Source organism: Hyperoodon ampullatus (genome assembly GCF_949752795.1).
Source record: "Hyperoodon ampullatus genome assembly, chromosome: 9".
Lineage (NCBI taxonomy): Eukaryota > Metazoa > Chordata > Mammalia > Artiodactyla > Ziphiidae > Hyperoodon > Hyperoodon ampullatus.
In genome coordinates this window covers 80,371,869-81,525,301 of record NC_136922.1, presented here as the reverse complement: position 1 = coordinate 81,525,301, position 1,153,433 = coordinate 80,371,869, and the positions used below count along the sequence as shown (strand labels likewise).

Genomic DNA, 1,153,433 nt, shown 5'->3' with positions numbered 1-1,153,433 from the left:
ACTCACTGAAGCTCTTCACGTGTAATATTACACTTGGACCTGATTGTTTTGCACTCTGGGTTATTTTGCCAATTTAACTGCATTCTCATTTAGTTTCTCCATCTAGTAGCATCTATGTTTATTTACGTTTTCTGATGAGGTTGGATGAAGATAATTTTTAATAATATCTCCCCTGTGCTCAACTTCAAATGAATGTTAACCACTTGGAAAATACCTTTTCAGAATTTGCTGAACCAAAAGTTAGCCCCAAACTTAGCAGACAATCTCTGCTAAGTTTCCCGAAGTCTGATCTTGTGCATATTCAGCCTAGCCCAATGACCCACCTTCAATCTCTATGCAGACTTCCGCCTGTCCTCCACCAGTAGAGCTCTGGTAGCTTCCCTCTAAGTGCCAACCCCTTCAGCAACTTGGAACTTCAATCTCTGCCTCCTTAATGCCCGTCCCTCCTCTTAGAGTCCACCTCCTTGAGCCAAGGTAGAAAAGTAACCTCTAAGCAGAATCCAGGGCTATCATGAGGCTCACCATGTGTGTTTTCCTCCTCGGAGAATCACAGTCCTGTGCTGCCTGTTGTTCAGTCCCTGACAACGGTTACCTCATATATTTTGTCCAGTTTAATAGTTGTTTACAGCGTGAGAGGGAACGATACTTGTACCAGTTGTTCTGTCAAGTCCAGAAGCAGAAGTCCTATTTAATTCCTACTATGCTGTCTTCATTATATTCTTCTTCTTGTTTTTTTTGCCCTGACTTTGGCTTGATTGAATAAAATTATTTTAATACTCTTTTTTTGTGATTTGAAATCTACATTCTATTTCTATTACACTAATGGTCATTTTCAAAAAAATATTTTATTTTTAAAAATTTATTTTATTTATTTATTTTTGGTTATGTTGGGTCTTTGTTGCTGTGTGCAGGCTTTCTCTAGTTGTGGTGAGCCATGGCGGGGGCTTCTCATCGTGGTGGCTTCTTTTGTTGCAGAACATGGGCTCTAGAATGCAGGCTCAGTAGCTGTGGCCCACAGGCTTCAGTAGTTGTGTCTCACGGGCTCTAGAGCACAGGCTCAGTAGTTGTGGCGCACGGGCTCAGTTGCTCCGCGGCACGTGGGATCTTCCCAGACCAAGGCTCGAACCTGTGTCCCCCTTCATTGGCAGGTGGATTCTTAACCACTGTGCCACCAGGGAAGCCCCCCCCAAAAATATTTTTGACTAATATTTGAACCTTTATTTTTTAACAACATTATTAATGTGTACATATAAAATTGCTCCCTCTAAGAATGTCATGAATAAATATTGGATAAGAAGCATCTGCATTATCATAATGTACAGTGCTATTATTTATACCTAGAAAATCTAAAAAGAATTAACTGAAATTTATTACATCTAATAACAATAAGATAATTCTACTTTGGCCAGAAAATCAAGAATCTTCCTTTATACTAAGACTTCTATTGGCTCCTGGAAGAGGAGCATGGGCAGTCCTAGGCATATTCCTTGGTTCCCCTCAACTCTGGTTAAGGCAGTAGGGATAACTGAAGTTCTCCAAACGGAGTTAAAACCCTACCAGGATGAAAAGCCTGAGGTTAGGACTTTAATCCAGATATTTCAAATAGATGAACAAAAGGAAACTCATGCCACTGTGCATAGTAATATCAGGCTATTATCTTTGTAGCTTAGGGACTTTGTAGTTTTTTTTTTGTTTTTTTTTTTAGGGAAATAGTTTCTTTGGTATTATATTGACTCTGAATTTCACTCCTCTCCTTTGGAGGGTGTGTGTGTGTGTGTGTGTGTGTGTGTGTGTGTGTGTGTGTGTGTGTGTTTAAAGAATAGTTTCCTGTTGATTCTCTTGGAAGAATGAGAAAGATTATCCTCTCTTTTCTTAACACTGGTAGAGAAATCCTGGAAGATTCTAAGCCTTAGAGAGTTACCTCATTTAATCTTCAAAACCGACCTAAGAGGAAGACACTACTATTTTCTCCTTTTTACAGATGGGGAAATAGAGTTTGAAGAGATTAAGTAACTTGGTCATGTTCACATATCTAGTAAGTGAAGTATCCAGTGCTCACATCCGGGTACCTGATTTTAGATCCTATGTTCTTATATGCTCTGAAGAAGCCAAATATATATTGAGTATCAATATGTAGAATAAATAATACAGCCTATAGCACAGCCCCAGGGAAAAGACATCTCTAATTCCAGAAGTTACCTAGAGCACTGGAATTTTATATCCACATGAAGTAAGTACAGAGAGTGTTTTCTAGAGGCAAGGGGAGCTGGACATTCTACTTCCTGCCTTCTAAAACAACAGGAAATTCCTTCTTTCCAGTTAAAAGTATTAAGCAAGTCAAGGCCATCTATGAGCATTACATCCTGGACATGTGAAGTCTAGAAAATAAATACCTGTTGTACCAGAACAAAGGCCATCTAATGGTTTTTGTCCTAGGCAACTCAAGGGAGGCTATCTCTTAAAAGATGTTTCCAAAGTACATAGTATTTTACGAAAAAAAGTGAAGATAAGAAATGTTGCATATTGAAATGCTTGTGACAGGTGCATTTAAAGCCTTCTCTAACCTCCTGCCTCTCAGTGTGTTTACATGACAACTCACTTGAATAAATACTTAGTCTGGAGGCTATTCTGGAAAGCAGGGGCCCCTGATACGCTTGGTAACTATAGTTACAGTTGTCGCTCCTTTTCCTGGAATGTAAAATAATTTATCATCATCTCAGAAGTCATTTTGAAAGCCTTAATGAGATAAAGACTCTTTTTCCAGGTGATATTCCTACTGTTGAGTGCTAGTCATAATTTCCTTCTCTTAATGATAAAAGAGATGTCTAGCTGTAAAGCAGAGGCAAGATGTGGATGCTAACGTCTTACAACTTGGAGAACAAATCAATTAATTTAAAAAAATTCTACCTTAGGAAAATGTTTTTTCTCTCTTCATTAAAATAAAATAACTATTTAATTGATGATTATCCCAAAAGCAGCTTCCAGATAATGATTATATTGAATATTAATTGGGTAATCCATACAAACTTGGCAAAACATGAGCTGATTTTTTAAAAATGTCTACCAAAAATCGAAACGTTCCTCCCAGTTGGGAGATGCAAACTGTAACCGAAGAGATGGGAAATTAGTCTCACAGTGAATCATACCCTTAAGACCCTGATGTCTCTTGTGGGAAGAGACAAGAGACTAATCTCCTCTACCGGTGCAGAAGTTAACGAAACTTTTATTAGTTATTTTTGAGAAGGCGTTTAGTTTAGGAGATTAAAATTTTTACTCCTTTTATTATACTAAAAGGCATAGCTTTAATACAATAGAAACACTTCAGTAAACATCCTTTAAAATAGGTTTGTCAATCTTTCCTATTATGGCCAAATTATGCTATTTTCTCCCAAAGAAAGAGAGGACTTGATATGCCAGGAAGAACTCTTCTCCAACTTCTCATCCACGCCCATTGCTGGGGGCTGTGACTCGAGCCCACCTTGGGCTGGGAAGCTGATTTGTGTGGGTTCTGGATGCCATCCTCTCTTTTCATTCTGGTGTGAACACAGTGAATTCTAAGAAAACACACTGACAAGGACAAGGAAATACTTTGAGTGCACATTTGACTTCTTAAGCAAAAGTTTCTTATTCTGTTCTTGTTCACCACCTTCAGAATTGACTTCTTAAGGAATTCTGAGCCTTGCCATCCCTTTAGTGGTGCCACCAACTCCAAGCACTAGAGGGACTGCTTGAGTTTAGCAACACCTTTGAAAAAAATAAATTTTTTGATGATTTGGCCAATCATTTATTTCAATTTCTTTCCCTGCTTAGAAAATACTCGTTGTCATCTTTGGCTTGACTATATTTAAATAAATTTGTTTGGTTTTATTTCCTTGGTAGAGGAATTGATAGGGGAGATATAAGAAAGTGGGACTAATTTTGGAAATTTAAAATAGTATCAAATCAGTGGTTCTCAATTAAGCCAGGCCTAATACTCCTCTTTGAAAGAATATTTGGTTCCCCTGGCAACCAGCCCCCATCCTTATGTGCTATCCCAAAATCATCTCCCTAACATAAATCCAGTAGTGATAGAGGGCTTGTTATATATATATAACAAGACACCCATTTCACCTTTATGACTCTAAAGTGTTTCCAGAACCTGAGGACAAGAGACCAAATGTAACAAAAGATGCTGCCATTGTTCTTGTCATTCACTCAGGAAATTCCAAAGGATTGGGGAGCTGTGAGCCAGGAGCCATGGAGGAAGACAAAATACATATGAGAAATACATTTTGGTCATCTGAATGGCCAAATATATATGTGAAAAACCAAACTCTGCACACCAAGTAAAACAAAGCCAAAGATGAGTTTATGGCAAGGGTTTTGACCGACAAGCTGGGAAACTCAAGGCTATGGGAGCAGTGAGTTCCCAGCTGTTTACAGGTTAAAGGGTTTTTATGGGGTAAATTCAGAAATTATTTGTCTTTTTCAGCTGACCGGTTGCCTGATGGTCTTCTTTCTTTTTGAATCAGGGTAGCTGACTTAGGGGAACAAAAATATCCGGAGGTGGTGTGAACAGACTTTGACCTTGGCAGATTGCTGGTGTCCTCTGCTGATTTCTGAGAAGAGCTGTAAATTCTCCCAACTGAGATTAGGTAAGGTTAACCTTTGCTTTTCTTTAATGCACCTGTGTCGCCAACTCATTTTTGTCCCCAACATAAGTGACTCCACTTTAGTTTTGGTTCTACATATATTTCTTACAGATCACAGTATCATTCTCAGCAAAGTGATATGTCATAATAACATCACCCCACCCTCTGCAAGTCCTCAAATCTGATCATATTCATGGTTGTGGGATTCTATATGTCTTGGGAATGGGAAAGTGGAAATTTGGTGGGTAGTGCTGGAGGTGTGGTGGTAGTTATGTGGGATTCTGCCAAAATGGTGTCTATCATCAAGTCTTTCGAGAAGCATTGATCCTGTTGGTTGTAAGTTCTCTATTCTTCAAATATGGGCCACGTGTGCCTAGCATAAGCTTTAGTAGCCAATTCCTGGAAAACACGATCTTGGGTAGCATCTGACACCATCTTGTTCATATTTGTATGTCAAAGTAACACTTTGAGGGTGTAATGATTATTAGTGAGCTTTAAGTAACATTTCTTCAAGTTATTTAAATTGCATTAGTAGCTTTGTTTGTTTAAATCTCATTAGTAGCTAGTTCATTTAATTAACTGCAATTTTCCAGGATGGTCTTTTGGTAGCTTATGTGTAAGGGAATATGAAATTTCCCTAAAGTATTATAAATAAATTCATCTCTTTCATCATTAACATATGACATTTAATGTTAACTGGGTAGCTAATAAAAGTCTTAGAGTAGACTCATAAAAATAAGTAGAGGGCTTCCCTGGTGGCGCAGTGGTTGAGAGTCCGCCTGCTGATGCAGGGGACACAGGTTCGTGCCCCAGTCCAGGAAGATCCCACATGCCGCAGAGCGGCTGGGCCCGTGAGCCATGGCCGCTGAGCCTGAGCATCTGGAGCCTGTGCTCTGCAATGGGAGAGGCCACAACAGTGAGAGGCCCGTGTACCACACACACCCAAAAATAATAATAATAAAAAAAATAAGTAGAGATTAGAAAATGAGACCTGTAGGAAAAGATTAAAGGATCATTCAGGGAAACCGAGAACTGTTTTGCTGGTAATCTTCATTTAGCTGATAATAAAAAGTAAGGAGAATATTGGTGAGTTATCGTTCTTCATAAAGAATGGAAGGGAGAGTGAATAAAGTTATTTGTAACACTTGAATGGGTTAGAAATTCCAGCCAGTTGGAAAATATTAAGGATTGCTTTGGAAATTAAAGTAATAGCTTGGAATTGTTCTCTGGATTAGGACAGGATAATTTCCTCATCTGTTTGCTGTGCTCTGAGACAGGTTCACTGAAGCACGTGGACAAATTTGATAGCTTTAACAAAGTTCGGTCAACGGTTGAATGTTAGAAACCTTCTGTCATTCTTAGAACGGCCTCTGGAGGTCAGGGTTGAGGCATGGTGCATAGCTAAAATTCTTCAGTCACTGTCTGCAGTCAAAACATGGCAAACACTGATACTTTTGGTTCTCCATCTGGTTTCATTCATAAGCTCTAAATTTGTTTACTCACAAGATGTAATTTAACTAACAAGCTAATATGAAACATTCTCTGTTATTGGATATTTGAATATATATTAAGTTTATACATTTAAGTAAGAGTCTATGATATTTCTATTAAAATAAAGAAGTTAGGGCTCTAAGAACATTTAAAAAAATCTATTTAGACCTTGAATATGCAAGGACTTGTAAAATAACATGTATTAAGAATGAAAGGTGCCTCAACTTTAAATTAATAGGATCATTTTAAGTTTTGTCACATTCCTGAAATTTAGGATTGCAATCATTTTCTTAATTCAAAAGCATTTGACAGCTCTCCAAAAAAGTTTAAAATCATTTGGAACAAGACAGAATAATTTACCATTATTATTGTACTTTAGTGTTTTTATTATGCTCAGTTCAGAGGATGGCATGCAGCCAAAAGACATCTTCTCCACAGTTCCTCCTGAGCATCCTCAGTCAGAACTAAATGACTAGTGAAGGCCAGCAACCAGGAAAGGGGAAATTAGAGGAAGGCCCTTCTAAGAAGCTCTTTACCAATTTCTGGAGCTACAGTCTTTCCTATTCTCCAGTTATTTACTGCTTTCTTACCTTATTTATTTATTTTAAAACAATGATCCCAGATGTCCTTGAATATTTGGGGAAACTGTGAAAGGTAGTCTTTTTTTGTGTGTGGTACGCGGGCCTCTCACTGTTGTGGCCTCTCCCGTTGCGAAGCACAGGCTCCGGACGCGCAGGCTCAGCGGCCATGGCTCACGGGCCTAGCCACTCCGTGGCATGTGGGATCTTCCCGGACCGGGGCATGAACCCGTGTCCCCTGCATCGGCAGGCGGACTCTCAACCACTGCGCCACCAGGGAAGCCCATCACAAACCTTTTTATCTTCAGAAATATTAAGCATTTGTCTTAATCACCACTAAAGTATCATCTGCCTCCAATTTTCTACAGTTTTTAAAAAGGCAACTGGCCATAGGTTTTGGTAGTTGTGAGTAAGTGGGTTATGAAATAAGCATGTTCTGCCTGCCCAAGAGCCTCAGCCTGAGCTTTTTCGCCCCAAATGCCCTGTTTGTAGTGCAACAGTTATCTCTTTGTCCCACAGACAGTCCTTATTGGTCCAGAAATGGAAGCCCCATAATGTTTTGGGAGTTAGTCCCTTTCATTTACTGATTGATTTCAGGGCACTATCCCCTTCTACAATGATGCCTGGCACAGATTATTAAAATTTACTGGACTACAAATTTGCTTTCTTAAGACATCAGTGTAAATATTGTGAGCGATTTATTTTTCCAAAAGTGAGAACAAGGTAATAGAAATTAGTCCTAAAGATGCATGCAAAAATGGTGAAAGTAATGATGCTTAATCTTAAAAAATAATACTTGCTGTGGTCATGAGGCAAGTGCCAGGTGAAAGAGAGAGACGCTTTCCAGAGCCTGAGTCTCAAAGAGTGTCTGCTTAGAGATGGGGTGATCACATATCCTGCAATTTGCAGATACTGAAACCCAATTTTCACATTTTAGTCATGGGTAAGTAAGATCTGGAAGATTGAGTCATGCTGAAGGATTTTATTTATATACAATAATTTCAGTTTATTAATTTATAACAAAAATAATGAGAAGTAGGCTAGAATTCCATGGATCTGGTCAGTAAATTATGTTTCCTATAGGTAAATTTATTTACAAAATAAAATCAATACTAGAAGACCTCTTAGTAACTATACTGTTATAGAGTTGGGAGTCACACAATCTCCTGGGACAATTAAAATAATCATTAAAACTGAGAAGTACTATCACTTATCTCCATTATAAGACTTCAGTTTTAAAGGAAAATTTTCCAGTCCCTTAGACAGTGATGGAAACACACTGGTAAATTTTTACTATTAAATTTTTATATTTAGAATCACGTTTTAGCCCTTATAGTATTGTACTTTCTCTTAAAAGATGTAGTACTTTCCAAGATCATAGTTCTCTCAAGTTAATTATATTTCAAAATGCTTTACTTTCATAAGGCACTAGAAATAGCTTGTTAAGGTTTAGGAAATATAGTTGTCTGAGCAGCCTATTTACAAATCTTTACCTTGGAGGGTTATTTCTTAAGGAAATATCAAATCCAATCATGTTTATGCTGGTTATAGTTAGCTTTTGTTTCTTACCAATATTCTTATTGGTACCTTATTTTGGTTATGAAACCATTACGCAGGTTTATAGAAGTGAACTGAGATTGGTTATACCAGGCAAATAGCTTAATGACTACATAGCAACTGAAGAATTTGTTGAAATTTTGATGTATGCAATTTAAGTGGCAACCTTAGTTTAGTCTTCCATTTTTTTCACATTTTCTTCAAGATAGGATTTTTCTACAAGACTATTTATCTGTTTTATATGTGTGCAGGTATACTGGGACCTCAAAGACATTGAGGTCTCAGTTTTCAATATTTATTAAGGGTCAGTAGTTGTAAAATGCAGTGAAAATTTGAAGATACAGCCAAAGTAAATTTCTTTTTAATTAAGCAGATTGGGTCATACACAAAATATTGAAACATTTGAAGTGTCTAAAATGAATTGTTTTTAACTAATTTAAGCAAGGCAGCTCAGGTCTTTTTTTTTTTTTTTTTTTGACTAAAAAAAGAACAGAGGTCAAGGTAGGTGCCTTATTAAGAATATTAATTGTTTTCATTTTTTTAAGTGAAATAAAATTGATAAAGAAACTTCCTAAGATAGTTTGGTTTAGGAACCATTGTCCTTAGATATGGTCTGAGCAAGAATATAAAATAAGCACTCCGGAAGTGATTTTTGTGATCTTTTTAAAAATATCTACATAGCCTAACTTGATGGCTAATATTGCCAGCAAAAGCAACTCCCTGTAACTGTAAACGCGTAATATTTGTCTGGGGGAGCCGACAGGTAAGTTTGAATTTTCCCAGGAGAGAGCAGAGTACTGAGAATGGGGAAATAGGACTGGTGAGTTTTGAAAGAAAGGAATGAATGTAAAAGATAAGCATAACTTATCTACACATAAACTTATCTTACAAGTTTAACTTGTCTTAAACTTGAGCATAAACTTATCCTATACAGTCAAAGTGTAGGGCTTAGGCAGTTGGACACACCAGGTGAGCAATAGGACATGGGGTGTGAAGGTACTGAAAACAAGAAAGGAGACACAGAAAAGGAATTATGTTTTCATACCTACATAGATCCACATGTCCTTATGCATTTGGGAGTTTGCCTCCTACCCAGTGGTTTAATATTGTAGGACCTCTGAAAGTCTTGGACCAAAAATATCTCTTTTGACTTTCCTCCCTAGTTGCTTGAAATTCTTATTATGTTTATTCTGGGGGGATAAAAGCAAGGATGATCCTGCCTTGTCTTCTAATGAGCCTGGAAGCAGCTTGTTAACAAGAATGGTACCCTATTTCTCTGAACCCTCGCACAGTGCCTAACAGTGATGCTTACAGGTGACCTTGACTTGTGAGGGAAGATGGGGCACCTTCATTTCTAGCTGTTGAGACCTCCATTCACATTGGTGTATCCAAGGGGCACCGAGGAAAAAGCACAGCCTCCTCGGTAGAGGAGCACCGAAAAGAATAGGGGGTGGGGAACCTTCAGCCACCTGGCCTGCTGTCAGTCTTCCAGCTGGAGGAAGGCTAATCAGAGAAGTGTTTTGTTGATCAACCACTTTACGAGAATCTTGTGTTATCTCTCTGAAGATGGTGGAATAGGAAAAATGGGGGCTTTAGGGGCAAAAATCCCTTAGAATTGACTCCCAGCTGTGGGATTTTGCACAAGTAACCTCTCAGCTTCAGTTTCTGATCTGTAAAATGGGATAAGACAGTAATTTCCCTGGCCTCGTGGAACCCAGTCTCCTCTCTACCTACTAGTGATTATGTCTGGCCAAGTTGACACGTGTGTCCACCTCTTTTACTGCTTTTCACCTGCCTGCCATCCCCACCCCACCTGTTCATGTGGGGCAGGGATTAGCACAGTAGAGTTTATTGTTTAAAGCTGGAAAGCTGGAAAAGCATCTATTTTTTCAAAAATCACCTCTACAGTCTTCGGCTCTACTAGTTGAGCTATCGAAGGGTGCTGTTATTTTTTTTTTTTTTAATAAAAGAAAAGTTCTGGCTACATTCTGATTTTTCTTTCAAATAATGTGAAGGTAAACATCAACTCATGGACAAATTCCAAATTAATGCAGCCTGATTTAAAATCTTATTCTAGGTCCTTAGACTACATTTGCAAATCTCGTTCCTTATGCTGTTTTGCGATTGAGATCCGTTGGTACACATCTGAGTACAATTTTCAAGGTTCCAATTTGCAGCATTACAGTAGGGCAGAAGTATTTCATTGCTGTTACTCCTTAGATTTTCTGATTATACAGGAGCTGGATTCTTGGTTGTAGAATAAGGAGTGAAGTAAAGTGGTAGGTTTTCTTTTTTTTTTCCATAATCCAGTCTCTGCATTTTGCATATTATTGCTTTTTGTAGGGTTCTTCTTGCTTCTGGTACTTTAAGCTATCTTTTAACATTTCAATTGATGTTATATATTGAGCAGATGTCTTAAATTATTTGAGCATGTTGTTCAGAGAAATCTAAAGAGAATTAGTTTAAAAATCATTGTTTTTAGCTTTTCCAAAACTTGGTATAGCACTTTCTCCACTTTTTTTTCTTTCCACAGTAACTCTTGATTTCATCTTTTCAGGTCGATATGTTGCCTCATATTTATCTTAAATTCACTAGCGTAAGGCCCGGAGTACATTTGTTAAATGTCCAATTTGGTGATAACCAAGTTAATGAGTAACATTTATTATTAATTATATCAATAAAAACATCATAATCTTACAGCTCTGGTTTGAGCCTAATAGAGTAGGAGGTTTGAGGGATGAATATTCACAAGCAATTAATGGATCGCTCTTTGGAAAAAATGCTAAAAATCATTTTAATAGCCTCTTTGCATCCTAACCAGACTTCAGTCAAATCAAACCATCTCTGGCTAGAAAAAATGTAATCGGTTTCTCAAAATTAGGTTCAACGAACCTGTCTCTGCAGAAGGTCAAGTACTATATGCTCATGAAAGAAAACTGTTCCCCATTTAATGCATCAGTTATTAAAAGGTGTTCTAGGGCTTGCCTGGTGGCACAGTGGTTGAGAGTCCGCCTGCTGATGCAGGGGACACGGGTTCATGCCCCAGCCTGGGAGGATCCCACATGCCGCGGAGCGGCTGGGCCCGTGAGTCATGGCCGCTGAGCCTGCACGTCCGGAGCCTGTGCTCCGCAACTGGAGAGGCCACAGCAGTGAGAGGCCCGTGTACCGCCAAAAAAAAGATGTTCTATTTTTCTGTTTGGGTTCTGTCTGGGTTTTTTTTTTTTTTTAATGACTGCATATTAAAGTAATCATCTTGCCAACATGCAAATGATATCCTAACTGAACATGGCTTGGATGAAAGTAATGATGAAAGGGCCAGAGAGACTTATCAGCTACATTATTATGCATGAGAAATGGAAAATCACTGAGCCACCAGAATCTTCCTCTTTTTAGGTTTATACGACTCATAGAAACAAGTGAAGATTAAAATATGGTATTTTCTCCTTTTTTAAAAAAGAAGATCTCCAAAGAATCTCATAGAATCTTAGATTTTGATATCTCCTTTTTGGTGCAAGAGTCAGACAATCCAGATTTTTAAAGGAATGTAAAAGAGAGGGAAAGGGCGGGAGGAAAGATGGGCTGGGGGAGGGAGGGAGAGAGAGAGAGAGAGAGAGAAGGTGAGAGAGAGAGGAAAAAAAACCCAGAGAACTATACCCTCTTTGTCGTAACAAGGAATGGAGTAATGTTCATTGAAAACATCTTGCCAAATGCCACTAGACACTTTGCATGTTTTACGGCATTTAAACTTTTGAGGTAGATATTATCTTCAATTTAGAGTTAAAGAAACAGAGGCTTATGGTGTTCCAAACAACTTGTCCAAGACCACAAGCTACCAGTGGTGAGCCTCATATCTTATTGACTTTGAAGCCCATGATCTTTCACTGTGTCATGCTAGCCCAAGGCATGTGGTATTTAGTTTTTGGTAAGGAAACCCATTCCAATCTTACTAAAATGAAATTTTAATATTACCATTATTACTTTCTAACCTAATTGAGAAGTTGATTAGGTTTTAAACAATGAAGATGAAGATTGCAGTTCCTTGATAGATATATATTTGGTGTGTGTTTGTGTGTGCATTTATTTCTTTGACAAACTAAGTTTTGGTGTCCTACAGAAAATGGCCTCTTGTCAGCTAGAATCTGCAGACACTTTTTATCTGGGCTGGTTGGAATGATTGTCTTCTGTTCCTGTTCCCCCTATTTTTGTCCCTGGATAATAGGCTACCCCTCTAAGGATAAGAGAAGCTGTAGATGACCACTATCTTTTAAAAAAATAACTAATTAATTAATTGATTGATTAATTTTAAATTGGAGTATAGCTGATTTACAAAGTTGTGTTAGTTTCTGGTGTACAGAAAAGTGATTCAGTTATATATCTGTATATCTGTATCTATATCAATATATTTTTTCAGATTCTTTTCCATTATCATTTATTACAAGACACTGAATATAGTTCCCTTTGCTATACAGTAGGATCTTGTTGTTTATCTATTTTATATATAGTAGTTTGTATCTGCTAGTTTCAAACTCCTAATTTATCCCTCCTCCCTTCCCTCTTTGGTAGCCATAAGTTTGTTTTCTGTGTCTGTGAGTTAGTTTGTTTCTCTTTTGTAAATAAGTTCATTCATATCATACTTTAGATTCCACATATAAGTGATATCATATGATATTTGTCTTTCTCTGTCTGACTTACTTCACTTAGTATGATAATCTCTAGGTCCATCCATGTTGCTGCAAATGGCCTTATCCCATTCTTTTCTATGGCTGAGTAGTATTCCATTATACACACACATACACACACACACACACACACATATTTAGGTTGCTTCCTCATCTTGGCTATTGTAAATAGTGCTGCTATGAACATTAGGATGCATGTGTCTTTTTGAATTAGAGAGTTTTCTCCGGATATATGATTAAGGCCACTATCTTACATAAAGTTTCTACTGGTGAAGACAGAAGGTCTCCAGTGAGATGAGCTGAGCCCAGCTCAGAGGATAGTGCACTGGTCCAAAGGTTCTAGGACAAAGAGATGCCCCACCTGGTCTAGTTGGTGGCATCTGGGTCCTGAGACTTAAATTAAGATATAACTGATGCACCATAAAATTAACTTTTTTAAAGTCTACAATTTAGTGGCATTTAATATATTCACAAGGTTGTGGGACCATCATCACTATTGAATTCCAGAACATTTTCATCACCCACAAAAGAAACCCTATTATTCATTAGCAATCACTCCTCATTTCCCTCTCCCCCTCCCTCCCAGTCCCTTGCAACCAGGATTCTACTTTCAGTCTCTACAGATTTGCCTATTCAGCTGCATTTTATATGCGATTACAAGACGACACACTTGATGGCATTTGCTGTTACTCTCATATGGGACACTGAGTGGTGCAGTGGGTGGTTTCCCAGGATGTTCAGTGAGGGATCCAGTGGTTTCCTCACACCCCTTCCGAAATCTCCAGCCTCACTTCTGCTTTCTCCTCCACACCGACAACCCATTGCCAGATTCTATAGATTTTAACCCCCGCTGCAACATCCTTCCTACTCTCTGTCTCATCGCTGGATCTGCTGCCACTGTTAGAGCCTCATCAGCGTGGATAGTGGTTATGATGACTGCACTTCAGTTGCTTCTCTCCTGGTCTCCCTGCCTCCCGTCTTGCCCCACTTCATTATCCTCTATGGTGCTGCCAAGCAGTCTTCTAATAATCTAAATCCGTTTATATCCCACCCCTCATCCTAAAATTCTTGAATATCTCTCCACAGTTTTCAGAATGAAGTTCAAACCACACTAGTGCCTCCAGTTTGCTCTTAGGCTCACCTTGCACAGTTTCCCACTTGTACGCTTGCCTGCACCCATACTGAATGGGTACCCCAGAATGTGTCACCCAGCTTCAGGTTTGTTGTCCCTGCACTTACCTTTACACTGTCTAGAGCACTGTCTCCTGCTGTATGCTTCTATTAATCCTATATTCTACCCTCCCTTGTCTGGAATGTGGGCCCTTTGTGGACGGAGACTGTGTTCATCTCTACACCAAGCACTCTCTCTCTTCCTCTCCTGCACACTTCACACACTTTCCTCACTTTTCCATAATGTCAGTGCTATTCTCAGTGTCTTCAACTCTACTGTAAATTACTGAAAGCACAGATTTATAATCCATAGCTGCAAGTATAGTACCTAAGTCCATAGTTAATAGCTGCCGAATGGAAGAAAGAGAAGAAAAAGAAATAAAGGAAGGAAATAAAGAGCAACAGAACTCAAATGCTGCTTGTCTCCATGTGTGGCATTAACTCACAATGGGATTCAGCCCTTTTCCCTTAAAGCCTATCCAAGCCAGAAATCATAAGTGAAAAAAAACAAGTTTTATATTGTTGTTTGGAAGATTTTTGGAGGACACGAAGGAGAGGTTTTGTAACACAAAACACTTGGTAACCTTCATAAAAGTCCCTATTTGACCTTTTTGTTTTTCCCCTCTGCCCCCAGAAGACATGACAATCTATAATGTACATGGATAGAACAACACAACCTCAAAATACATGAAGTAAAAACTGATAGAACTGTAAGGAGAAGTAGATTAACCCACTGTTCTACTTGGAGACTTCAACACTCCATCAGAAATGGACAGATCCAGCAGGCAGAACATCAGTTGGGACATAGCTGCACTCAACAATACCATCAATAAACTGGATATAATGGACATCTATAGAGCACTTTGTCTAACAGCAGCAGAATACATATTCTTCTCGAGCTCACATGGAACATTCACCAAGACAGACCATATTCTGTGCCATTAAACATACCTTAACAAATTTAAAAGAATAGAAATCATACAGCTCATAATGGAATTAAACTAGACATCGCAAACAGAAAATAGCTGGAAACTCTCAAAATGCTTGGCGGTCAAACAACACGCTTCTGAACAACACATGGATCAAAGAAGAACTCTCAAGAGAAGTTTAAAAATATTTTGAACTAAATGAAAATGAACATACAACTCATCAGAATTTGGGGATGCAGAGAAAGCAGTGCTTAGAGGGAAATTTATAGCATTGAATACATATACCAATAAGAGGCAGATTAGTTCATACCATGGAACTTGGGAAAAATTCAGAACTTAAAGGCACCTATTGCTGCAACAAGACTGGGATGAGACAAGGGGCTGAAAAAATAAGAACTGGTCAAAAATCTCTGAGCGGCAATCAGACCTAATGATCCTTTCTTCCATCCCCTGTATCCCAACCCCACCAAGAAATTGGAAATTTCCTTTTTCTAAAAAATAAATTTATTTATTCATTTATGGCTGCATTTGGTCTTCATTGCTGTGCGCAGGCTTTCTCTAGTTGTGGCGAACGAGGGCTACTCTTCATTGCAGTGCACGGGCTTCTTATTGCAGTGGCTTCTCTTGTTGCAGAGCACGGGCTCTAGGCGCGCGGTCTTCTGTAGTTGTGGCACACGGGCTCAGCAGTTGTGGCTCGCGGGTTCTAGAGCGCAGGCTCAGTAGTTGTGGCGCATGGGCTTAGATGCTCTGCGGCATGTGGGATCTTCCCGGACCAGGGCTCAAACCCATGTCCCCTGCATTGGCAGGCGGATTCTTAACCACTGCGCCACCAGGGAAGTCCCAGAAACTTCCTTTGAAGGGGGTAAATCTCAAAAACACCAGGGGTAGCAGCAGACAAGGGAGAGCTACTGTAATAAAATGACAAATGATAAAGAGGCAATAAAGACAATATGGAAAATTGAATGCCTACCCCAATGCTCCTTACTGTATGAGCATTCAGAGTCAGGTATATGCTTCCCCTATCCCCTGGATAAATATTACAGATTCCTTCTCTGGAGGAACCGAAGTGTTCCAAAAAAAACACCTATGGATACTGTCCTGGCAGGAAAGCAGATTCACTCTAGATGATTCAGAGGAAGAGACATTAATGGAGGAACTACTTACAGTCTGTAAATGAACAGATGAGGGATGATGAGTCACCTAGCAACCAGCATCGGTAGGAAGCCATTATATCCCCTGGACTGAAAGGACAATGGAGGGAAATACAGGCCAGTGAGAAGTCTAACAGTGGAACAGAGCCCTCACAGCAGAAACTGAAGTGTGGGGAGTTACATACACTGCTAGAGACTCTTGCTGAGTAGGGAGAGAATTTAGTGCAGGGACGATACCCTAACCTTTGCCTTCTGCTCACCAACATCCTCCTAGAGCCTGCCCACCAGACTGCAGTTGTTTTAGGGAGCCCAGGTATGTAGTTCCTGGGACCCAGAGGAAGACAGAGAAGAATGGAGAAAAGATACGATGGCGGGGTGGGGGGGCAGTGCATAAACAGGATGTCTAGCAAAGATATTGACATTTGGAGGTCCTCTAATGAAACTGCTGTGCTCCAGTGTTAATACCCTAGAAGTCTGCCGGAGTGAACTGCCAAGTAGCCCTTTCAGTGCCACATCCTCCCAGCAGCAGGGATGGGGACAGAGCAAGACGAGACCAAACCAGGGTGCTTTGAACAACTGGGAGGCAGAGGGAGGGAACAGAGAGGCTGAGATTGGGTCACTCAGATGAGGAAGATCAGAGGCATCAGAAGTGTGCGACAGGATGCGCCCAAAGACAAACAAACCACTCATTCCTGTCATTATGTCTGGTGGGCCTTGCCATCCGTCATTCCAAATAGCATGGGAATAGCCGGGCAAGACAATATTCTTGAAAGGAAGGACCACTGGAACGGGGAGGGTCTTTTTTTTTTAACCTGGTGTGTAAAACATGAATTTAATTTATCCTTAGGGGAAAGGGAAAGTGGAGATTTGTAGATATGTTTTTAAAACAGGAGTGCCTGTGATTGAGCAGCCTGGGAGTGGGTGCTTCTCTGAGAACATCCCAGACCTGGAAGCTGAGCTCTCTCTATGGCAGCTCTGCCCAAGACCTGACGTTGACTTCACTTTTTGATGTCTTTGCTCAAACCATATGTTGTAGGAACAATACATATTTGTAAATAAATAGACTATGATTCTAGAGTCCTTCTGTGTAGGTAACTCGTTTTCATCTCAGATTTGTCAGTTTCTTAGAGGAAAAGATGGACTTGAATTTAGAAAACGTTGGACCCTTAGAGAGCCCAGAAGATAATTATTCACTGCATCTGCATATTTGTTACAGTGCTAAACCTCAGCATGGCGGAATATTGTACAATTCAGAGCTATTTTTGATTTTGCAATGTTTTATTTTTAATAGTTGAAGGGATTTCTAAAATGAGTGTAACCATTCATATCCTTTTTCAATTCCTCCTTTGAAAAGATTTTCACTAATTTGAATTTAATTGTATATTTTTGTTTGCTTATGGCTCTGGGTGGCTTTTGAAGGTGTTGAAACAGGAGACTTCATGAAGGGCAAAGGGAGTAGTGGACAGTACAGGGGGAGGGCTGGGTTAGGCCTTCCGCCTTCTCAGACACCGCAAGCTCTTGGCCAATTCTTTCTTTCTTTCCTTCTTTCTTTCCTCCTTCCTTCCTTCCTTTCTTTCCTTCTTTTTTGTTGTTTTGTTTTTTTGAGTGCTGAGTGATTAAAGCTCACTTTGTCCCTGATGACTTGCAGTAGATTCTCCAGCATGTTAGAGCTGGAGGGAGTCATAGGAATCATTTAATCCTATTTTACAGATGAGGAAACTGAGACACAAAGAAATATAGCCACTTGCTCACTGTTACACCATTTGTAGAAAAGTCAGGTCTTCCTACACCTAGTGAAGTATTTTATCCTTCATGTGTATTACCAAAAACATCTTTTTTTTTTTTGTTGTTTTTTTTTTTTTTTTTTTTTTTTTTTTTTTTTTTTTTTTTTTTTTTTTTTTTTTTTTTGCGGTACGCGGGCCTCTCACTGTTGTGGCCTCTCCCGTTGCGGAGCACAGGCTCCGGACGCGCAGGCTCAGCAGCCACGGCTCACGGGCCCAGCCGCTCCGCGGCATGTGGGATCTTCCCGGACCGGGGCACGAGCCCGTGTCCCCTGCATCAGCAGGCAGACTCTCAACCACTGCGCCACCAGGGAAGCCCCAAAAACATCTTGATAACCCACACTTACGAATACAAATAATGGCCAGGTGTCTCTTCAGGCTCCCCATCATCAGAGGCCTGCTTAGCCCTGAGGCCGCCTCCCACCATTGGGCTCTTTGGTACCTGAAGGCCATTATTTGTGTGCGTTTACAATTTGTCCTTCACTCACCCACTGACACTTTCCCAGTCTGTATGTTATTCCACGGGTGCCAGCTAACTAATCTGGTAAACTAATAACCAATTTGCACACAGAAGACGCTGAAAGGCCCCAACAGGAAAAGATTCCGCCTGTATGTTACCAATTGGCAGACATTTCTGAGCCAGCTGTTACTGTTCTTGTCTCCAAACAAACTGCTTGGAGTGTTGCCAGGTTAAGCCTGAGTCTGAGAAAACTGTGCTTTCCTTCTGTGTGCTTCAGGTTTTCCCCAAAGAGCTCAGGGTTCCTTGGTTTGGTCTAGGTCCTGGTTTGGGTATTGCCCCACTTTTCCTTTCTTAGGGGATCTTAGTCATGAAATATTTGAGTGAATGAGAATCCAGAACTCAAGCATAATCACTGTGCTACCTCTGAAGTTTCCCACTACAGTTATCTTTTCCTCTGAGGTGAGGATTTTGTTTTGATATATTTATTGAACTCTATAAACAGACCAGTATGTTCAAGGGTCTGCTGGACCAGATTCAAAGGTGAGTAGCCCTCGGACCCTTCCTAGAAGAGTTCAAGAGTTCACAGCATAGTAAGAGATATAACAACTGCATGCATGACCAAATACACAGGGCCTGAGGAAAACACTCTCTTATGAGACTTTATCAGGGGCAAGTATTGCCAGATGGTTAGGAATGTGGACTCTGGGGTAAGAGAATCCTGGGGTCAAATCCCAGGTGAACCCATTACTAGCTATGTGACTTTGGGAAAATTCATGAAACTCTCCTTGCCTCAGTCTTCCCATCTATAAAATGGGGGATAAAAATAGTACATATTTTGTGGTTGTAAAAATTAACTAAATGCATATGTTATAATAAGAATTATGTATTAAATATTATAATACCATATATAAAATTTCTCATTAGAGATGCATTTACTATAATTATCTCACCTGACTCTCACTTTGTTTCAGTTCAATCAACACAAACTGAGCAACTACTTAGGTTCTGTGCTGGACTCTGGCAATGCTAAGGTTAATAAGACAAGGTCTGTGGTGTTAAGGGGTTTGGGGTTCTACTGAGGAAAACAACACTTTCATGCCTCTCTTGATTGACTTTAACTCTCTCAATCATCACCAACTCTCTGTGCCTTGTAGACAATGAGTATGAAGAATCAACAGACCCTTTCCTTCAAGCGATCCATACATCATGTGAGCACAAGGGCCCTGTTTCTGTTAATACAACTTCACCTCCGAATAATTTCTATATACTCTTCCCCCTCTGCAATAATTCTTAGAGGTAGGCATTTAGAAAATTGATTCCTCCAAGTCCTAATGTTTAACTAATATGTCCAGAGCACATTTTTATAGAAAGAGATAATTAACTTGATTTCATTGTTACATGACTACCCCATGACAAGTTGAATTCCCGGAGTGAAAATGTGTGCCATTTTCCTTCCAAAGAGCAAGCTGTCTGGCACTCAACTGTGCTTTTCCCTCAAAAGCATTCTCCTCACCATCAGAATTGCCACTCTGATGACTAAGGAAAAATCTCTCTATTTCCCTGCCCTTTGGATTAAACAGAACATGAGTTAGCAAAAAATTTGTGGCAGAACCTGGTACTAAGGTGATAAGTTTGGCTTTCCCTGAAATGTGTAAGCTTTGCAAAGAGAGAGAGTTTTAAGCAGCACAAAGGGAAAGAAGTGTAGATTCCAGTCTTATGATTTAAGATCTCAGATCCAGAGCCATTTACTAGTAAGAATTATAGGAAAGAAATAAAAATATAGTAAAAGTCTGTTATAAAGCATCTGCCTATATAATAGATTTTATTCTATCATAATAAAATCATGTCTCTCAAATAAGTCTGATATATCACTAAGTCATGGGGAGCACATAAAATGGAATAGATGTTTGAGGCTGTGAGAGGCTGAGTAGGCCAGTAGAACTTGACAAGTGATGTAACTTCTCAGAGACTGAGTATGCTTATTGCTGGAACAGAGATAGCACCATGGAGAGAAATGTCACAGGGTTGTGTGTGTGTTAAATAGCAAATGCCAAGTTTCTGACACATAATATAAGCCCTCGAAAAGTAACAGCTATTATTACCTTTTTTCCTTATGTCATAATGGGATTTTACCCTAGTTGACTGAGTTGCTGTTGTTGTTTTTTAATACGAAAGGGACTCATAGTGTATTTCATTGGTCAGGAATCTCTTTTCTCAACCAATGGTGAAATATTTATTAGAAGCCATAAAATAGCAAAGGCAGCCCTTCAACCCAAAACTTTTATGTTATGTTAGTCAAACCTTTTCCAATTTGTTTGGTTAAAAATCTCGATATACATTCAGGCAAAAAGGGTAGAAATCTAAGCCTATTTGTAAAAAGAATATCAGTCATTGTTCTCATTCTAAACAAACAATACCATTTGATACATGCTATGACAACAGTCTGGAAAGATGGAGGACGTCTGTGATTACGGTCATTGTCATCTACAGGGGCTTCTAAGGAAGCAGCATTAATACCAGTGAAAGAGGGGAAATGAGGAGGGGAGAAAACTGAGGGCGTGAGGGTAGCTGAGCAAACCTTCTGTTGTCAGAATAAGGAAGATATTGCTGGAGAAGTAGCAAGGGAGAGAGGACGAGAAGAAGAGAAGGTACAAAAGGACTAATTTAAGCACCAAGCAAAGAGGAAGAATACTAATTGTCTGTGATTCAAGGCTATTATTTTATAGAATGCAGTGAACTCAGTAACAATAGTTGTCCTACAGATGCTTCATGTGGGTAGAAAGTAAAATATTATTTTGTGTGAACTCTGTAGTACTAGTCAGATTTCCTTGATGATTTATTCCTAACTTTGCTAACATAGCTTGGCATGTGAGAAACTGCTCTCTTAGCAGCCATACATCTTCTAAAAGTTTCATTTCATTTTAGGGAGAAAATTAAGCATCCATTCCATAGCAATCAGAAAGAATAAATCCCATTTTAAGCACATATTTCTTGCTATAAGCTAATAAATACAATTTTCACTAGCCTATTTCTCTTTTTCTTGTGAATTAATCTTGAGTTGCTGCTTTAAGATATTCAGAGTAGGCACAGATCCACAGAAAGAAAAGCAAAAAGGATTATGTATCAGAGACAGCTTCTTTTCTTAAAATAATCCATACTTGTATGTCACGGTCATGGATGCTTAGAAAATTGATAGCCTGTGGCTGTATTGACAATTCCATTTTTAAACTAATGTTTTTATAGGGACTGTTAGCTTTGTCCTTAGGCTCCTGGCAGCCCAGGGCAAACTTTTATTTCCAAGCATCTGCTCACCACTTAATTCATAATTATCATTCTGGATACAGCCGGAGCTGGTAGCAGTAGTTCTAAATTACCGCTTTGGACAAGCATATCAATGATGAAAACTCATTTATGACTCACGTCTCTGCTGAAAGGATGATTTCTGGTGTTGTTTACATCTTTCAAAGTTACCAGTATAATTTTGCTGTAATAACTAAGATAATGAATTTTCCTATTGCTTTTCTTTTTCTTTCCTCTTCAACTTTGGGAACACTTCAGTCTATTTTTCTCTTTTCCTGTTATCAATGGCGTGGGTAGTTGTACACATTATATTTTGTATTAATGGATTATTTCTTGTTTTATTAGGAATTAAAATATTGCATAAAATGGGGTATTTTGCAGATGTAAATGTTGAAATCCTGAGAATCGTGTTATATGGCAATAAAGTCTCCATCACATTTCAAAATTTAAAACTTCAATCCTAACGGTGGCAGCTTTTAAAAATCTCTTTGGATGGCACTTAAGGGTCAGTGCTCAGAAGTGTCCTGGTTGAATCTGTGGATTAGACAGCTCTTCTTGTTTGAAGAGTTTGGAGGGTTTGCACGATGAACACCAAACATAATGATGCTGGCTGATGGCTTAAAGCGAGACGTAGTGACCAACTCCAGCACAGACACTGAGGGGAGGGAACTCTTACGAAGTGGTCCTCGTGGTGATCACTGCTGGTAAAGTCATGAGGTCTGATGATACTACCACAGCCAGGGCATCTGCTGGAGACAGAATCCAGTCCCAAGCCAGCCTCTCTCATCGGCAGGCATCGCTGTGGGACACGGAAAGATAGAGGCAGAGACTGGAGTGCTGCGTCCACAAACCAAGGAAATATCATGATATATAGGTGTGTCTGTGTGGGAGTAAACACATGTGACATGAAATTCAGAGTGATGTCAAGTCTATGAATGAACAGGGTGACAAGGAAAATAGACTAACTTTTCCTTTGAGACACGAAGAGAAACATCTAGTTACGGTAGAGGTTTGGCTTCCTCTTTTATATAACACTTCTCTCTGCTTACGATTTTGGTTCTGAAAATTATTTTCCTCCTCATTCTGTATAGGAAGTATACACAGGTATTGTTGGAATGCTTGTAACTTGCACTCAGGACTTTCAGATCCCAGTAGGACTGTTCTGTTGCTGGAGCTTGGGGGCAGGGAATGAATAGGTATATTCAACTCCAGAATAGATATTTTGCCCTCCAGGTGTTTGGAGAACAGAATGTATACTTCTCTACTTCCACCAGAGTTTAAACTCTCTTTATCCAATAACTTGTAGTTTTCCTTCTACTTAGTAGAAGGGATTTTTAGATACATTTTTCTTACTTAAAATTCCTTCCTCCTGTTTTCCCACTGGGTTTTTAGTTAAAAAGCCAACCACTCATTTCTATTTTGGTAGGTTTGTATCCAGAGCAAGTACACAGTACTTTAATTCAACTCTATCTTGAGGTATTTTTTCTAAAAGAAGCATTTTTTAAAGAAAAATTTTGCCTACTGGAGTAAATGATTTACCAGCTAGGCAAAAGAGCAAGAACACTGCTCACATTAAATCTCAGAACATTTAAAGTTATTGTGCCTGTGAAGTTTAGCTCTTAGAACTTTAGATAGTAGCCTTTTCTGCTCAAATATCCAGAGCCTAAAAGGAAACAGTACTATGTGACCACATGCATTTTTATTTTTAGGATTTAAACAGCAATGGGCCTTGAAAAATCATGTTAGAAATTTGTGTTTAGATGCTGTCTATAGATAAGTATTCAAATTTCTGAGGTATGCTCATTAAAATTTCTTATTTTACAGTATTTACATGAATATGTTTCTCCCTATACATATATCAGTTTACACACACACACACACACACACACACACAGACTTTTTTTCCAGAATTTTAATTCCATCACTATACATGATACACATGAAATATTTTAAATAAAATGTATCTAGTCAGATCAGTGCTCAGATTAGCTTCTGTATAACCAGCTCACAAATTAATAACCCTCACATAAAAGAAGACTATAACTACAGCAGAAACTCATCTGTATCTCAACTGAGATACTTATTATGGATTTCATTTCAAAAATACAATTATGAAGGCCATTATGGCTTAAAAATCTATCTTTGAGCATTTAGACTGGTTCATCAGAAAATGTTTTCCCATTTCTTCACCAAAAGTTATAAAAGCTTTGATTCAGGGTTTATCAAATATTTAGAACCAGAGGATCTTAATATGAGAAGAGCAATTATTGGAATCATCAGAGAACTGTTCAACAGAATATTGTACTACAAAAGTGGCAGTAGTTACAAGGTATAACCATATCGGTTTGTCTGTAAGGATCCATGTTAGGAATGAATGAGGAAAGAATACATACTTAGCTTGAAAACAGAAGACGATAAGCTACCTCTTTGCTCTTGATATTGTTTCTTATTCCACTGATAGTGAAACATAAGTAGCAAATACTTTGCTTATAAGTGACAACATTTTAACTTTTAATTCTTCCTGTGGTCCTTGTTTGTGCTTGGCAATAAGTAAAAGTCTTCAGGGCTAAGAAGAGAAAGGAACTGGAAGCGTGTTAACATTCTCAAATATAAGAGGTATAAGAGGACAGAAAAGGTTCAAGGACCCCACAGTGTAGGTCAGAGAAAGTTATCACTGGAGAGAACAGTAGAAAATGGGAGGCCAGCTAACAGCGTTGGCATCAGGGAGAACTGTGAAATCCATGAAGTATGTCTTTATGTTCTTCTCATCTCCTGGCAATGTGTACTCATGCTTTCTCCATCAAATGCCCACCACCCTCCCCGCCAGTCTTTTCATAGTCCTTCCTTCCTAACTGAAAAGTACCCACTTGGCTCTATTATCTCCTCAGTGCTCTCCAATAGATAATTTGCCAAATTGCTCGGTGTTAACAACAACAAAAAATGTCTAAGTATCAAATACTAAGCAGGATACTAAGTGCATTAAAATTACCCCAATGCCTGGGCTTCCTTCCAACTATCATGCTTAATGATGACAGCATTCCCATTAGTTCCTCCAATAGAGGGGAATTCTGGATTAAAAGGCAAAACTTTGGGAGCTCACTCGGGGAAGGACATCTAAAATCAGGTATGGCTTTGAGATACTCCTTGAATCACACTATACATATATACCTGCTAATTTTATGTGGGTTCTTTTGTGACTTAGACTTTGAGAACCCAAGAAAATCAGATGGTTTTATAGTCCTCCAATCATCAAATTTTATTTTTAAATTAGACTGGGTGTGAAAAATCAGGATTCTTAGGCCAGTTAAAGGAGTCACAGATTAATAAGAGATTTTCCCATTCTTCACATTGCTCCTTAATTTCTTATTTGATGTTCTCATATAGAAATATTTTTTCTCCATTCTCTCTAAGAAGGTAATGACCTCTAACACATAGCCTGTACAACTTGACTTCTAAGAATACCTGTGTGCGTGTGCGTGCGCGCACACACCCCCCCACACACCCCCACACAGCTGAAGGTAATTTAAGGACTAAGAGGATATATTCTTTAGAATTTCAAGATGGCAATAAAAACGTACTTTCAATTTGGCTGAAACTGAGAAAGTTGGAATTGTGTATAAATATATCATTATAAAAATTTTCTTTATTGATCCTTTGAATTATGTCTTAAAAAATTTGGAGTTTGACAGTTTTAGAGATCATGTACTATATTCATGTTCTTAAACTAATTCAATAAGGCTATTAACATGATAGTTCTTCTACTGAAGAACAGTAATTCCTTTCATTAAATATATTAATGGATATTTGCAGTCATTGCTAAAGTCAAATACAATCATTCCTTTTTGACTATACAGTGACTGTTCTTATAAATGAACATTTACTCAGCTCTTAAAATAGTGATGTGCAGGACTGGAGGATGATGTCTGCTTTTTAGTTCCTTTGACTTCAATACAATTATTTTACTAAGCCTCTCAGTAAAACTTGCACAAGGAACATGAAAGCAGTGAAGGTACTCTTTAGAAAGCAATTACCTGAACTCTGATATCCTTCATTCAGACAGATGACTGTGAAGTTTACATGCCTCCTCAATGGCTTGTCTTTGATAACAAGTGTAAAATATTTATGTATAAAATCACTAGGTTATTTCACTTTCAGACTATTGCTGTCTGCTATTTATTTCAAAGACAACAGAGAGACAAATACAGATGCATTTTAGTTTGTTTGGATTTCATCTTTAATGACATCCTTTTAACTTTTACTTGCTCTAGATTTTGGTTTAATTAAGAACCCCTAGTAGATGCTGTATTGTGTTTCCCAGGTTCCCCTTCCAGGAATGGGGCTTGAGAGATTTATCATTTAATGGCTCTCAGTTGAGTCCCTCTCTGGGAAATGTCCTTCACCAAAGAGAACTACCCTGCTCAAGGCCACACCCTTTCCCTGAGGTCAGCCTGCATCACTTGACTGGTTGACGTATCCAGGTAGAAACATGAAGATGTCCCCCTTGCCTAAGTTAGGATGACTGGGAGGGCACCATCCCTGCTCCAGAGTACCCGCACGATTGAGTGAGCCTTTGCTGTAGCTTTATCTAGTTTAAACCTTCCCTCTGCCCAATCCTTCTTCTTACACTTCCCTACAAGCTTACCTAATAAACTTCCTGCATGAAAATGGAGAACTGAACTTACACAGCAACCTGTAAGTTTGAAAATCACAGTCATGCTTGAACAGCCTAGACCAGAATCTTAAAGAGAAAGTTTAGGGTATGGGATGAGATTGACAGGCAACAATCACAAAAGATTTTTTCTCCAGAGAGGACATTAAGATATAGAATCTAAGAGTTATCAGTCAACATAAATCTTCCCATGGAGTAACTGCTTTACTGCGAGCAATGGAGTATTTTTGAAAGAGCACTGGACAGGAGGAAGACACTTACTGTTCCTTCTTCCAAACAGTGTGGGACCTCGGGCAAGTTGGCTTCTTTGTGAGAGACTAGACTGTGTTCTCTAAGTTCCCTGCTGATTCCATGGGTCTATGATTTTTTCCAAGCATGTGGAAGAACTACCACTTATCCTTTGTTATTAAAAATTATTGGGATGATACTTATTTCTCTGTAGTTTCCTTCAAAGAATGCCAGAGGCCACACAACAGGGATGAATGAAAGATTTTTTAAAATGGACCATAATTCACTAGAGCCAAGAAGGTATCCAGGCAGCCATAATGTTTCTGAAGGATTGGTGCTTTGAGGGAGGACAGTGTGTGAGACTCTGAAGAGGACTCTGAGAAAATGCTGTGTCAGTGAGTAGAAAAGCAACTCCCACAAGTGAAAACGAACCCACAGAATTATGAAAGCTTATTCTGTCTTTCCTTTTACTTGGCCAATCCCTTTATATGCTGTGTTAATTCCAGATACCCCTTAAGACTTCTGCTTTCAGCTATGGCAGACTAGCCTGTAGCAGACCAATCACCTTTCCAAGAAAAACTAGAAAAGAGAAAAGCTAGATTAAAATACACACACACACACACACACACATCCACACACATCACACATGATCTGTTGAACACTGGAGAAATTCTAAGGCAGCAAGGACTTGAGGGCCAGATTGCTGAAGAGAAGGGAAGTGAATGAACACAACATTCCATGATGCTTTTCCCCTCAAGGCATTTGCCAATTTGTAACTGAAGGCTGACTGGCTGGAAATCTGACCAGACCTTGGGAGACAAAAATGGAATTCAGAGATTATTACAGAGGAGAGACTTAATTAACAATCTAGGATTTCAGCTGTGACTCCTAAAGAGTTACTCTTTTAATAGTAATGACGAACCAGAAATAGAGTGGCCTCCACACAGACTAAACTCAGCTTCAAACTAGCTCAGTTTCAACTTCCGACTGGATTAAGGTGAATTTTCCTTACCCTAACTGCCTACTAGAAGCAAAATGTCTCTGGAAGTTTTCATACCTTATGTCCAACATTCACTTACAAATTTACCAAGCTATAGAACACAAGAAAAAAAATGACTAATAAGAAAAAAAATACTAAAGGTCTTCAGAAGTTTCAGATATTGGAGATATCAAATACCCCTCTCATGTTAACCTGTTAGTACCTTAGTTACTTCCATCTCCCTAGGACCTGTGATGTGTTCAAGGTGATATGGGCTAATTTTACATGATAATTCATGCTAATGTATGCCACCTCCTTGAACCATTTGGTAAACTTCAGTAGTGCTTCTAAGAAAATAAATAACTAGTTGTATAACCCAGAAGAGCTGGTTGGAATTTCAGGCTATGTTGGAGAGAAGAATGTTGGTAAGATAGCAATACATAAGGGCAGTAATTTGGGGACAGGCAGAGCACTTTGGGGACCCTCTAATGGCTTTATGTCGGCTAACCAGCCTGACCACGTGGACGCTAAATTGTTAGCAAGCACAATTAATCATTGATCCATATGATTTTGTTTCTGACTGATCTGCATACTATAGATGCTTTATACTTTGAGACTTTGAGAAATACACAATACACTTTGTGTATTTCATGCAGTTCTGTTGTTTTAAAACGCTGATGAGGTATTACAGTGAAGCAACTGTAAATCTATCAGATCTGCTGCAGCCAGTATCAAGTCCACCAGGGCATGATTGCTGCTGTAAGGAATGCAGGTTTCTGTTGGCTGTGCTCCGATGCAGATAGACCTTACCTAAGGAATCTAGGAATCTGAAAAGATGAAGAGCACAGGGCTCTTGGTTTGTTTTTCAGAGAAAGGAGACATGACAACATTTCTAGGTCCTGTAAAGGAAGCCTTTATTTTTCACTTTATTTTTTTGTAAGTTGTGGTGTTGAAGGTATAAAAAAACAAGGGGAAAAACAAGAAATTCTGTTGGAAGATTGAAGAGTTGAGCCCAATAGAGCTACTGTTCTGTCAGTATAACATTACAAATTTCCATCTTTGGGTGTTTATAAAATCCAGTTAGACCTGAAACAAAATACACTAGACTCTAGCAGCAAGCAATTAAAAAAAAAAACTGAATAACATACCTTCAATTATTTTTAACTCTAGGTCTTGCAAATTGTTCTATCACCAAACTACTCTGAATGTGCCCAACCTCGTTTGACCTGATATTGTAGATGATTTCTTTCAGACACATTTTTGGTATATATAAGTGTGATAAAATGCTCTTCAAAGGTACTTTAATTTAGATAAATATAGACATTAAGCTTCATCACTACTTTTAGAGAATATTACCTTTAAAATAGATTCCCTACTGTATATTGCTTGAATTAAGCAGTTTTAGTAAATACTTTATAAGTACTGAACTTTATTTGACTAATGTTCAGCATTTTAAAGATCTGAAATTATAGTCCTAAATTAAGATCTCATTGGGCAATATTAACTAAGTATAATGGTCCCAATGCTAGCACAAAGGCCTGTACAATGAAGTACTATTTACTGGCTCAGTCAACCCTGCCTTTATTCAGCATTGCTACATCAATGTTGCAGTGTTTTATTGATTTTTGTCTGAGACATAGAGAATAGAAAAAGATGGGAGGAGTCAAGAGAATGGATATTGAAGAGATAGTAAAAGAAAGAACCAGAAAGATAAAGTGGGGGAACAGAAAAGATTAGAAGACACAGTTGACCAAGAAGCAGACTCATATCAAGATCTGCAACTAATTCAATGGACATAATGCTGCTATAAGTATACTCAAGACCTCACATTGAACTGTTCATTATTCATTTATTTAATAAATAATCACTGAACACCTAATATAAGCCAGAAAATTTTCTAAGTGCTAGGGACATGAAAGTGAACAAAACAGATGAAAATTCCAGTCCTTTAGACAACTGGTAGATGAATGGATAAGCTAATTGTGGTATATACATACAAGGGAATATCATTCAGCCATAAATAAGAAGAAAATTGTGACATGTTACAACATAGACAAACCTTGAGAACCTTATCCTGTGTGAAATAAACTAGTCACAAAAAGACAAATACTGTATGATTCCACCTCTATGACCTGGAGTAGTCAAGTTCATAGAGACAGACAGTAGGGTGATGACTGTCAGGGCTAGGGGAGGGGAGAATGGGGGAATTATTGCTTAATGGGTCTAGAGTGTCAGTTTTGCAAGATGGAAAGAGCCCTCTTGATGGATGGTGGTTGCACAACAATATGAATGTATTTAATACCACTGAACCGTACCCTTAAAATGGTTTAAGAGGGTACATTTTATGTTATGTGTATTTTACCACAGTAAAAATAATAGGGGAAAAAAACCTTCCTGCCCACGTACAGTTTACTATTTGATAAACTCGGTTAATGGCTTCCTAGGTTATATACAATCTGTAGGTCTCAAAAAGATTTTGGTAATAGTTTTCTTTTTTTCCCATTCTTCAGGGAGAAATATAACCAAAAGAGTGTTGATTCTTAAAAGATTCTAAAGAAATGTAATACAAATTTTAGTATACACACATCAATGTAATCCTTCAGTACTTACTCTTAATAAGTTCCCCTGGGTTCTCTTAGGTCTGTCCTGATGAAAAAGGAGCAGTGGGCAGGGGAATCCCAACAGAAAGAACCTGTGTGGGGAGGACTGTTGGAAAAACCAAAGTTTAGGGGGATTCAAACTGCCAAGACTCACTACCAGCCTAAGGGGCACAGCATCCTTCCTCCTGCTGCCTCTTACTGAGGCCTCTTGAGAACACTGTAAGAACCAAGAATCGGAAGAGAGAACCTTCTGGCTCCTGATTTGCTCATCTTGTAGGATGCTTCTGTAAGGGCCCTTTCAATGCATTGGTCCCAGCTGCTCCTCCCTCAAACTGAATTATTTCTTACTTTTGACCTGTTCTCATAGGTTTTCCTCTTTGAAGATGGGTGGTGTTTCTGTGGACCACTCATATCAGATTCATCTGGGCATTAAAAGTGGTGGTTCTTGGACCTACTCAGGCAGAACCTTTAGGAATCTGCATTTTTACTACACTCCTCAGTTGACTGGGAAACATGTGAATGATTGAGAATCACCCCTAATGGGGTGTTTTTGAGTGTATTTGAGGAACAAAAGAAAACCTTTATTTTCTCTGTCAAATGAAACTGAGATTAGGGCTCATGGTCCTAAATTTTACCTGAAGCTTGGATATTACTTTGCACCAGGTAGATGCACAAGGATCCATCCAACTCATGGGAGTGCTTGCAACAAGTCAAGATGTTACCTGGCAAACTATCAGTGACAGCTCTCGCCTTAAAAAAAAGGCTGTTTATTGTTCACAGCAAATAATTTATGTGGTTTCAAACTCCCTCTGATATTTCTTCCCATGTAAGCAAGTAAAAACGTTTTGTTATTGTATGTTTACACCTTCAGTATTTAATATATATAGATATAATGACTCCAATATTGTGGAAGGCCATGTTTCTGGGACGCTTGTTGAAAAAAATGACAAAATTAATATACTTCAGGTCGAAATAACCCTTCATTTTAATGGATGACTGACCTCAAAATATTCTATTAGTCTTCTAAATGTTCAACCACCGGCTTTCTCCTGATTTTCTTTAGCCTTTAATATCTGTGCAACTATTTGACATTTAAACGGTTATGTCCTTGCTACGTCTTGCTACCTTGTCAGATTATAAGTTTCTAGGGAGGAGATACCAGTATTATTTAGCTAGAATAAGAGGCCTAAAATGATATAGCCCACTTCCTAAGTTAATAAGGCTTGAAGGTTAGAAGGTAGGTGCATTTTATACTATATCCTTAGTGTTTGGTACTCTGCCTGATATATAAGTAGGCATTCAGGAAATGCTTATTGAATTAATATGAAATATGAACATGGAAGGCTGGCCTGGAGGGCATGGACATGATGGTTACCAGCGACATAGCATCAGAGTCCTAAGAGATGGGCGGTTGCTCTCCAACTGCCTAATGAGAATATATTAGAAGACAATCTGGTTTACAAGCTAATAAACCAGCTCCTTATGGATGAGAAACTCTCCCTGATGGCCTAAAACCTCTTTCCAGAAAATTCTATTATTCAGACAGCCATTCGTAACTAAAGAGTTAACTGGCATCAAAAAAAGGTGGCCAAGAGAACAAATGCAAGAAATTACAATGTTAGGTTGAAGTGGAATTAACTCTCAAATTCAGCAAGGCATCTTATGGCTTGATACTGGAGATTTCAGTTCTTCTATAAAACAGCATCTTCATACAGTATCCACCTCAATCTAAATTTATAGACTGTTTCCACTTGCTCAGAACCAATTACTCAGTTTGCTAAACGTTGGGTCTTTTAGAACAAGAGTAAAGGCCAATTGTGAAGAAGAACACAGGTGAAACAGACTTGGAAGCCACCTCCTACTTTTCTCAGTGTAAATACCAACCAAATTCCCTGCATTAGAGACAGCAAACAAATTTTTTTTCTTTACATTTAACAAAAGGTAATTTTGGGATTTTTGTTTGGAAACTAATTTTTTTTTTTTTTTTTGCGGTACGCGGGCCTCTCACTTTTGTAGCCTCTCCCACTGCGGAGCACAGGCTCCAGATATGCAGGCTCAGTGGCCATGGCTCACGGGCCCAGCCGCTCCACGGCATGTGGGATCTTCCCAGACCGGGGCACGAACCCGTGTCCCCTGCATCAGCAGGTGGACTCTCAACCACTGCGCCACCAGGGAAGCCCTCGGAAACTAATTTTTAATGTGATATCATTATTTCCCTACGTGAAGAATAGATTGTAGGAACTTCCCCTTCTATTTTCATTCCTGGTTTTCTTTCATACCTTTTTCCAATAGCAACACCTGTTGTTTGTAGAGCATTTACTTGGTGGCAGGTACTGCCTTAAGTGAATTAAAAGTGTATCTCAGGGCTTCCCTGGTGGCGCAGTGGTTGAGAGTCCACCTGCCGATGCAGGGGACACGGGTTCGTGCCCCGGTCCGGGAAGATCCCACATGCCGCGGAGCAGCTGGGCCCGTGAGCCATGGCCGCTGAGCCTGCGCGTCCGGAGCCTGTACTCCGCAACGGGAGAGGCCACAGCAGTGAGAGGCCCGTGTACCGCAAAAAAAAAAAAAAAAAAAAAAAAAAAAAAAAAAAAAAGGTGTATCTCATTTAATACTCATGGCTACCTTATGTACCTCGAGATACAAAGATTACTACATGCAGATAATAAAATTAAGAGAGATCATTCGCCTGAAAGGAGAACTCAGATGTTCAAACTCAGAGTTTACCTGAACATTATGCAGTTCTACTAGGACTTATATAAGGGCGTGGGCAAAAAATTGAGGGATTGGGCTTAAATAACTTTAGCCCTGATACCATTTGGGCAGGGGCAGTATAGGAAGATACTACAGAAATGGACCTCTACTTGGATGATACAGGGAGGGAGGATTCTTTTATATATAATCATCTCAATCCTCTGCCTTCATGAATTCTCACTTATTACCTACTCAACCACATTATACAGGCTAGATTGGAAAGTTCCTGTAGGCAAGCTTATGTATGATAATTTTGGTTACTCCTTTAGCATTTAGCAGAGGAAGATTCATATCACAGGGACTCTACCAGTATTGACTAAGTAACAGGTGTCACAGGGAAAGGGTCCTGGTCCCATTCTTATTGCTAGTGAAGTGTTTCCTTTGGTGCTCTTCCAACAGAAAACATAGCTAAGAGACAGGATAAGCTTCAACCTGAGGTGAGTCATCTACCTAAAATCCTCATGGCTAAAATATTAGAAAGAGAAGGAACATTAGCAGCCTTGAACACAGGAAAGAGAAAAGGAACCTATCCTCTATTTCAGAAGCAGGTCCATCCTTCAGCCACAAGATCCAGATGGTAAAAGAGATCCTCTGGATTAGGCTGAGTGCCCCCTCTGTGGTAGGGCTGAAACTGAATCAAGAGGAGGAAACAGTCCCAAATAACCAAATTTCCATCTTCTGATTGAGCTACAGAACTTGCTCAGAACCAGATTTCATCACAGCCCTGATGGGTCTGCCCAAGCACCAATCCACATGTGAGACTCAGCAATTGTGTATCTAAAAGAGAACATGAAATCAGCTTTTACTCTAACCAACTCCCTAAGGTTTAACCAACTGCAAGGAAATACAGTCCAAAAGGGGGAAAATGTTAATAATGTCACCCAGTGAGGCTATTCAATTAATATATCTGGAGCAAAAGTCAAAACTCAGATGCCGAGGGTCCACATATGTTATGGGTAATTTACCACAGTAAAAAATTTATCATAAGTGAATAAAATAAATAAGTGGTTGAATTCATTTATATCATAAATAAGCATTATTCCCAGAAGAATAGACACCCAAGTGTTGTCAGGTTTTCTGAGACTTTGAGGGGAGCCGGAAATCCAGATTTTTAAGTTAATGGTTGGCAACTAATTTAATTTTTTAAAGCACTATGTAGGCCAAACAACTAAGGTGCTGGTGTGACTGGTGATCTACTACTTCGTGACCTTCATAAAGAAATAAAATATATTTTTAAAATTATGAAAAAGGTTTTGGAGAGGACAACTGTAGTATTTTACTAGGACTGCCATAACAAAATACCACCAAGTTAAACAAGAGAAATTTATTTCCTCACAGTTCTGGAGGATAGAAGTGCAAGATCAAGGTGTTAGCAGGGTTGGTTTCATTGTGACTCCTCTCTCCTTGTTTGTAGATGTCTGTCTTCTCTCTTTGTCTTCACAAGGTCTTACCACTGTGCTTGTCTGTGTTCTAATCTCCTTTTCTTCTAAGAACACTAGTTATATTAGATGAGCACCCCCCCGGGGGGGGTCATTCTACCTTCATTACCTCTTTAAAGGCTCGTCTCCTAATACAGTCATATTGTGAGATATTGAGGACTTTATGTGTTGGGGAAGAACACATTCAGCCCACAACATTAACCTTATCCATGAAATAGTTTCTCTCTGTTAAAAGATACACTGAGGCACATTAAAAATTTTAAGAGTTTATTTGATCAAAACTTGATTTGAATGTAACAGTGTCAAACTGGAAATGGTTAGGGGCAGTCTGCTGACTGGGGGTAGAGTGTAGGCTTGTATACGGAAGACAGAGGCAAAGCAAGGAAATTATTTGATTGGCTATAGCTTAAGCCTTTGCATTATTTGGGAAAGCCTAATTGGTTGTTTGAGATTGGTTGTTCTTACTCTTGAGGCATTGACAGTATTGACTCTGGCTTCAGTGTTGGTTTGCAGAAGTAGGCTACCAAGGCATTAGAGCCTCCTCAGTCTTGGCCTCCTTGTTGGATTACTTTAATGCTTGGTAGGCAAGATGACTACGTATTCTGGTTTGCGAACACAGTCCTTTTTTTTGCGTGATATCTTGGCATAAATATCAATAGACCTGATACTTACTCTCAAGAGAGTCCTTGTTTGGGTGACAAATTTATAGTCACTTTATTTATAAGAAACCCATGAATATTTTATAAAAGACCAATTAGCCATTTTTTCAGCAGATATGAACAGATTATATTCTACTATTAAAGAATTTTAATAATTACTGGAGACAGTAAGAATGCATGCTGCAAAATATCAGACTAGTAAAATTCAGTTCCATTCAGTATTTTAATAAATGCTAACAATAAATAACTGAGGTAAATATTTTCATATTGATTGATTATCAGATATGCCCAGCTGCTGTGCAAGATGCTGGGGATGAAATAATGAACAAAATAATTCTACTCCTTACCTTCATATGGAGTTTCTAGTATAGCTCACAAAAGACAGATCTGAGGAACACAATCAAAATATTTTAAGAGAATGTGAGGGAAGATGACATACAAGAAGACAGGTTAATAGAAATAATAGAAGTTCCTGAAGATAAAGTAAATGAAACAATCAATCATCAAGGGTATAATTGGGGGTGGGGGGTGCAGAATGAGACCAAAAATTGAAGGTACTCATTGTGATATCAAAAAAGTAATAAGCAGAAACAAATGATTAAATTTTAAGGAGGAAAGAAGAGTTTCTGGGTCTTTAATAAGGGTTACATTTTAGACAAAATTTTATGTGTGTATGTGTAGATGCATTTTTCTGATGAAAGGACCCAATGTTTTATCATTTTTCTCAAAGAGATCTCTGACTCCAAAATGTTAAAAACCTTTATTGTAGTAGAGGATGTTTTCCACAATTTTTAGAGTTGCTTTTTAAAGGACAATTCTCAAATTGGAAATCTGTTAAGGACTTTGGTATGACCTAGGGGAAAAACTACCTATCTTAAATGTATCCATAGTTTTCCAATTTTTTCTATTCTCCATAGTCACCATGTCTGTTAACATCCAGCCCCCATAATGGGAGACTGTAGGAAGTCCAGTCCCATGTCCTATAGTGTTTGGGAGGGCATTGGTGTACACATATGGAGCACATCCCTTCTGTCTTCTTGTTCCAGATGTTGCTTAGGGCCTCTCTGACATATCTGGCCACCTCTGTACCACACTGTACAACTGCTGGTCAGGTCAGCTTCATGCCAAGATAGCCCTGCCATCCCCCAGGTCTCAGTAAATACTAGGCTAGCATAGGGAATCTCCAGGCCTGAATCTTCTAAGGAATTTTAACAAAGTAAATATAACTTTAATTGGATATCAGGAATCACTGCTCCTAAGGGCTATCATCCATAACCTTTTCTTTCACAAAGATTTCTCAAACTCACCCCTAAGCTTTGGAAGCCCATGCACTTTCCTTTCTTTCATGAGCATTTCCTCTTTCTTGTCACCTCTCTCTCATTTCCCTCCCCAATCCCAGAGCCCTCAGTCCTATTTTCCCCAGCTCAAAATTATATCTTTGTGAAGTTGCCACCCAACCCACAAATAAAATCACATTCCTACTATTTAGTAGAGCAATTCAATTAGTTTAAACTCCCACTCTCCTTCCAGAAGAGGCCTTGCTTTGGATAAGTGTTTACCTAAACAAAACAGCAGCCTCTATCTTTCCCTGTAATGCAAAAACAGCCTCCTTTTCTTTAAGTACCATCTTCTTTTTCTGCAGAAATTTAAGCAAACAAAAAGAAAAATAGTGAGCTGAGAGAACAAGAAGAAATTATAAGACTAAGAAAAGAGAAGAATGTGGTTGATTATTTTAGTTAATTGTTGGACCAAAAGTTGGGCTCAATTCAATTCCCCCCCCCCACTAAATTGGATTAGACTGAGAAAGCAGAGGTCAGACAGAAGGAAAGCCAAAAATTGTTAAATACTTCCTCTGTTGTAAAAGGGATCAAAGTTGTTGAGTTTGTTTGTGAGACAAAATCAATGATTAACTTGGAAATAGTTTTGGTGAGTGATTTCATTTGTTTTTTAAACATGTTTTCAAAAGTAGCATAGTAAAAGTTCTAATGTTACAAAACTAAAACAAGTCTACATAACAAATGTAATCATAGATGATAGACCCACCCCTAAAAACATATGACTTTAGAATAAGGCCAATGAAGAATGACATATGAAAAAAACCCAGAAACTAAAAAAAAAAAACAAAAAACAGAATGGCATATGATAGGACTAGCTTAGCAATTACTTCTGTGAATGAGGATGTCTAAATCACTTACCAAAAATAGTGTATTGTATATAAATAAAGAATAAAATACAATAATTTGTATTACTATGACTTAACACTGAAACAAAAACATTAAAAATAAAAGGTTGAATAAGGAAAACAAAAAAAAATGAATGTAAGTTTCAAATGGAATTTAAAGTGAATATAGTAGTAATAGCTAACATTTCTATAGTACTGATTTTATGTACATGTTTTAAGTGTATCTCTTAAGTATTTAATCCTCATATAAACTCTATGAGGTGTATACTGTTATTGTATACAAATTTGTTATTATATACAAATATCAAAATTGCCTGTATAACAGAGAAAAAGAAAGTTTATATAAATTCAAAATGCAGAAATTTGAAGTATATGTTTTCAGATCACTGTTCAATAAAACTAGAAAAGAGTAAATTTAAATAAGGAAAACTGACATATTCATAATTTTTAAAAAGTATTCTATGAAGTAACAACTGGGCCAAGAAATCAATAAAGATTAAAACAATACTAAATCAAGAAAAGAGCAATAGAATGTTTCTGAAGTGATAAAATATTAACCTTTGTATAAATTGAAACTCTATGGAATGAGGCCAAAGCTTTAATCAAAATGAATTTAGTAGTTTTAAAAATATTTTTAATGGGATTAAAAATATAGAAGATAAATTAAGCAAGTACTCAACTTTTTATCCTAGGAAAATAATTATAATTACCTAAAAGGAAAATTTAGGACAAGATTTATTGTAATAAAAACAAAGTAAAATTACATATTGAATAAAATGTTACAGGCAAGAGATATCCCTTTATCTATGTTCCTAACTTTATAATTCTGCACAGTTTTTATATAGGTTGAGATCATTGATGAGCATTTTATCTTCTGAAAGCTCCTGTTTGAATAGTCTCCCATTCTTTCAAAATTCCTTATTAAAATCTTACTAAGAACTTTGATATTTTAAGGAAACTAGATATGAATTCCCCAAATTTCAATTCCAATTCTTAAATATATTTCTTTTTCTGCTTTGCAGTTATTTTCCAAATAGGTCAAGCTTTCATTCTGCCATTTTAGAAAAAAAATTTTTTTAATTTAAACCTTACAAGTTCCCTTTGAAGTGCTAAGAAATAAAAATAGTTTACTAAAACATAAAAGGTAAGAATTTACTGACAAACCAGTACTTATTTTGCTAAGGGAAAATGATAAATTTACAGTGGAGAAACATGGCAAACACCACCTTAATCAAGTAATCAAAGTTAACATAACCAGTATGAGACAGAGCAAAGCCATATGTCTGCTGATAGGATGCAGGGAGAACACAATGTCAATTCTGTATCATTGCTGCCAAAGGTGATAACCTGAATCTAATTATGAGAAAACACTGGACAAACCCAAATTGAGAGTCATTCTTTAGGCTAACTGGCCTATTTTGTTCAAAAATGGCAAGCTTGTGAAAAACAATAAAAGACTCAAGAATAGTTCCAACTTAAAGGAGAGCAAGAGCACATAATGGACATTATTGGGATTAATGGCAAAGGTTGAGTAAGATCTACAGATTAGACAGTGGTCTCATATCTGTGTTACTTTTTTGATTTTGATAACTGCACAAGAAAAAATTGTGTAAGAAAGTTATAACTGAGTAAAAGAATGTCCTCAAATAGTCCTTACTAAAAGAATTTTAAAAGTTGTACTTCAGACAAAGAGTAATCTCAGAAGAATGATCTGATATGAACAAAGACATAAGGAACAAAGAATTTGCTTAACAAACATTGACTAGAAAATAACAACAACACCACTGTATTGTGGGATAAAAGGAAAACCACAAAGAACTAAAATACTCAACAACAATATCAAATAGTTCAGATGTGTTTGGAGTTCTAAGATCATTGCATTGTTTGGGAGGATGATAGGATATTCACTGATTTCAGACTTTAAGAAGCTAAGTGCTCATGATAGAAAGTTCAAGGTAACTACTCTAAGAATAGGAATGTGGTATATATTTCCAAACATATAGTGAAAAAGAGATGGAATAAAAAAAATAAAGTTTTTTTAAAAAGCAAGAGAGGAGAAAAAGCAACATTTAAAGCAAAAACAAAACTGCAGAAGTGAATTTAAATATATCAATATCCATTATTGACATAAATGGAATAAATGCTCCAGTTGAAAAGCTGGCATGTTGGGTCAGTTATTTTCTTTTTCTCAGAATGGTTTTAACAACACACACACACACACAAATACACAAGTCAGTTATATCTTGTGGATAAGACACACATCTAAAACACAATGATCCAGTAATTCTGAAAACCAAATAGAAAAAGATATTCCTAACCCCCCCCCCCGCAAAAAAAGCTGGTATACTTATATTAGTATCATATAAAGAAAATTTAAAAGTCAAAGAATGGAAAAAGATATTTCTAACTAAATGAAAATTGGTACACTTAGATTAGCATCATGCAAAGAAAACTTTAAGGAAAAAAATATTATTAAAAATAAACAAGGAGGAGCTTCAAGACGGCGGAAGAGTAAGACGTGGAGATCACCTTCCTCCCCACAAATACATCAGAAATACATCTACACGTGGAACAACTCCTACAGAACACCCACTGAACGCTGGCAGAAGTCCTCAGACCCCCCAAAAGGCAAGAAACTCTCCCACGTACCTGGGTAGGGCAAAAGAAAAAAGAAAAAACAGAGACAAAAGAATAGGGACGAGACCTGCACCTCTGGGAGGGAGCTGTGAAGGAGGAAAGGTTTCCACACACTAGGAAGCCCCTTCGCGGGCGGAGACTGTGGGAGGCGGAGGGGGAAAGCTTCGGAGCCACGGAGGAGAGCGCAGCAACAGGGGTGTGGAGGGCAAAGCAGAGAGATTCCCGCACAGAGGATCGGTGCCGACCAGCACTCACCAGCCCGAGAGGCTTGTCTGCTCACCCGCCGGGGCGGGCGGGGCTGGGAGCTGAGGCTCGGGCTTCGGAGGTCAGACCCCAGGGAGAGGACTGGGGTTGGCGGCGTGAACACAGCCTGAAGGGGGCTAGTGCGCCATGGCTAGCCGGGAGGGAGTCCGGGAAAAGGTCTGGAGCTGAAGAGACAAGAGACTTTTTCTTGCCTCTGTTTCCTGGTGTGCAAGGAGGGGGGATTAAGAGCGCCCTTAAAGGAGCTCCAGAGAAGGGCGCGAGCCTCGGCTAACAGCGCGGACCCCAGAGACGGGCATGAGACGCTAAGGCTGATGCTGCGCCACCAAGAAGCCTGTGTGTGAGCACAGGTCACTATCCACAGCCCCCTTCCGGGGAGCCTGTGCAGCCTGCCACTGCCAGGGTCCCGGGATCCAGGGACAACTTCCCCAGGAGAAATGCACGGCACGCCTCAGGCTGGTGCAATGTCCCACTGGCCTCTGCCGCCGCAGGCTCGCCCTGCATCTGTACCCCTCCCTCCCCCCGGCCTGAGGGAGCCAGAGCACCCGAATCAGCTGCTACTTTAACCGCATCCTGTCTGAGCGAAGAACAGACGCCCTCAGGCGACCTACACACAGAGGCGGGTCCAAATCCAAAGCTGAAACCCGGGAGCTGTGCAAACAAAGAAGAGAAAGGGAAATCTCTCCCAGCAGCCTCAGGAGCAGCGGATTAAATCTCCACCATCAAGTTGATGTACGCTGCATCTGTGGAATACCTGAATAGACAACGAATCATCCCAAATTGAGGAGGTGGACTTTGGGAGCAACGATATATATATATTTTTTTCCCTTTTTCTTTTTTTGTGAGTGTGTATGCGTATGCTTCTGTGTGTGATTTTGTCTGTATAGCTTTGCTTTTACCATTTGTCCTAGGGTTCTGTCTCTCTCTCTTTTTTTTTTTAAGTATAGTTTTCAGTGCTTGTTATCATTCATGGATTTGTTTTTTGGTTTGGTTGTTCTTTCTTTATTAAATACTTAAATTTTTTTTAAATAATTATTTTTTGTTTTTTTAAATAACTTTTTTATTTTATCTTCTTCTTTCTTTCTTTCTTTCTTTTTTTCTCCATTTTATTCTGAGCCCTGTGGATGACAGGCTCTTGGTGCTCCAGCCAGGCATCAGGGCTGTGCCTCTGAGGTGGAAGTGCCAAGTTCAGGACATTGGTCCACCAGAGACCTCCCAGCTCCACGTAATATCAAACGGTGAAAATGTCCCAGACATCTCTGTCTCAGCGCCAAGACCCACCTCCACTCAACGACAAGCAAGCTAGAGTGCTGGACACCCTATGCCAAACAACTAGCAAGACAGGAACACAACCCCACCCATTAGCAGAGAGGCTGCCTAAAATCATAATAAGGTCACAGACACCCCAAAACACACCACCAGACATGGACCTGCACACCAGAAAGACAAGATCCAGCCTCATCCACCAGAACACTGGCACCAGGCCCCTCCACCAGGAAGCCTACACAACCCACTGAACCAACCTTAGCCACTGGGGGCAGACATCAAAAACAACGGGAATTATGAACCTGCAGCCTGTGAAAAGGAGACACCAAGCACAGTAAGTTAAGCAAAATAAGAAGACAGAGAAACAGCAGATGAAGCAGCAAGGTAAAAACACACCAGACCTAATAAATGAAGAGGAAATAGGCAGTCTACCTGAAAAAGAATTCAGAATAATGATAGTAAAGATGATCCAAAATCTTGGAAATAGAATGGAGAAAATACAAGAAACATTTAACAAGGACCTAGAAGAACTAAAGAGCAAACAAACAATCATGAACAACACAATAAATGAAATTAAAAATTCTCTAGAAGGGATCAATAGCAGAAAAACTGAGGCAGGAGAATGGATAAGTGACCTGGAAAATAAAATAGTGGAAATAACTACTGCAGAGCAGAATAAAGAAAAAAGAATGAAAAGAATTGAGGACACTCTCAGAGACCTCTGGGACAATATTAAATGCACCAACATTCAAATTATAGGGGTCCCAGAAGAAGAAGAGAGAAAGGGACTGAGAAGATATTTAAAGAGATTATAGTTAATAACTTCCCTAACATGGGAAAGGAAATAGTTAATCAAGTCCAGGAAGCACAGACATTTTCATACAGGATAAATCCAAGGAGAAACCTGCCAAGACACATATTAATCAAGCTATCAAAAACTAAATGCAGGGCTTCCCTGGTGGCGCAGTGGTTGAGAGTCCGCCTGCCGATGCAGGGGACACGGGTTCGTGCCCCGGTCTGGGAAGATCCCACATGCCGCGGAGTGGCTGGGCCCGTGAGCCATGGCTGCTGAGCCTGCGCGTCCAGAGCCTGTGCTCCGCAACGGGAGAGGCCACAACAGTGAGAGGCCCGCGTACCGCAAAAAAAAAAAAAAAAAAAAAAAAAAAACTAAATGCAAAGAAAAAATATTAAAAACAGCCAGGGAAAAGCAACAAATAACGTACAAGGGGATTCCCATAAGGTTAACATCTGATCTTTCACCAGAAACTCTTCAAGCCAGAAGGGAGTGGCAGGACATATTTAAACTGATGAAAGGTAAAAACCTAAAACCAAGATTACTCTATCCAGCAAGGATCTCATTCAGATTTGATGGGGAAATTAAAACCTTTACAGACATGCAAAAGCTAAGAGAATTCAGCACAGCCAAACCACCTTTACAATAAATGCTAAAGGAACTTCTCTAGGCAGGAAACAAAAGAGGAGGAAAAGACCTACAATAACAAACCCAAAACAATTAAGAAAATGGTAATAGGAACATACATATCGATAATTACCTTAATGTAAGTGGACTAAAAGCTCGAACCAAAAGACATAGACTGGCTGAATGGATACAAAAACAAGACCCGTATGTATGCTGTCTACAAGAGACCCACTTCAGACATAGGGCCACATATAGACTGAAAGTGAGGGATGGAAAAAGATATTCCATGCAAATGGAAATCAAAAGAAAGCTGGAGTAGCAATTCTCATATCAGATAAAATAGACTTTAAACTAAAGACTATTACAAGAGACAAAGAAGGACACTACGTAATGATCAAGGGATCAATCCAAGAAGAAGATATAAGAATTGTAAATATTTATGCGCCCAACATAGGAGCACATCAATACATAAGGCAAATACTAACAGCCATAAAAGGGGAAATCGACAGTAACACAATCATAGTAGGGGACTTTAACACCCCGCTTTCACCAAAGGACAGATCATCCAAAATGGAAATAAATAAGGAAACACAAGCTTTAAATGATACATTAAACAAGATGGACTTAATTGATATTTATAGGACGTTCCATCCAAAAACAAGAGAATACACTTTCTTCTCAAGTGCCCATGGAACATTCTCCAGGATAGACCATATCTTGGGTCACAAGTCAAGCTTTGGTAAATTTAAGAAAATTGAAGTCGTATCAAGTATCTTTTCCGACCACAACGCTATGAGACTAGATATCGATTACAGGAAAAAACTGTAAAAAATACAAACACATGGGGACTAAACAATACACTACTTAATAACTAAGAGATCATTGAAGATATCAAAGAGGAAATCAAAAAATACCTAGAAACAAATGACAATGAAAACACAACAACCCAAAACCTATGGGATGCAGCAAAAGCAGTTCTAAGAGGGAAGTTTATACCAATACAACCCTACTTTAAGAAACAAGAAACATCTCAAATAAACAACCTAACCTTACACCTAAAGCAATTAGAGGAAGAAGAATAAAAAAAACCCAAAGTTAGCAGAAGGAAAGAAATGATAAAGATCAGATCAGAAATAAATGAAAAAGAAATGAAGGTAATGGTAGCAAAGATCAATAAAACTAAAAGCTGGTTCTTTGAGAAGATAAACAAAATTGATAAACCATTAGCCAGACTCATCAAGAAAAAAAGGGAGAAGACTCAAATCAATAGATTTAGAAATGAAAAAGGGGAAGTAACAACTGACACTGCAGAATTACAAAGGATCATGAGAGATTACTACAAGCAACTATATGCCAATAAAATTGACAACCTGGAAGAAATGGACAAATTCTTAGAAATGCACAACCTTCCAAGACTGAACCAGGAAGAAATAGAAAATATGAACAGACCAATCACAAGCACTGAAATTGGAACTGTGATTAAAAATCTTCCAACAAACAAAAGCTCATGACCAGATGGCTTCACAGGTGAATTCTATCAAACATTTAGAGAAGAGCTAACACCTATCCTTCTCAAATTCTTCCAAAATATAGCAGAGGGTGGAACACTCCCAAACTCATTCTACGAGGCCACCATCAGCCTGATACCAAAACCAGACAAAGATGTCACAAAAAAGAAAACTACAGAACAATATCACTGATGAACATAGATGCAAAAATCCTCAACAAAATACTAGCAAAAAGAATCCAACAGCACATTAAAAGGATCATACACCATGATCGAGTGGGGTTTATCCCAGGAATGCAAGCATTCTTCAATATACACAAATCAATCAATGTACTACACCATATTAACAAATTGAAGGCGAAAAACCATACGATAATCTCAATAGATGCAGAGAAAGCTTTCGACAAAATTCAACACCCATTTATGATAAAAACCCTCCATAAAGTAGGCATAGAGGGAACTTACCTCAACATAATAAAGGCCATATATGACAAACCCACAGCCAACATCATCCTCAATGGTGAAAAACTGAAAGCATTTCCACTAAGATCAGGAACAAGACAGGGTTGCCCACTCTCACCACTCTTATTCAACATAGTTTTGGAAGTTTTAGCCACAGCAATCAGAGAAGAAAAAGAAATAAAAGGACTCCAATCGGAAAAGAAGAAGTAAAGCTGTCACTGTTTGAGATGACATGGTACTATACATAGAGAATCCTAAGGATGCTACCAGAAAACTACTAGAGCTAATCAATGAATTTGGTAAAGTAGCAGGATACAAAATTAATACACAGAAATCTCTTGCATTCCTATACACTAATGATGAAAAATCTGAAAGAGAAATTAAGGAAACACTCCCATTTACCATTGCAACAAAAAGAATAAAATACCTAGGAATAACCTACCTAAGGAGACAAAAGACCTGTATGCAGAAAACTATAAGACACTGATGAAAGAAATTAAGGATGATACCAACAGATGGAGAGATATACCATGTTCTTGGATTGGAAGAATCCACATTATGAAAATGGCTATATTACCCAAAGCAATCTTCAGATTCAATGCAATCCCTATCAAACTACTAATGGCATTTTTCACAGAACTAGAACAAAATATTTCACAATTTGTATGGAAACACAAAAGACCCCGAATAGCCAAAGCAACCTTGAGAAAGAAAAACGGAGCTGGAGGAATCAGGCTCCCTGAGTTCAGACTATGCTACAAAGCTACAGTAATCAAGACAGTATGATACTGGCACAAAAACAGAAATATAGATCAATGGAACATAATAGAAAGCCCAGAGACATACCCACGCACCTATGGTCAACTAATCTATTGCAAAGGAGGCAAGGATATACAATGGAGAAAAGACAGTCTCTTCAATAAGTGGTGCTGGGAAAACTGGACAGCTACATGTAAAAGAATGAAATTAGAACACTCCCTAACACCATACACAAAAATAAACTGAAAATGGATTAGAGACCTAAATGTAAGGCCAGACACTATAAAACTCTTAGAGGAAAACATAGGCAGAACACTCTATCACATAAATCACAGCAAGATCCTTTTGACCCACCTCCTAGAGAAATGGAAATAAAAAGAAAAATAAACAAATGGGACCTAATGAAACTTAAAAGCTTTTGCACAGCAGAGGAAACCATAAACAAGACAAAAAGACAGCCCTCAGAATGGGAGAAAATATTTGCAAATGAAGCAACTGACAAAGGATTAATCTCCAAAATTTATAAGCAGCTCATGCAGCTCAATATCAAAAAAACAACCCAATCCAAAAATGGGCAGAACACCTAAATAGACATTTTTCCAAAGAAGATATACAGATTGCCAACAAACACATGAAAGGATGCTCAACATCACTAATCATCAGAGAAATGCAAAACAAAACTACAATGAGGTATCACCACACCAGTCAGAATGCCCATCATCAAAAAATCTACAACTAATAAATGCTGGAAACGGTGTGGAGAAAAGGGAACACTCTTGCACTGTTGGTGGGAATGTAAATTGATACAGCCACTATGGAGAACAGTATGGTGGTTCCTTAAAAAACTAAAAATAGAACTACCATACGACCCAGCAATCCTACTACTGGGCTTATACTGTGAGAAAACCATAATTCAAAAAGAGTCATATACCACAATGTTCATTGCAGCTCTATTTACAATAGCCAGGACACGGAAGCAACCTAAGTGTCCATTGACAAATGAATGGATAAGGAAGATGTGGCATATATATATACCGTGGAATATTACTCAGCCATAAAAAGAAATGATATTGAGTTATTTGTAGTGAGGTGGATGGACCTAGGGTCTGTCATACAGAGTGAAGTAAGTCAGAAAGAGAAAAACAAATACCGTATGCTAACACATATGTATGGAATCAAAAAAAATAAAATGGTCATGAAGAACCTAGGGGCAAGACGGGGGTAAAGATGCAGACGTACTAGAGAATGGACTTGAGGACATGGGGAGGGAGAAGGGTAAGCTGGGACTAAGTGAGAGAGCGTCATGGACATATATACACTACCAAACGTAAAACAGATAGCTAGTGGGAAGTAGTCACATAGCACAGAGAGATCAGCTCAGTGCTTTGTGACTAGCTAGAAGGGTGGATAGTGAGGGTGGGAGGGACGGAGACTCTAGAGGGAAGAGATATGGGGACATATGTATATGTATAACTGATTCACTTTGTTATAAATCAGAAACTAACACACCATTGTAAAGCAATTATACTCCAATAAAAACATTAAAAAAATAAAATAAAATAAAGTTACGACAAATAAATTTTAAAATAAGTATCATAATATAATTTTTAAAGTATTAGTTCATATTTTAAAGTTGTATGTATATAATAACAAAATTTCAAAATACATTAGGAATTGATGGATCTACAAAAGAGAGAAATCCAAAACATAATGGGATATTTAATCATATTTCCAAATATTTGATGAATCGAGCATACAAAATATTCACACATTTATTAAAAATGTAGACTAATGGTCCTGTGCTTAAATGTCATTGTAGTTGTGTGCTTTCACAAACCATAACTAACTGTAAGAGACTGTCCACAGAAGTGCTCTGGACAGAAGTAAAATGGTAAACAGAAATGACTTACAAGACAGTGCCAGTTTGACATAATTCTCTTTTAATGAATAGTTGTTGGAAAATGGAGTTTGGACTGATTTACAATTATATCAGCATTCGTGGAGGCTGAATATACCAGACGCAAGGCGCACTATGACCAGAAGGTTTTTTCACACTTTACAAATAGTTTTCTATTTTAGGTGTGAAGGTCAAAGAGTCTCATTTGCAGATAGAAGTAGAAAATGTTATCAGGTTCTTCATATCACGTATGCAAATAGAATGCCCAGTCTTTAGATGCTGTCCAATTTCTTTTGGATAAAGCAAGTGACTCCCAGCAGGACCATGTAGATGAGGACGTTCTGTAGGGAGGAGATCACATCCTCGAGCATCTTCCATTTCCTCTCCTTGTCCAGTGTCGTCTCCAGGCTCTCAATACGGAACGTTGCAGCTCTGCCTCGCTGGGCCTCAAGCCTGCGTTCTGCTCTCTCTCCTCACTGCCTGAAGCTGGGACGGTTTTAACTTCTTCAAACCTCGGTTACTTCCTATGTAGACTAGAAACCATAGTATCTAACTGATTGCATTGTTGTGAAACTTAAATGAGGTACATTCAGAAAGTTTTACCCAGAGATATTAATATGTTCCTCACTCACCCCCCCCCCTTGCTCCTTAACCTTCTAATAACCCTTAGGACTAAACTGTCACTTATTACCCTTCCAACAGGAGCTTAAAGGACTAAGACCAATCGATCATCTGTATCTGATGTCATGCTGTGTCAGACGCTTGCCCTATCTCAGGCATCTGCTCTATTCCCTAAGTGTCCCCACTCTGGGTCATAGTCTGGGTAATTTAGATGCCAAGCGTAGCAGCCAGGGAAGCTGTATCCTGCTTTTCTTTCTGTAGCCAATGCTGTTGCTATTGCAGTGTTTTGTGTTCATTGAACACCAGATCACTACTATTATCATCATCATTGCAACTGATGACAATAATAAAACAATCTCTTGGGCTTTTGCGGATAATGTCAGCTCTCCTCAGGCTGTTTGGTTGTTTCTGTCCTATTCCCTCCGCCTGACCTAAAACAGATCCCCGAGCTATCTCTTAGCTGATAATCTCTTTCCTAACTCATTTGATTTTACTCATATTTCCCCTCCAGATTTTAAACGATGAACAAGTCCTGTACAGACTCTTCTCAAAACTGATTTAGTTTAGATTCAGTAGCAGTCTTGCAGGATCATGGAGAGACTGCTAAGTTTAATGCCACAATCATCTCAGCTCCTACAGAGTATTCATTTCATTGTCAGCTGGTGAGAACAGGCGATTGCTGGGGTATAAGGCTGATTCCCTTCAGTAATGAAGCAAGGAAGGCACTGGGACATTTTCATTTCTGAATTCCAAGTGAGTACATATTGTCATTTCAGATGCTATTCCAAGAGCTATCATTTGCTGGAGTGCATCTGGTACCACATTTATTTACAGCATTCTAATTTTTCTTTAAAACTTAGGGAATGTGGGAAGAAACTGAGGTTATTGATATTGGATATATAGAGCTCAGCTAGTAAGATAGGGCCAAGTAATATTCTCCAAGGGAAAAATGTTCAATTTTTCATCATTTCTCATACTGAAGACTGCACTGACAAGAATAATTGAAAATAGGTAATGGACAATCAGCCAGAGGGTTGATTTGATAACAAAGAGAGAGTCCCAGGGAGAGAAAATCAAGTTGTAAGGGAGGTGAAGTCCTACCATGTAGTAATAATGGAAAATTGTGCAACTTTTTACTTTGATACTGAATCATCTCTTATCCTGCTCTAAATGAGATGAGGAACACAATTTTCTTGTATAAAAAAATGAAGAAGGGAAAGGAAAATGGAAGAGTTGTGTAAGATAATGATAATTGCCTTGCCCTGAGAAAAAGCCATAATACAAAGGAGAATTGTAACACAATACTGAAAAATGAACTCAATATAATTAAACAAGTAACTGAGGATGGAAAAGACAACCAGAAATCAGAAACCCAAAACTCAGACTCAACATTGTCAACAACAGCATACAATGTTAGATAAAGTAGGGTAATATTTTCAAGACATTCAGGGAGGAACGTGTGAGCCAGGGGTTTTATACGCAGTCCTTCAGTGTTTACAGCTATAGACAAACCCATTTTAACCATGTAAGAACTCGGAACATTGCACTCACAGGCTTCTCCTCAGGAATCTGCCAGAGAACAGTCTTCATTCAATCGAGAGATAATAACAAAGCCCTTCTAGTGAGCGTCGTTGCATATATTTAATTATGTCTAAGAGTAAACTAAAGATGAGAGTAAAGGTGGAAGATTAGAATGTAAATGTTAAATGTTCTGAGTAAATAGAGATAACATAACTAAAAAATGGGAGAGGAAAGTATAAAGTTAACAAATGTGAAAAAGTTACAGAGAAAGCCTTAAAATACTTATGAAATGTACATTATATTTGAACACATGGAAAGCTATTCCATATTCTTAGAAAGAAAGAATGAACATCATCAAGATGCTAATTCTATCCAAGATAATATACAACCCCAATAAAAATACCGATTTTTAAAAAGACAGAGTTAGATAAACTGAATCTAAAGTTTATATGAAAAATATTAATGAAGCTCAACTTACTATGGAGGGAAAAAAACACAGGAGAAAAAGGGCAATGGAAAGTAAGGAGACTAGAAGTAATAGATATTAAAACATACTGTATAGCCTCTAATGAAAACAATGTGGACTGTGTATGAATGGACTGCCTGACATTCCAAGGGAACACATAGAAAACTAAAAATTAGACCCAAGTATGTAGGACAGTATATGTATATTAAATCACTGGGGGAAAGAGAAATTTTTCAACAACTGGAGAAATATTGAAAAAAGATAAAATTTAGATTCTAGCCTCAAACTGTACATCAGAATAAATTCCACTGATTGATCAGATATCTGAATATTTAAAAAATGAAAATTTAAAAAAACCTTATATATGTACCAGAGAAAAAGTGAATTCCTCTCTCAACTAGAAATGGAAAAAGCTTTCTTAATTATGACTAAAACATTTAAAGCTATTAAAGAAAAGACAAAATATTTGACCTCAAAAATTGTAAGGCAAAGAAAGAACAATTTAAAAGAAGAATAAGAGATTTAGAGAGGGAAGGAAAAGAAGACTTGCTTTGCCACTATAGTCAGTCTTTCCCCTTCCCAATTTGATCTTAAATGGTTGTGAATAAATAGGTTGGATAAAATGATTTCTAAAGTCCTTTTAATATTAATATTTTAGAATTCTAATATGTTTGAGCTACCTAAATACAAGAAAAAGACAGTTATATGCTTGGTTGAATCTTGGTCTTTTTTCCCCTTCTCAATAATCTGAGCATATCCTTTTAATCTCTTTGCCTAATCATAAAATCCAGGCCCTATTCCACTGTTTCTTCTCCTGATAGCCTGCACTCCTTATTCCTCCTCTCAATATGGTGATCCTGCCATTACCCCATGAGCAGTTATTCAAATCTCATGGGAGAGAATTTCTGTTTCCTCAAGCCCTCCAGCATCCAGGAACTTTGGAACTTCAGATTGAACAGACAACAGTTGATTAAGGCCCCTGGGTTTGTGGGCTGAGGTTAACTCAGAGCGTTCACCTTGGGAAAGGTGGTAGGGAAGAAAAGTACCCAGTAATAGGAAGTAAGTTCCATGACCTTTGACTATGATGTTTATCAGTGGTAGTTTGTGAAAAGAAAGTGTAAGAGGGTGAAGAGGCAGATGTGGAAGAGAAGCAATATTGCTCTCAGAAACAGGAAGCTAACTATAATTTTATTCTAGATAAATATACAACTTTTAGCTATTTAGAATATATTTATTCCAAAAATTGTTTGAGGTTGCTTAAAATAGAAGATACATTTTTTCTTTTTTTCTATTGAAGTATAGTTGATTTACAATATTGTGTTAGTTTCAGGTCTATAGCAAAGTGATTTAGTTTTATACATACATGTATATATATGTGTTTTTAGATTATTTTCCATTATAGGGTATTAGAAGATATTGAATATAATTCCCTGTGCTATACAGTAAATCTTTGTTGCTTTTCTATTTTATGTATAGTAGTTTGTATCTGTTAATCCCATACTCCTAATTTCATCTCTCCCCCTCCCTTTCCCCTTTGGTAACCATAAATTTGTTTTCTATGTCTGTGAATCTGTTTCTGTTTTGAATATAGTTTCATTTGTATTATTTTTAGATTCCACATATAAGTGATATCATACAGTATTTGTCTTTCTCTGCCTGACTTACTTAACTCAGTGTAATATTCTCTAGGTCTATCCATGTCGCTGAAAATGACAATATTTCATTATTTTTATGGATGAGTAATATTCCATTTTATATATATATCTCATATCTTCTTAAGCCAATCATCTGTTGATGGCTCATCAGCTATTGTAAATAGTGCTGCTGTGAACATTGGGGTGCATGTATCTTCTTAAATTAGAGTTTTGGTTTTCCAGATATATACCCAGGAATGAGATTGCTGTATCATACGGTAGTTCTATTTTTAGTTTTTTAAGGAAACTCCATACTGTTTTCCATAGTGGATGAACCAATTTACGTTCCTACCTAAAGTGTAGGAGGTAGAAGATGCACTTCTATAGGAAAAAAATCATATGGTATATGAGATTGAAGGTAATTATATATAAAAGCTTGGATATAAATAGTTTCAAGATTATGTACTTATTTAAGGCATGATACTGTAACAGCTAAAGCCAAAAAAGGAGAGCTATATTGAGTTATATAATTCCTATTGTCAATTAAAAGTAAGCACATCTTTTTTGAATTAATAGTTCTATTTTATTTATCGATATTTATTTATTTGAACTCTCTTTAAGAGAGAGAGCTATTTTTTCTATTGCTAAATTCTTTCAATAGTTTACCTGAAGGATCCTTATATACGCATAGGGAAGAAAAGATTTAACAGTGGGTCTGTAACTAGTTTCCTGTCCTCAGGGATGCTGGAGGGAAGATTGACCTGAACTTGTGCAAACATTGACTTATGGAACAGGAATCCTTTTAGAAGGGTGTACCTGGTTTATCTAGTTTGAGTCTTATAAGTAAGTCTGAAATTTATGGAATTATGTGCTCCTGCTGCTGTGTTGAAGAATAGGATTTAATTATGTAGCCAGAACAGGTCTATATGATTAATGAGGCATATAAATTCAAGAGACTCCAACTCAGTGATTTCCCTGTGCTTGACTGATACCCAATTAGATAGCATAACTCTGAAACCAAATGGACTCAGGTGCAGAAATAGGTATTCTAAGAGCTGCATCTGATGTATGGGGCCTCATAGATATTGGTGCTGCTTGCATTATTGTTTTGAATTCTCTGCTAATCATTAATAAAGCTTAAGGCTGAGGAAGACTCTTATTTCATTGACTGATAATTCAGACCTTTGTGATAGTACAGGGATAGTGAACAGTATAAGCTACAGCATCTTCCAGTTTATTTTAGAAAGGATGCTGACACATTCTTCACATAACTATTCCTTATAAACTAACTTCACAGCAGCTGAGGGCCCTCTGTTTCTATAGGGACTCAAATTTCTCTGGGACAAATGTGTGGCTTCTTGGAGGTTCGGCTCAGTTCAAGGCTTGAATATCAGTAACCTAAAGTGATGAATCACTACCATGTTCTATAGACTTCCTTTCACATACTAGTGGTCTTTACAGGGCTTATATCAAGAGCTCTGCAGGGATCCATTTCTAGAGAATGCCTGAAGTGTAAGTATTTATTGGATGAAAAAAAGTTTTTAAGATTTAGAAACAAGATGTGAAGTGTTAAAGTTGGCATTGTTATAAAGTTTAAAAGATTCTTCTTTTTTTCTATGGTCTGGAGGGAAGACAATTACATATATGATCTATTAACCATTTATAATGATCACTGAACAGCAAATACCAATTCTGGATGCATTCAAATAAAAGTCTGAATCATTCTTTTATGAGTATTACTTGCTTATAAGAGTACTCGGTATATATGCTTTGTATTTATAAGTTGTTAGGTTTATAGTACATGTCTGTTTTCTAAAACTTAAAAAACATTTTTCCTATTAAATTTTCCTGCTGGATAAAGAAGATATGATCCAGTGCAAATAAATTTTGTTTTTGCTCCTGGAATACTCCTCATTGTAAATTAACAAATGGTCTTTTAGCTGATTGAGCTGAATCAGTCCCCTAGAGCTTATCACAGTAAATTTATATTTTTTACCTGTAAATATGAGTATCAGACCCTGGCCTCATGGGGACTCTACCAGGGCGGAGATACCTGGAGAGGCCCTACCTATAGCTATGAAACTTTCCATCTGTTCTAGGTACACCTAACAGTGAAAACACCTCCTTGTTAGGAAAGCAAAGTAAGGAAGGAGGGGAGAAAATAGAATAACTTTAAAAATGGGGTTTGAAAAGAGGAGATTATGAAATCTCTTGAGTCATGGCTCCCTAAATCCCTGAATTATACTGGTACAGTGAATTTATTTTTACATTCTGAATGTACTGATATTTTACTGGACAGTATTGTCTACATCACACCCAAGGTGATATGTTTAATGAAATCCATTTAATTGGCAAATATTTTTAAATGCCTGTTTTTGCTTAGCACTGGAGCTCTGTGCTAGGGATACAAGATAGTAACAAGATAGAGCTCCTTCCCTTGGGGAAACCACTATCTCAGGGGAGAAACAGACATTTAATTAAGCACCCAATTGATTATTTAATTATAATTGTGAGAAATACCTCAAAGGACCGGAGCTCTGTGCAATGGAAAGGTGTAAGCAGATGACCTGATGTGAAGTGAGGTTCAGAGAAGTGCCCTTAATTGCCCAAGATCATACAGCTTAGAAGTAGCAAAGCAGAAATTTGCATCCAGGTGGAATCTTACTCTGATGCACTACATCTGCTGCCTCCAACTATGCAGCTATAATAGTGGTAAAAAGTGCCATGTGAGCAAAAAGAATGGTGCATTGGTCTTCCACGACTGCTGCAACAAATCACTACAAATTTAGTAGCTTATCTTAATTTCTCTAGGTTAGAAGTCCAACACTTCTCATGGGCTAAAATCAAGGTGTCAGCAAGTCTGTGTCCCCTTCTGAAGGGTCCAGGGGAAAATCTGTTTTCTTGCAGAATTTTCCATCTTCAAGAGGTTGCCTGCATTCTTTGGCTCATGGTCTCCTTTCTCCCTCTTCAAAACCAGCAATGATGAGTTGGATCCTTCTCACATCACATCACTCTGACATACCTACCCTTCTGCTTCCTTCTTCTACTTTTAAGGACTTGTGATTACATTGAACCCATGCAGATAATCCAATATAATCTCTCTATTTTAAAATCAGCTGATCAGCAAACTTAATTCCATCTGTAACCTTAATTCCACCTTGCCATGTAAAGCAACCTATTCACTGGTTCCAGGGATTAGGATGTAGATATCTTTGGGAGCCATCCTTCTACCCATCACAGAAGGGGTATTAATTGTGGCTCAAGAGTGGAGGAGTCAGAGATGGTGTTTGGTAGAAGAGTCCATAAATAGGAAACTGGAACGTCATGAACAGACATAGAAAAGAGTTTCAAGTATGATCAGAGAAGAGTAGTAAATTTGATTGTCTTTCTTCTAGACCACAGGTGCTCTAGTAGGGAGGCTGTGAAAGAAATATAGTGGATGCTAGTTAGAATAGTTAGGGTAGACCAGGTAATAGTGGCCTTGATTAGCAAGTTATACAGATGGGGTTTATCCCAAGAGCAGTGGTAAGGCACTGAAGAAGCTCAGCAAGCCGCAGCATGGTCAGCCTCTACTTTAGTTTCATCCCCTCTCAGATGTAGATGGAAAAATGTTCTCCTCTCTGACTCACTAGAACCATATGCAGCCATGAGCCTGGCTGCATGCCAAACAAGAGGGTTCTGAGTAGCATGCTCTTTTCAAGAGACCTCCAGCGTATCAGGAAGGAAGAAGGGGCCCCTGGAATCAGCACTGGCCACCCAGAGACTTCCTTACTTGGACGATGGAATCTCTTCACTTTTTATCTTCAAGGTAAACATGTAAGGGAAGAGTGGCCAAGATGGCAGAGTAAGAAGACCCTGAGCTCACCTCCTCCCATGAGCACACCAAAATTACAACTATTTACAGAGTAATTATTGATGAGAAAGACCAGAAGACTAGCAAAGAAGATCTTCTACAACTAAAGATATAAAGAAAGAACCACAGCGAGATGGGTGGGAGGATGGAGAGATGGTACACTTAATACCCCTGGGTAGGTGACCCACAGTGGGGAGGAAAATTACAGTTGCAGAAGTCCTTCTCAAGGAGCAAGGGATCCAAGCCCCACATAAGGCTCCCAAGCCTGGGGATCCTGCACTGGGAAGATAAGCCCCCAGAACATTTGGCTTTGAAAGCCAGCAGGGCATACTTTCCAGAGAGTCAAAGCGCTGTGGGAAATAGAGACTCCACTCTTAAAGGGTACATACAGATGCTTACACACTCTGGGACCCAGGGCAGAAGCAATAACTTGAAAGGAGCCTGGGTTAGACCCACCTCCTGATCTTGGAGAGCTACATGCAAAAGAATTAAGGTGTACTCCTCCGTCACAGCATGCATAAACATAAATTCAAAATGGACTAAAGACTTAACTGTAAGACCTGAAACCATAAAACTTCTGGAAGAAAACACAGGCAGTAAGCTCTTTGACATAGGTCTTAGTAATATTTTGGGGGGTATATCTCCTCAGGCAAGGGAAACTGAAGCAAAAATAAACCAATGGGACTACATCAAACTAAAAAGCTCTGCACAGCAAAGGGAACTATCAACAAAACGAAAAGGCAACCTATTGAATAGAAGATAGTTGCAAATGATATATCCGATAAGGGGTCAATACCAAAATATTCAAAGAACTCATACAATTCAACATTAAAAAACAAAAACACAAATAACCCAATTAAAAAATGGGCAGAGCATCTGTATAGACATTTTTTTCAAAGAAGACGTACAGATGGCCAAAAGGCGCACGAAAAGATGCTCAAGAGCGTTAATCATCAGGGAAATGTAAATCAAATCCACAATGAGATATCACCTCTTGCCTGTCAGAATGGCTGTTATCAAAAAGACAACAAGTAACAAATGTTGGTGAGGATGCGGAGAGAAGGGGACCTTTGTGCACTGTTGGTGGGGATGTTAAATTGATGCAGCTACTTTGGAAAATGGTACGGAGAGTCTTCAAAGTCTTAAAAATAGAACTACCATATGATCCAGCAATTCCACTCCTGGGTATTTCTCCAAAGAAAACAAAACCACTAATTAGAAAAGATATGCACCCCTATGTTCACGGCAGTGCTATTTACAATAGTCAAGATATGAAGCAACCCAAGTGCCTATCAATAGACGAATGAAGACATGGTGTATATATATACAATGGATGATTACTCAGCCATTAAAAAAGAATGAAATCTTGCCATTGCAACATGGATGGACTTAGAGGGTATTATGCTAAGTGAAATGTCAGACAGAGGAAGACAAATACTGTATGGTATCATTTATATGTGGAATCTAAAAAACAAAACAAATGAACAAATCTAACAAAACAGAAACAGAGTTATAGATAACAAACAGGTGGTTGCCAGAGGGGAAGGGGTGGGTGGAGGAAAGAAATATGCCAACGAGATTAAGAGGTACCAACTTCCAGTTGCAGAATGATGAGACATGGGTATGAAATGCACAGTGTGGGGAATATAGTGTAGTGAGAGATCATAACTAGATTATCATGGTGATCATTTTGAAATGTATAGAAATATTGAGTCAATTTGTTATGTAACAGGAACTAACGTAGTGTGGTAGGTCGATTATACTTCAAAAACAAGCAAGCAAACAAACACACTCATAGAGAAGGAGATCAGATTTGTGGTTACTAGAGACAGAGGGCAGGAGGAGTTGAAGGAAGGCAGTCAAAAGGTACAAACTCCCAGTTATAAGATAAATAAGTACTAGGGATGCAATGTACAATGTGATAAATATAATGAACACCTCTGTATTTATGAGAGTTAAGAGAGTAAATCCTAAGAGTTCTCCTCACAAGGGAAATAATTTTTTTTCTATTTTTAAAATTTTGTATCTATATGAGAAGATGGATGTTCACTAAACTTATTGTGATAATCATCTGATGATGTGTGTAAGTCAAATCATTATGTTGTACACCTTAAACTTATACAGTGATGTATGTCAACTATATCTCAATAAAACTGGAAGAAAAAAAATAAACAGGTAGAAAAATATCATAATTCTTGTCATGGGTAGATGAGTAGTCTCCTGCCTTTTCAACATTTAAGCCTCCAGAAAGATGCCTTTAGTTTTATAGCAGGTTCAGCCCCTTAGACTTTACCAATCCTTTAGTAGTGAAAAGTTCTACCTGTCACACCTGGCGCATCTCTATATTTTCTCTTTGGCTGTCTTTTATTAATTTGAAACGCATTTACTTAGGAGGACTAAAGTGTACAGTGTACAAAGTGACAACTTCATACATTGGCTTTCTAAAAAAAAAGTCCGCACTGTTTACCATACAGGTGCTCACCAGTATAAAATCCTTTAAAATAAATTTTAATACTTAAAAAACAAAGACCCTTAACTTGTGATAATTAAGGTAAGCTGGTAAATAAACTAATCAGTAAAGGAAGAAATAAATTCTTTATCCTGTCTTTCTTATCAAATTTGTAGCATTGTTTAGCCAAGTATTAATAGAGGAGATACTCTTTTTCTAAAGGAATTCCAGCTAAAAAAATGAAGAAATGGTAGAAGTAAAAAATCATCATTATGCAAATTCTAATAGGTTATTCGAGCTAGGTAATAATCATCAATGACTGTAATATCACAAAAATAGATGATATTGGACACTTTGTGCCCTGATGGAAGAATATTACCACATCTATGAAGTAGTCTAGAAAAAAAATTGACCCTGATTCTGCTCAAGCTTTTAGATCCAACTACCAATTTTAGTACTATGGAATTTAGAGGAACATGTTAAATGCCACCAGTGGATACAATGACAACATCCAGACATCAGGACAAATGCCATAGTTTCTTCAACAATTAAGTTTCAAAGAGGAAGAAGAAAGATAGAGGGGGAACCGATAAACTAACAGAGACTTGAGAGATAAAGCAATCAATTGCAAGGTGGGTCTTATTGGATTCCTATTCAAAGAAACAACTGTAGAACATTTTTTTATATTTGTAAGGAATTGTAAATGTGAAACTTCCAAGATATTTAATGATATTGAAAGACTGTTACCTCATATTTTAGATATTATAATGGTATTATGGTAATGTATATAAAACAGTCCTTACTTTTTAGGGATACACATGATATATTAGTGGATGAAATCATATGACACCTGAGGTTTGCTTCCAGTACAGAAGAAGGGGAGAGATGAAACAGAGTTGGCTATGAATTGATGATTTTTGAATCGGAGTCCCAGAAGCATGGGGATTCATCATGCTCTGTGTTTTGAAGTTTTTCATAATAAGAAGTTAAAGTTAAAAATAGAGATATGTCTTTTTTAAGGCTGAATGATATTCCATTGTATGTATGTAGCACATTTTCTTTATCTGTTTATCTGTCAGTGGACTTCTAGGTTGCTTCCATTTCTTGACTATTCTGAAAAATGCTGCAATAAATACAGGAGTGCAAATATCTCAAACCTTGGGGACATTATGCTAAGTGAAGGAAGCCAGTCACAGAAGGACAAATACTGCATCTCCTCTTATAAAAGGCATCTAAATAGTCAAACTCATAGATGCAGAAAGTCAAATGGTGGTTGCCGGGGCCAGGAGGTGGGGGGATTGGGGAGCTGCTGTTCAACAGATACGTTTACAGCTATGCAAGATGTAAAATCTCTAGGAATCCATACAACACTGTGCTTATAGTTAACAATATGGTATGGTGAACTTAAAAACTTGAGGCTAGATCTTATGTGTTTTTAAAATCAAAAACAAAGATATGTCACCATTTTGCATATTTTGATGACAAATGAATAACTGAAGGATGATTGTCAAATATTGCATTCCTTTTCTTTCCCATTTGTTATAATCTTGTCAGACATTTTACTTAATCTGGACAGCTAGTGTATTATCCAAACAATTCCAACGAAAACATTTACATTTTTACTTTGTAGGTAATGATCTTATTCCGCCATGACATTACATGACATAAATTGAGTTTACTGACAGAGAGCTAGAGTTTAATTATCGACACACCGGTCATTTACCTCTCATTCCATCTGGTAAAATCGTGCTACGGTTGACATATGTAAGGGAAGATATATGACCTTTAATCTTAGAACCTATAAAAAACTGACTAGGGCTTCCCTGGTGGCGCAGTGGTTGAGAGTCCGCCTGCCAATGCAGGGGACACGGGTTCGTGCCCCGGTCTGGGAGGATCCCACATGCCGCGGAGCGGCTGGGCCCGTGAGCCATGGCCGCTGAGCCTGCGCGTCCGGAGCCTGTGCTCCGCAATGGGAGAGGCCACAACAGTGAGAGGCCCGCGTACCGCAAAAAAAAAAAAAAAAAAAAAAAAAAAAAAAAAAAAAAAAAAAAAAAAACTGACTAGATAAGACTTAGAACCGTGGTCTATGAATCTTTAATCTTAGAACCTATAAAAATACTGACTAGATAAGACTTAGAATTAATCATTACATGTGCATTGTAGCCTTAGCTCTACCTATCAAACTACATTCTTTTATGGCCATTCAGATGATTTGGTTTTGGAACAGGGCTAATAATACTCACTTGAAGGAGAATGATGGGGATTAGTGTATTTGAGAATGTTTTAGGCCTTAACATGAATTTTTTTTTTTTTTTTCCTGATACGCGGGCCTCTCACTGTTGTGGCCTCTCCCGTTACGGAGCACAGGCTCCGGACTCGCAGGCTCAGCGGCCATGGCTCACGGGTGCAGCCGCTCCGCGGCATGTGGGATCTTCCCGGACCGGGGCACGAACCCATGTCCCCTGCATCGGCAGGCGGACCCCCAACCACTGCGCCACCAGGGAAGCCCTAATATGCATTTTTGACTGATGATTTCAAAGTGTAATTAATTAATGAAAATAATTTCAACCCTAAGCACATTTGATAAAATATTTGTGATATCTACTACTGACATGCTTGGCGGTTAAAATACAGACTTTGGGAGTTTACTGTGTTGTAGGCAATGAGAACAATTTAATTAGTGCTTCTATAAAGACAATGTTAATTTTTTAATACGGCTCCTTGCAAAAGTTTCACCCAACTTAAATTAGTTTCTCCTATGTTTTCTCTTGTAATAACTCATGGAAATAAGTGAGAACCATAAAGTCTGACATAGATAACAAGCAGGAATGAGCACAAAGACATTGAGTGGCTGCCACTTCAGTTACTTATTGAGGATCTTAGTCTGGTCTTTTACCCGACTTTTCAAATTTTACATACCATCTTAATATTCTAGGACTTTTAAGATGGGATGGACATCAAAGCATGAAGTTCACAGAGTTATTTTGCCCCTTTGATATCAGATGATATAGGTTGCTGGGTCACATGAGCTTCCCCATAGCTCTGAGCCAGGAGGTTTACTTAAAAGACATCTTAAAATGATTTATCTACACTCTAGTCCCACTTTAGAAATCCTAGTATTTCTCTTTAAAGCTGTTACTGACCTGTTGTCACAGAAGCAAACTTAAGCTACTTTGGAAAGGGTAGTTATAGATTTTTGTTGCTTTAGCCACACGCTCATTCCCAGGTTCCCCTGTTTGTGAACCTTGCGTCTGCAGAAGACCTGGCTGACTATACTGGCACAGTCTGTGGCTGCAAAACAGTTGCTCCTTATGTAAAACTATTTGGTGTAAGGAGTGTTCTTGAGACCATGACCTCATTACTATGGTACTCTAATCAAGCAAGGAAACCTTTTAAATACAACCGTCATACTCAGTTGCCTACTAGAGTAAACTCTGAGGACCTGAGGGCTGAGAAATTGTTTGAACTGAGACCTTGGCAGTGGCTGATAAACTGTTTTGATTCTTTTTAATACTGAAATTCTCTCTTTTTAGTTCACCTCCTGTGGCCTTAAGAATATAGGGCTACTGAGGTATGACCAGGAACAATCTTTACTTACAGTCTCCACCATAGTGGCTGGGTATTTTTGGCCTTAAATATCATTTATAAGCCAAAGATTTTAACAATTATGGACTAAAGGTCTCAGATAAAGTGGGGAAAACAACCTGTATAGTGATCTGTAAAGCTACAGATCTGTAAATCTACATGAGAGTGACCATTTGACATTTGACCTAAGTTTTGTAATGTTCAGTAATGTTTTCACTGGGCTTCCCTGGTGGCACAGTGGTTGAGAGTCCGCCTGCTGATGCAGGGGACACCGGTTCGTGCCCCGGTCCAGGAGGATCCCACATGCCACGGAGCGGCTGGGCCCGTGAGCCATGGCCACTGGGCCTGTGCGTCCAGAGCCTGTGCTCTGCAAAGGGAGAGGCCACAGCAGTGAGAGGCCCGCGTAACGCAAAATAATAATAATAATAATATCTTCACAAAAAAATTCTCTAAGGATGTAGGAATATTTGTTTTACAAAATAGAAGTAACTCAATTTTCCTGCATTATAAAAGGAATATATGTATATTCATTGCAAATAATTCAGAAAATACAAAAACATATAAAGAAGAAAATTAAAATCACCATAATTTCATCACTGAAAGATGAATTCTGCTTACAATTGACTATATATTTTTCCAGACGTTTAAAATATATCTATTTATTCTTATGAAGATATGATCATACTTTATATACTGTTTTATGACCTGATTCCCCATCCCAGAAACACACAAACACATACACACACACAGACACATACAAACACACATGCACGCACACCCCATTGGAATTTTTCCATTTAAAAAATGTGCTTATATACAACCAAAATATAAAGATGTGGAATAACATCTAATCAGAGGGTTTTCTATTTAGGTGCAGGAAAGGTAAAGGATTATTACTTAAATATTAAAAATACCAGAAGTTTCTATGTTTCATAAGGATCACATACCCAGGTTAATATGGCAGAGGCACCAAGGCAGAATTTTGAGAAATATGTCTTTCAGGTATGATACAGAAATATAGTGGTATTCTCCCATATGGTTGAGAACAGCAATCCAATTTTCATCTTACAATTTCAAGTCTACATTTGTATTTTGCTTTAAGACACTTTATTGCTGGGCTGGTTACCAATAGTTATGCATAAATTTATTGGTTACCAGCTATATGGTGAGCTCTCCATATCCTTGTCGCTATATGAAAGCTGAATAATAGGAAGGTAAAAAGTAGTTGCTGTTTATTTACGTCAGCAATCAGTAAAAATGAGAGAGCACTTCTGAAGGAGGTCCTGGACCTGGCAGTGCTTACAAATTCCAACAGCCAAGTTCAGTGCGGTTAGAAGAAGCCTTGAGGCATAAGCAGGCATTCTGGCTTTTAAGTTGCAGTTTTTTAGACTGCATGTGGCAGTAACAACTTGTCTACTTTAGAGATTGCCTAAAAAAAACAGGTGTACTCAAACCTAATTTTCCTATATCAGACTGAATTTACCAAATTCTTGTCCTGAATAAGAGTCATCTTGTTGAATATAATAAGGCATCTCCTTTTGTCCTGTGATCATAACTCAAAGAATGCTAAATATGTACCTAATATATTTAAGATTTATCTAGTCAAATAATGTTTCATTCACTAGTGGAAGAATTAAAGGCTAGAGAAGTGACCTGTTACACAGATAATTGCTGACAGAACTGTGATAGGAACCCATGACTTGACACCTAGGGAGTCTATTAGACTATTAGTCTACTGTAATGGATTAACAGTGTCTTTTATTTTTTGTATTCTGATGCTTTGAAATCTGGGCCTTTCTGACCTGGAGGGGCTACCCCTCCAGAATTAGCCAGCTCTGAGAGATAATAAACAACTTGCTCATCAGAACACTTTCTGATGGCAAATTAATCAGTCTAGAGCCCACATCCCTTGGGCTCTCACACTCCCAGTCACTATCCATCTGCCCTAATCATCTCAGGACCAGGTACCAGACAACCAGGGACAGTCCCTATGCCCTGGAACCCATTGAATTTATTCAGACTGGCTAATTCTAAGCCTGCGCACCCTGTCTTGCCTGTTCCTTCCTGTGGAAATCACAGTAAAGGTGTGTCCCCATATTTCCCCCTCTCCCTCTGCCTCCTGTCTGACCCTGGTGCTGCCCTATGTGGCCCCCCCAGAACATGGTAATGTCTTCATTTCTTGTGACCTATGAGTATAACAAGCTAGTTTTCAATAGCAGTGATCTCTGGATCTGTTGGCCTTGCCATACCTGAATAAAAATAAATCTGTATATTAAAACACATAGACCCTTCTGAACATGATAAACTTCAGCTATGTTACTACCACCAACTGAGCATTATATGTACAGAGATTACAATCATTGCTTCTCTTTCTGCTTTATACCGATGCTGTGTCATCTCTAATCATTCAAGTCGATCTGAGAGAGGTCAGTACTACACCCCTGCAATAATAGTGTGTATATTTTAATATGTACATAATATTAAAAATACTGTACATACTTCAAACTTTCTTCCCTTTCAATTTTTCCTTTTCCTCCTCCAGATTCAGAGTCTCTGGCAAACTGCTCCATTCAGTTCAAAGCACACAAGGCATATGGCCTTTTGGTTTTGTTTTGGTAGTCCTGGGCTACTTATGACAGACAATGTTCTTGCAACATGCTAGAAAAGAAAGATGTGCCTAAAATCCACACCATTCACAAATGATATCCCAATGACCACTAAGAGGGCCCACCACCAGATGGGAAAGTAGGAAGAAGACTTCGGGGATTTCAGGTTTTGGAAAAGCATTTGGGAGTTCTCGGAGAGAGGGAAAGTTTTCATATCAGAATTTAGAAAAGTCTGTCTTTTTAAACTAAAGATATGTAGAAAAAATTGCTTTCACCTATTGGGTTGAACTCTAGGAAATTTCTAATTTTGTAGGTGAAAAATGGTTGAATGTTGACAGTTTCCTATGGCTTAACTTATTAGTAGAGTAGGGTTTTTCTCTGCTGAGCACTGCTTTTTATCAATGTGAGAATTAGAGAAAGGAGGCCTTACTGATAACAAAGATAAACTCTTACTCATATTTTAATTATCCTCCAAATCTATAGATAGAAGATTATAGCATAATTCTCACTGACAAAATTTTACAGGCACAGTGACTCATGCCTGTAAATCAAAGAAAGGAAGACAGAGCAACCTTTCAGGATTGAGAAGACAGAAGCTCCCCTTCTGGTTTTCAGAGGAGAGCTTGTTTTTTGCTCTGGTATTATGACTTTCTTGTCATTTCTAATATGACAATTACCAAGCTTCCTAGTAGCACTGATAACTTTATATTTATACCTTTCTCTAGCATTTACAGATGGTGAATTTCATACTGGCTTCAAGAAAACACTGACTATTAACTGATTATAGAAGTTTCCTCAGTATTTTTCTCCCTGGTATTATATCTCAGCAGGCTTGAATTTGCAAAATGGATGGAGCAGCTGGTAAATAAAGATTATATTAGCAAAGATCTGTGCCTCCTCAGAGGAAAAGGAATTGATTGAAGTGAAAAAGACTTTCTGTAGTGTTTATTTTTAAAAGTTACATTAGCAGAGCAAACCTCCCAGGAATCTTTCTGTGCCTCCACGACCTCTTCTGTTTGTATATTCCAGGCTTTGGTGTCAAAAACACCTTGCATTCATATGCATTGACTCTCTGTCCTCTCTCCTGATGTCTGAATATCTGGAGAACATTAATAAATTCACTTTGGAGCCTGAAGTTTACGAGCCACATAATCTTATATCTCATAGCGAACAGTAGAATAGATGACCCAGGAGACTGACCTTGGACAGTTCCTCAGAAAATATAATCTTGTCTGACTTACCTTTGTGCACAGTTCTTAGTATTGTGTTGAGAATGAATGTATGCCTTTTTTGTTTGATGTTGGAGACCAAAGATGTATTTTTTCATTGCTTATGAGCTTAACGTCCTCAAAAGTCAGACAGAAACAGTGTGATCTTGGCCATAGTGTAGCTCTACAATGATCACCTCTCGGTCATGACAATGACGATCTGGCCAGCTGTTACCTAAGAGTTAACCCCAGGATGAGATAAAGGCCTGAAATAAGTCAATGGTTTTTCTTAATCTAGTTAGTTATTAAAACGCCCAGTTGCATCAGCCCACAGATTTATTTCTATGACCAGAGGTACTAATGCCTTTGAGTGTTTCTATTTCATAGAAAATAAGACCTTTGTTAAACAATATGCTGGAACACGTTCAACTCCTGGCTAATTTTTTAAAATGTAACCTCAAAGCGACGGTGATGGAAATTTATAAAGATCTGTGATATTTAAAACTGGAAGCATCAGAATACATCTGGGAATAAATTAGCTTCTGTTGTGACTACATGTATTATGTAATCTAGTAAAGACTCCTCATTTTTATTCAAGTTGAATGTCTGCTTAGGAAACCTGTAACATTCTTTTTCTTATTTTTGTTTTTTTAAAAAATTAAGTCTTACTTTTGACTTAATAGAATTAAAAATGTCAGTTTTTATCTTTTTATAAAATTGTGAAAATGTGGAGTGTGACTATGTTCTCATCCATGTTTGCAAAGTAGTTAAAGGTGTGTTAAAGACTCACTATAAACTGGTAGTACTATTATACCTGTGAGCCATCTCATAACTATGAATTCAGTGCTGTGTGGACACAGCTGGGCATGTTCTGGAGGTCTGATGTTGAGGTGCCCCAGAGAAGGAGGTAGAATCAAAGGTTCAGACATGAGCAACTAGAAAAAAGAATAAAAGAAACAGAAGCAAACAGCAGAAGCAGAAGGTAGGATGGTACTTCAAGTTCTTCTAAAATAGGGAGAAGACTTTAATAGACCAAACTGAGTTGACCTTGGATGATATTTGGGACATCCAGGACTCAAAGAGCTGCTCAGTTCTGCTTTAGGTAGAATTAGGCTGATGCTCTGGAATTTATTTAGTGGTTCAGAGTCCCAGTTCTGGTGGTCAGAGGGTAAAACTAGTATGTGGAGGGGCTTCAGATTTATTTTTCCTTCTCCAAACTTGGACACCACATAAAGTTTGGCTTATAAATCTCTCTCCTTTGCTGATGAAGGGATGAACTCAGGTATCAGCCTGAGTATGAAGAATATTTCATTGAATGTTGTTTATGATTAACTTACTTTTAGAAGATATAAAAACTACAGTGTTTAGGTATACAACATATTGTTTTGGGTGAGTGAATCAAAGATAATTTTAAACTGGCCATTATGGCATGACCATAAACATGTTTAAACCTCAAGTATCAGTTTAACTTGTCCTCCCTAAATAATGTATGGAAGTTTAAGCTAATATAAATTTGCAATAAAGAAGTATAGTATAGAGAAGAGAAGTAGGTGACAGAGCAAAGAGAGAAGAAGAAAATGTTTGCTTAGCATCTTCTAGCCCTAAACTGTAATTATTGGAACAGGCATAATATGCTTTTTGCCAGCTGCTTAATAAAGAAGACAGATTGTTTGAGCTCCCTCCACTTCCTTGGCCAAAGACATCAAGTTACACCCAACCAACACCTTTGTAAGAAAGTTCTCCAGGGCTAAAAACCTGTGGCCATACAACAGTGAATTGGAGTGACACACGGAGAAATTAGCATTGAGGTGCTCTCAAATAAATAGCTACTTACCAGCCAAGAACTATTCCAGGTACTCTTAGACACCATGGTTAAAAGACAGCTTAATCCATGCTTTGTTTCAGGTATCTTCCTGACTTTGAATCAAAACTCTATTTAAGTTGATCCTAGTACGTTCGTGTCTTAAAAAGCAGTTTAATAAGCAAGAGTGAAATAGGTTTGGTTTGTTCTGGCCTTAATTTGATTGACTCAGTGGCAGTCCCATTTAGTCAATGATTAATAAAGCTATGGTTCCTGAATTGACCATGTTGTGATACATTGTTTATCATTATCTTAGCTGGAAGGCATAATGCCATGGCTAGTTTCCTTTCTTCCTCATATAATTCTGTCTTTTTCAACTTTTCCTTTCCACTATACTGACTCTCTGTTTTTACTTAAGTGATATCGGTATTTAAGTGAGGAGTTGGGTTTTCTTTTTTTCCCTCTTCTTAATTCAGTAAAGACCTTTAATGCTTTTTCGGATGCCTTCCAGGTGGTTATTATCTTTTTCTCTGAGTTAATGGAATGTTCTTTTCTAGCTGTGATTTCACTAGAATAAACCTTTTCATGCTCTGTTTGTGGAGGCCCCTTTATCTCCTTCACCCTACTGAACACTCTGACTGAGCCTTTGTGTTGTAACATTGAGTTGCAACTAATGTGGGATCCACTAGCCCATGTGCTAGGGCTAGGTTTCTGCCCACTGGATACTTAATGCTTTCCAGTGATTCATTTTCAGATGTCTGTATGTCTTCTCTGCTCTCCCTACCCCTGCCCTTTTCAAATTGAGTCTCATTTTGTTCATTTCTGTTCCCACTTCCCAAGTCTTTTGGGAGATTTACATCATCTTGTTTTCCACACTAACTTTGTTGAGCAATTTCCAATTTGAAATCATCAGCCAACATTGTTTTTGAGAAGTTCATTTCCTATCTCAGATTATTAATAAACACAAAGTCTGTTCCTCTCTTCTCCTAACTCCTAGAAAACACTGCTTACACTTCTCTCTTATCACTTCCCAGACAGCTTTGCATATGATTAGTTGTGTTCATTTTCCCTACTGGATTATAAGTGTCTTTAGGGCAGAGGAGAGGTGGCTTTGCATTTTCCACAGGGACTAGCATAATGCTTTCCACACGGTAGGAATTTAGTAAATATGTGGGAATTATATTATTATGGATATTTGTGGTAGACTGTGCAAATGCCTCCTTAGAATTGGAAATATTGCCATTCAATCTAACACATCGTTTGTGTTTTTCCTTCTCAGTGTCTTTCAGCTGATGTTTCCCACATGTACTTATGCAAATTAATTTGAATTAATACTGTTTTTATAATTCGGGATGCTGCATTATGTCTTCTAAAGTCCAGGCACACAATAAGTGTTACATTTGTTCTAGTCACAACATGAAATTCAATGGGGAAGTTTTTTTTTTTAAGTTAATTGAGCATTTCCATCCTGGCGTTTAAGATCCTAATTGCTTTTGTTTCGAGATATTTAAATGTTTTCTCTTGGAATTTTCTAATTATTACACAAAATCACAGTGTTTCAGCCTTTTCTCTTGTTTTGCCAGGGAGCCCAAAGTGATTATGTTAGCCTTGAAGACTCTCTTCATAATTTCCCCCTAATTTTCTGTGATAACAGATTCTCCTGATTTCAAATGAAAAATAATTACATTGTAAAAAAATTAGAAACCATAAAAAAACATAAATAAGGAAACATAAATTAACTATAACCTGTAATTCAGATATACAACATCATTAATGCTTAGCAGTATATTCTTCCATTTTTAAGTAAATATTTTTGTTTTATGATTTTTTTTCACTTCAATGCATATATGAAACTTTCTTTCGAGTCCTTAAATATTCTGCAATATCATTTTCAATATTTTCTTATTGTGCTATTTTGATACATCATGATTTATTTTGACAGTCTTCTAAGAAGTTTTGAGTATAAAAGACTGTTTTTCTTATAAAAACCAGTGTATTACCTTCAAACATACTCTATTTACTTATTTTTAAAAATATTTATTTAATTTATTTATTTGGTTGTACCACATCTTAGTTGTGGCAGGCGGGCTCCTTAGTTGCGGCTCGCCGGCTCCTTAGTTGTGGCATGTACACTCTTAGTTGCGGCATGCATGTGGGATCTAGTTCCCTGACCAGGGATTGAACCCAGGCCCTCTGCATTGGGAGTGCGGAGTCCACTGCACCACCAGGGAGGTCCCCAAACATACTTTATGACAAATTAATTTTCAATGAATGGGCAGTCTTAAGTGTAGGGAGAGAGACCATGGCTGGCACATGGGCTGTGACAAAGTTTAAATTCTTGAAGTTCTGCTGTTTGCTTTTTTTACTTTGGGCACCACGCATTCCCACTGGTGAGCCTACAATCTGACCCAATCATTTTTAGGCACTGAAGCTAGGGTTCTTTTTACAGAACACCATAATTAGAGCTGGTCAAAGGGCAATTCTGTGCTGAAGCATTAGTGTGGCCAGAAAGGAAGTGAACAAACCCCCCAATCTGTGGTGTGCCATGGAAAATGAAGTGTATTTTCTTTCAATATTTCTATACTAATGATAATGTAAATGCTGGTACTGAGTTAATAAAAAACTGAGATGTAACTAAACTGGGAAGATGAGGAAAGGAGAGGGAAGGTATCATGGTGTTACAGTGCCATATCAGTGAGTCTGTTAGGATTAGGTTTGGCTGTGTATAAAATAAAAATACAAAAGAAAACAGGCTTAAATAAATGAAAGGCTTATTTCCTCTCAGGTAAATAAATTTGGGAGATAGACTGCCCAGATTGATCTGGAAGAAGTTCCACCAACTAGTTGGGGACGCGTATAACTTTAAAATCATTGCTTTGTCATGCTAATGTGTTACCTTCATACTCAAGGTCCAAATGACATCTGCCCAGTAAGCATAACATGAATGAGCAGTATACACCAATCAAGGCCAAAGAAAAGTGTTTACTTTTTTTTTTTATTTCAAGGGAAAAAAGAACTCAAGAACCAACCAAAGTCTATTCAAAGAAATAGGTCTCTTTGAACTTGTAACTTGTGTCTCATAGTTTCTCATATACAGTCACCATGAATCTTCCTTACAGCCGGGAGCCTCAAGCCTCTCAAACGATTTTCTAGGGTCCCAAAACACAGATTGGCCCTCCTGTAGAATTTCTATCTACTTCTGAAACATATACATACCCTTCTTGGTAGGAGCCATATGTTAACATCACTGTATTCCCCTGTGTATGTAATATAGTGGTCTATATGCTTGAAGTAAAATAAAGGTGTTGATTGAATGGATGAAAAAACAATTAGCATAACTTTCGACAACACATTAATTCCTTTATGTTTTATCCTGTCATATTCCAAATAGCCTGTTGATTTTCTAAGCCTTTTCTCTCATCTTGTTCTGAATAGGTCTGGCTACTATTCTGCTCACCTCCATTTCCCCAGGAGAATGTAGGAAATGATGCCTTGGTTATACCTGACTCTGATACTTAATGGCAATTTGAGCACATTATGTCACCTTTGAGGTCCTCAGTTTATTCACCTGTAAGGGTAAGATAACAGCTCCTGCTGTAATGGCCTCACAGATTTCCAAAAGGATCTAATGAAAACTGATTATGAAAAACTGAAAATCTGCAAGCCAATGTACAAATAGAATGTGGTGGTATTCACCAAGCACTGAGCATGGGTTGGTAAGCTCAGAAAGCCTTTCGGGAGAAGAGGTTGCCCAGTAGGGTTCCTGCATCAGCTCTGCTCCTCCTAAGATCTTCCTCCTCTCCTTAAATAGCCTGTGGTCTCCCTGCAAAAATAAGAACTATATTCTTTCCCCTCGATCTCTCACATTTTTCTTTTTGCCGTTTTGCAAAGTCTTTTATTTTTATTTATTTTTTAAAATATTTATTTATTTTTACAGGCTTTTATTTGTTTTTTAATTTTTTTAACATCTTTATTGGAGTATAATTGCTTTACAATGGTGTGTTAGTTTCTGCTTTATAACAAAGTGAATCAGCTGCTCTTCTATCTTAAGTGTTCCTTCTCTGATATTTTTGTTGCAGGCTTGAATCTCCGCCCACCTCTCCCATCCGCTAAATGGGCCGAGGACAACCTTATCTCTTTTAGATTCTCTCCTTAAAACTAAGTTAATATCTGATCTCATTTTTTACTCTGCCTGGTATTAGCCATAAGCAGCTTTTCCCAGAATCTTTTCAACATACCAAGGGTTCGTGAAGGAGAAATTACTGGAGCAGAGATGAGAAGTACAGAAAGGCAGGAGTAGACACAGAAAGAGAAATGAAAGTCTGCAACAACCAAATATTCTCCTCTTCAAAAGTCTCCTAAGAAGTGGTGTTTCTCTATTGATTTTCCAAGCAAGCAGGCTAGATGAAGCCTGCCGAAAATGTCATCTCAGGGACCTACCTGCATTGCTTGGAACTTCACTTTCAAACATGTAGAATCATTTCTTTCTCTAGGACCTAGAGCTGTAGAAATGCATACACAGCACATAGTGGGAAAACTGTATAAATCAGTTTTTCGTATGTGTCAGAAGCATTTATTAATTGTGACATACTGCTCAAAAAATATTGGGTGTTTATGACAAGCCATATTCTGTATTAGATGCTGTCGATAAAGCAATGAATTAAAACAAATACAGCTTAGAGCACAGTTTAATTGTTTATACTTTTATTACAGATCTTTTTGGTTTTTAACTACGTACTTCTAGTTTCCTTAGAGTACTTAGTGGTAAACAAAGAAAAGATACTACAAATGTATTTGAATTTAATGCATTGCCTTCATAGCAGTTCTCATTTCTTCAGTTACCTCCATGTGATACATAAGCAACACTTGAAACAGTGTCTGAACATGGAACCAGTCAATAGAGGTTAGTTCTGAGAAGGAGGAAGAATGTTACTGAGCCCAAGCTCTTACTGCTCACCACACCACAGGCCAATAAATCAAGAGGTGTTGGGGCAAGGAATAGCGACTTCACTTGGAAAGCCAGCAGACCAAGAAGATGGTGAACTGGTGTCCCAAAGAACCATCTTCCCTGAGTTAGAGTTCAGGCTTATTTTATACTAAAAGGGGATGGGGTGTGGCTTATTGTTGCAAACTTCTTGGTGCCAGAATCCTTTGTTCTTGCAGCTGTCTGGGTAGGTCTGGTCACAATATTCCTTTATTTATGTATTTATGGCTGCGTTGGGTCTTCGTTGCTATGCGCGGACTTTTTCTAGTTGTGGCGAACGGGGGCTACTCTTCGTTGCGGTGCGCAGGCTTCTCATTGCAGTGGTTTTTCTTGTTGCAGAGCACGGGCTCTAGGCATGCAGGCTCAGTAGTTGTGGCTCTCAGGCTCAGTAGTTGTGGTGCATGGGCTTAGTTGCTCCAGGGCATGTGGGATTTTCCCGGACCAGGGCTCGAGCCTATGTCCACTGCATTGGCAGGCGGATTCTTAACCACTGCACCACCAGGGAAGTCCCACAATATTCCTTTAAACCTCCAACAAGACAAATGTTATTTTCTGTTCAGCAACTTTTTATCTTTATATGAATGGTAAAGTGTTATACCTTTAAAGGTCAAGCCTGGGAAGGCAGAGCCTTGAGAATGGGTTATTGTGTATATTCCAGGCTATAGGAAACATTCTTTTACAGAAGTGCAGAGCAAGCATGAGGAAGCACAACAGAGCACAAAGGTTAGGCCTAAGAGAATAGATCCAATATGGAGTCAGGTTTGTTCTTCTCTGTTACAAGAGGAAGATGAAGGATTCAGAAAACTTTATTACCAGATTTGAAAATAACACTCTAATGAGATATGGGGAGGTACAATAAGTTGAAGGAGAACTATCAAGAGATCTGGGTGCAGGTTCCTATATTTGCCATTTTCCCTTGGGCAAATTAGTCTCTTTGGGCTCCATGTGCTCGTTTATAAGATATGGAAATAAAACCATGTCTTCTTATGTCACTGGAGACTGCATAAATCAAATAATATAGCATATGTGATACTAATTGTGTGAGTTGTAAAAATACTATTAAATATAATGGTTAGTAAGATTGATGTTGAAAATAACTCAAAGTATTTATCAATCAATCCATCTTCTCCAAATGTAACTAATATTTTAAGAAATTCACCACCTCTAATGGCCCATCTTCATTGTTAAATGGAAAATGTGACATCTATTTTTTAATTTCTCAGAATGAAAACACAAGAAACGTCTGAGACAGGAATATTTCTTTTATGGTAGGGAAAGATACTTAGTTGTTTGGAAAATGGTCCATGCTGGTGAATCTGTGCCATCTCTATCATCTCCATAGCAACAAGCTCTGATGTAACAAATAAAGGAACTTGAAGGAGAAATAAAAAATAGCTCAGAGATATGGTAATGGGAGTTTATAAAGTTACTAGCAAAATAAGAAAATTGTTTCCATGTAAACATTCTCTTTCACCTCTGTTCTTAATGTGAAGTTCTTCTTTGAAACTTATTTGTTACCATGGCTCTTAAATTTTAAATACCATTTATTCTTTTTTTCTCTCTCTATTAAAAAGTTGGCTTTTGCAGAGTGAAGCATTTTTGGGAAAACAAAATATAGCAGACTTTATAATTTCTGACTTACTTAAGGGGACATGTGGCCTCTGGTGGAAGATAATATTCTTAAGGCCCTGCTATGGTTCTAAGAGTACAGTAGTCAGGGACTGATCTCACTACTCTTGACTCTTTGGCTCCCAAGGTTAGAGTATTGAGGAATTAGATGGACCAATAACCAGATTGTGGTGTATGTACTTGTGTTTTAGTATTTTCAGTATTTATTGATTTAACATTTATAACAATAAACATGTAGCACTCACAACTAACAGGCAGTATTCTAGGAGATGTGTGTGTGTGTTTTCATTCAGTTTATCATAACAACACTTTGTGAAATAGGTACTATTATTACCCCCAATTTACAAGGGACAGAGAGTTAAAGTAACTTGCCTCAAATCACACAGCTGGTAATGTAAACTGTGCTGTTTGTCTTCTCTGGCCGATGGTAATTTATTTGGTTTTGTAGCTAGAGGATCACCATCTAAGAATTATGATTATTGTGGTAATATGATATCCCATTTCTACCAGGGATAATGAAACTTTTAATACTTAAGTAGGCACGGAGAAAAAGAACTGAGAATTATCTTTCCTGAATAGGCACAAGGAGGAAGGGAAATGCAGTATCTTTTGGTTCAGGAAAAATCCTTCTACTGTACTTTGCAATAATTGATAGCTACAATTTATAAAGCACCTTCTCTGTGCTAGGCAATATAAGGCAATATATATATTTCTCACTTAATTCTCACAGTAGCCCTTTCTGTAGGTGTTAGTTTCATTTTATAGGTGAGGAAGTAGGGACAAAAGGATTTTGAGTGAATGATGGAATGATGAAATTGACCAATAATTTTGTATGCTTTCAGTTGGGGCACAGAAGTTTTAAATAAGTTCATAATGATGGGTGGTCCAGGGTTTAAATCATAGACTATTTAGTTCCAAAGCCTAGGAAGTGACCAAACAGAATTGATGAAATTGACCTACACAAATGCATGGGTGCTTCTGCAAAATATTTTATCAAAGTAAATAAGGTGTGTATAGTTGAAAATTTATCATGTATGATGTTTCTCTTGCCTCTAGTAGATGCCCTGGAATGATAATTATTTCATTCCTTGTGTACTTGGCTGTATCAAAGTTTCAGAGCTTACAAAAAATATATGGCAAATATGCCCATGTGTTATTTTACTTTTATTTGTTCATTCAAAAAAAAATTTATTTAACACCAACTCTGACCACATGCCATGCCAAGTAATAGAGGTACAGAGATGAGTAAACTATCTTCTTTGGCTTCAAGTTGCTTATAGTTGAATGGGTGAGATGATAAACAAATAATGACATGAATATGTAGGGTAAGATTCTCATTTGGGGGCTTTCGGAGTTGTCAGGGAAGTAATGCCAGGCAGGAAGTATTGTCTGAGCAGAGATTTGAAGGATGAATTGAATTGTTCCAGGCAGGTTGGGTGCCAAAGCTGATTTCAACCATGGGAGAAAAGGATGAGATTTTATGATACCACTATGTAAAGAGAAAATAGAAAAACAAAGTTGCCTTGCCTGAAAACTGATCACTCCTCTAAAACAAGTGACTTTTTATTTTTGTATTAGCATTATTAATTTAAAAGCGTGTTTCTGATTTCTCAAGAGGATATACACTTGCAAGACCTCTTGTGGTAACATAGATCCATGGAGAGAATTGTGCATGATTTCTCATTGTTGTCTACTTGTCACTCTTAAAGACATTTATCTAATAAAACTGTTTTTCCCTAAGCATATTTCAGGATTGTTTGTCAGTAAGTCTTTTCATTGAGAAGGATACATTAAAGTGTAATGGTTGAGTTGCAAATTGACCATTTATGATTATAAACTTCCCACCTAGACTTCCTACAAATTTCAATTTATCCTTTTAAGACTCTGCTTAGACACTACTTCCTTCTGATCTTCCTTTCCTAATAATTGAAGGGTCTTTAGAAATCTCATCTTTCCTTCCCCAATTAGTGAAAGTGTGAAATACAGTTATTTCTTTCAGCTTTAGAAACATCATCTTCTAAGTGAGGGATGTAAAAACACTCAACTTTTTCTATTGATGTCTTTGACACCGCCACGTGCAATCCTAATTTGTCTTATTTCCTGTGCATTCCAATCTCTCCCTTTGTCCCCAAAACTCTTCCACTTATCCCTTCCCTCTTATTATGTAGGTTTCATTCTAAATCACCTGTTTCATTGACAATCCTTTGTTTACTCGTAAATACGGAGGTTTTTTTCCTCTCCTACCCAGTGCTTATGAAGAGTGGGTTGGTGGGTAAACTCTTTTCAGGGAGCTTTCCCAAATTGCTATTTTAACTGCTGATAAATTTCCTAATCCAATCACTAATTCAATGCTCCTGGGTGTTTTCATTTGTTTGAAATCACAAACAAACCCAATCAATGACACCATGTAAAAGCCGATTCCTTGCAGGCTTGTGCTTGTGGGTGTGAGTGGTCTGGAAGCAAACAAATTTTAAGCCTCATAGAATCTTTATATTTTTGAGCCAAAAAAAGAACCTAGAGATCCTTTAGTTCAGTCCCTTCATTTTAATAAAGAGCAAACTGAAGCACGGAATCCCATAGCAAGTAAGGGAGACCAGATAAGAAGGTAGGACCACAGGCTCCAACCTGTGCCACCATGCCCAGGGCTCTCAGTGCTGATCTGCTGAAATCAAGTGGGCTCAGCCTTTTGTAAAATGTAGAGTTTTTTGGAGTCTTTTAAAGAAATGGCCTGGAAAACACCATCCAGGCTGGTGTTTGACAGCATCTTTCATTTTGGTCTAATTCTTTTCACTGGAGTGCAAAGAAATAGTGGAGATTACATTTCAGATTGTGTTTACTGATGCCCTCAGCTCTGAAGCACTTTGCAGGTCAGATAAAAAAAGACATACATAGAAATTAGGTTCTTAAAAGTAATTAACAAGGGCTTCCCTGATGGCACAGTGGTTGAGAGTCCTCCTGCCGAGGCAGGGGACACGGGTTCGTGCCCCGCTCCGGGAGGATCCCACATCCCGCGGAGCGGCTGGGCCCGTGAGCCATGGCCGCTGGGCCTGCGCGTCCGAAGCCTGTGCTCCGCAGCGGGAGAGGCCGCAGCGGTGAGAGGCCCGCGTACTGGGAAAAAAAAAAAAAAAAAAAAAGTAATTAACAAGCTATTTAAAATGCATGATTTAATACTCTGTAGGGAAAGGGTGAGACTCAAAACAAATTGATTTTTACTCCTTCTCGAAGGAAAGCCCATTTTGGCCTCTTAGGTACCAGGGCTTAGAGAGTGATATTCTGGATGATAGGATTTACCCAGCTATGTCTTCAAAGTGAATCCCTGTCATTTCCTTAAATATCTATTTCTTTTCCCCTCTCAAGTCCTGTCATTTTCTACCAAAAATTTGAAGGTTTTTTTTTGTTCTTTCTGTGTAAGTAGACAATTTTTTTCCTTTCCTATAAAGAACAAGCGTAACCCCTCTGAGTGCCACATACTCATATGAGAACATTATGTAGGATTCCCAAATGTTCTTCCTTTGAGACTCACAGTAAAGTCACGGCCTCGTGCTGGGTTGCTTTGGCTGCTCACTCATGCCCAGGGTACTCTCCTTCCCCTTGCTGTCTCTGAGATGTGAAAGTTGCATTTTTTTCCTTCCTCTGTCATCCCTTCTGAAACTTCAGGTCTTGTTCTGAGTGGCTATAGAACAGAAATAGACTTGCTCTCCTCGATAATTTCCGTTAGGTATAGAATTTCATTCCTGGTATTTGAGCAGTGATGAGGGATTTGGATTACTCCTTGAGAATCCATAGTACAGTATTTCACAGGAGGGTGCAGAAAAAACAAATCTCATACCAAATTCTATGTAACAGTTGCAGGGAGAGCAGAAATGTAGAAGTTAGAATCTAGGGGAGAAACTCAATTTTAAGTTTGGTAGGTTGCCTGCTGCTAGGGTATACAGGGCATGAGTCTGAATGTAACCTTACTTTTTGGATGTGCCCCCAGAAATATATGAGGATATGAAAGCACTCACTGGAAGTCATGAAATCGGCTGCAATGCATTCATTTAGCCACCTGAAGGAGGTGGGGCTAAGCAAGTCGTGTCTGTTAAATGTGTTTTCTTATTTTTCCAATGCTCACTAGATGTATAATATATATGTATGAACATAAATGCATACATACATCTGCCCCCAAGTGATCATTATGATCGGTTTGTAATTTGCTGCCTTTATGCAGAAAGATGCTTTTAGAGTGAAAGTGTTAGCTATTTTACATCTTAAGACAAGTCACTAGGTGAGGGCTGATCCTGCATTCCTTAATAGCAAACTACTCAGCAGGAGTTTGGAGGCAGAGGTGTATACAGAAGTAATATACCTTCAATATACGCTTGAATCTCATTTGGAGTTGTTCTTTTATGGTGATTATGAAATCTAGACCTTAAAGGCAAGATTTTCAAAGTAACTTGTCCTCAAAAACAGTGATAAAAAAAGGCCTCATTAACTGTTGAATAAGTAACTTGTCATTTTTGTTCTTTATGTTCTGTACTTTATGTCAGTGAAAGACTAAAACTGTGGGGAAAAGGACCTAAAGAACAGAGTGCACTTGAGGTGGTGATGGAGAAGACTGTCACAGATATGGCAGGGCTTACCCAAAGATAGTTCATCTCTGGTTTGCTCACAGGACTGCAATACCAGCATCACTAATTGCTTCAGGATCCAAAGACAGTAGTTGCAAGTCTTCTTTGGGGTTGATGAAAATCCACTGAATCATTATCAAAGTGACCTCCTTGGTACAAGATATATATATTTTTAACATCTTTATTGGAGTATACTTCCTTTACAATGGTGTGTTAGTTTCTACTGTATAACAAAGTGAATCAGCTATACGTATACATATATCCCCATATCTCCTCCCTCTTGCAACTCTCTCCCACCCTCCCTATCCCGCCCCTCTAGGTGGTCACAAAGCACCGAGCTGATCTCCCTGTGCTATGCGACTGCTTCCCACTAGCTGTTTTAAGTTTGGTAGTGTATATATGTACATGCTACTCTCTCACTTTGTCCCAGCTTACCCTTCCCCCTCCCTGTGTCCTCAAGTCCATTCTCTAAGTCTGTGTCTTTATTCCTGTCCTGCCCCTAGGTTCTTCATGACCTTTTTTTTTTTTTTAAGATTCCATATATATGTGTTAGCATACGGTATTTGTTTTTCTCGTTCTGAGACTTACTTCACTCTGTATGACAGACTCTAGGTCCATCTACCTCACTACAGATAACTCAGTTTCGATTCTTTTTATGGCTGAATAATGTTTGCAGATGACATGATACTATACATAGAGAATCCTAAAGATGCTACCAGAAAACTACTAGAGCTAATCAATGAATTTGGTAAAGTAGCAGGATACAAAATTAATGCACAGAAGTCTCTTGCATTCCTATACACTAATGATGAAAAATCTGAAAGAGAAATTAAGGAAACACTCCCATTTACCATTGCAACAAAAAGAATAAAATACCTAGGAATAAACCAACCTAAGGAGACAAAAGACCTGTACGCAGAAAACTGTAAGACACTGATGCAAGAAATTAAAGATGACACAAACAGTTGGAGAGATATACCATGTTCTTGGACTGGAAGAATCAACATTATGAAAATGACTGTATTACCCAAAGCAATCTACAGATTCAATGCAATCCCTATCAAACTACCAATGGCATTTTTCACAGAGCTAGAACAAAAAATTTCACAATTTGTATGGAAACACAAAAAACCCCGAATAGCCAAAGCAATCTTGAGAAAGAAAAACGGAGCTGGGCTTCCCTGGTGGCGCAGTGGTTGAGAGTCTGCCTTCCGATGCAGGGGACGTGGGTTCGTGCCCCGGTCTGGGAGGATCCCACATGCCGTGGAGTGGCTGGGCCCGTGAGCCATGGCTGCGGAGCCTGTGCTCCGCAACGGGAGAGGCCACAACAGTGAGAGGCCCGTGTACTGCAAAAACAAACAAACAAACAAACAAAAACGGAGCTGGAGGAATCAGGCTCCCAGACTTCAGAGTATACTGCAAAGATATTTTTTTATGTTTCCTAGTAGAACGCTTGATATAAGAGAATACAGTACATATAATAGTACTGAAAAAAAGAGAGGAGGAACAGGGTAGGAGCAAAGTTTCCATCAGAAACTGCTGGAGTGCTACAGAGGGCCCTGGGCAGTCACTAAGCTTGCTGCCGTGGGGGTGAGGGGGACCGTCAACACCATATCTGACCTTGCAATGTTGTCTAGCTTTTTGTCTTCTGTATCATAGTCCACACAGAAGTGGATCATATATGGAGAGCACACTAAGATTGAAAACATCGATATTTCATTACCTTTGTAGTGCATGCACTGCTGCATACTGGCTGGGAACCTGGGCTCTCAGGATGAACTACAGTCTTACTTTTGACAGCAGACACTTGGCTTCTAAAGTGTAGACTTTGCATATTATGTTGGACACCCTGCTGCTGAGCCAGCTGGGGACTAGGAGGGCATCGGGTGTGAGCTCACTCATCTGGGACGCCTTCTTCAGGGAAATCCCTGGGTGATCCCACCTTGCTATTAGCATCTACCTCCTCCTCCCAAGGGAGTGGGACTGGTAGGGGTACAGTCTGAACAGGTGCTAAAAACAACAATTATACAGCTGCAAAACCTTTTACCATGGAATCCTACTACAGGTGCAGGCATTTTGGCAAGTCTAAAATATTGGCCAGTATGAATTCCAGAGCTTTCTGGAGGTGAGGACTGGAGGCCCTGAGATGGTTGCAAGTTGTTGTTGCTTTTTTTTTGTTTTTTTGTTTTTGTTTTTTGGCTGCACAGCGAGGCTTGCAGGATCTTAGTTCCCCAACCCGGGATTGAACCTGCGCCCTCAGCAATGAGAGTGCAGAGTCCTAACCACTGGACTGCTAGGGAATTCCCGGTTGCAAGTTTGAGACACTGAAAAACCTTCGAGGTGAAAGAGGAGATTACAGGTCGGACTGGAGAGGAAGGCAAGGTTGTGATAAATAGTTTGGGTTTTATTCTAAGAAGAGAGAGTTAAGGAAAGAAGCAACACAATTAGAGCAAAGATCACTTGACTGCAGTGTGGAGAATAGATTAGGGCTGGGGCTGGGAAGGCTGAAGGAGTGCATGAAGAAGACCATCCATAAGGAAGCTATGTCAGGAGTCCAGGCAACAGAGTGGTGGCTTTGACTAAGGTGGTAGCAGTGGAACAGGACAGAAGGGGCTGGAGTCAAGATATACTTCAGAGGCAGAGCAAATCATTCAGATCTTAAAGGAAGGGTTATGACATGTTGGGGCAAATATTCAGGTTATTTGATGTAATAGGGGACCTAGAATCTGATATTAATCACATTAACACAAGACAAGAGGCCCTAACGGTCATAGCAGAGGTATACACAGTATGGAGATCTTGGCAACATTTAAATCAAGATTGATTACCTTTCCTCAGTGTTAGAAGCTTAGAATTGGACCCCCCAACAAAGCGGGGGGAAACCCATCCCCTTTGCACCGTCCCTCAGAATGTCCCTTTTCCCGCTGTTCGCAGTACTGGAGCTCTGATTCTTGAATGACCACTCAAGCAGGCCAGACAGATTCCTGCCTGTTGTAGGCTCTACAGTGGATACCTATAACCCATGAACCCTTCTAGAAAAACTTGGAAACCCAACAGGAATGTTTACCTATGAATCTCGACTTGTAGAAAATACAGTTTTTGATTGAAATTATCCTGGGCTCACATATCTAAATGATGCCATCTCAAGCCTAAGAAAATCTGGAAAACCAATATATCATTCAGTTAAGCAAAATATACTTCATATGTTGAATTTCAGCCTATTTGAATTTCTGTTTGAATCAAGAAAGGATCCAGATATTGAGGTAATGAAACAGGATTCTTTGAAGTAGGCTGTAAACACCAGAGGCCAGGGTTTCCCCCCCAAATTGGCATTTTTTTAGCAAATAATAACATTTATTTTTCAAATATATTTTTCATTTTATTCTTTATAGAAATACTTCAGAGGAAGCCTGTTGTTGTTGTTTTTTAGTGTTTAAAACAATTTCTTTTAATTGAAGTATAGTTGATTTACATGTCCACTGTTTTATTTATTTATTTTTTGCCCATACTGTGCAGCACGCAGGATCTTAGTTCCCCAACCAGGGATCGAACCCGTGCCCACTGCAGTGGGAGCACAGAGTCCTAACCACTGGACCACCAGGAAAGTCCCAAGCCTGGTTTTTTAAAAAGCCATAAACTTTTTACATGTAGGCAGAAATTCCTTGAGCTCTATACAAGGTCCTGACTCCCTGTTTATCTTTTTATTCCCTTGAACATCAGGGTTTGAGGCCCCCTCACTGTATTAGAAGTAAGAAGAATACTAACTAACCCATTGGTAAAATTTGTCATTTTTCTACAGTAAAAATATTCTATCTACCTTATAGCCAGAAAATAAAGCACTGCTGGGTTTTTTTTTTTTTACGTCTGAAAATGATAAAAACAAAATGATCACAAGAAAGAAAACTTGAACGTTCTTTCTAAATCTCTTTCAAATAAGCTTAGACTGATTTTTTTAACCTAAGCAAAAATCAAATCTTGTCCCCTAGAACAGTACTCTTCAACAAATTGACATTCACAGAGAGTGCTTTGCTGTGTTCTGAGAATTTTAAGTAAGTAATTAAGTCAGTGAAGAAGCCTGTATACATGTGGAAAATAACAACCAATGGCCAGAAGATGATCCAAACAGTGAGCTCTTGTTGACTGAATGACCTTTCAGTCTCTTGACTGGAGGAGCTCAGCCTTGGCTGCACATGAGAATCACCTGGGAAGCTTTGAAACATGCTGAATCTCGGGCCATACTCCAGACCAACTGAGCAGAACCTCTGGAGGAGGGCCCCAGGTATGATGGTTTTTGAGGGTCCCCAAGTGATCCCCATATGCAGCTATGATGAAACCACTGATGCATGACAGTGGTGCTTTACTGTCAGGGTTACTTAGGTGTTTTCTCCAAACTTACATGAATCTTAGGGAACTGGAATTTAGAACTGTCAGGATGAGAAGTTCATTTGGTAAAGGGCACAAAATTTGGCACAATTTGCTGCTTCCTGTCAGTAAGCAAGTGTGCACTATGTGATTGCTTTGAAGAACTGGGTGAAAACAATTCACCACACCTAAACAAAGCCGTTTTCTCGATAGGTCAGACTCGCTCAGTTATTATGTTGTGTTTCCAAACTAAAAAGAAGGTAGGACCTTGGGATGAAAATGAAAGAGGAAGCTTAGTAATTACTTACCTGTTCCGCCAGGTGCCAAGACACCTATGAATTACAGTAAGTGGGTGAACAAACACTGGCCTCTCCGAAACTTGGCTTCCATACAAAACCCAGGGCTTCTGTAAACCAGTAATCATGGGACAATAGGAGGAAGCAGAAATTGTTTCTACTTGGAGAGAAAAATCCACTCCCAACAGAAAGACACTCCCACCCCAACACACACATGCGCGCGTGCACACACATGCTCAAGACTGTTTACATTTGAAGAAATTGACATGCATGCACAGGAGGTGAAAGTATTCTTTATAAAAGAATAATTAAAAACTATTTGAAGGGCTTCCCTGGTGGCGCAGTGGTTGAGGGTCCGCCTGCCGATGCAGGGGACGCGGGTTCGTGCCCCGGTCCGGGAGGATCCCACATGCCGCGGAGCGGCTGGGACCGTGAGCCATGGCTGCTGAGCCTGCGCGTCCGGAGCCTGTGCTCCACAGTGGGAGAGGCCACAACAGTGAGAGGCCCGAGTATCGCAAAAAAAAAAAAAAAAAAAAAAAAAACCAACTATTTGAAGATGAAGGTCACAACTGAATTCGATTTTCTTAGTCTTTCTGAAGTAATCCAAATTATGATGTGTTGAGTAAATACAGATTGATTTTAATAAATGGATAAAGGAATATTATTCTCCCTACCACCAGCAGTGATTATGTGTTTTCATCTCTACTCTATAACTACCCAACACCTTTCAAAGTTATTATTCAAAGAGTACAGGTTAGCAGAGGATTTGTACTGATGAAACTGGTAAACATCTGGGAATCCAGGTGCTCGACATTTAAAATCTCTGTGGCAGAAGTGTTCCTTCATCATATGAAACTGTCACATTATTATTTTGCCTAATGATACCATCATTATCATATTCACTTGAATGATAAAATGCAAGATTCATGCTCATCAATTTTCTGCTCTGTCTTTCCGAATCAAAGAGCTTTTTCTTTTTAAATCTATCAAATTACTATGGTGGGCTCAGGCAACAGAAAGTGGAGTTTCAGTAGTTATATTCAAAAATTATATGCCATCTTAGTCCATCACCATAATTCATGCATTAAATTTAGTACTCCGAAGATTTAGCCATTTAAGCTTGAATTGCTCTGAATTTAATTATGTGTATCAAGACAAATATTTAAGTGTGAAAATTTCAATCACAAGAAATAAGAAAAAAGTAAACAATTTAGAGAGGAAGGATAAGAAGAAATATTCTTCTTATACCAATCTGCTAGCCTACCTATATAATTCTAATTTTTTGACTGAATGAAAAGAATAAATTTGCTTTTCAGGCATTTTAAAATGGTGCTTTGTCCACACACACATTAAAGCAAGCATGGTTAGTAGAAGTTACATGAAGACAGTTGTAGGAGTTGAAAGGTCTCTAGTAGTATAACAAATGATTTGGGGAGATCAAGTACAAAAAGAAAAGCAAGATACCTTAGTTGTTAAGGGCTTTGGCTCTGGAATCAAATAACATGAGTTAAACCTTGGCTTAGGCATTTATATGTGAACTGGACAAGCTGTCAAACTCTTCAAAGCCCTATTTCAGTGCTCCCTAACTCATATGTTTGTTGTTTGGATAGAAGTTGACAACATGTCTGGCACATAGTAAGTGATCAATACTGATTAGCTATTATTATAATAACAAAGATTATTATATTGCATTGTATTATATTATACTACATTAGACTAAATGATATTATATTGTATTGTTACACTATAAAGTAATTTTATTTCCAGTTATAGACTGGTACCTAAGAGGGATGAGTAGACAGAAGGTATCTAGATTTCAGCTAACGTTTGAAAGATACTTTCATAATATTCATGTGAATTAAACCAAAGCTTGCAGGATAGTAGTTCAGGGTGATGAACTTATAATTAGATGATTAACCCTTAGAAAACTAGTTGACATCAATGAATTTGAACTCACTAGACAAGATGTGCTTCAGGTCAACGGACGGCACCATCCAGACACCCACCAAGAGTAAAATCCTCTTGGCCTCTGAGGGACCTTGCAGTCCTTCACTGCTCCTCACTCACCAGCCACTGTCACAGATTTCACCAGTTACAACTCTGGGAAACCTCTCCAATCTCTTCCTTCTTCCCCATTCCTCTCTCCTGCCAAAGTGCCACATTTGCCTCTCTTGCCTTGGGTCTCTGCCCTCCTGTTCTCTGCCCACATAATCTCTCAGATTTCTGGTTTAAGGGCTCTCTTACTTTCCTGATGTAGTTGCTTTCACTGTCTTCTCCTCAGTCCACAGAAAGTCCTTATCTTTCCTTCCATTACAGAATGGCTGACAAATACAATCCTAGTATGAGAATTAACTAGTAAAAACCATATTTTGAGCACAGTTTTACTAAACTTCCTAATCATTAATTTTTTGTTCCCTGGTTAAATGTGGTATACAGTTAAAACCTCTGGCTTCACACACATCTAGAAAAACAAGCCACATATATGCAGACACCCTAATTGCTAATGATTCTTGAACTCTGTATAAGTCAACACAGTGACACGTATTACACCAGCATAAAACAAATGCAGCGGACTCTTGCTGTGTATCCAAGAAGAGATCTCAAGCATGATGAAAACTAAGGTAGGTGGCATGGCAGTTAAAAACATGGGTTGTGGGTTCAGACTGCCTCGTTCAAATCTGTTCTAGGTGGAACCTTGGGGAAGTTATTTACTCTTTACTAGAGATGCTATGGGAGCATCCATGTAAATTGTTTAGCACAGTACCTACTGTATTTTCAGCATCCTATGACTGGTAGATCAAAGTGATAATCCTATTCTGTATCTCTGGGAGTATTTCTATGTGTGAATGTGTATGTGTGCTTTAATTTTCCCTTCAAGGGTGATCTCCAGCACAATTCCAAAGAAAGGATGAAACAGAAGTGGGGAACAGGCCCTTTTAAAGGGTAGGATGTCTACATATAAGGATTTATAAAAATCTAATTGCTAATATATTGGCTTCCTGAAAATTTTCACTCATAAAAAATATTATTTTAAGAGAGCAAAATATGGCAATAGACCGAAACAGAAAGTATCAGTTAGTCCTCTCAGAAAATAGTTATTAAAACCTCAGATATCGGGGCTTCCCTGGTGGCGCAGTGGTTGAGAGTCCGCCTGCCGATGCAGGGGACACGGGTTTGTGCCCCGGTCCGGGAAGATCCCATATGCCGCGGAGCGGCTGGGCCCGTGAGCCATGGCCGCTAAGCCAGCGCTTCCGGAGCCTGTGCTCCGCAGCGGGAGAGGCCACAACAGTGAGAGGCCCGCGTACCGCAAAAAAAAAAAAAAAACTCAGATATCAAAAGGACGTCCTTTTTTTGTTTGTTTTGTACCTTTGTCTTCTCAGTATAAAAGAACTTTTGTATTTTAAAGACATTTCTGGAACAGGGCTGGTGGGGAAAGGGTGTGTGATAGGGTTATGGAGCCAGGGAGATTTTTAAGTAGGCAAGTTATTTCCTTGCACATAATTAGAATTTAAACAGCATGATGCTGATTTTTCTCCGCACTCTCATGGTTCAGGAATAAGTGAAAATTGACAGCATCTTTACTGAGATCAAATATAAAGTGATTCCAGCTTAGTACCTTATAAAATCAAGTTAATTTCCATCCCTGGGATAAACAGTCCCTCAAAGGCCTGTGAATGAAAACTCAAATACAATCTTCGGCAATTTTGTTCACTTTAGGTCCTATTTGCTTTTTTATAAGAGCAAGTGCAGTATGGGAGGCGTAATTGTTTAGTCTCTGAACAGCCTTTCAGCTCCCTCTGTGATTCTGAGGCTCTGTTGTGTCTGTGAAGAGAGCCACAGAAAGCTGCTCTCACACTGGATTTTGGCACGCAGGATGCCTTTCTCCCTGAGCCATCATGGCACCAATATAAGGCGATTTGGCTGGATTGACTTCATCAAGGAATTGGGCTATAATGTATTTTAGTATCTTCACTCACCCCCCATGGAGAGCAGGCGAATGTCCCAGTTCCTCATGGTTATTACTTATGTGTACAGCTCTCCATTTTTTCATTTCCTCCTCTGTAAAATGAGTCTGAGTGGCTGGCTTGAAGTTACAGAGAGGAAAGATTATGCACAGCCTTCCTAATCATTCAGCTCTCTACTTGGTTTCTAAAGACAATTAAATTGATTCTGTTACTCCAGTACTTTGTTTCTATTGGCCTATGCATAATAAGTCACTTCTGAAAAATAGACAGCCCTACATTACGATCAATCAGTGAAATGATTTTCAACCTCAGTGGTTCTATAATAACGATTTTTAGAAGAAAATACATTTCTCATAGAAATGCAATAAAGTACTAATTTCCAAATGTACAAAACAAATAGATTAGGGGTGTGGTGGGTCAGTTATTGAATAAGAAGAAACTTTTCCTTACTCTGAAGCAAGTATTTGCTGTAGATTCCATTCATTCATTTCTCTGTGTTCATAATAGTCTTATGAAAACAATGGCATTCCTGAGTAAGGTAACATATTAGGTTATTATCCGCCACAGTAATTGTAGTGGATTAGATTATTATTTAAAATATTTACATACTGGACTTAGGACTCAAAGCCCAGTAATTCCCTCCTTTCTAATTTTGGGCTCAGATTATGCCTTGGTTTGTCCGAAGGGTTATCAGCAGACTTGAAATGTGATTGCATTATTGGCCTTGATCTCTTACCTTTCTGCCATTGCCATACTACCCCCAGGAAGCTGCTGTCCCTTTAGCCTGGGCCCCAGAATGACATGTGTGGAGACCAGAGCTCACCAACAGTGAAGTCTAGCCTTAGGCCAGCCAACCTTCAGCTGACTTGTATACACATGTCTCTTGAAAATTTGTATGTTCCTGGGTTGTTTGCTATGCAATAATAGCTGACTAATACAATAATAACAACTATCAATTGGACATTTACTGGTTAAATGTGCTATAGACACACATTGTCTCATTTAATTCTTACCTCAAGCCTCTGGGCAAGACATCATTCAAATTTTGAAACAAGATATAATTAGTGTCAGAGCCAATATTTGAACCCAACCTTGTATGGCTCCAAAGCCAAATGCTCTTAAGTGCTTTCAGAATTAAGTTATTCAGTAAAATTAATAGATCAGAATGAGACCCTAAATCTGACCTCCTGACCAAGACCCAGAGGCCGTGTATGACGTGCCCCCCTCCCTCCTCTCATTCCACTTTTTTTCCCAGCGTGGCTCTGGCCCCTCTGACATTCCTCCGAACTCTCAAACTTGCTTGGATTTACCCATCCCAAGCCTGTGTATGTGTTTTATTTTCTCTGTTCTTTTATGGCTGGCCATTTCCCATCCTGGGGATTTCAGAAAGATCTAACAGACCACCTTAAGGTAGCCTTCTCTTCATTATTTTCTCTCTCACCACTGTTTGTTTCCTTCATAGCATCACCACAGTTTGTAATTATTTTATATACTTGCTTTCATTATGTCTCTTTCCCCAAATGCAAGTCCACTAGGCAAAGGCATGCTTGTCTTGCATACTGTGGTATCCAGAGCATCTAGGGCAGTGTGTAGGTGCTCAGTAAATATTTGGAGAATGAATAGATGAGGGATAGGATGGGGACATGAAAAGTAGGTTGGTGAGTGGGGAACTCCAAACCTATGCTGGGCATTGTGGAGGGAAACCCTGGATACCTAGAGACAGAGTTAGGGTTGAGTGGGGCACAGGACATGAGGGAGGACTGCAGAGATAAGGGGGAAAGTGTCAGAAGCAAATGTGGCCCACTTCACAACTCCACGCGCTGGGGCGCGTGCACACACACGTATACACACACACACAGAGAACTTGCACTGGGTTCTCAAGGGACTTCCTTGAGATAATTTAAACCAGAATGTATACTATTGAAAACACATAGTAGCATGTGTATGATGCCTTTTTGATTTGAACTGTATCTTTTATTTCCTTAGGGTTAGAGAAAGAGGTTAACATAAGAAACAAAAAGGAGAAATCTCACAGTAATCAATGCAAGGGGAGTAAGGGTGCCACACCAACCGGGACCTTGGGTGAGCGGTCTCCTCTCCCTGCTGCCCTCACACAGGATCTGGAGAGACTCAAGAGGCCACAACATTGATGAGTCTCACTGGTGATTTTCCATGGGGTGGAAAAGATAACTGTATTGCACAGGCAAGAAAGCCAAGTAAGGTCTTGACAAGATGAAGTGTGACTAGGTTCTGAAAGGGTTGGTTTCATGCTGGAGAAGCACAGCAGGCTGAGGCTTGACTTCTGAATGTGACTGTGGGATGATGTACAAATGGATCCTCAAGTACTATATTTTAAATTGAACCTCGCTTCTATTACCTAGCTGTATAAGCCATGAATTGTTTATTCCAATATGTTGCAAATTATGATTGATGAGGGTACTAGCTAAGAACAACAGTTTGTTCCTGTTTTTCTCCTCAGAACACAAGCTCATTGAATCTATGGAATCTTATTGAATACTTACTGAATCTATTCACTTATTGATCTAACAAATATTATTGAGCTCCTACTATCTTAGGCACTGAAATATGATGGTCCAAGGAGTGGAAAATTTACGAAGGAGCATTGGAGAGTCCATGGGGGGAGCATCTCTTTCTTGCCTTCCTAAAAGAGGGGAAACCTAGAGTATTCCACTTTATTTTCCCCTAGAGTGACTTAACAACTGTGGTAACATGACGCAATATAAGAATGGAGTATGTCTGTTTAAACAGAAATAAAGAAGAATGAAAAAGAATATTTTAGGATCTGCTTGTATTTTCTTTTTTTTTTTTTTTTTTTTTTGCGGTACGCGGGCCTTTCACCTCTCCCATTGCGGAGCACAGGCTCCAGACGCACAGGCTCAGCGGCCATGGCTCACGGGCCTAGTTGCTCCGCGGCATGTGGGATCCTCCCGGACTGGGGCACGAACCCGTGTCCCCTGCATCGGCAGGCGGACTCTCAACCACTGCGCCACCACTGCGCCACCAGGGAAGCCCATGCTTGTATTTTTAAGTATCATAAATACATAGTATGAAATACTCATGTGCCAGTTTTTTACCTTGATTTGCTCATTTTATTCTCATAGAACTTAGGAGGTTGGCACTATTATTAGCCTTAATTTACAGTTGAAGAAACTGTGACACAGGAGTTCAAGGAGACTGTCATCATCATCCAACTGAGAAATGGAAGCACCAGGGCTCCAACCAAGGCAAACTGGCTCCTGAGTCCATGCTTTACCAAATGGTGAATTAACCAAGTCCTAAGGTACAGTACTTGTGAGAAAGTTCTAGCATTCTCAAGTGCACAAAGAGCTCTCATCCTTTGACCCCTCACACATGTGAATCCCACTGCATGAGATGCCTTGCTCTCTTTGCCCGGCATTTTCCTACAGATACATGCCAGGAGGCACCAGGAAGCCTCCTTGGTCTCCCCCAGTCTGGATTAGATGTCCTTCTTCTGTGTTCTATTGCTTCTTGTGCTTATGCCATTCACCTTCAACACAATATTGTAGAGTTTATTTGCCTGTGTTGCTTCCTCAGAACATGAACATCTTGAGGTCAGGAATTATGTCTTTGTGCTAGTTACCTAGAATGTTCTTTATAAAGGCCAGGTGTGAAGATTATATGAGACAGTGCATTTAAAGGTCCAAGAGGTGGTTGGTATTTAGAAAGATTTCCTATTATTATCTCTCCAACTTGACTTTATAACAGTCTGCATCACCTAAGGAGCTTCTTTCAAACTGGTCTTTCAGTCTGGGAGCCCTCAGAGCTCTGATCCACCTCCAGGCCTTTCACATGGCTGCCTCCCTGCCAGGAGTGCTCCCCAGCCCCCCTTTCCATAGTGTCTTCACCTCTCTCAGCCTCCAGCTAGACTTTGTCTGACTTCTTATAGGTTCCACCTTGTTATTTTCAGTGCAACCCCATGTGTTTCTTGAATTTTGTATCTGGAATGATCTATTGAGATATTAATTTGCATTTTCTTTTTGCTTGTATATGAGAAGCAAAATAGTACGACCTATTGTTTTGCCTTTTTTTTTTTTTTTTTTTTTTTGTGGTACACGGGCCTCTCACTCAGAACTCTTAGCTGAGGCAATGAGTCTGGTTCCAAGGGACCAGAGTTCAGGAGTGGCATGGGAGCGACAGGCTGCCTGCAAATCCAGGACCACATGGGCTCAGTTACCACAGTGACCAGAGCAATCCAATCCCAGCCATGCTGGCTTGAAGATTAAGGCTCCTCCCCATATTCTGGGCCACTGAAAAGCTTCATTGGGGGTTTCTTTGCCCGTAGAGTGGAGGGAGGAAGGGGTGGCCCCTCAAAATGACTGTGATTGAATTTCTACCAGGCTGATAGGTTGGGAGTTCAAAGGTAGGTTTAATTTTGTTTGAAGAAAACAAATGAATCTGACCCTGCAGGCGCACCTGAATATAATTAAGACCTGCTATAATAGCACTTATCATAATTTGCAATTATATATTAGGGGTTTTTTTTCACTTGTTTATTGTTTGTCTTACAGACTGTTATGTTCTGTGGGAGCAGGAAGGTACTCAAGTAATTTTCTCAAATAAATGTTGAATTAATGAATTTTGCACATAATATGGTAATTGTTCACTTAACTCATCAGCGAAGTATACTTGCTAGAGTGCAAGGTGGAAAGGAGTATCAGGAAAAAATATTCAGAGACAGGGCAATAAGCTTCCTCCAGTTTTTATTCCTATTTATTAGCAGCAGAAATTTAACTAAGGAAATGCCACCAAATAACCTCTTCCAAAACGTTCCTCAGTGCCTAATACGTAACAGTCATTGTGGCACGTGGTCCGTTGTAAAAGAACAAAGGAATGGTGGGGAAGTTGGAAGGATAAATAGGACGTGTGCCAGGAGTGACAGAGCAAAAGGGAGAGGGGTGAAAGGGCAAACTGAGGGAAGGATAATAGAGGCCTGAGAAATTGCCCAAGAACATTCTAGAAGAACTGAATGAGTGGACTTAAGGAATAATCACCATAAAAAGCATACTCAAGAGTCCAGGAGCCTTGTAGAGGCTGAGTTCATGTCCACATTTACTCAGGAGAAAATGGCCCATCATCTGCACTAAGACCTCTGCCAGCTAGTTCCCTGGTTGAAGCTGTTGCACCAGCACCTCACCATAGTCTGGCCAGTGGGAGCCATGCCCACTCTTGCCAGAGATGTGGCTGGGCCTCCATCCAACTCCCCTGTGTGCACACCCACCTGAAGGCCAGATAAAGATGTTGAGAGACCCCCCAAAATAACAAGATTTTATTGCATCCCTTTTATATAATCCTAATCAAAATACTTTAATGACTCAAACTTATACATATAGTGAATCAAAATATCAGATGTTTTGATTGCAAAATTCTAGATTATTGATTTGAAGCTGAACTTCTCTCTCTTTTTCTGCCTTTGTCATGTGACCTTCCTTTGTTTATGCCTTTAGTAGATCCTTAGTCTGATTATTAGATAATCAGATCACCCAAATACAAATTATAGACCAAGGCCCCCAGAAGTCTAAAGAAGAGCCTGAAAACCAAGCGGGTAGTGAGTGAGGAAGAGCCAGACCTGTATTTCTAGGGTTCCTGATCTGAACACTTCTTAGATGCCTGAGCTATAATAGCCCTAGTTCCACAAGGAATTACAAAGAAGGGAAGTAGGCAGTATGTTGAAGCACATAATGGAGGGCCTAATCTTTTGGTTGGGCTTAGGGAAGACTTCCCAGAAGAGGCAACATTTTATCTCAAGCAGGCAAGATGAACTGGAATTGGTCAGGAGTCGGATGAGAATGTGGATGGAATCTTGTTTAGGGGATGTCCTGGGCGTGTGAGGACATCTAGACCTTACTGTATACCGTAATCTATGTGAAGAATTGATTGTACAAGGATGCAGAATAAGGGTTTCCACTCTCATCAAGAAATCATGCACTTTACAATGCTCAAAACAGAGAGTTAGGGGATATAGGTGACTACCTGTATCGTTTTTGTTTCTCCTGGATTTGTCAGTTCTCAGTTTCACCTGCCTGGATGTTCTATTCTTTACAAATTATTACAGCACTGAGGCATTCGAGTGCTGAAGTTCTACCATGATACAGTGAGTTATGAGCTGCATCTCTAATGACAAGATGCCTTTGCTCAGAGTGGCCTCAAAGTCAGCCATTATCCTTGGATGATCTGCACTGGGCCACAAGAGAACCCTGAAGAGAGGCTGTTGGTGAAGGACCGTAATTTCAACTCAAAGTAAAAACAACTCCAGGAGTAAGGCTTTCCATCAGTTGGATTAGTAGTTTGATCAACAGACAGGGAAAAAATATTTTGTTATTAATTTAAAAAAATCTGAAAACCTACATTTTAATTTTTGATGACAGTCCTAAATACTGGTAGCAGAAGCTACATCTATTAACGCAAGAAGCTAGTAAGAAAGCACAATTCATCCATCTCTGATTTCCCTGTAATGAGCCTGCAACTCCCTCTCTTGGCCCAAAGAAAGCTTTAATTAGGTCCTAGGGCAGCACTGGTTATGGGGAGGAAAACTTCATTTTCCGCCATATGTTAGCAGTAAAAGTAAGGACAAGAATTGGGGATTGAGACAAAGGCTGCCACTCACCGGCTCTCTTTTTTTGTTGTTTTGATGATGGTAAGGTTGGAGTTGGGATAGAATGGAGATGTGGGGAGAGAAAAGCATTTTTCAAAATTCACAGATTACTAGTGAAAATGAAATGGCCTCTTGGCACTCTCTGAAGTGGGCCATTGTAGGAGAAAAAAATCATTCGTTTTCCTTTCACTTTTGGCATTGTACATGAATATCCCTTTAGGTAAACTGTACATGGAGACTCACAGAATTCGTTGCTCTATTCATTCAATGTGACAGGAATGAAAATGATTCTGTAGAAAACAAGGCAGTATGAGTTGGATTATATTTTTCATTGCTCACAACCTAATTTTTTTATGATGACAGGATAACGGTGTCTGTTAAATAAGTCCTCATTGTGTTTCGTGTTTAAAGTAACTGGATGGGGATGGAAAGGAAGGGTACTGGAATAAAGAGGTAGAACTAGTAAGACTATATGATATCAACCCATCAATGTTTTTACTCTAACTGGAGAGCACTTGTCAATGTCTTTTTTCAACATCTGGCCTTTACCATCAAGGAGACTTTCAATCTAAAAAGAAAGTCCAAAAAGACCAAAAAAGACAAAGTACAGGAGGAATGTAAAAATAAGATGTATATACACGGATGTTTCCAGACAATGCATAGAAACCATTATCATGAATAATGGCAGAAATCTGGACCTCCTAATACTGGTAAGGGAGTTCACCTTTTGATTCTTCAGGTACTTTGGGCAAGGCTTTCAGTTATAAATAAACATGCATGAACAGCTAACCATGACAAGAACACCAAGGAGTAAATAACAATTAACAATTACTGATTTTTAGAGTTAGTAATTTGGCACTCTAATTTATATTGGATAATAAAATTAAAGGCAATGTTAAGTTCTGGCCAGCTGTTAAGTGGTTATGTCTTTAAAACCAATGTGGAAAAGGAGGGCACAGAGTTATTAAGTAGACTATGGAAAACCATTTCCTAAAGATATTACTTCCCATGACCATACATTCTGGTTTGCAGGGAACAGATTCAGTTTATGACTGCTGTCCCAACATAAATATTAATGGATCCCCTTTAACTTCCAAAAGTATACCAATTTGGATAAAAAATTATATCTAAAAATGGGTCATCATGGCTATTGTGAAGTGGCCTCAATTTGAGGAAGATGAATAATTTTGCATTCAAGCCGAGCTGTATTTATTGAGCAATGACTGTAGACTCAGGAATGATGATGATAATAGTAATGATGATAATAATAACAGCAGTAATTTTAGCAGGTAATATTTATTTTGTGATTACTATGTTCTGAGTAATATACCGGGCACTTTACATACATTAGCTCATTTAATTTTCACAACAACCTTACAAATACTCTTATTGCCATTATATAGATTTAAAAATAAAAAAGAAATGGAAGCACAGAGTGATAAGTAACTTGCCCAAGGTCCCATAGATAGTATGCGTTGAACCAGAATGTTCAACAGAAGCATTTTGATTCCAGAGCCTATTTTCCTAACCATTTCTGTTATTAAGACACTTACTAATACAATAATTAGTTTAGGAAGTATTATGCAAGAATATGAAAAGAAGTTTAAAAAAGTTATATAAAATATGTTGTCTATAAGCTAAATAATGTGCTTATATATATTCCTGCTGTATTTTTGTGATTAACGAGTTGTATCTTAAAAGCAGTACAGAAATCAGAGTAGTTTGCTTCCTCAATTCAAAGATATTTTTCTTAAAAACTCTAATTTCAAGTTTATGTGTGGCCGGGAGCAAGGAGGAAACCAGTAAATCAATTAAAGCTGGATAAATGAATTTTCCAAACAGCCTCAGATCCCCAGTTGAGGTTGGTGAGAGCTGAGGAAATGTATATATTATTCTATTTTGGGGTTTAACCCTGTCCAGCTGATATATGATTTTACAATAGCACCAGGCATGGAATGCCGGAATATCAAGTGTGGTGTGCTTGTGATATAGCGGTGAGAACAGCATTGGAAGATTCAGCCGTGGAGTAATGTGTCATCCAAATTGAGCCAGTGGAATTGATAAAGAGGAAAAGCATGAAGGATAAGAGGGTTGAAAGGCAAACTCAGAGAGTACCAGTATTAAGAAAAGCTAGGTTAAGGAGGTAAGCTGAGGCAACTCAAGTTGGGGAAGCATCAAATTCAGGATGCTGGGTGCTATGAACTGAATGTTTGTGTCCCCCCAAAATTCGTATGTTGAAGCCCTAACTTATAATGTGATGGTATTTGGAGGTGGGGCATTTGGGAGGTAATTAAGTCATGAGGGTGGAGCCCTCATGAATGGAATTAGTGCCCTTATAAGAAGAGACATGACAGAGCTGATCCCTCTCTCCACCATGTGAGAATGCAACAAGAAGATGGCCATCTGCCTGATAGGAAAGGAGCTCTCACCAGAATTCACCACACTGGCACCTCAATCTCAGGCTTCCCAAGCTTCAGAACTATGAGAAATAAATGACTGTTTTTTAAGTCACCCAGTCTATGGTATTTTGTTATAGCAGGCCAAGCTGACTTAGATGCATTGTTTAGCTGGGGTGTCAAATGGCTGATGTGGCACAGAGATGAAGAACTTCATCTGCATAGAAGAAGTAAGAATGATTACCTCATAAATGTAGTGAGGATTAAGTGAGGTTATGTATGTTAGTGTTCAAAACAGTATCAGCACATAGTAAATGTTTACTGAGTGGTTCAACAAATGCTACTGAGGAATGTGACTCATGTTGATATTAGGGTGTTAAATCATCATGGAATTTGGGGATGCAAAGATAAGTTTGGAAAGGTAAAGAAGAAAAACATAAATGAGTAGCTGAAGACATCTAGAAAAGAAAAGTGAGTCTAGCAGAACAAGCAGGAGACAGTAGATGGTGGTGGTAGTAGTGACTGGGAAAGGAGAATTTAAAGGTTGCTTGAAAAGGAGAGTAAGGTCCTCCAAAGCACTCACAAAATCCTTGGGAAGTTTGCTTCCTTCTTTTCTACTATTGCTGCAATTCACTTTTCCAGAACTGCGTTAGGTAAATACATTCATCCTTTTAAAGCCAAGTTTTATGCATGTTGAATTATATATACTAAAAGGTAAACAGTGGGAGCATTTATAATAAGTTCAAAGAATAAATAAATGAAGGTATTTTTGTGCATTTATATTCCTCATTGTTTTGTGAATGTTTTGTGATCATTCTCTACTCTGTTTGCCATAGGATGTGGTGAACGTTCTTAATTTTCACCGTCAGAATGATGAAAGAGTTTCATATCACAGGTGTTGACGGCAAACAAATCTGTGGCTTCAGAAAAGGAAGTTCCGGTCTGAAGACAAATGAATGTTTACAGAGGCAGAATAGATATTTCAAGGATATTACTCTCAAATTTATAGGGAGAACAGTACGTGTCGTGTTCTGCAGCCCAGGTTTAGGACATTTGAGATGAGAAACGTTTTCCATTTTGATTTCAACAAGAGCATTAATTGTTCTCCTCTTGCATTGTGTCTGGTGCAACAGTACAATCCTTGTTCCCTTAATTAGATTTCGGAGGATTCAGAAAGAGCTCACTCCTGATCTGAATTGTTTCCCTTGGTGACATTATTGGGTTTTAGTTCAGCATGGAGGTGAAAACCATCAACCAAGCAGCAAGTTTATTGAGCATCCCTACTATGCAGTCGGCTTTGTGTTAGGTGCTCTCTAAGAGCCTACAATTGAATTGAGGAGGCAAAACCTACACATATGAAATGACAAGGGAACAACAAAGGCCAAACTGGGTGGAGCTCACTCTCAGTGCAATAGAAACTCAGAGAAAGGAGAGATCAGTGTGGGCTAAATAGCCAAAGGTTTTCAAATTATTATTATCAATGACTATCATTATAGCAGCAATGGTCAGCATTTATTGATCATTAAGTGCTCACCATATGTCAGGTACTATGCAAAGTACTCTGTGCGCCTTCTCTGATTTAATCCTCACAACAACCCTTTTTATTATTCCCACTTAAAAGAAAAACAACATACCCTTATTATTCACATTCTATACATGCGGATACTGAATCTTAAGATGGTTATATAAATTCAACCATAGTCACAGAATTAGCAATGCCAGGATTCGTACTAGAATGCAAATTTGTCTCACCCCAAACCAGTATGCACATTGCCATTCTTTGTAGCAGGATGAAGTCCATGAAGTCAGTCTTAAAAAACATATGAAGATTCCAAAAGTCAGAAGAGAATAAGGGAGGGCATTTCAATAGGAGGAATAGCATACACACACACCTAGAGACAAGAAGGAGCATGAGGTCTGTAAGGAACAGTGGAAAAGAGCATGTCCAGAGTAGAAAGTTAGTGGCATAAAGGATTGTAAAAGCTGAGTGGCTCTGCTTTGCATAGCATTGTGCTGGGAATCTACACAAACCAAGGTGTGGAACTTGAAGTGGGTCAGACGGGAGACAGGTGGTATTATTCAAGAAATTAGAATAATATTAGATAGCAAAAGCTTTACATCAAATTAGATGACCGAGAGGCTCAGGTCCACAAGAATCAGAATAACAGAACGAGAACAGATCAGGTGGGTCATGCACTCATTCATACTTTCCTTTCATCCATTCATAGGGTTGCACCTGAGCATCCACTGCATTCAAAACATTACACGAGGCACTGTGGAAATTAAGGAGATGATAAAGACAGGCTTTCTTCCCTTAACCAGTTTGCAGTCTAGACAGGGGTGTCTTGAGCTGGAGTTGTTAAAGTATATAAGAATCAGGAGAAAATGGAGTGGGAGCAGATCTTTGAAGGAAGACTGACACATTCTGATTGGACTGAAGGCTCAGCCAGAAAAATAATTTATTCATTTATTGATTTAGTAACTATTTTTTGAGCACGTATCTCATGCTATGGGGAAAACAGAGAGTCCTCTTTAAATTTAGATGTGGATAAAAGATAGACTTTAATAAGATGACCTCCCAGACAAGTGTAAAGTCAGGGAACACCTCCCTGAGGAAATGAATTGAGATTGAGGTTCTCCTGGAAACTAGCCCCTCTCCTCAGGAGCTTTCCAAAAGTCACCTCATTAGCATAACGAAAGACATTTGTCACTGTCCTCACTTAGGAAATCCCAAGGGTTTTAGGAGCTCAGTGCCAGAATCAAGGAGGGAGACCAAGTATATATTTCTTATCATAAGTCACAACATCATAGGTCTTTTTGCTCACCACTACAACACACCATAGTAACTCTGTGGCCCCGTAGCACCCTTTACCTCTGCACCATGGGTTATACAGCTGTGAATACCTACTGTGTGCCAGAGCCAAACTTGGAAACAATGATATTGGAAAACAGGGGAGGAATTCCATGGGGCAAAGGCAGTGAGACTTGGCTCCAGAGTCTGGGAAGCAACAGGCAGTGAGGTAGAGGAGGCCTCTTTCTCCTCATGGCAAGTGAGGAACCAGTGAAGGCGAGTAAGTAGTGAGAACAAAGACCAGATTGGGGGTGAGGGGGGAATAAATAAATAGAAATGCAGAAAAAAGAGACAGCAAAACTTACTCTCTTGAGAACTTTAGAGATAAAAGGGTTGGGAGCAATGGAATGTTGATTTTAAAGGTTAGCTTAATGTTTGGGAGACATGGGGGTGAATTAAACACGTATGTAACTAGACAGAGATTGAAAATGCTGGAAAAGGGGGGATTAACCCCCGAGACCAAGACCAGTGGTGAAGGTGTTTGCTCTAGAAAGGAGAACGGATGTGTCTCCCACTGACATTAAAGGGGAAGAGCGTAGAGATGGAGATAGACATTTTTGAAGTGAAGGATCAGGAATCTTTATCTTCTCGATATAACTCTAATATTGATTTCCTGAAACTGTGCTTTACGGATACAGTGGCTCACTACATATCACTCTGCTAAGAACAATAAACAACTCATCTGCAAAGAGATTACACAATGAAATACAAACAAAACACCAAAAATGGACTTCCTTTTCATGTTGAGATATTGTTCCATCAAATATCCCTTCTTGCCTCTAAATATTCTCCTCCTTTGCATTGTTTCCTTCCTGTAAAGGCCTTCTATACAAATAAATGCGTCATCTAAAACCCTGTACTCCCCTTCTTTCCTACTTTTCAGAGACAACCATCTCATTGGCTCCATTGGCTCATCTTCCACTTACCCTTCAACCTACCTCAGTCTGATTTCCATGCCCACATCCCCAGGAAAGTGCTCTCACATGAGATCCATCATGACCTCCATCCAAGGACACATTCAAGAACTGATCCTTTTGTAGCTCACTCTATCCTTGACCCCATTCTCTCTCTATGCTTCTTCTCCAATCTCTGATGTATCTATCACCGTCTCTTTCACATGTTCTAATCCCATCTGACTGTCTGACAAAAGCCAGTGTTCCCTGGAGTCCGGTTGTATGATGCAATCTGAAATATTCTGCATATATTATGAACATAATCTAAAAGAAACAAGCTTGAAAAAGAGACTGAAATGGTCAGGAAATAAATGTGGGTGAAGAGGTGAAGATGAAGAGAGGGTAGTGTTGGAATGATGGCAATTCTGAGACCTTCAAGGAGAATAAGGTAGATTTAAACTGAATGGAAACTAAAGGTAAAAGTGTTAAATAAGACATAGGGAAGCAGGCTAATCCTCACGGTCACTGTTTGGCTGAACAGGAGACTGCGGACAAGGCTGTAGAATCTCAGCTCTGCTCAGTTTGGATCAGAAGACCTGATTAGGTTTCCTGGCCCACTCGGGCTCTTGCCACAGTGGTCAGTAGGGGCCCCAAACTCCCTCTAGTAGTGAGTTTTTTTGGATGATAGACTCCTTCAAGAATCTGATGAAAGTTATACTCTATCTTCCTAGGGAAACACATACATGTGGTCTAGATGTGAATTCAAGAAGTTCATGGGTCCCTACTCTAAATTATGGAAAGCTCCAAGTTTTGCAAGCAGGTAGAACACCCCACCCATTAACCTATTTGTTTGTCCTTTGACCAGAAGCCTTCACTAAGTAAATCAGTATTGTTCTTGGCAATCAAGTTTTAGAAAAACTGAACGTTATTCTTTTTTATTTTTTCCAAATACTATCCTGTTCAGCTGCTCTACACTTACTGCTAAAAAGAAAACACAATGGTTGTTCTACTGGCATACGTTTGCCTTTTTTGTCTGAAATTTTTACATGTGATGGCATCAATTCACAGTAGTTCAATCCAATTTCTCTCCTGCAACCAAATACTTTTGGAACGCTCTCCATATGACTGAGATATTCTTATAAATCCAAGAGGGAAAAAAGCATCTTGAGTTTTGTCAACAAAAGGTTCCTACAGATTTTTCTCACTCAGTGGAGAATCCCTTGGTGTAATACTTAAAAGTCATTGTCTTTATTAAAGCATTCCCTCAACACCCATATCTGACATAAAAGTGGTATGGTATTGACATGTGCTTACTTCTATCCCTATGGTCTACATTCATCTAACCCATTCATTCAAAGATCTTTTTTTGAGGACTCAGTGAAATACTCAGTTCTATTCTAGATCCAGAGAATAGTACAATGAATAAGACAAAGTCTTAGTTCAAAGTCTCATTTCAAAGGCCTGAGCCTCTTGGCAGAGATAGACATATCAATAGATGATAAAGATACGTTGTAATAATCAGTGGTCTTCAACCCTGACTTCATAATAGGATCACCAGAGAGACCTTTCAGGAAATGATGACGCTTGTCTCTGACCAAGAGGTACTGGTTTAATCGTTCTGAGATAATGCCTGAACATCAGTATTTTTTAACAACACCCAGGTAAACCTAGTAGCATCTAGATGAGGAAAATATAAGGTATTGTGGAAACATTTAGGAGTTACCTAGGACCTAGAATGAATGTCTGAATTGATTCACTCAGTGAAGAAGGAATATCTAATTGAAGCAGGGAGAAGGCTCTCCCAACCAGATGCATCAGTATCTGCAAAAACATGAAAGTGGGAGGGCACATGATGGGTTTATTTATTCCTTTGCTCACCAAATACTTACTGAGTGCCTTCCTTAGAGCAGGCACTACCCAAAGGCCCAAGAGCTAGGTCACAGTAACTAGACAAATCACTCCTGCTCTTATAAAAATTATAGTAGGATAGTAAATATTGACAGCATGCCATTAACTGTAGAAATGATTGTTAAAATGCTGTTCTGAGAAATACCACAAAGCAGAAGCACAGGAACTATGAGGGTAGTTGGAATAGATCCCACTCACTTTGGGGAAGCTAGGAAGGCTTACCTGAAGAATTGTTATTTAGGCTGAAATTTGAGGAAGTCAGCAGAAGCAAGAATGCAATGCAGAGAACTGCTGGCAGAATAGCTGTGAAAAGCCCTGATGTGGATGCGTGGTCAGTGGGTGGTCAAAGCACAGTGAGTTAGGGGAGAGTGATGGGGGGTGAAGAAGCAGAACGTTCCCTCAGTGTGGCCAGACAACCCAGGACCTTGTGGACCACGCTGGGTCCTGAGTGCATCACATCCCTTCTGTTCCTGTACTGCATCAGCAACACATCGGTTTGTGCATGTCTTGGAGATTATCAAAACGTTTGCCAATGTCCTCAAGACAGTCCTGTCTCTTCGTTAATGTCCAGAGATGCTAATTGATTTGCCCAAGTTTGCATAGTTTAAAATTAATCCTAAGAACCAAGGTTAGAACTCAAGGCTGGTGACTCTAAACCTGAGCCCCTTTCCATCACATCACAGAAAATATTTTATTAGATGATATATTGTATGCAGCTAAGTAAAGTTCTGATAAATCTAGAATCACTTGTCTAAGTTTTAGAACAGTACAAAGATGTCAAGAGCACTTTGTGGTTTGTTGTTGGTTTTTGTAATAATAATAGAATCAAAAGATGGAAAGGGAGAATTTTCAGGCCATATAGTGGTAGCTAGGGAGAACTGTCTAGATGAAAGGAAGCTATGAAGATAGATCTTTGTTCAGAGCCAGAGGGACCTTATTTACTCAGTAACTGCCTCTAAGAAGAAATGAACACCTACACTCCCTAGGACTAAATGTAAAGAAAAGAGAGGCTTCTCACTACCCAAATTCCACTGAAGTAAAGAAAAGAGCTTTGGTTTGTCAAACAAAGGTTTCAAGGAATCTGTGGGAGCTCTGAGAAAGCAGCCAACATAACAGGAAGGTCTTTGCCCTGCTCTAAGACCTCACTCTCCATGTACCCAGCCGAGAGGAAAGCTGTGCCTGCCAAAGTTGCCTCCACGTGGCTCACCCAGGAGCATGTTCACTGGCCTCCATTTTGCTGGTGGGCCCAGATCAGAGCTGCCACTTCCCCTCAGTGACACCCCCAAGGAGTCTACAGAGTGCCTGCCTGAGTAGAAAAGATTCGTGGTAGACATGAGACAAATAGCAATTTATCCTTCTTGTCACTTTTCCTAGTAGTCCAGACTGGATAGATTGTAGCAGCTATCACCACAAAATGATTCAGAGAGAAATATTCCCTACAGATATGAAATTGGGACACATACTATGTATTTAAATAAGTAAACCACTAACTAGAAGGAACTAAATGCCAGGAAAAATAGCATCTGATGACCTGCTGAAAATGTCAGTTCTTTCATATTTTTCTTCCTCTGTATCCTGAATTTACAATAATATGGTACATATATATTTCAGAGGATAGAAGCCAAATTGTTTTGAATTTGGGCAAGCATCTCAATTCCTTGAACACAATCGAGGGTTTTATAAATTCATGATTATCTCTTTTGGTCAGTATTATTAAAAAACAAAATATCAAAAAGTGAATTTCTATATCACTAAAAGCAAAAACTTTTAATGTCAAAATGTATATTACCCTATTTTCACATTTACCACCCTTTAGTATATTTTCCCTGTCCCTCAAGGCAGGCTCCCCATGGCCCTTTATTTCTCAGATCCCTTATCCAGTCTATCTTCTGGTTGAATAGATTCCACCTTCTAAAAGTTCACATGTTTAGTTTTGATTCCTCTTTTCCCTTCCCACTGTTGGCATCAGAGTTTATTACATATCACCTGAATTATTGCAAAATGTTTTGAACACTTCTCAGGGCTGCCTGCTTCCAACTCATCATTAACTCTATTGCCAGATGAGGTGCCATCTGTCATGACAACCCAGCACCTTGGAGCCAGGCTTACTAGGCTTGGTGAATTTCCAACATTATGGAATCCACTTCCTAAGGTAGAAGTCAGAAATCAACCTTTCTGGCTGCTTGGTAGCCAAGGCACAGGCGTGAGCCCCCGGCTCTGTGAATTAGGCTCACCCATGCCACACATTTGGATTCCAAAGTAGGTAAATGGAGGAAGAGGCTCCTTGTGAATTCCACTTCACTGGCAAATGTTGTGGCCGGAAGTCTGCAGCATCCCCTGGCAGCAGCGTCTCAGGTGGCCATCTCGTGGGGAGCCAGTCCTGAGTGCGATGCAGGGTGTCATTCTTCAAAGTACCTTTGAGCCTAGTTTTCTTCAGCTCTCCCAGGGGTTCCATGCATCATCCAGTACTGTCAGTAAAGTCAGCTGATTCTTCTTGCCTCTAATGACCCCAGAGTAATCTTTCTGAAAAAATAAACCTGATGATTTCACTCCCCCACTTAAACTTCTTCTGGGCTCCCTACAGCCTGCAGAATAAAGTCCAGACTCTTTAACCTGGCATCCATCACCATTTAGGTTCCATCCACTTCTCCATCCTCTTGCCCTTCAATTCTTCCTGCACAAACACTGTGATCCAGGCACCCCAAACAACATGCAGGACCCTCTATGTGCCATCGTTTTTAGTACTGTCCCCTTTGCTTGGGATGCCCCTAACTCTATCTCTGTCTGTCCAGGGAACACCACTGTACACATTGCAGAAATGATTTGTGTGGACAGTCCTCACCCATCCAGACTGCATGTCTCTCCACGACAAAAGCTATATGCTATTCATCCTCATATCCCCACTCCTAGCACAATCCCTGTACTTGATATGAACTTTATATATGGTAAATGAATAGCTGAATGAATGAGTGAATCTACCTGGTCTTTTTAATTCACCAGCGTCACCTCTTTCAGTACCCCACTCACACCCTGACTACTCCAGCAAGTGCTTCCTTAAGCTTCTCTAATACCAAGAGGACCTGACATCACTATTCCTTGTCAGCAAACTCCTTCCTCCAGATGTTCTTTGGAAACATTTACCTAGTTAACAAGGCTGCTTCAGTTCTCTCCTTCTTACAAAGCATTGCTGTCCTCCCTCCTTATCCCCCAGTATGTTTGATCACTCCCTCTTTTGATCAGTCTCTAAAATAGTTTCTTGCCTTTGTTCACGCAGTCTGTTTTTCTTTACTATGCAGCATGTGACCATGTCCTCTTTATCTTTCTATCTCCAGTACTGACCAAAACACTTGGTAAATGAAAGAAGCTTAATAAAAGTATGATAAATTCCTTGAATTTTGCTACCATGTTTTCAAATGAAAAATAGTATTTTGGCCTTTCTTTTCTTTTCTTTTTTTTTGGTCTTCTGACATCTCTTTATTTCCTCTTGCCCCTTCTCTACTTTTTCTTTCACTAAAAGGAAATGTTTCCAAAGAAAGTGAGATTTAATATTTAGTTTTAGGGATGGATTTAGTTTATGGATGAATGGATGGATAGATAGATAGATAGGTAGACAGACTGACAGGATAACGTAATAGAAAAAAATCAAGCTACTTTAAAAATTACAAGGGGCTAAAAGGAGAAATTAAAACAAGCAGTTGAGACATAATGAGAGAATTCAACCAGTTAAAATGTTTTAAAAATGGAAGCCCCTCTTATAATTGATCCAGAATGATGTAGCCAGAATTGATATTCTTAAATGCTTATCTTCTTAAGATATTTTTATGCTTCAAATCTTCCAGAGCCCCAAATCTTAGCATAACCTGTAGAGTCTAAGTGTAACCTCACTCTGCCTTTCTTCGAGCCTGGAGAGCTGATAAGGGGAGGAGCCTTTTAATGCAAGAGTAGCAAGCACTTGGAGGCTGTTTTTATTGCTGACTATGCCCTGTAAGCAAGATATTTGGGATCTGACTAAAGGACCATGAGAATTGGAATAATGGAAAAGGAAGGGGAGCTGTTGGTAGAGATGGAAACAAACAATCCTATTAGCCACATACGGAAAGCGAGAGAAGGTATGGGTGAAATGTAGCCACCAAAGAGCTGGATGGGAAGGAACCAAAACTGAAATATGAGTTCAGTAATTTGCAGAACTTTGTGGGGAATGGCCATCTACTTGGTCATTGGTGAAAGGGAAAGAAGTAAAGGCTCACAGCAACTTGAAGACTTTCAACAGACCTCAGAGGAGGTCACCCTGGAAGGCAGTGGACAGAGAGCTGAGAGAGAGCAGAGAGTCATCTTTTGTTTGAAGGCAGTTACAGTCCTAACAGCAGATAAGATGAACTAAGGAATGCCACCAGAGGAAAGGAGAAAGCTGTAAAGTGCATTAGAAATGACAAAGGAAATAACACAACTAAGATGAAGTTAAAGCAACAGAAATGCACACAACAGATACAGGGTTTCTTTGGTTTTTTTGTTTTTGCCTGTCTACTAACTGCTTCTGATTTTGTTTGATTGTCTGTTTTGTCCAATAACTATTTTTTTAACATCTTTATTAGAGTATAATTGCTTTACAATAGTGTGTTAGTTTCTGCTGTATAACAAAGTGAATCAGCTATATGTATACATATATCCCCATATACCCTCCCTCTTGCATCTCCCTCCCACACTCCCTATCCCACCCCTCTAGGTGGACACAAAGCACCGAACTGATCACCCTGTGCTATGCGGCTGCTTCCCACTAGCTATCTATTTTACATTTGGTAGTATATATAAGTCCATGCCACTCTCTCACTTTGTCCCAGCTTACCCTTCCCCCTCCCTCTGTCCTCAAGTCCATTCTCTACATCTGTGTCTTTATTCCTGTCCTGCCCCTAGGTTCTTCAGAACCTTGTTTTTCTTTACACTCCATATATATGTGTTAGCATACAGTCTTTGTTTTTCTCTTTCTGATTTACTTCACTCTGTATGACAGACTCTAGGTCCATCCACCTCACTACAAATAACTCAATTTCGTTTCTTTTTATGGCTGAGTAATATTCCATTGTATATATGTGCCACATCTTCTTTATTCATTCTTCTGTCAATGGACACTTAGGTTGCTTCCATGTCCTGGCTACTGTAAATAGAGCTGCAATGAACATTGTGGTACATGACTCTTTTTGAATTATGGTTTTCTCAGGGTATATGCCCAATAGTGGGATTCCTGGGTCATATGGTAGTTCTATTATTATAAGGAACCTCCATACTGTTCTCCATAGTGGCTGTATCAATTTACATTCCCACCAACAGTGAAAGAGGGTTCCTTTTTCTCCACACCCTCTCCAGCATTTATTGTTTCTAGATTTTTTGATGATGGCCATTCTGACTGGTGTGAGGTGATACCTCATTGTAGTTTTGATTTGCATTTCTCTAATGATTAGTGATGTTGAGCATCCTTTCATGTGTTTGTTGGTAATCTGTATATCTTCTTTGGAAAAATGTCTATTTAGGTCGTCTGCCCATTTTTGGATTGGGTTGTTTTTTTGATATTGAGCTGCATGAGCTGCTTATAAATTTTGGAGATTAATCCTTTGTCAGTTGCTTCATTTGCAAATATTTTCTCCCATTCTGAGGGTTGTCTTTTCGTCTTGTTTATGGTTTCCTCTGCTGTGCAAAAGCTTTGAAGTTTCATTACGTCCCATGTGTTTATTTTTGTTTTTATTTCCATTTCTCTAGGAGGTGGGCCAAAAAGGATCTTGCTGTGATTTATGTCATAGAGTGTTCTGCCTATGTTTTCCTCTAAGAGTTTTATGGTGTCTGGCCTTATATTTAGGTCTTTAATCCATTTTGAGTTTATTTTTGTGTATGGTGTTAGGGAGCGTTCTAATTTCATTCTTTTACATGTAGCTGCCCAGTTTTCAAAGCACCACTTATTGAGAAGGCTGTCTTTTCTCCATTGTATATTCTTGCCTCCTTTATCAAAGATCAGGTGACTATATGTGCATGGGTTATCTCTGGGCTTTCTATTCTGTTCCATTGATCTATATTTCTGTTTTTGTGCCAGTACCATACTGTCTTGCTGACTGTAACTTTGTAGTATAGTCTGAAGTCAGGGAGCCTGAGTCCTCCAATTCCATTTTTCTTTCTCAAGATTGCTTTGGCTATTCAGGGTCTTTTGTGTTTCCATACAAATTGTGAAATTTTTGTTCTAGTTCTGTGTAAAATGCCATTGGTAGTTTGATAGGGATTGCATTGAATGTATAGATTGCTTTGGGGAGTACAAATTGACAATGTTGATTTTTCCAATCCAAGAACAATCTCCATCTGTTTGAATCGTCTTTAATTTCTTTAATCAGTGTCTTATAGTTTTCTGCATACAGGTCTATTGTCTCCTTAGTAGGTTTATTCCTAGGTATTTTAGTCTTTGTTGCAATGGTAAGTGGGAGTGTTGCCTTAATTTCTCTTTCAGATTTTTCATCATTAGTGTATAGGAATGCAAGAGGTTTCTGTGCATTAATTTTGTATCCTGCTACTTTACCAAATTCATTGATTAGCTCTAGCAGTTTTCTGGTAGCATCTTTAGGATTCTCTGTGTATTGATTTGAGTTTTCTCCCTTTTTTTCTTGATGTGTCTGGCTAATGGTTTATCAATTTTGTTTATCTTCTCAAAGAACCAGCTTTTAGTTTTATTGATCTTTGCTATTGTTTCCTTCATTTCTTTTTCATTTACCTCTGATCTGATCTTTATGAATTCTTTCCTTCTGCTAAATTTGGGGGGGTTTTTTTGTTCTTCTCTAATTGCTTTAGGTGTAAGGTTAGGTTGTTTATTTGAGATGTTTCTTGTTTCTTGAGGTAGGAATGTATTGCTATAAACTTCCCTCTTAGTACTGCTTCTGCTGCATCCCATAGGTTTTGGGTCATCGTGCTTTCATTGTCATTTGTTTCTTGATATTTTTTGATTTCCTCTTTGATTTCTTCAGTGATCTCTTGGTTATTTAGTAGTGTATTGTTTAGCCTCCATGTGTTTGCATTTTTCACAGATTTTTTTTTCTGTAATTGATATCTAGTCTCATAGCGTTGTGGTTGGAAAAGATACTTGATACGATTTCAATTTTCTTTTTTTTTTTTTTTTTATTAGTTTCTGCTTTATAACAAAGTGAATCAGTCATACATATACATCTGTTCCCACATCCCCTCCCTCATGCATCTCCCTCCCTCCCACCCTCCCCATCCCACCCCTCCAGGCGGTCACAAAGCACCGAGCTGATCTCCCTGTGCTCTGCGGCTGCTTCCCACTATCTATCTACCTTACGTTTGGTAGTGTATATATGTCCATGCCTCTCTTTACCTTTGTCACAGCTTACCCTTCCCCTTCCCCATATCCTCAATCAATTTTCTTAAATTTACCAAGGCTTGATTTGTGAACCAAGATATGGTATATCCTGAGAATGTTCCATGGGCACTTGAGAAGAAAGTGTATTCTGTTGTTTTTGGATGGAATGTCCTATACATATTAATTAAGTCCATCTTGTTTAACGTGTCATTTAAAGCTTGTGTTTCCTTTTTTATTTTCATTTTGGGTGGTATGTCTTTTGGTGAAAGTGGGGTGTTAAAGTCCCCTACTATGATTGTTTTACTGTCGATTTCCCCTTTTATGGCTGTTAGCATTTGCCTTATGTATTGAGGTGCTCCTATGTTGGGTGCATAAATATTTACAATTGTTGTATCTTCTTCTTGGATTGATCCCTTGATCATTATGTAGTGTCCTTGTCTCTTGTAATAGCCTTTAGTTTGAAGTCTATTTTGTCTGATATGAGAATTGCTACTCCAGCTTTCTTTTGATTTCCATTTGCATGGAATATCTTTTTCCATCCCTCACTTTCAGTCTATATGTGGCCCTATGTCTGAAGTGGGTCTCTTGTAGACAGCATACATACGGGTCTTGTTTTTGTATCCATTCAGCCAGTCTATGTCTTTTGGTTCGAGCATTTAATCCACTTACATTAAGGTAATTATCGATACGTATGTTCCTATTACCATTTTCTTAATTGTTTTGGGTTTGTTATTGTAGGTCTTTTCCTCCTCTTGTGTTTCCTGCCTAGAGAAGTTCCTTTAGCATTTATTGTAAAGCTGGTTTGGTTGTGCTGAATTCTCTTAGCTTTTGCTTGTTTGTAAAGTTTTTAATTTCTCCGTCGAACCTGATTGAGATCCTTGCTGGGTAGAGTAATCGTGGTTGTAGGTTTTTCCCTTTCATCACTTTAAATATGTCCTGCCACTCCCTTCTGGCTTGCAGAGTTTCTGCTGAAAGATCAGATGTTAACCTTATGGGAGTTCCCTTGTACGTTATTTGTTGCTTTTCCCTTGCTGCTTTTAATAGTTTTTCTTTGTATTTAACTTTTGATAGTTTGATTAATATGTGTCTTGGCATATTTCTCCTTGGATTTATCCTGTACGGAAATGTCTGTGCTTCCTGGACTTTATTAACTATTTCCTTTCCCATGTTAGGGAAGTTATTAACTATAATCTCTTCAAATATCTTCTCAGTCCCTTTCTTTTTCTCTTCTTCTTCTGGGACCCCTATAATTCGAATGTTGATGCATTTAATATGGTCCCAGAGGTCTCTGAGAGTGTCCTCAATTCTTTTCATTCTTTTTTCTTTATTCTGCTCTGCAGTAAGTATTTCCACTGTTTTATCTTCCAGGTCCCTTATCTGTCCTTCTCCCTCAGTTATTCTGCTATTGATTCCTTCTAGAGAATTTTAAATTTCATTTATTGTGTTGTTCATGATTGCTTGTTTGCTCTTCAGTTCTTCTAGGTCCTTGTTAAACGTTTCTTGTATTTTCTCCATTCTATTTCCAAGATTTTGGATATCTTTACTAGCATTCTGAATTCTTTTTCAGGTAGACTGCCTCTTTCCTCTTCATTTTTTTGGTCTGGTGGGTTTTTACCTTGCTCCTTCATCTTCTGTTTCTCTTTCTTCTCATTTTGCTTAACTTACGGTGTTTGGGGTTTCCTTTTCGCAGGGTGCAGGTTTGTAGTTCGCATTGTTTTTGGTGTCTGCCCGCAGTGGCTAAGGTTGGTTCAGTGGTTTGTGTAGGCTTCCTGGTGGAGGGGCCTGGTGCTTGTGTTCTGGTGGATGAGGCTGGATCTTGTCTTTCTGGTGGGCAGGACCACGTCCAGTGGTGTGTTTTGGGGTGTCTGTGAACTTATTATGATTTTAGGCAGCCTCTCTGCTAATGGGTGGGGTTGTGTTCCTGTCTTGCTAGTTGCTTGGCATGGGGTGTCCAGCACTGGAGCTTGCTGGTCACTGAGTGGAATTGAGTCTCAGCATTGAGATAGAGATCTCTGACAGAGCTTTGGCCGTTTGATATTACGTGGGGCTGGGAGGTTTCTGGTGGACCAATATCCTGAACTCGGCTCTCCCACCTCAGAGGCTCAGGCCTGACACCTGGCTGGAGCACCAAGACCTTGCCAGCCATACAGCTTCTGTCCTGAAGGAATAAGTTCAAGAAGGCAGGGGAGCACTTGGCCCACAGTTTTCTCTTGCTGTTGCCTGACTCCTTATAAACACATCTGGTTCTACAAGAATGAAGTCACTGACCTTCAACACACTCTTCCTTCAGCATATAAAAGAAGGGTCGATCCACAGCTAGTGTGTTCATCAAGACTCTTCCCCAGCACTGGCAACAGACTGGAGTTGTTTTGCCCACTGCGCAGCAAGCCAAAACACCGAGAGGCAGAGGTTTGCAGCAAAAAGAGGGCTTATTCACAAAGCAGCCAAGACAGGGCAGGAGATGAAAAGAAAGAAGAACAAATCTCAAATTCATATTCTGGAAGGTAAGGGGCTAGGGGTATTTATGGGCTAAAGAAGCAGGGTCGTCTGAGGCGTGAGGAACATGGGGAACGAGGGGGAAGGTGACTGGAAGTAAGGAAAAGCCACTTTTAAAAAATTGAAGTATAGTTAAGTTACAATGTTGTGTTAGCTTCATGTGTACAGCAAAGTGACTCAGTTATCCATAAATAAATAAATAAATAAATAAATAAAGATATATATATATATATATATATATATATATATATATATCCTTTTTCAGATTCTTTTCCATTATAAGTTATTGTAAGACATTGAATATAGTTCCCTGGGCTATATAGTAGGTCTTTGTTGTTTATCTATCTTATGCGTAGTAGTGTGTATAGGTTAATCCCATATTCCTAATTTATCTCCTACCCCATCCCCTCTGGTAACCATAAGTTTGTATGTCTATGAGTCTATTTGTGCTTTGTAAATACGTTCAATTTTATCACTTTTTTTAGATTCCACATATAAGTGATATCATTTGCTATTTGTCTTTTTCTATCTGACTTACTTCACTTTATATGATAATCTCTAGGTCCATCCATGTTGCTTTAAATGGCATTATTACATTATTTTTTATCTCTGAGTAATATTGCATTGTATATTATACCACATCTTCTTTATCCATTCATCCATTTATCCATTGGTAGCTTCCATGTCTTGGCTATTGTAAATAGTGCTGCAATGAACATTGGGGTGCATGCAGATATAGGGTTTTTCTTTTATAGCACTTTTTAAAAAGTATTAAATCTAGCTGATCATTTACTGGTCTTTCATGCCTCTATCTTTCCACTTGAGGCACCACCCATCATATGCCAAAGTAGTTGGTGCCCATAGCACCCATTTCCTTGGGATGCTGAGTTGTCTGCCACTGGTCCTTCTAGCAGAAGCCTAACATGTGCCAGGGCTCACTGCCAGGTGCCCTCAGCCTGGTTGCACATTGGCATGCAGATCAGAGGGCCTTGCAGCAAACCACCCAATGCAGGGCTTATTGGGTTTTCAATTTCTACCCTGGTATTTTTGCAGAATTCTAAAGAAATCTCCCAAAGAGTTCATTTGGGCATCTGCAAAGATTTCAGTCTGACGTTATTTGAGTTGACTGATTCTACAGCTGGGATTTCAGTCTGTTTTCTCCCTTTCTCTCCCTGTTCCCTTTTTTCTTTCTTTTAAGTTGAATGACTTGGGCAATGCTGTTTCCTCTCTCTAAAGCTGCTGGTGGCACGGGGATTTCATAGATCACCTCACTCAGATTCTCTGGCAGGGACTAGTTTCAAAGCACTGACCCTCATCTATAATCACATTCACTGGCTGTCTGAGTCTAACTCCTTAAAGTGGCAGAATCCTACTGATGCTGTGATAAATACTAACCTTCTGGAAAGGAACACTGTATTTCAGGTCTTGGATCATCAAGAAGAAATGGTCAGAATGGCAGGCTTTGGACAAAGTCATCATTGCAATCTTTTCCCCTACAAAAAGTAGATTATTTTGTTTAATATAATTTTAATGTACATAATTTATAAGTAAGGAGTGGGCATAGGATATACTATCAGACTGTTTGTGTGTTATGTTATAATGGGATGTTAAATTACAGTGGAATACAGAGGTGAGACAAGCATTGTCTTAGGGTGACCATGGCTTAAGTCAGCTTCATCCATGAAAGTTCAGTTGCTCATCTCTGATATAAGGATTTGAATTATAAGATTCAAATGTCCAACTTCAGTTTGGCTTCTATAGCATATAGTTAACTCACCTTAATGTTGCAATAATAAATGCATCTATAAGTGCATCCCCAAGCATAACTCATGGGAGATTCATTTTATATTCCAGAGATTGCTTAGCTACAATGTACAATAAACAGTGCTCCTTTTGGGATACGAGGATGCTTTGACCCTCAATTAGACATGGCTTTGATTTTTTTTTTCTTAATTAATGGTGCGGATTTGTGCTACGAGGCATCCATGCTTCCTATGATGTGTAGCTGGCTAGGTTTAGATTGATCCTATGCCATGGGTTACAGGACAGAATTTTGGTTGGAAGAATCACAGACAGGATCACACTCATGCCTTTAATTCTATTAGAGTCATATTGAATCAGTTGCAAACATTTAAATATCAGGACATTTCACATAAAAGAATATGTTTCTGACTTTTTTTTGAAACATCAAAAAAAAAAAAATCAGACAATTTGGGACCTGTCATGTCTCATGCCATCTGGCTCTGAGGATGGCTGCCTCTTTCAATGGGCCATCTCCTTTCACTTTTTTTTTTTTTTTTTTTTTTTTTTTTGCAGTACGCGGGCTTCTCACTGCTGTGGCCTCTCCCGTTGCGGAGCACAGGCTCCGGATACGCAGGCTCAGCGGCCATGGCTCATGGGCCCAGCCGCTCCGCGGCATGTGGGATCTTCCCAGACCGGGGCACGAACCCGCGTCCCCTGCATCGGCAGGCGGACTCGCAACCACTGCGCCACCAGGGAAGCCCTCCTTTCACTTTTACCGAGGTCCCCAGCCTGCTTTTCCCTTTCATATCTGACAGTCTGGTGTCTGAAAGCATTGGGTTTGCAATCTCTGCTTTATTTGTTACCCATGGAAGGACAGTGGGCTTAATTAAATTACTTCCCTCCAGTGGTCCTCTCTGATGGAGGAGGCATGAATTTCCCCATTACTTTCACCAAAAATGCATTTTATTCTCTTAATGGGATTAAGCCCTGTGGCCTGTGAATTAGCAAGTCTATCAGGACCATAGAGAAGATCCATCTCTAACAGACATTCTTGTAATTCAACTAATTTCTGACACTCAGAAAATAGATTTCTTTCAATGTTTAAAATTTTTAGTAAAATTATCTGTAAGCTCTCAGGATTTATAAAAGTCCTCTATACCATAAGCCAGTCTGCTCATGTCAGCCTCCATTCCTTTTGCCGTGTCATTCCCTCTAAGCAGGACACTCTCCCCAGGCCCTCTAAATATTCAAAATCTTTCCTTTTAGACCCAGTTTTATTCTCAGTTTCTGCCCTGGCTAAGGGGACCACATGATGCAATTTGTCTGTGATAGTCCCAGAGGAATTATTAACAGCATTTTTTAAATTCTCAAAACCTCTCAAATTGAGTCCTAACCTTGGCTACCTCAGTGATATCTGTGTTTGCGATTACCATAACACAGAATTGTCCATGTTCTAGAGTTTAGCAATTACAATTTTCTTATTGAATAGCAGACTTCTTTGAGTAAAAGGTTTCTTTTTATCAACATCAAATTTAATGGACACCTCTGACTACCTCCCTCATAAGACAAACTTCTTTTGAATAACAATAGATTATCTCTTATTTGTTTAGTTTAGCACTTCCCGAAATGTGGTTCAGGGACCCCTGTGGGTCTCTAGGGCCCTTTCAGAGGGTCTGCCAGGTCAAACTATTTTAATAATAAGACAAAGACATTATTTGCCTAATTCTCTCATTCTTTCACAAGTACACAGTGGAGTTTTACCTTTTCTTAAATTGAGATATAATTCACATGCTATAATGTTCACTCTTAATGAACATTATATGATATACCATTCAGTGGTTTTTAGTATATTCACAAAGTTGTGCAAACATCACCATTGTCTAATTCCAGAATATCTTCATAACCAAAAAGAAACCTCATAGCCATTAGCAGTTAATCCCCATTGTGCCCCTTCCCCCAACCCCTGGCAACTACTAATCTACTTTCTGTTTCTATGGATTAACCTATTCTGAGCATTTTATACATATGCTATTATGCCATATGTGTACTTTTGTGTTTGCCTTCTTTTATCTGGTATAATATTTTCAAGGTTCATCCATGTTATAGCATGTATCAGAATTTCACTCCTTTTTATGGCTGAATAATATTCCGTTGTATGGATATACCACATTTTGTTTATCCATTCATCATTAAAGGACAGTTGGGTTGTTTCCATTTTTCAAAGATATTATGAAAAATGCTTCTGTAAACATTCATGTATAAGTTTTTGTGTGCAGACATGTTTTCATTTTTTCTTGGGTATATACCTAAATGTGGAATTGGTGAGTCATATAGTAACCTGGTGTTTAACTTTTTGAGGAACTTCCAGAATGTTTTTCAAAGTGACTGTACAATTCATCGTTCCCACCAACCTTGTATAGGGTTCAATTTCTCTACATTCTTGTCAACACTTGTTATTGCCATCAGTCCTTTTTAATTCTAGCCATCCTAGTGGGTATAAAGCAGTCTTCCACTGTGATTTTGATTTGCATTTCTTTGGTGACCAGTGATCTTGAGTATCTTTTCATGTGCACATTTGCCATGTGTGTACCTTCTGTACAGAAGTGCCTATTCAAATCCTTTGCTCAGTTTTTAAAAATTGTTATTTATGTTATTTGTGTTATTATATCTTTTTATTGTTGAGTTGTAATCATTTTTATATATTCTGGTTACTAGACTCTTATCAGATATATGATTTGCAAATATTTTCTCCCATTCTGTGGGTTGTCTTTTCACTTTCTTGGAGCACAAGAGTTTTTAATTTTGATGAAGTTCAATTTTTCTAGTTTTACTTTGGTTACTTGTGTTTTTGGTATCATCTAAAATAACCAATGCCAGGGGTGTGGGGGGCTGGGTGAAATGGGGAAAGGTGGTCAAAAGGTACAAACTGCCAGTAAAAAATAAATAAGTCATGGGGATGTAATGTACAGCACAGTAACTATAGTTAATTGCATATTTGAAAGTTTCTAAGAGAGTAAGTCTTAAAAGTTCTCACCACACACAGAGAAATTTGCAACCATCCGTGGTGATGGATGTTAACTAGACTTATCGTGGTGATCATTTTTCAACATGTACAAATATCAAATGATTAAGTTATACACATGAAACTAAATAAGTCAATTATATATAAAAAACTAGATTAAAGCCAACAACAAAAACAAACAAATAACCAATGGCAAATCCAAGGTAACAGATATTTAAACCTATGTTTCTTCTAAGAGTTTTATAGTTTTGATTCTTACACTTAGTTCTTTGATCCATTTTGAGTTAATTTTTGTATATAGTGTGAGGCACTATTTCATTTTTTTGCAAGTAGATATTCAGTTGTCCCAGCACTATTTATTGAAAAGACTCTTCTTTCCCCATTGTAGTGTCTTGGTACCTCATCATAGTAGTTTTACTTTTTCTTTTTTTTTTTACTTTTTTAAATATAATTTTTAAAGGTTACACTCCATTTACAGTTATTACAAAATATATTCCCTGTGTTGTACAATACATCCTTGTAACCTATCTTACACCCAAAAGTTTGTACCTCCTACTCCCCCATCCCTATGTTGCCCCTGCTGCCCCACTGGCAATCACTAGTTTGTTCTCTGTATCTGCGAGTTGGCTTCTTGCTTGTTATAGTCACTAGTTTGTCATATATTTTAGATTCCACATATAAGTGATATCATACAGTATTTGTCTTTCTCTGTCTGACTTATTTCACTAAGCATAATGCCCTCCAAGTCCATCCATGTTGCTGCAAATGGCAAAATGTTGTTCTTTTTTATGGCTGAGTAGTATTGCATTGTTTATATATGCCACATCTTCTTTACCCATCCTCTGTTGATGGACACTTAGGTTGTTTTCATATCTTGACAATTGTAAATAATGCTGCTATGAGCATTGGGGTGCATGTGTCTTTTTGAATTAGTGTTTTTGTTTTTTCATATATATACCCAGGAGTGGAATTGCTGGGTCATATGGTAGTTCTATTTTTAGAGAGTAGTTTTACTTGTGCCTGATTTTTTCTTGCTTCTAAGTTAGTCTTGACCAGTTGCTCCTTTCACCCAAGTTCAAGGTGCACATTCCCAGACCAAGCACTGGCTGCTAGATAATTACTGAAAACATACGACAAAGCAGTCAATCCTGAGGAACAGTTCCCTCAATGTCTATGAAAACATCTTCCAAGATGCGTGATCATAGCAAGTCCTTGGGTCTATAAGAAGATGAATGATTCTGTGTAAAATTATCTTAAAGTTTCCTTATATTATGTAGAGTGGATTTCTTGAGGTTATATAACAATAGGTTGTGCTAAAACCTATTTTAGGTAGTAAATCTCTTGACTACTTATTTGGATTGACTTTGGATAGTTTCTTTTATTTTTTAATAGTATTTTTCATTTTTAGGAGAAACATAGCCTCAAAAGTTAAAAATCTCTAGACTTTTCTAGAAATTTTTGAGACTTCTACATTTTTGGAAAGGAAAATTTTAATGTGTGTTCTGAAAAGAAGTTCTTTGACTATAACTCAGGCCTGGAGATATAGAATTTAATAGCTGGAAGAGATGTGAGATCATATAATATAAATCCTTGATTTTTAAAGGGTGAATAATGAAGCCTACAAAGCTAAATTTATTTATCTGGAGGTTGCCCACAGAGAAGCTGTTAGGCAATGAGGAAAGATGGTCAGAGGCTATAGCCACTGTCACAGAAGAGTTGAAAAATGGAAGGAACTTTCAAACTTGTAGTAACCATGCAGGTACAATATTTAGTAAACAACTGGAGTGCTTCTCTCAATATGAAACAGTTGATCTATCAGCTGTCATAATGATACATTAACTAAGCCAACAGGACCTAGAGAGCAAGGTTAAGACGACAAGAGTTACCATGAAGCTGTCAGATCGAGAGAGTGTTACAAGAGATGAAAATCAAGCACTAGTCTTTTATGAAAGTATGGATAGGGGAATAGCAGACAGCTGCCTTGAATCTTTTAGATAAGGAAAGAATCTTGAAGTTGAGAGAGATTAAACTGACCATTGAACAACAAATTTTCTATACAGCCAAACCTTAGAATAATGCTCCAAGTTGCATAAAAATCAGATGCAGAGGCTTGAACATGTAAGAGAATATGGGTTTTAGGGGGGAAGAGACGGCAGATAATTTGCTGGGAAACTGCTTTACAGAAAAACATCAAAGGTGAAACAGGGCAGTGCAGAAGGATGAAGATGAAAACACAGACTGTCATTATACTCTGTAGGGCCTTTCAAGTTTTGTATGGATATGAGGCATTTTTTTTTTTTCCATAGTGGAGAGGCATTGATATGTCCAAACAGGAAAGTAATGTGGTCAGATTCATTTGGGAAGAGCTTTTTGGTGGCACTGTGGAGGATGTATCATTGGGTAAGTTTTTAGGAATGGAGACACAGACCAGTTAGGAGGCCAATAATCGTAGGGGATGGCGAGAGCCTGAACAAAGAGCAGTGGTCTTGGAGATGAGGGAGACGAGAAATTTGAGAGCACTGCAGTGGTAAAGTGAAGAGACCTCGATGATGGATGCAGTGGGGAGGTGGGGATGAGAAGACAGAGTCAACATAATGTTCAGATCGCTGGTGGATGGGGGCGGGGAGCCTTCTTGATGCCATGACAGAGTGACTCCACATTTTAGTTCGCCTGGGACTCTCCTGATTTTAGTACTGAAAGTCTCACGTCCCAGAAAACTCTCAGTCCTGGGAAAACTGGTACAATTTTTCGCCCTAGTCACGAGCCTGATATGTTGGCTCCTGAGGTCACCACACCAGGCACCTTCATGGCCACTAAGGTGTCACCCCCCCAATCTCTGCCAAGTTTTATAAATGAATGTATTTGCATCCCACTTTCAGTTCCTGATCCAAGAACAAATTACTCATCTGGGCAGGACAGCTGGCTCAACATAAGAGCAATTGACCAGGGTGCTCTGTAGACCCCTCCTTTCAGTGGCTGCACTCTGTTTCCCACATTCCCAATAGCAAACAAGACGGGCTACTCAGAAACGACTCTAGCTCCTGTGTCTTTAGATAGGCTCACTTTTGGAGCCCTGTGCTCTGTGCCTTCCTCACTAGTTGGCATCCAAGTATGCTGTCCCATATGAAGTCAGAACTAGTGGTGAGTTGGGTGAAAAGAGCACAAGCTTTGGAATCAAACAAATCTGGATCTGGATTTGGTCTGAGTGACCTTAAGCAAGTTACTTAACCTCCTGAAGCCTCATCTGTAAAAATGAGATTGCCATTGGAAATCAAGGGTATGACAAAATACTAGCCATCAGTGATCTGATTTTTCTTTCCTTGGGTCTTTATAATTTCAGGGGATGCCTCCTTCCCATGAGGGGAGCATATGAGGTCCTTCCACTCTTTCAGCCTTGCTGCTTCCCAGTTCAGGTTTTCTATTTCCCCAGCAGACTCTGCCAAGATGCTGAGTGGCTGGTAACATAATCTGCCCGGGAGGTAACATCCCTACAGGAGAAAAGAAAGGAAAGAATGGCCTGGAAGAAATATGCTAGTGGTTTCCAGTACTATTTGGTTCACACTAACTCCACAGGTGATTTCCTGGTTGACTGTTTATACAGCCACACATAGGCATTCATACATATTTAATACTGACATTTCCTTTCTAGAAAAAATGAACATTTCTAATTTTTAAATAATGATTGATGGATAATCCTTCTTTGTCTGGAGAAATCAATGCCACAATAAGTATAATAACTAACATTTCTTGTCCAGACAAATGCACATTTTGAAGTATAGAAGAAGAATTGGTTTGTGAAGTTGAAAGTAACTTATGCCTTAGAAAAAACTGTTTATGTCCTTGCTGGCATTTTTGCCAACCAAGGAGTAGAAAGGTGGACATAATCATATGTGTAATCTAAGTCTCTGGGAAGGTAGATTTCAGAAATTTTATAGGAAATGTGAATTTGTGCTCAGACAGGAAAATGCCATCCTGATTGTCAACAGGGCAAAAGTCATTGCTATTAACTGTATGTATATCAGAGAGTGAGGTGTCTGCCTAGAAAGGGAAATGATTCAGTAGGCCTGAGTTAATGATAGTATCCAAAAGCTACTTTCTAATGCGAGAGTGTCAACTTGAAGGGAGATACTTGGAGAAGGGAGCTTGCTGAATACATTATCAATGATTTTGAATAAAAATGGGGTGGACACTCATTAAATATGTGTATAGCATGCATGTGATGAATTACAGAAGTCATGGCAATTTAAAGTATGTGTAAAAAGTCTAACAAGATGAAAATTAGTAGGGAAAATTTGCCGTATTTATTAAGATGACAAGACAGAGATTACTTAGCTATAGCACATAGAAAAATATTTTCAAAGTTTATGGGATAGCAAGCTCAAAATATTTCAGCAATGTCATGGGGCAAATGCAGCCGGCGTTGCTATAGGAACCACATCCAGAACCAGGGAGGTGACAGCCCGGTTCTGCTCCTGTCTGCCAAACAGCATCTGCAATAGAGCAGTGAACTCAGGCACCAGCCAGGGATATAGAAAAAGACTAGTCCATGTTCTTAATTTAAGATGAGCTCCCAAGATTGTGAAGAAACTTAAAATCTGAGATGTGAGAAATGGTTGAAGCAAATGCGTAAGGGAAGACTTCAAATATATAAAGGCTGTCATGTGGAAGAGCAGCTTGATTTACCCCCCAATGATCCCAAAAAGCAGAATTAAAACAGTAGATGGAAGCTACAGGAAGACAAATTTTGGCTCAACTTCCAGGGGAAAAAAAATCTAAGAGAGAAGAGAGGGGATATTTAAATATGGAATGAGGGATGAGTCATTCAAGAATGGGCTGGGAAAGAATGGGCTTTTGGGCACCGATATTTCCTGGGGGGGCTAGAACAATTTTCCAAACCAGAGATGCTACGATTCTCTAAAAGTAGAGAAAACCACATTAGATCAAGACTCTTGCCGTGAAATTTTATAATTAGTTATTTTAGGGACTGTGAAAATGGAGATTATTATGAAAGATACCAGAGTGCTCAGAATTAATTGCCCTCCCATAGCGCTTGTCTTACGCTGTACGAGGCCACCAGGAGTTCTTGGCTGTATACATGCTGTCTTCCCCATTCGATGGCAAGGTCCCTTGTGAAGAAGGCACAGTATCTTATTCACATCAATGCAATCACTACAAGAGTCTATGTTATTAGCCCTGTTTCTTTTAAAACCTCCCAGAATTCAAACTATTCCTCATCCTTATCATTTTATATCATGTTTATCCAGGCCAAAAGTATAAATTAAGCTGACCCCTCATGGTCTGTCCATTAATGTGGTTTAACTGTACAGTCCTACAAATGAAGAAGAAAATATTGTTCTGAAAATGTACCTCTGTGAGTCTATGGTAAAGAAAATGGACAAAAATGAAAGCATAAATAACTTGTTTTTTCTTCATAAGGTTGTAAGTAGTCACAAGGCACACATTTCCTTCCCTTAAACGATGAGTTGCCTCTATAAGCAACCATTTTGAACCGAAAGCCACCAAACCCAAATAGTAACAAAGAAGTCAAGTGGTGAAGAGTAGTGAATGCTGTAGCTATGCCAGAAGAAAATTACTGCAAGAGGGGCCCCTGGCTGACTTCTTGTATTCATGTTAATGACATATTGTGAAATATTCCACACTTAGGTAAAAATTAATATCCAAGGAAGATGCGTCAGCTTGACAGTAAGCTAGATTATGTCAATGCCACTTGCTACACTTAAGAAGAAATCACCGTTAGAAACTTTCTTTTCATCATCATCAAGGACAAGAGGTGTACCGAGCTCAAATGGACAATATTTTTGGTAGCAAAAATGGTGGGAGAAATACCAATTTTTTTCTGAGGGAGAAAAATGGACCCATTTGGCTATGAGCAACAAAACAGTGAATTCATAGCAGCACTAATATTACCAGGGGAGAACTTTTACCTTTCTAGTTTCTTTAAACTGGTCTCTTGAGCTATACCCAAAACAGTTTCTGATTGCCTAACTGAACCCTGTGAAATCCTTTTGACTCTAGAAAAGAAGTGACCTCTTGGATCAGCTGGGATCACAGGGTTGTTCTATGTGATCTATTGCTGTGGATCCTCAGCTTCCATTTTTTGGAGTCCTGGAGTCATAGCAATCCTCTCAGAGCACCTTAAACTCTGGTCTGCCTTCCCACCCAGGTGCTGACAATAAATGCTACATTTGGGAGTCCTGGTTCACCTCTGCATACCCTGAAAGTTCTCATGAGGAGTCCCAAACTGTCTCCTGTGTGAAAGCTGCTGGAATAGGACTATTTCATAAGGCAACTGGGCAGGCGGGTGAGGGACAAGCAGGGAGCGGGAATAAACAGAGTTCTAGACATTTTTTAGTAGCTTTATTCAGTTTCCTTTTCTAACAATGTGCTCAGTGTTCCAGAATGTCCTTTCTCTTCCATTCTCCCCAACATCCTCCTCTTCCTTCCTCCATTCCTGAATCGTCCCCTCTCGTCCCCCAGAGAGCCCAAGATAAAGACATGGTCAGGCTTGGTCAAGAGAAAACCATCCCGTGCACCCTGGTGGAGGGTGTGACCAGTTGTGTCTGGGCAGGAGTGCTAAGGTGTTCAGGAAGCTGCTGTTCTTGCCAAAAATAGATCTGCCTCTTGTGGAATTTGCTTTGCTTCTCGGTTCATGGGAGTTCAGGTCACCACCTCATAGGACACAGTTCAGTCTCTCTGTTCAGTCAGTCATTTACTTCAGGGAATTGGAGGAATGATTATTGAAGTTGTGGTTAATAATGAATGATATACCAATTTAGGTGTCTAGGGAGTTGCGTGTGAATCTGGAGTCCCTAGGGTAGATTATCCTACCCTAGGTAATGCCTTTATCCTTTATGCTTTATTTTAGGAAAAGAAAATAAAAAGTGATAGTTTTTATTCCACTCTTTCAGCCTTGCTGCTTCCCGGCCCATATCAATGAACTGTATCAGTTCATATCAGTGAACTGATACAGTTCATTGATATGGGCCTGGAAATTGCACTACATACACATTATCTGTACATTTCACTTTCGTCAAGAGAATTCATCACCTTAAAGAATAGAACAGTGAGCATGAAGAAATCGAAAATATTAAAAAGTGCCAAAGTAAATGACTACTGGATGCTAATTACGAGGGAAAAAAATGATCTTAGTTTTTATAGTATCTGAAAAGGTTTTAGGGCACAGCTCACATACGGAACTCAGGGAGTAAACACTTTACAGTACAGTGTCTGGAAATGATAGAATTTATGATGATAACTGGAATATATAAATGGGGATACACGATGAGTGAGTTTCAGAATTAGGGACTAGTCAAGGCCTAGAAACAAATGACTGTGAAGAGAAAATCTGTCTTATATTCCTTCCTCAATAGTCTCAGCAATAGCAACCAAGTCAAACTGGCATGCACTTTGGCATCCACAAATTCTAAGAATGAAGCCAATGTGGTGAAAGCCTGGCTGCTTTCACCAACAGTAAAAGCATTTTGACTTTTTTTTCCTTGGTCAAAGCATACGCTCAGCATATACACTTTCTCATCTAAGTATTTATGGGTACATTTGGAATGGAGCACATATTCCCCCACTGAACAAGCCATACGTCTTTGAAAACCTAAATACTTAATTGAAGAACTGCTCCTGTAACCCATACTATATAAGCAATGGGGTTAATTTGTTCCCATTTATCTATATTTATAGGCAAATTTAGAGAAGTTTTTCACTGAGTAGCCACTTGTTGCTTTGCTAGGGTTTATTGAGGATTTAAGACTTACATGCATTTTTAAAATAGTAATTAATGTCAGTGTGTCTACTCACAGGCCAAAATGCATCTTACAGACACTGTCAATGATTCTCAAATTTTAGTGTGCATAAAAACTATGTAGGGAGCCAACTAAACATGAAGCCACATTTTGACCCAATAGGGCAGGGACTCTGCACTTTTGTCAAGCACTCCAGGTTATTTGAATACAGTTGGCCGAAGGAGCTTCCCAGGTGGGTCCATGGAAAATCAGGAATTGTCAGGATGGATTTATAGAAAGCAGCAGATTTGAGATGAGTCTACTGGGTCAAACTTCAAGGATGGGTGGGATTTAAAGACAGAGAAGGGAAGCATTTCCTTGGAAGAGGGAAAGGCCTGAAGAAGAGCACAAATTTGAGAGTAAATATGGCATAAGAAAGAGAAAACCAGAAAACAAGCCTGAGAGAAGCCTGAGGGATGGCACATAAAATCTGGTTTCCTTTCCCCTCATGTTGATTGTCTACACAACTTAAGTATCTAAAGTCTTTATGAAAATAAGCAGAATATATAAAGCAGGAATCTTTCTATTTGTGGCTGAACCTGCTTTTCACATAAGTTATGTCCAATCATAAGTCTCAATGGACATTAAGAAAGCAAGCCCTAGAGCTACAGTCCCTAAGCCAACCAAACCATGTACATATATACAAATGCTAGGCTTGAGGTTTTAGTGTGTCGTGTCAAACTAATAGTCATTATGGTAGACAGGTGACATAGTACCAAAAAAACCCCACATTGCCTTAGGTCCCAGAAATAACTGGATTTAAATAATTGTCATACCACTTAGTACCTGGGAATTTTACTTGGCCTCTTTGAATTTTAGTTTCCAAATCTGTAAAAAGAAACAATTATAAAAATACACACAGTACCAATCCCTTGTATTGGGTTTTTTTTTTAAATACATCTTTATTGGAGTATAATTGCTTTACAGTGTTGTGCTATTTTATGCTGTACAACAAAATGAATCAGCTATATGCATACATACATCTCCACATCCCCTCCTTCTTGAGCCTCCCTCCCATCCACCCTCCCTATCCCACCCCTCTAGGTCATCACAAAGCAGCAAGCTGATCTCCCTGTGCTATGCAGCAGCTTCCCACCAACTATCTATTTTACATTTGGTAGTGTATATATGTCAGTGCTACTCTCTCACAATGTCCCAGCCTCCCCTTCACCCCCGTGACCTCAAGTCTGTTCCCAACGTCTGCATCTTTATTCCTGCCCTACCACTAGGTTCATCAGTACCATTTTTCTAGATTCCGTATATATGAGTTAGCATATGGTATTTGTTTTTCTCTTTCTGACTTACTTCACTCTGTATGACAGACTCTAGGTCCATCCACCTCACTACAAATAACTCAAATTCATTTCTTTTTATGGCTGAGTCATATTCCATTGTATATATGTGCCACATCTTCTTTATTCATTCATCTGTCAATGGACATTTAGGTTGTTTCCATGTCCTGGTTATTGTAATTAGAGCTGCAATGAACATTGTGGTACATGAATCTTTTGGAATTATGGTTTCCTCAGGGTATATGCCCAATAGTGGGATTGATGGGTCATATGGTAGTTCTATTTTTTGTTTTTTAAGGAACCTCCATACTGTTCTCCATAGTGGCTGTATCAGTTTACATTCCCACCAACAGTGAAAGAGGGTTCCCTTTTCTCCACACCTTCTCCAGCATTTATTGTTTGTAGATTTTTTGACGATGGCCATTCTGACTGGTGTGAGGTGATACCTCATTGTAGTTTTGATTTGCATTTCTCTGATGATTAGTGATGTTGAGCATCCTTTCATGTGTTCGTTGGCAATCTGCATATCTTCTTTGGAGAAATGTCTATTTAGGTTGTCTGCCCATTTTTGGATTGGGTTGTTTTTTTTGTTATTGAGCTGCATGAGCTGCTTGTAAATTTTGGAGATTAATCTTTTGTCAGTTGCTTCATTTGCAAATATTTTCTCCCATTCTGAGGTTTGTCATTTCGTCTTGTTTATGTTTTCCTTTGCTGTGTAAAAGCTTTTAAGTTTCATTAGGTCCCATCTGTTTATTTTTGGTTTTATTTCCATTTCTCTAGGAGGTGGGTCAAAAAGGATCTTGCTGTGATTTATGTCATAGAGTGTTCTGCCTATGTTTTCCCCTAAGGGTTTTATAGTGTCTGGCCTTACATTTAGGTCTTTAATCCATTTTGAGTTTATTTTTGTGTATGGTGTTAGGGAGTGTTCTAATTTCATTCTTTTACATGTAGCTGTCCAGTTTTCCCAGCACCACTTATTGAAGAGGCTGTCTTTTCTCCATTGTATATTCTTGCCTCCTTTTTCAAAGATAAGGTGATCATATGTGTGTTGGTTCATGTCTGGGCTTTCTATCCTGTTCCATTGATCTATCTTTCTGTTTTTGTGCCAGTACCGTACAGTCTTGATTACTGTAGATTTGTAATGTAGTCTGAAGTCAGGGAGCCTGATTCCTCCAGCTCATTTTTTTTTCTTTCTCAAGATTGCTTTGGCTATTCAGGGTTTTGTGTTTCCATACAGATTGTAAAATTTTTTGTTCTAGTTCTGTAAAAAAAATGTCATTGGTAATTTGATAGGTATTGCATTGAATCTGTAGATTGCTTTGGGGAGTACAGTCATATTCACAATGTTGATTCTTCCAATCCAAGAACATGGTATATCTCTCCATCTGTTTGTATTGTCTTTGATTTCTTTCATCAGTGTCTTATAGTTTTCTGCATACAGGTCTTTTGTCTCCTTAGGTAGGTTTATTCCTAGGTATTTTATTCTTTTTGTTGCAATGGTAAATGGGAGTGTTTCCTTAATTTCTCTTTCTGATTTTTCATTGTTAGTGTATAGGAATGAATTGTACTGGGTTTTGAAGACTAAATGAGGTGGTAACCTTCCTGACACAAAGTAGATGATTGTAAATGGATGAACAATATTTGTAATATTTTTATATTCATAGAGAAGATGTTTTAAATGGACTAATCCATGGTTACACAATGGTGTGATTCATTTTAGGTCAGATAGATAAAACAGCACAATTGTGATGTAGTAAGAGAGATATATGTTTTTCTATACAAATAAGAGATGAAATTTGACAACTGTGGAACCAGTTAGCACCATGATGTGATTTGAAAGATACCTTAAGATGTGTTTCCAAGTGGCCCAAAGTCTCCCATTAGAGTTTCATTCCCTGCTGGCTCTTGCAGAGGTGTGCTGCCGCTCATATTAGTCTTTTGTGTTTAGTGTGAATTGTTTTCTCAGATCTTTTATCTCAACGACAATGGAGAGAAAACCCCTGAGGAAAAGGAGATTGGCTGGATGTAAAGAAAAGGTAGAACCATTTTGTGATAAAGGGAAGCCACAGAAGATGGAGCTGGCTAGAACCTCAGGCCATAATAGGAGGGACCTGCAAGACTTGGTCTGGTGAGAAATGGGAGCCAGAATAGAGAAAACAGCGCACAGAAAGGAGGCCCTGACAAAATATCAATTGTTTTACCTTTAGCCTTTGTCTGGCTTGAGTGCCACTGTTCCCTGCATGCATAGGCCTTCATTTCCATTAAATATCATACAAATACCTTTCCATTTTTGGTATCATCTCACAGAGTAAGATCTTCTAAGATGAGAAAGTGAGGCTCAAATGGTCTCCCCAGGTGGCTGAAGGAAATCTGAGAACAGACATGGTTTCTTCAAAAAATAAAAAATAAAAAAAGCATGCAATGAACTGTACTGAGTGTTATATAGAAAAAAAAGTATCAAAACTGCTTTAAATAACTCTCCTCCTTTAATGTATTTTTTAATGCTATTATTACTGCTCATTTACTACTGCTCACTACTTACTACTATTATTTATAATTACCCTCCATTTTTTCACCTGAGAAATTCAAGATGTAATGTGCCTTTCTGGTTTGGTGACTTTTTTTCTGTTTACTGATTTTCCTGAATCACTATATATGATATATCTTTAGAAATTTAGACTTTTAGAGGGGAAAAAATGTTTTCTCATCCGCATCAACAGTACAGTGAGGGCTTCCCTGGTGGCGCAGTGGTTAAGAGTCCGCCTGCCGATGCAGGGGACACGGGTTCGTGCCCCGGTCAGGGAAGATCCCACATGCCGCGGAGCGGCTGGGCCCGTGACCCATGGCCGCTGAGTCTGCGCGTCCGGAGCCTGTGCTCCGCAAGGGGAGAGGCCACAACAGTGAGAGGCCCGCGTACCGCAAAAAAAAAAAAAAAAAAAAAAAACAGTACAGTGAGGTGAGTGTTGGTGAAAGAATTATCTTTCTTGATGGGAAAAGAAGGCAGAGTTATATTAATGGGGCATTAGAAATAAGGTCTAAATGCTAACCACAGATTATATAAAACTAAGGTTATTTGTGGCAAGAGAAATTGACTATAGATTATAGAAGGAAATGTGTTTTGTTTATACCTAGGGCCAGGTGCATAATAGTTGTTTAGTTGAGGTTTGTTGGATGATTAATTTACAACACAATGAGAAACTAACCAGTGAGTCCCTAGCCCTGAGGTGTTTCAAAACAGATCCTCCATGTCACTTTCAGAACAATTCCCGTTTACACACACACACACTCCTCTTGAATGGCTGTAATGACTCATCTCTGTACAAATTCCCTGATAATTATTTAGTCAATATAGTCAGTATCAGCACAATAGTATCAACTCAGTTCTGAAAAAGTCTTACAGGTGAGGGCTTATGGAAGACTTTATGGTAACTTTTGGTTTGCTATCCAAAGAGGCCATAGAGTCCAAGAAACACAGAACTTTGCTTTCGAACAGTGAAGAAATTATTGTGCAACAGAGTGTGGTACTGGGGAGAAAAATGCTATTCACTCTCAGAAGCAGTGGTATTTATCTTTTGAATGAGAACAGAGAAGTCCTAAATGAGAGCGGTCAGAAGCCCTCCTCTGAGTCAAACTCCACAAAGGCAGTGCATTCGGCTGCCTCAATACCTTATCTGAGGAGTCCCAGAAGAACCCATCTGTAGCAAAACTTGCCTTTTCACACTGGAATTCCTACTACTGGGGTTGCTATTTCGATTCACAAACTGAAAATGAACTTCACTGGAAAGGGTACTGGAGGCACCCAGTAAAGACCTGCTCAAGGCACCACGCAGGTGTGGAGCCTCGAATTCAGGGAACGTCAAAAGGTAAGGAGGGGCCTCATTGTGGGCAGACTCAGCCAGCCTCATGGTTTGCCTTCTCCTAGACTTGGCCAGTTCATATTCCAGTTAATGTGCACAGACTAAATAAGGACAGTTTTGCCCTTCAAAAACAGCAGAAAATGGTCTTTGATTTCTCGCAAACGCTCTTGGGCTTATCTCTCCATGTGAATTGTGACAGTAAAACAATAAAAATTGAGATTTAATTTTAACTCGTGTTGGTGAGTCTGGGGCAGTAAATGAAGATGATGGGCTAGAGAAATATTAATCCAGGTTGGCTATTTAACGTTTGCCTCTTTTTTGAGGGGAACACTATTGAAGGCACCTGTTCAGGACAATGAAATTCTTCAGGTATATTTTAGTTTATCGTCGGTTTCTCCTTGTAGTTTTCACTCTGTTGATTTTATTGCCACTGCCACTCATCCTCCGCACCAAGGTAAGTGAACCCGGAGAATGGGCTGGTGGGTTTTCTGATTTATCTAATTGTCCTTTATTGTTGCTATGTAATTGTCTGGCTCAGAGCTGAATGGGTGATGATACCTTGGGCTTGAAATCAGGATGGTTATACATTGTGTTTTGTCCATTTTTTCTCCTTTTTAATGATTAATGTTGTTGATCCTTGGTATGATTAACTGCAATAATTAAATAGTATATCCAGTCAGAATTGTTCTCTGATTGGCAACCAGATGAGAGGAAGGACAAAAGAATCACAACCCTTGAAATCCTGTCATTCTAGTTATCAATCTCCAGAGAGCATCCTGGGTTAACACAATCCCTTCCCCTGAGACTAGGCAGCAATGTGACATTGGGGGAAAGAGCTAGAGAAAAACTTGGGGGTCCTAGGGAGGGTCTAGCACAAACTAATTTACTTGACAGCTCCGTGGCTTGGTGTGGGCCACGGAACCTTCTGGAAATCTAGTTTCCTTATGCTTCACTGAAAGCATGAAGTAATTTTCCTTGGTTAATCAGAAAGGTCTAATAAATAATTGTACACGTTCTGAGCATTTGAGATTTTTTATCATTTTGGTGTTGCTTGTAGGGATTTTTCTGTTTCCTTTCAAGTGTGGTCAGTCTATTAAGTCCAGAGTAATAAACGCAATGCATTTTTAATACCTTGGGGAAATGATTGTATCAGCAAACATTTAGTGAGCACCTTCTCTACGCCAGGCACGACGAGTGTCTCTTGGTGGTAAGAGGACAGTCACCAGAGTCAGGCTCTCTGCTTTAGGTCCCCGGTTTCCACTTAGAAGCTGTGTGACCTGGGCAAATTAACTGACCTCTCTGTGCTTCCATTGTCTCATATGTAAGATTGAGAGAGTAACAGGCTTGTTATGAGGATTAAATAAATAAGCACTCATCAAGCACTTACTTGGAGCTGTGGCTGGCACACAGTAAGTGGGCTAGTGAGAATCTCACCAAATCTGTTGATCCCACAGCTGTGTAGTTCCCGCCACCCCCTCATGCCTTTTCTCTGAGTAGAAGAGAACCTTTCTGATGTTCTTCTCTCACAAGCATTAACCAAGGTTATACTAGTCTGGGTAAAAATAGAATTGCAGTAATTATAATACTCCACCTTCCCTCAGAAGTCTGCCACTGTCTGAAGGAAAGTCGTGTCAGCTACTGAAAAGTCTTTTTGACTCTGTCAAGGCCGCCTCTACCTGCAAAGCCGGCAAGGGATCTGGGCTCTGCCACCCACAGGGTGTTTCCTTCAGGAGGAGGAGGGGCAACGGAGGTCTCACAGTGCCCCGAGGACGGAGGGAAGAACTCTCTCCCACTTTTCGTCAAATATTGTTCTGAACCCCCAAAGTTTTAGAGAATGTCTAGTGAAAACAGCGGGCACACTCCATGGTCTTTGGTTTGGTTGGTTTTGTTTTGCAAATTCTTTGTGACTAATCCTCCCCTGTTCCCCCTGCCCCTCCCACCCCAGCTAGTTCTGAGGACTCTTCTATGAGTCTCTGGCAGTCAATAGATGACAAGTGTGAATCACAGACGTAGGGATTTCATCTGAACGCCCACCCCCACCTGCTTGGAAGACTCATCACTCCATCTAGTGCGCATGACGGCCTTCTTCTTCCAAGTCCCCTGGTCCTACCTGTCCCCCAGACCTGACTCCTACCATGAGTACATCCTGATTCATACCTGGACCCCTGTTCTATTTTAATATTTCTGGGTTAGTCTCAGCATAAGTCCTTACTTATGGCAGAGAAAATAAGTTAAACTAGTCAAGACAGACTATGGCCATGACTGCATATCATCTGTGCTGCTCCTTTGACATATACACATATGACACTTTGAGTATCTTCCATAATTTTCAGAGGAAGTGAATATAAGCTCTTTGAAAAGGAAGACCAATTAAATTAATAAAAAGCAACGTTCTCCATGCATGAGTCATTAACCAGAAAGTGTACATTAGGTCTGTGGGGAAACCTGGCAACAAGTTGCATTTGACAAACTGTGTTCCTCTTTCCTTTCCCTCTAATCAACTCATTTGTTAAAACTCAATGAATGTTAATGGGAGGATTTTTTTCTAGTACGGTAACATGATTTCATTTTTTGTTTACTCTAAATGCATACTTAACCATTCAATCAACCGCTAATCAAACGCAAAGAATATTATTTTAACTGTTGCTTACAAGGAGAGCAAAACTTTGTTTCAGAGGATGTGGGCCTTTGGAGTGTTTAAAAGTTAGGTAGAGGCTTACTTTGACATGAATGCAAATCAATTTATTATAACTTTCATGTTACCAAACTGGAGAACCCTATGCTTGCTTCCAAACCCACAATAATAGTCAAGCAAAACAAAGTCAATTTTGCTTTATAAAAGCACAGTGAATCTACATGATGTAGAACCAACAAATAAGTTATTGGCTGATTCTTTTTCATTTTCCTTCTGATCACTGAGTCATTTCTATAGACCAGCCTTAACCCTTACCTTAATTTTACCTTAATTCAAAAATGTAGCATCAGTGATGAGAGCCCCTAAGTGGCTTTGCAATGTAATGTTCAAAATGGAGGGGAAGGGCTTTGCTTTGCAGACATGTGACCCAACAAAGGCCACATAGATGCTATTGAAACTGGATTTGAACTCAGGTTCTGTCAGAACTCAGAATTCATGATTTAACAGTGGTTTTGTTTTACTCTTTTCTATATTTTGTACTTTTGAAGGTTTATCCTCTATTTTGAAGAGTCACATAAAGTGTGGCTTGATAATCATTTATCAACAACTCAGGCATAACTCTTTACGATGATGCTTTAGACAGGTCAGACCAGAGAAGAGGTGCATCTTTGCCATTTCCTCAGTTGACCTCATGCAACTCAACATCTTTAAGGTAGAAAATTGCAGTGATTCTAACCACTGGGGCGGACCTATGAGAACTGGAGTAGTGGACTCATGTGTGTCATTTGCTGAATGTCCCAGAGTCCCAGCTATACAAGCTTGTATTATCAGCTTGTCAGGGTATGGTGCCCCTTCCCTTCACACCTGTGCCCAAATGTTTACCATGACTCATGGCATTTAGTGGGCATCTTAACATCTTCTAGTTGGAAGAGACCTTGGAACTCTGTATTTCAGTGTTTTCATGGAAATAATATTTTATAGCGAAAGAAAATATGTACTGATATCACCCCAGAAGCCTAGGAGCATAAGTCAAACAGAAGCTCAAATTGAATCCTTATGAATTAGGTATTGTAATTGGTCAAATTTTGCAGATTAGAAATGGAGATAGAAACATGCAAATAGCTTACCAAAATGTGGCTATACAGATGTTTCCAATCAACATCTGTCTGACTTTAGAGCCAGTGATCTCAACCACAACTGAATATCTGTGTCTTTATAGCTTCCGAGGGTAATAAGTATACTCCTAACACATTGGTGTAAATGTCACTTTACTAAAGGAATTGTATTTCCTCATTGCTTTACACTGAAACATCAAAAATACTGTCTTTTTAATCATCACATAAGTATAAGGGTAGTCCTAGCCCTTTCCCAATTAGTAGTTAGTGGTCAGTAAAACAAGCCTGTAGTGTAATTGATATTTATGTAAATATTTGAGTAAAATTAATAATTGAACTGAATTTTTCTTTTTGGAGAGGGAATATCTTAAACATTCCCAGATAAAAACTTGTTCAAATTGGCCTAGGCTACATGCCATAGTCCCAGTGATATTCACAGTGCAACTTTGTTCTTTTATGACTATTTCTAGCAGCTTGTTAATTTTACTTCTCAGAACTCCGTACTATTTCTTTACTTATTTTTCTAGTTTCTTGGCTTTTCTTTGTATTTCTTTTGATGGAACAAAATGATAAAAAGAATGCCAAGTTTGTCTGAGGAGTTTTAATAGGAGAAAACTGAACAATAATATTTTCTGTTTGTAGAGAGCATCCTTCCAGGTGTGTCACTCCATCTAATTTACCCATTCGTTATGGACCCCCTTTTTTTTTTTTTTTCAGTTAAGGAGACAGGAAAACAGCCACACGGATACTGAGCAGCATTTCCTAGTTGACTGGTTGTAAATCTGAGACCAGATTTCAGGTTTCTGTCAGATACTTCAGGATTTCTCTGGAAAATATTTTACACCAAGAGAAACTTGAAGAGAAGAGAGGGGAAGAGTCAGCCGAGCAGAGAGCCTTAGGGCGCTGGACCGGCCGAGGTTAGGGATGGAGGAAACACAGCTGGGAGGGCCACCTGTTGTGGGCCGCTTCTGTTTCCTTCACAATCTATGCATCTGATGCACCGTCAATTTCAAAGTTATAATAGAAATTATAATAAGTAAAAGAAATGATACATAATGAGAGTCTTATGGTGCTCCATCTAGAAAAACTAAACAGATGGGAGAAAGATAGCTCTTGTAAAGAAAAGTAAACCTTAAAGTGATAAAGGCTCTGATGGAAGGGGGAAAGTGGTAGGTTGAGAAGTCTGACAAAGGAAAGGAAAATGAGTGGGAGAAAATGTTAAAAGACGACAAGTGAGAGAAGAGGGACGGCAGAATTCTGAGAAAACATAAGGAACTTTTAAAGGGGCAAATCAAGTAATGAAACAGTTGATATTGTTTTTAATGTTGGTCTAAACTGTTGTAGAGATTTAAGATAAAGGGGGGAAATGCTATAAGCTCCAAGAAAGTGAACATTTTAGATACAAAAGAGCATCAGAATGATGGAGGGCAAGAAAAAGAAGGCATGGAGTCATGCTAATTAATGTGGTAGGAGATGAACAAAACCAGAAAATCCAAATGTGATATATATTTATTTCACGAATATTTGATGAGAACTTGCTAGGCCCAAAGTACTGTGCTCAGTGAACAGTGGCATATTATGCAGTGTAATGTTTCTGCTTTCAAGTAGCTTTTGCACAATTGCTGAAAAGTCAGTATATACCATGGCCAACATTCATCACAAAATAAGGCTGTACATAAATCCATGCCAAATGATGGAAACAAATGGTTTGTGTTATAGACGTGTAATGAAAAGGTGAATATACCTCTAGCGATTCATCGTCCTTCAGCCCCTCCATTCCCCCAGCCACACACATCCCACTTGCCCACAACCTGCTGCTCCTTCTGTTTTCCCTGTCTCGGAGAATCTGCTACCCCGTTTCCAGGTCTGAAATCTGTGTGTCATGTCAGATCCCTCAGCTATTCCTAAGCCCTCATCACTCAGTCTATGTTGCTTTACCTCCTGAATCCACCCGCTGCCCATCTGTGTCTTCATCTCCATTCCTGCTGGCACTGCTCTCCTGAAGCCTGTCTTTTCCTCTCTCTTTCATAGAACATTTTCACACTCTTTCCCCCAAGAGTCTCCTGCCAGAGGACTGTTTTTAAAATGTCAACCTCGTCCTATTGTACCACTGCTCAGACATCTTCCATGGCTCCCTTTTGCTGACAGGGGGAAAATATCTAAACCAAACATGTATATACTGATGGATCTTTGGGATTTTGCCATTTATTCCTCCTAATAGCCCTCCCCAAAGCCCCCAATACCTATCTCCCGCATTGCATTCACACTTCCCATGGCAGCAATATTTCACTATCTGCCGCCCTAGGAGACCCATGATTGTTCTTCCCTCTCTTTGTCTGCACATGCTGCATCCTCCTCCTGGAACGCCCACTCCTCTCGCCCTGTCCTTCTTGGGAAAGGCAGCTTGGGCTGTGATACAAACAGAATCATCCTCCATGCTCTCAATGCACAGTCGTGGAGACATCGGCCTCCATCGTAGTATGTATTCCATTTTGCCTTTATCTTTGCCTCCCCCTCTAAACTGCAGATACCTCAAGAACACAGAACATGTTGTTTAACTTGTTTCCTCCGGCCCAAGCACAGTGCCTGTCACACAGTTAGATAGTTGATAACGGATGGATTAAGGACCTCTCGCGGCAGAAGGTTATGGTACATAAGCTAGATCTTGTAGGAGGGATAGGATATAGGAGAAAGGAGACGATGAAAGGAAAGAACTTCAAATAGAGTACAGAGAGCGACTAAGGGACAGAACAAGAATGTAGGTGTAACAGGAGTGTGTCTCTTCCATGAACCTCTTCTTTTCCTGTCGTGATACATATTTATACCTTGGTTGGTAACAATAGTATATGTGAATGTCTACTGTCAGCCTCCTAACAACCATTAGAATAGTTAATATTATCCCCGTTTTACAGATGAGCAAACAGACACTCAAAGAGGTTAAGCAATTTGCCCAAAGTCACACAGCCTCTAAGGGGAGTGGGAGGATTTAAAGACAAGCTGTCTGGCTCCCAAGCCCATCGATGCTATTGCTTCCTTAATGGCATTTATATCAGATTTTTAAAACCGCGTGCACCATTGTTCCTGCATTTGTAATTACAAAACACATGTTGAGATGAGGTCTCCCACTGCCTGGATTACAGAGCAACCACGACCCCTGATGACCAAATAATGTGAGCAAGAAATAAACTTTGGTTGTTTTAAGCTGCTGAGATTTAGGGGGTTTTGCCACAGCATAACCTAGGCTGTCCCAACTTATCTAGCATATTCTGAAAAACTCCCCAAGTGATTCTGTCATGCTACCCTCTGGCCCATGGCCTCATCTGTAAAATGAACAAGACTTAAAAGAGTTTTCAATGTTATCTGTAGATTGGCTGCCCCAGATTCACCTGAGGTACTTATGGATGTGAAGTCCAGGATGCTGCACATTTAACAGACTCATCATGATTCAGAAGCAGTTAATCCATGGCCTGAATTTTTATCACACCCTGGTGCATTGTCAGATTGGAGAACAAGATGATCTCTATGGCTATGTCCAGTTCCACTGTGTGCACGGGGTGTGAATACAGCATGTCTCCATTGCTAACTGTTTTCAGAAGTTAGACGAAAATGAGTTAAAAATTCCCTTGTAACTGACATAGTGGAGCCACCAATTGCCTTTCCCTGCTACCCATTTTGGGCTGAAAACTAACTAGAAATGCTAATTATTTTTCCTTGACTTTGTAGTTGAGCTTCTTACTCTCCATCTTCCAAGATGGAGTCACTTTAAGCTTTGCAGTTAATATGGATTGAGTCTTTAGAATTTCCTGCAGCAGTAGGGGTAGGTGTGTCACAACCCATGCAAAGCCCTTTATGGGTTCTGTCAAATAATAATAATGTCTTTCTTGTAGCACACAGACTTAGAATGCATTATTTTTCTCCTGTCTTAATTGCTTTGCATTCTTTTTCGAAAATCAATTGCAGTGAGTGAGGCCTGTGATTGGTCCTGCTTTTCTCAAGCTGTGCTGAGAGACTGTACCCACATATGTACTAATTCATCGGTGAAATTATTCCATAATATCATCAGTGTGTCATTAAAAAGTGGGAGAAGAGGTGAATAAACTATATTTTAAAGCCTAATTTATATTTCAATTCCATCCGGAACAATAATTTCAAAGAGAACCAAGGTGATTTTTAAATATAATCAGCCACATTTCCCAAGATAATTTGACACTCAGAACTTCAGTGGGGGGGAGTCATTTTCCACATTGCCTAGTCATAGGGTCATTTGCTTTTTCTGCCTCAGTAGCAAGTTCCTGGCTGCACTTACTTGGGGTGGTTAAGACAACATATGACTAATATTGTGAAATGGGGAAGTGGGAGAGTGGCAGCTACTGGGAAGTGACCTATGCAGGTAAAAGTTTTAGTTCCAATTTCAGCTTACTAGCAAGAGAGGTGAGAACCTCAGGAGAACTACAGAGACAATTCATCCACTGGGATGAGCGTCAAAACATCCAGTGCCAGGCAAGTAGAAGAGAAAACAGAGAAGAGAACAAGGCAAAGAAAAGAGACTCCTAGGCTAAAGAATTTATGCCTAGTAGAGTGATTGTTTTATATAGGGATCAAGATATATGAATAAAAACAGCTGTAGAAAAGACACCGAGGGAAAAAAGCTTCATTCATTTAATAAATATTACTGGGAGCTTACTTTATGCCAGGCATTGGTTTAAGTGCTGGGAATAAGGCAGTAAATGAAATAAGATGTGCTCTCATGGATATACTTGGATTGAACTCTACTACATACTAGCAATGTGATTATTGATCCTAAGTTCAACATGGAATTACCATACCTACTTTATAGAATTTTGGTAAGGACTACATAAAACAAGTATTATATCTGGAATGTTGCAGGCATTCATAAATGTTATTTTCCCCTCCTCTTACTTAGTCATAAGTCAGAAAAACAGATTTGCCTATTTATTTGGCAAACATCTTCACCTTTTAAATAAGATTTCCTATCTTTAAAGCCTGTGATTAGCAGTCTAGATGAAATCTGTACAATTAAGACCCCCCTCATCCCTTTCTCCACCATAAACACAAAGCTAATAAACATCTCTGTAGACCAGAGTGGGTCAGAAAAGCACGCAAGCAGAGCAAATGTGAGAACCTGTGGTCTAAAGTGCTCCCACATCATTCTAGGGTCAGAGTTAATTTCAGTGCCACAAACTAAAGGCTGGAGAGTGGTTTTCTTGGCAACTATGACAGGTCCCCAAAAAAAGCTAGACTGACCACTCTCTGTGGTGGCATTCAGAGGAAGCAGATTCTGCCCAGCCTCCCAGGCAGAGCTGATCCAAGCTTCCTGATCCACCTAGATGGCAGGATTTGCATTGTCCTGGGAGGACAGGACCTCAGGCTGACAAGATAAGGCACATTCTGGACTATGAGCTGGGGACTGGATGGAGGCAACTGTAAAACTTCTAGATGATGAATAATGAGTACAGAAAGAAAAAACACAAAAACAAAACAACTACCATACAGGGTAAATCTGGAAATAAAATTTCAAAATGCAATAAGGCAACCAAGAAAGTCTGACAATGAAATCAACACAGAGATGAAAACACTCCAAATAAAATGAAAGTAACAGGGAAATCAATAGATGAGGAAAGGGGGAAAATCCACAATAGATGACAAATTATTTTTAAAATAGAAATATACAATATTACAATATTGTATTACAATAAGCAATTACACACCAACATATTAAATAACCTAAAAGTGGATAAGTTCCTAGAAATATACAATCTATGAAGACTGAATCATAAGGAAACAGAAAACCTGAACAGACCAATTATGAGTGTGAGGTGCTTGAATCAGTAATCAAAAACTTCCTAACAAAGACAGGCCAGGACCAGGGCTTCACTGGTAAATTCTACAAAATATATTTTAAAAGAATTAATGCCAATCCTTTTAAAACTGTTCCAAAAAATTGAAGAGGAGCGAACACTTCCTAACTGATTTTATGAGGCCAACATTATCCTCATACCAAAGTCAGGCAAAGAGACAATACAATGAAAGGAAATCACAGGCTCCTCTACAAAGTATCAGCCAACCAAACTCATTAGCACATTAAAAGGATCATACAACATGACGAAGTGGGATTTATCCCTTGGATACAAGGATGATTCAATATACACAAAACAGTTAATGTGATGTATCACATTAACAGAATGAAGGATTTTTAAAAATCACATAATCATCTCAATAGATGCACACAAATCATTGACAAAATTCAACATCCTTTTATGATGAAAAACTCTCAACAAATTAAGTATAGAAGGAATGAATCTCAACATAATAAAGGATGTATGTGACAAGCCCTGAGTATGTAACATCATACTCAATGGTGAAAAACTGAAAGCTTTTCCTCTAGGATTAGAAATAAGACAAGGATGCCCACTCTCACCACTTCTATTTAATACAGTATTAGAAGTCCTAACCAGAGCAATTAGGCAAGAAAAAGAAATAAAAGGCATTAAATTGGAAAGGGAGAAGTAAAATGATCTTATGTGTAGAAAACTGTAAATACTCTACAAAAAACTGTTATAACTAATAAACAAATTCAGTAAAGTTGAAGGATACAAAATCAATGCAAAAAATCAGTTGTTTTCTACACACTAACAACTATAAGAAAAGAAAAAAATTTTTTAAATCCCATTTACAATAGCATCTAAAAGAACAAAATACTTAGGAATAAACTTAACCAGGAGTTTCACCTTCTGAAAACTATAAAACTATAAAACATTGATGAAAGAAATGAAAGGAAACACACATAAATAGAAAGACATTAAAGGAAACACACATAAATAGAAAGACATCTCATGTTCATGGATTGGAAGACTTAATATTGCTAAAATGTCCATCTACCCAAAGCAATCTACAAATTCAGTGCTATCCCCATCAAAATTCCTATGACATTTTTTACAAATATGATAAAACAATCTTAAAATTCATATGGAACCACAATGACCTTGAATAACCAAAGGTATCTGAGCAAAGAGAATGAAGCTTGAGGCATCACACTTCCTGACTTCAAAATACATTACAAAACTACAGTAATTAAACAGTATCTTACTGGCATAAAGACAGACATATAGACCAATGAAACAGAATAGAGAAATCAGAAATAAACCCATGCATATGTAGTCAACTGATCTTTGACCAGGGTACCAAAAATACACAATAGGCAAAGGACTTGAATGGACATTTCTCCAAAGATGATATACAAATGACCAACAGACATATGAAAGGGTACTCAATATCACTAATCATCAGGAAAATGCAAATCAAAGCCACAGTGAGTTATCACCTCACACCTATTAGGGTGGCTTTTATTTTTTTAAAAAAAGATAAGTGTTGGTGACGATGTGGAGAAATTGGTACCATGGTAAACTGCTGGTGGGAATATGAAATGATGCAGTCACTATGGAAAACAGTATGGAGGTTTCTCAAAAAATTAAAAATGGAACTACCATATGTATGATGCAGCAGTCTCACTTATAGGTATATACCCAAAAGAATTGAAATCAGGATCTTGAAGAAGTATTTGTACTCCCATGTTCATTGCAGCATTATTCACAATAGCCAAAATATGGAAACAACCTAAATGTCCATCAATGAATGAATCAATAAAGAAAAATGTGGTATCTATAGACAGCAGAATATTATTCGGCCTTGAAGACAAAGAAGGAAATTATGTCATCTGAGACAACATGGATGAAATCATGTCATCTGTGACAACATGGAGGACATTATGCTGAGAAATAAGCCAGTGATAGAAGGAAAAATACTGCATGATTCCACTTTTATGAAGTATCTAAAATAGTCACAGTCATAAAAGTAGAGAGTAGAATGGTGGTTGCCAAAAGTTGAGTGGAGGGAGAAATGGGGAGTTGTTCAACAGGTAAAAGTTTCAGTTATGCAAGATGAGTAAGTTCTAGAAATCTGCTGCACAGCACAGTAACCATAGTTAACAATATTGTATTGTGCACTTAAAATTTTTAAGAGGGTAGATCTCATATTAAGTATTTTTAACACACACACACACATGCACACACAAAACAAAAACAAACAAAACCCAGAATGGGGCCTGAGGAAACTTTTGGACATGATGGATATGTTTGTTACCTTGATTGTGGTGATAGTTACACAAGTATATGCATATGTCCAAAACTCAGCAAATTGTATACAATATATATGTGCAGTTTTTTGTGTATCTATTAATCCTCATTTTTAAAAAAAGAAATATAAAGCGAGAGCAGGTGAATATAAAAAAAAAAAGACTAGTTAGAAATCTTGGAAATGAAAAATAAAGTCTCTGAAATGTTAAAAAAAATCAAATTTTAAAAACTCAGATATAATAAACTGTAAACTTTAAACTGAGTACACTTGAGGACATAATCAGTGAACTGATAAGAAAGAATACTAGGAATTCACCTAAAAATCAGACAGAATAATAAATAAATATGCTTTACATGAAAGAATAATTTGAAGGATGAATTCAGAATTTCCAACATACATGTAAAAGGTATTCCTGAAAAAAGAGGGACTAGAAGAGAGATTATATTCAAAGTAATAATGGTTAAATTTTTCAGAATTAAAAAAGATATGAATCCTCAGACAGAATATGCATTTCTAAGTATAAAATAATTTAATTAAATATTAGTCCATGTTTAGACACATCATAAATGAAACTTCAAACCATCGAAGATAAGGAGAAAATTTTAAAGCTACCAAACAGTAAAGAGAAAAAAATTTATATAAAAGGATGATAATTAGATTAATTTCTCACTTTTTTCAACAATAATGAAGATGTCTAGTACAGATTTACATGACCCTTATGGATAAAACTTCAAAATATTATAGAAGGAATTTAATGAATACCTAAATGAATGAAAGTGTTCATAGATGGGAATATTTTAATGCCATTTCTTGTTTTATAAATTCTGTGTAATTTCAATAAAAATCTAAAATTCAAAATGTAAAAGCCTAAAACTATCAAGGCAAGTTTGAGAAAAATGTAAGATAAGGGACTTGAGGTACAGATTGTAAAACTTACTGAAAAGCTATAGTAGTTAAAAGAGTTTAGCAATTCTGCAAGAGTTGATGTTTGAAAGGCGGTGGGGGGAGTAGGTGATTGAGGGACAAAACAAGGAGTCCATAAACACATGTGCCTGCATTTGTAGCGATTTGGCACAGGAAATAATATAGCAACACGAATTAGATGGACCAAAGATGGACCATCTAATAAAAAAAGCCAGGGCATTTAGGTTATACATTTAGAAAAAAGGCATCAGATTCTTCTACAAATGAATTTAGGCCCTACACTTGAAAACAGCCTTTTTAAGTTTTAGAAAAAAATACGGGAATATAATAGAATATAGAAAGAATTTCTCATACAAGGTAGTAAAAGCACAGAATATAACAGAAAGGATTTTTAAATAACTGCATTAAAATTAAAATCCTCTTATCAACCAGAAATAGAATAAAGCAAATTTCATAGACGAGTCAGAGAATAAGACAAATATTTGCAAATATATACTTATAAAGAAATATTACTAAGAATCTAAAAATAACTCCACAAATTCATGATAAAAAGAAACAAACAACTGAACAGAAAGATGGAAAGAGACTATAAACAAGGTAATTTGCAGGAGAGAAACAATTATGTTCAACAACCATGAAAAAAATACTTCAGTGGTATTCAAGCAAATGCAAATTAAGAAGAACTTTCCATACTATCAGATTGTCAAATAAATAAATTAGTCCAATATGCCAATGGTTGGTGAAACGGAACTTTCTCACATTGTTGGTGCTAATACTGTATAAACTGATACAACCATCTTGCATACTTTCCACTCAGAAATTTCGATAACTACTTTTATACACTAGCTTAGAAAATCTCTTTCCTATATTCACTTTGGAACTAAGTACAAAGATGTTCATAGCCCGTAAACAGCCATCAGAAAAACGGACATATGAATTCTAATGTATTTATAAAAAGAAATGCTATATCCATTTAAAACAAATTAACAATAGGCCTTCATGTATCAACATGAATGCACTTGAAATAGATAAAACATTGAGTGAAAAAGCAAGTTGAAAAATCACATATACAGAAAATCTTATTTAATCTCAAAACCACATGATGTTTATTAATGCATTAATGGCTACATGTAGTAAAATCACAAAAGCATGGATAGAAAGGATACACATTCTAGATAGTGGTTAACTTTCAGGATTTCAGAGGAGAAGGAAGTGGAGTGGTGTATATAAATCTTGAATGTTTTATTTATTTTTTAAAAATTCAAGCAAATGTGGCAAAATATCAGCATTTAAAAATATGTGTATGAATGTGTTTATAATTTTCCATATGTTCTTAATATTTCATAATTTAAAAAATGCTTTTAAACCATATACTGCTAGAAGGCTTCCTATGCTTCATTTTTTCAAAAATATCAAGGATCAGGAATTTTTAAAAAATTTTTGTTAGAGTATAATTGATTACAATGTTGTGTTAGTTTCTGCTGTACAGCAAAGTGAATCAGTTATACATACACATATATCCACTCTTTTTTAGATTCTTTTCCCATATAGGTCATTAGAGAGTACTGATCAGAGTTCCCTGTGCTATACAGTAGGAGGTCCTTATTAGTTATCTGTTTTATATACAGTAATGTGTATATGTCAATCAGGAACAGGAATTTCTTGCCCATATTTGTCGGTAATCATCTGCACGTAATCTCTCTGGTAGTTTGAGAGAATCTTCTTTTAATAGGAAAGGTGGAGATGGCCCTTGCCAGAAAGGTACAGCGTACACACACAGAGCAGGAAAACACAGTCAAGTGACATTACACTTCACACTATCGAATGGAATTTACAACATCTGTATTCTGCACAGCTGCCTCTGCCTGGTGGATGTGGTTTGTTTGCTGAACTTCTCGGTGTAACTTTTGGAAGTGGTAGGGGGTATACAGGTTTTTTTAATAGAAAATCAGTGTTTTTATTTTTGAGAAGTCCTCTGGACTTTTCCCCCTTTGTTTCATACAGTATTTTGAGAAGGGATCATGACTTAAAAAATATTTCTATAAGATCAGTCTTACTCATAATTTTGAATCTTTTTTCCTTCCTATATTTTCCTTCACAATAAACAAAATGAAAGTAGACGTTACTTGTGTTGCTCTCACTCAGTTCAAGAATTTATAATACTGAAATGTTTTGCTATCTGTGGAACAGAATTTGATTCAAGTTTTTACTTGTTATGGTTGCGAGGTTAATTTTAATAAAGACATCAGATGTACTCACGATTTTCACTAGACTTGAGAGGCACTGAGAAGGGAAATGATTCACCCACAGTCTAACTTACTTGACAATTGGCCTTCTTTTACTGTTGTATCAGTGTTTGCTGGTGGTTGTAGTAGTGGTGATTGTGGTGTATAATGGTGATTACAGTGGTGTCCTTCTGTTTTAGGAGTAGGGGGCTTGATACGAAGGTGGAGAAAGAGAGGAAAGAGAAAAAAATTAAAGAGACAAAGATGGTAGAGCTAGAGATAATGGGTCACTCTAAGAATTTCCAGTGATATAATGAAGCAATTTTTCCCTCTATCTCAGAGATGGTTCTACAAACATTCAGAATGGTTCAAACATTCAGAATGACTTTTGAGTTGTGAGCACTGAGATAACTTCTGAGTTTTCTTCTTCATCAGAAGAACCTGTTCACCAAAAATCATTCACCCTCATTTTAGTTTGGTTGAATATGATGTAAATAACAAATGAAATGTTTTTCTCTATCTTTTGTTTCTTTTTCTTAACAAAAACATCCACAGATCTTTGATTTAAAAAAATAATCCTATATATATATTTAATATAAGATTCTTAAAATACTAGACTTTGTGCCTGGATTAACCGTGTGTTGTTGAAGGCCTAAAGTGCTAATGGGAAAGAACACTTTCCTCTCCAGGACTCCAAGCCTGACCAAGAAAGATCACATAATGGAAAACAGGAATTGGAGGAAGGAGGATGTCATCAATAGGATGACTGCATAATTTGTCAGCCAAAGAGGGACACTTCTGAGAATGAAAGTGATTGCTAATCAAAAGGAATACCTGCCCAACAGGTGTAAACCAGCACTATCCCATGAAAACTGACACAGATGGCCATCCTACCCATTCAGAGGGGGATACATCTGTTTTCCTCCTTTTCTAGACTTTGAGCTTCCTTAAGATATGGGAAAAAGAGGCATTTTCTACACATTGTGGGAATGTAGCTATCAGGGACAACAGATACAGTGCCTTAGCCAGATGCAACTGTAATCTCCTGGGACACATATGCAGAAATATGAAATGTATGTAAGTGTTTGTGGGAAGCTCCATAGACAAGATGTAAATATGAACCTCACATTGAAGAATGGCCAAGTTTTCACAATAGATTATGAGTCTAGGGATTCAGCTTGAGCAAAAAGACACTTACTGGAAGCACGTTTCTGGTTTGCAAGTTGGACCCAGGGATAATGATAAAAGGGAAGGTCCGAAAGGTTACTTCCTCGAACGAGGTAGTAACCCAGGGCTTCTCAAACTGTAACTTATGTAAGAATCACCTGGGGAACCTTAAAATGGTGATCCTGATTCAGAACGCCTGGGGAAGAGCTTGAGATGCTTGCATTTCTCACAAGCACCCAGATCATGTTGATGCTGCTGGTCCATGGACCACACAGCTGGTAGGCAGAGAAATCCAAATGAGCGGTCCAAGTGTTGATTCTCACTTAGTGATTTGCAAGGAAGAGCAGGTAGGCAGGTAGGCAGCATTTTTATTACCAGAGATTTTACTCAAATGCTGTCTAAGGCCAAGCAGGTTAAGAGAGTGCATGAGATGGTGCAGAGGTACTGTGCAGAACTGAAAAGCACAAGTCGGTCTCTAAAGGGGAATTTCGGAGTCCTCAAGTCTGGAGAATTATTGACCTGGAAGAATATGATTCCAATGTTATCAAATTCCTTCGTTTTTCAAGAGAAGCCAGAAATCTGGATTTTAAATCTAATATGAAATCTGCTGGTTTGTACATCTTGACTCAAATTAAATGCACACACACACACATACCATTGTAAGTCAAGTAAACTGTATTTTTTGCTAGATTTGGCCATCAGTTCGCAACTGCTTCATCTACATAGTTAAACTGGGTCAAAGGGTCCAAGAGGCCAAGGTATGGTCACACGCAGGTAGAAGCTGTCACTTAAGAGTATCTGGGGGGTCACTGGTATGACTGCCTGATTGAACGTTATGGATTAGAGTTTAGAAGGGTGCATAATGAGGAGCAGGGATCAGAACCCAAATATGAAGAAGGAATAAGACTCTTTAGAAATATTTCAGGAAGTACTGGGGTGAGTTGTTTTTGTTTTTTGGTTTTTTTGGCTGCATTGGGTCTTTGTTGCTGCGCGCGGGCTTTCTATGGTTGCGGCGAGCGGGGGCTACTCTTCGTTGCGGTGCGCAGGCTCCTCATTGCGGTGGCTTCTCTTGTTGCGGAGCACGGGCTCTAGGTGCACGGGCTTCAGTAGTTGTGGCTCGCGGGCTCAGGAGTTGTGGTTTGCGGGCTCTACAGCACAGGCTTCAGTAGTTGTGGCATGCAGGCTCAGTAGTTGTGGTTCACGGGCTCTAGAGCACAGGCTCAGTAGCTGTGGCGGATGGGCTTAGTTGCTCTGTGGCATGTGGGATCTTCCTGGCCCAGGGCTCAAACCCACATCCCCTGCATTGGTAGGTGGATTCCTAACCACTGCACCACCAGGGAAGCCCTGGAGTGAGTCTTACAGTTAGAGTGAAGGTGGCCTTGAATGCAAGACGAGGATTTTGGATTATTTTCAATAAACAACTGAAAAATCACTAACTTGATCATTTTAAATCAGGGCTGGGCCAGTTAAAACATGAAAGTCGTCCACACAAGCAAATAATTTAATACTTGAAATTTTGCTTTTTATTTTGTCCCCAAAGTTGCCCCACCTGAGCAGACTATGAGTGTCTAGCTGAAGTAGACCCATGTGGAAATGAAATTTCAACACTATGGCAGGGGTCATGTGTGGTGAACAGAATTCACTGGTACCATATTCTATTTATTTTTCTGATGTTTTTGCAGTCCCTTATTGACTGGTGCTCCAGACACTTGTCAGGGTAGCTAGTCCCTTAATCCAGCCTCATGAAAGGGAATGACAAAAACGAAGCAGACTTTTGGAAGATCACCTCATTCTGGAACAGCCTTGCCTGCAGCAGAGGAAGTAGAATGGAGGCAGAAGGTCAGGTTTTAGAGGTAAAATGACACGGGGATGGATAGGACCAAGAGACTGGTTGGTTGTGATTAAAAAGCAATATAATAGGGCTTCCCTGGTGGCGCAGTGGTTGAGAGTCCGCCTGCCGATGCAGGGGATGCGGGTTCGTGCCCTGGTCCGGGAAGATCCCACATGCCACTGAGTGGCTGGGCCCGTGAGGCATGGCCGCTGAGCCTGCGCGTCCGGAGCCCATGCTCCGCAACGGGAGAGGCCACAGCAGTGAGAGGCCCGCGTACCACAAAAAAAAAGCAAGATAATAAAAAGGTCCATTTTATCTTTGAAATCTAGGTTCTTGTAAGTATGACAGAAAACATAGGGTCATAATGAAGAGCTTTGGGGTTATCTACGTGTTCTAACTAAGAAAAAGCAGGCCTGGTCATTCTACACTGGCATTTTATTTTATTTTTTTAATTAATTAATTAATTAATTAATATTTTTGGCTGCCTTGGGTCTTTGTTGCTGCACACGGGCTCTCTCTAGTTGCCGGGAGCAGGGGCTTCTCTTGTTGCAGAGCATGCACTCTAGGCGCACGGGCTTCAGTAGTTGTAGCACGCGGGCTCAGTAGTTGTGGCACATAGGCTTAGTTGCTCCGCGGCATGTGGGATCTTCCCAGATCAGGGCTCGAACCCGTGTCCCCTGCATTAGCAGGCGGATTCTTAACCACTGCGCCACCAGGGAAGTCCTACACTGGCATTTTAAATTAAGCTCATATTCACAGATTCTCTCCAGAGCAAGTCAGGAAGATTTAGTCAAAGCTCAGCTTTGTTTCACTGTTTTTTATTGTTTGTCAAGATTATAGAGGAAGACTTTGTGTAATATTGTCAACATCAAAACACCTTTAGTCTTTCTCATTGAAAAAGACAGCACAACAAAGACAAGACACAATCATGGCTTATTAAGAATTTCTTAGAAACCCACTGAAAGTACAGGATTGCTGGATGAGTAAATACCAGGCCCAGAGGACTCACCCTGAGGTAGGTGAATCAGAGGGCAGCAGAGCTAGAAATGTTATTGTCCTGGAAAAGCCTTAAATAAAAGACCTTGTTAAACTCAGACAGCAGTTTTTGTAAATTTGTAAATTTTTCAAATGCAGCTCAGAATTTGCAGAGATTAAGCAGTGTGAGAGCAAAACAAAGCCTATAAGAGATGCTAACCTTTACTGATCACTTTGTACATCCTGGGTGATTTCATATCAAAATTATTCATATAAGCCAAATGCAATGACAAATTCCAACCATTCCTTAACAATGCCCTCAAATAGAAACCGAGTTTTATACCTAGCAAAGCAAAAGATTCTATTAAGAGTCTCCATCCTGTTGAGTCCCCCTGTGTCTTCCCAGTAGCTCAGCTGTCTTTCTAAAAAGCAAAGCAGGGCTTCCCAGGTGGCACAGTGGTTGAGAGTCCGCCTGCCGATGCAGGGGACGCGGGTTCGTGCCCCGGTCCGGGAAGATCCCACATGCCGCTGAGCGGCTGGGCCCGTGAGCCATGGCCACTGAGCCTGCGCGTTCAGAGCCTGTGCTCCGCAAGGGGAGAGGCCACAGCAGTGAGAGGCCCGCGTACCACAAAACAAAAACAAAACAAAAGCAAAGCAGAGGCTCTTCACCTCCAGGTCTGTGTCACTTAGGAGCAAATTCAGTCTTATCCATGCACGTAACAGGGCACTGTCCTTTCCCTGTAAAAAAGTACACCAATAATTTTCTTCTAGGTTGATTTCCCTTTTTAGTACAGGGAGAGGAAGGTCAGTGTGCATGGTTCCCACCCAACCAAGAAATGCAGTGAAAAGGCAGGGAGTACATTTTACAGGCCACATGAAGGTGAGGGCAAACAACTGTATACGCTGACATGAACACAGAAAATTGACTGCATGCTGTTGTCTGTTTTGAAGAAAATGTGAAGGAAACATAACAAATAAGGATGTTTTTATGTCATTGGTTTTTCGTGTGTATTAAATTTTGACTCTTGGAACCCCTCAGAAATAACCATTTGCTGCCCAACTCAAAGGGGCAGGGACCTTCAGAGTTTCTTCATAACTTTCTCTGTGACTCGACTCTATCCAGCAAATGTGATTGTGATTTGAATGATGATTTCCCAGCCTCATTATTTCACCTGGCATTTTGCCTTTGTTCTGTCCAGGAAGCAGAATGTGCCTACATCCTGCTTGTCGTTGCCACGTTTTGGCTGACAGAAGCTTTGCCTCTGTCGGTAACAGCTTTGCTGCCTGGCTTAATGCTCCCTATGTTTGGGATCATGCCTTCCAAGGAGGTAAGTTCTCCTGTGAATGTTTGACATAATTAGATTCCCTACTTCGTGCTGCTACTTCCAATGAGAAAGCTTTATTTAAAAGGAGCAATAACCCTGTTGATAAGGCTTCCACATAAGTCCTCCAAACTTTCAGCTGTTTCTTGCCTCTAGAATTCTGCATGTGTGTCCACCTTCAGGTGGACAAAAACAAAACACAGACTGTGGCTTCTTGAGTCATGTATGTCAGTAGGAGAAATGTGTGTCCAATCTTCCCAGGCTGACATCCATGCCCGGTGCCTACCTCCCAAGAAAAGGGCCAATTCTTTCACGTCCTGCATCAGCTTTTTCTAGTCAACAGAATTCAGTCTCACATAGTGTTGGAAAAGCAATTTTTGTTTCTAATGAAGAAAAGGCTTCCCTGTTTTCTTTTCCAGAAAACTGCCATTTCAGAAGATAAGGCCAAATTAACTTTCACATGTATTTCCATTTTGTTCTTGCTGAGAGTTTATTCATGCTGAGAGGTGTTTCTTACCTTTATACAATCTAAGGGTACCCATCTGAAGAAAATGGATTCAGTTTCCCATTAAAAGCATGAAATGCATTGAAACCAGAATATCTATCTCCATGCAGCTTTCAGCCACCCAGCACACAACTGCCTAAACCACAGCTGAAACATTCTCAGGCAAGATGTCATGTTCAAGATGCCAGGCCATGCAATTTATCACCTTTGGATTTCTATCTTCTGCCTGGGCCCAGTACTGCTTTCATGAGGCTCATCTGTCCTGTAACATGGGTGGAGACTTCTGTTTTTTAACTAACCCATAATACCCATGATACAGTCTTCTTCCCCTTTCCGTGGGAGAAGATTTTACCACAGCCTTGTGATTCAATTTAAGCCAAGCATTTCATAAAGTCAGGTCTCTTGAATATCAGTACCATGAGGTATTTTTAAATAAGGTTTCTATGATTAGATAAGTTTGAAAAATATGTAGTATAGGGTATCCCACACTTTGAGAGTGAGAGTATACACTAGCGTTTAAAGGTTTTGAGAAGGCCTATAAGAAAGAAAATTCTAGAATCTTAGAAAACTCTGTTTTTTAAACTTATTTGACCACAGAAATTTTTTTTTTTCTTTTTTGCGGTACGCGGGCCTCTCACTGTTGTGGCCTCTCCCACTGCGGAGCACAGGCTCTGGACACGCAGGCTCAGCAGCCATGGCTCACGGACCCAGCTGCTCCGCGGCATGTGGGATCTTCCCGGACCGGGGCACGAACCCATGTCCCCTGCATCGGCAGGCGGACTCTCAACCACTGCACCACCAGGGAAGCCCAGAAACTTTTTTTTTTAAGAAAAATATTATGTACCTTTCAGAGTATTCTTTGGTAAGTCCTGCTGCAAGTGGTTGCCCAAGTATCTGTATACTCTACTAGTCTCCACTCAAGATACAAAAAAGTGACTGCAGTTTTGGCATAATGGTGGTGATAAAGATATTGGCACGCCAAAGCTTGACTTGAGACTTTCCCAGATCATAGTCATGGCCATTCTGCCATAGGAGCACAAACTAATTAACCCCAGTTTACAGATGGAGAAATTAAGGCATAGAAGGCACTTGCCTGATGTTGCTCAGCTCTTTAAAAACTCAGTATATGGGTACCCTGTTTTCTTTTCTATATACTTTTTTCATAGCACTACTGTTTCTGGGTAAGAATATGGAACTTACTTAAATTTGTATTCCCACACATCTACATTTCTTTCAACAAAATAGAAAGATCATGTAGTTGAAGGTCAAAGCTAAGTGCAGTGAAACAATGTCTTTCTGGTGCAATGTTTTCCCCCCACCAACAGAAATAATGGGTTTAACTGTAATTTCAGGTGGCATCTGCTTATTTCAAAGATTTTCACCTACTGCTAATTGGAGTCATCTGTTTAGCAACATCAATAGAAAAATGGAATCTGCACAAAAGGATTGCTCTGAGAATGGTGACGATGGTGGGTGTGAACCTAGCATGGTAAGTACTGTGTTTACCATTCCAGGTTTACATTCCAAACAGACCATTTTTGTGCAGAGCAAATAAACAGATAAGTAATGCATATCCAGAAAATCATTTGTATGGCAGTGTAATTCATGACTTTTTTTTTCTCTGCAAATATGAAAGTTATATAAAAGGTACTTGAGTTGGAGGAGGAAAAGAAAGAAAACTTTCCCACTGCAGGTCTAATTACAGGGAGATTGGAATAAGTGCACACAACTCGTTCACCTTTTATGCACTGTAGGAGTCAAAGCTGAGAGAAGCCTTGAACCTCAACAGACAAGACTGACAGACATCAGAGTGGATTTCAGTGCTGTCTTGTTTATTTGGCTGATCACACATTCAAGAGTATCCCTGATCATCAGGGAGGATGTTAAGAACCAAAGACATTGATGACAAAATACAAATATGTGCAGAAAAATTCCAAGGTGAACATTTCTCTTTTTAAATGAACTGTTCCAAAGTGAAGCAATTAAGAAGGTTCATTTATAGAATGTGAAATCACTCATTAGACTGATTTTCCCCACTAAAATAAATGCTTTTTTCCATTAAATTAATTGGCTGTTTTGGTTTTAATTCTAGCTCTTGTTAAAAACATAGATGGGAGCTAAAAAAAAAAATTCCAGTGTCATAATCATTTACCTAATGGCATTATGCTTTAAAGCCTTAGGTGGTTCTCCCCTTCTCATCTTTCTTTAAAAAATAGGAAGATTATGTTGAATTATGTTGCATAATTCTTTCCAGGGTATAACCACATCTGTGTTTATCATTTATGGAGCAAACTGTTTTGTTAAATAGAAAAAAAATTCAATAACTCAGTTCAGACACATTTTAAAAAATACCTGTTACTTAAAAATTTTACGGCATGTATGTATTAAGGGTATTTCACTCTTACAATGACATGGTGTTCCATGCCTCTTAAAGTACTGTAGAAATGTGTCTCTTCCTTGGCCACCTGCTCACTGGCCCCAGGGGGTGGGGTCATGCACTGCTCAGTGAGGCAAGGGTCCTGTCCATTATACCACTAAGCGGTTTTTCAATTTAAGGCATTTTTACCATGCAGAAGTTTTATCAGTTCCCACCCTTTGTGTACTGAAAGATTTCTTGTTTTGCCAGTGCCTGAAGTTAAAATTGTTTCTATTTTTTTTTATTAAGAATCATTTCTTGTTTAAACAAGTTTCTTAAAAGTTTTCTTTTGTTTTGTTTTACACATAGAAAATATCCACCTTATCTGTAGTTGTAATTTATAGTGTGGAATTTTCTTATAGATCTATTTCAAAAGAGAGTCAGAGAATTTCATAAATGGCTGTATATGGAAAGATGTGCTTCTGAATGATTTTCTTAGACCTCCTACTCAAAAGAGATCATGTTTTTTTCCCAATTGTGATTTTGAAAGCTTATAGACATGGTTTAAAATCCTATAATCTTAGGTATGTTATTTTTTAAGGGAGAAGAATTACTCTATTTGTAAGAGGAGACAACGTAATACATCCAGTCTTGACAACAGGCAGCGATGTCAGATTCAGGAGAGCATGAATAATTGAATCTACAGAAAATTCTGAAACCTCATTTTAGCTAGTGATTTTACCCATTTCCACCACCCACCATATATTGAACCAGAGTAGTTAACAAGGAAAAAGCAGATTTATAAATATTAACCTCCCTCCTTGCCCTTGTGCCTCCTTGGCACATATACTAATAATCAGAGGTAAGATCCAAACATAAAAGAAAGAACAAGGGATCTTAAATGCAAATGCTGACTGCACCTTATCTTACTAGTATTTGAAGATGTGTCATCTGTAAAGGGCATTCAAATATTGGTGTAATATTATAAGCTGTTACACCATCTACCAACTTGAAGTTTGATTATAAGTTTTATCATTTTTCTGGTTTCGGAGAGAAGATACTTATGGTTTTCAGGGAGACAAACCTCGTAAGAAATCTGCCCTTACATGTGCCATTTTGATTTCTACCTGGCTATAGCTGTCCTCAGAGTTCCTCATCTGGGAGGAATCTTAACCTTCTATGTTTTGAAAAAATTAATTCACAACTCATAAACAACATCCTTTACAGTTAAGTGATACAGAGCTGGTGAAGCTAGAGAGCACAGTTCATAATAAAGACCCTCTCATTGCAGGCTGACCTTGGGGTTCATGAGCAGTACTGCCTTCTTATCTATGTGGCTTAGCAACACCTCTACTACTGCCATGGTGATGCCCATCATGGAGGCTGTGGCCCAACAGATCATCAGTGCTGAAGCAGAGGTTGAGGCTACTCAGATGACTTATATCAGTGGATCAACCAACTATGGACTGGAAACAGATGGTATCACATGTTGATTTGGCCACAGTGGGGTCTAGTCATTTGGGCAATAGAATAAACTCAAGAATTCTAGGTTATATTTTGAACTAATTGTCCATACATGCATGATGGGAATTTAACCTTCTTCTTTCTCTATTTTCCAGTATTTATACAAGGGAATTACATTTACCCAAATATTTTACTTTCAATTAATGGTTGAATTTACATTCTCTGGCAAAAGGGAAAGAATAAGTATGACTTTTCTATCCTCCAGCCAGTCTGTTAGAACTCTGTCTTTCATGCCTTTATCAGTAGACCTCCAGGTTACTCTTTTATACTGAAATGACTTTCCTGCATAATACTGGGAACCTTTAATTCTTATATTCTATTTGGAAACAGCATCACATCTTACCTTGGTTATTTCTGGTCTGATAAACTGCTCTGATGCAGTGAAAAAAAATGTTGGGAGGATATTGGTGATTGTAAAATACTTTATTATTATGACTGTTATGTCAGTACAAGGTGAATTTGTTTATTTTCAGTTTCTAATAATGCTTCCATCTTCACACACACACATACACACACTGATAACCCTTCATTAAAATTATTATTTTTTTCTATTTAATGTTTTGCAGAAAATGTTAATGGACATGAAACAAGTGAGAGAAAAGAGAAAACAAAACCAGTTCCAGGGTAAATAATATTATTTTGATTAGGATTTTCTGAATTACATTTTAATAAAATTATAAACTGGGTCAATTTGTTTTGCAGATACAGTAATGATGCAGGGAAAATTTCAAGCAAGGTGGAGCTGGAAAAGGTACATTAAATTTGATTCTTTCTGAATAATTATACATAAAATTATATTAGATCTGCAGTTAGATATGTATGCATTTTAAAACCTGTTACTTGCTTCCTTGTCTATAAATTACTTTACTTGCTTACGTCAAAGCATGTTGTAATGGTTTGATAAGCCTTCATGGATGGACTGAAATCAACATCCTGATAGGAAACATTTTAGGCTCTGAAAATCAGCCTCATTTTCTCCTTTTACCAGGTTCATGGTGATGGCAGTCAGCATATGTTTAAAGAAATATAGTTTAAAGAGTAGTAGTTTAAAGAAATATAATGCTAGTCTCAGAATATTGTTTCATTTTCATATTAAAATCTTGCTGCCTTTTTATTAGGCTCATCCTATTTCTTCCAGGGTATGAACTTAGAGCAACTCCTATTCATGTAATTACAATCCAGTTATCTTTAGTGTCTTCCTTACCACTAAATTCAATGTAGAATTCATGAGCTGCTACTGTCAGACACAGATGGAGGAGTTGTAGCTATTCTGCCTATTAAAGGAAGGAAAGAGACTTTTGTAAACTATCCCATAGAATTCATTTCCCCAGAATAAATCAGTGTAAAAATACTATACTAGGTTGTATTGGGAGCAATACATCTTGAGACCATTGAAAAATAATCTTGCATAGAAATAGTCCAACGGTAACCACAGCATTAGAAATATGAGAGTGGAGCATATGTTCCTTCCTCAGGCTATAATGCATTAGCATGCAACTCAATAGGAAAAAGAAAACTTTCTTGTTATTTACAGAAATCTTCAAGGAAAGAGCGATTTTTATGTAAAGAGAAAACTAATACAAAGATAAGTTTTAAACCACTAGCTACAGGGTATATTAAGGGTTTTTAAGATGAGAATTGAATACATATTTATGAAAACATTATCATCTTTAGGGAGAGAAGTAATTCTTTTAAAACACAGAAAATCAACAGTATGCCTGCTGTATTACAGAAGAATGCATTAGAAATAGGCTTTAAAAACTGCTGGATATACTTGCACTCGGTAACTTTCTTGTGGTCATCTTTACAAACCCAGTTTTGTGGCGTGATGCCTCAATTTTGGCTTCCAATGGATTTGACATCCAACACTGTCCTAGGCATTGTAGGAAGGTCTGTTGATGAAAAGACCTACTCCTTACTGTAAGCAGCTCAGAGTCTAATGGGGAAGATGGACTTTAAAAAAATGCGTGACATAGGGCTTCCCTGGTGGCGCAGTGGTTGAGAGTCCGCCTGCCGATGCAGGGGACATGGGTTCGTGCCCTGGTCCGGGAAGATCCCACATGCCGCGGAGCGGCTGGGCCCGTGAGGCATGGCCACTGAGCCTGCGCATCCGGAGCCTGTGCTCCGCAACGGGAGAGGCCACAACAGTGAGAGGCCCACGTACAGCAAAAAAAAAATAATAATAATAATGCGTGACGTAAATACCACAGCAAAGGTGCACACAGAGGCCAGATCTCCCAGAAGCTGGGGCAACTAGCTCAATCTAGGAATGTTGCCAGAGGAAATGTGAGGTAAAGGAATTTGAGTCTGGAGCAAGATGTCGTGTGCAATCAGGGAAGTGCAGACACCATGAGCACAGGGACTGTGCCCACTTGGTTCAGCATATAATCCCCTAGCACATTCCACTGTTTGACAGAGAGTAGGTATTCAATAGATATTTATCTTGACTAATTAACGAAGGAGAGAAAAAGGAAGAAGTAACATAATCAGAGAATACGATGAATTCAAAGACCCCAAAATGTCGAGAGCAGGGCTTTTTTTGGGAAACATCTCCAGTGCAGGTGCCAGGAATGAGCTGTGGAAAGTGAAATGTTTGGATAGGTTGGACCAGGTTAAAAATTGCTGTTCATGCCATGCAAAAGAGTTTAGTTCATCTTAAGGGAAATAGAGAGCTTTGAAGCCAGGAGGCAGCATGTTAAATTCTGCCCTTTGAGAAGCTTACCGTGGCAACAATGTGAAAGGCAGAGGGTATGGACCTAACTGAATTTTTTGATTAATCTGACTTTGTGGATGAGAGAGAGAAAAGTATAGAAGATGCCTCTGCTACAGTAAGCTAGGTAAAGGCAGATGGTGATGCCACAGACTGAGATGGGAAACACTGAGGGGAAGTAAGTTTTCAACGGGGAGAAGTAAGGTAATTTGGGTATATTTTAGGCAGTAAAGATTAAGATCTGAGTTTGGAAGAGAAGACCTTTGAACAATGATTCTATGGTCTTTCTAGAACTTTATATATAAAAATTTAGCTTGGTGTAAAAGAAAAATTAAGGGATCACTTTTTGCTCTGTAATAGTGCTATTTATAAGAGATCAAATGAAAGTATTTTTTACATACTGTACATTTAAGATATGTTTTGATTTTTAGCAGTTACACATCTCTTCTCAGATATAAATATATTGTATAGTTTGTGTTATAATTATAATAAATTGCACCTGTCCTTTGCTAGATTTGAACTAGATAATTTGAGATTAACTGATTATGTGGAAGAATCTATATCTACTTAATCTAGCTATAAAATGGAAGGGATATTTATATTCATAATGTTTTAGTCTTCTGCTTTTTTCATGAAGTTGGTGGGACATTTTATTGAATTAAAATAAATCCTGTGTGGTTTGGCTTTGAATGTGAACTACAAGTCAAAAAAGATCCAAGTATTACTCCTTTTGAGAGAGGATGGTTTAAAATAAATTTCAAAGAAGAGAAAAAAAATGAAAGGTATAGATTTTTTGGTAATTTGCACCATTTTGCCATGTTTTTACACATCTGAATCACCAACGTGTTGATTTGATATACTCACATATTGCAAAATGATCTCCACCATAGCTTTATTTAACACCTCCATCACATTACATAATTACCATTCCTTTACTGCAGTGTTAACATTTAAGATCTACTCTCTTAGCAACTTCCAGTTATGTATATAGTATTATTAATTATAAGAATCATGCTGGGGCTTCCCTGGTGGCGCAGTGGTTGAGAGTCCGCCTGCCGATGCAGGGTACACGGGTTCGTGCCCCGGTCTGGGAAGATCCCACATGCCGCAGAGTGGCTGGGCCCGTGAGCCATGGCCACTGAGCCTGTGCTCCGGAGCCTGTGCTCCGCAAGGGGAGAGGCTACAACAGTGAGAGGCCCACCTACCGCAAAAAAAAAAAAAAAAAAAAAAGAATCATGCTGTACATTAGATCCCCAGAACTTATTCATCCTAAAACCAGCAGCTTGCACCCTTCGACCATCATCTCCCCATTTACCCACCCCCAGCCCCTGGTAACCACCACTCTACTCTCTGTTTTATGAGTTTGGCTTTTATGGATTCCACATATAAATGATACCATGCAGTATTTGTCTTTCTCTGTCTGATTTATTTCACTTAGCATAATGCTATTATAATGATAGCCATTCTAACAGGTGTGAGATGATAACTCATTATACTTTTGACCTGCATTTCCCTGATGATTAGTGGTGTTGAGCACCTTTTCATGTACCTGTTGACCATTTGGATGTCTTCTTTGTGAAAATGTCTATTCAGTTTCTCTGCCCATTTTTCAATTGGCTTGTCTGGGGACTTTTGTTTGGTTGGTTGGTTGGTTGGATGTATTTGCTAGTGAGTTGTATGAGTTCTTTATATACTTTATCAGTCGTAAAATTATTGTTAATAGAACAGCAAAGTTTTGGTAAAGATGATAATGATGATAATTTTCCCATTGCTGCTGCTGCAGCAGCTGATGATGATGATTATATGCTGGTTTTGGAGCTGATGGATATTCAGCAGTTCCTCAGATTCCAGGAACTGATTAAGGAGCACTCCTATCTAAGAGTCATATTCCTAAGCTGCATACTTAAAAAAGAGATGTCTTCCATGACTCACCAAGTTCCCTTTTCACTATAGGCAATGGCCCACCCATTAGCAGAACTCCCTACTCATGCCCAGAATAAAAATGGTGGGTAGGTACTTAGCCCATAAATTCTATATTACTCCAAAAGTAGCTGAAATATTTTTAGAGAAGAAAAGGAACAAGAAGAAAGGAAGACCCCAAAATGACACTGACATCCATGAGGGAATAGATTTGTCATGTTCCAGTGGAGCAATTGGGAGACCAATCATCACTCATATTATTTCCATAAGAAATGAGTTCCAGGTTTCCAAAAGTCAATTTTTACATACCAAGAGAAGAATCAAGTTGCTATATTTTTTCCTTCTTTCAAGCATTAGTATTAATCAAAGAGATACCTCAGATTTTTACACTAGCTCAATTTCTAAACCTCCAGACATCTTTGAATGAAAGAAATTGAAAAATCAGTACACTTTTAATGAAAGGCCTAAAATAATTGTTTTCCATTCATCTTATATAATTTCTTGTTCCCCAAAGGGAAAAGTTCAAAGGAAAATTTCCTTGAACAAATTGAATTTTGCTTTTAATTACGTGTTGTTTAGTTTGGGGGTGAAATTCTTATTATTCAAAATCAAATTCTGTAAGAGGGCACTCTTTAATATTCTCCAAAAATTCTAAGAACCGTATAACAGTAATTAGCATGGGTCATAATGTCAGGGACTAGGGGCATTAGTTCTGCCAAGTAAGGAGATATCAGTTCTAGAATATCTGGCCCCTAGATCAAATGTGGAAAAGGAATTTTAGATTAGATCAAGTAGGTGCTACAAACAAAAGTTCTTCTTGATTACTCTTGCCTTCTCTTAGACCGCGTGAAATTCGGCAGCAAAGCCAATTGTTAATGCCTCTCAGACCTCACTTGAGACAACTCACGGGTATCCTTTACTCATCCTGCCAAACCCTGCGGTTTATAGAGAGGTGAGCAGAGAGAGAGGGGGAGAATGATTGAGAGAGAGAGCCTATTACACACCCTTTAGGAATCACAGCAGCATCAAGAAGACAAGAGATAACAAGTGTTGTTGAAGGTGTCAAGAAAAGGGAGCCCCCTGTTCACTGTTGGTGGGAATGTAAACTGGTGCAACCACTATGGAAAGCAGTATGAAGGTTCCTCAAAATATTAAAAATAGAACCACCATAGGACCCAGCAATCCCACTACAGGGTATATATTCAAAGGAAATGAAAACAGGTTCTTGAAGAGATATCTGCACTCCCATGTTCATTGTAGTAGCCAAGATATGGAAAAAACGTAAGTGAATGAATGGATCAAGAAGATGTGGTATGTATAGACCATGGAATATTATTTAGCCATGGCAAAAAAGGAAATTCTCCCATTTGCAGTGACATGGATGAAACTTGAGTGCACTATGCTAAGTAAAATAAGCCAGACAGAGAAAGACAAATACTGCATGGCTTCATTTATATATGGAAATCTTTTTTTTTTTTTTTTTTTTTTTTTTTAAGTAAAACTCATAGAAACAAAGAGTAGAAAAATGGTTGCCAGGGGCTGGGGCAGGGTGGTGGGTAGGTAAATAGGGAGAGGTTGGTAATAGAGTATAAGCATTTGGCTATAAGATAAAGTCAGAGGACCTAATGTAAAACATGGGGACTAGAGTTGATAATACTGTTGTATGGTTGAGATTGGCTAGGGGACTGATACTTGAATGTCTCACCAAAAAAAAAGAAAAAAAGAAAAAAAAGGAAAAGAAAAGAAAAGAAAAGAAAGAAAGAAAGAAAGAAAGAAAGAAAGGGAGAAACATGAGGTGATGGATGTGTTGATGGGCTGGATGGGGGTAATCTTTTCATAATGTATATCTGGATCAGATCACTATGATGTACACTTTAAATATCTTACAATTTTATTTTTTAATTATACCTCAATAAAGTTGAAAAGGATCATGGGATATTTAAAGTGTACATCATGGTGATTTGATGAAGTATTCATGGTGAAATGGTTTCCCCCGTCTGGTTGACTGGCACATTGATCACCTCACATATTTATCCTTTTTTCTTTTCTTTTCTTTCTTTTTTTTTTTTTTTTTTTTTTGGTGAGAACATTTGAGTACTACTCTCTTGGCAAATTTCAATTGTCGAGTGCAGTGTTGTCAACTCTAGCCACCATGTTTTGCGATGGCTCTTAAGTCCTTACTCATCTTATAGCTGAAAGTTTGTACCCTTTACTTGGTCCTTTTTTAACTCGGCAGTTTTCTGTGCCTCTGGGAATACAAGATGAAGTTGAACTTTCAAAAGAAATTATAACTATTCTACTCACTAATCCAATTTATGAGAACTCATTCCGTTCAACTGAGAATTTGGAAGCCTCATTATCAATGGTGTTAAATCAGAACAAAGAATGATATTTCTGACATATACTGGGGATCCAATATGCCCCACAAAGAGGCTTCACTAAAGTGAAGGTAAATGCCTGGGTATCAGCAAACAGGTCAAACCCGATCCACATGAAATTCTGCCAGGTGTATCTTACGAAAGAAGAGAGAAGTGGGTGGCAACAGTTGGTGAGGTAAATTCACTTCTGAGTAAATAATTTATTTTAATATTCATTAAAAAAAGAGAGGAATCATAGCAGCAACCTGTGAACACAACCTCACTCAGATTTTAATATTTATTGTAGTCAAAGCCCTAGCTGGGCTCCACTGGTTTACTTAGCTAGGTTTCCACAAAACATTTTGTTATTAAAGAAATAATTGACTATTGATGATACCTTTTCTTCCATATATCTTTCATTTTTGAATCACAAAAATGTGGTTCTTCACATTTTATAATGTTAAAATATTATCTAGCAAATAACATGAGCTTAGCCATGTTGGAAGCATCTGTACTTTCCTCTAACTGTACGATAAACCTCCCATACCATAAAATTTATTCTAATACTGTACTTTGTTTCCTAAAATCTTCAACAATATTTTTCTCTTCATATTTCAATGATATTTCCTAACAAAGGAATACATTTATTTTGTCCCCAAATTGTTTTCCATATATCTTGATTATGAAATATTTTAATATATACATTTAAAGAATGTAACAACAATTTTAAAGAATAATAAGATGAATAAAATGGTATTTACCAACATTCCAGCTTAAGAAATAGAACCTAACAATTTCTAAAAATCTCCATGAGCTCTTCTCTGATTCCATCTCCTTTCTTCACACCATCACATCCATACCCTTATCAACATAGCCACAGTCCAGAATTTCATGTTAATCGTTTTCTTATTTTCTTTTCAGTATTACCACTTATATTAGTTACTTCTTCATCTCAACAAAGACCAAAAATAGCAATAGTTTTAATAAGACAGAAACAGGCTGGTATGGTGGCTCCACAATCATGATGACCTTGACTCTTTCTATTCTTGCTCTGCCATCCTCAACACTTGATGGCTACCTCATGGTTCAAGATGGCTGCCTCATCTCCCTCTATCCATTCTCTGTTCCAGCTAGCAGGAAACAGAAAGGAGAAAGCAGAAGGCATATACATATACTTAGTAATTATTCTATTACTTTCCTGGATTCAGAATTATTCATATTTTCTATTTCTCCTTGAGTTTTAGTTATATTTTTCTAGGAATTTATGCATTCCATTTCAAATTTAGTAGCATGTTGTTTATAATATTCACTTATTACCTCTTTAATTTCTACAGTATTTTTAGTTATGTATCTTTTAATTCCTAATATTTTTACTTATGCTTTTAAACATTTTCAGAATAATTCTTCCAAAAGTATGTTGATTTTATGTCTTATAAGTCTTATCAAAGAACCGGCTTTTGGCTCTTTTGATCCTATTTCATGTTCTACTTTATTAGTTTCTTCTCTTTATTACTTCATTCTATTTTATCCTTGCATTTAGTTTCTGTTCATTTACTTTTTTTTATATATAAATTTATTTATTTTTGGCTGTGTTGGGTCTTCGTTGCTGCACACAGGCTTTCTCTAGTTGCAGCGAGCAGGGGTTACTCTTCTTTGCAGTGCGAGGGCTTCTTATTGTGGTGGCTTCTCCTTGTTGAGGAGCACGGGCTCTAGGTGTGTGGGCTTCAGTAGTTGTGGTACACGGGCTCCACAGTTGTGGTTCGCGAGCTTATTTGCTCCACAGCATGTGGGATCTTCCTGGACCAGGGCTCGAACCCGTGTCTCCTGCATTGGCAGGCGGATTCCTAACCACTGCACCACCAGGGAAGTCCTGTTCATTTACTTTTAAAAGTACACATGTGCATTACTTTTTTTGAGCTTTTCTTCTCTTCCAAAGTAAGAATTTGAGGAGACAAATTTTCTTCCATTTCTTCCACTTTAGCTGTATTCCATATTTTTTAGTTCTTTGTATTTTTTGCTTTCCATTATGCTAGAGTCTTTGATCCATGAGCTGCTTAGACATGTGTTTTAAATTTTGAAATAAATGAGTCTTGTAGGTACTTTTTGTTTTGTTTTTTTATTTCTAACATAAATTTACTGTGGTCAGAAACTAGTCTGTATGACATCAGTTCTTCTAAACTTGTTGAGGCAGATTTGTGGACTAGCATGTGGCCAATTGTGATAAATATTTCCTTGTGCTAAAAAAGGATTGCATATTTTCAACTTACTGTGTGCAGTATTTTCCAAGTCTATTAGATCAAGTTTGCCAGTTGTGATTTTCAAATTGTCTGTGACCTAACAATTTTTTGTCTGCTTAACCCAGCAATTAATGCAACTGTTTTGTTAAAATCTCCCTCCATGATGTGGCTATATCTATTTCTCCTGATAGTTCTGTCAATTTTGGTTTCTATATATTTTCAGATTATGTTGTTATGTCCCTATCACGTAATAATGTTTAGAATGTTTATATGTTCCTGGTTAATTAGCACTTTTACCATTTTGCAGTGTCCCTCTCAATCTATGGTAATGTTTTGGGGTCTCTGAGTTTGTCTGATGATAATGTAATAGCAATGCCAGCTTTCTTTAGGTTAGTGTTTACCTGACATTACTTCTATACTTTCACTTTCAACAGTTCTATGTCCTTATACTTTAGATGCTTCTCTTATAAAAAGCATATTGTTGGCTTTTGCATTTTTATCCAGGTTAGAAATTTTTGCCTGACAAGTTTGATCCCCTTGAACTTTCTGTGACTTTATAAATTTAGAATAATTTTTAGTGCCAGATTTCTATTTTTTCTAAATATTTATTCTTTCCATCTCTCTTTCCTGCGTTCTTTTTTATTTTGTCTGTTCTTTATTTTTTATATCCTACACACACACACACACACACACACACACACACACACACACACTCTTATACTGACGTCCTATGCTGCTATATTATATATCATTGCAGTCATTTTTACCACTATAAAAAGAACAGGATTTTTTTCTAATAGCATGTATGTTTTGATTTTTTGCTCTTCACTAAGAAATTACAAAGGAAGCTTCTACATACTTAACATTTAGGATATAACATTTTGTAAAATTAATCCTGGATTTAATTGATTTTTGACATTGCTAGAAACAGAATTTTTATGAAAAGTCCTGTCTTGAGTGCTAAATTTTGAATATCTATTTGCTATACTATTACTATATAAACAAATATCCCAATTCACAATATGCATCATAATTCTTTATTAACTACAGTGGATATAAATCCTATTTCAAGGAGTCTTATTGATAACTTCAAATTTGTTACCAGCTCTTCTGAGTTGTTCAGGTTATTGCTAATTAGATCTTCTCTAGATCTTCATGAAGAATTAATATCACAAGTAGGAGAAGGATAGCCTCTTATATTTTCTTGTATTATCTTCATTCTAGGTGGTTTTTTTTTTTTTTACATAAGTCATTTCCTGTAGAAATCATTTACAGCCGTAAGCGCATTATGGGAGGGCTAGTTTAATTAAACTAGAAAGGATAATTTGTTATCCACTTACCTAGCCCATATAAACTCAATATGCCGAGAGTGAATGAAGTGGGCAGGGCCCTATTGTCAGTCCCTCTGTGCACATGGAGCTTTCCTCTCCTATCCCTTTACCTCCATCATCCACCAATGTATGGGCCATGAAGGCACTAAGGTCAATCTGTGCAATAATTATTAGTCAAGATCATTTATTTCTTGGGGATTTTTAAATGTAAAAAGAGAAATATTGCGTCTTCCAATAAGATGGCAGATTGAATAGGTCCATTTACCTTCACTCTATCCCAAATCTCCATTAAAACAAGAATAGACTTTTAAGTCATAAGTCACAATTATAAAAATATCAAGAGAGGAGATGACAGCAAAATCATTTTGGAAGCTGGAAAGTTAAAGAATGGGTGGAAAATGCCTCAGTTATCCCATGAAAGTGGAATTCTAAGTCAACAGTAAGTTTCAAAAGTAAGCAATCTCAAGTCCATTCTCTAGTAGGTCTGCGTTTTTATTCCTGTTCTGCCCCTAGCTTCTTCATGACCTTTTTTTTTTTGATTCCATATATATGTGTTAGCATACAGTATTTATTTTTCTCTTTCTGACTTACTTCACCCTGTATGACACACTCTAGGTCCATCCACCTCATTACAAATAACTCAATTTCGTTTCTTTTTATGGCTGAGTAATATTCCATTGTATATATGTACCACATCTTCTTTATCGGGCTCGGGGAAGGGTAAGCTGGGACAAAGTGAGAGAGTGAGTGGCGTGGACACATATACACTACCAAATGTAAAATAGATAGCCAGTGGGAAGCAGCTGCATAGCACAGGGAGATCAGCTCAGTGCTATGTGACCACCTAGAAGGGTGGGATAGGGAGGGTGGGAGGGAGGGAGACGCAAGAGGGAAGAGATATGGGAACATATCTATATGTATAACTGATTCACTTTGTTATAAAGCAGAAATTAACAGACCATTGTAAAGCAATTATACTCCAATAAAGATGTTTAAAAAAAAAAAAGCAATCTAATTTACCTAGCAGCAGCCCTCAAAGTTTTTTAAAATGTTGAAAAGTGAGGGTAAGTAAAAAAATTTTATGCAACAGTTAAATCCACAAATTTCTTCCCAACCTCTACATGGATGCAGCTGTTCCTCCTCCACCAAACGGAAGTGTAGTCTTTTTTTTGTGTGTGTGGTATGCGGGCCTCTCACTGCTGTGGCCTCTCCCGTTGCGGAGCACAGGCTCCGGACGCGCAGGCTCAGCGGCCATGGCTCACAGGCCCAGCTGCTCCGCGGCATGTGGGATCCTCCCAGACCGGGGCACGAACCCATGTCCCCTGCATCGGCAGGTGGACTCTCAACCACTGCACCACCAGGGAAGCCCGGAAGTGTAGTCTTTTGACACGGTAAAGCAGAGAGGAAGGAGTTCAGGGTCAGGAACAGATTTCACAATGAAAACAGGGACACTGAGTGACAGTTAATATGTTGAATGGTGAGAGCCCCACCTTCCACCCCACTGTCCCCAACAGCCAGGCCTATTCCCTCCAGGTGACAGTAGGCAAGGGACCAGGAGGTTTTTCTTTGGGGAATGCAATGAGCACAAGAGAAAAGATGAAAATATATAGCATTGGGTTTTCTCAAAGAAAGCTCCAGTCAGATCATACCATATATGTGCCCACAGTCAACAACAAATCCCAAAGCACATGTACAGGACTTCCAACCAGCTTTTCACTGCCTTAAATATGACCAAACCACCAAAGTTCCTGGATATCTGAAGACAGCCTCAGGCATGAAAGAGAGAGACCCAAACAAACAAAAAGGAGACAGAAACTTGCAGGAAACAGAGACTGTGCAAGAAGTTGAAAACACAAGACAAGAAACTATCATTAATATATTCAGAGAGGTGAACAAAGAAATTGCATTCATGAAATATGAATGACATTCTATAAAAGAGGAACGAGAAGCAAAAAATAAATATATAAATAAAATAGAAAATATATAAAATACAAAATATCAATATAATGTAAAGATATAAAACATAAGTGGAAATTTTAGTATAAAAGGAAGAAACAAGATAAAATAATAGGAGTTTCAGAAAAAGAATAGAGAAAACTGAGATTACATCAAAACTCAAGAAAACTTCCATAAAAGAAGGATATAATTTTTATGACATAAAGTCCCACTGCGTGCCAGCAAAACTGACGAAACAGATGCACATAGGGAAGGACACTGAGAGTTCAGAACATGGTGAATGAAGAGAGACCCTAAAAGTTTCCAGGAAGGGGGAAAAAACAGATTCCTTAAGACAAAAAAAAAATGAATGGCAGAAGACTTCTTTATAGCAACACTGGGAACTCCCAGGCAATAAGGGGGAAATGGCTTCAAAATTCTGCATAACATTGTTTCCAATCTAGAAATCAATACCCAAACTACCAGTGAAGGGAGAGGGTAGACTTAAGTCTAGATAGGTCTTTGCAGGTCTTAGAGGAAGAAAATGACTAGATGTAGGACAAGCAGAAAAGCCCTGGAAGAGATGTCTCTAAGACAATGGAATTGGTAGAATATTTGATGTAGATTAGGTGTCCTGTCACTTGATTGTTCCAAGGGAAGATTTAAACAACCAGGGAATATTTGGGGCTGATTTAGTGGTATCCACTTAGAAAGCTAAGCAAGTAAGCGGGGGACACAAAACAGGAAAAGTAATATAAATCCCATTGCTCAGCTGTTAACAGATATCTAGACAACATTCTGAACATTGAACTCTGCTCTAAGCAAACTTATGACATAGCCATAATGGGAGAATGATGGAGACATGAAAAGTATAATTGTGTTCAGTGGAGGATGCTGTGAAAGATAGCTAAATTCTCATCATCTAACATAGTGGAATTTTAACTGTAATGCCTTAAACTGAGAAATCAAGAGATGATATCATATGAATACTGTTAAAGTAAGTGCAAATAAATGTCCAAAAAGAGCTGGAAGATTTTAAACTGGCTTTCTTTGGCAAGCAGAAAATGGTTAGCAGGAACTAATATTTTGTGCAATTTGCCTTGCATAAATATAGAAATATAAATAGAACCCCTAATGTTTTTATACCACACTCACCCAAATGAATTCTATTTTGTACAGTGCAGTGGAAACCACTGGTTTAGTTCATGGTGATTCTTGTATGCATTATTAGCACCCGGGGTTGGTGCTAATCACTGGAGTCTGCAATCACTACCACCAGGTGGCAATAGTGAGTTATAGCTGGACCTGCAGGATTTCTGTTCAGAAATGTCCCTTCAGCACCACCCGGTTATCTTAGGATTCTGAATTTGGTCATGTCCTGGACAAAATGTTTTCAGTCACTTGAAAGAAGTTGTGAGACATACTCACAAGGTCTTAGATGTCATATATTTGTGGGAAATACAAATGTATGATGACAATTGGGATTGAATAAAAACACGCTAAGCAATATGAAATGTAATTAAATGTAAAGTTTTAGATGTAGGTTAAAAAACTCACATAAATAAAAAATGTTCTGGAAGGCAAGATGACACAAGGGAAATTACTGAGAGGGAACTCAGATACACAGAAATCTGCTTCAAATCTGCTGTGACCATTATGTCACACTGAGATTTATTTTGCTCTTCTGAAAATTTAGGTCTGTGTACCAGATTATCTCTAAATACCTATCTGTTCTAACAGTCTATGATTCTTTTATATATTAAACAACTTTATGATTGTGGAAGATACAAAAAGTATCAAGAAGGTAGCAGGTACTCTCATATCTTGACATATTTTATTTGTCTTATTTCTAGGCACATATGTGTATGTAGATATATTTTTTATTTTTAAAAAAATTACATCGTTCTATACATTTAATTTCACATAAGTCTCTCATCGTGAAACATAAAACAAGTACTTTGCCATTCACAGTATAGCCACGGCAAAATGCCCTTTGGTCACCAGCACAAGAGGTTTTCTCTGGCCACTTCATCTCTGACTGTCTCCAGCCTCACCCCTCTAGACACTTTGCTTCTCCCTTCTTCACTTTGGATTTTTTTTTCTCTCCCCAACTCCTAGGAGAAAATACACTCCCCCCCAATTCCTCCTCCACTCATGGAAAAATGTAATGATTAGTCTGATAATCTGCAAACATGTGCTCTCAGGGTCTGAATCTTACTTTCTACCCTGAGTGACTTATTCCAACACCCTCTTAGATTAGGGTCAAACACTTGGTCTGAGGTTGAAACTACTATCTTGAGCAGAAGATTAATTTGCTAAGGACTCCCCCCACTCCTTTTTATAGTTTCTGTACCAATCATTGGCTTACTTAGTGGCTCATCTCAGACTTCCTTAAGAGCTGTATTTTCCTGGCCATTGCCCTCTACTACTATCCCTCTGGTCCTCAACTTTTACCCCTTACTGCAGTATCATCTCTTCAAACTAGTTCAGTCCAGCAATCACATGCCCTAAGTAAAAATAACAGTAGAGCTGACTGCATGGGATTCATGTTTACTGGCTAGATAACGCAAGTGGTGCACCCCATGCCACATCCCAAAGACTTCCGCTTAACCCTTCATGTGTTTTATGATATATTACCATTACCATTTACTGCAGGACTTGAATTTAACTTGAATTTGTAATGCTTTTCTAAATTGTCCATGATATTTGCAGAAACATCACCTTTTGTGCTGTAGCATTCATGTATGTTTTAAAGTCTTTATATAGGAAAAAAGTACAAGAAGTCCATAAGGTCTAAAGCATGCAAATATGTCAATATTTTTCTATTTTGATTTTTTAGTTTTATATCTGCCAGTGCAGTTCTATCATTATTTTACATATATGACTGCATATATACATATATGAAGTCCAATTTTTTATGAAATCCAATTTTTTCTTTGTATTTTTGAAAGTTTTAATGTGATGATGAGAAATTACATGCACAATACATCTTTAAGTTTCCATTTCTTATTATCAATTTAATAATATCCAAATTATATATCACTTTCTGATTTGTGTTTGAAGTCTCTCCTTTAGTAAAATAGCTAATAGTTAAGCCCTAAGTTTCATTTGTCATTTTGTATCACTGATAAGAATTTTTAAACTTATTTTACTCTTTTATTTACATATGCTTTATTTTTCAAATTTTCAATGGAAAGTTTTATCATGTGGAAAATACAAATCATTCCCATGTAGGAAATATAAGGCAAAAGGAGACATTTGTAAATTAATTTATTTGGGGTGAAGGGTAGATACCTTCGGGGGCTAACCTTTAAGTTAATTAGAAAGTAAAAGGCAAATTACAATCCAATGTTCTGACCCTGCCATGCTAAATGCCATTCCCACATCCATGATGGCTTTTAGTGAGCAGACATTTTTTCCTATCATGATTTCTCAAAAGGATCTTTCAGCGCCAGTGTCACACACAGCATGCTTATCTGTATGAAACGGGGCAATTCTTCTGTTTGCATATTTCTTAAATACATCCAGTTCTTTTTTTTAAAAGGCTCAGTGTGCAAGACAGGTCTGAAATAGGCAAGAATTGGAGACCTATAAAGAGGTGATTACAGTAACTCAAATCAGAGATAACGATGACTTAGACCAAACGTGATAGTGGAGATGGAAAAAACCCAACAGACTCCAGATGTATTTAAGAAGATACAATTGACAGGATTTGGTGGGATGAGGAAAAGAATGATTTCAAGGAGGATGAGAAATATTGTGTAGGGGCTGAGGGTATGAGCCCTTCCTGGTCTCAAAATTCAAGTCTACCGTTTCCAGGCTCTATAACCTTGGGAAGCCATTTAACCTCTCTATGCTTCATGTCTTCCTGTGTAAAGTGGGATACTAGCAGTGCTACCCTCATTGCGTTGTAAGAAAAATGTGAATTAAATCATTTATTTGATTTTAACTTGAAGCAGTGCTTTTGCATACTAGGCACACTCTAAGTGTTTGTAATCGTGGTGATGGTAATGCTATTATCTTATATAGATGATCCAGAAGAAGAACAGGGTTTGAGGAAGGAAATAATGAGTTCGGTTTTGAACATTTGGGGATTGGAGTTTTATTTAAGACATTCAAATTATGTCGAACAGACAATTGGATTGATAGGTCTAAAAGGAGAAGTCTGGCTGAAAACAAGTTTGGTGGTCTGGTTTTATCTTTCATTGAAACAATGAAAACATAGGAGATTTCCTAAGGAGAAATATTACTATGAGAAGAGACAAGTACTTATGACAGAGTTTCAGGAAATTCCAGTTTTAAGGAAGGATCAAGGAAAATGAACTGGCAAGGGAGACAGAGGAACAGGCAGAAATGTAGAAGGAAACCCAGAGGACTGAGGTATCACAGAGCCCAGAGAAGAGTTCTCCAGCAGGAATGAGTGATCAACTCTCTCAGGTGCTGCTGAGAGGTCTACAAACCTGACACTGAACAATATCTATTGGGTTTAGTAATATGGAGGTTATCAATAATCATAGCAAGTACGTATTGGTGGATTGAAGAAACAGAAGCCAGATTGGAGAGGTTAAAGCAATGGAGTCAGTGAATGCAGACAACTCTTTTGAGTAGTTTGGCCATGAAAATGGATGTGCTGTGGGCAGTAGTTTCACTGAGAGGGGGGTTAAGAAGGCCTTCTGTTTTTCTTCTGGAACGATGACTTGAAAATGATTAAACTTTGGTGGGAAAATTCTAGTGAAGTCTATTGTATAAGGTTTCTGAGAAGGCCTGAGAGACTGGGGTTCAGAAACAAGTTGGAGGAGAGAGATTTACCCTCTTTGTATGTAGAATACGGAAGGAGGGGCAGATGCAAGTATGTTTCTACCTTCGACAGTGAGACTTCTACCAGCTCCTACTTTCTGTGTGGAATAGGAGGCAGAGCTACCCGTGAAGAGTGAGAGGAGGGAGGCGAAGAGAGAAGTGGGAAGGTTTTAAGTTTTCTTGTGGAGACAGGTAGAATCATTTGGTGAGAGAAACACAGCAGGGTAGAGGTGCAGCAGTAACAAAGCAGTTGAAGGTTGTGACCATGAATGTTCGGAGCCTAATCTCCTCTACTGTGTGTAATTTTCTTTTTTTTTTTAAATAAATTTATTTACTTTATTTATTTATTTTTGGCTGAGTTGGGTCTTCGTTGCTGCACGTGGCCTTTCTCTAGTTTCGGCGAGCGGGGGCTACTCTTCGTTGTGGTGCGCAGGTTCCTCATGCAGTGGTTTCTCTTGTTGCAGAGCATGGGCTCTAGAGCGCAGGCTCAGTAGTTGTGGCGCACGGGCTTAGTTGCTCTGCGGCCTGTGGGATCTTCCCGGACCGGGGCTCGAACCCGTGTCTGCTGCATTGGCAGGCGGATTCTTAACCACTGTGCCACCAGGGAAGCCCTACTCTGTAATTTTCAGCAACAGAACTTAGCTGCTCAGGGGCAGACGTGACACAGAGAAAGTAAATTGTTGGGTTCATCCAAAGTTAAAATTTTGCTAAAGAACTATCATTCTAAAGAGAGACAAGAGAGTTTAGGGTTTTGCTGAGAAAGTTATTGATGGTGGTGATGGCTTCATGGGTGTATAATTATCCTCAAACTCATCAAGTTGTATATAATAAATACGTACAATATTTTACACATCAATCATACCTCAATAAAGTGGCTTTAAAAATAAATGCTTTTGACCAACTAGAGGGCTGGGATAGGGAGGGTGGGAGGGAGGGAGATGCAAGAGGGAAGAGATATGGGGATATACGTATATGTATAACTGATTCACCTTGTTATAAAGCAGAAACTAACACACCATTGTAAAGCAATTATACCCCAATAAAGATGTTAAAAAATGCCTTAAAAAAGAAAGTTATTCAATTGGTTTACCAAGGAATGTAAACTGGATAAGAAAGGAAGTGAAGAAAGGAGAGGACCAAACTATTGGGAATAATAACTAGATGCTTCAGTGACCAAGACTTGTCAATAGAGTCAAAGGACAACAGGGACAGAAGTAATTCAACAGCTAAGTTGGAAAGGAAGCTGTGGTAAACTGCAGAATTCTTGGTTAATGGAGTGGTAAAACGAGGCTCTTTCTATCCCTGAAGAACTATCATATCAAGCACATACCATAAGTATTCCCCTGTTTTACTTACACAGGATTTCCAAAGCAAGTGACCAAAAAACAGTTTTAGACTCTTCAGTTTAGTATTGAAAATCAGAAGGTTGAGAGACAGTCTACCTTTGGAGAAAGTTAGAATATTTTCCTAAACTACAACTTGTATGATCAATTTTTTGGCAGGGGAGCCTTCCATTTACCTCGAGATGGTGCAATAGATATTGAGGAATCACCACTTGGAAAACTTGAGACTGTTTCCTAGAGATCAGTGGACTAGTATTTGACATACTCTTGAAACATTTAAAAGTGAAACTCACTGCTGAGTCTCCTTATCTAATGGAGAGTCAGCTGCACTTTCACTGCCAACAGAGCAGAGGTACCTGTTTCCATGAGCCAGATGTATGAGAGGAGTGGTATTTGGGGTCATTTTAAAAGCAACTTTCCCCAAGACAGCTTCTTGACAGGGCAAGGCGACCTCTGCATCAAGAGATCGGGTGACCATCACATGCAGAAACCACAGGGTGTCATAGTGGAAGAGGTGCATTACTCCACAGAAGGAGCAGCAACCTGATGTTCTTATTTGGGTGACAGGGATCTCTAAAAGTACCGTGACGCATAAAATCCATAATACCGCCCACCAGATGAGGCCATCTGGAACATCCATCAAACATAAAGAGTAATCTGTATATCTTCTTTGGAGAAATGTCTATTTAGGTCTTCTGCCCATTTTTGGATTGGGTTTTTTTTTTTTTTTTTTGGTATTGAGCTGCATGAGCTGCTTGTATATTTTGGAGGTTAATCCTTTGTCAGTTGCTTCATTTGCAAATATTTTCTCCCATTCTGAGCGTTGTCTTTTCGTCTTGTTTATGGCTTCCTTGGCTATGCAAGTGGACATATATACACTACCGAATGTAAAATAGCTAGCTAGTGGGAAGCAGCCACATAGCACAGGGAGATCAGCTCGGTGCTTTGTGACCACCTAGAGGGGTGGGATAGGGAGGGTGGGAGGGAGACACAAGAGGGAGGAGATATGGGAACATATGTATATGTATAGCTGATGCGCTTTGCTATAAAGCAGAAACTAACACACCATTGTAAAGCAATTATGCTCCAATAAAGATGTTAAAAAAAAACATAAAGAGTACTAACATCGTATCTTATTTAAACCAGTCAAGTAAGACCTCTCCTAATCCTTACTGCTCCTCTCCCGAGACTGTCCATCCCTTGCCACTCCAAATATGGAGGATTTAGAAACTAGAACTAGCAAATGGTGGGAGAAATTGGAGCTAGAAGAGAGAGAACAATACAAACCCACAAACCTACTTCCAACTATGGGCTTTTCAGCAAGCCTGATCTAGGGGACAAGCAAAAGTTTAACTTTACTAAAGTTTGGACTTTTGCTAGTAGATAGAGGACTCTTTATTTCAGCTACTGAAATGAGGTTGCTTTTATTTTTTTAATTAAACATGACTGAAAGACTCTTTATTAAATGAAGTGACCAAAAATGTTATAGATTCTACCCCAGATATCACCCCAGGGATAGCAAGAATCAGACCAACAGAGTGTGTTAAATGGGTCACAGGTGAGAGAAGGAATGAAGTTGCTTTTGTATTGCACCTCAGGGAGTTCTATTCTTAAACAGAAACATTAGAAATAGTGACTTTTTTTTTCAGATGGAGCCATCTGAGGATGTGCTATTGTCCAGGAACTAGAGGAGAGGGTGACAGGAGGAGCGGAGTCAAAGGTCTCTGGAAATGAGATTTAAGAAATGTGTAAAGCCGGGATATTTAAGGGGTTACTCATGAAGATGGTATAGTTATCCAGATGTTGACAGATTTGCAGGATGAGGAATGTTGTGTGCCAGATGGGCATGTCATCTTAAGTGATGGCAGTGGGTGATCAGAACATCCTGTTCAAAAGAATAGGCAGAGAAAGAGCCAAATTATATGAGTCTTAAAGAAAAATTGACTTATTTTCATGTCAGTAGACGATTAATGTTCTGGAAGAGGGTGGGGAACAAGGAGGACACTGACTCTCTCAACAGTGAAGTATAGGGGGTTGAAAACGTTCAATTTCAGAAGCAGTGGTATCCTCTGGGGAGGATCAGTGAAAGTGCCAAAATAAAGAAACACTCCAAAAAGAGGTTTGGGAATTCACTGACCATATACCACCAGTTCAGAGGGAAAACCCTGGAAAGATTTGGGAGTGTTTGGTGAGAAGGGAAGAAAGGAAGTAACAGTTGGCTCAGGAATAAGAAAGAAGGATGAATGAATGAAACTGTGTAAAGTATTTCAGTGGTTATGTATTTTTATTGTTAACATTTCTATTGATAGAAAGATAACTGTTGCATTATTGGGCTGCCATAACAAACTACCATAACCGGGTGACTTAAAAAGCAGGAATTTATTTCTCCCAGTTCTAGAACCTGAAAATCCAAGATCGAGGTACCAGCAGGATTAGTGTCTGATGAGAGCTCTCTCCTTAGGTTGCAGATGGCTGCTTTCTCTCTGTGATCTCACATGGCAGAGAGAGAGAGATCAAGCTCTCTGGTGCCTCCTCTTACAAGAGCACTAATCCCATCAAGCAAGGCCCTGACCATCATGACCTCATCTAACCCTATTACCTCCCAGAGTCTCCATCTCCAAATACCATCTGATCGGGGGTTAGGGCTTCAACATATGAATTTTGCGGTGGGGTGGACACAAACATTCGGCCCATAACAAATGCTATTACTGCTTGTTATGACCACAAAGAGAGCTATTCTCATAGTACATTTTGTTGTTGAACAGAATTCAGGCACAGGAAACAAATATCGAACAAAGAAGGACCACATGATGTGTAAACTTATGTGCCTGTGCATTGCTTACTCTTCTACCATTGGTGGATTGACAACGATCACTGGTACCTCCACCAACTTGATCTTCGCTGAGCATTTCAATATGTAAGTAAAATTGTTGGGCTGGTGATTTAATAAATGGACAGCACACAAATTGTAAGAATTATTCTTACCTGTTTCAGAGAATCCAAAGACAGAGATGCTATACTGAGTTAACTCTCCTTTGTTCCCCATCAGGACTTCTATATGTCTAGAAACATGCCCTTCTACTCGTTCCCATAGAGTTAAATATGTAGGACATAGTGAATTGACAGGTGTTTGCAGATTGCAAGGTCACCTTAAAAGAAATAACTCCTGGATGACCATGCTCACCAAACACAGAAGACACTTTTCATTATAAATAATATTGCAAATGGTAGTTACCTAAAAAGAAAGGGGATTGTTTACATGGGACAATTTATGTAGGGTTTTGCAACTGACATTTGAACTTAAATGATGAGCAGGAAACAGAATTGCTCATTACAGAAAATTTGGTGTTGAGATTGAAAAAGATTTGAAGGATTGTGCAGTTACCAAAAATAGAAGTAATAAGTATCCTAAGGACAGATGTATGAATCTGAATATAAGTTAATGTTGTGATGTTACTCCAGTGCAGAAAATGGGGCACCTTGGATACAGTCAGAGCACTTGAGTCAAAAATTCCACTATTTTCAGTCACTTACTTTGTGAATTTGAACAATAAAAAGTAAATAACTCTTTCAAGACTTAATTTTTTCATACCTAAAATAGTCACAGTTCATATGATTATTGTGAGAATTAAATGAAGTAGACTATGTAAAAATACTTGGTACCATGTAAGAACTACTGAAGCAATAGTCTGAAAGTCCATGCTTTTTTGTGAGAGCTCAATCTGATCCTACACCCAAGGTATATTTTCAAGGACTAATAGGACAGATAATTGTCAGAGTGCCTGGAGGGTGGGCAGTGCTGAGGATGCCCTAGAAGAGGATTTAGGTCCTTTTCACAGAAAAACTTAGGAAAACCACACTCTAAGAAACAGATTCACAAACTCTGTGAACTTTCTGAAATTATTTGCAAGATGTTCCAAGAAATCCAAGATTCAAAAAATGTCACCCTCCATTCTGGAAAGAATGAGAACTTATGTACAAAAAAGAACACTAACAGAGCAGTTTAGGGAATTCATAACACAGACCTCCATGTGCACTTACTGTTTCTATTAGTACACAACCACCATGTGTACTCCAATGGCCTACTTAGAAAGGAACCTTAGAAAGACATTTGGTTTATAAGTGGGAGACTTCTGAAATTCCTAGTGCAGAGAGGATTTATCCCATATATCTCCTAGTTCAAGATAGGAAATGTACTTGATCCCTTTCTGAAAGCTAGACTTCTGTCCTTTCACACGAATCCCCCAAAGAAAGAGATTCCACATTTCAGTCCTCTCTGCAAATCTCTTTTTCTAAAATTTAGACCAATTTTTTTATTTTTTATCTTTGTTGGTGTTAGAGAACTGCTGGTTTCCACCATTCCCATGAAATTACTTGGTATTGTCAAAATGACCATATTGAGTTTGCCCTTGGTCTTTGTGTTCTTGCCCGATGTATCGACAAAATTTTCTTTCTTTTATTTAACTGTTCCTTTGACCCTCTGAATGCATTCATCCATTTGCAATGACAGATTGAGAGCATTGTAGCACTTTGAGCAAAATGTTTCAGTAACTATTTTCCCCAATTGTCTAATCTTCTAATTCTCCTAATCATGGCAATTTGGCCAAAATGTTCTTTAAATTTAGAAAGTACTTAAAATGTACTTTGAAATTTAGTGATTTTTTTTCTTCAAGTTTTCTTTAACACTAAGAGTTATATGAAAACTGGAAAAAACTCAAAGTATCCCTTCTTGATAGAAAAGATTAAAATAGAAGGGGGAAAACAACATTATGTAACAAAATATAATTGATACTGTTAAACAAACTAGATATTTAATAAATGTTTTCTTAAATATTGACCCTAAAAAATACAACAGCAACCCAAAGCAACAATGGAATGAAATGCCTTCAGTTTCACTGGAAAAAGTTTCAGAAACTTAGAACTGCAGAAAATAAAAAAGATTTATTTTCTATGTTCAGATGTTTGGAGCCAGAGAGAAATCACCCTTTATTTCCAAATCCACTACAATAATCTCACCTTTTCTCTTGACACTGCTTGCTATCTTTTTGAGCAATACCAACAATCATTTTGTACAAATTCATTTTGGGTCTTGCCAACTTCCAAAGGGTACATAAGCATGAGGGTCAATGATTTCCTGCCTTTGACATTTAGAAAAAGGTGCTATCTTACAAATAAACTATGGGAGGAAGAGATTGGATAACACATTTAAAAGCCTTATCTATCTATCTGTCTATCTATCTACTTATACATAAAATATATTTATGTATTATACATGTGATGTCTTTTGTTCTCTTTTTTACGCAAAGGAAATACGAACAATGAATTCTGAGAAACCTAAATTTTATTCTGTGCAAATAAAAAACAGATCTTCACTTATTCACTCAGTCAATCAACAAACATTTGTTGAGGACTGACAATGTGCAAGGCATGGTTTTGAATTCTTTCGGAAAATGCAAAAAATAAAACTTACCAGAAAGAAGATTCCATCTCATTGTCTAGACAAAACATACATATATGGAAACCATGAAAAAATTTAAAACATAATACCATTTGTTCTTTGACATATAAGGAAGAAGGTAAAGTGACATGTATTGAGCCCTTGCCAGATGAATTACGTATATTACAGTGCAAACGAATCCTATATATCCTTGCTGTGGAAGTGGTATACAGTGGTAATTAAAGGTATAGGCTCTGAGATTAAAATGTCTGTGTTCAAATACCAGCTCTTGGACAAATTACTTAATGTCTTTAAGCCTGTTATTTTGCCAGAAAATAATTGAAGATAATAATAAGATCTCTCTCTCTCTCTGAGAGTTGTTTTGAGTTTTACATAAAATAAATAGCACTTAGAACAGTGCCTAACACAAAGCATGTGCTCCATTAATGTTCGCTATTATTAGTAGGGTTGAGAAAGTTGACATTCAGCTTAGCAGTCTGAAGACCAAACCAAGATCAGTCAGACCCCAAAGTCTGTCTCCCTAAAATATTACCTTCCTAGAAACAGTTGAACATGCATCCTCAAAGAGGACTCTAGCTGTGTGCAGCACCCCTTGATCAGTAGAGAAAATTTGTCTGTGTAACCTGGCCCAATCTTAAAAGAGGTAAACACCATGTTTATGGAGAAAATGAATGCAAATAATCCATAAAATCAAAGCACAAAAATCATGTAATCAGTTTTTCAGGGAGGCAGTGGAATAGTCTGTGCATGTCTTTGCACAGTTGAGAATAGCAGTGTGCACATTGGCGTTATAAGAGTCTGGGGACGGGAGACCAGTTAGGAGTTTATTACCAATGTATTGACAAATGATGAGAGGCAGAAGTAGATTAGCTGTGAAGTGATGGGGGGATTTAGACTTAGGGCACTGTACAGTCAGAAGGTAGTGAGAAACTAGGTGTGAGGATGTAAGGGTCAGGAGGGGTTAAGGCAACTCTGGGAAATTTTGACAATATGGCTGTATAGACAGTGATGTCATGAACTTCTAGAGAAGTCATGGCAGGTTCATTAGAGAAATAAATTTTATTTTGAGTATATTGAAGTGGCCTGCTCAGAATCTATCCACAAGTAGATCAGCAGACATTTGCAAATACATTGTTGAAATTAGTTGTAAATTTGGGACTCTCTCTATATATAAACACAGATATTAAAATCTTGACTCTAGAAATGGTCATATAGGGAGAAAAAAAGTTAAAAGAATTGCGACCTGGATAGATTCATAGGAAATATTAACAAGAAAGAAGATGAGAAAAGTTAATCAAGGTAGGTGGAGAACGAGGAGCACATGGGATTTTGAAAGACAGAGGAGACCATTTTCCAAAGGGAGGATGAGTCAGGAGCATGCAGTGTTGGGTAAGGGTCAACTAGGATGATGGCTGAGAAGAGGCTTTTGGTTCTCACAGTGTCCTCCAAGAGGGCAGGTGCAGTGGAACAGTGGGGTATGGGGCAGAATTCGGACTGAAGAGAGTTAAGGAGTGAGGACATCGTGGGAGGGCAAGGCAGCTAGTTTAAATGATTGTTTCAAGTTTGACAAAGAAAAGGAAAAAAGAGCAAGCATGGTATAACCAGAGGTAGAGTGTTCCTTTAGAACAAGGGTAGTGTCAGTCTGGTTTTACACTCAGGGGAAGGAGACAGTCAAAACAGAGCTATGTGAAGTTTGGGGCAAAAAGAGAGAGCGAGAGAGAGAGAATATATTGATTGGCTAAGAGTCAGGTGGAAGTGGAATAGAATAGAAACAAGAGTAGAAATGTCAGTCTTGGGAAAGAAGGCTGTGTCCTGCTGAGTGATAATGAAAAGGGACAAGTGAAGACAGAGATCTCTCAGATCACGTGTATGCATGCCCTCATTTCACAGATGAGGAAACCGAGGCTCCAAGAGTTTATATCATGATCACTAGTCAGTGAAGCACTTGGCCTGAGTCCCAGTGCCCTTTTCACTCTGCAGCCTCATTGCCTCTCTGACTATCTGTGAGGGGGCCATGTTGGCAAAAGTCTTTAAAAAGCAAGTTTGCTGACAGTGACAAGTAAAGACTGCATGGGTATTTGCATTCATGCATTGCATTTTCTTTTTATAAAATATAAACCTGCACACATCACAAGTATTATTTGAAAGAGCTGCAAAGCTGTGAATGTGGCTAGTTTGACTGAACCACTCCCTTATTGTCATAAGCTGATGTATAGCTTAGAAAGTGCTTTTCAGAACAATACTGAGAAGACTAAGCCAATTCTCTAACTCAGCCAGAAGGTATGAAATTTCTTGTGTTCTTAATCTTTGAATCTAGTACCTGTGACACCTGAATTCTGACTGCCTTGTGATTAATTCACCATTAGTTATGACTAATCCTTGGAATGGGGCGTTCTGGAAATATTCTTTGTTTCCTCTTCTCATTAGGGAAATCCTGCTTGCTCAAGGCTCTCTACCTGACCCTTCTGCTCCACTGACAGACTCTTCTAGTCATCACCCAATCTCCTCCTTTCCTAACACTACTGTTAATAAATCTCACCCTGTAAGTAACCCATTTCTTTCTACTCTGGTTCTTGAAAGACCTGCCAATTCTGCCAATTTCTTCCTCTCCTTGTGTGGATGCTGTATCATTTGAAACTCTGTTCGGTTACTCCAGAACTTCCATTCCCATTCTCCTCTTATCATAAACTATACTCACATTTCTATAAATTTGTCTTATCCACAAAAGTTGTCTTACGCACAACTACCACCCCTGATTGCAAACTTCTAAAGGCTTCATGAATTATTGTCTTCTTCATCTTTTAGCCCACAAGGGGCACAGGTAGGTGATCAATAAATTGGTTGCATTGAACTGTACCAAGACATAAATGAAGTGCTGACTGTTCCTGGGAATCCTCTAAGTAACTGAATAAGCTTTTGATATTAAAGTTATTAAGGGAAATATCATTAGGGACAATTACTGCTTTCATAACAGAGGAGTTTTGATGCATCAATATCACTCAACAAATGCAACAGCTATTAATAACATAAAAGGCAAATCTATCAGATTAAGGATGGAAGATATCACAAGTAAAATTTTGTAGTTTGCTGATTATCAAAGTATATTATTCAGCTTGTAGGTGTCAGCAGTGAAATATGTGGGTATACAAAACAGCTTGGAAGGAAGCTGAATTATCAATGATTAGCACAGTCACTGTTACTAATTATACGTTAAATAATAACTATTATAGCTTCACAAACCTAGAAATGGTAAAAGAAATGTGTTTATAGGCACCCTAAATTCGAAGCCCACTTCCCTAACCTCCCTTCTTGATTAATCACAGAGGAAGAAGGCTAACCAGTTACCTAGCAATAGCCACTTTCAAAACTTACCATGATTCCCCCCTGCAGAAAAGAGCAATGTGTGTTTCTAAGAAAGAATTTCTCTGGCAAATAATAGAGAAGAAATTTGGATATTGCAGAGTTTGGACTTAGACATTGGTTCAGATTTCAGTCTTGCCATGTATTAGCTTAACTTCTACAAACATCAGTTTCTGCATCTGTAAAATGGAGGCCAAACTAGAACTTATAACATTATTATGAGGATTAAATGTCATAGTGCAGCCGTGGCCCTTAGCAGAGGGCCTGGCAGGTAGGAACTTGTCAATAACCCTAACCATTTTTTGTTGCTGCCGCTTCTACTTTTGCCATTGCTATTAGAAATCTAAGCCTGGCTCATGAGTAACGAGTAATTAATATTTCCAAAGAAACCTCTGGAAGTACACAAATACAAAACTGAAAAGTGACTTTGACTCAGAAATCATCAAAACAGTCATTAATCAAAAGGACTATAATCAGCGTGGATACCAGCTGATCGCACTCTTAATGGCCAAAATCTGTTTCAAGGCTGTAAACGTCCACAACCGCACGCATTCTTTTGAGACCAGTACTGTGTATTTCGTTAGTATGATTTGTGATCTTGTATATGGGCATAAGAACTGCGTCGACAACACCATCTTCCTAAATATCAACACTGACGCACGTATAGGCTTTAGGTCAAAGCATGTCTCTCCTATGGTGCCGTCACTCCTACATGGTGTTCTAAAACGTCCTTAAAACATCAAGTTTGTGCTCTAGCTTATGGATGTTTTGCAATATATATGGAATTTTCTCTTTTCACCTGGGAGCTGGTGTTGAGGACACTAGGCTTTAATGAAGAGAGGTGGTGTTTTCAACATTCGTCCTGGGTGTAAATATCCAGCTTGACTGCATTCTGTGACCTTGAGCGATCCACTTAACCTTCTGAGACTCAGTGTTTTCGGTGTAAAATGAAAATATAATGCTTTGCCCACAGGATTTTTGTTAGAATTAAATGTGCTTAGCTCATTCCTCTAAGACATAGGGAGCCCCAGGTGCATTTCCTCTTCCGCTCACCTCCATTTACTTCTGAAATTATCACACCCATTTCCATGGTTTATAAATCCACCTGTATGTGGGTAACCACCAATTTTACATCTCTAACCTGCCCTCTCAATTCCAGACTCATGTGTCTAACTGCCTATCCACCATGGCCACATGGGAAACTAAGGGACATCTCACATTAACATGCCCACAGCAGCTTCCTAATCCATCATGCCTTCTGCCAACCTGTTCTTCCCTCAGACTTCATTTCAGTGAATAGCACCTTTTCCCAATTTCGTACCAAACATTTGTAAAATTTATTGCCTTCTCTTCATCTTCACTGCTACTCATGTAAATTAAGCTAAAATCTACTCAACTCCGCTGTTTTTAAAATGTTTTTAAAAGCTGAAAAATAAAAACTTAAAAATAAATAAATAAGAAAAGAAAAACAGCATGAATTTATTACCTCGTAATTTCTGTGGGTCAGGCATCTAGGCACAGTTTAGCCAGGTCCTTTGCTGAGCTGAAATCAAGGTGTCAGCTGGGCCTGCAATCTCCACAGCAGCTCAGGGTCTTCATTCAGGCTGTGGAGAGAATTCAGTTCGTTGTGTCTGAATTACTGAGGTGCCCGTTTTATAGCTGACTATTGGCATAAGGTCACTCTCAGCAACTAGAGGCTACCCCTAGATCCTTGCCGTGTGGCCCCTTCCTTCGGCAACATGGAAGCTCACTTCTTTAGGCCAGCAGGAAAATCTCTCTTTTAAGGGTTCCCTTGAGTAAGTCAGGCCCACCCAAGATAATCTCCCTTTTGATTAACTCAGAGTCCATTTGTGGGAACCTCTGCAAAATCCTTTCACTTTAGCCATAAAAGAACCTAATCCCAGGAATAAAATCTTGCCCTATTTACAAGTTCTGTCCACACAGAAGGAGAAAGGAATATACTAAGCATATATACCAGGGGCAGGATTCTTGGGGTTCATCTTGGAACTCTGCCTACCACACTTGACTTCCACTCTTGTTACGGTCAATCTTGACAATCCACCTAGCTAACATGTTTTATGAAATTCATAAATTTACATAGATTTTAAATTAGATCATGTCACTAGCTTACTTACTATGTTCCAATTACTCCTAATTGCATTAGTATTAAAATCCAAATTCCTTCTGATGACCTACAAGGTTATATAAGATCTGACCCCTATTGGCTACTTCTTGGACTTTATTTCATGTGACTGTAAACTTAGCTCACTACCCACAGCCACACTGGTCTTCCAAACTCATTCCTACCCCAGGGCCTTTGTACTTGCTACTTCCTCTGTCTGGAATGCTATTTCCCAGTTATTTACATGACTGGCTCCTTCTTGCCATTTAGATCTCATCTCAACTATCTCTTTTCTTGGTCACACTATGTAAAATTTCTCCCTCCACCTAATAACTTTTTATCATATTATTCTATTTTATTTTCGGACTCATTATATGCTTACCGGTTTGTTTATTGCCTGTGTTCTTCATTTAATATAAACTGTGAGAGCCTGGACTATGTCCATCTAATTCACTACTACATCCCCAAAACTAGGAGACTATCCGGCACATGGTAGACACCCAAAACACAGTGTTGGGTGAAAGAAAAGGATTCTATTAGAATTAAATGTACTTAACATCGTTTATGATAGAAGAAATCTATATCTGCTTTAGGCAGATACTTGCAATCCCTTCACTTATAGGATATGAGGAAGTGGGAAAAGAACTACCACAGTGAAACTAATCCCGAGTACGCCACTCATTCCACTTTCATTCAAAATATTTACATCTGCGTGGTGTTTACTTTCTTACTACTGAGTTCAAAAACAAAGACAAAACAAACAAAAAACCCCCAGAGTTCAGCTTTTTTAAGCTTTCATTTTTCTAAATGACCTATCCCTCCAGGCAAAAATTTTGAAAAGCCCCTCTTCGGTCAAATCTCACAGGACTCTCTGCAGTGGGTGGGGAGAACAATGCAGCCTGATTTCAAGGTGTGAGCTACAGATGGTGAAAAATGAAATTGGGTTTGGGGCATTGTTTTGAACCGAATCCAAGAAGCATTTCTCAATGAACAAAATAGGCTGAACAAAATAACATAGGCCACTGACCTGTAATCCAAGTCTAATAAATTGATGGGAGAAAAGCTTAAGCCTTTTCCCACTTATTTTATTTTCCAACTGAAAACAACATTTATTTTTAAGCAGGCAATTCTCAGTAGAACCTCATGGACATGGTAAAGCATTTTTTTCCATTCATCAATTCTCTGTATTCTGTAGCATTTTTTACTTATCATTTGTCACTTTCTAATGGCATAAATATATAAGCTAATCCTAGGATCTCTTCAAAGTAGATAGAATCATCCTCAAGTTGCCAATAACTCTAGGACCCAGGGAGATCAGCTCAAAGAAATTGTAGACAACATTAGAAATCTGCAGTTTTGAAAGCTTAATTTTGTTTTTTTTAAAAAACAAACAAGCCTTTGCATTTTTTAGGAACCATTCTAAAATAGGAGTGCTCTAAAATAAATTTGGCTTATGTTGAGGCATGTAGCATGAATCTTCTCAATTATTTACATGATCTTTTTAAGTGGCAAAATACAAGGTACGATTTAAATAGAAAAAAATATATTGAAAATCTGTCATTTCTATAAAGTTCTCTATATTTTGTGATTTCAAAAATAATTTTTAAAAATGTTAAGTGTTTTTATTATTTCTGTATTATATTCTGTACTTTTCCAATTTCTGACTCTGTGTTACTGCTTCACGAAGAAAATTTAAAGACAACTGTTTCTCAAATTTTCTCTTTTTTCCCCCACAGTCATAAAATAGATAACTATATGAAATTTAGACTACATTTTGAAACAATGAATGTGAGGTTACCAAAGAAACTGTGCTTGTACCTGACCTTTTTTTGTTGCTATTGTCTTCTTCTTATTATGTGAGCTAAAAAGCTGAAAATAACTAGGAGAGAGAAAGGAAAAAGTTGATGTTTTCCACAGGACTTTTAATTATTTTTATCTGATTTATTCTGTTTGACTGAGCCCCAAAGCACTGTTTAATTCTAGGAAGAAAGGGCTAGAATATGTCTGGTAAGATGGTTGCAGTTGCTCTGGGGCAGAAGAAACAGAGAGGGAAACAGCCTTGAGAGACAATGCAGGTGGGGTCTGAGTCCCTTCCGAGTCTGGGATGTCAGCTCCCAAGACGAAATGGTAATGGACACATTCAGTTTTGTTAAGTTAATTCTCATCTGTTCCCAAGTCTGCTTATTTGTCTTTCCTCACTCATATACTGATGATTTGAGTACGAACAACAAAACGCACACACCCATGCATACCCATTTCTTGTGCATTTCCATGAGTAGCAGGTACCATGGTAGGTTCCTTCACAAACACTTCCTTATAGATTGAATAAAGGGAGCAAAAGTTATAACATGCCCACTCTTGTTTTTGTGGGAAGCAGCAATAATTATGCAGTTACAGACTCAAGAGATGTAACTGCATAATTTTACTAAACTAACTTCTGTATTTAATGGTGAATACCTCCCACATTTTCCTTCTTGGCTGGTGGCACAGGAAAGATGGGAAGTGCTGCTTCCCACTGACCATCAGAAAGGATTCCACTTGTACTCCTTCTGTGAACACATTTCCATATTTTCACACAGGCGCTACCCTGATTGTCATTGCATCAACTTTGGATCATGGTTTCTGATGTCCTTCCCGGCTGCTATTATTATTCTCCTCTTGTCATGGATCTGGCTTCAGTGGCTTTTCTTAGGATTCAAGTGAGTACATACTCCATGTTAATCAGATAAATAAAGGTGTCTGGGTTCCATGTTCTCAGCCCCTCATCCAGGGCTTTTACACCTATTTCACGAGTGCTGCATTTCTCTTGTCCACAAAACTGACATGTATGAACACATACATTAAGGACCCTCTAGAATATCACCTAACCAGTGTTGACTATGGAAGAGAGTTTGTAGACATTAAGACATTAATAGACCAGAAGGGCATATGAAGCTCATTATGGTGAGGACCCAGTCCAACCTGTTAAAGTGTTATTTTAAGAAGTTTTGTCCCTCCTCTTGGTTTAACGTGGGGATTTCCTCAGGTTATTGAGTTACTTTAAACTGTAATATGCAGGGCTTCCTGCTTCATCCTAGTACCAACATTGATTTGCCCTTGAAAAACGAAAGAATATTAGATTGGGAATTGGGAGACCAGGGACAAAGTTGTGGCTGCTCACGAGCCAGATGAGTTATCTTTGCAAGTCCTGATCCATTCTCAGTCTCAGTATCTTCAACTAAATACCATAGAATTTAACTGGAAGATCAGCAAGATCACTTTCAATGCTGTAATTCTAACACGGATGGGCCCTAGTTGAATACAGAGAAGCCAAGGTAGGAAACACTGATCAATTAAGAGCTGGAAAATGTCAAATATATGCATTCAAGGAGAATTTGCAAGTGTTTCTTTGGCTGGGACTGAAGTTGGTGGTTCATAAGTATCAATGAGTTACATGACTTAAATGACAGCCAACATTTAAAATTATACAGGGCTCCACAGCAAAATCTAAAATGCTGCCTCATAGATTCAACATATATAACAATACTCCAAAAGAAAGGGGAAAGGGCTGTATATCAAACCTTGAGTATTTTTTCCTAAAAAAAAAAACCCAAAAAATTCAACTTCATTTTCATAGGGTTTTATTTAAATAATTTCAAGGACCTATGAATGAAAAAACGTGTTATCCACCAAGCAGGGGAGACTGACGTCAGCTTTTTGTACTTCCTTTGAACAGCAAAATACTGCAATCAGGTCGTATTCCATGCCTGTGCCCAAATTTTCCAAGCTTAGTCATGTAAGCACTGATATTCTTCTCTTTCCGTTCCTCTTCCTGGTTTTTCTCCAGAACTGCCACAATTTTGTTAGTAGTGGGGAGATGGTACTGATGATTTTTTGAAAAATCTATTTGTCCAGATTGTGGGAGCAGTGTGAGGTCGTCCTCCTGCTGAAGCAAATGTGTGGAATGTCACCGCCTTCAGCAGGTGGGCTTTAGTGGGGAGAGGCTAGCTGCATACTAAATGCCCTTTCCTGGAAATCCAAGCCTTTGGGGGTCGATTCAGTCATACAGGTAGCAAAGCAGAATGCAGGGGACAGGAATCCCAAACCAACAGAGAAAGCATCCGGTCTCAGACCCACAGCTGTTTCGTTCTTTTTTTGCTGCATATAATGACTTTATAAAATATGTATGCAACCCCTGTCATTATTCTGAAGTCGCCCACCACTTAAAAAGGAGAAATCAAGAAGATAAAGGGCAGATGTACTGAAATGTGTTTCTCTATGAGGAAAAACATCCTGTGAAGTGCATATATTAGGCCAAGTCCATAAATCATGATCAGTAGCATGTTGAAACCGTCCCCTTGTGGTCCACTGTTGGTTAGACATGGCACAGTTTCAAGCTCCAGCTAATTCTTCAGTGTCCTTTTCAGTCTGCCAGGGTGTTCACCTCCAGAAGTTTTAGATTGACAAACAGAAATTATCAGCCCCTCCCCTGGCAGGCCACCATATATTCTGATTAGCGTGTTGGCTGTTAACACAGTTAACTCACCCATCATAAATGACCCCAACCTACTCGGGAAGTGAAGCTCATCTATCAGTGCCACATAAGTTATTTAAAAGGAGAGGTTGATGCATTGTCATATGCTTCAGCAGTTCCTTTGTGAAGGCATTAACCTTCATTTGTAGCAAAGCCAGTATGGCTTTTGACTTAACTATTGATTATCCCCAACCAAAGTGACAAAATACATATGCAGTCTACTGGGTAGAAAACAGTTTCTAAGGAGACTCATCTTTTTCTTTAACTCTACTTTTTAATTCTACAGATGGTTCTCAAGGCGGTCCATGGATCAGTTTCTTTTTTAATGGTAGGATTTATATTGTGACAAAGGGAAAAACTTCAAGACTGGCACTAGTCATAATTGAATTGAGGCTATAAAAATTAAGTATTACCTCATTGATCTTAAACACAACAACCAATCATGTTCCCTGGGGGTTGTGTGTGCATGAGGGTGATTATGAATATGTAGGATGGATGACTTACGAATTGAGGAAACTCTGATCTTTCACAGGGAGTAATAGTCCAAACAAGTAGCAGAGTTACAGAAAAATAAATAAATGAAATGTGTCTTCGTGTGATAGCGGCCCTCCCCAAAATATCAATGTTTACGCCAGCAATTTTACAGAAGAAAATGTCCCTGATTTCTTTTTTAAAAAAACTGCTTTATTGAGGTATGAATGACATACAAAGAGCTGTAGATATTAAATGTACACAAAACTTACTGTGTTTGGAGATAAACATACACCCATGAAACCATCATCAATATCAATGCCATAAACTTATCCATCACTTCCAAAAGTTTCCTCCCATCTCCTTTGCTTTTTTGGGTATTTTTTTCATTTTTCCTTTTGTAGTAAAAGCCCTTCATATAAGATCTACCCTCTTAGCAAATTTTTAAGTATATAATATCAGCATTGTTCTTCATAGGCTTTATTTTGTACAGAGATCTCCAGAACTTACTTATTTTGCATAACTGAAACTTTGTACCCTTTGGCCAACACCTCGCACTTTTCCCCTTACCCCAGCCCCTGGCAATCACCATTTTACTCTCTACTTCTATGTGTTTAACTGTTTTAGATTCCACATATAAGTGAGATCATGCAGTATTTGTTTTTGTGTGTCTGACTTATTTCATTCAGCATCATGTCTTCCAGGTCCATCCATATTGTAGCATGTATCAGTGCTTTATTCCTTTTTATCAGTAAATAATATTCCATTGTATGTATATACCACCACTTTTTCTTTATCCGTTTGTCCATCCATGGACATTTGAGTTGTTTCCATATTTTGGCTGTTGTGAATAATGCTGCAATGGATATTTGAATGCAGATATCTCTTCAAGAACTAGATGTCAATGTCTTTAGATATATACCCGGAAGTCCTTTCTATACCAACATATAATCTAACTGAGCTACTCATATACATTCCAAGAGATAATCCATAAGAATCTGGCCATTTTCCCATTTGTTTCTTCCTCTGGAGGGATTTTGTTTTTTAAATCAAGGTTTAGAGCAGCACTTCACAAAAAACTGTTCAAGGTTTTGAAGACCCTGGACTTCAGGATAGGAAAATTAGTCACAGGAGAAAGGGGTCACTAAAACAAGCAACTAAAAGAAATAGAGACTGACAGTTACTATTAGAAGTAAATTGGAAAATTAGCTGGTTGATGCTATTAGGACATAAGGAGTAAAGAAACTCAAAAAAAAAAAAAAAAAAAAAACTAATAGAATTGGTTTTACTTCTGAGAATAGACCTAGTTTGAACTCTGTTCATCTTCGGTGTATGTGACTTCTGTGCCCTAGTGTATAACTGGAGTTTAGCATATTTTGTGAAAATTGATGGATCTAGCAACCAACTATCTCATAAATTTGACAGAGGTACTGAGTGAATGAATCAAGTATTTACCGTGTATGTCAGTGTACAGAGATACTGGGCCAAAAAAAAAATCCATGATACTGCCCCTGCCTGCTAATAATTTGTTTCCCCACTAGTGAGATAAAACTTATACATGTATGAAAATTAACAATAAAGATACTTAAGAAATATATTAAAATATATAATAATCAGGTATATAATGAAGTATTAAATTAGAGATGAGTGGTACATGGCAAAATTCCAGTGGTGCAAAAGGACTTGGAAGAGATCAGTGGATGATGTCATGGAAGATATGGAATGAAAGTTAAGCATTGAAAATTAAGCAAACCAGGGAAAAACAGAAAAAAGGGGAGAAGAAATTCAAAGAAGGAGATAGGGGTATAGGCAAAAAGCACAGCTTTTTGTTATTAGCGGGGAGATTTGTATTTTCTGACGCTTTGACACAAGTATCTTCTATAAAGGGAGAATTCTTTGCTTAACAGGCTTAATTATTCTTTTCAGCTTTAAGGAGATGGCACAGTGTGGCAAAACCGCAACAGCCAAACAAAAAGCTTGTAATGAGGTTATTAAACAAGAATACCAAAAACTTGGACCAATAAGGTAAGTTACGTACACACACACACACACACACACACACGAGCAAGCAAACACACAGAGAGATGCTGCTTATACTGCAAGTATTTGTTTAAAGGCAAATATGTGCACAATTAGTGTATTTATTACACTTGATAAGGGCCCTGAATGTTCTAACCTTTGTGAATATAGCTCAACATGATAAAATATATACCTTGTCTAACTAAAACTTACCAGGTGGAAGGACAAGAAGCTGAAAGGCCCACAGAGGAGTAAAGCCCCTTTCTAACTGCAGATTCTCTTAAATACTTGATACATCAGGTTTTTACAGTGCTTAGTGTTCTGCTAAGACTACTTCTGACAATAGTTCAGGGAGTTTCTACAAATGTCCTGACTGAGAAAAATAAATGAAAGGATTGGAATTTTCCCACAGGTATCAAGAAATTGTGACCTTAGTCCTCTTCATTGTAATGGCCCTGCTATGGTTCACCCGAGATCCTGGGTTTGTGTCTGGTTGGTCCGTGCTTTTTTCAGAGTAAGCATTACATGTTATGTTTGTCAGCCCTTCCTGTTTTATACTCAGCTTTTCTCCTAAGTGGTTCCTATAACTCTGAAAAACTGTATAAGATTTTTTTAATTCTTATCTTTTCAGGAAAAAAAAAAGATAAGGAGTGAATTCTAGGGTAAGGCAGCAAACAAGGTAACCAAACTACCCTGTAACTAAAGATAAGTCTCCTTCAGACAAGGCTATTTTCATCTTTACAAAATTAGAAATATGATTTGCAGGAAAGCCATGTTTTAAAATGGTCAGGAGTATAGACCTTGGAGCCACATTGCTTGGGTTCCATTCCTGGCTCTTCCACTTACTTTGGGCAAGTCACTTACCTCTCAGTTTTTCCATCTGTAAAATGGCGCTAATTAGAATAGTGCTGCGCTTCTCCCCACAGGAAGTGCAGTATAAATGTTTATTATGTGAACTCAATGCCACTCAATGCTTCTTAGTAACCTGATATGAATTCATATTCTGTGATTTTTGCTGGCTTAATTTTTTTATTTCTATGGAGGGTTATTTATTTGGTTCATATTTTGTCTTTTCCTCTATTGATGTCCATTTTTGTATTAGTTCACTATACATCCATCCCTGCCCCTATTTTATAAATAAGGAATTCCTGAGTAAGCAATAAGACTGAGTTTACAAACTGATGTTAGAAGCTGGGTCAGAGTTAATTTTATCTCTCAGTGTCTAATATCCCAGCAGACATTGCTGAGTCATGTGAAGTGAGGGGGAAGATTGTAGCATAATTTTCTAAATTAAGGACCATCCTACATGTCAATATAAATACTCTGGTTTTGAGATTCACATTCCCAAATCTGTCTTTCACTGAAGTCCTCTGGATCCAAATTCAGCAGATCTCTGATTTGAACTTCCTGTCTCACATCCCCCAGCAAAAATCCATGTAGTGGGGGTAGAAACCAAAAACATTTGAGTCAGATCTATTCTGCCCACATGGAATGAAGAAATTCTTGCATCAGAGCCTTCTGCTTATGTAGGCATTGCCAACACTTTTTTAAAGCTGCCAAGTCGGCGTCCCAATTCCTAGTGAGCACACAAGTGCAGCAATGCAGTGTGGTACATGTTTCAAAGGATCAGCTGCAGCTTTATAAACTTTTTATTTCCATTAGGACAAAAACGTTTCATCTCAAGAAGTCAAAACAAAAGGCAGTATCCAATCATTCAAAGCAAGCTATTCAAAGCAAACTATTATTTAATAGTTTGATTCGAACTTCATAGTTTTGGAATAGGACCTAGACCAACAGAAAAAATAATTCTTCCTCCTTTTAAAAATCCCACTCCTATCATTCTAGAGAGGGAGAGTCTTCTCTAAACACCAGTATGTAAAAACCAAATGAAATCAGACAATGGGTAATAAAAACCAGGCAGAAATCCCAATAGGAAATTCAATATAATCAGATTTCTACTCCTTATGGGAGGAAAATGTAATTCAGATTTTTTTTTTTGGTAGCAGGAAAACAAGGCGTACTTGCTTTGGGGAGGTGCTCATGATATCTAGAATTCTGAGAGAAAACAATAAGAAAAGAAACAAAGCTTTGAAAGAGGAAGGGATTTGAAGATATACATCTAACTGGCAATTAGATGTATAAATTGCCAAGGCAAATAAAATTTGCATAAGCTTAATATTTTGTAATACTGAGACCACCTTAGTTTATAATAAACCAAAATAAAATAAGCTAATAATAAATAAAATGATAGTAGTTTAAAAAGTCTTTTAAAAAGCAGTTATTTCTGTATTTATGGCTTGATTTTATTTAAAGTATATATTCTGTAGAATACATTTGTAATGTAGAGGTTTTAGGCATTTAGTTTCTAAAGATAGAATGATAAATCTAGATTTATAGCTACCACCTCATGTTTTCATTCCATCTGTTTGAGCCTGGAAGGAATTCAATATGTCTTTTCACATAAAGCAAAATCAGATTACATGGTGCCTGACCTAATTTGGCAAAAATTCAACCAAAATTATAACTGAAATAAGAGAAATAAGGAACAATAAAATAATAAATATGGGTTAAGTTTGTTGAATAAATTACACCAAGGCAGCTTTTTACTCCACAATGAAATAAAGAAAATCTGTATTTGGGGAAAACAGACTGCTTTATAAAATTGTCAGATTGAATAAAATAATGCATTTCCTTGATTATGTAAATTGTTCAAATAAATTACAGGAATAAAGAGCCTCTATACTATGTATGCATTGCTGAGTTACAAGGTAGCAAAATAATTTTTAGGGTGTACATACTTCTTTTCAGACTACGAAGATTCAGTAGTTAATATGCTAACTTTTAAACTGACTTCCAATTATTTATGCCTGTTTCATTCATATCTGGTCTCCAGGTACTTCTTAACTGTTGGGGCTTCTGGGAACCTGTTTTACTTGCTGGAATGGCCTGGTGATTCTAAGACCCCATCTGTTCCTGAATAACTCTTAATTTGTTCAGTGATCATTTATGAATACCTCAAAGCCATTCTAATAATTAATATCCTTGATTGAGTTTCACAGGGTGCAAAGCGTTAAATGGGTGATTTCATTTGTATGATATGGCCAGGGCCTATAAACACAGAAGCAGATGTTATATCTTAGAAAAACAGATCAATTCCTTTTCACAATTTACAGAAGAGTTTTAAAGGACACTCAAAACATCCATGCTGTGCCACAATTCAATAGTAGCCTTTTATAAATCAGTTATACAGGATTTGGCCTATTGTTTCAACCTCAATGCTTTGCCAATAAAATTAAAGAAATAATTCAAAGAAGTTATTTACCAGATCTGTCAGCTTTACCTAAAAGTGAACTCTTGGCCTAGTATATCAACATACGTATACATGGTTTTGAAAATAAGGAGATATATATGAAAACAATGGGAATGTGATCTGAGATTTTCAGTCCCACTAAGTTACATATTTAGTTGGGAATTATAGATTTTAGAGCAGATTATCCAGAATAAATTACCAATACCACCACTTCTACGTGTATGCTATCAGTGTAATCAGCTGGTGCTTAGTTCATACAAATTCTTGATGGCATTTTTTAATGCACACACATGTCTTTTTTTCAGGTACCCCGGTTTTGCTACAGATTCAACTGTTGCCTTACTTGTAGGACTCCTGTTCTTTCTTATCCCAGCTAAGAGATTGACCAAAACTATACCTACAGGAGAAACTGGTTGAGTATTATTTATAATTCTGAATGAATTTGACAGAAGAGCAAAAATACAAAATTCCCTTGGTTTCAGTTAACATGTACAACAGAAGGAATGGACATGGACACAGCCCCTGGCTTACATCTCCTGTTTATACACTGCAACCCCTATTCAGACAGCACACATCCTCTCCTTATACGAAGGATTATCTTACTTTGCAGAAGCTAGAAGTAGATTTCCTTATGCACCATGGTTATTTAGGATTCTGCTATGGGTGATACTATTTGGTCTGCCATGTACCCACTTCCCTGGTCATAATCGGAATTAATCTTACTATTGGCAAACACAGGAAAAAGAACTTGGAAGTCATACTTCAAGATGAGTCCTTGGTAATAAATACTGAGGATCTAAGAAGGTGAGGAGTTTCAAGGGAAGGAGTATTTACAACCTCATAAGTAGCCTTGGAGAAAATGCAAATCAACCCCACACTTAGCCATAACGTAGTGTCACAGTTGAAAGAAGCCACATTCAGTGGAAGCATTCATTGTCTTTATAACACATAGACAAGAAAGTGTGTGTGTTTATGTGCATATACCCATCCTGTCCCCAACACACACACACTTCTTAAACATAGGATCCATCCATGCCTGTGCTTTACACTAGCACAGCATACTTTGGGTAGTCAGATTCATATGTTGTCAATATGAGAAAATGGTTTAAAATTGTTTGGAAATGGCCTAGCAGAGTTGTAGGTTTTTGTTGGTTTTTCATTCATCCTTTATTTATTTTTATTTTATTTTATTTTTTATTTATCTGGTGGGATGGAACTGGGAGTCATGCAGTTGGGTTGGCCCACCTGCCTCCTTGAGTCAGAATAGATAAATGACTAATGGGTCACATTTCCAGGACATGATATATGTAAACAGTATAGTGTAGAAATACATGCCTTTTGTTCTTCACTTGAGACTAGAATATCTCAAATGTGTTATAAGGAGGTGTTGTAATATACAGCAATGATTCCTGTGAGACCCTGAGGACTCTGACCATTGCAGTCAAAGCCCTAAGGCCTTGCAGTGGCAAGTGCTATGCTTGGCTTAACTCCTCTGCCTCCCACATCTGAGTCCCCTTCTCAGAAAGAGCCTTGCCCTACCCGCCATCCTCTCCCTTCTCATTCTTCAGCTCCTCTTCTCCCTGATAAACTCATTCACACTAGGTTTTTAAATGCCAAATAAGACATAAAATATTCAGTTTTAGATGAGAGGTACATTCAGAGATGTTTGCATTTTGACAGGATATATGGCTTTAATTCGAGCAGGAAATAGCAAAATTTCCATCAACAGTGAGGGTAGGTTTGGTTTAGGTTTGGGATAAGGAGACAGGAAGGGGACTTATTAGTAACGTTAAAACCTCACCATGTAAAAGCTTGACTGTTACACACAAATGTTACATGGGCATAATGTGTTCGTGGATGATGTTATTTCTAAGCAAATCAGTGGAGCTATCAGGACCCAAATAACAAGAGAAATCCTTATGATTATTGCTTTATGAGCATTTTAAGGGTCTCATGAATAATACATAAATTCTAAAATCTGAACTTCGAATTATTTTAAACAGAAATTCTGGTGAATCTATCATGACCCTCCTCATGATTTGAAAAAACAATAAAAGATTCAAATAGATATGAATGAATAATAATTATAATGTTCCACTGATGCTGTTGAACCAATGGTGTATTACAGACATTTCACATAGCAAAGGACAGTATAGCCCAATGCACTTGTGACTCATAGTAGGCAAAGATGTTAGTGGAATGAATGAATAAATGAATGAATGAATAGTATTATATATGACAGTGTTATTTATCTAAATTTATTCTATAATAAAATAGAAAGGATTTTTACAAGTTATGGATTTTTTTTTAATAGTATAATGTTCTACCTAGGCCAGGTGGAAATTATCCAAAGTCCAGATCAAGTTTCCTGTCTAAGAACAATACAAGAATATTAAAAACTTCTTGTGAGATGGCTATTTAGGATAATAAGCAATGTCATATTGTCATATTTTAAGCAATGTGTAACTGTAGGACTTTTGTTTTTCAGTTGCTTTTGATTACTCTCCACTGATTACTTGGAAAGAATTCCAGTCATTCATGCCCTGGGATATAGCCATTCTTGTTGGTGGAGGGTTTGCCTTGGCAGATGGCTGTGAGGTAATACTGTGTCTAAGATAGTTAGCAATTAACTAGACTGTTCAAAAGAAGAACGCAAAGACAGTCAAGCTTTTGGAATGCTCGACTTCATCCTTTCATTGTAATGATGCAGATTTCAGTAGCCATGCAGTAACTGTACCACACAGATGAGGTAAGTTCAGAGTTCAAGAATTTTTATAAGCAGAAAACATCATTGTTTATGATGTCCCAGCATATCAAAAGAAAAAAAGAAAATTAGAATTCTTAATCCATGAAATAATATTAGAAGACCAGCTTAGTAAGAAAAATATCTTATAGAATTTCACATAGCCATGTTTAATATTGTATTATGTCTAATTGTAGGAAGAAACAAAACCACCATGAGAAATAAAGTTGGCTATTTCTTTGGCCTGTCATCTACGCAGTTGATATAAAGTAGAAGTCTGGGGAAGCCTTTGTCCCTTGAAATTGCCCTGGTCATTATAGGGTTGCTAGAAGAAAAGTATCTTCTCCAAAAATTCCATGAAAATCCTCTCCTCTTTAACTAATTATTTGGGACTTAGTAGCCTTCTGTGAAACACTCAAAACTCATGGACATTCCATTTCCTCATTCAGTCATCAAAGTAAAAACGATGGTGAGAGAGATAATGTCAAGCCCTTCAGTTTCTGAAAAGTTATATTTTTATACTTTTCAAGACAAATAACTATCTGTTCTGTTCTATTCTTGACAAGCTAAGGGAAGACTGGTTTTTACTTCTGACTTTATTGTCAGTTCTTCTGTATGATATTTGGATACTGAGTTTTCAGCAATTTAGTAATAGGTGAAAGTCTTAGAAATTGTCTCAGTTCTGAGTGCCCCTTACAATGTCATTTTCGGTCTAGATTTGGCTTGCCTCATAGACTGTTCAAATATAAATGACAGAAATAGAAGACAAATACACTTTTCTACTAGCTCAGTAGTAACGAGATCAGGTTTCTCAGAATAAATAACTTCTATTCCTATGTCTGCTAATTTGAATTGTGAGGAAATCAGAATCAGCAATTCTAGCATTGACGTGAATTTGTTCATTTCTCCTTCCCAGAATATCTGTCACTCAAAGTGGTTTTAAAAGCACTGGCCAGACCCTAGAATAGCAAAATCGAAGGAAATGAAAAGGTGTGGACTTAGTCTGATGCACTAGGCTCTCTCACTGGAAGAATGAGGGAAACCATGGAGGGACTCTGCGGTGAAAATCCTAGTACAAAGAATCAGGTTTCCGTGGGATACCCCAAATCACCCTATTTCTGAGTGGTCAGCTCGAAGCCATGAGATTCAAAAATACAGCTGTGGACAACTATTCCACTAGAAACTGGTTTTACAAAGATTTGGAGACAGTTACTTTTTTAAAATTTTGTTCCAAACTAATTAGTTTGGCAAATGCCTCGAACTAGATAACCTTTCTAGTCGGGAACTGTGAGATTGCAGCTCCTAAAGCATTCACCTCACTGCTATTTCCTCTCTCTTAAATGCCCCTTGATTTTGGTTCAACATGATTGAACTCTCACGAACTGATAGTCACCTTCAAAATCTTATCAGTGAACAACTCCTCCTCTCCCATTTTCACACATACCTCAAAATTTTTCTATTAAGTTAAATATGGAGGACTTAACACTTTGACTCAGGTCTCCACTAAAATGGAAATAGCACAACAAAAAAGTATCAATCTCTAAAGGCAAAGAATAAATGGCAGGAAAAATAACATACAAGAGATACTGATAAAATTTATAAGATAGAAGAAGATATATGAGGGATCAATGACTTTGTAAAGAAGTAGAAAAAGATTCAATCTACGGCCTGCAAAAAAAAAAAAAAAAAAAAGAGCCAAAAAGAAACAAACATGCATCCATAAGATTCTGGAAGGGTTTAGGAATTGGAAGCAGCAGATTAACTGAAAGCTAGAGGAAAAACCAGCACTAAAAATGGAAGATTGTTTAAAAAATGTGTAAGGAGGTATGAGCCTCCAGACACTCCCTCCAGCCCTGAACAGAGAGACAACTGCCCTCTCTCCTCCCTGGTAGAAAATTTAGATTTACTCTGTAAAAAAATCGAATCATTGAGACACTGGCTTACAGTTCAGTCACCTATAGTAACGTCTTCCTCTCAACAATCTTCATTTAGACACAAAGAGCTTCCAATCGTGATTTTATTGCCTCCCTTTTAAACATAAATAGGTAGTCCAGGATCACCAGACAGTTGGGAAAGCCTCTGATACAACAACCAGTAACAAAAAATAAGCAAAAAGAGAAAGAATACCAAAAAGACAAGGAAAATGTACAAAGTAAAAGAAAACTTTCAAATTTTTTCATTGATGCTTCAAAGAGATATCAGAAACATTGAAGTCACAAAAGTAAAACAGAACGTAATTTTTTTTTTTTTGGAAAAATTCTGTGAACATAGGCTATTTTATTTCCACAGGGGATGCATTGGAAACTATTTTTAAAATTTAATTTAATTTAATTTTTTTATACAGAGGGTTCTTATTAGTTATCTGTTTTATGCATATTGGTGTATATATGTCAATCCCAATCTCCCTATTCATCCCACCACCACCACCCCCCAACCAGAATGTAATTTTTTTTTTTAACGGACTAGACAGAAAATAAAAAAGAGCCACTGAAAATAAGAAATAGAACAACAGGAATTTTTAAATTCAGTAGCAGGGTTAGAAATTGAAGTTTGAACTTATCCCAGAAAATAGAACAAAAAGATGAAGAGAAAATAATATTATTAAAAAACAATAAGAAAATCGGAGTATCAATCCAACAGCTATCAATAATAGCTTCAGAAAGAGAAGGGGAAAAAAAGAAGAAAGAAAATAGAAATAGAAGGCCACTTCCAAAAAATAACACAAGAAATTTCACGGAACCAAGGACTTAGAGATTCTGGACAGAGCTACTGAGAACCCAGTACCAAACCACCTCATGTAGGATTTTGATATGATCTCAGTGGCTTCCAGAGACGAGGGACAATATGTGGTGTAATCTTTTCCAGCTGTATCTAATCAGATGTAGATAAAATCCATTCTTAAAATATATTTAAAGATGAATTTGTGCCAATGTGATTTAAATGGTAAATAGTCTTTTTCCATCTAAAAAACAAAACCCAGGGAATTCCCTGGTGGTCCAGTGGTTGGGACTCTGAGCTTCCACTGCAGGGGGCATGGGTTCCATCCCTGGTCAGGGAACTAAGATCCCACATGCCTCGCGGTGTGGCCAAAAAAATAATAATAATAAAAATAAAAAAATAAAAAATAAAAACCCAAAACAAACAAAAAAGTAAGTCAGAACTGCAAATAATATACATAATATCTGGCTATCACATCTGGCGATGTTTTTGTCAACTTCTGATCTGAGGGTATACTGCTTGTAATTAGAGCATTTCTGATGTCCATCCTACTTTGTCATGAGCATACAGATTCACACATGCAGCAGCTCACTGAAATCTCACAAATGGAGGATTTCCCCTTCCATCTGACTATTAATTTGACTGTGTCAAATTTTTCTGTATTATGTACAATGCATCCAAGATCAGAACATTATCCGGCTTTTAAAGAACCCAACTGGAAGCCACAGGAAGTGGAGCAATAATTATTTGGAGTGGTAATTTTTTCAGGTCTAGAATTCTACAAAAGCTAAATATCAAAGCAATGTGAAAAGAAAAGAAAGAGGTTTTCAGACATGCAGAGACTAAAAAAATTTACTTCCCATGCACCAATCAACAGGAAGCTACAGAAGATGTGGCCCTGTGGCCCACCAACACAAAGAAGTTAACAAGAAAGGATTCCCACATCAGAGAGAGGTGAAGGGAATCCATAGTATGCTAGTGAAGAGAAGTCTCTTTATAACAGTAAAGTAGATCTAAAGAGCAACTAGTCCCAATGGAGCAGGAGAAGGGAATACTACAAAACTGACACCTCCATTAGGGAAAATGAAAAAGGACAATTACCTGAAATTTGTGTCTACCTGTGAGGAGTTTTCCATTTTTACTGGAGAAGTAGTGATAGATACTTAGAAAACTAAGCAAACAAAAGAATAGGGAAATTATTTCCTGGAAAAACAAACAAACAAAAAGTAAAACAAAAAAGTGAAAGCAATCACAGTACACTAAGTGGCTCAGTTGTGAACGATATCCATATAATCATAATGGCAAACTTTAAATATTGATTTAATTAAAAATGTTGACATATGAGTGTAAGGGAATGGAGGGTGGGGACAGGAAATATATGTATGGTGGAAGGTGTTAGAAAGCTGAATTCTATGTATGGTGGAAGGTGTTAGATAGCTGAATTCTTATGCACGTATTAGGAAATCAGTAAATAATGTCTACATTTGAAAATTTAGAAATATGAAAAAGTAGAATTTTGTAAAATAGCTATCAACACATAAACATGGTTATAAATAGCTAATATGGATGAAAGTTGTTGCCTCTGGGGAACACAAATGTGGACAGCGGTAGACCAGAAAGGCTGCTCTTCTCTTAAAGCCCTATAGTACTACATGGCTTGTTATACCCACAGATATTAATCAGACATAATTAAAATTTAATTGAAAAGATGTGGGAAGACAATTCAAACTTCCTAAAGTTTGGTATATTAAATGTTGGTATATTAAAATGAGAATAATTGAGAACTTTTCCATGTCAAACCCACCTAGATCTAACAAACCACAGAAAAACATGAAAGATTAAAATTATACTTTAGAAACTGAGTTCTTAGATCAAATAATGCTTTTTAATATATTTAAATGTCTGATTAAATGACTTATTAATGAATACTAAATATCACAAATTTGTTTTTTTAGGAGTCAGGACTATCTGAATGGATAGGAAATAAATTATCTCCTCTAGGTTCATTACCAGTTTGGCTAATAATTCTGATATCTTCTTTGCTTGTCACATCTCTGACAGAGGTAGCCAGCAATCCAGCTACCATTACCCTCCTTCTTCCAATACTATCTCCATTGGTGAGTATCTCATTTATCCTATTTACAATATTCATTGAAAGAATAGTGTTCTACTTTGTGCGTTCTCATATTGCAGTGTGGAATCATTTGGGTCCTGAAATGGTCCCCCTGTAGGTAACTTATAGAGTCGTCCTTATTTGCATTCATGCTTTCTTAGGAGACCTCAACTCAGGAGAACTCTTTTCTTCCATGTTCAAGCAGCATGATCTTTTTTTTTTTTTTTTTTTTTTTTTTTTTTTTTTTTTTGCGTTACATGGGCTTCTCACTGTTGTGGCCTCTCCCGTTGCGGAGCACAGGCTCCGGACGCGCAGGCTCAACGGCCATGGCTCACGGGCCCAGCCGCTCCGCGGCATGTGGGATCTTCCCAGACCGGGGCACGAACCCGCGTCCCCTGCATCGGCAGGCGGACTCTCAACCACTGCGCCACCAGGGAAGCCCAAGCAGCATGATCTTAAGTGAACCCTCTACCTTCTTTCTGCCCATATTTTTCATTTGCAGATAAATGGAAGGGTCAGCCCAGATCCTCTCCAGCTCTAGAAGACTTTGGGATTCAGTGCTTCCTGGCAACTTTAGTATTTAGATCTCTAACACTGATACTTCTCCCTCCAGAAGATGTCTTGAATTTTTGAGAAGTGCTTCATATAAGTGATTTGCAAGGGAACAAAAAGCTATGTTTACACTTCAGGCTTCAAGCTTAAATGTCTCAGATGCAGTTCTCTACGGCCCAGGGAAGAATTTAAAAAGATAAGTAAGAAGCAGATTTGCAAGGAGAGAGAGGGAAAGACTGTCTCTCTTCCTCTCCATCACTAGCTGGCAATTACAAGAAACACCTTCAAATAAAATGTTTTTCTTATTGGGACAGATGAGTTTGGTGAAAGGAAAGCACTTTGGATGAAGAAGGATTGCCCTTCTGGAACTGTTCTGCTACCAGCTCAAGGGGCAGATGTTGGCATTCTTGAGCTGCTTCAAATTAGAAAAGAAATGTAGGCAGGTTATGTTGGTAAAATACAATTTTGGGTTTTTTCTGTTTTTTATTTCTCAACATGGAGCAGTTAAAAAATCATGTGATAAATTAAGAATAGTAGGAACTCTTCTGTGATGATCCCTAAGAAAATTTTAAATTACATATGTCACAGAGGTAGTAAAGTTAATGGAATGATGAGAAGCTTTAGAGCCAGAGGGACCTGAGAACTATGTAAGCTCTACTGCTTGCCACCTATGTGTTTGGATCAGTTACTTTAACGTTTATGGACTTCAGTTTCTTCATCTGCTATTTGGGACTACAGTTATGATCTTTTAAAGTCATAGTGAAATTTAAATTATATATATAAATATACGCATTATTATGTTATACATTATATATATGTTAAATTTTACATATATCTTATATATATTATATATATAACATACATATATATATATATACACTTAGCACAGTACTTAGCACTAGATCAGTAATAAACAGCTGCTGTTTTAATTTTGTTTCTGGAATAAATGATACTTTATTTTCTAAATGAACTGAGCTATAATGCTTAAATGGACGCCAATCACCATATAAACAATGATAAGAGGAAGATACGTTTTCTAAAAAGTATTCTAGTTATAACTGCATTTATATATACATAATTTTATGTCTTTATATTTCAATCTGCTTCTGGGAAAGTTTATTATAATAATTTTGCTCATTTTGATGCCTATCTCAAAATTTTACTTAGACTCCTTTTTATCTTTTCCAACAGGCTGAAGCCATTCAAGTCAACCCTCTTTATATTTTGTTACCTTCTACTCTGTGTACTTCATTTGCATTCCTCCTACCAGTAGCAAATCCACCCAATGCTATTGTCTTTTCATATGGCCATCTAAAAGTTACTGACATGGTGAGTGAGCTGAAAGAATGCTGTCAAGACCAATAGACATTATTTTGTGATATCTTGGGTTGTCTATCCTTTTATACGCTAGTCAACTGCTAGGAAATGCATAGCCTGAGTACTGCTTCTGAAGGTGAGCGCATGACTGGCCATAGAATTGTTTTTAAGAGTGATACTGGCCATAGAACTGTTTTTAAGAGTGACAACCAGAAGCAAACATGCCATTAATATTTACAGTCACAAATACAGAGATATTGAATGCATCAGTAATATGCTGGCAGAGGAAGAGAGCAAAGAATATGCTCAACACAAAGGCTTAAGCTTACATGTCAAGATCAGGACCCAACTTGACCTAGGCAAAAGTGTTAATGAAATTCAGCAATCAAGCACTGTGGTTTACTATCATGAATATTTACAAAACTGACATTTGCTCTGAATAAGATGTTGGGCTCAGTGCTTGACTGATGAAAAGTCACCTTTCTTGTTCTGATTCTAATAGTGGCACCTGAAATAAAACGAAATGAAATGAAATGAAATTAGCACAAGCAAGCAATAAGAGAAAATTTAAGTGACAAAACGTGCACATTTTGCCAATTACAAAAGTAGTGGCAGAGAAGGACTAGCTTGAGAATATCCTGCTCTTCTCTCAATCTTGATCACCAGCTTCCAAAACAAACCAAGCAAGACTATAACTAAAGGCAATTCAGTGAGTTTGCTGTGAAAATGCAGTTCCAAGTTAAGCCCCAGGTTCTTTTCTTCCAGACAGACTGCTGTCCCTAAACCCCTGTAATGTAAGAATTCTGGAAATGCCTCTATGCAGAAGTCGTATAATCTCCTTTGGGTAAAGAAAATGAGCATAATATACAATATAAACAGTGTGCTAGGTATGTGAATGTTAAAAAAAAAAAACACGTTTCTAAAATAAATGAGAGGCTTGGATGGACAGAACAGGAGGCCTCTATAATGTTTCTTTTGCCTTGGGGCTCCATGTTTTAACACAGAGAATGCAGAGATAAGCAAGCTTTCTCTGTAAAGAGCCAGAGAGTCAATATTTGAGACTCTGTGGGCTATATGGTCTCTGTCACAACTACTGAATCATGAAAGCAGCAAACAACAACATGTAAACAAATGGGCAGGATTGTGGTCCCGCAAAACTTTATTTACAAAAACAGTTTATGGGCAGTAGTTTGCCAACCTCTGTCTTAATAGCTAGAAAGCAATTTGAGAATGTTTAGTGCCACCAGAATAATGACGTCAGACCTAGAAAAATGGGAACTCTAAGAACGATGAATAGAAGAGGTATTAAATCTCAATAAGAGAATCCTGAAGGCTAAACTAAAAATAATATGGAGTTAATATGAAGGATTCAGTTTTCATATAGTGACCTGAACCTTATTTTCACTGAAATACGCAACCGCAAAACTCAAATCCTGATTTGACGTGAAATGGCAGATTTTTAAAGGGATTTTTCTCTAATCAGAATGACTTCAGTATATTCCTAAGAGGAACCTCTCTGAGACTCTCAACCTAAATGGCATTTAGTTGGGAATAGATTCTTTTTTGACATGAATGGAAGGACCCCTTGTCTTATGAAACCAATCATTGATACTAATCATTTAGGATGCATGTAAATCTGACATATGCCTTCTTCAACAGTATTCCAATTCTCCCATAGGTTGTTTTGGGGTTTTTTTGTTTGTTTGTTTTTGAGACTGACATTCATGCTCTTTCGTATTCAAGGTTAAAGCTGGACTTGGCGTTAATATTGTGGGTGTTGCTGTGGTGATGCTTGGCATGTTTACCTGGATTGTACCCATGTTTGACCTCCACACTTACCCTTCCTGGGCTCCTGCAGTTAGTAATGAGACCATGCCATGACAAGCATGAATGCTGTGACTATCCTGTGGTGGGTTTTGGGAACCACTAAGAATTCACTACAAAATTTGGCTCTAGAAAACTGATGACACTTAAATTAGCCCTGGTGTAGCTGCTGTAAAACACCCCAAACCTGCTTTGAGATGCAACCAAGACCATCTATGTGCCTTCATGAAGAAGCCTTCAGTTGAGATTTTGCTCATGGACCATATGCATCCTGCTTCATCATAAGAATAATTTATAACTTGACCTTCAAGAGATTAGGTCATTTGCTTCATCTTACACTTTGGGTTCAGTGTAACATTTCAAATGTCAATTTGTTATTTCAGAAACTTTCCATGAAGGTAGAAAATAAAATATACAAGTTAATTAGCTATTTGTATAAATCATTTCTGTAGTGTTGTCCAAGGGAATTTTCTGAAAAATCAAAGCTGGGTCATCTGGTGGTGCAAAAGAAACGTTTAATCTAAATTAAATATACATTCCCTCATTTAAAAAATATTCCAATCAGATTACTCTTGAAATATCCATATGTTATAAAAATTGAAAGTTAAAGGCTTCCCTGGTGGCTCAGTGGTTGAGAGTCCGCCTGCCGATGCAGGGGACATGGGTTCGTGCCCCAGTCCAGGAAGATCCCACATGCCGTGGAGCGGCTGGGCCCGTGAGCCATGGCGCTGAGCCTGTGTGTCCAGAGCCTGTGCTCCGCACGGGAGAGGCCACAACAGTGAGAGGCCCACGTACCGCAAAAAAAAAAAAATTAAAAATTGAAAGTTAAGTAGTAGTTGCAAAATTATAGCTGAATCCACTAAACAACAGAAAATAGATAAGGATTAATTTCTATTTGACCCTATGGTTAAAGTATTGATAATATAATTAAGTCATACTTTTATGATCTCGGTGCACTGAGAAATGCACTTTGTAGAGCTATGGATAAGGTTTGCTATGACTTGCACTATTAGCACGGTATAGTTAGGAAAGAAAGCTAAACAGTATAAAATTATTAACACATTTGTGGATTTTTATAACAGTTTTGCTTAAATGTTTATTTTATTTCAGAACTACATAATGTCATATATAAAAACAAGAAATTCCAAAATTTAAATGAATTATCACTGTGTATGCAGATACAGAAAAAAGTCATGTAACTCCACTGCATCAACATTGAAATGGAATACCAGAGGGAAAATAAAGAATAAAAAATGGAAACTGTTGATATATTTGCAAAAGAAAAAAATAAATTATTTATGTGCAAACCAAAAAAAAAAAAAAAAAGAACTGAACGTGCAAACAAAAGTAGGAAGAAAATAGTCTCTTAGCATTCAGGATGTTAAACTGTAAGGTCTACTGGCATTCCAAAATTAGACTAAAGGGAAAAAATTGGCAAAGACAAAAAAATGTGTACAGTTAGGAAAATATGGAGAAGTTAAAACAGAGCAATTCTCATGGTAAAAATAAAATGGAAGACAAGGTTAAAAAACACCTTTAATAGCTTTAATTTTCATAGAGCTCATCAGACCTGGTTTGGTTTTTTTGTGCAAATGGCATTATTTGTAAAGTTATTCTTGAAAATTAAATGTGGTAAAGAGGGTTTTTAAAAGTTATACTTTTCTTTAAAAAATTATATATAATAGATAGCCCATGTTTATTATTTGTCTGTTTATTAATTACTCGGTGCAAAATTAACCACTTTTTCAATAAAAAATGTGTCTATTTAAGCCTGACAATATAATATTGCTGCTTTGTGTATATCATTTATGTTCACCCTATTCACTTGTTCCCTTCCCTATCATATGTTACACATTTATTTATGATCCATAGTATTTATTACATTTCTGCTGTTTTCTAGTCATTCAATTTATCAGTGCTGAATTACATTAAATGATGAATATATTTTCATTATGAAAAAATTTTCAAATTATAGTAAGTTTTGCTCTCAAGAAAATAATATAAACATTTCAGCTTGAATCATTTTAACAGAATTACTTCCAACAGCTGCCAGCTGAGGGCAGGAAAAATGATACTTTGTTAAAATTTGTTTAAGTGAGCCATATGGTTCTCTTGTTACATCTTTATGTTTAGTTGATATATCAAAAATGACTTAACTCATCCATTTCACATTTGTCCCATTTACATCAAAGTTCTCAAGCTCTTTTAGTTTGAGAGGTGCATACTGTCTTTGAAAGTTTCCAAAAGACAGCCTAAACAGATGATCAGACAAATCTTTGTCTTCCCACTATAGGGTAGACAGTGTTTTTGTTCTTATATTGAGCCTTACTTAGAAGTTAACTAGAAGTCTTCGTCACTTTAAATCCCTGTATCTTGCTTAGGGTTGGATCTTGTCTAGATAATCGGAGCAATTTCACTAAGTGCCTATTTACTGTCTGTTCCTCGCAAGTGCTTAGAGGGCTCCGCAGCATATGTGTATCCTTCACTCACCACAACTGCCACTGTATACGTCAGCACCTCTAGAATTCAGATTTCCTTCCTTTCAAATGTGTGCACTGTTTTCACCCTACCTGGTCTCCAAGGCTTTGTTCTCTCCTTTTTCAGCCTGGGAGGTGGGAAGGTACACTTTTAGCCAGTATTACTAACTAAATTTATTAGCAAAATTTGATAAAACAATATTGTGACACGTTAATTGTGTCTGGACATGTGTACTACATATTACTATATGTCAAAGTTTATTATTAGATATTTTATTATATCTTTGCCATGGCTAAATATTTGATAAGCATCTTTGTGGTGACACTTTTGTTCCAAAGTTTTCTTGGTTTAGTTATTGAATGATTATTATCTTTACTTGTGTGTGGATTTTTCCCAATTAAATACTTTTATTTTCAGGAGGGAGAGGATTGTACTAGCAATGAAAGAGTAAACCCAAACAAACATTCAGTTTTATTACTGTAACGTAATATAAAAATAAAAATAGTTTAAATTGTTACCACAGGGCAGCATCAGCCATGTTATTCCCAAACGAAGTATTTTAGTCAAAATAACAATTTACTAGGTAGGTTTTGGGAATGCACTGGGAAATGTCCCCAGTGCAGAGTAAGATCAGATTAGTCCAGGAATAAATAGTAAAAACAGCACATAAATAAAGTAAAAATTAAAAGGTTTTCCAAACATGAGGACCTTCATTTGTTTAGGAACAAAAAGATGTGGGGTTTGAAAAAAGAAATAAAAGGGCTTTTCTTTTTCTTTTATTTATTTTATTATTATTATTATTATTATTATTTTTGCGGTATGCGGGCCTCTCACTGTTGTGGCCTCTCCCGTTGCGGAGCACAGCCTCCGGACGCGCAGGCTCAGCGGCCACGGCTCACGGGCCTAGCCGCTCCACGGCATGTGGGATCTTCCCGGACCGGGGCACGAACCCGTGTCCCCTGCATCGGCAGGCGGACTCTCAACCACTGCGCCACGAGGGAAGCCCCCAAAAGGGCTTTTCTTAATGACAGTATGGTGGTATAGACATTGGAGGCTAGAGGTGGGGGAGATCTTCTTAAGGCCAAATAATGATAAATACTGTATAACATACATTACCATGTAGGCAAAAAAAAAAAAAAAAAAAAATAGAAGTCCTTAAGAAGAGAAATATATAGAAGGACCAGCAAATGTCCAGAGACTTAAGCAAGGACTGAAGATAGAAACTGCTAGTCCCTAGAGATGCTGACATTTTCTTTTAATAAGTACACAGGGTACGAGGTATGGGAGACCAAGCTAGGACCCAAGCAAGTTAGGGGTTGAATGGAAAATTACATAGAGTTAGGATCTCCAAGGGCTATACTCAGTGAAAATGGGAAAGAAAAACCAAAAACCCACCTTGTGGAGGGAAACATCAAGGGAATTTTCATGTTTTGGCCTATGCACTTGATAGAGGGGTAAAATCTCCTTTGAAAATTCATAACCATGCAGGTTAGGGGCCTAAAGTCTCAATATCAGTGTGTGTAGGGACCTCAATCTGAAACGTAATTTTAAAACAGTCCTCGTCTGATAATATCCCCAACTACCTGGCCAAAAACAAAAGGAACACTTTCTTCAAGTTGGGGCTCAAAGAATTTCTAAGATTATAATCAAAACCCATAAATTCTGCCAAGACATAAAGCATTTTGTGCAAGAGACAACATAAACAGAAGAAATAAAATCCAAAGTGCAAAGACAACAGATATTCTAATTATTAAATAAAGAATATAAAGTGAAGACTCATAATGTTAGAAAATATAAAAGAGGGTCTTGGAAATACATAATAAGTATGGCAGGCAGAATTCTAAAAATGTCTTCCTAAGATTTCTGTCTCCTAATTATTCAATCAAATACTAATCTAGATAACTATGAAGGGATTTTGCAGATGTAGTTAAGATTATTAATCCGATGACTTTAAAATAGGGAGAGTATCCTGGATTATTCAGGTGGAACCAATGTGATTACATGAGCTCTTAAAAGCAGAAGAGAGGGCTTCCTTGGTGGTGCAGTGGTTGAGAGTCCGCCTGCTGATGCAGGGGACACGGGTTCGTGCCCCGGTCTGGGAAGATCCCACATGCCGCGGAGTGGCTGGGCCCGTGAGCCATGGCCGCTGAGCCTGCGCGTCCGGAGCCTGTGCTCCACAACGGGAGAGGCCACAACAGTGAGAGGCCCGCATATAGAAAAAAGAAAAAAAAAAAAAAGCAGAAGAGAAAGGCAGAAGAGTCAGGTGGGTGAGATCGGACAGAATGGTAAGTCAGAGAGATTGGAAACATGAGAACTGGATCCCCCAGCGTTGCTGGGTTTGATGATGAAAAGGCTCACAAGCCAGAGAATGCAGGCAGCCTTTAGAAGCTGAGAATGACCCTGGTTGAAACCCAGCAAGGAAACAGAGGCCTCAGACCTACAGCTGCATGGAACTGAATTCAGCCAACAACATGATAAACCTAGAAAGAGATTGTCCTCAAGAGCCTCCAATAAGGAATGCAACCCTGCAGACACCTTGATTTTAGTCCAGTGAGACTTGTATTGGACAAATCTGCTAATCTACAGAGCTTTGAGATAATAATAAGTATTGTGGTAGTTTGTTATGGCAACAATAGAAAACAAATACAATGAGGAACTAGAGACCCTGAAAAGTGACCAGAAAGATATGAAAAGGATAGGGAGGGTGGGAGGGAGACACAAGAGGGAGGAGATGTGGGGATATATGTATTTATATAGCTGATTCACTTTGTTATAAAGCAGAAACTGACACATCATTGTAAAGCAATCATACTCTAATAAAGGTGTTAAAAAAAAGATATGAAAAGGTGTCAAATAGAAATTTTAAGTAGAAAAAGTATAATGATTTAAATTAAAAACTTAATGAATAGGTTAAATAGCACTACACAAACTGGAAAAGAAACTGTGTGAACTTGAAGAAACATTTAAAAAATTATTTAGAATACAACACAGAGATAGAACTCTGAAGGGGAAGTTAAGAAAAATGCAAGCTAGAATGAGAAATGTAGCATATATTTAATCAGAATTCCAAGAGTATATAGTAAAAAGAATGAGGGAAACACAATCATTGAAGATACAATAGGTAACAATTTTCCAGTATTAGTGAAAAAAACCAATCAAGATTTTCAGGAAGCATAATGAATCCAAAGCAGGATTTTTAAAAGGGAAATTTGCCCTCACCTACATGAGAGTGAAACAGTAGAACACTCAAAAGAAAGAAAAGGTAATAAAGAGAGAGAGAGAAGAAAGACTACATACAAGGAACTACAATTAGATTAAGGCTACCTTCTCAAGAACAATTGGAAACATGAAGAAGCTCCAAGTGCTAAAGGAAAGAGCTATCAACCTAAAATTGTACATCTAGAAAGTCTATGTTTCAAGAATGAAAGAAAACTAAGGAGTTTTCAAACCAATAAAAACTAAGAGTCAGAATTGAAGGCTAGCAGGATTTGACTGCAGGACTTCAACAGGACTGGGGGAAACAGAGACTCCACTCTTGGAGGGCACACACAAAGTAGTGTGCGCATCAGGACCCAGGGGAAGGAGCAGTGACCCCAGGAGACTGAACCAGACCTACCTGCTAGTGTTGGAGGGTCTTCTGAAGAGGCAGGGGGTGGCTGTGGCTCCCCGGGAGGACAAGGACACTGGCAGCAGGGGTTCTGGGGGTGCTTCTTGGCGTGGGCCCTCCCGGAGTCCGCCATTGGCCCCGCCAGGGAGCCTGGGTGGGCTCCAGTGTTGGGTTGCCTGAGGCCAAACAACCAACAGGGAGGGAACCCAGCCCCACCCATCAGCAGTCAATCGAATTAAAGTTTTCCTGAGCTCTGCCCACCAGAGCAACAGCCAAGTCTACCCACCACCAGTCCCTCCCATCAGGAAACTTGCACAAGCCTCTTAGATAGCCTCATCCACCAGAGGGCAGACAGCAGAAGCAAGAAGAACTACAATCCTGCACCCTATGGAACAAAAGCCACATTGACAGAAAGATAGAAAAGATGAAAAGGCTATGTACCAGATGAAGGAACAAGATAAAACCCCAGAAAAACAACTAAGTGAAGTGGAGATAGGCGACCTTCCAGAAAAAGAATTCAGAATAATGATAGTGAAGATAATCCAGGACCTCAGAAAAAGAATGGAGGCAAAGATGGAGAAGATACAAGAAATGTTTAACAAAGACTTAGAAGAATTAAAGAACAAACAAACAGAGATGAACAATACAATAACTGAAATGAAAAATACACTAGAAGGAATCAATAGCAGAATAACTGAGGCAGAAGAATGGATAAGTGACGTGGAAGATAAAATGGTGGAATTCACAGCTGTGGAACAGAATAAAGAAAAAAGAATGAAAAGAAATGAAGATAACCTAAGAGATTTCTGGGACAACATTAAATGCAACAACATTTGCATTATAGCAGGCCCAGAAGGAGAAGAGAGAGAGAAGGGACCAGAGAAGAAAATATTTGAAGAGATTATAGTCGAAAACTTCCCTAACATGGGAAAGGAAATAGCCACCCAAGTCCAGGAAGTGCAGAGAGTCCCATACAAGATAAACCTAAGGAGAAACATGCCAAGACACATAGTAATCAAATTGGCAAAAATTAAAGACAAAGAAAAATTATTGAAAGCAGCAAGGGAAAAATGACAAATAACATACAAGGGAGCTCCCATAAGGTTAACAGCTGATTTCTCAGCAGAAACTCTACAAGCAGGAAGGGAGTGGCATGATATACTTAAAGTGATGAAAGGGAAGAACCTACAATCAAGATTACTCTACGGGGCAAGGATCTCATTCAGATTCGATGGAGAAATCAAAAGGTTTACAAACAAGCAAAAGCTAAGAGAATTCAGCACCATGAAACCAGCTCTACAACAAATGCTAAAGGAACTTCTCTAAGTGGGAAACACAAGAGAAGAAAAGGACCTACAAAAACAGACCCAAAACAATTAAGAAAATGGTCATAGGAACATACATATCCATAATTACTGTAAACATGAATGGATTAAATGTTCCAACCAAAAGACACAGGCTTGCTGAATGGATACAAAAACAAGACCCATATATATGCTGTCTACAAAAGACCCACTTCAGACCTAGGGACACATACAGAATGAAAGTGAGGGGATGGAAAAAGATATTCCATGCAAACGGAAATCAAAAGAAAGCTGGAGTAGCAATACTCATATCAGATAAAACTGACTCTAAAATAAAGAATGTTAGAAGAGACAAGGAAGGACACTACATAATGATCAAGGGATCAATCCAAGAAGAAGATATAAAATATATATGCACCCAACATAGGAGCACCTCAATACATAAGGCAACTGCTAACAGCTATAAAAGAGGAAATCAACAGTAACACAATAATAGTAGGGGACTTTAGCACCTCACTTACACCAATGGACAGATCATCCAAAATGAAAATAAATAAGGAAACAGAAGCTTTAAATGACACAATAGACCAGGTAGATTTGATTGATATTTATAGGACATTCCATCCAAAAACAGCAGATTACACTTTCTTCTCAAGTGCGCATGGAACAGTCTCCAGGATAGATCACATCGTGGGTCACAAATCAAGCCACAGTAAATTTAAGAAAATTGAAATCATATCAAGCATCTTTTCTGACCAAAATGCTATGAGATTAGAAATCAATTACAGGGAAAAAAACGTAAAAACACAAACACATGGAGGTTAAACAATACGTTAGTAAATAACCAAGAGATCACTTCAAAAATCAAAGAGGAAATCAAAAAATACCTAAGACAAATTACGATGAAAACATGACGATCCAAAACCAATGGGATGCAGCAAAAGCAGTTCTAAGAGGGAAATTTATAGCAATACAAGCCTACCTCAAGAAACAAGAAAAATCTCAAATAAACAATCTAACCTTACACCTAAAGGAACTAGAGAAAGAAGAACAAACAAAACCCAAAGTTAGCAGAAGGAAAGAAATCATGAAGATCAGAGCAGAAATAAATGAAATAAAAACAAAGAAAACAATAGCAAAGATCAATAAAACTAAAAGCTGGTTCTTTGAGAAGATAAACAAAATTGATAAACCATTAGCCAGACTCATCAAGAAAATGAGGGAGAGGACTCAAATCAATAAAATTAGAAATGAAAAAAGGAGAAGTTACAACAGACACCGCAGAAATACAAAGCATCCAAGAGTCTACTACCAGCAACTCTATGTCAATAAAATGGACAACCTGGAAGAAATGGACAAATTCTTAGAAAGGTATAACCTCCCAAGCCTGAACCAGGAAGAAATAGAAAATATGAACAGACCAATCACAAGAAATGAAATTGAAACTGTGATTAAGAATCTTCCAACAAACAGAAGTCCAGGACCAGATGGCTTCACAGGTGAATTCCATCAAACATTTAGAGAAGAGCTAACACCCATCCTTCTCAAACTCTTCCAAAAAATTGCAGAGGAAGGAACACTCCCAAACTCATTTTACGAGGCCACCATCACCCTGATACCAAAACCAGACAAAGATACTACAAAAAAACAAAATTACAGACCAATATCACTGATGAATATAGATGCAAAAATGCTCAACAAAATACTAGCAAACAGAATCCAACAACACATTAAAAGGATGATACCCCATGATCAAGTGGGATTTTTCCCAGGGATGCAAGGATTCTTCAATATACTCAAATCAATCAATCTGATACACCATATTAACAAATTGAAGAATAAAAACCGTATGATCATCTCAATAGATGCAGAAAATGCTTTTGACAAAATTCAACACCGATTTATGATAAAAACTCTCCAGAAAGTGGGCATAGAGGGATTCTACCTCAACATAATAAAGGCCATATATGACAAACCCACAGCAAACATCATTCTCAATGGTGAAAAACTGAAAGCACTTCCTCTAAGATCAGGAACAAGACAAGGATGTCCACTCTCACCATTATTATTCAACATAGTTTTGGAAGGCCTAGCCATGGCAATCATAGAAGAAAAAGAAATACAAGGAATCCAAACTGGAAAAGAGGATGTAAAACTGTCACTGTTTGCAGATGACATGATACTATACATAGAGAATCCTAAAGATGCTACCAGAACACTACTAGAGCTAATCAATGAATCTGGTAAAGTTGCAGGATACAAAATTACTGCATAGAAATCTCTTGCATTCCTATACACTAATGATGAAAAATCTGAAAGAGAAATTAAGGAAACACTCCCATTTACCACTACAACAAAAAGAATAAAATAACTAGGAATAAACCTACCAAGGGAGACAAAAGACCTGTATGCAGAAAACTATGATACTGATGAAAGAAATTAAAGATGATACCAACAGATGGAGAGATATACCATGTTCTTGGATTGGAAGAATCAATATTGTGAAAATGACTATACTACCCAAAGCAATCTACAGATTTAATGCAAACCCTATCAAACTACCAATGCCATTTTTTACACAACTAGAACAAAAAATCTTAAAATTTTTATGGAGACACAAAAGAACCCGAATAGCCAAAGCAGTGTTGAGGGAAAAAAATGGAATGGAGGAATCAGACTCCCTGACTCCAGACTATACTACAAAGCTACAGTAATCAAGACAATATGTTACTGGCACAAAAACAGAAACATAGAGCAATGGAACAAGATAGAAAGCCCAGAGATAAACCCACGGATCTATGGTCAACTAATCTATGACAAAGGAGGCAAGGATATACAATGGAGAAAAGACAATCTCTTCAATAAGTGGTGCTGGGAAAACTGGAAAGCTACATGTAAAGGAAAGAAATTAGAACACTCCCTAACACCATATACAAAAATAAACTCAAAATGGATTAGAGACCTAAATGTAAGACTGGGCACTATAAAACTCTTAGAGGAAAACATAGGAAGAACACTCTTTGACATAAATCATAGCAAGATCTTTTTTGATCCACCTTCTAGAGTAATGGAAATAAAAACAAATGGGACCTAATGAAACTTCAAAGCTTTTGCACAGCAAAGGAAACCATAAATAAGACGAAAAGAAAACCTTCAGAATGGGAGAAAATATTTGCAAATGAATCAATGGACAAAGGATTAATCTCCAAAATACATAAACAGCTCATGCAGCTCAATATTAAAAAAAACAAACAACCCAATTCAAAAATGGGAAGACCTAAATAGACAGTTCTCCAAAGAAGACATACAGATGGCTAAGAACCACATGAAAAGCTGCTCAACATCACTAATTATGAGAGAAATGAAAATCAAAACTACAATGAGGTATCACCTCACACCATTTAGAATGAGCATCATCAGAAAATCTACAAACAACAAATGCTGGAGAGGGTGTGGAGAAAAGGGAACCCTCTTGCACTGTTGGTGGGAATGTAAATTGATACAGCCACTATGGAGAACAGTATGGAGGTTCCTTAAGAAACTAAAAATAGAATTACCATATGATGCAGCAATCCCACTACTGGGTATATACCCAGAGAAAAACATAATTCAAAAAGACACATGCACCCCAATGTTCACTGCAGCACTATTTACAATAGCCAGGATGTGGAAGCAACCTAAATGCCCATCGACAGACGAATGGATAAGGAAGATGTGGTACATATATAAATGGAATATTACTCAGCCATAAAAAGGAATGAAATTGGTTCATTTATTGAGACATGGATGGATCTAGAGACTGTCATACAGAGTGAAGTAAGTCAGAAAGAGAAAAACAAATATTATACATTAACGCATATATGTGGAACCTAGAAAAATGGTACAGATGAACCTGTTTTCAGGGTAGAAATTGAGACACAGATGTAGAGAACAAATGTATGAACACCAAGGGGGGAAAGTGGTGGTGAGGTGGGGGTGGGGGTGTGATGAATTGGGCGATTGGGATTGACATGTATACACTGATGTGTATAAAAGTGATGACTAATAAGAACCTGCTGTTTAAAAAAATAAAATGAAAGCATAAATTTTAAAAAGTTTTATAAAATTCTCTGGGTATATTTTTACAATATATTTTTCTTAGTAACTGTATTCATATATGTAGATCTAGTTTATTCATTTTAATTTCTCTAAAGCATTAGGTTTTATTTTATAGGACAACATTATCAATTCTCCTAATGATGGACAATATATTTTTTCCTAGTAATAACCTTGTACATGGCTTGTTGCGCACATGGATGAGTTTTTCTAGAGGAGATCATTGTAATTGATATTGCTCAGTTCTAGAGTATGGACATGCCCAATTTTACTAGATATCACCTAGCTGCTTTCAGTAGTGGCTGCAGTCATTTATACTCCCGACAGCAATGTATGAAAGTTTCCATTTGTCCACATCCTTGTCAACATTTATTGTTAGACATTTCAGTGCTTGCTATTCCCATAGAAATTTTATCTTAATATTACTTTAACATTTCCCTAATGTGTTGTGAGGCTGAGCATCTTTTCATATATTTATTAGCCCTTGGAATTTCACATTCTTTTGTCTGTAAATATATTTTCTCTAACTTTCTGCTATTTCTTTTTAGTATTTATTTATAGTAATTCTTTAGATAATAATCTTTCTTCTGGTTGGCAGATTGTTTTTATTTTTAATCTTTTCATGACGTATTATATTTGAATCAATTGTTAATTTTAATATAGTAAAATGTGTTTTTTCCTTTAGCATTTGTGCTTTTTGCCTTTTTTGCCCCTTATGGATATACTCTATGCAACTTACTTAAGAAACATGTCCCTGCCCACAATGTCATAAAGCTATTCTCTTATGTTTTGCAGCAATGCTCATACATAAAATTAGTTTATAAATTTTTTTCTTTTTTTTGTATTTGTCCAATCTTATTACTAAGGTTATATTAGCCTGATTATGTGAGATGAGTATCTTTTCCACTTTTTCTATTCTCTGGAATCATTTATCTTAGGTATGGATGGTCTTTCTTCCAGGACTTGAGAGAAATTGATTACATAAATACTTAGAATTTTCCCCCCAACATTTTATTATGAAAATTCTCAAATAAACAGTAAAGTTGAAATAATTTTAGTGTACATCCCTGCTCCTACCACCTAGATTCTACCATTAACATTCTACTCTGCTTGCTTTACCACACATCTGTCTGTCTGTCCACCCCTCTATCCAACTATACTTCCAGTAAGTAGATTTTAAATGTTGATTCTGCTTTAATGTTATAAATCAATACAAATTTTTAGAAATTTTGTTATGAGTGACTTTCACTTGTTTTCAAAATTATTGGAGTAAAGTTTTTAACATGATCCTCGTTATTTTGTCTACTGTATTTCTACCTCTGCCCCATCTGTCTTTACTGTTTCTACAAATTGATTGATCATGAACTAGTTCACAAAACAAGTCTCAATAAATTACAACAAATCAATTTTAGACAATGTTTTCTGACCACAAGGCAATAAAATTAGTAGCTAATAGCAAAAAGTTCGTTCAAAATAACACCACTTGTTTCAAAATTTTAAAAACCTTTCTAATAAATTTTAATACAACATGAATTGTATATTATGTTGTTGTATATGTTGTATATGTTCAATGTTACTTGCCAGAAACACCTTTATTCTCTCGGCATTTATTGCTACCATCTGATTTGTGATTATATTCAATATGCATTTTCTTTTGTACTACATTTGTTCAGATCTCGTTTTATGCACTTTAATAAGATTCTACAGTTTTATTCTTATAGGTCCCATGCTGGTTTTATGTTATTGATGTTATCATCAGCAGAACAGTCACTTTTCAGCTGAGCTACTCTTTCTGTGGAATTCCATACAATGTTCCACCAATTCACCATAATCAGTATATGCCTCCCTTCACTCATCTCAACATGGCTAAAAACTGTCATTCCATCTGTTCTTGCTGGCAGATGGCATGTATCATTTATTTTTCTTACTCAGATTTCTGTTCACATTCAGATTGCCTATTCTTTCTCTGACTCCGGAAAGGGGTTGCTTAAAGAACATTTGCTGGACACAAACAATGACCGTTGTGCATTTCTGTTACTGATGCTGGTATCTCAGAAAAATATATTCCTCTTATAAGTAGATAGGTTTTCCCTCAGATATTTTCCCCTAATGTTTAGAATCAGCAACATGAGCACTTCTGGACTGAGAACACTGCACTTATGCTTCCTTTATTTGGTTAGTCACAAGATACTTATTAGATTCAAAGCCGTACTGGGATTTAGCATTAATAAAAACAGTTGCTCACACTTATTGAGTGATAATCATGCAGCAGGTATGGTTCTAGGGGATATACACGTACTTAATCTCATATTTGGGATGTGGATATTTTACTTCACAGTAATCATAATAACACTTTTGATATATCTGATGTTTGTCCTCCCAGTTTGTTAAAGGTGGAAAAATTAATTTAGTTCAGATTCAATGTCAGCAGGGTTAGTGATAAACAAGTTTTCATCATTTTCCTCTTGCCCTTACAATTAAGATTGCCTCAACATATTAGATTAACATAATTTCAGTTATTATTTACATAGGCTATGGAAAAATATGCAAAGTCAGTGAAACAATTTATTATCTGGCCTTTAGTACACTTAAAGTCTTGCCATTGACTATAGAAGATTATGAATGATCTTCACAGTTGTTTTTTATTATTTACCTTCTCCATTCATTTGGTGCTGTTTACTAAAGCTATATTCACTGCCGTTGCGTGCTTATTTAATGGTTTTTGTTCATGTTCAAACAGATGAGGGCAAAGTACATGTATAGTCCTCATACGTTCTGTGGAGATGGGATCTGGCTTTACTTTGTTTTCTCAAAAGCTGAGATCTCCACTAGAGGATTGTTTCTTAAGGCTGGTAACCATGTACTTGCCTTTCCTTTTTTTAATTGCATGATGTATCTACAGGTTATAAAACCAAGGGATCCAGGGAGGCTTGCCCTTCATCGTTTCTATTCTGGGCAAAAACTCCTTTTTTCTAATCACTAGAGAGATAAGTGTTTGCCCTCAGTCAGGATCTGCCCCACTTCCAGTCCTGTAAAGCTTAGTGAAGAGGAGAGGGGCCCCTCCACTAACCATTACTGAAGAGAAGAAGTAAAACAAACGAACAAAACATGCAGCCTTAACAAGCATTAGAATTTCTTATTCTAGAAGATCCTGCTCTCTGTTACACATTTGCTCACTTTGAAGAATTAGTTTAATAATTCATCTTTGAATGGATTTCCTTCTCCCTTCAGTATAAATCAGGGTTCTCAAAAACAGCGCTATTGACATTTTAGTCCAGCTAAGTTTTTTTTTGTAAGGAACTATCCTGTGCATCGTGGAATGCTTAGCAGCATTTCTGGCCTCTACCTTCTTCTAGACCCCAGTAGTAAATGCCCTCCATTTGTGGAAACCAAAAATATCTCTGGACTTCGTCAAATGCCCCTTGGTGGGCAAAATTACCCCCAGTTAAGAACCATTGATATATATTTAATTATGTATATGTTTAATTGCAATTATAGATAATATAAATCTAATTTATAGAAGATAAATAATTACAGAAAACAGGGTAGCTATAACAAAATATGGTTGAAATTTTATATTTAAAAGCAAGTAGAATATTTTTTAATTGATCATATTGGCAAAAATATTAAATAATTTATGACTAAGAACATTGCGTTATAGCCACCAGGGCATAACAGCTAGCTGTTAGGCGTTTGTATTATAGCAACTGAGATGCACTACTCATTCTTTCCTTCAACAATTTTGGAGTGATTCCCTTGCTCTAGAAACTGAGCAGAGGACAGAGATTACAGAAATTAAAACACTCCCTTTCTTCAAGTAAAATGTTGTTGACAAAGATAGTTTTTCTAAAGACATAATGTTCATAAATTTAAGGACTATAAACATAGTATGAGGTAGATATTGAATAAAAGTTTAATTCAAAATTCTGTCATTTTCTCAGCTTTTGCCAAACTATGTATTTTGCAGGTGTCAATAAAAAAGTAGGGACTTCCTTGGAGGTCCAGTGGTTAACACTTCGCCTTCCAGTACAGGGGGTGCGGGTTTGATCCCTGGTCAGGGAGCTAAGATCCTACATGCCTCACAGCCAAAAAACCAAAAACATAAAACAGAAGCAATATTGCAACAAATTCAATAAAGACTTTAAAAAAATAAAATAAAAAAGTTTAAAAAAAATTAAAAAGGAAAAATTCACTGATCTTATTTAGCAGAAGGATATATCTTCAAGATCACTAACTCATTCTTCCACTCCCCTAAATCTTCTGTTAAGCCCAGTCAGTGAATTTTCCATTTTATTGATAGTTACTGTACCACTTTTCAGTTCTAGAATTTGCAATATTTTATAGATTCCATTTCTCTGCTGAGATTTCTTATTTGTTCCCTTATGAAGAAAATATTTTTCTTTAGTTAGCTGAACATATTTTCCATATATTTTTATTTTTGGTAATCTTACTTTAAAATATGTGTCTGATAAATCCAATATGTGGGCTGTTGGCGGGGGGGGTGGGTGGTGGTATTAATGACTTTTTTTCCTTGACTATGAGTCATGGCTTCCTGTTTTTCTTTGCATGCCTAATAATTTTTTATTATGTACTGGTCTTTGAGGATGATAGACTGTAGAGACTCTGGATTCTATTATCTTCCTGTGAACAGACAGTTCAATTATAGGATGATCACCTTGAACTTGAAAAGGCTCGCTCTTATGCTTTGTTTGGTGTATATATGGAATGCCCAAAATATTTCCCAAGCCCCTCTAATTTGGTGGGTCTGAAACTCCAAAGGCTATCTCCCTGATTCCATTCTTTCTACCCTATCTGGGCAACACCTAGAAGGACTTACTTGTTAAAACATAAATAAGAATGTATCACTCCCCTGTTTCAAACTCTCCAGTAGCTTCTAATGGCTGTGAAAATAGAATCCTTCCTCCTTATAACTGTCTGCAAAATGTGAGTGGCTTGACTTTTCCTACCTCTTTAACCTCAACTCCTCAACTTTCTCACTAATTTCCTCCTCTCCAGAGGCTTCTCTCAGTTCCTGAAAAAGGCCAAGCTCAGTGCTGCCTCAGACTTTATGCACATCTGTCTCCTCCAGACACTTGTATTGTTGGACTCTTATTATTCAGATTTCAATAAAAGTTTGCTGTGCAAGGTCTTGCCTAACCTGCTCAGTTCACTCCAGACATTCCCAATTATATTGCTCTGTTTTAATTTCTTCATAGCAATTATTATTGGAGTTAATTTGAATTGTTATTTGTTTATTTTGTGTCTCCCCAAACTTGAAAAATAGATTTCATGTTAGGAAGGACCTTGTCTGACTTATATTCCTGGCACCCAACACAGTATCTGAATCACTGTGAGTGTTCAGTGAACATCTGTTGAAAAAAATGAATAAATTCTACTACCTTGAAAATTATCCAGTTTAGATATATATTATGTAATATATTATTATATATAGCAAAGTATACAAATGTTTATTACAATGCAGATGCACAACACACATAGGTATGAATACAGGTATAGATAGTCTATATTTGAGTGTGTGTGTACTTGTGTGTTTAGAACCAGCATGAAAATGAGCCTACATTGAAAGTGGTAACTATCCAAAAACCAACACAGCAACATCAGAACTGAATTCTCTCTTCCCACTGCCCCATGGGTCCAGCTTCTTCCAAGGGAGAATGACAGGGTATTTGCCTTTTTTTATCCTTATGACTTCACTCTGCCATCACTTTTCCTTTCTTACTGCAGCTTGAACAAATTGGGCACGGGATGAAGAGATATATCCTCTCTGGAGTCTTTGTGTTTCTGGATTTACTTCTGAATGTCTCAATCACAAAGAGGTCTGAGAAGTCCCAAGGAACTCTTGCTGAAGCGCTATCAACAATCTGATCTGGAAAACATCTTGCTATTAGGAAAGCAAATTTGGGGTACCTGGTATGACCCAGATGCTGAATAACGAGGGGGTGGTGACCCAGAGGAAGGTCTACCTCACCTCTCTGCTCACCCAGCACTTGCTGGCTAGGGGTCTGGCTTCAGCAGCCCAGCTTGTGCCTGCCTCACCTCTCTGCCCTCAAGTTCACACCAAAGCTCTGGTCATAATGGCTCTGTTTAGTCTGAGGCATTGCTTTTATGTTTATACTTCATTGGTAACTTCACTTGTAGCAAGAATTTAGAGGTTTTGAGGAATATCTAAGTTTGGTAGGAACTCCTGGCCATCTTTGAGACCCACGTTGGCTTAATGCAGATCTTTCAGTTTCACTAAACTGCACTTCACGACACCTGGTCAACTGGACCTGTCAATTTCTCCTAAGCCTAAACATATAGGTCGGACACATTCTGACCCTTCTGTAGACACTCAGGTATGATTTCAACATGTGAACACAGGAACTATACTCCTTGCTTCATCCTCTGTGATTGATGAGCGTTCTGCTACAAAAATCGAAGTGGACATAATTATTTCCTAATGCCTGTTCCTGCGGACTATCCTATTAACCTAAGTCTCTGCTTAGCCCCCAAAGTCTACAGACCCTGTTACAATTCAATACATTTTCTAAGCATGAAAGAATGTCCTCTTGCCTCAGACCTGATACAGTGATACCTGTGAAATTCCTGAGTTTGGGTAACACGGCAAACAACTTATAGCCGTGTTACCCAAACCTTGACAGCTGAGTCTCCATAGGATGGTCTCAGCTACTGACAAGGTCCCGGTGTAATAAGGAGTGTCAGAGACCTCGGTTCCATTTCCAGCAAAGAATCGAATTCCTAAATAAATTGTATGTATGAGGGAGGAAAGATAAACATGTTTCCAGCCTATAAGTTTGAAGTAAGAGTTTCTTATACTCTTTCACTCTGGGTATCTCACATAACACTGCCTAAACGTAATTCAGCTGTGTGTGGGAAAAATAGACCAGAAACTTTGAAATACGGCTTTTATGTTTATTTAGGAAAAAATGAGATCATCAACCAGAGACCAGGGACTGCCAGGTCTCATTTCTTGACATATCAGTGTACAGTTCAACCCAAGATTCCCCCACATACATACTCAGGAATTGCTTTAGGATCCACAGTGGAAGATGAGAACAAACTTCATAAGGCCATTATATTTCAAAAGAGATTCAGGTATGTATTTGAAAAGAAAGGGAGCCAGGAAAATCAGAAGACCAAAGATGAGGTCTATAAAAAGGTTTTGATGATTATTCAAGGGAATACACCATTCAGAGTATTTTTCACTGTGATTTTCAAGTTTAGAAAGTGTGACAAAGTTCTGTTGATGACAAGAGTGTTGATTTCCTCTTCAGTTCTGTCTAATACATCAAATTCCAGACATTGCATTGTCACAGTGGTCGTAATTCCTATTCTAGACTGGCTTTCATAATCTTCCTCTTATTCTAAGGTGGTTGCCTTCTATTCTTTTAAAACCACAAACCAAGCAGCCTGGAAAATGTGATGTTAGAGGCTACCGATTCTATCAGAGTTGTAGGGAGGCAAAGCAAATAATAGATCTTAGATTTTAATTTGACCACAATAAAACTTGGTCCCTTGGGAACGCAACGTGATGATGCATCAGAAAAACATACACACCACGGAGGTGTGTCTAGATATTTCTCCTTCTCCGTAAATTTCTACTCTTGGATACAGCTGGTCAAAAATTGATCTTATTCTCTTTCCACATAATCCTTTTTAAGGGCTGATCTTCCTCTCCCATTTGCTTTCTTTCTTTTCAGGACTCCTCCTCAGAGCCCCGGGCAACCTGTAGGCCATCCTCCTGCAACAAATTCTTGCCTTGAGAGGAGAAACTCTCTCCCACTAGAAAGGAAGAAAGAAAGAAAGAAAGAAAGAAAGAAAGAAAGGAAGGGAGAGAGAGAGAGAGAGAGAGAGAGAGAGGGAGAGACAGAGGGAGGAAGGAAGGAAGGAAGGAAAGAAAAAGAAAAAGAAAGAAAAAGAAAGAAAGAAAGGGAGGGAGGGAGGGAGGAAGGAAGGAAGGAAAGAAAGAAAGAAAGAAAGAAAAGGAAGGAAGGAAGGAAGAAAGGAAGAAAAAGAAAGGAATGAAGAAAGAAAGAAAGGAAGGGAGGAAGAAAGGAAGGAAAAGAAAGAAAGAAAGAGAAAGAAAGAAGGAAAGAAAAGAGAGAGAGAGAGAGAGGGAGGGAGGGGACAAAAGTAGCCTCTTTGGAATTCCCCAGCTTGAATGTGTGAAGCAGAGTTTAGATTTTGGCCATCTTGAGCCAAGTGTAAAGACTCTTCTTACTGACCTTTCGGGCAATATGGAGAAACCCAATCACTCCCTCTGCCTGGAGGCCACCCCAGATGGTCCTGACAGGGAATATTTTCTCTTCATTCAACTGAGCCTTACAGTATATTTGTAAAGTAATGCTCTTCTTTTTTATTTTTTGCAAAATTAATGCTTTCAGGAAGTAATTCTCTTCTTTTATATTTGTTGCAAAATTAATGCTTCCAGGAAATTGGATAAAGTAAATGCACAAGATAAGTGCAAAGATACAAAACTAAATTCTGAAGTTTTACAGTTGGTCCTGGCTCCTGAGTGGGTTTCAAAGTTCAGTTCTAGACTTGGGCTTTCTAGGCTCCCTGTAGGCTTTCCTGTTATCTGATTCTGGTTCCCTGAGACTTGGTGGAGAGGCAGTGTAGTTCAATGGTTACGAAGGCAGGTTCTGAGACTCCCAGCTCCATGCTCCCTGGAGGTTATTTAGCCAGTGTTCTGTGCCTTATTTCCATACAAGAGATGATGGTCAGTTGGACACACTGGCATCAGAATAACTGCTCAGCTGCCTGTGATGATATCCTGAGGTGCCACCCTTCCCAATTTGTCTGTAGATAAGACCTCATTGCTAAGTTAACCCGACCACATCTCTTCTTTGTAAATATTCTAAGACACTATTGTTCATGTGAAAAAATCTGGAATGCACTCAGATTCTAGATTATTTTTTTTAATGTATGAAACCACTTTAATTTTACCCAGAACAGTTCCAAAAATTGATCAGAAAGTAAATGAACTATCCTGAAAATAATTCTGATGCTTCATAATAGGATTTATTTTTTAATTTAAGGATACATTATAGATTTCTCTAAAGAACTAGAAAGTGACCTTCTCTCAATTCCAGTTGCTTTGAAAGTGATTTTCTCTCAATTCCAATGGTTTTAAAATTGTATTTTCTAAGGAATTCTAGGCACCCTGGAGGAGAAAGTTATAATGCTTTCATTTAAAGTTTCCATATTAGTCAGAAGGAACTAATGTAACTTTCTTATTTCCTTAGATTTTTTTGGGGTAAATTATTCTTTTTATTACATGAAAACATTGTAAAGAAAAAAAATCAAAATACATAGGAACTAGCTCACCTACTTTCCTTTCCAAAGCATACATTTTTAGTGTCTTGCAAAATATCTTCTCTATTCCAGATTATTTTTAGCAAAAGGTTGTTCAATTTGATGTATAATTCAAGATAGGCTATGAACTATTTTCACTGTTAGATTACATATGGATAGGCTTTCAAAAACTTATCATTAACAAATGGTATTTAAATGGCAATTTTAATAGTAAAATATAAGGCTGTGATTAATAGCCATTGTTGAAATGTCAAAATATGACATACTCTTTTCACATATTATGCCTCTGATTAGCCCATTTGGAGGAAAAGTACACCCCTAATATGTTATCTTTGAATTACAGATTTCCCAAAGATTACTTTAGATCATATTTGTTCCAACATTCTGCTTAAATGACATTGTCTCAGAAATTAGATTAACTAAAATATCAGATGCCTGTCTGGTATGGGACTTTGCAAAAGCAATGTCTATTCACTGTGCCTTTTAAATCAATCAAACTCAATGCCATACATTAATTAGTGTCACCTGGGAAGGTTTTTTCTTTCTTTTTTTTTCTTGTATAAGAACCTAAAGATTTAGGAGGAACCTAAAGATTTTAATTTAATTGGACAAGAGTAGGCCTCCTAGAAAGAACCAAGAATTGATGAATTGACCACTGATTTTCCCTAAAAGGGAACATTAAAGAGTCAGGAGAAACTGTAAGACCAGGAGTCTGTTTGTACATTAGTTTATATCTTTTGATTCCATAAAGGATTTAAGACTAACCAATGGCACAAAAATCCCTTCTTTCCTTTCATATGTTTGCTATTCCTATATCCTATATATTCCTACGTATTTTCTTAAATTTGATCTACCTGAATTCATGCAGGGCCTTTGTTTTTGACTGAGCACATGGAGACAGCAAACTTAACAGAGAAACTCAGAATGAACCATCTTACTTTAGATGTGAAACTCACAGACAAGCTTCCTTATGTGGAGATCTGGACCAGAGCTCTTTATACGGTCAGCTTAGGACTTTACCCAGCAGAGTTTAAGGCCTTGTAAAGGGTGACAAGCCACAGAATACACTATGCTTCTGATTCTAAAATGGAAAGTCTGGAGAGGTCACGTCTGATCCTCTGCTGATGCAGAAGAAGATAGAAGATCTTAAGAAGCAGGAGATCTTAATCATGCCTGGAGGTGTGGAAGGCCTGGGCAGAAATATAAGAACCCATACTCCCTGTTTTCCAAAGTGTTTGAGTTTGGTGGCATTTTGCTCAGCCAAAGAACACATTTCTGGCAACCTACCCAATGCCTGGCACATAACAGATGCTCTGTAAATATTTGGGGAATTGATTAGAAAAAATGGCAATAATAAAATCCTTGAATCCACAGGAAAAGAAGTCCTCTTCTGAGCCTCAGATAAAAGCCCACTGGTTTACAATGATGAGGAAATAAATTTTTTTGATTTAACAAACTTGGTCATCTGTGTCCCTAGATTACAGAAAAAAATCTTTTGGAAAGAATGACCAGACTGTTGTGCTAGAAGCTGACGCTGAGAAAAAATAGCTGATATAAATAAGACCCAGAGCTAGAAAAATAGTGTCTCATTGTGTTCACAGTAAAACTGAAACAACTGAAATTTATCCTTGAGTTGCATAAGAGAAGTTTATATTTTGTTTAGAATACTGTGCTTAAGAAGACAGGAAAATATCTAATGTACATTAAGAAGATGTGACTTAAATATCTGAACAGCTTAAACATTACAGTGAATAAATTCTAAGCCTCAACTATTTAAAAATTTTAATTATGGGAAACTAATTTTCTGATAAAGCTAAATAGATGAAATGATAGTCTTTTTTTCTTTTTCTATATGAAATTAAGACTCCTGATCCCAGAGCAGATATAGATTCTTCATGTTCCCACTGAGACGCAGTAATTGCCACACTTCTTTCTGTTACTGTTCTAGCAATGGATTGAACACCAGTCAGTGTTAGCTACCAACTCCTGGGGGCTTCTGAAGCTTGCATGCTGACTCTGTAATTAAAAGCCTGTGCAAGGAAGCAACTGTCAGCTCAAGCCTTCCCTCCTACTGTTGGATGTCTGTCAACTCAAGGATTTGTTTTTTTAATATGAGGAAATGTCAGTTGCCATCTGAAATAAATTTTTTGATGATTCAAGCAAACATTGAATGCCTGAAGGTTAAATAAGAAAAATACAAAAAATACAGCATTGCTTTGAAAGCAAACTCTTTCACATTGTAAAGAGAATTTTCCCCAAGAACTCAGCAGAGATCATAAATGTTACATACTCCCAATTTGTAAATGAAGGAATACACACACACGTTAAATATATACGTGTGTGTATAGTATTTTTTAAAGCTTTTGTTTTTATTGAGGAACTGAGCAAGCAATTACCGTAAAATTATAAAAATGTGTGATACTTATATGGTCACTGTTGGATTTTAAGTCAAGAATTCTATTGTCTTAACTGAAGCCCAAACCTTTGAATACCACCCTTTCCTAGTGTGCTAGGGAGTTGGGTAGGGTATTTTTTAATAGAAGAACCTAGAAGAACTCAAGATCTCTTATCACTACATCTGTTCCTTTGAACACAAAAACATTCTTAGTAGGAAAACACCAGGAAGTTTAGTTACAAAGATGATATTAATTCATCATGAGCTTTAACACTCGATCAAACAACAGAAAGCTTATCCTGATCTCATACCAAAATAACAGGTTAATATTTTTTAGTTCAGAAAAAACAGTCAGTTCACATGTTATGAATATACGCCCACGGTGGTATTTCTTTACCAAATTCACTCATGTAAGTTTGAGTATATGACTTATCTACATTATTTTTATAAAAGCCAGACCTATGATTTCTATAGAGACAAAGTAATGGTAATAGCTCATTTCATTCTTGTTGTCCCATCAACTAAAACTTAGCCACGCAGATTCCCATTAATTGCTTTTTGGATTTCCATGAATCACAGATGTTCTCAAACAATTCTAATTCTGTAAGACATCACTCCTGCTCCACCGCTTGTCTTCCGCTCGAAGCCTTCTCTAGGAAGGGCCAGTGGGGTCATGTTCTCACAGCACCATGGCTCGGCCATTTCACATGTTCTTCCTGAAAATGGGTCATTCTTCTCTTGTGCACATCCCTTCTCCTCTCCTCCTTTTCTTTTCCTTCCTGCCTGGGCCCTTCCAGCATTTTTTTCTCTAATGTCATATACAGAAGGCTGCATACAAAACAGCTCACCCAGGTCAGTTTCTTTAGGGTCTGCCCAAAAGGGCTTGCTGAACTTCTAAGTCACAGGTAGAGTAGCTGGTTCATATTCATTTCTTCAACAAGCCTTTATTGAAACTTTTCAAAATTTTCAGTGCATCAGTAAAAAAACAAAACAAACAAAAAAAACTGTACAAGATGAAGAGTAACGGCAGGATGTTAGGAAAGATAAGGACACTAAAGAAAGGGGAGTTATGCTCATTCCTCTTCTTAAACTAGATGAGTAGCAGTAGGGTGTCCATGTGTGGTTATATCCAATACCTGCTTTTATGAATTGCCTCTGGATGACTTCATTATAAACCTTAACAGCAACAATTCCATCTTTATTTCATAGTTTTATGAATATATCTAGAGGCCTATTTGAGGAGTACACTCCATAAATCCAGTTAATAGCTAATAACTCTCTAAGATCGCTCAGTTGCTAAAGAAGGTGGCACATGCTGAGTTTTTATTTGCAGGCACTGAAATAAATTACTACATTTTGATTTCACACAGCTAGAGGTAGGGATTACTAAAGATGCTAAGCCCCATTATTCATCTCTTTACTGCACAATCAATAAATACATTTTTGACCTGCCATATGTAAGAAACTCTGTTAGGCATTTTGATGCATTAAAAAATAAAACTAAAGTCACTGACTTGAATGTAATACCTAGTTTGGGAAGAAAACCATATATATATAAATAAATATAAGACCATATGCTATATTCCAAGTTTGTAGAATTGATAAAGCTATGGAAATTTCGAGTTTTTTAAAAAACGGGCACAACATGCCTATATAAGAGCATAGACCCTTGATTACTAACTGTTCAGAGATAAATTCTATGGTCTTAATCTTTTGCCATAAAAATCTGTATGTTGAGACCTTGTCATTGATATATTATATATAAGAATGATACATTATTCTTTTTGAAATAAGAACGTTTTCTTTGAAATACATTCCTGCTGTTTGTTTGATAGGTAATTGATGCACTTGATAGGATATTCAAAAGGTAAAATATATAAACAGTGAAGGATAAATCTCAATTTCTTTTCTCTTCCATAGTTACCAGGCCCCCCTTCTGTGAGCTAATACTTTTACCAGTTTCTTGTGTATCTTTCTTGTGTTATGCCCTTGAAAACTATACATACCTACTCTGATTTTAGATATAAATAGTAGCATACTATACACACTCATTTGTACCTGCTTTATTCACTAAATATCATAACTTAGAGTTATTATGATTGTATATGTCCATATCAGTTCATGTAAAAGTGAATGTGCCATAATACACTTAATCAGCCCCCACTGAAGGATGTTTCATTATTTTACAACTCTTGCTGGTATAAGCAATGCTTTCATGAATATCCTTGTACATACATTTCACACATGAAGTGGAATTGCTGGATTAAATGGAGGTGCATTTTAAATTTTGATACATGCAGTCAATTTCTCTCCAGCAATAAATGTCTTTAACGGCAAATCTCTTATAAGAATAGCAAATCCATAGAAAGTATCTCTACCTTCACATAATGAACCCTCTTGTTCTTTAGGGAGGTAAACATCCTTGTCTTAATGAGAAGTGGCATTTAGGATGTAGTAAATTTGTTGAAAATTTATTTTTTAAAAACTATGGAGGGGGAGGGGAAAAGAGAGTTACTTGCTCCCATCTATTCTATAAAAATCAATTAACTCAATGTGCAGATGTTTCTGTGGATCATCAAACTCTTCTTTACGCTGATTCTAGAGTTATCATCATTCTTGGGATAGGCTTTAGACTTTAAAGCACTGCCAAATGATTTCTGCAGAGTGTCAACAGAAAAGCTCATGACGGTCAAGAAATACCAGGGACATGTAGATCTTCAAGCAAGCTGAACATCTGTTTTCTTATGCAAGAGTCGGGTGGTTTGAAGCCTTACATTTTCAGGTTACATCTATAGCCAGAGTGGTAAAGCCAAAATTATTCAAGACATTTTAAATGCAGCATTTGTCTTTAAAATTAGCCACAGCCCATAAAGTATAATTGTCAAGGGACAAATTTTGAGGACAAATTTTTTGGCTTTTATTTTTAACTAGCACTAAGACCTTAAGCAGGGTAAAATGGGAAATTTTTTGTCAGCAGGATCTATAAATATGGTCTAATAATTTTCTGAACATTTTTTCAAAGTATTTTTTAAGTCAACAAGCAATATTTGACAAATATCTATTTAGTCATGAGTCGGGCACTGTTGTAAATAGATACTGGGTACAACAATGGATATTTCATGGCCTCTGACTTCTATTTGTCTATAGCCTTGTACAGGGAGAACAACATGTTAAGGAAAAGGCAGTGAAGAGTTACAGAAGTGTTAACAAGGATCAATGGATATACAGAGGAAAAGATCAATTACATAGGAGAGAGAAGGAAAGACTTCACAAAGGAGAGAACACTTGAACTGAGTTTGAAACGATGAGTTGATATTCAACATGCCCATTGGAGATGGGGATAACGTGAGAAGTAGAGGCCAGGAGGATGAAAACATCTGGCATATTCCATGAAGAAAATTCAGAATAGCCAGAGAGAAAGAGATATAGAGGCAGAGATAGATATAGATATAGATAGATATAGAAGCACAAACACGTATATTAGTATGTAAGTATACACATATGTATGTATATATACACATATATAATACATCATATATCTATGACATTTGTGATATATGTGTAATACATCGTGTGTGTGTGTGTATATATATATATAACCATGTATTAGGAAGGGTAAGAGCAGAAAAGGAATGCAGCTTGAGATAAGGTTGCAAGGGAAGTAAAGACTGGGAGAGCTTTGTATGACATGTTCAGATATCTTGACTTTGTTTCTTCTAAGTCAGAGTTTCCAAACAACATCCAATTCATAGGCTGATTCTGTTACAGGTACCCATTCCATGAACAACTCAGTTCTGGAGTGTCTGAGGGTGCAATAAAATCACTCTGGACAAGTACTCTCATCCATTTACCCCAAGATACCATCATTTTCTATGTGTGATGAAAAGGGAAAAATAGAGACATACTCCTCTAGATAGTAAGGGGCTATTTAAGACTTATTTTTTCAAAATTTTTTTATTGAAGTATAGTTGATATACAACGTTGTGTTAATTTCTGCTGTACAGTAAAGTGATTCAGTTATATGTATATATACATTCTTTTTTATATTCTTTTCCACTATGGTTTATCATAAAATATTGAATATAGTTCTCTGTGCTATACAGTAGGAACTTGTTGTTTATCTAGACTTTTAAACTAGTAAATTACATACAGTTTAGAAGGCTCACTAGCAGCTGCATAAAAGATAAAGAAGATTTAAAGACCAAGTACAGAGTTAAGAATTGCTAACAAGAAGGTACCATTAATATCTCCAAGGAGGCAAAAGGATGCACCCACATTTTGGCTTCACTGACTAAGAGAATAATGATGCCTTTCACTGAGTTGAACAATAAAAGATAAGAAAGGGCTTTTGTGAGAAGGATAAGTTGAACGTTAGAGTCCTCGTATGTCAAATGCCAGTGGGACATATAAGATATATTTGCAAGGTCAAAAGAAATATCAAATATTACTATTGGATATATGTGTACTTAAAATCAAGTAATAGAAACTACAGATATGATTATCCTGCTCCCGTTAAAATCTGCGTTGATCATGAATAACCAAATATGTGAAAACATGGATTCAACAAGATAGAGATTTTTTTCGTAGGTAGCATGACTGATCTGGAGTTGGATATTCCAGGGCTGGATGCCTCAGCTCCAGTGTATAAGCAATGACCCAGGCACCGTGGGCTTTTCCACTGTACTATGCTTTCTGATGGTTTCCAGCCTTAAAATCATAAGTTAATGTCATACAATGACCACTGTATTTCTAACCAAAACATTCACCATCCACGAAGGAAGAAGAGCAAGAGGAGTGGATAAAGGGCACAAGTCAGCTGAGCCTAGTCACTCTTTTAAGATTTCCCACAGATCCTACCCGATAACTTCTACCCATACGTGGGTGATGAAAGCTGTGGCATGTTAAAAAAAAAAAAAGGACAAAAAAACTGTGACACGTGGCTGCACTTTATATGCAAGGGAGCCTGGGAATGTGATTTTTTAGCTGTGCAGGTAACTATCTCAAATAAATCTAAGTTCAGTCAGAAAGGAAAAAGGGGAGATTAAATACTGCCTGCATTACTAGTAGTTCCTGGCACTCAGCCTGCATAGATTAAAAAGAGGAAGAAATCATTTGAATGCTTATCTTGAAAACATGGTACTACTCTACAATAACATAAGGGTTTTTTGGGGGTTTTTTTTGCACTTTTCAAAGCACTTTCTCATACATTATCGCATGTGATCCTCACACCACCCAGTAAAACAGGTGGGAAGTAATGCTTTCTCAGTTATTTTAAAGAAGCAACAGAAAAACCAGAGCTAGTAAGCAGTGAAAATAAAATGAGAAGCCAAATTTTGTAAGATTAGGATTTCTGCCATGGGAAAAAGGAAAAAGACTGACTGGTTTTTAACTGAATTGACAGGACATCTTTAATATTAGGTAGTCTCAGTGTCTCTCTCCATCCTTCAGAAGGTACAGGAAATTACAGTAGTTTATTTTCAAGTTTATATTAACTTGGAAAAAAAGAGTCTACAATTCGCCTAAACAATTCAAGGGCCAACCCTAGGGTGGCATCACAAAGTCCCTTCAAATGGACGCTAATCAAGTATGAGTTGGGGTAAGGAGCCATCAGGAGAACTGACGATCAGACCATTTGTTCCCTCTCTTGCCTTTATTCTTACACGCTTCTTACTGTGATAGAGAGGGGCTTCAGTAATGCAGAGACTTTGTTCGTTTAATAAAATGTTACCATGAGACACAACTGAATGTGTATATTGTAGATGGTCCATTCTGAAGAGACTGGAAAAAAGAAGCCTCTTGCTTTGAGAGGATGATGAAAACACATCACAGTCTGGCCATGGGAACTGTCAGTCACCCTTACCCCCAGAGACGTTGAAACTTGCCTCTAGAATAAAGGTGGACCCTGTAAGGGTGACAGAAGTCTAGAGGAGTCAGGGGAGACTCTGGAGGAAAAGAAGGGCAAGAGACTGGAGAAAGAAAGTATCCCCACAGGAGGCAGACATAGCATGTACAGAAAGACAACTTGGTATAAAAAGTTAAGTTTTACCCACCTGTGGGCCTTCATTTGCATCTGAATCTACTTGTAATGGATTTGTTTTCTATCAAATTATTTTGCTACCTCTGAGATTAGAGGTCCTTTCCAGCCGACAATTAATTTAAACATCTTGGTATAGATGGGAGAGGTCTTCAAAAAAATTAGGACTTGAACACATGACAACATCAGAAGGTCACAAGATGAGAAATAAAACTACAACAATCTCCACTGTCTTGATCAGATTAGAGCTCAGATATTTTCTCTGGAATTTTTCAGAAGCTTGCCAACATTTATAGAAGGTCAGAGAAAGTTAACAGAAATAGAATAAAGAAGTGTCGCTTGGGAGCCTTTTAATTCCAAAAAGAAGAAAAAAAATAAAGGTGACTTCATTTAGGGGCAGTCTTTTTCCCAGTGATACTTTCTTTGCTTGTGTCCACTTGCAATGTTTGTTTGCTGGTAAACATGCCTTATAAATCAATTTTCTTAGTTTGTACTCTGGTGTTCCCACTGCCAAATGTTATTAGTACAACGACAAAATTTGCTGAATGTTGCATATCCTTCCAAAAAACCTTTTCATATTCTTTGTCTAAGCAATTGCCCATTAAATAAAAATCACTTATTATGGTCATGATTATTATATAAACAGACCAACTTTTGACACTTCTGCTTTAAAAACATCATATCCACCAATCACCCTACTCCCTTCAACATTTTTCCTTCGGTGACTCGTAAGTTTATTTTCAGTTACCATCCTATTTACCTTTTAAATGAATACTTAGCGAATTAGCGAAAAATGTAAGTGCTATGACAATGTTATGAAAATAATCCCACACAAAACCTTTAAGAATTTTGTTTTCCATTTATCTCCATTGTGAGAGTGGTTTTCATTTCTTGTGAACGGCAAATTTATCAACCAAGAATTACAGCAGTTTAGGAAATGGAGCCATTCCTTATATTTGTGTGTATTCTCTCAGCTCAGAGATATCATGTTCAGACTTCTCTGAGCTGACCACATCTCAATGGTCTGTTGGGTGCTTCACACCCTATGGCTTTCTGTAGTTCCTTAATAATGACGACTGCATTTTTTAAGTGGTAAATATTCTTGGCAGCTCAGGTAACCTTCTGGGGTTTTGTTTTTGTTCTTTTTTGTGTGTGTGTACTTTTGGCAGAACTTGTATCATCTTTTTTGGGGTTTATCTGTTCCTTCTGCCTTCTATTTTCATCTCCTACTTCCAACAGCCAGGAAATATAGAATATGTCTTTTACTTTCATTCTCGAACATTCAGTCCTTCACAAAAAGTGAAGAGAAAAATGTCTGAAGTTAATGAAAGGCAATTTTTCCTTCACCCATTGGGGAAATTGAAAATATGACCTTTCGAGAGACAGCTTAAAGTATGATAAAATCTATGACAAATTAAGTGACTCCCCAACCCTATAACTGCTCATCAAGTGGTTGAACTCAGTCAGGATTACTCAGGAGCCCGCATAGCTTGTACAATTTACAAATACTCTCTCCTTTTCCCCTGTGAATTACCCCTTAGTTTCAGCCCCATTACTTCTCTCTGTCATTTTTCAGCTTTCACCCATCTGAGGATCAAATTACACATCAGACACCAGTAACCTTGAACACGAATTTCAAGCACAGTAAGTTGAAATGAAAAAGCTCATAGAAATGTCTCCTTTACTTGAGAAGAGCATCTTCATTTTTATGCTGGGAAGAAAGTCTGTGTCCTATTCTGGGTTTAGATATGACTAATAATTTAACCTGCATCTAATCTCATTTTTAAATTATAAAATAGGGCTGAATAATCCTTTTAGAGTGGTTGTGAGAGTAGAAAAAGGTCCTATTACATGATCAATAAAAGAGGTTATAATAAGAATAATAATAACAGGAAGCCGATGATTGTCTAGCAGTTTCAGCAATGCAAAAGGGTTTCACGTGCAGGTTTCATATATATATTTTTTCTAAGTTGACCTAGGAAGTAGATAGCTAGTAGATCCTACAGATGAGGAAACTTAGAGACTTCAAGTAACTTCATCAAGGTCATGACTTAAGAAGAACAAACTTTGACTAAAATAGTCATCTGATTCCACTCCCCAAACTGTCTTTCTATGCATTTAAAATAAAAATGAAATAAAATAATATTTAACTAAGTCTATATCTCTTCATTCATAAAATGCTATTGTTCTGATCATTGAAAAATAAACTCTAAAAATGAGAAAACTCTAACAGCCCAGTCTCTCACTCTATCCATAAATCTTTTCCACAGCGTATCAGATCCTCTGGATTCTTCTTAAATACCAATGCCAGAGAACATTCCATCTTGTTTATGGCAGCCTGGTCAAGTGTTAGTTTGAGCTGTCCTATCTTCTATGGAGTCAGTATTTTCTTCCCTTCAGCTTCAAAGCATCTATAGCATTTACTCTATGTAGGGCAATGTGCCGGCATTTGGTTATGTTCTCCAGACTCTCTTACCCTAGCCCACTGGGTAGACTGTGATGACTCTGCATATATCGTCAAATGTTTCTTTTCTGTTGTCACTTCCTTCAGATAAATTTCTCCAAATCCTCGTATTAGACAGTTATCTGGTTCCTCTCTAGTCTTGGCATCTCTTTTTGGACATTTCCTAATTGTCAAAAGAGCATCTTGTTGAAATCCCACCTCTCTTCCCTCTAGGACATTAGAGGAGTAACTTAGACGTGTGATGCCTCCACCACCTTCTCTTGCCCTCCACTGAGGGATGAGAAAACTGAAGCCCAGAAAACTAAGTGATTTGTCTACAAACACAAAGGTCATGGCACAGGATTCCTACACAGCCTCTAGGAGACACTATTCTATTATTATCAAGAGACTAATGATTCTCCCTTCCCAGATCTGCAAATATGAAATACTGAAAAGTCACTAGAATGTTAAAACAATCACCAAAAGAAATGCATTCCACTTCCAGGGAAAATTACTTGCAAGACTATTGTTGAATTTCTGCTGCTCACCTACGGAATGACTAAAGGAAATGTCTTCAGTGTCTTCTAGTTACTAAAATTAGGTTATCAAAGGTATTGTAACGAAGAGTATTATATATTTGTACTGTATTTCTAAGATCTTGGTACAAAGAAGTATTAAATACACAAACATTTATTACCTGGTATAATTGAGGAATCGGTTGTTTTGATTACTCTTCAAGCTTTTTGGCTAATTGAGCATTCATCTTTTTTTGTTTTGTTTTGTTTTGTTTTGTTTTTTTTTGCGGTACGCGGGCCTCTCACTCTTGTGGCCTCTCCCGTTGCGGAGCACAGGCTCCGGACGCGCAGGCTCAGCAGCCATGGCTCACGGGCCCAGCCGCTCCGCGGCATGTGGGATCTTCCCGGACCAGGGCACGAACCCGTGTCCCCTGCATTGGCAGGCGGACTCTCAACCACTGCGCCACCAGGGAAGCCCCGAGCATTCATCTTAATGTAGTAAGGTTGCATAAGGTTTTGCCACAGAAATTTTCTTTTATGTGTGTATAATTATATGGTTTTATTTTTAAACAATGTGTTTTTAGAAATATGGTAATTCTATAAACTCAAACCTGACAGCAAGATAACCAATAACAATATTAATACATTTTAAAGGGAGTTTAATTAAGTAGGCACACAGGAAAAAAAAATCCTCTAAATTTTAAATAAATAGAAAGCTTAAGGAATTAATAATAATAATACCAAAAAGGCAATCAGAAAAATAAGAAGTCTGAGGTGTTTCTGAGAAATAACAGAGACAAGTATTTGTGATGGTCACAATTAAAATGCTATAGATCATCCATCAATCCCTGCTTTATCATCTTAGAAGCTATTGGTATGCTTACATAATTAAAATTTACTGCTAAAAATTCTTTATCCCCAATGGGCCAAGACCACTGAAATTTCTAAGAACGTATTTATTTTCCTTTGTATCATGGCAATAATACAGATTCAACTTAGAAAACTGGGAAATGTAGAGATGCACATCCACAAAGTTTTACTCAGACTCCATTACTCAAATGTGAACAGTAAAATTTTTGCTATATATCCATTCTTCCTTTATATATGCCTATAAGTAAATATTATAATATGTAAATCTGGAATTTTAGGGCCATATGGTATATAATAGAGTATAACTTTTTTCACTTATGAAAATAAGTTAAAGGCTTTTCAATATTTTTGAGAATCCTTCAAAAATGATTTTACTAAAGATACTGTTGGTATATTATTATGGATATATCAAAATATGTTTAATTCCCCTAGGATGCAGGTTTTTCATTTATGTAATTATATTCCTTTCTGATAAATATGTGTGTATACAATGTCATGTATACACACGATACACACGTGATACATGATATATATTGTACACACATATGATACAATCCTTTTGGGGGGGCCAAATGGATAAAGCTATTCTGAAGCTCTTTGGTGAATATTACTAAAATGCCTTACAGAATTTAAGGATTTACACTCCCAGACAAGTATGGAATGTGTGTATTTTTTTTAACATCTTTACTGGAGTATAATTGCTGTACAATGGTATGTTAGTTCTGCTTTATAACAAAGTGAATCAGTTATACTTATACATATATCCCCATATCCCTTCACTCTTGCATCTCCTTCCCACCCTCCCTATCCCACCCCTCTAGGTAGTCACAAAGCACAGAGCTGATCTCCCTGTGCTATGTGGCTGCTTCCCACTAGCTATCTATTTTACATTTGGTAGTGTATATATGTCCATGCCACTCTCTCACTTCGTCCCAGCTTATCCTTCCCCCTCCCCATGTCCTCAAGTCCATTCTCTAGTAGGTCTGCGTCTTTATTCCCGTCCTGCCCCTAGGTTCTTCATGACCATTTTTGTTTGTTTTTTAGCTTCCATATATATGTGTTAGCATACGGTATTTGTTTTTCTCTTTCTGACTTACTTCACTCTGTATGACAGACTCTAGGTCCATCCACCGCACTACAAATAACTCAGTTTTGTTTCTTTTTATGGCTGAGCAATATTCCATTGTATATATGTGCCACATCTTTATCCATTCATCTGTCGATGGACACTTAGGTTGCTTCCATGTCCTGGCCACTGTAAATAGTGCTGCAATGAACATTGCGGTACATGATTCTTTTTGAATTATGGTTTTCTCAGCGGATATGCCCAGTAGTGGGATTGCTGGGCCCTATGGTAGTTCTATTGGAATGAGTGTATTTTTTTTTAACTCTCATTGTTTTAGCTTGTGTCTGTTATTACTGGTAAGACTACTGTGGTAGGCAGGATAATGGTTCCCCAAAGATGTCCTTGTCCTAATCTCCAAAACTTGTGAGTATGTTACCTTACATGGCAAAAGGGATCTTGCAGATGTGATTCAGTTAAGCATCTTGAGGTGGGGAGATTTCCCTGGATTATCCTATGGGCCCAATGTAAATCACAAGGGTCCTTATAAATGGAGGCAGGAGGAGTCAGAGAAGGCAATGTAACAACAGAGGCAGAGAAGAAGACGTGGTGACTGAAGCAGAGGGGAGAGAGAGATTTGAGGACTCCACGCTCTTGGCCTTGAAGACAAACAGTCTACACGACAAAAAAGGCAGGCAGCCTCCGAAAATCTCAAAAGGCAAGGAAATGAATTCTCCCTGGGAGCTGTCAGAAGGAACACCACCCTGCAGGCTCATTTTAGCCTTCTGACCTCAAGAACTGTAAGAAAATAAATTTGTGTTGTTTTAAACCACTAAATTAGTGGTTTGTTAAAACAACAACAGAAACTAATATGGCTGCTTTCATTAATTGTGGTTATTATTAAATTATCACATATTATTTACATTTTCTGATTTTTGAGTTGCCCAAACCAAGAAATATATAACCTAACTCTTTAAGACTATAAGTACATTTGTTTTTTTCACTTCTACATTCATGAACATGCAAAATGCTTGACAAGAGTCTGAGGCCATCTGTGGTTACTACCCAAGAGAATAAAATCATAGGTCTTACATCAATAGAAGAAATAGATTTTCCTTACATATTTGGAGACACAGAGACTCAAAGACCATTAGCTCTCCAAAGGAATTTAAAGCCTATATAGTCCCACAAAAACTAAACCTTTTTTTTAAATAAGGACTAGTTCAAGTTTTTGAAGTGATGCACATTTAGGTGAAAGTTTCATTTCCTTTCACTTTAATCCAAATCATAGTGACATTAAAATGGGTTTTAGCTAGCAGAATCATAATTGCCTGCTATAATAGACATGAAAACAGAAAAATTGCATCTAAGCATCTCCCAACTCTAGGACAGGTAGGAAAACTGGCCAGAACCTAGGATAGAGTCACACTAAACTGACTGGGGGAAGAAAAAACCAGTACTTTTCAGGCTTTCCTTGTGAAACAGAAAGGACATGGGGACCGTCCCTCCTACAGTGTCCAGCCTCTATTTCACAGATACTGAGTGTAGCGCCCAGACAGATACACATGAATCAACTCCTCTGCAGAGCTGCTGCTGCTTTGGAATCAATCAGTACCTTGCAATGCCCTGCACCAACTTCTTTTAGGACTTTGCCAAAATGGGAATGACACCTCATTTCAGATAGGTCTAATTTAATTGATTTTTTTAACATCTTTATTGGAGTATAATTGCTTTACAATGGTGTGTTAGTTTCTGCTGTATAACAAAGTGAATCAGCTATACATATACATATATCCCCACATCCCCTCCCTCTTGTGTCTCCCTCCCTCCCTCCCTCCCTCCCTCCCTCCCTCCCTCTCCCACCCCTCTAGGTGGTCACAAAGCACCGAGCTGATCTCCCTGTGCTATGTGGCTGCTTCCCACTAGCTATCTATTTTACGTTTGGTAGTGTATACATGTCCATGCCACTCTGTCACTTCGTCCCAGCTTACCCTTCCCCCTCCCCGTGTCCTCAAGTCCATTCTCTTATGTCTGCGTCTTTATTTCTGTCCTGTCCCTAGGTTCTTCAGAACCATGTTTTTGTTTTTGTTTTTAGATTCCATATATATGTGTTAGCATATGGTATTTGTTTCTCTTTTTGACTTACTTGACTCTATATGACAGACTCTAGATCAACTATGGCTGAGTAATATTCCATTGTATAGATGTGGCACATATATACAATGGAATATTACTCAGCCATAAGTGATTTTTTAAAATAAACAATGAGATGGAAGCTTTTGAATACCAGGGAATGGAATTCCATTAAAGGGATTTGTCAACTTATACTTTTCAGTACCTACTAAGGCAATTCAGGATACCATTCCACCCTCTGCCTGTCTCAAATTTTTGAGCCAACACCAAGTAACTATGTTAGTCTAGGTTCTCTGAGAAGTAGATATCAAGATGGGACTAAATGTACAAGGAATGTAATATAAGAAATAAGTGCCTATGTGAAAAAATAGAGAGGGAGTTGGAAAAGTCTAGGAGAAACTAAGGTGGAAGTCTGACTTCAGGTGAAGGAGAGAACCCACTTTTCTACAGCCTGCCAGAGACCTCCCCCCACTCTGGAAATAGGAATATCCGGTTCTAGATCCCACTAATCTAGATCCTGCTAACTCCATTCCGCTAATTAAAAGTTGTGTGACTGTGAACAAGTGACACTTCTCTAAAACTTAGTTTGTTTGGCTGTTGAACAGGAATACTAAGAGTGTTCCCCTGCTAGAGCTGTGCTGGTAAATGAAATAATGACTATAATTCAGTGCTTGGCATATGCTAAACTTTCAATGAATACAACTATTGCCACTATAGCTTGATTAGCTCACTTCTCTTCTAGGTAAATAGAAAATGGGTTCAAAATTGTATTTCTCTTTTGAGATGCAGCATAGTATAGTAAAAGGTGACATAAAGGTATTTTAAAAACATAGGACTTACAGTCCTAGAGACCAGAGTTTGAATCACATTTCAGCCCCTCAAAGTTTACCGACACATTGCAGTAAAATGTCTGAGACCTTCCTCATCTGTAAAATAAGGGTGATAGTAATATCTATAGCACATGGTTGTTACAAGGATTAAATGATATAATAAATATATTCAAAATGCCTACCCAGTGCCTAGCACTTAGTAAGAACTCAATAAATGTTAGTTATCAACAATTATTATTCTCTATTATATAATATGTAATATAATATACTTTGATGCCTGATTAGTTAAGTAGGGTCATCAAATTCAAAGCTAGGCACTGCAAGTTATTACCCTCAAGGTTTTAATCATCCCTTTTAAAAATGTTTTTCAATCTCTCATTGTTATTCGTCACTCATGTACTCAGGAGTCATACTTGGCATCCCCGCCAGTGACAATGTGACCATTGTAGGGCCTTTGTTCCTTCTTCTTAGATTTTGCTTCTAATCTGCTAGGTGCCTGGTAACCAGAGATTCAAATTTAACCCAATACTGTATAAAATAAGAATAAATATACTGTGATGAGGGTCTGGGAGATTTTCCTTATGGAGTGTTGAGCTTGCATTCCAAGACTTCAATGAGAACCATGTTACTTTCCAAATGCCATCTTCACATGCCTCCTGACTGCACTATTCACCCATCAGAACTGAGTCTCAGGCAGGTTGCAGTTGCTAACTGCAGTCCTGTGTACATAAAAGATGCCAATAAATGGTCATTAATTGAATGAAATGGATTAACCTGAAATTCAGTAATATTATGCCCCTTCTTTCAGTGTAAGAGTGTTAGAGACTAAATGGTCTATAAATGTTCACACTGTTTTATTTCTATCAATCACTTCATATATCTGGTCATGTGCCTTTAGTAACTTTGATTTTCTACCTTTTATACCAACAGAAGAATGAAAACTGTGCTAGTCCTGGCACTTCCTCTGTGAGAACACATTCCTGTGTCTGATTAGACAAGTATTGGCATATGAACCTGCCTTTAGCAAACATTCACAGCAAACATTCAATATCTCTCTGCTTATTTGGCTTTAAAAAGTTTATGAAGTGTATGTCTGGGTATCCTCAGCACTTCATTTTCCTTCTTTTCCAAGTGGCATTTAATACTAAACAAAAACTGATCAGAGGTTTAGAATTATCCTTGGCCCATTGTGTTTCCATGGTTACGGGTCTGTGTTGTTCATCTTCCGAATTCAGCCTCAATGACTTACATTGCCTTTGTGACCCGTGCTTATTAAATCTTGATTACTATGTTCTCTCTGTGTCGGCCTCTTACTTATACACTACAGTCGTTTTTAAAGGAGGCAGTCTTCCCACATTGTGATTGAAGCACCTGAACACAAACAACCTTTTTCAATATTCTCACCTCTCATGACAAAATCCACACTAAAATAACTGGCCCCTTTTCAAATTACTCTCTGAGGAAAGCAACATTTTTTAAAATCTCTTTTAACGATGTTATTCCTTCCCTATTCTCTCCAACAGATGATTAACCACCCATTGTTCTACTTTCTCACTTAGCAAAACTATTTGTTTGTTTGTTTCTTAACAGGGTAATGAATGGATTAATGTAAAACAGAAAACAATGAGATCGTGCTACCAAATTAGTAGAATATTACAACACTAATTAATAGAAAATGTTTAAAAATAAAAATGTATTGATAATTCAACTCATTTGGAGTGCATGTCATCTTTTGTATGTTTTAGAAAAATCTTAGATCAGAAATATAAGGAAAATATAGAAAATTGAAGTAGATTATCAAAGGAAGGTAACTGAAAAGCAGTCTGTGTCAGAATTAGGCACAGTTGCATATAGCAGTCGTTACAAAAATAAGAAGAAAAATAATATCATCTTAAGGAAAATAGAAGTTTATGTTGCTCAAAAAAGGATTCTAAAAGTAGGCAGTCCCTGGAAATGATAGCAGCTCCACGGCCATCAGAGACTTAGGCTTCTTTTACCTTGCTGCCTCAGAAGCCTTGGTGGGCTGATTTATGATCCAGTGTGGTTGCTGGAGCTCCAGCTCTCATATCCACATTCCAAGCAACAAGATGGAGAAAGGGGAGGACTCCTTGATACTCCACACATCATGTGGGCTTACAATGCTTTGGCCAGAACGTAGTTACCTGGTTACGTGTAGTTGCAAAGGAGTCTGGGAAATGTAGTCTTTTAAATAGAAACAGTGGTCCCCAACCTTTCTGGCACCAGGGACCAGTTTGGTAGAAGACAATTTTTCCACGGATGGGGGTGAGGCGGTGGATGATTCAGGTGGTAATGCGAGCGATGAGGAGCAATGGGGAGCGGCAGAGGAAGCTTCGCTTGCTCGCCCGCCACTCACCTCTTGCCATGCGACCTGCTTCCTAACAGGCTGAGGACTGGTACTGGTCCACAGCCCAGGGGTTGGGGACCCCTGGACTACAAGGTAACCAGCTAAAAATCAAGATTCTGTTACTACAAAGGAAGAGGGAAATGGATATTGAGAGCAACTAGCAGTCTTTACCACAAATTCCAAATAATACAGCATTAAAAACATAAAAGAATACAGTGGACAGTAGGCACTACTGACATTAATCATATTAAAATAAGCTCCGTAGCACCACACACACAAAAGCTATTTCAAATTCCTTAAAACAAAAGAATATTTGAAAAATTAAATTTAAAACTTTTTCCCCTTCTCGTCTCTCACAGTGTCATGGTATCTTTAGTAGACCGTTGACAGTAAAGATAATTGATATTTATTGAGCATTTACTAAGTACTAGGCAATGAACTAAATTCTTTGCATGGACTTTTTTTTAAACCCTCAAGCCAACCTTTTGATGTGGCTATAACTGTCTTCCCATTTTATAGAAAACAAATTTAAGGAGGTATGTAATTTGGCCAAAGTCACAGAACTATTAAGTGGGGAAGCCAAGACTTTAACCCAGTCAGTCTGACCAGGGAATTCTGTTCTCATTACACTGTGGCATTCTTCACTTACTGTTAGTTATCATTTGTCTCTTGTGCTACTTCTATTTACAATTCTTATTTCCCTTACCTTCTGCTTTTTACATCCAATTACCTTTTCCCGCACATTTTCTAACCAACACTCAGTAAATAACCTAAACTTTCTGTGTAGAAGCAATCTGGGGTGAGTTAGTGTGCTCACTGTCTAATCCAGCCTCCATACTTCCTAATACAGTCCCTTGCAGAAAGAAGGTGACACTAAATAATTAGGGGCAGAATAACAGAAAGTAATGGATGATACAGGTGTGAGTGGTTTCAGGCAAATGATACAGAAAGAAATAGATCATAAAGTGTGAAGAGAAATAGAAAACAGAAATTGGGCAAGTCTACACCCTGGAGTTTTGCTTTAAAACATTAGGGGTTGAAAAAAGGCTATGAGGATTAGCAGGATTTTGCACAATTTTGATTCTGATTGTTTAGTTTTTGTTTGTTTTGATTTTGTCACCTGGGAATATTGAGAATGTTTGAGGATATAAAAAGCCTGAGGAGACAGAAAGATAATACTGGTAAGGGAGAGGACAAAATATGAAAATAACTCCAAAGGAAGTGGGACAGGATGAGATGACGGGGTAATGTGAGGAGGAGAGTCCCAGCAAGGAGAGAAAAATCCATTTCCCTGAAGGATAGAGACATAGGATCAATGAAAAATCTCCTTTACAAAGACTTGGTTAAGCGCTATTGTTAGTTGAGGAATCGAGAGTAGGAGGGCAAATTAAATAGGAAGAAGGGAAAATGTTGGTGTTGAGCTATGAAGTGACCCAAGACCTAGACATGGGAGCTTAGGCACAGAAAAATCGTCAAAGAACATTACTACAGATGGGCAAGTCAGGATGGTGGCAAGAGCAATACTGAAGGGCTGATGAAGAAGTCACCAGGGAAAAAGGAGCAAGTGAAATGGATGAAAATAAAGGGTACTGAAAACCAACCCCAACTGGGGCAGGGCTTCTGGAGGAAAAGACTGAGGTATGTCGGGGAGGCGAGAGACAAGTAGACTTTTCCTCTGATAAACATTCTCTAGTCAGGTCACTGCATTCCAAGGTAATTTTTAAAAATGTGCTATTTTAGCACATGACAACAGAAAAGGAAAAGAACATCCTGTACATATCTAATCTTTGAGGATATTCAAAGCAACAGCATATTGTTTATTATCATATTTCATAATCACAGAGTTACTGTACCCAACTGACGTTTTTCTCAAGTACTCCTTTTATTTTCCTCACCATCTCTCCATTTGACTTCTGATACTGTTTACAAATTTACCCCTTTGGTGAAATGAAATCTTGGACTATTGCTCCATGAAATAATTAATGAAACAGTACATTCTCCAGACACAAGGCCAAACCGCCACCAGTGGCAACTTTTAACTGTGTAAATGCAGATGCTAGATTTCTCCATGAAGAGACCCCTATGGTTTCAATACCATCATAGCATTTGTGTTGAATTATTTCCGCAACATGAGATGTACTTCCAATCTACATTCCTTCATCTGGTCCTCTTTGTTATAATGATCAAAATATTCTCAAGAAGTTAGGAATAGCTTTAGAAAAGCTTAGAGTAGCATTAGCAAAATTCAAAAAATCTTTCAAGAAAATATTCACTGGGTTTATTTTGGTCCCGCCACTGTTGTGGGCACTGGGGATACAGCAGTGCTCAAAACAAAGTTTTTGCAATCACGATGCTTACATTCTGGTGCAGAGAGCAGACTCTAAACAAATAATTTAGTACATGGTATATCAGTTGGGAAGAAATGCCATGAGAAAAAAAGGGAGGAGGAGAGGATAAGACCAGTGACATAGGGCTAAGGAAGGAGAAAATGCAATCTTAAGTAAAGGATAAAAGAAAGTCTCCTTGTGAAGGTGTATTTGAGCAAAGACCAGAAGGTGCTGAGACAATAAACTAGTTATCTGGGAGAAGAAGTTAAGTGAGACTGGGAATAATAATGAAAAGACCCCAAAAGACTCTGCAGTTGGAGCCTGCATAGTCAGAGAAATGATGGGGTTGGAGAAAGGAAGATCTTGTAGGGTCTGGTAGACCATTATAATATGAGAAGCTATTGGAGGATTTCATGCAGAGGAGTAACACGGTAGGGCTTACATTTTTATTTTTATTTTTTTAACAGCTTTGTTGGTGTATAATTGCCTTACAATGGTGTGTTAGTTTCTGCTTTATAACAAAGTGAATCAGTTATACATATACATACGTCCCCATATCTCTTCCCTCTTGCATCTCCCTCCCTCCCACCCTCCCTATCCCGCCCCTCTAGGTGGTCACAAAGCACTGAGCTGATCTCCCTGTGCTATGCGGCTGCTTCCCACTAGCTATCTATTTTACATTTGGTAGTGTATCTCTGGACACTGTGTTGAGAATAAATAGTGGATGGCAACAGTGGAGTGAGACATGGTAGAAAGGCTATTTCAATATTCTCGAGGTCAGGAACAATGGCAGCTCACTCCAGGATATTAGTAGCAGAGGTAATAAGAAGTGATAGGTTTTGAATACCTGTGTTTGTTAATGGATGGGATTTGGGATATGAAAGAAAGGAGTCAGCAGCGACTCCAATATTCTCGTCATGAGCAACTGAAAAGCTGGATTTGGAGCCATGGAGGTGACTGTAGGAGGGGCAGGCTTGTTGCTTCTCTACGGCTGTTGGATCTAGGAGGTTCAAAGATGATAAACTGGAATGTAAGAAATGCTATTAATTCTTCCAGATGGCTGGATTAGCTAGAGGAATGAGAAGGGGGTTGAGGATCGTTTATCGAAGTCCAGTTCAATTGAATATTCATCAAACCCAGACTCCTGAAGCAAAGGCCAATTCATTTTGCTCCAAAGAACAAAGTAGGAGGGAGAGGCACCAGCCCTTATCTCCCCCGTACCTGTCACTTGTGAGAGGTTCCTCTCTCACCCAGGGCGTCCTCCCTCAGGCTGGGAGATGGGGGGTGGGGTGGGGGAGCAATGGCTATAAGGCTAATTACTCCTCTTGCCATGGGGTTTGATTAATGGTGAGGTCCAGCAACATTTTCATAGCAACAGTGGATGGGTAATAACCAAAACATGTAATTGGCGCCTAAATTTTTATTGAAACAAGGATGATGCACAGGTCTTTGAGTAGGACTCAGGGTTTCTTACGATCTTTTTTTTCTCCTGCCTCAACCTCAGGAGTAAGAATCTGTACCATGCCGGGCCCGTTCACCATCATCCTCCATCCAAGGGTGTTCCATCTGCAGCAGGGGCTCACTTCTAATTTGTTTATTGATTCCCAAGAAAAATCCAATCATTATGGATAACTTTTTTTATTGGATCAACTAAATTCTTGTACTTAATGAAGCAAAGTTAAATGATTCTCAAAATATTTGTTGCTGTGTAAAAGGTGTTATCTACTTTTATCTCAAATATTATATTACTACCATAAATATCTTTATTTGTTTTCCAGTTTTCTATTTCCCCATTTTCCGAGGCAAAACAAAATTTTAAATATCCTATCAAAAAAAACAAAAAAAACTCAGCCTTCATGTTCACTCTCTCTGTTCTGTTTCCTTTTTTTCTCACCTTTACTCCAATTGCAGAGTATTATAAGGGAGAATAGTTGGGTCAAGCAAAAGCCCGAAGACTCTGATCTGGATTTTGATTCCTCAGAAACCCTGTGTATGCTACCATGAGAATAAAGGTTTTTTTTTTATAAATTACTAAATGGCCAGCTAGTTTACCTAAGTTACACATTTTTATTCCTCCTATGTCCAGAAAGGCACTTTCTCGTGTTTACCTAGATTCAAAGGAAAGAAATAAGCTGATGCATCATATCCAAAATAATAAATTACATCGTGAAAAACTGGGAAGAGATACTGAAACTGGCATGCTGTATGTTTTAACATAATATGACTATCTTACATATACATGATAATATTTGAATTCATGTGAGTCTTTCTGTGCCCACTATCTTTCTCTGGAAGGAGATTAAAGGAAGATCTAAGAGACTAAGTTGAAAATAGAAATATATGTGAAAATGAGAGAGAATACAAATAAGTGAAAATGTAAGCAACAGACTAATCGTCAGAATATGTTATTTATTGGATACAGTCTTCACTGACTTATGTTCTACTTGCTTCGTTTTCTCTTTGTTAATAGAAATATTATAGGATTTACAAGCAAACCAAAAATTGCAAATTACAGTTGGGAAATTTTGCCCTCAAAATTTTATTAGACATTTTATAAGTCTTTCTTTTACTAACTAGATAGAGGTTGAAAGGCTAGTTTGCATATCGCTAGCATGCTCCTGGCTGGGTGGGCCCTTTGCTAACTGTAAGAATTGGCTAGCTCTGGTAGGACCAGTCTCTCCCCATCCAGAAAAGTTTTTCAAGATGTCAAAACATCATAATATACAGAAATTGTATTGTATAGAAATACTGTGTAAAATATACACAATATAAACACAAAATAAATTCCTAAATCCATCAAATGAGAATGTCCCAGGAAGGGGAGGGAAGAGACAAACAAAATACTTTTTCTTGAGGTGAGCAAGTTAAAAAGCTTATGTGGCCTCTTAAGCATGATTTCTTCTTAACAGTAAAAAGAATTTTTAAATATCTAGAGGATCCCAGGAAAAACATAAAAGCCTTCTATCTCTTAAGCTCATTCCCCACATGGTTAAAACAAGACCAAGGAATTACATGTCCCAGAACAAAAACAAAAACAAAGAAAGAGAGTTCATCTGTTACACGTAAATCTCATTTCATAAAACAGTAATTTGTGGTATGTCAACAAATGAGTATTCTCTAGATAAGTTGCATGTCAGAGCTTTTAACTTTCCACTTTTTTAAACTTTCAATTATGAAGGTCTAAAATGAGCAAAGATACTACCATAACAGAAGTAAGAAAAAACTTCAGATACTTAGGGTTACCCAAAATGTTGGGGTTTTTTGTTGTTGTGCAAACATATGTTTTCTTTCTCTTGGGTAAATAAATACCTAGGAATGGAATAGCCATATCATATGGTAGGTGTATGTTTAACTTTTAAAGAAACCGCCAAACTGTTTTCCAAGTCTCCCAGCATTTCACATTTCCACCAATAATATAGACGAGCTCCAATTTCTCCATATTATTGCCAGCACTGGATCTGGTCAGTCAGCTAAAGATGAAATCTTTCAGCTTTCATATGCCCGAAAAAGTATTTATCTGACCTGAATTCCTGAAAGATATTTCTGTGGTTATAGAATTTAAGGTTGAAAGTTTAAAATTTTTCTTTCAGTGTACTAAAATTTTGCCCCACTACCTTCTGGCTTTCATTGTTTCCTACAAGAAGTCTTCTATCATACTTATTTTTCTTCTGTATCTAATGCATCTTTGTGCTCTGGCTACTTATAAGATTTTCTCATTAGCGTTGGTTTCAAGTAATTTTGTTATTATATGCTTTGGCATAATTTTCTTCATGTTTCTTGTGTTTGGAGTTTATCGAGATTCTTGGATCCGTAAGTTTATAATTTTCATGAATTTGGAAATTTTTCCGACCATTCTTTTTTTTAATAGATTTTAGTTTTTTTAGAGGAGTTTTAGGTTTCACAGCAAAATTGAACAGAGAGCACAGAGAGTTCCCACATACCTCCTGTCCCCCCATCCCCCCACACACAGCTTCCCCCGCATCAACATCCTGCTCCAGAGTAATACATTTGTTACAATCGGTGAATCTACACTGACACATTATTGTCACCACCCAAAGTCCATAGGTTACATCAAGGTTGACTTTTGGTGATGTATGTGCCGTGGGTTTTGCCAAACGTACAATGACATGTATCTACCATTACAGTATCATACGGAATAGTTTCATTGCCCTAAAAGTCCTCCATACTCCCCCAACCCCTGATAACCACTGATCTTCCATAATTCTGCCTTTTTCAGAATGTCATACAATTGGAATTATAGACTATGTAGGTTTTTCAAATTAATTTCTTTCACTTAGTAATATTCATTGAAGGTTCCTCGATTTATTTCATGACGTTATAGCTCATTTATTTTTAGCAGTGAATAATATTTCATTGATTGGATGTATTATGCTTTATTTTTCTATTTTTTCTACAGAGACTACCTTATTTTTTTTAAACATATCTTCAAATGTTTCTCTGTTCCTTCCCTTCTCCCCCATCTCATCTCCTTCAGGGACTCCAGATGCATGTAGTGTTCTCTCTCTCTCTCTCTCTCTCTCTCTCTCTCTCTCTCTCTCTCTCTCTCTCTCTCGCCCTCTCCCTCTCCCTGGCTTAGCTTTTTTTCTCTCTGAGTTTGGTTTCATATACATTCTATTGTTATTTTTTCAAGTTCACTGATCTTTTCATCTGCAGGGTCTAGTCTGTTATTTCTTCCAGCCTTACTGAGATATTATAAACATATACTTAAGTTTAAGGTGTACAACATGATGATTTGATACATGTATATATTGCAAAATGATTACCATAATAAGATTAGTCAACACCTCCATCCCCTCACATAATCACCATTCTTTCTGTGGTGATAACATTTAAGATCTACTCTCTTAACAACTTTCAAGTATGTTAGATCCCCAGAACTTATCCAGCTTATAGCTGGAATTTTATCTCCTTTGACCAACATAACCCCATTTTCCTCACCCCTCAATTCCTGGCAACCACCATTTTATCCTTGTTTCTATGAATTTGGCTTTTTTAGATTTCACATATGTTATACCATATTTGTCTTTCAGTGACTATTTCACCACTAGTGAAATCTTTAGCAACCAGGCTACCATACTGTGCCAAGGACAATCTGTGCCCTAAATAACCCTCATATTGAGGTCCTCTTTGCCTGCTGGGAGATGAGTTTGTCAGTCCAAACTCCATCTGATCACCTGTTTCTCAGACCACTCCTGGTATCACTTATGTTTGTTCAGACTTCCAAAAAGCAGATATCAAAATAGTATTAGATATGCAAGAGATTTATTGGAGAAATGTCTGTGAAAAAAAAGGAGGATGAAGCTGGAGAAGACAAAGATAGAATCCAGCCTGAGCTGAGACTTGACCTCTATGAAGGGGTGGAGGGAAGTAAGAGGGTCAGGCAGGAAGATTCCTGAGCTGCAGTGCAGTTTTCAGAAAGTCCTGGCCTGAAGGAAGAGTGTCCTTGAGTCAAAGTCACAGTTGATGAGTCCCGCATCTCACAGGAATGAATCAGCATTATTCCTCCTTCTACCTCTGCCATGCTCAGTCACTAGGTGAGCCCAGCGCATGGGAAGCATGGCTCTTATTGCAAATGTGGTTCTGGATCCAGAAGCTTGGCTCACCAATTACATTCCCAGCAGCAGGCAACCTGAGCAGCACATTTTCATAGCCACAGCCGCCACAGCTCCTTGCAGACTAGTCTATGCAAATACTGCCCTCTAGAGTTCTGTGAAGCACAACCCCGCGACGTCTTTGTCTCCTAAATATCTACTGTGCAAACTCACCTCTGTCTTTAAATTCCAATATTCCCATCGCTTCCTCACTCCCAACTCACGGAACCTTGTTTCCCACCTCACTGAAAAACACGCGTAAGAAAGGAACTTCTACATGTTATCACCACGTGTATGCTTCTTTTCCTCCTGCTACTAGGGGAAAAAAATCCTTGCATGCAGCAAAGGCCAACTCCTCTACTTGACTAAGTCCTACCACCTCTTGCTTACTAAAGACAACGCTCCCAGAAGTTAGTTTCCTCTCTGTCTCTCTCTCCTGCATCATCAGTTTCCCCTCCTCTACTAGATCATTTGCACCATACAAAAACATGCTGCTACTTATCTTTAAAAAATGTATGCATTTATGGGTATGAAGGTTTGGGGGAAGGTGGCTGGACCTAGACTAGCAGGATAGTCACACGTGGTCTATCCTTGAGAAATGATTGTTTTCAAACTCCAGGGACATAGTCCCTGCAGAGCCTTTCTTGCCTCTACAAAGAGGGTATAGGCAGCCCATGAACAACTCCAAATTCTGAGATGGGACAAAGACCAGGAGGTTTGAGAATGCTTGTCCTCTTTCTCTTCATTCTTATTCCTTTTTTCTTCATCTTCATCTCTTTCTATCCTGCTGTTTGCACTTTCCCTGTTGTCTTTTTCCTGTGCAAATGCTTTGGTGGTACAGAGGTATCCAAGTCATCCCTTGGATGCACAGAGTGGGCACCACTGTGTGCACCCAGCACTGGCTGATGAGTTACTGACCTTGTAGTTGAGAAACATACAGAAGGTAACCAAGTGAAGATTTCTCACAGCTCTTCCATAGTCAACCTCTCACTCCCCACCACCACATATTTTTAGTAAAGATTTATTCCAAAATCCCTCTTTTCAACATCTGAAAATTTTATTCTGCCCCAAAACTAGAACAAAGAAATTTTCATAGTAGGACATCATTTATTAAAAACAAAACCAAAGATCTCACTTCTTTTATATGTTGAGAAAGTCTCAGCTTGGGCCGAAGTTGGGCCTGCCATTGGAGACTGATAAATCTATTTAAGCTGGAGCTTCCTGAGGAGTGGCCACAGGGTAGCCTGTACGTACAAGGACCTGAGTCCTCCCCAGGCTAGAAGGAACCAGATATGATGTGTTTCAATCAATGATTTTCAAACTGAATCAAGCATCAAAATCACCTAGAAGCCTGGTTAAAATTCAGATTGTTGGGTCTCCCTCCCAGAATCTCTGATTCAGTAGGTGTGGGTAGGGCTCAAGAATTTGCATTTCTAACTATTCTCCAGGAGATGCCGATGGGATCACAGCTTTAGACACTGCAAGAGAGGAATGTCTCTGAGGGTGGTGTTTATCATTCAATTGCCTTAACCCCACCCAACCTCATGGACTTGTGCTATGTCCTAGGGAGAGATACAAAGTAAAGAAAACATCTCTGAGGCTCTGGAGTGTGTTTGTGGCTTTATTTTTCCCCCCTCTAACTGAATATAACAGGAGAGGAGGAGTGTTATTCTCCTCCATGTTACCTCAGATCACCAGAGGCTCTGCACCTTGAGTGTTGAAATGTTCTAAGGCAGCAGGGCCAGTGCCTGGGAAGAGTGATGAAAACAGAGGCAGTGCTGAATGGAGTTCTGTCTGTCACTTGAATCACAGTTGTTTTGCTGTTGATGGTGGGGATGGTCTTTAACTCCTTTTGGCCAGAATTTTGCCTAAGGCCTTTGGATGGCATCATTTTAGTATTAAATTATAGTTCTTGTATTTTCTACAATTTGCAATTTGCCAATTGACTGGGTACATGCTCCCAGGGTCTCAGTAATGTGTACATTCAATAAATTGGAGGCTAAACAAATTAATGCTATGATTCTTATTTAAAGAATGAGATAAAAAGAAAGAAAAAAATGAACTTGCTTCAGGCTGCACAGGTTGATGGCAGAATTAAAAACAGAAGAGAGAATGAGTTTGGATCGTGTGCTTGGACCACGTTAGTTACTATTAGATATTCTTTTCAAATGCTGACCCTTTGGGAGCCATTGCCACGTGGAAAAGATCGATTCTGACTGTTACAGAATTCCAGTAACACAAGGAAGAAAATGTGTTTGGCTAATTGGGAAACATCTGATTCCACTATTTTTTGGTCAAATTTGGGATTGGTTTAACAAGGGTCAAAGGCAAAACTCCATGACAAGCCTGTGGGAAAAAGAGTTCTATTTTTCAGGAAAGGGAATTATAAAGGGGAAGGCAGGTAAACAAAGTGTGTTCTTCATTTTAAGGTGAGGATGAAATCATTATTCCCACAACCTTCAAGGATGAATAGCATCTTCCTCCACAGAACAAATATATCCTGAAAAAATTAGACTAAGCACAGACCGAAAAGAAGCTTCCTGTGGATTACCTGGTCATGACTCTAATCTGTTCCATTGTATCATCTCCTCCTCTGACCTCCTGCCTCCTCTTATAAAGACCTTTGTAATTACACTGGGCCCACCCAGGTTTTCCAGGATAATCTCCCCACTCAGGGTCCTTAATCACAACTGCACAGTCCCTTTTGCCACATACGGTAACATATTCACAGGTTTGGGGAACTAGGATGTCAATATACTGGAAGGGGGACATTAACGATGTAAATAAACTACGTTATATTAACAATTGTTGAAGTCACATTGCTGAGTTCATATTGTACTAACTTGGGGTCCATTTGTCAGCCCCACTGGTCCAAACACTGATCAATAAATGCACATTCACAGCAGTGCAGATCATGGGATCCACTCTCCACAATGTCACATATGATGTATAAGAACTTATAATCACCATTTGTCTCATTCAATTTTGAAGCATTTGTTCAAATTAAATGTCCAAGCCGCAAGTTTCTCCCTAAAAAATTGTCCATTTGGGTTCACTTATTTTTTAGCATCTTTGTCAATTTCAATTATTTGAATGACATAAGAGTATAATCACATGTGTGCATTTCTCTATTATGCTAGGAGGCTAGTTTTATGATTTTCAAGGCCCTTACACTTGTGATATAGTAGGACAGATGGTCTGCTCTCCTTGTACTCATCATTCATTCAATAGCTATTTTCTAAGTACCTACTAGGGGCTGTTGTGTTCTAGTTGCTGAATCAAGGGACCCCAGAGATTGCTCTGCAGGATTCACATGCCCACACAAGAAAAGAGCCAGCCTTTGAACTCCTAACCCCAGGGAACATCAACCACCAGTTAGGGACTCACTTTATATGTCTCTCATTCAAACTTTCACAAAGAGAATCTGGGTTATTCGATTGGTCACTATCATTATGGAGAGTGCCCCTGTGGAGTGCAGTAGAGCCAGGCCTTGAGGGTTCTAAGAATGAGGCAGTGAATACCGGAGGCAACACGCCTAGTGTATCCAGGACAAAAGGCAGGTGTTAATGCTATTACTGCATATTTCACGTCACATCATTTCTTATCTTTCTCCCTTCTTATACCTGGATACATCTCAACCAATTCACCTTTTAATTGAAAACTAAAAGGTGCCATCTCCCTTTTAAAGTTTCCTGATTCTTGCATTTTGTTGAGAATGCAGGTCAGATGCTTTCTAATATTGTTTCCTAGTGTAATTTTTAAGTGTGGTTTACCTTTGCACCGTGAGTTCAGTGGTTTCTTGTTTTACTTTCAAGGATTCTATGACTTTCACTTTGTCTCCCTCATCAACTAGTAATTATCAGAATTATCCTCTCAATTTTGAAGGCACTAATTAAATATTTGGTGTCTATCTGGTACAGTTTTCCAGAACTAATTTCCTGAATTCATTTTCTGGTCTGCATATATAGCTCTGGATTCCTAAACACTGAGTTATTTAGAAGTAATGTGTAGTTTGTCCCTTGTCTAAAATAGCGCTGACAGTCTACAAAATCACAAGTGTCCTGCTTATAGGGATCTTTTTGTCTCTGAGGCTTTCAATTACCATCTTCATATTCCAAGGTACCATACACCACCATGCATTCACTTCCACACCAGCGACATTGGATACTTGGAACTGTGGTCCCAGAATCGAGATAGAAAAAGGGCTTGCTTCAAGAGGGTGCTATTGTAGTTGTTTGGGCAACTGCACATCCAATTTGCCTCTAGTGAGATTACAACGAATAGAAGGACTAAGGGTTAAGCTTCCAAGTTTCCTCAAACAGTTCAGAGTATGAATACTGGGCTGCTTCCCCACAGACATCTGGCTGCTCAGCTCAGTCTCAGGGCCTATGGGGTGGAGTTTTGAGCAGCAAGAGCACAGACAGGGGATGGTGCAGCCCAGGCCAGGCTACACAGCTGGACAGGGAAGCAGCTGCCAAGTGCCTATCCTCAGCAGGTGCCTGACGGATCAGCCCATTCCACATCCACTGGGGTCAGACTTGCTTGTGAGCCCTCATGAGACACTTCCAGAAATACCTAGTGGGGACTTCACAGAGGGCTACAACTTTACAGAACCAGATTACAGCAGGGCCAGGGACATCGAAGTTACCATCAACAGCGATTACCTTTGTCTCCACAGGCTGGTTAGAGAAGGGAAAGCTCGAAGTCAATAATACATAAACAAACAAAGAGAGCAAGGCTTCTACGCTTCTCTATTCAGTAGACCCCATGTTTCAAAATGTTTTACTAGTGGTTAAGAGGGCCCTCTTTCAATTCATCTTGAGCAATGGGAGCAGTGACAAACAGAGCCTCGCCATATAAGGGGGGAAAAATGGTGATGATACTGGAACAAGAACATTTCCCAAACATATATAAAGCATAAGCTCAAGGTACAGGAATCGGCAGAATAATAGCCAAGGAGGCCACACCTCAATTGTAGGGAGAGTGCTGGGGGAACCGTGCAGTGATTTCTCTGAGTTGAGAAGTTCAATGGGCAGTAAAGAAAGCGGCCCGTCTTGGATGAGGATACTTGAAGGTCTCAGCTTCCAGCAATTTCGTGGGTGGAATCTCAAAGCAAAGATTTTCTTTATTGCTTTTTCTATGCACTCAAACTTTGATTGTAGCATCCACGCCCAGCTGCTGTAGAAGCTGGAGACACATGGTTTCTGAAGTTGACACTGTTACAGCACTCAATGAGCAGAAATGTTACCCAGGATGTGAATGGACAGAGAAGGATTTATCTATCCTGTGGTTCAAACTTTAGGTTAAAAGACTGAGGATATTCTATTAAAAAGATGGGGAAATAAGCTAAAGACACCTCAGGCAGATAAAGAAGAAATAAACAGCATGGTTATGAAATAGGGATGCTTTTTATGGGAATAATCAAATTACCTCAGGAGCAAGAATCCACATTCAAACAACATTTCCCTGCATCCAGGCCTGATAACAAACCAGCAAGCAAAGCATAAGCAAATCCTGCAGATAGGAAAATGGGAAAGTCAAAAATAAGCCCAGAAAAATTTGCATCCAGAGGGAGATATTTTCTTGTGTGAAACACTAGTGGGGCCAGGAATCTGGTCCCTACCTGGAAATTGTTGCAGAGATTCTGAGTCTGTGCCCAGGAAGTTTCTTTGGAATAGAAGGATGATAACCATCCAACTCTCTGTCTTCTTCATGATCATCTATATGCTCAAGTTCTTGACAATAAATGTGCAGAGCAGCTTAACTGTTGTAGTGCTGGGCACAGAGTGGGTGAGTTTCCAAAGGCTGTCACCTGTGGAAATGATTCTCACCGGCCTGGGTGTCTGCTGCTTCTGTCAACTGTGGTCATCGATGCTGTACAACTTTTGCTCCCACTTCCACCCTAATTACGAATTTTGGTACTTCAGTATCATCTGGGAATTTACTAACATTCTTTCATTCTGGTTGACCAGCATGTTTGCTGTCTTCTACTGTGTCAAAGTCTCCTCCTTCAGCCACCCCATCTTCTGGCTCAAGTGGAGGATTGTGAGGTTGGTTCCTCAGCTGTTGCTGGGTTCTCTGCTGATTTCTTGTGTGTCTATCATCTTTGCAGCTGTTGGGCATTACAGCAAGAATCAACTAATCTCCATGAGGCACTTCCCTAGAAACAGCATCATGACTGAGAGACTTGAGATATTCCTGTGGGATTTTTCCATGTACCAGCAAGTGGTTGTGTTGATTATTCCTTTCCTCCTGTTCCTGGCCTCCACCGTCTTGCTCATGGCCTTATTATTCCAACACCTGAGGCAGATGAAAGATCATCACACCAGCCACTCTCCAGCCTGGAAGCTCACTCTACTGCCCTGAGGTCTCTTGCCATCCTCCTCATTTTCGTCACCTCTTATTTTCTGACCCTACTAATCTCCATCTGGGGTGTCCTTTTTAATAAGGGGTCCTGGTTCTGGGCCTGGGAAGCTATCATCTATGCTCTAGTCTCTATTCATTTGACTTCACTGATGCTGAGCAGCCCTAAATTGAAAAGGGTTTTAAAGGTAAGGTGCTGGGGCCTAGAGGCTGCCTGAGGCACAGGGGACAAGAAGACCCCTGGGCAAATGGGTGTTTGCACTGATACAACTAATATCAATAACCGAACCTGCAGGACTCTTGACAATCCCCTGTGTGACAGTGACGCACCATAAATGCAAGCCTCACTCTCTTTCCCTACAGCCATCTATCTCCAAACAAGCAATCCCTTCTCTATTCTATGCCACTCCTTTCTTTTCCTTTCCACAGTCCCCAGGTTGGCCCCAACTTTCTCATGACATCTCCATCTCTCCTTAGTCCTCTCTACCTCTGAAATCTTTCTCCCAGTATATTCAACACAAGAGACCCAAAGTCACGGTATCTGCATTTTGTTTTTATTTGACCCATTCCATGACTGCCAATTCTTCATACTAATATGAATCCCTTCCCCACAAGAATTTATTGCCCACATCCTGAATGTTCTCCATGCTAAGCCCTTGATTTACTTTCCATATTTTAGTCAAGAAAAGATCTTGTATCTCTCTCTCCATTGCTTCTGTACTTTTATTCAATAATATGATTTTCCTTATTTGTGTCTCTTCCAAATACTGTGCCTTTATGCTTTTAATATTCAAGTCAAATTTTAACTCTTCTTTTTCTTGCCAAGACATTACTTTCCCCAGAATAGCAGATGACTTACCCAATCTAGGGTCATCCTGGAACCTCTTCAAATATTGGCAATTTAATTTGACCAACTGCACACAGTTTCCATTGGCTGGATTCTTGCCTCTTCATTGCACCACAAGTTAGAATGGACTTTCTAGAAATATTCCCGGATTGAGGCTTAGCTCATTTTCTTCCATACATAACCCAGATGTCAGCTGGGAACTCCTCTTTGTAAAATCTGAGTGATATTGGCTTAAGTTTTCTGTAATTTTCTATTCTGTGCTCTCTGACAATCCAAAGTCCCTCCCAAATGGATAAGAATACAGGAACCACACAGCAATCAAATTAAAATCACATACAGGACTTTCCTGCTCTTTAGAAGTCCTTTCAACCTCCCAATCCCACAGGTTTCTCTCATACTCTTTTCCTTATAGGGCTAAGTCCTACCTTAATCCCATGGCATCTCTCTCCTTATTTCTCTCCTCTTCACCCTCACCCACTAGCAACAAAGTGTCTTAGTAATTGCCAACCTCTGGACCTTTGAGTCTCAGCTTCCATCTGCTCCAGGTACTTGTCAAGGTATTTTTCCTAAGGACAGCTTCATCTCTTAAAGCATTCTGATGCCAGAGTTTATGAATATAATTGTTTTCACCTTTTATATATATGGGGCATGTCTGATGAACTGAACTTCCGGTTCTGCCATGAGAAGGCTCAAATACCTCCAGAGGAAAAAAACATCCTACAAGAAAAAGAATGCAGGTATCTCAAGTTTTGACTGCAAAAGAAAGCTTAGTCCTGGAAGGGAATGGAAATTCTGATCTGGTCTTGGGTCTATCACTCTGATTTGTCTCCCAGTCAAGTCATTCCTTGAATTCATATTTGAAACTGAGGGTGTGAAGTATAAGTACAAACTGAAAAAACTTTTTCCAAAGACTCTGTTCCATTTGATATATCTCAGCAGCATTTCTACTGTTACATAGAGAGGGCAGTAAAGCGTATTTTCCCACTTCACAGTAGCACCCCAGCAGCCTTAGCATTTCCCAAGCTCCAATGGTTCAACTGGAGTAGAAGGTGGGACAGAGCCTGGTGAATGCAGAGTCATAACCAGATGAAATGGGACTGGATAAATAAAGGAAAATAAAACATAGATATCAACCTTGTGTTATCTGACCAGATAATCCCAGGAATGCTTAGGAAGCTGGTGGGGTGGCAGGTTGCAAGAGTTTGGGAGCCTACCGGAATAGGTGAGACAAAAAAGCAATTGAAATTTGAATTAATGCTATTGGTCATTTGTATCCACATATTGCATGTTCTAAAAATCTCAGAAAGCTGAAAGAAACAGAAACCGTATTCCACACATATGTGTAAATAGAGAAGCGAGACAAAAGAAAAACCTTCCCCCTCTGCTCCCAACTATCAAATACACAGCTACTCTTCCAGAAGCTGTTAAATATTTGTAATACTCTCGCTGTCTTATTCTGAGTAAAGTGCAATGGAAAAGGTATCCGGGAAGGATATGCATGAGGTAGGGATGTTAGAGCCAGTGGAAGGTATCCAGAAATTAATAAAATAAAATGTAGAAACAGAAATAATATCTGCCTCTTATCATTGTGGTATCTAATAGTTCACAAAGAGCTTCCACATACATTTAATCATTTTCAACTGGACAAGTTAGGTCATGATCATCCAATCCTGGGAAACAGACCGACAAAAGTCATGTGAATTACCTAAGTTCATACTGTTTGTTAATACCAGACCTAAGAAGCAAAGGAAAAGGAAATGAAATGAAGAGATAAATTTTAAAGGAGTGAAGAGGTTTCTTCGGGGTTTTTTTTTTTTTTTTTTAGATTATACATCTTTTTTTATTAAAGTATGTTGATTCAATCTCAAATGTTTTCAAATGGATGCCTTTGTGGCCCAGGAAATTGCCTTTTAGAACTTATGGCCTGCATAAGCAAAGTCAAATATGGTATTACACACTAGTGTAGAGAAAATAATTATTAAAATAGTGGTTATGCACTCACAAGTTTGTTGTAGGCAGACAGAATTATTAAAAACCCAGATGCTTATAAAAAAAGTTTGCATTATTTAGAATTTCTTCCTTAGGAATCAAAGCAGTTGCTTTCTGGAATATTTTTCAGAACTGCTCAAAGCACCTCATCTAGATGAGTGTTTTTAAAAAATATATATAAAAAGTCTACCATGAGACTTCAAACATCATATATTTCACCTTTTATAGGCTTTTTATCATGTATCCCTCCCTTTAAAGTCCTTCAGAATGAAATAAACTCTCACATTCCATTAGAAAAAAATGGAAACATTCATGGTCTGAAAATTTTCTGCATATCCCCAAATCTTGGGTACTATGTGCAATTTCCTCATATACAAGTTTTGAGGAAGCCCCTGATCATCTGCTATTGAATATTCAGCTAATGGACATGCCATGGAAAGTTGACATTAAAAGTAGTAAACAGATTAAAATCTATTCCACAAAATAAAAATGTTTTATGATTAGAAGTGAAAAGTTTTAATTTGGATTAAATTAAATTTGGTTAGGATTTAAAAGGAAGATACTTTAGAAAGAATAACAGAGATGTTTGGGCTAAGAACAAGGAAATTCTTTTGAGAGCTTGAGTTAGCTAGATATGAGATTCAGGCACCAAGGGCCTATATACCTGTATTGTCCAACTTGTAAGCAGTCTACCCTATATAACTCTCATTATTCATAGTATCTATTGAGATGATCATTTGAATTTTATCTTTCATTCTATTCATGTGGTGTATCACATTTATTGATTTGTGCATGTTGAATCATCCTTGCATCCCAGGGATAAAGTCCTCTTGATCGTGGTCTATGATTCATTTAATGTACTGATGAACTTGATTTGCTTGTATTTTGTTGAGGATTTTTACATCTATGTTCATCAGTGTTCTTGTCTAGCTTTGGTATCAGGGTAAGCTGGTTTCATAAAATTAATTTGAAAGTGCTCCCTCCTCTTCAATTTTTGGAAGAGTTCAAGAAGGATTATTGTTAATTCTTCTTTAAATGTTTGGTAAAATTCACTAGTAAAATCATCTGGTCTTGGGCTTTTTTTGTTAAGAGGTTTTTGATTACTGAGTCAATCTTCTTAATCATTGTTGATATGTTTATATTTTCTATTTCTTCATGATTCAGTCTTAGATACTTTTATGTTTCTAGGAATTTATCCATTTCTTCTAGGTTACCTAATTCTTAGCATGTAATTGTTCATACTAGTCTCTTATGATCTATGTATTTCTGTGGTGTCAGTTATGTCTCTTTCATTTCTGATTTTATTTGTGTCTTCTTTTGTCCTCAGGTTTGTCAATTTTATCTTTTAAAAAGCAGATAATAGTTTCACTGATCTTTTATCTTTCTAGTCTCTATTTCATTTATTTCCATGCTGATCTTTGTTATGACCTTCTTTCTGCTTACTTTGAGCTTAGTTTGTTCTTTTGTTTCTAGTTCTTTGAAGTGTAAAGTTATGTTGTTTATTTGACATCTTTCTCTTAACATTTATCACTACGAACTTCCCTTTATGAACTGCTGTTGCAGCATCCCATGGGTTTTGGTTATTGTGTTTTCATTTTCATTTATTTTGAGATATATTTAAATTTCTCTTTCAATTCCTTCTTTGACCCACTGGTTGTTCAGGAGTATGTTGTTTAGTTCCCTCATGTTTCTAAATTTTCCAGCTTTCCTCTTGTTGATTTACAGTTTCATACTATAAATCAAAAGGGAACTATTCGTAGAAACCTGTGGAATCTATAATACCCACAAGAGGTGGGAAATGATGATCTCTAGAACACGTTTGAAGGCAGAAGTTGGAGAAAAACTTGTTTCTTTGGAGCTCAGTCTATTCAATAAAATTTTTACAGGAGATGTAAAAGTCAATAAGATGTTTAATGTGCCTACATTTTCTCTGAGATTGCTTGTCAGGTACTGTGCATTACATTTTCCTTATAAATAGACCCTGAGATAAATTCCTTTCCCAGAAGGAACCAAACCAAAGGCCTCACCAAAGGTTTACCTCTGATGATCCTTAGTCTTCCTGCTATGGCAAGTTCTTTCCAAAATTGGTCTTGCTAAAGATAAAGAGCCAAAAGAGAGAGAAAGGCTACCAAGGATAATAGTATGAGTAGTACTGTAGCAAAAAAGCAATCATAGCACACCTGCAATTGTAAACCTTTTAAAAAAATTATCCAGACTTACTTTAATTCCAGAAATGCATATTAAAGGAGAGATTTGGGGGAACTCTTTCTTATAAAGCCTAGAGGAGCATCTACAGTATATTTTACAATCAGTATAAAATAACTTATTCCTGTAACTATTCATAATGTCAAAATGCTTCCTAATAAGAGGGGGAAAGGCATCTTCATTGATTTTTCTAGACAGAGTTTTTAATAGAATCCTTGAGACTCATTCACCATCTTTTAGCCATGTCTCAAATTCCCCAAACATTTCTTTAAGATGATGTTCTATTTTTAATGAAACTTACAAAATTGATCCTAAGTGTGAATTGACTTTTTGCTAGTTTTGGTGGCAAAGATATAGTTGTATTAACTATATTGTAGTGCCAAGTTTCTTCAAATAATTTTTTTAGATAGAATATATCAAAAATGACAGGTCACACTGGTTAGAGATAAATCCTATATCATGACTGAAGTTTTTCTTTAAATTTTAAACTAAATGCTAGATTTTTAAAAATTAATTTTTATTAATATGCTAGATGTAAGTAACTGAAACACAGCCAAGATACAGTCAAAATGACTGGGAATAATCACTTGCATTTGCAGGAAAAAACAGATCTTAAAATTTAAGTTTAAAATTAGAGGGAAGATAAGTTTCACAAGCCTTCATTCTTAAAGTCTAAAGATAGACTGTGTAGGTAGATATTTCTTGAGAATATTGGCAGACTGGTGTTGTCAGTATTTGATGGTTTGAATGAGACCCACTCCAAGAATTTGGAAATAAGATTGTCTTCTGAAGGGTAAATCAAGAAATCAACTTTTCTCCCTACCTCTGCTCTAAATGTAGTAACCTAAGAATGAATCAGAAAAAGGGTGGTTAGAATGTACTCCAATCAAATCTCAAGATGTATGTCTAGACAGAGTCCAGATTGTAACATATTACACAGAATGAGAGGTAAAACATGTCTTAAAATAAACTAATAAACACACACACAAAAAGGTAAGAAATTTGAATTTCATGATGTTCATCCAGCTCTGCCCATGGTAGGGGGATGTTTTGGTCAACCAACTTGAAGCTTTCTAGTCTTACTGACAAGTCCTTCAAGCTATTATCTAAGAGGTTTGTCACAAGGTCATATAAATCCCTCCAGTTTTTGCTCTATATTCTCTCACTCACTCATTATGATTTGGCATTTCATGTTATGATAGTCTATGACCATGCGTCTAAGTGGACGTAAAAAGAAAATTCCTAGGTCCTAAAATGTGGGTACAAGTAAGAGGAGAATCCATGACATACATGAGTATAGCATGGCAAGACTTCAGGACAGATCCTGGATATTAGGACAAGTGTCTGATACCCCACACTGACTGCTCTGCCACCTTTACCACCACCCTGAGAGCATCCCCTGAGAAACAGAAGAGAGACTCTGCAAAGCTGTTGTGCAGCTGATGTTATCATCATGTTTTTGATACTTGATAAATATTAACATATTAATTTCTGTGAGGTTCATTTCTGCCATCTTTTTACTCAGTCCCAGTTTTCTTTATCCATACTTACGATCATATATTATAGCTGTGTTTAGGCAGAAATTTCCCTGACATCTTGACTGTTTAATTACCATGCATGCTTATGCCCACCTCAGTATCATTTGTCTTCATGTCAGTTTCAGTAGTATGAGTCTGTTTTTCTTTTTTAATTGAAGTACAGTTGATTTACAATGTTGTATTAGTTTCAGGTGTACAGCACAGTGTCTCAGGTATATATATATATATATATATATATATATATATATATACACACACACACACACACACACATATACATATTGAGTGTAGTTCCCTGTTCTGTACAGTACGTCGGTCTTTGTTCATTATCTATTTTATACATTGTAGTGTGTATATGTTAATCCCAACCTCCTAATTTATCATTTCCCCCCTTTCCCCTTTGTTAACCATAAGTTTATTTTCTATGTCTGTCTCTGTCTGTTTTGTAAATAAATTCAATTATATCTTTTTTTTTTTTTTTAAGATTCCACATAAGTGATATCATATGACATCTGTCTTTCTCTGTCTGGCTTACTTCACTTAGTATGATAATCTCTAGGTCCATCCACGTTGCTGCAAATGGCATTATTTCATTCTTTTTAATGCCTGAGCAATATTCCATTGTATATATGTACCACAACTTCTTTATCCACTCATCTGTCGATGGACAGTTAGGTTGCTTCCATGTCTTGTAAATAGTGCTGCTATAAACACTGGGGGTGCATGTATCTCTTCAAATTATAGTTTTCTCCAGATATATGCCCAGAAGTGGGGTTGCAGGATCATATGGTAACAGTATGAGTCCATTTCTTAACCTGACTACCTCAGAGAACTGACAGGGATGGGTCTCTGGACGCACAAAGTTAAGGAGCAGAACCTAGAATGTGGTAACCTCACTGAGATATTATTTTGAGAATAATCCTGCCATACTTAGATTTATTACTGTCACTGACTGGGTCACTGTTCTTAGTTGCAGTCAATGAAATCCACTCTAGATCGTTTGAGGAGGGAGGGATTTACTGCAAGTTTTTAGGCAGGATATAGTTTCAGGGAGCACTGCAAAAATAGAAACCATGCAACCAGAAGAAATGCCCAACCATACTACAGCAGCATCTGCCAACTGGCATCTGGGATGTTAGGGAACAGGCAACAGAACTTGTGTTACAGCTGCCCCAGAGGCCTGGATACCTCTGACCCAAGATTAAATCTTTTTTTTTTTTTAATTTTTATTGGAGTAGAGTTGATTGACAATGTTGTGTTAGTTTCTGCTGCACAGCCAAGTGAATCAGTTATCCATATCATTACAGAGTACTGAATAGGGTTCCCTGTGCTGTACAGCAGGTTCTTATCAGTTATCTGTTTTACATATGGCAGTGTGTATATGTCAATCCCAGTCCCCCAATTTATCTCTCTCCCACTTTCCCCGTGTGACTCTGGTGGGTGCCTCGGCTTGACTGAACCTGGATCACACATAGCGTCCTGGCTGCAAACAGTCTGGAAAAGGTCAAATTCAGTTTCCAGCCTTCGCTGAAGGCTCACAGGAAGGGAACTAGAGGGGGAGCAGAGTGAGACAAAGTAGTCTCTTCACGACTTTCTCATGCAAATACCTACAATCTGTAATTTACAGGCCTCACATATCTATCACCATTTTTCACTAATAAAAAATTAGGTAAGTATCACCAAAAATGTTTTCATACTGGAATGGATAGAAAGTTTTCAAGCAACTGATGCCAGAAAAATGTATCAAAAATAGACAAGGATAATTAAATATGGCTACCCTGGCATTTGTTAAAATCAAGGGTCCCAAAATGTCAGGGCTGGTAGCACACATATGTGAAATACGTGTAAGACAATGGTAAGCTTGGCAATACATACTTACCCCCTCTCCATGTGGTTTGCATTCTATGTCAATGGGGGGAAAATTCTTAAACTTAATGGCAGAAAAGGGGAAGAGATTATTAGCTGTAGTAGATAGTCTTTATTTCCTTCCCTGATCCACTTTACCAAGACAGTGCACTTATCTCCTAGCTGTTGTCAGTGTGGGCTGCTAACAGCTCACAGGTGCTCCCTTCCTGAGAAAATTGCCAACAAGCAACAGAAACAGCCTCACTCAGAAGACTATTTCCAGCCCACAGATTGCAGCCTACAGCTAATTACTAAGTGATATGGAACATAAAATTCCAAGCCCCTTGGGCCAGACTCACTCTATGGCATAATTCATGTTCAAAACTCCCCCTGGGCCCCCACATCCTTACCTGGCTGAAGCTTTCCCCGCCTCGCCCTATCCAGCACCCGTCACTTGTTTTCTCCTCAGAACATTCCTTCCATACATCACTTGAACAAGAAGCTGCTCAAGTTTTGTAGCCAGGGAATGAATATGAACTAAGAAACTAGCTAATTTCAATATGGTTACAGAAAACAACTAGAAAATGGTGAAGAAAAAAAATGACAATGAATTAGTAAAGAGAAATATATGACACATAAACAGTACAAAAATATGGTAGATATATGTCAAACTCTAACATTAGGGAATATACTTTCTTAACTATACATGTAACATGTTATGAAAATTGACTACATATTAAACCAAAAAAAGGAAAAAGTCCATAAATACCAAAATGGAAATAATACTAACAGCATTATTTGACACAATGTAATAAACCTAGAAATTAATAATAAAAAAATTTTAAAGGAAATTTTTACATAAAAATGGAAAAACATGCTAATAAAACAACTCTTGGGTCAACAGAAAACACAAATCAAGATTTCAAAATTTATTGACAACCATGATTGCTACAATCATACAAAAGGAAATTAATTAAGCACCCAACTTACAAAGCTATAAAAGGAAAACAAAGGAAAGCCAGAGGAAATTACCAAGTATAAAAGCAAAAATTAATGGATTCAAAAAGAGAAAGAGTTAAACTAATAAAATCGAAAAGTGTCAGCTGAAAATTTTAACACAGTAGACAGATCACTAGCTAACTTAATCTAGAAACAAAAGGGAAAAGCAAAATTATACAAAATTATAAATGGCAAAAAAGAAATAACCACTAAAACAGACGGACTTTTTAAAAAAAATCATGAGAATATTTTGCAAAATTCTAAGCAGTTTTAAAACATAGGTGAAATAAATCATTTTCTAGAATAATACAACAGGGACTACTAGTTTTCTCTTCCACATATAAGAAGCCTGAAAGTTGCCACTCTGTCCCAACAGTAAGTCAAAAGCTAAACAGACTGAACCCTGGCAAATATTACCTAGGCCAGATGATCAAGGCTAACCTAATCAATGGTAAGTCATGTTGACAGCACGGGAGCTTGGTATGAAGTAATGAGAACAGCACTTTAACTCTGTGGTCTTCCTCCTAAAAATCTAGTTTAACCATGAGAAAAACATCAGATCGACAAACCCAAATCCAGGGACAGTCTACAAAATATCCAACCACTACTCCTGAAAACTGTCCAGTTTATCAAAAAGTTGGAGATACTGTCACAGACCAGAGGCGGCTAAGGCAGCATAATGACTAAATGCAACATGATTTTGTGGGTAAGATCCTGGAACAGTAGAAGGACATTAAGGAAAATCTAGTGAAATCTGAATAAACTTCAGAAGTTAGTTAATAGTAATGTATCATCAATGTTAGATCCTGAATTCTGACAAGTGTACACATGTTCCCTATGTATCCTAATTAACAATCAGGGAAACCAGGTATTAGTACTCTTTGTTCCATCTCTGCAACTCTTTTGTAGATCTAAAAGTATTTTTAAATCAAAGTTTATTGTTAAAGAGCAATTAAAATTCCCTAATACTTATAACATTTTGGGTCATTTCTTTGTCTCTTGAGAATGATTTCATTATTCTTGTGTGTTTTTTAATTTTTTATTGAATGCCACGCATTTTGCATAGACTTGTAGAAGCTGAGGTAAATAATATTTGTGTCTAAAGACAGGCATGCCATTTCTTCTGTCAGGGTGTAAGTATGGTGCCTGGCATCTCTTCCTGCCTTGCTCTACATAGCTGATCCATTCCACACGTTCCTTCTCTTCTTCGAGGAGGTTGTCCCTCCATCAATTTAGATTATTCCGTTTCCTCGTGTCCTTAGTTCTCTGATGGATTCAGGGAAAGTTGTAATTTTTTCATTTATCCAGCTCTTTCTCATTGATAGATGGGAGCATGTTTTTTGGTTTTTTGTTTGTTTGTTTTTCAGCTTTCTACATCCTAGGAGTAAACAGAACTCCAGGGTTTTTTCTCCTTAAGTCTGTGTACACTACAATCAAACATGCATGTAGGAGGAAGGAAATTGAGCAAAGTGATCAGAATAATATTTTTTAAAGCAAGAGATTCTGGGCCTCCCTGGTGGCGCAGTGGTTGAGAGTCCGCCTGCTGATGCAGGGGATACGGGTTCGTGCCCCGGTCTGGGAGGATCCCATATGCCGCGGAGCGGCTGGGCCCGTGAGCCATGGCCGCTGAGCCTGCGCATCCAGAGCCTGTGCTCCGCAACGGGAGAGGCCACAACAGTGAGAGGCCTGCGTACCGCAAAAAAAAAAAAAAAAAAAAAAAAAAAAAAAAAAAAGCAAGAGATTCTGAATGTTTGAAAAATCACAGATTTTAACATTGGAAGGAATGTATTACAAGGCATCCACCCTAGTTTTAAAATCTTTTGAATCATGTCTTCTTTTGTTAAAATTAAATTTTCACTTCTCATATTTCCTCCAGGAGGAGATTGCTTCTAGTTAAAAATTACTACGTCTTCTGCATATCTCTATCAGTCAAAAATTACCTGTTGCAATTTTTTCAGCTGATATGAAAAGCATAGAAATAATTTTTTTATTTTACAAATAAAAATTATATTCTAATATTGACAATGTTTTCAAATTGTGTACCCCTTTCCTGATTCTGGTTAAAAACACCATATGGAATCTTCCCCCTCCTTGGTTAGAAAATAATTTACTGTACCAAACACTCACCAAACAAATATTTTTCTTCTGTATATGTGCCTAGAGAGAGAAGTGTATTATACATCAAATTCTTTATACTGACACATCAGTATAGTAGACACAAGGATGGAGATCTATAAAATGGGCAGAGGTGGGGAGGTCAGGGTTATCCCTTTTTGCAAGGAAGTTAAAAGATGGGCTGTATAAAACTGGGCTGCCCCATCTAAGGACTCAGTGCATCTAAGCCAAACGTGGTTAAGCACCAAACAGCCAAAGAACTGAGGTGATGGAACAGATTCAAATCAAGCATCTCCATTCTTTTACCAGAGGCAGAAATCTATGTGAAGAATAAATCAGAAGCATCCACAATGTGATGCCTAAAGAACACAGCACCTCTTCTTTTTCTGTAATTCCTAAATGTTAAAGAAAAAAGCCTGTAATGTTGACAACTGATCAGGAAAATCTAACCTTGTAGCAATGTCCTCTAACCTTTCTTGATCTAAAAAATGACCTGGCTTCTTATTAAAAATAGAGATTTCTGGGAACCATTCCAGACTAACAAATCAGAATCTCTAGGAGAGGCTCCTCAGAATGTGCACTTTTAACCAAAGTTCATGGGATTCCTCAGATCAGAATTATTAGGGAAATGGTGTTAGAATATACTCTCTTCACAATTTCTTACCCTAAACAGCATTTTTATATTACTAGCTAATCACTTCTGATGATCAAGGCGCGATAATCCTGACGCTTAACACTAAAATATTAAATACTAGGAGCTGCTTGTGTGCTTGTTAAATTATAATTTCCTTTCTGGAGGTATAAACAGAAGAAACTCAATATTGAATTCACCTTACAGTAAATTTTAGTGAGAAGCTGGCAGCAAACAAGTATTTTATTTATTTTTTGCCTGGATAATTTCCTGTAGAAAATTATTCAAGGATAAGAGAAAACCTTTTTAAATTTTAATTTAAAATAACTTTTTAATTTTTAAATGAATTATTCCAATGCATGTAAAATGATATGAGCAGGAACAAATCAAAATTTATTCATGAACACATGACTGACAGAGGGTAGAATCATCGCTGCAAACCTCTTGAGAGTACATCTCAGACTAAACCTACTTTGAGAGCCTCTTTGTGAAATACCCAGGGCTGTATACTTCAGTGGAAATGTATTTGTTTTACACAAAAGGGAGAGTTTCTAATGAGGACAACTTTGTCTTTTGTAGGAAAGACAAAAAGCATTGAGGCTTGGTTTTAATTTGGGGGAAAGGGATGAAAAGACTGCAGAGAGCTCTTTGAATTTTCCTGCTAACTACCTCTTGAGCTTTTATTGGTGACCCTTAGGCAGTGCTACTTAATGTTTGGCTCAAGACTATCTGAGTCATGACTATTTGATGAAAGTGTTTAAAATGCTAATTCCTAGGCCTCTGCAGATTTACTGAATTAACATTTCAAGGATGGAACCCAGGAAGCTACATTTTAAAAAAAGTATTCCAAGTGATTTAGAAGGACACTGAGGTTGGAAAATTAGTGCCCTGAAGCAGAGGTCAGCAAATCTTTTCTGGAAAAAAACCAAATACTAAGTATTTTATTTTCTTTTTAAACCACCTTTTTTGTGGTGCGATTGACATGTAAAAAGTGGTACTTATTGGGCCTCCCTGGTGGCGCAGTGGTTGAGAGTCTGCCTGCCGATGCAGGGGACACGGGTTTGTGCCCCGGTCCAGGAAGATCCCACATGCCGCAGAGCAACTAAGACCGTGAGCCACAACTACTGAGCCCACGTGCCATAACTACTGAAGCCCGCACGCCTAGAGCCCGTGCTCCACAGCGAGAGAAGCCACTGCAACGAGAAGCCCATGCACTGCAACGGAGTAGCTCCCGCTCGCTGCAACTAGAGAAAGCCCGCACGCAGCAACAAAGACCCAACGCAGCCAAAAAATAAATAAATAAATTTATATTAAAAAAAAGATTCCTCACTAAGGCCATAGGTATAGCAGCACTATGGTTTCTAGAAAGGCTGTGGTACTGCAAACACTTCACGTGACCCAGTCTGTGCCGAAACCCAAACTTTGAAAAAATAAACATGCAAAATGAATTAATATATAGTATACGTGTGTAACACGCATAAAGCAGTGAGATTTCTGGTTGAACCTGCGTGTACACAGTAGTAACTCCTGAAACACATTAATGACGATGATAAAGGAGGAGGGGTGGGGGTGAGGGCAGGGAATAAATCTATACAGACAAAGAGAAAGGGAGAGGAGAGAACAGAAAGATTTTGGAAGCTGGAAAGCAGATGTTTGGTTAAGTGACTCAGCATTACTGGGAAAGTTGAATCCTAAACTGGTAATACGGAAAGCCAAGAAGGAAACCAATTTACACCACATAACCCATGAAAGAAATTTAGGCACCAGTCACCTTGGAAACGGGAGTGAAAGTGGAATAAGAAGAGATTTTGCTAAAGTCTATTGAAGAGAGCAATGGAATCCACAGTTCCTCTGCCGGCCCTGGCAAAGCCTGTAGGTTTATTCTCTAAAGAGGATCAAACAGAGGGTACCTGAAACAGGGGCCACTGGCACAGCCGAGATACTAAAAGCAGCCTTGTATCAGGATCCAGGATAGAGAAGCCCAGGAGCCAAGTTTATACCCTCCAGGCAGGAGATTAGACACATTTTCCTGGGGAATTTGACGATGAGGGGTTCCCCCAACAAATGGCCCAGCTAGATCACCAAGTAGTGAACCCCCCATTCAACACACCCCAATCCTGTGCGCAGAGCTTCCCGTCAGTGCTTTAGTGCCATGTCCTTTCATACGATTGAATAGCATCTCCAGATATTTGAAAGATCTCCATATATTTGAAGAAAGCTTCTAATAGGATAATCAGAGAAACAAGAACACAGGGAACAGTAACTTGGTGGGAACCAAAATTAAAAATGACTTTGTGGTGAACACACCCCTAATAAATCACAGCTCTTCGTGGCCATGCTCTTTGCAAGGATATATTGCTCATTCTCACATCAGTGTTAAAGTTCATTTCTCCACCCCCTTGAATCTGGGCTGGCTTGTGATGTGCTTTGACCAATAGGCCAATGGTGGGGTGAGAATATGTTTAGGAAGCCTAGAAGCCTCTGCTCTTGCCTTCTTAGAACTCAGGAACTGCCCAACCTACCCAGGTAATCATGAAAAGCAGTATATTGAATTGTTTTTTTAAACCACTAAGTTTGACGTGTTCATTTTAAGATTGCACGAGAATCATGGCGTTACCTTTTTAAAAATTATACTTTAGCAACAGCCAGGTCCTCTCCTCATCTCTCTCAAGGCAAGAGATAATGCCTAAACTGGAAAAGGAAAAAAAAAAAGGCAAAATAGCATGTTACTTAGAAATGAAGGTTAGTATCAAAAAAATCCATTAAGCGGCTTCCCTGGTGGCGCAGTGGTTGAGAGTCCGCCTGCCAATGCAGAGGACATGGGTTCGTGCCCCGGTCCAGGAAGATCCCACATGCTGTGGAGTGGCTGGTCCCGTGAGCCATGGCCACTGAGCCTGCGCGTCCGGAGCCTGTGCTCCGCAATGGGAGAGGCCACACAGTGAGAGGCCTGCGTACCGCCAAAAAAAAAAAAAAAAAAAAAAAAATCCATTAAAACTTGAAAATTATGCTTTTCCCAAAAAGCTTTGCAGAACACTTGTTCTCTTAAAGCCTTATGTATGCATAACTTAGATAAAAACTGAAACTATATTTCAAAATATAAAAGCCAAAGAAAAAAGATGAGGAAGAAAATGCACCAAAATATTCATGATGTTATTGGTTGTCTGAATGGTAGATTGCAAGTGATTTTTATTCTTCATGCTATATATCTATTTTCCAAATATTCAAAAATGAGTACATATTGCTTACATAATCAGAAAGAAAAAAGAACTTGGAAAGACAGAAAAAAATAAAATAAAGGAAACATGGAGATGACCATGTTTCATCCCCAGACTGTCCCATGCCCCATAGCCCTTCTTATTCTCTTTTCAGTTCACTGGCTTCCATCTCTTTCCTGCTCTCATACAAGATAAGAAAACACAGTCAACTCTTCTAGAATAGTTCAACTCATTCTAGGTTCTTGGTTCCTCCTGAACACAAAGCTTCTCTGAAAAATAAACTAGCATATATATTTTATTTTATTTTTATTTATTTATTTTTTTTTGCGGTACGCGGGCCTCTCACTGCTGTGGTCTCTCCCGTTGCAGAGCACAGGCTCCGGACGCGCAGGCTCAGCGGCCATGGCTCATGGGCCCAGCCGCTCCGCGGCACGTGGGATCCTCCCAGACCGGGGCACGAACCCGCGTCCCCTGCATCGGCAGGCGGACTCTCAACCACTGCACCACCAGGGAAGCCCTAGCATATATATTTTAGCTTTCTTTGATTTCTAACAATCCTCTGCATTTCCCCGTAACTCTTTTTTTAGATGGCTTATTTATCATTTAAATTTTTTATTGAACAAGAGTCGATTTACAATGTTGTGTTAGTTTCTGGTATACAGCAAAGTGATTCGGTTTTATACCTATTATATATATATATTCTTTTTCATATTTTCATATTCTTTTCCATTATGGTTTATTACAGGATATTGAATATAGTTCCCTGTGTTATATAGTAGGACCTTGTTGTTTATCTGTTTTATGTATAGTAGTTTGTATCTGATAATCCCAAACTCCTAACTTATCCCTCCCTCCCTCACCCTCCATCCCCTTTGGTAACCATAAATTTGTTTTCTATGTCTGTGAGCCTGTGTCTATTTTGTAAATAAGTTCATTTGTATCATTATTTTAGATTCCACATATAAGTGATATTATATAATATTTGTCTTTCTCTTTCTGACTTACTTCGCTTAGTTGGATAATCTCTAGGTCCATCCATTTTGCTGCAAATGGCATTATTCCATTCTTTTTTATGGCTGAGTAGTATTCCATTGAACATATATATACCACAACTTCTTTACCATTCATCTGTTGATGGACATTTAGGTTGCTTCCATATCTTGGCTATTGTAAATAGTGCTGCTATGAACACTGGGGTGCATGTATCTTTTCAAATTATAGTTTTCTCCAGATATATGCCCAGGAGTGGGATTGCTGGACCATATCGCAACTCTATTTTTTAGTTTTTTAAGGAAACTCCATGCTGTTTTCCATATGCTGCACCAAGTTACATTCCCACCAACAGTGTAGGAGGGTTCCCTTTTCTCCACACCCTCTCCAGTATTTGTTACTTGTAGACTTTTTCATGATGGCCATTCTGACCTGTGAGAAGTGATACCTCACTGTAGTTCTGATTTGCATTTCTCTAATAATTAGTGATGTTAAGCATCTTTTCATGTACCTGTTGGTCATCTGTATGTCTTCTTCTCCATAACTTTTTGTCTCTACCCTATCCTACCCCCTAAGACTACTGGTTCTGCCTGCTCATTCTATCCTCCCCTCCCCCATCAGGAGATACAAACTCTGATCCTCATATCAATGATTTGATTAGCAGTTTAAACACTGATTCAACATATCTGTGTTGAATTACAATCCATTTTCCCAGCCTATTCTCCTCACAATCTGATCCAGTATTGGCCAGAGGAGTAACAGAAGTTTCATGGTCTCTGGTTCCACTCCCTGTGAGCTCTTTCCAAGGGGAGCTGTGACACTGAATGTCTTCTGTTGGTCACCTTATAATAGCACAGCCCAGGCTGTCTGCACTGTTGCCCAGGTTACCAGATGATTTGCATGAGACACATATAATCTCCGTGAATGGAAGGATCCTACACAGCTGATCATTTCAGGAGACAAACCATATAAGAAGGGTTTTTGTAGAGTGCTCATTCTTTCATTCTTAGAGGAAAGGCTAATTTCACAGCTAAAACATTGGGGCAACAGGGGAAGCCAGGAGGAAAGCACAGATAAGAATTTACCATTCACTAAAACATAAATATTTTATATGTGAAAACTGAGATTAACTTTTGCTCTGGTGTTTGGATTTTATTCTCCGGCTAGAATTTGTTTTTTCAAAGTGTAGCAGGAAGATTATAATACAACAGCATTTCCTAACATTGTCACTGTGCTGCACTCAACTTCGTGGCTCACCTCTTTAGATTGTGCTTCAGATTACACATAGAAGTCATTATTAATACTTCAGATATGTGCTTTATAAATTATGTTCAATATTTGTATTCTTAGTGGAAAAAAGTCTCCCTAGTCCTCTTTCCCCATCTACATGGGCGAGGGGTGGGATTGGAGAAAATGATTATAAACTAAAGACAGGACCATGAATAAAGTATTCACCCATCTAAAAATATATATTTCAGTCATTTTGAATAAACAACTCTAAGAGCATGAAAAGGTCCTTGTGTTTACATGGAGTACAGCTTGTACTTATACGCAATGTAATGCCTCGGTATATAAACACTAGAAGTTGCTGCAGCCTCTCCCTCAGGAAATAATACCTACTTTCTTTGTGCTGAGGGCCTAGGAAGCTCTTTACTGTGTCAGGGAGAAATCATCCAAGGGGAGGGAGGGAGGGAGGGAGGGAAGGAAGGAAGGGAGGGAGGGAGGAAGGAAGGAGGGGAGGGAGGGAGGGAGGGAAAGAAAGGAGGGAGGAAGGATAGAATAAGGAAGGAATCCTACTTGTTTAAACTGGATTAACCAACTCGAAGCCACAGCTTAGATTAAGAAAAACATTTTTAGGGCTTCCCTGGTGGCGCAGTGGTTGAGAGTCCGCCTGCCGATGCAGGGGACACGGGTTCGTGCCCCGATCCCGGAAGATCCCACATGCCGCGGAGCGGCTGGGCCCGCGAGCCATGGCCGCGGAGCCTGTGTGTGTCCGGAGCCTGTGCTCCGCAACGGGAGAGGCCACAGCAGTGAGAGGCCCACGTACAGAAAAAAAAAAAAAAAAAAAGAAAAACATTTTTAGCTTACTATTAAGAGAGTGGGGGAAAGCAAACAGAAGATGTCTGGTCCCATCAAAAAGAGAATATTAAGTTCTGTCTTATGAAACTGTGAGCAGTAACAATCTGTAATTGAGACTTTGTTTAAAGGTACTACAGAAAATAAAAAGGCTGAAAAGAAAATTAAGTTTATATTATATCTCCCTGAGTCTGTGGACACAGCCTGCTGTGCAGGGAGTGGTAGGGGGTACTGGAGTAGATGGGCACCAGTCACAGCACACTTGATTTTCGAGAGCTTTTGAAAGAGGACGATCTGTTTTTTTGTTGGGTGTTTGTGTGTGTGTGTTTGTGTGTGTGTGTGTTTTCTTAGGGCATATTGAAGTTTTTTAATTTTATAAAATAAAGAAAAAGAAGTCAGAGAGATAGAAAAATGAATGTGATGGAAACTAAAATACTAAAAGAAAATCTACAAAGAATGGAGATGGGAAGGATGCGTTGCTTACCAGCTTCCATTCCAACTCTGCTGCCTATATTTTATCAGAACTTTTGGATCTCACTTTAAACACAAACTTTATCTTTTCCTATAGCCCCATTCCAAATTTTCCTTCCCTTCCCTCCAACTTTCCATATCTATCCCTCCACTCTTCTTGATTCTCTTCACTTCTTTTCTTCCTTCTCTTGTCTTTCTTCCTCCAGTTCCTATTTTTCTTCCCCTAATCACCAGAAATATGTGATGTACAAAACAGAATGGAAGGACCATTTTTAATGATGATGGAAAAATTTACAGACACATACAGAACATTTGGGAAGTTAGTTCAATTCTGCTTCTTCTCTCCTCTGCAAAAGCAGGACAAAGAAGAAAAAAGTGGGGAAGGAGGTGAAGGAAGATGAAGAGGAGGAGGAAGAGGAAGAGAAGGGGAGAGGGAAGAATAGGAAGGGAAAGGGAGAAGGAGGACAAAGAGAAGCGAACTTCCACAAAAAATATCCAGTGACCTTTGGGGGCAATTGGACACAAGCTTGAAGCACTAAGAAGTGATGAAGACAAAACGTGGGAGATCAACAGAGAAAAATAAGAGAGGGTGCCAATGAAGAGGGCAGAGATTAGGATTAGTGGTGAATACAAACAGGAAAATGTGTAAATTGGATTGTTAAAATATATATTCAATGCTTTTGAGTGGTTAAAGCAAATATGATAATCCATTATGAAGGCTTTTGTTCTAATAGTATCAAATGGCATTACCAATTATGAAGTGAAACTGTGGCTAAGTACATTGCTTTAAAAATATATTAGTAACACTTAAATGTACAGCATATATAAATTCTTAATACTGCCCACTCAAAACTATGAATAACTCAGTTTAATATGTAGCTGCTAGTTCAGACAAATGGTTTCAGCATACTTATTTAAATAATGAAAGACCTCATTAATTATGAAGGTTAGTGGTGGGACAGAAAGGCATTCAAATTGGTTTCTTTCTATCATATCTTCTTATAGGGAATGTTAAAATCCTCTAAGTTTAAGCAAAACTGAGATTTGCAGCCTGTTAGAACACCAAAAACTAAGGGCTGTAATACTGCTAAATATTTATTTGTACTCAATATAATACCATACTATAAGACTTTACCTTTTTTTAAATTTGATGATTATACCCAACAGATTGTGTGATTGTTATATGTCCAATTATCTTGTGAAATTTTTAAAGAATAAATTTTCAGATAAGTGGTAATATAACCAGGTAAAGTTTTTTCATTAAATAAAACATACTTTAGGATACATACAGAGCTTAGCAGTAAATTTAATTTTTATTAATAGGACAACTATGTTAGTGTGAACTAATTCAATAATCTGTAAAGAGTAAATGTGTTTTAAATATATATTATCTAATTTAATTCAGTCAAAATTGCTGATCATCTACTGTTTGTTCAAGACCCTGTATTAGGCACTAAAGTGGGCCAAATATTTTAGGTGAGAAACAAAAACACCAATAATTATAAAACCACATTTGCTTTTATGTAGTCCAACAGTACAGTAGGAGAAAAGATGTGGGAGAGATGAGATTAATAATAGGAGGATCTGGAAAATCCTATGGATTGATGAAAATAATGCAGCACCTCCAGCAGATATCACAGGATTAGGAAGTTTCAAGAAGGTGAAAAACAAGAGCTAAGACCCAGAGGTAGGCATGCTTTTACTTTTGAAGCTTCTTCACTGTATCAATTTGAAATCAGTCTCCCTGTGATTTCAACCCACTGGTATTTCTCCTGTCTCTGGGGTCACACACATTAAAACTATTCATGGTGCTAACAGAAAGCTTTTAATAATTACTGATTGTGTCTGAGTCTTCTGTAAGTAAAGACCTTCTGTTCCTTTTTAAATGACATTTTTAAAGTGTTTCTTAACTGTCAAAGTTTTGAATCACTTTATTATCTCCCTTGTTTTCTTCTACATAAGTTCTAGATTGATAATACTATTTCAAAAGTGTTGTCAAAAGTCTTTTTAATGGTGACAAAGAAAAACTGGATTGCAAGATCTCCTCCTCCCAAATGCAAGTTAATCAATAATCAAAAATGACAAATATATTAAAGAAAAAATACAAAATTCTGGGGTTTTTGTATGTATCTCCAAACTCCCAAGAAGCATTACTGAGTTTGTTCCAGAAAAAGTAAATTGATGAAATCCTAAGAGTTCTCACTAATACGGTTAATGTGGAGAGAGATGTACTATAAAGTGAGTGGCAGCAGAAGAAAGCTTTGAAAGTAGAAGCCACTATAATTGACATCAGGCTCTCAGAAGCTCAGGAGAGGCAGAAAATATTGTTAAGGATCATACTGTCTAGGGGTTAATTCCAAAACAAGGGAACAATCTAAAGCCTGAAACTATTGTCTCTTGAAAATATAACATACCTTGGACTAGATAATGTTCACTCTACAAAGACAAGAGTGGGTGATGAACAAAATATTAAACAAGAACTCATCTCTCAAGTCCTGTGAAGAAGGCTCCAGCTCTCAGATATATTTCAAGTTTCAGAAAGGAGATAAAATACAGTCCCCAGTATTCAAGCAGAAGATAAATCATTCTTAGGTAAAGTGTTAAGGCTGCCAAAAAGAATCCAACCACTTTACATAAAAACATTGAGAATCTGGATAAAACTGCCCACATTAAATATGAGTAAACTGAGGAAAAAAGGCAAAAAACAACCACAAAGAAAAAGCAAGCAAAGATATTACGGAGAGAACGAGGAGGAAGAGAGGATGAGAACAAAGCATGTAAAGACAGATGAAGAACCCTATATGGAAGAAAACATTATCCAAGGTACAGAAAAGTCCCCAAAAGTGTTTTGAACCATAGAAAAATAAAACCTGAACAGTAATTCAATAAAACATAAACTCAAAAAAAAGAAGATGATAAAGCAACTATATAAACAGCTTGAGAAACAACATTATTTCAGAACTAATCACTAACTTGCAATCAGCAAGGAACAAAATTGACATGGCTGAAAATCTATTAATTATGCAGAGGAAAGGCTTGAGGTAATCCTAATAAATACAGAAGATACAAAAGAGATTAAAATAATTAGCTAAAATATAATACATATATTACATTAGTAAAAATAAAGACCTGAAGAATAATTTCCCTGAAATGAAAATGCAAATCCATAGATCAAATGGGTATGTTGTAATCTAAGAAAAATGAATGTAGGATTATCTATATAAATATGTCCTACTGGGCTTCCCGGGTGGCGCAGTGGTTGAGAGTCTGCCTGCCCATGCAGGGAACACGCGTTCGTGCCCCGGTCCGGGTGGATCCCACATGCCGCGGAGCGGCTGGGCCCGTGAGCCATGGCCGCTGAGCCTGTGCGTCCGGAGCCTGTGCTCCGCAACAGGAGAGACCACAGCAGTGAGAGGCCCGCGTAACGCAAAAAAAAAGAAAAAAAATGTCCTACTTAAATTGCTGTACTTCAAAAATAGAGATTTCTTTATGTATGCATGGTGGCAGGAAGTATATGGGAGATCTCTTTACCTTCTTTTTAATTTAGCTACAAATCTAAAACTGTTCTAAAAAAAATGAAGTCTTAAAAAACAAGTTCTTCAGTTACTATACACACACACACACACACACACACACACACACTCAAAGTCAACATAAAGGGAAAAAAATTATTCAGTAACAAGTCAGTGAAGTTCTACAAAGTTCTGAAATAAGATATATATAATCACAAATTTTATGCTCAGCTTAATTGCCTGCCTTCAGGTATATGAAAGTTTTTCCACATAATTTTCTGTGAATCTATCCTTTCATAAATCCCTTAATCCTTGAAGTCACCTTTTTTTCCTAGTAACCTGTGTACTGTTTGGAGTGCTATTCACCTAAAGTTAAAATGGTGATTTCTGAGTTGTGAGTAAAGATAATTTTTTGCTTTTTTCTTTGTACTTCCGTGTATTCCTTGAATAGTTTTAAATTAGCATGTATCTTCAAAAAAAGATCCCACCTGAGATCTGATCAATGATATGTAATTATTATCTACATCACTCCAGGCCCTATACTTCTAATAATGTGGCCTAAAATGACCTACCATTTTGAGGTTGTCGAATCACACTGTTCCTTCATTTTCAGCTAATGCTGGAAAGAGGGGACAGCCTAGAATCCATCAGCATCTTGCATAACCACCGTGATCTTCAGAGAGAAATGACCACTGCTTCACTTTTGCCTTTCAAACCTTGTACAGATTCATCCTTTGCTCAACTCTAACCACTGAACCGTACAGTGAATGGAGATTCTGGGAAAAGTAGTTCCCACTTAACCAAGTCGATATGGTTTGTAAACCACCTCGTGAGTAGCCTACTGAGTCAATCAGAGGAAATAATGAACACTACAGTGAGAGAGTACAGAAGGCCGAATAATGGCCACCCAAGGATATCAGGTCTAAATCCTTGGAACCTGCAAATATTACCTGAGAGGGAAAAAGGGTCTTTGCCATTGTGATTAAGGATCTTGATGTGGGGAGATTATCCTGGTTTGTCCACTGGGCCCTAAATCTACTCATAAATGTCCATATAAGAGAAAGGGAGAGGGAGATCTGACACACACAGTAGAGGTGGAGGGAAAAGGAGGAAGGAGGCAGAGGCTGGAGTGACACTGCCAGGGGTGAGGGAATGCTTGCGGCTGCTAGAAGAGGCAAGGGAAAGATTCTCCCAGGAGCCTCCAGAAGGAGGACAGCCCTGCTGACACCCTGATTTCAGTTCAGTGAAACTCATTTCAGACCTCTGGCCTCCAGAACTCTGAGAAAATACATCTTTGGTCTTTTAAGCCACCAAATTTATGGTCATTCATTAAGCAGCCCCAAGCAAATAACAGAGAGAGAAATGACTGCTGCTTCATTTTTGCCTTCCAAACCCTGCAGAAGTTCCTCTTTTGTCTGGCTCTAACCCAAAACGAGAGGAAAGGGGATTCTGGGAAAAACAGTTCCAACTTTACCAGGCTGATGTGGTTGGCAAACCAACACATTCGCAGCCTACTGAGCCAACCGGAGGGAGAATGTGTTATGAGGATTATAGTGAGAAACTAATAAGCAAGGAATAGGGCCAATTTTTATGTTTTATTTATTATGTGCCAGGTAACATTCTAAGAATATTAATATTAATTCACTTAATTTCCACTATAAGGTAAGCATTATTTTTATCCAAATTTTACAGATTGGGCAACTGAGACACACAAAAGATCATACAATTAGTTAATGGTGGAGCCAGGATTTGAACACAGGAAGACCGGCCTCATTCCACATTTTTAACATTTACACTACATACTAAAGAGAATACTTCATTCATTGGGCATCCTATTTATCTATTGCTGTGAAACAAATTACGGCAAAATTTAGCTGCTTAAAACGACCATCATTTTCTGTCATATCTCATGATTTCGTGGGTCAGAAATCCAAGTGGGGCTCAGCTGGGGAATTCTCTCAATTTGTGGTTTTCAGCTGACAAATGAGCTGATCTGAGGAGTCCAAGGTGGCTTTCCTCATAGGTCTGGCACTCAGAGGGGTGGTGGGAAAGCTGAGCTCCGCTGGAGCAGTTGGCTTGGAGGCCCTCCACGTGACCATGAGAGCTGGCAGGCTGAGGGTAGTGTTCCAAAAGAACCTAGTGGAAGCTTCAAGGACTTTTATAACCTAATCTTAGAAATCCCCTCTGCTATATTCTCTTGGTCAAACAACTTGAAAAGGCCAGCCCAATTCAAGAGGAGATTTAGACTCTACTTCTCAATGGAGGAGTAGCTAAGAATTTGAGACCATTCTTCATCTACTTTTATTTTAATCTACAGACACTGATTGCCTAAAGTCAAGAACTAGTTCCTTGAACTTTATAGCTCGTAATTATCTTCATGCATTTCAGAATAAAACTGCTTTTAATGACCTATAAATATGAACTACCTCAACGATGAGTTAGGGGACCTAGTTTATACTCCTCATTTAATAATTAAGTAATTTTGAGCAAATCACTTAAGCACTCCAAGTCTCAATTTTTTTCACCTATAAAAGAAGAATGTCGGACTATTTTAATTGAGTCTTTTCTCTGGAAATCTTGAGATTGTTGCCTGGAGGGATGCTGTTGCTGAAGTCCTGGAGCAGTGTGTGGAGTGGGCACTGCTCTCCTTCCTGCCCATCTGGAACAGCAAGGGGACTGTGTGTTGCCTGGGCCATGAGAGTATCTGTCGAGTAGGTGCCTGGGTTTAAATGGTCGCTAGGTCTGTTTCAGCTTTAAAATTATCATCTGTTACCTGGTACTTTTGATCATATCAAGCTGCATTCATTTAGGGATTACTTCAAAAAATCAGTGGATTAACACAATAAAAGTCTATTTCTTACTCGCAGGAAGTCCAATCAGCAGGGCCTGGGGGCAGGGGCTAATTTGCTCCATGAAGTCATTCAGGAACATAGGCTCTTTACATACTGTACTCCCACCATCTGTTAGGAACTCACAGACCTCCACTGAGTTCTCCAAAGCCATTTGGCTGACAGAAGGAAAGAGAGAAAACAGGGAAAATCACACAATAGCCCCTTCTGCACTAGCCTGAAAATGGCATATAACCCTTCTGCATTCCATTGGCTAGAACTCCATTGTATCCACTACACTTAAGAACCAGAAATAAGATCTATCTGTGAGGCCAGAAGAAAAAGGAAATCGATTATGGTGAATACACAGCTGTCTGACACAGCTGTCTAATCTTTGAAGCAGGGATGCACCATGGTATTGTGCAAATCCAGATGAATTCATCCAGTTGTATTTTAGTATGAAAGAGAATAATTTTTTTCAAGTTTCCTGCCTAAGGGATACCTAATATCAAGTGCTAAATGACAACCTGAACAAATGAAACTCTACTTGTTTGATAAGCACTATGAAAAAAAGACTTTTTTGTGTGAATGCAGAGGTTTGAATTACAACTAGAAACGTTCATAAGATGTACTATGGATGATGAAAATGCTTCAGAACATGCTACAGTTCCTGTTAATGGCAAGTTTATGCCAGTAAAATTATCAACCCTTTCTCCATGACCCAGCGCATAAGAGAATTCCTGTTGGGAAGCTCCTATAACGTCTGCCCACACTGCACTTTGCTTTCATAGGCAGCACCCTTAAGCTGCCACTTCTGTAGGCAGCACATTTACACACTGTTTCATTAGAAATGCATCACTGGGTGCTCACAGTTTTCAAACAAGAAACTCAAAGACTGCTCTGTAATCAGAAGCCATTCAAATTAAACAAATCTATATTTGCTTATAAAATGACCCACTCTCTTTTCATCTTGTTCTTTAGTGAAGCTTATTATTTTCATGTCCAAGGTTAAATGTCCATTCAGGCCTAAACAGTTTGCTCCTGATGTTCATTTCAGATCTGGACCTCAGTGAGGTCATGATTTCACTCTTGGGATCACATATTGGTAAACTGAAATTACTTTTTAAAAGTATTTAATGCTGGGGCTTCCCTGGTGGCACAGTAGTTAAGAATCCGCCTGCCAATGCAGGGAACACAGGTTCGAGCCCTGGTATGGGAAGATCTCACATGCTGTGGAGCAACAAAGCCCGTGTGCCACAACTACTGAGCCTGTGCTCTAGAGCCTGTGAGCCACAACTACTACTGAGGCCCGCGTGCCTAGAGCCCATGCCCCGCAACAAGAGAAGCCACCGCAATGAGAAGCCTGTGCACCTCAATGAAGAGTAGCCCCCGCTCACCGCAACTAGAGAAAAGCCCGTGCACAGCAATGAAGACCCAATGCAGCCAAAAATAAATAATAATATAATAATTTTAAAAAAGTATCTAATGCCTAGCTCAAAAGCAAAAATATGAGATGATATAACAAGAAGCAAGGACTTTGAGTCTGTAAGTAGTTGGCTGTCTCCTTATTTACTTTCAGAGCAAGAGATTGACATAGAAACAGAGAGAAACTATACTACATACTGGAATATACCTGATACCCCACCACCCAACATTTTGTCTGATCGTTGCTATATTTTATTTATTGATAAGAAACAGAATCAGAGAGCAGAATTTTCTGAAGTGCAAGAATGACTACACTTGATTGTACTCTTGAATGATTTTGTTTCATGCAGCATTATATAAAATTGAGTCACATAGAGATAAAGATTTTCCCTTTTCAATTCTCTTACACTTAATTATATGAAACAGAAAGTTTCAAGTCCTTGCTAGTGTGTCTTAAACATACCTCTAAATCTAACTGATCTCTTTTAACAAATAAGGATCAGGTCTCGGGTCCAGGGCCTTTGGTAGGTAATAATATTTTGCTATAATTTTTTTAATGCAGTTATTTTTTAAATTACCCTCTACTCACTCTAAGTCACATCAATTTCCATTTACATCAGTTATAAAAAGTCAATTTAAACAAAATGTTAAATAATTAGTATTAAAAGTGGACATGAATATGGCAAGTATTATGAAGGTGGTACAATAATGAATGAACTTTGGGAAACAGTGTATGGGGAAATTATGCAACATACATTCAACCATATCTATGGCTGTCATTGCCATAAATAACACGCAAAAAGAGGCAATATCATCAGAGGTCACTTTTTTTGTACTAAATCTATTATATTTATACTTTGTATTGTTCTTCACAGGGGACATTCCATGCTAAGGAATAGTTATTTACACATGTAAAACCAGATTGAATTATCTATGATGTAAGTTCAGCTGCTATTACTGATCACCATATTAAAAGTGGCTTAGATAGGGTAGAGTTTCTTTCTTTCTCCTCTAACAGTCATATTGCAAGTAGTCCAGGAGGATCCCATGTTTCTTTTTGTTCCTCTTGCATCCCTGGAGCAGCTACAGGTGCAAAGATGCCTCACCACCCTGTCTACATCCCATGTAGCAGGATGAAGGAAGAGACCAAAAGAGGGAAAGCTCCTTTTCTTTAAGTTCTATATCGTTGTAGAGACTAACTCATAATGGCCACATTTAAATATAAAGGAAGCTAGTTGGTTGGCCATATGGTTCACTGAAATTCCATTCAGATAGAAGAAGAAGATGTTGATGGACAAATAGCAATCCGTTTAAAGATCCAAGGGATTTCTCAGGACAGAAAAGATGAAATTACATTTAGTACTATTTTATCAATGCAGCATTTCATAGTATTTTACTGTTCCATTTCATACTAAATTACATAGAAACTCCTTGGCCTTATAAAGTTCAAGATGCTTCCCAGTTGTCTACAATATAAAAATATGGCATTAAGCTGCAAGAACTGTTTGAAATGGCAATAAGTTAGAGCTGCTTCTTTTTAAAAAACTATACAATGTGACTGACTTTATCTGGGTGAATCTGATAGTTAAGCAAGATAGGAATTTGAGCATTTAAGAGCATGTATATAGGATTTATTTCTTAAAGATAGCAACTGACACTGAAGCCTGGAAAGGTATTTTTATATTTTTAGCACTGCTAAAGACCAGCAGGTCACAGAAGGTAAACTTAAGACTCCCACAGAAGAGGCTGACACTGACAAATGAAAATGAGGTTAAACAGAATCTTTATAAAAATCCCTCTGGTAAAACTTCAGAAAAACAGAAGTTAAAGCCAGATGCTTCTGTTACCCAGCTCATCCAATTTAAGTCTACACGAGACTCTAAAAAGCTTGATTCTGAGACCTCATAGCAATTGCTCAAGGTTTGGGGAGCAGCAGAAGGCTTGGTTAGCATTTGCCAACACTGGGGAATTTTGTATGAGGCTCCAAAGTCATATAACTTAATTTATGGGAAATCTCTAGAATCTGTCCTAGAGTTAAGAATTAAATAATATTCATTATCATGATAACACCATTGGGAAAATAACTTCCAAACTCTCAATATCCTGGAAATAATTGTGACGTGTGATAAGTAGAAAGGTTAGCCAAATTCTCCAAAGAGTAGCATAGCTTTCATTCCAATATAAAAATGAACATAGCATGGAAACAATGTTTAATAAAATAGTTACATTATTTCTCATTGCTCAAATGGTATCTGAATATAAGAATGCACTTAAAATTGGTATAGTCACTATGGAAAACAGTAAGGAGGTGCCTCAAAAAATTAAAAATAGAACTACAATATGACCCAGCAATTTCATTTCTGGGTATTTTTCCAAAAAAAAAAAAAAAAAAAAAAACAAGAACACTAATTCAAAAAGATATATGCACCCCTGTGTTCATTGAGCATTAATTACAATAGCCAAGATATGGAAGCAACCCAAGTTCCCATCAATAAACCAACAGATAAAGAAGATGTAGTGCATATATTTCAATGGAATATTACTCAGCCAGAAAAAAGGAGTAATATCTTGCCATTTGTAACAACATGGATGGATCTAGAGGGTATTATGCTAAATGAAATAAGTCAAATAGAGAAAGACAAATAAGATTTCACTTATGTGTAGAATCTAAAAAACAAAACAAATGAGCAAACATAACAAAACAGAAATAGACTCACAGATACAGAGAACAAACTGTTGGTTGCTATAGGGAAGAGGGATGGAGAGATGAGTAAAATAGGTGAGGGAGATTAAGAAGTACAGACTTCAAGTTACAAAATAAATAAGTCACAGGCATGTAATGTACAACACAGGGAATATAGTCAATAATATTGTAATAACTTTGTGTGATGACAGACAGTAACCAGGCTTATTGTGGTGATCATTTTGTAATGTATAAAAATTTCAAACCACTATGTTGTACACCTGAAACTAAAAGAATATTGTAAGTCAACTATACTTAAAAAAAAGATAACTAAGTACTAGGGGTGTAATGTACAACTTGATGACTATAGCTAACATTGCTGTCTGATATATAGGAAAGCTGCTAAGAGAGTAAATTCTAAGAGATCTCATCACAAGGAGAATTTCTTTTTCCTTTTCTTGTTTTCTTTCCTTCCCTTTCATTATATCTATATGAGAAGATGGAGGTTAGCTGAACCTATGTGGTAATCATTTCACAATATATGTAAATCAAACCATCATGTTGTAGACCTTAAACTTATACTGTGATATATATCAATTATTTCTCAGTAAAACTGGGGAAAAAAAGAATTCACTTATATATCATGTTCTCATTCAAATGTATGTGACTTAACACCATTTATCTTTCAATGTAACAGATTGTGTCTATCCATACTTAAAAGTAATGCTGAAAAGAAGATGCGGTACATATACACAATGGAATATTACTCAGTCATAAAAAAGAGCAAAATAATGCCATTTGCAGCAACATAGATGGACCTAGAGATTATCATACTAAGTGAAGTCAGTCAGACAGAGAAAGACAAATACCATATGCTATCACTTATATGTGGAATCTAAAATATGATACAAATGAACTTATTCACAAAACAGAAACAGACTCACAGATTTCAAAAACAAACTTCGGGTTACCAAAGGGGAAACGTGGTGGGGAGGGATAAATTAGGAGCTTGGGACTAACATACACACCCTACTATATATAAAATAGACAACCAATAAGGACCTGGTGTATGGCACAGGGAACTCTACTCAATATTCTGTAATAACCTACATTGCAAAAGAATCTGAAAAAGAATGAATTTATGTATATGTATAACTGAATCACTTTGAGGTACACCTGTAACTAACACAACATTGTAAGTCAACTATACTCCAATAAAATTTTAAAAAAAATAATAGTTTAACTGGTATTAGGTATAGCTCTAAACATAATTGCAGAGCAAGCAGAGCCTCTGTCTTCACTTCCAGCCTAGCCGTTCTGCAATTTCCTCTTCTTGCTGGTCTCTTCTGCTAATCTTTCAGGTTCCTGGTCTTCTTATATTCTTGTCTACTCTACCCCCTGTCCCAGCCTCTGACCTGCTCCATCAAGAATAGCTTGCTTTCAGCCCTCCATCACTGTTATATTTAGTTTGCAGGGACTCTGATACCCTATCTATCCTATAGCATATAATGCTGATATAATGCAATATTATCACATTGATTAGATCTTTCTGGTAAACAGGAAGTAGAAACCTGTGTATGTCACATGAGGATCAGAGGGTAGGAAATATCCCCCAGGAAAATTCAGGGGTCTGACACCTCAGTGAAATTTATAGGAGTCCAATGGTCTGGGGCATGTTGAAATAGCCCTCCATGGTTAAAAGTCCTCTTCAGCTACTAAGAAAGGGGCTTATTGGCTTCTCCATAATTTGGAGGTATCATATACTTTAATAGAGTGTACTGCTCCAAATCATCTACTGAGAAACCAGAAAGGCTGCAAGTTTTAAGTGGGCCCAAAGCAAAAGATAGCTCACCAATAGGCTGCTGTGCAAGTTGTTATGCCACTTGGGTCACACAACCCACCAGATCCAGATATGTCTGAAATGTCTGTAGCAGATAGGAGTGCTGTATGGAGTCTTTGGCCAGACCCTATAGGTAAAATACATCACAGACCTTTCAGATTTTAGGGCAAAGCTAAGTTATCATCTGCTGATAACTATTTTCCTTTTGAAAAACATCTTATGACCTACCAGTGAGGGTAAATGGAGACTGAATGCTTGATCATTGGCCCTCAAGTTGCCATATTTTCTAAGCTGCCCATGATGAAGGGGGAGTTGTCTGACCCCAAGCTAGAAAGTTGAATGTTCACAGCAAAAACCTTCATCAGGAAAAGTAGTATAAATGCGATGAGAATTAGGTAGGTCCCAAGACACAATAGCAAATGGCTCAGATTCCCGTAAGTCCTACTAGAGCTACATCTTCTTTTTTCTCTCATCCTGCACCAATATCTCATGGGAAATTCACAATGACCAGTTAAATGATGAAGAAAATATTCAGACGATTTTTCCCAATATTCTGGCACCACCCATCTGAAGAGTTGCAGCACTGCAGCCCCATTCCATGGGTAGCCCTGAAGGACAATGGTGAAAGGAAGTTCTCCCTGTTGGCAGAATTTAGAACAGTACTTTTGATTTCTCATTTTGCCTGGAAAAAGGAATGTTCTAATGTGTGTATCTACATTGATTTATAGGCAATGATAATGGTTTGGCTAGCTGTCAAAAATTTGGAAGAAACATAATTAGAAAATTGATGATAAGAAGGTCTGGGGATGAGATACTGACCCCTGTGAATGAGCACAGAGTGTAAGGATATTTATATCACGTGTAAATACACGCGAATGAGTAACTTCAGCTGAAAAGGAACTTAATGATCAAATGGAGCAGAAAATTCATTATGTAGATGTCAGTCAGCCTCTTTTGAAAGCCACTCCATCCTTGACAATGTGTTCATGCATAAAGAGGTCATGACAGCAGGAATAGAGGTTATGCTTTCGCTCGGTATCATGGACTTCTAATCACCAAAGCCAATATGTCTATACTACTTCTGAGTTCCCAGCCTGCCAACAGCAGAAACCAAGACTGATTCCCTGAAATAGCACAATTCCCTGGGAGATAAGTGGCACCACTCCCTGATGAAAAAGGAAGCATCTTGTTCTCACTGGAATAGACACCTATTCTGGATATGCATTTGCCTTCCCTACATGCAATGTTTTGATCAAAACACCATCCAAAGATTTACAGGGACTTCCCTGGTGGTCCAATGGTAAAGAATCCACCTTCCAATGCAGGAGACACGGGTTCAATCCCTGGTCTGGGAACTAAGATTCCACATGCCGCGGGGCCACTAAGCCCAAGCATCACAACTACTGAGCTCGCGAGCCTCAACTACAGAGCCCTCGTGTCACAAACTACAGAGCCCACGCGCACAACTAGAGAGAAGCCTGGGTGCCACCACGAAGAGCCCATGTACTGCACCAAAAAGACCCTGCGTGCCTCAATGAAGATCCCCCGGGCCACAACTAAGATCTGACACAGCCAAAAAAAATAAAGAAAATAAACAAATAAAATAACAGAGATTTATGGAAAACTTATTCATCACTGTGGTATTCCGCACAGCACTGCTCCTGACCAAGGAACTCATTGTAGAGCAAACAATTTCATCGATGGCTTACGCTAATGGAATCCACTGAGTTGGCCTCATACTACAATGCCATGGCCTTTTGAAGACTCAGTTAGTTACAGTGCCACCTAGGTGACAAAACATTGTGCGCATGGCTAATATCCACGAGCATGAGGTAATGCTCTAAACGGCAATCAATATGTGGTGATGATTTTCTTACAGCAAGGATTCCTGGGTCCAGGAATCACTATGTGGAAATGAGAGTGGTTCCTCTCACTATTACCCTTAATGATCCTCAGAAAACGTTTTGCTTTTCATCCCCACAACTTTGTAGTCTGATAGTTTAGTGGTCTTAGTTCACAAAATATGAGTGCTCCCACAAGGGGACACAACAATTGTTCCATGAAATTGGAAGTTAAGGGTGCCATCTGACCGTGTTTGACTACTTATATAGCTGAACCAACAGGAAACAAAGGTTACAGCTCCATCTGGAGTTATTAATCCTACCTGTCGAGGACAATTTGGGAGTTTTTTTGTTTGTTTGCTTGTTTTTTATACAATGCAACAGGTAAGGATGCAGGAGATCTTTAGGGTATGGGTCAGTTTCAATCATTCGGAAAGCGTATACTAATACAGTTAGAAATGCAGAAGAATTAAAGAGGGTATTCCTTGAGAAAACTTAAGGAGAAAGGAAGCAGGAATAGGCAAGGAAAGCCTTCAGACCATAATTCAGATCTGATATCTGTGAGTAGAGACTGGTAAATCAAGCCTCTGACTGTGAGAGAGCTTGAAAAAGTCCTGGTTAGTCCCATAAGGATTTTGAGCCAAAGGTTTCCCACAGAGAAGTCCCTCATTAGGCCAAAGAGGCAGGCCCTAGTACCCCCAGGATGCTCAGTTATTGGCTGGGAGTTCCCTGAAAGCGCATGACCTCAGTCTGAAAGCTGTAGCAGGCCCTGAAGGTGCTACCACTGTCAGCTCGCTGCACTCCTTTTGGCAGGCTGTCTCTTGAAGGAGATCAGAGTGGTGCACCCCTATGACTGAAACAGTCCACCCAGTACACTGTGCACACTCATTTCTTCATACACATTCAAGAGGAGATCTTCTGTGGTTCTGGTGAGCCTCTCCCCTTGAGAGGAAATTTATTAGAGGGATGAACTGTAGCCCCCATCAGTGAAGTTGGCCTTGGGTCTGCAGCTGGTACTCAATATCTTCTGCCCCCACTGTGTATTCTAAATTCTTTTCACTCTTAGCCATCACCTGGACAGTTCTCTTATTTACCTGGTAATATGACCTGTAGCTCCTTCCTAAGACTTCTGGGCCCCTGTTCGCATATGCTTTTCAGGCATAGATTGCTTCATTTGCCCATTTGTAATCCAAGTGGCAGGAGACATCCAAGTGGAACACCTAAATTACATAATTATTCCTACCTGCCCCCATTGTGTAACTGCAGTCCTCCTTCCTCCTCCTGATCAGGGTCAATTATCTGTGCTAAGATGTTAGCAGCTCTTCGCTACTTGTCCATACACACAAGGAATCCAAAGTGATCAAGTGGTAGCCACGGTTATAGCTCAATGAGACCTTTGTTTTGCCTCATAGCAACAGTGAGCATCCTTTGGGGACCAGGACTTCTGACCTCGTAGAGCCCAGAGTTGGGATGGGAGGCAGAAAGTCTCCCAGCAGGTCACTGTGTTAGTTAGTGCAGCCAATCCTGCCTCTATCTCTTGGTTTCTAGACCTCTGTGTCCATATTATTCAACTCCTATGCCAACAGGAGACAACTGGACCCCCCAAAACTTTAGTGTGTCAAGTTCCTTAATCTTCATCGGACTTATCTCCTACACTCTGGAGGGTATGTGTCTTATTAATGCTTCTGGCAAGCTAGCCCCTTCTTGCTCATCCTGTCCAACCAGCATGATGTCATCAATGTAACAGATCTATGTGCTATTTTATAGGATGTCCGGCTGGTCCACATTTCTGCCTGGGAGGCGTTGGGAGTCTCTCACGTGGCCTCCACTGACACCACAGGAGGGGAAACCTCAGTAGCAACGAGCAGTGGTGAAAGTCATTACTGTCCACTAGGCCTCCTCTAACACTATCCCAGGAAGAGATGCCTCTTTACTGCTGGGTGGTATGGAATCTATTTTCCCCATGAGGTCTTCACTGACACCTTGGGGTGGGAGGTCTCATTACTCCCAGTGGGAATAAAGGTCCTGGCTCCCTGCTTGGCCTTCTCTAACACTATCCCAGCAAGGGCATTGGGATGCCTCCTTACAGCCTGGCAATGGTAGAAATCTAGGCCTTTGTTGTTGTGAGAGTGGGAGGGATGAAACCATAGTGTTTTTTTCTGTGGTGTTTAGTCAGAGTAGAACAGTTATTGTCTAAAACTTTTCTGTCTTGCTAGCATACCCCTTTCCTGGTCCTTTAACTAGATGGAATAGGCTTTTGTTGGAGCTATTATTGTCTGTGCCTGTTGGCATTTCCAGGTTGTGGATTCTTTAAGTTTGGGAAACCTGGGGCAAATATAAAAACCAGAGAATTCACCCCATGTTACTCTTGAGTACCAAGGTCCCTGGACAGTTGGCCTTCTCTCCACCTTGCAGAGTCTTCCTATGTTTATTTTACATATAAAAGGTCAGGAATTTTTAGTTATTAGCAGGAGGAATAGAAAAAAAGCACATCTGCTCCATCTTCCTGGAAGAGGAAGTGCCATTTGTGTCTTTTAAATTTTAGGTCTGATCGTAACACTCAATACATTAAACTCTCCAATAACCTCCCTTAATATCTAGAGTAAAACCCAAAGTCCTGATAATGGCCAACTAGGTCCTATACAAATTAGCTACCTGTTTGCCTAATATTTTCCTCCTTACTCAGTCTCCAGTACCTAGAAGAGGACTGACCCCAAATAGGTAATCAATAAATACTTTTTAATTAATGAATTGAGTTAGGTATCTCTTTTTAATACTGAAAACAATCAATCGAGCACCCACATGCCCAGAGGGACAAGTCCCTTGTGTCTCTCTTTGGGCCTGCATTCCCTGAATTATCCAAGAATCCAAGAGGCTTGCTTATTCCAAAGGGGCTGAAGTAGAAAGAATTATAAAAATGTCCCCCCGAGATTTCTTGCCCTAATACCAGGGACTGTATGATAAAATCAGGCCCATGAATACATCATGCTGCATGGCAAAAAGGACTTTGCCAATGTAATTAAGGTTACTAATTAGTTGACCTTAGGTTGCTAATTAGTTAATTGACCTTAAGATAGAGCGTTCTGGATTATCCAGCTGGGCCTAATAATGTAATTACATCAGCCCTTTAAAAGCAGAAGAGGAAGGCAAAGAGATGGGAAGCATGAGAAAGACTTGACATGCCATTACTGGTATGAAGATAGAGGGGGGCCACATGAGAAAAAGGGTGAATTAAGGAGTTGAAAGAGGCCCCCTGGTCAATAGTTAGCAAAGAAACATGAACTCAATCCTACAGCTGCAAGGCACTGAATTCTGCCAGCAACTCTAATGAGGCTGGAAGCAGATTCTTCCCCAGAACTTCAGATGAGAGCCCAGCCTGGTCAACACCTAGATTTCTGTCTCTGAGACCCTGAGCAGAGAATGCAGCCATGCTGCACTCAGACTTCTGACCTATAGAACAGTGAGCTAATAAATGGATATGGCTTAAACCTCTATAATATTTGTGGTGATTTGTTACACAGAAATAGAAAAACATATAGGCGCCATTCCTGTGTCCAAGTGCCAAACAGAGAAAGTGCTAGAGGAGCTAATTAGTTCCTTATTTCCTCTACACATATTAGTTTTCTGCTGCCATGCTTCTGTTCATATGTTTACACTATTGCTGTTAAAAACAACTCATCTTGCGTGGTTAACACATCCTTGCCCACCAGTGTGATGAAGCATATGTTGTCCAGCGCTCAGAACAGTGTTATTATTCCTAAAGGAAGCTTGGGTTCACAAGCTTACCACTAAAGAATTACAACCAAAGATTGTACTTACTCACTGGCTCAGCCGTTGTTTTTCAAAGAATGCTGCTACACCACGGTGGCTTGGTCCAGGAGTCCTTCCAGCGACAGCCATGACTGTGCTGGAATCAGCCTTCCTCAAGAACAGCCTAGGACAGTGGTAAGAAAATATTGGTCACACAGGATGCAGAATGGTTTTGATTTGCCATCACACTTAAATATCGTTTAATATGAATGGCAAGTATTGAATTCAGTTCCCCCCGCCCTCCCCGAATCCGTATGTTGGAGTCCTACTGACTGGTACCTCAGAATGTGACCTTCTTTGGAGATACGGTCTTTCTAGAAGTAAGTTAAGGTCATTAGGTGGGTCCCAATGCAATATGACTGGTGTCCCTTACTATAATAGGGCCGGAGCAGGCACGCTGCCACTAGCTCGCGGCTGCTAGTGGGAGGCCTTTCTCTCGAGACCATTATCGCGAGACTGTTAGCGCGTGATCGTTAGCGCGAGACCTCGAGACTGCGAGACCGCGAGACCTCGAATCCGCGAGACCTCGAATCCGCGAGACCGCGAGACCGCGAGACCGCGAGACCGCGAATCCGCGAGACCGCGAGACCGCGAGACCTCGACCGCGAGACCGCGAGACCTCGAATCCGCGAGACCGCGAGACCTCGAATCCGCGAGACCGCGAATCCGCGACACCGCTACACCGCGAGACCGCGAGACCGCGAATCCGCGACACCACGACACCGCGAGACCTCGAATCCGCGAGACCGCGAGACCTTGAAACCGTGAGACCGCGAGACCGCGAGACCTCGAATCCGCGAGACCGCGAGACCTTCCTCACAGTGGTCCTTCGGGCAGGGAGTGCGGTGAGAGGTAAGTGGCGGCCTTCTCCCCCAGGGGCCTTCCGTACTCGGGCCGGCGGGCGAGCTGGAGGGTCCGGGGACAGGCTGAGGGCTGTGTCCCGCAGGGCTCCAGAGCCCTCGCCACGGCCGCCCAGTGGCCGGGCCTAGGCCTTGCAGCAACAGCATACTAATTCTTTACTAAGCTCTCTGAGGTTGCAAGGAAAAGACAAGCCAAGTTAGATGATATTAGGTTATTATAAAGATACCCTAGAAAATAAAGAAGCATGGAAACCCATCACAGCAGCTATATTTATTCAGAAGTGCATCATGACATTGAGGTCCATGAAGAACCAGAACAAAGGCCCATTTTCACCCAGGATATTTCAGACCGAGGCCTAGAAACCCACCTCCTGTTGGGGCGGCCACCCATTAGTGAGACTGTCCAATATGGAATACCCCAATTGGGCTGAATTTTGCACTGAGCTATCTCAGTAGCAGATGACATACCGTTATGTCCATACCATATAAATTTACATTATGCAGTGCACCTAACCATGTCTGGATCCCTGGGTGCTGTATCTATTTCATTTTATGCACCTGGAATAAACCATGGTGTCTTAGACACTCATTTCCTTACAAAGGGTCTGAAAGCTGTACTTGTCTACTATTCCTCTCTGGTATCACTGCTTCTGGAGGTAGGTGCTATCTAAATAACAAAACGTTGGTTCTCAAACATGAGTTTGTAATATTAACCTGTGATGTTTATTTAAAGTGTAGATGTCAATCCACAGTGCCTAGATGTTTTGACTGGAGAGATCTAGAGGGAGACCAGTACGTCCATTTTTTAAAAACACCTTCAGTGTTTCTGATGAAGATAGTAGAGGATCACACTTTGAGGAATTCCATATAGAGAAAACCCAGGAATTGATGTTTTCTCAGTGTGCTTTGCTTTGTCCAGAGTCACTTGAAGTTATTCAGAGTTTAATCTGGTCATATAATCTTGCACTAAGTTTCTTTAAAGTGTAACATTTCAGAATAGAGCCAAGATACCCATAGAATGAGAAGAGAGCTCCTAAGAGGAAAAACAAAAAGGGTTTTAGATGTTACCTATCACATCAAAATTAGAAAAAAATCTGTGTCAGAAATGATTCTGTGCAAAGTGGCCATAATTCACAATCATCACACCTCTACACTGCCATTAGAATGGGGGCCATTAGAAAACTCCACCCAAGTTTTCCACTTGGAAACTTGATGAGATTGCAGCCCAGTGACAGATGGTAGCAGGGAAAATAATGCAAAACACAACTAAATGATAGCTGAAAATGAGGGTGCATATTGAGAGGTAGCACACCATAATCTTTAACTAATGAGAAATTAAGTTCATTTAACTAAGGTTGTCTAAGCCCTCAGTATTAGGTTGTGTGAGATTTTAGGGAAAAAAACTTTGCCAAACAAGAATAGACCATTTCTTTAATAGAGAACTTAAACATAATCATTTGTCTTCTTATATTGATTGTTAGATATTTCCATTACCAAGCTTTCTTTGAAATACTTTTTAATTGATTACTTCTAGGTTTAATAAGTAAGTGTTTATAAAGCATCAGTGGGAAATTTTGCTGCTAGGTAGCAATGGAAAACTTATGAATCATTTGTTAGGAAGCAATAGAGGTGATCTCTCCTGTACATGTAACTCTCCTGAAAAGGTTAAATGGGTAATACTTCTAAAATATTAGGGAAGATTTAATTAAAACTACATGATTCAGCATATAGGATTTGGAGAAGCAGTGTCTGTCAGCAAGAATGGGAAGATGGGCTCTGGAACACAGATCAGAAAGGCTAAGCATGAAAGAAGCTAGGGTCAGTTAAGAGCTAAGACAGCACAAAGGACCCAAAAACAGAGTGGTTGAGAGCATAGGTCATATTTCTCTCTCTCTCTTTTTTTCCCCCCAAGTTTATATCCTAACTAACTCTTCTCTATCTGTTAAGCAGAGATAATAACAATATCTGATTCATAGGACTGCTGCAAATAGTCAATGAGTTAACACAGGTAAAGGACTTCGGACAGTGCCTGACACATAGTAAGTTTCAAGTAGCTCTTGGCTTTTATTATTAACAGGAGATCCATGCTACTCTAAGAGGGTTTAAATAATAAAACCTTCCCCATAAACAAGCCAAATTCCTTCTTCTCTTTCACTTTAAACTCATATTCTCTTATTCTGTCATTATGGCAATAGGGACTAGCCGGACACTTTTCTCTGCATGATGACCCTTCACACTCTGAATGATTTCATGTAATCAGAAACATTTGTGGATGTAGAGCTCTTCAGGGAAAAGCGTGTCCCAATCTAATTTCACAAAGTAGTGTCAGGATGGAAGCAATCAATGAGGTTACTCCAAATCAAAGCACTTTAGGGAAACTCTTTTAATCCATCTTTAGGCCAGTAAAGCATGGACAGAGAATCACTGATGTGCAAAAGATGTGTAAGAAAGGTGTTCCTTACAGCTATATTTTTTTACTATATGTTGAGCTAAAATTAAATGTGGGGAAAGGTCTAATCTTTTAAATAAAAATAATTTAGGGTCTGTTTCCATATTAAGATACCAGAGTATTTGTTTTGAATCTTGGACTTTATAATACATGATTTTAGTTTTTTCTAATCTTGGTTTTAGTCTTCTATTTTAAGTAACAACTTGAAGGCAGAGGACAACACTTACACATATTTAGATTCTCACAAACCCAGGAAATCTTCTACCTATTATAAGTGTTCATTAAACATTAGTCCTCTATGAGTCCATAGTAGTCAAATTAGAAATTTAGGAACTAACTTAATTATTTCTGAGCTGTTTATTGAAAATAATGGCAACTGGTGAACATCACACGGTAATATAAATGTCCCATAAATATGTTTCTTCAAACCATGCAGACAGATAGTAAATAAAATGTAAACCACATTTTTTTAGCATCTTTATTGGAGTATAATTGCTTTACATTGTTATGTTAGTTTCTGCTGTATAACAAAGTGAATCAGCTATACATATACATATATCCCCATATCCCCTCCCTCTTGAGCCTAAAATATGGAACGCTTCACGAATTTGTGTGTCATCCTTGCGCAGGGGCCATGCTAATCTTCTCTGTATCGTTCCAGTTTTAGTATATGTGCTGCCAAAGTGAGCACCACATTTTCTTTAATAAGCACTGAGAGTGTTCATGGGCCAGTTGGGGGATCCGTGGGTGAGGCATCCCAGTGCCTCATGGGTGGGGTTCTTGGTGGAGTCCGTGATGCATTTAGTAGGACCCGAGTCCCTTTACTGCCCTCTTCCCTCTAGTCCTGTAGCTCCTGACTCAGTACTCTGTAGGGGACAAGAGAGAAATGTGCCTCTTTGGCAACATCCCACACAGGGTGAAGCTAAGTTCTGACTCATGCACTCACTTTCCCTCATGGGAGAAATCACAGGCCAGAAAGTTCCCACTTGGCACTAAGCTGGGCCACTTTTTTTTTTTTTTTTTTTTTTTTTTGCGGGGTGCGGGGGTGACACAGGTAAAGTTCCTCTTAACCTCTATAATGCATCCTGACTTGTATTGTTTGGCTCCAGTGGTGTGCTGAACTTCTCCACTGGAAACCTGGGGAAAAAAGGCTCTCTCATCCATAGGTGATTGTCTAAGACACTGTTCTCCCAGGACTCCCAAGCTGCAGCCAAGAGAGGCTGGAGCCAGTTCACAGGCCACTGCTGAATCCGTAGACAAAGGCACTTTTGCCTGTGGATTGATGTCAAGTTGTTGTTAGGATGGGGGATACGACAAAGGACGTCTTATTAGCGATAACGCTGACGTCACCGTTGAACATATACTTAACTCATACAGATTCCTCCCTAATGGAGCAATGCGCTTTGCTCCCTGTGTTATATTGTCGCATCACCTGTCTCCCTGGAATCAATACCAGCCTCAGGCCTTCCCAGACTTCTTTTCATTGTCATTGAGTTCTGAGGTTGTTTCATTAGACTACTCAGATCCTTGTAAGAAATAAATTAGAGCCTTTGACACTACAGACCCAGAGTTCTTCCTTTCAAGTAGTATCAGGATAAGTTTTACCTATTAAACATTAATATGTGTAATTCTTCTGCTGTTTCCCACAACACAGAATTGAAAGATACATAACAGAAGAGAATCAGAATGTTTCAGGGTGATTTTTTTCCTAAGAAGTCTAGAATATTTTTAAAAAAATTTTTATCATTCATGTCTTCTCGCCCATATGTACTTGGGAAATGGTTAAAGCGCTGCAAATTACAGGAGATCATGTGATGTGAATCTAAATATGAGAATCCAATGAGTACAAACCGTGAATTATAACTTTGTAATACTCTTCCAATAATTGCATGAGATTAAATGTTTCCCTTGCATTTTGAATTCTTTTAACTGTAAAGTTAATCTGTTATTTCGTGTTCTATAGAATTTTACTTTGCTTTTGCTCATGTTTGTTTTCATCTTCTATGTTTATAGTTTAGGCAGTTCCTTACTGAATTGTCATCTGCAGGTGAGGTTGGTGAATAACTGCTGATATCATTTAAACTGTGGAGAATATATAAGGGCCCCAAATATTCCTTACTTACTGAACTTTCCACTCTTTTAAAATTAAAACATTTCATGTCCATTAATCTCCTATTAAAATTCAGATGTGATACTTGGAATAAATAATGTTTTAAGTCATTATCATTCACTAACACATCTTGTAATCAACTTAGTAAATATACATAGTTCATTGAATCTTAAGTAGATAAGTTTTATAAATAATTCAATTACTCTTTTCATGGATTTATTATTTTTAGTGCTATTTATTTAAAAACTGTATTTTAACTTTTGACCAAACTAGAGCAGTTTAATATACAATTCCTGATAGGTTAATGAATACTTATTTCAGTGATAGACTTTTTTTTTTAATAAAATAAGAGATTGAGATGAGGCAGAGATATTAGCTTAAACTTCAGTGGTACTTACAATATAAGTGTAATATGAACTTAAGGAGTTTATAGGTCCAAGAATCGAACACTAAAACCTAAAATGGAAGTTTAATAAACTCTTCTCAACTGTTACAAATTAAAGAACAACTCTGTAGAAAGGGAACAACTCACACACACACACGACCAACAAATGTTAAAAATCTTCCAATATTTAAAACTAAAGTGTACATTAAAATAATAATGTGATATCAGAGGTTTTTACCTCTCAATTTGTCATACTTTAAAAATTGGTAACAACGATTGTACTGAGAAAAAAACAGGTAATCCCTTACATTGATGGAGGCAGTGTTAATTGATACAGCCTTCTTGGCAATTGGATGAGAGGTACACAAACTTTCTGGCAATTAAAAAATACATACCAAATATCTTGAAATACATGTTTATCAAGTCAGAAATACCTCTGCTAAAAAGTTCTGAGAAAATAATGTATCTGCAAAAATTTAGCTGTATAATTAAAGGCTGTAAGTGTCCAATAATCTGGGTGAAGGAAGTAACTGTGTTTCTTAAATTATTGGCTAACCTTTTAAAATGATGTTCTAGAAACATGTTTATTGACGTAAAATTATTTAAAATTATTGCTTATGTGAAAACCCATTTTTTGAAAAGAACATAAATATCAATGCATGTAAATATATTCCCCAAATTATATACCTATGTGGTGGGAATTTGTGTAATATCTATATTTTTTACTTTGGTTCATCTATATTTATAATTTTGTTCAGTGAATATGTACTTAAAGTTTTTTTAAGTAATCTAATAATTATTGTATACAAATGGAATAAGCCTTAAGTATATCATCCAAAAAAAGAAAATCTCCTTAAGCGGTGATCCTTTCTAATGAAGGAAAATCAGAAAATGTATTAGAAACTCTTCGAGTCATACACTCAGCACAATGTCCTCATCTCCGACAAATATTTTTCTTCACCCCAGTGATAGAGCCCATAGCTGTATTTATAGTGGCTAATGCTGGTGGTACGAAGTGTGTACATTTGTACAAACAAAGCCACTCAGGGTCTCTTCCTCTTCTGGAACTGGAATTCATACTGATCCCAGAAAGTATGGGAAAGACAAAAAGGACTACTCTTAGTTTCAGGCTGTTTTCTAAAGCTGACCAGGCCTGATTGTACTTCCTGTCCCAGGATTCCAGGAGAAACCTATATGGTCTGTTTTGTTCTTAACCAGTTTAAGTAAGTTTCTGTTATTTGCAAAGAAAAAGCATAGATTAAGAAATGGTCTATCACTTAAGAAAAAATAGAAATCACACCAACTGTTTTAACAAGAGAATGTAATAGAGTTGATTTAGATACTGGAGAGCTGAAAAGACAGAAGAGAGAACACTGAAGTATGGTAGAGGAAGCTACCATCCCTAGGGCTGGGATAATAAAGAGAAGAGAGTGGGAATACTAGAAGAAATAGTAGTTTGAGGACAGATTGCCTGGCTGGGGCTTGTAACTCAAAATCCTAGAGGATAGGTGTCAGGGAGCTGGGACTCAGGTATGTGAGGAAAGGATACCAGCCAACTGGTACTGGTCTCTCTGAGAAGGCAAAATGAGACAGGTTTTTTAAATTTTGGGAGAAGTGGAAACTAGAACCAACTGCTACTGTACCTACTGCCCAGGTGAAAAATCATTGCTCATATGATGTTGACAGTCACAGGAAGCAAAACAGGAAAGAACATGTCCCTTTTTCCTTCTCTAGGCCTCCAGTCTTTCTTTAGAGTTCTCTATTGTCAAAGTCTAACAGGGAGACAACTGGCAAAACAGAAACGTGATTTGCAGAGTCCCAGCCCTAGTAAGACAGGCAGAACATGAAAGAGTCGGTTTGAAACAGAAAGAAAATGGCTTAATAACAAGTAAATATGGTAAAAGTAAATTTTATGTTACTTCTGAATTTTATGTTTATGCCAAATACACAGTCTAAAAATACTTTCAAAATGAATGAAAGCACTATAGAGAAATCATAGGACCCACTCAATAGATAAGTGAACAAATTCAGGGGAAATTTGCTATTTTGGCAGCCTGTGTCCTACTAAAAAGTCTTTTAATTAGCTTTGTTTAGCCCTAAATATAATTTAGTTTGTGAATTTAGAAGCAATTTTGTATGTTTCAGTTGAAAAAAAATGAAAAATTAAGTTGGTAATATTTTTGTTCAAACACATTGAATTTCAACAGTACCAAAATGAATATAAGACCAGAAAGTCAAAAATAAATGGTAACTATGTGAGGTGATGGATATGTTAATTGGCTTGATTGTGGTAATCATTTCACAATGTATGCATATATCAGAACATCCATTGTATTCCTTAAATATATGCAATTATTTGTTTAGAAAAAGAACAGAAAAAATTAAATACTCCTAAATCTATTAAAGAAATTGAATCAATTATTTAATTATTTTTATAAAACAAAAGCACATTCTTCAAAAGCTTCGCCAGAGAAAATTTCCATACATTTAGGTAAGAAATAATGCCAATTTTATTCTAAGAGCTTTTTATGCTTTTTTTGGAGGGGGGGTGGTGGCCACACTGTGGTATGCGGGATCTTAGTTCCCCAACCAGGGATCGAACCCGTGCCCCTTGCAGTGGAAGCATGGATTCTTAACCACTGGACTTCCAGGGAAGTCACCAATTTTAGATAAACTTTTTAAAAGAGTAGAAGAGTAAATACTTCCCATTTCACTTTATGCCAGCATAGATATTACGAGAAAGAGAAATTACTGACCACTCTCTTGCAAATATAGATGCAAAAATCCTTTTAAAAATTGTTAAATCAAATATAGGCATATATGAGAAGAATAAGGCATCATAACTAACTGGGGTTTATCCCAGGAGTGCAAAGTTGGGTAAACATTAAAAATTAATCAGTGTAATTTTCTACATTAACAGAATGAAGGAGATGATCATTTTAAGAGGTCAAAAAGGTATCTGATAAAATTCAATACCTACTCGTGATTTTAAAAAGCTCTTAGCATACTGGGACTAGAAAGGAATGTTCTTAAGCTTATAATGGTTGTCTATGAAAAACCCATAGCTAACATTGTACTTGATAATGAAAGAGTAAATGCTTTCACCCTGAAGCCAAGAATAAGATTCAAATGCCCACTCTCACCACGTCTATTCAACATTGTACTAGAGGTCCTGGCATGTGTAATAGAGAAGTAAAAGAAATAAAAAGTACAAAGATCGAAAAAGAGGAAGCAAAACTTTATTTGCACATGACGTGTGTGTATATTTTTTTAATCCAGAAAAAATATACAGGAAAACTATTAGAACTAATAAATGAGTTTGGCAAAATTGCAGGATTAACAAGGTTAATACACAAAAATCAAGTTTTTTCTGTATACTGGCAATAAATCAGTAGAAAGTAAAATATTAAATGAACATCATTTGCAACAGCATCAAATACCTAAAATTAAATCTAATAGAAAATACGAAAATCCTCTACAATGAAAATTTCAAAACTTTATTAAGAAAAATCAAATAATTAAATATAGCATTCACCACGTTTATAGTTTGGGAGCCTTAATATTTTTAGGACATCAATTATCCCCAAATCAACCATGGTTTCAATGCAGTCCCGACCAAAAATCCAGAAAGGTGTGTGAGTGTTTGTCAGAGTGTAAACTGGCAAGACGCTGCTAGAGTTATATAAAAATTCAAAGAAACTTGAGTAGACAAGACAAACTTGAAGAAAAACAAATTTGGAGGACTTAGACTATAATATTTCAACATTTATTATCATGCCACAATAATTAAAACTGTGGCATTGGTGCAAGGACAAATAAATGGAACAAGGGCATCAAATAGCCAAGGCACCACAGCAATTCAGTGGGAAATGAATAGCTTTTCAGGAAATGGTTCTGCAGTAATTGGATATCTGTATAAATTTTTTAAAGGACCTTGACTCCCTACTTCATACACTATACAAAAATTAAATTGAGATTTGTCAAGGGCAAATGTGAAAGGTAAATAAATAAAGCAAATAGAAAAAAATAGTAGACAGTATCTTTAGTAAATATTTTGGGATAGGCAACTATTTCTTATACAGGACACAAAGAGCAGTAGCAATTAAAAATGGATTTGTTGGACTGCTTTAAAATTAAGAACTTGCGATCATCAGAAGACACCATTATAGGATATGAAAACATTACTGGGAAATGATATTTGCAGTTTATATAACTGTCAGGGGCTTGTATCCAAGATATTTAGGAACTCAAACAAATCCATAAAAAAAAAGACAACCCAAGAAAATATTGAGCCATAAACTGAAACAGGCATTACAAAAAGAGGAAATCGAAATGGCTAATAAATGTATAAAAATGTGTTCAATTTTATTGCACTACCAACTCCATGAAAATGTCAACATGATAAGAACAGACAAAGATGACAAGGATGTGGAACAACTGGAACTGTCATACACTGCAGTAGACATTTACATTGATATTATCACTTTGAAAAATTTTTTGGCAATACCTACTAACATGGAATTTACACACACGTTATCAAGCTTCTATTCCTAGATATGTTCCCACAATGTTTTAAATGTTAATATGAAGAACATATACAAGAACATTCATAGCAATGCTGTTTTAATAGCCCTAAACTGGATAAATATAAATGTCTATTTGCAGTAAAATTGATAAATAAATTGTGGTATATTTTTTTAAAAGGAACACTACAGAGCAATGACAATGATCAAACTACAATTTCATGCAACAGCACAAATACACTGTTGAAAGAAAGAAGCCATAACAAAAAGAGAATATATGCTAAGATCCTATTCATAGAAAGTCAAACAACAGACAAAACTAACCAATTCTATTAAGTCAGGATATTGGTTGCCCTTAGAATGGGAAGAGGGGCTGGATGGGGCATAAAGAAGCCTCCTGGGGTGCTGGTAATGTGCAGGGTAAGTGGGTGTGTTCAATTTGTGAAAACACATTAAGCCACTCTTGTGATTTGTGTATTTTTAAAATGTATGTTATAATCCAATCATATTTACATTAGCAAACCTGAATTGAAGGACTAAGTAGCTAATTAAACAGAAATGAGGAATAATGTGATAACTGGAAGACAGATCCAAAGAAATGTTGATAAAATCAGAAGAAAAAAATGAGGGATTAAAAGATGCAGAAGGTAGAATGACACGTGCTAATATATAAAAAATAGTATTCCAGAAGGATAGAATGGAGAGAATCAGGGAAACTAATATTGGAAAAGGTAACAGTTAATCATTTACTAAAACTGATGAAAAACTAGAATGTTCAGTTTAAAGAATCACAAGAAATCCAAATGAGGATAAATAAAAACCAATACACACTAAAGTGTAGTGAAACACAAAATACCGACACACCACACATACACATATACTCAAAATTTAAGCAGCAAGAGAAAGAAAATTATCTAAAAAAGGAATGACAGTTATCCTGGAAGCCAGAAAACTGGAAAATATCTTCAATCTAGACTTGTATACCACATGCCTGTACCCTAGATGAAAGTAATCTGGATATATGAATTTACTTGCTTCTTGGGAGGGCTTAATTTACAATGTTGAAAATTACCAAAAAGTAAGAAGAATGTTCAAAGATGTTGGACAGATCCACCTGATGAATATCATCTAAATCCCATCCTTTGCCCACCAACAGCATGCTAAGCATCCAAATATTAATTCTCTCACCCCAGCAGAAGAATGCTGCTTCAATAAAGGCAAAGCAAAATAAAATATGTTCATTTGCTCCCTAAAGGGGTTCAGAATGAGCCTCCCCATAAAGTGCCACATTGGCATGTGGAATATTTTGAGCTAAAGGCACCTGAGACCCCGTGAGCTCAAGCGAAACTTCTGTTTCTCCCTTAACTACCTAGAAGAATTTAAATTGGGGGTCTTTCCCAGAATAAGAATTATTACCAGAGATAATTTTTATCTGAGTGACCCATCTGTATTTCAGGGCAAACATCAGATTACTATACATCTGCTCTTCTTATTGTCCTGTGAATTGCCTTCCTCCCCTTTGAAACCCTAGGCCCTTTTCCCATTCCTTGACTCAGGATAGCATACATCCCTCATTTAACTCTTCTGTCTTGAGATAAAATTTGTTTTTTTTTTTTTTCCTGTTAATCTGTCTCATGTCAGTTGATTATTAGACCAGCCAGAAGAAGCTTTTAAGGGTAGAGGAAAATTCTTTCTCCCCTACACTCCCTAAAAAGGAATGATCCATAAATTTCATCAGTTACTGCATCCAACTCCAATTTCTATATTCCTAGGTCACATGCTCTCCTCCCCTGGATTACTCACAATGCTGGTTTTGTTTTTTTAATTTTTTTTTAAATTAAGATACAACTAACGTATAACATTATATTAGTTTCAGGTATACAACATAATAATTTTATATTTGTATATATTGCATAATGAACAACACAATAAGACTAGCTAGTATCCATCACCATGCATAGTTACAATGCTGATTTGATATTCTACAATTTATCAGCTAAATTCTAAAAATAACCACCAGCCACAAACCCTATATAAAATACTAGATGAAGTGGGGGAAATAAACTTGATTAATACTTTAAATACCATTTTCATTTCTACAAATAATCACTAGACCATAGTTGGTGTAAATGACTTCCTTCCATCCTTCCACACTATTCATTCAGTATTTCCTTTGTCCTCAGCCACCTCAGCTCATTAACACTTTCTGACTGGCAAGGAGAATCAAACTTCATTCATTAGAGTAGTGAACATGTGATGATCCTGCCTGGATGGATATGCTGTAGTGTTCCATTAATTGTAATGAACGTGATAGTACAAGAGGAAACTAGGGGATCCCAGGGTTCCATCTTCTTCCAGTCCTTATTGTTTACTTTTGTGCAAAATGCTCTGCAAAATGCCTTCTGCTTTTTTAGTATCTTGAGAATAGCTACCATTTGTTTGGCACTGCAGCTGGGAATCTTTGGGAAACTTGAGGCCAAAAATACATATACACACCCCAAATTATCTTTAGACAGCATAAATAATATGCCTTCTCCATCTATGTATTGCTGTTTTTATAACGTGTAGATGCATTGCTGATTAATAAAGTACAGTTTAACATGAACCAAGAGTAGGGGTGGAATGGATGCCCCCGGGAAAAATTTATTCTGTTACCAGAAGAAAGGTCATACCTTTTGAGCAGGGAAAAGCAGCAAATAGTCACCACACATTTTATTTTCAAAAATCTATATAAGCATGGAAAAATGGGAATGAGAATTGAAGTTTTGAAAATTTGCTAATTCTTATCTCTTCCACTTGAAGCTCTGTATGCAAATACAATGAAGAAAATGACCACCATGATGTAATACAGTGTCAAAAATCTTAGATTTGGTCTTGCAATATCACAACAAAATTATTTAATATCGGGACTTCCCTGGTGGCACAGTGGTTAAGAATCTGCCTGCAATGCAGGTGACACGGGTTCGATCCCTGTTCCGGGAAGATCCTGCATGCCGCGAAGCAACTAAGCCTGTGTGCCACAACTACTGAGCCCACGTGCCACAACTACTGAAGCCCATGCGCCTAGAGCCCATGCTCCACAACAAGAGAAGCCACCACAATGGGAAGTCCGTGCACTGCAAAGAAGAGTAGCCCCCGCTCACCGCAACTAGAGAAAGCCTGCACGTAACAACAAAGACCCAACACAGCCAAAAATTTTTAAAAACTAAAATAATTTAATATCTATGGACATGAGTTTTCTTGTTCTAAAAATGTGGGGGAAGGGCAGGGAGAGAAAGAATTGAATAAGATGAGCTCTAAAGTATCAAAAGCTCTATCACTACCAAAATTCTATGTTTCTTGATCTCTCAAGATTCTTGATTAGAAAAACCTCATTTTTCCCTTTTCTGTTTAAGAAATTGGTATTTTTAGTATGTCATGCTTCCCAATTATTCAGATATGCCATGGGAATAATCTTACTGTCTGGTATTAGGGTTTGAGTGAAAACAGAGCTACACTATCTAATGACAAATATATAATGAAAATTTTTTTATGGAAGTCTGGTTACATATTTTGTTGGGATTGTTTCTCTGATCTGACTAACACATGATTTGGATGCTTTTGCAAGAAAAGGATGGTGTGTTAGGAATAGATTAGAGCTCATCATTAAAACGTGTTGCACTAACACGAGGTACAGAAATCATGCCTTTGAGTCTAGGAGAATAGTGCCAAACAAATTATAATTGTCATGTTTTTAAGTGAACCCTAAACAGGATGCTATAGAACCCTGGATAGAAAGATAATAATCACTATCCTTTATTGAACATCTGCTATGTGACAGCTGTTTTATATGTTTTCTGTAACACTCTATTATAAACCATATTGAAGTGTTGTATGTAGTGACCACCAGGTAAAATATATGTATGAGGAAATGATGCGATTAGGGCTCAAAGAGATTAATAACATACGTAAACTCACAGATCTGATAATTGGCAGACATGGATCCATTCTCAGGTCTCTTGGATTTTATGAGACCCTTGTCTTTTCCACTTTGAGACCATGACCTTTTGTAATCTCCAAAAAGGGAACACTATGTTCCCTGTGAAACATCTCTGCCACATTTGAATCTCAGCAAATATACACCAAATGAGGGAAAGTTTATAAAAATGCAGAAATAATACTGAGGGGTCGTGGCTCTTTAAGAATTGTTATTTATTATCTGGTGGAGCATATGAAATCTTGACATAAAAAAAGAGCGAACTGGCTCTCATTTCTAAATCCATAAGTACAGTTGATAGTGGTCTTGTAGAAGCTGCCTTAATAGAATATCTAGCAGAAATATGACATTTGGTTACTAATTTAGGAGCTGTTGAAGGATAGCAGTTTAATTTCTCTTTGTTTTCCATGGTATCCAGAATAAATGATCTTATTTGGAGGAAGATGCCTCAGAAGCAAGAAGCACGACTAACTCAGCAGCTGAAAGTTTCTTACTCTTAAGAATGGTGATTGTTCCTTATTAAATCATTGGACACGGATCAGCAGAGCTGCCTCCAAAGGTAATTTTGGACAAATCAAGCCCTAAGGGAAGTAAGGCAAAGGTTTCGTGTTAATTTGAGTATGCTTCACAGTGCCAAAGGCAATAACAGAACCCTCAGCAACGAACATGTTAAAGTAGCTGGATGTACAAATTGGAAAAGAAAAGACGAATAAGTCACTAGTCCTAGTCCAACCTCAAGATTTTTTTCTATTCTAGATTTTCACAACAAAGTGATTATACAAGCAGAGGTAAATCTCAAGAGGTTGAATAAATGATTCACAAGCCAATTGGAATGTTTCCATTTTAGATATGGTCATTGTTTTGATAATGTCACTGATTGCTTAATTCTGCCGGTTTCTTTAACAGCAAAGGGAAATGGAAACCATTCCTGTAATTGCTAGTCCCCAGCTTAATACAGAAACCAGTTGAACTGGAATGAAAGCAATGCCAGCCTTTCAGTTAAGGAGGTTTCTCAATCAGCAATAGTTGCTGAGCGCCTGCTCCGGGAATACTACTCCAGGTAAACTCTGGTTGTTACATTTTCTATGTAGAGCTACAACGAGTGGCTCTCAAAAACTTGGAAGAGATCAGCTCGTTGCTTTGTGACCGCCTGGAGGGGTGGGATGGGGAGGGTGGGAGGGAGGGAGATGCATGAGGGAAGGGATGTGGGAACAGATGTATATGTATGACTGATTCACTTTGTTATAAAGCAGAAACTAAAAAAAAAAAAAAAAAAAAAAAAACTTGGAAGAAGGGGAAATGAGTTTGCTTTAAGAGCCAAACTTTGAAATCAATGTGTTAAGCAGCAATAAGCAAATTTGTCTCAAAGAGGCAAATGGCTCCCCTGGCTACTTGTAACCTGATTGAATGACATAGCAAGGTATTTAAAGGAAGAATGTATTAATGAATGGAGAAATGAGTTTGCTGGCAGGGAAGTGGAGGAAGCAAAGTTAGGAAGTGAAAATCCAAGCATCTAGAGGAAAAGGAATCTGGCCAAAACAAGTCTGATATAAAACATTGGAATATTGTACCTCTAAGGACAAATACAAATTAAAAATAAGAGGCCTAGGGCTTCCTTGGTGGCGCAGTGGTTGAGAGTCCACCTGCCGATGCAGGGGACATGGGTTCGTGCCCCAGTCCGGGAAGATCCCACATGCCGCGGAGCGGCTGGGCCCGTGGGCCATGGCCGCTGAGCCTGCGCGTCCGGAGCCTGTGCTCCGCAACGGGAGAGGTCACGACAGTGAGAGGCCCGCGTGCCGCAAGAAAGAAAGAAAAATAAATAAATAAATAAATAAATAAATAAATAAATAAAGAGGCCTAATTCTTCCTGTTGTAATAAGAGAACTTCTTTCTTCCTTCCTTTTTCTTAGGGTATTTACAAAGTCTGTAAGTTCCTTCTCTCCTCTTCAAAATGTATGTCTTTTCATTTTTCTAATTTTTAAAAAACTTAGATATAATTGACATATAACATTATATTAGTTTCAGGTGTATAGCATAATTGTTTGATATTTGTATATACAGTCTACCGTCCATATCCACGGGTTCCACATTTCTGAGTAACGAAAATATTTGAAAAAACATTCCAGAAATTTCCAAAAAGCAGAACTTGAATTTGCCACACTGTCAACAATTTATGTATTTTCAATTATTTATAGAGCATTTACATTGTATTATGTATTATAAGTAATCTATAGGTGATTTAAAGTATACAGGAAGATGTGTGTAGGTTATATGCAAATACTATGCCATTTTATGTAAGGGACTTGAACATTCCTGGATTTTGCAATCCACAGAGTTCCTGGAACCAGTCCCCAGGATACCCAAGGATGACTGTATTGCAAAATTATCACCACAATAAGTCTAGGTAACATCCATCACCATTCATAGTTACAAACTACATGTCTTTTTTCCCCAGTTTTATTGAGATTTAATTACATGCAGCACTGTATAAGTTTAAGGCATACAGCATAATGGTTTGACTTATACATACATTATGAAATAATTACAATAGGTTTAGTGAGCATCCCTCATCTCATATAGATACATTAAAGCAATACAAAAATTTTTATTTCCTTGTGGTGAGAACTCTTAAGATTTACTCTCTTAATAATTTTCATTTACAATGTACAGCAGTGTTAATTATCTTTATCATATTATACATTACTCCCTAGTACTTATTTATCTTTTAACTGGAAGTTTGTATCTTTTGACTGCCTTCATCTAATTCCCCTTCCCCCCACATTCCCACCCACCCAGCCCCAGCTCTGGTAGCCACAAGTCTGATCTCTTTTTCTATGTTTGTTTGTTTTTCAGGTATAATTGACCTACAACACTATGTTAGTTCCTATTACACAGCATAGTGATTCGATATTTCTATACATTTCGACAGGTATGATCATGATCACTATGGTAAAGTCTAGTTGTCTTCTGTCATCATACCAAGATATTATATAATTATTGGTGGTATTTCTAACACTGTACACTTTTTCCCTGTGAATCATTTATTTTGTAACTGAAAGTTTGTACCTCTTAATCTCCCTCACTTATTTCTCTCCTCCCTCCACCCCCTCCCCTGTGGTAACCATCTGTTTGTTCTCTGTGTCTATTACTCTGTTTCTGTTTGGTTATGTTTGTTCATTTGTTTTTTAGATTCTACATATAAGTCAAATCATACAGTATTTATCTTTGTCTGTCTGACTTATTTCACCTAGCATAATACCCTCTAACTCCATCCATGTTGTCATAAATGGCAAAATTTCATTCTTTATTATGGCTGAATAATATTCCACTCTGTGTAGACACACACACATACACACACGCATTCATCTGTATGATAGGCACCATTCATCTATTGATGGGCACTTAGGTTGCTTCCATATTTTGGCTACTGTTAAGTAATGCTTCATGAACATAGGTGTACATGTATCTTTTTGAATTAATGTTTTTATTTTCATCAGATAAATACCCAGGAGGGGAATGGCTGGATCATATAGTAGTTCTTGTTTTAGTTTTTTGAGGACTCTCCACACTTTTTTTCATAGTGGCTCTACCAATTTACATTCCCACCAGCACTGTACACGAGTTCCCTTTTCTCCACATCCTCACCAACACTTTTTATTTGTTGTCTTTTTGATAATAGCCATTCTGACAGGTGTGAGGTGATATCACATTGTGGTTTTGGTTTGCATTTTCCTGATGATTAGAGATGTTGAGCATCTTTTCATGTACCTGTTGGCCATCTGTATGTCTTCTTTGGAAAAATGTCTATTCCGGTTCTCTGTGCATTTTTTAATTAGGTTGTTTTCTTTGATGTTGAATTGTATGAGTTCTTTGCATAATTTAGATATAAACACTTGTCAGATATATTGTTTGCAAATATCTTCTCCCATTCAGTAGGAGCCTTTTTCATTTTATTGACAGTTCCCTTTGCTGTGCAAAAAGCTTTTTAGTTTGATGTAGTCCCATTTGTTTACTTTTTTTTTTTTTCCCTTGCTGTATGCGGGCCTCTCACTGTTGTGGCCTCTCCCGTTGTGGAGCACAGGCTCCGGACGCGCAGGCTCAGCGGCCATGGCTCACGGGCCCAGCCGCTCCGCGGCATGTGGGATCTTCCTGGACCAGGGCACGAACCCGTGTCCCCTGCATCGGCAGGTGGACTCCCAACCACTGCGCCACCAGGGAAGCCCCCCATTTGTTTACTTTTGCTTTGCTTCTCTTACCTGAGGAGACATATCCAAAAAAAATATTGCTAATATCAATATCAAAGAGCATACTGCCTATGTTTTCTCCTAGACGTTTTATGGTTTCAGGTCTTACTTGTAAGTCTTTAATTCATTTTGAGTTTATTTTTGTATATGATTTGAGAAAATAATCCAGTTTGATTCTTTTGCATGTAGCTGTCTAGTTTCCCCAATACCATTTATTGAAGAGGCTGTGTTTTCCTCATTGTATGTTCTTGTCTCCTTTGTCATAGATTAATTGCCTGTATAAGTGTGGGTTCATTTCTAGGCTCTCTGATCTGTTCTGTTGATCTGTGTGTCTGTTTCTGTGCCAGTACCATATTGCTTTGATAATTGTAGCTTTGTAGTATGGTTTGAAATCAGGGAGCATGATACCTCCTGTTTCGTTCTTCCTCCTTAAGATCATTTTGGTTATTTGGGGTCTTCTGTGTTTCCATACAAATTTTAAAATTATGTACTCTAGTTCTGTGAAAAATGCTATTGGTATTGTGATAGGGGTTGCACTGAATCTGCAGATTTCATTGGGTAGTAAGGTCATTTTAACAATATAAATTCTTCTAATCTATGAACACAGTGAATCTTTCCATTTGTTTGTGTCATCTACAATTTCTCTCATCAATGTCTTATAGTTTTCCCAGTACAGGTCACCAGAACTATATACTTTAGTGGTGTCCTCTCTGTGGGCTGCGTGGGCCCTTCTGTTGTGGTGGTCTGACTACTGTGTGAGATCTGGTAGGTGTTGTTGGCCCCTGGTCTGGTTTGTCATCATGCACTGCCTTGTGTGAAGGCTGCCAGCCACTGGTGGGCAGAGTTGGGTCCTGGCACAGCTGGCTGCATGGCCAGGGGAGTCTGAGTCCTGGTGCCAGCCCTCAGGTGAGTGGGGCCAGGTAATGAGATGACTAGTATATAGCCCCAGGGTTTTCTGGGGCTACTGCTGGCCCACTTGTGGGCAGAGCTCTTTCCTGGGGTGGCTGGCTATGGTGTCCGGGGTGACCCAGAGCTGGTGATATACCACTGGTGGTGGGCCCAGATCCTGAAATGGCTGGCTGAGGGACCCAAGGTGTCCCAGAGCTGATGTTGGCCTGCTGTTGGGTGGGGCCAGGGCCCAGGGAGTCCTGGAGCTGTTCCCACCTACCAGTGAATGAGGCCAGGTCCTGGGGCTAGTGCCAGTCCACTGATGGTAAGACCAGATCCTGGGGTTTCTGGCTGCAAGGGGAGGGGTCCCAGAGCTGGTGTCAGCCCACTTGTCAGCAGTTTGGGGGCTCAGGGGGACCCAAGGCTAGTGTTGCCCACTGATGGGCAACTGGTTCCAGGGTCTCTGGCTATGGGGCCCTGGGGGGTCCCAGTTTTGATATCAGCTAGCAGGTGGGTGAAGCCAAGATCCAGGGGATCCAAGGGCTAGTGCTGGCCCCTTGTTGGGCAGAACTGGGTCCCACGGCTAGCTGTAGGCAGCCCCAGGAGTCCTGGGGTTAATGCCAGCCCACTTTTGGGTGGTGCTGGGTGCTGGGCCTTCTGGTAGGTGGGGCCAGGTCCCCAGGAAGCTATGGGCTCAGGGGGTCCTAGGGCAGCTGGCCTGCTGGTGGGTGAGGCTGTGTCCCTGCCTAGCTAGCTGCCTGGCTTAGGGCATCCCAGGACTGGTGCCCACATGCTGGTAGGCAGGGCCAATCCTGGCACTAATAAGCTAGACAAAGGATTTCAAAATGGTGCTTACCAGCTCCAGTGTCCTTGTGGTGGGATGAGCTCTCCAAACTAGCTATTGCCAGAGTCTGCATCCCCAGGGTGAGTTTCAATTGCCTCCTGCGTCTCCTGGAGGCTCTCCAAGATCAGCAAGTGGGTCTGATCCATGTTCCTTTCAAAGTTCCTTTCATGGCTTCTGTCATGGGTCTCAGAGTGTGTGAGATTTTGTGTGTGCCCTTTAAGAGTGGGGTCTCCATTTCCCACCACCCTCTTGCTCCCCTGAAAGTAAGTCCCACTGGCTTTCAAAGCCAAATGCTCTGGGGGCTCAAATTCCTGCTGCAGAACCCAATGTGGGGCTTGGATTCCTTTACTCCTTGGGGAGAACCTCTATAATTGTAATTATTCTCCTGTTTATAGATCAGCTCCCTGGTGGTATGGGTCTTGACTGTACTGTGTCTTCACCCCTCCTACTCCATCTCGTGGTGGTCCCTTCTTTATATCTTTAGCTGTGGAAGATCCTTTCTGCTAGTCTTCAGATTGCTATCATGGATAGTTGCTCTGTAAATGGTTGCAATTTTGGTGTACCCATGGGAAGAGGTGAGCTCAGGGTCTTCTTGCTTTGCCATCTTGGCCACGCCCCCCCACCCCCTACATAAGTCTTTTCAGAAGTTAAATTAGCCTCTTACCAGCTTAAAGACTCAAGAATGTCTCTCTCAAGGACCTGGGGAAGATCTCTTGGAAATGTACTAATCAAGGAAGACATCACCCTATCTCCCAGTTTCTGCGGGAGAACTGTGGCCTAACTTCAGTGGGAGCCCCACTCCAAGTTGCATAACTACCTCCTGCCATAAAGATGTAAGAAGACATAAGTTTATTTTTCTTTTGGATAAGGCCAATTAGCTAACACTGCCGGTCACCCCAATTACCAGGTGAACTGAGGAGGAACTATGTGTGACAAATGGTGCTAAGTTATTTTACTTCTTAAGAACTTGTCACTGTACATCTTGAGAACAAGTATGTAATGGATTTTACCTGCTTGGCTACATGAAATGGTGAGGTTTTTTTTTTTTTTTTTTGTATTTGCATTCTCTTTAGCAGAATGTCTGTGATGTGCATCACATTGTTGATTAATGCTTATTCAATAGTAAAATTGTTTTCTTCTACCTTTGTGGTGAGGTTTACTGAGTCGGGAGGATTTTGTTTCTAATTATATTTTTCTCACACAAATCCCTTTGGTCTGATTCCATGCTCATTCCAAATTCTTGATTATAAATGGTTTTCCCTAAAAAGTCTGAGTTTAATGCCTTAAATAGGTGCAAGAATGTTGATTTGCAAGATTATTCTTCTCATTATAAAATAATAAGCATTTGATTATATACTTCAGTCTCTATGAGTTTGATTATTGTCAGCACTCTCTCAAAGAAGAGTCCATTCTTAATATGCTATCAAGATTTTAGATTTGTAGATCTGAGACCCAACCTCAAATTCCTGATGAACTGCCAAGATTAATGCTATACTGTGAGGACTTTTAACAAACAGCCAAAAGGTCTTCCCTAGTGAATTCCTTTAGACATGCAAAATTTCTTCAGAAAGAAGCAGATATTAGATTGGAAAAAATTGTCTCCCTAGCAAAAATTGCTAAATGTTAAAATAAATGTTGTCTGTTCAGGTCTTGCTCTTGACTTAAAAGAGGTACCTATTTGGAAGACTTCAAATTTGTTTCTGTGATAGCCAATTGAATTCATCAAAGCAGAATGAAACAGGTATTCAATTCAGGAATTAAGAAAACAACAACATTATGTTACAGTGTCCCTATCCTAACATCTCTCACATACAGCTGTCTAGCTGATGGAGGACACCAAGCAGCCCTCCTTATTTTGACAGCATGAGGGTTCACTGCTTCCCATATACAACATTGTAGAGATTTCATTTTTGTTCTTTAAGTCAACAACTTCACCATTTGGAGAACCTGATACTCTGTGATTTATAGAGATTATATTGTAGGTATCTCTGGAAATATTTTTAGTTCTTGAAAATTATTGTTGAATATTTATATTCTTAGGAAGCATTGAAATAGAAACAATTTTGTGGGAAATTTCAAAATACCATTGATTATCTGGAGTTGACCTTTTACCTAGATAACATATCTGGATCCCTGTTCCTTTGCTTGCAGTTCCAATAACAAGCTCTCATTTCTATCTACTCTTCCCATGCTCATTTTGTCATCCAGCCTCTTAATATGCCAGCACATTTTCTCAGAGCAGTTCATCTTCAGTATATCAGCTTTTCTCTGGACTATGTATAACCTAACACTGTGGATATATTTCACCAGGCTATACCCAGGCTGGACATCTGTAAATTGCTTAAGATATATAATCACTGAGATTTATGTTCACTTGAAGTTTGAGGTACTTAATTTTGATTCTAGATAACCTTACTCTCCAGTTTTTCAATCATTGTTTGTTTTCTAAGAAACCGTTTAGTTTTTGAGTCCCTGATTTTGATGTTAGCTTGAATTTTGATTATGATACATTTTGGTGGTATGCCCTTGACTAAATTTTATTATTCAAAAGATGAATATTCAATTATTCACCTCAGTATCATCCAAAAACTAAAAATATTTATGAACATAGCAGCTAGTTACATTTTAATCTCATCCCTAGTTCCCATGCTTTGTAAGAAAAAGAGTATTAGATGAGTAGGATACTAATCTGAAAGCCTTATTCCAACTTCAGTCTCAAAGTGTATAAAACATATAATCATTGTCTGTCATACTCATCAAAAGTGAAGAAAAACAAATGTAGAAAGAAATGGGCCTTTGATAATGGCAAGAATAATTAATTCATAGACTATTTCCCAAATATTTTTTAATGGAAATTAGGCAGAGAGAATGAAGGAGAATAAATATTAAGAACTCAATTATATATTTCAAGATACAACTTAAATAGTACTTCTGAACCTAACTATCAATACATATATCCCATGTGCATATATATAGACATATACATGCATATACACACAATATGATTTATCATTAATTTTCTGAATTCCCCATAATATTTTGTACTCCTCTTAGGATTGAGATCAATGTCTGAAGTTTTCTACCTACAGTTTTTATTTTAAAGCCTTACTAATATTGTTTTACACTTGTTCAAAAATGTCCTATTTTATCCTATGTTACACATAGTTGGTTACTAAGCCAGCTTTTTGCTTCACTATAAAATTTCATATCCCCACCTCCACTTCCAAACAAGCCCAACCAATTTTTAGTTATTCTTCAAGTGTAAGAACTTGTAATAATGGCCTTAATTATCTATCTTTTCTTACCTTTTTCAGTGCTAGTCAAGCAAATTATATACAGAGAACATCATTCTTTCCAGTAAAATAAGATATTTACATTATTACATCATAAGAAATGTGATTTCTTCAAAAAAAAGTATAATAAAATTTTGTGATTTAAATAGATAATTATATTTGGCAGTTAAAATGTCATTTCATTTCATATTGTTTTAGAGGATGTTGAAATGCTATATTCAAACATCAAGACAGGAGAAATTGGGTTTAAACCGATAAACAGCAAGATTCTGACAAATAGCAAGATTCACTAGCACTCAGTAGAACCTGACGTGCCATGAAAACTAAAATAAAAAATTATTTTCTTCTCTTGTCTTAGTAAACCTGATTCTCAGTCACAAAGAATTCAAATAATCATGTCTGATTACCTCAGTTCTTTTCCAGGCTGGCCGAGTACAGTCAGAAAAAGTTCACTGAAATAAACAGGAGCACTGATGGTGTCTCTCTCGGGGCCGGGACCTCTGGTTGGTCATGCCCAGCACCAGGGAGTGTCATTCATATTAAAAATTGCTCTGGACTTGTGTGTTTATCACCATAGTTGTCTGTCAGGTGGCTGTACTTGTCTTGAGGAAGAGAAGGTTTTCTCCTAATATGAACAGAAACACCATTCAGGCTGCGGCAAGGCTAGTCTCTGACTAAATACACACTGAAAAGTGGTAACACGATAAGCCAGGATCTCTATCTGATTACATTACAGCTTTGACCAAACCTGTATCCTTTGTGAAAATATGTGAAAATTCAAATGTAATATTTCCTTAGGAAAACTAGGGACTTTAATGAGGATACCCTATTCTGAAATAAAATAATAAAAATGATTAGCTTTTATGGTATAAATATAAATAGAAGTCTAATGAACATATTATTGGTTCCTCCCTGTTGCAGTCAATAGTTCTAGTTTATTTCATTTGAAAAATGCCTAAGAGCTTTGGACATCATGATTTGAAGTGGAATACAATTAGGAAATATATTGGGAAAATGTTAATGAACTACATATTTAAAAATAATATAAGAAAGAAAATGAAAAAAAATTATAATGAGAAAAATAATGGTACATTAAAATACTTAAGACTATTACAGAGAAGGAAGCAGTTGCCTATTAAATGTTATTAAAACTAATGTAGCAAATAGCATGATCTTGAAAGCAATATGTTAATATAAAGCTAAGAGGGAAAGTAATTCCATGCATTAACTCTTATGCTCTGGTTTAGAAAATACAAGGAAATAACACTTGTAATAAACTCCCCAAAATAGGAGATCAAAAATTAATATGGAAGAACAGTTATAGGAGCTTGTAATAGAATCAAATAAATGGGGAAGAGACCTTGGATGACAGAAAACTAGTGGAGAACTGTCCCATGGTCAGAAGATCTTCAGGGAGCTCACAGCAAGAGGGGAGTAATAAAGGCATCAGAATAAACCCAGAAGTAAGAGGAAAGGAAAGAGTGGGCAGAAAGAAAAAAGAGTAGCCCTCAAAGTGAGGAGGAAGATATTCCATGAAGCAGTAGGTATAATCTAGAATAAGAATACCATCTCCAAAGCCTAATGGCTTGGATTTTATCCCAGCTCTGCTATTCAACTAGCTATGTGACCTTGGGCAAGGCAGTAATCTCTCTGAGGATTAAATATGTATATGTGTGATTATTATGGTTTTTGTCATAATAATGTACAGTATGTCCATCCATCCATCATGAATATATATATATATATATATATATATATAGAGAGAGAGAGAGAGAGAGAGAGAGAGAGAGAGAGAGAGAGTTTTTATATAAAGTGTATTATTGTGGAAAAAAACAATGGGAGAAAATATAAATGTGGCAACCAGTTTTAGTGTTCAAAAGAATTTTAATTTGAGCCTGCAAGTTCGTAGATATAGAAGAAACAGAAGATCCTTCTTACCACACTATTAATAATATTATTAATTATGATCCCTTTTCATTGCTATACTGTGCAGAGAGGGAGCCATTCAGAGCTCTCTGTTGACTATACCTACACTTTCCCTTCTTGGGAGTTAGTTTTTCCACAAATTTCCTCAAAATATCACTAAATATTTAGTTTGTTATATTGATGGTTTTGTAGTTGTTGATGGTTGCTTGTCCCTACCATCTGGCCCTTTTTCTCCCTTCCTAATAGAAGTTCATCTTTGATCATATGACTACTCCTTCTCACAGCTCAGGTACCTCAGGAGAAGCTGACTTTTCCCCCAGCTCCAAGAGTTGGCCTGATTGGTCTAAGAATGCAGGTGAATTGTAATGTATAAAAACATCTAATCACTATGTTGTACACCTGAAACTAATATAATATTATAAGTCAATTATACTTCAATAAAAGAAAGCAATAAAGATGAATTCCAGTGATTGGTTCAGGGATCCAGGCCTAAGCCAGCCAGCACGTGGCATGTCTCTGGCTACAAGATTCAGCCATAAATGGGTATGTAAACAAATTCTGGCTAATTGGGAGAGATTTGCTGAAGGCTTCTGGGGAAAAGAGGTCTTTGATATTTTAAGATGTCCCCCTGAATCCTTTCTACCTTTCCATGGTATGGAGAGAGGTGATGTGCTATAGCATTTTTGCTACCATGTGGGGAGCAGCCTAAGGAAAACCCCAATACTCAGAGGAAGGCACAAGACAGGAAGCTGAAGAAACAGAACTAGCATTACTGAATTAAACAGACGTAAAGTCTGTTGGCCTCTGGACTCGCAGTCACATAAACCTATAAATTTTCTTACTGTTTAAGCCAGTTTCAACTGAATTTTGAGATACTTGTGTGTTAATTGAGTATACATATCCAAAGAGCTTTTGTTCATTCTCCTATCAGAGCGCCCTTGATCCAGTTTGGTTGGCTTCATAAAATACTGTATTTTAGCCAGAAAGACTTTTAGCCATAAAATCTTGAGGGGTCTCCTGTTCAATCACAGTCCTACCGTAGCGGGGTTGGAGACTGTACTGAAAGTTTCAAAACTTCTTAAAGACCATTCTCTTAGGAAAATCTTCCTCTTGTTTGCACTAATTTGTCCTTTTTCTTTTTTTCCAGATTAACTACTGAAAACATTAGATTTATTTCTCATGCTTTCTTTTGCTAGTGTAGGTAAAGCTTGAATGTGGTACAAAGCCAAGAGATGTACCCAGTGATTTTCACAAGTCCTTCATCTTTTAGATTTGTGTATGGCTAACATAGGATTTCCATTCAGAACTGTCATTCATAGGAAGCAAGGGGCTGAGAGAGATAAAACAGATGATTCTGACCTAAGACAGTTTTGTCTAAATTTAAAAATATGACAAATAAAAATTAAATTAAAATGAATACATTATGAAATTTATACTACTTTTTAAATGAATGGAGATGGTATACATTGTATGTCATGTTAAATATTCTGAAATTCTTACCATTTGAATAATACAAAATAATATTTGAAATTAATGTATACTAGAGGAAAAATAATTCAGAATTAATGTGTATTTTCGAGTCAGACTCATCATTTTTTTGTCTTTGATCTTCAAATCACTATCCTTTCAAAATGTATTTGATTTCCAATCCTTGTAAATACTACAGTCAGCCTTCGTATCGTGGGCTTCACATCTGCGAATTCAACCAAATGTGGATTGAAAATATTCGGGGGAAAAAATTCCAGAAAATTCCAAAAATCAAAATTTGAATTTGCCACCCTCAGCAACTGTTTCCATAGCATTTAAGTAGTATTTATAGTTATTTACATAGCACTTACATTGTAGTAGCTATTACAAGTAACCTAGAATTGATTTAAAGTATACATAGGTTATATGCAAATACTACGCCATTTTATGTAAGGGACTTGAGCATGTATGGATTTTGGTATCATTGGTTGTCCTTGAACTAATCTCTCACAGATACCGAAGAATGACTATACTCCTTTTCTTTTACTTTAGTGGGATTTTTTTCTTATTATTTGTTCACCAGTACTTAGTTAATTTACTCTCCAGAAATAAGCTTTAGGGGAAAACATTAACAAATTCCAGACTACTAAGAATTTACTTAGTTGCTGTGCCACTTAACCATGGGTTTGATATTAGAACCAAAGGCTCTGCTTACTAGTAATCTTTTGCCTCTGTTTTATTTCTTGTTTCATGGGTGTCTGTTCACATCTTAAATATTATTTGCCACGAAAATCATTCACTGATGAATGCTGAGTTCAGATATTAACCTATTCTGGGAAGGCTGTATGGATTCCGCTAAAGCCACTCAGCCTTCCCCTCCTCTGTGCTCTCCTAGTACTCTCTTCATACCTCTATTGACATTGCATTTACCAATTTTCTTTTATTTAATTTTTTATATAGCTGTCTCCTTCACTAATCTGTGCTATCTTTGACAGTAGACTCCCAGCCTTATAGAATTTTGGACCTCAGTGCCTGCCACAAAAGCTGCCACAGGTGCAATCAATATGTTTCTTGTACCCCTGATTACATTTATGTCTTCTAAGGAATGTACCTAGTTTCTGTCATTCTACTTAAAGATTAGAGACAGTTACCTTTCACCTCCTCTGTAAATTGCAACTATTTGCAGTTCATCGTGGCTAAGAGACTATGTTCTGGAGTAGACTATCTACATTCAAAATCCAGCTCAGCTGTTTACTAGCTGAACAACCTTGAAGAAGTTACTTAACATCTCCAAGTCTCAATTTCTGCAGCTGCAATGTTGATATAATAAGAGAAACTACTTCATGGGGGTTTGTACAAATTCAGTGAGAAAATTTATATCAAGGTCTTAGTAAAATGCTGGCTTATAACACACATTTTCACCTTTATGTAGATGGCAGTGCTTCTGGGTGTAACTTCAGCTGTTATTATTACTGTTGTTATTATTAGCTCCTTAAATTTTTTACTTCCAGTGTGACTAGATATTACATTTCCAATAATAATGGAATTTTGTTATGGGAAGGAAGGCTATGGACTTGTTAGCTTTGGAAAAATTCCAGGTCATTTTACAGCTGAAAATTAACAGTATCAACAAGAAGCATTCATGCCAGGATTGTACTTTTATTGTTCACAGGCTGTCTGTTTGCAGGAAAGCAAGTTTTATATTTCCAGTCGGTCTTCAACCCGTCATTTGAATTCCCTGGTGTCTATTTTCAGGGTATTAGCAAGCGGTTATATGATTACACAAAGTCTAAAATTCAAATAAAGAGTTGGCAGTGATAGGGAAAAAACGTTAATATTATTTTGCTGTATATTCAAAATACTGCAAACTTCCCCATATTTCCATGCATGATATATCATTGTGGATAAGTCAGGATTGTGAAAGATTTAGAAAATTGATCTTTAACAAAAAATGCTGATTATTTAGTATTGTCCCACTAACTTTAATTTTTTCTTCCCAGTTCCAGCTCTTGAAAATTTGTGAGTGTGATGGAAATATGTGTAGGTGTATGTTTGCCAAAGGAAAATGTATTTATATAAATGGCAGTGCTTCTAGGTAAAAAGCAAATCCCCAGATATGCAGATCCCATTAGAATTCCAAAGAATCTTACTTGACTACGTTTATAGCTCTTTAGCATTAGCCCTCTGAAATCAAGTTGAAAAAATTAAATTAGTTGGAACTTATAGAGACTTATAGAGACAGTCTCTCTTATAGAGACTGTCCTGTTAAAAAAAAAGTTTAACTGGGACTTTTGGTTGGACTACAGAAAAATTGAGTTTACTTTGGAAATGGACCCATAAATTCTACTCTGTTCTTTGTAAATGTCATATTTAGGAAAGAAAAAGCAAATGTAAGATCAACTTGCAGATTCAAGTGTGCCAATTGTGAGGGGATAGCAACTAAAAACCAGCAACTGTCTCCTCAGAGATGCACTAAATTAGGTCTGAATTTCATGAGCTTTGGTAGGCACTTATACTGTACCCTGACTTGGGAGTACTTTCCCTGAATTCTGGAGACTGCATATGAAATATTTAATTCATTTATTTTTGTGAGTACTTCCAGTTGCTTTAATGGGAGTACATGTACTACCGCTAGTATTTTATTTTTACACTCGAAAATTCTCACTCGTCCCCCAAATTAACGCTTTTGTGTAATTAGCATTGCCTAAAATAATAGATCTTTTTTCAACATGGGAAGAAGTGGGGAATAAGGAGAGAAAGAAAGAAGAAGGGAAAGCAATGTCCATCTGTTCAGCTAAAAGTGGGGAGTAGAGATGAGGCAGGAGGAAGAATTCATAGACTCAGAAAGTAGGATAAAAAAAATTTTATATTTGATTCTGTGACCCTCCATCTTCTGTGCAATGTTGATTTTTTAAGCACTAAAGAATTTTTTTCAAGTGTTCAGCAGTATTACTTTTTTTCTATTTTGCAATAAATTATCTGCCAATAAAATGTTAATTCTCTGTAGGTCATTTCATCCCATGCCTTTTGGAAAACTTTTATTTTTAAAATCAACTTTATGGAGATATAATTTACAAACAATGAGCTACCTACTAACTATAAAATTTTTGAGTTTTGACATATATATATATATATATATATATATATATATATATATATATATATATATATATATATATACCTGAGAAACTACTGCTACAAATCAAGATATGGATTGCTTTCATAACCCTCCAAATATTCCCCATGGCCCCATACAATTCATTTCTCTCTCTGCTCCTGGCTCCAGGCAACCATTGATCTGTCTTTTGTACTGATAGATTAGTTTGCAATTTCTAAAATTTTAATGAAATAGAACGATGTGTACTTTTTGTGTCTGGCTTCTTTCACTCATCATGATATTTTTGAGGTTGATCCATGTTGCATGTATCAGTAGTTCATTCCTTTTTATTACTGAGGAGTATTCAATTATATCAATTTACCACTTTCAAAAAAATCCATTCACCTGCTGATAAACATTTGGATAGCTTCCAGGTTTTAACTTTGTGAATAATGCTGATCTGAGCATTCATATACACATCTTTGTGGAGATAGCTTCTCATTCTTCTAGGGTAACAAAATACTTAGGAGTGGAATTGCTGGGTCACATGGTAATTATATGTCTAGCTGTATTAGAAACTGCCAAATAATTTTTCAAAGTGGTTACACCATTTTACATTCCAATGAAGTGTAAGCTCCATGAGTTCTACATCCTCACCAAGCACTGGTATTGTTAATCTTTTTAACTTTAATTCAAATGGGTATATAATACTATCTCACTGGGGTTTTAATCTGCATTTTCCTTAATGGCTAATGATGTAGAGCATCTTTTCATGTGCTCACTTGCCATTTGTATATCTTCTTCTGTGAAGTATCTGTTCAAATCTCTTGCCTATCTTTATGTTGGGTTATTTGACTTCTTATTAATGAGTTGTACAAGTTCATTATATACTCTGGGAACAAGTCCTTTGCCAGATATGTGTGTTTCTGCTAAATTTTTTTCCAATCTGAAGCTTGCCTTCTCACTTTCTTAATAGTGTCTTTTTATGGAAAAAAATGTTTTTAATTTTAGTAAAAACCTATTTATCACTTTTTTCTTTTATGATTTACTTTTTTTTTTTGCATCTAATCTAAGAAATCTTTGCATAACTCAAGGTCAGAAAGATTTTCTCCTATTTTTCCTTCTAGAGATTTTATAGATTTAGCTTCTCTCTTAGGTCTACCATCAATGTGAGTTAATGTTTGTGTATGACAGGAGATGATGGTTGATATTTATTTTTTGTATGGGTATCCAGTTATTCTAGCACCATTTGTTGCAAAGATTATTTTTGTGCTACCTTTCCTATTCTGTCCAATGCTGATTTTCTATTACTAGCCAAAGCTCATTTTTTAAAGTATTCAGCAATATTATTTTATACCCATTTTATAATAAGTGTCATTATCTGCCAGTAAATGGTTGATACTCCATAGGGCATTTATCCTTTGTCTTTTGGGAATCTTTTTTTCGAAAATCAACTTTACTGAGGTATAGTTTACAAACAGGAGACTGTATCTTTTAGTGAATATCACTTTTGAGCGTGGGTCAGAAGTGAAATAAACGATCTTTTGCTAGGTTCCATTGCTGGCTTCTCCCCAATTCTATCTGGTGAAAATTATGGATCATTTACCTGTGTCATGTACTGTGTTAGGAAAGAGACAAGAATAAGAAACCATTTTCTAGAAGGTTTCATTTTTGGAACTAGGAATAAAAGCATGTCACATAGGATCCAGTCACTGCTGTAATAAAGGTTAAGAAAAAAATATTGACAATCCCAGAGGAAAGAGGAGAAGTTACAGAAAACTTCACAGAGGTGGCATAGCTTGAATTAGGTTATCTTTATTATAATTCCTTTCGCCTTCTTTTGAAAAAGAAACATTCATCACAGAAAATTTAGAAAATATAAATAAGGATATTTACCTCATTAATCTGGATTTTGGATGTTAGCAATCTCATCTGGATCAGAAAGCTCAGTGATGAGGTGTGCTTTAAATAAAGAAGGGAAACCTGTATAGAGATCTTCCCTATAGAGGAGTCATTTATTGATATGGTTACTAAAGCTAGCTGCACCTAAGCGCAAACTGTTTGCCTTGGGCTAAACAAATGTGCTTCCTTGAAGAAAAGGAATGGATGCGAGAAGAAATGGGATAGCTGTAAGAGGCCTGGAGGTGGGATTGCATTAAATGAAAAGAGCCATATAGAAATAGCAGTGTCTATGTTCCCTAGCGCTCACCCTTTGCTAAGCATCCTAAGTGCTTTATTGAATTCTCATAGCAACCTTAGGAAAGATTTACAAAGAGAGAAATCAAGGCAAGAAATGTTAAGGTCTCTGTGGTAGATTATTGTTCAAAAATATTCACCCTCCCTTACCATCACTTCCCCATCTCACTGATCCTTGGTTTGGTCATGTGACTGGCTTTGGTCTCATGGTGGACAGAGTGTACTTCCTTGTCCTTTTATTTAGACTTTGGGCCTGGCCATGTGATTTTCTTTAGTCAATGGGATGCTAACATATATATAACACAAGCAGAGGCTTGAAATATGCATGTATGGAGGGCTTCTCTTATGCCTCTGCCATCACTATGAGATGAACATGCCCTAGGATAGCCTACTGGTCTAAAGAGGATGAAAGACAGGTGAAATGGACTTGGAACCAACCTGTAATTTGGAGCACAGCCCAGCCTGGATCAGGCAACCCACAGATGGTGAGAGAGAATAGTTGATTGTTGTTTATTCCACTGAGTTTTATGGTGGTTTGTTATTCAGCCACCTAATTAAGTGGCAGAAAGAATTTGAACACTGACAATATGGGTACAGAGTCTGTATCATACTGCTACTTGTACAGGAAATAATGAGTTCTTTTCAAATGTCTAGGTAAAGATAATCAGTTGGAGGATGAAGCAAAGGTCTGTAACTCAGGAGAAAGTAATGGGTTTGGAATTAAGAGAATTTCACCAATTAAAGAACTAAACCTTGGCGAATCATTTAATCTCTGTACTTTCCTTAAAAGACTATTGTGGGGCTTCCCTGGTCGCGCAGTGGTTGAGAGCCCGCCTGCCAATGCAGGGGATGCGGGTTCGTGCCCCGGTCCGGGAAGATCCCACGTGCCGCGGAGCGGCTGGGCCCGTGAGCCATGGCCGCTGAGCCTGCGCGTCCGGAGCCTGTGCTCCGCAACAGAAGAGGCCGCAGCAGTGAGAGGCCCGCGTACCGCAAAAAAAAAAAAAAAAAAAAGGAACATTTGAACAGTATTGCATCACCAATGTGAAACTAACAGTCTGGAAGCAGTAAATTTTACTTAAGTATATTTCATTGTAGTGAGTGCTTCATCCTGTGACAGATATTCTCCAGTGAGGGTTTTGGGTGGAGACTTTCTGTCCCCGCTAAAATCTTTTAATAGTTACTCCTAATCCTGAGCCAGTTCTGCCCTCCTGTTCACATGTGTTAGGAATGTAATTACATCTATCAGTGTCATTGTTATATTAAGAGTTATAGACTAGTATTGAAAGAAAGGAAGGAAAAGATCAATCTTCTCATTTTTGCTGCAGATTATCATCATAATGATTTCTTTGTTTTATTTATTGTAAATCTATTGTATCTGTGCAAAGACCATATGTTTGCATTTCTTGACTTGGAAATACCAGAAGATAAAAGGAGGGAAATAAACATCAGAAATACAAATATAACTGATATCCTAGGTTCCTTGACAGGATCCAGGGTATTAAAGCTGATTTTACCCTACTCACCAAAGTTTATCTAATTTTATCGTCCCCACACTCCAGATGAAATAGAAATTAAAGAGGAAGAATTTAGCACTCTAGTAGGGACTTAAATCTTTTAACAGAGACAAAAGGGATTGAAATGCTCAAGATTTCATGGTATAAGAATGATACCAAGACAAAAATGTTATTTTTGAAATCTAAAATTCAAAAAAATAATTCAATTAAAAGAATTTCTTAAGCCCAGTGTTGCACAAACTACAAAATTTGGGAGACCTTCTTAACATCTTCCTCTCATTTTTGCCTCATATCTATTTGTTCAAGTTATTTCAGTTGTACCTCCTATATTTCTTTCCAATCACTTCCTTTCTAACATTTCCAACGCCCTCAACTATCTTGCCATTTTCTAATCTCAACCTGGCTGATTTTTATTGTAAAAAATAAAATATGTGCCTATAACTCTGGTGCCTAACACCCATCATTGCTCTTAGGATAAAGGCCAGCACCTTTAGGATGGTCTACAGAGCTCTTTTCTGTCTGGCTTCAGTTCTCTCCATTCCGGCCACCCTGGCCTTCTTTCCAGGGTTTAGAACAAACCAAATTCCTTCTTGCCTCAGGGTCTTCAAATACGTTCCTCCTTCTGCCTGAAATACTATATAATAAATATATATATATATATATATTTATTACCTATAAATATATAAGGTATTTCTTATTGAAATTATCAAACATATTCATATTAATAATACATGTCTAATCATATTTCGTCTATGGCACCACCCACCTTACCTCCACCCCAGATAACTTTGAAGCAAATCCCAGGCATGTAATGAAAGACTCTTTCTAACTCACACTTATCCTCAAGATCTCTGCTCAAGCGCCACCTGTTTCCCCCATCCCTCTGCCATCTAGGTCATACTGCCTGGTCATATGGTCTCATTGTACCCAGCGCTTCTAGTTTAAGAAATCATTTCAGTATGTAATTACATATTTATGTGTATGGTTTTTGTATTAGTGTCTGTCTTCATCCTATACTTCATGGCTCATGAGGGAGAAATGGTCTTTTTTGCTCATCATTCTACCTCCTCTACTTATCAGAGTGCCTGGCTCAGAGTGAATTCTTAATAAATATCCATTAATTAAGCTGTGGGGATTTTCATAATAGAACCGTGCCCATTGCTGCCTTCTTAGCATTCTTCGTGGTCTTTTAATGTCAAAAGATTTCCTGCATATAGCCCCTGCCCTGTGGTACCTTTAGTTTCTCCAAATAGAGACTTCTATCCTCTCTTTGATTTCTTCTGAAGCACTTGATCAGGTGTTATTTTACCAACAGGTGCAGTTGGTCCTATTTTCAAAATGAATGTGCAGGCAAAACGTATAATTAATATTTATCTTCTCGATCTTTTAAATAATTATTAGCTATTTCTTTTACATCATAATACTATTTTCTCCCCACTAAATACAAAACAACATTGTCATAGAAAGCAGTCTGTGGGAAGGTGCCATCAACATAAACGTTTATTATGTATTGTTGTATAACCAACACTATGGTCAAGTGACTGGAAAAATATTTCATTGAAAGACTGATAGATTATCTTAATGAAAATGGTTTTCAACAGCATTACCTGATTTTAGTTTCTTAATTTTAATTTTTAAATCACACAGATATAAGTTTTGCTATATTTTATTTACATAAACCCCAATATTATTTAGAGTTTCTATTTCAGTATGAGAAAAATATATATATTAAGAAAAATTAAGAAAGTTAAATTCTGGGAAATTTTTGAGAAGGTGAAAATGTCCCCACAAATCTAGTATCACATATTTCTTAGAGTTATTTTATAACTTTTTAAGATAGCAGTATATTTTGATATTTTGTTGACAGAAAATTTTAGCCTAAGTGTATAAGTTCTTAATAACTGGTCACTAGGTTTTGCTATTTTGCAATATAATGTTATATAGGATTCTGTTTATCACTACTTCATAATGACTACTAATCTAGTCAAAGTTTTCTGCAAAATTACAGCATCAGCTTGGATTAAGAGATGTAATGATTGGGACTTTCCTGGTGGCACAGTGGTTAAAACTCTGTGCTCCCAGTGCAGGGGGCCCAGGCTTGATCCCTGGTCATGGAACTAGATCCCACATGCATGCCGCAACTAAGAGTTCACATACCACAACTAAGGAGCCGGAAAGTTGCATCTAAGGAGCCCGCAAGCCACAACTAAGGAGCCCATGAACCTCAACTAAGACCTGGGGCAACCAAATAAATAAATATTTAAAAAGAGAGAGATGTAATGATAGTGTAATTCAGAAGATGGCACTGTTCAAAGGAAGAGAAAATTATGAGTAATTGCTAGGAAAGCAAATCTATAAAATGAAATATGTCCCCAAATCATAGCAGTAAATTTTTTTTTTTTTGCGGTACGTGGGCCTCTCACTGTTGTGGCCTCTCCTGTTGTGGAGCACAGGCTCCGGACGCACAGGCTCAGTGGCCATGGCTCACGGGCCCAGCCGCTCTGCAGCATGTGGGATCTTCCCTGACCGGGGCACGAACCCATGTCCCCTGCACCGGCAGGCGGACTCTCAACCACTGCGCCACAAGGGAAGCCAAGCAGTAAATTTTTTATTTGAGATTTTCATGTGGTTATGTGATGAGGACTTGGTTCCTGTCTTGGATACACCCATATGTTGTTATTATCAACCTTCATGACTCCAAATATTTCCTTTTATGAACACATTTTCCCTTGTCACCTCCACTGCAATGGCTTCTATTCCTTTGGCATAAGATTGTTCATCTTAAAAATAAAAGATCCTGGAGTGGGGAAGGCGAGCGGGAGGAAAAAAAAAACATAAAAAAAATAAAATAAAAGATCCTATAACCAATTTTAAGCACTCTATTAAATCTGTTTATAAGTGATAATTAAATGGGATATGAAATATTACTTCTCCTAACTGCATATCCCTGAATCAGAAATACATTATATAATTAGCATGTCTTAAATTACTTTTCCCTCACTAGGTAAATAAACTTACTAGAGAAAATTATTGAATTAATTCCTCTACAGTTCTTTAGCATTTGAAAGGAAGTGCTTACATGCAATGTCATTTCTAATTTCCATCAAATTGGATGTTTCAAAGGACTTTTAAAGACTCTTATTGACCTTGGTAGAAATTGATACTGTATATAATTCAACTACTTCATTTGTCATATGTGGTATGTGCAAAGTGGCTAATATTCAGAAAATGTCAGTTGAAATGAGAATTTCAATTATTTTTTTCACCTATAGTTGGCAACTAAATCTGGGGCGAAGATGCTGTAATAATCTGTGATACATAAAAAATAAGTTATGCAAAGATTCTGATTATACTTATACTGACATCTTTACAGCATAAGACTTTTTAGAGATTAAACTCTAACCTAGTCTTTTAACCACATGTATAATAGATATATTTTAGCATTCAAGTATCTGACCAAATTAAATTAAAGATACAGCACCATCTTATGGATATTTCTATATCTGTAAAATTTATAAATATAAAAATCTTTTTGAGTTTGGGAATAGAAAAGCTTTATCAGTAAAAAAAAATGTAGGAGGAGAATATTTTACTGTAACAAGGAAAAATGTTGCGATATTGAATAACTTGAATGTGTATGTGTGCATGCATGTATGAATGTGTGTATTTGTGATGGCAAGGTAAAGAGATTTGTAATTCTTTTTTCCCTTCAAAATTAAGAATTTGAAGAAGACAAATAAACAACAGTTATTAAAATACAAATTCATGACTTTGTGAAATAAGACATGTAGCTCAGAATACTGTCAGTCTCTAAATGACTCTGGGACACCACCGATTACCACCTTGCAAAGAAGTGTTCTTATAAGACATGAACCACATTTCTAGAGAGTGATGAGAAATTTAGGTATGATAATAAACCTATTTAACTATCTGCTGATACTATAGAACTGGTAATCAAGTCTCCTTATATTTATCTTGCATTTAAATGTTTTCATAAGTGATTTATGCCCATTAGTTTGTTCTGATTTTAGGTACAGATATTTTTGAATAAACACTTCTTAATCCATCTTATTATTTTAATATAAAACACATAGCCAATTTAAGGAGATTATAGAAAAATTGATGAACAAAACTCCGCAATTAATTATTAAGGTGTAGTTACATGGGTATGGTTCATATCCTTCATGCTTAGCTCACTTTAGTTATCATATATAGACCTGAGGCTCTACATGATTTACCCAGTTTATATGGTGTAAAATTATCCCACTTCTAACCAAAGCACAGATTCAGTAGTTCTTAACTTTTTAGGGTCTTGAACTCCATGATAAAAAGCTTTGGAACCTCTCTTTTAAAAAAAGTCCATAGATACAATACATTTTGCACATAATTTTAGGGGCTTCTGGACTCCCTGGAACTCATCCATCCTCTATGATTTTAAATAGTATTCTCCTTATTTTAACATTTATTTCCTTAGGATGTGATATTGACAAGTAAAAGTCAGGAGATTTATCACAAAAATGCAAGGTCTTCTTGTGGTAGAAGCGATCCATAATTTTTACACACACACACACACACACACACACACACACACTCCTATTTGGCTTTAACTCATGTTCTCCCACAACTAAATTATATTAAAAGACCAGTGTAAATAAAGGGGTTCTTAGTAGTTTATTTTTATATAGATTTTATTTTCATGTTATTTACAGTGAGATGTAAAAATATGACATTGACTACAAACAATATAGAATTTTTGGCTTTATCCTCACAGAATACTACAGGTTCTAATAATGTCCTATTATGATAGTTTTCTATATCATGTAGACTTGACTCTAAATTTCTAAATTTTGTTTCAAATGTAAACTTGTAACTGATTTAATAAAATTAAGTTATTCCTGGATGTCCATATTAACAGAAATAATACAACATAAAGTTGAAAAATTCTAAGCATACCGTATACATATTTTTATGTTTACTTCTGAGATGTGGATAGGTATTTTATAGCTTAATAAGAAATCCAGGGAAATTTAATAGATTTATAATAGTAGCATTATGTTTAAATGCAGATCCAAGACACTATATTAGATGTTAACTTAATTTTTCGTGTTATCAGATGCAGAATTATCATAATGTAAAAATTATTTTATTGATACTCTAGAACACTTTTGCTAATTTAATAAAATGCTTTAAGTTGTAAGAGCAGATTCCATTAAAATTCATGAAAAATTTAGATATCTGATCATTTAAAACGGTAATGAAAATATTTCCACCACCTATACCTTTAACTGTAATACGATCCATGGGATGGATATATCTGCTCTACGTAGTGTAATACTTACTTTGTCCTTAAATTGGGAGGAAAGTAAAACGATGAATTAGCCCCGCCCCAATCGACACCCCGCCCCCACCCCGAAGTCCGAGGAGGCTCAGTGGGGCTCTAGTCGCTGGGCTACTCTGCGGACCACGTGCTGTGCTCCCACCTCCCGCTCCTTCGCAGCTGCCCCAGCTCAGGGCCAGGGCCACGTGGCACCGCCCGGGGACCCCGGGTCATCCTGCGTGTGGGAGGGGGTCCTCAGGAAGCAGGGGTCTGCGGGTCCCCAGGTGCGGTGGGGGAGGTGGGTGCCGTGCGGGCACTAGCTGGTGGGTCGGGCGAGGAGGCCACCATCTTCAGGGTGAGGGTCGTGCGGCAAGGCGTGGCCCTGGAGGAGGGAGAGGTGGCGGGGATCGGGGAGGAGTTGGGGCTGCTGGTGGAAGACATCATGCAGGGGGTGGAGGCGGGGGCGGAGGAATAGCAGTAGGAGGTGCAGGTGGAGGAGCTGGAGGAGAAGCCCCAGGAGCAGGGGCAGGAAGAGCCAGGGCCGAGACCCGGGACCCACGACCGCCCGGCCCCTGCTGGAGGCGCTGGTGGCCCTGCAGTTAGAGCTGAGCCCTCTGAATGCCCAAGCCAGCAGGGCCTACGCTTGGCTCAAGCGCATGATGGGTCAGACGCGGAAGCCTCACTTGAATGGAAGAAGGGCCATCATCTGGGGCATCCCTGGCTTCTGGGCCAGAGCCATCATGAACCAACCCCAGATGTCGGCCATGATCAGTGACCAAGATGAAGACATGATTAGCTACAGATCAGTTTGGAGGTGCAGGAACTGGGCCATCCCAGGCACCGCTGCAAGTTGATGTTTTTCTTTCGGAACAACTCCTACTTCTGGAACGACGTGATCATGAAGGAGTATCACCTTAGCATCGCTGGATATAGGGCGTCTCGTTCCACTCCAGTTCAGTGGTTCTGGGATTATGAACAAGGTGCCCCCAGCCGCAGGCAGGACACCACCAGCCTTAACTTCCTCAACTGGTTGTGTGACCACAACTGCCCAGGGTCTAACAGGATTGCTGAGATCATCGGCGAGGGCCTGTGGCCCAATCCCCTGCACTACTACCCCAGGGAGGAAGGCCCCACCGGGACAGACCCGTAAATGAAGGTGCTGTTGGAGCCTCAGAGTTTGGCCAAATAGCACAAGAGGCAGGAGGCGTCTACAGATGCGGGGGACGGGTGGATGTATCTACCTACGTGGTTCTGGTGCCCAGGGGAGAAACGAGGAAAGGCTGGCCAGTGAAGGTTCCAGAGACCACGCCCCGCGTGCCGGGAATGACGCCCAGAGAGATATAAACAAGTTAACAAGTGAAAAAAATAATAATAATAGTTAGTGATGCAATGGTAAAATTAGAGACCTAACCTTGAAAACTAGGGATTCTCAAAATATGGTCCTCAAACCCCTGGTTGGGGGTATTCCCTGAGACCCTATCAGGGAGGTCTGTGAGGTTGAAACTATTTTTACAGGAATACTAAGATCTCTTCTTTGTCTTTTCCACTCTGTTGATATTGCATAGATGGTGCAGTAACAATGGTGGATTCATGCTGGAGCTTTAGCATGAATCAAGGCAATGGCACCAAAATCACTAGTAATCATTGTGTTCACAGGCACGCACTCACAGAAAAAAATAAGCCAGATTCACTTATGAATATTTCTGATTAAGCAGTAAAAAATATTTATTTTTAAAAATCTCAACCCTTGGGTACACATTTAAAAAATAATGTGAAGTGAAATAGGAAGTATACATAAAACACTTCTGCTGCATAATGAAGTACAATGATTGTCTGGAGAACTGAGTTGCAAGCTGAACTATCTGCTTTTTCATAGAACACCATTTTTACTTGAGAGAGCAACTCGACAAACAAATTATAGTTACTCAAATATTTGGCAGACATTTTCTCAAATGTGAGTGAAGTGAGCTTGTCACTTTAAGGAAAACAACTGACAGTTTTGTTGTGCCAGTGATAAATTCAAGCTTTCAGGTGAAAATTAGAATTTTGTAAAACGTTATCTGCCGAAGTAAATGATAGTTTTCCAGTACTTAATGACTTTTTTGATGAAATTATTGACAAATGTAATTTGTTGGATACTATATAATAAAATAAAATGTGTCAACTTTTGGACAATCTACATTACCCAATGAACCAGTGTTTTCCAGATGACCAATGAATGACATTATGAACTCATGCATCAGTAAAAGATCCATTCAAAGTTCAAGATAGATGGATTTTTTAAAATCACAGAGTAAGCAAAATTTACTGATGTGCTTATAGATTCCACATTGCAACTAACCTTAAAGAAACTACCACTCATTGAGTTTTGGTTTAATATCAAAGAAGAATATCCATAATTATGTGAAAGGGTATTAAAATACTCCTTCCTTTTTCAACCACATATCTATATAAGGTTGGATTTTCTTCACCTGTTTCAAACTAAACAATGTATTGCAACAGACTGAAGTAGAAGCAGATATGAGAATGTAGAAGCACGTGAATTCTACTAAGCCAGACATTAAAGATATTTGCATAGTGTAAAATAGTACAACTCTTCCCACTCAACTTTTTCTTTTGGAAATACAGTGTTTTTTTCATAAACATATATAACATGTTATATAATAGGTTATTATTATTATTAAATGAATTAATAGTCATTTCTAAATTTCCTTAGTTTTATCTTTCTAATATTAGAAATACTAATAAATATAACCCACATAACCAAGAGAACTTTGGGGTCCTTAATAAGTTTTAAGAGGGTAAATAGGCCCTGAGAACAAGTGTGTTAATCACTGTTACAGACCAGGGTAATAGTAAATAATTAATAAAGACATATCTTCATTTTCCCCACTTAATATCATTTGACTATCCCTTATAATTTTCTCTGATAAAAACTCTATTTCAATTTAACTTCAGTTTACTTTTCTATTTCAGTTTAATTTTCTTGAGCATTATTGTTGAAATGGTCTAGGTTTTTTTTTGTTTTTTGTTTTTTTTTAATAGGAGTAGAATTCTCATCTCTTGAGACGTTGGTTGAATTCCTGGTCAATCAATTCAATGCTCTCTTTACAGTGTCCTAGTAGAGTGCTTAATATAGACTAGGCACTCAATAAATGTTATTGACTGGCAGAACATGTGTTAAACAACAAAGTCAATAAAAGTGCAAAATAACTGAAAGCTAGAGGGAAAAAACTCCATTTACTGCTTTATCCATTTATGAGCATAATTAGTAGATTTTAATCCATTCCCACAAAAAGCGCAGTTTGTGTCTCTATTACCATTTAAAACACAAACAAGTTCTTGTAGGTTAAGTACCTTCTTCTCTAGGAGACCATAATTATCATCACGTATATTGTACATCTTGAATTAAGGCAAGACTTTTCTCATGAAATTTTAGACTCAGAGGTCACAGTATGCTTTTACCTTTCTTTACTCCCTGTACTTTACAACAAACTCATTTCCGTTACCTTCTCCAAATTTCTTACAAAATGGAAATTGAAAAATGGAACTGTAATCAATCATTGATGAATGCTGACAGATTGAATAGGAACAGAAGGAAAGTAGCTTCTTATTGTGGGCTCAAACCATCTTATAAAAATTATGAAATCTTTAAGATTTTAATAAAACACCTTAACGTATTTGGGAGTTCTTTTAGGCTGGCTGTTTCAAGGCAAATAATTTAGAAATAGAAATTATAAGCTATGTAAAAAGCAATAAATAAATTCATTGAACCATTTACTAGTTTATCTACAATTTATTTCTATAGTTCTACAGTTAAAAGTGAGCTACATAATAAAACAATTACAATAACAATAAAATACTTGGCATTTACTGAGAATTTACTCTATACCAGATAATCTTTTGGTACTTGAATGCATTATTTTATTTAATCTTCACAACAAACCTTTGACTGTATCTTGTGTGGGTATCAGTGTGGATTACTCATTTTTCTCGTCAATTTGTGCTGATCATCTGCATATATTTTTACCCTTTATCTGTAAAAGGTGGGGTCACAGAATGATTCTTTCTAGGATTCAAATTCTAACTTGAGAGGCGAAAAAGAAAAAGCTGAGCAAAGTAAGGAGAGGGATTTAAATAAGGTTGCCAGGAGGATTATTGCCTCATAAGATATAAATACTCATCTTAAAGTTTCAAAAAAATTGGTTTTTTTCTTACTTTTGCAAATGCATACCCTTTTATTAGCTGGGCTTGTGAGTTGACATTTTTCTCATACATATTTGCAAAACTGGTCCTTCCATTTGACCTGAAAAAGATTCCTCTCTCTGTTGTTATATAATTTTAGCTATAACTACAAAAAATAATAGACTCCCAAAACACTTAAGGGATATTTTGTGAATGTTTTTCTCTATGACCCCAAGAGCATATATTACCATAACTTCTTATTTTGCTCATGTTTGTTTCATATACATCCCCTCAGCGACTAAATTCTACTGTTTTTATCTACTCAGAATAGTGCATAGCCTAGAGTGGGTGCCCAAAAAAATGTCTGTTCAATGAAAGAATGATTTCATCTGTGACTTGAAACAGTTAATACCTTCCTTTCCGGTCAAATGCACAAATCAATTCTCAACCAGAAAAAAGACCACCTATAGCTATTCAGGTCACACACCTGTTTCCTTAAATATCATTGCCAAAACACATTTTATATTCTGTTTTATTATTGTGCATCCATCTTTCCCTAGCATTAGAGGTGTTTCATTAAAAAGCAGTATAACTTCAATTTGTTTTTATGCTCACCTTGACAAAAATAAAAATGAATCATTGAATAAATTCAAGTGTATTTTATGTATTTTTGAAATGGTACAAACCAATCATAGTCTTATGTTGGGCATCATTTACTCAGTCATCCCAGAGCATCAACTGAAGTTATAATTACCTGAAAAGGTAATATTTAAGGTAGAAATTTGGCAAGAACATTAGTATAAGCACAAAGTTGAAAATGTTAATTAATAATTATTAGGGCACAGTTAATGTTTAATGATCGGGTTTTCCTTTCAGATCCCTTTTCTTCAAACCATCTCTTTTTGGAGAAGAGGAAGGGAGGGTTCCTCAGAGACACATCATTGGCCCTCTTCTCAGTCTGAAACATGTTTTATGGACCTCATTATCCATATCTGTCTGTAGCTCCAACTACCACCAATATGCTGAAGATTCCTTTATCCAGATGTGAGTTAACAGGTGTGCATTTCCAGATGGGTCTAGGAGCACTCTGATAAGCTCCTCAAAACTTGATGTTTCTCTATAGCTACATGTCCTCTAGAAGTTCATATTTCTTCTATTCTCAGTCAAGTTACCCTATCCTGGGAATCATATTCTACCCTTGACCCTCTTCTTCAGCTCCTCATATATGTTCTATTAATTCCTTTGTCCACCTCTTAAGCTTTCTTCCCCCACTCCCACCCGTTGTCCCCATCTTAAATTCAAGCCCTCATTGTTTCTCTCCCAGATTTCCTTAGTAATCTCATTGGTATCTTGCGTCTGGTTTCACTGCCCTTACATTGCTCCAGATTGACTCTTCAGAGTTATAGGTCACCTTATGTTGTACCTTACTTAAACCTTTATGTGTATACCCATTTTCTTCAGGACATAGTTTAAATTCCAAAGCATGGCATACAAGGCCATGGACACCTGCCCACTGTCCTTCTGCTCAAGGCTGAATTTGACTCTGTTCTCTAGCCTCATCTTCCCCGTCTTCATATGTAGCCTTTATTTCAGGCATGCCAAGTTTACTTGCAGTTCTCCAAATGTGGCAAACAATTTCATACCTTTGCAAATGTGGTTCCTCTGGTCTATAGTGCCCTCACCCAAACAGCTATGAATCATTCTTCAAAACATATGTCAAGCATCCTGGAAGCCTTCTCTTACTCTATCTTGAATAAGCTACTTTTTCTCTGTATAACCATTATCTCCCAGGTTATTAGACCGATCATCAGATTGCAATACCAGTATTTATTTTCTGGGTTTTTTTTAATAAGTGTTTTTCTCATCTGTCATTCTTTAACCTGTAATCTTCTAAAGGTCAGAGACTGTATCTTGTTCTTCTAAATATACCCTGCATAATTTTAACAATGTTAGTTTCTTAACCAATGTATGTTTAACTAATGAAATCCTTAAACATTCTCTTTGTTGTTTTGGATATTTCTTTAATTTATGCCCCTTAACCATTTTCATCTTTATAGAGAAAACACTGTATGTATTATTCTACAAATTATTAGATGTTTTCCAGTGGGATTTCCAAGGCTTGGAGAATCTTTGAGAACCATTTTTTAATAGGAAAAGAATAATAAGCTATCACATCAAGCAATTTTAACTAATTAATAAAGGAAGCTGAAAAGATACCTTTCCTTGGCAAGAAAAGGAAGGGCAATAAAGCTGCTGTATATAAATTATACTTTTATGTGCCTAGGAATTAAATTCTTATTTTAGGTATCAGTTTAATAAACATCATACATTTAATATACTGATTTATAATCAAACAAATTGTAAAAGCTACTATTTGGAACTAGAGAGGATTCAGTGAGTTGCGTCCTTGTTCTATTAGTTGTTCCTTCTGTAGGAAAGAGGATTCCCTAAGTCTCAGTTTCCTTATGTGTACAATGGAACTAAAAATAAATGGGATAATGTATGTAAAGGGCTTAGTGCAGTACCGGGTACAAAGCATGTAAATGGTAATCATCATCATTATCATCATCATCACTCCCTGTCTCAAAAGTTTACTTTGGTGACATTATTCGACAAGCACATTTACAAAACTTTGCAAAATGTAGAGTGCTATGTATATAGCATTAGATACTATAACTTAAATGAATAAGCTTGTCATTTATGGTTTACCTTGCCAAAAATTGAAAAATATTGCCTTTAAATACATCAGTTTTTGAGATTTGTGTTCCTTGGCAGTTGGAGATCAGCCAGCAGTCACGCCCTCAGTGAATACCTTTCATCACTGTGGGCACCTTTAAGGATTGATAAATAGGCAAGTTTCCCCAGGAGTAAATGCTTCTTTGTCTTTCTACATCTTGGGAAACTATGAGTAAATGCAGAAGGAAAGCCTCCCTCATGTGTACCTAACTGCGGAAGTGGCTTGAAAAAGCTACAGCTGCTATTTGGCCACGGGGTAGACGAGCTCAGAGCCGGTAGTTTTACCTGCCGGGTGATATTTGCACTGAGCTTCCATCGCCTCCCTGCCAGTTTGGCCACTGCACACTGCACGTTATGTTGAATGCACTATTTTCCCTATTTTCTCCTTTGTCCGAATTAAGAATACCGGAAAAACCACAGGAAGAAACTCCTAGGTGGTTCTGGCTTTGGGACTGAGAAATCTGCTTAGATAAGACAGGCTTCGGATGCAGCTACGAGACGCCCACTTGAGGCCGGAACCGATAGTGACCAAGTGTGTGTCCCAGGGCGCTGCGGGCTCGTCCAAACGCTAACAGTGCTGGACACCGGGCGTGTGCTCAAAAATTTGCTGAATAAATGTCTACACTGCACAACCTGTCTTGAGTCAACCTCATCCCAACCCAGAAAATAATCAAGCTATGTGTGAGCTGAAACAGAGTGCCATTTCGCAGATATAAAACCGGTCTTACTCATGCACCTACAGGAATAAAGACAGTTTAAAAAGAAAGCCTCATGTATTTTGTGTTCCTCTGACTTTTACAATTTGGACTTCAGCATAGCGTCAAACAGCAGCAGAGCAGGACGAGAGACTTTTTAAAGTCTCTTCTCCACGTTATTTGGCGGTAAACGGCTCTGGCCCCACTTTTCCGTGCTGGGGTTCAACCCTGGGTATCAAATTCGGGTTGGAGACGTACGTTCTGGCTGTTCCGCTCACCCGGGGAGGTGGAGGGGGCCAGCTCTCCTGCCCCCCCGTCCGCCTGTCCCTCAGGAAGCTTGCGGGAGAAACGGGGATAGGTGGTGGTGGTGGTGTCACGGCAGTCCAAGCATCCCGGGTGGGCGCACACAGAGCCACTGCGCTCAGCGCTCCGCGTCTTTGCAAACTACGCGCCTGACACCCGGGCACTCGGCCAGGGTCGTGGCGGCGGCGGCGCGTGCACGCGCACGCGCACTCCGCGACCCCGCGCCCTCTCCTCAACCTTCCATTCCACGTGTTGCTTGTTGTTGGCGCCACAGGTTCCCCACCTGCGCCCGGGCGCTCGGGCGGCTCCGCCTCAGCCGGCGGACGTTGGAGGACTACGGGGCTGGCGGGGCCCGGGCCAGCCGAGCAGTTCACCAGGCGCTCGGGCTCACCCCCGACGCTAACTCCGCCTATTTAATCCCGGCGGCTCCCCCACCCTCCCCGCTCCCAGTCCTCCTCCCGGCTCCCGCCCGCCCCTTTCGCCCTGGTGGTAGGAAACACTCTTGGGTCTAACTCGACGTGTCCGGAAAGCCTCGGCCAGTTTCCCTTTCGTTCTGCGGCCGCTGCTGCCAGCCGCGCGGCTCCCGCAGACCCGCGGGCGCAGCGGCAGGGGGTGAGGCGCCTGGGGGCCGCGGGCCGAGCGGCGGGGTGCCCCGAGCACTATGCTGGACCCGTCTTCCAGCGAAGAGGAGTCGGACGAGGGACTGGAAGAGGAGAGCCGCGATGTGCTGGTGGCGCCCGGCGGCTCGCAGCGAGCGCCGCCGGCCCCGGCTCGTGAAGGGCGGCGGGACGCGGCGGGGCGCGCGGGCGGCGGCGGCGGCGCAGCCAGACCCGTGAGCCCGAGCCCCTCGGTGCTCAGCGAGGGGCGAGACGAGCCCGAACGGCTGTTGGACGAGGAGCAGGAGCGGCGGATCCGCCTGCAGCTCTACGTCTTCGTGGTGAGATGCATCGCGTACCCCTTCAACGCCAAGCAGCCCACCGACATGGCCCGGAGGCAGCAGAAGGTGAGTTGCCGGCAGGACCGGGCGTCTCCAGCTCCACTTCTTCCTCCCTGGGCTTTTCTGGGGCGCCTGCCCGTTGTCCTCCTGCAGAGCACTGTATTTTTGTTAGTCTTGGAGGGCAAGGGAATCTTTGGAGGGAGGACGGTGCTTTAGCCCGCTGGGTATCAGGTTGCAACGGACGCATCTTCTCCCCCGCGGTTGGCAGAAGCTGTCAGCTTGGTCGGGACCGAGACCGACCTGACAGCCCTGCGGTGCGGCCGTTGCACCCGGCCGGCTCGGCCCCGGCCGGGTGAGAACACAGCTCCCATCAACTTTAATTTCGAAGGGTGGTGGTGCATTCCTGTCCGCTTGGCCCTCCTGGAGCTGGGCTTTACCGTGGGTCTGAATGAGTGTGGAATCTGAACACTTCTGATAGCTAAGGAGAAGTCTTTTCTGGGGAGAAGGTGTAGAAACGTTCCACGAAACAAAGCTAACTGGACAAGTTTTCCTGTACTGCTGTGTAACTAGGACATCAGATCCTAAGGAGGGAAGGTGTGCAGCTTTGGAGAGTTGCTGTGGGTTAGTAATTACCGGTCTCAGGCCTAAGGAAACACGCTCTTGATGAAAAATAAAGGATTGGTTCATAACCACTTCATCATGAAAGCGCTTTTGTCCCCATCACCAAAGAGCTAAAGAGTTTCAGGTGAAATGTCTGCCAACTTTAGTTTTAAAACAAGACCCCAGGGTCTAATAGTCTGTAGCAGACAAATTGATGACTCAGAATTGCCCGAATTGGGTGAATGTTTTCAATAGAAACTAAGAAATCTTAATAGAATGTTGAACCTAGACGATCCACCAGAAATCTGCACTAGCCCCCTTAGTTTGGGACAGGATGTGGAGACCCAGAGAGACTGTATTGTAATTTGTCCTAAAGCATACCTAGTTGCACAGATGTTTGTTAGTTTTCTGAACCATTAACTTCAGAATGTGAGGCATTTCTTAGAAATTTGGAGCACTTCTGAATTGACTTGTGAGAAGCTGGTATTTCAGAGTAAATGCAGTCTTCCCATCACCCTCCCACCCCCATTTACCCAACCTCTTAAAACAGGCCTAAACCAAGCAGCTGTTTTGAATTGCTCCCTGGGCGTACTTACGGGATAATTCGCTACAGTTGGTGGCTAATTACACAGATCATTCAAATGCCTAACCCTCTAGGTAAGTCAGTCACAGAATGCTAGAGCTGGAAAAGACCTTGGGATCCAGGCAGGCCCTTCATTTTGGAGGAGAGAAGGCTTTCTGAGTAACATTTTTCTCTTCCCTAACCAATTGGTATGCTTGAAGCCACCATTTGTAAGGTCAGTTTTGAGTGCCCTGTGGAGTTTTTGTGAGCCTTCCATTTTGTTCCTAGGTGAGTACCACACTGTGTTATCCTTTGCTTGCATTGGGTTGCATTACAGTCACCCAGTGCCTCTTAACTCTGTAGGTCAAGAAACTTTCATCTTCAGTAATCACTCTTAAACTAATTTTTTGTGTATGTTGTATGTAGTCATATAAGTTTATGAATATCATCCAGTCTCCAGTTTTAATATTCATATTGCATTTAAGTTTATTTTCGGTGTGTTAAAGTATAAAAATAACGTTTGGTGAAACTAAGAGGCTATTCCTGTCTGGAATATGATCACTGAAGATGCTTTTGCAAAGAGTTGCTTACTGGTAGCTGATTCTTACTGTGCATACTTGTTGCATTTTGTTAATGAGACAAACTCTCGCTTGTTCAAATAGTGCAGATTTCTCTGACTCCTCTTGTTTAAATAGAATGTTTCTCCAGAAATTATTTGAATAGGCAAACAGGTGCATTCACAATACCACTGAGAAGACCATTGTTATAACCTCCTTCAGACATCACCAAAAATAATAACAAACTGCAAAAAAGAAGCAAAACATTGCGTATGTTCTGAGCAAAAATACTTAGACTGCTTGGAAATTTCTATTTTCTAAATATTGAGAGCATTAAATGCTGTGAGATGAAGTTTTGTGAATTATTCTTAGATTTTAAGGGGGAGGCCCCCAAACAACTTAAGTGTTTCCCTTATTCAAACTTATTCAAAAGGCCCCCCACTTTTTTTTTTTTTTTTTTAACAAGTTGCTTGTTAAAGGGAGCTGGAGCAATTCTTAGCAGTCGGGTTTCCTCCCAGGACAAAATGAAATGGGAATTTAACTATATTCCTCCGAATTTGATGCACAAGCCAATAATTAATGACAAAAACATTGTCTTGAATTATACAGTTGGGTTATTTAAAAGAAGTAACAAGATAATTGCAAAATCACTAATCCACTGTATTTTATTTATTTATTTATTTTGCGGTACGCAGGCCTCTCACTGTTGTGGCCTCTCCCGTTGCGGAGCACAGGCTCCGGACGCGCAGGCTCAGCGGCCATGGCTCACGGGCCTAGCAGCTCCGCGGCATGTGGGATCTTCCCAGACCGTGGCACGAACCCGTGTCCCCTGCATTGACAGGCGGACTCTCAACCACTGCGCCACCAGGGAAGACCCCATTGTATATTTTTATTCTGTATCTTCAAGTAGTCAGACATCTAGTAAAAGGATTTAATAGCTTAAATTGTAATTGAAATGCATATTGCTGCTTACTCACTTCTAACTTTAAGAATTTACAAACTCAGAAATTGAGATTTGAAAGGGTCCTCATCTTATAAATGAAAAAAATTAATCACAGGAAGATAAAAGCCTTATCCTGGCAGTCAAAGCCCTCTCACTAGTAGGGTTGGTGGGTTTCTGTGAACCAACTGAGCTGCTCTGTTTTTTGTTTTCCCACTTGGCTAAGATGGCCTACAAAGCTAGTAGGAGGTTGTATCCATGAATTGAAAAAGCTTAATAGCATTAAACTCAGTTGACTAAAACATGTCTGTCTTTGCTTTTGGCTGGAAAATTTCAGCTTAGAAGAATAATGGTGGTTAGCTTATGCCAGTCTGATAACTTCAGGCTTTACAGAAAACTCTGGGAGGAGTGTAGACTAGACACTGACAACGCCTTGTACCCGGGTGGTCACACCACCTAAATGGTTCACACATGCTACCAATGTGGAGTAACAAACAGCCAATGGCAAAAATGACTTCAGCTGTGAATAATGCTTAAGCCTCTGATGCATATTTACCTTGATTACCTTTGCACTATCAGTTAACAGTGATAATGATGACCTTGGATGATTCTAGGTCATTGGTTAAAGGTGGGATTAGCTTTGAAACTAGGAAAAAACAATGATGCAGATAAAGCTAATCAGTTATTGCTTAATAAAGGCAGTTTGTCTGTCGAACCTTTGGAAAACATTGAGACACTGAAGGAAAAATAAAGTCCATGGTGGTTAGAAGGTAGGGAGAATCTGAGAAACATAATGACTACCATAGAAGAGGTTAAGTATGTTCCATAGATGTGGGTTTACACATTGCAGGTCTCAGTTTATAACGATTTCAGGTGTGCCTGACTTAAAGTGCTAACAGTTTTGGTTGGCTAGTCTATAGGTTTCTAGTCAGTAGTTGCTTTGTTCATTATTTGTTTTATTAAATTTAGTAACTCAGATGTTGAAGCCAACTATCTTAAACTAGAAATAATGAAGAGGGAATCAAAAAGACTAAAATGGTATCTAATAACTTAACATGTGATTCATCTACTCTTGTTCTTTGCATTTTTATGTGTCACTGTAATCTCACTAAACTGCCTTAAACCTGCTTATATAATCACTCCCACCACTTTGCATAATTTTCCACACTAATTAAGTTTGAGAAATGTATACAAATAATGTGAAATTGCAGATGGTGGGGAAGTAATCTCCTTTGGTAAAACCAATCAGGAAGAGAGCACTGTGGGGAAATAGCATTGGGTGAAATAATACACAGTGGGTTCTACACTTGGCGCGTCTGAGTGTTTATACTGCAATAAAGTGGCCACTTTTATCCCTCTTTGGAAATGGCAGTACTTTCTGTAGCTTAAAAAAAAATCTTCTCACTGCTTAGGTGATTCCCCAGGCTCAGAAAAGACAATTTTATGAAAAAGCTAGATTTACAAAGGCCGGTAATCACTTACCTTATGCTAGGGGTCATTGTTCCTTAGTTCTATGTTGTGCCATCTTTGGGGCCTAAGATACGACCGTGGCCTGATGTATTCTCAGCGTAGTGCATGATGTATAAGAACCTAGTAAATGCTTGTTGGATAGGAAGTGTCAGATTTAGTCCTTGTCTCGAAGAATTGGTGAGGTATAGGGTGGAGGAAAGAATATAAAGGCAAAGAGTCAACCTCTCTTCTGTGGAAATTAATGTTCCTAAACATGTTTTAAGACCACCAGGCCTCACCCCACCCTCTGTAAAGAAAGCCATAAAAAGGGTAATACCTGTTGGTATAGAACTAGTGACTTCGAAGAGAAGACTTTCCCAATGCCACAACCAAATCCGAGAGACAAGCAGTGTAGAAGCCCTAGCATGCCTTGCTCTCTTGCTTGCAGGTTTCCAGGAGATGTGGTGATAGTCTAAAAAACCCACCCTCTCAGGGAGTTAGGATAATTCATGCTTTGCTCCTTGTGCTTTGGTACTTTATGGTGCGGAAGGGATGGGTTATGTTGTTTGCTGCTTTTAATAGGGAGTACATTGTCCTGTGGGGAGTGAGTTGGAAACCACACATTAGAGTGAAACCTCAGACTGGACTTTATCTCAGAGAAAAAAGTGCTGCTTGTTTCAACTGATTCATCTATCCCTCCGCAGGGTGTCTTGAGACCGAGGCACTTAATTTGGTGGAATGAGTTGTGCTAATGAGAACTCAAATGGATTAAGCGATATTGGAGTCCGCTTCTTTCAAAAATGAAATCAGCTGTAATTTTGGTATACATTGACTGCTTATGCAGTGAAATAAAATATTGTAATTCTGTGTGTTCCCTCTTTTAAATGGAAGCAGTTCCCTTCATTTCTACACTCACAAGATAAATAGCATAGTTTGTAATGTAAAGTCATTAAAGACCTTCAAAACAAAATTAAGAAACCCAATTGTCAGGCTGTTAAGTATGGGAATTCTGAATGGAAAATTCTACCAGTTATTGTTTTCTAGTGAGGCAGGCCTCTTGAGTTATTGTGCTACTTTTTATGCATTTCATATTAGACCTTTCTTTGGGAAGAAGGTGGGTTGCATAGTCATGTGTTATTGCCATTTCAGTTTTTAGGCCAGGAAAAAAACTCTAATGATTGTAAATAGAATATCATTGTAACAAATGACATTGTTCCAAAGCTTTAAGAGTATTCAAGAATCTAATCATGGGCTTCCCCGGTGGCGCAGTGGTTGAGAATCCGCCTGTCGATGCAGGGGACACGGGTTCGTGTCCCGGTCCGGGAAGATCCCACATGACGCGGAGTGGCTGGGCCCGTGAGCCATGGCCGCTGAGCCTGCGCGTCTGGAGCCTGTGCTCCGCAGTGGGAGAGGCCACAACAGTGAGAGGCGCACGTACCGAAAAAAAAAAAAAAAAAAAAGAATCTAATCATGGAACTGTCCCAAATCTGTAACATGTCACCTTAGGACCAGTGTTTAAGTTACCTAAGGATTTTGATATGATTTCCTTTTTTAAAAAAAAAAAAAAAAAAAAAAAGGAAAAAAAAAAACCCCTGGGATTCTTATCCTTAGCTGCACCTTAGAATCACCTGGAGAGCTTTTAAAAATCAGAGTGAAGTGAAGTAAGTCAGAAGGAGAAAAACAAATATCGTGTATTAACGCATATATGTGGAACCTAGAAAATGGTACAGATGAACCGGTTTGCAGGGCAGAAATAGAGACACCGTTGTAGAGGATAAACGTATGGACACCAAGGGGGGAAAGCGGGGTGGTGGTGGTGGTGGGATGAATTGGGAGATAGGGATTGACGTATATACACTAATATGTATTAAATGGTTAATAAGAACCTGCTGTACAAAAAATCAAATAAAATTCAAAAATTCAAAAAAAAATCCCATTATCCAGGTTGTACCCCAGACTAATTAAACCAATCTCTGGGGTTAGAGTCATAAAGCTTCCCAGGTGATACCAGTGTACAATCAGACTTGATAATCCCTGTTTTAAAGGGAAACTACAGGAAAATGACTTATAGTTTATGGCTTATTTTCACCTAGGCAAGGTGAAAGTATAATATTTGCAATAATGAGTGAGATTACTGAGTAATTAAACCCGTATTACATATTGAGGAAAAGGTAATAGGGGTGCTCTAGGCAAGGAACAAAAAACATCTAAATATTTTAGACTATTGAACCAATACAGTGGGAGGACAGTGCGTATTTAGACTTTTAAAAGGTCTTTAATTTGATGATATGCTGGAGGCTGTTGAACTACATTATCAGTTGTGTAATTTATTCATTACAAAACCATGGATAGATCACAGTGTTTGCAACGGGAAATATAGGAGGGTAAGCCTGAGCGTTTACCATTACAAAATGAACTGGAAAGGAGAATCTAGTGAAATCTCAAAGTTGGAGTTGACCCTGAGTAATGCCTACCTGAGGAGTGAATTTCACAGTGGTCTGGTCTTACAAGATCATTAGTGGGTGGAATGTTTTTTCAGTGTGTGCAGTAGGAATGCATATGGGTTTTTCAAAAAGTAAACCTTAGAAGTCATTCTCAAGTAATTGTTTTAAGTGAAGTAATTAAAAACTAAGGACTTATCTAAGCGTGTCTTTATTTTTGTGCTATTTCCAAAACTCTAATGTTAGGTTAGACAGTAAGGAAAGCCTCTGTTTTCCTCAGATTGCATAATGGGTTAGGTCCTTGGTTTGTATTTGGGAGCCTTCTACTTTGTAGAGCATCATTGATGCTTTGCTTTGCTTCTTGAAATTTTATCACATTGCTTTGTAAACTTTATGGTTTGAATATTTTCATTTTATAACTTTCGAGTTAGGAATGAATTTTGTGATGAAAATGTTACTGGGGCAAAGGGTATGAATAATTAAAAGGCTATCCTTCTCAGTCTGATAGCTGAGGTGGTATTTAATTTGCTTATTTCTGATTGCTTGGGAGGATGAATGTATGTGATCTAATATCCTATTCCTACTTCTCTATTGAGATTTAGGTGTCACTTATTAATGTGTCCCCTTCCTCGATATGTCGAAGGTAGCATTCCTTTGTGGAGGGTGTTTCTATAGTCTGCCTTTCTGCCTTTCGTTTGGCTTTTTAGATATAATTCAGTTGATCTTAAAAACTTATTTCTTATTTATATTCTTGTATAATCAGTTTCTCATCTTGAATTAAAATTTGAATCAAGGAGTTGACTTTTTTCCACTAAATAGCTAAGCAATTCTTGAAGCCTAACTTTTGATTAAGCTCTACTTCCATTACTAAGGTGTTAGACCAAATCATTTATATTCTTTCCTTCATTAATTCATTGATCAAATATTTATTGAGCCCCTAGTATGTGAGTTTAACCACAAAATGTTCTGAGACTAGAGAATAAAACAAGCAGAAAATTTCTCATGGGATAATGTTCAATGATGTATAGACTATTTGTTTGTATTTCTCTTTATGTCTGTTTCTAGGCTACCTATTCTAATTCATTAATCTACTTTTTCCTACTGCTAATACCATAATTATGATCTTACCATATTTTAATATCTGATGGAAATCACTCTTTGGCTTCAGAGGGCCTGGGCTTCCTTATTTTCTATTCATTCACTGTGTGAGCAAGACATTTCAAACCCAGGGTCTCTGGGCCCTGGGTTTTTCATTTGTAAAATGGGGATAATGACCTCATAGTATTCCTCTTCTGATTAAATGAAGTGATGCATATAAAGTGCTTGGTATAGTGCCTACTGCATGGATGTGCTCCAAATTAGGTGCTATCATTTTTAATTTAATCTTGTTTAGGAAACAATGTTTTATTACATTCAGTCTTCTGGGAACATAGCATACCTCTTTAGTTAAGCTTCTTATGTCTTTGTGATGTTTTGCATTTTCATTATATAGAACCTTTGCATTTATAATTAAGGTAATTTTTAAGCATTTTATAATTTTTGTTTTTACTGTGACATCCTTCCCTGTTTTATTATGGATAAATGTAAAACTCTAATTTTTGTTACAGCTGGTTATATTATAGTACACTACTGACTGAGTAATTAGTACTTTATTCTTCTAGATTTTCTAAGTAGGTGGTTGAATCATCTGCTGATAGTTATAACTTTTGTCTGGTCCAGTAGCTGTACCTCTTCTGTTTCACAGGGCAACTGTCCTAATACAATGTCTAGAAGAGTATGTGTACTTGTTGCCAGTACCTTAGGCTTGGTCCAGGCTTTCCTGGGAGTGTTTTTGGTATTCTACCAGTGAATATAGTGTTCGTTAGTATTTTAGGATAATTCTGTTTTTATTACATTAAGAGGATAAAATGTCAGGAATGGACTCTGAATGTTATCACATTTCTTTTCTGCATCAATTGAGGTGATTGTAACTAGTATTTTTACCTCACAAATTAGTATATACATATTCTGACTTTAGGATTAAAGGTGTTATACCTAAATCAGCATTATTGTAGTAATCATTCCTCTCTTGTCATCCTTATAATGACTAAATTATCCAGCTATACTTATATGAACAGTTGACCCTTGAACAGCATGGGTTTGAACTGTGCACGGCCCACCTGTATGCAGATCTTTTTCAATAGTAAATACTGCAGTACTACCTGACGTATGGTTGGCCGATACAGAACCTCAGATATGGAGGAACCGGGTCGTTGGAGTGCCAACTGTAAGTTATATGCGGATTTTCAACTGCGCCAAGGGTCAATGCCCGAAACCCCAGCATTGCTCAAGAGTCGACTGTGTTTTTAATTTATCGTGCATTTCTAGAAGTATCCATGAATTTTGATTCCAGGTTCTTTATAAGTGTATACTTATGAGTCTTTATACTATTATCAGTGAAAAATACCTCCCTTTGACTCATAGTGTGTTGAACGATGATTCTACTTTGTCCAGTTTTAACATTGAAAATACTTTCTTTGGGGGAGTTTATCAGATGTATTGATAGGTATCGATAATACATCTACATTTATGCTCATATGTTCACCTATATACACTTATAAACGTGTAAGTGTATATACACTATCTGCATATATATGTGTGTATGCACACATTTGGGGTTATTTTGTATTGAAAACTATTACAACAGTTTTTGCCTAGTCTTTGCTTATCTAAGAGTTTGAAACATTTTTAGTTATCGCCGATATGATTAATCTTATTTTTCATTTTCAGTGTTTTGTTTCCTTTGCTTTTTGTTTTGTCTTTGCTGTATGGTATTTCCGCTCTCCCATTCTGGAGCCAGGGACAGGTAGAGTGACATGATATAAATCTTCCTTTGCCTTCCTCATGGTTGTGCTTACTGTTTTGATTCACTGGGCAGCGCACACTAGCTTTAAGATGCTGTGTCTCCAATTTTTTTCATGGATTTTGAAGTTAACGGACATTCCTCTGGAAAGCAGGCTTTCGTTTTACCCAATGCATGTTAGAACAACATATCTAAAATGACAGAAGGGGAGGATGAACTGTCTAATTATGAAAAATTAATGTGATTCGAGTGTAAAATCCCATAAGAATTTCCAGAGTTTGATTACCACATACTAGAATCCTAGGCTTTAGACTTTATTTTTCCTTTTTATTCCCTTACAGATATTTGAGATAAGTGATGTGGGGGATATAGAATTTAATCCAGCACAAATCTAATAGGTGCAGTGTTAGTCTGCAGTGTTTAAAATTTTTATGGATCTGTATGAGTATGTTTTGTTGGAAGATGGGGAAAAATTAAATTCTGCCATGGAACCTGTATTCTTACTATTTTAACAAATTTAGGGAAATATATTCCAAATCTTATTTGATATGAGAATCTTATTTTAATTTGGTTCTCTAGAAAAATACCTAAAACCCCAAATGCTGCTATAGTCAAAAGGCTTACAAAGTGGTAAATATCATCAGGAGAAATTCTGAAGTATAGCAAGATGCCTCTAGCCTATGTTTGTGAAGCTCTGGTTTTCTTAACCAGAAGGATTGTATGTGTTGTTGAGCAGTGGTTAAGTAGGGAGACCGAGATAAAGCACATTCATATTCTCCCATCTCTGTTTCATCTAGGGCCACTCTGCTTTTATTGGGTTAGCCAAAAAGTTCGTTCAGTTTTAAGTAAAATACATTTTTCATTTTCACCAAGAACTTTATTGAACGACGTATTCATCAACCAAACGAACTTTTTGGCCAACCCAATGCATGTTAGAACAACATATCTAAAATGACAGAAGGGGAGGATGAACTGTCTAATTATGAAAAATTAATGTGATTCGAGTGTAAAATCCCATAAGAATTTCCAGAGTTTGATTACCACATACTAGAATCCTAGGCTTTAGACTTTATTTTTCCTTTTTATTCCCTTACAGATATTTGAGATAAGTGATGTAGGAGATACAGAATTTAATCCACAAATCTAATAGGTAAGATGTTGAATGTGTGGTCTTTCAAATAAGTAGAGATAAAAGGACGGTTGTCTGGAGCTCGGGGGAGAGATTTGGGTCCAAGTGGTAAATTTGAGAATTGTCATGTGGATTGTAATCAAAGCCATGGGCGACTGTGGTGGAAATAGAATCCATCAAAGAGGAGGTTTTAATGACTTAGTATTAAAGAACTTGAGGATTTAAAAGACAAGAGGGAAGATTGAACTGGCAAAGGAAATGGAGAAGGAACAGCCGGGTCTTTAAGAAGGAAGTTAGCATGGGCTTTGTTGCAGAAACTAAAAGAAGAGCCATTTCAATAGAAAGAGGTAGAAATGATGTCAGGTGCTGAGAGGTCAAGTAAGATAAGGATTGAAAATGTTAATTGGATTTATCAATATGGAGATAACTGCAACCTTGCAACTCCTAAGTTGAATTTCACAGCCCACTTTTTCAAATGTTGATATCTCAACTGCATGTGGTATGCTGAATTCAGCTTTTCTTACACCTGAACAGCTTGAGTTATAACATGATGACTTTGCCACCCAACTGGTAAGCTTTAGTGCTGCTTTGTATAGACTGTTTTGTGGGGGACACTGTATAGATATAAATGTATATATATACATGCATATGTATTTGTGCTTTTGTTTTATAAAAGTGAAATAAAAATTATTAGCGATAAGCCTAGATTTCACATAGGGTGCGGTTGAGACAGATCACGAAGTATGCTACAACTAGCAGATCTGACATTAATTGGGTACTTATTAAGTTTAACTGTTCATTTCAATTTTGAACAAAACAATCTCAAAGAACTTGTGCAAATGCTGGGATACATAAATCAAAATCAAAGTGGGATGAAACCAGGTTGGTAATATTTTTAGCTTGATGGTAATGTATCTCTCCTCCACTGTCCCCTTGCTGCTTGTTTCACTTTCCCACTTCCGGTGTTCTATCATGTTTATGGGAATCCTATCCGAGAAGAATAGGGTTCAGCCCTTCCTTGCCCTTTCTAAATAGCTGTCTTCTCATCTGTAAAATGACTCATACTTGCTTCAGTAAGATGCTGTGAAGATTATGTAAAATTTCTGAAAAGTAACTAGCCTAGTGCCTGGCATGGAGTAAGTAGATGGAGAGTTTCCTTTATTTTCTCATGATTTTCATGCAGGAAGGAACTTTCATTCCATAACGCATATTGCATTTAGTTGTCACATATTGAGGCAATATTTGAACAGATATTGTGTGCTGGGCAGTACTTTAGGCATTGAGAGTACACGTGTGGACAGGACAGCCCCCCCTGAGGCTTATGTTCTAGAGGAGACGGATAGTTAACATATATGCATATACATATTAAGCGTTAGTGACTGGGGGGACGGGATCGGCATCAGCAGCTATTTCAGGTAGGGTAGTCCGGGAAAGCCTCTCTGAGGAGCCAGTGGTGGTTGAGCAAAACTTGAATTAAGTGAAGGACTGAGCCACTTGATGGTGGGGTGAGGGGGAAGGGTATCCCTGATGGCATTAACTGCAAGTGCAAAGAGCCTTGTGGTGGAATAAAACAAGCTTGTCTTATGAAGAACAGCAGTGAGGTCTAGGGTGGCTAGAGTGGGGTTGAGAGAGGGCGAGTAGGAAATGATGAGTCTGGAGAGGTAGGCACGGGCTAGCTTATGTAAGTTCTTTAGGCCATGGGAAGGTCAGACTTTAAGGGGGGTGGGGAGCTATTGAGTATTGAGCAGGTTCAAACAGTGATCTGATTAAGATTCTAAAGCAGTCTGTACCTGAGAAGGTCCAGTGCCACTACATGGCACAACTCCAGGGGCCACCATTTACGTGGAATTTAGGGCAACGCCTCAAGCATCGTCCAGCCTTGAGAATAGATTGTCAAGGCAAGAGTGGAAGCTGGAAGACCAATCGGGAGATTGTGGCAGTGGTTCCCATCTGCAGAGGGTGGTAGCCTCAGGGGTAGTATAGGATATAGGTAGTATTTTCTCACCGTTTAAGTTCGTGAATATATTATAATGGACCATGTGGTAATAGTGTTATTTTGAAGATGATAATGTGCTAAATCTATTTATGCTATTAAATAAAACACTCATGTGGTTAAAAATCGAAGCCTTGCAGAACCTGGAATACAAAGCTGTCTCCTGTCCCGTTTCTCCCCAACCCCAGTTACATTTCCTGAGGGAACCCTTTTCACTCTTCACTGTGTTTTTAACTCTTCCGGCGAATCCTTTGTACATTGAAATAAGATGCACAAACCACTTTTCTTCCTCCATCCTCCTCAGACTGCAGCCATTACTTCCTGTCGAAGGGGCAGGGTGGGGAGATCAAGCTCACTCACAAGCATCTGGCTCCTTTCTTCTACTTGGAAGGTGGTTAATTACCATTATTAGTCTGCCAGTTGACCCCAGTATGTTCTGCCCTCCTTACAAGCAACAGACTTTTTAGTTGGGAGCGTGGCTACCTTTTCTCATCTTCTCCCCACCTCTATTTTTTTTGTTAAACGTGGGACTGGGTATGCTCGTCTGCAGAGAACGTGGGTCAAGAGCACAGCCCAGGGGGATGTCGACTTTTATTTCTCGCACATGAGAACAGGACTGGGTCTGTTCTCACGACAAATTGCACAGGCAGTGTCTCTGTTCTTGAAGAATTCAAGAAGACAGGCTACAGGTGGCGGAGAGTTTGCTGAGAAGAGCAGAAAGTGAGTCTTGCCAGACGAGGAGCAAGTATGTGGCAGACAAACTGTTGCCCCAAATTGTTCTCCTGATGGCTCTTAATATGTAACAGTCAGGGTCTGTTGTCTTTTCCAGCTTCTTGTGGCTGGATAGAGCTGAAAGATTAAGTTCAGGCAAGTGGGGTATGAATGGAAGTGCCCTGTGCAAACCTTATAGGCCATTCCTTGAAAAGAGGGGCACATCCTCCCTTTTCCCACTGGCTGGAATCCCCATGTCAGTCATTAGAGCAGCCATTTGGATGAGGACATGGTTGCTGCCTGTTGAGGAGAGCAGAACAGCATGTCTGAAGGAGCCTGGGGCCCTGATGGCTTTGCAGGGGAGAGCTGCCACATGCTCGGATCTCAGAGAAAATGAACGTCTGTCATGTTTATGCGAATTTTAAGTGATTTTAATTATAATCTGTTATATCCACATCATACCTGCACTTAGCTTTTTAATTTACGTAATATACTCACCCCTTTTATTTCTCAGTTTTTCCTCTATAGACCTTATAGTTGTACTATTTCCACTATTAGTGTTAATCACCTGATGCTCATTTCCCCTCCTCCTCTTTGCTAAGTTTTCAGCTCTAGCTTCCCTGGCAGCTGTGGGTGGCCATGTGACATACGTTCTGGTGTATGAGACAGGAGACAGTCATCTTGTGACTGAGGAAGATACTAAGGGAATTAGAGATGCTGGGTCAGACACACTTGATTCTGAAACCATTGCCAGTCACACCTGCATCCAGACATTTTTGTGAGGAAAATTCCCTCCCAAGGTTGCTAATCTACTTTATGTTTAAGAATCATTAAGTAAGAATGATTCTTATGGTAAGAATCGTTAAGTTCTCTGCTCTTTGAGTAGTTGCTTCTAGAAATTCAAGCCTATTTAATGGAGTTTACATCATCAAGGCTATTTTTCACTGCAAAACCACATAATGTCCTTGGTTGCATTTCTTAAATTTTTATTTTTCTAGGGGTCTTTTTTTTCTTCTCTACCCATCTTGTCTCCCTTCATTGCTTCCTTAAGTTGTCCAGAATTATAAACCGGTGCCTATCAACAGGGATGGTAATAACCCTTAGCAGACATTTTAAAAAGTATGGGGTGTTTTTGGTTTTCTCGGTTGATTGGGGGCTTGCCACTGGTATTTAGGGGGTGGGATTCAGGGATTCTAGAAATCCTGGAATGCATGCTGTATTGTCCGTCACACATGGCATTTGAATGCCCTGTTGGACATTTCTGTAGTTAAAGCTGGTTTATAATTATTTGAGCCTAGAGTATAACTCTTCATCTACAAAATGCAAAGTTTTTTTTGCATGGGGTTTACTAAGTTATTTTTCTAGAACGACAACTTCTGGGTAAATTGAAGGAAGATTGAACTTTATCAGGAACTTTCTTGAGAATTGCTTACTATTTTGAAAAATGTCACCAACAGCAGTGATGCTTCTGCTACTGTGTTACCAATACAAGATGCTTGTGTCAGCCTTCATTTTCAGTTGTCACATTCTCCTTGATTTTATGGATACATATATAAAAACTTCTTAGCCCTTATTTCAAAATGTCAGCACTCTGTTTTTGACAACTTTCAGTTAAATATTGCCTAACTTCCCTTAAGTTCTGACTTCTTCATTATATAAGACTAGATGCATACATCCACTATCTTGTAGACCAGCTACGCCTAAGCATTTACATACTAATATACATGTTATTTCAGTTACTTTGTTTCTGTTCCCATTAGGATGTTATATTTTTGAAAACGTCTGTGCAGATAATATACCTAGGGATAAATTTCATTCCTGCATAGCAAAAGGGTTATTGTTCTGTTTTTTGCAATTATAGGGGGTTTATCAGTTAGGGCCCAGTAGGAGATAGCCTGTTACACTCCAAGGGACAGTTCACAAATGAGAGGGTCAGGCAGGTTTAAGGGAACCAGTGATGGGATGGTGAAGCATTCAAGAGTTGGCTACAGAGGGAAGCCCTTACTACCCCTGGGCCTCCAAGAGCTGGAGGAGGGACCTGTGGTCTGAGCTGGGCGGGAGAAAGGCTGCCTGACAGAGGCTGTGGAGAGTCTAGTCACTGAGTCTGTGCATGGCAGGGAGGGAGCGAAGGGCGTGACTCTGCTGGCTTTGTCTTCCTTCCCTCCGATTCCTCTGATGCTGGCCCTTCACCAGAAGGGAAACCCAGAGAGAAGCTGGAGAGCAGAACTGCTTGCTGTTCTAAGTCATTAGTCCCCCGGGGCACAGAACAGGGTAGACAACAGGAGAAAAATAGATCTGGAGGGCAAAGGGGAATAGCCAGCACAGGGGATGTCGTGTCTGATTAGGGTTGAGAGTCACTATTCCAGAGGATAGCGTTCATCTCTCTCTCTACCTTTCCCCCCTCGTGTAGCCTTCCTCAGGCGTAACGCTCATCTGAACTGGTGTTTGGACAGCAGGCTGAGTTGTCATTCTCCCTTCTTAGTTCTTTTGAGTTGGCAACACCTTTTTTTTCTTCTTGTTTGAGCCTTTGCACATGCACCTTTGTAAGAGTGTGATAAATTTCCCAAATCCATGCAAGTCTGTAGTTACCTTTATTCTGGTAGAGAAATGGGCTGGCCATAGAAGTCTGGGTTGAAATCATTTTCCCTCAGACCTTTGAAGGCATTGCTTCACAAGTGTTGTTAATGAAAAGTTTGAAGTCTGGTGTCGTTTTTACATGACGCATTTTTTTCCTGTCTCATATGCTTTTACTGTTCTTTATTTTTAGGGGGTTCTAAAATGTTACAACAATCCTTTTGGCTTTTAAAGAATCTGTTGTGCTAGGCACTTATTTACACTCAATATGACTATAGGAGTGTGTCTTTCAGCTCCTGGAAATTCTTGTATTTTTGTGAACTTGAAATGGAGGGAGGCTGGGCGGTAAAGGGTGGTATTTGCTTTTCTTTAGGGTGAGACAGCTTCTTAAAATCATCCTACTGTCTTTATTAGAACATTTAAAGATCTTGGAACGTTCTATTTGGATGAATTTTCTAATCATAATCTTCAGATTGGTTGTCATCAACAAACAAGTGTTTTCGTTTCATCTGCCTCTTGGCTTTACTTTAGGAACATCGAGTAATGTAAAATGCAGGAGAATCAGAGGCTATAACAGTGTATTCATATTATGTGCATATTCCCTATTGTGTTATAATTTTCTATGACTTAGTTTTATGTTTGACTCCCCTGTGCATTAATGAAGCTATTAACTGGAATAAGACCCATAGTTCCTAAAATGACCTTGATATGATGGAATATAAACATCTGGCTGGAGAAAGGAATTTCAAAAGAAACGTGCTTGTTCATCATTTTTGCCTCCAGGCATTAACCAGTAATGGTAAAGGTAAGAATAAAATTAAAGGTTCTCATGTAATTAGTTATCCAACTCTTTTCAATCTGTGTGTGTGTGTGTGTGTGTATGTATGTGTATATGTATGACTCCTATGTCCATGAAATTTTATGAGTCTGTTGGGCTATTTTCTTTAATGTAAAATAGTATAAACTTTCAATTAAATAAAACCCAGGTAAGTTGAATATTTTAAGCAGTTTTAGGAGGAAACCAATAAGGGAGCAATGAGGGGAATCAATTTGTGAGGTATGTGTTAAGGTCAGAGAGAGACCTGAATTCCATTAGTAACTTTTTTTTTTTTTCGGTACGAGAGCCTTGCACTGTCGCGGCCTCTCCCGTTGCGGAGCACAGGCTCCAGACACGCAGGCTCAGCGGCCATGGCTCACGGGCCCAGCCGCTCCGCGCATGTGGGATCTTCCCGGACCGGGGCACGAACCCGTGTCCCCTGCATCGGCAGGCAGACTCTCAACCACTGTGCCACCAGGGAAGCCCCATTAGTAACTTTTTGGCAAAAGTTACTTGATTCTTTTTATAGTGCAAGGCCCTCAGGCCCTGCTCTCTGACCATATCAATAGGTAACGGCTTCAGTAGGTAGTACCGTCTGTGTCTTTCCCCCACCAAGAGACAAGTGCCTGACAATGAGAACATTTAAACTTTTTACAAAGCAACTTCTTTGATTCTCATTAAAGGCTGTTCTCTTCAGCAGTATTTGCTTAAATACTGTACTTTTGACTTGGGTTTTTTCTCACCGGGGACCTTCCTAGGTCCCCAATGTTTTCATTAATTTCAGAATTACGTATTGCTGTTCAGAGGCCTCACAGCAGAATAGCCTGTATCTTCACAAAAATATATAGTCTAAAATGTCAACTATACATAATGTGCCTGAAATATTAATGTTTGTCAGGTTCTGAGATGTTCTTCAGAGCATGAAGGTTAAAAAGGGATAAAATGCACGATGGCTTTTAAAAGAAATGAGAAGGATTAAATGACATTTTTAAGTCTTGAAGTTTGAGCTTATCTTATTTCTATTTCTGTATTTGCTCAGAGAATGTAAGCAATCTGCTTAAGGTCATTCAGTTTGTCATTGATGGCGTTTGAGTTCTAACTCAGATCTCTGTGCCTCCAAACCCTTGGATCTTTAATTCAGGTGCTTCCCAAGGTGTCTTTTTTTTTTTTTTCTTGCAAGATCAGAACTACTTTGTTTCTGGTATAAGAGCTCTTATTTAAAATTGTTTTATTAGATTATACTGAAGTCAGGAGTATGTGGGTATATTGCAGGACAAATCACGTGCCCCTAAAGCATTACTACCTACAATTAAAGCCTGACAGAAGGTAACTTGAGTATTTTTGTGGTCTTCAGTAGTGGCTTTATAAAGGGACTTAGTTGGGATTGTATGGGAAACTGTTTGAATAGGAAATCTTCAAATGTCAGGACCTCATAATTGGAATTCTGAGTTCTCAAACTGTAAAAGAGTCTGTCAAACTGCTAAGGAGGTTATTGATCTTGATCCCAGGTGCCTGCTCTTTGGGCACCTATGCTGAGGGCTTCTCATTCTGGATCTGGCCAGGGAAAGTTGTCATTTAAAATAGTTCAACCCAATCTTCTCTTTTACTATTTCAGTTTTTACTATCTTTTCCTCTATTACTCATCAATCTCCAGAATTCTTTATATTCTGAATATAGAAATAATATGTGCTTATAAATAAAGTCCAGAAACATAGAGAAATTGGAGGGAAATACTTATGCTCTAATCAGAGGGTAACGGCGGTGAGTGCTGAACAATTCATCCATCTCGTTTCCATTTCTGTCTTCCCTTGGTGATTATGCTATAAACACGATTTGGTATCTTGCCTTCCCCGCCCCCCACTTAGCACTGTATCCTGAAAATTTTCCTATTCGAAACACTCTTCTTGATACTTTTTAATGGTTGTATACTCTTTCCTCATATATACATATCATAACATTTATGCTATGATGAGCATCTGAGTATGTCTTATGGGATGAGGGATGGATTTCACATTTCTAGGCTGAGTATAAAGAATGTGCACATATTGAGATTTGTAATATGTATTGAATAATTCTTGAACAAATATACAAACTATGAATAGTTTGTAACAAATATACTTATCTCACTGTGTCCTTGCTAACTTTGAACATTGCCTTTAAGTTGGATTTTTATTTTTTAACAGACACCTGGTCCTTACTATTGCTCCATAGCTAGACAGCTTTGTATATTTGACACACATGGTATGTTGTTTTACTTTTAAAATGCTAACTTTAGTTAAAATGCTAACTTTTCACGTGTTTTTTAGCTATCGTTGAGCCCCACACTGTGAAGGCTCTTGAAGCAGGCTAGGAGCCAAGAACTCGTGTTGGTGTGTCTGAAAAGCCTGTAAGTAGAGGTTTGTGTGTCTAAGAAGATTGGCGGCTTGGTGACAGGTAGAGGAGTTTGGTGGCATTTCAGTAGTGTAGGAGAGCATGACTGAAGGTGGTGAAAGTAGAGATGGATGATGGAGAAACAAGACAAGGGCTGTAAGAGACGTGTAAGAAATAGAATGAGAAGCAAACAGGGACTGATTGAAGGAGGAGGATGTAAAGATTATTCTTAGGATCTTGTTGGTGCCACTTGTGGGATGAGGAACCATTACCAAGATGGGACACATGAGAAAGATTTGGGTATATTCCAGTGAGGATTATGTTGGCCCTGGACAGAAAGCCTAATAGCTTAAACCACTGGGCTTTATTTATCTCACTTTACAAGACGCATTGTCTGGGATGGTGGCTCAGTGATGCCATCATAATGCAGCCTTCTCCTGTTTGCTGCTGTTCCATCCCTGGCATGCAGCTTTTGCCTTCATGGTTGCAGCTACCTGCAGGTCAGGTATTTGTTCCAGGTAGAAGGAAAGGAGAAGGAGCTGTGGAGAGACTTTATTCTGGAAAGGAGTGTCCCTCCCCACCTCGGCTTCTTTCTGTACCTTATTGCCAAACTATAGCTGCAAATAAGGCTGGGATAGTAGTTTTTTCTTGCTGGTCTCTGTGCTGGAGGAAAGCAAAGGAGAAAGGGATTTGGAATGAGAGTTAGTTAAGCCACTGACAATCTGGTAACAAGAGGGCAGAATATAAATATAAGTTTTGGCCATGTTTGTAGAAGAAGCTTTTATGCAGTGGAAAATAGCATGTGGATTTCAGAAGTTCTTGGGATTTGAGGACAGATGTAGATGCAGTCTACATTTGCTTCATATTCAGTCTTGTAACTGAAGGACTTCAAATTCCTGTTTCTAGGTTTTTTCTTCCTGAGGACCACACCCTGTACCTTCCAACTTCAAGGCCAGACTCCCCATGACATCCCATCATTTTGGTTCCATTTACTGTTATTTCATCAATTGCCCTCAGAATTCTCTTGGGTGTGCTTATTGTGTTAATGGTAGGGTCCTTTGTCCATGTCTGGAATTTGAATTCCAGTCTGTAATTTATCAGGTATGACAGTAACCACATTTTTCAACCTCTCTCTATATACCTTTTCTTATCTGAGGAAATGGATTGTTAGGACTAAAGAAATGTATCTACTAACTCACTTTCCATGATTGTTCCCTTCCTGTCTCCCCCTCCACAATTTTGAAAAGAGGACTAGCGTCCAGGCAGAATACTGCTAAGGAATACTAGTAATACCAATAAGGAAGTGATCTCTCCATGAAATTAGCAACCCCTTTTTCTAGCATCATGCTTGTTTTCCCATCAGTCTTCCTCTCTTGCAGGTGTGGATCAAAGTCACATTTTAAAAAGCTTTCAGACTCCACCACAAACTACTTCCCCTCCAGGGAGAAAGGCTTTTAAGTCATTCAGAGCTTTTATGGGTTATATTTTCATATATAACAAGTCAATAAACATTATCTAATTTTTTTAGATCTTATGTAAATATAGTGATGTCCCTTTTATACTATGATTTTCAAGGACATGATTCCGTTTTGAATTAAACTAAGTGGTGACTGACAGCTGTAGTGCCGAAGCCATTTTCTCTGTTCACTGAGGGTCTTCTCCGGGTTCATTTCAGCATCCCCTCATACCAAACAGTTATGCAACACAATATAATCTTAAGTGTCTTTCTGTAGAACTTGTTGCTCTCTGCACATACTCGAAGCCAAATTTTCTGCCATTGTTGATGCATACACTTATCCGCAGTGATAATAAGCATTATTAGCCCTGAGGTTGCTCATGGGAGTTCTCAGCCCTTGCATGTGTGGAGCACGCCTTGTTCCAGCACAGCTAAGCAGCGTGGTGGTGTGGGGTGTCTTGTTTGGTGATGTTCTATAGCAAACGAGGGTGACATCTTTGTCTTGATGCCTTAATGGCTTGAACTTCTCTCCACTGACTTTTCTGTGCATACATGTCCTCTTCTGACTTTCTAATTATTATATGCTGCGTGCAAGTACGGAGCTGGTGAAAGCAAGGCCCTCTTTTCTGGCAGTTCCTAGGACATTGCTTAGGAGTGCCTGCAGCCTGGTTGTGTTGACTGATAGCAGCAGGCTCTCCAGAAGGATGGGGATGGGGTTTTCTACCAGAGTTGTATGCCAGGAGGCACCTCTGTGGCTTTTGCCTTGGGCTGCAGAGAAGATGTTTGCAAAGCACTGAAGCTGGCACACAGTGCATGCCCTCCACCTCTTCTCCTCCCACTCCACGTCCCCTTGTCTCCCACCTCTCCCTTTTTTTTTGGCGGTACGTGGGCCTCTCACTGTTGTGGCCTCTCCCGTTGCGGAGCACAGGCTCTGGACGCACAGGCTCAGCGGCCATGGCTCACGGGCCGAGCCGCTCTGCGGCATGTGGGATCCTCCCAGACCGGGGCACGAACCCGCGTCCCCTGCATCGGCAGGCGGACTCTCAACCACTGCGCCACCAGAGAAGCCTGCGCCTCTCCCTTTTCTTCCTTCTCCCCTGCCATCCCTCCAAACTGATTCCCCTGGGAAGGATTGGATATGAATAGCGTGGATCATACAGGATGATATATGATATTGTCAAGGTTATAACACAATAGGAACATTTGTGTATCTTTTGATGTAGGAGTTTATTAGTCAGGATCTAGTCAGAAAAACAACTATCACAAACTGGTTTAATAGAGGGAATTGAATATAGAGAACTAATTATGAAGGTATAGGAGAGCCAGAGAGCAAGTGTGGATCTGTCGTGCAATGCAGAGGTTCCCAACTTCAGGAAACTGCTATCATCCCTTGGGCTAAAGGGATACAGGAAGGAATGGGTGTTGTCACAGCCAGGGAGGGGAGCTGCCTGGTGAGAGCAGAACCCAGGACGTAGGGCTGCCTACACAGGAGCTGGAATAATGAGGGAGATGTGGTGACCGCTGGAGGTGCCACCTGAATAGAGGAGGTAGGGGGAGAAATACCCTGAACTGCTCCCCCTTATGATGTCCATTTTCCTGCTAGGCTCTCACCAGCCTAAGACACCAACAGCCAATCTGTCAAGGAAGCCTGAGCGTTGAAGTTCGTGCGGTTCAGTCATGTGAAGGGGAAAGCTGGGGAGTCTATGGGAGAGCAAACAGTCAGAGGACTGGCACAAAGGCCACATGGCCTTTTCCTTAGGTGTGGTTGCAATGACGGTTGTCATGCCTTATGTTTCTAGCATAAGGCACATCCCTAATGCACCTTCCATCATTTCCATTTTAGATGCTTTAATCCACAAAACTTAATTTGTGGGATTTCTTTTTTTAATTAATTAATTAATTTCTTTGTTTATTTTTGGCTGCATTGGGTCTTCGTTGCTGCACGCGGGCTTTCTCTAGTTGTGGCGAGCAGGGGCTACTCTTTGTTGTGGTGTGCAGGCTTCTCATTGCAGTGGCTTCTCTTGTTGTGGAGCATGGGCTCTAGGCACGCGGGCTTCAGTAGTTGTGGCATGTGGGCTCAGTAGTGCACGGGCTTAGTTGCTCCGCAGCATGTGGGATCTTCCCGGACCAGGGCTCGAACCCGTGTCCCCTGCATTGGCGGGCAGATTCTCAACCACTGCGTCACCAGGGAAGCCTCCTAATTTCTTATTGGGCTTTTTGGAGTGGAGATTGCAAAGCAGTGTGCATGCAGGATTCTGCAGTAGCCTTCTAAACTTGTTTTCCAGCTTCCAGCCTTACCACCCCCAACTGTTTACAAACAGTCAGAGATTCCTTTACAACACAGGTCAGATTGTTTCTCTGTTCAAGACCCGCAGCGGGTTCCATGCATTCCCAGTACAGGTGAGAGTCTTTCCAGCGGCCCTCGAGGCCCTGCGTGGTCTGCCCACCTCATCTCCTGCTCCTCCCCCTGGCACTTTCCCCACTAGCTAAACTCACCTCCTTGCTGTTTGTGGAACATGTTCGCATGTTGCTACCTCTGCCCCTGTGTTCTTACTGTTCCCTGAACCTTGAATGCTCTTCCTCCAGCTATCCTGCCCTCCTCTCCTTCACTCTTGCTTAATCATCAACTCAGCAAGGCTTTTCTTGACTTCCCTGTTTAAAATCACCCCTTCTTTCTATGTATTCACAACTTTCCTACTTTCCTTCCCTGTTTTACTTTTCCCTGTTGCACTGATCACCTCCTAATATACTATGTAACATATTCATTATCCACCCCTTTCTCTGTAGTGTAAGCTCTGTGAGGGCAGGGACTGTTCTTGTCACTTTTGTTCATAGAATGCCTGGCACACATGCTGTCATTGAATGAACAGCTAGAGCCTTCCTAGATTTTCTAGTTTTCTTTCTTCTTTTTCAGTTATGTTAATTACACTTAATGTGACAGTAATTTACCAACATTTTAGTGAGTTTCTCCAAAGTGTTTAACTTAATTTAAAAGAAAAAAATAACCGCCTTTTCACTCACATTTTGGAGGGAGTAAGGACTTCTGGATTCAAATTGCAGTCCTGACACTTACTGGTTGTTTGATCATGGACCATGACTTGTGCCTCAGCTTCCTTGTCTGTATAGAGATGATAATAGTACCATACCACATGGTTGTAAGTATTAAGGCATAAAAAAACTCTTTAGTCTACAGAGTCGATGCTCACTAAATCTTAACTATCATAAGTCTGGTTTACATGCTGAGATGACCAGGAAAATGGACCCCTCAGATCTCCTTCTGTGGAGCATAACTGGTTGATAGCCCAGCTGCTGCCCCTTTGCTTCCACCCTCACCATGAAGTCGTGTTTTCTGTGGGCCTCTTCTAGCCAATGACTGGTCACAGAAGGGATAGTAAGGCAGGTACATTCTTCTGTGTTGTGGGACTGTGCTAGTGAGTGACTTTTGCTCGAGGACTCCCCATTGGCCTGGTTGAGCCTTTCTTGGACCCTTGTTATAAGTTCAGACCTCTGTCCTTCCCCCTTCCATAGGTATCACACCTGCATCTTGTATGAGGATGCATTTCTCCTCCTGCTCTCTACTTGTTATGGACTAAATGTTTGTATCTCCCCAAAATTCATAAGTTGAAATCTTAACCCTCAAGATGATGGTATTAGGAAGTGGGGCCTTTAGGAGGTGATTAGGTCATGAGGGTGGAGCCCCCATGAATGGGATTAGTGCCCTTATAAAAGGGACCCCAGAGAGTTCTCACTGCTTTCTGCCATGTGAGGACACAGCAAGATGGCCATCTGTGAACCTGGTAGGCTCTCATCACACTGAATCTACTTGTGCCTTGATCGTAGACTTCCCAGCCTCCAGAACTATGAGAAATAAAGGTTTGTGGTTTGTCACCGAGTCTTTGGTACTTGTGTTTATAGCAGCCTGAAGGTATTGAGACATTACCCTGATGTGTCTTTTGCATGTCTGACCTTATTTTAGTGTCTGCTTGGTGGACCCAAACTAATGCACATAATATTTAAATAACAAAAACAGGGGCTTCCCTGGTGGCGCAGTGGTTGAGAGTCCGCCTGACGATGCAGGGGACATGGGTTTGTGCCCGGGTCCTGGAAGATCCCACATGCTGCGGAGCGGCTAGGCCCGTGAGCCACGGCTGCTGAGCCTGCGTGTCCAGAGCCTGTGCTCTGCAACGGGAGAGGCCACAACAGTGAGAGGCCTGTGTACAGCAAAAAAAATAAAATAAAAAATAACAAAAACAATTACAACAATAAGTAAAACTGACATGGTTGAATTGAGAAATAAACACAACTATCTTACTGTAGACAAACAGCTAGGCCTAATGAGAGCAGAAGTGCTTGAGTGTCCAATGAGAAGCCAGCTAGCTATGATATGCCCATGGCTAAGAATGTTGCCAAGGTGAATGGAGAGCATCTAATAAGTGTCTTCACTGGCTATTGTTGGAGCATCTGACATTATTAGCTTTCTGAATTGAAAGCTCCTTGAAGGCAAAGACTCAGTCAAATGCTGCTTTTACACCAGCCACAGCAGCTACCTCTAGCAGTAAACATAAAATGCTTTATAAAAACTTGGTAAATTGAATAGACATTCCTTAATCAACAGACTATTTTCACTTTGCCTGGGATGTGAGTAGGGAATAAAGATGCTGCTGGCAGCTGGGGGAGGGCAGGCAGAGCTTGATGAGCTCTGGAGTTCATGAAATCTGAGACTTTTACTAGGGAACTTCCCTGGAAATCTATAGCAATGGCATTTCTGCTGTCTTGAATACAAATAGTCAAGCTGTAAGAATTCATTTATGCTGTAAATATGCTTTAAAAGAGGCTTGGTAAGATGCAAACTTAAACTGTTTTAAATGATTTTTTTTTTTTTCTTCTATGTGCTTTATTAACTCCTTCTTCTGGTATATGTACTCCTGTTGGCTTGGTGTCCCCATTTTCATGACGCTGAGTAAAATCTGGGGTGCCTTTCTTTGTGTGCTCATCTTTAATTAATTAATTAATTACTTTTTGGCTGTGTTGGGTCTTCGTTTCTGTGCGAGGGCTTCCCCTAGTTGTGGCAAGCGGGGACCACTCTTCATCGCGGTGCGCGGGCCTCTCACTATCGCGGCCTCTCTTGTTGCGGAGCACAAGCTCCAGACGCGCAGGCTCAGTAGTTGTGGCTCACGGGCCTAGTTGCTCTGCGGCATGTGGGATCCTCCCAGACCAGGGCTCGAACCCGTGTCCCCTGCATTGGCAGGCAGATTCTCAACCACTGCGCCACCAGGGAAGCCCTTAAATGATTTTTGACTAAGCAGATTAAATGTAGTGAAAACAAGTTTTCCCCCAGATATTTTACAGATTGAGGAGAATCTCAGAATGCACTAATGTACTTTGTAAACAGAGCTTTTCAAAATTTTGATAAACACAAGCTAGATTTTGTGCTAATGACAAAGAGTGGGCAACTAACACACTTATTAATCACTGATAGAAATGTGAATTTCTGCATTGTGTCTAGATAGCTTAGTAAGGGAGACTAAGTTTAGACTGAATTTCTTTCTTAGCCTTCAAATGAAAACTAGATGCAGAAGGCTGAAAGTTTTAATAATAATTCGTTAACCTGCCTGGGACTTTGGAAAGCAGACTCCATGCTCTTGCACTGAAACTTTTAATAGAACATGAAAAGCTGTTCCAAGATGCTTCAGCAGAAGCATCTTTTTTTCCTTGTGAAGTCCTCAGAAAGATAGTGTAGGGGAGGAAAAATAATTTTCCTTCTACCTTTCTAGGATCTTGGCTGAGACATTCCAGACATCTGTCTGTAATAAAGGACAGATTAACAGGAGAAAAACAAATAAAAGTTTTAGTATCATATATACTTCCTATATACATGGGAGAGAGCCCAGAAAACTCCCTAACTCCCTGAAATGGCCCAAGCTGCCATCATAAATACCATTTCCAGCTAAAGACAAAAGATGTTCAGTGGGAGGGAAGCCAGTTATAGGAGGTTTTTAGGCAAAGCACAGTAAACAAGGGGATGGTTGTTACACAGATTTAAGTCAGCTGCCTTATCCATTGATAAGAGTTTCTAGAAACTTGGTCCCCTCCTTCTTCCTGGAACAGAGATGGAGACACCCTTGCAAATGGAGATTTCCCTTATAAAGGTAAATGTCTTTCGGAAGGGTAACTTCTACTTGATTTTCAGAGATTCTGCTATCTCTGCTATTTCTTAAAAAAATCAGCTCAAGATAATCCTTATGCCAAAGAAGCATATTTTGGGGTGATATATTCTCCCCCTCAATAACTTTTGTGTGTAAATCTCCAGGTTTCCTAGATCTGTTTTCTTTGCCACCATCCACTGCTTATGAGCTTGGTTGGTGTGAGTTGCTTGAAGCTGCTGGTTGCCTTGGTGTCTGAAACTCGTGAGGGAAAAGTCAGAGCATCGCACGTTACATACCAAAGCAAAGTATCAAGATGGCCCACTAACTTGGAAATATTTTAACTTGTAGTTGAGACAGGAAGGGGGCAGGGCACAGCCTTTAGAGCCTCATTGTAATACATCAGCAAGCTAAATGACGTACCCACAGGTGCCATCATGGTTCCAAGGCTGACCATAGTAGGTCAAAAAGTGGCTGGTTAATTCCTGGAAATCCCCAACCCTTCCCCAACTTAGTTAGAATAATCCTCCCACTCATTAGCCTGTGAAATTACCCGCCCCTACAAAAACTGACAACCGCGTAGGCTGGCACCTCTCGCCTTGGGAGATGGCTCACACTCTGTCTGTGGAGTGTGTATCTCCCTGAGTAAACCTTCTTTACTCTGGCTTGCTCTTGAATTCTTTCCTGCACGAAGCCAAGAACCCACACTTGGTGACCGTCCCAGAGACTCACCTGAGAGCTGGGATGTGACCATCCTCTCGCACCCCGCTTTCTTCCCTGCAGCACAGTGACCTCAGAGTGAAGCAAAATGCGGTGGGGGAATAAAGGGCACTAGCGGCATTGGTGTCTGTTGGAAGTGGCAGAGATTCATTCCTGCATCTGATCGTGAGCCTTGGCTCCCCCTCCGAGGAACACAGTACAGACCTGGCGCGTGGTAGCCTTTAGACACAGGGTCTCCTCTCTCTGAGGTTGCACAGGTGTTTACCGGCTTGAGGGGAGACTTTTTTCCTGTTGCCTCTTTCCGTGTAAATTGAGGAGAGATTTCCAATTCCCTTGTCCTCTCTGTCCTGGCAGTGACTTGGCATCTGTGGGCTCTAAGAAGGGGCTTGTCCTCCTGGAACCCAGCCTCAGTGGGGACTTCCTTCTTAGTCATGCTAGCTACTGGGCTGGAGAGTAAAGGCTCTTATCAGAGGTGTCTGTAAAAACAAGAGCTTAGCTATAGGCAAATACTGAGTATACTGATGAGATCATCTCATGGCAATTACCCTGTAGCTGCTCTACAACAGTAGGTACCTTCTGTTCCCACCTAGTACTTCTATCATCTAGGCACCTTTCAATCATTGGCATTAACCAGCACTTTAATACCTTTACCACTCACTGCAACTACTCCTGTTCCATGCCGCAAACACTTTCTTTGCTTCCTTTCTATATTGGGAAGCAAAATTTGCTTCAGGGAGATTAAAGTTTATGTAAGGAATATCTAAGAGCAATAACTGATAAGGCTGTCTGGGTTTGAATAGTAACTTTACTAATTTCTAGCAGTGGGAGCTGAAGCAAAATTACTTTCGAAAATGTTTTCCCATGTGTCAGGTGGGCATAATAAAAATAGTATCTTTCCTATATGGCTGTTAATGATTAAATGGAGAAGAAAAAAATCTGAGTTAAGAAGATACAGCAAGGGCTTAGTATGTGTTGGTTGTTTTTCAACAAACAAGTGGAATGTTGTAAGAACAGTAAATACAATAAAATAGGAAAAGATAGAGCTGTACACATAATTATTGAAGAAAGTAAAAGACCCATCAGAGTTTGAAAGGAGTTTATCACAGAAGCCTTCTGGTAGGAGGTGAGTGAACTAGATTAGAAGAGATGAATGTGAGGAATAATGGAGAAGAGAGACTTAAATTCTGGTTTTGAGAACAGTGGTTCTCAAACTGTAGCATACATTAGACACCTGAGGAGTCCTTTAAAATGCACATTCCTGGGCCCACTCCAGGCATTGCGGGTCAGCAGATGTGGGATGAGGCACAGGAACTTTCATTTTAACAAGCACCCCACTTATGGCTACTGGCCCCGCTAAGCTACTTGTGGTAGGGGGTTGCTGCGACATCATGCATAACCTGGCATACTGCTAGATGGGACTGGATACCAACTTTGAGGGTCGTCCCGTGAAGTGGAAGAGAGCTTTGGTTGACTTTGTTGCACAATCAGCTGTATTAGGATTCCCTAGAGAGGTAGAACCAGTTGGTTGTCGTATGTGCATGTGGGTATCTCTCTTGCTCTCTCTATATAAATATAGAGAGATTGAGGGGTAAGAGAAAAGATTAATTACAGGAAGTGACTGGCTTACATGATTGAGGCCAGAAGTCCCACAGTTTGCCCTGTGAAACCTGGAGAACCAGGCAAAGCTGGGGATGTAATTCAGTCTGAGTCCAAAGGCCTGAGAATCGAGGCGCTAATGGCGTGAGTCTGAGTCTGAAAGTTCAAGAACCAAGATCTCTGATGTCCAAAGGCAGGAAAAGGAGGGATATCCCAGCACAAGCAAAAAGCAGATTTGCTTTCTGCACCTTCTTTATTCTCTTTGGATCCTCAGTGGATTGGATGGTGCCCACCAGCATTGGTGAGGACAGTCTTTACCCAGTTTCCTGATTCAAATGCTCATCTCTTTGGGAAACACCCTCACAGACACACCCAGAAATAGTCTTCCTTGGCCCAGTCAGGTTGACACGTGAAATTAACCATCACATCAGCTTCAGTATTTTTTATATTTTGTTTCCTGGAAGCTCATTTTTGACTGTGTTCAGCCTATTTGATCTTGCTTGTTCCTTACCAAGATGTAAGTCTGTCGTCTGCCTCTTCCTTTAAATTTTTGGCTCTATATTCGGAGGGTTACCAACATAACCTGTTTCATAACTTATGTCACAATTCCTTTGTTTCTATAATACTCGTGCTGAATTTCTGAATATACATAGTTCATTAAAAAATTTCAGGTGGCATTTCAAACCCCTGATTTAGATTTCCTGTTAGACCCCTTTTGCATGTAACTAAACTCAGTTTACTTTTGAGATTTACAAAGCATACCCCTCAGGATTCTCAACATTTATAAAATATTTACTGTAATTTTCTTGGTATTTAAGAGATTTATACCTTTTGCTTTAGGCTACAATTTAGTAAACAATCATTTTAGCATATGAAGCAATTTTTCTTCCACAAGGCTGTTAACTCAGTTTTATATCTTTTTATTCCTTAGACTAGGGATGAATAAACTTTGCTTACTAGATTTTATAGGATCTTTATCACTTAATATTTGAACATCCTCAGAGCTTTAATATGACTAAATGGAATATGTAAGATGTAGTGCTTACCATGTATTACCTTGCATTACAATAAATGTCCCAAAAACTTAATCATGAAATTCCTGCAGATAAACAGCTAGAACTCACCATATTTCCTTACTCCTGACTTTTTAGAATGGGTATATGCTCGAGTTTTCTCCTTTGGTATTTTAACCACGGTGTTGATGTCCAATACTCAACTTTGTTTCCTGTCTCTTCAAACACTTGAATTTTTTTAAGCCTTTCTCCTTGAATAGGATCCTGGGTACCATGACTTTTCTCGAATAATAATTTGTGTAATATATCGGATCCTCCTGTTGGCTCTAGTCCCATAAAGTTCATCTCAGCAATTAATGTTTATTCCTGTGTCATAATCAAAATCCCAAGCTTCGTTTAAAGTAGAAGATTCTCCCCTCTCCGTGAGGGGCTGCTTCAGGCTGAAGCCAGCAGTAGGGTGGGTGGTGCAGTCAGCTGCTTCTCTCCCCGGCCGGCCGGCCTGATGTCTGACTCCCAAAGGGCAGAATAACTTATAAATAAAACATGAGGACTCTTCTGTTATTTAAAAAAAAAAGGAGGGGGGGAGGGGTGTGGAATAAAGCATGGGACACCTTTGCAAGAGGGCTAATTTTAATTGGGGTCATTAGGAAAGGCACCAAGGAGATCAGTGGCATTTGAACTAGTTCATAAATAAGACTTGAACAAAAGGGACGAGTTCAAAGGAGTGGGAGTGGTGGCAGGTAGGTTGGGAGGACTTTGTCTAATCTGGTGAGATTTGCAGCATAATAGGCATTGTGTGTGGGGGGGGCATTGGAGAGGGGTGATAAAGTAAAGTTGGAAAGGTCAAACTGTGGATGTCCCCGAGTGCCATGCAAAGAAGTCGGGACTTTATGAAGATAATGCTTAGGTTTGACGTGCACTGCTTTACAACTGTCGAGAGGGCTGAGATGGAGCACAGTCTTTGAAGATATGTGATATGGGTTCCAGTGATCAACTCAAGTTTGACTGGCAATGTAACTCTTCTTCCTCATTCCTGAGATTTGTGGTGAATGGAGGATATTTATCATATCAGTGGAGAAACAGTGAAAACCCTTATCTTGAAGTTCAGATCTCTCAGCGTTAGTTTGATCTTGTGCCTGGTATGAGCTTATGGGATAATAAGCTAGAAAAAAATACATATATATATATACACACACACACACATGCATATATATAGACTTGGCAACAAACAAGCCTTAGAATTAAAATGATTTTGTTAACATCTCTTGATTTAGATGCTGTTGCTTTAGGCCACGTCTATCTTTATATCCAAGCTTTGCTCAGTCTCTTAAAACTGCCATATGTGAATCTCCCCGCTTTGTCTCTTAAACTCAAATATTGACCTTTCTAACCACATGAGATTTCCCAGAAATCTTTTATTTGTGACTTCGGATAAACCTTTGATTGTATGTGTTATACCTGAGCCCCTGGCCACAAACTATGTAACTTAGGATACATCACTATAGATGTATACAAAAGAGGTATTTTCTACTTAATTTATTACCTTCCATCCTAGTATTTGAGCACCAGTCTTCTAAAATGCTTCCTATGCATTAATACAGGATAGCCAAGAGTATTTTGAAATTCTTCTTATTCATATTGAGCATGCCTTGATTGTATCTGCATTATTATGGCATGTTCTTTGAGATGGGAACTCTTAGAAATAAATCACCCAAAGACATTCCTTCACCTTATCTATTAGAAATCAGGGATTTGTTAGGTTGAAATGAGTTTCCTTTATCTTTGAGTATCCCTTTTCGAGTAAAGGGCAAGCAGGGTATTTTTTCTAGCTTTAAAACTATGAAAGTTTACCACTGATTTTAAATGAATTCTAATATGAATGTGAAATGCAAGTTATGTCTAGATTGTGTTTCTACTCAACTAGTTCTCTTGTATTTGTGATACTTAACCCCAACTTGAAGGTTCAGCCTTGCCCCTCAAGCAGGGCTATTTCTGTCCCTAGTGGGGGCCTCTGTATAAGGAGCTGGAAGCAGAAAGCCATAGACTCAGCTTTGAGTTGGGCTTGTGTTCAGTCCTGTTCTCATCTTGGTGCCCCAGTTGCCTGGAAACTGGATTCCTGCCTTACTCATCTGTGATCACTTCTCTGCTGGGTATCCCGGTTTCCTTTCAGATACAACGTACTCACCTTGAATTCCTTGTTCGCCTTTTGGTAAGACCTCTTGGCTCATACCTTCCAACGCGCCTTCCACCTGGATCCTGTTTTCACTTTCAACTTCTGGCTTTTGAATGGTCCCCCTCCCCCATACCTGCCCTTTCATGCTGTAGACTCATCTTCCCACTTCAGATCCGCTGTTAGACCTAGGTCCTTTTTACTCTCTCTTCATTAATAGACTCTTTTTTCTTTCTCTTGTGTTCTGATCCGTGTGGAATTTCAAGTCAAGCCTTCCATAGTCTGTCCTGTCAGATTGCTTAATTTTATGGCGAAATTACTTTTCCTTTGTCAGATGTCATTATCTGGCATGATAGCATAATTCCTCAAGGAAGTTAACTCTCTGTTAGGGATATAACTCATGCTTTGTTTGCTGTGCATCTAAAAATATTATCCTTTGTATCAAGCACCAACTTTGTCTCCTTCAGTGTTTCCCTCTCCAAAGGGTATCACTTTATTATCTGGCGACAACTTGTCTCATGATTTTAGCCCAAGGTATGTATACCTTGTATTCCTTCATCTCCCACTCAAGGACAGGGCTGGAGAAGGAGATGGGCTTTTTTGCTGGCCCCATGGTTCACCACCATGGTTGCACTTTAGGGTCGTTTGATAAGCCTTTAAGATAAGCCCCATCCAGACCAAGTGAATCAGAACTCTGGAGCTTGGCCTGGGTATTGACTTTCTTTTCTAAGCTCTCTATATGATTCCAATGTGGGTCACAATGAGGGATAACTTCTCTGTCCCTTCTTGTTCCACTTCTAGGCTGGTCCATTGTCCCGTCTTTTATGTTCTGGTAAGATTTGTGACTAATCTATGTACCTAAAATGTGCTGATTTTATGGAGAAGAAGGTTTTATTCATTTGTTAAGCAAGTACAAGAGATAAAACTTGGCAGATAGGTGGGAACTAGTTGTGCAGAGCCTTTTGCAGGACTTTGGGCTTTTTTTCTGTAAAATGAGATCTAGTGAAGGGTTCTATAGAGGGAAGCGTAGCGGTATCAGGTGAGTGCTTTTAGAAAGACTCTTCCGGGCAACCCTAAAGAGGAGAGGTTAGAGGAAGACAAGGTGAGTATCTGGCAAAGTCCTGGCAAAAAACATGACAACCTGAACTAAGGTAGTAGCTGATTAGGTAAAGAGATACTGTGTTGACAGGATCAGTGGCATTTGATCATGGATTGGATGAGTGTGAGGAAAAGGTAGGGATTTATGATGACTTCCACCTTTTGAATTCAGTGGTGGTAGATGGTGGTGGATTTCCTCAAGATTGGGAATGCAGAAGTATTAGGGTTGAGTTTAAATGACTGTCATCCAGGCACTTTGATGGGACTCACTGGCTCTTGAGGTCTAGGCTGATTCAGACTAAGCCCCTAGGAAGGGTCAGAAGGTAATAGTGTTGTAAGCAGAGGTTTTTGTAAAATTTTTATTTTATATTGGAGTATAGTTGATTTACAATGCTGTATCAGTTTTGGGTGTACAGCAAAGTGATTCAGTTATACAAATACACATATCTATTCCTTTTCAGATTCTTTTCCCATTTAGGTTATTACAGAATACTGAGTAGAGTTCCCTTGCTATACAGTAAGTCCGTGTTTATCTATTTTATATATAGTAGTGTGTATATGGCAATCCCAAACTCGTAATTTATCCTTCCCCACCGCCTTTCCCCTTGGTAACCATAAGCTGAAGTCTGAGAGTCTGTTTGTTTCATAAATAAGTTCATTTGTATCATTTTTTTTTTTTTAGATTCCACATATAAGTGATAGCCTTTGGTATTTGTCTTTCTCCGACTTACTTCAATTAGTATATATGATACTCTAGGTCCATCTATGTTGCTGCAAATAGCATTATTTCATTTTTAAGGCTGAGTAATATTCCATTGTATATATGTACCACATCTTCTTTATCCATTCCTCTGTCGATGGACATTTAGGTTGCTTCCATGTCCTGGCTATTGTAAATAGTGCTGCAATAAACATTGGGGGTGCATGTATCTTTACGAATTATGGTTTTCTCCAGATATATGCCCAGGAGTGGGATTGCTGGATCATATGGTTAAAAAGTAGTTAAATAAGGAACCTCCTGGAGGTTGCACCAGATTTCTTTTGTTTGCTCCTGCAGACCCACCTTCCACTCTTCTCTACCCGGCTCTATGCCCCAGGGGCTGACCTGTGTGAACTCTTGTCCTTTAGCTTCTGGTTGAATTTGGCCCATGGGAACCTGGCAGAAGATAGAGGAAGGAAAGAAGTCAAAGTATTTATTCCGTCTCCACTTATAAGGTCACCTGGAGGAGGGTGTGTATTCCTTAGCCCGAACTCACTGGTCCCCACAAAGTAACCAACTGTACGACTGTTTCTTGGATTGCAGTAACTGCTCCTTCACCTCCCTTCTCAGCCTAGGAGAGGCAACAGCTCAGCCGCTGCTAGTGCAGGCCAAGGTACCACCCCTTGGTTCCCTTATGCCCACTCCTTATAAGTCACCCTTTTGTAAATAAACCCTCCTCATATTATCTCATTCTGAGTGTCCCATCTCTTTCCTCTTGGCCTTGACTGATACATTGGTCATACTGGATAGTTTGCTTAGAGTGGAAGAAAATTCTGGGTGCCATACTTAATAGGAATTATGCTCTTTAAATTTGAGTTTAGCTGACTCTGGCTGAAGTTCTTCAGTTCTTCCTTAGGATGGTTTTAGAAGGAATAGGTGGGAATCCAAGTCAGTTTTTCTTTGGCTATTTTATGGTGTGCAGAGGTTAGTGGGTTGTTTTTTTTTTTTTTTTTTTTTTTTTGCACAATCAGATCTTTGGATCTTCTCTATTGTGACTGTTTTCTCCAGCTGCTTGTAGCAAAGCTTGAAGGAAATTAATATCCCTACAGAAACCTAATAAATACTCAATTTTTACTTCTATCTCTACTTTCTACCTCTACATTTCTACCTCTACTTATGGTAGCTATAGCATGTTTTATGCTATAAGGTGTAGATTTAAATGGGAAGTTTTCTATGGTGATATCTAGTTAATCAAGTAATCCTTCCCAACCCTTTAGTTTGATATCAAATTTATCATATTAAATTTCATATAATTAGATCTGCTTTTCTGATTTTATGGTAATAAACTTGGGTTTTAATGATTGTTACTTGTAACAAATGTATCAAGTAGGGCTAAACTGCCTTGTCTCTTCCATGTTTCTCTTTTAGAGTATTAGACAACGTTTATTCTTTCAAATTAAGTTTTGATTCATTTCATTAATTTTTATTGATAGTTGATTAATATTCCAGAAAATACAAGAATTAACTGAAATAATTGACACTTTGGAATATTTAGCTTTTTCATAAAGGAACATGCATTATTCATTTGAGTTATTTCTTACATTACAATAATGGTACATAATTTTGGTTATTACAAATGCTTATTTAGTTTTAGTTTTTTTTTTTTTTTTTTTCCAGCATGCGGGCCTCTCACTGTTGTGGCCTCTCACTGCGGAGCACAGGCTCCGGACGCGCAGGCTCAGCGGCCATGGCTCACGGGCCTAGCTGCTCTGTGGCATGTGGGATCTTCCTGGACTGGGGCACGAACCCGTGTCCCCTGCATCGGCAGGCGCCACCAGGGAAGCCCTAGTTTTAGTATTTTATAATTTTTCTTGGTCTTGTGGGGTTTTTGTGTTGATTTCTACCTAGTTGCTGGTATATGAGAATGCAGTTTTTATTGTGTACGTGGCTTCACTAAATACTATTAATTTTGCCATTATCTGTTCTGTAGATATTTATTATGTCTGTGAATAATAGAGTCATTTACAGTATTTCTTACTGTGGTATCTGTTTCATATCATAGCCCTGAGAACTTTCAAAGGGATATTAACAATGATGGTGGTAAGCTTCATCTTGAAACTGATATATTTGAAGGGAAGTTCTCCAGTTTTCTCTGATGAAGCATGTTTTAACTGTGCTTAGTATGATACATTTTACCATGTTTATCAACTTCTATTTTTAAAATGGTTTCATTGGGAAAAATAATGGAAAAATTGTTTTGTGATTTTTCCCACCTCCAGATAGTTTATACAGTAGCAAAACCCCATGTAAGTTGGAGGCTGCCTCTGTTTGTGGTATGTGGCTCTTTTTGGATAACTTTAATTAGCCTTAAGTATGCTAGTGTTAGGCTATCAGATGGACTATGCTGGGCATCTCTGCTGTTTACCAGTATCTCCCTTAAGGAATTCTGGTGCGACTCTGACAGCTTTGAGCCCACTCTCTACTATGATACACAGTGGAACAGAAGAGGAGAATGGAGCAGAGGAAACCAGAGGAATCTGGAAGTTGGTGAGCGTGGATTTTTCTTTTCTTTTCAATGCTGTTTTGTAGAATGCCATGCTAGATGTTATATGCAATAAGTCTTTTATCCAGAATTAAAAATAAATTCCTTTTAATGCTTTCACTGGTGTTATTTTAAACTCTTTAGTGATAGTTGGAGGTTATGTGGGGTGGTGGTGGGGATGGTCAGTATTAAAACTGGAAAGTGGACCTACAGTTATCAAAGTAAATATATTACACAAATACGATAAGCATGGCACATATATACCTATGTTAACATGTGATATGTATTTAGTCTCTGGGCTGACAATGTAAAGTGTTATGATCTTTATTGTAAATCAGTTAATAAAATCAAATTGAGTATTAATAAAAATTCTGTTGGTATTTTTGTAAACTGGATGCTTTTAATAATCTTTACCTACAATTGAATTATTGTTTAAACTTGGAAAATGGTCTATATTCCATAGAGAAAGTGAATTATAATATATTAGATGTAAGGTAATCTATTTTATTATCAGATCTACCATTATATATAAACTCTTTCACATGCGGTATTACTAATTGTTCAACAAATAAGGAAATGGAAGGACCACGTAATTTTCATTTTTTATCCTTACAAGTAGATCTGACTAAAGGATCTAAGTCTTCAATTGGTTGTCTTTATCTTTATTTCCTGTCTTGCCAAACTGTAAAATCAAAGGTAACTTGCATTCTAACACTTAGGGGATTTTTTTCCCTATAATCTAAAATTTATTAAAAAAAAACTCTATTCCTTAGTTCTTTTTTTCTTTAAAATTTAACTAATTTGCTTACATAGATAATTAATGCTTGCCTACATGTAGAAAAGTGCTTCCTAATCTTTTCCGTGTCATGGCATACTCGGAGAAATGCTATTTGTGTAGTATTGATACTTCCAGGTAGCTGGAAAGGCTACCCTCATTTGGAGTTTGTGGGACCAGGTGATTCCTGCTGCACTGGGTCCAGCCCTGTTCTGGTTCATGGTGCACGTGCCATGGAGGCTCAGTGTAGAGCTCATTACAAATTTAGCCAGCATAGTGAATGCAAGTTCAAGACTGTTAAACACCGAAAACACTGTAGGAATTGCTGCAGTCACTGAACTGTTCTTCCTTGGCAAAGGACTCTGACTCAGATGATTTTTTCACTCTTCTCAGGACTCTCCAGTGGCTCCCTGATTCTCTCAGCAGAAAAGCCAGAGGCCTTACAGGGACCTACGAGATGTGCCCTGTTGGCCCTTTGACTTCATGTCTTAGGTATCTCTGCCTCTTTCCTTTGCTGGGAAGAGATACCTTTCCACTCACCATGGGCCTCTTTGTACTGCCTCACACGTGCCAGTGCCTGAAATGCTCTTCCCCAGATATGTGCCTGGCTCACTTCGTAACCTCCTTCAAGGTCTGGCTCAGGTGTGACCTTTTCTCTGAGACCAGCCTGACCATTCTTTGCAAAATGGATTTGTTGATTTTTTTTCCCCCGATTTCCCTGTACATTATCAAGTTAGCTAATAGGGAAACTTGGGTTTGTGCTTGTCTCCTTTGGAAAAGGTAAACTGCAAAATCTGCAAGGTGTCTCAGCTTGCCCTTCCTATGGACACTGAATTCTTGAATGTCTTTACCACGAAGTCCATTGGCATCTTCTCAGTTGGTGTTTTCCTGCCCCTTTGTGGCTTCTTAAAACTGTCTCCTCGGGCCTCCCTGGTGGCGCAGTGGTTGAGAGTCCGCCTGCCGATGCAGGGGATACGGGTTCGTGCCCCGGTCCGGGAGGATCCCATATGCCGCGGAGCGGCTGGGCCCGTGAGCCATGGCCGCTGAGCCTGCGCGTCCGGAGCCTGTGCTCCGCAATGGGAGAGGCCACAACAGTGAGAGGCCCGCGTACCGCAAAAAAAAACAAAAACAAAAACAAAAACCTGTCTCCTCACTAAATCTGGGTAATTCCACCCTACCCTAAGTTCCGTTCTTAATGCTTTGATGGCTCTTCTGTTTTTCTTTTTTAGCACTTTGGATTCTTCAGCTCTTTAGGGTAATTTTTTGGTAGGAAATAGATGTCGAAGTATCATACTGCCATTCTGTAGTTAAGGAGGGGCAGTGTATTCACATAAGCTAAGGGAAACAAAAGTAAAGAGAAATGCATTATTTCACTATCATTAAACTGTTTTGTGTTGGTTTTAGATAAAGACTTCATTTTTTTTTTTTTTTTTTTTTTTTAGAGTAGTGTTAGGTTCACAGCAAAACTGAGGTGAGGGGAAGGTACAGAGATTTCCTGAATACCCTCTGCCCACACATATGCCTCACCATTAGAGTGGCACATTTGTTAACTGTGAACCTACATTGACACATAATCATCCCAAGCCCATAATTTACCATAGGGTTCCCTCTTGGTATTGTACATTCTATGGGTTTAGACAAATGTGTAGTGACATATCCACCATTACCGTGTCACACTGAGTATCTTCATTGCCCAAATTGTCTTTTTAAAAATCCAGCAGTCATCCTCATTATCAAAAATGCTTAGTTTCATGGCAGAGGGGACTTTGGTGCTTTATGGTCTCAACTCTATTATGGCAGTTTCCATACTGTACTGCGATTTCTTCTACAGTTTAGCCAGCCGTGGTTTTGAATTACTCTTGCTATATATATAACAGCTTTTTAACATCTGTTCTTTTACCTATGTGGTGATTACCTCACTTGTCTTTAAATGGCAGCTGGAACCAGACAGTAATACTGCTGTCCACTCCCATGGATATGCTGGTAGATTTCTAGTAACACAGGCAGAAGAGGTCTGTTTATGTTCCATCTCCCCTTAATGCAGATGGAAGACTAGACTCAGGGAAATATGCACTTACATCTCCAAATGACTTCGGTACATTTGTGGTAGGATAAGATTAACTTATGGGTAAACAGGCTTTGACAATCTGTATGTCACATTTTTCTTGAGCAAGTGGTATAAGCAAAGGGCCACCTATAAGACCAGATTTCCACATGCTAGTGATTCAGGATTCTTTTGTAAGTTTACACTTTTCTTTAGTATTGCGTGTATGCATACATACGTGATTTTTTTACACTTTTTATATTACTTTATCAAACTGTTGTACTTAAGACCATGATTTTGCAAATGGTGGCTTTGCCAGAGATTTTTAAGAAAGTGACTTGCTGATGTTTTTGAGGGAATTACGTTATTTGTTTACATGTCATCCTCCACTGGACTAGACTAGAATTCCATGAAAGACAGAACCGACATTTCATGTATATATTTTAACAGTGCTTGGCACATAGTAAGTACTTATTTTTGAATGACTTCAGAGTGAATGAAATAACACATGTACATAAACAACCCTATACACTTACAGTGAAAGTATTTTATAGCATAGTTTGTTGCATTCATAGTCTCTAACCAGAATGGAACCATTCTCTTATCTTTGGAGTGATGAAATACAGCTTATACTCTGATAGCATTTCCCTTTTTCTAGACAGATTTTCATTAGTTTTGAAAGGGAAAGGTTATCATTTATTACAAACTTCAGTCTATTTTATATTTGAGAGCTAAAGTAGTAATCCTAGTGTATGCTTTTCTTCTCTGTGGTGTCCTCTTATCAGCATCTTTGTGCAGCACTCAGTAAAAAGGGATCTCCAATGTTTGGCAAAATTGCTTTAGTGTGACAATGAGTTTCTTCACAAGTTCAGGCTTTGGCCTGTGCTGAGATGGAAAGTTGGGAGTGAAGTCTGTGATTGAAATTTTACTGGCAATAATTCCAGGGACTTAATGTAAAACAACAACCGCCCCCATCCCCACCACAGCAGGAATTGTTGAGGTATTGATACTTCCCCATTTGGGAATATAACTCCCAGATCTGAAATCCTTTAAAAAAGGAGCTTTATTTGTATATATCCCACTGAAATACAAATGTGATCTTCAGTTAGATTTTCATCAAAACTTAAGTTACTGATGCTTTTGAAGACTGGAATGTTTGTTTTTCAGGTCTGAATGACATAGTTACATTTCTATTTTACTGGGCAGGGGGACCCAAAATCACACCAGTAAAGCATCATCATATTTTTTTGCTTGAGGTGATGATGTAATATAGGTCTGAGTTGTTTAAGTCTTACTTAATGGTGTAATATTGAACTTGGTTTCCCTTTTGCAGTCAGGAGAGGAGCCGAATAACAGCCCCAACTGATCCTACTCAAGGCGGTGGCGGGGGGTGCAGGGTGGGGGGGGTGCGGTGGGGGGAAGGAGAGGGAGGAAGCCTACTTTCTACTTCTTAATAGGACATTGAGTTTTGCCTGGTACTTCCTCCAGCTTCTAAATTTCTCATGGAGTAGATTGATAGAATGGCCCTCGAATGTTTAATTTCTCCATTAAGAAGAAAACTTTCTAAAAACTTTCTGGTGTTAGATTTTTCTTTCGATTTCCACTTAAATCTTCTGGGGTTTTTTTTGTTTTTTTTTTAAATTCTGTTCAGTGAAAGTCCAGATTGCTTTCTTTTAATGATGACATTTTAGAACTATCTTCTTTTGAGTTTCATGGTTTTATAGCTGGAATTTATAAATGGAAAACATCAAATGACTTTTTAAAATTAAATACAGGGCTTCCCTGGTGGCGCAGTGGTTGAGAATCCGCCTGCCGATGCAGGGGACACGGGTACGTGCCCCGGCCCGGGAAGACACCACATGCCGCAGAGCGGCTGGGCCCGTGAACCATGGCCGCTGAGCCTGTGCGTCCGGAGCCTGTGCTCCACAACGGGAGAGGCCACAACAGTGAGAGGCCCGCGTACAGCAAAAAAAAAATAATAATAATTAAATTAAATTAAATTAAATACAGTAGAATGAAGTTATTTTATAGCTGAAGGGGATATTTAGTTATTGAACTTCGAACTGTCTTTAACCTTCTACTTTTGCTGTCTACAAACTGTTTGCCTTGTGATCTTTTAGCTTTTCTTGTTCTTTTTTCTGAATAACCTATTAAATAAAAATGGAAGATTCCCCAGTGTCCAGATGCAATTTTTTTGCAGTTATTACAAGTTGAAAAATCAACTTATTGAAAAAAAAATCTATTAAGCCTGTTTTTTCTGTTTGTCCTCTGCTAATGCACTGTATATGGGAGCAGTTATATTTGTTTTTAGTTTATTTTGGTACTTACTGCTTACTTATTTTTAACTAGTTGCATATTATTCTGGATTGTTATCTTTGCAGGCCTTTTGAAATCAGTGGGATTTGCATCCTTTGATTTTAGCAGCACCAGAATAAGAAAGTTTAACTGATTTCATGCTATTTCTGTAGCAGTGTCAGTAAATGGAATGCTATTTATCCTTATTTCACTTAAAATAGAATAGGATCTTATAGACTTTATATTTACTTTACCTTTTTAATCTTGCCATAGACATGCTCCTTTGGTGATTTCCCAGGACTGGAGTGTCTCTGCAGTGTAGTGTTAGGTTAGGAGCCAGGGACTCTGAAGACAGACTGCCTGGATTTGAATGGTCATCTGCCTCTTAAACAATAGCTGTGTGGCCTTGAACAAGCTAGTTAAACTTTCTGTGTCTAAAGTATTCTCACTTTGAAATGGGGATAATAGTTCCTATCTGTACTGTTTTATACTATTGTGATCACTGCTCTGAAGTATAATCGATAGTTATATAGTATGCCTTGTTCAATAAATTCATAAGTATTCTTGCTCTGTGTCAGTTTTCACACATTTGAAAAGGTGGCTGCTCTTGTGCTATTTTGAATGAGGTTGGCCTAAATGAATTATAATTATTTTATTGGCAACCTCTGAATTATAAACCCATCTTTGAGGCCCCATAGAAGATTTCTGTTGTTGAAGATTTTTATAAACATAAGCTTTATCTTTTCTGCTGGGCTCATTGTTTTAAAACTTTCAAGTTATATTTTTAAAGTGGTTCTAAAATACATTTAATACATGAAATGATAAAAGCTGATGGCTTGGGCTTCCCTGATGGTGCACTGGTTAAGGATCTGCCTGCCAGTGCAGGGGACACGGGTTTGAGCCCTGGTCCGGGAAGATCCCACATGCAGCAGAGCAGCTAAGCTCGTGCACCACAACTACTGAGCCTGTGCTGTAGAACCCTCAAGCCACAACTACTGAAGCCCGTGCTCCACAACAAGAGAAGCCACCGCAATGAGAAGCCCGCACACAGCAACGAAGACCCAATGCAGCCAAAAATAAATAAATAAAATAAATAAATTTATATTTAAAAAAAAGCTGATGGCTTAAGGTTATTTATGAGTGAAGTAGACCATTTAAATAACTGAACAAAATTATAAGCTTTTCCTTCAAAACTTATATAATGTCTTCTTCACATAAGATATAAAAAATATCATACTCTGTCTACCAGTTTAACAATCATTCTTCATTCCATAGGATAGTTTAAAAAGTTGTTTTCAGTGTGGCTTTTGCATGCAAGGGTAGGAATCTGGGAGGCTCCTTTCCTAATGCTGTTCACAAGATTTCTTTTGTCTTGAAAAACATTTGTCAACAAATTTGATCTAGTATCTCTTCCTTTAAAATGTGAAAGGAAGAAGATTTAAGCTTTGCTTTTGGATTTTCTGCTTCACTCTTGTGTTGAAGAAAAATAAAACGTTAAAATTGATTAATGCAAGTAGTATAAATTGCATACATAACCTTAAAATGTGGGTAAAATCAATCAGGTTGGAGAGAGTGGAGGACAGTGCTTTGACCAAGAGAATACCTAGGTGTTACTACACTGACCTCAGGCTGAGCCCTCAAGGTCGTAATGGCCCTGTTATTTCTTGAGGAAGGACACAATAACACCATTACCATATTTTTGCTGCTAAAATGGTGGTTTGGAGATGGACACTTAAAAACTATTTAAAACTTTTATACATTTTAGTTACAGAAAAAATGGTGTAAGAGACAACCAAAGGAGAACTCTAAACTGTGATAAGGTGAGCAAGATTGGAACAGCACAGTGGCAGGGTGTCTTGTGTCCCCGGCACCCAACAGAAGACCACCCACACTTAGCATTTCTTTGGTTAATTCTTCTCTAAACATTTGCTAGAATTCTCCAGTGAAACCATCTAGGCTAGGAGACTGCTTTTTTTTTTTTTTTTTTTTAACGTGTTCTTAAACACTAATTCAATTTCCTTGATAGTTATAGGGCTATTAAGATTATCCGTTTCATATTGAGTGACTTGTGGTAGGTTTTGTTTTTTGAGGAATTGGTGCCTTATTTTTGGTAAGCTGTCAAACTTACAAAGTTTTCATAGTATTCCCTCATTTTTAATGGCTGCAGAATCTCTAGTGATATCTTCTGTTTCATTCTTGACAATTGGTAATTTGTCTTTTTTCACTTTATTTTATTATTGCTAGGAATTTATCAATTTTATTTTTCTCCCAAGAATTAGCTTTTTTCATTGATTTTTCTTTCTCTGTAGATTTCCTATTTTCAATTTCATTGATTTTTTTTAAAATTTTCATTTCCTTCTTACATTGAGTTAACTTTTTTGTAGGCTCTCAAAGTGAGAACTTAAGATTTTTAAAATCTATACATTTCTATAGCTTCTCTCTCAGCAATGGTTTAGCTGTGTCCCTCAAATCTAGATATATTGTATGTTTTAATTCAGTTAGATGTTTTTTTAAAGTGTGTGGCATAGTTTTCAGATGTCTGGAGATTTTCCTGTCACCTTTGTTACTTATTTGTAGTTTGATTCTTTGTGGTCAGAGAATGTATTCTGTATGGTATCAATTCTTTTAAAGTTCTTGATGTTTGTTTTGTGGCCCACGATGTGTTCTATCTTGATGTGTGCTCTCATGACACTTGAAATGAATGTGTATTCTGCTGTTGGGCAGGGTGTTCACAGATCCTGTTAGTTGTTGGTGTTATTTTTTTATATCCTTGCCTATTTTGTGTTTTTGCTCTAGTAACTGTTGAGAGAGGAGTGTTGAAGTCTCCAACTGTAGATTTGTATATTACTTAGTTTTATGAGTTTTGCTTTACATATTTTGCAGCTCTGTTTTTTTGGTGCATACACATTTGGGTTGGCTATGTTGTTATAGTGGATGGACTCTTTATCATTATATAATGTCCCTCTCGGTCTCTAGTAATTTTCTTTGCTCTGATATTGATATCACTCCTGATTTCCTTTAATATTTGCATGGTCTTTTTCCTTACATTTACTTTCAATTGCCTATATAATTATATTTGAATTGAGTTTATTGTAAGCAGCATATATTTGGGTCATATTTTTTAATCTACTTTGCCAGTCTGTCTTTCATTGATATATTTAAACCACTTACATTCAATATAACCATTTATCTGTTAGGGCTTAAGTTTGTTATGTTTTGTTTTCTGTCATCTCATTTCATTTGTTTTCTTTGTCTTGCCTTTAATGTTTTTCAGAGTTCTGATTTATCTGTAGTGAATATATCTTTGTATAGCTTTTTTTTTTTTTGAGGTTCTAGGTATCACCTAAATACACATAATTTATCACAATCTACTGGTATCATCCCTTTACCAGTTCATTTGAAGAAAAGAAATCTTATCTTCCTTTAGGTCTTAATACTCTCTTTAAAATATTGTTTTAGATATTTCATTTAAACCACGTGAGACATTTAGAAGCGCGTGGGGCAATGTTAAATTTTTTTTTTTTTTTTTTTTTTTTTTGCGGTACGCAGACCTCTCACTGTTGTGGCCTCTCCCGTTGTGGAGCACAGGCTCCAGACGTGCAGGCTCAGCGGCCATGGCTCACGGACCCAGCCGCTCCGCGGCATGTGGGATCCTCCCGGACCGGGGCACAAACCCGTGTCCCTTGCATTGGCAGGCGGACTCTCAACCACTGCGCCACCAGGGAAGCCCTAAATTTTTTGCTTTAGACTTCAAACATAGTTTAGAAAACATACGAAGGCAAGTTTACTGTATTTACCCATATTTTAATTTATTCTTTCTTGCTTCCTGACGTTCCATGGGTTTTTTTTGGCTGGGGGTGGGAGGGGTGTTCTTTTCTCTTTAGAAAACACTTAAGCCATTATCTTAGAGTAGGTTTGCTTGTGAAAAACTTTTCTAGCTTTTCTTTGAGAGTGCCTTGATTTCACCTTTTATTTCCTAAGGATATTGTGCTGGCTGTGGGATTGTAGGCTGACAGTTTCTTTGTTTCAGCACTTGAATAACATTGTGCCACTTCTGGCCTCCTTGTTTTCTGATAAGAAATCAATTCTTTTCTATAGGTAAGGTGTCAATTTTTCTCAGCTGCTTTAAAGATTATTTTCTTAATGTTAGATTTCAGAATTCTAATTATGTTGTGTCTTGGCATGGGTTTCCCTGGCGTTATTCTGTTTGGGGTCTTCTCAGCTTCTTGAATCTGTAGATTTGTCTCATAGAAAATTTGGAGAGTTTTTAGCCATTATTTTTTTCAGTACTTTTTCAGACTCACCCTTGTTTCTCTTCCTCCTGTGACTCCAATGACATGAAAGTTAGACTGTTACAATCCCACAGGTCGCTGAGGCTGTGTTCATTTTTTTTTTTCCTTCAGTATTTCCTTTGTTGGTTTTCTAGTCTGTTTCCCAGCTCACAGATTCTTTCCTCTGTCCACTCCATTCTGCCACTGAGCCCATCCATTGAGTTTTAAACTTTGGTTATTATATATTTCATTTCTAAAATTTGTTTTTCCTTTATATCTTCTATTTCTGTGCTGAAACTTCCCATTTTTTTGAGGCTTTCTATTCTTTTCCATGGGTCTTAAATGTATTCATAAATGTTCCTTGAAGTACTTTTATGATGGCTGCTTTAAAAATCTTTGTTAGATAAATCTAACATGTCATTTCAGTATTGGTGTCTGCTGATTGTCCCTTTTTAGTTTGAGATCTTCCTGGTTTTTGTTTATGATGAGTGATTTTTCTATTGAAACTTAGGTATTTTTGTATCATGTTATGAGAGACTCTGGGTGTTGTTTAAATTTTGTTTTAACTGGCTGTTTCTGATGCTGTTCTGGCAGGAGAGAGGGGATACTGCCTCATTCCTGCCGCTGGAGATAGAAGTCCAGGTTCCGCACTCAGCCTCAGTTGACATGGAGGAGGGGGATCTTAATCACTTCTGGGTGTGGTGGGATTTCTGCCCCCCTTCTCCCTCACCACAGACCCATGGTGTTCCCAGTGGTTGATGGTAAAAGTCCGTAGTCTCCACTAGGCCTCCTCTGCCTCCACCTCTGAGGGGGAGGGGGCTGCCTTGCTGTTTGGGGGCTGAAGTGCAGGCCCCCCACGTTGTCTCCACTGACATACAAGGAGGGCGTGCCATTACTGCCCAGTGGGCATAACAGTCTCCACTCCCTGCTTGGCCTTCTTGGGCACCACCCAGGCAGGGGTACTAGGAGCCTTGTTAAGTCTCAAGAGGGTAGAATTCTAAGGTTGCATTTGTCCTTTGCTGGCACGAGGGGAGATAGTGGTAAAGGCTTTCTGTGGTGACCGGTGGAGTAGAGTGGCTGTTGCCTAAATGTTTTCTTTTTTGTTAGGTTGCCCGTTTCCTGGTCCTTTGGCAACATAGAGAAGCCTTTTATCGGGGCTTTTTTTTTTTTTTTTTGGCTGGGGCCTGTTGGCGTTTCTAGGTTTCCTACATCTTCATCTGCAAGTCAGGGATTATATGAGGTGGCAGATACAACCACCATGTCCTTCCTTGGTTCCCACAGCTTCTAGCCTGTCTACCTTTTTTCTCTTTGCCAGTCTTACGCTTGTTTTACATGGTATCCAATGTTTTCGGTTGTACTTAATGACGCGAATAGTGAGAAGTATGTCTAGTCAGTCTTCCCAGAAGCAAAAGTACTGTATAGCATTTTTGAAATGACACAATTTTAGAAATCAAGGACAGATTAGTGTTTGTAAGGAGGTTAGGGACCAGGTGAGGGGTGGCAGGAAGGATATGGGTGATATATAAAAGGGCAACTTGAAAAATCCTTATGGATTTTGTGTCTGTAGAGTGGATATAGGAACCTTAACAGGTGATAAAATTATATGCAACTTACTGTGCACACACAAGGAATACAGATAAAGCTGGCAAAACTAAATAAGGTAGATGGATTGTCTGTTACAACCCTGGTTGTGATATCGTACTCTAGTTTTGCAGAATGTTTCCATTGAAGCCAACTGGCAAAGTGAACATTAGATCTCTCTGTATTATTTCTTACAACTGTGTGATTCTGCACTTATCTCGGCGAAAATTTTAATTAAAAATAAGTTAATCATTTAAAATAGAAATTTTGTTTCCAAAGCTTAAACTACATAGTAAGGCATAGTCACAGAAATCTTGTTTCCAACCCTGTGCCCTCCCTCTCTCTGTAGTTGACCATATTAATAGTTTGTTTTATCCTTCTGTTGTTTCTTTGGGAAACATTTTCTATTAATTTTGCACCCTCCCCCGATGCCCCCTCATGAAGAATCATGAAACATTATTCTGCACCACCACCACCATTCTGCTTTTCATTTAGTAGTTTTTGTTGAGATCACTCTGTATATAGACTAGTCTCCGTACGGAGCTCAGATCTTCATCAGTGCATTGCATGGATGAACCATAGTTTGTTTGCTCTTACAAGTAATGAGACAATATCCTTGTGCTTGAGTTATTTTGTATTCTTGCCAGTGTATTTTGGAATACACTAGAGACAGGATGTTTGGATTAAGTGTGAGCATATTTGTAATTTTGCCAGAATTAATTCTAGAGAGGTTATAAAACATTTAATATCTGCTATGGCTGGACTGCCTTCCTCTTTATGCAATTACTGTGCTTTTTCTGGCTATTCTTGCTATTTATTTTTCCACCTTGAACTTTTAAATCAACCATTAAAGGACATCTTGACTGTTTAGTTTTTGGCTATTGGATTGCATCTACATTATTTTGTTTTATCTGTCAAAATTTAGTATATGAAAAAGATGGCATATCAAATCAGTGAGGAAGAGATAGACTTTAATAAATAGTGTTGGAACAACTGGATAGCCATATGGAAATATAAAATTAGATGTGTTCTTCACATAATACGCAAGAATAAATTCCAAATTCAGAATAAATCCTAAATACTGAAAATGAAATAGTACAAGCACTTAGGAGTGGTGAAAATGTTCCAATACAAGATTCAAACCCCAGAAATGGTTAAAAGAAGACATTAAAACATTTACATGACCAAAGACATCATAAGCAAAGTCAAAATACTCAAACTAAGAATTTTTGCTACGTGTCAGACACAGAATAAGGACTAATCTTGGTTTTTAAAGAGCTACTAACTGAAAAGAAAGGGAATAAAACCCATTAGAAAAAAAAAGACAAAAGAGAAAAGTGCAAATGGTCTTTAAACATTTGCAAGTATATGTTATCCTTAATTAGAAGGGTCATTTCTTCACTATCAGAGTAGCAAAATTCAAAAGTTTAACATTTCTTTGCTGGCAAAGCTTTGAGAAAGACAGTACTCAAAGACATTGCCTATGAGTTCAGATTCACCAGTCCTGGGCAAGAGTTGTTTCGGGGTGCGGTGGAGAGCATGGGCATCGTAACTAGATGGGCCTCAGCTCTGTGACTGCGCACAAACTTCTTACCCTCCCCAAGTGTTAGTCTTCTTGTCAATGAAGTGGGGATGGTAAAAATATTTATCTTGGGTGGTTGCTGTGAGAGTTAAATGATACATGGAAACACTCAGTTTTTATCATTGTTTCCTAACTTTTAGGTTAAACAATGGGTATTAATCATTAAGGGACCAGGAAAGTTAAGAGTAATTCATTTAGCTGAAGAACAAGGAGCAAGAGGGTACTTTGAGGTTGAGATTCGGTAATTGCAAGCCAGTGCCTTTTGCCTGAGCATGTTACGTGCTCTGCTGAGGGAGGTGCAGCAGAACTCCCAGAGAGCTTGCTTTTTTTTTTTTTTGCGCGGTACGCAGGCCTCTCACTGTTGTGGCCTCTCCCATTGCGGAGCACAGGCTCCGGACGCGCAGGCTCAGCGGCCATGGCTCATGGGACCAGCCGCTCCGCGGCATGTGGGATCCTCCCGGACCAGGGCACGAACCCGTGTCCCCTGCATCGGCAGGCGGACTCTCAACCACTGCGCCACCAGGGAAGCCCTAAGTATGTCTTTAAATTGGGAGTGGGAAGAATATAAAAATACATAAATGCAGGTACTGACTTACATCTTGCAGGGAGGGGCAAAAGGGACTTGGTACAGATGAAGACATAATTAGCATGCGTGTTTCTCTGAGATAGTAAATAACGTTGACTTTTAAAGTCTTTTCTGGTCTAGGTTGCTTTGAAATCTGTGTGGACAAAGAAGAATGGGCAGTGGTAGGTCCTTGCCCCTTGGTCCTTTTATCATAGCTTTTCCTGCTCCATTCCACATTGTGTATAACCTTCCAAAGAATTTGAATCCTAGCTTTATGAGAGCCAACTGAAAATAGGTTTTCAGTGTGCATTAACAAGCAATAGCATTGCCTCTGTAACTTCATAGTTAGGCACTATATCAATACTTAAAAAATGACTATAGTAATAGAACTAGGTTTTATTTTTAGCATCTAATTTACTGTAATACCTGGAAGATAGTAAAGACTGAAATACTTACTGAATGAATAAATACAATGTGCTGGGTGCTGTGGAGAGATTCTGAAGGTAGGGCCAGTGCCTTATTATAAAAATAACTCCTTACCCCAACCCATACAGTGTTTTAACTTGTAATTCCCATGTTAGAAAGTTCTTTTTATACTAGTTTTCTTTTTTGTTTTCTACAGCATTTATCACCTAACAGGCTTCTTGCTTTTAGCATCTGTTCTAAGTTTTACATGTATAGCTAACTAGAAGTAAATGCTACTGATGTTTTTTGAAGTTCTGTTTTGTATCAATGCCATGAAAATCCTTCAGAATAATGCTTTTCCAACACATATAACCTCCATGCATATATCATTTCCATCTTATAGATGAAGAATTGATTTGCTTAAGAAACCACTGAGCAAGATACTGTTACAAGCAGAATACGTGGTCTTTTGGGACTTCAGTTTCTAAGTTCCTTGAAAGGAAGTATACAGGAGGGAAAGAAATCAGTGAAATCTCCAACTAACTGGGGACCAAGAATACTGGAATCTTAGGAGAGGAGAATGTAACAGCAAATGATTGAAATGACTGAGTAGATAAATAAAAGATGAGTTTAGCACATTATCTCCCTAATCAGTAGTTAGTCCTGCTTATTAGCACAGTGTAAAGTAATAAAATGTTCTTAGAAAAGATTACCTTGCTGTGTAAAAAGCCACTTAGTAATACACATTTAAGTTTTCTCCATGTCTTTTCATGGCTTGACAGTTCATATGTGGATATTTTAAAATACCATGTTACAAAGCTGTTTTATTCTAGGATGTGAAGGAGCATATTTTTATCTCAAAATGTGCTGTCTTTTTAATGTTGCAATTTTAGTTATTTAAAAACACTTTAATGATATGAAACAACATATTTAATATACATACAGAAAACCACATGAAACAAATATACAGCTTAATGAGTTATTAAAAACAAGTGTCCCTGTTTTGGTGACAAGGTGATAGGGCCTTGCCAGGTACCCAGAAACCAGCCAGTGTCCTCTCCTACTAAGAAGATAAGCAACTGTAGTCCTAAACTTAAATTGGAATTATCAGTATGAACTTCCATATATATGTACACATATACATACCTATATATCTGTCTATATGAAATTAAAGGTAAATAAGCCCATATTTTCTATTTTTTCCTCTTTCTACTGAAAATGCATAGAAACAGTAACCTAGTAATAGTGAGTATGCCTAGTGCCAGGACTGAGATCTTGAAATACTGCTTTCCATAAACTCATCCAGTATCTTAATGTTATTGACATGGATTGTGGCAAATGCTGGAGCTTCAGAGTGTCAGGTGGATAGTTTCCCTCTGTTCAGAGCTATCTGAATTTGGCTTGCTTTATGTTTATGATAAAAACTTCAGTTTGGATCTAAAAAGTTAGTTTGCCATCTCAGTCTTAGTATGCCTTAAAGCGACACAACGTATTCGCATGGGTCTTCTGTAGTATCAAGGAGGTGGTTTACAGGTATCTTGTCAGTTTAGCGGTACTTTAAGCTGCTGTTACCCAGTTTCTTAGTGTTGTACCACAGGACCTCATGGTCTTGATCAGTAAAGTCGTCATGGTGGTTAAGAGTAATTAAGTGCAGAGAATTCAACAGAATTGTACTATAATTCTGTGAAACTACATTTTACTTTAATTCTAAATCGATAAAGGTACAAAACTACAGGAATGCCGAAGTTACAAAAACGTGAACTTAGAATGCGAGGGGGTTCCCAGTTCAAACAACACAACTGCACCATCACTGTGTATCAGAAGGCAGAAACCACAAGGTAATTTGAAGAAAAATGTAATAAAAAGGCAACTATAACGGGATTACCCACAAAGGGGTCAAAAGAACTTGAAACAGTGTCTTCAGTGGATGAGTGAGAGTACCTGAGTGTTATGGGCCTCATTGTGTCTGTACTTCCCCAAATTCATATATTGAAATCTTAATCCAAAGGACCTCAGAATGTGACTACTTGGAGATAAGATCTTTAAAGAGGTGATTAAGTTAGAATGAGGCTGTTAGGGTGGGCTCAGGTCCAATGTGACCAGTGTCCTGACAAAAGGAGATAAGGACATAGAGCCAGGGATGTGTACACACAGAGGAAAAACCGTGAGGACAGGGCATGAGGGTGGCCATCTATAAGGCAAGGAGGGAGGCCTGCCTGAGAAGAAACTGAACTTTCTGACACCTTGATCTGTGAACTTCTAGCTTCTGGAACTGAGAAAATGAATTTGTTGTTTAAGCCACCTAGGTTAAATTCTCCGTTTCCTATAAACTAACAGTCTGTAAAATTCTTTGGGAATCATTTAAAAAACAACAACAACAACTTCCAGCTGACTTACTTTGGTTCTAATAGTCCCCATCTTCAGGTCATAGGCTAAGCTAACAGATTTCTAGACTTGAATACAATTATGAATACCACAGAGGGAAGGATTACGTAGGTGGTAGGTTTGGCAGAAATTCTTAGTGCTAATCTAAGTAACTCATGGTTTGATCATTATTATTTTCACTGAGATTGCCATATTAGAGTATTTCAGGCTACTTTATGGTAGGCTGTGAGAGAAAGATAAAATCATTAGGGTTCCTCATGATTAGAGTCTAATGACAAGACCCTGGATGATCAATTTGCTTATCTAGACACATTAAGTTATTTGTCAGTGTTAAAGTAGCATTTATAAATCCACTAACTGTCCTTGCCAGTGTGGTGAAGTTACTAGAGAAGGAATTAATTGGGCCATAAATTCTAGATCCTGGCCTTTATTTCCGGTCAGAACATTGTTAGATGTGTCCATTTTTAGTTTGGGTGCAGGAGAAGGGAAAAAATAACAGGTCAAACTATTTTTTATTGCCAGTTCTAAACAACTTTGTTTCAGTGTAGACCTGAGATCACCACAAAAATGATTTATTCATTCAAGAGAGAACACTCATATTCCACAGCCTCAGAAACAAGAAAACACTTATGTAGTATCAATGTTTACGGTTTTAATATAATTTTGTAAATTTACCTACATTATGAATAGCTTCTGACAACACAAGTCTCAGATCTGGTGGCTCTGCCACAGCAAAAATATCCAAAAACCCGAAGATGCTAAGGTTAGTACCTTTTATTGCTACTTTTAGAAGTGATCGTGCGGCAAAGCTTTGCATTTCCAGAGCACTAATATAAATATTAATATAGTCAAAAAGGCATGACTCCTACTTAAATGAGAAAGTACTGTTTTGTTGGAAAAGTCACTTTAAAAACTATATAAAACATCCCTCAGGAGCTAGCGTCATAGGTCCGTGTGCCTCCTTTTATCACCCTATTGAAGTTTAAGCACTGGTAGGAAATTAGTAGTGTCTGTGCACAGTGTTTCCCTTTTCCTCTGTTGTTGGCGGAGGGGTTTCTCTGAGTTATAGGGCGCACGTTTCCTGGTAACTGCTGTGTGTTGTAATGTTATCACTGTCACTCTTGGCCTCTCACCAGCCCTTCATAGTTCTGAGAACCTCAATTGTGGCTTCTCCTGATACTTGTCCCGGTTACCAATCTAATTGCTTGAATTATAACCGGGAAAGATGTTTGTGTGACATGTCAGGGTAAATAGAAGCACTACAACTCACCTTGCAAGCTAGTAAATATGGAGGGTTTTGACCTTTGCTTCCACTGTTGACTCATCTGGACCTAAACTATCTAAAATATAAAGGAAGTAAACAATAAGTGTGAGAATTCTTTCATTGTTAATCAAAGCACTCTGCTGGGTGGTAGCTTTGGGAATACAAGGAGGTACTGTGTGGCTTTTGCCCTCAAGGAACTTGTAGTGAATAATGGGAGATAAGACACAGCTAATATTAAATGGGTAACCTATTGCTAACAGTGGGTATAACACAGTCCTCCCACTGAAGTACACAGCTTGCGATGGAATGCTCCTTTCTAATCCCCGAAGTTTATTCATTGTTTCACACATGGTTCTAACAAACTCACTTACCTAGTTTTTCAGTGTACGATATTAATAATAGCAAATAGGTGAGGATAAGAGATTCTATAGGCAGCAATAGTGATTAGAATGAAAAATGATGGTTGACTTCAAGGCAGGACCTGGAGAGCTTAAAAATGTGTCAATCTAGAAAATCTAGGGAACGATCCAGGAACTCTAGGGAAACAGACCCTTTATGGTATATTGTGTCCTGAGGGCGTCTCTATAATGATTTAGAGTAATAATTGCCATTCATAATAATTAAGAAGTTTAAAAAAGGGTTAAGTATTTTCTGCTTCATTGCCTTGGTACCATATACTCTGGTTATACCAAAATCCTTGGCATTTCCTTAGAATGCCATCGAAGAAAATATTCTTTGAAAATAGTAAACTAAATGATCTTTTGTCTTTAAACACAACTCTCAGTGATTCTAAAATTGTCATTCACTTGCACAGTATTTCAGAGACACTAGATGTTTTATCAAAACTATTTTCCTAAAAGAGTAAAGGTAACTAGTACATAGTTTATACCTGTGGTTGTGAAAATGCAACATGGTAGTCTTCCATGGTTGTAAATACTTATATCCAAATCACAATTCATATAGATAGGTCTTGTTTTGGCTTCTAAGAAGCCACTTAAAAACAAGCTCACCAGTTTTCCCTTCTTTGAGGAACACTGATTATGCCGATGGCCTGGCACTGATGTGGGGGAAGGAAACTGCAGGGGTCAGGATTAAAGCTTTGCCCTAAACTTGTCCAAACAAACCAGAGTTGAGGTCCAGTCCCCTCTTCTATCAGGGACCACCGAGGCAAGAGAATTGATGGCTGGGAATGAACGACCACAGTGGATTACCTTTCCCAGGCATTGACCCAAGTGTGGCTGTCAGTTACTTGAAGCAGTTAAGCCTCAATGCAAGCCTGGCAGTGGTTCCTTCCATTTAAGATGGGTTAAAAAAAACACTAGTACAGGTGGGAAGTCAAAACTAGAAAGCCTAAGTATAAGAATTCTCATTTTAAGTAATCCATCCTCCAGCCCCGCTTAAATTTGAGTTTAAGTGTATACTAGAAAAACCAGGACTTAAGCGTGTCATTTTGGTTATTCTAAAGCAGCGGTCCCCAGCCTTTTTTGGCACCAGGGACCGGTTTCGTGGAAGACAGTTTTTCTAAGGACAGGTGGCAGGGGCGGGGTGGGGGGACGGCAGATGAAGCTTTGCTCACTTGCCGCTCACCTCCTGCTGTGCCCCCCCCAACTGGTTCCTAACAGACCACGGACCGGTACCGGTTCGCGGCCCAGGGATTGGAGACCCCTGTTCTAAAGAGTGTTTTGATAGTTGAGTTTGAACTGTATAATGCTCAGTTGCAAATTACTTGTTAACTAATTAAACCATTAAAGTTTTAAGATGAATTGAGTGTCTAATTTTTCTCTTTGGTTGATGATGTCAGAGGCAAGAGCGACCAAGACACAAGATCACCATCTAGTGGTGAAAGGCTGCTGTGAATTAGGGTTTGTGTCCCATTTTTGTACGTTTCCAACAGGAAACACCGTGGAAAATGACAAACTCTGTGTTACAGTGGTAGCAATCTAACGTTCTTCTAGATCCAAAAATGAGAGCTTCTGTAACAACAAAACCCTTTCTCCCCTGCTCTTCTTTGTACATGACCAGGGCGGGAATTCAGAGGTTTTGTTCTTGTTCCTACCTTGAAAGGGAAGAACTGTATCTTCCTGAATTGTGACTACCCTTTACAGAACAAATACCGGCAATATTTACTTTTTTTCACTTACAACTTGAATTTTTTTAAAGCAGCAAGGTACAGGAGGATTAAGTGGATTTCTGTAAACAGCACCGAGCTCTGTGGTATAACTAAGCTCACTGGTATAATTTTCTTTAATATTTTTCTTAGTTACATACATTGGGACAAGGGTAATAAGGGAGTTGGGAAGTAAAGATGTGTGTTTCTTAAACATACATATTTACGCATACAGTAACACACCTATATTAGCTTTTTCTTGTTAAAAATCATGGTTACTTTAGAAAACATAAAAAAACATTAAAATTAAAAATACAAAAAACCACTTAATGTTATTAACCTGAGGTTAGTTGTTGTAAGAATTGTGTGCATCCTTGTTCACATGAATTTGATTACAAAGATGGGATTTTGCTCTACATTCTGTTTTATATACTTTGACGAACAGTCATCCTTATTCACCCACATCATTTTAATGGTTGTATGTTATTCCATTGTACACATGTGGAATTATTTAACCAACCACTTAGACATTGTGATAGTTGATAATAGTGAAAAATGAGACACTGTGTTTTGAGGAACACGCTCAAATTCTTTTTTTTAAAGAACGATAAGCCTGAATGTCAGATATTATGCCAGTGCTTGGAGACGACAGGAGAGACATGATTGCTGTGCTAATGGAGCTTATGTTCTAATGGGAGTACCAAAGAGTAGGCAGGTGGATGGGATGCCATGGTTATGGTTTGAGATACATCATGGGATAGACCTACACTGGGGGTTCACGTGGGCACGTGTGCGTATCTACATTAGACAAAATCAGAAGGCATTTTTGAGCTGAGGTCCAATGAGTGAGAAGACTTGAGGTACAATATTTGAGACGACAGGAGTGGGATGTGCAAAGACTGAGGCAGGAGCGTACTCAGCTTGTTGGAGAAAGGGAAAGATCTTTTATCATCTCTTTTTTTCCTCTTTGAACATGAATTGTAGGTTCAGTGTCAGTCTTAAAAAGCTGTTTTTTGGGGTTTTTTTTTTTTTTTGCATTTATAGGGTAATTTGGGAGATATTTGACATATTCACAGTATAGATTCCTCCATAATAGAAACACAAATTTTCACTCCATATGTTCAGGTTATTATTCTGTCCCTCAAGAATTTCTTTAAAAGATGGATTTTTCCCATATTGTGATACATTTTAGACTTTTAAAGATTTTTTCTAGAGATTTAAAATATTTTTAGTTAATTGTATGTTTTATATTTGAATACTTACTGAAGTCTTATTAATTATAGTAGTTTAAAAAAAATTGATTCTCTTAGCTTTTACATGTAGACAGTTATAGTTTCCAGTAAAGACAACTAAAATTTTTCTTCCTTTCCTATGTATATTTTTTGATTAGCATTTTCACTTTATTGCATTCACTTAGTGTCTAGTATGTGTCTTAATAGCAGCAGTGATAATAAATGTCCTTGTCTTTTTCCTGATCTAATGAGAGCATATCTAATATTTTACTATTAACTCTTATGTGTGGGGTTTTATGCTAGATATACTTTGACACACTTTACTAAATGAAGAACCTACCTTAAATACTGTTCCTTGCTAGTATTTTTTGTTAGCAGAGGGTGATGAAGTATCTGGATCAAATCTTTTCAGGCATTAACATTATCACATGGCTTTTGTCCTTTAATCTGCTAATGTAACAGATTATTAGGACATCTTTTCCATGTTGGAGCACCTATGCATTCCTGGCATAAACCTTAGTGGATTTAGGCGGGATCATTATCATCTGGGAGCTTATTAGAAGTGCAGACTCTTAGGTCTCATCTGTGTCTACTGAATCAGAATCTGAATGACTCCCAGATGAGTCCTGTGAATGTTAAAGTTCAAGAATCACTGCTCTGGAACTTGATCGGTGTTTGTAAAGGTTACATGGGTGTTTTGGGGGAAAAAAAGCATGATCTGTGAGGTAAATTTTTCTCTCTAATTTATTTTGACAAGTTGTTAGGTTGAACACCGCTCTTTATTTTGATAATCCTGAGATGTGTTAAATTTCCAACATGACTACATTTATCAAAATATTTCTCATAAATAATGTGAATCAAATGTCTAGTAGGAATAAAACTGGTACTAGGACTCGATGTGTTCGCTTATTCATTTATTGAATGCATAGTATTTCCTAGTTACTGACCTTGACAGTAGATAAAAACCTTCCGTGTAAATGTCATTTATGGAGCACCGTTTGCATATGATGTTGTATACCTCCTGGGATAACTTGACTGACAGGGCTTACACTTCTTCTGATGAGGAGCTGCGTGCAGCCTTTCTAAAGTCTTTCTAAAGCTTCTAAATGACACAGCCAAGGTGTCAACTCACCTCCTGATTTTGTGGTTCAGTAACTTTTCTCCTACATCAGCAAATGTGTTGACTTAAAGAGGTATGACTCCGATCAGGCTTTGAACCAAATCCTCCATAAGAGAAAGCGAACAGCTGACTATTCAAGGTTCAGTTGTTAGTATATATTCACTAATTGGATTGTCAGTGTTAACATCTTCATCTCCTTATCCAGACTCTTTTTGGCACTTACATAGATTCTGTCCTACAATTTGGTTCCATTTTTAATTCTTTAGGTTAATTATATATTGTATATTAATGAGCTGCACTCATTTATAACATGCTTCTCTCTTAATCTAAAAAAAGAATATTGTTTTGTGTTCAGTTTTTTGCATTATTCACCACATTTTACAGGTAATAGATAAATTGGCAATATCTCAAAGCTGGCATTTAAAGGGAAAGTGCAGTGTTCTTGAATGATAGGAAGATAACAAACGTGAATCTATTTAAGATTTTGTATATAAAGCCATTTATGATTTATGTACCCTGTGACTGTGTGAACATGTGAATAGAATTTTCACAATGGAAGACCACTTTTAAAAAAAAATAAATTTATTTATTTTATTTATTTTTGGCTGTGTTGGGTCTTCATTGCTGTGCGCTGGCTTTCTCTAGTTGCGGTGAGTGGGGGCTACTCTTCATTGAGGTGCGCGGGCTTCTCATTGCGGTGGCTTCTCTTGTTGCGGAGCACGCGCTCTAGGCATGCAGGCTTCAGTATTTGTAGCACGCGGGCTCAGTAGTTGTGGCTTGAGGGCTCTAGAGTGCAGGCTCAATAGTTGTGGCGCACGGGCTTAGTTGCTCCGCGGCCTGTGGGGTCTTCCCGGACCAGGGCTTGAACCTGTGTCCCCTGCATTGGCAGGCGGATTCTTAACCACTGCACCACCAGGGAAGCCTGGAAGACCACTTTCTAAATGTGAGGTACACCTGGACAGGTGATGCACCTGTCCTCCTTGCAATTCATAGAGGCTGTCTTTTGATTGGATCACACCTAGCTATCCACAGTAACTGTTAACAAGTGCCTTCTGCAAAGGGAGATTTCTCCCCCTCCGCACTACCTGTCTTGGAAAAATTGAGTGGATCAGGCAAATTTGCATAAATAATCTTCTATGAGCTCAGGAAGCCTCAGACATTCCACCTATAGTATAGCGCTTTTATTTTCCTCCTGGGACAGAACTTCATGAAGTAGAGTTTATAATAAAACAGAAGTCTCTCTACAGTTGAGTTTACGAAAAAGGTCTGTGATGGAAGCAATGGTAAAGTTTCCTGTAGTGATTTCAATAAGATCTTCGTGAAGTTTTTAGTCAAAGATTCTTCTGTATTATTAAACATTGAGACTAAAATAAAACTAGGCTTTGTGAAGACTAATCTTTGGTTGGCTTTGCCTTATTTGGGATAATAGAGGACATGTATATGGGTCGATGTAGACAAAGAATCAATAAACAAATATCCTCTAGCTATTGATAGCTGTGTTTCCAGTTTAAATAAAAAAAATTATCATTGTTTCAACTAATACTTCACATCTTAGATAACCTAGTTAGTCTAAGGGGAAGCTTATATGCTTATTTTGGCTTTTCATCAAGGAGGGTGGCGTTCTTATGGTGACCCAGGGCCTGGGTGAGCTGTAGCCCTGGGCAGGCAGCGATGGTTGGGTCAAGTAGGAAGACAGTGTGTTTGGGGAGTTCCGTAGCATCTTTTTTTTTTTTTTCCCTTGGTAATTGAAATAAGTAATTGGGGAAGGAAAGAGAACTCTTTGGTTAGAGCTTCTCCATGGTGTTAGAGTGGTTTTATTAGACATACTTAAGGGATTGTGAAAATGAGAATTCTGTGTTTGAACTTTAAAGAATGATGTTCAAAGGGCAGGGGTTGGAGGGATGGACTGAGGAGTTTTAATCAATGGAAGTGGAAATGAGGGGAAATTTGTGAAATCATAAAGGCCTTGAGGGCTTTTTTTTTTTTTTTAAGGGAGGATTTTAGCGCATGTAACGGTATGGCTGAAAGGTACAGCATTTTATATTTCTTCATTTGCACTCAGTATTCTCTGAAAAACAATCCGATAGGAATATTATAGTTTCTACATGAATTATATTAGAACTGCACAAATCCTATCCATGATGTATTGGACTAGAAGTTAACATAAGCATGATGCTGTTAGGTAAACAGTTGATCTTGAGAAACCAGATGCTTTGCTGTTAGTTGTTTCCTGGCCTGGAATGAGCCATTGACCTTTATTTGTTCACTCTGTTCGTGTTTAAAACAGAACATCTTGTAGCTGGTTTGCTTGCTTTGCTTTGTAAAGAGAATAGACTGAAAGATCATCAAATCTAATTCACTTAAAATTCAAAATGCCATGCTGTTAAATACTTTTGAGAATCTTAAGGGTGCTTCTTTTAAAGACTTGCATTTTGAATGAAGTTAGTTTAAAATGGTATATTTTTATAAGCTAGCTTTTTTTTTTTTTAATTCCCAAACGTAGTATGTTACCAGAATAATCATCTCTGTTCACCAAAGGGTGTGCTTGAAAAGTACCTTTTGCTTGGTATAATATGTTGGTTTGATTGGCAGACACTGAGTAAAAGTACCTTTTGCTTGTTATAATATGTTGGTTTGATTGGCAGACACTGAGTCTGCCTTTTGTTTTAGGTTTCTTCCTTTTTAGTATTCAACACAGAAAGCTAATGTGATATGTGGGAATTGGTCCGTTGTTTACAGACTGACTTAGACATTTGATTTAGTTACCTTTAAGGCATCAACATTAGTATAAAATGTATTTTCTTTGACAGTGATGATTTTGAGACAATTAGATGCATATAAATCATTTAATTTAATGACAATTGAGATAAAGATGCATTTGTCATTTAATCAACCTATTTGGTAATCTTCATACTCATGCCTTTAACTTTGAACAAACATTTTAGGATTATAATTAGATCAAGTACATTTGGATTATAATTAGATCGAGTACATTTAAAAAAATTTTTTTAATTTACTCTGAAATCGAAAAACTTCCAAGATAAACTGTTTTTTGTTTTTTTGTTTGTTTGTTTTTGCGGTACGCGGGGCTCTCACTGTCGTGGCCTCTTCCACTGCAGAGCACAGGCTCCGGACGCACAGGATCAGCGGCCATGGCTCACGGGACCAGCTGCTCTGCGGCATGTGGGATCTTCCCGGACCGGGGCACGAACCCGTGTCCCCTGCATCGGCAGGCGGACTCTCAACCACTGCGCCACCAGGGAAGCCCCCCCCCCGCCTTTTCCTTTTGAGTGTTTTCCAAAGTCAAGATAAAGTGGCTGAGGCAATTAAATAGGAGCTCTCACTGCTAATTACTGGGGCTTTGGAGTCAAAGAACCAATGAGAGACTAAACCTTCCTTGAAATGTTTGGGCCTTGGGGAAGTTGGGTAGTAGAGCAATAAGCCTTCCTTTCTGACAGATAAGAAAGGGGTTCTAAAACCACTAAGCCCTGAGTATACTCTGGGGCTGGTATAGTTGGCCTTTCTTCCCGTCTGAATGATACGCTAATAACGAAACCTACCCCTCCTCCACCTCCTCATCCTTCTCGCTCACACGTCATCCAGTGCAGCCAAGCTGAGGACCAGGAGAAACCACTAGCATTGCCTCTGCCATCTGACACTTTCCATCTCTGAGGACATATGGATTCTGAGCTTCTGGGGTCAAGAGTTGGAGAGGGCAAGTACTGTTTCCTCCTTTGTGGTCAGTGTCTGATAGGAGCCAGGGTGTTCTTACTGCTGAAAACAGTAAGGGTTAGTGAAAGGGAAGTACTGAACTGCTTCTACTGCTGAAGCAGATAATTAATCCTAGCGACTGGCTGAGGACTTATGTTCTGGGGAGGACAAGACCACTTAAGCCTGATTGAACACAGGTGACAAAGTAGAGCCCTGTCATCTCAGGAGAGTGGTTTTATTGCATAAGGCTTTGCTTGAGTCTAAACTCATCTTGAATCATGGAACGGGTGGTTACCAGACGGCTTCTAAAAAGTCTTGCTGTAGCCCAGTCAGCCTAAGATCATCTGGGACAAAGCTGTAGTCCAACAAGATCACGTTTATTGACTCATTGCAGTGAGGGTGACCACGCACCAGAGGAACTGTTCATTGGACTTCTCACCAATGAAAGGAAAATACAGAGTTGTTACAGGATTTTGGAGAAGGAGGGAGTTTAGGTGAAATTTAAATGAAGCAACTTTTTGATAGGTTCGAAGCAGAACAGAGCTGTTTATAATGGGTCAGCATTACTGCAAAGTGGACCATGGTCCTGTTTCCTTGGAAACTACAAAGTTAAGAGCAATGTGGAATGTTGTATCCAGAAACCTCTTTCTGAAGCTCTGCACCTGGGTTGTAAAGCAAGGCTACTTCTATGTCTAAGTGACTTATCATTCTTCCAGTCAAGAGTGAAATGCTTCATTCAGACTATAATTTCAAAACAGCAAAGTTTCTGATTGTTTGAATTTAGAGAACTAAGCTTCTCCATGAGTAAGAAAACAGTAGACACTCAAAGGGGTTATTATGGCACTTCACAGTAGCAGAATGTCCTTGAGAAAAATATAGCTTCCTGTTTGATGCCGGTTCTGTCTGCGTCTGTTATTCCAGCCTGATGAATGGCTGGGCAGATTTTTCCTTTGAGTTAATATTTACTTCTCAGTCTCCTGTAGCACGCTGTGTCCTGTGGAGGACATTTATGTTATCTCGTCTTGTACTGTTTGTCAGGGACCCTTTTCTCTAATTGGATCATTTAAGTACTGCACAAATACCTCTCCAGTTTAAGCTGGTGTTGGACCTTGGGAGGTGTCTTGTTGAGGGTAGGGGATCAGACGTTTGGTAATACTTTGCCTCATTCCCTGAGTAACATGAATTTTTGCCTGTGATTAAAGATACTGTGGAAGGTCACCCTACCTGCTAGTGCCAGAAGATTTTCTGCAGTGCAGTTACTTCGCTAGGTTTGTATTTACTTCCCAGACACATAACTGGGAGCCTGCAATGAGCTGTGCAGTGTACTAGGTGCTTAAATTAATTACTAATGTGAATACAATGTTGATTCTCTTCTTCGAGGAGCCAGTCTCTACTGGGGGAGATGGATATGGAAGCAGATTGTTGCAGTGTACTGTGGTTAGTGTCAAAGATGAGCCACCTGTATGGGGGACACAAAGCTGGTGGTGATTAATTGCCCATTTCCAAATGTCCATTCGAACTTTAATCTTCAGTCCTCTGGAATTTGGGCTTCACATTGGAATGTATCTGGGCTCAAAGACGAGAGTTACTGTCAATTTACAGAGTGCGTGTGTCATTCAGAAAGTTTTGTAATAACAAGTAAATAGCTGATAGGCCTGTGGTTTTTATAGTCCTTTCTGCTGTGCCCCAAGGAAGTGTATGTACAAGTTCATGATACTTTATTCTGCTGTCAGATGCTGTCAAATGGCATGAAACACAGGTGACCAAACTTTCAGATCTTTTTTGAGGGGGGAGGCACCTTGTAAAACCCTCATGAAATGCAGGGAGGTGAGATATCTTGTCTCAAATCACTCAGCTGGGAAGAGCATGACCTGTTCCTTGTGCTTAAAGTTTTATTCTTTGTGGAATGGCTTACCCAGAGACTACTTACACAGAAGAGTCAGGAAGGATGGTTTCCAAATAATCCTTCATATTCTTAGGGGGTTTAGTTCTTAAATATTAGACAAGGCCTACTTTCTCTAGCAATGGAGATGTAGCTTTGAGAAACATAAAGGCTTCAATACCATGGAGCTTGGTTTCTAGTGGGGAGATGCTTAGGGCTGGGAGCATTGGGTCATAAGCAGGCTTCTGTTTGCAAGTGTGAGCTTTTTTTTTTTTTTTTTTTTTTTTTTGCGGTACGCGGGCCTCTCACTGTTGTGGCCTCTCCCGTTGCGGAGCACAGGCTCTGGACGTGCAGGCTCAGCGGCCATGGCTCACGGGCCCAGCCGCTCCGCGGCATGTGGGATCTTCCCGGACCGGGGCACGAACCCGTGTCCCCTGCATCGGCAGGCGGACTCTCAACCACTGCGCCACCAGGGAAGCCCGCCAGTGTGAGCTTTTATTTAAACCCGTTTGGGAAAAAAAAATGGTGGGCAAAACAAGTTTGAAAACTACTTTTATAGAAGAAAAGAATGGAATCTGGTGATGCTTTATTGTCCTTTACTTTTCTTATAATGGAGAGAGCTCTGAAAGTAGTATTTGCAATCCTATCTTGAATATAGGACTCACAACATTAGTAAAAGTGCTCACATCTCAAAATTGGAAGGCAATATTATTCACAAAAGTTGTGCTGTATATTTCTTACCTAGTGGGTACCATGCACTCACTGTTAAATCTGTTAATATCAAAAGTTCTTGATAATTTCTTATAAGCAAAATTTCCCAAGATTGACAAATAATAGAAGAGATCCAAGAATGTCACTCCCCATTCACTCACCTCTGGCTGAACATCCTTGTTGTATAAACCTAATGTATAAATGTGCTGCTTGTCTATTTGTCTATATCTGTATCATGCTGACTTTGCTTCAGGTGTTATCAGTCCTTTCTCCCAGTTTCCTGACTGCTTAATCTTCCTCCCTCCCTTTTGAAATTTGCTGTTGGCATTCTAATGCTCATTATTAGCTGACTTACCATTTTCCCTCTCTCCCATCACCCAGTGATGCTAATTTGCCATGTACAGCAACAAAAACTGTATTTAGTTGTTGACTGTAGACATGGAAACATAAAAGATTAACGTCCATCCGATCCCTTCTAAGAGGTATAGTTTGATGATCTGTGTATGGTTTATTTCTTCTAGAAGCTTGTTGCTTGGCTCTTCTGACCAACCTAGGAGGATCTAGAGGCAACTGGGTTAAGCAAGACCTTGTGCCAGGTGGGGACTTCAAGGAAGGGAAATAGTTCATGTGTTTGGGGGTGGGGGGCTTGCTCTAAATGGTGTGAACCTCGATGGAAGAACAGTGTTGGAACCCCAGGATAAAGAGCTTTAAAGAGGCAGATCCTGGGGAAGAAAACCTGGTCTCAGACATCCTGGCAGTAGGGGTATGAAGGTGTGCTGGATTTATTATTTGTAGACTTTTTGATGATGGCCATTCTGACTGGTGTGAGGTGAAACCTCGTTGTAGTTTTGATTTGCATTTCTCTGATAATTAGCGATGTCGAGCATCTTTTCATGAGCCTTTTGGACATCTGTATGTCATCTTTGGAGAAATGTCTATGTATTGTAGATCTTCTGCCCATTTTATGATTGGGTTGGGGTTTTTTTGATATTGAGCTGTATGAGCTGTTTGTTTATTTTGGAGATTAATCCCTTGTCGGTTGCAAATATCTTCTCCTATTCTGAGGGTTGTCTTTTCATTTTGTTTATGGTTTGCTTTGCTCTGTAAAAGCTTTTAAGTTTCATTAGGTCCCATTTGTTTATTTTTGTATTTATTTCCATTACTCTAGCGACGGATCTAAAAAGATATTGCTGCGATTTATGTCAAAGAGTGTACTGCCTATGTTTTTCTCGAGGAGTTTTATAGTATCCTGTCTTACATTTAGGTCTTTAATCCATTTTGAGTTTATTTTTGTGTATGGTGTTAGGGAGCATTCTAATTTCATTCTTTTACCTGTAGCTGTCCAGTTTCCCCAGCACCACTTATTGAAGAGACTGTCTTTTCTCCATTGTATATCCTTGCCTCCTTTGTCATAGATTAATTGACCATAGGTGCGTGGGTTTATTTCTGGGCTTTCTATCCTGTGGAGGATGTGGAGAAAAGGGAACCCTCCTACACTGTTGGTGGCAATGTAAATTGGTACAGCCACTATGGAGAACAGTATGGAGGTTCCTTAAAAAAACTAAAAATAGAGCTACTGTATGATCCTGCAATCCCACTCCTGGACACATATCCAGAGAAAATCATAATTTGAAAAGATACATGCACTGCAATGTTCATTGCACCACTATTTACAATAGCCAAGACATGGAAACCACCTAAATGTCCATCGACAGATGAATGGATAAAGAAGATGTGTTATTACTATACACACACACACACACACACACACACACACACACACACCCCTATATATGTATATACACACAGTGGAATACTACTCATCCATAAAAAAAGAATGAAATAATGCCATCTGCAGCAACATGGATGGACCTAGTGATGATCATAAGTCAGACAGAGAAAGGCAGATATCATATGATTATCAGTTATATGTGGAATCTAAAAAAAAGATACAAATGAACTTGTTTACAACACAGGAACAGACTCACAGACGTAGAAAATAAACTTATGCTTACCCAAGGGGAAAGGTGGGGGGGAGGGATAAATTAGGAATTTGGGGGTAAAATATACACACTACTATATATAATAGATAAACAGCAAGGACCTACCTTATAGCACAGGAAACTGTACTCAAGATTTTGTTTTAACCTATATGGGAAAAGAATCTGAAAAAGTATATACATATATAGTGTGTATATATATGTAAGTGTGTGTGTGTGTGTATATATATATATATATAATGTATAGCAGAATCACTTTGCTGTGCACCTGAAACTAACACAACATTGTAAATCATTTATACTTCAATTAAAAAAAAAAAAGGGTGCTGGATATTTGACTCTCTGAAAATCCAAGAGGAAGCTGAGTGGCTAGACTGAATCACCCATGCTCCTGAGCCCAAGAGAAGACAGGTAGACCTGAGAACAAAGAGGCTTCCCTTTGCAGAGACAGCAGCAGGCTAGAATGGGTGAAATTCAGAACAGCATTAGGGCTTTAGTCTCTTAGCTTGACTTACCTGGGGAATTTACATAAGTACTGATGCCTGAGTACTTCCTTCAATTCTCATTTTATGGGCCCTAGGCATTAGGAGTTTTATACTTCCCACTACCCAGGTGAACCTAATGTGCAAATTAGAGAACCAACATCAGACTGGAGCCAAGATAGCAGTCTACATAAAACCTGTAGCTGGAGAGAGGAAAATCAAAGCAAATGAAGTGAGGCAGAAACGTTGGAAGAGACATGTTAAACACTAGGGAGAAAAAAGTGTACCTATGAAGATTTAATTGTGGCACCTAAAAAATCTTAAGCATGAATTCCCAATTAAAAAGTTTCTGTATAAAGGGGAGGAAGGTTGGTCATTGTTGAGACCTGATTTAGTGTCCTGGAAGATTAAGTGCAAAAAATATCTCAAATCATAGAGCAAAAATATGAAAAGATAAGATAGAAATCATGAGGAGAAAAATGTGAGTTGGAGAGTAGATTTGAGACCTGAAATGAGAATAACTGGAGTCAGTGATGTGAGTAAAGGACATAAATAGGAAAGGAGATAATTATACAATAGGAGACAGTCTTTCTGACCCGAGCTAAAGAAAGAACTGGGCCTGCAAATTGCAAGGGCTCAGTAAGGTCTAGGCTCACCTGATGAGAAAGCTCCACAGTCTAGATATATTCTGGCAAAATTCTTCATTCTCTAACCATATAGATCCAAGAAGAAGAAAAAAATTAATTTTAAGAAAATGGTGGGAGGTGGGATCCAGCTGGCCTTGGTTTTCTCAACTGCAAGTAAGTCAGAAAGAGATGAGACGGGGGTATCCACACATTATATAGAGAAATGGACCACAATCCAAGAATTTTACTTCCAGCCTACATCATTTACCTGCCTAGGTTGAAAGAAACATATTTGAGGCTATGCAGGAATTCAGAGCATCACCCACATACCCCATCTATGGACAGATGCTAACCAAATAGTAGATGAACTAGAACAGACTTCAAGATGGGAAAAGATAAAGAAATAGTCACAGTAAACCTTAACATTATTGCTTCATAGCTATTTAGACATTTAACCTAAATGGATGGAGATAGCTGTCTGGGGAGTTGTAATTTAAGTGCAAAATAAGGACACAGTAAGCCTCCCTAAAAATGTTAAAAGTAAACTTTATCAGACAACCTAACTGTTGGAAGTGGTAAGCAGAGAAGAAGCATTCTAAAAAGATTTTAGGGAGGAGAGTGAGAGGAGAAATTAAAAAAAATAATTATAGAAGAGTGAGCTTACTAGGGGATACAAGAGGGTAAATAGAGGGTCATAGTTGGAAAACTCAGTTTCTTAAGCAGAGTAGTTGTATTCTTGTTTTCAAAGAATAGTCATCTGATTATGAGAACAGGGAAAAGGAAGATGGCTACTAATGGAATGGAAGAGTGTAGCAGAATTTCTAAACTAATGAGGGGGAAAATAACTTGATCAGCCCCTCAAAAATAAGGAAATGGAACAAAAATAGCAATATAAAATGACTAAAACACAAAATAATATGGAAGGAATAAAATGACTAAAATACCAGTCATTGTATTAAGCATGAACAGATTAAATTATAAAATCAAAAACCAGGTATGAAACTGGGTTAGAAAAGTAAACCCAGCTATATGCTGTGTTCATTGCTTTGTTGTTAGTATGTTTATAAGAATGTTTGAAATACAGAGATGCATTAAAATGATACTAGGAAATGCAAAATATGTCAATAGAGCAGTATTAATATTAAAGAAAGAGACTCTAGGACAAAGAGATATAGAGTGAAAATGCAAGTTTATCTTGAAGATAAATTAAAAATGTAAATGCACCAAAAAAATCAGTTAAAACATAAAACAAAAAAAACAAAGATGTGAACAGAACAGAAAACTCATACACATAATTGATTACATTAGCACATTTGGTGCAGATGACCAAATACAAAAGGTAATATGAAAAGCATCTATTGATGTGTGGTAACTTTATCAGTCATTTCCAATGAAAACTAAGTAAAATAGGAATAGAAAGAAACTTAAAACTAATCTTCAAAATTTAGAATAAATAGTTGCTGCTAGTGTTGTTTCAGTACCAACCAAGTTATCTAGTCATGCTATATTTAACATGTTGTTGAAGATTTTAGTAAATGTTACTAGTCAAATAGCCTGCAAAGGCATTGAAAGAGAAGATTATCCCTAATACTAATAGATGTTATTTTTTACCTGGAAAACCCAAGAGTTAAAAAAAAAAAAAAAAAAAAAAAAAGGCAATTTGATAAGGTTGCTGGATGTAAGGTAAATGCACCAAAATCAATAACTTTTCTTTACACTAAACATCTAGAAATACAAATTTAATTTAGAAGAATGACAAAACTAAATTTAGTAGTAAAGTCAACAAGATAAACCTAAAGACATGTGAGAAGAAAACTACAATTTTTCTGACATAAAATCAAATCCGAATAAGTAGATGGACATTTCTTGTCCTTAGATGGAAGGTTCAGTAGCTTGTAAATGTCAAGTCATTCAAAATACACAGATTGAAAGACTTTTCATTTCAGTTCCTATCCTGGTTTTTTTAATTGGATGGAATAATTATAAAGTTTATAGAGAAGAATAAGGGCTTGAGAATAGACAACTTATTGAGGAGGAAACTGGCTACTCAAGTTGAAATATTCTCTAAATCCAATACTATAAGTTCATTATAATCAATATGGTATTAAGAATAGTTAAGTCAGTGGAACAAAGTGAAATCTAGAAATATATTTTAGAGAATTTAACATAGGATAGTGATAGTTCATTACAAAAACAAGAGAGGATAGATTATTGAATGATACAGGCGTACTTGAAGGAAATGTGAATTCTCTTGTGTATTAGAATAAAATAAAGCACAAAGGGGATAAGACATAATATAAAAAATAAAAGCCTAGAAGTAGAGGAGACCTCCTTAACCAAGAAAAGAAATACAGAAACTATAAAAGAACATTTGACTTCATGAAATCTCTTTTGATTAGCAGAGGATACCATAAACAACGTCAAAAGTCTCCCCCGTCTGCAAATATGGTATAGATGATAAAGTATCTATAGCAATTCTATGGAGAAACTTCTTACTAAAAGACAAGGGAGACAACAGGATAATGGGTAAAGAAATGAATAGACACTTCAGAGAAGACCAAATTAAAATGAACACATTTATGAAAAGATACAAATTAAAGTGGCAAACATGTTGCTTTCTATCTATCACTGCTTTGTCTTTGTCTCTCATGGATGTGGCAGGAAGGGTGGTCTTATATATAAAACTTTTTAGAGTGATCTGTCAAAACCTATTAAAATTAAACGTACCTTTTAAATCAGCATTCCCACATATGGGAGTCTACCCGGTAGAGTAAAAGCACTGTTAAGTAAGGGTATATGCATAAGAATGGTTTTTGGTGTATTATTTATAATGTCATAAAGCTGAAAAGAATGTAATTGCTGTCAGAGGGGGAATGGGGGTATGAATTGTGTTGCAGCCGTATATCGTGGACCATTATGGAGCCCCTAAAAAATGACTCAGAGCTAAACCAGATTACTTGGAGGAGGGGAGGTTTCCCTGGAGGTACAGTTGAATGAGAAATGAAGCCTACCAAAAACTATAGTTTCCCATTTTTGTAAAACCAAAACAATAACCATGATTTAAAATACCTCTGTGTGCAGTTCATGTAGTTGTGTCCATATTTGTATCTGTAGTATGATGAGTGTAGGGAAAAATAGTCAAAGTTTTATCAGTTGTTCTCACTTAGGGGTGGGGTAGCATGCAGATGGTGTTCAGAGGTTGTTTATAAGACTCAGTATATAAAGAGAAGGCTGGTGAAGCAGTAGCGTGGAATTAGGCAGAAAAGAAAAATAAAAATGATTGTGATATTCATGTATTTATGTAAAATTATGTAATGTATGAAGAAATAGATTAAAATTATCATAGTCTCTCTTTTGGACTTCTGATGTCAAGATAAGTTGAGCCTACACACTTCTCTCCTAAAAATGTTGAAAGGACCAACAAATACATAAAAATTAAAAAACTTGGCAGTAGTGCTAGAAAACATGGAAGGATGCCACCAAGTAGCCTGAGACGTTGAGGAATTTGTAGCAGTTCTGCAGCAGACAGGATCAGATAAAGAAAAATGCTGACTGGCCCTTGAGTCAACACATGGAACAGATGGGACTGCCTAGCAAGTAACCAGTAAATGGATGGGTTTCACCCCAAACGCTTTAGTCCATCTGTAGTTTCAGAGTAGCAGGGTATTGGAGCATCATGGGAAGGGGATGAGGTAGTGCATAGGGTGACAGAATGAAGGCTTTGGACATGTATCAACAAATTCTGCACATGTGACTCCTGACTTTGCTTACTGAAGACTGTTGACAAAGTAAATGGGAGATTTGCTGCAGTGGGCTTTGCTTTCCTTGACCCTCGAATCTTGAAGACCTTGAAGGACTAGTTACTGGAGCCAGGGGAGGGGGAGGGGGAAGACTTGACTAAGGAGTCTATACTGGGTTGTATATTGTAGATGAGTGTCATTTAGGTTGTCCAGCAAATGCTCACTTTGGGCAGAGTGTAGTCCTACCCCTTCACTTAAGCTTGGCCTTTTGACATGTTTTAGTCCACGGAGTATGTATGGGTATAATGTGAGCAGAGGCTTGAAATGTGCTGTCAAGCTGGGGTTGGCCCCCAGAGAGCTGCTGACCTCCACCATGGGAAGACTGTATCTTCTGCTCCTTGAGCCTGGTCCCAGAATGAGACCAGTGGAACAGTCACCCTGGTCTATCTGCAGCCTGAGCAGAGCTGCTCCAGCTGAAGACCAGTGAGCGTAAGAATAAATGCTTATTGTGTGCACTGCATCTATGGCTGGGTGGCACATAGCAGTAGCTGAATGAGACAACTCCAACAGGGGGAAATTATTGTTGTTTTACAGGCCTAGGAACTATCAATATATGCTCATCTAACTTCAGTAGGAAAAAAATTTTTGAACTTGTAAAAGTACCCAAGTGAAAAAAAAAAAGAATCATAATGAGGAACAGGAAAGAAGTGGAATGGGAAAAAGTAGCAGTGAACACTGAAACTAGTAAAACATGGTTAAGTTTAAATAACCATTCATAAGAAGGTTGTGAATCTTAATGCAGTTAAGAAAAGAGTTTCAAAATGCACGGGCCGTCCTATTGGGAAGAACATTGGGAATTTAATGTCAATAAAATTGATGTTGGCCTGGAAGAGAGATTAAAAGTTTGTTTACTGTCGTGTTTTATTAGGGGAAAACATCATATGTGGTGTTTAATTCTTTTTTTAAAATAAATTTATTTACTTTTTAATTTATATTTTTGGCTGCGTTGGGTCTTCGTTGCTGCACTCGGGCTTTCTCTAGTTGCGGCGAGCGGGGGCTACTCTTCATTGCAGTGTGTAGGCCTCTCATTGCGGTGGCCTCTCTCGTTCCAGAGCACGGGCTCTAAGTGTGCGGGCTTCAGTAGTTGTGGCTTGCAGGCTCTAGAGCGCAGGCTCAGTAGTTGTGGTGCACGGGCTTAGTTGCTCTGCAGCATGTGGAATCTTCCTGGACCAGGGCTTGAACCCGTGTCCCCTGCATTGGCAGGCAGATTCTTAACCACTGTGCCACCAGGGAAGCCCTATAGTGTTTAATTCTTGATGGTGATAAGCAAATGTGGATTAAAATATGCTAAATTAAAGGAAACTACTTGTGAGAAAGACATACAGTATTTAAAAAAAGATATAGTATCTCTTTCTGGCACAGAGGGCAGGTTTGTTTCCTAACTGGGGTAATAGATTGCCTCCCTCTGGGACAACGTTTGGGTAGATGTGCTTAGTAGCACCTTTAAAAACAAAGAAAAAGTGGCATTCCCTAAACTCCACTATTCTTCAGCTGTAACTCAAACCTACTGTGTGTGCAGCATCCTGTTGAGCCACTTTGCGTCACCCTTTGGGGCTTGGGGCCAAGGAGAATCCATGAAAACATGAAGCTAACGCTGCCGTCTGTGTTGTGCATGATAATATGCTTTATCTTTGATCCAGGAGTCTCATGTCTTGCTCCAGTATCTGTAAAGCAGTGGCAGGCTAATTTGTTAGCTTGCAATTAAGTGAAATCTCACTCTTCACAGACATCATGCTGTACTGTTTGTTAAATTTTTTTCATATCACACCTGGATAAAAGGTACAGTATACCGAGACCAAGAATAATTGTCCTAAAACTTTTATAATGCAAAACAACGCAGTAACTGAAATACATAAAAGTGAAACTTCTAGAAGTAGGTTATTTTGTATTTTAAGTCATAGTTGAGAGACTTTAACCAGTTCTTTCAAAATTTAACAACCAGTCAAATCTCCCAAAATTTATATTTGCCTATTGCCCTCAAAAAGCTTGAGTGAGTATATATATTGAATATTTATGGATACATCTGCACCGTATTTAAAAGTAATGTAAATTAAGTGCCCATGAAACAGTTTAAAACATGAAATATAAATATAGTTGGTTTCAAAGAAAATTTCAATAAAAGAGTGGAAACAATTCAGTCTTTTTTTGCTTGCCTAAATCCATTTAAGTTGGGAATTTGAGATAAATAAAAATTCTAACAGAAATTAAACATTCTTCTGAATCACTTGGGGATCAAAGAGGATATCAAACATGAAGTTAGACTGTGGGAATGGTAAGAGACACGCTCTGTAGCAAAGGTTATGGTAAGTGGATAAACTATAGTTGGTAGAAAATCTCTACAGTGAGGTATCACATCACACCGGTCAGAATGGCCATTATAAAAAAATCTAGAAACAATAAATGCTGGAAAGAGTGTGGTGCAAAGGGAACCCTCCTGCACTGTTAGTGGGAATGTTAACTGATACAACCACAATGGAGAACAGTATGGAGATTCCTTAAAAAACTAAAAATAGAATTACCATATGACTCAGCAATCCCACTACTGGGCATATACCCTGAGAAAACTATAATTCAAAAGGAGACATGTACCACAGTGTTCATTGCAGCACTATTTACAATAGCCAGGACATGGAAGCAACCTAAATGTCCATCGACAGATCAATGGATATAACCTATGCTTTTATTAAACAAAATGACCTGAAAATAAATGAATTCAGGTCTAGAAACCAGGGAGTCTACACTAACTGTTCCTTGGAAATGGTTCTGGTTCTTATTGCTAAATATAAGCCTGTGCTAACACATTGTTCCATTTTTGGAAAAGAAGAAAATATAGCTCTTTCACTTTGAAGGAAATAGATTGGCTTGAGATGACTTTTTTGTCAGTAAGTATGTTTCCAATGTGTATTTTTTTTCCAAAAAAAAATTTAGCAGGTTAATTTCTTATGTTCAAAAAACAACTTTCAGTAACTCAAACCTACTGTTAGGGATGAATACTTACGTTGATATGCAGTGGTTGAAATTAAATGAAATTGAAAAGTTATTTTTTTCTCCTTTAAAATCTTAAAATGCTAACAAGACTTTAATTCAGTATCTGTGAACTACATTGATTTTTTTCTGGCTGTTTCTGCTTTTTTACAGCCTACTACTAATAAAAAATAGACCTATAATATGCAGAGTTTACACAAGACAGAAAACTAAGCAGACATAAGTTTATAATCTATATAGCATGCAGAGCAAACAGGGTTTCAGAAAATGTGGACGCTAAACATCAGAGCAAGACTGGTGAGATCTAGCTGTCTTCTTTGCTTTAAAATGTAAAAAGTAATTTAAGGAAAGCTTCATAAGAAAAGTGGGATGAGAATTTGAAGTGCAGTCATAGAAAGATAGTTTGGTTTGCTACAAGTAGAAAAGAATGTTAAATGTTTTATATGCCAGTCTTTTGCTGACATTAAAGCAATGCCAGTAAAAGTAATACTTGTTCACTGTATTGCATTTAGCATGTGTCTAAACATATAAAAATGTTTTCCTAGCAGAAGCCTTTCCCAAACTTTTTTTTTTTTTTTTTTTGGTACGCGGGCCTCTCACTGTTGTGGCCTTTCCCATTGCGGAGCACAGGCTCCGGACGTGCAGGCTCAGCGGCCATGGCTCACGGGCCCAGCCGCTCCGCGGCATGTGGGATCTTCCCGGACCGGGGCACGAACCTGTGTCCCTTGCATCGGCAGGTGGACTCTCAACCACTGCGCCACCAGGGAAGCCCCTGAACATCACAATTTTGAAGTTGTTAATCTAATCAATAATATCTTATTGTTTAGTGTGCTTTTCATACTAGAGCAGTCGAACACTTAAAAGTTTTCATTCATATGAATTGTTCATGTCTTTTGTTTTATTCAGTGCTAATTCTAAAAGTTAACTTTTGCCCATTTCATATGGTGCAGTTTTCTTCCAGTTTGTTTGCTTTTTAGTTTTCCTTGGGATCTGTTTTGACATACAAAATTTTGTACATTTAAAAGCATTGATTCTTATTTCCTTTGCTTGGAAGGTTCTTCCCTATCAAGAGCCTTGATTTTTATGTTTACTTTCTTATACCTTTTATGGTGGAGGTATCTTGTCTAGAGAGTCCAGTGTAGTTACTGGATTTCTGTTAACTATGCATGTGGATTTGTGAAGAACTGACATCCAGCTTCCCATCCAGAAACATATGGTATGTTTCTCCAATTATTTAAGCTTTCCTTTAAATCTCTTAGTAAAAACTTGGGTTCTCTATATAGATCTTTGAACCTTGCTTTTTTTTTTTTTTCCTATTTTAGTTTGATTAAATTTTCCAGTGGAATTTTCTATTACATTTAAAAATTATTTTTGCTATTCAGGAAGCTCTTTTTTTTTTTTTTGGCGAGCTTCACTTCTATCCATTGGATTTCCTGAACTCCCTTATTTCTATTTAATTTAGCTATTCAGTTAATTCAGGTTTTCTAGATGGAAAGTAATACCAAAGTATATTCTTATGTTATGAGTGATATTTTTTTGTTATGACTTTTAATGGGTAGTCTCAGTTTTTCACAAAAGGAATACACTTTGGTTTGAGAGAAAGGTGGTAATGTGACTCCTAAGATTTATTTGTTTAATTAAAAAAATCAAAAATCCGTATTGAATTTGACAGTACCTTCTTAGCATGTGTTAAGATCACTTTATGGTTTCCAAAAGTTTGACCTATTGAAGTGACATATTAATAAAATTTATATCTTAAACCATTCTTGAAGAAGTATGACCTAATATTCATGGATAACTATTTTACTGTATCTTTGAAATTGATTCACTTTTATTTTCCAAAATATAGAGTACAGTCATAGTTTTCTGGCATTTTCATGGACTACTCATGTTCCACATTCTGCTTGTTTTTCTGTTCTCATCTTTCCAAGTGGTTTCATACTGTTGCTCTAACTTAAGTCTGAACTCTTGTTTCCTTCAATCCTCCGTATCAAGTGGATCAGCTCAGTACCAGTTCTACCCCTAAATAAGTGGAATTCCCCCCACCCTCCGCCTGACCCCTCCTCCCAGATCTCTGCTAGTCCTCACTGTTCTTCACCTGATTTATTGGAATGGCCTCCTGACTGGTCTTCCTATCTGCCTTTCTTCCATCTTTTCCTTGCTGTCAGACTGCATTTTTCCCTCGAAACACACATCTGATCACGTCAGCTCAATTTTTAAAGCCAGCTGGTCGTGTCCCACTGCCTTCACCGTGAAGCTAAAACTCTTTAGCTGGGCCATTTCTAACTTTGACGACCTTCAGGTTCCCACGGTTGCCCTTTTTCCAGCCTCACTGCATCACTTAATTCTACAGAAACCTCATATGAGGTTCTCACAGCCTAGAATGATCTACTGCCTTGCTTGCCTGGCGACTCCTGCAGCTTCCCGCCTAGACCTGGAATCCGCTTCATCTTGGAAGTTTTTTACGATACCTCAGCTATTCACAGTACATTTACACGTCCTTCCTCTCTTCTCCTGTTGTATCCTTCACATTTGTATTTTACTTAATGCACAGTATTTTAATTTTCTTGCCTCTTTCTCTACTGGGAACTTCCTGAGAGAAAGAGTTGTGCGCCTTATTCATCTTATTTGTTGTGCCTGCTAAGTAATAGAGGCTCAGATATTTACTGGGTGAGTGGGTGGATGGATGCAGTCACCCCATAGCCTAGACTGTAGCAGGCCCTGGTCTTTTCTTCCTCCCTGCTACCAGAGTGTCCTTTCTAAAAGATAAATCTACATCTTTTACAACAGCAAAGTAAATTCTTTCATTAAAGGATTTAACAACACCCACATGCTTAAGTACTTGAGGCAGTGTTTCGCCAGATTTTAATCATCCAAGGCCGTGGTTCTCAACTCCTGGTGCAGGTAAGGATCTCCTGGGGAGCTTTGAAGGATGAATCTGATGTGTGGGCTCTGCCCCAGACCAATTACATTAATTCCTGGGGTTGGGCCTCAGCACAGATATTTTCAAAAACTCCCTAATTCTAATATGCAGAAAGAATATTTGCCCGACCCACAACTTCAGAATTTCCAGCCTCTGCCACATTCAGTCCATAGCATGGGACCAGTGGCCCTGTGGGTTAGATACTGTGTGTGTGAGGATTCGCCTCTGAGGGGGTTGCTTTGTCACTTGCCAAAATGATTCGCCTGATTCTCTTCCTTTAGGGTGAGCTTTTTTTAAAAAAAAAAATTTAGGGCGCCCTCTTAGTTTCTCATATTTTAAGTAAACCTTTTTCTATAACAGTATTTTCTTTTCCCACTTAAGTTATTAAATTCATTGCATGATCTGCATGATGTAAGGTAAGTTAGAGATGGGCTAGGAAAGAAGGAAAAGAAATGAGCATCTCTTTGTGTGGCTGGCACCATATGAACGGACTTGTTACCCGTGGCATTCTCAGTAAGTGAGGCAAGGCACTCTGTGGGTTCAGAGTTATGCAGACAAACCTGAGTTCCACTTCATGGCTCATCAAGTCTATGCCCTAGTTTTCTTATTTCTAAAACGGATACTAGTTTCCATTTCCTGGGTAGTCTTGTGGATTAAGAGAGTTAATTATGTAAGTGCTTAGAATACCTGACATATAGACGTGTTTAATAAATGTTAGCTCTAACGGTAATTAGGACAATTATAATAATTTCACCCACAAAACAGCCATTTGAGATTTCTGTTGTCATCCCTATTTTAGAAGAGGAATAAGCAGCCTCTGATGTTAAATCACTTGTTCCAGGTTACCCAGGTAACAATTGTAAGATTCAGATCCACATCTGTCTCACTCTGAAGCCCACACCTTTTATGTTATACCATACTGTCCCTGAAAAAAGATGAGGGTATTGAAACCATTAGTATTTTGAAGTCTTTAATTAGGAAGTTTTTAGTTTTATTTTATCTAAGAGACCATTGAGGATATTGACTTCTGGCAGAGGGATTGATAGCATTTCAAGAAAAATAGGCTCCATGTATGAAAGAAGTTAGATGAGGAAGGGGCTTTTGTAGGGCAGAGAATTGGCAATGGTGAGGTATGATGGATTTTGAATGAACAAAGTGATGGAGCCAAGGAATCGCACAGATGCTGTGGCCTGGAGATGTCAAGGAATCCTCAGAATTTTGCCCTAGCAAGCTGTGGATCCAAGGGCTACTTTGCCAAGGCATGGAGAGCTCTGCCGTGTTATGAATTTGGAGGCAACAGAAATGCTGCCAAAGCCCTGTCAAAGGGAGAGGATGAGATTTGGACTCTATAGTTTATAGCTATGAATTTTAAAACCACGTGTTGGCAGAAGAATAGAGCTAAGTGCCTTCTGTCCAGTAATCATAAAACTAAGCTGAATTGTCTGGAGGGCAGTGCTAATCAAAAAGCAGAAAGTCACATTAATGTCTCACTCAGTTAGTTACTGAGGTCTCCAGATCTTGTAGTATGTATCTCATTAAATGTAGACTCACTTTGACAGTACAGTTTGAATGGCAGCCTTGCTGTGATCTGAAAAAACATATACTTATGGCAGCTGTGACTTTTTTTTGATATTGGCACTTAGCAGGATATGCTGTCTTTCAGGTTATCTGCATTTTTCCATCACAAGCTCTATGTTTTACAACTTGGTTGTTATTCCTCATTTGGGTTTTCTTTTTAGAATAAAATATATCTTCTGTGCTCTTGTGACTTTACATGCACGAGAGCTTTGGGCTATTCAGTACTGAAATACAAGACATAAAAGGGAAAATATTTGCTTGTAAGTATAAACATATGGCTTCCAAAGGAACTGTTATTACTTATGTAATTATCCACAATATGATTTTCTTCACATCTAAGCAGAAACTTTAAAAATAACGTACATTTTCTTTTTGCAAAACTGAAAACATTATTTTGTCCTTTTTAGGCATTTTGTTTTCAGCTCAAGCAGTTGCAGTTCTTTGTGACTGATACAGTTTTAAAGATCACTAGTGAATGTGCAGTGGGTTAGCTAATGTGACACTTCTGAAACCTTTCAGGTTCCTCTTTTATTTGACCTTAGGATTAAGTAACCATCTATTGAGCTCCTATATTTGCTTTAAAAATATTTTAAATAATTGTGGGAACAAAGTAGGAATTGAAAGAAAAAACTCCTGTTTCCCTGACAGTATGGTCTTAGATTTATAATTACTTTGTTGTATGTTTCAGATATGGGCAACTAAATGTCTCATGTTACCTTCACCCTCACTACTCAAGCACACTAGAGCCATAAAGAGCAAATGAAGTTCATAACCCTGGATTTGGGCTTGCCAATGTAAACTCTTTTCTATGACTAATATGTCAGATGCTTGTCTCACTCAGCCAAGTTGGCAATTACAGACACTTGAAGGTGCCTGCTTTAAGCCCTTCTTTATTAAGGGGCAAGTTTGGCTTTAATTATCACATTTCCCTTTGCTAATTTGTGATTGACAGCTCGCTGCAGACTATAATAAAAGCTGTTTATAAGGCCAGAAACTCATTTTAGCTATCTCTTCCACCCAATCTTTACCTATTTTCTAGATTTGTGAATAAAAAGGAATGCGCGCTTATTGTCTCTGCGGTGAAGTAACAAGATGAGAGGCAACAGGTCAGTTACGGTACAGCTATCAGAATTCCAGAGGCTTAACTTTTCAGTATAGATTATCTAAGTTCCATTATGAAATACTTCCTTCACCCTTTTTAACTATAGTCTCATGAATAGACTGAAAACCTGGGGGTTCTTCCAGTCAGTGATAGCTTCCACTGTCATATTGTCCTAAAGGTACTTGGAGTTAGATTATTTGGAACATCAGTAAGTGACTAATTTACAGTTACTAGAATTGTTGACACACCACACTGTCTAGGGGTAAGGCAGAAGGAATAAGGAAAAGGCACAGTGGGTGTGCCAGCTGTGTAGAATTTAAGCCTTTGTTGGTCTAACTGCATGCCTTTGAATGTGTCTCTCAACTATTGACTTTTCCTTTTAGAAATAACCATACAGTAATCCCTCTCCAACTGGGAAGCTAAACTTTCTTGAAAAGCACCATGGGTGGCACAGCCGTGAGCTCTGAGGAAATAGAGAGGGTAACATAACATTTAAAAACATAGACTTCGGAATCAAACAGACCTGAGTTTGGAATCATCTGTCTGCATGGGCAGTTGCCTTAACTGCTGAGTCCACATTTTCTTGTCTGTAAAATGGGGTATAACATCTTCCTCACAAGAGTCATGATTAGATGAGAAGAACGTTTAGCGTGGAGACCTAGGAAACATTCAATCCAGGAAGATGCCTTAACTTTCTAGGAAAAAAGTTAAAATGACATTAAATGTATATTTAACCTCACTAAATAAAATTTCTAAAAGTGTCTGCTTGAAAACAGTCTATGTTTGATAAGCACTGAAAACCTGCTTTGGTAGGCAGCCTTTTCCTGTATCTTTTCTTACATTGCCTAGGGAATAACGATTTTTTATTAAGTAGTTAACAAGTACTATACATTTGTCATTTATATTTGGCTTTTTTACTTTACATGTATTAGTTAACTTCATTCTTAGGTCAGTCCTGTGAAGTAGGTGCTATTATTATCTCCACTTTCCAGATACGAAAGGGAGCTGTAGAGCATATGAGAATGAGTTACTTTCCCGGTAGCTAGCAAATGGTGGAGCTGGGATTTAACTTCAGCTCCATCAATAGGGCCTGAGTTGTTACCTGTCATTCCTTATCCTGTAAGCTAGGATATCATCTGCTAGACTCACCTTCTGCCACATTTCTGTGTTCTGAAAAGCCATTTTAAAAGCTTTTAAATTGCCCTTACTTGCTTGAGATTTATTGTCTCTTGCACTGGCACATACCCTTGCTAACACTTTTTCTTGGGTGTTAGCAAGATAGCTTTTCAAAATTATCCTGGTGTTAAGGGACATGTTTTTCTTAGCTGAATCTGTCTGTATATTGAAAGGGAAAGGAATGAATAGTTCGCCTTGTTTCCCTACCCTGTGGTCCAAAGAGCATGGTCTTCGGGACATGTAACAGTAATTATTGGCTTTGGCTTTGTTTGAGGAGAGTGAACCAAATGGCATATTGGTAAAATGATCAGTTACAAAAATATTCTTAAATCAGTGTAAAATATTTCTAAATTATAGCTGGCTAACAAGCACTCTTTTTGTATTCACGTGACAGTGGTTCAAATAATTTTTTAAAATCTTCATATTGTTTATCTTTCACAAGAGATAAATAGGTGCCCAGAAAACAAACACCTGGGATTAGTTCCACAATCATCCAACTCTGTGGTTACCCTTGGAGATATCATCTGCCTGGAGTATGTCTTTCTCAGCTGTAAAACATAATAAGGGTTACCCTCTAGGTTTGTTTGGCTGAGCAAGTGGGTTTGCATTTCAGCTAGCAGAGCACATTCTGTGCTGTTGATTGACAGCTGCTCCTTCAACTATGAGAGTTTTTGTTATTTGATACCTTTCTTTACAGAGAGGACACGTCATATCCCAAACAAAGAGTATTTGCCCTTAGTTTTAGGAATATTATAGACATAGAATAATATAATTCTATTACATTATTAATATAATTAATTCTATTAATCTATTAGTATAATTCTATATGTAAAAGAATAATATAATTCTATTATATCATAGAATATTCAATATTATTTTTGAATAGACGTTGAAGTGGGCGCTGTAGGAAGATAGTCTGGTCACTAGCGATCCATGACTTCCTAACCGCTGCTGCCCTCTCCCAGTGAGTAATTGGTCAGTCACTCATCTGCGCTTATCAGATATTTAGATTCTTACATCTTCTGTGCACTATTCTGGGTGCTGCCTGTCCACCCTTAGCTTCCAGGGTTTGTTTATTTTTTACACAGGTCAGAAGTAAGCAGTGTAAGAGGACCAGAATTCTTTGGCCATATTAATTGGTTGTCTTCCATAAGGAGGAAGAATTGTATAGACTATTAGGCTTGAACTTAAAAATCCTTGATTTAGAGATAATGAGGTTACTTGATATCATTCAAATTTGAGCCCTGACTTCTCGCTGGAGTGGAATCCAACTGTGAGCCTTCTAAATCCTGATCTGGCCAGTGCACTGTTTGGAGCGTATGAACTCTGTCTGTTACATGCCAGAACATGTAGCCTTCAATTGGTGTAATCCATCAGTGTCAGATGAACCCCTCCATTTGGATTAAATTCATGAGAGAAAGAGTCAGGGAGTGACTCTGTAAGTCTCAGAAAGCCAGCGCACTTGGCCAACCATCTGCCCCAAGCTGAGCGGTGGTAGGAGGTGCAGAAGCAGTGAAACCAGGTAGTAGGATGCCTAGGCTGCAAGTGTTGCTTTTAGTTTAATAGACTCCAGATTGTGTAGATGGGGGAAATAAGGCTTCGAGGGGTGAAATTATTCCATGCAAACTATTTAACCAGTGAGCGGCATGCCTGCCTTGAATGCATCAGGTACATAGCCTTTTCTGGGCCTTGGTGTTTGGTGGTTTCCTCTACTTGGAATAGTCTTCCCATTGATTTGAGTGACTTACTCTCTCACTTAGCTCTCTAGCTTAATCCTTAAAGAGTTCTTCCTTCTGTCACCATTCTAAAAGAGTACTCTTTCCTATCCCTCTGTATCCTTTGACCCTGCTTTATAACACTCAGCACCATCTTCCACTGTGTTTTGTACAAATATTATACATATATACAGCCATCCCCCTGAATCCAAGGATATGGAGGGCTGACTGAACTATAAACCATTTTATATAAGGAACTTGAGCATCTGCAGATTTTGGTATCTGTGGGGTTCCTGGAACCAGTCCTCCACAGGTACCAAGGAACCACTGTATTTGTGTCGTTCCTGTCTCTCCATTTAGAATGTAAGCTCCACAATGACAGACAATTTGTTCTTTTTACGATTTTATTCGCAATGCCTAGAACATGCCTGACACATAGTAGGTGCTAAATAAATATTACTTAAATAATGAACAAACGTATTTGTTAATCAGATATTTATGTGATTACCAAGTATTATGCTGGTTGCCGAGGCTACGATTATAAGTAGGATACAGTTACTCTGATCAAGATCTTATTTTCTAGTGGAAGAGAGTCAAAACCGGGAAACTTAGTGTGTTCTATTCTGTGACAGGGATGTGAACAGGGTTCTGTGGGAACGCCTAGGATAGGGTCTCCTGCCTTAGGGATCAGAGAAGGGATCCTGGAGAGGTGTGATAACTTACTGAGTCTTAGAAGCAGCTGAGGAGAAGCAGCTTGAATGAAGCAAAAGTGTGGGAAGGGTAATAGGGGAGGCAAACCAGGCGGAGGGAATTCTGAATGGAAATGTCAGGAGAAGGAGAGCTCAGAACATTTTAGAGGTTATGTGCCTGAAGGAGTGGATCTTAAAGTTTTTCGGCCGAGTTGAATATATAAATTTTTAGATATACTGATGAGATAAATATATACTCATAATACTTACTTGGCTACACTAAATCTCATATCAAATAAAACAATATATTGAAAATCCTGCTTTTCCTGCTTTAATAATTATCATTTATACCTTTAATGTGTATTTTCCACATCAGTATTGTCATAAATAGAACCCCTTTGGTGTTTTCTAACAAAGTTCTCCAGAGCTTGTCATATTTACCTTGCTAGGGCCATTTGTGTATTCATTGAGTAATAAGCATTATAGAGCAACTCCTTTATACCAGGCACAGTGAATAAAAATGGACAAAAGCCCTTATTCTCAAGGATGGAGTTTACATTTTGGATCTTGGCGATACAGTACTTTTTGAAGATGGATATGGTGTTACAGTGTTATCTCCATCTACTTGCATAACATTAAGAACGATTTTTGTTTTTTCCTCTTCTGACAATTACTCATGCCCGTATTTCTAAATAATGCCCATATACTGGTGTATTGATCAGTTTTAGCCATATCTGCTGATTTCCTGTTATCATGGTTTAGGATTTAGTGTTGTTATCCCACAGTTTCCTTTGTTTCCCTTCCCTCCCTTCATTATTCCCATGGAGTTGTGTTAAATTTTTTCTCAGATCACTATATTATTATGTATATGCAAATACTATTCAACTGGGAATTGTGTGGTATGATTCTATTTCCTTTTCTTTCTCCTGAAGCTAACGGCGACTTGCTTGCTTAGTTTTCACTGTACCAGTTGCAGATTTTCCCCCGTGATCCAAAAGCCTGTCAACACAGCCCTCTACAAGGTTGGTCCATGTTCAGGAACACATCTTTTAATTCAGTTTTTGTGGTTTCATCTCTCTGGAGACCTCCATGTAACTAGCTGGACTGGTTGCTCTGTAGGCAGCCTCCTAGGTCTTCCTTCCTAAAACTTTTCCTTTGCTGCTATTCTAGATACTCACTTTGCCTCTTCTCTGAGTTATTTTTCCTGTTACCTAGATTTCCTACCTTTTTCTTCGTCTTCCTTTGTTAGGGAGGGACACGTTCTCTCATGGCTTCATCAGATTAAAAAGAAGGTATGACAGCAAAGTGCACTGTGGTGACAACCCTTAACAAATCTGCCTTTTGACTCTCTCAGTGCTTCCGTCTGGGCAGGGTAGCCCTCTGGGGGTGGTGCATATCTTTCATCCTAAGATTTCCCCATCTTCTTAGTTGAAGCTTCTGTTTCTACGACCTTGTCCTTCTCTTTCTTGGGAGAGTATCTCATTTTGTTGAAGCACATCCTCCAAAAGCTTCCCCAGAGATGGTGGTGCATGGGAGGAATATTTTTAAAATTCTTGAATATTGAAAAATGTCCTTTTTACTCACCCACTCAATTGATAGGATGACTGGGTAAAGAATTTTAAGTACAAATCAGTGTCCCCCCCCCCCAATTTTTTTTTTTTGCCGTACGCGGGCCTCTCACTGTTGTGGCCTCTCCCGTTGCGGAGCACAGGCTCCGGATGCGCAGGCTCAGCGGCCATGGCTCACGGGCCCAGCCGCTCCGCGGCATATGGGATCTTCCCAGACCGGGGCACGAACCCATGTCCCCTGAATCGGCAGGCGGACTCTCAACTACTGCGCCACCAGGGAAGCCCCACCCCAACAATTTTTGAAGTCATTGCTCAGTTGTCTTAGTTGCCATTGAAGAGTCTGAAGCCATTCTAATTCATCTGTTTATTACAATGATGTGCTGGATTCGTGTTTATTTTACCCTTTGTGCTGGGAACTCAGCCTTAATCTGGAAATTCACGTTTGCTTTCTGGGAGATTTTCTTGAATTAAAAATGATCTGTTAATGATTTGCTTTTCAGTTTGCTCTGTTCTTTTTTTGGATTTCCAATTAGCTTGATTGCCTAGCTCTTCCTCCACTTTGTTTTCACTTTTGTATTCTGTATCTCTTTTTTTTTCTCTGCTTTCTGGGGGATTTCTTGAACTTTATCTTCCAACCTCTCTATGGAGTACTTCATTTCTACTACCATATTTTTCAAGAGCATTTTTTGTTTGTTGAATATTTTTCATAGCTTTATGTTCTTTCATGTTGTATCTTTTCTTTTTTAGATAGTATTAGGGATAGATTTGTTATGGTCTTTCTGCATAGTTTATTTCTTCCAAATATCCTTTTTCTATTTGTTTTTATTTTCTTTTATATTAGAGGCTTTTCTCACCTCTCTGGCAATCCTTGGTTGAGTATATGTAATATTATATTATCCAAATATATATATATGCATTTACAAATATTCACAACTGAGAATTTTTGTGCAATAATTATATTTCCTTTTTCCCGAAGCTAATGATGACTTGTTTGCTTTAGTATACTGTACTTAATAATACATTGATACATACTGTTGATTAGTTAATTATACAGTTTCATAATTATACAGCATATATATATACCTGTAAATACCTACATATACAGTATGCATATACATACTGATTCTATTATATTCTCTGTATGAATTTATTCACTGTACATATGTACCTATATTCATATATTTGCCAAAGGTATACATATATACACACACAAATTAAACTTGTGACTGAAATTCTGAATTAGCTGGATAAAGATTCATATGAGCTATCTTCTGTTTTATATGCTCACTTAAGGAATTAATCTTATTTAGATTTTGATTTTTCATTTGCTACTAGCTTTAAACGTTTGCCATATAATTTGAATAGAATTAGACAAAGTAATACTAAAATCAAATCACAAAGATAAGTAGCTTTCTTCAGAAATGGTGACAATTGGATTAATAGCAAAGGTCTAGGCAAGAAGGAATTTTGCATTCCTTCAGTCTCATTTCTGAATAATCAGTTAATCCATTAAAATCATTAAAGTCCTCTATAAATCAGTTTAATGGCTGTGTAGTCTAATGAAATTAATATCTTCTACAGAATTCACGTGTTTCAAAAGCCTTTTTACAATGAAACCCCAAATTTCTGAGAATTCAGAAGCAGTACCCCTATCATTTTCCTTTAATTTACAATGTGATTTGCTTAATGAAATGTACCAAGGTAATAATTCTTCTTTATTTGTACTTTTGAAAAATTAGAAATGTAACTTTATTAAAATGGTATTTCATTTTCTTTTCTAACTTTTGCATTTCAATCCATCTTTTGTCTTGTGTTTTAATTCTGCTTTTTAGTGCACTGACATTTGCTTTATCACTTGGACTGTATGCCTTTTCAATAAAATAACTTAGTAAGAACCCTGATTTATGATATCATTAGATCTTTATTTTCAGACAGTAACCAAACCTAAATAAGACAAGCTCCACATTGGTTTTGGCAGTGCCTCCGAAGACTATATAGACTGTGATAATCCATAGGGTGGGAAAATAGTGAGTTTTTTGTCTTCATGGAAGTATGGTTTCCTCCTCTGGATTCCTCAGCCTCCTATTTTTCCTTTAAAGTCTCCTGGATTTCTTTTCCCCCCTGAGATCAGTCCTTAGAAACTATTCTTACTTTGTTAAGTAAAAATTTTCCTTCTAAACAAAAGTACTCTTTGAATGTATTAACCTTAGTGCCTTTTTTTTTTTTTCTGGCCATTCCCCCACCCCAACTCTGTTGATAAAGATTGGCTTAAGAAACATTGGTGGTCAGTAGCTATCATTTTTTATAATCCTGAAGGCTTTCATGGTAGAAAAAGAAATAATTGAACTCCTTTCTAATTCCGAAAGGTGGCTTAGCATCAGCTGTGAAGACTGCTTAGCAAAAGGTCAGTCAACATATGCAAATCCCACCTTTCTTTGAATTTAAGAAGTTTTTGCCCCATGTCCCTGAGTGTCTGATTTCATACGCTGTTTTACGAATGATAGAGATGATTTGATACGATGTGCCTTTTTAAAAAGTGGCAATAACTTACAATATTTTGAGTAGGAAATCTTTTTAAGAGACATAGGCACTAAAATTCATGTCATCTGTACTCAGATCAGGCTCTTAATTTTAGTACTTGGGATACATCACAAAAATATTTTACAGCCCTTGTGCTTTACATCCAGTAGAAGAGGCTTTCAAAATCGGATGTGAGATGGCATTTACTGTTTCACCTCTGTGGTCATTAAAGTATGTATGAAAATGTTTATGAGTCTTAATGTGAATGCTCAGAAGGGTTTTTATTGTATTTTACTTCATCCTCTACAAAGTTTGCTTTATTTGCAGCCTGACGCTTTCCTTCTGAGGTTGGGTATATAACTCCAGAAGGAGTGAGAAATTCATTAATTTGAGATCTGACAAACACTATAAAAATGAATAAGCCCTGGCTGTTTTCAAACAAAAGCAACTCCTAATTTCATGGACGTGGTGTGGTTATACGTGCACCTAAATGACTAAGATTATAATCCAAGTGTTTAAACACTACAAGGAAGTTGTTAACAAAGTATAAAAGGCAGCAAGCTTATCTTTTTTGGGCCCCATTTGCTTGTAATACTAGAGTTTATGCTTCTCTGTTAGGAAAATATTCAGTTGTGAGTGTCCTCATGTCATGATGGTTTCTTTTAAACTTCAAATTTAGCATTTTAGGTAGGAGAAACAATTATTTTGGGAAGTCGTGGCTATACTTGTGTGGTTATCTCATACTTCTGTTGATCTAATTTTTTCTCTGAATTATCTGAATATACTCAGGAAAATGGGCAGGGTAACGGGATCTGGCCTAGACAAGCCCTTTCTTAACTTTTTATTTTTTTTTGAATTTTATTTTTTATACAGATAATTTTATTAGTTATCTGTTTTATAAATATTAGTGTATATATGTCAATCCAAATCTCCCAATTCATCCCCCCCACCCGCTGCTTTCCCCCTTGGTGTCCATACGTTTGTTCTCTACATCTGTGTCTCTATTTCTGCCCTGCAAACCAGTTAGTCTGTACCATTTTTCAAGATTCCACATATACGTGTTAGTATACGATATTTGTTTTTCTGACTTACATCACTCTGTATGACAGTCTCTAGGTCCATCCACATCTCTACAAATGACCCAATTTCGTTCCTTTTTATGACTGAGTAATATTCCATTGTATATATGTGCCACATCTTCTTTACCCATTCGTCTGTTGATAGGCATTTAGGTTGCTCTCAACACCTGGCTATTGTAAATAGTGCTGCAATGAACATTGGGGTACATGTGTCTTTTTGAATTATGTTTTTCTCTGGGTATATGCCCAGTAGTGGGATTGGTGGGTCATATGGTAATTCTATTTTTAGTTTTTTAAAGAACCTCCATACTGTTCTCCATAGTGGCTGTATCAATTTACATCCCCACCAACAGTGCAAGAGGGTTCCCTTTTCTCCACACCCTCTCCAGCATTTGTTGTTTGTAGGTTTTCTGATGATGCCCATTCAAACTGGTGTGAGGTGATACCTCGTTGTACTTTTGATTTGCACTTCTCTACTAATTAGTGATGTTGAGCAGCTTTTCATGTGCTTCTTGCCATCTGTATGTCTTCTTTGGAGAAATGTCTATTTAGGTCTTCTGCCCATTTTTGAATTGGGTTGTTTGTTTTTTTAATATTGAGCTGCAGGAGCTGTTTATATATTTTGGAGATTAATCCTTTGTCCGCTGATTGGTTTGCAAATATTTTCTCCCATTCTGAAGGTTGTCTTTTCTTCTTATTTATGGTTTCCTTTGCTGTGCAAAAGCTTTTAAGTTTCATTAGGTCCCATTTGTTTATTTTTGTTTTTATTTCCATTACTCTAGGAGGTGGGTGGGTCAAAAAAGATCTTGCTGTGATTTATGTCAAAAACTGTTCTTCCTATGTTTTCCTCAGAGTTTTATAGTGTCCAGTCTTACATTTAGGTCTCTAATCCATTTTGAGTTTATTTTTGTGTGTGGTGTTAGGGAGTGTTCTAATCTCATTCTTTTACATGTAGCTTTCCAGTTTTCCCAGCACCACTTATTGAAGAGACTGTTTTTTCTCCATTGTATAGATGTCTCCTTTGTCATAGATTAGTTGACTACAGGTGCATGGGTTTATCTCTGGGCTTTCTATCCTGTTTCATTGATCTATATTTCTGTTTTTGTGCCAGTACCATATTTTCTTGATTACTGTAGCTTTGTAGTACAGCCTGAAGTCAGGGAGTCTGATTCCTCCAGCTCCATTTTTTTCCCTCAAGACTGCTTTGGCTATTTGGGGTCTTTTGTGTCTCCATGCAAATTTTAAGAATTTTTCTTTCTAATTCTGTAGAAAATGCCATTGGTAATTTGAATAGGGATTGCATTGAATCTGTAGATTGCTTTGGGTGGTTATAGTCATTTTCACAGTATTGATTCTTCCAATCCAAGAACATGGTATACCTCTCCATCTGTTTGTATCATCTTTAATTTCTTTCATCAGTGTCTTATAGTTTTCTGCCTACAGGTCTTTTGTCTCCCTAGGTAGGTTTATTTCTAGGTATTTTATTCTTTTTGTTGCAGTGGTAAATGGGAGTGTTTCCTTAATTTCTCTTTCAGATTTTTCATCATTAGTGTATAGGAATGCAAGAGATTTCTGGGCATTAATTTTGTATCCTGCTACTTTACCAAATTCATTGATTAGCTCTAGTAGTTTTCTGGTGGCATCTTATGTATAGTATCATGTCATCTGCAAACAATGACAGTTTTACTTCTTCTTTTCCAATTTGTATTCCTTTTATTTCTTTTTCTTCTCTGATTGACATGGCTAGGACTTCCAAAACTATGTTGAACAATAGGGGTGAGAGTGGACATCCTTGTCTTGTTCCTGATCTTAGAGGAAGTGCTTTCAGTTTTTCACCATTGAGAATGATGTTTGCTGTGGGTTTGTCGTATATGGCCTTTGTTATGTTGAGGTAGGTTCCTTCTATACCCACTTTCTGGAGAGTTTTTTAATCAGAAATGGTTGAATTTTGTCAAAAGCTTTTTCTGAATCTATTGAGATTATCATATGGTTTTTATTCTTCAATTAGCTAATATGGTGTATCACATTGATTGATTTGCATATATTGAAGAATCCTTGCATCCCTGGGATAAACCCCAGTTGATCATGGTGTATGATCCTTTTAATGTGTTGTTGGATTCTGATTGCAAGTATTTTGTTGAGGATTTTTACATCTATATTCATGAGTGATATTGGTCTGTAATTTTCTTTTTTTGTAGTATCTTTGTCTGGTTTTGGTATTGGGATGATGGTGGCCTCATAGAATGAGTTTGGGAGTGTTCCTTCCTCTGCAATTTTATGGAAGAGTATGAGAAGGATGGGTGTTAGCTCTTCTCTAAATGTTTGATAGAATTCACCTGTGAAGCCATTTGGTCCTGGATTTTGTTTGTTGTAAGATTTTTAATCACAGTTTCAAGTTCATTACTTGAAATTGAAGTGATTGGTCTGTTCGTATTTTCTGTTTCTTCCTGGTTCAGTCTTGGAAGGTTATACCTTTCAAAGTATTTGTCCATTTCTTCCAGGTTGTCCATTTTATTGCCATAGAGTTGCTTGTAGTAGTGTCTTAGGATGCTGTGTATTTCTGCTGTGTCTGTAGTGACTTCTCCTTTTTCATTTCTAATTTTATTGATTTGAGTCCTCTCCCTCTTTTTCTTGATGAGTCTGCCTAATGGTTTATCAATTTTCTTTATCTTCTCAAAAAAAACAGCTTTTTGTTTTATTGATCTTTGCTATTGTTTTGTTTGTTTCTATTTCACTTATTTCTGCTCTGATCTTTATGATCTCTTTTCTTCTAACTTTCGGTTTTGTTTGTTCTCCTTTCTCTACTTCCTTTAGGTGTAAGGTTAGATTGTTTGAGACTTTTTCTTGTTTCTTGAGGTAGGCTTGTATTGCTATAAACTTCCCACTCAGAACTGCTTTTGCTGCATCCGTAGGTTTTGGATCGTTGTGTTTTCATTGTAATTTGTCTCTAGGTATTTTTTGATTTCCCCTTTGATTTCTTCAGTGATATCTTGGTTATTTAGTAACGTATTGTTTAGCCTCCAAGTGTTTGTGTTTTTTACATTTTTTTTCCCTGAAATTGATTTGTAATCTCATTGCGTTGTGGTCAGAAAAGATGCTTGATATGATTTCCATTTTCTTTAAATCATCCGAGACTTGATTTGTGACCCAAGATGTGATCTATCCTGCATAATGTTCCGTGTGCAGTTGAGAAGAAAGTGTAATCTGCTGTTTTTGAATGCAATGTCCTATAAATATCAATTAAATCTATCTGGTCTATTGTGTTTTAAAGCTTCTGTTTCCTTATTAATTTTCTGTTTGGATGATCTGTCCATTGGTGTAACTGAGGTATTAAAGTCCCCCACTATTATTGTGTTACTGTAAATTTCCTCTTTTATAGCTGTTAGCAGTTGCCTTATGTATTGAGGTGCTCCTGTGTGGGGTGCGTATATATATATATAATTGTCATATCCTCTTCTTGGATTTATCCCTTGATCATTACGTAGTGTTCTTCCTTGTCTCTTGTAACATTCTTTATTTTAAAGTCTATTTTATCTGATGTGAGAATTGCTACTCCAGCTTTCTTTTGATTTCCATTTACATGGAATATCTTTTTCCATTCACTCACTTTCAGCCTGTCTGTGTCCCTAGGTCTGAAGTGGGTCTCTTGTAGACAGTATATATATATGGGTCTTGTTTTTTTTTTCTTTTTTCTTTTTTTGCGGTATGCAGGCCTCTCACTGTTGTGGCCTCTCCTGTTGCAGAGCACAGGCTCTGGATGCGCAGGCTCAGCGGCCATGGCTCACGGGCCTAGCCGCTCCACGGCATGTGGGATCTTCCCGGACCGGGGCATGAACCTGTGTCCCCTGCATCGGCAGGCAGACTCTCAACCACTGTGCCACCAGGGAAGCCCATGGGTCTTGTTTTTGTATCCATTCAGCAAGCCTGTGTCTTTTGGTTGGAGCATTTCACCCATTCACATTTAAGGTAATTATTGATATGTATGTTTCTATTACCATTTTCTTAATTGTTTTGGGTTTGTTTTTGTAAGTTGTTTCCTTTTCTTGTGTTTCCCACTTAGCGAAGTTCCTTTAGCATTTGTTATAGAGCTAGTTTGGTGATGCTGAATTCTCTTAGCTTTTGCTTGTCTGTAAAGCTTTTGATTTCTCTGTCAAATCTGAATGAGATCCTTGCCAGGTAGGGTAATTTTGGTTGTAGGTTCTTCCCTTTCATCAGTTTAAATATGTCCTGCCACTCCTTTCTGGCTTGCAGAGTTTCTGCTGAAAATCAGCTGTTAACCTTATGGGAGTTCCCTTGTATGTTATTTGTCGTTTTTCCCTTGCTGCTTTCAATAATTTTTCTTCGTCTTTAGTTTTTGTCAGTTTGATTAGTATGTGTCTCGGTGTGTTTCTCCTTGGATTTATCCTGCCTGGGACTCTGTGCTTCCTGGAGTTGGATGGCTATTTCATTTCCCATTTTAGGGAAGTTGTTGACTATAATCTCTTATATTTTCTTTGGTCCTTTCTCTCTCTCTTCTCCTTCTGGGACCCCTATAATGCGAATGTTGTTGTGTTTAGTGTTGTCCCAGAGGACGCTTAGGCTGTCTTCATTTCTTTCCATTATTTTTTCTTTATTCTGTTCCACAGCAGTAATTTCCACCATTCTATCTTCCAGTCACTTATCCGTTCTGCCTGAGTTATTCTGCTATTGATTCCTTCTAGTGTATTTTTCATTTTAGTTATTGTATTGTTCATCTCCGTTTGTTTGTTCTTTAATTCTTCTAGGTGTTTGTTAAACATTTCTTGCATGTTCTCGATCTTTGCCTCCATTCTTTTTCTGAGGTCCTGGATCATCTTCATTATCATCATTCTGAATTCTTTTTCTGGAACGTTGCCTATCTCCAGTTCATTTAGTTGTTTTTCTGGGCTTTTATCTTGTTCCTTCATCTGGTACATAGCCCTCTGCCTTTTCATTTTGTCTTTCTGTGAGTGTGGTTTTCGTTCCACAGGCTGCAGAATTGTAGTTCTTCTTGCTTCTGCTGTCTTCCCTCTGGTGGATGAGGCTATTTAAGAGGCTTGTGCAAGCTTCCTGATGGGAAGGACTGGTGGTGAATAGAGTTGGGTGTTGCTCTGGTGGGCAGAGCTCAGTAAAACTTTAATCCACTTGTCTGCTGATGGGTGGGGCTGAATTCCCTCCCTGTTGGTTGTTTGGCCTGAGGTGACCCAGCACTGAAGGGTACAGGCTCTTTCGTGGGGCTAATGGTGGACTCCAGGAGGGGTTATGCCAAGGAGTACTTCCCAGAACTTCTGCTGCCAGTGTCCTTGTCCCTGTGGTGAGCCACAGCCACCCCCCGCCTCTGCAGGAAACCCTCCAACACTAGCAGGTAGGTCTGGTTCAGTCTTCTATGAGCTCACTGCTCCTTCCCTGTGGGTCCCGATGCACACACTACTTTGTGTGTGCCCTCCAAGAGTGGAGTCTCTGTTTCTGCCAGCCCTGTCGAAGTCCTGCAGTCAAATCCCACTAGCCTTCAAATTCTTATTCTCTGGGAATTCCTCCTCCTGTTGCCTGACCCCCAGGTTGTGAAGCCTGTCGTGGGGCTCAGAACCTTCACTCCAGTGGGCGAACTTCTGTGGTATTACTGTTCTCCAATTTGTGAGTCACCCACCCAGTGGTTATGGGATTTGATTTTATTGTGGTTGCTCCCCTCCTACCTTCTCACTGTGGCTTCTCTTTTGTCTTTGGATCTGGGGTATCTTTTTTGTGAATGCCAGTGTCTTCCTGTTGATGATTGTTCAGCAGTTAGTTGTGATTCCGGTGCTCTCGCAAGAGGGAGTGAGCGAGGGGCCGGAGGAAGATGGCGGAAGAGTAAGACGCGGAGATCACCTTCCTCCCCACAGATACATCAGAAATTCATCTACACGTGGAACAACTCCAACAGAACACCTACTGAACGCTGACAGAAGACCTCAGACCCCCCAAAAGGCAAGAAACTCCCCACATACCTGGGTAGGTCAAAAGACAAAAAGAATAAACAGAGACAATAGGATATGGACGGGACCTGCACCAGTGGGAGGGAGCCGTGAAGGAGGGAAGGTTTCTACACACTACAAGCCCCTTCGCGGGCGGAGACTGCAGGTGGCGGAGGGGGAAAGCTTCGGAGTAGCGGAGGAGAGCACAGCAACAGGGGTGCGGAGGGCAAAGCAGAGAGATTTTGGCACAGAGGATCGGTGCCCTCAGGCACACACCAGCCCGAGAGGCTTGTCTGCTCGCCGCCGGGGCGGGCGGGGCTGGGAGCTGAGGCTCGGGTATCGGCTTTCAGTCGGAGCGCAGGGAGAGGACTGGGGCTGGCGGCAGGAAGAGAGCCTGAAGGGGTTAGTGCTAGCCCGGAGGGAGTCCGAGGAAAGGGTCTGGAGCTACCGGAGAGGCAAGAGACTTTTTTCCCTTTTGTTGCCTGGTGCGCGAGGAGAGGGCATTCCCCTCCCTCCCCTCTGCCTGAGTGAGCCAGAGCCCCCGAATCAGCGGCTCCTTTAAACCCGTCCTGCCTGAGCGAAGAACGGACGCCCTCCGGCGACCTATGCGGAGAGGCGGGGCCAGGTCCAAGGCTGAGACCCGGGAGTTGTGAGAGCAGAGACAGGGAAATCTCTCTGTGCAGCCTCGGAGGCAGTGGATTAAAGTTCCACGGTCCATTTGATGTGCCCTGCGTCTGTGGAGTGTATGAATGGACAGCGAATCATCCCAAATTGAGGAAGTGGACTTTGAGGACAAGATTTAAGACTTTCCCCCCTTTTTACAACGAATTATCCCAAATTAAGGAGGTGGACTTAGCAAGATTTCAGACTTCTCGCCCTTTTCCTCTTTTTACAACGAATTATCGCAAATCGAGGAGGTGGACTTGAAGAGCAAGATTTTTGATTTTTCCCCCTGCTCTCTTTTTGTGAATGTGTATGTGTAATCTTCTGTGTAAGATTCTCTCTGTATAGCTTTGCTTCCACCATATGTCCCAGGGTTCTATCGGTCCGTGTTTTTTTTTTCAATAATTACTTTTTAATTTTAATAACGCTACTATATTTCATACTTTATTCTATTTTACTTTTACCTGCTCTTTCTTTTTTTCCTACCTTCCCTTCCTCCCTCCCTCCCTCCGCTCCTCCTTTCCTTCTTTCTTTTTCTTTCCTCCCTCCCTCCCTCCCACCCTTCTTCTTTCCACTTTCTTTTTCTTTCCTTCCTCCCTCCCTCCCTCCTGTCTTTCTTTCTTTCTTTCCTTCCTCCCTCCCTCCCTCCCTTCTTCCATTCACTCTTCCTTTTGCTTTCATTCCTCCCTCCCTCCCTCCTTTCTTTCCTTCTGTCTTTCCATCCTTGCTCCCTCCCCCCCTCCTTTCTTTCTTTCGTCCTTCCTTCCTTCCTTTCTTCCCTTCTTCCTTTCTTTCCCTCTCTCTTTCTTTCTTCTACTAATTCTTTCTTTCTACTTTTTCTCACTGTTATTCTGAGCCGGGTGGATGAAAGGCTCTTGGTGCTGCAGCCAGGAGTCAGTGCTGTGCCTCTGAAGTGGGAGAGCCAACCTCAGGACACGGGTCCACAAGAGACGTCCCAGCTCCACATAATATCAAGCAGCGAAAATCTCCCAGGGATCTCCATCTCAACACCAGCACCCAGCTTCAGTCAACGACCAGCAAGCTACAGTGCTGGTCACCCTATGCCAAGCAACTAGCAAGGCAGGCACACAACCCCACCCATTAGCAGAGAGGCTACCTAAAAACATAATAAGGCTACAGGCACCCCAAAACACACCACCAGACGTGGACCTGTCCACCAGAAAGACAAGATCGAGCCTCAACCACCAGAACACAGGCATTAGTCCCCCCCACCAGGAAGCCTACACAACCTACTGAAACAACCTTAGCCACGGGGGACAGATACCAAAAACAACGGGAACTACGAATCTGCAGCCTGCAAAAAGGAGACCCCAAACACAGTAACATAAGCAAAATGAGAAAGCAGAAAAACACACAGCAGGTGAAGGAGCAAGATAAAAACCTACCAGACCTAACAAATGAAGAGGTAATAGGCAGTCTACCTGAAAAAGAATTCAGAATAATGATAGTAAAGATGATCCAAAATCTTGGAAATAGGATAGACAAAATGCAAGAAACAGTTAACAAGGACCTAGAAGAACTAAAGATGAATCAAGCATCGATTAAAAACACAATAAATGAAATGAAAAATACTCTAGATGGGATCAATAGCAGAATAACTGAGGCAGAAGGACGGATAAGTGAGGTGGAAGATAAAATAGTGGAAATAACTGATGCAGAGCAAAATAAAGAAAAAAGAATGAAAAGAATAGAGGACAGTCTCAGAGACCTCTGGGACAACATTAAACGCACCAACATTCGAATTATAGGGGTTCCAGAAGAAGAAGAGAAAAAGAAAGGGACTGAGAAAATATTTGAAGAGATTATAGTTGAAAACTTCCCTAATATGGGAAAGGAAATAGTTAATCAAGTCCAGGAGGCACAGAGAGTCCCATACAGAATAAATCCAAGGAGAAATACGCCAAGACACATATTAATCAAACTGTCAAAAATTAAACACAAAGAAATCATATTAAAAGCAGCAAGGGAAAAACAACAAATAACACACAAGGGAATCCCCATCAGGATAACAGCTGATCTCTCAGCAGAAACTCTACAAGCCAGAAGGGAGTGGCAGGACATAATTAAAGTGATGAAGGAGAGAAACCTGCAACCAAGATTACTCTACCCAGCAAGGATCTCATTCAGATTTGATGGAGAAATTAAAACGTTTACAGACAAGCAAAAGCTGAGAGAGTTCAGCACCACCAAACCAGCTTTACAACAAATGCTAAAGGAACTTCTCTAGGCAAGAAACACAACAGAAGGAATATACCTACAATAACGAACCCAAAGCAATTAAGGAAATGGGAATAGAAACATACATATCAATAATTACCTTAAATGTAAATGGACTAAATGCTCCCACCAAAAGACACAGAGTGGCTGAATGGATACAAAAACAAGACCCATATATATGCTGTCTACAAGAGACCCACTTCAGACCTAGAGACACATACAGATTGAAAGTAAGGGGATGGAAAAAGATATTCCATGCAAATGGAAATCAAAAGAAAGCTGGAGTAGCAATTCTTATATCAGACAAAATAGACTTTAAAATAAAGACTATTAGAAGAGACAAAGAAGGACACTACATAACGATAAGGGGATCGATCCAAGAAGAAGATATAACAATTGTAAATATTTATGCACCCAACATAGGAGCACCTCAATACATAAGGCAAATACTAACAGCCATAAAAGGGGAAATCGACAGTAACACAATCATAGTAGGGGACTTTAACACCCCACTTTCACCAATGGACAGATCATCCAAAATGAAAATAAATAAGGAAACACAAGCTTTAAATGATACATTAAACAAGATGGACTTAGTTGATATTTATAGGACATTCCATCCAAAAACAACAGAATACACATTTTTCTCAAGTGCTCATGGAACATTCTCCAGGATAGATCATATCTTGGGTCACAAATCAAGCCTTGGTAAATTTAAGAAAATTGAAATTGTATCAAGTATCTTTTCCAACCACAATGCTATGAGACTAGACATCAATTACAGGAAAAGATCTGTAAAAAATACAAACACATGGAGGCTAAACAATACACTACTCAATAACGAAGTGATCACTGAAGAAATCAAAGAGGAAATTAAAAAATACCTAGAAACAAATGACAATGGAGACACGACGACCCAAAACCTATGGGACGCAGCAAAAGCAGTTCTAAGAGGGAAGTTTATAGCAATACAATCCCACCTTAAGAAACAGGAAACATTTCGAGTAAACAACCTGACCCTGCACCTAAAGCAATTAGAGAAAGAAGAACAAAAAACCCCCAAAGTTAGCAGAAGGAAAGAAATCATAAAGATCAGATCAGAAATAAATGAAAAAGAAATGAAGGAAACAATAGCAAAGATCAATAAAACTAAAAGCTGGTTCTTTGAGAAGATAAACAAAATTGACAAACCATTAGCCAGACTCATCAAGAAAAGAAGGGAGAAGACTCAAATCAATAGAATTAGAAATGAAAAAGGAGAAGTAACAACTGACACTGCAGAAATACAAAAGATCATGAGAGATTACTACAAGCAACTCTATGCCAATAAAATGGACAACCTGGAAGAAATGGACAAATTCTTAGAAATGCACAACCTACCAAGACTGACACAGGAAGAAATAGAAAATATGAATAGACCAATCACAAGCACTGAAATTGAAACTGTGATTAAAAATCTTCCATCAAACAAAAGCCCAGGACCAGATGGCTTCACAGGTGAATTCTATCAAACATTTAGAGAAGAGCTAACACCCATCCTTCTCAAACTCTTCCAAACAATATCAGAGGACAGAACACTCCCAAACTCATTCTATGAGGCCACCATCACCTTGATACCAAAACCAGGCAAGGATGTCACAAAGAAAGAAAACTACAGGCCAATATCACTGATGAACATAGATGCAAAAATCCTCAACAAAATACTAGCAAACAGAATCCAACAGCACATTAAAAGGATCATACACCATGATCAAGTGGGGTTTATTCCAGGAATGCAAGGATTCTTCAATATACGCAAATCAATCAATGTGATACACCATATTAACAAGTTGAAGGAGAAAAACCATATGATCATCTCAATAGATGCAGAGAAAGCTTTCGACAAAATTCAACACCCATTTATGATAAAAACCCTGCAGAAAGTAGGCATAGAGGGAACTTTCCTCAACATAATAAAGGCCATATATGACAAACCCACAGCCAACATTGTCCTCAATGGTGAAAAACTGAAACCATTTCCACTAAGATCAGGAACAAGACAAGGCTGCCCACTCTCACCACTCTTATTCAACCTAGTTTTGGAAGTTTTAGCCACAGCAATCAGAGAAGAAAAGGAAATAAAAGGAATCCAAATTGGAAAAGAAGAAGTAAAGCTGTCACTGTTTGCAGATGACATGATACTATACATAGAGAATCCTAAAGATGCTACCAGAAAACTACTAGAGCTAATCAATGAATTTGGTAAAGTAGCAGGATACAAAATTAATGCACAGAAATCTCTGGCATTCCTGTACACTAATGATGAAAAATCTGAAAATGAAATCAAGAAAACACTCCCATTTACCATTGCAACAAAAAGAATAAAATATCTAGGAATAAACCTACCTAAGGAGACAAAAGACCTTTATGCAGAAAATTATAAGACACTGATGAAAGAAATTAAAGAGGATACAAATAGATGGAGAGATATACCATGCTCCTGGATTGGAAGAATCAATATTGTGAAAATGACTCTACTACCCAAAGCAATCTACAGATTCAATGCAATCCCTATCAAACTACCACTGGCATTTTTCACAGAACTAGAACAAAAAATTTCAAAATTTGTTTGGAAAAACAAAAGACCCCGAATAGCCAAAGCAATCTTAAGAACGAAAAATGGAGCTGGAGGAATCAGGCTCCCTGACTTCAGACTATACTACAAAGCTACAGTAATTAAGACAGTGTGGTACTGGCATAAAAACAGAAAGATAGATCAGTGGATCAGGATAGAAAGCCCAGAGATAAACCCACGCACATATGGCCAACTTACCTTTGATAAAGGAGGCAGGAATGTACAGTGGAGAAAGGACAGCCTCTTCAATAAGTGGTGCTGGGAAAACTGGACAGGGACATGTAAAAGTATGAGATTAGATCATTCCCTAACACCATACACAAAAATAAGCTCAAAATGGATTAAAGACCTAAATGTAAGGCCAGAAACTATCAAACTCTTAGAGGAAAACATAGGTAGAACACTCTATGACATAAATCACAGCAAGATCCTTTTGGACCCACCTCCTAGAGAAATGGAACTAAAAACAAAGATAAACAAATGGGACCTAATGAAACTTCAAAGCTTTTGCACAGCAAAGGAAACCATAAACAAGACCAAAAGACAACCCTCAGAATGGGAGAAAATATTTGCAAATGAAGCAACTGACAAAGGATTAATCTCCAAAATTTATAAACAGCTCATGCAGCTCAATAGCAAAAAAGCAAACAACCCAATCCAGAAATGGGCAGAAGACTTAAATAGGCATTTCTCCAAAGAAGATATACAGACTGCCAACAAACACATGAAAGAATGCTCAACATCATTAATCATTAGAGAAATGCAAATCAAAACTACAATGAGATATCACCTCACACCAGTCAGAATGGCCATCATCAAGAAATCTAGAAACAATAAATGCTGGAGAGGGTGTGGAGAAAAGGGAACACTCTTGCACTGCTGGTGGGAATGTGAATTGGTACAGCCACTATGGAGAACAGTATGGAGGTTCCTTAAAAAACTAAAAATAGAACTACCATATGACCCAGCAATACCACTACTAGGCATATACCCTGAGAAGACCATAATTCAAAAAGAGACATGTACCAAAATGTTCATTGCAGCTCTATTCACAATAGCCCGGAGCTGGAAACAACCTAAGTGTCCATCATCGGATGAATGGATAAAGAAGATGTGGCACATATATACAATGGAATATTACTCAGCCATAAAAAGGAACGAAACTGAGCTATTTGTAATGAGGTGGATAGACCTAGAGTCTGTCATACAGAGTGAAGTAAGTCAGAAAGAGAAAGACAAATACTGTATGCTAACACATATATATGGAATTAAAAAAAAAAAATGTCATAAAGAACCTAGGGGTAAAACGGGAATAAAGACACAGACCTACTTGAGAACGGACTTGAGGATATGGGGAGGGTGAAGGGTAAGCTGTGACAAAGTGAGAGAGAGGCATGGACATATATACACTACCAAACGTAAGGTGGATAGATAGTGGGAAGCAGCCGCAGAGCACAGGGAGATCAGCTCGGTGCTTTGTGACCGCCTGGAGGGGTGGGATAGGGAGGGTGGGAGGGAGGGAGACGCAATAGGGAAGGGATGTGGGAACAGATGTGTATGTATGACTGATTCACTTTGTTATAAAGCAGAAACTAATAAAAAATAAATTAAAAATAATAATAATAATAAGATATCTAGAAATTCCTCAAATATATGGGAATTGAGCAACACACTTTCTAAGAAAAAAAAAAAAAAAAAAAGAGGGAGTGAGCGCACGTCCTTCTACTCCGCCATCTTGAACCAATCTCTCCATAAGCCTGTTCTTAACTTTTAAAGTGTATTTCTCTTCTGTGTAAACAGTATCATGTGGGTAATGGCTACTGTGAGTTTTTTTTTACTTCAGTTAATTATAATTTCTTTTTCTTCTAATCTGCAAGTATTTAATAGTTGCTACTTGTTTTTAAAAATTCAACTAGAGATTGAATCCAAAGAAGAGTGTTACTATAAGAGGATTGTTCAGTACTTTCAAATTTCAGCCAATATTTGGTGACAGGTATGTCAAGAATGTCTAGAATTGTAACAGAAATTACTACAAAGCATCTAGACCAGGAACTGGAATTCTGAGTTTGGACAGGTGGGCCACTACCAGCGGCATTACCATCCCCTTCTTGTGTTGCCACATAGAGGTCAGCGATGCCAGATGGTAGTCCAGAGAGCACTTCGAAAAATAATTGTTTAACTTATGTTAATAGAAGCTGAACAGTAGTGTTTCAAAACATGGCCCCTTGGCCATGTTTCAGAGCTTTCCCACTAGTGTGCTGGAACACACTGAAAAGGGACATTTATAATACATACATATATATAAATACATGGAGAGAAGGAGAAAGGGGGAGGGGGGAGGGCTGCTTTGCAGCACAATTCCAGGAAGTACCGTTCACATTTATTCCATACAAAGGATGCTCCCCGGAGGTTTGGAATATGGCAATACTGTCTGTACTGCACTGTGAGACACAAAGTAGAGGGGATTGGGACATCTGAATGGGGTTTGAGGAAAGAATTCATGACTTGATAATATATGATTATGACGTGGGAAAATATCCATGTGTTTGGAAATTCAATTACATATTAAAGGTATAAGAATTTTAAAACCTAATCTTTTGTTAACAAATGTACATATTTCTTTTGTAATATGAATGAACTTTCTCATATCAAGATTTCAGAATGACTCTATAAGCATACATAGGTGCTGTTTTACAGTGTTAGGATACAAATGATAACAGCAGCTCAACAGGGCTTAGTGACTTGTTTTAATCTCCCTTTCTGACTTTGAATTTTTATTTTGAATCCATTAGCTGTGTCAGTATGTGTTAATATATATTTATGGAGTCCTTGTAATTTTCAGTTTGTTCATTCTGGTGCTGTCGTGTCAATTAAGTTAGCCACCTTTTGAAGCCAGTAATAATCCAACAGCAAATCTGCAAGGTGGAAATAAAGCATTAACAATTTTCTTAAAAAAACCTTTAGCTTATAAACTCTTTATTAAACTTTTTTTTACCATCAGTATGCTGTGGTAGGAAACAATAAATGATGCCCTGATCCTGTTTCTTCACATAAAAGCTGAAAACAGATGGGACAGTAGCAGCTTGGATTATACTGAACTCACTATTTTGTTAACATAACTTAGTGTGGAATTCAGGCAAACTTCTACAGGAAGCCTTCTTTGGAAGAAAACGATGTGTTAATTGCAATGTTTTCAGAATAAACTCTTGGTGTCAAAGCCTTTACATATTCCTGTCAGTGCAGAACATAAACATAGGCCCTGTTTGTATAATGTCTTATTGGTTTCCTGGTTTTCTTCTACCACACAGACTACTTCATCCCCAGTAGTTTGGATATTTCCCTACAAAACAAGTAGTGTTATTCCAAGCATTACTTTCCAGTGATTTAATTTTTTTAATAAAATATTTTTAACAGCTGGGGATTCATTAATATGTAATGGAAATTCTTTTGATTTAATAGTTTGAATTAGTGTTGTCTCTGTCATCTGACATCTTTGTCTCTACTAAAAGTTTTGACAACTGACGCCTTTCCAATATCCTTTGCTTCGTGGGTCCCATGTGCAATACAGTGTCCATAATATCACGTAAGCTGATAAAGTGACTTTGCAGTGTATGTGAGAGATTTTGGTTTTAGCTCTTAGTTGCATGACCTTGAGCTCTTGAGTTCAGTATGATATTCTTGTAACCTAACTTGTGAAACAGTTGTCAAGCTATTTAAATTTGTAGTTTTTTAATATTTAAGATGGATGTATTATAGGAAGGTATCAGCCTGGTTTGCTTGGTACTTTTGCTTAACTTGATAATGTTTACATGCAATGAGACATTTTGTTTGCAGAAAATTGTTGGAATACACAAATCTAGATTTTGTATCATCCTCATCATATTGCCTAATTAGTGGCAAAACTTTATTTGTGACTGTTATCGGAGGACATTCTGGATTAAAAAGAAAAGTTCATTTTAGTGGAAAGAGATCTGTAAAAATTAAATCAGTTTAGATAAAAACTTCTGAAGGAGACTGAGCTGTTAGGAATTTAGAAACTTGATTTAAAAAATTAAACCTGTTTTCCTAAGAATGTGTAAATAGAGACTTCAAAAAATTTAAAATAGCATTAGGAAATACTGAGATATGAATTTGATCTAATTCAATAGTTAAAATTTAGAAATTCACATGATACAGATATAGTCATGAGATTATAAAATTGAAATATATATTTCAAAATTCTAAAGACCCTTTACTTAATCCTTTTAATTAACTTGCATTAATTATTTTAGAGGCAAACATTTTTCCAAGTTATCAAATTCCTTGGAGTCACTTTGTTTTTGTTTTATTAACCAATTGTAGATAAATTAATAAATAGTTGATAAAATTCACAGTCCTATTCAACTTACAAATACTAATATAAGAAGGTAATGACAATAACAAAATAATAATAGTGATAGTAGTAATGGTAACTTCTTTCTATGTTAGAAGGAAGAATTGTGAAAAGCAGAAGCAAATTAAATGGAATAAGAACTAAGTACTTCACATGTGTACGCTAAAAAAAAGTTTTGATTATAAAGGAATTGTGACAAAACCTTTCCTACTGACAGATTTGGCCAGAGGTCAGGGAGAGATGAGATTTGTGTAGGCCTGCACCTCACTTGGTGGGGGGACTGCTCTACATCAAGTTTTATTTGCCAAAATGACAATTACCTCATTAAGAAAGTTCATGGAGGGCGCTATTTAAATAATATTTAAATGTTATTCAGTGGTTTTAAATTTTTGCATAGTGGTTAAAAATTAAACAAATTTTTTTTGTTGTTGTTCACGATCTGCAGACGTTGGTTGGAAAGCTCCTCCCTGTAAAATATTACCCCCAGTAGGTGGGTAGGGGAGTATATGTGCCCACAAGTACATGAAAGCATTTGCGTGTGTGTATATACACAACTGAGTGTGCTTTAAATTACTCATATTATTTTTGACAGCCATTGCTGTTGACTAACATGTACTATATTATAAACCAAGATCATAGGAAGAAAAAATTTTGCTTTCTTCAATCATAACTGTATTTGAACACTCCATTCAAAGTATCAGGTTATTTTACAAAGTATTGGAAAAGTAGGATATTTCCCCCCAAAATATCACTAAACTTTTATTTGAAGGTAGGCTTATTTCTTTGTCTTTCCCATCCCTATCACAGTACTTGGAATGTAGTAGGCTCTCGATAAATACTTGTTGAATTGCTCATTTGCTGAATATTTGAAGAAATGTTAAAAGCAACATAGCCTTTCTGAATAAAAGTTGAGACAGTGAATGCTTCATAAGTATGTAGCATAAAGTGCATCTTTTTCCTGGAAAAGTTCTTCGACTTAATTATACCCTATCAAATTTTAGTTCAAAAACATGCTTATAAGATGTATTAATAAGAATCTCACTTATAGATACTAGTTGTGTTTAGTGACAAGTAATCTCTCACCTGAGGACTTCTGATGAACTTGCTGTACTACAGGACTATCCACTGGGTACTTTCTCCAGATGTGTCTCTTCCGAGAGTGGAAGTGCCAGTCTCAGCATACCAGGCACTCCCATTCATCTTCCCTCCTCCTCTTGCTTCCTTCCTTCCGCCAGCCATCCCTTCTCTTCTTCCTCCTCTTCCTTTTCCTCTACCTCACTCGATTCCCAGTCAGCAGGGAAATTTTCTATTTGATGTGCTGTACCCTTTTAGGAGCAGGTTGTGTCAGCTTAGTCAACTAACATTAAGCTGCTTTTGTGTTGTAAAGGACTGCTGGGTTTGCATACTAACCTATCGCAGGAATCTTAACAGGGAAGGGGTCCTGGGAAGAGTACAATACCCCAAAGAGTTTGCCTATCAAAATGTCTGGCATTCTATAATGACAAAGGTAGGGTGTGTGACTAACATTTGGAAAATAAATCACAAAACTGTCACGTGGAAGCTTTTGAATGTGTAAAATTTACCCATTGTTTTCACTTTACCTCATGTAATTCCTTGTGATATACTAACGATTTGGGTGCTAAATTATATTCGTGATTGTTAACATATTACTCTATATTGATCCCTATATTGATGTTATAATTCACCTCCCCTTGTAGCCAAATTTCTCCATGATATCCAGGTACGTTTCAGGAATTTGCAATACTCAGGACTTCGGAAAGCTTGTCCAGAAAGTATAGAATATGCTGTTCTTTGCTACAAAAAAAAATTGGGGGTTGTTCTGTAACTTAGCAATGTAAATAGATGTAGGATAAGTGAGGTTTGTTAACAGAATTTTTGTGAGAGAAATTAACTGAAAAGAAACTAACACTAGAATAATGTCTTTAGTAAGAAAAATTTTCAGATCTGCTGTAGCACAAAATATTTGTTTTCTGTTCTGTATATTCACATCCTAGAATATCTTTCAGTTTTTGGCATCTTGGATCCCTTTTGAGTCTTTTTGGACATCTGTTTTGTGAATTTAGGTTTTCTCCTACAAAATGGAGCTGATAGTGTTTCTAAATATTAATGAATTAAGTAGCGACTCTCCTTTCAAGCTGGTTTGGCTCAGTGTTTCCCACTAGGTGGGCAGCAGATGGAGTGGAACCAAAGGCACCCCTTGCACCAGTAGACAGGGTTTTAGGACCAAAATGCATATGCCATGGCCAGAATTACACAGCATTTCACTGTTTTACAAGCCTTTGTTTATGCATATTTAGTATAGTGTAGGTTTCCTCTCTAGACCAGTGCTATACGTGGGACATCTGATCATCAATGAGTGGCACTGTGCAGTGGTCCTTCTCCACCTTTGTTGTATTTGGAGGTTTATTCTGTTTGTGTAGCCAGAGGCTTTCCATGTTTATTTGAATTGCTTTAACTTCTTAGGGTATGGCCAGGATATTAGGGTATTTAAAAATAATAATAATAATAATAAAAGTTAACATTAAAAAAAAAGCTTGTGGGTTTAGTATAAACTCACCACTTTTTGTAAGATCCAGACAAGTTAAGGTTAGGTTGTTCCTAATTAGAAATTTGCTTCAGATGTAAGCATTTCTAGGTTTTCCTAGCAGACAAGATGTAACATGTAAGAAGTACTTAACGTCTTAAAATATGATTTATAATTATACTAAGCAGAAGATGAATCTGCTCTTATTTCTTTGTCACAAGTAAAAGCCTAATTTAATAATTGGTTTAGTCCTATCCTGTGTATCATGTGTATCTGTCATTCCACATTAGGTTGGTCAAAAATTAAAATTCTGGAGTTACAGCCAAGTATTATGGTGTGAAAATCTAAATCAATTCATTGATACCTCCCTACCCTTTGATTTAGTTGGGTAGATTTCTTTTAACTAACGGATACCAGATCCAGCAAATTCCCTAACCTAGCTGAACATCAGACCCCCAGGAACTTAAAAATTGAATAGCTTTCTGGGCCACTCTATTCAGAATTCAGAAGTAGTAGGTATAGGTAAGGTATTCGGTATGTACATTTTTGAAAAAGCTTTTCAAAGTTTGTGATTAGCCAGATTTGGGAAACTTGTTGGTTTTTATTATAGAAAAATGATCAGACTTTCCTCTTCGTGGCATCTCATCTGTTTGCCAGGATTTAGTCTTACACAGCAGGTTGAGCTCTGCTGTGGAAATTTCCTTTGAGCTTCCTTTTCAGGCAGCAGTGAAAAGATTAAGGAGTTGGACGTGACTGGGACTATGAGACAGTATCAAGTCTGAAGAGGCAAAGATAAACTAGGCAGAAACAGACAGTGCGATGAATGAAAGAATGATGTTATCAAAGACTTAGTGAAGGTCGAAAGCTATAATACAAATGAAATACAGGATGACCAGTTACATTTTAATTTTAGGTAAATAACAGATAATTTTTACTACAAGTATGTCCCAAATATTTCATGAGATACACCTACAGTAAAAATCTCAAATTTTTAATGTAAATATTTTATCATTACCTATTTATCTGAAATTGAAGTTTAATGGGACATCCAGTATTTAATTTGGCAGCCCTACCTTGGAAGTCCATTAGTGTGGAAGGAGGATATGGCATACTGCTTAGATGCGGCAGTGTACCACAAAACAGCCTTTCAGCTTACCTAGCCCCAGGAGCAGGCTTTATTTTAAAATACCTGTTTTTTAATCTAAAATGAAAATACTACATTTTTATTGAGGTATACCTAATTTATAATATATTCAGGTGTGCAATGCAGTGATTCTAAATTTTTAGACTTTATACTCCAGAAATTGGCTATATTCCTTGTGCTGTACAATATATCCTTGTAGCTTATTTTACTAATAGTAGTTTGTACCTCTTAGTCCCCTACCCATCCTGCCCCTCTCCACTTCCCTCTCCCACTGGTAACCACTAGTTTTTTCTCTATATCTGTAAGTCTGTTTCTTTTTTGTTATATTCATTAGTTCTGTTTTTTAGATTCCATATATAAGTAATAACATACAGTATTTGTCTGACTTATTTCACTAAGCATAATACTCTCTAGGCCCGCCCATGTTGTTACAAATGGCAAAATTTCATTTTTTATGGCTGAGTAGTATTCCATTGTATGTATGCACCACATCTTCTTTATCCATTCCTCTGTCAATGGACATTTTGGTTGCTTCCATGTCTTAGCTGTTATAAACAGCGCTGCAGTGAACACTGGGGTGCATGCATCCTTTTGAGCCATGTTTTTTTCCATATATATGCCCAGGAGTGGGTTTGCTGGATCATATGGTAGCGCTAATTTTAGTTTTTTAAGGAACCTCCATACTGTTCTCTATAGTGGCTGTACCAATTTACATTCCCACCAACAGAGTAGGAGTGTTCCCTTTTCTCCACACCCTCTCCAGCATTTATTATTTATAACATTTTTGATGTTGGCTATTCTGACTGGTGTGAGGTGATATCTCATTGTAGTTTTGATTTGCATTTCTATAATAGTTAGTGATGTTGAGCACCTTTTCATTTGTCTCTTGGCCATCTGTATGTCTTCTTTGGAGAAACGTCTATTTAGGTCTTCTGTCTGTCTTTTGACTGGGTTGTGTGTGTTTTTTGTTTTTTGTTTTTTGATATTGAGCAGCATGAGCTGTTTATAAGTTTTGGAGATTAATCCCTTGTGGGTTGCATCGTTTGCAAATATTTTCTCCCATTCTGAGGGTTGTCTTTTTGTTCATGGTTTCCTTTGCTGTGGAAAACCTTTTGAGTTTAATTAGGTCCCATTTTTAAAAATCTTTGCTCTTATTTCCATTACTCTAGGAGACTGATCCAAAAAGATATTGCTGCGATTTATGTCAGTGTTTTGCCTGTGTTTTCTTCCAGGACTTTTATAGTATCCATCCGGTTTTACATTTAGGTCTTTAATCCATTTTGAGTTTATTTTTGCGTATGGTGTTAAAGAATGTTCTAATTTTTTTTTTTTTTTTTTTTACATGTGGCTGTCCAGTTTTTCCAGCACCATTTATTGAAGAGACTGTCTTTTCTCCATTGTATAGACTTGCCTCCTTTGTTGTAGATTAATTGACCATAGGTGCGTGAGTTTATTTCTGGGCTTTCTGTCCTGTTCCATTAACCTATATTTCTATTTTTGTTCCAGTACCTTACTGTTTTGATGACTGTCGATTTGTAGTATAATCTGAAGTCAGGGTCCTCCAGCTCTGTTTTTCTTTCTCAAGATTGCTTTGGCTATTCGGGGTCTTTTGTGTCTCCATACAAATTTTAAGATTTTTTGTTCTAGTTCTGTGAAAAATGCCATTGGTAATTTGATAGGGAGTGCATTGAATCTGTAGATTGCTTTGAGTAGCACAGTCATTTTCACAATATTGATTCTTCCAAAACAATATCGTATATCTTTCCATCTGATTGTGTCATCTTTGATTTCTTTCATCAGCATCTTATAATTTTTTGAGTACAGGTCTTTTGCCTCCTTAGGTAGGTTTATTTCTAGGTAGTTTATTCTTTTTTATGTGATGGTAAATGGGATTGTTTCTTTAATTTCTCTTTCTGATCTTTCATTGTTAGTGTAAGGCCAGTGTTGCCGTAATGACTTTCTGTCTGGATGATCAGTCCATTGATGTCAGTGGGGTGTTAAAGTCCCCTAGTATTATTGGGTTACTGTGGATTTCTCCCTTTTGTCTGTTAATATTTTCTTTATATATTTAGGTGGTCCTATGTTCGGTACATATATATTTATAATTATTATATTTTCTTCTTGGATTGATCCCTTAATCATTATTTAATGTCCTTCTTTGTCTCTTGTAACAGTCTTTGTTTTAAAGTCTATTTTGTTTGATATAAGTATTGCTACCCTGGCTTTCTTTTGATTCCCATTTGTATGGAATCCCTTTTTCCACCCCCTCACCGTCATTCTGCATGTGTCCTTAGAACTGAAGTGGGTCTCTTGTTAGCAGCATATGTGTCTTGCTTTTGTATTGATTCAGCCACTCTCTTTTGACTGGAGTATTTAATCCATTTACATTTAAAATGATTATTGATATGTATGTACTTATTGCCATTTGCCTAGCAGCTGGGCAAGCCTAGCCTGGGACCCATTTGTCCACAGTGCAATGGGATTTTTCTGCTCTGTACTCATCATTTAGTATACCTTTTATTATAAAATATGTTAAAGCAGTATTTGCAAATCTGGGGCTTTCTAAAATTTCCCCTTTTCAATACTGTGGGACAGTAGAACTCAGTCTGTCAAACTAACTTTATTTTTAGTCTACCTCAGGCACTTAGAATCTGGTGTTCACTGTTCATTGGGGCAAGTTCACTGGATAAGGAGTTTTTCATATAAGATAACATATGGAAAGAAGATTTTGTTTTAGAGTAAATTGAGATAAACCTACTAGCCAGGGATGGTAGTGCTGTGGCATTTTCTCCCTGATAGGGTATCTCATTGGGATTTCTATCAGTTAGGATTTGGTACAGTCACATATGACCAGTGAACCCAAGCCCGCCGCCCCCCCGCCCCCCACCAAGAGTGATCTGTACCTATAGATGTTTATCTCTCTCACATAAAGCACGTTGGGAGGTGGCAGTCCAGGGTTGTAATGGCTGCTTCACATTTGGGAGCATTTCAGGCTCTTATTTTGTTGCTTCACCATCTTCATGGGCAAGCTTATATTCCCAGCTAGCACATCACGTTCCAGCCAGTGGGAAAAGAGGAAAGAGAAAGGCAAAAAGTGCTTGCTTCAGCTACTGTTTATGGTTTCCTGCAAGTCACATATACTTTTGCCTACATCTTACTGGCTTTAACTTAGTCACTTGACCATGTCCACTGTCAAATGACGCTGGTATTTGTCGTCTTAGATGGGCATATTCACTGTCCCAAGTATCTGCAGCTGTAGAAGAGAGTGAGAAATTATTTGGATAGGAAATTGTTAATAGCAGTGACTCCCACAGGGTATTTTAAGGTGTGAAATGGGCCAGAGGCTCTTTGTTGTTCTGTTCCGACGTGCAGTTTGGGGAGGTCTGTTTCAGAAAGGCTCTGATGATTTTGCCGCAGTGGTTTTATGCAGATCTTTCTGGTAGACTGTTCATAGGAAGGGAAAAAGAAAACAATACCTATCCTATAGTTTTTTCCTGCTAATGTCTTATGCTGTATCTCATTAACGGGTGTTAAAGCTATGCCTTTGTGCATTTCAGAGACCATCTGTGCCTGGAATAAATCCTTTTACCTCCTTGAGAAGTGCTTGTCTTTCTACTTTCTTTAAGGTATGTGCGCACACCAACACCCACCCTCCCGGAGGAGGTACCTACCCACTGGTCACCTGCCACTGTACTATAGAGTCTGACCTTGGCCTCCTTCACTTACCAGGAGGTCATGCAGCCCCACCATGAGTGTTCAGACTCATGACGGGGCTGCAGGGCCAGGCAGGCTCTGCACGGCAGTGGTTGCCATGTTCCTGAGTAGCATAATGGGTGGTCTCCTGCTGCAGTCAAGATCCAGGCATAAGGCTTCAGCTGATCATGACTTAGAATGGAAAGGCTAGGATATAATTTGAACAGGGACAAAAAAAACCCTCCCCAAAACAAAAAACACTCTAGGTTGCATAAGACATCTCTGAACTCAAGAAATTAAGTATTTTTTCTGAGGCCACTGTTATTATGGATAAACTATCACTGCCAGCCAAGATTTATGAAACTTAGCTTTTACTGTCAGTAATTGAAGTGTTCTTTTTATAAGGTAAATCTCTTGGTTGTATTTAGATGTTTGCAAGGATATTTATGTTCTAGTTAAGTTTTTGCAGTTTGGTTTCATATAAAAAGCTCTTCTTAAAATTCCCATTAGATAATTTCTGGTGGTCAGTTTTTTTACTTTTGAAAAATATTTTATTCATTCATTAGTAAATATACTAGGGTGAAGACAGTATATGGGCAAAACTAAAATATAGGCTGACTAATAAAACCAACTGCCCTCCAAAATGTTAATTGGTTGTGTCAGACAGGAGGTATGCATATGACAGGTTTCCCTCTTGCTTAATCCTGAATTGATGAATATTTTTATAATAATCTGGATGAAGAATATGGGTAGCACATTATTATGTTAGTGGTATAACAAAACTAGGAGGGTTCTTTGGTCATAGGGTGAAGGAATCAGAATTCTAAGGAAAAAATGGAATCAACTGGAACAATGGACCAAATAAATCTAGCCAGGATGGAAACATGGCTCAATGAAGCACATGTAAGAATGTTTTAGAATTTTTGTTGATCATAAGCATGATGTGAGTCAGTTGATGTGACTGCCAAGAAGAGTTAATTTGTTTTTAGTTTGAATTAATAGACATAGAGTACTTAGAATGTGAGAAGTGGCCCTCCCACTTGTCTCTGTGTTGGCCACACGATCCTAGGAGAATCATCATCAGTCTGTTGAGTATATTTTGGAAGGGACATGGCTGTTGTAATGAGTTTCATGATGTTATAGCTTTCAAAGTACTTTCTTATATTTAGTTTTATGTAAATAAGTTTTATTTAACTAGGTAATGCTTTATTTATGGGCAAACTGGAGAGTACTCTTAGGATGCCGGGGGAACTGGTAAAGTTTATTCTAGAAAAGAGGAGACTCAAGTAATCTAGTACTTGTCTCCAACTTCCTGAATTGCTATGTTGAAGAAGCAAAGTAACGTTTAGTTTGTTTGGTCTTAGGTAGTATAGAACTAGGATTTATGGAAGGCATAGGAAGCAGGTTTCAATCCTTCATAGTTGTCTAAAATTAAAGTAGGCTTCACTGCAAGGTGTAAAGGTAGGGTGTGTATGTCTGTGTGTATTTTAGTTTCAGTAGGCTCAAATGGAGACCGAGAGACCACTTGGCATGGATTTTGTAAAGATTAATGCATTGATTAGAATGTTGAGTAGCATGATTATTATGGTTCTTTTCTGACTCTGTTTCTTTGAAATCCTCAACCTTGAAATATTAAAAAAAAAAAAAAAAAGGGGTGGGGGGTGGGGGGTGGATATACAGTCAAGTTCAAATCTTATACCTGAAAGGAGAAATAAAAAAAAGTCAATTGGTTTGTTCAATCTTTCTGCAGGATGATCAGATTTAAACTATCTGCAATGAGTCATAATTGTTCTGAGTTTAAAAATGTGTAAAGTGGCTATTAAAGCTTAATTTAAATGTAGATTAAAATTTGAGTATGTAAGAAGGGTCCTGTGATTTAAAACTTAAAATGAATAAAGTGATATAGGTTGAAAGATCTTTTTCATCCTTATTTTCCATCTGTCCAGTGTCCAAGGCCATCCTTCTTCCATAGTTTGTCTGTATATGGAAGCAAATACATGTTCTGATTTTTGTCCCTTTTCTGTGGAAGTGGTGGCTTATTTTAAATACTGTTTCCTTCCCCAAGATATTTTGAGGATATTTTCACATCAGTACATAAGAGAACTTTGTCATACTTTTTTATAAAGCTAATAGTATTACCACTGTTTGGATGTAGTATTATTTACTCCTTTATTTATGAAAAGTTAGGTGGTCGGCATTTTTTTGTTTTGTTTTGTCTTTTGCTAATGTGGGGCTTGAGGGGTGTGAAGTGCTACTGTGCAGAGCTGAAATTGATTAGAGTTAACTGCAGTTTCCAGTCAAACCTTCCCTTTCATGTTGCAAGCCTTTAAATATACTCCAGAGTTCCAAAATATTTACATCAGATACATACTGCCGATGCAGCTGTTGTCTAGGGTGGGAGACAGATTTCTTTTTTTTTAAAATTTATTTATTTATTTATTTTTGGCTGTGTTGGGTCTTCGTTTCTGTGCGAGGGCTTTCCCTAGTAGAGGCGAGCGGGGGCCACTCATCGCGGTGCGCGGGCCACTCAGTGTCGCGGCCGCTCTTGTTGCGGAGCACAGGCTCCAGACGCGCAGGCTCAGTAGCTGTTGCTCAAGGGCCTAGTTCCGCGGCATGTGGGATCCTCCCAGACCAGGGCGCGAACCCGTGTCCCCTGAATTGGCAGGCAGACTCTCAACCACTGTGCCACCAGGGAGGCCCCCGGGAGACAGATTTCTGGTGCTTCCTGCTCCACCATCTTCCCAGGAGCCTTCTGCTCTCAGGTAGACTTCATTCAGAAAAGAAAAATGTAAAGTAACTTAGGCATGTTTTCATAGCTTGAGTCATTTCTCTGAGTGCATCCATGTTGTCTTTCTGTTGGCTTATAGGTTAGACTCTTGTCAATTTCTAGGATCTGTATGTTTGAAAACTAGCTGTTTAGGGTATGAGTTGCAAGTTTTTTTTTTTTTTCTGGTAAGTCTTTTTTTCCGATGATTTTATTTATGGTATGTTTTGCCATGCTACATTTATTTATTTATTTATTAAAAAAAGGTTATATTTGACATAACATTGTATAAGTTTAAGGAGTATAATGTGATGATTTGATACACATATATTGCAAAATGATTACTACAATACTAAATTTATTTTTAATGTTTAGGCAGCTAAATTTATGACCTGTAGTTGTTGATTCATGCGTAAAAAGATCTTTCTCATGCCCATGTTTAAAGGAATTCTCCCATTTCTTCTAATACCTTTACGGTTTGGTCTTTTTTACATTAGAAGTTTTAATTCATTTGGGCTGTAACCATGTGTTATGGTCCAATTTAATATTTTTCTTCATGGCTACCCAGTTATTCTAACATCATTGATTGAAGAAACCATCTTTTACTACTGATTTGAGGTGCAATAAAGGTATTTTATAGTACACTTTTGGTTGTATTTGGATCTATTTCTTGGTTCTATTACGTTGGTCTCTATCTATTGATATATAGCATAGTTTATTTTGATAATGCCAATAGCTTTTAAGAAATTCTTTCTGACTGCTTTCCCACTGCTAGATTTTAAATTGCCTTTTTTCCTTCCTATCTCTTTTATGTAGAATTGTAGACCTTTTCTCTGTACTAATGAGTATCCATTTATTGACTGTTTGTATATTGTTATGATATGGCTGTCATTTTATGTCTTAAATGTAACTGCAGTAATTTTTATTCATAAAAAAGTTGAAGCCTGACACTTAGCCAGGTGCCTCTGGCATGTCTTGTGAACTGCACCACCATTGTTAGAGTTTCCAAAAAAATGGTTTGTGCATATCTCCTTCTCTTGATTCATAGGCATGAATTTTCCACACCATAATCATCAAAACATAACTCACTGCCACAATGGCTGAACTTAAACACTGGCAAACAAGAAATTACAAAGATTTAGAGGAGTTCTTAAAGAACAAAATGGCTCTGAAAGAAGAAAATTGAAGGAAGATACCCCTAGGTTCTAGTTTTTGAACAACATTTATTTTATTTATCGAATGAGGGAGTTGGGACAAATGATCATTAAGGTCCCCTCCAGGTCATTGTCATTCCCCCGTGTACATTTCCATTTACATTATTTTACCTGGACAGTTGGTTTGCAAGTTGAAGCCCTTCTTGGTGGTTCCCAGGGCTTGGCAACTAGAGTGCTCTCAGCCATTTCCTTCTCAGCAATTGCTGTCCTGCTTTCATCTGGTCCCTTTTGTGAACCACGTTTAGAGAGCTAAAGGCATGGGCTTAATTTGCCTTGCTAGTACACATACACAAAAGGTTCCTGCTTTCATTCTCTTCATATTACAGAAATGGAGAGTGTAATATAGCGGTAACATTCCTGCTTTTCAGCTTGCTTTAGCTTTCCCTAAAATGAAGACGATAACCTTACTAAAGAAATGGAATGGTCTTCTCTCTCCACTGCTCGGGGCAAGGGGTTTTTTACACTGCGGCACGATAGGACACTTCTTTATCAGTCTGTTACTACCAGCAGCAGTTTCTCTACAGGCTGTCTTGTTTATTAGAGTCCTAAATAAAACCCGTGTTTTGAAAGAGCTTGTCTCATATTTGAATGGCATTTTAGTAAGCCTTTTGAACAGTTTTAAACTTCCTTCACATCGGCCTTCTTTTGGAAGCCAAATCATACCAGTTTAGTCTTTCTAATCCTTTAATCATTTTATCCTCAGCATGTTTCCAAATGCTTCACATCTCTCTGTAGAATCCAGAACTGGGCTGAGTTCTTTGACAGTCTGATGAGGATGACTGAAATGGAAAGATCACTCCTTCCTGTTCCTTATGTATCTCAGGATTTGTTGTTTTATCTGCTAGACTACGCTCTGGCTCCAGTTAAGCATTAAAAAAATATGCTCTGCTTGACCTAACGCACCCTGCCTCTAGTGAGGTGGATGCCTCTGTAGTCGGTGCTGGCTTTGTGGGGATGAGTCTGTGCCGCCACATGGGGCTCCTGCTTAGAAGGGTCCCACGCTTGGTTTAATGCTCTTTTGCTGCTGTATTGAAATTAATTTTTTCAACAGGGAGCTTCTCTTTCTTGTTTTGTAGTGAGCCCTACAAATGAAGTAGCTGCCTCTTCTTGTACTTGATAGCTAGAGGACATGGTTAGTAAGTCATGGTTCGTGTCTAACCCACCCTCCGTAACTGTGATGGGTAGACCCAGGGTGAACAAATCTGGTTGTGAACTTCCACTCCACTCCCTGAGTCACGGCCTTCCCCTCGCCTGCCTATAGATGCACTCACTGCTCCCCATCGCCTCTCTGTTTGCCTCCTTATCATTCCTGTATCTCAGCTCAGGCACTGAGGTGTGTTTATTCAGGGAATCCAAGCTTTTGGCATACAACAGATGTCTTTTCCAGAGGATTCTTTCTCTGGGTCCCTCTGTCTTTCCTGTCACCTTTTGTCCAAAGCTGATGGTTGTCCACTCACCTCCAAGAGTACTTGTCCCTTCTGCTCTGTCTATTCAGGACAGCTGGCAGTTAGTTTCTCATTCGAATTTTAGGTGGTTTTTTTTTCCTGTCTCTACAAAGGGATTAGAGTGTAGTAATCACGGGAATTCTGTTGGGGGCAGAAATTTGGATTCCATTGCAATATCAGGTATCGCAGAGTATGTGGGCAGTGACTTACATTTTTAAAATGACCCATAAGTTAATTCTAGGTATCAAATCTTAGACACAAGTAGCAAATGTAACTTTTAAAAGTCATTATGTTTCATGGATTGGCTAGTTTTTTATCTGATTCCCTCTTTTTTCTTGCAGCTTAACAAGCAGCAATTGCAGTTACTGAAAGAACGGTTCCAGGCCTTCCTCAATGGGGAAACCCAGATTGTAGCTGATGAAGCATTTTGCAATGCAGTTCGGAGTTACTATGAGGTAAGTTTGAAGAGTCTGATGCCTTTTAAAAGACATTTTTAATGGCTTTCCCATTTTAAGAAGCTCACTGGTATGATAGGATGGCTGTGCTTCCTTGAAAGCATTGTCAATTCTATTTTGCAATTTAAAAACTGATTCCACAGCCTGGTTTTGAGAGATAAACAGAATTGGAAATTATTCACATCCTTTGAGGGAGAAGTAAGCTGTTTAGAAAAATCTTCTGGCAGTGATTGATATAGCTGAGTGTAGCTATCTCTGGGTCCACATGTCTAATTTATCCTTTTTAATCAGGATTTCAATAGTAAATGGCTATCTTGTGCCATTCTGTTCACTAAACTTTATAATAATTAAGGCCAGTAACTAATTTCATGAGGATAAATTGAATTCTTTTCTTCCCGGGGAGATAATACTACAATACCACCTTTCTCTTTCTTCTGATTTTAGTTTGTGAGTCATCAGGAATTCTCTGTGGACTTCCTGTGGGCACCAGTTTTCACACAGTGTCATTAACTGCTTCAGTGAGTGGCCAGTAGATGTTAAGAGAGTTCCCTTTTTTCCTGAGGACTTTTAGAGTCATTTGATGCGTGGATTCCTTCCACTGTGAAGATACTCTACATCCCTCAGCTGAAGAACAACATACAAAGGTGTATTTAGACTAGTACAAATTAAAAATGTAGAGATGCAGTGTGTCTGAAGTTTTCTGAGGCAGGGAAATATCTTTGCAAGAGTAACAAAGTAACTGGATGTACAGATACTTGGTTGGATTAGTAATTAATTGATGGTGTGTATGTATCAGAAGTGGCTTAATGCAACCCGAGGGAGGTGTATGTTACCCCGAGCCTAGGCCTGTCAAACAAGATGAAAGTATAGAAGTCTTACTCACCAGATGTGTGTGTGGCAAGAATCTAGCAGCAATAGTGGATGCTGTCTAACTGAACCTTGACTCAGAATATTTTTTTAAATTAATTTATTTATTTTTGGCTGCGTTGGGTCTTTGTTGCTGTGTGTGGGCTTTCTCTAGTTGCGGCGAGTGGGAGCTACTCTTCGTTGTGGTGCCCAGGCTTCTCATTGCAGTGGCTTCACTTGTTGCGGAGCACGGGCTCTAGGCGCGCGGGCTTCAGTAGTTGTGGCTCATGGGCTTAGTTGCTCTGCAGCATGTGGGATCTTCCCGGACCTGCTCGAACCTGTGTCCCCTGTATTGGCAGGCGGATTCTTAACCACTGTGCCACCAGGGAAGCCCGACTCAGAATATCTTAACAAGTATAGGGTATCCAAAGCTTGAGTCTTTGAGTCAAAGTCTTGCAAGATGAAATCTTGCCCTGAATCTTAATAGATGAAATGTAAGGGCCTATACTTGCATCATGTAATAAAAGAAAAGCCAAACGTTTGTGTTCAGGAGGAAAGAAATGGGTTAAGTAATTTGTGTAAAGAGATGTAATTAAGCAAACTCATTTTTGGTTCAGTACTATGGTATTGTACATGTTAACGTTAGGAAAAGAAACCAGGTCAGGGGGGCATGGGGGCTCTTTGTACTACATGTGCCACTTTTGTGTAAACCTAAAATTACTCCAAAATAAACATATTCCAAAGTAAGTGTTTTTCATAAGGGTATTAAAAAGAAGTAAGCATAATATGTTGTTGTCAGTTTAGTAAAAGGCACACTTAAGCTGTGTTAATGAGAATATTTTTCCTGTAATAAAGGAGTATCACCACTGGTTTCTAAACGAGGATGGTGTGCTCTTCTGGGTACAAACTATAAATAAAAAGATGTGTATAAGTTTAGTGATAACAGGTTTGAAACATACCATAATATAGATCACTTGAAGGGCCTAAAGACAGATTAGGCTTGTGTTGTGTGTGGCCCCAAGGGTAAAATTAGAATTAGCATGGAAACTGAAGTGGGGAAGATTTCAACCTAATACTATTGGAGTTTGGTTGCACTGCCCAGGTACAGAGTGGACTGGAGAGTGCAGCATCACTGGCGGCCAGATTCCCGCTCACTTCACAATCACTTGGGAAGCATTTTGCACAGAGGGGCCCCAGAGCTCTGCCCTGGGCTTACTGAATCACAATTTCAGAATCTATATTTTTAAAAGCTTTCCAGGTGATTCGCTTACAACTGGTAGATTGCCGACCAATGGAATTAGATGATTGCTTGCTGGGATTGTTACAGAAAGAGATGTAAGTACTGAAGAGTGTTCAAAATGGCAGCTGGGAAACGACTGCGGCCTATTAGAAAGTCAGGAAATGTGGCTTCACACTGAGCTCAGATGCTTACCAAACACATAACAGACAAGTCATTGAACCTCTGTGAGCTTCAGTGTTTCTATTTATCTAATTGGTGGGTAGTAATGTTTAAGTATTGGGCTAGGTGGTCCAGGGTTTTCTATTCTTTGGGTAGTATTTCCAGCAATTGTTGACTTGTGAGACTGTAGCTAACTTGTCTTTGTGAAGTTCTCAAAGGGGTTAAAATTTATATTAACATCTATGGAGTCTATATTCCTGATTTACATTTCCCAGGTGGCACACATTCAGTACTCAAACTCTTGAATGGATAAGTAAATTTTGTTGGAAAAAGAAGGTAAAAAAATTGCTTCTCAATTTTTCCTACAAAAGTCTTTACCTTCTTTTTTAAGGATTATATTTTTGTATACTTTACTATGACTAACAATGTTGGTAGTCTCAAGTGAAGTAAGTCAGAAGGAGAAAGACAAATACCATATGATAATCACTTATATGTGGAATCTAAACTATGACATAAATGAACGTATCTACGAAACAAAAACAGACAGACATAGAGAACAGACTTGTCATTGCTAAGGGGGAGGTGGGTTGGAGGGAAGGACTGGGAGTTTGGGATTAGCAGATGCAAACCATTATATATAGAATGGATAAACAACAAGGTCCTACTGTATAGCACAGAGAGCTATATTCAGTATCCTGTGATAGACCATAATGGGAAAGAAAACGAAAAGAATGTATGTATAACTGAGTCACTTTACTATACAGCAGAAATTAAACAAAACATTGTATATCAACTATGCTTCAATAAAATTAAAGAAACCTGCTGGTAGCTTCTACTATAATTACCTCTGTGGTACTTCTTACAGCTTACCAAAAATATCTATTTTTTCTTCTTCCAGTATCTTTGTGGTAAACAGTGAAAATATTACTACCCACAAATTACATAAATAGAAACTGAAGCTCACAGAGGTTTCAGTGACTTGTCCACTGTTGTATATTTGGTAAGCATCTGAGTTCAGTGTGAACCCAGATTTTCTGACTTTCACGACGCCATTTTGAATACATCTGTGCCACGTGCTGTGCAAAATACTTCGAAAATGTTTTTATTCTTCAGAATAAACCTTTTAAACAGAATTATTCCCATCTTAGAGACAAAGTTAAGTGACTAGTGCCCAAAGCTGCATAGCTAATTAATAGCAGAGCCAAAACCTCACTCTTTCCAGTAAAGCTTATTAAAAACAGATCTTGGGTTCTACCCAATACCTATTGAATCATAATTCCTTGGGATGGAGCATCTGAATTTTGAACTTGCACATGGATGACTTTGGTTCAATCTGTATTTTGAGAAACATGTCGACCTAGATCTTAGTGACTTCTTGAGTGTATGTTCCATGAAGGAATCATTTCTGCCCTGGTTATCATCTTATTCCACAAAGGTAGCAAGTATTTTGTGGCACACAAATGCTTTCAACAAAAGCTTGTTGACTAAGTGGATGAGTATTGGAGCACTTATTGTTCTGTGTAAAATTGTATATTTTGGTTTTCTTCTCCATAATTTTTAAATTAAAGTATCACTTCAATAGTGCCATGGAATTTCTTTCGATTATGATCTCAATTTCATGGCTTTGTGCTTCCTCAAAGATGGCAGATGCTTCAGAAGCATGGTTGGGCTTTATGTTCTTTCTAACCTAGTAGTCTATAATTTTATGACCTTTTGGCTTATGTATTTCAAGGTCTACCTTTTCAGGGATGTTACATATTGTTTCCTGTATACAGCTGTTTTCAACAATTAATCCATCAGTAGTGATTTTCTAATATATTAGATTTTTGGTAGCCTTTAGCTGTGATGGACATTTCTAACCATGGTGATATATGTATGTGTGTGTGAATATATCCATATATGTGAAAAACCCTAGTAAATGTGTATCACCAATTAAATTGAAAATAGATCTTTACACTTAGGGCTTACAAGTTCTCCAAAGTCTGTTTGCTATTAATTTTTTTAGCTTCATAAATGGTACTCCTTCAGTGATTTTATGAATAGTCTTTTCCATCTTGGTTGTATGTCTGTTTTATATAGATAATTAAGAATTATCTGTCTTTTTTTTAAGCTAAACTTTATTATTATTATTATTTTTTGGCCATGTGGGATCTTAGTTCCCCGACCAGAGATCGAACCCGCACCCCCCTGCATTGAAAGCTTGGAATCTTAACCACTGGACCACCAGGGAAGTCCCTATTTGTCTCTTCTTAAACTGGTTGTACCTTTGGATATTTGATTTACTTTACCTCTCTTTAATACCTGGGATCTTGGTGTGCTACTCAATATATTCTTTTTCTCCACAGTACTTGACCAAAAGCATTTCTTCAAAGTACGTTCATTATTTTAAAAAGTAAATAATTTCTTTCAACTAGATCATGACAGGATTGAATCTTTCTGGGTTTTTAAAATGTGGTGCCTTCTTGGGTGTGTGTTCATATGTCTTTGTATATCTATATCTATGTCAGTATTAGATATTTACTGTGAATATTATTCAATATGTTATATATTATAAAAGCATATACTGTGAAGATAATTTTTATATGACAATGCACTTCTATCTCATCCATTTTTACAAGATAACTTTGGTTTAAATACTAGGCTATAAAATAATAATAATAAAAAAGAAATCTGTTTTTGAAATTACATCAGTCTTTTTCCTCATAAAGTTAGCATAATTAGGGGAAAAAGAATGGACCCAAGTGCTAAATCACCTAACTAGGCAGACTTGATGATACAGAAGAACCAGAACAGGAAAAGAAGAAAGAAACAGTAGATAGCATACACAGCTATTGATACTTAATAAAAGTTAGCAGTTACAATCTTGATAATTTTATGGTTGCTAATTGCTGTTAGATTCTGCAGTACCTTCATCTTTGTTTTTCTTTCATTGAAGTTTTCTTCTTCTCCTTCATGCTCCCCCTGCCCCCCAAAGTAACTCACTGTCTGGAGGAACGGTAGTCCTACAAGTATCTGCTATTTCTTTCTAGCCATATCTTTTTTGCTTGTTCTGTTTTTCAGTTCAGGAGACTTCAGCTGATTCTGTGGATGGATAAACATAGGTTTATTGTAGTATGTTACTTTCCGAGTTGTCCTTCCCATCCGATATTGGCTTCTGTTCACAAAATTCAGGTGGACTTCATCCAAATACAACCAATGACAGTGTGATTTATAACAGATATGTGGAAAAGAAAATGGCCTTTCTTTGGAGATTTCCAAAAGACGGTATATAATTGCTTACTAGCTGCTTTCAGCGTAACAAACATTCAGGTTCTGTTACTGTGCAAAAAAATGGATGTTGGAGTCTTTCTTCCCCTTTTTGGTGGGTTGGCTTTGTTCACAACTTTTCGGAAAGGATGTGTATTTTTCTTATTACCTCCATTTGTTTATGTTCTCTTCTGGTTCCTGAGAATGGATGAGATGAGAATTAGAAGTTTTTAATCTTTAAGAATTATCAAAGAAGGACTGAAATAAATCTTGCCCCACCATCACCACCAAAACCACTTGCTTTTCAGATTTTCTACTTGTATAATGATACAAATGGGAATTCCTTCAATAAAGAAAAACTGCCTTCAGTGTGAATTTACAGATTTCATATGAAAGGAAAAATTACTCATTTTCATCTCAAAATATTGAGCTCCAATTTTGGCCCTTTTATTGCATACTTTTATTTAAAGTTCATTATTCTGGGATTCAGAAGTTTTCTACTTTGATAGTACTTTAAGAACACTTTAATAGAAGTATAGTATGACTGTTAGAGAATTTTTAAAATATTAAAGAGGAAAAGCTTCTGTAATCTGAAAACTGCTCTAAAAATAAAATATTAATTATTAAAGAGGAAGTTAAATATCCCCTATAATTCCAACGCCTATAGACAACTGTAACAGTTTGGTGTTTCTCTTTTGTGTATATGAACTGGAATTATTTCAATTTTTTTACATATGTCATGAGCATTCTTTAATATTAACTGTTTTTCAAGAGTGTGGTTTTAAATAGCTGTGTAATAGACCATTGTCTGCCTGTATCTAAATTTTATTCCATTTCCTTGTTTTCAGACGCTTAAGTTTTCTCCATTCTTAACTGTTAAAATAAGTGCTGAGATGATCATTTATATTCTTAAATAGGTTCATCTTTAAATTTCTGCAAGTGGTATTACTAGATGATAGAAGATAAACATTGTTTAAGCTCTTAAGATACAGATTACCAAATTGTCCTCAAAAGTACTAAAATTTATGCTACCATAACAGTATATGAGAGTGTCATTTTTTTCCCTTCACACTTGGTATTATCATAAAATAAATGCCAACTGATAGGTTCACTTGTTTTTATTTTACTGTTAGCAAAGTTCAACATTTCCATACTGGCCGTTTGTATTTCTTTCTTTCTGAATTACCTGTTCATGCCCTTTGACCATTTTTCCATTTGGATTTTGGATGTTCATCTTTTAAATACTGATTTATAAGTGTTCTTTATACACTAAGATGACTATTAACCCCTTTTTATGCTACAATTATTTTCAGGGATTTTGGGTTTTTGGTTTTTTTTTTTTCATTATGCAATTTTAAGTTTCCTTACCTCTGATACTCATTTATTTCCTGTTCTGATAGAATGAAAGACATATTCTCATTCCAAGTAGAGACTGCACCACGTTTTATTTCCTTTGAATTTTCTTTTCTTGTTCATAGGTTATTCGTGCCAGTGGTTTGCATCATACCTTTCCCTCCTCTCCTCATTCCAGCTACGACCCTTTTTGGATGAGTAGCTCTCTGAGTAGAGTATGTTGGTGTAACTCAGGTGTTTGCTGTGGGCCTGTTTCCCTACCCGTTGAAAGGGGAAGAGGATTTCTAAAGCTCCCTTCCTTTGTGCAAGCCTCTGAGAGTTAATTTGTTTCTTTATATTGCTGTTTCTTCTTTTCCTTGCCCTACATCCTCTCACGTCTCCAAAATGTAAAGAATAAAAAAAAGCATGGCTTGATACTATAGCTCTAGGACTAATCTCCAGGCCATGGTGTTTGAACTTTTATACACATTTATGTTGGAAAAAAATCTGTATATCTTCCTAGTCCAGAGCATCAGGAAACTTGACTTTAGCTGTCAGTTTCTTCCAGGGAAATTGGGAATGTCTGCCTCGGCTTCCCACTGCCAGCAATCAGTTTGTATCATTCCTTTTCTTTTACCTACTTTCTTACCCTGATGTTATATCCTGACCTTTAATATTTATTTAAAAAATAAGTGCAGTTGTTTAATGGTTGATTTGTGAAAACTGAGAGACTTTTAAGGCTTTTTTGATTTGTTTTATAAAATTACCTTTTTTAGAATTAAAAGGCACCACCCAAGTGTTTTGTGTGTGTGTGTGTGTGTGTGTGTGTGTGTGTGTGTGTGCGTGCGTGCGTGCGCAAGCTAGAGGGAGAAGGGCTGGCAGATCTGCATTTAAATATTTTGACGTCAGTTTCTTGATAGCACTTTACTTGGGGATGGAAAGATTTACTGTTCATATTCCAAGGGATGTTTGACCTGTCAAAATCTCTTAAACTTCGAAATAATACCATGGAAAAGACCTATTTTTTCATAGTGAATTGATGATCGCTAAGTAAACCAGGATTGGCATCCTGTGTCAGAAGGGTATGAAAAATGTCAGCACATTCATAGATGAAATCCAATAACCAGTAATGAGAAGTGAGGTTTTAAATTTTCATTGAGCTCTGCAGATCACATTGTATTTTTGATATTAGCCATTTTATTTCACATCACATTTTCTTAAATTCTAAGTATGCCATTTTAAATTAAGTATTTGGAAATAAAAGTCCTACAGATTTCCAATATCAAAAAAAACAAACAACCCAATCCAAAAATGGGCAGAAGACCTAAATAGACATTTCTCCAAAGAAGATATGCAGATTGCCAACAAACACATGAAAGGATGCTCAGCATCACTAATCATTAGAGAAATGCAAATCAAAACCACAATGAGGTATCACCTCACACCAGTCAGAATGGGCATCATCAAAAAATCTATAAATAATAAATGCTGGAGAGGGTGTGGAGAAAAGGAAACCCTCTTGCACTGTTGGTGGGAATGTAAATTGATACAGCCACTATGGAGAACAGTATGGAGGTTCCTTAAAAAACTAAACATGGAACTACCGTTCATAGTAGTCCAAAAATGGACTACTGTGTCCATTTTGACATGGTTTGTACATGCTTCTATTTTTTAAATTACAACAAACAATTGTAGAGAAGAAATTTTTCTTTCTCCAGTGGCCATTAATCTCTACATGTTTTGATGAAGCAGTAAGTGATGATTTTCTGCTTTTGTGATGTTTTTGTCCCATTGGAATATATTTAATCCTTTATATACTGCTGAGATTGAGATTTTAGCTTGACTACTAAATTCTGTGATCTAAAAGTTTCTGTCACAGAGGAATTTAATTTCCTTCTTAGCTTACCTTCATTTCTTATAAAATTCTGTGCACATCTGATAGTGTAACATGGACAGAAGGTGTTAAGCTAGTGATTACAAGTGGATATGAAGGGTCCTTCAAAAGGTTAGATATTAAATATACTTTTGTTCCGTGTGTGTTGGGAGGAAAGGAGACCAGCCTTCCCTCTTTCTTCCTGTGCCGGGAGCCTTTGTCTTTTAAACTGGCTCCGTTTCATGCTGTAGCGCACTCACAGATGATAGGCGTGATGTGCACCTGGCCTTTCTTTCCTTAGCAGGATAGCCAGAGAAGGTAGATGGTTCTAGCAAGCTAGGGAGCAGAGAGGAGGGCTGCGTTAGGGGACTTGCAGCTTGCTCCCCTCCATGCAGAGCTCCACATACGAGTCAGGCTGGCCCCTTCTGGCTCCCAGCCCCTTGTCCCTTCTCTTGCGTCTGCTTCCCTTTCCTCCTTTGCCCTCATCCTTCTCCCCCTCTTTGCAGAGCTCTCTGCACAGTCAGGCTGGCCCCTCAGGGCCCTGTGAAGTGACCGGTGGTTGGAGGTTGCCTCCTCGCACACTTGAATCCTGACTTGCCCGTGGCTAGCAAGAATACAAAGGGAGTTGAGTCTATATAACATGGAGAGATGTATGTTTTGGCTTTTCCTTTACATTGCTCTTCCCAATTGTGTACATTTATAATGGCATAAGGTAGCAGTCCCTAAAAGTTTTATTATTGAAATAGTAAGTGGCCAGTGATCATAACGGAAATGCAGCAGCATTGGAGAAAGCAGGATAGAGTCCGCCGTGACCTTAGATTGTTACCCTGTGATTGCGAAACAGGTTCATTTCATTGCTTCCATTCCCTGTTACACCAGACCAGCTGACAGAGTTCTTGGCTTCCTATATGGTCTCTGAGAAGTAGTCTGTGGTCACTGTGTCAGCTTCTCTGCTCCACAGCACTGTCTCCTTAAGTGTTGTATTGTGTCCGTTCCTTGCCGGCTTTTACACCTTTCTGTCTTAGTCCATTCAGGCTGCTTTAACAAACCATCAGACTGGGTGACTTATAAGAAACAGAAATTTCTCAGTTCTGGATTCTGGCAAGTTCAAGATCATGGTTCTGGCAGAGTCAGTGTGGTGGCTGGCAAGGACCTACTTTCTGGTTCATAGAAGGTACTATCCCACCGTGTCCTGACACAGCAGAAGGGCTCTGGAGCTCCATGAGTCTCTTTTTATAAGAGCTCTGACTCCATTCGTGAGGGCTCTACTCTCATGACTTAAGCACCTCCCAAAGACCTCACCTTCTGATACTCTCACATTGGGAGTTAGGATGTCCACCTATGAATTCTGGAAGTACACAAACATATAGCACCTGATTTCACTAAACTTCCTCATACATACTTGACTGGTGAGTGGTGGGGAGCAAATGTGATTACCTGAATATAATGTACACATCTTGCTTTTCGTTACCCTGTGACCTGTTTAAAAGGCTCCTGCCACCCTTATCTACCCAGAGAACTCTCTCGGTCCTGTGAGACTGAGCTCCCCGGTTACATCTCTAGGTAGCTTTCCCTGGTCCCCCAGCCTCCTCTCTCCTTCTACAACCCCTCCCTCCTCCTTCCTTCTTTTCCCCTCCCCCCTCCTTTCCTTTTCCCCTTACTCCCTCCCATGATTTTTCCATGTCAAAAAATTTCTAGCTATGTACGAATATAATGGAGAATGTTGATATAAAATGCTTTGAGTAGTCAAAGTAATGGTTGAGTAATGGTTGAACTGCTTAATGACAGTCACATAAACTACACATACGAAGTTTCTACTTAGCGAACTCTAAATATGTCTTTTTTTTTTTAAAGTAAAGAAGGCAGGATATACTATGTTGTGCTGAGATAATTAAGTAGTATTTCAGTATTTTCTGCCCGGTAATTTTACTATGTGGGGAAAATGATTATGCCCTCTCCAGGGTACATTCTTAAATTTAAGGCCTATTAAGCCAAAAGATGGAAGGGTTGGAAAGACTGCAGTTGCTAAATGTTGTGTAAGATTTTCTACAGTAGAGTGTTGTTTCCTCTCCCTAATCTTAAGCCACTTCTTTATTACTATTAACTTTTGGGTGTGAAAGTTATTACCTTTTCACTTGCAAGATATCTTCCAAGTGGAAAATCTAAGCAGTATTATCTGTAAGCTGTTTGTAGCCAATATTTATTGGGAGAAAAAGGCTCCGCTTTTTTAATGTTAATGTACCTTATTTTTGTAAAAACATTTTTACAGGGTCTTCTCCATTTAATATATTGTTTATTCAAAATTTTTAAAAAATCTTGTCAATAAGAACGATTTATGGTCTGTTTTTTATGCCTTCATACCTTCAATTTACACATTTTTGAAGTTGCCAGGCTATTCACGCATTCTGCTACGTATCTGTCATCCTTGCTTGTTTGTTGGGACCAAACTGAGAAGAGAATAAAGCTTTGTAATTGGGTTCTGACAAGCCTATTTGGGAAATTAACGCAAAATGGTGAAAAGTGATAGGTAATGCCAAATACGAGAATAAGGGAGGATCAGTCATATCCTGAATTCAAAAGTATGAATATACAGAGGAGATAATATTGGGAAAGATTATTTATACTATGAAGTGAGTCTTTGTTTTGCCTTTTAGTTAGTTATAAAGTTTCCTTAAGCTGCAAATTTTGGTGGCATATTGAAAATCAGATATGATACATGTGTTACAGAGATTGTCAACATTTGAAGTGTTATTTTCTGTTGTAGTACAGTGAAAGGTATGGTCATATTCCAAGTAAAGACTAAACTCCATTTTACTTCCTTTGAGCACTAAGTGACTATAAATAGACTCACACTACTTCAAGTCAGGTTTTTGCCCCCAAATGAGTTTGCTGCAAACTTATGAAAAAAAATATCTTAGGGGTTTTCATGTTGAATTGTGTGTAAAAGACTATGGCCCTTAGTAAAATCTAGGGGAACACAATCATATGTTTTTGTCAATGTTTCTGTTAGGACCAGGGCAGACTTTAAGCTTTGATGGTACCTTACTAAGAGCAGAACATGTGGGACTTGACTTTAGAGCTTTGCACTGTGTTTCGTTTTTATAGTTGTACAACTTGCTTTCTTTCTCTCACAAATTATGTTCATTTTTAAGCCTTATATGCTGGAGAATTTTGACCATGGCAGATGATTATAGCTGGTTTTGTCCATGGGAAAGCAGCCCTTTTTTTAAATGTAGGACCAGTACTACACTCCAGACCTTACTCAAAGGAGCATGAACTCAGTTTGAACTGCAGGTGGGCCCTGAAGTTAACCTTGGTACACAGGCCTGGAATGACACTGGTATTTTCCTAGGAATAGATGTATGGAAGAGAATCTTTTCATATCCTTTAGGTGTAGGCGGAACCATATCTGTTGCTTTGAAATTGCAAGGAACAGAAATCCTGTGTGGCTTATAGAGGAGCCGCACTTGGATTCATATGGCTTGTCCAGAGGCTCAAATCGCCCGCCACCAGTTTGGCTCAGGAAGGAGAAAACTTCTCCAGGAGGAAGGGTTGTGAGGACTGACCAATCCTAACTAAAAGCAGTGGGCAGTCCAATAACGTTCACTCACTTAAGAGCTGTGTCCTGTCACTAGAGAAAACTCCCATGCCGTTCAGTACTGGAGAGATGTAAGGTTAAGAGGTTTGGTATATGGTGGAAGAGATCAAGAACCTCACATAAAACCTGAAAACAGGGGCAGTCATCCTTGTAAGGAAGGAAGCGCAGTCTCATGCCATTTCAGAGGAGATTGTGTGTATAGGTGGGTTCTTCCACCACCCAGACTTGGTAAATTCATACTGCCAAAATTAGCCTCTTGATGGGAGTATTTAGGTTCATAGGTCATGGATTCAGAACAATCCTGTGGACTGACTAGCATTTGGCAAAGCTAAAAGCAGGGCTGTTTACCTTTTTAAACTTATACTCTTCAGTCTTTGCTGTGGTGCTTGCTGAATATACTGTTGTCTGAGATAACTGAACTATTGCTGTCTGAGCCTGGGAAATCACAAACTTATGAGAAGTGGAAAGACATAAACATGCTAAAAACAAAGATAAAATAGAAAATTTAAAATAATAAAGAAACAATTATTTAAAGAATTAGTTACACAAGAAGACTTAATGAGACAAATGCTACCAAGATTGATGAAAACATGAACAAATAAACGCAATTAGGAATATAAAAATGAGATTTAACTACAGATAGAATAATTTAAACATCGTAAAATTACTTTGAACAGTGTTATGCCATTAGATTATGAAACTTAAATGAAGTGATACTTTTGTTGAAAAACAAGACTGACCCAAGAAGAAATAGAAAACCTGAACTGTTGTCCATTAGGACAGTGAAGTGATAATCCAGATTATTCTACCAAAAGAGACTAAGCTCAAATAGTTTTACCAAACCTTTAAGGAAAGATAATTTCTAAGAACTGTCTCAGAAGTTAGAGAGTGAAAGCTTGTTTGAGGCTAGTATATCTTTGCAAATAACCAAATTGGGGAAATGTAAGAATAGAAAACTAAGGACCAGTCTCATTTTACATGGATGCAGAAACCCTTAATAAAATATTAAATTTCAGTGATATACATCAAGATGAAGTATGTCTTATCCTATGAGTATGTGAATTATTCAATATTAGAAAACTGTTAATATCACCTACCACATTAAGACGTGAAAGAGAAAAATCATGTGATTACATTAATGTAACAGAAATGGCATTAGGATTACATTAATGTAACAGAAATGGCATTTAATAAAATTCAGTGTCTTCTCAGGATGAACAAACCTATTCAAGATAAAAAAGCACTTCTAGAAACTTATTTTTTTTTTATTTTTTGCTTTATAACAAATTTAATCAGTTATACATATACATATGTTCCCATATCCCCTCCCTTTTGCGTCTCCCTCCCACCCTCCCTATCCCACCCCTCCAGGCGGTCACAAAGCACCGAGCTGATCTCCCTGTGCTATGCGGCTGCTTCCCACTAGCTATCTACCTTACGTTTGGTAGTGTATATACGTCCATGCCGCTCTTTCACTTTGTCACAGCTTACCCTTCCCCCTCTCCATATCCTCAAGTCCATTCTCTAGTAGGTCTGTGTCTTTATTCCTGTCTTACCCCTATGTTCTTCATGACATTTTTTTATCTTAAATTCCATATATATGTGTCAGCATACAGTATTTGTCTTTCTCTTTCTGACTTACTTCATCAGAAACGTACAGAAAATATCACTTAATGGGGAGTGAAGATTTTGAAGTTTTTGAAAAATCAGGAGTAAGACAAGGATGGCTGTCATCACTTACTATTACCTACAGGCATACCTCCTTTTATTATGCTTCACTTTATTGCTCTTTACAGATATTTACATTTTTATAAACTGAAGGTTTGTGGCAATCCTGTTCGGAGCAAGTCTTTTAGTGCCATTTTTCCAACATCTGTTGCTCACTTCGTGTCTCTGTCACATATTTGTAATTCTTGTAATATCTCAAACTTTCATTATTATATTTGTTATAGTGGTCTGTGATCAGTGATCTTTGTTACTATTGTAATTGTCTTGGGCGCCACAAGTCGTGACTGTATAAGATGGTGTGTGTGTGTTCTCACTGTTTCACCTACTGGCTGTTCCTGGTCTTTTTTTCCTCTCCTTGGGCCTCCCTGTTCCCTGGGACACACCAATATTGAAATTAGGTCAATTAGTAACCATGCAGTGGTCTCTAAATAGTCAAGTGAAAGGAATAGTTGCACATCTCTCACTTTAAATCAAAAGCTAGGTGTGATTAAGCTTAGTGAGGAAGGCATGTTGAAAGCCACGGTAGGCCAGAAGCTGGGCTTCTTGCACCAAACAGTTAGCTAAGTTGTGAATTCAAAGAAAAAGTTCTTGAAGGAAATAAAAAGTGCTACTACAGTGAATCACTCCTTCTTGTGAATCATAAGAAAGCAAAAAAGGCTTGCTGCTGATAAGGAGAAAGTTTGAGTGGTCTGGATAGAAGATCAGACTACCCAGAACATCCCCGTAAGCCAAAACCTAATCCAGAACAAAGCCCTAACTCTCTTCAATTCAATGAAGAAGTGAGGAAGTTGCAGAAGAAGAGTTTGAAGCTAGCAGAGGTTTGTTCATGAGGTTAAAGGAAATAAGCCATCTCCATAACATAAAAGTGCAAGCTGAAAGCAGCAAGTGCTGATGTAGCAGCTATAGCAGATTCATTCATTGTCCTAGCTAGATACAGAAGATCTTGCTAAAATAATGAAGGTGGCTACAGTAAACAACAGATTTTCAGTATAGACAAAACAGCCTTAAATCAGAAGATGATGCTTTCTAGGACTTTAATAGCTGCAGAGGAGAAGTCAATACCTAGCTTCAAAGAACAGGCTGGCTCTCTTGTTAGGGGCTAATGCAGCTGGTGACTTTCAGTTGAAGCTAATGTTCATTTACCATTCTGAAAATCCTGGGTCGTTAAGAATTATGCTAAATCTACTCTGCCTGTGCTCCACAAATGGAACAACAAAGCCTGGATGACAGCACATCTGTTTACAACATGGTTTACTGAATATTTCAAGCCTACTGTTGAGACCTACTGCTCAGAAAATTCCTTTCAAAATATTACTGCTCATTGACAATGTACCTGATCACCCAAGAGCTCTGAAGACGTACTACAAAATGTTTTCATGCTTGCTAACACAACATCCATTCTTCAGCCCATGGATCAAGTAGTAAGTTTGACTTTCAAGTCTCACTATTTAAGAAAAACATTTCATAAGGCTATAGCTGCCATAGATAGTGGTTCTTCTGAGAGACAGCGGGGCAAAGCCAATTAGAAATCTTCTGGAAAGGATTCACCATTCTAGATGCCATTAAGAACATTCGTGATTCATGGGAAGAGGTCAAAATATCAACATTAACTGGAATTGTTCTTTTTGTTTTTGTTTTTTTGAAGTATAGTTGACTTACAGTTATTTCAGGAGTTTGGAAGAAGTTGATTCCAACTCTCATGGATAACTCAGAAAGGTTCAAAATTTCAGAGGAGGAAGTAACTCAGGTGTGGTAGAAGTAGCAAGAAAACTAGAATTAGAAGTAGAGCCTGAAGATGTGATTGAATTGCTGCAGTCTCATGATCAAACTTTAACTGGTGAGGAGTTGCTTCTTACGGATGAGCAAAGAAAGTATTTCTTGAGATGGAATCTACTCCTGCTGAAGCAGCTGTGAAGATTTTTGAAGTGACAACAAAGAATTTAGAATATTACATAAACGTTATTGAGAAAACAGTGGGAAGGTTTGAGAGGATTGACTTCAACTTTGAAAGAAGTTATATTGTGGGTAAAATGCTATCAAACAGCACTGCATGCACCAGAGAAATCGTTTGAGAGAGTCAATTGATGTGGCAGACTTCATTTAAGAACTGGCCACAGTGACCTCAGTTGTCAGCGACAAACACCCTGATCAGTCAGCAGCAAAAGAAAACACATTGAGGAAGACCCTCCATCAGCAAGAAGATTATAACTCGCTGAAGGCTCAGCCGATGGTTAGCATTTTTTAGCAGTAAAGTATTTTTAAATGAAGGTACATACATTTTCTGATGTAATGCTACTGCACACTTACTAGGCTATAGTATACTGTAACCATAACCTGTATGCATTGGGAAACCCCCCCAAAAGTTGTATGACTCGCTTTATTGCGGTGGTCTGGGATCAAACCCACAGTATTTCCAAGGTATGCCTGTATTGTAATGGAGTAAGAAAAAGAGCATCGTTAAACTTGTAATGGTAAAGTTATACCATCTGCATATATGGAGAGTTTATTTTCTATGTAGACAATTTTAAGGGGACCTATAGAGAAACTAGAAAAAGTAATGACTTCAGGAAGATTATCTAGTTTTTACCCAGCAGACATACAGAAATCTGTAGCACTTTTTTTTTTAACAAATAAAATACATGTTTTTAAAACAAAATTACAATACTTAAAATAAAGTTTATCTTGCTTTTTCACTTACCAAGGGAATTTTCTTAGGTCAGTAGATAGACTTTATAAATTTAATTTTATAGAGAGATTATTTTATTTTGAAAATACATCATAATTTACTTAACTGTTCACATATTTTGGGCTAATTAGATTATTTCCATTTTCATTATTATAAATAACATTGAAATCAATATCTGTAAACAACCCTTTTTAATTCCTTAAGCTAGATCGGAGAGGTAGAATTTCTGGTTCAAAAAAAACTTTCTGAATTTTTTTTTTTAACATCTTTATTGGAGTATAATTACTTTACAATGGTGTGTTCGTTTCTGCTATATAACAAAGTGAATCAGCTATACGTATACATATATCCCCATATCCCCTCCCTCTTGCGTCTCCCTTCCGCCCTCCCTATCCCAGCCCTTTAAGTGGACACAAAGCACTGAGCTGATCTCCCTGTGCTATGCAGCTGCTTCCCACTAGCTATCTATTTCACATTTGGTAGTGTATATATGTCCATGCCACTCTGTCACTTCGTCCCAGCTTACCCTTCCCCCTCCCCGTGTCCTCAAGTCCATTCTCTACGTCTGCATCTTTATTCCTGTCCCAGCCCTAGGTTCTTCAGAACCATTTTTGTTTTTGTTTTTTGATTCCATATATATGGGTTAGCATATGGTATTTGTTTTTCTCTTTCTGACTTACTTCACTCTGTATGAGAGTCTCTAGGTCCATCCATCTCACTACAAATAACTCAGTTTTGTTTCTTTTTATGGCTGAGTAATATTCCATTGTATATATGTGCCACATCTTCTTTATCCATTCATCTGTCGATGTACACTTAGGTTGCTTCCATGTCCTGGCTATTGTAAATAGAGCTGCAGTGAACATTGTGGTACATGACTCTTTGAATTACGGTTTTCTCAGGGTATATGCCCAATAGTGGTATTGCTGGGTCGTATGATAGTTCTATTTTTAGTTTTTTTAGGAACCTCCATACTGTTCTCCATAGTAGCTGTATCAATTTACATTCCCACCAGCAGTGCAAGAGGGTTGCCTTTTCTCCACACCCTCTCCAGCATTTATTGTTTGTAGATTTTTTGATGATGGCCATTCTGACCGGTGTGAGGTGATACCTCATTGTGGTTTTGATTTGCATTTCTCTAATGATTCATGATGTTGAGCATCCTTTCATGTGTTTGTTGGCAATCTGTGTATCTTCTTTGGAGAAATGTCTATTTAGGTCTTCTGCCCATTTTTGGATTGGGTTGTTTGTTCTTTTTGATATTGGAAATCTGTAGCACTTTTATTAAATAACAATAACTTACTAGAAAATGGCAGTAGGAAAAAATAATTCATTTTCAGAAACATCAACACATAAAGTACCTCTTAAATACAAATCCCACCCTAATACTGCAAGGCCCCTGGGGAGAAATATTATGAAATATTACTGAAGAACATAAAAGAGAAATGTACCTTGTTTTTGAACGGGAATAGTCAATTTCATAAAGATAGCATTTATCCTCAGTTTCGTCAGTAAGTCATTACACTTACAACCCCCTAGCAGAGTTTTGCTTTACGTCACTTGATAAGATGATACTGAAATTTATATGGGAAAGCAAAGGGTCAGCAATAGCCAAGACTATATAGAAAAGGAGGAGGAGTGACAAGGGGTGATTTGCCCTACCAGCGTTCCAAGTTATTGTAATTGAGATAGACTGGTATTAGTAGAGGGGCAGGTCAGAAATAAACTCACACATGGATATAAACTTGATGTGCTTTACAGGTGGCATTATATATTTTTCGGAAAGTATCAGTAGACTGATGAATAAACGTTGCTAGGATAATTGACTACCCATATGGAATTAAAGATAATACTGGAGTCTGTCTTCGCATTGTGCACAAATATATTCGAAATATATTAAATACAGAAATGGGAAAAGCAAAAATTTAGAAAAGTGACAGGTAGAAAATCAAGTTAAAAATTTAAGACATCTAGTCTAGAAACAATTCAAAAGTTGTAGAGAGGGTGGGAATAGTAAATTCCATGTCCACTTTATATACTTGTAGGTTAAGAGACTGTTGCATGTATTTTTGGGTTAACTGTATGACTTTTCCTCTTGATTTATGTAGAATATCGGTCATTTAGTTTTCCCACCTGCATAATCTTTGTTAGTGTAATCTCGATCAAATGGACATTAGGACAACAGTAATTGAGTTCTAGGTCTTGCCCAGAACCTAGTGTTATATGTGGATATTACAAACACTTTTGCTTTCTCACATGATAACCTTTTTGTCTTAAGTCTCAAATTAAACCTTGAGTCGTTGGAGACATGAATGTTCTTCTTGCAGTTTGACATGGATGACTAATGTACCAATTACTTTGTGAAACAAGGCTCTTTTTCAATGTATTGAAAAATATCGTGCCAGGAGAGCTAATCAAAAGCTTTACTTTGTTTTGCTCTTGTTTTCGTGGGAGGTCTGTGGGTGTGAAGGAACAAAAAGGACCTGTTTTGTTTTGTTTTGGTTTTTTGCGGTACGCGGGCCTCTGACTGTTGTGGCCTCTCCCATTGCGGAGCACAGGCTCCGGACGCACAGGCTCAGTGGCCATGGCTCACGGGCCTAGCTGCTCCACGGCATGTGGGATCCTCCCGGACCGGGGCACGAACCCGTGTCCCCTGCATCGGCAGGCGGACTCTCAACCACTGCGCCACCAGGGAAGCCCAGGACCTGTTTTCTGAAATTGGCATATACATTAAGAGGATAATATTCATAATAAGCAACTCTATTATCATGCATCCTTTATGAATCATGAAATGCTTTCTCTAATGGGCAGTCACTTACTGTTTAGCTGCAGATGTTAACAGGCATTTATGCAATAGATCAGTAGTTATGTATGTTATATATGGAAAAGTGATACTAAATGTTTTATGTCAATATAGAGACTTCCTTAGAATTAAGGGATTGAGAAAGTCCCTTAAAGACCCTGACATCACTCTTATCTAGTACAATAAGTGAATAAGACTATAAAGATGATGATAGTGGTGGTAACACATATCGGTCTGTGTATGAGCCGAACAGTGTTCTAAATGCTTTAGATACTGTACATTTTTTTGTTTAATCCTCATAAGAGTTCTAAAAGTTTGGTACTGCTAATTTCCCCATTTTACAGGTAAAGAAACCAGGGCATATAAGTTCAAGTAAGCTGCCCAAGGTTGCAGAGCTAGTGTAAATACAGAATTCAAACCTAGGCAGCTTAGCTTCAGAATTAATTAAACCTGTGAAATTTAAATAATTCCTGTTCCTGTTAAAACTAATGAGACCTACTGTGAAACATGATACGAAACAAAGATTTGTTTTTAAATATAGAAATTTAACAGCTCCATGAGCTTCATGAACCTGAGTCAAGGAAGCTTTGTGATCAGATGTGCTGTTTGGCCTGCTTTATTGTAAACTGCATGAAACATACTAGTGAATGTGGTACCTTAGCTTAGGGTATCCGGACTGTGTGTGAATAAACTGCTCCATCTTAGGGCAGGATTTATCCTTTCCTACTGCTCTGCCGTTTACTTCACATTACTTATTTATCACATCAGAGTTCTTGGGTGAGATACAACCTTGACCTCGTCTTTGAATCCCCAGGTACACAGAAAGATTGATTCATGAATATAGAAAATTGGTTTTTTGACCACTGCTCTAGCCTCAGCACTGAGAACTGTGCACATAGTAGGTTCTTGATAAATATTTGCATGAATGAGTGAGAGAATAGTGTAGGTATTGAGTAGGTGGTTCTTGGATTGCCCTCCTGGAGCGTATGTGAAAAATAGGACATGCCAAGTTCTTTGTGTCAGAGAATCACTTTTATTATGAAAAATCAAATAAGTAATTGATTTTACATAAATCAGTATACTAGGCTCTGTAGGAAGACAAAGGAATATAACAAAATCCTGCCCTCAAAGAACTTATAATTGAGAATCAAAAAAGCCTTTATTAGAATGAAAAGTAAATTAATGTTGTTTCAACACCTGCAGAAAAATATCGCCAGGTAGTATATAATTTCCTAAGAAGGGATGTGGAAAAATGAAGAATAGTATGTTTTTCTTAAAAATGTACATAGTACTTGATTTATTTTTATTTTAAAATGTATATATATGATATATACTGTTTTTACTCTAAACTATAAGTACAAGTTTTTTTAATGATAAAAAATTAGAGACAGTTCACAGTAGAAAGAACATGATTTGTACCTGGTTAGTCAGATGGTTTCTAGGGGTTGCGGGATTTGAGTGTGTCTTGGGCTGGGAATAGAAGGCCTCATGGGTTGTTGAGAAAGTTAGTTGTTTAACTATTATTGCTCGTATGATGATAGGGCTTTCTTTGAGGCACTGAAATGAACAAAATTATTCTGATACTTTTCTCTGGATAATGACTATTTGGCTTATGACTTGATACATATCTATATAGGTGTGTGTGTGTGTGTGTGTATATATATATATATATATATATCTTGATATATAAAAGATAATTAAAGGAGCATTTAAAATTTTGTAGAGTCTAGCTGCTTATATATTAGAAATAGTTGTTAGTTTATGGCTGTATATTACTCAATTTTTATATCTTTTTCAGATACAGAGATGTGGATGGAATTCTTGACTTTTAGAGAGAAAATGTGAGACACATGGCCTCTGATCCTGTGATATTAAATAAGCCTTTTTCTGGACAACTGTTGTCAAAGTAATTCTTAGCTGAGGGATGACATGTCAAATCATTGCCTGTTCTATTTTTTTTTAATGGATGACTGTATAATGCAGAGGTTGCCAAAAGCTGCTGATATGTCTTAATATTTTGAAGAATAAGTGCTTGAAAAATCACACATTTGTTGGGGACCCTGAGCAAATTTTATTGTTCTGGGGACAAGGGGAGGAAACAGGATTTACAGAAACAAGATGACACTGCTTCTTCCAAGACATTCTAAATCAAACAAAAGTATAACCAGACATATAAGCATCTAACTACACTTTATAATATATGGCAAAATTAAATGACTGTCAAATAGATACAAAAAAATAGGAGCACGTTGTTTTGACTGGGATGATTGCAAAGGGAGATGGGGATCAGCCTTGAAGGATGAGAAAATATTATTAGGTGGAAAACAGGAAAGAGCCTTCATAAAATTGGAAGGGGGAAAGGGCCCCTTTACTGAGCCCCTCCCATGCTAGCCGTGTGCTTAGTGAATTACAAAGAGATGTGAAATAGGTCATCTGATACTCACTGTGTACCAGAGAGGCAGTCATTTACTTCCCCATCTTACAAATGAGAAAACTGAGGCTCAGTGTGACTTACGTCACACAGCTAGCACATGGCAGAGACTGGGTTTCATGGCAGGTCTGTTGCACATAACTTTGTGCTTCAGTACAGTTTCTGCTAGTGTGATGACTCCATATTCCTGTTTTTTTCTTCTCTGCTGCTTCCAAGGAGTAAGGTTTTTTGACCTGTGAATCAGAAAAACGTAAGGGATCTAAGTGGGAAAATGTTAATCGCCACTGCCCTGCTATTTCTGACTGCTAAGAGCAGAGTTAACCGTACTCCAGGGGACTGGTGTTAGGAAGACAAAGCTTATAAAAACCTTCAATGACCCCGATTGTGGCTTAAGAAGGTCTAGAATCTAAGGGTTTTAGGGCAACTTTGAAATGACAGGGCTCCAGAAGCAGGCTCCTCATCCTTGGTGGTTCTTAACTACAGGAGCAAAATAGTCTGTTCAGAGAACAGGGCAAGTTCTGGTAGTTATTAAAAAGATTCTGCTTTTATTTATTTATTTTTTCCTGTTTTGAGTATATTGCCTTTTCCCCACCCTCTTGAACAAAAATCCAGTCTAAATGATTGAGTTAATATTAAGATGTATTTTGTCCTAGGCTCAAAGAAAGATAACAATACCACCAGTTACCGTCCTTAATCTTTAATCTTGTGTTTGCTGAAGAATGTTCAGCTACTTTCTCTATCCTCTTAGTGCACAGGCTGTGGTGTGAGGTTTTCCCCCATTACTTTCCAAACTACTAGTAATGTTTTTCTACTCTGTTGATTGCCATTCTGTCTTCTAACTTGGCAGATTGAATGAGAAGAAAAAGTTGTTTTCAATTTAGTGTTAAAGTTTTGTAGACCTTGACTTGAATTCAGAATGTGGAAGAGAGTGTAATTTATGTAGTTTGATTTATACCCATTAAAGTTTAAGAGAATTTGGTCATATTCCAAGTGCTCATTTGTCTTATTAGCATTCAGGTACAGCTATAAGAAATTCAGCTTTATGAGTATTAAATCTGTGGAAGAATTAAAGGTTAAACTTATTATGTATATTTAACTGTTGCTCTAACTAAAATGATCACCCTTACGAAGATAAAATTAAGTAGATGCATTATTGCATGAGTAATATTACAGGTTAGAATTTGGAGGATAAGACACTATCAATTTAATTAACCTTCATTGAGAACTTACGATGTGCTGGAAACTGGGTATTGAAAGAATGAGAATAAGATTTAGTCCCAGAGCTGGAGATTAATAGAGTAGATCATTTTGTAGAGGGAACTATATCAGCTGCTGTATAAAAACTCACTGTATATAAGGGCAGTATTCTTTTATAAACTACTTTTTTAAAAGGTCCTTATCTGTCATTGCTCAGGAGTCTAGATAGGCTAAGCAACTGAGGTCTCAGCTGTACTGAGTCTTGAATGTGTGGTCACCTCGGGATTATGGAGACATCTCTGCTCATCTTGGGTGCTCGCAAATGTTTGCCCATCTGTAAGTTGACTTAGGGTAGCCTCATCTGGGGCACCTGTGTCCTTCTCTGTCAGGCTGGCCTTATTTGTTGGAGGACAGTGGGGTCCCAAGAGTGAGGGGAGGAGTGCAAGGCCTCCTGAGGCTTAGGCTCAGAACTCGCACATCATCACGTCCGTGCCAGTCTGTTCACCAGCTTGAGTTATCAGGCCATCCGAAATCAAGGGGTATAGAGGTAAATCCCACCTCCTGATGGAAGGACCTGCTAAGTCACATTGCAGAGGGCATCACTGGGAGGGAAGTAATTGGGCCATTTTGTGATTAGTGTTCCTACCGTTGGGACAGAGTTTTGTAAAAGGAACAAAGCCTGTCTAAGGTCTTATATAGTGACTGCTGCAATAGGAGCACAGGAAACTATAAGCCCTTTGAATTGAAGAAGCATACATTTCAGGACTGATAACAGTAGAAAATGAGGCTGGATTGAAGGAAAGAGGACCAGGTTGGAGAGGCTTATATTTGCATTTCTAGAAGCTTGGGTGTTACCCTTTGGATAGAGGGAGCCATCTAAGGTTTTAGGCAAACAGGAATGCCATTGTAAATTTCATTTTTTTCTGTAGGTTGCTCTGGCAACAATGAATTCAAGGTGAGCAAAACATTGATGGAAGATTAGATGCTGTTGCAAAACTCTAGATTGTGGAAAGATTATGAAGGCCAAACTAAAGCAGTGGAAAGCATTCAAGTGTGGTAAACCTGATCATGTTAGTCATTCATTCAGACAGACTTCTTTGAGCCAGGTGCTGTGTTAGGTGTTTGAGAACCATCAGTGAGAATTCCCCTTCTTTAATGTTGCAAAGGCTTCTTGGAGCTTTGGACTTCTGGAACTCTTACACAAGTTACCCTTTCATCATGCATCCCACTGTTAGAGGCGTGCAGATAAATAGAGAAGAATAGTAATCCTGGCTTACATAGCGAAGAAATCGTGGCTAGTGATATGGTGATTTAATATGTCTGTCTTGGCTATTTTTTCTTTCTAGTATACTTAGTTACCAGAGATTTTAGTGATATTGAAAGTTATTTTATTGGTTAATATAAAGAATAATGAATAGGAGCCTGAGTAAATTTTGTGACTTTTACACATCTGTACCTGCCTCTAGTATAGTATGTGGTTGTGAAAGTAATTCAAAGATTCATATATTAGTTTTTTAATTTCCTGTATTTCATTTTAGTATATTCAGAACACTTTCCTGGGTTCAGAAATATTAAGTGGAAAAAGTGTATTTGTATGTGGAGAATTATTTTTTTATCGCATATGTCTGGGAGAATATGTGGGAGTAGAGACTAATTTACGGGAGAAATTTAGAAGAAATTTTTATAAGGATTTACAGATTTGCAATCGAAGATAATAACGTTTTAAAGTAAGTTTTGCCTTTAAAAATCTTTAGAAATAAAGATATCTCTTTCAGAGAGTATTTATCATTAGCATTACTTGCTATTTTGTTGTTCTCAGTAAACTACTTAGAGTCAGTATTCTCTTCCTGTCAAAGCCCATTATGATGCGTTTAATTACTCACAGAAACCCTATACAGTTGTTTTCTTAAGAATAAATGCAAATCCAGTGTGTTTTGTGGATTCCTAGAGATCTCTAATAATATCATAGCCCTGGATACGGTGACTTGTGAGGTAATTTACTGAAGTCTCTTCAGTATTCCCTGCATTTAGAGATAGATACATTACAAAGCATTGCCCAGATAGTTTTGGGCTATTTTTCTTCTCAAAGTAGAGATTTCTGGACGTTTGAGCATTCTTAACAGAGGTTGATGAATAGCGGAGGGATAGAGATCAACTGATTCCCACCCCCACCCCCACCAAGTTAATGAAATTGATAACCTTCTTGAATTTTAATTAGAACCTAGAAGTTAAGATATATATATGCATGTACCTAATTGGTGTATAACTCCTTCTTCTACCTAGATGATGACCCCTGAGAGCAGGGCCGTGCTGTGTCCCTGGTAACATAGGCTCCGGCTCATATCAGTACCTTCTGTATAGTGAATATTATGTGTTTGTTGTGGTTAATGGTTATTTAAGTATCATTCCTTTGGGTAAACCTCAGGAACTTTGTTTACCTACTCACCTTCCAGTTCATACCTTTTCCCTTTGGGGGCAGGGCACTGATTACCTTCATGTTCCCTCCTGCCATGTGCTCAGTCAGGGAAGGGGTTTTCCATAGCAGGATAAATCGTGGTTAACCTTAGCTGATCATGATAATTCTACTCTGATTTCCAGGGGTTCCATTAAGCATGGGTCTCTAAAGCACTGCTAGCCAGAGAGACATTAAAGGAAGTCTAGTAGGTTTCTGGAAAAGAAAATTGTCTTGCTCTTATGTAGAGAGACGGGAGAAGAAAAGGCTCTTTGTGCTTCTGAATGTGGTCTGCCTGGAACAGCAGTAGCCACCTTGGGGGATAATGAAATGGGAGAAAAATCAAGAGAAAAATATACTATAAGAAATATAATATAAAAAATATAAATATAACTATTTTAAAAATCGAGAGAAAAATATAAGAAATACAATATAAAAATATATTATTATTAAAAATATATATAATATAAAAAATATATATAAGAGAAAAATCAACATACTGTCCTTAAAGAGGCAGAGTGGCAAGGTGGAACAGGCAGGCATTTTTGAATGTGATCAGCCAACCTTAGTATATTTCAGTCTCCCTTGGTTGAACCTGGCAGGTAGGCTAATGAAACCCTCTTTAATACTTGGCTGTTATAAAGATAGAAAGTCTATATATTGAATAAATGGTCTAAAAGTCACAGATTAGAGTAAAATCAGTTATCCATTTTCCACTCCTTCTCCCACCCCACTGCCCACTTCCCTGCTTTCCTGTTCAGACATCCTGGCCCCAGCATAGAAGACTCTTGGATCCGGTCCTGATCAAATGGATGCAATTTTTAATCAGGCTTCATGGACTAATAGGCACTTGTGCAGGTGTCCACTGTTTCTATTTCAAAGAAAACAGGAAGCAGAGACTGGTTGAGGAATCCTCCTTGATGGATGTTTTGCCAATTATAAACTTTGTGATAAGAGCTCAGGCCTCATTTCTCAGGGACAAGTGAGTTTTGGGACGATTCCTCCCTCCCAAGGCTATTATCGACATTTTGGGTCAGAAAATTACTTATCGCACAGGGCTGTTTCGTGCATTATAGAATATTTATCAGTGTCCCTTACCTCTACCCACTAGATGCCAGTAGTACTCCCCCATTGTGACAATCAAAAATGTCTCCAGAAATAGCCAAATATTTCTTGGGAGGTAAAAGTATCCCCCACTTGAGAACCACTACGTTAGAGAGAAAGGATTGTTTTTTGTAGGTGCGTTTGTCCTAAGACTCAGGCGAAAGAGAGGGGGGAAGTTCTAACTGCCATTGCCTTAACCGCTTCCTCATATGGTGAGAAAATACAATGAATTACTAAGTTTTTCAAACTGGTCTTTTCAACTATATGAAGAACCTTTAGATTTGAGATGTTTTGAGCTAACATATAGTTACCACTTAAACTCCTTCAACCTTGAAAATCAGCAAACTAAAAAAGCAAAGTTAGGATTTAAAAACTAATGTAATTCTATCTTCAAATGTTAAATAATCGTATATTTAACAAACAGCCTCTGATATGATGATGATAACTGTCTTCGTGGTAAGGCTTCACTTTGCTAATAAATAAGCCAGGATTTCACACTCTGTTTGAACTTGGGAAAAGTCTACATGTAAAGACATTTCAGATGTGAACTGAAATGTTGCCTGCATAAAATTCTGTGCATGGGGCAAGTTGATTGGTTCCAATTTTATTTTTAACATCAAATGTTAACTAAAATATTACAGACCAGGGAGTACAGTAATTCCTTTTGTGAAAACGACAGAATTCTTAACATGCCTCTGATTTAAATATTGCTGTCTCTTTCACACACAAGCAAATGGAGGCTGTCTTTTCTTTCTGACATGCATAGCATGTGTCCTGTATACAGTAAATAATGTTTGAATGAGTGTTGCCAATTTATTGACTCCTTGAGTGAAGTCAGGAGAAGATTTAAAATAAACGCAAACAAGCTTTAAAGCAGTAAAGATTCTACAGTTTGCATCAACTAAGTAATGGAGTGACTTGTGATAGCTGTGGTCATCCTTTGCTCTGCCTACTACTACCCTTCCGGTTACCATGTATGTTAATTCAACCTTTAAAGTAACTTGATTTGTCTGTCTCTACATCCTTACTGCTATTTCAAGAGTCCCAGCCACTGTCTTCTTTTGCCTAAAGGAAGACACTCATCAATTTATTCTCCTCTTCCTCCAATCCATTTTCCACTTCAGGAAGCCAAAATGCACTTTTAAAAACGTGAACATTTTGAAACACTGAAGTCACCTCCCCAGGTTGAAACCCTTCAGTGTGTTTCTCTGGTCCTTGGGACATAAGCCACAATCCTTGGTCTATGGTTCATGATCCTGAACCTCTGACTGCTGTTGGCCTTGCCTTCCCTCATCACCTTAACTTTTGCCTCTCTTGCTTTGCCAAACTCATGTTCCTTCAGATCCTTTAACTTGCCATGTTCCTTGCTATCTTAGGGTCTTGAAATTGCCGATTCCTCTGCCCGGAATCTCCTCAGCTCATACTTTGCTGGGATAATTCTGATGTATCTTTTCAGACTGACTATCACTTTCTTAGAGAGCAATGCCCTGGGCCTCTGGCCTCGAATCAAAGTTTGGGTCCCCTTTACATTTGTTCTTTCTTTTGATACTCTGTTTTCCTTTCAGAGCTCTTATCACAACTTGCAGTTACACGTTTGTGTTTTTGTTTAAAATCTGCCCTCACCAGATAATCTCCACAAAGTAGGTGTATGTGTCTTCTCCAACATATGACCCATACTTAGTACTTGCCCAGCACATAGTATAGGTTCTTGGTAGTGATTTTAGTGAATAAAGTTGAATTCACCTTGCAAGATGGCGATACATCAGACTAACAGTATAAGTTTATATTACATTACCCTCTTTAGGCCTGGGATAAGCATTTAATGTTGCAAGAGAGAGGGAATGATTTGTTCCTGCTTCCCATAGAATGGCATATTGGGGAGCACAGAACCATATCTGAGAACTGGTGACTGGACAGGGACATACACTCATACATGAATGATTTCTCTTTTGCCTTATAGATAGGAAAACAATGAGCAAAAAGTGTTTAGGCAGCTTTTCAGCCTATCCAGAAGTAGAAAAGAAACTCAAAGTATTTTAAAAATTTATTTTTTTTTTTGCTTTAGAGTTTATTCAGATTAGTACCTATCATGAGTCATTGCTGCCTAGCTTTTTGGCCAATAGGATTTCAGTATGCAGTGCACTAATATAAACTCTTGGATTGGCTTAACTACCTCTGATGTCACAATTTCCCCATTAGGAAGTCACAATTTTCTTGAAATAACATTGTACTAATAACAAATCTTGTTATTCTGTTTCATCATGAGAAAGATAATCTACCAAAAATAAAAAGGCTGGAAGGAGCAAGATATCTTTGATCCACGCAGGCCTTTTCCATTTACGTGCTTTAATTATCTACTGCCAGCACTTGAAGATAGCTTCTTTGCTTTCTTTTACAACGGATGTCTTTTTTTTCTTCATGTTTGTCCGTTAATAGCAAATGGAAGAATGAGCCTACTTAGAATTACTCCTTCAATTCATAGTTCTGTTTCATCTCGACTGTTGAGGCTTAGCATCTTTCTACTACTTAGCCTTCCTGACTCAAAAGGAAAAGCCATTTGGACAGCCCACCTGAATATAACGGTTCAGGTGGGAAATCGGATTATATCAGAATCAGGAGAGAATGGAGTGTTCGGGTATCATTCTCCTCTGGAAACGGTGTCTGGTGTGGTGGTAATTCCTGAAGGATGGACTCAGCACGCTTGTAATCCTATGACCAATTTCAGCAGGCCTGAGCGAGCAGACTCTTGGCTGGCCCTCATTGAACGAGGAGGCTGTTCTTTCACACACAAAATCAACATGGCAGCAGAGAAGGGAGCAAATGGGGTGATCATCTATAACTCTCCAGGTACGGGCAACACAGCATTTCCCATGTCTCACCAGGGAACAGAAAATATAGTCGCAGTGATGATAGGCAACCTGAAAGGCATGGAACTTTTGCATTTGATTCAGAAAGGAGTCTATATGACGATCATCATTGAAGTGGGGAGAATGCACGTGCCCTGGCTGAGCCATTATGTCATATCTCTGTTTACCTGTCTGACTGCCACAGTGGCCTACCTGTTCCTGTACTGTACCTGGAGACCTCGAGTGCCCAATTCTTCCACCAGGAGGCAAAGACAGATAAAGGCAGATGTGAAGAAAGCTATTGGACAGCTTCAACTGCAAGTGCTCAAAGAAGGGGATAAGGAACTAGATCCAGATGAAAACAGTTGTGTTGTTTGCTTTGACATATACAAGCCTCAAGATGTAGTACGTATTTTAACTTGCAAACATTTTTTCCATAAGGCATGCATCGACCCCTGGCTTTTAGCCCATAGGACATGCCCCATCTGCAAGTGTGACATTCTGAAAACTTAAGAAACCCAGAGAATCTCCTGAAGATGTAACTGAGTCTTACCAAAGGTTACAATTAAGATGAATTCTCTTTTAGCACATTATGTAGAGAGAAAATTCAACTGCAGCTTGTCTACGCAAGTACTAAAGAGGGTGACATTTGTGTGCTTTAAAAATAAAACTCCATATCGTGTGCATCTATTTGAACATGTTGTTTTTCTAGTGTTTTGTTATACATTTTTGCCTTTATCTAAATAAGGACATTAGTATACATTAAAAGCAAATTAGTCTTGATTTTCAAATTACAATGATTGTGACATTGATGCCACAGAGAATTAGTCATAATATTTTAAAGTTTCTTTATACTAATTTTTATACTTTGCTTCCATATGTTTACTTTTTGATATCTAATAATACTTCTATTCAGTAAACTTCATTATAGGTTTAGATCTTGATTTAATTTTCCATGGTTAATTTTATTAATACCCAGAAAATCTGGTTGCCAAAGCTATTGACTGGGTAGGTAATGTGTTCCAAATAATTATTTTAGATGGTAACACTTCTGGCTATGTAACTAAAAATATTTTAAATTACTATAGGCCTGGGCTTCCCTGGTGGCGCAGTGGTTGAGAGTCTGCCTGCCGATGCAGGGGACACGGGTTCGTGCCCCGGTCTGGGAGGATCCCGCATGCCGCGGAGTGGCTGGGCCCGTGAGCCATGGCCGCTGAGCCTGCGCGTCCGGAGCCTGTGCTCCGCAACGGGAGAGGCCACAGCAGTGAGAGGCCCGCATACCGCAAAAAAAAAAAAAAAAAAAAGAAAAAAGAAAAAAAAAAATTACTATAAGCCTAATTTAGGGCAGCATTATAAAAAAAAAAAAATCACCTTGTTTGCCAGAGCCCTTTAAATCCTAGCATAGTGAATCGGCTATGGTTGCAAATTTTCCTTCTAGAATTGACTCTAGTAAATGCTCCTCTTAAGATGGTGGTATGTGTCTATTTGGGACATTTTGATAATATAGACCTAGAGCATAACTGCAATTTTGTTCATTTGCCTTTCCAAATTGTATCTCTTGCCTTATTTTGCCTCTTCCTTTTTTCTGGTAGATAAACACCTGTATAACAATGAGAGGCCTGAAGATGTGGGTTTTGTTGTTTTGATGAAAATCTCTCTGGATAATATGCTAAAGCATTGATGTCCAACTCAAATGGCAATTTGTGAGTCAACACACTGTGTGCCTCACTGTCTTTTTTAAAGAGTGGGTATGTGGAAATCAGATTAATGGTCTTTGGGAAAGAAAATCGACCACTGTGAGCCGAAGGTGTCACATCAATGTTCTTTTCTTTTAATGCCACTTTTTGTTGGGCCTTTAGGGACCATTTCTCCTTCCTCTTTTCTACTTTGAGCTGGCATGTTGTTGACTGATATTTCATAAGAATACACTAGATCCCGTAGTCCTGGTGAGACCCAACCTAAAGTGTCTCTTAGTACCCTATGCATAGAGGTCAGAGACATTTATGTCCAAGGTCAAAATCCTTGGCTTTGGTTTCCTAGTTGGTGAATAAGAACCGCTGAGAGATACCCCTGAGAAAGTGTATGGCAGTGCCAGTGACTGCCCGTATTTGTTAGTTCACATGTCATTCTTTGGCTTTGAAGTCATATTGTGGCATTGGCCGAAGTGTAGCAAGCATATAGGCAGAACTGACAGTGTATGTGGGGTCTTCCACCAATGATGTTTGTTGATTTGGGCAAACATTTTGTTAAAAGCATCTATGACCTTTAACAATCACTGCTGTCAGTGGTTAAATTTAAGTGAGGACCTTGGAGTTTTTCTTTTTAAAATCTATAGCTATATTTTTGTTCAAAGTAAATTGTGCTAAACTAATATTGCTATATTTAATCTTTTCCCCTACACCCGTCCTCCTCTTCCCTCAAAATATTGTGAGATTACTAACAGATGTCAAGGTCTGCAGAGAAATGAGATTAGTCTTTTCTGTCTTTACTGCTGTCATCCCTATGTATAATCAGTGTAAGAGTGAGGGTAGTGAGGCTGAAGTAGTTTAACGGGATGCCCTACTTCTAAAAGTTAAATCAAAACCAAACCTGTCCAACAAATTTCTGAGCAAGCTTTATTAAATAAATTCAGTTCAAAAATTTACATGATAGATAAATTTGCACTGTGACCAAATGTGAGTTAAAAACAGTGTTACTTACCACTTTTATCCCATATCTGGTCATAGTGCTAATTTTTAATTATCATTCATGGTTTTAAAACTTGCCATTTTGATACAGATATTTACTTCATTGATTGTGAAGGAGAGTGTTAATCGTATGGCCTTTCTTGCATATACTTTCAGGTTTTAAAATGCGTTGCATTATATAATTTTTAATATTCTTTACTTTAACGTGATACCAGGTAACATTACATGTAGTAGCTCAAGGATTGAATCCATCCTGTAACAACACTGAAATTACCCATAGCAACATTTGAAACAGCCAAGCCAATAAATGTACAGCATGCTCTAAGCTCTTACCTAATTGGCCGTGTTGTCTTTTATGTCATAATCATGCCACCCAACAGTAAGCAGTATGTAGAGTTACAGTAGTGAGACTGGGATTTTTTTTTCAATCTAAAGTTTTTCTCTTTCTCTCAAAAAAAATCTGAAACTCATAAGACATCTTTAAGAATTTCTTACAAAAACATGCTGGAAGACAGTGGAACTTGTTTTCATCCAGAAGGTTTTTTTCATTTTAATATTTTATGTTGATTGTCAGCAGATGTAGAAGCCACATCTTTTTGTTGGGTTAGTCCTTCAGTCACTAAGAGAGAGATGCGTCTACTCAAGATTGGCACTCGGAGAAACAACACTGCCTCTTCCTGGCTCATGAAATTCGGTTTCCTTTGGCTGCTTAGCCAGCACTGTTGCAGAGCCAGCGCTGTTTGGACCGCTTACATGAACATATCATTTCACGTTGGGAATCACGTGTTGTCAGAGTTGGGGGAGACTGGAGTGTTTGGAAGAAGCTCTGCTCTGAAGAGAGTGGTGGGAGTTATCGTGCCTCCAGAGGGAAAAAGGCAAAATGCATGTAACCCCAGTACCGGTTTCAGCACATCGAAGAACTCGGAGACATGGCTCGCACTTGTTGAACGGGGAGGCTGTACCTTCACGCAGAAGATCAAGGTGGCCGTGGAGAAGGGAGCCAGCGGAGTGATCATCTATAACTTGCGAGGAACTGGCAATCAGGTTTTTCCCATGTCTCATCAGACGTTTGAAGACATCGTTGTGGTGATGATTGGTAACTTGAAAGGCATGGAGATTTTGCGTTTAATTCAGAAGGGAGTTCACGTTACAGTCATGATTGAGGTGGGAAGAAAACACATCATCTGGATGAATCACTATTTTGTCGCTTTTGTGATCGTCACAACCGCTACACTAGTGTATTTCATCTTTTATCATATTCGAAGACTTTGGGTAGCAAGGATTCAGAACGGGAGATGGCAGCGGTTAACAACTGATCTCAAGAAAGCATGTGGCCAGCTTCAACTTCGGGTACTTAAAGAGGGGGACAAGGAAGTAAGTCCAAATGGAGATAGCTGTGTAGTTTGCTTTGAACTCTATAAGCCTAATGATACAGTTCGTATTCTGACTTGTAAACATTTTTTCCACAAGAACTGCATTGACCCCTGGATTCTAGCCCATGGGACATGCCCCATGTGCAAATGTGACATTCTTAAAGCTTTGGAGATTCAGGTGGATGTTGAAGATGGAACAGAATCTTTGCAAGTTCTAATGTTGAATGAATTGCCTGGTATCCTATCACCTCGTGAAGAGGGCACAAATAATGAACTTCCTCCTGCAGGAAGGTCAAATAAAGTGACCCACGTGGAGGAGGAATACCCTACTTCTCAGAACGATGGCCCTTCTAATTCAGTAGCAGCAGACGTTCATCCTCCACCTTGACAGCATGACCTTTGAGGAAGTGGATTAAACCTGTCTGTGAAATCAGGTCCTAAGTACTAACAAGCAGTTTGTCTGAAGTGTGGTTTTTGTGTCTTTTTTTTTTTTGTTACTTCGGTAGTTTTCTACATTCTTTGTCCAGTCTCAGAGACAGAAAAAAAGTACTAGCAGGATTTTTTCCCCCCATTTTTCACCTTTGCTAAATGTAACTTTTTGTCAGTGTGTGTTACTCCTGTGAGTATATATGTTTATTTCTGTATGCACATGAATGTTAAACCAAGGATGAACTTTGCTTTTTATTTTTTTGGCCACAACGTGCAGCTTATGGGATCTTAGTTCCCCGACCAGGGATTGAACCCAGGCCCCCGCAGTGAAAGGTGCCAGGTCTTAACCTCTGGACCGTCAGGGAATTCCCAACCAAGGACAAAGTTTATTCCCTAAATTTTTTTGTATATATATATATATATATATATATATATATATATATATATATATATATATATGGCTTTATTTTGGTAAGAAAATTGTTAACATATTTACACATTCCTTATATTACAGAAACTATCAATGAAGTTTGAAAAACATAAATTACCTTTTATATACTAGGAGGAACAAAATTTAGCTTTTGACATTTATAGTACAGTATACTAATTTTGAAGTCATTGTGCTGTGTTTTCTTCATTCTTGGCATGAAAATTTTGCTGTATAGAATTTTAGTATTTTGACAAATAGTTCTGTTCAGCCATGAGTACATCTTATGTGATCTGCATATATATAATGATAGAAATTTTAAAGGTAAAATGCTAGCACTCCTTAAGTGAATAGGAGATATTTCAGTGCCCAGTATTGCTTATCATAATTGTTACATGTTCATAATGTATAGAAAGACTTAAATGGAGAATTCCTATATTTAGTAATAGTGTATTTATTTCCCATGTGTCCCACCCTACTCCCTAGCAATTACATAATACAGTTTAACTATGTCATATTATTTTGTAGATAAGTACCACAATGTAGAAGTTATTATGACATATTGGGCTTGTTTGTTTTGTTCACTGTATTCCTAGGATGCAGCACAGTGCCGGACCCTCAAATATTTGAGTAAATGAATAATTATTATCTTTTAAATAATGTAACTGTTATGTGTTAATCTGAAAAACTGGACAGTTTTATCCCAGTCATACAAAATAATGGGAACATAATCCTGAAAATTTTCATCCCAAATCGCTTTGGAAAATATAGAAAATTACAATTTTTAGCCCAGAACTCACTATTACAATTTAGCATGTGTAATTTTAACAAAGGTCTTTGAACTCTCCAGGGCTGACACAGGGATTTGATTTCTTGTGCAACCCTAGAGAGAGCTTTATTAATAGGAATTTCATGAGTTGCTCAGTGCTAACAATACTGGAATCCAGAGACTGGCAGGAGGGCAGTAGTTGATTCTAACTGCAATGCCGAAGAAGACTATTTAAAGGAGGAAGGACATTCCTCGAAGGCCAGGGAGAACTGAGACACAGCACAAACTAGGCAAATGGCCAGATGGGGGTGATGCCTTGCTTGGTACATACAGGCTTTTTTTTTTATATACCCAACCATGGAGAGGTGTTTTGATGAAATTAATCCCAGGAGCTGCTCTTTGAAGGACTTGCATAGCACCAAGGCTGCTGAAGGATTTCGCTGGAACACTGTTTCACGTATCTTTCTGAGTTTATCTTCAGAGTAGAGTCCTTTCCTGAAGGTCCACAGATCACACCGAAGAGACAGGACACTGAGGACCCCATGGGAGCCACATCTGGTAGGATTCCTAAGCCAGAATAAGCTGTCATTCTCAGACTGGCCACTGTTGGCATCTCTGCCACGAGGGCCTGGCAGCTTATAGGGGTGGCTAGACTGACTTTCTCTGGTTACCTGTTGGAATCATTGGAGCAATGGAAATGAATGCATCTGGTAATGCTGGCAGTCCCCAAGCCCAGGGTTCTCAGGTTATTATAGTTCTGTGTACTTTCAGCAGATTCATGTGGGGTATGTGTTCCGTGATAGACCCAACACTTGAGGAATTTGTTATTTGCTCTTCACACCGACACCAACATTGTTCTTTCCATCCTTCCTCTGCACTCTCGTTGCTTTCTCCTTTCTTTTCTTTCCCTCCTTTTCTTCCACTTTGTTCATCATTGTCAATCTTAGACCTGACTTACCCTCATGTGTAAGAAATTCGCATGCAATGTCTCTTGTTAATGTGAACATCAAACATTTAACACGGTGTGCTTGTGGTTTTGAGAGAATTTTCAACAGATGTTCTTTAAAGGATAGTTAGAATCTGTATGTGAAATGGGGAAGGAAAGGTCACATCAGTGAACTTGGGAACTGTCATTGCTGAGTGCCTACGTAGCAGGCAGTGGACTAAATTCTTTCCATAGCTGTTTCTTATGTCAGAACAAAACAGCAGTTTTAATCCTTGTCTTTAGAATGCTGTAAGCAGATCAGTAAACCACTTTCACTCTGGGTTTAATAACTAGAACCTGGAAATAGCACTGCTATGTCAAATGTTAGGTACTATTCATTGTAATAGATTTTTACCTATTTTGTGGGCTACACCATTTTCTCTTTACCTAGTGATGCAGATGTATTTTGCCATAATGGCCTGGGGCTATAATATGAATTATTTTGCCCCCAACACCAGTGTCATAATGGATTTCCCTTGCATTTCTCCTTTGTATACATTTTTGCATTTCTCTGGTAATTGATTCCCCCTGCTCACCTCGCTAGGTAGGGGGGTTTGATACTCCTTATAAAAAGTGAACTTTTTTCCTTATAACTGGGATAAATTGGATTTATTATCTACTGAAGTGAAAATGATTCTAAAGCACTTGACCACTGATTGGGCGATGCCATAGGTGAATTTACCTATATAGTTCCTCATATTATATGACACTACACTGATCGTATTCCTGTCTCTTGCTATAGAACTGTTGTAATGCAGTTGTCCTGTACAGATGTTGATCGGCCATAATATTTACAATAATGTATTTCAAAGGATTTAGTGAGCCAGGATCTGGCATTTCTGATGGTATTTAAGCTTAGGATATACAGTTAAAGTGTTTTCTCCTTCTGCAAAACTCACTGGTTTTTGAAGCAGCATGCAGGAATCAAGTGGGAGAAAGGATCAGAATTTGAAGACGCATTGAAGTACAGAGGAAGCCTTCACACGTTGAAACTGCGAAGGAGTCCATTTAATGGCAACGCCATGTTCCCGCTCCATCATTTACTGGGAGCACTGGGGTTTGTTTGTTTGTTTGTTTTTAGAATTTATTTGGTTTTGTACTTCATTTTAAAAAATGTTTAGTGCTTAGTAATAAAAATAAGGATTATGGGTTATTACAATTACTGATACAGAAATATCTTAAGATACATACCTGGTTTTCTAAACTATGAGAACTTTTTTGGCAGGGGGGATGGATAATGTACTTTAAGTTGGAGAGATGAACTGATCCCGGGGCACAGGTGTTAGAGTTATTCCGTCACAATCTCTCCAAAAAAGTCCCTTCTTTAAAATAACTACACCACAGTTTATAACACCTCTCTCTGCAACTGTGCTGTCCTCTTTGTCAGACCTCCAAGATATGTGTTTTTTGACTTCAGCTGCCGATAGGAATTTTCCTCATCACTGTTGATAAGCAGGGTAACCCTGGTTTGGAAACTTTCCTACATCTGTAACATTCGTTGCTGCCACAGAAGTTCTATCGTCTTTGAAAACCTCCCAACTTCCAGCGCCTTTTTCAGAATTCCTTCTCTGAATTCACTTGACCTCATTTCCACCACTTGCTCTTTGTTCTCATTCCAAGCCTAGTTTCCCTTAACCATCCTTTCCAAGCCCATCTCATCTCCTCCAACTTCAGCCTACAACTAGTTGTAAGCCATGTTAGTCCTACTCTGTCTACGAAGTGCTACGGAATTCCTTGACTTCAAGACTTTTTGTCTGCAGTACCATTTGCCTACCCTGAGTCATCTCTCCTGATTTCCACTGATTCTATTTAAGAATCCTTTATTAATCTCAACTCTTTTTTATATTCCCCATAGAGCAGTACTTCTCAGCATTGGCTGCATGGCAGAATCACCTGAAGGGCTTTGAAAATGCTCAATGCCCTTGCTGCACCCAAGACCTCTGGGGTGGGGCCCAGGTACCCGGTACCCAGGTGTTTCCAATATGCAGACAAGATTGAGAACCACTGCCATAGGGCTCTTCCAAAGAGTCTTTACATTAGTCAAGTTCTAGTTTTATCCTCTGATTCCTACAGATTTACTTGTTTTCACTTTCCTGAAAAATATAGGTAAGAATCTAAATATCAAGTTATAAAGGGTTACATTTCATGGAGAGGAATTGTTAAAAGCTTCTGGGAGTATGAAGGAGTGGATTTCAACTGGAAAGGCAAGGAACACTTAAATAAGAAAATAACATTTGAAATGGCGCTACTGGATTGGGACAGAGGGCATGCTCATGGAGGGAACAGTGAATAACAGTGTTTTTTAAAGACCTTTTGAGCGTCGTGTAGAATTTTGGTTTAGGAAAATGAAGACCGGGAATTTTGCGGGTAGTTGCAATAATCCAGGAGTTGATAAGATGAAAATATGAACGAAAACAGTGACAGGTGAATTGGGTGAGATGAATAGAAGGTGGGTCATGTCCAGGATAATGTTCTTTGATCTCATTTTCTGATAGGAATTTTCTACTTCATTTCTTACTGATCACAGTCACAGTGGTTTGAAAACTTGCCTATAACCTGTAGCTTTCATCTTCAGTTTAGCAACACATAGTGGATACAGAAGAGAAGGGTATGGGTCAGAAGGAGTTGAGAAAAAGAGTCAAGGATGACTCCTTGGTTTCTGACCTGGGCCAGTAGGAGGTGATGATGTAGGAGGAAGCTTGGAAAGCTACTTTTTAAGTAAAGGAGAAAGTGTTTAGGTAAGTCTCGTGTTGAGGACTTCAAAGATGGGGCCTTGGAAGAAAAATCCCAGCTAGAGGAGTTGAAAGTGCTAGCAGCAGGATGGTTAAAGCAGTAACTCCTGAGATTTCAAAATAAATAATTAGGAAAGAGGAGTGTGGGCAGGGGAGGGTGTGGGTAGGGTGTGTCTGAGTGAGTGAAGAAAGACAATCAAGCTCTAGGGAAGGATACTTCCATTTAGGAGGTACTGCTTCTGGAATTGGTAGTTCTCTTGTGTAAAAACTTCAGTCAGAGGGGTTTTATAGAGCCTTCCTTTCCTCTGAAGTTGGAAAGGGGCAAAAAGTAATTTTTATAATTCTCTTAATAGTAGCAGTTTGTTTTAAAAGTTCAGGCCTAGGAAGCACAGTTGCCTATTGAAAAGAACACCAAGCCTTTACATCGGATGGCCTGCACATTCATATCCTTGCCCCAGGGCAGAGCATCTCGCAACAGTGGTCCTCAGACCGGCAGCATCAGCATCACCTGGACTTGTTGGAACTGCACATTCTTAGACCCCACTGCAGACCTGTGGAGTCAGGAACTCTGGAGGACCCAAAAGTCTGTTTTAACAAGTCTTCTAGCTGATTCTGATGGACCTTCCAGTTTAAGAACCTCTTCTGTCGCAGAGGGTCAGTTCATTTTCACAGAAGGCTGCATCATACGGTTGTAATCAGAAATAGCGTAAATGAAAATAACTGTAAATTTTAAAGCATGACACAAATAATAGTTGCTGTTAAGTTTTCTAGAGACACATTTAGGCATATTTCAGGTATCCAGCTGCTCTGATTTATGCATGGCTTGTGCATTAATGCTTACTCCTTTTCTCTCCCGGTTCTGGTTTCTCTGCCACCACTATCACATTGCCAAGGGAGTTGTGAGGAAATGAAGAGATTTTAGATGGCTTATGAATTTCAAAATAGAAGGATAGAAAAAAACCTGAGAAACAGGGCTTCCCTGGTGGCGCAGTGGTTGAGAGTCCGCCTGCCAATGCAGGGGATACGGGTTCGAGCCCTGGTCTGGGAAGATCCCACATGCCGCGAAGCGGCTGGGCCGGTGAGCCATGGCCGCTGAGCCTGCGCGTCCGGAGCCTGTGCTCCGCAACAGGAGAGGCCACAGCAGTGGGAGGCCCGTGTACCGCAAAAAAAAAAAAAAAAAAAAAACAAAAAACACAACCTGAGAAGCAGAAACAGCTTAGGGCAATCCATGCACTGGACTGAGCAGTACTCACTGGAAAAGGATAACGTTTAATACCACCTATTCACTAAAGGTCCGAAAATAACTGAACATACTAAAACAGTGGGCTGCAGATGAAATTCAAAAAAGAATCATGGGGCTTCCCTGGTGGCACAGTGGTTGAGAGTCCACCTGCCGACGCAGGGGACACAGGTTTGTGCCCCAGTCCAGGAAGATCCCACATGCCCCGGAGCGGCTGGGCCCGTGAGCCATGGCCACTGAGCCTGCACGTCTGGAGCCTGTGCTCCACAACGGGAGAGGCCACAACAGTGAGAGGCCCACGTACCGCAAAAAAAAAAAAAAAAAGAATCATGTAAATTCCTCAGTCTGGATCCATAAAACCAGCTTCACAAACACTGGAGGGAGACTCAGTTTAGTATCTTTAACATTGTAGCTGAAAGTAAGTACAAGAGGAGTGCCATTGAGCATCTAAGCAGGCCATCTTAAGGTGTGCGGCCTTTCCTACTGCATTAGTAGCAGCGTTTCTTCTGTAACTAGAATTGCTGTCCTTCACATTAATGGTGAGATTTTACTTATGTGGCAAATTCATTGATGAATCATTTCATGCATTCATTCATTAAATATTGATTTGCCTTGGAAATACAGGGGTGAATAAACCCAATGCCCTCATGGAGCTTACTTTCTCCTTTCTAGTGGAAAGAAATTATAAAAAAATAAATTTAATTTATTGAGTAGTTATAAGTGCTGTGTAGAAAAACAAAACAGCATGGGAACTTGTCAGAGGCAGAGTTGCAGTTTTAAATAGAGAAGGTTTTGTCAAGAAGATGAACAACTGGACAAAGGCCTGAAAGGAGCAAGGGCCCAGTGCTAGAACACAGAAAAACTGGGGCATGTGCCAGGAGAGCCCTCACGTTGGTGAGGGCGCCCTGTCATCTGAGGAGTGTTTAACCTGGAAGGTTGAAGACAGTGTTAGCTCACTTGAACACCTGAAGAATGGCCTGGGGAGAATTTAGATTGTCTCTTCTCTTACAGGGGTTACAAGTAGGTAAGAGAGTGACAGCTACAGGGAGAGTGTTGCCCCCTGGAAACAAAGGACTTTCAGGTAGTGGGTCCTGCCCATAGGCAGGCCATTGCCTCTGAGAGCCGAGAGTTTCTCTTCCCTAGAGGAGTTTGGTGGTTTGGATGTCGTTTTGATGGTGGTGGCGGCGGCGGTGGTGGTGAGGGAATTCAAGCTCTGGAAGGGTGACTGGATTTATACCTTTGAAGTCTTGCAAGATCCTGAAAATCACATGTGGAGATTAAAACCATTGTTATTCCACCCATAGTTGCCATCTGGTGGAAAAACAAATAACTACAAGGTATCGTTCAACAGATATTTAGTGAGAGTCATTATATGCCAGGGAAATGTAGTTCAAAAGGTTTGGGGTTCATTTTTCTTTGACTTAACAGAATGTTTGCTTTTAAGATTGATTTACTTTCCAGAAATTCTTTTTTCATTTTGGAACTTTTTCTGCTTGTAGGCTCTTGGCTTATCAGGAGCAAATCACTCGCAATCCTCAAGATTCATGTTTTATAAACCTTCCATCTGAAAGGACAGTAGCTCATTTTCTGGTATGCTGATAGTGTTGTGGAAAATATAATTTGGTTTTTAGAAATATCTTCTCCCAATTTCTGTGTCAACATTAGGACATCATCCATCTTCTCAAAAAAAAAAAAAAAAGTTTGAGATGATGTATCTTCAGCAAAGGACCTGTATTATTTTCAATCCATTGTGGATTATTTTGTAAAAACACAAGATATCATGCATTTCACTAATTCTGAAATGTATAATGAAAATAATTTGGACTGATGGAGGGGACGGATAGTTATATGAAAGAAAAACTTGAGTAAAATGTTATTTGTGGAATCTAGGTTGAAGGTAAATGTCAGAACAAAAGAGATTGTTTGCTGTGGGTTTTAACTTAATGATTTCTTCACATTTGATAAAGCAGTAGGATCAGTTAAGTCAGTGATTTTCAAACCACTACAAACTTTTTTCAGCTTTTCTGTATGTTTGGACATCTTCATAACAAAATACTGGTACAAAATCATGTATTGGGATGTCATGGCAATGTCGCATCACTGCAAGTTTCTACAGACATACTCTCTGTACTTGTCGGGGGACTGGTAACAATCCGTGGCATTGGTCCACGGATCATACTTCGCATAACTGATTAAAAGCTTATTTTACTGTATTATTTCATATAATACTCAAAAAACTGTTTGAAAAAAGGGATATAATTCCTATTCCACCAGTGGCAAAACTGACTGAGAACAGTTGAGTCTCTCAGCTTGTGTCACACCTTGAACACTCAGGTCTGATTTCCTTCCAGGTTTTGGTACATTCTTTCCTCGTCGAGAGGAGAGCAGTGCAGCAGACGTGAGGGTGAGGTGAACAGCATTACACAACTGGGGTTGGAATATTGTAAAGGTGGAAATGGCACATTTTCTTCCATACGATAAAGATAAATGATTTTAGGGATTTACTGAACATTAGATAGTATAAGACTGTAAATGTAATATACATTTTAAAAATTTACTTTCTATATCGTTATAATGAAGGCAAACGGCCCCCACAAAACCAACAAACAAACAAACAAAAAACTTCTTCAGGGCTTCCCTGGTGGCGCAGTGGTTGAGAGTCCGCCTGCCGATGCGGGGGACACGGGTTCGTGCCCCGGTCCGGGAAGATCCCACATGCCGCAGAGCAGCTGGGCCCGTGAGCCATGGCCGCTGAGCCTGCGCGTCCGGAGCCTGTGCTCCGCAACGGGAGAGGCCACAGCAGTGAGAGGCCCGCATACCGCAAAAAAAAAAAAAAAACAACTTCTTCATAGAATAGGCAGAACAAGGCAGCCCAACCCAGGACCTTTCAGAGTTTTCTAAAATTTTCTATAATACCATGATGTATGCATATAGAAATTGACTTCACAAATTTACATTTATCATGCTCCCTTTTCCACTGTGAGCATGATCTTTTTTTCCCGTTAAGACTTTCAGTCTGTGCAGATTGGAAGCCCAGCTAGTGCTCAGTGATCGTGCTTCTCTGTTTAGATTTGTGCTCGGAGTGAGTGGTTTGGTAAATTCTTCAGTTTCTGGCTCTGTAGTTACAGGGTTAAGGAGAATTTGCCATCGGCTTAGGGAGATTTAAGCTAATCATTGAGTTGGAAGATATCTATAAAGGAAGACTAAAAGATCTGCTATTAGCTAATATTAGAAGAAAAAAGCTTTATAAAAACCTTGTATTATTGGTGATGGGGAGAGCATGTGTATTTTTTTTCCAAAAAATAGTTTTATACTTCTCAAATCACATTTATGTTCATTTGGATATAAACTCGCCTCAGTTCCTACCCTCAGACAATGCGAGAAGCCTTTGTTGGTTTAGGGGGTTTAGATTTGCTTTAAGGGCTCTAGAGTTTGTATAACGGATTTAGATAAGTTATAAGGCAGGGTCTTTTGTGAGCACCTGCTTCCTAGTTTACAGATAAAGGTCTAGACATATCACTTACCTATATGTTTTTTAAAAGATTGCTACCAGTTTTAAGGTATGATTTCTTAACATTTGAAAAGGGAATGGGATTGGTTAAATCAGTGGTTTCTAAACCTTGGGAATTCATGGATTAAAAAAAAAAAAACAATGTCAAATATAGCCTCTTATTTTTTTGCCACTACAACAACAAAAAACTAACCCACAATCTATTGTTAATAATATTGTATTACATAGAAGTGACTTGTACATATGATTTCTACTGTTAAAATATGGAGGAAATTTAGCTTTATTAGAATTACTTTGTAATCTTTATGTTCATTTCTTTACATTGAATCAGTGAAAACCTCATTCCACACTGGTCAAAACTCCCCCACCCTTTCGGATTTAGTAACTTTCCAAAATCCATTACGACTATAAGAACCTCATTATTTTCTGTAGAATTTGAATATCCAATGATACCAGACCCTGTAGAGGCTTTAAAGGTGCAGTTCTAATGCAGTTCATAGTCTAAGCAGGGGAGAGAGACAGTGATGCTGTACAGAATTTGCTTGCTTGAGGACAGGTATATTTCATACCTTCAGAGAGGATGGGAAGTGCTAAGAAGGCACAGGATGAAGACCTGGCATAAGCTGGGGAAAGCATCACAAGGGAGCAGAGGATAGCAGGAGTGCAGTCGGCCTCCTCATTCTCTTCATTCTCCCGGCTCCTTGCTCTATCCCACTCAGTTTAATGAGCCATAAGTCGATCAGTCACCACACTTGATTGCATGGTCTGGGCTTAGATTTTCACCCCTCTACAGTCTGGCTGTGTGACCTCGGACAAGTGTCTTTACCTCTCTGTGCTTTTGTTTCTTACCTTTAAAACAGATACTAGCACCTACCTTATGTGTTTGAGGGTTAATATATATAAAGCCCCTAGAGTAAATTTTAGCTGTTTTCAAAATGCAGTCTTTATCATGTGACTCCCTGACAAATATTTGGATGGCATTCCCTGCTCTGGGGATAAAGACCAGATACCTTTCCAAGGCTTCTAAAGCCTGTCCCTTCTCTCCAATCTCTTCTCACACCACTACAGTCTCATTCCCTTCCCTGAAGCCCGCTGAGACCAGCTGTGTCCCACCCTACCCCATGGTCCCTTGGTCTCCCCTCATTTCCCAACTGATTCCTCTTGGTCTTCATACCTCCATTCACCTCCTCAGGGAAGCCTCTGTGACCTCCTCAAATAGATTCAAGTCTTGCTACAGACTCTTATGGTTCCAGAAATGCTCAGTAGTATACATCAAGCTGCAGTCATTTTAGTTTGTGTAGTTTGTTTCTTCCACTATAAGTTCTGTGAAGGCAGCAAACCCATGTCATTTTGCTCACCAGTAAATCCCCAGCACTGAGCACATTGCCCAGCAGGGAGTATGTTTTGATAAATATTTATGGAACAAGTGGATGAGGTACGGTAAGGGGGAGGAAGCTTGTAGAGAATGTCAAAGGCTAAACAAGCGGTTTCCTTTATTGGAAGAGAAAATATGTTCTCAGGAACAGTGGAAGAGAAGGCTGGAAAGGTAAGTTGAGGGAGACTTGGATGGGTGAAGAGACTGGCACAACAGGGTGCCAACAGGGAATAATCCATTGACTGGCTTTAGGCGTGAGAAGTGACCAATAGGAAATACTGGTATTTATGCTGGAAAACTGGGAATTATTTGATATCTAGTAAAATCAAATTCATCATTGTTACAAAAAAATTGATCATGAATTGATAACACCTGGAAAATAGTTTAAGAAACTGTTTTTCCATGGGCCGCATAGATTATTAGAATTATTAGACAATATTTTATTTGTCATTATTCAGGAGAAAAAAGCATCTCTTTGAAGTGGGGCTCTTGTACTTTCTCGGCGTTTTCCTGGCTGAACACACATTGGCGGCCTTCCCAGGAACCATGTCATAGATGACCACAATGATTTGGCAAGCAGATAATGTTTTTCTCATCGTTATACAATCCTTTTGTGTCAAAGAAGCAATGCATGTTTCAGATCAAAAGCAATATGTGAACAATAAGTACTTTTGTAGAAAAGTGTATCTGAGGTTTTATTTGGACAGCTGAGCAGACTTACCCTTTGCAGACACAGCTGCTTGTTGCAGTCACCACATTTCAATTTTGTTATTAGTTCACCATGACTTTAAGCTATTCAGTAACTTCTTTGGTCTCTAAGCTGAGCAAGTGAATGGGAAGGGTGGCAGTTGGTGGTTCTCAGAGGGCCCACGTACAAGTTAAAACCCAGTAAATGTGGAGAAAGGTAGCATGTGTGGTGTATTATTTTTCTGATGTCTGGATCATAACTCCCCACCCTCGCCCTGCCACGCCATTTGTATATTCAGTTGGTTGTATATTCAGTGGCCTTTTCACAGGGAGGTCACTGATTGGTAATTCCACATGTGTTGGCCAGCACCCAGCAAAATATATGGTGTGCAGGGGTGAACCCTTGGTAGGAGTGGGGTATAGTGGGGTGGAAGAGGGCGTAAGGAGAATAAAGAAATGTTGCTTCTGGATTCCAGAGGCAGGGATTCAGTCTCCGTTCTCCCAATAACTTTGTGATCTTGGGCTAGTCACTTCTCAGCCTGACCACTGCATCTGTAAAAGAGAATGATAATGGAGAAAGGGACAGGGTGATGATGAGGATGAAAGGAGGTAATATATGAAGAGCTCTAGGGAGACAGAATATCTGCTCATTGGTAGGTGTGTTGATACACTAAGTTCCCGTGGCCGCTTCTGCACCAGGACGGCCCCCTGCTATGTGTTCTCCGGACAGAAGTTCATGGAGGATCCTGGGGCCTAGAGCAGAAGGCTGGCGTAGGTGCACGCTCGGCTTGGAGAGCAGCATCTAGGACTAGCCTCGGCACGTGGTCACACGTTACCTGCCTTTAACTTGATAACTGTTCTTATGAAAGGACACAGGCTTAAGACAGTTGATATCTAATGAGACTAAGTCCATCATGGTTACAGTTTCATAACTGATGACATCTGAAAAATTAAAAACTGTCATTTCTGCAAGAACAGCACAGATGGAGGATTAGACAGTATTATGTTTTTAGACAATAAACATCTTGTTTTTCTCACAAAACTAGTTCTCTGTGGCGTCACTCATTGTGCCTCCTTCCCTCTGAGATATCTTTCCCTCTCCTGTTCATATGGACAAGGTTCATGTCCTCTACTTTCTTCTGTAAGCAAGTAACTGAAACTCAGTCAACCATACTGGTTAATTGTTTAAATTATGCAGTTGCATGGAGGGGGAGATACAGTGGTGAATGAAACAGTCTTTGCCTTCATGGAACTTACTGTCTAGTGAGTAAAAAGTAAGACGGTGATAGAATTTGCAGTTAAGTATCACAGTTACAAAGTGACTTTAAAGGAAAAAGAAAGGGTGCTAGGATTGCATACAAACAACATAGGATATGGCCGATTCAAGGTAATTCGGGGGAATCACTGAGGGTCAACTGAGCAGGGATCTGAATAGTTGCTAGGAGGTAAGTTGGTGGTGGTGAGATGGACAGTGTGAAGTTTTTGAAGGAAGGATAGTGGAGGGCGGGGCGTGGAGATTGAGAGAGAGAGAGAGAGATTTGTGATGAAGCCAGAGTGATAGGTAGTTTGGAGCCAGCTGAAGTGTAGGGCCTCAGAGGCCTTGCTGATGACTTTTGGTGGAAAGTCAGCAAAGAATTTTTAAGCTGGAGAAGAATTTAAACGGCCAGATTTAAAAAAAAAAAAAAAAGATTGATACCAGTGAAGAGGATAAGTTGGGGAAAATGAGAGTAGAGTGGCTATCAGGAAAATTTCTCAGGCAGGAAGACCGCTTAAGAGGCTGTTCTTAGCCAGTTGAGTCACAGTGAGGGGCAGGAACAGCTTCTGTGGGGTGTGAAGAAGGGAGGAAGGATTTCAGAGGAATTCCAGGGTGAGCAGGACCAGCAAGGTTTAGGGACAAGTTGTATGTCGGGAAATAAACATGGAGGAGATGGTGGAGTTGAGAATGGTTTCCAGGTCTCTCCAGGAGGGAAATAGGTATTGATACTCATTGAAGCAGGTAAGCAGGAGGTCGAGCAAATTATGGGAGAGGTCATGAATCCCGTTTGAAATTTGTTAAGTTCAGGGTGTCAGTGGGACGTGTCAGGAGAGCTGATGGGTGGTATTGGAGATGCAAGTCTGAAGCTGAAGTGAGATTAGGAGGGGGTTGGTGGATCACCCTTTGTGATGGTGTTGGGATTGGGAACATGTGCAAGTGGAGCCCCTCAGACCTAACGATGGTTGGGATGGAACCTTAGCGAGGCCACAGGGAAGAACAGCCTTCTGATGATGGTAGGCCTTCCTTTCTCCTCCACATCTAGGGCCAGGAGGGCTGTTCCTCATTCCTGCTTTCAGATCATTGGGCTTCCTCCCTCAGGCGAAATCTCTTTTGCCTTCTGGAGTGCATTCCTGTTCACTGTTACCACTTATTACACTTTCAGTTTTTCGGTGTTTATCCATCTCCTGGTTCCTCTCCCATGGGCATCCATTTCTTAGGAAGCCTGTGATCCAGGTGCCTATCTGAATTCTCTTCTTTAGCCTTAGAGGATTCAATGTCTATAGATAGTCATCACTTTTTTCAACAAACCTTTATTGATCCCTTACTATAGGCAGGCACTGTGTTAGGCACTGGGTTCACTAGAAAACAAGACAAAGTCACTGCTCTGGTGGCTCTTGTATTTTGGGGAGACCTACAGTAAATACATATCTGGTAGTGCTGTGTGCTAAAAAGAAAAACAGAGCAAGATAAAAGGGTGTGATGATGAACGGGGGAAGGGGTGGGACTTCCTCTGAGGAAATGATGGTACTGACACCCACGTGAAGTAAGAGCATAAACCACGTGGATATATGACATGAATATGATAGAATACAGTGTAAACCATGTATTATCTATCGCTGCGTAACAATTTATCCCAAAACATAGCAGTTTAAAACAGTAAATGCATGTTATCTCACATGCATTTCTCAGGATTAGGAATCTGAGAGAGGCTAAGCTGGATGTTTCTGCTCCGGGTCTCTCGTGAAGTTACAATCAAGCTGTCTGCTGAGATCACGCTCGTGGCTCAGTGAGTCATGAATTTGCTTCCCGGTCCACTCCCGTGCTTCTGGGCTGACCTCAGTTCATTGAGGGCTGTTGGACCGAGGGCTTCAGTACCTTGTGTCACAGCAGCTTGCACCCCCCCGGGCATGTGATGGGAGAGCGCACTGCAGGCTTCCACAGACTAATCTCAGAAGTGACGTACCATCACTATTTTCTGTTATCCATACCTTAAGCTGCCTCTCTTTCCTGACTTGTCTCCCTCATTGCCTACGTGTCGTTTCCCAGTTCAGCTTTTTGCCTTCCTCTCATTTCCCTTTTCATCCAAGCTTTCCAGAAGGACAGTTTATATTGGGTTGGCCGTTCATTTGGGTTTTTCCATAAGACGTTATGGAACATCTTATGTAACGTCTTATGGAAAAACCCGAACGAACTTTTTGGCCAACCCAATATTTGCCGTCTTAACTTTATTACAACTTGTCTTTTTCTCCTTCTGCAGATCAGTTCCTGCTCTTTACCACTCTACTATCTTCTCTGCCAAAGGTGACCAGATGGTGGTAGAGACAATCAAATTTCTGCTGATTTCCCTTGTGGTACTTGATTCTCTCTCTCTCAGGACTGTCTCGCCTCTTGATTGCTAATGTGTCATATTTTTCCTTCTGCTTCTGACGCTACCAGCCTCCCCTGGATCCAGTTCTTCTGCCAGCTTTGTAAATATAGGTATTTCAGGGAGTTTTGTTCCTCACTCTGTTTTCACCATACTTGGTCTTCAAAGCTGACCTCTACCAAAACTAAACTAGTAATCCAGGACCATGCCCCCCATATACCCACCACCATTTACAAACAACACACACACACACACACACGTTGTTCCACCTGTATTCTTTAATTATTTTTAGCTAGTGGAATCCAAACACCCCAGTAAAAGCTGTGAATCATATTTTCCCTGCCTTTACACATTCTGTAACTCAGCAGGATATGTTGATTGTCTCCCATCTGTCTCTCCTCTGCCTCTCTCTCTTTAGCCCATGAATTGCCCCAGATCAGGCCCTTACTGCTTTTCACCTGGTCTCCAGATAACTGATCCCAATCTCTGTTCTGGTCAGTCATCATCTACTCTTGATGCTGCCACCAGTTATTTGTCTAAATCATGCTTCTCAGTATTTCAGCACCGAGGTTACCTAGCCATCATCGACTCCTGACCCATCGGCAGAGCTCAGATCCCTTGCTTGGCACACGCTGCCTTTGGCCATCTGGTCTCTGTTGGTCTGATTGGCACAACTTGTGTTCCATTCACCCTTATATTTGATGCTCCTGAAGTATAAAAATTCTGACGTTTCCTTCAAAAGGTCATGCGATTTTATGCTTCTTGCTTTTTACCTCTTTTATTTTCCTGAAACGTATTTTCTTCTCCCTTTTCCCCTTACTCAACCCACAGGTCATTCAAATCACGGGTCCTTTGTCCTGTTCCCCTCTCCTCCCCAACCTTGCCCCGCAGATAACAGAGTTAGTAACTTCCTTTTCTTTCCCCCCGCCTTTGCATAGGTCTCCATGATTGCTCCCGCCCTCTGTTCTACTGTGTATCCTGTCTCTCTCAGGTGGTGTGAGCTGTTTGAGGGCAGGGTCTTTGGCTCATTCGTCTTTACATCCCCAACACTTAGCAGAATGCCTGACATGTTGTTACCACTTAGTAAATGTTGATTAAATAACATGCAATTGGACTGAGTTAGTATGGCTTTAGGTATGGTTTTACAGAGGAAATTAAGACTCCAAAAACCTAAGTTCATCAGCGCCCTTGCTTCCAAAACACTGTTTGGTTACTTGGTAGAATTTAGCACTGACAGACAGAAGAGGATGAAAAAAATGAAATGCCTCCTAACTTAGAGTATTAGGCATCAAGCAATTAAAAGGTTTTCTGAAGCCAATTGTAAGGCATTTATGTTGTGCTTTAAAAACATCTTGCCGTTCCAGCTTTATACAATTACCACATTTTTAAAAGTTGTTTCAATTTCAAATATTTTCTCTTAGATATAGGGTTCCATGCAGCATTTCAGTATTTCTGTATCACGGTGCAATCTGGAGACAGAAACCACAGGATAATTGATCAGGGAAAATTTGTTATAAACGATGAGGGGTTGGCTACAATGGGCAAGGGAAACTAAAGAATATAGGAGTAGCAGATACAGGAAGCAGAGCGCCCAAGGAAGGAGCAAATCTGGAAAAGGCTGGGCTCCAGACCTCACTGGAGAAGATGGGGCATATCCTACCAGACGGCAGACAAGTTCACTGCAGTGCTGCACTGCAGAACTGCCCGGGAATCTGCCAGTGTGGGCGCACCCTGCGAAGCCATCCTTGGGGTCTGCAGAGAAGCTGCCCTGGGGGTGGGTGCCACGTGCCTCCAGGTATAAGAAGAGAACCGGGAACCAGGGCCCTTCCTCCTCCAGTGTCCCTCCAGCACCCTCTAAAACTGTACCAGTGGCAAGGCCACAGGAAGACAGCCCTGGAAAGCAGTGGACTGACAACTGGCGCAGTCCGCCCCCTCTGACTACTGAGCCTCCGTACGTTCCCATTTAACAAGATACAGACAGCTGTAACGGAAATTAGAAAAATTATGTCCGTATAACATTTATCTTGAAGTCTAGTGCCCAACGAGAGTAGTACAGTTAGATGAGGATGGGAAGGAAGATGGAGAGACCCCTGTGTGTTTAGAGGTAGTTAAATGGCATTTTTAGATAAAATATTAAACATCTAAATTTTATTTTCCTTCATCTAAATAAATTAAAGACACTGTTCTTATACTTGGGGCTTAAGAATTAGTTTTGGCTTAGAAACATAAAAAATAAGAGTCTTTTTGACTGTAATTGAGCCACAGCCAGTAAAAAGAGAGGAAGCGCTGTGTCTGTGTGTCATGCATGTTTGCCTAGTGTAAAATTCACCACTCCTAATTCAGTACGTTAGTTAACCAAAATATTCAAGAGTCAGGAATCCCCTGTGGCCATTGAGCAAAGATAGGAAACAATATTTTGTATGAATGGTCTGAAAAGAGGAGAAATTAAGTGGGGAAAAGGTTTGGGACCTGGTAGCTGAGATGCCAGTCACTGGGACAAATGAGGCTACTTTGCATAGACCACACATGCTGTTTGCCCACAGGCAGACAGACATGGTAGTAGCATTAGAGCAAATAGTGGGGTCATAATTTGGGAGTACCTCAGTATCATGAGTCAGTTCTTAGGGAAAAGACTGACATGAGTTTTTGTTCCATAAGCCTTAACAACAGATATAACTCATGGGGGCTGCATTAAATAGTCCTACGGGTTCTTTGGAAGGAGTTTTTGTTATTATGGGAAGAAAACAGGAATAAAATCAGTCTCATATGACCCATAGAGGCTTCTTAGGAATATTGATGACAGAATAGACGTTTCATGAATCTTGGCTGATACTTGTTGATATTTGGGTCTGTGACTTAGAAGAGAGGAGAGATTCGAGGCCAAGTCTGATGTCCCTTGCACAGTATGACCTTATTACTTATTACCCATCTCTTCCTACCCATTTCAAAACTGTCTCTCTCCCTGGTTGTCATTGTTTGTGTTTTATTTCTTACTTGATATTAGTGGACAGCTAAAAGTTTTAGAGTTTGCTTTTTCATCATCGATTTTCCCAGCTACGAGAAGTGTGTGAGAAGTTGGGGAGCTAGTGAAGTCAGGGGTGGGGACAGGTGTACCCCCCAGCTGTGGAGTAGTTTTGATTAACAGTTATACCCGGAGGGTATTGACTTGGATACTAGACTTACAACACTGTTGGCCTTCAGATTTTCAGCCAATAAGGGACCTTCTCCTTGCTGAAGAACTCCCAAGTACACATAGGGAAGTTGGGTTCATATCTCCAGTTACCTTTTCAGTCGACTCTTAAGGGTTTCAGTTGTAGAGACCCCCATGACCTTCAGGTGGGGAGTGTGTAGGTCAAGATTGGATCATCTTACAAGTTCCTCAGGACTCATTATTTTCTCTCCTAAACATTTCAACATTTTAAGAGAGATGATTTGGAGCCTCCATTTTGTCATTAGTTAGTGCATATTATAAAACATTTGAACTGTTGTGGAATGTTTGGTGTCATAACTCTTGGATTGCTAAAAGCAGTTGGTGTTAGTATCCATGCCTAATTGTAAGTGGGTTTTTGTTTTCTTTTGTTTTTTGTTTTGTTTTCAGGTTTTTCTGAAGAGTGATCGAGTGGCCAGAATGGTTCAGAGTGGAGGATGTTCTGCTAATGACTTCAGAGAGGTGTTTAAGAAAAACATAGAAAAACGTGTGCGGAGTTTGCCAGAAATTGATGGCTTGAGCAAAGAGACAGTGCTGAGCTCCTGGATAGCTAAATATGATGCCATTTACAGGGGTGAAGAGGACTTGTGTAAACAGCCAAACAGAATGGCCCTGAGCGCTGTTTCTGAACTTATTCTGAGCAAGGAACAACTCTATGAAATGTTTCAGCAGATTTTGGGGATCAAAAAACTAGAACACCAACTTCTTTATAATGCATGTCAGGTAAGTGATCATGATATTTCCTATTCCCCTGACTCACAGAATGAACACCAAGTCTTTACAGGCCTATGAAGATGTACTTTACTTTCTCTAATCACTTTGTTTGAAAAGGTGAGTGAAATTGAATTTTAATATGTCAAATAATGACATTTGGAAGAAGCTTTGAAAGAATTATTTGATAGGAGAAGAATATCTGTGCATTTTATTCAGTAAGTAATTGTTCCATGTGCCCTATCTTAGGACATCAGATTTGTACCTATTGGGTGTATGTGTATGGGGCATGCCCTGAATGGTAAAGTGAAAATCGTCTGTTATCTGAAGAAGCTTGGCAATTTATAATAAACAGGTATTCCTCACTGCAGAATAATTTTTCATAAAGGTATGATACTCATCTTCAGAGTTTTATGGAAGTGACTGACATTTCAAAAATTTTTTCTTTAACCCAGCCAGATAGAAATGAATTGAAGAAGATTGCTGAACTACATAATTTAGAGGTGACAGAGTAAATAATATATTTTCTCTTCAGTTGTTATTTTAATCATACATATGAAAAACTAAATAAAATATCATGTTTGTTCCATGTCTTTCATCTTTAGATCCTATGATTTGTCTAAATGTATTCCTCCCTTGGTTGTATTTTGTTTGCTTATTTTAGAGCTATAAATTATTTAACTGTGCCCTAATATACAATTTAAATTGACAGAATTCTGGCATTTTAAAATTCCTGTGTTCATTAAGAGTCACACTTCTATAATGTACATATGTTTACATTTATTTTAAATCTTTTTGCAAATCTACTTCTCAATTTCTGTGTTCTGTGTGTATCATTTACTTTGCATTACTAATTTGTGAATCATTTCCAATGAATAAATTAGCAGAGTTAATTAATGGAAAAGCAATGTGGAACCTTAACCCTGTGAACAATTCATGCTTTCACTATCATTGTTTTTACTGTATTATTAAACCAGGTGGTGGTTTTGATAATATTGGAGGATGACTGTACAACCAAGATCTTCCATTGTAAAAGAAACACAGCTGGGACTTTGTATTTTTAATGGAACAGTAGCTCACTTGTATAGTTAAATATTGATGAACATAATTTATTAGTAAAAGTCAGATTCGGACATTGAGTAAATGTTTACCGAGTGTTCAAGCCAAAAACTTTGCTAGGTGTTGGGGAAACCAACCTTAACTAAATAAAATATTTGTTCTCTATGTGCTGAAGTCTTAATAGAGCAGGTAGACCTCTAAAATAAGTTATTACAAATGCAGTAGAATTTATCCTGAATATTACAGGGTCATAACATAAATTCCTGTGGACCTATGGGTTTATGTTTATTTACTCAAAATGTACTAAAATTAATCTTTTGTTTACTTTTAAAGATCACTTCTGCAGCAAGGGTTTTGACCTCCTGGTTTCTGTCCTCTGTGATGTGGAACATATTGGATTGGCCAAAAGTTTCATTCGATGTTTTCTGTCAGATGGCTCTAGTAGTGCTTAGTTGTCTTTAACTTCATTGAAAACAGTTTTGTTAGATTGTATTAACGACAGCTGTCATAGCAGCATGCATTTAAAAAAAACTTATCAAAATTGGTGAATTTTTATGTAGCCATTTTAATATTGAAGATGGAAGAAAAAAAGCACGTTTTCGGCATATTATGCTTTATTATTTCAAGAAAGGTAAAAAAGCAACTACAATGCAAAAAAAGATTTGTGTAGCGTATGGAGAAGGTGCTGTGACTGATCGAACGTGTCAAAAGTGGTTTGCAAAGTTTCGTGCTGGAGATTTCTCACTGGACGTTGCTCCACGGTCGGGTAGATCAGTTGAAGTTGATAGCGATCAAATCAAGACATTAATTGAGGACAGTCAGTGTTATACCACACGGGAGAGAGCCGACATTCTCAAAATATCCAAATCAAGCGTTGAAAATCATTTACACCTGCTTGGTTATGTTAATCGCTTTGATGTTTGGGTTCCACATAAGCGAAAGAAACCTTCTTGACCACATTCCCGCATGTGAGTCTCTACTTAAATGTAACAAAAACATTTTGTTTTTAAAACAAATTGTGATGGGTGATGAAAAGTGGATACTGTACAACAATGTGGAACGGAAGAGATTGTGGGGCAAGCGAAGTGAACTACCACCAACCACACCAAAGGCCAGTCTTCATCCAGAGAAGGTGATGTTGTGTATATGGTGGGATTGGAAGGGAGTCCTCTATTATGAGCTCCTTCCGGAAAACCAAACGATTAATTCCCAACAAGTACTGCTCCCAATTAGACCAACTGAAAGCGGCACTCGACGAAAAGCATCCAGAATTAGTCAACAGAAAACACATAATCTTCCATCAGGATAATGCAAGACCACATGTTTCTTTGATGACCAGGCAAAAACTGTTACAGCTTGGCTGGGAAGTTCTTTTTTTTTTTTAATTTTTTTTTGATCTGGACCATTTTTAAAGTCTTTATTGAATTTGTTACAATATTACTTCTGTTTTATGTTTTGTTTTTTTGGCTTCAAGGCATGTGAGATCTTAACTCCCTGACCAGGAATCGAACCCACACCATCTGCCCTGGAAGGCGGAGTCTTTAACCACTGGACCACCAGGGAAGTCCCTTGGCTGGGATGTTCTGATTCATCAGCCGTATTCACCAGACATTGCACCTTTGGATTTCCATTTATTTCGGTCTTTACAGGATTCTCTTAATGGAAAAAATTTCGATTCCCTGGAAGACTGTAAAAGGCATCTGGTACAGTTCTTTGCTCAAAAAGATAAAAGGTGTTGGGAAGATAGCATTATGAAGTTGCCTGAAAAATGGCAGAAGGTAGTGGAACAAAAACAGTGAATATGTTGTTCAATAAAGTTCTTGGTGAAAATGAAAAACATATCTTTTATTTTTACTTAAAAACCAAAAGAACCTTTTGGCCAACCCAATACTTCTAGTTCAAGTCTCTATCTGTAATAATGGATTTATTTTTACCTTCAGTTCTATCAATATTTGCCTCATGTATCTTGATGTTTTGTTAGGTTCATACACATTTAGCATTTTAGCATTGTCATGTCTTTTTGTGGAATTAACCCCTTTATATAAAGTCCCTCTCTGTCCCTGATAATCTTTTTTTCTTTTTTGAAGTCTACTTTGTCTCAAACTAATATGGCTACTTCAGCTTTCTTTTGATTAGGGTTAGCATGGTGTATCTTTCTCCATGTTTCTTTTTAACTTGTCTGATTCTTTGTTTAAAGTGGGTTTCTTGTAGACAGCTGCATATTACCTCTGGTTTTTGTTTTTGTTTTTAATCCTGACAATTTTAAGTCTGACAATTTCTGTCTTTTAATGGGTGTGTTTAGACCATTTGTATACAAAGTGATGTAGTTGGATCCCATTCTGCAGTCTTTTTAAGTGTTGACTCTTTTTTGCATTTGTTCTTTGTCTGCCCTCCTTTTTCTGCCTTCTTTAATTTTAATTGAGCATTTATATGATTCCATTTTATATTCTCTTTTGATGCACTACTTATCTTTTTAAAGAGTGTGTTTAGTAATTGCCCTAGGGCTTACAATACGTATTTTAAAATAATCTAAGCTTACCTTCAAATAACACTATAAGACTTCAAGTGTAGTACAGTTCTCCCATAATAGAGAATTCTCAATTCCTCCCTCCCATCCCTTGTGAAATTTCTGTCATTCATTTCACTTATAATATGCTCTATTCACCAAACATATTGTTACTACTCTTGCTTTAAACAGATAATTTTTAGATCAATTAATAAGAAAAATAAAAGATATATATGTGTGTGTGTGTATCTTATCTATCTATCTATATATATATATATATAATTTCACCTTCATTTATTCCTTCTCTGACACTTTTCTTTCTTCATGTAGATCCAAGTTTCCGACCTACATCATTTTACTTATCTGAAAAACTTCTTTGAACATTTTTTGAAAGGCAGGAGTACTGATAATGAACTCCCCCAGTTATTGTATATCTGATAAAAGTCTCTGTTTCTTCTTTATCTTTAAAGGATAATTTCATTAGATATAGAATTAGCTTTTTTTCTCTTTTAACATTCTAAAGATTTCACTCCATTTTCTTGCTTGTGTGGTTTCTGATGAGTAGTCCGATCAAGCTCTTATCCTCGATTCTCTGTAAGGTGTTTTGTTTGTTTGTTTGTCCTCTGGCTTCCTTTAATAATTTCTCCTTGGCTTAGTTTTCTGCAGTTCAAATATGATATGCCTGGGTATGAGTTTTTTGATATTTCTCCTGCTCGGTGTTTTCTGAGCCTCCTGAATTTAGGGGTTGGTGTGTGTCCTTACATTTGGAAAATTCTCAGCCATTATTAATTCAAACGTTCCTTATATCCTATTCTCACCTTCTCCTGCCAGTATTTTAGTTATATTTGTTATGTCTAGTTATGTTACTCGTCACAGTTCTGGGATGTTCTTTTTATTTTTTTGTTTGCTTTTTAGTTCTCTTTCTCTTTGCATTTCAGAGAGGGAAGTTTCGGTTGACCTTCAAGTGTCCTGATTCTTTCCTCAGAATCAGCAAGTATACTGATAAGCCCATCGAAGGCATTGTTCCTGTCTGTTAGTGTTTTTGATTTCTAGCATTACCTTTGATTCTTTCTTAGAGTTTCCACCTCCCTGCTTATATTATCCATCTGTTCTTACCTGTTTTCAACTTTTTCCATTACAGCCCTTAATATATTATTAACGGTTACTTAAATTCCTTGTTAGTTAACTACGTCTGTGTGACATCTTAATCTGGTTTGGATGCATGATTTGTCTCCACAGACTGTGTTCCTTTTTCTTTTTTTGCCTTTTGGCATGCTTTGTAACTTCTTGTTGAGAGCCAGGCATGTTGTATCAGGTAAGAGAAACTGTGGTATATTTGCCTTTAGTGTGAGGATTTATGTTAATCTGACTGGGAGGTTGGCTGTGTTTAATGTTTGTTGTAGCCACAGGCACAAGAAGCTTCACATTCTTCTAGTGTCCTTGTCTTTTTCTCCTGTCTTGACGTTGGGCTTCCCTAAGTATTCCTCTTCAGAGAGTCTGTATCTGTGGCTCTTTAACTGTGATCAGCTGTTCTTCTGGAGAGATGCTGGTGTTGTGGTAGGATGCTGGGGAGAAGGGAGCGTTCATTCTACCATTTGGTAAAGTCTCAGTCTTTCCATGGGTCTGTGTCTCAGGGCTGTAACTTACACAAGTGTTTCTAACCTTTGTCCCCGAGTATTGTTTTCCTCCTCACCTGCACCCCTTATTTCCTTCCCTAGCTAAAGCATCCCCCATTTGTTTCCTTGAAGTCTTGTCTCCTGTTCATGCTGGGTTTTTCGTTACTATTATTTTTTTTCAAATAGACAAGACAGGAAGGCTGCAAAGGACTGCAGAGGGCAGCCTTCTCCTCCTCCAGCTGGAATAAGTTTTCAGCGTTTTCTTCTGACAAAGTCCTTTCCCCTTTGTTAGGGAAAAGAATCTGGGAGGTATAACAGTGGCTCTTCTCCCCCTCTTCCGGCCAGGTTCACAAGGGGAGCATTCTTGGATCCTTACCATGATAACTTGGTGGGGTTACTGGAAGAAAGCCCAGGAAAGTGTGGAAGCCCCTTTATGATTACAACCCCAGGAGTTTCTCACTCTCTACACTCAGCTTCCAGTAGTTTGTCCAAATTACTAGTCAAATAAGTGGTTCTATATTTCTGGCACCCATTGACTTCTGCTTTAAATGTAGTATCTCTGTTTTTCCTGTGTCTCCAGATACTGGGTTAGTGGTTTGCCCTGAAAGCTCAGTTCTCTGGTAAGTGAAGAAAAGTCATTGATTTTCAGCTTGTCCAGCTGTTTATTGTGAAGACAGGAGGCATGACTTCTCATAAGCTCTTTACATGTCTGAGCTGAAACTAGAGTTCTCTTCAGCTCTGAGATTTGAAAGAAAAGCTTAAAGATTTTTTGATTAACTTAAAGAAATTACAAAAATACTCATAAGTAAGGGAAGAGCTTTCCTTTGGAATAAGAATCATTTTACAGAAATTAAGAAAATGGATTGTTGAGAAAAATAGCTGAGGTTCTTTTTTTCCCCTCAAGGACCTGTCTATCTTGTTTGTTCTTTTGTTGTCTTTCAACAGAGTTTAAAAAAGAAAAGGCTATAGAAATCACAGAAGATAACCTGCCCTTTATAGGGAAGGAATGGTGTGAGGAGAGGACTTAGTAGAGCAGGGCTCGGGGAAGCAGCTTGGTCTAAAGCTAGCCAAGCTGCGGGCACCTGACTCCAGGTACATGTTGGTGGAATTTACTCCACTTTCCCTATGTCTCAGGAAAGGCTTTGAGGCTCTTGCTAACTGTAAAATTCTTGCTTCTGTATTTATTTACCCTGTCTGGTCCCTTGTTTTTGCCAACAGTGCTCTCCTAGGAAATCTCAAATATGTTTTGTTGCTTCAGGGTCAGAAGCTCAGGATAGGAAGCTGCTCTGCTGAGATGTGCAGGTTGGCAGCGGCCAGACAGCCCCTGGGGACTTGGAAAGGAAAGGACGTGAATGAGGAGGGAGCATTGCCAGGGCTGCCACCTGAAGCTGACAGGAGCGTCACATGGTTTTGTAGCCCTTGTCCCAGAGCTGTAGGTTTAGCATCCAGAATGGAAAAACAGGAAGCTGTCTTCTGAAGAAGCATAGGTGTTTATATTACTTCCAGTCAGAGCCAAGAACTTATTAATTTCAAAATTAAGGCATTTAAGAGTTCCCTTTAGGAAACTCTTAAAAGCACTAATTTAGAAGATAGCATGTATAACAAGTTATGAAACCAGGGATAATTGAAAGAAAAAATATTTACATGTTATCAGAAAAACATAAGAACAACCCACATATGTCATGGATTAGTTCTTGTGCTATTGAAACTGCCTGTCAGATTTTGGATTCTTTGCTTTGAGAATATTGTGTTTGCATTGGTGCACATTCATAGAACAAAATACTATGAAAAAAAAGATGAAAAAAGAGCGCAAACTGTACATTCTACAATGAGTAACATAACAATACCAGAATCTGAAATTGTTAGCCATCATTTACTTGAATCAGGATATTAAATTAACAGGGATGAAAGAAGCCCAGTCTGTCAGTCAAGAGTTTAATTTCAGAATAACTTGAAGGAAATGCAGTGACTTTCAAATAAATACAATCATACTTTTAGAGAAATGAAGTTAGTTGATATTAAAGCTATGTGTTTTATAGTCTTAAGAATAATTTTTATTTCACATATATATATATTTTTTGCGGTACGCAGGCCTCTCACTGTTGTGGCCTCTCCCGTTGCGGAGCACAGGCTCCGGACGTACAGGCCCAGCGGCCATGGCTCATGGGCCCTGCCGCTCTGCGGCATGTGGGATCCTCCCGGACCGGGGCACGAACCCGTGTCCCCCGCATCGGCAGGCGGAGTGTCACTCACTGCGCCACCAGGGAAGCCCTTCACATATTTTTTAATGAAAATATTGTTACTTAAGTGGTACCTGTAATGAACCAGCCTTCCTTGAACAGAAATGAAATGTCTTTTAAAGATTATTTTAAAATACGACAAAGCGTGGTACACTGTGGTTAAATCAGTTCGTTAACCCATTCTCTGTAATCATGTAGAGAATACAGATGGTAACATAGAATGGAGATCTAGTTATTTGCTAGCTTTAATTTTTTTCAAAGGAAACACTCTTGTAAACGCCACAGTGGCGTGGTAAGTCCCTGGCTCTACCTTCTTGAGGTTGAGGAGAATGCAGTATTGGGGAGAATTGTGTAATCTTCAGGTGTGACATGAAGAGGGTTACCAGGATGAGAAGATGCTAAATATTCTGTGGTAGGGGAGGGGTGAGCATGTGCCGGTGCGGAGATGTGAAGCAGCCCCTGGCGTCTGCGGGGAGCTACTAGCATAAGGAGGGCTGGGTTGGGGCTGTGATTTGAGGTGACATTAGCACATGTGGGTATGGCTCTTGTAGATTGCAGAGACACACAATCCTAAATGACCAGAGTCTGAGTAGTGGAATACATAGTACCATATACACTGTCATTCTCCTCCTTTTACCTTTTAAGAGGATTAATTAACTGAATTTTACAGCCATCTAGATCCTGATCTTTTCTGCCGAAAGCAATCTTCATTAATCTTTCATAATCTCCTTCCATTAACTGAAGGAAGTTTCACCCATGTTTACCCAAGAGTCAAAGCAAAGTTACCTGGAACCTTCCTCTCTAAATACCACTCCCCCTGCCCTCACCAAATTCCTTATATTCTGAAGACTGTAAGGACTGTGTTAAGTAATATTACAGAACTGGTTGTGTGTTTGTAAGGAATAAGCAGGAATATTTATGAATGGTTAAAAAGTATAGTGTTCAGGTTTATGATTCCCTTCCCCTAGAAATCTCAAGCTTTGGAGATTAAGCACTTCAGGTCTAGGAATTTTAAAAAAATCAACAGAAGCAATTGCTGTGCTTTTTGCCCCTCTCACTGTGAAAGTCTTCCCCCGGAAGTGTAGGAACCATGAGGCATTCTGTTCTGAAGACCCCCTTTCACCGTGTGTAAAGGGAAAATAGGGAGAGACATGTGAATCGCTCAGAGGAAATTGGTATCTACCTTTCACTGCTGTCATCTTTTTTCTCAACTAGTATCATGTGATTGATAATACATTTTAACATAATTTGTCTACTTTGGCAGAAATATAAAAGCACATTCTACAGAGACAGTTACATTTGATAACAAAAATCACTTCCAAATCAGGAAAATAAAGCTGAGGAAATGATTGCTAGCAAGGTATATCTTTCCTGTGTGTGTAATTTTTTTTTTTTTTTTTTTTTTTTTTTTTTGCGTTACATGGGCCTCTCACTGTTGTGGCCTCTCCCGTTGCGGAGCACAGGCTCCGGACGCGCAGGCTCAATGGCCATGGCTCACGGGCCCAGCCGCTCCGCGGCATGTGGGATCTTCCCAGACCGGGGCATGAACCCGTGTCCCCTGCATCGGCAGGCGGGACTCTCAACCACTGCGCCACCAGGGAAGCCCCTGTGTGTGTAATTTTAAATCTCAAAATGGCTGAGGAAAATATTCAAGTGAATGTCATTAAATGGCAATTGTTATGTTTTAGGAAACAGCAAGGAGCAACTGAAGACCTTAAGACTGATTGGATCGTATAATACCTGACTTTTGAAATTCTTGAGTTAATAATTAGCTATAATATTTATATAAATATTCACTTCTTTTTTAAAAAATAAATATCATGATATATAATTGATGAATCTGATTTCAGTTAAATAAATGTGAATCTGATTAGTAATATTGAATCAGTTTCCTCTCTAAAAATTGTTTTTATTTTTTTAATATCTTTATTGGAGTATAATAGCTATACAATGCTGGGTTAGTTTCTGCTGTATAACAAAGTGAATCAGCTATACATATACATATATCCCCATATCCCCTCCCTCTTGCGTCTCCCTTCCACCCTCCCTATCCCACCCCTCTAGGTGGTCACAAAGCACCAAGCTGATCTCCCTGTGCTATGTGGCTGCTTCCCACTAGCTATCTATTTTACATTTGGTAGTGTATATATGTCCATGCCACTCTCTCACTGCGTCCCAGCTTACCCTTCCCCCTCCCCGTGTCCTCAAGTCCATTCTCTACATCTGTGTCTTTATTCCTATCCTGCCCCTAGGTTCTTCAGAACCTTTTTTTTTTTTTTTTTTTAGATTCCATATATATGTGTTAGCGTACAGTATTTGTTTTTCTCTTTCTGACTTACTTCACTCTGTATGACAGACTCTAGGTCCATCCACCTCACTACAAATAACTCAATTTTGTTTCTTTTTATGGCTGAGGAGTATTCCATTGTATATATGTGCCACATCATCTTTATCCATTCATCTGTCAGTGGACATTTAGGTTGCTTCCATGTCCTGGCTATTGTAAATAGTGCTGCAGTGAACATTGTGGTACATGTCTCTTTTTGAATTATGGTTTTCTCAGGGTATATGCCCAGTAGTGGGATTGCTGGGTTGTATGGTAGTTCTATTTTTAGTTTTTTGAGGAACCTCCATACTGTTCTCTATAGTGGCTGTATCAATTTACATTCCCACCAACAGTGCATAAGGGTTCCCATTTCTCCACACCCTCTCCAGCATTTATTTTTTGTAGACTTTTTGATGATGGCTATTCTGACTGGTGTGAAGTGATAACTCATTGTAGTTTTGATTTGCATTTCTCTAGTGATTAGTGATGTTGAGCATCCTTTCATGTGTTTGTTGGCAATCTGTATATCTTCTTTGGAGAAATGTCTATTTAGGTCTTCTGCCCATTTTTGGATTGGGTTGTTTGTTTTTCTGATATTGAGCTGCATGAGCTGCTTGTAAATTTTGGAGATTAATCCTTTGTCAGTTGCTTCATTTGCAAATATTTTCTCCCATTCTGAGGGTTGTCTTTTCATTTTGTTTATGGTTTCCTTTGCTGTGCAAAAGCTTTTAAGTTTCATTAGGTCCCATTTGTTTATTTTTGTTTTTATTTCCATTTCTCTAGAAGGTGGGTCAAAAAGGATCTTGCTGTGATTTATGTCACAGAGTGTTCTCCCTGCGTTTTCCTCTAAGAGTTTTATAGTGTCTGGCCTTACATTTAGATCTTTAATCCATAAAAATTGTTTTTATAATTGTGAATACAACTGTATTATATTCTTAAATCAAGTTATAACTTTTATCAGTGTTGCTTCATTTGCATTTTTTATTTTTTACCTTTGGCCTACATGTAGAGGAACTACATAAAAATATTTCTAACTAAGGTTTCTTCTAAAGATGTTTTAACTTATTTCTGCTTTCTCCCAAATCTCATCAGATAAAAATATAGGCTACAGTCAGATATTCCATGCATTTATTTTTAGACTTTTCTTCTTTACTTAGATCTAGCCTATAGAAATTAGGGTTTTATCCCAGCGTGTCCACATTTTTTTTTTCTTAATGATAAGAGAACACAAATCTTCAGAAATAAGGCATTTTTGTAATAGTAATGGAAGGGAAAAGTGTATTTGCCAATGCACTTCATGACCTGTTTTCATCTATTAATGAATAAAAGATTATATGAATCTACTGTTCCAACTATAATAATATGAATATTGTTCTTAGGTTTTTCATGGTTAATGAAAATATTCTGTCAAAATTAAAATGAAATATACATGATAAATATATTTTATACATTGAAAAATGCTTATTGAATACCTTCTAAAAATATCAGTTACTGGGTGAAACAATGAAAATACAAAAATGACAAGATTTTATTCTTTCCCTCAAGGTGTTTGCATGTGGTCAGGAGACAGGTATGTAAGTAAAATGTGATGAATGGTATAATTAATCAGTGTGTCTCTGAGGGTGTGTATAGGGCATAATGTGAACATGTGGATGACAGTCTCTTAATTTGATACTGGATAGTTTGCGTGGATTTCTTTTTTTTTTTTTTTTTTTTTTTTTTTTTTTTTTGCGGTACGCGGGCCTCTCACTGTTGTGGCCTCTCCCGTTGCGGAGCACAGGCTCCGGACGCGCAGGCTCAGCGGCCATGGCTCACGGGCCCAGCCGCTCCGCGGCACATGGGATCCTCCCAGACCGGGGCACGAACCCGTATCCCCTGCATCAGCAGGCGGACTCTCAACCACTGCGCCACCAGGGAGGCCCTGCGTGGATTTCTTTAATGCTCCACCCTGGCTCCACATTAGAATGACCTGAGGAGCTTTAAAAACCACTGGGTACCTGGGCCCCACCTCAGACTAAGTGAAACAGTCTGTGGATGTGGGGCCTAAGTGTCTGTTTTTTTTTTTTTTTTTTTTTTTTTTTTTTTTTTTTTTTTTTTTTGCGGTACACGGGCCTCTCACTGTTGTGGCCTCTCCCGTTGCGGAGCACAGGCTCCGGATGCGCAGGCTCAGCGGCCATGGCTCACGGGCCCAGCCGCTCCGCGGCATGTGGGATTTTCCCAGACCGGGGCACGAACCCGTGTCCCCTGCATCGGCAGGCGGACTCTCAACCACTGCGCCACCAGGGAAGCCCTAAGTGTCTGTTTTTTTAAAGCTTCCTACGTGATACTGAGGCTTAAGGACCCCTGGTCTGACAGTTCATCTGAGGTCTTCATGCCATGGTCATATCTAAGTATAGAGGAGGCTGGGAAACAGTCTAGCTCTCTGCCCAGAAGAAGACATGAGTTGGAAGTCTGGAAACTCAATCCTCTGTTGGAACTTTAATGAAGGTTCTAACAAGGACAATTCCTGAATTTTGGAAGATGCATAGAAGTTCAGCGGACTGGAGGAAAACAACACTTACAAAGGCACAAGGAGAATGAAATGGCTTGGAGTCTATGGGAGATTCACTGTGTTTTGGTGGAGTAGCAGATGAGGCTACAGAGTTAGGAAAGGACTTGAATGTTAAGGGCCTCACATGCTAGCTGGAAGAGCTTGGAACTATCATGAGATAGGGAACACTGTTGGTCTGTGAGACAAGGAATGACAGGAGCAAGTTGGGGTCCTGGAAAGATCACTCTCTGTGGTCTAAAGAATGGATTGCATGTGGCCCATCCCCTGCCTCATCCCACCTCTGGGCATGGCACAGCATTATTAAAAAAGAAGTGGGGCCTCCCTGGTGGCGCAGTGGTTGAGAGTCCGCCTGCCGATGCAGGGGATACGGGTTCGTGCCCCGGTCTGGGAGGATCCCATATGCCGCGGAGCGGCTGGGCCCGTGAGCCATGGCTGCTGAGCCTGCGCATCCGGAGCCTGTGCTCCGCAACGGGAGAGGCCACAACAGTGAGAGGCCCGCATACCACAAAAAAAAAAAAAAAAAAAAAAAAAAAAAAGAAGTGGAACAGGACCTGCATGTTAATGTTTTGAGTAGTCATGAGGCTCTGCTCCTTGCCCTACTGTGGTCCTGTTTTCCTGTGTTGCCTGTGAAGTTCCTAGACTACTGGATTTCACCTGAGTGTCTCTTCACGTCCTCTTGGATCCATGCCTTGTATTGTGCTTTGGAATTCCTCTGTGCTCCCACACTTGGGAGCTTTGGCCTGAGTCAGAACACTAGACCACCTACTTGCCTTAAAAGGGACATGATGAAAGCCCAGGAATTCAAGCAGAAAAAGGGATCAGCTGGAGTCTGTAGTTTAAGACATACCATTCTCCAGAACTATGAGTAACATCCACCTATTCCTCTCACTCACATTTTATAGAAAAGATAGTATCTTTTTTGTGTGTGTGTGTGTGTTACGCAGGCCTCGCACTGTTGTGGCCTCTCCCGTTGCGGAGCACAGGCTCCGGACGCGCAGGCTCAGTGGCCATGGCTCACAGGCCCAGCCGCTCCGCGGCATGTAGGATCCTCCCGGACCGGGGCACGAACCCATGTCCCCTGCATCGGCAGGCGGACTCTCAACCACTGCACCACCAGGAAAGCCCTGAAAAGATAGTATCCTTTGATGGCTATCTCCCATTTACATTTCCAGCATTTATCTGATGCAGCATTTCTATTAATTGTGGTCTGATGGGGCATCTCTGATGAGGGTGTTCTTTCAATATAGCACCTACTCTGGTCAGCCACTGATCAAGGCTCTCCATATATTGTGGTCCCTCTTCCCATGGAGCAGTATTTTGGGGCAGGGGCATATGTGGCAGGGGGTGGGGGGAATCAAAAGTTCTGTTGTGTACCTGATGAAATAAGAATGTTAGACGTCCATGTGATGGCAGGTGGTAGTTGAATATACAAGTCTGAAATTCCAGTGAGAGGTCAGAGTTGGAGATAAAGATTTGGAAATTATTTTGATAAAGTTAGTATTTTAATTTAAGTCATGACACATTATGAAATCATACTGGGAGAGTCTGGGGCTCAAGAAGAACAAGGGCCCACGACAGAGAGGCCTGGGGGTGCCAGGATTTAGAGGCTGCACAAAGGCAAAAGAGCCAGCGAGGAGGGAGGAAACCACAAAGTGTGGTGTCAGGAAAGCCATGGGAAGACATTGCAAGGAGAGAGTTTACCTGTGCCACACAACAACGAAGTGACCCTTGAATTTGTGAAGTAGAAGCCACTGTTGGCTTTGACAAGGGAAGACTTTTTGGAGTGGTTGGGAGTGAACCTGACTGGAGTGGGTTAAAAGAAGAACCAAGAAAGTAAGAAAGTGGTGTTAATCGGAAAACTTCAGGGAATCAGCTAATATGAAGAATATTATATAGTCAAGAAATTCCTTCTATTTAGTATATCGAATCATTTTATTTAAAAAAAAATATTAAGCCCTTACCTTACTATGTGTCAGACTCACAGTATCGGACTTGGTTCTTAATTGTTTATTGCTTTCGGACTTTTAGAAATGTATGGCCCACAAAATCCCGATTTCTTCTGGTAGGTGTTCAGAACAACTTTTTACAAAGCACTTTTTAAAAAAAGCAATTTGAAAGGGCTGAAGAAAAAGGACTGTATGCTTATGAAGAGTATCCTGTGAATTTGACACTTTTAGATGATTATTGGGGTCATAATATCCTGAACCCTCTTTGTTTAAGACCAGAAAAAAAATTTCTTTTTTCCGGTTTCCCTAGTTACCTTAGATAGAGCAGGGCCAATTGATCATTTTCTTAGTAAGATTTTACTTGTGTAATGGGTGGCAGTGATGATTCTAGTTATTTGTTACAAACTGGTAGAAAGGCCTCTCTTGTTAAATGTTCTTAAATGATGTCATTTCCTGTTTGCAAAGTGTTTTCAGTTGTTTGTTACAAACTGGTAGAAAGGCCTCTCCTGTTAAATGTTCTTAAATGATGTCCTTTCCTGTTTGCAAAGTGTTTTCATGATTCTTTTGTGAAGGTCTCCAGGTGAAGGAGGCTGACATCTTGTTTCATGAAGCCTCATCAGTAGTTTGTGCACTCACTATGTACATGGTATGGTACCAAGAGGAATAGTATTTGAAAAATACAGATAGGTTTGCTACCCTGTTTTGTTTGAGAAATCAGATGCTATTAGGATTGTTGCACTGAAAAATACTCCAGTGATAAAAACACAGATTCGCTATGCTTATTTTGAGTTTCCCTGTCTTTCAGCCTTTTCACGTAGGTCAGCTCTTCTTTCCGCTCTATATCCATGGCAAACTGCTGAATCTGAAACTTCTCAAACTCAACAGGTTCAAAGTGCTATTTTTTCTCATCTCAAACCTGGTTCTATTTATGTATGTTCAGCTTTCTGACTCATCACCAGGAGCCATTCGTGTTTATTGCCTTCCCAGTCCAAACAATAATCTGGTACTGCTACTTTCTCCATTATATTGCAGTGTCTGCTCTTGTCTTCCACAACCATCCGTGTAGCTGGAAACTTCAGTACCTCTCATATGGAGCATGATAGTAACCTCTCACCTGCTTCCTCCCTTCTAATCCTACATGTTTTTATTGCCACATTAATATTAGTGAAGCACCATCCTGTTCTCATCATGACCCGACTTTGAACACGGAAAAAAAATATGGCTCCTCTGTCAACAGAATGAAGTTCATGGCCCTTGGCTAGGCTTTCAACACCTGTGGCACTCAGCCTGGCCCCCACCTGCCTTTCTATGTTCTTTCCCATATTCTTCCCCATGTGATGATTCTTTACACACCCCCTGTGCCAGGTGAGCCGAAGCACTCCCTGTTCCTCATCTACACCCCGTATTTTCTTGAATTTTAATTTTGTCTCACTTTATTCTCTTCACTTGGAATCCCCCTTCTCTGTTCTTAAAGAATCAAGCGAAATTCCTCCTCCACAAAGCCTGCTCTGCTCCTGCCGTCACTCATTTTTCTTAAATATTGTAGGAGAGGGGGGAAATCCGTGAGGAATGGATAATTCCCTAGCATACCCAAAAGCTTGTGATATTCTACTTTGTATTATAGATACTTGCACATGCCTCTCTTATTGCATTGTAACAACTTGAACATGGGATAAATATTTAAATCCTTTTACCGTAAATTGTCCAGTAATATTTAACGTGTTTCCTGTTGTGGGCAGTCACGGCAAGTGACTGACAGAATGAAAACTGAGGGTGAGGTGTCGTGAAGGAGTGGGAGGTGGTTACGTTGAACCCTGGGGTCAAACTATACGATTCAGACCCTGGCCCTGCCGAGTATGAACTGTGTGACCTTGACCCAGGAAAATTGTTTAAACCTGTCTGTGCTTTAGATTTTTCATTACTAACCTGGGATGATGATAGGAACTCCTTCCATATGGTTGCTCTGAGGTTTAAATATAATAATGTTTACAAACACTTAGAATGGTTCCTGACATACAGTGCTGTATAAATTCACCTCTTACTAGTCTTGATGAGGCTGAAGTTCTAATCTGCTCTGACAGAGTCCTCTAAAGTCGCTGATAGTGTATGTGTTATTTTACTTAGTGCTAAAATCTCTCTGTTTCATCGTTATTAATGTGAATGTATATTCAATTATTTTATTGAGGGAAGTATAGTTAGTAAATAATTGCTTGAAAATGTTAGCTTATGACTTCTGTCTAGAAGATAAAATGTTAATACCAAATGGAATCCTAAGGAAAATTTCATGATGTGCAAAAATTTGCGAAGTTATACCTACCATTTTAGGCAATATGTATACATAGTATCCAGGCGATCGAAGTCCCCTGGTTTTTGTGTTTGAGGTTAAAGTTCTTACGTTCTTACTTTTGAACATTTTTTTTCCATTACTTAATATAGTTTAGTTCAGTTCACATAGGCTAATTTTATATCTCATTAACTCGTTCATCTTTTTCCTACTTTTTTTTTTTTTTTTGCGGTACGCGGGCCTCTCACTGTTGTGGCCTCTCCCGTTGCGGAGCACAGGCTCCGGACGTGCAGGCTCAGCGGCCATGGCTCACGGGCCCAGCCGCTCCGCGGCATGTGGGATCTTCCTGGACCGGGGCACGAACCCGTGTCCCCTGCATCGGCAGGCGGACTCTCAATCACTGCGCCACCAAGGAAGCCCTTTCCTACTTTTAAGTAGTATTCAAAGGGAAATGTGGTTTGGGAAATGCACTTTTAAGACTCTCAGAACTGTTCTCCGAGAAGCTGTGGCAGAACTGCTCTCTCCGAGCCAGGTTTCTTATGCACAGTTTAGCAAGTAGACGTGAGAGTGATCTTTACAAGCTCTGCCTCTAGCAGCCGAGTGCTCCCTGACTCAGACGTAACAGCATCCAGGCAATGCGTCCCTCTTGAGAATATGGGAATCACTTCACTTCCTCGTGCTCTTTGTGCTGCACTAAATTGCAGAAAGAGTTTTAGTTACCTTAGAGTTGCTGGCTAATTGTCAATGACCAGATAGCGGGGAGGAAGGACTTTTTCGTTTCTGTTTTTGAGGGAGGTTGCCTCATGGAAGATGGGTCAGTCTGGAGGGATGTTAGGGTCCAAGAACCTTTCAAATACAGGTGGAATTATTCCTTGTATTTACATTAAAACTGGGACTGGTTACAGGAATCCCACCACTGGAGATGGATGGGTTTAGGCCTCTTGTTAGGGTGGTAGGGTGAGCTAACAAGGGTCATATATTGCGGTGTGAGGTGTAGGGGTCATAAATATCTGAGAAGTTGAATAATGAGAAGACTACTATGAAAGATAGGTCATCAGATAGTACCTGCTTTGTTACCCGATAGATAGGTAGTCTTCTCAGAAGATTTGGAGATTGATCTGGACAACGAAGGTAGGTAAGAAGAGCATCCCAGGCAGCAGAAACACAAACAAGATATATGATGAGGGAAATGTAATATGTTTTGTATATAATGAGCAAACTAATTTGTATAAATAATGCAAGTATCCAAGAGGGTAAAAAGTGAGATTGGTACGAAATAGGGTGGACCTGAAAACTAAGCTGAGATGTTTGGGTATCATTCTTTCTCATTCATACCCGCTTATTTTCATTCACTTCCACCCATCCTTCCATCCCCCTGCCCTTTACTCCTCCTCCTCCTCTTCTAAGAGGTTAGCCTGATCAAGGGTAGTGAGAATCATGTGTGGAAACAGGGCGGCCCTGAAGAAGAGTGGATTGTAAAGAAGGACACTTCAGTCTTAGCTGAGGCCTTTGTTGGATGCCTGAAAGGAAAGACCTTGCCTTCAACTGGAGATAGAGAACTGGGACTCAGGAGAGAGGCCAGAGCTATGTGCTGAGTTATGTTATGCCATCGTATACAACAGCAGACACTCTGTCTAGAACAGCTAAGGACCAACTGTGTGTGCTTATGGGCTGAGAGAATGAGGGGGCTCAGCACAGAAAACAGAGCAGGAACAATCAGTAGGGTAGAGTTGTACTCTATCTTCACGATAAGTGATTCAAGTGATGGTGGAAAATTAACAAATTTATTGATGAAGTAAATGAATTTGCTAATACTTAATACAGCTTTTGATCAGGGTTTTTAGGCTATGTTGCAAAATCCATGCATATTTGGCACTGTCAAATAAGTCAAACACTGGGCTATGAGAAAAGTATAATGTTGGGTGGAGTGTTCTTTTGGAATTGGGGTTAGGTTTGTGCAAATTCCTTCTCATGATGTATTATCTCTAGATCACCAGATTTATAGATGATATAAACAGAGTAACCAGCAAATGAATTAATCTCAGGGAAAACACTATTTATGTAACAGTGCAAATCCTAGTCTACTTGTATATTTCATACTAAAAGATAAAGCTGAATGTTATAAGAAAGTAACAGAATATAATTTGTTTGAAAAGAGATATGCCATTATTGGACTGGGGACTCAGAAAACAACTAAATTTTTTTTCAGTGGGAGAAGGGCACAATTGACTACGGTTAGCGCAAACAAAGGCATCATTATGGAAAAACACAGCTATTAATCCCCATTTTTAGTGATTGACAATATTAATGTGAAGACAGTTATCCTGGTTCTAGAAAACAGATTAATCATAGAGGGCAATGATGCTAAACAGTGCTATGAAAAGTGCTTTTTAGAAGCCTTTTTTTTTTCTTGAAGATATGAGCAAATTTGATGAATTTGATGTTTGTAGTTTTTAACAGCATTAGAAGAATGATATCAGATGCTATAAAATGAAGCTGTTGGGTAAAGCTTGGTAAGGTTGTTCTTATGCTGTTTAAAATTTTCTTACCTGTAAGATAGTTGGCCACCAATGAAGTCTTTGGGTCTTCCCAAGGACTTCTGCAAAGGGAGTTTTGTTGATTTCTGAGACCTTCTCTTCTCAGAACTGTGTCCACGGAACTTGAGAGGACTGGGGCCCAGAGAGCCCAGGGTTTGAGATTTGCAAGTCAAGACTAATAGATGCTGCATCAGATCAGTATTTTCTCTATTCCTCAAAGTCCAATTTTTAATATTTCCATTTTAGCAAATTCATCCTGATATTATCAACCAGGAAAAACATCTCTTCCATCACTGATTTCCCACACTCCTTGATCAGTAGCTTTCTGGTGGCAATTCTATTCTGTTTTAAATACTGTTTTTACTGTTTTCTGTATGAAATGTGAACTCCTGGAAGGCCACTACTTCTGCAGCTACAGAAGAACTTTCAGTAGTGCTTGCTGTACAGTAGGTGTAGAAAAAACATAGAGTTAGTAAAGTGATTGTGGGCCATTCAGTTAACATTGCTCAGAGCCTATGTCTTAGTGTCCTTTTATGAAGAATTTAACAAATCTTCGAAAGGGTAAGGTTGATGATGTGTAGGCCTGTGGTGGCCATTTTCCATTTCTTATGTTTGAAAAGCCAGACAGCCTCTTCTAGAAGAAATGAATAGAGACTTCTATAAAGAAGATTCTCCTAGAGCCATGGTTCTTTACCTCTTTTGAGTTAACCACCCCTTTGGGTAAGCTATGAAATTCAGACAATTCCTCAAGGAGAAAAGTGCATATCTCTCCAAATTTTGCTCCCAACTTGAATGGTTCAGACTCCTGAAGGTCCAGGTTAAGAACTTCACAGCCAAGAGAATTCTGAATTTGGAAACAGTAATCCCTGTGTAATGAACAGGAGGAAAATAAAAGTATTGAATATTTGTCAAGACATTGAAATATTTTGATAATTAAAGTGATAAAATGTTCTGTGTAATAGATACTCAAGGCATTGCAGAGAATAAAGATACATTTGGGCATCTGTTATGGTCAGGGTTGAATGACCCCTCTTTGAAAGACCTGGAAAATATTCTGTGCCAGGAAAGGACATCTGTGAGGTATAAGTAATCTATTGTCATATAAAGTGTTGTAATCAGGAATTTAAAAGAAAATGAAATTAAAAGATGTCCTTGTGGAGTGAGGACTTGTCTCTGGCCTCTACCACCAACTCCACGGTCCCCAAATTATCCCCATTGTCTTTATCTCACAGCCCAAATCAGGCACTAGTAATGGATACGTCATCAACATTTTAAAGTCTGATGTCCCACATCTATTAAACTATCCATATGGGCTTTCTTCTACTTTTTTTTTTTTTTTTTGAGGGGAAGGAGGAGAGGGGGTAGTGTGCAAAACCAAGTTTTCAGGAAACAAAAGATTATTTTCACCATAATGATACATACAACTGTATTGGCAAAGTGAAATGCACTTCAAGTGGCTAGAGAGACACTACACCACGCAAAAAAAGAGTCTTGGCCAAGGACTCAGAGTACCCGGATTTGGTCTGCCTTCAACTATGTGATTCTGGGTTTCACTACATAACTCTAATTGGATTGGTTATGGGCTATGAAAGAGAGAGAGATGTCAAAGATGAGACCTAGGCTTTGGGCTTGAACAAATGGTAAATAGGTGTGCCATTTATATGACATGGCATTACTCACGGAAGGAGTGATTGAGGTGGGGAGATGGAAATCAAAATTCCATTTGGGGCATGTTAAATGCAATGTGCCTTGTCTTCATGCAGGTTGAAATGGTAGGTAGGCAGTTGAAAATAACAGACTGACCCTCTGGTGAGAGGTTGGAGCTATAAATACGTACTTGGGGATTATCAGTGAATAGATGCTGTTTATGGCCATGGGCTTCGAGGAAAGCACCTAAGCAGTGAACGTGCAGATTAAGGAGGTCTGTGGCCCCAATCCAGTGTTTATAAATATTAATCTCTCGTGCATGGGAGCACATCTCCAATTTAATAATGGAAATTAAAATCTATTTGCCTTATTAAATTTATTTTTAAACATTCTGAAAATGAGGTACATTGTATAAAACTAACCAGCTGGGGATTGGGTGGAGGAAGTGGGTGTGGTGATAAAAGGGCAACATATGGTGTTAAAACTGTTCAGTGTCTTGACTGTGGTGCCTGAGTGAACCTAGACAGATAATAAATTGTATAGAAATCCATACAAATGAGTGTGCATAAAACTAAGGAAATTGGAATAGGATGGATGACTGTATCAATCAGTATTCTGGTTGTACATGATGGTATAGTTTTGTAAGATGTTACCATTGAGGGAAACTGGGCGGTGTACAATGGATATCTCTCAATTATTTCTTACAACTGCATGTGAAACTGCAGTTATCTCAACTGAGAAGTCAACCTTTAAGAAAGCATTCATAATCCTAAAGATGCTACCAGAAAACTACTAGAGCTAATCAGTGAATTTGGTAAAGTAGCAGGATACAAAATTAATGCACAGAAATCTCTTGCCTACCTATACACTAATGATGAAAAATCTGAAAGTGAAATTAAGAAAACACTCCCATTTCCCATTGCAACAAAAAGAATAAAATATCTAGGAATAAACCTACCTAAGGAGACAAAAGATCTGTATGCAGAAAACTATAAGACACTGATGAAAGAAATTAAAGGTGATACAAACAGATGGAGAGATATACCATGTTCTTGGATCAGAAGAATCAACATTGTGAAAATGACTATACTACCCAAAGCAATCTACAGATTCAATGCAATCCCTATCAAACTACCAGTGGCATTTTTCACAGAACTAGAACAAAAAATTTCACAGTTTGTATGGAAACACAAAAGACCCTGAATAGCCAAAGCAATCTTGAGAAAGAAAAACGGAGCTGGAGGAATCAGGCTCCCTGACTTCACACTATACTACAAAGCTACAGTAATCAAGACAGTATGGTACTGGCACAAAAACAGAAAGATAGATCAATGGAACAGGATAGAAAGCCCAGAGATAAACACACGAACATATGGTCACCTTATCTTTGATAAAGGAGGCAGGAATGTACAGTGGAGAAAGGACGGCCTCTTCAATAAGTGGTGCTGGGAAAACTGGACAGGGACATGTAAAAGTATGAGATTAGATCATTCCCTAACACCATACACAAAAATAAGCTCAAAATGGATTAAAGACCTACATGTAAGGCCAGACACTATCAAACTCTTAGAGGAAAACATAGGCAGAACACTCTGACATAAATCACAGCAAGATCCTTTTTGACCCACCTCCTAGAGAAAGGGAATTAAAACAAAAAATAAACAAATGGGACCTAATGAAACTTAAAAGCTTTTGCACAGCAAAGGAAACCATAAGACGAAAAGACAACCCTCAGAATGGGAGAAAATATTTGCAAATGAAGCAACTGACAAAGGATTAATCTCCAAAATTTACAAGCAGCTCATGCAGCTCAATATCAAAAAAACAAACAACCCAATCCAAAAATGGGCAGAAGACCTAAATAGACATTTTTCCAGAGAAGATATGCAGATTGCCAAGAAACACATGGAAGAATGCTCAACATCATTAATCATTAGAGAAATGCAAATCAAAACTACAATGAGGTATCACCTCCCATCAGTCAGAATGGCCATCATCAAAAAATCTAGAAACATTAAATGCTGGAGAGGGTGTGGAGAAAAGGGAACCCTCTTGCACTGTTGGTGGGAATGTAAATTGATACAGCCACTATGGAGATCAGTATGGAGGTTCCTTAAAAAACTAAAAATAGAGCTACCATACAACCCAGCAATCCCACTACTGGGCATATACCCTGAGAAAACCGTAATTCAAAAAGAGTCATGTACCAAAATGTTCATTGCAGCTCTATTTACAATAGCCAGGACATGGAAGCAACCTAAGTGTCCATCGACAGATGAATGGATAAAGAAGATGTGGCACATATATACAATGGAATATTACTCAGCCATAAAAAGAAACAAAATTGAGTTATTTGTAGTGAGGTTGGTGGACCCAGAATCTGTCATACAAAGTGAAGTAAGTCAGAAAGAGAAAGACAAATACTGTATGCTAACACATATATATGGAATCTTAAAAAAAAAAAATCATGAAGAACCTAGGGGCAAGATGGGAATCAAGACACAGACCTACTAGAGAATGGAATTGAGGATATGGGGTGGGGGAAGGCTAAGCTTGGATAAAGTGAGAGAGTGGCATGGACATATATACACTGCCAAACGTAAAATAGATAGCTAGTGGGAATCAGCCGCATAGCACAGGGAGATCAGCTCGGTGCTTTGTGACCACCTAGAGGGGTGGGATAGGGAGGGTGGGAGGGAGGGAGACGCAAGAGGGAGGAGATATGGGGATATATGTATATGTATAGCTGATTCACTTTGTTATAAAGCAGAAACTAACACACCATTTTAAAGCAATTATACTCCAATAAAGATGTTTAAAAAAAAACATAAAAATTATATAAACTTTAAACTGTGTTTGAGTTTGGTAATCCTCAAAAGAAAACAAAACATATGGCACTTGGAATGGTAAACTAAAATTCTTACTTTATAGTTAACCAGCTGATTTACCTCCTTGAATTCTGTCTAGCATTACATAAAACAAAGACAACCAATAAAAAGTTTTATTGGTTGTCTTTATTACATTAGCTTTTCGTCTTTTTTCTGTAAACATGTTTGGGAGTATGCTTTTCTAGTTTCACAAAAATGACACTGTATTCATCAGTCACATTTCAGTCTCTGATTGCTGTTAACGGACAGTTTAGTACAGTAATGCTCTGCTTTTCTTTGTCTGTATTTTTTCAGACAAATGCAGTTAAGGCATTAATATTTTTTAATATTTTTTAGAAGTAGTAGAAAACACTTGCAGACTGCAGAAGTGACTCAAACAATTCCATTTAAAGTTAAATAAGAACTGTTAATATGAAGATACAAATAGTTAAAGATGTTAAATAATATTTTGTGGTGAAATATAAAGGAGAATTTTTAAGGTTTTAAGATGTTAAATGCTATTTCTTGGTGGAACTGTAACTCTTCACTGCAAGTAACCATTTTATTTTTATTTTTTGTGGAAAAATATTTATCAGCATTTAAGCAAAATGAGAAGATATCCCATATTACGTTTACTGTATTTGAGGTATTGTAGTTAGTGTTCTTACACATAATTTTTGTTTTTAGGACCTTGATTTCAGTTACCTGGAATAGGCATTTATCACCTATTTTTTTCCTTAATAAGTTTGTTAGTTTTTAATGTAAGTCATTTTGACTTCAGACGCGGTGAAGAGAGAGACTTGTTTCTGTTTGATTTTGAATATGAATCAATTAAAATAAAAAGTGTATTTTTTTTTGAGATGACATAGCAACTCCTTGACATCAAGGATTTAGTTTAAGAAAATCTTGCCTATTTAAAAACTTGTTTTTAAATAAACTTGATTCTTTTAAATAAACTTGGGAACATATTTTTTGGAAAGGTGACCTTAGATCTGTTAAACAAACAGATAGATGGATTGATATAGAGGGATAGGTAGACTTCCTTATGTCCCTCTTAACCTGTTTGTGATGGAGACAGACACAGTGACCTTTCCGAAGTCCTGCTTAAAACCTCTCGGTGAAATCCGGGTGCTATAGGAACCAATTCCAAACTCCCTAATTCACCTGTGAAGAGTAGGTTTATAAGGTAGTCTCACCTCTCTCTCCAGCCCCATCTCTCATGAACCTTCCCTTCTCCCCTCTCTCCCCCCATTCCATTCCCCAAACCACTGTCTGCTCTCACCTCCAGACATTTGGTGCCCTCTTACTGGAGCATCTACCCTTCTTCTTGACCCTTCGTATACATTCTGACACCACCATCCTACTGACCTGCTTTGCTCCTACTCATCTTTTTTCAGAATTTTTCTTATTAAGGCTATTTTTTTTTAATGTAACATGGTAAATTTGTAGTTCTTCAGCAAATGGACAAGTTAATCTATATTCTCCTGGGTGTTTAATGTTGTACTCAGTACTAATCCAATTTTTAGGTGGACTTTTACTAAAGTATGGTTGTATTGTGTGGTCTAGGCTTCTTCATGAGGGAAGTGGGAGAGGGGAAGGAATTAAAGAGAAACATTGGCCTTGTTCACATCTGTAACCCACCCAGTGCAGCCCACACTGTGCATGGCCCATAGGACTGCCTCAATTTAAGAGGTCTTAATGAACTAATACAGGGAGATAGAAGGAATCATGAGGAAAAGTTAAAAGAGGTTATAGAAAAAGTTAAGGATTATGTCATTGGAGAAGTTAAAGTAATATTCCATGTAGATGGAAATATCTTTAAAAATGAGGATAGCATGCTAAGCTTTCAATCAAATTTAGAACAAGAGAATGGAATTCTAACATGGCGCCCGTCTGTGAAAGGATTTCTTGGCAGTATGAGCCTGTTGGTACTAGAATGAAGGGCATATGAAGACTTAAATGGTAGAAAGTTATAGCAGTCAATCAAATAGTGCCTTGATAGTTTCGCACGAATAAAAACTTATTATAAAAATGAAGGAAATATTTTTTGAAAGATCAAGGAAAAAAGTGAATCATTACTCAGTATCTCACTATCCAGAAATGCATTCTGGGAATTTGAAAGAACAAAACAAGAGATTTATCTATTTTGAACTATTTAGGACTGACCTTAATGAAGGCAGAAGGATGGCCTGAATAAACTTAATGACAGCTTAATGCATCCTCAAGGAAACGAGGACTTCTTGGTTTAGCTCTGTTGTGGAGAGGTTGGGCAAAGAATTATTATAATTAGATTTTTTGGTAAGCTGAGCTATTAACCTTAGAGATTTATTACCTTTTTTGTGAGCAAACCACAATGAAAAGTGCCCAAGAAATTTAAGTAGACTATCAATCTAATTAAACAACTTTCTGTGTTCTCAGTAGGTAGTTGAGAGAATTTATAAAGTTTTTTCGGCGTCATTTTGTCTTTGCTTTAATCTGTAGGTCACTGCCATTAAGTAATCATGTATGTGTGATTTCTGTTTTATTTTTAAGTTGGATAATGCAGATGAACAAGCAGCCCAGATCAGAAGGGAACTTGATGGTCGTTTGCAATTGGCAGAGAAAATGGCAAAGGTAAATTGTTAACTTTGATATACTGTACCACATTTCTTTCTGTACTTAGATTTCTGTGAGCTGAAAGAGTTTTGTATAGATAAAGCCAGAATAATTTTATTTTCTCATCTCCATGCATACCTCTTAAGCCCAGGTACCTGAATGCATATTATCTAAAATGGAGCATATTATATATTTTACATATCCATCCTTATATAAGATGTTTAAATTCAGTGATAACTTTTGTAGATTATTCTGAAAGCAATGCCTGAATTTCTCAAACTGCCAGACTTAGAAGAATTTTAGTATTGCACTAAGCATAATATAATCAGAGAGAAAACCATCCTGCCTGCAAAATCATACAATATATTCCGAAGTATCTAGCACAGTGCTTGGCACACAGTGGTGTCAACTAATATTTGAATGGATGAAAAATATAATTTGAAGTTTCTAGTACAGAGTCTCATAGGGCATATTGAATACAATATTTTATTTACTTTTATTTATACAATCACTGTGTGAACAGAAATAGATTTCAAGCAAAAGCCACGAGTTTCTTTTTAATTCTGAGGACTCTGTCTAAATCATTCTCTAGTATTAATTTACCTCAGTGGTAAAAATAAAATTTTAGTCTCTTAAAATAGACTTGAGGTTATAATGCTGTTGATCTGAGAATAAGATTTTTTTCCTTTTGCTAAATGAAAAATTTGAGTATTTGATAGACTCTCCTTCCCTCCCTCTGTGTCTGTCTCTGTCCCTGTCTCTCTGAAGCATCCTCTCTGTTGGGGATTTTTCTTCATTTTAAAAACTTTAGGCATAACATGTATTTAGCAAAGTGCACAGGTCTTAAGTTTACAGCTTGATGAATGTGTATACGCCCTGTATTAACCACCTCCCAAATCAAGATAGTGAACTTTTCCAGCACTTTAAGGAGATATATCCCATACTGCATTTGACTATTGAAGTTTTGTGTTTTTCAAAGAAAAATGTATTTATGAATATGTAAGTTTTAAGACTAGTACTGTGTTTATCTAAATGTGTATTAAATTTAAAAGTAGCAAAGGTGTTGAGAAATGGAGATAAATAGAAATACATAGAAAATTGAGAGAAATTGGGTAACAGAGATGACCGTAAGTTGTGAGAACCAAGCCAAGGGCAGAAGGTGAAAAGACAACCCTCTGGAGAGGTACTACATCATTCTAGAGATTCAGATGTGGAATTCATAGGCTAGGAATCAAGTATTAGCTTGAGGCTTTTGGAAGCTTTAGAGAGAGAAATGCATTCCCCAGAATCCTAACCTGAGTTGGAAGCTGTCTGGGTCTGGAAAGGCACTGCTTTTCTTGAAGCCCTGAGGCTAAGAGAGAATCCAGAGAGATGTGCCCGGCACTGTGGGCAGGACTCTGGACCTGTGATCAGCATTTCTAAGTTGCCTACTTGTATTTAGATTCACCTGAGCTGTACACACTGTCATAAGTTGAACTTCTTCAAGGGCCTGGCTGAATATGTGATAGTTTAGATGAATTTCTAACAAGATGGAAAGCCTTGGGTGTGTCCCCGAGCTCATGTCTGTGGAGGAGGATGTGTGGTGTGTGTGTAACCTCTGGACTGAGTGAGAGGAGCAGGGTCAGTGATGCACATACAGCAGCTTCTCTTTGCGGGGACCTTGATGATTTCATCAGAAGTACTGATAAAGTAGAAAAAGCGTGGAGACAGGTGTCTGGGAACTGACTATACTGCTGAACTGAATGAATAAGCATTTTCAGAACTCTAATGGAAAACTGATGAACTCATGAAAGTGCTAACAAAAGATCAAGATGAAAAAAAATTAATTACATGGGACTGAGTGAACTGATGAGGATGATTATAATTTTTGTGACTTTCTGTTTGAATAAAAAAAAATCCCGCAAGGACTCGGAGGCAAAAAATATACAAATCAGTTTTCACTGCAAAGTGAAGGAGCTGTTACAGTGGAGGATTACTGGACTGAATGTCAATATTATGACATAGTATGAGTGTGTTTCGTGTTTGGTAATTGCAATCATTGTTGCTTTTGTTGTGGTCATCCATTTACAATGCTTGGTGTCAGTCTGTTTATCTCTTGTGAAAATAAAATACAGTGTGTGTGTGGGGGAAAGCGTGGAGAAGGAAGGAATTGAAGCTGATGGGATTGGAACAACAACAACAGCAAAAAAACACCCCAAAATACAATGCCTTTCGGTAAATATATTGACATAGCAGATAGAGCATGTTTAATTGCCTTCTACCTCAGTTTCACCAAATTTAAGCCACCTTCATAAAATATAAGGCTAATTATAATTTACTGACCTTGTTGTCTTAGATCTCTACAATAATCCTGTGAACCCGCAAGGGAAGATGATATAATGAACTTATTTTATAGACAAGGAGACAGGTTTAGGGAAGATTACTTAACAAATCAAAAGACCTCAAACGCTGGTCTTTGGACTCCAGAGCTTAGGTTTGCTCTCTTAGGCCCTGATACCTCTTCAATCTCATAAATCCGGAAGTGTGGTTTTTTCATAGTTTATAGTTTGCAGTCAACTATTAGTAACACCTGTCATGCTTCACAACACAGTATAATAACACTGAAACCACAGGGCAGAAGTCTGTTTCAAGGGATGTAAATATTGACTTTAATATTTTAGCCAAGGCATAATTAGGAAGTAGTAGTAGAAAAAAATATGGGTTGACTGGGCCAGAAAGACCTGTGGGCCAGATCCACAATTGCTGTTTCCTCGATATAGGCAACTTATTTAACCTTTTGGAGCCTGAATTTTGCTATTCATAAATTCAATGAATAAATATTTCTTGAACACCTATTAAGATAACCAGGCACTATTTTAGGCACTTGGGATACATCCAGACAAATGTAGTTCTCTTAGGGTAAAACAAGACAAAAATATTCCTGCCATGCCCTCAGGGAGCTTACATTTTATTTAGGAGAGACTTACAGTAAGCAATAAACTTGCTATGTAACTGAATTATGGAAGGTGATCATTTGCTACTTAGAAAATAAAGCAGAGAAGGTGGAATCAGGAATGTGGGAGGGAAAGAGAGTGTTGAAAATTTCCAGTCAAGTGGTCAGGGTAGGCCAGTTCTTGGCTGTACTATCTTTCTAGTACATCAGGGTCAGAAACTTGGAATCATCTTTGACTCCTTTTTTCCTCATGCCAAATTTATCAGGAAATCCATTTCTATCTATCTTCAAAGTATTTCCACGATCTGACAGTTGTCACCACGTGCATCCTACCACTCTGGTCCATGCTTCATCTACTGGAAAGTTAAGAACTCTTACAGCGACTAAATTTGAATAATGGAAACTTTATGGAGCAAATTTTTTTTAATGTATATAGTGTGTTAGGCCTGCTAATGGGCTAAGCTGTACAGAGGACTAAATTAGAACGTTGAAACTGTGGTTTATAGGAACAACTCACAGGTAAACTACAGAATAACCCTATTTCCGATGCTGTTCTAATTTAAAAGATCAAATTTAATATATACATTAGTTGTACAGTTGGTTTTGTTTCCAAGAAAGAGGCAACATGAGCCGGCTAAATAAAATTTATGAAATATTATCGACAAACCTCAAAGCTTTAAAAGAGAGTTGTTGGTTTTTTTTTCCCCAAAGAGAAAAAGAAAATCTAGTATAGTCTATTTCCTGAAAAGTTTGAAAATGCTGATGAAACAGTCAATTTGGGTGATCCCTGCCAGTCTCCTCCTTGAAAAATGATAATGACTGAAGTGTTTTTAATGAAAGCTAAGTAAGAATAGATTATTTTTTTTATGTGCTAATGCTAAGTTTTCCATTAAAAAACACCTTAAAAATTTGGAGAAAATAACTGGTACATCCAAACTTTCAAACATGTGATATATTTGCCTTTTGCTTTGCTAAAATATTTTATTTCTAAAATATTTTATTTTCTAAAATATTTTATTTCTATTTATTTATTATTTATTTATCTATTTATTATTATCTATTTCTTTTCTATTCTATTCTATTTTATTTCTAAAATATTTTCTAAAATATTTCTAAAAGGCATGTGACTGTTACATGAATATAAAATGAACAAACAATAAAGATTGTACTCAGTTTACAATTAATAAGCACACTAGTTAGATGTTAAAACTAGTCTGAAGGGCATTTGAAAAGTAGGTGTTTTTAGGCAAAGTTAAAATAAGATTCAAGTATTAGATATAAAAGTGGTTAAAAAAAAAACAGTGGTTAATTTCCAACAGGGATTTAAACTACAACCATTGGATTATCTTAGTCACCAGACACACATTATTTATATCTTTACCAGACAAAATTCTACAAAGTAACGTGTGACTTCACTTGTAAACAGGATCTTTAATCAATGTAAACAGTAAATTGAACTAGGTACATTTCCCCCACATGGTCCTTGGATGGCCTTTGCTCACATATGACGTTGGAAGGACCTGTTCCCTCACCTTTTTGCCTTATATCTGAGTTTTGGATGCTTTTTATGACAGCTTTTAAAATTAGTCCACAAATGTAAAAATGTTTTTATGCTTTATTTTATCTTTTTCCTCTTTTGCATGTATTGAAAAACTATCCAAAACATTATTCCCTGCATTCCCAAAGGAAACCAAGTTAGTATATAATTGAGTAGTTATGTGTTTTTTCTGAGGATGCAAACTTACTGTGTGGGAATGTTGCTTCAAGCTATAGAGGACTATTAAAAGGATACTTAAGAATCTTCCTTGGGAAAGTTAATTATGGATGTAGATATTTAATCTCTGATATAAATACACAATTTTAACATTGATTATATGTAAATTGTTTTAAAAGAAATATGTCAAGGTTATATTGGGGGAAAAGAAAAACAGGTGGTCCAGGACTCTGGGACTGATTCATGAGGTGGTGCCAGATGTTCCTTTCCAGCCCATGAACAAACTGGTGCAAGTGAGTCAGACCAGGTGCAGGTTGATGAATGCATTGTGGATGTATTCCATTCACCCTGGAGATGGGGATTTCTTAGGTTACAGTTTGAATGATGCCAAAGGAAACAGTAGTAAAGGCATTGATTTTTCTGGAACATTAGGCAGTCATTCATTTGAATGATGGCAGCTTTAGGCTGTCATCCCCCAGCCAGTTTTATACCGCTGTCATTACATTACATCACATTTCCCATCATAAAGCTGTATACCCTCTACCTTTCAGAGAGAAGACCTAAGTGCCAGGCTGTCAGAGGTTAAAGAAAGAGCCAAGAGTATGAGGAAACCTCACTTGCTGTTTGTGGGAATGTAAATGGGTATAACCTTCTCTAAGGGCAGTTTGGCAATAGCTGTTAATATCTATCTAAGTATCAATACTTGGAATGTCCTTTTAACTGAGTGAAAGAAACAGAAGTCTGATTGCAGAGATCTGAGGACTGAATGGCAACACTCATGTAATTTGGGAAGAAAATTGAATCTCCTAATTTGATATTATTACTTTTTCATGTACAGCTTTTATCATAAATTTACCTTAGGCTTTAAACTTAATTTTTTCTAAACTTTTACTAAAAAACTGAATTTATGGCAATAAGGGAGCTTGATACATTCATATGACATGAAAGTTAACTTATTTTAGAAGTATGGCCATATTTCTATTTAATAGTAAAGGTTTTTCAATTTGAATGCCTAACACATCAGTGGTATGAAAGAGAGATACTGTTAAAATGTTTATTTCTTAACAGTCAGAGCAGTATATACTAAACATTCTTCTTATAGACCAGTTATTCCAAGTATTTCAAAGATATCAGTGGCTAATTAAGATTCATCTATACACTAAAACTTTTTGCATGTATGTTTTTTAGAGTTGGTTTTTCCCTTAAATAAATACCATATCAAAAATAAAGTTAATCTGAAAATGTATATCATGTTATTCATTTTTTATGATAATGATCCTCCATAAGGCAGATAAGGTACAGTTAAATATAATCAAAATTGCCAAAGCCTGAGGCTTTTAAAGCCTAGAGACTAAAGTATCAGGTAAATGCATTATATTGAGCATCACAATTTCTAAGATAGTCAAGTATATATACATCATATAATCTTTTACGATGAAATTGAAATGTGACTTGTGTAACATTATTATTTTAAAAATTATTTTCAAGGAAAGAAAATTCCCCAGATTTATAGCAAAAGAGATGGAGAATATGTATATAGAAGAGTTGCGGTCTTCAGTGAATTTGCTAATGGCCAATTTGGAGAGTCTTCCAGTTTCAAAAGGTGGTCCAGAATTTAAATTACAAAAATTAAAACGTTCACAGAATTCTGCCTTTTTGGACATAGGAGATGAGAATGAGATTCAGCTGTCAAAGTCCGACGTGGTGCTGTCATTCACCTTAGAGGTAAGTGGCTTTATCCCGTGTTTGCTTCTGGCAGTGTAAATGAGGCTACAGGGTCATTTCCACTGACCTTGGTGGTAACATTTCAAATTTAAAGCAAAGTAGTATATTTTGAAGACGTTAAATTATTCTTCATTTGCTAGACAATCAGAGTGTGAATGCAAATTAACGCAAATTGTCCTTTAAACATAACAGTGGTGTTAGGGTTAAATAATAAAATAATACAAGTTTTGAGGCAAGTGTTCTTGGCGCCACCTAGGCTGGTGGAAATTTGTTGGTAGAGTAAGCACTGAAACACGCTTGAGTGGAAATAGGATTTAAACACATGATTGAATTCTCTGTAATTTGGAAACTCCTTTCAAGCTTTTGGTTATTCTTGTTTCTAATCTGCTTTAACTACAAGATCATCTTTCTAGAATCAAATCGCATAAACCAGCTGTAATGTACAGTATTGGGTACTATAGATGATGAGAAGTAAAGACTTCTTTCTAGGATTTGCCGTTTCATTACAGGTACAGTAAATATTGAAAAGAAAAGAGAATAAGTGTTGTGCATTTAAAATTGTGTTCCCCAAGACTTCAGAGTTTCATCCCTTTTATACAGATCACTGGAAACCAAAGACATTGATCACTGACCCCTACTACTGCTCCCTGTGGATATTTTTCATGATGGCATTTCCTCACTGCTAAACTCTGTATATGGGCTGATCCATGTATATGTATACGGGTTTATACCCAACACCCACACATATGCTCGCAATATCCAGCTTAAATTTTTAGCTTCTCAAAAATTAAAGCTTGTAACTCCTTTCTTGCATTGTTATGTACTCTCTCTGCTAGGTCCCAGTACTGCTATTTGAGTTTGCTCGTTGACAAAGCAAAATACGTGGAGTCTTAGGAGGTACAGCTTTAGGTTTTTTTGTTGATACCTCTGACACTTGGCTTGCTTCGTTTATGGCAGAAAAAGCAAATGTCTGCTTCTGTTCTTTCCTCCACTTATTCAACTCTAAGAGAAATTCAAGCTTGAGGATAAGACAACTGCCTCTCTTTCTTCCCTTCCAGGCTAACATTTTCTTTGTAGGTTAATAGATTCAATTCAGTGTCAGGGTAGAAACAGGAGATTTTCTTCTGACTCCATACCCAGTTCAGGGATTAGCTAATAACTTTGCCAAGTGGCTTTGTTCCTGGGTTTCTTCTCAATCTCTTTAACCTCATAACCTCAGGATGTTTAATTTGAAACTCCGTAGTATCTCAGGTGTAGAATTTCCCAATCATTCCTGCGTCAGGTTTCCTGCCAACTAAAATGAAAACTGCCAACTCTTTTTTCCTTAAGGTTTTGTACAAAACAAAGTCAATTATTTAATTACAGTCTAACTTTTTCTAACAAGAGTTTGGCATTTAAATTCATTAATAATAAAAAATAATTAGGAAAGCAAATGATTTGTGTAAGGTTTAAACCTATCATTATCTCTATAAGCATGCAGAACTGAAAACAGTTCAAAACACTTTCTCTTTTCTCTGTTGTTCAAAAATCTTACACCATTGTTAAGTAATTAGCTTTTAGGAATTCTCTTTCCCTTTTGAAACAAAATTATGCTCATGAGTTAGTTTTTCTGTGAAACTATCCATTGTTATTCTGTGCTTCATTGCCAGTATGTTAAACAGGGTTGTTCAGTTAGCAATAAAAGGGTGTTAGGAGGATGAAATGAGTTAAAACTTCGTTTTGCCAAGGTCTGAGAAGCTTCCATATTTTTACAGTCGTTTTGACATCCTCTGTTACTAGGTCTATGTAAGGCAGATATTTTCCTATCATGGCATAATACAAATCTGTTCCATGTTGCCTACAGTATTTTAAAGAGTTGTGTCTCACAACAAAATGAAGTCTCTTTCAGGGCAGACTACACAGTGCTTGTCTATGGGACACCTGAGGGAATGGACCAGGTACCTCCTCCAGCCCCAAGGCCTCTGACCTCAGCCTAGCTAAACTGAATAATTATCTCTTGCCCATTATCCAAACCTCGCTCATCAGACACCAGATTTCAGCCTAAGAAAACTCTGAAGGGCAAGCAGTTAATCCATTTTAAGGGTTTCACATTTCACCCATCAGGTTTAAAGCTGGTCCAGTGGAGAAGGAGTTTTTCTAGGAACTGAAGTCTGAGCCAAATGAATAAGTGCAGATTTGAAACACTGCTAAAACTTTATCATTTCTTTAAAATTTCTACCCACTCCTCCCTTCTTGCACCACACCACCTAACATATAAATCAGTTATTTATTATATTTATTATTCATTATCTGGCTTTCTTTACTAGAATGTAAGCTTTAGGAAGTTAGTCTTTTTTTTTTTTCTTTTTTGTTTACTGAGGTATTCCAAGAGTCTAAAACAGTGCCAACAACCTAAAACAGTTGACTCAATAATTGTTTATTGAATTAGGAACTTTGATGGTATCAAAACACAGCAGTTAGCCTCACAAGATTACTCTTAATGTCTCTTCATTTATGAAGCCTTCAGAGAGAATTATAAAGCAAGAGACAAGCTAACTCACAAAACACTAAGCCAAACAATGAAATGTTAAAATTTAATATTCAAGTAAGGTTAGGAAAACGTTCATCCATGAAGTTATGAGTCTGTTGTAAGGGGAATGGTGTCAGTGGCATGAATATAGTTGATGTTCACATTGAGTGTTTTAGACCGGCAGACCCTGTGACCTCCTCTGTGTTTGGAGGTACGTGTGTGGTCCCCCTATTCACCATACTGCTCAGCTGCCTTTTCCCACAACCCTCACATGCCTGAGTGCCATGTAACTCTGTGGGCAGACAATACATTATTCAGAAGCGTGTTATCTAGTTTCATATTTTGTACATGCCTCCCTTCTTTATGCTTCTAGAATAACTTTGTCTACTTTATCCTGATTACATCAGTTATCCAGAGATCTGGGAAGAAAAGACAGAACACAGATCAGTTTTATTTTCTGTAGTTTCATTATCAAGTTTTGCTGGCAATTAGTTGAAACAGTTACCTAAGATAACTTAGGTTAGTTGATGGTCCATGTAATTCTTAGCTGTCTTTATCATTAATGATTGAGACTAGTTGTGCTTTTCAAATTCCTTTTGGAAGTCAGATCTGTAGAACTGTGGTTTATTTACTTATATGTATGGGTTCATAACAAGTTACGTCTTTTGAAAGTGACAATTCTGTAGGATAGAACATTCCCGGAACAGATGGGAGCATTGTTTTGAAGGACAGAAAACTGTTTCACAACTCGTATGTTTTAGGAGGTCGTGTTTATAGTAGCTTGTAGTAGAGGTGACAAAAATAGTGTCAAGCAGATGCTTCCTTTCTCCTCTCTTGCACTTTGGCTATTAAACACTCTACAGAAAGAGATGCAGGACAGTCATATTCCCATATAGGAACCAGTGCCATCAAGATTTCTAGATTTATCTTGTGTACTCAATTCTGTTTCATGTTTAGTACTTCACCTAAACTTCCTTGAGTATTAGAGCAACTGTGAAAACTGTTACTATTATCTCTTAATTCTCATAGTCTGTTTTCAGTTGTCTTCATTTTTATTCATATGTTGGTATGCATTTCAGTGTGACAAAAGGCTTGATTGAGGGAGGAAAATGGTTCTGAATTTGACCCGTATTTTTTGGTGATCAGTTTCCCATGTTTTTATGAAAAAATGCAACAAAAATAATAGGCATTTGTATTTACAAAAAAAGCTGTTGTACCAGAACTGAAAGGAAGAAAAGTTCTTTTAAGATGGTTTGTTCCTTTGAGACTTCTTGCCTTAACTTTCATATCAGAACTCTCTGAAGAATGTAATGATTTTCATAATGTATTAAAAGATCAATAAATGACACACATCTTTTTAGTGGATATTTTGGTAGCTACATGGCATGAATGATGCTATTAATCTTATTTATACATATACAACAGGAGATCAATACATGTGCATGTATAAAAAGATCATTGAATATATTTTATTAATTTTGAGAATTTAGGAAACTTCATGATGCAAGTTTTGATTTAAAACTCTATTATAAATGATATTTAGTAGTAGTCATATTTTATGTGTACATCCAGTAAGAATGTTAGGTTACAGTATTTTAAGATTGTCAGTCTTTTATACAGACATAAAAAGTACACTTGAAAACTATGTTTCCCTTTCCCCCAGGAGTTACAAATATATAAGGTAATATCAGTCTTTCCACCCTTTTCCAGTAGACTGCATCCAATTGGTATATACCTTTAACAGATGGGGAAAATTGTTTTCCTTGTCAAGTTAATAGTAAGATATTCATTGCCAAGTTATATTTTCCATATATTCATAAGGTAAACAGTGGCTATGAAGAAAATTCTTTTATAAATGCTAGTAGTCATATAAAGTAAGTGAATATAGAAATTTTCTGATGTCATGTATTGATATCAATGAATTGGTGTGATGGTGACAGTTTCTACCAGTCGCCTTATGTGGAATTCAACCTGTATCCTTTTAACACATTCACTGAATTTTCATTAATAATTCTGCTTTGCCTCATGCAGACCTGCCATAATTTTTTCTTAAGGCTCTGAGTTTATATCTCACTTACTTCATTGTGGCTCATATTTAGAGACTTTAATCTTTCATAACTGGCAGGAGATGTGCCTTCAGATACCAGACTTTCTCAAAATGTTATTTACCTTCCATGAATGAAGGTAGATTATAAAGAAGATAAAATACCATGGTATTGCCAGATAATTTTATCAATTGGTCTTCCTACTCATATGTAGTTCATACTGCCGTCTCTATTGCTAAGTGTTGTCAGCTTGACGAATCAGTGAAATGTTTTTCTTATCCTTAGATTGTCATAATGGAAGTGCAAGGTTTGAAGTCAGTCGCTCCCAATCGAATTGTTTACTGTACAATGGAAGTGGAAGGAGGAGAAAAACTGCAGACAGACCAGGCCGAAGCCTCAAGGCCACAGTAAGCCAGTTGAAAAAAATGCTTTTTTCTTCCCTCTTGAAGAAATGTGCTTTATCTCTTTGAAGAATCGTATGGTGTTACACTCTGAAACTGTTACTTGGCTAGCTTTGTCTCAACTGTGTTAGAATCAGTGTGTGCCTTCCTGGATAATGAGGCTATAATTAGAGCTATGCAGAATCCCTGTGCAGCACAAACAGAAAATCCAACATGCAAATGTGAAGCTAATTATTAGGCAATTAAATGTTTGTAAGTCATTTGTAAGGAATGCATGTGTTGTTATCATGTGTTATTTAAAAGGCAGTGCTTGATCCTATTTCAATTACTAGAAATGTAATCTATAGCTTTTCCATTTCTGTGTATTATAGCTCTGTGGTGGTGCTGAGGTAGATATGTTAGACAATGTCTTGGGATACTTTAGTGAGTAGACTTGAGTTAGAGAACCGGTGAATGACTACCGTGCAGTAACTGGAGATGCTAAAACTGTTCTTTGCTGGCAGTTTTATGTTTCAGATTCTGGGAGTGAGTTTAATTAAGTTTGGAAGATGTTCTTTTTAACTGATTCAAACTTGGGAAACATCACAGTCTCTGGTAGAAATAACCACATGGGCCAGGGGAATTTAAATGAAAATTGCCTGGCCTTCATTTGCACACTGCCTTTCGATAACATTTTTTCTTCCGTTTAAACTTTATTTAGAATTTCTTACAAGCCTTAGGATTTTTGCCTTATAATGGTGTCAATACGTGGATTCTTCATTCAGGAAACCTCAACCTCTGAGATTCTGGCTGAGCACTGGCTAGATAGAGATGAACGAGAAACTTTGATTTTCTTTAGGGCAAAGTCTAAGGAGGTATACAGAGAATTAAGTGTAACAGGACAGATGTGCACAGAGAATTATGGGATTGAGAAGAAGCAAACTGAAACTTCTCACCCTGCCTTACAGAGCCCTACAGGTCTCCCCTGACCAGGCTCTCGTTACCTCTGGGACCTCACCTTGTCTCTCTGTTCCCCTGGTCAGTTACCATTCTGCCTCCCTGGACCTCATGAAGTTCGTATCAGCCTTCTCTCATCATTGCACTTGCTTTTCCCTCTGCCTGCAGCTGCCCTGCCTCTTACCTTTTTATAACTGGATCCTTAGTACTGAGAAACATCACTTGCTGAGAACAACCCCTTCCTTTAGACAACCCAACGCTAAGTGGATATTTTCTGGCTCATCACTTTATAATTTTTAGATTAATGGGTTCCTCATCTGTGTATCTTGTACTGTTTCCCTTCCTCTGTCCTTTTGGACGGAGCTCTTGTCCTGTTGATCTTATATCTTAGCACCTAATAGGTACTCAGTCAGAATTTACTAATTCACGGTGAAGTGAAAATAATGAGGATAAACAGCTCTTTAAGAGGTTAAAACCTCTCAAGAGGAGGCTATGTGAGACAGAGAAACTGGGACCATTTCTAGCAAGGCATATGGAGTCAAGGGAGGGGTTTGGTGTCTGTTTTAAAAATTAGCTGGTTTAGTATATTCCCAGTGTTATGCAGCCATCGTCAATTTTAGAACACAGTACAGTCATCACCTCAGAGAGAAACTCTTTACCTTTTACGTATCAGCCTCAAATCACCTCAGCCCTCAGCAACTACTAACTGACTTTCTGTCTCTATGGATTTGCCTTTTTGGGACATTTCATATAAAAGGAATCATATATAACAATAATATGTGCTCTTCTGTGACTGGCTTCTTTCACTTAGCATATTTTCAAGGTTCATCCATCTTGTGGCATGTGTCAGGACTTCATGCCTTTTTATGGCTGAATAATATTCCATTGTATGTATATACCACGTTTTGTTTATTCATCTAGGCTAATGAGACTTGGGTTGTTTCTACCTTTTGGCTATTGTGAATGATGCTGCAGTTAAGGCTGGTATACAGACACCCATCTGAGCGCCTGTTTTCAGTTGTTTTGGGTATACAGCTAGGAGTGAAATTGCTGAATGATATGGTCATTCTATGTTCTGCTTTTTGATAATCCATCAAAATCCTTTTTCACAATGCACCATTTTATTTTCCCACCAGCAATGTATGAGTTAAATTTCTTCATATTCTCATCAATGCTTGTTGTTTGACTTTTAAAAATGTATAGCCATCCTAGTAAGAGTAAAGTGGTATCTTGTGGTCTTGATTGGCTCTTCTATAATGGCTAATGATGTTGATCATCTTGTCATATGCTGTAGTAGCCATTCATGTAGCTTCTTTAGAGAAAGAAATGTCTATTCAAGTTTTTTGCCTATTTTTTATTTGAGTTGTTTGCCTTTTGGTTGTTAAGTTGAAAGAACTATTTATATATTCTAGATACTAGACCCTTATCATATATATGATTTGCAAATGTTTTCTTCCATTCTGTATATTATCTTTTCACTTTATTGATACTGTCTTTTGAAGCACGATGTTTTACAACTCTAAGTCCAGTTTACCTAGTTTTTGTTTGTTGCTGTGCTTTTGGTGTCATATCTAAGAATCCAGTGCCAAATCCAAGGTCACAAAGATTTACCCCTGTGTTTTCTCCTAACACTGTCATAATTTCAGCTCTTACATTTAGGGGATTGACCCATTTTAATTTTTGTATGTGGTATGACGTAGGGTGAAACTTCCTTCTTTTGTGTATGACGGTCCAGTTGTCCCAACACCATTTATTGAAGAAACTACTCCTTGTCCATTAAATGTTCCTGGTACGCTTTTGAAAATCATTTGATGATAGATACATGGGTTTATTTATGGACTGTCAGTTTCATTTCATTGATATATCTATATGTCTGTCCTTATGCTAGTACCACATTATCTTGATTACCATTGCTTTGTATTGAGTTTTAAGATCTGGTGTGTGAGTCTTCCAAATACGTTCTTTTTCAAGATTATTTTGGCTATTCTGGTTTTCCATATGAATTTTAGGATCACTTTGTCAATTTCTGCAAAAATTTTGTAAATATCACCAGCTTGGATTCTGATAGGAGTTGTATTGAATCTTGGGTCAGTTTGGAGAGTATTGCCAACTTAACAATATTAAGTCTTCCTACCCAGGAACATGGGATATCTTTCCATGTATCTAAATCTTTAACTTCTTTCAACAATGTTTTGTAGTTTTCAAAGTATGTTTTTTACTTCTTTGGTTAAGTTTATTTCTAGTATTTTTATTCTTTTTGATGCTATTATTAATGGAATTGTTCTTTTAAATTCACTTTTGGATTGTTCATTGCCAGTGTATAGAAATACAGTTGATTTTTTGTACATTAATTCCATATGCTGCACCCTTGCTGAACTTCTTTATTCTAATAGTACTTTTTTTTACTGGATTTCTTAGACTTCTTTCTATATAATATGTCATTTGCAAATAATGATTATTTTATTTCTTACTGTCCAATCTGAATGCTTTTTATTTCACTTTTTGCCTAATTGCCCTGACTAGCACCTCCAGTACAATGTGAAATAGAAGTGGCAAGAAAAGACATCCTTGTATTCCTGATTTTAGAGGAAAAGCATAGTCTTTCATCATTAAACATGATGTTAGCTGTGCCTTTTACATAGATGCCCCTTATCAGTTTGAGGAAATTCCTCTCTATTCCTAGTTTGAGTGGGTTTTTTTTTCCATGAAAGGGTGTTGGATTTTGTCAAATGTTTTCTCTGCATCTATTGAGATGACCGTATGGTATTTGCCTTTTATTCTATCAATATGGTACATTACATTATATGCTTTTGGTGGGGGGGGTTGTTAAACCAACCTTGCATTCCTGGCATAATTGCCACTTGGCCGTGATGTATATAATTATTTTTGTTACTGGATTATTTTCTCTAGTATTTTGTTGAGGATTTTTAAAATCTATATTCAAAAGAGATTGGTCTATAATATCCTTTTTTTGTTGGCATCTGTCTGATTTTATATTGGCCTCATAAAATTCTTCTACTTTTTGGAAGGGTATGAAGAATTGGTATTAATTATTTTTTATGTGTTTGGTGGAATTACCAGTAGAACCATCTGGGGATGGATTTTTCTTTGTGGGTATTTTCTGGTTACTAATCCTGATTACATAGTGAACTATAATAGCCCTGCTAGGTTGGGTTCTTGGTGAGAGCCCTCTTCCTGCCCTACAGATGGCTGCCTTCTTGCTGTGACCTTACATGGTAAAGAGACAGATCTAATTTCTCTTCATCCCATAATAAGGACACCAATATTCTCATGGGTCTCCACTCCTATGACCTCATCTGAGCCCACTTACCTCCCAAAGGCCCTGCCTCCAAATACCATTGCATTGAGGATTAGGGCCTCAACATATTAATTGGGGGGGGGTCACAAACACTACCCTACTCTAGTACTCCGTGAGTTCTCAAGGGAGTGCAAATGCCCTTAGAATCTCAATGCCATGATGTTTTTACAGAATCTTTTCTTAAAGTTTTACTGAGGTATAGTTTATATAGCATAAAATTCTTTTATTGAAATTTAGATGATTTTTAATAAATTTATACACTTGTGCCACTATCATCACAATTCAGTTTCAAAACACATTATTTCACAAAGTTGCCTCATTCCCATTTGCAATCTTACTCACTTCCAGGAAAACACTCGTATGCCTTCTAGCTCTGTAATTTTTTTTCTGAGCACTTCATATAAATGATATGCAAAATGTAGTCTTTTGTATCTGGCTTTTTTTCACTTAGCATAATCTCTACAGAGTCTTTTATTTAATTGATACTTAAATATTTGGTCAATCAAATGAGTTAATTTTTATATAAATAGTTATTTTAACAATAATTTTTTCCACAAATAGTAAAAGTTTTCACAGAATATGTCTCATTTTATTTCTAATAAACTCAATGTATTCATAAAGAGATGCTATAATAGGGAACATATACATGGATAATTTAAATGAATTAAAATACTTGTGAGTTAGAGAGAAAATATTACAGTTAAGCCTCCAATATGCTTTTGATTACTCTTTTCACAAGGAAATTTGGCTAAAATATCTTACCTGTTTCTTCATGAAGACTGAGTTAACTTTTAAAAAGAATTAAACGATTTTTGTTTTTCATTGTATCCCAGGGGCAGATTTCCTTAAAAATGTATCTCCTGAATGCTGACCAACTGCAGCTTTTCAGCAGTGTGGTTACTTTTATCTTGAACTCATCTTGCACAACAGGAAAGAGATTCATCTCCTCCATCATCATAGTGAATTATGCCTTGGACACGTTTTCTAAATCTTATTGCTTCAACACTTTGTGCTTTGTTGGAGATCAATTCATTCTTCTGTCTGATACTAATTAAAATGCCTTATTTAGTCCATATTTCCAAAAAATGTAATCAAGATTTCTAGCCATTGCCTATTTCATTCTTGTAATTCAGATTTCCTGCCAGCAGTTAGGTGGAAAACAGCATGTGAGGTTGGTACATGACTTAGAATATGGAACCTGGGATCTAATAAAAGTGGTGTTCAGAGACAAGTTTGATTTGTGAAGAGTGGTAGTGAGGTCATCTATTAAAGTTTTGTTTTTAATTTTGATTTTTTAATATAGGGAAAGGAATGTAGACAAATGGTATTTTCAGTAGAGAAAATTCTATTGCTTATGAATTTTTAAGTCATCGTTTCATAGTCTCTCAGTCAACCAGGGAAAGTTTTGTTCTCTATGAATGAGGTACGGAAGCATTGTTGCTCCACTTTTATAGCTTTCTACCATTTCCAGACGTTTCATTATTTCAGTTTTAGCCCGTACCCTTAAGGATACCAGCTGAAAGGAAGTGGAGGGGTAGTCAGACGACAGATGAAGCTGAAAGGGGTAGGGAGTGACTTGTCATGGTCATGTAGTGGTCAGCAATTGCCTGATACGTAGTGATCGTAAAGCACTTTCCCTGCAGATGATGAGCATCCTTTGAGTGCCTAAAAGCATAAAAGCTAATAATACCCTATGGAGGGCCAAGATAGACCTCGGTTCTGGGGAAGTAGAAGGAAGGAAATTCGTTGTTAAAACCAAATCAGGAACTTGGGGGAGCAGGGAATGGGGAGTTGCTATTTGAGGAGCTTAAAGTTTCAGTTATGCAAGATGACTAAATTCTAGAGAGCTGCTGTGCAGCATCGCACCTATAGTTAACAATGCTGCATCACACTCTTAAAAATTCTTTAAGAGGATAAATCGCATGTTAAGTGTTCTTGCCACACAAAAAAAGATCCTGGGAAGCAACACTGTGTTTTGCTATACTCTCTATCTCGTTCATCCATAATGCTGTCTTATTAAAGACCTGTGAAGGTTAATTGGTCTCTGTCCCCACCCCCCCTTCAAAGTAATAAAACAGAAAGGCAAGGAGCAGTAAGAAAAACTGATGAGTTGCATCATTAGAGAAATATATTTATGGTTTTTAGGAGAGAACATTCTTCTACCTCATGAAAATGACGGGGAACACAGGCTTCAGTACCCGTTTCTGGAAACTTTAAATTCTGAACCATAATTGTAATAATCTGTCAAACTATTGAAAGAATATTGCCGCTATAACTGGAAAGCTTATCAGAATGACAAGCTACTAGGACAAGTGTTTAAGGGAGATTAAATACAGATTTCAAATAAACCAATAGAAAGGTGATCGTGCTTTTTCAAAACGTAGTAGTTTTCATCTTAATTTACTAATGCCAGAATTAGTTTTGAAGTGTAATTCATTAGCCAGCTACTCTTGCTGATGAGAGAGAGAATATACTACTTTTTAAAATGATCTATCAAAAAGTATGCCTGTTTTTAATGAATCAAAAGGAAAACACTCAAACAGCACACAAGTTTCATCTTTTATCATTTCCATCTTTAAAAATATGAGATTCCTTCCTCTTACATAAATTCACCAGAAATAACATCTCTCTAAAACTCATACTGCTGGTGCAGAAGAAAACGAGGCCTAAAGAGACAAACACTGGCCAAATACAGAAAGTACCTTCATTGAGAGTTTATTTGCAAGTAAAGGAAGCTAACGTGTGGATCCTCATAATTAGTGGCATCTGAATTAGAGGGGAAAATATGATCGATTAAGATTCCAGATGCTTGCTGAAGAGCACTGATGGAAAACAGCAGTGAGAGAGCTTGGGAGAAAGTGTATATAACTATGATTATCAACATCTCGAGGATGGATTTACAGCTTGTAAATCACTTCCCCTTATAATCTGTGACTTTTTTCCAGAGCAGTGTTTTGGAGTTGCTTTCATCATTATTTTATTTGATCTGTATAGCCAATTTATTGCACGGGATACATTTGGCAAAGTGTAAGTAGCACAAAACTTAACTTCTCTTCTGGTACTGCTCTCAGACGTGCTCCAGGATCACCCTCCCCTGCCCTTGGGAGAGATCTTGGCATAAACCATAGTTTTGCTGCCCATTTTCGGGTATTAAATAACATGTTCAGGTATTAAAGTTTCAGACCACTTTAAGTCAAAACCTACCCATTTCAAAAGGGTAGGGTTTTCCTTTCCTTCCTCCCAGCTTTCCCAGAAACCTGCCCAGGGGAAAGGATACTGCTCTCTGTTCCTCACATGCTTCTTGTTTTACCTGCTCGTATGCTCTTTCTATCAGTTTTGGGTAGGGTGGAGGTGGGGATGAGGGGAAGAGGTGAAGGTGCTCTTTGTAGTCCTCTCTTGGTTAGCAAATGCCTTCTGTCATGGGGAACGTACACATTTATCTTTTCTCTGGTGCACTTCCTTGGAGACACACCTCGTGCTGCCCGGAACTTCTGACATCACACCCTTCCGTCCTAGAACGATGCATCCTGTAGCTGCCTTCCTTCTGCTTCCCCTGAGCTACTGCTTTAATAATATCACCCACATATCCTCTTCCTGCTTGAATTTAACTTTCTTAGCAGATGGCTCAAGTAAATTGGAAGCTCCTTAAAGACAAAGGCTCTATATTATACCTCCTGGTTCCTGTCTAACACCAGCCACAAGTAATATGGCTCATTGGTGGTCTATAGTTAAAGTTTTTTTCTCTACTATTTAGAGTATTAAAAAATACAGTCTCTCAGTAGGTGTCAGGCTATGACACTTGAGCCAGTACCCACCCTGATTAACACGATGTTTAGTCCTCATTCTCACACCCCAAGCTCCCATTTTTCTAGAAATTCCTTGGAAAACATATTCACTTTAAAGGGCCATTTCTTCTGCTTCGTTGTGGTAACTTGAAGCTGGAATTCAGGATCTCTTCCACATCCTTGCTATGCTGACTACCCTGAGATGGGGGACCACCTGCGTAAACAAGATGACTTGCCAAGGGATAGGCAGGCACAAGTTCAGTTTTAATAGAATTGATATATGATTCCTCTAGTTCATAAGTACTCTCCCCTGAAGCCCTTCTTTCTAGGAAAGGACCTGCTAAATGCAAGTTCTCTCTCAAGCCACTTTCAGTCTTCCTTCCTTGACTTTACAAAAAAAGGTACACCTCTAACCCAACTTGAGTCTTAACCATGGTGTGTTTGTTCTGGAGTGGAAAAAAACCTCCACATCACCTTTCAAAAGGAAAAATTTTAATGTTCCTCTTAGTTTTGGGAAAGCAATTTACCAATGATGTAATAAATCCTCCTGTAAATTAGATGGCTTCTATTTCTCTGCTTTCAACAAAGTTGATGAAGGATTTATTCAAGTTTTCAACTGCTGAATTATGGAAAAGTAGTTTTTGCTTATCAATCACTATTATTTTGGGACAATCAAATAGGAAGGAAACAAACAAATTGATAGACGTTGCTATAATGGTGTCCCATCTATTATTTTCTTAGAGCTTACAACAGAAAGAATGAAATTCTGGGTTAAAATTGATGCTGAACTGTCTCAGTGTATGAATAGAATTAAGCTATGGTCACCCGTGGGTATGTGTAGGCTTAAGCCTTTTTTAACTGAAAGTTTGTACCCTTTGATCAATATCTTTCCTTTTCCTCCACCCCCAAGGCTCTGGTAACCACCATTCTACTCTGTTGTCATGAGTTTGACTTTTTTGTTTTAGATTCCACATGTAAGTGAGATCATGCAATATTTGTCTTTCTGTGTCTGGCTTATTTCACTTAAAGTAATGTCTTCCAAGTACTTCCATGCTGTTGCAAATGACAGGACTTCCTTCTTTTGTAAGGCTGTGTGATATTATACTGTATGCATATACATTTCCTTTTTAATTTTTTGACAAATCTCAGTACTGTTCTCCATGGCAACTGCACCATTTTATATTCCTACCAACAGTGTTACCAGGGCTCCAATTTTTCCAAATCCTTACCAGCACTTGTTATCTTTTATTATTTAGATAATAGCCATCCTTAAGTGTGTGATGTGGCATCTCATTGTGGTTTTGATTTACATTTCCCTGATAATTACTGATTTTGACCATCTTTTCATATATCTGTTGGCCATTTGTATATCTTCTTTGGAGAAATGTCCATTTATGTCCTTTGCCTATTTTCTAATTGGGTTTTTTGTTTGTTTGTTTGCTTGCTTGCTATTGAGTTATATGAATTCCTTATATATTTTGGATATAAACTCATTATCAGAGATACAGCTTGCAAGTATTTTCTCCCATTGCATAGGTTGCCTTTTCACTCTGTTGATTGTTTCCTTTGCTGTGCAGACACTTTCTAGTTTGATGTAGTCCTGCTTGGATATTTTTGCTTTTGTAGCTTCTGCTTTTAGTGCCATATCCAAGAAATCATTGCCTAGACAAATGTCAAGGAGATTTTCCACTATGTTTTCTTTTAAGAGTTTTATGGTTTTATGCCTTATGTTTAAGTCTTTAATCCATTTTAGTTGATTTTTATGTGTGGTGTAAGATACACCACCTGCATATGGATATCCAGTTTTCCCAGTACCATTTATTGATGAGATCATGTCATGTGCCAACAGACAATTTTACTTTTTTTTTTTTTTTTTTTTTTTTTTGGTACGCGGGCCTCTCACTGTTATGGCCTTTCCTGTTGTGAAGCACAGGCTCCAAACGTGCAGGCTCAGCCGCCATGGCTCACAGGCCCAGCCGCTCCGCGGCATGCGGGATCTTCCCGGACCGGGGCACGAACCCGTGTCCCCTGCATCGGCAGGCGGACTCTCAACCACTGCACCACCTTTCCTTTGGGTTTGGATGCTTTTTATTTTTTTTGCCTAGTTGTTTTGGCCAGGACTTCCATTATTATGTTGGATAAAAGTGGTAAGTTTGGCACCCTTGTCTAGTTCCTGAACTTAAAGGAAATCTTTCAGTTTTTTGCTGCCGAGTATGATACCTGTGGGCTTGTCATATATGACTATTATAATGTTGAGGTATATTCCAGAGGGAAATATATGTATTCCCTCCCTCTCTCTTTCTTACTCTCCACCCCCCATGTTGAGCCTTACAATCGGATTAAAAATATATATAAAAAACATGGTCAAGCATTAAAATATAGTAGGCTAAAATTCTAAATTTGAGGGGTAAGTAGAACCAAAGTATAAGTTCAGGGCAAAAAATAGTGTCAAATTTCTGTTAAAGAGGAGTTGTACAGGTGTTTTTTTTTTTTAATGGATGATGGTGGAATCATTTTGCTATGATAAATTCCCTTGGATCCACTTAAGAATGATATCACTGTTTCAAGTTAAATGTCAATGCTTCCAACACACCAGAAATTATACCCTTTGCAACTCTTTAAATTTATATTTAAAATTTCTAGATGTCAATTTAAAAAATGTGTGAAGAGGGTACATAATTTTTCAAAATTATTTTAGGAAGTTCATGAGAAAAAGGTTGAAGGCCATTTTTCTAGGACATGTAGTGTTCTGGAGCCAGACCAAGTACTGTGGTCAAAAGACTTTACTGTTGCTGTGTTTCAGATGCGGACTGCTTAGCCCAGACAGAAGAAATGCCTTTATTCTTAGCTGCTCCTGTCCTAGAGTACAGACCAGCAGCCAAAGAGATATCTTTGGGGCTCACCTCCACTAGTGCACATCTTCATCCAGACCAGGTCCAGCACCTGGTGGGGGGCAATGAAGGACCTATGTTCTGTTGAGACACGTGCACAGTAATCACTACTTAGAGCATTGCTGTGAAGAGAGAGTGGGAGTAGTACATGGAAAGGATTTTCCAGGATCCTCAGAACAGTCAAGGAATGAGAAGAATGATAATATCAATAAGTAGGAAAGACATTTTATGAAATCTGTATAGCATTTGGTGTGAGTTGGTAAAATAAGTTCATATTTTCAGAATATAAGCAGAATTTATAATATTTAAAAACAGAAAGAAATACATTAGAAATGAAATAAGTTGGAAAGGAAGTAAGATATTTTAAAATTCAGATTTCAAGATTTTAAAATGTTAATTTCAGGGTGATGATAGTGGATATGTAACATGGCTCAAAGCCAAAGAATGAGGCAAATCAGAGGGTAAATCTCAACTTCACCCCAGGTTAGCCATGTTGTCATGTGTGTGTTTCCTCATTGGTAAAATGGGGACAGTAGTGCCTACATCAAGGATTATATTGTGAATTAATTGACATAATGTATGCAGGAACACTCGACTATGTTCTTCTGCTTTTACCTCTCCCCACATAACTCACCAATTTTTGTTTTAGCCTTTGCTTTGTGTGCTGTGCTTGTTTTCAATTTTTTTAAACTTGTGTTCATTTTCTACTTTCTTTAAACCTTTTCTCGTAGCACCCCGCTTTAAAGTTGAGAATTTTCAGGAGGGGGCTCATAGTTGAAGAAAGATTCAATGCTGCTGACAACATGAAAGAACATTTTATGAAGCGAAATTTGCTTTTGTCTCCTGAGTCCCATCTGAGATTTTTGGCTTGGGTGTTTTCATTGTCATGCAATATTTATTTGGTAAGAACCCTGTGACCATTTTTTTTAAGATTTGAGAGTTAGTTTCAATCAAAAGGAGGTCATTTTCAACATGAATAATGCTCCAGTGTCAGTTTGAAGGGACAACATTCTTCGGTTGTCATCTATTTACTCTCAACATTGGTTTTGTTTCTCAGGTGATGTCATTGAAGATTTATATCTGCTCTGGTAAAATGCAGCTGTCAAAGGATCACTAGCTCTGAGCAGCAGAGTGTTCTGCCATTGTTGACGGTAACTTTGCAGCCGCATCTCCCGTGTTGGCACCGTGTTAGCACCGTGTTAATACATTATGTGCAGGGCACTCAACCGTGACCTGTACTAGAGCTGTGGAATAGAAATGCAGCTGGGTACTCCCATTACAACTGACGTGTGCATCAGTAAAAGAAAGGATAATCCTAAATTCAGTGCAACTTATATAACTGGGATTGTTTCAGATACAGGGAAATCTAGAACAGTTGGTAAAAATATCTTGCAACCCTTTGCAGGCCCTCCCTGGAATGAAGGGAATACAGAAGGTTGTTTCTGCAAATCAGAGTGTTCAAATGGCCTTGGTGACTGGGAGATGCGTGCAGAGTCAGGGTCAAAAATGCGGTATGGTCATGCCTCTGTACGTGAGAGCAGGGTGCTACCCCTTGCCTTTCTCTGCCCAAGAAATGTGAATAATGTTCTAAGACCAGTTCAGCTTGGTGCAGGTTTTGCACCCAGGTTGATCTCAGCACACTCTCCTTTTATTAGCACTTTTTACTTAAACATAGTATAATATAATACATAAACCATAGTATAAATATCTAAACATAATACCACATATAATAATGCATTTTATTTTTTACATTCATCCTAATGCTGGTTATATATTCCTTCATAGGAAAACTCATTTTGGGGTAATATCCACAATATGTATGTTTATGTATGTATACATTATTATATAGAGATTTTTTTAAGTTAGGTAACTATATGAAATATAATTGCAGTAGTTGTAATGAGATCAAGACTGACGTTCTTTGCAAGTAAAAATTATTTTTTATTGTAAGAACACACACACAAAAAAACATGAGATCTCTCCCCTTAATAAATTTTTGAGGGCCCAATACAGTACTGTTGACTACTGGCAAACTGTCATACAGATGATCTGTAGAATTTATACTGAACTGAAAATGTATACCTGTTGAACAGCAACTCCTTTTCCCCTTCCCTCCAGTCCCTGGCAACTACCATTCTACTCCCCGTTTCTATGTATTTGACCATGTTAGATACCTCATATAAGTGGAATCATGCACTATTTGTCCTTCTGTGACTTAGCTGATTTTACTTATAATGCCTTCAAGGTTCATCCATATTGCCACATATGGCAGAATTTCATTCTTTATTAAGGTGGAATAATATTCCATTGTACCTATATAAAACATCTTTGTCCATTCATCCATTGATATACATTTAGGCTGTTCCATATCTTAACTATTGTGAATAATGCTGCAGTGAACATGGGAGTATATCTCTTTGAAATCCTGATTTCGGTTCTTTCATATATATACACACACACACTCACACACACACACACACACACACAAGTGGGATTGTGTTGGGTCATATAGTAATTCTGTTTTTAATTTTTTGAGGAACCTCCATACTGTTTTCCATAGCAACTGCACCATTTTTTATTCCCACCAGCAGTATTCCAAGGGCTCCAATTTCTCCACATCCTTGCCAGCCCTTGTTATCTTTTGGGGTTTTTTTTAGATAATAGCCATCCTAACAGGTGTGAGGTGATGTCTCATTGTGGTTTTGATTTGTATTTCCCTGATGATTACTGATGTTGAGCAAATTTTTATATACCCGTTGGCCATTTGTATACATTCCTTCGAGAAATGGCTGTCCTTTGCCCATTTTATAATCAAGTTACTTCGTTTCTTTCCTACTGAGTTATATGAGTCCCTTATATGTTTTGGGTATTAACGCATTATCGGATATACTGTCTGCAAATATTTTCTCCCATTCCATAGGTTGCCTTTTCACTCTGTTGATTGTCTCCTTTGCTTTATAGGAGATTTTTCAGTTTGATGTAGTCCTAGTTGGCTCTTTTTGCTTTGTTGCTTATACTTTTAGTCTCATATCCAATAAATCGTTACCTAGACTAATGTCATGAAACTTCTTCCTATGTTTTCTTCTAGGAGCTGTTTAAATTCAGACCTTACATTTAAGTCCTTAATCCATTTTCACTTGATTTTTGTGTGTAGTGTAAGGTAAGGGTCCAGTTTTATTCTTTTGCATGTGAATATCTAGTTTCCCCAGCACTATTTGTTGAAGAGACTACCTTTTCTGCATTCCGTATTCTTGACAGCCTTGTGGAAGATAAGTTGATCATACAGTATATGTATGGGTTTATTTTTGTTCTTGCTGTTCTGTTCCAATGGTCTATATTTCTGTTTTTAATGCCAGTACCATACTGTTTTAATTACTGTAGCTTTGTCATGTGTTTTGAAATCAAGACATGATGCCTCCAGCTTTTTTCTTCTTTCTCAAGATTGCTTTGGCTATTCAAGGTCTTTTGTGGTTCCATTTGAATTTTAGGATTTTTTTCTGTTTCTGTTCAGAAAAATGCCACTGGAATTTTGATAGGGATTGCATTGAATTTGTAGATTGCTTTAGGTAGTATGAACATTTTAGCAATATTGATTCCTCCAACCCGTGAACATGGGATATCTTCCCATTTATTTGTGTTGTCTTTAAATTCGTTCATCAGTTTTATATCATTATCATTCTGTAAGTCTTTCACATCCTTGGTTAAGTTTATTCCTAAATATTTTGTTCTTCTTGACACTGTTGTGAATGGGATTGTTTTCTTAATTTCATCTGTGGATAGTTGTTAGTGTACAGAAATGCAATTGGTTTTTGTGTTTGTTGATTATTTATTCTGCAGATTTATTGAATTTATTAGTTATAACAGTTTTTTGTGTACTCTTTAGTGTTTTCTACATATAAGATAATGTCACCTGGATCATTTTACTTCTTCCTTTCCAATTAGTATGCTTTAAAAAATTTATTTTTCCTAATTGCTCTGGCTAGAATTTTCATTACTATGTTGTATGAAAGTGGTAAGAGTGGACAGCCTTGCCTTGTTTATGATCTTAAAGGAAAAGTTTTCTATTTTTCACCATTGAGTATGGTATTAGCTGTCTGCTTGTCATATATGGTCTTTATTATATTGAGTAAATTCCTTTTGTACTTAGTCGATCTTTTATCATAAAAGGATGTTGAATTTTGTCAAACGATTTTTCTTCCTCTGTTGCAATGATCATGTGATTTTTATCCTTCGTTCTATTAATATGCTGTGTCACATTGATTTGTATATATCAAACCATTATTGCATCCTAGGAATAAATCACACTTGGTCATGGTGCATGATCCTTCTAACATCCTGTTGAATTTGTTTTGCTGGTATGTTGTGAGGACTTTTGTATCTCAGGGATATTTACCTGTAGTTTCTTTTCTTGTAGTGTCTTTGTCTGGCTTTGGTATCTGGATAATGCTGGGCTTTTAAAATGAGCTTTGAAGTGTTCTCTTTAATTTTTTGGAAGAGTTTGAGAAGTGATTAGCATTAGCTTTTCTTTAAAATTGTGGTATAATTCACCAGTGAATCCATCTGATTCTGAGCTTTTCTTTGTTGGGAGGTTTTTGATTACTAATTCAATCTCCTTGCCAGTTATAAGTCTGATCAGATTTTCTTTTTCTTTATGTATTGGTCTTGGTAGGTTGTATGTTTCTAGGAATTCATCCATTTCTTCTGGTTATCCAACTTGTTGGTGTATAATTGTTCATGGTAGTCTCACATGGTTCTTTTTATTCCTGTGGCATCAGTTGTAATGTCCCCTCTTTCATTTCTAATTTTGAGTCTCTCTTTATCCTATATAGTCTAACTAAAGATTCGTCAACTTAAGAAATCTCTGCTTAAACCACCTACGCAACATTTTTTTCCCTGCTAAGGCACTTTTATTCATGACAGTGACTCTCCTTTTTAAATTTTACTTATGAGAGATTTTGTCACTAATTTATTTAGTAAGATTAATTACAAGCTGATTATTTTTAAATTAATGTATTTTTAAAAATCATAATTTCTAAGCCTTTCTGTTTAGAAGGAAGTAGACACTTAAATAAATCTAAAGTATTGACAATTATCAGGTAACTTTTGCTGAATGAGACCCATTGTTACGGTATTTTTTTCTTCTTTCTGAAATTTGAAGAGAACTCTTTATGCATGGGGACCCTATGATCTAGAAGATGTGAGAGTATTTTTCCTTAAGTTTTCTTTTGTTTTAAAGAAAGAATAAGTCTTATGTAAATTTCAGGGCATTTTTGTTTGTTTGTTTTGCACTTTCCATCTTCCCAATTGAAACTATCAGCTCTGGAAATATGGCATCAAAGATATTGATATCACATCATTTAAAGAGAGTTTTGAAAGATGGGAAAAGAAGCCTATTCTAGAATCTCTCTTGTTCTCAGAAAAGACTTCATTGACTTAAGATGACCAAAGAAACCACAGTGACAGTAAATTTGGCAAAAGAAATTAAGTGAAGAATCAGTCAATTTTTAGACAAGTAACACTTTTGTTACCCTGGCACAAATTTCCTTATTACATAAAATGCAAGATGAATTTGGTTGGCAAAGATTTTATATCTTTGGCTTATAAAATAGCAAAATTTTACCTGAAGCAACTTTGTGAAATTCTCACTGTGTTCTAATGTTTAATTTTCCTCTTCTTGCCATAATATAGCTTTGCTGGCAGATGGCAATATTTGAATCATCCTGAAATTGGCAAATTCTCATAAGAATCTTTAAAAATTTTAATATTTGCATGTGGAAAAAAAATCACAATTTTTACATAGCTGTGCCAGAGTGGCAAAGACAAATTCTTAGGCATTTTTCCTCTTTTCATACCCTGTATTACAGTTAAATAGGACTGATGTCTAGGGAAAAAAAGTTAAACTATTTAATGAATATAATCTTAGAGTTGTAAAAACTTAACCATTTATCTTCCATATTTAAAAACTGTGTTCCTAAAGTAACAACTTGTGTTTTTATTAAAATAATACCAGTAGCTGAAAGTCAACATTTCTATCAGGGTCAAACACCTTTTCCTGTAGGTTCCCTCTAAAAATTCAAAATGTTCTCATCCCATTACTTATTTTACAAAGGGGCAGTGTTTCAGGTTACCTCCTTCACATGTTATTTCTTCGCAAATACTCCATTCTAGGTGAAAGCTCCAGAATGAACTTCTAGGGGAGAGACTCGTTAGTTCTTTAGTAAATAAGACCCTTGGCAAGTTAGGACCAAACAGACATGTTTTTCTAAGTTTGGCTTCAAGCAAATTCAGGTCATAGCAGGAACTTGGTGGACCTCAGTATTTATTTGAGCCCCTTGCTTAAGTGCACATCTTCTTTACACTGGGACTAGAATAGTAAATGGCTTAGGGTAAGGGTCTCAATTTCTGCTGCAAACCCATTAAAATTGCAGAAGTAACTATTTCTGGAAGGCTCAGAGCAGGTTTATGAACTTAATATGATTAGTCACTTTTGTGATGAGACCTACTGACAGCTGGACCTGTTTCCCTCATCATCAGACAGATTAGTGATTACATTAAATTTTCATGATTAATATTTTCTTGGGCGTATCTGTGAATGTTTCATGGCTTAGTTTTTCAGAGAAGGTCCCCAACCTAGCCAGTGACCTTTGATGTTTTCCCTCAGTTGGTGGCATCTTTAGAAAGAGAAAGCTTGTTTACACCAAGCTGAGCCTGGCTTTGTTGCTTTGACTCCACAGGGCTGCTGTTTCTGCTCACAAAGAGGCTAATCCTTTATTTAGCTACTGCATGTGTTGTTTTGCTTTGTTTTCTTTCCATCATGTAGCTTGTGATGGCCTGGACAAAAAGTGTACATCCGTTTTATAATGATCCTTTTCTTAAAAGCAATCCAAAGATGTAATACTCCAACAGCACATTCTTATAAAGTGATCAAAATTGTTCACAGTTTTATAGCACCACTTATGTAAAGTAAGATATATTACAAGGAGGATTATTAATTTGATCTAGGAATATTTATCCATATAGCATGGATGAGCAAGAATTTCACAGTAGAATATAATCACTCTCTTTTATTAGATAGGCAACAGATACAGTTTATTCTCTCTTACTTTTTTTTTTTTTTTTTTTTTGCGGTACGCGGGCCTCTCACTGCTGTGGCCTCTCCCGCTGCGGAGCACAGGCTCCGGACGCGCAGGCCCAGCGGCCATGGCTCACGGGCCCAGCCGCTCCGCGGCACGTGGGATCCTCCCAGACCGGGGCACGAACCCACGTCCCCTGCATCGGCAGGCGGACTCGCAACCACCGCGCCACCAGGGAAGCCCCTCTCTTACTTTAATAGGCAAGTAATTCTTATTGTGTGTAGTATTGTTCATTCTGAAAGAAACTTTTATAATGGGCCAACCCCTGTGGTAGAATACAAAGAAAAAAACTTCCAAGTTGAGAAAGTTGTTACTAAAAGTAATTCTACAATCTAGAGTCTTCTTTTTAGTTATGCAGATTAATACTGGACAGCATATCCTTCCCTTGTCTGGATATCTTCAGCTGGGTATCTTGCAGACTCTGAAATTCAACATGTTCAGAATAGAAACAATTCTTTTTCACCTTTAACAGACTCTCCTTTCTGTTTACTGTCTCAGTTTGTGGTACCTTTATATTATAGCGGTGGCCAAAGCAGAAAGGTGGGCATTAATCATTTCTTTCTCTTTCTGATCCCCACATCTAAATCCTATTGATTCTGCTTCTGTAATGTCCAACAAATCTCACTCTCTTCCCACATCTTCATTGCCAACACCTCTGTTTGGGCCGTTGCTAACATTACTTCAGAAGCCTCTATTTGGTCTCCCTACCTCTGTTCTTTCCTTTACTTCAGTCCAATTTCCAAAACGCAAATCTGATTATGTCCTTTCCTTCAACATTTTTTAGTAACTTTCCTTTGCCCTCAAGATGAAGTCTGGCCTGAAAGACTCTACATTTACCTGACTGCCACTTACCACTCCACCCCACCTCTTACGTCTTGCCAGCCACAGTGTTTCCAAGCAGGAGCGCTGTTGCATTTTTACGGGAGCAGTTTTCATCAGTGGAACTATCCCTCTATCACAAGTTAGTTAGCTTCCATAGCTTCTGCCCATATGCATTTTAAAATGCCCCTAACAGGGGGAGGTACCATCCCTGGGGAAAGCCACTGTCTGTTCTCACGCATGGCCCACCTACCTTTCGTTCTGCACCTAGCTGCCTATCTTTTACTTTTCTTCCTTGAAGGCTCAGTTTAGGGTGCTCTGCTTTGTGAAGCTGTCCTGAACCCCTGTCCCCCATTTCCCTTAACACCTATGTATAGTCTGGAACTCTGTGTTGTAATTGCCTCTGTGTGCTGCTCCCCCAAAACTGTGAGCCCCCTAAAGGCAGAGGCCAGGTCTTGTTCAGCCTTGTGTTCCCAGTATCCGGCTCAGTGACTGACCTCTATCTGATGAAGCATTTGACCTCAAATAATTGACAACAAAATTCTCTTGACTCTATTAAGCATCAGTGAGAGTAATTCATCCATAAGAAGGACACTTTTAACAAAAATAAGACATGCAAACAAAACTGACAGCCTTCTAGTATTCATGCATGAGAAAGTTAAACCTGAGTCTGAGTGGACTTAAGAGCAACTGGAAGCCAGTTGTCACCTTAATTTCCACCCACTACACAGTGAAATACAGTCTGCTGAGTGACAGTGTACAAATCACTTTCTGTGGCCCAGATGTTCACAAATTACAACTAACACAACACTGCCATCCCATCTTGCATATCCAGAACGTTGGTGCAGTGACAAAAATGTTATATATAAATAAAATTTCCTCTGTAAATCAAATGGAATTTCTCGGAGAATATGCCCCTTAAATTTAAGCTGGAATTGTAAAGTTCTTTAAAGCTATTATAATATTCTAATTTTTTAAAGCGTATATGGGTACTTTGCAAAAAGACATCTTTGTACCAAAGGTAGAATATTTTTATTTAACCAGATACACAACTGTGCTTGTTTTCACTTAAAAATTTTCCACCCACATTGTTTACTTCTAACTTTTGCATATGTAAATAAGGATTAACAAAGCAGCAACTAAAAATATGTGCATATAGGTAATTAAGAAAAAGGAAGTTGCAGTTCCAAAATAATTAAATATCTAACCAGGCAACTAAATTCCACCTGGTTTGTAAATACATGTGATTTTGGTGATTAGAGGACCCAGGTATTTCATCTTCTAAAATCATATTATTCCCTTTAAAAGTGTTAAGAATAAGCCAAACCTGGCTTTACACAAGTTCTGTGTGCTTCCACTGAAACCGTGACAGATGTATTTTACTTGGTTAAATTGGAATATGATACACAGTTTTGTGATTCTTAAGTTATAAACATATCAGACATATGATGTGATTGGTTAAGTTAGTGTTTGTGAGGTATTCAAAGGGAAATTGGAGACAAAGTCTTTTCTGATCTTAGTATTTGGTTTTATAATATGTACAAATAGACTTTGCCTCAGTATTTCATTTTTATTTCAGGGGAAGACTTTAGTGAATAAGTACTCTATCAGATTCACCTCATAGAGAAAATTGTGATTACTACTTAAGTAGTCAGGTAGCATTTAATTCTTGTGATATATTCTATACTAATTCTCTACTTAAGCAGGGCACAGGTGCAGTGATGATAGGATAGGAAACGTGTACCCAAAAAGGCAAGTGGAAAAATACCACAAAATCATTTCGTTCAAGCACCAAAAAGAGCTTAAATAAATTTAAGCTCTTAAAAACTAAATGAAATGTTTATTGAATAAATTAGTAAAACACACATGTTACTCCTTAACAAGTTTTGCCTAAAGAAAGTTCCACACCTTCACAGTTGGCTAAGACAGAGATTGGGTAAGAAACGGACAGTAGTCTCAGGTAAACACTTAAAAAGTGTACGTGTGTTGTTTATCAGCCGTGACAGTTTTGATACGTAGAAATTCACTTATTTGAGAATCTGTCTGAACCACGATAAATATATTAAAATTACTGGCAATACTATTTTAGTTAAATGTAATGTTATATTTTAAAGTACAAAAGTGGCTTTCAGATTCAGATGATTGCTCTTATTTAACAGCACCCCCCACCTTGGGTTGCTTGCATTATCCATAGAACTGTGTGTCTGTAAACATGAAATATTTTCTGTATTTTTTGTATATATTAATGGAAGTCTGATCTAAAGCTCTGGTGCATGCAACTTGTGCAGTTGTCCAATGTGGCAGTAATGAAAGGAACTCAGCTCCTGATCTCAGTTCTCCTTCCATGTAAGTTGGCCCTGCACATCTGAGGGTTCCACATCCGCAGCTTCAACCAACGGCACTAGGTCCGCATTTGGTAGAATCAGCGGATGTAGAACCCACCAGAAACCCAGGGCCGACTGTACCTATGACATTTTATATGAGGGGCTTGAGCATCCATGGATTTTGGTATCTGAGGGGGATACTGGAACCAATGTCCTGCAGATACCAAGAGACAACTATATAGCTCGGTAAAATATACTATCAACCAAACTTGGTCATTCAACTGCTGTGAATCACTTCATAGTCCTTTGAGGACTGGTTAGAATAAAGTATATGGTGTCATTCATTCATTCAACAAGTAGTTATTGAGTTGCTCTGTGCTAAGTGCCACACAGGTACTGGGTTTGAAGTGATGACTAAAATCAGAAATCGCTAGTAAATTAAAAAAAAAAAAAAAGAAAAAAGAAATGGCTATTGCCAATGGTGCTTGAAGTCTAAAGCAGGGAGACACCCTGTTATGTGTACAGGAACACATAATTACAAACTGAGTTAACTGCTTTGAAGAAAAGGAATCTGATCCTAGGCAAATATATATGACACAGTAATGTTACTTACTTGGGGGATTGTCCAGTGCTGCAAATGGAGTTGGCTAGGGAAGTCTTTTTGAGAATGTAACCCTTGAGCTCTCAACAGAAGGACAAGTAGTAGTTAATCGGATGATGGCAGAGGATCATGGGACAACTAGGAATCTATACTAATGAAGGAACAGGCAAGTTCAGCTGCCCTATGGCGGGAACCTTCTGGATGGGCATAGACTGGGGTTAGAATGGTTGACATGAGGCCTGAGGCATAGCTAAGGGCCGGGTATGCCCAACCTTGAGAGCCATGGTAAGGATATTAATCTTCATTCTGGTGTCTTTGCTTCCTTATCTTAAATTTTTTTCTTTTACCCTTTCCCATCTTCTATGGTAGAAACCTCAGTGTACTTCAGAGTTTTTGCTTCTGTTCATAAACATAGACTTGCTTGCTTAGTACTTCTCAGAGTGGTAGGATTTTTCTAGGGAAAATAAAAAGGAACTGCTTTCATATTCTGGAGTTTGGTGGGAAAGAACCATTTGTAAGGATGGCTTATGTGTAAAACAGCAGTATCTTCTTCTCTCATCATTGCGGGAAGCGAGTTAATCATTCACGAGTAGTTACTCCAGCTCTGTAGCTGGATAAAGGCCACCACAGATTTTCTAATCATGCTTCTCAGGTTACCTTAGCCCTGTTCTCCTGTACTCTTTTTCCTGGTTTATCGTTTTCTATTTTCCCATCCGTAGTTGACTCTTTTGGGTTGCACCAAATCTGCATCATCTGCCCGTTCCTTCCAGTGCCATGTGGTGCTCTGTGTGTACCACCACATCCCTACTACTTGATTTGGCCTGTTTCTTGACTCTGTCATTCTGGTCAGCTCATCTCTGTAGCCATTCTTTACATTTTACCATTATCTCCACCATTTGAAGGTAGGACTCTGTTGGTAACCATAGTAGCTCAAGGACAGAATGAATGAAGGAAAAAACAAAAAATGAAAACAAAAAATCCCAAGCCTCCCTCTGCACATGCCAACCAAAATGGGGGAGAGACCTGCCAGCTGGTTTTGAATCTTAAGAAATTCTTCTCTAGGCTAGATTTCCCACTGATATGTTGATGACAAAAGCTCCACCTAGACTATCAGGTTCTTAGCCTGACCAAGATAAGCACCAGCTTTGTACTGTTACAAAGTACTATAGGACTGGAATTTTCATTTTATTTTGTTTCAGAATTTCCTCCAAATGGAACCTGTAAAGATTTAATAAGGATTCTAGGAATTCCAAATATCTATATCTTAGACTTGGATGCAACATTCCCCAAAGTGCTTCCTGCCTCGAAATTGGGTACCATGACTGTGTGAAAATAACTGTGTGCCTTACTCTCACAGACTAAGGGGCGCAGAAAGCCAAAACATGCACCAGCCGTGTTTTCTGGAGCTAATTCAGCACTGATGGACTTCCCAGAAGTCAAAGAGCTATCAGCAAAAACTGCATCCCCACCTAATCTGGATAAAACCTGTGGTGTTTCAGGACCTGTCTTCTGTCCTACTTGATGTATTTGCTGCTGCTTTCCCCTGAAAACAGAATGTACGATCACTCTCAGGGCTGCTTTCCCTTCAGAGAAATGGGTATGAGGAAGCAGTCAGGAATTGCTCACTTGGACCCCTATCCTGACATCAGGAGAATAGGGTGCTCAGGTGAATTGAGAATAGTCATTTATTTAGTATGCCCTTCTAATTTTCAAGACATTATGATAGGTGTTTTCATATTGATTTCATTTATTCTTCTAAATCCTTGTCAGGGAGGACTTACTACTTACTATTCCTATTTTCTAGGTAGAGGAATGTATCCTCAAAAAGTTTGACGTACATGATTTAACTCAGCTTTTCAAGCCCAGTCCTCTTAAACTACAAATTTTGTATTTTTTTAACACATCATCATCTTCTCTCTTGAATATGTAATGTATGCTTGTTATGTACAGAGCACAGTGGTGGTTGCAGTGAGGGGCCTAGCTGTTGTTGCTAAGATAAATCATAAACGTAGAAGGATAACGCAGTAGGTGGGAGACTTTGGTCTTAATGTGGAGGCCACTATGTACCTTTAATCTGTACTATATAGTATTTGTTTGTTTCACGCTTCTCCCTTTCCCACAAGCTAAGTCCCTGGATGCCGTAGTCTGTTTTCTTTCATCTTTGTGTTTTAAACATTCATCCCTACAATGGTCACATGCTAGGTGCTTATTAAATATCATTCTAGAGGTTGCACAAATGAGGCAAGAATTAAACTGTCGTTATTAAAATGTTTCCTCAAGTGCCAGTTAGGTAAGTTATGGAGAAACATAAATCACTTTCACTCCTTTAAAACCTTAACAGAGTTCCCATTGTCTCATAAGTATCAAACATTTTTTTCAAAAAATCAATTTAAATGTCCTTAATTTTTAAAAGCATGTCTGCGTTGCATTTACGTTCTAAAGTATCACAAAATTAAGTAGTCACCGGCCATCAGAAACCCCCAGCAAATGGGGATTTCTTTTCCTGAGTAACACAGGGTAGGTCTCATAGGATCTAGAAGCACCAAGTGCCAGCAGTGACTGTGTACTATGAAAATTACCAGATCCGGCTCCTTGACCAGATTCCTCCTGGGTCTTCCTGTGATGTCCTCTGGGCAGTGGACTGGAGTACAAGTACTCTACTGATGCTCTTGGGGCTGGTTTAGTCCCTGCCATGTTTTGCAGGCTTTAGGTCTGCTTGTTTCAGCTCCATACATCATGCTCTTGTTGAGTGCTTGCTGCTTTTGGCTGTCTTCTTAACCCCCTCAGGATGGTCCCAGGTGACTCCTACCCTCTCTGGAATCTGAGATGTTGGTATAATTCAGAGACTTCTCCTATTGTTCCCAAACTACTCTGCACTTGGAAAATCTTTTTATTTCACATAAATAGTAATTTAGGAATGAAAAACAAGTAGTTTTATCTACAGGGAAACCCCAGGAGGGATTTTTCTAGGAAAAAACAGCCTGTGTAAATGATTCAGTCTGCTGTTTCCCTTTCAACCCCCCTACCCCCCACCCAATGTTACTGCTTGAAGACACAACCAAGAGTCTTTTACCTTTGGAGAAACAGCTGAGGAGCATTTGCTTTCAAATGTAAGTCATTAAGAATGGGATGCACTAACATTATATTACTCTAGCAATTCCAAGGCTTTCACATTAAAAAATACATAAAGCAAAATATTTTCACGCCCATATTGTCTAGCCCCAAAGAACATTAACCCCTGCTTGAAATTCTGTCAAATTAAAGACTAATCATTGGAAGATTTGGTAAAGCAAGCACCAGCTGACCCTTGAACAACATGGGTTTTGAACTGCATGGGTCCACTTATATGTGAATTTTTTTCACTGGTAAATACTACAGTACTACGCCATCTGAGTTGGTTGAATCCACAGATGCGTGTATAGGGAGGGCTGACTGTAAATTATACTTGGATTTTCGACTACGCAGAGGGTCAGCACCCCAACCCCTGTGTTGTTTAAGGGTCACTGTACTAGTAACTGATGGACACTCCAACTTACTAATAACAGTATGCTGTACTGATTAGTGATAATTATAACCTAATATTTGGAAACAGTATAGTTTAAATTTCTTTTTATCTTTAAAGGATAATGCATTAATTCTATGACATTTGAAAGTTTTTTTTCTTTTTTAATTCCAGTTTATATAACACATCCACCTTTTATTTTCATGTCAAAAAAAACAGGAAAAAATCAGACTGATGTTCTCACATAAGCCTCAAAGTTATGGGTATGAGAACAGTATGAACATACATTGGTAAATTTCTGTAGTGGTTTATGCAGTATGTTCTCATTTTTACACCATTGCATTTTATTATTTAAACCCTTTTCTAGGGATTTATATGTGTATAGTGGACTTTATGCTTTAAAGTTAAATTAATTTATCTTCTATACCAATTATTTAGCCTGTCTTTCTAAATGTAAGGTCTTAAAAATCTTGATTTCCAGCTTATAAAAAGTTACTTTTTGGTGCTTTCTCGACCAAGTAAAATTGTAATGCAAGACGTGACAAATGGTTCTCTTTAAAATTAGATGCTTCAAGCTAAGGTCTCTGAACTACCTTGCTCTGAGGGAGAAAAAGAAAAATGCGTATGAGAGATTATAACTTCTGTCTTTTCTGAAACCCGATTTTGTGCTAACATGCTTGTTAGGCTTGTTCAGAAGAAAATGGTTCAGATATAATGATTTCTGTACTCTGGATATGGAAGTTTAATGGCATTGAATAACTTCATAAATGAAATGCAGACTTTAGAGGAGAATTTTATCCTATTATTCTTGAGGCTTTACCAATCTTGAGAGCAACAAAATGGAGCTGTCTCTTTGAAGGCAAGCGGAAACATCCAGTAGAGGATAAGAGCCAGAATGAAGGTGAAGCCCATAGCGTTTTTCTTTCATGATGAAAGTGATCATTACCCACCCTGAGCCATCCCCAAATACTGTTCTACCTTAAACTGCAAGATACCATCCCAGGATTTCTTCATTGTCATGTTGAAGAAACAGATAACTTTGTATTGTCTTTTCATCATAATAAAAATGTTTCAGTGTGGTGTTTTTGAAAGCCCCTCCCAAAGTTTAGAGTCATAAAACTTAGTTACTTTAAAAGATATTTTTTATTTCTTCTATTAAGATGTGCATCATGTCAGCATTTAGACTGTAAATTGTCTTTAAAAGAAAGATTAAAGATAATGCGCAAAAATGGGTTAAGGTCCAGACTACTCTCTCTCCTTTCCAGATTGGTCTTTTATTAATCCTCCTTTCTTTTCTCCCCCCTCTACCCTCTTTCTCCATTGTTCTTCTCTTTTTCACCCCTACTTTCTTTCTCCCCCATCTCTTTCTCTTCCTGTTTCTTTTTTTCTCCTTTGTTGTGTTTTGCTATTAGTTGATGTCTCTCTCTAGTTTCTGATATTGTCTGGATTTTAATGTTGCCGTTTTATGAAACTGATTAAAATCTTAATGTTCAAATCTATCAGTTTTTTCCAGGTAGGTATCATTTTGCTTAGTAAAGCTAAAGGAATACTACTGCGGATCCTAATAGTAATAGTTAGCATTCTGTATGCACTTTCTGTGTGACAGGTGTTGTACCACTATGAGTATTAATATGAATTGTCTTCATTTATACCTCAACAGTTTTATGTGGGAAGTGTTAGTTATGACAAAGTTGCTTGCCTGGAGTCCCTTTGCACATTGGAATTGATGTTTGAGCCCACAGACTGTCTCTGGGACCTGCACTCTTTAGCCCTGTCTCACTACCACTGTTACTCCACTGAGGCAAGGGCTCAGATACTGGTTCGGATTTTTTTTTTTTTTAGTCAATCTGTTTCCCCACACACACACATCTTTATATGAAACTCTTTAGAACAATGTTGTGACACTTGTCATTAATTTCATTAAGGTTGTTGTATTTCACAGATAGCTATGCAGAATAATTCCTTTGGTTTTGTTGAAACGCTAGAGTAGTATACTATGATGTCTTAAATGGAAATGTGATTTGTTGAATAAATGTTATCCTCGTGGCCTAGGAAGTTATATCATAATTTTATTCATTACCACAGTATTGCCTTGGCCATATTATTAACTTCTGCATTTCAATTTAGATATCTCAAATTGAATTTTCAAATACTTTTTTTTTTTTTAAGGGCTTCAAATCCTTGGCTATTTATTTATTTATTTATTTGTTTGTTTATTTATGGCTGTGTTGGGTCTTTGTTTCTGTGGGAAGGCTTTCTCTAGTTGTGGCAAGCGGGGGCCACTCTTCATCGAGGTGCTCAGGCCTCTCACTATCCCGGCCTCTCTTGTGGCGGAGCACAGACTCCAGATGCGCAGGCTCAGTAGTTGTGGCTCACGGGCCTAGCTGCTCCGCGGCATGTGGGATCTTCCCAGACCAGGGCTCGAACTTGTGTCCCCTGCATTAGCAGGCAGACTCTCAACCACTGCGCCACCAGGGCAACCCTCAAATACTTTTAAAGTATGTCAACTGTTATGACAATAAGTAAGGCAACTTTTATAAACATTATTGATCACCTAACACAAACTAATTCCATTAAATATATAGAAAATCGTTTTAAAATATACTCAGTATATTTTTAAGGGAAGAAATTTAAATCTGCTCTACTGATTAACTATTAAAATTGAAGGGGAGGGGTGTTTGTTTGTAATAAAGGTTTGAAATTCTATCCAGTAATCTTGGGTTTTGTATTACAATGCATTATTTTCAAATCTGGAGTTTTAATTACAATAGCTATTTGTGACAAATTTTATGTAATACATAGATAAATTTCTTATGAATCAACCTTTTTAATTACTTAGGAAACCTTTAATATTTAAGAACATAAAAGATGTCTTGGAATTCTGTCCTTGATCAGTCAGTATTTTTCTCTTTGGAGAACTGCATATTGGAGTAGATTAGGAATTTCAAATAATCATATAAAACTGTAATAATAGTTTCAAAGGATTTTTGACATTAGAGGAGACAAAATATCATTGATTTAATACACAAAAGAATTTTTATGAAGAGAATTTAGTTTAAAAGATCAGCAAATTCTGTGGAAAACTATTAGGCTGTGTCTACATGACTACTAAAAATCATTGATTTCAGTTATAAGAAAATGTCTCCAAAAGTTAATTTTCCAAATTTAACCACATGTTACTCAATAAAGAGAAGGGTATGTCATGGGCGTCAACTCCGGAGTTGTTATCCAGATCGCCTGACTGTATTCAAGGCTTAAGATTCCACACTCTAAATTAAGAATTGTTCTCTCCTTCCTTATTTTGGTTCTGAATCTATTTTTATTTTTATTCCTATTTTAGTTCTACTTTATCTCAGACCATCTTAATTCTATGAAATGGCAAAAAGATTCTTTGCTAATCAGTTTCTAGAAATCTAAAATAGAAATTAAGTTGCTTTCCATCCTGAATGAATCTCTCCCTTCCCTCTGAAGTATGACTTTAATTTCAAAAGAACAAACTGCATCTTGATGCAGGTTTCTTCAGTCATTGAAATGGCCTCTGCTTTTACTGTACATGTATCACAATGTTAAAAATTAAAACTGCTGTGATAGGAGAAGACATCATGATTATTTAGTTTTTGGTATGCTTACCTCAGTTTTCTGTATTTCAGCTTTCTGAATAAGGTTTATAAAATAAAGTTTAGACAGTGCCATGAATGTGGTAAACTGTTTTTTTAAAATAAGAAATTGGTATTTTTATTTGGTTATTATTTTCAACAGGAATCTTATCTCATTAAATCTCTTTTTCTTCCTGTTATGTCTGTTTTTCTCAGTGGTATTTTCTTTATGCTGTGCTGAATATCAAGTCTGATCTCAGAATTATGAGAAACATTGATAAGATTTTTTAGTATCAGGTGTGTGCCATCTAAGTTTGTAAATAGACTAGAATGAGTTGGTATGTGGTAAAGATGAGATGCTATTAATTAAAAGATAAGCTAAGGAAACATGTTATTTTGTTTTGATTTGAAAAGCCAGATATCGACAGACTTACTTCATTCTTAGGAGAGTGTACTGGGAAATTAATGGCTAAACACTCCTATTTTTATGGTGCTTATTTCTTTCCTTTTGACAGGAGCTTTAATAAATCATATAAAGTAAGAGATGAGATGATTACCTCCACTTTTAAGAATATAAATAAAATATCTAGTGAAGACTTTGTAAGAAGAGATGGTGTGAAATCTTCAGCATGCAAAAATAATTTCTGAGAAACTACCTCTTACACACTCAAACTGTTAACAGTTTTCCCCAGCCATCCATAAAAATTATGTTGTAATTTGTGTTGGAATTGATAAAATAGGTTCCAATAGCTATATCTATAATGCTTTACCTTTCTTTTTAAATTGAAGTATAGTTGATTTACAGTGTTGTGTTGTTTCAGGTGTACAGCACAGTGATTCAGTTATATATATATTCTTTAATGCTTTACCTTAACCTAAATTCTTATGACACACTGTGTTTTGTACTCTAATGTGCTAATCTTTAGAACAGCTGAATAATTATTACAAGCTGTAAAGCTTATTGTTACTTTCTTTCTTGACTGTGCCATCTGTCAGAAACAAAAGCAAAGATAACAATCTCAGTGAGCCAGGAAAGACTCTCCATTGCTTAATGTGCCTTTTAAGGAAACACATCTACATGGAAAACAAAATTAAGACTGCATTTCAAAGAGAATCTTTGTTACTCCATTGCAGGTGGGGAACCCAAGGAGATTTTACCACTACTCATCCACGGCCTGTGGTCAAAGTAAAACTCTTCACGGAAAGCACTGGGGTCTTGGCCCTTGAAGATAAAGAACTGGGAAAGGTGAGTTACGGTCAGCTCCGTGTTTCCCAGGGAGCACAATTTTAACTTCTCTTGATTTAGAGTTAAGGTGGACCAGTATGCAGTGTGTAAACCTTCTGTTCGTACGTTAATGATTTATTTGTAATTTCCCATGAGCCCAGCTTACAGCTCTGATTTACTAAACATAATTGCTGTAATGGAGAAAGTATTGTGATAGGCCTTGGGTGTTTAAGGGGAACACATAAGGTCCTAGTCACTGACTGAGTCATTCTTGTCACACGTACTCCACTGGCCAGTGCGTGAATGGTATAGGCCAACTTGTCCTTCTTGGTGAAAGGTAACCCTCATTCAAACATGTCTGTCCGTGGGTTACAAGCATCCTCTTTATATTTGAAGTCATCTGCTCTTTATGTTCGTTGTGATTAGACTGATTACAGAATATCTCTTAAGTGTATTTATCTCTTGTATCTCTCTCATTTTCCCTGTGAGAAGGTCTTCGCCACACACCTTTTAGCATAGAATTGTTTTCTTCCTATAGTCACCTCCTCATACCTATAGTATATTTATCCTCTAATCCAGTATCTCTCAGCTTCTTCTGACATTACGGTAGATTTGTGATCTTAACACCTCTCTGTGGGAAAGATTATCTGCAGTTTTGTTTACGAGGTAGATGTGTTCCAGTGAGTAGACTATAAAGTTATCTTCTGTAATGTGGATCTGTTTTACCCAGACCTGAGCACTGCTTTCATATATATTTTCCAGAAAATAAAGCCTTAAGAAATCTTACTTGAAAATTTCTGGTAATGGTGGATAGCTGGTGTGATGCTAGGTGTCGAAGGATGCTAGGATTCGTGTGTACGAATCCCCCCTAAAGTTGGGATTTCTATTCATTTCAAATCTTCCTCCTTTTCTGTATCCTTTGCACCTTTGAAGTTTCATTTCTAGGGATTTCGTGAATCGATACCCACACTCCAGAAATTGTGAGTCTGCATTCATATGCTAGATTTCCTCTTCTGTTTCCCTGTTATGTGTATTTCTTAATACCTAAGAGAGCTAAACCATAATGTTCGTTCATTCATGTGCTTATATATTTGTGCATTTATTCATTCAACAAAGGTATACAGGTGGCATAATCTAAGAGAAGAACCCTGGAGACTGCATGTGGTCTGATGGATTTGTGAATCAGGGTTTCTCATTTAAATTATTATTACATTCATTTTACCTTGTTTCCTTATTGTAACTATTTTTCACTGTGTAATAGCAGCCATTTTAACTCTAATGCTATAACGTAATTTAAGGTATTTTTAATTTATTTTTCAGCTCTCTAGATAGATAGATATAGATATCTATCTATATATATAAAAGCAATTTTTAAATTATGTACATGAGTGGTATATTTTCCAATCAGTTGTATATCTGAGAAAGACCTCATGCTCCCTTGTTCCTGTGATACATGAAAGACAATTTTTCTATCTGTATAAGAGTTTCTCAACCTCAGCACTATTGATGTTCTGAGTAGGATAATTCTTCGTTGTTAAGAGCACTCCTGTGCATTTTATGATATTTGGTAGCATTCCTGACCAGTCAATATATGCCAGTAGTCTCGTCCCCTTTTTTTTTTTTTTTTTTTGTGGTAAGTGGGCCTCTCACTGCTGTGGCCTCTCCCCTTGCGGAGCACAGGCTCCGGACGCGCAGGCTCAGCCGCCATGGCTCACGGGCCCAGTTGCTCCGCGGCATGTGGGATCCTCCCGTACCAGGGCACGAACCTGTGTCCCCTGCATCGGCAGGCGGACTCTCAACCACTGCACCACCAGGGAAGCCCCCTCATCCCCTCTTAAGTAAAGATGATAAGAAATGTCTCCAGACATTGCCAAGTGTCCCCTGGGAGCACCCCTGCTTGAGATACATTGATCTATGCTAATGACCTCAGTAGGTTCCATGATTATAAATTTTTGGGGGGTTAATGACTTCCAATTTTTAAATTTGTTTTCTTCCTTGGAGCTTCAGATTTGTATATCCAACTTGCCTACTTGGTATTTCTAATTGTGTATTAACAGATATCTCACACTAAATATTTTTGAAATAAGAACTTTTGATTAGCAACCCCATCAAGTCTTCCATAGGGGCCATTGTCAAGCAAGTGATCTCAGCATGCCCTTTTTTTCTTCTTCTTTGACGCTAATACCCAATCTATTTGCAAGTTTTGTCAGCTTTTTCCTAAATTTATAGTGAGTATGTTCACACTTTAACATTTCCTCGACCGTAATTCAAGACATCATTATTTCTCACTAGTAATAGTCAGCTTACTGCTTCCTCATTTGTCATCTCGTCCCTTCTGATCCAGCTTTCACACCTCAGCCACTATGATCTATTTAAAATTCAAAACAGAATTACATCATTCTGTCCTTAAAATCTTCCATTGTCTTCTCAGTTATTTGGAACAAAGAATCAGACTCCTCATCATAGTGTCGTATGCCCAAGAAGGGTTGTCAAAGTGGGACCCTGGACAAGCAGCATCAGCAACACCTGGAAAATTGTTAGAAATGCAAGTTCTCAGGCCCAACTCTCCATCTGTTGGAACAGAAACTTGGGGGTGGGGTGCTGCAATCTTTTCTAACAAGGCCGCCTCATAATTTGGACACACACCAACATTGAAGAACTCTGCTCTGCATGAACTGATCTCTCTCCAAATTCATCTCCTATTACACCCTCCTTGCTTACTATCATTCTTCCTTCGTGTTTGGCTTTCTTTCTGTTCCTCAAACATATCAGACTCATTTTTGGTTTACACTTTGGGTCTTTAGATGTGTTATAATCTGACCACATGTGTGCAATTAGAAGAAAATTAGAAAAGAATGGTGGTCATCGCTGGAGGGTAGAGCTACTGGTAATGTTTTCTATATATTTACCTACTTTTATACTTAGAAACAGTAACAACATTTTAATTTGAAGAAAAAGGCCTTACATCATCTGAGCTCTGTAGTCTAAAATGATGTAACTCTTGTATCTGGGGATCTTAGTTTAGTGAAGTTTTTTAATTAAAATTTTGTGTGGTATTTGAAAGATGAGTAACACAACCTTTAAAATAGATGTATAGCACAGGAAGATACACTAAATGGATATATATAACACAAGAAAACTGACAATAACAAAAGCTGACAAGGATTCAAATCAACAAACTTAATGTTTGCCGGCAGAAATGAAAAGTTGTACAGCCACTGTGGAATACAACTTGCCAGTTTCTTATAAAGTTAAACTTAGACTTACCATATAGCTCAGCAGCTGCCCTCCTAGGTATCTACCCAAGGGTTTATACAGTTCATGTCCACACAAAACCTGCATGTGAATGTTTGTAACAGCTTTATTCATAAACGCAAAAAACTGGAAGCAGTAACATGTCCTTCAACAGAGTAATGGATAACTTGTGGTGCGTCTATAGAGTGGAATACTATTCAGCAGTAAAAAGAAATGAACTACTAATTCATGCAACAACATAGGTGAAACTTAAATGCAAGTGAAAGAAGTCAGACCCAAAAGACTACATAATGTATGATTTGTTCTAAAAAGCCAACATTATAGAAACAGAAAACAGTTGAGTGTTTGCCATGGATTGACCCAGGGGGGAAGTGGTTGGCTGAAAAGGGGTGTACAGGGATCTTTCAAGGTGAAGGAATTTTTCTGTGTGATACTGGGTATTGGATGTATGAATGTATGTATTTGCCTAAACACATAGAACTGTACATCACAGGAGGAGATCAATCAAGATGGAGGAGTAAGAGAATGTGGAACTCACATGTGTTTGATAAACACATCAGAAATACACCTACATGTGGAACAGTTCTCACTGAAAACTAACTGGAAACTGGCAGAAGGACTCCTATACAACCAAGGCTGTAAGAAAGATACACATATAATCGGGTAGGAAGGGAAGAAAAACGATCAGGTTGGGACTTGTGCGCCTGGAAGGGAACTTAGAGGAAAAGGGAGAATACACGGCTGGACACTTGCCCTGGGGAATGAGCAGTGAGAGCCACAGATTAGACACCCCAGTTCCAGGGTCCTAAACAGAGGAGATGAACCCCCTTGGCTGGTTGGAGGCTCTGGGGACTGGAGGGCTAACAGGAGGGCTCTGGGAACACTGGACTCGGCTTGTGGGCAGCACGAGCACACTGGCTTGCCCCCCAAGGTAGGGTGAAGAGAGGTCTGCTCTAGCAGCCGCCAGGTTTCCCAAGACACGGGATCTTGGGCAGCCATGACTGGGGAGAAGACTCAACTGTGGGACATGGTGGCTACCAGGTACTGGGACAGAGCCTGGGTGAGGGGATGGCAGCCATTGCTGGCACTTACTTAAGCAGCCCATCAAAAGCAGCCCAGATCTCTATGGCAGCCACTGCACCACAGCTCAGCACCCCCATACATGCTCAGAGTCCATGTGGGTCCCCCCTGCCCTGCAGTGTTGCTCCACCACAGGGCAAGGGTGGCAGAGGCTGGGGAGAGTGATCAGCTGTGAGGGACAAAGGGATTTACACCTGAGGCTGTGTCTGAGCAGAGCGAGGGAACCTATTGTGGGTGCCTGCACAGGCAGCATGGCAGAGAAAGCTTGGACTTCTGTCTGAGGCAGACAGGAGCAGAGAGCCCCCAAGGGCCCCATTTCCTTCAGCACTACCCCCTCTGGGGCAAGGCTCCCCAGTGCAGGGAGAGGGATAAACACATACTTAAAGGGAATAGAGCCAGCTCAGGCCTGACCCTCAGGGAGTCTGCTCCAGCAACTTGGGATCAGACCACTCCCCCCAATAGGGTGTTGCTGCCACTGAGCAGAGGGGAGGTCCTGCCTCACACCTGGCTCTAGCCCCTCCATCTCCAGCCCCACCCCTACCAAGGTCATAGCTGCCAGAACACCCTGAGGAAAGATAGGACTTGCCTCCTCCTCAAATCCAGCTCTCCTACCAGAGGCATTGGACACAGTGCATAGGGGGACTCTCCCACATAAGAATACTCCTTCAAGACCACAATAGGTAACTTTCACCTAAATTCATAGAGGCAGAGAAAGTTCACCAAACCGAGAAGGTAGAGGGATTGCTCCCAATTGAAAGAGCAAGAGAAAACCTCAACAATTTGCAATTGAAACAAACAATTTGCCAGATAAAGAATTCAAAATATTGGTAATAAAAATGTTAACTAAATTAGGGAAAAGAATAGATATACACAGTGAAAATTTTAACAAGTTAAAAAATAGAAAGAAAGACCCAATCAGAAATAAATTCAATACCTGAAATTAAAAAAAAAACAAACACACAAGAAGGTATGAATAGCACACTGAGTGATACAGAAGAATGAGTAAGTGGTCTGGAAGATAGAATAATGGAAATCACCCCATCAGAGCAGCAAAAAGAAAAACAAATTGTAAAAAATAAAAATAAGAGATCTCTGGGATAATATTAAGCCCACCAATACTTGCATTATAGGGGTCCCAGAATGGAGAAGGGAGAAGGGGATTGAAAATGTATTTGAGGAAACTATGGCTGAAAACTTTCCACACCTGAGCAAGGAAATAAATATCCAGGTATTAGAAACACAGAGGATTCCAAACATGATGACCTCAAACAGACCCACACCAAGATATATCATAATTAGAATGGCAAAAGATAAAGAATTATAAATGCAGCAAGAGAAAAAGAGTCAAATACAAGGGAATCCCCATAAGGCTATATCAGCTGACTTCTCTGCAGAAACTTTGCAGGGAGTGACATGATATATTCAATATGCTGAAAGGGAAAAACTTGTAACCTAGGATACTCTACCCAGCAAGATTATCATTTAGAATACAAAAGGAACTTCTTAGGCAAGCAGAAACTAAGAGTTCATCAGTACTAAACCTATCCTAAAAAATGTTAAAGTGTCTTTAAGTGGAAAGATAGGAATCTATAGGAGAAGGAAAATCCCACTAGGAAAGGCAAATATATAGTAAGGACTGAGGATCAACCACTTACATAAGCCAGTACAAAGATTAAAAGACAAAAATTGTAAAAGCAACTATAACTACAATAAACCGTAAAGGGATATGTGTGAAAATGTAAAATATGACATTAAAAATGGTGCGGAGGAGGAGAGTAAAAAATATGGCTCTTTTAGAGTGTGTTTGAACTTAAAATGACTACTAGTTTAAAACAAGTAGATACATGAACCTCACAGTAACCACAAATTAAAAACCTACCAACTAAGAAAAAGGAACACAACCATACTACTAAGGAAATTCAAACCACAATGGAAGAAACAAGAAGAAGTGAACAGGGAAGAGCTATAAAAACAACAGAAAAACAAGTAATAAAAGGCAATAAGCAGGTACCTATCAATAGCTATTTTAAATGTCAGTGGACTAAGTACTCCAATCAAAAGACATAGGGTGGCTCTTTGGATAATACAAGAGACTCACTTCAGAGCTGAAGACACGCAGACAGAAAGTGAGGGAATGGAAAGAGATATTTCATGCAAATGGAAACAAAATGGGGGTAGCAATAGTCATATCAGACAAAATAGACTAAAAGTCTTTAACAAACCACAAAGAAGGGCATTATATAATGATAAAGTGATCTATACAAGAGGAGAATATTATTCTCATTAACATATATGCACCCAATACAGGAGCACCTAAACATACAAAGCAAATACTAACACATAAAGGATGACATTGACAGTAATACAATAATGATAGGGGACTTTAACACCCCACTGACATCAATGGACAGATCATTCAGACAGAAAATAAGGCAACAGTGGTTTTAAATGACACAATAAACCAGTTGGACATAGTAGATATTTACAGGACATTACATCCAAAAACAGAATACACATTCTTTTCAAATGCACGTGGAACATTCTCCAGGATAGATCATATGCTAAGCCACAAAATAAGTCTAAACAAATTTGAGAGGATGGAAATTATATCAAGCATTTTTTTGGACCACAGTGGTATGAAACTAGAAGTCAATTATAGAAAACAAATGAGAAAAGAACAAAGATGTGCAGACTTAAAAAACATGCTATTAAAAAACAATGGATTGGGGCCTCCCTGGTGGCGCAGTGGTTGAGAGTCCGCCTGCCGATGCAGGGGATACGGGTTCGTGCCCCGGTCCGGGAGGATCCCATCAGCCGTGGAGCGGCTGGGCCCGTGAGCCGTGGCCGCTGAGCCTGCGCATCCGGAGCCTGTGCTCCGCAACGGGAGAGGCCGCAACGGGAGAGGCCACAACAGTGAGAGGCCTGCATACCGCAAAAAAAAAAAAAAAAAAAAAAAAAAAAAACCACAATGGATTGGACTTCCCCGGTGGTGCAGTGGTTAAGAATCCACCTGCCAGTGCAGGGGACATGGGTTTGATCCCTGGTCTGGGAAGATCCCACATGCTGTGGAGCAACTAAGCCCGTATGCCAAACTACTGAGCCTGCGCTCTAGAGCCTGTGTGCCGCAACTACTGAGCCTGTGTGCTGCAACTGCTGAAGCCCACATGCCTAGAGCCTGTGCTCAGCAACAAGAGAAGCCACTGCAATGAGAAGCCTGTGCGCCACAACAAACAGTAGCCCCTGCTCACCGCAACTAGAGAAAGCCTGCGCACATCAACAAAGGCCCAATACAGCCAAAAAAAAAAACAGGTCAATGAAGAACTCAAAGAGGAAATCATATGTGGAATCTAAAAAATAAAACAAACAGGTATAGCAAAACAGAAACACTCACAGGAAACAAACCAGTGGTTACCAGCAAAGAGAGGGAAGTGGGGAGGGGCAAGATAGGGGTATGGGATTAAGAGATACAAATTACTATGTATTGATATAAAATAGATAAGGATATATTGTATAGCACAGGGAATTTTAGCCATTTTCTTGTAATAACTTAATGGAGTATAACCTGTAAAAATACTGAACCACTATGCTGTACACCTGAAACTAATTTAATATTGTAAATCAACCATACTTCAGTAAACAAAACTGTACATCATAAAGCATGTACTTTAATGTATGCAGGTTATCACAGATGAACTTAGTTGTATTACAAGGTACAAGATAACTGCACTGAAAGGAGTGGTGAGAAATGTACACCTAAGCAATATAAGAGAAAAACAGTAACCTGCAAACACTACCTTAACCAAGTAATGAAGATTAACACTGCCACTGATGCCACATAGCTGTCATGTACTCCTGTTACGATGTTATGAGAACGGCACATTTCACCTCTGTGATATTCTTTCTGAAAACCCCAACTTAAACCCAGTTTAATTATGATGAAAATATCAGACAAAACCAGACTAGGGGACACTGTACAGGATAATTGGCTAGTATTTTTCTAGATATAAAAACAAGACTGAGAAACTGTCACACACAGATCAGAAGAGACTAAGGAGACGTGACCACTAAATGCGATGTGGTGTCTTGGATTGGATCTTGGAATAGAAAAGACATTGATGGAAAAACCCATGGAATCCAAATAGAGTCTGGGGTTTAGTTAAGAGTAATGTAACAATGTATGTTTCATGGTTTTCACAGAAGTACCATGGTATCATATGTTAATTATGGGGGAAACTGAGAGGTAAACAGGAACTTTCAATATTGTTTTTGCAACTTTTCTGTAAATTTTTAAAATTATTCCAGAATGTAAAGCTTAGTTTTAAAAAGATTTGTAATAAAGAAGGCTTTTCAGCATTTTTTTTCCAAAATACTTCAGCTTATATTTTCGAAGAGACAAACATTTTCTTACATCAATTCCATTATTGCACCTAGGAAATTTAATATTGATGAATATTAGTATGTGATATATAGTCAACATTCAGAGTCCCATAATTATCCTAGCATGTCTGTAAAAGCTGGATTTCCCCATCCCCCAACCCAGAATACAATTCAGGATCATATATTGGGTGGGCGGGGTCGGGGGGTTGTCTATGATGATGACATTTTTAACGAGTTTACTTTTGTAGAATTTTCCCTTCTGGATTTGTCTTACTGTTTTTTCATGATTGGATTCAGCTAAACATTTTTGGGAAGAACCCTACATAGGTGATGTTTTGTGATTCCCATAGCATCATATCGGGAGTCATATAGTGGTAGATTTTCCTGGTATTAGTGAAGTTAATTAACCTTGATACCATCAGTCTTTGCTTTTTGGAGCTTGAGATGTTGATCGACTCAGCTTGTACTCTCCCTATCCCAGGCCTATAATCAGCACTGGTTCTTTTTAGTGATAATGGAATTTAGAAATCAACATTCTGTGTATCATCACTTATGGTTAAGGAATATATACTTTTTAAAAATCATGAGTTTACAGGCTCCCTGCAGCATCAATATGTTTACTTATTTTCTGTCTTGTAATGCATACAAAATTGTTCCAGAAATACTGTACCAGTACCATAACTAACAAAGAACTTACCAAGTAATGGTCAGTATTTCTTTGTAGTTCTTTTTGTCCTTAGAATGTATCTCAGTAAGGATGTATGTGTGATTACTTCATTTAAAAGTAATCTAGTACAGGGCTTCCCTAGTGGCACAGTGGTTGAGAGTCCGCCTGCCAATGCAGGGGACACGGGTTCGTGCCCCGGTCTGGGAAGATCCCACATGCCACGGAGCGGCTGGGCCCATGAGCCATGGCTGCTGAGCCTGCGCGTCTGGAGCCTGTGCTCTGCAACGGGAGAGGCCACAACAGTGAGAGGCCCGCGTACCAAAAGTAACCTAGTACAATAGAAGATAAAGCTTCTTATTTATATTCTAAATGGTAAAAATCACTGAAGATACTACAGCTTCAGTCATTATGGAGATATCCTTCAACAGGTCTATCATAATAATTCTCATCCAAGCAGCTCACTGAAGGATTTATTAGATCAGTTTTGCCATACTAAGTAAGGTTTACTAAGTAAGGTTAACTCCACTGACTTTTTATTAAGCATGATCTGGAGGCATTTACTCTCTGTATCTCTGACCCCTTGTCTGAAATACAAACTGTGTTGTCGTTTCTTGTTCTCCTTTTCTATCATTATACTGATTTACTGGTTGCTATTACTGCTTACTATTCACATATCCCATTTAATCCTCTTTGAAGATGCTAGTAACAGTCCATATTTAGTTAAAGAGTGAGAATCAGAGGTTAAGACCACTCAGCAACTGCGAGAGTCCTGATCTGAACTTCAGTTTTCTGACCCCAAAGTCTATGCCCTAAAACAATCATTAAATACTACGTTTCATAGGATAAGGTAATGTGACTGTTTTACAAATCATGGTGTTGGTGTGGACCAATTTAATTTCATGACTTAAAGCAGGAACTGAATATTATTTAAGCTAAAGCCAATTCATGCATAGTCATTTTATACAGTGATTTGAATCTCATTAGGGTACTGTCTGGCTGCTTTTATTACTTTCATTTGTGATGGTGCATCTCAACTTGATGTTCACATAAGAACTGCTTCGGGGAGTGTTTGAAAAGACTCAGGGTCTGGACTCACACTTTTAGTTGGTTTAGGGTGAGCCCAGGAAAGAGAATTTTAAGCACTTCTCAGGAGCTGATAATGTGCATATAGGGTTGAGAGGCACTGGCACAAATAGTATCGCTGATACTAAGGTGCAGCCAGGGTTGAGAACTAGTAACACATTAAAAAAAAAAAAAATCTATTGTAGCACATAGTTTTGTGAAATGATAGCTCAAATTTAAATAGGCATTAGGCAGTTAAAGGTTATGTTCTTTGGCAAATGCTTGGCATGCAGATTTTGTTTGTAGATGGCAGATGCAAATACCTATTTAGGGAAACGGGGGTGGCATATGGAGATTTTTCATCCAAGTTGGTGGCCAGCCCTCCACCGGGTGCTAAGGGAATACCTCGAGACAGAACAGGGAATTTTTCTTATTATGGGTATGTCCTAGCAGGTAAATAGTAGACCAGTTAAGCACCCAAACTTATACAGTTCATCATAATCGGTTGTCCCTGCAAAAATTTAAAAGCAGGGCTTTTGTAACATAGCCATATAAAAATCTAAATGATCCCACAAGGCATCTATTTGTGAGCAATGCAGTTTCCATTGAGTCTTTCAGAATGAATTAATGTACTCCTGGGTACTATTTAACCTGCCAAATGGTGTTCTTGAGTCCAAAATGGATTTTTTTTTCCTCTGCGTTGGGTCTTCATTGCTACGCGCAGGATTTCTCTAGTTGTGGCGAGTGGGGGCTACTCTTCGTTGCGGTGTGCCGGCTTCTCATTGCAGTGGCTTCTCTCATTGTGGAGCACGGGCTCTAGGAGCGCAGGCTTCAGTAGTTGTGGCTTGCGTGCTCTAGAGCGCAGGTTCAGTAGTTGTGGTGCATGGGCTTATTTGCTTCACAGCATGTGGGATCTTCCTGGACCAGGGCTCTAACCCGTGTCCCCTACATTGGCAGGCGGAGTCTTAGCCACTGTGCCACCAGGGAAGTCCCCAAAATGGATTTTTGAAGTTTCTACCCAAGTAACTTTTTAGTTTTAGAGTGTTGCTGTAAAGACATTCTTTCTGACAGTTGTTAGAAAAAGAATCTATTGTCTATTCATACACTCTAAGTTTGTGGCCTTGGTACCACATCATCAGTATACACAGGAGGGTGCTGGTTCTTCTGCCTCCCTGAGGTTGGAGAAGTGTATAAATCAGAATCTATTTTCCTTTATAGTGCAGTGGAGCTAGAACGTCATCTTTTTTTCTCATTTGATTAAATAATATTTCAATATATGTACTTCTAGTAAACATTTCTTAATATGGAGATGTTCATAGCTAATAATTCAGAGTGACAATCATTATGCATGTTTTACAAATTTAACTATTGATATTATATGGAAATTTCAGGTACATTTTAAATATTAAGATAAATTAGCCTTGCTCAATAGATTATTCCATTAAAATGTACTATTATCTTTCAAGCACCTTGGTTAGGACCTATAGAGTTTAAAACATGTCTCTAATTGCCTGGTTTATAGGGAGTCATCACAGAACTTATTTCAGCATACAAAGTAATAGATCAGGAATAGACTACAGATGTTTTATTGACTAATTAACAATTCTGATTTTTCACAAATAATTATATAGTTAAATGCATAAAAATCACTTTAGGCTTTCCCTTCGCTCAGACAAAATTTATATTTGAGGATTAAACTTTCCAGCATTATATAAATTTGATTCATCTATATATGAGTCAAAAGAGCATTAAAGAAGCTGCTAGTGAAATCATAATCATAGGCATTTTACTTCAATTTGAAAGCAAAATTTAATGTCCAATTTCATTGAAATAGCTGGTACTCAATGACTGCTATTTTAGCCAGCAAGTTAATATCATTTGCTGCAAAATGGAATGGAAATTCATTTGCATTTCATATATGTCTAATTCACCTCCTCAAACAGAGTAAACTTTTATTTTTGTAGTTCTAACAAGTGGTATGCCTTTTCTGAAACTAAAAATCACAGAAAAGCTCTCCTTCCTCCTTTAGTCCTTTCATGTAGCCATTTGTCACAAGCCTTTGTTATCATATCTCAGAAGCCATTCCAGTGACAAGAAAGGGACCACAGACAGGTGAAGGGCCAGAGATCATTCATATATGGTGCGAAGTCCTTCTAGATATATTTTCTAGCAGCAGTTGATTACGTCTGGGTCATTAATTACATGCTGTGAAGTGTTAGAGGAGAGGACTTACCATCCTGAGTCTGACTTGGAAAGGAGCCTTTGATAATGTGCATCACTTGTTCCTCAGTGAGTCTCCCTCAGACCTTCTCTGAGGAGGTGGCTGGCATCCTCACTGTAGAGGTAGAGGAAAGCATTTTCTTACATTCTCACCACTAAAAGAGCAAGTTATAAATAGGCATCCTCCATGATGGGTCCATGTGGGTGATTATAGTAGCAGAAGTTGACATTTCAGTATCCTCAGAAAAATAGAGGGCCGCCTCGGTCCCAGATAGAACAAGTATTCAACGTACACACTGTACCAGTTCCTTATTTGTAATAGGTGTGTAGTGTTACTTCGTTGTGGTTTTAATTTATACTTCCGTAACAGCTAGTACTAATCATGTTAACATCTTTTTGCATGCTTACTTTTCATTTGTACCTCTTCTTTGATGAAGAATCTGTTCAGACATTTTTCCAGTTTTTAATTGGGTTACTTGTTTTCTTATTCTTAAGTTTGGAAAGACCATAATATATTGTTTACACATCTTTTATCAGGTTTATGATTTGTAAATATTTTTCTCCCAGAATTTGGCTTGTCTTTTCATTCTGTTAACAGTGTGTTTCAAAGAGCAGAAGTTTTTAATTTTGATGCTGTCCAATTTTTTTTCTTTTATGGCTTGTACTTTTGGTGCCATATGTAAGAAATCTGCATTGAATATGTAGATCAGTTTGGGAGTTGATCAACAAAGCTGAGTTTTCCAACCCATGAACACAGTATATCCCTCCATTTATTTAGGTCTTAGTTCATTCCCCATAGTGATGTCTTAATAGTTTTCAATGATCAGGTCTTGCATTTCTTTTGCCAGATCTATCACTGAGTATTTCATATTTTTGTTATTTTAAATAGCATCACTTTGTTAGTTTTAATTTTCTTAATTTAGATATTGTTAGTATATTGAAATGTAATTGACTTTTCTATATTGATCTTATATCCTGCAACCTTGATAAACTCACTTGCTAGTTCTACTGGTATCTTGGTAGATTGATTGTTTTTCCATAGACAATATTGTTGTCTACAAGTAAAGACAATTTTACTTCTTCTTTCCAATCTAGATGTTTTTATTTAGTTATTTTGGTTGTCTTATTGTACTTACTAGAATGTCCAATACAGTGCTGAATAGAAGTGGTGAAAGTGGACATCCTAGTCTTATTCTTGATCTTAAGGAAAAAACATTGTCTTTGAACATTAAGTATAACATTAGTTGTAGGTTTTTGGTAGACCCCCTTCATCAAGTTGATAAAGTTCCTTCTGCTAATTCTTATTTAATCTCTTTTGGCGCTAAGCTTTATTGTTTCTTCTATTTACTTTGAGTTTAATTCATGATGCTTTTTCCATTAAAGCTGAAGCCAATGATTTGAGAAAAATGTTTTTTCTAATATAGACATTTGGTGCTCTAAGTGCCACCCTCCCTAAATACTGCCTTAGTGGCATCCCACAGATTTTTTATATTTTTTTCTCATTTTCATCCTGTTCAAAATACTCTCTAAGTTTTATTTTGCTTTCTTTGACCCATGGGTTATTAAAATTGTGTTAGTTTCCACATATGTGAGAGCTTTTTTGGAGTTCTCTATGTTATGAATTTCTAATTGCAGTCTATTGGGCTTAGAGAATATACTTTATATGACTTGGATCCTTTCCAAATTTATTGAGGCTTAGCCTATCATAGGGTCTATCCTGTGAATGTTCCGCATTCACAGTTTAAAAGACTGCATATTCTTTCATTCAGTAGAGTTTTATACATGTCAAATAGTTCAAGTTACTGTTATTTCCATATCCTTACTGATTTTTTTTGTTTTGTTTTCAATCATCTTTTTATTTTTTCTAGTTTTATTATGATCAGAGAATTAGGTTCTATACTTTTTTTTTTTTTTTTTTTTTTTTTTGCGGTACACGGGCCTCTCACTGTTGTGGCCTCTCCCGTTGCGGATCACAGGCTCCGGACGCACAGGCTCAGTGGCCATGGCTCACGGGCCTAGCTGCTCCGCGGCATGTGGGATCTTCCCGGGCCGGGGCACGAACCCATGTCCCCTGCATCGGCAGGCGGACTCTCAACCACTGCGCCACCAGGGAAGCCCCCGTATCTACTTTCTAAAAAGCAATTTTTGAGAGACTGGTATTAACCTGAGTATAATTATGGATCTGTTCTATCATTTTTTGCTGCTTGTATTTTGAAGATATGTTATTAGGTGCACAAATATTTAGAATTCCTATTTCCTCTTCATTAATTGACCACTTTGTCACTATGAAATAACTTCCTTATCCCTGGTAATATACTTTGGTTTAAAATCTTCTTTGTCTTAGCTATCCCAGCTTTCTTTTAACTAGTGTTAACATATTATATCTTTTTACATCCTTTAATCTATTTGTTTCTTTACATTTAAAATATGTTGATTGAAGCAGCATATGATTAGGTCTTTATTTTTTATTCAATCTGACAATCTCTGCCTTTCAATCAGTATTTAAACTGTATTTTAATATGATTACTGATATGATTAAATCCGTCATTCAGCTGTTTTTGCTGTCTTATATGTTCTTTATTTCCTTTTTCCTCCTCTTTTTTCCTCTTTTAGACTAATTGAATATTTTTTATGGTTCCATTTTTTCTTCTTTGCTTATTATTGGTAACTGTTATTTTAAGTGTTGCTTATGTTTAGTCTAACTTCAAATGATATTATAACACTTCATGTGTAGTTTATGAGCCTTACAATATTATATCTCCATTTCCCATTGAAGGTAAGACATAGGACATATTATTTCAGCAATAGCACCTGTCTAACAGTTTCTGATGTGTAATACATGTCCAATTATTGTTGGAAGGATGAATGAACAAATGAACAATCTCCTGAAGTTTCAGTTTCATTTCTCCTTTGCAGAGTTATAGTAGGCAGTAGAATGAGTCACTTTTGTTTGAACACCTGAGCTCCCTAACCAAGTGATAAGCTGAAACAGCAATTGTGGAATGATACATGGTTTGGATCCTATATAGCAAGAGTGAGGTTCTAGGATGTTCAGCCCATCTCCTAGTTATAATATATAGAAGAAGCAGGTTGGAACATCCTGACATCCATTACTAACTTCTTCTTTTAGTTACTACATTAAGAAGTCCCTGTGCATCTGGGAGCTATACAAAGCCTCTTAGGAATATCCACCTTTATTATCTCTAGCACTGATACTGAAAAGCTAAGTACCTTTATTCCCTGCTAGTTTTTATTATATGTATTGTATGAGTCAAAAATAAAGTCTTTAGGTCAAAGGTCCAACATTCAGATTAGTTGGTTGTTGAGCATCACAAACTGAAAGTTTGAAACCTGCTTCCGTAAGTCATTGATTCTGGTCTTGGCTCTGCCGTAATAGCCAAGAGGGCATGAACAGGTCACTGTACCTCTCTCCCTTGACCTTTATTCCCCACTACTTCCATCTTATCATATTTCTCTAAATTCATGCAGTTCTTTGGAGCATGTGAAAATGTTAACATCAAGAATTCTTAGCCTCCTACTCTCCTATCTTCCTTTTCTATTCTTTAAAGGATTACTGACTAGTTTGTATACATATAGAATGACAAATGGGGAAGGTTTTCATGAATCTTATCATTTTGGAAAATTGTTAGGTTGTAATTATTAGACCTTGCTTTGATTTCTTATTCAAATGAAGAATAATAATTCACGTTCACTCTTCAGGGTGGCAGTTGGTTTTTAATAAAAATACCAACACTTATCTGTAAATTATTCAGTTCCCAAACACTTTGCTATAATTGTCTTCAGTTTAAGGATCGCAACTGAAATAATCCAAGTTTAGGCATTAACATAACTTCCTCCTTTCCATCCTACCATCCTATGTATGGATTGACAGAAATAAAATTGATTTGGCTGTAAGAGTTCTTATAGTACTTAATAACCAAAGAGTGAGAACAAAGCTACATTAGTTATTATAATGTATGTGAAATTATGAAGGGAAGGTGTTGGGGAGGGTGGGTAAAATTGAAAGTGTCTATTGTTATCTTGAAGTAATTTCCCTTAGGTATTCATTTAACTTCAGTGTCAAGTTATTTACACAACAAGAGCAATGCCTATCTATTAAGGGTGATGTGAGAATTAGTTTAAATTTCACAAAGCACTTTGAGGCACTGAGTTGAAAAGTTCTTTATAAATGCCAGGCATTATTATAACCAGACTAGTAAAAAGAAACATGATAAAGCTACTCATGCAGTGTCCTCTAATAGAAACTTTATTGGTAAGGAAATATAAAGGTTACTGCTATTCATAATTTATGGCTGAGGGGAATAGATCAAGAATAATAACGCTTTCCTGTCTAGAGAAGTCTTAAAGACACAGATGTAGCTGTGATGGAATATATTGCTCCACTCAAGGAGAAGTATGAAATCGAGAATTTACAAGCAATAAAAGTGATATATGAAGATTAGTAAAGGCCAGTGTCTTTAATTGAGCCATGAAAAATATCTTGACAAATTTGACTATGTCTTTCAAAGTCTTTCTTGAAGACTGAAATAGAAGATGTAATCCTTGATCATTTGGGTATATGGAACTTGAAATTTGTTAGAAATATATGCATGATGGTCTTCATTCTAGTAACCAAAATAATCTGTCTCATTGTGAATCCTTTTCAATTTTTTCTTTTGGTTTATGGTAAGGAAAATGAAAACTTTAAGTTAACTAACACTAAGTGAGAGAGTTTTTTCAAAAGATTTAATACAAGCAGAATACCTCAGGAAAGTGAGAGAAATAATCATATCCCAAAACATCTTAAAGTAATCAGAGATAATGATAGAAATCTGTCTGTAAAAATCTTTGAATGACACAGTTAGCAGAAGAAATTTTTTAGAAGGTAAATTTAGTGTTTTTGGAATCAAATCGCAGCTTTTATTGGCTGTTTATTGGTTTCCTATTGCAACTTTAACAAATTACTGAAAACTTAGTGGCTCAAAACAACACAGATTTATTATCTTATAGTTGTGCCAGTCAGAAGTCCACAGCAAATCTTGGTGGGCTCAAATTAAGGTGTTGGCAGGGTTGTGTTCCTTTCCAGAAGACCTAAAAGGGAGAATGCAGGGTTTTTTTTTACCTTTTCCAGCTTCTGGAGGCTGCCTGTGTTTGGCTCATGCATGGTCCTCTTCCATTTCCAAAGCCAGCAATGGCTGGTCAAGTGTTTCTCACATCACTTTGCTTCAACACTCCTCTGCCTTCCTCTTCCACCTCCGAGAACCCTTGTGATTGCACTGGGCCCACCTGGATAATCTCCCTTTCTTTTTTTTTCTTTTTTTTTTTTTTGCGGTACGCGGGCCTCTCACTGTTGTGGCCTCTCCCGTTGCGGAGCACAGGCTCCAGACACGCAGGCCCAGCGGCCATGGCTCACAGGCCCAGCCGCTCCGCGGCATGTGGGATCCTCCCAGACTGGGGCACGAACCCGTGTCCCCTGCATCGGCAGGCGGACTCTCAACCACTGTGCCACTGGGGAAGCCCTAATCTCCCTTTCTTAAGGCCCACTAATTAGTGACCTTAATTCCATCAGCTACCTCAATTCCCCTTTGCCAGGTAAGTAACATAGTCACAGGTTCTGGGGATTCGGACTAGGCATTTTGGGGGAGACTAATTATTCTACCCATTACAGTCCAGAAATGGAAAGATGAGAGTTTCAGAAATGTTTAGAGTAGCAAGTAAATGGCGTACCAATTCTGGCCTTTGCTACAGTCATTTTCTGTTATCAAGTTTCGGCAGTACTTTAGTTGGCAAGCCTTTTTCTCTTTTCACCTCAATGAAGTTATCAATTTTTGGTTTGCATTTTTATTTCTAATTTCTCTAAGCATCCACCCATCTATCCAACAAACACTTGGTAAGTGTCTAGTTTAGTATGTGAAGCAACATGTATGGACCTAGACCATATTATCCTTAGTGAAATAAGTCAGACAGAAAAAGACAAATACTATATGATATCACTTGTATGTGGAATCTAAAAGAGTAATACAAATTAATGTATATGCAAAACGGAAAGAGGCTTACAGATGTAGAAAACAAACCAGTGTTTGCCAAAGTGGAGAGGGGAGGAGGGAGGGGCCAATCACGGGTATGTGATTTAGATACAACTATTATATATAAAACAGATAAGCAACAAGGATATACTGTATATTACAGGGGATTATAGCCATTATCTTATAATAATCTATAATAGAATATAATCTGCAAAAATACTGAATCACTATGCTGTACAACTGAACCTAACACAATATTGGAAATCAACTATACTTCAATTTTAAAAACAGAAGAATGGCTTAATTAAAGATACTGGCTTAAATTACACTAGCAGCCACAGGTGAATTACTCTAGGTATCACTATGAGCCCTTGCTCTCAAGGAGCATACTCTGCTAAATGCAGTCCATGAGCCCCTTCGTACAGTGGTTCATTATTAAGTAGTGATGCCAGAAAAGATTTAGGAAGAATTTACACACCTTGATGTTTGTTTTTCATGCTGTCTCCAACCCCCATCATGCAAATAACAAAGCTTACAACCTCTATTTTTTTAATAAGCTAATGCCAAGAAAAAATATATAGTTCAGATAATACTTTCCTTTTATTCTTTTACTCATTTTTTTAAAGGCTTTTCTTATTTAAAAAAAAAAAAAGTACTGTATAGAAGGAAGGAAATGTGTAATTTCCTGTCAGGCCATGGGCACATTTTTAAGGGGTTGGGAGTTTGATCAGTTCTATATTGTAAATTCCAGGATTCTTTCCAGCTTTGAAAATAAAGGGAACTGGATTTAGCCTGCAGACAATAAGGTTCACAGAAGACTTAATGCGAATTTTTCAGTATACAGAAGAACCTTGTGTTAGTGAAAGTGAGCAGGTGTTCTTTGTTTCAACCAAGTAGGACAGGAAGCAGTGACACTAAAGGAGAGATTATTTAGACTAAGAAACCTCAGGTGTATTCAAACACTGGAAAATGTTACTAAGAAGGAGGTATTGTAGATTTCTCTCAGAAAAGTCATCCAGTTCATCTTCTCCATACAGTGAAAATACAGGGCTCTGATATTGGAGAAAATACATGCTAGTTATTAACATGTGCTAAATAAAAATTTATTGAAATGAAGTAAATTCAGTTGGTCCTTTCACTGTACATACTTTCTCAAGGTTCTAAGCTCTCAAGAAGGTACTTAAAATGTTCACAAGGTATAGTTGTCATGAATCTTTGCTAAACTGTAAAATTTGTCAGTTGAAAGAGAAAGATAGAAAAATGTCAACTGAACCCCAAAAGTCAAGGTTTCTCATAGAGATAGCTCTACTTATCTGGAGTGATGATCCCTTGGACATTTCCTTAAAATACCCTATGCCTCAAGGACATCTGATTGTCAGCAAAAAAAAAAAAAAAATTCTTTTAATCACAAATTGAAACATTCCAGCTAAAAGCATTTTCAGTCCCTTCTTACTCTGTTTTAAAGATGTATTTCTAAGGCCATTTCATTTCTTAATTGGATGTTAGACACTTGACTACACATGACACCTCTCCAGAATGTGTACAGCTGGATAGACAGGGATTATCCTCTACACAAGAGTATGAGGTTTTGATCATGTCATTCTCTGGTTTAGAAGCGTCTTTCGATTACACATTATGGGATAACATACAAACTCCTTAGCAAAACCTATGCTTTTACAGTCTATCCCCATTCTTGCTTTCTGATCTCACCTATGAGCACAACCTTCCCATTTCCTTACCCTCTTCAGTCTACGTGGCCATATCCTCACCACCCACCCCGCCCCCGCCTTTGTACACAATCCCCCTTCCAGCCAAAACAGTCTTGCTTATCTCGCCCCATCTTGTTCATTTAAGAATTAAGTGATGTCTTCCTCCATTCCTCTCATAGACTTTATCCCTCAAGCCATTATAGTCTGGCCTCACCTAAACCTTCTCTTGCTGAGATCTCTAGTGACCTCTCTGTTGTTAAACCAAGCAGTAGCCTTTCCTTCCTTACCGTGCTTGACCTCTTAAGTGTTATTTGGCATTGACGGCCACTTCCTGTTCCCAGAAACACTCTCTGCCTTGAATATAGTGCATCCCACCCTTCTGGTTTTTCTTCTGTCTCCTTGGCCTCTGGTCTTGATTATAGAGTTCTCTTCCTTTTCTTAACCCTTAAAAGTTACTGTTCCACGGGGCTCTCCCCTTATCTTTTGATAAGGTAGAGAATTGACATGGCAGAAAATGTCATGAACATTTGTTGAAGATCCTTTGGTGGCAAGCAATGGAAACTGACTAAGGATAGGTCCCTGGGAACAAAGAGCTGACCAGTCACGCTTGGGGAAGGGCTTGAGAAGCAAAGGTAGTGGTAAGAATGTCAGCATCGGGATTGTGTGCCTACTTTCTAAGGGTGGGTCAGTTCCAATGGCCTCATGTCTTTATCAGTCCCTTCCCTGTGTCTCTTATTGTGTCTTATGTATTGTATCTTACAATATCTTATAAATCTTATGTGTTCTTTTAGACTCCAAAATGAAGCAGTCATTCCTCTATGAAGGCTGTCCTGATTGCTTTAAGAATTGTTGATTGCACCTATCTTTGAGCTAGATTCATACCAAAAATATAGCTGTATTATTTTACTCAGAGACCACAGTTCAATTGCTGCAGTCATGTGGTCTTTTTTTTTTCTTCCTCTGGACTAAGATTTATGGGACAAGGCAGTGAATTCTTTACCTCACCCCAGAGCCTACCTAGCTCCCTCTCAGTTCTTCTAGATTGTTCCTCCCAGGTTTTAGGTTTTTAGTTTTGAAACAGTTTAGAAATTTAGGAAGTCATGAATTCATAAGCCACAAAGTTCAAATAATGTAGTATATGTACAGATGCACATGGCTTGGCTTTAATTAATGTATCTTAATAGAAGAAAAATAATGTAGAGGTGTCAGTTTGTACAAGTATATTTTAAGAGAAAGATTCTTCTGAACCTCATATTACTCTAGATATTATTATGTACATATGTATTTTTACACTTCATTTTAAGTTTTTTCTTCCTCTGTATTAAATTTGACAGAATTTTAAACAAAGCCTGAAAAAAAAACATTTTGTGTTTTCCATTACACTTCAGCAAAGATGGAAAGTAATGTTGACGTTTTATTATGAAGAAGATACATTGGCTTTATATTTAAGATAAATCATAAAATGTGTTGTGTTATGCTAAATGACAAGGCATTTAAAGTGTTGGTGACAAAAATAAACTAAAAGACTAGAAGCAGAAATACGTGTAGAAAAGTTAAGAAATAAATAGCAAAGAACAAGCTACTTTGCTAAATCTGTAAGAAGCTAACTATTTTGTACAGAGCTATGATTTAACTTATGTGTGAATCTAAAATACAAGAAGAATCCTTAGTAAATTATGTCTCTTAAGTATTCTAATTATTGTACCATCAACATCAGACCTCCCTCTCTGAAAGTGAACTAAGTCATGTTGAAGTAGAACTGTTTATCTGCTTATCGTGAAAGAAAATTCTTCAAGCACTTACTACCTGTGCAAGTCTTATGCAGCAAAACTCTGTGTTAATGTACTAGTTGGTGTACTACTAAATGCTGTAACAAAAGACAACATTTCAGTAATTTAAAACGATAGTGCCTGTATAACAGTTTATTATGGGTGTTCCTGATGGATGGGTAGATTTCCTCCGTGTGGTGATTCAGGGCTTTAGTTTCTTCCCTCTTATGGCTCTCTCATTTTCTAGAGCATTGGAGTCCTCTGCATTTGGCTAGCAGATGAGTGAAGAAGGCATACGTTCTTCACTTCTATATCTTAATCATCATTCCCCAAAACGATTTACCACTTTTCTTCATATTCCACTAGCTACAACTTTCATGTGCCCCTACTTAGATACCAGGGGACCTAGAAAATATGGCTGGCTAGCTGCTGCTTGGCACCAGTTCTATACTAGGGAAAGCATGAATCCTGGTGAACAGTTAGATCGTCTGCCATAGCTCACCCCTATAGCCAAGGTAACAATTCTGTTACCCTTCCAACTATTCTATCCATAGAATGCATTTACTTCAAGGGAGACAACCCAAAGCTTCATCCTGTCCTTACTTCCAGTTCAAAGTCCAGCATCTCAATCAGGTCCAGCTGTGGCTCTTTGCAGCCTGGTGCCCCATGAACTAGGGTTCGTGTTAACTGCCTGCTGTTCCATCTCCCCTCCCCACCCTGCTCAAGCACAAACCCAGTATATAGCAGTGGAGCAGGGGGCAGGAACGCTACAATTAAGCTTCCCATTAAAAAAAAAGGTGAAGTGGGAAATACAGAGCAGTACGTGTCCAGGGAGAACAGTGAGATGCTGTCATGGCAGGCACTGAAGACACCCTGCCTGACAGTGTTCAGGATCTCTTGCTTAGACCCTTATTATGCATCTGAAAAGAATTGTTTTGTCCTTTATGCTCCCTGGCCCTTTGGGCTCTACACATTTGGGTGCTTCTTCCTTGTCTGTTATCATCCATGGCTGAATCATGGAAAGGAGTATGATAACTCTCTGCTTGTACAATTTGGGAACCTGGTAACAATTTAACAGAGTTTCTTCACCAGTACCATTTTTAGAAGTGATAGATTTCATACCTCTGGGCCTTCATTTGTTACATATGGCAGTGTTTACACCTTTATTAGAGTCTGTCCAGAAAAACAGAAAATTCCAGGTCATTCAAATGGTGGAAATTTAACACGGGGAGTTAGCTACATGTGTGATAGAACAGAGAAGCCAAACAAATGATGGTGAATAAACCCAGAGACTAACAATATCGGAAAACTGCTGCACACCCTAGGGATAGAAGGGCAAGAGAAAGAAGTGATGTTACCAGATATTATCTGAGTTTTTAGCTTTGATAAGAAGAAACCATCAACTCATTATGGAGTCATCCATATTCTTTCATCTTTCTGTGTCCCCACATAGTAAGCACTCAAATGTTTAATTGAACAGAGATACGCAGTAAACCTTCCACTGACTTCAGTTAGAGGTGCCCATCAGAAAATTAAAATGTGGCAGAAATGATGGTGTTCAGTACTGAGATGATCCTTAATTGGGGATAAACTGCAATTAGTTATTTTGGGACCTTTTTTAGTAACCCATTATTGGCATTTAGAGAATGAGAAATTGTCGAAAGTTTTAATTTAAATATTCTCTTCCTGTATACGACATTTAGAGTTTGGAACAATACCAATTCTCATATAAACATAGAAAGAAGAATTAAAAAGGAATAAAGTCTGTAGGTGGTTCGTGTCAAATTTTTTTTTTAAAGGATGGGGTGGGGAGAAATAGAAAAAGCTTTTCAGACTTGCTGGGAAATAGCAGTAAGAGCTACAGAGGATGTATAGCTCTGTCTTAGTCTTTGACTCTTCTTGTGGAATCACCTTCTGAGTTGGAAATGATATACGTTTGTCTACTGGTTTGAGCCAGAAATTACTAATTTATTTTCCTTTACTGTTGTTTAAGAAAGAATCTGTAAAATATTCCATTGGCTATTTCAGCAGTCAAAAAGAACTCTTTCTAGAATCTGATCATAATTTTTGAAAACATCACAAATGCCGTTTAATCTGCTTTTGGCTGAGCCTTTATATGCCGAAGTGTGTAGATATGCTGGACTGAACCTGGCTATGGGTAGGTTTGAGAAAAGTCTCAAAATAGTAGATATATTTAACAACTTGGAAGATGAGACTATGACTATTTTGTTTTTCCTAGAGAGAGAAAGAGCCTTGCCTGAAGATTTCTCCATGCATATTTTCACTCATACATGGAAATGAAGATTTTTTTTTTGACAGAGCATGTCAAATTCAGTTGCCATGATTGCTTTGAAAACATTTTATCATACCTGAGCATGTTTATAGTTCTTTCATTTTCTTAGAAACTTCAAGCTTTTTTACTTTTCACGTTGCTTTAAAATAAGAAATGGCTTAAAATATGATGTACTGTTTCATATCTTCATTTTATTCTCCAGAATATAGTGCTTCCATTTAAAAATATTCATTAAGGCGTGAATATAGGCTGTGTCTAAGTAGTGTCATGACTGACTAAAAGGGAAAAATACTTTTTTTTTTTAATCTACATGGTATGTAATATCTGAAGAGTAAGCTTTTCTTTCCTGTGTTGGCTCTGTGGGATGTGGGATTGTGAAAAAATGACTTGATAATTTGGCAGTTTTATTAAAAATAATTACTTTGTTTCAGTCATCATAATGTCATCTTTATAGTTTTGAAAACGTAGTCAGGAAAAAAATCCTTCTCTGATATTGATCTAGAGCAGAAAATGTGCAACAATCGGTCTTTTCCATCTCTAATTGAGTTGATTTCCTTTAACACTGCTTTGCAATGAAAATATTAAAACATGAGGTATACTTTTGCTGCTTCAAGTAATCGGTTTTGCTTTTTGAGCATGCTGTTTGTAATTTCAAAGGATATTTCTTTCTGAACTTCTTTACTCTGAGGAGTTTAGAGTGGTCTTGAAATTATAGGTGTCTATTAAGTATTTTTCAACTGTCAATTCAACCATAGCCGCCGTGCTATTAATTCATTATGAAGTGACACAGGAAGAAAAGTCGTTATGTGATAATATGAAAACACATATTTGTCAAAATAAATAAATAAATAAACCAGTCTGTATTGAAAACCCATCTGCTGTGGTGGGAGTGAAATGGTTTATTAGACACATTTGGGCATGACACCACCTTTTCAAACAGGAAAATGTATAGAAAAGGTTTCAGTTCTACTCCTTAGACGTTCTGTATTATGCACCTAAATGTGTTATTTTTGTCCCTTACAGGTGATATTATACCCAACTTCTAATAGCTCCAAGTCAGCTGAGTTGCACCGAATGATCGTTCCAAAAAATAGCCAGGACTCTGACTTAAAAATCAAATTGGCAGTGCGAATGGATAAACCACCACATATGAAACATAGTGGGTGAGTGTACTTAAAGATGTTTTTCTCCTGAATTATTGGATTTCATTTGTATCACTTTTGTCATTTTACTGAGAGCCAATATATCAGACAGTCACATGGAGTTTTTCCCCCAAAATTACATTAATAGGTTAACTTAATTTTTTAAATCTGTAGACATCTTTATAGCTGAATACATGGGTATTTAGTTAATATAACTGATTGCATGCTAACACACTATTGGTACTTGATTGTGTTGGTATTGCACATCACTTATATTGATAAAGAACGGTGCTGTATGGAGATAACGTGTAAGATATATTTCAAAATACAGTAAGAGTTGAAACAAGCCTAGAATTCAGATCCCCAGAAATAGTTAAACCTACATAGACTACATTAAAGTTTAATGGTGGTTCAGATATAACTCAGGAGGCTGTACAAGTTTTGACAGGAGGGGCATGGGTGTTCATTCTAATATGTGAGTGAGAAACTAGATCAATACGGGAGGAAACTGATGTTGGTGGATAACCAGAAGTGCAGGGACTGGCCCCTGGGGATTGCTGTGGGTCGGAGTCAACTTCCATCTCCGAGATTCTTTTTCCCTTTGTAGCTGATGAGGAAACAGGTCTGAACTCTTGAATACAATTCAATGAGTTTTTTAAAACCCAGGTCTTTCTCAGATTAATACTTCAGGACTTGCTACAGCCAAATTCTAGCATAGGGGCGTTAGCCACTAGGAAAGAATGTGAAGACTTTTCTTACTAAGGAGAGAAGCAGTTGCTAAAGTGTCTCATCCCAAGTTTAGCAGCAAATCTAACAGTCTGTGTGCATTCCTGTACAGAGGGGCATCTCTGCTGGCTTTGGCGCCAAGTCACTAGCACTGTGGCAGAGTTAACTGGTAAGTCCACAAGATAAGGCTTCTTTAGATGACTGTTAGAGAAAACAAAGTTAGGCTCTGAGCAGAAGGCAGCCCAGATGTATCTACTACAGCTGGCATGAGCCTCTAAGGACCATATTGCTTCCTTGGTTTGGGTGGGCAGTAGTGTATGCAGTGTCAGAACTAGTCTCACTTGGGGGAAGAAGACCTCAGCAGGTGGGCTCTGAAAGGGAACAATAATTTAGGTATCCCATAGTATGACATCTTTAATGTAGTAATGCAGAGACTAACTGTGACTCATGATGCAGATGGAGTTCCTGGAATTTAATACTGAGAGTTCTTTCTTCCCACCTCCATCTACCTGCTCACTGTTGATTTATGCAGCAGACATGGATTGAGCACTTCCTCTGTGCCAACCAGAGCAAGCCTCAATGAGATACCATCCCAGGCTAGCCAGGGATTCAGGCTTGTATATAAATAATGATAATACTGAGTGATAAGCGCTACAAGAGGGGAATGGGAACGGGTGGAAATAACACCTGATTCTAGCTGGAGTCAAAGAAAGTCTCACAAGACAACTGACTTTTGAGATGAAGCTTGAGGGATGAATTCAGCAGGTGGGCAGTGGGGAGGAAGGGCCGTCCAGCCACCAGCCACATGGCATAGTGTATACATAGGCAGGAGGTCTGGAAGGGCTGTTAGCCAACCATGACAATTTTGGTATGGCTGGAGAGTGCTTTAAGCCTAGAGAGAGTACTACTGCTCTAAAGTGCTTAGAGACTAGTAGAAACTAGAGGGAGATAAAAAGGAACACATTATGTTCCAAACATTGTAGTTATTTCCCTACTATTTTGAACTCAGTCTCTTGATGAATAGCGCAGCAAGAAATGGGAACCTATGCACTGTAACGCCAAGATGGCCCCTGATTTACACATGGGCAGCACTGTGATGCATACCCTTAGAGCCTTCAGATTGACCCAAGAACCAGGATTGAATATGAAGTTGGGCACATAGCAAGTTCTGAAGCCTTCAGCTCCCGTGGAAAGAAAGCTCTGCTCTAATCCTTGGCATTTTCTTGCTCTAAAATGCTCCAGGGCAAGTGGTACAATCTAGCTGCTTTCTAAAACTTGATTTTTTAATTTTTTTTTTGCTTTTTTAAAATCACTCCTTTGCAATGAAGGAGAATTGGTTTGTATCACATCTCAGAGACCTTTGACTAAATTAGGACCCCCAGAATGGTTCTGGAGTTGACTACTGCCCAAGACTATGGGTGAAAGAGATGACTAAAGAGAATATATCATAGTCTCTGAATTGAATCTGTAAAGCTCAAGAACTATCGTGACCTACCTTTACGAAGATACTAGCAGGCATTGCCAGACATTTGGGTAACTGCAGTTTATGGTATGTAAAAGGAAGAAATTCTAGAACTGAAAACATCTGTGATGTTGTTCTGCTAGTTGGTGTGTTATGGAGCATAATTAAGAATATCAGATTTCCTAAGAGTTATTCAAAAAAACTGTGTAAGACCGTTATTGAATGTAATGATAATGATCAACCAGAATTTCAACATTGCTATAATAGCAATTTATCACTATGGGCAGGGACCACAAGCACCTGTCTAGGTTTCTCAGTGCCTGCGTGGTAACAGTTTTAAATATTTTGAGTATCACCCCTGTGTTTAGATGTATATGGGAAAACATGACTTGACACACACATGACTATCCTAACCTTATACATCTTTTTCTGTGGTGCTTCACAGATGGATTTTACTGAACTTAATTACGTATAAGAGAAGGTCAACTAACCTTTTTCTTCCAAGTGCTCTGTCATATGCCAAAGCAGTGATATAATAGAATTAGTAGATTAATAGCATTTTGCTTTCAGGCTGGATTATATTTTGTTAATAATTCATCCTATAATGAATGATTAACAGATGAATAATGAATAATTGAAAAAGAGACAGTTAAAAAATTAATTTACCTTTAAAATACGGCAAACTCCTTTTATGGATAGAGTTGTCAACTGGATTAAACAATAAATTGGAGGGTTATGGATTTTTGTCCTCAGAGCACTTTTCAGAGCTAGAAATCCTTTGGGACTTTAGTCATAAAAAACCTATTCTCTGTTTTAATAATGTGGGCACCAAGTATATCTCTCTTATGTGAACTATTTTAACATGTATTCTCCTTTATTCATTTATTATGTGTATATGGCCCCTATATTATCTCTAAGCAAATATTTTTATTAATGTTATCTGTATTTTTATGTGTTCCTGATTACACTGTAAGTTTCTTAGACCTGTCTGAACCCCTCGTACCTCCCACCATGTGTAAACAAGGATAGATATTAATATAAATAAAGATGAAATTGATAATAGTGTGCTCCTTAGAGTTTTAAGGAAAAAGTAATGACAGTAACGTGCATTCCTAAGTTGAAGAACCTTAAAGGTTTAGAGCGATTTATAGGGGATAGGGTATAATTTAATGTAAAAAAAATACCTAAAATAAATGAAGTAAATGGTGTTTGAACCTCAATTGTTGCTTTTTTTTTTTTTTTTTTGGCGGTACGCGGGCCTCTCACTGTTGTGGCCTCTCCCGTGGCGGAACACAGGCTCCGGAAGCGCAGGCTCAGCGGCCATGGCTCACAGGCCCAGCCCCTCCACGGCATGTGGGATCTTCCCGGACCGGGGCACGAACCCGTGTCCCCTGCATCGGCAGGCGGACTCTCAACCACTGCGCCACCAGGGAAGCCCCAGTTGTTGCATTTTAAAATGACCTTTTTTTGAACCAGAAGGAAAAATATAACCAATCTAAAGCTCATGCTTCTGGTAATTAATCAGTCTATGACTATACATTATAGATTTTTAATAGGACTGACTACATGCAAATGAAAATAGATATTTAATTTGGATAACATTAGCATAATGAGTCATTCATTCAAAGCCAAACTAAACATTACTATGTGACATCTAGCTAGTAAAAATATGGGTTCATAGGCTTCCCTGGTGGCACAGTGGTTGAGTCCACCTGCCGATGCGGGGGACGCGGGTTTGTGCCCCGGTCCAGGAGGATCCCACATGCCGCGGAGCGGCTGGGCCCGTGGGCCCTGGCCGCTGAGCCTGTGCGTCCGGAGCCTGTGCTCCCCAACGGGAGAGGCCACAACAGTGAGAGGCCCGTGTACCGCAAAAAAAAAAAAATTGTGGGTTCATTTGTTCTTTGGGGGTATGTCATATAAACTAATTACATAAACTCTTATATAAATCCGTTAAATGAACTTCCAGCTAGGTTTTGAGTGGTTAAGTAATTCACATTCAGCTTTAGAATTTATCTTCCTTCTTTTTTTGGGTGGCTGGAAGACAGAAGTGTTCGTGAACAAATGGACTATCCTTTAGCATAGCCTAGTGGCTGAGAGGCAGTATTAACTTAAATCTCAGAACTACTGTCGTCATTTTTATTAAATCATGTTTTCCTAATTCAAATGTTATTTTCTCAGCCAAAAGAAAGGCAAAATAAAATGGGGCTAATAAAGCAAATGACTATTATGACAAATCTACAACTGAAAAGGAGAAAGATGAAAATTCGTCACAAATATGTAGAAGCATTATGACCGGGATCTACCTAGTCTGCATGAACCTGATTACTTTTATAGTTAAAAGAAAGAAAGAAAAAGAAAACTTCATGAGTATATAACTATAGAAGAATTATTTCACAGTTAAAATCAGTAAGATAAAATTTTAGCCAAATCACTACCATATAAATCTCATAATTCTCTGTGTGTAAAGTCATGCTTGGCAGTTTGAACATTTATTGAATGAATAGATGTTTTGAAATACTTTGAGAGTATCGTATATAAAACTCCCTAATTTACATCATAAAGGTAGAAAAGGCCCTGGGTCCATTGCTTGCTGCAGGGGCAAGACAGCATGTGAGCTTCCGGCAGGAAGAAGAGGATAAGCCCCAAGCTGGCTGCATTATTGGTTTCGTGTGCTTCCCTGTAGAGAGGACCGGCCAGGCATTCAGGGTCTGCTGTGTGATGCCTACAGAACCTTTCAGTCATATTCTTAATGTTCAAGTGTGGCATTTGCTCCTAAAGTGAAATGACTGCACTCTAATAAAGTTGAATTATTTTGTTTATGACTTAGGGTTTATTATCTTCAAGTAGTTTAGGGGACAGTCTGAAGACCAAAAGGAGGAAAACCTTATTTTTGTCAAATTGGCACTTACTTAGAGGGTCTGGACCTTCCAAAAAAAAAAAAAAAAACAAGTCTGTTTTTTTTCCCAAGGAAAATTGATGCCTCATTTTAAATCGACCTTTTAGCATGACTTTTCTACATGTCCTTGTCTAAAATAACCATGTTTTGACATCTCTGCATTCCCAATTTATTACCTCATTCTGGCTCTTACCCCAGTTTCATAGAAATCCCACTCCTTGTAGCCTTGCCAAAACTTCTGACAAAGTGTTTGCTAGTTTCTTAATAAATGATTGATTCTTTTTCTGAATACAGTTTTCAGGAGAGAAGTCTGTCTGTGGTCCTTTATAAACATTGATTTAGTCATTGTAGAATGATAAAAATTTTCCAAATACCTTAATGCTCATGTCATTTTATATATCCAAATATAAATCATTAAGAGTTATGGTTTTCATTTTAATTAACTAGTGATCAATAAATTATATTATAATGTTAGAAACATTTTCAAACATAGCTTTAATAATTATTAAACTAAATGTTTTAACTTGTTATACTCCTTTGCGAAACTTCTCTGATTTCTCCTGTGGCAGATTAGTTTGTCTGCAACTTTAAGCTCAAACTGTGGCTTTCTGTTCAACACAGGATTTTTCTCTAGGAGGCTAACATCTTAACATGTTATTTTCTTCTACTTTTTATGCATCAAATAACTATTCTCTTGCTTTTAGACACCCTTCAGTATCACATTTGGGCATCTAAAACAAAGGTACTTTAGGTCAAATAATTAAGGGTAGCAGATGAGTTCCTTTTTTCTTTATTTTCTTTCAGAAACCACAGACCATATTCATTGGTTATCTTAATTAATTTGGAGCACTTTTCAAAAAGGTATCATGAAAACTATTTAAGCATACTATAAAATTTTATAAACAGTTAATGCACATAATTATAATGGAATGGTTTCTTCTTAATTGATGCCTTGCCGTAAAATTTTTGTACTATACACTTGACACAGTGGTACTTTTTATTCATTTGTGCATATCCAGGAGTTTGGAAATAGTAACACTGTGTTAATAAAGCAGAAATCTTGGGCTGGTTAAAGGCCTGGGCATTGTGGAAGGTCAAGAAAAATTTGTACATTATTTGAAGGTATTTATTTTTAGTTCATTTCTCTGATACTTGTAGCTGAATTGTGGCCTAGATGGAGGAGAGTACTGTAATAGTTTGAAGAGTAAACACTAGTTTAAGAGCCAAGATGCTGGTATTTTGGCCCCAGTTCTGTCACTAACTTTGGGTAAGTCCCTGCATCATTTTTGGCCTCAGTTTCATCAATTACTGAAGGAGACAGTGAGCTAGAATGAAATTTGAATGGCTCCTTAGACCCCTGGAAAATTAGAACTCAGTGAATCATTTCCTCCCTGACCTCGCCAGGTGCATATTTTACTCATTCCATGGTATGTCATCAGAGAGAGGGTGTAAGGGTTCAGGGAGAAGAGACGTGGTAAAAGCGAGGGCAACATGGAGGGATATGGCAGATTTGGGGTTTATTCGAATCCTCTCAAGGCAAGGAAAGGAAGTATCATGACTGACTTAGAAACATCAGGCTTCTGTTGTATAAGATTAATTTGAAAAATATACAATATAGAATTGTGTATACTCTGATGGTGTTAAACAGATGCATATGAAAATTCAGAAAGGATATATACTAGACATACTAAATACAATACAACTATGCGTGAAATTGTTTTTGTTTTCCAAATATTCTGTGATGTCATCATACTTCTTTTATGATGAAAGAATGCAGTTTATTGAACTGAAAAAAGAAAAAGGAAATAGGTTTTCTTGTCACTAAAAACAGTTAAATTTGTTTTACCAGAAATCTGATTGTTAGGGAGACCTTTGAGAGGATGCCTTCAGGAGAGCCTGGGAGGAGTCCTGCCCTTCCAGGATTTAAAGGGACAGTGTTGTTTAGGAGTGTAAATTCTGGAGCCAGACTGCCTGCCTTCAAATTCTGGCTCCATCACTTAGTAGCTAGGAGATCTTGGGTAAGTCATAAAACTTTCATAACTTTGCCTCAGTTTCCTCATCTGCAAAATTAAAATGTTGGTAGAACCTACCTCATAGAATTGTCTGGAGGAGCAATACTTTAATGTGTATAATGTGCTTACAGGGGTGGCTGGCTAGCTCACGGTAATAATATATTTAGCTATTAATAAAACCCTAAGGCAGGTACATCTTTGAGTTGAGATACTAGTAAAAGAAGGAAAAATATTAAATATTTAAAATATGAAACAGACCAAAACACTTTAAGAAATAAGACATTTCCATTTCACCCCCAACTTCTGACCCCCTGCTCTACTCATCTCCAGCACTCAGGAGGGCTGCAGCTGGGCAGTAGGGGGCCTGGACTGGGAGACCTGGGCTCCAGCCAGCTCTGCTTTCAGGTAGCACTGAGTCCACGGTCACGTGCCTCCTTGGTTTCTTCATCTTTATACAACATATTGAACTCATTAAATGATCTTTTAGCATCTTCCCGCTCTGAAATCTTTTAATTCTTTAAGTCTAAAATTAGGATTCCCTTAAGGAAAGAAAGGTGGAAGTGTTTATATTCCTGGCAGGGTGGAAACAGTTAAGTGGTTTTCAATCCACATTATTCTCTTTGAGGACGTTTCCATAGACATGAAGCAACGTGCAGAGTGACACAGAACACAGACTTTGAAGTTAGACCTGGGTTCAAATTCTAGTCCTGTCATTTTTTATGCAAACTTGGTCAGGTCTTAACTTCTCACAGCCTCACTTTTCTCCACCATGAAGTTGGATTCTCCTGAGCATGAAATGAGATATACTGATAAAGCATGTAGCACAGTGCCTGTTCCATAGTAAATTCTCAGTTAACTAGTAACAATCATTAAAATAAACATTAAAAAAATTTATAATTCCTTAAACTATAATACAACCTTCTTCTAGTTTTATTCACATCATTTGACTTTATTTGGAAGAAAATGCTCAAAGACAGATGGGAAGATAGCAGTGCACAAATCCTCACTGATTCCTTGAGAGTATAAAAGTTATATCCCCCATTAGGGCCTTCTGCTTAATTGTTAGGCTTTAGTTTACATTTTTATTTGACAGCTGTCATGGCTGTAGGTGGTGGCGGTGGTTTGTTTCTCTTTGTGTGTGCGTTTGGGTGCTCACTTTATTTTGTCTACTCTATGCCCAAAGGAAGAAAAAGGAAAATACAGTTGATTCTTGAACAACATGGATCTGAACTGTACATGGCCACTTATACTGGGATGTTTTTCAGTAGTAAATACTGTAGTACCACACCATCAGCGGTTGGTTGAATCCAAGGATGCAGAGGAGCCGTGTATATGGAGAGCCAAAGTTATAGGAGGATTTTTGACTGAGTGGAGGTTCAGCACCCCAGTCTCCACGTTGTTCAAGGGTCAACTGTATTGCCTAAGAGCTTTCGACTGTGTCTGAGCAACTGACTTGAATGATTTATCTAAGAAATAAGCTCAAGTTCTAAGAAAGAACACCTGGAGATCATTTCATAGCAAGTGAGAAAAATCTGATAGAATTTCTCTCTTTATTTTAGTCCAGTGCAGTCGAACTTCTTTTTAAAATGGTGTGTGCTCTCAAAGTGTATTATTTTAAATAACTAGTGTGGTGCCTTTTGTATGTTTAGTGCAATTGCTAGTTTTAATTTTCTTAAATCATTAGACAAGTATTACTTGACCGACGTAGGTCTAAACAGTCTATCAGATCTTGCTCTTTGTGGTATTAAAATTTGTTCTCTTTTCAGTAAGTTGTTGATCTCAATTTGTATATACCAAATAAGTTAGTTTTAATTTCATCTCAGGTATTTTTTTTGTTTTTTTAAATTATTGTTGTATATGTGCTTTGTTTAAGGAGGCATTGGTAAGCCTGAATAGCTTATGCAATACTTATTGAGTAAAAGACTTTTATTTTGTAGTTAGCATAGTACCCAAGACATTCAGGTAATTGAGTAGTCAATTATATATGCTGATATTTTATGAAAATAATCACTGGGAGTGATTGGTGTCTTTGAGATTAGAGTTCTAAAGCTCCATCTTGGACATTCTTAGCTGGCTCCTGGTAGAGGACTGTAGCAGTTGCTGATGTTATTACAGAATACTCTTACTCCACATCCACCCCCGCCTCACTTCTGCCAGTTTTCAGATCAGATACCATCTCTGCAGTGAGGCTCATCTTTTTTTTTTTTTTTTTTTTGGTACGCGGGCCTCTCACTGTTGTGGCCTCTCCCGTTGCGGAGCACAGGCTCTGGACGCGCAGGCCCAGCGGCCATGGCTCACGGGCCCAGCCACTCCACGGCATGTGGGATCTTCCCGGACCCGGGTATGAACCCGTGTCCCCTGCATCTGCAGGCGGACTCTCAACCACTGTGCCACCAGGGAATCCCGAGGCTCATCTTGACCACCCTGTATAGAACAGTGCTCTTCTTTCCTTGCTGCCAGCTCTCTTAACCTGCTTCATTCCTTAAACTCTTATTACCTGATATTATAGGTAGTGACTATTGCTTATAGACTGTCTCACCATCTAGAATGTTCTCCATTTGGGTGATTTGCTGTTAACTAGCTCCCCAACCAAATCTACTTTCTGTAAAATAAGTACCTTGCCTTATTCACTGCTATTTTTAAACCCAGTTTTTAGAAAATTGCCTACCACTTATCAGAAGCTAAATAAATATTTGTTGAATGGATGAATGTTTTCTTTTCCAAAGAAAGAGGAGAATGCAGAACTTACGCTCACAGATCTTTTAGATTCAAAGTTTTGGATTGGTTGTTTGGATATATTGGTTATAAACTTCAAATTATAATGCTGTCTAATTGGTACCACTGTAATTTAAGTTTATTGGAGTGTGCTTCAAAACATTATTGCCCCAGAAGAAGTGCAGGAAACTTCATTAGTCCACAGATTTCTATATGAAATCTAAAAGTTATATTATGAAAAAAAAATGTATTCTTGTCTAAAAACTTTGTTATTCTCTATAGTGATGCTTTTTTTTAATGGCTTTTTTGTCTAAACTATGATGAAGGAAGTAAATTTCTAATATCTATTATCTGCAAACATTTATATTTAGACTATTCCTGTGATATGTGTTTGGAATGTAGGAGGAGGCTTTAGCAGCATTTTGTGTGGGTTGCATTATACCTCAGGGTTCGTATATAAGAATGACGTATCACGTAACCCATACTTATTAAGGGCAAAAAAGAACTAGGCTTGAGCTTTGTTCATACTATCTTTTTGGAATCAATAAGTTATTCACTTTCTTTCTCCTACAGCGCCTCCTGATTTGAAGTAGTCCCATTTATTTCACAAGTTGTTCTGTCAATTCTGTTTGGTGAACACTTTTACTCCATTTACATAAGCTCAAAAATACTTCATGAAAATATTCTTCCCGACAACTGCCAAAGAAGAATGAAGAGAAACCAAAAAGGAGCCAGCACTTTGGTCATCAGTCAGATAGGAAGGGTCTTGGATACATTACATGGGAGAGGAGTCGAGGGGACAAGCAAAAGAATGGGCTGATTGCTACCAAGATTTGTAAAGATTTCAAAGCGTCCAAACATGGCCCAAATCATCAAGAAATGTAGGCACCTGAAGATTACATAAATTAGAAAGAATGAAGCATGGCATCAGGGCAACAGCACTAAAAGAATTTGACCAACGTATGTTGCAGCAAAGCTGGCCTCATTTGGAAGCCCCAAACAAAAGGAGGAGTGAAATAGGTTAGGGGCATATGAGAGAGGTCCAAAGGGACGAAAATGAGTGTTGGTGGGAAGTAGTGATAGATAGGGTAGTGTCTGGAAATACAGAATTGATTAAAAAGAATCTCTTCAGAAGTAGCCCCAACGTGTCTAGTAGTGTACTTAATTCTGTAACTCTTTCTGTAAATAACACATGATCATTAGGAATATTTCCTAATCTTCTCTTTATGATCAGAGCTGGAGTTTAGCAGGATTGGGTATTGGTGACAGGAGGTAACATCACAGCCACAGTTTCCCACCGAGACTGTGTTTGAAACGCCTGAAAATCGTTGTAAGCCCAGGATCATGGGGAAGATAGCAAATGAGCTTGTTTTAGTCAGATAGACGTGTGTTCTGATTATAAAAAGAATCATCACCACAATTGAAATGTTCATTAGTACCAGTGTTGATGACATGAATGGAGAGCAAAGGGTTTGCAAGTATTAACATTTCTAATCATTTGTCCTGGAATCATTTATATCCTTAAGGGATAGTACGCTAGTATTAAATCAGAGGAAAAGCACATCTTATTTTCATAATTTTAAAAAAGGAATGTTTATTGCCTTTATAAAACGATGAGTATCTTTTAGTGTCTTTGTTTATTTCATGTATCAGAACTTATGAAAAAAAGTTTTTAAATTTCTTTTGACAGTAGGTTAGAAGGGCATAGCAATAGAACAAAAGTCAGAGAAAATTTGAATATCAGCTCTTACCAGCTTTGTGAAATTGGGAACCTTATCCTTTCTGCCAGTCAGATTGATCTTTACATTTGTCTTTAACCACTTCCTCTTCACCCACTGTAGTTAATACCTCTCTCTCTATAGTCTTTCCCACAGATAAATCCATTCATTCTGCCAACCCCAATTCAATCTCTATTCTAACAGCAACAACAAAAACAACCCAAAACACTGTTCAGTGCTTTTTGTACTGATTTTCCTGTTTCACCTGTTTTCCAACTCAGTCAGGAATTTAGGAATACTATTTAATATCTCTACTAAAAAAACTTCTAGTGCTTCCCCATTGTCTGCAGGATTAGAGTTACGTTTTTTAGCCTAGCATTCAAGTTCTTCAAACACCTGTCCCCGTGTAGTCTTTACAACTTTTTCTCCTTTCCATACCCAACACAAACCTCCAGCTTCAACCAAATCGATCAGTTTGTATACACTGAACATGCTTTTACTAACACAACCCTATTATTTCCACTTTTTTAATTAACAAACCCTGCCAGTCTGATACTAGGTTACACATTTTCTCACACTAGTACAGACGTACCAAGAAAAGTAGTTTGTTAATCTAACTTCCTCTTGAGCAGAAACTCAGCTAACCCTCATCACTTCATCTCCATGCCCCTGGTTTTGAGGGAACTGCTTGAAATCACTCAGATGTCCATTTTGATAAAATGAATAAATTTATAGAAAGGTTTAACCATCAGATTGACTAAGTATATCTGATGTTAGGTGTGTTTGTAGTGAAAGATGTGAATAATTGATGAAATGTTTTAAGGCATAATGAAAACTACTAAAGGACAATGTAATACCGTAGCAGTACAACTTTGTTGCAGTGGCTGGAGTGTACAACCCAGCTGTAGCCCCATCACTGTGTACTTCTGGCGTAAATTTCTTAACTGCCCTGTGCCTCATTTCTTCACTTGTGGAATAGTAATCACCTCTTTCACAGGGTTGCTGTGAGGGTTAAATGAGTTAGTATCACTAAAGTGCCTGGCACATAATGTTCAGTACATTTTAGCTGTTCTCAGTAAACAATAATTAATTCAAACTGTGATTTACAAATAAGTGCCATGGTTTTGTTTTGTTGGTTTTTTTTTTTTGCGGTACGCGGCCCTCTCACTGTTGTGGCCCCTCCCGCCGCGGAGCACAGGCTCCAGACGCGCAGGCTCAGCGGCCATGGCTCACGGGCCCAGCCGCTCTGCGGCATGTGGGATCCTCCCGGACTGGGGCACAAACCCGTGTCCCCTGCATCGGCAGGCGGACTCCCAACCACTGCGCCACCAGGGAAGCCCCCATGTTTGTTCTTAATGAAAGATTCTTTAAATTTTATAGTGCTTTACAATTTTCAGAAGTTTCACACATGTGAATGCCGTGTTTTAATTTTATGATATAGTATTATATAAAAATAATTCCTGTGACCGAGATTTTCCTATTACCGTAATAATATATATTTAATATAAAAACTGGAATTATAAGAGAATCAACATAGAAGTGACCTCATAATAACAACTTTTAAAAAAATCTTAGGTATAAACACAACACTGTAAATCAACCATACTTCAATAAATTTTTTTTAAAAAATAAAGGAACTGGAGAGAGAAAAAGAATCTTAAGTATTTAAAAGGTAAAAATAAAAGTACCTCTCTTTATTCTCTGATCCCACCAGCTGTATCAGCAATTTTGTGCATGTATCTTTGTTATGTTAATATATTCAACTTACAGTAATTATTTTAATATTTATTTATTTGGCTGCATCGGGTCTTCGCTGTGGTATGCGAGATCTTCCTTACGGCACTCTTTGCAGCGCGTGGGCTCTTCGCTGTGGTATGTGGGCTTCTCTCTAGTTGTGGCGTATGGGTTTTCTCTTCTCTTGTTGTGGCACAGGCTCTGTAGTTTGCGGCACGTGGGCTTAGTTGCCCCGCAGCATGTGGGATCTTAGTTCCCCGGCCAGGGATCGAACCCACGTCCCCTTCATTGGAAGGCAGATTCTTTACCACTGGACCACCAGGGAAGTTCCTACAGTATTTTTTTTCTTTTTTTTTTGGCCTACAGTAATTTTTGATGTCTCATATTCCACCACTGTTATTTTCTGCCAACATCAACCACTCTATGTATTTAATGTTCTGACTGTTAGAGTCATATCATGAATAAATGTGTTAAAAATTATTTCTTAATTAAAATTATCCCTACTACTTGCATTCCTACAAAATCAGTTGGTTTTAATAGGTTATGTAAAATGAAAAGTTGAACTTTGTGAGACAGAGCACAAGTTGCCTTAATGATTGAAGGGTAATAAGTGAAATGAAAAATTACTAGGCAAGGAGGAGAAAGTGTTTATCCTGCTACCGAATATTCAGCGAATGGATTATAGCTGCGATCTTGCCTTTAATGTTTCTTGTGGTAATTGTCAGGAAGAGGTATGAAGAATCGTGGGACCTTAATAATATGCCTTGCCATTTTAATTGCCGAGAGAAGCAAGAGAATCTAAATTGCCAGGAGATGCTTTACTAATTAAAGTGTCATTCTACATTCATTCTGAAATAATTAGTTTGAGTATCTGTAAGAGCTGAGATATAAATTTACTTCCAAATTCAAGAGCATACCCACAGCAGACTTTGTTAAAGTGATCTGTGGTTGGGAAAGGTTAGCAGTCATAAAATTTTAAATGTTACTTTAATTTGGTACAAGTTAATTTTTTATTGGATTGATTATGGAACTTGAACAGATAGAGTTTATAATACTTTAAAACTTAGTATGTTTTTAAAATTGTTATAACACTGAGTTCCTAAATTGTTTTCAGCTTTCTTGAGTATTGATTTTTTTTCATTTTTTTGTTTCAGCATTTTTCACCATTTGGGAAAAATCTTCTTTAATAAATAATGATGTAAATATTATATGAATTACATGTTCTCTTAACACTCCATAGCAACTTCTAAATGTAGTCATATTCAGTGGACTCTTAAAATTCTAGATTACATCTCAAAAACTTCTGGTTAAAATAAATTCACCTAAAAGGACGTGTACTTGAGAAGAGTTTAAACAATTACATGTTTCTCTAGACTTTGAGGCACAGAAATTCACATACTCATATTCCTCATTTCATGGCACACTGTCACCAGCTCTTCCTCTGTTTTACTTTTTAGCCCTTTCATCCCTTGTCCCATCTCTTACTCGGCTCCTACCTGCATAGGTGTCCATCCTGTATTGGACAGTGTATCTTTGAATGTTAGGTAACCTTATAGAATATGTTTTGTATGTGTATGTCTTTTAAGTTTATATATTTTGTGCTAAAGATATTCAACTTCTTATGTTTTCATTAAACATTAAGTATTTAAGACCTATGTACATAATTATGCCTATATTATTCTAGGTCATTGCTTCTTGATATTATGTACATTCCATAGTATTTATCATATTTTACCTATGCAGTCCTCTTATGATGACCACCCACCCGAACTGTCTCCAGTCCATCGCCATACACAGTGCCCCCTTGATTGTCCTTGTTCATGTCCACTTGTAGGCCTATGTCAGAATTTCTCCACCATACATAACCAAGAATCAGATATACACATACTTTTGTTGGTTTTAGCTGTTACAGATACCCTCTTGATCTGTTATCTGATGGATAACCTTGTTGAACAGAAATGCTTGGTAGTCAAATTCATCAATTTTCTTTCTGTGTATTTGTGCTTTTGGAGTCATTTTAAAAGTATCTTTTACCCCTAAGTCACAGAAGTAATCCCCTTCATTTTCTTCTTTTAGGTTTAAAGATTTATCTTATACTTTTATGTCATTAACCCACATAGAGCTCCCTTTTGGAATGGTGTAATAAGAAAGGCCTCTAACTTTGTTTATTCAACAAGTCAGTTTTCCCACACGAATGTGTGGAAGGCAACCCATCCTTCCACCTTTACTTTTGTGGGATAGAAGCATAGTACTGATTGTAGTAAGCTGACTTTATCAATTCTCTTATTCTAACAATTTATTTTGTTGTAGTTTTTCTGTAGGTGATTGTGTCACCTGCAAATAATGGCAGTTTTTTCCTCTTGATTTGCTGTCTTCACTCTCTCTTTTTCTTGTCTTGTACAACGGGCCTAGGCCTTGAATGCTATGTTATTTAGAAATGACAACAAGCAAGCTTGCCTTTTCTCAGTTTTAGAATAACTAAATCTGTATTAGGGTTCTCCAGAGAAAAAGAACCAGTAGGACGCACACGCACACACGCATGTGTGTGTGCACTAAGAGACTTATCATAAGGAGTTGGCTGTTGTGATTATGGAAGCTGGCAATTCCAAAACCTACATAGCCAGTGGTCCAGTTCTAGTCCAAAGACTAGAAGCTGCTGTAGAACCAGGAAGAGCCAATGTCCCAGTTTGGAAGGTTTCAGACAGGAATTGCCAGTGTTCCAGTTTGAAGGCTGTCAGACGGGAGAATTCTCTCTTACTCAGGGGATGGTCAGCTTTTTGTTCTAGCTAGGTCTTCAACTAATTGGATGAGGTCCACCCACATTAGGGAGGGCAGTCTACTTTATTCAGTCTACTGATTTAAATGTTACTGACATCCAAAAATATCCTCACAGAAACACCTAAAGTAATGTTTGACCAAATATCTAGGCACCCCGTGGTGCAGTCAAATTGGCATAAATTAACCATCCAATATCTAAAATTTCTTTTATTAAGCACAATCATTGCTTTATGTTCTTGATATACAGCTTTACTAAATTGTTTATCAAACCATAAATTGTTCACCTTTATCAAATGCTTTCTGTGTGTCTATTAAGGTAGTAATATTATGTTTCTCCATTAAGTCATCAATATAGTGATTTTCATTGGTAGGTTTTCTGATGTTCAACCATCCTTACGTTCACGGAACACAATGTTTTATTATTGAAACTATTTAAAATTAAATGAAATTTAAATATTCTCATCAGTTTATCTGACTGCTAATGAGTTTGAGTAAATTTCCATTTGCTTTTTAACTAGTTGGGCTTCTCTTCTGTAATTCATATATTCATCTCCATTGCCAAATTTCTCATCTCTGTTTATAGGTGAAATTGGCCTACAATTTTTTTCTTTTAATGTTTTCATTTAGTTTTAATTTGGGGAATCAAAGTTATGTTAATCTCTTTAAACCTCTTGTGCAGTTTTTTTCTCAATTTTTTTCTTTTTCCTTTTTATTAAAATAACTTGTATAAGAGGCATTTTCTGTCATTGGAAGTTTGTTAAAAACTTACCTTACAACATACCAACTAGAATGGCCAAATTCTGGAACACTGGCAACACCAAATGCTGGAAGGATGTGGAGCAATAGGGACTCTCATTCATTACTGTTGGGCATGCAAAATCGTACAGTTACTTTGGAACACAGTTTAGCAATTTCTCACAAAAATAAACATATTCATACCATATGATCCAGCAATCATGCTCCTTGGTATTTACCCAAAGAAGTTGAAAACTATGTCCGCACAAAAGCTGGACATGGATGTTTATAGCAGCTTTATTCATAATTACCAAAACTTGGAGGCAACCAATATGTCCTTGAGTAGCTGAGTGGATAAATAGTGGTACATCCAGCAACAGAATATTATTCTGTGCTAAAAAGAAATATCAAACTATGAAAAGACATGGAGGAACCTTAAGTAAACTTAAGTGAAAGAAGTCAATCTGAAAAGGCTACATACATGCTGTATGATTCCAACTATATGACATTGTTGGAAAGGCAATATTTTGGAGACAATAAAAAGATCAGTGGTTGCCAAGAGGTGGAGGTAGGGAATGCACAAATAGGCAGAACATAGAGGATTTTTAGGGCAGTGAAAATACTCTGCATGATGCTATAATGATTGGTATATGTGTATCATTACACACTTGTCCAAATACATGTAATGAACAATACCAAGAGTGAACCATGTCCTAAACTATGGACTTTGGGTGATTGTGATGTGTCAATATAGAGTCATCAGTTGTAACAAATATACCACTCTGGTGTAAAATGTCAATATTGGGGAGAATTTGCTTGTATCGAGGCAGAGAGTCTAAGGAAATTTCCATACCTACCTTTTAATTTTTTCTGTGAGTCTAAAACTCTTCTTAAAAAATTAAATTAAAAAAACCTTATTTGAATATAAATATATTCTTAGTTGATTATATTTTTATGATGTATTCTTATTTCTTGCAACTCTGTGATATGTTTATATAACTTATGTATTTATATATCATTTGTATAATATGATTGATATCACTATTATATCAATTTACAGAGATTACTGAGGCATAAAGAGGTTAAGGAATTTGACCAAAGTCTTATAACTAGTAAGTGACCATGATTTAAACCCAATTTTGTCTCATTCCAGAGCTTATTCTCTAAACCACCAGACAACATTGCCTAAGAATATACAATACTTTTCTCAAGTGATAACCATGTGTTCACAAAACTCAAATGGCACCATAGGCCAGGCAAGCCAAACAAAAGTGTGAAATGATTAAGTTTTAAGGTCAGAAAGAGTAGAATAGTCAGGGTTAGTGGAATCAAGATAACATGCCCTACAAAAAGAAATTCAGAATCGGTTTTTGTGATGCTGGGCTTTCAGAGCATATCTGCAGCCCCATTTGGCCCATCAGGTCACTGTGTTGCATCTCTTGGTTACAGGAATTATCCCTCACTGTTCTTACCTTTGAATAATTGTTGAGGCTTTGCTAGTTGCCACATACTCAGAAACAGCATTTGTTTATTTTCTTAATGAGTAAGGAACCTTAGACAGTCACATATTTTGAAAGTGATTTTAAGAGAATGAAAGGAATTAAAAATTAATGCACTTTTCTTTTTTTAAACCTCCTTCTTATGTTCTTTTAAAATAATGAAGTCCCCATTGATGTACAGTGCTATTATTCTGCCATCTAATCAGATGATCTTTTTCATTGTCTCCTCTGTGATTATCTGACATTAAGGCTTTAGAGGTATGGCCCTGCTAGTTATTGAATAACTAATTTGCAAACTCTCAATATTAGGGTCTTGATTTAGGACATAATTCAGCATCAGTCTGGTATTTATTCATACTCTCAGAATTGTGTCAGTCTACAAGCTTGGCATGGTGAATATCTTAATAAGTAAATTTTAAGCCTGTGTCTTTGTTGTAAATTATATTCAAAAAAGCAAGTCTTTTAGCCAAGTGAATATATTTGGCCCCTCTATGTGGTTACTTTGCTAAAATACATTTAGATACCATGTTGAGAAGGCTTTGTTGAAATAGGCTTTACATGTTAAAAACTTCGAATATTCCTAGTTCAAGGAATTTACCTTAGGACAAAAGCAGATGGTTTTGATTGTTTAAAATGTAATATTAGGAAACAAAATTGCTCATGTTAAAGTGCTCTAGAGTTTAGATAAAAATCAAAAACATCCCTTTAAAAGAATTCAGATACAATAAATAGAATTTAGATCACCAAATATTCAAACTCCTAAATCGGTAGCAAATTAAGTAACACACAGGGCTGGAGATGTGAATATTATATAATGAAGATAATAAAGGAGTTGAATGTGATGTGCCTTGGGTGCATGTTAGTAGCTAATTCCAATATGAATGCTTTGCAATCACTTGCCGGTTGAGATGCGTGTGTTCAGCTAAATGGAAATCTTGGACGTTCTCTCATACTCCCCATTATTTGTAATTGAACACCTGATTTCTATCATGCAACAAATTAACATCTGCACTGGATCTTTTCTGCATATGGATACAATGATTAGAATTTTGCAGATAGGCAGATACTTGAAAACAAAAAGACAACATTGTGAAACACTTCCAGCCATAATTTTTGATTACATATTGAGAATCGTTTAATTATCTTACTCCATTTAATTAGCCCTTCTACTTAGGTCAATTGCTTTTTTTATTAACATGACATGTTAGCAGTTTATTAATTGTCATGAAATAACATGAGACTTTTCAGGGTATTTTTTGTATGAGAAATACACGGGCCTAAGGAAGCCAGGGGAAACGCGAAGAGGTAAATGTATGCATTAGCCCCCTTACAGCATGTACCAGTGCCACCGAAGCCTGTGTTCCTCGGAACGCTTTGAATTTCTGTCCTTCCATTAGGCAGAATGAGTTTATGTGAGCAGTTTACAAAAATGTGAGACTGTGGATATACATTTGAAATAGATGTCACTTTTCTGAAATTAAGAGAATGATGAAAAGTGAAGAAGAGATGGAGACACACATGTATATAAGTAAATGCTAATAGGTGGGAGGAAGGTAGGCAGAGAGATACATGCATGTAAGAAAATTAAGAAAAAGATTTAGTCAGCCTTTAAGGAAATTAAGAAAAAGATTTAGTCAGCCTTTAAGCCCCAAGACTCTTCACCAGTGTTTTATGTTAGAAATAATTTTAACCCATCCGCAGTATCCCTTTCATGGCATTGACTAAGGTCCTTTAATTTATTGATTCCGTATATGCCTGTTGAAGTAAAAGAATATATATAATTCAGCTGATAAGTTTTTAAATGAATTAGAGTGCTACAGAATGATACACAAATTGCTATGGAGTGTACTGTAAAGATACTATTAATTACACCTAGGAAGAAAGATTGACTTTCTTCCTAACAATTCCTCCCAGGTTGTGGCACAAATAGCCGCACTGGGGAGGCAAGTGTTTAGCCAGAGCCCATTTAACCACCTTGCATTATATTCTATCATTTAAGTACAGATATTTTCTTTCTAAACCCTAAATGAATGCTTATTGCAATCCCATCACAGCTTTGAGGAGCTATGTGATGGTGAGAATAAAGAGCATAGAATAACACTGGTTTCTCTGTTATTTCTTTATATTCGACTTGATTCTAAATAGGTTTTTGTGCTTACTTCATGCCAGCATAGAATTCAAGCACTAAAAGAGATCTGGGGATTACTTGACCAAACATTAGAGTTTTATAAATAAAACACTGAGGGAAAGAGTGGTAAGCCTTTCCGAAGTATGTGTGGGTGTTTATTCCGTTAACCTGTCCTGAATGTATCCTGGCAAATACAAAGATAAGTTTACCTAACTCCCTCCCAGTGAGAATTGTTTTCCTTTCCCGTTAGTAACATTTTCATGCACTTGGGGGCACTATGATCAAATTTAAGAAGAAAAGGGGAAAGTGTTATTTTGTTAGGTTTATTTCAGTTAGAAAAATTGTTCCTAATATTACTATAAAGAAACCTTAACTAATTATATACTTTTAGGTAAAATACCTCGTAAATATATACTCGAGGTGGCTGAAGTTTTTGTTCAAACTTCAGAATAGGTGTAGATTAACCAGTGGTTAATGTGTGTTGCCTGGACCAGGAGTATCAGCCTCACCTGAGAACTTGTTAGAAATACAGATTCTCAGGCCAGCTGCAGTGGATCAGAAACTCAGGGCGTGGGACCCAACAATGTGTGTTTTCACAAGCTCTCTGTGCATGATTTCGTTGCTGCTAATAACACTTGAGAAGCACTGGATTAGAAAAAGTGAATGTCGACATACTTTAAAAATTTCTGTTAAAAATCATTAGGTTAAAAATTAACTTATCAGATGTGCTTGAAATGTTGGGAAAATGTTTCTCGGGAAAAGTTTTCTCTCCTACATTAACAATAAATGAGTCTAAATTTATTTTTTTGTTCGTGATTATACAGCTGGGTCCATATGAATCACAACAGTTAGTTGATGAGTCACTTTCATCCCCCCTCCCAAAAAGAAACCAGTTTTCATCATGTTTTATATTATGTAAATAAATAAGCCAATTAATGGAGTTTCTCAAATTTAACTCCTTGTGATAGTAACAAGACTTAACCTAGATTTTAACGTAATACTGCTAACAGTATTACGTCTTAATAGTATCTTTATATTTATTATAAGGGCTATTATACCTATTGGGTCATTTGATCCTAATGATAACCGTTTAAGGCAATTAAGAACCAATCATTCACTCTATTTACAGTTAAGAAAAACTGAGGCTCAACTGAGAACAGTTTCAGAATTCTTATCTAAGTGTTGTATTAGTGAAGGGACTATGCTAATTATCTTTTTTTTGCGCATGCGCGCGCGGTACGCGGGCCTCTCACCGTTGTGGCCTCCCCGGTTGCGGAGCACAGGCTCCGGACGCGCAGGCTCAGCGGCCGTGGCTCACGGGCCTAGACGCTCCGCGGCATGTGGGATCTTCCCGGACCGGGGCACGAACCCATGTCCCCTGCATCGGCAGGCGGACTCTCAACCACTGTGCCACCAGGGAAGCCCAACTAATTCTCTTTTTAATAAATTAATTTGGTTCCTCGTGTCTGAGAGTTAGTGGAAACTACTGGGAGAAAATGCCTCTGCCCTTAAAAGAACAACTCCAAACCTCCAACGATTGGAGTCAGGTAGGAGAATCTTCTGGAAATACGGTGACTGGACTGTGAGGTCGGGACCGAGTTTTCCCCTCCTGGAGATATTCTCTCACATCCTTCCTCCGTCCTGTGCTAGACCTCATCTCATTCTCTTTCTCTCCCATGATAGACTTCCCTTCCTGTTTCTCTTTGGTCAGCTAGAATATGGTAGAGCTTTTGAAAGTCTTCATGCTAAGGGAGAACAAATAAGAAAGTAATCACGGAGAATATAAGAAACTACCAGTAAAGCTTGCCATTATTCTATAGATTCTGACCTGTTTATCTACTGTCCTGGGATACTAGGGGGTCTATCCAAAAAGCTGGCCTGAGTTAGATGGCATTTCATGCGGGTCCCCTGCTATTTTGCTCTTAGTCTTTTCTCCAAATGAAGACTCCTACATTAACACCCAGCGCCAGGGAGCGGCCTCCTGTTTAAGTAAGTAAACCCCTCCCATTCACAACCAGTCCAGCAACTAGGACAGGATGTACCTCACCCAGTGTACAAGGAGTGGTCTTGATATTCCTGTTCTGAGCTCAAGACCACCTTCTCCATATATGAGAGGTTAAACCTTAGGTGAAGAGAAGCATTTTATGTATATATCAGTAGAAGCTGGGGCCTGTTCCCTCACAATTAACTACAACTGTGAAGTGAATCTTGTAGCAAAGTCAGAAAGTATATTCAGTGAGTGTTGCTAATTAAAACTTAAATGTGGTCCTTAGTATATAGTTTCTGTAGTATTGAAAGTATCGGAAGTTGGTTATAAACTGTATGTTTCCTGTCATTTGTAGCAATAACTATACCTACCTAATAGGATCGTTAATGAGTATTAATCAAGATAATATATGTAAAATACAAAGTACAATGCCTGGAATTCAGTAAATCTCAAAAAATGAAATGTAACCTGTTATAAAGAAAACAAGGATGAAATGCATTGTGAATAGTTACCTGATACGAAGAATATCAACATAGGATGGGTGCTATGACGGGATACATTCTGATGTAATATTATAGTCTGTCATTTTACTCACTTTTGTTGGTTTTTGTTTTTGATTTTTTTAAATTTCAGATTGATTCAAAAGGTTAACTTGAATGCTAGCAAAATAAGTCTAACTTATTTAAACCTTTTTAAATTTCAAACTTTATTGTTTAAAATTGCCTTGATGTTTACTAGAATTCTGTATTTCTCTTTAGAGTTCATAAGTACATTTTAATTTTATTTGATGATTAAGGATCATTTATTCACCTCTGGTTATCTGTCTGATTCTCTCTGACTTATAGGTACTCCCATGGTAGTTTATCTTCACTATTCCTCGTATTTTCTACCTTTCGTTACTGTTTATGGTGAGCATATCTTCCGTCCTGAAATGCACAAAGTAAATATAAATCAATTATCACTAAGGAGCGGCAACTCCAGGATATGTCTTATAGTCTCTGCAGTGAGGGTTTGTTGTTGGTTTTTTTGTCTACTTCCTCTAATTATAGAGAGAGGAAGGGGTAGGACCTCTCATAAATTGAAAATTATTTGGATTCTTAACAATTATAGTTACAGTGTAATTTATGTTAACTTTCTAATAATCCATGCATCCCACTGAAAAGCAGATATATATGTGCCTGCAAGTGAATCACATCCCACACCCAGAGATGTAATTATGATATGGACCTTCAAACAAGATTCTCATTTCTTTTGCTAGGAAAAAAATAGCCTGCCTTCTTAATTGAAAATGAACAGATCTTAAATTCTTCTGCTTTAGGTGGTGCCCTCATGTGGAGAGAGGGGAAAAAAGCTATTTAGAGATCATTGTCTTCTGTGTACTGATTTTTTTATACTCCATATTATTATGGTTGTGGTTATTTATTAAGAAAAACCCAGAGATACCTTCAGAATGGTTTCAGTTCTTTTCTATGAAGTAATCTTGACATTCTACAAATCCATCTGACAATTCTAGTCTTTATCCTTAGCTGTATGACTAAATGGGAGAGAGCCTTTGCTTATATTCATTTTAAAATTAGGTGTTTGTATACTTTTTAAATAAATAGTAAAATGGTTGTATAATCTCCTTTCCTCCATCTGTGTTTCTCTCTCTTCCACATCTGTTACTTTTGCTGGTGGATTAATAACTCTGTCAAATTAAGATGGGAATATTGACTTACTTGAACTAACGTATATTCGTGTTGTTTTGCGGAAGAACGTGCTGATTTCCTGTACTGACACATGCAAGAAAGAAAGGGACCAGATTTTGTTCCAGTGTTGCATTTTAGAGGGAAGTACCTCACAAGAATCTTTGGAAATGGTGTTAAAGTTGTCCTTTGACAAAAGTAGTAATATATTTCTCCAGTAGATGGTGCAAGCATACCCCCCAAAAAACAAAGTGTTTTTATCTACTGAATGGAGAACTTGATAATAAAGGTGGCATTATTTAAGTAGCATTAAGTAATCTTCAAGACGTTTTCTTTTTTTAAAAAATGTAGAAAATGTTAGAAGGTGAAGTGGTAGTTCATTTTGGATATATCAAACTTGTCAAAACATTTTATCACATTAATACAGAAAAACTTTAATGTTTAGCACTATATGAATAATCAAAGATGTCACTAATGTTAGTTTTAACCAAAAATATCTGAGACTTGAAATTCTGAATATGTTTTGTTAAATGTCAAAGTTTTTTTTCTATTGACTATCTTGATTTCATTTTTCTTTGTATCCTGCATTCATAGGCAGAAGCATTGTGTCTATAGTTTAATAAGCAAGTAAGTAAATAAGTGGAATTCTTAAGCTTTAAGTTAAAGGAGAAAGAGAAACATTTTACAAGTATAGCCCAGTAAATCCCAACCTGATTGTACATAGCCCTCTTATTACTGTTACCTTTATTTTGTTATTCATTCTCCTCCAAATAAATAGATGCATGTGAGAGAGAAACTGAGCATCGAAGTGTACTTTTTCATAGCAGTCTAGAGTTTTTTAGTAGGTTGATAAATAGCAATTTCTTAAGAGCCTAAAGAATTCAGTAGCTGGGAAAGATAATACATGTACTCTATAGAAATATTGCTTTTATCTGATGAATGAAAAGAACTAGGTGTTTTGTTGTAACTTGTGTGATATTATAGTTATACTTCATTGTAGGAAAATGTATACTTAAGTTTTTGTTCCACTCTTCAAAAGTCTTTTTTTTTCGTAAATGGGAAAAGTTGAAGAATGCATTGCACTCTCCCCAACCTTTTCCAAAGAGTCCTTTAAAAAGTTAGATTGGGGCTTCCCTGGTGGCGCAGTGGTTGAGAATCCGCCTGCCGATGCAGGGGACACAGGTTCGTGCCCCGGTCCGGGAAGATCCCACATGCCGCAGATCGGCTGGGCCCGTGAGCCATGGCCGCTGAGCCTGCGCATCCGGAGCCTGTGTTCCGCAACGGGAGAGGCCACAACAGTGAGAGGCCCACGTACCCACCCAAAAAAAGAAAAGTTAGATTGAAATAGTTTTCAGTATATACTGCTACTACTAATACCATAAAGATGATGATAATGATGATGCCTTCATTTACATTATGCTATATAATTTCAAAGGCTCCTTTACACACATCATTTAACTAGATTTTTGTAATGACACTATCTGTTATAATCAGAACGAATATTGCTATTTCTATTTTACAGGTGAAAAATAGTGAAAGTCACATCAGGCACATAGCAGTTAAAAGTTAAAGACACTTAAGAAAATCATTCATTCATTTTCCCTCTCCCTCTCTCTTTCTCTGTCATTCTTCTCTCTGTCTCTCATATTTTCACTCTTTCATCTCTGTTTGGAAAAAGCTTTTATTCTGTGCCCCAATATTTGCTTCCATGTGGAGGAATATCTGTGACAGTAATACTCCTGGCTTCTCTCTACCCCCTTCCCCCGCCCCCTTTTTTTTTTTTTTTTGCGGTACTCGGGCCTCTCACTGTTGTGGCCTCTCCCATTGCGGAGCACAGGCTCTGGACGCGCAGGCTCAGTGGCCATGGCTCACGGGCCCAGCCGCTCCGCGGCATGTGGGATCTTTCCGGACCGGGGCACGAACCCCTGTCCCCTGCATCGGCAGGCGGACTGTCAACCACTGCGCCACCAGGGAAGGCCTACCCCCTTTCTTTTTCTTTTTTTTCTTTTTTTTTTTGACGCATCTGATTGGTTAGCTTGAGAGCAGGGACTGGGCATGCATAGACAGCCCTTTCCACTCCATTTGTCCCTGAACACCTGTTCCAGCAACTGCTTGCCGCTGCCCCCTGTGTGAGTTTGTCAGGGGCGGGATCTCCACGTGGACAGGCGTGGCCTGATCAGCGCTGTCTGTCACTGGAGTGGGGAAAGTATGTCTGATAATAATACTGAACCTCATAAAGGAGCCTGCTTCTTACAGAAATAAGCGACATTCTTCAGTATTATTGTTATCACTAATAAGGTGATCTTTTAACCCTTGTTAACAACTCTTTGTCTTTAGCCAGTTTGCTCGGAACTGAGGCAAAGAAAAGAGGTACTAAATTATTGGGCCTTCTCAAAAACTCCAACCATGTTTGTATATCATGAAAGATAAAATATATATACATACATATATTTTATATATATATATATTAGCGGGAGTTAGAAATCTTTAGACATAGAATATATTCTATTGCATTTTAACTTAAAGGCCCCTGTGATACTGTGACCTTGGGGCCATTTTCAGCTGTGGTTCAAACTGTCTTGCCAGAAACCCTGGGAGTCCCTTTCGTGACTGATGGGCTTGTAGGCGAACTGGACTCCTGCACCTCGGTTCCTCCTTTCCCAGCAGCCACTTCACCTTTCCTCTGTGTTCTGAGCTTCTATATTAAGTTAAATATCAGGATAAAATTCTGCTGCTAAAACTTTGAATACTCTTGATTAGATAAATATGAAAATACCAACTTTATGGAAAATCCAAAGTCTGTCTAAGGCTTTTTCTTTTACATTTGTATATATTATATAAATTTTTGCTGAAGATTTACTTTCTTCACTATGTTCTTATAATCATTCCTAATGACAAGACTAGAAATAACCATTCAGTCATTCCAAAAACACTTATGGAATATCTGCTGTATAAAGTCACAGTGCTGAGACAGGGTGGTGAGTGGTAACTGTTGAATGTGGTCCTTACCCTCACAGACCTTAATGTGTTGTGTTGGATATAGACATTCATCCAACGTGCCATGCCATACACCATGGCAGGGCTGTGGAAGGAATGTCCACATCTCACCAAATACATGTAAGAAGGGCGTATGACCTCTTTAGGGATGTCAGGGAGGGCTTCTCTGAGAAAGTGATTTGTTTGAACTCTGAGGGATGGGAAGAAATTGGAAGCATGCGAGGTGAGAACTAAATGAATTTAAACTGTTGGAAATGGATGGAATTGTAAGATATGTGGGACTGATGGGGTAAGACAGCCAACACACAAACAACCAGGGGAGCAGCAAGAACTCAGAGTATTGGTACAAAGGAGTACTTGGTGTCAAAAAAAAAAAAAAAAAAAAAAAAAAGCCAAGAAAAGTATCAAAGGGTCTCAGCACAGGAATGTTCCAGATATGAGCTGTCTTGGAAATGTCTGTGACCAACTAATAAGTCTAGAATTCAAGAGCAGGGTGTCAAAGAAAGATTAGCAAGAACAAGAGCAAAGCTGCGTCCTCAGCCTGGAGTATTGGGCAGCTTATCAAAGCAACCACTTAAGCTCAAAGGAACAGGGACTGAGACTCTGAGGCCAAGGTACAGGTCAGAGCTGGCAGGACAGCAAGGGGATCTCACTGCTCAGTCCAAATCTTGACCCAGAACTCACAGTCCTCCTTGATGGCAGGTAAGATTGATCACAAAGCACAAAAGTGAAGTTCAAGTGATACAGTTTAGGTAAAACAAGGCTGTTGCAGAATGCCGAGTGTCAGGAGGAACTCAAATACCTTTACAAATAACTCACTTGAAGATAAGTTAAAGATGGACATAGACAGTTTGTTTTCTAAATTTTCAGAGCCCTCCAAAAATGTCCTCATTAACTAAGACCAGAGAATAACGTTATAGAAAAAGAGACCTTTCTGGAATCACACATAATCCATGGCGATTATGATCCAAATTTTACAGAAAACTTTTTGTTTTCAAATATAAATGTTTATAGATTCTAAGTAAAGCAGTGTCAAAAGTGAAGAGGATTTTTTTTAATATTTATTTATTTGTTTGCTTATTTATTTTGGCTGCACTGGGTCTTAGTTGCAACATGCGGGATTTTTTTTTTTTTAGTTGCAGCATGCATGCGGGACCTAGTTCCCTGACCAGAGATCGAACCCGGGGCCCCTGCATCAGAAGCACGGAGTCTTACCCACTGGACCACCAGGGAAGTCCCTGAAGAGGATATTTTTAATCATGACTAGGTTATTAGTTAATTCTGAACAGAATGCAAAAACCAAGTTCTATGGTTGTAGTGCTTAAAGACTCATTAGCAGTCATCTAGTCCAGCTAACTTCCCAGAGTGTGTGCTGGAGAGCGTGACTCCTACGTGGTCTTCTGTGAGAGAGAGTCTGTCATCTTGGAGACGCTGCCTGCACTATTCTCCCCCCTCCCGTCCTCACTCCTCAGCGTCTCATTTCCCAGGTCTGTTACAGGCTCTTACACAGAACACTTAGCTTTGTTCAGCTCGGTATCTCTCACATTTATTTGCTTGCCAAACTCGTTCTGTCTTTGTGTACTACTTCTTTCTATCCAGATGTCCTGAGACACACAGTGGAAAACACTGAATCCCAAATTATCTTCTCGATGATTTTCTTTTTAGAGTGTGTGCAGTTTATAACATGGGCATTTTATGTACGTATTTCACTTGAATTTAGCCTAAATATGAAGCAGATAGAACAGATATATCCACTTACAGAAGAGGAAACTGAGGTCTACAATATCTGTGTTAACTCAGGATTACCTGTACTGTATATACAGTTTAAAAGTGTGTGACCATTTTGCATCACTTTAGGAATTTTGTGCCCCAAAAGGGAAGGTATTTCCAGTACCTTCCAATACCTTATAAATAATATGTACTATGATACATGCATAAAATCCTTTGCTAAAACTTCTGTTTCCTTATTTCCAAACCATTTACATTTTCAGGGAGAAGAAAGCTTAATGGATTGTATCACAAAAATATCTAGGAGTGCCTAAGTAAATTATTTCATTTTCATCAACACGAGTGCCAGGGGTTTTTTGCTAAATGGTGCGGAGCATCCTTCCCTTTGGAATGTGTCATAGCCCCTAAGAGAGTCACATCTTCATAGCGTCTACCCTCCACCCTTCTCCCAGGAGATGGAGGCATAGGCTTGACTCTAAGCAACTTTGCCTGGTTGGGGTAGGTTACTCAGTACATTCTTGTGACATTTTTTCCCTCTTATCCTCTTCTGAGGCATTTTATAATCAACTTGGAAAGCTCACTAATTTTAACTTTTAACAAGGCAGTAAAGTTTCTGCACATGCAGAAAAGTATTATTATATTTCGAAGGACATTTAAACTGAGGAAAAACATGAAACCATGCCTACAAAATATGCGCTCTGTAGTAGAGTATATTAGAATGAGACCCTAACATATTTGTATAACTTTCTAAATATCATCATTGGTAAGGTCATGAACCATTAAAAAATATGTATTGGGGCACTTTTTCTGCTAATTGAGATATAAAAGGGTACTGATGATCAGTTATCAAAAAATATAGGAAAAACTGCCTTTATAACAAAAGATTTCTCTGTACAGTTTGATTTAGTTCCATGGTTTGGCTTGTGTTTAGCTGTTTAAAACTGCTTTTTGTAGAACTGCTTATAGTATAATTTGCCCAGATCAGTTTTGTTTCTAGGTGGTAGTGCATTGCCATTTATACTAGAACACCTCCTTTAAGAGTGGTCACTTGTAGATCTTGATGTCTGAATCTGAGGGTGGAATAGGACTTTATGGTCTTCTCAACTTGGCAGTTTGCCTATATTCATATTCTAGTTTGTGAATAGCAAGCCAATTTTTAAAAAATATTTATTTATTTATTTGGTTGCGCTGGGTCTTAGTTGAGGCTCGAGGGCTCCTTAGCTGCAGCATGCGAACTCTTAGTTGCGGCATGCATATGGGACCTAGTTCCCTGACCAGGGATTGAACCCGGACACCCTACATTGAGAGTGCAGAGTCTTAACCACTGCGCCACCAGGGAAGTCCCAGCAAGCCAGTTTTTAAAGGATAGCATTTATACCTTAGACTGTTAGACTTAATCTGAAAATGCTGATATGAGCTCAAGTTTAACTCCCATCTAGCTGAGATTAAGCTAGCAGAAGATGAGACTTCTCAGAAAAAGGGTGGGGGGAGGCAGTTCATGTTGCTGATTCTACAAAATGTGATACAGAAAATGAAGAACTACATTTTATTCCTTTGCTGTTACAGGTCTCCTGCTGACATAGCACACGCATTTTAACTTCTTACTCAACAATAGGAGTTTCTGATTTTTCATCATTCATCATTTCTTTCAAAATGTTCTGTGATTTTGTTTGGTGATGATCCTCTCCTTGCATCCTCACCTCTTGTTCTCTTTCCCATAAGAATTCAGGAAGTATATAAAAGCCAACTGGAAAGTATTTACTTCTAGGTTTCTTAATGCCCAGGTCACACTGTTGTTTTGAATCAGTTGCTTTTTCTCATCCTTAGCTGAAAACAAAACCAAAAAAAAAAAAAAAAAAAAAGGCTTAATCTTGTGGGGTTAAATAAAGGAAAGAATGTAGTGAAAGAAGAAGATTCCTTTTATGGGGGGAAGCTGTGAGCACAGACTGTGCAGGGAATGACTGAAAGTGCCTGAGGGCATTTGGTCCCTATTGGTTTTCACATCAAATGCAGTGGTGCCCACGGATAGCCTGTATTGTTGTCAGTTAAATGGGATCATGAGTGTCTGAAAGGTGTTTGAGAATGAACCGAAAATCATTTTCACAAGTGGATGATTACTTCTGCCACATGTTAACCGAACTCTATCAGAATGGCCCAGATTTTTGAGCCTGCATTAATTGCTCTTTCAACCTTGACTGAGGTTTCTCTTTAAGAAAGCCCTTTCCAGGACTAAACTACTCTATATATTGATTTTTTTCTTTCTGTATTTTTCCTTGAAAAATGAAGGCTTGTAGAAGAATAGGCTTTATCATTCAACATGTAGATTGATTGTTTCATTTCTTTGAATAAAAAGCTAGAGTCATAAGTGATCTGCCAAAAATAATAGTCTTTTTTTTTCAAGCACCGAATAATTCCCAGTTTCTGTATACAATTATGTTTTTCAGATTAGTGATGATTTTTCACCATAAAGTAAAACCATGAACTCCCACACCATGGACTCCGTGCAAATAAATCATCATATTCTCCTTTCTATTAGAACTGTATGCCACCACTCTAATTGAAACTAAACTACAATATTTAGTAATATGTCTGGAGAATTTGTGTGTGTTGAAGTGTTCTTTGAACAATCTTCAAGTTAGAAAGGTTTTATAAGGTGCTTTTAAAGTGTTTGGATAGATGAGCTCTTTATTTCATATTACCATTTTCTATTTCAAATATGGCATAGAGAATATTAGCTGTTTCTTTACTATACTAGAAAAATATAGGGTATATCGTAGTTTAGACATACTGTGTTATGAAGATGAGTTAAATCTCAGTTTTTAAAACTAATCAAAATGAGCTCTTGAAATTTCATTAACTTTTGTGACTATATATATTAGCATTTATAGAAAATGGCTTAATTTATTAGTAAAACTAATTTCAGAGGTTTTTTTGGCTTAAAGGAAGGCAAATCACAGAATGTTATATGGGAATCTGTTTAAAAAAAAATACTCAAAGAGGTACTGAATAAAAGACAAGCATTTAAAGTAATTTTATTTTACAAGCATTGCAATGTGAACATGTGATGAAATGTAAATATCTATTTGAAAATTCAGCAAAAATAAGCTTCGATTTTACTGATTTTTGTTTTGCTTGAAGATTATTTTTACCAAGCTTCATTTTACTCAGTAAATATATTGAGACCATTTTATTGGTAATAGAGTAATGTATGTTGTTAATGATCAACATATCTCTACAGAAAAGTTTTTATTCCTGTTGTCACAGAACATTCTGATGGATTTCATTAAGACTCTGCTTTTGTTTGTCCACAAATGAAAACTTTTAGAAGCAACTGTGGTATGTGTTCTTAAGTTAACAGATAACTCTTAAGGATCACGTTGAGACCATAGAGGTTGTATAATTTTTAATGTTAAGTATTGAGATTCTCAAATGACCATATATAAATGTGATGTAGTAGATGAAAAATAATGACCCATTTGCCTTGTTGATAGTAACTGTATTGACTTGAGGTTTGGCTATACCAAAACTTTTATTTTCTCTTTTTTTTTTCTCTTTTCTTGACATTTTTCCTAACAGCCTGGTACATAATCTATGTCCATACCATATTTTAAATATACAAGCAAAAATTCATAAAGTTCATTGTCTCTTAGCTTTGTCTTAGAGCACGACCTAAGAATAGTTAGAAATAAATACCAAAAAAAAAGTCGTAGGTGACTGGATCATTGATAACAGGTTAGTTTGTTTTGTGCCTTGTTTCCTAGCTGATTCCTATGTTTCTTTGGGGGAAACAGTACTCTCAATTAGAAACAGTCCTAGAAGAGGGATTAATACTTTAAGATTATTGCTGTATTTATACTGATTTATAAAACCAAATGCTTCAAGGCTTTACTCTTATGTGTTAAATCCAAGCTTTGTGTCAGTGCTGCTAATTTCTTTGTTACCTAATCCCATGTAAGAAGAGAAGATTTTAAAGTTAAGCAGGCAATTTTTTGTTCAAAGGGAACAGCTTCTTAATACCTTACTTAAGTTGGGTGTATTGATGAAAGCAAACACTTTAAAATAGTATCTGAGCAGTTATTTTTAAATAACCCAAAATACTCTAGTTACATGAGTATTGTGATGTATTGGAAATATTTCGATGGAAAAAGTGTTATATTTAGTATCAGTTTAGCATTGGAAATATGTGCTTTTGAACTGTGTTACATATAATAGAATATATCTTCTGTCCTCATTTAAATAATCTTGAATCAAATTTAACTCTGATTAGGGAATTTTTTTCCTGGGGTCATAGTCTAATATAGAGTACTGGAGAATGTAATATGACTACGACTGTGAAAACTGCTGATATGTGTTCCTTTTCCATCCATTTCTTTGTTGGTTTTTTTTTAGCCATGCCACCTGGCTTGTTGCATCTTAGTTCCCCAACGAGCTATCGAACCTGGGCCCCCTGCAGTGGAAGCTCAGAGTCCTAACCACTGGACCAGCAGGGAATTCCCTCCATCCATTTCTTAGTAACTGAGATAATTTAACAAGGGTGAGACAACATGTTTTGTTTAAAATCAAATTCGGTAGGTTGATGAAAATGAATCATGTTGAAAGCCCCACCAAAACTAAAACAAAAGACTTGCTTTTGGTTTGCTCTTTTAAACCTCTTTAAATAAGGTGACAAAAATTCACTCATTAGAGAATGTTGGTCTCATGCTGTGTGATAAATATTTATTTTATTGGGTAACATTGTAAATTGTCACACAAAACCCAGTTAAATGTGTGTTCCCAGTTTGCCTGGTATTTGGCAGGTCTAATTTACATACTCTGAAAAAAAACTTTTTTAATTTGAGATAATCCTGCAATTGAGAGGAAGCTAGTAATGACTCAGCAGGTTACTAAATATTCAGGGAGAATACAGTTGCAGAGCAGACCGCACCCCCTTAACAACATTACTATATGAGCCAAGGTACTCTCTCTGTCCCAGGTGACAAATGCACTTCTTGGATGATGTTCTCTACACCTTTATGGGGTAGAATCAGATTTCATAAAGCTTTAAAAACATGAATTTTTCCAGAGTTCAGACAGCAAGAAAATAATATTAATAATAGATTTCTTAAATTCTAAACTATTTTTAGGAAACAGAAATAAGTGACAAGTAAATAACTCTCAAGGATTTGTTTAATCATCACTATTGCCATTGTATGTCAGATAGATTTGGTCCTACTAGGTGTACCTTCTCCTTTTACAGAACTATGCAGTTATAATTGATGTTCATGGTAATGACCCCAAGATGTTTATAGGGTCCTTTTCTAAATCATTAAAGAATGATCAAATTATATTTTATGACTATTTGAAGTCAACCTATTGTATACAAATTCTTTAAAAATTCATTATAGATGAATATACAGTCTCTCTATGTAGAATAACTCATTTTTCAGTAATCATTGCTGTGTAAGTATAATGAAATGAATCTATTGCCTAGTATAACATAATATGTTAAATGTAACTTTAGTGTATTTTTCTGAAATTAAAAAAATCTTATTGGATTTTTATCCATAAAAGAGATAACTTATAACCTAACACTCAACATTAAAAACAACAACAAAAAAAATGGAACTCTGAATTCAACAGCAGTGCTAGGCATAAAGATAAGTTACGAGAGAATGCATCTTGAGTGATGAACTGGGTGATTGGGACTGACATGTATACAGTGATGTGCATAAAATTGATGACTAAAAAAAAAAAGGTTGCTTTGGCTATTCGGGGTCTTTTGTATTTCCATAAAAATTGTGAAATTTTTTGTTCTACTTCTGTGAAAAATGCCATTGGTAGTTTGATAGGGATTGCATTGAATCTGTAGATTGCTTTGGGTAGTAGAGTCATTTTCAAAATGTTGATTCTTCCAATCCAAGAACATGGTATACCTCTCCTTCTATTTGTATCATCCTTAGTTTCTTTCATCAGTGTCTTATAATTTTCTGCATACAGGTCTTTTAGCCTCCTTAGGTAGGTTTATTCCTAGATATTTTATTTTTTTTGTTGCAGTGGTAAATGGGAGTGTTTTCTTAATTTCACTTTCAGATTTTTCATCATTAGTGTATAGGAATGCAAGAGATTTCTGTGCATTAATTTTGTATCCTGCTACTTTACCAAATTCATTGACTAGCTCTAGTAGTTTTCTGGTAGCATCTTTAGGATTCTCTATGTACAGTATCATGTCATCTGGAAACAGTGACAGCTTTACTTCTTCTTTTCCAATTTGGATTCCTTTTTTTTTTTTTTTTTTTTTTTTCCTGCAGTACACAGGCCTCTCACTGTTGTGGCCTCTCCCGTTGCAGAGCACAGGCTCCGGACACGCAGACTCAGCGGCCATGGCTCACGGGCCTAGCCACTCCACGGCATGTGGGATCTTCCCAGACCAGGGCACGAACCCGTGTCCCCTGCATCAGCAGGCAGACTCTCAACCACTGCGCCACCAGGGAAGCCCTGGATTCCTTTTATTTCTTTTTCTTCTCTGCTTGCTGTGGCTAAAACTTCCAAAACTATGTTGAATAATAGTGGTGAGAGTGGGCAACCTTGTCTTGTTCCTGATCTTAGTGGAAATGTTTTCCGTTTTTCACCAGTGAGGACAATGTTGCCTATGGGTTTGTCATATGTGGCCTTTATTATGTTGAGGTAAGTTCCCTCTATGCCTACTTTCTGGGGGTTTTTTATCATAAATGGGTGTTGAATTTTGTTGAAAGCTTTCTCCGCATCTGTTGAGATGATCATGTGGTTTTTCTCCTTCAGTTTGTTAATATGGTGTATCACATTGATTGATTTGCATATATTGAAGAATCCTTGCATTCCTGGGATAAACCCCACTTGATCATGGTGTATGATCGTTTTAATGTGCTGTTGGATTCTGTTTGCTAGTATTCTGTTGAGGATTTTTGCATCTATGTTCATCAGAGATATTGGCCTGTAGTTTTCTTTTTTTGTAACATCTTTGTCTGGTTTTGGTATCAGGGTGATGGTGGCCTTGTAGAATCAGTTTGGGAGGGTTCCTCCCTCTGCTATATTTTGGAAGAGTTTGAGAAGGATAGGTGTTAGCTCTTCTCTAAATGTTTGATAGAATTCGCCTGTGAAGCCATCTGGTCCTGGGCTTTTGTTTTTGGCATCACTCTTAATGGCAACCTAATCATTTTAACTGCTTCATTCTTAGATGGTTTTTGAATTTTTGCTCTTAAACGACATTGATGAACATCTTTTTTCTTCATTCTCCCCTCAATTTTAAATGTGTCTTTTACGCCAAGAATCTGCTTTTATACAGTGAAAAAGCAGCTAGATGGTGATATTGATGCCTGATTCCAGAACTCATGCTTATAGTGAAAAAACTCAGATTTGTTGATGTTTAATGTATTATTATTCGGTATAGTTATCTTTTCTGATATTTATGTTCAAAAATTTTTTATGTAAAATTTTTGTCTGGCTACTATGAAAACTAAAGGGCAGGAGCTATCATATTTTTCCTACATAGCATTTGTAACATTTCCTTTATGCAGAAATGTTTACTTTTGTTGAATGTAATTTTTTTCTTATATAGAGACTAAAACTCTTATGAGCAATTCCTTTCTAGAAATGTTTGATCAATTATGACTTCTGTATTTATTCTGTTGAATTCTAGTGCAATAGTGCATAATACCTCAAGGCCCAACATTCAAATGCTTACCTTGGTTCCAGTGTTGAATTGTCTTTTATTCTAATAATATCTTTCAGTATACACGTGTACATCCACCCACCCCTCTGCGTTCTGTCTTCACAGAAACCATACCTTTTCATTCCAAATGTGGTGAGGCATCATTTTTAATGAGGTTGCAGATGACAGTATTATCCCTTATGCAGAACCTTCGCTGTCAGCAAGACTTACACTTGCTTGTGGTGTTGATGGTTTGTGTATCCCTATTCACTTTCACTTATGTCTGACCTAGTAGCCCAGCAGCATGCTAAGTGAGACACGTTGAAGAACCAGCCTGTGGTCACAGGCAGAGGTTATTCCAGATGCCCCCTTGGCTCCTCGGCAGCTATTTGGTGCACTCCTTGCTGGTGAACTCGTACAGAGAGCATCTGTCGTGTCCACAGTGTATAGCTCCTGAGGTCATTGCTGTTAACCCTGTAATAGGAGCTTGGGTGTGTGCCTTTCAGCAGAGGAAAATTACATAGGGAAGACAGAAAGAGAGCAACTAAACACCTATCACTGGGACCATAGAAGAGAAATTAGAGACTAGAGCAAAGATGGGGCAAAGGGTTTCAAGGGGCCCTCAGGAGGAGATAGTGAACAGGTGAGAACAGTAGCGGTAGATATTTCTGATAGATTCTAACTGCATTCGCTTACATCCACAAGCGCAGATGATAGGTCATCAAGGGTATTGTGAGAACCAAATAGAAGTTCGCCAAACCCTTCAGCTAGCTGATGCGTCTGAGAGAAAGAAAATATATAATTAATTTGGGCAGTTTGGGGTGATGCTTTCTAGGCAAGAGCCTAGGATTTATGTCGACTTTTAGTAACCCCATGTTTGTTTGTATGTTTTTATTCAGAAAATTTAGAAATACAGGGAATAAAGAAGGCAACTCAAATCTTCCATAATCCCACCACTCAAAGGCACTATTACTAAAATTTTGGAATATCTGTTTCGTATTTTTTTTTACAAATTTCAAATCACTAAGTATTTATGTATCAATAGTTTTGAATCTGCTCTTTTCCCATAACGTTATGCAATGAGATTTTCTTTATGTTATTTTATCAAAAATATTTTTTCAGTGGCATAGTATTTCTGTGCATTTTCCAGCATTTATTAAACATTCACCTACTGTTGGACATTTAGGTTGTTACCTTTTTCATAATATGAATAATGCTGTTCTAATTATCCATGTAGCATACATCTTTGTGTGTGTATCTAATTATTTCCCTAATTCCATGATGAAGCGGTGGAGACCATTTCTATATACTGCCATGTTATCCTACAGGAAGGTGGTCTTATGTTACACTCCACTAGCAGTGAATAAGAAATCCCATAATTTCAGCACACCTTAGCTAATATCCCATATTTTTTTCAAAAGGGGACAAAGAGTATGTTTGTTTTGTTTTACAAAAGAGATTTTCATAAGACAGTAACTAAAAATTCAAACTAAGGTTTCAGTTTTAAAAATTGAAAGTCTGAAGACTTTAAGCCCCTAAACAAACTATTAGCTATAGTCCTTTTTTAAAATCACTCAGAATTGTTTATAAATTAAGTTAGTTTGAATAGCCTCTGCAGTGTTAAACCTCCACATTAGAAAAAGGGATTGTGATAAAATATTGAAAAGTCTTACTTTAATTTTAAAATTATCTCTCTATTTGTCATATTTTAAACTTCTAACAGTGTTTTCCACTTTTGTAGGAGGTATGTGGTATAATTTTAAATAGCTCTCCATGACACACTCATACCTGATTAATGTTTAATTTCTTCTCTTTCCTCCTTGATACTTAAGCTTACATCCGTATATTCAGTAAGAACAAAAGTTCTCTTCTCCAATGATTGACTACTTGAATCATTTCAATTCAGGTTACTAATAGCAGTGCAAAGTTAAACAAAAGCCTTGGTTGAAACTGTGTTAAATTATACCGTGTCGTCTTCATTATTATCTAAATTTCATAGTTAGGAAAATTTGTAGTAAGAAGCTTGCGTAAGTCAGGCAAATCTCCGAATTATGGAGCTGGCAGGGACCTCAGAAATCATCACATCCAGTCCTTTCATTTGATAGTTGAGGAAATGGAAACTGAGATTGGTGTAGGCACATCTCGGGAACACTCAGCTGGACAGCGACCCTTCTCCATGGGTTCTGGACTCTGCAGCCAGCTCCCTGCCAGGCCACATTCCTCAGCCCTGGTCATCTGAAAGCTGAAACATTTGGTGCCATAGCCTCAATTCGTAGCCTTTGTCTCTCCTAAGAAATATGTATAAGAATAAAATTCCTACTGCTTCTTTGATTATCCTTTCTAACTCCAACTTCGCTCAATTTGTGGGAAGAACTGACAGTTGACAATCCACATAAATCAATTCCCTTTCAAAAGCCTTAGAACAGGCTCAGTCATTTTGTAACACAGAAGCTGCGTGCTGTCACAGATTCCAAATGAACTAAACTTTGCCTTTAGCAGGCTCGTCGCAAGAATAAATACCTATGGAAGAAATACTATTACGTGGAACCACACCATTATTAATGTAAAGTATTCTTTTACTTGTTTTTCTTACCAGATATCTGTATGCCCTTGGACAGAAGGTTTGGAAAAGATGGAAAAAACGTTACTTTGTTCTTGTTCAGGTAAGTAGATTTTTTTCCTGTTACATAATCACTCTAAGCCATTCTCAAATTTTTTGTGGGGTGTATCTATCAATATTCACTGTATCAGAAATTAAAACTGAGAAGTTTAAAAAATATTTTAATTTATTTTAAAATATAAGTGGTAAGTCCATTATATGCCAATGCAAATAACCTTTTTATTTAAAATAACTATTTTTCAGGCCAAACATTTTAATGATATGAGTGGCATTACTTTATGCTTTTGTACCCCTCTTTAATATTCTGGCTTAATAAAATAGAATGCAGCTGCATTTTCACATCAGCTTCTGCCTTCAATCTGTTGCAATCTCAGGTGAAATTTAGCCTCTGGAAAACTCCACTATACGCTCTTGAGAGAGTAAGTGTGAAACAGGCAAAGATGTTTGAATATTGTTAGAAAAATGGTTTTGACTTCCCAGGTCCCTGAAAGGATCTTGAAGAGCTCCAGGATCCCAAGAGCATACCTTGAGAGTCACTGCATTGTTCTGATAGTTCATAGATAAAACTTAATACATAGAAACATGCATTTTTATAAAAATGTACCATATATATCATTTATTCACATGTACAGGTCTTTAAATTACCTTGACTGGTAGATTTGTTTGTGATAGGATTCTGAATGTAGACAGGTTATTGGAATGTACACTTCAGTTGACTCTTTTTTGTTTTGGTTTGGTTTTTGAATCATGGATGACCTTTGCTCATGGAGTATACTCATTTAGTTAAAGTTACATTAAATAATAACTTTGAGTAATAGTCATTCCATTTCATGATAAATCCAAGCTGTTTTGTTCCCAGTGAATATATATGAAAAGAGAAGCTCTCTTGGGATCCTTAACACAAAACAGTCTGTAAAATCTCATCTATTCCTATTCACACATTAAGTAGTTTAAATAGCCCAGATCAGATTAACATGGTGAAATTCCAAGGAAGGAAAATTATTTGCTGTCTTCCAGAAATAAAACCATCTATCAACTGCTGGATAAAATTATTTTATTGATGTGCCATAATAACATGGTAACTTCATGAAAAGTATAACCTTTTCATCAAAAGTGCTTTTTTTCCCCTGGGTAAAGTGTGACTTTTTCTTATGTAAATAGAACCAATATTTGGTCAATGGGTTTAATAAAAGATGCACACACATGTGCGCACACACACTGACAATCTTTTGATATAAACCCCAAGCATTTGCTTTGAGAAAGGGCTCCCTGTTGGGAGTTCTCAGTGATCTTCCTCCAAAAACCACACCTATAAGCCATCTTCTTTGGTTTCCAGGTTTAATTTCTTGACATTGGCACAAGAATTGAAATGCATTTACCAGGCAGTTTGAGTGCAGATCTTTCTCCAGTTATAGATGTCTCACCCACATCTAATGTGACAAGTTTGTGTTAGTGACTTGTCTTTGTCAAATCTTTCCAAGCATTCAACTGATTTTTTGTAGGAAGTGCAGCTTCTTTTTCATAGTCATATATCATTCATTTACATAGAATCTCATAAGTTCCCATCCCATAAGTTCAATAGCTGATGTTATTGGCCTGAACAAAGCCTACTGACTCTTAGCAAGCATAGAGTTTAACTGGTGGAAATATGTATGAGAGCACATGAGAATGTCACCCAGTAACCACAGATGTTCAACATGTCATACCTTTTAGTCGATATGGTTTTTTTTAGGGCAGTTTTAGGTTCACAACAAAATTTAAGGGAAGGTACAGAGATTTCCTATATATCCTCTGTCCCCAGACATAGCCTCCTCCACTGTCAACATCACTCACCAGAATGGTACATTCGTTACCAAGGATGAGCCTACGTTGACACATCATCTTCATCAAAAGTCCATAGTTTTTATTAGGGTTCACATTTGGTGTTGTACCTCTGTGTATTTGGACAAACATACTATTCATTATTGTAACATCATACAAAGCATTTTCACTGCCTTGAAAATCCTCTCTGTTCTGCCTATTCATCTTCCTCCCCACCTTTGGCAACCGTTGATCTTTTTACCATAGTTTTGCCATTTCCAGAAAGTCATAGAGTTGGAATCATGCAGTATGTAGCCTTTTCATATTAGCTTCTTTCACTTACGAATTTGCATTTAAGATTTTTCCATGTTTTTTCGTAGCTCGAAAGCTCATTTCTTTTTAGCACTAAATAATATTCCATTGTCTGGATGAATCACAGTTTATTTATTCATCTGCTGAAGGACATCTTGGTTGCTTCCAAATTTTGGCAATTATGAATTGAGCTTCTATACATGTTTGTGTGCAGGTTTTTGTGTAGACATAACTTTCCAGCTCCTTTGGGTAAATGCTAAGGAGTGTGATTGCTGGATCATATTCATTATTTTTTAAAGAATGAATCAGAGAGTGTTTGTTGTGTAGAGATCCAGTGAAGTGACAGTAGAGTGTTTGTTGTGTAGAGATCCAGTGAAGTAACAAAACAATATACTGATTGTTTTAATATGAAAACTAGGCCTTAGTAGATCAGTTTTGAGAGGTCAAATGGACACCTCATGCTTCTGGCCAGGTAAAGTTCAAGGTAATCCTTTGCTCCTTACCTTATTTTCTGGCATATGATCACAAGAATCAAGTTATAAAACAACCACATATACTTTATCACCCCATAAGAGAGTTTAGAAATGAAAGAAGGATGTTGAATACTTTTGAGACCATTAATTGGTATGTCTTTTAGGAACATTAACCATGTCTTTGGAGAGCTAGAAAGTCCTCCACATAACAAAAATATGTTTAACATTTTAAAGGCAAAATTCAGTTTAAGCCAAAGGAAGTAGACCTCTGTACCCCATAATTAAACACCACCAAACTATCATGAATTCAGATTTATTCTACCTGAGGTATCATCTTAAAATTTGAAGTCATATTTAAGAATTGTATCTTTACACAAATATATGTATGTACGTGTACTCACACAAAGAATCCCATGCCCAAGTGTTTTGAGATTTACATGCCAGTAGTCTGGCAACTTTTGGAAGTTTTAAATACAATTGAATCTTCCTTTCAATTCCAAATGTAATGGGAAGACAAATTGAATGTACCCACTTCAAAATCAAGATGGGTATGTATGGAGATTGAACAAGAAGGACTCATTGGGAAGAACCAGGTGGTTTTATCAGTATTTTTAAAGATAGCTCTCATTCTATTGGCAAATAGTTTGTAGATCTATACCTGCAGGCTGCACTATTAAAAGGTGAAGGAGTCATTTTCGGAGAGGACAGTATACCCCTGCTGTGTCTGCTGCCGCCATCATCAGAATGGTGCTCTGGTGATAATGTGAATCTCATCACCACTTGTGAGTGTGTATTATATGAGTGATATAGCTGGAGATCTAGCCATCAGCCCAAGAATTTGTACTCATAAAAATTGATTGAGAGTCGGGTTTGGTCAGCTGCAAAGTCATTGATCAAAGTGAACACTTGCAGAGCTGTTGAGGTGAAGAGACTTTTCAAAGACTCTTGTATAAACATTTAAATCAGAGTTGAAAATGGGAAAATGAATTACTTATCAATGTGGGGTGTTTATTTAGCTTCTAAGTAAGATTAGTTTTGGACCCCATTTAGATTCTGAAGCCAGTACAGTTACAGTATTAAATAGATCTTTCATGTATCTAAGAGGCTGCATTTGTTTTTCATGAAGGTAAATTTTGGTTCAAGCCAAACTGAAAGAACAGTGATTTTGAGGAATAAGTTTGAACTCTTACCAGAACTTACATGTGTTTGTATTAAACTTATATGTGTTTGTTATGCTTATTCAGTGTTTTAGTATTACATTTGGAGGATATCATTGGCATAAAGTACTTATGACACTAATGTGTTTTAGTTCATTATGATAAACCATTCAGTAGCTTTAAAATTCTATACTTGTATTTATGATTTAACCAAACTGAATTATTTCATAATTCTGTATTCAGCTAATGCCTATTCAAAAAACTGTATGCCCCCAGATATTGCATATTCTGTGGTAATATAAAAATTCCTGGAACACTCACCTATTAATACAATTATTGCTATATTTAATCTAATATTTATTATGCAAATGTGGCAGGCATTTATGGGAAGCACTTTTACTACATTATCTCTTTTACTCTTCAGAATAAGGTTTATTTGAGGGTAGGTATTATCCCCACTGTACAGATTAAATTGATGTACAAAGAGGTTATATAATTTGCCCAGAATTATACAGTTAGTAAGTGGTAGCGTCAAGTGATTAATCCAGTTCTTTCAGTCTCTAGAGGCTAAGCTCTTATTTCCTCTGTCACGGTGCCATGCTCAAATTAATGCACACAACTACAATTGATCTGAAGACAAACAGATAAATGAATAATCACTGTGGATCATTCATTTCACGAAGTACAAAACAGTGTTACTACATTAAAGAAATGGCCAGTGACTGATGGAATAAACAGTCCCATGCTCATGAAGGCCACTTACCGGATGACATTCCTGGAAACTGAAGAAGATAGACATCTATGTTGTTTTGGCCCTGTATCAGAGTGTTCACTGCTTGTTGTCGATGTGTCAGAATCATGACTTGAAGTTGCTGCAAACAACAGCAGGCTATCAAGACATAATGTTAATTACATATCAGCTGAGTTGGCACAGGATATAAACAGTCAGCCATGCCACTGAGTGATCATTACATGCTGCAAACATACGAGAACCATTCTGTTAGTGAGATGCCACCAAAATCTGCTCTAAACGTAAAGAAGTGGCTGCCCCAGCCTATTGATACCTGAAATATACAGCACACCTGGAGAAGCACTGCAGCAGGCTACTGTCACAGTTCTGAGAATGCCACTACTGCAGGAAATGATATGGTCTAGGTTTAGTCTTAGGACATAAGCTGATGTTTGCTTATAGTAATGCAAAGTGAATAAATATGCTGCTGTCAAATCAAAAAGTCATAGGGTAGTGGCTCTCTGGCTTTATGTTTTAAACTGATTTAAAATTTACAAACCCAAGACATACTCAGTATAGGATAAAATCAAACCATACACAAGTATTTATGGCAGCAAACGAAAGGCCCTCTTCAGCACCCCTACCAGCATGGCCACCTTATTCCAGTCTTCCCCCCAAATAGCCAAATAACCATTGCTAGTAGTTTGACCTTTTAAACTTGTTTCAGTCTAATCCAACCCTAATGGAATCATTCCATGTATTGATACATTTGTTTTGTGAATTGTTTTGATCCTCCTATTTTTTTTACTGGAGTATAATTGCTTTACAATATTGTGTTAGTTTCTGTTGCACAACGAAGTGAATCAGTTATGTGTATACATGTATCCCCTCCCTCCCACCCCACACCCTATCCTACCCATCTAGGTCATCACTGAGCACTGAGCTGAGCCTCCTGTGCTATACTGCAAGTTCCCACTAGCTGTCTGTTTTACACAAAGTAGTGTATTTATGTCAAACTTAATCTCCCGATCCATCCCACCACCCCCTCCACCCGCTGTGTCCACACATCCGTTCTCTACGTCTGCATCTTCTCGATTGCTGCCCTGCAAATAGGTTCATCTGTACCATTTTTCTAGATTCCACATATATGTGTTAATATACGATATTTGTTTTTCTCTTTCTGACTTACTTCACTCTGTATGACAGACTCTATGTCCATCCACATCTCTACAAATGACCCAATTTCATTCTTTTTTATGGCTGAGTAATATTCCATTGTATATATGTACCACATCTTCTTTTAAAATATATCATAAAGTTACCATGTCAGTATTTAAAAATCTGTTTTATTCTTTTTAATGGATGATTGGATCCCATAGTGTAGATTAAGATAATTTATGTAACAATTCCCCTTTTTGAGACATTTAAGTTCCTTTTTTTATATCAACAAATAATGCTGGAATCAATATAGATGCATAATCTTTAGTTGTATGTGGGAGTATTCCTATAGAAATGAAATTGCTGGGCCAAAGGCATAGATACCTATAATATGAAGTAAGATTTATAAAGTTCTAGCTGACTCATGAATGCTTAAATACTCACCAAAACTTCTTTTTAATTTGTCTTTTTTTACAGTTAATGGTCATTATGTGTCAAGTAGCATGTATTATCTTTCAAAATGCACGTATGAAAGAAACTTGAAAATTCTTTTGGTTGTGGAGCTTATTTGGAACAAAATCTCAGAGGAAAAGAATTTTTTTAAGTTTCATTTTTAAGATAACTTTTGCTTTGTGATAATTGAGTTTTCCATAGCCAAAAAAAAGAACCAAAAACAAGAAAATGGCCATCTTAATTTATACAATTTACCTTTGGACATTAACGAACTAATGCATTTACTCTTCAGAATGGTTCTAAAATATCATTTACCTATGTCTCAAGAGCTAAAACTATAAAGGAAAGTAGAGTGCGAGTAGGGCCGAATTTGGTAAGGAGTATCTCATACAGATCAGGATATGATCGCAATGCAAAAATTCCTCTTTTGCATATACACTGTGTTCCCTTAAAATTTGTGTGTGTTTTTTTTTTTTTTTGCGGTACATGAGCCTCTCACTGTTGTGGCCTCTCCCGTTGCGGAGCACAGGCTCCGGACGCGCAGGCTCAGCGGCCATGGCTCCCGGACCCAGCCACTCCGCGGCATGTGGGATCCTCCTGGACCGGGACACGAACCCGTGTCCCCTGCATCAGCAGGCGGACTCTCAACCACTGCGCCACCAGGGAAGCCCCGAAATTTGTGTTTTTATTTTCATGTTTAGATTGCAAAGAAATGTCTATTTCTCTTCTTTTCTAACTCATACCTATATGAAAGAGCAAAGGCCCTATGAATGAGGAATGTGCAATATTGTGACAATATCCTTTATCTGAATTAAATTTTAATGGGCTTAATTTTTTTGTTTTATAAGACTCAAGTTTAAAATGCTGTATGTGTATATCTTTATGTGTATGCATGCATTCATATGCATATATATCTTTACACATACATGTGCAGTGTTCCTGCCACATAATTAAGACTTGGTAAATAAGATAAATTAATATCTCACCTTTAATTTGGGTTCCTTCTCAAACCTCTATATGGAACATAAAACTGACTTATATTTGAGCATACTTGAACCAAAACGCTGGTGTTGTCTTTGATGACTCTTTTTTCATTGCCCCCATGTCAGTCTGAAAATACTGTTTTATCTACAGCCAGAACAGTATCCTGCTTACATTCCATTCTTTCCATCTTCTCTGCTACTGTTCTAGTTGAAACCACTATTATCTTCACATGGATTTTCACAATAGAATCCCAGCTGTTCTCTCTGCTTCTACTTTCTACCATTCTCTTTACAAACCATTCTTCACATTGTCAGAGTAATCTATTCGAAGCACAACTCAGATTTTGCCAATTTTCTGTCTAAATCCCTCCATGACTTCCCATTACACTTAGAATAACCTCTGACTCTAACCTAGAGAGTCCTATATATTGTACATATTGTGGCCTCTAGCTTCCTCTTTGATGAGTCCCTGCCTGTCACTGAGCAGCACCTTGACTTGTAATGCCCTGCGCCCAGATTAATCGCAGTGCCAAGAACTGGAGTTTAGCACCTCCAAGTCACCAGCCCCCTCTCTCAAATATATGATAATATGAGTTTATTTCTAAAGTGTGATTTATATGCAAATATGCCTTTGAATTAAGTCTCCCTACCTTCCTTCCACTCAGTTGTTGCTTGGCTACCCCTAAATGCATCTAAAGAAATTCTGAACATTTATTCTACTGCTTATATTTTCCCTGTGACTGGCTTATTCTATCTACCCACTTAGGTATCAGGTCAAATGTCACCTTAAATAGGTCTTTTTTACCCACCCAATCTACAGTGACTCCCTGTCACATTACCCTGTTTTATATTTTTCAGAGCATTTTTCTCTAATCAAAGTTGTCATCCTTATATATCTATTTTTTAATTATCTCTTTACCCCTTCTAGAATATATGCTCCATGAAAATAAGGACCTTGTCTTTCTTATAATCTACTGTGAGTAGAAACTGCCGAAATATTTGTTCAATAGAAGAGTATATGTGAATCAGTCTGAGCATTGTTTTAAAAAGACTGCCTTTCCTCTTTCTAATTTATGCACTGATTGCTAAATCTTTTTTATGCCATTTGGTCAAGACAGTAAATATATATTTCCTTCAAATCCATCATGATCTTGAAGATATACTCATTTTCCTTGATTAAATTAAGCTCTGGGATTTTTTTTTTTTTAAATAACTCTAGCAGCACCTTTGGCCTCTGCCAAGAACATTTCCAGCTAAGGATTTTTAAGCCTTAATCTTTACTGAAATTAGACGGTGGCAGTTGCTAAGCTGCCAGCTGTTAACACAATCCCTGCGGTAGGAATACAACACACAAACCTGAATGCTGTGGTGTCTAAGAACTCACCGTTAGCAGTTACACGTGTGGACACAGACAGGTGTTAAACAGGTTGGCAATTGAAAATAAAGTGGGAGGTTTCCCAGACCAGATGCAGGTACCTCGTGGGACCTCAGCATCTCAGGTGCCCCTTCAGAGGTAATGATGCCAAAACCTGATTTAACACTGTCCTCAGATTAAAGTCTGTTTATATCCCCCAATTCTCAACAAATCCATTCTTTATGGAGTTCTTAAGAGTGGATTGGGCTAAGGATATTGAATGTTTATCATTGCTCTGTCTTTCCACTGAATGGATTTTCAATTGCAATTATAGTATATAAGCTTATAAGTAAGCTTATACATGAAAACAAATGCTAGATCAGAATAGGTCAGACCACCTGTTTCTGTCTAACTCCCTGGTATGTCAAGATGGGGCAGAGTGGAGGCTGCAAGACTGCCTTCAGCTGGAAGCATGGGGAGCATGGGGAGCCCCTGGCCCCTGTAGCTTATCCTTCAGCAGCATCCATTGACTATTAGTGCCAACTGATATTGACAGTTCTTTTCTTTCAGAGTGCAGTTCCTCCAGTTTACCCTCACTCTGGATACTGGCTAGCAAACCAGTAGCTACAAGGTGTTGGCGCTATTCTGAAGGATTCACTTGAATTTATACTACAGGTTCCTTGTAGGGTTTGCCTCTGGAATGTGATTTAACATGACCTTGCAAAAGAGATGGGCAAAAGTGAAGGCGCTGGGCTTCCCTGGTGGCGCAGTGGTTGAGTCCGCCTGCCGATGCAGGGGATGCGGGTTCGTGCCCCAGTCCAGGAGGATCCCACGTGCCGTGGAGCGGCTGGGCCTGTGAGCCATGACCGCTGAGCCTGCGTGTCTGGAGCCTGTGCTCCACAACGGGAGAGGCCACAACAGTGAGAGGCCCGTGTACCACAAAAAAAAAAAAAAAAGTGCAGGCGCTTGGGAACATTAGAGGAATCAAAAGCATAAAACACAGCATAATTTTATGGAAGCGGAACCAGGAGCCAACGAGTCAAAAGGATAGTGTTCGTAGTTAGTTGCTTCCTGAACCAGAGTATTTGAGAGCCAAACTGCACTTTTTTTAGGTGCCTCCTGGGTCCGATTTCCTAATTGTCAGTGACAGCTTCCTTGGTCGTTGGTATTTTGTTACTCTTCCATCTGTACTCTTCATTAAAACTCTGGGCCCAATTATCTGTGATAGACTCCAGTACTGTTAGGTGACTTTTGAGATATTAGAGTAAACAAAATATTAAAACAAGTACAAAATAATACATATTTAATACCATTTAAATTACCATGACTTTCAAAAGTAGGCAATCTCTCTAAAGCTGGAGGGTTTTTGGCTTTGGGTTTTTTTCTTGGTATCTCTAAAGATTTTGAAATTGGTACTTAAACATATCCATCATGTTAAGAGATAATTGTATTATTTAAAGGTAGCTAGAAATACAATACTTAAAGCAGAAAACAGCAACTGAGCCTGTACTTCAGGTTATATAAAGAAAAAAGCAACATTGATGTAAGCGTTTTACACTGACTGTAAAAAACAAGTAGCCTTTTGACGGGTAGTTTTTAAGGCTAGATCTTAAATAGCAAGCACAGTTTAAGCACTTTAGGTGTGTTATGCATATTAAGTCTGGATTGTTTAATGTGTGACAACACGAACATGATTTATATAAAGAGCTTTTGAGATTAATCTTTATTGTTGTTTTAAGAGAATAATTTTTTAAAATATACATTGAAATATGTATTCAAGATAATGTCCATTAGAAATGGAGGGGCTGATATCTAAAACTACATTTAAAAGCATCTCCAATTTTTCTTCTCCCTCAGTTTCTTGTTCATTTACATATTCATTCAACGGGTATCTTCAGTAACATAGTCACTGTCTGCTTAATGGAAAGAAACAACGCATGAGACTGGGGAGAAATAGAAAGATAAAGGGGGAGAGAACCAAGTGAGGCTGGAAAGCAGAAGGCTGAGGCATGAAAGTCAACAGTCCTTAGTCATTCCCAGCATGGAAGCATACAGCCCCCAAATCGGGTCAATCCCCAAGTCAGGTGCCTTCACACCTGTTACAGAACAAACTGCATCTCTAACCCCCAGTGAAATGACTCTAGGAAGACACAAAAGCATAGAGAGAAGGTTGATGGTTCCCTGACAGTTGGATTTGATTTATTGGGAGACCACTGCATAACAGGCAAGCATTGTGCTAGGTGCTCTATGTCAGTATGTCCAGTTCTCTGAAAGCCCTGTATAACATGAGTCATTGTTGTCTCTGTTTTACAGAAAATCAAACTGAACTATACAGGGCTTAAAGTAATTTGTCCAGAGTCTTGTCAAAGATAAGTTGGAAAGAATAAGGTTAAGCAATAGAGGGGTATATGAAACTGGGACTTGGATTTGAAATGGCAGACTCATTTGTTAAACCTGGCTTATCCCAGGTTTCACTTCCAATTGAAATGCTTCACTTCCAATTGAAATGCTTCCAATATTGAAATATGATTGTCTTCAGAGAGCCCTTTTCTGGCCACATTATCAAAAATAGACTCCCTTCAATGGCATACTCTTTACTCTGCTTTATTTTTCTTCAAAGCAATTCAACACCCAAAATTGTTGTAGGTATCTCCTTGTTTATTTGTAATTCAGTCTTCTCCACCTCACTATGTGAGATTGATTTTATTTTTCTAATTTTTTTTTCTTCTGATTCTGGTGCTGGGGACATTGTTGTATCCTCAAGGCCTAGAAAAATACACTGTAGATATTCAGTAAGTATTTGTTGAAAGAATAAATAACAGGGGAGAAACGACCCATAAGAACATGGAAGAAGATAATAAAAATTGTAGATGTACATGAAACTACAGTCAGTTATTACCATTCTGACTAGTAAGCAATGAAAGACTAATTCTCACATTTCTAAAAGGTATCAAGGAAGGACCAGATGTGTCTTCCTAAAAAAAGACCAGTTAGGCAGGAGCACTCACATCAGTCTTCAAACCGTTTTCCTAGTATGTCCCTTAAATTAATTTTTTTATAACTATAGATCACTGTAAACTTTTTATCATAAATTTAAATAGTTGCAACGGATGCAGATTCTAAAATAAAACCATTAAATTAATCGTAAACATGCTCAATAGAATTTACATACTGTTGTGATTTTATATGCACCTGTAACCATTGCAAATTATATATTATCAGCTTTTTCTCCTTGAATTCTTATTTCCATGGCTGTTCCCCAACAGAATTTTATTCTTAGGAAATAAGAATAAATATGCATCAAAATTTTTTGATCACTCTATCACACTTCTCTGCAATTAAAAATGTCTACAAAATTGGAACTTAAAAAAAACTCCTATGTTGAAGTCCTAACCCCTGGTACCTCAGAATGTGACCTCATTTGAAAATAGCGTTGTTCTGTGTAATTAAGATGAGGTCATACCAGAGAAGGGTGTGCCCCTAATCCAGTATGACTGGTGTCCTTATTAAAAAGAGGGAGTTTGGGAGCAGATATGCACACAAGGAGAATGCCAAGTGAAGATGAAGGCAGAGATGGAGATGATGCTTCCACAAGCCAAGGAATGCCCAAAAATGCCAGCAACCCATGAGAAGTGTGGAGAGAGACAAGGAACAGATTACCCTCACAGCCCTCAGAAGGAACCAACCCTGCCAACACTTTAATGTTAAACTTCTAGCCTCCAGCACTGCAACCAGCACTGCAAGACAATAAATTTCTGTTGTTTAAGCCAAATAAAATAAAGATAAGATCCAGAGAACAGATATAGTAGACATAAAGAATAACACAGGAAGGCCAAAAAACTCCTTTCCCTAAAAAATCTTTGTCATTAGCTCTTTTTATCCTAAACACCCAGATTTATTTCCCCTTGTCCCTCTGTTTGAACAAAACAAGTCAGTCAAACTACCTCACCTGAAGAAAAATAAAACAGTCAAAAGGAAGAACAAATAAAAACTCCTGTAACCAAAAGGCTTTAAGTATTAAAAATTTATTTTACATTGAAGTATAATTGCAATTATAAGTAGCACACAGCTTATGAAAACTTATGTGACAGATTTTGAATAACAATTATTAAAGTTAAATTTGATTGGAAATGCCTATCTTAATGAGCTGGACATGGCTGTCTTCCCAATTTGTCTGTGAATGGTTATTTATAATGAGAAAGGGTTTCATGTTAATTCCTTTTTTGTTTATATAACTTTTGCAAGATGCAGGAATGGGGAAGCCTGGCTCACCTAAATAAGTGGCTGGAAACAGAACCTTTCTCACAGTAGTATTACTCAGTGTCTCAAAAATTTTTTTTAATTTCCTGAGTTAGATGCCCCAAACATATAGTGATATATATTAAGTTATATTTACTATTTGGTCATTTTATAACTGAATTAAGGCCTTCCACAATTTTGCTGTAAGCAAAAATTTATGAAAACCATCTAACTTTCAAAATACTTTGTTTTGCCTCTGAGTGCAAAGAACCATTCAGTTGCAACAGGAAGAATTTCTATCAAAACCTCACCACATAAATGCCTGCTAGAGAATGGAAATTGGGTTGGAGAGAGCTGTTTGTTTCTACTTGCTCTCAAGCTAGAGATTGAAGAGGTGGATTCTGACCGTACTCCAGTGGGAGAATACAAGGAATTAATGAGGATTTCCTATCATTTGTCAAATAGCAGACCTGGAAAATCTCTCTTTGTTCAGTGATAGATGTTAAAAAAGGAGTGGAGGAGGGGCTAATGGAGACCTATGAAGAGATTCTATAATATTGAATTCAAATATATTGATTTTATGTTTTAAATTTTGAGAAACATGGACTCTATTGAAAAGTTTCTAAAAATGAGATAAGAGCTGAGATTAATAAAAGAGATCTGGTAGAAATCAGAAGGCATTAAAACTAAAAACAGCAGCTAATTGATGTCCACGTTTTAGGCAGTGATATACAGAATGAACACTGCATAAAATGAAGTCAGTTCTATAGAAGACAATGGAGAAGCTCTGAAAGTCTGAAATGAAAACTACTCAGAATGGCAGATATTAAGGAAAGAAAGCAAATATCCAATATAACAAAAATCTGTTTTTCTAAGTGTAAAAAGAAGAGGACAGAACAGATAAACAGAGCAAAAATAGCAATAAAGGTAAGAAATAGTATAAAAAAGGAAACATTTTCTGATACTTAAAAGAAATTAAATACCTAGGAATAAATCTACCTAAGGAGACAAAAGACCTGTATGCAGAATATTATAAGACACTGATGAAAGAAATTAAAGATGACACAAATAGAAGGAGAGATATACCATGTTCTTGGATTGGAAGAATCAACATTGTGAAAATGACTATACTACCCAAAGCAATCTACGTAGTCAATGCACTCCCTATCAAGCTACCAATGGCATTTTTCACAGAACTAGAACAAAAAATATCACAATTTGTACGGAAACACAAAAGACCCTGAATAGCCAAAGCAATCTTGAGAAAGAAAAACGGAGCTGGAGGAATCAGGCTTCCTGACTTCAGACTATACTACAAAGCTACAGTCATCAAGACACTATGGTACTGGCACAAAAACAAATACAGATCAATGGAACAGGATAGAAAGCACAGAGATAAACCCGTGCACTATGGTCACCTTATCTTTCATAAAGGAGGCTAGAATATACAATGGAGAAAAGACAACCTCTTCAATAAGGTTGTCTGGACAGCTACATGTAAAAGAATGAAATTAGAACACTCCCTAACACCATACACAAAAATAAACTCAAAATGGATTAAAGACCTAAATGTAAGGCCAGACACTATAAAACTCTTAGAGGAAAACCTAGAAAGAACACTCTATGACATAAATCACAACAAGATCCTTTTTGACCACATCCTAGAGTAATAGAAATAAAAACAAAAATAAACAAATGGGACCTAATGAAACTTAAAAGCTTTTTCACAGCAAAGGAAACCATAAACAAGATGAAAAGACAACCTTCAGAATGGGGGGAAGTATTTGCAAATGAAGCAACTGACAAAGGATTAATCTCCAAAATATACAAGCAGCTCATGCAGCTCAATATTAAAAAAACAAACAACCCAATCCAAAAAATGGACAGAAGACCTAAATAGACATTTCTCCAGAGAAGATATACAGATTGCCAACAAACACATGAAAGGTTGCTCAAGATCACTAATCATTAGAGAAATGCAAATCAAAACTACAATGAGGTATCACCTCACACCAGTCAGAATGGCCATCATCAAAAAATCTACAAACGATAAATGTTGGAGAGGGTGTGGAGAAAAGGGAACCCACTTGCACTGTTGGTGGGAATGTAAATTGATACAGCCACTATGGAGAACAGTATGGAGGTTCCTTAAACTAAAAATAGAACTGCCATACAGCCCAGCAATCCCACTACTGGGCATATACCCTGAGAAAACCATAATTCAAAAAGAGTCATGTACCACAGTGTTCATTGCAGCACTGTTTACAATAGCCAGGACATGGAAGCAACCGAAGTGTCTGTCGACAGATGAATGGATAAAGAAGATGTGGCCCATATATACAGTGGAATATTACTCAGCCATAGAAAGAAACGAAATTGAGTTATTTGTAGTGAGGTGGATAGACCTAGAGTCTGTCATACAGAGTGAAGTAAGTCAGTGAAAAACAAATACCATATGCTAACACATATATATGGAATCTAAAAGTGGTTCTGAAGAACCTAGGGGCAAGACAGGAATAAAGACGCAGGTGTAGAGAATGGACTTGAGGACATGGGGAGGGGGAAGGGTAAGCTGGGACAAAGTGAGAGGGTGGCATTGACATATATACACTACCAAATGTAAAATAGATAGCTAGTGGGAAGCAGCCGCATAACACAGGGAGATCAGCTCTGTGCTTTGTAACCTTCTAGAGGGGTGGGACAGGGAGGGTGGGAGGGAGACACAAGAGGGAAGGGATATGGGGATATATGTATACGTATAGCTGATTCACTTTGCTATACAGCAGAAACTAACACACCACTGAAGAGCAATTATACTCCAATAAAGATGTTTAAAAAAATAAAAAATAAAAGAAATTAGTCTGCAGATAAACAGGCTTCCCACATTTCAGGAAATGTAGTGAGAAGAGATCTTCATGTAAACATTTCTTTCAAAATATTTTTTCAATTAAAGATGTGTATGTTGCCTCGTATTTCCTTAACACTCAACTACTGAACTTAATAGAGTGTATCTACAGAGATATACTGTAGATATACTCTGTTTGATGGGAAATGGAGTATATCTACAGTATATATAATTTGATGGGAAATTGTGTGACTTGAGAAGTCGTATACATCCAAGAAGTTGTTCATGAATAAAAGCACTAGAAAATATTATAGTATGGGTGGAGATTCAGAAAAGATACAATTCACCTTCCTGAAAATATTGAAAGTGGAGTTCCTGATATTTGAAAGGTGAATGAGTGTAGTATCTCAGAAATATCAAACTTAAAATATAAAAGAATTAAAGAGCATAATGATAAGAAATAGCTAAATCTAAATTACTGTTATAAATTTTTTTTTTTTTTTTTTTGCGGTACACGAGCCTCTCACTGTTGTGGTCTCCCCCGTTGCGGAGCACAGGCTCCGGACGCGCAGGCTTAGCGACCATGGCTCACAGGCCCAGCTGTTGCGTGGCATGTGGGATCTTCCTGGACCGGGGCCTGAACCCGTGTCCGCCGCATCGGCAGGCGGACTCTCAATCACTGCGCCACCAGGGAAGCCCTATAAAATATTTTGACTCAAAGAAAAACGTGGAAGATGATTCCTAAAATACGTTATAGGAATATGAAGTAATTAAGTAATTATAACAATATGTGAAAGCTAAACTCCAGATTTTGTGAAAGTTAATGAATGGAGCAATAAAAATAAGCTACATTTTTCAAGTTCTATAAGACACAGTAAAAAATGATTTGTCTTTCAGTAAATAGAGAAAAGATGGGGTCAATGATATCTTTGAAAACTTTTAAAGTAACTAGTATAGATTAAAAACAGGATGCCAAGGAAATTGTAGTAGCCATATTACAGAAGACTGCGATATATATGTATATATATGAATTTTTAGTGTAAATGAGTTAAATGGACCTAGTAACTGATTCTCAGAGTGGTATAAAAACCAAAATCCATATGTGAGATATACCACAAACAAAAGGCCAAAACATAGAGAAAGTAGGATGACAGTATTAAATTCAGACCAAGTAAAATTCAAGAGAAGTATTAAATATATGAAAGGATTATAACTTTATATTGGTTAAAGATATAGTTAACATTACTATAAAACAAGTGATGGTGATTTATTGAATATGTACCTGAGAGAAATGCCTCAACTTGCTTGCTGTTCAACTCACTTTTCTCTCTCTCCCCTGCCCTTAGTAGTCTTTGATTATAGTTTCTTACAGATACCTAACTAAATATCTTATAGCTCTCTTAAGTAGGAACTTTGCCAGAAATTAAGAGGCAATTGGCTTGTTATTTGGGAATACAGTTTTTAAGTTTCAGAATGTGAATTAGAATGTGGTATATCAGAAGGAGTACTTACTGGATTGAGGAGACTTGTATTCTACACTCAGGATGACCATCTCCTTCTGGGTGACCTCAGGAAAGTCAGTTTCCACATCTGTGAACTCTGGAGTTGAGATCACAACCTCAGGGGTCCATAACCCTCATCCCTCAATACCAGTATGTTTCAGAGGATAATCATATATTTTCTTTTCAGTGAAGCTTAGCTCTGAGAGTAACTATTTGTCACTTAGTGAGACTTGAGTCCTCTAGGTATCACAGCCTCTAGTTTCCAAAGTATTAAAAATCCTCACCACATGATTGAAATCTATAATTCTAGCAAATGTAACAATATTTTATTCCATTGGTGAATTTTTGCTGACTAAGTAAATACCTTGTAGAATGTTAGGACAATACTATCAAAAAGTAAATCTAGGGCTTCCCTGGTGGCGCAGTGGTTGAGAGTCCGCCTGCCGATGCAGGGGACACGGGTTCGTGCCCCGGTCCGGGAAGATCCCACATGCCGCGGAGCGGCTGGGCCCGTGAGCCATGGCCGCTGAGCCTGCATGTCTGGAGCCTGTGCTCCACAATGGGAGAGACCACAACAGTGAGAGGTCCGCATACCGCAAAAAAAAACCCCAAAAAACAAAACAAAAAAAAACCCAAAAGGAGGACGTTCAAGAGAGCTTCCAGGTTGGTGAACACATGGAGATCTGGGGAGAATGGAGTGCTGGGAGAGAGCATGGACACTCCTCACTGTTTCTCCATACCTCGCCCCGTGCATCTCTTCCATCTGGCATTTCCTGAGTTATATTCTTTCATAATAAGCCTGTGATCTAGTAAGTAAATGGGTTTCTTGAGTTTTATGGGTCTCTCTAGCAAATTAATTGAACCCGAGGGGGTGTGCGGGAGAATACTGGGAACCTCTGATCTATAGCCAGTTGGTCAGAAGTACAGGTAACAACTTGGACTTGCAACTGGCCTCTGAAGTACAGGAGGGGGTCATGGGAACCTCCGGTCTGTAACCGGTTGACCAAGAGCACAGGTAAACAACCTAGGCTTGCAACTGGCATCTCAAGTAGGGGGAGTGGGAGGGCAAGCTTTTCAGACTGAACCCTTCACCTGTGGAATCTGATTCTATCTCCTGGCAGATAGTATCACAATTGAGTTAAGTTGTAGGAAAACCAGCTGGTGTCCAGAGCATTGTTTGGTGGTGGTGTAGAAACCACCCCTCACCCTCTCCCCACACACAGGTTGGAGCTAGGTCCAGGAACCTACAAGAACTTACATGTAAAATAAAAGTTTTAAAGCATGAGTGGAAATAATAAACACAAAATTCAGCATAATGATTACCTCTGGGGAGAGAGAAAAGGAAATGGGTTTGAGTAGGTGTAATATGTAGGCATTAACTTTTTCTGTCCGGAGGAGCTGGGGTCGGGGGTGGGGGCTTAAAGCATATATATATATATATATATATATATATATACAAGAAGTTACGATTGAACAAAGCTGAATGGGGCGTATATACATGTTAACATATTATCATGTTTTTTATGCTTGAAATATTTCATAATTTTAAGATAACACTATGTTAAATCACTTTATGGAAGAATGGTGGGATTTTGGCCTAAGTTAAGTAAGAGAGTGGGTTGCTTTTTAGAATAAATAATGGAAGTATAATGTTACTGTTTACCACTTACCAACACCCCCTAAAAAAACACCCACAATCATATCTTTTTACACAAAGAAACTGAAGCTCCGATGGGAGCCAGTGGGTTTCATCTGTAAGCCTTAGGCATATGCAGGTGAGAAAGTAAATTCATTGGCCATCTATAAGATACGGAAAGCAAAAAGAAAAGGAAGTCTAAGAGTAGCAAGAACCGCAAGTGTCTCAAGTTATTGGACTCGCTGTTCCCAAACAAAGCTTTGGGTTTTTTTCCAAAATAGAAAAAGTCTCATTATAAAGTAATTAATATTCTTTGAAAAAAAACTTTAAACACTGAAAAACATAACTTTAAATGACCTATAATTGTACTATCTAATAATAATCACTATTTATAGTTTAAGTATACATCCTTCTATTCATATGTATATAGTGTTTACCGAAAAAAGCACACTACATTTTTTAAATCTGCTCTTCATGTTATATCTTAGAAAGAGTTTCATGTCCAGAAAAAAAAACCCGTCATATTTCTTTCAGTGGCTGTATGGCATTATACTACTGTGTGGTTATACCATAATGTATTTAATCAAACTTGGTTTTTCCAGTTTTTTCTCATATGCAATGCTGCCGTGAACACACTGCACATGCATCTTTGAGTATTTGTCCATTTGTTTCCTTGGGTAAGTTCCTGGAAGGAAATTGGCTGGATCAAGTGTTCATAATCCATAATAAGTCTTTTGGTATCAGTCAGGGTTCTCCAGAAAGGCCAGCAGGCTAGAAACTCAGGCAGGAGTTAATGCTGCAGTCTTGAGGCAGAATTTCCTCTTCTCCAAGTAACCTCAGTTTTTGCTCTTATCTGCAAATCACCCCACATTGATATTAGTTCTTTGTTGAATATATATTTTGCATACACCTTTTTACTTCCTTTATGGTATCCTTTAATGAGGAGACGTTCTTAATTTTAGTGTTAGTTCATGTAATCTTTTTTTTTTCTTTCCTAATTAGTTCCTTTTTGAGTCCTCTTTAAGTAATCTTCATCTACTGAAAGGTGTGCTTATGTTTCCTTAGTTTTAATTTCTGTTCAAAAGTGGGAAAGGGAACTCTCATTAAGCAAAGTGTCTTCCCTGGAATCCTGTGTTGTAGGAAATTTTGCAATTAGATTTCAATCCACCAGACATCTTTTTCTCCTGCTCGGAGCAGCACCTCCCCCTCACTGCTTTGGGGGAACTTCTAAGAGCCTGCCCATTGTAGCATTCAATAGTCTTTGCCACAGACGTGAGCTCTTGACCCAGACTGGGCTAACAGTGTTACTTTTGCCCCTTGGCCACAGTGAATGGTCCACATACGGCCTTACACCTAAGCTGAGGCAATCAGAGGTGGCTGCAGAGCTGTTGGCAGCTATGGTTCTAGCCCAGTGAGACTTCAGGGTAAGGACATGAAGCCAGTTCCTCAAGAGAAGCAGAGCAGAGAGACAGCAGATCTTGGCCATGTTGAGTCCCTGGCTGCCTAAAACCTTAACTCCACCCTTGACCTTCCTGTGGGGTTGGCTATGTGGCCCAATAAATTTCCAACACTTATTAAGATCTTTTTTACTTTGGTTAAGTCTTGAAATATGTGTGCTTGAAAATGTGGTTCCATGATTGTATGTTTGAGAATGCTCATAATATGTCTCATTCTTGGAGATTCACAATGTGTATTAGCATATTAAAGGCCGTAAAGAACCTGCAGTAAAAGAAGCCTGTTTGTCTTTATTTAACCTGATGATTCCCAAACTTTTTTTAATTGAAGTGTAGTTGATGTACAATATTATGTAAGTTACAGGTGTACAGTATAGTGATTTACAGTTTTTAAAGGTTACACTCCATTTATAGTTATTATAAAATATTGACTGTCTTCCTGTGTTATACAGTATAACCTTGTAGCTTATTTTATGCATAGTAGTTTGTACCTCTTAATCCCCTCCCCCTCCCCCCTTCTCTCTCCTCACTGGGAACCACTAGTTTGTTCTCTGTATCTGCGAGACTGCTTCTTTTTTTGTTATATTCATTAGTTTGTTGTATTTTTTAGATTCCACATGTAAATGATATCATACAGTGTTTGTCTTTCCCTGCCTTATTTCACTTAGCATAATACCCTCCAGGTCCATCCATATTGCTGCAAATGGCAAATTTTCATTCTTTTTTATGGCTGAGTAGTATTCTATTGTGTATATAAACCACATCTTCTTTGTCTGTTCATCTCTTTTTGGACACTTAGGTTGCTTCCATACCTTGACAGTTGTGAATAATGCTGCTAGGAGCATTGGGGTGCATGTATCTTTTTGAATTAGTGTTTTTTTGTGTGTGTGTATTTTTTTTCAGATATATACCCAGGAGTAGAATTGCTGGGTCATATAGTCGTTCTGTTTTTAGTTTTGTGAGGAACCTCCATACTGTTCTCCACAGTGGCTGCACCAATTTACATTCCCACCACCAGTGCACAGGGGTTCCCTTTTCTCCGCATCCTCTCCAACATTTTTGTTTGTGGTCTTTTTGAAGATAGCCATTCTGACAGGTGTGAAGTGATATCTCACTGAGGTTTTGATTTGCAGTTCCCTAATGATTAGCGATGTTGAGCATCTTTTCACGTCCCTGTTGGCTATCTGCATGTCCTCTTCGGAAAAATGTCTATTCAAGTGTTCTGCCCATTTTTTTTAATCAGGCGGTTTGGTTTTCTTGATATTGAGTTGTATGAGCTGTTTATGTGTTGGATATTAATCCCTTATCTGTCATATCATTTGCAAATATTTTCTCCTATTCAGTAGGTTGTCTTTTCATTTTGTAGATGGTTTCCTTTGCTGTGCAAAAGCTTATAAATTTAATTAGGTCCCATTTGTTTATTTTTGCTTTTATTTCCTTTGCTTTAGGAAACAGATCCAAAAAAAATATCGCTGCAATTTATGTCTGAGTGTTCTGCTTATGTCTCCCTCTAGAAGTTTTATGGTCCCAAACTTATTTTTAATACAACTATTTTTTATGGCTCTTCTATTAATAAATAGCTCATAGAATATTGGCCAGCAGGTCATCAAACTGGGAAATGCTGGGTCATAGGCATGAAAGGCCTAACTGCAAGCTGATAAATGAAAGGTGCTTAATCTCTGAGCAAGGTTTTAAAAGATGTGAACATTTAATAATTTATATGCAAATCATATGTTTGGGGTTTTTTTTTGGTCAAAGAGTCTTCTGATAAAGAAAAACCTAGAAGATAAATTTAATGTAACCAATATGTAAACTTTTTTCTCATGCAGGTTAGCCAGTACACCTTTGCTATGTGCAGTTATAGAGAAAAAAAGTCTGAACCACAAGAATTAATGCAGCTTGAAGGATACACTGTGGATTACACAGATCCCCACCCAGGTAATTCTTAGTTGAATCACTTTCCCTGCCTCTCATGTATTCATGAAATTGTCATAAATATCCTGTGTCTATTCTCCATTTCAAACTCCATTCAGTGAATGGTACATATTCCATTTATATACCTAGACAAGATTTGATGGGATTTGAATTATATCTTTATGAGGCTACTTAGTTTTAGCCATAACTCATCATTTCTGTTATCTCAGTACAAGGATGAAATATGTGAAAGTTACTGTAACGGGGAAATTATATGAGAAATATCAGCAGTGCTTTCAGAAACTTCTTTACTGAAAAGCAAAAGGTACAAGAGACAGAAATAGGGAAAGAAATAGCTAGTATATTATATTCTAGTAATTTTCTCCCCATCATCACATTCTTGTACTTCTCTCCCTCCCTCCTAATACATTAATGCTGTGTATAGTACTGGACACTCAGTGCTTGAGATTAGTGAGTGAATGAATAAGTGAATGAACGAATGAATATATGGAGATTAATGAAATTAATAAAGTGAGGTTAAGAAATATAGAGATACTAATGAACAGATTAAGAAATTATTATAGATTAAAAATAGAAGTCAGTGATCACATTCACTGGTCAATCACTTAAAATGCAAAATATCTTCTCTGTGAAAGAATTTTGCAAAAGTAAAATACCATGCGATGTAAGTATCATGTTTGTCTTGGCTGTATTTTTTTACTGCTAAACTGGTCATATATATCTCCTGCATATAGAATGAGGAATGTGCCGGCAGATAATGACTTTCTTCTCTGGTATGAAATATCAGACTTTGCTATGCATTCCTTTGGGGTAGGTTTGTATGTCTTGCAGAATGCTGCTTTGTTATGAACTGTTCCCTAAGCTAATTTTAATTTCCAAAGTGATATGGAAGTATATAGCTTCGCCTTATTGTTTTCCTTCAATTCTTGGATTGTGGATTTGATCCTCAACTAAAAATGATTCAAGGCATTGAGCTCAAATAGCAAATCAGTTCTTTTCCATGAGACCATTTAATGAATGAGGTTAAAATCTGCCAATTGTGTATGTTTTTTTTGTTTTTTTGTTTTTTTTGCGGTACACGGGCCTCTCACTGTTGTGGCCTCTCCCTCTGCGGAGCACAGGCTCTGGATGCACAGGCTTAGCAGCCATGGCTCACGGGCCCAGCCACCCCACGGCATGTGGGATCCTCCCGGACCGGGGCACGAACCCGCGTCCCCTGCATCGGCAGGCGGACTCTCAACCACTGTGCCACCAGGGAAGGCCCTGTGTACATTTTTAACAATGTCTTTTTTTTCCTCCACAGGCCTTCAGGGTGGTCAGATGTTCTTCAATGCTGTTAAAGAAGGAGACACTGTAATATTTGCAAGTGATGATGAACAGGATAGAATATTGTGGGTTCAGGCCATGTATAGGGCCACAGGTCAATCGTATAAACCCATTCCTGCAATTCAAGCCCAGAAGCTGAATCCTAAAGGAGGAACTCTCCATGCAGATGCTCAGCTTTGTAAGTTTTGTTGAAAAATAATTTGATTATCAATTAATAACCTTAATAAGATATAAAATTGCCTGAGTCAAATTTGTTCAGTATTATAGTTTACATCATTAACTGATTCCTAATTGAATAAGAATAGTTCATTTTAGTAATCATAGAATCAGTTATCTAATTTTTCAGACAAACCTGGAATAAATGGTGCCTATGATTTCCAGTCATGAATTTGCCAAGCACTAGGATGTCTCTGGGAATCTCAAGAGCGTAAAAGAAAATTGATTTTAACTTACTGTAATTTTAACTTACGTGTTCTATTGAAATGGGAAAAGTATTGCAAAATCAAACTGGCATTAAGATTCCAGAATACCAAAATGATGGACCATAACTTTCTAGAGTTGTTTCTAACAAACCAAAAGGATAATAGGCCTATTTTCTGTTGTAGGTCGGGAAAAAAAAGTCATCAAGGCAACTTTCTTTTTCTAGATACCTTTATATTCATGTCATTTTCTCAATGCTAATATAAATCATTAAGAACTAAATTTTTCATTTTAATTTATAAGTAATTAATAACAAATTATGTAATAATGATAGAAACATTTTCAAACGTAGCTTTAATAATCATTAAACCAAATGTTTTAACTTGTTATACTCCTTTTCAAAACTTCTCTGGTTCCTTCTGTAATATAATAAATCAGTGTGTCTTTAACTGTAAGCTCAAATTGGAACTTTTCATTCAACACCCTTTTACTCTCAAGCTTCTTCTCCAGGGAGCAGCATTTTGACATTCATTATTTTCTTCTCTCATTATTTTCTTCTTTCTTCTCATACTTTCCATGCAGCAAATAACTATTTTCTGTTCTTTTTAGACACCCGTTAGTATTACATTTAGACATCTTAAACAAAGGCACTTGAGGCCAAATGAAGATGGAATATGAGCTCAACTCCAGATTCCTGCATGCTTTAGGCTTCAAAGTGTACACCTTTAAACTTATCCCGATCCACCTTCAAGTGATGATGGCACTTCATACGTAGTATATGCATCTCACAATTGTATACTTCCATATCTCCCTTCCTGGCCCCTGCACAATTCTGGTCATACATTTTACTTCTACAAATGTTGTAAATCTCACAATACATTGATATTATTATTATGCCTTAAACAGTCAAATACCTTTTAAAGAAATTTAAATAATAAGAGAAAATGTTGTATACTCAACCGTGTAGTTACCATTCCTAGCACTCTGTATTCTCTTATAGAGATATTTCACTTCTGAAAGGACTTCCTTTGACTTTTCTGTAGTGCTTTCAGCTTTTAGCTTTTTTCTATATGAAAATGTCATTATTTTACCTTCATTTGGAAAGGTGCTTTTTTTCAGTACTTTAAAGACTTTGCTCCACTCTCTGCTAACTTGCCTTTTTTTCTCCTGATGAGAAATGTGCTATCATTTTTTTGTTCCTTCCTCTGTATATAATGTGTTTTTCTTTCTCAAGCTGCTTTAAAGATTTTCTCTTAATCACTGGTTTTGAGCAATTTGATTATAATGTGCCTTGGTGTAGTTTTGATTAATTGTCCCCAGTTCTGGACCAAGACTATTCTTAAAGACCCCAACTGATGACCAGTGAAACTTGAGGTTTTATTTTCTGGCTGTTGGGAACAAGCACTGCTCCAGGCTCTGTGTCAATCTGGGGCATTGTCCCGTCTAAGCCTTTAGGGTGGTTCTTTCCCCATCCTCATATTGTTGCCTCCCTTGTGAGGTGGTCAGTATTCATTTGAATACAAAATGGGGCAGCGAGAGGGAACAGTAGTCTTTCCTGAAAACTCCAGCAGCCTTGGCCTTCCTGAACTGTCAGCTCCATCTTTTCAACTCAGGGAGACCACTGGCTCTCCCTGGGTTCTCCTTCCCTGAGCCACAGCTTTGAAAGTTTCTCCTGGCATTAACCTGGGGCAACTAAAAGACTCATCTCATTTGTTTCCCTGCCTCTTAGGAATCACTCTCCTATGTTGCACGATGTCCAAAATTTTGAGAACATTAAAAAAAATATTTTTTACATGAATTTTTAGTTGTTTCAGGTAGGAAGTTTAATCTGTTTTTAATGACACTGTCTTAATCAGAAGCAGAGTGATTGTTTTCTTTGTTAGAGCAGCGTTTCTCAGTCTCAGCAAGGCTGTCATTTTGGGCCAGATAATTCTTTGTTTCAGGGGTTGCGGGGAGGGCTGTCCTGTGTATTATAGGATGTTTAGCATCATTCCTGTCTCCTACCCACTAGATGCCGGTAGCACCTGACCGCACTGCTCCACCCTCCCACCCCAGGTCTGACGACCAAAAATATCTCTAGACATTGTCAAATGTTCTAGGGAACAGGGGAAAAGGTGGGGAAGGTTTACCCCCATTTGAGAACTGCCGAGTTACAGTGACTTGAAAATTATTTTTGTGAAAACGTTTCCCTCATTCACTTGTGTTCCAGTATTTTTTCTTTACATCTTGTGTGCAAGGAATACCCAAGGTGTGTGGTGATATCATATCAACCATCTTACACACAATGGCAAGAAAAGTGGACGGGAACCACTGGTCTAGAACATTGAAATCATGACTACATGATACAGAATTACTGAGTAAAGGATCTAATAATCAGTTTATTCAGATAGCCATATAACTTCTTTCTAGCAAAACCTTTCTATTAGATAACAATGTGTTGTCAAGGCAGTGTTGATCAGGCTAAGTGGAACTGAATTTTCTAGCCGCTTGATAAACTTGTTTTAAAAAAGCTAAATTTGTTCTAAAAAGCCAAACTGTTCCAGTCGCGTTAAGAGCTTTCTTGTATTCCAGGCTGTTAGTAAAGTTTTCTGTCAGAGCAGACCCTGCTGTTTTACCTTTCTTTAAAAAAGGAAAAAAAAAGAAAAACAAACAAAGAAAGAAAAGGAAAGAAGAAAGAAAAATGTGTTTCTACCTCATCCAGATGAGCTACTGACCATGACCTTTACCAGAGATGCCACTGGACTGCTCCAGAGAGTAGTTTTGCATTTCATATTTTCCTCCCTTCCTTGACTTCTGTATTATTTCTTTTTCTCTTTCTTGATCATGTCTTGGAAGAACAACTTTTAGAGTCATTAGTGGGAACTGAGAAAATAACATGAAATTAAAATGACTCAAAATAAATGTTTCTAAACATTTATTTAAATGTTTAAATATGTTTTTCATTTCTTTGCTGACCTATATAGCTGGTAAGGGTAAGTATTTTTATGATACTTTTTTGCTTCACTGTATTAAATTTTTTGTAATGATAGGATTTTTTTAACATCTTTATTAGAGTATAACTGCTTTACAATGTTGTGTTAGTTTCTGCTGTATAACAAGTGAATTAGCTATATGTATACATGTATCCCCATATCCCCTCCCTCTTATGTCTCCCTCCCACCCACCTATCCCACCCCTCTAGGTGGTCACAAAGCACAGAGCTGATCTCCCTGTGCTATGCGGCTGCTTCCCACTAGCTATCTATTTTACATTTGGTAGTGTATATATGTAAGTGCTACTCTCTCACTTCGTCCCAGCTTACCCTTCCCCTTCCCTGTGTCCTCAAGTCCATTCTCTACATCTGTGTTTTTATTTCTGTCCTGCCCCTAGGTTCATCAGAACCTTTTTTTTTTTTTTAGATTCCATATATATGTGCTTGCATACAGCATTTGTTTTTCTCTTTCTGACTTACTTCACTTTGTATGACAGACTCTAGGTCCATTCACCTCACTACAAATAACTCAATTTTGTTCCTTTTTATGGCTGAGGAATATTCCATTGTATAGATGTGCCACATCTTCTTTATCCACTCATCTGTCGATGGACACTTAGGTTGCTGCCATGTCCTGGCTATTGTAAATAGTGCTGCAATGAACACTGTGGTACATGACTCTTTGAATTATGGTTTTCTCAGGGTATATGCCCAGTAGTGGGATTGCTGGGTCATATGGTAGTTCTACTTTTAGTTTTTCAGGAACCTCCATACTGTTATACATAGTGGCTGTATCAATTTACATTCCCACTAACAGTGCAAGAGGGTTCCCTTTTCTCCACACCCTCTCCAGCATTTATTGTTTGTAGATTTTTTGATGATGGCCATTCTGACCAGTGTGAGGTAGTTACCTCATTGTAGTTTCGCTTTGCATTTCTCTGATGATTAGCGATATTGAGCATCCTTTCATGTGTTTGTTGGCAATCTGTATATCTTCTCTGGAGAAATGTCTATTTAGGTCTTCTGTCCATTTTTGGATTGGGTTGTTTCTTTTTTTGGTATTGAGCTGCATGAGCTGCTTGTATATTTTGGAGATTAATCCTTTGTCAGTTGCTTCATTTGCAAATATTTTCCCCCATTTTGAAGGTTGTCTTTTTGTCTTGTTTATGGTTTCCTTTGCTGTGAAAAAGCTTTTAAGTTTCATCAGGTCCCATTTGTTTATTTTTGTTTTCATTTCCATTTCTCTAGGAGGTGGGTCAAAAAGGATCTTGCTGTGATTTATGTCATAGAGTGTTTTCTTCTAAGAGTTTTAGAGTGTCTGGCCTTACATTTAGGTCTTTAATCCATTTTGAGTTTATTTTTGTATATGGTGTTAAGGAGTGTTCTAATTTCATTCTTTTACATGTAGCTGTCCAGTTTTCCCAGCACCACTTATTGAAGAGGCTGTCTTTTCTCCATTGTATATTCTCGCCTCCTTTATCAAAGATAAGGTGACCATATGTGTGTGGGTTTATCTCTGGGCTTTCTGTCCTGTTCCATTGATCTATATTTCTGTTTTTGTGCCAGTACCATACTGTCTTGATGACTGTAGCTTTGTAGTATAGTCTGAAGTCAGGGAGCCTGATTCCTCCAGCTCCATTTTTCTTTCTCAAGATTGCTTTGGCTGTTTGGGGTCTTTTGTGTTTCCATACAAATTGTGAAATTTTTTGTTCTAGTTCTGTGAAAAATGCCATTGGTAGTTTGATGGGGATTGCATTGACTCTGTAGATTGCTTTGGGTAGTATAGTCATTTTCACAGTGTTGATTCTTCCAATCCAATAGCATGGTATATGTCTCCATCTGTTTGTATTGTCTTTAATTTCTTTCAACAGTTCTTATAGTTTTCTGCATACAGGTCTTTTGTCTCCTTAGGTAGGCTTATTCCTAGGTTTACTCCTTAGGTAGGAATAAACCTAGGTTTATTCCTAGTTTTATTCTTTTTGTTGCAGTGGTAAATGGGAGTGTTTCCTTAATTTCTCTTTCAGATTTTTCATCATTAGTGTATAGGAATGCAGGAGATTTCTGTGCAGTAATTTTTTATCCTGCTACTTTACCAAATTCATTGATTAGCTCTAGTAGTTTTCTGGTAGCATCTTTAGGATTCTTTTTGTGTAGTATCATGTCATCTGCAAACATTGACAGTTTTCCTTCTTCTTTTCTGATTTGGATTCCTTTTATTTCTTTTTCTTCTCTGATTGCTGTGGCTAAAACTTCCAAAACTATGTTGAATAATAGTGGTGAGAGTGGGCATCCTTGTCTTGTTCGTGATTTTAGAGGAAATGGTTTCAGGTTTTCACCATTGAGAACGATGTTGGCTGTGGGTTTGTCATATAATGATAGGATTTTTTAAAGTAATATCATGATCTTGTTTACAGTATCATGATACTGCTTTCTAGGCAAACCTGGAATATTTACATTAACTTTGCCATTTATGAAACAGAAATGTTTACTTTTGCCACAACAGGAAAGTAGAAACAAACTAATATCTATCATTCAGGTGGGCATAAAGGAAACGGCTATGAAGGTGTTAACAACAGCATGCAAAAAATTCTCTGTAATGTTTAGTAGAAAAATGCTAAATTATATATGTGATGCTATTTTCACTCAATTAAAAAAGCTTTAAAATATATGTAGAATGATACCTAAAATATTTACAGTGGATGCATTTAATTGGAGGGATTGGTTGCTAATTCATTGCCTCTCTTGCCTGAATTTCTACAATCTATGTTGTAAGTTTAAAAAGAAAAGCTCATTTTTAAATCCAAGTATACCAAATAGTTAGGGATAGTCAGATCAAAATAATAAATTTATGAAATCTAACTTATTAGGATACAACCTTATTATCTTTTAAAAAGTATATATAATGGTGTGTATTTATAGATTTATCTGGTAAGTGTATCTATTCTACATCCATATTTCTTTGACTTTCAAGGTCTACAGAAATTCTAAGGAAAAGGGTGAATTGGAGTGAGGTTGGGGAAGTACTATTGAGTTTTTCTGCTTCAGTCTGCCTCTTGCCAGATGGATGACGTTGTTTTTAAACTCTCCTTCTTTGCTGTCCCCAAATAAAATACTGTGCAAGCACCTTTTTTTTTTTCATTTTCCTCTCACACATATAATGTGTATGTTACATAATACAATACAACACATTACTAGTTGACTTTCAATAATAAATCAATGTCAAAAATGAACCAGAGTACTTACCTTCTTTTCAATTTTAACCAAACTTGTAAAAAATTCTTAAATCAGACTGTAAACTTATTTAACGTTATAAGCTAATTCTCCTGATTGATCTAATAAGTTAAATTTCACCCTTCATCAGTAAAGTATATCCCACTTTATATTGAATATATTATTTCAAATGTTGAATATCTGTGTACTTTGCTCATGATTATAGGTCTGTATGTGTTGATTAAAATTGTCATCATATAAAAGTATTATTTATTTGTTATTTGCTGCAGAAAGTAAGATGTGTAAATCCATCCATTCATTTTTAATCAGTTAACCAAAACAAGCTACGAAATTATTTGGGTCAATAATAGAGGCATGAACAGACCCCTCATGAATATATCTACCAACCTTTTCTGTTAGGTCTTCAGCATAAACCATATGTACGTGAACATACCAACAAGATAATCTACATAAAATTTTAAAACATTAAACTTTTCCTATTGAAGGCTATATGGGTGCTCTAAAAAGAGAAGTGGTACTTCTCTGTGCCACTTTTAACTTGCTGTAAATTTTCAAGCTCAGTGAGAGTTGGTGCTAAAAGGAAAGTCTAATTGGAGTGGGTAGTGGTAAATGCAGCTACAGGCAAACTCCTAAACATAGGATAATTTTAAAACAAGTTATTGTATTTCAAAGGTTCGTTTGCTGCTTAGTTTAGCTCAAGGTTTTGCAGAGAAGACAGGCTCTTAGCTAGCAGCACCGTCTTCTTAGTCCTTTTGGTACTGGAGTCCCAGGCCTGGGACCAAGCACCTGAGTGGTCTCAGAAGGCTGATAAATGGCCTCCTCTTCTACGGTGCTGTCCTGTTCTTGCCCCTTTCTCCAACTCTCTTTTTCTTCCCCTTTCCCTTTTATATCCCTAATCTCTCACACCACCAGGAACAGCAAGAAAAAAAAAAAAAAGAAAGAAAGAAAGGAAGGAAGGGGAGGGAAGGGAAGGAAAGGAAAGGAAAGGGAAGGAAAGAAAAGAAAAAGAAAAAGATGCAGCTTCCTTAGAATTAGTTGCAAAGGAAAGAGAAACATTTCAGTTAATTTTTACCCTTCTCACGTTCTGATTTCTGACTTAGGTGCCCTTCCTAGGATTTGGATTCCTGAGCACATGGGAGCTGGCTGTGTTCAGTGCCCACCAAATAGCGCTCCCACCACAGTGGGACCTGCCAGCTTGCTAGTAGACCTCACATGGTTTTCTGTGCTAGCTATTTTCAAGTCATTGTTGTTAACTGTTTAGATTGATACTGTGAACCTGCTTATTATTCTTTTCTCTTGACTTCCAATAACCATTACCCTAATGAAAAACTTAAATTTTCAGGTCCCATTTGAATAAAGCCTCTATAATTTCTTAAATCTATAGCCAATAGTAATCCTTCTCTTTGGGTTTTATTCCATCCACTTTTACCACACCTGGTGACAGTACTACCTAAAGATGCTGGAGCACGTATCTAACTGTTACCATAGAAACTCTCCACCAGTACCCTCATTTATCATGTCCAACATCTGTACTTAGTCCACAGGTTAATCATCACAATATATGACAGTTTTACAGTACATTGTTTTAGCTCTTGTTGGTTTCTTTCGATGATTTCCTTATGTTGTTTCAGAAGACAAACTGAACTGAACTAAGTTGTCATTGAACATTTGATTAGTGCCATGAATAATTTTCCGTTTAAGTCTCGTCACCATAATTTTGTGTTATGATGAACATAAATTGAAGATGATCGAGTATAACTCAGTTTTAAAGCAAGTCTCCAAGCTAATGGTAAAATAGTGCATGGTGAAGTTTATTTACATAAAATATTTTGAATTGTGCTGATCAGATGGCATAGAAAGTACATTTCACTTTCATAGAATTTACAGCTCTGAAGAGATTGTAGGTTGTTGTTGCTGTTTTTAATAAAAATTTTAGTAGGTTTGTTTGCCTATATGTTTTTTCACCGTCAATATACATTCTATGTTTGTGACTTAAATTGCTATCATAAATATTATTTTTATCAGTAATATTATTTGCTAGAAAAGTACTTTTCCTTTTATGTGTGTGATTTGGAAAAGTTTCTCACATTAAATAATATATGGTTTTGAGTTATATTTCATAAGGAAGATAATTAATAAAGTACCTTTATTTTTGAAAATATGATTTAATTATGGAAATGAACTATAGGCTCAGTTTTTTTCAGAAACTTGTGTATCTTATTTAAAGACTGTATACCCATTATTTTAAAATAAGAATTTGCTTCTACAAACCTTTATAGTAAAAGGAGAATTATGGATTTTTTTCTCTGATGTTTATTACATATCCTTTTCTCAACACATAAACCATTAATGGGTGTTATTTTTAACTTCTTTTATGACCTTCTCTGGTGAAAGAAATAATGAATAAAATTCAGCAGATGTTTTATAAAACTAGTAATTTAATTTCATAAAGGTGATACTAAAAGATTTTTTTACTCAAATAAATGAAGAGATGAAGATTCTAAGATAAATTCTTTAAAATACAAAATCTTCTGATTTTATAATATGTATGCCTTGCATTTTTCAATATTCTTCCTCCACATTTGATATTATTTCACATTATCATATACTTAACTTTATATTAAAAGACTATCAGACATAAGAATAAAATACAGGAGAAGTTGGATTATCTCATTTCTCAGTTCAGGAAAAGCAGTTTAGTTTAGTGTTCATGCAACTAACACTAATTACCACATGTAATGTATTTAATCATTCAAATAAGTAATTACTAAATGCAAAAGAATACATATGCTACTTTCTCCATGGACCATAACTGTATACCTTACATCATTGATGAATGGCCATTCATTGCTTGCTTGCTCTATTCACCTCTTGATATCTGTCACTGATGTGAGATATAAATTAGTTTGTGTATCTTTTCTTTTTACATGTGATTCTGAAGACCCTTCAGCTTGAATTATATACTTCTTCGTCCACAAATATGGCTGAAAGTTGAACTTGACATGGATCAATATGATCTGGGCTAAATATCTAAATGTGACTGATTATGTTAGCATCATGTCCACAGATCAATATTGAGTTTTATTATGAGCCTGACTCTATAATTGGGTTTAATCAATAAGCTTTTGTCTCCTTTCCTTTGCAGTTTTAGGGTTGGACCATATAAGTTTTTAAAAACTGCATTTAGCTTACATTTAGGACTCTGCTTCTTGTGATGACCAGTAATGAGATCTATCCATGAATTTTAAGGAACAATGGAGCCTCAGCTCTACCACTGTGAGGAGAGCCCACTTTTATCTTGATAGCTGATTGCTTGCCCAATATGCGCGACATCTCTAACAGAGCTAATGTAGTAACACCCCAGCACTCCTTTCGGGTGGTGTGTGGCTCTCTCTCTCTCTCCTTCGTAAATAACTCACATTGAAGACGTTGACAAAACATACCATTAATGAAAGCAATCATAAAAGCTTGCCTTTTGATAAACCCGCAGGGTCTATAGGCGTTGAAAGATGCAATCTGTAAAGAACAATAAATTTGGGCCTTTGATTGAAGTGCCATTTGGGACGTTGTGCTTTGTCTGCATATTTGCACAAACATGATGCTCCCTTTTTCATGTCTCTTAAACTTGAAGCCTGAGAGCATTCATTGCCATTTCTACATTAAAGTTGGTCCCATTAAAAGCTCCCTACAAAAAAAAAAGACTGGAAGTGATCCAGCTGAAGCTAGTATGTTCATTTCTGCCCTAGTTTGCCATTTGGAAAGCAGGCTTCTAGCCATCGGTGTCGGTTTTCTTTTTATAAATAGGCCCGGGTTCTCTTCCAGGCAGTTCCTTCAGTAAATGTATACTTCAAATGCATCAAGGTTTCTTAAATTGGGGGGAAAAAAGATTATTTCTGTGATGGATATTTGAAGTAGCTTTGAATGTGAATAGAATTTCCTCATTCCAAATGACTGGCAGATTTTTCCCTGTCATTTTTATTTAGGCTCCAAAAAATGTTGCATTTTATGGTTATATGCTGAATTCGTGGCGTCATATTTTATGTAATGGAAGGTAGTCATCTGTTATCATGAGACATACATTTTGTGTTGTTCAGAAACTGCATTTGCCTATTAAACCACAAAAATAAATGTATTGTACATGCCTTTCTGAATTTACAGATGCAGACCGCTTTCAGAAACATGGTATGGATGAGTTTATTTCTGCGAATCCCTGCAAGCTTGACCACGCCTTCCTTTTTAGAATACTCCAGAGGCAGACTTTGGATCACAGACTGAACGATTCCTATTCTTGCTTGGTTAGTACAAATCTGTCTATCTCGTCTCCTATAGGTTAGAGTGAAAGATTTTTTAAAGTGAGAAATACTTGTTATGACGCGGCCTTTTATCCCTGACTCATTTAATAACTATAGTCGGAGTTAGGGATAAAGGATTCCAATCGATTGCTTTCCAATTTGAAAATTATACACTTGAAGACCTCTGCTGTGCCACTCAATAGACAGGAGAATGGACTCGAACAGACTCTGAACTGTGGTTTCTCAGTCCCTCCGGAGAAGGTGGAATGAAAATAGAAGGCTTTACTAAAGATAAAAAACCTCTGTGATAGGATTTACTAACACCTGTACAGACATTTTAAGGTTTAAATTCTGCTCACCTAATGGTGATACTGTTCATGTCTCTCTTTTGTTCCTAGAAAGACAATCTAAGTGACAGGGAAAAGAAACAGTGCAATAAATAATAGGATGACAGGGGCTGTATGTAACAGAGGAAAGCTTTAGTTTCATCTGACTCTCCAAAGATAATTTGAATTTCCTTAAAAAAAAAAAAAGGCATTAAATCGAGTAGCTAAACTGCTACTTTGTGTTTAAACCAGCAAAAATTTGGGATACAAAGTATAATTTACATTTAGAAGGAATGCTTGACTCCTTAGAATGTGGGCATTAAACTATAGCCTAAAAGTTATATGTACCCTTAAATCCAAGGATTTTTTTTCATGGCAGTTCCTCTGGAATTTCTCCAGCTGGAATATCCCTATTTCTATCACCACTTAGTCTGTTGGCTACTGACCATGGTAGCTGCATGCATTAAAGTTACACTGTCTTTAAAATAAGATTTTAGACATGATGTGCTCTCAGCTCATCAGAGATGTTTCAGTAGACAGGAAGAAATTAAACAGTTTATTGCCATGATCACGCTGATGGTTCATTAATTCATTTATAGACTCTTTTTTAAGTACCTATTATTCAACATGTAATTGTGTAGCTTAAACCCGATCCAGCCCAAACTTTACAATTACATGGAGAGTAAAACAAGTCATCACAAAACCCTAATGTATCTTTCTGTGGACAAGCACACATAGACTGATCATCAATAAGAACACTTTCCTCTTGGATTCCACTCTGTGGGGTTAGTTCCTGAACTGTCAAAAGTCGTTTTCATTATGTGGATGACCTCACGTGCCATATGAAGTGTGAGGAGAACACTACAGTGTGTCTTCAACTGCACCTAGAGGGTAGGTGTGATTAGAAAGAGTGTTTGAGCGCAAGATGACCCTGGATGTAAATCATGGCTCAGCAGCGGATTTGCACTGTCGTCTTGAGCTGATTACCTCTGAACTTTAGTTTCTGTATCTGTAACATGGAGTCATAGTAACTACTATGCATGATGGCTCTAAATATTAAATCTATACATAGTATGTCTGGTACAGTGCCTGTACTATCACCACAGTAAGTAGTAGTCTGGTTTTCTTTTTTCTCCTCTTCCTTTTTAGTTATTTTTTATTGCAGTCTCATCTTTCTGTATTTCTCCCTATTCTTTTCCTTCTCTTGCACAATTATGCTGCCCCCTTTGAAAACTCTCCATTCCCCCTTCTTTCTCTTTTTTATCTTAAATTAATCCATATAATCCACCGAAATATTTTATAAACCAGCTCTACCTAACCTGGCCCTCTCTTGTTAGCCAAGCATACACACCCATCCTAACATCTCATTTCAAGAGAACCAGAAACTACTGCTGTAAAACATTAACTTTGTTGTATTGGTCATAGAAAGACAATAGAATGAGAACAATATCCAAAATATTTAAATACCCAAATAGTACATGTTTACCACTGCTAGACTTACTGAAATTCTCTTAGTTCACTTTATAAAATACTTTTGGAAACTAGGCAATTTCAGTTATCATGTCTGCTTTACCATTCTTTTTAATTGATTCATATAGAGACTGAAGTTTTTTGTAATGTCATTCTTTGTGACTGACAGTTTAGATGCTCTGAATAAATTTGACTAATTGTGAGTGACAGTGGAGGAGAACAGGTTGCCCATGCCTCACTGTGGCAGTAAAGACAGGATGGTTTCACGTTGTCAGTGGCCCAGATCAGTTCCAAAATTGATGACATTCACTCTTTAGAAAACAATAGGAAACATAATACTAATTTTTAAAATATTGTCAAAAGACACTGTAACGCAGCTTCTGCTTATAATGCCTAAGAGTGCCTACAGAAAAGCAAATCCTGGTACAGAAAAAGAAAAAAAAAAAAATATATATATATATATATATATTTCTGTTCTTCCTTTTGCAGGGGTGGTTTAGCCCTGGCCAAGTCTTTGTGCTGGATGAGTACTGTGCCCGTTATGGCGTGAGGGGCTGTTACAGACACCTCTGCTACCTTACAGAACTGATGGAGCATTCAGAAAACGGTGCTGTCATTGACCCAACCCTGCTTCATTACAGCTTTGCGTTCTGCGCCTCTCATGTGCATGGCAACAGGTATTTTTACTTGCAAACACACAGTGAAATGTGGAGGGGTGACTTGGGAAGAGAGAAAAATGCTATTATCACCTAGTTACAGATTTTAAATAGCAAACGCTTCTTGCAAGAGGAAAAAAAAAAGACCCACAAAGGAAAAATGTACATCAATATGCCGGTGATTTAGGTGGGCTGCACTTTATGTTTCTTTTTGCCATTAAAGCCACTTGAAACAGAGAGAGAGAGAATCTATGAGATTAGAAGTCGCCTTTTAGTTCTTATGTACCACCTAGTATTAGGGTCTGCCCAGCTTAAGTGTCATCTGTATTTCTGTTGTAATGCATGTGGATGTCTGGGTAGGGTTTCTCGACAGGTTTGTGTATACCTAATGATCCTTGCTTTTCCTCTGTGGAACAAGTGTTCATCGATAAAGCGAGATAAATAATGGGTTTATGTAGAGTCTCCTCCCAGCCCCTTCCCTAATCCACACTTGAGGAACAAGTATCCCCTTTTAGCAGTCTAAGCCAGTGACCTCACCTCTTGTTTTACCAAAAGGGCAAAATATCACCTAATGCAGGCCCCCCGCAACGACGCATCTCTGACCTTAAAAATCTCTCCACATTGCTCCCTCTCTCCTCCCAGTCTTGTTCCAGGGAACCTTCTCCTCCCATAAAGGAGATACCCTTTATCTCATCCCCTTTGTACCTTGCCTCACCCGTTATTCCATCTCCCCCTCTTTATATTTCCTTTCTTGCCACAAGCCTAAGCTTCATCTAGCCGCACATCATAACAGAGCGGTAATACTTGCTAACTAGGTGAGGTAGGGAAAGTTTCTTCATTGAGTTCTGTCTCTATTTCTCCATCTGTAAGAAAGACATAAGATAGTATCTCTCTCAAATCATAAGTTGTGTTAGGGATTAAATGCATTCGTGTGTATCAAGCACTTAGAACAGTGCCTTGCTTGTGAGTGGTCAAAAAAATGTTAAGGGATAGTTTACATTGTCTTAAGTACTATTATTCCGTCAAGCTACCTCTCCATTGTTCTCTTTCTCCTCCCCACCAAACTCCTCTCACCATTTCCCCTGTTCGGCCCCCAGCTCCTCACTGGCCGGTGAGGCTGCTTGAAATGGATTGCCTTCTCCAGCTCCACCCTCCTTACTCTCATGGGAGAGTTGACGCTGTGGAATATCCAAGACCCCATGCTTCTGTAAATGCTGCTCATTTTCCCGGATGCAGCTATCTCAGTGCTCCTCTTTTTATTTTATTCTATTATCTTCATTTTTTTTGGCCGTCTCTTTGCTCATAGTTCGTGTTTCTCCAGACCCCAAGCATGGCATTTTCTCACATCTGTTCTTGAACTTGCTCTCTTCTTTCTGAGAATTTTTTTCTTCTACAGTGAAAAATTCTGTGTTGGTGATCTGGCCACTTTCCACCGCTTCAAGTATGACCTCTCTTCATACAGATAATTCCAACCCAATTATTCTCCTAAGCTACAGATCTCTATCTACAACTGGCAGCTTGAATCTTCTGCTGATGCCTTAAACTCTCCACATTTAAACTAAATCCATCATCTCATGAAACCCACTCCTGTACCTCTCTGAGCTCCTAGCAGAGTGCCTGACAAGAAGTAACACTCAGGCACAAAGTAAGTGTTCAGTAAATACTTGATGAATGAATGAATGACTTTGTTATTTGTATTACTATCACTTTCAGTAATGGCCATTCATCTTTCATTTATCTTTTCCTTTTACCTCCTAGCCCCATTTTGTTGCCAATGTCAATATTCTGTCTTTGCAGTACTCCTCAAATTTGTCTTTTAGCATTTCCGTTGTGTCTACCCTAACTCTGGCCTTTATTTTTTCTTGCTTATCTACCTTTATTCATCTCTCTACTGCTTTTTCCTCCCCACATTAGTCTAGCAATCACCTTCAAAATTACAGGCTAACTTTTACCGTACTCCTTTGCAAAAGCCTTCGCTGATTCTCATTTCATTAACAAATTAAAAATAAATTACAAGTATCGGGTTTTTCCAATATCATCATGTTCTATCTACCTCGTTTGAAGTCCCGGTATTCTTTGCTACATCATCTTTACCCAGACAACCTGTTTATCCTCCCTGTAAGGTTTCTTTCTTCAAGTTTTTAAACAGTCAGATATCACAAAATTCCTCTAAGAAGACTTCTGTTAACTCAAGCAAACACTACAAACCTTTTACCTGTAGTTATAAACTTTATCATGTAGACTTGTATGCACACACACACTCGCACACGTGCACGCCTGCTTCTACTGCACTAGATCATATTTTAAAAGCAAAAACGACTTCTCTTTCCCCTATTATCCTCTGTAAACCTTGACACAGTGCCTTGCATATTGTGGGTGTAGAATAAGTACTTGCTGAAGTCCCCACTGCTGCCTTTTCTCATCCTACAACAAAATAAGACCGATCGTAATCTCAGAATCTCTTCAGACTTTCACCTCATTATGGAACTCAGCCTTACTTGGAAATTAGGGGAATGTTACAGAGGTTAGTCGCTTTTCCTACCTGTTACCCCAAGCTAAACCCTCCACACTCAGCAAACTTTGGTGGGGGGAGGGGGCTGTTGGGTGAGGTGGCAGGGCAAGCAGGGGACCGTGAGGATAACCAGATGGCTAACCTTTGATAGTCAAAGTGAGGGGCTGTTGTACAGTAGTAGAAACTGTCTCTTATCTCTCCGGGCACTGTCTTAATTCCTCCTGACCAATGGATATCAAAAGCTCGGCCCCCCAGTGTTAGGCAGCACTCGGAAATGCAAGAGGATAAGAAGGTTACAGTGGAACAGACAAACCCAGAGAGCCCTGTATGATCAGATTATTTTAGTCATTAACACAGAAAGGTAAAATTAAATTGAGAACATTAAGTGGAAAATTCAGCTTATGTGCCCCCAAAATGTATGTGTTTGAGACACAGTTTTTGGGGGGTTTTTTTGTTTTTTTTTTGTTTTTTGCGGTACGCAGCCCTCTCACTGCTGTGGCCTCTCCCATTGTGGAGCACAGGCTCTGGACGCGCAGGCTCAGCGGCCATGGCTCACGGGCCCAGCCGCTCCACAGCACGTGGGATCTTCCCGGACCGGGGCCCGAACCCGTGTCCCCTGCATCGGCAGGGGGACTCTCAACCACTGCGCCACCAGGGAAGCCCTGAGACACATTTTAATGGAAAGTTACTGAGGCCACTGGGAGCTGCTGCCACCACCTGGGAGGCAGCCTGATTTGAACCTATGGGTTGCCATAGTTACTTCTATTCTGTAAACTATTGTTTTCCTTATGATGGTACACTGTAAAATACAATGTAAGGTATGTTTATACGTTCGTGCATATGTTATACTTAATATTACACATTAAATTCATTTTCCAGGTTAAAATATATACCTCTGAAGGTATCTCTGGGTGGTGCTTTAGAATAGAAATTTGAGTCTGTCTCTGATTCAACATTTAGGTCATATGTAACTTAAGAAAAAAAGAAAAGGAGTATAGGTTTTAGAGGAATTTGAACCTCAGTTAGGGTAGAAATATTCCAAGGTAACCCAAAAGGCATAATGTTTCCTATAATGTTTAGAGTCTAACAGATGTCATTCAGAGATGTCGTGCTGTCTCAGTGAAAGAATTAAAAGAGGCAAAAGATCTCTACTTGCATCTTGGCTCTGAAATTTGCAAGCTGACCCATGTTGGGCAAATCACTTAACATTTCTGAAATGGGCATTCTCATATGGAAAAGGGGAAATATTAAGGTGAAGGTCCTGGATAATTATAAAATACTCTATCAGTATTGATTAGTCATTATTCTAGTATGTTTCCCTTTGTCAGCCAGCCGCAAGCATGTAAATTGTAAGAGGAGGAAAAACGTGAAAAATAGGTAGTTGCTCAGTGGAAATATTTCAGCGTGTAAGTAATTATATTCTTAATTTCTTTGCTAATAGAATATTCTGGGTTTTAGCAACCTCCCTCTGTGAAAATAAGCTTCTCTCATCCCTGTCTGTGGCATCTGATATTTATACAGACTTCCGTTAAAAATACTGTCAATGTCAAGTCTGACTTTTCTACAGTGTTTGCCATATTCTCTTGTTAAGATCATCTTTCCATCTGTCAAGACACACACTCAAAGAGTCGTTTTGCTCATTACCTGAACCGCCTCTGTCAAAAATTCAAAAGAAGAGAAGACTGCCTTTTGTTATGGATGGACGCGAAGGACAACAGTGCTGTCTGGATCTGAACCGTTTCCAGGAGCCCATCGTGTCACATGGCGCTGAGCGCGCTTAGGCGTGTGCCTTCCCTGCAGACACAGCGCCTCTGAATAGCACTCTGAGTGTTTCAGGAGTGAAAGAATAGAGTTAAACAGAAAAGGTCTGGCTGGTACTAAGACCGAGGAAGAAAGAGAAAAGTGAGTCAAGGACAGAAACAGACCCACTCATGCAGGATGCTAGCCACGGACGGCCGTGAAGAACACAGCCCCGCACCCAGCGTTAGCGCAGCTCAGGACTGTCAGCGAGGAGAAAAGAGACTTTCAGAGATGATACCTGTAGGGCAAAGTTCCAGGTTGATGTGCATGGTTAGACATCTTGGTTTTGTGAGTCAGGCTGAGGGTGGAGAAACTAAAGCAGCAACACAAAATGGCTTTTATGTCCCTGTTTAATGTAAGGGATGCAGTGGAGTCGCTGACTCTTGTACGGTCTAGCCAGGCCATCTTAGAGCTGCTACACACCCGGCAAAGGCCAGCTCAGCTGTGCGAGCTTTCGAGTACAGGGTACAGGGAGTACAACGTGACTATAATTTATGTGGAAAGTAATCCCTACTTTCTGTGGATTCCAGATCATATCACAGAGTAATAGGCAACCTTCACAGGAATCAGTCAAATCATCATATCCCAATACCTCCGTCTTCAGAGATCATAACATTTCCTCTTACCTATCACTTCAGAAATCATGCCTCAACTTCCTGCCTGTCATTTTGGAGACAAGGATGCATATTTTGAGTCACATCACAGAAGACTGCATCCAATAGGCTCATCAAGAATTTTCATTGCCAGCTCTTAATTCTAGTCTTTGACATATGACTTAGAGAAATTAAGTCTAGGTATCACACCCATTGTGAGTCTAGAGACTCACTTCTGGGACGGGGGAGCAACCAGATAAAATGTCATCGCACGGTGAAATTTACACGGTGTGGCTAACCTGACAGATTTTATCCCAGGTGATATGTGTGCAGAGGTGGAAGAGATAAGTTACCAATGAGGGCCTTTTAAATATACACTGGGGAACCGTTTTTGATTCTATCAGAAACTATAGTACAACCCAAATCCGCCTCAATCAAACTTTCAAACAGAAATATCTACCCCTACTCAAGCTGGAATTCAATACTAAAGATAATTATGCTCTTTAAAATAAGGCAAAAACAGAAGGTGAGCGATGTGGGTAGAGACTTACTAAGTTGGAAATAGCACGGAGCTAGGAGTCAGCACAACTGTCTTCCTGCCGAGGTTCCCCCACTTTTGAGCTATTTCATTTGGAGCAGTTGGTCCTAAGCCTCAGTTTCCCAACCTGTTCCTTGTGAGGAATATCATCGATGCTGCCTACCTGATGAGGTTCCTGGATAGGTCAAATACGATTATGTAAGCACTTTGTAAATGATAAAAATATCACGTTGAGTCCGCCTGCCCATGCAGGGGACACGGGTTCGTGCCCCGGTAGGGGAAGATCCCACGTGCCACAGAGCGGCTGGGCCGGTAAGCCATGGCTGCTGAGCCTGCGCATCCGGAGCCTGTGCTCCGCAATGGAAGAGGCCACAACAGTGAGAGGCCCGCGTACCGCAAAAAAAAAAAAAAAAAAAAAATATATATATATATAAAACGTAAATATCAAGCAGTGACATTTTACATATGGTATGGTAGTTAAATAAGCTTTGGGGAATTGCTCTGTAAAAGACTGACAGTGCAGAGGTGAACTTGATAGTGGTGTTACTGCAGCACAATTTACACAAGTCTCAAGCAGGAAGATGAGACTGGAAAAGCATTGAATAGGTGCCTCACTTCAACTACCACCCGTAAGCATTAGAAGGAGCCATGGGGAGGTTCTGGGATCACCCCCCTTCCATCCAAGCCCCTCGTGCTGCTGGAAAGCATTGTGGGCCTAATGGGGCAGCAGCATAGACACAGCCGGAAGCAGGAGCCAAGTATCCCATTCCTCCAGAGTAAGTAAGTTGCCAGGCTGCAGGTTGGGGGGAACGATTACTAAGGTCACCTAATCAATTTTCTCTCTTTTCCCTCCACACCATTCATGCACAGCAAACAACTCCTGGTTTTTTCTGAAACAATGCACAAAAGAGCCTACTGAAGGTAAATCACTGAGGAAGAGATAAAGCAAAGGAATTTTTCAGTATGACTTTGAATATAGGTCAAGTTAACAATGAACAGAAGCAAGAGCTACTTTTCTGGTGTAGCTTTTCTTAAGCTTGGGACCTTTAAAGCCTCTTAGCATCTAAAGTGTGGAAAGGAGTTTGGGGTCTTGCATTGGATCTCCATGTAGTTTTCCAACATACTAAAATTTTTAAAGAACAGTATGTGATGCTGTTGCATAAAAACAATCAAACAAAACCCGAAAGCTATATATATACATCTGAACCATTCACCATTACTGTTGCCAGTCAGTTTGGTACTTTTAGATCTGTGTTGATCTAAACAGGCACAAGATTGGCCTATTATTTTTCCTTCTCATACTGTTTTTATCAGGATTTGGTATCCAAGGTATTGTAGCCATATAAAATGAGTTGGGGAGCTTTCCTACTTGTTCTGTTTGAGATTCGAAAGGTTTATCAGTAACCCATTTTTAAAACCATCTGGGAGAGGTACAAACCGCTAGGTATAAAATAAACAAGACATAAGTATATAACGTATAACAGCAAGAATATAGCCAATATTTTATAATAACTTTAAATGGAGTATTATCCATAAAAACATCAAGTCACTATATTGTACACCTGGAACTAATATAATATTATAAATCAACTATACATCAATATAAATAAAGAAATATTTTTCCTATTCCAAAAAATAAACGTTACATCAAAAAATAGGAAAACAAAACCATCTGGCCTTAGGGACCTATCTGTGAAAAGATTTTTAACCACTGCATCAGTTTATTTTATAGTTAAAGAACTATCAGGTTTTCCATTTATTTCCTGAGTGAAGTTTGTCAGGTTATGATTTTCTGGGAAATAGTGCATTTCATCAAAGTTTTCAAATGCATTGATATTAAGTTATTCAAATTGTTCTTTTTATCTTTTTTCCTGCCTATAAATATCTTCCCTTTACATTCTAATAGTGTTTATTTTTACCTTCTCTCTCTCTTTCCCCCTCAATCCATCTTATCAGAAGTTTGCGAAATTTATTGGTCTTTCCAAAGAAGCAATTTTTGGCTTTGTTGAACTCTATTGCTTCTATGTTTTCCATTTCATTAATTTTTTGAAAAAATAAACTTTTTGATTTTAGAATAATTTTAGATATAGAGAAATATTGCAAGGATGGTACAGAGAGTGTCTGTATTTTAGTTTAGCCTAATGTTACATACATAATAATGTCATACATTCCTACAGCACATCTGTCAAAACTAGAAGACCAATGTTGGCACACTACTCTTAACTAACCACGAGGCCTTATTTGGATTTCACCAGTCCATTGGGGTTTTTTTGTTGTTGTTGTTTCTTTTTTTTAAAATGTCCTTTTTTCTTTTCCAAGGTCCAACTCAGGATACCACATTATATTCAGTCCTCCAGTCTCTTCTGATCTGTGGCAGTTTCTCAGTCTCTCCTCCTTGTTGTTCATGACCTTGGCAGTTTAGAGGAGTACTGACCAAATATTTTGTCAAAGGTCCCTCAATTTGGGTTTCTCTGAAGTTTTCACGATTAGACTGGGGCTACAGGTTTTTGAAATAATGAAATACCCTCTCATCTCATCCTTTCTGGGAGCACATGATATCTACAAGACATAGCTGGTCATGTTAACCTTGATCACTTAGTTAAGGTAGTGTTTGCCAGCTTTCTCCACTGTAAAGATATTGTTTTGCTGTCTCCATGTGCTAGGTTTTGGATGTAGGTCACTAAGTCCAACTCATACTCAAGAAGAGAGGGGAATTAAACCCTACTTCCTGGAGGGAGGACTAGCTACATTTAGTAAATTGGAATTCTTCTGCAATGAAGATTTGTCTCTTGTCCCCTGTGTATTTAGTCAACCACTTGTTTATAGCAATATGGATTCATGTATAGTTACTTTATACTTTGGGTTATAATCCAATACTACTTTGTTTTGTTGCTCAAATTGTTCCAGCTTTAGCCGTTGAGAGCTCTTTCGAACAGACTCCCTTTGATGTGTGTTTTTGAGCCCTTTCTTACTCTCTGGTACTAAAACATGCTTGTAGTTCATACTATTTTTTCCCTGCCTCAGCCCTAGAATCAGCCATTTCTCCAAAGATCCCTGATACCTTTTCTTAGAGAACGGTATATAGAAACCAAGATCAGGATGATGGATATGCTCATTGCTATTGGGATGCCATTGCTTCCAGGCCCTCTGAGCAGACACAGCTAGGTGATACGTGTATGTATGTATACTAACCCATGAGTTCATACTGATGTCTCCGCCTCTAGTCCAATACCACAAAGCTCATATTAGCCACCCTCTCTTGCTGATTCGTAACTTCTCTCTTCAACAGTGAGAAATCTGGCTTCTACCATCCCATCCATTTACTTATTGGTTCAACCCCAGTATACATGTAAAGCAGTTTCAGAATTTGCCAACTAGAGTACACTGTGTACAGGGCCTTTAGTTATTGGCCTTAGAGTTTCCAATCAAAAATGTTTTCCAAAGTTCGATATGACACCTTCCTTTTTCCCCCCACTCTATTTAGTGAGGTTATGTCATACAATACAGTTAGAGTCACTTGCACGATATGCATTCCATCCTGGGATCCCTCAGCGTCCTAGTTGGTATAGAATTTTTTTTTCTTCTTTAAGCTTGTATACAGTAAAGTTCACTCGTTTAGCTATACAGTTCTTATAGTTCTGTGCGTTTTGACAAATGCATAGAGTCATATATTCACCACCCTAGTGCTAGTTCTATCACCCTAAAAGTTCCCCTGTGTGCCCCCTTTTGTAGTCAACCATTTCATTAAACTTTGTCTTTGACTTTATTATTCCATCCTTCTACTTGCTTGGATTATTTTTTCTACCTTCCTAAATTAGCTGTTTAACTCATTACTAGTCATCTTTTCTTCTTTTCTAAAATAAGTGTTTAAGCTTAAATTTCCACTAAGTACTGCTTTTGCTACATATATGCATTTTGATAATGTATTTGATTCAAATTCACTCTAAGTAATTCTAACTTTCCATTATAATTTCTTCTTAGACACAGGGTTGTTTATAAGTATATTTTAGAATTTCTAGGAAAGTGATTTTTTTTTGGTTATATTCTTGAAAATTGATATCTAACTTAATTTCTTTGTGTTCAGAGAATGTAATCGGTATGATACTGATTCTTCATAACTTGAGACTTCTTTATGTCCCGCTATGTGTTAAATATTGTAAAGGTTTCATGTCATTTAAAAAATATGTATAATCTGTAGCTTGGTAGGGCAAGCAGGAGTTTTGGGGTTCAAGTCTTCTCAACTCTTACAGGTTTTTTGTCTGCTTGATCTGTGGGGTTATGACCAAGGTGAATGGAAAGCTGCCACTGCAGTGGTGGTTTCTTCCTCTACTTCTGCAAATTTTTGCTTTGTATTTTGAGACTGTTTATTAGGTGTATTCAAGTTTAAAAATTATTAAATATTCCTGGTGAATGGAAATTATTATTATGATTTAGTGACCCTTTTCATAATTAATAATGCATTTTACATTGAAGTTTATTTAGATGGTTATTAGCATAGCCTTCTTTTGGCATTTGTCTGATATATGTTTATTCTTACTTTTAATCTTTCTGTATTCTTGTGTCTTATAAATAGCACACTAGATTCTGATTTAATTATCCAGTATAACAATTTCTGTTGTTTTTTTTTTTTTTTTTTTGGTTTTTTTTGCGGTACGCAGGCCTCTCACTGTTGTGGCCTCTCCCGTTGCGGAGCACAGGCTCCGGACACGCAGGCTCAGCGGCCATGGCTCACGGGCCCAGCCGCTCCGCGGCATATGGGATCCTCCCGGACCGGGGCACGAACCCGTATCCCCTGCATCGGCAGGTGGACTCTCAACCACTGCGCCACCAGGGAGGCCCAATTTCTGTTTTTTAATTAGTTTAGTCCATTTACAATTATCATGTGTATTGATATAAGTAAATTCATTTCTACCATTTTATTTTGGACTCTTTGTGGCTCATGTCTCTAAGCTTTTTGTTTCTTTCTTGCCTCCTTTTTGTTTCACCCAGTTTATTTTCTTTTTTTTCTCCTCATTTACATTTTTCACCTTTGAGATTTTACCATGTATGTGACTAAAATTTTAAATCTTATGCTAATCAGCAGATTTTCCCCTCCTTCTGAAAAGTGCAGAGACCTTAGAACATTTCCCTCCAGTCACCCCCTTCCTGGCTTACATGCTTATGTTATCTGGTATTTTAACTGTATCCTTATTTGTTTTCTAATCTTACACATTAGACATTATTTTTTATTATTTTATACTCAATACTTGCTTCAATTTAGAAATTACTTTTTTCCTAAAGTATATTCTTTGGAATTCCATAAATGGAATACCTATAGATAATGAATTTTGGAATTTCTTTGTTTCATTCACATTTTTGAAAGAAAAATTTGCTTGTTATACATTCTACGCTGACAGTTATTTTCTCTCTGAACTTTGAAGAACTCTTCTGACTTCCTGGGTTAAGAAGGCTTCATTGCCATTCTTTTGAGGGAGATTTGATTTAATAGTTTTAGGATTATTTTGTTCTTTTGTGTTTTGTGGGTTCACTGTTCAGTAATATGTCTACATGTGGATTTCTTTTTAAATAATTCTGTTTGGGAATTTTGTGGCTTTCTGATTCATGTGCGCTGATATTGGGTAAGTGCAAATTTCTTTGAATTTACCTTGATTGGGATATGAAGATCCATGTTTGTCATCAGTTCTGGAATATTGTAATCTCTTTAAATATTGTCTCTCCTCCAATCTTGCTCTCTCTTAAACTCCAATTACCCATATATTAGGCATTTTATTTTCTATATCTCTTAATGTCTCTAATATATATTCTATCTACTTAGTTCTCCAGCTGCATTCTATATAATATTTTTAGTTCTGTCTTCTACTTCAGGACTCAGCAGACTTTTTCTGTAAAGGGCTAGATAGTAAACATAATAAATATTTTGGACTTTGTGGGCTATATGGTATGTCACAACTACTTGACTCTTACTGTAGAGCAAAAGCAGCCAAATGGGCAGTATGTAAATGAATGAGTGTGGCTTGTGTTCTAATACAATTTGATTCACAAAGACAGGTGGTAGACTATCATTTGCTGGCCCTTGCTCTACTTCCACATTTCTCTCTTCAGCTATGACACCTGCTTTTTAACCTACTCATTGAATTGTTAATTTCAATTATTAATTTTTTTAATTCTAGAAATTCTCTTAGGTTCTTTTTTAAATCCATTTGGTAATTTCTGAGTAGCTCTCATTCCTTTCTTGGCTTTTATTTCCTTTTTTGTTTCCTTAGACCTTTTATAATTAGTTATTTTGTATTCTGATCATTGCAATAACTAAAATTTCTAGGTGTTTATATAAGTCCATTGTTTCTGCTGACGTTTTTGTCATGGTCAACCGTTTGCTTATTCTGCTAGCAGTTTTTGTAGTAAGCACGTATACTTGGATTAATCTGTGGAAATTCTACAAGGCCAGGGTTGAGAATGCTTGCTTCCCAAAAGGATTTGCTCTTGCTTTTACTTGGTGATAGGAGGTGCTACTGGAGCTGTTTTATTTTCCATCTTGGAGATTCCTCGATTGCACAGGTGGTACCCAGTTTAATGAGGTCAGGCAAGTGGTGCATATTCTCAAGAAAGACTCTTTTCACTCAGTCTATAGATGTTGTACAAACAGACAGATTTCCTTGTTTGTTCTCCTTTGCAAGGATATTGATTTTCTAGCCCATCCTTTCACTGATAGTATAGCCCAATCAAGTGTCCGATTTTTTGCAGGCATCTCAAGTTTAGCTGCCCATGCAGATTAGGTCTCTGAGCCTGTGGTGCATTCCCTTGAACAACACAGCTACAGAACCTCCTTGGAATCGACATTTGCCCTTAAGGCAGCCCTGGTGTTCACATTCACCCCTACTTTGATTTCAGCTCCTAGTTCATTTTTATTTTCCTGCTCTTGGGAGAATTTTTTACTTTCTTATAAGTACAACATAACATTTAACTGTATTTGCTATCATTTATTCAGTGTTTAGGAGTTTTGTAGTGAAGAGGGACTTTTGAAATATCACATCAGTCTACTATAATAGGAGCAGAAATCACATGTTAAAACGTGCATTTTGAGAAAAACATTTGGACATCTCAAAGGAGATCCTCCGGCCTTCCCTGGTGGCGCAGTGGTTGAGAGTCCGCCTGCCGATGCAGGGGACATGGGTTCATGCCCCGGTCGGGGAAGATCCCACATGCCGCAGAGCGGCTGGGCCCGTGAGCCGTGGCCGCTGAGCCTGCGCGTCCGGAGCCTGTGCTCCGCAACGGGAGAGGCCACAACAGCGAGAGGCCCGCGTAACGAAAAAAAAAAAATACATGGTACATTTATATAATGAAATATCATTCTTACATTAAAAAGCATATATTAGAATATTTAAATGATGTGAGAAAATGTTTATACTTCATTAAAAGAATCAAATTATATATTAGAATGTGCAATATATGTATAGATTTATAGAAAGAAGGCTGGATTATATTTACAAAATGGTATTACCAGTTATTTCTGATTGGGGCATTTAAGAAAACTTTTGTCTTTGTATTTTTCTGAATTCTCCTCCCAAATTATGATGTGTATATACTTCTTTAATTTTTTTAAAAAGTTATTTTTAAAAATAATATTAGGTATTAGGCAGAGATGATACTTATATCAGAGAACACTATCAACCTTAATTCTCTTTATTTTTAAAATCCTCTTGATATTTTATTTTTCTTGAGTTCTAGAATTTTGTGCAGTATTGATTTTAGTTGGTTCCAGGAGAGGACAGTTATGAGACACCTTGATACCTAACCTTGACCTGTCTGTCCATCATTACTTCACCACAAAAACTAAGTCACAAGATCACGTATCTTCATAGTGTCAGATTCCTGCCTTTTTTTTTTTTTTTTTTTTGTAGAAGTATCTAAAACCTCCAAAGAAAATAGAATACAGTTGGAAATTCAAATATGGAAAGGATCAGGAGGGAGGAGGGTTTGGAAAAAGAGAATATGATTTTTAAATTTCATTTCCGAGATATTTTCTCCTAGAAAATCTGTTTCTTCTATTTCAGTGAATGTATAGGGGTAGAATTAATTTCTTCTTCTGGATATTTGAACATTTCAGGGCAAGTAAAAGGACACTGATTATATATTATATGACCATCCAAATGATACATCATTTTGTTTGAAACCATAGGAGGTGTTATAGATTTGAGAACAAAAATGAGAGATTATTGTTTTCTCCCTCATCTTCCACCATTTCCTATTTTCTTGTGTCCTGTGTCTTCCTCTTTTTTTTTTTTTATTCTGTTCACAAATGGATATTGGTGGGAAATACACGAAGTGCAAAGTGACTTTTACCTGCTGTGCTGTAGGCAGAATTGACAATTCAGAAATACCACCCTCTAGGGTGTCTCTCCCCTTCTCACTCTCTCTGGAGGAAGCTAAGATGTCATACATTCTTCATCAGAGAGGGCAGGTGAAAAGAAGCCTATAAGAAACTCAAAAGCACCATGAACTTTGTCATTTGCCCCCTCATTGCTTGCAAAATATCTTTTACCACAAACCACCAAACTGCCAGGACAGGCAAACCTACCTGAGGAGTTGGGGAGGGAGGGAGTATGAGGCGGGAAGGTAAAGGAAATCTCATCAATTTACAGGACTTTTCTATATGTTAACTCCTGGTGTACTTATTCAACCCACAGACTTCCCAAGCGCTCTGTTCCAGGCAGTATGTCTGCTCCCTGACTTCAGACTACAAAGCTACATTAATCAAGACAGTATGGTACTGGCACAAAAACAAAAATATAAATCAGTGGAACAGGATAGAAAGCCCAGAGATAAACCCACACACATATCATCACCTTATCTTTGATAAAGGAGGCAAGAATATACAATGGAGAAAAGACAACCTCTTCAATAAGTGGTGCTGGGAAAACTGGAGAGGTACATGTAAAAGTATGAAATTAGAACACTCCCTAACACCATACACAAAAATAAACTCAAAATGGATTAAAGACCTAAATGTAAGGCCAGACACTATCAAACTCTTAGAGAAAAACATAGGCAGAACACTCTATGACATAAATCACAGCAAGAGCCTTTTCTGACCCACCTGACAAAGAAAAGACTGGAGGAGAGAGAGAGACCAAGGAGGCTACAGCCATACTCAGGGAAGAGCTGATGATGACCAGAACCAGGGGAGCAGCAGAAGTGGTCAAGGGTGGTCAAGTTCTGAATATGTTTTGAACATATAGCTGACAAATTAATTTATAAACTGAGCTTATAAAACTATTATACTTTGAATCTCTATTACCCTGAGTCTACTAGGCAAATGTTCATCAAATGTAACTGGCTTAAATATCTCTCAAGGATTCTGCAAGTACCTATGTCGTAATGCACGAAAGAGCAAATTTTAGGATTTCCTTTGTTAAGGTCTTTTTTAACTGAATCACTGATTCAGTGGTAGGTATTTTAAACTGTATTGGTATTTAAGCTCTCTGCCTTATACAAGTAACATAGAAAATGTGTGATGTGAGGAAGTGTATTTAAAATAGTTCCACCATTGTTGCTTCTCAAGTATAGCTTCCATTTTTTATTAGGGATTTTTTGTATTGTTCTTGATTTTCTGTTAAAACACAGAGGAAAGACAATAAGGCATGGGCACTGAGAGCCTCGGATTTGGAATGCAGGAGACCTAGATTCAAGTCCAGGCTTCTGTCCTTACAAGCTGTGTGACCTTGGGGAAGTCACCTAACCTCCCTGAGGCTCAACAGCCTCCTCTCTTGGGGACTAGAGAAAGGATTGCTGTGGGCATCCTATGTTGTTATACATATAAAACAGAACAGTACGAGGCACATTGGTAATTGCTGTGTTTGTTTTAATAGCAACCATGACAAGAAGATATTAATGACACAGAAGTATTTGCATTTACTAGGAAGAATAATTTTAGAAGGAGCTGTTACTTTTAGACTTGACTGCAGCAAAGTTGCCATTTAACCTCAATAATTTAGATACAGAAGGCCACTTCATATACCTAATATAGTCTGGTATACACATTAAAATAAGGATATGTGAATAAGGGCAAGTCCAAAATATAAAATGTATTTAACCTGTCAGATGTATACGTAATTTAGTAATAAGCTCAGTGAAGTGACAGCCCTTCACTGTGTATGACAGTCTTTATCTCAGTGAAAGTGACACGAGTGACACTCCCCCCGACTGACTTTTCTCGCTCTTCATCGACTGAACCCCTGGCCTCATTCAGTCAGGTAGGCGATGTGCCCCAGCGAAGTTTCATATGACCCACCAATGTACTCTGTCACTGTGGATTACAATCTCCTTTGACAGTTGAAACAAACAGTAAAATTCACTCAAATATAATTGTGTGGCATCTGTCAGAGCACAAGGCCAAAGGACCATGTCAGTCATCAGAACAATAAAGAGAAGTTCTTTGCTCTTTTTCATCAAGTTTGCATAGGTGTATTTAGTGAATTGACCACTTGCAACTTTGTGGTATGGGATGTTTTGCTGTCTTTGGAATAGCATAATGTAGTTATAGTTTTTGTCTGCCCAAATTCACAAATTAATGATTTATATAGAACTATCCAATTCAACTTCTGTGATCATTGGCAATAGTTATGCTTAGGTTACAGTCTGGGTTTTGTGCTATTATATGCTTGGTAGGAATTGACTCTGAAGTAATATGTGAAAAAAAATCCATTGTTAAATTATTCTAAAACATTAGGCTTAGTTCATAGTTCATTGCTCTAGAATTTAAAATCAGACTTTCTTTTTTCCTTCCTAAAAATTTTGAAAGACCAAATATTTTGCCCTTAGTTTTTCTGCAGTTAACATTCAGACTGCATTCTGATTGATCAGAATGAAATGTAATTGTAAGTAATATTTTCAAAGCATAAATTCAAGCAGGATGCAAGTTTCTGAAATAAATTATTTACTCTGTTTTAGAAAAAAACTTCTCAGATTTAAATGATGCTTTTTTTTTGCTGGGAGAAATGATGCTTTGATATGAATAAAAGGTCTTTAAGCCAGTATGATTCAGGTATAACTTTAGAATTAATTGCTTTTATCCTAACTGACTAGTTTACAAGCATCAAAAATGCACACACACACACACACACACACACACACACACGTATAGATGTCTAGGTAAACAACAGTGGGAACAGCAAATAAAAATCTTGTTAGGAAAGTTATTTTAAATACCAATTTTTTTCATAATCCTCACTTGTACCTATTTTATACATAAACATTAAAAATTAGTAAGTTCAAATGATAAATCTTTGGAAATTAAAACAATCTTTAGAAAAATAAGTTAATTTGAGAAGATATGATTGGTGTTAAGAAATGCAAAAGATTCATTTTGTTGAAATATATAAATATTTAAAGTAAATGTAAAATTAATGTATCTTTTTCTCTGTTTTAACAGACAGTGAAATTCATATATTCAAAATTTTAGATGACTGCTATACTACCAGATACTTAAATTGATATAGAATAAATTCTGAATCCCTATTAGATATATCTTATGGTTTCAATCCTAATCTTAGTAAAAGAAGACTTCTTTTCAATCTTTGTTGCTACTTTTTTTTTTTTTTTGCTTGCATTGGGTCTTCGTTGCTGCACACAGACTTTCTCTAGTTGTGGCGAGCAGAGACTCTTCTTTGTCGCGGTGCGCGGGCTTCTCCTTGCGATGGCTTCTCTTGTTGCGGAGCACGGGCTCTAGGCACACAGGCTTCAGTAATTGCAGCATGTGGGCTCAGTAGTTGTGGCTTATTGGCCGTAGAGCACGTGGGCTTCAGTAGTTGCGGCTTGCAGGCTCTTGAGCACAGGCTCAGTAGTTGTGGTGCACGGGCTTAGTTGCTCTGTGGCATGTAGGATCATCCCGGACCAGGGATCGAACCCGTGTCCCCTGCATTGGCAGGAGGATTCTTAACCACTGCACCACCAGGGAAGTCCCTGTTGCTACTTTTAAAGGTACTACTTTATTTATAAAGTTGATACTTTATTTCATAGGCATATTTGGTTAAGCACAAAAATCTTGAAACATAGGTGATCTTTCTTCTCTATATGTTTTTATTCAAGTATTCATGTTTCATTTATATTTAAACAAAAAAATAGAGCAGTAAACCACTGCATGAATCCAAAATGTCTGTTCCTTACAACAATTAAAATTAAATCTCCAGTTTCACATTAGCTTAATTTTTATTTGGAAGAGAAGGAGTTAAGACATTTTAGCTTACATTCTGTATATTTTTTATAATAATTCCATTCAGGATATTTAATTGATCATATGTTTGGTATCACTATAAAACACTTTTCACTGCCATTCTCAAGGACTAGTCATTGTTTCCTGTAGATCTGAAAAATATTTATTGTAATCCTTTACCTTGAAGGCTGTCTAAAAGAGAATAATTCTGTTCCATTCATTCCAGGTCAAAATATGAAGCAAATGGCTATAAATATCTCCAATAAATTTCCAGTGTAGACACAAGTAGTATGTATACTGTGAACCAATATGCATTTTCCTTAATTATTTGGATTTTTCAGGGAAATAGAAAGATATAAAATATATAAAAGTAAATGTTCAAGGGACTTCCCTGTTGGTCCAGTGGGTAAGACTCCACGCTCCCAGTGCAGGGCGCCCGGGTTCAATCCCCAGTAGGGGAACTAGATCCCACATGCATGCCTCAACTAAAGATCCTGCACACCACAACGAAGATCCCATGTGCCACAAATAAGACCCAGTGCAGCCAAAATAAATAATAAATAAATAAATACTTTTAAAAAAAGGTAAATGTTCTATCACAATAAATTACTGACTCTTTTTTTCCAGGCCTGATGGAATCGGAACTATTTCAATGGAAGAAAAAGAGAAGTTTGAGGAGATAAAGGAACGACTGTCTTCCCTTTTAGAGAATCAGATAAGCCATTTCAGGTATATACTCCATGAGTACAAGTGTTTGTTTCTTTAATTCACTCAACCCTCTAATCCCCTACAAATGTTTATTATGTCTTTCTGCTACTGCTCAAGCACAATCAGTAGCTTCTCCTCCATTGCCTGCAACGTATGATCCATGTTCCTAGGTCTGCGTTCTGCTTCTCAGCCTGCCTTCAGTTTGCACTACTCATTCAGTAGGCCCCGCCCCTTGCAAGGGAAAGGGGCCCTCTTGCTAGCCCTGTGCAGTTCTCAGCCTTGCATAGCCTCTTCCCCCAGCTCTGGGGGCTTTTCCTCCCTCTCACTGCATAGCCAGGCAAGGAGACTCAAGCCCCACCTTCACAGGGGAGACTTTCATTTATTCCAGCAGAGAGTGGAAAAGCTGAAGTCTTTTTAGCATTCATCATCTGTACTATGCCCTGGTCACCTATCATATAGTCCTTGGTTATCCTTTTATTTACATTCTGTGAGAACAAGGACCACAGTGCGTCTAGCACAGTTTCTTTGCCAAAAAAATTAAGTACTGATACTAAGAAGCATTTGCAGGGTGAAGGATAAATATCTTGATAATATTGTTTGCCCCTGATTATAGTTAGCTTAATAGAACCTAATGGTTAAAAACAGAAATATACCTTTTTCTATCAGTCTCATCATTAGATCCTATAAAATGTTGCCATGTCAGTGTATTGCATCTTATAGCATATCTGTCATGTTGCAGGTATGTCATTTCATGTGAACTTACTGAAAAATAAATTCAGTTAATATTCCCCCTCAACAGTTTGAAAACACTGTTGTTTAACCATGTGAATAGAGTATGGCCGCTCTGGGCCTCAGTTTCCTTATTTGTAATATGAAAAGCTTAGACTCTTATTTTAAAATGATACTGAAGGAAAAAATTATCATAGGATATACTATCCATCTGTTTCTCTGCATTGGTGTTTTCATCTGGGGCTGGTACCACTACCCGAAGGTAAGTGAATGAGGGAGGATTTTCTTTGTCATGATAACTGGGCATAAGGGCAGTCATTTAGTGCTGGATTTAGAAATGCTATGCATGGAACAGTCTAACATCAGAGAACTGTTCTTCCCAAAAGGCCAATAAATTCAAATTAGGAAACACATTTGCAGAGGATGTTTCTGCATTTGCTGTTAAGAGTATTGTCTTTTAGGTTGTGTAGAGACCCTTATATTTATTGTGTTTGTCATTTAATGAAAGTCAATATATAATTTTCCTGTTTTTGACATTATTGAGACAGAGCTGATCATTCAGTTGACTATATACATCAGTAAATATAAGTCTCTATGGTTATTTGTAGTAGTGCTTTCATGTGCAAGTAACAAATCCTACCTCAAACTGGTTTAAACAAATAAATGGATATGTTCACTTACATGCAGGTCTCAGATGGGGTGGACTTTAAGACAGGCTGAATTTAGTAGCCGTAGCTCCATTTCTTTGTAATTCTCACACGGCTGTTCTCCTTCATGGGATGGCTTTATCCCCAGATGGGTAACAAGACCACAGAATTCCTTGGCCTCACGTCCATACATGCTGGAGTTGAAAGGGAAGGTAGTAGAGGCTGTCTCTTTCTGTGATTCTCTCTTAAGATGAAGTTTCCTTAGAAGATCCTAGCAGACCAGCCCTCATATCTCATTTGCCCTAGATAGGTCATAGGCCCAGTCCTGAACCAAACCCAGGGGGCAGAGGAAGCCCACGTACTAGGTCCTCAGTCACTGACAAGCCATGGGACCGCCATGATCGAGTTAGCTTGGTGAGAGCCAGCCCACCAGTGGGTCCTGTCCCCCACAGTGCTTACAGCTACACAGTAGAGGCAGGGAATGACAGTTGTCCACATCATTTATTGTATTAGTATTCTCTCTCTTACGGTTTTGTTTCTCTGTTTCTCTTAATAATGTCTGTAAAGATGTACGCTAGAATTCTTTTTCGTTTTTATTTCTTTGATGTACTATAAAGAACTAAACTAAACTGGTCTAGACATTTTAGGCTGACTTTTATAATCCCTTTTGATATTTGTAGAGTTTGTATAAATTTTACCAGTTTTATTTTTCCTGAGTCCATAGAAAACTGGATAAGAGGAAATGGGATTAAAGTAAAACAGAGGGAATTTTAGGTATCCATATAGGCAAATTTAGAAAAACGTTTAAATTGTCCATGAAGATCTTCCTAAGGATTCTGCCAAATGATCTTCCTTAGCCACTTACATTAAAATTTAGAAAGAACGTAAATTACTTATCAACTCACACTAAAGAAGTAACCAGAGTACTATTAATAACTCTTGTATAGAAGTTTATTTATTCAGGCCCAACTGTATTTCAGAAATGGATTTCAAAGATACAGGTAAAATAATAAGGCAAACTAAATTAAATATAAATGAGGAACTTCTGGTTAAAGACAACAGATTAAATGCATGTCTGGCTCAGTTTCCTCACAGAACCTAACCAAAACAACAGAACAGTATTTTTCAGAAGACATAAACCCACAAGGACAGCAAGAGTAAGAGGGAAAAAAATGGAAAAAATAAGTTAAAAATGTGGAAGTCAGATGGACGGATGGTATCTAATTTAGCCACCCAGGAAAAACTGGATCATAAACGGGCAATGGGGAATACAGAGAAGCAATCTGATTTATGTCATACAATCCCCAAAACGTTTGGAATTGCCAGTTGTAAGCCCTCCTGGAAATTAAGAGTAAGGGATGATTTGTTGTAAATCTGCTTAAGACACACTTAGATCCCCAGATCTCCTTTCTACCTCATCAGCCAGGCCGCTGCCCCTCCCCTTCCCTGGAAGAGCACTGCTGGTTTGTTCCCTGGGGAGGGTAAAATTAGAGGGTACCTGAGCTGAGGTAGAGGAGGGGAGGAAACATCAGGCACAGTTGGAGTTCGGGATTACATAGAAACATGGGGATTAGATAAATGGTTATTCTGAAATCTGAGAATCACAGCCTTCTCCTTCCAACTCACACACTTGACACCCAAAATGCTGGTAGGCAGGCAGGCAGGCTTACACTTCCCATACATATTTTAAGTACCTTCCCCCGGGACTCTGACTAGCCCAAGAGAAAAGACCTAAAGCCGTGGAAAAGAAAGACTCCCACCGAAACAGCCCAGCTCTATTGCCCTTCAGCAAAGACCACAGTCTGCACGTACCCACCTAGGTGCATATAGCTTCCGTTCAATTTTTTAATAACGCAATTTTGAAAATGATCTGACAGCCAAAGTAAGGCATCAGATATTTGAGGAAAGTATTTACTGTGGGAGACAGAGCCCAAATAAGTAATACCAAAAAGCAACTTGGGGAAAAAAGAAAGATTATGTGGGAAGAAGGAAATGGTGGAGGGGGTGGTGGGAATCTATTGTTAATATGCTTGGAGATTTGAGAAAATAGAGCATCCATAAAACAAAAACAAGATGTTGCTTAAAAAAAAGAAAAAGAAAAAATCTTAGGGAAAAAAAATTAGAACTCTTAGAAATTGATGCAAATGACACAAATACGTACATACTATTGAGAGATTAAGTTAATGAAATCTTCCAGAAAGTACAGGGTGGAGGGTGGGAGGGATAGGAAAATAGGAGTTCAGTTGGCCTTTCTTATCCTTGGGTTTCACATCCCTGGCCAGATCGATTTGGATTGGTTGAATCTGCAGATATACAGGGCCAACTGTACTACCCCATTTTATATAAGGGACTTGAGTATTGGCGGATTTTAGGATCCATGGGGGTCCTGGAACCAATTTCCCACAGATACTAAGGGGCGCCTCTACAAAGATAGGAAAAATGAAGGATCTGCTTAGGAGTTTCATCATCGTAAATAATAGGAATTCCAGAAACAGTTAAGGTTGAAGATAGGAAATTATCAATAAAGTTATTCAAAACAGTTTTCCAGAATTAAAAGACATAAGTGTTCAGATTAAGAGAGCCCATTGAGTACCAAGCACAAGGGATTAAAATAGATACTCATTAGAGTGCATTTTTATGAATTTTCACAGTCTTGGAGATAAAAGGGAGGATGCTGAAATACAAAGAATCAAGAATCAGAATGGCTTCTCAACACTGATTTATTCTACAGTAATTTACTGAGTGCCTACTATGTGTTGGGCAGTGAACAAAATTTTTAAAAAGATCCTTTTCTTCTGCAGCTTTCATTTTGATGTGAGGAGCAGTACTGATATCCAGAAAACAATGCATCAGTGGCTTCACAATTTTGAGGAAAGATTATTTCCAACCTAGAATTCTACACTAGTAAACGTCTCCATTAAGGGTAATGGTAGAATAATGATATTTTCAGGCATACTGGACATCAAAATATGTGCTTCCCATATTCCCTTCCTGGGGAATGCAATTTACCAAGACAAAGGAGAAAACAAAGAGGGAGAGTTAAGATCCCTGCAACAGGAAATCAACATGAGAGAGGAGGGAATCTTCATAGTGGTAGCTAATAGAGACCCCAAAGTGGCAACTGAGCCTAGAGAGAAAATAGTTCTGACCAGAGCAGGTCAGAAAATTCTTCAAGTAGATCAAACTGACAAAACACTGAGATATTTTAACATATTGAGAGAAGTTTCACCCACTTGGAGTAGAGTTTGGAATTGTATTAGTTGTGTTAGAGCTTGGAATTGTATTAGATTAAGTACATAATAAAAAGAAGAAATTAAAACAAAGACAAATATAGCAAAGTATTATAAACAAAATAGTGACACTAGAAAGTAATCATATTGGATACATTTCAGTTATCTAGGACATTTATGTAATTAACATAGATACTGAATTTCAGTCTAACACACAAAAGTGATGTAACTGCATTAAGGGTAGGAGGAACAGAAATTATGTCTAGGGTGGTGGAAAGTGGTCTTAAAAAAAAAAGCAACTTATGTCCAAGATGGAGTAATGGGATGATATTTACCCTCCCACCTGAAACAATTTTTTAAAGACAAAATATGTGGGAAAAAATGCTTTTCAAGATATTAAACATAAGACAATTAACAGTAATTCCAGAGAGATGGAAAACAATGGATAAGCCCTTTAATTGCCCCAGCTTACTGACAGCACAGTGTTTCTAGATCATGGTCCAGGGAGGAGGAATCTGGGTGGATCCCCATAGACATCCTGACTTGAGACAGAGCTGAGAGTCGGTGGAGGGTAAGGCAGGCAGAGTTTTCAACTCAAAGTTCTAAAGGAGAGAGCAAAGAGACCTACAAGTAATATTTGCTGAGGGTCCTCCTGGAGTCTTCAACTAAGTATTGATCTGTGCATGGATGTGAGGAAACTATTCAAAGTTGGGCAAAGAACTATGTGAAAGGATTACAGGGGTTTCTTTACACAGGGCTAAGAGTAAGTCCAGTTTTCAGTATATATAGTGGAAACCTAATTCATGAGCATCAGGTAAAATACAGAAGGTTTTGCCTCAGTAGTGGAAAAAAATTAGCCCTAGAATAAACACTGTCATGGTCTCTCCTAATGAGGCTTAAAACCAAGATTCATATGAGTCAAACTATTTTCAAGAATTTAACTGCATTCCAGAACAAAATTCAAGAATATTTAAAGAAATACAAAAGTGTTCAGCCTCCAAGAAGGTAAAATAACAATGTCTAGCATCCAGTCAAAAATTTCTAGGCATACAAAGAAATAGTAAAATACGGCCAATGAAGAGAAAAAAAACAAGCAAAAGTGAAAATGACAGGGAAGATAGAATTAGTAAACAATAGTATCAAAATAATTATTACCACATGTCATATGTTTAACCTGTTAAGGTCATCATGGAAAACCTACAACTAACATCATACTTAATAGTAAAAAAGTAGGAAAGACTGAATGTTTTCCACCTACAGTCAAAAACAAGGCAAGACTATCTACTCAAAAATCAATAATCAAGGTAGTGTAGTATAGAGAGTCCAGTAATAGATTCACATGCGTATGGTTAATTGATTTTCAGCAAATGTACAGGTAATTTGCAAAGTATACTTTTTTCAACAAGTGGTGCTGGAACTATTGGATATCCAAATGTAACATAAAAACCTGGATCCATACCTCACACCTGATCCAAAATTTAACTCAAGATGGATAGACATAGAAATCAGAAAATCTCTGTGTCCTTGGACTAAGCACAGATGCTTAAATAAAACACCAAAATCGTGATTCATAAATGGAAAAATATTACTTCCAACTTCATCAACATTAAGAACTGTTGATCTTCCAAAGACATTATAAGGGAATCTCAGAATGGGAGAAAATATTTTCACAACACATATCCCACAGAAGACTTATATCTAGAATATATAAAATTATTTATTTATTTATTGGCCACGCTGCATAACTTGCAGGATCTCAGGTCCCCGACCAGGGATTGAACCTGGGCCGCAGCAGTTAAAGCCCAGAATCCTAACCGATAGGCCACCAGGGAACTCCCTATAAATAACTCTTAAAACAATAAGAAATAAAACAGCCCAATAAAAAAGTTGTTTTGACAGATATTTCACTAAAGATATATGATGGTGAAAAGGCATATGAAAAGATGCTCAACATCATTACTCTTTAGGGAAACATAAACTAAACCCACAGTGATAGATAGGAATATAAAATGGTACAACTCATTTTGTAAAATAGTTTGCAGTTTTTAAAAATGTAAACACCTAATGTATGACCCAACTATTCCACTCTTAGGTATTTCCCCAAGAGAAATGGAAGCATACATCCACACAAAGACTTTAATATGAATATTTATACCAGTATTATTCATAATAGCCCAAATATGAAGACAAGTCAGATGACCGTCAACAAGGAATGGATAAAAAAATGTATTAGAATACTTCTGAGAAATGAAAAGGAATGAATTGTTGATACATTGCAATAGCATGAAAGAATATCAAAACAGCTATGCTGAGAGAAATCAGACCCAAAAAAGTTCAATACTGTATGATTCCTCTTACATGAAATTATAGAAAACACAAACTAATCTAAATGACAGTAAATCAGTAGTTGCGTGGGCCCCAGGAGTCGGGAGGAATCATTTGAGGGGCATGAATATGTATATTGCCTTGATTGTAGTGTTGGTTTCACAGGTGTATACATATGTCAAAACTTATCAAATTTTATACTTTAAATATGTGTAGTTCATTGTATGCCACTTACACCTCTAAATCTATTTTTTAAAAAAAGCTAAGAACTTCTCTTCCGTAGTGGGAAGTTAGTAGGATAATATCTAAAACTGGAAAATCAAGAATTTGAAATATTATCATGTAGGTTAGGGATATGACATTTAAATACCAAAAGAATCAGCTAAAAGTTAAAAACATTTTTTTCTCGAGAAATTACTTGGGAAATGGGGGTGAAACTGACATAAAGGATTTACGTTTTTCATAAAAATCCCCTTAGGAAAAGTTCCCTTTTGGCTATGTGCATATATAACTTTGATAAAAACAGATACTGTATTTAAAATTTTAATTTAAAATTCAAAGAAAACCAGTTTAATCATTGGACAGGTCTATGCAGGCTCATTTATCTGTGTAATTAATTGACTAAAGTGAAAATCAGCGTGACTTTGATTTATTCAGATTAGGTATTAAACTTGGTTGAATTTTATTTGTTAATTGAGTGTTTTTCACTTTGCTTAGCTATTACAGAGCTATCAAAGTGGTAAAAACCCAAAATATTTATCCTGAAAGGCAGAAAAAAATGATTCCCTTCTTTTAAAACTTGTTTTGTGAAGATTAATTAAGCTTCTGTGTAGTTATTTTCTGTATTTTATTGATTCAGGATTACTTGTACTCTGTAAATGTGTTGAATTATTTACACATCACGGGCAACTAATGCTAATTCAGAGCATACCCAGTGGGACCTCAGAGCCCTGAAATGCTAAATGTAATCTGGGGATCAGTAACATTCCATTCATAAAATGTGTCACCCATAGGTTAATGGAAATAAACAATAGGAAAGACAATGGATGGATTATGCAGAAACACTGAAAAGATTTAAGCAGGAGGAGGAGACTACAAGAACCCAATTTGTGTTTTATTTAAACGTGGATTAAGGTTTATGGTATACAAAATGACTAAAGCTACTTCACTAATTTGCTAATGCTCTAAAAAGCACCACTGTGCAGGAAAAACTCTTATCAAAATAAATTGGTCATTTTTTTTATGTATGGGCAGGGGAGGTAGTAGGGGGGGAGGATGCATAGAGGCAAGATTAAGTGAAGGAAAATTTTAACAGTAAATGGAATGATAAACAGTACTCTGAAGAAAAATGTGAGTGGCTAGATTTATATGACACTTATTTGCATTTATCTGACGTGAATGGAAGTTTCACAAAACTAAAAGCTAATCCGAATATAGATTCAACGACTGCTTTGTGAGGAATCAATCTTTCTCTTTCTCTTTAAAATTAGGTCCAGTAAAGTTTCTCTTTATAATTTGGTCCTGTAAAAGAACGTGAGCTTAAACTATATGTGCTTTTGAGGGAAACCTCATCAAAAGTACAGTGCGGAAAAAAAGAATTTCTTTGTAATTATGTCTTAGAAAATACGTCTACTTAGTCCTTGGATAATGGCAAAAGACGTGGAAATAAGTAAACTTTTCAAGTTATTAGTTTAAAGATGTCTAAGAGCAAAATGGCAGTCCACGACAGCCCAGCTGCCTGTGTAGCGCTTGATCTTGGGGCTGAGACAGCGGTCAGGGAGGCTTTGCTGAACCTGGTTGAACAAGCGAGGCGCACCTGCAGGATGAAGTGGCCCTGACATTCTGTACTCTCTAAGTGGAAAGTGACCTGAAGAGGGACCCTCTTGTAAAGAGCAGTAAACCTGTCACCACCATGTGGCAGCTAACTTTTGAGGGGCCTTCTCATCCTCCCAGCTCTGACCCTGATTTCAGAATACCTGCCCTCCAGTTGTTGGTGTGTACTAGGAATACATGGGACTAGAAATACTTCGGATAAGTGACTGCGGGCAATAGAGCTGCAGAAGGTTTATGTGGGGGGATGGGGAGGTTGGAGAGTTGGACACCAGCAGAGACAGGCAAATGTAAGGACAGGGGGGAGCTGGAACCTTGTTTCTCCTAGAAGTTATGTATGCAGTGTGTGTTTCCATCTTAAATCGCACATAAGTATAGGAGGAAATGGGGGGAGTCGTTTCATTTTATCATAGAGCTTGAATAACAACACCTTAAACAAGAAATTAGTAGGAAATGCATTTTAAGTTTCTCTTTACTTATAGGACCCTAGAGATTCCTTTTTTTTTTTTTTTTTTTTTTGCGGTACGTGGGCCTCTCACTGTTGTGGCCTCTCCCGTTGCGGAGCACAGGCTCCGGACGCACAGGCTCAGCGGCCATGGCTCACGGGCCCAGCCGCCCCGTGCATGCGGAATCCTCCCGGACCAGGGCACGAACCCGTGTCCCCTGCACTGGCAGGCGGACTCCCAACCACTGTGCCACCAGGGAAGCCCTAGAGATTCCTTTTTGATTACTGTATTTTTGTACATGTATCATCGAAACTTGAGAACCTTTTTCATCACAGTTTATACCTTTACTGTTTAAGACATTTGAATCATGGGACTAGGTAAATTTCAGCATTTAAAAATTTCCTGCATGGGTCAATTCCCTTTTAACCACTTTTTAGAAATGTTCTCCAATAACACCAAGTTATAGAAGAGGAAATTATTTAGCAGTCTTGGATATTAAATGTTTGACTTTTTTGTTCCCCCTTTTTTTTTTTTTCAGATACTGTTTTCCCTTTGGACGACCTGAAGGTGCACTGAAAGCTACACTTTCATTACTTGAAAGGGTATGTTTGAACATTACTTTGTAAGTACTATTTGCATTCTCAATGGCTGTGTATTTTAGTGTTGAACTAGGCTAGGCAGATGGTCCCATTCCTCATGAGAGTGGTATCACCTGGGTCTGTTGCATTTCATCAGTTTCTCACTTTTTCTTGCTACATTCAAATTCTTATATATCCTGCTTTTCCTCTCCAAAGGCTTTCTGAAGCCTACCACTGTCATCCTATGCTGAGTTAGCGTTAAAGTTATCATCTTTTTGGTAGTATCCATTTTTCCCACCTCTTTTTTTCCCCTCCTTATTTCAGATAAGTACAGTTATCTGTTTTTCAGACTTTACAGTTGTCTTTTATTATCCCCCTGACTTATTTGTACTTCTGTCTGTCATATCCCTCATACCTATGAGTTTAACATTTAATATTCACAAACATATACTTTCTTTCATTCTAAGTTTATCTCAATTTATTTCAGTTCAATTTGTGTTACTTTGAAAGAATTCATGAATTACAGAAATTGATGATTATAGAAGTCATGAAATTATAGAAATATACGAAAAGTAAATCACAAATAAGGTGTTATACCCACGCTAGAAATCATTTATTAATGAAAGTCTCTTCTCCACTGCTGTTTTTGTGGCAGATTAGGTGTAAAGGTAGGGGGGTGGGAGGGAGGTCCAAGAGGGAAGGGATATATATATATATACATATAGCTGTTTCACTTCCTTGTACAGCAGAAACTAGTATGACACTGTAAAGCAACCCTACCCCAAACTATACGCCAATAAAAAAAAAAGGGAAGTATCCTTTCACCTGTCTATAAAACTATTCACGTGCTAGTTGGAAGCTAACAGCTTAAGTAATGTGAACAAGTTTTATTCCTTATCTGCATTAAAAAGAATATCTAGGGATCATCTCTATCTCTTGATTTGATTATTCTGGTCCTGATTTGTTGACTTTAAGCACTTGGCTCTTGTTGATTTTTCTGCCCAAGGAATTCCAAATAATATATTATTTATTTGCACCTCTGAAAAGCAAAAATGGGAGACATTGTTCAGTGATTTAAGGATTTGGGAGAGGAGGGCTAGAACTGATGACTAAAGTGAGATCTTTGGATTATAGATTGGTTTTATCTATATATCCCTGTCTTATCCTTGATTACCGTGAATGGTGTGATAGAAATATTATTGTCATAATTATCTGTTTTATTAGAATTTTTATAATATTAAAAGCTGCATGTAACTCAGGCTTTTCAGAGTTTTCATTTCATCCTATCCATTAAGGTATGATCAATGAGATAAAAATCCTTAACGGCAGCTTTGCTTTTTGGAACGGCATCCCATCCTGGGTACCTAGTACAGCCTCTCTATATGCTGGTTTCCATGGCAGAGCTCCCATCCTCCCCCCAGCAGGAAAGAGTTAGTAACAGAAGAGATGCCCTCGTGCCCTGTACTGACAGGTGGCAGGAGGAACAGTGACCTTTATTCCAGTTACAGTAACTAATCATGTCTCTTGCTGAATTGAAAGAGAAATGGTAAGGGCTATTTCTTCATTTTCATGTCTCTGTACTTACTGAAATCTTAGAAAAATAATATCTACATGTGAATTCTTGATACAAATGGTGTCTTGGAAGAAGTTGGGGCGGAAGCATGAAACACAAATTGTGTGTCTCCCTTTTTGCACTTGCTAGCCCTTTATCTGTGCTTCTCCAGGAAAGAGGATTTAGTTTCCCCACACACACTTCAAATGAAGTGTCCAGCTCCTAGATACTGTGAAATACTGCCTGATTTCAACCCTAGACTCACCTCTGTAATAGATATAGACATTCTAATTTTAACAGCTATTTCTATTATTTGAAAGTTTGGCACCATGGGAAAGCTTAATGGTAAAATTAATCTTAAATTTAAATTTTAGTAATAATCACCTTAAAAATAATAGTGCCTGTTAATGCTTATATTTTTTTACTCTAAACAGAAGGGTTTTTCTGGCAATAAAAAGTCTAATGTGCAGTTCTAATTAAAGTGCCAAATATACATCAGTGTGTTAAAGATTTTTAATGTGAAAATATGAAGAAAAATTTAATTTGTTAGGGGAGGAAATCTTTAAGTGATAAAGTTTGCTGTTTTCAGAAGGAAACCTTGTCTGACAAAATGAAAATATGTTGTCAAGGATCACCAGTGCTAGAATGATTGAATGAATTTGAGATTATAAAATCCGTAGTGCCGAGGCTGATCGAAATAGAATGAAGTAACAAACCATGAAATGGATGTCTTCATGTTCTTTCAATATTTCTTTCAAAGTAAAAGACTAATAGGATAGTCAGAACACTTACAAAAGTATTGTCTTCTTTATGTTAAGATTTTGCTATACCTGTATATTGTAGAATTTGAATGTAAGCAAAGCACGGAAAGCCACATTAATTATATGGAAAATAGCATTTGACTAATTGTATAATCAAAACTTACTGTGAGCAGTTTTATCACTAGGAAAGTTTTAAGGAAAAATTATCAATGAGTCACTATAAAAGCACTTAAATACATTATATTTTGAATTCTGGATACAATTGTATTTTCCATTTGCCAATACTAATACTTTTAAGTGAAAAATCCAAAAACACAATTTAGGAACCCAACAGAAAATAATCAGTTGTTTTTTTTTTTAATTTCAGAAAGTTTTCCTTGTGTTTTAACATTTGATACTCCATTCATTTCACTAAGACAAAGATGTTCCCCCTATCCCCAGCAGATCAAAATAACTAAAGTATAATTAGTGAGAGTAGTGGTCTTGATTTTTATAAAGCCTATAAATGATGCTTATTTTAATGGAATTTATGTTTTCATATATATTGCTCAAAAGATTTAAAGCTTTTAAATCAGGGATATGCAAGGTAAACTTTATTACAAAGTATCCCAAGGACTGTAATCCTCCTTTGAAACAGCTGCTCTAGTGGCGTTGTGGTTCCCTGGAGGAAAAGTGACAGTCACACTGAATGGTGGCTTGGGCAAGGGAGGTTTTGATGTGCATAAATGAGGCTTAGATAGGCGGAGCTAAGACTGGGAGAAATTACTTCCCGGTTGTGAAGTGCTGACTCATCACCTCCCCCAGTGTTACCTAGGACCCCTTCCTACCAATAGGTCTAGGGCAATTTGTGTACTTGTTTTTTAGTATGTTATGCCATCTCTCTCTCTCCCTCTCTCTCTCCCTCTCTCTCTCCCTCTCCCTCTCCCTCTCTCCCTCCCTCCCTCTCTCTCTCTCTTTCTCTCTCTCTCTCTCTCTCTCTCTCTCTCCCCCTCTCTCCCTCCCTCTCAATCTCTCTCTCTCTCTCTCTCTCTCTCTCTAGGTTTTAATGAAAGATATTGCCACTCCCATACCAGCGGAAGAGGTGAAAAAAGTGGTCAGAAAATGTCTTGAGAAAGCTGCATTGATCAATTACACGAGACTCACAGAATATGCCAAGATAGAAGGTCAGTGCAGTGAGCAATTGCCGAAATGGCAGTGAGAGCCAACATTGCCTATTAACTGCATTTTCTGTGAGAAGTCCTTTCCTTTCTTGAACAAGCCTGTGCCATGGCAAAGGGAAATGTCTCATTAAAATCTCAGCTGGTGAACTGAAGAGCTTTTTCCTATTCATTGCCTTAATATGCCTCCTGGGACTCTGCTTGAATGAAAGACCCAGGATTCATGCTTAAGTTGTCCTTTGTTCTTACTTTGAGTTTTGAAGAAACCAAAACGTGTTTTCATGGGTTGTATTTTTTGACATTGCAGTAAGTATGTCTGACATTTAAACTATGGGCAGTGTATTCTTTCCTGATCAGTAGTAGTGTAGTATTGTTTAATTTTATTTTTGGTTCTGCAGCATCTCTCAGAGAAAGAGGAAACTTGTTGATTGTCGTGAGGGCTGAAATAAACTGATAGAATTTCCTGCAACTTTTAATTGCTTACAATATATTGATGCATTTGTAAGATTAGATTTCTTGAGAGCACTGTGCATTTTTTCTCTTTTTTCAGGTTTTATTCATTAAGGATAATTATTTTATTCATTTAAGGTTTAAGATAACTTAAAAATATATAGATTGAAATTTGTGACAAAGTCACACAATCAGCTTTTATCTGACAATCCTTTGACTGATATAATTAAAAGTAATAGAAATGACCTCAGGTTCTTTAATTATCATAAAACTAGCTTGTGTAATACATGTAGTATTAACTTAGGGAGGAAAAAAGTTTATAGTGTTAAATACTTATCTCTAAAAATAAAAAGTAAATCATCTGTTAGAAAAAATTTAGTAACTTTTAATAAAAAATTGTATTTAATGAATTATAAATTTACTAATTAGTTGATACTATGATAGATTCATCAAAATTGGGACAATGAAAAAGATGATTATAATTGGCTGTGTTATATCCTTTTTTCTCTCCAAATCTGATCAAGCTTTCTAACAAGCACGTGATAACCAGCCTCCTGAGTGATTAACAAAAAAGCCATCCCATCACTATAGCAACCAATATTATATCACGAGAGTAACAACATGAAACCTCCTTAGATACCAGTTTAACATCATTAATTATGATATCATGTTGTGTTAAAGCAGAAGCAATGAATATTAGGTCATTTGGGGAAAGTGGAAGATAAACAGATTGGTTTTCACATTTTGAATACTCCTTCAAACAATTTTCATGTTTTGGGAATATTGGGTATTGTGAACACGGATTGAAAGAATTGATATAAAAATAGACATATTAAAACCTTTCAAATCTGGCAAAGAGAAAAAATTGTAGACAACCTGAGTAAACACAATATTGTTTTATCTAAATATTATGAATGCTGTCCAAAAAACTATGAGAATCCTTTTGGTCTTAACTATTTTAGTTATTTTTGACCATTACCTTATCCAATAATACTGAAAAGATATGCAGCATATTTTTTGTTTTATCTCTGTCTTTATTTTCTAGTTGTAGAATCCATTTTAATATGGACAAATGAAGAACTTTCTTTTATTTGTACACAGCCATGGGCTCCTCTCATTAATCAGCTAGATAAACATGTTAACAATCGTGATCAGAAAGGAATAGTTATTCTTCTGGATCACACACAAAAACAAGTCTGTGTTAGAGAAAAGCCTAAAAGAGGACCCAACGGAGAGTGAGCAGGGAACTGTCCCACCTCTTACTTTCTGGAGTCACCCCCTCTCTTATCTCGAGTCCAGTGTGAGAACATTCTAGAAAAAGGATCCTAGCAATCTAGTCAGGTAGGACTGCTGAGCAGTCTCTTTTCAAAAAAAATAATAAAATGCATACTTACTAGATAAGAAAAACTTTTATCCTTTTCATTTTCTCCCTTCTTCCCCTTTTTTGGTATCTTAAAAAATAAAGCGCTGTGTTTTATGCGCAGGCTCAGACCAAGAACAAAGTTGACTTTAAGTTAGAAATAGGAATTGGGCTACTTTTCTTTGCTTGATTGGTCTTTTACGCTACGTGAGTGAGCAACACGGGTAGAGTTTGTTTTTGTCCTAAATTCTCTTCTCTTATGTTTTAGGCCCAGCAGAAAAGGAAACAGGTAATTAATGTTTGTGCATGCATGTGCCATTATTTCTAATGTGGCGGTGTTGTGTTTTGATATGGATGAATAGCTCTTTCCTTTTCAGGGGTCCTGTTAGATCACTTTGACTAAGATACTGAAAAGACTTTGATTTTATTGGAACTGTTGCTAATGCTTTGTATGGAAAATATAGGCCATTTATCTCTGCAAAAGTTCAGCAATTTTTTTTTGATATGAATTCAAAGCAAAACACCTGAGGCTGTATTAATGTTATGCATTAGGTTTTAACCACATACACTAATCTTATTTGGAAGCTGTTGCCAATACTTGAAGGACTCTTACAACTAGAAAAGAGGACCATCTTTCTTTTATCACTCCTGGAAGGTAACCTGAGAGTAAAAATGCATAAATGCTATTAAGTAAAAAGTAAGCAGCTCTTAACTTTGAAAGTTGTTAATCATAGGAATGACGAGAGGTTATAAAATCCCATTCTCAAGAAACTGCTAGCAAAGAGTTCTTCTCTGGGTCTCTGAGATTTTAAAGATTCTGTTACTTTTGTGTGTGTGCGCACGCACGCCACTTATCACAGTTGTAATTAATTTATGTATGTATTTATTTTTGGCTGCGTTGGGTCTTCGTTGCTGCACACAGGCTTTCTCTAGTTGTGGCGAGTGGGGGCTACTCTTCATTGCAGTACGCGGGCTTCTCATTGCGGTGGCTTCTCTTGTTGCGGAGCATGGGCTCTAGGCATGCGGGCTTCAGTAGTTGTGGCTCACAGGCTCTAGAGCGCAGGCTCAGTAGTTGTGACGCACGGGCTTAGTTGCTCCGCGGCATGTGGGATCTTCCCAGACCAGGGCTCGAATCCACGTCCCCTGCATTGGCAGGCGGATTCTTAACCACTGCACCACCAGGGAAGTCCCACAGTTGTAATGAATTTAATTAATGGGCCATTATGTATTCATCCTGTCCATCTCCACTTCAGCCTGTTGCAGGCAGGGTCTCTACTGAACTTGTTCACTGTTGTATCTCCAGCACCCAGCACTGTGCCCATGACACAAAGTAGGTACTTAGTAGTTGGAGAGAGACAAGAGGTCCATTAGTTAAGTTCCATTTGAAATCAGTGGCGTGAGAGACAAGTGATGAACCTTTCTAATCTGAGTTTTCTCATCTTAGTCAAATTTTGCATGCAGTCTTATGGACAAGTTTGTTTGGCTTGTTTTTCACTGAAGTCTTCCATTAAGGATGCTATTTCTTTTTTCCAACCTTCACTTCTTTTCCAGTATTTGACCTCAGAAAGTGTCAGGAACAAAACACTCAGAGCCAGGAAAAGGGGAGAGAACACACCTACAATGATCGCTGACGTGCACTTTAGAAAAGATGAATTAGAAAAAAATATTACCATCCCCTCTTATGACAGCCCACTGTGATAGCAGCAGCCCCATGCTCTTTAACTAACTTTTTCAAAACCTCGTATAGCATCTTATCTCCCACATTTCTGTTGTAAAAATAGTTTTTATATAATTTTCAGACAAGAAGTCTAGGGTTGTTAGTGGTTTTCCCACTTGCCATAGAGTAATAAATAAGTCAGCCAGCTGGGACTGGAGTCAGGTGTCCTGATCCCCAGCCTACAGAGACTACACTCCTGCCCCTGTGAAATAGGAAGGGGCCACCATACGCCATGACGAGGATGGAGCAGAGGCAGTTGCCCTGCTTGTGACAGTTGCTGTCCGCTGTGTACAGCACTTGCAATCAGATGAAAGGCTTCCCTTCACTTGTGTTTGACACCGTACCATTGCTCAACGGTCTAGGCTGCAGACTCTGGGAAAAATACTTTTCAAAAGTCAGATGCTTGTATAGAAGAGAGAAAAAAATCAGTATAGCCTCAGTAATTTAAGTGAATCGAAGGGAAAGCTACCCTCCATTGAAGACTGTTCTGAAGTAACAGAAGAGAGGTTTTTAAGAAATGTAGTTATATTCCTTTAGCTGTATTTGGTTGCCAGTTAACAGGGTTACCTAGTAAATGTTCTTGGAGGTGGTTTTAAAAGTGAGTAAAAATGAGAATATCAGTTGCATGTGTAAGAGCTTAAATGCTTGATAAGACTTTGACACAGTACTCTCTTGGGCATTATAATCATTATCCCCAGTTAGTTTGTTCCACATAGAGAAGAGTAAAATTTGGCTCAACGTTTGTCATCATGTTGTCTATTGACCTGCCTGTTGCCCCAGAGGTTTTTCATTTACACTGCTTCAGTAGTTCCTTAAACAACTCTTCAGAACAGATAGTTTACAGAAGAGGTAACTAAGACTTCAGAAAAAGGCGGATATGGGAACATATGTATATGTATAACTGATTCACTTTGTTATAAAGCAGAAACTAACACACCATTGTAAAGCAATTATACTCCAATAAAGATGTAAAATAAATAAAAATAAAATAAAATAAATAATTGCTTAATAAGGAAAAAAAAAGAAAAAGGCAGTAACTGGCACAAGATTGTGCTGCTATTAAAATTCAACAGACCTGAGATTCGCACCCATGTTCCTCAGACACCAGAGGGCTCCTCTCCCCCTGGCTGCCCTGCCTCCAAGGCTCTCTGATCCAAAGTCATGGCATTTTCTGATAAACCCCTCACACACATCACAAAAGCCAAGGGTTAATATTGGTAGGGTCTCTTTTTCCAAAAATAATATTTATTTAATAACAGGAGCAAACACTTACATGCCAGGCTCTATTCTAAGCACTTTACATGTATCTGTTTATTCTTTACAACAAGGCTTTACAGTAAATACTACTATTATTATTCCTTTTTTAGTAAACCAAAACAGAGAGGTTACTATCTACCAGCCAGTCTCTGGTCACATAGCTAGTAAGTGGGAGATTAGAACCCACTGTCTACCTGTTAAGATATCTTCTTATTTTCCTATGTCTTCCTTCCTCTCCATTCTTGGCAAGCTTGCATAGTTCAATTTGCACTCAGTTAAAATTCACGGACATATAAGAAGGAGTCTGGAACAGTGCTGCACATAGAAATATGATGAAAGCCATATATGTAACTTGAAAAAAATTTGTAGTCACATTAAAGAGGTAAAAAGAAATAGATGAAATTAATTTTATGCATATAGCTTATTTAACCCAATATACCCAAAATATCATCATTTTAAAATGTATTCAGTATACACAACTATTGAGATATTTTACATTATTTTTTTCCTATGTCTTTGAAATCCAATGGGCATCTCCTTCTCCCAGCATATCTCCATTAGAAGTAGCCCCATTTTAAGTACTCATCCACCACATGTGGCTAGTGGCTGCTGAATTGGACAACACAGGTGTCTGGTTGGAAGGCTAAGAGCTGAACTCCAGAAACTGACTCTTTTTATTTTCCCAGACACATGTTTAGTGTCGGGTGTTGAACATGATTAAAATGTGCAGCCTCCCCCACCCCGAATGTCTCTTCCCTTTCCCTGCTTTATTTTTCTCCATAGCCCATTTGATCTAACACACAAGATAGTTCTTTCATCCAGCTATTGTCCTAGAATGTTAGGCCCACAAGGGCAGGGCTTATGTATCTCAAAACTGCTGTATCTCCAGTGCCAAGAAAAGTGCCTGGTGCGGTGTTACTCGATAAGTACTTTATTGAATAAACGATTGAGTTAATGGCCCAGAGAGTGATCAGGCTCTTTACAGCAGAGAGAACATCTGTAAGCTGGCAGGCTGGCTTGCAAAAGATCATTCAAACCAATCACTGAATAATTAACAATATAGAGCAAAAACTAACCGCTAAAAAATAACAAGGTTGGAACAATTAAACCAGAATTTCATGCCCTTTACAATGGTGTAGCGTGGGAGTGAGGAGGCACTAACTCTGGATCACAGAAGCCAGAAGTTATAGACAGCAGCTGTATTAATGATAGTTAAGAATCTAACCTATTTCAGTTGTTTCTATAATTCGGCATGTTGCTCAGTTTGACTCATAGTTCTTGTCCATCCTTGGGAATTCTTTAGATTCTCCACTGGCAGCACAAATTTGCAGAATAAAGGAATTTTACAACTCTGTAATAGATGAAATAAAACACATGACCTCTCTCTAAATGCCTTCTTTCCTTCTTGGGAATTATTCACATGTGTTTTATGAGAACAGATAGTCCATTTTAAGGACTTAAAACTTCTAGAAAGCGATTTTTTTTCTTTTAATTTTAAGAAAAGTTTGAGATTTACACTGTTGTGAAATCAGCTAGTTTTCTTCTTTGGTTTAATTTTATCCCTAACTTTTTATGTAATAGTAAGATCATTTTTATTTATAATCCAAGGTTCAAAATGATACTGAAACTTTGTTTCTCATTGTATTTTTCTTAAATCATATACCTTGTTGATGCAAATTAACTGTTACTTTTAAAGAAGAATCCATTCTTTAATTCACGGAATTTTTTGTGGACAAGAACAACTATAAAACATCTAATAACAGTCCCTGTCTTCTCCTGAAAACTACATAACATATTGTGACTTACGATAAAAGAGGAGGGAGACCACTCCTTAGAGCTTGCCTTGACCCGAGATCTTTTACGTAAATTTGGTACCTAAGCTTCTCAAATCTCAAAACGTGGAAGTGCCCTAAACAAAAGGTAGCATGGAATGAACAGGCAGAGGCTTTGTGCAGTGATGATCTCTCTGGGCCCTCTGGTTGCCAGGTTCCCAGGTCTAACCCCCAGTGCTTTCATTTTCAAAGTCTCAGTTGAACAGAACAGAGATGCTTTCCCAGAGGGCCGTGCTGCTTGCTTGCTTTGAGTGGAGAAGTTGCACTGTGGCCATCCTTACGTCATTAGGATGTGTTTGCCATCTGGGTGGCATTTTAATTTAGCACTTCATTGTCAGAGTGTGGCGATAAATAATAAATAAGTGAAATCTGCTCTACTGAAGGACATGTGTGTGCACAGAAATGAGTATATAAACTGCACAGTTGATAATTCTTTTTTTTTTTTTTTTTTGCGGTACGCGGACCTCTCACTGCTGTGGCCTCTCCCGTTGCGGAGCACAGGCTCTGGACGCGCAGGTTCAGCAGCCATGGCTCACGGGCCCAGCTGCTCTGAGGCATGTGGGATCCTCCCGGACCGGGGCACGAACCCGTGTCCCCTGCATCGGCAGGCGGACTCTCAACCACTGCGCCACCAGGGAAGCCCCAATAATTCTTTTTGTTAATGAATAATTTCATATTGATATTTCTAGGATAACTTAGCAGTGTACTCTCATAAAAGTTTTTTGAGTTTCCTTATAAATTTGATTCTTAAATGTTTTGAGTATTATATGTTACCATGAATTCAGGCTACAATACCTAAGTAATAGACCTGAAATTTTGCACTCCCATAAGCACTGACAACACTTTGCAGGAGGTAATTTGTATACTAAAAGAAACAGGGCCCTCACCTTAAAAATGATAAAACAGAATTAAAGAACTGAAGAATTTCTGTCCAGCCTATTTGGACAGTGTGGCTTGGACTCTGGGACTTAGGCCTGAAAGTAAAACCTCTGTGACCCTTTCTGCTTCTGATGATTTCACCTGATTTAGGGACAAATTGATGGATACGATTTCTGGCTCTAAAACAAAGAGAATGACCTGTTGTCTTTTTATTTAAAATATTTGAGAACATCATATAAATCTGTAAAGTTGTTTTTTTTTTAGTTTGTAAGGCAATATGTGTATATACAGTAAAAACTCATTGCTTGAGCTACCCTGATATAGCATCTGTGATTACCCGGATAGGATCAAATTAAAATTTATTTTTGCACTATATACAAAGAAAAGCTGTGAGTATTTTTCAGATGGTCAATGAACTATTTAAATTACCTAAGAAGATAGTTGTTTTCTGATAACCATAAATTACTTTGATTCTATCACCGAGTATGATACAATTGAAATGCTAATTTTAAACTATTTTTATCAGCATGTTCTTCTCAATATATTGAATAAGATGTCTTTCACATCTCCTTGCCACACCATTAGCCTTATTCTATATAATGTATGTGCCAGAAAGTATTAAAACCATATTCTCTTTTAAGTACTACGTAAGTAATATGAATTCACTTTGGCTATTTCCACATCTGATCTGGAAGAATGAGGATTTCTAGTACATTTGCCCCAACTTCTCTCCCACCAACTCGCTAGCCCCTCAAGATAAGAACCCCGCACTATATAATTTGTGTTCACGTCAATTAGTCAGCTCATGACAATGTTGACAGATTCATCCCCATGTATCCAAAGCTGGTTTGGGAATATAACAAGCAGGAGTTGCAGGGATTATTGATTAGAAGAGGCAAGTAAAGGCGTGATTTGCTTATGTCTGACAGAGCTTTCAAACTCTATGTGTACCTTCTGTCAGCTTAGGACAGAGGACAAGAGTGTGGTGCAGTTGCTCTGTAGCTCTCGGCATACTCAGGTCACTAACCCACTAAGTGAAAAGTCAAATGAAGAGACGAGGTGCCCCCTTGTACACCAGTGGCAACCCGATGGCAGTGCTTTCAACACTCCTGGCACCTCTGCACCTACTGTTTACCCACAGTTTTAGTGACCAAAGGACGAGGGTTCTGTCAACTCCAAAGCATGGAGACATTTAAAGACACTTAGGTCTCTCTCCTCTAAAATTAGTTCTGGGTCTGCATTCCTCTAACGTCCTTCCTGACTGATCTTCGATTAATTCTGGAAAGCATTAGTATGTGTCACTCTGTCTAAAACCACTGTTGGCCTTCTGTCCCTTGTATGGGGGTTAATGTTACCAGTGCCGAATGATTTGTAATGCCATGAGATCGTTTGTGACCCAAATGAGCAGAACTTTTCCTTGATCCACCGTCTCTTTGTCAATGAGCCATCCATCCTTTCCATTTTTGTTTCATTCTATTTTGAGTGTGAATTACAATAGATAAGGACGATCTCAATCAGAGACCGTTGTAGCTAATTCCACATATAAAAAAAGGAAAACTTGATTCAATCTTGAACAATGTTCTCTTTCCGGATCAGGCTATAATAGGAACTTGATCTTAAGTTTAAATGACACCTAAGTTAAAGGTTATTTAAGGACAGACACTTCCTTTCAGTCTTGTAAAGTGCATAGTAAGCCTCAGCTTTCCAGCTCTGTACCTCCAAACTTCCTGTTATTTATACTCACCTGTGTCTTCTCTTCCGCATCATCAGGGGATGAGGTATCTTCCTCTTCAAGGCCAACTTGTCCACCCATCATATTGACCCCAATTCCACTTACCTCTTTCCGGATGTATTTTACTGCATTATATATCTCTTCTTTCTCCTGTGGCTTGTACCTCTGTCTTCTTTTACATATTTCCCTTCCATTTATAATCATGGTATCTCCCTAAATAATGCCTTATCCTGAGCTCTACACCTCCTTTCAGCTGCCATCCAAAAAGCAGGCTATACTCTCACCTTCGTTTTACTCACCTTCACTCCACTTTGCCCAAAGAAGTTGGGCTTCCAATCTCACCAGTCTGTCTGGTGGGGAGTTAGTTACACTAGCCTGGAGCATGGCTGGTCAGAAGGAGAGCGGAAGGGAGGAAAACTTTTAAATTCTGCTCCTGCCTCCCCACTACATTGCCTTGAGTTGTCCAACTCCTTATCTTTTGTCATTGGAATTGGTAGCAGTAGGTCAGGTGGTCAGTGTCTGTGGTATTATCAAAACAGGGCCTCAGCTGTGCTGCAGTGAGATGTTGATGAAAATCGGAAAGGGCTGAGGCACACCTGCTCATCCCTTCACTCCTCTACATCCAAACCCTGTAGCCTGGTGAATTACAGGACTGTTGACCAAGTGCTGTTGCTTTGAATCTAACAAATTAATGGTGAATCCCTGTCCACAGGAGTTGCCTAATGACTTAGTAGGAAAAGGAAATTATCAGTGTTGGTTCTGTGTTGCCTGGAACTCTCTGCTCCAAAGCTTAAGCTTCTGTCTTTTCGAAGTCCCTGCAGAGGACACAAGCCTGCCCATCATCCCATTCTTTGTACCTCCAAATGATCGTGAGCTCTCAAACTAAAATTACTAGACTCCTAAGGAGTGCAGCTCTTAGTAAAGACGATAGGTGATATGTACCACCTGGAACTGATGGAGCAAGAATTTAAATTCAGCATAATACTCTCAAGGTGATACAGGAGGTTGCTAGCTTGTCCCTTCTTGATGCACGGACAAGAAGTCATGGAAAACCAAGTGGAAATATTGGGTATGAAAATAATATGGTTGTAAGAAAAACAGGATACAGGATGAATATAGCTGAAGAACTTGTTAGTGACCTAGGAGATCAGAATGGGGGCTGCAGGAAAGGAGAAATAAGTAGACAATACAAAAGTAAAGCTAAGTGATATGGAGAAGAGAAATAGAGTAAAACAGACTTCCATCAGACTGGTTAAGAAAAAGATGCAGATAACTATAGTATGAAAGAGAAAAAGTAACTAGAGACACAAAACAAAATAATAGAAGAGTATTGTGAACCAATACAAAATTGAGAGTCTCAAAAATCTGTATATTGGTTAAGTCAGCACAAAAAACAAAAACTCAAGTAGGCCAATACATTTTAAAGAAATTGAAATAGTTGTCAAAGATCTCCCATCCCCAAATTCCTAGACCCAGTTGTTTTAGGAGGTAAATTCTACCAAACTTCTAAGGAACAAATAATTCCTATCCAAAATAGGTTCAGTAAAATGGGAAGTGAGGGGAGTTCATTTCATGAAGCAGGTATAACCTTGATTCCCAAACCTGATCAAGACAATAGAATAAGAGAGAAATAGGGCTTCCCTGGTGGCACAGTGGTTACGAATCTGCCTGCCAGTGCAGGGGACGTGGGTTCAAGTCCTGGTCCAGGAAAATCCCACGTGCCAAATTTCCAAGTCTGAATAACCATACTTTGTCAGTAGTCAAGTGGTTCTCTGTGAAAGAAAACAAAAAGCAATTAGCTCAGCCCTGGACTCAAACAATCACACAAACAATTTTCCTTGAGATAGTCATCATACTTCAGTACACAAAAGTGCTTTATGCAAACTTCTCATTTTGTCACAGATGATACTTTTTTAAATGTATACTCAAGCATAGAGATTCAGTGAAATTAATAATTTTTTACTCTTTCCTCAAGGACATTCTTATGTAAAACTAGCTGTTTTTCTTGAGTGAATGGTGATAAAGAATACGTGATGAGGGCTTCCCTGGTGGCGCAGTGGTTGAGAGTCCGCCTGCCGATGCAGGGGATACGGGTTCGTGCCCCGGTCCGGGAAGATCCCACATGCCGCGGAGTAGCTGGGCCCGTGAGCCATGGCTGCTGAGCCTGCGCGTCCGGAGCCTGTGCTCCGCAACGGGAGAGGCCACAACAGTGAGAGGCCCGCGTACCAAAAAAATAAAAAATAAAAAAATAAGAATACGTGATGAGTATAATTTAGCACCATAACCTTGATTCATGCTGAGGTAACAGTTTCACCCACTATTGCTTTTGCATCATTCCTGTAAATGTCAACAGAATTTAGAAGGCAAAACATCTTATTATGAAAGTACTTTTGACTATGTACTTTTGACCAAAAGATCTTAGGGATCCACAGTTGTCCATGGACCACACTCAGAAACACTATTCTGCACCATCATTCAACTAGATAGATGGATAGATAGATAGATAAATAGATAGATAAGGTACCTTTCATAGTAACCACCAAACTATAAGGCATCCAAGAGTTAACTTAGCCAGATTATACAAAACTTCCTAGACCTCTATAAAAAAAATTTTGAAATTCAAATAAAGATCACAGAGAGTAATGTAAATAGATGTAAAGACGGTTCATGCCCTTAAGAGAGATGACTTAATAATATATAAACTCTCCCCCCAAATTAATCTATAAAATCACTGCAATGTCCATCAGAATTCCAGGGTTTTTTTTTTGTTAATTTGATAAAGTTACTTCAAAATTTAAGTAAAAGAATAAAGGATACTGGAAAACTATATCACCTTAAGGAAAAAATAAAACAGTATGGAGACTTGCCTTGCCAGATACTAAGACAAATTACAAAACCATCACCAAAGCCCAGGATCAGGCAGATACTCAGAAGAGGAATGTAGAGGCAGAGTCATGTATAAATGGGAGACTGATCTGCTTCATCGAGAATAAAGTGGGACCACAAATCAGTATGGAAGGATGGGCTGTTTCAGAGATGTTAGAAAGAAGGCTCACTACATGGATTAAAATAAACGGAAGCCCTCTCTGATAAAAACGTGGTCTCCAGAGAGACCTCAAAGTATTGAAGAAAACATCTATCACTATAAATGCATCATTACTCTTTATTGTGACTATCTTCAACTAATATTTTTACCTTTTCACATCCTCAGTTTTCTAAGTTTCCAATTCACTTACTTTATTTTCTACATAGAATTGTCAACCAACCATTTATGCTTGAAAAAAATACTTCACACTCTGAAATGAAAGCTCCATGAACCACATTGACTCTCAAAGTTTCAGAAGAAGATGTAAAATAATGAGGTAAATGCACAAGATAATGTATCAGGAGTACTTAATTAAGTATATCTCAGATTCCTCAGGATCTGGAAAAATTATATTCTTCCAAAAGCTTCTCTTGTGTGAACATTTGCCTTCTGCAAAAATTCTTAAAACATAAGCACCTCCTGAGAAAACCAAACGTTTATGTAATATCTCTTTCAGTTTGTTCCTTACTAAGAACTATTCCCTCAGCCATGATCTGTAACACTCTGAACAGCTCTTGCTAGAATCCTATCTCCTTCCTCTGAAGATGCATGGAAATCTCATTACAAGTGTTCAACACCTGTTCCCTAAAAGGTCTCAGAAATGATGTCAGGTTATTCAGCTCACTTGACAATGTGTCATGTACTTTTTGTGTTTTTGTTTTATTTTTACTTTTATATGGAATGTGATTCACAGATAAATGCAGTCTTGAAATAGCAAGCTTTCCTCCTTTCATGAGCAATTCTGTAGAATTTATCATTCTCTAAATCCAGGGTTTGAAACCAACTGATTGATGACCCTCTTATTTATTTACTAACACATGTCAACAGGTAACCAAGTGACATACAGCAGTGTGGCTCCTGCAGCACCTTGTTAATCCGAGTAGTTTAGATGTATTAAAAAGTCTTTTCACTTGGACAAAATGAGAGTAATGCAAACTGACAGATTTCACCTCTTTATTTCTCAACAGAGTTTGTAAGTACTCAAAGCCTAGACAGATGACTAGTTTGGGAAATTAGGGAGATTTCTTGTAGACCACAGCGAAGTGGACGTAGAGCTTCAAGCACTTAAGACCTAATTGAAGAATTTGTAATGCCGGATTTTTTTCAAAAGGGAAACCTATAAAATATCCCTGAGGCATCACCAGTGCATACACACACATTCACAGTGGCAGGCAGACCCACGATGTTAAAACCAACCATAGAAATACTCAGGAAGTCACCAAGCCCACCCTACTCTCTATACTTGGTCTTTACACTTGTCCAGCTAGGAGACTTTCTCCAAATCTTGGCATCAAATACTTTATCACCATTAATGCATGAGCTGGCTGCCCTAACAGATCTTGATTATGTGTCAAAGGAAACAAAGACATATGTACAGACGTCAAGATCTTTTGACTAATTTCTTAGCACCCAAGGCTACAAATCTTCAAATTATCTCTTTCATATTGTGGTTGCTGTGTCTGGGAAACTAATCATTTCTTCTCCTTCAGCTTGCTTCCCAGCTGGCAAGCCTCTGGAGTGCCTTTCACCTTAACCATTGCTCATTCCTGAACAAACCATCTTCATCCCCATTGCCTCACTGGGTCCTGCTTGCCTAACCCCCACTGTTCACAGGCAGACTTTCTCCCTGAGAATGGAAAAAAGAGCATAAGTGGCAGGAGAAGTATAAGTGTGGAGGTGTGAGGGTATTATTCCCTTTATATGGGAATGTAACAAATGACCATGGAAAGGCTGCTTGTTTCAGGTAAATGTAATTAGAAGACAGGAAGATCTAAGCATGAAATTTAATACGCTATAGGCTTTAATTATATGATAATTTAGTATTGGCATGGCATAATTGAGATTATTCTGATAGTTTTCAATTTCTGAATCTGAATTATACTGGGGAGAAGTAAATACGGTATATATATATGAAGAGCAATAAACCAGGGAAGGGACCATTTCTCAGTTTCAGCTGCTGAATGTAATCTGTGTATGTGAAATACAGATATAGCTATCATGGCTAAAGCCCAGTCTTTAGAAAAGCCCCTGGTATGCAACTAGCTGACAAAACTGCCAGTGGAAGAAAATTTCTGCTGTCCTTAGAATCCTACCACACAGTTCTAGCCAGAGCTAACCAGAGCAAAGTAAATATGCATGTAAGAAAATTTTTTCTCTTTCAAGCTTTCATAGGCTCTTCAGTCAGCAACACGATGCAGATATTTTCTTCCTGTGAGATCTTAGATCTTCTGGTTTCACAGATTTAAGGAGAGCCAGAATCTCAACAGCTAAAGGGACTAAGTTAAAACTTTAATAAAACTCAAACCAAGGTGTCTGTTTTTCCAATCTTTTTTTTTTTTTTCTTTTTTGGCCGCACTGCGTGACATCTCAGTTCCCCGACCAGGGATTGAACCCAGGCCATGGCAGTGAAAGCCCAGAATCCTAACCATGAGGCCACCAGGGAACCCCCCTATTTCTCCACTCCTATAAGTCACATAATTATAAAAGCCTGTGACAAATGTTAAACCAAATAATATTAAATTGTGTGTGTGTATCCTAATAATCCTCTCTCTCTAATTCCATCACCATCGTGTCTTTAAGATCTTAAGAGGAGACGATGCCTCCATATTCCTCCTCAAGGAAGGTTCACAAAGTGTCGCTGACATTTACCTCCAGAGGTATCTGACTTTTTATGGCCAGTCACTCATGGATCACCACTGGCTGTTGGCTTATGGAGATTGCTCAGTTTGCATCCAGTTTGACTGCCATCACCTCTAGTCCAGTGTCCAATTCTCCTTTGCTCTATAGCTGACCATTTCCTTAAAAATGAACTTATTGATGCGAAAGATAACCCAGGTAAAGCAGCTAATGTGACTGTGACTGCAGGACAGTTATTCGAAAGCAGTGTATCATTAGCATGGTTAATACCAAGGAGATATTAACGGCAACTGTTGGTTTAAATGACAGGGTCATTAAACGAGTTGGCCCCAAAGGGAGCCTTGGAATTAGGAGGCCACAGACCTATTGTTTTCAAACATCTGTGGCATTGGTATTCTCATGGATTTTAAACATCCATAGGCAGGCCATAACATCGTAGATTATTTTCATTCATCTAAGGATTGTCCAAATATGTACCTCATCCTATCTGGGATAACAATACTGAAAGGTAAAATGTGTTCCGATTCTACACAAAAGTCACCTTTTTCCTAAAATGAAGTTTATGTAAAGATATAGCTTGGGCTTCCCTGGTGGCGCAGTGGTTGAGAATCTGCCTGCTAATGCAGGGGACACAGGTTCGAGCCCTGGTCTGGGAGGATCCCACATGCCGCGGAGCAACGAGGCCCGCGAGCCACAACTACTGAGCCTGCACGTCTGGAGCCTGTGCTCCACAACAAGGGAGGCCGCGATAGTGAGAGGCCCGCGCACCGCAATGAAGAGTGGCCCCTGCTTGCCACAACTAGAGAAAGCCCTCGCACAGAAACGAAGCTAACACAGCAAAAATAAATTAATTAAAAAAAGAAAAAAAAAAAGCCTGCTAACACACAATGGTCAGGCTGTCTTCTTACATCTCCCCACCTCCAACTTTTTTTTTCCAATGAGATCTCTTCTTAAATGTACACCCGTGCATAATTACAAGAGATTGCTTTGAGGAGCCTAGCAGTGTTGCCATTGAAAAGTAAAAGTGTTCCAGAATGAAGAAGTATTGTAGCCAAGAGCAATACATTGAAATTCATCAAGAAACCTTGCTACTTTGGGTGTATTTGTTTTAAATGCCACTATTTGAAATGCGTTACCAACTACGAGCAACTTGACGTGAAGCTTGAAGAATATAGAGGCATCTGTAATGCTGTAGAAATGTTGCAAAAAGAGGGAAAGTGGGTATTTTAAGGGGGGATTCTCAAATATTCACAGTGCTCAGAATTTTAATGGAGCTATTGATAACCTTGTTATCTAGTAGAGTTCTAGCTACAAAATGCATTAAACTTCTTGGCTGTAGTCAAATGAGTGACAGCCAGAGATGGCATACATAGTGTACTTGATAAAAATGCTGTTTATTTAAAGTATTAGAGTGGTCATTATGTTCAAGTACAAAGTTTTGATCCTCTCAGTAAATTTAATCTAGAAAGAATAAAGTGTTTCAGACTGTTTTTAAGTTTCAGTAGAACACAGGGTACTCTGAGTTTTTCCTTAAGAGAGTGTCAAATGTAAAAGCTGGTTTTGATATATTCACACATAAACAGATATAGGTTTTCAGGTTGCTTCCTTGATTCTTTCCCATTATTGCCTACTTGTGGCTAAGGATATGGTGACTTTATAAACTCAAACTTTCAGCTATTTCAGAAGTTTATATTGAACATATATATTCAGTTGAGTGTGAGTATGTGTGTGTATGTTAATCCTATTCAGAGAATTTGAAAATGGAAAAGAATTCAAGTCACTGTATTATCATTGTTTTAACCTCTCCAAGACACTTTTCCCTAATCTGGAAATGGGGCTCCTGATTCCTTAATTTTTAGAATGATTTTAGGGGTAGAGTAAATAATGTATGTAGGAAAAATAAGTTTCGCTTCTGTGATCAAAACAATTACATTTTGTTACCTTTCCCTTTCCTCATGAAGTTGAAATGATATAATCCAATATAGGTAAAGCCCAAAATTTATAGGAAGCATAGACTCTCTTAGCTAGAAGGAATCTTAGAGCATATATGGTTCAGTGATTCTTACCATTTGTTTGGCTCATGGACTACTTTGAGAATCTGAAAGTTATGATCCTTCACTCCCCAAAAACTGCCTCTATACACAAAAATTATCATATAATTTTAAGGGGTTCAAGGACTCCCTAAAACCTATTCCTAACCCCTAGGGTTAAGAATCCTCAACTTAATTCAACACCCTCATTCTAAAGATGGAGGGACTTCCCTGGTGGCGCAGTGGTTAACAATCCTCCTGCCAATGCAGGGGACACGGGTTCAAGCCCTGGTCTGGGAAGATCCCACATGCCACAGAGCAACTAAGTTCGTGCTCCACAACTACTGAGCCTGCACTCTAGAGCCCATGAGCCGCAACTACTAAGCCCGTGAGCCACAACTACTGAAGCCCCTGCGCCTAGAGCCCGTGCTCCACAACAAGAGAAGCCACCGCAATGAAGAGTAGCTCCTGCTCGCCACAACTAGAGAAAGCCCATGCACAGCAACAAAGACCCAATGCAGCCAAAAAAAACAAAAATAAAAAAATCTAAAGATGGAAAAATTAAAGAATATAAGTGATATGCTCTTGAGAATTAAAAATTATTTTGAAAACTCTTCCCCAAAAATCTCTAATAATTTAAGAATACAGCTTTCATCAATTATTTGAGCAGTGTCCTTGGACTACAGCTGCATTTCGTTGGTGGACTTGCTGTCTCGTCCACCCTTGGTTTGTGAGTGACAGAAGAGCTATTTGCAATCCCACACAAAGTGAAATGAAATAATTTGGGCATTGATTCTATTTTTAACATGCCCTTTCCCAAAAATTATACTACTGCATTCTCAGTAAACATTCATTAAGTACCTGTCATGGTCCAAAGCCTATTCAAGATAGTGAGAGCACAAGATCATGAGACCCAGTTTCTGACTGATCTGGGCCTAGTCTAGTAACAGCTCATGAGCTGGTAATAGGGGAACCCAGAGGGAGGAGTGACTCACCCAGCCTCAGAACTTCGAGAAGGTCCTACATTTAAGGTAGCATTAAAGCTGTGTCTTGAATGATGAGTAGGAGTTTTCCAGGCAAAGGATCCAGATATCCTAACTCCCTGTGCATGCAGATTTTACAATGCACCACTTTCCTTTTAGTTTAGAATAATTCGCTTACTTTAAATTTTATGTACATGGTAATTAGGTGGGGTGGCCCATCGAAGACCCATTTGGTAGTTTCATCAACCACGCATCTTCATTCTCTGAGCCATGCAATCTCCAAACCTCAAGGTCATTGTCCTCTCTGACCTGCAATTTCTAGTCACTCACAAAGGCTTGCAAATCCTTTCTTCAAAGCGTCCCTTCTACCTTTCTCTTCTTTTCTGTTCCCATTACCGTCTTCCCATAGTTCTCCATACACTAGACCTGGTCCCCACCAGTCCTTCCTTGTACTACACAACCACAAATACATTTTCCCAAAATTAATTTATTCTGAAGCCTGGCAAAGAAACATTTGCTCCAGGTTACCAGATAGGATATAGTTACTGAGTCTATTTATTTTCTTACTTAAAGCCTGCCACGATCCAACCTCAGGCTTCTCACCCATCATTTCCCAGAACTTTTTTACTCCAGCCAGGCGAGTGCAGGGTAGAGATGCTAAGAGCCCACACCAAGTCAGGTCTCACCTTTACCACGTGTTAGCTGTTGCATTTCATCTCTCCAAGCTTGTTTTCTCATTTACGATTTACATGAATAAATAACCAGACGGCTTAAAGCTGTTAGGAAAGTTGGTGTGATGACACATGGGAAGTGCCTGGTGCCGGGTCTGACACGTAATTGGCTCTTAATAAATGGTGACATTTGTAGCCACCTACATCATCACCTTCCTCTGAAATGCACCGCATCTCTGACATGCAAGCATTTCTAGAAACCCTTCCTCCTCTTACCCAGGTCATTTGCTTCTCCTTTAGGACCTGCTTCAGGTTCTGCTTATCTTCCCACTGATATCCCGCCCCCCCTAAATACACCTGCTCTCAGCAGTCTCTCCTAACATCCCCTGCCTCCCCTCTGTTTGCTTTACACTGTTTCCAAACTTTGAAGTTTCCTCACTGCAATAGCGAGAGCTGCCCCCAAGTAGAGCAGACTGTCGTGCAAAGTCACAAGCCTCCTTGACTTCACCCTCGTTTGAGGATGTTGAAGTGATCATGAAACAGAGGGGAGGTTGCATAGTGGATGTCTAAGGATCCCAGCAGTAGTGATTTTTGGAGCCTGAGTGGTTTGAGAGCAGGGACATGTCTTCTACTTCCTCCTACTTCCCACAGCTAAGATTATCGTAGGCACACTCAACTCTGTTGTGTTTGGCGGACTGTTTTCCCGAAGAATCATCCTACTCTTTGATCCCTGTGACAGATGAGCAGTGGCTTTAATCCTGCAGGGGAGTTTGGGAGGATGTGTATCAGGGTTGGAGGATGGGAAACCCCACGTGCATCACACTGTGACCCAGAGTGAGCTTATAAAAAGTGTTTAATGAACAAGCACCAATCATAGGCTGTTTCACTGAGTCGTATGTCCCTTGGGAACAAATTAAGAGCAAATGGAAGTCTTCCAAAGTTAAGGCTGAAGTTATAGGGAGATGTAGAGGGAATAGATCTCTTGCCCCGCCCCGCCAAAAAAACAAACTCCTTAGGTTCCACAGAAAAAGCTCTTTATCTAAACATTTTATTTCTCTTCCTTACAATCTCCATACAGGGGCAAACAGAGAGTCCAGAAACGTTTATCTTTAGTATACTTATTGGAAACTCTATTCCTCACATTTTTGAAACAGTTTCATTACACAGGGCACCTCTAATTTTTGCCAGTTCATTTTATCTCTGAAATCAACTGCTTTGCCTTCTCTGTTGCTGAATTTTAGCTGCACTTAATCTCATTGTGGCCTGGCCTTTTTATACCAGTTTGCTGTAATGCTGAGAGAACCTTCAGCTTTAAAGAATGGCTCTTCATCCCTCCCCAGTTGGAGGGGAGGAAATCAGTTAATTGCAGCCTGTCAGAGTTGTTTTAGGTGACTTTGTACTTCTTCCATTTAAGATCAACATGAACCTTAGACATTTCAGGCTGGAAATTTAAATAGCAACAGAAAAGCCTGCGTTTCACTAATGCCAGGAATGACTCATCTGGTGAGAATGGTATTGTATTGATAATACAATACAGAGAGAAGGAAAAGACTGTGGTATCTGCCTTTCTTTGTATTTCTGACCTTGAGGAGAATTATAACTTGTTTGTTGCAAAAGTTGAGCATCTAATGTGCTGATGCACCTGTTAGTTGTAATATGTTAAATGGCAAAGCACTTGCAGTTTCCCATGATTGCTTTGTGGGTGAAATATTTTCTGCAATCTGGTGAACTGATTTTTTCTAAAGACTGTATTCATTTGTATTTCTTGTCTCTCATTTCTCAAAAATATGCTTTCTCATTCTATTTCAACACCCTGGTCTCATCATTAACATCTTAGAATCTGCTTGGCTTTTTATTTTCAAGGTAACATTATTATGATTTGTTTTTAATGCAGAGACCATGAACCAGGCGACTCCTGCTAGGAAGCTGGAAGAGGTTCTTCATCTAGCAGAGCTCTGCATAGAAGTCTTACAGCAGAATGAAGAGCATCATGCAGAGGTGATGGCTTGTTTTAACTGTCACATAAAGTGTCACATAATGCTTTACCATAGTGGGAGCAGCACTGAGGAAGTGGCTTTTGATACACATCTGGCCATTAATCTACAGAAAACTGAGAACGTGTGCATTTCCTGGAAATATAACTCCTATATGTTACAAAGGAATTGTGTATGTGTATAATTTAGTATCTGTTCCTGACAACTGTCTTCCTGTGAGGAACATGGGAGAGCTTATGGGATCTGCCTCAGGTGTACAACTAGTAAGAAGCAGAGCTGGAACACGAACCCCCATCTTGTGATGCCAGATCACTCGCTTTTCCCCCGTGCCCTGATTGCTTTAGTTTAGAAATGTAAGTTAATCAATGTGCAAAAGGAAAAGTAGTGATAAACTGTAGGACACCAAAATTGAATAGAAGATGTTCAGAACCGTATGATTGATAACTCCAGTCTTTCACTTTTACCGTCAAACTTTTCTTTAAATTTTCACTAAACCTTCATTTTTAAGAGATGTTTAAAAATTCTAGTGCTAATTATATACTGACATTCACTAAAAATATGGAATGGTATTTCATCAGGCAAACTGCTTATTCTGAGACTTAAAAATGTCATTCTTTCTAATAGCCCTGAGTTTATTTTAAAAAACAAGAGTTTTCTGACTGAATTAGGTAGGGAAAATGTGTAGGATTAAATAAATGTAATAAATTTCAGTGCCCTAAGAGTGCTTTTATTCTTGAGGAAGCACATGAAATGAGTAAGTATGAAAAAGACCAGGTACAGAAGAATTTATAGAATATTTATATTTAATGAAGCCTTGTTCTCAAAAATATAAGAAACTACAGGAAGTACATTTTAAGCAAATTCTCAGAAAAGAATATTCATGAAACCTTGCTATAGATACCTAAGATTTATTGTATCTGGTTATAAATATGATCATTCAAAACATCTGCTTTTAGCTCACACTATGGAATCTAGCTTTTACCTTGCATCTGTCATGTGTGAACTTGTTATGGATATTTTATTTTAAACTGAAGAAACAGCTGCTTCAATAATTTGAAGTGAATTCCCAGGAGGAGCTTTTCTAGGCTAATACTACCACTATGTTACAATGAAAATGATTATATGATAAAATGTATGTATGTGTTGTCTTTGTCTTTTGTTAAAAGGCATTATTATCAGAGTATTAGACCTTTTTGAATTAAAAAATATTTCTGATTGGGTATCCAATTTCATCTAAACAGGTACATCTAATATTCCTATACATTTCACAAAAATTACATTTAATTTTTCTGCACTAATAAGGGAAATAACTCTCCTGTCTTTTAAATGTAATTAGCATTATATACTCCCTGCAACCACTACATGCTTGTTAAAGTACAATGTATCCAAACACAATTAAAATGTAAATATTACTTATTTTCAAATCCACAAAAATACAGTTGACTTTTTTGAACAGAAGTAATCGAAACTCATAAATGTAACTCAACTATATGCCAAAATATAGAAGTGTTATGATGACCTCTTTTTAAAATGCTTTGTAACACTATGACATGTCTTCATTCCACAATGCTTCCAAATTCTTGGGATTCTTCAGGGAAGAGAGGTGGGTAAAATTGTTTTCACCATTTTTCTAGCATGAAATAACTTTTATGTGAAGATAGGATAGAACACACTCTGGTTACACTTTTTTTTTTTTTTTTTTTTTTTTTTTTTGCGGTATGCGGGCCTCTCACTGTTGTGGCCACTCCCGCTGCAGAGCACAGGCTCCGGACGCGCAGGCTCAGCGGCCATGGCTCACGGGCCCAGCCGCTCCACGGCATGTGGGATCTTCCCAGACCGGGGCACGAACCCGTATCCCCTGCATCGGCAGGCGGACTCCCAACCACTGCGCCACCAGGGAAGCCCTGGTTACACTTTTAAAGCCACCTTAGTCCCTCTCCTTGGAATTAAAGACTGTATTTCTTTAAATGGGCAACTCTTTGTTGTACTGTTTCCGTGAATGTGTCTTATTAGTAATTGCATGCATAATTATTGCTGGCCATCTAAGTACAGGCCAGCTGAGAGGATTTTGCCATTGTGGTTTTGGTTTTATCTTTGAGTGTTTTTTTGGCCTTTTTCTTTTTTTAACCAGGAGATCCAGCTTTTCCTTTGAACAATATTGGGGGGTGAATTGATCTGATTCCAGAGTCATTTCCACAGTGAATTGATGGACTGCCTTGTACCCTGATCTTGATTTTGCCGAATGTCCAGGCTAGACTCTACTGCACAAAAGAGGAGCCGGCCCGGCTCCCTTGGTGAAGGTTAATGCATCTGCCTCAGAGACCTTCAGGTGGCCGTGTGTCCGCTCCTCTCATTTCCCTTCTCCTTCCCTCCGCAGGGGCGGTTCACGTCACAGGGCCAAGAGGTTGTTTCTGTCCTTCAGCAGTTTCTCAGTTAAGCAGGTTTCACGTCCTTCAGTTCTTTGACAGTAACTTGCTCATAAGGCAGTCCTCCCTTCTCTCTGAAGGCCTCTCCACCTCTCCCCTCAGGCTTTTCTTCTGAATTTCTGTGTTTTCTTTTGAGAAAGACAGTTTAAACTCCTTTCCAGAAAATCTTGAAGGACGTCTTCCACATTCCCGTGATGAGACTATGTCTGACCAGAAATTTAGACAAACTGATCCGACAACTGTCCACCCAAGGCCACTCACTCTGACAAAGGCGGCAAGTCCCAGATGCCGACGAGAAAGGCTTAGGCTCTCACCAGCACACCCCCTCCACACACACGTAGCACTTTCCTGCTAAGAAAACTTGCCAGGTGCACAGCTGGTCAGTGACGGGGTGAAGAGGCAAGCCAACTCCAGACTCCACACTTTCCAGGGAACCACATTGTTATTTCTTGGTTTCAGTAGAATGGCAGGTATGGGTGCCTTGTCCTAGTTTTGCTGGCAGGTTTGGCACTTAGCATCGTAGCAGGGATATAAGTGCAGAGAGGAGGATGATGGTGCAAGCCTGGAGATGTCCCTTCTGTTCTGTCAGGCTCTTCTCCTGGCATATCTTGGGACGCTGCTGTGGGGATGGAGGGCTGGAAATATCCCTCAGTGAAGGGGCCGAGAGAGAGGCAACATGATCGATAAGAGCACAGCTCAGGTTGTTACTTTGTGATTTATTGTTGCCACAGAATCTTAATTGAAGGTCCCTAAAATATTTTAAATATGATATTGTCCACCATATCAGTGACACTGTAGGCCAGGGGGATGTCTGATGGTAATTCGGTATTTGCAACTTAGCACTCGGTTCACTGTAAATGGTTGATGCGTCCTGCCCTCCAGCTGGCTGGGTCCCAGGCTGCTCCAGCAGCAGAGTCAGGGCAGGGAGAGGAGTTCAGTACGGACACACATATTTGTGCATGTGGTCATTCACATGAACATCGGTGTCTGGACCAGATTATGCGTCTGGATGGATTCTAACATAAAGAAAATGGATGTTTGATTTTTCAATTTTTTTCCATTGTTTTTACTTCCTCATATCCTTATTCCTCTCTACTACCATACACATCTAAGGACCATCTTAAAGCATAGTTATACAAAACTTGATCATAGACAAGATCTGTTTACTACTTACTACTAACTAAATTGTACTTATCTCAACAGTTGAGTTCATCTTATTTGCATAGTATTTATATCTGGATAGCCTGTGAGATAAATCGACATTTTCTTTTTTAGGACGGGCTTAGGGTTAGATTAGCCTGTGGTCCAACAAATGTTCCTCTTTTTGGAAGAAGATGACCAGTAAGTAGCTTTCATACAACTAAGCTACAGAGGCAGAATTCAATTTGCAGCAGTGACTCTCAAATGAAACTGCATCGGCAAAAATATCCTACCAAAAATGTTCATTAGTCACTCACTGACTTATAAATGTATAATATTAAGAGTAGCACTTTACCCCAACATGTTCTGAAGCATTTTCAGTTCTTCATCTCAGTTGGTTATTTCAATATTTATATTCATCTATGAACACAATTAGGGAAAGATTTTTGTGAATCAAGAGTGCAGAAAACTTATGATTCGTCTGGCAGTAGTTTAGGTGTCACCAGTTTAGTTTAGTCCATTCTGCTGGCTCCTCAAAAGCACTTAAATATTTCTAGAATATGACCCCTTAGCATTATGTTGCTCTATGTGTATGTTGGGGGTTGTGGTGATACCCTAGACACTGGACTGTCTCCAGGGCTTTTAGGATCATCTACAAAATACAGGATTGCAAGCTGATCTTTTCTTGGGGGGAAAAAAAGCACGTAATACATTACAAAATCAGACACGCTCTTTTTGCTCATTTATGCAGCCATATTTTTGGTGGTGTTTTAAATTATGAAATGTTTACTATATTTTGAGGGTAAAAGTAATCAAAAGCCTAAGACTTAAAGAAATTCGAAGAGATATAAAGAAATCAGACCGTTAAAAGATGCTCTGGTAAGAAAAAAACCAGAGGACATTAACATTGGTCTGATCTGCAAAACTAGACCGACAGACAGACAGGCCCTGTGCCATGTATAGTTAATTAAGAAGAGGCTGTATGTGTAAGAGCTTGGTCTCTACACTCCAGCTGACCTGGATTCAAATTGTTGCTGTTACCTACCAACTTTATGACTTTAGGCAAGTTCTTTAACCCCTGAGTTTGCTAACCTATAAGATAAGGATAATTATACCATCTACCTGAAAGGAATAAGTAAGATAATGTATAAAATGCCTTTCGAATAGTACAGTAAACCCCCTACATATGAACCTTCAAGTCGCTAACTTCCAAAGATGTGAACATACGTTCTCATGTCCAATCACGTAAGTTAGTTCACCTGTCTGGTGTACATTGTCACATGCGTGCATCCTCTACAGGTGGTTGTGCTTTTGTGTACTTTACTGTACGCAACTGTATAGAGTGCAGTAGTACAGTATCTTTATTTCAAGCTAGATCTACAAGAGGACAACTTCACTGAACTCCTTACTATGCAGCCCAAGGAGCTTACTAATAAAGACCTGATGGAATTGGAGGCCCAGAGAAAGGACGAAGAGAGACAAGAGGAAGAAGAAGTAACTGAAGAGCCGAAGAGATTCACGATGCAGGAAATGGCAAGGGGATTTTCTTTATTTGAGGAGGCACTGTTAGTTTCTGAGGCACGGGACCTGAATGTAGAACAGTACATGAAGGTTGCAACAGCCGTTCAGAATGCAATCCATTCTGATGCAATACCGTATGATCTATGACGAGAAAAAAAGAGCTACTACCCAGACATCACTGGATCGTTTTTTCAAGAGGGTAGATAGAATTGGATCCAGCAAGGAACCAGAACCTGTGCCATCAGCGTCAGGCATGAGTGAAATTGCAGCTTGCCCTCTGTCTCCTATTGCTGATGACCCTTCAGCTCTACCATCTCCCACCTCCTCTCCCTCCTCCAGTCACTAACTCTGCTTGCCTGTTCACTCAATGCCAACCCTTGTATGCCAGCTGTTGTATTGTACTACTGTACTTTTCAAGGTACTGTACTGTAAGATTAAAAATGTTTATTTTTGTTTGTTTGTTTTTTATGTATTATTTGTGTGAAAAGTATTATAAACCTATTACAGTACAGTACTATATAGCTGATTGTGTTAGTTGGGTACCTAGGCTAACTTTGTTGGACTTAGCAAACAAATTGGACTTAACGAACGCACTCTTGCAACAGAGCTCATTTGTATGTAGGGGACTTACTGTACTTGGCACATAGAAACTATTCCATTCATGTTGGATATCATTATTTTTAAAATATCTAAAGTCACATTATAAGATTTGTGTGAATTTTGACTCATTTTTATGTTACTGATAATGATTCATTTTTTTACTTTTGTACAGCAAGAGATTTTCATATTCCTTGACTTTTCCAAACAGCCCTGGAGGAGGCTGGTACAAGTATCATTATTAGCAATTTGCAGATGAGGAAGTAGAAATCCACCCAGGGAACTGATTGGCCCATCATCACTTAAATCTCACCAAGTTCAAAAGCTTGGTACTCTGCTTCCAGTTTCAGGGATAGTCTTACCTGCCACTATTTTCAACTACTCTGAGTAAACAGACACGGCTTTCAAAGTATTGTCGGCCTGCCACAAATATTGTTCTCACTGTACAAGATTTATTATTGTTAGAACTTTGATAGAAATAGTATGGCTAAAGGATTACAATCAAGTTTTGTTTTATATTTCCTTCTTGATCAAGTTAAACATTGCCTTCTGCCTGTGCTGTCTCATTTACACTAATTAGTGGCTTAGCTTTAGAGCCAAGATAACTCTAACCTAGATAATCGTGACTTTTGATTGGTGCCCTATAGATGGGTGTGTTTCTGAGAAGGGTTTTCTCCTCCCTGGTGGAGCCCCTCATGCCGTGGAGCCTCAGCCACGCCCAGGAAGTGGCTCTCTAGGACGGAAATTATATAGCCTCTCACCACCAACCCGGGGTGCGAGAACTGCCACCCAGAGGGATGGCAAAAAGCAGGAGGGGACAGGTGGGAGAACTGACCCTGTGTTCTCAAGGTAACAGCATGCAACCCTTGCTTTTTGTTTTCAAGGACAGTGGTTCCTTAAAGCTTTCTCTGGTTATCATTAGAACAATAAGCATTCGTCACAGATTGGCTTACGTTCATTAGGAATAACATCATCAGAGATACAATTTGAAACATAAATATATAGTTCTGCAAAACATAATGAAAATTTCCAGTTGATAGCAAAGTCTCACCAACCTGAAGCTGTTTTTTTAAAGAAAATTATCTTCCATCATGTTCCATTCCCCACCGTGACTCTGTCTTCCAAGTAAACTTTAAAAAGAGCTTTGGAAATTTTTCTCAGAGTCTTGATACAATCTTGACCTAACGTGGCTGTTATTGTCTTAATTTTAACCTTTCGCAAAGGTATTGGTTGTGAACTGGAGGTGAGACTTTGAAAATGTCTCTCTTTGCAGTGCTGCACTTTCAGTAGCATTTCTATCCTGCTCTACTCAGGGAGAGGAATCTCAGCTTCTTCTTATCTATGTCACCAACACAGCTCTAAAAGACAGGAGCAAGGTATATGCAATGAAATTGTGTATGCTATTTTATTTTTTTCCTTTTATATTATTGTCATATACCCATTCTGGTAGATTTTTTTTTTTTTTTTTTTTTTTTTTTTGCGGTACGTGGGCCTCTCACTGTTGTGGCCTCTCCCGCTGCGGAGCACAGGCTCCAGACGCGCAGGCTCAGCGGCCATGGCTCACGGGCCCAGCCGTTCCGCGGCACACGGGATCCTCCCAGACCGGGGCACAAACCCGTGTCCCGTGCATCGGCAGGCGGACTCCCAACCACTGTGCCACCAGGGAAGCCCATCTAGTAGAAATTTAAACAAAAAGTATTCAAACATAATATTTTCAAAGAGCAATAGCTTGGTTTACATAGAACATACCACTTCCAGCAGGTTTTCACATTCAGATGTTTATACAGCAAAGTCGAAGCTATATGCTTTGAGCCAACCATTAAAAATGTTCCTACCTCTGTAGTCTGGGATTTGTACCACTCTTTTTTTTTTAGCCAGTGTTTTCTTCAGTTTCCATCTGCTAATTAGTTACACGGTAATGTTTTTTATAAACATATTGAACATTATTATTGTGACAGAAGTTTTTAAGGAAATACTCAATATGTCAATATTTTATAATCCACCTTTTTTTGGTTTGTGATTTGACTCTTTTTGTTATAATCTAATTTACACTGGAGGGAATTGAATGGAGTTTTGCAACCACAAATCTCACATGTTCTTAGAAAGTTCTTGAAAGTAAATATGGACTTCTCTGAGTATATAGTATGATTAAACATTTATTAAAAGTTACTTTTAATTGGAAGAATAACAAAAACATCTGTATCACAGAAATGTGTGTGCTTTATAGTTATTTGGTTACAAAATTATAACACTTATCAAAAGTTAAATGAAAATAAGGGGGAAAAGACCTGAGAGACATTTCACTAAGAACAGTATAAAGAGACATATGTAAAATGTTAAACTCATTCAAAATTAGACAAATGCAAATTAAAACAAAACTGAGATACAATAGCCAGAGAAGTCCACATTATTTTTTGTGAGTGTGATAAGAACATTTAACATAAGATATACCCTCTAGGGCTTCCCTGGTGGCGCAGTGGTTGAGAGTCCGCCTGCCAATGCAGGGGACACAGGTTCGTGCCCCGGTCTGGGAAGATCCCACATGCCGCGGAGCGGCTGGGCCCGTGAGCCATGACCGCCGAGCCTGCGCGTCCGGAGCCTGTGCTCCGCAGCGGGAGAGGCCACAACAGTGAGAGGCCCGCGTACTGCAAAAAAAAAAAAAAAGATATACCCTCTAAGCAAAATGTTAAGCATACAATACAGTGTTGTTAACCATAGGCACTGCGCTGTATGTAAACCTCTAGGATGTGTTCATCTTCTATAACTGAATCTTTGTACCCTTTCACTAATACCTCCCTTTTTCCCTCTTTCCCCAGCCATTCTACTCTCTGCTTCTATGAAATTGACTATTTTAGATTCCTCATATAAGTAGGATCATACAGTATTTGTCCTTCTGTGTCTGGCTTATTATACTTAACATAATATCCTCCGGGTTCAACCATGTTGCCACAAATGGCATGAGCCCCTTCTTTTTTCAGGCTGAAAAATATCCCATTGTATGTAAATATCATATTTTATTTTCCATTCATTCATTTGTGGACATTTAGGTTGCTTCTGTGTCTTAGCTATTGTGACTAATACTGCATTGACCATGGTAGAATATGTATCTCTTTGAGATCCTTATTTCAATTCCTTTAGATATATACCCAGAAGTGGGATTGATGGGTCATATGATAGTTCTATTTTTAATTTTTTTAGGAACCTTCAAGTGTTTTCCATAGTGACTGCACCAATTTACATTCATACCATCAGTGTACAAGGGTTCTCTCCTCTACATCCTCAACAAAACTTACCTTTTGTTTTGTTTTTTTTAATAATAGCCATTCTAACAGGTGTGAGGTGATATCTCATTGTGATTTTGATTTGCATTTGAAAATCAAATGATAATTAGTGATGTTGAGGACCTTTTAATCAGGTTATTTCTTTTTTTGCTTTGAGTTTTAGGAGTGTATTATATATTTTGGATACTAACCCTTTATCCAGTATATGGCTTACAAATATTTTCTCCCATTCCTTTGTTGATTGTTTTCTTTACTGCGCATTAGCTTTTTAGTTTGATAATTTGCCTGTTTTTGCTTATGTTGTCTGTGCTTTTGGTGTCATATCTAAGAAATCGTTGCCAAGGCAAAGTTAAGAAGCTTTCTCTCTGTATTTTCTCCCAGGAGTTTCACAGTTTCATGTCTTAAGTTTAAGTATTTAATGAGTTTTGAGTTGATTTTTTGTATATGGTGTAAAACAAGGGTCCAGTTTAATTCTTTTGCTTGTGGATATCCAGTTTTCCCAGCACCATTTATTGAAGGGACTGTCCCTTCCTCGTTGTATATTCTTGTCACCCTTGTTGAAGATTAGTTGACCATATATGTGTGGGTTTATTTCTGGGATCACTATTCTGTTTCATTAGTCTAGGTGTCTGTTTTGATGCCAGTGCCAGATTGATTTAATTACCACAGCTTAGTAATATACATATTTTGATATCAGAAAGTGTGATGCCTTCAGCTTTGTTCTTCTTAAGAACACTTTAATTTTTTAAATTTTTTTTTTACATCTTTATTGGAGTATAATTGCTTTACAATGGTGTGTTAGTTTCTGCTTTATAACAAAGTGAATCAGTTATACATATACATATGTTCCCATATCTCTTCCCTCTTGCATTTCCCTCCCCCCCCACCCTCCCTATCCCAGTCACAAAGCACCGAGCTGATTTAAGAGCACTTTAGCTATCTGGGATCTTTCGTGGTTCCATGTGAGTTTTAGGATTGTTTTTTCTATTCCTATAAAAAAAGGTTCAATGGAATTTTGATAGGGTTTGTGTTGAATCTGTAAGATTGTTTTGGCTAGTATGGACATTTAACAATATGAATTCTTCCAATCCATGACACCAGGTATCTTTCCATTTATTTGTGACTACTTTAATTTCTTTCATCATCTTTTATACTTACAGTTTACAGGACTTTCACCTGTTTGGTTAAATTTACTTCTAAGAATTTTTACTCTTTTTAATACTATTGTAAATGAGATTGTTTCTTAATTTCTTTTTCAGATTGTTTGTGTGTAGAAATGCAACTGATTTTTGTATGTTGATTTTATATCCTGCATCTTTGCTGAATTTGTCCATTAGTTCCAATAATTTTTATAGAGTGTTTAGGTTTTTCTATGTACAAGATCACATTATCTGCAAAGATAATTTTACCCTTCCACTTTGCATACCATTTATTTCCTTTTCTTGCCTGATTGCTCTGGCAAGGATTTCCATTACCGTGTTGAAAAAAAAGTGATGAGAGAGGGCATCCTTGCTATATTCTGGATTTTAAAGGGAAAGTTTTCAGTTTTTCACCACTGAATATGATGTTAGCTGTGGGCTTCTCACATACGGCCTTTGTTGTGTTGAGGTAAGTTCCTTCTATACCTAATTTGTAAGAATTTTTATCATAAAAGGATGTTGAATTTTGTCAAATGTTTTTTCTGCATCTACGGAGATGATTGATCATGTGATTTTTATCCTTCTCTCTGTTAATTTGGTGTATCACATTGACTGATTTGTGTGTGTTGAACCAACTTTACATCCCAGGGATAAATCCCACTTGGTCACAGTGTGTGGTCCTTTTAATATGCTGTTGAAATTGATGTGCTAATATTTTGTTGATAATTTTCGCATCCATGTTTATCAAGGATATTGGCCTATATTTTTCTTTGCGTATGGTGTCTTTTTCTGCCTTAGATATCAGGGTGATACTCTCCTCATGAAATGAGTTTAGAAATGTTCCCCCTTCTGTTATTTGAAAGAGTTTAAGAAGACTTGGTTTTAATTCTTCTTTAAACGTTTGATAGAATTAACCTGTAATGCTATCTGTTCCTAGGCTTTTCTTCTTTGGAGGTTGTTGATTACTAATTCAAATTCCTTACTTGTTTTTGATTTGTTCAAGTTTCCTGTTTCTTCTTGATTCAGTCTTGATAGATTATATGTTTCTAGGAATTTATCCTTTTCTTCTAGGTTGTCTAATTTGTTGATGTATAATTGTTCATTCTAGTCTCTTATGATTTTTTTTTCTTTCCTATGGCATCAGTTGAAATGTCTCCCTTCCATTTAAATGATTTTATTTATTTGAGTCTTCTTTGTTTTTTTCTTTTTAATCTAACTAAAGTTTTGTCATCTTTTCTAAAAAACAGCTCTTAGTTTCATTGATTTTTTCTATTGTTTTTCTATTTTCTGTTTCAGTTACTTATACTCTAACCTTTATTATTGCCTTTCTTTTTCTAACTTTGAGCTTAGTTCTTCTTTTTCTGGTTCTTTGAGGTGTAATGTTATATTGTTTATTTGAGATTTTTAAAAATTTTTTAATGTAGGTGCTCATTGCTATAAACTTCCTTCTTAGTACTGCTTTCTCTGCATCCCATAGGTTTTGGTACGTAATGTTTTTTGTTTGTCTCAAGATATTTTCTACTTTCTTTTTGCTTTCATCTTTGATCTGATGTTTGTTCAAGAGTATCTTGTTTAGTCCCCATGTTTTTGTGATTTTTTCTCTTTTTCTTTTGTTATTCATTTCAAGCTTTTTTCTACTGTTGTTGGAAAAGATACTGGGGATGATTTCAATCTTCTTAAATTTGTAAAACTGTTTTTGTGACCTATCTTTCCAAGAGAATGTTTCATGAGTACTTGAGAAGAATGTATAGTCTACTGCTGTTGTATGGAATGTATGTATGTGTCTGTTAGACCCATTTGGTGTTGTTCAAGTCTGCTGTTTCCTAATTTCTTGTCTGGGTGATCTCTCCATTATTCAAAGTACAGCATTGAAATCTCCTATTGTAATTGTGTTGCCATCTATTTCTCCCTACAGAGTCAATGTTTGGATTACATGTTTAGGTGCTCTGATGTTTGGATGCTTATATATTTATAATTGTCCTAGCTTCCTGGTGAATTGACCCATTCCCATTATGTAATAACCTTCTTTATTCCTTTTGGCAGTTTTTAACATATACTGTAGTTTGTTTGATATAAGTATAGACACCCCTGCTCACTTTTGGTTTTCATTTGCATGGAATGTCTTTTTCTACCCCTTCACTTTCAGCCTATGTGTATCCTTAAATCTAAAATGAGTTTCTCATAGATAGCAAGCATATAGTTGTATCTTGTTGTTTTACCCATTCAGCCACTGTGTCTTTTGACTGAAGAGTTTAATCCATTTACATTTAAATTAATTACTGATAGGTAAAGCTGACCCCTCAACTGGAATTCAGAGCTTTTAACCATCTATTTTAAACTTATAACTCCAATTATATACAAAACCCTGCACTTGGACTTCCTACACATACTTTATGTTATTCATGTCATATTTTACCTCTTCTGTACTATATATCCAGTTTTTGTGGTTATAGTTATTATTACTACTTTTCTCTTTTAGATTTTATACTAGCGTTAAAAGTTATTTATGTACCACCATTACAGCATTACAATATTGTTTGTCTACATATTTACCTTTTCCAGTGAGATTTATACTTTCGTATACATTTGTGTTGCATTTAGCATCCTTTTGTTTCAACTTGAATTTTCTTTCACACTTCTTGTAAGGCAGGTCTAGTGGTGACAAACTTCCTCAGTTTTAGTTTGTCTGGGAAAGTATTTATCTTGCCTTCATTTTTAAAGGACAGTTTTGCTGTGTATAGTATTCTTGGTTGGCAGTTTTTTCTTTAGCTCTTTGAATATATCTTACCGCTCCCTCCAAGCCTCTAAGGTTTCTACTGAGAAATCTGCTAATAGCCTTATTCTTGTATATGATGAGTCACTTTTCTCTTGCTGCTTTCAAAATCCTCTCTCTGTCTTTAATCTTTGACATTTTAGTTATAATGTGTCTCAGAGTAGACCTCTTTTGGTCAACCCATTTGGGATCTTTTGGGCTTCATCAATCTGTATATCCATTTCTTTCAGATTTGGGAAGTTTTCAGCCATTATTTCTTTAAATAAATTTCCTGACCCTTTCCCTTTCCCTTCTCTTTCTGGAACTCCAGAAATATGTATTTGATAATACATATCAAATTGGTTCACTCGAAGATGTACCACAAATCTCATAGGCTTTTCTTCACTCCTTTTCATTCTTTCTTTTTGTTCCTCTGACTAGATAATTTCAAATTACTTGTTTTCAAGTTCATTGATTCTTTCTTCCACTTGATCAAGTCTACTGTTGAAGCTGTCCTTTAAATTTTTTGGTTATTTTGTTCTTCAGCTCCAGAATATTTATTTGGTTCATTTTATGGTTCTCTTTGTTGAACTTCTCATTTTTTTCATATATTATTTTCCTGATTTCATTTAGTTGTCTGTCTTTGTTCTCTTGTAGCTCACTGAACTACTTTAAAATAATTTTTGAACATTTTTGGGCAATTTATAGATCTCCATTTCTTTGGGATTGTCTGTGGGAGCTTTATTTTGTTCTTTTGTTTGGTGTCCTATTTCTAGTTTCTTCATGATCTGGTAATCTTACATTGGTGTTGTGCATTTGAAGAAACTGTCTCTTCTTCCTTTCTTTACAGACTGACTTCAGCAGGGAAAGCCTTCACCAGTCAGCCCAGCCAGATATTCCAGGTGGTCTGGTTGGTAGGATCCATAGGTGGGCTGGCTGGTGGGCCTGCTGCCAGGTTACATGGGCAGGCCACATTATTTTTGAGAACCTCCTAAAAAGTAAATACTCTTTTCACCCATCTAAACAGCAGAGATTTTTCTTAAGTGATTATTGTTACTACCTAAAAGACATTAAAAAATGCCTAGCTGAGTATAAACTAATAAACAGGACATACACAGCCTTGCCCCTGTGGGGTTTACAGTCTAATTTAAGAGGCAGACATTAAGATATTTATATGTGTGGTCATATACACAGTACTAAGTCCTGTGAAATGAAAATACGTGGTATCAGAGAGACTATCTAGGAGGACATAATTAACACTGGAGGGTCAGGAAATCCCTCTCTATGAAAGTGTGTTTTAGCTTTAGACCTTAGATTCATAAAAAAAGTACTACAAATAAAATGTAATCTTTTTTAAATGGGAAATAATTTTGTAGATACGTGTATTTAAATAGTAAACAAATTTGGCATTGATAAATAAAATATGAAATCTAATGTAGAATTAAAATGTAAAATGACATTTATTGCTTTATTTTTTAAAACACATTTTTGATTTAGAACATTTGAAAAATACATGAAACAAAACAAAAATTCCTTGTATCTCATAATTTATACATAACTACTATGAATGTTTTGGCATATTTATTTCCAATTCTTTTTTCTGTGACTAGAAATATTAAAACATTTGGTATCATACTCTATAATAGTGTGCTACAATTTCACTTTTAATGACATATTTTTACAGTATTTGTGTATGTTTCTAACAGGTAATGTATGTTTACATCATTTCTTTATTTGTTTACAGGCATTTGCCTGGTGGCCTGATTTATTGGCAGAGCATGCAGAGAAATTTTGGGCTTTATTCACAGTGGATATGGATACTGCACTGGAAGCACAACCACAAGACTCCTGGGACAGTTTTCCTCTTTTCCAGCTGCTTAATAATTTCCTCCGAAATGACGGTAAGCACTTGCATTTTCTTTACTGTAGAAATGGGGAGGAGGGGAGAACTTTGTGTGTGTGAGTCTGGACTTACGGAGCTCTAGTCGTCACCCAACAAGAATCAACATGGGTAACGTTAACATTTGCTCAGTCTCCCCAGGTATGTCTGGCCCGGGTCTGGGCGAGACCAGCAACACTCTCACATTGCTCCACTGGCCTCTAAAGTTGCTCTCATTCTACCCTCCTGCTTCATCAGGCGCTGACAACATAAGGCACCTTCTCAGTGTACCTGTGAATCAGAAAATCTTCAAAGGTTAACATTTCTAAAGTACCTGAGAATTTAAGATCTCTGAAAGACACCTTAGAAACTTATTATCCTAGACATCATGCCATGTTACTTAGAAACTTGTTATTCTAGACATCATGCCATGTTAAGGCTTCTACTAATACACACTGTGCTAATATTGTTTGCCTGAAGAGATTCGGTTCTACAGATGATAGGAATATTGCCCTGTGGTATTGCTTCCTCTCTCAGTATTTAGAAATTGAAGAGAATGTAAAGATTCTCTGTTGAGATATTTTTTTCCAATGCAGTAATAACTTTTATAATTATTCTGGTACATGGTCTTCTAGCAACCAGTATAAACCTAGTTTTTCGTCAGGATTTTTGGAGGCATTTCTTAGCATACAGATTCCTGTGGGCCTTTCCTCTGATGATTCTTTTTGAAGTTTCCCTTCAACTCAGGTTTGGTTTCTACTGACAGCCTTTTGCTTCAACACTTGCAGTGGTCTTGGGGTCACTAATTCCCTATTGTATTACACTACTCTCAATATAAACCAGGTTGAACTCTGCCTCTGTCTAACCTCTGGTTCTTTTTTTTTTTTTAGCTTTTTTTTTTTTTAATTTATATATTTTTTTTAATTTTTTTTTATTAGTTTCTGCTTTATAACAAAGTGAATCAGTCATACATATACATCTGTTCCCACATCCCTTCCCTCTTGCCTCTCTCTCCCTCCCACCCTCCCTATCCCACCCCTCCAGGCGGTCACAAAGCACCGTAACCTCTGGTTCTGACTTGTTCTGCCTGATCCATGGAATGGCCTTCTTTTGTTGCATAAGTTCTTCTCCCAGCTGTTATTCCCAGTCATTTAACTCTTTCTCATGTGATAGCGTTTTCATGCCCATCACCATTTTTATCACCTTCCTCTAAGAAGGTCTCACTCCAGTTTTCAATATTGCTCTGGAGTGTGGTGCTAAGAAGTACACAGTGCCCACAACGTTACCTGGGTAACCCAGGCCCCAAGGAGAGCTGCCTGCCTTCTGCCCTGTCTTCCTGAAGCCCACAGCTGCCCTCTCTCCCAAGAGCTTAGTCACACTGGTGATACAGTTCACACTTGCTATCTTTTAAAACTCCAGATCTCTTTGCTCCTCTCTTTCCAGGATATCACTACTCTGTATTTCCAGGTTTAAATTTAAATCATTTTTTTTGACATTTATCTTTGTTTTTTTAAAAATTACTCTCTTGATTTTGTTCATCACCCTAGTCTATCATTTCTTACCTTCCTTTGGTTATTCATCCCTTTGAGTCTATGATAAAACTACAACTGTTTTACTGGAAAAAAACAGCTACATGAAATGTGTGTAATATTGGACTCCCTGTGGACATCTGGATTTGGGACACCAGGGTAAGAACCTTTGTTATACTAATTAATAACATGTTATACTAATTACATAAGAGAGAGAGGCATCATATTATACTAATTAATAACATGGGCTTTGGTGCCAGACAGATTCACATCTGTCTCTGCTGCTCACTACTTGACCTTTGACAATAGCTTAACCTCAGTAAACTTTAGGTTCTTCATCTATAAAAGAAAGAAATAATAGTACCTACAGTGTCATTGGTGGTGAGGATTAAAGAAGGTAATAGTTCATGTATAATGAATGCTAAATAAATATTATAGATATTAATCAGTTACAATTTCAATCTTGATTTTTTTAGCCATCTTATTCATTCTCTTATCCAATTTCATTTCCAAAAGGTCTTATTAAAAAGCCAGAGAACTAAGCTACAATTCCTAGTTCAGATTCAACAACAATATCTGCTCTCAGGAGTTGCTATACCCACAGTTATCCGTATGTGAATCGTTTCTTCTGAAAATTGTCCTCAGACAGCTTTTACATTCCAGTTTGGTTCCCTCCTGCCAGCTAGCAGACCTCAAATGACCTTCTTCTTTCCCAGTCTCTTATCATCATTTTTTTTATGCTAAGAAATTACAAGTGAGGTTTAATATTTTCTTATGACAAATATATATCAATAAACTTGCTGCCAAAAATAAATACATGTACAATATTATACATTTAGTCCCTAAATGAGAATAAATAAACATAGGATTATTTCTAACATTGCTCTTCTCCACTTGCATGAAAACTCAAGAATTGACCATATTTAGATTTCTTTGGAGGTTTGTTCAAAGATGAAGGTATTTATTAATATTCTCAGTGAAATAGTAAAGATGAATCATTTAACTTATTCAATATATTAGAATTTATTTATAAGGAAAATAAATATGCTGTAGATTTCTTAGAAATTTTCTTGGGGAACCTCTACTATAATGCCAATGAATTAACATCTTTTAAAATTTATTTTTAAGAAGAGCTCTTACATTCAAGTGTAATTTTATGAGTCATATCAAAAAGAACACTAAAAAGAGAATAACAGAAATGTGATTTTTAGCCAAATATTTAATTCAAAAGAATATCACATTCCTCTCCTGTTTTAAACCATTTTTATAATATTGGCTACTATTAAATGCATAAAGTATTGTGTTATGTCATTTTGGTATACATTACTCAATCACACAGAAGCACTGATTAATGATTTCTTTTGAATGTTATCAATTTGGGGGGGTAAGTCTAGATCTAGGCTTTGATTTTGCAGTGATTAACATATTTTAGAAAACATCAATTATTTCAGAGAAAAACAGCTCCTCTATATAGTGAGGTAAATAGAAAAGTTCTCCAGTGCTGTAATTTCCTTTTGGTACTGGGAGAACAGTGTGGTCTGGGGAATTGAAATAGAATGCAGTAACTTTCAACTCAAACTCACAAGTTACTATCCAAAGCCAAGACCACTTAGTAATATCTCAGTAGTTGGTAAGACATAATTTTTTTTGCTATTAATATCACCCTTGATAATAAAGAATATTGTTAATAATTATGTTTGTTTCATTAAATTCCTGAAATATTCAGATGGTGATTTAGTGAATTCAATTCAAATGTTAAATGTCAACCTATAGCTGCCCCCAAATTGTCCTTTTGGAAAGCTTATAGGAAAACATAAAACTTCTGTCCTTTTACCACCACCTCCCAAAGAAAGATTCTTACATCACTGCCATGGCCTGACAGTTTTTACCATATTGACCCAACTAGAGGTATAGTCCAAATTCTAATTAATTTAAACCTTAACTAGCCAGGGGTAAAATAGGAACAGATTGCTCCAAAATGTCCAATCTTGTTAAGGGAGATAATTTGCTGGATAACAGTGCTTACTATTACCCCACACGTGTCATACCACTAATTATATAGAGATTTTAAATGGTTGTGATTTATTACTAATAATGTCACATACTTATGTCTGCTTTTCCAAAATAAAAATTACTAACACGTCTCTAACAGAAATATTGTTAGATTTGTGCTTTATTTGTGCCTTGAAAGCTTTATAGCTGAGTTGTTTGGGTTTTTTTTTTTTTTAATGAATAATTTAGATGTTCCTGCTGGATGTTTACCATCTTTATTTTGTTAAAATATTTATGCTTTGATATTTTAAAATAGGTGTTTATCTTTAGGGGAGCAGAGAGGATCTTAGACAAACGTCTTCATTTTCCAGCTGAATAAACTAAACCCCTAGGAGGCGAGGTGCCTGGGCTGGGGCTTGCTGGCAGGAAACCAAGGCAGCAGCAAGTTGGAGCCTGATCACTTAGTCTCCAGCCCACCTCGGTCTACAGGCACAAATGCAGATTCTGGGGGCATTTATAAAATAAGATAATATTTTTAAAGAAGATAGGAGATTCCTTGAACTTTTATTTTTACCTCATAAAATGTTGATAAGGGCCTTGAATTATGGGGGCAAAGGAAGCATGTTGGTTAAAGGGTGCAGAAAGGACCAGATAAAGTATTGTCTTAGCATGTACCTTATAAAACATCCATGATGAGATTTCCAGGGACTGAACTAATTAGAGGAGGAAAGAGATTCAAGACAGTGAATTCGGTTGATATTTTAAGGAGGGAAAAAAGAACTGTGTCTGGGGTAGGTGTGTTTCCTTACAATTGGGCATGATTAGGGAAAGTCTTAGCCTTAAGGATCCTTGGAGATGAAATGTGGTTTTCCTCGAGGGAAGAGTACCAGCTGCACCACAATCTTAGCAACTGTCCCCAGTCTCCCGCCCCTCACAGGCTCACCCATTGACTCCCAGAGAAGGACTGATGAAGAAAACAAACTCCGGCCCCCTCATTTCTGTCCAAAAAAGACTGAACTCCCACTTACCTTTCCACCCTTCCTGATCAGGATACATCCTGATCCACTCCCCACAACTCAAGTCTTAATTAGATGGGTAATCACTTTAAATGGTACCTCAGGAAACAGTTTTCAAAAACAGATGTATTAAAATTAGGGAAAATAAATGTTTTCATAATGAAGCAATTAGCATGATAGTTGAATGATCCTGAGTGACTATGAAGCTGGTACAAATAGATTCTACCGTTGCGTGCTATTTTCCACAATTGTCCTGTCCTGTCGATAATCCGTATGGCAAGTGACTGCTTCTGACAAATGAAAGCCATCTGCAAATGGCACAAATCATCTCTTTCAGTACTACCAAAAGACAAACTCTTGGAGCTAGTCACCTTTTAATCTGTGGATATGCTAGCAAGTGGCAAATGACCATTCTGTTGGGAACTGATTCCCAGCTGAAAAATACCACAGTGCTTCTTTAATTAACAGCCTTTTCACGTTGCTAGCACATTAAAGCCATCCTGAAGAACACCCGTGCGTATATAATCAATGTCACAGCGTCTCTACCTAAACGAATAATAAATGTCCAGGCTCTACACTAAGTGAAAACCTATTCTCCAAGACTTTCACCTTCATAAAGATGGGCTCATAAAAATCGAAAAAAGAAAAATTGGAATGTGGTCTCATGAGGATAAAAAGGCTAGTGTTAATAATTAACAAGGAGAGTGAAGTGGAGTCAAATTAGCCATAATAGAGCCCAGAGTGACTGGCAAAGTCACCTCTCATTATCAAAAAACTCATTAAGAAATGAAGAGGTGGAAATCCTGGTGGGTTACTCTCACACTTCGGCCGTATCAGAGATTATTTTTTAGATTTCTTTCAAATGAAGAACTGTTAGGTCACCATATTGTATATTAGGTTAATTTTCAGGCTTTGAAATATGGAGGGCTGGCACCTGCGTGTCATTCTACCTCAAGAGCTTAAATGAGCTGTACATCTGAAATTCACAAATTGGTGTTTACAGTTATATCTGTATATACATCTACTAGGAATAATGCAGAAAGGATATGACTTCTAGATTATAGCAGAGCTGTGTGCCAGGTTAGTTTTATAGCTCTTTTACAAATGATGAAATGACCACTAAAACTCAAAAATGTATTTAACTCCAACCCCAAGAGCTGATTGAATTCAAAATTGTGTGTCAGAACTTGTTCTACTGACTAATATAGTAAAAGAAATGAAAAAGCAAGGAGTCACTAGCTTTTTCTTATATTGAATGCTGCAGTACTGCTCTAGTATCTTTTTACTACATGTAGACATTTTAAAATTTTAATCTGTTTATTTTCTTAGAAATTAGTGCCTTAGAGAAAATAATCTAAAATGCTCTAACAGTGTTCTTCACTGTAGATTTGCAGAAACATCTTTAACTCTTGAAGGCCACGAACATCAGGAACCCCACACTTGAGGGCTATTGATCATGTTACAGCCATACTCAATTGTTTCCATTACAGGGACGGTATTGTGGGACATAACCCCAAAGATAAGAAGGTTGTATGTAACTGGAGTAAAATTACAGACTTTTCCATTTGGCTTTAATACTAGTCTCATAAAATCCAGCATGAGAATTGCTAGACCACGAGACTTAGCTTATTTTTGCCCTAAGCCTTGCTTAATGTTTATATTGATTTTTTCCTGAATTAATTCTGCAAGAAACGGGGGCTGAATGCCTACAACTTACCAAATCCCAGTCACCTTACAGATACATGGGTAAAAAACAATTCCTGCCCTTGAAAAGCATATAATCTAGTGGAGGATATGGGCATATATGCAGTACTAACTATAATGCAACAGATTGTAAAACTGTAATTCAATTATGTGTACTGTGTGCTATGACATTTTTAATTATAGTTTTAAACTTGGTTTTGTTTGATTTGGATTTGTTGCCCCCAAAATAATAAACATTATAACAACAGTGCTCTCATTCCTTGTTACCTCCTATCTCTAGATAGATAGACAGACAGATAGATAGATAGATAGATGATAGATAGGTATTTTTTAACAAGTGCCTGAGAGGAAAGGAATAGTTGGGTGTGGTTTTAGGAGATTATCATTCCAGTATAGTATAAATTAAATATTACCAAACTATGTAAAATTGCTTATCAAATTTTTAGTTTAAAGGAGAATAAAAACTGAAGAGTTTTCTATTTTACTTAAACCTCAGCAGGATGCTCTCAGAGTTTCCTTTAGGGGGTGGATTATTCAATAAACAGATATTTATTGAGTGCCTGCTTAATGTGCCAGATTCTTGGCTGGGCGCTATTCCTAGATCTGAGTGGGGAGGAAGTTCGGTTTGGTTTGTGTGTGTGTGTTTTCTTTTTACATAAAGCTGTTCTAGGCTGCAGTCCTCCGGGCTTTTCTCCTGAACCCATAGTCATATTTCCTGTGATGGGGATCCCATTATATGTATTTGTCAACATAGAGAGTGATCTATTAATTTTATATCTTAGTCCATGGTGCTTGCATTGTTAAGGATTGATACAGTTTGTAGTCCCTTGAATAATTGTTGTTTTGTGGCAAAATCTATTGTTTTTATTGTGGTTTGTGTGGTCGGGTATTTTTTGTGTTTTTTTGCTGGTCATAAATTACTCATTCCCTTCTGAAATGCCTAATTAGAATTTTAGGGGGGAAATTCATTCTTCCTAGTAATCCACTAATGCTGACTAATTAGGAGGAGGAAGGCACGATATAAAATTGGATTATATGGTCTCAGGAGTCAACAGCCATATTTTTACCCTAAACATAGTATGTGAACTCTTTTATCTCCTTATCCTTAATTTATCCAGTGGTATTGTCTCAGTAATCATTATTAATTGGATTATAGTTTAAATTCTGTGTTGAAATCTTACTATTAAAAGCCTATGACAAGTACTTTTGTAAATGTAAGACTCTTTTGGGTCTGTAAATAATCAACACTAATTTATTAATTATTGGGATGCTTAAAATAACTGGGCACATCTGCACCCCTAGTTTACCTTTCCTTGAAGCCTTTTGCTTTCTTTTTGCCATTTCTAATTGTACTGTTGGGCTTGATGTCATTGATGCTTCACTATTTTCTGATAAGGTGATATTTGGAGACATAGAATAGAATCTTTTGGAAAAAAATATTTTTATCAACCAACTAGATGCTAGTCCTCCACTTACGTTCTCGTAACCACTATTTGAGACTCCTGAGCAGTTCTTTCTACTTCCACCCCTCTGGTATAATGTCAGAAGCGTTCTTGGATGAGGCCACATTGAGAACTTGCCTCTTCCAATGAGCTGTTGCAATGGGAACCTTGTAAAGGCTTGATTTGGACAGGTGGCAGCCCCAAATCCTAATCTATCCTTATTAAACCATGTGGAGAAGATAGAAACACTCATTCTGATGCCTGGGGCTACATATTAAGATGGCTTTTGACAGTGTCTGATAGGAATGGGATGCAAACTGGCATATGGGCAACTGAGAAAAGGAGCATACATTTACATACACAAGTATAGTGTCGTCTGTATTCCAGGAGTCTTGCCTTTTGAAACCGGATTCTCTCTTTTCTTTCTGTCCCTTTCTATGTGTATTTTCTCTTCATTTCTTCCCATTTTTCCTCTTCCTCTTTCTCCCCTCCATCCCATCTCTCCCTCCATTCTTCCTCGCCTTTCCTGAATCTGATTACCAAAGAAATACTACCAATTGCCAATTTTCTAAAACTTTTGAACATGGGTTTATAATTTGATTTATTTTAATGAAAAGGAAAACTCTGCTGAAATGTAAGCAAACTTTTGGCCAGAATTCAATATTTGTGACCATTCTTAGGAAATACTGGAAATCTCCATTTTCTCCTAATTCTGCAGGATGTAATAGTTTGCTATCAAGTCATGACTGAACAGAGAAAATCCTCCCTTTGGTATATTCATTAAAATAAGAGACATAGAATTCCCTGGTGGTCCAGTGGTTAGGATTCTGGGCTTTCACTGACGGGACCCTGGTTTGATTCCTGGTCAGGGAACTAAGATCCCACAAGCCACGAAACCCGGCATGGCCGAAAGAATAATAATAATAATAATAAAATAAGAGACATAAAATAGACAACATTCATATCCGGTAGAATTTTTAGCAGTATGATCTTGGACATATGGGTCTAAAAATAGGATTTCTCATAAAAATATTTAGTACTATATATTTTATATAAAATATGAAGAGGTACACTGGCCTCAGACATTCTTATACAGAATAATAATGTAGTAACTATGTAGTAATCTTAATAGTGTATACAGGTAGTCATTCATTCAACAAACGTTTGAACACTTGCTCTGAGCCAGGGACTTTGTTGGATACTAAGAATACAGACATGGTCCCTTCTCCAAGGACCTTGCACGCTCATAGGAAGAAAGAGATATGTCAACGAGTACAGAAGTATAACATGGACTACGGTAGAAACCTGTGCAGGGTGGAGAATAAACATGGGAAACCAGTAATTAGGGAAAGGGACAGCAGAATGAAGCATTTCAAGGAAGACTTGGAGGGGAAAGTGTATACTTGAACTGAACCATGAAAATCATTATGGCTGGACCACAGGAAGTAGGGGGGTCAGGCAAACGAAAAGAGCCAGAGAGGTCATATTAAGACACCTCAGGGGGGCTTTCCTGGTGGTGCAGTGGTTGAGAATCCACCTGCCGATGCAGGGGACCTGGGTTCGTGCCCCGGTCCGGGAAGATCCCACATGCCGCGGAGCGGCTGGGCCTGTGAGTCATGGCCGCTGAGCCTGCGCGTCCGGAGCCTGTGCTCCGCAATGGGAGAGGCCACAACAGTGAGAGGCCCGTGTACGGCAAAAAAAAAAAAAAAAAAAAAAGACACCTCAGGGACTTCGCTGGTGGTTCAGTGGTAAAGAATCCACCTTACAATGCAGGGGACGTGGGTTTGATCCCTGGTCAAGGAACTAAGATCCCACATGCTACAGGGCAACTAAGCCCGCGCGCCACAACTACTGAGCTCGCGCGCCTCAGCTAGAGCCTGCGTGCTGCAAACTACAGAGCCCACATGCTCTGGAACCCACACGCCACAACTACAGAGCCCACGTGCCGTGGAGCCTGTGTGCCACAACTAGAGAAGAGAAAACCCGCACGCCGCAATGAAAGATCCTGCATGCCTCAATGAAGATCCCGCATGCTGCAACTGACCCAATGCAGCCAAAAATAAATAAATAAATAATAAATAAATCTTAAAAAAAAAAAAGACGTCTCATAGATGGCTCTCATTCCATGCTAAGGCTTTTGAAGTTTTTCTTGAGGATCCATTAAAGAATTATAATCTTTGGGAGGTACATTACCTATTTTACATTTTAGCAAGCCCCTCTGCTTCAGATTTTAAGATGAATGGACAGAAGGAAAATTAGGAGCCTAAGACCAGTTAGGAGATTATTGCATTAGCCAAGGCAGGAGATGAGAAGGCTGGAACTAGGACAACAGCAGTGGTGATGAAGAGAGGGAGGAGAAGTGTTAGAACGATAATAAGGATATAAAATATGCAGGTTTTGACTACTCATTGGAGGTAGGAAGTGAAGGAAAGACCTCTGGTACAACATCCAGGTTGCTGGTATAATGATCAGGTGGACAATCCCTATTTTCACGCCTAGGATGAGAATAAGAGAAGAGAAGTAGGCCTATTTAACAAGATAATGAATTCAGTGCTTATCAAGGATATCAAAAAAGAGAGCACTTGCTAGAAATACATTTGAGTCAACTGCTACTTAATCTTAGAATCATTATAACATTTAATAATAACCGAGTGTGATTTTCCTTATGTGCTTCATTTTAACAAACTAAGTATGACTTCATAGCCAACATATCTAACCTCTAAATGTACAGTAAAGTAGCATTTGAATTGATGAGCTAGAGTGCTCATTTGTAGATATAATAATTTGTTACATAAGAGAGCTCTTGCTAGAAATACATTTGAGTCAACTGCTACTTAGTCTTAAAATCATTATAACATTTAATAATAACTGAGAGTGATTCTCCTTATGTGCTTCTTCATCTTAAGAAAGTAAGTATGGCTTAATAGCCAACATACCTAATCTCTAAATGTATAATAAAGTAGCATTTGAACTGATCAGGTAGAATGCTCATTTGCAGAGGTAATGATTTGTTAGCATTAGCATGTGTTTTGGCTTTGGTGTACTTAAAAATAATGACAATATTTAACAGTACCTATCAAGATGCAGAGCCTAGGGCTTCCCCGGTGGCGCAGTGGTTGAGAGTCCGTCTGCCGATGCAGGGGACACGGGTTCGTGCCCCGGTCCGGGAAGATCCCACATGCCGCAGAGTGGCTGGGCCCGTGAGCCATGGCCGCTGAGCCTGCGCGTCCGGAGCCTGTGCTCCGCAACGGGAGAGGCCACAGCGGTGAGAGTCCTGCGTACCGCAAAAAAAAAAAAAAGATGCAGAGCCTAAGGTTCTTTATACTTTTTATTAGTAAGCCATATAAATTAAGGCTTAAGCACACAGTCTAGCTGTATAGCAATGTAAAATTATCCCGCTTTCAATGCGTATTATAAGCACATTGAATATTTTCACAGTGTTCACTTTTTTTTTTTTTTTTTGCGGTACGCGGGCCTCTCACTGTTGTGGTCTCTCCCGCTGCGGAGCACAGGCTCCGGACGCGCAGGCCCAGCGGCCATGGCTCACGGGCCCAGCCGCTCCGCGGCATGTGGGATCCTCCCAGACCCGGGCACGAACCCGCGTCCCCTGCATCGGCAGGCGGACTCTCAACCACTGCGCCACCATGGAAGCCCAGTGTTCACTTTTTTATTGAAATATAGTTGATGTATAATATATAAGTTACAGGTGTACAATATAGTGATTCACAATTTGTGAAGGTTATACTCCATTTATAGTTATTGTAAAATATTGGCTATATTCCCTGTGTTGTACAGTATATCCTTGGAGCTTATTTTATACCTAACAGTTTATACCCCTTAGTCCCCTTCCCCCTTCCCACTGGCTCTTTTCTGTTTTATTCACTAGTTTATTATATTTTTTTATATTCCACATATAAGTGATATTATACAGTATTTGTCTTTCTCTGTCTGACTTATCTCATTTAGTATAATGCCTTCCAAGTCCATCCATGTTACTGCAGATGGTAAAATTTCTTTTTTTTCTTTTTTTAACGGCTGAGAATATTCCATTGTATACGTATACCACATCTTCTTTCTCCATTCATCTGTTGATGGACACTTAGGTTGCTTCCTATCTTGGCAATTGTAAATAATGCTGCTATGAACATTGGGGTGCATGTATCTTTTTGAATTAGTGTTCTTGTTTTTTTTTGGATATATACACAGGAGTGAAATTGCTGAAAGACCCCAAATATCCAAAATAATCTTGAGAAAGAGCAGAGCTGGAGGAATCATGTTCCCTGAGTTTAGTTTACTTTTCAGTTCATTGAATATAATTGTTTTGGTAACCTTTTCACTTTTTCATGTTGTAACTGAGTTTTTAAAAATTCTAATTCCAAAAACATATAATTCATCTAAGATATGGTGTAGCGTGTTTGTCATTTGCAAGACTTTTTTTTTTTAATCTAGAAGAGTTTGCTACATTTCTATGTCTTAAAAGTTGCTAATGTGATGGTGGTAGGTTGAACAGATGTATGAATGAATAGATAGACAGATAATAGCTTACAGTAACTAAAATTGAAGGAGAATAGTATTATAATCTATGGAAGTCAAGAGGGGGCTCTGGTATCAAATCCTTGTTCTACTGTCTAATGACTAAATGACTTGGCCAAGTGTCCTAAATTATCTGTGCCTCAATTTCCTTGTTGATAAGATTGAAAAAAATAATAGTGCTTCCCTCACAGGGTTTTTCTGATGATTAAATGAGAATGCATATAAAGGACTTAGTACAGTGTTTGACACTCCAAAAATGCTCATGAGGAGGAGGAAGAGATGGAGGAAAGTTGTGAAGTAGAGATCCAATAAATTCAGATTGGGTACCACAATGATTTAGATGAGTAAAAATACTTCATCCTTAATGTTTAGTATCCCTATTTAGGTGACATTTGGTAAAAGGAACTGAATTACGTGATCTGTAGTACCTTCTAGCTTTATGACTGAATCTCCAGGAATAAATAAAGCTCCTTTCGTGCTAATGAAAACATCATTAAGATAATATTAGTCTCCTCAATAAGACATTTATCATTAAATATGATTATCATTCTCACTTTAATGGGAAATCTTTTAGCATATAGATAAGCCAGAAAAGATTATTTTACTACAAAAAAAATGCTAAAATATATCAGAGATGGAAAAAAAATATATTGTATTTCCTTCTGTACTTAGAATAACTTCCTACTCCACTTTCATGTGTCTGTAGTTTTCCAGCCTCTGACAAATTTTAGAATCACTAAATTAAAGTAATATATAGTGAGCATTTTCATATTCATGCCACCATGATGAGTGTCATGTTCTTTGCCCAAGTTTTAAAACACTATTTAGGTTTTGAAGAAGATTATGTGGAAATTGGCATACTTAGCTGAATATTTTATGAAGACAGTACTATTAAAGTGTGCTGGTAATTAAATTTAGTAACTATGAGTATATACAGCTATTCAAATCCATAGAAGTGTTGAGATATAATTGACATATAACATTGTGTAAGTTCAAGGTGTGCACTGTAGTGATTTGATATACTTATGTATATCAAAGTTTAATGCAATAAGGTTAGTTGACAGATCCTTCACTTCACATGCCTACAATTATTTTGGGGGGGGCAGTGGTAAGAACATTTGAGATCTAATCTCTTGACCATGTTCAAGTATGTAGTATGCTATTGTTAACCATATTCATCATGCTGGGAAAAAGGAAAAGTGAATGGGATTACTGAGAGGCTTTTCCCCGTCTCCCACCTCGGCCGTTCTCATCCAGGCCACCACCACCATCATCATCATCTTTTAGCTGGTCTGTTGCAGAAAAGAACTGAGTACTGCCCTCCTTCTCTGCTTTCACCCTTCACCACGTACCCTGTTTCCACACAGTAGCCGGAGAGACCATATCAAGTCACTCCTCTCTTAGTAATAATAAAAATAATAATGTGTCCCATTGCCCCAGCAAAATCCATCCTTTTCACAATGTCCTACCATCTAGACATCACCTTGGACTATTCTTCCCCCTCCCTCACTCAACTTCTGCCACATTGGCTTTCTCGTTTTTCTAGAAACACACCCACTCATTCCTTTCTTAAAACATTGGTGCGGGCTTCCCTGGTGGTGCAGTGGTTGAGAGTCTGCCTGCCGATGCAGGGGACACGGGTTTGTGCCCCGGTCCGGGAAGATCCCACATGCCGCGGAGGGCTCCCCTATCATTTCGGCTCAATTAAAATACCATCTCTTAAGAAATACCTTTCCTAACCACAGAGTATATTTTTAAATGAACACGTTTTCACTTTGAAGGTTATTAAAAGAAATCACAACTGGGTTTAGGATGTTCGCTTGAGAAATATGTACCGTCATCTAAAAAATTACAAATTCTTTGTTGATGATTACTAGCATTACTTAGTGTTTTCCTAAAGATTCTCTATTCTTTCATGGTGCAACTTAGACCCATACTGTCTTAGTTCGGGCTACAACAATAAAATACGATAGACTGTGTGGCTTATAAATAACAAATTTATTTCTTATAGTTCTGGAGGCTGGGAAGTCTAAGATCAAAGCACTAGCAGATTCAGTGTCTGGGGAGAGCTAGATTTCCTGGCTCACAGACAACCGTCTTCGCACTGTATCTTCACAGGGTGAAAGGGTCAAGGGAATGTCTCTGGGGTCTCTTTGATAAGGATCCTAATCCTGTTCTTGAGGGCTCTGCCCTAGACCTGATCACCTCCCAAAGATCCCATCTCCTAATACCATCATACTGGGAGTTAGGATTTCAACATATGAATTTGGGAGAGACACATTCAGTCTACAGCACTGACCTGTGTTCTAATAAAACTATGACCTGTGCATAGAAAGCAGCCATCTTTTAGTGGAGGTAAGTGCATCTTGTCCAGCAGTCCTGTCCTAGTAGTGCAAATTCTTAGACTTCTGCAAAGGCTTCAGGTTGGATGTCCTATATCACAATTCAGTGAAGACCAATGGACAACTAAAAAATGCATGTGATATGCTGACTTTTTTAATACCCATGTGAAAAAGTAAATGCCTAAGAAGAAAATCCACGAATAACTAAAAAGTTCATGAAGCAGAATAGACATTCCCAAGGCTACGGTCACCCTCCTGCTGAATTAAACTAGTGTATCTCTTAGAAGCAATCAAGCTTATCTCTTAGAATTGAACAGGTTTAGCTCTTCTGTGATACACAGCATACCACAGGTATTCTAACTCTGTTTAATTGCTGTATTTACACGTATCAAGACCTTCAGGGAATTTGGCAGCTCCCTTGAATCTCCAGCAAGTGGTCAAATGCCTCGTGTGCTAAACCTCTTAGAAAATAAAACCATACCACCTGGCAGGAACATTTTATAGAGATATAATCTATCTCTGGTTTTGACAGCCATATATAGGAGGTCAATTGTAGTTCTTGATCAATTTTCATGACACGATATCCAATATGAGGGGCCAGACCTCTGTATTTTATTGGTTCTGTGTCAGACTCTTTCCAGAAAAGTTTTTCGTCCATATTTTCCAAATGCCTGATATTATCCCTCTGACAAACACTGTTTCTGCTTGACTGTTTCAGCACTTCTATGTAATGGAAAATTTCACAAACACTTGCAAGAAATCTTTGTGCCCTTGGTTGTCCGCTACGTGGATCTCATGGAGTCCTCCATCGCCCAGTCAATTCACAGAGGTTTTGAGCAAGAGACATGGCAGCCTGTCAAGTAGGTATCTTGCCTAGTGTCCACAGAGCCCCTGTCTCTTCTATCCTGACCTTATGACTTTACACGTGGCCATCTGTAGTTATTGCTTATGGTGGTCCCTTCCCACGTTGTTTGTTTCTTTACAGGAATATCGCCAACAGTCTTCCCAATGTAGCTCTTCCAAAAGTTCCAAGTCTGCCTCTTAATCTTCCACAGATTCCTAGCTTTTCTACTCCTTCGTGGATGGCTTCTTTATATGAGTCCACGTGTGTATCCCTCACTTATTTCCTGGTGGTGTGTTAGCTGGTGCATGGCCTGGGCTGTATTCTGTGCAGATGTCTTTAGATTGCATGGCATTTGTCATCATTGGTTGAGGAATACTATGTTTGGTTTTATTTGTTTTGAGTTTTTGAAGCTATTAAGCTAAGCTTAGCATATCAATGATAAATAATATAGATTTTTTAAAAAAAATACTCACTGGTTTGATGTCGTTCATATGTAATCTGTGGGGCAAGGGTCATTTTGTGACCCAGGTTGTAGACTCTAGTCTAAGTGGTATAACCAGAGTTCTCCACATTCAGACAAGCAGTGTGGTTAACGGTAGGTATGTATGTCCAGGATCCTTAGTTGGCTCCAGCTTTGTTACTGCCACTTGATCTATCTTGTATATGTAGCAAAACCTTTGTAAGAACAGTTTCAAGAACATAATCTTTTTCTGCTTTAATCTTAGTCTCACCTTTAAAGAAACAATAATGCAGGTTGCAGAGAACGGGTTGTCCTTTGTTTCTCAGTACCAACAAGTTCTTCTTTTGTCCTTTCATATATCATTTGATGCACCTTGTTATTTTTAAGTAATCTTTATATCATTACAAACCATATGTATTAACTCCACATTGTGATGTGCCTACCTGTTGCAGATTCAATAACCAAGAGTCATTAAAGTGAAAAGGACATGGGCTTTGAAATCGATCAGCCCCACACTTAGATCCCAGCTTATTCATCATTAAGTCTTCCTTTGCCTCAGTTTCCTCGACCCTAAAATGGTTATGACACCTAACTTAAAGACGTTTTTTGTGAGGATTTTTTTAAAAACTGTGGAAAGTGCCTGGCACAGCATAGGGTCTCGATAGATGATAACCACTCCTATTCTACATTATGATTGTTATTACTATAATATTATTACATTATCCTCAATCATCATTATTACCCATAACTGTATGGTTGTCAAAAGTATGAGCCTCACAGCAATCAAATGAACTCAATAACAGCCCATGCTTTGCACAAGGTCTCTCATGAAGTCAGCTAGAAAGAATAATAATTATAAGAAGAAAATTAGCTACCATTTATAGAGAATTTGTTATATAAAGTGCCAAATTCTTTATCTCGGTTAAGCTTTGTAACAACCCTGTGAGGTAAATGTCACTTTCCCTATTTTACAGTTAAGAAAACTAAGTCACAAAGAAGTCAAAAGGCAAAACTTACCAGTGTCTCACAGTAAGCAAATGACAAAGACAAGATTTGAACCCAGGTTCGCTTGACTCCAAAGCTCTCACTCCGATTATTAATATACTTTGCTTCCAGATCTATTCCCAGTCTAATCTGCATATAATCAAAAAAAAAAGAGAGAAACAAAGACCAAGGAAGAGAATGATAAGTTGCAAAATAGTTTGCAGTTTTTCTCCAAATTAAACATCAACACTATATCATAATAATTATTAAGATATTAGGTTACATGTGAATCTTTTTCTTACAAGCAAATGCTTTGGGCTTTACAAGTGGTGTCTGTGTGTCCTCAGTTATCTAGGAAGTATAGTGAACCTTTCTAAGTTTATGATTTTTTTTTTGTACTTCTTTACATGGTTTTCTAATTTAACTCCTCTTCTTCCTCATTTCCCATCTGTTTAACATCCTTGATTTTAATGAAGAACACTGTTTTGGGCACTGCCTTGTGAAATTTAGTGGGGTTTTTTTGTAATTACGCTATTAGCTTTGAGATATATATGAGCCCTAAATCTCATTATTAGGATCCCCTTTTTAAAAATAACCTGTCTCAGGACAGGAATGTCCTGTCTTTATAACAAATTGTGACTTTGTAAATAAAGTGCTTCTAGTTTCATCATTCTGGGCAAATAAAAAAATATGTTTTACAAGTTAGTTACCATTATCGTTACCTGCCAAAGTTTTCAACACTAGGCTTTGTGTCAAGGTGGCCAGAATTACTGATAATGTTCTGATGTCATTGCAAAGCTTTTTTTAACTTTTCTTATAAAGCATTAAATAGCAAGAAAAAAAATCCCATTTCACATATATAATGAGTTAAAAATACAACTACTGATAAAGTAAAGAGAAATAATACTAAACTATCCATGAGTCTGAAGATGCATCTCTACATACTAATGTATAAATCACCTTAAGAGGTGCTCCTCCAAATCTTTTGCTGTATATAAAATCTTCATTCTGGGTTTTTTCACTCTAGAAGTGAATGCCAGTCAGGTAAGTTTACTGCTGGCATTTTGAGAAAATGATCTCAGACTCCATTTTTCACGTTTGAATTCTTTAATCTGTTACTGATACTTTTAGGGATAGGTCACTGATTAGAAATAATTTTAAAATGAAAAAGCTCTGAATAAATTGCAGGTTATACACGCCAGCTTGAGAGAAAACCTATTTACATTTTTTCATCTATTTAATTATAACAAACTCTTGTTATCTTAATTACATTCCCAATTAAGCACATGTATCATTCAGAATCTTACCATAACATCAAAGAACAGAAAAAACATATATCCATCTTCTCTATAAAGATTTAATTGTCACATATGATGAGAAAGTCCATTTTTAATAGAATTCTACCTTTACTATTTGGGTTTGGTGGGGGGAGGGGTTTGTTTTAATAGTGGCTTTTGTTGCTGTTGTTTTGTTGTGCTGTTACTTATATTTTTCCAAAACAAAAAACTATAAGAAGTAGATTTGCTTCTTTGACAATTATATTCAACAGCTCTTAAAACATAGTGCCTCTATCTCCTAAATTGTACACTACAGATGTACAGGAGGATTTTGCTTCAGGATTTTTTTCTCTTATTTTTTATTATATAAATGGCAAAATGGAAAATTGACTATAGTGTTTTCTCAAACATTTTTTACAGCAATGTCAGCATGGTTGTCTGGTGCTTTTGTTTAATGATACATTTGGGGTGCTCGCTTCGGCAGCACATATACTAATGATACATTTGGGGCACTGAATATTAAGGTTTGGAGATATTAAGTGAGGGAAGTGCTATGGGTAGTGTTCACTGCTTTGCTGTGATCGTTCCCTTGAGAATTTAACTCTGAGGACATCTTGGCTAGACGAGGAGATCATGAGGAATTACTGGCAAAATGGGAGGAGGAAAGCAGAGTAGATTGGTGATGGAGCGAAGATGCTGGGCGCTGCGGGGCAGAAATAAGCTTTTAATTAGCCAGAGCAGGAGGTGATTGTTTTTACGCTGGCTAATTAAGGTATATTTAGCTAAACAATGTGGTTATTTAAAAGAATTTTCTTTTTTATAAAATTTTTCCACCATGCCCTTGTGATAAGTTAGTTTATTTTAATATTTTTCTTTTTACAAACCTAAAATATAAATTTTAGGTTAGTATATGTTAAAATGTTGGAAAGCTAAGCAGAAATGAATCATACAGCAGTTTTTGGTTTTTTTCTTTTTCTTTTGTTCTCTTTTACAATTAAGTTTCAGTACACATAGGAATATTTTATTTTCAAATCATCTATTTTCCTATTAGACTGTATACTTGCTTAATGAAAAGTAATAATATTATCCTTTACTCAAATATGATATACTCTGACACCAATTACCTTCTCGCATGGTGTGAAAATATGGTCCCTAGAGTAACTTTACCATAGTAGTGAATGCATTTCAGACCTTGGCTCCACAGTTAGATAGATGGAAGGACCTGAAATATATGATGGTGCTCCAACCTGAGAGCACCTTGAATATCTTTTCTCTGTTAGACCATACCTGGTACTAAGTTAGGTTTGCTTATGAACGAGAAAAGGCACAAAGCATTTCAAAGTAAAAGTAAGATTTGCTTCCCTACCCAGCCTGTTACTTCATTCCCAGTACCTGTTTCACCTTTACCTGTAACTGAGAAATTTAAGGCCCTGAAGGCTACATACCTATAGATAAACAGAAGCCATCATGATGACAGAGGCACATATGCATGAGTTAAATAAAGCTGCTAGTTGCTGTCATATGAATTTTCTTACATAAAACATACTTTTCTGAATTTCTAGGAGGAAATGTGTATTTTATCTTTATCCTAGAGATTGGTAAAGAACAATTTAAGATGTTTGTTCCTATGTATATAATTTGATTTCCTTAGTAAAGAATGATTATTCATTTTACCCCTTTTTAACGAAACCCTACTACTATAATTCTATTTTGTTCTCCTTGCCTTATTCATTAAGAAGAAGTGAAAGGGGAAAATTAGAAGGTTGAACAAAGAAAATATTGATCACTAGGGGTTTTACGTAGTATTTTTTCACTGGTGGCAAGTGATACAGAAAAGAAGAAACAATATTTTGATGGCAAGTGATACAGAAAAGAAGAAACAATGTATTGGTGACCCACGCAGCTAACAGTGGAAGTTCACGATGTTCTTCATTTTTCCTTTTTCTTCTAGCAATGGCTCAGCAACATCAGAAGACCTTTTTTGGAAACTTGATGCACTGCAAATGTTTGTATTTGATCTTCACTGGCCAGAACAAGAATTTGCCCATCACTTAGAGCAAAGACTTAAACTAATGGCCAGTGATATGATAGAGGCCTGTGTCAAAAGGTAGACATGTATTTTCAAATTGCTGTTTACTCTGCCAACTCCCAAAATACCACTTTTCACCAAGTATCTTCTATATAATTGTCACAAGGAAGGTTTCAACATGTACCACTTTCCCAAAATTTCAAGGACATTAGGTCCTTTGACCTGAATCTGGGGACCCATGTAATTGATAAAATTGGCCTGCTACTTTTTCTCGGGTCTCCTAACCATTACCCTCATCAGTAGCACCCATACCGTATTAATCCTTTCTGTTGTGCTATTATCTCTCTGGGAATACTGTGCTTTAAATTCCCAAAGCAATACTTCCTGAGACATAGGAAGGAGATCTGTTAAGTACTTTATGCATTATGTACTGTGTCTGTGTGCTGTGAAATGACATGGCAAACTCCATGGATGATCATTGCCATCAATTGTTCTGTTTTTCTGGTATTCTCTATCCACATCGGATGAGTTCCAAGTATCTGTTTACATTCTTTCAGAACTTAACCAGAAATAAGTTATGAGGCTTTGGATTCTTCCACATGTGCTTTCCTTTTCTTTAATACTTTTTACAAAATCAGCATTGCATCCTAATTAGCATTGTTTTCCCCATTGCCCTTGTTCACAATGTGTGCAAGAACAATGAGGGTAGCATACGCGAATAACAAATTCTGGTTGGAGCAATTAATAATCCTGAATTCTTTAAAGCGAGAAAAATCCTGTCTTTGGAGTAATGTTTAATGGCTTTGTAAAGCAAGGCCATGAATTAGATTATTTAATGTTTAAAAATAATCATGTTCGTCATCTGTGATTCTGATGTATCAAATCTCTGGATATTCTTTGGATACTTTAGCAAAACCATTTCCAAACTACCTGTTATGCAGTTTCTTTAAAAAACCTAAATGCAACTTCAGGTATTTGAAAGAGAAACTAAATGACATAAAAGAATTACACATTCTCCATTGCACACTGATTATGGTGTTTTAGTGTTTTCTAGACTTGTCCTTTTTTTGATGTGGTAAACACTCACACAGAGGATTTGTTCTGCCTTAACATAGAGAAGCAGGTGATTTTTCTACTTGGATATTCATTCAGACAGTTGAGCGCAACTGTGAAGTTTTTCCATTAAGAGTACACACTAGATGTAACAAATAGCTTCATTTGGGTAGAAATATTGTTTGAGTGACTGCAAAAGCTATGTTTAATATAAAATACCACAGTCTGATCTTTCATATGAGACACCTGAAAAGAAGAGCATCCTACCTCCTAGCTCCCAGGCAATACCACACCCCATATTTGCATGTTTTAAATTAGCATCTTGTAGTTTTGATTTCACTTTTAAAAACAGGTGGGACATATGTCAGAATTTCTTACTCTGAATTCATGTTTTAATGAATAGAACAAGAACTGCATTCGAACTCAAGCTGCAAAAGGCAAGCAAAACAACTGACTTGCGCATCCCAGCCTCTGTGTGTACAATGTTTAATGTATTAGTCGATGCCAAAAAGCAAAGCACCAAACTCTGTGCCCTGGATGGAGGACAGGAGGTAAGTGGACTGAATGTCCCATGTGGAAATGCAGCACTGGGTGCCCTGGTGGAGGAGGATGCTGTTTCTAGAAGTCTCTCACTTGACTAGATTAAAAAGACCAAGCTCCCCCATACAAGTGTTTGAGCTTTACTATAATAATGGAATGCCCCTTTATCCTTTGCTCTTGTCAATTTCTTCTTTTTAATATAAAGACTGCCCAAAATTTTACAAGTGGCCACTGAATTTCAGATATACCTTTTAATGGCTTAGGTGTTGTGTATTTACATAAGCCTTGCTTTTCACAAGCAAATGAGAAAGCTAGAAAGCTACTTCCTTTGTTTATACAAATATAGAGTATCCAGAGTTTGCATACAAAAAACAGGCCACAGAAAATAGCACATGAAGTATTTTATTTACACAAAAGTTTCCGTTTCTTTTAAAGATCAAGTAGAAATGTACTTAAAGATTGGGCTTTGCTTTTCTTCAATAAATAGCCCATTGTTTCAATTTGATTTCTATTTTGTTTGATTCTATACTCAGAAATACAGTTTATTTTACCCCATGATTTATTTTTGTTGAGAGTGGTGATTGGATGAAATGGATCTCTTTTTCTTAGATTATCTGTTTAAGTTGACGTTTTATTGCATCTTTTCCCATGGTAATCCCCTTTTCATCATTTCTTTATTTTTCCCTTATGTTCTCCTTCATCATCTTTTCTTTTCCCCCCATGGCATGATCCAGTTTGGTAGTCAGTGGGTAAGTTTCTTTTTATTTAAAAAAGCACATTTTCATCTGAATTATTATTTTCGTATGTGTACATTTTCTATTTTCATCTTTTCAAATTAAAATAATATAATTCCATTTTCAGGTTTTTGGTTTCTGTGTATAACACTACATAGCAATACCCAATGACTCATTAAAACACATGTAGATACTTATACCTTAAATAGTGTCAAGGGGAATGTTTCTTCCCTGTTAAGCTGAAGAATCAACAAACTACTTTTAAATTTTTAAAGATAAGATTATTTAAAACCAAATGAATTCACCCTCCTTTAAATTCTAAATAAATTCAGAAGCAGAGTGATTGTTAACATTTTCAAGATGCATATATCTGTAGTATATACTTTCATTAATACTAGAAGAATTTAGAGTTTGGGGCTTTAGATGACATATAGCATATATGAGGGTGACCTCTAAATTTGAGGACCAGGAGGCAACTCTTAAGGTCACTTCATACAGAAGAACCCAGATGTGGATTTCAGTGAGGGACATGCCCACCATGATAACAGCCTTTCCTCCCACTCATGGTGTGGGATGTAACCATCATCAGAGGCAGGGAAGAGGCAGGCCTGTATCAGGAGCCTTCTTCCTCCCCGACACAAGGTTTTCTTGAGGTACTACCCAGAACCTCAGGAGGAACACAGCTTGAAAACCTTTTAGAAATAAACAAATGAGACCTAATGAAACTTAAAAGCTTTTGCACAGCAAAGGAAACCATAAACAAGATGAAAAGACAACCCTCAGGATCGGAGAAAATATTTGCAAATTAAGCACCTGACAAAGGATTACTCTCCAAAATATACAAACAGCTCATGCAGCTCAATATCAAAAAAACAAACAACCCAATCAAAATATGGGCAGAAGACCTAAATAGACATTTCTCCAAAGAAGACATACAGATGGCCAAGAAGCACATGAAAAGCTGCTCAACATCACTAATTATTAGAGAAATGCAAATCAAAACTACACTGAGGTATCACCTCACACCAGTCAGAATGGCCATCATCAAAAAATCTACAAGCAGTAAATGCTGGAGAGGGTATGGAGAAAAGGGAACCCTCATGCATTGTTGGTGGGAATGTAAATTGATACAACCACTATGGAGAACAGTAGGGAGGTTCCTTAAAAAAACTAAAAATAGAACTACCATATGACCCAGCAATCCCACTACTGGGCATATACCCAGGGAAAACCATAATTCAAAATGAGTCATGTACACCAGTGTTCATTGCAGCACTGTTTACAATAGCCAGGACATGGAAGCAACCTAATGTCCATCAGCAGAGGAATGGATAAAGAAGATGTGGTACATATATACAATGGAATATTACTCAGCCGTAAAAAGGAACAAAATTGGGTCATTTGTAGAGACATGGATGGATCTAGAGACAGTCATACAGAGTGAAGTAAGTCAGAAAGAGAAAAACAAATATCATATATTAACACATATATGTGGAATCTGAAAAAATGGGTATAGACGATCTTATTTACAAAGCAGAAATAGAGACACAGACATAGGGAACAAACGTACGGACACCAAGGGGGAAGCAGGCGGTGGTGGTGGTGGGATGAATTGGGAGATGGGATTGATGTATGTACACTATTGATACTATGTATGAAATAGATAACTAATGACCTAAATGAGAAGGAAAATAGATAACTAGTGACCTCAATGAGAAGGAAATCCAAAAAAGAGGGGATATATTTATACATATAGTTGATTCACTTTGCTGTACAGTATAAACTGACAGAGTATTGTAAAGCAGCTATACTCCAATTAAAAAAAAAAATCCTTCTCCAGAACGATTCACGCATTATGGATTTCTCACTGATTTTTAATGCACCCAAAGTTCATTGTTCTGTAGTGTTCAGGTATTCAGTGAACACAAGTTGCTGAACCACTTTGTTTCTTGATCAAACCAGTCATCTTTAAAAAAAAAAAAATAGAACTATATCTTAATCATGTTCTTATCAAAAAATTACATCTAATGAGACAATCTAAAATTTTCAAAGAAAACATTTTATACCTACAGGATTGACTAAATAAATATTTTTTAATAGGTCAAATGCTTTTGTGCTCTACGAATATGTTAAATCTTACGTCTTACAGTTGACACCTGGGAATCAAATTCAGAACCAACTCTTCACTCGGCTAACAATTCTCATCCAAGCAGAAAAGCTTAAGTAACTTCTAAGAGGATGAGAAGGCCCACTATTTGTGAATTTCATACTTTTTAACCCAGAGATAAACATTAGCTATTTGGCCATAACTTATGTGTGTGTACACATCTTTCATTCTTTGAGCAATTCAGGGGGAAATGATGTGTTTCTAATACCACAGCATACAACCATACAGACACATTAAGTAGCTGGTATGTGTTATAGAGTGTTCAGTAATTATTCTCTGATCTCTTATGATGTGATTTATTATCTCTAATTACCTGAACGAGCAGGCAGCTGGCCTGGCTCTCAATGGCTCATAACCACCTTCTCTTGGTTTTCTATAGCCAGATGTAAGCCTTTGATTGTCTGCTTGGGAATATTGCCTTAAGTCTCTTTATACACACATCCATTTCTCATCAGGTTGATAGAATCATCTTGCCTCTTCCATTAATACTGAATTTATCCATTTGTTCTTATTTTTACATACACTGCAGTACCTGATACTGATAGGCACGTCATAAATATTTGTTGAATGAGCAGACTGATTTTTTTTGTCACTGCTTTAAAAATATTACCCCATTAAAAAAAAAAAATCCTCCTCTGTAAGAAACAACTCACTCTAGGACTCTGAAAGAAAAACAGGCACAAATGACAAAACATTGTTGCATTGTCAACTGATTCTTTACATTAATAGGAGGAGGGTTTTGAAGAGTAATCTGCTATTGTTCATTATGTTTGCTCCTGTACCTTCTCACCAGAGACAATTAGTTTCCCACAACTTTCACACAATTAATATAGTTCAAAATGTGCAGGTGTAAAACTCATTAGCAACCCTGAAAAGTGGTAAACAAGAATTTCAATGCAAAAGAAGTATTTTATACTTTGCTTTTAATCTCCAGGAAATATATGCACATAATTGCACAGGCTTTTCCTCCCTGTATGTGTTTGAGACAAGTTTTGGAATTATTGCAAAGTGGTGAATACGTTACATACAGAGGTGAACCAATGGACCCTATTGTATAGCAAACAACAAATAAAGTTGTTGAAAAAACTAGATTATTACACAATTTGGAACCTTATAAAAATATATGCTACATTGGTAAACGTAGCAGATTTTTTTTTTTCTAAATTTAAGGGAATTACCACTCCAAAGTCTCTAGTAAATTTGTTATATCGTCATTGCTGGGATAAAACCTTCCCAACTCCTTACCCACAGTGAAGCCTCTTCTGGGCTCCTAAGTTATGATTCTGTTTTCTTACGTGGTACACAATGATGCAGGCACTCTGGGCCACAGCCCAGAACAGCATTTAATGGAGTGATTAGTGAGTGAATGATCTGCTCTTGTGACAGCTGTGTGTAATGAGTCAGCAGTCTCAGGCCAGGCCCTCAGGGACAGATGTGGGGATCAGAAAACCACCAGTGTTTAGAAATCCTCGTTATCCATTCCTGCAGAAAAGCAGATGACTGCGTGGGCCTTAGGCAGTCATATGCTCTCAGAACCCCTGTACCTCATGGTCCATCCATTGAAGATGAAAGCACATTAATGGAGCTACTCGGGGGCCCCTACTTATGTGGGATTTGTTCTCAATTGCAGTAAAGTACTTCCGTTACCAGAACAATCCAATACAACAGAAGGACCAAAATCTTTTAAGAATGCTGGATTGCACTGGCATTTGATTAGTCTTCGTTTCTTGCGTGTTTCCTCATGAGAACAGTCCGGTGAAATGAGAATATTTACCCACATATAGGGGGGCAAGGATTTCAGACCTGTGCCTGATCTGAATTCCCTGGGCTCCATGAAGTAAAAATTCCTCAACGGTCATCTTAATCTAAGTTCGGAGTCATCTACTGGAGAAGCAAGGCACCAACGGTTTACTTTTGAGGGCAGATGTGGGGAGAATTAGTCTAAGAATGGTATGGAAATTACCAAAACCCTGGTCTGTAGAATCATTGATCCAACTTGAAATATCCTGAGAGGAATTTTATTTATAGGCTTTTATGGTTGTTGAGAAAAAGTTTGCAAGTTTTTAACAAAAATTCGGTCTGCTAATCTAAATGAAAAACCTATTAATTTTAGCTTAGGAAATGTAAATGTCTCCAGATAAATTCTCTTCTTACCTGTTTTGCTGTCTTTGTACGTGTCTTTATTTGTCTTTGGAAGCTATCTGGATCTCCTAATGAATAACGTTTTCTAGCTAATTATCTATTATCTGTATGTGGCATTTCTGGACTATTCTCTTTGCAGAATATGTATGTAAACTATGAATTCTCAGGCTACCTCCCCATTTCCACCCACAGTTCTCCTAGACCACCTCTACCAGCTGTGCAGCTAGAGCAGATTCTGGAAGTTCCCAACAGCTTTCAGATTTAGAATTAGTGTAAGTCAGAGCTAATCAGATAAATTTACAGTAGCAAAATCTCATATTAAAAAAATCTAGCAACCCTTATACTGTTTGGGTTTGCCCCCTGGGTAACACATTTAAGATGTACAGTATATTTTCTTTCTTCCTTTTTGACTTTCTCTCTCTCTCTCTCTCCTTCCCTCCATCTCTGCTTTTGGCTAGATTAGATATGAAAGAAAACAGCAGTCAAAAGATGTGTATTATAGGAGAATTTGATGGCTCCTAGAGTCTGTGGCTTTCCCTGCCTTTCGATAAAAATGATATAAATGGCCTCTTGAGTGGCTCATCTCTTGACTTTAAGAATTGCCAAAATCGGTCCAATGCAAAAGTTTAACATGTATAAGCTCTACTATTTTATATCCAATAGCCTTCTGATGGCATTTCATTATTTTTGAGTTAAAAATAAAGTTTATGGCAAAGGGAGATAAACACGGAGGATAAGGCATATTTAAGAAGACGGAACTGTTTGCACGTTCGGGCGCCTCAACCCCTGAATGTTCTGTAGCACTTTCCATGTACGAGGGATGAGAGAAGCTTGAAGCCCATCTCCTGTATCCCTTTCTTATTCTACCCCAAAGAGGAGGGAGCCTCTGTCTGCTATTTTAGCTCTTCCTGCTACACACACGAATTTGGAGAGAGAAGGATTTGAAAAGAGAGTGTGCATGGAGGGAGAGCTGCTGAGCTCATTTGCATAAGCTCCACTGCCGAGGCACTGGAACAGTTTCAGCCGGTGGGGGCCGGGGGAGTGATGTTTTTGTACCTGTATCTGTGGGGGGCTTCCTGGACATCTCAACTACCAGCCAGGTTTTTCAGGTTCTTCCTCATCTGCCTTGCTTTTCTTTGTTTTCTTCTCTTTCCTTCTCTTCAAGCTGTCCTGAAAGCAAAAGTGTCAGTACTACAGCAGTAGAAATCCCCCATCTAGGTTTCTGTTCTGTTTGTCCTTTCGGGAGCACAAATTTGAGGATCAGTAAGGCTTTACGTGAGATGGACGCTTAGTATTTTGTTTCACTGAGTGGAATACATGCCTAGAAATTTCCTTGTTCATATATGTGTGCTTAATTTTAGACCACTTGTCAACACACACATGCATACACACACACAAGCAGGAAAAGAAAATATTTCACATGCTCCAAAATTATGCTTCCTTTCTTCATTATTTGCACAGGTAAATGATGGCTTGTAACTGTCAGAGCCTGTGGGGAGACCTCATTCCTGCGTATTCCAACGCAGACCTAAGTTGATGTTTTGTTGTGTGTGGAAACTTTGAGACATGTTTTCAGAAGAAAAAATAGCTTTCAAAAACTTACATCTTTGGAAACCATTCACCCAGCAGCTGTTAAGTTGGTCTAATATTTATACTGACCTGAGTACTTTTACTCTGTGCATTATGTTAGCTGTTGCAAGAAGCCTTGAACCATCAAGATAGGGTTAGTCTTTACAAGTCACATTCTCTGTGAAGTGTGCCTTCACACGCTGTCAAAACCCGAAGCTCCTGCTAGTTTAAGAAGGGGACTCTCTAGTATTCTCTAAAGAAAGCAGAAAAAGAGTCTTTCAGGTTTATTTTAAATACATCTTTTTTGCATTTACTTAAAGGCATCTTTTTCAGAGGAAGCAGTAATAAAACTATGGGGAGTGAGTGCCGTTTCATTATACCTTTTATGGCCTATTAATTTGTTACCATCTATCACCTTTGTTGATGAAATTTTAATTTTGCCCTTGCTTGAGCATATTGTAAGAATTGTATAAACTGCGGTTCCCTGTGCTGACAAAAAAGGTCCTTTCAGTGTGAACAATTGGGAGCTCATTTTATTTCTAGAGCACATTTAAAATAACTTATGAATGAGAGTTGTCAGACATGAAATGCTCTATTAATTAAATCTTTTTCCAGTCTTTTTGCTTCTCCAGCTAAACCAACCCTTTAGAAAAATACACGGCCACCTTAATTATAGAGAAGAAGACAAAAAGTATCCTTCACATTCCTCCTGCTGAATAAGAATAAGAACTCAATTCAGCTATATAATAACCCCATTAGCTGCTTCACTCAACAGAGCACATGGGAAAATTTTCAAACCCCACAATGTAAAAACTGTTGATTGGGTGGATCGTTTTCAAGGTTTTGTTCTAATGTGCAAAATGGCCATTTTGTATAAATCGGATGTGCCATAACTAGTAGCTTTAAAACATTTATGACGTACGACAAAAGTTTTGTGTCCACATCAACTAATGCATCATTGTCTTTTTTTTTTTTTTTTGCATCATTGTCTTTTAATATCTAGCAGCAGTACCATTCGAAAATAGATGATTTGATTGACAACACTGTAAAAGAAATCATTTCACTTCTAGTTTCAAAGGTAAGGTATTTTTTTATTTACCTTTTTAAATCAAATTAAATAATCTTCAACTGAGAATTTTTAGAAATATCTGTCTTAGGTTTCTAAATACCTAATTGAGAAATAGCAGCTTTAAAGACAGATGCAAGAAAAGTTCAAATTTTAAGAAAAGTTATGAGCAAACTATGAACGCTTTGTCAGTAACTTTTGGTTTTTCATTTATAATTAATTTTGTCTTTTCTTGCAATTGTTCTCTTTCTAAAAATAACTCTATCTTCCAGTAATACCTTATTCTTTCTCATTCATGTTCTCTTATTGTTTGTCTCCAGGGATGAGTTGAGTCATCATCAGTTCTTGAATTTAGCTTATTTTTTTGTGGTGACAGCACTGGGACTCTAAGACTGGTCTCACAGGTGGGCAGAGAAGGCTGGCATGGTGGTGTCTGAGGTCCTCCACTCCCAGAGGTCTCCCACGACTTCCTATTTGAGGCTTCAGATATCTTTGACAAAAGCTATGGCCTTTAGTTGTATAAGGAGAGATGAAGTATAAGTGAGTGTTCCATTGAATGATTAGGTGATTTAAAATCCCACTAAGGTGGAACAGACTGCCATAGATGACATTTGAGATCAGGGTCTGATAGGGAAAGAGATGAACAACCAGAGAGCACGGGGAGCTGAAAGAGGGTAAGGAGAGAGGATGGATTTCTCCCAAAGAGACACTTTCATAAGAATGGGTGCTGGATCAAAGAGCCCTAGACCAGGCTTCATAAAACAATTGGAAGAATGTACAAAAAGCAAAGGAAAAGCCACCCTCAATTCAATAAACAGACAAAGGACACATTGTTTAGAAAAGAAAAAAGTAGAGATGCCCAACAAGCATGAAAGCTGTTAAGCCTCAATAGTTTAAGGAATACCAATAAAACTAAAATTTATATAATATTTTTATAGCAAATTAGCATAGATGTTTTTAAGCTATCACCCAGTTTTAGAAGGTGAAGTGGGACACTCACATTTTCTATTTATGGGAGTATAAATGGCTACAACCTTTCTAGAAGATAGTTTGGAACTATATCAAGTACATTAATACCCGTTCACCTAAAATTCTTTCTGCGTTTTTTTTTTTTCTTACTACTCAGAGAGATGCACAAAATTTATATACATTGATAGATGTCACATTATCTCTAATGAAAAATACAGGAATCAACTTTAACATGAGGGCAACAGTAAAGTAAATTATGGGACATCTATATTAATAAAGTTTGCTTTCAAAGACTATAATGTTAAAGTAAAATTTCATAATATAGTGGTAAGTGGGAAAAAAGTTGAATATTTAGAAATGTAAACTATGATCTGAATTGTCATCACATAGAGAAAAGACAGATAAACACCGCAGTACCAACAGAGCTTTTATCTGGGTGGTGGGATTATAGTTGATTCGGGGGTGGTGGGGTTCAAATTGTTTTGTGCATCCTAATTCTCTGGTAGCAGGTCTTGAGGTAGAAAAAAAGTCACAAAGAAAGGAGATTTTAGAACTGCGCCACCTCCCCAGTTTGTTCTTGCCCCCCAGCTTCTACCCCAGCACTGAACACCTGCGCTTACAACACAAATTCACCAGCAGGGGGAAAGGGGACGGGTTAACAGGAAAACCATCTGGGAGGTAGAGGAAGAGGTGGATCACTGGAGAAAGAAGCTCCTACAGGAAGAACCATGAGATTCCCGCCCTCCCAGGAGCCCAACCCAGCAGCTTACAGCCCACAGAACAGACATAGTTAACCCTTCACCTTTATTGTCGGCGAGCCATCCAGGGAAATTTTATCTGGGTAGAGCCTCCCCATCAGCACAGTTCTCCTGTGGAAGTTGTCTTTTGTGAGAAGGGTACATAAAGAGAGCCACTGAATTGCAAGCATGCAGTTGATAAAGGGTTAACTAGGCAACAAGGCAAAAAGGCTACAACGAGTTTTGGTTTGGGGCGAAGGGGAGGAAGGGTTGCAGAAAAGGCAGGAAGGTCTATTCATCATTTCTGCATTTGCTTCTGGCAAAGTAAAAAACTTAAATTTTTCTATATCAAATGCATCTGGTTAATTGAAAAAATAGTATATTTGAGTCAAGCTGGGAAATGGTGTCCTAGAGATCAGCACTATGAAATAGAACTCTCTGTGATGATAGAAATGTTTATCTTTCACCATCCAGTATGGTAACTAGTAGCCACATGTGGTTGTGGAACACTTGAGATGTGGCTAGTGCAACTGAGGAATTGAAATTTTGGTTTTACTTAATTGTAATTAATTTTAACTTATATAGCCTAATGTAACTAGCTATTATATTTAGAAATAAGGTCTAGATTATAGTTTTTCTCTCTGGATCCTTTCTCCTGCAGTCAAATGGCACTTTTTAATAATCTTTAGTTGAAAAGTATAAAATAAATTAATTTGATAGTTTTGACAACCGTCTTAAGCTTCCATCGAAGATGACAATAAATGGTGCATTTTATTTCATTAAGCAAAGATGAATAGGGTTCTGTAATACAATCCTTAAATGTTAGCATGCCAAAAAATTGCCTGAGAGCTATTTAAAATACAGATGCCTTAGCCCTGCTTTCCAGAAGTTTTGGAAGAAGGGCAGGAATGTGCATGTTTAACCAGTCACCATGGTGATTTTGATGTAGGAGTTCCTGAGCCAGACTTTGAAAACCACTGCTCTGATGACCCTCCACTTAGATGGACATGCAAACTATCTTAAAACTTCAGTATATTTAAAAACAAGACAACCCCTTAGATAGTATGTTCCCATTTGTCTTCACCAAAGAAGAAATGATTTTTTTAAAGGAGGTATTTATGGAGTACCTACTGTGAAGCAGCTACTGTACATATGTTATTTAATTCAAACTACATAGCACCTATGGAATGGGTGGACTTACCCTATTTCACAGAGAGGAATGTAATCTTCAAAGTAGTATAGTAAACTGATCAGAGTCACACACCTAATAAGTGCAAGAGTTGGGATTCAAACCTTTGAGTTTCAGATTCCTAATACAATGCACTTGCTGATTCCAGATCTCCAGGAAATCAGTAAAAAGCAAAAGACTAAAAATTAAAATATGTACCTTCTACATTGACTGTCTTTATTCTGGAAAATTCTAAGAGCTGTGTCCTAGACATTTTTATAGCATATTAATTAATTCAATATAAAGTATATGCATAAAATAGTGAATTCCTTGTATTGTATCACAAATGTTTCTGCCCATATTTCAGTTCTTCTGTGCATATTGAGAAATATGTTTGCTACATTCTTTTCATCTCTTCTCTTCAGTTCTACTTCTGCATCCTCCTTTTATCCACATGTCTTCACAAATATTTTGAGAATGGTTCAGGGCTCTTAATCACATGTAACACTCAACAGGATGTGTCCCACCTGCACACACATTTCCCATGCTTAGAAAAGATCTTGGCTTTCCATTTCTATGTTCTCTGTCTACCTAGCAGCTAAATGGTGGGATTCTTGGGTTTCCATCTTTAGTCTTCTTTTGAACTCATTCCATATATATCTGTGACTTTCACACTTCTGGTTTAACTATATGCTGATGATTTCCAACTCTGTACCTGAGAGGTAGTATGGAATCATGGTTAAAAGCCCAACTACAGGCCCGAGGAGTTTAATGTCTTCATCATTAGAGCAATGAGAAGTCACTGAAGGGTTGGAGAGGCAGGGAGTAGGGGTATAGAGTTAATCATGTTTGCATTGTAAGACAGTTCATTTGCCCACAGCAAACAGATTGAGAGGGAGTAGTAAGGAGGCTGTAACATTGGTCTCTGTTGGACTAGTCCAAAGACATTTAAGATATACAATGGGCAGGATGCCATAGACTGAATGTTTGTGTCCCCCCAAAATTCCTATGTTGAAACCTAATCCCTAATGTGATGGTATTTGGTGGTGGGACCTTTGGGAGGTGATAAGGTCATGAGGTTAGAGCCATCATAAATGGGATTAGTGGCCTTATAAAAAACACCCTACAGGAGTTGAGTGTCCTGTGAGGAGCTTCAGTGCACATCCCGAGCTGAGGTGTCGGCTCAGCCGTTTCACGAGGAGCTCTGGTCTGAAGGCCAGGGGCAAGGCCTCTGCATGGGGCCCATTATGAGCAAGTGAAACAGACTAAGCACAAAGGGAGAAAAGGTGGATGGGGTAGGCATGAAGTGAGATTGCCAGATTTATGTCCTTTCCAGAAGAAATGTGGATCCTCAAGCAACACGAGCTATGTGGCTGACAGGGTCTTGGTGCTCCAGCTAGGTGTCAGGCCTGCGCCTCTGAGGTGGGAGAGCCGAGTTCAGGACATTGGACCACCAGAGACCTCTCAGCCCCAGGTAATATCAATCGGCAAGAACACTCCCAGAGATCGCCATCTCAACACTAAGACCCAGCTCCACTCAATGACCAGCAAGCTCCAGTGCTGGACACCCCATGCCAAACAACTAGCAAGACAGGAACACAATCCCACCCACTAGCAGAGAGACTGCCTAAAATCATAATAAGTTCACAGACACCCCAAAACACACCACCAGACATGAGCCTGCCCACCAGAAAGATAAGATCCAACTTCATCTACCAGAACACAGGCATCAGTCCCCTCCACCACGAAGCCTACACAACCCACTGAACCAACCTTACCCACTGGGGACAGACACCAAAAACAACGGGAATTATGAACTTGCAGCCTGCAAAAAGGAGACCCCAAACACAGTAAGTCAAGCAAAATGAGAAGACAGAGAAATACGCAGTAGATGAAAGAGCAAGGTAAAAACCCACCAGACCAAACAAATGAAGAGAAAGAAAATAGGCAGTCTACCTGAAAAAGAATTCAGAGTAATGATAGTAAAGAAGATCCAATATCTTGGAAATAGAATGGAGAAAATACAAGAAACATTTAACAAGGCCCTAGAAGAACTAAAGAGCAAACAAACAACGATGAACAACACAAAAAATGAAATTAAAAATTCTCTACAAGGAATCAGTAGCAGAATAATTGAGACAGAAGAACGGATAAGTGACCTGGAAGATAAAATAGTGGAAATAACTACCACAGAGGAGAATAAAGAAAAAAGAATGAAAAGGATTGAGGATGGTCTCAGAGACCTCTGGGACAACATTAAACGCACCAACATACGAATTATAGGGGTCCCAGAAGAAGAAGAGAAAAAGAAAGGGACTGAGAAAATATTGGAAGAGATTATAGTTGAAAACTTCCCTAATATGGGAAAGGAAATAGTCAATCAACTCCAGGAAGCACAGAGAGTCCCATACAGGATAAATCCAAGGAGAAACATGCCAACACATATTAAGCAAACTATCAAAAATTAAATACAAAGAAAAAATATTAAAAGCAGCAAGGGAAAAGCAACAAATAACATACAAGGGAATCCCCATAAGGTTAACAGCTGATTTCTTAGCAGAAACTCTGCAAGCCAGAAGGGAGTGGCAGGACATATTTAAAGTGATGAAAGGGAAAAACCTACAACCAAGATTACCCTACCCAGCAAGGATCTCATTCAGGTTCGACAGAGAAATTAAAACCTTTACAGATAAGCAAAAGCTAAGAGAATTCAGCACCACCAAACCAGCTTTACATCAAAAGCTAAAGGAACTTCTCTAGGCAGGAAACACAAGAGAAGGAAAAGACCTACAAAAACAAACCCAAAACAATTAAGAAAATGGTCATAGGAACATACATATCAATAATTACCTTAAATGTAAATGGATTAAATGCTCCAACCAAAAGACATAGACTGGATGAATGGATACAAAAACAAGACCCATATATATGCTGTCTACAAGAGACCCACTTCAGACCTAGGGACACATACAGACTGAAAGTGAGGGGATGGCAAATGATATTCCATGCAAATGGAAACCAAAAGAAAGCCAGAGTAGCAATTCTCATATCAGACAAAATAGACTTTAAAATAAAGACTATTACAAGAGACAAAGAAGGACACTACATAATTATCAAGGGGTCAATCCAAGAAGAAGATATAACAATTGTAAATATTTATGCACCCAACATAGGAGCACCTCAATATATAAGGCAAATGATAACAGCCATAAAAGGGGAAATTGACAGTAACACAATCATAGTAGGGGACTTTAACACCCCACTTTCACCAATAGATCATCCAAAATGCAAATAAATAAGGAAACACAAGCTTTAAATGACACATTAAACCAGATGGACTTAATTGATATTTATAGGGCATTCCATCCAAAAACAACAGAATACACTTGCATTTCAAGTGCTCATGGAACATTCTCCAGGATAGATCGTATCTTGGGTCACAAATCAAGCCTTGGTAAATTTAAGAAAATTGAAATCGTATCAAGTATCTTTTCTGACTAAACAAGAGATCACTGAAGAAATCAAAGAGGAAATCAAGAAATACCTAGGAACAAATGACAATGAAAACACGATGACCCAGAACCTATGGGATTCAGCAAAAGCAGTTCTAAGAGGGAAGTTTATAGCAATACAATCCTACCTCAAGAAACAAGAAAAGGGCTTCCCTGGTGGCGCAGTGGTTGAGAGTCCGCCTGCCGATGCAGGGGACACGAGTTTGTGCCCCGGTCCGGGAAGATCCCACATGCCGCGGAGTGGCTGGGCCCATGAGCCATGGCCGCTGAGCCTGTGCATCCGGAGCCTGTGCTCCGCAAGGGGAGAGGCCACAACAGTGAGAGGCCCGCGTAACCAAAAAAAAAAAAAAGAAACAAGAAAAATGTCAAATAAACAACCTAAACTTACACCTAGAGCAATTAGAGAAAGAAGAACAAAAAAACCCAAAGTTAGCAGAAGGAAAGAAATCATAAAGATCAGATCAGAAATAAATGAAAAAGAAATGAAGGAAACAGTAGCAAAGATCAATAAAACTAAAAGCTGGTTCTTTGAGAAGATAAACAAAATTGATAAACCATTAGCCAGACTCATCAAGAAAAAAAGGGAGAAGACACAAACGAACAGATTTAGAAATGAAGAAGGAGGGCCTCCCTGGTGGCGCAGTGGTTGAGAGTCCGCCTGCCGATGCAGGGGATACGGGTTCGTGCCCCGGTCTGGGAGGATCCCATATGCCGCGGAGCGGCTGGGCCCGTGAGCCATGGCTGCTGAGCCTGCGCATCCGGAGCCTGTGCTCCGCAACGGGAGAGGCCACAACAGTGAGAGGCCCGCGTACCACAAAAAAAAAAAAAAAAAAAGAAATGAAGAAGGAGAAGTAACAACTGACACTGCAGAAATACAAAGGATCATGAGAGATTGTAACAAGCAACTATATGCCAATAAAATGGACAACCTGGAAGAAATGGACAATTCTTAGAAAAACACAACCTTCCGAAACTGAACCAGGAAGAAATAGAAAACATAAACAGACCGATCACAAGTACTGAAATTGAAACAGCGATTAAAAATCTTCCAACAAACAAAAGCCCAGGACCAGATGGCTTCCCAGGCGAATTCTATAAAACATTTAGTGAAGAACTAACACCTATCCTTCTCAAATTCTTCCAAAATATAGCAGAGGGAGGAACACTCCCAAACTCATTCTACGAGGCCACCATCACCCTGATACCAAAACCAGACAAAGATGTCACAAGAAAAGAAAACTACAGTCCAGTATTACTGATATACTTAGATGCAAAAATCCCCTAGAAAATACTAGCCAACAGAATCCAACAGCACGTTAAAAGGACCATATACCATGATCAAGTGAGGTTTATCCCAAGAATGCAAGGATTATTCAATATACGCAAATCAATCAATGTGATACACCATATTAACAAACTGAAGGATAAAAACCATATGATCATCTCAACAGATGCAGAAAAAGCTTTCAACAAAATTCAACACCAATTTATGAAAAAACTATCAAGAAAGTAGGCACAGAGGGAACTTACCTCAACATAATAAACATAATAAAGGCCATATATGACAAACCCACAGCCAACATCATTCTCAATGGTGAAAAACTGAAACCATCTCCACTAAGATCAGGAAAAAGACAAGGTTGCCCACTCTCAACACTCAATAACACTATGTTATTCAACATAGTGTTGGAAGTTTTAGCCACAGCAATCAGAGAAGAAAAAGAAATAAAAGGAATCCAAATTGGAAAAGAAGAAGTAAAACTGTCACTGTTTGCAGATGACATGATACTATACATAGAGAATCCTAAAGATGCTACCAGAAATATTTTCCCCTGAACTTCTCGTAAGAGGGACAGAAGACACATCTGACCTGACTGTCTAGATGATGCAATTAAAGTATCTCCTCCACCACCACCAATTCAGTCTGATTAAGTTAACTTGGTTAAATTTACTTGTTTAGATCAAGACAATGTATTCAGAAGACAACTGTTCAAACCGAAGAATGTGCTTGAAAGGAATAACATACACTGTTAGGCGTCATTAGAAGAAAAGAAATACAAACTAACATAGTTCAGTCCATTTGGGAGACAAGGGAGAAAGGAACAATGAGAGGAATGTGGAGACTTCACCAACATCCGGGCTAGGCGTGCTGTTTTGGAAGTTGTCTGAGATACTGTGCAGAACAAGGCGTGTTGTATAAATACGTGCTGTCAGATCCTGTCCATCCTCAATACCGATCTGGATCATCTGGAAGGAACTTTCCGGAGTCATTTGGAACAAAGGTTCAAAGAGGATGTGGATACACATTGGGAGAAGTGAGGATTATGTTCCGTTGTATCATCACATTAACATTCCAGTTCAGGGAAGGAAACCTGCTCTCTTCCAATCCATGACATTCTGGTTCCAGGTGGATTTTTAACAGTACTAGTCAGTCCTGATGGTACCAAACAAAAATAAAACATCTGATAGATACCTCCAGCCCTATTTATCCCCCCCTTCCAAAATACACCTAGTTTTTCATGATTAGTCTTGTTTATGGATGCATCTTTTTTCTGTGGAAGATTTAATAACTTGCAGTGTAAATGATGCAAATATTCCTTGTTGACTTCCTGAAATTCCGCAGTTGAAAAAAGTAAGACCTGCGTGTTTTGGACCCACCAATCTACAGCTGAATCGTTCCTATCACTTCTCAGAATTTGTCATTCTACTTTCCATACGTATAGGAAATGAATCCTATACCCTGTTAAAATCCAGCAGGAAATTTAAACCAACATGCCTTGGGGCATACTTCATGTTTCATTCTACCAGTCATTTCAACATACCTTCATCTTTAATTTCCCTGGGAGTGTCCATAATGAGGCAAAGTTGGTAATGACCCAGACAGACTTTGGGCGCTAAATATTATTCAAACAAACCCAGTAAATGACATCCGCAATGAAAAGCAGGGAAACAGAGCTTACAGAGTTTCATGCCAACCTGACACCCTCAGGAGAACAGAGAGCGCAAGGCAAACCTGTAAGTATTTGTATACTCCCTGAGCTGTACAGAGAAAGTTCACAGGAAGCAACTAAAGACACAGCAACTAAACCCAGCATTTAGCTGGATTTCTTTGGAATCTTGCTGTCTTCTAAAATTAAAAGCCAGATGGAAACTACATCATTATTAGTCAATCTTGTAATAGATTTTGGGTTTTAAGGTAGCTCTTCCACCACGTGTGCCTTGACAGAAATCTTACAAAGAAAACCTTCCTGTTGGAACTGTATGGCTCACGTGGTTGGTCCCAGAGGTGCAGTCGCTGTTCACTGCCATGTAAGCCCTTAGAGTCCCTGCTGTATTGGGCCTCCCCAGGGACCATTTGGGGTAGGGAGGATCCCAGGGAGAGGCTCTGCACTATTGTTAAAATGGAGGCCAAGGGGCTTCCCTGGTGGCGCAGTGGTTGAGAGTCTGCCTGCCGATGCAGGGGACAGGGGTTTGTGCCCCAGTTCGGGAAGATCCCACATGCTGCGGAGCGGCTGGGCCCGGTTGCCATGGCCGCTGAGCCTGCGCGTCCGCAGCCTGTGCTCCACAATGGGAGAGGCCACGACAGTGAGAGGCCCGTGTACCGCAAAAAAAAAAAAAAAGGAGGCCAAGAATGCTGTGACATGCATGCAGCAGACCACCGGTGCACACACTGGACTTAGTGGGATATAACCGGGTGCTGCTTCACACTCTAAAGAGAAGACGAGCCAGACAGGCTGTCACATGCCACAGTGGGGCAACTTCTGCCCTAAGGTCATCTGCTAATGGGCTTCCCCAAGTGTTGTTTTAGCCACTCAATTTCTGCTACCCTGCTGCTCAGCCCCTGTGCTACCATGCAAACGAAGCTTACCCAGTATCCTCCAATGGAAGTCATTTTCAGTTACACTGTTTGTCCCTCATCACTTCCTGCCTCGTGTCATGACCAACTGTGTACACGTCTGTCTCTCCTACTAGTTTGTGCATTCCTGGAGGGAAGGGTCTAAGACTCATTTTTTTTTTTTTTTGTATTTCTCCTATTAGGTGCTCAATAAGAAGAAGAAAATAGCATTTATTGAGCACTGATTATATGCCAGGGACATTAGTTATGTCATATCATTTAATGCTTACAACTCTGTAGTGTGATGGCAAAGAACACGGGCTTTGGAGCCAGACCACCTGTGTCCAAAGCCTCTCTCCTCTACTGTCAGCCACATGACCTTGAAACAGATGGGATTCCGACATGGGTCTTCTGACTTACAGCATCAACTCTATCCTGCCTCCATAGATATCATGTCATTGAATTAGACGCATTCGCTGGTAACCAAATGCATTATTTCTCCTTTTCACTAAACAATCCCAAGGCTACCCCCGTTAGCTTGTGACTTAACATGTGTAGGTTTTTAGACATATAATGGCTAGTGATTTAGCTCATCCTACCAATAATATTCATTCTTTACATCTCTTAGTGTATTGCCATTTTCACAGTCCCTTCACCTAAATCATCTCTGCTGATTTTCACACCATCCTTATTGTGAGCAAGGCAGTGACATTTTCCCCGTTTTACTGATGAGTACACCGAGGCTAGAGAAGCTGAATGTCCAGACTCACTGCCAGAGAGTGGCAGAGCTTCAATTCGAGCTAAGATCTTCTAAATCCATCCACAGGGTCTGCCTCTACTTTGCCTAGTCCCTCAGCATCACTCACCTGTGTAAACAAATACTCTCTTGAAGGCACCAAGAACCAGGTGCTATGCTAGAGCCTTCAGTGGTTCACGTTGTCTGGTAACCATAGCAATTGTCGCTCTCCTCGTGGCAAATGATATCACTGATCACACACTGGCTTTCAAGATTTGAGTTACAAGAGATGAGGCATTTTCTGCAGAGGGCCATTAAGTTTGGCATTCCCTTCCCCTGGTCATAGCCCTGGAGTATAGGTCTTCTGGGTCTTTGCCAACCACAACAAGTTGAGTTAGCCAGCTGTGATTGGTAAGAAATCTTAATGGGCAGGAGGAAAGTGCTAAATTGACTTTTAGTTGTGAGCAATTTGTAATTTTATGTTTTTTGCTATTTGTATCCCCTAGGATAACTAACCAACCATACATAGTTCTCATTCTTTAAAAATAAATTTTAGTCAGAAGTTCACATGAATTTGTTTCTGTGTTCTTACATCATGTCGCAAATGATGTGATGGAGAAACCTGTAGGGAAGTTTTTGTTTCTTTTGCATAAACTATTTTGCAGTATTTGACCAGCCATGGAGAAAAGATGATCTCCTGTGCACTCTCAGCGAGTTCTCTGCTCACCAAAGACCAATAAGCTGTGTCCCTAGAACTATTATCCCTTTGTTGAAGAAGCTGCTATGTGAACAAAAACCAGCCTTCATTAATTTCCCTTTTTGTATTTAAAAAACCTTGTCAGTATTTTCCCTTTGGGAAGGTATAATTTGTCAATAGTGCATATTATTTTGCTTCTAAAGAGGAAAGATGTAGGACAGTAGATCCTTATTAATATCTCATTTATCTTCATGCCAGATCTTAATGTTTCTGCTCAATGAAATAAAATTCTCCACATTTTTAATTACATTACAGTCTTAACTCTCATTTCATAGAAGTATAAAATTTTAGAAGTGTAAAACTCTTAAGACAATTTTAATTCCATACCCGTCCCACCAACACAAACACACCGTTGACTGATGGGGGAACCGGTGCACTGGTTGGCTGGAGCCCATATAGCAGTGAGTCAATGACAGAATCAGGATTTATATTCTTAATCTGGTGCTCTTTTCATTGTACTCTGCAGTGTGTGTATCTGTTTGAGCTCCCCAACTGCTTTGTAAGCTTCTGAAAGCAGGGATGATCCTTACATGTCCCAATTGGAACTGCTTGGTGAATACTCGTTAGTTGATGTATCATACTTCATTTCAATGTTACAAGGGCCCCAAATGTTACACCTTTTCATTATCTGTTCTTTGTCATTCAGCCTCTTCTGTAGATAGAAAAAGTTGGGGAATGGTCGAGTGATATATGATAGAAAGGAATTTGATGAAGCTTGACCATTGTTGCCTCAAAACATCTCTATATGTTTTTTTATTGAGGTGTCATTGACATACAACATTATGTTAGTTGCAGGTATACAACATAGTGATTTGATATCTGTATAAATTGCAAAATGACCACCAAAATAAGTCCATCCCCATACATAGTTACAACATTTTTTCTTGTGATGAGGACTTGTAAACATCTTTATTGGAGTTGAAAATTATATTAAGGAAGAGTCACAGGGATTTAAAGTTATTTACTAATGGTTTAAGTTATCTCACACATAGTAACCAGACTCCTATTACACATTGTTCTTTTATCTTAAAAAATGTGCATATTTTTTCCAGCAATGTAAAAGGACCTTAGAGTTCATCTTCAAAATGAGATTTTGTCATTGTGTCAGTTTATACATCTCCGATTTTTGTGGCACGGGAGAAGTTGGTCCAAGAATTGTTTGCCCCGTTATTTGTTTGTATGCACAGTACTATCCTAAATACTCACTATAAACTGTATTCTAGTTTGTTTCAGTGTTGGAAGGGGTGTTGTCTAAGCTGTCAAGATATGACGAAGGCACTTTCTTTTCATCCATTCTGTCATTCACTGTGAGTATTTTGAATGAGTTCTCCTCTGCTGTCTTTTGACTGCTGTCACAGTACTTTTCAAACAGTTAAGAAAATAATTCTCATAATTATCTCTTTTCCACTTAAGGTGAAAGCAGCTGCAAAATACGTCGATGTTCCAGTAAGTATTTTTTTATCTGCTTTTTAAAATTATAAATAAGTCTTTAAAAAAATAATTATGGTTCACCATGGGTTTATTTCAAATCTTTAATCTAGTATCATTGCCTCAGGGAGCAGTTTGTTTTTCTTAAGCAAGCACTAACCCTCATAACAAGGCCTGGCAAGGTTATTTCAGTGTACCTTTTCCGGTGTAACTTGGGGAGGTCAATTCATCATGAGAACATATCAGCTCAGTGGCAGCTCTAGGATGGGGGAGAAAATGACTCACATTACTTATAGGAAAAGGTTCACTCTCCTTCCCTTTCCATGAAAGCTCTAACAGGTTTCTTACAGGAGTTAAAGTAACAGTCAAGACCAGTTGAATCAAAGAACTAGTTTTCTGAATACAAAAGTGTTATAAATAAATCAATATTCACTTAGTTCAACATTTGGTTTTTCACAGAATTCTTGGGAAATAATGCGTGACCTGTAAATTTGTTCAACAATTAAGATACCATGAGAGGAGAGTATGAAACTTACTTAGCTACAATGAAAAAAATTCATGTGATAAATCTAATCAACAAGTTAGTACAGCGTTTGTAAGTTGATAGTCATTAACAAATTAGCTTTTGCCTTAAATTCTCTTATCACATATATATGATCAAGGCCTAAGATGTTCTGTTTAATCATGTGTTTTGGCACATGTATCCATTTTCAGAATTAGAGCACAATGGGGAAAAAACTTAAAATTTAAAACTAAATAGAATATAAGTCATTTCATCTTTGATTCAGGCTTTACTTGAATAGCATCACCATCTCTAGATCATCATTATGAATGTTAGTGGTTTGAGAGCTGGCAAGCGTTGTCTATCAGTTGCAGGTGGCTCTTATTTTTGAAATGCATAACTGCATTTTATACTATGGACTAGACAGTCTCCAGATTTATTGCTGCTATAGTTATTATCAATGAACATTTTAAATGAAAAGGCCATGGACTTTCCTGCCTTTGCCTGGGGTTTCTTCAGAGTAGTTTTTTGTTTGTTTGTTTTTAGTTTTACAGATGATTCCAAAAGAAGTCTTGGCATACTCCTTGTCTTGTACCTAGAATCAGAAAGTCAGTACTGGGCAATAAGCAGAAATAATCACATGTGTATGGTGCTGCAAAGGAACAGCATGAAAGAGAGAAAGGGAGAATTAAGGGGGAATAGTTTATACTTGCTGTATAAAAAAAAAAAAGACAAGTAATCATGGGAACACATGAACTTTATTGGAATTCCTAACAAATACTTTATAATATAGATTTTTGTTTTTAGTGTTGAATTACAAGTTTTTGTTTTTAATTTTGAATAGGACACCATAATTATTTCTGTTCTTAGAGCTTTTGAAATTCTTAATTTGACTGTGTACTAGATCTGTTAGAGCCCATAGAGCTTCAGCATTGAAAGACACAGAAAGTGGTTCATTCACTCTCCTTCTCAATGCAGAAGCCCCCTCTCCTGATATCCCTCACAAAGATTCAGTCAAGCTCTTTTAATTTTTTCAATGATTGCAGGCTCACCATAAGACAGCCTCCTCTTATGTATAATGAGTTGAAATTCTGTACCTCTGTGAATTCTGTCTTGGTTCTAATCCCTTTTCTGCATGATAGCCCTTCAAATATTTGTTGATAATTATCATACATCCTCTTCGCAAGAGATATGGTGGCTATTCAAAGGGATATATTGTCTGAGGAATTCTTATTTTCTATATTAAACATCCTTAACTTCTTCACTGAATTCACTAATTAAATACTTATTTAACACATACTAAGTGCTAGACTCTGGGCATGTATGATGAAAAAATATATATGTCCTGCCCACAAGCTGTTCAGTGTCTATCAATAAAAGAGATAGGGAAATAGACATATCATGAAAACAGCTGTAACAATTGTACCCAGACTCTTTATCATACCAATCACTCTCTAGATGAATTCCAGCTTACCAATTTCACTATTAAATCAAGTTGCCACCCAGAGCAAAGCATACTAAACCATAGATATGGTCTGGCATGGCAGATTGCTATAGGAAGAGTTTCTGCCTTAGATCCAGACATTAAACGTCTATTATTGATGTCTGTAAACATTAACTTCAAAAGCTATGGGTGCTGTTGGCTGTTACTGGTTTTTTTTTGTTTGGTTGGTTTTTTATGCTAAAACTCCAGTAAGATACCTCTCTGAAGCAGTCTTTTAAGGAGAACCTTATGAGAATAAAAACAACAACAACACTGGCTCACCTTTCACAGAAATTAACTCAAAACTGATCAAAAACCTACCTGTAAAATGCAAACTACAATATAAAACTTCTAGAAGAAAACAGAGAGAAAATATTTATGGCCTTAAGTTTGGTGATAAGGTTTTAGATACAACACCAAAAGCATCCATGAAAGAAAAACATTGTAAGTTGGACTTAATAATTGACTGCTCTGCACTGTTAAGAGAATGAAAAGACAAGCCACAGACATATATTTGACCAAGGACTTGTATCTAAAATGTACAAAGAACTCTTAATACTCAACAGTAAGAAAAAAAACAGCCCAATTAAAAAATGGGCAAAAGATAAGAACAGACACTGCAGTGAAGACATATAGGTATCAAATAGGCAAATGAAAAGATGCTCAACATCATTTGTCATTAGAGAAATGAAAATTAAAACAATAAGATACTATTACACACCTATTAGCATGGCTAAAATTTAAAAACTGACAGTAGCAAAATGTTGACAAGGATGCAGAGCAATAGGGACTCTCATTCATTGCTGGTGGAAGTACAAAATGGTACAGCCATTTTGGAAGATCATTTCGCAGTTTCTTACAAAGCTAAATATAGTCTTTAGCAAACCACCAATTGCACTCCTAGGTATTTATCCAACTGATTTGAAAACATATGTCACAACCAAAACCTGCACACAAGTGTTCATAGGAACTTTATTCATATTAAAGAATTGGAAGCAGCCAAAATGCCTTTCAGTCAGTGAATGGATAAACAAGCAGTGGTATATCCATACAATTGGAGTACTAGTCAGCAAAAAAAAAAAAAAAAAAAAAAAAGAAGAAGAAGAAAAATTAACTATCAGGCGACGCGAAGACATAGATGAATCTTAAAGGCATATTGCTAAGTGAAAGAAGCCAGTCTGAGAAGGCTACGTACTGTATGATATCATTTATATCACATTCTAAAAGGGAAAACTACATATAAAAAACTATAAATAAACTGTGTAAAGGTTACAAACAGGTTAATGGTTACCATAAGTTCAAGGTCAGGGAGACTTGAATAGGTGAAGCCAAGGGAACTTTTTGGAGCAGTGAGACTATTCCATGTAATACTGTAATGATAGATATAAAACACTATGCTTGGGCTTCCCTGGTGGTGCAGTGGTTGAGAGTCCGCCTGCCGATGCAGGGGACACGGGTTCGTGGCCCGGTTCGGGAAGATCCCACATACCGCGGAGCGGCTGGGCCCGTGAGCCATGGCTGCTGAGCCTGTGCATCTGGAGCCTGTGCTCCGCAACGGGAGAGGCCACAACAGTGAGAGGCCCGCGTACTGCAAAAAAAAAAAAAAAATCTAGTGGGAGACAGAACTGAAATCAGGGTATTAAGAAAAAAACAAAAGAAATTAAAATTCTTTACAAGGGTGTTATGCTATAGTAGTAGTTACGCCACTGTTTGCCAGAGGTGGTACTGAAGATTCTGCATTACGTAGGAAATAAGACCAGATGACATTTACCATTTAAAAGGGCATTTAAAAGCACGTTCCAACTCTGATTCTGAAATTTTGTTCTATAGCTCGTATAAGTTACAGGGCATTTTGGTGTGGGTGTGTATGTGTACAATGCCTATTGAAAGTTGTCCTGTTAACATTATTACACACATTGCATGGGATCTGTATGCTAGACAGTGAGGGGACACAGCTAAAGAGACCTGGAGGACACAATAAGGGTTACTGTGACGAAGAACATGGAAACTCCCCACTGGTTGGCTGCTTAGTGCTGGTGTCTGATCCTGGTTGTCTGTCTTGAGAAGATGGAGAGGGCTTATCTTTCTCTTGCCTTCATTACTAATTCTCTCAAATGTTCTCTCTTTGTTATGCCACTTGCACAGATTTCTAACCTTCCAGCTCCCCACAATGTGGCTTGAATTTAGCTCTATACTGTGCAGGCTTGATGTACAGTCCAGGATCCCAGTTCAAGTCCCACCTTTGCCCCCTACTGGCAGTCTGACCCATGGGCTTCCCTTTTCCCACCTATGCAAAGAGGATAATGGTGTAATCACTGTGCTGTCTCCTTCACTAGGTTCTTATGAGCATAGTAACATGGAAGTGCTTTGTAAATGTAAAGCACTATTAATATGAATGGAATTGTTATTGCTTCTCCCTGGAATTGCTCCCTGCCCCCATCATTGCTCTGCAGTTTCCACCCCCTGCTTCAGAACGTGACCATTTTCCAAAAGAAAAACCATTTGTTTTCCACAGTGTAAAAAATATTAGATTGCTTTTCATTTATTTTCCTTTTATTTTAGAATACCAAGCACCTTGCATATGTCAATGGTGACTTTTAAAAGTACAGCCAGTCAGTTCTGTAACAGTGGTGTTTTCCCTCCTTCCTTTGTTTTGATATTGTTTATTACTTAGATGAGGCCACCTGAATACTCAGTGCTTTACGTCAGAATGAGAGCCAGGCAGAACATGGGGAACGGAGTGCCTGCCCACTGGGACCTATTCACACCAGGACCAGATTGAGAGTCTCACCATTACAGGAGCAGGGAAGGTTGCCTTTTGTGCTTCCTAGAAGAGTACTTTGCTTCTCTCATCTTTTTTTTTTTTTTTTTTTTTGCGGTATGCGGGCCTCTCACTGTTGTGGCCTCTCCCGTTGCGGAGCACAGGCTCCAGACGCGCAGACTCAGCGGCCATGGCTCACGGGCCCAGCCGCTCCGCGGCATGTGGGATCTTCCCGGACCGGGGCACGAACCCGTGTCCCCTGCATCGGCAGGCGGACTCCCAACCACTGCGCCACCAGGGAAGCCCTCTCATCTTTATTTCTTTGGGTTTTTGTCTGTCTGGGTCTTCTCATAGAAGGTAAATCCATGAACTGCCTCTGGACCCTGACATTCTAACATCCTCTGGTCTCCTTTAAGCCAAAATCTGAAAGTTTCCAAATTGGGACTGAGTAACTCAATCCCGGTCAATCTAAATTTTAAAAGCTAAATGAAATAATACCCACAGCTTTTTAATTTCGCTTGTTCAAGTCTTCAGTGTAGTTTCTATAGTCAACATTGTAGCAACTGTGGATAGATGAGGGAAAGGTTACTGAACAGTATTGTAAACTGGGAGATTTAATACCTTCATCATCATCATAATTATTACTCCTGAAAATAACAGTATAAAGCTAGTGTGTGACATACATGTTAGCACTTTCCTTGTCTGGTGCTCCTGTATCAGCAGCTATTCCTCAAAACTCTGAGACGTTAGTGATTTTTATAGATCAGAAATAGCAAGAGAGATGCTACATGCTCATGGTCTCAAATGGGAAAGCCATAGTAAGATGAAAAGCAAGCCCATAAATCTCAGTTGAAAATCAACCTGCCTCTTTTCCTTGAGTATTTCAGGCTATTATCTTAAACTATTACTCAGTGTCCCTTTTAATATTTAAAATAACCTCCTCTTTGGAAGGTTTTCCCCAGTGATACAACAAAAATGTTTGAACATACTGATGCTTAAATCGATGAACACATTATGTCACTATTTAGAAGGAATAGTGTGAAGCATTTGTGTGAATTTTAAGAATGAAAACAAAATGACTACATAAATTGTAGGAGCATGAATTACAGCAGATTCTGATATAAGATATTCTGATAGCATTATGGTAGGAAGATGCTTTTTACTGACTGTGCTTACAGGGAGCAGACGGAATTATCCAGGGTAAGAACTCTGGAGTCGTAGAACCTTCTCCCTTAGAATGTGGGACTGAGTGAAATTACATACTTAAAACACATATGTTACATGCTCCAAGTCTGAAAGATATTTTTCAAATGGATGTGGATGCCATTATCTTTGATTCAGAATTTTCTGCATCCTAATTTGGAGTCAAAATGCATAATATTGGGCTTCCCTGGTGGCGCAGTGGTTGAGAGTCCGCCTGCCGATGCAGGGGACACGGGTTCATGCCCCGGTCCGGGAAAATCCCACATGCCACGGAGCGGCTGGGCCCGTGAGCCATGCTGAGTCTGCACGTCCGGAGCCTGTGCTCCACAACGGGAGAGGCCACAACAGTGAGAGGCCTGCGTACCGCAAAAAATAATAATAATTAAAAATAATAGTGTAAATTAATAGAATTTTGAATAGTGCTACATTTAACAAAGGGAAAGGTGACTGTGGCCACTGCCTTGCAATAATAGTTGGGAGTTTTTCTAAAGAACAATGAGAATTTTTTTGGTTCATTATTTTAAAACAATGATAAACCATTGTTAGATAAACCATTATTAGAAAATCTTGAAATTTTTATATTCTTGTGACTTTTTCATTGTTTAAGTTTCTTTCTCCCTTTCCCCTTTTTATGAATTAGTCCTCTTCCTGGGCTTCTATAATATTTAAGTTAGAATAAATCTAATTTGAAGTCTTCAGTTCTGTTCATTTCCTTTTGCTTTTCTATGTGGATACAGTATAAATATTCTACTTTGTAGGAAATTTAGTAAATAAACAGGTATGTATTTTTTACGCCATAATCATCATAACTGTACTCAAAACCTTCTTCTATTTTAAATACTTGAGAACTTATGTCTTATTAAACTGCTCCAAATGCTTTTGAGCTTAATTTTAAGAACATTGTCACTCAAATAAAAAATATAGAAATTGCTGCATAAATGCCAAAGTAATAAGGAATATATTAAACAATAAAAGAAAAAATATGTTGTTGGTAACAGTACCTGGAAAGTTGTGTGTTTGTAGAATTTTGTCCTGTGTTCCCTGATGATCAATCATAGACTGTTCCTGAATCTGAAATGCCAGAGTTGAAATTAATATTGTTCCTATCACAATTTCAGATTGAAGAGACATACTAGTGTTTTAAATCTTACAAGATCCATGTTTTTCAAATGGTAATAATGACCAGGTGCAGGTATTTCATTTACAAAGCATGCAGATTGTCATAAATAATGATATCACAGTTCCGCTCCTGATTGTTTCTTCAAAGCAAGCTTTTCTAGGTTATGAGAAGTGCACTTTCAAATTAAGTCAGTTAAACTGTAGCTTCTATTAATCTTTGAGACTGGAATAGTATATTTAAAAATTTGTCTCCTTGTTAAATAGACACCATGACAGTGTTTGCATAGTGTATTGTTAACCTCCCGTGGAAGGTTAAACGGCTTCTTCTGTATATAAATCTGTAGCTGTGAAAAATGTCTGCAGCATTGCACCCACCCACCCATGAATGGGGAAAGTGAAGACTTGCACCTGTGGGATTAGGTGTAACAGCAGGAAGTAAGAGCATTTGCAGCGTGTAATTAACAAGGAATTTTTTGCTTTTCTTTTTTTTTTTAACCGGCATTTTCATCTCACTGGGTTAACCAGTGATTAGCGCTCAAAAAAAATTTGCTGGAGTCTGCATCCTTACTTAAACTCATTGCCTCGCTGGTGTATTCTATTATGCAGCCAAAGTCAGAGGAACTCACCTTACCATACTCCATTCCCGTCCATATTTATTGATTTCTTTATGCTCATGGGGGAATGTTTTTAGATATTTGTATCCTTTTACTATAACTTCGTTAGCCAAATTCTGTTCTTTTCTGAATCGAATTAGAAGTAATCCAGGAAGGCTTATTTTGATTTAGAGATTACTACCCTAAGAAACAAGATGGAGAAGTTAGTGCTTAGTGAACTGAGGATCTCAAAGTTTTGTGTTTTTTTTTAACATCTTTATTGGAGTATAACTGCTTTACAATGGTGTGTTAGTTTCTGTTTTATAACAAAGTGAATCAGCTATACATATACATATATCCCCATATCCCCTCCCTCTTGTGTCTCCCTCCCACCCTCCCTATCCCACGCCTCTAGGTGGTCACAAAGCACCAAGCTGATCTCCCTGTGCTATGTGGCTGCTTCCCACTAGCTATCTGTTTTACATTTGGTAGTATATATATGTCCATGCCACTCTCTCACTTTATCCCAGCTTACCCTTCCCCCCGACCCTGTGTCCTCAATCCCATTCTCTACGCTGCGTGATCTCAAAGTTTTAAATGGGAGAATGAAAAACAACATTTACTCTCTCTTAGTGGTATTTAATACATAATGTGCTTGCTATGTGGTTTTTAATTGTTATTTTCTCATTCATTAAGAAAACTGTAATTACAAATATAGAAAAGATTTCTAAATGTAGCTCTCCAGAACAAAATATCCTTGATAAAAATCCATCCAGATCTACAGTTGTTGAAGTTTAACAGGCTGCTCCTTTGATAAGGTTGGAGACACCCACTTGCACCAGAATGTGTAGCAATATTCTACCTGGTGATGCAGTCACATGCATGCTTTTCATTTACACACCAGCAAACAAAAACTTAACTGAGTGTGTTCAGTTTTTTGCTTTTTTAACTAAACTTTATTTCCTAACAAGACAACATGTAATAATGGAATGAGATGCAGTGACTTCCAAAATATGTAGATCTTACTGCCATAAAACAGAGTCTTTGTACAAAGGAGCACTGAACCAGCGATAATGTCTTCTATCCAAACACATTTGTACTGTAAGTAGAAACTGTTTAAAAGGAAAATTACATCTTTTTCAGCCATTTATCAGAGATAATTACCCTTCATACACCAAAGGAAGGATAAAGTGTTTTAAAGAACTATAATTCTAATTGGTAAATGTCACCAGCTGTTGCAGTTATTCTTACTTGTGTATATTCTTTTAATGATTATAGTCTCATGCCACAAGCTACATGAAAATATATTCACTAGGTGTGAAATTCCCGTATGTCACAGTTTCAAGAATACGTAAACAGCTCAAAGATAAAGGAAGAAATAATGCTAATGAGGAATGTAAGAATTGTAGGTTTTGTTTTCTAGGCAAGTGGATCTTAATTTGCCAAAGGGGAGAAAATGTAATTTCAAAAAGAAAAAAACAAAAAGAAAAAGTCAACACTTAATTTGTTGAAATAAACTTTTCAATGAGCTTTACTTCACACCCTCAACCAGGGTTGTGATTTTCTTAGAGAACTGTAGAACTGTCTCAGCTTACAGATTTCAGTATTACATCCCTTGGGTCTGCCGAAGGGAATAGCACTGAGTTTTCTTTTAGGCTTAAACTGTAAAAGTATTTGTTAGTTTTAGATGGCAAAAGATAAATTCTTCCTGGACAGTGTTTCATGATGTTATCTTAAAAGTGATCAAGGAAACGGGGAAAAAATTACCTTCGGGTCTGTGGCAAATGTTTAAAGCCATCATTCTCCATTTCTCCTGGCTGTAACTCAGTTTCCAGTGAGTCTGATGGGTCAAGTGATTGACTAGTTTAAACTTCTAAGCGTACTCTTCTTTTGAAAGGCAGAAATAAAAATGGGGTAGCGGTGGGGAAAAATGTTGGAGGAGGCACGCCTCTCATGTGTTGATTCTTAACTCTCAGTTCCTCTGGGCTGTGCCCAGCTGCCTTGGTATTATATATATCACAGCATTTTGTTTCTGGGCACCTGACTGAAACTCAGATGTGGAGCTGACTTGTTATCATGTATAGAAAGTCGTTCTCCTGTCATTTTCATTCTGCGGCAGTATCCTTTCTGAATGTTCGCACTTTCAGTGTCTTGACAAATTTGAGAGGCTCGGAGAGAAATCCTTATCTTATGGGCTAGCTGTCTTCAACTGTTAATAGTAGTTAGTAATCTTGTACAAATTACCCTGCCTTTTTACTGGAAAAACTTACGTATAACACCCCTCGCCCCCAAAGAAGAAAATAACCTAGGCTTCTCTTGGGTAGCCTTGTAATTATTTAAACTTTCAGACATTGCTTATGAGAATTATGTAGAAAAATAGTGAAGGCATGAATTTGGTAAGTTGTCTCCATTAAGTTTGGAATATATTTCCTACATTGTGTATGGATGTTCTGGAAGGAAAGATCAGTGAAGACATTTATATAAATAGCGGTTTCGGATTATAGCTAGTCACGAATTTTGTTATAACAAGGTTATGTTTTTGGTGGGTTTTTTAAAATAAATTTATTTATTTATTTATTTGGCTGTGTTGGGTCTTCATTTCTGTGCGAGGGCTTTCTCTAGTTGCGGCGAGCAGGGGCCACTCTTCATCGCGGTGCGCTGGCCTCTCACTGTCGTGGCCTCTCTTGTTGCAGAGCACAGGCTCTAGACGCACAGGCTCAGTAGCTGTGGCTCACAGGCCCAGTTGCTCCACGGCATGTGGGATCCTCCCAGACCAGGGCTCGAACCCGTGTCCCCTGCATTGGCAGGCAGATTCTCAACCACTGCGCCACCAGGGAAGCCCCCTTAAGTTTATGTTTGAAAGGATCCTTCAGTCCATGTGGTATAAATTTCCCTTTAGGCTAAATATAAGAGGTAAATATATAAGAACTTTCTGTGATTTTCATTGCCCAGAAATAACTTTGTTACTAAAAAATCAAATTAATTTTTATTAATGAGATATGCCCAATGTCTATACTGTGCACTGGTTAAGAGATGGGCAGTTTTATCATTGTATCAATACATAAAATACAATCCCCTACCGGAAAAAGAAGTGATAAGAACTTTGTCCTTCATTTAAGGAAAAGGCACTACTACTGTCCTAGCATCACTCAGATGTATATCTTGTCTTTCCTGCAGTAGTAATAGTTAAATGATTCATATCCTCTTTCACTTGGTTTCCTTACATTATTTACTTTTACAAAGAGTCCATTGATGGAGTTTGTAAGTGCATCCTATAGATACGAAATTATGCACGACTGACATTGACTTATTCGGGCATCAGTTCTACCATTTCATCATTATTATTGTCCTATTCTAATTAAAGGAATTACTCAGTACAGACTATGAATCAACCCCAGGTATAGAGTATACAGATCATCTAGTCCAGCTGTGTGAAACTAAAAGAAGAACTAGAGATAAATTTAGAAGGAAAACTCTTTAGGAGCCATTCAGGTTTTTGTCCCTCCCTGGTGCTGATTCTGTAGACTCTGTAGGAAGGAGGAATTCTATTAACTGCCTTATCTTGTCTAATATTAGAAGACACCAAATGTTGAGTAACTTTGGAAACTTATCTAATCCACACCTTTGGCTCTTCATGGGAGACTAGTTCATCAATATTCTTATTGCATTTCTAAAATCATATAAATCCTTGAGGTAGTATTGATAAATATGGATGAGTAGAAGCAATGGATAACCCACAAAATTCTGATTTGCATTTCACTTTGTAATGCATTAAATGTTTTTTGTTCAATATCTTCCTAATAAAAAAATTTATTTTGTATTCCTTGAACACCCATAGTAGTTGAGGAAGGCAAACCAAGGAAAGCTAACATTTTAAAAAATATATATGGATAAACCAGCCAGAAATGATGAAAAGGAAATTGAACTTACAATTAGCAAATGATTATTGATGTGGGAATTTTTTTGAAAAATGTATTCATTTATACTGCTTGGCATATTGACCTAGCAAGGTAGCCACTTAAAAAAAAAAAAAAAAAAAGAGTATCTACTAGCTTACAACCACATATTTCTAATCATCTTAATAATGATAAGTAACTATGACCTCAAGTTATAGATCTCAGTAATAAACTTTTATTTACTTTAATTATGGAATTTGAAGGTGTCCATTGTTGATTTGATCTTAAGCATATTTTTCTACTGTAACTTTTGAAAGGATATAAGGAATGATTTTCTAGGATGGTGATTAAATAACATTTTCACAATCAAGACCTGATATTGTTTTATTGCCTGTTCTTCTTCCTCACAACAGAAACCAGGAATGGATCTGGCAGACACCTATATTATGTTTGTTCGGCAAAACCAGGATATTCTTCGAGAAAAGGTCAATGAGGAAATGTATATAGAAAAGTTGTTTGATGTAAGTAACTACCCTTGCAAATCATGCTGGCTTTGTAGATGTACTGTGAAGGAAAAAGTTACACTTTGATGGTATGTCTGCAAAGCAGACTCTCTTTTTTTATTTCTTTTTCTTCTACACAGCTAATATAGTTGATCATTTTATTTCTTTGACTGCTGACAGAAGCCTTAACTGGCTTTTTTCTATACTTGAAAACTGTCACTATTAGAGTGAGAGTCTCAAAGTCCTTCTAAGATTAATTTGAGCAAGCAAGATGATATCCAGTTTACCATTGTGTATAGTTTACATCACTTGCCTTTGCAGCAGTCCATAAACAGAATCAGACTGTAATGGATTTGGCCCCTACTATAAAAGTTTTTCTTAAGTCAGTATAATATTCTTCATTTACACAAAGAAATAAGCTGCAATAAAGGCAGATATCTGCCTCTGTACTGTTAGTGTGCATTTTCATCTTGCTTTCTAGTACTGATGTTTGCTAACAGAATATTGCTGTGGTCTCGTGAAGGTCTTCACCGAGGCATGGCAGCTCCTAGCATGGGGAGGTTGTGGTTTTAGATGGCCTGATCAGCAAGTTTCATTCACCGAGTACCCGTAAGAGAGACTAAGAGAGCAGTCCATTTCAACAACAGTGTTGTCACTCATTTGTAATTATTCAGCAGTCAGTTCAAAGGAAATGGTACTTTGCTTGTGACATAACTTGGCATAATTCACTACAGTGCTGATTCTGAAATGTAATATTTGCTTTGAACTGTATTTATTTATGTACATCTTCTCTGCATTTTAGAAATGCTTTTCTGGCAGTTTCCTTTAATTATGCAAGTTACTGCAAATGTTTTCATAACAGCAATTCATGGGCTTCATGGTGACACTTCAGCTGTGGCAGTTACAGAAGGTCCTGCTACGTCATCATCTCCACCATGGTCTGTCATGTCAGTGTTTGCTGTTTGTCAGATTGGGTGGTCAAAATGAGCCTTATCTTTCGTATTTTATGTTTCTAGCCTCTACCCAGGCTGTTTTACAATAAAAGTATCATCTGTTTTAATAAGCTAAGTGTTAATATGTGTGAAAAGAATGATTTCCTAAAAGCTTTGATGCCCTGCAGGGGTAGAAAAATTATCATCCATCCAGCTGGCTCCTTTACAAAATACTGAAACCATATTAGCAACTTCTGCTTCCACTTGGTATTGCTCTGAATTTACAAGCATATGTTTCACTTCCAAGTTCTCTTTTACTTTTTTTGCTTATGTGGTAATTTTCAAAAATGTTGAACAGAAAAGAAAAGTTAAGTTGATGTTATTCCTATTATGTTTCTTCTTGTTTTAGCTAAAGCACATCTTCTATGGTGAAAAAATGGTAGAGTCATTCTGGAAATAGGCCACTGTGTGTCTGTGTGTCTGTGTGTGTGTGTGTGTTTCTTAACATCTTCAATTTTTTGTCTTGGCGACCTATTTACTACAAAGCTTGCCATCAAATTGTAGCAGAGGTAGAATTTCTTTTCTTTTTTTATAGATTTATTTATTTATTTATTTATTTTTGTCTGTGTTGGATCTTCGTTGCTGTGCGCGGGTTTTCTCTAGTTGCGGTGAGCGGGGGCTACTCTTCATTGCGGTGCACGGGCTTCTCATTGTGGTGGCTTCTCTTGTTGTGGAACAGGGGCTCTAGGCGCGCAGGCTTCAGTAGTTGTTGCACGCGAGCTCAGTAGTTGTGGCTCGCGGGCTCTAGAGCGCAGGCTCAGTAGTTGTGGCGCACTGGCTTAGTTGCTCCGTGGCATGTGGGATCTTCCTGGACCAGGGCTCGAACCCGATGTCCCCTGCATTGGCAGGCAGATTCTTAACCACTGCAGCACCAGGGAAGTCCCAGAATTTCTTTCTTCATCAAGTTATTTCCTACTTCAACTCCCCTTCATTCACCAAACTTCTTTTGAAGACTTTTTGTATGGCGGCAATAACAAACAGAGCTAACTAAAGTGGATGCCAGGAGGCCAACATTAAAATGATGTGCTAGTTTGATTGTCCTGGTGATAGGTATATACTTTCCTTTCAACGCCTAAGCGTCAGACATGGCTGTGAGTTTGCTTCTAAAAGGAACCCTTGACAAGCAACCATCTGTCTTGGTTGTGAAGGTTTTGTCATTCTGTGTATCCCCAGTAGCACACTGGACTTGTTATTTGTAAAATAGTTATAATGTCCTTAAACATTCTAATATTTTTAAGTTTCACATTTTTATTACTGTAATTAAGAATAAAAAGTAAACTGTAATTCTATTGATATGTCACCAAGAATAACATATGAAGGGGTACCGAGAGCCCCTAATTAGCCAAGACTGAATTTGCCTCAATTACAGTTAGTAAATGAGAGGTTATCAAGTATGTGTTGAAAGGTAAAGTAGAATGTGTATCTTAAGAAACAGATCATTACTGAGAGACGTTATATAATTATTGGAAATCCACTTGGCTGGAGCTTAAAATAATATTGTTAGGTGTCAAGAAACAGTAGAAAGTAATGACCCTATAAATCCTGTTAGCAACCTTAGCCTATTACAGATAAAAGACTGAACAGTTTTATTCAGGCATCATGACAAACTTTTGCTATTCCAATTCGCTTCCTGAGTAAGGAAATGGAGCCTCCCACCTTCAGATGCAGAAGAAAACGTGTACACACGCACTCACACGCCTGCGTGCAGACGCGCGCACACTCACTGCAGTGAGTCAATACTTAGTGGTTTTAACCCACCCAGATGAGAGTACAGGGCCTGCAGTTTCTGGTCATGAAATATGAGAGCTTAACTCCTTACAAAAGATATGCTTTTTATCCAGATGAAGTTCGCTTCATTCTAGAACACATAGCAGTATTTCTATATAAAACAATTATTCTATAAAACACCCATCCTGCCACCAACACCAACACTTTAAAAAAGAATGCATGTGTTTTACTAAAGAATTTTTTTCCGCATGATGCCTCACGCGTGAAAAAGACTGCTGAAAATTCTGTGAAACTGGCCCTGAGAGTAGTAATTAATTACTTGTGGTGTTCCTGGCCTCAGAAACTTTTTGATCAATTAAGTATCTTACTAGTTCCTGATATTTGTGACTAAATACCTTAGGGCTCTGTTTAAATAATTGTACCAGGGACTAAGGTAAAAAAATGACCATTGCCCTGGATTTGCATCCATTGTTTTGGGGATGCGCCTGCAAAGGAGAATGGTACCTTCTACTATTGTCCACGTGCAGCACCCCACCCAGCCATACACCATGACTCTGCTTCCTGAGCATCCTGCACTGCTATTATTATTGTTCTAGCCCCTAATGGAAGTTTTCTTACCTCTTCAATGTGTTAAAGAGGGGGATGACTAAAATCTGTATTATCTGAAAGACCATAGGTAGGATAATCTTAGACGTTTACATCAAATCTTGAAATATTAAAACTAAAAGTATCATTTGAAGATCAAAACAGTTAATATTAGGATAAATATCAAGACATTCTGCTTTACTCCATAAGTGGTTAAACTTATAAAACACTTTCTGCTTAAAACAGAAATAATTTCAAAAAAGTGTAAGTAAATGATGGCAGATCCCCCGTTTTTTTTGTTTGTTTGTTTGTTTGTTTTGTGTGTGGTACGCGGGCCTCTCACTGTTGTGGCCTCTCCCGTTGCGGAGCACAGGCTCCGGATGCGCAGGCTCAGCAGCCATGGCTCACGGGCCCAGCCGCTCCGCAGCATATGAGATCCTCCCAGACCGGGGCACGAACCCGTATCCCCTGCATCGGCAGGCGGACTCTCAACCACTGCGCCACCAGGGAGGCCCCCAGATCCCCCGTTTAATGGAAGGTACTAAGTTTGATTAAGGTACATCCCTAATCTTTTCAAAGTGTCAAAATAATTATAATAGCCTTCCCTGTCACCACTACTATTTGCAGGGCACCTCCATGTACCAGGAAATGTGCTAGATACTTGACCCATATCATTTCTAACCTTCTGGGTAGATGCCATCTCCCCCATTTTAACCTTATTTTCAGGTTAAGGAATCTCCCACCCAGAGACAATAAAGGACTTGTTAAGTGCTAAGTCGGACTTTGAAATTGTGTCTCTCTAGTTTCAAAGTCCATGTTATGTCTACCATACTTCAGATTTACAAAATTTGAAGTGGTAAAACAGCGTTTGTAGGAAGAGGGCTAGACCAGGAATCCAGAAACCTCAGTTCCAGCCACAGTTCTGCCATTAATTGGATGAGTGAGCTTCAAGAAGTTATGTCACCTGTTTGAGACTCAGTATAGGTAGTACATATAAACTGAAGAAGCTAGTCTAGAACTCCAGATGGTTTCTGAAATCCCTTCCAGATTTTAAACCAACAAATTAAATTAGTTTTAATTTTAGCAGTGGCGCCAAAAGTTACTGGGTTGGTTGCATGCTGAGTCTTGCACCCTGGAGTAGCAATCAATTCTTAAGTTTTTTTGTGATGGCCAGGTGAAAGCAATAAGCAGTAGCAATTACAGTAGATAAGTAGAAAATAGATTCTATATAAAGACTGTCATTTGACATTCTGTACAGCTACCACCATGGTTCTGAACCCTACATTTAGAAAAATGGTTGGAACTCATATATTCTGTATTCATGTTAAGTCTTTCTGAGTGACCAGAATATCTTAAACAGAGGCTGTCTTTGCCTGTCAAGTGGTCATTGGTGGTACACAAGCTGTTTAAAATCTATATGTTAATATAATAGTCCCCGCGTTGCACAGTATATTCTTGTAGCTTATATTGTACAACATGGGGAATATAGCCAATATTTTATAACTATAAATGGAGTACAACCTTTAAATATTGTGAATCACTATATTGTATATCTGTAACTTATATAATATTGTATAGCAACTATACTTAAATTTAAAAAAAGAAAAAATTATACTCACTTATTACCATTATGTTTTGAATCTAGCCAAAGGAAAAAAATATACATGTTAAATCTACTTTTTCAATCAAAAAAAAATGTGTCTTATCTGGGTAAGAGAAATCTAAAGGAAGTTCTGTAGCAGAAGAGAATATGGATTCACCAAAAGAAGGTGTTCTGCTTTGCAGGCAATCTCCCTTACCCCAGTGTATAAAACATCATTGTCAGTAGCTGTTTAAAAATTTTTATCAAATCAAAACCATCTACAACTTGTCTGATCCCAATATAAAGGTATGGCAATGATTTTCTAATTCTTAAGTTCCATTTTTAATGCCTACTATGATGTTTCTTCCCACGCTCTCAAGTTTCAGCAAACATAGAGCCCCAGGTGCCCATGGGTCAGGAGAGAGGCTGGGCAACTTCCCTGAGAGCTTTGGATCTCTGGGTCAGAAAGTGGTGATGTTTCAGAAATCAAAACTGACACCACAGTAATCGCCACGAGAGCATCCTCTGTGGTCACTTCCTAATGTCCAAGAATATTACAATGCTGAGGCCCGTAGGGGTCGACTGAAGTGCATCCTGCTGTCCAGGAGAGACACTCAACCTTCCTACCTCTCTAAACCTTTGTGCATTTATAGGGCATTTCCCATCTTGTGTCCCTTTGAAACAATTTCGATTTAGCTCTCGTGTTGCTGAAGACACATCAGGGTGCAGTATTTAATTGGTAAATCATGCAGATTAAACATTCTCTTGTGTTATAAACTGATTAAATATCTAATTGTTGAGGAGTTTCATCTCAATGAGATTTTTTTTAAATCGTGTTGTGATGTCTTCTAAAATTAAAAGTAATTCTTTAAATGATAATTAATCAGTGATATTCATCCGAATAGTGTTTTATGAAGGATTAATTTCTTAGGACTTTCCTTGAAAAGAATTCTTTTCAGTAAAGAAACTCTAAATTAAACATTTTAAGTAAAATCGACCTATTGCAAGTGAATATGCTTTTCAAAATAAAACTAATTTTGCACTTCTATGCTCTTGTTTTTCTCTGGACTCCCAAATAAGAAAAAGGCGGGAAATGCTCAGAATTTTTGAGTTAACTGTTTCACACCAATGCCCAAATTTTTGATTTGAGAATTTATTCGTCCTCAGTAAGACTGACACTACTTTAACTTATTTAAAAATTAAATTTATCATGTTGGTTTCCCGAGAATACATGAAATCAACAGGACATGAGTAAGAATGGCTGCGAGATAGTAGGATATATTTAGAACTGACCATCTACTTTTTCAGTCATATTCCTTGGATGAATTTCTTTGTGTATGTAATCAACCTCATTATTAGAAATGCAGGCTGGAACCCGTTAAGACCCATTAAGAACACTTCTTTGCCTTCTTGCATTTCTTATCATTCCATGATATTATAGATATATTCTCTTATATGTGAATGTTGATTTAAAAATAGCACTTTTCCTCTTTTCAATGATCTTCCACTTTCAAATGTCGAGCAATTTGTTATATACCTGCCTAAATCAGTATAGCTTCCTGTTACAGAGTATTTTCTTTTTGGTTTTGTCCCTATGTAAAAAGAAGTCAAATATAAGGCATTAACTTTGGTACATTATGCCCAATCATGATTTCCCTATGAACACTCAAAATTAAATGTCACCATCACTCTCATGTCATTCCATTCTTTTCCTTTTCCATCACTAGAAAAGATGGATGATAGAAGCTCTGTGATGTACTTGAGACTATTTGAGATCATTTATTTCTACCCACTGTTAGGTCGTGTACCCTGGGCCACACTGTGCACTAAAGGTAGATAAGAAGTTCAACTATCTGTTTCTTACTTGTGTTATAGGACCGGCATCTCACATCTCCTACATTTGAACAATGTCTTATTTAGCTGCTTTAACACATTGTTTTCCAGGTGGTGTTTTTTATTTTCATTATATATATTCCTGCTTTGTTTTACCCACAGTATTCAGACTCCCATTGAAGTTGTGTGACGTCTTTTAAGACAGTTGTAGTCAGACTTGTTCTGTATATGGTCATGTCTGCCTCAGTAAATGCCATACAGAGCTTGCTCCTTAGCTGTTTTCTTTTTTCCCCTCAAAGTTTGTTTCTCTTCAAAACCTCTGCTCTCAAATTACAGCTGTCTCGTTCATTTTAGTTAATAATCCTTATTTTCATGTTATCATTTGTAAGTGTAAGGGTTTATGAAAGGATCTACTTTTGATGTACGGTGTGTGCCAAAATAGCTTTGGCAAGTCCAGACGCGGCTCTGCGGCCAAAGGCCCTCATTTGAATCTAAGCTGTTGGTGAATTAAGACCTGAGAAACTTGAGATAAGCGTGCCTAATTGCCTAAAAGAAACTCAACAAGAAAATGTATTGTAGCTTGTTGATCTTATTTCTTTAATAATTCAAAAGAATCTTCCAGAAATATGTGGACTTCTTCCTTAGATTCTTGAAATGTGATCACGGGACACAATTGTCATTTGGCACTTGCCCAGAAATACACATCTTTGCATGAGGCACCTGGACATATGTGGCAGGTCTGGTAGAATCAGCTAATTAACAACACAGGCTTAAACAGGCACCTCATCTGGCAGTGCAGTTAGTTGCCTGATGGTGCTCAGCGGGACCGGGTAGTGCTTTTTATTTTTCTATCCTAATGGTCTGCTGCCCACCTAATTTTGCCTTATTGTCAGTCACTACTTACCGCAGCTTGGGGCCCTCCCAGGAGGCTAAATTATTATCAAAGGATTAGGGAGATGTAGCCTTGCAGCTCTGACATTTCTGATTACTTGTCTATGCCCGAACACTAATTAGCTGTGACTAATTAAGAAAAATGTTCCTGCCATAGAAAACCATTTAAAAGAACTGAGAAGTAGAAAAGCAATTCAAAAGCTGAGCAGTGCTCAGATTTGCTGATGCTCTTTAGATTTCCACCAGAGCCTTAACTCACCTTTAATTGTGCTCAGAATTTAAAAAACAAAAAAAAACTCACATGTGAACTGATCCGAGGTTTTTGTTTGAATAGGAAAAAAAAAATTGTGGTTGATCACCTAAAATCTCTTAGCAATGGTAAAACTCTCTCCGATGAATGGAAAATGTCAAAACTTGCATTTTCATCGAGAAATTTTTCTTAACACTGAACGCATAAGTATGCATTTGCCTTCATTCACCCAAGCCGGTAACAGTGACTTAATAGCCATGGAGGAAATAAGAAAATTCTCCCTCCTGATTTTATCAAAGATAGTTGAAATAATTACAAGCAACATGTTGAGCATTTCAAAAGTTATTTAGTATTGATTTCATGCTGCCTTCACATGTCATATGGTCTGAAAACTCTGACTTCTCCACACAGAGCCTGGCTTTTCCTCGGTGGTTTGCATGCTTGCATCTGGCAACCAGTGACTTATTAATGAAAATACCCAGTGCTTCCCTGGTGGCGCAGTGGTTGAGAGTCCGCCTGCCGATGCAGGGGGCATGGGTTCGTGCCCCGGTCCGGGAAGATCCCACATGCCGCGGAGCGGCTGGGCCCGTGAGCCATGGCTGCTGAGCCTGTGCGTCCGGAGCCTGTGCTCCGCAACGGGAGAGGCCACGACAGTGAGAGGCTCGCGTACCGCAAAAAAAAAAAAAAAAAAAAAAAAAGAAAAAGAAAATACCCAGGACTCCCCTGAGACCAGCATCTCTTTCAGTTGACCAGTGTGATGTTTTCATAGAAATGATAGCTACTGTTCTTCTCTTCAGACCTAACTTCATAAGCAAATGACACATGGCTTTAAAGCCATTTTCTGTGGTAGCCTTTTGAACTCCTCCTCCGTCAGACACTCCCTCTGCAAGTTTTCCATGCAGCCCCATCTACATGGTCAGTGCCATTCACAAGTGAGCGCAGCAGTGGCAGCCAGATTGCCACTATTGACTACGTCCAACTACAAAAAAAAAAAAAAATCCATGTAAGGAAACGGCTATCGTAGTAAATCAGCATCACTGTGGCAAAACCATGTGTTTACTGAATGCATTGAAAGGAAACTCTATAAAAGAACAATTTTCACAGGTACTTATAAATACCTAAACTCCAGAGAGCCCTCAATTTCTTGATCTCAGCCCAGCCCTAATTAAGAGACCATCTAAATTTTGCTCTCTTAATATGGGCAAAATGTTTTGTTTGAAATAAAGCAAGTTCTAACCCCTACGTCACCAAAATTCTTCATGCTGTTTTTTAAAACCCATTTCCCTTTTTCCTCTCAATGGAGAACAAAAAGCAGGTAGCCAGCATCTCTAGGGAATAATCCTTCCTATATATAAAGACTGTTATTAAGGCACCTGTCATACTTGTCTGCTCCAGGATAAATAATCCCTATTTGCTAAACTTCTCTTCATAGGCCCCTTTTCTAGCCCTTTAATCATCTTTGTGGCTGTCCTTTGAAACTTCTCAAAATGTTCTCGGTCATGCTTAGGGTTTAGAGTCAGGAATAGGACGCAGTATTTGAATGTGGCTGAACAAGATTTTTTTCAAGGCATATTCCTATTTATGCATTCTCATGGATAACTTTCCCATACTTTTGCTCTACTGTTCCTTATAAATTTGATCCCATATACTCCCCATATTTCTTGTTGACTTTCCTCTTACTGCCTATGTTATACAGTTAAAAATGTATATGTTTATAGATGTAGGATGGTCATTCATGTGACGTTTTGGATGCATAAGATCTAGAAAACAAATCCAATTCACCCTTCAAATAGGATGTGCAAGGGATGGTGATGAATGTTGGGATTAAAAGGTTAGGCATTGGGACTTCCCTGTTGGTCCAGTGGTTAAGACTCTGCACTTCCACTGCAGGGGGCACTGGTTCAATCCCTGGTTGGGAAACTAAGATCCCACATGCTGTGCGGCCAAAAAAAGAAAAAAAAACGTTAGGCATTTGTTTCCTCCCACATAGTTGGGTATCTCTGTCACAATGACTCGGTAGGATTCTAATTAAAATAGGAAATCAAAACCCCTCTTATTATTTATTCATACAACCAGTATTTATTTTCTAGAGGCCACACACTGCTAGAGGCTGGGAATGCAATGTTAGATAAGATACACCAAGTTCCTGCCCTAAGGGAGCTTACATTCATACGGCCAAGTGGGTCTTCTGAAAAAGTTGTTAATTTCAACATTAAAATATTTCATATTTTCACCTATTGAATAGACATTAATAGATTTTTTCCAAATGGATGTACTATGGAGAATTAAAATTTAGTACCCTTTCAAAATAGATGATAGTGATTGTCTAAATATGACGTTTATTTATTTCTCTCTGTTGCAAGTGGATGATTGGAAACTTGCCAGAATTTAGGGCCAGTGCAAGGGTTGTACCTAGCTCTAGTGCCTGCAATATCAAATGCCATGACAGTACAACAAGGGCACGCTCTCCCTCTCTACCCTTCATGGGTTCGTTGCTCAAAAGCCAGGCTTATACCAGCTCCCAGGAGAGCTCTCATGTTCCCTCAGACTCAAGTCAATAGTGCCACACCAATGATGTTTCTCACTTTTTTTTTTTAACACCTCTCACAAAGCCAACAAGCATTGAAAGCACCCAGGACATGTCACTTCTTGGTGTAAATGCACAGGCAGCGCTGCCAGCCATACACCAGATATGCCCCACAGCCTCAGATACCCCCCAGGAATAGCTACCACTAGCCCTGAGCATATGCTGGAGGGGCAGCTCACTGCATGCGTGACAGACTCTTGAGGGCCAATCCGGGAGCTGAGCACATCAACCTCTGAGCACATAATGTTATCATATCTTTGTGTATAAGAGTATATATGTGGACACTCATATATGTACATAGGCATGGGGGTTTGTTAGTTTACAGTACTTTCTCCTTTACTTAATTCATCACTTAAAATGAAATTAGACTGTCACATTTTCAGTTCTATGTTAAATTTCTTTAGCCAGATGCAGTTGTTTACTTTTTGATGATGTCTACAACTTTAGCATGCATTAAATTATTTTGCTATTAATGAAACGTGTAATTCAAGTCAACAGTTCCTCTGGCTCTGATATTCTTTTATCTTTTTTCTGTTGAAAAGCTGCCCTGCCACTATTATATACGTAACAGTTTATGTTTCCAAATATTTAAAAGCCTTCAGTCCTTCAACAATTATGTAATGCATGTCATGTGCCAGACATTCTGCTAAGGGCTCAAGCTATCAATGAAAAGACTTGGTGTCTGCCTTATGGATACTCACAGCCTGCTGAGGCAGACACAGGGCACATTGTGCAGTATTTTTATAGACACCTGTACAGAGTTCTAGGAGCAGGAAATACAGGAGCATCTAAGTCTACCTGGTAAGAGATAGTGTTGGCTTCATAGCAGAAATGATAGTTGAACTGAGTCTTAAAGGTCAACGTGAATCTGGCCAATGAAATGTACATGGGAATAAAAGTCCAGACAAAGGGATTGGCATGCCCAAAAACCATAGATATAGAGAAACCCAACATCTAGCAGTTCAGCAGGTCATTCAGGTCCTGTGGGAGTACGCCATGAGTCAGAGACCGGAAGGTAGCTATTTATCCCAGTCCCTACAACACTCTGGAAAAGGAACTTTGGAATAATTGTTCCCTATTTTTTATAAGGAAACTGAAGCAGAAAGACTTGCTAACCATTAATTCTCAGACCTAGGTTTTTATCTCAAACTTGTACCATTTAATAGTCTAATTTATTTTTATCCAGATCCTACATTATTGATTTAAATGAAATATCGACCAAACTTTTATATATAGTACTTAAGATGAGTCATTCGACCAGATGAACAGGTCACATGCCCAAATAAATCTTTCATAGTCTATGTCTGCACCCCAAACTGGTGCACACACCATTATAACTGGGTTGACCACTGAGTTCAACCAAACCATCGATTAGTCAAAAGATTAGCCAAACCAGTATGCGTTCCATCATTTGTCAATAAGTAGGCGAGAGGGGGAACAACTGATGATGTGAAAGTTTCACTTTGTAATCACTAATCTTTTTAGCACCAGGGAAAGAACCACAGAATAAATTTACAAAGGCACTTGCCTACTTGATGATAATGAATTTGAAGAATAGTATTGATTTTAATGCTCTTTGTCTAGTGTGAGAATAGGTAGGCTAGTTTAATAATATTACTTTCAGGATATTTTGGAAGAAAGGAAATTTGGGGTTAATGAAATAGTAGTGAGTGGAAAAGAGCTTTTGCAACCCCCCATTTGTGGAACTTACCCTGTTATGTAACTTATCCTATTTTATAACAGAAGAGGATTGAATGCATCTTGGAAGTGTCTTGGTTATTATATTCATGCATTTTTTAAGAAAAAAGGAATGGGGAAAAAAAGTACTGAACTAAAAGAGCGGGAAAGATTTTTCAGCATTCAACAAGCATTTATTAGGTACCTACTATATGCCAAACCTCCCATGTTAGTACTTTTTACATTTTCCCTTTCTTAACAGACATCATAGTGCTCATGAACTCTCCTTTGCAGACTTCCTCATAGAGATAAGAAATGAAAATCGCCCTGAACATGAGTTTATTGAATATGGAAGGAAAAAAGCATGAATCAAGTTCTTCTCTGTTCTGTATGTTAAAAAAAAGAAGATGAAGAAAACTGCACATATAGATCGAGTCCCCTCATGAATGAACTAAGGATCTTCTTTCCACATTGCTTTGTTTTGTTGCAGTGAAAAAAAAATTCTTCCCAGTATTCCTAAGCATTAGGGTATATGGCACTTTAACACAACTTAAGAAGGAAATACGTGGGAAATGCATAGCACAAGAACCATTTGGTTGGTTACCCTAACAGAGTGTAGTTCTTCCAAAAATTTATTACATTATGTAATTACATTATCAGGTGTACAGATATCTTTGGAAATGCAGATTACAGTAACTTGCAAGAAAATGTGATGGACTTCTTTGAAACAACAAGCATCTCCTGTATTACTTCACAATCCTGTGTTATGATAACTGTCAGGGACCACCAGGAATGGTAGAGTTGTTTTCTTAGTTGTTTGCTACAAGCATCAAACTACTCTTAAAAAATCAGAGACTTCATTGATGGAACAGACTGTTTCATAGAAGGAAATGGAATAACCTAGTAGTCATGAGCACGGACTCTGGAGCATAGATATAAGATGAATCTTAACCTTGCCACTTACATAAACTTAAATAAGTAAATTGCTTAATCTAAACTCAGTTTTCTAGCTACGTGAGCTCAGTTTCCATGCAAAATAGGAATAATAACCACTTCATCAAGGTTGTTTTAAGAATCAAATGAAAATTTAACTGATGCACTTGAACTTCCCATGGAGGATTTTTTAAAAACATCAAATGCCTTTATAATCAGAGTATTATTGTTATATACAATATAATATATTGTATATAACATTATTTGTTATTATAAAATCATAATAATACTTCACAGTTCTTAATAAATTTCATTTATTCCTCATTATACTTTATTATTTCATTTTTATATGTCTGTACTTCATTAAAAGGCCAGATGAAACTTCTGGAATCCTAGACTTGGATGAACAAAGCTATATTTATGTAGCATTTAAAAAAAACAATTGGCTTTTCCCTTCTTTTAGGAGAATCACAAGCTATATTGCTTCTAATCATGCCCCTTCCTTTGACAGTCAAATCTAATCTCATAGTATTTCTGGAGAGCATAAAAGTCTTATTTTAAAGCTAGCTCATATAATCTGTCCGTCATATCACAGATGAGAAAACTGAGGCATAGAGAAAGCAAGTGATAGGCTCAGTCAAGCAAATAGTCGCATCACAGGGGTCGGCACTGCGGCCCCTGCAGCTTCTGTGTTGATGTTCTTCTCTGGTGCGTTCACGGCCAGCCCTCAGCCTCCACGTCCAGATGCGAGTCTCTGTTTCCCTCCTCCTGCGCACCTCCGGGGCTAGCTGGTTGATAGATGTAGGTTGGGTTGAACACTTCCTGTATTCTTAACCTAATAGACTGGTTTCAGTTTTCCTTAAATATAGCCTTTAATCCTATTCCAAGCCAACACAAAATGCACACTTAAAACTTTCAAAATGCTTGTGTTTTTTTTGTGTGTGTGTGTGTTTTGCGGTACGTGGGCCTCTCACCGTTGTGGCCTCTCCCGCTGCGGAGCACAGGCTCCGGGTGCGCAGGCTCAGCGGCCATGGCTCACGGGCCCAGCTGCTCCGCGGCATGTGGGATCTTCCCAGACTGGGGCACGAACCCGTGTCCCCTGCGTTGGCAGGCGGACTCTCAACCACTGCACCACCAGGGAAGCCCTAAATGCTTGTGTTTTGAGGGTCTGTTTTGTGGAACCAAATATAATCATTTCAGTGGGTTAGCTTGAAAAGAGGGTGGAAATGTTGGTATTATTATATCAAATGTACCGTTAATATTAATATATGCATTTTAGTGCCTAGAAATGGGAAGTGACCACGAATTTAGTTATATTAAACAGATGTACTATTGACAAAAGGAACACTCCATGTATAAAGAAACATTTCTATTTACTTTTTAATGTACTGGTGAAACTGTAGGGCATTAACATTTCTAAATAATTTGTTGCCCTCTAAAGCCATGAAATGATCCTAAAGGATGCTTTATATTTATCAAGCTTTTCAAAACTATTATTCTTTTATCCAATTAAACTTAACATTTAAAAGGCACATATTTCCTAAGACGAGATTTTCTAGATGGTATGTCATTTCAACACGATGACTTGACTCTGGTAAAACTATCAGCTTCCCTTGAAATAAATGAAGAAATGCACACATACTGTGGAAATGTAGCCATTTCATATCTGGGGGCACTAAAAAGTGTTGGGGTTTTTTTTTTTTTTTTCATTGTTCACCTATTGAGACGAGCCTAGCTGGAGAAGAATGAAAATATATCAGCTAGTTGTACCAAGTTCATAATCATAAAAAGCTAAACACTTAAGCAGAAAATATATCACAGATTTGTTCCCCAGCAAAGCAACTATTTTTACCCCGCCATCATCATCAGAAGCCACATTCTGACAGAAATCATTTGCTTGAAGCAGCCACAATATATGAACCCTATGTGGTCCTGTGATTCAGATTTAGGAATATCAGCCCCAGAAGGTCTGAAGACATTGTGCATTAGTATGTATTGAGACCTCATTCCAGGTGGCAAGCAGCTGGGCTTTTTAAAAAATAAAACTTCCAAAATAAAAGCGAAGCGCCTGTTTCCACGCAGTAAGTGTTATATTTAATTGAATCCTCCTCAAAATGTTATAAATTAGGCAGCAAAGGGAGCCGTGCATATGTAATATATTTGTTTTGTATTTCCACTAGTCAACAGAATAATGAAATTCCTTAACTACTTCTCTTTAACTTGCATGAAGAAAGCACGGTATGTTGCTAAATCTCTTTTCACCAGCACTGCCGAGAAACAACTTTAATCCTTGTTAGAAAATTGCCGAGTCTGGGACTGACAAAGAGCTCATGCTTGTTCCATTGTTAGTGCTCCCCGGCCCCAAGAGCAGAGCCCTTTACAGCTGCGTGGATCCCGCCCGGCTCAGCTGCACTATTTAAGAGAGGAGGTTTGTCAATTTCTATTGACAATGGAGAGAGTTTTTCAGGGCCTGTAGCAGTGCTGACACAGTTGGGGATCAATGCCAGCCATTCAGAATGCACCCTCTTTCATTGCTTTCGTTTGTTAATTCAAGACTAAAGGTCCACTGAGGGGGTTCAGGGTGTTTAAGAAAGCTGATGAACTGTTTAAGAAAGCTGATGAACTGCAAGCGTTTATAGCCCTGGTGTGGCAATTTCCATAGTCAGTGGCAACTCCTGGCACTGAGGGAGCTGTGTCCTTGTTGACCCTCTTGTTATTAAAAATGCACAAGTGCTGCGCTTCTCAATATTTCAACACTCTTTCATTGTCAATACCACCTTCTGAGCCCTTCAGCTTGTTGCTTGCTCTAAAGATCTTCTTAGATTGGGTTTGAAAACTTCACCTTAAACACTAGATTAGACTGATGTTCTGTTTTCCGTGCTCCTGTTGATTTGTTGAACCTTCCCAGGGCTGGAAAGCAAGTAGCAGCTTGATGGGGAGACGGGCTGCTAATATGATTTACCAGTCTACAGTCATGCACAATAAGTGTGAATAAATACAGGGGTCTCACAGAGTCAACCCTAGCCTTTCCTTTTCTTTTCTTTTTGCTTTAAAAGAGATATCTCAAGAAAATGAAGTGAGTAAGGCATGCCCTTACAGGAGTTGAATGAACCACAAAAAAGAAGAAAAAAACATATATTTTGTTAAAGTGGTAGGCTGCTGGCATGGATTGATGGAGAAAAAAGTGTAGAATATACACTAACTGCTTTATTCTTAAGTAGACCAAGCAGGGAATAAAGCAGTAATGCCATACCCACGACTTGAGTGCAAGCTCCAGCGCCCCTTCGTTGTCATCCCCTGAAAGGAAAAGTGAATAGTCAAACAAGTTGCTTTATAAAATTAACTTTTCCAAAATGAAAGCACATTTTCTAACAGTCACACTTCACTGCACACTCACCCCTTTCAAAATTTTTTTTCTTTGCTTTGGAGGGTGGTTTGGTTTGGTGGGGTGGGGGGAATGACGCTACCTTACCTTTGACTTGTTTCTCAAGATGAAAAAAATGGAATCTATGGTCCTCCACCCAGAAGAACATAACCATTCCAACACCAGAAATAGGAAAATGCTAGTGATTTCTGTTTGGTGGTTTTGTCTGTTTGGGTGTGTGTGTGTGTGTGTGTGTGTGTGTGTGTGTGTGTGTGTGTGTGTGTGTGTGTGTGTGTGTGTGTGTGTGTGTGTGTGTGTGTGTGTGTGTGTGTGTGTGTGTGTGTGTGTGTGTGTGTGTGTGTGTGTGTGTGTGTGTTTCACCATATATAAGAAAGAAGCAGTCCTAGTAAGGTTTTTTGTTTGTTTGTTAGCTTATTCTTCATAGCAACATAAACTCTAAGCTAAGCTATTGATTTCTCTTCATCATTTGCTTGATTTAGCTGAAATTCTTCAAAATGCTTTGACTTTGGAACCAAAAAATATGCATGATTAGCAGATGGAATAATTTTTCTTATAGAGTGTTCCTTGTAGATTAATTTGTTTGCCTTTAAAGTAAGATGATGATGAAGTAGCTTAAGCACTTTATTAACATTAGTTCTTTTTCTCTGTCTTTATAGTTAACTTTAGATCATTTTATTCCCAAATTATTCTTCTTTAAAATTATAATTTTGGCATTGTGTTAAAGAAGTTATATTAATAATAAATTTCTGTGTTATGTTAGATGTCCTTTCAGTTATCACTTAATCATAAGTATCACTCATATGTAATGGAAAAATGAAGTTACATTAATTTTAAATTACCTAAGGATTTTTCAAGAACATAAAATGCATATGGAGTAATTTTAAGAAAGCATTTTCATTTGCCTCAAATTCATGCAGCTTACCATATACATAGTAACTTTACAGTCTCACAGCCTGATTAACTTGTATGTTATAAACTTTGTACAATATATCATATTTTGTCCCCCCAACTAAAAAAAAATTATTCCTTGAAGAAGCACTATAATTTAAGAGTCATAACCATTATGACTACATTTTAGTTTTCAAGTTACTTGGAGGGTGGGCTGGGGGTGAGGGTTTTAATTCAGTATACTCATATTCAATATCACCAATACCTATGAGTGTTTACTTACATTAAAATAGAACTCAAGTAGTTGAGGCTATAACTTGAAATAAGGAAGTATAGAATTTAAATACCAGATACTAACCTATTAAGATTTAATATGTCAGCTGAAGTACTGAATATTTTAGCAGTTTATTTTTTAAGAATTTAGGAGTATCTCATTTTATAAAACTCATTTCTGATACTTTTACATGTCCTGAAAATTAGGAAAGTAATCATTAGGAAAAAGCAAAACTGGGTACATGAATAATATATTTTTTTAACAACCATAGCCCATCTCACATTTTAAAAACTTGAATGTTCATTCATCCATTTAATATCACAGTATTCAGTAAATCAGTTATTCATTTTCATTAGCTTATCTCATTTTATGCATGTGTGTCCAGTATGCCAACAAATTAATAGAAATAAGTCTGATGAAATGTTAAACTAATTCATTTTTATATTATGCTTAAACTACCATTCCTTATACTAAATTTTATTAGAACAATGTTAGTAAATACAAGTCCAGGTGAATTTCAGACTTACTTGTATCACTTGAGATTTCTTTTAGAAATTTGTATTTACTGCTTTATTATGGAAGAAAAATATCTTTTAAGATTTTTTTCTGTGTTTGAATACCTAAGAATATATGCACGTACATATGTGATCTGTAGTGTCACTGTGTGTACACAGCAAGCACAAAATACCTTCTCTTTCAAAAACTCTTTTGTCATTTCCTAAATGCTGCGTGGACATTGATATTTCTCACGGTTATCTGAATGAGTAGCATTATTTTCTTACAGTATTACCTAAACCTGGCTCTGGCGTGTAAGTACTGAATCCCTTAAAATGCCATCACTAATGGCAGATGGCCCTTTTTTGAAAATAGGAACAAAATTTCTTCTTTTTCTATACTCACAGGCATTATATAGGAGCAGGAAAGTGCATTAGAGAAGAATGTCAATTTTCCCACCAAGAGAGTTATAATAAACAGAGAGAAAATATGAACCCTCCAAAACCGCTTGCAAAATGAAACAGATTGTTTTCTTTTATAATTTGGTCAACTGACATCTGTTTTTGTGATTCTTATAAGACACAAGAATTCCATCCTGATAATGTTCCTTCCTAAGATCTGAAATCTTTATTTTAGGTGGTTTTAGACCATCTTGGCAAATACTTAACAACCGATAGTAGATAAAGGTGTGATTGGGGATTAGAGGTTAGTAAACTGTGGATGTTTTTTGCCATCCCTCCTTTAAAATGCTATTCCTAGGTATTGCCTACATGCATGATGGCATCTACTCTGATTTTTACATAACATACAGGCTAATGGGAAATTTCCGTTTGAAAATAATTTACCTGTTTTTTTCCTGCTGCTTGGCAGTCCATTCAGTCCCATAACATGTATTTAGTACCCATTGTTACCTACAAATTACAAAGCAGGCCGCTAGGCTGCAAGTGCAAAAACACTGTTTCCCATGAATATGTTACAGCTAAAAGACTGTAATGTTAATTCGTATAAAGAACAGCCTAGGTCAACTTAGCAGGTTTTCTAGCAAAACATACAATTCTGTTAACAGGAAATTATAGCATTATTGACTTCAAGTGCTGATCTGTGGTCATTTCAGAGTGTTTCATTACCCCCTCATTACCGAATCTGTTAAATGAATACTGCAGAGGTTGTTTTCTTTTCTGTTTTCTTCCCCACCCCCCGCCCCCATCCTTCTTTCCAGCAATGGTACAGCAATTCCATGAAAGTCATTTGTGTGTGGCTGGCTGATAGATTAGACCTTCAGCTTCATATTTACCAACTGAAGACACTAATCAAGATTGTGAAGGTAAACAAAATGTGTTTAGATGTGAATTGCCCAGCAAGCTATAATGGCAAGATATTGACATATAAGAAAATCGTATTTAATATACCTGAGTGGATGTAAGTACTTTAAAAACATCACTTTCAGCAATGATGTGCTGCTGTTTATTCCATTTTCAGTTAGATTACTAAATAAACATACATTTATCATTTTTGCATTAATAAATTAAAAGTATTTTGTTATCAAGTAATCATATTTGAAGATAATATATACATAAAGCCCCTAGCACATTTACCTGAATGTAGTAGGTCCACAATAATTTTGTATTAATTGTCTTAGGTATAGAAATGTTTTCTCCTAATATATGTCCTTCATATTTATTAATATATTATTATGAGGACTTTTGAATTATATTTGCCCCTAGGATAAGGAGAGTCTCCTTTATTTTGTTCTATCCTGATATGAAAGTAAAACACTGTCACTGCCTGAATTCTTTTGGAAGCATGCCCCTTCTTATATGTAAGAGATGATCAGTATGAGTGTCGGGGACCATCCATAACCACTAACAGATGTTATATCAGTTCAATGAGGCCATTTTGACTTCTGCTTTTCAAGAGGAAATGTAATCACGTGCATGTTATATTGAGTGAGTAGGGGCTTTAAAGTAATATATTATTCAACATGATTTTTCACACCTTATAAATTCCAGTGGAAATACAAAATTTACCACAGGTATAACTTTTTCTTAAAATTGAGACAAATTCTACATTATGGCAAAAAACATAACTCTAAGCTCTTGTGAATCAGCTGTTCCTTTAAATAGGTGACTTTTACTTCCATTCTAGTACCATTTATTAAATGGTATACATATACCATTGATGTATTTATATATATGTGTGTGTGCCTGTATATGTGTATATGTATATTTGCACGTACATATATATGTATATGTGTATATTTGTGTGTATGTGTGTATATGTACACACACACACACATACACAGTGGTTCTCACAGTGTCATTCCTGATATAACATTATCAACATCACCTGGGAACTTGTTAGACATGCAAATTCTTCGGCTCCACACCAGACTTACTAAGTCAGAGCGTCTGAGAGTGGGGCCTGGCCATCTGTACATGAACAAGCCCTCCAGAGGATTCTGATAGAGGTAAAGTTTGAGAAGAACCACTGTGTCACGTCATTAAAAGTTTTATCCACATTAAAATATTTTCCACCATTCTCTTGGTTCCTGCAGTCTCATTAGAATATGAATTCTTTTGTGCCACAGACACATAGGTTATAGAAAGATCCACCAAGAGGAAAGTTCTAAAGTCAGAAATTGGCAAATCTACTGGAACATAGAACCGGACCTATAATGTCACAGTAATAGCAATCATGATTAGTCATAAATAACAAGTAAAATTAGTCACCGACTAATTTTAATACACTAAAACATTACATTTCAATTGACAGACTACCTTTGATCTAGAACACTTTTTACCAGGTGTTATTTATTTTACAAAGAAACTGAAAACACATTATGATACGTTCATGTTTGCTTTAGTTCCGCCATGGATTCTTCCTTGTTTCTATAAATGTCACTTGGAGAGCTTTCAACTGAAGTTTGTTTTTCGTAAAAGAGAATCAGAATAATCTGTGTTTACCTTCTAAATATGTGTACGTGTTAAGATTGCAGTCTATACTGTGACTAATATTGGGATTAGCTTGTTCCGCTTAGGATCAGCCATATTTTCAAGCTAATGTCTACTGTGTTCAGGATGTCAGAAATTACATACTCGGCTGATTGGTATTAGTTGATAGGTTGGTAAGCTCTTTCTTTGTTTTTATAATAAGAATCTCCATTTTTTATTAGCCCATCATCTGTTTATTTCAAAGTTATTCCTCTTCTCATATTCACAGTCATAACAGTTCAGGCACCAGTGAATATTTTAGCAGAAAAAATGATTAATAATTTTGTTGACATTAATGGGTGACATTTCCATTGTATTCTAAGCCAGTCAGTTTATCTTATTTTAATATAGTCTTCATTATGGCTACCAACAGTCAAGACCGATAAATATGAAATTAAATTTCATGTATATGTTTGACTTTCCATGTTTTGTTTTTCGCAGGCAGGTCCCCAAACTCAGCCAATACTTTCTTGGGCTGATACATTTAATCAACTCATAGGGCTTTATTTAATAACTAAAAGTGATGATTTTCACAATGAAAATTAGGATGAATTAATTCAGTGTTCTAACTGGTTTTTTTCTACTTTGAATATAAGCAGACTTTAACCAATTTCATACATAGATTCATCACTCTTCAGAGCCTATATGGCTATGTTTATAATGTTCATTTTCCAATGAATTTAAGCAGCTATTAAACAGCACATGTATAGAATTGTGCAGGCCCCAAGTAGGCTTTCCTTCCATCCACGTCACTTAGACTGGACCTGCATGTTACAGCAGAGTAGTGCATTCTACTCAGGAGCCGAGAGCTACTGGACTCTGGCAGCCTAGTCCTTAGAAGCATTGTCATTCTTCTGTGCCCACGGAGACCCAGATGCCATCAAGATGTATATGATAGCCAACTTTGCCCCACAAAGACACTTAGACGCCAATTGATTCATTGAGTTGCTCACTAAGAAGAGACGAATTGCAATAAGATTTTCACAGAAGATTTAGGACTAAGAAATTAACAAAGTTTAAACATCAGAATGGTTTATTTGGGGAAGGGGAAAATAGAATCCTCAAATAATCAAAATGGCTGATGGATTTCTGTTCTCCCTAGAGGCCATTTGACATTTAAAAGCGGTTAACATAAATGAGCTGCTTCTTTTACTAGGAGAAAAGACAACAAGTGAGCAGCACCCTGCGGCAGGCACTTGTCTTAAGTAAGAGCCAAGCAGACCTTCTTGGCAGCCACAGAGGATCTCTAAGTGTCAATAACATGTTATGAATTCTAAAAAGAGAGAAAGAGAGAGGTTGCAAGGGTACCTGCCCTGCAGTGCCCTTAACTGCTTATTGCTTACTAATAAAGTAAGGAAGCAGAGTCTTAATTTTATACAAATTAGAAAGCCTTTAGGGCTGCAAATCCACAATACAACTCTGTCCTGGCCAACTTACTGATAATTAAGCTAAGTCTAAGGAAAGTCATTCCAATAAAATAAGAAAGTGGGACTCACAAACTTGGTATATAATTGTCAGTGGAACACTAATACTTTATTTCAGATGTATTATCTGTAGATGAATATTTTGTATGCTTGATATATTTTTAATCTATCAGAGTGTTAGAGGCTTGAACAGAAATCTCTATGGTAGTAATACCATGCATACTAGTTACTAGATTTTTCCAGACAAAATTTACCTTACAGAGTTACTTCATGGGTTCTGATGCAAATTACCATATGTTTTGATGTGAAAGTACCACCTTAGTAATAATAAGCTTTAATGGTTTAGAAAGAGAATATGAGGATGGTGGGATTTATGTGTCTTAATACAAAATATTAAAATCAAATTAAAAGGACTACCCTGGTGACACAGTGGTTAAGAATCCGCCTGCCAGTGCAGGGGACACGGGTTCGAGCCCTGGTCCGGAAAGATCCCACGTGCCGCGGAGTAACTAAGCCCGTGCGCCGCAACTACTGAGCCTACATGCCACAACTACAGAAGCCTGCGTGCCTAGAGCCCGTGCTCCACAACGAGAGAAGCCACCGCAACAAGAAGCCCATGCACTGCAACAAAGAATAGCCCCCATTCACCGTAACTAGAGAAAGCCCACACGTAGCACCAAGACCCAACACAGCCATAAATAGATAAATAAATAAATAAATAATCAAATTGAAATAGTTTGGGTCATTTAAGGAAAAAAACACTAAATTTTCTTGCTGTTGAGATACTGACCTCAGATACAGTATAGTGTTCCTCACCATTCAGTTTATTTTTTGGACATGAGGTGGACTTTATTTATGCATTTTATTTATAACCAGTGAATATCACTTCTGAAACTTGAATGGTACCCTGGGGCATAAGTCAGACGATATAAGACAGGAAGATAAAATGTGAAAACACCAATGGCACCACTACCTTGTAATGGTTCTGTTCCTTCCCAGAAGTCTGTTTGTAGACCAGGTGTGTATATCCAGGGGATTAGGATGCCATCCATCAGCACTTCCTACCTCAAGTGGATAAGCACCTTCAGCTGAGCTCTTTGAATATTATATTTTCCTTCTCATTGTGTTGAGTGAAATCAGGCATCCCTTAATGTTAATTTTCAGCTATTGGAGTTGTAATTTTGGGCCAGGAAGTACAACATTCCTTTTTTTATTTGACTTTTTTCATCTGTTAAGTGCAAACCCCCCAAAAAGTGACTGTTAGCAATCATTTAGAACAAAAAAGTGGCACATTGATATGTATTAATACTTTGGGCCAGTCCATTGACATCTGGCTGTTTAGCATTCTAAATCTAACATAGGACAGTTAAAAAAAAATCTTTAAAGATATTTAGCATTTTAATGGCCTTAGAAGTGCCTCTACAGAATGAGCTATCTTCATTTGTGCTTTGTTTCCCCATTGAACGAACTCTAGACTTTTTCTACAACTTTAAAAATCAATAATAAAATACCAGCCTTGTTTAGTCATCAAAAACTCATGTGTGAAGAAAGTCTCATTTCAGGAGAAAAGTAAAATAAGGAAAGTTTTATAAGTTACATATCTTAAGAGCCACAGAAATCAGAGTTTTGTTGTTTGTTTTTAAGAATCACTGTATAAACAATAACATGATATTTGCTCTATTTTTGACATATAATACACCAAATAATAATTTACTGTTTCACACCAAAAAAAGTAAATATGTTTTATTAGCCCATCAATGGAAGTTTAATGCCAGAATTTAACACTTTACATTCCAAGGCAATTTCAGAAGGGCAAAATTCATGAAGACATTTAGGTGTACACAAATTTTTACCCAGTGTGCATATAAATAAACTTTATAATTCACAAATGCTGAAAATGCAAACTTCTTTTAGTGATAATCCTCTTCCCTCCACACACCTCCCCCAAAAACCTAATGCATTTTATAAAATGTAATGTATTTTTCAATACTAAAATAAAGGCTCCTCGATTGAAAAACTAAGAATTCCTTCATATTGAAAATGTACATAAGTACATATCATTTTACCTTTGTTACAGGTTATTCAAATAGTAAATTCTGTGCAATTAGTAATATTTTGGGGGGAAAAAGCTCATGTGTCACCTGACAGTCACAACATTTTGATCTACTCAGAGTGATTCTAGTTTGAATAGCACTATCAAAAGTCTCTCATTTCAGTTGCTCCCCAGAACCTACACCAACAGGATGACTGGCCTGGGCAGCTACAATCCGAATCCATTAGTGAATTGTCCAAGATCATTTCTGAAATGCCAACTGAGTATATATACATTCAGACATACACATATACATCCAGACATATAATCCATAAGGGATCTAAGCAAATTCTCTCTCCTTCCTCCAGAAAACCTATAGGGACTTCCGATTGCAGGGTGTGTTGGAAGGCACCCTGAACAGTAAGACCTATGACACCCTGCACAGACGTTTAACAGTAGAAGAGGCTACAGCTTCTGTTTCGGAAGGAGGAGGACTTCAGGGCATCACGATGAAAGACAGTGACGAAGAAGAAGAAGGCTAATAAAATGGAGCTCTGCAGAAGGAAGGAGGGCCGTGACATTGTTTATTTTGTACCTGTCCTTGTAATTACATTGATTGCTTGGACCAAATATAAATGCTTGTATTTCACTCTACATTTTAAAAAGTTAACCTGAAGCAGAGTTAAAAGAGAAAATGCCAAGTATTTTTTTGAAGAAGATCAGCCTTTTTTGTGTAGCTTGATCTAAAATGATGATCTTTGGCTCCGTGATTGGAACATGAACCTTTTTTTTTAAAGAAGATTCGACTTTTTTTTCTGTAGTTACATCAAAGTCACGTCGCTTGTGTGAAGTGAAATATGTATTTCTCATGATACGACATTGTGAGAATAAGCCACTTCTCATCATTGTGCCAGCTCTATTGTACGTACCCTTGTTAAAATGGTGTGTACCTGACAGTTTATCATTTACATGCAAGGTTTGTTTCCTAGTTAATTTATCATTGTTGTGATGTGTGTTAGAACTTTAACCTTGGTTCTTAGTACTCTGAATTGGTCTTCCTGGGCTTAAGGATCGCCGAACCCAAATATAAACTAGGTTATCCAATGGGCTTGTGTCTTGTTCCATTCTGAACATTTTTTCCTTCAAGTATAAAAATCCCAACGTGTGGGGTAGTAAGTGTGCTGTCGTCAACATACCATATTCTCCTACTACTAAGTGTAACAGCTTGCAGGCAATAAAAGTCCACTTGGTCCTAACCACTTCTGTATTTATTAGACTTGTATAAATTAAATACAGTAAAATATGTTTGCAGTATTATAACCATCTCAACCATTTGGAGCCGTGTTTTTATTGTGTTTGTTTACAATCAAATGAGTAAAAGATATTAACACTGCTTTCCATCTAGTAGGCACTCACACTTGTTAAAAGAACTAGTTAAATATGAGAGCATATTTCCATAGCAAAGCTGATGTTGACTACATACTCATAGATTGTGTATTATTAGTTAACATTAGCAATTAGTGTTAATAATGAGTAATACTAGAAATGCTAGTAATGTTAACTAGCAATTGACATATTAACAGTTTTTCTTCCCCCAAAGTATTTTCTGGCTACAATTTTTAAATTGTAATTTATCTTTGAATTTTAATTTTTGTATTTTTTTCAAAAATATACCAACACTCATTCATAAGGGGTTTTTAAATGAAGTGAGTTAATGCAGAATAAGTGAAGGTACCCCTGAATTTGTGTAAACGTAAGTTCTGAAGCTTTGGAAGTGAAACAACTTCTTGGCCCTCCAAATTTATTCTGGTGCCTGACCTAGACGAGCCCACAAAAACCTATTTAATCCACAGTTATTAAATAATATTGTTTGGGCTCAATTCTGGGTCCTAGGGGTAAGAGACCCTGTGCTACAAGATAAACATGAATGGAAATTTCTTCTCCTTTCCTGGATTAGAGACCCACTCTATGAGCTCAGTATTGTTGAAAGGCAGTTTGTCTTGGAATGCTTGTCCTTCCCTTTCTTCTCCACCCTCATGCCGATACTATCCTTTCTCAAGCCCTCAGGTGTCTAGTCAGGCTACCCTCAAATCCCCAATGGTACCCTCCCCAAGCTGGCTCTGCACAGCTCAAACTGCTCTCTACTTGGAACTTACCCACCCTTCTTTTCCTTTATATTGAATGTCTATTTCTTTGATACAGCTTATCTCAGAGTAATTGGCCCATCTTGTCCTAAAGTATGAATGACTGATGAACCCACCCCCTTAGCCATATATATGCATGTATGTATACATATTTTTAAGGAAATATCTAGTTGATAGAATTCGGAAATAAAGGGGAAAGCATGTGTTACAGGGGAAAGTACTTGGGGCCAGCAGGGTCTCCCTGCTGACCTGACCTATTTAACCTGCCCACTGGCCCTCTTTGCTGGTCAGCCTCTTGTAGCCTCTCTCCAGATCTGGGTATTCTCTGCTCCTTCCCTTAGACACCCAGGAGATTTCTAAAGCTTCCACCCCCCCACTCCAACCTCCACTGGCTTGCAGGGAGAGGACAATAGCAATCAAAGGCAGGTAGTGGAGATGCTCACAGTTTTTTGAGGACTGTGTGGACTAACCTTTGAGCCACAGAGGGGTGTATGGAGAGAAGTTTATAAAGTCACCCTGAAAAAGAATGAAAGGTTAGTTGGGGGCTTTTGCCCAGAAATGCTCTTCAACATAACTGCCAATTGCTTGAAATGACTTCATAATTCATCCGTATGTATAGCTGTGAGAGTGAATGCCCAAGCATCTGTCTATTAAAGGACACCAAGTGTTCTTTAAAAACAAAACAAAACAAAAAACTTTTTTAAAAGAATTTAATTGAAAACCTAACAAATGTACAATTTTTGAAAGGAAAATCATTTTTAGCTTCAAAGAACTACCTCTACTCTCCTAAACGGTCTTGGGGAAGAGGGGAAAAAAGTGCATTCTTTGGCCAGTTCGGTGAACGTTGCAGGAGAAAATAACTAATACAGTCTAATGTCCAGCCGGAATGAGTTTGTTAAAGAACACACCTAGAGGGAAAGTTTCTCCAAGCTCTTGTTGGAGAAAAATAATAATAATGCCTTTTTCCCGGAAAGGGAAAGAACCCCATAGAGCTTAACGTAAACCTCCGAGCTCCAGCTGTGGGTCGTTCTTGTATTCACGGATTTTTCCACTTGAATTCCCCTTAGTTCTTGTTCATTGTCCCTCGCTCTGGAGAAAGGATTTCCTGCTACTTTTGCAGTAGGCGCCCATGCAAAGTGTCTCGGGGCTCCCCCCGCGCCCCCAGGGTCACAGCCGGCCTGGTCCCGCGGCGGTCGTGGGTGACGGGGTCCGTGAGCTCCGGGAAGGTGCCCTTGGTGGGAAAGCGGCCCCTCAGCTGTCGCCATTCCTGGACCGCGAAACCCCTCCCGAGAGGGGCGCGCCCCGAGCCACCCCGCGAAAGCCCGGGGGAACCCCAGGCCCGGCGCCCCGCGCAGACCCGGTCTTCCGAGCCCCTCCCGCCACGCCTTTGGTAGAAGGACCGATGGAAGAAATTAGAGCAAGAGCTCGATCGCTTTCATTTCTTACTCCCAGCACAGAAAATGGAAATTTCCCGGTCCGGGTCCCTAAAGGGAGGTGACAAATCGATGTTCCCGAGAGTTGTTCACGCGCCGCTGGCGGGGCAGCTACGCGGCCAGAGAGCTACCGAGTCGGCCCCCGCGCGCTCGCCCTTCACCGCAACCCCGGCCCCGCCACAGCCCTCGACCCGTCCCAGCCCCGCGGAGTTTGTGCGGAATTCCGGGGCCTGGTGTGGGGGGATTCGGGAGGATGGGGCTCATTCCGCCTTTACACTGAGTCCCCATCCCCTCCCCGGTACTGTGTAGAGAGACGCCGTGGGCCTGGGTCTCCTTTACCCGTCAAGTCCAGATCGCTGGACCCGCAGGAACATTAGGGAAAGGCCGGCGGTTCGTTTGGCCCCGGTATTTAGCTGCAGATGGAATCAAGCCCAGGGGCCTGGGCAGCAGGCCAGAGGCAAAGAGCAGTTGCGACCCCGCAGCAGCGACGGCTCCAGAGCGCTTTACCCCGACCCCGGGAGCCCAGGGCGAGGCTTCCTTCCCCACCCTCCCCGCCTTCCGCCGCGTGGGCTGGTAGACGCGGGGCAGATGTGCCTTCAACTGCCTTTCTCTGTAACGTTGAAGCATGATACTTCAAGGGGCCCGAGGCGAGTGCAGGCTGTGAGCGCAAAGCTCTGAGCCTGGGTTCTAGAAGTCACGGTGACGGTCAGCCACAGCCTCTATCCAGGCGCAATACGTGATCGTTTTAAGGGAAAAGGAGGCACTAGACTGTGAGTGTGTACAGCCGAGAGAAAGGAAGTAAGACGAGAATTCGATGTGTTTCCCAAGTTGAAAAAGACCTCGATTTAAAGATCTACCCAGAAACGTGTGAACGTGACACAGCTTGGGGAACCGTAAGGGGCCAGGGCCTTAGAGCCAGGAAAGCCTGGGTTTGAGTGCCAACGACTACACTTCCCCGCGTCCGAGCTCTGTGTCCTTGGGCAAGTTATGTAACCTCTCTGTGAAGCGGGCGCTCAATTACGAAGGTGATGCGTATAAGTTGTGGCCGTTGTTGACTCTTCATGTAGGGGTGGATTCGAAGGAAATTGTGGGAGGCCTGCCCCTGCCAACATACACCACCTCTCGCACTGCCCAGTTCTCACCGGGTTGGCACAAGGTGTAGATCACAGTCATCTCGGCGGATCTTCGGCTCCGTCCCTGGCATGTCCGTGGATTGGCTCGAACTGTCCAGTTTCAGGGTTATTTATACAACCAGACTAGTGGGAGGAGAGGAGACCGGGAGGGGCAAGTCGACTGTCTCCCAAAAAGGCCAGTATTCCGAGAGCAGCCCTTGGAGCTGCAGTTAGGAGGGGAGGCGGCTGGAGACGTGTCTTTGGGTCCACATGAGGATATTGTTTGTTGGTCAGGGCCTCCGAAACCGGACGGTTATGATCGGGGGGTGTCGGACCACAAGCGAGGCATCCCAGGCCTCTGCCTGTGCCCAACAGGTTGAGTTCAAGAGAATTTCAAGGGCAAATTGGTGTTCATTAGTGTTTTCCCAGATTTAAGGAGGCCGCAAATGGCGTCCTGCGTCTCAGCCCAGAGATGCGCACACGGCACGGGAAAATGCGAAGCAGCGCCGGGAGTGAGGCAAAGGAGACGAAGGCCGCCCCGGCGCGCCCCAAGGTGACCTCAGCCGTGGCAACAGAGTAAAAAATGGCAGGCTCTGAGGACGACAGCCAGCACGGAGTCCTGCCCCGGAGTGTTGAATTGACCGCCCTTCGAAGCCATCAGGGAAACGCCAATAGCGCAGAGACCCAGCGCGGGGCCGAGGGCGCGCCCAGGGTCACAAGCCAGGATGTCCGTGGCGAGGGAGGTGCGAGCCCAGGTGGTGCCGGGGCCAAGCCCGCGGTGGCCTTGAGGAGGGAGAAACTGATCACTCACCAAAGGGAAAGATATTGCGCCCTGCTTTGTGCCAGGCAGGACTAGAGCTGCTTTTTTAACTAGAGGGATGTTCCCCATCCCCATCATTCCTTTAAGACAGCCTACTTGCAGCTTCCTGAGTTCCAGACCTAGGAAACAGGATTTCATGCCCCACGGCCACACTCCCACTCCGGAGTGCCACGTTGCCTTTAATCTCCCCTTCTTTGCAACTTTACACTGCGGGCCGCTGTATTTGTGTGCTTATTTGCAGTGCGATTTTAAAAAAATAAATCAGGGCTTCCCTGGTGGCGCAGTGGTTAAGAATCCGCCTGCCAATGCAGGGAACACGGGGAGCAACTAAGCCCGTGTGCCACAACTACTGAGCCTGCGCTCTAGAGCCCGCGAGCCACAACTACTGAAGCCTGCGTGCCACAACTTCTGAAGCCCACGTGCCTAGAGCCCGTGCTACGCAGCAAGAGAAGCCACTGCAATGAGAAGCTCGCGCACTGCAACGAAGAGTAGCCCCCACTCGCCGCAACTAGAGAAAGCCCACGCGCAGCAACGAAGACCCAAGGCAGCCAAAATAAATAAATAAATGTATTTTTAATAAATAAATAAATAAGACAATAAGCATAGTCTAGAGTTGTCTGAAATCTCCTTTCACGTGGTCCATCCCTAGGATCAGTGGTTCTCTGGTCTGAGAGGAAGTGAAGAGTTGATTTCAAACAAGAACCATCAGGCAGAGTAGATACTCTTTCCTGGCCCCTGGCACAGGCTTGTTTATGGAGCCCCTACACATAATATGTACCTTTGCAAAATTGAAAGTGGTATGTCAAATTATTTCTTTTTCTACTTTAAGTCGATTCTGGTTTGCCTTTTAACACTGCCTCCTTCCTGACGCCCAACTGGTAACACCTCTCTTGGGTGTGATTGACAGAAAGAAAACTTTAAATGCTGAAGTTTGTTGTTTAGGGTACTTCCTTAAAATGCCAAGGAAGCAAAACTAATTGTAACCTTGGAAGGAGATTTTGCTAGGGAGGTAGAAAAAGTTTCATTAAAGAGGGGTTACATTAGTAAAAGGTCAGAACCCAACAGGACTGGATTTCAAAATGTGGAAAGTGAAATATGGAAATGCCAGTATAGCAGCAGATTGTGTCAGGGGAGGGCTTTTGTCAGGTGTCCCTGACATACACACATACCCCAAAGCTGGGTAATAATTTTTTTAAACACACTACAAAGTTGCTGTATTGAAGAAGCTCATTCACTGTCACTCATTCAAACTGCCCAGTTTTTTGTTACATTGGGTGATTGCTTGGTGTGTTCTTTCATAGAATCATGATAGTCTATCAGGAAATTGATTAATTTTAGAAATAACAGCTTCGAAAGAGAAGCTTTAATCAAACTGGGATTTTTGAAAAGCTTTTGTGAAAGGTTAATTCACAAATCTACAGAAGAAATTGTCCCCTGGGGAACTCAAGACTGGACGTGGGAGAGCAGGCCCCCAAGGATAAGGGAAGTCCTCAAGGTTGTGAAAAATAATTTAGCAAATGTGATTTTTTATGTGTATTTTAACACTTCCATGTATATAACCAGAAAGCAAATCACTGAGCAGAAGCATTGTTTTTAAATACAGTTGTCTGAAAAATATTTGGGAAAATTTTATAGCTTAATTTTTTAACAAGGTGATGGATAGCTTTTCACATGTAAAGTAGTTTTATTTTTAAATCTCTTTTCAATCTCAAAGTCTCCCAAGAATGAAGTGGGCTTTGATTTAGTCCCATTTTACAGAAAAACAAGGCAAAGGGGAACTGCCACCATCCGTTCAGGTTAACAAGGAGTCCACTGGCTGGGTGGCCCTCCCCAAGCTGGCACTCCCTGGCTAGAAGGCTAAAGCAGGACAGGAAACTGGCATCATTTATTTCAGCCCTCAAATTTCCTGGGACACATCGGTGGTAGGAGTACTTAATGAAAAAGAAGTTTCTTAGAAGGGAGGAAACGTTCTCAATTTCAATGGATAATTGAAGAATCAAGTTTTAAAAGGATAGAAGGGGACAAAGAGGAGAAAAGAGGACTATTATTTACCCTTTGTGGGGCAGCAGTTGCGGGGAGGTGGTTAGTGAAGGCAGAATTCACTGCATACTTGAAAAAGTAGATGATTTCTCCTCTTAAGTTCCTGCCCATACAGGTTTAACTAAAGGCTCTAGAAATTAATTTAAAATAACTGCAAACTTCTGATGGGTTGGACTGAATGAGAGAGAATATGGCCAATTTTGCACATAGGTTTTGGAGAGAAGAGGGAGGCTGGAACAGCAGTAAGATGCAGAAAGGCAGAGATGGGAGAAGAAAGGCCTTTCCTCTTAACGATTTCCAGTGACCACCACGTCCACCACTAAGCAAGACGGGAGGGCTCCACTGCTCACCCGCGGACGGACTGGATGCCAGATGCGCTTGGCCGAGGCACAGCACGAGACCAAGGGCACCTGCACTGCTGCAGCCTTCCTGCTAAAATAAGGGGACGCTGGGATCCCACAAACCTTGCCCTTGGATTTCCCCATGCGTGGTGTTCCACAGGGAATCATTAAGAAAATGCCTCCAGCAGGGCTCCAGAATTTGAATATATTAGTGGTATCTGAGTTCAAATGCAGAAGGAACAAAACAAAACAAAAATACTAGTCCAAAAGGCAAGACAGCAATCATGTGTATTTTGTAGCTGCCACGTCTTACTTTTTGATCTTACATTTGAGTTGGCCAGCTGGAGCCCAGTTGACAGCGGGGCCTCTCAGTAGACGTTGTGGCCTTCACTTATCTAGGGAAATAATGAATTGGAATGTCCTATTAATATTAAAGGGTAATGAATTTGCTTTTTGAATAAAAGGTCCATGTTAGCCAAATCAAAGGGGAACAGATCCTTTGGAAAGTGAGGGACCCCAATTACCATGATGCCCACTGCCTTTTGAACGCAGCATATGCTCTCAATTTTTAAAACTCTTTTGCCGTCAGTAAGAAATCTAAATCAGAGTCACTAAAGCGATTTTCTCTCTCTCTCTCCCTTTTTTTCCTCCCTCTCTGCCTCTCCTTTCAACACTGTTGTGAAAGTTCAGTTACTCTCGGTCATGAGTAAAAAGCTTGGGGAATCAGCTACTATGCCAACGCCGGGAACATATCCAGGCCCATGGTGCGAATAATGGAACATGTGCTGTCGAATTCATATTTTTGTCCTTTAGGTTTACATCCACGCCCTTGTATTATGTAAATTTCTGAAAAGCTGTGAATCACAGGGTTAGATCGAGGAGGGTCCCCCCACCTCCACTTGCAACTGGAACCGACCCCATTCAGTCTTTGAATGATTCACAGTCTCGTTTCTTCCTCGCGCTTTTTTCCGCGGACCTAGCTTTCCTTCCCACCCTCCACCCCGCCGGTGTGCAGGGAAACAGAGCCGCCAACCCGGGCCCCGGGAGCCGCGGCGGGGCAGCGTTCGTGACATCAGGCGGCCGGCCCTCTAGGTCACCGCGGGCCGGCGGACGCCGTTCCCCTGTAGTCAGCGTTCACACGGACTCCGGCCGCTTAGCTTCGCGGTGTTTCCAGCACCCTCTTCCTCTGTGAGACTGATGGGAAACTCGGAGGGCAGCAGACCCACTGCTGGCGAAATTCAAAGAATCAACCGAACTTAAAGAGGAGACAGTGGGAAGAGAAAAAGAAAAGTGACTTCCCAAAACAAAGAAGGCAATGATTTAACCTAACATTGTAAAAGTCAGATTCCTTAACGACAGATCAAGCCTCATCTTGGGATCTCCTCGGCGTGGATGTTACAGCTCAACTCTTGAAACAGGGTCAACACCTGTAGGATCTGGTCGGAGAGAGGCCTTAGGGAGGGAGGCGGGGGGAATCGCAGAAGAGCGTCCAGCCCCCCTGAGAAAAAGGGGCCGGCCAGTGGCTGAGCGATTCCTCCCCTTCGGGACTGGGGAGGCCTGCGGGAGGTGGCCGCGGGGGCATTGTGCTCTGGGGACAACCGTCCCATCTCCTCCTCTGAAGGGGGGAAAAAAGGGATTGACAGGGAGAGCTCAGGAACCCGAATAGAAGGACAAATTGGAGGATGGGCCGAGAGGCGAAGGTAGAAGGAAAATGTCTTAAAACAGGAGAATCTAGTTAGAAAACTCTCTCTCATTCCCCAGGACCTTCAGAAGACACCAACTAATTGCAAGGACAAGCGAAACGGCTCTGAAAGGAGGACTCGGGGGGTTGGGGGGTGAGAAGTGGGCACGAAAATACGGTAACGGGAATGGACGTGACAGGTTTGGGGAGAACACAGTGGTGCCCCACCTTCGCCCCCATTTAAAATTGGCTTAAGAAAATGTTTGCTGGGAAACTCAAAATGACAAGCAAAACTAGTAAAAAAGATCTAGTTCCTTCTTGGGCGTGCCACAGCGTCAGGCCTGTTTTCTTTCACCTGACATCTAGATTAAATGACCCTTCAGTTACACTCGGAGTCGTCAAAGCAAGTCTATTAGCGAATGTTCTGTTCAAAAACTTTTCAAACAGAAGTTCTCTGCCATCTGTTACTGGGTCTTTAAACCCGATCCGGCAGCCCCTCCCCCCTCCCGAAACTCTTTGGAGGTTTTGGAGACTCCCCCCATTCTCGCAGCCTAGGGGAGGGAAGGAGAGGGAGCCGCGGCGGGAGCCGCGGGGGTGCGCGGGGAGGGGGAGGAGCGTGATCGAACCCCGAAGGGGCCGCGGAGCCCGCGGGGTCCGGTGGCGGTCCCCGAGGCCCGAGGTCAGAGGGACCGGGTCGGCGACCGCGCGATGCTGGCGGACCCGGCACCCCGGAGGCCTCGCCGGGGCCCGGAGCCCAGCTGGACGCGCACCGCACCGCGCGGCGGGCGGGAAGGGAAGGTCGGGCCAGGCGAGTGGCGCCCCAGGTCCCAGTCCCCTCCAGGCGCCAGGAGCCATCGCCCCCCGGCCCCTCCAAGGCCACCGCACGGAGCCAGGTGTCCCTAGGCCTTGCCAACGTCAGTTTTACTGTTTGGGACTCGGGAGCAAGGGCCAATGAGTAGAGAGCCCGGCCGGGCCGGAGAGAGTGGGTCCGCTTTTCTGTTTCACTTCGGGCTTCTATCACCTCGCTCAGCGCGGGCCAGCGCTTCGGGAGTGAGGAGGGCGCCCCAGCTCCCACGCCGACAGCCGGACGCAGGGTCTCCCTCGGAGGCCACGGCAGGGGGCGCCGAGGCCGCCGCCGTGATGGAGGCCCAGGCGGCCGAGGCAGAGGGTCGGTGCGGGGCGCTGCGACGGCCGGGGTCCGGGAGGAAACTGAATTTATAAACGGCTCTCAGAGATTTCTCGCCCAAAGATTTTGATTTACCTCGATTGCTTCTCCATTTCTCTAAGCTCATTCTTTGCTCTGTGCTATTTGAATGGCCACTGTCGACTTTTATTTCGTGTGGGAGATAAGAAAGTTTGAAAACAACATTAAAACCGCTCTAAATCTCGTGGGTAGTATCAAGGAAAGAGCAGCGCTGTGTTAAATATAGTTTTTATTTTAACCACAAAAGGACTTTGGAAAAACTGTCTGGGGACTGCGGCAGAATGCTAATCGGCCAATTGCATAGCGAGCTATCAGTGTAGGGCACGAGAGCATACTTGGGGCCTCCTCTTCTAATTGTCCACTTCCCGGGTTTCAATAACACCGTTGTAAATTGCAGGTAAAACTTTGCTGGGTTTTGTTGCTTGACGTCTGGGCAGCTCCTCGAATATGTTGGAGACATTGGGTTGCTTGTTTCTAGACTTCTTTTTCCGTCAAGTCCAGCCCTGAGTCGGAGCCTGGCAGTCTGGAGGGAAAACACCTCACAGGCCTGTGGGAACGGGTGAGAAAAAGCCCAGCATTAGTGGAGAGGCAGCCACAAACCCAGGGCAGGTGATCGGAGTCTGTAATGCCTGCCAGCTCATTACCAGCTCTCACCTTTGGGGCTCTTCATTTACTTTCACAAACTGACTGAATATGCAAATGCTGTTTTGAGGAGGATAATTTCACTAGGTTTAAGGGAAATCCTAGTATGAAAGAAATACTAACAACAAAGACCTAGAGATAAACAACAAGCTATATTCCCACCTCTCCCACCCCCAAAGAAAAGAGGGCTCTGCGAGTTAACTGATGCCTCCTATACTCCTAACCTGTGATACTTACTGCCTTTCACGTGCTATATGAAATTAGCAAGAATTCTTTATTTGCTACCAAACTAACTAAAAGCAAAAGCAGTAGCCTTAAGTTCATATTTGAGTTCATTATTTGTGGCCCATGTATTTGTTAATGTCCTGGAAAGTTAGTTCGCACTGTGTATTCAGTAATTAATCAGAGGAACTCAACAAGACTCTTTCCTTGAACCTTGCAGACCCTTCCTATTTGTGTCCGAGTCCATCACCCGCCTCCATCACACACAAGAAATAACAAAAGACCCGTCGGAGATAAAGACTGAGCAAAACTGTAGAAGAATTTAGGAATGTTTTTCCTCCTCTAGAAGGAAGGTACGTTGCCCTTGGTGCTATTTATTAAATAGGAAACAGTGTGGATGAATCTGAATGCCTGAGAAAGGGGGGGTCATCATAATAATAATCTTCTCTCCTTTTTTTTTAGCTCGCCGTAGTTAATAAGAAGCAAAAAGAAAGCTGGTTTGTTGCTTTTGAAAAAGAGGCCAGGGTGGTAGATGGTGTTGGAAAGGCCTGAAAACCTTAAAAGCGTGACCAGGGATGAATTAGTGCACTTGGCAGAAGGCTGAATAATTCCCAGTCCATTTTTTATTTTTAAAATAGTCAACAGTATTTGATGACATTAAAGAGAAGAGAGTAAAAAGTGTGGATTATTTGGCAATTGATGGTTCTGCTATATTGTCTTTTATTGCAGATTGCAATAATCATGACCAGAAACTTCATTTCCTTATGACAGGGATGTAAATCAAAAGCATGTGAAAATTATGCAAGTTCTTGAAAAATATCAAGAACATAGTTTAGGAAGCATTGAGATCAAAATCAGATTCCCCAGGAAAAAAAGAACTTTAAATTACTTTAGCAGAGTAGAACTTCTTTCTTATTTTCTCAGAAAGTCTTAACTCAGAGCTTGTTACCTGGTCTCTTTGTACCAAAGGTTTTTCTGCTTCCCTTAGGACGTCTCATGTAGGATAAACCAAACATTAAAACTCACCTTCCCCAAGGATTTAAAGTAGTAGAGCAAATGAATACTGGCTTTCCAAGGCTGGGAAAGGGAGGGAACTTAATCATCAGCTCTGATGAGAAAAAGGGAGGATTATAGGATTCTCCAAGAAAATCCAAAGGAACGATAACTGAGTTTCTATTTTGCCATTAACAAAACAAACAAGTCTCCTTTGCATTCTTTTAATAAATAATTTTAAAGTGTTGAGCTGTTTTAGAAGCTTCTAAATTTGTCAGATAAGCTCTGCTTTCATTGGTGGTATTTTTGTTGTTGTTATTTTTCAAATGTATTTGGAAAAAACCCAAAGTGCTGGATAGATTTGTTAATAAAATGGAAGACTTTGCTGAATACTTTGTGCATTTTGTTTAAGACAATCCTTACTTAATAGAGATTTTTTAAATTAACATATAGGTTAGGTTTTAAATGGAAAACACTCATCAACAAATGTTGGAATAACAAGACCTGGATTTATAAAGAACCTCCTCAGTCTTTAGGATTAGGAAGCTCAGCACTAGTAAAGGAAGGGTATAATTGCTACTTTGCGATATTTGTGTTACTCAAATGACTATACTTTCAAACAACACTTGTCAAAAAGGCAAATCCCAAAAAGACCAGTGGAAAGCAAACTACTGATATATTAGCCATACAAAACACGTATAGCCCTTAGCCAATAATTTTCCTTTTTAGTTCACTGTCCAACGAAGGAGAAATTTACCGAGGTCAAACCAAGGCTCTTTTGCCGTTAAGGAGGAGGAAGTGGGGGAGGGGAAGAGGAGGGAGGGACACGCGACGAACGTAAAACAAACTGGTGGCATTCAGTCAATAAGGCATGTAACGCTCCGGAAGCGGGTGAGTTGTATATGTCAGCTGGGCGCTGCAAAGCTTTCCAGAGTCGGGCAGTTTCGTGCTTCTTTGCTTTTTCCTTTAAACCTGGCCCTGCCTCGGAGGAGGGCAGCAGGAGGGGGATTCTTCGATGCTGGGAAGCGGCAGGTAGGAAAGGAAACCTGATCCGCCCCAAAAGGCAGCAATTAAAGTCTTAACCGCGACCCATCTGTGGCGGGACCCGCCCCCACTTTCCCCTAGCAAAGCTGTCCGGCGCTCTTTGTCTGAGCAGGGGAGAAGAGGAGACAGGTTCTGCGGCCCCAGCAGCAAACGGAAAGAAAATTTCCAGCCTGGGAGCACCCTGGGCGACTGCGCCTGGGCCTCAAACCGCCCCAAAGTGCCGCTGGGGGTGTGGCGCCTCTTCCCGGACCCGGGCCCCGCGCTCTGCGCTCGCCTCATTCTGCACTTCTCTACCGCTGCATCTGTCCTCCAAGCCCGACGCCACCTCGAGACCTGAAACCGGGCACTTGCAGGCTTGGTTGCTAAGGCCGGTCGCAACCGGACCTTTCCCCCACCTGGCCCTTTGGCTGCCTTCAACTTCCAGGCGGACTCGCGTCTCCTCCCCCATTTCCCCAGCAATTGGGTTTCCTCGCCACCCATCCAGCTGCTCTGCTTCGCGGTTGGGCATCGGGCGCGCTCCCAGCCCAGACTCTCTCGGTTTCTACTACTCTTGGCCCGCCGGGCGGGGGCGGGGCAGACCCCCCCAAGCAAAGCCGGAGAGAGTGGTCCCTGGCCTGTGCTGGGCAATGGGTTAGGGAAGAGGGACTGTTTTGAGGTCGATTTCCTCCGTTTGGGGTCCAGCTTTGCATTTGGTGTTTAATTTGGCCAGCGGCTCAACAATCCCGGGGTTTCTAGTCCGCTTGCATCCAGCCTCCCACTGCCGACCGTTTCCACCGCTCCTGCTGGAAGAGGACGCCCACACCCGCTTGGCCCGATGTCTGGCGCCCGTCACCACCCGTTCTACAAGCACCCACTCGGGGTAACTCACCAGGTAGATGGCACCCTGGGCTGCTGCGGGCGGCCACTCACAGGGGCGGGCAGGCCGTAAGGCCCGGCGCTGTCTCCCGGCTACCGCGTCCTCCCGGTGTAGCGGCTAGGGCACGCCCGGCACCAGCACACCTGGCCCCAGGGCTAAGCTCCGCACGATTGCAGGCTTGCCAAGGGGAGCGACGAGGACGGTGCGCGCTGTTGCTCCCGGCGCGCTCCGGGCGGCGCCCGCCGAAGCTATGAGAACCCGCGCTGCCGGAGTCGCTGCCACCGGAGCCTTCCGGGAACATTCCTTACTCTCTACAGCTCCTCCCCGGGAGTTTTGGCCCAGGCACCAGACCCGGAGGGCGCCTTGATGGGGGGGGGAGGGCGTTGCGGGTCCTAGTCTCCGCGCGCTCTCTGGGAGGCGAAAGCGCGGCTGAGGCCGCGACAGGCATGCAGGCAGCTCGCGGTGCTCGTCGCCCCCGAGCGCACACACACTCCTCGCTGCTTCGAGGAGGCGCGCGGACACCAGCAGTCGGGAGGTTGGGGGAGGGAATCAATAGGTTGCTTCCCTTCTCTGTCCAACATTCAGGATTTTAAATGCTCCGAGAGAGCTCTAGCTGAGCGCAAGTACTGAAAGACTGACTCTCTTTCCGGGCTCTCAATGGAAACGCCAGAAAGCGCGCCTGTGTGTTTGGTGGGTGTGGGGGGAGGGTGTCTAGTCCTAGCCGAGGTTTCTTTTGGTGTGACACCCGCTTAGTCCTTGCAATTCCTCCTCAACTTTGTGGATGGAGCGTGTCTTTCCCAAGCTTAGGTCACGGCATCGCGCTTACAAAACCACAAGCACAAAACAAGCCTCCCAAGGCTTTTAATTCTCAGGGGCTTTGGGGGGAGGCCAGTTACCTGCTGGCGTCTTCCAAATGGTCCAGACTCGGTTCGGGCCACGGAGACTTCGGGATTCCAGGAGCCCTCAGCCCCAGGCCCTAGAGGAAGAAAGAGGACTGCGGAGGAGGCAGCGGGGCTCCGACCCGGGCCCACCTCGGGCCCGGCGGAACCATGCCGGGAAGGCTCGGATTTCTCTTGCCGGAGGCTTTCTGGCCGCGGCTTTCTAGAGCCTGGCGTTTGATAAATATAGCCTGGTGTTTGCCCCTGAATTCGAGTCTGTTTCCTTATTTAGCCCTTGTACAATGATTTTAGATGATGTCATTTAGAGCTAAACGAGAAAATTGATCTCAGATTTGCTTGGCCTCTAAAGCCCGGTTAAGCAGATTGAGAGTTAAAAAGACAGGAAAAAGCAAAGGGGCGGGGTGGGGGGGGCGACGCGGAGGGTAGCGAAGTGTCCGCCGGCGAGTGTGTGCGCGGAGGCGATGGTCCGCCGCGCCTCGGAGCGCGCCCCCGCCTCTTCTGGGCGGGGGAACCTCGCTCACCAATGAAAAGTAGTCACTGACTGCAGAGGGAAAAAAAAAAGTTTTCCTGTTGAGTGTTGGAAGCGAATTGAGCAATTATCTAGTTTACCTTCTCCTCTTGGAAGTTAACGATTGGCGAGATCTTGGCTGCGTTATTGACACAACACTTTCTATTGATAGAAATAAGTAGTGATTGTCCCCGAGTCATTGGTGCGCCAAGAACTCTGCGATGGGCTGGCAGGAGTCCATTGGGCTGGGCAGGCAGGTTCGGCTGGTGATGCTGGGGAGGAGGAGGCGGCTGCTGGTGGTGATGGTGCCCGTCCCCCTCTCCGCAGGTCTGTGACAAGCAGGGAACAAGGCAACGACGGCGCAGCCCGGCCCCGGCTGAGGGACGCTGGAGACTCAGACATGGACAGTAGCTGCCACAACGCGACTGCCAAAATGTTAGCGACCGCTCCGGCCCGGGGCAACGTGATGAACACCTCCAAACCCTTGGCTTTCTCCATCGAAAGAATCATGGCACGCACCCCCGAGCCCAAAGCCCTGCCCGTCCCCCACTTCCTGCAGGGAGCCGTGCCCAAGGGGGACCCCAAGCACCCTCTGCATCTTAACTCGTCGATCCCCTGCATGATCCCGTTCGTGCCCGTGGCGTACGACACGAGCCCTAAGGCGGGAATGACGGGCTCGGAGCCGCGGAAGGCGAGTCTGGAGGCTCCGGCTGCACCTGCAGAAGCGCCCGCGGCGCCCGCGTTCAGCTGCAGCGACCTGCTCAACTGCGCGCTGAGTCTCAAGGGCGACCTGGCCCGCGACGCGCTCCCGCTGCAGCAGTACAAGCTGGTAAGGCCGCGGGTGGTCAACCATTCTTCCTTCCACGCCATGGGAGCCCTGTGCTACCTGAATCGAGGTGACGGCCCGTGCCACCCGGCGGCCGGCGTTAACATCCACCCGGTGGCCTCCTACTTCCTCAGTTCCCCTTTGCACCCGCAGCCAAAAACGTATTTAGCCGAAAGGAATAAACTGGTGGTCCCGGCGGTGGAGAAGTACCCCTCGGGAGTAGCTTTCAAAGACTTGTCCCAGGCTCAGCTGCAGCATTACATGAAAGAAAGCGCCCAGCTCCTGTCGGAAAAAATAGCGTTCAAAACCTCTGACTTCAGCCGAGGCTCTCCTCATACCAAGCCCAAAGTTTTCACTTGCGAAGTGTGTGGAAAGGCAAGTACTGTGTAAGGGGTGGGGGCTGGCCTTCCTCCCTTCCTCCCTCCCTTCTTTCTTTCCACATTTAATTTTATTTTGTAATTATTTGTATACACTTGTTATAACGTTATCACCTCCCTCCCCTCCCTCTGCCTGGTTTGATCTCCAAGTGCTTGTTGAGCTAACCTGTTGTACTTGTGTTTAAGGTCTTTAACGCGCACTATAACTTAACCCGTCACATGCCGGTGCACACAGGAGCCAGACCCTTCGTTTGCAAAGTTTGTGGAAAGGGCTTCCGGCAAGCCAGCACCCTGTGCAGGCACAAGATCATTCACACCCAGGTGTGTTCGGCTGTCTCAGTTTCACCTGGTTTATTTCCGAACGGTTTTTTTTTTTTTAATGGCCGATAAACTCTTACTCTTTAGCGTAAGGTTTGTTTAAAATGTGCCGGCTGTAAGAGGGAGAAATGCCAGGTATTGTTTGCCTTTGTTTTGCTTAAAAGCATGAGGGAGAGCATTACAGTGTTTTTGAGTTTTTCAGACTCCACTGAAGAGCAAAATACCTTAACTTCTCTGCTTTTTCTCCTTTCCGCTTAGGAAAAACCTCATAAATGTAACCAGTGTGGCAAAGCATTTAATAGAAGTTCTACTTTAAACACGCATACCCGAATACACGCAGGCTACAAACCATTTGTGTGTGAATTCTGTGGCAAAGGATTTCATCAAAAAGGTATCGAACCCAGGAGGCGTTGTCTTTCGCAGTAGTCTTACCGAAAGCCCTCAACTTTGGGGGGTATTTCAGAAAACGATTTGTTAAGTGCAGCTAGTTACCAGCACGTGTGTTGCCATTCCAACGTCCTACCCTCAAGTGTGATGAGTACTAGAGAAAGGCATGGCTCATATACAGAGGGGGCATTTCTTTTTAACCGCTTAAAATAAATTTGGGGAGCGAAGTGCAGGCGGGCAGCATAGAACTGCACCGGCCCTCCGAGCTGTGGCCCCTCTTCTCTTGACTCGTTGTCCTTCAATCGTCTGCTCCTCCCGTTCCAAGCTTTCTTTTCAGATCCACGTCCCTGTCATTTGTCTGTTTCAGGGAATTACAAAAACCACAAGCTGACCCACAGCGGGGAGAAGCAGTTCAAGTGCAATATCTGCAACAAGGCTTTCCACCAGATTTACAACCTCACATTCCACATGCACACCCACAATGACAAGAAGCCCTTCACCTGCCCCACGTGCGGCAAGGGCTTCTGCAGGAACTTTGACCTCAAGAAGCACGTCCGCAAGCTGCACGACAGCGGCCTGGGGCTGCCCCGCACCTCTGCTGGGGAGCCGGGAGCAGACCCGTCTCCCCCTCTACAGCAGCCGCTGCCTGCGCCGCTGCCGCCGCTGCCGCCCACTGGGCCCCTGCAGCCTGGGCTCCCCCCGGGTCACCAGTGATCAAGGCCGAAGTCCCTTCCCAGCCCCAGCCGGGGTCCACACTACTGAGACAGCGGCGGAATAGAGCTGGACCTCTCTACCCAAGCTCACCTGTAGAACCCAGGGCATGTTGGGCCTTACACATTAGCGCCAACCAGAAGCCTCTGAATTCCCCGGCCTTTCGCCTCTTGCATGCACCTGCTAAATGGTTTTGTGTATTATATTCTATATAGGCACTAACAATTATGAGAAAATTTGGGGGTTTGTTTTCTGATTTTTTTTTAATTTGCAAAGAATTTTCATCTCGGGTGGAGAGATCGTGTTTGTTTTGTTTTGTTTTTTAAAAACAAATTTCTGCTGTATTTATTGAGATCTGTATTATCCTACCCGGGAATGCTGCACCATTTTAATTTTATTATTGTATATATTTCCATTGTGTTGATCCTGTGGTCTCAAGATGCCTGCCGATTGTTTATTACCATCTCCTCTTTCCCTGAGGTTAAAAAAAAAAACCCAATTCTGTGTGTATGTTATATATACACGCATAGATGTGTGTGCCTGTAAAGGCACAGTCCACATTCATCACACACACACATACAAACACATACACGTTAGATAAGGATGGTTCATTATGGATGAATTTGAATTTTGGTTTTGATTCTTGCACGTGAAAACTGATTCATTGACGGTTGGAAATAAATCCTTGGAACATGCTTATTTAATCAACAACCTTCAGGGCTCTGGTCATATTATTCAGCTAGGGATCACTGATTCTGAGCCCCTCAGCCTTCTTTCTTCCTTTTTAATAAGTTCAACCCTGGGTTAGTATCCCCCAATGTTTCATCTGGAAAATTCACCAAGAGCAAACAATAGTCTCTCCAAATAGTTACAACTTTGGTAAAGTAATGAAATTCGCTAAGTTCAGAGACAGAAGATGTGGAGCTTTCTAACAGAAGCACGTCTTTGTCCTGGACCATCTGATATATTTGTAGTGCAAAGTTAAGTGAAAACAACATATCTATAGGAGCTGTGTGTAATATACGTCCCCACACACGCGTTACAATGATATCATGTAGACGGGGATCTATTGTTTGCATCCTGAAGGCACATACTGACTTGTACATAGCTGGCAAAGGGAGCCTGCATGTTTTTATGTGTGTGTATATGTTTATAGACGAATATACTTCCATTCAAGGAGGAAAAATGGATGAAAACCAAACTGTGGCGGGTGCCAGGTCCTTGAAATGCTTCAAGTGTTAATCAGCATCTCCGCTGTGAGCTCGGGCTCTGGTGTTTTCTAACTGCAAGTCTCTCCTGTTTTCTTGCCAAAACAGTGAAACAACTGCTAAAGACTTTAATTAAGAGGGGTAATTAGTTCAGATTTATCAAAGCCGGGTTGTTATACTATTAGCTGCTCAGTAGAAGCTGCCAGACAAGCTCCCGGCCCAGCCCAGCCACCCTGCTGCAGCGGGGCCACATCCGGGGAGAGAGCCTCGGGGGGGGAGTGGGCCGCAGGGGTCCCCGCAGCCCCGCCTGCCTCGGGGGTGCGTCTCGGCCCCTCCCTCGGCCTCGAGCTCCCGCCGGGCCTGGTCGCTGCGGAGAATCCACCGCGGATCCGAACGGCGGGCCCAGGATCCCCTCCCACCCGGGGCGGCCTCGCCGGCTCTCCGAGCGCCTCGACGGTCGCAAGTGAGGCGTGGGGAACGAGTTTAAATTTGCTCTCCTGCCTCACTTTTGTACGTCTTGGGGGGCGCTCAAGGAAATGCGGAGCCAGGAGGCGACAGGCGGGACGAAGGGGAGATGGGTAGGGGGCACCGCCGGGGCGAGGCGGCGATTTCCTTGGCAACCAGAGCCCGCATTTCCAGGTGGGGGAAGGATTAACCGCTCCGGGCGCCGAGGGCCGACGACCCGAGGGCCTCCTCGGCGGCCCGAGTCAGAGAGGTGATAGACACCCTGGGTGAGGCGACCGCGGACAAGCGGGTGAGCGGGCCCCACGGGACATCCGAGCCAAGTTCCACCGCGGCCGCTCTCGGGCTGGGGGACCCCAAGACCCTGGGCACGGAGCTGGACCGGAGGGGTCCCGAGAACAGGGGATTCCTGATTCCACGTGCAGGCGTCGGGTCCAGACTTCCCAGCTCTTGCCCCAGGACGCAAGCCCTCGGGCACTGGGACTTTTAAGTCCCAATCCAGCAATCAGTAGATCGAATCCCTACCTTTCTCTTTTCCTGACTTCCCCATACCCCACCTTATCCTTTGCTGAGACTAGATCTGTGTTAGATTTGACTTCAGAAAGAGATAGTTTTGAAATTCCATAGTTGGGTAAATTCTGAATCTTCGAGGCTGGCAGAAGTGCCATTTCTCCTGAATATCACAGCCAAGTGGAAAAATCTTGCTCCAGGTGCTTGTCACATTCCCTCACAGCTGCCTGTGCCCCAGGGAGCTTGGGGGAAATGTCTCGTAGCTTATGGGTAGCCACCTTTTCGAGGTGACTTAGTCGGATCTTGAAAGCGTTTGTTCTCTTTGAGTAAACAGAATGAGGTCAGGGGTAATTATAAAGGGCAGAAAATGGCTTTTTTCTCTTGAATTTATTCTCAATAAGTATTTGAACTTATTCTCAGAACCCCAGGATGTAATTCTCCCAGACTTTCAAGGTGACACAATTTCACTGGTGGAAAGGAAAATGAACATTGTTGAGGAAAATTACTAAGCCATAAAATACTTACAGTTAGGAAGTACTTATATGTGGTACCCCCACCTTTTAGCCCCTGCCCGTGTGCTTTGACATATTGAAAAAGAATTCTTCTATGGAAGGATAGAATTGGTCTGTTGGGGGAGGTGGGAGCATATAGGGGATCTGTTATTGTAATCTGGAGAGACTTTGCACAGGTCTGATTTGGGATGGGGCAACAGTTCCAGAGAAGGCAGGCAAAGGAAACAGTTGTCTGTCTGGTCACAGGTTTGAGTAGCCTGAAGTAGTGGTGATTCAGTAGGGGAAGCCAAAAGGAAATCCTCTAAAATAAGCACTCAGGAGAACTACTTGTCAGGAGGTGAATTATCGATGAACTTTGATTTATGACAAAGCTGTTAGAGCTCACTAAACATCAAGGAGAATCTCCTTAAAGATAGGATGAGCTTAGAGATTAGTTGGAGTGGCGGTGACTGGGAGGGGGTTGTTAAAAATTGATGAAGAGGGATACTTAGCTAATAGTCAGTGGAAGACCTTACAATTCTCCCACCTCCAACAAATGTGAAAAGGTGCCCCTTCACTATCTAACCTGTATGTTTGTATTTGTGTGTGCTTATATAAATGTTTATGTTCATTCATGAAATAGGCACCCCAATGGTATGAATAGCAAATTGGCTCATCCCCATACACCTTCTCTTTACTTGAAGTTAGCCAGCAAATTCTCTCATGTTTAGGAAGGAAGAGTGGCCAGTGTTCAGATCATCTGCAGAGGGAAATGTTTTATCTCCAGCTGTCTGTTGGAGTTAACTTTTGGTACAGAGGAAGGTGGCCTACCGGACTGCAGGAACCAGTTTTAGAAAGTTACTGACCTGGGGCCTTGTGTTTTGTTCAGTTTTGGAAATTAGAATATAGAATGGAATTAATAACGTAAGTAGTTAATTCCTACCGATTTTATTTTAACCCAGATGTCAAATTCTGATTTCTAATAATCTCTCCTCAAAGGATATAATATGTTTGACTTTTAAAAAATGTAGTTTGAGAACAAGTTATTATCATGCAAGATTAGGAGTGAAGTGTCAATTTTTCAGTAGTAAACGAAAGCATTTTTAGGGGCCTCATCAAAGCAGTTACTTGTTCATGAAGTCTGAAGCTTAGTGAGCCCCTCATGGAACTTTGCTCCTTTCCAAATGTGGAAGAAATGAACCCACAAGGCGCAATGGAATCATGAGTCCCAGAAGTGTGCACACTGTTTGATAGATGTCCCTTATGTTAGTGGCAGGTAACAATGTCAGACATCATAATTTTGTTAGATTTGGTGACAGCTCAAAGCAGTGACTAAATTATAACTGTAATGGGATGTTTTGTCTTTGCAAAATATTCACCCCCAAATATACAATATAAAATACAAATGATCTCAAATTCAAAATTAGGGTTTATTTCTTACAGAAATTTTTTGGTCACTTTATAAACACTTTTAATGGGTAGAACCTTTATTACACTAAAGTTTATGATTTTAAGGGATCATGATCATGACTTACTCTGTTACCAAACAGTACATTTTTAAAAGCATAAAAATTAAAGACAAACCTAAATCTCAGTGGGTAAGAATATGAAGTTGTTGCCTGGCCCTGAAAAACATTGCCTTTTTGCTATGTTTTTTGCCAAAATACATATTATTTCACACAAGAAATTATACGTTTCCATTAGGTTAATTAAAAACCAAAAATAAATCATATTTATAAGTATAAGAAGATACCTTGTTATAAATTGCATTGTTTCTAGAAGTCAGTGCATATGTCCATTCCAGCTCCAGGCAGACTAACTAAAAACAAAGCTATATTAATCTATACACTGGTCATTTGTATTCTCTTGGTGTTGAAGCAATTGGCAGTTCAAACCAGGATAGGTTACTCACTCCAGGCAATAGAGAAGAGGAAGCTTGGTGTTTAAATGACCCTGATAGGAAAATCTACCTCTGCTATTATATTATTTCTGCTTATATTGTGACATGTTGCCCATAATGAACTTTCAAGAAAAGTCAAAATCCATCATGCACTTGAATGGGTACAAAGTTATCACAAATAACTGTGTACATTTTCTGTTCAAGTTCGAGGTGATATTGGTGTCAAATGAAATCATGTTGCTATTGGTCATGTGGAGATCAAGTTACTAAATAAAGATGAAATAAAATTCTGTCAGTACAAGTCTCCAGGGCTAATATTTTGCTGTCAAACAAATGTTGCTCATGGGTACAAAGGTGTGGGAGTGGGGAGAGAAAGCATCACGTACCAGTTCCTAACTGGAGCTAGAAATCTATACTCACATGAAGAACAGATCTTCAGTTCGATTTAACTCTCTTCTTCTTGATAACAAAAATATACACTTTTTACGTGTGAGAAATGCGGAGCCCTTGAATCATAGTAACAAATATAGTGATGTCTTTTGATAGCTCACCATAGAAAGGTAATTTTTCAGTTAAATGTGAACCAGATCTGGAGTTGGTGAAACATTCTACACCTGTAAATTGTTTACACAAATTTCCGAATAAGATTTGCATTTTTAAAAATTTCAGCTAAAACCAAAGCTTGGAACAAACCTCTGTGTAACAAACAACACAGTCTCTTCAACAAACAGTAGTAAGGGAGAGTGGCAGAGGGAGAGCTAGAAAAAGAGAAGAGAGTGGAGGGGGAGTGGGCAGGGGGAGGGAAAGAGAGGAGGAAGGGGACCAGGACAGCAGAACAAGAAAACCTACCAGTTAAAAGAGATTTTAAAGACCGTTGCTATGTTTTTAACACAGCTATTTATTTTAACAGTTGCTAAAAACAGTTGCCATTAATAATCAATTGCTACATGTAAATCTTATTTCAATCCCAAGTCAATAAAATAAACTTTAAAAATGAAAGTCATTTATGACATCCGAGACTACTGGAAATTTGAACACTGACTGGGTATTTAATAAAATTAAGGAATTATGTTGACTTTTTAAGATATGAAAAAAGCATTGTGATTTTGTTAAAAAATAGTTCTTTTAGAGCTATGTATTCAACTATTTAAGGGTGAAGTGATAAGATACCTGGAATTTGCTTAAAAATAATACAGGAGAAGGGAAGGGGTGTAAGTACAGATCAATAAAATTGGCCATGAATTAATCATTGTTGAAGCTGGGTGATGGTAAACAAGATTATATTATACATTCTGAATACTTGGATTAAATTTAAATTTTCACTTAAAAATATTTTACAGTAAGTTGTATCATCAGAAAACATTTCTCCCCTAAACATTCATAATCTTATCACCATAAAGCATTAATTGCATTGTTTATACTGTTCTTTTTAGTCTGATTTCAGGACTAATCCCATTACAATATAGAGCTTTAAATCTTTTGTAGAATTAAATAATTCTACAATAAAACAATTAAATAATTGTCAGTTTATGTAAAAGAATGTAAAGGAAGAGAATCAATGAACCTGTTACTCTCTTGAGAAGCAAAATGTTGAGGGTAAAGGACAATTGAAAATTTATATTGGCTAGGATATTTCAGATAGTGAGAAGAAACATGTATATGCACGGGTTAATCAAAAGGCAATACATAAAAGGGAGACTACCTCAGCATTGTATAGTCACTCCAAGTCCCAAGAAAACCAGAACTAAAACTCAATATTCATTCATTATTTCATTGATTCATTCAAAGTGCAAGGCACCAGCTTAGGTGCAGGGTATGCAATAGGAATTAACACTCATATGTTTTTTATCTTCCTGGAATTCACATTCTATCATGGAAAACAGAGTGTTTTGCATGGGATCAATAGATTTCCCTTTCACTAAGACTGATGTGGTTTTCACGGATGAATGACCTCCTAGCTAATACTAGAATCTAACGCAGAGCCTGTGGCATGGTACTATGGGACAAGATGACCAGCTGGTGATTCGCTGATTACATTGGACTCCTTCTGCATGGAGGACATCATGTTGCCTTTGATGGAAGAGATATATTCTGTACAGTAAGTCCCCTACATACGAACCTTCACGTTTCAAACTTTCAAAGTTGCAAACGTGAGTTTGCATGTCCAATCATGTAAGTTAGTTCACGTGTCTGGCTGTACACTGTCACATACATTGTCACGTGTGTGCATCCTCTACAAGTGGTTGTGCTTTTGTGTACTTTAATGTACAGTACTGTATAGGGTACAGTAGTACAGTATCTTTATTTCAAGCCCAGGATGTCCGGAAGCAAGCATAAAAGCAGCGGTATATAGCTGATTGTGTTAGTTGGGTACCTAGGCTAACTTTGTTGGATTTATGAACAAATTGGACTTACAAACATGCTCTCGGATCGGAACTCGTTCTTATGTAGGGCACTTACTCTGTATAGATTTGTCTTTCTTGTACATAGTGTTTTTGCCAGCACTTGCGTCTACGGACTCTCTAAATTCCTCATTTACTTTCATACCACATGAATTTTTCGGACTAAGAAATTTTAAAGTAAGAAAATGGAGCTACTAAGTATACAGCGAGTATACAGAAGGTATTTGCAATGCCTAGAAGAGCTAAAACATTCAACACATATAATTTGTGTTATCCAACATATATAAAGAAATCTATAAAACAAAAAGAAATGGCAAAAAAAACCTAATCGAAAAACAGGCAAAAACTTGATAAGGAATTACAGAGAAGGAAATCAAACTGCCCATATACATGTAAAAAGATGCTTAACCTTCTTAGTAATCATCAAAATACAAAATATCACCACAGTGAGATCCAATTTCATACCCAACCAATTGGACAAATTAAAATTCTTACAATAGCAAAGGTGGTGAATACATAAAGCATCCAAGACGTCTATATCCTCTTGATAGCAAAGGAATCTATAATAACTTTAGAAATCACTTTAGAAAACATGTTGGCATTAGCTAGTAATTTGTCGCTACATACACTACTTCTATCAGCTAGAAATCCCTCTATTAGCTACATAACTTAGAGAGTCTCTCACACAGCTACCAGAGACATATAGGTACCGGGGTATAAGATTTCATAATAATGCTGCTATAATTATAAAAAACTGGGAAAAACTCAAATGTCTATTAACAGGAAAATAATAAATTGTGGTATACTTATACAATGTAATAGTATATAGCAGTGAAAATAAATGGATTACTGTTACATGCAAAATCATAGATAAATCTCAGGAACATAATTTGAGTAAAAATGCAGGTCATTGAAGAATGCACACTATGTGAATCCATTAAAAAGTTAAAAATATATCAATAAGGCCAATAAATGAAGAAAAATTTTTAGAATAGTGGCTACCTACAAGCAGGAAATAAGCCAATGAGATTGAAGGGTACACAGGAGGCTCTGATATTAATAGTTGTAGTCTTTTTATTAAACTAGCCTGTGTGTATACAGATGTTTGTTGTGTGATGATTCCTAATAGAATTTATAGCTATTATTTTTTATCTGAATAAATTTAATTAAAAAAATTAGACCACTACATTTTAGAATCTTTAGGATACATCTAAATCAGAGGAAAATTCATGTCCTTAAATATATATAGTAATAATCTGGAAAGAATGAAGAGAAATGTATTAAGCACTTAACTCATGAAGTTAGAAAAAGAACAAAAAATGTTTAGGGAAGCAGAAGGAAATATAGAAATGATAGCATTGATCATTAAAAAATTAAGTAACAGAAAAACAAGATAACTAATAAATTAGACCATGCTGTGTTTTCAGAAAAAGGATAAATCATAGTACTAAACAGTACTGGGGCAGCTGAGTAGTCATTGAGAAAAACAAATACAGTTCATACTGCCTACCTTAACCAAGGTAAATTGCAAAAGGACAAAAATTTAGATGAAAAGTGTGTAACCATAAAAGTCATAGAAGAAATTATGGCATATTTTTTAATACTCACATAATAAGTATAACCTTCTAAGTATGGCAACAAAACTAGAATACATTAAATAGATGTCGATAAACCAACCTCATAAAAATGAAAAAAGTCATGCATATCTAAAAAAAAATTTAAAAAGTCAAAAGAAAAATGACAAACTGGGGGAAATATTTGCAACTTAAAAAACAAACATAGTGCAAATATCCTTACTGTATGAGAAGAGTTCCTTACACATTTGTTATGAAAAGGATGCCCCTTACAAATGTTTATAGAAATAGTTCTTAAAAAAGAAAGTACAAATGTTTGTTAAACATCAGAAGATGTTCAACCTCACTTGTGTTAAGAGAATTGTAGATCAAAACTTCAATAAAGCAATTTTCACCTATCTGATTAGCAAAAATTTAGCACATTTTGATGGTGAGGTTTTGCGGGAACAGGCACTCAGCCATTGCTGGTGGTGTTTTAAATTGATACAATATCAGTGGAGGGCAATTTGGCAATATCATTCAAATTACGGGTTGCAAATCCCCTTTGACACCACAATTCTACTCCTAGGAATTGATCTCATATGTGGGAAATACTCTATAATTTATTTCAGCATAATTTGTAATAATAAAGACTGGAAACAACCTGTATATCCATGTCTAGGGCTAGGTTAAATTCATTGCATTATATTCATATAATAGAAACCATGCAATCACCAAAAAATGAGAATGTGGGTAGAACTTTACAAAGTTAGGTTTAAAAAAAAAAACACACAACAAGATTTTAAAGCAGAGTAGCAGTATACTATCACTGTGAGAAGAAAAATGCCTTCTGCTTGGATATGCATGTAATCTTACTGGCAGGATGTGCAAGAAACTGGTAATTTTGGTTACCCAGTCAGAGAACTGGCTGACTAGAAGGGCGGGAAAATGGAGGGGGTGGGAGGAGAGATTTTACTGTGTATCCTTTTGAACCAAAACAGTACTATATACTCTTTTGAATTGTGAGTCTGTGTAAATGTGTGTCAGACTGTTACTAGCCTATCCATTAGTCATTTTCCTTTCTTCCATGCTGGAAGAGACTGAATTTTGTTCAGGTGTTTGCATTCTGACTTGTAACTCAGATGTATTTTCCTTAATTTATGCCTATCATTGTGTTTTGTTTTCTGTGTCAGAGGTTTGTTGAGAGTGGGCAGTGGTGTATTGGTAAATATCTAACAACTGGCTCTTTTTAAAAAAACATCCTGATTTGGAGCATTCAACAATTTCTCTGGTGTGAATACTCCCTCTGTAGTGAATTCAAGCTCCAACGTGACATCAACTGGTTCACAAAATTCCTGAAAATTTAACAACTGACTCTTGCAAAGCACAATGAGCCAGCTCTAACATACCACTCTTCCTGCCAATGAGAAATGAGGGAAATTCTTCTATTATTTGGGGAAAGGCTTCATTGCTCATAAAAAGAGACTCAGAAGAATAAGACAATTTTTTTTCTGGGCCTCTTTCCCCAGCTTTTTATTATGAAACAATGTTTAGCAAAGATAAAGGATTTTTGCAGTAAACACATATGTGTATCACCAAGATTCTACTACTAATATTTTGCTGTATTTGGTTTATCACATATCTATCCATCTATAATTCCATCAATCCATCTTATTTCTTAGTGCACTTCAAAGTGAATTATAGACATCCCTACCTTCTCACTAGATAATTCAGACATCTAATATTAACTAGAGGTCATTATATGTTTATAATTTTTTCTTTTGAAGTAAAGTTTTCAAATGAGATGTAAAGATCTTAAGTGATAAGTGCATACACTCGTGTAACCCAAATCCCTATCAACATGCATTGCCATCACTCCAGAAATTTCCCTCATTCCCCGTCTAAGTCAACCCTACCTCTTCCCCCAAGAGGCTACAACTGTTCTGTTTTTTTTTCTATCATAGATTAATTTTACCTATTCTAGACTTTTATATAAATAGAATCATACACCTGTGTACTCCTTTGTGTAAGACTCTTTGCATTCAGCATAGGGTTTTTGAGATTCATTCATGTCCTTGCATGCATCAATAGTTTCTTCCTTTTTAATTACGTAGTAGTATTTCATTATATGAATATATCAGAGCTGAGCATTCATCTATGAATGGACATCTGAGATTTTCCCAGTGTTCGACTATTTTTAGTAAAGCTGCTATAAATATTTTATGCAAGTCTTTTTGTGGAAACTTGTCTTTATTTCTCTTGAGTAACCACCTAGAGGTAGGATTGTTGGGTTATAGGGAAAGTGTATGTTTAATTTTATAAGAAAGTTTTCCTGGGTGGTTGTAATATATTACACTCTACAAAAAAATATATGCAAGTCTCTGTTAGTCCAAATTTGGCATTGTGGTGGGTATACAGTGGTATTTCATTTCCTTGATGACTAATAATGTTGAGCAGCTTTTCATGTGTTTATTAGCATTTCATACATTCTTTTTTGTGAAGTATTTATTGAAATATTTTACCTATTTAATTGAGGTGTTCTTCTTTATATTATTAATTTGTGGGAATTATTTACACAACCTACATACCAGTTCTTTATCAGAAATATATTTTGCAAATATTTTCTCCCAGTCTGCAGCTTCCATACACATTTTCTTAATAGTGACTTTGGATAAGCAGTTTTAATTTTGATGAAATTCAATTTATTAATCTTTTTCTTTTATTCATTCTCTGTAGGAAACTTACTATTACTCCAAAGTCATTAAGAATTTCTCCTGTTTTCCTTTAAAATTATTATTGTTTCAGCTTTCGTGTTTAGGTCCATAATCTATCTCGATTTAATTTTGGACTATGATATTAAGTAAGGGTTGAGAATCATTTCTTTTCCATATACATATCCAGTTTTCCCATAACTATTTGTCAAAATACTATTCTTTTTCTCATTGGATTTCTTTGGTGCCTTTGTTGAGAATATAATAGCCATATAACTGAGGATCTATTTCTGGAGTTGGTATGCTGTTTCATTAGTTTATATGTCTATCTTTATTCTAATAGTATCTAATAGTATCTTGATTACTATAGCTTTATAGTACATCTTTATTATTACTTTTCAAAGATTCCTTTCAATATTTTAGACAGTTTGGATTTCTATACACATTTGAGAATCAGCTTGTCATGTTTGATGCAAAATCCTCCTGGAATTATGATTATAATTGTGCTGAATAAACTTAGTGAGAATTGACATAGTAGCAATATCGTCTTCCACTCCATGAATATGACTTATCTCTTCATTTATTTAGACATTCTTTAATTTCTCTGAGACATGTTTTATAGTTTTCTGTGTAGAGGTCTAACACATATTTTGTTGAATTTATTCCTAAATATTTTTTGATCCTACTCTACAGTAGATCATGTTTATTATGTTTATTGTGTTGAATTATATTTAAATTTAATTTTCTTTTTTTAAATTTATTTGTTTTATTTATTTATTTTTGGCTGCACTGGATCTTCTTTGTGGTACGTGGGCTTCTCATTGCAGTGGCTTCTCTCGCTGCAGAGCACAGGCTGTAGGCACGCAGGATCTAGAGCACAGGCTCCGTAGCTGTGGCACGCAGGCCTAGTTGCTCTGCGGCATGTGGGATCCTCCCAGACCAGGGCCCGAACCCCTGTCCCCTGCACTGGCAGGCAGATTCCCAACCACTGCGCTACCAGGGAAGCCCTAAATTTAATTTTCTAATTGTTTACTTCTAGTTTATAAAAACACAGTGAAGTACATTCACCTCATATGCTGTGACTTTGCTAAATTTATGAGTTTGTGTAGTTGTTTAGTAGATTCCTTAATTTTCTAAGTAAATAATCATGTTATCTGCAAACCAAACAGTTTTTCTTCTTCCTTTCCATCCTTATGACTTTTATTTCTTTTCCCTTGCCTTATTACAATGACCATCATCATCTTTTGGATATTTTAGTGTTTTTATTTGTTGCCTAGAACTTTAGTAGCCACCTTGTAGCCACAAGGAGAGAAAACTTGAAAAGGATATGCTGAAGATGGTACAACATAAATCTGTAAGGAACCTACATCTTTAGTGATATCATCAAACTGCTGAATTCATTACCTATTACAAATTTACTTCTAGACTTCTAGTGACGGGAGGTATAAATCATTTTAACACAAAGCTTAAAAATCAGGGTGTTTCTCCTGCATAGGACTTTCTAAGACCTGGAGAACAGTATTAAATTTGTAATTTTGCATTCTTTTGCATGAAGAGAGCCTCAAAGATTGTATTAGCCTTCAGGTCTCATAATGCCTGAATCTGCCCAAGATACTCCCATTGTTTAAGCCATTTTGAGTCGTGATTTCTGTTATTTGGAGCTAAGAACATCCTAAAAAATAAAAAAGGAGATATGGCATTTGTGTTCTTCAGCATCTTCTAAGACAAAATAAATTCTGCCTTTTGTTTTTCCCTCCTTTGTCAGAGCTTATCTCAAGTCTGGGACCACCTGCCTGACAGCATTATCATATTTACTTTCTGAATTAGAAAGTGGGACCTCCCAGAGTTCCAGAGTGTCAGCCTCTCTCCTTAAGAAAATGAGAGTGCAACAGAGGAATGGATAAAAAAGATGTGGTACATATATACAATGGAATATTACTCAGCCATATAAAGAACAAAATAATCCATTTGCACCAACATGGATGGACCTAGAGATCGTCATACTGAGTGAAGTAAGTCAGACAGAGAAAGACAAATATTGTATGATATTGCTTATATGTGGAATCTAAAAAAAGGGTACAGGTGAACTTAATTACAAAACAGGAGTCACAGATGTAGAAAACAAACTTAATGGTTACCAGGAGGTAAGGTGGGGGAGGGATAAATTGAGAGATTGGGTATACTGAGTGTATACATACTACTATATATAAAATAGATAACTAATAAGGATCTATGGTATATGTGTAAAGCACAGGGAACTCTACTCAATACTCTATAATGGCCTGTATGGAAAAGAATCTAAAAAAGGGTCAATGTAAATATGTATATGTATAACTGATTCACTTTGCTGTATACCTGAAACTAACACAACATTGTAAATCAACTATACTCCAAAATTTTTTTTAAAAAGAAAAAGAAAATGAGAGTGGTCCTATGTACTATTCAAGATTTGTAGAAATAACCCACAAAACTGGATCTGTGGATCTGAAAAGAAAAGGAATTTATTGAGAGGGAATTATTTGGCTCACAGACCCAATTGCTCACAGTTTGGATTACAGAGATTTGAACTGAACTCAGACAGAAGCAAAGGTAGGCAAGGCATAGCCAAGGTCCTGCCTAGGATGCTGCCACAAGCACCACTGCACTGGACACGTGACTCCATCACAGCCATGGGTTCTAGTGCTGATAGCTCAGAACAATGAGTCCTGGCCAGAAATACCACGTTGGCCTCTCAGAGAATGGTGTTTGGATGTTTACTCCACTCATCCGTCTGAGCTTCCCCAGATTAGAGATTCAAGGCTCATCAAAAAGCCTTCAAAAATGAGTTACAAAAGATCTTTTCTTTCTTCCCTCACAACGACATTCTATACAGGCTGGTGAAGTAGGTTGAAGAGTAGCATTTAAAGGAGGACCCTTGTGATGAAACACAATGTTTTTTCTGCTTGGCTACCTGAAATGCCCTCAGAATTTTCATTTAATTTAGCAGGAAGCACATTCCAAGAAAGGTTTCTTTAGGGACATCAGAAATTACTCTCTTTGTTCCAGGAAGAATTTAAAACAGATTACTGAAATACATACATATAATAAGAAAATAAAGTTTAAATTAACAGATGAGAAGGCAGGAAAGATAAAATCAAGCCTGGATTAGGTTTAGTGCACGGAATGGTGCTGCCAGATCTTGTTGGTTTACTGGCACCGAGACACCAATTTTGTTTTATGCTTTCAAAAAGCAAACATGAAAAGGGAGAAATCATCAGTGGTGTGATTGACTGTACCTATAAAAAGATTTGCTGGGAAGAAATATAACTATGCTGGTAGTGAGACACGGTAGCAATTTCCACAGGTAGATCTTCCTAGACAGAAGACATTGAGAGGGTGCAGAGAACTTCATCCTCAAAAATGTCTTTACAGTAAGCACTAAGCTATTCAAAATTGTTTTGTGTAGCTTTGCTCAGCCTGGGCTATTGGCAAAATGTCCAAGTACAACTGAGGTGCCTAGCAGTTTGACTCAGGAATGTAATTCTCCAGTTTTTTCTAAGCATAGAGATTCTGCAGGTATAGCTAGACTGATTTCAGGTACTTTTTCATGAATATTGTGTTTCCCCTAATGGAGATTTTAAAAACTTTGAGCATCAGTGAATTAAGGTAATAGAACCGGTAATGTACATTGCTAACTAAATCAATGAACAATGTTTTAAAAATCAATAGAGATGGAAGATAGGATTAAAATCCTATTATGGGGCTTCCCTGGTGGCGCAGTGGTTGGGAGTCTGCCTGTCAATGCAGGGGACACGGGTTCGAGCCCTAGTCTGGGAAGATCCCACATGCTACGGAGCGACTAGGCCTGTGCGTCGCAGCTGCTGAGTCTGCGCTCTAGAGCCTGTGGGCCATAGCTGCTGGGCCTGCGTGCCACAACTGCTGAAGCCCGCGCACCTAGAGCCCGTGCTGCACAACAGGAGAGGCCACTGCAATGAGAGGCCCACGCACTGCAGCGAGGAGTGGTCCGCGCTCGCCAGAACTGGAGAAATTCCTGCATGCAGCAGCGAAGACCAAACACAGCCAAAAATAAAAATAAATAAAATTTAAAAAATCCTATTATGAAAATTGAGGAATTAGGCTAGGTAATGTGCTGGAATAGATTGCTACACCACAATACCATAGACGAGGCCCAAGGGATACCATTATACAGGGCCAAGAGTCCTGTAAGGCATTAATATTGACTCTGCTCTTACTTACATGAGTCATCAAATCGAATTTTCTATGTTATAGGACAGGGCTGCAATGAATTTAGCCTGCAGAAATTTTAAGGCAGTTGTAACCAAATACTCATCTCAAAAAAAAAAAAAAATCTCAAGCTATCCTGTAACATATAACATTGAGCCATGTAACTTTACTCATTGATGAAATTTCCAAGATAAACAGGTTGTAAATGTATAGCCAAGTAGGACAGAAAATTGATTATACTGTTAGTTTGGGTGGCGGTGGGGTGGAGAGCCTCTTCGTCTGCAAATTGTAACAATTATTACCATATGAGGGAGGGAAAACAAATCCTTATTTTACCAGTTAAGCTGTCATTTTGCTGTGGAGCGGGACTTCTGAACTCCTTACTCCCACATTCTGGAAGATTCAAACAATTTTTTTTTTTTTGTCATTCTTAAGACCTTTCTCCAACGGGTCAAAGGTGAAATAATTACACCTAAAACGTCCGCCGCATCCTCTCTCATTTGCTCCATAATCTCCACACTGGTGTTCTCTAAGCCTCTTCAACACGAAGACAAACATGATAACACACCAGTACAGGGGTTACTCAAAAAATTAAATACAGAACTACATATGATCCAGCAATTCCACTTCTGGGTATATATCTAAAGGAAATGCAATTACTATCTCAAAAAAATATTTGCACTCCTATGTTCATTGCCACATTATTCACAATAGCCAAGATATGGAAACAAACTAAGTGTGCATCAATGAATTAATGGGTAAAGAAGATTTTATATATATATATATATTTATATCACAGAATGGAATATTACTCAGCCCTAAAAGAAGGAAATTCTGTCATTTGCAACAGCATGGATGAAACTGGAGGACAACATGCTAAGTGAAATAAGCCAGTCAAGAAACGACAAATACTGTATAGTATCATTTATATGTGGAATCTAAAAAAAAGTTGAACTCATAGTAACAGAGAGGAGAATGGTGGTTACCAAGGGCTATAAAGTGGGTGGAAAAGGGAAATGTTGGTCAAAGGGTACAAACTTTCAGTTATGGGATGAATAAGTTCTGCGGACATAACGTATAGCATGATTATAGCTAATAATAATGTATCCCATGCTTGAAATTTGCTAAGTGAGTAGATCTCAAGTGTTCTCACCATACACAAAAACAGTAACTACATAAGGTGATGGATATGTGAATTAGCTTGATTGTGGAGATCATTTCACGATGTATATGTTTATCAAAACATCACATTGTACAACCTAAATGTATATAATTTTATTTGTCGATCATACCTCAACAAAGCTGGGGGAAAAAGAAGCTCAGACTCATAGTCAATGAAGGTTATCGCCAATGCTTTTGAGAAAGAACCAGTTCCTCAGAGGTGGATGCACAATAGGAAGTTTCCAATTTCAACCTTTCAAAAGCAGCCAAGTAGTCTCTCACCATCCTTTTATTTGTGACACTAAACAACAGACACAACGTGCTTTGTGGGGGTCCAGGATAGGGGGAGTACAGAGGCTGACACCCCTCAAGGCTTCCTTCAGGCCTGCTTAAAAACTTAGCCTTAAGACCATTCAATCCTGCTGTCCTGTCACACCTCACCCCCTACCATAGTCAAAATGCAAGTCTCCCTGGTCAGTTTTGCACTTACACAAAGTCATCGTCGTCTTTCAAGCCATTCATCAATTCCATCACCAGCTGCTCTTCAATACACTTCTCAGAGACCTCCTTCTTTTTCATCCAGGTCATTGCCATTCTCACAGCCTCGCATCCTTCCCTAGTTAGACTACACTTTCCAGTGCATGATGTCAGCCACCCGCTTGCAAGCATTTTCAGCATACTAGTCTCCTTCTATTTCTACTGCACCCCAGCTTCAAGCCTCAACCTTGAATCAATTCATATACCTGTTTTCTCTCTCATTACCCAGTTTGCTAATGTGCTGCTAGAGAAAACCACAAAACTGAGTGGATTTATGCCACTATATACTCCTGGTTTCAATCTCAGCAGGGGAGTTCTACCTCCCTTAAGGCAAAGTGTCTACATAAATTATTTGGAATTTTTCTGCACGAGAGATTTTTTTCCCCATTCGTTTATTTATTTAATCATTTATGTATATCAGTATGGACGGATGGATGTTTATTTTATACTTTGAGTTATAATAAAATACTACTTTATTGTTTTGCTCAAATTGTTCCAGCTTTGGCCATTGAGAGCCCTTTCAGTTGGCTCCTGTGTCCCTTTGACATATAATCCCAACATTGTCAGTGTGTGTGTGTGTGTGTATGTGTGTGTACGTGTATATGTGAGTGTTTGAGTACTTCCTTACATGCTGGCACTGCAAGATGTTCTAGGCTCATCCTGTACATTTCTTGCCCTAGTCCTGGAATCAACCATTTTCCTAAGGATCTCTCATTCCTTTTTTTGGAGAATGATATATGAAATCAAGATCTAGGGGACTTCCCTGGCGGTCCAGTGGTTAAGGTTTCGCCTTCCAATGCAGGGTGTGTGGGTTTGATCCCTGGTCAGGGAGTTAAGACCCCACATGCCTCGCGGCCAAAAAACCAAAACATAAACCAGAAGCAATATTGTAACAAATTCAATAAAGACTTTATAAATGGTCCACATCAAAAGAAATTTAAAAAAAGAAAAGAAATCAAGATCTAGGCACTAGATGGGCTCTTTGCTACTAAGCTGTCATTGCTTCTCGGCCCTCTAAGCTGTCAGAGCAGGGATAGGTGTGTGTATACTAACTGGTGTATATATATATGTACTGATAAATATTTCTATATGTATTTATATTAAGCTAAACATGAGTTCATATTGATGTCTCTAACTTGAGTCAAAATCAACATGGATCTTTCTAACCCTCCCTTCTTTTTTTTTTTTTTTTTTTTTTTTTTTTTTTTTGTGGTACGCGGGCCTCTCACTGTTGTGGCCTCTCCCGTTGCGGAGCACAGGCTCCGGATGCACAGGCTCAGCAGCCATGGCTCACGGGCCCAGCCGCTCCGCGGTATATGGGATCCTCCCAGACCGGGGCACGAACCCGTATCCCCTGCATCGGCAGGCGGACTCTCAACCACTGCGCCACCAGGGAGGCCCCCCTCCCTTCTTTTTTATCTGTAATTTCTCACTCCAACAGTGAGAAATCTGGTTCTCACCATCCACTACCCATTTATTTATTTGTTCATGTATAGTGGTTTCTGAATTGGTAACCTGTACACTCATGGGAAAAGGTTTCATCAGCTGGAGTACAGTGCCTGTGTACGGTTCTTGTGTCATACCATGTCCACTTATTTCCAACATTACTTAAGTGAGCATTTTGTATCCCATCCCATCCCATCCCATTCAGTGAGGTTGATGTTGTACCATATATTTGTAATACAGTTAGATCCTCTTGACAGTCTGCTTTCCTTCCTGGGATTCCAAGATCTTCTGAGTGACATTTTAAAATTTGCACACATTAAGGTTTGCTCCTTGTGCTATAAACTTTCATGGTTTTGACAAATGCATGGTATCATATATCCACCATTATCGTACCTGCAGAATTATTTCACCATCCCCCCAAATCTCCTGTGCCTCACATATTCAACCCCATTTTCCCTTGAGTCCCTGGCAAACATTTATTGGTTTTCAGGCTTTGGACACAAACTATCTCCCCATTTATTTAGATTTCTTTCATCAGTGTTTTATAGTTTTTTCCACATATATTCTGTATAAATTATGCTAGATATATACCAAAGTATATATTTTGGTGTTATTGTAAATAACATTAAAAAATTTAAGATTACAGGGGACTTCCCTGGAACTTCACTGGACTTCCAGTGGTTAAGACTCCACACTTCCACTGTAGGTTCGATCCCTGATCGAGGGGATAAGACCATGCAGGGCGTGTGGTGCAGCCACAAAAAAAAAAAAAAAAAAAAAAAAAAAAAAAATTCAGGTTACAATTGTTCATTACTGGTATATAAATTTTTTTTTCCTTTTGCTCATTGACCTTGTATCCTGCCACCTTGCTATATCAGCCTTTTAGTTCCAGAAGTTCTTTGTAGATTTTCGGGTGAATTCTATATAAAAAATCATGCCATCTGTCACTAAATGTAGTTTTATGTCTTCTTTTCTGATCTGTCTGCCTTAAAATTTATTTTATTTTATTTTATTTATTTTTGGCTGCGTTGGGTCTTCATTGCTGTGCACGGGCTTTCTCTAGTTGTGGCGAGCAGGGGTTACTCTTTGTTGCGGTGCACAGGCTTCTCCTTGTGGTGGCTTCTCTTGTTGCGGAGCATAAGGTCTAGGCATGCAGGCTTCAGTAGTTGTGGCACACGGGCTTCGTTGCTCCGTGGAATGTGGGATCTTCCTGGACCAGGGCTGGAACCTGTGTCCCCTGCATTGGCAGGCAGATTCTTAACCACTGTGCCACTAGGGAAGTCCCAATCTGTATGCCTTTTTATTTCTTTTTCTTGTCTTCGTGCATTAGCTAGAACTTCCAGAACAATGTTGAAGAACAATGTGGTAAAACAGAACATCCTTGCCTTGATCCCAATTTTAGGGGGTAAAGCATGCAGTTGCTCATTGGTAAGCTTGATGTTAGCTATAGATTTATTGAAGATAGTACTTGTCAAGTTCAGGAAGTTCTCCTTTGTTCCTAGTTTGCTGAGAGTTTTTATCACTGATGAGAGTTGGATACTGTCAAATGCTCCTTCTGCATTAATTGTTATGATCATATGATTTTTCTCTTTTAGGCTATTGATATGGTGGATTACAATAATTGATTTTTTTAAATTTATTTATTTATTTTAAAATTTATTTTAGTTTTGACTGTTGGGTCTTCATTGCTGCACGCAGGCTTTCTCTAGTTGCGGCAAGCAGGGGCTGCTCTCTGTTGTGGTGCGCGGGCTCTAGAGCCCAGACTCAGTAGTTGTGGCGCACGGGCTTAGTTGCTCCGCGGCTTGTGGGATCTTCCCAGACCAGGGCTCGAACCCGTGTCCCCTGCATTGGAAGGTGAATTCTTAACCACTGCACCACCAAGGAAGCCCCATTAATTGGTTTTTGAATGTTGAATTAGCCTTAGATACTTGGAATAAGTCCCTCTTGGCTGTGGTGTATAATTCTTTCTATCCATTTTTGGATTATGCAAATATGAATAAAAATGTCTCCTGCCTTAAAGGATGTTATAGTCAATTAGGGGGAAATAAACAGGTACACTCTTAACTATAATCCAAGGTGGAGCACAGCAAGTATTCTAAAAGAGGGGGAAATCTCACAGGTTTTTAATGCAGGGAAAGGTCATATCTGGTTTGGAGGAGTTAGGAGACACGGCTATGTAAAATGTGGCTAATGTAGAATCAGAATTTGAGAACTGAGAGAAACCTCTGGACCATCTAATTCAAACACTTTCCTTTTCTTATAAATGAGGTAGTACATAGTGTCCCTAAATTAGGAGGTGGAATCTGATCTCACTTACCCCATCCTTATGTCAGTAAGCTTTCCTGTACCTCACACAGCCACCCACTTAAATAGGTAACAAAAATCTTGACTCTTAAGTCACCTATTTAGAAAATAATCATGGCTGTTCCTTTGAATTTCCTCATTCCTTCAATAAAAAGAAAACTGGAGGCAGTAGGTGGGTATGGAATTGCCTAATTCTGCAATTGAGTAACTCCATCATGTTCTTGTGCCTCAAACCCTTAAAGCCAAACAAAGAAAACATAATCCCCATCTGCTACAATCTGTAGCTCCCTGCTCCTCCCTGAGGGAGGTGATTCCCTGGCTGATGCAGCCACTCCTGCATGTTCTCTGCACGGACTTGCCTTTAACATGTAAGTTATTTCTTTTTTCTAGATTTGGGCGAAGTTTTTCCCACAAATAGTTTACGGAGAAACTTAAGTTGAAGTCCACCTGTGTTTATTCTTTGCAATTTAAAGAGGTAAAATTCGCTTTGCCCTAAGGATATTTTAAATAAGGAATTTATAACGGCTTGTTCCAAGAAATGTAGAATTTTACAGGCTGTTCAAACTGAAAACAGCCTCTATCTTAGTTGCTTTACAGTATTGCTGAAAATGGGGCTCTTTCCATGACAGCCATGCGCAGTAGTGGATGGATATTTCTACTCATCTCATATAGAGAATTAATTTTCCTGAAATAATAACGATAATAATGAAGATGATAACAATGATAATGTCGAATATTTATACTTCGTCTTACAATGTGTCCAGTACTTTATAGAGATGTTTCTGTTTAACCCTCTCAAACAACCCATGAATTAGGAATTGTTAATATCACCCCCATTTTGGAGAGGTGGCACCTTGGCCTTAGATAAGTAACTTGCCCAAGGTGGCAGAGTTAGGAAGTAGCCAAACCAATATTTCAGCTGTGGTAGGTCTGACACAAGTCCTTCCATCTTCATTACAGTGCTCTAATGGTCTATTGCCACTTATGGCTATCCCTTATTAGCCGAAGTCCTTGGACAACACCCATTCCCTACACAGCCACCCCACACACACACACACACACACTCACCCCAGTAGCTTCTGCAGCTTCCAATTGTCCAGACATTAAAATTCCTCCACAAAGTGCCTCCTCTACAACCACTTTCCCACGTGAACCCTTCAATCCAACCAAAGGAGTCACTTCATCTTTTCCCTTTGGGTGAAGTCTCACCTTTGCTCAAGCAGCTCCCTTCAGCTGCAATGCCCACTCCCACCTCCTCACCGCCTGTCTGCATTCCAGCTGGGTCAGCTCAAAAGAAAAATTTCCAAGGATGGAGAGAAGCTAGGCAGTGGGTGGCTGAGCCCAAGGTGAAATAAAATAATGTTTTCTTTTATTGATTTACTGATGTTTGTCTTTTCATTTCCGGAGAGCCTCAGTTGTACGCAAAAAATGTTAATAGGAGTTGAAGGTCTCTTATTCATAGAGTTCCAATCTATTCTGCAAATAAAAAGCAGTGAAAATGATTCAGATGTGAATAATTCCCCCAAACCTTTGCTTATTGAAATGGATCAGAGATAATTACCAGGTTGGAGAATTTGCATCCACACAATTCTCTATTCTCACAAACATAATCTTCTTTAGAATGAATAGAAAATATTTGCTCTTTTAAAAGCTGTTGTGAATGGTGGAACTGTGTTTTTTCTGTCTCTGCAGAAATGTGGCTGCACCATCCACTGCTGCTACTACTCAGAGCGAGGGATCTCTGTCCCCACCCTGGCCTGTCCAGCGCTGTGGGTCTCAGCATGTGTTAAACTCTCATCTGTATTCATCTCCGTGTGTTGATCTGTACGTTCTGTTGGTCATCATGTCCACTAGGAAGAAGTCAGTGTGATCACAGTCGTTTGGGTGTTTGTCATTTCTTCTTGCAAGATGACTGCACATTCATATGCAAGTTGGGAGGATAAGGATAACCTGTCACATCTCAGGCATTTATTTAACCACTTAACTTTTCGAATTTAGCTGAGAGTAGGAGGCCATTTTCATTGGAGTTGCTCTGAAAAGGGGGTAGAATGAACGCTCTTTGTCTGTGAGCCTTCAGAACCATCTGGAATACACATGAGATTCATTTTCTGCCATTGTCTCTCCAAACCATCAGGCTGTTGTTCCAGGTGTGTGAAGTGCCTGTATGGCTTAGGTTTAATACTTGATTTTCATTATGCCCAACAGCTTGGTCCTTTATTCTATGAGGGATGTTTTTTCAGTACCGCAGGAGATTTCTTTATGCCCAACCAAATGAATCTTTACAAACAGCTCAACTGGTGTAAGGCCTCAGGTAGGCTTAAGGGACCCACAAGAACAAGGTTGATGTGTAGGCGCAGGGGGTATTCAAATGTGGCATTATATTAAAGGCATTTTGAATTTCTCTGTTCTGGTTTTCTAGGAAAACAAACACCCCTCTTCCTGAAACTAAACAAGAGATGCCAGGGTTCCTTGAAACTATGTTGGAAAAAGAAACAGCAAGGCATGTATGAGATACACAGTAAAGTAAATGAGAATGTTGTGGAAGAGGAGAGAGGAAATAAAGAAAAAAATGTTTTAATGTTTTTTAAGGAAAAGATAAGAAAAAAAGGTGATGTCTATAGATGAATTTCCAGAAATTGATCTTTAAGATAGAAAAAATTCAGTAAACAAAATGAATGAACACAGCTACATATGACACTATGGGCGAATTTTAGGAATATAATTTTAAATGAAAAGTCTCCAGAGATTACATCTTGCACGATACCCTTAAATAATCCTTTTCATTGTGAAATATAACACAGTAAAATTGGATTAAGAGACCCTTTTTTATACATTTAAAGATGACCAAACAAAAGTATATGCTATTAAGAAACAGAGTTAAGTGTAATATAATTATATCAAAAGGAAAGCAAGACAACGTGAGCTCAAGTTTCAAGGTGAGATGCAGGGGGATAGGATGGGTGAGGATCTCATGTGAATGTTATTGTCACATGAGATCCGCACCCAAGGAGGATTGTTTGGATCCCAAGGAGGATCATATTGTCATCGTTTAAATTTTCTCTTGGATGGTGATTTCACAATTGCTTATTATGTTACTCAAACCAACAAATGAACAACAAACAAATAAAAGAGAGCCTTTTATATATAGATGATGGAAGCCTGTTCTGAATTTAGGATTATGGTTAGTGCAGTTCTGTGCACCTGATGTCCAATAAAAAAATGTGACAAAGGAATGGAGGAAAGAAATACATATTTTGCCCTTTGAGTAACATACTCTAAGCATGGCTGTTCCTATACTGTAGTATGTGTCTTTTCCCCCAGTATTGGACATTAATTACCCACCTTGCCTTTATATATATTTATATATAGATAGAGCTCTAGAGAACTCGCAATTCCACCAGCAAGCATTAGCCTTTTGGGAGCTACACTCCCCTTGCTGCAGAAAAGTAGCGAGAAAGTAATTTGTTCTCACATGTTCCAGGCAAAAGCGCCCTCTGCTTTCAGGTAGCGGTGTGGCAGTCCAAGTCTATATTCTGGTATAGCTCTAGCCAAGGTGTATGTCTCCACCATCAGAAATAAGAGAACTAAAAAAACAAGTATCAAAATTGATAACTTGAATTTCCAAGCTGAAATAACATCCCTCCATGCCTCCCACAAACTTTCTAAATGTAGAAATGTTAATCCTGATTTATTTCACTGGTTCTTTTTATTCATTGTTTGCAAGTTGGGTTTCCTGGGAAACAGGCTGAACTGGAGATAATTGAGATGTGTTTTTGGGCATAACCTCTATAAAGAGTTGAGGGAAGCAGGGCTGGGCAGAGGGAGAAGTTGGACTGTAGTGCAATCTCAGCGAAGCCTGACCCGACCCCACAGTGTGCTATGAAGCTGAGATAATTCTTCAGACATGTCCCGAACCGAGGCGAGGGGCTAAGCCTTTGAACACCCCTTCCCCAGGGGCAGCCCACATCCAAGACTGCCTTTGGGGAGGATTTTCCTGTCACTATTTTCTTTCAGACACCTCCTCTCCCTCTGAGTGAGGAGACAGTGAAACTGCAGCCAAATTTTGTCTCGCACATATATATATACTAGCCAACTCATCTGTGAATGCAGCTTGGCCTTTTTTCACCTCTGTCCTCTGGGCCTAAGGTAGCACTCCCTTTGGGTGTGAGCTCAGCAAGAGGCATCATTGCAATACTAATGTATGTCACTGGAGTCTGGGCCCATGCACCTCTTCGTCTTGCTCAGGACCGATCTCCAATGTACCACTTCCATCTTATTACAGCTAATTCTCTGCTGCAGATGCCATGGTCTTACTCCAGAACGTTACTTGTCTAACGTTATGATTCTCCTACAGGAACTTGCCATAAATCCACGCAACATCTTTTTCATCACAGATTCCTTTAATGTCATAGGGTCTGCTGGGTTACACAGCCCAAGTGACAGGGCTGCTTGTCCCACAGCCTAATCCTGCCCCAGAGCCCTTTACTTCTCTGGATCTCATTAAAATCTGTCAACCTTCCATGTCACTCAGTAAATGGGTTGCAGCAGTATTTGCAAGTGTGAACTGTGCTGTCTCCAGAACCTAATATGTGATCATCCTGGCATACCTCAGACCATTAAAATCCTAAAAAGCTTTTTACTGATGTGGTTGACTTCTGAGTCTTCATCAGGTTTATTTTAAACCCTCTGGAACACAGGTACTTCACCAAAGGCTTCAACATACTAGCTTCTTTTGTTCATCTGCTTCAATTAGCACGATAACATTGGTATTGTGGCCAATGTTATGTCACAAGGGATGTTCAGATGGTCTATACCTCTTTTAGGAAACTTTGCAAACAATTCTCCAAGGAAGTTATACTAATTTTTCACTCCCACTGGGACTATATGGGAGGGTCAATTGCTCCACATCCTCATTTGGTACTGGCATACTTTTTGACTTTTAGCCACTCTTAACAGGTGTGAAATGGTACCCCATTGTGGTTTTAATTTGTATTTTCCTAATGATTAATGATTTTGAGCATCTTTACATATGATATCAGCTATACCTACATTTTCTCTTATTTTTTTATTTTATTTTATTTTTTTTTGCAGTACGCGGGCCTCTCACTGTTGTGGCCTCTCCCGTTGCGGAGCACAGGCTCCAGACACGCAGGCTCAGCGGCCATGGCTCACGGGCCCAGCCGCTCCGCGGCATGTGGGATCCTCCCGGACCGGGGCACGAACCCGTGTCCCCTGCATCGGCAGGCGGACTCTCAACCACTGTGCCACCAGGGAAGCCCCATTTTCTCTTATTAAGTGTCTGTTCAAGTCTTTTGCCCATTAAAAAATAGGGTTGCTGGGGCTTCCCTGGTGGCGCAGTGGTTGAGAAATCTGCCTACTAATGCAGGGGACACGGGTTCGAGCCCTGGTCCGGGAGGATCCCCACATGCCGCGGAGCAACTAGGCCCGTGAGCCACAACTACTGAGCCTGCGCGTCTGGAGCCTGTGCTCCACAACAGGATAGGCCGCGATAGTGAGAGGCCAGCGCACCGCGATGAAGAGTGGCCCCCGCTCGCCGCAACTAGAGAAAGCCCTCGCACAGAAACGAAGACCCAACACAACCAAAAATAAATAAACTAATTAAAAATGCTTTTAAAAAAATAGGGTTGTTTTTCTTTTTTATTGTTGCTTTTTAGTAGTTATTAAAAATATATTGCAGCCATGAGTTCTTTTTTTTTTAAAGAAGATGTTGGGGGTAGGAGTTTATTAATTAATTTCTTTATTTTTGCTGTGTTGGGTCTTCGTTTCTGTGCGAGGGCTTTCTCTAGTTGCGGCGAGTGGGGGGGCCACTCTTCATCGCGGTGCGCGGGCCTCTCACTATCGCGGCCTCTCCTATTGTGGAGCACAGGCTCCAGACGCGTGGGCTCAGTAGTTGTGGCTCACGGGCCTAGTTGCTCCGCGGCATGTGGGATCCTCCCAGACCAGGGCTCGAACCCGTGTCCCCTGCATTAGCAGGCAGATTCTCAACCACTGTGCCACCAGGGAAGCCCCATGAGTTCTTTTTTAAGCATATACTGTGAATATTTTCCCCAATCTGTGGGCTGACTATTCATTTCTAAAGGTGCCTTTGATGAGCAGAACTTTTTCTTTTAATAAAATCTAAATTATCTTTTTTTCTTACATGATTAATGTTTTTTGTGATGTAAAAAAAACTTCCTATCACAAAGTCATGAAGATATATGCCTATATTTTCTGCTAAAACGTTATGGATCTAGCTTTTACATTTAGGTCTATGATCTAGCTCGAATTAATTTTTGTGTATGGTTGCACAAGGGTAGAGGTCTGTTTTTTTCCATATGTTTTTCCAGTTCTGGAGTCATTTGTTAAGAAGACTTTCCTTTTCCCATTGAATTGACCATATGTGTGTTGATCTATTTCTGGACTCTATTCTGCTTCATTGATCTATTCATTGATGTTTAGGCCAATTCAATGTTTAATAAATGTCTTATTTTTGTAGCTATAAAGACTTTAAGTCAGGCAGAGAAAGTCCTTTACTTTGTCCTTCTTTTTTGATATTGCTTTGGATATTCTAGGTCCTTTTTATTTTCATATACATTTTAGAATCAGCTTGTACATTTCTGTAAACATCTTTCCTGGAATTTTGGCTGAGATTGCACTGCATTTGGAGAGATGGGAAATATTTATGATATTGAGTCTTTTAATCCATGTATGGGGTATGTCTTTTCATTTGTATATGTCTTCTTTAGTTTCTTTCAGCAATGCTTTGTCGTTTCCAATGTTGGTTGATGTATTATGTATCATTTGTTGGATTTATTCCTAGTTATACAGTGTTTATGATGGACTTACAAATTATATTTTTTAAAATGTAATTTTACAGTGTTTTTGATTACAACTGATTTTTGCATACTGACTTTGTATTCAACCAAATTAATAAATTCATTAGTACTAGTATTTTTATTAGTAGTATTATTTATTAGTATTTTATTTTATTAGTGGTTTTATTAGTACTTTGGGAGAGATTTAATTAGGTTTTCTATGTGTATTTGCATGTTGTTTGAGAGTAGTGTTGATTATGCTTCTTCCTTTCTAATAAGTCTTTTATATTTCTTTTTCTTGCTTTGTAACATTGGCTAGGACTTATATTACAAAGTTGACTGGAAGAAGTGAGATCAGACTTCCTTGCAATATTCCCGATATTAGTGAAAAAGAGTTTAGTGTTTCACATTATGTATAACGTTAGATATAGTATTTCAGGGATGTCCTTTAACAAAAGGAAATGTCCTTCTTTGTATACTGTGCTTAATAGTTTTTATCATTAATACATTTTTTTCCATCTACTAAGATGTCAAATACTTTCTCTCCATCTATTAAGATGATAATATGATTTTCTCCTTTATGTTGTTAATAAGGTGAATTACATAGATTGATAGAAAAATGTTAAGCCAATCTTAAATTTTTGAGTTAAATCCCACATGATCATGTGGGATTATCCTATATATGCACTGCTGAATTTGATTAGCTAAAAATTTGTTAAGATTATTTTTTGCCCATGTTTCCAAAGGATATTATCCTGTAGCTTTTATACCTTGTTAATGTCCTTTCCGGTCTAACCTGTTAAACTGATTTAGGAAGTATTCCCTTCTCTTCTATTTTCTGAAATATCAATAGTTTGTGTGAGATTAGAATTATTTTTTCCTTAAATGTTTAATAGAATTCACTGGTGAAGCTATCTGGACCTGCAGTTGTTTGTTACAATATTTTGGTTACAAATACACTTTCCTTAATAGATAGAAGGCTACTTGATTTTTTTATTTCTCTTCTGTCCATTTTGGAAAGTTGTATTATTCAAGGAATTTATTCTTTTCCTTTATTTGCCAAATTTGTTGGCATTGAAGTTGTTCATAACATTCATTTATTATTGTTTTAATATTTGTAGCATCTGTAGTGTGGTCCCCTTCTACATTGATATTAGTAATTTGTCTCTTTTTTTTTTTGATTAGTCTTGCTAGAGGATTATAAATTCAATTGAACTTTTCAACTTTTGAAAAATTTTGTTGATTTTTCTCTATTGTTTGCCTATTTGTTGTTATATTGATTTCCATTCTTTTTATTGTTTTCTTTCTTCCATTCTTTTGGATTTTACTTGCTCTACTTAAAAACTAACTTCTTATGGTGGAAGCTTAAATAATTTATTTTACACTTTTCTAACATACACTTTTCTAATATAGGCATTTAGACCAGTACATTTTTCTCAAAACACTACTTTTTTTGCTCTATCTCACAAATTTTGATATGTTAATATTTCATTATCTTTTCATGACCTTTCAGTACAAATATTTTCCAATTTTTTGGGTAATTTTTTCTCATTCGACTCATGGGTTATTTAGAAGTGTGTTGCTATATTTCCAAATATTAGGTATTTTCTAGATGCCTTGTTTTTACTAGGCATGTTTTAATCTAAAACCATCACAGTTAGAGAACACACTTTGCTTTATTTTTATCATTTTAAATTATTGACTTGTTTTATGGTCCAGTATGTCATTTATCTTGGCAATTGTTCTTATGCACAAAGTTATGAAACTTTGTGGTTTTCTCTCAGTGTTAATTAAAGTTAGTTGATAATGTCATTCAAAAGTTCTATATCGGGCTTCCCTGGTGGCGCAGTGGTTGAGAGTCTACCTGCCGATGCAGGGGACACGGGTTCGTGCCCCGGTCCGGGAAGATCCCGCATGCCACGGAGCGGCTAGGCCCGTGAGCCATGACCACTGAGCCTGCACATCCGGAGCCTGTGCTCCACAATGGGAGAGGCCACAGCAGTGAGAGGCCCGCGTACCACAAAAAAAAAAAAAAAAAAAAGTTCTATATCTTTAGTGATTGGGTGGGGTTACCTTTTCTACCAAATATTGAGAAAAACCCATTAAAATCTCTAACTAACAATGTGGATTTGTCTACTTTTCCCCCCTCATTTTACTATGTGTATTTTATTCCCACCTGCTTTGCTGCCTTATTGTTGATGAAGTGAGTACGTTTTAAGTATCCTATTTTATCTCCTAGATTATGTTTTAAGCTATATCTCTGTTTGTTTTATCTCATCACAATGTGCCTTCAAATAATATTCTGTTATCTCATGAAAAAGTGTAATAATCTTAAAACAAGTGCTTTTATTCCTCCCCCGACACCTGTTCTCTTATCCTTTTATATTTTACTTCTGTATATTCTATAAACCCTACATTGTCAATGTTATTGTTTTTGTTTTTCATAATCAATAGTCTTTTAAATAAATTATATATAGGGTTTTTTTCACTTCCTCATATCCAATGTTCCATTTGACAGTCTTTTTCTTCAGCCTGGGAAACTTCTTTTAGTGCTCTTCTGGAGACAAAATCTCTCAGGTTGTCACTAATGAGAATATCCTTATTTCATCTTCATTTTTTAAAAAAATTAATTAATTAATTTATTTATTTTTGGCTGCGTTGGGTATTCATTACTGTGCACAGGCTTTCTCCAGCTTCAGCGAGCCGGGGATACTCTTCGTTGCAGTGCGTGGACTTACTGCGGTGGCTTCTCTCGTCACGGAGCACGGGCTCAGCAGTTACGGCTTGCAGGCTCTAGAGCGCAGGCTCAACAGTGTGACGCACGGGCCTAGATGCTCCGCGGCATGCGGGATCCTCCCAGACCAGGGCCCGAACCTGTGTCCCCTGAATTGGCAGGCGGACTCCCAAACACTGCGCCACCAGGGGAGTCCCCATCTTCATTTCTGAAGGACAATTTTGCTGGAAAAGGGATTCTAGGTTAGGAATTTTTTTCTTACAGCATTTTAAAGTATTTTTTTTCATTGTCTTTTTGCCTATTCCATTAGCTTTTTTGTTGTTTCTGATGAGAAGTGAGCCATAATCCATACCGGGTTTCCTCTGTATATAATGTGTTTTTTTCTTCTGGCTGCTTTTTCAGATCTTCTCTTTGTCTCTGTTTTTCAGCAGTTTGACTGTGTTACACGTGTGTGTGTGTGCACGTGTGTGTGTGTGTGTGTGTGTATGCTGTACTCCACTTGTGGTTCACTGAGCTGCTTGCGTCCCTGAATTGATATATTTTATGATTTGGGGAAATATTACCATTATCTCTGAACATTTCTTCTGTTCCATTTTCTTACTCTCTTTCTGGCACTCCATTTATATGTATATTAGACTCCTGGGCATTGTTCCAGACATTTCATTTTTCACCTTTTTTTCTTTTTGCATTTCAATGTGAATAATTTTTATTGATTTATCTTCAAGTTTACTTATTTTTCCTCTGCAGTACCCAGTGTACTGTTAAGGCTATTGCTTGAATTATTTAAAAAATTTTAAAATTAAATTTATTTTTATTGAAGCATAGTTGAACATTTCTTGAATTCTTAATTTTGATTTCATATTTTTCATTTCTAGCAATTTTATTTAACTTCTGTTTAGTTTCTATCTCTCTTCTAAAATTCTCCATCTATTTATACATGTATACATGTTGTCCACCTTTTACACTACCTCTTTTTAACGTTCATCATAATTACTTTAAAATCACTATCTTATAATGATGGGGTATTTTCTGCGATATCTCTTAATCTGCTTCTATCCATGGTTTTCCTTTCTTGGCTGCAGATGGTTTTTTCTTGCTTCTTTCTGTGTCTTACACAGTTTAATTTTATGGCCAGACATTACATGTAAGAGAATAATAGAGATTGAAGTAAATAATATGATAATCCTTTTTTTTCTGGCAGGCTACTGGTATGGGACACTAAAGTAATCTAATCTATAATTGAACTGAATCTCAACTTTGTTGCAGCTTTAGTTAAATTCGATTCACTTCTGGTTTAAATATTTTGGGGGAAACATCAGGACTTTTCTTCAGTAGAGCTTAGTTTTTGAGCTGTGCCCAAATTTGCCAAAGATCCAGAGATCTTTGTGCTCCAAAGCCTAGTTACCAGCTTTTTGGGTTGGAGAGCACTTGAGGGAGTATTTCTCTTGGCTCTCCTGCACTGTAGCCAGTCTTTTGTGTATCTTCCCTCTGCACTCCATGAAAACCTGTAGGAAAGTTTGAGTAGGCGCTCTCTCTTGGCTTGGGCTTCTCAGGGCTTCAATCCCCAGGTGCTGCTTCCAGAAGCTTGTTAAAGGTCAGTTGGTTTCCCCTTACCACTACCAAGGGTACATTCCTCCTCTTCCCACTGCCTTACAAGAGATGGAAGCCTCTCACTTTATGTTTTTCAGTTTACTTTGGTTTCTTTGTGTCCTCAGCTCTCTGGTTGTTAAATAAAGCCATGATTTAATGTTTAATTTTGTGGGGAGGTTAGCTTTTTCAGCTTGTTGGCAATAGGGTTGGAACAATCTCTTGTTACTTTCCGTATTCTAACTGCAAGTGGAAGTCTCTTACTTTTTGTTCACTATCTCAGCTAGAGTAAGGGAAGATTCAGAAGTTTCTACCTGGTCTTCTTCACTGCAGGTGCTCTTATCCCACATGTCAAGGAATTATTGTATTAATTCTGCCCAAGTACTAAGTATTCAATATGAACATTGAGGCACTGGGTAAGTCCATGATCGAAGTAGGTCCAGTGGACCTACCATGAGTCAAATCTAGGCCAGAACACCATTTATTACTTGGTTCCCATGTGTTTCCACTCTAGCAATTGGGCTCTAATGGCACTTCAAGTCCCTGAATATCAATTTCAACCCAGACCATTTGTCCAAGAGTCCTAGAAAACAACAACAACAACAACAAACCAAACCGTGCATTCCCTCTCCCCAGTAAGCAATTACCCAAGTAACTAACTATAGGACCCTTTGGGGAAGGATTGGAAGAATTATTATGAAGTATACTTGCCAGAATTTGCAAGGCTCTTTCTCACAGCACTTCTCTCTCTGGACTACATTATTCTCTAACTCTTTTTTTTTTTTTTTTTTTTTTTTGCAGTAGGCGGGCCTCTCACCGTTGTGGCCTCTCCCCTTGCGGAGCACAGGCTCCGGAACACAGGCTCAGTGGCCATGGCTCACGGGCCCAGCCGCTCTGCGGCATGTGGGATCTTCCCAGACCGGGGCACGAACCCGTGTCCCCTGCATCGGCAGGCGGACTCTCAACCACTGCGCCACCAGGGAAGCCCTATTCTCTAACTCTTTAAAATGACAATAAAATGGAAAATTGCAGGACACCAAGAGACAGAACATACTAAAGAGCTTTTCAATCCATTTATTTCCTGTCAAATAGAATACTAAGCAATACTGAGATGTTTCACTTCTACTTCCGGTTTTTTTGCCTAAAGGTGGGATTCTGCAATTATTGAAAGATTCTGGGCCATGAGATGACATTATCTTCTCAGGATTGGGGATGGACTACAAGCGGTTCTTGAAACTTCCAACTTAGTCTCTGATGTGTTGAAGTGCTATCTCCTGAAGGAGTGATTATGACCCCCTTTTGTTGACTTTCTCTGGGATGCCAAATTCCAGCAAATGCTTTAGGTAACCTGGAAGCTAGTCATCACTCATTTTTTCTTGATAATTTCTACTAAACAGAATACTAGAGGGAAAGTTTCTCCCTATTGTCCAGAAGAAACACAAAGACTAGGTTTGCATAATTTCTTTTTTTTTTTTTTTTTTTTTTTTTTTTGCGGTACGCGGGCCTCTCACCGCTGTGGTCTCTCCCGCTGCGGAGCACAGGCTCCGGAAGCACAGGCCCAGCGGCCATGGCCCACGGGCCCAGCCGCTCCGCGGCACGTGGGATCCTCCTGGACCGGGGCACGAACCCGTGTCCCCTGCATCGGCAGGCGGACTCTCAACCACTGCGCCACCAGGGAAACCCGGTTTGCATAATTTCTAAACGAAGAGGGACTTGTAATAAGAAATTTGCAAATATTATATGTTCTCTTCCCTTGTAATATATGTCCTATCTTCTGGGAAAAGAGCCCACGAAGAGCAATGGACCCTAGTCCAGTCCCAATCTATTAATTCCATCTCCTCATTCCATGAGTAGAATGTAGTTATATATTGTTTACTAACAAATATTCATTGAGTGCCTACAATCACCATGCATTGTTCCAAACGTTGGAAATACTTCTGTTAAATGAGGCAAAAGTCCCTGATTTCATGGAGATTACATTCTAGTGAGAAGAGATAGTAAAAAAAATAAGTTAATATGTGAAATGGTGTTAAGTCTTATGCAGAAAAATAAAGGAAGGATGAGGGAGAGGGTTTCTGGGTTGGAGTTGGTAGCGGTTGTAATTTTAACTAAGTTAGGAAAGGCCTCTTTAAAAAGGTGACATTAAAGGTTCTCTGTGGGAGGATATCAAAGAATCTGAAAGCCCAAAGAAAGGAATTTTTCTGAGCATCTCCCACAACACCTAAGTTAGCAGCAAATTGGGACCAAAATCCAGGTATTAGAATCCCCTGTTCCCTCCTTTATCCATTATGTGACACTGTTATAAGGGCTCATAAGGGATTCACTGAAGCACTGTATCCAGCAACGCGGTGTAGCTGTGAGCTGTTGGCAAACAGGAGTGGCAAACAAATTAGCTTAACGAGTCCTTATTGATTACCCACTGTTCAGAGAAGATCACCGGTTCCCTAGGGATCACAGAGGCATACACACTGGATTTCCTGCTTCCAAGAAGCTGACAACATGGGGTGGGGCTGGGAGCAAAGTGCAAACAAATAAAGCAAATGTTTTGAGGATACAATCTGAAGAGTGCAGACGCCGAAATACACCTAGGGATGCTCTTAGGGCAGTGTCGTTTGCCAAAATTCAAGTGACTTTCTTCACAGGCTTGCTGTGAAGAAAGCAAATCCTGCTCCCTCATCTTCTGTTCAGCCTGGCTCACGCACATGGATCATCATGCTGTCAACTGCATAATCTAATAAGAAGGATGCAAATATATTGTCTTTTGTTAGCTGGCTGAAACCCAAAGGCTGGGATTATTGAACACAGAAGGGCAGACAGATGCAAGTTTCACGCTGTCCTGTAATTGCAAAGTAAGCTTCTCTTTGAGAGTCCTTTCCAGAACAGCGTCTATTACCTGTGGTTAAGTTGGGATGGTACACTCTAAAGTAATATGGAGTAGACCTACTGGTGAAATTTAATTGTCACCAATTAGATCTAGCAGGAGAATTTATATCAGATACCATGACTTATCTAACTGAACCACAGAAGTAAAGCTGTCATTATACTCAGGAGAGAAAGTTCTTGTTTAAGATGCCAGTTTTTTACACTGCATGAAAAAATCGTGGCTAGAGGGGCTTCCCTGGTGGCGCAGTGGTTGAGAGTCCTCCTGCCGATGCAGGGGACATGGGTTCGTGCCCCGGTCCGGGAAGAGCCCACATGCCGCGGAGCGGCTGGGCCCGTGAGCCATGGCCGCTGAGCCTGTGCATCTGGAGCCTGTGCTCCGCAACGGGAGAGGCCACAACAGTGAGAGGCCCGCGTACTGCAAAAAAAAAAAAAAAAAAAAAAACTGTGGCTAGAAACCAGGCATTATATTATCCCCCCATGCTGTGTACCATGGTGAGGAAAATAACAAACAGGCAATTGGAAAGGTGTTAAAAAATAGGTCTTGTAAAAATCAGAAAAATTCAGAAAGTCTAGGATATATCTACTTTGTAGCAAACCAAGCTATTTACTTGATCAAGCAAGTCCGTTAAGGAAATATTCAGCCAAACCAGTTATTTGTCCTTGCATTGTCATAAAAGCTTATAATTAAAATGTTCTGGTATTTGCCTTGATACCTTGAAAAGTCTCAGTTTAAAAAAAAAAAACTACATTGCTTTGACTTTACTTTTTCCCCTCAGTTTAATATATATATATATATATATATATATATATATATATATACAACAGTTCAAGTTTTATTACACATTTAAATAGTTCCCTTTTCATCCTGTTTAATAGGAATTATCAAAAGAAAAAGAGTACAGGTTGTGGACTTTGCTGGTGGCGCAGTGGTTAAGAATCTGCCTGCCAATGCAGGGGAAACAGGTTTCAGCCCTGGTCTGGGAAGATCCCACATGCCGCGGAGCAACTAAGCCCATGCACCACAACTTCTGAGCCCACGTGCCGCAACTACTGAAGCCCGTGTGCTTAGAGCCTGTGCTCTGCAACAAGAGAAGCCACCGCAATGAGAAGCCTGCACACGGCAAAGAAGAGTAGCCCCCGCTTGCTGCAACTAGAGAAGGCCCATGCTCAGCAACAAAGACCCAATGCAGCCAAAAAAAAAAAAAAAGAATACGGGTACATGAAGCATTTGCTGGAACCTAAAGAACCTAATATTTGGGGTTTTGTGCTTCATTCCATCCTTGATTTTGTGTTCATCTTTGCAATTAACATAAAATGAACTCTATGGGCTCTCCTACTGAATACACACACACAGACACACACACACACACACACACACACACACACGATATCCAATTTTTCCCCATATCACACATTTCCTAATTGGGAGACATTTGTGGTCTACTAGGTTTTCCTGTTATTAAAGTGTTACTAAGGCTGGCCTTTTGGAATTTGAATTAATTAACTACTTAATAGTAGTAGTTAAAACTAGTTAAAACAGTAGTTCAAAGTCTTTTAAATACTTAGAAGTGTCAATTAAAATTAGGAACAGTATTGTTGGATTTTTATTGGAAACTTCATTTAAATTGTTTCAAGATAATCTACAACAGGTCTCAGAAAAAGCAGCTTCTAACTGCATTCAGATCAGAATCCCCTGTGAAAAGGGATTGTCTATGCTTCATGGAATCAGGTACCATCCAAAGATCTGGCTTACTTTAATTATCTCTAGGCCTAGAACTTATAGGTAATCAGAAAGGTCAATCCCAGCTCTCCTAAGGTTGTCTTAATGAACCACGGTGAACTGGAATAAAAAGTTCTTTCAGCCTCTTCCCTTGAGTCACTCTCTCTACTGAGAGAGTAGGGGGAGATGACCTGGTCACCAAGCCAGGGGCTGATTAGCATTAGAAGTAGAAGTAGGCCGTGTTGTAATTCACAAGTTGTAACCAACAAGTTAGGCTGTGGCATGTCACCAGTAGAGAATAAGGTATGAATTGGAAAAAAAAAACTGTTGAGTATGGTGGTGGTGGTGGTGTGTGATCTGTGAACTGATTGGAAGAAGACATCAAAATTATTGCCCAAGATGGTTGGTGATTGCCTAGCAACCCTCTCTGGCCCTTATAGCCCCTTCACCCAAATATCATCTAGAAGGGACGATATTGTAGGCATAGGACAGGGCCTATGGGATCACAGCAATGAAAGAACCTTTAAAGGCTCTGGAGAATAAGTGGTAAGTTTAAAGTAATCCAAAGCACCAAGCACCCAGCTGAGGCTTGAAAGAAATGGTGCTGTATTTGTTTGAGGAAATACATGTGAAGGGCTGGGAGGCTGAGCCATGGCCAGAACGGATATGAAGGAACATCCATGAGAGGGAGATGCTGGAACCGGGGAGTTTTAGTTTCCGATGGCAATAACTAAGTGTTGTTATTTGTATTTTCTCTGAATGAAAGCTTTTGTGTTCCTAATGATTTGTGATCGTAAGGATAGCAGGAAAATCGGGCAAGCTCTTTCTATCCCATACTTTAGATCTTTCTGGGACGTCAGGGTAGGTGGAGATAGAAAAAGGTTTGTAAAGGCTAGCAAAGTAATCATCCCACACAGCTAATTACTTTGGGGGCTTGCAGACCACATTTGTGTGGTTGTTATAGGTTTCGGGTCCCATAAGCCACAGGAGAAGTGTCATCACCAGCACCATGAGTGAAAAGGTGACTTTGGCAGATAGAGAGAGCTTCATGTGTTTTTCATCACTAATTCTCTCACAGAATGTGCTGTTTTACCAGCATCATGACATGGTTTAGTTCAAGAAATAGGCCTTTGAAAACTGTTTTTACTTTTATTACTCATAAGATGCAACAGGGGAAATTGTCCAGATGGAAGAGTAACAGGGAACAGTCTTGATTATGTTATGGGTCTTCTTTCCACACTCACACCCACTCAAAGCAGCACTTTGGTCAAGGTCACGAGTGGGTATTTGTTGGGGGAAAAAGAAAAGTGAAAAAAGCAGATAGGTGTTATGGAAAGATTAGAGGCCTAGGATACAGAAGACAGTGTGTATATGAGGTAATAATTGCCAATGTTTACTAAGCACTTATCTGGCAGGTGCTGTTTAAGTGTTTTACATAGAGTAACATATAATATTTGTAACAGCACTGTAATGTCTGTTTTCCATATGACAAAACAGGCACAGAGAGGTTACCTAACTCATCCAACACCACAGAGCTAAGTGTGGTAAATTGCAGAGTCAGGATTAGATGCCAGGAAAGTCTGGTTTCCAAGTCCAGGCTCTTAGCCACTACACTGCACTGCTACAAAGCAGCAAGGTGCAGATGTGGGGTGAGAGGGCTAAGGCAGTGGATATATACTAGGAGGAGGACAATGGGGGATGTGTCAGATTCTCTATCTATCTAATGTATAGATTATTCTAGAAACATGGCTTGTGTTGGCTCACACTTTTCAGATCCTTCTGCTCTAAGGCATCCTTGTGCCAGCAGTGCTAAGATTATACTGAAGGATAGAAGTTTGTGTGTGTGGTGTTTCAAATAGCATCTTTGCATCCAGTTTCCTGAAATGTCCTTTCAACAGTTTGCAATGAAAGAAGGAAACTTCACTTAAAAAGAGTGTATTATACAGAATGTATTTCTAAGAAACTTGAATTTATTTAAAAATTTTTGTGGGTGCTCAATTTGCTAATGAAAAACGTTATTTCATGTAAGTAGCGTCCTCAAGAATCGAAACTTCTCCATTAAGTGCTAAGGATTTCACATGGTACCAGGTTTTAAAGGTTTTTGAAAGACCACCTAAAAGCACCAATGACACAACTTATTCTGCCTGTGTGCTCAGAATTATAAAAAAGCTTTTGACAATATCGTCAATATGCTGACATTATTGTCAAAGGTCCTTAACCTTATTATGGAGCAGTTGAACAATACTTGTTTATTTGTCCCAGAATCATGTGGGAAAGATTGTTGGGTTTCAAGGTTTTCAGGTGCTTTTTTCTTTTCTTTTTTTTAAACCAAAAGTGATGTTGGCAAAGACAAATAGTACAGTGACAAAAGCTGCTGGTAACAGCAGAGATGAGTTCTCATACCATCCTTAATAGTGTTAAGAGTCTCTAGCTGCGGGTAGTTTTTTCATACACTTATTATTTTTAAGCGAAGTACTTGCATAAAATCGCTTTTTTTCCCCTTTGGAATTCACTTCCCTTTCAGAGGTTGTAAAATAACCTGTTATATATACTTACAATGGATATTTCAGTAGTGCTTCCCATTGCCTCACGTGAGATACACATGGGTTTAATCAAGGGCGTTGGGAGGCTTAATGTGCTGTCACATCCATGGGTGTGACTGGAACTCACAGCCACTACATTTTTGAAAATGTAACATTCTGATTCACCTCCCCACTTTACTCTTTGGTTTCTCAAAAAAATATTTAGAAACGTATAAAGAAGACAAAAATGCTACTGACCCTCCCAAGTCAGTATCCAAGTCAGTGCCTCTCTCTCCAATAAGAGATCAAGGTTGGTTCAGAAGCAAAGGAAAGCTTTATTCTTTGATCAAAGAATGGAGAAGGGCGAGCTCAGCTGGAGCGCACGCTGTCCAGCTCTTGTAGCTCATGGGCGGGGCTGGTTTGAGGGTTCACATCAGCGGGGAGGGAGAAGGGGCCGAGTTCTCGCCGGTGGGGGGCAGGTGCAGCATGCTGTTCACGGATCCAGATCGCAGTGTCGGGTGCAGCACCTCTGCACATGGCCCGCTGCCCACCATCCTGAATTGCAGTGCTGTGTGCAGTGTTTCAGCGCGTAGCCTGTCCAGCTAAGGTGTTTCGCACTAGGAACTCTGGTCTGAAGCTCCGGGTTGGAGGCCTCTGCATGCAGCAGACACGCTTTGAGCAAGTGAAATGAGGCTAAGCCCAAAGGAAAAGAGCAAATAAAGGTTAGACTTCATTTTATTATCCAGATTCTATTTTTATTTCCTGGGAATTGTTAATGGGCTTTGCCAGTGAGAAAAATGGTATAGTTGCACCATCAAAATACTTCTAGTTGAACTTTTTTTTTTTTTTTTTTTTTTTTGCGGTACGCGGGCCTCTCACTGTTGTGGCCTCTCCCGTTGCGGAGCACAGGCTCCGGACGCGCAGGCTCAGCGGCCAGGGCTCACGGGCCCAGCAGCTCTGCGGCATGTGGGAGCTTCCCGGACCGGGACACGAACCCGTGTCCCCTGCATCGGCAGGCGGACTCCCAACCACTGCGCCACCAGGGAAGCCCATGTTTGTGTTTTTAAGATCGTGATTCACAGGAATTCATTTCATTGTTATGCTTCAAAATATATGTTTCATTTATTCCTTTGGATGCATGATGATTTTTAACCCTCCCTCAAAATAAATTAACAACAACAAAAATAGAAAGATTGAAAGGAAGAAAAATATCTCTTCCCTCCCAAGGCACTCGCCTTAAAGGGAACTACTATTTTGATAATTTCTAGTTTATTTTTCCCGGAAAATGTTCTAAGCATATAAAAATACATGCTTTAAAAGTTCTTTTTTTGGACTGTAGTTAAGACAGCATAAGGCTGCTAGGCAACCAGGCTCTAGAGCCAGAAAACCGGGGTGGAATCCTGTCTCCTTTGATGACTAGTTTTGTGACTTTGAATAAATTATTTAATCTCTTCATGCTTCAGTTCCTTCATCTGTAAAATGGGGCTAGTAAGCCTCAGAGGTTGTTTTTAGGATTGAATGTGTTATTTATTTTACATACTTTCCTGATATAGCACTCAGCAAATGTGAACTATAATTATTATTTATGCAAAACAGATATTTATTCTTTCAGCTTTACTGAGGCTGGATTGACAAAAGTGTAATGTATTGAAAGTATATAACATGATAACTTGATATATGTATACATTGTGAAAGGATTCTCCCCATTGAGTTAATTAACACATCCATTGCCTCACATAGTTACCTTCTGGGATTTTTTGGGTGAAAACATTTAAGTTCTACTCTCTTAGCAAATTTCAGTTATATAATACAGTGTAATCAAGTATATCACTATGTTATACATTAGATCCTCATTCATTGTACTGCTGAAAGATGCCACCCTTTCTACCATCTTATGCCTAGTTCCCCCAACCCCCAACCCCTAGCAACTACTTTTCTATTCTTTATTTCTCTGAATTTGACTTTTTTTCTTTCTTTCTTTCTTTTTTTTAGATTTCACAAATAAGCAATAACACACAGTGTTTGCCTTTTTCTCCCTGGCTTATTTCACTTAGCATAAGGCCCTTCTGGTTCATCCATGTGCAATTATACATCCAGTTCCAATGTGTGGCATTTTTTCCCACACCAAGCAATTCTCAGACATCAGTCAGGTGTCCTAGTATTCAACTAAATCCTAACAATATCTGCCTGGAGGTAGCGTCAAATTCCATAGCTTCAGGGCTCACTCCTAGAAGACTGCACCCACTCCACCCCCAGACAACCTCCAACCACTTAAGATGCCAATTGTAAGTCCAAGTTGTCACCTGTGTTTCTGATTGACTGACTATAGATTAGAAGTTCCAATGACCCACGGCTCAGGTTCCATTAATCTGCTAGAGTGGCTCACACAGCTCAGAGAAACATTTTACTTACTAGATTACCTGTTTTGTACAAAAGGATATAACTCAAGATCAGCCATATAGAAGAGATGCTTAGGGCAAGGAAGATGGAAAGGATTTGGAGCTTCCATGTGCTCTCTGAGTATGTATCACTCTCTCCAAATCCCCACAGATTCACCAACCGGAAGGCTCTCCAATCCCTGTCCTTTTGGGTTTTTATGGAAACCTCATTACAGAGACATTGGTGATTAATTCAACTTTCATCCTCTCCCCTCCCAAAGATCATGGATGTGGGACTGAAGGCTCTAACTCTCCAATCACGTGGCTGGCTCCCCTGGCAACCAGCTTTCCAAAAGCCACCTCATTAATATAACAAAGACACTTATATTGCTCTCATCTCAGGAACCTCCAAGGGTTTTAGGAGCTCTGTGCTTGGAATGCGGATAAAGACCATATATATATATATACTTTTTTACTTTTTTTCTTTTGCTGCAAGGCATGCAGATCTTAGTTCCCCAACCAGGGATTGAACCCATGCCCCCTGCACTGGGAGCACAGAGTCGCAACCACTGGACCGCCAGGGAAGCTCCCAAATACATATTTCTTATAAAACATGTCACACCATGTTGTCACAAATGAAAATATTTATTTTTTATGACTGAATATATTTCATTGTAAATACATGCCACATTTTCTTGATCCATTCATTCATTAATGGACACAGATTATTTCCATTCCCTGACTATTGTGATTAATGCTGCCAATGAATATGGACATACAGATCTCTTTGGGAAAGTGGTTTTTATTATATTTAATAAAATTCAAAATTAATTGTTAATCCCCAATCCAGACAAAGAGCTTGGCACATCTTAATTCAGATCAATGCTGCCTTAGATTTATGTACAATCACAATTTTTCTCTTCGTTTCTTTTTGCATTCACACCTTCTTTCTGGACTTGTTTTGCTCTTCCTGAAGTACATCTTAAGAAGTTTCTTAGTGGGGCTCTATTGTTATGTGCTCAGTTTTTCTTTATCTTCCCACAAAAACAACACCAGGCCCAGACATATATTAAAGCAAATTTTTGTTCTTAAAAGATAGTTTTGATGGCTTTATAATTCTAGTTGTTAGTTGTTATTTTTTCTCAATGACCTCTAAATATATTATTTTACTGTTCTCTAGCAACAATGGACACTAGCATAGTTGCTTTTGATCTATTAGTCCTTTCTCTCCAGCTGTTTTACAAATGTAAAGTTTTAAATTGAAAAATGTTTGCTTCAATCTTTTTGTTCTCCAATTTCATTACAATATTTCTATAAGTGAATTTTTATATATTATGCTTTGGTTTTAATGTTTTTTGAAAATGAGATGATATCTTTTATCAGGTCTGGAAAATTGTTAGGCATTACCTCTTCATATTGTGACTTTTCTCCCTTCTCTCTATTGCCTCTTTCTTAGACTCCAATTAGACCATCTTATTGAACTTTCTCATCTCTTAAATATCTTTTCCTATTTTCCATATTCCTGTCTCTTTGTGTTGCACTATGGTAAATTTTTTCTTTTCTTTTTTTGTTGAAGTATAATTGGTTTACAGTGTTGTGTTAGTTTCAGGTATACTGTATACCTGTGCTATACAGTAGGTCTTTGGCATAAGGGTAATTTTTAAGCTCTCTTTTTTGGTTCTTCAATTTGCTTTCAACCTCATTTAACAAGCTGTTAACCTATCCACTGAGGTGGTATTACTAGTAGTAGTAAATGTAAGTTATTGTTAATATTCTAATTCTTGCATTAGGTGGTGAATTTCCAAATGTTCGTTATGTTTTTAAGATGAAATAAAGTAAAAAAGGCCATTCTTGAGAAAATGATTCTAATGTGCCTTGATTAAAGGGTTATGATTAAATCAATTCTGTGCACCAAATTTCCAATACAAATGAAAAAATTTTTTCAAATCATCTCAGAAGCTTTAAATAGTTTTTCCTAATTCAAAAAATTCTATTTTTTATTTTTAAGTGTTTTCTATCTAATAATTTTATATTATGTCTCTTAATTTCAACATCTAAAGCCCCAGTCTTCTGAATCTGTTATTTGTTTTTAATGCTATTTGTTACTCATATGACTTATAACTAAAAGAGAAAAGATTGATAAATTAGACCACATTAAAATCAATAATTTTATTTATTAAAAAAGTCATTAAGAAAGTAAAAGTAAAGATTTAGAGGGAAGGAAGTTTTTTGCATTCATGTGCCTGATTCAAGATATATCCAGAGTATAAAAAAATCAACCACCTACAAATCAAAAAGATAATGACAAACCATTAGATAATTGGGCACAGAACTCGAACAGATACTTCACAAAAGAGAGTTTCCACTACTATATACAAAATAGATGAACAACAAGGACCTACTGTATAGCACACAGAATGATACTCAATATCTTATAATAACCTATAATGGAAAAGAATCTGAAAAAGAATATATATATATATATATATATGAATCACTTTGCTGTATACCTGAAACTAACACAACATTGTAAATCAACTATACTTCAATTAAAAAAAAAAAAGAAAGTTGAATGCCACCTCACCATACACACCATCAATTTATACTTCCACAGATATATCAACCTTGGAATATTATTTTCCTTATCACTGATATCAAGAATGTCAATCACTTAAACTTGAATGTTAGCTCTTTTCTCTCTCAATTTCCATTTCCATAAAATTTTTATGGAAATTTCATTTCTCTTTATGAGTTACCATTTACTATAATTTACTTGCAAGTGCTTTTTATTGTCTGGATGTTATGAAAAAATGAAAGAGTAACTATTGTAATACCTATGATATGGTGTTTCTCTTTTCTCTTACATGATGATTTCCAGGCAGCAGGTTTGGCTTTTTGTTTGGTTTTGGGTCACTTTTCAATAAATTTCCATGCCTATGAAAAACATTAAAGAAATAAAGGGACAAAAAAGAGAGAGTTTCCAAATGGTCAATAAGCCTATAATAAGGTGTTTAACATCATTACAATTCAGGGAAATTAAAATTAAAATTAAATATCATTACATACCTGACACAGGGCTAAAATAAAAAAGAGAGGTAATACCAAGTGTTAGCAAGCATGTGGGATTCCCATACATGACTGCTGAGAGTGTAAATTGATGCAACCTCTTTGGAAAAATTTGGCAGTATCTACTGAAAATAAACTTGTGCATGCACTATGACCCAGAAATTCCACTCCCAACAGAAATTACACCCAACATGGACTTATATGCTACCAAATGTGAAATAGATAGTTAGTGGGAAGCAGCCGCATAGCACAGGGAGATCAGCTCAGTGCTTTGTGACCACCTAGAGGGGTGGGATAGGGAGGGTGGGAGGGAGACACAAGAGGGAGGAGATAGGGGGATATATATGTATATATATAGCTGATTCACTTTGTTATACAGGAGAAACTAGCACACAATTGTAAAGCAATTATACTGCAATAAAGATGTTAAAAATTTTTTTAAAAAGAAAAAGAAATGTATACATATATGCACTAAAAAGCATGTACAGAGAATCTTCATTGTATTATAGCATTACCCTATACTATCATTATGTTAGGAATCTTCATAATAGCATTAACTCATAATAGTTCCAAGAATCCATCAACATTAGAATGAATGGAAAAGTAAACTGTGGTACATCCATACAACAGGGCAATGAAAATGAAGTACTGTGACACATACAACAACATGGATTAATTTCAATAATGTTGAAAGGCAAGAAGCCAGACACAATAATGCTTATGGTATATTCCATTTATATAAAGTTGAAGAACGGGCAAAACTAATCTATGGTGTTAGAAGTCAGAACGCTGATTAACTTTGAAAAGGGAGTAGAGACTAGAAGAAAGAACAGAGGAATGGGCTTTTGAAATACTGGTAATGTTCTATTTCTTGATTTGGTTACCTTGTGTGTTTATGTGGTACATATATACAATGGAATATTACTCAGCCATAAAAGGAACGAAATTGGGTCATTTGCAGGGATGTGGGTGGACCTAGAGACTGTCATACAAAGTGAAGCAAGTCAGAAAGAGAAAAACAAATGTTGTATATTAAAACGCATATATGTAGAATCTAGAAAAATGGTATAGATGACCTTATTTGCAAAGCAGAAATAGAGACACAGACATAGAGATCAAACATGTGGATACCAAGGGGGAAGGGGGAGGTGGGATGAATTGGGAGATTTGGATTTACATATATACACTATTGATACTATGTATAAAATAGGTAACAAATGAGAACCTAATGTATAGCACAGGGAACTCTACCCAGTGCTCTGTGGTGACCTAATGTGAAGAAAATCCAAAAAAGAGGGGATATGTATATACATATAGCTGATTCATTTTGCTGTACAGTAGAAACTAACACAACTTTGTAAAGCAACTATACTCCAATAAAAGTTAATTTAAAAATTATTGAGCAATGTACTTATTACTTGTGGACTTTACTATATGTATTCATTCATCTTCAGTAAAAATTTTACTTGTAAAAACAACCTGTATGTTCTCTATTCTAGAGTTAGATGCTAACTTACGTAATTTTTTTTCAGTTTTAAAATGGCTCAAATTGGCCTTTGTGGGATATATTCCATATAACATCAAGTATTTGTTAAGAATTGTACTAAATATTTTGCATTCGCTATCTTATTAAATCTCCTCAATAATCCTGAAAGTTAGAAATTACGTCCCTTAGGTATATGAAGAATTAAACTCAGAGAAACTAAGTTTTTTGCCCAAGATCACACAACTATTAGTATAGCTATACTCTCCTACCCTGACAATATTTAAAGCTACAAGTTAATTTTAGAGCAGAAACAGTTTTCAAATTGGAGTCTTAGGCATGGAAGACGTAGTTAAATCATTTAACCTAGGTGTCTTTACTTACTAGCTATAGTATAAATTACCTTCGACAAGCAGAGCAGTGCCACTATCTTTTTTCCTTAGTTTTTGAGTTCCTGTGAATAGAGGGAAAAGTCATAAACAACCACTATTAATACTAAATGTTTCCTTTGAACATGTTCACCTGAATAGCTTTCTAAATAAAATGCTTGGAAAATTAACATTCATCTCTCTGTATCTGTTGTTGACCAAAGAATTCCAACCAATCACTGGACATCTGAGGCTGTGATAAATACTTGCTACTGTTTGTCTTTTGATAGCTTATACAGGGAGGCAAACTGCCTACTCCGAAGGGATACTACTATGAAACATATTGTCTGACATTACATTAAATAGCTTGAAAATACCATAACCATTGATGCAAGGTTGTTGTTAAAGTATCTTAGAATCAATGAAAGAAATTAATAAATAGAAAACCCAGTCTTAAAAGAGATCTTCTTGTGGTTTTCTAGTTAAGAAAAAATAAATTAACACTCTCAGCAGGAGCGAAAACAGTAGATTGTGTGGGATTCTCTTGAAAATGAAAACTTCACTCCCAATGTTAATTTAATTTGCATACACTTCTAGGGAAGTCATTTATCGCCTTACTTGAATAATAAGGTGAATATACCTTGAATAATATTTATATTTCTATATAAGCATGTACCTTGAATAATATTTATACTTCTATATAAGCATTTAATAAAATATACTTCTATCTCTGGATGACCAATTCAGAATCGGTTAATAAAGACAACAATTGAAGGAAAATTTTGATAAGAATTGAGTATAACCCCTTCACATACCTTAGGGACATTAGTGTTATGATCAAAGACTGATAACAAGGAGGTTCTGGTTGTATTTATCCACTTCTTGTGCTATTTATGACGCCCTGAGCATCAGTTCTTTGATTCACAAAATGCAAGTTACCAGTATGCTGACTCCATTTTCAGTAGTCATGAGTTTGGGGAGCTCAGGTAACAAAAAGAAGACTACAGCTGATTTGCCTTACAGAATCTCAGCTATATTATTGACATCAACGTGAACTAGGGTATAAGTATGGATAGCTTAGCTCCAGAATGGATGTGCTGGGCAAATAATTATATCAGAAAGTGAGAACCACTTCGCCATCTTACCGTTGACTGTTGCACCCCTAACCCGGACTTGCTGTTGGGAGGCCCCTCCTTTCTTGCCCTCTTCATGCCCCTGTGAGCTCTCAGCTCTGTGTTGCTCCTTGCTGAGAGGACAGAAGAGTCCAATCTTTACTAGACATCTTAGTGTTTGGGTTTCCTCACTCGTGTAAATTACTTATGTTTGGGTTTCCTCACTCGTGTAAATTACTTATGTTTGGTTTCCTCACTCGTGTAAATTAAGTCCTTTTGTCCTTGCCCTGCTTTCCTGAATAATAATAGACCAGACTACTAAAATCACTTCAGTCTTTCATTAAGAAAATGTGAAGACCAAATATCTGAAGACCAGAGGGGTTGCAGATGTTTACTAGATAAAGAAACAGCAGAAAAAAGAAAAAGGGCTGCGACTCTGCTGCCAGCAGAGCAGTGTAACAGTTAAGAGGGACTTGGACTCTGGGGGTTCAAGCCCCCATACCTCCGCTCACTACCAGTGAGACTGGGAAACTACTTAACCTCTTGAATACTCAGTGTTTTTGTCCATGAAGTAAGAATAACACCTAATTCTTGGGGGGGGGATGTAAGGATGAGAAGCAATCCTATAACTACAATGCTCATTAATTATAATATTTATATAAGTATAATTATGTTATATATTATATTATAAAATAAGGCACAGAACTGGCAAGTTCTAATCCAAGTAAAGTACAATAGAAGAGGTGATGGAATGTGGAATATAGAGGAGGACCAGTCATGGCAGCATCTGGCTTCCTGGGACTACACAAGAGGTGTGTGAGAACAAGGGCACGAAGAACCTGGCTGATCTAGGCCTGAGTTGTGACCCTGTTGCTTCCCTTGGCAGTTCCTAGAAGCTCAGTATCCTCCTCCTTAAGGGGGGTAATAAAAATACCTACCTCAAATGATGTTAAGAACATTTGATAAGGTATGGGCCACAGACCACGGAGCATGAGAATATGCATTGATGTTCAATGTATGTTAGCTGTTATCATGTCATTTTCACCACCATTGTTATTGATTGGTTTTATTACAGTAGGAAAGATAGATGCTTTAAGGAAAGCAGCACGACTCACTTCCCAGGTTTGCTTCAGGCAGGTATGTTCTGTTAGAGCAACACTGTCCACTGGAGACCTGTTGGGGATTGGGTAAGGAATGTAAAAGCTATGTGTGCTCTGGACCTCAGTAATTCTAGAAGAATTAGAAGAGAGAATCCTACCACAAGGAAACAAATGTCTGCTACCGAAAAGAGTTCCATACAATGCAAGGGAATTAGCAGCCTTATTCTTTTCTCCTTATCACTATAAGCACATACTGGATTATAAATATCAACAATATCTGAGTGCTTTATCAGGTTCAAATAAATGAATGTTTCTATCACTAGCAGTTTTCCTCTTTCCTTGAATCACAAATGCTGCAATTAACAGAGCATCTCACTGTGAACACTGTTTGTGCTTAATCACATTCTGTTGGTCTCTATAGTCCCCAAACACCCAGACAAAATATAAAACATCCAGTCCATGGTTTATTAACAAAACCCAAATATCAGGAGACCTGGAAGCATTGACGTGTGGTCCTGTGGAGTCAGAATATTTAGATGCCAGGGTGGAGATTTCCCCTCTCTTGTTGCTTAGAAAACAGCACAAACCCAACCAGGGTCCAGACCCTGAGTCCCAGAGAATCCACTTAGCTTCTATATTCAGATGGTTTTCAACAGAATTCCTTATATTTGTATCAAAGTGCAGCACAGGAAAATGAACACAGCTTTGGAGTCATGCAGACTTGGGTTTAATGTTTATTTTATGCACTTACTAAACACGTGAGGTCTTATCATGGCTCTTTGAACTCATTTGTCTCATCTGCAAGGTGGAGATGATCATCTGGGTTGTGGCCAGGGGAGGTGAGTCATGTCAAGGCACTGTGATCTCAGTGTAGAACCCTAGGAGGACTGGGGGGAGGAGGCGCTTTTCCTCACAGGAAAGGGTAGAGTAGGGGAGTGACAACTAGGAGAATCAAGGCTTTGACACCAATGTATGTGTCTTATACCCTATGACCCAGTAGTTCCACTTCTAGGACTTTACCTACAGACATACACTCACATGCATGCAAAAATGCCTGCACGATGATGAACACTGAAGTATTAGTAAAAAAAAGTTGTTTTGAAAATGACCCCAATGTTCCTGTATCAATTATTGTTAAATAAATCATGGCAAAGCCATTCAATATACTATTGAATTGTGGTACAGCTATTTAAAAGAGTGAGGTAGGTCTAGATATATTGACATGGAAAATTGTCCAAAAATATAAAGTTAAACCAATAAAGTAATTTGCAGAAAGATATTATATCATGATCCCATCTGTATTAAAAAATATCCATCAAACTGTCAGTAGTAGTTTTTACTAGGAAGAGAAGGTTACTTGGGAATTTCACTGTCTATAATACTCATTTTAGAAATGATGGATTTTATCACATTGGGCATGTATAATTTTTGATGTAAGGAAATATAAAGATTCACCTTAAAAATTGCAACCTTTCCAATCAATGAAGAAGAAAAATCCATTGGAGAATTTTAAGCAGCAAAGTATTTAAAAGGATCACATTTAAAAGGATCATTGTGTTGACAGTAGACTGTAGGAGGGAAGACAGTGACAGCATGACCAGTCGTGAGTTTATAGAAATAATTGAGGCAAGAAATGCTAGTGGCTTGGAACCAGGGTTACAGGAGGAGGAGTAGGGTGAAGTGAGTGGGTCTTTGTCTTGGTCTGTTCAGGCTGCTGTAATAAACTACTGCACACCGGGTGGCTTATAAACCGCAGAAATATATTGCTCATGGTTCTGGAGACTGGAAGTGCAAGATCATAGTGCCAGTCTGGTAGGGTTCTGGCAAAGGTCCTCTCTGGGTTGCACACTTCTCATTGTATCCTCACGTGGCAGAAGGGTTTAGGGAGCTCTGTGGGTTTTTTTTGTTGTTTTGTAAAAGCACTGATCCCTTTCATGAGGGCTCCATCTTCATGACTTAAGCACATCCATAAGGCCCCACTTCCTAATATCATCACAATGGCTGTTAGGATTTCAACATAAGAATTTTAGGGAGACACAAACATTCAGACCATAACAGACCTGTATATGTTTTGAAGGTAGAGAAAATAGAGTTTGGTAATGAATTGAATCTGCAGTGTGAGAAAAATAGAGGCGTCAAGGATAATTCCAAGTATTTCTGGTCTGAGCAACTGGAAGGAAGGAATTGTCCCACAAGGCTTTTCTCTTGCCTTCCATGCACTATCTTTTACTGGTTTTCCTCCTTCTCCTGTGCATATTTTTTTCTTGGTAGTATGTGGGCTTCTGGTTACGATGCCCAACCAGTCAGTATATAAAGTACGTTTTTTCCGCTGGGTTTCTTGAGATACAACTGACGTATAACACTGTGGAAGTTTAAGGTGTAAAACATGATTTGATATACGTATATATTGCAACATGATTAAAGTACAATTTTGGATCGGATGTGTAAATTACCATCAGAGGGAAGAGAAAAGAGGAAGCATGAGACAAGAACATCTTGAAGGTTCACTCCCTTTAAGAGAAGGTCACTGTGATAGGGAAATCAAAGGATGACTTCATAGACCACAGCAAGACTGAGAAAACCAACCAAGGGAATGAAACACAGGAGTGAACTCTTACAGCAGATAGTTCAGGAAAATAGGTGGTTATCATAAGCTTTGGATAGTCTCCAACTTGAATTCATGTGGCTGGAGCATATTTGCATTACTTTCTGTCTCTGTACTGCGAGTTTGTTAAAGTTTATTGCGACTTATGTATTTGAACAGTTTTCCTTTGGATTAGTCTAATTTCAAGGTTAAATATTTGTTGGTGTTGTTACATACCATTTACTTTGAGTCAATACTTTTGAATCATAATGCTCATTTATACACATATTTTGTTTCTTCACTTACAAACATGTGGTGCAGAAATGTTAGTTTTTAGCGTTGACTTGAGGATTAGGATGTGATTTTACCTGATTGAAGTATTTTGTTCTTGATTAACTCCTGTAACTTAAATATTTACTTTACTGCTGTGCACTAGTCTCAATTTCAATTGAAAAATCAACTTTAAAAGATAAAATCTGGTGCCGTCCAGTGGTGAAATTGTGAATTGCCGCATAAGAGCAATTGTGAGAATTTTACGTTGAAACTGTAAACTAGTTCCTTACTATACCCTACAATTCACAGAGACACCAATAACTAAAAAAGAAAAATGGCATAAGTTTGGAATTACATTTAACTGCAACATGATATAATATAGAAAAAATATTGAATCAAGAGAACGGAGACAGATGTTCTGGAGTTGCTTCATTTATAAAATGGGACTGTGTTACCTACATTATGGCTGAGAGCTGGAAAAACGTATATTTTTTTTAAGATCTAAATTGCAAATACATATTATACTTTGGCATCAACTGCATTAGACAAATAAGATTTTTATATTACACTATGTTAAAGAAAATCTTTATATTTGTGTATTTGAAAAAAATTTTTTAATGTTTTGTTCAAGTTACAAGAGCCTTGCAAAAGTCTGACATTTTCGGTCGTTCACAGAAAAAATATGAGACCCATCTCTCCAGGGGCCAAAATGAAGAGTGAAAATCCTCACTGTGTAGGAAACTCTCTGCCTGCTGACAAATGCATTTTGTTTAAGTGTCAGGAAGGTTTTGGTCATCCAGGTTGAGGAACAGCCCTATATATTCAAAACACGTTTTTGAATGAGACGACCTGGTTAGGACTTGTATTATAGGTTCAGCGGCTGAAAGACATTCAGTAATAACAGTGGTTTGAATAAGATAGAGGTACAGATCTCTCTCTTGTTAAAGTCTGAGCAGGCAATTTAGAACTGTGGAGCTGTAGTCCTACAATCATCCAGGACCCTGGCTCCTTCTATCTGTGGCCTTGAACATGCAGGTTCCATCTCATAATCTCTGATGGCAAACGAGGCAAACGGGTAGAGAATTCTCAGGACTAGTTTTATGTTTCAAGTCTTACTCTGTTGCAGAGTCTCTTTTCTATGGAAAGTTCTGCTTCTGATGGAATATCTGGTACAAAAATAATATCAATAGACTCTTCTATGAATAGAACATACACCGATAACATGAACTACCATTTTACACATTTGTTTTTACATACATCCTAACATTTTCAATGGTTAGCTATCTTTAAATAACTTGATTACATTTAAATGGCTAAAACTTTGTTTTTATCATTTGAAGATCTCAGAGATCATTTTATTGTTGGAGAGACTCTTCAGAAACCATAACCTTCTCTACTATGGCAACACCTAGGATATCCTGGGTTGGCTGGAAGTTCTATACCCTCCTAAAGGGATTCTTTTCACCACTTACCTTTCCTCTTTACACATTCTTGTATACCAGGTACCCTGGACTGTTGCAAAGCCAGTTGTATCGGGAACCTCAGAATCTTGATGAAATCCAGTTTGACCATGAAGTTGTCTCAATGTCATCTTTGTACTCCATGTAGGATTTACTTACAGGGTCGTGCTTCCCAATTTTACAAGCAAGCTGACTCGTGGATTACTTAGAACATTTTCAATCTGGGGGCTCTCAACCATAGGCCTGCCTGTCCAAGTTCTGTAACTCTAGCTCCAGCTCTGGGCAATAACCTCACATAGGGAAAGGTGACTGATAAAATGGGTGAGGGTAGGTCTCTGAAAACTGACGAGGGGCTGGTGAAGAGTCATTGCTAGTGACCTATGAGTCCAGGAGTCCTCTTAGTGAGTTAAAAAATAGGAATTTAGTAATATCTTTAAAAACACCTGCTAGAGCCTATACTTTCTTTGTATCTCAGATTTCTACTTTTGGAGCCAAAAGTTATTTTTTTTTTCTGTTATAGTAATTAAAATGAATCCCAGCATGGAGAACTATTGAATATTTGCATAAAATTGGGCAGATTCTTTATGAAGTGTCTCAAAGGAATCGCTTAATACAGTGTGCAGAATGTGTATCCCACAGGGGTGCTATAAAATGGTGCTGCATGTTAGCTGCCCCGGTCCGGGAAGATCCCACATGCCGTGGAGCGGCTGGGCCCGTGAGCCATGGCCGCTGAGCCTGCGCATCTGGAGCCTGTGCTCCACAGCGGGAGGGGTCACAACAGTGAGAGGCCCGTGTACTGCAAAAAAAAAAAAAAAAAAGAAAGAAAGAAAAGGGGGATTGAAACCAAGCTGGACCCCTTGGGACCCTCCCAGGTAAAAAAGCCTTTCTGTGTCCACCATTTTTAGTTTGTAGGAAAAAAGCTTCAGCCTCCCAGGCCTTCCCTGATTTTGAAAGGGCAGAGTTACTAATTAGGAAAGAGAGGAAATGCAGAAACAAAGGAGGAAGAGTCAAGAAACAATAGTGTAGACAAAGCAGCCCTCACCCGCAATTTTGCCTATAAAAACACTCCTCCAAAAACCAGTGGAGAGTTTGGGGAATTTTGAGCATGAGCTGCCCATTCTCCTTGCTTGGCCCTACAGTAAAGTTTTCTCTGCTCCAAACTCTGATGTTTAGGTTTGTTTGGCCTAACTCTGTTGGGCAAACGAACTTGCATTCGGTAACAGTTGACCATCTGCTAGGGACTGAATTGTGTCCCCCTCAAAATTCATGAGTTGAGGCCCTTAACCCCTAGTACCTCAGATGTGACTGAAATTAAAGATAGAGACTTCAAAGAGGTAATTAAGTTAAAATGAGCTTGTGAGGTGGGTCCTAATCCAGTTTAACTGGTGCCCTTATAAAAAGAGGAGATTAGGACTTCTCTGGTAGAGCAGTGATTAAGAATCCATCTGCCAATGCAGGGGACACGGGTTCGAGCCCTGGTCCAGAAAGATCCCACATGCCGAGGAGCAGCTAAGCCCGTGCACCACAACTACTGAGCCTGCGCTCTAGAGCCCACGAGCCACAACTACTGAGCCTGCGTGCCACAACTACTGAAGTCCGTGGGCCTAGAGCCCACACTCCGCAACAAGAGAAGCCATTGGAATGAGAAGCCTGGGCACCACAAAGAAGAGCAGCCCCACTCGCCGCAACTAGAGGAAGCCCCCGTGCAGCAACGAAGATCCAATGCAGCCATAAATAAATAAATAAATAAATAAATAAATAAATAAATAAATCTTTTTAAAAAAAAGAAAGAGGAGATTAGGACATACAGAAAGATACCAGGGATGTACTTGCACAGAGGAAAGGCTACATGAGGACACAGCGAGAAGTTGGCCATCTGCAAGCCAAGGAAAGAGGCCTCAGGAGAAACCAAATCTGCTGACATTTTGACCTTGGATTTGCAGTCTCTAGAAAATTAATTTCTGTTAAATATATGCAGTCTGTGGTATTTTGTTATGGAAGCCCTAGCAAACTAGTACAACATCAATAAAGGCAGTGGAATGCATTCATTGTGCAAGCTGTAAACTAGTATAAATACTAAGATCAGGCTCCAAGTGAAACAGTAGACCCTGGACAAATTTGATAATCATAATGAATAGGAAAAAAAGGAAATCCCTTTTCTCCACTTTCATCTCTTTTTTTCCCATTTATTGAGCTAATAATACACATAATAGTTAGGTCATGCTAATGTTGTTTTAAATATACATATGTTGGAATAAATCTATTTATCTTTGTAGCAGCAGCAGTAGCCTGAACACAAGCCACCTCTTTCCTGCTTCCTCTCCCTCACTTAAAATGGACAGTTATGGGGAACAGTAGTAGGTGTTGCTGGTGAGAGGCTGTAAGAGAGATGCAGGAGATGAAGCTTTTTGCCCACTCTTCCTCAAATTTTTCTTTGGCTCAGTGAGATGGATATGAATGGGTGGGAATAAATCCATCCTGGCTAGGTGATGGGAATCCTCTGCAATCCCTTAACATGGTTATTAAAGCTTTAAAGTCAGCTGTGTGAGAAGCTGGCAGCCAAGAGCTAAAACATATCTTGGGATGGCTTGTCCCATCCTTTATTCATGAACTATCACAATCAGACCTCTGAATTTTAATCCAGTGATGTTTTTTCTTCTTCTTCTCCTTCTCCTCCTCCCCCTCCCCCCTCCTCCTTCTATTTTGACAAGAGCTGCAGATATTCCTTCTGGTGGGGATGTCAGATTTGGTGGGGGTGCAGGACTAGGGAAAAGTCCCATGAGCAGTGAGTATCTTTATTCTATTTTACACACATCTCATCTTGATTATGTTCATTTAGGCAAAATAAAAGAATTGGTTTGCTTTTACCCACTTTCTCCAACCACTTTGCTGGTCCCCAATCTCCTTCTTCCCAAGCATTTCATCTCTTCACAATTTTATATTTGATATGCCCTAAGTATGACCCAAACTGTTACTTCTTCTGAGATTTTTCCATCCACCCCCCTACCCTTTTGCTTCTTAGAACTTTAATTTTACTTTCATTTGTGTACTACTGGTAATCTTCAAACACCTCTGTTCTTTTCCCACATTTTTCTCCAAAGGTCTTTGTTGACAACTAATAATTTTTCTATTTGTCCATCTATAAATAATTCCTTCAGGATGTTCCAAACACAGCTTCTTTTCCACCCCTGACCCTGGATCTACCCATTTTTTTCAGTTCAGGCAGCATGAAGTCTACAGCCTTGGAAATAAATAGATCATCTTGTATAGATGGACTATATTTTCTATTGATGTTGAAGGTGAGAGAAGCAAAGTACCCAGAATCAGAGAGGCTGCCACCCATAAAAGATAAAAGCTTTCATGCTTCAGGCCCATTTGTAGCAGGCAAGTTCTATGACAGGAAATTGTATAGAAAAGCAGTCACCTTACCAAAACAAAACAAAACAAAACAAAAAAACCCACTAGTCCCGGTTCAAATTTGCAAATTAGTTTTTTCTGAGAAGAATCATAGCATAGTGGTTAAGAGAATGAGCTTTGGAATCCACCAAGGAATTGACCTTAGTTTAGCTCCTCAGCAGGGATCTGAGTGTCTTCACTTAACTTTTCTGAGCCTCAGTTTTCTCAAATAGATTGCAACTACTATTAATATCTACCCCATGTGATACTGTATGGCCTGCATGAGATATTATAGGTTTAGCACTTTTCACAATATCTGGCATATAGGTGTTCAAACATGGTACTTTTCTTGTTATCATTTTATTACCATACAATTACCTAATTGTTTGTATTTTATCCCTGTATACATGTATACTTTTAAATTTCTTTCTTGTGTCAACAAAAACATCAATTGGTCAATCTAAGAAAGAAGAGGAAAATTTTATTCAAGCCAAATTGAGGATTATATCCTGGGAACAGCCTCTCAGAAAGCTCTGAGAACTGTCCTGTCCATTAGAAGTCAAGGCACAGTTATAAAAAAGTTTTTGAGACAGAGAGCTGAACTTTAAATAATGTATTTTTGACTGTTTACACAATCCCAGGTCTGTTAGTACAAAGTGGTGGGTCGTAGTGACGCTTTACAAGATCAAGAAAGAATGTTATCTTGTAAGGAGTTATCTTGTTAATGCTAGGAGAATGTTGCTATTTATGGTTGAATGGTTGAACAGGTATTTCTGCCAATGGGGATGTTTGGTCGATGCATAATGCAGATACACAATGCACAGCAGAGGGGAGAGAGGAGGCCAAAGGACAGAGAAAATTTTTTATGTTTAAATTTTTCTTGTCTTGCCATAAAATACGAATTTTATTTCTCTCTTAAGACTTTCTAAAATATACATTATATTCTTAGATTCTGACCTATACTTTCACCACTTTTATTTCACCGCTTTCTGTTGTTCATACTTCTTTTTTTTCATGGAAACCTTTAACGTTATGGTTTTCATGTATTTTAGGATCTTTGCAGCATATTTTTCACTGATACTCTATAGAAAACATTTAGGAACTCATTGATTTCCTGTAAGAATCCAATATTTGTGTTTATATAAATAGCTTTCCTACATTCCTGCTTTAAATACATCGTCACAAGAATCAGTGTTCTCCATGGAATGAAAGTAACGTAAGCCAATCATCAAAATATTGTTAGGAATACTATGCCAAGAGCTAGAATTCAAGTCCCTAGAGTTTTATATTGGGATATTTCTACAAATCTACATATTCTCCATTATGTCTGAGTCTGGAGAAGCAGGTCCTGTGGTTAATCAAAGTCCACATTTGATTATCCAGATAAAATCTTTTCAGTGGAAATGGTGGTTCTTCAGCCAGGATGCTGAGTCTCAATAAGATCTTATCTTGGTGATTCTTTAGCTCCTTCAATCACTTATCCTTCTCCTTTCCATACATTACTCTTCCCAAGCTCTCTACTTCCCACTTCTCCCCTCCATTTCAAGGCTAAGTATAATCAGTGCTGTTAAACTGAATTTCCATCCATCAGTAGCAGAGCTCTATAAGTTCTCCAACTGAAACACATTAGCATCTCTATAAGTTCTCCAACTGAAACACATTAGCATCTATAAATATTCCTTAGTGTTTACATTAACATTATTTACATGGATAACCCACACCTATCATTCCCAGTTTTACAAGCCATCATAACAGGTCACAAAAATTCAACAAAGAGAAGAATGTCAGTTCCAAGGACCGTTGAGTATTATAAGGATAAGAGTTGAGTATCCGTTAGTGCCAGGAGATAAAGAAAAAGTCCAGATACGCTCTGGTAATTTTGTTTGCTCCAAATGACATTAGCAAACATGTAGAGTATTATTGAAGAATATTTCTAGTTATAATTATATCAAATATAATTTATAATAAATTATTTCTAAAACTGATAAATTCCATTGTCACAAAATTGCATCAGCAAGTTATTCAAACTTATTAAACCTCAGAAGGAAAACATAATCAAAGTAAAATAATTATAAGGCATGTTGGCATTTGCCGAGTAATCTTTCCATTGAGAAGTACATTTAGATAGTGGTGTCCCAGGCCTCTAGAACCGAGAGACTCACATATACATGGTCATTTAGTCTTTTATGTTAATTGATTTAGAGGGATAAATATTGATATGTTTGCTCTGTAAAGAAGATTTTAAAAGCTTCTCAACCTTAAATGTTATAATTCAGGAGTTATAACTTAAAAAACAAGTTGTTTTTTAAAAAATGTCAGTGTGACCAAGTATGCTGATTATTATCTGAGTGCTACATCACATCCATCCTCCAGGTTTCTAACTTGTTCTGTGCCACACCCAGGAGGCTGACTTCTGTGGATTGAAACCCTAGGGTTTGCCCTAAGATTTCCTGTTGAGTTGGGTTGATGAGACACTCTGGCCAAAGTTTGGAGTATGGGAAGAAACTATGCCAAGGGACTCTGAGTGAGCTATCTTTTTTCCTGCTGTGACCCTGGCTGATATTGGTCTCAGAAGTGATCCTCAAAATGGGATGCTCAGGTTGTGATGCTCACGTATTTGAATGCATAAATACCCTCCTTGTTGGGAGGAAATGAGATGTAATAATATCACATTACTCAGATTATCATTAAAGGTGGCATGTGATGGAGTTAGAGGGAGAGAACAAAGTAGTGAGGGATCAAATAATCTTTCACTTAGTTGCTATGTCAACCATGAGGTAGATTGAGGAATGGACTGGACACTCTGTCTACTCTGGAGAGTGTACATAACAGATAAACCTAAAGTCTAGAACTCCCAGTTCAAAACACTAGTCAATGGAAAACTCCAATAGCTCAATAAATCAGAAACACCAAGGACTCAGATTTTGCAGGCAAGAATGTTTAGGTAACCCTACTAGATAAAGAATTCTGTTCAGCCAAGATGCTGGTAGAGAGTAAAGGAATGAGTGCTAAAACACGGAAGCTACTGTTATCAGTTTAGATCTCGTAACCAACTACAAAAAGCTTTGCAGTAGTTTTAAATTAATTTTCCCCTCTTTTCCTTCTTACATTTTATGAAGAGTGCTAATGGTGGCTAACATCACAGTTTAGATTCCAGTGGTGGGAGGTGTGACAGAACTGGCACCACTCAACAATGATGCTATGACTGATGATCTTTTGTGTTTCTCCTGTATGGGGGTCACAAGTTCTTCATCTAGGCAGAGGTCAAGAATAAAAGCTGAGTAGCAAAAGGAATGGACTGTATAGGTTATTCTCTGTTTGCATACCCCCACCTCTTACCTTGATCCATACCATGCCCTTTACTTTCTGTGCGTCAGACACTGACCTCTATGGATTACATTACCAGACTGCCCTTGCCCTTTGGCTTCCAGCTGGGTTTGGCCAAAGGGAGACAGCGGCAGGGTATTGGTGGATGAAAGGAGAAGCACGTTGGGTTATTTATTCCCGCTGCACTCTTACATTTGCTTGGCCACAGTTTTGGCAGTGGCTGTGTTCTATAGTTAGAGCTTCTGTCCTTCAGTTCCTCTTCTATGGCTCCAAACTTTTTCTAGGCTCTGGAAACACTATTTCCCATTCTTGTGCCTTCAGTTGTGAAGTAGCAATGATTTTCCACTCTTGCTGATCCCTGAGTGTTTCACCAAGGGTTGCCCATACCGCTTTCATGGAACTCTCTCAGTTACAGCCTTTGTGTTTGCCATTTCTTTCCTGCTAGTACATTGATACACCACAGAAGGAAGGACACATTGAGAGGGACTAGGTAAGGACAGCCATTGGCAGTGGGATGCAGCTACAAGTAGTGGAGAAAATGCAGCTAGGAAGGCAGAGCAGAGAGTACAGAGAATATGGGCACAGATAACGGTATTCTAGATGAGCAATCAGCATTACACAGTCATAGCAAGGAGTAGTGGTGTGAATTGATAGGCATGAGGGGTAAGGGATCCAAGAATCCAAGAGAAGGTAGTCTTTGGGAGAACCTGCTAGCCAAGTGGACAAAATAAGGGAATCAGGATTTTCAGGTGTCAGGGCTTCAGGCACCAGAATTTTCATCTCTCTTTGGGACTTGGTAAGTGTACAGAAAAGCTTCAGTCTCAATGACTCAGTTCCTGAACAGATTATCAAACACTGGTTCATTTACTTCATATAGTAGTTTGTTTGTTCATCCACTCACCAAATGTGTATTGAACTCCTTTTATACTGTAGGTCCTGAGTTGGATACCAAGGATGTAAATGTGAATAAGATCTATTATCTGACTTCATGGGGATCACAACTTACCAGGAACTGAAGACATGTGTGAATGTAATTGTAGTACATGGTTACTAAACATCTTTACCTCGGTATATGCTGCAGGTACCTCACACCAAATATGCATGAAACTTTAATCATTATCTTCTAAAAAGCACAACACTCCTCCACTCCACATTTCACGACCAGCATTGCTACCACCTTGTCTCAGGGAAACATGATGTGGCTCTTTTTAATTAAGGCATTCGTTTATCCCTTGGTCCATTGGAGTGGTCATTCTTTTTTGTTTTTTTAAGTTTATTTTGTATACATTCTTTTTTTATTTTTTTTTTTTTATTTATTTTTTTTTTTTTGCGGTATGCGGGCCTCTCACTGTTGTGGCCTCTCCCGTTGCGGAGCACAGGCTCCGGACGCGCAGGCTCAGCGGCCATGGCTCACGGGCCCAGCCGCTCCGCGGCATGTGGGATCTTCCCGCACCGGGGCACGAACCCGTGTCCCCTGCATCGGCAGGCGGACTCTCAACCACTGCGCCACCAGGGAAGCCCTACATTCTTTTTTTAAAATAAATTTATTTAATTTATTTTGGCTGCATTGGGTCTTCATTGCTGTGCGCAGGCTTTCTCTAGTTACAGCAAGCGAAGGCTACTCCTCTTTGCAGTGTGCAGGCTTCTCAGTGCAGTGGCTTCTCTTGTTGTGGAGCACGGGCTCCAGGCGCGTGAGCTTCAGTAGTTGTGGCATGCAGGCTCAGTAGTTGTAGCTTGCGGGCTCTAGAGCTCAGGCTCAGTAGTTGTGGCGCACGGGCTTAGTTGCTCCGCAGCATGTGGGATCTTCCTGGCCCAGAGCTTGAACCTGTGTCCCCTGCACTGCACCACCAGGGAAGGGAAGCCCTGTATACATTCTTACTAGAACATTTTCTTACTTGTAAATCTGATGAACAGCCAAAGTTGAGCACTGCTGCAGTAGATATAAATTCATCTTAAACTGAGATCAAAACTGATCCTTAAAGAACGGAGTGAGCTGTATCTCGTGGGGTGTGTGTGTGTGTGTGTGTGTGTGTGTCCAGGAAGGCGAAGAGTCTAGTATTTCTTGCTAAGTGTATTTATGGAGCTAGTGGTCCTTGTTGGAGATGTCAAAGACACAGTGTGACTAGTTGTTCAGCCAAGGATTCTCAGGATGACGTTATTTGCTAGAGTCTCCACATTCAAGCTCCCTCATTGTTATCAGCACTTTGGGTTCTTAGGGACTGATTCATGCAGGTTGAACTCAAAAGTCAAAATGTCAATTTATTATTAATATTTGATAAGAAATTCATGTCACTGCTTGAAAGTACATTCTGTCCTGGACAGGGAAATCTCTGTTACAGCTGGACACAACCCTCTTTGCAGAACTGGATGTAGCATAAAGTAAACAGGTTTCAGCTTTGGTCCCTCCCTTACCTGAGTCCTGTGAGTGCTGGGCGTGACTGGGAACTGTAGAGTATTCTAGGTAGAGAGGGGAAGCCAGAATTGCAACCAGGAAGTATTTCTATGTAAACATTTTTAGTAAATTGTCTAAAGGGATCTCAGAAGAATGGGACCTGAATTTTCAAGCCTCTAATAATCCATCGTGAATTCTTTTCTTAGTATAAATAAGAATTTATTCTTGTACTTCTTAATTTTGAATTTATAATTTTATTTTTTTTATTGCAGGTAGCCCAACAGATGATATCTCGGGCTCCCCCAAATCTGGATCTTCTCCTGTGTCTCTAACACAGGGATATGGACACTGCTGGCCTGAGCAGAGGATTCTCCTTCATGGGTAAGTCTCTATTCACCTTTTTTTTTAGATTCCACGCATCTCAGAGCTCTGGGGTTACTGTATCATTGCTTCAGGCAGAAAACAAGCAATTAAGTTACAGTTTGTCTACATTATTGTATCCCATAGAGATCTTGAGAGGATAACAGGATCTCCTGAAAGAGACCTGGAAAATTCCTTAGTACCTTCAGCAATTCATTTAAAAACAATTTCTAAAGTTGGCCGCTCTTCTCTGCATTTTGGTGCTGGTCATCTGTTTCCCCTGAGGGTGATACTTTTCTGACTTTTTTCTCACATTGCCAGATTAGTGTGCCCAGTGTACCATGTATAATAATAACAATAACACCATTTTCAAGATAGTATTCACCAATTCTCTGATATGCTTTTTATCAGTCTACCTAATGAAGAAGCATGGGTTACAGAAGACTTGTCAGAGATGAAGTGATTAAAAATGTTTGCTTCCACCATTCTCTTTTCATATAGGCATTTTTGTAAATGAAATACTCTTGTTAAATGAGTCTGTAGAAACTGCAGGTATAAGGGTGTTTCTCCAAAATCCATAGGCATAGGTCTTTTAAAAGTAGAATCAACCAGCTTCAGTGTACCTGTATTTCAAATTGATTTTAGAGCTCACAGTGAAGCTGTAGCTCAGCTTCATTTTCTCTAGACCTTTAGAGCAAACAGTCTTTGGAAGATCAATCTAAAGAAGTGACCTTGACTTTGAATTCCTGCCTATGCAGTTATGGTATATTTCTACCTTCTTTATTCATTGCGTGATTTTATTTTGTTTTGTGTCCTAAGACAGTGACACATGAGCAATCACCATAACATTGGGGGACAATCTAGCTCTTTGGTGAATTAAGGCTGTTCCTAAGGGCTTCCATAACAAAGTGCCAATGACTGGGGGGCTTAGAACAACAGAAATGTATTGTTTCATAGTTCTGGAGGCCAGAAGTCCGATATCAAAGTGTTGGCAGGGCCATGGTCCCTCCTTAGGCGCTACGGGGAGAATCCTTCCTTGCTTCTTCAAGTTCCTGGTGGCTTCCGGGTTTCCTTGGCTTGTGGCAGCATAGCTCCACCTTTGCTTCTGTCTTGGGTTTCTTCCCTTCATGTGTCCTTTTCTTTTAAAGACACTTACGGTGAGTTTAATCCCATCTGAAACAAATATGATCTCAACTTGATTCTTTCCTTCGTTCTATCTGCAAAGACTCTACCTCCAAATAAGGTCACCTGTCAAGGTTCTGGGTGGACATGAATTTTGGGGGACATCATTCAACCCATTACAAAGGCCACTGAATTCCATTAGGTGGTAGGAACGCAGTTCCCTTCCTGACAAGGGAGATGGTATTTCACTGTTGTGGGCTCAGCAGACGGCACAACCAGGCTTCCACCAGCCACGGAGTTTTCACAGCAGGCAGGACGCTGACAAGAAGCTGAAGATGTAAGCAGGCAAGGCAGCCTGTGCCCAAGAAAGAGAGGAGAAGCAGCAGAAGTGGTTTCTAGCAGGAAAAGTTTTCTTGAACTTAATTCCTTCTTAAAATTCAATAGAGGTGTTCTGAGATGTGGGCGTTATTCCCCACACCTTTGACATATTTGTCCTTTCTGAGACCCTTTTGTGTCCTCCGTGGCAGCTCACCCTCCTGTCTCCTTCTCATGGGACTTGCATGCAGTGAGTAAACTTTGCTGTAATCCTTCTCCTCTGGCCTCTCACCTTCCACTCACTTCCTTCTTTATCCTTGTCTTCTCCACTCTTCCTCATTTTATTCTTTTTTTCAGTTGCCTGTTTCATCCATCTATTACTTTCACAAAATTGCACAGACCCCTCAGGGCCTAGTAGGTGTAGGGCGGGCAGGGGACACTGGAGATTCCAAAGACAGAGCACAAGCCTTGGACTCCTAAGAGTTTATTCATTGTTGTGGTGTTTCTCTCAACACATCTTTGGCATTGTAGGCATTTAGCTTCTTAGGGTAGGGAAAGTGTTTATTTAAACTGTGTTTATAAAATAGCTAACAAATATTTGGAGTTAACCTGTGTATATAGGCCCAGGCAGTACTCTGTTTACTGAGTAAATTCTTGTCTTTCAGGCTTTTGCCTTTGTTTTGTTTTAGGGGGTTGGGGGTCGTTCAATAACGGTAAATAGTAATGGCAGACAAGCCTGTGCCTGTCATGGGCAATGTCCATATTATTACACCATTCAGTGAGAACGTCTTCCTTTGATGTTCTTTCTCTCTTCCTTTCCAATTCTATTACGTTTGTTTCCGAGGAGCTATACAGATGGCAGTGATCGTGAGAGTCAGTTTAATGTCAGGGATACTTTCTCTACTTGACTTCCTGCTTCCTGATGGGACCTTGTCTATGCTGAGATGATTTTTCCTAGCTGCTACTTTTTACACTGCAAAAAACAATTTTTATATTCTTTTCTCTTTCCGATCTCTATAGTGAGATGACAACAGTAAAAGATTGGTTTCGTTCAGTCCCTAACCCAGACTAGGACTAGAGTGAGAAAGTCCTGACTCTCCTACCTCCTCATCCTGGCCTCCTGGTTGTCTCCAGCTAAATTACACTTGCAATTACTCCAGAAAAACTACACTTGTATTTTATTTTTGCTTTAAATACTTCCTCCCTCCTTTCTCCAATCTTTTCTCGGTCCTTTAAGACACCTTCTCTTTTGAGATTTTCATTCAAATGAGGCTGAGAGGAGGAACACTGGATTTTCTTCCTCGATCTGAATATATTAGATCCATTATAGGTCAGGGAGATATATTCCACAATTTGCATCCCCCAGATTTGCTTGTATTATCATGGCATATAATTGTCACTCAATCTACAAAATGCATTGATGTGTAACTGAAAATTTAGAAGTCCTGGTAGACTTACAATAACAGTTACTAAGCAGGTGATGATGGACAGCAAACCTGTCCAGTGAGTTATGCTTGCATAAGTAACTCTCGAGGGAGGCCATGGACGCTTGGGGACTTTGTGAAACGAACAAATGTTGACCCTGGAAATGCCAGGGGGCTTGGGATTTTCTTAAAATTTTTTTTCAGGAAGGCTCCCTAAGGAATGGTAATGGTAGAGGAGGTGAACTAAAAATTAGTTTTCTCTGCTTCTTTCTTCTAAGGGTGGGGGGAAAATACAATCCCCCAGGACATCACTATCTCCACCCAGAACCTGTTTGCAGGAATTGTGATTTTTCTGTGGGTGGTTCCTGCTCTTATCTTACCTAAACAGATTTTTAAATTCCTTGGTGGTAAAGAAGGTGTGTTTCATTCCCAAGATAATTTGGGAGTTAGGCAACAATAGTAATTGTCATTTAGAAACTTTTCTTTCCTAAACTACTTCTTATTTTATACAACATATGACTTTGTACTTCCTGTCTGTAAGAAAGTTCTATTTATAACAATCAAATATTTTATTAGGGTGGGCTGATATTGGTGATATTGTGAAATTTGCTGTTCATGTGAGAGATATAAAGTCTTGAGAGATCAAGAGAACAAATGTCCACCTCTTGGGACTTCCCTGGCGGCACAGTGGTTAAGAATCTGCCTGCCAACACAGGGGACACAGGTTCAATCCCTGGTCCAGGAAGATCCCACATGCCGTGGAGCAAGTAAGCCCATGCGCCACAACTCCTGAGCCTGCACTCTAGATCCCACGAGCCACAACTACTGAGCCCACGTGGTGCAACTACTGAAGCCCACACGCCTAGAGCCCGTACTCCACAACAAGAGAAACCACCACAATGAGAAGCCGGCACACCGCCACGAAGAGTGGGCCCCGCTCACCACAAGTAGAGAAAGCCCGCACACAGCAACAAAGACCCAAAGCAGCCAAAAATTAAATTAATTAATTAATTAATTAAAAAATAGAACAAATGTCCACCTCTTTTCTCTTTATGGCAAAGTTCACTTAAGATTAAAAATGGGTTCTGCATACAAAGAAAGGGGAGGGGAGGAGGAGACAGAGTAAAACAGTAAACCCCAACAATAGCTCATGTATACTGAGAAGGTGTGTCACTTAATCTTCTTGAGAACATTATGATGTTTGCCAATGTCGTGGTGGGGGAAAATGACTTACTAGGGAGCTGGCAAAGGAGGGATTAAGTCTAGGTCTGGCTCACTCCAGTGCTCACATGCCTGACTACTACCCTCGTGGCCTCTCAGGAAGAACAAAACAGAAGTAAGGAACAATGAGGGAAGAGAGAAAGCCAAAGAGTGTGGGAGAAAGAGAGGCAGCTTGAGTGGCCTAGAATCAACTTTCCGATTCCAGGAGTATTGACGCAGCACCCCACATAGGTGGAAGAAGAATTCTCCTATATTGAAGAAGTCGGAGGGGTTGACTGCGAAAGTTGACTGTGGAAGCACTTGGGGTGTATCCAAGACTTGTTTTTCTTGCATCTGTTGTCTCTTTTCATTGTGAAGAAATTTCTGAGAACTGTCACACTTATTACAACAAATGTCATTACGATGAAAAACATTTGAATCCCCCATTTTAAGGAACAGGTTTTCTCATGTGCATATTTTTCAAAATTCTTGAACACCATAAGCGTTTGAGTGGTAGTTTGGAATTCAAAGGAAGGATTCCTTTTGCCAGGTTAATGCTTCATTGGCAGGTCAGAAGTGCATGGGATTTCAAAATAAAGCAAGAGAGAGGCTAACGGAGCATCCCAGTCTGTTGGTGGAGTCACCATCATCCAGAACCCTTTCCTGGCTTTGCCCATTAAGGGATGTAATTTTGATAGTTTTCCTGTGAGTGTTCAACCATTTGCAGAGTAATTCACAGTGACCAATCATTCATTTAAATAAGCATTTGCTGAATATCTTTTGTGCTGAATACGTTCCTTTGAACCTTGTAGAACTTCTGCCCCTTTCTGTACCTGCTCTGTCCTTGAGGGACTGACCTTTATGGACTGTACCAAGCCTCAGGCTTTCCTTGGGTTCCATTTGTAGAAGGCACTAGCAGGAGAGGGGAGGGCAGGAGAGGGAAGTAGGGTTATTCATCCCATAGTCAGGGCGTCTGCAAACTGTGACCCTCGATCTAAATCTAGCCTGCAATTTATTTCTATAAATAAAGTTTTATTGGCACACAGCCATGCCCATCCATTTTAGTATTGTCTATGGCTGCTTTTACTCTCCAAATGTCAGAGTTGGGTAACGGTGACACAGACATAATGGTCTGCAAAGTCTAAAATATTAATTTTCTGTCCTTTACAGAATAAAGTTTATTGACCTCTGCCTTAGGTGCCTCCCTCTCTGGGCAGGGTTATTGATTCCTTAGGCATCTCCATGCCTGTCAAAAGTCACCACTGTCAAGTGGCTCTCCTATAGCTTCAGCTACACCACAGCTAGAGCTCTTCCTGAGTTCTGGTAACTGTCTCTTCCCCTGGCCCTATCAAGGCCTACAGGTATTCTCACTATTGCTAGCCCTGGGGTGCATCACCATCTTTTGTCGCCCTTCTTTATCCCGGTACCCACTCTCTTAATGTCTCCTAATTTACCCCTTTGGAATTACAGAGAACCACAGATAAGTAAACAGCATGAGATTCTGGGAAAATGAAGAATAACTGCCTGTTTCTTAAGCTAAACACTTGGCAGAGCACTTGGGCCATCATCTTGCTTTATCCTCATAATGACCCCATGAAATAGTTCCTATTATTTTCCTATTAGCAGGTAAGGAAACCAAGGCCTTTTTGAAAACTGAGTAACTTGTCCATGATTTCTACCTTGAGGGGGAAAAGTAAGGATTCTGATCCAGGCTCTTAAGCCTTAGGAGATAACAAAGCACAGGTTGTGGTTCACTGTTCTTTTCAGGCTGGTGCTGCTGTCGAAATAAAGGTGAGATGGCTGATTTTGGCCATATCTTGAAGGAACTCACACATTGTGTGAAAGACTTTGGGCTAAATAGTCTAGGCATGACACGCTAAACAGATGTGTGTATCTCCTGGAAGAAAGTTTTGAGTTCATGACTATCACACTTGTTTAGCGATATGCACTTTTCAAAGCGTTTTCACAGCCTCATAACAAGTCCGTGAAGCCAGATGACAGTTCTTAGAACAGTTTTAGAGTCCAGCAAACTGAGACTGAGATGTAAATGTACTGTATACACATCCAATGAATATTAAGAATTCATGCATATGTGACAAAGTCCAGTGTTCTTTAAAAGTCCTGGCTAAATGGCCCTAGAGGGTCAGGGGGAAATGCATTTTGTGAAGACTAGCCTCAGCACTAGAGGCAGAAAAAAACTCTTGAAGTCCATCTGTGGTCTTCCTAGGGAATCAGTGGCCAGAGGGTAATATTCCTTTCTGTTTTTGTAACTTTCTCTAACACATACTTTTCTCATACTGCCACAGATGTGTTTAACTATTAAATGCTCATGTCAACGATCTTGAACCTAGAACATTTTTATAAACTCCACTCATATCTCCAATTACAGAGAAAATTAGAAGCTTCTCTGGAAGCTGGGGTTTTCCTCTGTACCTTTAGCTTTACACATGCCAAATCATATTCCTAATCACTCCTCTAAAGCCTCCCTTTCTTTTTTTTTTTTTTTTTTTTTTTGTGGTACACGGGCCTCTCTCACTGTTGTGGCCTCTCCCATTGCGGAGCACAGACTCCGGACGCGCAGGCTCAGCGGCCATGGCTCACGGGCCCAGCTGCTCCGCGGCATGTGGGATCTTCCCGGACGGGGGCACAAACCTGCATCCCTTGCATCGGCAGGCAGACTCTCAACCACTGCGCCACCAGGGAAGCCCAAGCCTTCCCTTCTTGCTATGTTTTACTGCACTGTTCTTGATATCACCAACTTCCTAATCACCACTTAGCCAAGCCTGAAACACCAAATTTGTTTCAATTCTTCCTCTAGCCTGTTAGTCTTACCGGTGGTGTTGACTCTGTCCTTTTAAATTCCTTTACTATCACTTTTACTCAACCCCCTTCTATACACTATCTAGACCATATTCCCTTAAGCACACGACTCTGATCATCTCATTGACTTGAGCAAAAAGCCTCTGGGGCTACACACTATTCATAAAAATGAAAATTCATTATTCAAATTAGTAAATTCATTAATGAACATTAATATTCATTAGATGTGGATACACAACACTTAATTTCTCAGTCTCAGTTTGCTGGACTCCAAAATGGCCTTAAGAACTGTCATCTGGCTTCACAGTCTTGTTATGAGGCTGTGAAAATGCTTTGAGAAGTGCATATGGCTAAGCAAGCGTGATATACATGAAACGGAAACTTTTTTCCCAGGAGATACACGCATCTGTTGAGCGCGTAATGTCCGGACTATTTTCGTCCTTCTCCGTCTCCGCCTGTCTCCTGCTACGGACAGTTACAAACTTGGTCAATAACAGTCCTGGAAGGACGTGACGCCCCCAGCTAAGGACGTAGGTCAGAGATCTAAAAGGCAGGAGAATTTTCGGGGAGGAGCAGGGGCAGGGCATGACCTGGCACCTGGCAGCGCCGCCGATTGGTGGAGGAGAAGGTTGTTCCCTCGGGGCGGGCGCTGATTGGCTGCGGAGGAAGAGGCATGACTTCCGAAGAAGTTGAGCAAACACCTCCTCCTCAAGGCCCCCATCCCAATTTCTGCTGGGAATTCGGATCCTACTCTGCCCGGACCCGGGAGCGCAGAGGCGGCGGGGACCGGACGAGGTGAGCGGGGGGAGAGTGCCCGGAGGGGGCTGAGCAGATGGGCCGTGGGCCCAGCCTGTGAGAAAGATTTGGAGATCGCCGGCCGGGCTCTGCCAGTCCGCCGGGCGGGGCGGGCGAGTTCTGCCTCCTCCTCCCCGCGCCGCTGGGGACCCGGGAGCTCTGCGGACTCCGGCCTTTGCCGGGACGAGCGTACGGAAGAGGGTGGCGAGCGTTTGGGCCTCCTCGCCAGGCCTCCCCGCCTAGCGTTTCTCTGCACGCGAGGGCTGGGAGGTGGGGCGCAGCGGGCGCGGCTCCGGAGTTTCTGTATAGGAAGGAGAAGGCATGGGATGGCAATTCGGTTTTCTTTCTTGGCGAGGGCTGAGGTGGGGAGCGGTTGCTGGGGAGTAAAGCCTTGGTATTGAAGCTGTAGAGCAAACCCTCTGTTAATTCTTGGACTGTGTGCTTATTTAGTTAGGCAGCTGTGGGAGGTGGTTGACGGAGAGGGGGGCCTCCCCGGCCCCCCAACCCCACCCCGATTTCTTTCGGCGCAGTTACTGGTTGACCTTTTCAGTCCTGGCCTGCTTAACCAAATTCGGATCACAAACTTCCCCACCCTGCCCATGTGGCGCAGGCCATTCTCTCTGAGATGGAGACCAGCCCCCTCCGCCCCCGGAAGCTGCGCTCCCAGTTCATCCTCCAGCAGAGATAGGAGAAGTGAGGAAGTCGGATGCCTTGGATGTCAGCGTCATCTGAACTGCGGACACCCCGCAGGGGCTGTGGGGGCCAATGTGAGCGTTTGCACGGGGAGGGGGCGCGGTGAGAAGCAGTTATCTACCCTGTTTAATTCAGTGGGGCTAAATGGCCCGACTACTTCTGGAAGAAATATGCTTTTTAGGCACTGATTTTAGGAGAGCGGGAGTGGGTGTGGTGGGAGGGAGAGAGTGTATTTAGTAACTCGAACAAAGATGAACATTTTTTGATATTGTGGGTCGTCAGCTATCGGAATGTGGAAAAGACGTAGCTGTGATTACGCCGACCTAGCTATGCACAGGACCGAACCACCACTGACTTTGACACGTGGCTTTCATATACTTTATATTGGAAGAAAAAAAAAAAAACAAGAAACCCATGGCACTTGGTGTGGACACTTCTGTGTGTGTGTGTTTTGCAACTTGAACTCGCCGCCCCCCCTTTTTTTTGCTATAAAGCTGAGTGAACCTAGGGCCACACTACTTTCTAGCCATGTAACCCGGTAGCTGTTCTGCAAAATGAGCTAGGACGACAAAGCTTAAGCCAGTGTCCCCAAGTGACTTTCCCACTCTCCAGAAAATCATATTTGTTATCAGTCTCACTTGTTACTGGTGACAGCATCATCAGAATTTTGATTTATTTGTAATTGAAAAATTTCCCCCTTTACTAACTAATCTTCTATTTAATCATTAGCAGACTTTGGTTCAGGATTTTGGAAATGATCTTTGGTGTGTAACCAACGCCAATTTAACAAAAACGTTTTCATTTTCCCAAATATTCTTTTTCTAATTTTCTCATAGAGATAACATTACAAACAGTGGCAAGTTTCTTTGATGAGGCCACAAAAAAATTCTATGGAATTCATGGAATCACAGAAATGCTGTACATTTGGAATGGGAAATAACCAACAACATTATTTCCATGTTCATAGAATTAAGGTGCAACCAATTATAAGATGCATCCCCATTTTGGGGATGCTAAAATGTGAGAAAACATGTTTTAAATTTGGTGAAATACAGTATTAAAATGATAACTTATTTTTCTTGAACACTCAAGCCTAAAGGGTGAAGGTAAAGAGAAGGCTTACTGGGCTTCTAAAAAAATAAGAAGGGGGAGGGATTAATATGGAGCCATTGTGAAGGCCTTCCCAAGGTGTGACCCAGAGTATGGGAAAGCGGTGTCTTCTGTCAGTGGTGATGGTTGTGCTCACCTTTTTTTTTTTTTAAATAAATTTATTTATTAGTTTATTTTTAGCTGCATTGGGTCTTTGTTGCTGCACGTGGGCTTTCTCTAGTTGCAGCGAGCGGGGGCTACTCTTTGTTGTGATGTACAGGCTTCTCATTGTGGTGGCTTCTCTTGTTGCAGAGCATGGGCTCTAGGGCACTTGGGCTTCAGTAGTTGTGGCACGCAGGCTCAGTAGTTGTGGTGCACGAGCTTAGTTGCTCCATGGCATGTGGGATCTTCCCGGACCAGGGCTTGAACCCGTGTCTCCTGCATTGGCAGGCGGATTCTCAACCACTGCACCACTAGGGAAGCCCCTGTGCTCACCTTTGAGGAGTGGGCAGGCTTGCAGCCTTTTTCTTAACATTTACTGAGTGTTTATGGCATGCAAGGCAGTGCTCAGTACTTTATGTCTGTTAGCGCAAATAAACTTCACAGTAGCTCTAAAAGGTAGATATTAGTATGATTCCCATTTTGCCAATGAGGCACAGACAGGTTAAGTTACTCACCGAGGTCATAGAGTAAGTGGGAAGCTGAGGAACCCAGGCCATTTGTGGAGGAGAGGAGTCAGAATTCCTTTGAGGTTCCCCCTCCTGTTTTAAGCTCTGGGCTCCTGGTCACTGCAGTTAATCCAGGTAATTTAAGTGAATATCCTGTCTTCCTCCATAGTGTTTCTGGTATTTTTGTTTCCCTGTTTACTGTACTTTACCTGGATCTTCATGAGTCACAGTGCCTATTTATGTTCTAAAATTCTAATGCTTTTGTAATCCACAGTGCCTAGTCACTACTATCCTTAATAGAATCAGTATATTAGAGCTGAAAAGGACTTTAGTATTATATTCCAGTCTGGATTAGGAAACTGAAGTCAGGTAAGGAGCCCCATATCTAGTTATATGTCTCAGCAGCCAGGTCTGGATTTTGCTACCTTTTTATTTGCATTTCAAAATATTCATTGGTCTATGAGATCTCAGCAAGAGATTAGATCTTTTGTGGGGCATTGCTGGGGGGATGGGAGATATGAGTCCCTGTTCTTATTCATTAGTGTATTTTGTTTTCTCTGCTACATTGGTCCTTATGACATTCATTTAAACTTGCTCATTTATTTCTTCATTCTTTTGCAAAACATTTGAGTTCTCCTATGGGGCAGTCACTGGAAATACAGAGATGAGGAAAACACAATTCATTTTTTCAAAGAATTTAGAGTTTAACAAAGAGACAAACAAATAAGCAGATAAACATTTTGGATCAGACTCCACTTCAGAACTAACTGCATTCCATCTCAGTGAAGCTACATTTGTGGGCTAGAGACCAGAAGACTCATAGGTCTTATGTCTTTGGATGACTTTGAGTAGCTTATAGGCTTGAGAACATATGAATATTCTTAGACCAGGTTACTTAGCACAATAAACACTCCCCAAGTCTACTTGTTTTTACTTCTAGCTAACTATTTTGTAAGGAGTTTAATATTAAAAGAATATAGCTATGCAACAGGAAATAAAAGTATGGAGGACAGTGTTGCTGCATACCCAAGCCTAGTTCTAGCAAGCCTTGGGGTTGGGAGGTATTTGGATTAGTTCTAGGCCATCACTGGGTGTTCTATTAATTTGGAACTCTTTTGGACCTCTCCAGGATTATTATGGTCTGGATGCCAAATATGTAGTGTAGGCCAAGACTCATGGCCATGCAGCTGCCTACCCTTATTTATATATAGTACCAGGGCTTTCTGGGAAACCATGGCTTTTTAAATATACTTGCGCTTTTTGAATAAACTGGAAGTGTGGATATAAATCATTTGCATTTCTCACTCATTATTTATTTTAGTCAGCTCAAGGCTACTCCATCCTTACTGTCTCAGTATTTAACCAAGATGTATGCCTGATCATTTGGAAATACCTTGGCATTGAGAAATCTCCCCATGTAATTGGACGGTTTTTGTGTGAGTCACTGAATTATGTTCTAGTGGAATTATTTCAAAGATCTAAAATATAAGGGGCTTCCCTGGTGGCGCAGTGGTTGAGAGTCCGCCTGCCGATGCAGGGGACACGGGTTCGTGCCCCGGGCCGGGAAGATCCCACATGCCGCGGAGCGGCTAGGCCTGTGAGCCATGGCCGCTGAGCCTGCGCATCCGGAGCCTGTGCTCTGCAACGGCAGAGGCCACAACAGTGAGAGGCCCACGAACTGCAAAAAAATAAAAAATAAAAAAAATAAAATAAAATATAAGGACAAAGAGCACGTCTCTGACTTTGGGGGCTGAAGATAGATGATTTGGTCTTAAAATTTCTTTAATAATGAATTTGTAATCCTTTTGACATGTCTCAGTGGAAGCAACAGAAATTAGAAGGGGCCAAGCCTAACTCTTTTTTGTACTTAAGCTCTTGTATTTGCTTGCACATTGTTCTGGCTTTGGTAGGTGGTTTGTAGGATAGTATGGAAAGGATTGAAGAGACTTAAAAGATTTTTGAACATTTGATGGAAGGATAAAAAGCTCTCTGTAGATCTCAGCTTTCTTCATCCACCTACCACTCTAACCCGTGAAAACCAGCACAAATCAAGTACACTGTTTTCTGGCATAAGTACTACCTGAACAATAACAGATAAATGTAACCTAATCCAGTTACATTTAGAAGTTATACCAACCAAAGAGCAGACTGTTTTATTATGATTCATCCATAGATGCTTGGAAAATGCTGTTTATGAAACATGGGAAATCCCATATTTATATGAGGCATGCTACCTTCATTTGTATTATCTGGTTTTAGATGATCTTTTCTTACAGCTCATCAAGAAAATGTCTGGCTTTTATTATATTTTTATTAAAATATTAGAAAATATTCATTCTAGAAACAAATGACTAGCTACTACTATATTAATCTATGTAATTGTACAGGAAAACCAGTCTGTTTGTCATTTAAAAGGACCTTCCTAACTACATAAGAGGTCCTCTACCATTGAAGGTGGCTTTTCCTCAAATATAATCTTTCATAAATTCACCTCACAAAATCTTTTGTTCCTTCATGTTATTTAGGATGATGATGTACACAATGACCGTGGTTTATTTCACGGTCACTGAAAGAAAATAGTGGGTTATGTAGGGAGTGCCAAGCTCTGTCTATCTATCTGTCTGTCTATCTCTCTCTCTCTCTACCTTCTTCTCTAGTGACCATTTTTTCCCTCATTTCTCTTGAAAAGGATAGAAAAGGATAGAAAATACCAAGAACAATTAAGCATATTCCCCCTCCTACCCCAATTCTCATGTGTGCATTACAAAGGTAGGTAATCTGCACAATAGGTAAATTAAAATAAATTCTTAAGTCTTCCCCCCATTAAAAAATGGAAAAGAGGTAAGGTGATATCATATAGTATGTTCTCCTATTGTAAGAGTCCATCCACTAATTGTCCTCCTATCTCACTGCATCTGTGCAATTCACTGTAATATTCCTATGACTTTTAGGGACATTTCAAATTCCTAATCAATCCTAGGTATATGAAAATGTATACCGTAGTGCTATTCTTGTTTTTTTTTTTTTTGCGGAGCACAGGCTCCGGATGCGCAGGCTCAGCGGCCATGGCTCACGGGCCCAGCCGCTCCGCAGCATGTGGGATCTTCCCGGACTAGGGCACGAACCCGTGTCCCCTGCATTGGCAGGCGGACTCTCAACCACTGCGCCACCAGGGAAGCCCCGTAGAGCTATTCTTGTTTTACAAAAACATAGAGAAGAATCTTTTAAAATTTTACTTTAATGCTGTTTGAAACATTGGCCCTTCATGTGTTGAAGGGAAGACTGTTTAGAAATTGTCAGGGAAAGGGTCTTGTTCTCCAACCCTGACTGTGTGACACTTCTCTTTCTCCCCTTATTTTTCCTCTTTCCTTTCCTTCTCTTGCTTTTCCACATTCTCCTTGCTCATGCCAGAGGCTGTTATCAGCACGCAGCCCTGTCAAGTAACCTCACTTGAGCCAGTGAAAAAGTCCGGAGTCTTACTGCCTTGCTTCCACTTGAAGGCATTGCCAGAAATACACATAACATTTACTTCCCAATATTCTTGGAAAAGCCCATAAAATACAGGACAGGGAAGTCCAGAATAACCCACCTGGGCATTTCCATGAAATGTCAGACACCTGCAGTGCCATACCTCAGAGTAATTCAGAAATTCTCACTGTTACATATTTCTTGATGACCTGAGAATGAAATGAATGGTGGTCCCAGAAAGTTCTATGCTGAGACCAAGTTTCAAGGTTCAAGCAATTACTAACATAATCAGACCTGCTATAATCATCTTTTTTCTAAGCATCCAGAAACTTAGAATTTACCTTGACAGGGACTCAGGAAGGATTTTTGGTGACACATAGAAAGGGGTTGATGGAGGCACCCCATGCTGTGGGAGAACTAATAATATGCCATATGGATCTGATTTATTTCTGAATTGAGCTGGCAGGAGTAACGTGTCAGATGTACGAGGTGTGGATCTGCAGGCTTTGGCAAAGAAGAGAAAATCCTGAGTGTTGAGTATTAACCTAGGGATTCTGCTTCTGCTTAAAAGCAACAGCTCTAGTTGGATTTCACCTCAGTTTCTTCATCTGTAAAATGGGGCTAATAATAGTATCTACTAAGTACGATTTTCGCAAGGAGGAAATGAAATAATGTCTGTAAAGTGCTCAGCATAGTGCTTGGCATATAATGTTAAATCATTGGTGACTATTGTTCTATTTCTTTAAAAACAAAGTGTCAGGAATTGTGATTCAAGAATTCCCTACAAAAAGTGAAAGTGAAAGTAGCTTCCCAAGTAAAACGCAGAAGGCCAGCCTCTGCTACTTTCCTTTCCTAGATCCTGAGGAAGGTCTGCCTCTGCAAAAGTGTATGTGTGTATTACATGAGTGTATGTGTTTATGTCTCTCCTCCCACGCTGTACCCCCGACCTCAGGCAAAGGAGGTGTGGAGGAGGAGGGAGTGTTGCTGAGAAAGGGGAAGCTGTGGTTATAAATCAAGCTTGGGCTGAGGAGAGAGACTGAATTATTTGAACATGTTTCCTAATTTTTGTGCTAAGAACTGCTACTAAGTATAGAGGATTAGGGTCACTTGGTCAACTATGGTATGTGAGATGCAGCCCTTGCTGAGAAGATGGGACTGTTTCTGGGCTTCTCAGTGTGTTTAGAAGACTCATTTTTCTTTGGAATTGATTTCATTTACAAACATAGGGATTCAAGTTCTATGGGACGTTGCAGATTTTCCTTTGGCTTGGGGGAGAATAAATGTTATGGGCTTGGGCTTGGATTTGGGCTTAGCATAAGTCTCTTTTAAAAACGAAACTATATAAGTAAACCAAAAAGTTAGATAAAGTATATAACAGACTTTTACTGAAATGTCGATCATCCGTATTTTGGCCTGAGTAAAAGTTAGCCTGAACTCCTCATGACCGGCGTGTTCATTTGCTGTGTGCAGTGTTTTCTCTCCCTACCCCTTTTCCTCCTAAAGCCTTCTTAGCCAGACTCTTTGCTGTTTGCTTTGTTCTTTTAGTCTGTGTTGTGAGTTATCCTACAAGTTTTCTATCCAGGGTGATAAGTCGTTTGCCCCCAGGAAATAGTACTTGTACATTCCATTGTTGGACAAAGCTTCCCTGTCTATAAGGTGGGTCTGATTTAGAGATTGTAGTCTGATGTAACAGAAATGTGTTCCATAAGAATTGTGCTATATGCTGGGGAATTTCTAGAAGATGTAAAATCATTTAGTCTCTGTATTTTCATGCCAACCTTAAACATAGAAAACTAAGATTCAGCATCCAAATGACTAGCAAATTATCGTCTGAAATGACTTCTGACTACTAAATTTATGTAACCATTTGAAGAGGCACAGAATACTGTTTGATACTTATGCTTTAAAATTTTCTGTAAAATTTCTTCTGTGCTGACACATAGTAAGCCTCTTGTAAATATTTCTTAATTGAATTAATGAATAGAGTTACAGAATCTGGAATAGCAGTTAGAAAACAGAGACAGGTCTGGGTTTAATATAATAGCAGGGGGAGGTGGTCTGGTAGAGGAAACTCTGGAAAGGGGATGGTTTTTTTTTTTGGCTGCATTGGGTCTGGGCTACTCTTCGTTGCGGTGCGCGGGCTTCTCATTGTGGTGGCTTCTCTTGTTGCGGAGCACGGGCTCTAGACGCGTGGTCTTCAGTAGTTGTAGCACGCGGCCTCAGTAGTTGTGGCGCACGGGCTCTAGAGTGCAGGCTCAGTAGTTGTGGCTCATGGGCTTAGTTGCTCCGCAAACTTGTGGGATCTTCCCGGACCAGGGCTCGAACCCATGTACCCTGCATTGGGAGGCGGATTCTTAACCACTGCGCCACCAGGGAAGCCTGGGAAGAGAATGTTTAGAGCAACAACAGGGTCAGTGAAGCGAGGCTGGGGTGTCAGGTGCTTCTTCAGCTTCTAACACCTGTGGTGAAAAATATGTTTGTTTGTTTGTTTTGTTTTCTTAAATTTCCAATCTTCCAGGACCAATGCTTTTATAAAATTCAATACCAATGAATTACTAGAAAAATGATCTTGTCATATAAAGGTTTCTAAGTGCTTACTTTCTATTTCTGTACATATCTCATTGTGGACCAGTACAAAGCAGTTCACTGATTGACAACAGGCTGTAAAACACACTTTGAGTAGAACTAGTTTAGGAAATGGTCAGAGATGAAACTTGGAAGAGGTTGGAGCTAGATTGTCAAGGATCTTGTACATTATGAAAGGATTCTAAACTTTATATCATCAAAATTGGCATAAATTATCTTTCTGTATTTGCATTGTAGATTAACTTGCTTAAAACTTTTGTGCTGAATGTGTGTTTGATAAAACATACATTAAAAAAATGATTTCAGCTTAGCAGATATTGATTAGTGTCCCATAAGTTGCTTGGGACACTGTTTTTTTTTTTTTGGAAGTAACTTCTTTTGTGGAAGTTTGGGTTTGTTTGGGTAAAGGAACAGCATCCAAATGACCAGCAAATTATCATCATATCATCCAGGTTTTCCCTCTCCCTTCTTCATCTTGAATCTGTTATCACCTGAGTTGGTTGGATTTTACAGCAGATTTCTCAGGAGACCAGAACTGACCTGTGAGCCTTCTTGCCTTTTGTTGTCCTGCTCTTACAACTTCTTTACAGTCACCAGGTTTCAAGATGCTGCGAGTACCTAGGACCAAACTGGACGGGCTGGGCCTCAGCCTCTCCAGGCTTCACTACAAGGCGGTGATGGCGTTGAGGCGGGAGGATGTGAACGCCTGGGAGAGGCGGGCTCCCCTGGCTCCCCGGCACATCAAAGGGATCACCAATCTGGGGTACAAGGTCTTAATACAGCCTTCCAATCGGCGGGCCATTCATGATAAGGTAAATACTTCCAATTTTTAGAAATAGGTGGGACTGAAATGACCCTGTGTATGAAAAATAGGGAGCATCTGAGTGAAAATAAAATGTTTGCTAGTGTCACTTAAAGACCACATGACAATATTTCTTTACTTCGGTTATAATGAGATAATATAGTTATGAGATTTCTAGTTCGAATCCTTTCTTGAGCCCAGAATTCAGCCAATAAGTATTATTTTCGCCCCATTCCATGCTTTCTTCCAGCTGAGGGATAAAAGGATTGCTTTTAGGAGATGACATCCTTCAGTCATTCTCTCCTTCATGTGTGACCCTGGCTCTAGGACTGGAAAGACAAATGTCTGCAGGAAATGCTTCACTGAGTAGAGTTTGCTCATGAGTGTTTACCTTGCCAGCCACCAGGTGAAGCCCCTCGTATTCATCATTCTGTTTATTCTTCACAATAATCTTATGACACAGGTTTGACTTTTATTTTTATTTTAGATACATGCACGTGTTTTTCCTCTCCTGAGCCATTTGAAGATATGCTGCAGACCATGCCACTTTATTTCTAAATGCTCCAGTATACATTCCCTAGGAATAAATCATCTTCCTACGTAACCATTGTATCTTTTTCACACCTAAGAAATTAATAATTCCACAATATCATCTCACATCTCACATTTCAAATTCCCCATTGTCTCAAATGTCTTTTATGGTTTTTATTTTAATCAAGGCTTAATTAAGGTTCATTGTATTCATTATCATGTATCTAGTTCTTTTCATCTAGAACAGTACTGGGCTTACTGTTAACTAGGCTTATTGCGGTGATCATTTTGCAATATATACAAGTGTCGAATCATTTAGGTGTACACCTGAAACTAATATAATGTTAATTATACCTCAGTAAGAGAATATTGAATGGAATTTAATATTTCTTAGAAGAATTTTTTTTTGCCTTTAGAATACATCCCACAAAGAATATTCAGAGTGCTGTGTTCAAAAGATACCTGAATTAGTTTTCCTCTGTGGTTACATGTCAATGTGATATCCAGTTGGATTTATTTTTGTTTCTATTACATTTTAATATTTTCTTTAAATCCTTTTTGATTTAATTTTATTTTTCAAATAAGTTAAACATTTAAAAGCTTCAAATATTAAAACTGTATAAAAAGATGCAACACAGAGAAGTCTTGCTCTCATCTTAATCCCTTACATCCCGTTCCCACCCACCCTATAGGTTACTATTTTCATTAGTTTCTGATCTATCATTCCTATGTTTCTTCTTGCAAAAATAAGCATATGTGTATGTGTGTGTATGTATGTGTTTTCTTATTTTCCCTTCAATCTTATACAGAACATTGTATACTGTATATACTCTTTTGCACCTTGCTTTGTTCTACAGCATATCCTGGAAATCACTTCATGTCATTTCATAGAGATCAGCTTCATTCTATTTAATGGCTGCTATAATTACTCCATTATTTATCATGATTTATTTAAGCAGTCTACTATAAATGGGCAAATAGATTGTTTTCAGAGAAACCAGGTATGAACCATATGTTCATTCTTTTACTTTCTTTCCTATTCATTTGTACTTTCCTTTGAAGTAGATTCCTAACTAGATTTATCTTCATTTTATTCAACTGCCATCTAAGATGCTTTAAAAATTCTGCCTGGATCATGCTACCCCTTTATTTAAAAATCTGAAATGATTGTCTATTGCCTCCATGTACTAGCTATGAAATCTCAGTTTAATGTGTAAGACTCAGGTTTCCCATTGATAAAATGGGGATAATAATAGTACCTACCTCATGGGAGTTTTGAGAATTAAATGAGATAATTCACCCAAAGAGCTTAGCAAAGCACATAGTAATTTATTAATAAATATCAATGATTATTTTTATTTTTATCCAATAAAGCTCATATTCACCATAATAATATTGTCTATTTTTCTAAATTGATTCACTTATTATGCCCTAAACATCTCCTTAATTTCCCATCTCCATATTTGTATATATTCCTTCAATATCTCTTACTGATATTACCACCTTGTATTTCCCATCTCCATCCCTCCAAATCCTACCCAGCCTTTTAGATTAATTTAAATTTCCACATTTCCTTGATCATCTCACCTGGGAGTTATCTCAATATCCATTAAATTAATATATCACTTAGATTATGCTACTCATAATGTTCTTTTGAATTCAGCCTCATGCACTATGCCTCTGACTTCTTTTTACAATATTTTGTGAGCTCCTTTACAGGAGAGATCTTGTCTCTGTTTCTTTGTGTCTTATCTCATCTCTAGCACAGTCCATGGAACAGAGTAGGGCAGTAATAAATACTAACTGAACAACAAAAAAACAAAAGAAAAGAAAATATTGCAGATATGTCTTTCCTTTAAAAGTATACCTGAGTAATAAATTACTGTTTAGCATTTAATGTTTCAGGGCATTGTTGGCACAAAATATACATTTTACATGTATATTTAAATTACATGTGCTAGCAGTTATGGTCAAACTATTAACTGTTCTTAGATTAAAGTATGTGCTGAATTTTCTAATTTTTTGTTTCTGGTACAAAAGTCAAACATGTTAGATTGATCTTTAGCCAGCAAGTAAGAATATTAGAAGTAATTTTTCTATTATTTGTTCCTTATATTTTTTTCCTTCAAAAGGTTGTGACTTTAACTGCTACATTTATTTATTAAAGAAAATATGAATACAACAAATCAGGAGAATAACTTTTAATCAAAATTACATTCCCAGGAATATGTCAAAGCTGGTGGCATTCTTCAGGAGGATATTTCTGAAGCTTGTTTAATTTTGGGAGTTAAAAGACCCCCAGAGGAGAAATTAATGCCTAAGAAGACCTATGCATTCTTCTCCCACACCATAAAGGCTCAGGAGGCCAATATGGGTTTGTTGGATGAGATCCTAAAACAGGTAATTAGTGGCCAATATTCATAAATGTTAACATAGAAACTTTTTTTTTTTTAACTTTTAACTGTCAAGTGGAGTTTTAGTTTTCTTTCAGCATCTAGAAAATACATCATGTATTCACCTCAGTAGGAGAGGTGATCTGCAGTTAGTGCTTGTATAGTTCTGCTGCTCTTCAGGCTGCTCTGCTGGGCAAGTTTGGAGTTTGTGGTAAGAGGAACCAAACACATTTCATTCCTTTGTATCCTGAAATGGGAAGAATGATAGAAGCATTTGCTCCACATGATTATTAAGTTATAAGGTTAATAGTTCAAATATTAGCAAGTAGAATTTTAGAGCTAAAAGGAACCTCAGGGATCATATAACTTACCACCCTAATTTTTCAAATGGATCCCAGAGAGGTGAAGTGACATGACTGAGGCTGCACAGCTCTGTAGTACCAGAACTGTACTGGAAACTATTTTTACATTTATTAACATTCATAAGGAAAAGAAACTTTTTTTGAGATATAAATACTGTGGAAAAACTATCATCTATTTAAAATACAGAGTATTCACTCAACAAATATTTACTAAGTGCCTACAGTGTTTCTGACACTGATCACTGCAATAAACATAGCTTACATTCTAGTATGAGGAGACACTAGAATAAATAAACAACACCTCATATGTTGCTTGGTGATATGTGTAATGGAGATAAATATAATACAGAAGAAAAAAAGGGGTGCTGGGCACTAGGGGAGGTGATAACGCTACTTGAAATAGGATGATCGGGGAGTGCCTCATTGCAATATTGGCACTGAGCAAAAATTTGAAAGAGGCAAAGGATCAAGCCATATCCATCTGGGAAAAGCTTTCCAACCTGAGAGAATAGTAGTGCAAAAGCCCGACAGACAGTCTTTCTGAATGGAGGATTAGAGTTAATCATATTCTAAAATGCTTATTCTGCCTGCTCTGTGAATAAAAGTTGGAGATGGGAGAAGGAGAGCAAAATTGATAGGAAGATTGTTAGTCTAGACTAGCCTAGATGCTAAGCTACAAATGATGTTGAGGGCGGCGAGAGTGGAGGTCGTGACACATGGACAAATCTTGGATGTATTTAATTAATTATTTTATTTGTTTGTTTATTTATTTATTTATTATTATTTTTGCGGTACGCGAGCCTCTCACTGTTGTGGCCTCTCCCATTGCGGAGCACAGGCTCTGGATGCACAGGCTCAGCGGCCATGGCTCACAGGCCCAGCCGCTCCGCCGCATTTGGGATCTTCCCGGACCGGGGCATGAACCCGTAGTCCCCTGCATCGGCAGGCGGACTCTCAACCACTGCGCCACCAGGGAAGCCCTCTTGGATGTATTTTAGAGGTCTGATCCTACAGGATTCATGGGTGAGATGAATGTGAACTATGAGAGAAAGAGGGGAGTCATAGATGACTCCAAGATTTTGGTTTGAGTAACTTAAAGGAGTTGCCTTAGATTGACATGATGCTACAGCACGAGGAGCAGGCTTGGATGAGAGGATCAAGATTTGAACTTAGGGAGCTTCCCTGGTGGCGCAGTGGTTGAGAGTCCGCCCGCCGATGCAGGGGACACGGGTTCGTGCCCCGGTCCGGGAAGATCCCACATGCTGCGGAGCGGCTGGGCCCGTGAGCCATGGCCGCTGAGCCTGCGCGTCCGGAGCCTGTGCTCCGCAACGGGAGAGGCCACAGCAGTGAGAGGCCCGCGTACCGCAAAAAAAAAAAAAAAAAAAAAAAATTTGAGCTTAGGGCCTGTCGAGTTTAATTTGCCCATTAGACATGTAAGGGGAGATGCTGAGCGGGCCATTGGATGTGAGTCTGTAGCTCAGGAGGGCAGCTTCTCCAGATACACATTTTTCAGTTGTCAGCAACTAGATGGTATCTAAAGCCATGAGACTGGGTGAGGGTAAGGAGTGAGTGTAGATGGAGAAGTCCAAGGTCTAAGTCCTGGGGTAAGGATGTTAAAGCATTAGAAACTAGACTTGAATCTGACAATAGGTAGAGGACAGGAGAGTTTCACAAACAGTAAAAGTAATAGAGGAAAATGTATTTTACATAAGCGTGTAGAATACATTCTTACTAATTTCAGATTCACTAAACAGACACTGTAGTTAATTTACAGTGTTTCATAAGAACCAATTCAAAAAGTAATTAAAGGAAATAATATTATAGAAGAATGTTTCACTTTAAGCAGATAAAACTCCTCAAAAAGTACTTTAGAAACATTTTTCTTTTTGGTTGTATGAAGTTTCGTTCATTTCAAGAAGATTAATGAAAACAAACCCAGCAGGGCTGCTTTTGGGCAACATTTTGTAACAAATTACTTGGAGTTGGATTAATATTAAATATTCTTAAATCCAAGCACATGGCAAAAATTATATCATCTTTGAGGAAATAGACTATTTAAAACATTCTATAATTCCAAAGTGTCAGCAGTTTTTAAGCATGAGTTAATAGGACATTTCCAAGAGAGAGGGAAGATTCCCAAGGAAAGAGGAAGGACAAGATTTTAGTGAAGGTGAGGAAGTGAAGAGCAGGCAGCTTGTGCTACTTTTAAAATAAAGTTCGCTTGTGAAAGGCTGGAGAGAGAAAAAAAAGAGACAGAAACAGAGAGATACTAAGAGAGACAGAAGGAGAGAGAGAAAGAGAGAGAGAGAGAATGAGATAGATTTGTGTGTATGGACTTGAGAGGGTGTATAGTTGTTATTTTTAAAGTAGAAGAGAGACCTGGGTGTATTTAGAATGGCTGAGGGAAAGGAACACTGTAAAGAAGGAAGACAGAAAAGAAAGAAAAAGTTTGAGAGGTCTTGGAGGACATAGAATAAAGCTGGCATCTAGCTCACAGGGATTAGTCTCGGGAAAGACTTGTTTTTTTTGAGACTAGAGGGAAGGATGTGAGGATGAGTGGGGGCAGTATGTGGGTATATTTGTCAATGGTGCTGGGCTAAAAGTTAAAAGAAATCATGGCTTTGTTATTTTATTGCCTACCATCAAGGGGTGTTAGTGCCCTGCTAGGACCATTCTTTCATCTCTCATCACAAACCTATCATTGGTTTGTGACCCAGCATTTTCTCAATATTTCATGGTGCACTTAGCAAGTCAAGATATATTTTATGAGGGAATACTGTGAAACAATCACTTGCTCATATATGTGTTGTACTCATTCAAATTAAGCTGGATGGGTCTGGTTGAGAACATTTTTATTGTTTCTTCAGGAAATCCGACTTATTGATTATGAGAAAATGGTGGATCATAGAGGAATACGGGTAGTGGCGTTTGGACAGTGGGCAGGTGTGGCAGGTAGGTATGCCAGGGCTGTTACATCACCCATTTTCTAAATTTGCCTGGAGAGTAACTATGTTTTCTCTTTTCTGTGGCAAGGGGATGGGAGTGTTCATTTCCACCAATAAAAATAAACACAGGGGTGTGACTAAGGGTGATGAGTATCAGGGGAATAAAATAAAATCATTAAACTATATTTATTACAAAAATTAAGAAAAAGAGAGCAGGGAGAAGGACAACAATTATGCTTAGGCTCTGAATTTTTACTGTTTGGAAGACTGGAAAGAGAGGTCAGTTTGGTGATGAGAAATTGAAGAATGGAAGAAAGGGTAAAAGAGGGAGAAGAAGTACGGGGACAGGAGCTACCAGAGGAGCGGTCTAGCAAGGATACAAGTTGGAGTTTGGGGAAAAACAGCACTTGATTTTTGTCCCAGTTAGTAATTTGAACCATCTTTTGTTGAGAAACACCACGTTATAACTCTATATCAGATTAGACTACTTGAAGGTGTGTAATTGTCAGAATAAGTAGACAGAAAATTTGTAGGGATAGAGGACACAAAACACTATCAACCGCCCTGACACCAGTGAAAGTTCTTGAGCACCCAGCACTCCACCCAGCAACTTGCAGAATAGAACACATTCCTTTCATGTGGAACATTCATCCAGATGGTCCATATGCTAGGTCACAAAACAATTTTTAATAAACTTAAAAGGTCTGAAATCATAGAGTATGTGCTCTGACTACAATAAAATTGATTTTGGAATTATAATACAAAGATACATAGGAAATTTCCAAATATTTGGAAGACAAACTATGTATTTTTGAATAACCCATGAGTCCAGAAGACATCACAGGAAAATATTTTGAATTGAATGAAAATTTAAAACACAGTACACCAAAATTTGTGGAATGCAGGTAAAGTGATGCTTAGAAGGAAATTTATAACATTTAATGCTTTTATTAGAAAAGAAGGAAGTTCTTAAATTAGTAATCTAAACTTCCATCAGAAGAAGCTAGAAAATGAAGAATAAATTAACCCAAAGCAAATAGAAGGAAGGAAATACTATTGATAAGAGGGAACATCAATTAAATTAAAACAGGGAAATAATAGAGAAAATCAAAAGCCAGTTCTTTTTTTAAAAAAATAATCAATAAAATTGATAAACCTCCCGTGTTTAAATGTTGATAGGAATGAACCAATAGAGAGGGATAGAGAGAGGACATAATTCAAGAGTAAATTCCTGAGAGAGACAGGAAGGGATGGGATCTGGAGCAAAGGTGGAGAGAGTAACCTTAGAGAAAAAGAGGGGCACTCTTTCCGTTTTAGGAGGATTGGATGTGGAGGGGACAGGTCGGGGTGCAGCTGGGTTAACGCTTTTTTTTTTTTTTTTTGCGGTACGCGGGCCTCTCACTGTTGTGGCCTCTCCCGTTGCGGAGCACAGACTCCGGACGCGCAGGCTCAGCGGCCATGGCTCACGGGCCCAGCCGCTCCGCGGCATGCGGGATCCTCCCGGACCGGGGCACGAACCCGTGTCCCCTGCCTCGGCAGGCGGACTCTCAACCACTGCGCCACCAGGGAAGCCCTGGGTTAACGCTTTTGATGGCAGAAAGTTGAGGGGATGGATAAGATGACTACTGGGACCCCTTCCAAATCTGAGATGCTGTGGTCTGTGCTTTCTCAGAGTGCGGAGCAGGTTGGAGGACAGGTAGAGAGAACAGCTTCAACTCCTCCCAGCTAATGGTCTTTCTGTTGGTCTGATTCTGCAACAGGGATGATCAACATTTTACATGGAATGGGTTTAAGGCTCCTTGCTTTGGGACATCACACACCTTTTATGGTGAGATGTTTATTGTGTCTATTTTTTTCTGTAAATACATGTCACATGTTAAGAATAGAAACATGTCTCAGGTGGTAGACTAATGTGATCCATGTGTGCTTGCTTGCAGCACATTGGCATGGCTCATAACTACAGGAACAGCAGTCAGGCTGTGCAAGCTGTCCGAGACACTGGCTATGAAATATCTCTGGGTTTGATGCCAAAGTCGATAGGGCCCTTAACATTTGTGTTCACAGGGACTGGTAATGTATCTAAGGTAAGTTCTAACTGTCTTCTTTCTGTAAAGCAGTCTGAAACTCTGACACTAACCCAAAGGATGTGGGCATTTTGTGTACATTTCAGAGCCCTTCTTTTCCATGACTGGGCATTCTGTTCTTGGTACTTTTCTTACCTATGTACTTTTCCCATAGTAAAGTGCAGTACTGGTCCAAACTTAGTGTCTTTGCTTTGAGTTGATTCCAAGGTGTCAGAGGCTTTGAATGGTTTTTCTTTTCTTTTTTTCTTTTTAGAGGGATAACTCCTTGTTGTGTAAAGGTCTATTCTTAGGGTGCTCTATGTTACCTCCATCACTGAGATATCCCAAAATTTGGAAGTGACCCCAGGATGTAAATTTTACAAGATTTGGAGTTTTGCCAAAAGATGTTAAGAAGCTTAATTCAAGACTACTATTGTTACTTTCTTCCTTCTGGGGTAGTTTTGAGAATGTATTTTTGATCCCATAGAGAAACTTGTAATTGCAAAATAGATTTTTCTTCAGCAAAAATATTTTACAAACAGGACATCACTATTTATATTATACTGTGAGATAGCCAACTGATATAAGTAGGAAATATAGTTTCCCCACTTGAAATAATTTCTGCAATGGAGCAAAAATTAAATATAAATATTTTTATCGTACTGTCAGTTCTAAACCCCCTTGCTTCTATGCTGAATAACTTTAAGTAAAAAAATTAAAGCCCCTTCCAATGAGTGGTGTTTAAATGGGAATAAAAGTTGGTTTGCGGGCTGCATGCAAGAGGCTCATCTGTGCTTCCGTGTTGTGGTCCCAGTTGCAGGGCAGGACACGTTGAGCTATAAAATTGTGGGGAAAATGAGTTGGAACCTTTGCAGAAAAACGTATTGGCTCTTTTCTGATTGATTTTTAGATTTTCACTCATGCATTATTTACAGGGAGCCCAAGAAATCTTCAATGAATTACCTTGTGAATATGTGGAGCCGCATGAATTAAAAGAAGTTTCCCAAAATGGAGGTAGAGGGCGGGGAGGGCGAGTGTATGTATCTTTTACTGTTTTTAACAGTTTCAGTGTTATAATATTTTATCACCATAAACCTTTATCATTTGTGACCCACTTTACTAATTCCTTTCTCCTCTGCAAGACCTGAGAAAAGTGTACGGGACAGTGTTAAGTCGCCATCATCATCTGGTCAGGAAAACAGATGGTATATATGATCCTGTAGAGTATGACAAATATCCTGAGCGCTACATAAGCCGTTTTAATACTGATGTGAGTATCATACCTAGCTTTTGAGTTGGTTGCTCATGATACACTATAGTGAGGCTGTTTTTAAGGAGAGAGATTGTGATTGTGTACATTGGTTTTCAGTTCTCCATATTGACTTGTTGTGAGTCCTTTGGGTATTATGAGTTGTCCTTAGGTGTTGTTGGCTTTTCTTGGTGTTTGGAGTGGCCTTTGCTTCATGGCTTTGGTAGTTTCTATGGGTATGCCCATTGCTTCACTGACTCTGTTTCTCCTTCAGGTCTGCATGTGCCCAGTTGCTCTAAACCATTTCCTGTGGGTTACTCTTTTCTGTATTTACCCTGAATTTGTTAGTACTGTTGAGAAACCACAGTGTCTATGAGAGTTGATCTCAACATAGTTCTATCCCTTCTATGGCCACAAATTGCAATCAACCTCAGCCAGCCATCTTGAAATACATGCCACTGATTACAGGGGACCAGAGTGAAACAGTATGACTGTAGAAGGCCCATCTCCACTGTACAAAAGTTACTTCCAATTCAAATCCTTCTGATGGGGACACACTGGTCTCATCTTATAAGAAGGATAATATATTTGTGTGTTTTGTAGTCATTGGTCATGCAACAGTCTTTCTCAAAATAAACCAAGAAAAAAAATGCATGCATCTAATTGTGAAAAAGAATGTTTTAAATAATTTTAAATGTATTTGAACAATATAACATTTTTAGATTCTGGTATGAAATTTAGTGTTATAGCATGTACAGCATATTATAGAAGAAGAACTCTTACCTGTGGCTTGAGAATGCTTGAGATGCTTGAGAAACAGGAATTATAAAACTAGTTTCAAATTGAAAATTTTTGAATCTAGTAAGTTTCCATCCCTTCTCTTCCCCAATCACAGAAATGTTGGTGATTTGATGCATCCCCAAACTTATAATGACTTAGTTACCATGTATGCATGCATGTAGCACATTTGCCCATGGAGCTTACAGATGTTATCTGATTTAATCTTCACAGCATTCCTTTGAGGAATGGGGTACACATTATCCCCATCTGGCAGGTAAGGAAAACAGAGCCCAGAGAAGTTAAGGTAGCATGCTTTAGGTCACATGCTACTAGAGGCTGGGCTGGAAATAGAGCATTTGGTCACTTGAACTTCTGTTATTTCCTTTTTCTTGGCTATGTAAGGCATTATAGAACACAAATATTAATGTATTTATATTCATATGTTTTTCTATAATGAGGTAATTTTCCACTGAAATCTGGGTGGGTATTTACTGTCTTTGCTTCGAATGGTGGCCACTGACTTGGCAAATAACAAAGTCAATTAGAAATAACGTTAAATTATTTCTCATGAACTTTACTGATAGCTCTCTTTCAGCACACTGCTTTGAAAAAGGCTATTTCCTATCTCGCTGACCTTGGAATTTGCTTTACAGATTGCACCCTATACAACTTGTTTAATTAATGGAATCTACTGGGAACAAAACACCCCTCGCCTACTAACCCGCCAAGATGCTCAGAGTCTCCTGGCTCCAGGCAAGTCCTCAGTTGCTGGTGTTGAAGGCTGCCCTGCATTGCCACACAAGTAAGGACTTCAGCAATGATGGCAGTTTTCAGCAGCAAGGCCCACTGTGAGGGTATCACACATAGGGGACCCACATAGCACAGGACTTGACTATTAATAACCAGTTGTCTGCCTTATCTTATTTAATCTCTTGGAAATATTTGACAGTTAACCTTCCCTCCTTTTTTTTTTTTTTTAATCAAAGTATAGTTGATTTACAATGTTGTTAGTTTCAGGTGTACAGCAAAGTGATTCAGTTATAAATATATGTATAAGGTGACATCCCGAAAGTTAGAAAAAGTGCTCTGGGCTTAAATGTGTTAAGTGATCAGCTGGACTCGGTGATAACATGTTAGGGATAACTGAGACTGCAAGGTTTCTTTTTCTCTTTTTTTTTTTTTTTGGTTTGCTCTAGGGAGCAAGTTTATTTTATTTTATTTTATTTTTTGCTGTACGTGGGTCTCTCACTGTTGTGGCCTCTCCTGCCGTGGAGCACAGGCTCTGGACGCACAGGCTCAGCGGCCATGGCTCACGGGCCCAGCCGCTCTGCGGCATATGGGATCTTCCCGGACCGGGGCACGAACCCGTGTCCCCTGCATCGGCAGGCGGACTCTCAACCACTGCGCCACCAGGGAAGCCCGTTTATTTTTTTTATTGAAGTATAGTTGATTTACAATGCCATGTTAGTTTCAAGTATACAGCACAGTGATTTAGTTACATATATATATATATATATATATATATATATATATATATATATATACATACATATTTTCCTTTTTCAGATTCTTTTCCATTATAGGTTATTATAAGGTATTGAATATAGTTCCCTGTGCTATACAGTAGGTCCTCATTTTTTATCCATTTTATATATAGTAGTGTATATCTGTTAATCCCAAGCGCCTCATTTATCCCTCCCTCCCCCACTTTGGGCTTTGGTAACCATATGTTTGTTTTCTATGTTTGTGAGTATTTCCTTCCCTCCTTCTTGAAATTCTCTTCTCTTATGTGACTCCACTCGTAGCTCAAAAGTAAGCTCCTCAGAGAGGTCTTCTCTTGCTTTCCCATTCCCATCACTCTTCAGTCTGTTACTATATTTTTCCCTGAAATTCATGTGTTTATGATTTTTATTTTCCTGTGTTTATGATATTTCCTGCCTTACTAGAACTTAATCTCCTTAAGGATAGGGGCCCTATTTGTTTTGGCCACAGGTACCCAGTACGTTGTTTGACATATAATGTTCATTCAAATAATTACTAAATGTTGAATGAATTAGTTAATAAATAAATATTTGTGGAACACCTGGTCTGCCTGGTACTCTGCTAAGCTGAGAGATAAAGAAAAATGTGGTTGCTATCCTCAGGCATGTAGCTGGCATCAATTAAATTCCAAAGGAATGCTAGGAGCAATCAATATCACAAGAGTTTAGAAGAAAGTGGGAGCATGGGCTCGGCAAAGTCTCTAGGGAGGAGTGAGGAGAGCAAGGATTTCAAGTGATAGGATTGGTGCTTGATAAATATGGAGCCACCAAAGCACAGTTTAAGACAGTGAGTGGGACAGTGTAGCCCTAGTGTAGGGTTTATATGGGCAAGTGGAAATTAGAGATTGGGCAGGAAAATTGTGGTCAACTTCAAAAGGATTTCAAATCCTGGGCTGAGACTTCTGTTCATAATTCCAGAGATTTCTATGTAATAACACGTGAAATTATGTATTACTAAGCAGGGTGGAGGTAGTGTAGTCGCACTTCCTAAGTTATTTAAAGTTGGCTAACTAGCTTAACTTTAGGCTGTTGTCAATGATTTCTCTAGGGAAGGGTTTTTTTTTCCATTTTTATTGGAGTATAGTTGATTTACAATGTTGTGTTGTTTCTGCTGTACAGCAAAGTGAACCAGTTATACATACATATATATATATATATATATATATATATCTCCACTCTTTTTTATTTTTAATATTTATTTACTTAGGCTGCACTGGGTCTTAGTTGCGGCATGGGGACTTCTTAGTTGTGGCATGCATGCGGATCTAGTTCTCCGACCTTGGATCCATCCTGGGCCCCCTGCATTGGGAGTGTGCAGTCTTACCCACTGAGCCACCAGGGACTTCCCTATCCACTCTTTTTTAGATTCTTTTCCCATAGAGGCCATTACAGACTATTGAGTAGAGTCCCCTCTGCTATACAATAGACCTTATTAGTTATCTATTTTATATATAGTAGTATGTATAAGGAGGGTTTTTTTTTACTTTTATCTCTTTTCCTTTCTTGTCTTCCTCCATCCTCCACCTCCTCTTCCTCTTCCTCTTTTTCTTTTTGCTTGGGGAGACTAAAACTCCCATTAGGAAGATTCTCTGTATCCCAAAAGAACAGTTTCCTGAACAAGTGAGCTGTAGGAAAAAGAGCTAAGGAGCCTAGGAAATATTTAGCATCTACATTGAAAATTGTTCAAACACCTTTCATTTTTACTCATTTTTAATTCTGTTGGAGAGTTCAGAGATCCATGTTCACATCTAAGTATTGATGTTATTTACAGACTTGTGGCAATATGTGACATTTCAGCTGACACCGGAGGATCTATTGAGTTTATGACTGAGTGTACGACAATAGAGCATCCCTTCTGCATGTATGATGCAGATCAGCATATTATTCATGACAGGTGAGTTTGCTAAAGCTGTTCGATGGGGAGAAATACATAATAATGCATCATTTACTTCCTTTGATATACTACTCTAAAATACTCAATATTTCACGGCTTTATGAAGGCTATGCAAATTTCCAGAGATATGCTCAAGCATATTAAAAAATTTGGTAGAAAAACCACATTCAGGTTTGAGCACTTAAACACACACACACATACTACATTTCAGTGGGTTGTGAAGAAGAGAAAAGTTTCATTTGAAAAGTCTTGTTTATTTTCCTATATACTGTGGTAGAAGATTACACATGATTATGAAGTGTAAGTAATGGAGCAGACATCTGGGAAAGTTAGAGCTTACACATAAATTTTGTCCATCTGAATAAAGCATGTTGCTTCTCCTAGTGTCGAAGGCTCTGGGATTCTGATGTGCTCCATTGACAATTTGCCGGCACAGCTTCCAATTGAATCTACCGAATACTTTGGAGACATGCTTTACCCTTATGTTGAAGAAATGGTAAGCAGACTGGGAGCAACACCTCCATGACTTTAAATAGGACTTTGGAGTGATCTTATGAATGTTCTGGTCTTCCGTATCTGAGAAATCTGTTGTAAAATGAAATGCCAGCGCTTCCCCGAAGTACTTACTGACACTCTTATTTTTACATATTCTGCATAATTGTTTCATGGGAAATACGTAACTGCCTTCATGCTTAATTACAATTGCATTTGCCTCTCATTATGCATACTTTATTAAGAATGTTCATGACATGTGAGATAAGATTTACTTTATTTTCACTTTTTTTCTGCTTTCTAGGTCAATTCATATTTGGGGGCATTCTTACTATACTGTGATTAATAGATTGGAAAATCAGAAATACAGAAAATTTTGTTGGATTTTACTCATGCTTGGAATTGACAGCCTATGTTCTGGTCATGTATTATTATTATTATTTTTTTTAACATCTTTATTGGAGTATAATTGCTTTACAATGGTTATTTCTTCCGAGTTTTGACACTCTCCCCAAACCGCCTGCTATTCTTCATTTTCTGAAGCCCTCACGTACTTAGTTTTGTTTGTATTTTGTCCAGAGTTCATAGTTCTTATGTGTAGGAGGCATGGTCTGTTAGAACTTAGTCCCTACCTAAAAGAGAACTCCCCAGTCATAATACATTCATTAAATCAGCTTGACTCCAGCAGAGCTTTGGAGTAGCTACAAGAGCTATCGGTGAGCCTTTGGCTTTAATTCATCTTTTGAATCTTACAAGTATGCATTTCAGTGCAACTCTTACCTTATTAGGCCAAAATATGGAAAATGTTGCATGCTAATTTGCCTTTGTGAATGGATTTGACTGTTATTTCTTGAAATGTCTTTTTGTTTGGCTGCTCTAAAATCATTTACCATTCTAAGAAGCTGTTACTAGCCATTTTCAAGTCACAAATTATTATGTTTCAAAATTTCAATTACAAGTTTCTTTCTTTTTTTAAATTAATTAATTTATCTATCTATTTATTTATGGCTGAGTTGGGTCTTTTGCTGTGCGCGGGCTTCCTCTAGTTGTGGTGAGCGGGGGCTACTCTTCATTGCGGTGCGCGGGCTTCTCATTGCGGTGGCTTCTCTTGTTGTGGAACACGGGGTCTAGATGTGCGGGCTTCAGTAGTTGTGGCATGTGGGCTCAGTAGTTGTGGCTCACGGGCTCTAGAGCACAGGTTCAGTAGTTGTGGCCTGTGGGCTTCATTACTACAGCATGTGGGATCTTCCCAGACCATGGCTTGAACCCATGTCCCCTGCATTGGCAGGCGGATTCTTAACCACTGTGCCACCAGGGAAGCCCTACAAGTTTATTTCTTTTGGACCTTAGAACACAGTTTTTCATTCCAATTTGTCCTTAATCAAAATTGCCATTTATTCAGTACAGTTGATCTCATACAGATGTTAGGAGAAAAGCAAGCCAATTCAATGAAATCCTTAGTAAAGTGTGTTTGAGGGTTAGCCCATGTAACTGATGAGGGATAAGTAAAATATAAATAATATTTTTCTTAAAGAAGAAAATATAAATTTTTTACATTATATAATAGTATAAAATATTAAAGTATCACAGATAAGTGATATGTAAGTATACAGCATGATAAATTATCACAAAGACACCCATGTGAATACTACATAGGTAAAAAAGAGGACAATGTTAACATCCCAGAAATCCCCTTGTGCCTCTCCCAGCACCGTTCCCACTCTCCTTCTGAAAGGTACCTACTATCTTGACTAAAAACTATGGATTAGGGCCTCCCTGGTGGTGCAGTGGTTGAGAGTCCGCCTGCCGATGCAGGGGATACGGGTTCGTGCCCCGGTCTGGGAGGATCCCATATGCCGCGGAGCAGCTGGGCCCGTGAGCCATGGCTGCTGAGCCTGCGCATCCGGAGCCTGTGCTCCGCAACGGGAGAGGCCACAACAGTGAGAGGCCCGCGTACCACAAAAAAAAAAAAAAAAAAAAAAAAAAAAAAAAAAAAAAAAAAAAAAAAACTATGGATTAATTTTGACTTTTGGGGGAAAATTTTATTTTTTGAACATATTAATCAGAGTTTAAACTCACTTCTGATAATTACAATGAACTTTTGGATCTGTTTATGTTCATTGTTTTACTTTTTCTTGGTTTTCAGTCAATTCTTATCACTTAATATGCCTGTTCAGTTTTGATTAAATGTTGGATATTGCGTATATAAAATTTTAGAGATGATTTGAGGCTCTGGATGTTGTGTATTTTTTTCAGAGAAGATTTCCTTTGTTTCTGGCAGGGGGATAGGCTAGGAAAAAAATCACCTCAATTCATGATTCAAAGGTGGGCTTCGGTCCTTTGGAAAACCGATGTTTTTCAATTTACCATTTATTTAGAATATAGTCTTTCAGGATCCCAAATGAAAATCTGGCCTTTATTAGGATCCCCTTCAACAGAACTTAAACTCCAGTTTTTGTCACCCTATTGTTTAAGGTCAGCCAAAAGCTCTTCTCAGTTTCTCTCTGCTCAGCATCCCAGCCATTGCTTCCACATTGGTGACTACATCTAAGAAAAGTGCTTAGATGTCTGTTGACAAAGCCAACTTCCCTAAATTGTCACAGCTTCTTCCTTTTATATGTCACTAAGGTCTTCCAAACAGTGTGGTGGGGTCGTCTTGGAGACATCTATCTCAGCCCATCTTTGAGCACTGGACATTTTTGAAAACTGATGAGTGTCTCTATGTAGTTTTAATAATTTGTGTATCTGCTTACCACTAAAAAATTAAGATATTGTGGGTTTAGTTTCAGACCACTGCAATAAAGTGAATATCACAATAAAGTGAGTCACACAAATTTTTTGATTTCCCAGTGCATATACAAGTTATGTTTAAACTATACTGTAGTCTATTAAGTGTGCAATAGCATTAAGTCTAAAGAAAATGTACATACCTTAATTAAGAAATACAATATTGTATTATCAACTTTAATTCAATTAAAAAAATACTTTATTGCTAAAATATGTTAACCATCATCTGAGCCTTCAGTGAATCATTATCTTTTTGCAATAGTAACATTAAAGATCACTGATCACAGATCAGCTTAACAAAAATAATAATAATGAAAAATTTTGAAATATTGGGAGAGTTACCAAAATGTGACACAGGGACATGAAGTGAGCAAATGCTTTTGGAATAATGGTACTGATAGACTTGCCCGACACAGGGTTGCCACAAACCTTCAATTTGTTAAAAAAAAAAAAAAAAAAATCAGTACCTGTAAACCACAGTAAACTGAACACAATAGAACAAGGTATGCCGATATATGCACTGTCCTATTTCCCACAGATTTTCCTTTTTGACTTGAGGTCCCTATGGACCCTGTAGCACTGCAGGGCACAGGATATAATTTTGAACCAATATGGAAGTTTTGTTTCAGTTGAATTCAATAGATATTTCTTGTCCATTGGAACAAGGCACACATATAAGTGAAGAGAATTAAAACACAGTTTCTAACCTATAGGAGCATGAGGTCCAGGAAGGGGATAAGATGAGTGTGCAACTCTGCCATAAGATGGAATGTGACAGCCATCAGAAAGATGCTAATAATGTTGTGGAGGGAGAGGATCTGCCCTGTTGGGAAAGTCAGGGAAGGTGACATTTGGGCTGGCTCTTGGTAGATGTATAGGATTTGTTCATTTGCGTAGGTGTGGGAGGCATCCTGTGTGATGGAGACGGCAGCAAAGTGGGAGTAATTTAACGTAAGCTTTCTGTGCGTTGTCTGGTCTGGTGGAGTTAAGGTAAATATGTTGGTTCCATGTTAAAAGGGTCTTAACACCAGGATGAATAGCTTGAAATTAATTTAGAAAAGACTGATGAGGAACTTACCTGGTGGCGCAGTGGTTAGGAATCCGCCTGCCAATGCAGGGGACACAAGTTCCAGCCCCCATCCGGGAAGATCCCACATGCCGCAGAGCAACTAAGCCCGTGCGCCACAACTACTGAGCCTGCGCTCTAGAGCCCGTAAGCCACAACTACTGAGCCCGCGTGCCACAACTACTGAAGCCTGCACACCTAGAGCCCGTTCTCCGCAACAAGAGAAGTCACCGCAATGAGAAACCCACGCGCCACAATGAAGAGTAGCCCCCGCTCTCTGCAACTAGAGAAAGCCCGAGGGCAGCAACCAAGACCCAACACAGCCAAAAAAAAATAAGTAAATAAAATAAATTTATTTAAAAAAAAAAGATTGATGAGCCTTAAAGGTGTTATATGTGAAAGTGACAAGACATACCACATGTTCCAGGAGTCTTGTGCCTGGTTGAATTCTAGCAAGGGAGACAGTTAAATGCAGTAATCAAACAGCCTTTTTTTTTTTGCGGTACACGGGACTCTCACCGTTGCGGCCTCTGCCGTTGCGGAGCACAGGCTCCGGACGCGCAGGCTCAGCGGCCACGGCTCACAGGCCCCAGCCGCTCCGCGGCATGTGGGATCTTCCTGGACCGGGGCACGAACCCGTGTCCCCTGCATCGGCAGGCGGACTCTCAACAACTGCGCCACCAGGGAAGCCCCCAAAGAGCCTTTTGTTGTCTTTTATGTTTGCCTTTCTTTAGGTGGACTCAAGACAATTATTAGGGACTTCCCCGTTGGTCCAGTGGTTAAGTTCTGTGCTTCCACTGCAGGGGGCACGAGTTCTATCCCTGGTTGGGGAACTAAGATCCTGCATACCGTGTAGCATGGCAAAAAAAAAAAAAAAAAAAAAAAACCGAAATGAGGATTGGCATCTCTGAGGACTGCAGTTCAAGACAATTATTAGTTTCCTTGGGGAAGAAAATCCATTGAACTTTAAGTAATTATTGCATGTATCCACTAAGGTATTTATTGAATATTTACCATTTTATAATGTAGTAGGCATACAGCAAGATGCCAAGTGCAGTTCCTACTTTCCAGGTCTGCTTGGGGGCAGATTTTGGTAAAGGTTTTTCAGAGGAGGCAATTCTTCAGCTGCATCTTGGAGACCAAAGAGGAGTTTCAGGTAGAGGAATAGCATGTGAGGCATCTACATGGTGTGGCACAGAGGCAGGTGAGGGTGTGATGCAGATACGCAGCCCCATGCTGTTAGCAGGACTGAAGTGTTGGGTGTGAGGCCAATGGGAGGGTTGAGGCAGGAGAGGCAGAGCCAGACTGTAGAGGAGCCTGAGACTAACTTGAAGGCAACGGAAAGCTACTGAATTATTTTAAATAGGCACAGGAGAAATAATCAGATTTGTGTTGTAGATTGGAGATAAATGGAGGAAAGAGAGGTGGGAAGTAGTTCCCATGGCCCCAGTAAGGCCTAAATGAAGCTGTGGAATTAGAGATAAAGAGCAGAGAGAGAGTGAAAAGATACACAAGAGTTCAGCGGTTTAACCATGTACCGAGTGAGATGAGAACTCATTTCATTGTCTACTTACTAATGGCTCCTGACCTGTAGACAGGGTTGGTAGGTGGAGAAGTCAGCTTGAGAAGGAAATACCCCAAAGGTGCCTGGGAGAAACAAGCAGTGGGGAGACCCCAGGTGTGTCCATTTCATCAGTTTCCCAAAGAATGCCCTGGCTTTGCCATTATCCCAGCAATAGAGAGCCTAGGTGTCTTATGTTTTAGATACATGGAAGTAGTTTTATGTTTATTTTAATATAGTGAACAAATACTGTCCTGCCAGCATCTGGTAGGTACATTTTACACTTTCGTAGTTGGATGAGTGCTTTGGCAGTCTATTCAAGGATTCTATACCTTGGAAGAAAAGAGGAGGACTGGGATGCTGGGGTGTTAATATGAGAGATGTGGCTTTTGTTGTTGGCCGTCTGACTCATTCTTGCAAGATAATGGGAAGAGTGTGAATGACTTTCTGAGTCTACTAGGTCAAGTCATTTTCCTTGACACTTTTGAAATGCTGATGTGCCTATACATAGAACTAATATTAACCTGAGGGAGACTCTCTATTGTAGGGTTGGTGGCTCTTTTGTCTGCAAGACACGTTCTCTACTTCTTTTTTTTTTTTTTTTTGCGGTACGCGGGCCTCTCACTGTTGTGGCCTCTCCCGTTGTGGAGCACAGGCTCCGGACGCGCAGGCTCAGCGGCCATGGCTCACGGGCCCAGCCGCTCCGCGGCATGTGGGATCTTCCCGGACCGGGGCACGAACCCATGTCCCCTGCATCGGCAGGCGGACTCCCAACCACTGCGCCACCAGGGAAGCCCCATTCGCTACTTCTAATAGAGCAGCCTGAACCTTTGGGAAGGGGTAGAGTTCCTCAGAGTGGGGACTATGGCTATAAAGCGTGTGATGGTATTTACCAGCGTGCTCAACACGACACATTTAACTGGTGGGGAAGCATAAGTTTTTTGTGCTTCCAGTAAGCAAACATGATTAAAGTTTGGTTTTAGAGTTTGAAATTGTACTGAAATAATTGTACTAAAATAATGTTTTAGGGGGGGCAGAATTCATTGCTTATAGAAAACTTTTACCAATTATTTATACAATTCAGTGATTTTCAAAAAACTGTTTTCTAAACTATTGTTTTTTCCTTTGACTAATATTTTAATATGGATAAAAGAGCAAGAAGGCTTCTTTGCAATGTCATTTATCTCTTTCCAATCTCATTTCCTTTTCAGATATTATCAGACGCGACACAGCCTCTTGAAAGTCAGAATTTTTCTCCTGTGGTGCGAGATGTAAGTTATGAAAAGAATTTCTTTTCATGAATGTCTTTTTCCACCACTATCCTTGCTCCCCATTCTCCCCTTTCCTTTATCTCTCCCTGTCTTTCTCTGTTACTCTCTCTTTTCTCTATTAGTCATGAGCCCATGTTTGTGGGACTAAATGTGGTGACTAAAGAAATGTCTTGTATCGTATATATTCAGGCAGTGATTACATCCAACGGCACATTGTCTAATAAGTATAAATATATCCAGAAACTCCGAGAGAGCAGGTAAGCATCATTCACATCCTCTTGTTTAATACATTTATTCTTATCTTGGATCTCATGAGTATTTTTTTTAATGCTTCCATGTGAGTTCGTGATGCTAGGATTATGCAATATGTAATTTTAAAAAATGCCTGTAAATAATAGGAAACTCAAACGAAGTGACCGCCTGGAACCATTGTGAATTATTTTCCCTTACACAGTATTGTAGCATCATTCTGGCTTTCCGTTATCCATGTAGACCTGGGTGTAAGTAAGCAAAACTCCAAAAGCTCTGTCCTTGCTCTTTCTCCAGCATTTTGCATGTTGTAATGTCTCAGCTATTCTCTCAGAGGAAAGCACTCTCTGTGGTGCTTTCAGGCTGATTTTTAGTTGAGGATTTGGCCTCTCTTTTGTTTAGGATAATACTCGGAAAAGCGAGCTTTTGGTTAGAAATTAAGAAAAGTAGTGAAGAAAGAAAATCGTGAGAGGTCAGTTTTCCCTGGGGATTCTTACTAGGAGGAAAGTGTCAGGAAGTAATGTGGCAAATCTACTGGAGAGAACAGTTCTCTTAGGAAGATACTTAGCTAAGGCCCTGGTTTCTATAATTGGTTTTACTACTAAAAGTTTGGAAACATTGGCATTTCTCTGGAATGTTCTGGTCTCCAACTGATTGCACTTGATCCGTGTTTATATCTGCTCCACTGGTCTATTCACATAAAAAAAAAATAACCCATGCACTGAATTCTCAGGAGAAGCCAGAGTGGGAAAATTAAAAACAAACAAACAAACTGCCTGATCTTCTTTCTCAGTTTTTCCACCTATAAGAAGTAAATAAGAGATAGGACCAGATCAAGTACTACTGTTATGCCTTTTCCAAATGTGTTTGTTAGCTTACAGTAATTTTTTGTGTGTCAGTGAAATATTCTGGCAAGATACAAGAGTGTATAATTTGTTTTTTAAAAAAGCAACTAGTTCTATAACTCCATTGTCTTGTAGGGGAAACTGCATGTATTTGTTTTTCATAGTTCTGTGTATCTTTGAATTTTCATCATCAGATGATCTCTTTCTTACATTACTAATCCCAATGACGAGTCTACCATGACCAGTCACTCTTTACATACCATATTTCACGTAGTGGCAGGTCTGCTGGCCCCAACTGCTAGGACTTCCTGCCCTCCTTCTCAGGTAGAACCTTGTGCCAAGAGACTGAAAATGAAGATTGCATTTTGGAAGGAAATTGGAGTTGTCTTGAATCCCTGCCTTGTTCCTTTGTTCTCTTCGTTCCTTAGCACAATGATTATTAACCTGGAGGGTTTTGGGGTTGCTGATGGCGTGGACAGTATTAAAATCTAGGAGCGAGTTCTCAAAAATGTATTTTGAACATTTTATTTTTTGGATATCAAAATAATGTGTTTCAATTACACAAACTACAGAAAGTGCTGTTAGAGAGGCTCTGTAATAGCGTTTCTTTCTGGGAGGTGAAATGGGATGGGGGTGGAAGTTAAAGGAGTCCTCCCCTCATCAGTAATATGAGTGCTGGGGGTGAACGGGGGGCAGGAACATTTTACATTGAAATTTATTTTTATTCACTTATCATTAATGAAATGAAGTGAAGTTAAATAAAGGTTAAAGTTTGAGAGACATCCTGGCCTAAAAGATTCCAGCAACAAAGCCTTCTGCTTAAGTCCCTGTCACCAAGCCATTCCATGGTTTTAGAATGTTATCTGGGACTCTGATTCAAAAGACTTTTAATGAGTATCTTCCATCTTCAAGGCAAAACGCAGTGAGCAATAGTGGGTTTATAAAGACAGCTAAGACTCAGTCATTGTCTTGGAGGTCAGAGTTTGCAGGAAAGACAAAGCGTTAGCTGTTGGGAAGGCACAAATTCCAACAACAGAAAAATTCAAGAATTAAAGTTCTGCCTAGTGACTCATCTTATGTAGGTTTCTACATTTAACCCATGGCATTTGTGATTTCAAAATTATGGTTTTAACTTGTTTTCAAGTGACCCTGAAGATAAATCACAAGACAGTGTCTAATATGATAATAATCTCCTCCTCAGATCGTTGTTTTCTCAGATTGTGTTGAGGAGTAAATAAGGTTCTGATGTAAGGCCCCCAGCATGATCTTGAATCATGTCCCCCGGAAGGATAAAGTGTGACACCAAGTTACTCAGTTGTGAGTAGCCAGGCACTGGTCCAGCATCTGCACCTCACTAGTGGTATAGGGGACTCATACACCTCAAAGATCTCAGGGTCTGTTGTTCATCATACAAGATCTAAAAATGTTGGTATTGGGAATTCCTGTTGAGGTTCTTATTATAAGAAGTGTGGGAAAAAAATATTGCTTCACAGACTAAGTTTTAGTTTGGTTTGGGGACAGCAACATTTTGTTATTTGAAACTTTTTTTGTTCAAATTCCCTCCCCCCTCCTTTTATTTATAGGGAACGTGTTCAGTCACTTTCAGTGGGCACCAAGAAAAAGGTCTTGATTCTTGGATCTGGTTACGTATCTGAGCCGGTGTTGGAATACCTGTCGAGGGATAACAATATAGAAATAACAGTAGGTAAATAAGCCCCAATTTTTAAAGAAGAGGAAGTAAAATTGATTTCAAAACATGGCTACTCTGTGAATTTTAGATGACTATCTTGTTTCTAAACTTCGAAAAATTATTTTTGGAGATGTTAAAATGTGTTTTACGCTCTGACTAGTGGAAGGACATCTAAAGATTGGACGTTTTCATTCTTGAATAGGTTCTGACATGAAGAATCAAATCGAACAGTTAGGCAAGAAATATAATATTAATCCTGTTAGCCTGTACGTTGATAAACAAGAAGTGACGTTGAGCTCCTTGGTGGCAACGCAGGATCTTGTCATCAGGTTAGTAAATAGTAAGAAATGATTGCTATACGTTTTGTTGTTGTTGCTGTTACTTCTCTTTCCTTATTTTCTCTCCTCTCCACTCTTCTCTTCTCCCCTCTTCTCCCCTGTCCTCCCTTTCCCCTTCTCTCCTTTTCTCTTCTCTCAGTAAACTTTTAAACTCACAAGTGCATCCAGGAAAGTGCACAAATCATAAGTTTGTAGTTCAAAGAATTTTCACAAAGTGAACACATGGTGTAACCATCATCCACATCAGAAACAGAATATAATAGTATCCAAGAAGTGCTGCGTGTGCCCCTTTTTATTACCAGCCCCATCCTTCAAGGGTAAGCACTGTCCTGGCTTCTAACATAGAGATTAGTTTCTGCTAGCTTTTAATTTGTACAGTCGGAATCTTTCAGTATATCCTCATTTGTGGCTGCCTTCTTTCTTCAGCATTGTGACTGTGAGAGTCATTTGTGTTGTTGTCTGTAATTGTAGTTTATTCTCTTTACTGTGTAATATTCCATTATGTGAATATACTATTATTATCCATTTGACTGCTGATGAATGTTTAGGTTGTTTCCACAATTAGGCTATTATGAATAGTGCTGCCGTGAACAATTTAGTATTTGTCTTTTGGTTACCATATACACACATTTCTGTTGGGTATTCACCTAGAAGTGGAATTGCTGGGTCATGAGGCACTAATGACTTATATTTTGGTGGCTATTTTTCCCTTTGGACTTATAAAGCTTAAATGAAAGTGAGTAGATTCTCTAGCCCTATGACCATTTTTAGCCTTAGCAGAGGAACATATTTTGAAATATATCATTCATTGCTATCTAATACAAATGCAGATCTAACTCTAGATACAGGGCTACAAAATGAAGGCTAGATACTTCATTTTGAAAATACCAAAGTGATAAGAATAAGCCATATATTCTTAGAATATAATTTTTCCAAGATGGAAGGAAGAAAGTTAACCTGCTTTTTCATAATTAGATCACTTTCATAGTTAGATCAGATTGAAATGGTATATTTGGAGGAAATTCTGTGATTTCTTCCTTAAAAAAGGGGGGGGGGTTGGAAAACAGACACAAAGAAAGGTAATTCTAAGTGGGAAATTTTGCATTATCTCTTAATATAGGCTCACTTTGGACACTTAAAAACATTATTCAATTTATATAAATTTAATGTGCATTAATTATTTTTCAGCAAAAGTTTATCAATAACCAATAGACCTTGTCTGTCAGGTTATAATTATGAAAGTAAGTCCTTCAAAATTTAATATTCTAGCCTACTGAATAAAACAAAGAGAATTTGTTTTGCCACACATAGGTACCTAAACATAACATTGTTTTTTGATTAAAAAAAGAAAAGAACATAACAAGACACATTTTGAACAAAATCAGAAGCAAAATATGACAAGATAATGGACACGATAATAATCTATTAACAGGTGTAAAATTTAGAATTCCGTGACTTGGTGACCTGCAATAAGATTTAGCATGAGCAAAATCTGTTTTATATTTCATGTTTCTCAGTTGGTTGAATTTCTGTGGTGAATAGTGGAAATGCTGTTAAACATTCCTGTAGTGTTTCTTACATAGCTTTTCATTTTTTAAGTTGGAGGAAGAATGTTTTTTTTTTTTTTTTTTTTTTTTTGTGGTATGCGGGCCTCTCACTGTTGTGGCCTCCCCCGCTGCGGAGCACAGGCTCCGGACGCGCAGGCTCAGCAGCCATGGCTCACGGGCCCAGCCGCTCCGCGGCACACGGGATCCTCCCAGACCGGGGCACGAACCCGTATCCCCTGCATCGGCAGGCGGACCCCCAACCACTGCGCCACCAGGGAGGCCCAGGAAGAATGTTTTGATGTAAACACATTGTTAGGGACTATCAAAGTAAAATGAGTGAAGAATATGTTTCACAAAAATTTTATAATATGTCAAATTCTCATGGTTTTGTTTTGCAGTTCTGGTTTTTAATGATTTAATGCAAAGTAGGAATTGAGTTTGATAAATTACTTTGAAAATTAGATGTGTATTTTGTGTATGTTTTCACAAGTGGCATTTCCAACTATTTGGATTAATTATGTCCTCTTGAGTAGTTGCTATATTACATACACAATGAATTATGAACTCTAATCCCTTTGTCTAAAATAGGCACCATCAATCGAAGTTCTATTATTCTAGTTCTCAGCATATTATTAGGTTAGTGCTGATAATGCCCAAATTTAAAAATATTATTAAATCTGGATAAAGTTTTTATCAGGTAGGTTTTCACTGTGGAGAATGTGACAAAAAAATCCCCACTAACCTTTAAGATGATGCCACTGAACATTTTCTATTAATACTTTTCCAACTAAGAGTTTTGCAAGTATTTTGTTCATTGGCTTTTAAAGGGCTACCATATTTACTAATAATTATTTTTGATTAAAAAAGCCAAAAAACAGAGATCAAGGGCTTTCATATTGTTACTGGCAAAATATGTACCCAATTTTATTCTGCATGATAATAAATCTAAGTAACAATACTCTGTTCTATTAACCTGAGGAGGAATAAGTGCCTGAGAGGTGGTTTTATTGTTTTGTTTTATGTGAAATAGAGAAAATATGAAATAAACAGGAGGAATTTAACAAGTACAGTGATATACTGTAATAATGTTTACAAGTTTATATTTATATTTTCATTGGTACTGTGTAGATTGCTTTGCCAAATAGGCAATAAGCTAGTAGAACTTAAATATTACTATGTGATTGACAGGATGCTTGTTATTTCTTGGATAGAATATGAATATACTCATTTATATGTAAATTTATGGAAATTCATTTTTTTGTGATTGTGTAGTCCCAGCACCAAAGTAAAATACCAGAGCCAGATTCTTAGAACACCCAAAGTTGAGTTTTGAATACAGTTTCATTTTTTGCTTACCATATAGACGTTTAGCTGTTTCGATAGCTTTTACACCTAACAATACCATTGAAACTTATTTCTTCCCCTGGCCTTTCCTAGACTCTACTCTTTAATGTAACATATGGGTCACTTTGACTTAGTTTAACGATAGCCATTTGAGAGATGTGGAGGTAAAAAAATAGCAACCTTACCTTTTACTAGGGGACCCAAGACAGAAAACCATAGAAATATAAGGATGAGTAGAATAAAGTCCATTAAATGTTACAAAGGGATAGCTGAGTGTATACAGAGGAAGATCTAGATTTGGGGGAATCTGGGAAAGCTTCTTGGAGGAGTTACCTTTTCAGACATTTCTTTAAGGAAGGTATGATCTGGATGGGGGTGGGTGGGTGAGGGACTATTTCAAGTGGAAGACACGGTGAGAGTAAAAGTTCACAAATGGAAAAGTAAAGACTGTGAGTGGAGAATTACAATAGCTTCTTTGGTCCCCATATATGGTTTATGAAGGAGATGCAAGGAGGAAAAATAGAAAGGTTAAGTGAAGGTCATATTGTGGAGAGTTTTAAATATGATAACAGGATGAATTTATTCTGTAGTCTTCAAGGAGTCATTGATCATCTCTGAGAGAATAATCAGTGTGATGTCTTCACTTTAGTGCAGTTCAAGGTACATTGGAGGGACGGTTGGAAAAGAAAGTTTCTGATTAGTTTCTCCTTCTATTTTTAAGCTTGTTGCCTTATGTATTGCATCCTCTTGTGGCCAAGGCATGCATCGCAAGCAAGGTTAACATGATCACTGCAAGCTATATCACCCCGGTGTTAAAAGAATTAGAAAAGAGGTAAGTTTCAGTAGCTTTTCAACATAGTAGCTCCATGGAATTGTTTTTATTTTCTATCCAAATTTTTCTTCCTGCTCTTTCCACCTGTTTCAGTGTGGAAGATGCTGGCATCACAATCATTGGCGAATTGGGATTGGACCCTGGTCTTGATCATATGTTGGCAATGGAAACGATAGATAAGGCCAAAGAAGTGGGAGCCACGGTGAGCCCAACTGACACCCAAAGGTCCATTTAGGAAAATATTAAGAGGTCCAGATTTTTGTGTACAGAAATACTCTTTCTATAATTCTGATTAAAGAAACTACTGTATTCTTTTTTTAAAGGTTATACTCCATTTATAATTATTTTAAAATGTTGGCTATATTCCCTGTGTTGGATATATTCCTTGTAGCTTATTTTATGCATAATAGTTTGTACCTCTTAGTCATCTACCCCTCCTCCCTTCCCTCTCCCTATTTGTAATCACCAGTTTGTTCTCTATATCTGTGAGTCTGCTTCTTTTTTATTGTATTTACTAGTTTGTTGTATTCTTTAGATTCCACATATAAGTGATATCATACAGTATTTGCCTTTCTCTGTCTGCTTATTTCACTTAGCATAGTACCCTACAAGTCCATCCACGTTGTTGCAAATGGAAAAATTTCATTCTTTTTTATGGCTGAATAGTATTCCATTGTATATATGTACCACATCTTCTTTATCCATTCATCCGTTAATGGATGCTTAGGTTGCTTCCATATCTTGGCAATTGTAAATAATGCTGCTATGAACATTGGGGTGCACGTATCTTTTCGAATTAGTGTTTTTGTTTTTTTCAGATATATACCCAGGAGTGGGATTGCTGGGTCATGTGGTAGTTCTATTTTTAGTTTTTTGAGAAACCTCTGTGCTGTTTTTCACAGTGGCTGCACCAATTTACATTCCCACCAATAGTGTATGAAGGTTCCCTTTTCTCCACATCCTCACCAACATTTGTTATTTGTGTTCTTGTTGATGACAGCCACTCTGACATGTGTGAGGTGATATCTCACTGTGGTTTTGATTTGCATTTCCCTGATGATTAATGATGTTGAGCATCTTTTCATGTGCCTATTGGCCATCTGCATTTCTTCTTTGGAAAAATGTCTATTCAGGTCTTCTGCCCATTCTTTAATCAGGTTGTTTGTTTTTTTGATGTTAAGTTATATGAGCTATTTATATATATATATATATATTTTTTTTTTTTTTTTTTGTGGTACGCGGGCCTCTCACTGTTGTGGCCTCTCCCGTTGCGGAGCACAGGCTCTGGACGTGCAGGCTCAGCGACCATGGCTCACGGGCCTAGCTGCTCCGCGGCATGTGGGATCCTCCTGGACTGGGGCACGAACCCGTGTCCCCTGCATCAGCAGGTGGACTCTCAACCACTGCGCCACCAGGGAAGCCCTTATATTTTGACTATTAACCCCTTATCAGTCATATCATTTGCAAATATTTTCTCTCATTCAGTAGATTGTCTTTTTGCTTTGTGGATAGTTTCCTTTGCTGTGCAAAAGCTTTTAAGTTTAATTAGGTCCCATTTGTTTATTTTTGCTTTTATTTCCTTTGCTTTGGGAGACAGATCCAAAAAAACATTGCTGCAATTTGTGTCAAAGAGTGTTCTGCCTATGTTTTCCTTTAGGAGTTTCATGGTTTCTGGTGTTACATTTAAGGTCTTTAGTCTATTTGGAGAAGAAACTGCTATATTCTAACTCATACTTTGACTAGAAATTTCAAGTAAAATTTTGAAACTGCAGAAATATTTGTATGGTAAAAAAAAAAGTCCAAGCCTTAACAATAGATTTTTAGATAAATAGATGCTACTATAATATATATTTTGGTTTGATAAAAGATTTTAGAATGCTTTGGAGATTCTATAATAAGATTTGACTTTTAAAAGTGGGAAAAATTCTTTGTAATATTATCAACCTGTTGGTATATAAAGTATCTTTTACACATAAGAAAGAACTATTGGACATGAAAATGTGATGACTCAGATTAAACCTAACCTAACATAATATATATATAACCTAAAACAGGTTATATATTATATATATATATATATACACACATATGTAATATAGAGAATCAAATATAGAGTCAAATTAATTAAATTATATACCATACCAATTAATATTTTATATTAATTACATATTAATTAATACTAATAATTATACATATATAATCAAATTATAATGAAGTATATAATTTGAATTAAAAGTCAGGAGGCACTGACCAAGCAGAATTGAACTAATAGCTGGATTTTTAATGGAGCAAAATGTTAGCCACAATCTCTAGATGATTAAAAAATATATATACATATATAAACACACACATATATATATATAAAAATATAACTGACTTAATCAAATGGTGTTTGGCTTTAAGGATGTATTTTTGAAAGCCTTTGTAACTTTAAGAAAGGAGAACCTGTAACAAGGTTACCTTATTTGTGTCATTGTACTCAATTAATTACTTGGATAGATTTGGATAGATTATTCTCCATAACTAATTGTTAATTTCCCTAATTTATTGATTCTTTATTTTTCAGATTGAATCTTATGTTTCCTACTGTGGTGGGCTTCCAGCCCCTGAACATTCAGACAATCCTTTGAGATACAAATTTAGCTGGAGTCCAGTGGGAGTTTTGATGAACATAATGCAGCCCGCCACCTACCTGCTCAATGGAAAGGTGAAGGCTCATCATCAAAGCTTTAGAGATACAAACCTGCAATAACTGCCTAAGAAACACTTTCAAACACTTTCCAAACACTTCCTCCCCAATACCAACGCCCTTTAATGCTGGCTGTGCTGCTTGCCCTCCATTCTCTCCTCCTGCACTGGTTCCCAGTGTGTGTTTTCTGTTCCATTCCGTGTGGTCTCCTCATGGTTCCCAGCAAAGCCCAGGCTCATTCTTTCCTCTTTGCCCTCTTGCAAGTTGTTTCTGCCGTTGAAACACTCACTTCTTAACTTCTCTGCGTGCATAACTACTGGTCATCTTGCAATTTATTTCAGCCTGACAAACATTTACTGAGTCCCTACTATGTGCAAGACTTGGGCCAAGGCACTAAAGGTTGTCATGCTGAATGAAGTTTCTGATCTCAGAGAACTCACAACTAGAATGGGGGTAGCTCTCGGAATGGAGGGCGTGATGGGTCAAGGAAGGAAACTAAGATTTCTTCCCAGCTGCTGTGTGGCAGAACGTAAGAGCGCTCTGAGTTTAGTACTGTTTTCATCATTTTACTATAAGGAAACTGTGGCGCAAAAAGAATGTTCACAGTCATGCAGCTGGGATTCAAACCCAGATCTAACTAACTCTAAAGCCTTTTTTTCCCCCTCTTTTACCAGATCGCTTCATGGCAGGAAAGGCAGACAGTAGAATAAATAGGTATAATTCAATGAGAGAAGTTCCAAAGTATGCTAAAGTGCCACAGCGATGCAGATGAGAGGCCAATTGACTTTTGACTTGACCTTGGTGAGGAGGTCAGGGAGAGGAAAATTAACAGGGAAGAGAAGATGTGCTCAGCCTTGAGGGACAAGAAGGTGCCAGCCTGGCAGAGACCCTGTCACTCATGACTGCTGAGCAGTGTCCAAATCACATCTGTCTGCTTTCATAGTTTATGCTCTTGACTGTAAGGAAAGACTCACATTTAGGAAGAAACATAACTAGACCAAGGGTTCCTCTTTATATTTTGTGCCCAAAGCACCTCACTCACCTCACCATAGTCCCAACTCTGCAGGGAGTGATGAATTACTTGATCAGATGTGGGTCTTAAAAAAGATTATTCTGGCAGCAGTATTATAAGTTCTCAGTGTATCTGTGATCTAAGTGTATTTCGTGTAAAAACCGGAGTAAATTGAAAGAATTTCTTAAGGTGAATGTCACTGTCAGCCATTGACTTCTGTACCTGTGAGCGCGGCTCACAGCCTTGGCTGAACACGGGAATCACCAAGGCACTTTAAAAATTCCTGATGTCTGGGCCTCATCCCCAGAGATTCTGATTTGCTTGGGCTTGGGGATCTTTAAAAACTTCCCAAATGGTTCTAATGTGCAGCTGAATTTGAGATGGACAGGCTTAGTGACCAGAGGACCACAGTTGCACTGAAAACACTACTGGACAAGCAAGACACTTGACCTTGATTCTGGAAAGACACCTTCACATGTTTCAGGATATGAAACAGAACCCTTGAGTTCTGGTCCAAGTGCTGACATCCCTCGGTGTCACCAAAGGCCAGGCAATCTAGTTCTCCAATTCTAGGAATCATGAAGGTTTGGGTCTCAGTCTCAGGTTCTACCAGGCACACGTCCTTTTCTATGGCACTGTCGATCTCCTCTGCAACTTCTGCCTTCTGCAGTCATGGAACAGAGACTGGCCTATGTTTCGTATAAACTCACATGTGAGGACTTCCCTGGTGGCGCAGTAGTTGAGAGTCCGCCTGCCGATGCAGGGGACATGGGTTCGTGCCCCGGTCCGGGAGGATCCCACATGCCACGGAGCGGCTGGGCCCGTGAGCCATGGCCACTGAGCCTGCGCGTCCGGAGCCTGTGCTCCACAACGGGAGAGGCCACAACAGTGAGAGGCCCGTGTACCGCGAAAAAAAAAAAAAAAAAAAAAAAAAAACCTCACATGTGAATGCAGGAAGAATTCTTGCTTCAGCTGGGTAAAATGCTTATTCTCAGGAGGCCATATAAAAGATAAAGATGATAACAAGGAGAAGGTCAGTGGAATGCAATGTGTGCAACAGAAAGAGCATGGAACCTGATACTAGTGTGTCTGTCTTTGTCCTCTAGCTCTGCCATTGCTGGCTGGGTGGCACTAGAACAATCATTTCATCCCTCTGAGCTTTGGGCTCCTTGCCTGAAGATAAGCATAATCACACCAGCCTTGCAGAGTTCTTGTAGTAGGGCTCAGTGAGGTCATATAGATTACAATCTGCTAAACAGCAGATCATCAGGCATGTCCTAAGTCCCTAGCAAATATCAGCTGCATACAGAAATTAATGGTGTTAGGAGCTCAGGAAAAACAAGAGGTTATTTTCAGGCAGCAAAAGTTGTATTTGTTGAATTTGAAGTTTTTCCCTTTTATCCTGAACTCCTTTTGTAAAAGAGGAGTGCTTTTTGCATCTCCCTGACACTGTGGAGGACACCAAGAGAAAACACGATGCTTTTCTTCTCTTTGCTAAAATCATACTTTTTTCAAGGTCTCCTTTTGTGGATGCAGCTCTTCCTGACCACTCCAGCCCCTGTTCACTATTCTTCTGTTTGAACTCCCACACTTTGGTTGTCTGTGTCTAACACTTTTTCCAGATGCTGTATTATTCACTCAGTAATTCAAGTGTGTCAGTCTGTCTCCTAACCCAGACTGTTAAACATCTCAAAACCTCTTGTCCCTCCATCGCCTCTGTCACCATCACCCTCCACCATGGAGCAGGCCTTATGTAATACACAGAATCATCACGGGAGAGCCAGGTGACTTCTCTGGCTTCTGCTTTTTTTTTTTTTTTTTTTTTGCGGTACGTGGGCCTCTCACTGTTGTGGCCTCTCCCGTTGTGGAGCACAGGCTCCGGACGCGCAGGCTCAGCAGCCATGGCTCATGGGTCCAGCCGCTCCACGGCATGTGGGATCTTCCGGACCAGGGCACGAACCCATGTCCCCTACATCGGCAGGCGGACTCTCAACCACTGCACCACCAGGGAAGCCCCTGGCTTTTGCTTTTAAGTTGAAACCTTAAACTTTTCCGGCAACTCAGGCAGTGGCCTAGGAATTAGGATGTATCTCATTGGAAATAACTGCAAGGATGTAGGACAATGAGATCTACCTCTGGTACTACTGCTAACTTCTAACTTCTAATCCTGTTTCTAATGCATCTGATTTCCTTCCACATGTTTGGAGACAGTGACTGTGTCTCCTCTGAGTTCTGTTCCCTCCATGGGTGGTGGGACATTGGTGACACCTCGGAGGTGACATGGCAGACCTTCGCCATCACCTCCTTCAGCCTCCTATCCCAAGCCACTCCCAAGCTAAACAAATACACTAAGTAAGGATCGTGCTCGCTCTGCAAACACAGATTTGAGATAGGTTTTCTGGCTCTCTTCCTATTGCCTGCCCCTCCCTTGACTGCAGCATCCAGCCTTCCCTTTGTAGCTGCTACTCTCTATGCCATTCTTTTTTTTTTTTTTAATTTATTTATTTTATTTATTATTTTTGGCTATGCTGGGTCTTTGTTGCTGCATGCAGTCTTTCTCTAGTTACAGCAAGCAGGGGCTACTCTTCGTTGCAGTGCACGGGCTTCTCATTGCAGCGGCTTCTCTTGTTGAGGAGCATGGGCTCTAGGTGTGCAGGCTTCAGTAGTTGTGGCTCATGGGCTCAGTAGTTGTGGCTCACGGGCTTCAGTAGTTGTGGCACACGGGCTTAGCTGCTCCACAGTATGTGGGATCTTCCTGGACCAGGGCTCGAACCAGTGTCCCCTGCATTGGCAGGCGGATTCTTAACCACTGTGCCACCAGGGAAGCCCACCTGCAACCATTCTTAACTCAATTTTCAGGTACATCACTGGTGGCATGATCAGGAATGCTGTACCTAGTCAATTAATATCCTTTTCAAACTACTGATCCACAGATGAGCACAATTAAGGGGACAGTATGGTATAGTAGAAAGAACATGGACATTGGAGTCAAATAGACCTGGGTTTAAATCTGCCCCTGGCAGATTTAAATTAGCCTCAGTTTTCACCTCTGAAAAGTGGGTTATTGTGTGGATTAAAGGTAATGTATATAAGGCACCTGGCACACAGTGGGCCCGCATAAATGCTTGTCTGTATATTGCCTGTGTTAAATGTCTTGTTGGTTTAGTAATCCAGCTTATTGTCAGTGGTTCTCAGTGGTTGGGGGACGTGTGGGTGTGGGTGCACGTGTGGGGAAGTATCACACTTAGAACACCAGCAACGAGTAATGAGCCAGTGTTTCTGCTGGGAGTGGGTCTTGGATGTAATCATTGTTGAATCAGAAAAAAAATGCATATTCTCTGCCAAATGGATAAATATGTCTCTCTTTCTTATCTAAGTCATATAGGGTGGGGCTTATTAATAAATCCCATGATAGGACACTAGAAATACAACTCTGAATTGATATCAAATGACCCAGTAATTTGGGGGTCAAGTTGCTTCAGCGGCCGTCAGTCTCTAAATGGATCATTACCATTCAGCTTATATTTCCCTGTTTTCTTTACAAGGATCTCATGATAGACTTAGGAACCAGATGATTTATTTCTGATTAGTACAGTGCTGGAATATAGTGGTCTTTATTGAATTTTTCTTTAAAAATCCCTAACCTGCAAACAAGTAAACCAAACTTTAGAATTGCCATAGGTTGTAGAAGAGAGATGGGTGGGAAGACCCTAAAAGTAAACATTTGCCTTTTTATTAGACTTTTTAAAAAAATTTAGAATCCTGATGGAAGAAATTTGTTTTAAAGAAAAAGTACAGAAATGGCTCTTCAGGAAATGTTTACTGTGAAGTTCAGAAGAGTTTGACAAGAAACTTAAATGAAAAGCATTCCTCACTTCCTTCTGATTCTCACTCCTGGGATTTTTGATGGTCCTTGGTGCTTTTCAAAGTGAGCCTTTGACTGCAGAGGCCCCTCCAGGCATGACTCTGTGGTCAGCACTGCCTGTTCCCTTCTGGGGCTTCAGCTATACATATACATACCTTTCCATTTTCCCTTTCATACCAAGACATACTCAGAACCTCCCTACAAATAAACCCTGTGAATCATTAAGTTTAGCCGAAGACTCCTTTGAGCAAATCACTCAGACTCCACCAGAAGGTACATCACCAGCTCCCTTGTGCAGCGTTGTTTCGTGCAGCTTTTAGATGTGGTCAGAGATTGTTTCCAGTGGTGCAAGCAGGACAAAAAGTCTAGTTCCACCAGGATTCTCAGCCCTGATTTTATTACTCCAGAATGTTTTCCATGATCTCAAGGATGATCATCAACCTCACAAATCGAAAGAAAAATTTAGCCCTTTAATCAAAATTAACAGAAAAAAATGCTTCACTGCATTTTGATTGTGTATGATGGGGGGAGAGATGTAGGAACGAGGATTACTGAGAAATCAGAAGAGCTTGGGAATCGGTGACATAACTTCTCAGAGGCAGTAAGATCAGGAGGTAGTATTTTCTTTTGAGTTTCACTGTATGTTCATTGCACTGTCCTTCTTGTGAGAGGGCATCTCCCCCACTCCATTTCCCAACATACACATGTTGGTTGAGTAGTCCAGGCTGTGAGCACTTTATTGTTGCTCTAGTGCAGCTCCTGGGTCTTGGTAGACATTAAGTAAAAGTTTGTTCAATGAACAAAGGATGGCACGGAGGCAGGAGTTGAATCTTATTCATCACTGTCCTTATTCCCAGGTGTGATCCTGGCACACACATAGCAGGTGGTCCGTAAATGCTAGCTGTGTGAATGGATGTGCAAGACTGGTGCCTGATGTAGCTAGCATTCAAGAAGGGGGAAGGGAGTGAAGAGAAAGAACAGTGAGAATATGGCCATTGCTGTTTGAGCACAGAAGCCACTTTGAGTATCTGTTGCTTATAGCATATTGTTTATTTAAAAACAAAACAAAACTCTCCTGAGACATAATCCAGTGCCATCTCATCCAGGGGCAAGGAAAAATCAGAAACAAGATCTGAGTAAAAAACGAAATGCTTTAAATCAGATTTTAAAGCTTGGGAGAACAATGGCCTTGTGAATTATGATATTAGTAAAACAGCTTGAAGAATATGGGATGTTGATTAGCATAGTTTCATTAAAAATTTTTTTTCAAATCCCCTATTGCTTTCTTGTAAAATCTGGATTTCTTTCTTATGAAAATAATGCAGGTAAATCCAAAGAGGAATACACTGTCTTAACCCCATGTGTGCCTTTTCAATATTCCTCAGGTTGTGAATGTGGTAGGGGGTGTCTCCTTTCTGGATTCGGTTACTCCTATGGATTATTTCCCCGGATTAAATTTGGAAAGTTATCCTAACAGAGACAGTACCAAATATGCTGAGATTTATGGCATTCCATATGCTCACACTTTATTACGGGGGACGCTGAGGTACAAGGTAAGTGGCTCTATTTGAGATGATCATGTTGCCTGTTTTGATATAAGTGATGTGAACACTTAATTTTTCTTCATAATTGAAATAATTAAGATGATAAACCATACTGGCACCCCTATGCTTACTATTTACAATAACCAAGATAAGGAAGCAAGCTAAGTGCCCATCAATAGACGAATGGATAAAGAAGATGTGGTGTATACATACACACACACACGCAGTGGAATATCACTCAGTTGTAAAAAAGAATGAATTCTTGTCATCTGCAACAACATGGATGGAACTGGAGGGTGTTATGCTAAATGAAATAAGTCATAGAAAGACAAATACCATATGATTTCACTTATATGTGGAATTTAAAAACAATAAATGAACAAATGTTAAAAAAAAAAAAACCAAAGTCATAGATACACAGAATAAACAGGTAGCTTCCAGAGGGAAGGGGAAATAGGTGAGGGCTATTAAGAGGTACAAATTTCCAGTTACAAAATGAATGAGTCAGGTATGAAATGTACATGTCACAGGTATGAAATGTAGTCAATAATAATGTAGTATCGTTGTATGGTGACAGATGGTAATTGACTCATCATGGTGATCATTTTGTAATGTATAAAAAACAAACAAAAAAAAACAAACCAGACTGGCATCTTTTTTCTCAGGGCTCTTTCTTTCTTTTTTTTACTCTATATGTAACTATTTTACTTAAAAATTGGTTTTTTTTTAACATCTTTATTGGAGTATAATTGCTTTACAATGGCGTGTTAGTTTCTGTTTTATAACAAAGTGAATCAGCTATACATATACATATATCCCCATATCCTCTCCCTCTTGCGTCTCCCTCCCACCCTCCCTATCCCACTGCTCTACGTGGTCACAGAGCCCCGAGCTGCTCTCCCTTCAGGGCTCTTTTGATTGACTGTTTCACGAGACAACTCAAAGTGGCTGGGGCAAAAAGGAAATTTTTGACTCATGAGAAGGGGGGACAGGTGAAGGGTCAGCTTCAGGTGTACTGAGGTTTGAGGGTTGTGACCTCACTGGCACGTAGTAGTTTCTCTTCACCTCTCAGCTCTTCCTTCAAGCACTGGCTGAGTCCCCTGTTTCACAGGGATGGCAAGATGGTGGCAGCCTCTTAGGTTCAAATCCAGTGAGAAAGAAAAAGTACTTCTTCACAGCCAGAAGTACAGTTTTTGTCTCATTAGCCCCTGAGGTCAGTGCAATAAAAGGTGCCAGTCAGCTTTGGCCCCTGTTTTATGTCCCCAGTGCTGACTTTCCCAAGTGAATCTGAAATGTTTTTACCACAAAATGGGGTGTAGCTACTAGGATCATAAATACGAATGTCCAGTACACATTTTAAAAAATTGTTTTATTTTTTAATGTGAGAAACCTCCTTGAATCACAAACCAGGTCATGTTTTGTAAAACAGTGTCAGTCCCCATACATAATATTTGCTGGTGTCTTCAAATTTGGCATTAGAGAAATGAATGCCTCCTAAGCTATGTGTAAAGAAAACATTGGTATATTTTTTAAAGGCTATTTTTGAACAACATTACTTGTGTAAATGAGAATCTTTCATACTAGTTGATCTGGGTTCTAAATAAAATAAGTCCTTTATACTCCTGGACACCAGGGAACGGCAGTGAACATAATGTAAGATTTGCAGTGAGTGAATCTGAATAGTTCATAGGATAAATGAGTAGTATAATGGGGAATCTCCTTATATTCTCTTCTCCTCAAAAACTCATAGAAGTGCAGTTCCTTGTTCTTGTCGCCAAGGGAAAGCATGAAAATTATCTCCCCCACCAACTCTTTTTGGTGCAAGAAGCACCAGAGAAGCAGGGGATGGATTTCTGCCAATGGGGTCTGGGGAGGAGGTATGCTTTTAACCACAAGAGGCGGATAGGTAGTAGGGGGATATAAAAGACCCCCTAAAATAAGGCTCCTGCTACTGTGGGAGCTCCATCATTCCAAGTGCAAAGTCCTTACATGGGTCAACGAGAGGCTTGTTGAGAGAATTTCAGATCTGGAATGAAACTTCAGAGGTCCTCTGGTACAGTGATATCATTCTGCAGAAGAGGAAACTAGGGCTTAAGTGAAGTGACCTACATCAATTATTACTAAAGCAAATTGTCTTTAAGTTTCTCTTGTTGGTATCTTTTTTGTTTGAACGACAAAGTTTTTGGTGTTCAATTTTGTCATTTGGAGCATTTCTGCACTTTGGAAAATATCATAGCTGTTCTCGAAGCCTGAGGGTTCAAAAAATGCAACGCAACATTTCCAAGCCAAATACCATCACATGCTAACAATGAGCACTGTGAACATGGCAACTCATCTCCCTGTTCCGGGCCTTTTCCAACCATCATTCAGAATAAAGAACTAGGAAGGATAAATTACCACATAATCATAATCTATAAAAATACTGGCCTAGAGCACACTAAAAAACTCTCAATAAATAAATATTGGGCAGTTGTTATGAAAGTCAGTAAAGATGTACTCTTTTTCAAATTTTTTATTTATTTATTTATTTTTATACAGCAGGTTCCTATTAGTTTTCTATTTTATACATATTGAAATGTCAGTCTCAATCTCTCAGTTCATCCCCCCTAACCCCCCGCTTTTCCCCCTTGGTGTCCATACGTTTGTTCTCTACATCTGTGTCCCTATTTCTGCCTTGCAAACCAGTTTATCTGTACCATTTTTCTAGATTCCACATATATGCGTTAATACACGATATTTGTTTTTCTCTTTCTGACTTACTTCACTCTGTATGACAGTCTCCAGGTCCATCCACATCTCTACAAATGACCCAATTTTGTTCCTTTTTATGGCTGAGTTATATTCCATTGTATATACATACCACATCTTCTTTATCCATTCATCTGTCAATGGGCATTTAGGTTGCTTCCATGACCTGGCTGTTGTAAACAGTGCTGCAATGAACATTGGGGTGCATATGTCTTTTCTCTGGGTATATGCCCAGGAGTGGGATTGCTGGGTCATATGGTAATTCTATTTTTAGTTTTAGTAAAGATGTACTCTTCAGAAATCATGTCCATACTTGCAAGGCTGCTTTTTACAAACCACACAGAGCCCAACAGATGACAAAGGTTCCGGTTAGGATACAATTTGATAGAAAAATGACTCTTAACGTGACATTTCTACAAAGGAATACAACTAATGTTGAGTTGCTCATGTCTCAGTTTCAAAGGCAATACTTAAAGAGATCCAAAATGTTTTTAGCCATGGCAGCATCATTGAAATGAGTGTTCAGGTCCTAAGGTAACCCCTCTTGAAAGGGACAACATGCATTAGGGTGTATTAGTTCTGGAATTTTTCCCTTGTAAACCAACTCTACTGCTTTGTAGTCAGGCCTCAGAGGTATCTGTACATGGCACTTCTTGAGGAGTGAAGCTATCCCTGCGACCAATTCTGTTCCTCTTCCATGTCTGGTGATTCAGGAAGTTCAGGGGCCCGATATCTGATACAGAGGGTACTTGGGATTTCAGTCTGGCCACACACTTTCCTCAGAACACAGGTTTGTTCTCAGGATGACTTCTAGCAAGCGATTCTGGTTTCCGGTCTGGTTGAAAAAAGTGAAAATTGAATGTCTGTGCCCAGTTCTTTTTTTTATTTTTCGCGGTACGTGGGCCTCTCACTGTTGTGGCCTCTCCCATTGCGGAGCACAGGCTCCGGACGCACAGGTTCAGCGGCCATGGCTCACGGGCCCAGCCGCTCCGCGGCATGTGGGATCTTCCCGGACCGGGGCACAAACCCGTGTCCCCTGCATTGGCAGGCGGACTCTCAACCACTGCGCCACCAGGGAAGCCCCAGGATCTTTCTTAATTCCTCTCCTTGACTCTCCTCCCCGACATCTACGTGAGTTCCCCTCCTTGTGCGCCCATAGCTCGGCATTTACCTCTTTCGTAGCACCTATGACAGCCCAGTGTATCGTAGTCCTCAGGGGTCGTGGTTTTGCTCACTATGTGCCAGGCCTTATTTGTTGGACTTATCTGACCCTTCTCCTGGACTGTAGTTTCTTCATGAGTAGGGACTGCATTTTTCGTCTCTATGGCCTCAGCCCTTAGCACAAGTCTCACACATGGCAGCAGTTTGCTAAGTACTTACTGATAAATGAATACACATAATAAATTCATTTCTAGAGGTCACCATAAAATTATTTCTGAGATGAAGAAATAGCTGAGAAATGTCTCCGTATTTGAGATGTTGGAAGAAGGGATCCCCAGCATTCATCAGATCCTAGAAGCAGGCTCGGGATATTGCTTTTTTGCTTCTCCTCTTGGAAGTATATTTACATTGGGTTAGAGCAAATGAATTTTAATTCTATAATTAGGAACGTTGAACAGTTTGAATAATACAGCCGTTCAGACATGTGAGAATTCACACATTAAATTGTGAAATATCCAATGGCAACAGGAACTATTTTATATCTTAATAATTTTACTGCTTCCTGAAATAATCTCCTGCCCATCTTCTCTTCTTCTCCTTCTTCTTCTTCTTCTCCTCCCCCCACCTGCTGTCTCTCAATTGCAGTGGCTATAAGGCTCCTTATTTTGGCTTTCCCATTCCCCCCTCCCTCCCGGCCCCCAACGTGATTTGCTCACAGGAGAACATACATTATGATCTTCCTTCACTTCATCTTCATTCAGAATCTATTCATCCAGTCATCTGTTCTCTTTCAGCATATTGGAATGATGGATAATGGGGTGAGGACATGGGGATGAAGGACACACATACACGTACTTTCTATGCCTGCAGTTCAGCAGCTGAATAGACAATTAATTACAGTTTGTGTTAAGTGCCACCATAGAGGTATGTACAAGATGCTACAGGAATACAGAGGAGAAGGGAGTGCCCACTCACCTAGGGAGCTCAGTATGTGTGCTGAGCTTTGTCTTAAGAGAAAAGTAAACATTTCATAGATGAGAAAGAGGGGTTACCACGTTCCAAGCATGGGAGCAGCATGCACCGAGCCCCAGGTCTCTGGAAGAGCACAGCAGCTTGTTTGGAGGATGGTGAGTGGTGGAGAGGATGATTAGTGAGTCAGGCTGGAGGGGTTTATTGGGGTGGGTTCTACATAACGTGCCAAGAACCTCGGCCTGTCCTGTAGAGAATGAAGGACACGTGAGGAATTTTGATCAGAGTGATGGCGTTTTAGAAATACCTCTCTAATGCCTGCCTTTTCCCCTTGCTCCTTATATACGTTAGGATAATGGCTTTAATCTGTAGAATGGATTATCTTCATTGGGAGATATTCTTTTTTTTTTTTTTTTTGTGGTACGCGGGCCTCTCACTGTTGTGGTCTCTCCCGTTGCGGAGCACAGGCTCCGGACGCGCAGGCTCAGCGGCCATGGCTCACGGGCCCAGCCGCTCCGCGGCATGTGGGATCCTCCCAGACCGGGGCACGAACCCGTGTCCCCTGCATCGGCAGGCGGACTCTCAACCACTGCGCCACCAGGGAAGCCCCCCATTGGGAGATATTCTTACAAGCTCCTTCCATTATAAGAGAGAGAACAACTATTCTATTAAATACAATTCTGCTGACCTGAGCATGTAACACAAGATGAAATTTTCCCTTACGCTGTCAGAAAACACCACTCACATGTTACCCAGAAACAAAAGTAAAGACCCAAGTTTTGCAAGGGCTCTTGTGTAAACCAGTGGAATTGTTGTGACACTACTGATGTTGGTTTGAACCCGAGGGTGGCTGCATCAATACTAGCGATACAAATGGCTATTTTTAGCCTGTTTTCTAAATGAATTACAAAAAGAGATCCTTATTTTCAAAAAATTAAAAAAATTTTTTTCTTTGAAGACAAACATTTATATATGGCTTAATAACTCTTGTTCCAGGGATATGCCAAAGCCCTGAATGGATTTGTAAAACTGGGTCTTATAAACAGAGATGCATTTCCTGCCCTTCGACCTGAGGCCAATCCGCTCACCTGGGTGAGTGACTCCGGAATTATACATTGTCTGCTGCTCTTCAGAAATGCCTTCTGAAATGGTCAGGTTTGAACGTGGGTTTGGACCAGCAAAGAACCCATTCTGTGGTTTATGTGCAGGAAGTTAAGTCCTAGCCCCAAAGCCCCCCCTTTCCAAACTTCATTTTTTGGGGAGCATGGAGAGGACATGGAGGCTGACTCTCGGGGCCTGTTTCCTGCAGCAGCTTCTGCCACGTGATTGTTCCCTCAGCCCTGAGCAGAGATGGGCTTGCTCTCTGCATTTTGCTCTGCGCTCTGCCGGTTGTCTAAGTGGTGGCCCCATGACAGGAGTTAAGCTTGGGCCTCCTGAAACTGAGAAAGCAGGAGAGCTCCTGGTGGTATCGCAGAACTAGATTCCCAACGCCCGAATTCCATTCGTTCTTTTATTTGACCATGTGTAACCATGCATAATCTGAGTTTCTAATTACTGAGTTTATGCCCATATCTGTGTTGTATTAAAATCTAGAGCTTCCACTAACTGCCAGGAATTAACTTGTTACCAGCTGGTCATTCAACTTAAATTAATGTGCCCATAGTCCAATAGAAATGCTAGAAATTTATCACAAAGAGAAAAGAATCAATACTGCTAATCCCATTAACTGTCCCAAAGAAACTTGGATCTTGGGTATTCTGGTTAGCCAGTTGCTTTTTTTAAAAAAAAATTATTTATTTATTTATTTATTTATTTATTTTTGGCTGTGTTGGGTCTTCATTTCTGTGCGAGGGCTTTCTCCAGTTGCGGCGAGCGGGAGCCACTCTTAATTGCGGTGCGCGGGCCTCTCACTGTCGCGGACTCTCTTTTTGCGGAGCACAGGCTCCAGACGCGCAGGCTCAGTAGTTGTGGCTCACGGGCCTAGTTGCTCCGCGGCATGTGGGATCTTCCCAGACCAGGGCTCGAACCCGTGTCCCCTGCATTGGCAGGCAGATTTTCAACCACTGAGCCACCAGGGAAGCCAGCTAGTTGCTTTTAAATTCAGTTCTTTTGTGTATCTGAGAGTCTTTTCAATCTAAGTTTCAGATTTCATAAATTTACTTGTTGGACAGGAGTGAATAAATATCCATGGTGAATCTGATATTGAGGCAGGTTGGTGCAGGCATTCTTGGGGCTGGTCCCCTTGTCTTGGTAGCTACAGTCTAGAACAAGGGCTGGCAAACTTTTTTTGGGGTAAAAGGCCAGATTGTAAATTCTTTAGGCTTTTATGGGTCATGTGGTCTCTGTCAGGCTACTCAGTTCAGACTGCTCATAAACAAATGAACATGGCTGTGTTCCAGTAAAACTTTTTATTTACAAAACCAGGTGGTGAGCTCAATCTGGCCTGTGAACTAGTTTGTTGATCCTTAATCTAGAGCATAACAATTTCCTTGGGAGCCTGGAAAAAGTCTTGTTTAGAAATTAGGAAAAACTATGACCACTGTTTAAGTGCTCGTCCTTTGAGATTTTATTATCTGCACAATCTTCCTCATTTCTTGAACCTACAAAAGAACTCTAGTTGCTACTAGCAACCACAACAATAAACCCCTTTCACTCTATCCTGGCCACAATTGACTTCTGGACGATGAGGGATAATGAGGGATAAGGTGATGGAGAGGACCTGCAAAGGTAGTCAATGTGATGGTAAATATGGTATCACCTTTTTGGTATTGATTTGGTGTCATGACTCTTTTATTGCTGAAATATCATTCTGAAATACCCATTTATTGATGTGTGGGTGTGCAGATGTGTGTATGCACATGTGTGTGCCACAATTTACTATTTCTAATTATTTCTAATTCAAAATTTGAGGTTCTTTTGCGGTCCAATGTCTTTTTTTTTTTTTTTTTTTGTGGTACGCGGGCCTCTCACTGTTGTGGCCTCTCCCGTTGCGGAGCACAGGCTCCGGATGCACAGGCTCAGCAGCCATGGCTCACGGGCCCAGCCGCTCCGCGGCATATGGGATCCTCCCAGACCGGGGCACGAACCCGTATCCCCTGCATCGGCAGGCGGACTCTCAACCACTGCGCCACCAGGGAGGCCCTGCGGTCCAATGTCTTAATAGGATAATTTCTCAACTCATTTTTTATTTTATTTGGAACTTAGAATTTGTATCTTTGTCTTTCTAACCAGAAAGAACTCCTCTGTGATCTAGTGGGAGTTTCACCCTCCTCCAAGTGTGATGTGCTTAAGGAAGCTGTCTTTAAGAAACTAGAAGGAGACAATACCCAGATGGAGGCTGTTGAATGGTAGGTACCCACCAGTCAACCTAGAGCAAAATACTGGCTCAATGATTACTTAGTGCTTTCTAGTCAAAGAAAAGTCAAGATAGAAGCAAACATTTTACATTGTCTTTGATTAATTTGCTGCTCTAATGTTGGCCTGTTGTAGAGAGATTACCACGTACCATGTTCATGTGGAGATAAAAAGTAGGTAAAGCGAGAAATTCAATGGCAATTATAACTTGGGAAATACTTATTTTTGAGCAGCTTCACTACTCAGTCCCTGAGAAAGGTGGGATATTTTTTCTCTCCTGTAGGACATTCTCCCAGTCTTCCTTTAACTACTTTAAAGCACTTATTCATGTGGCTGTGGCTCATGCTGCTGGTATCCTTCATGTGGGAGAACTAACCTGTAAATTAATCTCATGAAAAGCTTTGCAACAGTGTGTACTTACAATGCATCAGGTCTAGCTCCAGGCAACACTCCTGGGAGAGTCTGGGGATGATTCTAAAGGTTAAAACATTACTCTCATTATTATTATTTTACAATAACTTGAGAGTCCTATAACTTGAACTGTCATCTTGTGATTCTGCCCTTTCAAGATAAAATCCAGTGAGCGTTCCCTTCTGCTTCCCAACTGAGCATATGTATAGGACTTGAACTAATGCAGCCGTCTCTCGTGCTTCTCAGGTTGGGCTTACTTGGGGATGAACAAGTCCCTCGGGCAGAGTCTCTCGTGGATGCACTCTCCAAGCATTTGGCCATGAAGCTTTCCTATGGTAGGCCGTGGGCTATTGGCTAAACATCCCAGCAGAGGAATCATAAGAACCAGTGAATTAGACTGAAGGGCGGGAGCCACGCAGTGGGAATGGGGAAAGAACACTTGGACTATTTTTCCAGAGGGGAGAATAAGAGAACTATTCAGTAAGAGTGAACTTGGGTAATATGGCAAAGGAAAAAATCATTAGTTTTACTTTTAATTTTTGACACATTAAGGAAATGCTGAAGGAGCATTTTGGGGAGGAGCAGGGATGGCCTCTACAGCAGTACCCTCGTGTCTGTAACCAGGTTATAGTGATACCCACCTAGACAGAGGAACCTGGTTAGAGTTATCATTTCCTTGAATTTTTAATTTGGTCTTTGGGCTAAAAAGCAGTATACATAATTGTTTAAGGATATACATAATGGGAAGGGAAACGAAAGCAGCAGGGCAGGCGCAGGGGGATGAAGTACGATACTGGAGTTGTAATGATAGTGACTTTTTTTTTTTTTTTGATAGTGATGTTTTAAACTGTATGTTTATTTATTTTAAGGCCCTGGAGAGAAAGATATGATTGTGATGAGAGACAACTTTGGAATCAGACATCCTTCAGGACATTTAGAAAATAAAACTGTTGATCTTGTGGTTTACGGGGATGTCAATGGTTTTTCAGCTATGGCTAAAACTGTGGGGTTACCCACTGCTATGGCAGCCAAGATGTTACTTGATGGTAAGTTCTTTCATTGGGGGACCAAGGTTGTCTCCATATTATCTCCAAGTCATCCAGGGCCTGGATATCAAATAATTAGTCTTGAGTATGACACTGGCTTTCACTAAAAGTGGGCCAGTTCAGAAGATCTAAGGGCTGGCTGACTGAGAGATCACCTTGTGATGAGTAAAAAACCTTGGCTTCGGAGTTAGACCTGATTTCTGTCCCAGCTCAGTCGCAAGATGACTGAGTGATGGGGTGCAAGTTCTTAGCATCTCTGAGTCAGAGTTCCTTCATCTTTAAAGTGGGGATTGTCATGACTAATTCATAGGGTTGTTGTGACACTAAAGTGAAATAATACATAAAGCTCCTACCACATAGAGGGGTCCACAGGGAATGTTAACTGCCTTCTTTTCTTTCCTTATTTTTTTGTATTTTGGGGGTAACACTGAAATAGCAGCGAGTATTCATTTCCAGATCTTCAAAAATATAGGCCACATTTTATTAATCCTCATGTCTCAACATACTATCAATACTAAATATATATTTTGAACTAAATGAATTCAAATTTCAACTCTCCACTCTCCCCTTAAGATGATGTTTGCATTCAATAAGCATTATGTCTGAATATGACGCCCCATTTGGCCCCTGTGAAGGTGTGAGGGGAATAAAAAACACCAAAACATATAAATGGGAAATAATGGGGAAAAAATCTACAGTATCATATTAGCTAATATCAAATTAAACCACCTAGGGCTTCCCTGGTGGTGCAGTGGTTGAGAGTCCGCCTGCCGATGCAAGGGACACAGGTTCGTGCCCCGGTCCGGGAAGATCCCACATGCCACGGAGCGGCTGGGCCCATGAGCCATGGCTGCTGAGCCTGCGCGTCCGGAGCCTGTGCTCCGCAACGGGAGAGGCCGCAACAGTGAGAGGCCCGCGAACCGCAAAAAAAAAAAAAAAAATTAAACCGCCTACTTAGTTATTGAGGAACCAGAGTGAAGAAGTGATGAGGGATGAGGGCATCATAGTCTTTAAGGAAAGTGCCCAGACTTACTCTTTCAGCCACCCTAACAGATGCCAGTGCCCAAATAACCAGATTGCTTTTAATTTCATTCTGTTGGTGTTATGCTTTTTAAAAACTGACATCAGCAAATAAAGCAGACCAGTTAGATTGACTTTACTTTCTTACTAGACTTTATTCTCTGATTTGGTAGTTAATGCAGTTAAGTGTATAAATTCAGAATCTGTCCCTAACTCCAGCTGTGCTTTCAATTAACTGCTTTTTCTTACAGTGTTGATTAAGTAATAATTTTTAAAAAAAATATTTACGTATTTATTTTGGCTGCACCGGGTCTTAGTTGTGGCACACGGGATCTTCATTGCGGCATGTGGGCTCTTAGTCGTGGAATGTGGACTTCTTAGTTGCAACATGCGAACTACTAGTTGCGGCACACATGTGGGATCTAGCTCCCCGATTGAACCCAGGTCCCCTGAATGGGGAACGTGGAGTCTTACCCACTGGACCACCAGGAAAGTCCCAAAGTAATAATTTAGTAGGGGACATTTAAGCTGCTATTTTGAAAAATCCCTAGGCCTCCAACAATTTGTTGACTCAAAGTTTATTGCTGTATTGAGACTCTTGCTGTAGAAGTTAACCTTTCATACCACCTTTAAAATGGTAACTACAAATTTATTTTCTTCTAGGTGAAATTAAAGCTAAAGGCCTGATGGGGCCCTTTTCAAAGGAGATCTATGGACCAATATTGGAGCGAATTAAAGCAGAAGGCATTATGTATACTACACAGAGCACAATCAAACCATAATTGAGAATTATATTTTGTTTTTATCTTCCCAGCCAACACAGCTCTGAACTTTTATGCAACAACATGCTTGCTAATGTGATATTTTAAAACATAACGCATGATATGTTTTGATTAAGTGAATACAATGATGTTTTTGAAATATAAATCTCTATTTTAATATGAAAACATTTGGAACAAGAGATGCCGGTAATTACCAGGGAACTTTAATAATTCAATCATGTATTTTTTCATGTGTATGTAAAAATGATAATGATTATAGTACTTGTTAATTTATTATGCAACTTTTTCTTACAAGAATATATTTTCTGATAATTAGCAGATGAAGTTTTATCTTTTTAGTAAGAAAAAAATTTCTTCATGCAGCTTTATTTTTCTTTTGCTCTTATTTTTCAAACTGATTCAGTTGGATGCTTTTAGATTACCAAAGCTTTGCAATAATACTATTTTATGCCTTTTTGTAAAATTATGATCCATTTAGAAAGTGACATTTCTTATAGCTTTCTTTTAATGTTTGGAAAAGGACATAGGTAAGACTAAATCAAAATCCACGTGATCACCTCATTAGGCACAGGAAAAGCATTAACAAATCCAACACACTTTTATGATAAGAAACACTCAACAAACTAGGAATAGAAGGGAATTCTTCAACCTGATAAAGGGCATCTACGAAAAAACCATAGCTAGTATAGTTAATGATGAAAGACTGAAGGATTCCCCCCTAAAATCAGAAACAAGATGAGGATGTATACTCTTGCCATTTCTATTCAACTTATACTGGAGGGTATAGCTGGGCAATTAGGCAAGGAAATGAAATAAAAGACATCCAGATTAGAAAGGAAGGTGTAAAACTACCTCTAATGTTATACAAAGAAAATTCAAAAGAATACTCTAAGAAAACATTAGAACTAATACATGAGTTCAGCAAAGTTGCATGATACAGGATTAATATTCAAAAATTGATTGTATTTGTATACAATATCAATGAATGAAGCAAAAGTAATATTAAGAAAACAATTCTAAGAAAAAGTGTAAAATAGGAATAGATTGAGAGTCCAGAAATAACTCGTATTCACAGTCAATTGACTTTTGAAAAAGATGCTAGGACAATTCAATTGAGAAAAATAATCTTTTCATCAAATTATGCTGAAACAACTGGATATCCACATACAAAAGAATAAAGTTGGACTCCCTACCTCACAACACATATAAAAATTATCTCAAAATGGACCAAATAGCTAAATATGAGAGCAAACACTATAAAACTTTTAGATGAAATCATAGGTGTAAATCTTTATGACCTTGGATTAGGCAGTGCTTTCTTAAATGACACCAAAAGCACAAGCAGTGAAAGAAAAAAAAATAGATAAATTGTGTATCATCATGATTAAGAATTTCTGTGCTTCCAAGAATACCTCAAGAAGGCAAAAGACAACCCACAGAACGAGAGAAAATGTTTGCAAATCATATACCAAGTGAGAGAAGAACTTGTACTTAGAATAGGTAAAGAACTACTATATTCAAGAAAAAGTCAAAGAGCCCAATTAAAAAAAACGGACTAAGGATCGGAATTAACTGTTCTCCAAAGAAGGCATACAAAAGGCCAATAAGCACATGAAAAGATGCCTAACATACATTAGCTATCAGGGAAATACAAATCAAACCTACAATGAGATACCACTTCAAAGTCACCAGGATAGCTACTGTGAAAAAATAATAACAAGTGCTGGTGAAGATGTGGAGAAATTGGAACCCTCATAAACTGCAGGTGGAAATATAAAATGGTACAACTGCTTGGAAAAACAGTTTGGCAGTTCCTCAAATAGTTAAACATAGAGTTACCATATGATCCAGTAATTCCACTCTTTGGTATTAGAGAAATGAAAATATGTCCACGCAACAACTTGTAAACAGATGTTCATAGCAGCGTTATTCATAACAGCCAGAAATTAAAACAAGTCAACTGCCCATCAAATAATAAATGAATAAACAAAATGTGGCATATCCATACAATGGAATAATATTTGGCAATTAAAAAGAGATTAAGTACAGATACTTGCTACAACATGGATAAACATTAAGTGAAAGAAGCCAGGCATGAAAAGCCACATATTGTATGATTTCATTTGTTTGAAATGTCTAGAATAGTCAAATCTCTATATGGAGAAAGTAGATTAGTGGTTGCCTAGGGCTGGGGGGTTTGGGGGCAAGTGGGAGTGACTGCTAATGAGATTGGGGGTTTTGGGGGGAGATGAAAATGTAGAGTTGATTGTGGTAATGGAGGTGCAACTCTGTGAATATACTAAAAATCACTGAATTGTGCACTTTGTGTGAATTGCATGCTGTGTGAAGTATGTATCAAGATGTACAAATAAAACTTTTTTTCCCCTTGGAGGAAAGAAATGTTTCTCTTTAGGGATATAAATTAAACTTTCTGAGGGACTGTGCTCATATTCTGGCATATGAAACTAATTCTGCCATCGAAATAAGCAGGTATTATATGTGGGACATATGGCAGTTGAGAAAGCATCTATGCTTTTGGAAAAGGATCAAAGTTGATTACGACCTTGTCCCACCTGCCAAAAATATCAATAATGGAGATCAATTAATAAGTAAAGACATAACTGTTATGAAAGTTTTTTGTTTTTTCTTTTTAACCACAACATTGATTTTAACATAATCAATTAGGAAATAACACTTGTGTTGCATTGATTCCACCCCCAGTCTGGATGAGCACCCAGATGGCATGGGAACTAGGGAACTAGCACCTTGGGTGGGAGGAGGAACCCACTGAGATAATATAATAACTAGTTTGGGCTTTAACTGAGTGATAAAGGGGGTATGATTGAAGGGGGGGTGTCTAACGTTAGTGCTAGAAAAGGAAATGTCAGTAAGCTTGAGTAAAGATATATAGAGTGAAACACTGCATTGGCTCTCAGTAACAAGTTTTCTACCAGAAATTCCAATAGTAAAGGTGGTGGTGGTAGGATCTGGGTATGGATGGGTAGATTATACTGTACTTAGAAGCATATAGCCCCTGAGCCACAGTTTGTGAATCCCTGGTCTAACCATTTTGGTAGACTTAATGCTCACATCTTCCAGGTCTTTCTGACTTTTCTGGCTTCCTCCAGATAATACTGATATTTATATTTCCAGCTTTCCTCATCCTAGACTCATGAGACAGAAGTTTCTCTGAGAAGTAGTGTGATTAGTCCTACAACATACTAGCTGTTTCCTTTTCCATAAACTGAGGACGACAGTAACTCACAGCATGGTTATAAAATTTCTGAGAGAATGTAAGAGAAAAGCCTGATACCTACTAGATGTTCAAAAACACTAGTTTTTGTTTCTGCGATAACTCTTTTGCAATAACATTTTTGTTTGAAGTTTATGTTAAAGATAATGCAATTTTACCTTTGAGGTTTTTTCGATCTTTTGGATACATTTGGAAGACTCCTCAGGAGCCATGCTTCTCAAACAAGCCATTGAGATATCTGCTCCATAAGGAGAATTGTAAAGTGACTGTAGAGAAGAAAGGGCCAAAATTATCATCCGGCCAGGCTTCTGACTTTACAGAAGAGAAAATATGCCCCACAAAGTTAAATGAAGTGAATAAGAAGTGTTCTGGTTACTCTCACGGTGGAACCAGCTACCTCAAAATGTAATGGCTGGCCTTCCCTGGTGGTGCAGTGGTTAAGAACCCACCTGCCAATTCAGGGGACACGGGTTCGAGCCCTGGCCCAGGAAGATCCCACATGCCGTGGAGCAACTAAGCCCGTGAGCCACAACTACTGAGCCCACGTGCCTGGAGCTGGTGCTCCGCAACAAAAGCAGCCACCGCAGTGAGAAGCCCGCGCACCACAACAAAGTGTAGCCCTCACTTGCTGCAACGAAGACCCAATGCAGCCAAAAATAAAATAAACAAAATAAATAAATTTTTAAAAATGTAATGGCTTAAAACAACAGTTATCTATTTGTCTGTCACACTGCAATTTGGGCATGGCTCAGTGGGAACAGCTTGTCTGTGCCCCCCCGCCCCCAGTCTCACCTGTCTGGGAGATGGAGGATCCACTTAAAGACAGCTTGTTCCCATTTTTGCAAGTTGGTTCTAGCTCAGCTGGGGCAGTGGACCAGGACCTTGGTTTCTTTCCACATGTATCTTCCATGTGTGGGTTAGTCAAAGGATAGTGGTGCTCTTCTAAGAGTGAACATCCAAGGGAACCAGGCAGATGCTGTGTTGCCTTTTATGACTTAACCTCAGAAATCACGTAGCATCACTTTCATTGTAGTCACAAGCCCATCAAGATTCAAGGCAAGGGACCATAGATCCACCTCTCACTGGGATGAGTTTCAACGAGTCACATGTGGGCTGAAAGCTATTGTTGAGCTATTTTTGGAAAATACAATCTGCCACAGGAAGGCACCCCAGAAGGAGAGTGGCATGTAGGTGGATTCTGTGAATATACAGTAAATGACCCCAGTTATGAATGTTTCCTCATTGGCCTTAGTTATTTTCTAACCATTTCATTTTTTTTCTCCAGGTGGTTCTTTGAACATTTTTATGTATCCTGTGAGAGTAGAACTAGACACATTGTATAAACAAAATGTGGAATGTTTTTCATTTACTCTCTAAAAAGCCCAAGAAATGTGCTTTTAACTTCCCGAGTCCTTTAAAACACTTACCTGAAGTAAAAGTGCTGTAAGAGACTTCTCTAATAGTTTTCATTAGGAACCTTAATGCTATAGTGTTCAATACATACCTTCATTAAACAAGTTAGCAGCAAGGAAAAAGTTACTTGCATCGGTTCATCTCTCATGTGGATAATTCAGAAATAAAGCAACTCCCCTAGGATTGAAGCAAGATAATAGGAATCTGAGAAAGTCATGTCCAAAGCTTCAGAGGAAAGGATTACAAGTTAGCATATTCGGGTAGTTTTTCAAAGGTCAGGCTGTGTGTCTTGAGCTGCTTAGAATGTGTCCCAGGTGACAGGCTGATTAAGAGTTTGTTGTTGTGTACGTAACAAGAAGTTTCAATCTCACACACAGTTTTTCTTACTCCCACTTCCAAATTTATTTTTTCTTTTAAAAAATGATTACCTTAAGAAACTTGTTAACTTTAATGCCAAGGATGTCCAGCTTTTTTTTTATATATATAAATTTATTTATTTATTTTTAAAATTTTTGGCTGCGTTGGGTCTTTGTTGCTGCACGCAGGCTTTCTCTAGTTGTGGCGAGCGGGGGCCACTCTTCGTTGCAGTGCCCGGGCTTCTCACTGTGGTGGCTTCTCTTGTTGCAGAGCACAGGCTCTAGGCGCGCGGGCTCAGTAGTTGTGGTCCACGGGCTTGCTTAGTTGCTTCGCGGCATGTGGGATCTTCCCAGACCAGGGCTCGAACCCATATCCCCTGTTTTGGCAGGCGGATTCTTAACCACTGCGCCAACAGGGAAGTCCTGGATGTCCAGATTTTTAAAACCAGGGCAGTGTGTTTCATTTATATGCCTTAACATTTAATACCACCTACTCTAACACACCAATATTGTACTAATGAGGAGGAAACCTCTAACATACAAGAATATTTGCAATTAGCCAGTGAGTGGATGATAATCAATCATGATTTATAATAATAAAAGTGTTTTTATTTTGACAAATGTGTATATTTTTCCCACTTTCCCTAAAAAGTTCATTTTAATTCAATAAATACTTAGTATTTCTGATTCTATGTGCTATTTATGAATGGAATTCAATTCTAAGAAACTAAAATGTATCTGCTTATAAAGGGTTCTTATTTTCTAAGTTTTGTCTATTAAAGTCATTTTGGATGCTAACAAATTAGGGGCTTTCAGATGAGAAATGTGAAAATTAAGTAAGAGTCCTATGGTGTAATATTGAGTAGAACATGCACATATTAAACATTTGTATTAATTTGATATGAAGAAGCAGCTGCCATAAATTCTCAGGTAGTATCAGACTGAGAACTATGATGGACTATATATAGTTCCAGTGCATTTAGCTAAATAGATGGATCATGCTCATCTTTAATATCTCTCTGCAGATTGCAAAACTGCTCTATGTGATTTAATATTGGAGATAAAGTCAGTAGAGAACACCATTTCTCAACTGGGCTAATTTACAAAGGTGCTACAGAAAAAGAAAATGGGTCAAAATTGATACACTTATTGTATGTTGAGGAACACTACCTATAGAGTGTCGGCTTTCCCAGGATCATTAAAAAGCATTTTTGTCCTAGGTAAAACAAAACAAAACATAACAACCCCAATTCATTTATTAATTCACTCCTTATTCATTCATTTATCTAAAATGTAGTGAGTGTTTTTAATGTGCCCAGTCCTGTTCTAGGTGTGGAAATGCAGAGGTTTACAAGAGCCAAAGTTCCTCTCCTCAGGGAGCTTATATACTAATGGGGGGAGGGGGGACAGAAAACAAATATAGAATATGTGTCAGGAAGCGAAATGGGCTCCGGAGAAGAAGCAGGGTAAAGAGACGGGAGGGCCTGGGGTGAGGGGCTTGCAGAGAGGAGGCCTGACATTCGGCTTGCACACACGGGACACTGAGCCAGCTCAAGTCCCTTCCAATGATCAGTGCTAAATATTTTGAAGATCTTCTTTAGGAGGAGGGGGCTGCTGTTTCCAACAAGCCGACTGGGGAATGCTGCTCAAAGAGATGTTTGAGCAGAAGCCTGAACCCAGGAGTGGAGCCCTAAGACTCCAGTACCTGAGCAGTGGGAGTGTAAACTGTACAACTCTTGGAAAGCCAAAGAGTATTAAGACACATAAAAATATTCATACAATCTTCTCAGCAACTGGCACTTACAGGAATTGGTACTAAGGAAACATCCTAAATATGGTAAAAGTCTTTTACATGAAGAAATGTTTATCATAGTTTTGTAGTTTAGGAAGAATTTGAAAAGAGCCTAAACAGCTGACATCACGAAAGTGATCACAAGAGCCCCGGTACATCATGAGGGCAAGTTCCGCCACCCTGGTACTCCCGACATGCTGTGCTGTATGATTCTTCCTTGCGAGGGCTGTCCTGTGCATTTCGGAATGTTCAGCTGCATTTCTAGCTTCTGCCCAGTAAGTGCCAGCAGCACATCCCCTTCAGATGCAAAAACCAAAAATGTCTCCAGACACTGGGGCGCAATACTATCCCTGTTTGAAAACCACTATACAAGATAGAATATTATACAGTAACAATGATAGGTTTATAAATTATGTGTAATAAAAATGCTTATGTAACAACATGAAAGGCAGCATAAAGATATATTCATAACAAGGCCACAATTATGTAATAAAACAATGTGTGGATAAAAGCAGTGAATGCAATAAAACTATATGAAATTTTGGTAAAGGATGTAAATAATTGGGTAAGACTTATGAGGCTTACTTATGAGGCTTCATTTATTTTCACTTCTCGTAATTGATTATTGTCTCAGAGTTAAGCTTCATAAGATGAGGAAAGATTGCTGTATCTGACAGGATTGTCTTTTTTATTGGTTTTGGGGTATTTTTATTAGAATTTGTCTATAAAATACTTGATTATCATACCTGCACTTGCAACATTATTTTCTCTTGGAAGAGACTCTACAAGGCACCTCACTAATAAAAAAAACCATGAAGGAAAAAAAATTCTATATCCCTTCAAAGGCCATTTGTTCCTGGGACAAAGGCAAATGGAAAAATAGAAAAAATAATTGTGACATGGACTCCTCGTTCAGATTAGACTTTGTGGGTTATGGGGAAACAAAACTGTAAAACAAGAGGACTAAGAGACAAGGCTAGAAAAGCAACCAAGGAATCAAAATTAACCTTCTGGCCTTCCTCCGTGGGAGGGTGAGAAAGAAGCATGTTAATTTTTTTATACCCTGTAGGTCAGTACTTACGAATATTTTGTGATTTGTGACACTATTTGTTGGAATTTTTTTCTATTTTATAACTCTTCATGACTATTGCTTTAAAAGGAAAGCTAAAAAAGTAGAAACTTATAAATTTTGGTTCTATTTTAAGGATTTGGTGAAATTTTCCTGATATTGCTTGAGGAAACTGGAGGCTCTCTGAATTGTTGTTGCTAAGGACCAGTGGTTCTCAAACTTTAACTTGCATTAGATTGCTGAGTTCCAACCTCAGAGTTTCCGATATTTTAGATCTGGGATGGAAATCCAGGATTTGCATTGCTAACAAGTTCCTGGGTTTTTCTGATGCTGCTGGTCTGGAAACCATACTCTGAGAACCACTGGTTTCAACAAAACTTTTCCTGGCCTCCCGCTTTAGGCACTGACCTGGGCATTTTTGGGGACTGGTGCCCCCTTTGCGGGCAGTGCTCTAAAACACTCCTGGCTGAGGCAGGGGACTGCTTCCAGTATCAGAGCAGGCTTGTTACCCATGATTCCCTGTTTTCCTGCCCCTCACCTCCACATAGCTCTTAAACCCTGACAATAGGATTGTCACCTAGGACTTACCTTTTTCCACTCTGGGAGTTAGGACCTCCTGGTCCTTGTCCATTCACCCACTTGGCTCCCAAACCAGCTTAGCTTCTCCCTGGCTGGCAAACCTGCCTGCTTCTAACTCCCAGCTTGGTTCTAAACCAGTTTCCCAACACTTCTTGGTACATCATGCCCTCAGCTTCTGAGTAACATCTTCATTGCTCCCCTAAACCAAAGGAAATACATAATGGTTCTGTTTATTAAGTAGTTGGATCCAAATAATTTAATAGTAGTAATTGTGTAGTGTCAGTACACATTGCTGTGTTGTCCTCAAAAATCTTCAATTTTGTGAATTTCCTGTGTGCCTTAAGGCACAGTTTGGGAATCAGCTCTATACACTGTCCCATCCCATCAACCTTCTTTCACGTCCATAATCTCAGAGGGAACACATCTACAATTTTCTGCTACACATGCCTCAGCACTCCACAAGCAAACACAAATTGATGGCAATATTTATATTTATTTTTGCAATGCCTTGGATAAAAACCATTTAAACAATGTCAGGTAAGGTGTTATTCTCATAAAAACATCTTCTTTCAAAACAAATGTATTTTTATTTTCCATAAAAGTTAAAATTACATGCTAAAACAGAGTTAATCACAACACAAAACAGTATCAGAAGACTCACAGAGTAAGACTAGATGATGAGCTGCAACATTAAACTAAACAATTACACAGAACTAGAAAACTGACTCAGTAGTAAAATATAAAAATCTACAATTATAAATATAAATTTGGTCCATGGAGATGCTAGAGCAGTATTTACAGTAAGTATCAGATTATTTCTACTTTAGGTGAATACTGTGGTTGTAAAATGTTGAATATCATAGGGAACAGAGTGTTTTATTTACAGTATACTATATTAAAAGTTATATTTCTAGCAAATCTGATGATTGCTACAAATACAGCTAAAAATTTGACACTAAAAACAAACATGTTTTCTGTAGTTGGGAATTCCTAATATTTATAAATTGAAATTCTCTGTTAAAATCAATATGAAAAAAAAAATACCACAATTCCATTCTTAGAAATACGGTCAATTTCAATCATTTTAGTTTAAACACAATAAGTGAATCACAAGAAGTTTTGCAAAAAGGCACACATTGTTAATGATGTAAACTTGGCAGCAGAATCCTACGCCATGATAGTTACTGTCAGGTGATGTGAAGTAAACAGATAACAGAAGAACTGGACCAATTTTCCTGTCTAACTTTAGAAAGAGGAAAGCAATGCCCAGATGTGGACGCTTCTCACCCTTTTCCATGTTAAACTAAAGACTCTAAGCTCTCGGCTATATTTCCATCAGGCAACGCTGCGCCATTACTGTCCAGAGAGGTGGACGGATTCTCTTCCTGCCTCGTGCTCACAAGGCTGAGGACTGCTTTGTAGAGAAACTGATACTGCTCCTGGGGAACAGAGAATGGGAGGTCAGAAACAGAAAGCTCGCTGAAGACATACGTTTGTAAAAAGAAGCAAGGTGTTTAGTCACCCTTTGCCACTGTCATAGAAAGGCATTGTGTTCAGGGCTCTGTTATAATCAGCAGAGGTACACCATCCATATTAATGTCTCTTTCTGATTACATTTAAAGTGGCTCTATAATTAGCCAACATTCATTGACCTAGAACACTGGCCCACTACATTTGCCAATGGGAAACACTCCATTCTTATTCATTTACTTCATGGCATCAGAAGGTGATGTGATAAGGTTCTGATACTGATTTATCAACTTGTGTGTAAACCCTTTGGCACTAGGCTCCTGTAACCCACTAAGTGACTCATTTTCCTTTCGCCTTTGGTTACAAAATCTGTTGGGTTTGTCTATTTATGAAGAGGTCTCAGGACTGCACTGTCCGCCCAGGAACTCATGAGGAATGCAGGCCTTTCACAAGACCCACTGTTTACCAAGTATCCTTCACACTCTACCAGCCCAACGGGTCTTATGTCCTGCTTGGTGAGAAGGAGACTGTGTGCCTGTGTACCCTGCTGTGGTCTCACGGTAGAGACACACAGAAGAACAAAGGAGTTGTTCTCTTACAGATGCCACCTTGGGGATGGTGAGGTGGGGGAAGGTAGTTGCAAAGAACATGAGCAAGTGGCTGGCTCCATAGTAGAAAATCATTAGGACCACACGTCTCATTAAATGCATTTGTAAAACTTGGGTATAAGTTTAGTCCGCCGAAAGCAATTTCATACAAGACAAGCTTGATACAACTCAACTCTCCTGAATGAGACTTTCAATAGGGGCTCCTCTGAAGTGCATGTGCACAAGGGTTACCTTACTCTCTGGCCAGCTGGTCTGGGCTAGAGCTTTGAAAATGGACTCTTTATAAGGCCCTTACACATACCCAGACTAGGAAGCTGGAAGTGAGCCTATGACTTCTGCATCCACCTAAGCTTCTCCCACTGGGGCATTTGCACAAAGTTCCCTATTGTCTTTCTAGTTCTTGTTTCTATAATAAAAAAAACTTCCAAATTATTCTCAGAGTTGAGACTTATTTTTCCAGATGTGCTATGCTCTTTCTTGACTGTACGAGTGTCTCTCTCTCTCTCTTTTTAAAACTATCCCCAGAATTAGCTACTTCTTAAGTTCAGAAAACGAATTTGGCTTGAGAAAAAGGTGAGCAGCTGAAGTCTATCTTCTGACTCTTCTTTGAGGCTATGTAGAATCCTAACCCCCGGGAAAATAACTATTTTTTTGTTGGATAAATCAGATTAATTGGTGCTTCTACTGAGGATATTTTTCAGAATTACAATAAGTCTTGCAAAAAGGTACACAATGAAATTTTAAAATTTTGATCCATCAATTTTCTGGAAAATAAACTTTAGATGTTCATTGCTCCAGTTCTATGGATTGCAAACTGAACATAATTCAGCTTGAAAACTACATGCTCATATTATCAATGTGATCTTTTTTGATACAGGACAAAACGATTTTGGTAGCCTCTAGAAAGTAACTTGCGCTCTAATGAGAAAAGTTTGGTTCGCTGCTTTATTACTTACAACGTCAGCAAAGACTCCTGGCCTCATCAAATTGATCATCTTGGCTACCTGGTAAACATCCATTGAATTCTCTTTTTCTAGTTGGTGCATAAGGGTTGTCAGAGCACAGAAAGTTCCTGCTGTCACTCCTCCATGCCTGGAAACAAATGGAAGGGACAAAGACTCTGTTCAGGTGCATCAAATGTTCACATTTGAAACCCACAGAGCACATGGCCTTGATAATTTTGCAGTAAGAACATTGAAATTTTTAATAAATTGTCTCATTACTTTATAGTGCATGGAACTGTGGTTTACTTCGAATCACTGGGGAGTGTTCATGATATTAGTAATGAGATACTTTATAGAAGTTCAATATTTGGTGATACATTTCTTTTTTTTTTTTTTTTTTTTTTGCTGTATGCGGGCCTCTCACTGTTGTGGCCTCTCCCATTGCGGAGCACAGGCTCCGGACGCGCAGGCTCAACGGCCATGGCTCACGGGCCCAGCCGCTCCGCAGCATGTGGGATCTTCCCGGACCGGGGCACGAACCCGTGTCCCCTGCATCGGCAGGCGGACTCTCAACCACTGCGCCACCAGGGAAGCCCCATTTCTTATTTTTATACTATGGAAGGGGTTGGCAGTAAATCAAAATGATCTGACTGAGGTTATAATATATATTATGTAATATTATCATATGCATCATATATAATATGTATTGATATATAACATAATTCCAACATATGCATTTTTATTTGTTCATAACTGAAACTTGGAAAGATCTATTGGATAAAAATTCCTATTTCTGGTAAATAAAAAATATATCAGTTTTACTCCTATCCCAGGAAGCCAACGGCTGAGAGATGCCTCGCTGGTTAGCACCTGAAAATTCAGGTGCTAAAACACGGACTCATCACACAAAGTGTTCTCAGTGTAGAATGCAACAGCAGATGCTTGTGATCATGCACACATTTCCTGCCTTCAACAGGAGCTCTCAGAGAAGCGGAAAAAAACCCCAAAACTATTCTGCGTTAATCCTGTCCATGAGAAGCAGATAATCCACCCTGGCTGAACAATTCACGATTGGTCCAAAGTATTAGGTTAGTACAAAGACAACAGAAATATACATACACACAGAGGATGTCAGGTGTGAATTGATTTAAAATGTGGAACTTACTCATCATGAACAATCATGGGTCCATCCCTGGTGGCAGCTTCTTCTTTGATAATACTTATAAGTTCAAAAGTTTTACTAATGGGGCTATCTGGATTTGGCCATTTGGGACACTGAAAATGCCGCACTTCAAGTACGTAATCATCCTATAAGAAGAGATAAAAATTGCTGTTTTAGAAAGTGTCATATTGGTTGGTGAGTAGATGAATTGAGGAAAGTCAGGAATTATAGGAAGGCAATAAAACCAAAAACACGCTGAGTGAGCAGCAGTAGTTGCAGCCTGTCCTCCATCATGGAAGGGAGAAACTGCCGCGACACCACATTTGCCATGTACAGAGGTGATCTCTTTTTTATTCAAAAATAAACCTTGGGGCTTCCCTGGTGGCGCAGTGGTTGAGAGTCCGCCTACCGATGCAGGGGACGCGGGTTCGTGCCCCGGTCCGCGAAGATCCCACATGTCGCGGAGCGGCTGGGCCCGTGAGCCATGGCCGCTGAGCCTGCGCGTCTGGAGCCTGTGCTCCACAATGGAAGAGGCCACGACAGTGAGAGGCCCGCGTACCGCAAAAAAACAAAACAAAACCTTGTTTATGGGCTTATCTTGCCAATCAAATCATGAACAAAGATGTATCTGTGCCGGTAAATTTAAACTTACAAAAAGAAATCTTCAGTTTTAAAATTAGTTTTAAAAATAGCATAGACTTTTTCCTCTAAAAATTGTGAATCACTATATCATACACCTGTAACATATAATATTGTACATCAACTATACTTAAATTTAAAAAAAGAAAAAAGAAAAAAATAGCATTGACTTCTTCAAATACCAGCATTACTCAGGTTTAACTAAGGGAAGAATAAGATTGCTTGACACGGTGTGGGAAATGCTGGTAAGGAGGTTGGAGACATGGTTTCCACTCCAGGCTCAGTTCTGATCCTTGCTTATTAAGTGACCAAACCAGGTTGTGTGACTTTAAATCTCTTAAACCTCTGATCCCCAGTTTCCCAAAGTGGCTTATACATATATAGAAATTTGAACTGGTATTGTTGATCTATAAATGATACTGGAACAGTGGTTATTCACACAAAAATAATAAAATTGGACCCTTGACTCACAAAATATAACACATCAGTTTCAGGCAGAACTATAAAACATTTAGAAAACAATGTATTTGCATTATCAATTTTATAAGTTTTGGTCAAATATTCTAGCGAATACTCAATCTTCTCATGTATCCTATATGTTTTACCAGTTTCAGAATTAGGGTAAAGTGAAACATTTAAACCATCTAAAACATGATTTATTTTTTTTCTGTTTGAGAAAGGCCTCTGAATTTCACATGCTTTACTCATCATTATTAGCATCTTTCAGTCTTTCACAGGAGCTATGAAATAATTTATGAACTGTGCTGTAATCATAGAAACAGTTATTGCCAAAGAATTCCAATTGGTGCCTTGTAGATAATCAGGAGTCTAGTAAAACAACACTAGTTCATTGCACTGCATGTTTTCAAAGCAGTTCTTCACTTAACAACCCTCTGTACATCAATAGAGAGCAGTAAGCTTTTTTTGGTAGGTAATATTTTTCCCATTTTATTTAGGAGAATACAAGGTAAGGACTTGCCTTAAAACATGAGAATTAGGATTAATGAAATTAGCTTTTTACTCTGTTTATTTTCAACTTAACTTCTATCAGCAACTGCTTTGGAGTAAAAGAGAAATCTTTGACTTCCTGTGTGTGTAGAAGTCAGGGATGGTGGAGTTTAGTGATGGCTAATTGTTTAATGATTCTATAAGATTTTGAAAATGAAAATGACAAGTAAGGTAAAATTTATTATTTGGGTAATCTGTCTCAGTTTGTAAGAAATCAGATTCCTTCTTTTTATTTCTAGGAGAGAGTCTTAAATTGGCATATATTTAACATGTGCTTAAGATGAAAAGTTTGTCATTTAAACTATGTCCATACCTGGGTAGCTTCTAAGATAAAATCTTGCATTATAAGTTTTTCTTCGTTAGACAGACATTTGTGTTCTTCAGCCATAAGAGTGACCTTAAAACTCTCACAATTTATAGGCTCATCCTTATTTGGCCAGTAAACAAATTCATCTTCTGCCTGGAGGATTAAAAACCAAAGAAGATTCTAGATTTTAATAAAATGTTTAAGTCAGACTGTGAAACGAAGTTAACTGGTTGCCATAGACAATTCAACTCAAATTTTTCTTTGAATCTCAAAATTTACTCTTAAAACATCCTAACAAGTTTTATTTTAAAAAATGTAAATAGAAACATATGGACTGACTTCCTTCATGATTGCAATTCTAATTTCCTTAAGCAGCGTAATAAATACTTAAGTTAATTTCAGCCTACTTTTATTTAAAACTGTCATTCAACAATTTCAGACCTGGGATATTGCATCCAAACCAAGTCCAATAATAGACAAGGTGCAACTTCAATGTTAGTTTATTGGTTGAAAAAAATACATTCTTTGTATGCTAGACCTCTGGTGGTTGTGTCTTGAAACCTACCTTGTAAAGAACATGCCAAAAATGACCTGAGGGACTTACCATGTTTTGACCATCTGGAAGCATAACGACCAGCTGGGCGTTATGGTCCCATATCATCCTCCAGAAATCCTTGATGGTATGGAGAAGGGGATGTTGGGTGATGATGAATTCACTACTCTGATAATAACCCTACAAAACCAAAGAGAAGATAGAAAGAGCCTTGGCATATGGCTTTAAACATTCAAAAAACATTTATAGGCTAATGGTTACTGTCTTTTTATTTGTAGATTGTGTCTATAAATAATAATGTGATTATTATAGCCAATGTTACAGACCCCTCCTATACGCCAGGTACAGCACTTTCTTCCTTTAGTCCTCACAGTAGTACTATGAGAAAGGGAATGTGATCTTCATTTTATAGGCGATTAAACTGAAGCTTAAGAAATTAAGTGCTGTGCCCAAGCTTACCCAGCTATCACCTCTAGGAGGAGACAACAAAAATGGCTTCTGGACTATGTCTCTCACACTAGATAGAACAGAAATCTAGAGATTTTATATTTCTTACTTTTCACAAGTCCCAATGGCAGAGCGCTAAATTTCACACCTACTGGCAACCGGATACCTTTACACCCTGGCTGCCTCTACAGGAGAGGAGTGGGGTGGGGGTGGGGGCACCTTGCAAATGTTGCTGCAGAAACCTGAAAGCTGGTGCCACTGAATTAATCATGATTTCCACGTTACTGCTTACCAAAATCATGGCTCAGTTAGCCCCTTCTGCAATGGAATCTCTCAGATCGCATTCTTATCCCCCATGGGCTCATATGAAGTGTGGAATATGTTCATTTTTTATTTTTTAAGCTTTATTTTCATTTATTCAACAAGTAGAATTCTACTTAATTTACTTTGTTTTGGTTACAATCTTGTTTGAGAAGCAGAAAACTTTTAAGTTCATATATTCGGATTTGAGTGAGCAGGTTGTACATAATTAAATGTTTTTCTGGTTAATTGTAGATTCTTTGGATGGGAAGAGACCTTGAAAGGACCTCTAGTTTATCCTGCAACTTCAGTTAACATCCCACTTAAGTCATTCCAGGTAGATAAAAATTCATCCTATTTTGTAAATCTTCAGACGTAATGTGGCAAGCTTTGTAGGTAATATTTTCCAGCATTTAATTATTTTCTTGACAAGAACAGTCGGTCTTCTATCTAACCAGCACACAATGCAATATTTATATTTGTTCTCTTAACACATTCTCAATTTTTGAGTAAAAATATCTGCTTCCTATAGTATTAAGATGCCCCTATTTTAAGTGTGGCATGCTTTTAGATGCCACCTCCACACATCTCCCTGTTTCTTGCATGGATATACCTTAGTATTTCTAGATAAACAGAACAGTGATTTTGGCACGGGGATTAGGACCCTTTCATCTGAAGGCAAACTCTGTGATTGATTGACCTAAAATGGAAATGAAGGTCACACAACAGCTACTAAAACACTCATCCCTCTGACAGTAGATCTAAATGCAGAAAGTATTGTATCTTTAGAAATCCAAGTCCCCAAATGAGCCCAGTTTGCAGGGTGAGAACCATGCTGCAAACCTGGAGTGGTAATGTGAATGAGACTGGACTTTGCTAAAGCTGGTGTATCCTGGGTCTGCAGGGAACCTGCTTTGGTGAATGAAATGGAGCTTAGATGGATGAGTGGATGTTTTGTATCTACTCATGGTGAGTTTGGTTCCCACATCTACTCATTGTCTTGATTAAGGGTTCTCCAGTCCCAGCACACATAAAAACATCAAGGAATGCTGTGATTCTATTGCTGCTGTGGGCTGTGAGCCTGCAGTCATCAGATACGACTCATGTCCACCCGTGGTGCCTCCCGTATCTGCCAGTCACTGCTTTGGGCAGCCCACTCTGGCTTTTTTTTCTTTTCTTTTTGTTTTTTGTGGTACATGGGCCCCCACTATTGTGGTGTCTCCCGTTGCGGAGCACAGGCTCCGGACGCACAGGCTCAGTGGCCATGGCTCACGGGCCTAGCCGCTCCGCGGCATGTGGGATCTTCTGGGACCGGGGCACGAACCCGTGTCCCCTGTATCGGCAGGCGGACTCTCAACCACTGCGCCACCAGGGAAGCCCCCCACTCTGGTTTTGATTCTGATAACGCAAGCTGCAGCAGTCTCCCCAGTGGCTCTCTGACTTACCATGATGTAGGAGGCATTGATGTAGTCTGTGCCTTCCCCACTCAGGGATGAAATGCCAACCCTGGATCTTTCCACTGGGAATAAAGAACATTCATCATAAACAAGTAAGCTCTTAGCGCTGTATCTCCTCCCTGCCCCTGCAAATGGCAAAACATAACTGCATTTTGCAAGTAGAGTGTGTTTGACTTTTAAGCTAGTTTTTCTATGTATTTTGCACTTCTAGACGAAGACTTCAAGGTTTAAGAGTCCTTGTTAAGTTATATTATCTGGCATGATTAGAAAAATATGAGTGTATTCTTTTTTTTCCAAGATGCACAAATATTGTCAAATTATCTACAAGGCTTCTATTATTTAAAAAGTTGGGGTTTTTTTCCTTCCAAAATTCAACATAGCTTACCAGGGATGATGGAAGACATTCTGTTCTTTTCTCTGTTGCATTGCTTTAGGGCTGTAGAATAGTCACTCTGCTGTATATTTGATTGACTCAGGAGCTGAGAAAGGGTGTCAAGGAAAAATACAGATTATTTCATTTAAGCCCCTCAAATAAACACACACACACACACACACACACACACACACACACTCATATACACAGGAGACTCAACAAAGATAAGATACTGAATATAAATATATCTGACTTATTTTCCAAGAATTTCTTGAGTTAAACTTGTTCTGGGGACTCCCTGGTACATCTATGTCCTATATTCTATACCAGGAGGGTTGGAATAAGCAGAGAACACTTGATGTCTAGTTTCACTTGCAGCATTAGGAACCTCCCTCTATGGTGTGTGCCCTCCATTTTCTCTACTTAAATCTCACACTGCAGCTGGGAGATAAATTGCATGTGAGTGTGTATGTATGTGTGTGTGCACATATATATGCATATAGTTGGATTTTATTCATTATTTTAGTACTCAATCACACGAATCATCTACATGCTATTTATCTATTCCTCAGTTAGTGAATGTTTGGGTTATTTCCAATGTTTTGTTATTTCAAACTTTGTAGCAATGAATATCCCTTGTATATTTCTTAATGTGCACACATGTGAGGGTTTCTATAAAGAATTAGGAGTCACTGGTGCTTAAGTTTTGACAGGCTAACAGATGAAAAAAGTATATCCCAGTTTTGATGTGCATTTCCTTACTTATTGTGGAATTGTTGATTTTAGTTACTTCTTCTTTGATGATTGCCTTTTCATATTTCTACTTCATTTTCATTTACTAATTTGTAGGGGGTTTTGGCTATTAAATGTAAATCTACAGTCTGCTAAGGAAGTTGCAAATGTCTTTGTTCTCTTTAATCACACAGACATTTACAGCCAATTCAGTTTTTCCTTAAGATTTCTGTAATTTAACATTTTAATTTAAGAAGTCCTTCTCTACCCTGAAGTCCTCAAGAGATATTTTCCAATATTTTCTTATAATAGTTATAAAAATTTGTTTTCATCTTTAGATATTTAATCCATCTTGAATAATTTCACTGTTTGAGGTGTGGTAGGGACCTAACTGAACTTGTTTTTACATGGAGATTGTCCTAATATCATTCATTGATTAATCTGTCTTTCCTCACCAATTTGTAATGTCATATCTGTCATATAACAATTTCCATACACACACGGTTCCTCTGGTTCATTTGTCTGTTTTTCAATATTAATTATTATATTTGCATAAAATTTATTATATCTGCATAAAAAGTCTTTCATATACAGTACAACAAATTTCTATTCTTTATTTTTCACTATTGTTTTCAATTCTTTACTTTTTTTTTAAAATAAATTTTTATTTATTTATTTTTGGCCGCATTCGGTCTTTGTTCCAGTGCACAGGCTTCTTACTGTGGTGGCTTCTCTTGTTGCAGAGCACGGGCTCTAAGCGCATGGGCTTCAGTTGTTGTGGCACTCGGGCTCAGTAGATGTGGCTCGTGGGCTGTAGAGCGCAGGCTCAGTAGTTGTGGCCCACAGGCTTAGTTGCTCCATGGCATTTGGGATCTTCCCAGACCAGGGCTCGAACCTGTGTCCCCTGCATTGGCAGGCAGATTCTTAACCACTGCTCCACCAGGGAAGTCCTGATTCTTTACTTTTCAATGTTGAGGTGGGTTTCTGATAAATATTTGTTGAATAAATAGACATGCAATTCATTTCAAGGACATTTTTCTATGGGTAAATTTGAATAAATACCTTTTCTTATAGGACAGTATACACACACACCCTCCAACTTTCCCTGGTTAGGATGTTAACAGGAAACAGAGTCAAATGTCTCTGTTTTTAATTAGATTCTGATCTCATAATTGATATTTCCATTTTGATCCTGAATTTTCAAGTATAAGTGATATCAATTCTTTTATTAATTTAATTGTGTAGGGGGTAAATCATATTTAAATAAGAAAATGGGTAATAGATGTATATTTTTAACTTAGAAAAAAGCCATCCTAGCAACATCATGTTAATGCTTTATATTTATTATCTGTTTCTGGAAGCTGTATTGTGCACTTTGTCTTCCTTAAAGTGTTCCTTTATGACTCAGATAAGTTTGGCTGAATAAAACATTTATGTTTTCCTGTCTGCAAGTTCTAAGTTCAGCTTCCACCCCTCATCTGTCTCTTACTCCCCCCAAAGCACAAAAGGTGCTGAACGAGAAGGTAAAAAGTCAGAGGGAACTCATGACTACATATTCTATGTTGAGAAAAAACTTCAATCTTGAGGTTTGTTAACTCCCCTGGGTTTTTCCAGGGCCTTCTGAATTCTTCCTAGACATTCCTTCTTCAGAAATTGGCCCTGTTTCTCTAGCAACCCTGAGAAGTAAGAGGTTAGTATAGAAATAATGGGGAACAAAATAACATAGCCTTCATTCCTCTGGAAGATGACAGCTCTGCAAATCCCCCTATCTCCGCAGGCAGGTCTGGTAACAACTGCTTTCTGAATTCTTTGCTGATTTGTTTCTGGAAGTCAGAGAGCTAAGTTGTGAGAGGTAGCACACTGAACAAAGCATGCTCCCCTGTCTAGCTGACTTCCTCGTGACAGGGTGGGTGGGAGAAACTGGGGTTGAAGAAGCTATTCTTTTGGGATGGCCTATTCTAGTCTCGGGGCTTCAAGTGAGACAGACTCTTCCAAAGAGCAGCACAGACAGCCTGAGCCACAGCACTCGTGGTTAAGTGGTCTGGTTTTCTCAGAGCGAGAAGAGCACTTACACCGTCTGTGTCAGAAGTTCTGCCTGTTCCTCCTGTTCTGTTCTGTGCCCTCCCTTCCTGGACCACGTCTGCATTTCTAGGGTTTCTGAGAACTTTCCCTCTCGCTACTCAAAATTAAGGTTCTTGAAATTTGCCAAGTGGCTTTGTGGCCTGTTGTAAAGAACACAACAAAGCCACGGGGCCAACAGAGCGCTCAGCCTGTCCACATGGCTTTGTCCACTCAAATGAGGAGATGCAGGAACATTCCAACCTGTGGTGACACCCAAGAGAGGGGCTTCCGAGAGAACTCACCTTGAATTGTTTGTCTAGCTTTGTTTTGCCTGTTGGTCCAGGAATGAGGATCCCATTAACATAGGCGTGGATGTGGCTGTCTGGGACCTCAGTTTCTTTACTAAGTATCGCCTCGACCAGCGCATCATGAATGAAGACATACTGTTCCTGGCAAAGCAATGACAAACAGGGATATCACCTCAGGTTTTCCTAATCTGTATTGAGGTACAAAAGTAGTATCTTCCACTGATGGACAAAAAAGTGTTTTACAAAATGGAAGGGAAGACCCACAGAGATTGCTTACTAGTCCTGGCAGGAAGTCAGATGGAGGAAAAGGTGGTCATCCAGAAACAATACAACTCTTTCCCTCCCTCACCTCTTTATTTCTTGTGCATTGGCGTTTAGGGAAGGAGATCACTGGAAGATTTGGGGAGGCAAAGCAATGCCCTCTCTGCTCATCCTTCAAACCTGAGACCCTCTTCCACATTTTGCACGGACTTCTCTACTTCTGATGGGTCTTCCCCTTCTCCCCATTCCAATTCTCCTTTTAGCCGGTCATATATAATTTAGTACAATTATCTATACAGTTTTTAATAGTTATCTTCTATTTCATGTATGGGACTCTTCCCTCGTCTTATCTGACTAGCATGTCATTTCCTTGATGGAATGAAGTTTGGTTGCTTTGGTGTGGAAGCCCACTCAGTCATATGTTTCTTATTGCTTTCAAGCTGCTATACATAGTTTTCAATTTAAATCCCTTTTTATTTAGAAATAGTGAAAATAAAATACAGGTAGGCAGAGTTTGTCCTGTGTCAGATATGGGTAAATAATCCGGGCTTAAAAAAGGGAATAATTTGAGCATACTTCATACTATTTAAATATGAGAATAAATCCATTCATTCATTACATGCAGGAAAAGCTTGAGGATTCTGCAAGAGGAGATGAGGGTTGACTGATCCACTTACTCTTTTTCTGAATCTTGTCTGTGACCAGTGTCATTTTAAAGATATTCCCCATTTGGTCATAAAATAGACAAAATTTAGCCGGTCCATCCATGACTTATGTGAAAGTACCTGGTGTTATAGTTTGAATTGTGCACACCTCCCGCCCCCGCAGAAGATATGCTGAAACCCTAACCTTCCAGGACCTCAGAATGTGACCTTATTTGTAAATAGAGTCGATGCAGATGTAGTTAGTTAAGATGAGGTGGGGACTGGTGTCCTTATAAGAAGAGGGAAATTTGGACACAGACACGGACACAGAGGGAAGACAGCCGTGTGAAGAAGGAGGCAGTTAGGCTGCCAAATACAGGGAAATAGGAGGCTATCAGAAGCTTGCAGAGACAGGGAAGGATCCTTCCCTAGAGGATTCGGAAGGAGCATGGCCCTGCCTACCCCTTGATTTTGGACTTCTATCCTCCAGAAGTAGGGGAAAACACGTTTCTGTTGTTTTAAGCCACCCCGTTTGTAGCACTTTATTACAGGGAGCCCCATGGGACTAACGCACCTGGTAATACAAACTCTGGTCTATCCAGCAGTTTAGGGACACTTCTAACCCTTAGATAAAGGAAATTATCCTTTTTATCATACCTCAGTTTGCACCAGGTAATTTCTTTGTGAACGAATGTGTTTTAAAAAGCCGAATATGTTGACGGTTCCTTCATGTTGAATTTGCTGCAGCATACTGTCTAGCACGATATATGTGCCCGTTCTTCCAACGCCAGCACTGAAGAGCACACAAAGAAAGAGACTTCAATGTCAACATAAAATACATTTGAGGATTGGTCACTCCTGGCTGTCTTGTAAATTATTATCCTTCTCCAAGCAAATGAGCCACTTAGTAAGTAATTCAGCAAGACAGTAAGCAGCTTAGGAGTTAAGCACAATGCTTCAAATAACAAACAAAGTTTTTTCTTTCTTTCTTTCTTTCTTGCTTATAGGTCAAACTCCAAAGTAATCTGATTATTCCTGTTGGAGATTTTTTATTTTCAATTACAGTTATTATTCGTTCTACATTATACAGTGGAAATAGTATGTATCAGAGTAGAGCAAATAGACATTTAATTTGAGAAGAATGAAAGCATCAGCCTCACCAGACTCTGAAAAGACAAGGTCTCTGGGTCTGTATCGTCAGGTAAACATGTTTGTAAAGGTTTCCACATTAATGGAAAAAAAGAGTTTGCGAAGGCTTTCAGCTGAAAATATCATTTCAGTGAGATGGTGAAGAATAAAGAATAACTTCAGTCATTTCTAAAGGGCCATTATCTAACAACTTCTTCAAAGCCTCTACTGGAGGGACAGAATTCAGAGACAGGGATTCTTTTCAAATGCTCTGACGAGTAGGAAGTACTAGAGTGGAGAATTAGCACCCGCTCTGCACAAGGCTCTGGGCCTTTTCCATTCGCTGGGAAACAATCCCTGACCTTCACAGCTATTTTTCCTGCATCTTCCTGTTTCCCTCAGCTTATCGTCAGGCTCACAGATAAAAAACTCAAGATAGGTCTCTCAAACTTTGAGGATAACTCCTGAGATAGGTAATCAGAATGTGTGAGATACTCTGCATATCAAAGGAACACAGTTGTTTCTGTAAAAACACAGACGCTGCTTTGACAAAAATACTCCGCGGAGAAATGCATTTGACTTTTGTGGTCATAAAGCTTGGCACAGAAGTCAGCACGCAGTAAACAGTAACTGCTATTTTTGTTTTAACTGGAAAATATTAAAGCCTCTAACACATTTTTCTCTTTCTCTGAAATATCATTATTTCTATTCACTCACCCAGTCTTGGAAATTAAATTACCTGGGCAATGATGAATTGATTACACATTCAATAGGATATATTAGACAGAACTCAGGAAAATGAGAAACGGGGTTTTGACCCCAAACTGCTTTAAAACAACTTAAAATATTTTGCTAAATTCCCCATACTTTGTGCACTTTGGTTTTTCTAATGTAAACCTGGCATATTAAGTCTACAATAGACTATTAACTCCTAGGAACAGGGGTTGTGTCTTAAGCATTTTTATCCCACGACATTATGTTGTAATAAATGCTTGTTTAATGACAAAACGTTGTTCTGCCTGCTTCACACAGTTAATAAGCTGAAATCCAATTAACCAATCAAGTAGAATATTATACATCATAGAAATACCTGGTGCTTTGAAATATTCAGCAATCCAATTCTGGGTCTGGCATACTCACTTCCCAGTAACCAACATTTCATGCCCCTCAGTTTGTGAAATCATTCCCACTTTGGCAAAAGCTTTGTTCCACTGATTCCCTTTTTGTTAGCATAAGCAATTCTATGGATTTGGAAACCTGGCGCTGAGACTCACCTGCAGTGGACAACAACAGGCCCTACTGCGTGGCGCTTGGCATGGGATGCCTTTCTCACAAAGGTCAGTACAGGCAGCGAATACTCTGGCACTCCCATGTCAGGCCACTGAGTGTAGTGGTACTGGGTGACCACGCGCCCACTGGGTCTTCCTTTCTGGGAACCCTGGAAGAGACCAGACAGCTAATCAGCTAATTATAGGAACATGCACACACGGGGTCCTTAAACATCAACTCAGGATTCATAGCTTGATGTTGGTGGTTCACAACGAAGCTAAAAAAGTACACTGTCATTTGTGATGGTTAATTTTATGTGTCAACTTGGCTAGGCTATGGTGGCCAGTAGTTTGGTCAAACACCTGTCACACCAGATGTTACTGTCAAGGTATTTTTTAGATGTGATTGACATTTAAATCAGTAAGACTTCCAGTAAGGTGGATTATGCTCCATAATGTCAGTTGAAGGCCTTAAGAGCAAAGACTGAGGTTTCCTGAAGAAGAAGGTATTCTCCTAAAGACTGCAATGTAGAAATCTTGCCTGAATTTCCAGCCTGGAGTCAATTCTTAAAACACCCTCTCTCTCTCTTTAAATATATATATATATATATATATATATATATATATATATATATATACACACACACACATACATATATATCTACATACAGATATATGTTTTTCTAAGGAACCCTGACTTATAACTTGCTCTTTTTCTTTTCCTCCCCTTTTTCAGTCTCCACTATTTTCAGTTGGATGTGCAGTTATCACATGGGGCAGGGACTTTTGTTCCTGTATCACTGCAACCATTGGCACCATGATCAATATGGTGCTAAAGCCACATCTGGCATTAAGAGACTTGGAAGAAACTTTTGGGATTGAGGTGTAGCTGTGATAAGAACTCTTTTTTTTTTTTTTTTCGGTGCGCGGGCCTCTCACTGTTGCGGCCTCTCCCGTTGCGGAGCACAGGCTCCGGACGCGCAGGCTCAGCGGCCATGGCTCACGGGCCCAGCCGCTCCGCGGCACGTGGGATCTTCTCGGACCGGGGCACAAACCCGTGTCTCCTGCATCAGCAGGCGGACTCCCAACCACTGCGCCACCAGGGAAGCCCTGTGATAAGAACTCTTAATGCTTTTAATTATTTGTATTTTTACCCTGTTTCGGTTATACCACCTGTTTTCTTAAAAAAGGATCGAGATGTATTACTCAGTTGATGATAGCCATCATTTGTGGACTCACCTTTTTGATCTTTGTGTTTCTTAGAGTAAAAGTCCTCACAGTGTAATATGCAAGCATTTGAACACTCTTTTGAGTGACCAGAAAGTTCCCATACTCTTCATTCCCATCAGCAGGCCAGTACTGGTCACATTTTCTCTGCAAAAGAGAAAGTCAAGATGCTCTTTTCATATTTCAAATGCTTAGTGTAAGTCATCCCTGAAATCAGTAAAGATTTGATACCATGACTCCCTCATTCTTCTAAACATGTTCTTTCCGTTCTAAGTGATTGCAGATTTGTTGTAGAGGAGAGCAGAGAGAGAATTACAGGGCTGAAAGGGACTTGAGATCATCAGATTCAAACTCCCCCCTTTCAGATGAGGAAACTGAGGCCAGATGTACTGAGTCGCTATAAAGCCAGGACTAGAATCCAGCTCCCATGAATTAAAATCTACTTCACTCTGCATTGCTTTGCAATGAACCTCATTTGCTTTGTCTTACGGAATGAAGAATGCATTTAAATAGCAGGTAGCTTGAGTTACAGTGAAACTTTTTGACCTTTAAGTTTCCCTTAAGCTGTCATACTTACTTGAAAGGAATCCTGATTAGCTTCCCTGACTTTTGCTGCTTCCTAATGCTGACTCTATCAAAAGCAACTTAAAGCATTTCTAATCACTATCTCGGGGATGACATAATAGATGACCTTCATACCCTTCCTTTCTCCACAAGGTTTGTTATCATGACAATAACTTCCACATTATGCTCCCATATCATCCTCCAGAAATCTTCAGCTGTAGATTTCAGTGGGCCTTGGGCAGCAATGTAAGCTTTTGGTCTGTTGTAGCCCTGAAGAAACAAATGACAAATGTTTCTTACCGACAAATTTGTATGCCATTTTTATCTGTTCAGTTTCTAAGATCAGGAGATTTTTGCTATAAAAGAAAACCATAAAAAAAAAAAAACTTTCAAAGCTAGAGAAACTTACTAGTACTAGCAAAGACAGCAACTCTTCTTTAGTTATAGTTTTTGTAAAAAAAAGAGTTCTTTTTGCACTGACACAACCACTATTCTCTGCACCTCTGGTCTAAGTGCATTTAATCCAAGTCTGTTTACTATGCTTAACATCTGGTGCTTAATTGTGCTGCTTTGAAATATGTTTGAGGCATTAGGGCTCAGTTGTCTATAATAGTCAGGAAAACTTCGGTGTTTTCTTCTTGCCCTCTCCTTGGTGGCACTGAGCAATGCTAATCATTAATAGCTATCCTTCACTTATTACTCACTGTTGGCCAAGATAGTTTACAAACATTAACCCTAATCCTTAATTGATATGCAAAATGGAAGCATCATCCCTGATTTGGAGATAGGAAACTGAAGCTCAGAGGAGTTAAGTGGCTTTCCAAGCTTTCACAGTTAGCCAATGGCAGAGCTGGAATTCAAAACCAGTTCTAACTCCAAAGCTAATATTCAATCTGACATACACACTTCCTGCTATGGTAGCCTGAAGTGGTTGCCTACAACAAACCTACTGTATACTTATATTTGGTACTCACTTCTTTTTTTTTTTAAATTTTTTAAATTTTTTTAAATTTTTATTTATTTATTATTTTTATTTTTTATTTTTTATTTTTTTTGGCGGTACGCGGGCCTCTCACTGTTGTGGCCTCTCCCGTTGTGGAGCACAGGCTCCAGATGCGCAGTCTCCGTGGCCATGGCCCACGGGCCTAGCCGCTCTGTGGCATGTGGGATCTTCCTGGACCGGGGCACGAACCCGTGTCCCCTGCATCGGCAGGCGGACTCTCAACCACTGCGCCACCAGGGAAGCCCGGTACTCACTTCTTTGAATGAATTGTTCCAAACAGCATAAACCTGAAGGCAACTAGACTGCAAGGTCAGCGTCAGGAAAATAACTGAGTTCCACTGGCATTCAATTGACCACAGGAAAAAAACCAGTAAGTTAGTCAGTGGTCTACAGACCCTGGAGATCTCCAGTAAGTTTCACAAAGCTGGGTATCTGAGAAGCACTCAAGATTATAAAGGCTGGTAACTGGTTTGGAAATCATGTGTTTGCCTTTTAGCCAGTACTACCCTGAGAATTTTTCAGTCAAAATTTATCTATCAGCTGCTACCTACATAGTAATGTGCTAGGAGCTATGGGACATTCCAAATAAGCACTGATCCTACCCCTCTTATTTAAGGAGCTATAAAACTATCAGAATATATACATCCTACCTTGAATGTAATTTCTCAGCCTGAATTCCTTCTCTCACCCAGGAGATAAACCAAGTACAATAGCTTGAATGCCATTCAATCTGAAAACCTTTAGCTACGGGATCTCTTACTACTAATTTGTATTTTTTATTATCTTTCATTTAATACTTATAACTATTCTATGTACAATACCATGGTATAATAAATTCATAGTTTAACATAAGTTTCATAAAATTTCAGTTGAAACACGCTTACATCAACATAATTGGCATTGATGTAATCAGTCAGTTTGCCATCCTTTTCAGCAAGTTGTGCAAGCTTAACCCTGCTATGATCATCTGTAATAAAAAAAAGAAAATATTTCACTATAGCACGAACTGCTTTTCAGCATAAAGTTCATTTATATTTACATAATAATTTATCAAATACAATTAAAATCAGTGCAAACATCATTTACTTTAGTCAGCTTTTGGAGGATACAGAGATGACAAAAATAAAGATAAATACAACAAAATCCTCTTTCAAGGTTTCCAGTGTGGAGGGTGAGAATGGACCTATACACAGAGAGGAATGTTCCGGTGTCAAGAGAGAGGTGCAGAGTCCTAGAGGGACACGAAGACAGAAACTGTATTGGTTTGGGATGAAAATAAACATTTTCATAGAGGTTGAATCCTGAAGTTGGCATTGTAGATGGGTTTCTAAAGGTGGATACTGGGGCTGTGAACACTGCAGAGCCAGTGAAGGGGAGAGAAGAGTGACGGGGGTGTCAGAAAGCTCAGGAAGGATGGCAGCACGCATGCTCTGAACAGGAGGCTGATGGCGGAAGAAGTAGAGAAGGAAGCAGAAGGGGTCTAGAAAGTTTCCGTGAATGGTTAGAGCAAACAGCTCTTTCAAGGGAAGACCTCAAAGAGGAACTATTGCAAAGGGAGGCAGGGCAACGACTGCCCAAGAACGGAGGACACGGATCCTGTACTGTCAGTGAAGAGGGGATGAAAACCGTGGTAACTTATACATGGTGCAAGGTCATAATTAAATGTGTTGAAATGAGGTATTTGGGATTAAATTCAGTCCTACAGAGAAACTATAGTTGGAGGAACTGCATAATAAGAAAGGAAAGTGTCACTAGAAGGACACTTGGTGATTTCACTGGGCAGACTATTTTTTTTTTTCAAGGATGAAGAAATGAATACAGACCAAACTATGACAAGTTAAAGAGACGTTCTGGGATAATAATACTTTGGTGACATTAGCAGCTCACAAAGATGCAGGAAATGGAGGCACAAATAGATGTGTGGCCATGGAAAGATGGGTTTGGATGCCAGGCTACTTTTGCATTTTGGTTTTCAGATTTTCAGAAGGGTATTACTGGGTAAGTTTTCCGGGTTGCTTTTCTTCATCTCAAAGTAGGACTGTTATTACCTCTATCTTGCCAGGTTATTTCAGGGATGGAATGAAATGACGAATTCACAGTCCTAGGCACATAGTAGGTGTTCAAAAAATGTTAATCTCTATCTGCTTCTTAATTAGCTGGTGGGTATTTTCTATTTAGCTTGTAGAGAGAATGGTCTCACAACCACTTCACCCTGTCCAAGAAGCAACTGAGTTTTTATGTGCAGCAGGATAGCTGCTTCTGTTGAGAAAGACAAACATGAAGCAGAACTTTCTATCAAAATGGAAAGACTGGTGTAAACCTTGCAGGAAAAAAAGACAGCGTCCATGAAAACTACTTAGAACTGTGATCGTAAAAATTCCCATTCCAGGGCTTCCCTGGTGGCGCAGTGGTTGAGAGTCCGCCTGCCGATGCAGGGGACACGGACGGGTTCGTGCCCCGGTCTGGGAAGATCCCACATGCCGCGGAGCGGCTGGGCCCGTGAGCCATGGCCGCTGAGCCTGTGCGTCCGGAGCCTGTGCTCCGCAATGGGAGAGGCCACGGCAGTGAGAGGCCCGCGTACCACAAAAAAAAAAAAAAAAAAAAAATTCCCATTCCAGAAACTAGAATGGAACCAGAATTTAAATAACCAAGCTGGTAATACCCTGTTCACATGAATCTAGGAAGGCCCACTGAATATAGAAGAAAGGATATAAGTTGAAGTTTTGGGGAAGAATGAAGATGGATTTCAAGAAATGGAGGGGGCTATAAAGGAAAATAAAAGGGAACAGATGTAAATAAGAGGTGCTGCAAGAAGATGGAAGAAACATGCTAATTTCATACAAAAAAATAGGTAAACTTGTCCTAAAGAAAAGAGCCAGAAAGCTGCTCATGGAGGAGAAAAAGAGAGGTCAGCTAAGGTAGTAAAGGGAGAGAAGAAATAAAAAGGATGAATCCAATTAATCCTTTATCAGACCCCAGGGGAGAATGGCAAGAGAGGAGGGAAAAGGGTAGAAGGAAAAATAGAGTCTAAAGAAAATCCCATTTCATTAGTAAATTCACATCAAGTAGGGGGATCTCCAGTGAAAACAAGACTATGGAATATAAATAATGACAGAAAACCATAAGAACAGATTTACAGGCCATGGGGTCTGAAGAAAGGACTGGGTTAAAATATGAGTTGATTTTGTTCAATAGAAACAGATGTCATTAATTGCAGAATGTATTTAAACTGGAGTGGTAAAACACTCTGTATTATCTAACGCAAGTCTCATCCCCTGATACAAAGGTCCTGAAACAGCTACACCGAGGTCTGCTGTCAGACGACTTCTGGACATTGAACTAAAAGCACCACAATGACAATGATAACAAGTCAGAGTTGAGTGAAGGATATACTTACAGGCAACAATATTTATGTATCGGTTCTTGTGCTTATTGTCAGGGTGATTGGAGCTGTCTGCTGTGATACCTAAATCAACAGTACAGCTCTGCACCTCCTGTAAAGAAATTGTACGTGTAACGTTTTAACACACATCCTTTCAAACAAAGTGCCTTAAAATATACTACGGAAGACAAAACAAACAAAACAATCTATCCAAAAAAAATTTTTTTTATATGTTACAACTATTTCTTGGCTAAAAGAAAATGCAGTGAAATAATGCCTTACCTGGTAAAACTCTTTCAGTGTCTAATGAGGGAATGAATGCCAAAAAAGTAAAGAAATCAAATTCCACAGCACACGACAAATGAGAAAAGAAAGTGTTCATATTAGGTTTACAATGGAAAACCATGATCATGCAATAAATACATTTGTCAAATACTAACAAAACAGAATGTTTCAAACAGTTGCATGCAAATCAAAACTTCTAACAGCTTGGAACCTTAACATTATGTAAAAGGAAAAAAATAACACTTTTAAAAGGGGACAGTGGTATAATTATATGATGAATTTTAAAAATGCTGATGAGAAAAACCACATACTTGATGACACATTTTAACATACTAGTCAGATTTACTAATATTCAAATATAATTGTATTTGATCATGATAGAACTATTTAAAACTGAATTAGTAGTACATTTTTTTGTTTGTTTATTTTGAGTAATTTTAAAGAGTAAACAGTTTCCTATTAGGTGGTCTGTAGAGCTGTCAAAACATTAGAAATCTCCTGAAATTTGTTTTTATCATATATACTATGTCTTTTGAAACAAAATTTAGATAGTACTACTTTCTACATATTTAATTAGTAGACCTCTTTTTAATTAAAATAAAACTTCAATGGGTAGAGAAAAATTATTTTGGCCATTTCTCTTTTAAAATGAATTAAAATCCTTCCCAGGGATGTCTTCTATCTAAATATATTAGTTTGGAATTTACAATTATTTAGTACATATTAAGATAATAACATGAAAGCTTTATAATTTTTGAGAAAGTATATAACTTAAATATAAATCTGATTCATCAGCAAAATGGCTCAGCCTTTCACTAAACAAGCTTTTAAGGCCTCTTCTGGAGCAAGTCATTCTGACTCTAGACTTAAAAACAATTTACTATATGAACCACTGAAGAGGTGTAGCATTATTAGTTATTAAGCTAATTACTAAGTTAATGAAAAGTTTTCTTTAATCAGACTGTGAGTTAAAGCAATGGAATTAAGAAAATACTTTTTGAGTAAAAATGTGAGGTTATTTTATTAATTTAATCATTATGAACTGCTTAATAATATTCAAAATGATTTTATAGTTGTGAAAACTGTGAATCTGCCTTTGTATATATGCTTATCAGCAAGTTTTACAATAAACTGTCTATTTTTCCTTATGGCTTTTTTTTTCTTTTTTTAATTTATTTATTTTTGGCTGCGTTGGGTCTTTGTTGCTGCATGCGGGCTTTCTCTAGTTGCCGCGAGCGGGGGCTACTCTTCGTGTGGGCTTCTCATTGCAGTGGCTTCTCTTGTTGCAGAGCACAGCCTCTAGGCACGCACACTTCAGTAGTTGTGGCTCGCGGGCTCTAGAGCGCAGGCTCAGTAGCTGTGGCGCACGGGCTTAGTTGCTCCACAGCATGTGGGATCTTCCTGGACCAGGGCTCGAACCCGTGTCCCCTGCGTTGGCAGGCGGATTCTTAACCACTGTGCCACCAGGGAAGCCCCTCCTTATGGCTTTTAACATCTGGAAGATTAGACACATCCTTAGCATATTCTCCCTTTTGCAACTGTGATTTTGTTTGTTGGATGCCTGATAGTTTCTACAAGTTAATACTGCACCATCCAGTAACCTCTAGTATGGTAGGAAAAAATAATTTGATGTTTTAAAAATAGAATTCTTCATATTATTCCACTTTACTTAGTAGTCACTTCACACTGCTTTCTTATTCAATGTAGCTATGACTTAGACTTCTTTTAAGATTAAATTAGCTGATTTCTACTGTTTTTAATTTAGTGAAAACATATATTTCATTTCTCTTTCCTTTGGTTTCTTAAAGCTTTCTAATCTCTGGCATTTTCCTTCCGTAAATACGTTCTTGTTGATCTGATTCGTGGGAAGCAGTTTCTGCGTATATTAGGGACGGTGGTGTATCCTCTGATCAGGATCAGACCTCAAAGGGCTTCAAAGAGGGAGGTCAACTGAGCACTTGGGGCTGAGGTAAGGAGGCAGAAAAGCAATGTGATGCTTCCTAAAGGGGAGAGGCTGGGGAGGGGGTGGGGATCCCTCGATGTCTAGAATGGAAAGGACATGAGTGTTAAGTTTGAATCCCAACCCTGCTATTTATTAGGTGTTAATTAACTTCCGTGGAAGTTGATTTCATCAGCAATATGAATAGAAATAAAAACAAATAACTTCCAGAGTTGGATGAAGGTAGAATGTAGAGGCATCTAGTACAATGACCCGCATATGAGGGAGTGCTCAGTAAGAGTAACTTTATGTTTTGTGGTTATTATTTCTAACTGCTGGTTTATGGCACCCTATTTTGAAAAGGCTCTTTAACTGACAGTTCCGTGGGCCACGATAAATTTGCAGTAAATTTCTCTGCCCCTACCATCTAAGAGTATTTTACAGAATAATACTAGAAAATTTTTCACTGATTGTGAAGTTCAAATGTTTTTTTAGAAATGCATATTTTTTTGATAAGATGGGGTTTTACCTTGTACAATATTTATTAGGCCTTGTATAATAAGTGCTTCTGCATTTACACTGTTGTAATACTTACAATGAAGAACTTGTATGTATTTTGGCTGAAAATTATGAAATTTACTAGTTTACTATAATTTATATAATTTAGGAAATTAAAAGGAATCTGTTACTAATTCAGATTTAAAAAAGAACACTAGAGCTCTGATTTTATGGGAGAGAATTAACCATGTTTTTGTTTTTTCCACTTTTACAACTTGAATTTTAAAATGGAAAACTAATTTTCTAAATTGTATGATAACCATAACACACATCCTAAACACATAATTGATTATGGAACTAATAATCTTGCTAGAAGTGAAAATGGTTTCAATGTTAAGAAATAGCCTATTGCTGAATTTAAAAACTTTACTATTTTCCATATTATTTAAAATAGACATATTAAAATCATACCTCAAATTCTTCAGTAAACCCACTACTTGCATGTAAGTCTGCAACATGCTTTGGAAAGTGCTTTACTGGAATTGCTCCAACATCATCTAAGTGAATAAAAAAAATCAGGTTGGAAAGGATAATTCAACAGAAATAAATGTGCCTCTCATTTATAGAGATTTATAAAGAGCCTTCTTCTAAAACAACTTCAAAGTTCACTTATTCCTATAATCCTGACGGAATCTATGTTCAAAGAAATATTCAGCAACAATTACCAATTTTCTCTATACTTACTTTCAATCATAACCTGCATTTTAGAATTCTGATTTGTTCAGGAATCTCTTTTCCTTTCATACTCTAAAGAGAAACTTAATTTTCAATGTTAAGTTACAAATAATACCACAGCCTCACTTCTTATCAATGGACTGCATCTCTTTATGGATAACTTTCTTTAACATGAGCGGGAGTTGCCTGCAAATTCTGGGGAAAAAATGCAGAAATAATATATTTTCAATTTTACCCTGGACTAAACATAATATATCGTGAAATTTCAGTTTTATAAAATTGTACAGTTTAATGCCTCTCCGATAAATAGTCAGATGTTTACATTTGAAAACATTTTTTTCCTTCTTTCTATAAATAATAGAAAACATTTATATGCAGACTATTCATTAAGGATAATGTCAAAAACCTTTGGGACTTTTAATCTGTAAAATTTCAAGAGTTCTAACTTAAAAATATGCTATGTAAACAAAGTCATTGGATCTGTTAATTAATTGTGAAGGGGCCAAATTATTTTACCTGGTTCTGTTTTTTTCTTTTTTTTTTCCTGGAAAGACTTTCTTAGATTAAACATATTACTAGTTCACAGTGTGCAATTTCACAATTTCCTTCCTCTGACAAGGAAACATCAAACACATTTCACTAGAACCAGTTATTTACATCAACAGATGTTCAGCATCTAGGCCATTTAATATTTTTAAGCTTCAGTTACCAAGAATTTGTTGATTTAAAAAAAATTAGAATCCATCTGTTCTCTTTTAGATGAGTATACCTGAATGCTAAAATTGAATTAGCGAGTTAACCTTAAGAAACACTAGACAAAGGTATAATTCCACCTTCACACCTACAGAAGGATCTTGCCTAGAAGTAGCTTTTATAATTAGACAAGAAAACAGAAATAACTTGTCACATCTAAATCGTTACTTCTCCTAGTAAAGCTTCGTCAAAACCACGGATATTATCCTGCACAGCTAACATCTTTCCACAAGCAAACTGACTACTTCTCATTTGCCATCATGTCTTTTGGTAATTCTTTTACAAATTGGTCTGCAAGTAAAAGGAGGATATGCCCTTGATCACCATTCTTCTAAGAAGTAGAACAGGGAATTCTGGATTTCCTGGACAACCTGATTTTGGATTATTTTATTTATTGTTAATAATAAACTGTGTTGGACTTTGGATAATGGTATAGTTAATTTGCATAGCCATGCTGACAGGATATGTAGAAGAGGTATGTTTGAAAGTGAAGGGCACTAAACACAACAGATAGCCAAGAGCAATTGGTCTCAAAATTCTAAATATGTTAACGAGAAATTGTGCTATACTAAAAGAAATAGAAAGAAGTTTAATATAAACTAGAAAAACAAAACAGTGGTGGTTAAAGACACAGAGTTGATAGAGTTGATAAAAGAGGTAAAAGAGCAAAACACTTCTTATTCCTATGCCTGTTGCAAATTACAAGGAAAATGCTTCTCTTCTTTATTTTTGTTTTTTAAATCATGAGACTTCAGAAGATAACTTCATGTAGAATTTGAGCCTCAAGCAATAACATATGGCATCTCAGACAATTTAAAAAGAGGCTTCTGTACAAAGATGTAGAGTGGAATGTCTCCATTTGCTTTCCCTGGTTTGGTGACTCTCCGTGTCCTTGTCTTGTCGTCTGTCCTCCAGTTCTGCTTCCTTAATTCGCACATTTCTAGAAAACTATTTTTTTAAAATTGTTACCACTTTTCATTCTGAAATGTTATAAAATGTTAATTCAGTAAGTGTCTGTGACCTTAGTTACAGTGTGAACTCTAGGGTCAGTAAGGGTCTTAAAATGACCCTGGTTAATTTTTGAATATTGTTAACTAGGTAAGTTCTGATAAAACAGTTGATGTTTTCCCAGGGAGACAACTGACATTTTTACTTAAAGTATTTCCGGCAACCACACATTCTTTGTGCTCATGTTTTTCTTCTACCCTCACCATTTTAAAATTTCTTTTTTTTCCCGTAATGTAGTTAAGAAACCTTTTCTCACATACACTCAGATAATCAGAAGGGAACTAAACTTTATCCTTATTTTTGTGGTTTTTGTCCTGTCCATCCTTACTGCAATGATTTAGTCTGACTTTTGTTGTTTAGGTTTCCATTAAAGGAATGCAAATGACTGAAAGTCAGCATTATTCCTTACTAATATTTTATTGTTATAAATATTTATGTTCTTTAACATATAACATCTGAACAACTATAAATTATTTTGCCACATTACCTGTATGGTTAAGACTGTTCAAAACATTTTTTTATTAATTACTTTAAAAAAATTAATTAAATAATTTATTTATTGCTGCGTTGGGTCTTCGTTGCTGTGCACGGGCTTTCTCTAGTTGCGGCGAGCGGGGGCTACTCTTCATTGCGGTGCGTGGACTTCTCATTGTGGTGGCTTCTCTTGTTGTGGAGCATGGGCTCTAGGCACGTGGGCTCAGTAGTTGTGGCTCACGGGCTCTAGAGCGCAGGCTCAGCAGTTGTGGCGCACGGGCTTAGCTGCTCTGCGGCATGTGGGATCTTCCTGGACCAGGGCTCGAACCCGTGTCCCCTGCATTGGCAGGTGGATTCTTAACCATTGTGCCACCAGGGAAGTCCCAAGAATGTTCAAAATTAACAAGAACAAGTTATAAATCTGAATGCCTGATACATACTATTTTGGGCAACACAAACATTTACTAATCTACATTATAGCCATTTGCAAAGTACTCCAATAAGGAAAAACCTTCCAACATCACGCTTTTCATTTAACGTCTACCAGCTACTCAGGGTCACACTTTAAGCTATTACCTGAAATTGGAAAGATAGGTGTTGGAGGTGTGGATATTACTCGAGGGGATGTACTGTCCTCTAAGTAAAAGTGTGCAGTCTGGAAACATTTCCTGGAAAGAAAAGAAAGCAATTTATACTACTAGCTGGCATGGTCAGCAAGACAACTTCCGAGATGCTTAAAGATTACGATAGAAATCTCCAGAATTAAAACATAAGTGGAAATCATCTACTTATCACCTACTTTTACAAAACACAGTTATTAGAGAATTTTATAGCCTCCAAATTTATCTCAGCTTTACCTGTACCAGATAAAGAAGACTGAGAAGATATAAGACACGGTATAAGCAGAGATGACACTTGAACTTGGCAGTTGGTGCCAAGGAGTCGGACACCTCCATGCCCTAGTTACTCTTCCACTGTTGCCGTATACCAGGATGTCTTGCCATCTTGGACAGGACCAGAGTGGAAAAGAAAGCCTGTCCAAATATTGATTTTCACTCAATATTTAAGGGACCATGCCGTTCTGAGGATATTCAGCTGCTAGCAAAAGGCAGCAAGCTGTGACCATGTAGAAATGAAATTCTACTGTGGTAACATTTTGATGAAAAGAGAAGGCAGCTTTATATTTTAAGTATGATAATGCAGTAATAACAAACCGAAGTGAGGAAATAGTGAGCATATAACCAAAAACAGGGGTGATTTTCCCTCCAACAGATGCTAGCCTTGATGAGAGTTTTGAGTATGAATATATCTGGAATCAACGACAACCATGACCTAAAATGTCACCTGAATCTATTTTCATTCAGATAATAAGAGTAACATCTCTCACTACAAACAATTGAGAAGAGCAAAGAACCAACTGCTGCTGTAAACTAATGCAAACTATCCTTAATTAAAAAAATTTTAAATTAAAACTGCTAATGACACTCTTTGATGTGGGTCATTTAATTTCTTTGAAGCATTACTCATGAGTGGTTAAGTTTAAATGGAAATATCTGTTTGAGTGAAAATGCCAATCTCATTTTCCATTTAAAAGATCCAAGCGACAGGGTATTTATCCTAATGAGCTTTAACATAACATTTGTTCTTACATGACACACTTCAATTTGTGATATTTTTTTCAATAATCATTTTCCTGCATAGAATTCTTCAGTGGCTTCCCACTGGAATTAGAATGATATTCCATTATTTCAGCAAGGGCTAGAAGACCCTCTGCCACCTGGTCCCCTCGCACCCCAGCGGTTTCACCTCCTACAACTCCTTCCTGCACCCACTAGGCTCTAGTCCACTGGTCCTTTCTTTCTCCCGCTAAGAAACCCGCCAGGATCATCTCAGGGCCCTGGTTCTTGATGTTCCCTCTGGCCACTTGCCTCTTTCCCATCATTTATGCATTGGCTAAAATGCCACATCCTCTGAGAGCCCTTCTCTGACCACCTGAGCTAAAAGTACCAGCCCTGCCAGCCAAGTCACTATTCTTCTCCCTTTTGTTTGCTTTGTGGCACTTATCACTGTCTGAAATACTTTATTTATATATTTGTTTATTCATGTTTCATAATGTTGGTCCTCCCTCAACAGAATGTAAGCCCACAAAGGGCAACAGGTACTTTGTCTTAAGGCACTGTTAGTCTTCAGTGCTAAGAATAATGTCTGGCATGTTGTAGGTGCCCTGAAATATTTGCTCAATGAATTCACTGCTATAATTATGAATAGTACAAAATTATATAATATCACAGCCAAAAAAAATTCAAAGGCGACGATATGCATAGCAAAAAACTAGCCCTCTGCTGTGATGTTATAACCTTTAATAATCAAGCCTGTGAGAGCATAGATAACTGACAGAACACAGGAATGTCTGCAACAGAGAAGAGGTGATGTAGGAGGAAGACGAGTGGATGTAGAATCAACTGCAATGTGGGGTCAAAGGGACCCTGAGCGAGGTTCATATCCTGGAAAGGGGAAAGAGCATGGCAGACTCATGAGAAATGGGAAAGATGAGGGTCACAGGTCTCATGATAAAGAAACTATCCTACTGAAAGTCCACATTTGAGCAGAATTGACACCAGACTGGAGCAGGAACTACATGGAAAGTGTGGCTTACCTGTGTAACCACAGATGTATAGTATTTTCTGACCCACTGATATGGAAACACTGGATTTGATACACCTGCTTTTAAGATCTCTGAATTAAAACCTCCTTGATTCCTCTAAAATATGGTTACACAAGGCGGTTGAAAGGGTTTCTATTTATTTTTCAATGAATCTTAAAGTTGTAAAATACCTTAAGGGACCTAGTGCAATATCACAGCTGATACAAGAGTCCCTTTCCTAGCATCTCTGACATATTAAAAAGACCCAGTTTGAATACCTTCAGTGACAAGGAGCTTACTTCCTTATGAACCATCTTTAGTTACTAGACATTTCTTGTACTAACTCAAAACTCATTCCCTTGCAAGTATCTCCAAATGGTACCCAAAGAGGAGACCCTCCTTTTCCAATGTTATGCCTCCTACTGTTGATATTTTTTTTGTATCGAGCCCCAAATCTATCTCCCTGTTACTTTGACATATTGGCTCTAGTTCTGCGCTTTACAGATTTTTAGATTATAGTACCCCAAATCTTTTAATACCTAAACCCTACCAATCTGTGATCCAAACCTTTTTTGACTTTTCTCCTTGAAGTTTATATCCAATAACACAAACATGTTGTAGATCATTGAACATGTCTTTTCCTGCTCTCAGTGATTCTCCTCCCTGCTTTAAACATGGTTCTTCTGATCAAAATGCCTCAGTCACTAATGTGCCATGCAAACACTTCCTTTTTAAAGACAACTCAGTGGTTTCTTCTCTGTGAAACAGCCTCTCATTTCCTAAGCAGACTCTTGCACTCCAGCTTCTGTTTCTATTGTACCCAACGCAAATCTCCATTCACACTCACCTTAAGACTGCTTTGAAAAGTATGCTTAATTAATCCAAGGATGACCTTCACTTCCTGGACATTATTCTCCATTATTTTATTTTAAATATTTTAATTAATTGGTGGTTATAGTATTTTGCAGTATATTTGTTTTGTGCTTTTATCCTCATTATGTTTTGTTTTTTTTAAAGATGGGGCCATGTCTTTTGATTTACGTAGACTCAATTTTTAATGCAATGCCAGGAGTACAATAGGTATTAAGTGTTGAATGATTAGATGGATTTCCAGTAGTAAGTAAATTCCACCAACCATAAAGTATTCAGCTGCATCCTAGACTCTCTTGCCTACCTGAGCCTCAAATGAGATTAACCTAAAATTTCAAAACATTTGGGAGGGAGAGGTGGAATACATAGCTAGAGAAAAAAGAATGGAGAGATGGATGGATGGATGGATAGAGGATGTGTCTGAGAGAATGGGAAGAAGGTAGCATCTCTTAGAATAGGAAAAGATAAATTAAAACATATTAGTATAGTGGTTTAACATGTTGCTAATATTCATTGTAGTATCTGGGTATATACCAGCTCTAAACTTTTCAGCTATGTAATCAAACATTTGTTGGTTTTAGAAAATAAGTGGTCTTGTAATGTTACTTGCATTAATAAGTAACAAAAGAACCTTATAAATCATACCAATAAGCTTAAAAGTGGGAAAAATTAAAATTAAAATAGTACAGGATAAATTCTGGATGAAGATCATCTGTACATGGCTTAGATACACTTTATAGTACAGTCTTACCTAGGAAGTGACATTCTACTTAAAAGGCAGCATGGTACTGGGAGGCCTCCATTCTGGGTTGGTAGCTACTAGTGACCCAAAAATTTAAACTTAAGATCAAGAGAGAATTCATATTGCTTCTCTTCCCACTCTCCCCAGCCAGAACAAGTGTGTCTATGGAAAGTTCTGTTCTATATAGCTTTTGATGGGGTGCTGTTTTGTTGAATATAGCCTTGGTATTTTTCAGATTCTAACTATTAAAAAAGCTCTCCAAAATTTACCCTTTGTTGTTTTTAAAAAGAACTTCTTGAAAATATTCCTTATGGAAGTAATTTTGCGTTTTAAAACCTATGATTTGGCTCACGTAAATTATACCTTAAAACATCTGGAAAATAATTTCAAGGCATATTATTTAATGTATGACAAGATTCAATATCTAATGGTCCATCTGTTCTGTATCAGCAGTGAATGTCTTCACGTCTGTGTGCTAAGTGTTGATAACTATGTCTCCTGCTAATTATCACTCAGCCATGAGAAAAAAAGTGATGACCGTTTTAAACTTATAGACATAGGTCCTATCAATCAATGTTAATCTGATTATTTAATTTACACCTTTTCATCACAGTATTTAGAATTAAAAGCTAGAAACGTGTAATTATGATTCCATTTTTTTGGGTCCTTATACAAATATGAAACAACATTCATCATGCTGTAGTCATCACAGAGACCCTAAAGAAAGTCTGACTGCAATCTTAAAGATGATCTTTCCCCCCAAATGGTAAAAAGAGGAAAGTTTCATTCCTAGATGGGTAAGTGACTTGCCCAAGGCCATATAACAAATGTCAGGAAGAACTGGGAAAGGGATCCAGATTTATCACCTCTGATTTGTTCTGTCTTCCTGCTACGACATGCTTCTTCTCAAGGTTTACACAAAACATGAGAGACCGAGTTAGATACATTAGACAAAAGAGAGGATTTATTATACCACTTTGCGATTATTTTTTCTCCTAAAGAATTAGGTCAGAAAAGTGTTTTAATATATAAACTGGAAAAACGTATAAGGACCATACACCTATTAGGACTCTTGTTGGTATGCCATCAGATTTTTAAACCTTTCTACAGGCTGTAGTTTCCACAAAGGTCGAAAATGTTTCCATATTGGATAGTGAAATCATATTGCTCACAAATGCAGCTACACTGGAATTTGAATAATTCACACAAACCTTGAAGAATGCACTAACACTGTCATTTTGTAATTCAGCAAATACTACCCCTCGTGTATTCGTGTTACTGATCTAAAAAGTTACAGTTGGAAGTGAATCAACTTCAAATGGTTGTGAGTTGGACAGATATGTGAAATTTGTAAGAGTAACAAATCTTATCAGGACGTTTGATAGTTAGATATAAAATATATACATAGGGCTTCCCTGGTGGCGCAGTGGTTGAGAGTCCGCCTGCCGATGCAGGGACACGGGTTCGTGCCCCGGTCCGGGAAGATCCCACGTGCCGCGGAGTGGCTAGGCTCGTGAGCCATGGCTGCTGAGCCTGCGTGTCCGGAGCCTGTGCTCCGCAACGGGAGAGGCCACAACAGTGAGAGGCCCACGTACTGCCAAAAATAAAAATAAAATAAAATAAAATAAAATATATACATAAAACCCTAAGAGTGCTCATATTTTATTTTATTTATTTATTTATTTTTTTGCAGTACACGGGCCTGTCACTGCCGTGGCCTCTCCCGTTGTGGAGCACAGGCTCCGGACGCGCAGGCTCAGCGGCCATGGCTCACGGGCCCAGCTGCTCCGCGGCACGTGGGATCTTCCCGGACCGGGGCACAAACCCGTGTCGCCTGCATCGGCAGGCGGACTCTCAACCACTGCGCCACCAGGGAAGCCCGAACACTCATATTTTAAACTAACACTCTGTACTCACGTTACATAAGACCCTGCCTGGAATGCCCTTCTCCTTTAGCTCCTGTTTCTGAATCCTATCCAGCTCAAGCCTGACATTTTACATTTACCCTGCCCATTCTGGCTTAGCAAGATCCTTTTTTCTCTGACCTCTCTTAGCATTAGAGATTTCAGCTGCCATGCATACACTTTTGTGTAATTTTTTACAAATTTTGCATGGAAAATTCTTTCTCCTCAATAAGCATAAATTTCTTGACAGTGGTGATTCTCATTCATTCATTCCTTTATACTTTCCCATAGTAGTTCGCAGAGTACAGGCACATGGGAAACAGTCAATAAACATACTAAATATTTTTGAATAAACTGAGAGAGTATATTTTGGAATAACACAGAGAGTGGTGATTTGAACTTACAGACAGAGGTTGCTAAAAAAAAAAAGAAATTGATTATAAATCTTCTGAACAAAATTCTCTTTAAAAACAAAAGTATAAAGTACTAAGCTATATCCTTTCTTAGTTTACAGGTATGATTCCTTATATCATCATAAAGTCCTTGTTTTCCAACAGACACAGTTATAACAGTTATACTGATTTACAGTGTGCCCCTAGTAATCGTATTACTTTGCAGTGTGTTCTGCTTGCTGTAGGATGGGAAGCTTACAGTGGGTACAATTTTCCTTGTCCTTTAAAGGTTTCAAGAGATTATTGATAAGAATGAAGCTATATCTCATCTTCAAGGCAAATTATAATGAATTTAAAAATCCCATCTATCTTAATATAGTCATTTACTTTATTTTCAAGTTATATTTATATTTTAATGCTTAATTTTTACCTTTGTGTATGGTTTATTTTTTGTATTAGTATGCAATTGATATGTATCTTGTACAAAATCTGCTGCTATAAAAGTATATTTCACTATATCAAAAACTATGTTTTCTAAAATAATAACTTTTAAAGTTATAACAGCTGGAGCATTTAACTGAGAAGCTTAGATTTATATTAAATCCTATGATAATGTTTGAATGCTAATTAGATTAATATGAAAGTGCAACTGTCAAAATACTGTATTAAATATTAACTGAAGCCAAAGCTCCTCCATTTCGCCTTTAATTGTTTGACAGATGTATGAAGAACAGTCAAATCTTTTATTATTATGTCTTTGGATTCACAAATTCACCTTACTCATAGTTACCTGGATAAATTAATGGTAGCTCTCAAGTAAAGGGAATTTTCAATATGCTTTGAAAAGCATTCAGGTAAAACAAAGGCAAAATCTGAGCTTTATGAAATGCATATCCAAAACAAACACTCAACTTACCTCCAGTAGATGAGAATACCCACAAGAACCACTAGACAGATAAAAGTCAGGGCTGACACGATCACAAGGGGTATAACTGCCTTCTTCTCGGATTCCAACCCCTCAGCTAGACCAATACGAGACTCATGGCTACTATTACTGGCCTCTGTAGTCGGAGAAAATTGAGAAAGTTGATATTTAAGCTTAAGGAAAAGCACATTTTTCAACCGAATAACTGCAATCTTCACTGCTGTTGCTTACCTTTAAAATTTCGACTCTGTGAGACAAGCAATGTCTATGATCATAAGCTAATTTAAGTAACACAAAGCTTAAAAAGTAAGGCAGGCTATCCAGTTGCAAAATAAGTGAGTCATGGGAATGAAATATACGGTGTGGGAAATTCAGTCAATAACTATGTAATATTTTTGTACGGTGACAGACCGTAACTAGACTTATGTGGTGATCAGTTTGAAATGTACAGAAATATCAAATCACTATGTTGTGTAACAGGGACTAACATAGTGTTATAGATCAATTATACTTCAAAAACAAACAAATAAACTCACAAAAAAAGAGAAAAATAAAGTAAGTCAGCCTATCAGAGCTGAAGAACTATAATATCCCAACAAAGACTGGCACCCTGGAAGAGGTGCCATGGCAAGAAGTATAATATTGCCTTGAAAAGCTTATTAAAAGGGAAATGAAAATATTAAAATAAGAAAACAATTCAGTTTCTAAATAAAATGATCAGGAAAAACAGTGCTACTTACTGAATCACCACATATAATCTTGATTTCCCAAAATTAATTGTAATGAAAATATTTTTAATCCCCCAGTTAGGTAAATAATTAGGAGCAATTAATAATTTCATGAAGAGAGAATCTTAGGATAACCCTCCTTACATTAGGATAACCCTTCAATCCAGCAAACTATTTAACATTTAAACGTAGGTTGCTTTTAAGATGTTATTTTGAATGCCCTTACCAACTGTTTTTCTTTATCAAAAATAAAAATACTATTGCATGTAAATTGAAGGAATGCACAGATCTAGGAAATTCTTTTTAAATATGCAAGTGTAAATTATGAAAAAGTCTAAATTCTGTCCTTTGGTTAATTTTAAAAGATGGCAAATAACTATTTTTGTGACCAATCAGGTACATTATTATTCTAGCATTTTCAAAATCACTGCAACTGAAGCTATCATTCTAAGTTGTTAAAAAAAAAAAGCTTCAGAACTGCAGGGTGTCAGTGGCCAGTCACAATTCTTCCCTTTTACTTTGAGGTGTGTGCAGTGTGAAACCAAGATGAGTGAACATTAGAACCATTCTACCAGGATGATTCGCTGACACTGCTACAAAGTAACAGCCCTTATCCTGTCTACCTGTAGAACTTCTGGAATAACTAAGTTTAAGCTCCTCATCAGAGTCTACTTTGCCTCCTACACGTTTGGTACGTTTGGTGCTTTTATACCAAGTATCTTACTCTTAGTGATATGAGACAACAGCAATCTATTTAATTGAAAATATTATCAATTTAGTTGAAAATATTTGAGAATAAATTTGATAGTCACAAATTCATAAATATAGCATTGAAATATATCTAACTGGAGAGAACTTAAGAGTTAAAATGATAGCGTCCTTCTGTAAGAAGAGATGATGCAGAAAGGGTCAAGAATTTAATCCACTCATATAAGAAATGCATCTATAAGTGACAACCAAATGTCCCAAGATGTTTGTTTTTATAACTATGGAAGGATTTGCTAGAAAAAAGCAGAGTTCAAAGTTGTGACTAGAAATAATAAAGCTATATAAAAAGTGGGAATATTGTAAGTCAACTGATCCCTGAGCTGTAGTTAACGTTCTTGTGAGAGAAGGCTGAACTTTACCTTTTATTATGTTAATCATATGCTCTGGTCATTACATATTATAGGGAGACTCATCTAGAAGCCTAAATAATCTGACGGTGAATGTACCGGTATTTTTTAAAGAAATTTAGGAAAGCATCTTGCTTTATACACAATTGTCTTTACATTGTTTCCTATTGTAATTATTGTTACCTAAGTAGAAAGTTTGTGGTTAACAAAGGAAATAAGCCACTTAGCAAAGTCCCTGGTACCTAGAAACTACAAATAGAGGTTAGTATTATTGTCTATTTCAGTCATACTTGAAGTGTGTCCCCCAGAATAGTGGCATCGACATCACCTGGAACTTGTTAGAAATGCATATTTTCAGCCCTCTCCAACCATCCCAAATCTACTGAATCAGAAACTCTGTGGCTAAGACCCAGCAATCTGTGTTTTAACAAGTCCTCTGGGTGATTCTGATCCACATTAAAGTTTGAGAACTAATGATGTACATTAACTTACATACAAAGTGAGGTTATATAATTATACTGGTCTTCAATGGCCACAAATATTCACTGCAGTATGTATGTAGGTGTATGTGTATATATATATGTATCTAGATACATACATATCTCATTTATATAGATGTATGTGCATACATATATATGAGATATGTCTGATCAAATATGTGATACATATGTAAGATATATAACACATAAAATATATAACAAATTACCACATATATATCATACACTCTATATACATGCACTATACACACACATGCACACACACAGAGTCCTGTATATAGACTTTTCTCATAAGTTCTCTGGGATGTCTGATTTCAAAACAAACCTTTTAATTAGGGAGTTAGGATGATAAATCCATGGTAATTACATATAATGAAACTTAGATATTTTATATAAGATGAGATACCACATGAAAGTAGACAATCCACTGGCTGCTTTGTATATACTATAATGAGGAACAACTAGTTATACTGATTTTTATATTCATTAGTTGATACTAAATATCTTTTTGGATATGGCTCCATAGTGTATATGAGTTACCTAAATGATAAGACAAAAATGTGCTAATAGACAATTAGAAAAAAAAGAACAAAAATTAATATTTTAAAATTCACTTTGAGAATAAAACAGTAGAATTTTGGTATTACAAATTAAGCATTATATATATTTTATTGTTCTCAATCATGAAAATGTAGTCCCTAAGAGACAGACACCAATGACACATGTTTCCAGTCTCAGTTTTTTATTAGCTCTCTATGTGACCTAGATCAAGCAATCTAGTATCTTTGGGACTCAGTTTATGCATTCATAAATTGCAGATACTAATATCTGCCTTATCTATATTATTTTGATGAGCATGTCTTGTAAATTATTCTACATTCTAGAAGTAGGTAATAAAATGGTAAGTTTCAGAATTAGTCTATATGCATTTGATAAAGAAGTATATTCAATTATTGGATAAGACAGACTACATTATGATTTTTTTACAGATATGTTTTAAAAATAGGCCAGAATTTTCCCCTAATCCTGTATGATCTTATTTACTTCATTAATTATGTTACTTGCTGCTGTTAGATGTTATATTTGTATTGTTTTCCTCATCAGTGGGAGAACATACTCAAATTAAATAAATCTAATTAGTGCATTGAAGAGAAATTGCTAAGTTTTAGTCAATAATTTAAGGTTTGGCATTTTACAGTATATATAGTCTTTCCATAACAGCATAATCTAGCAAGAACATACAGATGATGTCACTACCTAAAAAGACAGAAAAATGGATGGATTCCTGATGCTTTATTTCTAAATAAATCTAATAAAAATTAAAAAAACACAAGAACTATATTTGAAGCCAGATAACAATTCATATACATGGCAACACTAATGAAATATGGTGACTCATGAATTCCTTACTCATTTTCACATAACAGAATGTAAGTGTTTAAACTGGAACGAAATGTTAAACAGGTATCAAGTCAGAATGTAGAAAAACTTCTCTATCAAAATGTACAAACTTTTAATTGCTGCTGCACTGAAGGAAACTAGATAACTAATTCAAGGGATGGAAATAACAAAGAGGAAAACTATACTGATAAGATTGTTGTCTATGTTCTGGATTTTACATACCTACTTTTATGCAATGAGTGCAAGATTTACTTTAGCCTATCTTTTGACTTACTGCTGAGATTTAAATATTTTCATTGTTGATTTTAAAAAATGCCTTAAAATGTAATAAAAGCAAATTATAAAACTCTTATGATCAATGCAATGAAATTATCTAGTATTTCATATTCTTAATGGTTTTGAATTTCCCCTTTTCTCCCCCATGGGCATCTAAAGCAAACATCTGTATTTTATATGCTGCAAGTAATCTGCTCGAAGAAACATCTGGCTGATAAATTAATTTGCATAAAATACATTAACAAATGAAATGCATTTCTACAGAAAATGTTCTAGTGTTGTACATCTTGTCATACAATACCTATACATACTATGCATATTAATGGCCGTTATTTAACTTCTTAGAAAGGTGTATAACAGCAAGTATAAAGTAGAATGTATTTTGTTAGTTCACACTGCCCTCTTTAGGCAACATTAAGGTAATCAAAGACAATTTTTAAAAATTAAAATCTTAAAAAAAATCTTACCATTAACTCTCAAAACTTAGCAATAGAACTTTTTTAAAAGTCCCCAAGCTGATGTGGATGTGCAATTATCTATCTCCTTTCCACTGGGTGGATCAGAGAGAGGTGGTACATATATCATATTATTATCAGAGTTTATAATTCGTTTTATAATTCAATAGAATTAGTTGACAACTTATTTTAGAATATGAGTAAACCTTAAAATTAAAATCATCTAAAACACACTCCAATCTATCATTTAAAAAGCAGTGTACTGAAAATGTATTATGCACACAATAATTACTCTCACATGAAATAGGTATCTTGCAGAATATGAAAAAATTGACAATAAATAAAATCACCTTATCTATTTTGGAGAGTGTTAACTTAAGGATCAAAACACGTTGAGTATGCATTTGAAATAATGAGTAGAATCATATTTTAAAAACTGTAAATTGATTTGTGAATATCTTGATTTTAAAATATGATGGCCATTTTACCAAATTTCTCTTCCCATGATTTTTCTATTTTTTGAGGCAAAAGCCCACCACACCTCAATCTATCCCTTGGATCCATAACTAACCTGCCTCTGAAATGTTGAATACTTCTGAGTGCCTGCTAGTAACAGTCGGTGTTGAGGGCTGTGGGGATCCAGGAGTTATTTCTGAGTCACCTGCTTCCAGGACCCCATCACCATCTTTTTCATTAATATCTGGAAAACTGAAATCTGTGGAAGTCTCGTTATCATTAAGGCTATCTGAGGTACCTTGCCCTGATCCACTCTCTTCATCACTTGTAGGAAATGCCCAAGCTTTAGATTCTGGGCTGAAAGGAAGCAGGGCACTACCAGTCTGAATGTCATTTTCCTGTTTTCCATCATTGCGCTTTTGGGGTGGCACATTGGTCGGTGGTGATTTATCAGGACTTCTGTCCACATCAGTCTGACTGTCTGATATTACACCTGTGACTTTATTTCCTTCTTCAGAATTCTCAGATAGTGAGTATGAGACTGGGTTATTCAGATCCACAAGACTGTTTTCCTGGGTGTCTGAATCATTCATTACCTTTTCCTGTGATTCTCTATAGGAGGAGCACGACATACACTTATTTATGGATAAGCCATCTCTATCTCTGCCATCATAATCATCATCATCGTAATCATCAGTATCACCATCGTCACCACCACCCACTAAATCAGCATCAGATCTGGCACTCTGAGTCAGCTCGGAAGTTGTTCTAGAAGGAAACAGCAACTTGGTTGTGGTTACAGAACCATCTTTGTTGGGAGAAATAACTGAAATGGAAACATACATGTTTCCTAAAGGGACAGAATGATCAGCAGTTACAACTGTATCAGAGACAACTGTTGGAATACCAGCCAATACCTCATCAGACATAGAACCCTTGGCAGAGGTGAAGACTTCATCAGAGTAAACATGCTTATTTATAAGCGTATCTGGTGGTGCATCAACTGATAAAACAGGAGTAGCAAAGGCATGCCTTCCTTCTCGGGGGGCGGCCTGGTTAAGCTCCAAATTGGCAGTTTGGAACGACTCATCCTTACTGTACAATGAAGGTACCGCTGGCTGGGAACTTTCGCTTTTAAGCAAAACTGGTTCAAAATATTTCTCACTTGCGTAAGAAATGGTTAAACCTTGAAGTGAAGCAGCGTGCATATTAGAAGTAGGTGATACATCAGAGACTGGTACAGATGTAGCGTGCAGCGTGTTTTCCCTTGAAGTGGAATTTGATGCCATGAGATGCAATATTGTAGAACTAATGTGATCAACCTTGGGGGTTTCAACCAATATTGGATCACTAGGCACAGCTGGAAGAGCAGTTTTAAGCAACGTGTCAACATCAGAAGCCTGAAAGGAAGGTTGCAGCAATACTTCAGTATTAAAAGAAGCTGAGGGCTCATGAAATAAGAGCTGAGTTGAAGGAGATAACATTTCACTAGAAGCAGGGTCAGAGGATGCTGGCTCTGAGTTTGCACTAAGCACAGGTTTAAGCGAAGTATCACCAAATGCTTGAGATACAGAGTGTGAAGACTGAACTGGAAAGTTATTTTCTGGAACTTGACTAATCTCATGATCAAAAACCTTAGTAGCAGTAAAAGCAAGAAGCCCTGGGAGGATGCCCTTTGTGCTAGAAGTGCAAACAGGGGATTCTTGTAAAGATGCATTCAATTTATTTACATTATCATACAGGTCGGGCATGACTGTGCTTTCAGAAGGGTAAATCAGCTCACGGAAAGAAGAAATGTGTGGTTCCGTCTCATTTCCATTTATTACGTCACTTTTAGAAAGCAGCTTGTTATCATCCCCAAACATAGATGCTGGATATGTAAATTCAGCTACAGAAACAGGTGAAGACACGTTAAGGGCTGTCAGACCATCTGTGCCAGGTAAAAGAAATTCACTATCAGAGGAGGCTCCAGACCACTCCCCATCACCAGAGAGGCCATGAGTAGGCTGCAGCAACGGTGCGCTTGGGGTTACTAGGGGAGACTCAGGCATCGGTACGTGGTTAGGGCTGCTAAGTAAGGAACCCTGAATAGACTCATGCACAGGTACTGCAGAACTGTAAGAAACACTGAAGAGGTACTGGGAGCCCTCATCATTAGTTAAGGCATAAGAAGGTTCAGGCCCTGAAGAACGTGCATGCATCATAACATCACTGCTGGACGGTTCAGCTTGAGAAAACATAAGCGTTTTATAAAGCACACCAGGTTCACTACCACCGAATTCCAAGGTCTCTGAGGCGTCATGAGTAGTGGTCTGATGTGACACCACATCAGAATATGGAGCAAGGCTGGGCTCTAATAGCAAATCAGCCCCAGCCACTGGCAGAGAAGCATGCAGGGACACCTTATCACTCTCAAGAGCTGAAGTAACTTGTGGAAGGATTTGAGAAACATGGTGAAACAATTCACTACTGAAGGAAGCAGAGGAAAATGGAAGCAAAGGCGCATCATCATAGGAAGACAGGATGGATTCAAATGACACACCGACACTGGGAAATACAGGCGTAGCATGCAAGGCCGAATCACTACTTGAAGCAGCAGGGGTAGTGTTGAGGATCTGATTGTCAAGCAACAAGGGGGTGACTAGAGGAAAGACTTCACTACTGTAGGAAGGTTGGAGAGGTGTCTCACCATTGTATACTGGTTGAGTTGTCTGCGGGTGTACCAGGTTGATGGTGGGGACCGAATCATGTTGTCCAGAGGATGGAGTAAAAGCATGAGGTGTTACCTCAGTTGGGAAGTACGCAAAGGTAGAATAATGTGGCATTTCCATATCTGTGACCAAGGGACCCTGTGACACCAGTGGGCCTGGAGGAGAGGACTCAGTTGTCTTCTCAGATTCATCAATATCCATCTCGGTGTAATTAGTCTGGAGAAAGCTCTCTCTACCTGATCCAACATCGGGCAGTGTTGTCACATCTGTAGTGCTAGGAAACCACACATTTCCATCAACGGAAGGATCCTTTGGAGATTCTTCTGAACCTGAGGAGGCTGAATCTTCTGAAGCATTTCTCGTAGATTCTGGTATAAGGACATCGTACGTGACTGCCTCTGGGATTTCTGAAGAAAACACATAGCCAGGGGATATGCTCTCAGAAACGAACGGCACAGCGGAAGTTGCAGGACTGGAGCCTGAAGAATCATCGGCTTCCGTACTGAGCTTGAAATTGGTCAATAAACTCTCTTCCCCACTGATATCAGTAGATAGCTCTTGAGATTCCATTACAGAAACTGTATTTGAATATTCCACAATCCCAGACAAGTTCATCTGTGGAAATCTGAGAACAGTTTTAGAGCCATCACTTAAAGAGGCTGAAGTGCCTGCCAGAGTGAGAGATGGTAGCTGGGTCGCAGTCTGTGAAGTCAAAGGAACATCTTTTTCTGGGTCTAATTCAGTGACTGGTTGGGAAGTGGAATCTAAGGATGTGTTGGGAATATCACCCTTTCCAGAGAATTCGCTTCCTCTTGCTGGGAACCGGTTAGTCTTGGCCTCATTGTATTTCGTCCCTACTTGGTTGTAGTTTGTTGTGGTAGGAATCTGGGGTTCCTTTCTCCTGATTTGGTTTGTGGTACCGTCTCTACCAGGATTCACAACAGTGTCTTCTTCGGTGTTCTTTCCCTCTTCTTCCTCCTTTGAAAAACAAATAAGATTTAATGGGACATAAGGAAATAAGAGAAAAATGAAATCTTAATAATATCTTATACTGCATTATGCTGTGAATCTTCACTTGTGGGATTTTGAGAACTTCTCATAAAGCACCACCCCGTAGAAGCCATGACTATCCTATAACCATTATTATCCACCCTTGAGGGAGAGTAACTAAACTTAATTAAAGCATCTTATTTATGGCTACTTTTTATTTTATTTTATTTGATGAAAGGAAGTAAATTAATAAATACCACAACTTTGAAAAGAAGACACATTGTAGTGGTATTTACTTACTGAGAGTGTTATGTAACACAGTATTTATTTTCTTGTGTTTATATTTCTCTGTTCAGTTCATCTGGCAACAAGCTAAATAGCAATTAGCTTCTTGTATTGTGAAATGGCAATGAAACAACTTATTTCAAAGACAAAAGTAGCTGTATATTCAGAATATTTCATTGTATATATTAAGGATAAATCACAATTTTTAAGCCATCATAAGAGGAAAGTTTAAGACTGGAAGAGGTTTTTGGTTTTGTTTATTATTTTGTTTTAAATACTTTTCCCTGAGAATTTCATCTTAGACGGAGGCAGACATTTTAAAGACAACTTGTCAAAATATGGTTCTAGTACTGGTCATTAAATTTCGTGTTTCCTTTAGAAACACTATTCAGGTGACCCAGTCTTTCATGGACACTTAATCACTATAATGGCCCAGGAGTTATCTGGCTAGAGGTCAACCAAAACCCATGCTTTCTTTTTTTTTTTTAAACTGTGCATTTTATAAAACATCTAATCATATGTTTAGAAAACTAAATTGCCAAACGTATCAAGATATGATATTTTGTCCACATGGGACATGATTTTGTAAGTTTGTTAGAACTGCCATCTATTAGACCTCTTAAGGCCATGTGCCTTAAAAAAAGAAAAAAGTTACTGAGTACAAATCAGTCAGTGAGACCAATATCAGTAGAAAGAATCTGAATCTTTAACCACGTGTGCTCATGAGCTTTTGTCTCATACACACAGAAAGTGGCACTGTATGAAACACAAGCTTTCAAGCTTAATGTCTGCATCATTATCCAGAGCTTAATTATTTAGTTGGTTTTAAGTATTTTTTTTTTAATTTTAAGGCACATGTGACAACCCTGAGAAGTGAGTCATTAAAAATGGATATTCTCTTAGATTCCCCAGATACATTTCCTCCCTAGTGGTATTTCTTGATAAAATTTTGCATTCTGTTTGATGCCTTGTTCACAAGGACAACCAGGAGATTTTACCAAATAATTTCCTGAATAAATATTCCCCTAATTTTCAAGCCCCAAAACTTCATGTAAAAGGAAATAAGAATAGTTTGCCTTGACTCGCTCTTGGTGAAAGACACTCTTCTCTCCTTAGAAGTTCTCACAAACATTTGTTTTATAATCTGATCCAGAGTTTCTCTGAGGATCAATGTTAAACTTAGCAATATGGAGTTTCTGAACTCTTCCTCATTTTTGCAAATCTGGATATTTGCCTAGTTTTCTGGTATCACTCCACACTCTTACCCTTTATCAAGACTTTCAAACTTTTTTTCTGCTCTATTCAAATCTCCATTTCCTTCTCTCCTCATTCTCAGCAGATGGCTTTCCTGGTTATAGAGAAAGTAGAAGCCACTAGACAAAAACACACCTCTTCCTAATGTTAAAACATCAAAAACCAGGACCAACAAAATCTACCCCTGCCCTTCTCATCCTGTTGTAACTGAAGAGATGTTCCCCTTCTTTCTATTTCCTACATTTGTGTTCTAATCCATTCTCTATCATCTTCTCGGGAACTGAATACAACTATTTCCCTCTATTTTGTATTTTACATTTTTTGCTTTCTTGAATGGATCATTCTCATCAGCTTAAACTCAGATCTCTCCTATTTAAAAGGAACATAAAGGAAAATCTCTAATTCAACGTCTAGTATTCATTTTACCTCTCCCCTTCTCTTCACAGTAAAGTTCCCAAAACACATGTCATCTATCTTCTCTATATGATCTGACAATTTCTATCAAATCCCACAATAACATTGCTTCTCTTCCTCTTTTCTTAGATTCCCACATGAACCTCCTTTATCATCCTCCTATCACAAGCTATGTAGATGTCTATAAAACTGTTCTTAAAACATAATGCCACTCACCGTTTCTTCTATTCGATCTTTTGGAAAAAAACTATACACACATTAAGCACACATATCCCTTTCATTGCTTTCTTTTCTAGCAGATTTTAGACTGTGAGGTTCAGATACCTATTTGAATCTGATGAAAGTGATGGACCTTTCATTAATCCCACCCAACTAAGTCTTATACATCTCTATGAGGTCATATTATCTCATGTCAACATTTCAAGAAGAATATATGATTCATGTTCTAAGATTACTTTATACATATCTGAAACCACAAATATTTTAATGGACACTGTTTCCTATAACTTCTTATGGAGTTATTGTGAATCTCTCTTTCACTACGGTTTTGATCTGGATCACACCTGTTATCCTTCACAACTTTTATTAAAATTTCTTTATTGTAAAGCCTTGATTGTGCTGGAGATATTTTGTCTTTCAAAGTCATGCATTCCTATTGGAAGAGAATTTGAGGAACATCTCCCAAACTATTCATTTCCATATTCAAGCTTAGAGCCATCACCAATACATTCCAGATGTTTGCCAACCTCTATCATTCATTCCTGCATGAATCGATGAAAGTGAACAGTGTTATGAACTGTGTTTGTGTCCCCCCTAAATGCACATGTTGAAACCCTACACCCCAAAAGTGATGGTCTTAGGAGGTGGGGTCTTTGGGAGGTCATTAGTATTAGATGAGGTCATAAGGTGGAACCCTCATGAATGGGATTAGTGCCCTTATGTTAAGAGTCATGAAAGATTGCTTCTTCTGCTCTGCTCTCCACCATATGAAGACACAACAAGAAGTCTGTAGTCAACAATCCAGAAGGGGCTCTCATCAGAACCCCGCAGTGCTGGTGCCCTGATCTCAGACTCCCAGGTTTCAGAACTGTGAGAAATAAATGTTTCCTGTTTATAAGCCACTTAGTTCATGGTATTTTGTTATAGCAGCCCAAACTGACTAAGACACAAACCAATGATTTGTAAAGATAATTTCTTTTTCTTGCCTTTGACTTGATTCTGGTAATCATTTCTAGGTATATTCATATCCACATGCATGTGCACACGTGCGTGCATGCAAACACACACAGACACACAGAGATATCCTTAGCTGAGTTCTGTGAACTCTTGATGAAATGCGGACTGGTCATTTTGGTAAAATAGTACTTTGTAAGAGAGAATTGCCATAAGATAAATAAATTATTGAGGTAATTATATCTGTGAAAACACAACCTAATTGCTATTTATTACTAGACAGTAGTATTAGTTTTCACAAGTTACCAGCTCTTACACACATATGTACTTATGGACAAATTCTTACTATCATTAACAATAGAACCTGGCTTTAACATATAGTCTCAGTTATAATGAATAGCACATTTGGGCTTAGGATGAAATATTGAATATAAGACACAAATAGTCATTTTCTCTCTATTTCAAAAATTAAGACAATGTTAAAATTTATAAATATCCTTAGATGCCCATTTACTTAAAGGACCTTGTGCTAGCAACAGACATTTATAATATAAGTAGTCCAAACAAAATTTATAAATATCCTTAAGTGCCCATTTACTTAAAGGACCTTTTGCTAACAACAGACATTTATAATATAAGTAGTCCAAACAAAAATAATCAAATTAAATGGGCAAAAGAATATATACAATTTATACTTTGACTCATATTTATTATCAATCTGTCAATCATTGGTTAAGTTAGTTAAAAATAAGCTGTACCAATATTAAGAATTGCTTAAATATTATTTTAGTCTTTTAGAAACATTTGAACATGAAAAAATTCCAATTTGTGGCTATAGTTCATAGCTATCATTATTTTTAAAGTTCACTGTTTTTCTAATTATCAACAAACCTTTTCTATCTCTTTTTAAAAATTATACCAATTAAAGTGTCTTCCAACTTCTTCATAAAAAAATCATGTATATTAATTACATGTCTATCTACAAAGCTCAGCAACTAATCCCACAAACAATGAATAATGCAACATGAACTTTTTATTAATGCAACATCTGAAACCTAACCAGTAATTCAAACCAGACTTCTTAATTTTAAAACACTTGAATAAAAAGTAGCCATGATACCTTAATTATTTCTTCAGTTCCAATTAATTCAGGAAAGAGGTCAAGTTCTACAAAATTAAAAACAAAATTATTAACATTTTTATTCAACTATTTCAGCCTTATGGGTCAACTGTTGGATGGAAAGAGGGAAAAGGGGAAAAAAAGACTGTTAGTTTGGAAAATACAGAATTGCCCAAAATAAAAATTTCGAATTTCAGTTTTCAAGACTACTGAATGTTACATAACACAACACATAAACGTACAGGAAACTGCACTCAAAACCTTCATCTCTATCCTCCGCTCCAACTCCCTTCCCTATTCTCACCCTAACTGTGATTGAAGCTAAGAAGGGAGAAGGGGACAGTGAGGCTGATATTACTGGGTGTAAAGAAACCCAAGTAATTTTTCATCAGCGTAGACTTACTTTCATTCTTAGCATGGCTGATAAAAGCATAGTTGGGAAAATGCCAGGGGCGAATTGACGGGTTTATTTTCTTATTCAACTACTTATTCCTCAAGGTCCACTTCTGACTGAAGATCAAGTAGGTCTTTTCATTCTTCAGATTTGGACTCATATGTATTTGTACACAGGGTACTGCACCAGATAAAAGGAAGAATGTTTTACAGCAGGTCCAGCCTGGATTGGCAGCAGGAAGGACTGACCGGGGGTTAGCCCCACACCTTCTTCCCAGGGATACTCAACTAATGCCATCTATGTGAGGAATATAATGACCAGGATCATTTAAGCCTGATTTTCCCAACTGGCTAGAATCAGCGTATTTCTAGTCCCTGGCTATCTCAATCCTAAAACAAGACCCGTCAGTAAATGTTAGGAAAGATAAGGAGCTGGTTCCCTCTCTCCAACAAGGAATGTAGCCCCACTGCCAAATTACTGAGGAGCTCGAGGACCATTTTTCCTCACTCTTCATCCAAGCTGCATCAGGAAGATGGGAGACAGGGCAACTGTGAGGGCTTGAGAATTATTACAAAGATGCCCTTCTTATGCTTATTATTTTAGAGAATCTCATTCCATCTCTGAAGTTTATGCTCTTCACTATCCTAAAGCTGCTTATATTCTATTTTTTATGCCTCTATAGATCCTCAAAGGAAATGCATAGTCTATAGAATTTTCAAAGGCATAACTGAACTAACATTAAATATTTACCAAATCTAGGCCTGTTTTACAATATAGACTTTCTTGAGTTTATTTTTATGATAAAATTTGTAGGTATTAAGAAATTTAAAACTATAAAATATCGTCATGTGCCTGAATTCTATTTAGACGAGAACTCAAGTAAAACATAGAAGTAAGCCCAGGCCCCATGAAGATTTAGATAAAATTAATACTCTTGACTATTTATTTTAAAGTTACTTACCCTGAATAATTTTCGATGCTATAAAAATGAAAATATTCATGGGAAACAATCATAGTCTTAAATCTTAACTCTCAATTATTATTTTTTTCTTGTTAAAAGAAGGAATTTGAAAACTTTCATTTGGATCATTAGTGTTTTCCTTTTTCTATTTTTGTCTCTGTGAAACCCTTTCCCACCCTGTTTTTCATGCTCTTTATTCTTTATATTTTTAAATTAAAGTGATTTCAATAGTCTTAAACTGTGTCTCTATAACCTCCAAGGAAACCAATATATGTGAATTTTAAAATGGGTTGCAACTAAACTGTGAGAGAGAAATTTAAAAAACCTTCAATATGATTTTCTAAAAACTACAGTTAGAGAAGTTCATGCATGTAAAAATCTCCCATTTCAGCATGTGAACAATACATAATTTTATTGAAAATGTTTTTATATGGAGTCACTCCTTTTCATGTACCTTTAAAATACTTTAACATTAATAAGGGCAAATCATAATCAAATCTTGTTAAGTGATATATATATAATACAGTAGATTTCTCTCTGTTAAGAGGCTACCGAAAAACATCTCAGTGAGAGTCCATTCTCTTCAACGTTCTTACAGAAGTGTTTTTAAAAACTGGTCTAACTTCACCTAACTTTATACTTTTAATGAGCAAAGATAATTCTCTTATTTATTGTCAGGATTGGGGTGGGGTGTATATAATTATTACATTGAGGACTGATTTTCTTTTCTTTCAGTACTCTCTGTGTGTATTGCATTTGATTAATTTTTATCGTTTGACCAAAGCATAACTTAACTGTATAGATTATGCTTCCTATTAAGTTAAAATACATAATTCTACTCAATCACATCCTCTAACGAGTATCAGGATCAGTGAGTTCTACTATAACTGGCTTTGCTGTTTACCGCAATAAGAAGTAAGAAGTTTCCTTTGGGCCCCTTCAGGCCCTAGGGGCAGAACCTATGGGTCCAAGCAGCCCTTTGATCCTTCTTTATTTCATGGCACACTCATGGGTGAATATGGCACCCAAGTATGGGTGCCTTCGTGTTGGCAGGTAAAAACCCACTTTGAAGGATCTTCATTTTGGTTTCCTACTAGACTCAGATCATTTGAATTGACTGAAATTCTGGGGTTGCCCAGGAACTCGTTAATAGCCCTGCTCAAAATAATCTAGAAGTGTTTTGCTGAGCCTCTTCAGAAAAATTCTGAAATAAAATAATTTTGAAAGGTTGTTTCTATCTCCCTGGAGAATCTGAGCCATACTCCTGGGTCTGAGAGCTCATAGCACTCAAGGTCTAGCGCTGCTGATTGGCACAAGGTCTCAGAATGGGTACACTTTGGCCTGCTGTTTTCTTTCAAATAATAACTAATGTTTCAGTGGCCACAGGTCTGACTCAGGCACTGACTCAGGCACATATATTAAACAGTTCAAAAATTATACTGGTTTACAGAATCTTCTCACTTCATCAAAACAGACTCCATGAAGGATACAAAAAGTCCAATAGTGAAGATTGTCAATATATTTTTTTGACTGAACACTTAAAATTCACATTTATGTGATAAAAGAACAAAACCTATTGGTTCGTTCTGGTTTTGTTTTGAGGCACATGCAATGTTAGATTTTCTAAAAGAGCATGTTAGTCACACATTAACATTCCATAACACAAAAAAGCAACACTGATGTAGGTTGGCAAGCAAGGCTTATTTAATTGTTTGAAGGTTTTAAGCCAAGTTTCACAGTGCAAAAGGGCAAAAGCAATGTAAACTGCAATCTCTTTAAAGTGTGATTTTTAAATATCATTATATAATAAATCCTGTAGTGTAGTATGGTACAGGCTGAATAAGGACAATATATAGTGATTTAACAAAGACAATTGTTATACAAATGAAAAGCACACAAAACAGGAAAATGTGTTGATCTAATACACCATGCATTTAAATTTAACACATATAATTATCAAGGCCCTAAAACATGTACTTAAGTAATATCCTCTATATCATAATTAGATCTACATTATAGAAATGAGCATAATTATTTTAGTTACAACCAAATAAAAAAGAAAAATTTCTAAAAAAGTTTTTAGAAAGAATATTCATTTTGCTTAACCTTAAAAAGTTTTCCTTGACAAATTTAAATTGTTGCTGAACATGAGTTTATGCATTTATCTTAAAATAGTGATTTATAATAAATTTAATGGACACTAATTTATGGTGATACTGTTGTTCACAACAACAAATGTAATTAAAATGCACAAGTGATAAATTAATCAAATTAGCCAAAGTTAAATGCACAATTTGGAAGATTGAGTTTTCCTTCACAGATATTGATTAGAATATTTAAAATCTGTGACTGAAGGAATGAGGGTAATTATAAGTTATCTCCTTCATTCCTTTTAAACAAAAGCAACAAACAGTGCAGTATTTAGGAAACAGCTTATCCAAAATAATAGAATAATTCAATAGGGTACTTTACAATGTTACTAAGGTAATGAAACAACATGATTAACAGGATGAAATGGTACTAATAAAAACCATGAACTAAGCAGCAAACTCAAAAGCCACTTACATCTATATTAGCCACATAAATCATAAAATTTACAAATCTTGTAGGTACTACCACACTAAACCACAGGATAGTACTGCTGTCAAGACTTTTACTGTGATATATTTAACACAGAAACAACCTTTAAGGTAATGTAATTTCAATAATGAACTGAAAATATATGGGCTGAAATGCCATTGTAGTCTTCACAATCAGAAAGAATGAGTTCTAAGAAAGAACTAATATTTTCTTTATAAAAATAGGAAGAGCCGAAACTTTGGGTAAATTGGTTTTTGACAAAGGACTTTTTGGTAGAAGTAACTAAGGAATAAACTAAGTTTTTAACCCTTGGCTTTTAAGAGTAATATCATAGTAAAATATCAAATCAAATACCATCTTTTACCAAAACATGTACAAAATGCTCTAAGGGACTGGGATATCCATGGAGATTAAATGATGTGTCCAAGCTAGCACCTCATTAGTTCAATGGTGTCCAGATCCTTTGAACAAATAGAAATTAAGTTATAATATGTATTAATTTGTACAAATGGTGTAAGTTCTACAAATGATACAAGTACGTTATACTTTGTGCCAGTATAGACTCAGTCTAAAAGGATCACTCAGAAATCACTTCTGTAGAAAATAGACATTTGATCTGTTTTTCCATATGCAATAAGCTTCTCTCTCAAAAATAAAAAGCAAAAAAATTCAGAAAGTCTAAACTTTTAGCATAGTGGCTAGAGTAAGAAAGTGTACAACATAAATAGCTAAAATTATTTTTTGTAAACTCCTGGGAAATTTTTTTATGTTCAGAAATTAGAGTGGTATAATCAAACCAAGATAGTAAAGTTAAGTGAATGTATTCAATATAATTCATATCCTAAAGTACACAATAGTATTAGAAGAGATTTTTATATACCACATTTAAACAATTCACATATGATATTGGCCAACATGGTCAATGGTGCACTGCTACTGATGCCATTTTGGGCGTGGATCAATATGGGGAACTTTGGTGAAGGATGACATTCAATGGAGGGGCATGATATGGTACAGAGAAACCATGGTCAGTTAATTTGATACTCACCTTTCAATAAGACTTAGAGCTCACATTCCATTTAAAAAAAAATCTGATTTTGAAAAATAATGCTAGATAAAAGCAATACGAAAGATGGTTATACCCAGGACATGAGGCAGATCATAAGAAATATTATTAAATAATGATTTTGCCATCATGAAAGTAGTAATATTCATTAGCCATCAATGCTCTAACTTGGGAAATATCTTGGCAAGTTTTGTAGCCTGTGGTTTGGAAGGATCCATAATCTAACATCTAATGTTCTCACATATATTCTTTAACTTAAAAGTTCAACTAATGAGAACAACTATGATGAGGTAATCAATGAATTAGCTTGTAATAGATTAAAGCCTTGCTATGGCATATAGACCACAAAGGCAAATCAACAGACATCAGTTTTCCTTCCATATGTAAAAGTAAAATATGCTACAATTAATATCACTTGTAACCATCGCCATTAAAAACTTGTGAAAATTTCAGTGAGTAGCCTCATGGTAGGGATGACCAAAGAATATTTACATTTATGTATGTATGTATGTTTGCATATATTTATGAACATGCATGTGCATGATGTGTATGTATATATATATGCATACACATATATGTACATATATAATTCCATTCTATCACTTTAAAAATGCTTATACTAACAAAAGGAAGGCTTTAATTTAGTTATGTAAATTTGTAAATTGTCAAATTATGATGGTCAGCACTTCATTCAATTATTGCATATGCCTTAAGATCAAAGATTTTCCTGTAATACTTAGAGAAGATACATGCAAATGAAATACAATTAGAAACAACTTTTTTGTTTGCTTTTATGGAATAATACTGGCAAATCTAAGAGGAAAGCTCCCCCTCCCCCACCAAATTATAAAAAGTGGATTAAAATATCTAAGGTAAACTTTTGAGATGCTTTGTATAGATATTTCAAAGTACCTCACACGATCCTTGAATCACGTATATACTTACTACAAAATGCTTTGGGGGCTGAAAGAGGAAATAAACACAAATGAAACCAACTCTTTATTTTCCAAAGTCAAAGACTTTATATTTACTTAGCTATTTTCATTTGGTGGCCAGTACAGACATTACCATAGGTTTTGCTGTTCTTATTTTACAAATAGAAAACTTCAATATTAAGAATAAATTTACTTATTGTGCTACACCATATCTGCTGAATGAAAAATGAGTTCCATGCTTTACAAAATTACCTGATGATCCAGACTAAAAAGGAAATCGTTTTGCCTTTTGGCCAAAAGAATATAAAGTCAGAGAGAAAGCACCAATGCATACAGAAATTAAACTAGCCTCGTTTATTTAGATAAGGCATATCAGGGGGTCACTTACCAGGGTCATCGGAAGGCATGTCCACAATCAGCTGGTCGCTGTATTTTCCATATAAGCCATTAGTACATATGGCTACTATTTGAAGAACATAACTCATATTGGGTAGTAAATTATTAAGAATAGCACCCTAAAAGAAAGGTGGTAGTAATTATACAAATGTATTATTCTCATAGGAGTACTAATATACTAGACATCGGTCCTTAGAAAAGATTTTCTCATTTGTCAATAGAAAAATTTATATTTTATTAACCTGAGAAAAAATTCTATGCAATGTTGTTGAGTTGAACTTGTGATATTTGTGAATTAGGGAGATACTGGAAAACTACACTTTTTTTTCTTTTTACAAATCAGATCTAGTATTAGAAAATTCCGTATTTTAAATATTTAAAATTTCTATGTAAATAGAATTATTATCTTCTTCACATCATTATGAAGTGAAAAATAGTGTATTCTCATAAATTCCACAACTTTCTCAATTCATAGTGTCTTTGTTCTAGACATCTAAATTAAAAAGTTGTTACAAATCTCATTATTTTGTTTATATGATATTCAACACCAGCTTTTGTTTAAATGCAGGTTCCTAGGGCTTGAGTGACACCCCAGTGAGTGTCTGTATTCAGAGTTCAATGTCTTGGACCTATACTGGGGGCTTTCTTGAGGGGTTTTCTCAGCTATACCCCAACACCTCCCTTCCAGGGCAAAGTTTAATACTGAGATGTTCAGGTCACAGAAGGAATGTGTACTTTATTTTCTTTAATTCTTGTGCATGGGTGGGGAGCAAGAGGACGTGGATCCTTTCCTAAGGATTACCTGCCTCATGTCCCCAAAGTTCTATCTCAATTGACTTCACATCTGTTGCTTGGAAATTTGATGCGAAGAAAAGGACTTTCAAGACCCCTACTCTATTCCCTACCCTATTTCCCTTGTGCTGATTCAGTATGATGGGGAAACAACATACAACGGCATCAGAGCACTGACATTCCAGGCCCAATTCTTTCCCCAACGGTGAGAGCATAAAGTATTTAACTGTTCTTTGAGTTCTTTTCTTTGTAAAGAGAGGCTGCACTAGATGATCTCTAGTTCTACGTCTTCCATAAGTGTCTACTCTACAACGTTGCTGTTGGCTAAGTTGTGGCCTCCATGTAATTCAAAACATTAGTAAGAACCTAGTGTCAACCACTGTAAGTTCTGACATAGTTAAATATAGCTTCTGTGTCCCCTTCACCCCACTAGAGAGCTTCATACAAAGTCTAAAGTCATGAAAGGCAACAATATACAATCATTTTAAGTTCTTACCCTAAAAATTAAACTACAATACACGAAACAATTGATTTTATAGTTACCAAGTCTTGATAGCCATCTGTCAAAAACTCATGCTTGGTTTGGTCTTCTCCCTCTAACTGCTGGTACAGAACTGCGAACTTCTCAATCATGGTATCATAAACTACTCGAGGTCTCTCCCATGTAACAAGAAGGCTGGTATAATTCTCTGGGTCAGCTTGAACATTTTCTGGTTCTGAACTACAAACTTCAGAGGAAAAAAAAGTACAGTTATTGATACAACTGTCACCCTCTAGGATTTCAACAAGTGAGACATATTTTATGAACATTTTTGTTGTATTTTAATAAAAGGTAAAAAGTTACACTTTCCCACTGTGGCACTTTTGTTCATGCCATTTCCTGTATCTGAGATACTTCTTCCTTCCTTCTGTGAATGAAAAATGTTGCCTGCCGTCCAGTAAACAAAGGATGTTGCAGCCGTCAAGCCATCACATTACAGCTGCCCCAACAGTGCACCCTGAGGAAACTCAGGATGACATTGTACAGGAAACTGACCCCAGACAGCTGAGGTGCATATCAAAGGAATGATTTCAGTGAGCCCAGACTCGTGCATCTTCCGATACACAGAAAAATGCTAAATTCCTTAACTTGAGATATCTGGTTTTCTTTAATTAACAGTAGGTAATCTTTTGATGTTCTGACTACCTGGTCTTTGTTGCAAAAACTCCTATATATCCTAGCTCTCCCTTTGCCTCTTCGGAGCAGTCCCTCAGAGTGATCTGAGAGTCCTGTCTCCTGGGCTTGAAGTGCTTAGAATGTCTGCCGAATAAAACATAACGCTCACCTTTTAGGTTGCGCATTTTTTTTCAGTCGACACCTCCTATCTCTATCTGTTGACGTCTGATCTTCAGGAAATGTCTTGATCAAGCGCAACCTTCTCTGTTATGCACGCTTTGATCTCTGCTGAAGTGATCTCTGTCATTTTCAATTGTCTGTTTTGTTTCACCACTATTATTTCATTGCATAATTGCCTGTTCTATTATATATATATTTTCCAAATGGGTCTTAACTCTTTTAGTAGATTATAAACATAAGAACCAGAGCTTCATATTTTTGTATTGCCCAGAACACTGCCATGAATATATCTGGTATTACTGATTCGTTTTCAAAAATAAAGGAACAAAGGATATCTTCAAGTTTATGGTGTCTTTATTACACTTGTTGGGTACCTGACAAATACGCTTAGCTCAGGATGAGGAGAATTTCAATGACAAAAGATGGTCTATTATCAGACGTTTTATTGTTTGAAAATCCTTAAAATAATTAAAAATTCCCTATCACAGAAAACCAGAGAAGAACAACTAAAACTATTATTTCAATATTTTTCAGACCTGCTGACAAAAATCCCACTTTGGCATCATAAATAGATTAAGCAATTAATTTCAGGGAATTAGAAGATTTGTTTGTCTCAGCTGAAAAAGTATACTGAAACTCATTCAGGGACTTCTTAAAATGAATTGAAGCCCATGCTGGGAATCATGCCAAAAATGTAGTCCCATCAGAAAGAAAACTCTGATACTTTCTGAAATACATTCATAATGTGATAATTTGGACTAACTGTGAGGATAAAAATTACAAAATTCATGATACTGTGCTAATAAAGCAAAGTAATGAATAGAATCTCTTCATAGGCCAGATAGATTTGCAAAAGAGAGGGAGAGAAAGGTCTCTAAGGCCAAAGATTATGCTTGCAGAGCATATTAGGCTCACACATTATGCTCACAGAATCCAGGCTTTGCTTTAAAGGGATACCAGAAGTTACAAACCACTAGACGAGACCACATAGTTTACTTAAGTGAACCAATCATCACTACTACCAAAACTATTTCCAGGACCCAAGGAAAACATGCAAGCAGCAGCATCAGAATATGACCAAAAAGCCTTTTTGTCTCTCTCAGTCTGTAGTTTTTCTCGTGAACATGGGAGGGCACCCAAAACTAACAACTGACCTTATATACTGAAACAAACTTTATTACAGTACTTAATAATAGATATTTTGGCATATGTATGCTATGCTAGCAATGGTATATGAATGATTCAGAGAAACATAAATATATATAAACATAAACATAAATATATATACACATATACTCTTTAAATCAATATATGAAGAACTTTGTATGAGTTAGAGACAGAAGTTTTCACTGTTAAAACTATATACTATTTTTTGTTTATCGAGGATGCAGGGTGGGGTGTTCCTTTGGGAATAAGAGGACAGTTCTTCCGTTATCAAAAACCACGAATTCAGAATAAGAAAATGTATTCTAATTCAGGTCTAGACTCCATCGTCGTTACTCTATCTAGTGACAATTCTATTAGCGTCCGCCAGATGGCAGAAGACCACCAAAGCATCTCAGAAGTAAGCTGCTAACAAACTATACAGGTGGAGGAACAGGACTGCCTCAGCCTAGATTCTGATGAATCCCAAGTCTGTTTTTAAAAGATGGAAAGTGATTCTGGACAATATCATTTGCAGATTTTGTTCAAAAATCACTCCCAGTTTGTATAGAGTGAGAATGATTTAAAGTGAACTATCTCTTCCTCAAAGATGAAATTATCTTAAAATGCATTCGAGTTTTATGCATGTACACAAAACATAAAACTCTGAGAAACTGAGAAAAACATAAAATTCTTAGCTGAAAAATACCCAAAGGACTACTTCCTAAATAGTGCAAGCAATTTTGGTCAGACGTCTATGTTTATCTTGCCTTAACAGTAGAAATCAGTGGGTACTTCAAATAGTAGAAATCAGTGGTTACTTCATCAGCATTAATATAAAGTAGGACTCTGAAAAGAAATTCACATTTCCTTGCCACCAGGTTTTCATTCCTTTGTTTTCTTCTTTACACTTCTGTAAAAGCTTATTAGTAATTTGTTTAAGAGTTTAAATTTACATTGTAATTAGAAATTTATTTTTAAAACACTCCTTTTGCTTATTGATAATCATAGCTTAGTAATATGTTATAAAGCTGCCACTGAATCTTATCTTTAGATGCTGAAATACAGAATTTTATGGAAAAAAAGATATATACTTTAGAATGTATTCAAGAGAAAGACCAGTACTTCCGTATATAGTCTATGACCTTGCCAAAGGGTTGCCCTTCTATAAGGTAGGATGGAATCTTTTAAATAACAATCTAGTTAATTTTATATACACTACTTGGTGTTCAGACATAAAGCTGCGTAATGACTATGGAACAAGTTATTAAGCTGCACTAAGTTTTCTAAGTTTTCATTATATTTTGTATTGAAAATAGTTTATCCTCTTAGAAGGACATACACTCCATAAAGCTCATTATCTGGATTGAAAATCAAGAAGTGTCTTCCAGATCAACATATATTCAGACACCAAATACAAGCTACCGATAAATGTAATAAAATAGTAACAAAAATATAATTTCCTTGATTATGGGGCGTTCAGAACTACAATATGTTGAGGTCCCATTTCCTTCCTTAGGAATGAATCACATGCCCTGGTTCCTTTCTACAGGCTACATGTGATCTGGATCACAGTTACTGATCCTTTAAGGAACACTGGCCAAGAAGGAGAATCGGGTTTCTGCAAGCTTGTGGCTATGAGCCAGGCTGTGACAAATCTGGAGTCCACGTCGAGACACATCGAATACAAGTAAGCGTTTTGGTCCACATGCAAGGGGTCCTCACATATAAAGAATGAGAAAGTGGTCTCCATTTTAAGGGAGTGGTAAGTGTTCTTACTTAAAAACTTATGTTTAACATTCGTTTCTCATCTACTTGGTTCCAGGTACTCTTGGACATACAAATAAAGACGGTGCCATCCCTGCCTACAGGAACCTCATTCCTCTAATCCTTAAATTTAGTAAGGTATTAGATGTCATGGGTGCTTTTAGTTTCCAAATCCTAGACTCCATTTACAGAGGAATGCAAAATAAATTTTTAAAAATTCTGCCATTTAGACCAAATTAGGTTGTGCTTTTCAAAAGTACACGTTTTTCTCACTAAAAGTTGTAAAAGCTTCACAAACTTAGCTCACACGAAGTCCTTTACCTTCTCATCACTTAAATGAATGGATATGGAGAGTGAATACCTCCTACATAGGAATGCGTATGCCTTGCAGAGCCAGTTGCAAAAGATTAATAGGCAAAGCGCTGAGTGTCATGAGGAAAAAGGAAAAAAAGTGGGAAAAGAAAAGGAAATAAATGGAGGAAAAGCACAACGGAGGAGAACATGACACCTCTTTCCCTATGACATGTCTCGTGATTAGCTAATCACGAAAGTAAGTGCCGATGGTCGAGGGGAGGAGATAGGAGTTTCCTTCTGCCTTTGCTGTTCTATGTGCCCACCCTGGGAGAAGGGGCACATGCCCTAAGGGAGAAGGCCCAGCCTTACCTCCACGGATTATGAGTAAAAATGTAGATGGAAGTGAAAAGACAGCGTGGTGATTCTTGGGGAGTGGCAGAGAAAATGTCACTAGGTTTTTACCCAGTATTTCCCATTGTTTGAGGTTTGGTACAGTTTAACACAGCCCATGGCAAAAGTACTTCCGTGAATGCACACTGATAAATCCACCACATCCTTGCTTGAGGTTTATGAGCCTCATTTTAAAAAGTATTGAGACAGGGGCTTCCCTGGTGGCGCAGTGGTTGAGAGTCCGCCTGCCGATGCAGGGGACACGGGTTCGTGCCCCGGTCCGGGAGGATCCCACATGCCGCGGAGCGGCTGGGCCCGTGAGCCATGGCCACCGAGCCTGCGCGTCCGGAGCCTGTGCTCCGCAATGAGAGAGGTCACAACAGTGAGAGGCCTGCGTACCGCAAAAAAAAAAAAAAAAAAAGTATTGAGACAGGTAATCTGATGACTGAAATTACCATGGTAATTACCACATGGTATGTGAGGAACTTGAAGACTGACAGACTCAGAAGACAATCAATATTAAGGTTGTGATTTCCCCTCACGGAGTAGCAGATCTTAATAAAACGAATGTAAAGATCGCCACAAATGTTAAAAATAACTAGAAATGACCTATCACTGCTGTGCACTTCTCAATGATTATATGCCATTCCCTTTAGATAAATAACCAAAAGAAATTTTTCGAATTCTACCTAATTAAGTCAATCTTCTCTAGGAACACATAGTAACTTCATCAACAGTTCAATTTGTAACATATAATCTTCCAAGAAGTAAATAATCTCCATGTCACTTTTCTGCAGATAGTTAGAGCGCAGAGTTAATGTATATGTGACCTTAATGAATGCTATTTACAACTACTGACCTTCAAGAAGGTAGGTCTACTGATGTATAATGCATCATGACATTTTTCAGGAAATTACAGAAAATTTCTCATAGATCAAATACAACATTAAGCTATGAAGACACTCTTTTCATGCTACCCTGCCTTGAAAAGCATTTTATATTTTATGTTTTTTTTAAGAAAAGTTTGCATTAAATAATATTTCAATGCTAGCAAATGAGATTTAAAGTGCATTTATAATTCTACTTAACAAACAAAAGCCCTAAACATGGAAAACTTGAACAGCACGCCATACTTGTGAGAGCTTTCCCCATTCTATATATACAAATATATAAATGCATACACACACATATATACATGAGTGTATACATACACACAAACACATACACTACAGTAATAGGAGCTATGGGCCTGGAGCATATTATGTTCAAGGGAATCGACTGCTTTGCAAACTTTAGTTTATTTAAACCTCACAACAACCCTACAAGGTGGCCATTTTGAACTCACATTTTATAGGTGAAGAAACTGAACTCAGAGAAATTAAATAACTTGACAATTTTTATATAATGAATAACTATTTGCACCGTGGTTTGAAACCAGAAGTCGACTGGTCTTTAAAAGACCCAACTCTTTCCTACTGTGCTTCAGGAGGCCCCTGCTTCTAGGTGGAGAGCCTTGCTAGTGGAATAAGAGGGCAGCAGGGAGGCATCTGTTGCCTGGAAGGCAGGGGACAAACCTGGACTTCACCTCCTCTACACGCATGTTATGTTTGTATGGTTACTGACACATATTTCTCATTAACTAAGAGACAGCTTTTCCTAACTCCTTCAAGATCAGATGGTTCCATTAAATTTTGTGATTCTTAGAAGAGCCACTGCCCATCCCATGAAGCCAAAAATAAATACCTTTTAATAAATGGCAACGCTATGTAAAAATGCAAAAATAGAGGACTAAAGTTCTGGTAAAATATGGATTCATTCACAAACACTGAGTGCATTTTCCTGTGAATGCAAAAATGAATAAGGCTTGATTTCTACCGTCAAAAAGTCTGCATGGATATGCAGACCTCTCATGGTTTTTGCAATTACTTATAATGTATTGATATTTTGCAAAATATGTCTTTCTACAGTGCATTTACCAAGAGCAGAATTCTAACAATTTTCATGCCACCTCTCACTTTTCTCTTGGTCAAAATGAGGATGTTCGATATTTATAATAGCAAAATATATAAATATAATCTGAATGTCCCAAACTGAGAAACTGATTTAATAAGGTGCTATGACTATACAACGGAATAGTACATAAAATTAAGAATGGGATTAATGATATATTTACATCATTAAGTAAAGCAAAATCAATAAACAGATAAGTGTGGTACAGCCTGATATTTTGTGAGATATAATAATATAGTTTTAATTTAAGAGATAGACCTAGAAGGATATTCCTCAAAATCCTCATAGCAGTTATCTCTGGGTAATGACAGTATAAGGCATTTTTATTTTCTTCTGTGTGCTTATCTATATTTTCTCCTTTTTTACAATGCTCATGTAATAAAAACATTTTCAGACTAAATTTAATAAAGATTAAATCCTGAAAATAAATGCAATCCTCAATTCTTATTTTCAAATTCAGTTCGAGAAAGTAGAAGGGTGATAGTGTATCCATTAAGGGAAAAAAAATCACAGGAATATGCACATGGAAAATACGTGCTTGGTGAATGCAAATACTCATAATGGAAAATGCAAGAATTCAATTGTCCTAGTTTTTGAAAAGAGCCAATACTATTTTAAAAAAAGTTTCATGTCATTAAAATCATCAGTTTTTATTATAAAATTATGTAAGCATAAATTATGTTCCCTTATAAAGCATAGTGGAGAGAGCTTTGAACGTCTGTAGAATTAGGAAGACCTGGGTTCAAATACTGACTCCAGCCTTTTACAGTTCCATGAACTTGGGTGAGCCACTTAATATCAGCTTCCCAAACTATAAAATGAGGAAAATACGGCCAATGCTTGGTTGAACACATTGGTCTATTACTGTTTTTGTTATTATTATTTTTAGCCTTCATCACTTAACTGTGAAAAACAACAATGATCTACATTAAAACGGAACTACATAAGGGTTTACACATTAAATGATGCAAGAGGCACCCATCGAGTATAGCCTGCCATATTTTTATTATATAAGCAAATGGATTTTTTCAGTCATTTGGTGACTATTTGATGAATGAGAGCTTTACTTTAGCCCAGCAAAGGAGGTAAAGTGATAAAAGACTTAGTTACTTCCTTCTTGGAGCTCAGACGGTGGTGGGGGACAGATAAGTAAACAGACAATATCCTACAATGGCAACTGCTAGGAAGTGTGGCTGCCCAGTGTATAGGAGCTCCTGGGCACATTGCACACCTCCAGCCAAGCATCATTCATCTTGCACCCTATGGGCATGGCACCTTCACGAGGGCACAGTCCTGTGCCCCCGGGCCAGAGAGGCTTGGTAGGGGTGGAGGTAAAGTCAGAGATGGCTCCCCAGTGGAGGCAATGGTCTACCTGAGTCTTGAAGAACAAGGAGACCAGCAGGGAAGAACATGCAACCTGGGAGAGTGTGGTCTGCCCTCTCCAGGGCCCTCATAGAGGTTGGGATGAGGGAAGGAAGCTGGCCAAGGAGGAGTAAGCACTAAGGCCAGTAAGTGCTGAATAGGACCTACCATGTAATGAAAAACTGTTTGGATTTCATTCTAAAAGCAATGGGAGCCACTGAAGGGTTTTAATAAAATATAACTAATAAAAGTACATGACCAAAAAATCATATTTATTTACTTTGTGATTTGGTCATTTGCATTTCGGAAAAGGAGATGGGTAAATCTGTTTCTTTTTTCTAATCAACTGTATTATTTACCAGACAGGAAGTTTCAGCATTTACTATTTTTGGTAGAAATATAATTAAATGTCCTCACTTTGGGGCAATTTAATTAGAAACAATGTCACATTAAGTGCAGCTATTCATCACTGGTGTCTTGTGCTCTGTTTTTGTTGTTAAAGGATAAACAATTCCCACAAATATCACATTGAAACAATAAAAACATGCTGTTTTAATGCCCAACCTTCAAAAGCAGGCAATTATTGATTTAAAATTATACATGGCCAAAACTTCATTGCAGGACAGGGATCAAAGAAGACCATGTCCTTGGAAAGGTTTTCAGTGCCCAAAGCAAAGGCCACTTCAACTCTTTCTTTCATGAACCAGTGCACCCTCAGTGTGAACTGAAAAGAACAAGTCAGTAGATGCAACTGATTGTGTCGTCTGGACACTTTCAAAGGCTTCTGACTGCTGTGTCAGCTTCAAAAGACTCCAGAGACTTTCCCTCCTCTCCATCGCCTGGACTTGACAAGGACAGACTTCTTTTCTTTCAAAGAAAGAAACTGGGGGAAAGACTCACTTTTTATTCATTAATAATTCAGTGCCTTTGGTTTCAACCCTTACTAGGTACTAGGCTTCTCTGGGAGCTGCCAACACAAGGATGAGTACTTATTTAAAACCCAAATCACACATCAAGACTCAGGTCAAATGTGGCTCTCCCACGGAGATTCCCTAGTCATCCCAACCAGAAGTGATCTCCCCAAGCTCTGAACACCTCACCCTTTATCCATCCCTCTCTTATAGCTGTTAGCTCAGGCAGATGACACAAAGAATGTGGAGGTGTGTATGTGACTTTGCCACCTATTACTATGTATTTTAGAAAAATTACTTTCCTTACTGAATCTGTGTCTCTTGTCTGCAAAATGGGGCTATTCATGTTGGAAAGACAGATATTTTTAATTGTCATTTTATAAAAATGGCAACTGAGATTCAGAGAAGTTAAAGTGCTTACCTAAAGCTACAAGGCTATAATCAAAATATTTCCAAAAATCAAAGCCTTGTATATTTTCCACTATACCACAATTACCTCCTACAAAATTATATTTCAATACACACCTGCTTCATGAATCTCTTCCTTTCCAGTATATGAGGAAAACACCTGCCTGGAGAACTTGTACTGTTGTTCTCGAAAATTATTTTGTAAGTAGTCCATCAGCATGACATAACCAGACTGTTGCATTGTAAGAACTTCACAAAAAACAGCCAGCTGGAAAGAAGATAATTTAACATATAATAACACATAATTTAACTGTGTATCTGCTTCAAAGGCATATCGGCAAATGCTTTAAAACAGATATTCTATAGTAAAGCTTAGAAAACAATTCTTTCAAAATTGCTTCAAATTACTTCATTTGTTTGAATTTCCAAGATTACCTGGCTTTCAGAGATGCTAACTGTATCTTTAAAAACAACCCAGTCAACGGTGTCTGTGCAGGGAGGAGATGTCAGGGAGCCATTGTAAGTGTAATACTTGTCGGTTGAGTTTGGCAGAAGGTTCAGCAATGTGAACGGATCCAACACAGCTTGTTTCCCTACAAAGGAATCACACACATCTCAGCTGAAATCCCAACAGGGGAACTTAGCTGCTCAAAGCTCCTATGAAACAAAGACATATGCTTTGGTATGTATTTAATCAGAACTGAAATTTTAAGAACATTTTAGATTTATTTCAAAAATGGCGATAAAACTGGCATACTCTAAATTTTCTTGCATATATCCCTACATAGTGCTAGATGCTTTATCATTACATGGGCAAGATGCTGGAGAGATTATTTTTACATATGAAAGATATTCAGAAATCATACGGCCATCTGAATAGATACAGTAAAACCATTTGATAGGATTTAATACCAATTTGTGAAAAAGAAAAACAAAACCTTATTCTGATGAAGATTATCTTCAAAAGTCATAATAAACATCATATTTAAAAATGACTTATTGAAAGTTTTTCCCTTAGTGATAAAGAATGAGACAAGGAATCCTTCTACAATACCACCACTTTTATCTAACATTGAACTGGAGGACTGGGACCATTTATTTACTTTATTTATTTACCATAAGGTAAGAAAAAGAAAAAAAGAGTCATGAAGATTGGGCAGGAAAAAATGATGTCATCATAATTTTCAAGTAACTCAGTTGAGCATGTGAGATATTGAAAATAATTTACAGACTATTAGAACTAATAAGTGTGTTTAGCAAAGTCACTGCATGCAACACCAATATATAAAACTTAATTGTACTTCTATTAACTGGTAACAAACAATAGAAAATGAAATTTCAAACAATATAACATGATAGCAACAAATATCAAATACAAGTAAATCTAACAAGTGATGTGTAAAACATCTACACTGAAGATTTAAAAACTTTGAGAGAATTAGATAAAACCTTAAAATGGTGGGAAATATCATGTTAATGGGAAGATTCAGTATTGTGAAGATGTTAATTTTCCCCAAGTTGTTTTATGGAGTCAATGACATCTTAATCAAAATTCCAGATGGGTTGGTGTTGGGGTGTGTGGTGTTGGTGTTGTGTGTGTATTAATTGACATTCTGTTTTTAAAATTTAAATGTAACCACAAAAAAAGTTAAGACAATCTTGAGCAATAACAAAGGTAGGGATACCAAGTAGGAAGACCTACTATATAAGGCCATAGAAATCACGATAGTGAGATATTTATGCAAAGATGGAGAACTATGGAAGAAAATAAAGAGTCCAGACACACACATATATGGTTTATGACAGAAAAATTACTATGTAATGAATGATTAACCTTTTCAATACGTACTGCTGTGTCAACTGGATATCCTTATAGAAAAACATGAATCTTTATTCCCTACTTCACACCATAAGTGCAAATCAGTTCTAAATAGAGTGTGGATCTAGATGTGAACAGACTAATAAGGCTTTTAGAGGAAAACATAGAAAATTATCTCCATAACGTTAGGGTACGTTGAGATTCCTTAAATAGCATGCAAAAAGTGTTATTCACAAAGGGAAAAGTGATGTACATGATACTCAAGATCTATTTATCAATAGTCACCATGAAGAGAGTAAAAAGGCAGGACAAAGAGTAGAAAATATATTTCAGATTTTATACATATAATAAAAATACTGATTTATTCCTGCTATATTTACAAAGATATATAACTTGTATCGAGAACAGAGAATTCCTGCAAAAAATTGGTAGACCTTTCCTAAGTGTTCCATCTATCTTAGGACCTTGAAACAACCCAGCTAAATCCGTCTCCTTGAAGAGTACCATTTTTCATCTTGCATCTTTCCAACAGCACTTACCAATGGCACTGCCTTGGCCATTTTGCTCTTTGTGTACCAGTCCTCACTCACATGGGCAGCAATCTGCTTACCAGTGAGATCTGTGTTTAACTTATTTTAACTTATCTGTGTTTAACTACCCAGTCCAGTACATGTCCTCTGCTCTGTCTTGTAGATTTAGGTCATTAAGAAATAGTCCCTGACGCCAATTTAATCTAGCCTAAGTGAGATGGTACAGTACAGAGTAGCAGTATATGAATTATCTGGGGAGCATTAAAAAAAAAATCAATGTCCCAGACCCCACCCTAGGCTGTTTTAATTTAAATCTCTAGTAGTGGGGCCTGAGCATCTATATTTATTTTTAGGCTATAATTTTAGGTGCGTCTACATTTTAAAAAAAACCATCCCCAGGTGATTCAAACATGCAGCCAGAGTTGAAAACCTTGAGTAAAGCTTTTGCAAGACTTTTGTCTTCTTGAACCCCAAATTCCTCATTACAAAATGAAATAACTGGACCGGATGATTTTTTTTTTAACATCTTTACTGGAGTATAATTGCTTTACAATGTTGTGTTAGTTTCTGCTGTATAACAAAGTGCATCAGCTATACATATACATATATCCCCATATCCCCTCCCTCTTGCATCTCCCTCCCACCCTCCCTATCCCACCCCTCTAGGTGGTCACAAAGCACTGAGCTGATCTCCCTGTGCTATGCGGCTGCTTCCCACTAGCTATCTATTTTACATTTTGGACCAGATGATCTTAATAGTGTATTACAGCTCTAAATGAAATGAAGATTAGACATATCCAGAAAGCCTCAAGGAAAAAAATTATTTCCATTTAAAAGTTAGTTATTGAATGTTACTTTTTTCTGCAATACAGAAACTTCTTCAGGGAGAAAGAAGCCTGCTAATAAAGTTATAGATAACTGCTTCCAGTCTGCATTTAAGACTAAATCTTAGAAGTAAAAACCTATTGACAGAATTGATAGTGTCACGTAGATACAACCTAAATCGTTTTAATCCATTAGAAAATTCAAGTTACATTAGGCTTAATGGGTTAATTAGTAACTTCTAAAAGTATGTCTTCCTCTCCTCCAATGTCAAGACAAGATTATTTAGAATTCAGACTCAGATTCAAGTTCTCAGAAACTAAGGAAACTATTTTGAATACGTGAATATTTTTCCATTTTCAGATTTATGTTTTTGATACCTAGAAAATTTGTGATTAAATAACCTATTTTTTAATCATCAATGGACTACAATTCTTCCTTTTTCTGATGAGAAAACTTATCTTACAAATGTTCTGTGGAAATGTGGACGTAGAGAATACTAATTTAGTAAGGAGCCAGAAATTGACTCACTGCTAAATTAGGTGGGAAATTAAACGACACCAGGAGACCTAGAAGCCAGAAAAGGAAAAACAGAAGATTTGAATAGGGATGGTGAAATAGATAATTGTCGTGAAATTGGAGAAGAAATTAAAGGGGAAATAATTAAGAGCAAGGGAAAGAATCAGAAGAAAGTTTTCAATTCCTCCTTCCCTCATCTCAGTATAGAATCCATTCTTCCTTCCTCTGCACTTCAATACCACTTATCTAGTCTCTGTTATGGACACGTTAACTATTTCGTACCTTATTTTTTTTGTTATGTATATACATGTCCTAAGTTTCTTTCTGATATCACAAGACTTGACAATTACAGTGGTATTTTCCAATTGCACCATCATCTTATGAGAAAACTGGACCAAGGTGGGGTTTTTTTGAGGCTTGCAAAAACATGCACCTCATCTGAATAACCTCACTATTACTAACACAAGAGAGAATCACACCTGAGCCAACACTGCTCTATTTGTGATCAGTCATTCACTCAGTGATCCTCTTCCTTTGAACATGAATTAATGGTCAACAAACCAATCAGATCCTCCTTCGTGGGAGGCTGATAGTAGGAGGTGGAAAGATGAGGAGGGTGAGAGACAAGGAGATAAAGACAAAGACCATGGTCAGGCCCAATGCAAGGAAAGAACCATTAAATACTTAAAACCAACTCTTATGACTTAGGACAATGAGACTTTGGATGGGGCCACATCAACACTGCCTGTGAGAATTTTTCAATATACAAATTCCTGGCCTGCATTTGTGATGAGGAAAGCACCACAAATCATTCTGATGAGAACTCCCATTTGAGAATCACTGATGATTTCCCTGGGGTGTGTCTCCTTCTTGCAACTTGAAGGATTTCGACTATCAGTTTTTCCTTTTGTGGGCTCTGCTTGGGGAATATGAATGCATTATCTCTGATTGCTGCAACCGCACCCTCTCTCACCACTCCACGTGAGAGCAATGTCTAACACAGAGTAGGTGTGATGGAAGGAAGGAAAAGGCAAAAGGGAAGAAAGAGGAAAGGAAAGAGAAATGGGCTTGTCTCTTAGGGAGGAATATAGGAAATGGGCAACCAGCCCACACTGTAATAAGGCAGACTTTATCATCTGAATGATGGTTGAACAGTGTTGATTTTTTGTGTCACTCACATTATATGGAGAATATGTGGCAGGATTTTAGCCGCATATTCTCCATATAATGTGAGTTTTGCTGCAGTTCCTGAGTCACTGTCTAAAGACGAGCACTGCCTTCAAGTTCTCAGCAGCAATGGCTGGCAGCCCATGTTGGGAAGCCTACCGTTTATGGGGCACCGGGGGTTTTTCTAGACTCTGAAGTAGGACTAAATTTAATCCAAGAACTCTCAAACATTTAACTTTGGAAGGACTTAACTTATTTAGTTTGGACAGATCATGTCTCACAACCATTCAAATCAAATTGACAGGTGTTTCATATGTGCTCTGAAACATGTAACTAATATAAATCTCTACAATATATTAGAACAAACTTTTTGGACAGACAGGTTCTAAATCCTAGCTCTACAACTGTATGGGCTTAGGTGTCCTTGCTGAGTATATGGAAATATTAAGTATCTAGTAGATGGGCTGATAGGCATGGGGGATTTTATTTTTTGGTAAAAGAGGAGAGAAGAAGTTGGTGCATGGGTAGAGAGAGAGAGAAGATAGATAGAGGGCAGACTAGTATGTGTTTCCAGCCAGCCCAGGAGACCATTTGTTCTGTTTCTGAATTAAGAGCCAGGACAGGGCTCCCCTGGTGGCGCAGTGGTTGAGAGTCCGCCTGCCGATGCGGGGGACGCGGGTTCGTGCCCCAGTCTGGGAAGATCCCACATGCTGCAGAGTGGCTGGGCCCGTGAGCCATGGCCGCTGGGGCTGTGCGTCTGGAGCCTGTGCTCCGCGGCGGGAGAGGCCGCAGCGGTGAGAGGCCCGCGTACAGCAAAAAAAAAAAAAAAAAAGAGCCAGGACAGAGGCAGAATGCTGTTAGGGAACCCATATTCCCAGGGAGGGTACTATGTGACAGCAGGCTCTGATGAAGCATCCCCCTCAATGGCTTATAGACAGCAGATATTAAAAAGGAAACTTCAGTCCAAGAACATGAGCAAATTGGTTCTTAAGGTCAGACTACACCTTCCTAGAGACCCCCAGAAACAACTGAAGAGGCCTCAAGAGAGTGGCCAAAGTGCCACAGTTGCACAAATCAGGACTAACAACCAGTGTTAGTATCACTTTTGTGGTCCCACAGGCTGGTGCAAGGCCTGGGAACATTCAGGTTCATATTTTACATCATTTTAAGTTTAGGAATTCAAACTAGCTGCCTTCTTGCAGTCTGCATAGACTCCACTTTCTGACTAAATGAGGGAAAAATTAAGTGTGGCTTATGGCATTCAATGTTGAATTCTGCAATCTAGGTGGATGGAGGGAGATAACTAACAGCTTTATGCCGTTTGATTGCACCTTTCACAAAAAAAAAAAAGAAAGCTGCACTGCAGGAGCTCACATATGCCTGACTTCTGAAAAGTTTGGTCAATTCAAGTTCTCACATATAATTAACAAAGATGAATCAACCCTAGGCCAGATTTCTGCTTTCAGGAAAAGGATCTATGTGAGTTGTTTCTGATTTCAAATTTTGCAGCTTCCCGGAGACGAATAATCCTCCTTTATTGATAACTCAGGACAACATTAATTCTCTGCTTAATAAAAATAAAACAACAATAACAACAGGTTTGCTGTCTCTTGCCCATGTTGTCAAAAGCATTTGCTGGGCCTCCCTGGTGGCGCAGTGGTTGGGAGTCCGCCTGCCGATGCAGGGGATACGGGTTCGTGCCCCGGTCTGGGAGGATCCCATATGCCGCGGAGCGGCTGGGCCCGTGAGCCATGGCCGCTGAGCCTGCGCGTCCGGGGCCTGTGCTCCGCAACGGGAGAGACCACAACAGTGAGAGGCCCGCGTACCGCAAAAAAAAAAAAAAAAAAAAAAGCATTTGCTGTGACAAATTACAAGATCCGTGAGACAGCAGGCAGAACAATATATAAGTATACTGAACCTTGTTCTATGTAAGCATTCACCTTCCAAAAATCTTATCTCATCATATTGGTAAAGCAAAGGACTTATCAAGGAAACCACCAGGGAATACATCTGAACTTGAGTAACAATTCCCTTGTCACTTTAAAATATAAATTTTATAAAATTAACTGCTTTCAGATTATAGAGTCTTTTACAGACGTACAATGCAGAGACAGAATAAAAATACGTTTCAATGCATAATGTGATTAGATTATTTTCAATAAAAGAATTAGAAACTTCCAACTTCCTACTTACATTAACGTTTTATGATTTTATGCGACAAAAAGTTCTGATAAATTGCTCTTTAGTGAGAAATGTGTAAATTGTCAAGTGTAAGATGTGAGAGATTGCTCCTCTTTACACATGTCTGCCCTTCCTCCTTGGAACAAGTGATTTTTATAACATTGTAAAAATGCATGTGCATCCAAAGTAAATCTGGAAGATAGAGATTTCTCCAAATAGCTTACCGAAACGACTAACACTCTCAACTCCATCAATAATTGCTTTGTAATCCAAATTTTCTTCTATTCCAACCTGTGAAAGAAGAATGATGTTCTAAAAATTGCATAAAATATTTGACTAATTACTCAATAAAATGTAAAGATTAGTAAATTCTATTTTAAGTATTCAAAAGTAACGTCCTAAACGCACACTTTTTTTTCACAGCGAGTTAAGAATAAACCAAACAAAAACCAGATAATTTTCAAATTTTCCATTAAGAAAAGGACATTTTAAAATGTTACGATTCACAGTTACTGCTCTATCATGCTGATGCTTTGCAAATAAGCAAATCTTGTAGTGTACGAGTGCACAGATTTGCTCCAGCTGGAAGTGACATATCCAACTGACAAATACAAGAGTCCCCTTTTAAACATACCAGCCAAGAGGTTGTTCTCTTTGAAAATAATCCCCAGTTATCATTCCACTTATGAGCCCTTCTATTTGTTAAAAAGTGTTTTGATATTCCCCATGATTGAAAAGTTAGTGCTAAATCTCTGTATAATGATTACCTCAAATAAAATGGATAAAGCTCTTAACTTCCCTTTTCCTTTAACGGCTTCCTCAAAACTTGAAAATCGGTCCGCATCAAAGCAGTAGATTTGCATCTATAAATGTAACAAAGATGGCTTTATTACATACAAAGACTTTACAAAAAAGTCAGCAAAAAGACGATAAAATAATTTATCAGTTCATTAAATTCTATTTGAAAAATTCTATAAACTATATAATTCTATATTTTGTGAATTTGCAAAATATTTTATCAATTACATGTATACACAACTATCACTTATCCTTCAGTGAAGAAAGAAATACAAAGTTGGACAGGTCTAGAGCTGAAATTACCACTTTGTGGTGACCAGGGGACACTGAATAACTTACTAGAGCACTTATCAAATGTAATAAATTATCAAATGTTATTTTCACTATTTTGATGGAATTCTTTCAAATATGGTTTCATTCTTTCCTGAATGGACATGCCTTTCTTGATGGTCTGAGCTACCAGTTTTGGACATTATTGTATTGTGCTCTACTAACAGTGAAACTCTCAAGAACTCTCTGCTTCTACCTAAAAAATACCAAAGGAGTCATACATTCCTTATTTTAAGTCTCTCCCCCCTGGTGCGAGGCTATCCCTTGTTCCTTTCTACTTCAGTCCACACATCCATCTATAACAGCCTCCACACTCACTTACAAGCTGGTGCTCCTAGTGTCATGGGCTTGGAAATTTGATAACTCAGGTAGTTTAGACATATAATTAAGGGAAGAGCAGAAAGCCTCTGAAAAGATTAATGTGCAGTTAGGGCTATGGATCAGAGAAATAGCAGGTGTGAAGCAGAGGAAGGCAGTGGCTCCTGCCTTGGGTGGTCACCAAAACCTTTTCAGAGAGAGGATTTCCAAGTTGACCCCTGAAGCATGAGTGGCTTTAAAGTTGACAGATGAAAAAGCAGAAGAGATGAATGTGTGTTCAGGTCAGAGGGACCGGCTAGGAAAAGGCCAACAGTCAAGAAAGTATGAGAAGTGTGGCAAATGGAAAATAGTTTGTTAGAAGTTCAGTTGAGCACACGTGAGAGGAGAAGAGAGATATGAGGCTGGAGAAGTAGGCAGGGGCCACACAGGCAGTCCCAGCAGTTTGGGCTGGAGGGCAATAGAAGTCCCTGATGGGAAGGGGGCGGGGCTGGGGAGAAGTGGGGAGAGCAGAAGGGATTAAGACTGGAGAGAAACTAGCTGCAGGGACTTAGATACTCAAGTAAGAGACAAAGGTGGTTTGAACCTTTTTCTGACCTCCCACATCATTTAGGGGCAGAACTGAGGCGCTGATTATAGGATGTGAGAGGCCGGAAAGAAAGAGCAGGTCAAGCATACCCGCCAGTTTCCCTGCTTGCACAATTACGTGGAGAGTGTTTTGAAAAACAAACAAGATGGAATTCCCTGGCGGTCCAGTGGTTAGGATTCCGGGCTTTCACTACCGTGGGCCCTGGTCAGGGAACCAAGATCCCGCTAACCCGTGTGGCATGGCCAAAAAAATAAAAATAAATAAAATAAAAAAATAAAATAAAAACCATGAATGTTTTTAAAAAATAAAATAAAAAGCAAACAACAAACAAATGACATCTCTGAGAGACAACTTGAGGGGCTTTTAAATAAGAAAAATACATGAGGTTTAGTACACAGATTCTGTATAATTTATTTTGCTGAATCACAGCTTTTGTTATTGTTAGGGTTTTTCTTGATTTTCACCATTGTTCTAAGTAGCATTGTGAGAGAGCTAAACTCTCGAAAGTGAGAATGTTATGTGTTTAATGGGTTGATTTTCGTATTTTTAACAAACCAAATTTGATAAATATGCTTTTAAGGATATTGAAAAAATTAGAAGTCATAAACTTGAATGTGCTTCTCCACATTAAAATATTTTTAATCCTTTATGAAATAACTAATTTATCTTATTTTTATTATCAATAACTATTTTGGATTATAAAAGTAATACAGATTTATTACAAGTAATATTGAAAATATGGCAACTTTAAAGGAGAAAAGAAAAGGCACCTGTAATGCCATTACCCAGAGAAAATCACTATTAATGTTTTCTTGGTTTCCTTCAATTATTTTTACAATAGCAATAATTCAATCTTTCATTTAATCCTCATAATAACTTTACAGAGATGTGCTACTACTATTATGTCAGTTTCACAGAACAGAAACAGAAGCTTAGGGAAATTAAATAATTTTTACAATGTCATGTCATATAGCTACTAACTAGATGGTGAAGCCAGTATTCAAGCCTCGTCCATTTGACTCAGACTGTACTCTCAGCCACTAATTAGTTTCATGTTTTACAAAATTTGGAATAATAATACTGTGTATACGGGTTCAAGCCCTGGTCGGGGAAGATCTCACATGCCGCGGAGCTACTAAGCCCATGCGCCACAATTACTGAGCCTGCGCTCTAGAGCCCACGAGCCACAACTACTGAAGCCCTCACACCTAGAGCCCGTGCTCCACAATAAGAGAAGCCATCACAATGAGAAGCCCACGCACCGCAATGAAGAGTAGCCCCCGCTCACCACAACTAGAGAAGGCCTGCGTGCAGCAAGGAAGACCCAACACAGCCAAAAATAAATAAATAAATAATTAATAATTTAAAAAATACTGTGTATACTATTTTACATTCCACTTTTTAAAAGCACTTATGATGAACTTTTTCTGTGTAAATAAATCATTGAAAAACATGATTTTTACAAGATCTATAATAATCTATCATAATGTATTTAATCATTTCCTTTTGTTTCAATTTTTATTATTGTAAATAAGTCTCTGCACATAAATTTTTGAGTATGTCCTTAATTATTCTTCAGACTAAATTGCTACAAATTGAAATGTGAATATTGAGAATAAAACATTTAAAGTTCTTGATAAAAACAAGTGAACTGCTTCCCAGAAAGTCTACCAATTTATACTTTCTCCAGACATGTATGAAAGTGTTTACGTATTTCACTGCACACACACTATTTATTATAATTATATTTATTTTGCCAATTTTAAATCTGAAAATTTTCTCATTTTAATTTGAAGCTTTTTGATTCTCCAGTATGTTGATAAAAATTTCCCCTTTTATTCCTACTGGGCTATGGAAAGAACTTCATTCATTCACTCATCAGTATTTATTGATCATCTATAATGACCAGACGTGGAAAATCACATATGGGTCTTATTGAGCTTAGGCTAGTGAAGAAGGCAGATATTAACCAAGTAAACAAAATATAGCTGTATAAATTATAAAGGTGATTACAAATGAATCAAATTATATGCTAAATAAAATCCCAATGATTTAGAAAATGAAATAGTAACTAGTGGAACTATTGACTTACCTCCAGTGGATATTTTTGTCCTTCTAAACTATGTTCGGATCCATCAGATGACATATTACATTTTCCCCAGTGAAAAGTTATCTTGCTTGCTTTGAACACCGTTTCTGAAACTCCTCCACTGAGACGGTAGTCATTAGTGAGATTAATTTCCACTTAAAAAAACAATAAAATTGCATCTAAGTTTCTGAGAATCAAAATTGCAAATTTAACTAAATTTTCATCTATTAAAGTACATTAATAAAATCATTTATTTGATAAACTTTTTAAAAAGTTACTATTTTGGAAGCTGAACTTTGTAACTCTGCATAGTATACTTAATGTATCCTATTGCCACAAATGTAAAATAAACCTAAGACCTTAACTGCTATATAGCACTAAAAGCAGGAGACAGGCAGTCCACCTGCCCTGTCTGTTTGGTGTTCCAAGATTTGTTTGTTTAGTGTCCAAAGCCCTGCTCCCCTAATGCATCAGATGGTAGTGAGGGGATAGTTAAAGGGAGAAGGAACAGAGGGGTGGAAAGAGGAAGTCTTTTCCTGGGGGCACCCCCAACCTTCTCAAGGTCAGTCTGTTTCTACTCTTTAACAGGCTGCTGCTTTTGTCCCATCTCCTTATGCCTCCAAGCATCACTCCAGGCTTCAACAAGCTTCAGAACTTCTGTCCTAGACTGTGGCAAGGAAGGCGGGAGACTCATTCCTATTGAAAGGGTTTAAGCCATCTCATGTTTGAACCCTCGGTTGCAACTCTCAGAATCTTAAACTCTCCTATTTCAGTTCCGTAGCAGATACTATCTGACTGTACTTTAGGAGTCATCTGGAGATGAATGATTCTCTGGAGACCCTAATGCAAGATTTCAATGTCTCTCAATCAGATTTAAATAGTCTTTGTTCTATCAAGCAGAAACCACTGTTGGCATTAGGAACAGAATCCAACACATTGGCCAGTATAAAGTCTGCCAAATAAAACATAATTCTTAACTTTTAGGCTGTGCTTTTTTTTCCAGTGGACACCAGCCAGCTAGAGATATAAACTTTCATGAATAATAACAATAGCAACAAACACAATAACAATAAAGGTCAACATTTATCACTTATGACATGCCATGCATTACACTACTTTACATGTATTAAATATTTGATCCTCACACAACCCTAGAAAGAAGATACCATTACAATCCCTATTTAACAGATAAGGAAATTGAGTCACAGAGAGGTTAAGTAACTTGCTCAAGGTTCCACACTGTGCTTTAAATGGCCAGTAGTGAACCTAAAAAGTGTGGCTCTAAAGATCAAGTGCTTTACCACATTCCACTAAGAAAAATAAAGCAGAGATTACATGCTTTACTGCTTTATAACATCCTTTAAAACTGGTAATTAAAATGTCAAGATTTGGGACAATATACTATTATGTATTAAATTAATAATATATTATAACATGTAATAATTTTTCAAATTATTCATTCAGCAAATACTTACTGAGTGCTTATTATTTATCAGGCACTGATGTTGAAAATTCCTACCCTCATGGGACTTAAAATTAAATTACCACATTCAAATAATTATATTACCAAAATATGGAAAACAGAGAAAAACACCACTAATGATAAAACCACACCAACATAGCTACTATTACAGTGAATATTTTTTCTAATCTTTTTCCTATATTTGTTTTTACATAACTTCCTGATATACATATGATTTCATTTAACATATAAGATCAGAAAAACAATACTGTTCACTTTTATAAACTATTTTGTCTATCTGTTGTTTACTGGAATTTTTTATGGTATTATATTTTGCATACTAAGAAAAAAAACTTAGCACTTCCTAAGGATGGTATATAATTTTCAACTTTCCAATAGAAGGGCTAGTAATTTCTTAAAATTCATTTATAGTAGATTGCTTTTTTCACATCCAAATATTGAACATAGCACAAGGCTGAGCAGACAAGATCAAATAAAATGCCCAAGAAAAAGAAATCCTGATTGACTAAGTGATTAACCAGTGATGGAGTTATTAAATTACAATAGCTATATATTATGTTATGTTTAACAGCTCTTCCAGTGGAGGCATCTTTATTGTTATATTACTGGAGAACATGATATTAGGACTTTGGTCATTTAATTTTTTGTACACATTTTCAGAAGGTCTAAACTTCCAATTTTCTATTTGACTTCTTCTACCTATAGTTTCTATCCAGTTCAGAATACATCATTCAAAGGAAAATAAAAGGAAAATAACCTAAACATACTCTAGGTCTGATAAACATATTAACGTGAGAAACAAAATGCAAATATTTTACCTGTTTTCCCAGTGTTATGAATGAATGTGTTTTCCAAAGATGTTTTATCCCAACCCTGAAATTTAAGTTTCTTAAGATTCACATTTACTTGTGTAAGATCTTCATCAATATTGATAGGAGATTGTTTGGGGCTATTACATGTTGGATATTTCTTTCCCCAATTTTTTTGATTCAATGCTCCTAGGGGGGAAAAAAAGAAAGAAGTTAGTTTTTTAAATTACCATGCAAAAGCTAAATTTTATATTTATAAAGTAGTTAATATGTTACATAAAAATAGACACAATAGTAGGGAAAATTGGGACATCTTTAAACCAATTCTTAAAATAATTACAGTTGGCCCTCTGTATTCACAGGTTTCACTTCTGCAGATTCAACCAATCTCAGAGCAAACACATTTGGAAAAAATAATTCCAGAATGTTCCATAAGGGAAACTTGAATTTGCCAAGCACTGGCAACTATTTACATAGCATTTACGTTGTATATACAACTATTTACATAGCATTTACATTGTATTAGGTATTATAAATAATCTAGAGATAATTTGAAGAAAACGGGAGGATGTATGTAGGTTATATGCAAATACTACACCATTTTATATAAAGGACTTGAGCATCACAGATTTTGGTATCCGAGGGAATCCTGGAACCAATCCTTCTCCAATACTGAGAAACAACTGTATGCCTAGATTTAGATTCTGGGTTTTAATATGATACACTATAAGAAGATGCTTATAGAACAAGTACAGGGTTCAACAATGGCCTTGTTTAGCCATCACGCTCTTCCAAATCAACAGAAAACCTACTTGTCCTATCAGATAGTTAGTCCTAGCTCAGGGTTCCAGATTGAAGCATGTCCAGATGAGAGGAGTTAAGTTCTGACTTCCTTAGTACTCTCTATGGGGATGGGGTGGGGGGGAGGCTCCTTTAGACTTTCTCTTATCCCTGCGTTGAACGATTTGGTTTAATTTCCATCTGCTCAGAGCTTATTTATAAAAATGTAATCACCAGGCTCTTCTTGAAATATCTCCTTCCTTACCCTCTCCCCCTTTTTTTTTCCTGGTTATAAAGCCTAACAGATTTTATGGTTTAACAATAGAAAAAATAAAACGGGGCTTTCTCTAAAGATTTTTGTTTATAGTGAAGTGAATTTTCATCTGTTCCACAGAATGAATAGTCCTCTAAACCCAAGTTGCCCTATGTTGCCTTTATTTCACCACTACCTGAAACCACAAACCATCTCTCATAACGTATTTCACTGGGCATTAACTTAGCTAAGCACCCAAGCAGTGCTAACAATGGGTATGTTTTATTTAATGTTCATCTATTAAAATATATGCAATGTTGTGGGTCCAAGTCTCAACCCTTTCTCTGGCTAAACTCTAGCATTTCTGCCGCCATTCCATGAAAGAGTAGGTAGCCACACCGTTTTCAGCTTCTATCCTTTTTTTTTTTTTTTTTTTTTTTGCAGTACGCGGGCCTCTCACTGTTGTGGTCTCTCCCGTTGCGGAGCACAGGCTCCGGATGCGCAGGCTCAGTGGCCATGGCTCACGGGCCCAGCCGCTCCGCGGCACGTGGGATCTTCCCGGACCGGGGCACGAACCCGCATCCCCTTCATCGGCAGGCGGACTATCAACCACTGCGCCACCAGGGAAGCCCCAGCTTCTATCCTTTCAAATGCTTTTCTTTCAGAACATGAGTATGGGTAAGGCCAAGATTTCACATGGTTGATGTTCCGAGAAATTATAAGAAAACATACACTCCATACAACTCTAGTCTATGCCATCTTCTTTTTGTGATAAGGGAATCAGTGAGGATCGAGTTACATGCAAGCTCTCATAATGTGATAAAGCTAATTTTGCATAATTTAACCCAGGAAAGAAATAATAATTAGTCGCACCATGAAACTGCCTATATAGCCAGGGAAAATTTGGTAATTCATCTCCTAGTGAGGCATACACCAGAATCAATAATAGGTGCTGAAAACTTATTTTAAAATCTAGCTCTCTTTTTAGAGAGTGCTTGAATACAATATGCTTTAAATATGCACAGTGATGCACATTTTGGCTTCTGGGAACAGCTTTAACAATCTGAGTAATAATACCTTAATTTCACTGTAAAGAACACTGGCATGGGGACAAGAAAACACTGCTTGTTTTACTAGTGTCAGTGCAAGAGAAGCAGAGAAAGAAACGGCAGTACGAATCAATAAAGCTCTTTTTATTGCTTACATTTTTTCAAACAGTACAATAAATTCTGAGCACACTTAGGAAGAGTCTCATAGTTGTGGTACATAGAAACACAAAGTTTTAAGTCTCTAGTGCACTGAATATGATTTATAACCTGTTTTGTCCACAGTATTTAGTGCTCATCTCTACTTGGATTCTAACGTAGCATATCCACAACTGAACACTGGATTTCTGCCCTACAAGTGCCTCCTATAATCACTGCCATCCCCTAAACACAGAAGTCATCCTGGTGCCTCTGTTTCCTCCTCAGCAAGCCCTTTTGCGTCTGCCTTCAAAATATGTCCTTAATCGGATAATTTCTCATCTCCACTGTTAGCACCCTTAGCCCAAGCCACCGTCATCGCTGGCCTGTAAGTCTTGCTGTTCCACATGCAGCAACACCATCACCTAGGAGATTGTCAGGAGAGTCAGGCCTCCACTGTAGCCTTACCAAGTCAGAATCTACAATTTAACCCAATCCCCAGGAGATTCACACACATGTTAAATTTTGAGAAGCAACGGCTTAGACATCTCCAGAGCCCTCTAATTAGTCTCCAGCTTCTTCTCTTGCCCCTTTCACAATTTTGTTCCCCACTTACCTGGTAGGCAGGATTCCGAGATGACCCCCCAAATTCCCACACCCAGTTGTACACACCCTGTACAATCTCCTCCAGTTGAGGGTGGGCGGGACCTCTGAATATGATGGGATAGTCATTTCCTTGATTAGGTGACACTGGACAACAAAGGTGATGGGGATGATTATGTCATGTTATAGAAGGCTCTGTCTCGGCAAATTGGAAAAAGAGAGAGAGAGATTCAAAGTGTGAGAGATTATCCTGGGGGCTTTGAAGAAGTAAGCTGCCAGGTTGTGCGAGGGGTGCATGGCTAGGAACTGAGAGTGGCCCCTAGCATCTGAGAGGGCTCCCTCAGCCCCACCCCGGCAGCCTGATGGCCAACAAAATCAAAGAATAAACCAATCACAGAAAAGCAAATATTGTATGATTCCATTTAGATGAGTTAGCTGAAGTAGTCAAATGCATAGGGAGAGAGATAGCAGAATGGTGGTTGCCGGGAGATGAGGGGAGGAGGGAAAGGAGAATTGGTTCATGGTATAGGATTTCTGATTTGCAAGATGAGAAATTTCTGGAGATCTGTTTCACAATGATGTGAGTATACTTAGCACTACTGAACTGTACACGTAAAAAAGGTTAAGATGATAAATTTTATGTGATGAGTTTTTTTTTTTACCACAATAGAAAAAATGGTTAAGGTGCTAAAAACAAACAAACAAACAAAAAACTGGGGACCTGGACCTCAATCTTGGAACCACAAGGAAGTGAATTCTGCCAACAACCTCCACAAGCTTGGAACAGGACCCTGGGCTGCAAAAGAGAACACAGCCCAGCTGGCACCTTGATGTTAGATGTGTGAGACCCTGAGCAGAGAATCTGGCTAAGTAGGCCCTCCTCTCTGACTCATGACCCACGTCTCATGTGAGATAAGAAAAATGGGTTGTTTTAAGCCACTAAATCTGTAATAATTTGTTGTGTGACATAAGAAAACGAATGCAATCTGTAGTTAAAGTTATCCTTTAAAGCACCTATCAGATTGCATGTAACCCCTTGGCTCAGGTCCTTCCAATACCGTTTCATCTTAGAATAAAATATAGACTATTTCCCAGGGCTGACAGATCCTATAAGATATTACCACTCACATCCACTCTGATCTCACTTCCTACCACTCTGTGGTGATCACTCTATTCTAGCCACACTGGCTTCTTTTCTGTTCCTTAAGCATGCAAAGCCTTGAAGCTTACCACTTCCACTTGCTGCTACTCTTTCTGGAATCTTCTGCCCCAACTGTCTGCAAGGCTTGCTCCAATCAGGTCTCTGCTCAAATGCATCTCATTGGAGAGAGGCTTTCTCTGAACAATCTGTATAAAATACACGTCCCTCCCTCAGTCATTCTCAATCACCTCTCCTTACTTTATTTTTCTCCTCCTAAGAGACATCTCCAGTGCCTTCTAATTAGTCTCCAGCTTCTTCTCTTGCCCCTTTCACAATTTTGTTCCCAATCTACCTGGTAGGCAGGATTCCGAGATGACCCCCCACATTCTAGTGTCTAGAAAAAAAGCCTGGCACATAGTAGGTATTCAATAAACATTTGTTGAATGACTGAAACAGACAAAAAATGATGATGTCTTTCATTTTATGAGTCTGAGCTCACAGGGGTCTAACATAGGATGAAAACAAGAAAAAAGAAAGAAGGAAAACTGACCGACTAAAGAAACATTTCTAAACTCAACTGCAGATCACATCTGACTGTTTGTTATATGGCAATTTTGTTGAGTAGTCCCCATTAAACTTCTGCTGAAGGATATAAAGAAAGATCTCGTGTCCAAATTGTATGTTCTATGACTTTGTACAACACAATGATCCTGAGTCACTGGATCTCTGAAGTGTATGAGTGTAGACTCAGTTTAAAATACCTACTAGATCATGATGCCAAGTACGGTATAGGTTCAGGAAGCCTCCTTAATTTCTGTGATTAACAGACAAAATAGAAGAACCAGAATAGGCAAAAGGAAGTTTTTTAGTGAAAAGGCTGTAAAACAGAAAAAGTCCAAAAAAATAAGACCTTGATGTTCTTTTTGCAGTGAACTCTGAAAAGAGGATGTTTCAAATCATCATAAGTAGAGACTCAGGGAAAGTAAATTAATAAAGTGTTAAGATTGCACACAAGGATGAAACATAAATCAAAGAAGCATTAAATATACTTTAGCTGTTTTTAATAATGAACCATTAGGTTAACCTTACGCTTAAACATTACTTTTAAAATTCCCAAATTAATGTTTTTAATTTTGCAGTTGGAGACCTCAGTCCATGTCATAATAAAAACCAGAATGACATACCCAAGAAAGCAGGTGTACAGAATTCATTAGAACTATATTGTATCACTTGAGTGTTATTAACAAATGTTGTGAAGGAAGAAATTAAGATATGCATTGTAGTTGCAGCAGAAGATTATCAGGGTGATTTACCCATCAGGAGGACTGCAGAGTACTAAATGTCAGCTCTAGAGAATTAAAATAAATTATTCATTCACGTATTCATCCATTTATTGACCCACCTGAACTAGTACCACTCCAATAAATTTGCTGTGCTCACCTGTATTGGAGCACTTCACAGAGTGTATGTTGTTTGTCAACTTAGCTATCGCATCTGTATCTTATTGCCAAGCTCTGAGTCTGGCACATAGTAGAAACAAATTAAATGCTTGGAAAATAGGCTTTGAACACCAAGTGAATGTATTCAATATTTACATCCTGTGTACTCTTGATTCCAAGCAGAATGGAAAGTGATTGTAGTCTCTGTAGGAGATGTGCATGAGTTCAAGTTTGTCTGCTTGCTTGTTTATTCTTGCATCCCAGAAGGCTGGGGGCGTGTTCAAGAAAAAGTAGACAAATGCCTAAAGGAGTAGATGGGATGAAAGAAGGTAAACGTGGATATCAGAGCACACAATGCAGGTCTTGAGGGATGGGTAGAATCTTGACAGGCAGAGGGGAACTGAGAGCATGTCTGGTTGAGCGATGAGCCTGAGCAAAGGCATGGCGGCAGAAAAGTGCGGGCAATGCTCAGAGAGAAGCGAGCAGTCCAGCTGGGCCCTGTGGAGGGTGTGAGCGGAGGGTGAATGCCGAGGACTTCTACAGAGGGAGATGGAAAGGCAGACTGTGATCAGACATACCTGGGGAGGCCAGTGGGAGGCACCGAGGCTTTGGAAGGCTAAGGAGCTTACTGCTGCCTTATCAGAGAGGTTGAGCTGGCCGGAATGCAGGATGAGCAGGGAGAGGGAGGCTGCATAATTAGCGGACATTTCCCTTGGCATCTTCTATTTGTCTTTATCTGATTTGTGCATAATCCCTGTGCAATGGACTGAATGTTTATGTCCCTCCAAAATTCGTGTGTTAGAATCCTAATCTCCAATGTGATGCCATTTGGTGGTGGGGCCTTTAGGAGGTGATTAGGTCATAAGGGCTCTGACTAACACAAAGGATTAACGCCTTTATGAAAGAGATGCCAGAGAGATCCCTCGCCTCTTCTGAAATGCGAGGTTACAGTGAAAAAATAATGGTCTAGGAAGCAGCCCTTACTAGATACAAAATCTGCTCGTGCCTTGATCTTTGACTTCCAGTCTTCAGAACTGTGAGAAATAAACTTCCGTTGTTTATAAGCCACCAGTCTATGGTATTTTGTTATAGCAGCCTGAATGGCTAAGGTACCTTGTATTTATTTGAACTACAATATGTCTGTTTCTTATTTGTATCGTAATTCCAGAACCTTTCTTAGAACCTGGCACTTAAGGATTAAATAAACATTTCCTGAATGAATAAATACTTCAATAAAATATCTACAGTTACCTACGCTTCAATATCTTTGTACTACACACCTTCTAAACAGGAACACATTCTAAAAAACATTCCGTGTAGGGAAGTATTTATCACTCCACCAGTCTCTAACATAAAGATATCAACTGAGGAAAAATAAGTTTAAAATAAAGAAGGAATGAGTAAAAAACAATACCAATGAAGATTTTTAATATTTGAAGAAAAAAGTGAGAAAATGATGAAAATGAAAGTCAAAGAAAAAATCATTCTTCCTCTCTCTTTTTTGCATGATTCCTGTTGAGTCTTACCTTCCAATATCAGAAAAATGGATAAAATAATTATAATACAGTGTAAGGTATTCAACAGACATCCACTGAAAATTCATTTAAATATGATTTTAAAATCCCAATATGTATTTCTTTTCAAGGTTATCATAAGTTACTGATATTTAACAAGCTTTGAATAACAGTAGACTTAGAACTGATTCTTTAAAGACCAAGATATCGTTAAGAAAAATACATACTGCTTTTAATCTTAATGAATTTCTTGTCTAGTCCAGGTTTTGATGTAAGAAAATGTTTGTGGCTCTACACATTTACATATAAAATATTATTATTATTAAGAGGCAAAAATAAATGTAATACTGGAATGTAGACTGTAGTAATGATTGTGGCATTAACTGCAAGTAACTGCTTTGAATAAACTCTGCTCAAGATTCCATATACCATAAATCAAAGCTTTATAAATTACCCTGGACTTGCTTTATGTGTGCTAACAAATATACCAAAAGCCAAAATTTATAAGTCACTGAAAAAGCATAAAGCTATCAGCAGGGAAATGTCTTGGATTCAAATTTCAGTTTATTCAAATACAAAAATGAAATAAACCAGTGTTATTTTCAATAAAAGTATAGCATATAACTTAGTACTCCAGCAAACTGTATATATATACTTAAGTATGCACTTTTCAGGTAAGGCAATCAGCTGCTTGAGAAAGGGAGCTTCCTCAAAGATTAGAAAATAAACCCCTGAAGTACTGAATAACAGTCACTGAGTGATTTTATGTCACACAAGTAAGTGTCATCACATAATTTGAAAGCAAAGGAAGAAAGATGTCTGAGGTAACTTTCTGTGTTGAGAACAAGAATGAGGATGTATTTTTACACGCACAAATCAGTGTGCCTGCTTATGGTTTTGGTTAAATAGAGGTTTTAGGAGCTAGAGAGAGCAAAGCAGTTGGCGAATATAGATAATGGTTGCTATTAAAACTGCACTGAAAGTAGATCAAATGCAAACAATTTCAGCACGAGAAGCTGTTTAGTCAAGACTGCATTTTCCCTTATTATCTGCCCTAATGGGACACTCACATCAGGGCAGCAGAAAATCTTTGCAAGCCTGGCAGATATATCCAATTGACAGAGGGTTACAAATGTCAGGGAAGGTAGTTATCAACTGATTCAGGAAAATGCTAGCACAAAGCTTCCTTAAGCACTATGATACTGAAGAACATTATTAATTGAAGTTCAGTATAAATAGAGAGAGCGATCAGAAACTTACTTCAAAGTTCCTGTTTAAAATTTTATGACTTGGGGCTTCCCTGGTGGAGCAGTAGTTGGGAGTCCGCCTGCCAGTTCAGGGGATGTGGGTTCGAGCCCTGGTCCTGGAAGATCCCACATGCCGTGGAGCAACTAAGCCCGTGCGCCACAACCACTGAGCCTGCAATCTAGAGCCTGTGAGCCACAATTGCTGAAGCCGGCTCGCCTGGAGCCTGTGCTCCACAGCAAGGGGGGCCGCCGCGGTGAGAGGCCCACGCACCACAGCAGGGAGTAGCCCCCCACTCGCTGAAGCTGGAGAGGGCCTGCGTGCAGTGGCGAAGACCCAATGCAGCCCTAAATAAATAAATAAATTTAAAAAAAAACTTGTTTAAAAAAAAAAGTTTATGACTTTTTCAAGTTGGAAAAATCCGAGGTAAACAAATAAAAACCTCAAGAAAACAATAGCAATAAAAATTACTGCTCTATAATGCAATAAACAACTTAAGTTTTTACAGACCACGGGGAAAACAAAAATAAAAACACAAGGTGAAGATCTAAGGACACCGACATAGTAAAAAACTATTACTCTGAAAATAAGTAATTCCAACCTGATAATAGGTGGTGGGTACAAATGAAATCAATGAGCAGAACAAGCAGACTGGTACTCCTAATGGTTCACAATTAACCAGTGCTTTAATGAGAAAATGAAATGAATCCTATAGAGAAGTAAAGAAGAATTGAATCAAGGCAGGGAATTTTGGGGGTACAAACTAACACAACAGAATTGAAGACTAAAAGTAGGATGTCATTTCAAAGGATTTAGGAATGTTCAAATGATTTTTATTTGAAAGTGAGAAAGGGATATAGGCAAAGGATGACTCCCAAGATCCTGACTGGAGTATACCTGGGTGTATCATGGTACCTGTTATGTTGATAGAGAGAGTGGATAGAAAGAAAGACTTTGCATCTGGCTTTGAACCTACAGACTGAGATTTCCATGGAGGTTCATTAGACAATCAAAAATATGGGTCCAAGAGCCATTAAGAAGTCCAGACTACAGATAGAGACTGGGAAACATTAATGAGGGGGGTAATTTAAAACCATGAACGTGGATGAAATATTTCAATTAAAGTCAATAAGCAAGAAGAAGGTCAATGATGAGACACTGAAGAGTATTAACATTTAGGGAGCCTAAGGGGAGGAGGGAGCACCCAAAGAAATTAAGAATAAGTGGCCTGAAAAAGAATTGCAAATTTAGGAGAAAATGGTATCCTGAAAGTCATAGAAGGATGGTTCCAGCAATGAGAGATTATCCCAAAGTAAATATCATACACGTTAGAAAGCTTACAGTGTCATGACTGGAGAGTAACTATTGGATTTTGTTATTTCTTAACTCCAAACCTTGTATTCCTAGAATAAAACTATTTCAGTGAATGGTGGACCTGGAATTCAGACTACAGTAGGCAGAAGACTACATTAGTGGTGACAGAGTAGCATTAAAAAAGAGCTTTTTTAAAGCTTGTTATGAAGGAAAGAAGATTGATAGGGTAGCATACAAAGACTGATGCAAGCATGAGGAATGCTTTTTTTAAGACAGAAATTTAAGCATGTATATATATTGAGGGGAAAAGTTATTATAAGAAGGAGTTTGAATAATGAGAGGTCCATGATCAAGGTTCCCCCAAGGGGAGAAGATAGATCATGGATGGAGGATTATTAGCCTATGAGAGGAAAAGAAACATAACCAAAAATCAAGGAAATATGGATTTGTAAACATTCAGAGATGGGGGGAGTAAGAAATCTGATGGTTCATACCACAGAGCTTCAGGTGTAGAGCAGGATCACATCCCATTGAAGGAAAAGAGGTTGGGAGTTGAGTTGACTTTGGTTCAATCTCAGCACCATCATCTACAGGCACCACTCACCTGTGCCTCAGTTACCTTCTCTGTCTGAAAAGCAATAATCTCTCTCTCTTAGACTGTGCAAATTAAATGAGATAATACATGTAAATGGGCTGGCAGATAGTATGAATTTTCTTAACCCTTTTGCCTATTTTCTCAGGAAAACTGGAAGCAGGATGCATTAGCTGTGGGAGAGATGCAAGTAAGAGAGGGAGCTTGAGGAAACCAGTAGAGCATGAAACTGTGGACATTCAAGACTGATGGAAAGCACCGAGGACTCCACTGGTGTGGGCGACCATGAACTTGCAGAGGCACCACTCAAAAGTGTGTCTGTGTGTGCTTTTGTTTTTGTTTTTGTAAGTTCAGTAGTCCTGATGGACAAGCAGAGAGGGTAAGGAATTGCAGTCCTACAGTGGAGATCAGTAGGATGGGTGTGATGGAATTAGAAAAGGTCAGGGAACTGGAGATTCTGGCTAAAGAGTATTGAAGATCTCCTCAGTCCCCAGTCTCAAATCTGGTGGGGGGAGACAAAGGTAATTTTTTAAAAAAAGCTATTAAACAGTTACGACCACAGAGTCCTCTGTCATCCTTCATTTTGTTATAAAATGAGAAGAGTGATAGTGATGAAGCCCAATACTACAGTGTTTCTACTGCTGTAGCTTGGTATCAAATATTTAATCAAAATCAGAAAAATCACCGCTGAAATTTAACAATTCCCAGAAACCATGAAGACGTCTTGTTGCTCTCTCATCAGCCTCTGACAAGCCATCACTTCTAAAAGAAAGAAAAGGTTCAGGCTTTAGGTAACTCTGTGATTAAAGTTATGACCTTTATATTTGCCTGTTTCTCTCCAAATGAGCCCACTGTGTTTAATATTCAGGATTGAGATTGAAGGCCATGCCAACTGATTAATCACAGGACTTCAGTGTAGCATTTGCTGTTAACTAACTGACCTCAGTGGGAAGACGAGAAATATACAGAGCAAGATTTCATTGTTGCTGCAATCTGTCTATTACCAATGAGATAGCAAACACAGAACCAAAAATACCCCTGCAAATTACTCCTTTGTTTAAGGAATAAAATACTCTTCTTGTAGAATAGCTCTGAAAGTTGCCTAGGAGTCACTGTAAACTCCCCTGTGGTCATCAACTTTTCCTCTGCTCCAGTAACTGAAGAGCCAAGCTCTTCCAGCAAGGAAGTAGCAGTGCAACAGAGAACAGTGACAGTGGTGGAGACAGTGACACCACCATCATATCTGCACTCAAAGCTTATAGCCCACATACTTATTATCAGTATGAGGCATAACAGAGGCTCTGTTTCCTACCTTTGCTGCGAGGACCAGGGATTCAGAGTTGAAGACTGAGACACAAACATAACTGAGATCTTTCTATTGATAATAGGACTTCTGATTGTTTTCCTACAATGTTGTTTACTGTTTCGGTTAAAGAACACGCTGCCTATAAGACCAAAGTTTCTGATTTAATTCCTAAATAGAAATATCAGTTCCTCCTTTCTTGATACACTTATCACAAAATACTCTAAAATCAGATCACCTAGATGCATTCTACTGGTCACATGCAAGCACTAACAAGGAAGCTGTGAGTGAGTATCATAAATCCATTGCTGCAGCTAAGAATACTAAGTGTTATATTATCTTCAGATCCCATCAAAACTTAATTCCATTAAATACAGCTTTTACTTGTTCATTTATTCATTCCTTCATCAAATATTTATAGAGTGCCTAGTGTGAAACAGAACAAAAGTCTAGTACAAAAGGACCTAGAGACTGTCATACAGAGTGAAGTAAGTCAGAAAGAGAAAAACAAATACCGTATGCTAACACATATATATGGAATCTAAAAAAAAAGAAAAAAAATGGTCATGAAGAACGATTTTTGTATAGAAATAATTTGGGTTAGAAATAATACAGGGCCCTCAGAAATACATCATTTCATGTGAGCATCCCTTTATTCAAGTCTGCTAGGAATTCTAACTGAAATAAATGAAAGTAGGATGTTGCAGTAAAAATCTGTTTTGTAACTCTTTAAGAGTCTGTTACTTAGCCTCCATTAGAATTTTGTTTGCAAGGTCAAATCCAGACTAAACTAAATAGATCTGTCATGGTAACATTACATTCTGGGCCCTAAATAAGTGTTTCCTTTTAATGCACATATTTAAATTTCCTAATATGACAAACTGGGGCACATGAAATGGAGTTTCATGCTCCACTGAACTGAATTCTCTGCAGCTGCTTAGAAATGTTTGGAGAGTTTTAGTGGATTTATTAATTTTAGTGGCCCTGTTTCCCTTACATTTGTGAAATACGTATTGCTATACATTTTAGTTATTCCAAAAATGTGAATTCATTGATCTGCCTGCTTCAGAGAGCACTCATGAGAACTAAGAGAAATGATAAATGCTAATAAATACAATAACAAGAATAATTGTAGGTGATACTCATCAATTATTTATTCACTACTACTCTCTGTAAATATAACAGTTGACAGACCAGATAAGGTATTGCTCTGATTAAGCTTCCATTCTATTAGGGAAAGAAAAACAAATAACTAAACAAGATAATGGCAGAGTGTGAGAAGTATTGTCAAAAGAATAAACAGAGTGATGTGATAGGCAGTAGTTTAGCAGATGTGGGAGGGCCTTTCCAAGAGGGGGACATTTCAGCTGAGATATGAAGGAAGAGAAGACAGCCAGTGAAGAGGAGGTGGGTCAGCTTTTCAAGCAAGGGCACAGTAAGTGCAAAGGCATTGAGACAAGAAAAAGAGTAGTGTGATTGAGAGAAAGAGTGAAGTGTGGTAATGAAATGGAGAGAGTACGTAACCCGTTATTTTGTGTTAAACGCTGTGCTGATGGTTCTCCCTGTACCAGCTCATTTAATCCTCATAGTACTTAACTCCGTGAGGCTCATCCTAATATGAACCATATTTGCAAGTGGTAATAGTGAGGAACAGAGAGGTAAAGAGTTCTACCTATAAAATCAGTCATCCGATAGTGGTGAGGACACGATTTTCACCCAGGAAGTCTGACTTCAGAACCCATGCTTCCAACATTATTCTCATGCTATTTCCCAAAGAAAGCACCAAACAAATGTAAATTACTGTTGTTATTATCATGATAAAGTTTTAGTTATGTTTTATAGCTTAGAAAAGTCATCTATATTTCCATATTTCATTGCTTAAAGAAAGTTGTGCCCTGCTATAGATGACCGGCTTTACAAAGAATGTAGACAAAGTAGAGACTCTTTGGAAGAAGACTCTCTGGTTGGTAAAGAGTCTTGATATATGTGAAGCAAGTGTGACCCTGTCATGAAAAAGGTAAGGCTCAGGAGACTACAGTATCAGTATTCATATATTTAGAGGGACATCCTGAGGAAAAATAACTAAACATTTCATATGACCCCAAGTAGATATAATTTGGAGAGAAATTACTTTTGGAGAGGAATTTATTTTGAAAGAGGAAATGACTTTCTAACATTGAAAACAATCCAAAATTGGAATAAGCTATGCTGGGAGAGATAAAGAGACTCTAACATCAGAGATATTTAAGCCTAAGCAGAAAAACCTATTATTAAGAGTGTTGTATAGAGGATTCAAACAATGATTGGATAATTGAACCAGGGTGGGTTTTCCCATTCCTAAGATTCTATGATGGATAAGCTATAGTCAGAAGCCAGGAGAGTCAGACTTGGCAGAGCACAGCATAGAACCCCGATGCCAGATATAGGTGAAGAAGCAAAGTAAGATCCCAGACAGCAGGGTTGCAATTAAATACCAAAACCCCATTTTCTTCTCTAGTTTCAAGGGAACTAGTAATCTGGCTTAGGCTAGAAAGCAGGAGTAATCCTGTCTTAGTGAACAGGTACTCAGCTTTCTACATTTCAAAACCAATCATATCACCCCAGGGAATTGACCATGTAAACATGTCTGTATTAAATTACCTTTAATTCTCATTGCACTGATTTGTTTATCCATATGTCTTCTCCTTCTGGACCCTAGACTCACTGAAGAAAAACTTATATTTGTGTTTTCAGATCTACAAGTGTTGCCAAAAAAACAAAAAAAACCAGTAACAGAGACAACCAGAAGCAGACCCCTACAAGTCCAGAGAATAGATCAGAAAGTAGAAGTTGGATTTAGAAACATAACATGTTTGTGGCCAGCATTCACTTCCCACTTACCCATCAAGGTCATTGACATGTGCTCTTTGAACATGAAATCAGAAGACTAATTCATAAAATATATTTTTGACTTAGAAGCTTATAAAATCCAAGTGATTCAATGAAAACCATAATGAGTTATGATGGAATTACATCTTAGATTTGGAACATTTTCTCCATTTGTTGTTCTAGAGATCTACCAAACAGAATCAAAGTGAATTCGTTGAAAATAAATATTTTGTGCTAAGCCAATATGTCGACCTTTACAGAGATATGGTCTAGGGTCAGCTTCTTTGAAACTCCCAACATTTGGGATAGATTTCTTAAACAAAAGATAACACTTCTTGGAGTTGAGATGATTACACCTCAGCTATCTACAAATGAAGAAAAAAAATACTTTGTTTGCAATACCTTTTGGTATTATTAGCATAATTTTTTTTATTAGTCTCTGCTTTACAACAAAGTGAATCAGTCATACATATACATCTGTTCCTACATCCCCTCCCTACTGCGTCTCCCTCCCTCCCACCCTCCCCATCCCACCCCTCCAGGCGGTCACAAAGCACCGAGCCGATCCCCCCGTGCCACGCGGCCACCCCCCACCAACCATCCACCCCACGCCCGGCAGTGTATACACGTCCATGCCTCTCCCCCGCCCCATCACAGCCCCCCCCTCCCCATATCTCCAAGCCCACCCCCAGTAGGTCTGTGTCTCTATTCCTGTTTTACCTCTAAGTTCTTCATGACATTTTTTTTTTCTTAAATTCCATATATATGTGTTAGCATACGGTATTTGTCTTTCTCTTTCTGACTTACTTCACTCTGTATGACAGACTCTAGGTCTATCCACCTCATTACAAATAGCTCAGTTTCGTTTCTTTTTATGGCTGAGTAATATTCCATTGTATATATGTGCCACATCTTCATTAGCATAATTTTTTAAAGTTTGTTTAGGGGCAGTGAAAATGAGTGACTTATTTGAAGAGTTTTCCTAATTTGACTGTCTTGAACACCTTTTAGAAATGTGGTGTTTAATTTGTTAATGGTGTATGCAAAGGCAGGGATACCACATTAACTAAACCAGAGCAAACAGGGGAATTTGCTCTTCTGCACATGCATTGTTGACTTTTACCTTGTTCTTAATTTTGGCATTCTTCAGTATTAATTAGTTGAAGATGTCTAAAACAGATGTCAGCTGGGGTCTCCCAACTTTTCAAAGATCCAGCTTATGTTGGCTTGAAAGTCAGCGTTGCTGCTTCATCCCCTCAAGTTCTGCCACCTGTTGAAGTCCTAAGCTCTCTCCAAGCTTTCTGTAACTTCTCAAGGGGTCTCCCTTCTCTGCCTGCTTCACTTCCTTTGCCCCAGCTTCCTGTCACACCATCTTTGTTTAATCATGCAGGGTCAGGGAACCTGCTCATCCAAAAAGAGAATCTACTTATATCTATAGTTGCTGAAAAGACTGTTACAGAATCTTTCACTGATCTGGACACAGGGTAGACATAAGTTAAGATACCTTTGAATCCATGCAAATGTATCCTTATTTTGCATACATGATAAAGCCTTGAAGAATCGATTTATTAAAAATCAAATATAATTGACTTGCATGACAATTTTAATAATTTTTTCTTTATTTGGGATTGATAGTCCTTTGGCAGAGGCTCATAACATTTGAGTTTAAAGCCTCTAGTCATTTTAGTTTAAAGCCTTTAGCCTTTTATGTATATTCATAAAGAGTAGAGGCACTTGCTAGTTTAATGGACTATTGCACTAAATCTCTTTGTAGTGTAAATTGATTACCACCTCATTTTATCTGATTTATAAATTGGCACATACTGGAATTACTCATGTTCAAAAACTCTTACATTTAAACATCACTAAAAAATGAACTAGAAAAAAAAATGAAAGAACCAGTGTTCAGACTTGTCTGTTTTCAAGAGTTTCCTGACTTGAGACTAATTAAAAAATAAGTGGAGATTCAGAAAGCAGAAAGGCTAGAGACGCTAGAAAGGCTAGACTATGTGGTTCTCACAAGCTGTTTATTGCAACATTAAAACAATTTATTATAATTCATAAGTCAACTTTAAGATTTTTTAAACCAAGCATTAAATTTACTATCTTTAAGTAGAAATTTGGTTTCATTATCACTTAAACACTTTTTATTTTCTCATTTTAGGCTTTAAATTTGGATAATAATGTTTCATCATCTATTTCTTTTATATTTCACAGGTTCTGTTAGCTTTCATTGGACAGTTTATTTCAAATTGTTCGTGAAAAAATAAATTTTCGTTATCATTATTTCCCTCAAGTAACAGCCATATGAGTGTCTGTCTATAGAACATTTACCTTGTTTGGAAGGACCGTGATATAACAGCAAGACTGAGCAAAGGTAGATTTATGCAAAAGGCAAACAGACCTTCAATTCTTTGTGGGATTTTTTTTTCAATTCTAACCCTTTCTATTATTTTAAGAAACATTTCTGGTTGTATTTTGTTATAAAGAGCAATCAGAATGATCACTGATGTCACATAATGTTTATTATTATTCAGCAATATACATGTTTTTCTTTATGTTGCTCTTGGTGAGACCAATGTTTTATTGGCACTTTGCAAACAAAGGGAGTAAGGTGAAGATAAATTTCTCATGTACGGACTCATCAGTCTAAAATTTTTATGTGATTTTAGTTCCCTGAAACCAGCCACCATGCTCTGTGAGAGGCTGGAATCAATGGTGCCACTTTAGTGACACCCATGGCAGAGCTCTGACCCACAGAAGAGTTCAGTTAGGCCATCTTCATGCTACTCCCCAGGATTATCAAGTCTGTCGTGTAGACCGTAGAAAACCGTGGCTCTCCCTCCCCTGAAACTAATGCCTGGTTGCACAGTGGCCATGGCGGATGCCATGGGAGAGAATGACTTGGCATAGCGGTCCCCTGGGGGAATAGAAACTCTTGCTTCTTGATTGCTAGCACTGCCATCCTCAGCCACCCAAGCCAGAGTCATTAAAGCAACCATTCACTACCCCTTCTTTTTTTTTTTTTTTTTTTTTTTTTTTTTGCGGTACGCGGGCCTCTCACTGTTGTGGCCTCTCCCGCTGCGGAGCACAGGCTCCGGACGCGCAGGCTCAGCGGCCATGGCTCACAGGCCCAGCCGCTCCGCGGCATGTGGGATCTTCCCGGACCGGGGCACGAACCCGCGTCCCCTGCATCGGCAGGCGGACTCTCAACCACTGTGCCACCAGGGAAGCCCATCACTACCCCTTCTTGCTAACTCCTATTGCTAATCAACTCTCTGGCCCTGAGTCTTTTCCTTTTTCTCAAATCCCTCTCTCCCTCTTTCTCCCTGCTTCTCTCTCCCCTAGTTTCGATCCTTACTATTCTTCAGCTAAACTGTTGCTCAAACTTTTAACTGACCTAAAATCAGTTTTGTCCTCCTCAACTGAGTGACCGTAGTTACCTGCATGAAACTTAAATATGACTCTGTCACCTGCAACTTAAATCCCTTCAATAGCCTCCCAGAAAAGTTCAAACCCTTTGTCATGGCATTCAGAGCCTCAGCATCCGCTCACCCCTATCCATTCCTCTCTCCTCTCTGCCTTGCCTTTTATGTATCAGCACATAACACTTCCGGCTGTTCTTCTCAGATAACCATTCTTTCTTTCTTCTGTGCTCCTGCCTTTCTCTCTTCTTGGGTACTTTCAGCCCTAGATACCTTCCCCACCTTTAATTTGGTAATACTTGCCCATCATTGCAGACTTATCTCAGGCATCTTGTCATTCAGGAAGCCTTTCTCTCTTGTCCCATCTGGGTTAGATACAACTCTTTTATGTCCCTGAAATATTCCATGCATATCTCTGCTTTTATCCTTAGTAGACTGTATTATAATTAACAGTTGCTATGTCTTGGGGTCCTCACTAGAGCCTGAGTTCCTTGATGAGGGATGCTGTTTTGTCTTTGAATCTTTCTTTTTTTAATATCTTTATTGGAATATAATTGCTTTACACTGGTGTGTTAGTTTCTGCTTTATAACAAAGTGAATCAGTTATACATATACATATGTCCCCATATCTCTTCCCTCTTGCATCTCCCTCCCTCCCACCCTCCCTATCCCACCCCTCTAGGTGGTCACAAGGCACCGAGCTGATCTCCCTGTGCTATGTGGCTGCTTCCCACTAGCTATCTATTTTACGTTTGGTAGTGTACATATGTACATGCCACTCTCTCACTTTGTCCCAGCTTACCCTTCCCCCTCCCCGTATCCTCAAGTCCATTCTCTAGTAGGTATGCATCTTTATTCCCGTCCTGCCCCTAGGTAAAACTACCAATTGAATTTTCAGTTAAAACTAGAGGTAATTCAGTAGTTGAAACTAGTGTAATCACATTTCTGCTCTGGTAGGCGTATATGTGTGGGCTCTGTGATATTATCTTTCCCTTTTTTTTCTATTAAACAATTAAAATTTGCATGTATTCTCAATGTAAAGAGCAACACATACAGCTATAGAGTAAAATAGTAAAAGACTCCATATTAACCTTCTTCACCTTTTATTCCTTTTAAAAAGTTAAGTCTTGTTAACTAGTTGTTGTATACAGTTATCCCCCAGTATCCATGGGGGATTGATTCCAGGACCCCCTTGAATACTGAAACTGATGGATGCTTAAGTCCCTTACATAAAATGATGTAATATTTGCATATAACCAATGCACATCCTCCCATACATTTAAAATCGTATCTAGATTACTCATGCTACTGAATACAATGTAAATGTCATGTAAACAGTTGTTAGTACAATGTAAATGCTATGTAAATAGTTGCCAGCACCTGGGCAAATCCAAGCTTTGCTTTTTGGAACTTTCTGGAATTTTCTGAATATTTTCAATCTATGGTTGGTTGAATCCAACATTCATACGTGACATTCTCTTTGTATCAATAGGTCTCTGATTCCCTGTGCCAGGCCATCATCTGAGTGGATGCCTTCTTCATTGCACTTAACACCTGACACTCTGCCTTGGTAAGTCTGCCTTTGGTTGACCATTCCACTGGCACAAACATTTATTTTGCTTGGCTTCCCTTAATGGCTTTAAGACTGAAACATTCAGGAAGAAATGAAATGAAAGGGAAATGAAGGGAAGAGGAAGAAGAGAGGAAGTGCTCCAGTTCTTTGTGTATGCATTTGCATTTGTACGTATGTGCATATATCTGGAATCATTTTTCTTCTTATCTTTCTACATAAATGAGAATCATGTTATACATGTCGATATGACTTTGTTGTCTCTAAACAATAATGTCTTGGAGGTCATTCAATATCAGTGTATCTAACTCTGCCACATTTTAAAAAGTGGCTGGATGATATTCCATAGCATGGATGTACTATAACTTATTCATCCACACACATACTTGCATGCACACACACACACACACACACACACACACACACGTATAGCTATTTACTCTCCTATTCCTGGACAATAAGGTTGATTCCAATTTTCTTTATTACAACCAAAGCTTCAATTAACGTATTTGTACACCTATGTTTTTAATCTCACTATAGAAATCTCATCCTATTAAAACAGAGTGACAAATTTTAGAGAAACTATAATGCAGTCATAGCTTCTTTGATTTATGGCTGCTTGAAAGCTGTTAAAGCATGAAATAACAAGCAAAATGTTCTTTTCTAATGAAAATGAAACTATTCTTTTATCTGCTATGATTTGAAGGACACAAAAAGGCTTGCTGACCAAAATTATCTCCTTACAAACTGACACAGTGCCTGCAGTTCTCATGAAATTATTCTTTTGAGGATACAACCTATAAAGGCAGTGTGATAGGTAAACATGGTCCCTGAGAGGGCCCCCGTGAACTCATTTATTCCTCTTACTGTCTCGGAGTGCAGTCCATTAGATCAGGAAAACAATATTGGAGAACAAGTACTTAGAGATGCAGTTGTCAAGGACAGACAGCTACACGTTAGACTTCAGATGAAAGGTTGATAAATAGAAGAGCAAATGACTGGAAAATTCCTAAGAATGGGGCGCTACCTGAAAGGCAGGTCCTGTTGAGAAAAAAAAAGATGGCGCTCAGGGTAGTGGTTGGAGTTACGTGAGTGATGGCTGAGAACCAGGGCTGCGTGGGAGAAATGATGCCCAAGGGGCAGTTTCAGGGACCCGCTTTGAGTCAAAGCATACCTGCTCCACAGTCTCTTAGGGAATGGAGAAAAATCACAAGTTTGAAATTTTATTTATTTATTTGAGAATGAGAAATGCATTAAAATTTTTTTTATTGGAGTATAGTTGCTTTATAATGTTGTGTTAGTTTCTGCTGCACAGCAAAGCGAATCAGGTATACATATACAAAAGTTGCACTTTGCTTTCATTGGTTAACCATAACTGGTTTATTTTTTAAATGATCATTCTTCTATTTTAACAGCTTTGTTATATAAAAATAAGAAATTATGAAATCAAAGAGAATAAATATAGTTGACTAACCATGGATAAAATATAATTATAATCTGGTATTCTTCAGTAAGGTTACTGGAATGAAAACTTCACATTATCAGCTTTGTTAGTGCAGTGCAGTCATAAGTCATTTTAGAAACATTAGGGTGTTAATCCCAATGTAATATATAAGAATATGTCATACATCATATCATATATATTATATAGTATACAAGCAGATGTCATACATCATATCATATATATTATATGATATATAAGCAGTTGTGTTAAGTAATATTTAATGAGTGCTGTGATATCATTCTGTTGAGATCTGAAAGTAATACGAGATTTTTAAGTAGATGAAATTATGCCCTTGGCAAGGCAATTCTGTTAAGTAACTCTAAGTATGTTTAAAAGTAGAGACATTTCCATTCTTGAAAAATAATTTTACTTAAATTTTATCTCTTCTTTTTACAAGAAAAATTGTATAGAAAAATATTAATCATTATGTGCTCTTATAAAATCCAACACCCTTTAAGAATGACTTAAACAAGGCAACCAGGCTATCATATTTGTAGGGCAAAAATAAAAGGATCCTTTTACAATAAATTCCATCAGCTAATGACGGGTGGGGTGAGAATCAGTAAATAACAAAGTTAGCAAGACACAGGCAGGTAAGAGGCAAGAGACTGACCTGTGTGTCAGATTATAGGGATTAAGGCAGACGTACAAGGAGACTAGGGTTAGCAATGATGAACATCTAAAAAACGGACTGAGGTTTAAGCAGGTTAGACTAGGCTCTTCACAATCAAAGTAAGGGAATCATGTTTCCTTGGCAGGCTGGCAACAGACTCTTAAAGGAGTAGAAGGCCAAGCCAGTATATGTATCCAGAGGGCTGGTAAGTGGTAAGTGAGGTATGCAAGATGGGCCTGGCTGTGCTGATGTTGAGGGTTGAGACTGCAGGCTGAAGGCTTGGGAACCCTTCAAGAATAATGCCATCTGTCCCACTAGGCCCCTTTAGCCTTTCAGTGGCCCCTTACCCCCCAAAGTTGATTTGGCTTGTAAAGATAAACCTGATTCTCCCATTTCTCAGAGGTCCTAGGACTTCTATATGGGAAATGCTGAGTTATCTACCAGGACTTGGGGACTCTTTTGTCTTGAAGAACCTGAGTCCTACAGACTACCACTCAGGGTTAATCCCCATTTTACTCTGCTGGGTTAAGGTGGTCTTTCAGTGTGTAACCATTTTACTGTATCGCAACTCTACTAAGAGAATACCCTTAAATCTTGGGGACGACACCATTTCTAAAGGAGACTCTGTGGAACTTTTCTCTACCTTGTTATGTTCAGTCTCTTTTCCAAAAAATGATTATGAGCCATGGCAACTGATTTTAGGATTAGTGTAGAACAGAAACATTCCACAGGCTCCCAGGAGGGAGGCTTTGAATTCCCTGTCAGATTCATATTCTCTCTCATCATGTCCTTTGGGGTATAGGCCTTAGAGTCCAGAAGTTCCATTAGAACGACTATGACAGGGGCCATCACTACATACAGGAATATGGGTGTTGGGGATTGCAAAGATCCTCACATTGGTGAACAGTGGCTCTATACTGTTGAATAGTTCCTTAGGTATTTGTAGGTAAACACTAGGTCCTTTCCCCATTTCTGTGACTAGGATGAAAAGTCGTATTTCAAATTCAGGACCTTCAACAAGCACTGCCCACTCATAATCAGACTGGAGTCCAAGTGTTCCTCAGGCTTCTCTGTCACTAATGACCTAGATTCCTGATCAACATCTAATAGTACATGCACGGTGGGTGCGATGCAGAACTTTTAATGAGTGAAGGAGATGTCATAATCAGGGCATGGTCCCTACTGAATTCTATTCTGAAGGTACTTGACTAGGCTTAATGATAAGAATTTGACCAAAATGACAAGCTGCTTCTTCCAAACTTTTGAGAAAATGACCCTGTCACTAAGTCTAACATTCTTCTCAGGGTTCTGGAGAAGAAGGTGTCTTTAATCTCGGAGGGATATTCCATGGCTAACAAGGGAGAGAGAATTTCTTCTCCCTGGAATGGACATGGATTGAGATGTTATGCTTGACACACTGCCACCAGGGTACGGATGAATGGAGGTCCAGAATGCAAAGGAGGAGTAGATATGGCTGGCTGCAGATATCAGTAAGAACTAGGTACTGTTCAGTAGTTTTTCTGGAGTTCCCAACACTGACCATGTTATTACTAGGCAGGGCTTAATTGGGACTTTTCATATCACCTGGAGGTATACTGTGAATCTTCCCAAGCCAAAGGGCAAAACTGAGTCAAAAGGAAATTAAAAAAAACTTTTCCCCAAACTTTCAATTTAAAAAATTTATCAAAAATTAATATCTACTTAAGATAAGACAATGTCTTGGCCTTACAAATTTTGTAGTTATTTATTTACTTGAATAAATGTAAGCCCTATAATTTTGGAAAGTCTCCAGAGGATAATAAACTAAAATGACTGTACTCAGTGTTCATGACCTTACTTATGCAGCATAACTTAACAGGTCAGTAGGAGTCATTTCCTTTACCTACAGATGTTTGTTTTCTGCTGCCAGATAAGAAGTGCTCAATTAAAAGGTGTTGAATGAATGAATAAGTGAATGAAGGGATTATCCAACAAGTTCAGGCTCTATCATCCACTGTAAGATTTTCAAATAAGTTTTCTACTAGAATAATGAGATCTGACAGATGCTTTTTTTCTCAATTTCTACATACAGCTATTAAAACTTTCAAAAATATCCCCCAGGGTGAGAGACTAAACTCCAAGCAAAATGCAGCCCAGTGATGGAAAATATGATTTGTATGTGTAGTAGTAAAATAATTTATCCTGTGGAGTTGACATTAGTGACTTGAAAAGTGACAAATACATGAGTTACTTAACTCCAAACAGCTACTGAAGAAAGGAATGAATAACCATGTTTACTTAAAAAAAAATCCGGAAAAATTTCAAACCTATTTTTCAACTTGTGAAGGTAGCACTAAATTACATTACCAACAGCAAAAAATTTAGGAGGAAATTGTTATTAACAGTAATAGTTTAGGAGAACTGCAAGACTGGAATTTGGAAACTAAAAAGAAAAGAAAAAAGAATCAAGGAACTAAGAATACCATTTGGATAGCATTAGAACCCAGGCTCTTTTGGAGCCAGGTCAATAAAAAATGATTCTTGAAAGGTTATGAAAAAGAACTTTCCTTGGCAATTGCTAGAGATAAATGTGTCTAGAGTAATTCAAGGTAAAGATAGCTTGCAGCCAGACTCACTAGTGAGGAATTCCCACTGGACTCACCCAGGCCAAGAACTTCCTGAGGTAGGTAATGATGCCCTACCTAAATCAACAAATTAATGGAAGTTGTGTTAACAAAAGTTTACCTTCTCTCTTTACTGATGCAGATAGCAGGTTTTGAAAATAACATTTGCAATGTTATTATATGTTAAATAGAAGCAAGAATAATATTTTTTCATGTCAATATACTACATCCAGAGAACTAAAGCACTCCCATGTGGGTAAATGTATTCACACATATGCTTTCTCTTTTTTACTCTATCATTCATTCATTCCCCAAATTAAGGCAATGTAAGTAGAGACTGATATAGATTCTGGACACTGCAAGATGAGGTTCCCCAGACCAACAGCAGCAGAATCACCTGAAAAGTGTTAGGTATTAAATTTACAGCCTCCACCTCAGATTTACTGAATCAGAAATTCTGGAAGTCGGACCCAGCAATCCTACTTTAGTAAGATTTATTTAGAAATATTTAGATAATTCTGATGCACACTAAAGTTTAGGAAACACTGATTTAGATTATAAGCTCTCTATTTAATGCTCTTGTTAAGTTTTATCATTATAATTGCTCCTTTGGTAAATTCATTTTCAAATAAGGAGCAAAATGTAAAAGCTTAGGAAAAATCCAATTAAGAAAATGGAATTCCACACTAATCCAGTATTTTACTATTTTTTAATGTTATTTAAATGTGAAGGAATTTCATATAGTCACAAAAGTTATTTTTAGTTGATGGATCATCACATACTGTGAGCAAAAATACACTAATCAACTGTGATAATTTAGCATGAACCTTAACATTATTAAACATATAATAAATAATTTTTCAGTGATAACCTATAACATACAACCCTCCCAAGATGTGTGAATTTCAATGTCTTGTAATCTATTCTAACGTAGCCCAAATATGGTGGAAAACTTGTGTGTGTGTATACATATATATATATACATATAAATACACACACACACACAAGTATTATATATATATCATTGACAAAGTTTAATAGTTATCTGACCAATAGCTGCTTGCTGTTGAATTGCTTAACATTAGGAAATTGGAAGGTGACGAGACTACTTAATGCCAAATATTAATTAGCATCAGATAAATATAGCTCCTTAGATCTCTGTGGTATCTAATCTATTTAAACATCTTGCAGTGATAACTCATAAATGATTAAACAAAGGTCAGACACATTAGAGGAATTTGCATCATAAGCCCGAACTTAATTTTCTACTCAATTTACTTTTAAAAATGTTGATAGGGGGCTTCCCTGGTGGCGCAGTGGTTGAGAGTCAGCCTGCCAATGCAGGGGACACGGGTTCGTGCCCTGGTCCGGAAAGATCCCACATGCTGCGGAGTGGCTGGGCCCGTGAGCCATGGCTGCTGAGCCTGTGTGTCCGGAGCCTGTGCTCCTCAACGGGAGAGGCCACAACAGTGAGAGGCCCGCGTACCGCAAAACAAACAAACAAACAAACAAAAAATGTTGATGGGATAAAAACATGTCAATAAGACTTGACTTTAAATCAAACCTTCTTCCTTGTGCTGAAGAAGCATAAAAAAGCAATCTCAATCACCATAAATGAAAGGCATAGAACAGTTATTATAATTTACCAAAACATGTACTTTGGGGGGTAAAGGATCATAGTTAAAAGTCACAGAATCTTCTCCACAAATCTACTCTGAAGACACAGAAACATATCCCGAGCTGGCTTTCCTCACTATCTCCACAGAAATTAAAGATGTAATTATTCTGCTAAAAGGAAACAATAGACGCTGCACTCTGAAGATGAACTGTTCTCCTTCCAAAAGAGAATGAACCCTTTCATGTCAATAAAGGCTCACTTAGAAAATGGGGAATTGGAATGGGGGATCCTTTGATCTATAGGTCAGCAACACTGTCGATCAATGTGCAAAAGAATGTGAGCTCCAGGAGGGTGACTGCTCTGAAGCACATTCTGAGAGCATATCAAGGCTACACGTTACCTGCATAATTGTTCTGACTTTTTAAAAAACTATACTTTGGTGAATGATGTAGAAAATGTGACTGAGCTGGCAGTGATTCAGACAATCAACTATGGGAAATTGATTCTCACTGAGCTAGGATAACGATCCCGATTGTGAAACGAATGCAGAGTGAATATGCTGCACTAAAGAGAGAAGAAAATCAAGTTGTGTGAGACTTTAAGTGCGCTCAATGGAATCCTGGCTAGATCGAGTCTGGGTGAAATGCAAGTGTATAATGATATGGCCATCTTTCTAAGAGAACAGTATCCATTTCCACACTAATTACAATTTATTAGCTACTCTTTAAGGATATAGATGACTACTATAGTATTTTCAACTTTATTGATCAGCAAAGAAGTTCACCTGCTACAGCCAAGTAGGAAGAGACCCAGATACAAGGCCCTCAGATACATAAACCATTAGATCATTATATGAAGTGAGGAAATACACAGAAGCAGAAGACTTTCTGTGATGCAAAACAACTTGTTAATCATACATAGAATAAAAATTAATTTAAATAAATTTATATTATATTAAATAGATGTTTAAGCCCCGTTTGGTTATAAAACAAATGTATATCTAGTGTAGACAAGCTAGAAGATATGGACAAGCAGAGATGAAAATAAAAGACACCCACAATTCCACTTTTCAATAAAAAGACACATGCATAAAGCAAAAAGACCATACCAAACACGATGGCTTTGGAACCAGCATTTTTTATACCTACACGATAATTAAAAACTCTAACAGCTTTGTGTTGTAACCCACATCACTGAAACAAATGACTTAGATGTGGCCATAAGGAGTCTCAGGAAGAGCCCTGGGAGTCAAGACCCAGGTTCAAGTTTCCAGTTTGCTGCTCAGCTTGTGACTCTGGGCAAGTGACTCCATCTCTCTTTCTCCATTTGTAAAATGAAAACACTATCATGTCTCAGCTTTATTCATTCATGACATAAGTACTTGCAGGGTACATACCATGTGCCACACTATGCGAAAGGAAAGATGAATAAAACACGGGACCTGCCACGTCCTTGTATTATGTGCAACAAAGAGGAGGGCACAGGGACGCAGGAGGAATGTGAGAGATCTGCACTGGCCTGGGGGCAGCAGGAATCAGGAAGGCCTCACTTCTTAAAGGAGGCGCAGAGGTTTGGAATTCTGGCAAAACAGTGAAGAATGATTAGAATCAGAGAGACCTGCTTTTGAAAATGCTGGCACAGCAGAAGGCAGGGGGAAAGATAATTATGGGGGGCAGAACAGGATAGGTGGGCTGAAACGAATCACGAAAGTCACTCTATGGCACACTAAAGATGTTTTGTTCAGGTAAGAGATGCTTTGGGCCAGACCTAGGACTTTTCTTGGCTGGAATGCAGAGGATCTTAGAGGTTCTTTGTGGCTTCTGGCAAACCAGCCTCCAAACCGTTATAGGCTGTGCAGGGACCATCTTAACTATCACAGAATATTCTGGGACACTTAACAGCTGCCCAGATTCATTCCCCAAACTGTATATGCCTAGGGTTCCATGGGGAGGGAAGCGAACTTGAACCCTATTTAGAGGTAAATTCAAAGTAGTATCTAATAACCTAGGGAGGTGGGCTTGAAGGAAGCCAGGACTGAGAGAGGCAGTCGGGAATCCCTGAGAAATAATTATCGTATCCATTTTTCATTTTGTAAGTGATGGGGAGCAACCGAAGGGATTCAAACAGGAGAATAATATAATCACATCTGTACTTTAGAAAGAGAACAGTGTGATGGATATTAACCTGGTACAAAACAAGTCCTGAGTATTACAGAAAATGGATTTGACTTTAATACCTTTATTGAGTACTTTATATGTACTGGGCACTGTTCTAAGTGCTATGAATATACTGACTCATTTAATTATTGCTGCGCCCTTTGAGGTAGGTACCACTATCAGCTCTTTTGACAGATGAGGAAATAAAAGAGGCAGAGCCTATGGAGCCCACTCTGAAGCTAAGCAGTGAGATAGTCTGACCCCAGACCCTGTTACTCATCAGACAAAATAGCAAAGGAAACCCCACTAAAACCTGCTTCCTTAGACTATGACGAGGTTCATAATCTTTATGTCAGCTTGCACTGCCTGTGAAGTCATGTGACATGGTTAGTTCTGTCTCCTTGAAACCCTCTCTCATTTGGATTCTGTAAAACCCTCTCCCTCCCACTGCCTTCCTAACATCCCCTTCTTTTGGTCTCTTTCACTAGTTCCAGTTCCCTTAGTTTACTAACTAAAACAGTGATGAAAAATCATGCTTAACATCCCTTAGTACAAATAGGTCAATAACTAAAAAGTTAAGTTATTGCCAATCAAAGTATGCTATAAATTTTATTATCTAGAATTTTGGATAGGATAGCAGTTAAACCAGAATTAATTCATGGGGCCCTGAGAATGTTCTCATCACATTCCTAGTTTTCTGTCCAGAGAGGAAGAGTACTAGAGAGGCTGGGGCATAGCGATCTCGATTTCTCTCTCACCCACAGCTTAGCACGGCCGCTCTCTTTGCCTGGAACCATCTTTCATCCATGTTGGCTTAGTTAGCTCCTACTTATGCTTTATCTCAATTTAAAGTCCCTTTCTCTAGCTCTCGGGACCCTCCCCTGAACCCCTTAAGCTCTGTAGGGGCCACAGACCTGTGTCACCACAGTCTACTACTGGGGCATTTGTCACACTTTGTAATCTGTCGTTGGCATGTGATTGCTTCTGCATCCCTGGAACCCGGGAAAGTGTCTGGCTCATGTTATACATCCAGTAAGTATTGGTTCGTTAAACTAATGATCTCAAAACTTTAAATTCTGCTTTGTCGAGGAGTATATAATAACATCCAGGTAGAAGGCAAGTCAAGAAGTGATAAGTACTCCACTCCTTCACATTCTAACAGATTAACTGAACCTCAGAATCTCCTCAAGGGGGCGCTATAGGCATGGGTGCAACTTTGGGGGTTTTAGAAAAGAAAACTATTTATGAAAAAAGTGCTGCAAGCATCTCTTACTTCCTAGAGATACTCATGAAATATGAAAGGAAACACACATGTAAAAAAGCTAGATTAGCCGTTAGTAGCTTAGAGATAATCCAGTTCGGCATGTGCCAACTTTTGAATGTGCTTTGATGCTGATTCTGGGTGGCTCTGCTATTGTTTCAATTTCCAGGTGGCAAAGGGCTATAAAATACAGCTTTTCCTTTTTCCAATTCTTTAAGATTTATAGCTATTTTCTATAAATTCCAGCTATCATATACATTTCTATATAAATTTAAATTTTATATATATATTTAAGATATTTACATAAATATATTTATAGGTAAATATTTATAAATATAATATATATTGTGCTTATACATACTTATATTAGTAAACATAAATACATTTATATATTTATACATAAATAAACCTGCACTTACATATAAATCATATATAATATGATTTTTCTTAAATGAACGTGTGTTATTTTTATAATGAGAAATAACTGATTTTCATTTTGGGGGAAAACATACACCAGATCGTTACTCTCGATACTCATCAAGATAATGCCTCACTGACTTTGTCACTGGGAGAAATGACAGGAGCAGAGAAATGATCAGAAAGGCATCTACAGTCTTGTCACACTCAGTCTCCTCAGCCCGGGTACGGTCTCCTCTTTCTCAAAAAGTTGTCATCAAAAATTAATCTGTTAAATTAGAGCTGGATAGCATCTTCTAAGGGACTAAAGTTTAGCTTAGGTAGATAAGAATCTGATTTTAAGTTCAAGGTTGCTGCTCCTTCCTAGAGACTGTCAATCACCTCCCTGGCTATGGGCAGCTGCTGGATGGGACTGGATGCCTGCATTCGGCTGGCTTGCCTGTGAGTCTGCCTGGGAACCCCCAGGGCGGTCTTCTCATTTCGGGCTCTTTGAGAAGGAGCCCACAGTGGAGTTGCTTGAGCTCTTCGTTTCCAGAACAGTGTATACAGGCATTTAAGAGTGAGGGGGCCTCTGGGAGGGGAGTAGCCCCGCAAACAGTCGGGAGCATCACAGGGAACCTGGAAGCTGGTCCCACTGACACCAGGCTCCACTGTGCACTCAATCTCTGCTGCCAGGTTTCTTCCTCAGTCACGATAATTATTTCTCAGGGGTTCCCAACTGCCTCTCTCAGTCCTGGCTTCCTTCAAGCCCACCTCCCTAGGTTATTAGATAGTACTTTGAATTTACCTCTAAATAGGGTTCAAGTTCGCTTCCCTCCCCATGGAACCCTAGGCATATACAGTTTGAGGAATGAATCTGGGCAGCTGTTAAGTGTCCCAGAATATTCTGTGATAGTTAAGATGGTCCTTGCACAGTCTATAACAGTTTGGAGGCTGGTTTGCCAGAAGCCACAAAGAACCTCTAAGATCCTCTGCATTCCAGCCAAGAAAAGTCCTAGCTCTGGCCCAAAGCATCTCTTACCTGAACAAAACACACTACATGGTTAAAACAGAGACCTGTATTCATAGGCAGCAGGATAGAGAGATAGCCATATAGATACATACATACATTCAATGGATAAAGGGGAAGAAAATCAGTCCTAAACATATCTGAATATATTTCAAAATAATTTTTGTATCAATAATTCTTTGCTTCAGTTAATAAAAATCTTTCTGAATAGAAGAAATGAGTCATTTACATATTCTTCATCTTTTTGCTCTTTGAAAATCCTTGGTTTAAAGAGTCAGAGTTACCACAGAGAAAACAGGAAACTAGGTAAATAAGCCTTGCACTCAGCCTTTACTGATTCATAAAATAAGAAGGTGACATAGGTCAACTTAAAATAATTGCAATGGTACTTTGCCTAAATGTTGAAAATATTTAAATGAATTTTGTGTGATTACACAAACTGCGGTCTGATTTTAGATTTTTTTTTAAATTAATCATGTAATATTCTCTCTCTCGGTGTTTTTGTTTTTTTTTTTTTGTTTTTTTTTTTGCTGAAAGATGAATTTTATGAACCAGGGCACTTCAGAATAAACACAGAAAGTGAGATAAAGGAGGTCCAGAAAAGGGAGGGAGAACAGTACACCCAGCCACTAAGCCCAGACATCTGAGCACAGACGGAAGGAGAAACAGCCAGATGTTCTCATCTTGAGCTGCTAAGGGACTTGTCCAATCCATTCAAGACTACCAAGTATAGTCAGCAGGGGTGGTTATGAGGCTGAGCTAGAGAATCTGTGCAAGTTCAACTCTACGCACGGGGGAATACTACTGGCATATTGTTTTACTCTTAGATACATTCAGCAATGATTATTTAATTGTAATGCTAATCTGTAGCCACACCTTTATTTTTTCAGTTCTGTACTAAAGTGATAGTTGCAGAGAAATAAATTCTAAGTTTTAGATTATTTAACTGAACCTATTCAGCCTTTACAGTGAGGCATGTTCTACTCATCACATTTAGCGTAGGGAAAGTTTGCTCAGTCATACATCTTAGCTAAACTTCTAAAAATGTACAATGATAGGAAATACCTGTCTATCATATGCATTTAAACAACCCCTTCTAATCCTCTTGTGAGATTATCAGATACACCCCGACTTGTTTAATCTGTTTGGGCTCAAGTTAAGACACTGCCATAATAATCACTTGGATTTGTAGCGTAACTGCTCAAAGAGATTTCTGAAAGCAATGTGAAACACTGATTTGATTCATGCACAATCAGGTAGGGCATTGTTAAAAACTATTTATGGACTTCCCTGGTGGTGCAGTGGTTAAGAATCTGCCTGCCGATGCAGGGGACACGGGTCCTAGCCCTGGTCCAGGAAGATCCCACATGCCGCAGAGCAACTAAGCCCGTGCGCCACAACGGCTGAGCCACGTGTTGCAAATACTGAAGCACGCACACCTAGAGCCCGTGCTCCGCAAGAGAAGCCACCACAATGAGAAGCCTGCGCACCGCAACGAAGACTAAATGCAGCCAAAAAATAAATAAATAAATAAAATTAAAGATACTACAGTTAAAAAAAAAAACTATTTACTGAAAGAAAACTGAAATACAGAGCAGTTAAACAGCCTGGTCAGTCTGAATGTTAGTGATGACCAGACAGCCTGACTGTACATGTCCTCGTGCTCTGATTAGATGTCTGTGGCATCCTCTCACTGCAGCTTTGCAGGGACCCTACATTCTGACAGGTGAAAATGCAAAGCTGTGGTCCTTATCCAACTACCTTGCCCCTCTTAGCTAAAACTAAGAGAAGCAAGTTGAAAACCTTTTGTTTCAATATACGTGTTTAAACAATTAGCGAAATACGAATAGCATACAATAAGATGTGATACTCTCCTGCCTCCTATGGCCCTCCATAGTCCCGTTCTTCAGGGGTAACCACTGCCAACAGGGTGGTGTGTATCTTTCCAGGCCTCTCTTCTATGCCCATATAAACATATAATATTTTACAAAAATGAGGTAATTCTATACATGGAGTTCTAGAACTTGCCTTTTTACTCTTAAGTTGGAAATGAGAAATGAACAGTCTGTTTTAGATAAGGAGTGATGATTCAGAGGAAAACATAATATGTTAAAAATGTTTTCAGATTCTAGATGTAAAGAGAGGGCTGGATGAGCCAGAAATCAGTCATTATTCAAGGTAGATTCAAATTTTCTTTCTGAGTTACCTTTGGCCTACCTTCTCCTAGGTTAAGAGAAGTAAAATTACTAAACCTAACTATGGTCCAAAAATAAATGCCAAACGTCAAACCAGACAATACCCAACCTTATATTATGGGTTTTTTTTGTTTTTTGTTTTTTTTTTTCTGTGGTACGCGGGCCTCTCACTGTTGTGGCCTCTCCCGTTGCAGAGCACAGGCTCCGGACGCGCAGGCTCAGCGGCCATGGCTCACGGGCCCAGCCGCTCCGCATGTGGGATCTTCCCGGACCGGGGCACGAACCCGTTTCCCCTGCATCGGCAGGCGGACTCTCAACCACTGTGCCACCAGGGAAGCCCTATATTATGGTTCTTTTGTTTTCCATGAGTAGCATCTTCTAGTCTATATATGTGTTGGAAATATTGCTTAGACAGGATACTCTATTTAATGAAGCAGAAATCAATTCAGCATTCAGAGACTTCCTCCTTCCAAGGTGTTCAGTCAAGTGTCTATTTGTGACTCCTGTGTGGCCTTTCTAACTTGTACCCAATGCAACCCTTTAACTAAAACTTTAAAGGTGTCTGGGTTTAAGAACACTTGAGAATATATCAATACAAAATTTTCGATTTCAAGTTGTCTTAAGGTATGGTGAAAAAGAACCAACAGAATAATTTTTTTTAATTTCCAGGAAATAAAGACTACATTTCAATAGTGACTACTTCTAAGAACAGAGCAGTGAAAGTCCATTCATTTCTGATGATCTTATCATTGCTTGAAAGTGAAAAGGTCTAACAACTGAAACAGAAGGAAGATCTTAATCTCATGTGATCATTATGGGCTATGTGTTCATGATATTAAAAAAAAAAGACCAAATGACTTAGTTTTTTTTTTTTCATTGAATTGTCTTTGTTCAGGCATTGTTATAGAAAATTTAAGGTTAACAGAAAGAAACCTTATGTGAAACCTTCTGAAGAAACCTTTATGAAACCCTTAAATGAAATGAAGTTACTAAGGAAAGAACTGGATTTTAGTGCTGACATTCCCAGATTTACAATTCATTCTTTCATTGCAGAGTGACAAATGAACTTTGCTCACTTTCTTGTAATATCTTTAAAAATGGGACTGGTGACTGTATTTACCAACCCTGCCATTTCTGAACATAATTATAGAATATATCCTGAATAGAAAAGTTGTTTATGACCTATGTTAAAAAAAACACAACTGAAAGAGTAATACTTTCTCCTCCCCTTCCACCCTCTATTTCTCCAACCATTTGGTAGCCAGCAGGGATTTTTATTGTTTCTTCACATATTACAATTGTGTAATCTTTCTTAAACAACCTTAGCTTAAATGATTCCATTTGAATCATGTTTGATGTGCCATATAATATTTTTAAGTGGCTTATGGTAAAGCAATGAGCTCTCTTACAGACAGATGTTATGATGTTCTTAGTAATTTTTATGAAAAGAATTCTATATATACAAACATTCAAGGGTAGGTCTTTTCTTCTGAGATTGCAGCTAATCTGACAAGTAGCTCAACAAGATAAGCTGCTCTGAACAAAACTAGGCCTATGTGTGGTCAAAACCAATTTACTTCAGCCATTCATCAATTACTTAAATTTAGGAATCTTAAAATTAATTTATCCTGAAATTTTACACAGTTAGCACATATAGTTTTTCATTTTCCAGGTGGAATAATAATCACAGAAATTGAAAAGACTACCAACCTTTATCTACATTTGTACTAAAAATAAAAAGAGATAATATACTTAATAGTGAATAATCCACATTTAAAATACTTGGCTTTGGTGTGATTTGCTTGGGAGAGATATGTTTATTTAGATAAAGGCTTTAATTTGTTTTCTTTTTGATGCTCTAGGAATTCAGACAAAATAATCAATCCACACTCAACTTGAGCTAAGCAGCTATAAAATGTCTGAAACTCTTTCTAATCTCTTCCTAGGATCCTTTGGTAAGCTTCCACCCTCACCTCAACTCTGGAACATTCCCTTTTGAGACCTACCACCCCTCCTCCTACAGCAAATGACACTTTTTAATGAATCTATCCCTTTGATCACCAGACTGTCTCTTAAAGGAGCTAAAGCCAATAGGCCTTAAGTTATGAACAGGATGATGCAACTGGATTATAAAGCAAAGAACTGTGCATTGTTTGTGCATAGATCCATCCATGAAAGCCTGGCCACTCTTCAGGTGCCATGTCTACATGCAATTAGCCCATTAAAAGGAAGAGCTCTGTGGCTGCCTCCTAAGATAGCAATATATGCATGATGGTATTTGCCAGAAGCTACTGGTAAAACTGCCATCTTCTTGTCTTCTCCTGCCCTGAGGAGGCACCTTCAGGAACCTCAAGGACCTCAGGCTGCTGGAAACAGGTGGCATTACCCCTCATACACCTGCCCTTGCTTGGGGTGATGAGAACTGTAACCCTCTCTCTCCCTAGGCTACAGGTCCTCCATTTTCTGATTCTAGGTTTAGGGAGAATGAAGGATGCATTAAAGCTTCTTTTTCATTTGTAAATATATGAGTTCTCTGTTTAAAAGTTCATCAGTTAAAGTAAAATAACCAGCTTTTAGTTCCACCTCAAACTAGGAAGGTAGATGTTAACAAAACTAACCAGCTGATTTTTATTCTATGAACATCTTTATGTATCAAGTTTTCTACAACAGTTATATATTATTTTTTGTTCTTGTTTAAGGATTGTTTTATTGTTAATATTATTTATAGCTCTAGTATTATTTTAATAAGGTCAGACTAAAGGAAAGTATTTTTTCTCTTATGTTTAAATCCTTAAATACTTAAAAAAGCCTTAAATATAATTTAAAGCTACTTAAAAGATACCTTTTACTCAAAATAACTTAGTTTAAAATCTTTAGGTTGTATGAGTTATGTATATAATAGAGAAAAATTGGTCCAGAACCTGGAATTAAATCCAGAGAAACTAAGACACAAATTTATTCAAGTAGAATGTAACACACACTTTTACTGAAAACAAAAGTGAAATTGTTTAGGGTAAATAAATGGATTGTTCATTTTTTTATAGTACTTACTCAGGTGTACCCTTCTTATTCACTTAACCATTACTTCAGGTAGTATTTACTTACCATATGTCCTCCCAAAATCCTAACCTAAACCCTGTTAGTTCGGGTAATTTAAGAAATTAAGTAATTAGATAAAAGCAAATTAAAAATGGGATTTTATTTTTTGTCAAACAAGTTGATCAGATTTTTAAAATTAATGTGAGTAAAAATGTGGGGAAATGGATAAATTAACACAATTTTCTAAAATTTGACCATATTTATTTGACCATATATATTAATATTAAAAACAGTAGGCACTTTGATTCAACAACTCTCTTTTTGTTAAAGTTCATTTTTTCTGAAAAAAAATTGCTCAAGTAAATAGAAGTTGAGGATGTTCATTATATTAAGTACATAAGAGCAAAACATAAACACAATTTTTTAAAAATAATAATAATTACTTTAAATAATTAAAAATGGCCTAGAGTTATGGAGAATCTTTGTTTTTATATATTTCTCAAGTTAAAAAAATAAAAATAATAAGGCAGAATTCGTTAGATATATAGGTCATAATTATAAATGGGTAAATTAAGAGTAAGTCTTTCTATACAATATCATACAGAACAAACACATGCCCATCTGCACAGTAATCCACAGGCTAGATATGCCTTAATTTGTTAAATTTTTCCTGCTTTGATGGATATCTTGATTATTTTCCATGTTCTAATTTAACTTATTTCATAGAAAAGGTGATACAAATGACTAATAAAAACTAAAATCCTGACTTCAACAGTAATCAAACAGAACAAATTAAAACAAAATGTCATTTTTAAAAACATGTCAAATTGGTGAAGATTTTCAAAATGACAGTCATTAAATCCTGGTTTATTCAGTGGGGTAGTCACTTACTTATACTATATGTAAGCATATATATGCTCTCTAGAAAGCAGTTAGGTCATGTGTATCAAGAATTTTGAAAGCATTTATTTTCTTCTAGTCAACAATGGCACATCAAGGATTCTCTAATAAAAAATGATAAAAATATACACATATCTATTCATCTATTTGCCACCATTTCTTTAAACAGTGAATAGCTTGAATTGGATGATTAAAAATGAAACATTTATTCAATGGACTATTAAGTACCAGGATCAACAGGAATTGTCACTGCTCAAAACTAATTTCCGGAATAAACTGGATGTAAAACTCTATGTAAAAAATATATAAACATAATATAATAAAAACTGGCCTGAAAAGAATATACCAAATTTTCTAGTGGATGTACCTGGTGGGAGTAAAAAGTGATTTTTATGTTCTTGTGTTTGAAATTTTTTTTTTAAGTTTCTACTTTTAAAGTAAGCATAAAAAAAGAAAGAAAATGTATGCCTTGCTACAAAATTCATCATGCTTCTGCCCTTTATCTATAAAATAAAGTCCAAATTGGCTAGGCTGTTGTTGAAGCCCTTTTAATTTGATCCCGACTTATCAACCCAATCTTATTTCTAATGAGTACCCAACTCTACTACTCAGCTTTATCTCAGATGGTCATGAGGCATGTCATGTTCCCTCTAGGTTCCAGCCAGGCTCATCTGATCAGGCCTAGATCTTCTTTTCTTTCCTAAGGTTTCTGATCAGGATTTCTGGATGTAACTATTTTAAGCCAACTTCAGCTACACATGATGCTCAAAGCCACGTCTGGTAATCATACAAAATCACGTTAGACCCTAATTCCAATTAACTCAGCACAGTAATTCAGAAGGAAACCCCTTTTGAAAGCAAGATTCCCGTCAATATTTGTTAATATTGATCATAACAACAACTGTGATCATAACAAAAATAGCAGCTAACATTTATTGAGAATTTTCTATTTACAAGGAGGCGCTGTGCCAACTCCATTTATCTCATTTAATGCTCAGAAAAACCCTCCATTTCACAGATGAAAAAACTGAACGTCAATTAGGTTATGCATTTTTCCCAAGGAGACATAGCTAGTGTGGATCTGAGATTCAAATCTAGCTCTGTCTGAGATCAATATACTCTACACTACCAACTTGCTAATGGAAAATCACTAGAAATCATTTTGCATATGATATATTTTTAGTGATTAATTGCATACCCATATAGCTAAATTAAAATGATGTGTGGAGCTACAAAGTTTTCTTTTACATATAAAAACAGATCCAAAAACAATAAAATTTTCCATTGAATTTCATTATAGTCTAATATATTTACCTGTATAGGACCAACCAATCTCTTCAACAAGTTTTCTCTGTTGTCTGTAGTATCCATAAGCCCAATCTACAACCAAGAAAAACCAATTGATCAATGCATAGAAAAATATGTGTGCAAATTAAAAAAATATATAAGATGCCCAAAGCATCATTCATACCATAAATGGTCCTTGATTACTCTTTTCTATGTCACCTTCCCAATGTCTCCTCCCAATTCCAACTGCCACCATTATAAGACTCCACTGTCCATGCTCTGGTAATTAGTGTGAGTTTTAGCAGGGCACATTTAAAAACTGCTAAAGTTCAGACAGAGACAAAGAAAATATTCTGTGAAAAGCAGGAGCAGGGCTTCCCTGGTGGCACAGTGGTTGAGAGTCTGCCTGCCGATGCAGGGGATGCGGGTTCGTGCCCCAGTCCGGGAGGATCCCACATGCCGCGGAGCGGCTGGGCCCGTGAGCCATGGCCACTGAGCCTGCACGTCCGGAGCCTGTGCTCCGCAGAGGGAGAGGCCACAACAGTGAGGCCCACGTACCGCAAAAAAAAAAAAAAAAGCATAAGCAACCTAGAGGGTTTCATCCCGAAGTGAGACTGGGGTCAGAAAGGACAGCTTGTCCTATCTTCAGACTTTTCTTCCCATTCCCTAAGTTGAATACTAGAAATACTATAGATTAGAGATACTTTTAAGGTTACAACCCAAGTTTTATCTGTAAATGCTTCTAGGAGATCCAGAGGTTACCACGTTTTCAAAATTTACTTCCCTACAATGCAAAACAAAATTAGCTGCCTTGAAGAAATGGAAATTTAAATGTGTGTGTGTATGTTGGCTGGGAGAAAGGTTGTGTTAGACGGTGTAGGTGAATTTGCGTCTTGGAGGAACAGAGATGCCTGATGAGGTAATACAGTGGGAAGCTTGGAGTACCATTAAGTGGTGGATGCTTCATGACCTAGAGATAGAGGCTCTACATCTTGAACATGGGACAAGGGGTATAGAAAAGAAAATGGATGGAAGCCAAAGTCTCACTCCACACAATTCAAAATTTTGCCTGGAGTCATTCCTGTACCCAAGAAACAGGGATGTTATGATTCATCCTCCTCCTTCCTGTGCCATTGTGCTATTGCTCCCTTTATCCCAGCTTGTGTTAACCCTAGTACTCCAATTCAGCTACATTGTGGGCAAAATAAATCTTTGTGAACTAGGTTTGGAACCTGATCAGTGTTGACAAAACTATTTCTGTAGAAAAGGCTACAGGAGTTCCCTGGTGGCCTCGTGGTTAGAATTCCTGGCTTTCACTGCTGTGGCCCAAGTTCAGTCCCTCCTGCTTGGGAACTGAGATCCTGCAAGCTGCATGACGTGGCCAAAAAAAGAGAAAAAAGAAAGAGAAGAAAAGGCTACAAATAGCTAGTTTACAAATGAATGTGTGGAACATTACTTATTCATAAATTGGGGTTCTGTCAATATAGCTTTCATTTGAATGTGAGGATTTATTTATACCATACCATACCATATACATATATACATATTGTATAGATAGATAGATGGATAGATCTTTCTCATCAGCTGGGAAGACAGACTCTATTTCCTCTTATTCTCTCTACACAGATGTTTTTTTCTTTATTGATAGCTCCCAATTTCAAGGAGGCAAGTATCTCAACGACATTTCAGAAATTATTTTTCTCTCCCATGTTATATACAATCTGATTAGTAGAACATGGTAATACATACTAAAATATTTTATAAAAACTTAAAAGCAAGCCAGCTTCCAGAAATACACATTCTGAATCCACAGATTATTCAAGACCAAAACCTAGCTTGGAGAAAACAAAAAAAATTGTTTCAAAAATTTCATTACCCATAAATATACGTAAATATTCTACTGGCTGTGGAGCACATTTCAACAAATATTTGTTTTTATAACAGCTTTACTGAAATGTGATTTACACATCTTACAATTCACCCATGAAATTTAATGGCATTTAGTATATTCACAGAGTTGTGCAATCATCACTACAAACAATTTTAGAACATCTTCATTATCCCAAAAAGAAACCCCATACCCTTTAGCTGCCACCCCCTACCCCATCTCTACCTTCACTAAGCTATGTTATCTCTATAGATTTGGATATTCTAGATATTTCTAAAAAACAGAATCACACAATACATGGCCTTTTGTGACTGGCTTCTTTAACTTTGCATAAGTAACATTTCCAAGGTTTATCCATGTTGTAGGATATATCAGTACTTCATTCCTTTTTATTGTCTAATGGTACTCTATTGTACGGTGACCAAGATGGCCTTAAAGTTCCCCTCAGCTTGACTAAACTTTAGACAGGCTACTTCTTAGCTCTAGGCTCTTGACCTCCCTTTTCTTCCAGCATTCAGTTTAGAAAACTTATAAATTTTCTCTCTATTCCTTTAAGATGTAAATCTTTTTTATTAGCACATGACAATTTTACAACTAGGACTGTACTTCTCAAGAATATGGGAATTGTTTCTCCTAAATGTAACCATTGAAGGAAATAAGCACCCTTATCTCCCATTTTCTGTGGGAGGGTAGGAACCTAACTTCCAGTGAGGTATCTTGCTCCAAGTTGCAAAAACTACCTCCTGTCATAATGATATGAGCTTATTTTTCCTTTGAATAGAGACAATTAGCAAATGCAGATGGGCTATGACTTCCTCTTATATCCTGCATTACTTTTACACTGGGGCTCAACCTAGCTCGTAAAAAACCTCACCCTCTCTGCCTCATCAGAGTTGAGCTCAGACTTGATTCTGCCTTCTCTCCCCTACTGCAATAGCCTCGAAGAAAGTTTTCCTTGCCTGTTTAATTTTGTACGCTGTAATTTTTGTTTTGACGTTGGCTATGCCACATTTCTTTTATCCATTCATCAACTGAAGGATACTTGGGCTGTATCCTCTTTGGGGCTATCATGAGTAATGCTGCTTTGAATATTCATGCATATATTTGCTTTTCTACTTAAAAAATAATCATTAGGCTCATAATTTATTTTTTAAATAGAGTTGTACCATAAAATGGTAGACATTTAAGGTTAAATTCTGGGGACAAGTGTTTTTTCATGATCAAGGAATATATACAATTAGGGCCTCAAAGGTCATTTGATCCAGACTTTAACAGACTACAAAAAAATAATTCTTGTTTTAGAGATTAGGTAATTTTTCCCAAGGAAATGTAAGTGGTTTGTACAGGCAGAAAGTGACAAAAACGGAAACAATAATCCATGGCTTCTGCCTCGTACTCACTAAGTCTTCCACAATATCAAGGATTCCTAACAATCCTGAGGTTACTCTCTTAAGTGCCCTACCTGAGTAGGAACCTCTTCAAGAGAAACAAAATAAAACAAAACAATACACTGGGGTTGAACTTCACCAGCAGGAATTACTTAGACAAATAAATTATAGAGAATTGGGACTTCCCTGGGGTCTGTGGTTTAGATTTCACCTTCCAATGCAGGGGGTGAGGGTTCGATCTCTGGTCGGGGAGCTAAGATCCCACATGCCATGGGGCCAAAAAACCAGAACATAAGAAAAACGGAAGCAACAGTGTAACAAATTCAACACAGATTTTTAAAATGGTCCACATCAAAAAAAAAAAAATTATAGAGAATTGACTGTATACCTAATCCTACCTGGCCATCAGTTGGAATTTTCCTCTGAAACTTTGCACTGACCACAGGGAAAAGAGTTTTTGTCATCTTTTATGTTTTGAATATAAATAATTTTTAAATGTAAAGACATTTTTGTCATATAAGTGCATTTTGATGATTTCAGAAGATCAAATACCACACAAAACCTACATTGAACAAGTATTCTGTTGAAACAGATAAAACAGTAAGCTCTTGTTTTAATGATTCAGGCTAAGGGACGACAGCAAAATATCAGCAGATTTAGCTCTCCTGTAGGGCTTTATTGCTACACAATCAGCATTTGTCCTTAGTTTTTAATTACTTACATTAAGAAAGCTTTTTTCAATACAAGATTCCCAGGTGTTGGTAGCTCTCTTCAGTTCCTTTTTGTATTGTTCCCTTAATTATTACTTCAAATAATCCGTTACACATTCATATGTTAATTACATAGTCCTTGGGCGTGAGAGAGTACCCCACTTTTAAAATTCTACTTAGAGATCTGATAGATGAGATGTGATAGCTCCAATGAACAAGAAAAAAAGAATCTAGGTTCACTTTTTTTGTTGCATTATATACTTTGAAAACCAATAAATCTTATATAAAGTAGAATCTATCAAAGTGCTTACACATTTTAAAATCAATTAAAATAATGAAATATAGAATTGTTTGTTTCTGTGGATTTTAGTTTCTTTAGTTTTTATATTTTGTTTCTCTCTGTTCAAAAGTATTTTTCAGGTCTGCTTCGGTGTGAGTGTTTTGTAGGGATAAAACTAAGAAATAAATTTCAGGAATGAATTGTACACATGATACACAATAAGAACATATACATCCGTATACCTTTTTAAAAGGTAACTCTAAAATTTGTCCTGAAAAATTATTCTTCATGAAGTGGCTACCAAAGTTGAGAGAAATTTGGTTTATACTATTTTAGGTAACCTTAAATGTCTCTGTTTCAATCTATTCCATCCTGTACTTACCTTGAGCACCTACTTACTTGCAAACATGTATATGCGACATATTCCTTTATTTTTCTTTACACTCAAATGGAAACCAAAGTTTTGATAACCACCACATGGATGATGTAGATAAATTTAGCATTTTTTTCTCATGCTTTTTAAACCAAAAAAAAAAAAAATGTTGCTCATTTTCTACTAAAAATATCATTATAAATATTTTGAATTATACAAATGCCTCTGATTTTGTCCTAAATGCCTAAAGAAAGTCTCTGCTTTATGTTGATCAACAATTCATCACCTGTATTCTACCATATAATCTAGCAGCAGTGCTCTGGCAAAATACACACACACACACACACACACACACACATATTTTAATGCTATTAAGAGGCCAAATGTATGACAGAGAAGAAATAGAGTGGTCCTCAGAAAAAGGAACTTCAGGGAGAAAATAGCCACAGTTATAAATTTGAAGACTGGGATCCTAAAACTAGATTTCTCAAAGTAGACTTTTCCAAGATAAATGATACTTGCATATTTCACATCCTTTAAAAATATCACTAAGGAACTTCAGAGGAGGGGAAAAGGAAGTCAGTTGATGGAAGAAATCTGGAAAGGCAGAGAAGAAGGAATAGAATTATAGATGAATCTTTAAAGCCTTTGAGTATAGACTTTGATTGAGGGAAGACTTGGGGAGAGGGCCTAAAATATCTCAGGTAGAGGAAGGGCATTGGGCAAATCATGGAACCAAAGAAATGGGAAGCCAGCTGGGCTCTCTTATAGGGTCTGTGTAGGTCACTAGGGATTTACTAGGGACTTGGTTATGGCTCTCCATGATACAAGGGTCACATCAATTTTCACTTTTTGTTTTCATCCTATTCTCTCCTCTTATCTAGATTTCTTTTAAAAGCGGGAAAGAGATAATCTGCTGAGCTGACTGAAAAAGTGTTGAATACATTTTGTATACTGAGTATATTTTAAAGAAAAATAGTAAATAAATAAACCCACAAACAAACAAATATTTCTAATTGAAGTGAAAGAGGTGGCAGGGAGTGGGAGAAGAAAGGTAAGTGGCTGATGACCACTTAGAGAAGAACCTGGAAAACCCTGGAAACAGACTAGTATTATCAGAGTGATTATTACCATACCCTAAATCATTTGACAGTCAGACATGCATAAGGCTGAAGTGGCAGTGATAAAAAAGGTTGATGGTTACAGTAGTCATAACTATCAATTACTGAAAACAAAATAATAGCAGTCCCCTCTCAGAGAAGAAAAAAATAAAATCAGAAATGAGTTCCTTTAAGGAGAGAATCAGCTTTTGATTAATGAACACCTGTGAACACATCATCTGGCTACAAAAGTCCTTTATTTCTTCAGATACTCTATTGTAAATATCTTTGTTTGATAAGAAAGCTGAGTTTATGACACAAGTGATCTAAACCAAAACCTTGATTAGCCAACTGAGGCAAACTTTTCAAGTAAAATGAAATCTGCCCATGAGTATAGTATAGAGTCTATAATATCATAATATCATACATGGCAGGTTTTATCTGAGCATTTTCCTGTCATTCAGTGTTTGCTGTCAAATTGTGTTAGCACATACCTCATCTTTACCTATCTGGAATATAAACTTGTATCCAGTATATATGCAAAGACATTTGTGAAACATAATTTAGTTAATTATGGTAATTCAGATAATAGGCTTGTTTAGGATATATTTATAGTTCAGACACTGTACTTACTGTTAATCATTTCAGATGTAACTTTAAAAAACACACATATATTATTTTCCCCCAAACCATTTGTCTTCCAATTTCAACTGCTTTCCAGGGTTAGAAAAAAAGAATACCATTAGTTTTCTCCTCTCTGCAGAGATTTTAAAATGTAAGTACTTTTTAGTTTCAAAACTTAAATTGCAACTTATCACCAAATACAAGGGCACATGAATTCATACTGTTAAAGATAGGAATTCTGGAAAAGTGAGTTATTAGAGTACAGGTGACCTCTTTATTTAAAGATAAGGTTAAAGAGATGAAAAAGTAGATCCTTGAGGCACCATACTAAAAAAAATCGAATGGTAAAACTGTAAAATGAGATGGAAAGATTGAACATATGGATAAGTAAAGAACAGAGGGAGCCATTTCTTCCATATGCTTGTTTTGGTAGTCAGACATCCAATGAAATACATATTTCTCATAGGACTTAGGGAAGAGTTTGGAGGTGAGCAATTAGATCTTATTGTTTCTTAGACACTGAGGACTGTGTATGCTTTCCCAGAGAGAGTTTGTACCTTGGCAATATGTCTACCAAACCTATTCAATGAAAGCTCAAAATATTCACAGGCTTGTCTTGGAAAGTCACCAGAGTATTTTCTTACACTTAGATAAACGTGTTTAATCTAATGCGATTTATCTACATTTATAAAGTTGAGGTATTTGCTGTTGAAAACACGTTCATAATTTTATCTTTATCACATAAGTAATAATACCTGTTTCAGATAAATTAAAAAATAAAGATAAGCAAAATAATTTAAAAAATCACCTATAATCCCATCTCCTACAGAAACTAGTATTTACAGTTTCATGCATGTATATATATTTTTCTAGGCATTATACTATGCAATATAATAATTTTATACTTTACATTAATTGAATTACACTACTTCATTATTTGGTGACTTGCTTTTTCTAAATAATAATAAATCACTTCCCAAGTAATAAATATGGTTTTATAGCACCATAATAGTTCACCTGAAGCATTCTTCTACTTTTTGGATATTAAAATAAAAAGTTGATTTAGCTTTGGAAAATTTATTCCTTGGGCTTAAATGACATGAGTGATGAAATTAAGCTACTTTGAACTTTCTGCATAAAATAAAGTCTGTAGGAAATTAATTGCCACCTTTTTTCCCCTGTCAATCTTCTTCTACAACACCAAGAAAACACTAAAATGGAAGAAACTCATTGTTATTGTACAGTGCTACAAACATTATAGCTACCTTGTTTCCATAGCTAACAGTGAATTTATTCTGCCTTAAGAGAAAAGCTCAATTGTTGATGGAACAGTGATAATGGGAGCAGAGATAGAAATAACATGTGTAAAAATAACTATTAGAAGAAGCTAAAAATAATATTAAAAGTGGGAAAAGAACCAAATCTGTATAAGAAAAAGATATGAACGTGGGAAGAAAGCATGGAATTCATCAAATTACAAAATATAATGTGTCATTATATTTGTGTTATGTATTATATTATTATGCAATTATATACTTTTATATTATTATCTGTACAATAATAATGTGTTATTATTCAACAATCTAAATAATGGTTCTGTTGTGAAGTCTTATGCCCGTGCGCTCTTACTGAAATCAGGTGTAGAGCAAGAACGCCTGCTATGTTGCCTTAGGATTAGGATTGGTCGGGAAATTCTGGACAATTGACATCTTAAAATAGCCAAGTAGAGAATACAATGGGATTCCATTCACATCTACCATGAAAAGCATAAAACACCAAAAATTGCATAAATAAAGAGATGAACTATTATTAATATAAAAAATGTGAATAAATTCACATTTATCGTTAAATGGGAACATTGAATTTGGGTAAATTATCAGCTGTTTCCATGTTAATAAACAGTTCAGGTCTCAATGGGGTATTTTTAACTGACAAATCATTCTAAAGTTCATTTAGAAATATAAAGGGAAAATAATAATTGATAAGAAAAAGGGAGAAATAATGGGGGCTTAGTTAACCAGTTACTAAAAGATAAACTGACAGGCTGATCAATAGAACAAAGCATATGGCACTAAAATTGGACTCAGTATAGACAAGTTTAATTCATGATAAAGAAACATCAGATAAGAAAAGTATGAAAGTTCAACCCATATTGGGAACACTGGCTTTTTGGAAAAAGAAGTGAAATCACACTTCACACCAGACCAAAATACCTTTCAAGTGGATTAAAGAATGATTTTAAAAGGTTATACAAAAACTATAAAAAAATGTAAATGAATATTTAATTTATTATAAGATGGGGAAGGCCTTTCTATACAGGAAAAAATAAATCATAAAGAAATAGTCACAGCTTTGATTATATAACATTCAAAACCTGTAGAAAAATGTTTAGCGAAATGCAAATTACAAATATTAAGCTATTGGTTACTGCTAAAACACAGTGAACAAATATAATGATATATTTCAAACATATAGAATTCTTACAAATCAATAAAGGCAAATATATGAACAGAGAAGTTTTTAAAATGCAAAAATAATAAAGCTATAAAGAACTATTAGACTTCAGTAGGTATAAAAGAAACAGAAATTAAAATAACACCGAGATATCATTTTCCAGCTATCAAATTGTCAAAGGTATATAATTTTAATTTTTTTAATATTCAATGATGCCCAAAATATCTTAAGATGTTCTTTTACATACAGGTGGAAGTATGAACTGGTATAAACTTTATGGAAAGTAAGCTGGCAAGAGTTAACAAGATTCTTAAAATACTTCATATTCTTTGAGACAGTAATTCCATTCCAAGGAATATATTTTAAAAGATTAACAGAGATGAGAACAAAGTGCCAGGTACCAAGATGTTTACAGCACTGAAACTAACAGTGAACAATTGGAAAATATGTTAATGTTCAAAAAGTGGGGGTAATTTAAATGTTCATAATGTGAAATGATGTGAATCCATTAAAATTAAATTTCAAAAAATTTATTGATGTGAAGAAATGTACATAGTATAAAACATTATCAAGTTATGATGCAGTTTTGAGAATATCACATAATATTCAGAAATGTAAATTTCCTCATGTGGTGCCATTGGGAGTGATTTTTACTTTTTTATATGTTCTTATGCTTTCCATGTATTTTATGAGTTTGTATGAGTGAATATTTAAAAAATTTAAAGTGTATATGCACTTCTGAAACAATATCTCTGATTCTACAGCCAAATAGGTTAGAGACAAATATATAACTATGTTTTGAAGACTGGGTAAAAAAAATGCTTGAAACCCATTTTTCACTGCTGATTTTGGATTTTACAATAAAATCTTCTCCTTACTCACAAGAGCCTGCATGCATTAGCTAGCGTTAACCACATGTTTAAGTTAAGTTTAGGAAATCATAGCCAAGTCTACACATGGCAAGCAATCTGAGCACTTCAGCTACCAAGAAAACTAAAAACAAGAGCCATAGCAAAATAGCAATGCAGTAACTCACAGATCATCTTATTGGCCATAATGATCACATTGACTGGATCATTTATTTTTGGGTAGACCTTGAAACAGCCTTATTTTAATTTGTGTCTTACTTCTAATAATACCTTTTGCTTAGATAAAATTATGCCCAAACATAAGAATCTATCCATTAAGTGGGAAAATCTGGCAACTTGAAGATGGCAACCTCTTCAGAAATAGGTGTGGATCATATGTTAAAACTGCTGCTAGTGTGTTGACTGATTCACCATGTAGTTATGTCTGGGCAAGGCAGAAAGATTTTCTTGACTTCTTTCCAGAATATTGACTAAAAATTCATTTTTGTCAAGTTTTTCATTTTTTACTTTTTTCTAGAAAAATGGAAAGCTTTTATTCATAAGAAGCATATTCATTATAATAAAAGACAAATATTTTCAATGGATTTTTAATGATTTAAAATATTTTTGATATTTAAAATATTTTTGATATTATAATGATTTAAAATATTTTTGTCAATATATTTTATAGACTTAGTAAGCCACATTAAGTCTGCTTAGGCTTGGGCAACATTTCAAAAAGAAACCACAGTGAGCACACTGTAGACCTACCTAATTTAAACTATAAACATATATCAATATTTTGTGCCTCTTTTCACTAATTCTTAGGGTTAGAAATATAGACTTTCCCTTTGAGTCCTGACCTTGGACGAGTCACATGTCTTTGCTTGTATTTCTACAATTGTAAAATAGAAAAAGGTATCTCCTGTTTATTAACAAGATGCTACAACAAAAGATATGCACATATTAAACCATTTTGAGTTCTTTGTAAAAAATGTATTTTTCAACTCACATCATTTCCTGAATTTATTTTTCAAGTATTTAGTTTTTCCTTTCAATAGTGAAGCAAAAAAAAAAAAAAAGTGACATATCATGAGCACAGCATGATAGCATGTGCTTGTTCAGTCACAAAATTATTCATTTGTTTACTGTTGCTGTTTGATTTGTAGCCTAAAGTATTCTTTAGTCTTAAAGATAAGTATGGACACAGTGCAGATGGAAAATACAAAACCCTGTATTCAAATGTTGAACGGAGTCCCACAAGAACAATGTGAACACTGAAAAACATAATATTTAATTTTAATTAAACTTAAAGGGGCTATCCTTATCTAATTTCCTAGCTATATTCCAAAATGAATATATTTTAAAAACCAGGATTTTTACAACATTCATGCTTTCTTTGTTTCAGAAGGACTTAAGGGGGTTTAAGATCATTATTTATTTAAAAGTTCCCATTGTTTACATTTTAAAGAAGCTCCTCATTTTAGAGCCACTTTCCCCACTAGCAATTTTATTTTTTTTGTTTTTTATTTTTGTTTGTTTTTGTTTTTGCGGTACGCGGGCCTCTCACTGTTGTGGCCTCTCCCGTTTCGGAGCACAGGCTCCGGACGCGCAGGCTCAGTGGCCATGGCTCACCACGGGCCCAGCTGCTCTGCGGCATGTGGGACCCTCCTGGACCAGGGCACGAACCCGTGTCCCCTGCATCGGCAGGCGGACTCCCAACCACTGCGCCACCAGGGAAGCCCCCCCACTAGCAATTTTAAAGAATTAAATGCTTTGATGACATCCTTAATTAGTTGGCTTTCCATTGTTAACAAGCACCTACCAATATTAGTCACTGATTTTGCTCTTAATTGTATAAAAATGATTACATCTATTGCTTTATTGGTACAGATGTTTCATTGCCACCAGACTACCAAGAGATAATTATTATTCATTATCTTATCTTGCTCTGTTATAAAATGTATTTGAAGTAAGTGGAAACTGCTCAAACCCTATTGGCTCAATTGATTGGTACAGTACAGGGATGCTCCATCTGGCTAGCAGAATCATTTTATTTGATTTCCTCTGCTTGATACTTTTATGCATCCCGCCTCCCCAGCCCTATTCCCCCAACAATGCCTCTACTCTTTGCAAAGCACCCCAGTTGTACTCTCTTATCTTTCTACTGTAGATGTATACATTCTCCATGGAACTTGGTGGCTCCATAATACTCATTCTGTGAACCAACATCAGTTCAATCATCAATCACAACACACTTATCTTCAAGTCTTGCATTGGTGTCTGATCCTGACCAAAGACAGCACTGGGTCTTACTGGCCCACTGTTGCAAAAGTTTTTCCTAACTTCTGCCTGAAACTTGAAAGCTCTGTGCAGTGGCAGATGCTCAAAGATGCTCATTAGGTTGCCTAGATAATCCAGGTTTATTGCACTCAGAGGAACAGTACCTAAAAAGCCTTCTTGTTCAGTACATAATTAATAGCCTTAGAGAATAGTGCTCATTAGTTACTTTTTACACACAACCACAAATGGTTGGCCAGGGGTTGGATATATTTATTCTGGAATAGTTAACTCAGTTGGAACAAATATGTTTTCTTTCCAGGTGTATCATTCTGTTTGTGAGGATGTCAAGAGACCGAACAAGTTAATGCAGTGTTTTCAACCTGGATTGCAACCAGGATTCTGCTGGCATTTTGCCCTCAAGTTACTGGGCCACTGGGACACCTCAAGATAATTAACATATTCCTGCAGTGTCTAATATGACAGTGGTGATGGTTAAATGAAAAAGAGCACCTTACAGCAGACCAAGGGTAGCATCTTTGAAACTCAAGGGAAAAGAAAAGGTGTTTTTTTATGAAAGGATTTAGGCCTTGAGATTTATATATGATATATCATGAAGACATAAGATATTGAGATAGAACTTATGTTTTCTTTAATATCTTTTTAAACATCTAAGTGACTTAACACTTTTCTGAAGTTTATGCTTTTCCCACTGATTTCACTAATGGCAAATATTTTTGGTGGAAAATGTTTAACTGATAATCTATCATATGTCTAGCTAAAACCATGTTGATTTAACCTTGGAAATAAAATCTCATAATACCCATTTTGTGCTCAAATAAATCTTATTTTATTGATGTTTTGAGTTTTACAATAAAAGAACAAAGGAGTGACTGAACAGATCTATGATTAAAAAATGCTAAAATCAGCCCACTAAGTATACTTTTAAATATAAAAATAGTGAACTTTAGATTAAAAATAATGCTCTTCTCTTTTCCCATATTTATTCTTTAAATGGTCATACTGACCGAACAGAGATTATAGGCAAAAAGGCAAGGGCTAAATGCTTAGAGATGTTATGTCTTTATATTTAGCACTAAGATCTCACTAAAAGAGTTCATATTCATGTTATATGGTTTACAGCTACTTGCCTCCTACAGTGGCTCAATTTCTCCAGTCAAGGGTGCTGCTCACAAAAAAAGGAAAGTTAATTTTGATTTGTGATACTTTGAAAGGCTGTGTATCATAACGGGAAGAGACTGGAACTAGAGACGGAGACGACGGAGACAGAAGAGCTAGGAATGTAAATCCTGGCTTTTAAACTTCCAGTTGTAGACCTCTAGGAGACTTCTTTGCCCCCTCAGAGCCTCAGTCCCTCTATTTGAAAAATAAGTCCCTCCTATACTGGTGAGGGGGTTTGGGGTCCAATGAATTAATTCATTTGAATGTGTTTATAAACACAAGCAATTATGCTTTCATCTGGGAAGAAAACTGAAGCTGATTTACACATTCTTTTATAGAATGAACAGTGGTTATTTAATGCATTGTGTAGGACAGGAACTTTCTCTATCCATTCTGTTATGTTCCATGTGAGACATTACCCAATTAATATTGCTTAAAATGCCTGCTGGATTGCTTACTAGCTCTCTGTGCGAGAGAGAAACTTCTTTCTAAGTTTCAATTCCCATATCTACAGAGTGGGTATAACAATCACTATCAACACATGCTTAGGATAAAGCACACATGGCTATTAGTCTATAAATATGTATATCACATTTAGAGTTCATCCTGCTATTTTTTTTTCCAACTTCAGCAATTTCACTGATTCTTTACCTTCTTTGCAAAACAACAAACTTAATTTGCCAACAAATAGGGAGTGGCAAGTCATTTTACATGAAGATATTTTCAGAAACACATCCACTGAATTTCAATACAAGGAGAAGTACACATTTTCTACCTATATTTTATAGTCAGTTTTACTCAATAACATACTTAATCTAATTGAAAAGATCCAGAGGAGTACTAGTCTGTCAATAATATACAAATTTTAGTTTAATTTAACTGAAATCGATTCATTTAAAAAGCTGAATAGCTACAGAAATAGCTTCAAAGCCCATGAGTACATATATTACATTAGCAATACCCAAAGTTCAGATTCTGGCATCTTCAACATACATGCAACTATCATGAATCCAGATGAAAGTAAGTCACAAAAACTATGCCACAGTAATGGACCTAACAAAGACAACTGTGTCTAATGTAAAGAAGAAAATCTGAGGTAAGAAATTCAAATACCATCAAAAAGTTTCAGTAGATAGTTGAGGAAGTTGACCAAACCACCATTAAAAATCAGAAAGACAACCTCAAAAATAGTAATGAACAATTAATGATGTGAAAAATGGCTCTCATTCTTCAATAGTGTTTAAAAAATTTATTTCAGATAAGAATACTAACATTTAAAAAGCTAAATTATATGAAAAATATTTTTAGTAAGGCAGAAAAACCCATTTATATTTTTTAGATTTCATCAAAATACTGGGGAGATTTTAAAATAAATAGTTTGTGCTTCAAAGGATGTATTTTAGTTACTTAAAAAATTCAGTTCTTCGGAATACCCTTGCATCACAATGGTGCCAAATGGAATGTTCATGTAGAATTCATTTAACAGTCAGTGGCTTCACATTAAACTCCATGCACTAGGGATGCACAATGTAAAACAGGGCCTCTTCAAGGAGGTCACAAACTAGAAGCATAATGCCTCGAGTGCTTTAACGTGTCATTCAAGGTCACTGGCAAGCTAAGAAAATACTAACTACTGAAATACACATTATTTTTTTTTTTTTTTTTTATTTTTTATTTTTTGCTTTATCACAAATTTAATCAGTTATATGTATACATATGTTCCCATATCCCCTCCCTTTTGCGTCTCCCTCCCACCCTCCCTATCCCACCCCTCCAGGCGGTCACAAAGCACCGAGCTGATCTCCCTGTGCTATGCGGCTGCTTCCCACTAGCTATCTACCTTACGTTTGGTAGTGTATATATGTCCATGCCGCTCTTTCACTTTGTCACAGCTTACCCTTCCCCCTCCCCATATCCTCAAGTCCATTCTCTAGTAGGTCTGTGTCTTTATTCCTGTCTTACCCCTATGTTCTTCATGACCTTTTTTTTTCTTAAATTCCATATATATGTGTCAGCATACAGTATTTGTCTTTCTCTTTCTGACTTACTTCACTCTGTATGACAGACTCTAGGTCCATCCACCTCATTACAAATAGTTCAATTTCATTTCTTTTTATGGCTGAGTAATATTCCATTGTATGTATGTGCCACATCTTCTTTACCCATTCATCCAATGATGGACACTTAGGTTGTTTCCATCTCCGGGCTATTGTAAATAGGGCTGCTATGAACATTTTGGTACATGTCTCTTTTTGAATTATGGTTTTCTCAGGTGAAATACACATTATTTTAAACTACCTTTTTTTTAACCCCAGAAAAAATATCTTACAGAAACTGACAACCCTTTTAATTTTAACTGGTATCTGTGTACCTCCAACTAACTGAGATGTTTTGCTTCATGTAATCTTTAAATGAAAGGAATGTTTCTTGTGAGCATAGAATTCCCAGAATCCTCTCTGATGTCACAGTGAGAAGCATTGCTAGGCTTTTCCCAAGAAGATCCCAGCTAGAACCTTAAGGCTCTGCACTCACTTTCTACCTGAACACCCCTAGGCAATACAGTAGCTGGGGGATGCACTGTTCCCCCCTTAGCAGGGAGAGCCTGCTGATTTGGGGTGGTGTTCCATGCCTGGGGAGCGGGTGGTAATGCCATGCCCTGCCATGGCTTTCCCATCTCACACAGAGCCCCTGTCAGTCAGCAAGAGCATGTGTGCAGTATATTGAGATGCCCTAGTGAGCCTTGCTTATCTCTCTCTCCTCAGAGGGAGAAAGCCCAACCCCATTTCCCTGGCACGTCCAACAAGAACTAATGTAGTTTAATCAGCCTCTTGTACAATGCTGTCCTTAATTCCCAGTCCACCAAATTATTTATGGGAAACCTAGCAGTGCTTTTGGATATAACCAGAAAACCCTAGAATGTTTTCATCTGTAAAACCAGCCTGGCACATAAGTGAATAAATGAATGAAAGATATAAACCTCACACTGTGTTCAGATCCATACTCAGGAGAGGTACAGCAAGTATCCACTAAAAACTCTTCAAGAAGAAAAAGCACTGAGGATTTTATTCCATGGTCTTCAACAATCTTTTATGTTCTGGTTTTCATCGTATTTTTCATTTTGTTCTTTAAAATACAAGTGACGACTAAGGACATTTCAGAAAAAAAAATGATTAATAGATGATTTACGATTTTAATGAGCTTGATTCTTCGCATTCAAGGCACATCTTGAGGATTTTTCACAAAAACAATTGATCCTTTTCATGGCTTAATGCCGCTGTAACTTCCTGCACACAGCCAGCAGATTGCCATGGACACACACTTAATGCTTTTCACACTCTCTAATCGCCAGGAGTTTACATTTGGGTACAAGAAGAGCGAGCAGTGGGATATTTTCTATGCATGAAGCTTACTTAGGACCTGAAACAATATGCACTTTTGTAAGTGATGATACAAATCACTACCAGAACTTTACAGTATGCTAAAAAAATTTTCTACACAAATAAAAAAAGTCATGCTTAAAAAATTCAGATAATATCAAGCAACCACAAACCAATGATTTAAGACAGTGGTAAACACATATGCTTTCACAGAGGTGTAACAAACCACAGCTAAGAAAAGCAATGCCAGGTTTTTGCTTCTCTGTAAGTAGGTGCCATATATAGAGGTAAAGAGGATAAGTATGCAATTTAAAAAATATAGTCAGTGGAGTTGGATAATTCCAGGCAACAGTTCCAGTTTTCCCCAGAAACTAAGTTGGATTATTTTTGCCTGAACTTTATGATTCCCTGAATTGTTTATTTAATCTGTCTGTGTAAGTACATTAGGAATTCTTTTGGTTGAATATTAAATAATTTGAAATTCCTCTCAGTCTTATTCTATTGTACTGACAGTACTCAATTAAAAAGAAATGGGAGAAAACTTTCTCCCATATCAGTCATCTAAGATAAGAGAATCGTCCCAATCTCTTTGTAAGCAACCCCAAGGTAAACTTTCATTTTACACACTATCGGTTGGTTGGTTTATGATATTTATAAAATTAGCACAGGTTAAATGTAGCATCATTTTATCAAAGACATACTTGCTAAATAAATGAATTAATTCAAAGATTATAAACATGAAATGTAAAAACATCTAGAGATATGCCAAATTCGGGGTACCACATTAAGAGCTGAACAGATGAATATTGGACACACCTGTCACCCACTAGAGGCACCACAGCACGAAGGGTGGGAAGCCCCTCCCTGCCAACCTCCAGCAACTCCCTCCCCAGAGCCTTTGCTCAGCATTACCCTGCCTGGATGTCTCTCCTCATTCCCTCCTCTGCCTCTTTACCACGCCCAGTGCTTCTCATCCTTCATGTGATATCCTAACACCACTTCTTCACAGAAGTCCTTTCCATTATGACTCTTAGATATTCTTCCTCACAATTATAACCGAGTATTAAGTTGTGTAATAATTTTTTGATATTTGTTTACTACGCAAGGCTCCGAACTCCTTGAGAATTGGAAATGTGTCTATCTTGTTCTGCTGTGTACTCAGCACTAATCTAGGCACACAGTAGGTATTCAATGAATATTCACTGAGTGAATAAACTACAAATTTAGGATTTAAAATCTCAGAGGACTCTTCCCTGCCACGTTGAATTGATTTAGCCTTCTCTGGTAATCCACGTTTTCCAGACCGGTGATTGTGCTAAATCTCTGCATGTATTGTTAGGAGCTGACTCAACATTCTGCCACTGCCAAGAAAACAGAAGCCACTGCACAGGAAGATTTGCAAGTCCCCTCCGCTCCACCTTTTAATCACCTTTTATCTTCACTCCTAGACCTCTTTCAACCCTTGTGTCTCATATAGAAAGTGTTTCCACATGTTCCGCTCCTCTGACCTCCTCCAGGATTTCTTGGGGTTCAATTTCTCTCTCTACATTGGATTGTGTTCTTAGGCTCTTGTAACTCACTCAAGCCTGCTAACCTAAAACTTCCCCTTTCTTTGACCCATCTTTACCAAATGCACTAAGCATTTGTGCATCCATACATTCTTCTATGTATGGCAGCTGTCATTCTCCTTCAGTGAATATAGGCTTGTCCGACTCCCTTCTGTCCAGGGTTCATTTTATCTTCATCTTTATTTTTATTCTTTTTTAACATCTTTATTGGAGTATAATTGCTTTACAATAGTGTGTTAGTTTCTGCTTTATAACAAAGTGAATCAGCTATACATATACATATATCTCCATATCTCTTGCATCTCCCTCCCACCCCTCTAAGTGGTCACAAAGCACCAAGCTGATATCCCTGTGCTATGTGGCTGCTTCCCACTAGCTATCTATTTTACGTTTGGTAGTGTATATAAGTCCATGCCACTCTCTCACTTCGTACCAGCTTACCTTTCCCCCTCCCTGTGTCCTCAAGTCCATTCTCTATGTCTGCGTCTTTGTTCCTGCCCTGCCCCTAGGTTCTTCAGAACCCTTTTTTTTTTTTTTAGATTCCAAATATATGTGTTAGCATACGGTATTTGTTTTTCTCTTTCTGACTTACTTCACTCTGTATGACAGACTCTAGATCCATTCACCTCACTACAAATAACACAATTTCGTTTCTTTTTATGGCTGAGTAATATTCCATTGCATATATGTGCCACCTCTTCTTTATCCATTCATCTGTCAATAGACCCTTAGGTTGCTTCCATACCCTGGCTATTGTAAATAGAGCTGCAATGAACACTGTGGTACATGACTCTTTTTGTTTTTTTTTGTTTGTTTGTTTTGTTTTTTTTGCTGTACGCGGGCCTCTCACTGTTGTGGCCTCTCCCGTTGCGGAGTACAGGCTCCGGAGGCGCAGGCTCGGCGGCCATGGCTCACGGGTCCAGCCGCTCCGCGGCATGTGGGATCCTCCCGGACCGGGGCACGAACCCACGTCCCCTGCATCGGCAGGTGGACTCTCAACCACTGTGCCACCAGGGAAGCCCCATGACTCTTTTTGAATTATGGTTTTCTCAGGGTACATGCCCAGTAGTGGGATTGCTGGGTCGTATGGTAGTTCTATTGGTAGTTCTTTAAGGATACTCCATACTGTTCTCCATAGTGGCTGTATCAATTTACATTCCCACCAACAGTGCAAGAGGGTTCCCTTTTCTCCACACCCTCTCCAGCATTTACTGTTTGCAGATTTTTTGATGTGCTTTGACAAGTGTAGTCAAAACCCTCTGCTACTTCCCATGCCCCACCCAACACCTCCCCTTGAAAGGGAGGGAAAAAGCCAACCACCTAAAACACCTTCAAATCAAACTCAGTTTTTGAAAACTCGATACTAGGTCAGGCATCCAACAAACAATAACAATGTTCAACTGAATTATAATTCTTTGTAAGCCAAGAAGCTTAATTTGAACTATGGAAGCCCACCTCATGACACTGTACCTAAACTATTGAACTAAATTTCAGACTGCTGAGACAGAGCCTGGATTGAACAAAATGGACAACAGTTTAATAAAAAAATAAAATTCCTTTTATTTAACCTCCAGTGCATTAGTAAGAAGACAATCCACTTCATTTTATAAGTAAACTGCTATTAAGTATAAAAATAACCATGCTGTACATCAGGGAATGATTAATACTCATCCACATGCTGCCTTAAATCTGAAATTTATGTTTTGAATCTGAAGGTTCACAAGACAGAAAACATTCCAGATGTAATCTTTCAAGCTCTGATATAGTCTTTAGTCAATCACAGACCCTGTGCTTTTAGAATAACTGCTTCCTTTAGATAGAGGAAGAGCCCTTTTTAAACTGCTATTACCAGGCTTCTAAGACCAGAGATTCATCAATAGATGTTTCCTAAAAAAAAGTACCACTGAAACATTACAGTGAGGATAAGAGTATTATCATATAGACAGAGAACCATAACTTTTTTTTGTAGTGTCTTATGTAGCCAAGGTCCTTGTGCCCTTTGTGTAGCAGAGGCAATTATAATAGGAAGGAAACCACTTACACTATGACCAGCACCTCTTGTAAATCTGGTTAAAAATCTAGGAGAGGGATGGAAAAAGAATAAAAGGGAGAGGTAGTGATAAAATAATTAGGAGCACTACCAGAAAAATAATGCAGATTTACTTGTGGTAGGACCACATAGAAAAGGTAATGTATTTTCAAAACAGGTCTTAATGTGAATTCATATCACAGTTCCTTGTTTTTCTTCACACTGTGTGTGTGTGTGTGTGTGTATAAAGACTAGAACAAAGAAATCGCTGCATACATTGAATATATTTATTTGCAACTCTCAGCAGAACCTTAGATTTAAATCTTATGGCTGTCAACTTTCACTTCTTTTTTTTTTAACTTTATTTATTTTTGGCTGCATTGGGTCTTTGCTGCTGCATGCAGGCTTTCCCTAGTTGCGGCAAGCGGGGGCTACTCTTTGTTGCGGTGCGCGGGCTTCTCATTGCGGTGGCTTCTCTTGTTGCAGATCATGGGCTCTAGGTGCGCGGGCTTCAGTAGTTGTGGCACACAGGCTCAGTTGTTGTGGCTCTCCGGCTTTAGAGCACAGGCTCAGTAGTTGTGGCGCACAGGCTTAGTTGTTCCGTGGTATGTGGGATCTTCCTGAACCAGGGCTCAAACCCGTGTCCCCCCCTGCATTGGCAGGCGGATTCTTAACCACTGCACCACCAGGGAAGTCCAATTTCCACTTCTTGCAGAAAGCCCAGACCTTCCTAAATGATTATCATGGCTTAATCCCATATTTACATGACTTTGTTGTAGGCTTAAGTCAGGGAGTGGGGAGAAGCACCCTTACCATAGGGCACTGTATGGGGCAGATGTCCTTGATAAGTCACCCTACGACTCGTCTCTCTCGTCCAGGACTCTCCTCACAAAGGCTAGGAAGTACTGTGAGGGATGCCGAGGTGATGGCTGACTGTGGTAGGATTTGTTCTCTTCGTAAGTCCTGGGGAGGTGTGCTGCCTCCAATTGTCGGAGGTTTTCCATAGAACATGGAACTCTTAGGTACTTTGGTTTTCATCCCAAGACAAATATCAGCAATTCCAAGGCAAGAGGGAAAGTCCTCCTCATCATCATATTGCAGAATTAAATTATCTATAGTTTCTTTGGTTAAACTAACGTGAAAAGCATATACTGAGGTTCAAATCAGTAAAAGAACATTAAGAGTTTTAAAGGTAGAGATAGATCTACATAAATATAGTTCATTAAAAATCTTTAAATACACTGAATAACTTTAGTAAATAGCAAAAATAAACTTGCATTGAATCTGTCAAAGTAAGAAATCACCTGTAATTATTAGGTCCATAAAAAAACTGAACTATGATAGATTATGTATGTAGTTACTTTTCCAGATAATTGAGCAAAATTGTGCTTGTGTTTATTAAAGTATCACTGACATAAAAGTTATATTTCTATCCAGAGTCAAGTTCTCATTATTTTTAGAAAGCAAACCATAAATTCTGGAAACTACAGAAGTTATTCTTTCAAATTCTAGAAACTCTGGAAACTATCCTTTCAAACTTATTGTACAAAATTATCTGAGTATCTTCTGATTATAGGCCCATTCAAATTTTATTAATAAAGAATTAAAATACATTTCCTGCTTCATGGGAATGTGACACAGATCTAAGATTATTTACTCTGTCAAAATGGAATAATCAAAATGTTAAAACTCAAAATAATTGTTATATCAATTATGGTCATCTAAGAACATGAAATCAGCACATGAAGAAAAATAAGATACACAGCTGATGTTCTCTAAATATCAGTTAAAATGAATGAATATATGATAAATGAAATAAGCAGAAGAAATTAAATTCAAGGATTTGTTAAAAGTTAATCTGAATATATACAGGACTGTGTCTAACTCACAAAAAAACAGTAGGTGTTTGGACCTTAAGAGTTTGAAAAAAGAAAAAAAATGAAATTCAAGGGAAAGACCTCCTTTGAATATAAATTACTTTTTTCTATATTATTCTGCTAAATAAGTATGCCTTGGAGCTTTCACAGATCTCCAAATAATTTCCCATTTGATTGGGCAGGTGTTTAGCAAGAGCGTGTGCTGATCTTCCACTTCCTTCCGGAGTAGAGGACAAGGGGACTGGAGGGGCAAGGGAGGGTAAGCCGTTTTTCAGGTATCCCACTCAAGAGGCTGATAGCCAGTTGAGGGCACCCCACCCAGAAGGAAGAGATTGTGGGGTGGATTGTGGGGTGGATCTCTGGTGGTGGCGAGGTTTGAGATGGGCAGAAGACGACAGTCTGGAGCCAGGTCTCCCTCGTCAGGGATCTGTGCCTTGGGGAATGTGTCTGGGGCTCATGCAAAGAGAACAACCATGTGCCCCCAAAGAGACTGAGCTTTTGGACACCCCCCCCCCCCCACGGAGGGTATTATCAGAGGATGAGCAATGACCAGAGTAATCTCTTCTTTTACTCTCCTGCATGACTCTCAAATGAGAGGCGTGTTTAAGAGGGAGGAGGGAAGGAGCCAAATGGCAAACTAAGTTTCTACACTGCAAGCTCCTAAGGCCTGAGCTAAGGGATGGGTGAAAGATGAGGTCTAAATTGTCTGAGGTTGATTTTTTTAAACAGAACTGGACTTTTAAAAACCAAGAGTGACCAAAAAGTTGCAGCATCTGCCAAGGATGCCATTCCATGGTGAAAAAGTGGAATTTGACTTCACCTGACTGGACACAATGACTGAGTCAGTGTTCCTCAATAGTTGTAATTTTACTCAAAAATGAACAACAGGACCCTTGTTTTCCTTTCACTTGCCTTAAAACCTAGTCATCTTTAACTATGCGAAGCAGAGAAATCAAGTGCTTTAACAACAGAAGTTTATGATAAAATTAAACTCTACCATTTATCATTGTTAAGAAATGAACATGACAGTAGCTTTTTAAATAAATAAATTATATTGTTATTGATAAGTTGCAACTAGAGAATTCCCAGCGAATTCATACCTAGCAGGAAAAATATGCATTTTTATCAAATTAAATAAATTAATTTTTGCAATCAACATACAATACAGTATATGATACTTAGCCACAAAGAGCAGTTGCCTGATGTTAACTACGTAATGCTATAGTAACTAGCACTGCATTAGCACCAAGCCTGTACAACAGCAGTATCCTATGGGGGCAAGGGACGGGACAGGCTTGTGGTCCTCTGTGTTGCCACCACTCGGCCAGCACCTGGCACATAATAAGTGCTCTGTATTGAGTGAATGGTAGAGCATTCAAGATACGGAATTTGTGGTAGGCAGCTGTCACCTCTGGTTTTTCTTTCTCCTACGTTAATAAGGAAGTTTGCTGATTTTCTACATTTTTCTACATAGCTACAGAATCCTGAAACAGAAAGCAATATTCTAAGGTTTTTGCTTCACTGTGGGCATAAAAGAAGAATATTACAAATAAACCTTCAGAAATGAACGAGATAAAGAAATTAATAATAACCTTTTTATGATACTGGATTATAATAGGTAAAAGAAAATTCTGGATAACAAATACTGGAACTAAAGAATCTTTTGTGCTCTGGTATGCATTTATGGAATAACTCCTAAAATCACTTCAGTAAATAGAGTCAAAGGCTAAATAATCAAAATTTTCTAAAAACATTCTCCTGCAATAAAATGTCAAAGGCTCATAATAATTAAATTCTGGTTTGACTTGCGAAATATTTCCTTCATCAAATTTTAGAATATACTAACCTATAAAATCATTTTTTGGTAACTATATAATTCCATAATATCACTGTATCATTTTTTAAGTGATCTATGTTTTTTCTTATATCCTGGAATAAATATACAGAAAAAATGTTAAGGCCTCATTTTTCTGTTTCCCCAACTAACCATTTTAACAAAACACATCTTTTTTGCAATAATATTTACCTAAATTTAACTTTTATTACATTACTCAGGAACTTTACATTACATTGCCTGAGTCCTATTTTTAGTTTTATTCTCTCACTTTGAGTAGGTTGTGAATATGAAAATGAGATTACTGGCACACATGTCTTTGCCTGAATTATGGAAGGGACTTCTTAAAATATTGCTCTCTGTTACTGCTTTCATTCTCAAGAAAGAGACACTATTAATCAGAATCTAAGGGCATTCACGGTGGTAAATACCAGAAACAGAGACTTGGGTACACACATAGGGACAAATACTACTGAGATCCTCCCTTTTCTCTGGGCTCAGACACTTTAATGCAAGTTACTCTACTTACCAAGTAGAGTATTGGGCAAATTTTTTGACCTCTCCGTACTCCATTTCATTTATAAAGGGGATGTAACAAACCTTATGGGGTTGTTGTTAGAGCTAAATTACATGAAAAAGAGACAACACGTATCAGTGCTTAGGACACAGGTCATGTACAAGAAACAGTGGTCATCATGCCCCATAACAGACTTTACAGGTAGGGATTTCACCATCTTCATTTTGTATCCAAACACTGATCACAGTGCCTATCAAAATATACATAAACAGGGCTTCCCTGGTGGCGCAGTGGTTGAGAGTCCACCTGCCGATGCAGGGGACACGGGTTCGTGCCCCGGTCTGGGAAGATCCCACATGCCACGGAGCGGCTGGGACTGTGAGCCATGGCCGCTGAGCCTGCGCGTCCGGAGCCTGTGCTCCGCAACAGGAGAGGCCACAACAGTGAGAGGCCCGCATACCGCCAAAAAAAAACCAAAAACAACTTCTGGCTCCAGGTACATCCTATGTCTTCGACAAATGTAAAGATTTAAAGCAGACAGGGAGAGGTATTTGAGTGAATTGGGGCAATGTGACCTACTCTAATTTATATCCCAGAATGAACCAATATAGCAAGGCTACTTGGTTGGTTTTTTCTACAAACAGATACAGGCCCTCGAGATCTTTTTGCCAATTCAACAACACTTATATGATCTATGGTAAGCTAGCCTTTGGCATCAAAGTGGTCACAGACTAGAATGGGAGAAGAAATGTATAAACAATTACCACACAATGGATGCAGGCAATGACAGATACACCAGAACAATCTGGTTTCATGGAAGAGAGAGTGGCCCTCTGGAGCAGTGAGCAAGGTGATGCTTGTATTCTGTCCTGAAGGGTGGGAGGCCTCTCCTGGGTTGACGGGTGTCCTAAGTTGCCAGGGCTTTGACCTTGGTTCACAGTTATAACTATGTCCTTGGCATCTAGTATCAGTTCACCCTTTCTATTTAGCCCCACTGTGGTCATGTTTCTTACTTCTTTCCAGCTCCCAAACTTGACCTATCCACCCTGAAAACCAAAAATGATTCTTGACACCTGTATCTCAGGTTTCAATACCTGCTCTGTGTCCTGTTCTGCCTCAGTCCACGGCTGACTCAACTCTGCTCAGACTTTAGTCATGAGAGTATCTACTGACTGGGTCAGAATATTCTTCAGGAAATGGATCTGGGTCTCTTCCAAGAGCAATGCAGGCCCCAACACTTACCCACTGAGAACACAGTTATCGCTTCTGTTACCCAACTAGATCCTGAGTTACAAATGATAATTCCAGAATTTGCCTGTACTTTAAAAACTCCCTGTTATCCGAGACCCCAAACTTGGTCTTTAACAATCTATAAAGGCACCCTCAATCCATATACTCCATGCAACCCTCCCTCAGGGGACCTAGCAAGCTCCAGCTGAAAGCTGCTTCAAAGTCCCAGCCTGGCCTGCACAGGCTGTAGAGCCTTCCAATCAGATCTGGTCCTGGCACAGGCCTGAGGTCTGGTCTCCTGTCCACAGCCACCCACCCTGTCTGAGCCTCAGCTCTAACTTTCAAGAGCTCCAGGATCCACGCTTTCTCAGGAGGGAGAGAGTCTGAAAGAAACTAGATAAAGTTCCTAAATGATCATTCTGTTAAATGAAAGCTGAGTTTCAGTAACTTTAAATATAAAAAAAAAAAAAACTTCTGATAACATAAAAAACAAGATATGAACTTGTACAGATGGCAGAATTTATCTTTCATATATTCACAGTGTTACACGTAAAAATATTAAGAATATAATGAAGGGAGAAAGATGCAGAAAATGTATTTGAGATGTCTGGAAATCATATATGAATACATCTCCAAGGATTAGAAGTTAGAGACATTTTGAGTCATAGCTGAAAATAATCGATTTGAATTGGGACGTGAACTGCAATGCCTAGTAGGATTGGCAAAGAAGAGGAAGTAAATAGAGACAGGCTCCCATAACTTTTGTTTCAGTCCAATATGAGCTGTTAGTACTTTTGGAGCTAAGAAATTTTTAATATCCTGGGACTTTAATGCTAAGACAAGCTGAGAGAGAGAGAGAGAGAGAAGAAAACGATGGTAGGTTTTTAATTTAGGGAAGTTTTAAATATAGCAATAATTTGAGTCTTTATGATAATAAATAAACAGGAGCATTAGACAGAATTTGCTGAGTTCTCTATGTAGTGTCACCTCATATCAATTCCTCGTGCACTCTCATCATTAACTATTCTGTTTTATGCCTTCTTTTACTTCTCACAAATACACTCTGTGTTAGTTTTCCCCTGAAGTTAATCAACCTGAACTGCTTACTAAGAGCTCCCCCGCACTCTTTGGTAGCTTACAAGTATAGGAAAAACTTCTCTTTGTAACAAGATGTACTTATTGTTAGAGTAGCATCCACCTTGTTCTGATGTCTAAATCAGCAAAGCATTCAGCAGCACTTCTTGGGCAGAATTCTCAGTTTACTCACATTCAAGATTATTCCTTCATCTATTCAAAGTGTAGTAATATAAATGAATTTTCCACTATCCTTGCAGGAAACAACAGCACTGTTTGTTTTTTTGTAAATCAGTAGGGGTTGACAGCAAACTTCAGCTTCTCATGCTCTAGAAAGTATTATTTGAATATAACAGATGATACCTATTATGTTTATACTAGTTACCCAAAACAGCAGATGAAAGACTTCCAAGAAATTCTTTTAATAGCAGAGACACCTTCTGAATTGCATGCTACAACACTATTTTTGGACTGGGGAAATATCTATGTCCTACTTCTTTTGGATTCTTTTATACTGCCACCATACATAGAACATGAGAAAGACCATCCAATTCTTTTTTTCCATTTATTTATTTTTGGCTGCGTTGCTTCTTTGTTGCACGGGCTTTCTCTAGTTGCAGCGAGTGGGGGCTACTCTTCGTTGTGGTGCACAGGCTTCTCATTGCAGTGACTTCTCTTGTTGTGGAGCACGGGCTCTAGGTGTGTGGGCTTCAGTAGTTGTGGCACGTGGGCTCAATAGTTGTGACTCGCGGGCTCTAGAGCGCAGGCTCAGGAGTTGTGGCTCACGGGCTTAGTTGCTCCCTGGCACACGGGATCTTCCCAGACCAGGGCTCGAACCCATGTGCCCTGCACTGGCAGGTGGATTCTTAACCACTGCACCACTAGGGAAGCCCTGACCACACAATTCTTCCATGGTTAGAAGAGATCTTCCCAGAAGAGAATTCAGTGAGTGTGGTGAGATTTATGAAGGCTGCACATATTCTTGGATAGCTTCAAAGGCTTATATGGTTTATTGTTTCAGCACCAGAAGGGGTCATACTTCTCGCTATACATTTTCAGGTTATCACTTTCTGCTACGACAGCTTGAACTATACCACCAAAGGATGTGACTTCCCTACTTTACTGGGAAAAATGCCTCTTTTCTTCTCTTTCCTCCTCTACCACTTCCTCCTCCTCTTTGCCATCTTCTTTACTTAAACTAGGTCAGCCCATAGACCATTATGACATCATCAGTTTTTAGGGAAAATAATGAGTGCTCAAAAACCCTAGTTAAACGACTGAATGAGAATGAATACAGGAAACGGATAACTGCATTATATACCATCACGCTCCTTGGTATTTCTGGCTACCACAATCACTTAGTGTTTCTTGATCACCTGCTCTCTTGCCTATGGAGTGTAAATATATCCACCGTATGCTGCTTTGGGAGAGACGCACAGAAAGTTGCTGTGCACAGGAAGACCATGGCTCAGGTTTCCTTCTTAGTGGGGAAAGTGAGGAAGACTTTCCAGCTGGTGAAAGGGAGGGATCTTAGTGAAATATGGGCATTAAGACTGGTGACAGAGAGGGCAGACTAACCCACCAGACAGCACTGCACTCCAGGCTCTGGGGAGAGAGGCATGCACAAAGGGAGGTAGGACAGTGACAATCGTCCACACTTCTGAAAGCCCCATGGCAGCACGAAGCCCGAAACCCAAAGTATCGATGAAAAATCTCAAGATCTGCTTTCTGAATCATATTACATTTTTTCCCAAAGAGATTAGTTCTTTGAAATGTGTATGCTAAGATGAACTTATATGAAACCTTAACTCCAACCATGATTATGAATAAAGCCATTTTTCACTGAAAGGTACAGGGGTTAAAAGCAGAGGCTGTGGAATCAGCAGACCAGGGTTGAAATCTTAGCTCTGCCACTTTCCAGTTGTGATTCTAACGAGGCTAAACAATGAATAAGAAAGTGAACAACAATAATGTCTATCACAGCATTACAATGATTACATGAGAACACAAATATAAAGTGTTTGGTACCACAAATGTCTCAATAAATGGCTATTATTAATAATGAAAATATTAACCAAGCTAGTGTCTCTCTTTACATAGGCAATGTTGGTTTTTAAATAAACCCACTGCCAACCTAGAGACTAAGGCAAATTTTAATGTAGAGAAAAATAGATTGGGGTCATAGGAGGTACAGAGAACTGGAAAACATCCCACTCGAGAGAGCCTGTTGCCTCAATCCCTCAAAAATATCCACTCTGTACTGAAAGCAGTTACAGAATCGTTGATGTCAATGTGCTTCTCTTTTCAAATGTACATATGTCCTTATCAATGTTGGCCCTTTACAGTCCAGCATGAATTACATTGATCAAATAATCAGTGAAAAATATGTAAGTCAGTAGTCAAGATAAAGAAATGGAGATTTGATTGGGAAAAGAGGCAGAACAACGGACTAATTAGGGAGCCTGGAGCACTTGGCAAGATGGAGGACCCAGAGAACGTGCAGAAAGAGTGGACTGGCCCTTCCAAGTGCAGCTGGACACATTATGTATCTGGGGAGGGTGGGAGAACACATCAAAAAGAGGGAAAGATGCTAAGCAAATCCCCTTTTCTTTGAGGTATTCCTGGGTGTCTGAAAGGCCTGGTCTTTTGTATTTCACTGAAGATTATTTTCTGAAACTGTTGGGGGAACAGACTGTAGGTTGCCAAAGTCTTTACATCCTTTCCTCATAAGGTCAGTTTGAGTCATCCCGAAGACTCTCGAATGACCCTTTCTCACGAAGAGATCTTTATTTCTGAGATCAATAGTGTGGAACACTAGAAGATTCATAAAAGTGTAGCAATGGTTAAAATAAAACAACTTTATACACTAACCCTTCACCACAGCATGTGATATATAAAATCTCTACTCTCTTCTGTATTTAGCATTTCCTTTAAAATACTATCATTTTATATCTCTCTCAATAAATGTCTAAAAACAAAGAATTGCTAGTTTTGGTGCAAGTGGTCTGCAAGAATTCTAATCAGCTTATGGGATCAATCCCACCCAACACTTTTCAACCACCTAGGTGTCCCCATTTTCTTTAACTAGAATTCCAATGTCTGTGTTCAGACACATATAAATAAATATATAACTATGATTATCCCACACCTGCAGGAACTGATTGGGGGCACAAACAGGACTAGAAAAGAACAGAAAGGAGAGACAAGGAGAAAGGTCTTATTTATTTTTTTCATTAAGGTCATAGCCAGACTTGTTTTAGGCCAGTGTCTATTTTATGGTCCCTAAAACCAAAGGTGCATCCTCTGTTTTAGAAGAAAAACAACATATCTTATCATTTTAAGGACTTGCATTTCAAAATAGCTGAAGAAATTTAATAAAAGAGATGATCAATTTATTCAAATAAAAGCTTTCAGAAAACATACTTCACATTGGTCCTCCACATTCTAGGAGAAGGATTTTTTTTTTAAAATTAGGGTGACACTTTCATGAAAGAGTTAATAATCATGACATTGAGGCTCTCTTTCACTTCTAAAGTCTACTCATTTTCAGAGTGATAAATCCCAGACTTATGTTAAAAGCTGTATACCACAAAAACAATGAACACGAACAGTATATTGTGGAGTGCAAACCGTCGCACTGACTTTGGAGGAGAGAGCGCCATCAGTCTGGACTGACAGGAAAGGAGGAATAAACTCGGTTGTTTGAGCCACACAGTCCTTTGGGGTTTCTTCCACACACAATCAACTATATTCTAACTAATACAGCAATTTTAAATGATGATGTTTAATGACATGGCAAACTATTTATTATATTTTAAATCCAAAAGGCAGATCACCAAACCATCTGTATAAGGCAGTCTTTGTTTAAAATGTATGTGCTTGCACCTCTCTCTCTTTCTCTGTCTCTACCTCTCTGTCTCTTTCTCTCTCTTCCTGCCTCTCTCTCCCCTCCTTTGTGTGTGGCGTGTGTGTATGTTCTTAGAAAAATGTGAAGAAAGAGGTGAACTAAAATGTTTAAAATGTTTATCTCAGATTGAATTATGGGTGAAATTTATTTTTATATATTTTATATTAAAATTTCTGAATATTGCATAACATTATAATAGTGAAAAAGATTTTTCTAAAGAACAAGGAAACCCAAAATCATGCAGAAAATACATGGTTGAAAGATTTTAAAAAGTCTCGGACAGGGCTTCCCTGGTGGCACAGTGGTTGAGAATCCGCCTGCCTATGCAGGGGACACGGGTTCATGCCCCGGTCTGGGAAGATCCCACATGCTGAGGAGCGGCTGGGTCCGTGAGCCATGGCCGCTGGGCCTGCGAGTCCAGAGCCTGTGCTCCGCAACGGGAGAGGCCACAACAGTGAGAGGCCTGCGTATCGCAAAAAAAAAAAAGGGCAGAAGACCTAAATAGATGTTTCTCCAAAGAGGACATACAAAGAAGCACATGAAAAGCTGCTCAACATCACTAATTATTAGAGAAATGCAAATCAAAACTACAATGAGGTATCACCTCACACCAGTTAGAATGGGCATCATCAGAAAATCTACAAACAACAAATTCTGGAGAGGGTGTGGAGAAAAGGGAACCCTCTTGCACTGTTGGTGGGAATGTAAATTGATACAGCCACTATGGAGAACAGTATGGAGGTTCCTTAAAAAACTAAAAATAGAACTATCATACGACCCAGCAATCCCATTACTGGGCATATACCCTGAGGAAACCATAATTCAAAAAGAGTCATGTACCACAATGTTCATTGCAGCTCTATTTACAATAGGCAGGACATGGAAGCAACCTAAGTGTCCATCAACAGATGAATGGGATAAAGAAGAGGTGGCACATATATACAATGGACTATTACTCAGTCATAAAAAGAAACAAAATTGAGTTATTTGTAGTAAGGTGGGTGGACCTAGAGACTGTCATACAGAGTGAAGTAAGTCAGAAAGAGAAAAACAAATACCGTATGCTAACATATATTTGGAATCTAAAAAAAAAAAAAGGGTTCTGAAGAAACTAAAGGCAGGACAGGAATAAAGATACAGACGTAGAGAACGGACTTGAGGACACGGGGAGGGGGAAGGGTAAGCTGGGATGAAGTGAGAGAGTGGCATGGACATATACACACTAACAAATGTAAAATAGATAGCTAGTGGGAAGCAGCCACATAGCACAGGGAGAGCAGCTCGGTGCCCTATGACCACCTAGAGGGGTGGGATAGGGAGGCTGTGAGGGAGGGAGACGCAAGAGGGAGGAGTTACGGGGATATATGTATATGTATACTACAGCTGATTCACTTTGTTATAAAGCAGAAACTAACACACCATTGCAAAACAATTATACTCCAATAAAGATGTTAAAAAAAAAAAGTTTGGGGATAATGCCATCTTCCTCCCCATGTTATTGTTCAGAAAACCAAGCTAGCAGATGGCTCCTTAAGGGAAAAAATGAAACCAAAATTGTCATGTCCTTTAAGTAATGAAGGAGTACAGTAGTTTAAGAAACCAAATAGAGGCTGATAAAATCAGATTGTAAACTACTCAGGAGGCTCATAGTGAGAATGTGCTCAAGTGCAAGGGGAAGGGATTAAGGATTAGAGACAAGTTTGCCACAGGCTAAATTTGAAAAGAGATAGGTGTACCTGGACCTTGAATTATTATCATCTTTATTTTGGGACAAATCCCAAATGCCTTATCAGAAAGATTAGATTGTTTTCTTAAAAGTCACTGCACGAAATTTATATCTATATCTATTTAAATTTATAGATATAGACACACATACACACGAGAAATGCTTGGAGAATTCTAAAATATATCCCGCAGAATGAGTTTGCCCTTTAAATGGTCAAATAGAAAAGCCAAATTTAAAAATTGTGAAAGAATCATGTTAAGTATTATGGCTGCAAATACGTGGTTTTAATGTATTTAATTATTTTGACTATGGAGAGAAAACTGGTACATTCTGTAGGTCTAATGTCTCAACCAATGAGAAGTCTGTGTCCCTTTCTTTTACCAGGCAGGCACTGCATTTTGAAGAAACCAAGATATTGCTCCACTCCCAGCACCCTTGCTTTTTTTTGTTTCCCTAGCCATTAAATATGTCAATTCTGGCCGAAAAAAGTTGCCTTGGGTGAAATGTTCCACTCTTTTCTCAGTAACACTCAATGCCGTAATATTAAAAAGCAGAGCCCATGTATTTTGTAAGAAAAAAGGTTGTGACCAAATAATTTTATGTCCATCCAGGTTGTCTTTCACATGTGAAGAAGAAAAGGACTTTTAATTTGTCTTGATACACAAAATGGGTCACTTAAGTATGCTTTAAGCAATTACTTCAAGGAGTAACCCAGCCAAGAATGATAAAATTCTGGTATAACACAACATACTGTAAACTCTAAAGCATAGAAAGTTATCCATATATATCTTCAACAGCGGGTTGCTGAACTAATTATGAATCTCCAAAGAAAAATGTAAAAAATAATGGCAATAACAATGTTCTCTATTTAAAATGACAAATCTTGGAGCAAGGGGAGGAGGGAAATAGGTGAGGAAGTTTAAGCGGTACAAACTTCCAATTACAAAATAAATGAGTCAGAGGCATGAAATGTACAGCATGGGGAATATTTTCAATAATTATGTAATATCTTTGTATAGTGACAGAGAGTAACTAGATTTATCATGATGATCATTTTGAAATGTATATAAGTATCGAATCACTGTGTTGTATACCAGAAATTAACATACTGTCAATTATATTTCATAAACCAAACAAATGAACTCACAGAAAAAGAGGTCAGATTTGTGGTTACCAGAAGGGGGTAGTTGGGGGACGGGGAATTGGAGGAAGGCAGTCAAAAGGTACAAACTTCCAGTTATAAGGCAAATAAGCACTAGGGATGTAATGTACAACATGATAAATTGAATTTACTCTGCTGTACTGTATTTATGAAAGTTGTTAAGAGGGTAAATCCTGAGAGTTCTCATCACAAGGGAAAAATATGTTTATCTATTTCTTTAATTCTACATCTTATATGAGATGACGGATGTTCACTAAACTTACTGTGGTCATCATTTCATGATGTATGTAAGTCAAATCACTGTGCTGTACACCTTAAACTTATGCAGTGCTGCATCTCAATTATCTCTCAACACAACTGGAAGAAAAAAAAATAACCAATCTGTACTTGCAATACCAAGTAACTGAAGAAGCTGGAGGAAGCTGGTTGGTGGATGGTAATGCATTTCATGTCTGCTGTAGTGAAGGTCTCAAAGACACTGCTTCCTTCTCAACAATTAGAGAGAAAAGAAAGCTTTAAAGCATTCTATTAGTTAATGATAAGAAAAATCAGAAATATGGCCAAAAAATAAATAAATGCAAAGACTAGACAGTGCATAAAGCAAAAACCAGAGAGTATGTAAAACAACTAGGATGCATATTTATGAAATCATAAAACAAGATGAAGGAAAGATATTGAAAAAATATGCTGATTTCAGATGCCAAAAATTGACTATACAATGTTTCAAGGATCATTTAATGAAGAGTTGCATGAACTGTCAAAATTAGAAGGATGGCAATGCAAACTAAGGAAAGACATAAACTAGAATTCAAAGAAAATCAAACTAAAAATGCAAAAAGGGGGTTGTTTTATTTATTCATTCATTCAAGAAATATTTACTGAGCACCAATTATGTGTCAATCAGTGCGCTGGGCACTAGGCTAGAGAGTGAACATGCACACAAACCCACATAGGGCTTATTTCTAATGGGGAGAGTCAGAAATCACATAATTTAAAAGTACATGTTAAGTGATAAGCATAATGAGAAAATTGGGAGATGAAGAGCATTTGGGGGTGGGAGGTGGTTACAATTTTACAATGGTGTGTCCAGGAAAGTCCTCAATAAAAAGGTAACACTAAGCAAAACCAAAGGAGGTAAGGAGGTGGGTCATAAAGAGTTATAAAAGAAGGGCATTTCAAGCAGAGGGAATGTCAAGAACACAGTGTGCAGGAGAATGTGCAAGGAACAGCAGCACACCGAGGCGGGTGAGGCTAGAACAGAAGGAATAGGGGAAGTGAGGGCCAGAGGAGGCAACTAGAGAAGTAATAGGAGACCAGATCATTCAAGGCTTGAGGAAAACTGGAGTGATTTTGCTTTTCATTCTGTGTGAAACAGGAAATTGGGGGAATGACATGCTCTGACTTGTATTTGCACAAATGAGTTGGGAAGCTGGTGCAATAATCCGAGTAAGAGATGATGAAGGCTTGAATGGATGGTGGCAGTGGTTGGAGATGATAAGAAAAGGAGAAGTTTGCTGAGAAGTCGAATGCAGGTTGTGAGAAAGAAGGAAGAATCAAAGATGACTTCAAGATTTTGGGCCTGAGCAACTGGAGGAGTGAAGTTGGCATTTACTGAGATGAAGAAAGTGCAGGTTAGGAACTGAAGTGGGGGCAAGAGCAGGACACACCAAGTTGGAGAGACGTATTAAATATATAAGTGGGCGGTTGGATATATGACTCTGGAGTTCAGGTAAGAGTTCTGGTTTAGACCTATAAATGTGGGTCACCCGGGTAGAGAATATAGGGATGAGATAGGCAAGTAGTGTAGCCAGAAAAAAAGAAGCATCCCAAGGAATGAGTCTTGAAGACTCCAGTTCTTAGAGGCTGGAGATGCAGACGAACCATCAAACGTGATTGAGATCGCCAGTGAAGTAGGTGGTCAATGAGATATCCAAGCGTGGTGTTACAGAAGTCAAGTGAACAAAGCTTCGCCAGAAAGACAAAGTGGTAACTGTCAAAAGCTGCTTGGAGGCCAACAAAATGAGGGCCAAGACCACTGACTATTAGAGGTAGCAATGTGGAGGGCGCTAGTATAACTGATGAGGAAAGTTTTGTTTTGAGTGGTGGAAAGGGAATCCTGTTTAGAGTGGGCTCAGGAGTAAACGGGAGGAGAGCAAATGGAGACGGAAACACTTTACAAAGGTTTAGCTGGAAGGACGAAGTGAAGCAGAAGCCAAGAGACTTGCTTTTATTTGGGTTTTTTTTTTTGCGGTACACGGGCCTCTCACTGTTGTGGCCTCTCCCGTTGCGGAGCACAGGCTCCGGACGCGCAGGCTCAGCGGCCATGGCTCACGGGCCCAGCCGCTCCGCGGCATGTGGGATCTTCCCGGACCGGGGCACGAACCCGTGTCCCCTGCATCGGCAGGTGGACTCTCAACCACTGCGCCACTAGGGAAGCCCCCCAAGAGACGTTTTTTTAATGTCAGAGCTAACAGCATGCTAAGAAACACCCATCATTTGAACCACATTTACTGATTAATTTGTATTATCATATGTTAAGCTAACAATTTGAAAGAAAACACCAATGATTTAATTATGAATGGATAGAATGCCAAAAACAAAATTCTGCTGCTAAAAATGTGACCTTTAGCTGTAAGCATTTGCACAGAGCCTTGCTTCAGGATGAAGTTCTTCCAAATCACTCAGAGAACTCTTATCCGCATTTTCTAATATCATATTGCCCCTTCTGCTTTTGCACAGAAGATAACTTCTTATCAAAAGCTTCTGAAGTCACAGTAAGCTTTTCCAAAAACACAGACTACTCATTTTGACTAATATTGCCTCCAAAGAACCATAACCATAATGGCTGAATTTTGTGCGAGGATTCTCATACTGAACGTTTAACTCGGGTCTCATTTTAAATAACTAAAATAATTAAAGCCTGTTTAAACAACAGGGTGGAAATAGTGCAACCCTTAAAAATTAACGTTAAATCCACAAAATTCTTCTCTGTGCTCAGAATTTTAAAAATTCAACAAATTAATTCACTCCTTATATAATTGTGTTTTAAAACCTGATTTTTCCAAAGTAAGTCTCACAGGAGCCTTAATCATTGCTTACAGCTATTTGTCAGTTCTTCATCAGATCAAACACTGCTGCTTCCAGCTATTATATAATAATAGCTTTTAAAACTTCTAATAACCTAGTTAATATTCTATCAAACATCACTATTTATTTAAACAAGTCCTCTGTTTTTTTGTGTCTTTTAATTAAACATCTGAATATTGTAATTATTTTCCTCAGACATTGTTTTCTCTTAATTTTGTATTTCTTAAATTTTAATGATTACATTTTATCCTGGACACAGTAAAACATACATTTTGAAATAATCTCTTAAATCATCTATTATTCAATATTAGTACAATTCACCCTAAGTTAAAACTAATGACTATTTTTCAGTATAAGTGATTATGTATCTTAGTGGGTCCTTTGTCCTACTCTAACCAGGATAAGTTTTCCTGAATTAGATTTTCTTATCATTGCTGTTTGCAATTGGGAAGTTAAAGAACTCTGCAAATAATTTCTATGTGCCTATTAGCCTCATACATATTTAAACTATTTTTATTGAGCAGAACACTAACTTCTATAGTATTTAACTAAACATTTGCCCCATCTCGACAGACTTTTGTTTTTAGCCATCTGTTTTTTTTCATAATCTCTTTGTGTTTCCATGTCTTCTTGTGGACTCTCCAGCTATGTCGTAAACAAGGTCAGCAGCCCAAAGAAAAGATACTCTGATTCTTGTCACAAAATGTAGTTTTAGAATGTCCCTCATAGCCCCTCAAGCAGGGCCAGGAATAATTCTGCTATTCTCACATTTTTAAAGACTTTCAGGTATCAAGAATACTGGCTTTTCTTTTCCAAGAAAAATAGCTTTAACTCTACAAATCTAAAACTTAGGCTGCTCAAAAATTTTAAAGCACTGGAGCCATGATAAAGTGTTGACAATACAGCTATTGACAGCAACAGGTAACCAGTAGCTATAAAATATACAGTGTTTTCTCCATGCTTGAATCAAACAGGATCTCACATATCTCAGATCTTGTTCTTGGTTTAAAAAAAAAAAAAAAGATAAAAAGAACTGAGAGAAATGCTTTTGGCTGGAACTGCCTGGGGTGTTGGAGGGATGAGGAGGTGTTAGTGAGAGGGATCCGGTATCTTTTTGTTTCATGAAAACCCTAGCTTGACAGGAAATACAGGGAAAACTTAGCCATAGAAATGGTGCATCCGCTGTGCAGGCCAACAAGTAGATTCTCCCACCGCTACTTAGAATAAAGAAACTTATAGTTCTCTTTCTGTTCTGTTTCTGGCCACAGTCATCTTTCTTCCCTTCTTCTGCATTCACTATTGTGCTCTATTCCAATCACTTAATTTTCTTTCTTAAAAGTCTGAATGCCAAGAGTAAAAAGCCCTTAGGAAGTTGTCCATGATCGTTTGCCAATTCAGCTCAAAATCTATATAGACTCTTGGACCTGTTAAAACGAGAATGTGATTTGATTGACCTACTTTTAGTTTTGGGTTTTTTTTTTTTTTTAAATAAGAGGGATTGAGTGAATTTGAGGGTGAATTGAATTCTAATTCTGAATGCTGGGAATGTGATCCCAAGTTTCTTGCCCTGCCGAGGAGTGCACTGAATGAGCTGAGGTGGTGGCAATATTTCCATTTGACTAGACAGATTCTGTTCTATTTTCTGTTTTTAGAGTGACTGCTTTGGAAGGAATTTCACTTGACTTATGCTGCAAGTATTTACTGAGCACCTACTATATAGGCCAGGGGTCTTTAGAGTCTTGAGACCAGACTCCTTCAAAGCAGGGAGCTATGGAAACAACTGAAATACAGTATGAGTGATGTGTCCCCCTGTCTGGCTGAGAACAGTAATGTGTCAGAGAAGGCTTCACAGCGGAGATGAAAGATAACTAGGAATGCAAGGGGGCATAAGTCACCAAAGAAAAAGGAAAAACATGAGCCAAAATGAAGAACAGGTGAGGAAGTTCAGGACAAGCTGGACAGGTAGGCTGAGTTCAGGTTTTGAAGCACCTTGCATGCCCTGGTAAGGACATCATATGACATCAGGAGTTACATGAACCTATGGGTCCTTCCCAAAAATGAGTAGGAGCGACTCAAAATTTGATCTCTTATTTCCTCAATGGTTTCCAGTGATGGAGACCCTCATTCCTGTATTGTGTTTCATCACTGAAGTCAGACTCAGGAGAATTTCTTTCTGAGAATTACAGAAACACAGTCTGTTAAAAGGAAAACCTTTCTCCTAAGATGCAAGTCCCTACAAGCATGCCAGTATCCATTCTACAAACTTGCAAAGGGCCTTTTTAACACTGGCCTTCAACAAAGCAATGATTTATGTCAAGTAAGTAATGACTATAGTGTACTTATTGAACTGTATACATTTTGGCCAGAGAGCACGTTGGTGAGGATTTCCTAAATTAATAGGAGATGAATTTGTTGCTATTTTCATGGCACGTGTGTGTGTGTGTGTGCGTGCATGCGTGTGTGTGTGTGCATGCCTGAGAGAGAGATTTAATATAGTGGAACTTTCCAGATGTGTTTTGATCAACTAATATGTGTTTGGGATTTATAAGTGATGGAGCAAGAACATATGCAATATGCAAAAAACTTTTCACTCTTTATTATTGAATACCATATAAGAATCTTGAGAAGTTTAATCAGTGGCAACTTAAACTCCAGGCTACAAATCCTAAGTGAGATTATGTGAACATATTTTCTCATTGGCACTTGCATAGTCTGGCATATGTAGCAGAATGTAGCAGAATGCAATAAACAAGCATAATTACTTCCACACAGAAAAGTCTATATCAATCTTTTCTTGATGACCTACTTTCAGTGAGTTTTCTCCAGTAATGCAATCACCCAAACAAATCTCCAGCAGACTGTGTACTACAGTGTCAAAGCCTCACACTGAAAAAAGTCGGCCCTCCCCATGTATTTAAAAGGGAAAACTCACTATGTGGAAGTACACGTTCTCTGCCAGTATTCAGAGAAGACCCAACCCATCTCACAGTGAAAGGGTTTATATGCCGTTATTATTAGCAGAGAGATTATTTGGCTAAGTGTTTTCTTATCTTCACTTGCCTGAATGCCACTGTGTCTAATATAACGTAATCTCTCATCATGTTTGTAAAAACTAACAGTTGTTTTATTTTTTCAAATAGACACTGTAAAATTCTAATTTTAAAATGTGGACATGTGGGGGGCGAGGAGAGGGGAGAGAGGAGAAACCAGTCACCTTGAAAAGCTCCCACCAGTAGAGAACGGGAATACTTCCCTACGGATGTTTAATTGTTTTGGCAGGGGGTGGAGAGGTTGGTGTAAAATTCTGAATACATTATTGAGGAACAAAGAAGCATCTTGTGTGTTCCTGACTTCTGCCAAGAATACTAAATAGCTAAAATATAATGAAAAGTTAGGAAGAAAATAAGTTGCAATCACAGGCAAGAGAGAAGCATTATGGGATATTCTCTTGTGAGATGGATGATGCCCAGATTGTGCTGTATTGTAAAGGATTTAAGGGCAACATGTACTAGCCATACTGGCTAATTAAAAATGATTTCATTCTTTGTGCTTCTTTCCAGGAACCCGTTTTGCAGAGAGCATTGCTATCTATGTCCAAAATTCTTGCCCCATTCTGATAGACGTTTAGCCAAGAATCATATGCATATCAACTCATTCTTTGAAATTTTAGCACCAAGAGCTTACCTTTGTCACAAAATAGCAGCTGCCACCACCAAAAATTTAGCCTCAAATTGGGACAGACTTAACCATGGAAATTATGTGACATTTTCTCAGCAGTAAGAACATACAAGAAGAGTGTTTTAACCTGCACATTTTGTCCATATATTTTGCTACTTACACTATCATTTTGAATGTGGTAGAGTAGAATATTGAAGGGGACACAAACGATGCCTAAATTACTGAATGAAACGTTCAAAAAGAAGAACTGCTGCTCATATGCTCAGAGACATTTTTAAAATGAATTCACATCTTTATTTTGTCTCTTTTTTTATGACTTTCCACGGACTTAAAACCTGATTTATACAATCTAACATGTATTTCATGATTCTCTATTCTGGTATGCTCCCACCAGGGTTCATTTTATATCGGTAACCAGATTAACTCCTCAAAGAGAAAAACGATTAAAGTCAAGCACAGTGATAAGCACACAGTGGCTGTTCAGTGAGGACCTGGGAGAACGAGTTCCATTGATCTCAACCGGACTCAACCCCTTTGGCGAAGAACAGCAGTGTATTCAGGTCACAGGAAAAGGCAGACCTTCTTCCTCTCCTTTCTTTATGCTGGAGGCAGGAAAAGTCAGGCTGAAAATATCCAGGACAATTCTCATCATTAAACTTAATGATTTCCCCATAGGATGTAATCTTTTAATGCTCAAAATAAGGCAATATCAGTTTTGAGAAGCAGGAATACATGGATATATATATATATGTATACTTATTCATTTATTGTGTACATATATGCATATCTACACAATATATAATATATGCATATTACATATATTTATGCATAAAGTACTTATATAAATATATTTTCTATATATGCATATTACATGTTATTTCCCCACTCTGAAAACCATCAAAGGAAACTTGACCATAACCAAGTATTACTCATGAAGAATTCATTCAGTCATATTTCTTAAATACAAAAGTCTTGCATCCAACTCATATAGCATAATATAGCTATGTTTCTTCATTACACAAGCAAATATGCTTACACTTCTATCCCTGAGAGCTGCTTTATCCCTTTCTGAAACTTAATGATTCATTAATTTACAACTTTGTGCATCCTTAATATATCTTAAGAGACAAACAGTAGATAAAGTCCTATTGAATGAATTAAAAGAAAAAACTTGATCAAATCAATTTTAAAACAAATTCTGGGAAGCTTATTCTATGGATCATCTTCCATTGCACTGTTTTTATGTAAAACACAAGCTGCAAGCAATATACAAAGGTATTAGCTTATGTGGTAGGAATATGATAGCCTTCAAGCAATCTGAAATCATGGATGTTAAGAAAGCCTACTTATTGGCAGACAGCTGACTGAAATGTCCAATATACCTGTGCTCATTTTAAAGAGGACAAATACAAGGATTTTCAAGGTGAATGAAGTAAAGAGTTTTGGTAAGACTTGATAAAATTAACCTGACACTGTTAATATACTCAAATCCTTCCTATCCTTAAGAAAACAAAAAAGCTTTTTTAAGAGTTGTGACTACGATCTCTACTAAAATCGATAAAGATAGATCATTTTAAGCAGCACCATTTCTTCTTGTTACTTCTCAAAGCACTGAGTTAATCAGTTCAGAGGAAATGTTTACCGTCAATTCCTATGTCTTGAGGTAACAAATTTGGAGTTCTACCATTCAACACATAAGCAGTCTTCATGCTACCTTCCTCTATTTCTCTCTCTTCTTTTCTTCCCTTCTAATTATCAAATTCTGTATGTATTTGCTGCCTCCACTTTACCTTCCTGGATATTTCTCTGATTCTATATGGTCCTTGCTACATCTTCACCTTCCCAGGGAGGACGTTCCCTTGAGGACCACCAATGACTCACTCTCCAGAGAATGGCACCAAGTCCTAGCAATTATACTAATTACACTTATATCATATGAGGCAATGTATTTGAAAATACTTTTAAACATTAAAGTACTATTTAAAGAGGATGGTATTATTATACCTCCAGATGATCTATCCAATTTCCACTTTGACACAGTGTAATAGCCTTTTAACTGAGCTTCCTGATTCCCAGTCTCACTCTCCTCCAATCCATCCACACTCTGATATACTGGAGTTACCTTCCTAAAGTAAAGAGATCTACTCGAGTCATTCCACTGCTCAAAACCCTCCACTAGCTCCTCATAATATACTGGATAAATTCCAAACTCCAAACCCTTCAATTAGCCATTGGAAATCCTACCTACTATTTGAAACTTTTCCACTAATACAAATCCCTCCTAATTTTTTTCCTCCCTCTAAACACCACATTCTCGATCTTATTCCTTGCTTCTGTGTATGCCATCTTTTTTGCCACTAATACCCTTCCCCTCAACAGTGGCCCTTGAAGACCTACCCTCCTCCATCCAGGGTCTCCATCCAACCCATCTCCTCTTAGAAATGTTCCCAGAGGTGAATTTAGCCTACTCACAACTCACGCTTTCATATTCTGCTAACTCTGCCATGTATGAGAGCTACTTACGTATGGATCTTTCTCTCTTGCAAAGGCTTAGCAGACCACTAGAGGAATATTCTCTCTAGGAGAATATTTATCACAAACAAGGTGCTCAATAAAGAGTCAGTGAATTGTGTGCTTGTGTTCTCACTATTTAATGATTAAGAATATTAAAATAGTTGTTTGGGCCATCTAAAAAAGTTCTTTGTTAACTTTTAAGCAGAGCTATTAGTGCTTTTCAAATACAGTAAAAACAAATAGCCAACACCTGGTCAATAATAAAAATGTAATTTTAAAAACACACACACAAAATAAATTGCTGAAATGAAAAAATACAGCTAAATCTTGTATCTACTACATAACAGAAAATAATAACTATGACTAGAACAAATTATGCATGGAGAAAGAAAATAAACAAGACAAGGGAACAGTAAGAATATGTATCATTGACAAAATGAAAGATATTATGTGCCCATGTCCTGATAAATGCACTTGTGTCTCCCACCTCAGAGTGGTTCAGTAATCCTCCCATCTGCTGATAGACTTGAATCTTTGGACCAACTCCAAGACTGTCTGGCCTCCTGAAGTTCCTCTGGCTTTCAAAGACTATGAGGTCAACCATTATAGTCCATACTCCTCCTTCTAGGGTTACTCTGAAACTGAAACTGCCTTAAGAAGAGGAGAGAGGGATGGAAAGTTTTCCAGGGCCTTTGTCCTGTGGTACTAGCTTTGTTTTAGAATGGCATGAAACTTGCCAATATATCTACCTTAAGAAAAATGAACTAAGATTAGTAGTATCACAAGGTTGACCTAGATCTGTCGTTTTAAATGCTGGCTGTACTCTGTAATCACCTGGGGAGTTTTAAGAAAATGCTCACGTCTGGGGCCCACACCCACACATGTACTTGATCCAGGGTAGGGCCCAGACATCGGTATGTTTTAAAAGTTCCCCTGGTAGATAGTCAGCTCAGGCTGCTATAAAAACAATACCATAGACTGGATGGCTTAAACATTTATTCTCACAGTTTTAGAGACTGAGAAGTCCAAGATCCAGGGGCTAGCAGATTTGGTTCCTGGAGAAAGCGCTCCTCCTGGCTTACAGACATCTGCCTTCTCTCTGTGTTTTCACATCAGAAAAGAAAGAAATAGAGTTCTGGTCTCTCTTTCTCTTCTTGTAAGAACATTAACCCCATCAAGGGGATTCCACTTTCATGATTTCATCTAAAGCTAATTACCTCCCCAAGGTCCCACCTCTAAGTACCATCACATTGGGGGTTAGGACTTCAACATAGGAATGTTGGGGGGATACAAACGTTCAATCCACAACACTAGCTAATTTCAAAGTGCAGCCAGGATTGAGAACCACTAACCGAGATCAATGGTTATCAACCTAACGTCACACTGAAACAAACAGGACAAGGGTATCACATGTGCAAAACACACCAGTGGGCAGACCAAGATTCTGCACAATTCTGTGTGCCAGGTGAGGTGCCACCCTTATTACCCTATTCAAGAAAATGTGTGAGAATGCAAGGGTAAGAACGTCTTTACAGAAATATTTTTAATCTGATGACCAGGTGACTGAAAACTTTGAGAAAATCCAGAAAGTTCCTTATATCTGGCCAGCATTTTGTTATTCCAAGCACACAAGCAGGACTTGGGTGGTGACCAGGATCTCTGCAAAAAGAGGTCATTTTAAACAGCAACATTTTCTTTTATTCCTACTCAAGGTACTGAGTTAACCAGTTCAGAGGAAAGGTCTAGTATCAAGACCCATCTTAAAGTAAATATGTTAGAGCTCTAGACATCAAGAAATAAGCAGTTAGGGTTTCCCTGGTGGCGCAGTGGTTGAGGGTCCGCCTGCCGATGCAGGGGACACGGGTTCGTGCCCCGGGCCGGGAGGATCCCATATGCCGCGGAGCAGCTGGGCCTGTGAGCCATGGCCGCTGAGCCTGCACGTCCGGAGCCTGTGCTCCGCAACGGGAGAGGCCATAACGGTGAGAGGCCCGCATACCGCAAAAAAAAAAAAAAAAAAAAAGAAATAAGCAGTTAGTCAGTGACAGTGAAAGAACAGAAAAATTATGGAGTAGATGGGGAAGGCAGAGAAAAAGAAGGATAGAATCATGCTCCAAGAATAGAAAGGTACCTGTGGACATTGTTATGAATATTTTAACAGAAAATCCTTCTTTCTTGCTAATTAATAAATTATTCCTTCCAAATGTATAAAGACTACATTTCCAAGGAATTTGTAAAAAATTTATCTTTTGTCAATGTGTACATAAATTAATTCACGCTTATTGAATGAGACCAGAAAGTTCACATTAACCAGGACTCTGAACAATCACATGTACTCTAATATCTGCATAAGTATCAGAAGCAAAAAAAAAAGATAATCTTCCCATTTTAACACATTAGAATTTTTAGGCAGAAATATATGTTAACACATACTTTTAAAATTATGTTAACTACAAAGCTCCCCAAATTATATTAACACATCAAAAATATTTTAAAATAATGGTATCAAATAGTGTCAATCTTCTTCCTATCATAATCTTCATCACAATGCTGAGCAATTTTGAATTTTTTTTAAATCTTAAACTTGTGATTAAAGGAAGTGAGGTGAAAAGCAAATAGAAACCAATAAAAGAAAGGAAGGTGAGTGAGAAGAAAATAAAGCAAAGATCCTAATCGAAGAGCAAATCTTGTTTCTGTTTTTAACTCCTGCGAAAATTTCTAACTCATCCCCTGCCCTGTTCCATCTGAATTTAACTAAATTCAAATATTTGTTGAACATCTGCTATGTGCAGGGCTGAGCCACATGCAGTACCTCATCTCTGAGATTAATGATAAAACTTCAGACAAATTCCAAAAGCATGAATATCCACATAATGTAAGTGCACTTCCTGTCATTTATCTGCTTTCCAGAACTGACTTGGGCCACTACCTCTCATGGCCAGCTTGACTACAGAGCACTTAATCCAACATGATGGCTTCTGATTGACTAAAAATACTGTCTTCGTGGTATCAAGATACTTCATTTATCATTACTGACCATCCCCCATGCCCACTGCCCTCCTCTCCCTAACAGGGAAGCATGCTTGCATGTGCACGTGCACTTATATACACACATACACACTGGCTTAATGCCCTGCCCCCGGGACATATTCAAGCTTCATGGCTGCCAACTCATCTAGAATTAAATGTTCACTCAAAACTGCTCCTGCCACTGCACATGCAGTAGCTATCATGGGGACTATATTTTTCATGCACAGATAGGATCTAGGTGATGCTTAAGTGCATTTCTGGGAGAATCAAAGAAAGCAAAGGTCTGGTGCCAGAAGTGGCATTAAAGATGGATGGCTAGAGGTCAATGGTGACCTAACTCTCGAATTGAGATTAGAATCAAAAGAAGGAAAGGCCAGAATAAACTGGCTGATCGCAACAGCAAAAACCTACTGCTATCTAAGAAGCTTCACAGTACTGTATTAAAGATTTATTAAGCACCTACTATAGGTGCTAAGTCCAAGAATGCTAAGTCCAAGGTTGAATGAAATACATACAGTCTTTGCCCTCAAAGAGCTCGTCTAATTGGGGAGAGAGACAGAGACATTGCAAAGCAACATAGTGAATGCTAGAACAGGTACAGAAAATGAGTTGTGGGAGCTCTCACTCCTGGACCAGCAGCTAATCTCATCCATTCAACCCCAGTCTCTAAAGGCCACGAAGTGGCCATTTAACTTTCTTCATCTATTGCTGCTCTACCTCAGGCCACCAGAACATCTCTGTGAGTTTTGTATGGCTGACACAACACAGGCCAAAAATAACCAACATACATCGATACTTCAAATAATTTTAATGACTCTAGGAGTCTTTTTAGTTGAGTTGACTTCTCATCAGTACTATCAATCAATACTTTACCAGCTATTGATTCTAAAACAGCACTGTTTAATAGACTTTCTGCAGTGATATAAATGTTCTATGTGTGCACTGCCCCATGCAGCAGCCACTAGTCACATGTGCTGACTGAGCACTTGAAATATGGCTGGTGTGAATGAGGAACTGAATCAATGTATTAAATAAATTTGAAATTAAATAGCCACATACGCATAGTGGCCGTGGCACTGCACAGCACAGTTCTAAAATATAAGTGTTTTAAGACTGTGCCATATGATCAAATAATTTTTCCCTTAATTCCTATACATATGTTATACATGCCTCTGAAGAATTAAAAACACAGATAAAAACTGGTTTCCTTCTGTAACCTGTGGTTGCTGCCAGGAATTACACCCAACAAGACACTAAAAGTTAAAGCACAATCGAAACGTGCATATGTTACGTTTAAATTGGTTCTGACTTTTACCAATGGCCTTCTTGATGAAGTGGGAAACATTCAAAAATATTTAAAAGTTAAGATATTTAACACATTAAGAGATATTTGGGAAAGACTGTTATTTTCAACTAGTTCTAAAAGAAGAAAACATCTTCAAAGTGAGATTTAAAGGGGGTTTCAATGTAGGCAATGATTCAGATCTGTTGGATTGTAGGCATCATGAGTATTAGCACTCTGTATGGTGATGCACTGCTTAACTATTAGTGCCTAGCAGATGCTGGGCACTTAGGAAACCTGTAATGGAAGAGTAGTTAAAACAGTATGGATGGGGGCTTCCCTGGTGGCGCAGTGGTTGAGAGTCCGCCTGCCAATGCAGGGGACACGGGTTCGTGCCCCGGTCCAGGAGGATCCCACATGCCGCAGAGCGGCTGGACCCGTGAGCCATGGCCGCTGAGCCTGCGCGTCTGGAGCCTGTGCTCCGCAGCGGGAGAGGCCACAACAGTGAAAGGCCCGCATACCACACACACACACAAAAAAAAACAGTACAGATGGGAATATTCTACATCTGGATCATGGTGGTTGTTACCTGACTATATGTATTTGTCAAAACTTTCCAGATGGTACTCTAGAAAAGATAAATTATGCCTTAATTTTTTTAAAAAAGAAAAGGGGGAAAAAAGTAATATGGGAGCACATGGGAAAAATCATGAATGGATATCTGCAAGAAAGCAAATGGGAACGTGAAATGTAGCATCACATCTCATGTGAAATGAGCTAGTATATTCCAAACAGCAAATTCATCTCCCAGGAATGAAAGGAGGAAAAGGCTCAGGCTTGAGAGTCAGAAGGAACATATAGAATGAAACAGGCTGTGCGATTTTAGGTAAGTCATCTAACTTCTCTGTGCCTCAGTTCCCTCAGCTGAAACATGTGTAAAATGAAACACCTATCTGAAACACTTTTGGGGAGAATGAAATGAGAAAATGTACATAAAATGTCCAGCAGTGGGTCTGCACCTGGCAAGCACTGAGTAGATGGTAAATGGAAACAAAACACAAGCTCATCTCCTTAATCAAGGCCTTCCTCTGAGGTCCTCTGGTCCTGAATGAGGGGGTTCCATTTCCATACTACAGTCTAAACAGTTGGCAAATGAGTGGTCAAGCAACGCTACCAGGTTAGACAAAACTCAAATCTCCTTGGAGTCAGGGGAATGAGGAAATGCAGTGCATGCTTCCAGAAAAACCTGAATTTTTGCCAGAAGCAAAATTCCCACAAGAAATTTTCAACAAGTTCCCAAATGTCTCATGCAGACATGACAGCACAAATGAATTCATCAATGAAATGATTTATCCTGGCAAACTTCCCTGAGTGGAAGCAGCTATAGTCTACATAAAAAGGAGAGAGAGATGAAAGAAAGAAAATTCCTATTCTGCAAATCAAAAGTAATTAATTTTCTGAATGGAGACTAGTTATTATTTGGAGGGAAAAGGCATGAATATTTTCTATTCCTGGTTACAATTTGTCTTCGGAAGGTAAACAGACCAAGCTGAGAGTCACAACATACTGGATTCTACTGATTTCATACTCAAGATAAATTAAGCAATTAATTCTTGCAGAGGAATTGGGTAAAATTTGTAGTTAATGTGTCCTTTAAAGCAATAATACATGACTTAAAAGTTCAGAATTTGATTCATTACAAATTTAACAGTAATATTTAAACATATTAGTTCAGCATAACTTGCATGACTGTAACTCAATTCAAAGATCCTGAAACTGACATATATACATTAATATGTATAAAATGGATAACTAATAAGAACCTGCTTATAAAAAAGTAAATAAAATAAAATTCAAAAGAAAAAAAAAGGATCCTGAATTCTCATTAGTTGAAAGAAACTATTCCTCCTTAAAAGTTCTTAAAACACCTACGTCTCCTCTATGACTCATAGTTAAGCCTCCTTACAGGAAGCCACGGCAGATTTTCCCATTACCTGTTCAGTGGGTCACAATTAAATAATAACTAGAGTTATACAGTCATTACATTAGTTCTCCACCTAGTAGAAAAAACCTCTCAATTATTTTAGAGAAGGTTCAAATTCACTTAGGGAATTCTCTTGGAGTCATCTTTATTTTCTGCCTCTCTGACTCCTTCAGCTGAATAACAGTAAATGTTGTGTTCCTCATGTGATTTTTAAAATTAATATTAAGTCAGGTATCAGAAATCAAGTCCATGGTAAAAACTTGTTAATAATCCAGAAACTTTATTGACACTTAAATGTCAAACTAGCTCAGCAGTTGTCAAAATGTGGGCCTACACCAGCAGCATCTGCATATCCTGGGAATTTGTTAGACACTGAGATTCTCAGCCCCACCCCAGAACTACTGAATCAAAACTCTTCAGGGTAGACCCCACAATCTGTGCTTTAACAAGCCCTCCTGGTGCCTCTGACGTACCCTAAACGTGAAGAACTGTGATCTAGCTAATTCTGGCAAAAACATTTGAGGCCTCAGGCTAACCTTGATATGATGATCCAAGTGGATGAACTCACAGATAGATTTAACCCCCTCCCCCCAAAAACCCATAATGTTCTTCTTTAGTTTCTAGTGATCCCTAGCAGTAATGTGGAAAGGAAGAATTTGTTTCACTCCAAATAATCGAATGAGGATTTTTGTGTTTGGAGAGTTACTTGAAAGAAGCAATTGGTCCCTATGTCCAGTTCAAAATCATCAGGACATTTTGGACACAAAAAGTGATAAGGTCATTATGACATTGCTAACAATGAACACCTTAGTGAATTCTACATCTTGTTTCTGGATAATGGTAAGGATGGCAGCCTAACATTCAAATTGTATCAGAGCTGTCATCCTGCATAGCAAGTCTCAGTGGGCGGACCTTTCCTGAGCATCTATTATATGTGCCAGCTCAACTCATTGGCTCCAAAGATACTGAGAATGAGTAGTAAACACATTCACAAATACAACAGTAGATGTTGAGAGTAAAATAATTGAAGTGGAGACTGAATTTTTCATTGGTAGATAATGTGCCTCAGTTTTTCAAAATGTCCTATCTGAGATCAGGTATTCATTCCATCTGAGGTAGCCAAGGCCCCTAGGTCAGTCTGCAGGCAACAAAGTAAAAGGCCAACTGTGTTAAAATGGGAAGGGATACAAAAGTATTCACCTGCCAGTCTCAAAAAACCCACATTCTGAGTTCTAATACAAGCTCACGTTCAATATCATCATATAAACTTGCGATACTCCTAAACAATTCATTTAATCCTTTCCAGTTAAATTTTACATCATCAACACATTAAAGAAAATGTCCAATAAACTGAAATCTATAAACCCCAAGCAACAGGCTACTAACAATGCTTTATTGAGAAAAGCCTTTGCAATACATGGTGTATTGAAATGGAATAGCATTCCACCCAAAAGGAATGAGGTACTGATACATGCTACAACATGGATGAATCTTGAAAACATTATGCTACATGAATGAAGCCAGACACCAGAGGCTACGTATCACACAATTCTATTTATATAAATGCTCAGAAGAGACACATCTATAGAAAAAGAAAGTAGATTAGTGACTGCCAGGGCTAGGGTCAGAGAGAATGAGGAATGACTGTTCATGGAGTTTCTTTTGGGGGTGATTAAAATGTCCTATAATTAGATAGTGGTGATGGTTGCACAGTTTTGTGAATATACTAAAACCCACTGAACTGAACAATTTAAAAAGATGAATTGTATGCCATGCAAATTATATCTTAATTTTAAAATTTCACCATATACACAGGGAATGTGGTTTAGGTGGCATGCAAATCAGTATTCTCTGGTTTATTTTTATACTACAGTGAGATTTTCTTTAAATAATAATCTAAGTACCAAGAGGACCTGGCTTTGTTATTAAAACAGATCTATAACAGAAACATAAATTCAACAGGTATGTATTTGATGACCACAGTACTTTTAAAAAATGTCTTCCCCTCTCCAGAATCAATTGTATGGTTTTAGAGAAAACCAGGACCAGATTCCTCGCACTTCGTAAATGTCAACCGTGTGTGTCACACCATCTCTGAGCACTTTCATAAAGCTTTTAGAATTTAAATTATGTGCATATACCTGGCAGGCTATTGGCAATTATCACCATATAGCAATGCAATGCCCATTAGTTACAACACAGAAATGATTTCTTTTTGTAAAGGTTACTGTGCCAAGAGCAGCACCATCTATTGGATAAAACTATAGGTTAATATCTACTTTATTATGAACAATCTATTAGGATCCTCTAACTGTAAAGAGTAAAATATGTGTGCTCACAAACAGAGGTACATTTTCTAACTTTCGGGTTAATGGCTCCAAACCTATTATATGCCATCGTAATAGCACATCTTCATGAAGGAAAAAAAGACATTTCTTTAATAGAATACAAAAATCCAGTCTTACAATCCTTCCAGAAAATGCCCGGAACACTTGAATCTGCATCCCAGGTAAAGATTCTAACTGGCTCTTTCAGGAGACAGTTTCAGTATTAAATGTGTAACCTGGAAGGTGGTGGGTAAAAGATGAATCCCTGAATACCTATATCAACCTGCAGCTCTCCTCTGACTTTGGCAGCAGTGGCAGAATGTTGACAGAAATTCTGATTGAAACTTTTTTTTAAAGTAACTGCCCAGACTTGAATGTGACTAAATTAAAAGTACTGAAAACACTGAAAAGTCAGGTTGGTGCCTGTTCCTGTTACTACCTTTCGGGCGTGTGTGTGCGTGTGTGTGTGTGTGTGTGTGTGTGTGTGTGTTTAATTCGCATCAGACACGTGTATTCCTCATTCAAGCCCATAAATATCCGTAGCATGAACTAAACAGCAAGAATGCGATACAATACGTAGCCCCGCACCAAGGGTGTATTTATCTTTTTATGTATATCTAAAAGGCTCTTTCCCACACTTTGCAAAGAGGAGGAGAAGAGCTGCGAGGACAAGAAGCGTGACGGGCAAGCCCCCCTCTCCTGGCCGCGGGAGCAGCATCCCCGCGGGCAGGTGAACTGTGGCGGAGGTGCGAGGTGGGGAGGGGGCGCGTTCTCCCACGCTGCCGACACCCCGTCGTGCCGCCGCGACACGGTGGGGGCTCCCCAGTCCGCTGTCCCTCTTGCCTCCTTGCTAGATGGCGGCGCGGCAGCAAGTACCGAAAGCTCTGAAATCCCCCCTCCCGTGTCCCAAACGATCCCGCAGGGGAAACCCCGCCGAGGTCTTAACACTCACCCAGGCGGCAAACACAGAGGAGCTGAATACAGGCGAGAAAGCGCTTTAGGATTCGCATTTCCAGACGATCCGCGGGCTCCCACCGCGCGGCTCCTCGGCGTGTCTGGATGGAGAGGGAGGGGACGCGAAGGAAATGTTCTCTCCACCAGTGTATAGACTGGTGCGAGGCTGTGTGTGCGCGCGAGCGTGTGTGTGTGTGTGAGAGAGAGAGAGAGAGAGACAGAGAGAGAGAGAGAGAGAGAGAGAGAGGCGGGGGGAGAGGGAGAGAGAGAGAGAGAGAGAGAGAGAGAGAGAGAGAGAGAGAAGGACAGAAATAACCTAGGGGTGGACGCGTGGTGCTCGCGGGCCCGGGAGCCGCTAGCCGAGGCGCATGTCGGGCGGGCAGGACTCGGTCTCCCAGACCAGCAGCGGTCGCGGTCTGAGCTCTCGGAGCGCCACGACGCCTGTGTGCCGGGTGCGCGCTCG

General features: G+C 38.4%; 8 protein-coding genes across 33 annotated transcripts; 7 read left to right on the top strand and 1 right to left on the bottom strand.

The window, feature by feature from the left end:
- Positions 1–129,642: 129,642 nt before the first annotated feature.
- SLC13A1 (solute carrier family 13 member 1) lies at positions 129,643–205,227 on the top strand (the record flags this gene model as incomplete). The annotated part of the gene is made up of 15 exons (XM_079711961.1): positions 129,643–129,741; positions 149,513–149,641; positions 151,493–151,629; positions 153,788–153,975; positions 154,587–154,644; positions 154,723–154,771; positions 175,416–175,567; positions 186,170–186,289; positions 190,501–190,599; positions 191,006–191,107; positions 194,209–194,315; positions 196,392–196,501; positions 201,320–201,481; positions 203,221–203,358; positions 205,090–205,227. 15 exons carry the CDS (start codon positions 129,643–129,645, stop codon positions 205,225–205,227), a joined length of 1,788 nt encoding a protein of 595 aa, XP_079568087.1.
- Positions 205,228–258,238: 53,011 nt separating this feature from the next.
- TAS2R16 (taste 2 receptor member 16) lies at positions 258,239–259,158 on the top strand (the record flags this gene model as incomplete). The annotated part of the gene is given in 2 exon segments (XM_079711805.1): positions 258,239–258,902; positions 258,905–259,158. Coding segments are annotated over 2 exon segments (897 nt in total). The 5' UTR covers positions 258,239–258,259.
- Positions 259,159–343,337: 84,179 nt separating this feature from the next.
- Positions 343,338–830,460, top strand: CADPS2 (calcium dependent secretion activator 2; the record flags this gene model as incomplete). 20 transcript variants are annotated; one of them, XM_079711373.1, is made up of 31 exons in its annotated part: positions 343,338–343,811; positions 461,323–461,436; positions 514,411–514,743; positions 540,843–540,923; positions 547,040–547,276; positions 552,116–552,237; positions 582,272–582,383; positions 607,844–607,983; positions 647,025–647,091; positions 668,974–669,082; positions 670,383–670,583; positions 681,186–681,322; positions 683,605–683,792; positions 702,050–702,151; positions 711,876–711,939; positions 715,268–715,400; positions 735,913–736,016; positions 737,607–737,615; positions 750,613–750,769; positions 766,024–766,165; positions 766,291–766,410; positions 770,822–770,977; positions 772,356–772,503; positions 773,227–773,241; positions 780,108–780,182; positions 793,108–793,191; positions 793,298–793,330; positions 805,283–805,394; positions 811,987–812,033; positions 824,692–824,796; positions 830,287–830,460. In XM_079711373.1, exons 1-31 carry the CDS (start codon positions 343,470–343,472, stop codon positions 830,458–830,460), a joined length of 3,963 nt encoding a protein of 1,320 aa, XP_079567499.1. In that variant the 5' UTR covers positions 343,338–343,469. The 20 variants fall into 20 exon arrangements, with proteins under 20 accessions (XP_079567499.1, XP_079567516.1, XP_079567515.1 ...); XM_079711390.1 differs by lacking the exon at positions 811,987–812,033 and adding an exon at positions 717,464–717,484 and having other exon boundaries at positions 670,383–670,592; positions 715,268–715,391; positions 805,283–805,390; XM_079711389.1 differs by lacking the exons at positions 737,607–737,615; positions 811,987–812,033 and adding an exon at positions 717,464–717,484 and having other exon boundaries at positions 715,268–715,391; positions 805,283–805,390.
- Positions 490,579–491,490, top strand: RNF148 (ring finger protein 148; the record flags this gene model as incomplete). Its single annotated transcript, XM_079711797.1, has 1 exon — positions 490,579–491,490. The coding sequence occupies one exon, from the start codon at positions 490,579–490,581 to the stop codon at positions 491,488–491,490; it is 912 nt and encodes a 303-aa protein (XP_079567923.1).
- RNF133 (ring finger protein 133) lies at positions 494,278–495,425 on the top strand (the record flags this gene model as incomplete). The annotated part of the gene is made up of 1 exon (XM_079711681.1): positions 494,278–495,425. The coding sequence occupies exon 1, from the start codon at positions 494,295–494,297 to the stop codon at positions 495,423–495,425; it is 1,131 nt and encodes a 376-aa protein (XP_079567807.1). The 5' UTR covers positions 494,278–494,294.
- A 13,916-nt stretch (positions 830,461–844,376) lies between the features above and the next one.
- On the top strand, positions 844,377–848,479 carry FEZF1 (FEZ family zinc finger 1; the record flags this gene model as incomplete). Of its 2 annotated transcripts, none has more annotated exons than XM_079710983.1 (5): positions 844,377–844,453; positions 846,185–847,058; positions 847,247–847,381; positions 847,637–847,769; positions 848,133–848,479. In XM_079710983.1, the coding sequence occupies 4 exons, from the start codon at positions 846,258–846,260 to the stop codon at positions 848,477–848,479; spliced, it is 1,416 nt and encodes a 471-aa protein (XP_079567109.1). The 2 variants fall into 2 exon arrangements, with proteins under 2 accessions (XP_079567109.1, XP_079567108.1); XM_079710982.1 differs by lacking the exon at positions 844,377–844,453 and having other exon boundaries at positions 846,258–846,686; positions 846,837–847,058.
- Positions 848,480–927,718: 79,239 nt separating this feature from the next.
- AASS (aminoadipate-semialdehyde synthase) lies at positions 927,719–976,468 on the top strand. Its single transcript, XM_079711944.1, has 23 exons — positions 927,719–927,937; positions 930,682–930,858; positions 934,081–934,165; positions 935,919–935,986; positions 936,096–936,242; positions 937,157–937,235; positions 937,364–937,491; positions 938,904–939,052; positions 941,563–941,685; positions 942,070–942,181; positions 948,803–948,862; positions 949,052–949,119; positions 951,540–951,661; positions 951,849–951,975; positions 955,597–955,707; positions 955,801–955,909; positions 958,274–958,414; positions 964,659–964,826; positions 970,692–970,787; positions 972,927–973,042; positions 973,707–973,795; positions 974,330–974,506; positions 976,190–976,468. Exons 1-23 carry the CDS (start codon positions 927,731–927,733, stop codon positions 976,306–976,308), a joined length of 2,778 nt encoding a protein of 925 aa, XP_079568070.1. The 5' UTR covers positions 927,719–927,730; the 3' UTR covers positions 976,309–976,468.
- Positions 976,469–986,068: 9,600 nt separating this feature from the next.
- Positions 986,069–1,153,026, bottom strand: PTPRZ1 (protein tyrosine phosphatase receptor type Z1; the record flags this gene model as incomplete). Of its 6 annotated transcripts, none has more annotated exons than XM_079710934.1 (30): positions 986,069–986,209; positions 987,805–987,940; positions 988,958–989,100; positions 990,915–991,061; positions 991,513–991,641; positions 993,654–993,727; positions 994,051–994,144; positions 997,134–997,280; positions 998,702–998,837; positions 1,000,447–1,000,610; positions 1,001,680–1,001,814; positions 1,002,367–1,002,501; positions 1,004,119–1,004,201; positions 1,006,632–1,006,728; positions 1,006,899–1,006,919; positions 1,009,810–1,009,895; positions 1,012,885–1,012,976; positions 1,019,777–1,019,921; positions 1,024,829–1,028,402; positions 1,032,661–1,032,707; positions 1,038,985–1,039,111; positions 1,040,328–1,040,512; positions 1,049,523–1,049,673; positions 1,049,841–1,049,998; positions 1,056,668–1,056,734; positions 1,057,211–1,057,306; positions 1,060,568–1,060,719; positions 1,062,866–1,063,045; positions 1,100,717–1,100,782; positions 1,152,969–1,153,026. In XM_079710934.1, the coding sequence occupies 30 exons, from the start codon at positions 1,153,024–1,153,026 to the stop codon at positions 986,069–986,071; spliced, it is 6,966 nt and encodes a 2,321-aa protein (XP_079567060.1). The 6 variants fall into 6 exon arrangements, with proteins under 6 accessions (XP_079567060.1, XP_079567062.1, XP_079567063.1 ...); XM_079710936.1 differs by having other exon boundaries at positions 1,000,447–1,000,628; positions 1,027,403–1,028,402; XM_079710937.1 differs by having other exon boundaries at positions 1,027,403–1,028,402.
- Positions 1,153,027–1,153,433: the final 407 nt, after the last annotated feature.

Excerpts from the sequence above, each read along its gene's own strand:
- AASS (XM_079711944.1), top strand. The coding sequence starts at position 927,731 with ATGCTGCGAGTACCTAGGACCAAACTGGACGGGCTGGGCCTCAGCCTC. Across the intron at positions 941,686-942,069 it reads CAGCATATTATTCATGACAG|TGTCGAAGGCTCTGGGATTC; the intron begins GTGAGTTTGCTA and ends TGCTTCTCCTAG. Across the intron at positions 970,788-972,926 it reads AGGCCAATCCGCTCACCTGG|AAAGAACTCCTCTGTGATCT; the intron begins GTGAGTGACTCC and ends CTTTCTAACCAG.